Source organism: Bubalus kerabau, chromosome 9, assembly GCF_029407905.1.
Source record: "Bubalus kerabau isolate K-KA32 ecotype Philippines breed swamp buffalo chromosome 9, PCC_UOA_SB_1v2, whole genome shotgun sequence".
Lineage (NCBI taxonomy): Eukaryota > Metazoa > Chordata > Mammalia > Artiodactyla > Bovidae > Bubalus > Bubalus kerabau.
In genome coordinates this window covers 53,576,129-54,729,561 of record NC_073632.1, presented here as the reverse complement: position 1 = coordinate 54,729,561, position 1,153,433 = coordinate 53,576,129, and the positions used below count along the sequence as shown (strand labels likewise).

Here is a 1,153,433-nt window from a genome sequence, read left to right as displayed (position 1 = left end):
CTGCCTGCCATGCAGGAGACCTGGGTTCATTCTCTGGGTCAAGAAGATCCCCTAGAGTAGGGAATGGCAACCCACTCCTTTATTCTTGCCTGGAAAATCCCATGGACAGAAGAGTTATGGGGTTGTGAAGAGTTGGACACGACTGATCATCTAAGCACAGCACAGCACAATATCATGGGTATTTTAGGTAAGTCATATTATCATGCTTTTAAAGTGAATTTTAAAAAAAGGAAAGTGTTTCTGATTTCCTTAAGGAGATAATTTATGCCTATTATCAGGGTCCAAATGAGCCCCAATGGCTCAGCAGGTAGAGTTTGTCTGCAGTGCAGTAAACGCAGGAGATGTGAGTTCAGCTCCTGGGTCCAGAAGATCCCTTGGAGAAGGGAATGGCAACCCACTCCAGTATTCTTGCCTGGAAAACCCCATAGACAGAGGAGCCTGGTGGCCTACAGTCCAAAGGGTCTCAGAGTCAGACACAACTGAAGAACTAGCAAAGCACAAAAAGCACTACTATTGGGGTAATTAGCATTGAGTTAACTTAAATGTGTGAGAATAAATTTATTATGTAAGGGCATTATTAATTACTTAGAATAATAGATATTGGAATTAAAGGTGGGTCATTCCTTAACTTTCTAGGAAAACACAAATAGACAGTGGTAGGCACGCAGTTTTCCTTTCCTCTGTTACTACTATTACAATTTTGTAAAATAAAAGTTCACTATAAAACCTCCAGAATGCACTGAGATACGGTGCTATTTTGTGTACTCTAGCCTTTGAAACCTGATATTTATAGATGGGAAAGAAGCTACTTACAGGGCTAAAGTGGTATCCATAGTCACTATATTAGCAGACGTAGAAAACTATAGTTTATATATCAGTTATGTATTCAGGCAGGTATAATATCTACCCACTCCACAGTTGTATTTTGGAAGTGAGTATTCACACTGAGCATCATATATACTCTCTCCTTTACTCTATAGTCTGAAAAAAGATTCATCTTACTCCAGTCATATTCTACTGTGGAGGAGTTGATAAAAAATGAATATAGATACACAATGTTGTATTTCCTCCCAATGGTTTCCATCATCAAAAATGGAAAATTTTAGAAATGGGACTTGAGAAACAGAAAATGTAATATAATGGGAGTTGAAGACAGAGAGTTAGAAGTCAAACAGTGTCGGTGATTGGAGGTCATAATTGACTATCACCTTTAGCCAAAGCCAAAAAGTCAGCTTTCTATTTTATCATCTTGTTGTGAGGGGATAACATAATCAAATTTAGATAAGAAAAAGTTATGTGCATAGCAATGTAGAAAATAAATTGGAAGAATGCAAAACGGCATAGAAGGAGAGGAGATATGAGCAGTGTGAGAGTCCAGAAAAGAAATTATAATCACTTGGAATAGTATAGAGTGGTATAAATAAAAGGAAAAGATGTGAGTTTGAAAGATATATAGGATGCAAAGATCAAAGAATTTGGTGAATGATTGCATAATGCTGTGAAAAAAACAGATGGTATCACAGACACTTTTGATATTTGGGACTTGATAAATAATGATTGTATAATCAATCGGGAAAACTGGAAAAGTAAATTTAAAGGTGAGTGGAATATGGTAAAAAGGTTGCTTTGCTGCTGCTCCTGCTGCTGCTAAGTCGCTTCAGTCGTGTCCGACTCTGTGAGACCCCACAGACGGAAGCCCACCAGGCTACCCCATCCCTGGGATTCTCCAGGCAAGAACACTGAGAGGGATTCTTTTGTTTCAGTTTGAACTATCTTTATAGCTAAGTTAAATGACTTGACTGAGAGAAAGGGAAAGAATATTTCAGTAAGTTTCCAATAGAATAATGATGAACATACAATATAATATTTAGCACAGATTAAGAACAAATAAAGCAGTTTATAGCCTCTGTCCAAAATACAATTAGGAGAAGAATACAGTGAATTTCAAACTATATGTCCATATGTAAATGAATTGCCAGATCCATCCATAGGTCCAGAGCCTAGCATAGAAGTAGAAGTTGCACAAAAAGGAGAGGAAGTGATCGGTGGCTGAGGAGGTGAGAATACAGATGATACAATTCAGTCGCTCAGTTGTGTCCAACTCTTTGTGACCACCTGGACCACAGCATGCCAGGCTTCCCTGTTCATCATCAACTCCCTGAGCTTGCTCAAACTCATGTCCATCAAGTCGGTGATGCCATCCAACGATCTCATCCTCTGTCGTCCCCTTCTCCCCCTGCCCTCAATCTTTCCCAGCATCAGGGTCTTTTCTAAGGAGTCAGTGCTTTGCATAGGGTGGTCAAAGTATTAGAGCTTCAGATTCAGCATCAGTACTTCCAATGAATATTCAGGACTGATTTCCTTTAGGATTGACTGGTTTGATCTCCTTGCAGTCCAAGGGACTCTCAAGAGTCTTCTCCAACACTACAGTTCAGAAGCATCAATTCTTTAGTACTCAGCTTTTCTTATGGTCCAACTCTCACATCCATACATGACTACTGACAAAATCAAAGCTTTGACTAGACAGACCTTTGTTGGCAAAATAATGTCTCTGCTTTTTAATATACTGTCTAGATTTTAATGTGCTGAGGAGATTAGTGGCCCAGAAGGTGAGAACACAGATGATACAATTCTCAGTTAAGTAGAATGGAGAGAGTGAGGGGGAGAGGAAAAGGGCAAGAGACAGATAATGGGTTTCAGCAAAATGTTAACACTGAGTAAATAAAGCTAAAGCTTGGCCAAGTTGTGATCATTGTATTCCTCTTTAAACTTTGCTTTAGTTTGAAAATTTGCAAAATACAAGCTACAAAAAGTAAATCTGCAGCATTACTACATACTGTTTGCTTTAAATTGTATAATGATAATACAATGTTTTGCTATTAAATCAATGTTTACTTCTTTTCCTTTATAAGCATATAATGACCCAATTGACCTGTGAAGGATATAACAATTGCTCTATATTGTGAAATCTGTCAGTTTTATTACAAATAATAGTTTTATTAATGTGATTTAAATATTTCTATTCCTAAGGTCAACTTATGAATGACACTCATATTTCTCAGACAATGCCCCTTTAATCATTAAAGTAGAATTAATTTTGTTTTGGTATATTACTGTGTGAAATAATTATAATTTGTAAAATAAGCCAAGAATTAACAAAATCTGGTCTCTCCGACCTACATATCAGAGCCCTTTATATGATAGCTTGACCTGCTATTCCACTTAGGACACTGAACAAACCATTCTTCAATAATTTCTATTTTCATAGGCTCGTCTGTCATTATGTCTTAGGAAAAGTTGTTTATTTGTGAAACAGACCATGTTTATAAGTCCTGGGAATAAGTTCAAATAATCCTTTACATGTTTCCAGCTCACTGTGCACAACAGACTGAAATATTGAGAAACATCTAAGCTGAAGTTTGTTTCTTTAGTGTTCAATTACCTCAAGATATGGTGAGGTTTAAAATAAGTAAACAACCCTGATTCTTTAAGGAAAGTAATAAGATGAAACAAAATCATCCTCAAGGAAGCTTCTTACAGCCCACTGTGCTTATAAAACTGTTTTATCAAAAGCTTCAGTAAGGTTTTAACCATTAAAAATGTGTTTCTACTGAACAAAGCTATAGTGACATCAATTCATGAACAACTTAATGCTTCTAACCACTCCAGAAGAGGGTATCTGGAGTTTAGTTAGTCTTTTCCTCTGCTTTTCCTTCTTGGTTATATTTTTGAGTGATAGAACAATTTGAAGCTAGAAGAGATTATTTCATGGGATCTTGATCTCACCATAATAATCATAGTGAATGCAGTCCATAGTCTTAAATCCCAACTGAGTCAACTGCACCGTTCCAGCTTTAGTGTTAGAGGCATTTATACTGTGTGCATGGCTCTCTACGAGACTTTGAATATGTTTTTCAAGATGGCTATGTGAAAAATCATGGTACATTTTCAAGAAATAGCAGGACTACTATCCTTCCTGGAAATTGAATTACCAATTGAAATGTTGAAAAAATAAAGCTAATCAAATTCTGAATATTAAAGAGTTTAGAAGGATGAAAAATTAAATTATTTGCCAAAAACCAGTACAGAGTCATAAGTATATATTTATAATAGGAGACCTCCCTTGTGGCTCAGATGGTTAACAGTCCACCTGCAATGCAGGAGACCCAGGTTCAATCCCTGAGTCATGAAGATCCCCTGGAGGACGGCAAGGCAATCTACTCCAGTATTCTTGCCTGGAGAATCCCATGGACAGAGGAGCCTGGTGGGCTACAGTCCAGGGGATCACATAGAGTCGGACATGACTGAGCAACTAACACACACACATTCACAGAATACAAACATGTGAAGTTAAAGCAAAATGGAGTGATGAGCAATACAAATTAGTACCTTTTGAGTACAAAGTAACTAGCAAAAATGCTAAATTCTTAAAATGGCCTCATAAATATAATATAGAAGCTGTAAAAATTTTTATTTCAATTTTGCTCAACCTAAATTTACATAGCCTCCATTTCCTCGGGAATGATACTACTTGGTGGAAGATAAAGAAAAGATTTTTAAAAAGGAAAACAAAACAAAACAAAAAAAACAGGATGAACCAACATTACAAACTGTAACAATTAGCTAGGCATGTGAAGCGAAGGAGAGAGAAGCAGGTCTTTGTGAATATTAAATGAAACGTTATATGAACATTATGTAAAAATCTTGCAGTAAAAGAAGTGTGGGGTTGGCAGTTTGTTGAAGCAATTTAAACTAAATAACCTTGAATTTTTGATACCATAGGTTATTCTGGCATGTTTTTCTGCTCCCCACTCAAGACTCTCTCTTGCTCGCCAACTTCTCATTGGCAGCAATTCACTCACTCTCTCTTTTTAGACCCCTTTACACACGTAAACAGGGTTTCCCTGGTGGCTCAGAGGGTAAAGCATCTGCCTGTGATGCAGGAGACATGTTTGATCCCTGGGTCGGGAAGATCCCCTGGAGAAGGAAATGGCAATCCACTCCAGTATTCTTGCCTGGAGAATCCCATGGAGAGAGGAGCCTGGTGGGCTATAGTCCACAGGGTCTCAAAGAGTTGGACACGACTGAGTGACTACACTACACTACACACGTAAACAGTAGTGAAGAAGCACAGAGCTTTTGTTTATGTGTTATATCTGTTGATAATCAGTGGTTAAGAAATTAAAACAGAAAACTTTCAAACTATTATATTATTAATTTATTTTAAATAGCAATAATAAATCTAGTATTTTTTAACAAAAATAAAATTTTTTATGAAAAGTGGCAATATGTCCCAAAAAAATGTGAATAAAAACACATTTTTATGTTTTGCAGATTTCTTTAATGTCTTACTAAATAGAAGACATCAAGAATCTGTTTCTCCATCCCATGTATGTGAATTCATACCTCTCACAGTCTTGGGGAAAACTCAACTCCATACTCTTGAGAGAATGAAAGTGAAAAGGCACATCATATTTCAGGATTATTTTGGAAAGAATTTTGACCTTGCAAATTCTCTCCTAAATCTCAGAGAACCCCAGGGGTCTTGAAACCATATTTTAAGAACTGCCACCCCAGGAAACAAGTTTAATGAAATACCCAACATTTGCTGCATTTGTTTCTTCCTTTAGGCACACGTTCTCCTGGACCTGAGGGTTTTCTGCTTTCTGTCCAACTTAATCTAAGCTATAATTATCCAATCCTCGAGAGAAATGAAACTCAGCCTTGATCATCAAATGTAAGTAAATACCAAATAGTCCAACTTACTTGTTCACCTAGGCAGTAAATGTTACTGAAAAAAAAAATTCTCTCTCAGCTGCTGCTGCTGCTGCTAAGTCGCTTCAGTCGTGTCCGACTCTGTGCGACCCATAGACGGCAGCCCACTAGGCTCTGCCGTCCCTGGGATTCCCCAAGCAATAACACTGGAGTGAGTTGCCATTGCCTTCTCCATTGTGTGAAAGTGAAAAGTGAAAGTGAAGTCGCTCAGTCGCTTCGGATTAGTAGCGACCCCATGGACTGCAGCCTACTAGGCTCCTCCATCCATGGGATTTTCTAGGCAAGAGTACTGAAGTGGCTTGCCATTGCCTTCTCCGCTCTCTCAGCTAAAGACATTTAAGTCTATGGAAACAAGGATAGTTATTTTTTCAGCTATAAGCTAAGTGAAGAAACAATGACATACTTTGGCAAGTAGATGACTGTTGGTAGGAGAAGCCATGGTCCTTTGGATGAAGACAGAGTCATCATCATTACCCAGTCAGTCTTTCAACAGATAGCTACTGAGTGCCCACTCTGATTCAGATACTGTTCTGAGGGATAGTATGGAAACATCAAAGAGATTCTATTTCACCAAGTATTGACCCAGTTTAGTTCATAATTACTAATGGTAGGTTCTGAACTATTAATATAAAGTTAAAAATGGACACTCAGAAGTAATTACTAAATAAGTGAAGGACTTAAAAAATTTTATAATACTTACAGATGCTTCCTTATCAGCTTTGTTTCTTAGTGTCAAACAAAAATAATGAAATTTCCTATAATGACTGCAACTGTGATAGGTTAAAATTGTTAGATGAACAGGCAACTAATTAGCCTCTAAGAGTTAAAATAGGTTCTTATATTGATTTAGGACCTCTAATTTCAATTTCATCAAAAATATAAAGAGCCACCTCTCCCTGAAAGACAAAAATATCCAACAGCCTTGATTTAAAAAAAAAAGGAATAGAAAAAAAGGTCCTTTAAGAATAATTCACTTTTTACAACTAGTTCCTATAAAATATACTTCACTTTATTAAGAGTCAAACCAACAAAATGCATCAAGAAGAATAAAATAAACACATAAAGTTGAAAAAATGTATAAAAATCTTTCATAGTTTCACCAGATAAACATAAAACATGAAACATAGCATGTAATTATTCAACAAAAGTACTGAAAAGATAGAAATACACAGTCAAGAGTAAAGAATGTTTGCTTTTATAAAAAATAAGGAAAGAAAATTTGATTATAGTATCAATAATTTATGCTACCAATTAACCTACAACTTTTAAGTTGAACTTCCTCTACACAGTTGACACAACTGAGTCAAATTAAAGATTGCTTATCTCAAGGTTTGATAATTATATATATATATATATACACATGGATCTTAACAAGATATATAGGGTCTTTGATACATTATGCTGTCCAAGTTTTTTGTATAACTGAAGTTGGACTGCTTTTGAAAGAAAATCATAGTATTAACTTAGGGAAAGCTATTTAAATGTATATATGTATATATATATATATATAATTCATATTAATATTCATAACATTAAAGCTGCACCTAGGTGCCAAGGTTGTATTAATTTGTTCTGGTAAGCATATCTCATCTAGAACAGCAGCTTTAATTAACTTCATCATGCAGTTAGATTTATAATAATACTATGTCATTTCCAAAGATCCTTAAGTATTTTTTGTACATATCAGTTATGAACGTGATTTCAAACCTTCGACTGTGTCTCCGTTCTCTGCCATTTCCTCAGGGATTTAGTCTTGCTTTTGGTGCACTGTCTGGCAAAGAAGGAGGGGGACAAATGACTTTTAGTCAGGCGTTCCTACAATGGTAGTTTTTATTTTGTAGGTTAGAAAGACATTGGAGGAATCATACCAGTTGCTGAGGATAGTTAATCTTAGACTCAGGAACTAGGCAATGTTGAGTGCTAGGATCCAGTGGACCTACTGTAAAGTCAATTCAGATAAAAAGAACATTAATCATGTATGTTCCTAGTTCCCAAGCTGAATACTGGATGTTTCTGTATCCTTAGAGGTTACACTTCACATTAACAAGGATCTAGTCATCTCTGAAAAGTTGGAGATTTCCCTTGCCATAGTAAATGACCATGGATACCATTAAAGCAGACTTGAAAATATGTGCTATGAACTTCAGGGATTATATCAAGGAATCTGCCTTTCTTTCATTTAAGATGCTATCCTTCTATAAGCTAATTAGTTCTGGAAATTGAATGAGGCCAGGGCCACTGTATATGAAATTGTACATGTTAACACAGACATTGAGAAGAATAACAGATTGTGTTCCCTAAATGTTAGTTTTTAGTTTTTTAAGTTTTTATTATATAAATCAAGCAAAGCTTTGGTGTATTATCTTTCAGTTGCTCAGAAAATTATGACTCATTAACTTCATGGAGAGATCACTTTGGGCAAGACTCCTGATACTAAAACCTTTTTTTCCTATAGATAAGCAGATAGGCATCACCTGAGAGGTCTTAGAAATTCAGAACTCAGATCTCACCCCAACCTACTCAGTAGGAATCTGTGTTTTAACATTATTTATATGTAATACAGTTGCCTGTTAAGCAAATGAAAAACACTCAATTAGACCATTATATTAAATTTTGATTATGTCACCCAGATGTTTATTTTGATAAGCATTTTGATGATTCAGCTTTGTGATTTGAGCTTCTCTTATCCTTGCTGATATCAGGTACATCACTTCAGTTTTATATTTTCCAGTTCAGTTCAGTTCAGTTCAGTGGCTCAGTCGTGTCTGACTCTTTGCAACCCCATGAATCGCAGCATGCCAGGCCTCCCTGTCCATCACCAACTCCCAGAGTTCACTCAGACTCACGTCCATCGAGTCAGTGATGCCATCCAGCCATCTCATCCTCTGTCGTCCCCTTCTCCTCCTGCCCCCAATCCCTCCCAGCAGCAGACTCTTTTCCAATGAGTCAACTCTTCACATGAGGTGGCCAAAGTACTGGAGTTTCAGCTTTAGCATCATTCCTTCCAAAGAAATCCCAGGGCTGATCTCCTTCAGAATGGACTGGTTGGATCTCCTTGCAGTCCAAGGGACTCTCAAGAGTCTTCTCCAACACCACAGTTCAAAAACATCAATTCTTCAGCGCTCAGCTTTCTTCACAGTCGAACTCTCACATCCATACATGACCACAGGAAAAACCATAGCCTTGACTAGATGAACCTTTGTTGGCAAATTAATGTCTCTGCTTTTGAATATGCTGTCTAGGTTGATCATAACTTCCCTTCCAAGGAGTAAGCATCTTTTAATTTCATGGCTGCAGTCACATCTGCAGTGATTTTGGAGCCCAAAAAAATAAAGTCTGAAACTGTTTCTACTGTTTCCCTATCTATTTCCCATGAAGTGATGGGACCAGATGCCATGATCTTCGTTTTCTGAATGTTGAGCTTTAAGCCAACTTTTTCACTCTCCTCTTTCACTTTCACCAAGAGGATTTTGAATTCCTCTTCACTTTCTGCCTTAAGGGTGGTGTCATCTGCATATCTGAGGTTATTGATGTTTTTCCCGGCATTCTTGATTCCAGCTTGTGTTTCTTCCAGTCCAGTGTTTCTCATGATGTACTCTTCATATAAGTTAAATAAACAGGGTGACAATATACAGCCTTGACGTACTCTTTTTCCTATTTGGAACCAGTCTGTTGTTCCATGTCCAGTTCTAACTGTTGCTTCGTGACCTGCATACAGATTTCTCAAGAGACAGGTCAGGTGGTCTGGTATTCCCACCTCTTTCATAATTTTCCACAGTTTATTGTGATCCACACAGTCAAAGGCTTTGGCATAGTCAATAAGGCAGAAATAGATGTTTTTCTGGAACTCTCTTGCTTTTTCCATGATGTAGAGGATGTTGGCAATTTGATCTCTGGTTCCTCTGCCTTTTCTAAAACCAGCTTGAACATCAGGAAGTTCACGGTTCACATATTGCTGAAGCCTGGCTTGGAGAATTTTGAGCATTAGTTTACTAGCGTGTGAGATGAGTGCAATTGTGCGGTAGTTTGAGCATTCTTTGGCATTGCCTTTCTTTGGGATTGGAATGAAAACTGACCTTTCCAGTCCTGCGGCCACTGCTGAGTTTTCCAAATTTGATGGCATATTGAGTGCAGCACTTTCACAGCGTCATCTTTCAGGATTTGAAATAGCTCAACTGAAATTCCATCACCTCCACTAGCTTTGTTCGTAGTGATGCTTTCTAAGGCCCACTTGACTTCACATTCCAGGATGTGTGGCTCTAGGTCAGTGATCACACCATCGTGATTATCTGGGTCATGAAGCTCTTTTTTGTACAGTTCTTCTGTGTATTCTTGCTATCTTTTCTTAATATCTTCTGCTTCTGTTAAGTCCATACCATTTCTGTCCTTTTTTGACCCCATCTTTGCATTAAATGTTCCCTTGGTATCTCTGATTTTCTTGAAGAGATCTCTAGTCTTTCCCATTCTGTTGTTTTCCTCTATTTCTTTGCATTGATCACTGAAGAAGGCTTTCTTATCTCTTCTTGCTATTCTTTGGAACTCTGCATTCAGATGATTATATCTTTCCTTTTTCCTTTGCTTTTTGCTTCTCTTCTTTTCACAGCTATTTGTAAGGCCTCCCCAGACAGCCATTTTGCTTTTTTGCATTTCTTTTCCATGGGGATGGTCTTGATCCCTGTCTCCTGTACAATGTCATGAACCTCATTCCATAGTTCATCAGGCACTCTATCTATCAGATCTAGGCCCTTAAATCTATTTCTCACTTCCACTGTTTTCCAGTTACCAACTCTAAATGTACTGTGGGAAATTCTGAAAGAGATGGGAATACCAGACCACCTGACCTGCCTCTTGAGAAACTCTATATGCAGGTCAGGAAGCAACAGTTAGAACTGGACATGGAACAACAGACTGGTTCCAAATAGGAAAAGGAGTACGTCAAGGCTGTATATTGTCACCCTAATTATTTAACTTAGATGCAGAGGACATCATGAGAAACGCTGGGCTGGAAGAAGCACAAGCTGGAATCAAGATTGCTGGGAGAAATATCAATAACCTCAGATATGCAGATGACACCATCCTTATGGCAGAAAGTGAAGAAGAACTAAAAAGCCTCTTGATGAAAGAGGAGAGTGAAAAAGTTGGCTTAAAGCTCAACATTCAGAAAACGAAGATCATGGCATCTGGTCCCATCACTTCATAGCAAATAGATTGGGAAACAGTGGCTGACTTTATTTTTCTGGGCTCCAAAATCACTGCACATGGTGACTACAGCCATGAAATTAAAAGACGCTTACTCCTTGGAAGGAAAGTTATGACCCACCTAGATAGCATATTAAAAAGCAGATTCATTACTTTGCCAACAAAGGTCCATCTAGTTAAGGCTGTGGTTTTTCCAGTGGTCATGTATGGATGTGAGAGTTGGACTGTGAAGAAAGCTGAGTGCCGAAGAATTGATGCTTTTGAATTGTGGTGTTGGAGAAGACTCTTGAAAGTCCCTTGGCCTGCAAGAAGATCTAATCAGCCCATACTAAAGGACGCCAGTCCTGGGTGTTCATTGGAAGGCCTGATGCTGAAGCTGAAACTCCAGTACTTTGGCCACCTCATGCGAAGAGTTGACTCATTGGTAAAGACCCTGATGCTAGGAAGGATTGGGGGAGGGAGGAGAAGGGGACGACAGAGGATGAGATGCCTGAATGGCTTCATTGACTCAATGGACATGAGTTTGGGTAAACTCCAGGAGTTGGTGATGGACAGGGAGGCCTGGTATGCTGCAATTCATGGGGTCGCAAAGTGTCAGACAGGACTGAGTGACTGAACTGAACTGAACTCTAAATGTAGAGAAATCATATACAAGTATTTGTTGTAAGAGTGTAGCATTTCATGGCATGAACGAAGGTAATTCTCTAGAACTGTGGAAGCACATCGGACAGGAGTAAATGGAAGACATTATTGAAAGGCCATGTTTCTCCTCTCTATTATACCATGGACTTTCTGGCCTCATAATTTCCAGGGCTAAAGTTTGGTTCAGATTTATATATGTTTAATTTAAGCTAAATGTATGTTCTAGTCTCTTTGGTTAAGCACCTTAAAATATATTCCCATAATTATTCCCCAAATTTCCATTTATATAAATTAGTAAATACTTTATATTCTATTTGAGTATAATCCCTCCCTTCCTTAGAATATTGAGTATAATCCCTCCCTTTGCCTTTATACCAACTGACTAAAGTGAGTTTTCATTCTGACTAACAATGAAAAGAGTAATGCTATTACAAAGCAATGAAGATGAAGAATGTAGAATCTCATGAACATAACTGTGAGTGAAAGATTAAAACCACAGTATAACTTCACTGATGTAAATTTCAAAAAAAAAAAAAAAAAAGATGATTACTGTTTCAAAAATCAGTTGTGGTTACCACTGGAGAAAGAGAAAGTACTGTCATCACCCGAGCACATAGAGGACTGTCAAGAGTACTGATAATGCTGTTTCTTGACGTAAATGGTGGTTATATGTGTTTGTTGTTGTTGTTCGATTGCCCGATTGTGTCTGACTCTTTGCAGCCCCATGGACTGCCAGGCCTTCCTGCCCCTCACCATTTCCTGGAGTTTGCCTAGGTTCATGTTCGTTGCATTGGTGATGCCATCCAAACATCTCATCCTCTGAGCCCCTCTTCTCCTTCTGCCCTCGATCTTTCCCAGCATCAGAAAGTGAAAGTGAAGTTGCTCAGCTGTGTCTGACTCTTTGGGAGCCCATGGACTGTAGCCTGCCAGGCTCCTCCATCCATGGGCTTTTCCAGGTAAGGATACTGGAGTGGGTTGCCATTTCCTTCTCCAGGGGATCTTCCTGACCCATGGATCAAACCTGGGTCTCCCTCACTGAAGACAGACTCTACCATCTGAGCCACCAGAGAAGCCAGGGACTTTACCAATGGGTCATCTGTTCTCATCAGAATACCAAAATATTGGAGCTTCAGCGTCAGTCCTTCCAGGGAATATTCAGGGTTGATCTCCCTTAAAATTGACTGGTGTGATCTCTTTGCTTTCCAAGTGACTTTTGGGAGTCTTCTGCAGCACCAGAGGTTGAAGGCAGCCATCAATTCTTTGGCGTTCGGCCTTCTTTACAGTCCAGCTCTCACAACAATACATGACCAGCGGGAAGACTATAACCTTGGCTATACAGACCTTTGTCAGCAGAGTCTCTGCTTTTCTTTTCAACACACTGTCTAGATTTGTCATTGCTTTCCTGCCAAGAAACTATCGTCTTCTGATTTCATGGCTGCTGTCGCCATCTGCAGTAATTTTGGAGCCCAAGGAGAGGAAATCTGTCACCACTTCCACCTTTTCCCCTTCTATTTGTCATGCAGTAATGGGGCCAGATGCCCTGATTTTAGTTTTATTATTATTATTTTTAATATTTAATATTAAGCCAGCTCTTTCACTCTCCTCCTTAGCTCTCATCAAGAGACTCCTCTTTGCTTTCTGCCATTAGTGTGGTATCACCCGCATATCTGAAGTTGTTGGTGTTTCTCCCACCTATCTTGACTCCAGCTTGTAATTCATCCAGCCTGGCCATTCTCATGATGTGCTCAGTGTAGATTAAACAAAGAGGGTGACAGCCAACATCCCTGTAGTCTCCTTTCTCAATCTTGAAACAATCAGTTGTTCTTTACAGAGTTCTAACTGTTGCTTCTTGACCCACATAACAGATTTCTCAGGAGACAGGTAAGATGGCCTGATATTCGCATCTCTCTAAGAGCTTTCCATCTGATCATGACAGTTTGTCATGATTCACACAGTCAAAAGCTTAAGCATTGTTGATGAAACAGAGATGGATGTTTCTCTGAAATTCCCTTGCTTTCTCTATAATACAGCAAATGTTGGCAATTTGATCTCTAGTTCCTCTTCTTTTTCTAAACCCAGCTTGGACATCTGGAAGTTCTTGGTTGGCATAATGCTGAAGGCTAGCATGCAGTATTTAAGTATGACCTTACTAGCATGGGAGATGAGTGCAACTGTCCAATGGTTAGCACATTCTTTGGTACTAACCTTCTTGGTAATTGGGATGAAGATTGATCTTTTCCAGTCCTGTGGCCCGTGCTCGGTCTTCTGGATTTGCTGACATAATGAACACAAATCCTTGATGGCATCCTCCTTTAGGGATTTGAATAGTTCTGCTGGAATTTCATCACATCCACTAGCTTTATTAATAGCAGTTCTTCTTAAGGCCACTTGACTTTGCACTCCATAACATCTGGAGCTGGGTGACTAACCACACCATTATAGTAATCTGGTTCATTAAGATCTTTCTATGCAATTCTTCCATGTATTCTTTCCATCTCTTCTTGATCTCCTCAGCATCTACTAGGTCTCTACTATTTTTATCCTTTATTTTGCCCATCTTTGGGTGAATGCTCCTTTGATGTTTCCAGTTTTCCTGAAGAGATTTCTAGTCTTTCCCCTTTTGTTGTTTTCTTCTATTATTAAACACTGTTCATTGAAGGCATTCTTGTCCTTCCTAGATATTCTCTGAAATTCTGTATTTAACTGAATATACCTTTCCCTCTCTCCCTTGCTTTTTGCTTCTCTTCATTCTTCTACTATTTGTAAAACCTCCTAAGATAACCACTTTGCCTTCTTGCTTTTCTTTTTCTTTGGGATGGCTTTGTTCACTGCTTCCTGTATGGTATTACAGATCTCTGTCCATAGTTCTTCAGGCACACTGTTAACTAGATCTATATGTTAATAGTTAACTTATCTATAATAAATAAGTTTGATGATGCTCTATCTTGCCATATGTAGTATGATAATGTAAATGTTTGGATGAACTGCATTTATGTTTTATGTAAAAAAAAAAAAACAGTAATGAGTAGGCCATTAAAATAATTTTTAAACTTTTTCCTCTAAAGGAAAATCTTTCTTAGGAAACTGAGGCACCAGGGAAAATGCTTTATACATATGGAACATTTCAGTCAGATATTTTTCACTGTCTTCAATTTACCAGATGTGATTATTTTAGTTGTTGAATGCACATTTTTTTCAATCAGCATATTTGCTGACACCTAAAATACATGGCAAAGTCATGCATTCAACTATTATTATAATTCAGTACCACACAGATTAAATTTCTGAGATTAGTTTTTAGCACTCAGCTACAAAAAGCAAAGCTCTATCTTCTGAAGACTAAGAAAGCTCTTGCAAATCATTCTGTATTGTGATAACATTTATTAATATGATCATATAACTTTCTCTTTTAATTTATCAGCATGCTAGCTTACATTAGTATATTTTCTAATGTGAAACAAGCTTATCATTTCCTAATTAGAAATTTATTGACCATGATGTATGATGTATGTGTGTGTGTGAATTTAATATCAATTGAAAGAGTTTACTAATATTTGCAAGGTTTTAATTTTATATTAATTGAAATCATTTTAATAATGTGTTGTGCTTATTGAAGGACATTTATTATTTTCAGTTTTTAATTTTTTTTTATTTTTGAGATATGTGTAATGCTTCCTTGAAATTTTTTTGAAACATGGACATAAAAGAAACTGACTCTTTATTTGTGAATTTGTGTATATTTTAAGTTACTAATTCACTTTTCTTAATATTGTGCTTCTAATTGAGTTATATATATATTTTCTCTTGAGTTAGATTCTTTAGGTATGGTGCTTATGATGTTAGACTTGTGTTAACTCAAATGGTTGAATTACCAAAACAGACTCACAAGAAATCATATATTCTACTCAACATCAATCCTTATGAAAGATTCATAAAACAGTATTTTATGAATTAAAAAAAACATAATTTTTCTAAAGGATTAAGAAATAGCCAAGTGCATCTGTGTATTCCTGCCACCTCTTATTAATATCTTCTGCTTCTATTTTGTACATACCATTTCTGTCCTTTATTGTGCCCAACTTTGCATGAAATATTCCCTTGGTATCTCTAATTTTTTTGAAGAGATCTCTAGTCTTCCCCATTCTATTGTTTTCCTCGATTTCTTTGTATTGATCACTGAGGAAGGTTTTTTTTTAATCTCTCCTTGCTATTCTTTGGAACTCTGCATTCAGATGGGTATATCTTTCCTTTTCTCCTTTGCCTTTCATTTCTCTTCTTTTCATAGCTATTTGTAGGGTCTTCTCAAACAACCATTTTGCCTTTTTTCATTTCTTTTTCTTGGGGATGGTCTTGATCACTGCCTCCTGTACAATGTCATGAACCTCTGTCCATAGTTCTTCAGTCACTCTGTCTATCAGATATAATCCCTTCAAGCTATTTGTCACTTCCACTGTATAATTGTAAGGGATTTGATTTAGGTCATACCTGAATGGTCTAGTGGTTTTCCCTACTTTCTTCGATTTAAGTCTGAATTTGGTGATAAGGAGTTCATGATCTGAGTCACAGTCAGCTCTCAGTCTTGGTCTTGCTGACTGTATAGAGCTTCCATCCTAAAGGAAATCATCCATTGGGATGACTGATGCTGAAGCTGAAACTTCAATACTTTGGCCACCTGATGCAAAGAATTGACTCATTTAAAAAGATCCCAATGCTGGGAAAGATTGAAGGTGGGAGGAGAAGGGGATGACAGAGGATGAGATGGTTGGACGGCATCACTGATTCAATGAACATGAGTCTGAGTAAACTCCAGGAGTTGGCGATGGACAGGGAAGCCTGGAGTGCTGCAGTCCATGGGGTCACAAAGAGTCAGACATGACTGAGCGAGTGAACTGAACTGAAGCCACTGATGATGGCTTGGTCTTGAGCCATCCAATATAGAGTGGTAACTACCTCTACATAACATATTAATTGCAACAATATCCCTCTTTCACAGAACTTTTGATGTTATCTTAAACACCAAGTCCTTCTTTTATTCCAACATCAATAGCTATTTGAATTTTTATACATGTATTGATGAGGAGATGTAATTATATGTTTAGATTTTCTAAGACCTGTTTCATTTTTCCCCTACCCTATTTTTTTTTTAGCTATCAAATCAGTTGAGAGCTTCAAACTGGTCCCATAAAATCTTTTGTAATCCTGGGAATCACTAGCTACATACATTTTATCTTCACTTAATTCTATTAATAAATCCACAGTCCTTGTTGTACCATATAACTCCATCAAGTAAGGTAATTTTTAACATACCATATATTAGTTAACTTATAGTATCATTTTCATTACTTTCCAATGGAAATCTCTTTACCCTGCTTACCACCCATCTTCAGTATGAGGGGATGTAAGTAGAGGATATTATTCATTAAATTGCATACCCCATTTAGCTTATGGGCATAATTGTACCTCAGATATCATATACAAGATTTTAGTGACATCAGTTACAAAGTATTATTATATAATATCCCCTTTAGTATAGAGAGAAAATGTATTGATAATTTATTTGTTTTATCTCTACCACAAGACAGACATGTTACCTTTTTATCCATGGTATTCTTGTCATTAGAAAATATGAGTCCACACTATCCACTGGCATCCTTTTCATAAATGCATCTCAAAAAAATGAGCTTCTAGCTCTAACCTATAACAACATTTGTACTGTTTTCTAAGTATGGGTATTTGAAAACCATCACCTGACTCCACAGAGTGCAGTCTTATAAGGCTTCTTGTTCAAAGGGGAATTATACAGTGAAGTGAGAGAGAGAGACAAGCAATGATCAGAGGTTGAAGAGACATCAACAGCACAAGCTCCACATCAGTTGAAATGTTGTGTTGAGACCATGCTGAGTCTCTGACTTGACCTACTAAGATCTGTGGCAGGAATATTTATTTGAAGAAAACAGCCAGAAAAAGCTCTCAGTGGCCCTCTAAGGAAACAAGAAGGGTTTTCAAACCTACTAGCCCATATGTAAATCATTAGTATAAGAGTTAACCTTGGGGATCAACAGAGGCTTCAGACTCTAAACAGCATATCATAAATCTCCCTGCACTCATCCTGGCCAAGAATGAAAAATTGGATATCCAGGCATCCCCAGAGAAAGAGAGAATGTTCCCACTGCAGCTGTAAATCAACTCTGTAACCACATTACAATTTAGAATGCTCAAAATATTTAACAGTTCCTGCTGGGTGAGCTTGTAGCCCTCTTCAGGCAAGGTTGACAATTTTCGTAATCTATCAACTTGGCTGACACTTTCAGTCCTCTTGTAGTCTATGAATCTCCCAAGATGACTACCAACTGTGGCCATCTTAGAAACTATCAAATGATCTTGCTAGAGCTTGGTGGTCACCATGAGGACACAGGAGGAACATCAGAGCTTTTGCTGCAAGGACTTAATCATTCTAACTTCTAGTATAATGCCAGGCACATAGTAGGCACTGCATAAACATTTGTTTGCTTAATATAAAATTTACTTCCACACCATGGAGTGTTCCTAATAAATAGGCAAGTCTATTTAGTTTAATGATTTGTATCCAGATTGTAAGTTTTCTTTGACATAGTAATCTGAGACTAGATCTCAAATTTTGGCACAATGGGACCTGGGCTAATCACCTACATCTACTGTTGACATTGTATAACCCTGGCTTGAGTACAGTTTAAGTTTTCATGTGCACATAAATCTGTATTTTGAGTAGACCATGTGAAAAAAAAGCTACTGTGTTGGGACTTCCCTGGTAATCCAGTGAGTAAAACTTCATGCTCCCAGTGCATCCCTAGTTCAGTTCCTGGTCAAGGAACTAGATCCCACATATCACAACCAAGAGTTTGCATGCTGCGATTATATGAACCTGCACGGTGCAACTAAGTTCAAAGATTCCATGTGCTGCAATTAAGACTTGGTGCAGTCTTATGGACTCTGTGAGAGAGGGAGAGGGTGGGAAGATTTGGGAGAATGGCATTGAAACATGTAAAATATCATGTATGAAACGAGTTGCCAGTCCAGGTTCGATGCACGATACTGGATGCTTGGGGCTGGTGCACTGGGACGACCCAGAGGGATGGAATGGGGAGGGAGGAGGGAGGAGGGTTCAGGATGGGGAACACATGTATACCCGTGGCGGATTCATTTTGATATTTGGCAAAACTAATACAGTTATGTAAAGTTTAAAAATAAAATAAAATTCAAAAAAAAAAAATGAAAGGATGGAAAAAAAAAACTTAAAAAAAAAAAAGACTTGGTGCATCCAAATTAATTATTATTTTTTTAAAGCTACAGTGTACTCTATATAATAGTTACTTGGCAATACTCTAGCTTCAGGCACAACTTGGTCTGGCTGTGGCTCCTCAGAAGCAAGAAAGGAGAGACAATAGTGCTATATGGCTACCATACCACTCTTTGGCCACTCTGTTCAGGGCTGCAAAATAATACTTCCTCCATCCCTAAATAAGTAGCACACAGCTCCACTGATTGTGCAAATTTGACTTGCTTTCTTCTATCAGAGTTTGATGAACTGTAAGGATATATCAAAGCCAATTTCAAGAAAGCAAAGCAAACCTCCATCTGTTGGGAGTTCCCAACAGATAATCAGGCAGCTTGTTTTGTCGTGGCTGGGAGCTGATCACAGGATTCAGAAACAGAACAATGAGCAGGCAGACCTCAGAGGGCTCTGTCATGACCCTTCAGGCAATCTGATTATGTATGTTTCAGTTTCCCCCTGATCTCCTTAATGTTTTATGGTCTTGAATATGACATTTCCATTTTATCAATGAGCTCTGCTGATCAGTTCCTTTTGTACTTGAATGTTTCTCTTATATTACCCAAAACGCTCTAGGTATTACCTGTCTCAGGATTACTTTATGTACTTCTGTGGTGGGGACATTTTCTACAAATGTTCAATAAAAAGCTAGCAATTATCTTTCAAAGGGCTATAATGAATGGCTGCATCAGGCAGCTTTTGAATCTAAAATCCCTGTGGTCTTTGCTGAGTAACATTATTCAGTTTCTGCCAAAGGTTCATGCTATGCTTTCTAGTTGTAGGCACTTTTAAAATCACCTGAAAAGTCAGGTCATGAGATCCCAATGGGAATTAGGCCACAAACCTTTGTGAAGAGTTTAATGCCTGTTTCTGCTCAAAGCCCCTTTCAAATCCATATCTTTCTGGTGAGTTTGTGAATAGAGGCCAGCAGTAATCCTAACTGAGCAACATGATTTTGCCCAAGTCCAGTCTTGCCAGTTTCTGGGGTTCTTATTCAGTGGCACTGTCAGTAATAAATAATAATTTATGTCTCACACTACAAGGGATGTTCCTAGTTTCTCCTGCTCATGTAGTTGGCAAACATTTCACAGACTGGGTTGGGCCTTACATTTAGCTGTGTGTGAGCCACTCTCTAGTGGTGTTATAGGAGACTTAGTTCTTAAATCCTGTGATTCTTCCTCTAAGGAATTATTGTATCAGCATTGTAGTACATAAACTCACTTTTGAAGGTCATCAGGTGCAAATCTCATTGCAAGTTCATGAACAAGGTATAGGCAGATTTAGTGTCTGTTGAGAGACATTTTTCTAGTTAATAGGCAGCGACAATTTGCTGTGTCTTCACATGGTGGCAAGGGCAAGGGAGTATTCTAGGGCACCTTTTATAAGGGCACCAATCCCATTTGTGAGAGTGTCATCCTCATTGTCCAATAACCTCTTAAAGGCTCCACATCTAGCCTAGTTAATCAAGGAGAAATGAGAAAAGACACTGGCATCCAGGTTGGTGAACTCTACCAGTGTTTTCAGAAAAAAATATGTCAAACCCATTGGATGGGTTTCATTTAAGAAAAGATTAAATTGAAAACAGCATCAAGTTAGATGGATTTAAGTGAGATTTGTGGCATGGAATTACAGACAACACAATTCTGAGAATATTTATGGAAAATGTATAGTTTACCCCTAAAAGAGCTATATTTTAGGTCAAACACACCCAGTTGAGCTCTTGTCCTGTGTATGCTCAGTCATGTCAGACTCTTTGTGACCTCATGGGCTATAGCTCACCATGGTCCTCTGTACATGGAATTTTCCAGGCAAGAATAAGGAATGGCTTGCCATTTTCTACTCCAGGAGATCTTCCCAACCCAGGGATCAAACCAGGATCACTGGCATTTCCTACTTTGGCAGGTGGATTCTTTACTAACTGTGACACCTGGGAAGCAATATTTAAGCACTAGGGCACACATAATAGTAAAACACTTTCCCAAACAACGTGGGTGTTACCAGTGCTCAGTGGCAAATATGTGTTGGCTTGATCAGCAGTGTCCCTACTATGCCAAATTTCGTTGGCAATAGTAGAATCTGGATTTACAGTATTGAATCAGGTGGAAATAACATTTCTGCAGGCTCATCATCAGGACCCAAATAATAATCATTATTGCTAATCCAAATAGGGATATTTGATAAAGCTCAATTCCAGGTCAGTGGTGCAGCTGGAGATACAGCAGAGATCCAAATAAAGCGCCCATTGAATAATGGCTGTACTGTAATACCTTTCCCATCAATGCTGCTTTTAGAAGGTTTTTGTCCTTTCCAAGGAGACCACTGGACACCTAATCCCAATGGATTCAACATTGTTAAAAGCTGTGGCTCAGTACACTAGAGAATCAAGGAAAATAAATGAGTTATGCCAATTACCACTGTGTAGTGTGTAACTGAACAATAAGGTCTTTTTATTGTTCTCTAACTGTGACATCTAAAGTTCTCTGTAAAAATTGTACTGTGGTGTCTGGATATGATTACATCCACAAACAACATAAAATCTAGAATTTAGTAAATAGTAACCCTTATTAAACATGCAGGACACCAGGAATATATGATACAAGGAAAACACATTTTTTTGTCTAATAAGAAAGGAAATGATGCTATATGTTATTTACTTCCCCAATACCTCTGATACAGCATAATAAAGTATAACAAAACCTGTACAGGTTTATTGATAAAATTAAATAAAAACAAGTTTTATGTAAATGATGAGTTCCAAAGTTAGAAAGTATTATGCAAAACTAAGAAAAAAACTCTCATTGATATAAAAGCCATGAAAACCAATAAGTGGGCCTCATTCTTAAAAATAAATAAACTTGAATGTTGTCATTAACACATATTAAAACTTCTAAATAACACCATTTGATAGAGGAAAATCAATGATCAAACAAAGAAAAAGAATATCAAGGAATAATTAGGTGAAGAGATATATGCTTAAAGTAACATAATTTGTAGATACATGCTCAAAGTAACATAATTTGCACTTCACTTCAGAAAGTTCAAATCATTGTCATTGGGGGTGTTTAATGACTCCTTTATATGAGATATTATAATATGTGGTAAGGAAATTATAAAAAAACAATAATACCTGAGAAACATGTAGCAAGATGGTATTGACTGAAGTCCCAGAAAAGAGCAGGATAAATTCAAATAGGTGGCCTGTTACCAACTCTTCATACGTTTTCTAGAATTTCCTATAAATGGGGTGGAGGAGGAAGGCAGGAACTCAAAAATAGTCTCCTATAAATCTACTAATAACTACACAACTTGGTAAGTAGATTGATTATGTATTTTAGACAAATGATTCTTGTCTTTAGAACACCCTCATTAGAATACAATACAGAATGTCCCTCATTCAGGGTTGTTTATGGTAAAATACACACACACACACACACACACACACACACACATACACACTACTGCCCATAGAATACTTATATTATAAACAATAAGCCCCACATGTATGCATATATATATACATGTTCATGCATGCATGCTCAGTCACATCTGACTCTTTATGACCCCATGGGCTGTAATCTGCCTGTCTATGGAATTTTCCAGGCAAGAATACTGGACTGGGTTGACATTTCTTACTCCAGGGTATCTTCCCGACTGAGGGATTAAACTCACATTTATTGTGTTTCCTGAATTGGCAGGCAGGATTATTAGTAAAATAGAGATTCTATTAAATGAATATTTTTTCAAATGTATATTGAAGAATAAATTTGTATGCTTTTATCACCTTATAAGATTTAAGGCATGATACAAAGATAACTAAGGAAAAAATAAAAATGAGTTGTTAAGAACTCAACCAAATTCTATTCCTTTTTTTATAAGAACATAGGAATAGGTTTAAAAAATAAAGAAATTAAAGATTCCTTAAAAAACTGGAAATAGACATGCCTTATGATCCAGCAATCCCACTGCTGGGCATACACACTGAGAAAACCAGAAGGGAAAGAGACACATGTACCCCAATGTTCATCGCAGCACTGTTTATAATAGCCAGGACATGGAAGCAACCTAGATGCCTATCAGCAGATGAATGGATAAGAAAGCTGTGGTACATATACACAATGGAGTATTATTCAGCCATTAAAAAGAATACATTTGAATCAGTTCTAATGAGGTGGATGAAACTGGAGCCTATTATACAGAGTGAAGTAAGCCAGAAAGAAAAACACCAATACAGTATACTAATGCATATATATGGAATTTAGAAAGATGGTAACAATAACCCTGTGTACGAGACAGCAAAAGAGACACTGATGTATAGAACAGTCTTATGGACTCTGTGGGAGAGGGAGAGGGTGGGAAGATTTGGGAGAATGGCATTGAAACATGTAAAATATCATGTATGAAATGAGTTGCCAGTCCAGGTTCGATGCACGATACTGGATGCTTGGGGCTGGTGCACTGGGACGACCCAGAGGGATGGAATGGGGAGGGATGAGGGAAGAGGGTTCAGGATGGGGAACACATGTATACCCGTGGCGGATTCATTTTGATATTTGGCAAATCTAATACAGTTATGTAAAGTTTAAAAATAAAATAAAATTAAAAAAAAAAAGAAATTAAAGATAGTAGAGTTAATTCTATTGAAACATCTCATTTCACATGGGAAAAGGTATTGTATTCAGTAAGCAATCTGCAAATGTTTTGAAATTTTATAGACTTAACAGTAAAAGCTTATTTCTCACCCAAGATAACAAGATTCAAACTACAAGTCGTAAGACAGTTTTTTTTTTCCTCCCAATGTTAATTGAGAGACCCAGTCTTTGAATTTGGTTGGGGTTTTGTCATCCATTAGGGAATCATTGTTATTTCTGTCCAGCTGGTACAAGTTAGTGTTAAAGACATATTGAGTTTTTAAAGGTCTGACCAGGAAATAACAAAGATTATTTTCACTTTAAGTGAATTGCTCAGTTCAGTTCAGTTCAGTTGCTCAGTGGAGTCTGACTCTTTCCAACCCCATGAATTGCAGCACCCCAGGCTTCCCTGTCCATCACCAACTCCCGGAGTTTACCCAAACTCATGTCCATTGAGTCGGTGATGCCATCCAGCCATATCATCCCCTGTCCCTTTTTCCTCCTGTCCCCAATCCCTCCCAGCATCAGGGTCTTTTCTAATGAGTCAACTCTTCTCATGAGGTGGCCAAAGTATTGGAGTTTCAGCTTCAGCATCAGTCCTTCCAATGAACACCCAGGACTGATCTCCTTTAGGATAGACTGGTTGGATCTTCTTGCAGGCCAAGGGACTCTCAAGAGTCTTCTCCAACACCACAGTTCAAAAGCATCAATTCTTCGGCACGCTTTCTTCACAGTCCAACTCTCACATCCATACATAACCACTGGAAAAACCATAGTCTTGACTAGATGGACCTTTGTTGGCAAAGTAATGTCTCTGCTTTTGAATATGCTATCTAGGTTTGTCATAACTTTCCTTCCAAGGAGTAAGCGTCTTTTAATTTCATGGGTGTGATCACCATCTGCAGTGATTTTGGAGCCCCAAAACTGCTAGAAATAGTCAAATAACCACGGCTGGATTATTAAATTGGCTAGGTAATTGCTTACCTAGCATGTCTGTACTATGGAAGGGGAGCAGAAATTTTGGTGGACAGTTGGCTCTATCAATAGCAAGGCATGGTTTACTAGGTTGATAGAAGTTCAAAGTTGTAACTCCAGCCTTGTCACTAACTTGTCATATAACCATATGTACTTTTTTTTAAAGCATATTTTAGCTTTAGTTTCCTAATTAATGAATAAGAAAATATTGAACTAAATAATCTCTAAGTTTTCTAATTATACATTTAAATGTTAGTTAACTATCTACCTCTTCAGTCACAAATAAACTATGTGATACAGACGTTCTAAAGAAGTATGTGTATATTTTTAACCACCATATGATGCATTTATCACTCTTGTGCTATGCTTAGTCATTCAGTCATATCCAACTCTTTGCGACTCCATGAGCTCTAACCTGCCAGGCTCCTCTGTCCATGGGGATTCTCCAGGCAAGAATACTGGAGTGGGTTGCCATGCCTTCCTCTTAATGAAGAGTTAAAAATAGAATATATTGATGTTAGAAACTATTTCATGTTATCAGTTTGATGATATTCTAAAACATAAATCTTTCCACCCTCAGATAGAAGCCCAATGAAAAATATTTGTAGAATACATTATCTTCACAATTCAAGAATAGTATAATGTAAAGTATTTTAGCTAAGTTATACTTTCAAGCAAATATATTTTCCTTCCAGTGTTAAAGAAGTTAATGAGTTGCTCCTATTTGCAAAATTTGTTTTTTACAATTAGAGTTCTAAAGACTTATAAAATTGAGACCTTTTCAAGAAACCGCCAAAAACAATGGTCTTTCTTATTAGACAAAAGGGCAGTAAAAACAATCTTGTGTCATTACTGGTTTCAGGTTTGAAAGGCTTTTAAGGTATAATTGGATTTTAAAACCTTCATTTATGTAGTAGCTAGAGGGTTAAATGCTTCATTAGGTGAGAAGGGTGTACACTTTAATGTTCTAAAAGCATTACACTTTTACTGTTTTTATAACTCTATTGTGAAGGAATTTAAGAGTTTCAGTAATTAATTATCTGCTTCAGTTCAATCTAGTTTCTGAAAAAAAACATGTTTTTATTGTACTTAATAAAATCTAATCTTGTAGATACTATGATAGAATCTTAACATAATATATACAAACCCATCCCTCCCTCAGGCTTCAAAACCAATTTACATGTAGATGACACAATTTTACATCTCTTTTAGCATAATTTAGTTTGCATTTTCATAAAGGACAAAATGAGCAATTTTCCCTCATGGTAAACAACAAAATTGTGAGTAGGTACTTCTAGCATTGTACAAAACATCATTTGAAGAACAATAATTGTGATGTTCCTTGGGGATTATAATTGATCTAATGTATGAAGTCAAACATAATATAGCTAATATTTTCAAATAATAGTTTATTTTTTATTAAAGGTTTGTAATACACTGGTTTTCTTCTACACTGTATCGTATATGTGTGTATATATAGTCTTTATAGTTACAAATCTTGTAATTATAGAAAAGCATTATAATATTCTTGAACAACATATATGAGAAATTTTTCTGCTTCACGGTCTGATGTACAAATAATTATTATCCCTCCAATGCACTGGAATATAGCAGTTGAACTTCCCTACCCAGATTATCAGCATGCATTCTCACTCCTCATATGCTCAGAGTGCTTACTTCTAGACAGTTGCTAGTTCTGCTTTGACTTCACTGTTAGAAGCAGAACTCGTTTCTTCCCTTTTGACATGTGGCCACATGTGTTACTCCAAGAGTCTAAAGAAATACCTTGTTCTTCTATCTTCCACTACCTAAACACATCATCACCGTCTGGGGAGACATCTGAAGTGATGGTAGTAGAGGAGATAGGATCTTTCTTTGGTTACAGAACTCCTGTTGGAACTTAGGAGGAAAAATAACTGCCTTCTTTGCCTCTTCTTGGGCTACATTAGTCAAACCTCATGCTCACCAAAGGAATCCTGAGACCCACTTTTATTTTTTAATCCTAAAATACTCAAGAATGCAAACAACACTTCACTTATTGGCATATATTATTGCAAAGTAAATATAAGATTAAAGGTATTAGAAATAATCTGTGTAACAGCATGTAACATACAAGTAAATATATCCATTGAAAATTAAACTTGCACAAACACGTTAGCAAGACTGCTGATGTAAAACACTCTCCAATGTTAACACATACATTCTGTATTTTAAGTGAGAAACGATAAATATGACCAACAGAAACTATCTTTGACTTCTACTTTGAAGGCCTAACTCTAAACGCAAAAGCCCCATGTCCAAATAAAAGAGTCCTCATTTATTTGACTCAGCTAGTAAAAGCCAAGATGTTGCCCATGAGGCCCATAGTAGTGTCACGTGTGCAGACTTTGGGGGATCATTTCATGGGCCAATGCAAATTGTATTCAAGATCTTCTCTATAATTGTAAATTTGACACTCAACAGAAGCAGAAGATATTAAGAAGAGGTGGCAAGAATACACTGAAGAACTGTACAAAAAAAAAATCTTAATGACCCAGATAATCATGATGGTATGAAAACTCACCTAGAGCCAGACACTTGAAATGCAAAATCAAGTGGATATTAGGAAGCATCACTATGAACAAAGCTAATGGGTATGATGGAATTCCACTTGAGCTATTTCAAATCCTAAAAAATGATGCTGTGAAAGTTATGCAGTCAATATGGCAGCAAATTTGGAAAACTCAGCCGTGGCCATGGGACTGGGAAAGACCAGGTTCATTACAATTCCAAAGAAAAGCAATGCCAGAGAATGTTCAAACTAAAACACAATTGCACTCATCTCACAAGCTAGTAAAGTAATGCTCAAAATTCTCCAAGCCAGGCTTCAGCAGTATGTGAACTGTGAACTTCCAGATGTTCAAGCTGGATTTAGAAAAGGCAGAGGAACCAGACATCAAATTGCCAGCATCTGCTGGATCATCGAAAAAGCAAGAGAGTTCCAGGAAAACATCTACTTTTACTTTGACTATGCCAAAGCCTTTGACTGTGTGGATCACAGCAAACTGTAGAAAAATCTTCAAGAGATGGCAATACCAGGCCACCTGACCTGCCTCTTGGGAAATAAGTGTGCAGGTCAGGAAGCAACAGTTAGAACTGGACATGGAACAACAGACTGGTTCCAAATAGGGAAAGGAGTACGTCAAGAATGTATATTGTCACCAGGCTTATTTAACTTATATGCAGAGTACATCATGAGATACGGTGGATTGGATGAAGCACGAGCTGAAATCAAGATTGCTGGGATCAATAACCTCAGATATGCAGATGACACCACCCTTATGGCAGAGAGCAAAGAAGAACTAAAGAGCCTCTTGATAAAGGTGAAAGAGGTAAGAGAAAAAGTTGGCTTAAAGCTCAACAGTCAGAATACTAAGATCATGGCTTCTGGTGCCATCATTTCATGGCAAATAGATGGGTAAACAGTGGAAACATTAACAGACTTTATTTTTGGGGGCTCCAAAATCACTGCAGATGGTGACTGCAGCCATGAGATTAAAAGATGCTTACTCCTTCGGGAAAGTTATGACCAACCTAGACAGCATATTAAAAAGCAGAAATATTACTTTGCCAACAAAGGTCTGTCTAGTCAAGGCTATGGTTTTTCACATATGGATGTAAGAGTTGAACTATAAAGAAAGCTGAGTGCCGAAGAATTGATGCTTTTGAACTGTGGTGTTGGAGAAGCCTTATGATAATTTCTTAGACTGCAAGGAAATCCAACCAGCCCATTTTAAAAGAAAGCAGTCCTGAATCTTCACTTGAAGGACTGTTGCTGAAGCTGAAACTACAATACTTTGGCCACCTGATGAGAAAAACTGACTCATTGGAAAAGACCCTGATTCTGGGAAAGATTGAAGGTGGGAGGAGAAGGGGACAACAGAAGATGAGATGGTTGGATGGCATCACCAACTCAATGGACATGAGTTTGAGTAAACTCCTGGAGTTGGTGATGGACAGGGAAGCCTGGCTTGCTGCAGTCCATGGGGTTGCAAACAGTCGGACACGATTGAGTGACTGAAGTGAACTGAAACCTAGTGTGTCTCTGTCTCAGTCAGTTAATCTATTTCTAAATTTGTTCTTAGATGCATATCCTGGAACTGGAGAGGGAAGTAGTGAGTATTAAATTCAAAGATAGGTACAAATGAAAGCAGTAAGACAGAAGCATGCTTGGAAGTAGCTACTGTCAGTTCAGTTCAGTTCAGTTCAGTTGCTCAATTATGTCTGACTCTTTGCGACCCCATGGATCGCAGCACACCAGGCCTCCATGTCCATTACCAACTCCCAGAGTTCACTCAAATTCATGCCCATCAAGTCGGTGATGGCATCCAGCCATCTCATACTCTATCTTCCCCTTCTCTTCCTGCCCCCAATCCCTCCCAGCATCAGGGTCTTTTCCAATGAGTCAACTCTTTGCATGAGGTGGCCAAAGTATTGGAGTTTCAGCTTTAGCATCAGTCCTTCCAATGAACACCCAGGACTGATCTCCTTTAGGATAGACTGGTTGGATCTTCTTGCAGTCCAAGGGACTATCATGAGTCTTCTCCAACACCACAGTTCAAAAACATCAATTCTTCAGTACTCAGCTTTCTTCACAGTCCAAATCTCACATCCATACATGACCACTGGAAAAACCATAGCCTTGACTAGACAGAACTTTGTTGGCAAAGTAATGTCTCTGCTTTTTAATATGCTATCTAGGTTGGGCATAACTTTCCTTCCAAGGAGTAAGTGTCTTTTAAGTTCATGGCTGTAATCACCATCTGCAGTGATTTTGGGGCCCCCCAAAATAAAGTCAGCCATTGTTTCCCCATCTATTTGCCATGAAGTGATGGGACCAGATGCCATGATCTTCGTTTTCTGAATGTTGAGCTTTAAGCCAACCTTTTCACTCTCCTCTTTCACATTCATCAAGAGGATTTTTAGTTCTTCTTCACTTTCTGCCTTAAGGGTGGTGTCATCTGCATATCTGAGGTTATTGATGTTTCTCCCGACAATCTTGATTCCAGCTTGTGCTTCTTTGAGCCCAGAGTTTCTCATGATGTCGTCCGCATATAAGTTAAATAAGTAGGGTGACAATATACAGCCTTGATGTACTCTTTTTCTTATTTGGAACCAGTCTGTTGTTCCATGTCCAGTTCTAACTGTTGCTTCCTGACCTGCATATAGGTTTCTCAGGAGGCAGGTCAGGTGGTCTGGTATTCCCATTACTTTCACAATTATCCACAGTTTATTGTGATACACACAGTCAAAAGCTTTGGCATAGTCAATAAAGCAGAAATAGATGTTTTTCTGAAAACTCTCTTGCTTTTTTGATGATTCAGCAGATGTTGCCATTTGATCTCTGGTTCCTCTGCCTTTTCTAAACCAGGTAGAACATCTGGAAGTTCACCATTCAGGTATTGCTGAAGCCTGGCTTGGAGAATTTTGAGCATAACTTTACTAGCATGTGAGATGAGTGCAATTGTGAGGTAGATTGAGCATTCTTTGGCATTGCCTTTCTTTGGGATTGGAATGAAAACTGACCTTTCCAGTCCTGTGGCCACTGCTGAGTTTTCCAAATTTGCTGGCATATTGAGTGCAGTACTTTCACAGCATTGTCTTTTAGGATTGAAATAGCTCAACTGGAATTCCATCGCTTCCACTAGCTTTGTTCATAGTGATGCTTTCTAAGGCCCACTTGACTTCACATTCCAGGATGTCTGGCTCTAGGTGAGTGATCACACCATCCTGATTATCTGGGTTGTGAAGCTCTTTTTTGTACAGGTCTTCTGTGTATTATTGCCACCTCTTCTTAATATCTTTTGCTTCTTTTAGGTCCATACCATTTCTGTCCTTTATCGAGCCCATCGTTGTATTAAATGTTCCCTTGGTATCTCTAATTTTCTTGAAGAGATCTCTAGTCTTTCCCATTCTGTGGTTTTTCTCTATTTCTTTGCATGATTGCTGAAGAAGGCATTCTTATCTCTGCTTGATATTCTTTGGAACTCTGCTTTCAAATGGGAATATCTTTCCTTTTCTCCTTTGCTTTTCACTTCTCTTCTTTTCACAGCTATTTGTAAGGCCTCCTCAGACAGCCATTTTGCTGTTTTGCATTTCTTTTCCATGGGGATGGTCTTGATCCCTGTCTCCTTTACCATGTCACAAACCTCTGTCCATAGTTCATCAGGCATTCTGTCTATCACATCTAGTCCCTTAAGTCTATTTCTCACTTCCACTGTATAATCATAAGGGATTTGATTTAAGCCATACCTGAATAGTCTAGTGGTTTTCCCTACTTTCTTCAATTTAAGTCTGAATTTGGCAATAAGGAGTTCATGGTCTGAGCCACAGTCAGCTCCTGGTCTTGTTTTTGCTGACTGTATAGAGCTTCTCCATCTTTGGCTGCAAAGAATATAATCAGTCTGATTTATGTGTTGACAATCTGGTGATGTCCATGTGTAGAGTCTTCTCTTATGTTGTTTGAAGATGGTGTTTGCTATGACCAGTGCATTCTCTGGGAAGAAGTCTATTAGTATTTGCCCTGCTTCATTCTGTACTCCAAGGCCAAATTTGCCTGTTACTGTAGGTGTTTCTTGACTTCCTACTTTTGCATTCCATTCCCCTATAATGAAAAGGACATCTTTTTGGGGTGTTAGTTCTGAAAGGTCTTGTAGATCTTCATAGAACCATTCAAGTTCAGCTTCTTCAGCATTACTAATTGGGGCATAGGCTTAGATTACGATGATATTGAATGGTTTACCTTGGAAATGAACAGAGATCATTCTTTCATTTTAAAGATTGCATCCAAATACTGCATTTCAGACTCTTTTGTTGACCATGATGGCTACTCTATTTCTTCTAAGGAATTACTGCCCAGAGTAGTAGATATAATGGTCATCTGAGTTAAATTCACCCATTGCAGTCCATTTTAGTTCACTGATTCCTAAAATGTCAACGTTCACTGTTGCCATCTCTTGTTTGACCACTTCCAATTTGCCTTGAATCATGGATCTGATTTTCCAGCATTGGACCTTACTTCTATCAACGGTCACATCCACAACTGTGTATTATTTTTGCTTTTGCTCTGTACCTTCATTCTCTCTGGAGTTATTTCTCCACTGATCTACAGTAACATATTGGGCACTTACTGACATGGGGAGTTACTCTTTCAGTATCCTATCATTTTGCCCTTTCATACTGTTCATTGGGTTCTCAAGGCAAGAATACTGAAGTGGTTTGCCATTCCCTTCTCCAGTGGACCACATTCTGTCAGACCTCTCCACCATGACCCGTCCGTCTTGGGTGGCCCCACACGGCATGGCTTAGTTTCATTGAGTTAGACAAGGCTGTGGTCCGTGTGATCATATTGACTAGTTTTCTGTGAATATGGCATGCTGCGATTCATGGGGTTGCAAAGAGTCGGACCCGACTGAGCGACTGAACTGAACTGAAGTGCGGCCTCCCTGTCCATCACCAACTCCCAGAGTTCACCCAAACTCATGTCCATAGAGTCAGTGATACCATTCAGCCATCTCATCCCTTTTCCTCCTGCCCCCAATCCCTCCCAGCATCAGAGTCTTTTCCAATGAGTCAACTCTTCGCATGAGGTGGCCAAAGTATTGGAGTTTCAGCTTTAGCATCAGTCCTTTCAAAGAACATGTGTAAATGGTAGTAAATATTAATTTTAATAATAATTTTAATGGCTCCTTTGATTTTGTTTATGCAAAAGATGTGTCATTTTCATGAGTTAAAATTGCAATAACGTACTATACTAGTTCCTGTTAAAATATTGAAGAAGTCAGTATTTATTTGTAATAGATGATAATCTAAGGAAAAATATATAACCTATTCAGTTCCATTTACTAGAATCACTTGAAAATCATGTGTTCCTGGCTTTTTAATTTTGAGAAACACTTGTAAACCACTTTCAATTCAATTCACAAGCAAATACCAAATAAATACTATCTACTGAGCACTGTATTATATGCTAGGGAATTAAAGATGAACAAGGCATCATCTCTGCCCTTGAGGCAATAATAGTCTCATACATTGCAGACACATAAACAATTGGCCATATAAAGATGGTGTGTGCAAGAACAGAGATATGTATACATTTTAGTTAGATAAGGGAAAATTATTTCTATGAAAATATGATACACCATAAAATAGAGCAATATTTATTGTATGGGGAATAGTTCAGAGTTTTAAACACAAGGTATTTTTAGCATATGTTTCTATGTTGCAAAATGAGTACTTAATAAATTGTATATAGTACTATATGTATGTTACTATAAAATAATGATAGTTAAATTTGAATTTAGATAAAATGCAATAGTTAAGTATATTTTACACAAAAAGACTAACATGATAGTTAGTTAAACATACATAAAAAAATAGTTTAACTATTTTATGTATGTTAAACATACATAAAAAAACATAATTAAACTAACATAAAAAAATAAAAATACATGAAAGGTATGTAAAAGTGGTAAAATTTGTAATTTAAATTACTAAAGAATTTTAAAACAATCTTTGCTTATTTAACAAAACAAAAAAGGCAGTTAGATGACATTGAAATAATTTCAGTAAGAAATGTAGAAGCTCTGGTACTGTTTATGGAGATAAAGAGATGTATATAGAAACTTCCAAAAGTAAATTATGAGTTTTAGAGGAGATGTAGAAAGGTAACCAGAAGCAAAAATTACTAAAAATTTTATAGTCTAAAAGAATAGAAAAAATTGCTGAAACAATCTAGAGACTATCATAAATTAAGTTAGAGTGTGAATCTGGGAGTGAAATCAGTTGATTTGATGTTCAAACTTTGATAGCATATTGCTCAAAAGCATGTCTGTAGGTAACACAGAATGAGAGTGCATGTGAGAGCTCATTAAGTAGAAATATGTGAAAGTCATCATGCTTATATCACTTGATTGGATTTTAGGTGTGATAATTGGTACCATACTTGACGAACTGAGTATAAAGAGAAAGCTGTAGGGTGCCTTGATAGATGATTCATGCCTTACATATAACCTTTAATGAACATATTCTTGGATAAAGAACCATAAGCGGAAACAGAGATAGAACATGGATCATAGTGTTAAAAAGCAGATAAACACTGTATGAACACTTAGCTTTCCCGAATTCCACTATGGCCCATAGGCATGCAGCCAAAGAAAATAAAGCAAAATGAAAAATTTAAACCAAAAGACAAACAATTATTTCAATTCCACTAAATTAGCATAAGGCTAAGAAAGATCTTGTCATAGATAATTTCTGTAAACTCACTTGATGCATGGCTCCTTTCTATTTGTGCAAGAATCCAGGACATAAAAATAATTAAATTCCATCAAAGCTTCAAACTATTGTCTAACTTATTAGTCTGATGTCCTGGTAAACAATGATAATTCATTCTAACCCCAAGAGAAAAATTGCTATGCTGGCTTAATTGCAAAATGGTTAATTTTAGCTATAATTTATAGCCACCATAAATTATTCTTCAGGGGATATACATAACTATGTAAGATGAGTTTAGAAAGGAGTGCATGAAGTTTAACAGAGAAATGGCAGATATTCATAGAAAATTGATATGTGGTTTCAGAAATGAATATGTAGCATTAATTACTAAAATATGAATAAATCATATTGTCAAATAAAAGATGAAGATTATATAACAATAGAAGAAAAAAATACATAGCTACATTTTTAAAATATGAAGCCTGCTAAAGTACAAGGGGATGACTTCAAAGTGAATATGTGAAAAAAATATGTGCTAGGCAAAAAGTTGGACTGTGAAGAAAGCTGACCTCCGAAGAATTGATGCTTTTGAACTGTGGTGTTGGAGAAGACACTTGAGAGTTCCTTGGGCTGCAAGGAGATCCAACCAGTCCATTCTGAAGGAGATCAGCCCTGGGATTTCTTTGGAAGGAATGATGCTAAAGCTGAAACTCCAGTACTTTGGCCACCTCATGCAGAGTTGACTCATTGGAAAAGAGTCTGATGCTGGGAGGGATTGGGGGCAGGAAGAGGAGGGGATAAGAGAGGATGAGATGGCTGGATGGCATCACTGACTTGGTGGACCTGAATTTGGGTGAACTCCGGGAGTTGGTGATGGACAGGGAAACCTGGTGTGCTGCAGTTCATGGGGTCGCAAAGAGTCGGACACGACTGAGCGACTGGACTGAACTGAACTGAACTGAACTGAGGCAAATAGTAATCAAAAGATGATTATATAACTATTTATATGTAAGCAAATAAACTTTAGGCCAAAACTTTACTGTATAGCAGTTGTTGTTGTTGTTTATTTGCTAAGTCATGTCTGACTCTTTCGCGACCCTATGGCCTGTAGCCTACCAGGCTCCTCTGTCCATGGGATTTCCCAGGCAAGAACACTGGATTGGGTTGCCATTCCCTTCTCCAGGGGATCTTCCCAATCAAGGAATCAAAATAGCCTCCTGTATCGGGAGACAGATTCTTAACCACTGAACCGATATATAGCAGCCCAAATATTGCTGTAAGTACATGAGTGTATTTATGGTTTTTGTATATATGTGTTCATATTGCTAAGAGATTCAATTCAGTTGGAGACTATTAAAATATTTACCTTTTATGTACATGAAATATAACTTAATAGTTAATATAATTCAATAATAGAGAATGCTAAATAACTACTCAGTAGCAAAAATTCATCAAATAAATAGCAATGCTCAATAGCAAACCTAAAAATAGCAAATAGCAAAATCAATAGCAATATATTCATCAAACAATTCAGTTAAAAAATGGGCAGAATATCTGAACAGACATTTTTCCAAAGAACACATGCAAATGGGCAACAGGATGCATCATCATTAATATTCAAGGAAAAGCAAATGAAAACCACAGTGAGATCATCTCATACCAGTTAGAATGGCTACTATCAAAAAGATATAACAAGTGTTATTGAGGTTGTGGAGAAAAGGGAGCACTTGTGCTCTATTGGTGGAGAAAAAAGTATGAATGTTCTTCAAAAAATTAAAAATATAACCAATATATGATCCAGCAATTCCATTTCCATGTATTTATCTGAAGAAAATGAAAACACTAGCTCAAAATGGTATCTGCACTCCTTTGTTCATTGTAACATTATTTATGATAGTCAAGATCACAAATGGAAGCAACTTGTGTTGCTTGTGTTCACTGATAAATGAATGGATAAAAAATATTAACTTTCACACACATACACATAGACAATGACCCTGGCCATGACTTTTTAGATATGATATCAAAGGCAAAATCTATGAAAAACATCTTTGATAATCTGGACTTCATTAAAATTATTTTAAAAATCTGCTCTGTGAAAGATGGTATCAAGAAAATGAAAAGGTAAGCCACAGACTAGAAAAAAATATATATTTGCAAAAGACATTCATTGAGAAATGGAAACTAAAAAATGATATGATTTGGATAAAAAAGGAACATCAGGTGATTTCATGTGACTACATTGAATGCACCACTACTTCCTTGCACCCATCTCCTGGGAAGTGCTCAACAGGGTCTAGGTGAGTAACTTAGGAACATAGCCCATGGTGACTGAGAGGTTGCTCTTATTGACTCCAAGATCCTTTCTACCTTTAGGTGTCCATAATTCTATTATACAGACCTCGTCACTGTGTAAAAAATGAAATATACAAAAAGACTGAGAAAAGGAAAAAGGGGATGAAGAGTTACTATAAATTCTGCTTTCCTGATAGTTCAGTTGGTAAAGAATCCACCTGCAATGCAGGAGACCCCGATTTGATTCCTGAGTCAGGAAGATCTGTTGGAAAAGGGATAGGCCACCCACTCCCGTATTCTTGGGCTTCCTTTGTGGCTCAGCTGGTAAAGAATCCACCCACAATGTGGGAGACCTGGGTTTGATCCCTGGTTTGGGAAGATCTGCTGGAGAAGGGAAAGGCTACCCACTTCAGTAGTCTGGCCTGAAGAGTTCCATGGACTGTATAGTCCATGGGGTCACAAAGAGTTCAATACAACCAAGCAACTTTCACTCACTTACTCTAAAGTGAAGTTTGCTTCTCAGCTGAGACTTTTTGATCCTTTCTTTCCCAGATGCAAAAGTATGTTTTATTTTAAATCTAGAACACAGTTTCTCAGCCGCAGATGTAATTGTTTTATTCTGTGGTAGAGTCCACACTTGGGAGTTTTTTTTTTTTTTTTTTTCAAGCTCTTGAGGTAACCCTAATATGAAGCCAAAGGCAAAACCCATTGACTGGTAAAAAAAAAGAAAAGAAAAAGAAACAATTATCTTTTCTTCACCCAGAATTATAGCTTGTTATTTTTCAGTGTGCTTAATGACAAACAGTATTTATATAACAATGCCAATACTAAGCACAGCACAGTACAACAATGCTAGCCACTAGAAATATGTGTAAGCACACAATTTTAAATTTTCTAGTAGCCACATTAAAAACAACATATTGAATTAACAAGATATTTAATTTTACCTAATATATACAAAATACATTCATCTCAAATAAAACTAATATACAAATCTTTAGAAATATCTTACAATCATTCATAAAATTTAGGAATTAAAAATTAGATTCACATATCCAAACTGTTGCAAACATACTCAAAATTTTCCATTATTTTAACAATCATTTCATCAAAAACTTTATATTGATTATATTTTGAAATGACATGATCAGTTTTTAAATTAACTAATTAATTAATAATAGTCATATATAATAATTTACATTAATTTAAATATTTTAAAGTTTGTCAATTCATACTAATATTGGTCAATTTCTTAAATTAAATGAAAACTAATAACAATTTTCCAAGTCAGGCTTCAGCAATACATGAACCATGAACTTCCAGACGTTCAAGCTGGTTTTAGAAAAGGCAGAGGAACCAGAGATCTAATGGCCAACATCCTCTGGATCATCAAAAAAGCAAGAGAGGTCCAGAAAAACATCTATTTCTGCTTTATTGACTATGCCAATGCCTTTGTGTGGATCACAATAAACTGGAAAATTCTGAAAGAGATGGGACTATCAGACCACCCGACCTGCCTATTGAGAAACCTATATGCAGGTCAGGAAGCAACAGTTAGAACTGGACATGGAACAACAGACTGGTTCCAAATAGGAAAAGGAGTATGTCAAGGCTGTATATTGTCACCCTACTTATTTAACTTCTATGCAGAGTACATCATAAGAAACGCTGGGCTGGAAGAAGCCCAAGCTGGAATAAAGGTTGCTGGGAGAAATATCAATAACCTCAGATATGCAGATGACACCACCCTTATGGCAGAAAGTGAAGAGCAACTAAAAAGCCTCTTGATGAAAGTGAAAGAGGAGAGTGAAAAAGTTGGCTTAAAGCTCAACATTCAGAAAATAAAGATCATGGCAACTGGTCCCATCACTTCATGAGAAATAGTTGGGGAAACAGTGGAAACAGTGGCTGATTTTATTTTGGGGGGCTCCAAAATCACTGCAGATGGTGACTGCAGCCATGAAATTAAAAGATGCTTACTCCTTGGAAGGAAGTTATGACCGACCTAGATAGCATATTGAAAAGCAGAGACATTACTTTGCCAACAAAGGTCCATCTAGTCAAGGCTATGGTTTTTCCTGGGGTCATGTATGGATGTGAGAGTTGGACTGTTGAAGAAAGCTGAGCACTGAAGAATTGATGCTTTTGAACTGTTTTGTTGGAGAAGACTCTTGAGAGTCCCTTGGACTGCAAGGAGATCCAACCAGTCCATTCTAATGGAGATCAGCCTTGAGAGTTCTTTGGAAGGAATGATGCTGAAGCTGAAACGCCAGTACTTTGGCCACCTCATGCGAAGAATTGACTCATTGGAAAAGACCCTGATGCTGGGAGGGATTGTGGGCAGGAGGAGAAGGGGACGACAGAGGATGAGATGGCTGGATGGCATCACCAACTCGATGGATGTGAGTTTGAGTGAATTCCGGGAGTTGGTGATGGACAGGGAGGCCTAGCGTGCTGCGATTCATGGGGTCACAAAGAGTTGGACACGACTGAGTGACTGAACTGAACTGAACTGAATCAATTAATAAAATATAATTAGAAATGCATTATCTCAGTTTCAGTAAGTAGTCACATTTTATTTGTTTAATATCCACATTTGGCTAGTGTCTTCCATATTGGATAATGGAAGTTTTAGAATATTAACAACATCCTAATGCATTATAACGGAGCAGGCAATGGCACCCCACTCCAATACTCTTGCCTGGAAAATCCCATGGACGGAGGAGCCTGGTGGGCTGCCGTCTCTGGGGTCGCACAGAGTTGGACACGACTGAAGCGACTTAGCAGCAGCAGCAGCAATGCATTATAAACAGAATTTCAAAGCCTATAAACATTTTTCAATATAGGTACTATTAATCCTATTACTAAATAGATACAGGAGTTTGAGACTCAAGGTGGTTTAGAAATTCACCTACAGTCGCATACTAAGAAATATAGTTCCAATTCAAACTCAGTTCTATCTGAATGGATGTTTATTCTCTTTACATTAAAGTACTTTCTTTTCCTAATATTATGACAGTATCCATTATACTCTCTGTCTTCAGAAAATGTAGAGCATATTCAATATACTAAGTATAAATCAAACCAGGGAGATAGAAAAGGACTTGCTGACAGGGAGATAGTCAGCATATTTTTAAAACACTTAAGCCCTAAATTTGGGTTAAAAAATAGAAATAAGCAAGCCAGTTCTTTACAAAATTTATCTTACAAAGAGATAATGCTTGTTTAATTACTTGTATAATATGCATAATTTTAAAACATTACAAATTATGCCCATATAGCCCCTAAATTTCCTTTTTTTTAAAAATATAAAACTAGTTTAATTGGAATCTAAGAGCCATTGCTAGACTTGCTAGAGCCATTTCTAGTTTCTCAAAGTTTTCCTAACACTAATATATGTGTGTGTGTGTTTCTATATCTACATATGCATATATATACTTTCTTTAGAATTATGTTTTTGGTTTGAATGGAGCTTTAGTTTTTTTAAAAAATTGATAGCCAGATAAAATGTCATTATGAAAACTGATTTACAAAGTTGATTGCCATGTCCTTCACATTTTGTTAGAGGCTAGCTTTTCTTTTTTTTTTTTAAACTCAAAATTATTTATTTATTTATGGTTGCAATGGGTCTTCACTGCTGTGAATGGGCTTCCTCTAGTTGTGGGGAATGGGGGGTCACTCTCGTCGCTCTGCACTGGCTTCTCATTATGGCAGATTCCCATGTCGAGGAGCATAGGCTGTAGGCACACAGGCTCGGTAGTTGTGGTGCACAAGCTTAGTTGCTCCATGGCACGTGGAATCCTCCCCGATCAGGGATTGAAACTGTGTCCCCTGAATTGGCAGGCAGATTGTTATCCTTTGCACCAACGAAGTTCAAGAGACTAGCTCTATTTGAGCCTGGATATGATTGTATCTCATAGTTTTATTTAATGCACTGATTAATAAAATATAAGTATTTTATTCGATTTGAAGTGGCTTCTATTGCTTACATTCTCTTTACACTTTTGCCTTCTCTTATTTTACTTTCTAAAAATTACTGGGGGAGGAGGGTTGCTCTGAACCACAAAACCATCTGCAGCTGTGAATTTGAGTTATGTGCTGTGACTCACTCCTGTTTCTAGTGACTGTGCCAGTCATATCTGCAGGGAAAAGATAGTTATAAGATTCTGGGGAAAAAGGACTTCCCCATTTTCTCTAATTCTTTGGCCAAGTTAAAAGAAAAAAAAAAAGGGATTAGCCTCTTCATTCTGTTATTGTCATGGTTTAGTGGCTCTGGAATCAGTTTGCAAGATCAAATAATACTTGGAGAAAACTTTGCCTGTATACCAACATAATGACTGGGAGCAGGGTTAATACACTTGTGGGGGAAAGATGTCATCTTAAAACTGAGATCCTCCTGTTGAGTGAATGGAATTTTTATAGGAAATGCTATTTTCTGCAATTTAATACTTTATGTATATTTTTCTCAAATAGCTAGCTCTTTGTTGGTGTGAAAATGCAAATGAGGTTTATATTTGTATGGTGCATGATGTGTTTTGTTACATTTAAATGTCCTGACAGCCTCCCCCAAAATCTCAGTGTGCTGTCTTAAAACAATTATTTTCTTGGACCTTATCTTAAGGTGGAGCATATTGCTGTAGAAACTGTCTAATTTCATATTATCTTTTAACACTGTCCTGTCAGAATATACCCTCAAGGCAAACTTTTGTAGATTTCATGCTAAATGATAGCAAAACACACCATGGGGATTTAAATTGTAGTCACTATGTTGTCTAAAAGTTGATTATACCTATGATTTCAAATGAATTTCTTAAAATGCTAAATTATATATGGGAATCAAGATCATTGTCATGTTGAAAGAAGCAATATCGGTATTCTTATTTTCTCTTTTGAATATAGTTTTCTTTAATATGTGCATGCCCTTCTCAGAAAATGAGAAACTTCTGGAAAAGCAAGACCATACTTAGGAGAGTAACAGTCCTGGGTTTGAATTCCAGTTCAGACATTTAGAGGTTTATAGTCTTGGTCAAGTTAGCTAACTGCTGTCCTCATGACCTGTAATCAGAGATAACAGAGACCTTCTGCAAAGGGATATTTTAAAGATTAAATGTGAAGTTCTTTGAAAAGTTTCTGGAGTATAGTCAGCATGCAATATGTTTTTATTTTAATTAAAAAAAAATAATCAATAGTAGTATAGAGTGATTGGTGTAGACCAAATACTTGTGTTCCTCTCAAATTCATATATTGAAATTTAACCCCCAAAGTGATATAATTTGGAGGTGGAGCCTTTGAGAAATGATTAGGTCATGAGGGTGATTGTTGTTATTTAGTCCTTAAGTCATGTCCGACTCTTTGGAACCCCTTGGACTGCAGCAAGCCAGGCTCCTCTGTCTTGTACTATCTCCCAGAGTTTGCTCAGATTCATGCCCTTTGATATGATGATGCTATCTAACCATCTCATCCTCTGCCACCCACTTCTTTTACCTTCAATTTTTCCCAGCTTTGAAGTCTTTTCCACATCAGGTGGCCAGAGTATTGGAGCTTCTACTTCAGCATCAGTCCTTCCAATCAATATTCAGGGTTGATTTCTTTTAGGATTGACTGGGTTTGACCTTCTTGCTGTCCAAGGGACTGTCAAGAGTCTTCTCCAGCACCACAATTCAAAAACATCAATTCTTCAGTGCTCAGTCTTCTATATGATCCAGCTCTCACATCAATACATGACTACTGGAAATACCACATCTATGACTGTATGGACCTTTGTTGGCAAAGCGATGACTCTGCCTTTTAATATGATGTCTAGGTTTGTTATAACTTTCATTCCAAGGCGCAAACATCTTTTATTTGCATGGCTGCAGTCACCTTCTGTAGTGATTTTGGAGCCCAAGAAAATAAAGTCTTGCCACTGTTCCTACTTTTTTTCCCCATCTATTTGCTATGAAGTGATGAAACTGGAACCCATGATCTTAGTTTTTTGAATGTTGAATTTTAAGCCAATCTTCATTCTCTTTCACCCTCACCAAGAGGCTCTTCAGTCCCTCTTCACTTTCTGCCCTTTGGGTGGTGTCATTTGCATATTTGAGGTATTGATATTTCTCCTGGCAAACTTGATTTTAGCTTGTGATTCATCTAGCCCAGCATTCCACATTTTGTATTCTGCATATAAGGTAAATAAGCAGAGTGACAATATACCGGCCCAATGTTCTCCTTTCCTAATTTTGAATCAGTCCTTTGTTTCATGTCTGGTTCTAACTGTTGCTTCTTTACCTGCATACAAGTTTCTCAGGAGACAGGTATGCCAATCAAGGGGCCCTTAGGAAGCGTTACAAGGAACAAAGCTAGTGGAAGTGATGGACTTTCATATGAGCTATTTAAAATCCTAAAAGAGGATGCTGTTAAAGTGCTTGGATGGCTTGCGAGGTTGGAAGGAGGTTCCAGAGCGAGGGAACATATGTATACTTACAGCTGGTTCATGTTGATGTATGGCAGAATCTAACACAATATTGTAAAGCAATTTTCCGCCAATTACAAATAAATATTTTTTTTAAATGCTACACTCAGTGTGTCAGCAAATCTGAAAAACTCAGCAGTGGCCACAGGACTGGAAAATATCAGTTTTCATTCCAATTCCAAAGAAGGGCAATGCCAAAGAATGTTTACACTTACATTCAAGTGTACTCATTTCATATGCTAGCAAGGTAATGCTCTAAATCTTTCAAGCTAAGCTTCAGCAGCATTTAAACAGAGAACTTCCAGATGTATAAGCTGGGTTTAGAAAAGGCAGAGGAACCAGAGATCAAATTGCTAGCATTTGTTGGATCATAGAGAAAGCAAAGAGGATCCAGAAAAAAAAATCCACTTTTGCTTCATTGACTATGCTAAGCCTTAGACTGTGGATCACAATAAACTGTGAAAATTCTTGGAGAGATGGGGGTACAAGGTCTTGAGGATGCAGCCTTCATAAATGAGATCTGTACTCTTATAGAAGAGCCCCCGATCTCACTCTTCCTGTCTTTCAGTGTGAGGACATTTAGAAGAAGGCTGTCTATGAACAAGAAAGGGAAGTATTCACAGGAACCCAACCATACTGGCATCCCAATCTCAGGCTTTCAGCCTCCAAAACTGTGAGAAATGAATTTCTGTCATTTATAAGCTGCCCAGTCTTTGCAGCAGCAGCAGCAGTCTTTAGTAATTTGTCATAGTAGCCTGAAAACACTGACCGTGATTGTTTAGGAAAATTAAAATTAAATAGCCATTTGAACCTGCTTACATGTTACTTTAGGAGGACACTTGGTAACTTTAGAGAGCATTGAATAGACTTAGATCAGGGATGAACAAATCGGTGATAAATATCTAAACTGAAGGAAGGTCATCCACATCTATTGGGTATAAATCCTGTTACTGCTAAATTAGTTTATATGTGTGCCTCTGTGTGTGTACGTGTGCCACATTTTCAGTTGAAAGGCATAATGTAAACTAAATGCTGAAATTGTTGAGTGCGGGAAATGGAGAACATTCTCTAAATTCCTGTTGGATTTGCTAAATGAATAAAATATATAATGGAATCATTTAAATATATTCCAAAATGTAGAACATTATCAAATTTAATTGCTGTCTAATTTAACTTATAGGATCTGTGGTTTTTATTTTATTAATTATTAACTTATTTTAATTGGAGGATAATTCTTTAAAATATTGTGGTGGTTTTTGCCATACATCGACATGAATCGCCCACGGGTGCACGTGTTTCCCCATTTTGAGCCCCCCTCCTACCTCCCTACCCATCCCATCCCTCTGGGTTGTCCCAGAGCACCGACTTTGAGTGCCCTGCTTCGTGCATTGAACTTGCACTGGTCATCTATTTTACATATGATAATATACATGTGTCAATGCTATTCTCTCAAATAGAGCTGAAGGAAAATAATTATACCTCTGAAAAATAATGCTCCTGTTTAAAAAAGTGTTGCTTTTAGTTATCTTCAGGTTTATATTTGTCAAGAAACTGTTACAGATAGGTGAGATTTCTTCAACAACATCAATTAATTTTGATTAAACACAACATGCCATTTCATTTTGTAATTTAAGTGCCAGATGTTTAAATACCAGGATTTATTAACTTATCTAATATTTAATAGCCTTCACAGAATCTTGAAATAATAACTGGATAAATCTGAGTAGGATTAAATTAGAATTTTTCTGTATTAAGCCAAGTAGACTTAACTCATTCTTTTTTGTAAAACTAGTCAAAATAGTTTGTAAAGTATTTTATTTATCTTTCTCTTTGGCAATAAATGCATTTTCTTTTTCTTGTTTATATTCAAAATAATAACAGGTACATTTAAATTAATTACACTTAATTGAATTGCATTTTGCTTACTATTAATTGCTAGTAGTTAGAATAATAGTTTACAATATGCTTATATTAAAGTCCCAATTGATTATGTCATAAAAGTAAAATTAAAGCATGTCAGAAAAGTTAGATTTTAATGTGTAACTTTCCTTTTTTAAAAACAATCATACAAAAATTTTATTTTATAAAGAACCCTCTAAACTCAAATGTACCTCCAGTTAGTCCCTTAAAAGTAGGGGGATAAAAAGAAGCTGAATTTGTAAAAACAGAGAGTAAAATGGTAGTTGCCAGGGCCTCGGGGGTGGGTTCAAACTTGTAACTAGTAGATAAAATAAATCTAACGTGGTGATTATAGATGACAACGTTGTATTATAAATATCAAACCTACTAAAAGAGATTGAATCTTAATTATTCTCAACTGAAAAAAAGACATAATTTGTGACCTAATAAGGGTAGTAGCTAAGGTTAATAATGACAGTCACTGCAATGTATAAATGTATCAAATCAACATGGTGTATACTTTAAACTTACATAATGTTATATGTCAGATATATTTCAATGAAAAAAGTCCTCACTGAATCATATGAAATATATAATTCACAGGAAAACAGCATGTAGGCTTCCAGGTTAAACCTACACTTCTAGACAGGCGATTAAAAAATGTGGATTATCTAAAGAAAAAAAATTTCTGTTAATTATTCCATTTTTTGAACATCAATTGAACCACTTGGTTCATATCAAAACAGCCGACAGTGAAACCTACCAGTAGACAAGTTTCACTCGTGTGCATGAGAGTCTCCTGTCAGCTTTTCATGGATCTTTTAAATATGTGTGCTAGTCTATGATGGTTAATTTTATGTGTCAAGTTGACTGAGCTAAGGGATACCTAGAATGCTGGTAAAGAATTCCTTTATTTCTGGATTTGTCTGTAGTGGTATCTATAGCATAGATTAGCATTTGAATTGGTAGACTGAGTAAATATATACACTAATATGGTATGTGTGTGTATATATATATATATATATATACACACACACACACATATATGTATATAGTGTGTGTGTGTGTGTGTATATATATATATATACCTCTGTATGTTTATTTTTATATTTTGGTTTTTGGTTTTTCCCCTAGAATTAGTATAGATGGAAATAAATACTTTACTCAGATAAGTTCTAATGTCCTCTACTACAACCTTTGAATTCTGGAACTATATGAATAATTCAATGATAAACATTATAAAATATAGCTATTACAGATAAAAAGTTCATTTCATGTCAAAGCTACATTGCTTTAAATGTGTTTTCTTTTTTTTTTTTAATAAATGTGTTTTCACAATAATTCACAATTAAAGGAATATTTTCACAAACTTGAAATTCATTTTATGGGGAACAAAGGATTTAAATAATGTGCTAAAATGTTTATAGTAATAAATGTATGTATATTCATCCTATTCATGGAGAAAAATAAATGTGACTCTCATTTCTTTCCAATATTAGATGTGAACTTATTTTTTCTTACATCCTTTTATTGTTATTATATTTTTTTCTGTGATTATCATCACAGACTCACAAATATAGTATATTTAAAAATACACCACAACACTTTGATATGAAGATACATGAAAACTTACTTATTTTCAATGTTGACTTCTCTGAGACAAAATGCACAACCTTGTGTGATCATAGTGTCATGATATTCTTCAGTTCAAGATGAACATTATATAAATGCAATGTTTCTGTAATTTAACCATTTTTAAAATACTCTTCATTTCTAATGAGGTGGATGAAACTGGAGCCGATTATACAGAGTGAAGTAAGCCAGAAAGAAAAACACCAATACAGTATACTAACCATATATATGGAATTTAGAAAGATGGTAACGATAACCCTGTACACAAGACAGCAAAAGAGACACAGATGTATAGAACAGTCTTTTGGACTCTGTGGGAGAGGGAGGGAGGGGATGTTTTAGGAGAATGGCATAGAAACATGTATAATATCATATAAGAAATGAATCGCCAGTCCAGGTTCGATGTAGGATACAGGAGGCTCGGGGCTGGTGCACTGGGATAACCCAGAGGGATGGTATGGGGACGGAGGTAGGAGAGGGGTTCAGGATTGGGAACACGTGTACACCCGTGATGGATTCATGTTGATGTATGGCAAAACCAATACAATATTGTAAAGTAATTAGCCTCTAATTAAAATAAATAAATTTAAATTTTAAAATAATAATAAATAAAATACTACTCATTATGCAGAGGAAGACTCAAAACACCATATTACCCATGGACTAGATAACATAATGATGATAGTCAGTATCCTTAAATCCATTGTTGGAGAGATCATTTTATCAAAACTCAGTACTGATTTCAAAACATGGAGATGATACCTACCACAGTAGTTTTGTTTTTAATTTGTGTGAGGTAAAATTTAAGGCCAAGTATTATTTATAATGTTATCCAATTACCTGAATTAAAATACTGTTAACAAGTTCTTAGGAAATAGACTATTTTTTGAAGTTTATTACATTAGTTGATGAAAGATACTTTTTATTTAAGTAGGAACTGTTTTGCTTGTCCAAATATCTACATGACACCTTTCCTTCTTTTGTCTCCAAGCTAACTCAGAAAGAATGCATTAAGATCAGGAGAAGTAGATCCTTATGTTTTATTATGGTCCCTGCCAATGTCTGTAGATTAAGAATGATGAAGATTGCTTAGGATATTTGTTGCATGAGTTGGGGAGGCAAGGATTTAGGTCATAATAAAAGCATCTACCTACAATGCAGGAGACCCGGGTTCAATCCCTGGGTTGGGAAGATCTCCTGGAGAAGGAAATGGCAACCCACTCCAGTATTCTTGCCTGGAAAATCCCATGGGCAGAGAAGTCTGGAAGGCTACTCACACACACAGCACATGAATAAGATAATACGTAATTGCTCAGTTTTCTGCAGGTGAGCTGGACCTTTGGGGATGATCAGCTCCTTATTAAATAGATATGAGTGGCTAAAGTATTATGATAGGAAGGCAGTGGATTTGGTGGGAGGGAATTCGAGAACCATGGCATATGCTCTGTGAAAGTATCCCTGTCTGTATTAGGCAAAGTCTGATCCATTTTGTGGGCTTCCCTGGTGGCTCAGAAGTTAAAGCGTCTGCCTGCAATGCGGGAGACCTGGGTTCCATCCCTGGGTTGGGAAGATCAGGCTTACTGGAAATCACATAATATCATAAAATATCATTGCCAGATTCTGTTTACCAGGCATTCCTATTCCCACATGGACTTAGAATTCATAAAAACAGAGGTAGTCAATCTTTCCCAGGTGGTGCTAGTGGGAAAGAACCTGCCTGCTGATGCAGGAGACATAAGACATGTGGGTTGGATCCCTGTGTAGGGAAGATCCTCTGGAGAAGGAAATGCCAACCCACTTCAGTATTTTTGCCTGGAGAATTCCCTGGACAGAGGAGCCCAGTGGGCTATAGTCCATGGGTTAGCAAGGAATAGGACACAACTGAAGCGACTTTACACACACAGTTTCAATATTCATTAAAAATAAATTGAAGCCTTAAAGTAATGGGATTTGTGGCTCATAATTAAATAAAAATAATCCTATATCAATTTTTAGTTTAATATTTTACAGATGCAATCTAATACCAACTTCTTGTTAGGAAAATGCTCCACTTTTTTATTTAACAAGGAAAGACAAATGTCTGTAGTTAAAAAAAAAAAATGAAAGCATGCATTAACAATTTGTGTAAGTCCGTGAGGAGATGAAACAAAATAATATATATTTAATTTACTGATATTATTGACATACGAAGCATCAAATGAGGTAAATAATAAGAAACAGTACTATAGCTAATTTATGGAGAGCTTAGATTATCTTCTCCCAAATATTCATTAGTTGGACATACAGGGGTATTTGCATAATGGAAACCATGGACTATATTAGTATTTTTTGAAGAAAATAAAAGGTGGAACTATTGCCATTAGAGCTTTTCCTGCTCTTTTATACAATATATTTAATTAGATAACTTTACCTATAATGATATTCATAAAATGTGATCCAAATACAAGCCAAAGAGAAAGTATTACAGAATGACTGGAAGCTTACCTGTAGTATCCATTGAAATTCTCATATATTGCACTGTGAATAATCAGTGATATTGACTGAGGTAATGTGAAACTATTTAAGAAATAATTTGACCAAGAAGAAGAATAAAAGAGGTAGATACTTTGATAACTTGACACGGAAAATGCACTTCCTTAAACTACTGGGAACATACGTATGCAATATAAAGTTAAGGATTTAAAATATATTTATTAAAAGAAAAGTAATATTCAGTACAAATATCTGTATACGTAAACATTGACTGCTGAAAGATAGGATTTTTAAATTTTTAATAAAAATTGTTCACACAATACTAACCAAACATTATATAAAGCTGTACTCAGTAAGCAGGGCACGCTAGGAGGAGGGAGGCAGACATCAGGAGGGGCTGATGAAGTTTGTGTTCAAAAGCTGTATGTTATGTTGTAAGAAGAAAATCTCATCTAAAATTCATGGCCTACTAAAAGCTAGCAAGAGAAAGTGTAAGATTTACAATTCTAGACATTGCTCATCTCTTAAATGCTCACTGATATAGAAGAGCAGGGAAGTAAAAGCAATGGCCCGCCAACTAATAAGGGGGAAGTGAGAGGTCAGATCTGAAAGGAAAGAAAATAGAACTCTGAGGAGCTGAAGCAGCTGAAATGAAAGTGGTGGACCAGAGTAATTTATATGCATGTCAGCACTAAACAAATAAAAAATGTATAAATAGATAAATAAATAAAAAGGAAGGGAAAGATGGCACAAAGACAAACATATAGTGAAGAAGAGAAAAGTAAATTACATTAAAGTAAGATTATGAGTCCAAGTGAAAATAGTTTTAACTTTAGGAATTAGACTTGTGTGTGTATGTGTATATATACATATGCTTATACATATATATGTGTGTATGTGCATATACCTGAGAAGGCAATGGCACCCCACTCCAGTACTCTTGCCTGGAAAATCCCATGGACAGAGGAGCCTGGTGGGCTGCAGTCCATGGGGTCACTAAGAGTCAGACACGACTGAGCGACTTCACTTTCACTTTTCACTTGCATGCATTGGTGAAGGAAATGGCAACCCACTCCAATGTTCTTGCCTGGAGAATCCCGGGGACAGGGGAGCCTGGTGGGCTGCAGTCTGTGGGGTCACATAGAGTCGGACATGACTGAAGCAACTTAGCAGCAGCAGCAGTAGCAACAGCATGTGCATATACATATACATACATACAAAACGAAGTAGATACAAATTCAAAAAAAATTAGGAGATAGAGTTTTATATATATATTTATATATATAGAGAGAGAGTTTTATAGATATAGAGTTTATATATATATGTGTGTGTGTGCATATATATATATATATATAAATGTATGGATATATGCATATACATTAGCATATGCATACACATGTGGGTTGGGAAGATCCCCTGGAGAAAGAAATGGCAACCCACTCCAGTATTCTTGCCTGGAAAATCCCATGGGCAGAGGACCTGACAGACTATAGTCCATGGGGTTGCAAAGAGTCAGACATGACTGAGAGACTAACACTTTCACGTTCACTATACATACATGTAAGTATGGGTGTACTTATGTATGAGTGTGTGTATATACACACATGACCTTTCCATATATAATGGAACGTGCTTTCCCTCAGGCTGCTTCAACTCTCTCAAGCCCTCTTACCCAGGTCTATTTTTTCATAGCAACTACCACTTTTTAATTCAGTGTATAATTTACATATATATTTTGTTTTCTTTTTTATTGAAAACAAATAACAAATGTATCCCAAGGACCTTGATTGTTTTCTGGTCCTCAATAAGATTTACTTTTATGAATAAATAATTTAATAGTAACTGACTAGCTGCTGAGGCTTCCCGGGTGGCACAGCAGTAAAGCATACACCTGCCAATGAAGAAGACACAGGGGATGCTGGTTTGGTCCCTGAGTTGGCAAGATCCCCTGGAGCAGGAACTGGCAACCCACTCCAATATTCTTGCCACTCCAATATTCTTGCCTGAAAATTCCAAGAACAGAGGAGCCTGGTGGGTCCATGGGGTCACAAAGAATCAGATATGACTGAGCTACTGAGTACGCATGACAAGCAGTTGACAGAGGTATTTAGTAGAAATAAAATGTAAGTCTCCTTTGGGTAGTTACACTAGAATGTGGTTCACAATGTCTGGTCTGTGAACAATTGCTATGATAAAATATTTGCCAGTCTGAATGTAAATGCAAAAGACATCAGCAGTGTAGCTAGTTTTCCATAGTATTATGATTATACAGTTGAAGTTTCTATTTTATTATAACATTAATTTATTTTTGCCCTTCATAGTAATAAAATTACTCCTTATTGTAAAATTGTAAATTGAAGAAAGTAGGGAAAACCACTAGACCATTCAGATATGACCTGAATTAAATCCCTTACTATTCTACAGTGGAAGTGACAAATAGATTCAAGGAATTAAATCTGACAGAGTGCCTGAAGAACTATGGATGGAGATTCGTGACATTGTAAGGAGGCAGTGATTAAGATCATCATTAAGAAAAAGGAATGCAAAAAGGCAAAATGGATGTCTGAGAAGGTCGTTCAAAGAACTGAGTAAAGAAGAGAAGCTAAAGGCAAAGGAGAAAAGGAAAGACATGCCAATCTGAATTCAGAAGATATTAAGAAAAGGTGACAAGAATACACAGAAAAACTATACAAAAAAGGTCTTAATGACCCAGATAACCATGATGTGTGATCACTCACCTAGAGTCAGATATCCTGGAACGTGAAGTTAAGTGGGCCTTAGGAAGCATCATTACGAACAAAGCTAGTGGACTTGATGGAATTCCAGTTGAGCTATTTCAAAACCTAAAATATGATGCTGTGAAAGTGCTACACTCAATATGCCAGCAAATCTGGATAACTCAGCAGTGGCCACAGGACAGGAAAAGGTCAGTTTTCATTCCAATCCCAAAGAAAGGCAATGCCAAAGAATGTTCAAACTACCACACAATTGGTACACACACACATCTTGCACTCCAGCAAAGTAATACTCAAAATTCTCCAAGCCAGGTTTCAACAGTACATGAACTGTGAACTTCCAGATGTTCAAACTGCATTTAGAAAAGGCAGAGAACCAGAAATAAAATTGCCAACATCCACTGGGCCATTAAAAAAGCAAGAGAGTTACAGAAAAATATCTACTTCTGCTTTATTGACTACGCCAAACCCTGTAACTTTGTGGATCACAACGAACTGTGGAAAAGTCTTCAAGAGATGGGAATAACAGACCACCTTATCTGCCTTTTGAGAAATTTGTATGCAGGACAAGCAACAACAGTTAGAACCGAACAGGAAACAATCGACTGGTTCAAATTGGGAAAGGAGTATGTCAAGGCTATATACTGTAACTCTGCTTATTTAACTTATATGCAGAGTACATCATATGAAATGTTGGGCTGGATGAAGCCCAAGCTGGAATCAAGATTGCTGGGAGAAATATCAATACCCTCAGGAATGCATATTGCACCACCATTATGACAGAAACCAAAGAGGAACTGAACAGCCTCTTGATGAAGGTGAAAGAGGACAGTGAAAATCTGATTTAAAACTCAACATCCAATAAATGAAGATCATGGCATCAGGTCCCATCACTTCATGGCAAATAGATGGGGAAACAGTGGAAACAGTAACAGATTTTATTTTTGTGGGCTCCAAAATTACTGCAGATAGTGACTGCAGCCATGAAATTAAAAGACACTATCTCCTTGGAGGAAAAGTTATGACAAACCTATACAGCATATTGAATAGCAGAGACATTACTTTGCTGACAAAGGTCCATCTAGTCAAGCTATGGTTTTTCCAGTAGTCATGTATACATGTGAGAGTTGGACCATAAAAAAAAAAGCTGAATGCCAAAGAACTGATGCTTTTGAACTGTGGTGTTATAGAAGACTCTTGAGAGTCCCTTGGACTGCAAGGAGATCCAACCAGTCTATGCTAAAGGAAATCAGTCCTGAATATTCTTTGGAAGGACTGATGCTGAAGCTGAAACTCCAATACTTTGGCCACCTGATGGGAAGAACTGACTCATTGTAAAAGACCCTGATGCTGGGAAAGATTGAAGGCAGAAAGAGAAGCAGATGACAGAGGATGAGATGATTGGATGGCATTACCAACTTGTTGGACATGAATTTGAGCAAGCTCTGAGAGTTGGTGATGGACAGGGAAGCCTGCAGTTAATGGGGTCGCAAAGAGTCAGACATGACTGAGAGACTAAACTGACTAATAAAATGCTTGTTCTTTTTGAAAGTGTTAGCTATTGTGAGGACATGATGACATTTTATTGTAGGTATAGATTTATTACAACAGAAAAAATATTTGACAGTCATGTATCCATCAGCATTTTTAATTTACTGATTTGTGACAAAATTATATTTGGGACTTGTGTGGTCCAAGAGTAGTTTTCAGAGCTTTGACTGTTACTGCATAAGGAAAAGGTACAAAAGCCATTTAGCAATGAAATCTCTGAATTTTACTGGAAATTTCAAGGGAGGCCATTCTTAATTCTTCTCAATCTGCACTTAGACCAATCTAAGTAGGGCCAGAGCCTCATGGCACAAAAGACCTGGACATAACCATTGCCACACACTGAGGAAGAATAAGCTACTTTGACTTAGGGTTGACTTCAAGAAATCCAGGCTAAATATTATATTAGTTATCCCTGATAGTCTAGAAGATTGTGCATGCACAGGATTGCACCCACTAAGGAGTAATCTCAAAGCTGTGGGGCAAAAAAAGCATTTGGGAGCAAAAAAAGTAAGTCCTCTAAGTGTAACAGAAAACTCCAAGTGCCTAACACATCCAACTGTAAAGTCAAAAATCTTAACAGGCTAAATGAGCATAAGCACAATCTTTGACCAATAAGTAGATGATGATCGTTCAGAGATGACTACTAGGCAGTTAATCTGAGATTAAAAACAAAGGTGAGGAAAAATGGTGGAAGAACATCAGAAGCTGCACATTGAAGGGGAAATATGCTTCACCAAACTATTCATCTAAGTCAATAAATATGTAAATAATCAATGAAGAATACCACAATAGCAGCTACATGGAGGAAGGGATCAGCATCCACAGAAGCAAAGATACATTTTTTTAAATGTCCAGTTTTCAATTAAAAAAATTTTACAAGACAGGCAAACATAAAAGTATCATTAAACAGGAAAATAATAGATGATAGAAATTGCTTTTGAGGGAGCCAAGGGCACTGCAGCCAAGGGTCCCACATCCCAGGCGTGTCTCAAAAAAAGCAAATATCTAATCTGAGGCAGTGAATGTCCTCTCTCTCTTCCACCACATTGACAATCTGAAGTCACCTGGAAATCTGGAAGTCGTGGGAGAGACCACAGAGCCACAAGTAGAAAATGAGTGGCTTTCTTTCCCTGCTTAGAGAGAAGCTGCTCCAGCGAACTGCCAAATTAAGGAGCTAAGGTATAGGCCTTATGTGACAGAGAACTCAAAACAGCTATTATGAACATTTCAGAGAATGAGAGAACATCATTCTTTAGTAAGTAAAAAGAGTCTGATGACCACGTCTCATCAAATACAGAATATAAAGATACTAAAATTTTAAAAAATTAACAAAACTAAAATTCTGGAGTTGGAATTTGTAATTTATTTATTGAAAAATTTATTGAATTTGCAATTTATTTATTGAAAAATTCCTGGAGAGATTCTATAGTAGATTTCATTAGACAGAATCAGTGAGCTTGAAAAGATGAATAGAGACTATACAACCTGAAAATCAGAAAGAAAAAAAAAATAATAAAAGTCTAAGAGAAATATGGGACATCATTAAGCACACCACCTTATGCATAATAGGAATATCAAAAGGACAGGAAAGGAAGATACATCATTTTTCTAAACTTACAGATAAAGACTTACTAAACTTGATGAAAAATATTAATCTATATGTACATGAATCCCAACACTCTCCAAATAAGAGAATTCAAAAGAATAGCAAAATCTACCAACATAACATAATTAGCATTAGAAACTGCTTCAGGTAACAACAGCAGAATACACATTCTTCTCAAACTCATACAGAATATTCACCAAGAGACCACATCTTGGGCCATAAAGCACACCTTAACAAATCTAAAATAATAAAAATCATACAAAAATGTTCTCAGATAAAAATGGAATCCAAAAAGTTTCAAGAGAAATAAAAAAGTTTTAACAGATAAAAAAATAAAATACAGCTTCAAGATGTGCCAGATATAGCAAAAGCAGCACTTAGAGGAAATTCACTCTGAATCACTGAATTCACTATCAATCACTGAATTCATCTATTAGAAAAGAAGAAATATATAAAATAAAAAGCTTCTGTTTAAAATACTAGAAAAGGAAGTCAAATTAAGTCCAAAGTATAGAAAAGAAAATAAATAATAGTTGTGTCCGACTCTTTGCGACCCCGTGAACTGTGTCCCACCAGGCTCCTCCGTCCATGGGATTCTCCAGGCAAGAATACTGGAGTGGGTTGCCATTTCCTTCTCCTAATAAAAGTTAGAGCAGAACAAAGAAATTGAAAACAGAAAATCAGTAGAGAAATTCAATGAACACACAAGCTGGTTCTTTGAAAGGATCAGCAAAATCAATGAAACAGGCTAAGAGAGCAAGAGGAAAGACACAAATCACCGATATCAGAAAAAATGTGACCATTGCTATCAATTCTATTGATATTAAAAAGATATTACCAAATATTAAGAAATTTGTGCCCCAAAATTTGATCAGCTAGATGAAATAGACCAATCCCTTGAAATACACAGTCTACCAAAATTCACACAAGAAGAAATAAATTATTGAGTAGGTCTATATTTCTGCTTTATTGACTATGCCAAAGCCTTTGACTGTGTGGATCACAATAAACTGTGTCCATTCAGCCAGTCTTTGTCTTTTGGTTGGGGCAATAGATGCAGAGAAAGCCTTTGACAAAATTCAACATCCATTTATGATAAAAACTCTCCAGAAAGCAGGAATAGAAGGAACATACCTCGACATAATAAAAGCTATATATGACAAACCCAGAGCAAACATTATCCTCAATGGTGAAAAATTGAAAGCCTTTCCTCTAAAGTCAGGAACAAGACAATTGTGCCCACTTTCACCATTACTATTCAACATAGTTTTGGAAGTTTTGGCCACAGCAATCAGAGCAGAAAAAGAAATAAAAGGAATCCAAATTGGAAAAGAAGAAGTAAAACTCTCACTATTTGCAGATGACATTATCCTCTACATAGAAAACCCTAAAGACTCCACCAGAAAATTACTAGAACTAATCAATGATTATAGTAAAGTTGCAGGATATAAAATCAACACATAGAAATCCCTTGCATTCCTATACACTAATAATGAGAAAACAGAAAGAGAAATTAAGGAAACAATTCCATTCACCATTGCAACGGAAAGAATAAAATACTTAGGAATATATCTACCTAAAGAAACTAAAGACCTGTATATAGAAAACTATAAGACACTGGTGAAAGAAATCAAAGAGGACACTAATAGATGGAGAAATATACCATGTTCATGGATTGGAAGAATCAATATAGTGAATATGAGTATACTACCCAAAGCAATTTATAGATTCAATGCAATCCCTATCAAGCTACCAACAGTATTCTTCACAGAGCTAGAACAAATAATTTCACAATTTGTATGGAAATACAAAAAACCTCGAATAGCCAAAGCGATCTTGAGAAAGAAGAATGGAACTCGAGGAATCAACTTACCTGACTTCAGGCTCTATTACAAAGCCACAGTTATCAAGAGAGTATGGTACTGGCACAAAGGCAGAAATATTGATCAATGGAACAAAATAGAAAGCCCAGAGATAAATCCATGCACATATGGACACCTTATCTTCGACAAAGGAGGCAAGAATATACAATGGATTAAAGACAATCTCTTTAACAAGTGGTGCTGGGAAAACTGGTCAACCACTTTTAAAAGAATGAAACTAGAACACTTTCTAACACCGTACACAAAAATAAACTCAAAATGGATTAAAGATCTAAACGTAAGACCAGAAACTATAAAACTCCTAGAGGAGAACATAGGAAAAACACTCTCTGACATACATCACAGCAGGATCCTCTATGACCCACCTCCCAGAATATTGGAAATAAAAGCAAAAATAAACAAATGGGACCTAATTAACCTTAAAAGCTTCTGCACAACAAAGGAAACCATTAACAAGGTGAAAAGGCAGCCTTCAGAATGGGAGAAAATAATAGCAAATGAAGCAACTGACAAACAACTAATCTCAAAAATATACAAGCAAATCCTGCAGCTCAACTCCAGAAAAATAAATGACCCAATCAAAAAATAGGCCAAAGAACTAAATAGACATTTCTCCAAAGAAGACATACAGATGGCTAACAAACACATGAAAAGATGCTCAACATCACTCATTATCAGAGAAATGCAAATCAAAACCACTACGAGGTACCATTTCACACCAGTCAGAATGGCTGCGATCCAAAAGTCTACAAGCAATAAATGCTGGAGAGGGTGTGGAGAAAAGGGAACCCTTTTACACTGTTGGTGGGAATGCAAACTAGTACAGCCACTATGGAGAACAGTGTGGAGATTCCTTAAAAAACTGGAAATAGAACTGCCTTATGATCCAGCAATCCCACTGCTGGGCATACACACTGAGGAAACCAGAAGGGAAAGAGATACGTGTACACCAGTGTTCATCGCAGCACTGTTTATAATAGCCGGGACATGGAAGCAACCTAGATGCCTATCAGCAGATGAATGGATAAGAAAGGGGTGGTACATATACACAATGGAGTATTACTCAGCCATTAAAAAGAATACACTTGAATCAGTTCTAATGAGGTGGATGAAACTGGAACCTATTATACAGAGTGAAGTAAGCCAGAAAGAAAAACACCAATACAGTATACTAACGCATATATATGGAATTTAGAAAGATGGTAACAATAACCCTGTGTACGAGACAGCAAAAGAGACACTGATGTATAGATCAGTATTATGGACTCTGTGGGAGAGGGAGAGGGTGGGGAGATTTGGGAGAATGGCATTGAAACATGTATAATATCATGTATGAAATGAATCGCCAGTCCAGGTTCGATGCACAATACTGGATGCTTGGGGCTGGTGCACTGGGACGACCCAGAGGGACGACCCAGAGGGACGGTATGGGGAGGGAGGAGGGAGGAGGGTTCAGGATGGGGAGCACGGGTATACCAGTGGCGGATTCATTTCGATGTTTGGCAAAACTAATACAATATTGTAAAGTTTAAAAATAAAATAAAATTTAAAAAATAAATAAAAAATAAACCTTGGAAAATTCTGAAAGAGATGGGAATACCAGAACACCTGATCTGCCTCTTGAGAAATTTGTATGCAGGTCAGGAAGCAACAGTTAGAACTGCACATGGACAACAGACTGGTTCCAAATAGGAAAAGGAGTACGTCAAGGCTGTATATTGTCATCCTGTTTATTAAACTTATATGCAGATTACATCATGAGAAACGCTGGACTGGAAGAAACACAAGCTGGAATCAAGATTTCCGGGAGAAATATCAATAACCTCAGATATGCAGATGACACCACCCTTATGGCAGAAAGTGAAGAGGAACTAAAAAGCCTCTTGATGAAAGTGAAAGTGGAGAGTGAAAAAGTTGGCTTAAAGCTCAACACTCAGAAAACGAAGATCATGGCATTCAGTCCCACCACTTCATGGGAAATAGATGGGGAAACAGTGGAAACAGTGTCAGACTTTATTTTTCTGGGCTCCAAAATCACTACAGATGGTGACTGCAGCCATGAAATTAAAAAACGCTTACTCCTTGGAAGGAAAGCTATGACCAACCTAGATAGCATATTCAAAAGCAGAGACATTACTTTGCCAACAAAGGTTTATCTAGTCAAGGCTATGGTTTTTCCTGTGGTCATGTATGGATGTGAGAGTTGGGCTGTGAAGAAGGCTGAGCACCGAAGAATTGATGCTTTTGAACTATGGTGTTGGAGAAGACTCCTGAGAGTCCCTTGGACTGCAAGGAGATCCAACCAGTCCGTTCTGAAGGGGATCAGCCCTGGGATTTCTTTGGAAGGAATGATGCTAAAGCTGAAACTCCAGTACTTTGGCCACCTCATGAGAAGAGTTGACTCATTGGAAAAAGACTCTGATGCTGGGAGGGATTGGGGGCAGGAGGAGAAGGGGTCGACAGAGGATGAGATGGCTGTATGGCATCACTGACTCGATGGACATGAGTCTCAGTGAACTCCGGGAGTTGGTGATGGACAGGGAGGCCTGGTGTGCTGCGATTCATGGGGTTGCAAAGAGTCAGACACAACTGAGCGACTGATCTGATCTGATACCTATTAAGGAAATTGAATTAATTAGCTAATTACCTTATAAAATAAGATTAGTTTATTGATAATTTCTATCAAACAGTTGGATTTGAAATTATGTTGATTTTCCAACCTTTCTTCCATAAAATAGAAGCCAAGAGAAAACTTCCTAACTCTTTCATTGAGGCCAGCAATACCTTAATACTCCAACCAAAGAAGACATGATAAGAAAGGAAAATCAAAAACTAATATCTCTCGTGATAAATGCAAACATCCTCAGTAAATATTAGCAAAATTATTTCAAGAATGTATAAAAAGAATTATATGCCACAAGTAATAGAATAGATAGGAAAGGAGATTTCAATCTTGAAAATCAATTCACGTGCTCCATAAAATCAACAGACTAAAGGATAAAAATTATGACTATGTTAATAGATGAGCCTTGAAAACATTATTTAAATGAAGTAATCTAGCCACAAAAGACTAGATTTCATAGTGTACAATTACATTTATATTAAATATCTAGAATAGGCAAATCTATAGAGATAGAAAGCAGATTAGTGGTTTCTCAACCCTAGAGGGGTGGGCAGAATGAGAAGTGACTGTCATTATGTGTGGAGTTTCTTCCAGAGGAAAACAAATCTTCTAAATTCAAATTGTGGGGATAATTGCACAGACTACTGAATACATTAAAAGTCAATTTGGTACATTAAATAAAGGTTGTATGGTATATGAAATTGTATCTTAGGCTCTCAAAAAGAAAGCCTTACCAAAGGATTGTATGTCTTATTCATTTTTTGGAAAAACTTGCTCTTAATTTTATTTGATATTTGGTTTCCCTGCTTTTTTACTTAATTACTTCAAATTTGTTTTAATAAAACTCAATTTCCACATTCTGTTTATTTTGCTATTCTTTTTATACATTAATGCTTAAGACTAAACATTTTATTGAAGTATACTCATCTTTTGATTCTTTCACTTGTCCACAGGAAAAAAAAAAAGAAAACACTGTACATTTTTCTTTGAATGGAGTTTTTGTCTATATAACATAATGTGTAGTGTATGTTCAGTTGCTGTCATGTACAACTCTTTGCAACTCCATGGACTATAGCGCTCCAGGCTCCACTGTTCATGGGATTTCCCAGGCAAGAATACTGGAGTAGATTGCCATTTCCTCCTCCAAGAGATCTTCCTGTCAGGAATCAAACTTGTATCTCCTGCATTGTCATGTGGATTCTTTACCACTTGAGCCCCCTGGAAAGCCCATATACCATAATATTTCATCTAAATTTTTCATTGATTCAATAATTTTAATTTTTCTTGATTGTTTTGCCTTGATTTTGCCTTGATTCAATAGTTATTCCAAAAGCTGTATTTTTATTTAATTTTCAAGAGGATAATTTTTTTAAATTATTGTCACTATCAATTTTCAAATATCCACTGAAAATACCATGATCTGTGATGTACATTTTCCCATCTAACAAATTAGCATTTGTATTCAAGGATATGAGTAATTTTTAAATAAATATTCCATGTGAATCACATTATGTAATGAAATGACATCAGTCCAGGTTCGATGCATGATACAGGATGCTCGGGGCTGGTGCACTGGGATGACCCAGAGGGATGGTATGGGAAAGGAGGTGGGAGGGGGGTTCAGGATGGGGAACACGTGTACACCCATGGTGGATTCGTGTTTGATGTATGGCAAAACCAATACAATATTGTAAAGTAATTAGCCTCCAATTAAAATAAATAAATTTATATTAAAAAAACACATTTTTTAAAAAGCATTTTGGACCAAATTTCCCAAAAGTTTAAACTTATCAGAGATTAATCAAATCATGAAAGAACTACATATTAGTAAAAGTATAGAAATGAGGAAATAATCTGTTGATAATTTGCAAATAGAGTAATGTAGCCTGATGTGGAAGGATAGGAAAATCTCTCTCTTCTGTAAATGACACATCTGTACCTTGCTCCTAATATGTGGAAAATTTGGAGAGAAAGTGCCATCTATGCCCTGAGGTGTTCACCTCAGTGGCATAGCCTTCAACTGAGATCTAAGTGTGGTTCAGAAAAGAATGTCAGGTCCGTCAATCCTTAGACATTCGGATATGTAACAGTAATTCCTTTCCCTGAGTCCAGCTGAACACTACAACAGAGATTTAGGTTCATTATAAGTATAAAATTGAGCAAATTTTAATGCAAGTACATAGAAAATGCCAAGGACTGGCAGTGTTATTTTTATACCAATTTTAATTAGGAAATCAAAATAAGCAGATTTGACTGTTTTGTGTCACTCAAGACCTTCTTTGCCAGGTTTTAACAAGTATTACGTGACAAAGTTTTGTATTATAAGTCAACCAATGAAATTGAATTAATATTGTTTACATCTTTTTCTTTATATTTAGTATCAGTTATTTTCTATTGATAAAATTTATTGATATAAAGTTGTGGGGCAAATCCTTACTTTATTTTCAGTTAGCTTCTGGCTTGAAAGAAAAAGAAAGTTACTTGATCTGACTATTGCCTAAAATGATTTCTATTCTAAAATATTCATAAGTCTCTCATGGGTGATTGCAGTGAATGGCAATGTTGTCTTAACTAGATCTTTACCTACAGAAAGGAATGTATCCAAGCTTAACTAAGATAGGGGTAGCTATCTTTTGTTTGACAAAAATAGAATGATGAACAAATATTTAGTGTTTTCTTAATATTTCACTGACTCAGTAAAACATTCAGATGTCAAAATAGGGAACCGATAAAGCCCACGTTTATAGAATATTTTTGCAAAAGCTAAAAACTAAATATACAAATTAAAATTATACAAATATATGATTTCACCAATATAAGGGCTTTTACTCTACTTTTCCTTTTTCTGAGTTCTATAATATCTTAGCTAATGCCATTTTCTGTTCCATGTATATTTTATAATATTGCATAATAAGTTAAAGTCAAGGATGGTAACCATTTCTTAGTAAATTAAGCCAATTCTAAAACTCAAACTTAAAAGCAATTTTTTACAGATGTTGAAAATATTTGAGAGGAATGAAATAAAGGAACTGAATGGGCTAATTTTCTTAGAAAAAAAATATGGCATGGCTTAATATCATATGGCAGAAAATAAAGAGTGAAAGTAGTAAGAAATTAAAATCAATTTAAAAAGTTCAAAGAAACTTGTCAGTTAAATGTCAACATTTAAAATTTTTTTAATATAACTGAAATTGTTTAGAGTAAGAACACTACTGTAACTGCAACATTTTCAGTTCTCAGAACTCTGAAATTCAATTCTATTGAGTGCCTAAATAGCAACACGCAAATAGTAACAGTTAGTTTTAGAATTAAGGGACCAGTTTCCAAATATGATAACTCTCTACATCCACTCATTATCCTCTGCAATAAGAAAGTTTGTTATGAGTATAATTTCAAAGTATTTGTTAGTTGTGGGTGTATTCCTCATTTTCTTAATGTGGAAAGCTCTAAGGTAAGCTTAGTTATTTCCTAAAGTTAAAGGCAAAGGAGAAAAGGAAAGACATACCCATCTGAATGCAGAGTTCCAAAGAATAGAAAGGAGAGATAAGAAAGTCTTCCTAAGTGATCAGTGCAAAGAAATAGAGGAAAGCAAAAGAAGGGAAATACTAGAGATCTCTTCAAGAAAATTAGACATACCAATGAAACATTTCATGCAAAGATGGGCACAATAAAGGAGAGAAGCAGTATGGACCTAACAGAAGCAGAAGGTATTAAGAAGAAGTGGCAAAAATACACAGAAGAACTATACAAAAAAAGATCTTAATGACACAGATAACCACAATAGTGTGATCATTCACCTAGAGCCAGAAATCCTGGAGTCCAAAGTCAAATGGGCTTTAGGAAACATCACTATGAACCAAGCTAGTGGAGGTGTTGGAATTCCAGTTGAGCAATTTCAGATCCTAAAAGACAATGCTTTGAAAGTGCTGCACTCAATATGCCAACAAATTTGGAAAACTCAGCAGTGGCCACGACACTGGAAAAGGTCAGTTTTCATTCCAATCCCAAAGAAAGGCAATGCCAAAGAATGTTCAAACTACTGCACAATTGCACTCATTTCAAACAGTAGCAGAGCAATACTCAAACTTCTCCAAGCTAGGCTTCAACAGTATATGAACAAAGAAGTTTCAGATGTTCAAGCTGAATTTAGAAAAGGCAGAGGAAGCAGAGATCAAATTGCCAACATCTGTTGGATCATAGGAAAAGCAAGACAATTCCAGAAAAACATTTACTTCTGTTTCATAGACTATGCTAAAGCTTTTGACTGTGTGGGTCACAAAAAAATTGTGGAAAATTCTTAAAATGATGGGAATACCAGATCACCTTACCTGCCACCTGAGAAACCTGTTTTCCGGTCAAGAAGCAACAGTTAGAACCAGATGTGAAACAATGGACTGGTTCCAAATTGGGAAAGGAGTATGTCAAGCCTGTATATTTTCAAGTTATATTTTATTTAACTTATATGCAGTTAAGTTAAATAAAAATATTTAAATAAAAATATAAAATATTTAACCTATATAACTTTATATAAGTTATATTTTATTTAACTTATATGCAGAGTACATCATGGGAATGCTGGCTGGATGAAGCACAAGCTGGAATCAAGATTGCCAAGGGAAATATTAATAACCTCAGATATGCACATGACACCACCCTTATGGCAGAAAATGAAGAAGAACTAAAGAGCCTCTTGATGAAAGTGAAAGAGGAGGGGTGAAAAAAAACTGGCCTAAAACTCAGAATTCAAGAAACAAAGATCATGGCATCCTGTCCCATCACTTCATGGAATGTAAATGGGAAAACAATGGAAAAAGTGACAGACTTTATTTTCTTGGGTCCCCAGATCACTGCAGATGGTGACTATGGACATGAATTTAAAAGACACTTGCTCCTGTGAAGACAAAGATTTGTCTATAACAAACCTAGTCAGCATAGTAAAAAGCAGAGACATTATTTTGCCAACAAAATTCCATCTAGTCTAAGCTGTGGTTTTTCCAGCGGTCATGTATGGGTGTGAGAGTTGGACCATAAAGAAGGCTGAACACCAAAGAATTGATGCTTTTGAACTATGGTGTTGAAGAAGACTCCTGAGAGTCCCTTGGACTGCAAGGAGATCAAGCCAGTCAATCCTAAAGGAAATCAGTCCTGAATATTCACTGGAAGGACTGATGCTGAAGCTTCAATATTTTGGCCACCTGATGTGAAGAACTGACTCATTGTAAAAGATCCTGATGCTGGGAAAGATTGAAGGCAGGAGGAGAAGGGGATGACGGAGGACTAGACTGTTGGATTTCATTACCAACTCAATGGACAGAAGTTTGAGCAAGCTCCAGGAGATGGTGAAGGGCAGGGAAGCCTGGTGTGCTGCAGTCCATGGGGTCACAAAGAATTGGACATGACTGAGCAAATGAACTGAAGTGAATATTTCAATTAAAAAAAAAAGAATCTATGCAAATAAAAAGGGGTTAAGTCTCAGAAATACTATGTTTATGAGAGTTTCCTGAAACCAATACTATGTTATGTGCATCTAGTTTTTTGCTATAATAACATGCAATAGGAAATGAGTAAGCAAACCATTTCCATATTAAATATAAATGCATCTCAGAGTATATTTTGCATATTGAACTTCAAATACATATCAGTTGTTTTTTTTTTATCAGTTATTCTTTAGAAGAAAAAGTGAGACAACTCTCAGTCGACAAAAGACAAAATGAAAGAAAAATAACAGAAAGAGCAAGGAAATTGAAACTTTTAGTGATTCGTACAAGTTCAAGTAAAAGTGATACATGACCAAACACTTCATCACTATTTTAGGCAATTATAAAAAAAAAGATATAAGGCAAATTAAAAACCAGTAAGCAAAAAAATAAAAAGCTCTATATACAAGTACAAAAATTATACAATACTGCAGACTCCTATCTGCAAATCACAAACACCATGAGCCTAGCTGATAAAAGTTCAATTTTTTAATGCCTAGTTTTTTTATGTATAATACAAATAAGACTTTGATTAGCCATACAGACAATCAAAAGAGATATAGTATATGAGTTTAGAAAGCAAAACACTTACTTTCTCTTCTATAAAGAATTGTTTGAAAATTGTACGTTGATCATTGCTATGAAAACTGGACTTGGAAGAGCTAAATCAAAATCATTAACTCAAGAATAAGAAGTCAGGCATATGAGTACTAAAAATTCAGTGGAGAGTACTAAACTTTTTTATGGTAATAAATCTGAACAAAAAATGTAGTTTTCAGAAAATGTGATTTGCAATATAAGAATAATATCAATGTAGGAAGACACATTTAACTACCTATATTTTATAATTTATGATCATTACAGATAATATTCTTCAATTAAAATCAGGCTTTTTTTTTTTAAGAAAACAATATAATGTGAATGATTGAAATAGGAAAAGTGTGCCTTTATATGGTGATATATACCATTCATACAAAAAGTACTAGAAGTAAGTATGAATTATGATATGTCTTTATAGCAAAATTATATCAAAGTTATTTTCTTTTTTATGATTTTTATATCTTTGAATTTCTTGAACAAGTATTTTTCTTACTTGTTCAAGAAATTCAAAGATATAAAAATCATAAAAAAGAAAATAATTTTGATACAATAAAACATCCAGTAAATGTAATTTTTAAAAGTAGAAACAATGAATAATGGGCTGGAATTAGATTCTTGATCATCTTAAATGAAAAGTTGAAAACTGTGCATTTTACTTCACAGTATGTAGAGTAATTGTATATTCTTGAAAAAGAGGACTACTTAATCAGAAATGTAATTTAAGGAGAAAAATCTGTCTACAGCAAATGAAAGTAGAGTTTTGAATCATAAAACATATTTCAGACATTTTGTGTGTGTGTGTGTTTGTGTGTGAACAATCCAGGTAAAATATATAGAAGACTTGAAGTGTGGCAGTAATGATAAAAATAAGAAATTGAAACTGAAGAGAGTGAAGAAGTAGAAGTGTCAGAAGCTGGCACTCGATTATATAAAGGTTAGAGGGTGAATGAGAGGTCAAAACATGACTTTAAGATTTTTACTCCAGTGACAGAAAGAATTGCAATGCTATTAACAAAGACGAGGAATGGGAGAGAAGCAGACATGAGGATGAAAGAAGAGATAAAATACTTAAAATGTAACGATATAAGCTGTCACTAGATCTATCTTAGTATTGAATACAATTATATCTGAAGGCTGTTAGTATCGATTAAGTGAATTTTTAAAACAAATTGTTTTGACAGTTTTCGAGAAAAGTAGAATTGCTGAGGTCTTTGATGAGTTCGAGAAATCTGAAATTCCGAGTATGTTTTGTAACCGAGTGAACCATCTATCATGTTTCCTACCGTGTCATATTAAAAAAAAATGCAAAAGTTCACATTTTTTTCTCACTAGGAACAGAAGGTAGAACCAACAGTGTGTTGTTTTCTCACAGCAGTTTTGTTAGAAAAATGCTGCTTTCACTGGGGAGTAAATACTTTAGGAATTCAGTGTCAGCCATGTTATTATCAATACCTGCCTTAGTTATGAACTCACCGTCAAAACAAAAAAAGCCACTCATATAAAACATCTCATAAAATAAATTATAAAATAAGTACATTTTATTTGAATTTATGTGTGCAAAAGTCACCATTATCATCACCAAAAAGTTTTCATTAAGTACACACATACATTTCATTGCCCTACATGTTTTGCAAAAAAGTTGGCCCTGGTTCACTCTGATTTGGAGCTGCATGTCAGGCTCTGTCCTTCCAGGAAATAGTGAAGGACAGGACAAAGAATCAAATACAACTTAGTGACTGAACAACAAGCCTACACAAAATTGCAAGCCTTATTCTTTTCAAAAAAAGATAATATTTCAAATATCTGGGTTTTTGTTGAGAATTATGCATAAGATTGGAGTAAATCTTTAAAAAATAATCAGGAAAAAATGGACAAACTCAGTAGGGAGATATAAATCAGTTAGATTCTGTAATAGATCTTTGAATGAGTCCAGCAAAAGGAAGAATTGAAAAGTTGGTTACATAGATCTAATGCTTAGCAGCACTGCTCAGAAATGATCTCCAACTGTTAACAAGAGTTAATAGACAAGTTAATTTTTCTCATTAGCTTAAAAGCCCATTGGAAAATGAAAAGGATACTGTGATACCATATTTTATTATATACATGAATCTGAAAAGTCAGACAAAAATCTAACAAAAATTTACAAGTTTTATTTGTGGTTCATTGTGAAATTATAGTGAAACTTAATCAAGAACATATTAGTAAATAAGAAATGCTCAAGTTTCCTCATAGAGTTAGAACACAATTTTTACTATCTACTCTGTCACTCTATATATAACTAAAGCATTATACAAAAGCAACTGATGGTCATAAAAAACAGCCTGAGTGTCTAAATGAATAGAAGAGATGAGTGATTTATATTCTGTTTAATCTTGAATTTTAGTGCATATTATTTGTTCTAAGCCTTTGAAAAATGCCCATTTTCATGTTGCATATGTAAACAAAATACCTTTAATAATTGATTTCTTTCATCATTAGAGCTCCACTGTTGAATGGAAATTTTATTCTCATTAAAACTTTTAAGAAGACATTTAAAATATATAAAACCTGGGCAATATTAAGGTCTTGTGTTCAGCAGTAAGAAAAGTAAAGTTACATCTACACATCTAGAAAGTTTTAATTATTTCTTCACTGTTCAGCTATGAACAGTAAAAGTGATTCCTTAATGTTTTATTACTATAATTCCAGTAAAAATACAAAGTTCATCCTAGGTATCAATAAGGGTTTATACTGAATGAATATATTTGTATGCTATAAAATATATCATATATAACTCCATATATCATCCTGAGAGAATTTACTATACAGATGTCAACTTATTGGATTTCTTTCTCTAGTTTTATAATACAATTAAAAAATATAAGACATATAAATTTTAATTTATTCTTTCTTATAACAATTGATAGATGTCTACCAATAGCCCTCTTTGGGAGGAACACTATTCGTGTTCTTATAAACATAAGTTCTTATGTTTTTATAAACTAATTTATAAGAAATTAATGCATTATTAATCTCTTCAACCCTGCCAATCCCTATTCCCACATCTACTGATTAGAAGAAGAATGTCCCATCACCAAGTCCCATTTTAGTAGAAAAATCTTTGAAAATAATGGGAATGTAGGATCAACTATGAGCAATGTCTTTTAATATATTACCTTCTTCTGGTCCTGAGAAGACTCAGGTTATATGAGTTCATATGGGTAAAACAGTAATCCAACAGGCCTGGTGTCCTATTCAGAAGAGAAATTGAGCTCTTTCTAAGAAAACACAAAGGAAAAGCCACATGAGGACATAGGGAGAAGGTGAAGTGAAATGAAAATCACTCAGTCATGTCCAACCCTTTGCAATGCCACCCATGGGCCATACAGTCCATGGAATTCTCCAGGCCAGAATACTGGAATGGGTAGCCTTTCCCTTCTTCAGGGGATCTTCCCAACCCAGGGATAGAACCCAGGTCTCCCTCATTGTAGGTGGATTCTTTACCAGCTGAGACACAAGAGAAGCCCAAGAGTACTGAAATGGATAGCCTATCCCTTCTCCAGCAGAACTTCCCAACCCAGGAATTGAACTGGGATCTCCTGAATTGCAGGTGGATTCTTTACCAACTGAGCTATGAGGGAAAACTATAGCTCATAGCGAGAAGGTGACCATCTATAAACCAGGTAGAGATTTATCACCAGAAACCAAATCTGCCACCACCTTGATCTTGGACTTCCTGCCTCCAGAATAAATGTTGTGCAATTTCCCTGCTGCTCCCAACAACAACAAAATCAACCAATCAATTAATCCTGCCATTTTTATTTTAAAACCAATAAATTTAAGGCACATTTCTGCTCAGTCTCACACATATACATTTCACAAACTAACCAATCCTTCCAATATTTTGTATATATTGAAAATTATGTAATCATAGTTACTTTCCAAAATTTCTCTTAAACTTACATTTTTTCAGTGACATATTTGAAAAAATGAGAAAACAAAATGAAAACAATTTGATACCCAAAACCAAAATGAAGAAAAAATAAACAAGCCTCCCCCGACCAAAAAAAGAGCAAAGCCACAAAGCAAAATAAAATGCAAAGGAAAACTGTGGGAAAGCAAATATTGATGCTTTCCATGTGAAAAGCAAGGGTTGTACCAGCTCCACAGCAGGAACATCTACAGGATGTCTGCAATAGAATCAGCAAAAATCTGGCTAGTTTCTCATTTGAAGAGAGAAGCTCAAAATTCTGGCCTGTGGTACCTGAAAGTGAACAGGCACAGAAACTTCAAAACTACCTGAAATCAAGGTCCAGTCTTCTGACTACTTGTGATAACCCATGTAGATTTGAGACACCTTCCCTGATACTTTGCTGTACCCAGTACAGGGGTTTTGCTTGATCTAGAGATAGAAATAAAACCCAGTTGGTAACTGGGAAACAATTTTTTTACAGTATTTTAAATCAGATGTGATTTTATTTTTGGAAACACTTGGTAACATTTCTTGCATATACAAGAATGTGAAATTACAGTTACTCTTGTCATTTAAGGATTAGGATGGTACATAGGTCAAATTGCCTTCTGTGAACAATAAACTTTATGAATAAACTGAAATTTTTCATTGCAATGAATCCAACTCACTTTGGCCATTAATAATGAAATTGACTTTACTAGAATTAGTAGTGCATTTCTAAATAGCTGTATATCAGATTGTTTGATCAGTAAATAGTTGTTTTTGTTCCCTCAAGACTCAGTCCGAAAACACAGCACAGCTTGTTTCAAGAAGTAGAGATCCATGTGTGTAACCTGAAGGGGCTCTGCAACCACTGGGGGACCAATCGTGCCCTGCTCTGAGCCAAGACTCAGGACATTGCTCTGGTTTTCCTACTGAGATTTAGTTTACATTCCACCCACTCTTTGATAGAAAGGACATTTTTTCCTCAGGATATATTTACATATAAGTGCAGATATTTAATTTTGTTTTCGTTTTAAATTTGACCTTTAGATAATTAGTAGATTAACAATTATATTTCATCTTAAGAAAAACTTTTGGAATAATTTTGGAATATAGTCATCTCTTTTTTTTTTTTATGCAGTCATCTCTTAGCAAACATATATTGTGTACTATTCTATGTTTTACTTTTAGGGAGCAGACATAATTACAGTAATGGCCCTGCAAATCCATATAATCTAGTTGAAATAAAGAGAAGAAATTGAAAATAAACATTTTTTTAAAATTATGCAAACACTAATAAATGAATAGGGTTTGGGCTAAGTTTTAAACACTCTGAAATTTTTAGATTTTATATTCTATATGGGCTATAAATGTTTACAGATATTAATTTCTAATTTACAATTTATTATAAATTTATTGTATTATTTACAGCAATCATTGAAAAGACAATTAGAATAGATTAAAAGTAGAGATATAAGTAAGTTAACTGTCTTACACAGGCCATAAAAATAGCATGTGGCAGAAGTGGGATTCAAAATGTTGCGTGACTAGTATGAGCAGAATACTATGAAAGATGAGGAAGGGGAAGACAAGGAACACTTTGCTGCCCTGAGAGGTAACTGAAGTCTTTGATGTAGAAATATCTTTGGGTCTTGAAAAATATTTGACAGACAGGGCATATTGGAATCAGTCAAAGCTGGAAAATATAAACCCTCTCTAGGCCATTTGCATACCTGTATATTCCTGACCATTTATCCTACTCCTAAAGCTTTTGTTTACTTCAGCACTGGGGTGAAATCATTACCTGTTTCATAGGGTTTTTGTAAGGATCAAACACAGTGTTACTTATAAAATTCTTAGTATGATTCCAGGCCCAATAAATTTTAAAATAATGACTATAAATGATGAGAAAGAGCTGGCAAGAGAAAAAGGTGCAATGGAAAATATTTTAGGAAAAAGGCAGAGGAACCAGAGATGAAATTGCCAACATCTGCTGTATCATCAAAAAAATAAGAGGGTCCCAGAAAAACATTTGCTTCTGCTTTATTGACTACGCCAAAGCCTTTGACTATGTGGATAACAACAAACTGGAAAATTCTTTAAGAGATGGGAAGACCAGACCACCTTACCTGCCTTTTGAGAAATCTGTATGCAGATCAAGAAGCAACAGTTAGAACTGGACATGGAACAGCAGACTGGTTCCAAATTGGGGAAGGAGTATGTCAAGGCTGTATATTGTCCCCCTGCTTATTTAACTTATATGCAGAATGCATCATGCAAAATGCTGAGCTGGATGAAGCACAAGCTGAAATTAAGATTGCCAAAAGAAATATCAATAACCTCGAATATGCAGATGACACCACCTTTATGGCAGAAAGCAAAGAACTAAAGAGCCTCTTGATGAAATTGAAAGAGGAGAGTGATAAAGTTGACTTAAAACTCAACATCAAAAACTAATATCATGGCATCCAGTCCCTTCACTTCAGGGAAAATAGATGGGGAAACAATAGAACCAGTGAGAGACTTTATTTTTGGGGCTCCAAAACCAATGCAGCTGGTCACTGCAGCCATGAAATTAAAAGACACTTGCACCTTGAAAGAAAAGCTCTGACCAACTGAGACAGCATATTAAAAATCAGAGAAAGTACTTTGCCAACAAAGGTCCGTCTAGTCAAAGCTATGGTTTTTCCAGTAGTCATGTATGGATGTAAGAGTTGGACTATAAAGAAAGCTGAGTGCCGAAGAATTGATGCTTTTGAACTGTGATGTTGAAGAAGACTCTTGAGAGTCCCTTGGACAGCAAGGAGATCCAACCAGTCCATCCTAAAGGAAATCGGTCCTGAATATTCATTGGAAGGACTGATGCTGAAGCTGAAACTCCAATACTTTGGCCACTCGATGTGAGGAACTGACTCATTGTAAAAGACCCTGATTCTGGGAAAGATTGAAGGCAGGAGAAGGGTATGACAGAGGATGAGATGGTTGGATGATAATACTGACTCGATGGACATGAGTTTGAGCAAGTTCCGAGAGTTGGTGATGGCTATGGAAGGCTGGTGTGCTGCTGTCCACAGGGTCTCAAAGAGCTGGACACGACTGAGTGACTGAACTGAACTGATGCTGATTACCTGTAGAGAGTGGGAGAAAATGGTAAAAAGAGGAAAAGAATGGGAATGGGTAATGTATGTAAGGAGGCAGTGACATCTCATAGATATATCCTTTGTGTATCTCTGATTATTAAAACATGATTGAAGCCTACCATGACGTGAAGAGAAACAAATCAGAAAACAAGATTAAAAAAAAAAAAAACTAATTGTATTTCAAGTCAATAACGTCACCATACTGAAGGGCATGGGAAGACAATATATAAATACTCAAAGATAAAGACAAAAAAGTATACATGATAATTGTAACCATATAGTAGTGACAGTGTAGTAGTGTTAGTCACTCAGTCATGTCCAACTCTTTGCAACCCCATGGACTAGCCGACCGAGCTCCTCTGTCAAGGGATTCTTCAGTCAAGAATACTGGAGTGGGTTGCCAGTCCCTTCTCCAGGAGAACTTCCTGACCCTAAAATAGAACCCATCTCCTGCATTGCAGGCAGATTCTTTACCATTTGAGCTACAGGGAAGAACTGTATAGTAAATTTACTAAAATAGGTACTCAAGGAATGGATAAGCATTTCTGATATTACTTGCATACTAACAACATATACTAATATATTAGTAATATATACTAAGTATACATTAACATATAGATATATATAATGATAATAACTCCAGTACTTTGGCTACCTCATACGAAGAGTTGACTCACTGAAAAAGACTCTGATGCTGGGAGGGATTTAGGGCAGGAGGAAAAGGGGACGACAGAGGATGAGATGGCTGGGTGGCATCACTGACTCAATGGATATGAGTTTGAGGGAACTCTGGGAGATGGTGATGGATGGGGAGGCCTGGCGTGCTGCGATTGATGGGGTCGCAAAGAGTCGGACACGACTGAGCGACTGAACTGAACTGAATGATAATAAAAGCAGATTATTTAATCATATAAGAAAGATGTGAATAAGGAAAAGAGAAAGCTCAATGATAGAATTAAAAATGTCAGTATGAACTCATGGTGACAAATTAGATAGATGACAGATGGCTGATTGACAAATTAACTATATGTATGAATAGTTAGATATGTATGTATGCCTGCCTAGAGACAAAAGCCATGAGGGTTGTTAAAATAGTAAATAGAAGTTTGAAGAGAAATAGGTTATTTTTTTAGTCTCAGTGCATCTGCCACAAGACAGGTATTATTACAAAGAGAAAAATAACTGGAAAACCTGGCACATACGAACTTAGCATGTGATGAAAGTTAACATCACCAGTCTAAAGATATTTTGATGGCATGAAGTTTCTGATACAATACACTAAAAGAAAGCACAATATCATATTTTTAGTATTCTTTCTTCAAATGCACAACTTTATTTTAATAATGAGAAAATATAGATCAACTCCAAATTAGGAGAAATTTTGTAAATAACTGACCAGTTTACTTTTCAAAAGTGCCAACCTCATGATATAATAGTAAAGATTTGGCAACTGTCAAAAAAAGGATAAAAGTAAAGAAGAATAAGAGCTAGATGCAATGTAGGATCTTGTAACAGGAAAATGTTTACTGAAAAATCTGGCAAAACCTAAATAAAGCTTGGAGCTTAGTTAATAGCATTGTGCCAATGCTAATTTCCTGGTACTGATTATGTTCTATGGTTATGCAAGAGGTTAATGTTAGGGAAAGTTTGATAAAAGGAATATGGGACACCTCTCCATTTTCTGTAACTTTTCTGTAAGTACAAAAATATATGAAAATTTAAAAAAATTAAGTAAAAATCCATGCAGGAGATTTTATGAACAGAATTATACTTCTTTGCTCTGTGTCAGAGTATAACAGTATAGGATTAAAGGAGGAGGCAAGAATATAATCATGACTCCTATAAATTATGCCAAGCCATATAAGGTAGATTTCAAGTGGAGAAATGACAGCATCGTTTTATATTTTAGAAGGAGTGTTCTTATAAAATGCAAAGAGGAGCCTGGCAGATTCCAAGAGTTGAGATAGAGCTAAAAGTTCCAGGAGGACTAAAGAGCACAGATTCCTTCAGGGGAGAAAGCTGCACAAAGAGAAAACTTCAGAGAGCTTTAGAAGGCCGTCTCAAATAGCAGACTACCAATCACTGTGTACACATAAGAGAATTACCTGAGACTGAGTAAAGACCTGTCCAAGAGGATTAGGGAGAACAGTTCCTGATAGACACTCACAAATGGACAAAAATAGTGTGTTCTCATCAGTAAGACTGGAAAAATTCATAATTCATGAGTTAATAGATTGAAAATGTAAGAAAGCCATATTCCCGTAATGTAAAAAAAAATACTGCTGCTCTGCAGAGATCAAATTGCCAACATCCACTGGATCATCGAAAAAGCAAAAGAGTTCCAGAAAAACATCTATTTCTGCTTTATTAACTATGCCAAAGCCTTTGACTGTGTGGATCACAATAAACTGTGGAAAATTCTGAAAGAGATAGGAATAGCAGACCACCTGACCTGCCTCTTGAGAAACCTATATGCAGGTCAGGAAGCAACAGTTAGAACTGGACATGGAACAACAGACTGGTTCCAAATAGGAAGAGTATATCAAGGCTGTATATTGTCAACCTGCTTATTTAAATTATATGCAGAGTACATCATGAGAAACACTGGACTGGAGGAAGCACAAGCTGGAATCAAGATTGCCGGGAGAAATATCAATAACCTCAGATATGCAGATGACACCACCCTTATGGCAGAAAGTGAAGAGGAACTAAAGAGCCTCTTGATGAAAGTGAAAGAGGAGAGTAAAAAAGTTGGCTTAAAGCACAACATTCAGAAAATGAATATCATGGCATCTGGTTCCATCACTTCATGGGAAATAGATGGGGAAACAGTGGAAACCGTGTCAGACTTTATTGTTTGGGGCTCCAAAATCACTGCAGATGGTGACTGCAGCCATGAAATTAAAAGATGCTTACTCTTTGGAAGAAAAGTTATGACCAACCTAGATAACATATTGAAAAGCAGAGACATTACTTTGCCAACAAAGGTCTATCTAGTCAAGGCTATGGTTTTTCCAGTGGTCATGTATGGATGTGAGAGTTGGACTGTGAAGAAAGCTGAGCGCCGAAGAATTGATGCTTTTGAAGTGTTGTGTTGGAGAAGACTCTTGAGAGTCCCTTGGACTGCAAAGAAATCCAACCAGTCCATTCTGAAAGAGATCAGCCCTGGGATTTCTTTGGAAGGAATGAGGCTAAGGCTGAAACTCCAATACTTTGGCCACCTCATGTGAAGAGTTGACTCGCTGGAAAAGACTTGGATGCTGGGAGGGATTGGGGGCAGGAGGAGAAGGGGACGACAGAGGATGAGATGGCTGGATGGGATCACTGACTCAATGGACGTGAGTCTGAGTGCACTCCGGGAGTTGGTGATGGACAGGGAGGCCTGGCGTGCTGCGATTCATGGGGTCGCAGAGTCAGACACAACTGAGCAACTGAACTGAACTGAATAGAACCAAGCATAGAAGTCAAGACCTGAAAGGAGCAAGTTATGTCTAAGTAACTTGACTCAATCTTAGAACAAAATTCTGAAACATTTATAAGAATACAAAAACCTAAAATACAGTGAATTTGCAATGTCTGGCATAAAATCAAAGATTATCAGGCATGAAAGGAGGTAGGGAAATATGGTCCACAAGAAGGGGAAAATTCATTTGAGAGCAACTCAAAAATGACCCAGTGGTGAGAATTAGAGGGAAAGTTCCTTTAAAAAGTTATTATAGATTTACTTTTTATGTTCTAAAAGTAAAGCAGAGAATTTGAAAATACAGGAAAGTCCACAATATAAACTTTAATAATAAAATTTAAAATAATACCAACATAACAAATAAATGAAGAGACATATCAAGTTAATGTGTAGGATGACTCAATATTACTATAATGTTAATTCTTCTCACATTGATCTGTAGGTTCAATACAATCTCATTAAGAATCCTAGCAGAATTTTTTGTAGAAATTGACAAGCTGATTCTACATTTCATGTGAAAATACAGAAATCTGAGACTATATATTAACACCCTAAAAATAAGAATAAATTTTCAGGATTTATGTTTTTAAAACCTAAAGCTACAGTAAGAAACCATGTGATAATTTCATGAAGGTAGACAAACAGATCAAGGAAATAAACAATCAATTAAAAGACTGACACATATAAAGGCAACTATTATTTAATAAAGATTCAAAGGAATAACATTGGAGCTGGGATAGTCTTAAATAAATTATGTATGTGTATATGGGATTTCTTTGGAAGGAATGAGGCTAAAGCTGAAACTCCAGTACTTTGGCCACCTCATGCGAAGAGTTGACTCACTGGAAAAGACTCTGATGCTGGGAGGGATTGGGGGCAGGAGAAGAAGGGGATGAGACTAGTTATATGTATATGTATGCAAAAAAAAAATCAACTTTTTGTGCATAACTTGGACTATAAACAAAAATGAACTCAAAATAACTCTATGTAAAACACCTAGGAAAAAAGAGGATAAAATCTTTATTAATTTGGACCAAAGGAATATTTCATAGATACACCACAAAAAACATGATCCATAAAAGAAAAAAATTATAAATTTAGTATCTTCAAAAAATTTTTTTAATATCTCATTGTAGTTTGTTTGTTTGTTTTTTTTTTTGCACACGACTCTAATTTTATTTTATTTTTATTTTTTTATTTTATTTTATTTTTTTTATTTTATTTTATTTTTAAACTTTACATAACTGTATTAGTTTTGCCAAATATCAAAATGAATCCGCCACAGGTATACATGTGTCTTCAAAATTTTTTAAAGCTCCTTCTCTTAAAAATGCACAGTTATGAGAATGAAAAAGTTACAAACTAGAATATAATATTGGCAAATCTTGTATCAAATAAAGAAGTTGCACCCACAATACATAAGGGATTCTCAAATTTGATTGTAAGAAATCAAACAACCAATATAAAAAATAAAGAAAAAAATTGGACAGACACTTGACCAGAGGAGATATGTGGATGCACATGGACATTTGCTTAACATATCATTAGGAAAATGAAAATTGAAAACACTTAGAGTGATTGTTGGTGAAGATTTGGAAAAATTAAAACTCTCACACACTACTACTTTTGAGAAGGCAGCTTCCCTTGTAGCTCAGTCCGTAAAGAATCTGTCTGCAATGCAGGAGACCCGGGTTTGATTCCTGGGTTGGGAAGATCACGTGAAGAAGAAAATGGCAACCCACTCCAGTATTCTTGCCTGAAGAATCCCTTGGACAGAGGAACCTGGAGGGCTATAGTCCATGGGGTCCCAATAGTTGGACACAACTTAGTGACTAAACCACCAAATTGAAGAATAGATCAATACGCAAGACAAATGATAGCACGTGTCCATGCAAGGACTTGTACATAAATGTTCATTAAAAATTTATTTCTAATAGACAAAATTGGAAATGATCCAATGTCACCGTCAATCAACAAATGAATGGGCAAGCACAGTGGTATATCGATTCTCAGTTCAGTTCAGTAGCTCAGTCATGTCTGACTCTTTGTGACCCCATGGACTGTAGCACGCCAGGCTTCCCTGTCCATCTCTGAAAAAAATTAACCAACAATTTAACTCGCAGAATTCAAAAAATAGATGAATATCAAAATATGCAGAATAAGAGAAGCCAGACAAAAGAGTGTGTACCACATTAGTTCATTTATACTGATTTCTGTAAAATGCAAACTTATCTCTATTGACACAAAGTATGTTTAAAAAGCAGGAAAGGAAGTGTGGTGAATGGCATTCTAATCCTTAAAGATGTGATCCAGAAATGGCTCACAATTACTTTTGCTAACATTTTATCACTAAAATATAGCCGCATCTTGGAGAAGGAAATGGCAACCCACTCCAGGGTTCTTGCCTGGAGAATCCCAGGGACGGGGGAGCCTGGTGGGCTGCCGTCTATGGGGTCGCACAGAGTCAGACACAATTGAAGTGACTTAGCATAGCATAGCATAGCATAGCCGCATCTCATGTTAAGGGGCAAGAGAGTGTAACCATGTGCCCAGAAGTGAAGAGAAACAAAAACAGTTGTCAACTACATTATCAACTACCACCCTTAAGTAACTCAAAATAAAATATTATATTGACTATCAAAGAAAGTTGGACATTTAATTGAACTGAGGTATGTAAGACAAGATACCCTTAAGGTGAAGGGAAAAAGATGATATCCTACTGCATGCTATTCCTTTGGAAACTATCAACAAATTTAATTCTCTTTAACTGATTTTTTTTATCAACTTTGTGTCTAATTCCAATATGGAGTGCTTCGTTAAAATAAGAATGTATATGTGTTTTTGTTTTACTAGTAGGTGCATATGAACTTCCAATTAATTTTAAGCATGTTATGGTAGTTGCAAATTGAAGACAACAGGGAAGTTGAACAGGAAATTTCATGTTGGTAAACCTTGGTTTAAAAATCTGTTTAGAAGTTGCCTTGGGATAGTATTTAGATTGCCAAGTTGAGAGCTTTCTCATCAGTGTCTTGCAGTCAGAGATGACTAAATTTAGAGACATGCCACTGGCTGCCTTAGGACAAATTTAACCAACTTCTGTCATGTCATTGTCAGTATGCTGAAATCCACATGTGTATATTTTCTGATTTTAGGCAGAAGCGAATATTACATTCAGTAAGAAGACTTTTCTACTTCTTTATGGTTGCATAATGTCCTGGCTATATTTGATGCTTAAGCTCCCATACACCTGTCACTACACCTCACTGCTAACTCAGTGACAGCTCAGAAACCACATGTTACTAGCCAATATAACCCAATGTTGTCTTTTTCTAGTCACTCTAAGTTAGACTCAGCATTAAAAGCCAGACACAGACTTTTCTTACACTAGTTGTCTCCAAATATGTACATCACTAATAAGTTTGACTTTATGATGTTGAAATGAGTATCACATGGAAGTGCATCTTCTCATGGCATTTTCATTATTTGAAATTATTAATGTAAACTGTCTTGTTGGTCTTGAATACTTTACAGCCCCTAAACATAAGAGATTAAAGCTTCCAAGTTGGTTTGAATTGTTGATGACTAATTTCCTCATCCTTACATTGGTGGTGGTGCTGCTGCTGCTAAATCACTTCAGTCATGTCCGACTCTGTGTGACATAGAAGGCAGCCCACCAGGCTCCACCATCCCTGGGATTCTCCAGGCAAGAACACCGGAGTGGGTTGCCATTTCCTTCTCCAATGCGTGAAAGTAAAAGGTGAAAGTGAAGTCACTCAATCGTGTCTGACTCTTAGTGACCCCATGGACTGCAGCCTACCAGGCTCCTCCGTCCATGGGATTTTCCAAGCAAGAGTACTGGAGTGGGGTGCCATTGCCTTCTCCCATGAGAAAGCTAGGGCTGTAAAACTAAGTAATTTTATAAAGCTTAAATAGATAGCCTGGGTGGCTCAGTGGTAAAGAATCCACATGCTAATACAGGAGACACAGGAGACATGGGTTTGATCCTTGAGTTGGGTAGATCTCCTGGAGGAGGAAATGACAAGCAACTCCAGTATTCTTACCTGGGAAATTCTGTGGGCAGAGCGGCCTGGCTGGCAACAGTTCATGGGGTCACAAACAAGTTGGACATGACTTAGCAACTAAACCACAACCACAACAAAACAAATGAGTATCTTGCATTCCAGATAAATATGTCTTGGAAATAAATCAATATCCTGGCTAGTGTATTCTTCTCAGAGTCACACCTCTATTAATTTAATATTTGCCCATCACTTAACATTACCTGAGCATCTACCACCTGTGAGACTCTTGGCATTACATCCTGCAAAAAAAATTTCTACATTAAGCTTACAGTTTGAAGAGAAGACTTATTAAAAACAAATTAAATATCACTTGAGATGGCTGTAAGTGGTATGAAGAGAAACATAGAGGACGCTCCAAAGAGGTAATATTTGAGTAGAGAAGAGTAATAAAAACTGTCATACCATGAGGAAAGATGCAGGAAAGGAATTCTAAATACAGAAGAAAATTCATACCCCTAGCTTATATGTTTTATAAAAATCCATGTTTTTATATATTATAAAAAACTTATCCTCAAATGAATTCATCCCCCCTTATGTTTTACACATGCTCACACAGACACATATGCTGAGCAATGCAGTGTTTTTATTTGTGAGCTAGTTATATATGTTTGTGTATGTGTATTTTATTTAGCATACTATATGGGAGTATCTTCACTGGAATATTTAAATTATAACAAGTCAAATTTTATTTTTGTATTGACATTAATGTAGCATTTTTTTTCTGATCTAAAATTCAAAAGTATCAATGCTGAAATCAAACCTTCAACAATTCTAACATCTTAAAACTTGGAACCTGGGATATTTCTGGAAATTTTTCTATTTAACAGAATTCAAAGCCAGATAAATTTCCAATTAATTCATGGAGAGAAATTATAATATATTTGAGTTAAGATGAATTTGGAAAATAGGCAATTTTGTCTTATGAGTTATTGTTCATCCAGTTCCTGGCACATAGTATTAGACACGGTTGATGACTAAATTAGGAAATTATGATTAATCCAATTTGTGGCATGATTTGATGAAATTAGATGATTATATATGATATCTATATGATATATAGAATCTATACATAAATAGATAAAAAATATGTGCATAAAATTAAATAGATACAATATCACAACACTGACTTACTCTAGGAAAAGTGGCAAGTTGATATTTGAGACAACAGACTAAAAATATTGGGCTTTTCTGGTGGCTCAGTAGTAAAGAATCCACCTGCCAGTGCAGGTGGATTTGATCCCTGGGTCCACAAGATCCCCCAAAGGAGGAAATGGCAACCCATTCCAATAGTCTTGCCTGGAAAATCCCATGGACAGAGGAGCCTGGTGGGTTACAGTCCACGGGGTCACAAATAGTCAGACACAACTTAGTGACTAAACAACAACTCCTATTAATATATATCAGAAAGTTTGTCCTAAAGTGTCTGCCACATCCTAATGCTTAAAGTTCCATAGGGATGGTTTTTGAGAATATATAAAGGAAAGATAGCACAAGAAAAGGACAAAATACTGGGATAAATGATTGATACAGGTTTTGGAAATATTCAAGAACCAGGAAAAAAAAAAAAAAAGGCTTCTTACACATCCATCTGCCTTTAGGCAAAGGGTCTGAACAGATTTCTCAAAACCCATTTGAGCTATTTGATTCCTTTCATCAAGTAATGGCATGAGACATCATCATTTCCATTCACTTCTCTGATACAATTTACTGAATATAATGCTCAGTGACATTTTCAAACTGGGCATTCCGAACACTTTTCTCACTTTTTCTATCTTCTGTCTTTCTGGCTACCTTTACCATGTCTCCGAATGTACTGTTGTTTTTCTGAATTGGCTCTATTTTAGCCTATTATGTTCCCATTAGATTCCAGGTAAAATTATTTGCTAATGGGTACACCACTGAACTCAATTTTCTTAATTTTCAGTCTGTCCCCACAAAAGAGGAAAATACTATCTCTATTGTAGCCCAAGTCTTAGCTCTTGACAGTAAAGTAAATAACTTCATAATTGTTCTTTGCACAGACCTAAACAATCTGTCCTTTTCTAAAACATCTGACCTGAATATTAGATCACAAAAATGCTAATAATTGACATAGAATAGGTGGTAATGGATCTGTGTTGGTTTCAGTCAGCTTTGCCAACTTGACCACTTGTCACTGCTTCAGATTCTGCTTTATGCTTCATCCACCCTATATCCATGGTCATCTAAAATATACTTTTTGTTCCAGTTTTGTGAAAAATTCCATTAGTAATTTGATAGGGATTGCATTGAATCTGTAGATTGAATTTGGTAGGATAGTCATTTTCACAATATTGATCCTTCCAACCCAGGAACATGGAATATATCTCCATCTGTTTATGTGAGCTTTAATTTCTTTCATTAGTGTCTTATAATTTTCTGTATATAGTTCTTTTGTCTCCTTAAGTAGGTTAATTCCTGGATATTTTGTTGTTGTTATCATGGTGAATGGGATTGATTCCTTAATTTCTCTTTCTGATTTTTCATTGTTAGTATATAGAAATGAAAGTGATTTCTGTGTATTGATTTTGTATAATGTGATTTTGATAAATTCACTGATTAGTTCTAGTAATTTTCTGAAAGTATCTTTAGGGTTTTCTATGTATAGTAGGTATCATGTCATCTGGAAATAGTGAGAGCTTTACTTCTTTTCCAATCTGGATTCCTTTTATTTATTTTTCTTCTCTAATTGCCATAGATAGGACTTCCAAAACTATATAATAATATATAGTTTTGTATAATATATTGTTATATATATACATAGTTTTATAATATATAGTTATATATAATAATAATAATATATAGTTTTGAATTGAATAATAGTGGTGAGAGTAGACACCCTTGTCTTGTTCCTGATCTTAGGGTGAATGCTTTCATTTTTTCACCATTGAGAATAAAGTTTGCTGTTGGCTTATCATATATGAACTTTACTGTGTTGAAGTAGGTTCCTTCTGTGCCCACTTTTTGAAAAGTTTTAATCATAAAGGGGCGAATTTTGTCAAAGGCTTTTTCTGTATCTATTGAGATTATCATATGGTTTTCACCTTTCAATTTGTTAATATGGTGTATCACATTGATTGATTTTCATATATTGAAGAATCCTTCATCCCTGGAATAAACCCAATTTGATCATGGTGTATGAGCTTTTTAATGTGTTGTTGAATTCTCTTTGCTAGAATTTTGTTAAGGATTTTTGTATCTATGTTCATCAGTGACATTTGCTTGTAATTTTATTTTGTGTGTGTGTTGTCTTTGTCTGGTTTTGGTATCAGGGTGATGGTGACCTCATAGCATGAGACTGGAAGTGTTCCTTCCTCTGCAATTTTTTGAAAGAGGTTTAGAAAGATAGGCATTAGATCTTCTCTAAATGTTTGATAGAATCCACATGTGAAGCCATCTGACCCTGGGCTTATTTGTTTTGGGGGAGAATTTTGATCTACCCCAAAAATTTGATTTCAATTTCAGTGGTTCTAATTGGGTTGTTCATAATTTCTATTTGTTCCTGGTTCAGTCTTCAAAGATAGAGATTTTCTAAGACTGTCCATTTCTTCCAGGTTATCCACTTTATTGCTATATAGTTTCTCATAGTAGACTCTTATAATCCTTTGTATTTCTGCATTGTCTGTTGTAACCTCTCCTTTTTCAGTTCTAATGTTATTGATTTGATTCTCTCTTTTTTTCTTGATGAGTCTGGCTAAAGGTTTGTCAATTTTGTTTACCTTCTCAAAGAACCAGCTTTTCATTTTATTAATCTTTACTTTGTTTCTTTCATTTCTTTTTCATTTATTTCTTCTCTAATCTTTATGATTTCCTTCCTTCTGTTAACTTTGGGAGTTTTTTGTTCTTCTTTTTCCAGTTGTTTTAGGTGTTAAGTTAGGTTGTCTATTCAATGTTTTTCTTGTTTCCTGAGGTAGGATTGTATTGCTATAAACTTCCCTCTTAGAACTGTTTTTGCTGCAGCCCATAGGTTTTGAGTTATTTATGTCTTTGTATTGCACATGTTATCCTTAGTTTCTAAAAACTTTTACTATCCTTTTTTACGTGTTAAGTGTCTACTTTTTTTTCAACTCCTGGGGGTCAAGTGTTCCTTCCTATGTGTACCTCATTCATCCTGACAGGGTAACAGAGTCACTCATTACTCTGGTACTTTGTATACATCTCTGTCATACACCTTATCACAAGTTTGACTTTGTCCTATGTGAAACTACTATTCCCAAGTACACTGTGAACTTCATGAGAACAGTGAATGTAATTTAAACATAGTTATATCATTATCACTTGACTAGGCACCAGTTAGATTATAGTCTTTCCTCTGTCACCAATATCACTCAGTCCAGGTGAGCCAAGACTGCACCTTATAAGACCTCTGTAGCCCCAAGCCTCATTACCTGACACAAAAACCTCCAGCACAGATAAACGTAAAGTTTATCTGTAAAGATCAAGTGGCATCATTTAGGACTCCCATTCTCTGCTGTACTCAACGTTAATTTTAACTGGGAAGCTGAAAAATGTACTGAAGTTCAAACATTACCTATGTCAGTAAAATACTAAAATGCGAGGTCCGGCCCAGGGGAAAATTAGCATCTTGGGCAGGGCTCATTTACACCACATTTTGGTATCACATAAAACCATACATTTGCAGACATATTTGCCTTCTGAAGCCAATGTATACTGGTTTAGCTATCTGGAGACTGTCAGGAAGGAAAACTTGTCCTCTAACTTCTTAGGCTCAGTCTGTGGGAGCGTCTGAATTACAGCTAGAAAAGTTAAATGGAGTAAAAAGGCTTAATTGTATGATGTGAAAGCTAATGAAAAAAGTAGTAGTTCACTAAATAGTTAAGGTCTGAGGCTTATGCACTTAACTTGGAAAGAGATCAGGAGTGAAAAGAAAAGACTTCTGTGAGAATAAGCAAATATGTCTCTTTAGGAAAGACAAATAGATTTTAGATGAACAAATAGAGATGAGAAAGTTTGTGACAATGTTTGTTTATGTGAGAGTAGTCTTTCTTCATGGTCATGAAACTCACTACAGATAAGATTCATGGTAGGTTTAGTCTTCTTGCTTTCAAACTGTGGTACTAGAGAAGACTCTTAAAAGTCTCTTGGACAGCAAGGTGATCAAACCAGTCAATCCTAAAGGAAATAAAACCTGAATATTCACTGGAAGGACTGATACTGAAGCTCCAATACTTTGGCCACCTGATGCAAAGAACCGACTCATTGGAAAAGACCCTGATGCTGGAAAAGATTGAAGTCAGGAGGAGAAGAGGGTAACAGAGGATAAGATGGTTGGATGGTATCATTGACTCAGTGGGCATGAGTTTGAGCAAATTTGGGGAGATAGTGAAGGACAGGGAAACCTGGTGTGCTACAGTCCAGGGGGTTGCAAAGAGTCAGGCATGACTTAGTGACTGAAAAACAAAAACAAACTCTTCTTGATCTTCCCAGATAGAATGCTGGGAAGACCAAACTGAGGTCTGGCTACTCATAGCTCAAAAGCCATTAAACAGTCCAGGTTTGTGGAAAGGAACATTTGCTTTATTTTGGATACTAGGAAACTGGGAGGGAGTGGAGAGGGCGACATGTCTCCAAAGGCTGACTTCCCACCATTGACAATCAAGGGGCAGCAGCTTTTATAGGTCGAGGAAGGGGGCTACATAGAACACAGTCAGCTCTGACAGTCATCTTAAAATTGGTCAGCAGTTGTCTGATTAGCATCACCTTGGTTGTTTTAGGTACAGTTGATCTTTAGTTCCAGGATCAGTCTGTTACTATTTCCCGAGGTCAGTTCTTGGAATTGTGGCAGCTTATGCCATAGCTACAGTCTGGTCATCAGGTAGTTAACTTCTCCACCTGGTAGTGTTTTCAGTATCTATAAAATAGTTCACAGGATATGACTCAGAATATTATCCATAGCCCTTTAGAAGGAACTAAAGTCCTTGAATATACTTATTTTGGTCTCTTTTGACTTATTTATTTTATTTCTATATGTTCTCACTTCTCTGATTAAATTTATCCTTTGACTAAAATATTTCCACAGACAAAAGATAGGGTGATGACATGGCAGGGAGGTGGGGGGTGGGGGCAGAGCAAGGACCATAGATTTCTGCTCCATTTCAACAAGACTGCCCCAAAGAGGAAATTCATGGCAGCTTCATTTCTCAGAAATCAGGTGAGAGAAGATCTAAGAATGCTTCTTTCTGCCTCTGTTGAATATCAGATGTCTTGAACTTAAAGTAGTCTTTATATCAATGATGAGGTACTGAGCAGGTCCCCAAAGAATGAAATCTCCAGCTAAAGCCCATGAAGCACATGCTTAATGAAATGAGCCTGCACACTACTTCCAAACCAAATAAGAGGAAATGAAGCCAAATCATTTGCTGCAAGGCTAGTGTTCAAAGTCTACCAGTACATAACAATATCTCTACAAGACAAGGAAGTCAAGACATCTAAAACCATGTTTTAGAGATCATACCATCTAAAGTCAGTGTATCTCTCATTTATGTTTGCTTAATTGTTGTTCAAAAATGGCTATTTTTCCAGGCCATTTATCTTTAAGAAATTATTCTTGCTGAAATGCCCTGCATGTCCTGGGACCATGACACAATTTATTCTGATTTCCCAAATCCTCCTAGTTCATTGATTTCATGAAAGAGTTAATTTATGCCTGTGTCTGTAATTGAATTGGCTTTCTGAAATGTCTGCAAATGTAATAAGAGCAGAGAACTTGTTTGGCTTACCCACAGTTTTAATCAGATCCCTAAAAGGTATTTCTTATCTTAATGAGAAAGTCTTGAATTAATGAAGCCATGTTAAACAACAAAGCGGTTTTTTACATGTGTACATGTTTGCAAACTAGGATACTAATTGTGATCATTAAACAGGTAAATTTGGTCTTGGAATACAGAATGAAGCAGGGCAAAGGCTAAGAGAGTTTTGCCAAGAAAATGCACTGGTCATAGCAAATACCCTCTTCCAAAAACACAAGAGAAGACTCTACACATGGACATCACCTGATGGTCAACATTGAAATTAGATTGATTATATTCTTTGCAGCCAAAGATGGAGAACCTCTATACAGTCAACAAAAACAAGACCGGGAGCTGACTGTGGCTCAGATCATGAACTCGTTATTGCCAAATTCAGACTTAACTTGAAGAAAGCATGGAAAACCACTAGACCATTCAGCTATGACCTAAATCAAATCCTTTACAACTATACAGTGGAAGTGAGAAATAGATTCAAAGGATTAGATCTGATAGACAAAGGGCCTGATGAACTATGGACGGAGGTTGATGACATTGTACAGGAGACAGGAATCAAGACCATCTCCAAGAAAAAGAAATGCAAAAAAAGCAAAATGGTTGTCTGAGGAGGCCTTACAAATAGCTGTGAAAAGAAGAGAAGCGAAAAGCAAAGGAGAAAAGGAAAGATATACCCATTTGAATGCAGAGTTCCAAAGAACAGCAAGAAGAGATAAGAAAGCCTTTCTTGGTGATCAGTGCAAAGAAATAGAGGAAAACCATAGAATGGGAAAGACTAGAGATTTCTTCAAGAAAATTAGAGATACCAAAGGAATATTTCTTGAAAAGATGGGAACAATAAAGTACAGAAATTGTATGGACCTAACAGAAGCAGAAGATATTAAGAAGAGGTGGCAAGAGCACACAGAAGAACTATACAAAAAAGATCTTCATGACCCAGATAATCACAATGGAATGATCACACACCTAGAGTCAGACATCCTGTATGTGAAGTCAAGTGGGCCTTAGGAAGCATCACTACAAAGCTAGTGGAAGTGATGGAATTCCAGCTGACTATTTCAAATCCTAAAAGAAGATGCTGTGAAAGTGCTACACTAAATATGCCAGCAAATTTGGAAAACACAGCAGTGGCCACAGGACTGGAAAAGGTCAGTTTTCATTCCAATCCCATAGAAAGGCAATGCCAAAGAATGTTGAAACTACCGCACAATTGCACTCATCCCACACACTAGTAGGGTAATGCTCAAAATTCTCCAAGCTAGGCTTCAACAATACATGAATCATGAACTTCCAGATATTCAAGCTGGATTTAGAAAAGGAAGAGGAACCAGAGATCAAATTGCCAACATCCATTGGAAAATCAAAAAAGCAAGAGAGTTCCAGCAAAAAAAAAAAAAGAATCTATTTCAGCTCTTTTGACTATGCCAAGGGCTTTGGCTGTGTGGATCACACTAAACTGTGGAATATTCTGAAAGATACGGGATTACCAGACAACCTGTTCTACCTCTTGAGAAATCTGTATGCAGGTCAGGAAGCAACAGTTAGAACTGGACATGGTTCAACAGACTGGTTCCAAGTAGGAAAAGCAGTGGGTCAAGGCTGTATATTGTCACCCTGCTTATTTAACTTATATGCAGAATACAGCATGAAAAACTCCGGGCTGGATGAAGCACAAGCTGGAATCAAGATTGCCAGAAGAAATATCGATAACCACAGATATGCAGATGACACCACCCTTATGGCAGAACACGAAGAACTAAAGAGCCTCTTGATGAAAGTGAAAGTGGAGAGTGAAAAAGTTGGCTTAAAGCTCAACATTCAGAAAACGAAGATCATGGCATCTGGTCCCATCACTTCATGGCAAATAGATGGGGAAACAGTATAAACAGTGGCTGACTTTACTTTCCTGGGCTCCAAAATCACTGCAGATGGTGACTGAAGCCATGAAACTAAAAGATGCTTACTCCTTGGAAGGAAAGTTATGACCAACCTAGATATCCCATTGAAAATCAGAGACATTAATTTGCCAACAAAGGTCTGTCTAGTCAAGGCTATGGTTTTTCAGTAGTCATGTATGGATGTGAGAGTTGGACTATAAAGAAAGCTAAGCATGGAAGAATTGATACTTTTGAACTGTGGTGTTGGGGAAGATACCTGAGAGTCCCTTGGACAGCAAGGAGATCCAACCAGTCCATCCTAAAGGAAATCAGTCCTGAATATTCTTTGAAAGGACTGATGTTGAAGCTGAAACTCCAATACTTTGGCCAACTGATGCGAAGAGCTGATTCATTTGAGAAGATCCTGATGCTGGGAAAGATTGAAGGTGGGAGAAGGAGATGACATAGGATGAGATGGTTGAATGGCATCATTGACTCAGCGGACATGAGTTTGAGTAAACTCTGGGTGTTGGTGATGAACAGGGAGGCCTGGCACACTGCAGTCCATGGGGTCGCAAAAAGTCTGACACGACTAAGTGACAGAATTGAACTGAGAACAAGCATGTGTCCGTGCAAGCCTAGTTGCTTCCATTATGTCTGATTGTTTGTGATGCTATGGACTGTAGCCTGCCTGGATCCTCTGTGCATGGGATTCTCCAGGCAAGAATACTGGAGTGGATTGCTATGCCCTCCTCTAGGGGATCTTCTAAACCCAGGGATCAAACCCACATCTCTTATGTCTCCTTCATTGGCAGATGGGTTATTTACCACTAGCGCCACCTGGGAAGCCCTAGAACAAGCATACCAAAATATAAAAATCCAAAATAAACTTCATTCCCTTTCAGTAGAGTTTTAGTTTATTTGTGAGACTTTGAAAAATAATACAGTCTCTGGGTCATCATATTTACCTATAAAGCAAGGAATAAAATAGTACCTATAGTCATGGTTGTGAGGATTAAATATGTTAATAAATATAAACACGTTATAATGTCAGCACATAAAGTCAACAAATGTTTGTTCTTATTGTGTAGGATTTTTTTAAGGCATCTAGTTCAAAGTTTCATTAGCAATATTCTGCTTTTCATCACTGAATTCTAATCACTATTGAAACACTCTATTTAAGACACTTTTTAAGCTAATGTAGTAAAATAGCTTCATACTTTAAATTAAGCCACAGTATATAATTTTATTCAGAATAATATTATAATATATAAGTTAAAATATCAGGGCCAGAAAAAGTTCCCTTTATTTTATCCCAGGCCACAATTTTTGCTACGTTGTTATTTTATCCCAGCCACTGTTTTGGCTTCATTGTATCAATAAAATTAGTACTTCAAAGCTCAGAAATTCTATCTAATCCCTTATTTTTATTCCATTTCTCAAAAGGTGTACAACAGAAGGAAATGAAATTTAAAGTAAAATTTGGAAATAGTTTTACATAAATAGAAAAGTAAGGTTCTAGGCTACCTACAGTTTTCATAAGTGTCTGGGGTAAAAATATCTGTCATATTGTCAGAAAATATGTCAGGCTTTCTGGCTTAAGACCAATAAACACTACATAAATCATAGCTTCCTATTTTCTAGTATTCAATACACCATACTCTTGGAGAATGCTAAGGATAGTCTCTCGCTAGAAAGAACCATTGGTTTCCATGGCCTGAATCAAATTCTCATCCTATTTCTCCACCCACATTGTCATTTTAGTCTTTGAACCTTAATGATTATAGGTTAGTAGAGTACAGAAATAGTTTGCCTTTCTTCCAAAGGACGCTTTGGCTCTTATTGTGTGGATATACTGCAGGTGGTAATTTAATCTATTGTTAAGAATCATTAAGCAAAATAATAATTGTACATAGGATCTTCCAAATTGATACTGAAATAAGAAATCCTGGAACTTTTGCATTTCATTTACACAAGTCTTAAAGAGAAAGAGAACAAAAGAGACTGAATCCCTTTCTATAGTCAAACTGCTTTCTATGGATGATTACAGAGCTGAAACTATCACTGAATTATGCTTTTCTCAGCAATGCAAAATAAAGGTTCAAAAAGCACTGGGTACCTCTCAACCTATCATTTAGTATGAGATTTAAAGCTGTCACTGATGTCACATTATTAAGGTATAAGGTTTGATGTCATGTTGACACTAAACTCCATTTAAAAGCTTCCAAAAATATGCAGCGTGTCTGGTTCTGACTTTTACAACATTCAATACAATCGTCTTCAGAAGTCTTTTAAGAGAAAGAAATCAGTAAACTCCTTAATATAGAGAATCAGGACAGAGACATTTGCATTCTGATGCTTTGACCCTGAAAATGTGCAAGGCAAGAGTAATGAGTTGGGCATATGGCAATGCAAGTGAGAAATGATAAGAGCCTGGACTTCAGCTGGAAAAAGGTCATACATCAGTGAAATAAATAATTAAAAAGTGGATTGGATTAGGAGACCTATTTGTGGTTGGGAATGGAAAGGAGAAATGGAGGGCAGATAAAGGACCTCTTGTTTTTAGAGTGGGTAGATGGATGTGCTATTAATCTTCATATACTGGTAGGCTAGAATTTTCATAAGAAAAGCCTAGAATTACTGCATCAATTTAAGAAAGTCTGGGACAATTGCTCTGAGCCAACTCCACTCTATACATTATGAGCTAGTGTGGTTTCTCTCAACCTCAGTTTGCTCTGCCTTCTTTTTCTCTGGCCCTGGGGCATATAATTTGAACCAGACTTTTCTTTAATCAGAATGGTAAGACCAGAAATTTTATTTGCAAATGTGATTCAAGGCTTTCAAGTCCAGGAAAAAGTGCAGTGCAACCTAGATCGGTTATGTACTTCATTATAGTTTTAACATCAGGCCTCTGTTTTATTGTGAAGTAAGAACAAATCAGAACAAACAAAAATATCCAATGGTATTAGCTGAGAGTCATCAAGCTTGAGTCGGACACAAGCTCAGCCATGTCCTACTCTTTGTGACCCCTTGGAATGCAGCCCGTCGGCTCCACTGTCCATGGAATTCTCCAGGCAAGAATATTGGAGTGGGTTGCCATTCCCTTCTCCAGGGGATCTTACCAACCCAGGGATTGAACCCGAGTCTCCTGCACTACAGGCAGATTCTTTACCATCTGAGGAACCTAGGAAGCTAAAGCTAGAGATGAATTAAGATGAAGTTTTGAATTATCCATGGTAAAGTACTAGTTATTTATCTGGAGAAAATATAATCTGATACACATTAATATTTATACAAAATAAAAAAAAAAATCACTAAAAAATAGGTGAAAATGTAAACCAAAATTCTATATTATTATTGTTACATTTAATTTTGACATAAAATTACTCGCCAGTTTGCTGTAAAAGTTTCTAAATGCTTTATGTTATGCAGAGTGGCAAGAGCTCAAAGACTTCTGATTTGCCAAACAGTATAAAACACATTCAGAAAGTGAATCCAGCGACTTTGCTGGCAGTCCAGTGGTTAAGACTTCATCTTCAAATGCACAGAGTTTGATCCCTGGTCAGGGAGCTAAGATCTCACATGCCTCATGGCCAAAAAACCAAAACATAAAATAGAAATATTATTGTAACAAATTCAATAAAGTCTTTAAAAATGGTCCACATTTTTTTTTAAAGAAAGTGATTCCAAAAGGAAATATTCCAATAAGCACTACTGAAGAATGAAGAATGTGCAAAATCACAGCAAAGAAAACAAAACTGTAATATCATTATTAAAAAAAATTTTTTTTTTTTACTAGCCAGACCTAGTAGCCTAGTAGCAGAAAGGTGGTACATCCGGAGTTGAGAGTTTGTCTATTTTTGACTGGATGGAAAGAATGGGATGTTGGAGAATAGGAGTAGGAGAGTTGAAATGCAGGAGTGGGATTTCTGAATCTGAGATTAGATGTTTGTATTCCTTTTGTATATTTAGATCTCCATTACAGAAAAAATTTAGAATAATAATATTTGGAGTCTCCTAAAATTTATTACTTCATGCAAATAGATGGGGGAAAAGTGGAAACAGCAACAGATTTTATTTTCTTGTGCTCCAAAATAACTGCAGAAGGTAACTGCAGCTATGAAATTAAAAGATGCTTTCTCCTTGGAAGAAAAGCCATGACAAACCAAGGCAGTATGTTAAAAAGCAGAGACATCACTTTGACAACAAAGGTCCATATAGTCAAAGCTATAGTTTTTTCAGTAGGCATGTACGAATGCAAGAATTGGGTCATAAAGAAGATTGAATGCCAAAGAACTGATGCTTTTGAATTATGGAGCTGAAGACTCTTGATAATCCCTTGGACAGCAAGGAAATCAAACCAGCCAATCCTAAAAGAAATCAACTTTGAATATTCATTGGAAGGACTGATGCTGAAGGTGAAGTTCCAGTAATTTGACCACCTGATACGAAAAGCTGACTCCTTGGTAAAGACCGTGATGCTGGGAAAGATTGAAGGCAAGAGGAGAAGGGGGCAACAGATGATGAGATGACTGGATGGAGACATGAATTTGAGCAAATTCTGGGAGATAGTGAAGAACAGGGAAGTCTGTCATGCTGCAGTCTGTGGGTCACAGAGGGTAGGACACAACTTAGTGACTAAACAACAACAAAATACCAGATTGCATTCTTATATAAATGATCACGTTTCTCTTTTCAGCTTTTTTTTTTCTTTGTAGCTACAGAGTTGTCCAACAGGAACATGTTCTCTGTCTTCCACTCAAAGTGTAGACCCTTTTTCAAATGGACTATTTACATTTCCATCTGAATATCTTTATTTATAGATGACACTTTATGGAGGAAAGGTGACCTGATATAAATTTATTGACTGCTACTCAATCTACTATTCAAAATGTTACAGGTAAGAAGTTTTTGACATTTCCACCCCCATTTGTGGAAAATTGTCTTCAGTATTTTTTTAAATGACAAGTAAAATGTTATATTGGATTGCAAGGAATTTGAATTCTTGACAGATTTAATGATTTTGACAGCACCTAACTCAAATGGAGCTTCACAGATCTCTAGGGACCACAAAGTAAAGAAACTTAAATTATTCCAGCAATGGAAACGGATCTCAAAATAGAGTAAGAGGCATTTACCTGATGAACCAATTTTTGAAGCTTACCCATGATTACTAAAGAACTCTCATAGAAGTTTCTCTTCTCAAACCATTTCTACATATAGGGAACCCCTTGGAGAGAGTGTCATCTATCAAGTGTGGCAGGTCAAGGGGCATTCATATAATGGAGATATTTTAAAATAATTATTCCAAGAATTTCATGGGAAATTCACGAGAGAAACTGATGAATTTAGCTAAGTGTTAAAAAAAAATGATAGCAAATTTAATCCTAAAATTTTGATGTGGTCTTATTTTATGTAACCATATACACATAATCATATATAGTATTAGCACAAATAGGAAGAGCATGCACATATAGGAAAACTTGAATTTTCTAGATTTATAAATATATATAAGATGACACAGTGGTAAAGAATCCACCTGCCAATGCAGGGCACACAGAAGGTATGGGTTTGATCTCTGGGTCAGGAAGATCCCCTCGAGACGTAAATGGCAACCCACTCCATTATTCTTTCCTGGAAAATTCCAGAGATGGAGGAGTATGGTGGGCTGAAGTCCATGGGGTCACAAAGAGTCAGACATGACTGAGCCTTTGCACACACACACACACATTAACACACATAAATCTAGTACTAGTGTTGTTTTACTTGAAGAGGGTAATTACTCCAGTTCAATTCAGTTCACTTCAGTCACTCAGTCATTTCCAACTCTTCACGACCCTATGGACCACAGCACACCAGGCCTCCTTGTCGATCACCAGCTCCTGGAGTGTACCCAAAGAGTTGGTGATGCCATCCAAACATCTCATCCTCTGTTGTCCCCTTCTCCTCCTGCCTTCAATCTTTCACAGCATCAGGTCTTTTCAAACAAATCAGCTCTTCACATCAGGAGGCCAAAGTATTGGAGTTTCAGCTTCAGCATCAGTTCTTCCAATGAACATTCAGGACGGATCTCCTCTAGGATGGACTGGTTGGATCTCCTTGGACACCAAGGGACTATCATGAGTCTTCTCCAACACCACAGTTCAAAAGCTTCAATTGGTGTTCAGCTTTCTTTATACTCCAACTCTCGCATCCATACATGACTACTGGAAAAACCATAGCCTTGACTACACAGCCCTTTGTTGGCAAAGTAATGTCTCTGCTTTTAAGTATACTGTCTAGTTTGGTCATAACTTTCCTTCCAAGGAGCAAGCATCTTTTCATTTTGTGGCTGCAGTCACCATCTGCAGTGATTCTGGAGCCCCCAAAATAAAGTCAGCCACTGTTTCCACTGTTTTTCCATCTATTTGCCATGAAGTGATGAGACCAGATGCCGTGATCTTAGTTTTCTGAATGTTAAGCTCTAAGCCAACTTTTTCACTCTCCATTTTTGCCTTCATCAAGAGGCTCTTTAGTTCTGCTTCATTTTCTGCCATAAGGGTGGTGTCATCTGCATATCTGAAGTTATTGATATTTCTCCAGGCAATCTTGATTCCAGTTTGTGCTCCGTCCAGCCTGGCATTTCTCATGATGTAATCTGCATATAAGTTAAATAAGTAGGGTGACAATATACAGCCTTGACGTACTCCTTTTCCTATTTGGAACCAGTCTGTTGAACCATGTCCAGTTCTAACTGTTGCTTCCTGACCTGCATACAGATTTCTCAAGAGGCAGGACAGGTGGTCTGGTAATCCCATCTCTTTCAAAATTTCCACAGTTTATTGTGATCCATTCAGTCAGAGGCTTTGGCATAGTCAATAAAGCAGAAGTAGATGTTTTTCTGGAACTCTCTTGCTTTTTTAATGATCCAGCAGATGTTGGCAATTTGATCTCTGGTTCCTCTGCCTTTTCTAAAACCAGCTTGAACATCTGGAAGTTCACGGTTCACATATTGCTGAAGCCTGGCTTGGATAATTTTGGCATTATTTACTAGCTTAAGTATGTCAGTATTATAACTGAATAATAGATCCATTGTATGTCTCTCTGTGTGTATGTATTTTTGCATAACAATTTTTTAATCCACTCATTCACTAATGAACACTTATATTGCTTCCATCTTGGATATTGTGAATAATGCTGCAAATCAACATGGGAGTGCAGATCTATCTTCAATACCCTATTTTTTTTTTTTTTTTTGTAATAATCTCCTTTGGATATATTCCCAGAAGTGAGATGGATATATGCCCAGAAGTGAGATTTCTAGAACATATGGTGGTTCTACTTGATTGATTGATTGATTGATTGATTATCTTTCATAGTGCTTTCCACAGTAGCTGAACAGATTTTATTTTAAAAGGTAAGACAATAAGAATTAGAGAGATTAAGTGACCTCTAGCATGTCATACCTGAATGATCTACTGGTTTTCCCTACTTTCTTCAATTTATTTCTCAATTTGGCAATAAGGAGTTCATGATCTGAGCCAGACTCAGCTCCTGGTCTTGTTTTTGCTGACTGTATAGAGCTTCTCCATCTTTGGCTGCAAAGAATATAAACACTGATTTCAGTGTTGACCATCTGGTGATGTCCATGTGTAGAGTCTTCTCTTGTGTTGTTGGAAGAGGGTGTTTGCTGTGACCAGTGCATTCTCTTGGCAAAACTCTATTAGCCTTTGCCCTGCTTCATTCCATATTCCAAGGTCAAATTGGCCTGTTACTCCAGGTGTTTCTTGACTTCCTACTTTTGCACTCCAGACCCCTATAATGAAAAGGACATCTTTTTGGGGTGTTAGTTCTAGAAGATCTTGTAGGTCTTCATAGAACCATTCAACTTCAGCTTCTTCAGCATTACTGGTTGGGGCATAGACTTGGATTACCATGATATTGAATGGTTTGCCTTGGAAATGAACAGAGATAATTCTGTTGTTTTGAGACTGCATCCAAGTACTGCATTTCGGACTCTTTTGTTGACCATGATGGCTACTCCATTTCCTTTAAGGGATTTCTGCCCAGAGTAGTAGATATAAAGGTCATCTGAGTTAAATTCACCCATTCCAGTCCATTTTAGTTTGCTGATTCCTAGAATGTCGATGTTCACTCTTGCCATCTCCTGTTTGACTACTTCCAATTTGCCTTGATTCATGGACTTAACATTCCAGGTTCCTATGCAATATTGCTCTTTACAGTATCGGACCTTGCTTCTATCACCAGTCACACCCACTACTGGGTATTGTTTTTGCTTTGGCTCCATCCCTTCATTCTTTCTGGAGTTATTTCTCCACTGATCTCCAGTAGCATATTGGGCACCTACCGACCTGGGCAGTTCCTTTTTCAGTATCCTATCATTTTGCATTTTCACACTGTTCATGGGGTTCTCAAGGCAAGAATACTGAAGTAGTTTGCCATTCCCTTCTCCAGTGGGCCACATTGTGTCAGACCTTTGCACCATGACCCGCCCATCTTGGGTGGCCCCACAGGGCATGGCTTAGTTTCATTAAGTTAGACAAGGCTGTGGTCCGTGTGATTAGATTGACTAGTTTTCTGTGATTATGGTTTCAATGTGTCTGCCCTCTGATGCCCTCTCGCAACACCTACCATCTTACTTGGGTTTCTCTTACCTTGATGTGGGGAATCTCTTCACAGCTGCTCCAGCAAAGCGCAGCCTCTGCTCCTTTCCTTGTATGAGGGGTATCTCCTCACTGCCACCCTTCCTGACCTTGAACGTGGAGTAGCTCCTCTCAGCTGTACCACAGATCTGGCTGTGACAGACAGCGTGGCAGAAGCACGCCGGCTGTGACAGACCACGCAGAAGCATGGCCAAGAGATACCAAGGGAACATTTCAAGCAAAGACGGGCTCAATAAAGGATAGAAATGGTATGGACCTAACAGAAGCAGAAGATAGTAAGAAGAGGTGGCAAGAATACACAGAAGAACTGTACAAAAAAGATCTTCAAGACCCAGATAATCACGATGGTGTGTTCACTGACCTAGTGCCAGACATCCTGGAATGTGAAGTCAAGTGGGCCTTAGAAAGCATCACTACAACCAAAGCTAGTGGAGATGATGGAATTCCAGTTGAGCTATTTTGAATCCTGAAAGATGATGCTGTGAAAGTGCTGCGCTCAATGTGCCAGCAAATGTGGAAAACTCAGCAGTGGCCACAGGACTGGAAAAGGTCAGTTTTCATTCCAATCCCAAAGAAAGGCAATGCCAAAGAATGCTCAAACTACTGCACAATTGCAATCATCTCACATGCTAGTAAAATGATGCTCAAAATTCTCCAAGCCAGGCTTCAGCAATACGTGAACCATGAACTTCCAGATGTTCAAACGGGTTTTAGAAAAGGCAGAGGAACCAGAGATCAAATTACCAACATCCACTGGATCATTAAAAAAGCAAGAGAGTTCCAGAAAAACATCTATTTCTGCTTTATTGACTATGCCAAAGCCTTTGACTGTGTGGATCACAATAAACTGTGGAAAATTCTGAAAGAGATGAGTATACCAGACCACCTGACCTGGCTCATGAAAAACCTATATGCAGATCAGGAGGCAACAGTTAAAACTGGACATAGAAAAACAGACTGGTTCCAAATAGGAAAAGGAGTTTGTCAAGGCTGTATATTGTCACCCTGCTTATTTATCTTATCTGCAGAGTACATCATGAGAAACACTGGGCTGGATGAATCACAAGCTGGAATCAAGATTGCCGGGAGAAATATCAATAACCTCAGATATGCCAATGACACCACCCTTATGGCAGAAAGTGAAGAGGAACTAAAAAGCCTCTTGATGAAAGTGAAAGAGTAGAGTGAAAAAGGTGGCTTAAAGCTCAACATTCAGAAAACGAAGATCATGGCATCCGGTCCCATCACTTCATGGGAAATAGATGGGGAAACAGTGGAAACAGTGTCAGACTTTATTTTGGGGGGCTCCAAAATCACTGCAGATGGTGACTGCAGCCATGAAATTAGAAGACTCTTACTCCTTGGAAGGAAAGTTATGACCAACCTAGATAGCATATTCAAAAGCAGCGACATTACTTTGCCAACAAAGATCTGTCTAGTCAAGGCTATGGTTTTTCCAGTGGTCATGTATGGATGTGAGAGTTGGACTGTGAAGAAAGCTGAGCACTGAAGAATTGATGTTTTTGAACTGTGGTGTTGGAGAAGACTCTTGAGAGTCCCTTGGACTTCAGCGGGATCCAACCAGTCCATTCTAATGGAAATCAGTCCTGGGTGTTCTTTGGAAGGAATGATGCTAGAGCTGAAACTCCAGTACTTTGACCACCTCATGCGAAGAGTTACCTCATTGGAAAAGACTCTGGTGCTGGGAGGAATTGGGTGCAGGAGGAGAAGAGGACGCCAGAGAATGAGATGGCTGGATGGGATCACTGACTCCATGGACGTGAGTTTGAGTGAACTCTGGGAGTTGGTGATGGACAGGGAGGCCTGGCGTGCTGCAATTCATAGGGCTGCAAAGAGTTGGACATGACTGAGCAACTGAACTGAACTGAGCATGTCATATTGATGAGTGATAGATCAGAGTTTTGAATGCAGACCCTGGATAATACATTTTATTTAGCAGCCTCAAATACCTTAGTAGTGATCAGTTGTATGTATTATTCTAATCTTCCATTAGCAAAAATGCTGGACTGGGATAAAAGAGACTTAACATGTATTTCTGGTTCTTGAAACATATGGTTATGTCATTTGAGTAACCTCCTGTCTCTAAAAGTCTCTCACTATTCTTGTTAAAAATGTGGCTGAAATAAGTTTTAAAGTTCTATTCAATGTGAGCAATTTATACATAAAAGACTACTAAATAATTTGCTATGATTATTTGATCTAGGATGTCTTTTTCTTCAATCAGTCAATTCATGTTTATAAGTTATAGGTACGGGCTGAAATAAAAGATTGTAGACTATGTAATACAATCTAGCACATCATTAACAGCTACTAGAAATGACTGAGGATATATGCCCATCAAAATTGTGTTTTAGTAGCATTTTCATAAACACCTGGAAAATTGATAAATATATATTTTATATTATAAATAATGTATTCTTTCTGAATGTGTCTCAAAAATTATCTAAGCCTTTCCTTGAGATTGTTATGTGAGATATCAACAATTTATGTGTTTCTGAATAATTGGTTCTTAAGTACTTTATAGCAGAAATGACACCAGTCTAGAAGTCAGATGTGAGCCTTTATTTCATAAGTAAACATGAAAAAAAGTAGTATCCATTTTGCCATTCATAAATCATTCTAAAAACTCTGGAAAGACTGAGGGAGAAGGATTGATATTGTTTTAAAACTAATATTATTCTGGATTGAAAGAAGTAAATATCAGGGAAACTTTATGAAGATTTTGTTCTAAATTCCACTACTATGAGTTGCATACAATTTTAAGTCAAATGGAGACCACCTTAAACTTGTGAACCATGTGTCTTTCTTAGAAGAATTCTAAGAAGCAATCACAGAAATACACACACATTCACATATGAACATTTTTCCATGTCATTAACAAAAGCTTACTTTTAAGACCAAGAACGTATAGAAAGGATATAATTTCACATCAAAACATGTATTATTCAGTATACAAATCTGTCTGACTGCTAAGTTAAGACACCAAAGTCAGCTAGTCATGGAGTACTTCTGTAAGAGAATTCCATTACAACAATTTATCTGTATTTCCTCATTTCTGGAGATTGGATGGGGCGTAGGGAGTAAAGGACACCTGGCATTTGGCTTAATGAAAAAGTCCCTACAGTGACCTTATTTTTCTCATTTTGACAAGAGTTCAGAGAAGCATTGTTGCTATTAGCAAGCAGCTTCTGATTGCTGAAAGAGATTTCCAAGAAAATATGGTTTATAAATTGCTGGCTTAAATAAACCAATAGGCCTTAAAAAGCAAATCTGCAATAATATAAAATAAAACATATATTTAGAAATAAAAAACTGTAAACATGTCAAAGACAATTCATTTTTCATAATTTAACAGAACCATTTCTGGGTTCAGTCCTTGTTAAAATACATCAAGTGGTTTTATTCCTTTTAGGCTTATTATAATCACTCCTATACATTCAATTTGGGAAAATTCTATTTCTTTTAATAATAGGAAGATTTCCATACTTTAAAATATAATTTTTACAAAAGGGTTCACAATATTTTAGAAATAAAGGGCAACTTCCTGTGTGGTTGTTATAATTTGTTGTATCATATTAAGGAAAAGATATTACCAATATTAATAAATCATATTGAAATGTTGATGAACTAATAGAATGAGAATTAACACTGCATCTGAAAAATGTCTTAAATAGTAGGAGAATCAACATAAATTAATCCACTTTCTTAGCTTAAAAATAGTATCAATCTCTCAATTTTTCATTTTCTTATAATGTTAGAAAATAAGTATTTGATATTTAATCATACAGTGTACACTGGATAAAATTTCTCATACAATGTCCCAATAAAAAAGATTTTGAGTATGGAATAACAAATAGAAAGACAATGAACTAGCTTTAAAAATTTGAAAGAGACCCTGAAATATTGATATGATCTTTCAAATAGAGAAAAATGTATACAATTTAAAATTTTATCTAGTATTATTTGAGATATTTCCATTTTAATAAAATCTTATTTCACTTTCTTTTTAACATCATAAGGCCACATCTTCTTTTTTATTTGTTTGTTTGTTTGTTTTTTAACTTTACAATATTGTATTGGTTTTGCCATATATCAAAATGAATCTGCCACAGGTATACATGTGTTCCCCATCCTGAACCCTCCTCCCTCCCCGTACCATCACTCTGGGTCGTCCCAGTGCACCAGCCCCAAGCATCCAGTACCGTGCATCGAACCTGGACTGGTGACTCGTTTCATACATGATATTATAGATGTTTCAATGACATTCTCCCAAATCATCCCACCCTCTCCCTTTCCCACAGAGTCCAAAAACTGTTCTACATATCAGTGTCTCTTTTGCTGTCTCGTACACGGGGTTATTGTTACCATCTTTCTAAATTCCATATATATGCGTTAGTATACTGTATTGGTGTTTTTTCTTTCTGGTTTACTTCACTCTGTATAATAGGTTCCAGTTTCATCCACCTCATTAGAACTGATTCAAATGTATTCTTTTTCATGGCTGAGTAATACTCCATTGTGTATATGTACCACAGCTTTCTTATCCATTTGTCTGCTGATGGACATCTAGGTTGCTTCCATGTCCTGGCTATTATAAACAGTGCTGCGATAAACATTGGGGTACATGTGTCTCTTTCCCTTCTGGTTTCCTCAGTGTGTATGCCCAGCAGTGGGATTGCTGGATCATAAGGCAGTTCTATTTCCAGTTTTTTAAGGAATCTCCACACTGTTCTCCATAATGGCTGTATTAGTTTGCATTCCCACCAACAGTGCAAGAGGGTTCCCTTTTCTCCACACCCTCTCCAGCATTTATTGCTTGTAGACTTACATCTTCTATTGGTCACAAATTATTGTGCTTCTTTAACTTACATCCAGAAAAGCATCTATTTCTGCTTTATTGACTATGCCAAAGCCTTTGACTGTGTGGATCACAATAAACTGTGGAAAATTCTAAAAGAGATGGGAATACCAGATGACCTGATCTGCCTCTTGAGAAATTTGTATGCAGGTCAGGAAGTAACAGTTAGAACTGGACATGGAACAACAGACTGGTTCCAAATAGGAAAAGGAATTCATCAAGGCTGTATATTGTCACCCTGTTTATTTAACTTATATGCAGAGTACATCACGAGAAATGCTGGACTGGAAGAAACACAAACTGGAATCAAGATTGCCGGGAAAAATATCAATAACCTCAGATATGCAGATGACACCACCCTTATGGCAGAAAGTGAAAAGGAACTCAAAAGTCTCTTGATGAAAGTGAAAGTGGAGAGTGAAAAAGTTGACCTAACGCTCAACATTCAGAAAACGAAGATCATGGCATCCAGTCCCATCACTTCATGGGAAATAGATGGGGAAACAGTGGAAACAGTGTCAGACTTCATTTTTCTGGGCTCCAAAATCACTGCAGATGGTGACTGCAGCCATGAAATTAAAAGACGCTTACTCCTTGGAAGAAAAGTTATGACCAACCTAGATAGCATATTCAAAAGCAGAGACATTACTTTGCCAACAAAGGTTTGTCTAGTCAAAGCTATGGTTTTTCCTGTGGTCATGTATGGATGTGAGAGTTGGGCTGTGAAGAAGGCTGAGTGACGAAGAATTGATGCTTTTGAACTGTGGTGTTGGAGAAGACTCTTGAGAGTCCCTTGGACTGCAAGGAGATCCAACCAGTCCATTCTGAAGGAGATCAGCCCTGGGATTTCTTTGGAAGGAATGATGCTAGAGCTGAAACTCCAGTACTTTGGCCACCTCATGCGAAGAGTTGACTCATTGGAAAAGACTCTGATGCTGGGAGGGATTGGGGGCAAGAGGAGAACGGGACGACAGAGGATGAGATGGCTGGATGGCGTCACCGACTCGATGGACGTGAGTCTGAGTGAACTCCGGGAGTTGGTGATGGACAGGGAGGCCTGGCGTGCTGCGATTCTTGGGGTCGCAAAAAGTTGGACACAACTGAGTGACTGATCTGATCTGATCTGATCTGAACTTACATCTACATAGTTTTTTTATACTCAAGAAATATTGTGTTCAATGTGTAATTTAGCAAACACATTTTTTTGTTTGATTATATTTAGAACAAAATCAGTAGATTAAAAGTTAAGTAAAATAGCATGAGTTAAGGATACAATTCAAGAGTTTCTTACATAAGATTTTTATAGAATACTGAAATTTAATTCTGAAAGATAATAGATTCTGTAGTTTTTAAAAAATCACATTATATTATAGGTTGATATAGGTGTCTCATTAAATTAGAAATGTTGCTGTTTAGCACATTCCTCATACCTCTGATCAGATTAAATTTTCCACTTAGAATCATAATAAAAATAATGTATCTCTTTGCTTTCTTAATTTCTTCTTAACAAAACTTTTGTGAGGATGAGGAAAATAGATCACCTTTTGATGATATAATAAAATGAAAGCATTTTATGATGGATAGGAAATTTGAATTAGTTTACAGTATTGTTTAATTAAGTCTTCTGTTTTGTTCATCTGGCACAATCTAAAATTATTGATAGTAAATGGTAGAAACTGTTCTATTTTTGATCTGTTCTATTTTTATTTGGGGACATTGGAGAACTGTTTATAAATGTGTCACATATTCTACCTCATGTTACTTTGGCTAGTTTACACAAAAACTCAATGATTTTTTGACTCTTTCTTGTCTTCCATAAATATTTATGTATAATATCATTTTCTTGTAAACAGGATTTTTCCAGCCCAAAGGGAGAAAAAACAATTTGTGTGTTAATTTTATCTCACTGGTTTTGTTCAGCTTCAGTAGTTGTGTATATAAAAGAAGAGATTAGATAAAGGGGAATACAAGCAACCCCTGTTGCTAACATAAAGAATTTTAATTAGCATGATGATAATTTTGCAGGAATTCAGGTACATTCTACCCCCTTGCTTGTAGTTCAAACCAGCTGTTAAATGTTTGCTGTCAGTAATCCTTCAATATTTATTTTGCTTAGATTCTGCTGCCCCCTGCAGAATAACCAAAAGCATTAATGAGTTTGGAGTCTACCTGTAACTCAAGGAAGAAAGCACTTTCATCTTGAGATTCTGATATAAATCCATTTTATGTAGTAATTATTACTATCACTGCTTGATACATCTTGCATTACATGTGGCAGTCTGAATTTTCCTCTTGAAAATAAACTAAAGAAATAAAAAGTATTCCTTTCAATAATTACTCCTGTCTTTTCCATGTTAAAAGATAGTGAATAACATATAATATAAACTAAATTATATTAATAATATATGATATAAACTAAAATTAGAAAATATACCATGCTGAAATCAAAAGCACTGCTGTATAGCACAGGGACTCTATTCAGTATTTTGTAATAACCTAAATGGGAAAAGAATTTGAAAAAAGAATAGATTATATGTACATGTAAAACTAAGTCACTTTTCTGTACATCTGGAACTAACACATCATTATAAATCAACTATAGTCCAATGTAAAATGAAAACTAAAAAACTTAAAAGAAGAATCAAAAAACAAATTATCTTGGTGCAAAGCGATTACAAATTTTTATGTAGCTGTCATGATAGGGTAATATTGTGAATCAATATTGTGGAAGGACAATGAGTGAAATAGGTGAAGTAGATTAACAGGTATAAATTTCTAGCTATAAAATAAATAATTCATGGGTACATAATGTATAGCATAGGGAGCACAGTCAACAACATGGTAATAACTTTGTGTGGTGAAAGACACAAAGTTAGATAACTAGAATTATTGTGACTATGAAATCATAAAGTATTAAAATATTTAATCATATCCTGTATAATGACTGAAAATTATATAATGTTTAAGGCAATTATACGTCAATATAAAAAATAGAAAATATTGAGATTGCCTGCAATACAAAGGAAATGCAACATAAATTACATGACATCCCAGAAACACAGGCTATACCATTGCTAGGACACTTTGAGTTGAGAATCAACATCAGAAATTCAACCTGATCAGACTACAAAGCATGCATGTGAAGCAGGTTATGGAATTCACCTGCTAAATTACTACTTTTAAGATTCACATGGTCTGGGACTGTTCTGTTGGATCATGCCATGATGACTTTTTTCATTGTTATGAGATATTCTTGTTAAAAGATTTAGTGACATTTGTCATTTCAAGTTGTTGGGAAGACTGGGGGGTGGACAGACCAGCTGTGAGTTTTATCTGTGTCAGGAGTGCTGACTTTGAAGTCAGGAGTGAAACATGCTCACAGAGCAATAAACAGTCCTTCTTCAAGGGGCTTCTAAAATAATGAGGCAGATGAGAAATGATGAGAGATGGAACAAAAAGCTAATCAAAGTAGTCATACGGAAGAGAGACATGATATGAGAAATATTCCCAAGGCAGAAGTGACTGCACTTGGAACACATTTTTATCAGAGGGAGGAGAGATATATAAAAGGAACAGATTCATACTACAAACACAAATTTATACAATGACAATTACCAAAAGTATGTTTATAACATTTTACAACAGACCAGACAGATTAACCCCCACCTGATAAAAACCTCATAATAAATCTATGATGAAACAGAAAAAAAAAAAAAATCAAAGGGCACACCAAAATTACAACTATTTACAGAACAACTATGTATGACAACAACCTGAATATTGTCAGAAAAGATTTTCCACAACCAAAAATGTGGAGAAGAAACCACAAAGAAAAGGGTAAAAGGGGCAGAGATTCGGCATAGTCAAGTTTCACACACCCAGGTAGGCAACGTATATACAAGAGACTAATCACAATTGCAGAAGTTCTCTTTAAGGAGCAAGGAGCTCAAGTCCTATATAAAGCTCCTCAGTCCATGGACCCTGTCATGGAAAAATGAGACCCCGACATCTTGTTTTGAAAGTCAATGACACTTGCATATGGCAATGCTGAAGGGCTGTAGGAATAAGAGGTTTTTTTTTTTTTTTTTTAAACTTTATATAATTGTATTAGTTTTGCAAAACATCAAAATGAATCTGCCACAGGTATACATGTGTTTGTTTTTAGAGTGCTTTCAAAACTTCGGATGTTCTATGTCCTGGTACCGAGGCAGTAAATTGAAAGGAGAATGGGTCAGACCCACTTACTGATTTTGGAGAGTCTCATAAAGATCCTGGAGGCAACTGGAACTCCTCCTGGAGTTGTTGGCAGCAGTTTGTTTTAGGCACTCATTCTACCATGTTATCACTAGTACTGATAAGTGCCATTTTGAATTCTTCCTCTACCCTATTAGCTCTGGAGGCCTAGTTGCACACCACAGGCTGGCACTAATCCTGGGAACCCAGGGATGAGCAGCCAACCATACAGGGAACTGACCACACCTACCTGTGGGCTGGTAGTCACCATAAAAATCAAGACTCACAGCCAACCAGTTAAGGGGCCTGCCCCCTTACTATTAAGTGTAGTTGACCCCACCATAAAAAAAAGGACTCATGCAGTGCACATAGGAGACAGACCTACATCATACAGCTCTGGTAACCAGAGGACAGCGTGCTGCTGGATGTCCCCTACATAAGGCCACTTTTCCAAGAATGGGAAATGTAATGACCTAGGTAATACGTATAAATAAACACAGAGAATTGAGCAAAATGAGAAGACAGAGGAATATGTTCCAAAGGGAGGAACAAGACAAAGCCCCAGAGGAAGAAACAAATGGGTAGAGATAAGCAATGTAACTGATAAAGAGTTTAAGATAATGATCCTAAGATGTTCAAATGAACTTAGGACTGAAAGAACACAGTGAGAAGTTTAACAAAGAGTTAAAAAAGAACAGAAGACCCAATTTTGAAATTAAAAAAAAAAGAACCTAGAATAAATCAATAGTAGATTAGATGATGCAGAAGAATAGATCAGTGAACTGGAAGACAGAGGAGTAGAAATCAGAAAAGTTGAACAGAAAAATGAAAAACTAATTTTAAAAAATGAGGATAGTTTGAGAGACCACTGGAAAAATATCAAATGTACTAATGTTTGAATTATAGGGAGTCCAAAAGGAGAAAAGGAAGAAAGGGGCAGAGAATTTATCTGAAGAATTAATAGCTGAAAATCTCCTAACCTGGGAAAGGAAACATACACTCAGGTCCAAAATATAGAGGAATCTTAAAGAGATATGATCCCAAACAGATCCACACTGAGCACATTAAAGTGGCAGATATAAAATTAAAGAGAGAACCATAAAAGCTGCAAGACAAAAGCAACACATTACATACAAGGAGGAGAAGCAAAAGGCAAGTGAGAAAGGCAAAGATATACCCAACTGAATGCAGAGATCCAAAGAACAGTAAGGAGAAACAAGAAAGTCTTCTTAGGTGAATGATGCAAAGAAATAGAGGAAAATAATAGAATGGGAAAGATTAGAGACCTCGTCAAGAAAATTAGAGATACCAAAAGGAACATTTCATGCAAAGATAGACACATTAATGACAGATATGATAAGGATCTAACAAAAAGCAAATGATATTAAGAAGAGGTGGCAAGAATACACAGATGAACTGTACAAAACCGGTCTTAGTGACCACTATAACCATATGATGTGGTCATTCACTTGGAGCCAGACATCCTGGAGTGTGAAGTCAAGTGGGCCTTAAGAAGCATTATTATGAACAAAGCTAATGGAGGTGATGGAATTCCAGCTGAGCTATTTCAAATCCTAAAAGATGAAGCTGTGAAAGTGCTGCACTCAATATGTCAGCAAATTTGAAAAACTCAGCAGTGGCCACAGGACTGGAAAAGGTCAATTTTCATTTCAATTCCAAAAAAGCACAATGCCAAAGAATGTTCAAACTACCACACAGTTGCACTCATCTCACATGCTAGCAATGTAATGATCAAAATCCTTTAAGCCAGTCTTAAACTGTACATGAACTGAGAACTTTCAGATGTACAAGCTGGGTTTAGAAAAGGCAGAGGAACCAGAGATCAAATTTCCAACATCTGTTGAATCATCAAAAAAGCAATAGAATTCCAGAAAAACATCTTCTTCTGTTTTGTTGACTACATTAAAGCCTTTGAGTGTGTGGATCACAACAAACTGTGGAAATTCCTTAAAGTGATGGAAATACCAAACCACCCTACCTGCCTCCAAGAGATCTGTATGCATATCAAGAAGCAACAGTTAGAACCAAACATGGAACAACAGAATGGTTCAAAATTGGGAAAGGAGTACATCAATGGTATATATAGTCACCCTGCTTATTTAACTTAAAGGCAGAGTACATCAGGCAAAATGCTGGGTTGGATGAAGCAGAAGCTGGAATCAAGATTACCAGGAGAAATATCAATAACCTCAGATATGCAGATGACACCACCCTAATGGCAGATACCTAAGAGGAACTAACGAGTCTCTTGATGAAGATGAAAGAGGAGAGTGAAAAAGTTGGCTTAAAGTTCAACATTCAGAAAACTAAGATCATGGAATCTGGTCCCATCATTTCATGGCAAATAGATGGGGAAACAGTGAAAACAGTGACAATTTTCTTGAGCTCCAAAATCACTGTCCACAATGATTGCAGTCATGAAATTAAAAAACAATAAGTTATGACAAACCTAGGTAGCGTATTAAAAAGCAGAGATCATTTTGCTGACAAAGATCCTTGTAGTTGAAGGTTTGGTTTTTCCAGTAGTCATGTACAAATGTGAGAGCTGGGCCATACAGAAGACTGAGCTCTGAATAACTGATGCTTTTGAATTGTGTTCTGGAGAAGACTCTTGAGAATTCCTTGGACAGCAAGGAGATCAAACCAGTCAATAATAAAAGAAGTCAACTGTTAATATTTATTGGAAGAGCTGATGGTGAAGCTAAATCTCCAAGACTTTGGTCATCTGATGCAAAGAGCTAACTCATTGGAAAAGACCCTGACTCTGGGAAATATTGAGGGCAGGATAAGAAGGGGATAACAGAGGATGACATAGTTTGATAACATCACTGATTCAATGGAAGTGAGTTTGAGCAAACTCTGGGAAATAGTGAAGAACAGGGAAGCCTGGCGTGCTGCAGTCCATGAGGTCACAAAAAGTCAGACATGACTGAGCGACTGAACAACTACAACAACATAAAAGGAAACTCGGCTAAGATCACCAGCTAACCTTTCAGTAGAAATTATTCAGCCAAAGGGAATGGTATGATATATTCAAAGTGATGAAAGGATAAAGCCTACAACAAAGAATACACTGCCTGTCAGAGAATTTAGATTTGGAGGCAAGAGAGAGTTTTACACACAAGGGAAAGCTGAAAGTTCAGCACCAGTAACTGGCTTTACAAGATATATTAATGGTACCATTTCTAAGTGGAAAAGTAAACACTGTAAACAGAAATATAAAAATTATGAATGGAAAATCTTATTTGTAAATGCAAACATACAGTAAAGGGAGTAGATTAACCATTTACAAAGTTAGTAGTAAGATTACAATATAAAAGTAGTAAAATAATCTATATCCACAATAAATATTTGAAACACAAAAAAACAAAAAAATATAAAACTTGATATCAAAAACATTAAATGTGTGGAGTAGAAGTAAAAATGCATGGTTTTTAAAGCATTTTCAACCTCTGAACTTAAGATATCAACTTACAATAATTATTATATTTTATAATATATATGTATTTTACACATATACATATGGACTTCCCAGGTGGCACTAGTGATAAAGAACTTGTCTGCCAATGCAGGAGACATCAGAGACATGGGTTCTTTCCCCGGGTTTGGAAGATCCCCTGGAGGAAGGCATGGCAACCCATTCTTGTATTCTTGCCTATACGTATGGGCATATGTATGTGCATGTGTATGTGTGTATATATATATATATATATATATATATATATATATACAGTTACATATCTCAGTTCCTTCAGTTATGTCTGACTCTGTGCAACCCTTTGGACTGTAGTCCACCAGGCTCCTCTGTCCATGGGATTCTCCAGGCAAGAATAATGGAGTGTGCCACCATGGCCTCCTCAAAGGGATCTTCCCAACTCAGGGATTAAACCAGCATCTCCTGCACTGGAGGCAGATTCTTTACAGCTGAGCCACTGGGGAAGCCCATAATTATATATATATATATATGTATATATATATATATACACATACATATAGTCATATATGAGCATCATGATAATCACAAACCAAAAATCTATAGTAGATATACACATACATAAAAGAGAAAGAAATCCAAACATAGCATTAAAGATAGTCATCAAAATCACAAGACAAGAGAATAAAAGATTCCAGAGAAGGCACCTCTCTTCCTCCATGTGAGGTTATAGTAAGAAAATGACTGTTTATTAAACAGGAAGTGGGCCTCACTAAACTCCACATCTGCTAGAGCCTTGATATTAGACTGTCTGTCCTCCAGAACTTTGAGAAGTAAATTTCCTTTTCTTAAAATCTGCTCAGTCTATGGTATTCTTTATAGCAGTGTGAACAAACCAATAGGCAGACAATGCAAAAACTATTGAAATCTGAATAAAGTTTATCTAGTAGTTAATGTCAGCATACCAATGTTAATTTATTAGTTTTGAAATACATACTAGGGTTATGTAAGATGTTACCATTAGGAGAAACTGGGTTGAAAGGCATGCAGAAACTCTGTACCATTTTTACCACTTTTCTGTAAATCTAAAATTATCCCAAAATGAAAGTTGATTTTAAAAAAGGATTCAGTTCAGTTCAGTTCAGTCACTCAGTCGTGTTCCACTCTTTGCGACGCCATGAATCGCAGCAGGCCAGGCCTTCCTGTCCATCACCAACTCCTGGAGTTCACTCAGACTCAAGTCCATCGAGTTGGTGATGCCATCCAGCCATCTCATCCTCTGTTGTCCCCTTCTCCTCCTGCCCCCAATCCCTCTCAGCATCAGAGTCTTTTCCAATGAGTCAAATTTAAAGGAGTATGTCAAGGCTGTATATTGTCACCCTGCTTATTTAACTTCTATGCAGAGTACATCATGAGAAACCCTGGGCTGGAAGAAGCACAAGCTGGAATCAAGATTGCCGGGAGAAATATCAATAACCTCAGACATGCAGATGACACCACCCTGTGGCAGAAAGCAAAGAAGAACCAAAGAGCCTTTTGATGAAAGTGAAAGAGGAGAGAAAAAAAGTTGGCTTAAAGGTCAACATTCAGAAAATGAAGATCATGGCATTTGGTCTCATCACTTAATGGCAAATAGATGGGGAAACAGTGGAAACAGTGTCAGACTTTATTTTTCTGGGCTCCAAAATCACTGCAGATGGTGACTGCAGCCATGAAATTAAAAGACGCTTACTCCTTGGAAGGAAAGTTATGACCAACCTAGATAGCATATTAAAAAGCAGACACATTACTTTGCCAACAAAGGTCCATCTAGTCAAGGCTATGGTTTTTCCAGTGGTCATGTATGGATGTGAGAGTTGGACTGTGAAGAAGACTGAGCGCCGAAGAATTGATGCTTTTGAACTGTGGTGTTGGAGAAGACTCCTGAGAGTCCCTTGGGACTGCAAGGAGATCCAACCAGTCCATTCTAAAGGAGATCAGCCCTGGGTGTCTTTGAAAGGAATGATGCTAAAGCTGAAACTCCAGTACTTCGGCCACCTCATGTGAAGAGTTGGCTCATTGCAAAAAAAGGGTTAATAATACTCAACAATATCATACAGATACTACATTCCCCTAATCAACACACACATCATCCAGACAAAGTAATTTGCCAATGTGTTGTATCTTTTATCTTAGACAAACAATAATTACAAATATTTTTAATAGGTATAGAAATATAGTTGAAAATACTGGGCTTCCAATTGTAACTTAGCTTTCCATAAATTAATAACTAAAGCATCAGTAATAAAATTTCTTGCATATTAGATCTCAACCAGTGCTCATCCTCTGAAAATTTTCCAAAATAAGATCTTTGAAATTGGTATTTTTTGCATCAAATACCAAAGAGCAATAATTTTATTTAAAATAAATAATTTATTTTAAATAAAAATAAAATATTAAGTGGAAAACTAAAGGGTATTGGTGAAAGAATTATAATGAATATAAAATGCTAAGTTGAGTAAACTGCACAATAAATAAATAATGCTGCTGCTGCTGCTGCTAAGTCGCTTTAGTTGTGTCTGACTCTGTGCGATCCCATAGACGGCAGCCCACCAACTTCCCCCATCCCTGGGATTCTCCAGGCAAGAACACTGGAGTGGGTTGCCATTTCCTTCTCCAATGCATGAAAGTGAAAAGTGAAAGTGAAGTCGCTCAGTCGTGTCCGACTCTAGCGACCCCATGGACTGCAGCCCACCAGGCTCCTCCGTCCATGGGATTTTCCAGGCAAGAGTACTGGAGTGGGGTGCCTTTGCCTTCTCCAAAATAAATAATAAATGGCAATAAATACATAAATTGCTTAGTTACAAAAGATTGAGTAGGATGAGTGAGAATACTGAGTTAGTAGGTGAATATAATAGTAAATGAGAGACGAGAAGAGAATGACAAATGAGATCTATTTAACTAGAATGTTTAAAAATACTATTGAACATAAAAGTTTGATCTTAAAGTGATTTTGATCCTGAAAAATAAAAAAGTAAGTACTTGAGTAGTAGGTTTAGTTCTCTATATTGTAGCATTAATATTGCTTAAGTTCAACATTTCAAAAACATGTATACAAAAGAGTAAATGAGCTATTGTGTACAATAGACTTAATTTGTCCATTTGTTCTATAGCGCAATGATGCAATGAAAAAAAATTGCTATTCTGAAGCACTTTTAATTAAGAATATGACATGATTCATTAACATGCAGCTCTAAAAATAAGTGACCAATTACAGTATGTTGACAAAAGCAAGTTACTTTATGCATTGCCACCAAATTTTCATAAGAAGCAAAAACTGGACTCACAAAGGTATGTTTCAAAAAGTGGGGAGGTAAAGGTTTAAGATTTTTAAAAAGTGAACTCAAAAATATCCTGTCAGTGGCTTATACCTAAACCTAAGTATTGAACATATATATTGTTCCACAATCAAATGTTCATGTTGATTAATGATTTTCGCCTATGGAGCAGAAACTCTAGTTTTTATAGAGCCAATATTTATGGTGTTCAATCACCTTTATTTATTCATATAATAAATGGTGACTCAAGCTGTGTGCTAAGTCACTTCAGACATGTTCTACTCTTTGCGACCCCATGGACTGGAGCCTGGTGGACTGGAGCCCAGCCCAGGCTCTTCTGTCTATGGGGTTCTCCAGGCAAGATCACTGGAGTGGTGTGCCATTTCCTTCTCCAGGGGATCTTCCTGACCCAAGGATCAAACCCATGTCTCTTACATCTCTTGCATTGGCAGATGGGCTGTTTAGCCCTAGCACTACCTGGGAAGCCCTAATTTTACAACTGAAACAACTGATACAGAGGAGCTGACAGGCTGTCTCAGAATCACACAGGAATAAACCAACCCTAGAACTAAAGACTAACTCTATTTTAAACAATCGACATGAAGCTGATCAGACCACCACATGACCAGTTTCATGAGGACTGTCAGAGCTGACTATGCTGTTTCTGCTTGTAGCATGTAACCCCTTCCCTCCATCCATGAAAGTTCTATAAATGTTCTTGCCAACTGATTGTCAGTGAGAGGACTCAGCCTTCAGATAGATCATTCTACTATAGCCTCCAAAAATGAGGCAAGTTTTTCTTTCCACCAACTTTGCCTCTTTATTGGCTTCTAAGCAGCAAGCAGCCAGCCTTTTGGTAACAGCTTTTCTAGCGTCCAAAGAGATGCTGTGGTGCTCTCAGGACATCTGGTTCCTGGGAGGTTTTCCCAAGAACTGGCAACAGGCCATGGCGATTGTGCATCTGATGGTTGTGATGAGCCAGCTGCTGGTGGCTCACTGGCCTCAAGAGGGGGATTTGGGGGAACATCCTTAGCAGCTGCCAAAACCATTTGTTTTGGGGATCCTCTCTGTTTCTCTTCTGCTCAATACTAGCTGCCAACTTAAGCTTTTCCTTGGTGAAACTGAAACACGCCTCTGGATGAGCTGATGATCTCCAAGATTGTGTAAGTTCAGCTGTGTGCACCAGACAACCTTCTCTTTGGAGCACAAAGCGCTGTTTGGGCACTTTTGTCAGTTGGCTCTGACCTGTGTCTCACATGGAGGACCATTTGTGAACATGAAATGCTATTGGACAATTTTGGCAGTTGGTTCTGATGTGTATCTGACCCATGGACTGTTTGTACTGGGAAGTGTTTGTTAGGAACTGCATATCGGTTTCCTCTTGGCTAATTTGTGGCATTTCTGTCTTCTGGTATGTGAACGTGTATTCCATTTGTGTGATTGGTGTTTTCGTTGCCTTTTGTAAAATGAGAAACTCAGTTTTCAATTCATTAGAAAATTTTAGCCATGAAATTATGACCTAAGGAAAAAAAATCATTTTTAACAATGTATGATAATGGTATTCTTAAGATTCTAGAGAAAATTGTTTAAGATGAAACTCTTTTGAAACTTCAAGACTGGTTCTTTTATATATGCAGTTAAAAAGCTGGCTTGACAAAATAATGTTCTCAGAATTCTGACCCTAGGAGAACAAAAATATGCCTAAGAGAAAGCGTAAAGTTAACACTTCTCATGTCTGTGAACTGCAAACACAGTCCACTTTGCTTGAGGTTTCAGAACTTAAAAAAATGTTTAGTTTATTAGACACATATCTTATACCATGTTAAAGGGAAATTATGCTATAAAAAATTATGTTTTTAGAGGTTACAAAATATGTTTTTTTTAACCTTTCCAATCAGTAAATGCTAATATAATAGTTTAATAACTTGTTTCTTGGTTTTGTAAAGGAGATTAAGGGTTAAAAATTCAGGATGGGGAACACATGTATACCTGTGGCAGATTCATTTTGATATATGGCAAAACCAATACAATATTGTAAAGTTAAATAAAATTAAATTAAAAAAAAAAATAAAATAAAATAAAAAGTAAAAAAAAAATAAATAAATATTGCTAAGACTTATGTTAAAAAAAAAATTATAGTATATAGTTCAGTTCAGTTCAGTCACTCAGGCATGTCTGACTCTCTGTGACCCCATGGACTGCACTATGCCAGGCTTCCCTGTCCATCACCAACTCCCAGAATATGCCCAAACTCATTTCAATTGAGTTGGTGATGCCATCCAAACATCTCATCTGTCATCTCCTTCTCCTCCTGCCTTCAATCTTTTCCAGAATCAGGGTCTTTTCAAATGAGTCAGCTCTTCACAGCAGGTGGCCAAACTATTTCAATTTCAGCTTCAACATCAGTCCTTCCAATGAACACTCAGGACTGATCTCCTTGAGGATGGACTGTTTGGATATCCTTGCAGTCCAAGGGACTCTCAAGAGTCTTCTCCAAAACCACAGTTCAAAAGCATGAATTCTTTGGCGCTCAGCTTTCTTTATAGTCCAACATTCACATACATACATGCCTACTGGAAAAATCATAGCCTTGACTAGACGGACCTTTGTTGACAAAGTAATGTCTCTGCCTTTAAATATGATGTCTAGGTTGGCCATAAGTTTCCTTCTAAGGAGTAAGTGTCTTTTAATTCCATGGCTGAAGTCACCATCTGCAGTGATTTTGAGCACCATCACCCCCCAAAAAAAATGTCAGCCACTGCTTCCACATCTATTTGCCATGAAGTGATGGGACCAGATGCCATGATCTTAGTTTACTGAATGTTGAGCTTTAAGCCAATGTTTTCACTCTTCTCTTTCACTTTCATCAAGAGGCTCTTTAGTTCTTCTTCCCTTTCTTCCAGAAGGGTGGTGTCATCTGCATATCTGAGGTTATTGATATTTCTCCTGGCAATCTTGATTCAGCTTGTGCTTCATCCAGCCCAGTATTTCTCATGATGTACTCTGCATAAAAGTTAAATAGGCAGAGTGACAATACACAGCCTTGATGTACTCCTTTCCCTATTTGGAACCAGTCTGTTGTTCCATGTTTAGTTCTAACTGTTGCTTCCTGACCTGCATACAGATTTCTCAAGAGGCAAGTCAGGTGGTCTGTATTCCAGTCTCCTTAAGAATTTTCCACAGTTTGTGGTGATCTGTACAGTCAGAGGCTTTGGCAGTCAATAGAGCAGAAATAGATGTTTTTTATGGAACTCTCTTGCTTTTTCGATGATCCAGTGGATGTTGGCAATTTGATCTCTGGTTTCTCTGCCTTTGCTAAAACCAGGTTGAACATCTGCAAATTCATGTGTCACGAATTGCTGGAACCTGGCTTGGAGAATTTTTGAGCATTATGTTACTAGCGTGTGAATTGAATGCAATTGTGTGGTAGTATGAGCATTCTTTCGCTTTGACTTTCTTTGGGATTGGAATGAAAACTGACCTTTTCCAGTCCTGTGGCCACTGCTGAGTTTTCCACATTTGCTGGCATGTTGAGTGCAACACTTTCATAGCATCATCTTTTAGGATTTGAAATAGCTTAACTGGAATTCCATCACCTCCACTAGCTTTGTTCATAGTGATGCTTCCTAAGGCCCACTTGACTTCACATTCCAGGATGTCTGGCTCTAGGTGAGTGATCACACCATCATGATTATTTGGATCATGAAGATCTTTTTTGTACAGTTCTTCTGTGTATTCTTGCCACCTCTTCTTAATATCTTCTGTTTCTGTTAGGTCCATACCATTTTTGTCCTTTATTGAGCACTTCTTTGCAAGAAATTTCCCCTTGGTATCTCTAATTTTCTTGAAGTGATCTATAATCTTTCCCATTCAATTGTTTCCTCTATATCTTTGCACTGATCACTGAAAAAGGCTTTCTTATCTCTCCTTGCTATTCTTTGGAACTCTGCTTTCTAAAGGGTGTATCTTTCCTTTTCTCTTTCTCTTTTTGCTTCTCTTTTTTTCACAGCTATTTGTAAGGCCTCCTCAGACAGCCAGTTTGCTTTTTTTGCATTTCTTTTTCTTGGAGATGGTCTTGATCCCTGTCTCCTGTACAATGTCATGAACCTCCATCCATAGTTCATCAGGCATTCTGTCTGTCAGATCTAGTCCCTTCAATCTATTTCTCACTTCCACTGTTTAATCGTAAGGGATTTGATTTAGGTCATGCCTGAATGGCCTAGTGATTTTCCCTACTTTTTTCAATTTAAGTCTATATTTGGCTATAAGAAGTTCATGATCTTAGCCACAGTCAGCTCCCAGTCTTGTTTTTGTTGACTGTATAGAGCTTTTCCATCTTTGGCTGTAAAGAATATAATCAATCTGATTTCAGTGTTGGGCATCTGGTGATGTCCATATGTAGAGTCTTCTCTTGTGTTGTAGGAAGAGGGTGTTTGCTATGACCAGTGCATTCTCTTGGAAAAACTCTATTAGACTTTGCCCTGCTCCATTCTGTACTCCAAGGCCAAATTTGCCTGTTACCCTAGGTGTTTCTTGACTTCCTACTTTTGCATTCCAGTCCCCTATAATGAAAAGGACATCTTTTTTGGGTGTTCATTCTAGAAGATCTTGTAGGTCTTCATAGATCCATTCAACTTCTGCTTCTTTGGTTTTACTGATCAGGGCATAGATTTGGATTACTGTGATTAGATTGCTTGGATTGCTTTGGAAACGAACAGAGATCATTCTGTCATTTTTTCAGATTGCATCTAAGTACTGTGTTTAGGATTCTTGTTGACTATGATGGCTACTCGATTTCTTCTAATGAATTCCTGCCCACAGTAGTAGATATAATGGTCATCTGAGTTAAATTACCCATTCCAGTCCATTTTAGTTTGCTGACTTCTAAAATGTCAACATTCACTCTTATCATTTCCTGTTTGACCACTTTTGATTTGCCTTGATTTATGGACCTAACTTTCCAGGTTCCTATGCAATATTGCTCTTTATATTATTGGACCTTGCTTCTATCACCAGTAACATCCACATCTGGTTTTTGTTTTTGCTTTGGCTCTGTCTCTTTATTCTTCCTAGAGTTATTTCTCCACTGATCTCCAATAGCATGCTGGGCACCTACCAAGCTAGGGAGTTCATGTTTCAGTGTTCTATCTTTTTGCCTTTTCATACTGTTCATGGTATTCTCAAGGCAAGAATACTGAAGTGGTTTACCATTCCCTTCTCTAGTGGACCACATTTTTTCAGAACTCTTCACCATGACTCGTCAATCTTGAGTGGTCTTATATGGGGATGGCTTAGTTTCATTGAGTAAGACAAGGCTGTGGTCCATGTGATTAGATTAGTGAGTTTTCTGTGGTTGTGCTTTCAGTCTATCTGCCCTCTGATTCCCTCTCTCAGCACCTACCATCTTACTGGGATTTCTCTTACCTTGGACATGGGTTATCTCTTCATGGCTGCTCAAGCAAAGTACAGCCACTGCTCCTTACCTTGGATGTGGAATATCTCCTCATGGCCGCAGCAACTGACCTTGGACGTAGAGTATCTCCTCTAGGCCACTCGCTGCTCAGTGCTGCACCACCGCTGGTCACCACTCCAGCGCCACGCAGCCGCTGCTCGTTGCTACAACACCATATGTAAGTCTATTAAAAGTTATAAGAGAAGTATTTAGTTTCTAAAACAAGTAGGAAAAGTGTTTTCAGAGAGGAGAAGTATTAAAGAAGCAGATATTTTTGTTGGAAAAAAAAAATGATGACAACAGTTTTTTCCAAGAACTGTTATTTTTGGATGGGGGAAAACATGGGACAAATCATATGAATACAAAAAGTGATAAAAGGTTTGTGCAAAAAGGGAAATTTGAGCGAAAAAGAATGTAACATATACAGGAGTGATTAAGATTAGATTGGATTTATTTTGGTAAATGAACTTTATAATTAATAATAGTAAAAGTTGGTACAAAACTGGAATTTGTTTTCTTTTCCTCCCTGTTACGAGAACAAAATTTCCCTAGAATATTAAGCTTCTTTTTATAACAGATTTTCAGTTTCTTTCTCTAGCTAACTTTGAGGATTCCAAAGGAACCCTAAGCACATCAGAAGAAATATTGACATTAGAGTAACTAAAATTATTTGGTATGGTAAATTATATGGAAAACATTTTGATAAGGTTCAGGTCATATTTTCTGTGGGAAAACTTCAGCCAAACAATAAACTTAATCAGAGAAGTGAGAAAATGCTGAAACAAAGGATAATAGACAAAAGAGACCAAATAATAGTCTTTTAAACATAGTCAAGGACTTTTCATTCCTTCCCAAGAACTTCAAATAAGATTTTGAGCCTTATCCTGTGAGCTGTCTTTCCAGTATAAAATCCACTACCAGGTGGAAAAAGTTAACTGCATGATGACCAGACTGTAGCCATGACATAGTTGTTATGCTGCTGCTGCTGCTAAGTTGCTTCAGTCGTGTCCGACTGTGTGCGACCCCATAGATGGCAGCCCACTAGTCTCCTCTGTCCCTGGGATTCTCCAGGCAAGAATACTGGAGTGGGTTGCCATTTCCTTCTCCAATGCATGATAGTGAAAAATGAAAGTGAAGTTGCTCAGTCTTGCCAGACTCTTAGTGACCTCATGGACTGCAGCCTACCAGGCTCCTCCGTCCATGGGATTTTCCAGGCAAGAGTACTTGTTATAACTGACCTCCAAAAATGGGAACAAACCAACCCTGGAACTGAAGACTAGATGTTAAATTTAAACCAATCAAGATGAATCTGATCAGACCACTGCTTGACTAATTTCAAGAAGACTCAGAACTAAATATGTTGTTTCTACATGTAGCCCCTCCCTCCACCTATAAAAGGTCAATAAGATCTCTTGCCCACTCACTGTCAGTGGAAAGAGTTAGCCTTTGGACAGGAGACTGCCCTCTCTCCCCTCCCCAATCCCGCCAGGTTGTTAGCCTCTGAAATAAAGCAAACATTTCAAACATTTCTTTCCACCAACCTTTCCTCTTTATTGGTCTCTGAGAGGCAAGCAGGCTGGGCCTTCATTTTCAGTAACAGTATCAGTTGTTAAAGCAAGATCTTGGCTAAAAATACTTGGAGAATGAAACGTGCGTAAGGGATTCTTAAAATCTCCAAAGTATTCATGGGAATTTAGAAGGCTAAATATACATGTGGCAATTATGTACATGGTTAAGAGCCCTGAGAGGGTACCAGTCTCTCACTGCTAACTTGAGGTCCTGCACAGGAAGTGAATGGTTAAAGCAGAACTGTAAACTGCCTGAACACTGAAGGCATGCCCCAACACACACACACACATGGCACTTGACAACTTGGCAATGGGCAGAAAACTTGTTTAAAAAAAAAAAAAAATCTGACCAATCCTCAGACTCCAATAAGCTAACTGAATGCAAACTTCAGTGACTCACACATCAGGAAATTGAGAATCACTTCAGGAAAGTCAGTAAACAAAAAACAAGGTAACAACAACAATAAATTCTGAATAGGGGAAATCTGATTTCCAGAGCTGGCGCCTTTTATCTAAAATAAACAGTTTTGGCAAAAAAAATATGAGACATATGAAGAACAGGACACGTTTATTTACTTGTTATGGTATGTTGTTGTTTTAGTCTCTAAAGTTATGTCCGACTCTTTTGCAACTCCATGGATTGTAATCCACTGGTCTCCCGTGTCCATGGGATTTCCCAGAAAGAATACTGGAATACTGGTGTGAGTTGCTGTTTCCTTCACCAGGGGATCTTCCTTAACTAGGAATTGAACCTGAGTCCCCTGCTTGGCAGGCAGATTCTTTACTGCTGAGCCACCATGGGGAAAAAACCAAGTTAATGAAAACTATTCCAAAGGCACATCTGAACTTTGTAGCCCACAGAATTTTCCAGGCAGGAGTACTGGAGTGGGTTGTCATTTCCTGACTTCCCTGGTGGCTCAGAAGGTAAAGCATCTGCCTACAATGCGGGATACCTGGGTTCAATCCCTAGATCAGGAAGATCTTCTAGAGAAGAAAATGGCAACCCACTCCAGTATTCTTGCCTGGAGAATCCCATGGATGGAGGAGCCTGATAGGCTACAGTCCATGGGGTCGCAAAGAGTTGGACACGACTGAGCGACTTCACTCATTCACTCATTCCAAAGGCACATCTGAACTTTAGGGGCACAGATATTGAACTCAGTTCAGTTCAGTTGCTCAGTCATGTCCGACTCTTTGCGACCCCATGAACTGGAGCACACCAGGCCTCCCTGTCCATCACCAACTCCCGGAGTCCACCCAAACCCATGTCCATTGAATCGGTGATAAATAGTGATTTTAAGTATGCTCAGACAAATAAAGGTACTTGTGTCTAAAGAATTAATGTATACCAATGATGCTTCACCAGATGCAGAATCAAAAAAAAAAAAAAAAAAAAAAAGAAAGGGGGAAGGTAGGAAGGGAAGAAATTGTGGAGGCAAAACATAGGATAAAGCACTATTATTCTGAAATACTTTTCAAAAAATATTTATTACAACTTTGCTTATAAGAGAAAGATGATGGAAATACCATTAAAAACAAGCAGTTTAATTTCATTGTTTCGATGTGGAGGATTGAGTCAAATAATCTGAAAAAAGTTTATTCATTTAATAAATTTATGTTTTACATCTAGAACTAAGAATTGTGAGCATATATCTCTGTGCAGAATTAAACAATGTTAATATGAATTTTGAAAGCATTTAATTTGTTGGTCAAGAGGTTAAGGGTTATTCACACATATTATCTGGATTTAATTAGTACACCTCTGTATAGCTTCTCTAAAGTCAGAGGAAAAATAAAAGATGTCAAATTCTGGTTCAGAATGGAACGTGTATTTATGTAAGGTGAATTTGCTTGTTTGGCTTCTGTCTGTTTTGGTAGATAGATTATAGTTAGGTCTTGCTTTTTGTTTTTTCCTTAATTGACTCTGACAATCTCTGTCTATAATTGGTATATTTAGACCATTCCCATTTCAGTGAATACTGATATAAGCACATTAAAATGTACTATGTTTATAACTGATTCTATTCATTGTACTTAATTTTGCTTCTGTTTTTTTCTTCTTCCTTTCTTATTATGCCATCCCTAGTTTAAATTGAGTGCTTATAAGAGTTTGCTTTCTCTCCTGCCTTAGCATATCATTTATATTTCTTTGAAAATATGTGTAGTACTACTAGTTGTCTTAGTATCATTTTAATTGCCCTAGTATTATTAATATACATGTGCATCCAAGTCATGTCTATATTCAAGCCATACTAAATGTCCTACTTCAAGGGTAGTTCAGGTACCTTATAACAGAGTATTCCCAGTTTCTCCTTTCTGGCCTTTATAATATTCATGACATCCATTAAACTTATCCATCTCCCATAATCATGTGATACATTGCTTCTGTAATTATTGTGAACACATATATTTTATCAAATAAGAATAAGAAAGTTATTATCCCATCATTTTAGTGCCTATCTGGAGTGTTTCTTCCATCTTCTTCTTTATTTAAAATTTAAATTTCATTCTGACCTATGTTGTTTTCCTTCACACTGCAAAACTTCATTTAAAATGTCTTGAAGGGCAGGTAGTCTGTGACGAATTTTTTATGTTTTAGTTTTTTCACAGAAAGTCTTTATTTCCCCATTACTTCAGATGATAATCTTTTTGTATATATAATTCCAGATATACAGTTTTGTTTTTTGATTAAAAATATTTCACTTTGATTTTTTTTTGTATGGTTTTTGACACAAGTTGATTCTAATTCTTTTTTTTTTTTTTTTTGTCCTTCTGTAATTAAGGCGTATTCTCCTGTATTCTTTCAAGATTTTTTCTTCATATTTGGTTTTCAGCTGTTTGAATGTGATGTGCCAAGTTGTTTTTGAATCCAAAGGCTTTTTTTAATTTTGAAGTTAAAAACTGTACTCTAGTCCAGATGGCACAATCTCTTTAAAATATTGTGGAGTTCCTATGTATTGGATTACAACTGACTTGTAACTGATTATGAGAAGGCAGGGGGAGAAATATTTTAACAAATCTTTGTGAAAAGGTCCCTTTCAGCTTCAGTTTGTCAGTCAGGGTGCTATGGACCAGCACCAGTATAGTTCTTAAAAGTCCTGTTATAGTGTCCTGATAGGTTTTCTTGATGATTGGGTAAAGAATCCACTTGCAATGCAGGAGACACGGGTTTGATCACCTGGGTCACAAAGATCCCCTGAATAAGGAAATGCCAATCCACTCCAGCATTCTAGCCTGAAAATCCCATGGACAGGGGAGCTTGGTGGGCTACAGTCCTTGGGGTCACAAAAGAGTCAGACACGTCTTACTGAGCAACCAAACATGGTGTTCTGAGGAAGCACTACACAGGTTCCTCATATTCTCTGAAGATTCTCTGAAGCCATTTTATCAGCAATCCAAGTCTATGCCCCAACCAGTAACACTGAAGAAGCTGAACAGATCTATGAAGACCTACAAGACCTTTTAGAACTAACACCCAAAAAAGATGTCCTTTTTATTATAGGGGACTGGAATGCAAAAGTAGGAAGTCAAGAAACATCTGGAGTAACAGGCAAATTTGGCCTTGGAATACAGAATGAAGCAGGGCAAAGACTAATAGAGTTTTGCCAAGAAAATGCACTGGTCATAACAAACACCCTCTTCCAACAACACAAGAGAAGACTTTACATATGGACATCACCATATGGTCAACACCAAAATCAGATTGATTATATTCTTTGCAGACAAAGGAGGAGAAGCTCTATGCAGTCAACAAAAACAAGACCAGGAGCTGATGTGGCTCAGACCATGAACTCCTTATTGCCAAATTCAGACTTAAATTGAAGAAAGTGGGGAAAACCACTAGAACATTCAGGTATGACCTAAATCAAATCCCTTATGACTATACAGTGGAAGTGAGAAATAGATTTAAGGGACTAGATCTGATGGATAGAGTGCCTGATGAACTGTGGACTGAGGTTCGTGACATTGTACAGGAGACAGGAATCAAGACCATCCCTGTGGAAAAGAAATGCAAAAAAGCAAAAAGGCTGTCTGGGGAGGCCTTACAAATAGCTGTGAAAAAAGAGAAGCAAAAAGCCAAGGAGAAAAGGAAAGATATAAGCATCTGAATGCAGAGTTCCAAAGAATAGCAAGAAGAGATAAGAAAGCCTTCCTAAGCGATCAGTGCAAAGAAATGGAGGAAAACAAGAGAATGGGAAAGACTGGAGATCTCTTCAAGAAAATTAGCGATACCAAGGGAACATTTCATGCAAAGATGGGCTCAATAAAGGACAGAAATGGTATGGACCTAACAGAAGCAGAAGATATTAAGAAGAGGTGGCAAGAATACACAGAAGAACTATACAAAAAAGATCTTCATGACCCAGATAATCACGATGGTGTGATCACTCACCTAGAGCCTGACATCCTGGAATGTGAAGTCAAGTGGGCCTTAGAAAGCATCACTATGACAAAGCTAGTGGAGGTGATGGAATTCCAGTTGAGCTATTTCAAATCCTTAAAGATGATGCTGTGAAAGTGCTGCACTCATATGTTAGCAAATGTGGAAAACTCAGCAGTGGCCACAGGACTGGAAAGGTCAGTTTTCATTCCAATCCCAAAGAAAGGCAATGCTAAGGAATGCTCAACCTACTGCACAATTGCACTCATCTCACACGTTAGTAAAATAATGCTCAAAATTCTCCAAGCCAGGCTTCAGCAATACGTGAACCGTGAACTTCCAAATGTTCAACCTGTTTTTAGAAAAGGAAGAGAAACCAGAGATCAAATTGCCAACATCCGCTGGATCATTGAAAAAGGAAGAGAGTTCCAGAAAAACATCTACTTCTGCTTTACTGACTATGCCAAAGGCTTTGATTGTGTGGATCACAATAAACTGTAGAAAATTCTGAAAGAGATGGGAATACCAGACCACCTGACCTGCCTCTTGAGAAACCTATATGCAGGTCAGGAAGCAACAGTTAGAACTGGACATGGAACAACAGGCTGGTTCCAAATAGGAAAAAGAGTTCGTCAAGGCTGTATATTGTCACCCTGTTTATTGAACTTCTATGCAGAGTATGTCATGAGAAACGCTGGGCTGGAAGAAGCACAAGCTGGAATCAAGATTGCCAGGAGAAATTTCAATAACCTCAAATATGCAGATGACACCACCCTTATGGCAGAAAGTGAAGAGGAACTAAAAAGCCTCTTGATGAAAGTGAAAGTGAAGAGTGAAAAGGTTGGCTTAAAGCTCAACATTCAGAAAATGAAGATCATGGCATCTGGTCCCATCACTTCATGGGAAATAGATGGGGAAACAGTGGAAACCGTGTGTCAGACTTTATTTTTCTGGGCTCCAAAATCACTGCAGATGGTGACTGCAGCCATGAAATTAAAAGACGCTTACTCCTTAGAAGAAAAGTTATGACCCACTAGATAGCATATTCAAAAGCAGAGACATTACTTTGCCAACAAAGGTCCATCTAGTCAAAGCTATTGTTTTTCCAGTGGTCAAGTATCAATGTGAGAGTTGGACTGTGAAGAAAACTGAGCACCGAAGAATTCATGCTTTTGAACTGTGCTGTTGGAGAAGACTCTTGAGAGTCCCTTGGACTGCAATAGATCCAACCAGTGCATTTTGAAGGAGATCAGCCCTGGGATTTCTTTGGAAGGAATGATGCTAAAGCTGAAACTCCAGTACTTTGGCCACCTCATGCAAAGAGTTGACTCATTGGAAAAGACCCTGATGCTGGGAGAAATTGGGGGCAGGAGGAGAACGGGACCACAGAGGATGAGATGGCTGGATGGCATCACTGACTCGATGGACGTGAGTGTGAGTGATCTCCCGGAGTTGGTGATGGACAGGGAGGCCTGGCGTGCTGCAATTCATCGGTCGCAAAGAGTCGGACATGACTGAGCGACTGAACTGAACTGAGAAGAAGCTATTTGGCACTTTTACAGTCTGCCTGGAAATCAGCAATTTTGCCACTGCTATTCCAACCTTTCATGAACAGTCTTCTTTGGGTCTTTGTTAACTGTCTTATCCAAAGTTAAGGCATATATTTGTTCAAAAGCACTCTACTTTTTGCCTGCAATTTCTACAGCAGTTAATGTTTCCTCCATAATAATCCAGATCTCAATTATTGATTTGACAAAATAATAATCTAATCTTAAAACTCTTCAGTGTGTACTTGGCTTATCTGGTAGTTTGTTTGTTTTGCATGATTTGCTGGTGGTTATGCAAGCTGCTACATTTAGCTGCTTGCAATTATCTGCATTGTCTGCAATCTTGGTTCATCTGGGACAGTGAGATAGTTGGATTTCTCTCTCACTCCAAGTAGTTTTGAGGCATCTCTATCTAAATGTAATCTCTCCACCTGGTCTTTTCCTTGGGAAGCTCTAGTAGAATAGCTAACTTCTGAATATGAAAAATTAGAGAACCTGCTTGGTCTTCTTAAAGCTTAGGCCCAGTATTGTATATTTTACCACTGTCACTTTGGCTAAAGCAAGTCTCTGGCCCATTGCAGATTCTAGAAGAGGCTACACAAGAGCATGACTAGTGAATGTCTGTGGTTCATTGGGGGCTTCCCTGATAGCTCAGTTGGTAAAGAATCTGCCTACAATGCTGGAGACCCTGATTCCGATTCCTAGGTCGGGAAGATCCCCTGGAGAAGGGATAGGCTACCCACTCCAGTGTTCTTAAGCTTCCCTTGTGGCTCAGCTGGTAAAGAATCTGCCTGCAATGTGGGTGACCTGGGTTCAATCCCTGAGTTGGGAAGCTGCCCTGGTGAAGGGAAAGGCTAACCACTCCAGTATTCTGGCCTGGAGAATTCCATGGACAGTCCATGGGGTTGCAAAGAGTTGGACACGACTGAGTGACTCTTTGTGGTTCATTGGAGGTAACCAATGTAGTAGACTATCACAATTGCATAATCAATATGACCAATGGTATACAGTAAGTCTGGAACAAATGGCTGTAACTCATTTAAAAATATTAAAAAATGTTTTCTATAATTTTATTTTGGTTATGATTGGATTTGGGAGATAAGTAGGGATAAGCATGGGCTAAAAACATTATATGCTGTAATGTATTTACCCATTGAAATGTCATTGCTTTATAACAAAAACTTTGCTAACACTACAGTTTAAATAATAAAATTTATAAATTGATATCTATAAATCACATTTAGAGCTTGATGCTTTGGCACAGCACAACTACTTTTAGTTAATAATAATTTTAATGATCTTTTATGCTGTTTTACTGATCTGATTTGAGCTGATGTTAACAAAACAAAGAAAGTGAATTGTTATTTCTTAAGTAGAAGTGAGACATTTACTGTATTAAGTCAGTAATAAAATAATTAAGTCATGTAGTTGACCTCTAAAATGTCAGTTGAAACAAATGAAATCAAAGCAAACTGTGAATCCTATAAATAAATTCACTAATGACTTGCCTCTTAGTCAACAGGAACATTAAAGATGAATAGCAACACCTGATTATGCACTTCTAAAATAGAAAGATCCATCTCATGTCCTGTTGGGTAAAACAGTGCATTACTTCAATTTGCACAAATATTTTCTTTAGAGGAGTCACACTGTGTTTACAATGATTTCATAATTTTCTAGCTCAATTGCATGCTGTGACTTAAATAGAAGGTGGGCTAATGGCAAAAAGTATAGAGGAGAAAAATCACACATTATAACTAAAACTCTGAAATATACAAATATAAAATTCTACATTATATTCCCAATTATCCATTTTACTTTTATGTGTATATAAGAAAATGTTTATCTAGAGTATAAATGGATTGTCAGAGCTACAAACATTAAAGATACCTTACTTAATCCTGTTTCAGACAACAATAATTCTAGTATTTAGATAAATCAACTCCCAAGAATATGGCAATGTTTAAGGAAAACCATTTTACCACCTATCTAGGGAATATGCCTTATTATTATAGTAATCACATATGAAGCAATTAATTCATATTAATTTCAGCATAATAGGTAGGTTTATCTGAAAGCAAACTAAGATGTTTAACAGTAATTATAAATGCTTTGTGAGGGTGAAAAAATAATACATCTTATGTATTTATTTTTAGTAAAAAGATTTTGCGATACATGCAACTTTTTATAGAAATGCAGTTGACTTTTACAATATTGTGTTAGACTCAGCTGTACAGCAAAATAATTCAACTACATATGGATATGTGTATATCTATATTCTTTTTTCAATTATTTCCCACTATAGTTTATTAAATGCATGCCATTTTTAAGAGAATACAAAGATTACTAAGAAATAAAATATGTCTCTTTTTTTGGTGGGGGATCAGTATGTTATAATTGATAACTATTTAAGACTATTTCATAATCACTGCTTGTAGTGGTGAATGTTAATAACATCTATATATAGAAAAGATTAAAGAAAGATCAAGGCAATGATAGTATAAAGAGACCCCATATTGATGACTGCTTACCTGGGTGTTTTACATGTCTCCTGAGTAATGATAAATAAACTTTATTATATGAAATGCATTAGTTTTCTCACAAAGTAATCAATCTCAGGCTTAATAATATTTCGTATTTTCCTAATGGCAAATACCACATTCCTAGCATGCATTCTGTCTTTCTATCTTGATAATCATATCTAGTTATAGCTATCAGCCCACAACAATACCACAGTGCCAATCATTGAAAGTATCTAAGGCTTAAGATTCTTGGATAAAAATATATTTTAATACAGTTTATTATTCAGTTTTCCAGTTAGTGTTGAGAAGGAATGGTTTTAGGTCAAATGAATTCTTGCTCTGGATAAACCCTATTCATCATGAGGTTTCTGGGAAATAGATGTCCAGAATATAAAGCGATGTACATTAACACATTTTTAGGTTTAACTTGGGCCTCAAGGTTTTATATGTTTACCTGGAAGAAACTATGTGACTAAGTAATTAAGTTTCTTTATTTGTAACTCTTTGTGACTTAAAGAAGCATTGACTTGAACCCCCAGCCTCAGCCATTCTAGAGATTATCTTGGATGGGAAGAAGAAATTAGGAAGAAGAAAAGATATAAAAAGAATAATGGAGAATATCTGAGCAAGATTTGACTAGGAACCAGTCATAGCCCAGTCACAGTCAATGGCTCAACTTTTCAAAGTAATAAACCCAATGCAGAGAATTTGTGAGAAATTCACCCATTAGCACAGTGACCAATACAATATCACAAAGGAGCCACTGAAACTCAAATATGCCTAGGGGACTTGTCAGCCTACTTCCCACAAACATTTAACTAATTTAATGTCGTTAGATATATCTTTGGAGCATTCATATTGTTAATTAAGAAGATTCATCCATTGAAAAATTATTTATCTGTGATCTGAATTTCCAAATAATCTTGAATATTTTACTCTATGCAAAGTGTTAAGGATAGGTCCTGTGGTCTACAGGAATAAAGTCCCTATGTTTTCAAAGATTACATTCTAACAGGGATGATTCAAAAACAGACCACTTGTTGATTATATAACAGCAGTCACCAATTCTTCGACACCAGGGGCTGGTTTCCTAGAAGACAATTTTTCCACAGACCAGGAAGGGGGATGGGATAGTTTCAGGATGATTCAAGGACATTAGGCCTCCAGGTTCCTCTGTCCATGGGATTCTCCAAGTAAGAATACTGGAATGTGTTGCCATTTTCTGCACTATGGGATCTTCCCAACTCAGGGATGAAACCCACATCGCCTGCATTGGAGGTGGATTCTTTACCACTAAGCCATTGTGAACATTATTTCTAATCTAATGCTGTCCTGATATGACAGGATGTACTGGTCTGTGGCCTGGGGCTTGGGGACCCTTGATACTACATAATTTAAAATTGCATTAGTATTTTATATATGTCACTTAATTTAGTTCTCAAGAAAATGGGGAGAATTCAAACTCATGTTTTACTCTAAACTCATGTTCTTTCTTTTGTGCCATCATTTCTAATACCATGCTTAATATATAATGGTATTTCATAAGCATACATTTCAGTTTATGCTATATTTGTTTTTAAGAAATGGAACATGTATCCTCAAATGGCAGGAAGTCTCATTAGAGATCATATAATATACAGTGCATGATAAATCATTCCACATCCACACTTGTAAGTATTCAGCATACAGTGAAAACATCTGCATAAGGTCTGTTGATAAAGGCTTTTGTTATTTTTATTACAGTAATAATTTCTGCATATATTTTAGTACCTATCACATTTATTATTTATAACACAGTTACAATGTTAATGGTAAGACCAACATGTGTTGTATGGTTATTATGTCAGGTATTAAGCAACATGTTTTTATATACTTTATTTTATTTGATTCTCATAGCAATGATAAGATACTATTACTATTATTTCAAATTTTCAAGTAAGAAACATGGTTTATAGATTTTAAAATCTATCTAACTATCTATATATCCAAATCATGTAAATGATCAAAACACTGAAAAGATTTCAAGATCTTTTTATCACACAAGTTAATTCTCTATGCATAAGAAAAAAGATTGTTTTAAATGGAAATGCTCTTAATTACTTAACTCAGACAAACAAAAAATTTAAATCTTCAAAATGAAAATGAAAATCACAGCTTTCAGTTTCAACAATTTATGGATGAGGCATCTAAGATGGGATAAATAACTATATTGGAATAGTTTAATTCATAGACACATGAATAATAATGAAAAAACATTTAGCATTTCTTATGACTATATATATATACACATATATATATATATACATATATATATATACAAATTAAGTTTTCATATTATTCTCCAACAGAACTCAAAAGTAAGAATGGACCAAATGTCTCATTAAACCAATAGAAGTATAGTTGATTTACAATATTAGTTTTAGGTGTATAATATAATGACAATAGTTTTATAAACTGTATTCTAGGTAAGGGCAGTAAGACACAAAATGGCATTATTGATAGCTAATGAGAGAATATATAGAAAGTAGGTTAAAAAAACTCCCTTAAAGCTTAACTATTGTAATAAATTTTATCAAAATATTATTCTATATTTTATCAAAATATTGTTCTGTTTAGGTAAATAATTATATGGTTTTTCCCTTTTGTTTGCTTATATAAATGCCATTGATTTTTTAAATCATGAATATTTCCTATCATTATTATTTTGTTTTACATGTGAAATTTAATAATTTATTCAAATAACTATCAATAGCCTACTGTGGAAAAATTTAAATTAGCATTAGTGTGGTGTAGATAACATGTAACAAATACGAAAATTATGACAAGATTCTAAAATTGTTGCTAATTGGTACTATAATTTAATTGCTTTAATTTGATTTATAAATCTTCATGTCTGTGAAGTACACTGAGTATTAATTTTTCAGTTTAGAGATGTTATTGTTTAGCCGCTAAGTTGTGTCCAAATCTTTGCAGCCACATGGACTGTAACCCTCCAGACTCCTCTGTCCTCCACTATCTCCAGGAGTTTGCTCAAATTCATGTTCACTGATGCTATCTAATGATCTCATCCTCTGGTGCCATCTTCTGCTTTGCCTTCAATCTTTCCAACAAAATATCTCTGATTTTAATGTTTTAAAAATCTGATTTCTATTATATAGAAATTTTCATGAACTGCCCTTATCACAAACAAATATTTTCTGTATGTGTTCTCCCCAGGACAGCACAGGAGTTCTGGTGTGTTGCTGATATATTTTATTACTATTAAAAGAAGAAAACACAATTATACAAAATAGACTTCTTAAACTATCACAATTATTGGAAATTTTTTGGTTTTATACATTTCATAGTCAGAAGTAAAATAAGTTGAAATTTTGAACTAGAATAAAAAATAGAGTTAGGGCTCATAAAATTTTATTGAGTCTGATGATTCTATCAAATCTCTCAAGGAGAAAAATCAAGTCTGGTAAAAATCAGTATCCCGTAATTTAATATAGCACTCCAAGCACTTTATTGGGCCTAGATATTGTTAGTGTGCAAGCTGTTATGCTGACATTTGATTACATTTTTATATAGCTGTGAAACTAAACATGACAGGTTTTACTTTCAGTTTGTTTTTCTCATCCAAGGTCATTTAAGCCTTGTAGGATACCAGAAGAATGTTCTATCAGCAATAATTACAAAATAAAATCTTATGGCATAACTAATTTTTTAATCATGTATTTTCTTGTCACTAATTTTGATTTTGATACCATATTGTACCATAAAAATATAATCTGCCTGTTTGTACATTTTAAGTTAATAGATTAGATATTAAATCTTAGCTTGAGATAGAAAAATATTAAAATATGTATGCCTACATGTAGAAAGATATACAAGAATACAATTATTTTTCTATGCATACATAGGTAAATATTCATTTAAAATATTAACTACATCTCTTAATATTTTATTTATTTTTTAAATTTTATTTTATTTACCTTTACAATATTGTATTGGTTTTGCCATATATCAAAATGAATCCGCCACAGGTATACATGTGTTCCCCATCCTGAACCCTCCTCCCTCCTCCCTCCCCATACCATCCCTCTGGGTCATCCCAGTGTACCAGCCCCAAGCATCCAGTATCATGGATCGAACCTGGACTGGTGACTCGTTTCATATATGATATTATACATATTTCAATGCCATTCTCCCAAATCATCCCACCCTCTCCCTCTCCCACAGAGTCCATAAGACTGTTCTATACATCAGTGTCTCTTTTGCTATCTCATATACAAGGTTATTATTACCATCTTTCTACATTCCATATATATGCGTTAGCATACTGTATTGGTGTTTTTCTTTCTGGCTTACTTCACTCTGTAAAATAGGCTCCAGTTTCATCCACCTCATTAGAACTGAGTCAAATGTATTCTTTTTAATGGCTGAGTAATACTCCATTGTGTATATGTAACACAGCTTTCTTATCCATTCATCTGCTGATGGACATCTAGGTTGCTTCCATGTCCTGGCTATTATAAACAGTGCTGCGATGAACATTGGTGTACAGATGTCTCTTTCTATTCTGGTTTCCTCAGTGTGTATGCCCAGCAGTGGGATTGCTGGATCATAAGGCAGTTCTATTTCCAGTTTTTTAAGGAATCTCCACACTGTTCTCCATAGTGGCTGTACTAGTTTGCATTCCCACCAACAGTGCAAGAGGTTTCCCTTTTCTCCACACCCTCTCCAGCATTTATTGCTTGTAGACTTTTGGATCGCAGCCATTCTGACTGGTGTGAAATGGTACCTCATAGTGGTTTTGATTTGCATTTCTCTGATAATGAGTAAACTACAGGCCAATATCACTGATGAACATAGATGCAAAAATCCTTAACAAAATTCTAGCAATCAGAATCCAACAACACATTAAAAAGATCATACACCATGACCAAGTGGGCTTTATCCCAGGGATGCAAGGATTCTTCAATATCCACAAATCAATCAATGTAATACACCACATTAACAAATTGAAAAATAAAAACCATATGTTTATCTCAATAGATGCAGAGAAAGCCTTTGACAAAATTCAACCTCCATTTATGATAAAAACTCTCCAGAAAGCAGGAATAGAAGGAACGTACCTCAACATAATAAAAGCTATATATGACAAACCCACAGCAAACATTATCCTCAATGGTGAAAAATTGAAAGCATTTCCTCTAAAGTCAGGAACAAGACAAGGGTGCCCACTTTCACCATTACTATTCAACATAGTTTTGGAAGTTTTGGCCACAGCAATCAGAGCAGAAAAAGAAATAAAAGGAATCCAAATTGGAAAAGAAAAAGTAAAACTCTCACTATTTGCAGATGACATTATCCTCTACATAGAAAACCCTAAAGACTCCACCAGAAAATTATTAGAACTAATCAATGACTATAGTAAAGTTGCAGGATATAAAATCAACACACAGAAATCCTTTGCATTCCTATACACTAATAATGAGAAAATAGAAAAACAAATTAAGGAAACAATTCCATTCACCATTGCAATGAAAAGAATAAAATTCTTAGGAATACATTTACCTAAAGAAACTAAAGACCTATATATAGAAAACTATACAACACTGATGAGAGAAATCAAAGAGGACACTAATAGATGGAGAAATATACCATGTTCATGGATCGGAAGAATCAATATAGTGAAAATGAGTATACTACCCAAAGCAATTTATAGATTCAATGCAATCCCTATCAAGCTACCAATGGTATTCTTCACAGAGATAGAGCAAATAATTTCACAATTTGTATGGAAATACAAAAAAACCTCGAATAGCCAAAGCGATCTTGAGAAAGAAGAATGGAACTGGAGGAATCAACCTGCCTGACTTCAGGCTCTACTACAAAGCCACAGTCATCAAGACAGTATGGTACTGGCACAAAGACAGAAATATAGATCAATGGGACAAAATAGAAAGCCCAGAGATAAATCCACGCACATATGGACACCTTATCTTTGACAAAGGAGGCAAGACTATACAATGGATTAAAGACAATCTCTTTAACAAGTGATGCTGGTAAAACTGGTCAACCACTTGTAAAAGAATGAAACTAGAGCACTTTCTAACACCATACACAAAAATAAACTCAAAATGGATTAAAGATCTAAACATAAGACCAGAAACTATAAAACTCCTAGAGGAGAACATAGGCAAAACACTCTCTGACATACATCACAGCAGGATCCTCTATGACCCACCTCCCAGAATATTGGAAATAAAAGCAAAAATAGTTTGCTTTGATGTTCAGAAGCTTTTAAGGTTAATTAGGTCCCATTTGTTTATTTTTGCTTTTATTTCCAATATTCTGGGAGGTGGGTCATAGAGGATCCTGCTGTGAGTATTACTCAGCCATTAAAAAGAATACATTTGAATCAGTTCTAATGAGGTGGATGAAACTGGAGCCTATTAGACAGAGTGAAGTAAGCCAGAAAGAAAAACACCAATACAGTATACTAACGCATATATATGGAATTTAGAAAGATGGTAACAATAACCCTGTGTACGAGACAGCCAAAGAGACACTGATGTATAGAACAGTCTTATGGACTCTGTGGGAGAGGGAGAGGGTGGGAAGATTTGGGAGAATGGCATTGAAACATGTAAAATATCATGTATGAAACGAGTTGCCTGTCCAGGTTCTATGCACAATACTGGATGCTTGGGGCTGGTGCACTGGGACGACCGAGAGGGATGGTATGGGGAGGGAGGAGGGAGGAGGGTTCAGGATGGGGAACACATGTATACCTGTGGCGGATTCATTTTGATATTTGGCAAAACTAATACAATTATGTAAAGTTTAAAAATAAAATAAAATTTAAAAAAAAAAGCAAAAATAAACAAATGGGACCTAATTAACCTTAGAAGCTTCTGCACATCAAAGGAAACTATAAGCAAGGTGAAAAGACAGCCTTCAGAATGGGAGAAAATAATAGCAAATGAAGCAACAGACAAACAACTAATCTCAAAAATATACAAGCAACTCCTACAGCTCAATTCCAGAAAAAGAAATGACCCAATCAAAAAATGGGCCAAAAAACTAAATAGACATTTCTCCAAAGAAGACATACAGATGGCTAACAAACACATGAAAAGATGCTCAACATCACTCATTATCAGAGAAATGCAAATCAAAACCACTACGAGGTACCATTTCACGCCAGTCAGAATGGCTGCGATCCAAAAGTCTACAAGCAATAAATGCTGGAGAAGGTGTGGAGAAAAGGGAACCCTCTTACACTGTTGGTGGGAATGCAAATTAGTACAGCCACTATGGAGAACAGTGTGGAGATTCCTTAAAAAAATGGAAATAGAACTGCCTTATGATCCAGCAATCCCACTGCTGGGCATACACACTGAGGAAACCAGAAGGGAAAGAGACACATGTACCCCAATGTTCATCGCAGCACTGTTTATAATAGCCAGGACATGGAAGCAACCTAGATGTCCATCAGCAGATGAATGGATTAAGAAAGCTGTGTTACATATACACAATGGAGTATTACTCAGCCATTAAAAAGAATACATTTGACTCAGTTCTAATGAGGTGGATGAAACTGGAGCCTATTATACAGAGTGAACTAAGCCAGAAAGAAAAACACCAATACAGTATACTAATGCATATATATGGAATTTAGAAAGATGGTAACAATAACCTTGTATACGAGACAGCAAAAGAGACACTGATGTATAGAACAGTCTTTTGGACTCTGTGGGAGAGGGAGAGGGTGGGATGATTTGGGAGAATGGCATTGAAATATGTATATCATATATGAAATGAGTCGCCAGTCTAGGTTTGATGCACGATACTGGATGCTTGGGGCTGGTGCACTGGGACGACCGAGAGTGATGGTATGGGGAGGGAAGAGGGAGGAGGGAGGAGGGTTCAGGATGGGGAACACATGTATATCTGTGGCAGATTCATTTTGATATATGGCAAAACCAATACAATATTGTAAAGTTAAAATAAAATTTAAAAAAAAAATTCCAAATGAAATCTTTTGTTTAGATTGATTGTCTTTCCTATTTTAACAAAATCAGATATAAATGACTTCAGAAATTTGAAAAAAAATAACAAATAGTCCCTTTAACAGCCACAAATTTTCAGTTTAAGGCAGGCTATATTTGCCAACAAATAGAATTATATAATAGAAATGGTTCTGTTTCTGCGTTTATTGATTGTCAGAGGGAGCTGGTGCGTGCCACTGGCACTTACCATTTCCATATATATGTCCATACATTCATTTCCACATGTAAATGAACTGTATTTTTAGAAACTGATTGCTAACTAGGTTTCTTATGCAGTTTGTGAGGTTTATCTTAATGTACTGAGGCTAGTTCATTTAAGATAAAAATGGTGTTTAATTTTCCATAAACTATATTTTTAATTCTCTCATAGCACATTGAATAGAAGTTATATTCTACATATATTTAATAACTTATCTTAAATGTCTAGTAGATACTGGCACATAGTTGATGTTAAATAAATATGTTTTTCTAAATTCCACTCCTTATTTCTTTCTCAATATAGTGCAAAATGTTTAAAAATGTAGTAGATATTACAAGACTATAAAGAAAATTATCAACTTGGACAAAATTAAATGTATCAAAGAATATAACAAATACCTAAACATGAAAGAGTAGAAATATGAGTTTGTTTCTTTTTTTTATTGTTGAAAAAGTGAATCCAGTCTAAGATTTAACTGTTAGTTCAACTTGCTAAAATAAGTTGTATATATATTATGAAAATATAGGATCTCTCTTATTACAACCATAATTTTCCTTTTGGTAGAATTTCATCTCAGAAATAGTGGGGAAACACAAGATCATTCTACTGTTAAATATGTCCTATAGATTTTCAGCAATGATGAATACAAGCTGCCAGAGAGGTATTCTTTTCTATTATTAGTGATTAGATAGAGCAGATTATCTAAATAAAATTTATGAATAAACTTGAATCACATCTAAAAAAGAAAATTGAAAAAATATTAAAATCATTTTTCTATATTTTGGTGAATTTTACATTTTCTTACAAAACAAAGTTTCTAAAAGTAAGAGGACTTAAAGTCAAATTTTTTAGAGCTTGTGACTCTTTAATGATGACTAATTTAGGTAGTTATCTAAACTCACTTAAGACAACTCTGGTTTGTATAAAATAGGTCAACTTGAAATGGCAATTTTCTTTTTCATCTATCAATGCCATATGTTGTAAGCACTCCTAAATGACATTTAAACCTGGCTCAGCCATCTAAACAATAAGAGCTATGCATGCTCTGTTTGTTTAATAATGATTTCACTTACACAGAAAGAATATAAAAAGCCAGTTCCATCAGGGTTTTAAAACTAACCAGCATTTACTCTCTGTACTTATTTTCTTACTGTAATAATATCTAATTCATCATTATCAGCCCCAAATTCTCATATTTAAAGATATTTGTGAAGAATACAAAGAATATTCTATTTTATTTTTCTATTGGCACTAGGATCAGATTTTTTTTTTTATTCATATCATAGAAGATAAAATAATTTTACCTTCTCCCTTTGATGTATTTTCAAAGTAAAACAAAGCAGTAGCAAATTGGTTGATGCAAAATCATGTCTTTTTTAAAGCAGCCTAATTTTAAGTTTTATAAATGATTGATGAGCAATTTTTCATACAACTGGCAGCTGGAGTTCACCCATTAATAAGCTTTCTGGGATGATGTGAGAAGGCTGAATTCCATAGCACTTCTATGGATAGGTCTATCCTTTCTCCTGTGAGCTTCCCATGTTGTGCAGAGGTAAAAAAATCTGCCTGCCAATGCAAGAGATGCAGGTTCAATCCTTGGGTTGAGAAGATCCCATGGAGTAGGAAAACGTAACTCACTCCAGTATTCTTGCCTGTAAAGTTCATGGACAGAGGAGCCTGGCAGACAACAGTCCATGGGATCACAAAGAATGGACACAGCTTAGCAACTGAACAATATATTTCCCTTGCTGCTCTGAGTAGGCCATTATGTTAAACACACACAACAACATAAGAGTACTTCACTTACACAGTTTTTCATTAGATGAAAGATCACAGGGACAAGGATCCTTTACTGCATGGTTCTGAGTAATAGAGGGAAAGTATAGAAATTCCAGCTCTCAATTTAGACATTACAGCTTCTAAGATTTATTTTTTCAGTCTTTTCATACATCTATTTAAGAGATATAGTTTAACCTCCATCAGCTTTCAATTCTTATTTTTCTTGTTATGTGCATAACAATGTTTTGTAAACACAAAGAACTAAATTTCAATATTTACTTTATTATAGTAAATTATATAGTAATGATAATACACAAGATACAGGGGTGAATGGGCTTCCCTTGTGGCTCAGATGGTAAAGAATGTGCCTGAAATGCAGAAGACCTGGGTTTGATCTCTGGGTTGGGAAGATCTCCTGGAGAAGGGATAGGCTATCCACTCCAGTATTCTTGCCTGAAGAATCCCCATGGACAGAGGAGCCTGGTGGGCTACAGTCCATCTGGTTGCAGAGTCAGACACAACTGAGCAACCTAACACACACACATAGGGGTGAATATATCATTATGTATGCTCTTCTGTCTTAAAGTTAAATATAATTTTATATTTTATATTAAATAACCCCAGAGTGGTAGCTCAACAGATGTACAATACTAAGTTTCAGCTGGTTAATGAAGGTCTTAAAGGAAAAGGATGCATCTACTATTCTCCTGTTGCAGTATACACAATTTATTGTTGATTATTTGCTATAGATACTGAGACATTGAGTGGACACACCAGAGATGCTGAGGCCTTTAGAACTTTTAATCTTTAGGAAGGAAAATAGCAGAAATTGTAGGCGTGTTGTGATAGGTAAGGAAAAAAAACTATTATCCAGAACCCTTTGGTATATTAATATTGATTTTAGTAGTTAAATATAGGTAAACAAAGAAAAATCTGAAGTGTTTTCTTTGTCTCACATATGCCTAAGCATTACCAAATATGATGAACTTTATTATTATTAATTATAATGATAGCTTATAAATATAACTTAAAGATTCCACCAAAACAAATGCTATAAAACACAAAGTTATTTGTCCTAAGTAAATTGTCTTAGATCTATGTAAATTGTCTTAGATCTATGTAACTTTAAATGTTATGAGATAGATGGAACTCCATGACACCCAATTGCATAGAATTTGCATTCCTTCTGTTTCAGAGGAGAAGGGGACATACAATACCTGGTCTTTCAAATTTTGATGATTTCCCTATACCGTTATATCTTGATGTTTCATATCATCACACAGAGTTCTGCTTCATAATTTATAATGATTTTTGAGGTAATACAAAGAGTCAATTCTTTAAATCAGATTCACAAGAATCTTATACAATATAAATCTTATTAAGGATTTCAAGGATGAAATTTATCTCAAGATACAGGTGAAGCAAGGACTAATTCAGGACTGTCAACATCACTCCAGAGGCACGCACTTACCGCATTAGGATGCACTCCTGCCCAGGTTTAACTTATGATTTCATGAAGTAATACATGTAGTTTTATCATTTATGCAGATGTGAATTGTTTTAGAAGTGAACAACCTTTATTTCCTACTCCAGTACATATTTCAGGAAACTATCAGATAAGATCAGATCAGATCAGCCGCTCAGTCATGTCCGACTCTTTGCGACCCCATGAATCGCAGCACGCCAGGCCTCCCTGTCCATCACCAACTCCCGGAGTTCACTGAGACTTACGTCCATCGAATCAGTGATGCCATCCAGCCATCTCATCCTCTGTCGTCCCCTTCTCCTGCCCCCAATCCCTTCCACCATCAGAGTCTTTTCCAATGAGTCAACTCTTCGCATGAGGTGGCCAAAGTACTGGAGTTTCAGCTTCAGCATCATTCCTTCCAAAGAAATCCCAGGGCTGATCTCCTTCAGAATGGACTGGTTGGATCTCCTTGCAGTCCAAGGGACTCTCAAGAGTCTTCTCCAACACCACAGTTCAAAAGCATCAATTCTAACTATAACAACCCACAAATCCATAAATTCCAATTAGTTTTTATTATTAATTATTATTATTATTATATGCAACCTTAACCAGCCAAATATATCTGGCCAAAATTATTCCATGGTAAAGGATTCTTCTGCGGGTAAATTCCATCAGTGTGTTGGTCAGAAGGTCTGTCATTAGCATATATGGATTAGATGTTTGAACAAGTCATATCCCTTACTAATTTACTGTTGGTTTACAGGTTTTAAAAAATGTTTGAAAATATTCAGAGATAAGATGACTATCTAATGCCTGTGTGGTGCAGGATACAACTGTATAGAATTTTAGAGATTTCTGTAGACTATTAAAAACTTAATGCAACTGAAGCTGTTTTTCTCTATGTGATATTTTTACCAGAGCAAAGAAATAGAGTTCATGGCAATTTCTAGAAAGCTACTTATCTGGAAAATACTGTTGTTGGTGTTATTTCTATATAACAATTTTCAATAACCACCACAAATTAATTTTTTATCTAAAATAGTCAATAATATAATTTTAAATTTTGTCTCAGTTCCATGCCAACTTTTTTGCTCTCTGACATTCTAGTCTGAAAAGATCATTAGCATTACATAAAATATCACAATGATACCCTATATCAACAGCATATAGCTGAATATTCTAGATAAGCATTAATTATCAAACATCTTAGAATTACTTGAGAAACATTCCTTAAAAATACAGAATTGAATACAAAAAATTTCTTAAGCTGTCAAGGAAGAAATAAACAGTAAGAAAGAGTGAATAGGCAAATGCTGAAATAATACCTCCAGATGCCTCTGGGACTGTAGGACCAAGAAGGGGAGGAAGATTAGAGTTGTCAGAACATAGAATCTTAGGAGAAAGTTCCTGAGATCCAGGACTCCAGCCTCTGAGAATGATATTGTGGCAGTATCTCAACTTTTAGGATGTGTCAGTGCCAAATGCTGTTAGGATGCAGAAATCTGAGAAAGGGTTTCTAACCAGTTGGTGCAGGAATTTCTTAAGGTACATGATATCGGTTCTATGAGTGCCAAAGAAAAGCAGGTACTTAGGTGAATAGAATCAATCGTTATATACATTACTCAAACAATGATAACATGATTGTGCAATAATTTCACAAAAGAAGAATTGAGTCCCTTTGCTCCTATTCATCCCTCCAGCCTCCCTTTACTGAACTCAAAGGGAATCAACACACTACGAGAAATAAGATTTTCAGAGTCTCAGCCCCCCAGCATTTCTAAGCAGAATATAAAAAAGATGGATTTAAGAATGATAGACAAAAGCATAATGATTAATACTTCATTAAAAATTGGGTTACTGACCTTGTACTTCTGATAACAAGGGATTAAGATCCTACTGGGTGAATACCCTCATAAAACAATCATATAATCCAAGAACAAAGCAAAAGGCAAGTGTATGAAGTTTCAGGAGAAAGAACAAGAACTGACAGTCTCTAGTTAGGAGTACACACTCAAGGGATGTGAGTAGGAGAGCTATATGAAATAAGTTTCCATTTTGGCAGCTAGTCTTGCCTATATGTCATTAACAAGATACAGGTGATGAGATGTTGATGCCAATAATAATAATTTAAAAAAAACCAATATTTCTGGACAGAAAATCAAGAAACTAAAGTTGGAAAACTTTGTCCACTACAGAGAATAGGGAAAGCCCATAAGGGAAAGAACCAGAAATGAGATTCCCATATCCTGTCTGTTCTCATTTCTGACTTATAGTTGAATGTGTGAAATACACACTAACCATGATAAAGACAAAAAGTCTGAACTGAAGCTGCTGCCCAAGATAAAGAGTTTTCAGTGTTGAGAGTTTTAAAAGGCAGTTAGGATAACTGCCTGATAAAAGGCAACACTTAATCAGAAGAAAAAGAACAGAATCTAGAATCTCCACAGTTTTGTATCCATAATGTCCAGGAAACAATCCCAAGTAAACCAACCCATGAAGAACCAAGAAAATAAAACATAGTCTCAAAAAAAAAAAATTAAAAATTCAACCAAGAGTGATTCTGCTATGAACCCAGTGTTGAATTCAGCAAAGAAAAAGTATTTTTAAGAGACTCTTACCATTGCCTTCTGTTAAGATAAACAAAGTAAGAATGTAATAAAATCATATACATGTATTCATATATGTAATATTTTACGTCCATTTATTTGTGTATGTTGGAATTCTAAAGGTAGTATAAAAATTACAAGAAATAGAAATTCTAGAAGTGAAAATTAAAATGGTTGAAATAAGATAATCACAAAATAATCTTAATAGCTGAATAGAGATAACATAGGAATGAGTAAGTGCATTTGAAGACATCAATTAAAATAATTCAATCTGAAAAATAAAGAAAAGAAAAAAGCATGAAAAAGATAAGTTGACCCACAGGACCTATTAAAGAATGTTAAATCGCCCCAAATTTGAAGAGTGATATTACATGTATGAGATACATTATATCCAAGCTATTGATAAGAAAGCCAAAGATAAGAAATAAAATTGTTAAAGTCGTATTGGAGAAAAACAGCTCACTACAAACAAGTGTGTAGTGATGAAAAATAATTGAATCCTCATGAGTAACCATGAAAGCTGTAAGAAAGTAGAACATCTTTAAAAAGCTTAAAGGGAAAACAAAATAAACCAACACAAAGCCCCACAAAATGTCTGATCTCACTAACCAAAGAACAGGAAAGAGGTGGCTGGCAAGACAGAAAATTTTTCATATACAACCATTATACTTCAGCCAAACACGATGGAAAAAACTGTGGCCACATGCCCCTCACAGCAGAAAGATTATGTAGAGGTTATATATGCTTAGATTCCCAAAATAACAAGGCTGTGTTGAGATCTTTCAACACTCTTGCCAAGCTGGTAGCAGAAAAGGCCAAGCTGAGAATTGGAACTTTCATCCCAAAGACCGTTAATGAAACTAATTCCCCAAAATGGCTTCAGTAGAGACCATGATGTGATCCTGGAATTCCACCCAAACTCCCAAATAAAAGCCTACCCTCCTCATGCCTGCTGTGATAGTGTCAGAGGAGAAGATTCAGGAATTTTACCTTGGCCCATTAGTAAGGAGCTCAGTCCCTTCTTAGAATCAATAGAGAGACCATGTAGATAGCCAGAACTGTTACCTCCACCCAGACATCAAGAGGAGCTCCCCACTTTGGTGTCGGTGGAAGTCAGATGGGGACCCTGGACCTTTATCTTTGTCCGTCAATAATGAGATAGAGACTCTCTTTGCGATAGAGACTCTCTTTACTACTCCATGGATAGTAGCCTGCCCCAAGCTCCTCTGTCCATGGGATTTTCAAGCAAGAGTACTGGAATGGGTTGCCATTTTTTTTTTTTTTTTTCAAGGAATCTTCCCAACCCAGGTCTCTCACATTGTAGACAGACACTTTACCATCTGAGCCACCAGGGAAGTCCAATATGAAATTTTAATTAATATCTAATCTTACAACATGACACAAAAATATATGTTTCAGTTGGAAATCATCTGCCATTCTAAAACCAGAAATCTCTCAAACTGAATATGAGACAATTAATAGATATTAAACATAATAACTGCAATGAAATTGCATAAATGAGAAGAAACTTACTCAGGCATTTGGAAAATTAAGTCTTATATACTGACTAGAAATTTAAATGGCAGAAAAGAGGATTAGGAGAAGGACATTTCACTTAAAGAAAGTGCCATAAGCAAGAGTAAATTAATATGAATGAGAGAAAGAGAATGGAAAACTAATGGGTTTCATTTAGTTTATTTAAATTTTGTTTTTATCTGACTCAAGGGCAGTTTTGGAGACTAGGTGTAAGTAATTAAAATTAAACTGGGAAAATGGAATGGAATCAGTTATACATAGATTGAAGGCTGTACTTAGGAAAACCAAAGGGAAATAGTGAACCATCGGATTGTTTGAAGCAGGACAGGAGTTCATTATCCAAAATGAATGTCTTCGAAAGATTATTCTGGCAATAATACAGAAGATAGATTGAAGGGGGAATACATTGCAGTCCATAAGAACAATTATATTTAGCTAATGTAGTCATAGTTGACAAGAAGAGAAGCCTTGAGAATGGCATTGGGAATGGAAAAGAGGAAAATTGTTCACTTGTGTTTTAATTTTGTGCATAGTGCCTAAAATGTAAATCAACTAGAGATTATCATTTAGGGAGATATATGCTTTGACAAAGACATGATATGCTTCCAAGGAAACTGTGCTTTCTCCCTGAGCTCTTCAGCAGTTGTCAGGATATTGCCCCATCCATGGCCGTCTATGCAGATATGCACTACTTGACTTTGGGGTGTAGGCCCCCTGTGAAGAGATGATTCTTATATCTAGGGAATCTGTGGGCTTTCACCTGACACAAATGTTAAATAATGAGACAGCCACCTTATTTCAGGTAGCTTGAGCTGTTCTAAGTCTTCTTGACAACTTTTGCCTGTGATGAAATGCGTCTTTTACTGAAAATAGAGAGCACACTAGACCCTTGCCAATTCCACTTCTTGTATGTTCTCTAGAGATTGAAAAATGAATAGCAAAGTGTTCTGTCTGTAAGCCTTCACTTCTAGAACGCTTTGCGTAAGAAAGCAGCTGCAGCAGGTTTTAAGTTCATAGCTTAGGACTTACATAAAGTAGACTTGGCAGGATTTTGCTTTGAAGCTGAGGAACCAAACTTATTGGCCTGTGTGAAATTTGATTAACTGAAATCTCATCAGTCCTCATGCTGACCACATCCCCAGAAACATCCCCAGCTGGGCTCCTGGACAGCTATGTGACCAAGCAGAACTGAGCCAGCTGTCGGCTTGCTCACGGAAGGGAGCCTCCGGAGTAGAGCACAGCTCGCTCAGCAAAAGCAGCAGTGCCTTGGAGTGCACATCCAGCTTTAACCGCTCCGTGGGTCAGCATCTCGTTGATCTCCTATTCAGTGCTTAAACATCTGATAAAGGTATTTTGACTTTGAAAAGGAAATTGTCAGTATCGGCTTGATTTTCAGATATTTCGAATAGGCACACCTTCTTTCAGAGTCTGAAGATGTTACATGTGTAAATCACACCCAAAAAGATCTGATAAAAGTGTCTTATCCTAACTAGAATGCTCTCAGAGAGACTCCTCTGAACCTGTACATCCTTCTGACAGTCAAATTATGGGCACGGATATTTGAACTAGGGATATGGATTTATGACACTCAGCAATGTTTGTCAAAGGCCTTTAAAAGGATGACTGGTTTGAAATCAGAGCTCATTTGAATAGTTGGTCGACAATGAAAGTATCATTTTAAAGGTGGTTAAACTTAACCCCTAAAGTCACAAATTTCAATTATCATTGCTTATTTGGTGGAAAAGAAATTATTCAGTGTGAGTCATTATCTTTATTTCAGTAAGATTTTTTTTCCCCTCTGAATTTAATCACGTCTCAAAAATTACAGCATAAAACACATAAAATTAGTAGAGGATTAAACTTCATGGAATTTTCACTACTGGTTTTTATTATAAGTAGTTTCCATATTATATTTAAATTGGTTTGCATTTCTTTAAGGAATCAGTAACATGCTGAGAGCCAAATCATGTGGCTATAAACAGTCACTGTGACTTTCACTAGTTGCTAATGCTTCAACCATTATAAAATATTTCTAATCAACACTTGGAAGGAAAAGACATTATAATAAACTCAAAACCAGCTGATTTAATAACTATTTTAACAGGAAATTAAACAAAAATATAATTTCATAAGTTTTACGCAATGACATAGTAGGTTACCTCTTATTCTGAGATCACTGAAACAAAATTAATAATCAGACTTGATCTATTTACTTACGGTTTCACTATTATAACATTAAAAAAAAAAAGGAACAGGAAGCAAGCTAAGAAATAAGTCCCAAGTCCAATATTAAGAATTATTTCATTTTTTTACTAATTTAAAATGAATTTAGTATATGTTGTATCTGTTATAAATTTGCAAATGTAATATGTTAGGGAAAAATGTTCTGCCCGCTGTTTTACTTAGGTTAAATTTAAAGTGTTATTTCACATATTCAGAAGATTCCTATCTTAGGGTATCAATTGTATTAGTATATATTTATTACCACCAATTCAGCAGGTACTTGTATGCTGTCAAATTGCATGGGTCTCTAATTAGATTAATTGTAATCTTTTAACTAACAATATTCAAAGCTAACCCATGTTGATGACTTACCTCACACCAAGCAATATTCAAAATTTTGAGTGTGTATCTTTGTGTGTGTGTGTGTGTGTGTGTGTGTGTATGAAGCACAATTTAATCCTCACAGAAAAATCTTACAAGGTCTTGGCCTTGGTCTTGCTATTATTATAATTTTATAGAATTAAAAACCAAGATAAAGAAAGGTTATGTAACTTGTCAACCACTTCACAACTAGTCAATGGTGGAGCCAAACACCCAACTATGTAGGTTTGACTACAGCCAATGCACCTTCTCATGAAGCTCATGGAACACTGGAAATTTTCTTCTTTCTCCACAGCAATTTGGTGGTCAGTGAGAATATGTGTGAGAGTCAGATTTAGATTCCCACCAGAAATTCCCTCCTTTTGCTCTTACTGTCTTACAAGCAAACCTCTGAGCATGACTTTGCATTTTGGGGAATGGAAATTCTTCAGTTTTTTGAGGCAATATTATTGTTTTCAATACAATCCAGCCTCATTATTATTTGCAAAATGAATATATTAAAATACATTAAATAATAAATATCTGAGGAACTTCAGAAGAGGAAAATAAAGTCATATGAAATACCAACACACACAGAAGTCGCTCAGTCGTGTCCGACTCCTTGCGACCCCATGGATTGTAGCCCACCAGGCTCCTCGGTCCATGGGATTTTCCAGGCATGAATACTGGAGTGGGTTGCCATTTCCTTCTCGAATGAAATACCAAACTCATGTATAAAAGCTAGAAGTGGACCAGGGATCGAACCCCGGTCTCCCATATTGTAGACAGATGCTTTACCGTCTGAGCCACCAGGAAAGTCCTGCGATTTCCTAAAGACAGAGTCAAACATAGTCAAATATAAGATTCTCAGTTAATAGGATGAACAAAAACAATTGCTTAGAAGATAATTTTTTACTAGAACTGAACAGTACCTCATAAGTATGGTAAAGTATCATATTCATGTACTATAAAAATAGTATGCGTTATTCAACTCTGTCACAAAGTTAGCTACTGTATAATTTCCAAGTGTAATTCCATCAAATTCATCCCATAACTTTTTGTTTTCATTTCTGAAGTTATAAACATGTAATGTATGATTTAAACTCTTTCAAAAATATTCCAGTAATATGATTCTTAAACTTTTATATTAAGAATGGGTCATGGAGTGTCAGTGTCTAAAATTTCTGTGATGAACATGAGGAGATAGTTTTCATTATTAACTAGGAGAAGATAAAAATGTTTTGACAGTTAAGAGAAGAAGGACTGGTGTGTCATTTTATGAGAATAAATAGAATAGTTAAGGGTGTCTCTCTTAGTATATGGCTGCTGCTTCATCTCACATAAATTTGTGAGATATAATAATGTGCAAAGGGACAAAATATGCTTGGGAAATAGTTGTTCATCTAATTTGACACAGATAAAGATGGATACACTTTTGCACCAAAGCATCAATAGAATATTTTTTGCCTAGATATTTTTAAAAACAATGTGCTACAAATTACTATCCATCCCAGTACATTTTGTTTCTTTATTGTACAATATATAATTTAATAGGATGAATCTTTTAATACCATCTCAACTTTTTTCAGTTTGAAAAAAGTTTTGTTGAAAACTGATGTGTGTCTGAACAACTCAGAGTTTACTATCTGCATTTAGTTTCCTGAACTGCAAAGTTCAAATTCTTCTTCAAATGTGATTCTACAAAATAGTGAACTACTAATGAAACTGTGCTTTGGTCTTTAGCTGAATAAACTCCTGGCCTACTTCATGGAACTTTTATGTATTTGTCGTTTCTAACTATTTACTTGAAAGTTTGGAAAATATAGCTCTATATACAGCATGCTTGAATACTAGAAAAGTTATTAGCTTTCATTAGATATTAGTTGCATGTCTTAAGAAAAAAATGGAAGAAGTAAAAGAAAAAAAATCTTAAAGCTATTCAATTTTTGAAAGAGCTAAAAAGACATATAGTAGATGAAAGTATTTCTAAAATATATTAAATTATTATAAGAAGTAGACTTCAGAAAATGTGAATACAGTTGGTAAAATTTCAATTTAATTTTTAGTTTAACTTATTTTTAAATCTTTGAATTATATAAGTATTTCTTATATAAAAATATTCTTTTAGATTTTCATAAAACATAATCCCACTTTTCACAAGATTTTCACAAAACATAATCCCACTTTTCACATCACTACATCTTGTGATGGAGAATCTTTCTTTCTTGACACATAGAAGAAAGTGTCAAGTGAACAAATAATTTTGATATTACAGATTAAGTACTATTCAAGAAGTATTCACGGACTAGGATTACATACAAGAGATATACAGTCAACCAGGAGGAGATGGTATCTACATTTAGTATAGTAAATAGTATTCACATAAGGAGAATCCCAAACTAGCTCCTAAGAGTATTGAATACTCTCATTTTACAAATGAAGAAAATGAACAGAAATGTAATTCCCCCCTCCCCCACACCGATCATGTATTTAGTTAAGGACAAGCAAACACTAAAACTCAGATTATCTGCCATGTTCTTTCCCTGTCCTTCATTTAAAAGCTGGAAAATATTTTAATATAATCACATTGTTTTATGAGAATAATTTGTTTCAGAAATTTTGACTGAGCAGCATTATAAAACAGAAAAGCAGTCAAAGAATGCTATTTGATTCAACTGACCTTTACTTTGATTGATATAGTCAATTTAAGCATACATTCAAATAATTTTGCCTGCAGGCAAAATTTAAAAGAGCTATTTAAGGACTAAACAACTCCTTCATGCACTGTGTCCCAAAGTATCAATGTTTTTTTTTTTTTTTTCTGTATATTATGAACTAATTCTTTAAATACAATAAAAATAAATGTCTAGGATGCCTATCTCTGTGAGCTGGTGAGGAGCTTTATGGACCTACTCCCCAGGACAACTGTTGAAAATTACAAAGTAAAAACAGCCTCTAGAAATGGCCCTGAGGACATATAACAAATAAAGGAAAGTGTATTCAGGATTACCTACTAAAATTTGTTTAGAACTGAGTCCTGAAATTATTTTGCATTATAGGTTATTACAAGATACAGACTATAGTTCCCTGTGTTCCCTTGCTGTGCACCAGAAACACTGCAAGTCAACTACACTTCAATAAAATATATATATTTAAAGAAATGTACAATGGAAAAAAAATTAATAGATAAATCTTCATTGAGAAAAAAGAAAAAAAAAAAAAAACAGTTGTGATATTTGAACCAAGAATCATGCCTTCCCAACCCCTTCCAGGCTCAATGAGGTAAAAACACTCTGGACTAGTTCAGCAAAGAACATGGGGCTCCCTTTCTCAAATTCTCTGTCATAGGTATTATGCTTATGCTTGGTCCATAATTATCTGACATGCTAAAAATATTTAATGCAAAGTTGCTTCAACTGGAGAAAGGAAATGTAAAAAGAGTTTGGTTAAAATAATTTTAATAACTTGTTATAATATATTTTGATTTAAAAAGAAAGGAAATAAAAACCTTTGAGGTAAAATAAGGCTGTTAGGGGTATAAAATTTAGCTAATGTTATATGAAGATGTGGGAGAAGGCAATGGCAACCCACTCCAGTACTCTTGCCTGGAGAATCTCATGGATGGAGGGGCCTGGTAGGCTGTGGTCCATGGGGTCGCTAAGAGTCTGACACAACTGAGCGACTTCGCTTTCACTTTTCACTTTCACGCATTGGAGAAGGAAATGGCAACCCACTCCAGTGTTCCTGCCTGGAGAATCCCAGGGACTGGGGAGCCTGGTGGGCTGCCATCTATGGGGTCGCACAGAGTCGGACATGACTGAAGCGACTTAGCAGCAGCAGCAGCAGCATATGAAGATGTGACTGAACCACGAATCAAATTTTAGGTAACATAGTTCCTGTAAAGCATAGTCTGTAAAAGAAATAATATAGAATTACTCATATCATACATTGGAGTAATATAGTTTAAGCTGCCCAGGGTGACTTAATTGTTGAGAAATAGAAGTAATTCTAAAGAATATAGTGAGAAGCCATAATAGAGAAAGTCGGTTTAACAGTTAGTTAACTGGTTTCTAACTGGTTAACAGTGTTTAAATCTGGCAAGCAGTAGTGACAGGAATTAGGAATATTCAAAAGCTAGAAGCATTGTTAAAATCCAGGTAAGAAGTGGTTATCAAATGTAGGTGGTAATAGCAAATATGGAAAAAGAACACATCCACATGCAAGAGATATTTTGAAAAACAAAATAAAGCACAGTCAACATGGGCAAATATCTCAGAGTATTTAAAATATGGATTCACCCAGAACAGTTAAATGTATATACCAACAATAAAATTAGATCCATCTTTAAATATTGGTTTCTTTGCAGGTCTAGCTAAAGGATTTCTCAGGAATTCTATTTTCTGTCAATTAATATAATAATAGAAACATTAACTTTTGTAATTCAAATCCTAAAACACTTGATAATTTATAACTCTCAAAATTTTCAACTCTCAAAAAAAATTTTTTTAAAAATTAAAGGCCTTTGCAGACTTCTTTCTCAAAGAAATTATTAATGCTAACCTAAAATTTTAGGTTACTTTACCAAGAAAGAGATTAGTCCTGAGTGTTCATTGGAAGGACGGATGTTTAAGTTGAAACTCCAATATTTTGGCCAACTGATGCAAAGAGCTGACTCACTAGAAAAGACCCTGATCTGGGAAAGACTGAAGGCAGGAGGACAAGGGGACAACAGAGGATGAGATGATAGGATGGCATCATTGTCTCAATGGACATGAGTTTGAGCTAGCTCCAGGAGATGGTGAAGGACAGGGAAACCTGGCGTGCTGTAGTCCGTGAGGTCACAAAGACTTGGACACAACTGAGCAACTGAACAACAGCCTAAAATATCATGGGTTTACAGAGCTCCTATGGAATACAAATTTAAAATACACTTTAATCAAATTATGCTGATGTCATAAGTTTATTTTTAACAATGGTCTTTTAGTGACTGAATTATGATTTGTTCAGATTAACTTTTATATTAGTATTTGTATAGCTTATATGCAGTGTTTTCATGCTGCTTTATATTCTGAGAAGGAACTGTATTATGTAAATGTCTTTTAATCTAGATTAATAGAGTCATTCATGTGTGATTTGGAAAGTAATTATATGTTCCACTGAATTTAAATAAAATGTTATTTTTAGACTTCCCTATCATATAACCTAAATAAACATACCTTACTAACTTTTTGAGATAATGTTCAAATTTATTATAAAAGTGCACAGCTGCTCTAGATAATATTTCTGGAAAAGTGATATATAGATCTATATTACATTATATATTTTATATAGTTGATATAAATCATTGACATAAATCTTACCCACTTGATATAATAACTGATATATTCTAATATCAATTATTATTGATATCAATGATATCAAAATAATCTTATCAATGACTATTAGATCTATAAGCTATAGATATCTATGTAGAGCTATAGATATATCTAATATTCAGTATTAGTTAAAAGCCTTAATACAGCAGAAAATTAACCTTCTAATAATAATTCAAGCTGAAATAACAAGAGAAAGATTTAGAAAGCCATTGTCCTTATTTTTCAGTTTTCCTGATGTAGACGGTGAAGAATCCACCTACAATGATGAAGAATCCACCTACAATGCAAGATACCTGGGTTCGATCCTTGGCTTGGAAGATCCCTGGGAGAAGAGAATGGCAACCCACTCCAGTATTCTTGCCTGGAGAATTCCCTGGACAGAGGAGCTGGTGGGCCCACAGGGTCACACAAAGAGACAGACATGACTGGAGACTTTCACTTTCCTCTCTTTGCTTTTACAAGATGTATTGTCTTGTCGTGTTTATATTGAATTGACGTCAAAGGTGTCTCTGAATATTTCACTGTCTCCTTGTCCATGATGCCTGTTGTAATTCCTGGCTTTTGACCCTGTCTAATTACTTCTGAAGAGAACTGCTATAAGGTGGTAAGTGAAATATAAAAATAGCCAAATCCCTTGATAACTCCCTAAGGCAATCTAATTTGTAAATAGAGAATTGATTCAGCTCACTAATAGTTCCTGCAGGAGGATAAATGTTTTTGAGAAGGGTATTTCAGAGTTCATGGAAGCATGAGAATTAGGAAAGGAAAGAAAGAAGTGCTGTAGTAGAGGGGGCTATATGAATTGTATACATATATATGTGTTTTTAAATAGCTTGCTTGATTATATTTTGCTTAAATAATGTTTTTTTCTTCTCTATATGTCCAGTACATAGGTCTAATTTAGCACTTAACCATGAAGGCTCTGAGAGAACAAAAACCAAAATTATGCTACTACTTTTCTATGTGTTCTCGTGCAGAATATCTAATGCAACCAGGCTCTTTATAACTGCTTTATGATCATGATTACTCCTTAAAAGTTTCAGAAAAAGATTTTGGTGGTAAAATTCCAGTTTCTTTAAAACATATCAGCATGATTTTCTAGCAATTTAATTTCACTTAAGAAGCGCTGACATTTTGCATTTCTTGAAATTCAAATTATGTTTCATCTAGAAGAACAAGACTTTAAATCTGAGTCTCTTCAATTAGTACTAATGTGATATAGTGACAAAATTAGTCCAAAGAATGTTCAAAATTTGAGAAATAAATCATGCTAGGAGTTTTACACTTAAAAACACTAATTCCTCCCTTTTATCTACTCAAGTAAAAGCTAGCAAAATCACAGAGCAAAATCATGCTCTTAATAATTGATTACAAATTCAGGTCAACTGTATGTTTCACAATGTGAAAAATAATTAGTCATATGATCAGAGAGATTATTTGTCTTCATTTTTAACCAATTCCAAAATGCTAATAATCAAATGAAGTAAAATGTGAAAATACTTTGTTCTTGGTGATCTTGAACTGTTTGCAATCTAAATTTAGGGAAACAGAAAATAAAAGTTAGTTAAAACTTGATAATCAAAAATCACTAATTCAATTTAATGATATGCATTTTTGTATCATGGCAATCAACAGATATTTAATAAGTATTATGTGGTCTTTCATTTTCTTGCTCAGTAAGCACAGTATAATATAAAAACATATCAACTCTCTAGTCTTCAAATCACAGCAGTGTGTTCATATTTTTAATATCTATTCTGACCTAATTTTCTTCACTATTGAGCCATAAATACAAGAGCTATCACATTACTTACTCTCTCTTTACTTAGAATGGCTTTCTATATATTTTTTTTTTTAATTGCTACATGCTTGAGTGCATGGGTCCTAAGTCACTTCAGTCATGTCAGATTCTTTGCAACCCTATGGATTGTATGCCACTAGGCTCTTCTGTCCATGGAATTCTCCAGGCAAGAATACTGGAGTGGATTGCCTGTGCCCTCCTCCAGGGAATCTTCTCCACCCAGTGATACAATCATGTCTCCTGCATTGGCAGGCTGGTTCCTTACCACCAACACTACCTGGGAAGCCCTTTTGTTACATATGCTCTGCAAAATCACCATCACCACAAATAATCTAACCTGTATAGATTTCCAGCACTTTTCTCAAGCCACAGGAACACAAAACACAGAAATCTATGTACTAGGTTCACTACAGTTCAATTCCCTTCTCTACCCGCTAGCTTAGCCTTAAAAGTGGCCTGTAAAATTTTTCATACTTCCTTGCCAACTCTCTTTTCCTTAACTCTAAGTTCATCATTCTATTTGAACTGCCTATATCCTCTTCAATCCAAGAAGAGAAATTTACATTGTAAATCTTTGACACAAATCTTACCCACTTGATAAAAACTCTCTCAACTTCCTTCTGTACTACTTTTACATTTATTTATATTGTGGCTTTTATATTTTATAATTATAAATGTCCCATTGGGGGTATCTTTTAAAACTCAGGATAACACTTGATAGCTAGTCTTGGTGTTTGTTTTGTTTATCTGTTTGTTTTCAGCAGGGGGAGGGTAGACTTTTGGAGCTTTATTTTGAAATTAACTCAGGGAACATTTTGATGTACAGAAGTATTCAAATATGAAATTCAAATGTCTGCAAATCGAGAACCATTGAGCTTCTTTAAGCATTCCACAGAGAAAGTACACTTCTAAAAACACTATTGGAATCATTTGGATATAATTTTAGTTGGCTCCTCAGTTCCTATAAGAACAGATGATATAAATATGAAAATGGAAATGGGGTGGAGAGAAGTGAATAGCCTAGGTGTCAATTTGCAAGACACATTCATCTCTAACTCTCTAAATAATTTTTCAATTTTAATAACTGTAAAACACTTTTATATTTGTGGGTAGTTTTTGGAAATTAGGTTATTTGAACTGATCTATGCTGGGAGGGATTGGGGGCAGGGGGAGAAGGGGACGACAGAGGATGAGATGGCTGGATGGCATCACTGACTCGATGGACGTGAGTCTGAGTGAACTCTGGGAGTTGGTGATGGACAGGGAGGCCTGGCGTGCTGCAATTCATGGGGTTGCAAAGAGTCAGACATGACTGAGTGACTGAACTGAACTGAACTGATCCACAAAAAAGGAAGTAAAAATTCTGAAGAAAACATTAAAAAAAATTTTCAAATATATCAAATAACTGGAAAAATAAGAAGTCTTACCATATCAAACTAACAAAAATAGGAGCCCACAGTAACAAGACTAATAATTACCAAGGCCATTTTTATCCCAAAGGCCTTTGTTAATACAGATGAATTTAAGCTTGACTGTTGAGGACTACATGGAGAAAAGTCAATGGGTCCAGAATCCACAGTGCAGAGTAAAGTAGCAGGCTCCCTAGTAAATGGAACCAACAAAAAGTAATATCCTCAAGATAAAGGTAAACAGGAACTGCACTATCCTCATTCCAAGAACATCCCTCTGTACCTCCAGACAAATACAATACATATACTTCAACCTTGAACCAAAAAAGAGAACAAAATCATCCTGAGAAGTTGTAAACATGAGTCAGCTCATTTACCAATCTGTAAATCCTAAAAGATGATGTTGTTAAAGTGCTGCACTCAATATGCCAGCGAAATTGGAAAACTCAGCCTCATAGCTCCAGTCCTTCTAGGCCACAGGACTGGAAAGGATCAGTTTTCATTCCAATCCCAAAGAAAGGCAATGCCAAAGAATGTTCAAAGTACCACACAATTGCTCTTGTCTCACACGCCAGCAAAGTGATGCTGAACATTCTCCAAGCCAGGCTTCAACGGTATATAAACTGTGAAATTCCAGATGTTCGAGCTGGATTTAGAAAAGGCAAAGGAACCAGAGATCAAATTGCCAGCATCCATTGGATCATCAAGAAAGCAAGAAAGTTCCAGGAAAACATCTATTTTTGCTTTATTGACTACAGCAAAGCTTTTGACTGTGTGGATCACAAAAAACTGTGGAAAATACTTAGAGAGATGGGAACACCAGACCACCTTACCTGCCTCTGGAGAAATCTATATGTAGGTCAAGAAGCAACATTTAGAACCAGACATGGAACGACATACTGGTTCCAAATCAGGAAAGGAGTATGTCAAGGTTGTGTATTGTCACCCTGTTTATTTAACTTATATTCAGAGTACATCATGTGAAATGCCCGGTGGATGAAGCACAAGCTAGAATCAAGATTGCTGAAAAGAAATATCAATAACCTCAGATACACAGATGACAACACCCTTATGACAGAAAGCAAAGAAGAGCTAAAGAGCCTCTTAAAGAAAGTGAAAGAGGAGAGTGAAAAAGTTGGCTTAAACCTCAACTTTCAGAAAACTAAGATCATGGCATCTGGTCCTACCACTTCATGGCAAACAGATGGGAAAACAATGGAAACAGTGAGAGGCTTTATTTTGGGTGCTCCAAAATCACTGCAGATGGTGACTGCAGCCATGAAATTAAAAGATGCTTGCTCCCTATAAGAAAAGCTATGACCAATCGAGACAGCATATTGAAAAGCAGAGACATTACTTTGCCAACAAAGGTCCATCTAGTCAAAGCTATGGTTTTTCCAGTAGTCATATATGGATGTGGGAGTTGACTATAAAGAAAGCTGAGCGCTGAAGAACTGATGCTTTTGAACTGTGGTGTTAGAGAAGATATTTGAGAGATCCTTGGACTGCAAGAAGATCAAACCAGTCCGTCCTAAAGGAAATCAGTCCTGAATATTCATTGACTAGACTGATGCTGAAGTTGAAACTCCAATACTTTGGCCACCTGATGCAAAGAACTGACTTATTAGAAAAGTCCCTGATGCTGGGAAAGATTGAAGGCTAGAGGAGAAATGGACGGCAGAGGATGAGATGGTTAGATGGTATTACCAACTCAATAGACATGAGTTTGAACAAACTCCAGGAGTTGATGAAGGACAGGGAAGCCTGGCATGCTACAGTCCATGGGGTTGCAAAGAGTCAAACATGACTGAATTACTGAATTGAACTGAACTGAACTACTTGTGATAAATCAAATACTTTAAACTATAAATTTAGTGATTTTTATAGTTAACATTTTTCTCAGAGCTACATTTTATTGCTTATGTGAATACTATTACAATACTATTAATATGAATATGTACAAGTAATATTATTAATATTATGCATTGTATTAGTTGGGCTTCCCTGGTAGTTCAGCTTGTAAAGAATTGACATGCAATGTGGGAGACCTGGGTTTGATCCCTGGTTTTGGACGATCACCTGGAGAAAGGATCAGCTACCCACTCCAATATTCTTGACTGGAGAATTCTATGGACAGAGGAGCTGGCAGACAACAGTGAATGGGATTGAAAAGAGACAGACATGACTGAACCACTTTCACATTATATTAGTTATTCTAAAATCCATTTGATTATGCATTTCATTGTTTTTATTTTTCATCAGCATTTTGAAGGCATTACTGCATTGTCTCTAGCTTTTAATGTTGAGAATGCAAAGTCTGATGCCAATATGACTGGTACCTTTAAGGTAAATCATCTACTTTTTCCTAATTATGTCATTTTTTGTTGTTGGTTTTATCCATTGGTTTTCTTAAATTTCATTAAATTGTGTCTATTTTTAAGTCTTTTTTTTTTACTCTTATTTATGGACATTTGCAGACACTATTATATATGAAGACTTGGGATTTGCTTATGTTATTCTAATCTGTCATTTCCTTGTTGATATATTTTTCAATTTCCACCTTGCTTTTTGTTTCCTAAAATCATTATTAGTTATATGATATAATTTCCAGACTGTATTACTTTGAATATTATCTTTCCTTATTTTAAATTGAGTGATATTTGCCCTAACATAGGAGAGTCTTATCAATGCTTTCTTTTGATCATATCTATTTCAGGAACTGAACTTTTTCATAGTATTATTAAGCTAACTTCCATATTTTTAAAAATTTCCTTTTTTAAAAAAATTATTTATTTGTTTATTCCTAATGCCATAGTTTTTTACAGTGTCCCATCAAATATACCTTGAGAAATTTGTATGCAGGTCAGGAAGCAACAGTTAGAAAACTGGACATGGCACAACAGACTGGTTCCAAATAGGAAAAGGAGTACGTCAAGGCTGTATATTGTCACCCTGTTCATTTAACTTATATGCAGAGTACATCATGAGAAACGCTGGACTGGAAGAAGCACAGGCTGGAAACAAGATTGCCGGGAGAAATACCAATAACCTCAGATACGCAGATGACACCATCCTGATAGCAGAAAGTGAAGAGGAACTCAAAAGCCTCTTGATGAAAGTGAAAGTGGAGAGTGAAAAAGTTGGCTTAAAGCTCAACATTCAGAAAACGAAGATCATGGCATTCTGTCCCATCACTTCATGGCAAATAGATGGGGAAACAGTGGAAACCGTGTCAGACTTTATTTTTCTGGGCTCCAAAATCACTGCAGATGGTGACTGCAGCCATGAAATTAAAAGACGCTTACTCCTTGGAAGGAAAGTTATGACCAACCTAGATAGCATATTCAAAAGCAGAGACATTACTTTGCCAACAAAGGTCCGTCTAGTCAAGGCTATTGTTTTTCCTATGGTCATGTATGGATGCGAGAGTTGGACTGTGAAGAAGGCTGAGCACCGAAGAATTGATGCTTTTGAACTGTGGTGTTGGAGAAGACTCTTGAGAGTCCCTTGGACTGCAAGGAGATCCAACCAGTCCATTCTGAAGGAGATCAGCCCTGGGATTTCTTTGGAAGGAATGATGCTAAAGCTGAAACTCCAGTACTTTGGCCACCTCATGCGAAGAGTTGACTCATTGGAAAAGACTCTGATGCTGGGAGGGATTGGGGGTGGGAGGAGAAGGGGATGACAGAGGATGAGATGGCTGGATGTCATCACTGACTCGATGGACGTGAGTCTGAGTGAACTCCAGGAGTTAGTGATGGACATGGAGGCCTGGCATGCTGCAATTCATGGGGTTGCAAAGAGTCGGACACGACTGAGCGACTGATCTGATCGGATCAAATATACCACATTATTTTTAGTCATTATATCTCTTTAGTGTCTTCTTGGCTGTGGCAGTTTCTTAGACTTTTCTTGTTTTGATGACCTTGGTAACTTTGTGGAATACTGGTCAGGTATTTTGCAGAATGTCCCTCTATTGAGATTTATCTAATATTTGTTCTCATGATCAGACTTGAATTATGTCTTTACCACTGAGGTGAAGTGCCCTTCATCATATATAAAAAGTACAAACTATGAACATGACATCACTATTTATACTAACCTTGATCAATGGAATCAGTGTTTGTGAGGATTCTCCACTGTTAAATTCCTTTATTATCACCACTTCTATACCATATTCTTTGGAAGTCCTCTTTAGAAGGAAGACCCTTTGTGTGGCCCATTCTTAAGGGGTGAGGGTCTTCCTTCTACATCTTCCTCAAGATATAGTATCTACTAAATTATTTGGAATTCTCTCACATGGGAGTTTTGTCTCTCTCTCCCACTCAGGAGATTTCCAAATAATTTAGTAGGTATATATTTGGATATATGTACACACACACACACACACATGCACTCACATATACTCAGCTGTTCAGTCCTGTCCAACTCTATGACTCCATTGACTGTAGCCCACCAGGCTCCTCTGTCCATGGGATTTCCCAGGCAAAAATACTGGAGTGGGTTGCTATTTCCTCCTACAGAGGATCTTCCCAGCCCAGGGATCAAACCCATATCACCTGCACCTCCCACATTGGCAGGCAGATTCTTTACCACTGAGACACCAGGGAAGCCATATATGTATGCTGCTGCTGCTGCTGCTGCTGCTAAGTCGCTTCAGTCATGTCCAACTCTGCGCAACCCCATAGGCAGCAGCCCAAAATTATTCGTTTGTTTATACTAGCATTGCTTCCTTCTTTATTTATTTATCATTTATTTATTTATTTATCATGGTGTTGCTTCCATCTTTGGTTGATTAAGGAGAACGTTGTTTGCTATAAACATATATATGCAGGTTTTTTCATGGATACACATTTTCAAGTTAATTCAGTAAATACTTAGAAAATTGAGTTAATAATGAGATATTCAAGGAAAGATGCCACTCCATAAGCAGATATTTGCCTCAAGATTTCATCAGTTGAATCAGATCTAAAAATATGTATTTTCAGAGTCAATAGTTGAAAATCTTGATGTGAAAGACCTAACAAATCATAAAGCTAGTAGTTATCTTTAATAAATTCAAAATGGAAAACTGAATAAATGGTGATGAAATAAGGAGGAAGGTAGGAGTAATTGTGAATGAATTTGTATTCAGTCTATTTTTTCATTCTCTTAGTAAAAATTATCTACAGGTCATGTTGACTTCTGTTTCCTCTATAAGGCATAATGAAATAATTTTAAAGTTGTTAAGTAACTTACCTCTATTCATACAACAAATTAATACAATAAATAGATGTATCATGTCCAAAAACTTGTTTTTTCCACAAAAACTTACTACTGTTATGGTATATATATAGAGTTTCAAGATGGATATATCAGTGGTTGATTTAAACTTGTTTTTTTCTTCTAGTTTTCCTAATATTCCTAGTTATGAAATATATTAAAGACAACCAAGAGCAAATAGATATAGTGATTATTAGTAACATCAATTAATATACCTAATAATTCATAAGAATTCTAGATCATACTGCCACTTTTTATGTCACTTTTTATTTTTATTTATTAAAATGTAAGCTAGCAATTAAATTGAATATGTTGTTTTGTAAGTTTCAGTTTAAAGAGAAAGTGAAAATTGCTCAGTAGTGTTCAACTCTTTGTGATCCCATGGACTGACTGTAGCCTGCCAAGCTCCTCTGTCCATGGAATTCTCTAGGCAAGAATGCTGGAGTGGGTAGCTGTTGCCTTCTCCAGGGGATCTTCTGGATCCAGGAATTGAACCAGGATCTCTTACATTGCAGGGGGATTCGTTATCAGCTGAGTTCCCAGGGAAGATCAGGTTTAAATATTTCCTCAAAAACTATAAACGTAAATTTAAATAATAAGCAACATTTTCATGTGTTCCCTGTAATGTTAAAGCATATATCAGTCATCTAATATGGAAATGCTGTTATGGAAACATTTTGCTGATAAATATGCATATGATTGTCAGGAAAATCAGTGTGTAAAATTGTATACTCTTAGTAAAAGGTCTGTCTGCATTTTTTTATAATTGTCATTGTTTAATAATTTAATTTACAGTAGCCTGAAACTTGGTGTTCAAATGCTTCAAGCAAATATTTTCACACTTAATGACTTTAGTTCACCTGTACAATATTCTAGACAAAGAATAGAAGAAAGTAAAATAGCATACAATGTCTTATTCATATGAAGTAATTTAAATGTCTAGCTCACAACATCATTTACAATAACTCAAGCAATTTTTTAAGTCAGTAAGGAAAACAATCAGAATTATGTGGATGTTATGATAGATGAAAAGGAATAAGATAGAAAGTAAAAAGAAAAGAAATAGAGCTTTAAAAAGTGGGAAAAAGAAAGATCACTGCCTGTGTAACCTTTAATAACAGTATGGGGTAAAATTGAGAATGATGGCTTTCTTATTTCCCTCCAGTATAATCTCCCTATTTAAAGTTCACTCTGCTTCGTGTGAATAATGTATGTGGGCTGACATTCCAGAGAGGAAGAAATAACATGAGCCATAGTTTAATAAGCTTTAAGTGAACAATACTATCTCTTAATATACTAGAAAAGTGGAAGTAGAGTTCATCAAATCAGGCACAGTAATTATTCAGCTTTTTAAAATATCAGTACTTGGATGAAGTGGAGCCAACATTTTGCCATTGTATTTAAGTATGAGGAAAGATATAAAATATTATTCTTTAAATGGCCATTTTTGGTTTATCTGTTTTCAAAAAACTGTTTCGTTGAGCACGTGCAGCAAAACTGCATCATTTACAGAAGTCCTGTGCTCTAGGTAAAACTATTAACACCTAGAAAAAAAATCACAGGATTGTTTCAAATACAAAGACCTTTAGGAAGTCAGGGCTGTAACACCTCATGTATCAAGCATAATAAAGCAATAGGAATACTTAACACAGACAAATTTCCTAAATAACTGAGGCTTCTAACTTAAATTACACTTTCAATGCACATTCCTTTATATGTCTATGGAGTGTGCATGAAAGTGTAATTTAATTTAGAAGCCTCAGTTATTTAGAAAATTTGTGTTAAGTATTTCTATTGCTTTATAGTCCTTAATACTTGTGTTTTATATTAAGTTTTGCTATCTTACATTTCTGCATTTGCAACTCTTTTTCAAATTATTAGCTAGTCTTGACAATTGAATTTCCATATATATTTCAAAGTCAGCTTTCCTATTTCCACTAAAAACCTGCTGTCATTTTTATTATGATAGCATTTAGTCTAGGCATAAATTTGGAGGAAATTGACATTTTTATAGTATTAAGTCTTTCATTACATGAATGCATACAAACATATTAAACAATTCAAACAATTCATAATTTACACCTATAATATTTCACTTCTCTCTGTATACATGCCTTGTATATCTTTCACGTGATATAAAATTTTTTAAAAGTTTTCTTTATTACCTCCCTAGATTTATCAGTCTTTCCCAATCTGTTGTTTTCCTCTATTTCTTTGCATTGATCGCTGAGGAAGGCTTTCTTATCTCTGATGCTGAGAGGGATTGGAGGCAGGAGGAAAAGGGGACGACAGAGGATGAGATGGCTGGATGGCATCGCCAACTCAATGGACGTGAGTCAGTGAACTCCGGGAGTTGGTGATGGACAGGGAGGCCTGGCGTGCTGCTATTCATGGGGTCGCAAAGAGTCGGACACGACTGAGCCACTGCACTGAACTGAACTGAGAAGGTCTTATGATGAGATCCCATGAAGCCTTCCAGTGTAGGTATTTTCCTATCCCACAAAAGATGCAGATATGATGTTGAACATTGGAAAAGGAGAGCAGATCACTGTACAATCGCTCTTTTCTCATCCTACCAAAAAAGTATCTTCTAATAGTAATATGGACTAAAGTCACCTTGATAAAATCCAGATATTTGAAATAAAACAGAAACAAGAGTTCTTTAAAAGAACCTTCAACACTTGATTTAAACATAGATTTTTTTTTAATAATCCTTGCTCCTGTTATGTACAATATTGTATTAAAATTTCTTTTCTGCCATTTATGACATGCTATTATTGTTTTATGCTTCAAATTGATACTTTATTAATGTTAAAAAAACCTATCTTACACTTCTCTGCATTTTTTTTTTAATAAATAAAAATTTCTGGCCCTGTGTGATCACCAGGGAGTGTTACTTCTAATCCTTTCAGTGATTGCAGACATGCTCCTCACTACTTTCTTCACCTATATTTTCTGATCAGCATTAAACACAATACGTAAAGGAACCCTCTGCAGGCCTCCAGAGTTCTCTTGCTGTTCTGCTTTCTCCTTTATGGTATTCTCCCCTGTAAACTCTAACTACCTTGTTTTGTTGTTGTTCATTCACTATGTCATGTCTGACTCTTTGAAATCCCATGGATTGCAGCACACTAGGCTCCTCTGTCCTCCACTGTCTCCTGGGGTTTGCTCAAATTCATGTCCATTGAGTCTGTGATGCTATCTAACCATCCTCTGTTGCTTTCTCTCTTTACCTTTCCCAGCATCCAGGTCTTTTCCAGTGAGTCAGCTCTTTTGCATCAGGCTGCTAAAGATTTGGAGCTTCAGCTTCAGAAATGGTCCTTCCAATGAATATTCAGGGTTGATTTCCTTTAGGATGGATTGGCTTGATCTGCTTGCATTTGAAGAGATTCTTAAGAGTCTCCTCCAGCACCAAATTGGAAAGCATCAATTCTTTAGCACTCAGCCTTCTTTATGGAACAATTCTCACAACCATAGATGGCTACTGAAAAAACCATAGCTTTGACTATATGGACGTTTGTTGGCAAAATGATGTCTCTGCTTTTTAATATGCTGTCTGGGTTTATCATAGCTTTTCCCCCAAGATGCACCCGTCTTTAATTTCATGGCTACAGTCACCATCCACAGTGATTTTGGAGCCTACAAAAATAAAATCTGTCACTGTTTCCACTTTTTCCCCTTCTATTTGCCATGAAGTGATGGGACCAGATGTGATGATATTAATGTTTTGAATGTTGAGTTTTAAGCTAACTTTTTCACTGTCTTCTTTCAATCTCATCAAGATTCTCTTTAGTTCCTCTTTATTTTCTACCATCTTCATGTCTGAGGTTGTAGATATTTTTCCTGGCAATTGATTCCAGCTTGTGATTCATCCAGACTGGTATTTTGCATGATGTACTCTGCATATAATTTAACAAAGCTGGGTGACAGTATGCAACCTTGTTGTACTCCTTTCCCAATTTTGAATTATTTAGTTTTTCCATGTCTGGTTCTAACTTTTGCTTCTTGGCCCACATAGAGGTTTCTCAGGAGACAGGTAAGTTGGTCTGATAGTCTTATCTCTTTAAGAATTTTTCACAATTTGTTGTGATCTACGTAGAGTCAAAGGTTTTAGTGTAGTCAATGAAGCAGAAGTGGATGTTTTTCTGGAATCCCCTTGCTTTCTCCATGATCCCAGGAATATTGGTAATTTGAATTCTGGTTCCTCTGCCTCTTTGAAACCCATCTTGTACATCTGGAAGTTCACAATTCACATGCTGCTGAAGTCTAGCTTGAAGCATTTTGAGCATAACCTTTCTAGTATGTGAAATGATTGTAGCTGTACAATAGTTTGAACATTCTTTGGCATTGCCTTTATTTGGGATTGGAATGAAAACTGAACTTTTCCAGTCCAGTGGTCGCTGCTGAGTTATCCAAACTTGCTGGCATATTGAGTGCAGCACTTTGACAGCATCATCTTCTAGGATTTTACCTAATTCAGCTCCAATTCTGTTACCTTGTTTACTCAGAACCCGAGCTTTGCTTTCTAGCCTCAGGGTATCTACTGGATTCAGCCTGGTCTCCCATTCTCTACCACTTGTCTTGGAAATTCTGTCAGCGTAGTCATCAGTGAAGAAGCCTTGGTTTTAAGAGGGAAGCAGAGGTTGAGGTAGGAGCAGATACGTGAAGGGGATTAAGAGGTACAAACTACTAGGTACAAAATAATAATAAATAAGTTACAAGGATATAATATACAACAGAGGGACTATAGCCAATATTTTTAGTAACTTTAAATAGAGTATAATCTATAAACAATATCAAATCACTATGATATACACCTTAAACTAATATAATATTGTAACTCAACTATAGTTCAATCAAAAACTACCTTATAAATATTTTTAACATTTATAATTATCTTTCAAGAATGGTAAGATAAAAGCATATCTTAAGTTTCTTTAAATCCTAAAACAAGTTCCTAAAACACATGTTCATAACATGGAATAACATGAAATCCTAGGAAACAGGCTAACAATATTGTAAACATTATATGACATTATTCACAAAAATTTAGTGGTAAAATTACTAAAATATTTAAGGACAAAAATAGGGATAATTTGGAGATAGGATGGCCTTGATTGATAACTCTAATGTATAAACCAGCACTGTAATTATGTAAAAGTAGAGCTTTAATGTGGAGAAGGCAATGGCACCCCACTCCAGTACTCTGGCCTGGAAAATCCCATGGACAGAGGAGCCTGGTAGGCTACAGTCCACGGGGTCGCTGAGTCAGACATGACTGAGCGACTTCACTTTCACTTTTCACTTTCATGCATTGGAGAAGGAAATGGCAACCCAGTCCAGTGTTCTTGCCTGGAGAATCCCACGGACAGAGGAGCCTATTGGGCTGCCGTCTATGGGGTCACACAGAGTCAGACACGACTGAAGCGACTTTGCAGAAGCAGCAGCAGAGCTTTAATGAGCCTATGTTTTCACACAATAAATAAGGAAAAAAATGGTAATATTACCAAAGTGTGTAATGTTTACTACTTAGAGAAAGTGATTAAAGTACTTGTGATATATACTGTGATATCTGTGTTATGAATTAAATAAAGGCTTAATGATATCTTTTGAAATTCTTTAATAGTCTTTTAATTTAAAATTTTAAAGTTATTATTGAAATTAAAAATAAACCTATTTTCCAACAAGTTATTTAAATTCACTCATGTTTATTTAAATTAAGGATCAGAAATTTTTCTTCCTTATGACAGTCCCAAAACCATCATCACCCTGGGAATGTGGGAAGATTCATGGATTTGAGAATGTATTGGTATAATTTGATTATGGCTCAAGAAACAAAAACGATAGAGAAGAAGAGATGTGGAACACAGAACAGAGCATAACTGGAGGAGAAGCAGATAAAAATTGGGTAGATGTCATCTACACAAAAGGCAGAGTGTCAGAATGAGAAGTAGGTAGTGAGAAGGGAAAACACCAGATGGTGAGCAAGTAAGCAGGAGAAATGCAGAAACAACCAACAGATTGAATGAGGATGATACCAAGTACAGGGGGGAAATGTTGAGGTGTGAATGTACTCTAGCCAGTATTATGAAGTGGAAATGCAAAATATCTGATAAATAATTTAAACAATAAAATGTTACAGGAAAGTGTTACAGTGGAAAGAAACTATTTTAAAAGGCAAATAAGAATTAAACATTTTATGAAAATTGTTTCTCATCTAGTTGAGTCCAATGAGAATAAGATACCTGTTAAATAGAGATATTTATTTAAGCAAAAGTGAAACTGCATACCTTACAGAGTGGGTTAAGTCTAAAACATCTATGGTAACTAAAGTCAAATGTTAATAAAATTATTCAATACATACATTTTGACTTTTCATTTCCCTTTTGTTAACTCTAGATTAGCAAACATACATAACACCTCTTTTAGTTCAGCAAGCTATATATTGACTCATAAAACTTGAAGGGAATTTAAAGGTCAACATAAATGCTCACTTATTTAAATATGAATATATTAATTATAAAACACAGTATAAGCTCTCATGAAAATTAAGTGGTACTAAAAATCCCTACTGAGGCAAAGGGACTATTAATATTCCCACTCTTCGTTATTTATGCAGTCACCAATGAGGTGTTCTTACACTTTTTAATTGCTTTATCTTGTGAGCCCCACACTAATTACTTACATTTATAAAAGTATATTCATTTTATGCATAATTACATTTTATTGGCCATGTTTTTCACTTAAAATAAAATTAACTTATAAATAATTTGAAAAATTATCAAAATACAATCAACCTCACAATATGCTTGTTTTGGGCATGGGGGGAGCACTGTGGTACATGTGAAACTTCCCCGAACAGAAAGGTGTCAATCCCCCTCCCCCTGCAGTGGAAACACAAGATCTTAACCACTGAACCACCAGGAAGTCCACAATATTCTTTATATATATATATATATATATATATGTGCATATATATATATGTGTATATATATATATCATAAAGACAATGTTAAATGAGATATGCTAGTATATTATAATATTTTTTCTAAGTAATCTCTTTGAGTATCCTTATAATTGTGTACTTTGTGGGAAATAGTTCTTGCTTTTGAGTAACTGATAATTTAAATCAATTCATAGTGCCTTTATATTGAACTAAAAAAATCATGGGAACACCCTTTCCTATCTCTAGATCAGATTTACACACTGTCTGAATATAACCTCCACATTCAAGTAGAGCTGCAAATTCTAGCTAATTAAAGACTGCATATAAAATATCATTTCAAAAAATGTTTATTAATGATATGAACATTTGTAGTTCAAAAACTTATCATTTACACTTAATGTTGTATATTTTTTCAGTTACAGCAATTACAAAATTAAGACCAAGGTAGATTTGAGAGGTATTGATAGAACAGTTCATTTATAAACTCACACAAACCAGATCAACATAGTTGACTTCACTTATGTATCTCACTAAGCTTCTGGATATTCCAGCTTTTGTGTATCTCCAAGGATTCAAGGCACCATAAATTCCTTATTTTGTACTTGATTTATACTTTTCTGTTATTAATTTTATGAATCCTGCTATTTAACTTTTGATTGCTTAATTTTTGTTGAGTTTATTTCATATAATTTTGATTTTTCTTTATTACCTAATCTGATTATTTATGGGTAGATTAAAATCAACATTTACTGAAATAACAGGATAGTTTGGGTCTCAGTTCTGTTATTTTGTATTGTGATTTATATTTCATATATACCCAAAGTATTTTATTACCAGCTTTTTTGCTATTCACCTTTTAAGTTTTCTACTCTTAGCAAGAAAGGCCTTATGTGCCCAGCAGTTTCTTTGGCATCATATCATTATATAATATACTTGGGTCTCTCCTTCTTTAGGCACTATTTTTTAATTTTTCAGTAAATAGTAATAAGCTCGTATCCTATACTTTAACCATGATTTTCTCTTTTTCACAACTTGATTTTGTCTATAGCATTATTTTCATTGTATTCATTTGTATTCCTTAGATACACATATGTTGATTGATTTTTCCATTTAAGTGAGATCTCTGATATCCAGCTTTTACAGAACAATAATCAGCAAGTTTATTGTTCTTCCCAACTTTTCACCATCTTCTCTTGTTTTCATTTAGTTGGATTATTTCCAAAATTGTCAGACATTATATCAATTACATTCCCTTTTGTCATGCTTATCCTCACCAATATGTTTCCCTGACATCTAAAATTACCTATATTCAGTGTTAATGTCCAGTCTGTTGATAAAGACATCATCTTTTAGTGGAGGCAGCTTTTCTAAAAGATATCTGAACTGCTATGTTCACAGTAGCATTATTCACAACAGCCAATATACATATAAACATACTGTATGTTGATGGATGAATGGATAAAAACAATATGGTTGTCTCCATACATATACAATGGAACAATATTCAGCCATTAAAAAGGAGGAAAACCTACGATGTGTTACAGCATGGATAAACCTTCAGGGCATTAGCCTAAGTGAAATACGAAAAAACCAAATACTATATAACCTCATTAAATGAGGAAAAAAGTCAAAATCACAGAAACAGACAGTATATTGTTGGTTATCAGGGTATATGAGCTGATAGAAATGGGGAGACACTGGTCAAAGTATGCACACTTCCAGTTATAAGATGAGTACATTCTGGGGATCTGCTATACAGCATGGTGGTGAGAATGAACATTACTGTATTGTTTACTTGAAATTTCCTAACAGAGTAGGTCTTAAATATTTTCCTCCTGTTATTTTTGCCTGGAAGTTTTTCCTTACATTATACACAATAATCCAATAATCACAACTGGTGTGATCACTCACCTAGAGCCAGACATCCTGGAATGCAAAGTCAAGTGGGCTTTAGGAAGCATCACTATGAACAAACCTAGTGGAGGTGATGAATTTCAGTTAAGCTATTTCAAATCCTAAAAGATGATGCTGTGAAAGTGCTGGACTAATATGCCAGCAAATTGGGAAAACTCAACAGTGGCCACAGGACTGGAAAAGGTCAGTTTTCTTTCCAATCCCAAAGAAAGACAATGCCAAAGAATGCTCAGACTACCACACAATTTCACTCATCTCACATGCCAGCAAAGTAATGCTCAAAATTCTCCCAGCCAGGCTTCAACAGTACATGAAATGTGAACCTCCAGATGTGCAAGCTGGATTTAGAAAAAGCAGAGTAACCAAAGATGAAATTGCCAACATCCACTGGATCACCAAAAAAGCAAGAGAGTTCCAGAAAATCATCTATACTATGCTAAGTCACTTCAGTCGTGTCCGACTCTGTGCGACTCCATAGACGGCAGCCCACCAGGCTCCCCTGTCCCTGGGATTCTCCAGGCAAGAACACTGGAGTGGGCTGCCATTTCCTTCTCCAATGCATGAAAGTGAAAAGTGAAAGTGAAGTCGCTCAGTCGTGTCCGACTCCGCGACCCCATGGATTGCAGCCTAACAGACTCCTCCGTCTATGGGATTTTCCAAGCAAGAGTACTGCAGTGGGGTGCCATTGCCTTCTCCGAGAAAATATCTACTTCTGCTTTATTGACTATGCGAAAGCCTTTGTGTGGCTCACAACAAACTATGGAAAATTCGTAAAGAGATGGGACACTAGACCATCTGACCTGCCTTATATGAAATCTGTATGTAAGTCAAGAAGCAACAGTTAGAACTGGACATGGAAAAACAGACTGGTTCCAAATCGGGAAAGGAGGTTGTCAAGGCTGTATATTGTCACCCTGCTTATTTAACTTACACACAGAGTACATCATGAGTATGCTGGACTGGATGAAGCACAAGCTGGAATCAAGACTGCAGGGAGAAATATCAATAACCTCAGATATGCAGATGATACCACACTTATGGCAGAAAGCGAAAAAGAGCTAAAGAGCCTCTTGATGAAAGTGAAACATTCATTTAACATTCATAAAACTAAGGTCATGGCATCTGGTCCCATCACTTCATGGGAAATAGATGGGGAAACAATGGAACCAGTGAGAGACTTTTTGGGAGGGGGGAGGAGCTCCAAAATTACTGCAAATGGTGACTGTAGCCATGAAATTAAGACGCTTGCTCCATGAAAGAAAAGTTATGACCAACCTAGACAGTATGTTAAAAAGCACAGACATTACTTTGCCAATAAAGGTCCATCTAGTCAAAGCTATGGTTTTTCCAGTAGTCAAGTATGGATGTGAGAATTGAGCTATAATGAAAGCTGAACGCTGAAGCACCAATGCTTTTGAACTGTGGTGTTGGAGAAGACTCTTGAGAGTCCCTTGGACAGCAAGGAGATCCAACCAGTCTATCCTAAAAGAAATCAGTCATGAATATTGGTTGGATGGACTGATGCTGAGGCTGAAATTGCAATACTTTGGCCACCTGATGCTAAGAGCTGACTCATTTGAAAAGATCCTGATGCTGGGCAAAATTTAAGGAAGGTGGAGAAGGGGATGACAGAGGATGAGATGGTTGGATGGCATCACTGACTCAATGGACATGAGTTTGAGTAAACTCTGAGAGTTGGTGATGGACAGGGAAGCCTGGCATGCTCCAGTCCATGGGGTTGCAAAGAGTTAAACATGACTTAGTGACTGAACTGAACTGATACATGGTCTGCTCTTTGTCAGCCTTCAGGTCTTCAAAGGCATCTCCCCATAGAGCCATTTTCTGTGACCTTTCTTAAATATGTCTCCTGGTTCCTTGTTGATCTATTCAACATATATGCTTCATAGTCTAGCAGAATACTTCACATATATTAGCAATATAATCAGCAATAATTATCATTTGATACTTATATTGAAAGAATACCCATAAGTAACTAGAAATGAAGAGCAGGGCAATCAAATTATATGTTGTAAAGATTATAGTTAGCTTTGAGTGGCATATTTTAGATAGTAATATAGTGCCATATTGAAGTTGTTAATACAAATTTGAGGAATATTCCTGAATATTTTACTGTATCATTTTTACTTTTTTTTCTTTTGATATTTTTACTCTAGAAACTACTTTACAATATATCCTCTAAATTAATTTTAGCAAAGTATAAGTTATATGCTAGATTTATATAGTTCATAAATACAATCTTTTATGTATTTTATATGTGATTTACTAATGAAGTGTATGAGTAATGCTAGTAACATTATTAAATATGCAATTTTTAATCAATGGAGCACTTAAAAATAAAAGCTAAATACAAATCTGATGTTACTCTCCACAATTTATTCACTAATTTATTCAAACTATGTAGATTTTTATGGAAAATTACCCTCAGAAAATAAATTAAAAGAAGCTGATTCAATAAAAAGATACTTTCTTTATGCAATACTTTCCTAACTTTTCATTATGATTTAAAATGATTTTAATAAATCAATTTTAAGAAAAACTAACTTGGAAAATATACTAATAGTAATTAAAAGAATTATAATTGAATAATTGTTGGAACAATAATTTATGGTCTTAAACAGGTTAAATTCAATGTATTGTTATGACTTAAAAAAGAAATATAAGCAAGTAGTTTGTTACTAAAATACACACATCAAAATATTAAAGCATCTGAATGCATTTGTTATAACTATACTATTCAGGATAAATTTATTTTGCTTCCTATTGTTAATGTTATTATGGCTTCTTTTCTCATGGTAGTACACTACTGAGAATATGTGAATGATAAATAAATGAATCTAGAGATAAAAGTCCACACATATTAGTTCAAATGGAAAACAATTTCAATTTAAGTGTCTAGAGGACTCTAAATTTAATGATAAACTAAACAACATGATTCAGGAAAATAGAAAATATGAAAACCCTAACAGTGTAAGTATCCAGACATGTGGCCCTTTATTCACAGGCTTTACTTTTACTATTACCATTAATCAGTAATCCAAATGTGTGCTTCCAGTCCAGAGAATTTTAAACCTCCAAGAAGAACATCTTACTGGTACAAATAACCAAAATTTACAAGGAAGAGACTAGAAGCAAATTCTCCAAATAAAAGTTTTTCTTTTGACATATAGACAATTTCATTATTTCTTCCAAAATTTGGTTGCATACTGGTTTGGAATAATTCAGTTTTATGTTTTCCTTTATAAATGACCAGTTACAATACTTTTAATAGTTTACCTTTTACTCATCAGCTTACTCTGATAGCTCTATCATCTATCACATGTTCTGCTTCTGGTCTGTGTTCCATTGGGTTTATATATATATATTATATATGTACATATACATATATATATCCCAATGTCATATATTCCTTAGTGATGTAACTTTACAATAAACCTTGTTATCTGAAAGGATAGTTTTCCCTACAGAACATTTTACTGAAAATTTTCTTTGTTATTATTAGCTTTTGTTTTTCCAAATAATTTTAATAGACTTATTTCTTGAAAAATTAAGTCAAGATTTATTTGAAATTGAATACACTTGATAAAGCTGGAGAAACTTTATGAAATATCATTTTGTTAAATACTAACATATTAATTTCTATATATATTTATAATTTTCATCATGTTTTGAAATATTTTATGATATTCTTTATAAACTTCCTGCTCATCTTTCATTATATTCATCTTAGATTATAGTTTTATTTCTATAGGTTTAAATAATAATTTAAAAGCAATATTTTTCATATTATTTGTTGCTAGCATGTAAAGTTCAGTTGATTTTCTTTTTTTACTGGTATGTCTAGCAAATCAAATGAACTTTATAATTCTTTTTTTTAATTTAAATTTATTTATTTTAACTGGAGGCTAATTACTTTACAATATAGTATTGGTTTCGCCATACATCATATACACAATGGAGTGTTACTCAGCCATTAAAAAGAACTTTATAATTCTAATCCACTTTGTTTCCCTTCGTTTCTTTTAATATTTACATTAATGTTAGTTGTGAAGACTAATTTAATATTTTCCTTCACTATTTCTATTTTATTTTTTTACTTAATATGCTGGCTAGGAATTTAATGGTGGGGCTAACCCCCTGTGTTGCTGAATTAGAAGTCCAATAACTTATTTAAAGAGTGGTCCTACATACTAGTAAGTTTCCTAGGTATCTGTGACATAGCTTTGCTGCCCATACAATTGAACATGTTTTATACAGTAGTGAAACCCTGAAGCCGACTGATCTTCAAAAGAATGGAGAAAATCTTGCTTCTTGGTATATTTTTCCAAAAATAAACTGTATTGACAATTTCCCAGGATTGTTCTTAGGCCTTGTATCAGTTGATTCTGATATTGGACCACACATCTTAACTCTACAGAGACCCTTTTCTAATGTTTTAAGTGTGATTTTTTTTTCCCCTAGTCTACTTATTTAGAGATTACATCAGAGAATACAATAGAGATTGTATTCAATTCTGACTGTGCTTTTTATAATTCACTAAAATTTCTGCTCTATTAATGGTAATTTTCTTATTTATGGTACTGCTACTATTTACTTTACTTTCATCCTAGAGCATTTTATGTGGGAGAAGATGTAGAAATGGTTTTGTTCTTTCATAGTGAGCCAATTCTCACAATGAACTCTTAAAATTATTGAAGTACTGTAATCAATCTATGTATAGAATGAACTTTGCTAACAGAGGAAATAATTTGTCAGGGCATGCAATCTGAATCCCTCCAAGTTTGTGAGTAAAAGTTTTCATTTGAACCAAATTTAACAAATAAAGAATTTAAAACAAAAAGACATTTTAATTTTCTTTAGATATATTAATAAGTACCATAAAATTTGAATTATCAATGATAGTGCTTATAGTAAGAAAATCTTAGATGTTTAGAACTTTCCTAAAATAATACTATCTCATTTATTTGTCACAAAAACATGAAGAGGCAGACATTGTGATTATTCCCATTTTTCAGATGACAAAATGAAGCAAAATGTGTTATGTAATTTGCCCAGACCACATCATTTACTTCAGCCTTCTCACTTTCCTAAAAATGCAATGGCATACCAGAAAAGCTAGTATTGCATCCACAGTCACACTGCCAGGGAAGAGCTCCTGATCTTGCATTTAGTAAGCTGCATCACCCTAGAAACTTACAATATGGTCTGTGTCAGAATGTGTTCAGTAGCTAAGTCATGTCCGACTCTTTGTGACCCCATGGACTGCAGAACACCAGGCTTCCCTGTCCTTTGCTATCTCCTGGAGTTTGCTCAGATTCATGTCCATTGAGTCAGTGATGACATCTAACCATTTCATTTTCTGTCACTGCCTTCACCTTTAGCCTTCGATATTTTCCAGCATCAGAATCTTTTCCATTGAGTCGAAATAAGCCTCATTTTTCCCATCTTACTTCCTTTATTTTGTTGAATCTTATTCTTGATATCCTCCATTAAATAAAGAACACTGTATATAGGCAATGCTGACAAGTTCACCATTCTTTCACAAACAGGAATTCTATAGCAGTCAGTTCAGTCGCTCAGTTGTGTCCAACTCTTTGCAACCCCATGGACTGCAGCACGCCAGGCTTCCCTGTCCATCACCAACTCCCAGAGCCTACTCAAACTCATGTCCATCACGACAGTGATGCCATCCAACCATCTCATCCTCTGTTGTCCCTTCTCCCCCTGCCTTCAATTTTTTCCAGCATCAGGGTCTTTTCCAATGAGTTGGTTCTTTGCATCAGGTTGCCAAAGTATTGGAGTTTCAGCTTCAGCATCAGTCCTTCCAATGCACCAGTTCTAATTTAAAGCATGAAGAACATACAAAGTAGGTAATGTCAGTGCCTAGTGTTCTTTTCCTTCCATGAAATGAAGCAGATTAAGAGTTTCAAGCATCACTAAAAAAGAATGTTTTTGCTTTTTATTTCTTTGTAAAAAGTATGTGAGATCTACCTGAGATTTGACTTTCACCTCTTAAGGTAAGTCTTCCTGCTACTTCCATGCCAAGTTACATTGCATGTGTATGCTAAGTCGCTTCAGTCATGTCCAACTCTTTGCAGCCCTAGGGACCATAGCCTGTCAGACTCCTCTGTCCATGGGATTCTCCAGACAAGAATAGTGGGATCTGTTGCCATGCCCTCCTCCAGGGGCTCTTCCCCACCCAGGATCGAACTTGTGTCTCTTACATCTCCTTCATTGGCAGGCAGGTCCTTTTACCACTAGTGCCACCTGGGAAGCCCATTATATTGCACATGACCCTTCTAATATCCAGCAACATCCTCTCATTTATACTACAACCAAAACATTGGGTTATATGCATTTATTATTATGTATAATGGTCCCATTAAATTTGTATCATTTTTAACATAAATTGTATTTGTATTGAATCTCTGTTGCCTAGGACAGCACTTAATATTTGGCAAGTGTACAAAACATATTTGTTCATATTAATTTTGGGTAGTTTCTTTATTCACTTATGTAATATTTAGTAAGTAGCTATAACTTTAGAAAGCAAACTGGGTGTTACTGGAATGGGTTGCCATGCCTCCTCCAGGTGATTTTCTGGATCCAGGGATCAAACCCACATGTCTTATGTCTCCCTAACTAGCAGGCAGGATCTTTACCGCTAGCACCACCTGTAAGCCTGAAAATAGTAAACTAATCAAATCTGAGCACAATTACAAATGTACTCATTTAAACAGATTATTTATATAAAACCTTCAGTTTTTAAGGTGGCCTTACATTTGTTAGAAACTTTTAGGAAGTATATAAATATTTACTTTTTTTATTTTAACTTAAAAAAATATATTTTAACTTCTCTGTATTTTTAATCCTTTATGATAAATGAACTCAGTTTGTATCTACATGAACAAAGCATAAATAATTTGTGGAATTGATTTTATACTTAAATTGCACTAAAAATTGATTTACAAGGGTAAGTGGTCTTCAGTGGGCCATTAAGATTGATAACATTCATCAGTCTGTTGCTGGGATAAATAGAGATTTATATTTTTCTTAATAAGGAAAAATTACTTGCATTACACATAACAAAAGCTTATGGATTAGCACATGCACACATATAAAGACACATAATTTTTACAACCCTGCTGGTTTGTTTTTTTTTTAAACATCTCACTGTATAATGACTAATTTTGATCCTTCAATAAACAAAGGAGTCTGGGGGTATAAATTTAAGGAACCACCACATGTAAATCCCAATTATTTTATTAAATAGAATTAATAAACTCAGTATTATATTTTATAGTTACTTATCCTTTATTTATTAGTTCCTCCAATTTGTTTCACTTACAAACCTGAGAAATACATTTTTTTTGGTCTGTGTGAAATAATTTTTTCTAGTCTCTACTTCCCAAATAGTTGAATAGTTTGACAAATCACTAGACATCTTAACTTTAAGATCCCTAAAATAAACTGGTCTTGTGCTTTAATATCCTTAGTCTTTGGCACCATAAATACTCCTAAAAGCAAGAAAAGATATTCAGAAAACTTATGAAATTGTCCACTTGTTAAATTTTATGTAAATTTTACTCCTGCTGAAGATTATTATACAATTCTCAAAGTACATGTTTGCACATTGAAAAGAGGATTCCTAAGAGCTTTTAACTATTATCTAACACAGAGAATCATTGTATTCTCTTGTTATAAACTTTTCAGTATTTAAATCACTTATAATTTTATTTTCAAATGAAATATATAAATAAAATCCTTTGCTAAAGGAGGTTAACATAATGTCAGTACCTGTTACAGATTAGTCATTCTAGACCTTTGTAACAAGAGATAATGAATGGCATTAATATTTTGAATGTTATATATAAGAGCCAATAAAAATGGAGTTCCTCAACATTCTTAGAGCTATAGTAACCCTGTTATAAGAGTAAAAGAAAATTAACCAGACAATTGTTAAGCATAAATTTTTAATCTAGAAAATTCAATGTGAGACTAACTCAGAGCTGTTAAAGAAAAACCATAACTTAATAGTAATTGATGTGGTAAAAATAGATTTTATTTATGAACTATTGCAAATGTGGGAAAGAAACCTCAAAATAGAAGTGGCTTGATTCCAAATACAACCAAAACAAGTGAAGATTTATAGTGAATGAGCAGATTCAAGGAATGAGAGTCAGTGGATGGAAAAGTAGATTTTAAGAGGAGGAATATTTTTGCTAAATTGACTTAAAAGGATTTTTACTGAAGGTAGGCCAAGGTGATATGATATTAAGGATGATCAAATGTTCTTGCTAGGGAATTTTTTGTAAACTGATTTAGAAGGATTGTTGCTGAAACTGTGCAATGTAGACCCACTGATGAAGGTGAAAGAGGAGAATGAAAAAGCTGGCTTAAGATTTAACATTCAAAAAAACAAACAAAAAAAAAATGACATCCAGTCCCATCATTTCTTGGTAAGTAGATGGGGAAAAAATGGAAACAGTGTCAGACTTTATTTTCTTGGGCTCCAAAATCACTGCAGATGGTGACTGCAGCCATGAAATTAAGACAGTTGCTCCCTCGAAGAAAAGCTATGACAAACCTAGACAGTATATTACTTGGCAACCAAGGTCCATCTAGTCAAAGCTATGGTTTTTCCAGTAGTCATGTATGGATATGAGAGTTGGACCATAAAGAAAGCAGAGTGCCAAAGAATTGATACTTTTAAACTGTGTTGTTGAAGAAGACTCTTGAGAGTCCCTTGAATGGTAAGGAGATCAAACCAGTCAATCCTAAGGGAAATCCACCCTGAATATTCCCTGGAAGGACTGGTGCTGAAGCTCCAATACTTTGGCCACCTGATGCAAAGAGCAACTCATTGGAAAACACTCTGATGCTGGGAAAGATCGAAGGCAGGAGGAGAAGGGGATGACAGAGGATGAAGTGGTTGGATGGTATCACCAACTCAATGGACATGAGTTTGAGCAAGCTCTGGGGGATGATGAAAGACGGGGAAGCCTGGAGTGCTGCAGTCCATAGGGTGACAAGAGGTGGACATGAATGAGCGACTGAACAACAGATCCCACAAAGATATACAGCAAAGCCCAAGGATGAGAGCTAGTTGAAAAGAGGACTTAGAGAAGCCAACTAAAGTTTGATCAACAGAAGTAAGTCTCTTTGTTATGATGTTGTCCTTTGGGGAAGGAAAGACAAGTTTTTACAGAGATTTAGTGGCAATAGTGTCAGACTTTATTTTTTGCTCCAAAAATAATGGTCTGCTCCAAAATCACTGCAGACAGTGATTGCAGTCATGAAATTAAAAGACACTTAAGAGGTGGAAAGAATACATAGAAGAACTGTACAAAAAAGATCTTCACGACCCAGATAATCACGATGGTGTGATCACTGACCTAGAGCCAGACATCCTGGAATGTGAAGTCGAGTGGGCCTTAGAAAGCATCACTATGAACAAAGCTAGTGGAGGTGATGGAATTCCAGTTGAGCTATTTCAAATCCTGAAAGATGATGCTGTGAAAGTGCTGCACTCAATATGTCAGCAAATTTGGAGAACTCAGCAATGGCCACAGGACTGGAAAAGGTCAGTTTTCATTCCAATCGCAAAGAAAGGCAATGCCAAAGAATGTTCAAACTAGTGCACAATTGCACTCATCTCACATGCTAGTAAAGTAATGCTCAAAATTCTCCAGGCCAGGCTTCAGCAATATGTGAACCGTGAACTTCCTGATGTTCAAGCTGGTTTTACAAAAGGCAGAGGAACCAGAGATCAAATTGCCAACATCTTCTGGATCATGGAAAAAGCAAGAGAGTTCCACAAAAACATCTATTTCTGCTTTATTGACTATGCCAAAGACTTTGACTGTGTGGATCACAATCAACTGTGGGAAATTCTGAAAGAGATGGGAATACCAGCCCACCTGACTTGTCTCTTGTAAAGTCTGTATGCAGATCAGAAAGCAACAGTTAGAACTGGACATGGAACAACAGACTGGTTCCAAAGAGGAAAAGGAGTACATCAAGGCTGTATATTGTCACCCTGCTTATTTAACTTCTATGCAGAGTGCATCATGAGAAACGCTGGGCTGGAAGAAGCACAAGCTGGAATCAAGATTGCTGGGAGAAATATCAATAACCTCAGATATGCAGATGACACCACCCTTATGGCAGAAAGTGAAGAGGAACTAAAAAGCCTCTTGATGAAAGTGAAAGAGGAGAGTGAAAAAGTTGGCTTAAAGCTCAACATTCAGAAAACGAAGATCATGGCATATGGTCCCATCACTTCATGGGAAATAGATGGGGAAACAGTGGAAACAGTGTCAGACTTTATTTTTTTGGGCTCCAAAATCACTACAGATGGTGACTGCAGCCATGAAATTAAAAGACACTTACTCCTTGGAAGGAAAGTTATGTCCAACCTAGATAGCATATTCAAAAGCAGAGACATTACTTTGCCAACAAAGGTCCGTCTAGTCAAGGCTATGGTTTTTCCAGTGGTCATGTATGGATGTGAGAGTTGGACTGTGAAGAAGGCTGAGCACCGAAGAATTGATGCTTTTGAACTGTGATGTTGGAGAAGACTCTTAAGAGTCCCTTGGACCGCAAGGAGATCCAACCAGTCCATTCTAAAGGAGATCAGTCCTGGGTGTTCATTGGAAGGACCGATGCTGAACCTGAAACTCCAGTACTTTGGCCACCTTATTTGAAGATTTGACTCATTGGAAAAGACTCTGATGCTGGGAGGGATTGGGGGTAGGAGGAGAAGGGGACGACAGAAGATGAGATGGCTGGATGGCATCACCGACTTGATGGACATGAGTTTGAGTGAACTCTGGGAGTTGGTGATGGACAGGGAGGCCTGGCGTGCTATGATTCATGGGGTCGCAAAGAGTCGGACACCACTGAGCGACTGAACTGAACTAGTGGCAATAATTCAGCTGGTTTTTCTTGAATGGTTAATTGCTAAGTAGTGTCTGTTAGGTTGTTAGAATAGGAAAAAGGAGTCCAAAATGGCAATAGCCAAAAGATAAGGAAAGGAAAAGCCTGGCAAAATAGAACAAAGGAAGGTCTGAGGACTGAAGTGAGGACCTCAGGTAGAATAAACAGCACTCCTGGCTAGCCCACTTAACATAGGGCACACCCAGGGGGAGAAGAAGGAAACATATGAAAAGAGGAGCCAAAGGACTAGGGGTTTCTCTTCTCTCTCTCTCTTCCCTTTACGTCTTTTCAGTTGACATGCCCTCACGCCTCAAGGATGTATTTTCCTTTACTTTCTAAATAAAACTGAGCTGTAACATGGAGCTGTAACACTGGTCTGTCGCTTCAAATTATTGTTGTGATGAGACAGAAATGAGGAAATTACACATTCCCCCGACATCTATGGTGCCATTTCTCAGGTTTAACCTGGTAGAAACAACTTCAGTGTGGCCCTCACAAGGAGGAGGCCAAGCACAGCAGGAGCCCAACTCGGTGAAAGCTCCCACAGTGGAAGCTGAACGTGAAGCAAACCCAGCGCAGGGGAAGTGACAAGAGGCCCAGGGTGCTGGAAACTGGGACAGTGAGAAATGAACTCAGCAGAAAGCTCACATGGCTCAGTCTCAGATTCAAGAAGACCTCTGGTTGAGGTAGGAGGTCCTTATTCCTATGGCTGGAAGGGCATATGCCTAACAAAATCTTAATTCCTTTACAATCTTTTATTTCTTGTTTCCTTGAAAGCCCCAAGAACAGGTGAGTGGCAGTGGGTGAGATTGCGGGACTCTGGCAGGACCTACTCCTCAGTGTGTCCCAAAAGCTCCACTATCCGCTGGGCCCCAGTAGCTGATAACCAAGCTGGTGGGGGTTCTTCTGTCCTTAATCTTCTTTGTGCCAAGGATCAGGCCAATGAAAACTGTGAGCATAGGTCAGATATTTAGCAGAGTTTCTGGCAGGTTATGAAGGGGATTCCTTGGCACGTTTTTCCCACTGCTTTTTCCTCCTGTCCTTCAGCTCCTCTCTCCCAAGATTGAGCCCAGCCAAAACCCATGATGCCTGGCTTCAGGACCTAATGAGGCTCAGGCTCTGATGTCTCATTGCAAAAATTCAGTTAGAGACACAGCAATACGTAAGAAGTAGATTTGTTCAGATCCAGAGAGAAGCACACTCCACAGGGTGTGGGCCATTGCAGAGGGCAAGTGCTGTTGCCATGGAATGTGGTGTGGCTAGGTTTTGCAAGCTGGGTAAATTCATATGCTAATGAATGGGAGGATCATCCAAACCGTTGGGGAACCACCCAATCCTCCATTTTTTGACAGTGCCTTGAAACTGTCCTGACAACTGTGTGTGTCATTTAGCTTGCAGATTGGGAATCAAGGTTTAGTTGAATTTGACTTGTCATTTTGGACCCATTTGATTTTAATCAGTTTATGTTATGAGCTTGGGCTATGTCATTCAGTCAAATGTTGTCCCCTGCCCCCTTCACTCCTGTTTCATGCTCTTTTCCCAAGCCCTGTCCAGGCCCACAATGTTGCCTGTACAATCTTCTGGAGGGACAACCAGAAAATAGCTGGCCCCTTGGAGGGAAATACTGTATAAAATCCAATCCCTCTAGATATTCAGGCCTTCATCTTCCATGTTTCCTACAACATGTGCAACACAGTATCTCTCAGTGAACCCACTAGGGCAGGAGACAGGCACACAATGCCTGCTAGAAGTCCATCTGTTGGCATCACATCAAAGGCAATTGGACTTCCAGGGGTAATGTTTGCCACTTTGGGAGTTAGCCCTGCAGGCCATTTGGGCCCAAAGCCTTACCACCCTTCTCCTAAAGTTACAAACATACTCCTGGATCAAATCTCCACTCCACTTTTATGGAACATCTGGTCTTTTGCCTCCTATCAATTTGTTCTTAAGCCAATTACTAACTCATACAACCAGGACCCTGCCCCCTTGTAGGTAACATTGCTCCACCCTGCCTATTATTAAAATACTTTAATGCCCTTAACAGGACCAGACAACCCACTCCTTTGTCATTACTTCTGTTATTACCTAAAGTGGGTCTATGATAATGAAATGTTTACCATTGGAAACACCCTAAGCTGCTCTTATGGAGGACTAGGGGAGGAAATCAGTGATTTACATTCTCTCAGAGCAATAAGAGGATAAAGTCTATGGCTGTTTCACCAGATTCCAAGTTTCAGGGCACAGGCTTTGATTGGTTTACATCTTGATATCTATCCCATCTGCAGTGAACAAACTGGCAATGAGTTAAAATTACAACCCCTTAATCCTACCCAGCACTAGTCATGCTGGAGACCTTGGGGATGCCCAACTCCAGACCAGGAGTCCCAGGAGGTCCACCTGCCTTGACCTGCCTAGGGATTTGGTCCTTGAAAGGTTGTCATGTCCCAACCTGCTCAGAGAGCCACCAGTCCAGGGGTCCCAGGAGGTTGGAATACCTCGATCTTCCTGGGGATTCTATCTCCAGGAGGCTGTCATGCCTTAGTTTGCCTGGGGATCTGCACCCTGACCCAGGGATGCCTGGCTCTCAGGTTACAACAGTACTGGGTAGGATAAGCTTCAGAAAGACCCACCCCTAAGGAAGTCCACCCATGGAAATAGAAGGAAGCCTATTACTTATGGGACTGTGCCCAGTCTCAGGAATAACTCAGGAGCCCATTGAGAACCCAATAGCCTTTCTGGAAAGGCTAAAAGAGGCCCTCCAAAAGTTTACCAATCTGTACTTAGACTCTTATGAGGGACAGGTGATTTTAAAGGACAAATTCCTGTCCCAATGGGCATCAGACATCAGGATAAATTTACAACAGCTACAGCAGCAGGACCCTGCTGCCTCTTTAGATGAGATGGTCCAGACAGCCACCAACATCTTTCATAACAGAACAGGAGAGGGAGGCCAAGGTCCAGGAAAGGGAGAAAAGGAAAGAGACAAGGCATGCCCAGATGTTGGCCGCCTTCCAGGGAAGCTCTATGGCAAATCCTGAGTCCTTGAAGGACAAGGCACCAGACAAATGCCTAATCTGTAGACAGGCGAGGCATTGGGCCAGAGTGTCCAAACCATGATAAGTCTCCTAAAATGGCTTGCTACAAATGCCATCAATTGGGACATTGGGCAGCACTCTGCCCTCAGGAACCCAAATCCTCAAGGTCAAGTGCCAAGCCTTCCCTCAGGATGGTTCAAAAGGACTGAAGCAGCCCACTCCAGCCAGCCCACCTGTCTTGGATAACCATCATGGGGCTGGAGCCAGGGGTACAACTGGATGTGGCAGGTAGGTCTGAGAAATTCTTGGTTGACACAGAGTCTACCTACTCTGTCTGACCTCCTACTCTGGAGCCTTTTCCTCCCAAACCCATACCATTTTGGGTGCTACAGGAAAAACAATTACTAAAAGATTCACCTGAGAAGTTTGTTGCTGGGATGGACAGATATTTTCCCTCCAGTTTCTAGTGGTCCCTGACTGTCCTCCTCCTTTATTGGGAAGAAATCTCTCCCTTCTTTCAAAACCTTGCAGCTATTGCAGTCCTGATAGAAGATGCTTTAAAACTCTCTTTTGGGGACAAAATAACTATTTTTACCAGCTACCAAGTGAAATGACTCCTGAATGGGAGAGGCCACTTATGGATGTCTGATCAAAGAATCCTCAGATATCAAGTATTGCTGATGGAAAATCCAGACCTGACTATATCCCCTTGTGAGGTTCTTAACCCAGCCAGCCTCCTACCTACCCCCCAGGACTCTCTCCCCTTTCACTCTTGCCTAGAAACCTTGGACCACTGGACAAAACCCTGAGAGGGATTGTTGGAAGATCTTCTGACCAATCCTGAGGAAATCTGGTATGCTGATGGAATCAGCTTTGTCATGGATGGAAAAAGAAGAGCTGGATATGCAGTAGTCTCCAATTTTGAGACCATAGAGGCTAAACCTTTCCTACAAGGTATTTCAGTCCAATTAGCCCTGACTCGAGCTTCAGATCTGGGAAAAGGAAAAAAGAGTAGCCATTTACACTGACTCCAAGTATGCCTTTCTAGTGCTGCATGCATATGCTGCTATTTGGAAAGAAAGAGGCCACTTGACCACCCGAGGATCCCCAATCAAATATGGTGATCAAATCCTTAGACTCTTGGAGGCAGTCCATCCGCCCACTGAGGTTTCAGTTTCCCACTGTAAAGGACACCAAAAAGGGAGCACGGAAGTAGCATGAGGGAACCAAGCAGCCAATCAGGCAGCTAAGAGAGCAGCATTACAGAACAATGACCTAACAGGGATTTCCACCTTAGTTCCACAGGCTAATTTGCCAGAAATTCCTTCATATATTCCAGGTGAGACTCTTAAAGCTAAGAGTGAGGGCTTTCAAGAAGATCATATGATTCAAAAAGAAGGAACTCCTTTTTCTGCCTGGGAACCTCCAATGAAAGTTAGTTAACTACTTACATGCCACCACTCATTTAGGAGAAAAGGCCCTCCAAAGATTACTAGAAAGATCCTTCAGAGGAACAGGCCTCCAAATGACTGTAAGGCAAGTGGTCTCCTCTTGTCCCACTTGACAATTAAACAACCCCCTAGGAGCTCTAAGACCCCAACTGGCCCAGGGACCTACCCAGGAGAGGATTGGCAGATGCCGTCTTCACCCAGATGCCAGTTTCTCAAGGATATAAATACCTATTAGTCATGATAGATATATTCACAGGGTGGATTGAAGGCTTTCCCACCTGGACTGAGAAGGCTGAGGAGGTAGTTAAAAAAAAAAAAAAATTGCATGAAATTATTCTGAGATTTGGTCTGCCCAGGTCATTACAAAGTGAAAATAGGACATCATTTACTTCTAAGATCACCCAAGGGGTCTCTAAAGCATTGGGCATTACTTATATCTCCATTGTCCCTGGAGGCCTCAGTCTTCAGGAAAAGTAGAAAGAGCCAACCAATTCTTAAAATTAGTCATAAAAAAGACAACCCAGGAGACCTCCCTGGGATGGGAGGAGGCTTTACCAATAGCTCTCCTCCACACCTGTATTGCCCATAAGAAACAGGTTGGTCTTAGTCCTTATGAGATGCTATATGGGAAACCTTTTGTTTATGTCAATCACCTCTTCCTAGATTCAGAGGCTCAGACCCTCTGGTCTTATACCATGGCCATTGGGCAATTCCAACAGGATATACGCTTGTGGGGTATCAACCAGGACCCAAAAGATTCTAAAGATTCACCACTATACACTCCAGGCACTCAATTCCTAATTAAAGTCTGGAAAAATGAGTACCCAATGGCTTAACTCCAGCCCACATGGAAGAGCCCCTACTCTGTAATACTTTCTACTCCCACAGCAGTCAAAGTACCAGGACTTGACTCCTGGATTCACTACTCATGAGTCAAGCCATGGAATAAAACAGAAGAGGACACTCAATACATCTGTGATCCCTGGGAGATCTCAGGTACCTATTCAAAACTACAAATGAGTGCCATTCTAATGAACACCCCAAAAAATAAGTTTCTGGGGATAAGATTTCTCAGGGAAACTCTAAAGTGCCAACACAGCTTGGATGGGCTGTACTCCAAAACAGACAGGAGATAGATCTTCTGATCTCTGAACAAGGAGGAACTTTAGCCATCTTGAATGAGATGTGTTGTTTCTGGGTAAATAGTTCCAGCTAAGTTAAAGAAAGCCTCACAGTCCTCAAGAAAAACATTCAGACTCTACAGGATTTCAAAGAATGAGCTGGAGGGTTCTTAGGGTGGCTACAATCTCTCTTTGGGGGATCTTCCTGGCAATGGGAATTTGGAGTTGGCTCATGCACCTACTAGTCCTGTTATCACAATATTGATGCTGCTTATGATTGCTCCATGTATTATCAATTGTCTAACCCATTTTGTCTCTGCCCAGGACAACAAACTACAATATGCAGTGCCATTTCAACAAGGATATATAAAACTACAGCCGACCACAGAAAACTATTACTCACCCTTAGATGGACACCACTATAAGGACTCTGAGGTCTGAGACTAGAAAGAGTGGGAGGCCTAATGCCCCTCGCTGTCCCAGCTCAGCAACAAGTAGCCAGAAAGACCTCAACACACCTATTCCCAAAGAATTGGGCCTCCCATCTCTTGAGAGGGGAATGTTAGGTAGTTAGAATAGGAAAAAGGAATCCAGAATGGCAGTGGCTAAAAGACAAGGAAGGGAAAAGCCCACAAAAATAAGGAAGGTCCAAGGACCAGAGTGAAGACCTCAGGTAAAACAAACAGCACTCCTGGCTAGCCCAATTTACATAGGGCAAGTCCATGGGGAGGAGAAAAAAACATATAGAAAGAGGAGTCAAATGACCGGGGGTTTCTCTCTCTCCCCCTCTCTCTCTCAGTCCTCTTCGTGTCTTTTGGGTCAGCATGCCCTCATGTCTCAAGGATGTATTTTCCTTTACTTTCTTAATAAAACTGAACTGAAACACAGAGCTGTAACACTGGTCCGTTGCTTCAAATTTTTTGTTGTGATGAGACAGAACTGAGGAAATTACACACTCCCCTGACATGTCTGACTTTTGTGACCCCTTGAACTAGGGTAGCCCCCCATGTTACTCTGTCCATCGAATTTTCCAGGTAAGAGTACTAGAGTCGGTTCATGAATAGCTGGGCAAAAAGAGTTCTCAGAAGAGGAAATTTTTCTTGAGAGTTAGGAGCCACTTGCTATGCAGTTTTTGTTGAACAAGAGAACTGAAGAGAAAGTTGGAGATTAATTTCATGTAAGGGTTACAGTGGAAAATGCTTTTCAGGGCCTTTCTCATGAAACTGCTTTGGAAATAATGAAAGAAATAATGAGATATTTCTTTGTAAACTCTAAACTGTTCTTAAATTATAATTATTAAAAGATTAAGTGATGAATGCAGGGTTTGCAAAATAAAAGAAGTTGCATTTGAATATGAATAGAGGAATGAGCTTTACAGAGACAGTGTAATTCTGAAGAAACAGAATCATATAGGGCCAAGTTAAACAGACAATCACATAGACAAGGAAATTCACAATGAGCTCTTTATCTTTGTGGAAGGATTAGTGGGTTAGTTTGGCAAAGCTGGAAATATAAACAGAAAATTAAGAATTCTAGCATTCAATTTATACAAGTATTTGGTTTAAAGCACACAACTTTATGTATTATATTGTTTATGAAAGTTTTAAAATTTTGAATATGTGTGTGTGTGTGCTAGTCGTTCAGTTGTGTCCAATTCTTTGAGATCCCATGGACTGTAGCTCTCCAGGCTCCTCTGTCCATGGAATTCTCCAGGCAAGAATACTGGAGTGGGTTGCAATTCCCTTCTCCAGGGGATCTTCCCAAACCAGGGATCTAACCTGAGTCTCCCATGTTGCAGGTGGATTCTTTACCTTCTGATATTATTTCAAGTTGGGGGTCTATATATCTACAAGCAATATCTAAACTATTAAACTATGTGACACTGCAACTAAATACATATTTTAAACTAATCTGTCTTTATATATCATAAGGAATTTTATTTAGTCATAGAAATTATTTATGAATAGGAAAAAAAAAAACCATCAAGCTCTATTTTTCTACTTTTGTGAAAGTAAATAATTTAGGTATCTGCCATTTAAAATCAATGCTCTGTACTCTTTAAAAAGAACCAAAGGTTAAGCTATTTTGCATTTAAATGGCAAGATGTAACTATTTTACATGATTATGATGCAGCAGAAAAGGTCACTTTAAATAGACTTGATATAAAAAGTAAATATACTCAAATATAATACCTGATTAGAAAATAGATCTTTAAAGTTAAATGTATTGCAAAAATCCTGTCTGTATTATTCAAATTAGAGTTTGTGATGTGTCCAGATGTCACAATACCTAAATCTGAAGACTAGTAGTTAAATTTTGGTAGCTTTTAAATTCAAAATTATCAAATATTTGCAATCAGAAATAGCTCAGAGTGGTGAATCCCATAAATCACTTAAATATATTTTGAGGTTCAGATCCTTATTCACCGACCTCAGGGCAGCATGTTTGCACATGAAGTTTTCTATCCTCTGTAACAACTTACTGTGCTGTTTAATTTTGGTTTTCATTTTTTTGTTTTTAACAAATATTCAGGTAGCAGTCTCCTGTTGAACACTGAATAATCACAAGTTTTGAGTAGATTTGAGTCGACCATTATTTATCTTTTTGGCAGTCACTTTATTTAAATAATACTGAACAAAGAAAAACATATTTATATGGTAAACACAAACTCAATAGCTGCACAAGTGAATATAAAAAGCAGTATTTGTTTGTTTCTTATGCTTTAAAATTTTGAAATATGAAACAAAAAGCAAATGTGTTATGGAAAGTCACGTGAGAAGAGAAGATAGAAGCTGATTTCGCACCAGCGCTATTTTAAGTCATGTCACATGACTTAAATTGAGAATTGAGTTAATGACTTAAACTATTTATGGTCTATAATGCTATTTCCTCACATATTAGGTTTCCAGAAAATCTCCCTATAGATGCTTTTGCCCTTTGATGATATAAAATATAAAGTAGTAACACATGCTTAAATATATTAAATAACACCTGCAGTAAGTGGTGGCAAGTAAATGGACTTGAAAAAACTAGCTTAAATAATTTAGATTAAAATATATACCTTCTGTTTTCTAAGGTGCATTTTTCATACAGTCATTTTCGGTACTGCTGGCCAAAGTTTAGAAAATAGTTATAAGTACCAGTTTATTGATCTCTGATCAGCCTAAGGCTACTGTAAGGTAGGAGCTAGAAAAATTCTGATAAAAAGTCAGTAAGAAAGGAAATATGCATTTTTAGTGCTTGAAAATCAAAATTTATGAAATTCTAGTCTTGCATAAGTTTTAAATGATATCATGTATATGCTTGCTGAAATGTACTCCAACATATAAAATGTGTTCCAATATCATCTTCATTTGCAAAGTTATCTGCTAAATGAGCATTTTTATATCATTTGCTCAAGGAAATCCATTTAAATATAGAATTGTGTTGTGTCAAGTTCCATACTTAATACTTTGTTTCTTGATTAAATAGGATATATAATAATAATATTTATAATATATTAAATACTTATTGAATACATGCCAGCCACCACAATTGTTATTCATTCTTTTTTATATTAATTTCATGTATGCCATACCAATAACAAATACCATTATTAACATTTCACCAATGGGAAAATTATGTATAAGACCACATAGTATGAGGAACCAAAATAAAGATCTGAGCCCAGTACTAACTGAAATGATTACCTTACACTGTCTAATAATAATAATAAAGCCCAAATTCAAAGGGCTTCACTGGTAAATTATATCAAATATTTAAAGAATAATTAATACCAATCCTTCCAAATCTCTTCCTGAAAGGAAAGAAAAAATAATCTCTTATAAACAGATGTTTCCAGCAATATTATCCATGATAGTCAAAAGGTGGAAAAACCCAAATGTTCATAAACTAATGGGTAAACAATATGCAATTTATGAAAAAAATGAAATACTGTTTGGCAATAATAATGACTACCGATGAAAATTTGTAACCTTATGCTAAGTGGAAAAAATTCACCTACAAATGGCCATCTACCATATTAATACATTTGTATGAATTCTTCAAAATAGACAAATCTATTGAGATTGGGGTTAATTTACTTGTTGCCTAGCAGGAGGGAATGCAGACTATTTAATGGAAACAGAGCTTCCTTTTGGGGTGATAAAAATGTTCTAAAATTATATTGTGATGATGGCTAAACATTTGTGTGAATATACAAAGAAAAATAATGAAGTCTGCACTATTTAAATTGGGTGAATTTCTTTAAAGTGAATTAGATATCAATATAATTAAACCAAAACATAAAGCAACCTCTTTTCATAGACAATAAGATTTTGAAAACAGAAAATTTTAATGAATGTAAAGTGTATTAGAACTAATAATTAAATTTAGAGAAAGATAATCACCATCACTAATTATTAGGAAAATGCAGATTAAAATCACAATGAGATAATTCTGCACACTTATTATAATGGTTAAAATTACAGAGGTGAAACCTACTAAATATTAGAGAGGATGTGGAGTAAGTCAATCTTTAATATATTGCTAGTGGGAATGTTCAGTTCAGTTCAGTTCAGTCGCTCAGTCGTGTCCGACTCTTTGCAACCCCAGGAATTGCACTACGCCAGGCCTCCCTGTCCATCACCAACTCCTGGAGTCCACCCAAACCCATGTCCATTGAGTCGGTGATGCCATTTAATCATCTCATCCTCTGTCATCCCCTTCTCCTCCTGCCCTCAATCTTTCCCAGCATCAGGGTCTTTACCAATGAGTCAGCTCTTCGCATCAAGTATTGGAGTTTCAGCTTCAACATCAGTGCTTCCAATGAACACTCAGGACTGATCTCCTTTAGGTGGACTGGTTGGATCTCTTGCAGTCCAAGGGACTCTCAAGAGTCTTCTCCAACACCACAGTTGAAAAGCATCAATTCTTTGGCGCTCAGCTTTCTTTATAGTCCAACTCTTACATCCATACATGACCACTGGAAAAACCACAGCCTTGACTAGACGGACCTTTGTTGACAAAGTAATGTCTCTGCTTTTTAATATGCTATCTAGATTGGTCATCATTTGTTTATAATCATGATTGGTCATCATTTGTTTATGATTATGTTACATAAACATTTGTATATGTTTATGATTTGGACAGAGTTCACATATTTTGTCTTTGTTCAGACATAACTACAGACTGATCTTATTTATCCTTTATCCATTATGGTCATAGAGTGGCCTTCTCTGATGTTAATGTTTTCTGAAGTTGTTTATTTTCCATGGGAGAATCATCAAGTCCTAGCTGGGAGTTGGAGAAGGCAATGGCACCCCACTCCAGTACTCTTGCTGGGAAAATCCCATGGGCGGAGGAGCGTGGTAGGCTGCAGTCCATGGGGTCGCTAAGAGTCAGACGTGACTGAACGACTTCACTTTCCCTTTTCACTTTCATACATTGGAGAAGGAAATGGCAACCCACTCCAGTGTTCTTGCCTGGAGAACTGCAGCGACAGGGGAGCCTGGTGGGCTGCCGTCTATGGGATCACACAGAGTCGGACACGACTGAAGCGACTTAGCAGCAGTAGATTGGTCATAACTTTCCTTCCAAGGAGTAAGCGTCTTTTAAGTTCATGGCTGCAATCACAATCTGCAGTGATTTGGGAGCCCCCAAAAATAAAGTCTGACACTGTTTCCACTGTTTCCGCATCTATTTCCCATGAAGTGATGGGACCAGAGGCCATGATCTTCGTTTTCTGAAAATTGAGCTTTAAGCCAACTTTTTCACTCTCCTCTTTCACTTTCATCAAGAGGCTCTTTACAACTACTTTGGAATATATATTTTTTAATGTTAAATATGTATATACTATAAAATGCTGTCATAGTGTATACACTCAAGATAAAAGAAAGCTAATGTCCTTAAAATAATTTTCCACAAAGTTTATAGTACTTTTGCAAAAGTCAAAAATTGGGAAAAATTAAAATAGCCATAAACAAATGAATAAATTAAAAGTAATATCTATACAGTGAAATACTCTTGAACTATTAATATTCATAACAACACAGATGACTCAAAATATACAAAAGTAGTGGAAATAAGTCAAGCAGAAAGGATCATAAGCTATATGATTCATTTATATATAATGCTAGAAAATATAAACTTATCTGTAGTGCCATAAAACAGATATGTGATTGCTTTGAAATGGACAGGAAGGATGAGAGATGAACATGGAGCACAAGGAAATTTGAGGGGATGGTTTTGTTCATTCTCTTGATTCTAGTGATGGTTTTGCAACTTATGCACATATAAAAATGTATGAAAATTTATACTCTATGCTCAACATATTGTATTTTAAATCATGCTTCAATAAAGTATTTAAAAAGCATGGAAGTATGCCACAATAAACCTGTTTAAAAAAAAACTTACAGTGGGAAGATATAGGTGGAGAAGGTCTTAAAAAAAAAAATACAAAATGTCTTTGCAGACACAGTATTTAAAACATTCATACATTTATAATTCTAAATGGTACAATTAAAGATAACAATTTGACATTTCTTTCAAAACTAGTCATTTTCCTGGTTTATGATTCAACATTTAAATAAATGTTAGGTATTTATCCAAAAGCAGGAAAACATGTCTTTAAAAAAAAAAATGAGAAAGATTTACAGTAGTCTTAGTATTAGCAAAAGCATTAAAAATAATTCCAATAGTAATCAACAAAAAAATAATGAAACTGTGACATATTTATAGAATAGAATAGTACCCAACAATTTAAAAAAGGAACTGCAGATAAATACAATAGTATATCGAATCTCAAAAATGCTAAATGAAGCCAGAATATCATATGAAATACAATAAAAGCACAACAAATCTCAATAAAAGCGCAACAAATCTATGGTTTGTTTTGGAATGGAAGAGGGATTTGAATGGGAGGGTATAATAATGAGTTTTCTGGGATGATAGATGTGTTCTGTACCCTGTGTGGTGTGCAGGTTACAAGGATTTTTGCAATTTTCAAAATTCAATGAATTAACCACTTAAGGTTGATATATTTTATTTTATGCAAATTGTATCTCCATTTAAAATAATTATAACTGTATATACTATATAAAGTTAACTGTATATTCAAGTATATGGAGCTTCTCTGGTGGCTTAGTGGTAAAGACTCCACCTGCCAATGCAGGAGACATGAGTTCAGTCCCTAGATCAGGAAGATCCTCTGAAGAAGGAAATGGCATCCCACTCCTGTATTCTTACCCGGAGAATTCCATGGACAGAGGAGTCTGGCGGGCTATGGTCCATGGGGTTGCAAGAGTCAGACACAACTTAATGACTAAACAACAACAAAATGCAAACATATATTAATATTTCTTAATTTTTATTTTGAGCAGAAACTTTGCCATTGTAGAAGACATCAATCTATTTACTCGGCAGCCCTTCCTTTTCTCTTAGTTTCATCTGTATTTTGGACTTCAAATGTTTCACTGCACCAGTTTCAAAGACCCTTCCACTACTACTTTGTTTCTTTGTTACTGCAGAAGCACTACAATTATTCTTTTCCTGTGCCATCCTAGGTCTTGGAAATTTCTGTGAAGCTAAGACTCTTTTTCTAAATATGCCACACAGCTGTTTCTCTCCTCTGCGTCTGCTAGTTCTTTCAGATTTTGATCAGAAAATTGAGCATATATCTTTTCTGGATACAGATGAACAAACATATTTACCCGGCTACCTCCCTGAAACATAAATCATGAAGCTGGCTTCATGTTTCCTCACCTTGTAAGCCACCCTTCTTCCAAACATACACAGATACACACAAATAATGACTACCTTAAACCATTATGACTTCTGTAACAATATACAATGGACTGGGTGGCTTATAAACATGGGATTTTTTTCTCTCTCTCACAATTCTGGAGACTGGAAAGTCCAGGATACAAGAGGCCAGAAAATTTAATGTCTGATGAGAGCCCATTTCCTGGTTCATAGAGAGCAGTCTTTTTGTTGTGTCCTCATATGGCAGAAGGGAAAAGTGATCTCTCTGGGATCTGTTTGCTGTTTGCTCGCTAAGTCATGTCCTACTCTTAGTGACCCCATGGACTGTAGCCCACCAGGTTCCAGTCTATAACAATGGTTTTCCTTCATCCACAAAAAAATATAACAATTTTTTACTGCCATGCCAGTGAATTGGAGATTACCTCTTATTCATTATATTTTGCCTAAAACTTTTCTGTCTGCCATGAACCCTTTCCATTTTCTGACTGAGAATTAGATGGCATCTAAAAATGTTAATAAGTGACTCATCTTTATCTTTGATTGAACTGTCATACACCTCCATAAAACACTGAGCACTGGCTGCTCAAAAATAAGAAAAATGTTAAAAGCAGAATGTAAAATCATTCCTCTCCCACAGTCATATGTAATTGTTTTCCAAAATCTTTTCTGTGTTCCAGAATTCATTCCCAAGAGACTAATCACTGCTTACCAGACCTCTACATACATTTTTCTGTATATTATTGATCGGATGATTGTTTTTTATTTATTTCAAATTACTATGTGCAAAACTCCATTCAGTATTCTAGAAAATCGTTAATTGATTTTGCTTAACTTCATTTCTTCTTATTCTTATTTTCACTGTTTTGGTCAAGTAGTGATTCTCTCTGACTTAAATTGAATCCAGAGCTACTAGATTTCTCTCTTGTTATGACCATTAGAGTATCATTCTCACACCACCACAATTTGTAATCTGTCCTCTCCATATTTAAAACGTTATGGTTCTTTGAAAATGCCATACCCATCAACTCCTCTGGAACTTTACATATTAAATTCCTTCTACATAGAATGTTCTTTCCTTCTCTCATTGATTCTACTAATTTTTTAGTCTCATCTTAGAGATCACTTTCACTATAAAGTTTTCCTAGATTATATACCCTATCTATGGGTCGCTTCATCCTCTTGAAGTAAGGTTTGTAATAGTTCTTATGAGATTGCACTTTAATTACATACTTACTTATCTGTCTCTCTCATGAGAAACTTGAGGGCAACTCATTTTTTGTAGTATTCCTAATATTTTAAAATGACATCCATAATTAATGTATCATAATATTTGTTGAAGGAATAAATGAGTAAGAAAAATACTATTAATAAATGGGTATAGAAGTTAGAATTCAAGGTTACTTATTTCATATAGACTTCAATAAGTATAACATTGTATATTAAGGTAAAACATGACTATGCTTTTTTCTGAATATATTGCAAGACAAGTATTTGCTTTATATAAATACACTTTTAACCTTGTCTAATCACTTAGGTAGATGGTATAGATTTTTGACAATTTAACATTCAGAATTTCATGTTTCAATATATAGATTATTTTCTATCAAGGACTAAGGATATCAAGGTGTTCTGTTACAAGGAGACACCATGTGGACCATTTGTGGAGGACTGTTATAATTTACCATTATACATTCTGGTTCAGTGGTAAAGAATCTGCCTCCAACGCAGGAGACCACTTGTAATGCAGGAGACACAAGTTTAATCCCTGGGTTGGGAGGATCCCCTGGAGAAGGAAATGGTAACCCACTCCGGTATTCTCGCCTGGGAAATTTCATGGACAGAGGAGCCTGGCAAGCTACTCTCCATGGTGTCACAAGAGTCGGTCACAACTTAGTGACTAAACTACCACCATCATATCCAGAATACAGTGTGAAGCCCCTTTCCCACACCTAAAAATGTGTATAATTACAGAGTCCTTACAAGTTATCCATAAAAAAATGTAAATACTATTCTTACAAACATTTTACTATATAGATTCAACTAATCCCTTATGGCAGAAAGTGAAGAGGAACTAAAGAGCCTCTTGATGAAAGTGAAAGAGAAAAGTGAAAAAGTTGGCTTAAAGCTCAACATTCAGCAAACAAAGATCATGGCATCTGGTCCCATCACTTCATGGGAAATAGATGGGGAAACAGTGGAAACAGTGTCACACTTTATTTTTGGGGGCTCCAAAACCACTGCAGATGGTGACTGCAGCCATGAAATTAAAAGATGCTTACCCCTTGGAAGAAAAGTTATGACCAACCTAGATAGCATATTGAAAAGCAGAGACATGACTTTGCCAACAAATGTCCATCTAGTCAAGGCTATGGTTTTTCCAGTGGTCGTATATGGATGTGAGAGTTGGACTGTGAAGAAGGCTGCGTGCCAAAGAATGGATGCTTTTGAACTGTGGTGTTGGAGAAGACTCTTGAGAGTCCCTTGGACAGCAAGGTGATCCAACCAGTCCATTCTGAAGGAGATCAGCCCTGGGATTTCTTTGAAAGGACTGATGCTGAGGCTGAAACTCCAATACTTTGTCCACCTCATGCGAAGAGTTGACTCATTGGAAAAGACTCTGATGCTGGGAGGGATTGGGGGCAGGAGGAGAAGGGGATGACAGAGGATGAGATGGCTGGATGGCATCACTGACTCGATGGACGTGAGTTTGAGTGAACTCCGGGAGTTGGTGATGGACAGGGAGGCCTGGCGTGCTGCGATTCATGGGGTCTCAAAGAGTCGGACACGACTGAGTGACTGAACTGAACTGAACTGAATTGAGTTATTTTCTTGTCAGTTAAATTATTGTTAAATGTAAAATAGGATTTGACATAGTTGTTTGAGACCCATCATTCAGATTTTAGTTGGATAATTTTATATTGGCAACAAAATAACTTTGGTACAGATTTAGCCTAACAAAAAGTGTGTTGGCTTTTTCTTTTTCTTTTTTAAACTGCCGTGACTGAATTTTGCCTTTGTTCATGACCTAAGGCAGACCTCTCACTTTGCATATTTACCATAGGGTTGATGGATGAACAGATGGATCAAGTACACCATGGGGGGTCCTATCAGCTGTCTCCAATTCTCTGAATGGTGATGGGATGAGTGAACATGTTTCATGAAAATGGAAATGTTAGAGTTTTGTGCATCCAAGTTAAACAATGTCTTATTCTACCTCTTCAGAAGTTAACTTTAAGAACTCCTACTGCAAATTCTTATACTTCAGTGTATTTGTAAATACATCATTAGTCCTCCTTTGTATGTAATCATGCATACAGCAAAACATCTCAGAATAACTAAATGTCATATGGAGGTATTCCAGCTATTTATTTAAAAGTTTTAAATGTCTGAATAGACGGTTGACACTGAATGACTTAATTATCCTAATTATTGATTTGAACCTTTAAAATATCACCGCAATCAGCAATAAGAAACTGAGACTACTTATTGCTCTTAATGTATTCACCTGTTATCAAGCTTTGATTGGGCAAAACGAATCAACAGAACTAAGCTTTTATGACTTTTGTCATAACTGGAATTAACAGTCTCACAAACTCCTTCTGTCATTAATGCCAAGACCAGTCTTCACTTTTAGAACTAAAATTACAAACTTACAAAACCATTTCCAGGGACAATATTATCATAGTATAGGACACATAAAACTTAATTTTGTGTATTTTATAACTATGCCTTAATCCCTATATGAGATTATTCCCATTCTTTCTTCTAATTTATATACTTTTTTTTAAACATATTTCATGTTCATATGGAATGCATAATACTTACGATATGTACATTTGTAAGTATATATTTGGTAATTTTTAACATAGTCACATATAGATGGGATAAAACATATGAATAAGCAATAATCATAGTCTTTCAAAAAGGTTAGAAATTATGAACAGGGAGTACTGCTGCTGCTGCTGCTACGTCGCTTCAGTCGTGTCTGACTTTGTGCGACTCCATAGACGGCAGCCCATCAGGCTTCCCCGTCCCTGGGATTCTCCAGGCAAGAACACTGGAGTGGGTTGCCATTTCCTTCTCCAATGCATGAAAGTGAAGTGAAGTCTCCAATGCATGAAAGTGAAAGTGAAGTGAAGTCTCCAATGCATGAAAGTGAAGTCGCTAAGTCATGTCCAACTCTTAGCGACCCCATGGACTGCAGCCCACCAGGCTCCTCCGCCCATGGGATTCTCCAGGCAAGAGCACTGGAGTGGGGTGCCATTGCCTTCTCCCACAGGGAGTACTGGGTCCAACCAAACCTGAGTTCTATGTTGTTCTGCCACTTGTGCTGCAGTCCATGAAGTTGCAAAGAGTCGGACATGACTGAGCAACTGAACTGAAGTGATGCTGAAGCTGAAACTCCAATACCGTGGCCACCTGATATGAAGAACTGACTCATGGGGAAGAACCCTGATGCTGGGAAAGATTGAGAGCAGGAAGAGAAGGGGACGACACAGGATGAGATGGTTGGATGGTATCACTGACTCAATAGGCATGAGTTTGAGCAAGCCCCCAGGAGTTGGTGATGGACAGGGAAGCCTGGCATGCTGCAGTCCATGGAGTCGCCAAGAGTCGGACATGACTGAGCGACTGAACTGAACTGCCACTTAATACCTGTGACCATAAGCAAGTTACTTGACATGTACATATATAAACATATATGTGTACACAAATGTAGATGAAGATGTAGTTATAAATAGGGGTATCATATAGAATGGGCTTCCCAGGTGGCACAGTGGTAAAGAATCCACCTGCCAATGCAGGAGATGCAAGAGATATGAGTTCAATCCTGAGTTGGGAAGATCCCCTGGAGGAGGAAATGGCAACCCACTCCAGTATTTTTGCCTGGAAAATTCCATGGGCAGAGGAGCCTGGCAGGTTTTGTAGAGTTGAAAAGAGTTGGACATGACCGAGCAACTGAGCACACATACCACACTATATAAATAAATCTATATTTATTTATATCTATATTTATATAGATATAAATATAGATAGAATGGAGATATACCAATATAATCTCCTCTGTAAACTTATGTTCTACTCACTTATTTATAGTTGGTATTATAGTGTTTCTAGCTCTGCCCTTCCCAGATATATTGTATAAATTTGTCTGGAACTCATGGGAACCCTACTTCTCCCAACGATATGCCCCCATTCACATATTGGACCAGAAGATCTAAACATTCCTCATGATCAGATTGTTAAAGAAAATAAACTGATCATACAAGTAAATAAGTTTTGGCCTTTTCTATACATTTTCCATCACCAGGACCAGTTAAGTACACTTGCTTCTTGATTTTCCTAAGTGGTTAATTTTGCACTGGGTATACAGAAGTGTCTGTTGCACACCAAGAACTAGCCTTGCTGTGTTCTGCCTCAAATAGTCCTATCAGAAAAGATTCATCAACAGAGCCGATTCATCTAAAACGAGGAAGTGTGATCATTCACATGACTTGTGGAACAGTGTTGCATGCATTTAGTTTTCTGACCTTGTTATCTAGAAACAAATTTGTTGATGTGAAAAGAGGTTTGCTTCTAACATCATCATGGGAAGACTGTGTTATTGCTGTTTAAATTTTCTGATCATAAGGACTGATCAGTTTGTGGATAGGTTAGCTAGTACCAGAGATACATATGAGTATCCAGAGATCTCAGTTGTACGTGAGGGGTTTGTGGGAAGAGAGAGACAGGTTCAGTTCAGTTCAGCCGCTCAGTCCTGTCTGACTTTTCGCGACTGCATGGACTGCTGCCTCTGCCCAGCATCTTGAATATTGTAATGCATATTGAAAACCCAAGAAAAAATCAAAATTCACAATTCAAAGTATAGTTTCTACAGAATGTGTGTCATTTTTGCACCATCATAAATCTGGAAAACTCTTGAGTTGAACCAAATTAAGACAGAGATTGTCTGTACATTAAAAACATCTCCCTAACAACAGGAGCCCTTTTCTTTCTACCTTGACTCATATAATCATTTTTTGGTGATTAGCAAATCTGCACAAAATATCAATTCAACGATCTGTTCTCAGTTCTTTGACCAACCCAGCTGCAGATATCATGTTTCTCATCTGACTTCAAACAAGCATTCTCATTGGCATGCCATAGGCTTATGCTGTTACATTTTTCACATTACCTGTATAATAATTTCAAATACCCTAATTGAATAATTTACACTAGGAGACTAACTACACGTATAGCTGAATAATTATTCTAAGTTCCCTTGATATTTTCCACATCCTCTAAAACCTATCAACAAAATATCTTATAATTACTTGTTCTATCAGCCTTGTATCTATAGCAAATCATTTTAAAAAACTGGATCATCTGTTCATACTCTTGGTCCCTGAACCTGGGTCACTAGTCCGCTGAGTGTTAAATATTTTCAAAATCTGTCTCTTCTCTATGGAATGTAGCCTTTTCAATGCCTCTCCCATCCTACATAAAGAAACTTCTTGATTCCTAGGGAGCTGAAAGTCATACATTTTGCCACCTTCAGTCCTTTTACATCCACACCTTTGTTTTTGATTCCCATAGATCTGAAAGAAAGTCTTATGAAAATGCTGTCTTAATTGTGCTTACTCATCTCACTACCATTCTGAGTCTTTTTGTTTTGTTTTTATTTCTCAAAATTCTAATTGTCAGAATGGGCTACTTCCAGTCACCAACATACTTTATCTCTTGCATCTGTTTTTGCCCTTAATTTTCAGGGCTGTATTTGATCTAGATGAGTATCCTTGCATTCATATTTTCTTTGCTTGTTGTTCCCATTGATTTGGTGTATACCTGGCATCACTGTGCTTTTTTTTTTTTTTTGGTGCCCTTCAATGATAGGAAAATATCCTTCTCTGTATTCACCTTTGCTTTCTAACCATATCTTTATCTGTATCAATATCTATATATACCTATTATCTATGTTTTTACTCAAATAGAGTGAGTCTAAATTCTCTATTTCAATTTCTGACATCATCAACAGCAGGTTGATTTTTTTTTTCATCTCAGCATAATTTTAAGTTTCCTTATACACTGTTTCCTTTCAGATCTCAGTGGACCATTTTATCTTCTACTTCAGAGAGAAAAGAGAAGTTAGAAGTTAAGTGACAGCAAGTAACTGAATCTTTGCTTTACTCTATTTTAAAATTTTTCACTTCAATTTTATTTCTTACTCTTGTTCATTCCTTTCCCAGAATATGAGATGTTCCTTTTCATTTACCCTAGTGATTTATCATACATATTTTCTCTTATGTCAAAACATACTTATTAGAAACTTGTAAAAATAGCGACATATAAAAAATAAAATGAATAAGCATCTCTGCCAACCTAAAAATAACTGGTATTTACAATTTTATCAGTTTCTTTACAGGGCTCACTAAAATACCTGTTTCAATAGTAAATTTAGTTAAAAGTTTTATACATGCTTTTCTGTCCTGTTATTGCCGTTTAAGATAATTGTCTTATGCTCTAGAGGCCATTCGGTCTGGTCAGACTTGCTTCACTTATTCACTTCACTATTTAATCTTCACAAGAGCCCTGTGGGATAACTACCACACATGAGCATTTTGAGGTTCAGTGAGGGAAGTGTTTTAGAATTAGCGGAACTAGCATTCAGATTCTAGATCTCACAACTAGATCAGCACTCTTTCCACTATTCCATACAAAACAAAAGGCAAGATATGGGCAAGGGGTTCACGGGGAAAGAAACAAGAAAACTACAAACTAGGAAATCACTGGGAAGTGAATGGTCAGAGCTGAGCTCAAGAATCAATGTATGAGATAGTTGACACAGGGTATCATACTGGAAACAAAGGATGGAGCAAAAGAGTCTGAAATACAGTACTTGGATGCAATCTCAAAAATGACAGAAAGATCTCTGTTCGTTTCCAAGGCAAACCATTCACTATCACAGTAATCCAAGTCTATGCCCAACCAGTAAATGCTGAAGAAGCTGAAGTTGAACGGTTCTATGAAGACCTACAAGACCTTTTAGAACTAACACCCAAAAAAGATGTCCTTTTCATTATAGGGGACTGGAATGCAAAAGTAGGAAGTCAAGAAACACCTGGAGTAACAGGCAAATTTGGCCTGGGAATACGGAATGAAGCAGGGCAAAGACTAAGACAGATTTGCCAAGAAAATGCACTGGTCATAGCAAACACCCTCTTCCAACAACACAAGAGAAGACTCTACACATGGACATCACCAGATGGTCAACATGAAATCAGATTGATTATGTTCTTTGCAGCCAAAGATGGAGAAGCTCTATACAGTCAACAAAAACAAGACCAGGAGCTGACTGTGGCTCAGATCATGAATTCCTTATTACCAAATTCAGACTTAAATTGAAGAAAGTAGGGAAAACCACTAGACCATTCAGGTATGACCTAAATCAAATCCCTTATGATTATACAGTGGAAGTGAGAAATAGATTTAAGGGCCTAGATCTGATAGATAGAGTGCCTGATGAACTATGGAATGAGGTTCGTGACATTGTACAGGAGACAGGGATCAAGATCATCCCCATGGAAAAGAAATGCAAAAAAGCAAAATGGCTGTCTGGGGAGGCTTTACAAATAGCTGTGAAAAGAAGAGAAGCGAAAAGCAAAGGAGAAAAGGGAAAATATAAGCATCTGAATGCAGAGTTCCAAAGAATAGCAAGAGATAAGAAAGCCTTCTTCAGCGATCAATGCAAAGAAATAGAGGAAAACAACAGAATGGGAAAGACTAGAGATCTCTTCCAGAAAAGTAGAGATACCAAGGGGACATTTCATGCAAAGATGGGCTCGATAAAGGACAGAAATGGTAGGGACCTAACAGAAGCAGAAGATATTAAGAAGAAATGGCAAGAATACACAGAAGAACTATACAAACAAGATCTTCATGACCCAGATAATCATGATGATGTGATCACTGACCTAGAGCCAGACATCCTGGAATGTGAAGTCAAGTGGGCCTTAGAAAGCATCACTAAGAACAAAGCTAGTGGAGGTGATGGAATTCCAGTTGAGCTATTTCAAATCCTGAAAGAGGATGCTGTGAAAGTGCTGCACTCAATATGCCAGCAAATTTGGAAAACTCAGCAGTGGCCACAGGACAGGAAAAGGTCAGTCTTCATTCCAATCTCAAAGAAAGGCAATGCCAAAGAATGCTCAAACTACTGCACAATTGCACTCATCTCACATGCTAGTAAAGTAATGCTCAAAATTCTCCAGGTCAAGCTTCAGCAATATGTGAATCGTGAACTTCCTGATGTTAAAGCTGGTTTTAGAAAAAACAGAGGAACCAGAAATCAAATTGCCAACATCCACTGGATCATGGAAAAAGCAAGCGAGTTCCAGAAAAACATCTATTTCTGCTTTATTGACTATGCCAAAGCCTTTGACTGTGTGGATCACAATAAACTGCGGAAAATTCTGAAAGAGATGGGAATACCAGACCACCTGACCTGCCTCTTGAGAAACCTATATGAAGGTCAGGAAGGAACAGTTAGAACTGGCCATGGAAAAACAGACTGGTTCCAAATAGGAAAAGGAGTATGTAAGGCTGTATATTATCACCGTGCTTATTTAACTTCTATGCAGCGTACATCATGAGAAACACTGGACTGGAAGAAACACAAGCTGGAATCAAGATTGCCGGGAGAAATATCAATAACCTCAGATATGCAGATGACACCACCCTTATGGCAGAAAGTGAAGAGCAATTAAAAAGCCTCTTGATGAAAGTGAAAGAGGAGAGTGAAAAAGTTGGCTTAAAGGTCAAAATTCAGAAAACGAAGATCATGGCATCCGTTCCCATCACTTCATGGGAAATAGATGGGGAAACAGTGGAAACAGTGGCAGGCTTTATTTTTTGGGACTCCAAAATCACTGCAGATGGTGACTGCAGCCATGAAATTAAAAGATGTTTACTCTTGGAAGGAAAGTTATGACCAACCTAGATAGCATATCAAAAGCAGAGACATTACTTTGCCAACAAAGGTCCATCTAGTCAAGGCTATGGTTTTTCCTGTGGTCATGTATGGATGTGAGAGTTGGACTGTGAAGAAGGCTGAGCACCGAAGAATTGATGCTTTTGAACTGTGGTGTTGGAGAAGACTCTTGAGAGTCCCTTGGACTGCAAGGAGATCCAACCGGTCCATTCTGAAGGAGATCAGCCCTGGGATTTCTTTGGAGGGAATGATGCGGAAGCTGAAACTCCAGTACTTTGGCCACATCTTGGGAAGAGTTGACTTATTGGAAAAGACTCTGATGCTGGGAAGGATTGGAGGCAGGAGGAGAAGGGGACGACAGAGGATGAGATGGTGATAGCATCACTGACTCAATGGACGTGGGTCTGTGTGAACTCCTGGAGTTGGTGCTGGACAGGGAGGCTTGGTGTGCTGCGATTCATGGGGTCCTGAAGAGCCGGACACGACTGAGCGACTGAACTGAAGTGAACTGAATGAAATGAAATAAATTGTTTTTGTAGTACATTATAAAATGTGTGTGTGTGTGTATGCCATCATGTGGCAATTGTCAATTGCCAGTTTGAGTTAGTAAGCGGAAATACGTAGTAATAGGTCAAGTGACTGTATATAAGTAGTAAGAAAGTCCAACAGAAAAACAGCTTCCCTCATCAAACTCTATACAAATACTCCTGGAAATAGCGCTCTCATTATCACTCTCTCATCTTCTCTTCCTCTCTCCCTCCTATATCTTCTCCTGGAAAAGTACTCTTATTTGTGCTCTTTTTTGGAGGTGTGTTTGTATATATTGATACAAACTTTATAATATAAACTAAATCTCCAAGATTTCATAATTAATTCTCTCAAATATTTATATTGATAAATCCAAAGCACTGAGGTAGAAATTCAGCTTTTATTTTCTAAATCATGGGTCCAGGATTTCAGATACCATGGAGCCACAGAAATTGAGCAGATGGTACTCTGCAATTAATAGGAATGTAAATGTCAAATGCTGAGTGTTTAAGAGCATTTGCTTTGCTTATTATTAGGTATTGAATTTTATTCATGTACTACTTTAAAAAAAAATTACTCTACACTGTGCTACATTTGACCTTACAGGAGATTAGGAAATTGAGAAGTTATTGAGTGAAGAGATCCAACAAAATTACAATTACAGAAACCTCTGAATGCTGCATGTAATTGAATTTATCCACAAGCTGAAAATCAATGCAGTCATCCAGAAACACACCAAATGTGACATTTGGCTTTTTCTGCTTTATCAAGCCTAATTAATGTTAGAGGAAATAAATGAAAGAAATAGGTAATCTTATAGTAGGAGTCTCTGTTCAGTTCAGTTCAGTTGCTCAGTCATGTCCAACTCTTTGTGACCCCATGGACTGCAGCACGCCAGGCTTCCCTGTCCATCGCCACCTCCCAGAGCTTATTCAAACTCATGTCCATCGAGTCAGTGATGCTATCCAACCATCTCATCCTCTGTCATACCCTTCTCTTCCTGCCCTCAACCTTTCCCAGCTTCAAAGTCTTTTCAAATGAGTCAGGTCTTCGCAACAGGCAGCCAAGGCATTGGAGTTTCAGCTTCAGCATCAGTCCTTCCAATGAATATTCAGGACTGATTTCCTTTAGGATGGACTGGTTGGATCTCCTTGCAGTCCAAGGTACTCTAAAGTGTCTTCAAGGAGTCTCTGAGGATATAGCAGATAGTCATTCATAGGAGCTAGGGGCAGTTCATAATTCTGAGTGTACATTGATGTCGGCAAGTGAGAGTAATTCCAGCTCTCAAAATTTCTCCCTGGCTTCCTATGGGGAGTGATAAAAGGAAGACATCTATGTAGAGGCTGAACATTGATATAAGATTGTTTTTTTAAAAAATGAATTTATTTTTAATGGAGGATAATTGTTTTGTAGTATTTTGTTGGTTTCTTCCATACAACAACATGAACCCACCATATATATATATATATATATATATATATATATATATATATATATATATATATATATGACACATCTCTCTTTAACTTCCCCACCCATACACCCACCCCATTCCACTCCTCCAAGCTGCTTTGGGACTAAAATTTTTTAAAAAATATGTGATAGCTAAAGGATTACTATAAGAGGGTTTTTTAAAACATATTTTTTAAAGATTTAAGGATATGTTGACATCTCCATTACAACAAAATAACTATTTTTTAATAATCTAAAAATAATATCAAAAAGTCATTACATCTTATTTCTTTGCTTTGTTGATATAATACTTTTGCTCATTTCCTACCCAAATAGATCATTACTCTGTACACACATATCCACACATGTATAGTCATACATTTCTACATTGTACCAATGCTAAAAGGCTATTTTATCCAGTCCACCAAGCTGGCTGTTCCCTCAGAAACAACCTCCCTTGTTTAACAGCAATCTAATTTTTCTGATGAGGTGTTCTGGAGAGCATTTTCTCAGTCTTTCAGACATACATGCAAGGGATATAACGAAGTCTCCTTGCAAATGTTGCTTTTTAATATCAATTCTACTTTTTTCTCAACCCCCCCAAGAATTTTTAATAAAATATAAGATCAGCCTTTCCAAGAACATATATCTGTGTCAACAGAAGTAAATTATAAGACTTCTTGAGGCAAAAATCTGCCATATTATCACTGCTTATAAATTTCATAATGCAACTGAATGAAGTAATCTAGAAATTTACTAAAATCTTACTCATGTGGTTTATATCTATTGCTGTCAAAGCCTCCAAGATTCTTACTTGGAAGAAACAAGATGCTCACAAGTTCCTTCTTTAGGGATTCCATATATCATGCTCTAATGTAGAGAAGTGTGTTGTTAAGGAACCTGCAGCAGAAACTATACAGGAACATGATGAACAAACTCAAATGATAACTTTCTGGAACCTGTGGAATTTGAAATGTAATTCCTAATTCCTAATTGTAATTCACTTTTTTAGCTTTCTAATAGTAATCAGGTCTTAGGAGCATGAAAGGATTTAGACATATCTTCAAGGTGGATGTACAATTCAATTCACTACAATATGTAAATAGCACTCTAATTGCAAAGTAATAGATAACACTGAACATGCCATTTACATGTAACTATGCATTGCTTTATTTAAAAAGAAGGTATATATTGAACAAAAATTAAAGATTAATCCTCATCTCTTATATCTCCTGCATTGGTAGGTGGGTTCTTTACACTAGTGCCACTTGGGAAGTCCTATCTTTATAAATATAAACCCCAAATCTGTGTTTATTTTTGAGTAAATGATTTCATGACTAAGATATGTTAGTTAAAAAATTGGTACCCAGGAAATAATTCCATTTTTTTCTCAATAATGTGATAAATAGACTACTTTTAGAGCAATTTTAGGTTCATAATAAACTTGAGCAGAATATACAGGAATCCCCATACACCACTGGCTCCCTGGGTTCTGTATTCTGTTCAGTTGGTTAATTGATCTACTCTTTCATGAGCACTGCAATGTCTTGTCAATGCTTGTCAACATGTACACTTTGAAGTAAGTGTTGAAGTTAGGTATCATGAGTCCTCCAATTTTGTTCTCCTTTAGTATCAAGTTAATTAGTCTGAGTCTTTTGTCTCTACATACAACATTAATATCAGTTTCTCATATTCTACAAAATAAATTGCCAGGATTGTGAGTAGGATTACATTGACTTTATAGATCATGTTAGGAATAAAAAATATCTTGACAACATTGAGTCTTTTTATGTATGAATATGTAAATCAAATCCCTTATGTTTATACAGTGGAAGTGACAAATAGATTTAAGGGACTAGATCTGATAAACAGAGTGCCTGATGAACTATGGACAGAGGTTCATGACACTGTACAGGAGACAGGGATCAGGGATCAAGACCATCCCCAAGAAAAAGAAATCTAAAAAAAGCAAAATGGCTGTCTGAAGAGGGCTTACAAATATCTTTGAAAAGAAGAGAAGTGAAAAGCAAAGGAGAAAAGGAAAGATATACCCATTTGAATGCAGAGTTCCAAAGAATAGCAAGGAGAGATAAGAAATCCTTTCTCAGTGATCAATGCAAAAAAGTAGAGGAAAACAATAGAATGGGAAAGACTAGAGATCTCTTCAAGAAGATCAGAGATACCAAGGGAACATTTCATAAAGATGGGCTCGATAAAGGACAGAATTGGTATGGACCTAACAGAAGCAGAAGATATTAAGAAGAGGTGACAAGAATACATGGAAGAACTGCACAAAAAAGATCTTCATGACCCAGTTAATTACGATGGTGTGACCCCTCACCTAGAGCCAGACATCCTGGAATGTGAAGTCAAGTGGGCCTTAGAAAGCCCACTTTCTACAAGCAAAGCTAGTGGAGGTGATGGAATTCCAGCTGAGCTACTTTAAATCTTAAAAGATGATGCTGTGAAAGTGCTGCACTCAATATGGCAGCAAATTTGGAAAACTCAGCAGTGGCCACAGGACAGGAAAAGGTCAGTCTTCATTCCAATCCCAAAGAAAGGCAATGCCAAAGAATGCTCATACTACCACACAATTGCACTCATCTCAGATTCTAGTAACATAATGCTCAAAATTCTCCAAGCCAGGCTTCAGCAATATGTGAACCGTGAACTTCCTGATGTTCAAGCTGGTTTTAGAAAAGACAGAGGAACCAGAGATCAAATTGCCTACATCCGCTGGATCATGGAAAAAGCAAGAGAGTGCCAGAAAAACATCTATTTCTGCTTTATTGACTATGCCAAAGCCTTTGACTGTGTGGATCACAATAAACTGTGGAAAATTCTTAAAGAGATGGGAATACCAGATCACCTGACCTGCCTCTTGAGAAACCTGTATGCAGGTCAGGAAGCAACAGTTAGAACTGGACATGGAACAACAAACTGGTTCCAAATAGGAAAAGGGGTACGTCAAGGCTGTATATTGTCACCCTTCTTATTTAACTTATATGCAGAGTACATCATGAGAAATGCTGGGCTGAAGGAAGCACAAGGTGGAATCAAGATTGTTGGGAGAAATATCAGTAACCTCAGATATGCAGATGACACCACCTTTATGACAGAAAGTGAAGAGCAACTAAAAAGCCTCTTGATGAAAGTGAAAGAGGAGAGTGAAAAAGTTGGCTTAAAGCTCAACATTCAGAAAACTAAGATCATGGCATCTGGCCCCATCACTTCATGGGAAATATATGGGGAAACAGTGTCAGACTTTATTTTTCTGGGCTCCAAAATCACTGCAGATGGTGATTGCAGCCATGAAATTAAAAGACACTTACTCCTTGGAAGGAAAGTTATGACCAACCTAGACAGCATATTAAAAAGCAGAGACATTGCTTTGCCAACAAAGGTCCATCTAGTCAAGGCTATGGTTTTTCCATTGGTCCTGTATGGATGTGAGAATTGGACTATAAAAAAAGCTGAGCACTGAAGAATTGATGCTTTTGAACTGTGGTGTTGGAGAAGACTCTTGAGAGTCCCTTGGACTGCAAGGAGATCCAACCAGTCCATCCTAAAGGAGATTAGTCCTGGGTGTTCATCAGAAGGACTGATGCTGAAGCTGAAAATCCAATACTTTGGCCATCTGTTGTGAAGAGTTGACTCATTTGAAAAGACGCTGATGCTTGGAAAGATTGAGGGTAGGATAAGAAGGGGAGGACAATGGATGAGATGCTTGGATGGCATCACTGACTCAATGGACATGAGTTTGGGTAAACTCCAGTAGTTGGTGTTGGACAAGGAGGCATGGTGTGCTGTGGCTCTTGGGATAGCAGAGTCAGACACTACTGAACGACTGAACTGATCTGAATGGAATATCTATTTATTTAGTCATCAGTTTTGTAGCTTTCCACATACAGATCTTGAACATATACTTTGTTAGATTTGTATTGAAATGCTTCATTTATTTGGGAGCTAATGCAAATGGTATGATTTTTATTTCAAATTCCACTTATTCACTGATGGTATATAAGAAAGTAATTAGTTTTTGTATATTAACCTTATATCCTGAAAAACTTCTATATAACTAATTAGGAGCTTTATTGAGGATCTTTTCAGGTTCTACATAGATAATCACATTCTATCTGCAAACAAAGACAATTTTATTCCTACCTTCTCACATATCTCAATAATGAACACAAGTCTCCTGCATTGCAAGTGGATTCTTTACTGTCTGATCCACCAGGGAAGCCCCATATTTGGATTCATATCTAACATGTTTGTTACTGTTTCTGTTTATTACCCTTGTTCTTCTCATGTTTGTTATTCCATTCTTTTCTCTGCCCTTTTTGGTTTTAACTGACCATTTTATATGATTCTGTTTTATTTTTCTTTTTAGCATATCAGTTATTCTTCTCTTTTTTTAACCCTGGAGTCTGCCCTAGAATTTTCAATATAAACCTAATATAAGTTCACTTTTAAATATCACTGTACCAGTTAACAGAAAGCTCAAGGACTTAATAATAACAATATTCCAAATTCTTTCTTCTCACTCATTGTAAGATTTCTGTCATTCATTTCACTTACACATAACTATAATCATTAAATACATTTTTGCTATTTTTATTTTGAATAAACTTGTATCTGCTAGATAAAGTCAGAATAATAAAAATTAAAGTTTTGGTGTTTCCTTCACCTACTCCTCTAATTGTCTTTCTTTCTTGATGTAGAACTGAATTTTAGCCTTACTTCCCTTCTTTCTAAAGAATTTCTTTTAAATTTTTTTTTCAAGGTAAGTTTATTGACCACACATTCCCTCAATTTTTGTTTGTCTTAGAAAATTTTTATTTAACTTACATTTTTGAAGGATAAATTTATGATATAAAATTGAAGCTTGTTTTTTTTTCTTTTTCTCAACAATTTAAAATTTTCACCTCACTCTATTCTTGCTTGCATGATTTCTGAAGAAATGTCAAATATAATTCTTCTCTTTTTTCCTTCATAAATGAACTATTTTTCCTTGGTCTTCTCCAAGATTGTTTCTTCATCTTTGATTTCTGCAGTTTCAATATGGCATGCCTTAGTACAGATTTTCTTTTGGTATGGATCCTTTCTAGTATTATCTGAGACTCCTCTGTCTATAGTTTGGTGTCCAATATCAATTTGTAGAAACTCTCTATCATTATTGCTTCTAATTTTCCTTCTTTTCCTTTTTCCTTTCCTTCTCTTGGTTTTTCTCATTATGTGTATGTAATGCATTTGTATTTGTTCCACAGTTCTTGGATATTCTATTTCATTTATTGCAGTATATTTTTTTCCTCTTTGTGGTCCCTTTTGGAAGTTTCTATTAACAGATCCTCAAGCTCATAGGTGTTTTTCCTCATCCATGTTCAGTATACCAGTAAGCCCATCAAAAGCATTCTTCTGTTACAGCGATTTTGAATACCAACTTTTCTTTCTGATTCTCTCAGAACTTCTATCTCTCTACTTACTTTACCCATATGTTCTTGAATGCTGTCTACTTTTCCGACTAGAGCTGTTAGCATATTAATCATATAATATTTTTTTCAAATTCCTAGTTTGATAATTCCAACATCCTTTCTTTATCTGAGTATGCTTCTGATGCCTAGCTTGCTCTGTCTCTTCAGACTGTACTTTTCACCTTTTGTTGTATCTTGTAACTGTTTTTTCTTGATAACCACACAAAGTATACTGGATAAAAGGCATTGCTATAAATAGGCTTTTGGTAATGTGGTAAGGTGTGGAGTGAGGAGAAAAGTTATATAGACCAATTATTAGGTCTCAGTCTCTTAGTATGCCTATACCCATAGGCTGTGAACTTCACAATGTCACTCAGGATTTTTTTCCTGCTTTAAGTAGGACAGAAAGACTGGAGGTGTCTCTAGTCAGATATTTCCCTTTGCTGACATGGAAGGCTAGTGTGGGGTGAAATTGGGTATTGCTTTCCCTCTAGGTCAGTTAGGCTGTGTTAAAATTCCAACATGTTAGGCTTTGGTAAAGAGTTACTCTTGAGAGCAGGCCTTATTATGAACAGAATGGTCTTATGTATTTCAAGATGGCTACTTCCAAAAAAAAAAAAAAAAAAAAAGGCTACTTCAATCCTCTACAGGATTTTTATCTAATATTCCCTGAGAGACCCTGTGGAACTCCAGGAGATAAAACTCACAATAAGGAATCCCTATGATTTGTCTTCCTGAAGTGCTTTTTTTTTTTTTCCAGATTTTTATTGGAATGTAGTTGATTTACAATGTTGTGTTAGTTTTTGCTATATGCAAAAAGAATCAATTATACATATCTGTACACATATCTTTTTTAGATTCTATTCCCATATAGGCCATTATAGAATATTGAGTAGAGTCCCCTGTGCTATTCAGTAGGTCCTTATTAATTATTTATTTTAAATATAATAGTGTGTATATGTTAAGCCCAATACCGAATTTATCCTTCTCCCCTCTACTTTTCCCCATGGGTAACCATAAGTTTGTTGTCTACATCTGTGGCTCTATTTATGTTTTATAAATAAGCTCATTGGTACCACCTTTTTTAGATTTCATATATAGGTAATGTCATATATTTGTACTTTTCCCCTGGAGTTTTAAACTCACATATTTTTCCACACTGAGCCTGCAGCAATTCCTTAGTTACAATTCAGGTTTTTCTATACTGGCACTGGTTCGCAAGGAGATGTATGCTTGGGGATTTCTGCTATACTAAGTTGTGAATTTCTTCTGCATCTACCTGTCTGTCACTTTAATGTTGAGACCAGCAATTCGCTGTGACATCACTGCTCTAATGTATTTACAAAGAGTTGTTGAGTTTTCAGATGTTAAGCCTTATACTTGTTTGGAGAGAGTATCCACATCTAAGATCCTTATCTGTTGGACTTGGGAAGTAATAAGTTGTTTTGTTGCTTTGCCTTTTTCTCATTTATCTTTTTAATTCTTTGAAATGTATTTGTTTACATGCTTATATGTAACTAAAACTAGACTTTTATCTATTCTTAAATTTACTTGTTAGTTTATATGTATTTTTCCCTCAAGATCCTAAAACTTCAAATTATTTTTCTTATTATTTCATAGACTACATTTTAATTGATTCTTTGTGAAAAGTGGAGAAGGCAATGGCTCCCCACTCCAGTGCTCTTGCCTGGAAAATCCCATGGACGGAGGAGCCTGGTAGGCTGCAATCCACAGGGTCGCTAGGAGTCTGACATGACTAAGCGACTTCACTTTCACTTTTCAATTTCATGCATTGGAGAAGGAAATGGCAACCTACTCCAGTGTTTTTGCCTGGAGAATCCTAGGGACGGGGGAGCCTGGTGGGCTGCTGTCTATGGGGTCACACAGAGTCGGACACAATTGAAGTGACTTAGCAGTAGCAGCAGTTGTGAAAAATAAAGCAATAACAAGTTTTAATTAGAATTGAAACTTAAATACAAAATTAATGATTAATGCTATTTAAAGAACCTCACTACTTTCTAGTAAATGTTTTATAAGCAGCACGTGCACCATAAGATCTTATTATTCTCTTATTTTATCCATTTTAATTTATTTTAATGCTTATGTATTGTGTATATTATCTTTGTTATCATTTATATTTGCATTTGCTAAATTACTGTTTGAATCTAGGTGCTAGCAAGAAGAAATTTCATTCAAATTATTAAGTAAAGAAGTACTAGTAAGGAATCACATAAACATATGGCTATCTTAAAAGATCAAATAAAGGAAGGTAAAATATCCAAGAAATTTTTCTGGCAAAGTCCCAGAAAAATAGGGAAATAGCATTAGTGGGACAATGTGAGAGTAGAAAAAGTACATAAGTCTGAATCTGGGGTATGGAAGAATTCAGCTTCTTCAGGGAAAGCACTAAGGAAAACACCTTTCTCTAGTCCTACTCTTTAATCTTTTACAGTTTAATCTGCCTGCTTCCTTCTGCTGGCTATAGTCAACCAGCATCTTCCTCATAACAGGTTGGCTCAGATGATGCATTCCTTAGGACCAGAAAGGAGGACAAAGAGAGGCTGGTAATGGATTGGGGGTCAGGGGGTGGGCTGGGTAGGGAGCAGCAGACAATGACAGACACAATTATTCTGCTTTTGGAGAGATTTAATTCATAAATGTGGATGAATGTCTGAAAAATATTCCATGAACTGAAAAAGAACTTAGTCATTAAATAATAATACACATAATTTAGAAAGATGCCACATCATTTCAAAATGAAAAGATGGTGGTATTGACATATAGTAGCATGAAGCCATAAATGCTTTCATTTTATTTTCCAAAATAGTACCGATTTTTTTCTGGGAAACCAATAGAGTCTTCAACATAAAAACCTCAAGGTACTGTTTGAAAGTATGAAATAGAAAATTTTTGTAAGTAAATACTTAGAAAAGAATCAAAAAACAAATATTTCTTTCAACACTGATGAAGTCCTCACAATAAAAAATAGGAAGATGTCATAAAACTGACATAAACTTTTAAAATCAATATAAATTTAGTGGCAATCATTATACTCTAAGAAGAAATGTGTTTTAGCCACACTTCCATATGGAAAGATTATGCCACATTATACGTCATTGGTACTAAAAGTATTAGAGCAGTTATGTTCACCAGTATTGATATGCCTTGCTGTACATTTCAAGAAAGTATTTAATATGTTGAATTGAATTAATGCTCTTTGTATATACTATGCACACTTTATGAGACAATAGCAAGGCAACTTTTTATTTTGCCTTAATAATGTCTGCTTATTTAACTTATATGCAGAGTACATCATGAGAAATGTTGGGCTGGAAGAAGCACAAGCTGGAATCAATACTGCCAGGAGAAATATCAATAACCTCAGATATTCAGATGACACCACCCTTATGGCAGAAAGTGAAGAGAAACTAAAAAGCCTCTTGATGAAAGTAGAAGTGGAGAGTTAAAAAGTTGGTTTAAAGCTCAACATTCAGAAAACTAAGATCATGGCATCTGGTCCCATCACTTCATGGGAAATAGATGGGGAAACAGTGGAAACAGTGGCAGACTTTATTTTTTGGGCTCCAAAATCACTGCTGATGGTAATTGCAGCCATGAAATTAAAAGACATTTACTCCTTGGAAAGAAAGTTATGACCAACCTAGATAGCATATTGAAAAGCAGAGACATTGCTTTGCCAACAAAGGTCCATCTAGTCAAGGATATGGTTTTTCCAGTGGTCATGTATGGATGTGAGAGTTGGACTGTGAAGAAAGCTGAGTGCTGAACAATCGATGCTTTTGAACTGTGGTGTTGGAGAAGACTCTTGAGAGTCCTTGGACTGCAGGAGATTCAACCAGTCCATCTTAAAGGAGATCAGTCCTGGGTGTTCATTGGAAGCACTGATGCTGAAGCTGAAACTCCAATACTTTGGCCACCTCATGCGAAGAGCTGACTCATTGGAAAAGACCCTGATGCTGGGAGGGATTGAGGGCAGGAGGAGAAGGGGATGACAGAGGATGAGATGGCTGGATTGCATCATCGACTCGATGGACATGAATTTGAGTGAACTCTGGGAGTTGATGATGGATAGTGAGGCCTGGTGTGCTGCATTTCATGGGCTTGCAAAGAGTCAGACACAACTGAGTGACTGAACTGAACTGAACTGAATGCATGTACCAGAAAAGTACATGTTTTTGGTTTAGGTAATTATTATGCTGTAGGTTATAATATAAACTAGAAAACACATTGGTATCAGTTCTGATAATGTTTCAGCTCTCTGTGCACAACAGGGAAAGACGTTTGTATACAAGAAAAAGAAATCATATCTGAAATCCAATAATACCTAGTTTTATTTTTAGAGAGAAATAAACAACCATCACCAATGTGCTTCCTCTTTCTTCATTTGTGTTGAAAAAATAACAAATGTTTTAAATGAATTCAATTCATGGTTACTGAGGTCACACTTTCACCACTCTGGACATAAACTTGATTTATTTGTATACTTCTCTGCTACTAACTACTTCTTCCTGCTTAATATTCTTAGAAAATCAGTGGGAGATTTGAAATTGCAAAGTGAGATTAAAAGATCTTTTCCTGACATGAGTAATGCCACTAAAAATCAGTTTTATGATATCTGTGCTTCTCAAGTGGCAAATCTCAATAATGCTTTCATTATCCATATTTGCCTAAACCCTAAGGCCTGAAATATCATGATTTATTAATGTTGATAAGACATCAAGATAATATCTTCAAATGATTGAACTGAGGTCTAAACAGATTGATACCCAACAGTTTTATTCTTTCTCAACATGTCTTTTATTATTGGTCAAAGAAATGGATGAAGTATTAAGTATATTTTAAAATCACTCCAAAGGCTACCACAAATAGTGAAGAAATAAATATCAAAAGCCAGAGCAAGAGGAGTGAGTTGGAAACACTAATTCTGTCTGCCAAGTTAAAAGTTTTCAAGACCAGTTTTTGAATTAAATTTGTCCCTTTTTTTTTTTTTTTTTTTTTTTTTTTTTTAGGTCTTCTGCAGACAGGATATAGTCTTTAGAACCAAAAGTCAGTGAAAGTTGCTCAGTTGTGTCCGACTATGTGTGACCCCACAGACTGTAGCCCACCAGGCTCCTCTGTCTATGGAATTATCCAGGCAAGAATACTGGAGTGGGAAGAATGCTAAAGTGACTCTGGTTCTGTTAGTTGAATATATGTAAATATCTGACACGTTCATTCTAGTCTGGGATGCCATTTTCAATGACTTCTAATGACATTTAGTAAAGACACATTTAGGAGATGAAACTGACAGTGGAATTTGACCACATCATTGTCTTTATAAATCAACCTGAATAGATAACTTTATTGAAGCTTGTAAAATAATATTTTATTTATGTGATATAATTATTATAATAAAAATAATTAACTATTATTAGATAAGATCAGTGATAATGATTTAAAAAAAATGGTGATTGGTGGTAGTTAAAAGATGACATTCGAGAAATATTGTTGCAAAAAACATAACCTAGAATTTTTTAATGCCATTACAATGTATAAAGAAATTAACTAGGTGGAGATTTGAGGAAACTGGTTCTAAAAGTATCAGAGTATCTTTAGGTAGATATATTCCTAAGTATTTTATTCTTTCCGTTGCAATGGTGAATGGAATTGTTTCCTTAATTTCTCTTTCTGTTTTCTCATTATTAGTGTATAGGAATGCAAGGGATTTCTGGCTGTTGATTTTATATCCTGCAACTTTACTATAGTCATTGATTAGTTCTAGTAATTTTCTGGTGGAGTCTTTAGGGTTTTCTATGGTACTGGCACAAAGACAGAAATATAGATCAATGGAACAAAATAGAAAGCCCAGAGATAAATCCACGCACATATGGACACCTTATCTTTGACAAAGGAGGCAAGAATTTACAATGGATTAAAGACAATCTCTTTAACAAGTGGTGCTGGGAAATCTGGTCAACCACTTGTAAAAGAATGAAACTAGAACACTTTCTAACACCATACACAAAAATAAACTCAAAATGGATTAAAGATCTCAACGTAAGACCAGAAACTATAAAACTCCTAGAGGAGAACATAGGCAAAACACTCTCTGACATACATCACAGCAGGATCCTCTATGACCCACCTCCCAGAATATTGGAAATAAAAGCAAAAATAAACAAATGGGACCTAATTAGCCTTAAAAGCTTCTGCACATCAAAGGAAACTATTAGCAAGGTGAAAAGACAGCCTTCAGAATGGGAGAAGATAATAGCAAATGAAGCAACTGACAAACAACTAATCTCAAAAATATACAAGCAACTCCTACAGCTCAACTCCAGAAAAATAAATGACCCAATCAAAAAATGGGCCAAAGAACTAAATAGACATTTCTCCAAAGAAGACATCCAGATGGCTAACAATCACATGAAAAGATGCTCAACATCACTCATTATCAGAGAAATGCAAATCAAAACCACTATGAGGTACCATTTCACACCAGTCAGAATGGCTGTGATCCAAAAGTCTACGAGTAATAAATGCTGGAGAGGGTGTGGAGAAAAGGGAACCCTCTTGCACTGTTGGTGGGAATGCAAACTAGTACAGCCACTATGGAGAACGGTGTGGAGATTCCTTAAAAAACTGGAAATAGACCTGCCTTATGATCCAGCAATCCCACTGCTGGGCATACACACTGAGGAAACCAAAAGGGAAAGAGACACGTGTACCCCAATGTTCATCGCAGCACGGTTTATAATAGCCAGGACGTGGAAGCAACCTAGATGTCCATCAGCAGATGAATGGATGAGAAAGCTGTGGTACATATACACAATGGAGTATTATTCAGCCATTAAAAATAATACATTTGAATCAGTTCTAATGAGGTGGATGAAACTGGAGCCTATTATACAGAGTGAAGTAAGCCAGAAAGAAAAACACCAATACAGTATACTAACGCATATATATGGAATTTAGAAAGATGGTAACAATAACCCTGTGTACGAGACAGCAAAAGAGACACTGATGTATAGAACAGTTTTATGGACTCTGTGAGAGAGGGAGAGGGTGGGAAGATTTGGGAGAATGGCATTGAAACATGTAAAATATCATGTATGAAACGAGTTGCCAGTCCAGGTTCGATGCACGATACTGGATGCTTGGGGCTGGTGCACTGGGACGACCCAGAGGGATGGAATGGGGAGGGAGGAGGGAGGGGGGTTCAGGATGGGGAATACATGTATACCTGTGGCGGATTCATTTTGATATTTGGCAAAACTAATACAGTTATGTAAAGTTTAAAAATAAAATAAAATTCAAATAAAAGTATCAGAGTAGTGGAAACTACTATCATATGGATTAGTTTGCTTTTTTAATCAATAAAGCCTGAAAATGGATGAAATCTAGCTTAATATATCCCAAAATGTGTTCCAGGGGACTCTGGTTCTCTGATTTATTAAGTCTGGGAAATTCTACATCATGCTACCCTCAAATGAAGAGTTAAAGTACATATAAAAAGTTTATAGAATCAAATTAATAATCATCACCATTTCATTTAGCTAAGGATTTCCAAAATATAGCTGATGTTTTTTAACCACATGTAATAGCTTATTAGTAGAATTGGTGTTCAGTGGAAGATAGTTTAGGAAAAAATGGTCTAGATCATTGATTTCCTAATAATGGAATTTAAAAGTGTACAGTTTAAAACAAACAAACAGATTAGAAAAGCCATTCTTACAGACAATATGGCAATAATTATTAGGTCATTAAATACTAACATTTGCTTATTTGTCAGTCTATGCATCTTCTTAATTCAATCCACTGAATAAATGAGTTGGCATATAAAACTAAACTACTAATTATAGCATAAGTATTCAGCATATTTATTTATTTTATATAAAATTTGAAATACAGTCCTTTCCTTTTCATCGATTCTTAAAGTGCAATTACATTCCGTCCTCTAGATTTGGAAGCTTTCGTAAGGGCAGAAAACAACCTCATTAAAATATTAAAATGAAAAACTTATTTCACCTTTATTTTCCATCCCTATAATTAGCAGCTAATCTTATCCACACATAGCTGCAGGCTCAGAACCAGTAAATGCTTCTTGACTGTAGGATTGATTGGGGAACTTTACTTTCTGATAATTACAAGATATAATTACTTTGGAGCTTTCAAAGACCTTTCAGTGATTAGAGAAGCTTTTCTAATTCAGTCATAACATTTGTATTACTAATAAACTTATAAGTCCTACACTCTAATAGATGACAAATTTGAAAGAAGCACCAATTCTAAAAATTGTACCACATGCTAGAGGGAAATTATATGAATAGTTAAAATATTCCTTTTTAAGAATCTAACTTCATAACTTTTCTTTTATAAGTACTATTTAATCAAGATATATAAATTCAGTGTTATGTGCATCTTTGGGGAATATTGTATCCAAAAATATAGAATAATTAATATGAAAACAACCAAAAATTAAAACGCTTTCTTTCTTGGCAGCATTCAATATCCTGAAACAATCAGAAGAAAACCATTAGAAAACTGATTTCCAGGATAATTCACACAAGATTCTGTCACTAAAGATTTGAACACCTTAAGAAGGTAGGAGCAATTTTAATTTTCTATATGACAGTGAATATGACAGTGAAATTGTTGCTGACTTGTAATCTGAATACAAGAAAAACTAGAATTGGAAAACTCACACTTAAAACTTGTGGAAAAATAAGTAATTTGCTAAGATTTCAACTCAGATCTACTTTTCTTTATGCTGGAAGCAGGTTTTTTTTGGTTTGTTTTTTTAAAGTTTTCACTGTGACTGCAACTTAAATGTATATATAAATAACAGTGAGATGGGATACACTAGTGTAAAATAAGGCATGATGAAAAGCAATTCACTTTTAGAAGCTGGAATACATGTTAGTTTCCTATAGAAACATGAGATAAAAAATGTTATGCATATTTTATTACCACTTCATGACATATATAACTAGAATATGTTTGCATGTATAAGAACCTCAGCCAAATCATACAGAAGAATTCTTCCTGAGAGACAGTGAGATACTTTAGATTTTAAAAAATAGAATTTATACAAAGATGTTAAAGAATTCCTCGTTACCCTCAGAGAACAAGTTCTTTTACTATATTACTAGACATTGTGTGTTACATACTTCTTATGATTAGTCTTGTATTTTATTACTGAAATATACAAGTGTAAATCTATACCAAAGCTTCTATAGGACAGAAATTAGTTTGAGAATTAGGTATCTTCAACAATGCTTAGTAAAAAGACCTTTGGGCCTGAATTCCTAATCACTGAGATTTTGCTCTCCTTTTACTCACCTAGGAGTTATGTGACCTTATTATCAACACATACCAACTTCACAATTGATGTGAAGTATTATTAATATTTCAAGAAAGATATGTTACCTGTACTCTTCATAATTGTCAGTATTACAAATCATCCTCACTTTATATATAGTGAAATTGAAGTCCAAGTTTAAATACTTGTCCATATCACAAAACTAGTGTATGGCAGAAGCCAGGATTCAAATGTGGTAGCAGTGGTGGTTTAGTGGCTCAGCTGTGCCCAACTGTTTGGGACACCATGGACTATAGCCTGCCAGGCTCCTCTATCCATGGGCTTTCCCACCCAAGAATACTGGAGCGAGTTGCCATTTCCTCCTCCAGAGGATCTTCCTCACCTAGGGATCAAACCCTGGTCTCCTGTGTTGCAGGTGGACTTTTTACCAACTGAGCTACCAAGAAAATCCTGACTCAAATGTATGTTTAATGCAAAAGGCTGAAGAATCAATCCATCACCATCAGATTTATTCATTAACTTGTTTAAATTGACTAAATTTCTTATTCCCTCTGATTTATAAGATTAAATTTCTTAACTCTTTGAATTTGAATGTCTTTATGTACTAAAGGCTGTGGTCCATGTGACTAATAAATGAGAAATAGATTTAAGGGACTAGATCTGATGGACAGAGTGCCTGATGAACTATAGACGGAAGTTTGTGACATTCTACAGGAGACATGGATCAAGAAGATCCCCAAGAAAAAGAAACACAAAAAAGCAAAATGGATGTCTGAGGAGGCCTTACAAATATCTGTGAAAAGAAAAGAAGTGAAAAGCAAAGGAGAAAAGGAAACATATACCCATTTGAATGCAGTGTTCCAAAGAATAGCAAGGAGACATAAGAAAGCCTTCCTCAGGGATCAGTGCAAAGAAACAGAAGAAAACAATAGAATGGGAAAGACTAGAGATCTCTAGAAGAAAATTAGAGATACCAAGGGAACATTTCATGCAGTTCAGTTCAGTTCAGTCACACAGTCGTGTCCGACTCTTTGACACCCATGAATTGCAGCACGCCAGGCCTTCCTGTCCATCACCAACTCCCGCAGTTCACTCAAACTCATGTCCATTGAGTCGGTGATGCCATCCAGCTATCTCATCCTCTGTCGTTCCCCTTTTCCTCCTGCCCCCAATCCTCCAAGCCTCAGAGTCTTTTCCAATGAGCCAACTCTTCGCATGAGGTGGCCAAAGTATTGGAGTTTCAGCTTCAGCATCAGTCCTTCCATGAACACCCAGGACTGATCTCCTTTAGGATGGACTGGTTGGATCTCTTACACTCCAGGGGACTCTCAAGATCATCTCCAACACCACAGTTCAAAAGCATCAATTCTTCAGTGCTCAATTTCTTTACAGACCAACTCTCACATCCATACATGATCACAGGAAAAACCATAACCTTGACTAGACAGACCTTTGTTGGCAAGGTAATATCTCTGCTTTTCAATATGCTAAGTTGGTCATAACTTTCCTTCCAAGGAGTAAGCTTCTTTTAATTTCATGGCTGCAATCACCATCTACAGTGATTTTGGAGCCCCAAAAAATAAAGTCTGACACTGTTTCCACTGTTTCCCTATCTATTTCCCATGAAGTGATGGGAACGGATGCCATGATCTTCTTTTTCTAATGTTGAGCTTTAAGCCAACTTTTTCATTCACTTCTTTCACCTTCCTCAAGAGGCTTTTTAGTTTCTCTTCACTTTCTGTCATAAGGGTGGTGTCATCTGCATATCTGAGGTTATTGATATTTCTCCCAGCAATCTTGATTCCAGCTTGTGCTTCTTCCAGCCCAACATTTCTCATGATGTACTGTGCATATAAGTTAAATAAGCAGGGTGACAATATACAGCCTTGACGTATTACTTTTCCTATTTGGAACCAGTCTATTGTTCCATGTCCAAGTCTAACTGTTGCTTCTTGACCTGCATATAAGTTTCTCAAGATGCAAGTCAGGTGGTCTGGTATGCCCATCTCTTTCAGAATTTTCCACACTTTATTGTAATCAATACAGTCAAAGGCTTTGGCAAAGAGATGGGCTCAATAAAGGATGAATGGTATGGACCTAACAGAAGCAGAAGATATTAAGAAGATGTGGCAAGAACACACAGAAGAACTGTACAAAAAAGATCTTCATGACCCAGATAATCACACGATGGTGTGGTCACTCACCTAGAGCCAGACATCCTGGAATGTGAAGTCAAGTGAGCCTTAGAAAGCATCACTATGAACAAAGCTAGTGGAGGTGATGGAATTTCAGTTCAGCTATTTCAAATCCTAAAAGATGATGCTGTGAAAGTGCTGCACTCGATAATCCAGAAAATTTGGAAAACTCAGCAGTGCCCACTGGACTGGAAAAGGTCAGTTTTCATTCCAATCCCAAAGAAAAGGCAATGCCAAAGAATGCTCAAACTGCCCCACAATTGCACTCATCTCACACATTAGTAAATTAATGCTCAAAATTCTCCAAGCCAGGCTTCAACAATACATGAACCATGAAATTCCAGATGTTCAAGCTGGATTTAGAAAAAGCAAAGGAACCAGAGATCAAATCACCAACATCTGTTGGATCATCGAAAAAGCAGAAAGTTCCAGAGAAACATCTATTTCTGCTTTATTGACTATTCCAAAGCCTTTGACTGTGTGGATCACAATAAACTGTGGAAAATTCTGAAAGAGATGGGAATACCAGACCACCTGACCTGTCTCTTGAAAAGTCTGTATGCAGGTCAGGAAGCAGCAGTTAGAACTGGACGTGGAACAACAGCACTGGTTCCAAATTGGGAAAGGAGTATGTCAAGGCTGTATATTGTCACCCTGTTTATTTAACTTATATGCAGAGTACATCATGAGAAATGCTGGGCTGAATGAAGCAAAGCTGAAATCAAATTTGCAGGAGAAAGAACAATAACATCAGATATGAAGATGACACCATCCTTATGGCAGAAAGCGAAGAACTAAAGAGTCTCTTGATGAAAGTGAAAGAGGAGAGTGAAAAAGTTGGCTTAAAGCTCAACATTCAGAAAACTAAGATCATGGCATCCGGTCACATCACTTGTTGGCAAATAGATGGGCAAACAGTGGAAACAGTGGCAGACTTTATTTTTTGGGCTTCAAAATGACTGCAGATGGTGACTTCAGCCATGAAATTAAAAGACGCTTGCTCCTGGGAAGAAAAGTTATTACCAACCTAGATAGCATATTAAAAAGCAGAGACATTACTTTGGCAACAAAGATCCATCTAGTCAAAGCTATGTATGGATGTGAGAACTGGACTATAAGGAAAGCTGAGTGCCAAAGAATTGATGCTTTTGAGATGTGGTGTTGGAGAAGACTCTTGAGAGTCCCTTGGACTGCAAGGAGATGCAACCAGTCCATCGTGAAGGAAATCAGTCCTGAATATTCTGATGTTGAATACTGAAACTGATGTTGAAGCTGTACTTTGGCCACATGATGCAATGAACTCACTCATTTGAAAAGACCCTGATGCTGGGAAAGATTGAAGGTAGGAGTAGAAGGGGATGACAGAGGATGAGATGGCTGGGTGGCATCACCAAGTCAATGTACATGAGTTTGGGTAAACTCTGGGAGTCGGTGATGGACAGGGAGGCCTGGCATGCTGCAGTCCATCAGGTCACAAAGAGTCGGATATGACTAAGCGACTGAACTGAACTAAACTGATGTACTAAAGGAGATAAATATTTTTATTATGCCTTATCCAATTGTTGGATTAGTTTGAAAGAACACAAAAAAAATGAATATGTTTTATAAACCAAAGTGTTGAACAAATATCTCATTTTTTCCATCCTAATCCTAGGTCATTTTAAGTAGAAGTAGTACTTGGTTTTCATCAATTTCCTGAAAAAAAATAGTACTAGAAGTATGAAATACAAGGCTTATTGTGTAAAAATATCTTCATAAAATTACTATATCATAAATTTGAAATTAAACATGCACTTTTATGATCCTACTACAAAATAGAAGATAATGTTGTTCTTTAAAGTGACTAATTTGAATTTAGTTACATATAAAAATATTCCTAAAAATAATTTATTTTATTAAAATCAAGACTAGACTGAAAACTTTGAATTTTCTTAAAACTTTTTATTCTGTATCAGTGTCCATCTGATTAACAAACAATGTTTTGATAGTTTCAGGTGAATTGCAAAGGGACTCAGCAATTCATATACATGTATCCCTTCTTCCTCAAACTCCCCTCCCATCCACACTGCCCCATAACATTGAGCACAGTTCCATGTGTTATATAGTAGATCCTTGTTGGTTATCCATTTTAAATATAGCAGTGTTTACAAGACCGTCTCAAACTCCTTAACTATCCCATTCCTCCGTCCTTTCCCCCCATTCCCTTGCCTGGCAACCATAAGTTCATTCTCAAAGTCTGTGAGTCTCTGTTTTGTGAGTAAGTTCATTAGTATCATTTCTTTTTAGATTCCACATATAAGAGATGCCATATAATATTTTTCCTCTCTGTCTGACTTGTTTCACTTGGTATGACACTCTCTAAGTCCATCCATGTTGCCGCAAAAAAAAAAAAAAAAAAAAAAAGTGTTGACTTTTAATGAAACTCTTGACTATATTCATAGATAGTGAAAATTCTCACATCACCAAACATAGACAAGCCTATATCCTCAATAAGTAAGTAGTAAATAGCATCTAATTATTTCTTGCATTTCAATATTGTAAACTTGACCTTTATATTACTGTTTTAATAATTCCATAAACACATCTTCAAATTGTAAAAAAAAAAAATCTAAAATTTTATACTAATAGAATATAGAAGAAACAAAAAGGACTGCTATTTAAATTCCTGTGTTTAAAGCAAAAATTGGAGTAAGACTAGTGTTTAGCAGAAGTTCAATAAAATGAGCCACTCTTTGAATTTCTGAACTATGAGCTGTAATGTTCAATTACTTACATAAAGAATAAAGGCATAAGCTTGGCAGTCGCAGATACTATTTCAACCCTGTCTTTGTAACTTACTAGTTGGGAAATCTGAATTCTGAATAAATTTAGTTCTTACCTCCTAGGTTTGCTGTGAGGAAAATGAGTTTATGCATAAGGAGCATTTAGCAGTTTCAGAAAGATATTAAATACTAGTAATGTATAAAATTTCACATCACTTTGAAAATATTCCAAATAAGATTTATATTAAAGTGAATATTTATTTTTTCTAAACTGTAAATTGTGGCATGCTAGGTGACTGTGAACTTGTTTATGCTTTTGTAAGACACTAGAATATTAACAATATATCTTTTGATGTTTTAATAAGTATTGATAGAATATGTCTTCATTTTTATATAAAATGAACATCTATCATTAAATAGTTATAAACTTCTAGACATTATTTTAAAATCACTTTTAAAATATTGTTCCACAAGCCAACTCTAAAAAGAATTGGTGTCCATGGACTCACTTACTCAGGTGTATTTTTCTCATCAAACACAAATTGGCCGATTCACTTTTAGGACATTTCCTAAATCTTCTACTTTAAATGCACACATCCATTTTAGAAAATATGTAAATTAGCTCAAAAGCAGACTTGTGGGGTGATTACTTCATCAAATAAAGAGGTGGGATTTTGATTTTGGATTTAATTATAAGTAGATTGGAAAGTCATTGGAAGATTTCAAGCAAGAACACTGCATTGTGTCAGTCACAGCGAAATGGCTCTAAGATGGCTGCCATGTGAGGATGGAATTTTAGAGGGGCAAGAGGGATGGTTCAGGAGCAATTTTGGGAATAGAGGCAAGAAATAAACATGGTAGTATAGGCTTTATGTAGTAGTAAAGGTAGTTATAGTTAAGCAGGAGTATAGTGTGTGTATATCAGTTCAATTCAGTTCAGTCAGTCAGTCGTGTCCAACTCTTTGTGACTCCATGAATCGCAGCAGGCCAGGCCTCCCTGTCCATCACCAACTCCAGAGTTCAGCCAGACTTACATCCATCAAGTTGGAGATGCCATCCAGCCATCTCATCCTTCCAATAAGTCAACTCTTCCCATGAGGTGGCCAAAGTACTGGAGTTTCAGCTTTAGCATCAGTCCTTCCAGAGAACATCCAGGACTGATCTCTTTAGAATGGACTGGTTGGATCTCCGTGCAGTCCAAGGGACTCTCAAGATCTTCTCCAACACCACAGTTCAAAAGCATCAATTCTTCGGCGCTCAGCTTTCTTCCAGTCCAACACATGACCACTGGAAAAACCATAGCCTTGACTAGACGGACCTTTGCTGGCAAAGTAATGTCTCTGCTTATGCTATCTAGGTTGGTCATAACTTTCCTTCCAAGGAGTAAGCGTCTTTTAATTTCATGGCTGCAATCACCAATGGCAGTGATTTTGGAGCCCAAAAAATAAAGTCTGACACTGTTTCCACTGCTTCCCCATCTATTTCCCATGAAGTGATGGGACTAGATGCCATGATCTTTGTTTTCTGAATGTTGAGCTTTAAGCCAACTTTTTCACTCTCCTCTTTTACTTTCATCAAGAGGCTTTTGAGTTCCTCTTCACTTTCTGCCATAAGGGTGGTGTCATCTGTATATCTGAGGTTATTGATATTTCTCCCGGCAATCTTGATTCCAGCTTGTGCTTCTTCCAGCCCAGCGTTTCTCATGATGTACTCTGCAGAGAAGTTAAATAAACAGGGTTACAATATACAGCCTTGACATACTCCTTTTCCTATTTGGAACCAGTCTGTTGTTCCATGTCCAGTTCTAACTGTTGCTTCCTGACCTGCATATATGTTTCTCAAGAAGCAGGTCAGGTGGTCTGGTATTCCCATCTCTTTCAGAATTTTCCACAGTTTATTGTGATCTACACAGTCAAAGGCTTTTGCATAGTCAATAAAGCAGAAATAGATATTTTTCTGGAACTATTTTGCTTTTTCCATGATCCAGTAGATGTTGGCAATTTGGTCTCTGGTTCCTTTGCCTTTTCTAAAACCAGCTTGAACATCTTGAAGTTGATGATTCACATATTGCTTAAAGCCTGGCTTGCAGAATTTTGAGCATTACTTTACTAGCGTGTGAGATGAGTGCAATTGTGCGGTAGCTTGAGCATTTTTTGGCATTGCCTTTCTTTGCGATTGGAATGAAAACTGACCTTTTCCAGTCCAGTGGGCACTGCTGAGTTTTCCAAATTTGCTGGCATATTGAGTGCAGCACTTTCACAGCATCATCTTTCAGGATTTGGAATAGCTCAACTGGAATTCCATCACCTCCACTAGCTTTGTTCGTAGTGATGCTTCCTAAGGCCCACTGGACTTCACATTCCAGGATGCCTGGCTCTGGGTGAGTGGTCACATCATCATGACTATCTGGGTCATGAAGATCTTTTTTGTGCAGTTCTTCTGTGTATTCTTTCCAACGCTTCTTAATATCTCCTGCTTCTGTTAGGTCCATGCCATTTCTGTCATTTATCGAGCCCATCTTTGCATGAAATGTTCCCTTGCTATCTCTAATTTTCTTGAAGAGATCTCTAGTCTTTTCCATTTTGTTGTTTTCCTCTATTTCTTTGCATTGATTGCTGAGGAAGGCTTTCTTATCTCTTCTTGCTATTCTTTGGAACTCTGCATTCAGATGCTTATATCTTTCCTTTTCTCCTTTCCTTTCCTTTTCACTTCTCTTCTTTTCACAGCTATTTGTAAAGCCTCCCCAGACAGCCATTTTGCTTTTTTGCATTTCTTTTCCATGGGGATGGTCTTGATCCCTGTCTCCTGTACAATGTCATGAAACTCCATCCATAGTTCATCATGCATTCTATCTATCAGATATAGTCCCTTAAATATATTTCTCACCTCCACTGTATAAACATAAGGGATTTGATTTAGGTCATACCTAAATGGTCTAGTGGTTTTCCCTACTTTCTTCAATTTAAGTCTGAATTTGGTAATAAGGAGTTCATGATCTGAGCCGCAGTCATCTCCCGGTCCTGTTTTTGTTGACTGTATAGAGCTTCTCCATCTTTGGCTGCAAAGAATATAATAAATCTGATTTTTGTGTTGACCATCTGGTGATGTCCATGTGTAGAGTCTTATCTTGTGTTGTTGGAAGTGGGTGTTTGCTATGACCAGTTTGTTCTCTTGGCAAATCTCTATTAGCCTTTGCCCTGCTTCATTCCTTATTCTAAGGCCAAATTTGTCTGTTACTCCAGGTGTTTCTTGACTTCCTACTTTTGCATTCCAGTCCCCTATAATGAAAAATACACATGTGTGTATATATATACACACAGATATATATATATATATGATAATTTAGTAGTATAGATAATTATCCATAGGCAGATTTATAAATAGTGAAGGACAGATAACCATTAAGTGCAGTCTGAATGTTCCCTGCAGCAAGTGAACATTGCCCTACTCCATTCAATTAAGAATACAAGACAAGAGTGCAAAACACAAATATGATCACTGTAGCCATTAAAATTTCTCAGTAAGGATGGTAGTGACATTCTTATGATGATGGTAGTGACATTGAATTGCTCCACCTAGATCTCTTTTCGGGAATGAAGGATTTATTTTGCCAGTTGCTCAGAAATCTTCCATAATACAGCCCTGAGTTGTCAGCTTTCTGCTAAAGAAAATGAACAAGACCACAAGTCCTTCCAGGGTAGTCTGCATCCAGTGACTGATCCATAAGGTGGATATAAAGGTATCAATTCAGTTCAGTCACTCAGTCGTGTCCAACTCTTTGTGACCCCGTGAACTGCAGCACACCAGGCCTCCCTGTCTATCACCAACTCCCGGAGTTCACTCAAACTCACATCCATTGAGTGGGTGATGCCATCCAGCCATCTCATCCTCTGTTGTACCCTTCTCCTCCTGCCCCAGATCCCTCCCAGCATCAGAGTCTTTTCCAATGAGTCAACTCTTTGCATGATGTGGCTAAAGTACTGGAGTTTCAGCTTTAGCATCATTCCTTCTAAAGAACACACCACTTAACTTATGACAGTTATAAAGGGCTATTTTAAGTCCATGCTTCCAGTGAAGTTGGTGGAGGCCTTCACTGACACTGCAGTGCAGCTCCATTGCCAATACTTGCTACTTTCTCTCCCCTTCCACAGGTAGTAATCCCAAGAGCACTTTGTAATAAATTTTCTGACCATTATGTGGCTTCAGTTGAACTTCACACCCTCACCTTTCACTTGTTTCATGCAAATCCTGCCACATTTAACCTGCCCTTTCCAACACTTCTCATGCTTCCTGTCATTTGAGGAAATTTGAGTTCTCTGAAGAGGTAATAGAATTCTAGTAGAGCTATCCAAAATCCTAAAAGATGATGCTTTACTATCCTAAATGTGTTGCATTACTATGTCAGCAAATTTGGAAAACCCAGCAGTGGCCACAGGACTGGACAAGGTCAATCTTCATCCCAGTTGAATTGCCCATCCCAAGAAGGGCAGAACTAAAGAATGTTCAAACTACTGGACAATTGCACTCCTCTCCCATGCTAGTAAGGTTTTGCTCAAAAAGCTTTCAAGATAGGCTTCAGCATTACATGATCAGAGAATTTCCAGATGTTCAGGCAGGGTTCAGAAAGGCAGAGGGACTAGAGATCAAATTGCCAACATTTTCTGGATCATATAGAAAGCAAGGGAATTCCAGAAAAACATCTACTTTTGTTTCATTGACTGTGCTAAAGCCTTTGATTCTGTAGATCATAACAAACTGTGGAAAACTCTTAAAGAGATTGAATACCAGACCACCTTACTTGTCTCCTGAGAAACCTGTATATGGGTCAAGAAGCAATAGTTAGAACCTCATATGGAACATCAGACTTGTTCAAAATTGAGAAAGCAGTATGACAAGCTGTTTATTGTCGCCCTGTTTATTTAACTTATATGCAAGCACTTCATGAAAATTTCTGGGCTGGGTGAACTACAAGCTGGAATCAAGATTGCCAGGAGAAATATCAACAATCTCAGACATGATGATACTACTTTAATGGCAGAAAGTGAAGAGGATCTAAAGAGGTTCTTGATGAGAGGGAAAGAGGAAAGTGAAAAAGCCGGCTTAAAACTCAATATTAAAAACAAAAACAACACAACTAAGATCATGATAGCCAGCCCCATCACTTCATGACAAATAGAAGAGGAAAAGGTGGAAGCAGTGGCAGATTTCCTCTTATTGGGCTCTAAAATCACTGCAAATGGTGATCGCAGCTATGAAATTAGAATATTATTGCTTCTTGACAGGAAAGCTATGACAAACCTAGACAGCATGTTAAAAAGCAGAGACATCACTTTTCCAACGAATGTCTGTATAGTCAAAGCTATAGTTTTTCCAGTTGTCATATACAGATATGAGAGTTGTGCCATAAAGAAGGTTGAGAGCCAAAGAATTGATGCTTTTGAATTGTGGTGCTGGAGAAGTCTCTTGAGAATCCCTTGTACAGGAAGGAGGTCAAACCAGTAAATCCTAAAGGAAATCAACCCTGAATGCTCATGGGAAGGACTGATGCAGAAGCTGAAGCTCCAGTACTTCGGCCACCTGATGAGAGGAGCTGATTCGTTAGAAAAGACCTGATGCCAGGAAAGATTGAGGACAAGAGAAAAGGAGACAACAGAGGGTGAAATGGTTGGATGGCATCTCCGATTCAATGGACATGAACTTTGGCAAATTCCAGGAGATGGTGAGGGATAGGGAAGCCTGGCGTCCTGCAGTCCATGGGGTCACAAAGAGTAGGATACAACTTGGTAACTGAACACCACATTGTTGCCTTCAGTGCTTGCCTATTCAAATGTTATCCCAATTCCAAACTGGTCACTTCTGAGAGAATTTCCCCAAACTCTTCACCCTGAATTACAGGATTTGCTCTGAGCTCACCTGATAATATGTGAAGATTAATCTATTATTACATATGTCTCCATAAAAATATTATTTTTTCTTATTTATATTTGAAATAAAACCTTTGAGGGAAAAAAAATCTCAATTTTGTCTGCTTTTTGAATATGTGGCATTCTGCCTGACATAAAATTGGTGTCTAATAAATACTTGCCAATTGCATAAAGTGAGGAAGAAGTTTGTGAATGCATGAAATAATAAATGAAATTGAGAAAAAGTGATTCAAAGCCACTAGAGCTATATTCCAGAATTTTTTTCTATTATTTTCATGTAGTTTGTCAAACATGAATTCAAGTAATAATTATATAGTAATGAATTATATAGTCTAAGAGTGATAAAGCTCTAAGTGTCAGGAGATATGCTAAGTGATTTAAATGGAGTATGTATTTTGTCCTAGTAGCTTTGCTGTGTGGTTACTACAGTTGTACTTGGCCTTATTTACAGATAAGATACAGAAATAATTTGTCCTGGATATCAAAGGAAAAAGATGGAGAAGTTAAATGTATCCATCTAAAATGCATGTCAGCTTAAGGAAGTCATTTCAAATATACTATTCTTTGCTGCATTTTTTATTATATTTATAAAACTAAAGAAATAAATTGGAGGCAAAAGTCAGAGATTAAGAATCAAATTTTGGAATAACTAACCAAATGACTGGGCAAATAATAAAAACTCTCATTTTCTTATTTCTCATATTTTCAAAAATTAAAAATCAGCATCTGATTGAAATTGACACAATTAAATAAGACATTTCATGAATATGCAATAAATATTCATTTTCTCCCTCTTCCTCTCTTACACTCCATAATGATTTATCTTTTTCATAAATTATTAATTTGGAAATATATTTTGTTTTTGACACTAAAACAACGTAGATGTCAATTATATCCTTTGATAGAAATTATTATGCTCTGTCCTTATGAAATGTTAATTAAAATAAAATTAAAGATAACTTTAAGCTTCATCTAAATTTGTCTTTCATAGCATGATTTTGTATCTTTTTGTAAATGATTCTAAACCACACCATTGCAAAAAATCACACTTAAATAAAGGCTTTAAGTTTCTAGAGAGAGAGAGAGAAATTAGAGTGACATAGCACAGATTATTCTATATGAGCTTAGAAGATCAAAGCATCCTCTATTTTTCCCTTACAGCCAAACACAGAGAACATACACAGGAAAAGTTCAGCTAAAACTGTCCAGGTCAAAGGTTGCAATTAACTTGTGAGAAAAGTTTAATATTAACCTATGAGGAAAGTAACATTAAGGAGGCCATTAAAAAGCATTCTAAAAGTTTCTCTGGGCCATTATCTTCAAATGGTGTATTACCATGTTACCTAAAATGTCATCACTGATGAATAGCTTTTGTGATAGATAAACCTTCTTAGTTAATATGCTCATCTAACTGGTTCAGAATTCACTTATGTGGGCTGCTCTTGTGGTCCAGTTCAGACTCTGCTTCCAATGCAGGAGGTATGGGTATGATCCCTGGTTGGGGAACCAAGGTACTACATGCTGCAGAATGTGCCCAATTTGTTTTTTTAATTCTCTGAAGAATTTAGGGAGATGGCTACTCTCTTAGCCAGCAATGTTTTGTAAATACACTCTAGCATCTCCAGTTCAGTTCAATTCAGTCTCTCAGTTGTGTCTGACTTTTTGTGACCCCATGAACCGCAGCACGCCAGGCCTCCCCTGTCCATCACCAACTCATGGAGTTTACCCAAATTCATGTCCATTGACTTGGTGATGCCATCCAGCCATCTCATCCTCTGTCATCCCTTTCTGCTCCTACCTTCAATCTTTCCCAGCATCAGGGTTTTTTCGAATGAGTCAGTTCTTTGCATCAGGTAGCCAAAGTATTGGAGTTTCAGCTTCAACATCAGTCCTTAAAATGAATATTCAGGACTGATTTCCTTCAGGATGGACTTATTGTATCTCCATGCAGCCCAAGGGACTCTCGAGAGTCTTCTCCAACACCACAGTTCAAAAGCATCAATTCTTTGGTGCTCAGCTTTCTTTATAGTCCAACTCTCACATCCATACATGACCACTGGAAAAACCATAGCCTTCACTAGACGAACCTTTGTTGGCAAAGTAATGTCTCTGCTTTTTAATATGCTGGCTAGGTTGGTCATAACTTTCCTTCCAAGGAGTAAGCGCCTTGTCTAGCATCTTCACCCTTCTTTATATCACCGTTCTGATACTCAAACTGATTCTACAGGGAGTGAGCAAATAGTGACTCATTGCTAGTATATATTCCAACTTAAAATTCCATATTTTATCGCTATTAGGAAAATCACATAAGATTCAGTTCAGTTCAGTCACTCAGTCGTCTCCGACTCTTTGCGACCCCATGAATCGCAGCATGCCAGGCCTCCCTGTCCATCACCAACTCCCGGAGGTCACTCAAAGTCACCTCCATCGAGTCGGTGATGTCATCCAGCCATCACATCTTCTGTCGTCTCCTTCTCCTCCTGCCCCCAATCCCTCCCAGCATCAGAGTCTTTTCCAATGAGTCAACTCTTCTCATGAGGTGGCCAATGTACTGGAGTTTCAGCTTTAGCATTATTCCTTCCAAAGAACACCCAAGGCTGATCTCCTTTAGAATAAGATTAGTTCAGCAAAAAGAGGAACTTATAATACAGATCTAGAAAATGAAGAAAAATAACTCTGCAGCCACAGTCTTGGACTAAGTATAGCTGTGATTATTACAGCTAAAATTTATGAGAGATATTACTTCTGAAGATTGAGATGATAATGTGGTAAGCAGAACATTCAGTTAAGACTGACTCAGAACTGGTATCTATATTAGGAAATAAGAACATTTTGCAGAAGCTTTCATAATTTTGCTTTTCTATTTCATATAATATTGATTCTTTGTGCTTTTGTGTTTTAGAAAAAAAGATAATTTTAATACTTTAAAACTATTATTTCATCAAAGTACATAAACAACAAAAGTAGTACTTTTTTTTCCTACTCAACTTCAAATTTTTAAATAATCAGTATGCAACATTGACAGATATTATTTTAATTTACATATGTACATGCATATATGGCAAAACTAATACCAGTACTACAACATTTTCCAAAGTAAGTATTTCTTTTTAATTGTAGTAATAATATTCAACATGAGATACACACTCAGTAAATTTTTAAGTACAGATATATAGTATTGTTAACTATAGGCTAAGTGTGGTACAATGATCTCAGTTGTTAAGAGCATGCACAGTAGGGATTATGAAACCTTTTTTGGAAAAATGATCCCTTATTAAAGATGTCATGCCACCTCTATCCCTGATAATTTTCCTTGCTGCAAAATCTGCTGTATCTGAAATTACTACATTTTCTACAGCCCTTATGATTAGTGTCAGCCTGGCATATCTTTATCAATCCTTTCCTCTTAATCTATCTTTTTCTTATAGACAATATATAGTTAGATCATGTATTTTGACCCATCTTAACAATATCTTTTAATTAGTGTCTTCAGATCATGATGTTTAAATTGATTATTGATGTATTTGTGTTCATATCTACTATATTCATTACTGTTTCTGTTTGTTGCCCTTGTGCCTTGACTCTATTTTGCAATTGACTTTTTTTTGCCATTTGGGGTTTTATCATTTTATGTGATTCTATTTTTTCTCCTTTCTCAGAATATCAATTATACCTCTTTTCTTTAATGTTTTTTTTTTGTTTTTTTGTTTTTTTGTTTTTTTGTTTTTTTTGCTATTGAGTTATATAGGAGTTCCTTATATATTTTGGATGTTAGTCATACAATCGTTTTTGACTCTTTGTGACCCCATGGACCATAGCCTGCCAGGTTCCTCTTCCAAGGCATTCTTCAGGCAAGAATACTGGAGTGAGTTGCCATTCCCTTCTCCAGAGGATCTTGCTGACTCAAAGATCAAACCTGGGTCTCCTGTATTGAGGGAGATTCTTTATTGTCTGAAACACCAAGGACACTAACCCCTTATTGGACATATGATTGGCAAATATTTTCTTCTAGTTCATAGGTTGTCTTGTCACTCTATTGTTTCTTTTGCTGAACAGAATCATTTTAATTTGATGTAGTTCAACTGTCTTTTTTTGTTTCTTTTGCTTGTATTTGAGTGTCTTGTATCATTTCCAAAGACAATGTAATGAAGCTTTCCCTCTATGTTTTATTCTAAGAGTTTACACTTTCAGACCATTTCAAAATAAAAACTATGTATATAACAGTCTTATGGACTCTGTGAGAGAGGGAGAGGGTGGGGAGATTTGGGAGAATGGTATTGAAACATGTAAAATATCATGTATGAAACGACTTGCCAGTCCAGGTTCAATGCACGATGCTGGATGCTTGGGACTGGTGCACTGGGACGGCCCAGAGGGATGGAATGGGGAGGGAGGAGGGAGGAGGGTTCAGGATGGGGAACACATGTATACCTGTGGCGGATTCATTTTGATATTTGGCAAAACTAATACAATTATGTAAAGTTTAAAAAGATACTGGATGCTTGGGGCTGGTGCACTGGGACGACCCAGAGGGATGGAATGGGGAGGGAGGAGGGAGGAGGGTTCAGGATGGGGAACACATGTAAACCTGTGGCGGATTCATTTTGATATTTGGCAAATCTAATACAGTTATGTAAAGTTTAAAAATAAAATAAAATTTAAAAAAAAAAAAAAAAAATAAAATAAAATAAAATTAAAAAAAAAACTAGTTTACTTTAATATTAGGATTCAAATGTGCCAGTATAACTATATTCAACACCATAAAATTGTTTATGCTTCTTTTAAATCTTAAAACTTAAGTTACATTTTAAATTGAAAGTAAAAACTGTACAGAATTTAACACATGATAACTCACTATAAAGAACTTGAATTATAAACTATTTTAACTTTGCATGTAAACTAGAACTTAAATATCTGTTACATGCAATATTATATTAGATTATCATGAACTGGTAAAAGAATACTCTAGGACAGGAAAAGTTTTCCCTGTACTTTAACACTTTTACAAATGAAGAGATAATATACTGCAGATAAGAGAAATACTCTAAAGGTAGTACTTGGGAGCACAGGAAATAGAAATGTGGAAGACCTACAAAATTATAACCACTGTGTTGAAAACAATGATACTAACTGTTTATATTTGCATAAGGCATTTACTATAAAATCAATGTAGATAAATAAATTAAGGATTTATTATCTTGTACTTGAATATTTGTTTCATCTCAGCTCAGCAAGAAACAGATCAGTTATAATACCCTTTACTTATTTTTCCTCCCATTTCAAATCACTTTTCTTGGCAAACATTTCAGTAACTTTTATGCAAGCATATTTGAAATGGATACATGTTGTGAGGAGCTATATATTAACTGAATATAATTTCTGAAAATATATTTTAAGGCAGATCTTATCAACCAAATGTCAGAATCATTCCACTGATATTTATACTACTGAGACATGCTCACTAGAGAAATAAGCAAGCCATCCACCAGCAATTCAAACTTTAAGCAGAAGTAGAAATATTATTTGTTCTGTGCATTTCCTGATAAACAAAGCAACTTCCTTGGGTATTCTCTTTTTTAAACAGATATAGGTAGCACACATTTGATATCAGCACTGTTAGAATAAGAAAAGAAAATACCAATGATATAGTCATTTCTCAAAGAAGAAATTTTTTCCTAAAATTTTTCATAAATTTCTTCCTCTTTTTTATTGATGCCAACTTATATCTTCTGTGGTGAAGATTAGGTAATACAATATCCTGAAGACAGAATGCATGTATTTTAAAAAGTGGGAGGAATAAAATATTTAGGTATCTGAAGTCATTCAAAGACAAAATAATACTAATAGCACCATGAGGCAGATTTACTCAGAATATAACAAAATAACAGACTACTTTTATTTTTGACTTTCTAGTTTTAGATCCTAAAGTGTTTGTGTTCTACATCTACTCTCAGTTATTTTAATTTTTAAACCCAATTGTAACACATAAAGAACTTGTTTAAAATTAAATTTTAAGGTACTACAATATGTGTTGAAAAGTTTCTTTAGGTTTTATTAGTTGTAAACTAGGCCACTGACTTTAAAGAAATTGAACATGTCATGAGATTTTATTAGAGTCTATAATTAATAGTACGTAAATATTTTATCTAAATACATGGTTTCAAACACCTTTAATCAGGTCTAAGAAGAAATTGCATGAAGTGAATAGTATTTCTTTATTAATTTCCTCACATTTTGAACTCTGAAAGGCAGTTAAAATTGCTTTAAATTACTTGTTTGTTAGACAGGAAAAAATGTTTCCATTTCATTCTTTAACATTTACTCCACAGCAAATGACAAAATAATTTGATAGTTTCCTATGATCTTTCATAATATTAAAGAACATCTGCAGTTAAGCCAAATTTTTCATATTAGGTTTACCTTTTTATAAAAAATGAAATTATTGGCTTTCCCATAACTTCTTTTAAAATAGTATATATTACTAAGCTTGTCAGCTAAATTAAACATAAAATAACTGTAAATTGCATGAGTGCTACATTTCATGTATTAAATCCTGAATATAGAGTCTATTTTAAGAAGTCCCACTTCTAATAGAAGTGAGAAATCCTAAAATAATATGCTATTTCCCAACTTCATATTACAGGAAAAATTATGCTCATAAATATGACAAATGATTTATTTTTTCAATGTAATACTGTATATGTTATTTCATAAACAGTATTAATAAATTAGAATGAAATTCTAATAAATTAGAATAAAACAAATTTTAATAAATTAGAATAACAATAAATTAGATGGTGTCCATATTAAATTATCATTTTAGTATTTAATAATCAGTATCACCCCCAAATAGGGCTATCTTTTTAAAACAACTTTAGACAACTTTATTTGTAAACTTCTATCAATGTTTGTAAAATTATATTTTTAAGAGCCCTAAAAACATTCAGCTTTTTAAAATAAGAGTTTATACTTCAATCCTTACTTAAGCTATTTATATATTTCTCACTATGTTATATAGCCAGAACAGTTTGTAGATTTTTTTTGAAATTCTGAGTTGGAAAATAAACAAATAAACCTATATCTGAAGTTAATATTTAAGAAATATCTCAAAATAAGAAAAAAAGCTGAGAACCATAAAGCAATTTAGGAAAACAGTGCTGACTTGTATGTTAACTCACATTAAATTGTATCTTACAAGCTACTGTTTTAATTAACAATCAAGTGAGGATGAAAAAGAAAATGTGATGTCACTAATCTAAGAACAAAAAAACAAGTTTTGAAACATGATTATAAGGAATATATTCAGTAGCATCCAAGGTAAATAAATTCACTTTTATTTTAGAGATACCATGAAGACCAATGAATCCAGCACTCTAGTCTTGCTAATTGAGGTCCCAAAAGACTAAGTCATTTATTAAAATTCATAGCTGAATTTGAATCTTGGATATTCACTTAAATAATCTTTCAAATACTATGAACCAAATTCAATCATTTATTCACATTTTACTTCATCAATATCTATCTATCAGTCTCCTCTGTATATAAAACACTCTACAGGCACAAGTTATATAGAAGTAAGGAAACTGAAATGTTCCTGTAAATATGGAACTTGCTTTTTATAAAGTAATGAATACACTTTTAATGATGATTGTTTTCTTAATAGTAAATAGCTAAATGAACAATATTGATTTGAATATTTAAACTATCAATAATATCCCAATCACAAACCTAAGTCCTCGACAGCTGCCTCAAATTTTTATAGAATATTTTTTAAGTACTGAAGTTGGCAAAGTTTTAGACAGGTACAAATATCATAAAGATTAAACAAGAACGTTAATTCATTATCTAGTCTGATGAATGATACCTCACATTTATATTGTTTAAGTTCTAACTGTGATGACCCAACAGAAGAACCAGATGCACTTCATTGACCAAAATTCTGAATGTGTGAAAAATGATAAATGTCTATAATGATGCCCTATTTCTGCCCAAATGAATTTAGAAGCAATGAATTACACTTCTTTTCTGACAGTATATCGTGGCATTGGGCAAAATATTTCAAAGATTAATAGCTTGTCAAGGAAAGCTCAGACTGATAAGAATTATCTGTTAAATTAGATAGCCTTATGTATAAAATCATTTCATGCAAAATGTGAAGAAATGCAGAGGGTGCATATAATATTTTAAATGAATATAGAAAGTGTCAATATTTCACTTAAAGCTTTCATGAGGAATGACGGTGGAAAGTTAAAATAGAACTCTGCAAGCAAGTAATATTTTAAAGATTGTAAGCCAAATGTAGCAGTTTGGAATCACCAACTGACAAACTGGCAAGAAGAATCAAAGGAGATCTTAGAAAAAGTATGACAATCTTGTAGATTGGCTAAATTAAAATCTATCAACATGTCAAAATGAAGGGAAGAGGAAGATTTTTCTTGACTCTAATGGAGGAAGCCTACTGGTGAATTTAGAAAATTCAAAAAGCTGATATAAGCAGAAAAGTCTCAGAAACTGCTCTAGGACATTGACCCAGATTGCTTAGAATTTGAGAATGTACCTGGGCACTAGAATATTTCATAAGAATGTGAAAAACAATAATACTAACTTTATTCACTCCAACTTTACAGAAGCAGAACAGGGTTTCAGAACCTTGTTCTTAGCTCATCCCTGTAATCATTTTTTGGAAGTAAGAAACTGGCTGTATCTGCAGGCAATGGAAATACAAGCATAATAGGTGCTGGACTAACATATGAGTTCAGCATTCTCTGTGTTTATGCTTTGTAAAATAAGTATGTGAGATAACCCAAAGTCAAAGAAAAATCTTAATTATCCTCCAAAATACCTTCTAAATTTTTTTTTCTCTTCAATAACTTTTATTTATTTTTTTCATACATGATATTACACATGTTTCAATGCCATTCTCCCAAATCTTCCCACCCTCTCCCTCTCCAACAGAGTCCATAAGACTGTTCTATACATCAGTGTCTCTTTTGCTGTCTCGTACACAGGGTTATTGTTACCATCTTTCTAAATTCCATATATGTGTGTTAGTATACTGTATTGGTGTTTTTCTTTCTGGCTTACTTCACTCTGTCTAATAGGCTCCAGTTTCATCCACCTCATTAGAACTGATTCAAATGTGTTCTTTTTAATGGCTGAGTAGTACTCCATTGTGTATATGTACCACAGCTTTCTTATCCATTCATCTGTTGATGGACATCTAGGTTGCTTCCATGTCCTGGCTATTATAAACAGTGCTGCGATGAATATTGGGGTACATGTGTCTCTTTCCCTTCTGGTTTCCTCAGTGTGTATGCCCAGCAGTGGGATTGCTGGATCATAAGGCAGTTCTATTTTCAGTTTTTTAAGGAATCTCCACACTGTTCTCCATAGTGGCTGTACTAGTTTGCATTCCCACCAACAGTGTAAGAGGGTTCCTTTTTCTCCACACCCTTCTAAATTTTTGTTGTTGTTTTTCTCTTTACTTTTTCAACACCATGATTACTGCAAGGCCAAAGTTGATATAGAGCAAACTACAATTCAAAATATATCAATTATCTTAGTCTGGGCTGCTATAAGAAAAAGGATACAAATTGGGATGGTTTAAATAACAGAAATTTATTTCTCAAAGTTCTGGAGACTGGCTGGAAAGTCCAAAGTCAAGGTACCAGCAGATCTAGTGTCTGGTGAGGTCACTCTTCATAGTTTTTAGGGCCACTTCCCATTATGTTCTCTCTCATATGATATAAATGGGGGGGGCAGTCCTGGAGAGAGACAGAGATAGAGAGAGTGACAGAAACAGAGGAAACACACATGAAACAGCTGATAACTGCAAAATGTTCCATACCTTTTATGAAGAATCAAATAAGAAACCTGCAAACAAGATGAATGGGAAGAAATGTTTTTAAATTGATGAGAATGCCTGAAAAAGGAAGAAACAAATTAGAGTTCACATTAAAAGAGTCTATAGAAAATCAAATAAAAAAGTGAGGAGATATATATAATTTCCTCTTCATGCTATCAAAAAGTAACTAATAGAAATGTACTCACTAAAAATTCATCCTAACCACTAGGTAAAAATTTTAGAACCTTAACCTTGATTGGATTGTGTTTCTACATACCAGTTCAAAGAGCAAGAATGAGTGTCACAGTTTTACCACAATAACAAAGCACCAGACAAACTGCACATTCACAGCTTCTCTTGAACTTATCAACAAGCTGAGGTAACAGCACAACCAATCAGCCCATGATCTATGGATAGGTAAGCCCCTAATAAAATGCAGGATGTAAACATTTGCTTATTTGGAACAGACAGAGCCAGGCTCAGGAATGAATAATTCAGACAAGATAACCTGGTGAAGTCCTGGAATGGGTTTTCCTTTTGTGTTGCCCTTCTGTTGGAAATGTCCATGGAGACAACCAGGTACTCCCAGGGTACCTAATAGTGGGCATGAAGGGTGTCTGTGTTCTTAAACCTCAGTCCTATATAGGCACTACTTTTGTCCTATGTCTCAGAGGATTGAAAGTTTCTGGACAGAAGAAATATTATAGGGTAACTTCCCTCACCAAAAGTCCTCCCAATACTCAGGGCTGTGGGTTTTCTGTTTACTCAATCATCATAAATTAAAATATGCTTCTAATCTTCTCAAATTCCCAAATACTTATCACATGTCACAGTATTGTATAAACTGATTGTTCTTTCTCCCAAACTTTGACCATCTTAACAGAGTGAACACTACTGTTATATCTTTAAGATGATTACATTTCTACTATATTCTCTTGCTATTCCATAGGGGCAACTACTATTTATGGATCACAGTTTTTCTTCATACACATTTAATTTTATATTGGTGTGGCATATAAGAAATCTATAATTCCAATTTCAAAATTCTTGCAACCAAATAAATTTAAAAATTCAGCAATTTTCAGATTTTGGAAGCATAATACAATGTATATGCTTTTATTATATAATCACAAGACAAGCTGGAAACAGCATCACAGTGAAGTATATTAAAATCACTGTATCAAAATCTTACGCATATTTAGTGGTATAAAATATTATAAATAATTACATTGAGTTAGTATCTCATTTTTCAAAAACAAAACCAATATAACTGTTTTCAAAACTCTTTTGATTTCTGAATTGTGAATGAAACTCTTCATATTAAATAGCACTTTATATTTTACCAAGAATAATGCACAGTTTTATATTTGTTCAGTTTACTTCATTCGCTCAGTTGTGTCTGACCCTTTGTGACCCCATGAACTGCAGCACACAGGCCTCCCTGTCCATCACCAACTCCCAGAGTTTACCCAAACTCATGTCCATTGAGTCGGTGATGCCACCCAACCATCTCATCCTCTGTCATCCCCTTCTCCTCCCGCCTTCAATCTTTGCCAGCACCAAGGGTCTTTTCAAACGAGTCAGTTCTTCACATCAGGTGGCCAAAGTATTGGAGTTTCAGCTTCAACATCAGTCCTTCCAATGAACACCCAGGACTGATTTCCTTTAGGATGGAGTGGTTGGATCTCCTTGCAGTCCAAGGGACTCTCAAGAGTCTTCTCTAACACCACAGTTCAAAATCATCAATTCTTCAGCATTCAGGTTTCTTTGACTACTGGAAAAACCATAACATTGACTAGACAGACTTTGTTGGCAAAGTAATGTCTCTGCTTTTTAATATGCTATCTAGGTTGGCCATAACTTTCCTTCCAAGGTGTAAGCATCTTTTAATTTCATGGCTGCAGTCACCATCTGCAGTGATTTTGGAGCCCCCCAAAAATAAAGTCTGCCACTGTTTCCACTGTTTCCCCATCTATTTCCCATGAAGTGATGGGACCGGATGCCACAATCTTACTTTTCTGAATGTTGAGCTTTAAGCCAACTTTTTCACTCTTCTTTTTCACTTTCATTAAGAGGCTTTTTAGTTCCTCTTCACCTTCTGCCATAAGGATGGTGTCATCTGCATATCTGCGGTTACTGATATTTCTCCTGGCAATCTTGATTTCAGCTTGTTCTTCATCCAGCCCTACGTTTCTCATGATGTCCTCTGCATATAAGTTAAATATTTTGTATTTCTTTGCAAATATTCCCCCTATATCTAAAAGCCATATAACTATATCAAAACATAAAGAAAACACACATTTTCTTCAAAAATTCAGAATTCAGTTCCTTGTGGAATTATTTCCTAGTCTCTAGGAAAATCAACTAATAATCAGTGATGCTTACTTTATGTCCCCTACTTAGAAAGCATGCTATCTTCCCCTCAAGTTCTCACATTATAAAAGTGATCTATTTTTGCAAATCAATATTTAAATCAATCCATATTTAGCATAGTATATGGTGGCTGCTGAATATATAGGCAGAGAATGAGTACACATTTTATTAAATATTCTAAATAAATACTTTAGAAAGTTTCAAATGGTTTCAGGAAATGTAATTAATGAATTTGATATCACATTCATAGAGAGTAACAGATGGATATCAAACTATGGGTCTAGAACTATGATACAAATTTCCTTCCAATAAAACCTGAGAACTTTACAGTTCAATTAATAACATTTCTACACAATTGCACAGATATTTCTAGAGAAGAAAATGATACCTAACAAAATAGCATCAAAAGATATTTAACTAAAGTGCAAATATTTTGTTTTGAAATGGTTTATATATAAATAATGCCTTTGAAAAGCCAAAACAAAAACAATTAATGTCAATATTATTATTTTTTAAATTTCTTATAAACATCTGAATTTATTTTCTAATGCAATAAATATTGTGGGTAAAAGTCATACAATTTATCCAAAAGGAAGTCAGTATATATGTACATTTTTTTCCTTCAAAGTCTTAAATATAAATAACATTCCCAAGCTTTTAATCCTTTTAAATATGTAAAAGTGTAATAATGGATTGGAAATTATATGGTAACAAGGTAGAATGAAATATGAGAAATTATGTTAAATCTTATTTAAAATACTGTTTTCTTCTTTAATAATCTAAATTGCTTCAATAATATTATCTAACTATAAATCTCACTTTCTGAAGAAAAATTATATAGAAGTGTGAGTAGATAGCTGTCGCAAAACATGAATAATTCACCAAAGAGCACTAAGAAGAATTCCCTTTGCTATACAATAGGTTCTCATTAGTCATCTGTTTTATCCAAAGTAATGCATGTGTGCGAGTGTGCTCAATCGCATAAGTCCTGTCTGAGACCCCATGGGCTGTAGCCCGCCAGGCTCCTCTGTCCATGGGATTCTCCAGGCAAGAATACTGGAATAGGTTGCCATTCACTTCTCCAGGGCACTTTCCTGACCCAGGGATCGAATCCATGTCTCCTGCATTGGCAGGCAGATTCTTTACCAATGAGCCACCAGGGAAGCTATGTCACTGAAAAGGAGAGGATATATATATATGTATAACTGATTCACTTTGTTGTACAGTAGAAGCTAATACAACATCGTAAAGCAACCATCATGGTTAACAAAAGAGTCTGAAATGCAGTACTTGGATGCAATCTCAAAAAGGACAGAATGATCTCTGTTCGTTTCCAAGGCAAACCATTCAATATCACAGTAATCCAAGTCTATGCCCCAACCAGTAACGCTGAAGAAGCTGAAGTTGAACGGTTCTATGAAGACCTACAAGACCTTTTAGAACTAACACCCAAAAAAGGTGTCTTTTTCATTATAGGGGACTGGAATGCAAAAGTAGGAAGTCGAGAAACACCGGGAGTAACAGGCCAATTTGGACTTGGAATACAGAATGAAGCAGGGCAAAGGCTAATAGAGTTTTGCCAAGAAAATACACTGGTTATAACAAATGCCCTCTTCCAACAACACAAGAGAAGACTATACATGGACATTACCAGATGGTCAACACCGAAATCAGATTGATTATATTCTTTGCAGCCAAAGATGGAGAAGCTCTATACCGTCAGCAAAAATAAGACCAGGAGCTGACTGTGGCTCAGATCATGAACTCCTTATTGTCAAATTCAGACTTAAATTGAACAAAGTAAGGAAAACCACTAAACCATTCAGGTATGACCTAAATCAAATCCCTCATGGTTATACAGTGGAAGTGAGAAATAGATTTAAGGGCCTAGATCTGAGAGATAGAGTGCCTGATGAACTATGGAATGAGGTTCGTGACATTGTACAGGGGACAGGGATCAAGACCATCCCCATGGAAAAGAAATGCAAAAAAGCAAAGTGGCTGTCTGGGGAGGCCTTACAAATAGCTGTGAAAAGAAGAGAAGTGAAAAGCAAAGGAGAAAAGGAAAAATATAAGCATCTGAATGCAGAGTTCCAAAGAATAGCAAGAAGAGATAAGAAAGCCTTCTTCAGCGATCAATGCAAAGAAATAGAGGAAAACAACAGAATGGGAAAGACTAGAGATCTCTTCCAGAAAATTAGAGATGGAGAGGGTGGGATGATTTGGGAGAATGGCATTGAAACATGTATAATATCATATGTGAAATGAGTCGCCAGTCCAGGTTTGATGCATGATACTGGATGCTTGGGGCTGGTGCACTGGAACAACCCAGAGGGATGGTATGGGGAGGGAGGAGGGTTCAGGACAGGGAACACATGTATACCTGTGGCGGATTCATTTTGATATATGGCAAAACCAATACAATATTGTAAAGTTAAAAAATAAAAAAATTAAAAATAAATAAACTCTTAAATAAAAAGAAAGAAAGAAAGAAAGAAAGAAAATTAGAGATACCAAGGGAACATTTCATGCAAAGGTGGACTCGATAAAGGACAGAAATGGTATGGACCTAACAGAAGCAGAAGATATTAAGAAGAGATGGCAAGAATACACAGAAGAACTGTAGAAAAAAGATCTTCATGACCCAGATAATCACGATGGTGTGATCACTGACTTAGAGTCAGACATCCTGGAATGTGAAGTCCAGTGGGCCTTAGAAAGCATCACTACGATCAAAGCTAGTGGAGGTGATGGAATTTCAGTGGAGCTATTTCAAATCCTGAAAGATAATGCTCTGAAAGTGCTGCACTCAATATGCCAGCAAATTTGGAAAACTCAGCAGTGGCCACAGGACTGGAAAAGGTCCGTTTTCATTCCAATCCCAAAGAAAGGCAATGCCAAAGAATGGTGAAACTACCGCACAATTGCACTCGTCTCACACGCTAGTAAAGTAATGCTCAAAATTCTCCAAGCCAGGCTTCAGCAATATGTGAACCGTGAACTTCCTGATGTTCAAGCTGGTTTTAGAAAAGGCAGAGGAGCCAGAGACCAAATTTCCAACATCCGCTGGATCATGGAAAAAGCAAGAGAGTTCCAGAAAAACATCTATTTCTGCTTTATTGACTATGCCAAAGCCTTTGACTGTGTGGATCACAATAAACTGTGGAAAATTCTTCAAGAGATGGGAATACCAGACCACCTGACCTGCCTCCTGAGAAATTTGTATGCAGGTCAGGAAGTAACAGTTAGAAATGGACATGGAACAACAGACTGGTTCCAAATAGGAAAAGGAGTACGTCAAGGCTGTATCTTGTCACCCTGCTTATTTAACTTATATGCAGAGTACATCATGAGAAATGCTGGGCTGGAAGAAGCATAAGCTGGAATCAAGATTGCCGGGAGAAATATCAGTAACCTCAGATATGCAGACAATACCACCCTTATGGCCGAAAGTGAAGAGGAACTCAAAAGCCTCTTGATGAAAGTGAAAGTGGAGGGTGAAAAAGTTGGCTTAAAGCTCAACATTCAGAAAACGAAGATCATGGCATCCAGTCCCATCACTTCATGGCAAATAGATGGGGAAATAGTGGAAACAGTATCAGACTTTATTTTTCTGGGCTCCAAAATCACTGCAGATGGTGACTGCAGCCACGAACTTAAAAGACGCTTACTCCTTGGAAGGAAAGTTATTTCCAACCTAAATAGCATATTCAAAAGCAGAGACATTACTTTGCCAACAAAGGTTCGTCTAGTCAAGGCTATGGTTTTTCCTGTGGTCATGTATGGATGTGAGAGTTGGACTGTGAAGAAGGCTGAGCGCCGAATAATTGATGCTTTTGAACTGTGGTATTGGAGAAAACTCTTGAGAATCCCTTGGACTGCAAGGAGATCCAACCGGTCCATTCTGAAGGAGATCAGCCCTGGGATTTCTTTGAAAGGAATGATGTTAAAGCTGAAACTCCAGTCCTTTGGCCACCTCATGCGAAGAGTTGACTCACTGGAAAAGATTCTGATGCTGGGAGGGATTGGGGGCAGTAGGAGAATGGGACGACAGAGGATGAGATGGCTGGATGGCATCACTGACTTGTTGGACGTGAGTCTGGGTGCACTCCGGGAGTTGGTGATGGACAGGGAGGCCTGGCATGCTCTGATTCATGGGGTCGCAAAGAATCGTACACAACTGAGTGACTGAACTGAACTGAAAGCAACTATACTACAAAAAATTAATCTAAGAAAACAAAAAATTATAAATCGAATTAGAGGTCAACATATTTAAAAGGAAAAAAAATAATTTTGAATATCTTAGACCCATATTTTCAAATGCTACTCAGGAATTGAATTTTACATGTTTCAAGCAATACTTCTTACTTCACACAGTTCAGTTCCGTTCATTCCCTCAGACGTGTCTGACTCTTTTCAACCCCATGGACTGCAGCATGCCAGGCCTCCCTGTCAATCACCAACTCCTGGAGTTTACTCGGATTCATGTCCATTGAGTAGGTGATGCCATCCAACCATCTTATCCTCTGTAGTTCCCTTCTCCTACCACTTTCAATTTTTCCCAGCATCAGTTAGGTTCTATTAAGTCACTCAGTCGTGTCCGACCCTTTGTGACCCCATGAATCGCAGCATGCCAGGCCTCCCTGTCCATCACCAACTCCCACAGTTTACTTAAACTCAAATCCTTCGAGTTGGTGATGCCATCCAGCCATCTCATCTTCTGTCATCCCCTTCTCTTCCTGCCCCCAATCCCTCCCAGCATCACAGTCTTTTCCAATGAGTCAACTCTTCGCATGAGGTGGCCAAAGGACTGGAGTTTCAGCTTTAGCATCACTCCTTCCAAAGAATACCCAGGATTGATCTCCTTTAGAATGGACTGGTTGGATCCCCTTGCAGCCCAAGGGACTCTCAAGAGTCTTCTTCAACACCACAGTTCAAAAGCATCAATTTTCGGCGCTCCGCTTTCTTTACAGTCCAACTCTCACATCCATACTTGACTACTGGAAAAACCATAGCCTTGACTAGATGGACCTTTGTTGGCAAAGTAATGTCTCTGCTTTTTAATATGTTATCTAGGTTGGTCATAACTTTCCAAGGAGTAAGCGTCTTTTAATTTCATGGCTGCAATCACCAGTGATTTTGGAGCTCAAAACAATAAAGTCTGACACTGTTTCCACTGTTTCCCTGTCTATTTCCCATGAAGTGATGGGACCAGATGCCATGATCTTAGTTTTCTGAATGTTCAGCTTTAAGCCAACTTTTTCATTCTCCTCTTGCACTTTCACCAAGATGCTCTTTAGTTCTTCTTTACTTTCTGCCATAAGGGTGGTGTCATCTGCATATCTGAGGTTACTGATATTTCTCCCTCAAATCTTGATTTCAGCTTGTGTTTCATCCAGCCCAGCACTTCTCATGATGTACTCTGCATATGAATTAAATAAAGAGTGTGATAAAATACAGCCCTGATATACTCCTTTTCCTGTTTGGAACCAACCTGTTGTTCCACGTCCAGTTCTAGCTGTTGCTTCCTGACCCGCATACAGATTTCTCAAGAGGCAGGTCAGGTGGTCTGGCATTTTCATCTTTTTCAAAATTTTCCACAGTTTATTACGATCCACACAGTCAAAGGCTTTGGCATAATCAAAAAAGCAGAAATACATGTTTTTCTCAAACTCTTTTGCTTTTTCAGTGATCCAGCAGATGTTGCCAAGTTGATCTCTGGTTCCTCTGCCTTTTCTAAAACTAACTTGAACATCTGAAAGTTCACAGTTTACGTACTACTGAAGCCTGGTTTGGAGAATTTTGAGCATTACTTTATTAGTGTGTGAGATGATGCAATTGTGCAGCAGTTTGAGCATTCTTTGGCATTGCCTTTCTTTGGGATTGAAATGAAAACTGACCTTTTCCAGTCCTGTAGCCACTGCTGTGTTTTCCACATTTGCCTGCACATCATCTTTTAGGATTTGAAATAGCTCAACTGGAATTCAATCACCTCCACTAGCTTTGTTCGTAGTGACGCTTCCTAAGGCCCACTTAACTGCACATTCCAGGATGTCTGGCTTTAGGTGAGTGATCACACCATTGTGATTATCTGAGTCATGAAGATCTTTTCTGTATAGTTCTGTGTATTCTTGCCACCTCTTCTTAATACCTTCTGCTTCTATTAGGTCCATACCATTGCTGTCCCTTTATTTAGCCCATCTTTACATGAAATGTTCCCCTGGTATCTCTAATTTTCTTGAAGAGATCTCTAGTCTTTCCCATTGTGTAGTTTTCCTCTATTTCTTTACACTGATCACTGAGAGAGGCTTTCTTATCTCTCCTTACTATTCTTTGAAATTCTACATTCAAATGGCTATATCTTTCCTTTTCTCCTTTGCTTTTCACTTCTTTTCAGCACTATTTGTAAGGCCTCCTCAGACATCCATTTTGCTTTTTTGTGTTTCTTTTTTTGGGGGGTGGTCTTATTCCCTCTCTCCTATACAATGTCATGAACCTCCATCCATAGTTCATCAGGTTCTCTGTCAATTAGATCTAGTCCCTTAAACCTGTTTCTCATTTCCGCTGTAAAATTGTAAGGGATTTGATTTAGGTCATAACTGAATGGTCTAGTGGTTTTCCCTACTTTCTTCAATTTAAATCTGAATTTGGCAATAAGGAATTCATGATCTGAGCCATAGTCAGCTCCTGGTCTTGTTTTTGCTGAATGTATAGAACTTCTCCATTTTTTTTGCTGCAAAGAATATAATCAATCTGATTTCAGTGTTGGCCATCTGGTGATGTCCATGTGTTAGAGTCTTCTCTTATGTGTTAGAAGAGGGTGTTTGCAATGACCAGTGTGTTCTCTTGGCAAAACTCTATTAGCCTTTGCCCTGCTTCATTTTGTACTCCAAGGCCAAATTAACCTGTTATTCCAGGTGTTTCTTTACTTCCTACTTTTGCATTCCAGTCTCCTATCATGAAAAGGACATCTTTTTTGGGTGTTAGTTTTAGAAGGTCTTGTAGGTCTTCATAGAACTGTTCAACTTCAGCTTCTTCAGCATTACTGTTCAGGGCATAGACTTGGGTTACTATGATATTGAATGGTTTGCCTTGAAAACGAACAGAAATTCATTGTCATTTTGAGATTGCATCCAAGTATTGCCTTTCATACTCTTTTGTTTACTATGAAGGCTACTATTTCTTCTAAGGAATTCTTGCCCACAGTAGTGGATATAATGGGCATATGAGTTAAAGTCACCCATTGCAGTCCATTTTAGTTCGCTGATTCCTAAAATGTTGATGTTCACTCTTGCTATCGCCTGTTTGACCACTTCCAATTTGCCTTGATTCATGGACCTAACATTCCAAGTTCCTGTGCAATATTTCTCTTTAGTGCATCAGACCGTGCTTCTATCACCAGTCACATCCTCAAGTGGGTGTTGTTTTTGCTTTGGCTTTGTCTCTTCATTATTTCTGGAGTTATTTCTCCACTGATCTCCAGTAGCATATTGGGCACCTACCAACCTGGGGAGTTCATCTTTCAGTGTACTATTTTTTTGTCTTTTCATAGTTTTCACACAATGAAGACTATAATGCAAGTTTGGGAAAGTTTCAACTTCACACAATGAAGACTATAATTGTTTTCTGAAGCTAGTTCAGAAAAGTTGTTTTTATAACCTGATCCAAATAATATTTATATATCAATTCATATGCATGCAATTTCCATTTCAAAGTTACCTAAGGGTAAACACATATCACATGCACAGGCACAGGCACTTCAAAGGGTAAAAGCTACTAAATTCAGTTGAAATCAAGTTGATTCAATATCAAGTTATCTTTCCACTATAAATAAATATGTTTGAGTTAAACTACACAAAAACTTAATAAATGGAAATGTTTTGTCTTAGATAATTCCTGAATTAAATTTTATTCATCTTTCAGTGAAAATAGGCTAATGTTATGTGTGTCTTATGTGTGACTGTAATTGCATCTATATGAATCAATGTACATTTTTCAACAATTTTGTGAGCAGCATAATCAGACAAGGCAGATAGAGAAGCAGGAAGATAATACAGTCTTGATAACAGTGAATTTTAAATGACATTTGAATTAAAAGTACAAATTATATCTGATATTCATGTTCATGGACTAATAGTTGAAAAAACTATGTTAATAGAAGTTATCCCTGTAGGATAAACTGTATAATGATAAAATAAAGCTCTGACAAATAACTTATGGGTCATTTGTTTTGGTTGGTGAACTGATGGTAACTAGAGAAGAGTCTTTAGGATGATCCAAAATGAAGATGATATAAAATTAAGATAAAGATAGAGTATATTTAATGAGGAATTATATAAATTTTGTTATATTTTGCTATATGATGTTTTTGTGATAATCATATGTCTCTTCTAACAAAACAAAGGAACATAAACTACAGAATAAAACTCTCCATATACTGTTGTCTAAAGACTATAAAACTCCATATGTTAATAGGTGGTATTACTAAAGCTATATCATTGATTGAAAGCAGATGTAAGAAGACATTCTTTTAGCACCCTAATAGCTGAAGCTATATAGGGTTGATGATTCCAATATAGCATGCTGCTGAAAAAGAAATCTTGATTTGCTTAGGCAGTTAATCATAAGAACTCGTGTTAAAAATTAAGATACGTCAGTCCAGCAGTTCACAATAAATGGCTGCCTGCTAGGAACTACAAAATTTATTTCAATTTATTATATATATTCAAGTGTGAGTACAGCTGATCTCATACGACAACTCTTAATTTTGAACACAAGACCTCAAAAGATTATTTTTCACTGAGCTCACCAATTATGTAGCCAGGCTTCCATTGTGACTCAGCTGGTAAAGAATCTTCCTGCAATGCGGGAAACCTGGGTTTGATCCCTGGGTTGGGAGGATTCCCTTCGAGGAGGGAACAGCTAATCACTCCAGTATTCTGGCCTGGAGAACTCCAGGGACTACTCCATGGGGTCGCAAGGAGTAAGACATGACTGAGCGACTTTCACTTTCACTTTCCCAGTTTAATAAACAATACATCCTAACTCTACACATGGACATCACCAGATGGTCAACATGAAATCAGATTGATTATATTCTTTTCAGCCAAAAATGGAGAAGCTCTATATAGTAAACAAAAACAAGACCAGGAGCTGACTGTGGCTCAGATCATGAATACCTTATTACCAAATTCAGACTTAAATTGAAGAAAGTAGGGGAAACCACTAGACCATTTAGGTATGACCTAAATCAAATCCCTTATGATTATACAGTGGAAATGAGAAATAGATTTAAGGGACTAGATGTGGTAGACAGAGTGCCTGATGAACTATGGACGGACGTTCGTGACATTATACAGGAGACAGGGATCAAGACCATCCCCATGGAAAAGAAATGCAAAAAAGCAAAATGGCTGTCTGGGGAGGCCTTACAAATAGCTGTGAAAAGAAGAGAAGTGAAAAGCAAAGGAGAAAAGGAATGATATAAGCATCTGAATGCAGAGTTCCAAAGAATAGCAAGGAGAGATAAGAAAGCCTTCCTTAGCAATCAATGCAAAGAAATAGAGGAAAGCAACAGAATGGGAAAGACTAGAGATCTCTTCAAGAAAATTAGAGATACCAAGGGAACATTTCATGCAAAGATGGGCTCGATAAAGGACAGAAATTGTATGGATCTAACAGAAGCAGAAGATATTAAGAAGAGGTGGCAAGAATACACAGAAGAACTGTACAAAAAATATCTTCACAATCCAGATAATCACGATAGTCTGATCACTCATCTAGAGCCAGACATTCTGGAATGTGAAGTCAAATGGGCCTTAGAAAGCATCACTAAGAACAAAGCTAGTGGAGGTGATGGAATTCCAGTGGAGCTATTTCAAATCCTGAAAGATGATGCTCTGAAAGTGCTGCACTCAATATGCCAGCAAATTTGGAAAACTCAGCAGTGGCCACAGGACTGGAAAAGGTCCGTTTTCATTCCAATCCCAAAGAAAGGCAATGCCAAAGAATGGTCAAACTACCGCACAATTGCACTCATCTCACACACTAGCAAAGTAATGCTCAAAATTCTCCAAGCCAGGCTTCAGCAATACGTGAACCATGAACTTCCTAATGTTCAAGCTGGATTTAGAAAAGGCAAAGGAACCAGAGATCAAATTGCCAGCATCCACTGGATCATGGAAAAAACAAGAGAGGTCCAGAAAAACATCTATTTCTGCTTTATTGACTATGCCAAAGCCTTTGACTGTGTGGATCACAATAAACTATGGAAAATTCTTCAAGAGATGGGAATACCAGACCACCTGACCTGCTTCTTGAGAAATTTGTATGCAGGTGAGGAAGCAACAGTTAGAATTGGACATGGAACAACACACTGGTTCCAAATAGGAAAAGGAGTACGTCAAGGCTGTATATTGTCACCCTGCTTATTTAACTTATATGCAGAGTACATCATGAGAAACGCTGTACTGGAAGAAGCACAAGCTGGAATCAAGATTGCCAGGAGAAATATCAATAACCTCAGATATGCAGATGACACTACCCTTATGGCAGAAAGTGAAGAGGAACTCAAAAGCCTCTTGATGAAAGTGAAAATGGAGAGAGAAAAGGTTGGTTAGAGCTCAACATTCAGAAAACAAAGATCATGGCATCCAGTCCCATCACTTCATGGCAAATAGATGGGGAAACAGTGGAAACAGTGTCAGACTTTATTTTTTTGGGTCTCCAAAATGACTGCAAATGGTGACTGCAGCCATGAAATTAAAAGATGCTTACTCCTTGGAAGGAAAGTTATGACCAACCTAGATAGCATATTCAAAAGCAGAGATATTACTTTGCCAACAAAAGTCCATCTAGTCAAGGCTATGGTTTTTCCTGCGGTCATGTATGGATGTGAGAGTTGGACTGTGAAGAAGGCTGAGCACTGAAGAATTGATGCTTTTGAACTGTTGTGTTGAAGAAGGCTCTTGAGAGTCCCTTGGACTGCAAGGAGATCCAACCGGTCCATTCTGAAGGAGATCAGCTCTGGGATTTCTTTGGAAGGAATGATGCTAAAGCTGAAACTCCAGTCCATTGGCCACCTCATGCGAAGAGTTGACTCATTGGAAAAGACTTTGATGCTGGGAGGGATTGGGGCAGGAGGAGAAGGGGATGACAGAGGATGAGATGGCTGAATGGCATCACTGACTCGATGGACATGAGTCTGAGTGAACTCTGGGAGTTGGTGATGGACAGGGAGCCCTGGCGTGCTGCAATTCATGGGGTCACAAAGAGTTGGACACAACTGAGGAACTGAAATAAAACTGAACATCCTAACCCTATAGATTAAATTGATAAAAATAGAAAATGCCAACACAACAAAAGAAAGGTGATATTATTAGATATATGTGCCCACTTCTCTTTTTGAAACCTAAAATTCCCAAAAATAAATCAACATTTATGAAATCCAACTCAAGGGCAGAGAGGAAAAGATCAATTGAAATAGAATCATACAATACCTGAGGTTCTCTCTCACCCAGATATCATGAAAGGTCCTCATAAAATCTTTACAAAGCGTTCAAGAATTGGTCCTGAAATAAATGAAATCTTAGTTCTCTCTTCAGTTTTGGAAAATGGTCCCTACTCATAGGTAAATAATTTATTATAATAACAAAAATAAGAATAAGAAATAGCCCCATTTTCATATTGCCAACTTCTCATTGAAAAATATGGGAATAACTTAGAACAAAAGCAGAAAATATTTAGAAAAAAATAATGGTTACAGACAAAACAGTTGGATGTTCCTACACAACAGAGTCTCTTAAAATGACACTTGTAGATATAATGTGTTTTTTTAAAAAGATATTGGGGGGCAAAAAAGAGTTGTTCTGTGTTAACTGAGAAACTGATAGAGAGAGAAAAAAAAAAGCAGTGGATAGGCAATAAATGTCTTCCAGTAGAAAACAACTTCTCCTCCCTCGGAGGGTTCAGGATGGGGAACACATGTATACCTGTGGTGGATTCATTTTGATATTTGGCAAAACTAATACAGTTATGTAAAGTTTAAAAATAAAATAAAATTTAAAAAAAAAAGAAAGAAAGAAAACACTAATACACATACTTTGTAAACCCTATAATAATAAAATTTTAAGTAATCAATGAAAAAAAAAAGAGAAAAAAAAAAAAGAAAAAGAAAACAACTTCTCATCCTCTTAAACTCCTGAGAAATTTCCCTATATATTAGAAAAGGCTTGATGTTTTGATTGATAAAGTGCTATAATATCAACCTTAAATTCTACTATAGTTACAAAAACCCATCCTATTGTGTCAAAAGACTGCTCAGGTAGATTTAATAATCTGTCCTTCAGTTCGAGTTGAATAATAATGAAAGAATTGGAAATTGAGACCACATAAGTGATTTAAATGTTAAAATTGGGGCATAGGGATATTTGTGTCAACTGCTCGACAATTATTTGTTTCAGGAGTTTTTTCTTTGCGGGGTCAGGAAGAGAAGGCTGTGAAACAAAACAACAACCACAACAAAAACTTTGTTAAGAAACTTTTAAAAATGCAAACTGATTTTATATCAAAAATATAAGCCTTCTTGCTTAAGCAAAAGGTCATTTTCATATTAAAATTCATTTTCCAAACTCAGTTCAAATTTTTTGCCAAAGGGCTTCCAAGGTGGCACAGTGGTAAAGAATCTCCCTGCCAATGCAGGAGACTCAGGCTCCATCCCTCGGTTGGGGAGATCTCCTGGAGGAGGAAATGGCAACCCACTCCAGTACTCTTGCCTGGATAAATCCATGGACAAAGGAGGCTGGTGGGTGGACTACAAACCACGAGGTCAGAAAGAGTCAGACACAATTGAGCAACTGAGCACACACATATACAAAACCTAATTTACTATTTCACAAACTAGAGCTTTTTTCATGTGTTCATTTTTTCTTTTTGAATAATATATTTAGAGGTGCCTGGAGGACCTATCAGAGAAGGCAATGGCACCCCACTCCAGTACTCTTGCCTGGAAAATCCCATGGACAGAGGAGCCTGGTGGGCTGCAGTCCATGGGGTCGCTAAGAGTCAGACACAACTGAGTGACTTCACTTTCACTTTTCAGTTTCATGCATTGGAGAAGGAAATGGCAACCCACTCCAGTATTCTTGCCTGGAGAATCCCAGGAATGGGAGAGCCTGGTGGGCTTCCATCTATGGGGTCGCACAGAGTTGGACACAACTGAAGCGACTTAGCAGCAGCAGGAGGACCTATACTTTAGTATACTGGTAACTGATTGCAGATATCTTAAGGGGTTTTGTCTAACTCTCCTACCCAAGTTTTGTTGTTGAAAAATGCATATACAGAAGTAGCCAAGATGGCAGAGTAGGGAGACCCTAACCTCACCTCTTCCCATGAGTACACCAAAACTGTAACTATTTACATAGCAACTGTCAACTAGAATGGCCTACACACTAGTAGAAAAGATCTAAACTAAAGATACAAAGAAGGAATGTTCCCACATGAGACAGGTAAGAGGAAACATAGTATACTTAAGACTCATACCCTCAGGTTGGTGAACCAAGAAAGAGAGATAATTACACTCACAGAGATTCTCCCCAAGGGAGAAAGGGGACCAAGTCCCACATCAGGCTACCCCCACTCAGGGGTTCTGCACTGAGAACACAAGCCCTCAGATGTATAGCTTTGAAGACCAGTGGGGCCTTACTTTTGGGAGACCCAGAGAACTGAGAATAGAGATTCCACTCTTAATGGGCTCACACAAAATTTGACATGATCCAGGATGCCAGACAGAGGCAATAATTTGAAAGAACCCTGGGCAAATCCACCTTCTGATCTCTCTTCCCAGAGAGGCAGAAGGCAACTGGAGCTCACCTGGGGGACAAAGACACAGGAGGCATTTGGGGAAGCTTGCTCTGCCATGTGGACACTGGTGGTAGCAAGAACCATTTTGGAATCCTCTCTCTAGCTTATTAGCACTAGGAGCCAGCTGTGCAGAAGTAGTCATTTGTAAGGACCATGGGTCAGAGCAACTGGCTGATCGTGCAGAGCCTCCCAGAGACAGAGAAAAATACCATATTATACCATACAAACTTACAGTTATAAGATAAGTAATAATGTTCAACATGATTAATATAATTAATATTGCTGTATTATTTATGAAAGTTGTTAAATCTAAAAGTTCTCATAACAAGGAGAAACATTTTTGGTTTTTTTTTCTTTTGTATCTATATGAGATAATGCTCACAAAACTTACAATGGTGATTATTTCATGGTATACGTAAGTCAAATCATTATGCTTATGCACCTTAAGCTTACGCAATGCTGCATGTCAATTGTATTGCAGTAAAACAGGAAGAAAAAAGCAGTATTATGATTACAGATATGTAATGTAATAAAAAAGTTTCATTGCAATTCATTCTCATAAACCTATATATTCTACCAAGTGAAATTAGTACTTGAGATTCACAGCTTCCTCAGAAAGTTAGGAACTAGTGCATCAGATCATTTTAAGTATTGATAATATGTAGATAGAGTAAATAGCTTAATTACATAATGAAAGTAACAAAGAAAGCAATTAATCATTTAATCTAATGTCATACCTTTAAGCAACTAGCTATCCAAATACCCAAGACTTCATTTGGAATATAAATCACTCTGAAATGTATCCAGAAATAATGAAAAATAGTTGAGGTAGAGAAAAGATAGTGATGGCCAGAAAAATATTTTGATGATAAGAATTAAGTAATTTTACTGAAAATGATGACTGGATAACCAGTCTCTCAAGTCTAGCTGCATGGTAGGTCCATTTCATCACTGGCAGAGAACTAAGAATTTATGTTTCTTAAATTCAAGTTGTCAATATCTACCTTACCATATACTGCCATGGTTTAGTCTAACTATGAAAGTCAGAGCAGGGTGAAGAGTGAATTGTTGAACTTACCACACCAGGAACTTCAGCTAATGAGTTCCACATTTATGGCTAAAGTTTGAAAGGAATCATTGACCTCTTTAGAATTTATCTATGGGGATGTTTTTAAACATATAGTTTTATCTTAAAACTGTTACTCTTCATAGTATGTCTTTGATTTCATCTTAAAATTAACGACTGATCTGCTTTCTGTCACTATAATGTTTTCTATAGTTCCTACAATGGGATTCCTACAGCATGTAGCCTTTACTATCTGAATATTTGTCATTTCATAGACTGCCTTTGAGATTCATGTGTATTGTTGGATTTATCATTCCTTTGAGCTGTTTGATGTTACTCTATTTAATGTATATAGAAAGGTTTTGTTTATCTAATATTGTAAAATGTGCAGCTACTTGAATGAAGTCAAAATAGATATTCATGTGAGTAAGGTTTTTCAGTGCCATTTTTCCAACAACATCTATTCACTCTCTGCCTCTGTGTCACATTTTGGCAATTCTTGCCATATTTGAAACTTTTTCATCTTTATTATATGTATTATGGTGATCTGTGATCAGTGATTTTTAATGTTATTCTTGTAAATAACACAAAATTATCTCTTCAAAAACCATTTTCATTGTTTACTACTTTTCACTTTTTGTTTGCCTATTTTTGATTTTTTTTTAATTTAGGCTCTTCTGATATATATTTTTAATTATTTATATGAAAGAGTTCTAAAGTCCTTATTTTCTAATACAAATGCTTGACAATATGGATATCTCTACAAGTATAACTTTGTTGACACTTGATATTTTTTGTATCTGCTGTGCTTACTTTTATTGTCTACAAAATAATTGACTAAATTACTTATTGACCTGATATATGTTATTATCTTTCAGAAAATATTTGCTCATAAATTGTTTAATTTTATTATAATGAGAGAATATGCCTCATGTAATTATTGTTATTTGAAATGGTGGTTCATTTACTAGTTTAAATTTTTCTCAGAATTCTTTCGCTAATTGTAGAAAAACTTATTACTGACACACCACAGACAGTTTTGATAACTATATTGTCTTTTCCATCTTACTTTTAAAAATTCTGGTCATTATTATCTCTTATTACAATGTATCAATAAGCATATGTCCTTACCTCAGTCCTTAATACCTTTAAGTCATGTTCTACTCCTTAAATAAATAGACATTTTAATATCAGTAAGATGAAATATTTCAATGTACCTCATAAAGGCAGTAAAGTGATTTTTTATCAAGCAATATTCTTTTAAAATAAAACAATATACAAGGAATTTAATGTAACCCAGTAATATACTTCATATTAGCATTCATTCTCAATATTAAAACATGTGGCATTACTAATACAATCTTTGGATGTACATCATAGTCACTTAATTAATCTGTCATATCTTATTAGAATCTGCTTTCAAAAACTGAGTTGTTCCTAGTAGGAAATATGATATTGATTATACAGTGATAAAATAAACCAGTTGTAATGGGGTAAGTGATGACGGCACCCCGCCAAAGACATCGATCTCCTAATCCCTGGAAACAGTGAATGTTAACTTACTGGATAAAAGAATATTGACAGAGATGGAGAGATCATCCTGGATTATCCAGTGAGCCCTAGATTCAATGTCAAGTCAGATGTCTTGACATTCAATGTCAATGTCCTATCAGAGACACAAAGAAGATAGACGAACAGAGGAGGAGGAGACAGCGTGACTACAAAATCGGAGGCAGGAGTGATTTAGGTACATTCCCAGGAACTCTGACAGCCTACAGAAACCAGAAAGGCACGGAACAGGATTTCTCCTAGAATCTTTGAAGGGACTGAAACCCTGTCAACATTTTGATTTCAGATTCTTTGCCTTCAGAACTGTAAGAGAATAAACATCTGTTGTTTTAAGCCACTTCATTATAGCAGCCATAGGAAACTAATACAACAGCATTTAAAAGGTGATTTTTTTTTTCAACATTATTTTTAAACAATATGAATGATAAGACCTGCAAAGAGATCTCCTTTTAAACAAATAGGTTATAATTTGTATTTAATAAATTATAAATAGTTGCATGTCTTTTGTGCTACCACAAATTTGAAGTAAAGTGGTGGTCAAGTTATTATTATGTTATAATAACTAAACACTTGACAAGTTACTAAAAATAAAATAAATTACATGAGATGAAATAAAATAAGCTTCCTTTAATAAATAGGATTTTATTTTCCATACAAAATACTGTGTTTCTTTTTCAGAAATATTTAGGCAAGTAATAGTGAGGATTGAACTGGAATTTGCAGAATAAGACAAATTAATATAAAGTCATATAGTAGATATTCTAACTGATAGTTATATGTTTTCATACCCTCTTACATGTTGCAAGTGTTAATCCAGACATCCTCTTATACTTTCAATGCCAGTACTACAACTTGTCACCTAAATAACTGTAATTAAGCATTCTCTCTAGTTGCTGATTACAGTATGCTGATGAACATTCCCACTGGATTTAAGAGCCTCTCTCATAACATCTACAGTAATCATCACATATTATAATGTCTTTTTTGCTGAAGACTTCTTAAATAATCTAAAATTTAAATTGAACAAGTCTTTGATTATTGCAATCTAAAGTTCAACAGGTGCTTAATCAGAAAGGTGTAAGTATCATATCATTGACATCTATTCAGCAATAGGATAATATATATCCAGGGAAATAAATACTTAAACCCTTTGGTCATTGATTTGTGTCACTTTAAAAATTAACATCAACATATAAACCAGAAATTTTTTTCTTAAAAGGGAGCAGCCTAACAAGAGGTGGTATTTTTAAACAGCATTTACAACATTCAAATGATCCATTTCTGAGGACTTTAAGATGCACATACTTAATATGCAGACCACTAAAATTCAAATCAAGTAAAAGTTTAAAAAACACATATTAAAGTTATTATTTAATTAGGTACATATTATTCATAAATACAGAAGAAGAATGATATACTAATTCAAGTTCAGATTTTCTTTTTTTTTTCATACATGATATTACACATGTTTTAATGCCATTCTCCCAAATCTCCCCTCCCTCTCCCTCTCCCACAGAGTCCATAAGACTGATCTATACAACACTGTCTCTTTTGCTGTCTCGTACACAGGGTTATTGTTACCATCTTTCTAAATTCCATATAAATGCGTTAGTATACTGCATTGGTGTTTTTCTTTCTGGCTTACTTCACTCTGTATAATAGGTTCCAGTTTCATTCACCTCATTAGAACTGATTCAAATGTATTCTTTTTAATGGCTGAGTAATACTCCATTGTGTATATGTACCACAGCTTTCTTATCCATTCATCTGCTGATGGGCATCTAGGTTGCTTCCATGTCCTGGCTATTATAAACAGTGCTGCAATGAACATTGGGGTACACGTGTATCTTTTCCTTCTGATTTCCTCAGTGTGTATGCCCAGCAGTGGGATTGCTGGATCATAAGGCAGTTCTATTTCCAGTTTTTTAAGGAATCTCCACACTGTTCTCCATAGTGGCTGTACTAGTTTGCATTCCCTCCAACAGTGTAAGAGGGTTCCCTTTTCTCCACACCCTCTCCAGCATTTATTGCTTGTAGATGCTCAACATCACTCATTATCAGAGAAATGCAAATCATAACCACTATGAGGTACCATTACACGCCAGTCAGAATGGCTGTGATCCAAAAGTCTACAAGCAGATTTTCAAAATATGTATGTCCTCAAACCTGGGGAGAAGAAACTGGTCCATGAGCTCCATGATTTGTAACGTGGTTTAAGCACACACACACACACACACACACACACACACACACACACACAATCATCACTATAAAATGCATATGATCCTCTATCACTTGGGATCCGGAGTACAGGGAGTATATTCTGTACTATATGTGTGTGTGTGTGTGTGTGTGTGTGTGTATATATATATATATATATAGTGTATAGTAACTCTATACACTATACACTCTCTATAGAGAGAGTGTATATCCAGAGTACAGCGAGTACAGCATGATCCTAGCCCTAAACATCCATTCTTCTGACTCACACATCTCAGTCTTCAGAGAAATGCCTCTCCACATCCTTTGCTTTATGGACATGAAACAAAAGATGGCTGAGTTCTAATGCTAAAGTGATTTGTGGTTTTTCACTGCCAATAAGAGACATGAACATTTATTTGTAGGGTAAGAACAAGAAATTTAATTAAAATCCATTTAGATTTGAAATCCTTTTTATAAAGTATTCATGAAGCACCTCTCTTCTTTGCAGATTTTAAAATCTGGATAATTCCTTAATGTGTGCTATTCTGAAAGTTTCTATTGACCATTAATAGCCAGAGAGTACAGAGGTTTACCTTTTGTAGGTTTGCCCACATGACTGACTATGGGGTTGTGAGGGACTCAGTTCATTTCAGTCTGTTAATTTCCCATAATACAACAGAAAAGAGCGATGGCAGAAGAAATCAATCCCAACTTATCCCTTGTCGAATATCAGCAAACACAATGTCACAAAACCAATGTGAAGAAATGGAATATAGATTTTCTGCTGACATTTGTAAAGTGTTTGTGTCAAAGTATTTTTCTAATACAGAAAAGGTTAGAACTTAACAAATTATAGCACATGTTTCTTCTAAACTGCTATGTTGGCTGTTTGGACTAATTTTAATAGCTTTTTTCCTTATAAAATATTTAACCCAATGTGATCAGATGCATTCGTTTACTTATTCATCACTCACACACAAATTTGCATATCATAAGTATATAGAAAATTTGTAAAAACCTGTTTTTCAGATTATAGATTTATCTACTGGAATTAAAAATAGACCCACGTATCAAAAATTTAGTTTCTGCCAACTATGTTTAGCTTCCCATGCATATATCAAAAATGGTGTACCTTACTTTCATCTCACAGTGTTAAAGGTATTATAGGTAATTTATATTTTAATATACATTAAAATCAAATATGTAAATGATATTATTATTCAGTATGATGATCTCTAAGTCTGTCTATGTTACTACAAATGGAATTATTTTATTCTTTTTTATGGCTGAGCAACATTCTCATTTGCATAATAAGAGATTCAGCTCAGTTCAGTTCAGTCACTCAGTCGTGTCCGATTCTTTGCGACCCCATGAATCGCAACACGCCACGCCTCCCTGTCCATCACCAGCTCCCGGAGTTCATTCAGACTCATGTCCATCGAGTCAGCAATACCATCCAGCCATTTCATCCTCTGTCGTCCTCTTCTCCTCCTGCCCCCAATCCCTCCCAGCATCAGAATCTTTTCCAGTGAGTCAACTCTTCACATGAGGTGGCCAAAGGACTGGAGTTTCAGCTTTAGCATCATTCCTTCCAAAGAAATACCAGGGCTAATGTCCTTCAGAATGGACTGGTTGGATCTCCTTGCAGTCCAAGGGATTCTCAAGAGTCTTCTCCAACACAACAGTTCAAAAGCATCAATTATTCGGTGCTCAGCCTTCTTCACAGTCCAACTCTCACATCCATACATGACCACTGGAAAAACCATAGCCTTGACTAGATGGACCTTTGTTGGCAAAGTAACGTCTCTGCTTTTGAATATGCTATCTAGGTTGGTCATAACTTTCCTTCCAAGGAGTAAGCGTCTTTTAATTTCATGGCTGCAGTCACCATCTAGAGTGATTTTGGAGCCCAAAAAAATAAAGTCTGACACTGTTTCCATTGTTTCCCCATCTATTTCCCATGAAGTGATGGAACCAGATGCCATAATCTTTGTTTTCTGAATGTTGAGCTTTAAGCCAATTTTTTCACTCTCCTCTTTCACTTTCAGCAAGAGGCTTTTTAGTTCCTCTTCACTTTGCCATAAAGGTGGTGTCATCTGCATATCTGAGGTTACTGATATTTCTCCCGGCAATCTTGATTCCAGCTTGTGCTTCTTCCAGTCCAGCGTTTCTCATGATGTACTCTGCATAGAAGTTAAATAAGCAGGGTGACAATATACAGCCTTGATGTACTCCTTTTCCTATTTGGAACCAGTCTGTTGTTCCATGTCCAGTTCTAACTGTTGCTTCCTGACCTGCATACAGATTTCTCAAGAGGCAGGTCAGGTGGTCTGGTATTCCCATCTCTTTCAGAATTTTCCACAGTTTATTGTGATCCACACAGTCAAAGGCTTTGGCATAGTCAATAAAGCAGAAATAGATGTTTTTTCTGGAACTCTCTTGGTTTTTCCATGATCCAGCGGATGTTGGCAATTTGATCTCTGGTTCCTCTGTCATTTCTAAAACCAGCTTGAACATCTGGAAGTTCACGGTTCACGTATTGCTGAAGCCTGGCTTGGAGAATTTTGAGCATTACTTAAATAGCGTGTGAGATGAATGCAACTGTGTGGTAGTTTGAGCATTCTTTGGCATTGCCTTTCTTTGGGATTGGAATGAAAACTGACCTTTTCCAGTCCTGTGGCCACTGCTGAGTTTTCCAAATTTGCTGGCATATTGAGTGCAGCACTTTCAGAGCATCATCTTTCAGGATTTGAAATAGCTCCACTGGAATTCCATCACCTCCACTAGCTTTGTTCGTAGTGATGCTTTCTAAGGCCCACTTAACTGCACATTCCAGGATGTCTGGCTCTAGGTCAGTAATCACATCATCGTGATTATCTGGGTCATGAAGACCTTTTTTGTACATGTTGTTTTAAATATGCAAAACTTTAAAAAATATTTAATTTATATTCATCAATAATTATATCAAAATAATTTGCCACATGTTTAATTCCACCAATATTTATTAAGGAAATAATCAATGACACTTCAGTATCAAACTGTACTGCTGTTGCTGCTGCTAAGTTACTTCAGTCATGTCCGACCCTGTGCGACCCCATAGATGGCAGCCCACGAGGCTCCCCCTTCCTTGGGATTCTCCAGGCAAGAACAATGGAGTGGGTTGCCATTTCCTTCTCCAATGCATGAAAATGAAAAGTGAAAGTGAAGTCGCTCAGTCGTGTCCGACTCTAGCGACCCCATGGACTGCAGCTCACCAGGCTCCTTTGTCCATGGGATTTTCTAGGCAAAAGTACTGGAGTGGGGTGCCATTGCCTTCTCTGTCAAACAGTACATATAGTGCCTATTTACAGGGATTAGAAATTCTTTTTTTAATATATTTCTTAGATTTTTAGTTGATTTACAATGTTGTATTAGTTTCAGGTGTATAGCAAAGTGAATCAGTTATACATATACATATATCCACATCTTTTTCTTAGATTCTTTTCCCATATAGGCCATTATAGAATATCGAGTAGATTTCTCTGTTATTAGTTGTCTATAATGTATATATCAGAGAAGGCAATGGCACCCTACTCCAGTACTCTTGCCTGGAAAATCCCATGGACGGAGGAACCTGGTAGGCTGGAGTCCATGGGGTCGCTGAGAGTCGGATAGGACTGAGAGACTTCACTTTCACTTTTCACTTGCATGCATTGGAGAAGGAAATGGCAACCCACTCCAGTGTTCTTGCCTGGAGAATCCCAGGGACGGGGGAGCCTAGTGGGCTGCTGTCCATGGGGTCGCACAGAGTCAGACACAACTGAAGTGACTTAGCAATAGCAATGTATATATACATATGTCTGTGTATCAATCCCCATCTCTGAATTTATCCCTACCCCTTACCCTGAAGGACAGGGAAGACTAGGGTGTTGCAGTCCATGGGGTTGCAGAGTTGGACACAACTTAGCACTGAACAGCAACCCACCCCGTGATAACCATAAGTTTGTTTTCTGCATCCGTGACTACTTCTATTTTGAAAATAAGTTCATCTGTACCCTCTTTTTAGATTCCAAATATAAATGATATCATGATATTTGTCTTTCTACATTACTTTATTCAGTACGATGATCTCTAAGTCTGTCTATGTTACTACAAATGGCATTATTTTATTCTTTTTTATGGCTGAGCAACATTCTCTTTTAAAATGTATCACATTTTTTAATCCATTCTTCTGTTGATGGACATTTAGATTACTTATTTGTCCTGGCTATTGTAAATAGTGCTGCAATGAAATGGGGGTTCATGCATCTTTTTGAATTATGGTTTTCTCCAGGTATATGCCCAACAGTGGAACTACTGGATCATACGGTAGTTCTATCTTTAGTTTTATTGTTTTAAGGAGCATCCATATTATTCTATATAGTAGCAAAGTAATTGCCATTTTCAACAACAGCATAGGAGAGTTTCCTTTCTCCACACCCTCTCCAGGATTTAGTGTTTGTAGTTTTTTGTTTGTTTGGTTTTGGTTTTTTTTTTGATGATGGACATTCTGACCAGTCTGAGATGATACCTTCTTGTAGTTTTGATTAGCATTTCTCTAATAATTAATGGTGTTGAGCATCTTTTCATGTGCTATTTGGCCATCTGTATGTCTTCTTTGAGAAAAGGCTATTTACATCTTCCACCAATTTTTTTTTTTTCTTTAATATTGAGCTGCATGAGCTGTTTGTGTTTTGGAGATTATTCCTTTATGAGTTGGTTTATTTGCAACTATTCCCTCTCATTTTAAGGGCTGTCTTTTCATCTTGTTTATGGTTTATTTCACCATAGGAAATCTTTTAAGTTTCATAGGTACCATTTGTAACTTTTTATTTTCATTACTCTAGGAGTTGGCTCCAAAAAATAATGCTTTGATTTATGTCAAAGACGGTTCTGCCTATGTTTTCTTTTAAGAGTTTTACAGTGTCAATCACTGTATTGGAGAAGGCAATGGCACTCCACTCCAGTATTCTTGCCTGGAAAATCCTATGGACTGAGGAGCCTGGTAGGCTGCAGTCCATGGGGTTGCTACAAGTCGGACACGACTGAGCGACTTCACTTTCACTTTTCACTTTCATGTATTGGAGGAGGAAATGGCAACCAATTCCAGTGTTCTTGCCTGGAGAGTACCAGGGACAGGTGAGCCTGGTGGCTGCCATCTATGAGGTCGCACAGAGTCGGACATGACTGAAGCGACTTAGCAGCAACAATCACTGTAGATGGTGACTGCAGCCATGAAACTAAAAGACACTTACTCCTTGGAAGAAATGTTATGACCAACATAGATAGCATATTAAAAAGCAGAGACATTACTTTGTCAACAAAGGTCCATCTAGTCAAGGCTATGGTTTTTCCAGTAATCATGTATGGATGTGAGAGTTGGACTATAAAGAAAGCTGAGTGCAGAAGAATTGATGCATTTGAACTGTGGTGTTGGAGAAGACTCTTGAGAGTCACTTGTACAGCAAGGAGATCCAACCAGTCCATCCTAAAGGAGATCAGTCCTGGGTGTTCATTGGAAGGACTGATGTTGAAGCTGAAACTCCAATACTTTGGCCACCTGATGTGAAGAGCTGACTCATTTGAAAAGACCCTGATGCTGGGAAAGATTGAAGGCAGGAGGAGAAGGGTATGACAGAGGATGAGATGGTTGGATGGCATCACCGACCCAAAGGAGATGAGTTTGGGTAAACTCCAGGAGTTGGTGATGGACAGGAAGGCCTGGTGTGCTGCAGTCCATGGGGTTGAACAGAATCAGACCCGACTGAGTGACTGAACTGAACTGAAGCGTTACATTTAGGCCTTTAGTTCATTTTGAGTTTATTTTTGTGTGCAGTGTTAGGGAGTATTCTAATTTCATTATATTTCATGTAGTTCACCAGTTTTCTCAGCATCAATTATTCAAGACACTGCCTTTTCTCCATTATATATTATTGCTTCCTTGTCCTGAATTAGGTGATGATAGGAGGGTAGGTTTCTCTCGGGGCTTTATATCCTATGCCATTGATTTATATTTCTATTTTTGTGCCATACAGTTTTAGGAAGAGGAGTATGTCAAGGCTGAATACTGTCACCCTGCTTATTTAACTTATATGCAGGGTACATCATGAGAAACACTGGGCTGGAAGAAGCACAAGCTGGAATCAAGATTTCAGGGAGAAATATCAATAACCTCAGATATGCAGATGACACCACTCTTATGATAGAAAGTGAAGAAGAACTAAAAAGCCTCTTGATGAAAGTGAAAGTGGAGAGTGAAAAAGTTGGCTTAAAGCTCAACATTCAAAAAACAAAGATCATGGCATCTGGTCCCATCACTTCATGGGAAATAGATGGGGAAACAGTGTCAGACTTTATTTTTTTGGGCTCCAAAATCACTGCAGATGGTGATTGCAAACATGAAATTAAAAGACGCTTATTCCTTGGAAGGAAAGTTATGACCAGCCTAGATAGCATATTGAAAAGCAGAGGCATTACTTTGCCAACAAAGGTCCGTCTAGTCAAGGCTATGGTTTTTTCAAGTGGTCATGTATGGATGTGAGAGTTGGACTGTGACGAAAGCTGAGCGCCGAAGAATTATTGCTTTTGAACTGTTGTGTTGGAGGAGACTCTTGAGAGTCCCTTGGACTGCAAGGAGATCCAACCAGTCCATTCTAAAGGAGATCAGCCCTGGGTGTTCTTTGGAAGGAATGAAGCTAAAGCTTAAAATCCAGTACTTTGGCCACCTCATGCAAAGAGTTGACTCATTGGAAAAGACTCTAATGCTGGGAGGGATTGGGGGCAGGAGGAGAAAGGGACGACAGAGGATGAGATGGCTGGATGGCATCACTGACTCGATGGATGTGAGTGAGTGAACTCCGGGAGTTGGTGATGGACAGGGGTCATGCTGCAATTCATGGGGTTGCAAAGAGTTGGACACAACTGAGCAACTGAACTGAACTGTTTTGATTACTGTTGCTACTGTTGACTCACAAAGTTGTGTTCAACTCTTTGTGACCTCATGGACTACAGCATGCCAGACTCCTCTGTCCTCCACTATTGGCCCAGGGCTTGCTCAAATTCATATCCATTGAGACACTGACACTATCTAGCCATCTCATCCTCTGCCTACCCTTTCTGTTTTTGCCTCAATCTTTCCCAGCATCAAGATCTTTTGCAATGAGTCAGCTCTTCACATCAAGTTGTCAAAGCTTTGGAGCTTCAGCTTCAGCAACAGTACTTCCAATAAATCTTCAGGGTTGATTTCATTTAGGAGTGTTTTGATCTCCTTGCCATCCAATGTACCCTTAAGAGTATTTTCCAGCACCACAATTCAAAAGCTATGCGTCTTTGGCACTAAGCCTTCTTTGGAGCATCACTTGTGGCTCAGTCAGTAAAGAACCTGCCTGCAATGAAGATCACCTACAATGAAGGAGACCAGGGTTCAATCGCTGGGTCAGGAAGATACCTTGGAGAAGGAAATGGCAACCCACTCTAGTATTCCTGCACAAGAATTTCTATAGACAGAGGAGCCTGGTGGGCTACAATCCATGAGGTCGGAAGACCTAGACACAACTTATCAACTAAATCACCACCACCACCATGCCTTCTTACTGGTTCAACTCTCACATCTATACATGACTATTGTGAAAATCATAGCTTTGTCTATCTGGACCTTTGTCAGCAAAAGGATGCATATGTGTTAGTCGCTCTACTTTTTAATATGCTGTCTAGGCTTGGCATATTTTTCCTTCCAAGAAGCAAGCATCTTTTAATCTAATGGCTACAGTCACCATCTGCACTGATATTGGAGCCCAAGAAAATAACATTTGTCACTGCTTCTACTTTTCCCCCTTCTATTTGCCATGAAGTGATGGGACTGGATGCCATCGTATTAGATTTTTGAATGTTGAGTTTCAAGCCAGCCTTTTCATCCTCCTCTTTCACCTTCATCAGGAGACTCTTTAGTTCCTCTTAACTTTCTGCCATTAGAGTGGTATCATCTGCATATCTGAGGTTGTTGATATTTCTCCCAGCAATCTTGATTCCAGCTTGTGATTCATCCAGCCCAGCATTTTGCATGATGCACTCTGCATAGAAGTTAAATAAACAGAGTGATAATAAACAGTCTTCTTGTACTCCTTTCCCAATTTTGAGCTTTTCCATTATTTCAGTCCAGTTCTAACTGTTGCTTCTTGACCCACATACAGGATTTTCAGGAGACAGATAAGATGGTGTGGTACTCCCAGCTCTTTAAGAATTTTTTAGTTTGTTGTGATCTACACTGTCAAAGACTTTAGCATGGTCAATGGAGCAGAAATAGATGTTTCTTCTGGAACTCCATTGCTTTCTCCAAGATCCAACAGATGTTGGCAATTTGATCTCTGGTTCCTCTGCCTTTCTAAAATCCAGCTTGTACATCAGGAAGTTCTTGGTTCATGTACAGTTGAAGCCTACCTTGAAGGATTTTGACCATAACCTTGCTAGCATGTGAAATGAGCACAATTGTAAAGTAGTTTGAACATTCTTTGGCATTGCCCTTCTTTTGGATTGAAATAAATACTGACCTTTTCCAGTCCTATAACCACTGCTGTGTTTTCTAAATTTGCTGATGTATTGAATGCAGCATTTTAACAACATCATCTTTTAGGATTTTAAAAACTCAGCTGGAATTCCATCAGCTCCACTGCTTTGTTTATAGTAATGCTTCATAAGTCCCACTTGACAGCATAGGTGAAGATGCCTGGCTCTCGGTGAGTGACCACATCATCATTATCTGGTTCATTAAGAACTTTTTTATACAGTTCTGTGCATTCTTGTAAGCTGTTCTTAATCTTCTCCTCCTGTTAGGCCCTTACTGTTTCTGTCCTTTATTGTACCATCTTTGCATGTAATATTCCCTTGGTATCTCAATTTTCTTGAAGATAGCTCTAGTCTTCCTATTCTATGCTTTTCCTCTATTTATTTGCATTGTCCATTTCAGAAGGCCTTCTTATCTCTTCTTAGTATTCTCTGAACTCTGCATTGAGTCAGGTATTTCTTTCCCTGTCTCCCATGCCTTTCATTTCTTTTCTCCTCTCCTTAGCTATCTGAAAATCCTCCCCAGGCAACCACTTTGTCTTGTTGCATTTCTTTTTCTTGGGGCTGGTTTTGGTCACTGCTTCCTATATAATATTATGAACCTCCATCCATATTTCTTCAGGCATGCTGTCTACCAGATTTAATCCCCTAAATCTATTTGTCACCTTCACTGTGCATTCATAAGGTATCTGATTAAGTTCATAACTGAATGACCTCATGGTTTTCCCTTCTTTCTTCGATTAAGCATGAATTTTGCAATAAGGTTCTCATTATCACACTCCAGGTCTTGTTTTTACTGACTATATAGAGCTTCTCCATCTTTGGCTGGAAAGAACATAATCTGTCTGATTTTGGTATTGAACATCTGGTGATGTCCATGTGTAGAGTCATCTCTTGGGTTGTTGGAAAAGAGTGTATGCTATGACTAGCATGTTCTCTTGAGAAAACCCTGTTAGCCTTTGCCCTGCTTTATTTTGTACTCCAAGGTCAAACTTGCATGTTATTCCAGGAATCTCTTGATTTCTTACTTATGCATTCCTATCCCCTATGATGAAAAGCACATCTCTTTCAGATGTTAGTTCTAGAAGGTCTTATAGGTCTTCATTGAATAGGTCAACTTCAGCTTCTTCAGCATCAGTGATTGGGACATGGATTACTGTGATGTTGACTGTTTTGCCTTGGAAATGAACTGAGATTAATCTGTCATTTTTGAGGTTGCACCCAAGTACTGCATTTTGGACTCTTGTTGACTATGAGGGCTACTCCATTTCTTTTAAGGGATTCTTGCCCACAGTAACAGATATAAAGGTCATCTGAATTAAATTTGCCTATTCTGGTCCATGTTTTTAGTACCCTGGTTCATAAGATGTCTATGTTCAGTCTTGCCATCTCCTACTTCACCATGTCCAATTTACCTTGATTCATGGACCTAATATCCTAGGCTCCTCTGCAATATTATTCTTGGCAGCACTGGACTTTACTTTCACTACCAGACATATCCATAGCTGAGCACTGTGTAATGCTTTCTCCCAAATGCTTCATTCTTTCTGGGATTATTAGTAATTGCCCTCCACTCTTCCCTAGTAGCATACTGGACACATTTGGACCTGGGGAGCTCATCTTCTGGAGTCATATCTTTTTGCTTTTTCATACTGCCCATGGAGTTCTCCAGGCAAGAATACTTAGTGGGTTGCCATTTCCTTCTCCAGTGGACCACATTTTGTCAGATCTCTTCACTATGTATGAATCCATCTTTCTTGAGTGGCCCTTCGCAGCATGGCTCTTGGCTCATAGCTTCATTGAGTTATGCCAGCCCCTTTGCCACAACAAAGCTGTAATCCATGAAGGAGTTTGCTACTGTAGCATTGTAGTATAGCCTGAAGTCACGGACCCTGATTCCTCCAGTTCCATTTTTCTTTCTCAGGATTGCTTTGGCCATTTGAAGTCTTTTATGTTTCCATACAAATTATGTTTTGTTATAGTTCTGTGAAAAATGACTTTAGTAAATTGATAGGGATTGCATCAAATCTGCAGATTGCTTTGGGCAGTGTAGTCATTTTCACAATATGAATTGTTCCAGTCCAAGAACATGGTATATCTCTCCATCTGTTTGTATTATCTTTGATTTCTTTCAGTATCTTTTAGTTTTCTGAGTAAGGGTCTTTTGCCTCCTCAGGTAGGTTTATTCCTAGGTATTCCGTTCTTTTCCTTATGATAGTAAATGGAATTGTCTCATTAATGCCTCTTTCTTGTCTTTCACTATCAGTGTATAGAAAGGCAAGAGATTTCTGTGTATTAATTGTATAACCTGCAACTTTACTGAATTCATTGATAAGCTCTTGTAGTTTTCTGGTAGTCTCTTTAGGATTTTCTATGTATGATGTCATCTGCTAACATGACCATTTTACTTCTTTTCCAATTTGTATTTCTTTTTCTTCTCTGATTGCCATAGCTAGGACTTCAAAAACTATGTTGAATGGTAGTGGCAAGAGTAGACATCCTTGTCTCATTCTTGTTTTTCACCATTGAGAACAATGTTAGCTGTGGATTTGCGGTGTATGGTCTTTATTATATTAAGCTAGGTCTCCCTTATCGGGCTTCCACAGTGGCTCAGAAGTAAAAGAATCTGCCTGCAGTGCAGGAGATGCAGGAGACACAGATTCAGTCTCTAGGTGGAGAAAAACCCCTGGAGGAGGGTATGGAAACTCCTTCCAGTAATCTTGCCAGGAAATCCCATGGACAGAATGGACAGAGGAACCTGGCACACTAAGGTCTATTAGGTTTCAAAGACTCAGTCACAACTGAAGCAACGGGAGCACGATCATGAGATCCCTCTATGCCCACTTTCTGGAGAGTTTTTATCATAAATGTGTGTTGGATTTTGCCAAAATCTTTTTCTGTGTCTTTGGGGATGATCATACATATTTTTGTTCATCAATTTGAAAATATAGTATATCACATTGATTGATTTGTGTGTACTAAAGTATCCTTACATCCTTGGGATAAATCCCACTTGGTCTTTACTTATGATCCTTTTAATGTGTTAGATTCTGTTTACTAGTATTTTGTTGAGAATTTTTGCATTTGTGTTCATCAGTGACCTGTAATTTTTTTGTGTGATATCTTTGTCTGGTTTTCCTATCAGGGTGATGGTAGCCTTGTGGGGTGAGTTGGGGACTGTTTCTTTCTCTGCATTTTTTTTGGAAGAACTTAAGAAAGATTGGTGTTCAGTTCAGTTCAGTTCAGTTCAGTCGCTCAGTCGTGTCCAATTCTTTGTGACCCCATGAATCACAGCACGCCAGGCCTCCCTGTCCATCACCATCTCCCGGAGTTCACTCAAACTCATGTCCATCGAGTCAGTGATGCCATCCAGCCATCTCATCCTCTGTCATCCCCTTTTCCTCCTGCTCCCAATCCCTCCCAGGATCAGAGTCTTTTCCAATGAGTCAACTCTTTGCATGAGGTGGCCAAAGGACTGGAGTTTCAGCTTTAGCATCATTCCTTCCAACACCCAGGGCTGATCTCCTTTAGAATGGACTGGTTGGATCTCCTTGCAGTCCAAGGGACTCTCAAGAGTCTTCTCCAACACCAGAGTTCAAAAGCATCAATTTTTTGGTGCTCAGCTTTCTTCACAGTCCAACTCTCGCATCCGTAGGATTGGTGTTAGCACTTCTCTAAATATTTGACAGAATTCTCTTGTGAAGCCATCTGGTCCTGGACTTTTGTTTGTTGAAAGATTTTTAATCACACTATCAATTTTATTACTTGTGGTTGGTCTGTTCATGTTTATTCCTGATTCAGTCTTGGAAGTTTGTCTCTTTCTTCCAGGTTGTTAATTTTATTTGCACACAGTTGCTTGTAGTAGTCTCAGAAAAAAACACCACAAAAATGTTAGTGTTAGCTGTAACATCTCTTTTTTCATTTCTAATTTTATTTATTTGAGTCTTCTACCATTTTTTGCTTAATGAATCTGACTAAACGTTTATCAATTTTGTTTATTTTCTCAAAGAACCAGCTTTAATTTCATTGACCTTTGCTATTGCTTTCTTCATCTCTGTTTCCTTTGTTTCTTCTAATCTTTATGATTTTTTCCCTTCTACTGACTTTGGATTTTGTTTGTTCTCCTTTCTCTAATTGCTTTAAGTGTATGATTAGGCTGTTTATTAGAATTTTTTTTTTCTTGAGAAATTCTTGGAAATAAGAGGCTGATTGCAGAGCTGGGGCAGGAACAGAGTAGTGTAATCCTTAAATATCTTATATTCAGAAAGTAAGAAAATGCTCTAAGAATGATGGGACAGGTGAAAAGAGAATAGAACACTACTAAAATTGGGAAACTTTGATTATAAGTAATAATAAGAGTGACAGATGAAAAATAATTAAATAAAAAAAGATTTTAGTAGTCCTTATTAGCCAAAGGAAGAGGCAGAAACAAAGTAGAACATAAAGAATCAAAAAAAGAAAGATTCTACATTGTTAATAGAATGCCAACTAATAGAGAAATAATTGAATTAGAAAATCACCATCAAACATCATGAAAATAATTGATTCATACAAGAATCAAAATAAATTCTAAAACTACTTGGTGTGTATTGTGTGAGAAACAGGATATTTATAAAAACTCAAAGTATTACCCCACAAAAATATTTATAATTAACTTTAAATCATGGCTACCTTGTAGATGGACTTCCCTGGGGGTTGAGTGGTAAAGAATCTGCCTGCAGGAGACACAGAATTGAACCCTGGGTCAGGAAGAGTCCTTGGAGAAGAAACTGAAACCCACTCCAGTATTCTTGCTTGCAAATTCCCATGGACAGAGGAGCCTGGGGGACTACAGTCCACAGGATGGCAAAAGAGTTGGACATGAAATTAACAAAATGCAGCACATGGTCTATGAATGACTCCTGATACATTGCATGAACATGCCCCAAATGACTGCCCCAAATCAAAAAAAATCTAAGCTTAAATCATTGAACACAATGTCAGGTGAAAGTGAAAGTTGCTCAGTTGTGTCCAACTCTTTGCAACCCCATGTACTTTACAGTCCATGGAATTCTCCAGGCCAGAATACTGGATTGGGCAGCCTATCCCTTCACCAGTGGATCTTTCCAACCCAGAAATCAAACAGGGGTCACCTGTATTGCAGGTGGATTCTTTAACAACTGAGCTATGAGGGTCAGGAGTACATTACAAAATCAGTCAGTTCAGTCACTCAGTTATGTCCGACTCTTTGCGACCCCATGGACTGCAATGTGCCAGGCTTCCCTGTGCATCACCAACTCCTGGAGCCTACTCAAAGTCATGTCCATTGCATTAGTGATGTCATCCAACCACCTCATCCTCTGTCATCCCCTTCTCCTCCTGCTTTCAATCTTTCCCAGCATCAGGGTATTTTCCAATGAGTTGGTTGTTCAGGTTGTCAAAGAATTGGAGTTTCAGCTTCAGCATCAGTCCTTCCAATGAACATTCAGGACTGATTTCCTTTAGGATTGACTCATTGGATCTCCTTGCAGTCCAAAGGACTCTCAAGAGTCTTCTCCAACACCACAGTTCAAAAGCATCAATTCTTCAGCACTCAGCTTTCTTTATTGTCTAACTCTCACATCCATACATGACTACTGGAAAAACCATCGCTTTGACTAGATGGACCTTTGTTGGCAAAGTAATGTCTCTGCTTTTATAATATGCTGTCTAGGTTGGTCATAGCTTTTCTTCCAAAGACAAGAATCTTTTAATTTCATGGCTGCAATCACCATCTGCAGTGATTTTGCAGCCCCAAGAAATAAAGTCTCTCACTGTTTCCATTCTTTCCCCATCAGTTTGCCATGAAGTGATGAGACTGGATGCCATGATCTGAGATTTGTGAATGTTGAATTTTAAGCCAATTTTTTCACTCTCTTCTTTCACTTTCATCAAGAGGCTCTTTAATTCTTCTTCACATTCTGCCATAAGGGTGGTGTCATCTGCATATCTGAGGTTATCAATATTTCACACAGCAATCTTGATCCCAGCTTGTGCTTCTTCCAGCCTGGCATTTTGCATGATGTCCTCTGCATATAAGTTAAATAAGCAGGGAGACAATATACAGCCTTGACATACTTCTTTCCCAATTTGGAACCACCCTGTTGTTCCATGTCCAGTTCTGTTGCTTCTTGACCTGCAAAGTAACTAGCCTGTAATCCTTCAAAGTATTCAGTTCATATGAAAGAAAAATGAAAAAAGACTGAGGAACATTTCTAGATTGAAAGAGACTAAAGCATCCTGACACTTAAATGTAACATGTGCTTTTGAGTTTAATCTTGCACCAGAAGTGATTGAGTTCTCTGAAGATGGTAGTATTTTACCAACATCAATTTCCTGCCTGTGACAGGTTTACCTTGCTTATATAAGGACTTTCCTTGCTTTTATTAACTAAGGAGGAAATATTTTAAGGATTATTATGGACTGTGATTTCTTATATACTTCAGAAAACTATTAAGCTGCATGGGCAGAAAATTAGAGAGACAGAAATGGAGATTGGCAGAGGGAAAGTGAGAGAGACAGAAAATATAGAAAATATTGACAATTAGGAAGGCTGCATGAAGGCTGTAGAGGAATTTTGTGTACTTTCTTACAAATTTTCTGCAAATATGACACAATTCCCAAAAATCAAAGTGTGATAAGAATCAATGAAATTACATGGAGAAATTTTATAGCCCACTGTATAACTCCTGAATTAGCATGTGGACTTTTTAGTAAGCAATTTTTATACATGTGTATATTTGTGTTAGACTGTCTTAGACATGCCTTAGATGAGGAAACAATGCATACAATCAACCATGATTGTTAATTTTAGATATGATAATGGTATTATGGAAACATTCAAGAAAAGGCTTACCGTTAAGAGGCATTTATCCCATCACTTCATGGCAGATAGATGGGAAAACAGTGGAAACAGTGTCAGACTTTATTTTTTAGGGCTCCAGAATCACTGCAGATGGTGACTGCAGCCATGAAATAAAAGACGCTTATTCCTTGGAAGGAAAGTTATAACCAATCTAGCCAGCATATTAAAAAGCAGAGATTACTTTGCCAACAAAGGTCTGTCTAATCAAGGCTATGGTTTTTCCAGTGGTCATGTATGTATGTGAGAGTTGGACTATAAAGAAAGCTGAGCACTGAAAAATTGATGCTTTTGAACTGTGGTGTTGGAGAATACTCTTGAGAGTCCTTTGGCCTGCAAGGAGATCCAACCAGTCCAACCTAAAGACCAGTCCTGGGTGTTCATTGGAAAGACTGATATTGCAGCTGAAACTCCAATACTTTGGCCACCTGATGAGAAGAGCTGACTCATTGGAAAAGACCCTGATGCTGGGAAAGATTGAGGGCAGGAGGAGAAGGGGACAACAGAGGATGAGATGCTTGAATGGCATCATCAACTCGATGGACATGGGTTTGGGTGTACTCCATGAGCTGGTGATGGACAGGAAAGCCTGCCGTGCTGCGGTTCATGGGGTCACAAAGAGTCAGACATGACTGAGCGACTGAACTGAACTGAATGAAATATTTACCAACAAAATGCTATGGTATCTGACATTTTCTTTGAAATACTGTAAGGTGGGGATGAAGTTGATAAGAGTGTATATTTAACAGAATGTTGAGTACTTTGAGTTCAGTAGGCTACTTGTTCATTTCTCCTGTTTTTAGAAATGGCAGAAGTCTTCCACAACAAAAAGTACATATAAAAAAAAATATATATATATATATCTTGAAAATAAAGAACATTAAGAAAAGATGAAAGGAAATTATTAAGTTGTCCAGGAGGGGACTTAAAAACAATTTCTGGAGAAGAAAAATTCATTCCTATTTAATTTTGTTTCTATTATCACCTTCCCTATGTCTCATATGATCTCCTTTTTATAATTAAAGACATTACCATAATTATATAATTTAGTTTGCTCAATAAGAAAAACCAAATATTGTGTTAAGCAGACTAAGTCTGCTTAACACAATATTTTAATTATTTTCATTTAAAGTAATAACCTGTTATGTTCAATCTATGTTTCATCAGTAAAGCGATGACAACGTTAAGGTTTTCATCAAATGTACAGATTAGAAGGTAATTTCACCAGGGCTAGCAAAAGATACTAAGTGCTTGAAAGCTTATCATCTCCCCAAATTTTAACACTTCACTAAATTTTTCTTTCTTGCAATTAAATTTACAAGTCTTTGAATATGAAGGAGCTTGTAAGAGACCCCAGAAGACATCAATTAGCATTTAGCACAGAAAGAGAGGACCTAACTCTGAGTGCTAATAAATGAGTACGTTTGAGAAGGGAAAGGGTCAAAGTGCCATCAATTAGAGTATTGAAAAGAAAAGAGAGGAAGGTACACAGAGCCAGAGGTGGCAATCCTTAGAAGGGACCACCTCTGAGAGAGAGAAATTTAAAAAGACATGTCCCTTAGAACTAGCAAATAATGGTAAAAATAAAAATGTAACTAATGATAAGAGTATTACTGAAACATGAGGGAACCAAAAAATCAGAGGAAGCCAGACCAAAAAGAGTATCATTACACTGAGAAATAGAAAAGCCACCCAAACCCATAGTCCTCTCTATTGATAATGCACTCAATTATTTTAGGAAAAGTCAGCACACTTAAAACAGCAACAAAACAAAATCATTAAATCTACAAAAGATGTTCATAGAATAAAAATAACGTGAGAATCAAAAATTTTAGCAGACATAAGTAGGGAAGATCTATGTTAGAAACAGAAGAAAAAATTTAGACAACTTTGCAATTCAAACAAAATTTCTCAGCTTTAATTTCTGAATTGGTATATACTGATGGTGTCTCACTCAGTAAAGAGTCTTCCTGCAATGCGGGAGACTCAGGTTCAATCCCTGAGTCAGGAGATTCCCCTGGAGAAGGAAATGGCAACCCACTCTAGTATTCTTGCCTGGAGAATTCCATGGACAGAGGAGCCTGATGGGCTACAGTCCATAGGGTCACAAAGAGTCGGATAAGACTGAGTGACTAACACTTCACTTCTAAGTACACATAAACAAAAACTCTTTGTGTATCTCAATATATTTTGAGAGTGTAAAGGGATTCTGAGAATAATTTAATGTACATATAACTGGAGATATTGAAGAATGAAAACAAAGTGATAGAAGAGAACCTATATTTAAAACTCTAAGTCAAGGAACCTTTCCTGAGTAAAATAAAACTTGCATCTGCATACTGAAAGAGTATAGAAAAACCAAGGACAGTTGACTCCAAACTTCCAGCTCTAAGAAATATATATTAAGAATGTGAAAGTCGCTCAGCCGTGTCCAACTCTTTATGACCCCATGGACTATATAGTCCAGGAATTCAGCAGGCCAGAATACTGGAGTGGGTAGCCATTCCCTTCTCCAGTAGATCTTCCTGACCCAAGAATTGAACTGGGGTCTCCTGCATTCATGGGTGTATTCTCTACCACCTGAGCTATCAGGGAAGCCATAATAAGGGAAGCCATACTAGCACATACTAAGAATATGTGCTATCTTAATATCAGCTAAAGGAATGTGTTTTTTATTTTATTTTTAATCAGAGGATAATTACTTTACAATATTGTGATGGTTTCTGCCATACATCAACGTGAATCAGCCATAAGTATACATATGTGCCCTCCCTCTTAAACCTGCCTCCTACCCCCACCCCATCCCAGCCCTCTAGGTTGTCACAGAGCACCAGCTTTGGGTTCCCTTTGTTAAATGGCAAATCCAGTTATACAGTGAGACATGTGCCTGAGATTTTGATTCATTTTCCAAAAACAAGATCAACTGTAAGTAAGTGAATTGAGTTCTGGTATCTGTCTTGTAGAGGATGTGGGCAATTTTTTAGCTTCTTTGCATCTTAATTTCCTCATCTGTAAGACAAGATAATAATAGCTCCTATTATATACAGATTTTGTGAATTTTAAAATATTTATATATTTTAAAAATTTAGAAGCATTCAGACATAATCACTCAAATGTTCATTATTGTTATTATCAATATTTAAGCAAATATCCTTACAATATAGGTACACACAGACTTCCAGTCAAAATTTTCTAGTTCCTATAAAAATTTCCACTCATGAAAAATTTCATAGGTTATTCTGATATTCACAATTTTTTGAAATATCATTTCAGTTCCTGTATCTCAAATAATATTTAAGTGTTTTCTTCACTTTTAACCATTAGAATTGATGTTTTCTTTAGACTCTTCTCCATGTTAAGGAAGTTTCCTTTCATTCTACAATTAACATGAAATTTTACACTGAAGAAATAAAATTTTTTATCAAATAACATTTAAGATGTCAAAATTATTATGTGATTTTTCTCATTTGCATAAATGGACACACTAGTAATTATCTTAAGTTTTGATAGCCCTTGCTGACTTGATTCTGTGTTCAAATGTTAATACACAACTTTATATGACTTTTTATTACTTACTCTGTTATTTCTCTTGATTCCCTTGAATCTACAGTTGTTTTCAATACATTTTTGAGGACAATTATTGACATTTCCAGAATTAATTCATTAACCTGGGTTTAAAATATTCAATGGATAGTTATTTAGGAGAATGCTTCTAAAACTTATTTTATACAGGACAATGCAATACCTTCACTCTCTATAGAGTTCCTGTACTCTTTAAAAGTTTAATATTTCTTGGGTCATTTAATTCGGTTTTGACAAGGAAAACAGGCAAAAATTAGTGAAATCATCATCTTATAATTGCATCAGATTTTTGAAAATGAATCAAAACACTGGCAAATATATAGAAAGCAAACAGAATTTAAGACAGAATTTAAGAACTGTCACTTAACTGTAATTACCTCTCCTAATACCATTGACAGATTTTAGATTTAGTGGTATTCCTAAATTAAAACAATCTACAAAATATGGAAAGTGAAAAATATGATCTTTTAAAAGTATAATTAATGTAAACATTCCCAGTTACTAAAATTTCTAATTCCTATCAACTATTAAAAATTAACCTCTTTGTTGTTCAGGAATTTTTTATAAATACATGTAATAAAATTCCACATATATCATATATATATATATATATATATATATATATGTTTTGATCAATGAACTATGAGTAATTCCCAATTCCAAAAGTAAAAATTTACATTCCATTTCCCAGTAAGAGAAGAAAAAATGCATTTTCTTCTATAGCTTTCTATAAGGTTTGCCATATATGTTCTCATAAAATAACAAGGAACCTAAATATTTTAGAATTTTCCTGGTTAGTGCTAAAAAGTCAATACTGAACATACACATCAGCTTTTAGAAACTGTAATTAAAGGTAATGAAATAATCTAGATTTAATTTGCATTTAAGAATAAAAAGAATATTGGGTATCAGCAAGTATTCAGATTTATTAAGAGTCAAAAATGTCATTACAGCTCATGTGTACATGGAACATTAGTCATTCATTTTGTTAATCTAACCTAATATGGAGTATAATTTTTCAGAACATCAAAATAATAGCTTTTACTTCATTTCTTCACTTCTATAAGGACATGCACAATAGACTCTGCAGCTACATATGCACCCTATTAGGGCTAATTGAAAATAGATGGTACAATTAACCTGCTTCTTAGTAAAAAGCATTAACACTTAATGTGAAAGTCTAATCACAATAAAAAGAGGTTCACATTGGAAGAAAATGCGGTGAATAATTCAAAATCATCTGATTTTCTCATATAAAGTAAATTAAAGAAAGAAAAAGTTAATATAACAACACCAAAAGCAGCAATTATATCATTTGCATTTCTAATCTTTGCTTTCCTTCCCAGATGTATTCAATTTCAGAAGATTCTATAAATGAATTAACACAATGACTCATAGTATTTAGGTGCAACATAGCAAAACTGAGCAGGTGGTCATAGAACAAAAAGCAGTAAACCTAACCATTAAAATACAAAGTATGAAAATTATCAGGCAAACTCTTATGTAGGGAAAACCACCTGGATTATTTTAACAAATTTCATTAAACACAGATTTTTTTGATGACACTATAACTCAAAATTCAATAAGCTCTTTAAAGATGTCAAATATTCAGTTAATCATTTTTAATTTTGTGTTGAAGTATAGTTGATTTATAAGATTATACTAGTTTCAGAGGCGTACAGCATAGTGACTCAGCATGTTTATTGATTATACTACATTAACAGTTATTAGAAAACAATGATATAATTCACTGTGCTGTATGATATATCCTTATTATTTATCTATTTTATATATAGTAGCTTGGATTTCTTAATCCCCATCTTGCTTGTTTATACAGTCAAGCCACCTCAGGATGGCTGTTCTCTTGCTGTGTGTATGTCCCCTGCTGGACCCGTCCCTGCTTTACCTATATACTACTCACATGACCTGCTTGCCCTGATCCAGCTAGTGATCGTTCTCATCCTTAGGCCAGAAGAGCTCCACTTGCTAGTTTATTAAAGGGAAACCTCTGCCCTCTTGAAGCTCCATAAACTAAGGGACCTGCTGCTCCACCTTCTGGTTTCCCTGGTAACTAATAGGCCAACCAGACATCAATTCACTATATAAAAAGTAGACTCCTCCTCCACTGAGTAGCAAAGATGGCTGCTATAGCTTGTTGTGTGCTCGCCGGCCTGCCCGCCAGCTTACACACATTGTGGAGTGTCACTCTAGGAAATTTTGCTTCAGACATGTAAGATCCCCTATCGAATAAGCCACTGGTGTCTCGGTCACTGTCTCTGGGCTCTTCTTTCTCTAGGCTGGGCAGCTCGAGGCTTGCAGGCCTGTGGGGTGCAGCCCGATAATTGGTGACCTGGCTAGGAGGCTGAGGAAATTTCTCTGAGCCCTCAGTATGTCAGGAAATAAAGTTTAGGGGGTCACCCACTAGCATGGTGGTCCCTGTGACAGCTGACTACCATGAGATAGTCTGTCATACTGATGATATCTTCAGAGTCTCTTTCCAGTTTAAAGGTAGTAGCCCTATGCTCTTGGCTCATTTGACTGCAATGGGGGAATGGTTGCTGAATACAGACAAAATGCAAGGATCTCTATTATCTATCAAATACTTGGATGTTATCTGTTTGGGTAAAATAAGCATATCCCTGACACCGCCCCCCCCCCCCCTTAAGTAATTATAGAAACAGGCTTTATTAACTTAGAGACAGGCATGTGAATTGAGTTTGGCCAGTTACCCTGAGGGTTTGGTTTTGGACCTCTGGTGATGGCAAAATAATGAGTACCCTTGGGCTTCTGGTCCTAGCTATGGAAGGGGCAGGGCAGTGATATAGTGTGATGGAACAACACAGCTCTAACAGCACTGTAGAGTGCTGCTCTGTAATCTACAGCGTGTTACAACAGGTGGAAGACATTACAAAAGACCTACTCAAGTTACTACCAATGCAAAAACCCAATATTCATGGTCAGGAACAGATGTGAGGAACATACAGGACCCCCATGGACATCCATAGTGACCAAGGAATACACTTTACCAGCCATAAAGTTCAGGAGTGTCTGACAAAAGTGGCATATGCTGGCATTTCCACCTGCCCTATAACCAGTCTGCTGCAGGGATAATTGAAAGGATGACTGGGTTACTTAAACAACAACTGAGACAAGAAACTTGTTCTCTCCACAGGTATGAGCATCCCAGGAGCAATCACTGCAGTGCTTACACCACATTAATCCAAAAATAAGTCACCCCAACCTGAATTCAACTGTTTTAGCCCTTGCTGCAGGATCTATCCCCAGAAACACACATGAAAAAACCCTGGGGCTGACAGGTAAGTCCCTAGTGCTTTGGGTTTGTTGCTGCCACATGAGGAATAGGATTAGAAAAGAATAATTGGGATTGACATATATACACTATTGATATCGTGTATAAAATAGATAACTAATGAGAACCTGCTGTGTAGCACAGAGAACTCTACTCAGTGTTCTGTTGTGACCTAAATGGGAAGGAAATGCAAAAAAGAGGGGATATATGTATACTTACAGCTGATTCACTTTGCTGTACAGCAGAAACTAATACAACATTGTAAGGCAACTATTACTTACACTGCAATAAAAATTAAAAGAAAAATCTAGTAAGAAAAAAGTTGCTATATATATATAACAGAAATGGGTTACATATGTTCATTAAAATATGTGTATAACTTATTCATAATATCACAAATGGAATAACCTAAGTGTTCAGAGTAATAAAATGGGAAAATTATGGCATAATCACATAACACATACTACACAGCAATAAAAATTAATGAACTATAACTGCATTTAAAAACAGGTATGAATTGTCACAAAACTAATGCTGTAAAAGATACATTACTGTCTGTATCATATAATTCTATTTACGTAAAATTCAAAATAGGCAAAATTAATCTATAGTGTTAGAAGTCAGAAGTGCACTTATCCTTGGAGAGGGGTGATGACTGAAGGGAAGCTTATAAGGAACTTCTGGCACTCTAGTGATGTCTCGGTTCTTGAACCCAGTTTTGCTTCCATGTGTGTATTCAATTTGCAAAAACTGTTTTGATCTTTATACTCATGATTTGCCTGCTTTCTCCCTTGTATGTTATCAATTAAATAATTGCTTGCAAAATTTAAAATAAAGGACTTACAGATTTCACCTGTATTCTGCCCTGTCCCAGGTAAGACTACTAAAGTAATTAATCTGATTCCTTACTGAAGAAAGGTACCATTATATTAATGTTGTGGTCTCTTAAACTGAATCTCCAATATTTGGCACCAACTATGGGGATGGTGGGTAGATGGGTAGTTTTGGTACTGTAGGCCAGGACAAAACTGCAGTCAGATATGGTATTATCTCAGAATGCTATTAATGCTTGTATTTTGCTTGATGGTCTTGATTTTCCTTTATTTTGCCTGTTATACAGCTTACATTTGATCCCTAGTCTGAGCGACTGGGTGACAAAGGTGGTCTCCCTGCTGAGTTTGATTGTTTGGTCTATAGTGAGATATCTTTATATTCTCAACTTCCATGAAAAATTGACCCAATAAGCACCTGTATCTAAAGTTTGCCCACTTTGGGGGCTTGGTATTGCATTTTGCTTTTGTATTGTATTTGATTTACATATACCTCTATATACCTGACCCAGGGATATTACAGAAGAGGAGTAGACCAAGATTGGTAAAGGTCATGAAGGATAATTACAGATGTATAGTCAGGCCACTCAAGATGGCTACTCTCTTGCTCTGTGTATATCCCCTGCTAGACCAGGCTCTGCCTCACTTACATCATACTCACATGAACCGCTTGCCACCTGCTCCAGCTAGTGATTGTTCTAATCCTTAGGCCAGAACAGCTCCACCTACTATTTATTAAAGGGAAATCTCTGCCCTCATGAAACGCCATAACCTGAGAGTCTGAGAGGGACACACCCCACCTTCTGATTTCCCTGGTAACTGATGAGCCAACCTGATGTCAATTCCCAATATAAATGGTAGCTGCCGTCTCCTCCTCCCCTGAGTAGTGAAGATGGCTGCTATAGCAGGCCTGATTGCCAGCCAGCCAGCCAGCCACTGTGGGGTGTTACTCCAAGACATTTAGCTTCAAATTTGTAAGATCTCTTATCCAATAAGCTGTTGATATCTCTGTCACTGTCTGTGGGCTCTTTCTTTTGTTTCAAGGCTGGGCAACTCCAAGTCTTACACACCTGCATGGTGAAGCCCAACACCTTCCCTCCTTTCCTCTCCCCGCTGGTAAACACTAATTTGTTTTCTTTACCTGTGTAGAGTTTGTTTCTGTTTTGCTATATACATTAATTTATTTTTTTAGATTCCACATGTAAGTGATATATAGTATGTCTTTTTCTCTGACTTATTTCACTAAGTATAATGTCCTCTAGGTTTATCCATGTTTCTACAAATGGCTGAATTCCATTCTTTTTTTTTTTTTTACAACTGAGTAATAAAAAATTGTGGATATATACACTTATCTTAATCCATACATCTGATGAACACTTGGGTTGCTTCTACGTACTGGCTATTGTAAATAGTGCTGCTATGAATATGGGGTGCATGTATCATTTTGAATTAGTGATCTCATATTTTTTCAGATACGCATCCAGAAATCAGTTGATGTATTGTGTGATAGTTCTTTTAGTTTTGGGGAGCCTCCATACTGTTTCCCATAGTGGCTGAACCAGTTGACATACTCACCCGCACTGTACAGGGGTTCCCTCTTTTCTCCACATTCTTGCCAGCGTTTGTTGATTTTTTGATAGCCATTCTGACAGATGTAAGGTGATATCTCATTTGCATTTCCTTGATTAGTGATGTTGAGAATCTTTTTATGTGCCTGTTGGCAACCTGAAAATCATATTCAGAAAAGTCTATTTAGATTTGCTGCTCATTTTTTGATTGGGTGATCTGCTTTTTGATATTTGAGTTGTGTAAGCTGATATAGTTTGGATATTAACCACTTGTTGGTCATATCATTTGAAAATATTTTCTCCCATTCAGTAGGTTCTTTTTGATGGTTTCCTTTGCTGTGCAAAAGCTTAAGTTCAATTAGGTCCCATTTGTTTTGCTTTTCTTTTGCCTTAGGAGACAGCAATATTCTTCACCTACAGTTTGTCAGTGTTCTGCCTATTCTCCTTTAGGAGTTATGGTTTCAGTTCTTACACTTGCATCTCTAATCCGTTTTGGGTTTATTGTATGCAATGTGAGGGAATGTTCTAGTCTCTTTGTCATATTAAAACTGCCGTACAGTTTTCCCAGCACTACTTACTGAAGAGACTTATCCATTGCATATTCTTGCCTCCTTTGCAGTTTTTCCTCTTTAAAAAAATAAATTGTCTATAGTGATCATTTCAAAATCTACAACTTTTAGTTGTGCATGAGTTTTCAACTGTGTTTGGACTTTTAAAATGTCTTTTAATGTAAGGGGGGAAAAAAAAACCTTTAAAACTGATTTAAAGAACATTCTGAATACACTTGCTACCCCTCTTGTATACTTGGGGCAGACATCATTAATCAGTTTTCAGACTGTTTGTTGATAAGTCTACATTTAGTTGTAGAATGCTTCATAACAGTCTCAAGGCTGCAATTATCAATTCTTGGGATTTCTATAATAAAAGAACCACTTAACAAGCCCAGTTTAAAGCTCTATTTGTTTAGGACTGAGAAAAATTAATCAAAATAATTATACAAAACTCACTTCAAAAGAGGGGGCATGTAGATAACTGCAGGGGCATTACTTTATGACATGAGAAAAATATTATTTGGAGCTTTTAGGGATTGTTTTCTTAAGAGTTGAAATTCCAAATAGTAACAGAAATTGAGGTGAACATAAGTGTTATACTAGGATAATAAGGTTTCAACTAATGCTGAAGACAAACAATAGAGTTGGAAAGGGATGAGATAGAGCATTGCTGTTAATACTAACATCCTTTTAATATTTAGTTTTTCAGTTTTGTTCCTATTTTCTCTTTCTTCCTGGTTCAATCTGGGGAGATAATACCTTTCTAAGAATTTGTCCATTTCTTCTGCTGTTGCTGCTGCTGGTGCTGCTAAGTCGCTTCAGTCATGTCCGACTCTGTGCGACCCCATAGATGGCGGCCCACCAGCCTCCCCCATCCCTGGGATTCTCCAGGCAAGAACACTGGAGTGGGTTGCCATTTCCTTCTCCAGTACATGAAAGTGAAAAGTGAAAGTGAAGTCGCTCAGTCGTGTCAGACTCGTAGCGACCCCATGGACTGCAGCCCACCAGGCTCCTCCGTCCATGGGATTTTCCAGGCAAGAGTGCTGGAGTGGGGTGCCATTGCCTTCTCCACCATTTCTTCTAGATTGTCCATTTTATTGGCATACAGTTACTTATAGTAGTCTCTTAGAATTCTTTGTATTTTCAATGGTGTCTGCTCTAACTTCTTTTTTTATTTATGATTTTATTGAGTTCTCTTTTTTCTTGGTGAGTCTGGCTAAAGGTTTATCAGTGTTGTTTATCTTTTCAAAGAATCAGCTTTTACTTCCACTGATCTCTTCTATTTTCTTCATTTGTATTTCTGCTCTGAATTTAATGATTTATTTTCTTCTACTAACTTTGGGTTTGCTGTTCTTTCCCTAGTTGCTCTAGGTGTAAGCCTAAGTTGTTCGAGGTTTTTCTGGTTTCCTGAGGGTCCCTCTTAGAACTGCTTTGGCTATATCCCACAGGTTTTAGATTGCCATACTTTCATTGGTCTCTAAGTACTTTTTGATTTCCTCTGTGATTTCTTCAGTGTAGTTTTTTTTTTTTATCTTGATGGATAATATTTAATGAATGACAAAAATATATTTAATAAAATATGCTGTTGAGTCTATCCCTATTTTTTTTTATTTTTTAATTTTATTTTATTTTTAAACTTTACATAACTGTATTAGTTTTGCCAAATATCAAAATGAATCCGCCACAGGTATACATGTGTTCCCCATCCTGAACCCTCCTCCCTCCTCCCTCCCCATTCCATCCTTCTGGGTCGTCCCAGTGCACCAGCCCCAAGCATCCAGTATCGTGCATCGAACCTGGACTGGCAACTCATTTCATACATGATATTTTACATGTTTCAATGCCATTCTCCCGTTTTTTAAAGTATGTGCAAACATCACTTTTGTGAAAATTTAGATTTATAATGTCTAGTAGTATGAGTATGAGGGGCTTCCCTGATGGCTCAGATGGTAAAGAATCTGCCTGCAATGCAGGAGACCCAGGTTTGATCCCTGGGGCAGGAAGATTCCCTGGAGAAGGGAATGGCTACCCACTTCAGTATTCTTACATGAAGAATTACATGGACAAAGGAGTCTGGTGGGCTACAGTCCATGGAATCACAAAGAGTCAAACATGAAAGAGTGACTGAGCATTCACACACAGGATGAGTATGATCTCTTTACCTAAATTAAATGTTTTTCTCAATGTTAATACTCACTGCAGCATACTAAGTGGTCCCTAGAACCCTGAGAGAGTAATGTACATCTCTAAATACCTGAAGAGGAGGGAAGATTGAGTTACTGGGGGGCCTATGGTCTATTAAACAGAAGGAAACATTACCAAATAAACAGTCTAAAAACTAGAAAGAGTTTGTGTGCTCTCTATGAGACTATTAAAATTATATAGTGGCCTGAACAGATAACTGCACCTGTTACACATTCAAAATTTTGTTTGGAGAGAGAAATTTCTGCAGTAAAGACTCAGATGTGTTATGTCCAGTCACAAATAGCATTGGGAGTTTTTCTGAACCTTTTAATAAATGGACATTTACTGTCTGCTGAAACTTGTGAAAAGTTATAGGGTAAAGACAGTTGTAAATGGAACAAAATAAGAATGAAAAAAGATCCAAGAAATTCATGGACAAGAAAAGGTGTATTCAATTATTGTTTCATATGGTAATCAGCATTAAATGTTAAATTTAAAATTTATAGGCATTCATATAGAAATGCAAGAGATGTAGCAGAAGCCATGTGTTCGACCTTTGGGTCTGGGAGATCCCCTGGAGAAGGAAATAGCAACCCACCCCTGTATTCTTGCCTGGAAAAATCCTATTGTTAGAGGAACTTGGCAGGCTACAGTCCATAAGGTTGCAAAGAGTTGGACTTGACTTAGCAACTAAACAACAACAATTATTAATCTACTTAAGATACTGGAAACTATATTTAAAGTCAAAAGCATTTCACAAGAAAAAGGTACTTTTATTATTTGACAGTGACGTATTGAAAAGTCAAACAGAATTATGTGACAAAGCTAAACTTTTCCTTGAAATATCAGACTGACCAACAAATTTTTAATACTCTATTTTCTGAAAGTAAGAAATAATCCTACACAGATGAGAGTTTTAATTTGTTTAATTGTTAATTGTATTTAATTTGTTTAATCACTAGATAAAGCCACTTTGTCTTTGCTATGGAAAATATTCAATCATACATTGACATATACACTACCATATGTAAAACAGAGAGCCAGTAGGAACCTGCTGTATAGCACAGAGAGCTCAGCCCAGTGCTCTGTGATGTCCTAGAGAGATGTAGTGGGCTGGGGGAGAGACACTCAAGGAGAGGATATGTGTAAACATATAGCTATACAGTGCATTGTATAACAGAAACTAACACATTGTAAAACAATACTACTCCAATAAAAAAAGAAAATATTCAGTCATTAAGCAAATAGAAACACGAGCTGACTGATTTTGACAATAAGCTCTTAGAACTAAAAGCCTTCTTAATGGAATGAGCTAGAGCTGGGAAAGGTAATGGCACTATTCAAATTCGGTAGGTAGGCACCTCTCAACCCCGCTCTGCCTCTAAACCAGAGGTTATGACACAAAGTACATACTAGACAAGTCTAATAAATTATGTTTATCTATAACACATTTGATTTCTTGGAAAAATACTCAAGACAATCAAGTCCTGCCAAGGTCTGATTCTTCTTCTCTATAAAATTAAAGAACTTAGATAAGAGCTAAGAGTATATCCAATTTTATATTACTGTTTGCTTGTATAAAATAAGGAAGCAACTAACAAAAATATAATTAAATAAAAGTGTTAATATAGCATTAATCATTTAAGACTAACACAATAAGAAGAATGCTAGATCACAGAGGGAGATTACAGTAACTACTGTGGACTAAATATCTGTGTACCCTCAAACACACACACCCAAACCCAACTTTGTACACACAGAAACATGTCCATACCATCCCTCCCTCTACACCTCCACCTGAGTCTCTCCACACACACAAACACACCTGCATCTCTACACACACACCCCTATCTCTGCCAACACACACCCTATCTATCCCTCTACATCCAAATCCCAGCCTCTCTACACACCCCCACACAAAAATCCCAGTCTCTCCATAGACATACACACAGACACACGTAGACCTACACCACGTCTCTACCTACACACACACTTAACTCTCCCTCCTTACACACAGCCCCTTCTCTCCCTCCACGACCTCGTCTCACCCTCAGCACTCACACACACCCAACTCTCCACACATACCTCACCAATCCTGTTTCTCCCTCCACACTCAGACCATAGTCTCTCTACACACACACCCACACATACCCCAGTAGCTACACACACAAAGAAATATACAGATACACACACTCATTTTTCCACATACTCACATTCACATCTCTAACTCTACACTCACACCCCAGTCTCTCCATACACCCACATGCAAACACACACATACCCATCTCTCCCTGTATACACATACCCCAGTCTATCTACATATACATACCCCTGATTCTCCTTTCACACTTACACAGGTTCAGATACACTTCTTTTCCTCCATAGTCAACCCCATCCCTACAAACACACACACACACACACACACACACACACACACACACACCCCTACCTGTCTTCATCCATACACTCCCCAGTCTGTCTACACACACATACACACTCATTCACACAAACCCATCTGACCCTCCACATGCACATCTCTTTCCCTCCACAGCCGCCTCCTTTCCCTCAACACACATACACTTGCCTGTCTCCCTCCACACCCACCTCTAGTCTCTACAAACATAAACACATAAGTACACACCTCTCTCCCTCCACACTCATACCCTAGTCTCTCTCTACACACATGCACATCCCAGTCTCTCCAGACATACATACAAAAACACACCCCAGTCTCTCAAACACAAGTACCCACACTACATCTCTTATTCCAACACACAGCCCAAACGCTTCCCATTTCTCCCTTCAGTCTCACCCCACCTCTCCCTCAACACCCACATCCTGTTTCTCCATACCAGTCATCTCTCACTCTATAACACACCCCTACCTCTACACCTATATACCTATCTCTACCAACAAACACCCTCTTAACTCTCTCCACACTGCCTCATCTCTCCACATACACACAAAAACACACAGAAATCCATCTCTCCAGAGAAACCAATACTCATACCCATCTCAGATTCTACACCCACCCCTCAGTGTCTCCATACACACACAATCTACACACATATACCTGTCTCTACCTACACACAGCCTCTCTCCAAACACTATCTCTACATACATACCACAGTCTTTCTATACATACACCCTAGTATCTCCACACACACAGACATGCACACAACCATCTCTCTACACAAAACCCAATCTCTATACACACACACTACATCCATCTTTCCAAACATCCACACCCGTGTCTCTTAACTCCACACCCAACCTCAGTCTCTCCATACAGACACGTCAGTTCAGTTGCTAAGTCGTGTCTGACTCTTTGCGACCCTATGGACTGCAGCACGCCATGCCTCCCTGTCCATCACCAATCCCTGGAGTTTACGTAAACTCATGTCCATCCCACTTCTGACAGTGTTCTAGTTTTGGGCTTCCCTTGTGGCTCAGCTGGTAAACAACCTGCCTGCAATGTGCGAGACCTGGGTTTGATCTCTGGGTTGTAAAGACCCCCTGAAGAAGGGAAAGGCTACCCACTCCAGTATTCTGGCCTGGAGAATTCCATGAACTGTATAGTCACAGTTGCAAAGGGTCACAAAAGAGTCAGACACCACTGAGCGACTTTCACTTTCCAACTTCATGTACACACACATGCAAACATATAAACACAAGTCTCCCTCCACACTCACCCTAGTCTCTACAACCACACCCAGACCCCTGTTTCTCCTTCCACACTTACATCTCAGTCTCTTCACAGAAATACACTCACCCATCTTACCCTCACCTTCTTTTGTCTCCTTCCAAACCCACATCTCTCACTCCATACCCTAACCCAGTCTCGACACAACCATACATACACCCCTCTCCCCACAAACACCCATACCCCTCTCTGTCCTGCAACACCCCAATCTCTGAACACTCAAACACACGTGCACGTGTGCACACACGCACACACACACACACACACACACACACATATCTATCTACACATAGACATTCCCTACTCCACTAGTCTCCGTCAAACCCCCTTCTCTCCATCAACTCCCAAACACACCTATCTCTATTTACATAGAGTTGTCTCTCCCTTTACACCCCTCCATTTCTCCTTCCACACCCTTCCAGTTCCCCTTCACACCCCTCCAGTTCTCTCTCTGCTAAGTTGCTTCAGTCGCATCCAACTCTGTGTGACCCCATAGATGGGAGCCCACCAGGCTCCCCCATCCCTGGGATTCTCCAGGCAAGAATACTGGAGTGGGTTGCAATTTCCTTCTCCAATGTATGAAAGTGAAAAGTGAAAGTGAAGCTGCTCAGTCATGTCCAACTCCTAGTGACCCCATGGACTGCAGCCTACCAGGCTCCTCCATCCATGGGATTTTCCAGGCAAGAGTACTGGAGTGGGTTGCCATTGCCTTCTCCAAGTTCTCTCTCTACACCCCCATTAATTGAAATATATACCCCCATCTCTCTGATAAACTCAAAGCCCAGTTTCTTTTTTGTTTGTTTGTTTTAATATAAATTTATTTATTTTAATTGGAGGTTAATTACTTTACAATATTGTATTGGTTTCTAAACACATGAATACATACACATCAACTTCCCCACAGGCACACACCCCCGTCTATCCCTCCACACACCTCTGTTCTCCCACACACACCCCAGTATATCCATACACAGCCCCCCACATACCTTTATGTATGTGCCTACACACATTCCAGTCTACACACACACACCCCACATCTCTCCCTCCATACACACCACCCCACATTCTCCCATTTCTTCCTACACAAACAAAATTTTGTCTCCCCCCAGATGCCCCATCTTTCAACACACATATAAATACCTATCTCTCCCTATAAACACATACCTCACAACTTCTCCTCTACATTTAAACTCCAGTCTCTCCCCCCATAATCACGCCCCTGATAGTCTCCTCCACATAGACACACACCTGTTTTCCATCCAAACACACAGCCCAGTCTATCCACACACATATTCTGCTCACCCTCCACAATCCCCATCTCACCCTCCATGTCCACACACACCCAACTCGCTGCACACACACATACAAGCACACCCATCTCTCTCTTCACCACCACAAACCAGTCTCTAGAGATACGTATACGCACAAAAACAGCCATCTCTCCATAGTCACAAACACCCACTCAGTCTCTCTCTCCACACCCCCAGTCTCTCGTTAGACACACTCACAGACACTTCTGTTTCAGCTCCCACAGACATATAGAAGTCTCTCCCTGCACACATCTCCCATCTCTACACATACCCACCCACGTCTCTTCCTCAATATCCACACCACAATCTCACCACACGCAGCCCCAAACACCATCTCTCTACACAAAAACCACCTCTATTCCTCTCACCACACCACATTAGTCTCTGTACACACACACACCCACAGCAGCCTCACATATACCCATCTTGCTCTCCACATGCAACAGCCTCATCTCTATACACAGTCCCATCTTGCCCTCCACAATCCCATCTCCCTCCACACACAACCGTTTCTCCATACACACAAACATATGTGCATCTCTACCTCTACAGCCCCATCTCTCCCTCCATGCCCACAGGCCACTTTCTAAACACACACACTCACTTGTATCTCACTCCACACCCTCCCTGTTACCTCCCTTCACATGCCTTTCCTCTATCCTACACACACACACATATACATGCCTGTCTCCCTCCATTCCCATGCCCAGTCTTTCCTAATACATCAACAAACACAAACCCATCTCTCCCTTCACACACACACTCCAGTCTCTACATACACAGACCCATATTCTGTCTCACCCTCCTCACAACCATTTCTGTTTCCGCAGATACAAACACAACCCATCTCTCTGTGCATCCCTGTCCATACACCCATACACCTGTCTCTTCCTACACACCATCTCCTGAATCTCCCTCCACAACCCCTCATCTTCCCCTCCACAATGACACCCCAGTCAGTCTGCGCATACACACACATACATATACATCAGTCTCTACACACATGTACATACACACATACCCATCTCTCCCTCCATATTGGCCCCCAGTCTACACACACACAGACCAAAACCTCAGCTCTCCCTCCACACACATGACCCCACATTATCCTCATGTCTTGCTACACACACACCTGTGTCTCTGTTCAGACCACCCCATCTCTCAATATGTTCATACCCCTGTCTCTACACACACACACACACTTGTTTCTGCTTGAAATTACATTGTATTCCTTGCTAACACACCCCATCTCTACCCCTGTCTTTACAAACACACACCCTCTATCTCTCCCTCCACGCATCCCCAGTCTGTGCAAACACACACACGCAAACATGTACATACCCATTTCTCCCTCTACACACATACCCCAGTCTCTCTACATATACAGACCCATTTCTCCTTTCACACTTACAAAGACACAGATACACTTCTGCTCACAGATACACTGCTGTCCCTTCATAGTCAACCCCATCTCTACACACACACACCTGTCTCTGCATCCACACACTTCCCAGTCTCTCTCTCTTACACACAAACCCATCTAACCTTCCACGTATACATCCCCTTCTCTCCCTCCACAGCCTCCTCTCCTTCAACACACACACACACACCATTTTCCCTCTACATTTTCCCTGTTTTCTCATTCCAACTTACCACCCAACTTCTCCACATACATGCCATCTCAAATGCACACACATACACATGCCTGTCTCCCTCTACACACATCCCCAGTCTCTCCACACATAAAAACACACCCCTCTCTCCCTTCACACTTGTACACTCTACACACATACATCCCAGTCTCTCTTGATAAATAAACACACACACACCAGTCTCTCAAAAACACATCGCCACATTTCATCTCTCATTCCATATGCACCCCCAGACTCCTCCCTTTTCTCCCTCCGTATTCTCACCCCTTTCTCCCTCCACATTCTCACCCCATTTCTCCATCAACACCCACATCCTGTCTCTCCATACAAAATACCCATTTCTCCCTCCATAACACACTCCTGTATCTACAACATACACCTCTCTTTACCTACATACACCCTCATATCTGTCAACACATCTCCTAGTCTCTCCATACACACACACACACACACACAAATCCATTTCCAAGGAAAACTGTCAGTTCAGTTCAGTCATTCAGTCATGTCTGACTCTGTGCAACCCCACGAATCGCAGCACACCAGGCCTCCTTGTCCATCACCAACTCCCGGAGTTCACTCAAACTCATGTCCATTGAGTCAGTGATGCCATCCGGCCATCTCATCCTCTGTCATCCCCTTCTCCTCCTGCCCCCAATCCCTCCCAGCATCAGGGTCTTTTCCAGTGAGTCAGCTCTTTGCATGAGGTGGCCAAAGTACTGGAGTTTCAGCTTCAGTATCAGTCCTTCCAATGAACACCCAGGACTGATCTCCTTTAGGATGGACTGGTTGGATCTCCTTGCAGTCCAAGGGACTCTCAAGAGTCTTCTCCAACACCACAGTTCAAAAGCATCAATTCTTTGGCGCTCAGCTTTCTTCACAGTCCAACTCTCACATCCATATATGACCACTGGAAAAACCGTAGCCTTGACTAGACAGACCTTTGTTGGCAAAGTAATGTCTCTGCTTTTTTTTTTTTTTTTTCTATTTTATTTATTTTTTTAAATTTTATTTTATTTTTAAAACTTTACATAATTGTATTAGTTTTTCCAAATATCAAAATGAATCCGCCACAGGTATACATGGCTCTGCTTTTTAATATGCTGTCTAGGTTGGTCATAACTTTCCTTCCAAGGAGTAAGTGTCTTTTAATTTCATGGCTGCAGTCACCATCTGTAGTGATTTTGGGCCCCCACAAAAAATAAAGTCTGACACTGTTTCCCCATCTATTTCCCATGAAGTGATGGGACCAGATGCCATGATCTTAGTGTTCTGAATGTTGAGCTTTAAGCCAACTTTTTCACTCTCCTCTTTCACTTTCATCAAGAGGCTTTTTCATTTTCTTCACTTTCTGCCATAAGGGTGGTATCATCTACATATCTGAGGTTATTGATATTTCTCCCAGCAATCTTGATTCCAGCTTGTGCTTCTTCCAGCCCAGCATTTCTCAGGATGTACTCTGCATAGAAGTTAAATAAGCAGGATGACAATATACAGCCTTGACGTACTCCTTTTCCTCTTTGGAACCAGTCTGTTGTTCCATGTCCAGTTCTAACTGTTGCTTCCTGACCTACATACAGATTTTTCAAAAGGCAGGTCAGGTGGTCTGGTATTCCCATCTCTTTCAGAATTTTCCACAGTTTATTGTGATTCACACAGTCAATGGCTTTGGCATAGTCAATAAAGCAGAAATAGATGTTTTTCTGGAACTCTCTTGCTTTTTCCATGATCCAGCGGATGTTGGCAGTTTGATCTCTGGTTCCTCTGACTTTTCTAAAACCAGCTTGAACATCTGGAAGTTCACTGTTCACATATTGCTGAAGCCTGGCTTGGGGAATTTTGAGCATTACTTTACTAATGTGTGAGATGAGTGCAATATACCCATCTCTAATTCCATATCTATACCTCAGTCTCTCTGTAAACACACATGCAACACACACACAACCACATCTCTACACACACTTTCCCACACAACCCCATCTCCCTTCCCCCATCTATCTCTCTGCACACACACAAATATATACAAATGCCTCTCTCTCCCTTCACACTTCCCCCATCTCTCCCTTCACAACACAACCTCTTCTCTACCCACATACTTCTGTCTCTACACACACAGCCTGTCTCTCCACAACCCCCAGTATTTCCACTCACTCTCTAGTATCTCCACACTCACCCCACAATATCTGCACACATACAGACATGCACACAACCATATCTCCAAACACATACCCCACTCTCTCCACACACAGACATGCACATACATACACCCGTCTATTCACACAGACATGCACACCCACATTTCTAACTTCACACCCAACCTCAGACTCACCATACACACAAATGCAAACACATACTCACCCATCTCCCCCCACACACACCCCAGTCTCTACACACAAACACAGACACCCATGTTTCTCCTTCCACACTCACATCTCAGACTCTGGACACAAACACACACACACACATTCATCTCTCCCTCCACACCCCAACCCGGTCTCTACACACTTAAACACACACCCCCATCCTCCACAATCACGAATACCAATGCCCCATCTCTCCTTCTACACCCCCAATCTCTCCCTCTCCATACACACAAATGTCACTCCATCCACGTACCTCCTGTCTCTATACACACACACATCCATCTCTATTCCACACAGAGACATCCCCTACTCCCTCTCATAAAACCCTGCTCTCCCTTAACTCCCCTACACACTCATCTCTACAGAGACATGTCTCTACCTCCACACCACTCTAGCACTCCCTCCACATCCACAACCCCATTGCTCAAAACCTACAGACAGAAAACACACCTGTCTTTCATCCATACTCAGATCCCAGTCTCTCACATATGCATCAGTCTTCCACACATGCACACACACATCAATCTACCTGTGCACACACACTCACATCAGTGTCTGCACACACAACACGTATACAGATCTCGCCACATGCAACACACATACAAACCCCTGTCTGTCTACATACCTCTTGTCTCTCCACATACACATCCATCTCTCCCTCCGTATTGACACCAGTCTCTGCCTCCACATGCATGCACCCTCCCCACCTCCACACCCACACAGACACCCCAGTTTTCACAAATGCAACCTGTCTCCCTCAACACACATACCCTAGTCCCTCAGTCCACACCAATCTTCCAGTCTCCCCACCAACATACATACACACGTCATTCTCTCCCTCCTCATACATCACCATCTCTTCATCCACATATACACATACCCATCTCTACAGACATACACCTGTTTCTTTCTGTACCCACATGCCACTCTTTCCACACATATCCACATCTCCAGTCTATCCATTGTGCATGCCTACACACTAACATTCCATTCTCCACACACATAAATACACACACACACACCCATCCCTCCCTTCACACAAACATCCCCAGCTCTCCCTCCAGAAACACATCCCTGACAGTCCCTCTGCACACACCCCTCTCTACACATGCACACACACACAGAGACACATGCACACACACACAGAGACACATGCACACACACCAGTCTCCACACACAAACACACAGCACAGACTCTCCATACACACACAGACCCACACCCCACATTGCCCCTTCAACACACTCAAATTGCCTCTCCCTCCGAACATACCCCAATCTCTCCACACAGAGATGCCAGTCTCTCTGCAAGGGCAAACACACAAATCCCAGTCTCTACACACACAAACATACACCACGTCTTTCTTTTCACATGGTCCCCCATCTCTCCCTATATATACACACACACACATCTCCATGTACACCCCCTGTCGCTCAACACACCCCAAACCTAGTCTCTAAACACACAGAACCAAGTCTCTACATACACACATCCACACAGCAACACCTCCACACATACACACACAGTCATCTGTCCCTCTACACATCTCCCTTCTTACCACAAACACACTCCCATCTCTCCCTCCACATTTAAACCCTATTCCACACACACAACCCTGTTTCTCCCTTTATACTCATACCACAGTGTCTCCATACACACTAACACATACACAAATCCATTTCTCAGCACACACAAACATTCACACCCCTGTCTCTCCCTTCCTACTCCCTCCTGAATCTCATTCCACAACTTCAGCTCTCCTTTTATACCCCCTAATGGTTCAACACATACACACACCTCCATCACAATCTCTATACACACACACACACACACACACACACACACCCTTTTTTCCCTACACACACACCCCCCATCTCTCCAAAAACACACCCAAACCTTATCACTCCACACTAGCATGCCCACAACCCTGAACCTTCCTCCACATCCCCACCAAGTGTCACACACACAAAGACAAACATTCATCTCTCCCTCCACCCATTCACTGCCCCCACATAAAGCAACCTATTCTCTACACACACACTCCTACACATACCCATCTCTCCCTCTACACAAAAACACACACGCAGCACATCTATCCCTTTATACCCTCACTCTCCTTTCACACCCACAACCCAGTCTCTACATGCACACTCTAATATGTCTGTCCTTCAACACACACACACACACACACACACACACACACACACTCTCTCTTCCTTCAAATCCCTCAATTCATCCTAAACATCAACACATACAATTCTTCATACACACACACACATGCTGACAGAACCCATGGTCTCTCCAGACACACACACACATACACACACGTTTCTCCTTTCAAACATACCCCAGTCTCTACACACACACAAACACACAGAAACAAAAAACACCCATCTCTCCCTCCACTCATTATCCAGACACTCCCTCCATACACAATAACCCTTTCTCTACACAAACACATCCCCATACAACATTTTTTCTCCTACCACATCCCCTATCTCTCCCTCCACACACACATGCACAACTGTCTTCCAAAAACATTCCAGTCTCTCTATAAACATGCCAGTTTTTCCACATGCACACATAAATACTACACCCATTATTTACACACACACACACAAACAGAAGCCCACACCTTATCTTTTCTTCCACACATCCTCTTAGGTCTTCCTCCAGACAGTCCCCTTCACTTCCCACCCACACTTCCGAGCCCTTACTTTCCCCATGCACAGAAATGCAAACACAGACATACACCCATCTGTGCCTACATGTCCCCCATCACTTACCGCACCAACACCCATCTCTCCACACACATGTGTCTCCCTCCACAGTCCCTGTCTCACCCTCAGTACCCACACAAACCCAACTCTACACACATACACATGCACTAACACACAGTAACACCCTGTCTCTCCCCCCTTACCCCCATCTCTCCCCACACATACACACGTACTATTTTCTCCCTACATAGACATACATACATACCCATGTCTCCAAAAGCACCCCCAAACCCTATCACTCCTCACAAGCACGCCCACAACCTTGTTCCTCCCTCCACATGCCCTTCCACACACAGACACTCATCTCTCCCTCCACTCACTCACCCCCATCTTTCTCTCTCTGTACAACATCCTCTTCTCTACACACACACACACACAGACACACACACACACCCCCAAGCATGTCTCTCTATCCATACATACACACACACATCTCTCTCTCTGTGTCTTCCTCTCATTCTTCATACCACACCCCAGTCTCTCCATTCACACTCACACTCTAACATGTCTCTTCCTCCACATACACACACCCATTTCTCTTCCCAAAAGCCCCTATTATCGTACTGTGTGTGTGCTCAGTCATGTCCAGCTCTTTTGTGACCCCATGGACTGTAGCCCACCAGGCTCCTCTGTCCATGGGACTTCCCAGGCAAGAATGCTGGAGTGAGTTGCCATTTACTCCTCTAGGGCATCTTCCTAACCCAGAGATCAAACCCACATCTCCTACCTGTGTCTCTTGCATTGGCAGGTGGATTATTTAACATTTAAGCCACCTGGAAACCTCAACTCACCCTAAATACCCACATACCCAACTCTCCATACATACACAGAGCAGCACACACCAATACCCTCTCTCTCCCTCCACATCCCCATCTCTCACTCCACAAACTCATAGGCACATCTCTGTATTCAAACATGTCCAAGTCTCTCCACACACAAATCTGTCTCTGCATAGGTACATACATAATCACATTCTCTAGTCTCTCCACAAAAACACACAAAGACCTACGCTGTGTCTCTCTATCCACAAACACACCCACCACTCCCTTGTCTCTCCCTATACACACACACCCCTTTCAACCTCCACACACATACACAGACACAAACCAGTCTCCCCATATACACACACACCAGTCTTTCCACATTCATATGCATAGACCCACACCCAAAAAGAAATAAATAGCCTCTTTCCCTGTTCACACACACGTCCACAGCACCCATTTATCCCTATACCTACCTGATGACTCTCAATGCACAGACACCTCCATCTCTCCCTCCACATTTATACCCTAGCCTCTATACACACACACACCCTATCATAACAAACCCAGAAACACCCACAAATCTTTCTCTCCCTCCACATCCTACTCTCTCTCCTTCCATAAACTCCTGGCTCTCTTTCCACAACCCCAGTCTCTTCCTCCATACACACACCCTTATCTCTACACACAAACATACACACAAACCCAACACCCCATCTTACCCTCCTCACACTTGTCCCAGTCTTTCCCTTAACACAAAACAATCTCATATTTACATTCTCACCCCCACACACCTCACATCTCTCCCTCCACTCCCCACATCTCCCACTCCACACCCCACGTTTTCCCCTCCTCACATATACACACGTGGATTGCTATATTCTTTTAGTTTTTGCTTGCCTGAGAAATTCTCTCACCTTTCTACTCTAAATGATGTTCTTGCTAGGTAAAGCATCCTAATTTGCAGGGTTTTCCATTTCAGGACTTATGTATTTTGCCATTCCCTTCTGGTCTGCAAAATTTCTGTAGAAAAATCTGCTGATAGCCTTATGAGAATTTCCTTGTAACTTACCCTTTTTCTTTTCTCTTATTGCCTTTAGAACCCTCTTTATATCATTAAAAAAAAACTTTGCCATTTAATTTATGATATGTCTGTTTAGGTTCATCTTCTTTGGGACCCTCTGTGCTTCTTCTACCTGGATATCCATTTCCTTCTACAAATTTGGGGCATTTGCAATTTTAATTTCTTGAAATATACTTTCAATCCCCTTCTCTCTTTCCTCTACTTCTAGAACCCCTATTATGGATAGGTTGGCTTGCTTTCTGTGATAGATCTCATATATTGCTTTCATTTTTAAAAATTTGTATTAATATTTTTGTCAACTGTTTGGGTGGCATCTTATTCTCTAACTTTCCAATATCCAGAACTCTGAGAAACAAATTTATATTGTTAAGCCACAAAGAATCTAGAACTGACTAGGACAGTTTCTTACATTATTGCTTAAGTTCCAAATATGGCTTTGAACATCCTGACAAATAATGTAATGATTCAGTTATATGAATGATATTTTCTCTTACTGAAGAAAAGTTGCACCAGATGCCATTAAACAGGTAAAGAAGACTTTATTCAGAACTATTGCACTAGAGAGAGAGAGAGAGTGAGAGAGAGAGAGAGTGAGCTCAACTCAGTTGAAACAAAAAGCAAGATGACTTTTAAGTATCAGGCTGAAGTAGTGGAATGTCTGGTCAATGTGATTATACCATCCGCATTTGCTTAACTAGCACTGTATAAAGTTAGGTTCCTACCTTTACACAGAGACTTACAGATAGGGGAGCTATATTCTTCATGTCTTCAAAATTTGACATTTCAAGGGGATGGTTTCCAGGTTTTTGAGAAGGATTTGCTTGGGTTATAAAACTGGCAAGAGACCCCCTTACATATCAAAGGGCAGAGAAACAATATGTAATTACAAGTATTCTAAAGTAAGTGCTATAAGAAAATGGAGGTTAGGGCATAAACCCCTTAAGAAGAATCCTGTCTAAAGTTTAGTCAAGCTGAGGGGAACTTTAAGGCTATTTTGGTCAATGGAAACAGTAGTAACATAATTATTCTTCCTGATGAGAAAAGTTTACACCAATGTCCATTTTTATTTATTTATTTTTTGGTTGTTTTTTTTTAAAGAAACTTATGTGTATTTCAATCAAGAGTCAATGCCATTCAAGAAAAGGATATATTTATTTTTATGCCAAAATGTTATGTAAATAAGTCAAAAATTACCCTTTACCTTACATTAGTAAACTTGTACAGTCTTTAGTGGCAGAATTATGAACTTCCAAAAACAGAGTAAAAACTACTAAAATTAGTAAGAAACAAAGGGACTATCTTTTTGATTTAGTGAATCATTTATCCAAACAGAATAATACCACTGCATCTTTTTACTGTAGCTCAGTTTCTTATCTCTAACAAGGAAAGATATATCAAATTCCAAAGCCATTGCTTTCCTATCACTTCTTAAATGATTAGAGTCATATTACATTATAAATGAATTATATCTAGAAGTGTCTTAGGACTCTTGATAGGGCTTTCAAGCAATTTAAAGGTAAGTATTGTGGTCTATTACTCTAAATTAGTAGAGCACAGATAATTCATCAAGCAGTTTTGCATATTTAATTACTATGTGGTCTTCATGGTAGCATTTAAGGTGAACAGGGCATGTATAACTGTATCCATTTTATTATTACACAAGCAGGACTCAGAGAAATAAAGGATAAATGTGATTTGAGTAACTACCATATTTAAACAGGCAGGATATGAAACAACAGATTGCCTAAAACAAATACTGATGTAGGAAGAAAGGAGCTAGATAACAAAATCTCTTCTATATGGTCAATAGCACTCAACAACATACTTTTGTATCATTTTTTATGCTCACTTTTTAAAGAATATTTAAATCAAAAAAAGCTGAGGGCAGATTAGAGGTAATTGAATTTAGGCTGTATCTGTAAATCTCTTATATGTCTCAGAAATATTCTGAACTAAGTAAGTTGCCTTAGTCTACCATTGGCTATCTAAGGTAGGTGGAATATTTTATCAAATAATGTTAAAATGAAACAATGGATATAAAATAATCATGTAACATACTAAGACCAGTAGTTATATTACTGAACCAAACTTGCATCCTCTTGCCACAAACAGTTAAGACAATCTGTTGACACTGGATTGTAGTGAAGGAAAGCACAGCATTTCCTGCAGGGTACCATGTAAGAAGAATTGGCAGCTTGTGCTCAAAACACCCAAACTCCCCAATGGCTTTCAGGAATGGGGTTTTAAAGGCAGTATGAAGGAGGAGGCTTTAGGGCATGTGATCAGCTTGTGGACAATTCTCCTATTGGTTGGCATCAAGGTGAAGTTCCAAGCATCTCCAATCTTCTGGCTTCAGTCAGACTTGGGTCTATGTGCTTGCAGTTAGTAGTTTTCATCTGTTGGGTGTCTGCTTCCTTTTTAAAAACAATAACAAAACCCACCCCCCCCAAAACACACACACACACACACACACACAACTTAGGAATGTCTGTTAGACTTTTATATTTTCCAGGGAACTGGGGATTTGATGAGTCTGTGTGGCTGGTTTCTAGTCTAAATTGTTACCAGTTTCCTGGCCCAACGGGTATTGTTTCTACATCTTCACATTCTTTAATCATTGACTCTTGAGCCAACCTTTTGAGACTTGGGGGATACCTGGGAAACTAATCCAAAAGCCTTGCCCTTCAAAGGACAGCAATAAAGGTACTTGTATACAATTTTAATCCCCCCTTTTCTTTGATATTTCTCCATCTTGAGGGAAACAGGTTTGGGACAAGCAAGGGAGTAAAATTTTGGATAGAGAGGTTATAAGCTCAGCAGAGTCTCTATGTTTTAAAGTTATAAATAAAAACAGAATTTCTAATCAGAGGTGCTTAGGATGTTAATAACAAAGCTAGCAAAGAATTCAGGTCTTCTAGGATAAGTAAGAAGGCAGAGAAGGATCAGTGGCATTTCATGTGCTATAAATATAGATACAGACATAGGAAAAGTAAAAGTTTATTGGAGAAAATGAAAATAAGGGGTGGGCTGCATGTTTTCTTTACGTGGATAATTGTGTTAGAATCAAGGTAAGCTTAATGAAGTATGGAAGAAACAAACATATACCTATGTATAGACACATAATCTAGCAAAAGTGTCATAGTAATTAAACAACGAATTGGATTTACAGGTCAAGGAGGTAAAGAAAGTAAGGGCACTTGATAGAGAATAAGTATCTTAAGGAAGATACAGAAAATACAGTAAGAGAGACTTCAATTTGAAGCTAATGAACTCAAGATTAAGTAAAGATTTAACTTTGATCAGAAATAAATGCCTTTGTCCCAGAGCCCAGACAAGTACCCGACAGTATTTTTTTATTCCCACTTATTTTCATCAGTATGTTTTTTAAAACTTTGCCTTACAAATTTATCTTTGTTAAATGTTTAGTTCCATGTTGAAGCTATATATAATATTCAGAAAACAAAGAACCTCAACTATGACTTCTGAAATTCACCAAAGTAAAAATAACAATATCCTCTAAAACTTAAGGCATATAATAAAGAATTCCTTCAAATTTAACACAGAATTAAAATAGGCATTAAGTTAGAATTTGAAATAATGTTTCCTCTAAAACTGACCTTTGGGAGGTCTTTTGATTTTTGAATGACTCATTTACTTTTTGTTAACTTTTTATACAATTTTGAAATAGATGAATTGCAAACCTACCACAGAGAATTTGAGTTTATCTTTGCACATTAGCACGTTATAAAGGTTTCTCTCTCTTTTGGCTTGCATAGTTTACAACAAGAAATCTGCCATAATTCATATTTTTATTCCTCTGTGCAATGTCTTTAAGAGTTTCTCATTAAGAGTTTTTTTCCAGCAATTTCTTAGGTTTTTATTTCATTATTTATTTGTGCTCTGATAAATTTATTTTGTGGCTTAGGAGTTAACATATTTGGAAAATTCTTGGCCATGATTTCATCAGTCCTGTTTCTTTATGAATTATAATTAGGCATGTCAGCTATTGATAGTCTTGGATGCACTGTGTTTTTGTTTTTTGTTTTTTCTGTTCCTCTTTGAACTTTTGGATAATTTCTATTGACTTTGTTTCATTTGAGACATTTTCATTTCATTACCTGCAGGTTTCATCTCTGCTGAAATATGTGATCTTTTATATTTTTCATTAGAGTCTTTAGAATATTAAACATATTTAAGTTCCATGTCAGATTTAATAGGCCTAACAAATGTGTCATATCTGAGTCTTGTTCTGGTAACTGCTTTGTCTTTTGGGAGTGTGTCTCTTTCCTTTTGTGTGTCAGATTTTCTGCTGAAAGCCAAATATATTGAATACTATTTTGGTATCCAGTCTTTAAGCCTGGGAATAGTAACATGTCTCCTTCTGCCATAGTTTTAATATGAGGATTTGCATTATCTAGGGAGGAATTACGCTGGGTTTGAGGATGGTTAATATGGTCGTGCTCAGTGCACTAGTTTTGTAATTCTTCAAGCAATATGTTGTGTCTTGATAAGGGCTAGTGTTGCAAAGGGGTTTTGTCTGTTTTCTGGTCCCTTTGTTCCACCCTTGGTGTTAGGTATTTCCTCTGCACTACACCTCAGAGAGGATTTCTTCCCATTTCTTGTATCCCTCCTCTGTAGCTCTCTCAATAATATTTTGTTGCTATTATGCAAATTTGTTAGTCTGAGGAGGTAGAACATTAGGAAGACCTTTTCTGTTGTTACTTTTAAAGTTAATCTTTGGAAGGTGCCATATTCCTTGTCTCAAAAGTGTGGTTTCCTCAATGTTGCTGCCCCTCTCCCTGCCCTACTGCTAGGTGTAGCACATTGTCTGGCCTTTATCTTATGAAAAGTTATTGTCTGTTTCCTTCCACATGTGCTGATACATTTTTAACTAGGAAGAGTGACAGTGTTTTTTTTCATCCCCACTTTGGTGGCTCGGATGGTAAAGAATCCACCTGCAATGCAGGAGACCCAGGTTTGATCCCTGAGTTGGAAAGATCCCCTGGAGAAGGGAACGGCTACCCAATCCAGTATTCTTGCCCGGAGAATCCCACCAACTGAGGAGCCTGGTGGACTGTAGTCCATGGGGTTACAAAGACTTGAACATGACTGAATCACTAACACTATAGATAAAGACTTAGTTCACAAGTAAGAGAGGGAAGTATACCTGTGGAGTTTCAGGACACTCTCACTGTGGCTGCTTTCCCACTCCCATAAATCTATATAACACACTTAAACTTTCTCCAGTGTAATAGGAGCAACCCTCCAATCTCTGCAGCATCCTGGGTTTTATAAACTCTTGCAGGACACCATTGACCTCCACCAGTTCATCAACTGTGATTTCTGAATTCCTTTCACTGACATCTATTTGCATCTATCCCAGGGATCTCAGGTAAGGCTATGTTTGGTTCTCTCCTATTTGGACATACATTTCTCTTTAGGTTTTTCCCTAGTTGATTGCCCTCCTTTCTGCTTCTGATTCAAGAAACCTCTTGTATTGTTTGCCCAGTTCTTGTCATTCATAAAAGGTGGAAAAACACAATTCACTACATCAGAGGACTGGGATAAGTAAAAGCATAAATAATCAAGGCAGATCTCTAGGCCTAAAGTATTTTACCAACTATTGAGGAATTTTAGCATACTTATAAAATACATATAAAGTTGAATATTTTATTAAACAATATTTTAAATAAAATTTCTTCAAGAAATAGAATTCTAGAAATATTTTATAAATTAAAATTTGAACAAGACTCATGAAATATAAAGGAAATATTCCTGGTCCAACAGAGAGATGTGTCTGCTTTTTAATTGTACTTAAATTATTGATGAGTTATTATCAAAAAAGATACAAAATATTTGTTTTACCTTTAGACCCTACACATGGAAATCTATAATGGATTCGTGTTGCCTTGTTTTCTCTTCAAATTTTTCAAGGAAAACATAATGAAAATGAAATCTCAGGAATCTGACCCTACAATAGTTATATAGCTCTACATGATTATTATAAACGGTAGTTGTATATAAATGCAAATGTCATTGTTTGTATCAAAGTCTACAAGATTACACATCCTCTAAAGCACACTGGTTAATCTGAAATAGATTTTTTAAAAAATATAAATAGGGTTTTCATTTCTCATGATTATCCATAAAATGAAACTTTAATTGAATTGACTGACTATATGCCAAATGGTGTTTCATTAAAGGGAAAATTAAAAAAAAAGACAAAACTATAATTGGACACAACAGTTAGAATATGAAATACTGAAAGACAATATCACCTTCCTTAATTTTATAGTATTAAATAACTTGAGAACATATTTTTTATGGCCCCCATTTGAATTTTTATAATATTTTTGGATTTGGATTTACAAACTCAAAACCCCATTAGACCAATTATCTTGGACCCAAACCACAGAGACAGAGCATTTCTATTCCTAACTCGCCTACCATAGATTCTGTGAGAATAATGAATTAAGTTACTACGTAATTTACCATAAAAGTTAGTAAATTAAAATATAAGTGATAGGGAAAACAACTGCCTATAAGTGTGGCTGAGACGATTTAAAAAAAAAAGGAATAAGAAAGTGTTATTTTAAATAATTTAATTAGATGATGGAAGGAAATGAAGACGCTAGTGTCTAGTAGTTCTTATGTTTAGGGTGACAGTATGGAAAAGAAATCTGAACATTATCAATGACAAGTACTATAATACAGAAATTGAAATTTTACTTTTTACTGGCTGTTTCAAGATAGAAATATATAATACAAAAAGTGCCACATATATTCAGACATGTATAAGTCCTATAATAATAAAAACAGAAGTAAATGTGGTCTTCTTGTGTTTTGAAAAAAAAAGTGTTAGTCACTCAGACCTGTCTGACTCTGAGACCCCATGGACTGTAGCCCATCAGCCTCCTCTGTCCATGGGATTCTCCAGAATACTGGAGTGGGTAGCCATTCCCTTCTTCAGGGGATCTTTCTGACCCAGGAATCAAACCCTGCAGGCAGATTCTTCACCGTTTAGCCACCAAGGAAGCCTAATTTAACACAAACAGAAGTAAATGAGGGTTCCCTTTTCTCCACACCCTCTCCAGCATTTATTACTTGTAGACTTTTGGATCGCAGCCATTCTGACTGGTGTGAAATGGTACCTCATAGTGGTTTTGATTTGCATTTCTCTGATAATGAGTGATGTTGAGCATCTTTTCATGTGTTTGTTAGCCATCTGTATGTCTTCTTTGGAGAAATGTCTATTTAGTTCTTTGGCCCATTTTTTGATTGGGTCATTTATTTTTCTGGAGTTGAGCTGTAGGAGTTGCTTGTATATTCTCGAGATTAGTTGTTTGTCAGTTGCTTCATTTGCTATTATCTTCTCCCATTCTGAAGGCTGTCTTTTCACCTTGCTAATAGTTTCCTTTGATGTGCAGCTGTGGTACATATACACAATGGAGTATTATTCAGCCATTAAAAAGAATACATTTGAATCAGTTCTAATGAGGTGGATGAAACTGGAGCCTATTATACAGAGTGAAGTAAGCCAGAAAGAAAAACACCAATACAGTATACTAACGCATATATATGGAATTTAGAAAGATGGTAACAATAACCCTGTGTACGAGACAGCAAAAGAGACACTGATGTATAGAACAGTCTTATGGACTCTGTGGGAGAGGGAGAGGGTGGGAAGATTTGGGAGAATGGCATTGAAACATGTAAAATATCATGTATGAAATGAGTTGCCAGTCCAGGTTCGATGCACAATACTGGATGCTTGGGGCTGGTGCACTGGGACGACCCAGAGGGATGGAATGGGGAGGGAGGAGGGAGGAGGGTTCAGGATGGGGAACACATGTATACCTGTGGCGGATTCATTTTGATATTTGGCAAATCTAATACAGTTATGTTAAGTTTAAAAATAAAATAAAATTTTAAAAAAATTAAAAAAAATAAAAAAAAAAGAAGTAAATGAGGTCTTCATGTGTTTTATTGCAGTCAAAATCAGTAATATTTACATGCCAGTCACTTTGACAGGATCGTCATAATTCTGTATTACCAGTCCCTATCCTGCCACTGAGGAATGGAGATTCAATGAGAGAAAGATATATGAATAAGCAAATTGAATAAATTATATAGGTGAGAGAGTACTTCTATGTGAATCATATAATAGGATATTTCAGAAATGAATGAAACATGAATCTGTTAAAGGAATATTGTTGTTGTTGTTCAGTCGCTCAGTTGTATCTGACTCTTTGCAACCCCATGGATTGCAGCACACCAGGCCTCCCTGTCCCTCACCATCTCCCGAAATTTGCCCAAGAAATGAATGTTACTCCCAGGAAACTGTGCATTAGTTCAAAAATTCTCGCTTAACATTTAGGTTTGCAACAGCATGCAGTCACTCAAGAAGGCAGGCATTTAGCCAGAGTTTTCCCAACATTCCCAATGAATCAGAGTGGCCCCATCTTGACCCTACTCTAAGTGAGAAAGTTTCAACTTTGGGCCCTCTGTAAAGATTTGTAAATGTAGATGTTTGTGTCCTAATCGTATATACCACCATGCTTTCCATTCTGTGTGGGTTCCTGTGGGTAAATGAGTAAAAAGCATTAAAGAAAGTTTATGTTGTGCTCCCTTGCTATTGCATGTATCTGTTGTTTTTGTTTTGTTTTGTTTTTTGCATCAATCTCTCAGATTTAACTTCTTGAACAGCTTGCATGTAACAGGGAAGGAAGTTTGTATTAAATCAGAGGTCAAGTTTTATCCAAAAGCTGACTTGTCCTGAATCTGGAAGTGTGAAATAGCTATTTATCCTCTGAGTGGAGGAGTTAGTCAATTTTTCTGGTCACAGTGTGAAATTTGTTAAAAATCAGAGATATCTATAACTTGCTATTTACAATAACATGGAGGTTATTATGCTAAGTAAATTAAGTCAGATAAACACAAATGCTGTATATCATATGTGAAATCGAAAAAATACTACAAATTACTGAATATAACAAAAAGAAATAGACTCACAGATATAGAGACTATCTTATTTTTAAAAGGTGTCCCTCTTAGGTCACTTGAGTCTGAAATGCACAATCAAGTCATTTTATTATTCACCAAAGATATCTCTGATTCTCCCAGGTTGATGATATGTGATACTTTGTGCTTTATTATTCTGTATAAAAATTTTAAAATGGCAACCCACTCCAGTGTTCTTGCCTGGAGAATCCCAGGGACAGGGGAGCCTGGTGGGCTGCCATCTATGGGGTCGCACAGAGTCGGACACGACTGAAGCGACTTAGCAGCAGCAGCAGCAGCTTAAGTGTAGTGATTTGTTGATACAGAATAGATATGTAACACGTGTACACCCGTGGTGGATTCATGTTGATGTATGGCAAAACCAATACAATATTGTAAAGTAATTAGCCTCTAATTAAAATAAATAAATTTAAATTTAAAAAATAAAAAAGAGAAAAAAAAAGAATAGATATGTTGTGAACGGAAGGAAAAGTGTTTACTAATAAACAAAAATAAACAACTTAACTCATCATCTAATATTTCTCCCAACATAGAAATTTCTTCTGTATGTCAAGAAGACAGTTTCCTTTTCAGGCCCAATTTCTTCCCTCAATGGTAAACCCTCTAGTCTGTGCATCCTCTCATCCTTTTTTATACAGTACATACTTATCAGGACTTCATCCAAGTGACCCCATACCTGCTTACCTATAACTTCCAACTACTGATCCTGTTCTTTGGAGACACACAAAATAAGTGTAACCTCCTCTGTAAAGCATTAAGGCACAGGGGAAATATATTTTATTTTGATGAATATTTTTGACCAAGTTCCAAATTACTTTCCTATCCACAAGAATTGGTTGTGTGCATAGTTCTACAAGTTATCATCCAGTGATTCCCGATGTAGTTATCTCTTTCTTTGTCTAAGGAGTTTTGGCATCTTTACCATTTACTATCCGACTTGTGTTTGTAATCACTAGTCTAATTTAGTTAACGGTTTAATTTTTTGGTATGCCTGTGAAATAAAAACATTACACAGACATTCATGTACACACATAGACCTATAGGTACACACATAGATGTACATATGTCTGTCTACCTGTCTATCATACACACACACACACACAGATCAGAATATCTTTGCTAGAGTTTAACTTCTTGTAATGTCTCACTGTTTCAATCATCCTACGAGTGACACTTCTCAAACCACTCACAACTTTAGTCATCTTCTGGGAGAAAAGTTTTGAATGGAAGATCTATTGTAAGGATGGACAAAAGAGCTGATAGGGAAATTTACCATAAATAAGGAATTTGTCAGGCTTCATTAGCTCTGTGTAATGAATAGATTTGTTCGTATATCTGCCATGTCAAAATCCTTTTAGAATAAGGATAAAAATACTATTTTTTGATACTGCTGACTTTAATATAGATTTTCATCCTAATGAGCCAAAACCTGCTCACTATAATTTCTAACCACTGATTCTTTTCTTTAGAGATACACAACTTAGTAAATCTCTCTCTCCACCCCACCATTTGTCATAAAACTCTGTGATATAGTTAAACTCCATGATACAAAATATATATATATATATAGTTTATTTTGGAGAATACGTGGTTATATGAAGTGAGGACTCATAGATAATTCAATTCTTAAAATTCCTACTTGGGTAATACTTGATGAGTGAGACATGAAATATGAAACAGTTTGGTGAAAGAAATCATGATTTCTGTTGAATATACTTTGATACCTGAATTCTGACCTCTGGTAGACATCAGATTGGAGATAGCAAGTAATCATTTGGCTTTCATGTTTTGAGCTCAGAGAAAAGGTTTTGGCTGAGAATATGAATTTGGAAGTCATCTACATAAAGACTGTATTTAAATCTTTGTAAAAGGATGACATTCTTTAAAGAGTGGGCAAGAATAATTCCCAGGGCCAGTCCCTGAGAAACCCAAATTTCAGTCAGAACCAGTAAGGAAACTCAAAACATTTTAGTGAAACAAAAATCACTAGTAATGCCAAAAATATAAAATTCATCATTTCTGATCCAAACTCATCCAGCTAGTCTTCATTCACAGTCTACCTTAATATTAGCTCTTTGATCTAGACAAAGTATATATTAAGTAGAATCTAGTCAGTTCTCCTGGGCCAGGCTGACTGGCTTTTCAGTAAACATTTCTTTGAACTTAACTGGTAAAGAACATAAGGCTGTAACTGTGAGATAACCAGCCCAACAATCTCGGAACTAACTAGGAATCTTGAGAAGTAGGAAAGGGGTCTCAGTGGTATGTTACCTGCTCTGTTACTCCATGTGGCTTGTGAAAATCAGGTAACACATACTCCACTGAAATAAAATATGAAAATCAGCTCATCTTCTATTAGAATATTTCATAATTTTCTGGCTCTTTCACAGGTACTAATTTCATGCTTGAAACTCATAGGTGATAGTTTACCATGAAACTAATTTAAATCATTTAAATTAACCTGAAAGAGACTATGAACACTGGGTTGAAAAATTTGTCCTTGAGATATCAATATATGTTAGTGTTATCTGGAAACTTACATATTTATTATCCTCTGAAATTCTCCTTCTAATCTACTCCCCTTCTACAGCTATCCGATTTCTTGGATTTCCATAGTTTTTTTTGTACAAGATCAAATTGTTTGAATAAATGTAGGCATTGAATTAATCAAAAAACAATAAAATAGTAGCATAGAGCTAAAATCCAAGCAACATAATACAGCACTGTTAATAATGTATGATATAAGTAAAGTAGAAACTACAAACTCTACTTTGTTTAGAATACAACCTGGGATAGGCTTCAGTGCTATATAAATCAAGCTTGTTAAAAGTCAGAATATTGATTGTAAAATTGTTTTTCTAAACAAAACTTTGACATTGTAAAATCTGAACTATTCTATTTTAATAGCTGAAGTGGTTTATGATAAAATCTACCTTGTGAAAATGTGTTCTTCAACAAGCAGTAACCCATCAATATACCATTACAGACTACGAACAAAAGCTGAATGTCCTTATTTTGAGATAAAATGTACTCAAATGGTGCAGTGTTTTTGTTACATTTGAATGCTTTTAAAATTCCACTGCCACATTAGGAGTACATAGTTTTGGTTCTAGCCAAGAGACAATATCATAATTATTAGCAAGTGCAGATTGATTTACCTCTGATTTTAGCTATTTATGTGGGAGAATAAAATGTTCAAACTCAGACAACTTTATGTTCTCTTTACTAAGCAAGGGAAAGAGCAGGTAGAGGGAGAAAATGAATATGAAAACCTGCCATAAAGCAAGTTTAGGATGAGGAAAAAGATATGTTAATTATTATTGTAACTTGTGTATCCCAGCAACACCAACACTGGGTTTAAAATTAAGTAAAGCTATCATCTTATCCCATACTTTTGCTGGCTTATTTTTCTACTTTTAAATTTCAAGATCTCCAGCTTTCATTATCTCCTCCCCTGTTATTCCCTGGAGAAAATACTTTTCAAAATAAAGAACTAAATCTATTCAGAAAAGCAAAAAAACAGTGCTTTAAAAGTATTAAAGGAAATGTTTTTAGGCAAAATTAAGAAAATAATTCCAAATAGAAGTGCATTAAAATAAGAAAGAATAAAGAGCACCAGAGAAAGTAAATATCCAGGTAAACTGAAATTAATATTATTTAAAAGAATAACAAAATATGTTGTAATGTGTAAATATATGTGAAATTAGATGACAAGTGAGGAAAAAGGTGGGACAGTGGCAAAGATTAAAGTGCAGCACAATTCAAAATGTTAAGTTGTAACAGAGGTCATAATTTAACATCCATGTTATGGATGCATACTGTAATCTCTGATTTCAAACAGACTTAATAACAAGCTACTAATAGATAAATAGTGTAATAAAAATGCTTGATTAATCCCAAACTGGGAACAGAAGAAATTAATTACATATACATTTATTCATATAAAAATAATGCATACCTTAATAAGAATTCATCCAGCAATATAAGATGTAAAAATAAAGATCTAAACTCATCATGCTAAAACTGGATTCTTTGCTCATGATATATTTGGATAAAGAGGCTAGTGAATTCCAGTTCATTAAAAAATGCTTGTCCCTTGGAAGAAAATCTACGGCCAACCTAGACAACATGTTAAAAAGCAGAGACATTACTTTGCCAACAAAGGTCCATCTAGTAAAAGCTATGGTTTTTCCAGTAGTCATGTATGGATGTGAGAGTTGGACTATAAAGAAAGCTGAGCACTGAAGAATTGATGCTTTTGAACTGTGGTGTTGGAGAAGACTCTTGAGAGTCCCTTGGACTGCAAGGAGATCCAAACAGTCAATCCTAAAGGAGATGAGTCCTGAATATTCATTGGAAGGACTGATGCTGAAGCTGAAACTCCAATACTTTGGCCATCTGTTGTGAAGAGTTGACTCATTGGAAAAGACCCTGATGCTGAGAAAGATTGAAGGCAGGAGGAGAAGGGGACGACAGAGGATGAGATGGTTGGATGGCATCACCAACTCAATGGACATGGGTTTGAGTAAGCTCTGGAAGTTGGTGATGGACAGGGAAGCCTGGCGTGCTGCAGTCCATGGGGTCCCAAAGAGTCAGACACAACTGAGCAACTGAACTGAACTGAACTGTACCTGAGTAACTTGTAAAAACAGAAAAAGATGGTCTGTGTTTCCTTGTTTCTAAAGTTCCTTTACATGCTTCTAAAAATTGGTTAATGAAATTAAGCTGAGAGTCTTTTCAAATTAAATTCACTTTGCATTTTTACTATAATTTTATCAGTAATTTATTATATTTGATCTGAAGTGTATCATAACTAGCATATAAATATATAAAACCATACATCTCTAATGTACATAGTCATGCATCAGAGAGAGAGAAAAAAAGGAAATTTTAAGTAGAAATTAAATTCTTATGAAGATTTTATGAGCAGATAGAATGCCGCATTTTCAATACAATGGATTTTGTAAACAATAGATTTTCTGAACTACCAAAACATATGAAATGATTAATTAAAACCAATTTTAACATGTACAGTTGAGGGTATACCTCTGGATTTTTAAATTGTTTTTCAAATATTAAAAATAAACCAAAATAAAAATCAACTCAAGAACAGTAACTTGCTATCCTTTATTTTTTACAATGGAATAACTCATTTTCAAAATCCTCTTACTATCTCTGGAATGAAAGTGTAGTTTCAAGAAAAAAAAAAACACAGAGGAAAAAAATAACTTGGAGAGTATAGAGCTACTAAAGATGGCCAAGAGTGTATTTTAGAAAGTAGTTTTTTATATATATATATATATATATATATATATATATATATACATTTTTCTAGATACTCTTTTGTATACTTAGTGGGGCATGCCAGCTATCAACGCAGTTTTTGATTGTTTGTTTTCATGACATAAGTAAAAGAATCAGAGAAGAATTGCAATCATAAATCATTAATATAAAATGGGAATCATACATTTATAGAAATAACTGGCTGTTATTGACATTCACATTTCCTGATTTATAGAAATATCTATTGTTTAACCATGGATGTGCCACCCATAAATACCTCTTAGAGATCAATAACAATGAGTTAAAATACCTAGTTTAAATGGACAAAGAAAAAACTATGGAGACAATAAAAAGATCAGTGGTTGCCAGGAATAGGGAAGAGATGAACTGGCAGAGCACAGAGGACTTCTAGAGCAGTTAAAATATTCCATACAGTATTATTATAATGGATATGTGTAATCATACTTTTGTCCAAATCCATAGAATGTACAGCACTATGAGTGAACCGTATTTAAACTATGGACCCTGATTATGATGCATCAATTTAAGTTCATCAGTGGTTAAAAAAAAAAAAAGTGCCATTCTGGAGAGTGACATTAACTGAAGAGTTGAATGTGTAGCAGTGAGGGGTGCATGGGAAATCTATCTCCCTTTGAGCTTTGCTGTAAAACCTAAAGCTCCTCTAAAATAGAGCCATAAAAATGGATGAAGAGCATGAATGCTTCACAGAAGTGCAAATTTAAATTTGATCAAATTAATACATATGTGCATGCAAAACTGAAATAAGATATCCCTCCTAGCTTCTTAAACTGGAATATAATTTGTAAAAGCTGATAATATTCAACATTTGAAAATAAATGAGAAAATTTATACATTAATAATGGAGGTACAGTTTAACTTTGTTCTTCCTTTGACATATTTTCCGAATTCTGTTTCAGTATAAGATGTAGAGTTATGCTATAATTTCTAATGTGATTTTTTTTCTCTTTAAATGGGGATAAACTCTTTTTACATTTATTTTACATTTACTTTATGATATATGTTTATTCAAGTCCACCCCATATTATTCTATGATATATTTCTGTTCTCATAATGTTTTTTTATTTTCTTGTTTACATGTATATATTTTCTAATATTTAGCAAGGCTTTTGAGTCCTGTAGTTACCTTTACAATTGTTACTATATAAGCTTATTTTCTAGCTTTCTGTTTCTTTAAGGATCAAAACTATTAATTCTCTTTGAGGGAAAAAAAAGGGAAAAGGAAAAAAAAAGTGAGTTCCTCTTTCTCTCCTTTACATTCTATTTCTGTAAGATAAGTATATACAATTATATTTCCTGTGTTTACCTTTATGCTGTTTATTATCATGTGTTTTATACATAGTAATGCTAGCTTTATAGATAGGATAATCAGTCAATCTTCTCTGCCTCTCTTCTTGTGTACCATTTTCCCCTTCTATACAATCTTTCTACATTATAGAGTATGTAATTCTGATTTTTACACCTTTAAAAGATTACATATTAACATCCTATTTAATAGGGAGAGAACCGGAAGCATTTCCACTAAGATCAGGAACAAGGTAAGGAAGTTCCTCCCCATTACTCTTTTTCAGTATTATACTGGAAGCCCTAGTTAATGTAATAAGGATACACATTGGGAAGGAAAATATAAGGATATACATTGAGAAAGAAAATATAAAAGTGGCTTTGTTCACAGATGCCATAATTGTATACACAGAAAACATTTAAGTATTGAAACACACACCTGAAACTAATTAGCAATTATACTGAGGTTGCTGGATATAGTTTCTTATACAAATCAACTGCCCTCCCATATACTATCAATAAAAAAGTAAAATTAAAACACAAAACCATTTACATTTATACCTCCAAATTAAAATACTTAGGTATAAATGAGGAAACTTACAAAACCCCTATTAAACAAAGACAGACTAAATAAATGGATAGATATTCCATGCTTATGGATAGGAAGACTCGATATTGTCACAATGTGAGAATTTCCCATCTTTATAAATTCAATGCAATCGCAATCAAAATCTCAATATGTTCATTTGTGTAAATTATCAAACTGATTCAAAAGTTTAGAGAGAGGCAAAAAAGCCAGAACAGTCAACACAACATTGAAGGAGAACAGTTAGTAGACTGACAATGACTTGCACTATAAAAAATGATAAAATTTTTGTCATATGATGTGTAATTGAAACATGTATTTATTAAAAAGCAAAATATCTCTCAGCTTATAATATTACAGTGTTCTACTTCACATTGGAATATGAGTGCCCTCTCGAAGGACTTTTATATGAATAACATTATTATTATAGCATATGATCAATGAACATTTTATTTGAAAATTGAGCCCATATAGTTTTTTCTAAATGACATAAACAGTTATGTTCTCATGAATGCAAGTATGTGTGTGTTTCTTCTATTTGTTGTTTGCAGTAGTTAATATGCAATTTCAAGGATTATTTCTCTTAGCTATTGCATGGGGTTTAAAAGATCCAAGTTGAAGCATTTCTTTAGTTAGCACCACCTATTTTTCTATCAACTGGAAAATAATATACAGTTGAATGGGAAGGTTGACTAAGGGACTTGAGTATCCATGGATATTGATATTTGCAATGGGTTCTGGTACCAATCCTCCCCGGAATGCTAAGGAATGACTATTTTTAAATCAGATTTCCTTAGTAAATAAAGCACAACAACCACTTTTCAGCCGAATTATTTGAAGCTCCTAAAATGTCATCATTAAAAATAATATGATATAACTTTAATGTATGAAAGGGGATAAAGAATAAAATTTGCCTTGGGTTACCCAGGAATGTGAGAATTTTTTACATTATCAAATATGTTAACAGATTAAAAGATCATTTCAGTATACTCTGGATAATGTTTTATTAAAACCATTGATGATAAATACTCTTAACATACTAATAAGGAAAATGTCCTTGTCTCTATGAAGCATAATCTAAAATATATAATAGCAGTATCTCATTTTGTATAATTTTTTTACCAAGGCAGCTCAGGGCTCCAAGAGGAAGTATGCCTGCAAACAAGATGAAAACTACATCACCTTTTTACAACCTAGCCTCAAAAGACAGCATTTATTTCACATTCTCTTGGTTACAAATAAGTAACAAAGCTATTCCAGATACAGGAAAACATAATAAAGATCACCCTCTTGAGAGGAGAACAATGAAGGTCACATTGTAGAAAAGCATGTGGCATGGTAGGATTTTTCACCATCAAAAAAAAAAAAAAAATTCTGTCACACTATGCTATTTGGAGACAGATCACATCATTTTTGTTGTAAAATATCCTCATTCTTTCCCCTAAGATCACCAGTCTCAGTTTATTACAACAGTTCAAAAACTATGTGTCCAAACACATGCACCCCACTGTCCACTGCAGCACTATTTACAGTCCCCAAGATTTGGAAGCAACCTAAATGCCCATTGACAGAAGATGGATAAAAATGTGGTACATTTATACAGTGGAATTTTACTCAGCCATAAGAAGGAATGAAATTTGGTCATTTTTAGAGACGTGGATATCCTACCGAGTAAAGTAAATCAGAAAGAAAAAAACAAATTTTATTGTATATTAAAGCATATATGTAGAATCTACAAAAATTGTAGAGATGAATATGTTTACAAGGCAGAATAGAGACACAGACATAAGGTACAAACATATGGACTTTTCATTTTCTATGTGCAAAAAAAGGGGGTGGGATGAATTGGGATTGACATATGTACACTACCATGTATAAAATTGATAACTTTGAGAACCTACTGTATATCACAGGGAACTCTACTTAATGCTCTGTGGTGATCTAAATGGGAAAGAAATCTAAAAAACAGGGAGAAAATATATGTGTGTGTGTGTGTGTGTGTGTGTATGGCTTATTCACTTTGATATATATAGCAGAAACTAACACTTCACTGTAAAGCAACTATACTCCAATTAAAAACAAACCAAAAACTATGTCCCCAAAGTTCACATACTTGTGATCTGTCTTAGGTCTTCATATGGAAGAGACTCCTCAAGTATTGTTCCACTGGTAAACTAAAAAGGCAATGAATGTATCACCTTACAACCAACGTGAAATTGTGTGAAAGGCATAGAATAACAACCATAGACACTTATTATTCTGCTTGGGCTACCATCACAGCATACCACAGACTGGGGGTTTTAAACAAAAAAGAATTTTTACTTTCTCAGAGTTCTGTAAGCTGGAAGTCAAAGATTAAGGTACCAGTAAGATTGGTTCCTGGTGAGACCTCTTTTCCTGGTTCTTTTTTGTGTCCTCACATGGCCTTTTTCTCTGTGAGTACACATCTCTGGTCTCATCTTACAAGGGTCCCAACCTTGTGACTTCATTTAACCTTACCTCTTTAAAGCTGTATCTCCAAATACAGTCAGATTGGGGGTTGCAGCTTAAACATGAATTTTGAGGAGATGCTATTCATTTATAGCACATTTCTTTTAAATAATGTGGCCAACTAGAAGCAGATAGTATTCACTGGACAATAGCGATTCTAAAATCCAGCCAGGACCACATTCCCACTTCCTTGATTGGGGTTCAGCTATGTTTTTTGAATTCTCCATGATTCCTAATTCTGTCCTCTGGGCTCTTGCTTCTACTCTTTATAAGCCACTTTTCTATATAAAGTGGCATAGTCTACAAGTATCACTTGCTTCCTGTTTGTCAAAGACTTCTCTCATTGAATACTCATTAACCCTTTCACTTCAAACTGATATAATTTATTCACAATGTTATGAACTTGCTGTGAACCAATTTATAACCTACTCTGTTCAAAAAAAAAAAAAAAAGAAAGAAAAGAAAAAAAAAAAAAAACAAAAACAAAAACATACTGATGGCTTTAGCCATAATGTCCACCTAAAAAATAAAATATATTCCTCAAATCCAGGTTTACCTACAACTACATGACTTGGGCTGACCAGAAAACAGATGAATGGACAGGAGGTATTAGATCTATAAAATGACAGAATCTGACTAGATTATTTTGAACAAATGTGAATTATGAAAAAAAGACACAGAAGCTCCAGTTAATTAATTGTAGATGCTAAATCCCTAAGTAGAACACATTAAACCAAAGTCATGTGGATGAAAATTTAGTGGTGAGAAAACATCTCAAGCAATAAATTTAAAATTTTATAATCTTTTGCAGAAAGGAGAATGGATAAATAACAGAAGGCAAAGAAAAAAAGTGAATGAATCCAGCAGACACTTTAATTTTCTAACTCTATTAGTACAGGCTATATTACAGTATCTGGATTCAATGATAATTCCCATGTAGGCCAAATTACCCATCCCTTTGTTCTTCAATTTGAGTAAATTTTATCTCCTATCTAATCTCTGGATAATCTCTAATGAGAAAGAATCCCTAATAGGATGGTAGCTTCAGAGTATTATCCAAATTCTTTCAACATAGTTGGTTATAAATATTAAAGCTAGGTTAAGAACTATAAATTATATGAGTGGACTAGTAATAACTTGCTAAACCTTGTGAACTTAAAAGAGTCATACCCAAAAAAATTGTTCAGTTCAGTCTCTCTGTCATGTCCAACTTTTTGCTACCCCATGTACTGCAGCACGCCAGGCTTCTTGTCCATCACCAACTCTCGAAGCTTGTTCAAACTCATGTCCATCGACTTTGTGATGCCATCCAACCATCTCATCCTCTGTCATCCCCTTATCCTCCCACCTTCAATCTTTCCCAGCATCAGGGTCTTTTCCAATGAGTCGTGTCTTTGCATCAGGTGGCCAAAGTAGTGGAGTTTCAGCTTAAGCATCAGTCCTTCCAATGAATATTCAGGACTGATTTCCTTTAGGATGGACTGGTTGGATCTCCTTGTAGTCCAAGGGACTCTCAAGATTCTTCTCCAACAGCACAGTTCAAAAGCATCAATTTTTCGGTGCTCAATTTTCTTTATAGTCCAGCTCTCACATCCATATATGACTACTGGAAAAACAATAGCTTTGACTAGGTGGACCATTACTGGCAAAGCAATATCTCTGCTTCTTAATATGCTGTCTAGGTTGGTCATAGCTTTTCTTTCAAGGGCCAAGCATCTTTTAATTTCATGGCTGCAGTCACCATCTGCAGTGGAGCCCAAGAAACAGGACACTGTCTCTCACTGTTGGTATTGTTTCCCTGTCTATTTGCCATGAAGTTATGGGACCAAATGTCATGATCTTAGTTTTCTGAATGTTGCGTCTTAAGCCAGCGTTTTCACTCTCCTCTTTCACTTTCAACAAGAGGCTCTTTAGTTCTTCTTCACTTTCTGCCAAAAGGGTGGTGTCATCTGCATATCTGAGGTTATTGATATTTCTCCCAGCAATCTTGATTCCAGCTTGTGCTTCATCCAGCTGGGCATTTCACTTGATATACTCTGCATATAAGTTAAATAAGCAGGGTGACAAGATATAACCTTGACGTACACCTTTCCCTATTTGGAACCAGTTTGCTGTTCTATATCCAGTTCTAACTGTTGCTTCTTGACCTGCATACAGATTTCTCAGGAAGCAGGTAAGGTGGTATTCCCATCTTTTGAAAAATTTTCCACAGTTTGTTGTGATCCACACAGTCAAAGGCTTTGGCGTAGTCAATAAAGCAGTAGATATTTTTCTGGAACTCTCTTGATTTTTTAATGATCCAACGGATGTTGGCAATTTGATCTCTGCTTCCTCTGCCTTTTCTAAGTCCAGCTTGAACATCTGGAAGTTCATGGTTCACATACTGTTGAAGCCTGGCTTGGAGAATTTTGAGCATTACTTGCTAGCGTGTGAGATGAGTAAAATTTTGTGGTAGTTTGAACGTTCTTTGGTATTGCCTTTCTTTGGGATTGGAATGAAAACGGATCTTTTCCTGTCCTGTGGCCACTGCTGAGTTTTCCAAATTTGCTGGCATATTGAGTGTAGCACTTTCACAGCATCATCTTTTAGAATTTGAAATAGCTCAACTGGAATTCTACCACCTCCACTAGCTTTGTTCACAATGATGCTTAAGGCCCCCCTGAATTCACATTCCAAGATATCTGGCTGTAGGTAAGTGATCACACCATCGTGGTCATCTGGGTCATGAAGATCTTTTTTTGTATAGTTCTTCTATGTATTCTTGCCACCTCTTGCTAATGTCTTCTGCTTCTGTTAGGTCCATACCATTTCCGTCCTTTATTGTGCCCATCTTTGCACAGAAAATTATTAGTATTTCCCAAAATTCATTTCCTAAGTAAAACAGTACACAAAGCTGAAACAAAACATGCACATTAAAAAAGTGAAATTAAAAGTTGGGCATTCATGTTTTGTGACTATTTTTAAAGCTAACTCTTCTGGGGATTTCTGTGGTGGTCTAGTGGCTATGATGCGGTGCTCCCAATGCAGAAGGTCAAGTCTGATCCCTGGTCAGGGAACTAGATCTACCACATGCTACAGCTAAAAGATCCCACATGCCCCAACTAAGACCCAGAACAACCAAGTAATTAAATATTAAATAAAATAAAGCTAACTCTTCTGAAAAAATGCCAGGCTTGTAAACTCAGGGGAAAAACTAAAATATTCATAACTTTGTCATTCTTATTTGAGTAATCAGAATCATGCGTACAAAGATGTGTTTTTCTCACATAAGACTCAGCTAACCAATAGTGTTGGATAAGGATGTTAAAACTCATTTAATTGGAAAACCAAGAGATCATTTCTCCAGGGTACCTTAACCAACAGACCCTAAGAATCATTTAAACTACAACTAATTATCAAACTTAAAACTAGGTGACAATGTTTAAAAGAGTCCCTGTCCATATGACATCCATGAGGTCACATAGAGTCGGACAAAACTTATTGGGAGAACAAAGCTAAGAATGGGTAATATGAAATATCATGAATGCTATGAAAGTGAAATTAGCATGTAGATAAATAATTTATGGAAAATATCTCATATGCCTAGAATCTTGATTTTTCTTGCATGTTTATTAAATATTTACTTGAAATGTAGCTATATATTAATATCTGAAGTTTTACTTAAATATACATTTTTCATGTTGCACTTACATTTTAATGGAAATTGAGGAATTGTCCTGAGTATGGCTTAAGACAATTTTTATACAGCAGAAGTACACAGTCCGCCAAAAAGACAAAGGTACTATACCTTTAGATAAAATGGGTAAATTGATGCATTATAAAAATTCTGCACATCATTTATACATGTCCAAATGTAATAGCATAAAATGCATCCTCATAAATCATTTCCCTTTCATTATTTAAAGTATACTAAGGTTACCTCCAAAGTTAAGAAAATATTTGCCATTTTATTTATTATGAGATGGAAAACAAAGCCAGTAATCTGTTTTAGAACTGCAAGTGCATTTTCCCTTTGATTTTTGCTTCTTCTCCTTTGCTTTTATGATATTTTGATGCTGATTTTACCAGAGAAACAAAGCCCATGATAACGTGAAACATAAATTTCTTCAGCTAAATGGAGTCCATTAAGTGAAACACTGAGTGCAAAGCTGTTAGATAAGGAATGGCAGGTTACCATAAATTAAGCAATAGCCATTCAGGAAAGTATGACAGTAGAATTTTAAAAATCCCAGTAGCTCATTTATCACCAACTAAGAATATATTCTGTTTACAAATAGGATAGAATGTTAAAGAATGTGAAAAATAAACTTTATAAAATCCTCTTCTCCATCTTTGACAATATAGGAACATATTCTAATCAGATAGGTGTTAAATCCATTATGCCTGCTTACAGTTTGATTATACAATGGTCAGGAAATATGGAATCTTGTTTATTTTACACAAGCTTCATCTATTTATAAATAATTGTGAAGCACGGGATTTTGTGAGAAGTCAAGGAAGGGAAAATCATTGTGTGCTAATATAGAAAATAAGAGTCTAATTCTTATATGTTGAATGATAAAAAAAATATATAAACTGTCAGTAAGGTAGAGGTGCATAACCAGTTCACACTTTCTTTTAGATCAAATATTATGTTTTTACTATAAAAGTATTTGTGTTGAGAATATGAAGGGAGTGACAACATATATTTAAAGATCTCATATTTCTTAGTTAAAGTGAATAGAAAATCCCTCTACCCTGAATGTTGAGGTTGATGTTGATGATGAAATGTCACAAGAAATGCATTTGCTTCTCCAAACAATGATCCCCCCGAGAAGGGGAAAAAAATTAGAGGGTTGATAAATGGGCTTAATATCTTTTTGCCTATTCATACTATTCATGGGTCACAAGGCAAGAACACTGGAGTAGCTTGCCATTCTCTTCTCCAGATTGAAAAAGCTGGCTTAAAACTCAGCTTTCAAAAAACTAACATCATAGCATCTGATCCCATCACTTTTTGGCAAATAGAAGGGGAAAAAGTGGGAACAAGGACAGATTTTATTTTCTTGGGCTCCAAACAGCAATGATAATGGAGCCTAAGAAAAGTGTTTCCTTCCAAGACACTTGCTCCTTGGAAGGAAAGCTATGTGTAAAAGCTAGAAAACATATTAAAAAGCATAGACATCACTTTGGTGACAAAGGTCTGTATAGTCAAAGCTATGGTTTTTCCAGTAGTCATGTACAGATGTCAGAGTTAGACCATAAAGGAGGCTGAGCACTGAAGAACTAACTAATGTTTTCAAACTGTAGTGCTAGACAAAACTCTTGAGAGTCCCTTGGACAGCAACGAGATCAAACCAGTCAATCCTAAAGGAAATCAACCTGAATATTCATTGGAAGGACTGATGCTGAAACTGAAACTCCAGTACTTTGGCCACCTGATGTCAAGAGCTGACTCATGGAAAAGAGCCTGATCCTGAAAAAGATTGAGGGCAGACGGAGAAGGGGATGATGGAGGATGAGATGGTTGGATGAGTCATCACATCACTGACTCAATGGACATGAGTTTGAGCAAACTCTGGTAGATAGTGAAGGACAGGGAAGCCTGGCTTCCTGCAATCCATGGGGTCACAAAGAGTTGAACACAATTTAGTTACTGAACAAAGACAAATGGGCTTAATAAAGACACATGCAAATATTTTTCATAATCCCTATCATCATTCATTACCAGCACTCCTGCCTACTTGAAGGTTTATAAATCCCTAAACAGTCATAGCTGATTTTTTCATTATTTGACATGTATGGATGAAAATGTTGCACTGGTACCCTAACCCTATTTTTTTTTTCAATAGTTTTGGCACTTGACACGTGTTTAGTGAGCATAAGTTCACAGGTGGAAAATATTTTAACTAAATTTATAAAAACAAAGTTTCATCATGGTTTTTAAATCACAAAAATATAAACATCATATGATAAAAAAAAATGAGTAAAGTTATTCCATACCATCGGTAGTAGTTTAGTAGTGTTAGTCACTCAGTCGTGTCTGACTCTTTGTGACCTCATGGACTGTAGCCTGCCAGGCTTCTCTTGTCCATGGGATTCTCCAGGAAAGAATACTGGAATGGGTTGCCATTCCCTTCTCCAGGGGATATTCCCAATCCAAGGATCGATCCTGGGTTTCTTTCATCACAAATTGATTCTTTACCATCTAAGCCAGCAGGGATTGGGCACTATATTTATTGTAAACTCATCAATGGATGTCTGGTTAGGTGATAAATAGCTTGAACTGTATGTCAGTTTCTTATTCATCAGAATCCCTTCTGTTCATTTCTACTAAACCAGAAAATGTCAATAGCTGTAAGTCATTAGGATTCAATATTTTGTAATTTTATTTGAAATTTTTGCTATTTCAGATAACAATGACCTCAAGAGGATTCTCACTGAAATATCTATTGTTTGGTAAAGAGATATGCATAACACAAGGAAATCTAGAAAGTCAGCTGTTTTAACTTAGCAGAATATGCTATAGGTCTGCATCACAGATTTAAAATAATTATTATGGTATGTATTATCTTAATTAATCCCCTTCTCCTCACCCAAGAAACAGAACCTGAGAGAAGGATTAAGTACATCTTCAGTGTGGGAGGTGGAGAAAACACTGTAAGAAGACAGGGGAAGTGATTTAAAAACAATAAATTTGGGGCAGCTTGTAAGGGGAGAGTTATTGAGCCAACTATTACAATGAGTGACTGACGCTTAAACTTTTAGAAAAAAATCCTGGAAATAGTATAAAATACATGCTTCAAAATTATCCTGCAACAAAGGAGCTGCAATAATAACAGTTTTCTATTCATCAGTAATTCACTGGATAAGCGCTGCCTCCAAAGGGACATTAAATCTTAGCAGATTCTAAACAGGTAAGTTCATAGGCAAAGCATCTGCTAGCAACCCAAGGGTGACAGTGACCATACTGTACATGTTGATTACCAGAAATCAGGCTGAGGGACACTGAAATAGTAGGTGGATTTGACAGTACATTGACTGACCACTGAGAGTGTCTGCTACACTTTTCTTCACCAGCGGAATTCATATTCCATAATAAACCAACAGTACATTTATTATGAGAACTTACTACTTTCTTCTTACCCACAGATTTTTCTTTTTACTATTTTTTAATTAATTTTATATTTCAATTATTCAATTTGGAGGCAATGGTCAATCTCTATTTTAGAGATAAATTATGCAAAGCAATATTGACACACAAGAAAAGTCCATAGAAATTATATAAGAATACATTAAAAAAAATACACTGTGTTCTGTTAACCTTTCAGTCGGTTCACTCACTCAGTTGTGCCAACACTTTGTGACCCCATGGATTGCAGCATGCCAGGCTTCCGTGTTCATCAACAACTCCTAGAGCCTACTCAAATTCATGTCCATTGTGTCAGTGATGCCATCCATCATCTCATCCTGTGTCATTCTCTTCTCCTCCTGTCTTCAATCTTTCCAAGCATCAGGGCCTTTGCCAATGAGTCAGTTCTTTGCATCAGGTGGCCAAAGTATTGGAGTTTCAGCTTCAGCATCAGTCCTTCCAATGAATATTTAGGACTGATTTCCTTATGATGGACTGGTTGGATCTCCTTGCAGTCCAAGGGACTCTCAAGAGTCTTCTCCAACACCACAGTTCAAAAGCATCAATTTTTTGATGTTCAGTTCAATCGCTCAGTCGTGTCCGACTCTTTGTGACCCCATGAACTCTAGGACAACAGGCCTTCCCTGTCCATCACCAACTCCTGGAGTTCACCCAAACTCATGTCCATTGAGTTGGTGATGCCATCCAACCATCTCATCCTCCGTTGCCCCCTTCTCCTCCCGCCCCTAATCTTTCCCAGCATCAGGGTCTTTTTCAATGAGTCAACTCTTTGCATGAGGTGGCCAAAGTATTGGAGTTTCAGCTTCAACATCAGTCCTTCCAATGAACACCCAGGACTGATCTCTTTAGGATGGACTGGTTGGATCTCCTTGCAGTCCAAGGGACTCTCAAGAGTCTTCTCCAACACCACAGTTCAAAAGCATCAATTCTTCAGTGCTCAGCTCTCTATAGTTCAACTCTCAGATCCATACATGACTACTGGAAAAACCCTAGCCTTGACTAGGCGGACTTTTGTTGGCAAAGTAATGTCTCTACTTTTAAATTTGCTGTTTAGGTTGGTCGTAGCTTTTCTTCCAAGCACCAAGCGTCTTTTAATTTCATGGCTGCAGTCACCATCTGCAGTGATTTTGGAGCCCAGAAAAATAAAGTCTGCCACTGTTTCCACTGTTTCTCCATCTATTTGCCATGAAGTGATGGGACTGGATGCCAAGATCTTAGTTTTCTGAATGTTGAGCTTTAAGCCAACTTTTTCACTCTCTTTCACTTTCATCAAGAGGCTCTTTAGTTCTTTTTCACTTTCTGCCATATGGGTGGTGTCATCTGTGTATCTGAGGTTATTGATATTTCTCCCAGCAATCTTGATTCCAGTTTGTGCTTCATCCAGCCTGGCATTTCACATAATGTCCTCTGCATATAAGTTAAATAAACATAGTGACAATATACAGCCTTGACTTACTCCTTGTCTTATTTGGAACCAGTCTGTTTTTCCATGTCCATTTCTAACTGTTACTTCTTGACCTGCATACAGATTTCTCAAGAGGCAGGTCAGGTGGTCTGGTATTCCCATCTTTTGAAGAATTTTCCACAGTTTGTTGTGATCCACACTGTTAAAGGCTTTGGCATAGTCAATAAAGCAAAAGTAGATGTTTTTCTGGGACTCTCTATTAACCTTTACCTTAATCAGTTAATATAATGTCTGTGTATAATATATTTAATATATTTATAAAACATCTAAATTCTTAACACTACTAAGAAGAAGGCATATGAGAGTTCTATTTTTTTTTTTTTTTTACAACTTTTCTGGAAGTTTAAGATGATAAAATAGTTAAAACTTTTTCTGGAAATTTGCATTTAATTTTTTTTTTAATTTCAAGAAGAGCATATCTGTGACAAGTGGCATGATAAAAGCATGAAAAATGTAATGTGAATACTAAATATTTAATACTAATAATCACATATTTCACATCTGTCACATAAATGTGTCATTGCTTAACTCCCTTTTTACATTAAAACTGTTGGACACATGAGAAGCTTTCAGGATACACCAAGTTCTCATAGGCCTTATTGTGAAAAACACAACCCAGGAAGTATTATATGCAAGTCAGGCTACAATTCATCTTTAAGGTGATATGGTAGCACAGGAAATTTGATCCTCTGTATTTGCTACTTTTCCAGAACTTAAAACAAAATCTTATTGAACCAAAGATCAGATATAGACTGCTTACAGCAGCCGTTATTAATTACTTTCTTCCCTGATGACTAAAAAGCAGATGTGATAATTAAATGACAGAAGTGTCATATATCAGGCAGAAAGAATAATATCTTCATAGTACTGCTGTTCACAAGTAGAAATGAATCTACTGTTCAGAGGAAGTTATAGAATCTTATTTGTGCAGACACCATTAGGCTGGAAGAGCCTCCTTTGGTTGAAGTTGGTCTGCTGGTGTTACTAAGTCTGATTTTCTGTTGACTGGAGGATGCCAAGGCACAGCTTCGCTTTCACCATCTGGCTATCATGAAACATTTAAAGGAACAAACAGATACATTCTGAGGATTCCTACCAAATAGAAGACCTAGAAATGTCACAATTAAATATGTCCCATTGTACACCCCTATATATGTGAGAGTGGCTAAAACTTTTAATAATAAAATATTAAAAACTAAAATAACACCCTTAATCTTTCATACATATACTGTAACAAAGATATCTCATGACATTAAAATGATCTCTAAGTAGCTTCTCTTGGATATTTTCACTATAGGATAAAGTATAAAGACATGTCACATACATCAGTTCAGTTCAGTCGCTCAGTCGTGTCCAACTCTGCGACTCCATGAATCACGGCACGCCAGGCCTCCCTGTCCATCTCCTGGAGTTCACTCAAATTCATGTCCATCGAGTCAGTGATGCTATCCAGCCATCTCATCCTCTGTCGTCCCCTTCTCCTCCTGCCCCAATCCCTCCCAGCATCAGGGTCTTTTTCAATGAGTCAACTCTTCGCATGAGGTGGCCAAAGTATTGGAGTTTCAGCTTCAACATCAGTCCTTCCAATGAACACCCAGGACTGATCTCCTTTAGGATGGACTGGCCAGATCTCCTTGCAGTCCAAGGGACTCTCAAGAGTCTTCTCCAACATCACATTTCAAAAGCATCAATTCTTCGGCGCTCAGGTTTCTTCACAGTCCAACTCTCACATCCATATATGACCACTGGAAAAACCCTAGCCTTGACTAGACAGACCTTTGTTGGCAAAGTTAATATCTCTGCTTTTCAAATGCTATCTAGGTTGGTCATAACTTTCCTTCCAAGGAGTAAGTGTCTTTTAATTTCATGGCTGCAGTCACCATCTGCAGTGATTTTGGGCCCCCCACAAAAAATAAAGTCTGCCATTGTTTCCACTGTTTCCCCGTCTTTTTCCCAGGTAGTGATGGGACAAGATGCCATGATCTTTGTTTTCTGAATGTTCAGCTTTAAGCCGACTTTTTAACTCTCCACTTTCACTTTTATCAAGAGGCTTTTTAGTTCCTCTTCATTTTCTGCCATAAGGGTGGTGTCATCTGCATATCTGAGGTTATTGATATTTCTCCCAGCAATCTTGATTCCAGCTTGTGCTTCTTCCAGCCCAGCGTTTGTCATGATGTATTCTGCATAGAAGTTATATAAGCAAGGTGACAATATACAGCCTTGACTTACTCCTTTTCCGATTTGGAACCAGTCTGTTGTTCCATATCCAGTTCTAACTGTTGCTTCCTGACCTGCATACAGATTTCTCAAGAGGCAGGTCAGGTGGTCTGGTATTCCCATCTCTTTCAGAATTTTCCACAGTTTATTGTGATCCACACAGTCAAAGGCTTTGGCGTAGTCAATAAAGCAGAAATAGATGTTTTTCTGGAACTCTCTTGCTTTTTCCATGATACAGCAGATTTTGGCAATTTGATCTCTGGTTCGTCTGCCTTTTCTAAAAACAGCCTGAACATCTGGAAGTTCATGGTTCACATACTGCTGAAACCTGACTATAGAATTTTGAGTATTACTTTACTAGCATGTGAGATGAGTGCAATTGTGTGGTAGTTTGAGCATTCTTTGGCACTGCCTTTCTTTGGGATTGGAATGAAAACTGACCTTTTCCAGTCCTGTGGCCACTGCTGAGTTTGCCAAATTTGCTGGCATATTGAGTGCAGCACTTTCACAGCATCATATTTCAGGATTTGGAATAGCTCAACTGGAATTCTATCACCTCCACTAGCTTTGTTCATAGTGATGCTTCCTAAGGCCCACTTGACTTCACATTCCAGGATGTCTGGCTCAGGTGAGTGATCACACCATCGTGATTATCTGGTTCGTGAAGCTCTTTTTTGTACAGTTCTTGCCACCTCTTCTTAATATCTTCTGTTTCTGTTAGGTCCTTCCATTTCTGTCCTTTATCGAGACCATCTTTGCATGAAATGTTCCCTTGGTATCTCTAATTTTCTTGAAGAGATCTCTAGTCTTTCCCATTCTGTTGTTTTCTTCTATTTCTTTGCATTGATCACTGAGGAAGGCTTTCTTATCTCTCCTTGCTAATCTTTGGAACTCTGCATTCAGATGCTTATATATTTCCTTTTCTCCTTTGCTTTTTTTTTTTTTAATTTTATTTTATTTTTAAAACTTTACATAATTGTATTAGTTTTGCCAAATATCAAAATGAATCCGCCACAGGTATACATGTGTTTTGCTTCTCTTGTTTTCACAGCTATTTGTAAGGCCTCCCCAGACAGCCATTTTGCTTTTTTGCATTTCTTTTCCATGGGGATGGTCTTGCTCCCTGTTTCCTGTACAATGTCAGGAACCTCCATCCATAGTTCATCAGGCACTCTGTCTATCAGATCTAGGCCCTTAAATCTATTTCTCATTTCCACTGTATAATCATAAGGGATTTGATTTAGGTCATACCTGAATGGTCCTTTGGTTTTGTGTATGTGTGTGTGTGTGTATAAGATTAACATCTTATGGTAGGTGACATCATTTATATATTGCTTGAAAATAAGGACACATATGCCTAAATCTGTTTATATAATTTATAGCATAATAAATAAAAGCAATTCCCCAACATTTCCTTATGTAATACAGCTATGTCAATGTGTTTATACATTGAATTATACTATAGAGCTCTTGCAAGCAGTAAATCCCTTTTTGACTAGTGCTCTCTTATTTTTTTCCTGTCACAATACATTTTTTAAATAAGGCATTATGTTTATAGTAGTTGAATATATGAGTCAATAAATAGCTCTTGAAGGTGATGGAATGCCAGAACAAAGCAGAGATGTTTGCTAACCACCAAGCCATCTGTTTGTAGTACATATGGGTATAATATACATTATTCCCACTAGTCTAAATATTCACACAATAAAGGAATCAACAACTTACTGTCATTTATTCTGAAGTTATACTTCTTTGAATCAATAGGATAATGTGTCAGTGAAAAAATAAGTAAAACACATTACAGCACAATTCATTATAAAAATATTTTCTATTGCAAATCTATAGATTAGGGAATTCATCCTTTATATAATTTTAATATTAGACAATTTCCCTTAGTAAATTATCTGTTATACCATTTGCTATACGTGAGTATATAGCCTGTCCTTTGGATTTCTCTAGCTCCATTTCAGAACTTCACCTGTGAACATTATAGCAGCAATTCAGGCCTAAAGGACAGGCTAATGTCCCTATTTTCATGTCACCAAAAGCATAGAAACCTCTTAAAAGAAACCAAAATGAGTTGTTTCTTAACTACTCTGGGATCTAAATAGTAAGTATAAATTAATGTTTTAATTATATTAAGTCTCCATTATTTATTTTACACTTTAAATTTTGTGGAAAACTTACAAAAATATAATCCCAGTTATGTATTTTCCACTCAAATAATCATCTGTGAATAAAGAAATAAATGCAAAAAGCTTTATCAAAACCTAGTGTTCCAGGAACATTACAAATATTTTAGGAAATATGTAACCAATACTAAAACAGCCTTGAAAATAAGCTGGAAAGAAAGAATATAGGGATTTCTGTGGATAGTGAATTTCAGAGAAAGGAAGCCTAGAACATTGTAATGCAACATATCAAATGCAAATAAAAGTGAAAATATAAAGAACTATAATTTGTTTACTAAAAAGTCCATTTTTTCTTGCATCAGTATGTAGCATTACATATGAAGAGGTAAAATGCAAACAAACAGAAAAGTAATAGTAGCAGAACTCAACAACAAAATCAGAATATCTTACACAAATATTCTTAGTAAACAGTCCCATGATCTCCAAGAACTTGTCATTGATTAAGTTGTAAAACAACCATATTTGTACTTCCATATTACAGACAAGAGAACTAAGGCACAGAAACATTGAATTCCTTCCCCAGAGTAAGGAGATGTAAAAATCGAGGCTACGAAAACATTTCTTTCAAACTGGAACTACTATGCTATATTTTGGAGAAGGAAATGGCAACCCACTCCAGTATTCTTGCCTGGAGAATCCCAGGGACAGAGGAGCCTGGTGGGCTGCCGTCTTTGGGGTCGCACAGAGTTGGACACGACTGAAGCGACTTAGCAGCAGCAGCAGCATTCTATATTTACCCCAGGTGTGTTTGTGGTCAGGTTTAAATAAATTAATTTTTATAATTCCAGAATTAAAATGGAAACACCTGCAATTTAATGGCACTATCTTATCTAATTGATCATTCTTTCCACTGGCATAAGGAAATGGCAACCCACTCTGGTATTCTTGCCTGGAGAATTCCATGGACAGAGGAACCTGGTTGGCTATAGTCCATGGGTCACAAAGAGTCTAACACGACTGAGTGACTAACACTTTCACTTCACTTTCACTTTCCACTGGCATATCACCTTGTTTATAGGAGGAGGGAGATAGCTGTTAGTAATTGACTGATTATTCTTAATTCTCAAATTAAAATTTCTAACACTCTAAAGTCTCAACATAAACATAATACTTAGTGCTTCCTATCTTGGTGTAATACCTTATAACACTTTGATGCAGCATTTCAACTTAAAATTATAGCAATATATGAGAGAGTAAACAGATACTCACACAGGCCTATACGCCTAATTATATAGAATTTAAATAAAAATATTAATCTCGTAGGAAGATGCTAGTATAAGAAACCACAATGTACTGATCTGCAGTTAACAATCAAAGTAATTTTTGTAGTGTTATATTAATTATTGCTATTTGGGATTGTATATTCTCCATCTTTATCTCTGTAATACACTTTTCAAAAAGTACAGTATTAGCCAAAATAAATAGTTTGAAAACAAAGTGCAGTATTAGCAAAAAAGGTTTTCTCTATCTTCCTGCAATATTCAGTATTGTATGTACATGCTGAGTTTCCTCAGTTGTGTTCTACCGTTTGTAACCCTTTGAACTGCAGCCCACTAGGCTCCTCTGTCCATGGGATTCTCTAGGCAAGAATACTGGAGTGGGTTGCTAGGCTCTCCTCCAAGGGAATCTTGCCAACCCAGGGACCAAACCTCTCTGTCTTGTATCTCCTGCATTGGCAGGAAGGTTCTTTTCAACTAGTACCACCTGGGATGCCCTTCAATATTGTATATGGGCAATTAAATTTTTGTCTTCAAAACATAAGGCAAAGTGTTTTCTCTTTTTTTCCTATTATAGACACACCACTCTCACCCCAAGGATAACATTCACAGTAGAAGTCTGTAAGGATGCAATCAACTCTAGCTACTTGTGTTTTGACATTTGTCTACTAGTAGGTGGTCTGCTTCTCAGGACTTTTTTAAAACAAAACTTCTGGACTGTAACATTAGTTCACACTGGATTACAATATGGTAAGTCCTGTAAAAAACAAGTCAGCTGAAGCACATAGCTACAGACATTAAAGGGCAATTTCATCAATTAAATGCTCAGCTTCTTGTAGAAAATCAGTGTTATGTTTACTCTATTTTTTTCTTAAATTACTAGTTTTCTCATTCAGAGAACTATATTTTGTATTTGCTTCTTTTGTGGAACTGTAAAGTTTTGCTTAAAGCTAAAAGGAAATGAAGAGATGGAATAGAATTTTTTTAGGTTAATACTATTAAGTGATATGAAATAGGAATGCTTTGAATTATTGTATAATATTGCTCTTTTTCTGTTATGAGTAGAATATAAAATATTTTTCTCATATATCATTGGTGTTGTAGGGAAAATGCAAAAACTTGAATAACTTTGCCAGTTGTTAATCATGTTCAATAAGTCCTTTTAGTTATGTAAATTTCTTTATGCTTATCTGAAAAATAAGGATGTCAGTAACTATCCTGTCCCCATTAGAGTATTTTAAGCCTCAGATAAAAACATAAACATAGAAAAACACTGTAAAATTTAAACAACTTCATAAATGTAAAGACTATACTTACTATAATTAAGAATCTTTTGGGTAACATTTTATAAAACCCATTTATTATTTACTTTTGCCCAGTACTCACTACAGTAAGTCAAATACCAAGTACCACATCTAGATTCAGGGCATGGACTTTGGAATCAAATTGATCTTGGCTCAGTTCTATATGTGACCAGCTGAGTCATCCTCAGCATTGACATCATATTTTAAAGCCAGAATTTATTTATAAAAGGAAGATAATAATAGTAATTATAAGTTTGTAAATAAAAATGATCATTTATATTTTCAGGTGTCTTATAGCCTTGAAATTTGAAATCATAAACCCTTTCTTAGGGATGAGGAAATAGGTTCAGAAAATAATTTGTCTGAGGTTGCATAGCTACAAAGTGGAAGAGATAAAACTAAATTGCAGGTGTGCCAGACACCAAAGCTCCAGTGCAGTTCATTAAATTTGGCTGTGGAAATCCTTCTACAAACAAAAATTATGGAGGGGCTAAATATACTTGGAATATATTTTAAGATGGAACAGCTCCGGTTGAAGGTGGTGCTTCTAGAGTTTTTTGAAAAGATAATCACACAGAGCTACTCTCTATACCTCTGGTCCTTCTCTGCTGCAATAGCAATTTTCTGTACAACACCAAGACCCTGACAGCGCCTATAATACAAGGTTCTATAATGACATGCAATGGATAAGTCAAAGGGAACCACACTATAGAAAACTTACCTAATGTGTACAGTTTTGAAAAGTACTGCTATGACCTGGGGGAAAAAAAAAAAAAAACAGTTTGGTAAAGCAGCATCAGAAATCCCCATGAGTCACATTTGATTAAGATGAAAACATTACACCATTCCTGAGTATCCCTAAGAGTTTCTGCAGTGAAAGGAGATAAGCTAGAGAATATGGCACCCTATGTTTTTGCTCCAGACTGTTCCTTTCTCTCCCAAAATGATTTTGAATGACTTAAGTCCCAGGATAAATAGATATATATGATCATTATTATACAGATTTATAAATACTGTGATCATTATCACAGATATGTCACTGTTATAAATAATGCTAATTTACCATGTCACCATTATAAATTAATGCTTATTTACCAGTAAACTCATCTACCAAAGTAGATTCAGTGAATAGGAAGGTAGAAACCAGAATGGTAAGGACAGAATTGTAGACATATCCTGAGAGAATGAAGACAAAGAGCACAGATTTCACAGGGTGATAGTTTGGCTGTAGTAAGGACAGCTTGAAGGAGAAATAAATAAAGTTTGTTTTTTTTTTTTCCTCATTGTTGTCATAATGGAATACATTGGAATCTATTTATCTCAAGGCCAAAAAAAAATCAAACAAGGGTGATAAAGTAGCATCCCAGAAGGGACAGGAGAGGCCAGGATAAAATAAAATCAGGTGGATGACAAGATTTCAGTAGGTTGAGGGGCACATTTTCTTTAAGTTCAGGGAAAACAGGAAATATGAGACCCAAGCATAGATAAACTTGTTAAATAGAAGATGTTAAGAAATTTAGGAAATTGACATCTAACTTCTTTTATTTTATATTGTAAAGTAAGAAACAAGATTATCTCTGGATATTGGGAGAGAGAAAGGCAGTAAAGGAGACTTCAGGAACACAGTGAAGACTTTTAATAGCCACCAAAGAGTATAAAAATCAACATGCTAATTAGTGACCTGTGATAGAACTGCCAAAAAATGTCAAACTAGCAAGTAGTATTGGAAACCATGACTTTCTAATGAATCGAGCAGTTTTTGTTCATGATTTTTCTCTAGAAGCACTCAGATGTATGGGTATAGAAACAGAGAATATGATTAATTTATTATTGGAATTTTGCTGCAAGGGTCCAGGAAAAGGTAAAGCTACTCAAGGATCCAGAGACAGAGCAGTTGAATGTAGAGGAAAAAGTGCATACAAGCACTGAAAGGAAGAGAAATTAGGAAAAGACAGATTTGATGAACAGATAAAATAATAATAGAACAATAACGATGATATGAATAGTACAATTAATGTGAATAGCTAAGAATTATTTAATGATCACTGTGTGTCAGGAACTATTCTTACTGTTCTCATTGAATCCTTTTAACAAACATATAAAGCTGATGTCATATTAACTCATTTTACAAATGAAATAACTGAGCTTCATTTTACAAATGAAGCTCAAAGGATTAAGTAGCCCCACACCATTCATATAACAAGTGGTTAAAATAAGCTAAAGAGACAATGCCAAAATGTCTTTCAAAATATGATAAACAGGGAATCAATGAGTAAGAGCATGAAAATATATGATGCCAATTATCAAGTTTAATATTAGAGTTGAATATTTCAACAGTAGAGCTTTTAAACTAGCAATAAGATGCATATATAGCCAAGGGCTTGTGTTGGTAAAATGGGAAGTGTTAATATATTGGAGGCTTTATTACTATTTTGAGTCCTAAATTTACAAAGCAATTTACAGTAACTGCTAGGAAGATTGGTTTTTAAAATCTCTTTTTTCTCTATTTCTCAGCACAGACCAGAAATCTGAGGTTTTTTCCCTCCATGTGTTTCATTTTCCATTGTCTCTCTTTGTTAACAGATTTTATGAGAACATAATCTTCATTTGTACTCATTGTAGGGGATGTTTGTGGAACATTCTTAGGTATAATACAGATGATGAAGTTAACAGAGGGAATGTCAAGAAATTATAATAGGTGGTAGATAGCTCATTTATAGGAGCGTTAATTTCCTTGAAATGTATGTGTAGAATAAGATGAGTCATATATTAATGTCTTAAAGATGCAGGGCATGGTCAGGAGGTAGATAGCGATAACCAAATAACATAGAGATTAGTAAATAAGATAGCAAAGGGGTAGAAGCAGCAGTAAGATAGTCTGAAAACACCTTATTGACATGCAAACTTGTACTCCATGGTGCCAGCACACTGAACAGCCCTAAGAAACAACGCACACACAAAGCCAGACTTTAGTCAAAGCAGGGAAGTGGTGAAACTGTTCTTCCAAAAATGAAAATGCAAGATAATGTTTAGAGATTGGATATGGTATCTTCATAGTATCCAGTGAAAGTCAGGATGGCGTTTAAAACTGTAAAATAGAGCTCAGTAAAAATACACAATTGGAGAATCTCATCCATATATAGACATGATGATCTGTATATTTATATGATTTTTCTCCAAAAGAGTTTCTTGTTTATTAGAAATGAGGAAGAATTAGGGAAAAAAAAAAACAAAAAACAAAAAAAAAACTGTTTTGGAGATATCCAAGTAAGACAGGAATGAAATATAAATTTAACCAGTCCAATTTCATTTTAATTTTGGTAGTAGAATGTTCTTTTGTATTGGAGTCATTGAAGGCTCTGAGTATTGGGTCATATCTGATTATTCCAACCACCATCATCCCTATAGGAAGGCTGGAAATGAAGTCAAACCACTAGTTCCTGAGAGAAACTAACTGCCACCCTTGTGCAACAGATTTCAAAGATGCCAAACATTGCTATAACAGGTACTAACCTGTGCAATAAAACATTTTCCATGTACTCTTAAAAATACCATGTTGTCTGTTATGAATCATGACAATAATAACCAAATCCCTACTTTATAATTATGAGGATAAATTTAGTGATCTGTCCAAATTGTCAGTTTTTGATTTGTATAAATATGAAATAGATGCCATTTGTTAAACAAAAATCAACAATACTGTTCTTCCTCTTATTTGATTAACTCTTGACTTACCTAGACAGGTTGGCTTTCATTAAATGTACCATTAAACAAGATTTATTATCTCATTGTTATTTTCAAGGGTCACATTTGAAAATAAGATTGCTGGGTCATCGAGAAAGTAAGAGAGTTCCAGAAAAACATCTATTTCTGCTTTATTGACTATACCAAAGCCTTTAACTGTGTGGATCACAATAAACTGTGGAAAATTCTGAAGGAGATGGGAATACCAGACCACCTGACCTGCCTCTTGAGAAACCTATATGCAGTTCAGGAAGCAACTGTTAGAACTGGACATGGAACAACAGACTGGTTCCAAATAAGACAAGGAGTAAGTCAAGGCTGTATATTGTCACCCTGCTTATTTAACTTCTATTCAGAGTACATCATGAGAAACGCTGGGCTGGAGGAAGCACAAGCTGGAATCAAGATTGCCGGGAGAAATACGAATAACCTCAGATATGCAGATGACACCACCCTTATGGCAGAAAGTGAAGAAGAACTAAAGAGCTTTTTGATGAAAGTGAAAGAGGAGAATGAAAATGTTGGCTTAAAGCTGAACATTCAGAAAACAAAGATCATGGCATCTGGTCCCATCACATCATGGCAAATAAATGGGGAAATAGTGGAAATAGTGGCAGGTTTTATTTTGGGGGGCTCCAAAATCACTGCAGATGGTGACTGCAGCCATGATATTAAAAGACGTGTACTCCTTGGAAGAAAAGTTATGACCAACCTAGACAGCATATTAAAAAGCAGAGACATTACTTTGCCAACAAAGGTCCATCTGGTCAAGGCTGTGTTTTTTCCAGTAGTCATGTATGGATATGAGAGTTGGACTATAAACAAAGCTGAGTGCTGAAGAATTGATGCTTTTGAACTATGGTGTTGGAGATGACTCTTGAGAGTCTCTTGGACTGCGAGGAGATCCAACCAGTCCATCGTAAAGGAAATCAGTCCTGAATATTCATTGGAAGGACTGATGTTGAAATTGAAACTCCAATACTTTGGCCACCTGGTGCGAAGACCTGACTCATTTGCAAAGGCCCTATTGCTGGGAAAGATTAAAGATGGGAGGAGAAGGCGATGACAGAGGATGAGACGATTGGATGGCATCACTGCCTCAATGGGCATGAGTTTAAGTAAACTCCAGGAGTTGGTGATGGACAGGGAGGTCTGGCATGCTGCAGTCCATGGGGTCACAAAGAATTGGACATGACTGAGTGACTGAACTGAACTGAACTGAACTGAAAGGACTTCTTGATTATGTAGTCATTTGTTCCTGAACTTCATTCGTTAAGTGATACAGACAATACTAATACCTATTTCATAGTACTTATTATAACAAAATGATAAATATAAAATGATTTACAGCCTCTGGTACATAGTAGGCTTACAAAAACTCTTTGGTATTATTTTTAATACTATTATCCTCATTTACTCTGGGTGTGCTCACAGAACCACCAGAAGATTAATGGAACCCATGTGACAGGACTCCTTGTTAACTCAACTTGACTTTAGATTTTGTTTGATGGACAGAATCCTCCAGGAAGATATTCTATGGTTTAAGAATTTACCGAGGCTCAGAAAATCTAATAATGCCAGTTAATCATAATAGAGAAAGGAAATTCTGAGAACAGTTTGAATATGATATGATACAAAGCTGTCACAGCAGCTTTGTATCTCTGTTAAAAATGCTAAGACAGTTTGACAATCATATTTGAAAAAGTGGAAAGGCTTTATCCTTGTTGCTAAAAAAATAATGAAAATTGATCTGTTCATTTTCACAATATATTACAATATAATAATGAAGGGTTAAATTTCAATAAAGGCAAAATTAGGCCTAGAGAAAACATTTTCCGTGGTAGGTAATAGAATCATCATTATTGGAGGTTATAAAGTCAAATAATATGATATGGATTCAAAAGCACTGTTTAATTAAACAAACCATCTAATTGCAAACTAAGCCAATTTTTTACGGGGTGAAATTTTAAAAACTGAATATTAATTGCACTATACCAGTATATTAGAAATTCCAGATAAAACCATTTATGTTAAACAATGATGAGATAAATGGGAAAACATTCATGTAGACTATTATAATAAATTGAGTTCTCTTTACTTGATTCTTGAGGATGTTGGAAATGCTCCCTCTGGAGAAAGAGCTAGTCACAGTTTTTTTATTATTATTATTATTTTCCAGAGTTATGCCTTCATTAACATATTCAGCAGAATATAGGACAGAGTGACAGTTAAACTATTACCAAATACAAAGAGCAATAGGGATTTGGAGAAGACTTTTGCAGGCAAAGTAAAATGTTACTAGGTAAATTCAGGCTACATAGATCCAGAATATGTTTTAGGCAATCTGCCTTCACTGAGCCCATCAACAACATAAACGATAGATGATAGATGACTGATAGAAATAAATACAGAAATAAATAAATACACACACACACATGAGCTTCTGAGGTGGCACTAGAGGTCAAGAATATGTGCCAATGAAGGAGACATAAGAGATGTAGTTCAATTCCTGGGTCAGGAAGATCCCCTGGAGGTGGAAATGGCAACTCAGTCCAGTATTTGCCAGGAGAATCCCATGGACAGAAGAGAGTGATGCACTACAATCCGAAGGGTCACACAGAGTCAGACATACTGAAACGAATTAGCACGTATGCACACATATGTGTATATACACATATATTTTATGTTATTACTATGTATCTAATTATTGGCAATACAGTATGCCACATGTAAGACACTATTGTTACTCATGAAGCTTCCTTTTTAGTGTGAAAGACACAAAGTATATCAATATATGCGGCTGCTGCTACATCGCTTCAGTCGTGTCCGACTCTGTGCGACCCCATAGATGGCAGCCCGCCAGGCTACCCATCCCTGGGATTCTCCAGGCAAGAACACTGGAGTGGGTTGCCATTTCCTTCTCCAATGCATGAAAGTGAAAAGTGAAAGTGAAGTCGCTCAGTCGTGTCCGACCCTCAGCGACCCCGTGGCCTGCAGCCCACCAGGCTCCTTTGTCCATGGGATTTTCCAGGAAAAAGCACTGGAAAGGGGTGCCATTGCCTTCTCTGATATCAATGTATAACATAATATTAAAGGATGATTTTAGAATCTGATCATTCCCAGTCTTTCATAGAGAGATCAGATCACATCAGTCGCTCAGTCGTGTCTGACTCTTTGCGACCCCATGAATCGCAGCACGCCAGGCCTCCCTGTCCATCACCAACTCCCAGAGTTCACTCAGACTCACGTCCATTGAGTCAGTGATGCCATCCAGCCATCTCATCCTCTGTCGTCCCCTTCTCCTCCTGCCCCCAATCCCTCCCAGCAGCAGAGTCTTTTCCAATGAGTCAACTCTTCGCATGAGGTGGCCAAAGGACTGGAGTTTCAGCTTTAGCATCATTCCTTCCAAAGAAAGCCCAGGGCTGATCTCCTTCAGAATGGACTGGTTGGATCTCCTTGCAGTCCAAGGGACTCTCAAGAGTCTTCTCCAACACCACAGTTCAAAAGCATCAATTCTTCGGCACTCAGCCTTCTTCACAGTCCAACTCACATCCATACATGACCACAGGAAAAACCATAGCCTTGACTAGACAGACCTTTGTTGGCAAAGAAATGTCTGCTTTTGAATATGCTATCTAAGTTGGTCATAACTTTCCTTCCAAGGAGTATGTGTCTTTTAATTTCATGGTTGCAATCACCATTTGCAGCAATTTTGGAGTCCCCAAAAATAAAGTCAGCCACTGTTTCCACATCTATTTGCCATGAAGTGATGGGACCAGATGCCATGATCTTCATTTTCTGAATGTTGAGCTTTAAGCCAAATTTTTCACTATCCTCTTTCACTTTTATCAAGAGGCTCTTTAGTTCTTCTTCACTTTCTGCTTTAAGGGTGGTATCATCAGCATATCTGAGGTTATTGATATCTCTCCCAGCAATCTTGATTCTAGCTTGTCTTCCTCCAGCCCAGAGTTTCTCATGATGTACTCTGCATATAAGTTGAATAAGTAGGGTGACAATATACAGCCTTGACGTACTCCTTTTCCTATTTGGAACCAGTCTGTTCCATGTTCAGTTCTAACAGTTGCTTCCTAACCAGCATACAGATTTCTCAAGATGCAGGTCAGGTGGTCTGGTATTCCCATCTCCTTCAGAATTTTCCACAGTTTATTGTGGTCCACACAGTCAAAGGCTTTGGAATAGTCAGTAAAGCAGAAATAGATGTCTGGAACTCTCTTGCTTTTTGATGATCCAGCGGATGATGGCAATTTGATCTCTGGTTCCTCTGCCTTTTCCAAAACCCACTTGAACATCTGGAAGTTCACGGTTCATGTATTGCTGAAGCCTGGCTTGGAGAATTTTGAGCATTACTTTACTAGCATGTGAGATGAGTGCAATTATGTGGTAGTTTGAGCAGTCTTTGGCATTGCCTTTCTTAGGGATTGGAATGAAAACTGACCTTTTCCAGTCCTGTGGCCACTGCTGAGTTTTCCAAATTTGCTGGTATATTGAGTGCAGCACTTTCACAGCATCATATTTCAGAATTTGAAATAGCTCAACTGGAATCCCATCACCTCCACCAGCTTTGTTCTTAGTGATGCTTTCTAAGGCCCACTTGACTTCACATTCCAGGATGTCTGGCTCTAGGTGAGTGATCACACCATTGTGATTATCTGGGTTATGAAGCTCTTTTTTGTACAGTTCCTCTGTGTATTCTTGCCACCTCTTCTTAGTATCTTTTGCTTCTCTCAGGTCCATACCATTTCTATCCTTTATTGAGCCCATCTTTGCAGGAAATGTTCCCTTGTTATCTCTAATTTCTTGAAGAGATCTCTAGTCTTTCACACTCTATTGTTTTTCTCTATTTCTTTGCATTGATCGCTGATGAAGGCTTTCCTACCTCCTTGCTATTCTTTGGATCTCTGCATTCAAAAGGGTATGTCTTTCCTTTTCTCTTGCTTTTCACTATTCTTCTTTTCACATCTATTTGTAAGGCCTCTTCAGACAGCCATTTTGCTTTTTTTTTTTTTTTCATTTCTTTTTCTTGGGGAGTTTCTTGATCCCTGTCTCTTGTACAATGTCATGAACCTCTGTCCATAGTTCATCAGGCACTCTGTCTATCAGATCTAGTCCATTAAACCTATTTCTCACTTCCACTGTATAATCATAAGGGGTTTGATTTAGGTCATACCTGAATGGTCTAGTGGTTTTCCCTACTTTCTTCAAGTCTGAATTTGGCAATAATGAGTTCATGATCTGAGCTACAGTAAGCTCCCAGTCTTGTTTTTGCTGACTGTATAGAGCTTATTCATCTTTGGCTGCAAAGAATATAATCAGTCTGATTTCAGTGTTGACCACCTGGTGAAGTCCATGTGTGGAGTCATCTCTTGTGTTGTTGGAAGAGGGTGTTTGCTATGACCAGTGTGTTCTCTTGGCAAAACTCTATCAGCCTTTGCCCTGCTTCATTCTGTACTCCAAGTCTAAATTGGCCTGTTACTCCAGGTGTTTCTTGACTTCCTACTTTTGCATTTCAGTCCCCTATAATGAAAAGGACATCTTTTTTGGGTGTTAGTTCTAAAAGGTCTTGTAGGTCTTCATAGAACCGTTCAACTTCAGCTGGATTCAGAAAATTATAGAACACATATCATATGATAGGCACTTTAGATTTCATGGTCAGTTATTGTTTTACAGTTAGACATTTGATTTGCAAAGGAAACTTTAACAAACTAAGAGTTGTTTCTCAAAAGAAAAAAGTCATTTGCTGAAATAATAATTGAATTAATAATAAAACCCACATATTCCTCATGTATTTCCCCTATCAAAATGTGTCACTGGTTTCTTAGACCTTCCTGACCTGAAAATGAGATATACTTGGTTTAATGGGTCAAAAAAAAAAAAAAAAAAAGAGAGATTCTTGCAATGCAATCTTAATAGCTCATAAACCCTCTCCAAAAAGGACCCAACTGAAAGCAGGCTGACTTTGAAGTCAGTTAATGAAAATGTCCCATACGTGTTTGTAATCAAAATTCATAGAAAACCCACCAAAATCTGCCAAAATGTATACCTCTATCCGAGCAATAGTGGATATAAGAAATAACGACTTGTTCTCTACATGACTTTTTTTTTAAATCAAGGCATTTACAGAGCCTGAGATTTGCCCTTCAGTTATGCCTGTCAGCATGTCTCTAAAGTCCCTCAGATTTGTATCTGCCATCAAATATCAATAGTCTGGCGCACTTAACTTTTAGGAGGGCAAAATAATCAGCTTAACTCTAGACTAAACTGCAGCATTAAATTAGAGAAGTTAGTAAATGTCTTTAACAGGAGAAAGTATACTTCTAACCTGACCAGCACAGGCCAACATCCATTTTTGATATTGTGTGGGGTTTTGTTTTTTTTTTGGTAATATTTTCCAGATAAATATCTGTATATTGGGTGGCATGTGCTATCAATTAGTTATAATAAAGAGATGTCATGAAGAACAGCAGTGGAAACAAACTACATGAATCCCATGGGTCTAAGGCAAGCTTCCCTTAGAACCTCTTTCTCCAGTATCAAGTTTGAGCACAAGAATTAAGACAACACTTTGCCAGACACCTCTCCCTCTGTTACTTAGTGTCTAGGGAGAATGACAGAAATCTTCTCTTCTATGGACAGCCTTGCCATAACAATCGGCCTTGAATTTATCAAGATTAATTTAAATAGGACATTTCATCTTCTCTTAGTCATCATAGCAAGGCCCAGCATTCCAGGTCATCTCTCACCTTCTGCACACATATGTCCATATGGCCCTATATTGAGCCACTCATGCCCAATACCTAAGACCATTCAAACCTGCTTTAATTTCTAAAATATTTTAAATAGAACCCTATTAGGCCCCATTATTTCACCCTTTCAAAACTCCTAGACCACTAAATTTAATGATACATCATCACTAAACTTTTAAAAATATTTTCTATACCTTCTTGCCCTAGAGGAAACCTAATTCTTCCCAGAGGACTCTGATTTCTCTGCAGGCAAAACTATGTATTTCTCAAGCCTCCAAAGATCTGTAGTTTATTGCTTTTTTCATATAATTCTCCTTCCTTCATCCCCAAATCCTCTAGTTTTGAATCTCATGTGATCAAACTGGATCATCAAATACACTTGATTTTTGTTGCCATACAATATCTTTAAGATGGAAGTCCTGATTCCTCAATACTGTATACCCTTCCCTCCAACACCATATTCTACATGATTTCCACTGAAAATCTCTTATGTCAAAATACACCTACATGATCCTTCCAATGACTTTAGCTTTTTAGGCCCTTGAGATTGTTTTTCCCACTGATCTCGTCTCTTTGGTTTCCATAGAAATATTTAGCCCATGCCATTATCAACAACTGCAAATATTCCATAATCTCATCTCCAAGTATCTTAACTCTGAATACCAATCCTTTGACATTAAGATGAGCTCCCATCCATGGATTCTATTACTTTTTCACTTCTACTGACTAGCCTTCTTCCCTTCCTTCCAAGATTAAATTATATGGCATGATGTGCTGAATTATATGGCATTATGTGTCCCTCTGAAATCCATATACTGAAGGACTAATTTCCAGTACCCCAGAATGTGACTGTATTGGAAGATAAGGCCGTTTAAGAGATAAATAAGATTAAATGAGATCATTTGTGTGGGCCTTGGTCCAGTTTGACTGTTGTCCTTATGATAAAATTTGGATGTACATAGAAACCCCAGGGATATATGGGCACAGAAAAAGACTATGAGGACACAGCAAAAATGTGGCCATCTGCAAGACACGAATAAAGGCCTCAGAAGAAACCAAATTTACCATCACCTTGATATTGAATTTATACCTCCAGAACTGTGAGAAAATAAATGTTTATTGTTTAAACCAGTGGTCTGTGGTATTGTGTTATGGTTGTGCTGTGCTTAGTCGCTCAGTCATGTCTGACTCTTTGCGACCTCATGGACTTTAGCCCACTAGGCTCCTATGTCCGTGGAGATTCTCCAGGCAAGAATACTGGAGTGGGTCACCATGACCTCTTCCAGGGGATCTTCCCAACCCAGGGATCGAACCCAGGTCTTCCACACTGAAGGCAGATTCTTTACCATCTGAGCCACCAGGGTACTCCAAGAATACTGGAGTAGGTAGCCTATCCTTACTCCAGGGGAACTTCCCAACCCAGGAATTGAGCCAGGGTCTCCTACATTGCAGGCTGATTATTTAACAGCTGAAATACCAGGGAAGATGGCAGCCCCAACAAATAATAAAGAGGTTGGTACAGAGACATGGGGTGCTGTGGTAACAAATTCCCCAAACTATGGAGATTGCTTTGGAACTGGGAAAGAGGTAGAGACAGGCAGAGTTTTGAGCTGCATGTTAGAAAAAATCTTGAAACTTTGAAGAGACTGTTAGGAACATGGAAATTAGAGGTGATTCTAGTTAAGACTCAGATGGAAAAGGAGAACATGTTTTTTGAAACCAGAGGAAGGGCAGTCCTTTTCATAATGTGGTAAAGAACTTGACTGAACTATGAGAGAGGCCTCCAAAGAAACAAAAGTTGATTGTACCTTGTTCTTGGATTTCTGGCATCCAGACAGTGAAAAAATAAATTTCTGTTATTAAAGCCTCTCAGTCTGTGCTGAAGAGGAGAGTGAAAAAGTTGGCTTAAAGCTCAACATTCAGAAAACTAAGATCATGGCATCCGGTCCCATCACTTCATGGCAAATAGATGGGGAAACAATGGAAACAGTGGCTGACTTTATTTTTCTGGGCTCCAAAATCACTGCAGATGGTGATTGCAGCCATCAAATTAAAAGAAGCTTGTTCCTTGGAAGGAAAGTTATGACCAACATAGACAGCGTATTAAAAAGCAGAGACATTACTTTGCCAACAAAGGTCCGTCTACTCAAGGCTATGGTTTTTCCAGTGGTCATGTATGGATGTGAGAGTTGGACTATAAACAAATCTGAGCACAGAATAATTGATGCTTTTGAACTGGGATGTTGAAGAAGACTCTTGAGAGTCCCTTGGACTGCAAGGAGATCCAACCAGTCCATCCTAAAGGAGATCAGTCCTGGGTGTTCATTGGAAGGACTGATTTTGAAGCTGCAACTCCAATATTTTGGCCACCTGATGCGAAGAGCTGACTCATTTGAAACGACCTTGATGCTGGGAAAGATTGAGGCAGGAGGAGAAGGGGACGACAGAGGATAAGATGGTTGGATGACATCACCAACTCAATGGACATGGGATTGGGTGGGCTCTGGGAGTTGGTGATAGACAAGGAGGCCTGGCATACTGCGGTTCATGGGGTCACAAAGAGTTGGCTGGACTGAACTGATAGCAAACATGGTAGGTAATTAATTGGCCCATGGTAATTCATTAAAATTACTCCTTTTCATATACTTTCTTCCTTTCCGTCTCTGTTTATCATATTTGCTTCCAAAACCACAACTCTGGTTAAATCCAAATTCTTTCTATCCTACAGATGTAACATATATCTCAGTTAGTCTGGAGGAATAGAAAAACCTCATCCCAAACCACATCGCCTGGTCTTGCTTTAAACTTAAAACCACAGATGTCAACCAGGCCCTTAATTGCATTGCAATTATCCTATACTTGCCTTTTGCATTGATTTTTCTATTCTTAGGAGATTATTTCATATAGTCTATGCTTATCTCAAAGTTCTAACACTTAAATATTCTCACTCTGAGATTAAAACTTTTCCTCTGATTTTACTGAGAAATTTGAAACAATCAAAACATAATTTCCACCATCTCTCATCCTCTTATTTCCTCATTTACCAGCATCTACACCTGAATGTGCTGATTACCCAACTGTTACCAAAGATCTCTTTTATCAGAAGATAATTCCTCTATTTCCTTTTAATATTTTTATACTTGTTTATTTTTTCATGCTTGAATAGCAATTTTTAGAGCAGTTTTAACTTATAGAAAAAATACTCAGAAGTTAGAGTTTGTATATATAACTGATGAAACAACATCAATGTACTATTATTAACTAAAGGCCATGGTTTACATTAGAGTGTACTCTTTGTGTTGTACAGTTTTATGGGTTTTGACAAATGCACAGTGACCTATATGTAACATTACAGTATCTATACTAGCTTGTTTCCTTTCAGGTTTTGGCAGTTATGAATAAAGCTGCTTTAAACATTCATGTGCAGATTTTTGTGTATACAGAAGTTTTCACCTCATTTAGGTAAAAATCTAGATGTGAGAGTCCTGGATCTTACAGTAATCCTGTGTTTAGCTTTGATGAAACTCCCAAACTGTCTTTCAAAATGGCTATACCATTTGGCATTCCCACCAGCAAGGAATGAATTGCTCAATATTCTTACCAAAATTTGCTCTGTTAGTGTGTTGGATTTTAACCATTCTATTCGGAGAAGGCAATGGCACCCCACTCCAGTACTCTTGCCTGGAAAATCCCATGGATGGAGGAGCCTTGTAGGCTGCAGTCCATGGGGTCGCTGAGAGTCGGACACGACTGAACGACTTCACTTTCACTTCTCACTTTCATGCATTGGAGAAGGAAATGGCAACCCGCTCCAGTGTTCTTGCCTGGAGAATCCCAGGGACAGGGGAGCCTGGTGGGCTGCCGTCTATGGGGTCACACAGAGTCGGACACAACTAAAGTGACTTAGCATAGCATAGCATTAGGTATGCAGAAATATCTCACAGTGGTATCTTTTCATATGTTTTGTTTGTCATCCATTTATCTTTGCCGATATGTCTCTTCACATCTTAATAACTTCACTTTTGAATTACATCTGATTTGTTCTGCCAACTCAACAATGTATCAAAATATCTCCTACAATTGCTTTTTGTTCCTCCCTATATAATTACCTCCCTCACTGAAAATAATAGCAATAATATATTTTCCAGCTTAAAAAACATCTTGTTCTACAAATCCTGATAGTTATCCTCATTTTTAGTTCACTTTCACAGTTCCTTTTTAAATTTTTCTTGATTGAGGTACAATTGATTTATAATATTATGCTAGTTTCAGGTCTACAGCAAAATGATTCAGATATATTTACACTCTTTTTTCAGATTATTTCCCATTATACCTTATTACAAGATACTGAATATAGTTCCCTGTGCTATACAATAAGTGTGTACTTCTGTGCCCAGTCACTCGGTCATGTCTGACTTTTTGTGACTCCATGGGCAGTCACCTGCCAGGCTCCTCTGTCCATAGGATTTTTCAGTTAAGAATATCGGAGTGGGTTGCCATTTCCTCCTCCAGGGGATCTTACCCACCTTGGGAATTGAACCTATGACTCCTATAGCTCCTGCATTGGCAGGCAGATTCTTTACCACTGAGCCCAGTGGTAAGGTATCTGCCTGCCAAGCAGGAGACACGGGCTCAATTCTGAGTTGGGAAGATCCTCTGGAGAAGGAAATGGCAACCCACTCCAATATTCTTATCTGGGAAATCCCATGGACAGAGAAGCCTGGTGTGCTACAGTCCATGGGGTTGCAAATAGTTGGAAACAACTTAATGACTAAACAACAAAAACAAATTTTAACAAAAACAAATGGCCATACTACCTGAGGCAATCTACAGATTTAATGTGATCCCTATCAAAATACCCATGGCATTTTGTATATATGGAACCACAAAAGATCCAGGATTGCCACAGCAATCCTGAGGAAAAAGAACAAAGCTGGAGGTACAAACCCCCAGATTTCAGACAATACTACAAAACTACAATAATCAAAATAGCAAAGTACTGGCACCAAAAACAGGTATTTAGATCAATGGTACAGAATAGAGAGCCCAGAAAGAAACCCACATACCTATCGTCAATTAATTTATGACAAAGGATGTAAGAATATACAATGGAGAAAAGAGAGTCTCTTAAGCAAGTGATATTGGGAAAGCTGGACACAGCCTTGTGTAAATCAATGAAATCAGAATACTCTCTCACACTATATACAGAAAAAAAAGGAAAAACTCAAAATGTTTAAAGACTTTAAGGCACGTTAACATAAAACTCTTAGAAGAAGACATAGAGAAACCATTCTCTGACATAAACTGTAGCAATATTTTCTTAGATCAGTCTCTCAAGGCAAATGACATAAAACCAAAGATAAAGAAATGGGACCTAATCAAACTCAAAAAGCTTTTGCACAGCAAAGGAAAGCATCAGCAAAACCAAAAGAAAATATATGGAGTGGGAGAAAATATTTGCAAGCGATGCGGCTGACAAGGGATTAGCCTCCAAACTTTACGAACAGCTCATGCAGCTCAATATAAAAACAAACAACCCAGTCAGAAGAGCCTGGTGGAGGACAGTCCATGGGCTTGCAAAAGAGTTGGACACGATCTAGCATGTAAACAACAACGTGTGGAAGTGTTAGTTGCTCAGTTGTGTCTGACTCTTTGCAACCCCATGGACTGTAACCCACCAGACTGCACTGTTGCTGGAGCTCTACAGGCAATAAGTCCTGGTGTGAGTAACCACTCCCTTCTCCAGGGGCTTTTCCCAACTGAAGGAATAAACCAGGGTCTCCAGCATTGCATCTGAGCCACCAGGAAACAGTGAAGGGAACCAAATATACCCATTTAAACCATGTTTGTTTCTACCCATATTTCTCTCCCAGAAAGTGAAAGAAAATGAAAGTGAAGTCGCTCAGTTGTGTCCAACTCTTTGCGACCCCATGGACTGTAGCCTACACCAGGCTCCTCCGTCCATGGGATTTTCCAGGCAAGGATACAGAGTGGGCTGCCATTTCCTTCTCCAGGGGATCTTCCTGATCCAGGGATTGAACCTGGGTATCCCGCATTGTAGGCAGACGCTTTACCATCTGAGCCACCAAGGAAGTCACTTCTCTCCCAGGGACTTGAGAAATAACTGATACTGCCTTGTTTCTCTGTTTTGTTTTGTGTATAATTACTATTCATGTTCTACACTTTGCTTTGCCCTGAATTCCAGTTACTTCTTGGGGTCCTGAGACCATGATGGCTTTTCAAAGACACTTACCCCAGCAATCTGAGTCACATTATTCAATTTCTCTACAATTTGAATAAATCATTTTCCTAAAAGCAGCTTCACACAATGCCCTGCTTTGATTACCAAATAACTCATGAAATATTCAGGCCATACAAGACCACCTGTGCCTCCCCCATATCAGTGCCTGCAAAATATACCTTTAGGGGCTTTTCACAGGCTATTTCCTCCAGCACCATCAATATTGTCTAATCAGACTCCACTGCAAACTGACCTTCCCTTTCTCCCACCCCCAAAACAAAATCAATGGTTTGGAGCCGTGCTTCAGATTCAAACAAAACTATTTGACATTTAAGTCCATTCCAACCAACCACAATTTATGTTTGTTTACACCTGGAGATACCTTTTCATATGTTGTGGGTTGAAAGAGGAGGGCATTGTTTTTCAGGTGGATGTAACAGTCTTTTCCTGGACTGTAACTATATAGAATGATCTTTATACTCTTTCCAACTCTTGAATGAGGTATTTAGATGGTAAGAGATAAGCAAACATGACATATAGTTAATTTCTGGCATGACTATGTTACTTGGAGTTGCAGAATCTTCAATACCCAAGAAGTTATTGTTCTTTTTATAACCCACTCAAGTTGCAGAGTTCACAAAAAGCATGAAACATAAAGGGAATTATTGATGAAGTATTTTTTATGTTAATTTATTTATTTATTTATTTAAATTTTATTTTATTTTTAAACTTTACATAATTGTATTAGTTTTGCCAAATATCAAAATGAATCCGCCACAGGTATACATGTGTATGTATTTTGTACATGTTCCAAGAGAAGTTATTCTCTTTAGGGAAGAGTTTTCATATTTGAACTATAGCTTATCAATAGAAACTATTTGTATCATACACATAATAAACAGCATAAAAATACTGCTAGGTTGATTTTTGACTTGGCAATGGCACCCCACTCCAGTACTCTTGCCTGGAAAATCCCATGGATGGAGGAGCCTGGTAGGCTGCAGTCCATGGGGTTGCTAAGAGTCGGACACGACTGAGCGACTTCACTTTCACTTTTCACTTTCATGCATTGGAGAAGGAAATGGCAACCCACTCCAGTGTTCTTGCCTGGAGAATCCCAGGGACGGGGGAGCCTGGTGGGCTGCTGTCTCTGGGGTCGCACAGAATCGGACACGACTGAAGCGACTTAGCAGTAGCAGCAGTAGCATGTTACTTAAATTCCAGAAATACTAAATAAGCAGTTAGACATAAATATCTGAAGTTCCCCAGACAGAAATCAAACTAATGTTAACGCATTTAAAAATCCCAAAATATCAATTTAAAAACCACTAGGAACAATGAAAAGTTATAAAAACAACTGATATAAACACACGTGGTTTAACAGCAGGTCTAATATTTGGTATTACTAGTGATTGCATAGTCCAGATGTACACTTACAGTCATGTTTTTCTCAGAAAAGGAGGATTTGTCTTTTACTGAGATTTCCAGTTTTCTTCAGAATTGTATTCAGTCAGTACAGGATATATTCATTAGCAGTATTAATACTAGGGGAGAATACCACAGAGCATTTCTTCGATACCATGCTCTCCTTAATGGTCATAGATTTACTTACCACTCTTCAGATTTTCAGTTCAGTTCAGTTGCTCAGTCATGTCTGACTCTGTGCGACCCCATGGATTATAGCATGCCAGGCCTCCCTGTCCATCACCAACTCCCAGAGTTTACCCAAACTCATCTCCATTAAGTAAGTGATGCCATCCAACCATCTCATGCTCTGTCATCTACTTCTCCTCCTGCCTTCAGTCTTTCCCAGCATTAGGGTCTTTTCAAATGAGTCAGCTCTTCGCATCAGGTGGCCAAAGTATTATAGTTTCAGCTTCAACATCAGTCCTTCCAATGAACACCCAGGACTCATCTCCTTTAGGATGGACTGGCTGTATCTCCTGGTAGTCCGAGGGACATTCAAGAGTTTTTTCCAACACCACAGATCAAAAGCATCAAATCTTCAGAACTCAGCTTTCTTTATAGTCCAACTCTCACATCCATACATGACTACTGGAAAAACCATATCCTTGACTAGATGGACCTTTGTTGACAAAGTAATGTCTCTGCTTTTTAATACACTGTCTAGGTTGGTCATAACTTTCCTTCCAAGGAGCAAGCATCTTTTAATTTCATGGCTAAAATCACCATCCACAGTGATTTTGGAGCCCAGAAAAATAAAGTCAGCCACTGGTTCCACTGTTTTCCCATCTATTTGTCATGACGTGATGGAACCAGATGCCATGAACTTTGTTTTCTGAAATTTGAGCCTTAAGCCAATTTTTTCACTCTCCTCTTTCACTTTCATCAAGAGGCTCTTTAGTTCTTTGCTTTCTGCCATACGGGTGGTGTCATCTGCATATATGAGGTTATTGATATTTCTCCCAGCAGTCTTTTTTTAGCTTGTGCTTCATCCAGCCCAGTGTTTCTCATGATGTACACTGCATAGAAGTTAAGTAAGCAGGGTGACAATATACAGCCTTGACCTACTCCTTTTCCTATTTGGAACCAGTCTGTTGTTCCATGTCCAGTTCTAACTGTTGCTTCCTGACCTGCATACAGATTTCTCAAGAGGCAGGTCAGGTGGTCTGGTATCCCATCTCCTTCAGAATTTTCCACAGTTTATTGTGATCCACACAGTCAAAGGCTTTGGCATAGTCAATCAAGCAAAAATATATGTTTTTCTGGAACTCTTTTGCTTTTTTGATAATCCAGCAGATGATGGCAATTTGGTTTCTGGTTCTTCTGCCTTTTCTAATACCCGCCTGAACATCTGGAAGTTCATGGTTCACATATTGCTGAAGCCTGGCTTGGAGAATTTTGAGCATTACTTTACTAGTGTGTGAGATGAGTGCAATTGTGCAATAGTTTGAGCATTTTTTGGCATTGCCTTTCTTAGGGATTGGAATGAAAACTGACCTTTTCCAGTCCTGTGGCCACTGCTGAGTTTGTCAAATCTGCTGACATATTGATTGCAGCACTTTTACAGCATCATCTTTTAGGATTTGAAATAGCTCAACTGGAATTCCATCACCTCCACTAGCTTTGTTCATAGTGATGCATCCTAAGGCCCACTTGACTTCACATTCCAGGATGTCTGGCTCTAGGTGAGTGATCACACCATCATGACTATCTGGGTTGTGAAGATCTTTTTTGTATAGTTCTTCTGTGTATTCTTGCCACCACTTTTTAATATCTTCTGCTTCTTTTAGGTCAATACTATTTCTGTCCTTTATTGAGCCCATCTTTGCAAGAAATGTTACCTTGGTATCTCTAATTTCTTGAAGAGATCTCTAGTCTTTCCCATTCTGTTGTTTTCCTCTATTTCTTTGCATTGACCACTGAGGAAGGCTTTCTTATCTCTCCTTGCTATTCTTTGGAACTCTGCATTCAAATGGGTATATGTTTCATTTTCGCCTTTGCTTTTTGCTTCTCTTCATTCACAGCTTTTCTGAATGAAGCTGTTTTGCTTTTTCAGACAGCCATTTTGCTTTTTTGCAATTTTTTCTCTTGGGGATGGTCTTGATCCCTGTCTCCTGTACAATGTCACAAACCTCTGTCCATAGTTCATCAGGCACTATCAGATCTAGTCCCTTAAATCTATTTCTCACTTCCACTGTATAATTGTTAGGGGATTGATTTAGGTCATACCTGAATGGTATATTGATTTTCCCTACAGTTTTCAATTTAAGTCTGAATTTGGAAATATGGAGTTCTTATCTGAGCCACAGTGAGCTCCAGGTCTTGATTTTGCTGACTGTATAGTGCTTCTCCATCTTTGGCTGCAAAGAAAATAATAAATCTGATTACAGTGTGGACATCTGGTGATATCCTTGTGTAGATTTTACAATGTCCTTCAGATTTTATAATTTTCTAAAGGATGTAAATATGATTTTACCCACATAAATCAGTATCTAATGAGATAATTTAATAGGCAAATTTTAAAATGTAAATATAGAGTCAACATTATATATTGAAGGCTTCTGAGAATACTCTAAGGGTATAAAAGTAATATAGAGACTCTGTCTTCTATTATATACATCAGCTCGAAAGGCACAGTCAGTTCAGTTCAGTCACTCAGTCATGTCTGACTCTTTGCGACCCCATGAACCGCAGCACACCAGGCTTCCCTGTCCATCATCAACTTCCGGAGTCCAACCAAACCCATGTCCGTTGAGTCGGTGATGCCATCCAACCATCTCATCCTCTGCTGACGCCTTCTACTCCTGCCTCAATCTTTCCCAGCATCAGGGTCTTTTCAAATGAGTCAGCTCTTTGCATCAGGTGGCCAAAGTATTGGAGTTTCAACTTCAACATCAGTCCTTCCAAAGAACACCCAGGACTGATCTCCTTTAGGATGGACTGGCTGGATGTCCTTGCAGTCTAAGGGACTCTCAAGAGTCTTCTCCAACACCACAGTTCAAAAGCATCAATTATTTGCTGCTCAACTTTCTTTACAGTCCAACTCTCACATCCATACATGACCACTGAAAAACCATAGCCTTGACTAGACGGACATTTGTTGACAAAGTAATGTCTCTGCTTTTTAATATGCTATCTAGGTTGGTCATACTTTCCTTCCAAGGAGCAAGTGTCTTTTAATTTCATGGCTGCAATCACCATCCACAGTGATTTTGGAGTCCCCCAAAATAAAGCATGCCACTGTTTCCACTGTTTCCCCGTCTATTTGCCACGAAGTGATGGGACATGATGCCATGATCTTAGTTTTCTGAATGTTGAGCTTTAAGCCAACTTTTTCACTCTCCTCTTTCACTTTCATCAAGAGGCTCTTTAGTTCTTCTTCACTTTCTGCATAAGGGTGGTGTCATCTGCATATCCGAGGTTATTGATATTTCTCCCAGCAATCTTGATTCCAGCTTGTGCTTCCTCCAGCCCAGCATTTCTCATGATGTACTCTGCATAGAAGTTAAATAAGCAGGGTGACAATATACTGCCTCGACCTACTCCTTTTCCTATTTGGAACCAGTCTGTTGTTCCATGTCCAGTTCTAAGTTATGAATACAGAAATTCCATAGTTATGAATACAGAAATCTGCATACCGATTTCTCAAGAGGCAGGTCAGGTGGTCTGGTATTCCTTTCTCTTTCAGAATTTTCCACAGTTTATTGTGATCCACACAGTCAAAGGCTTTGGCATAGTCAATAAAGCAGAAATAGATGTTTTTCTGTAACACTCTTGCTTCTTTGATGATCCAGCAGATGATGGCAATTTGTTTTCTGGTTCTTCTGCCTTTTTTAAAACCTGCTTGAACATCTGGAAGTTCACAGTTCATGTATTGCTGAAGCCTGGCTTGGAGAATTTTGAGCATTACTTAACTAGCATGTGAGATGAGTGCAACTGTGTGGTAGTTTGAGCATTATTTGCCATTGCCTTTCTTTGGGATTGGAAAGGCACAATATACACATTTAAAAAACTGGAAAACTGCTACAGCAGCATAAAATATACAACTTCTTATATAAACTGATAGAACCATGGTCAGAGAAATTTAGAGCAAAGAACTTAAGTATTCTGTCCCATTAAGACAGGTTTTATTCTACATATGTATCTTGATCAGCAAAGGAAAACCTCTCTTCATGGTAGAACCACTGATACATAAATGATTGATACTTATGCTTATTGCTTCACAAACTGGCCCTCATATATGGTGGTCAAAGAGAGACCAAGGGAAGAAGCAGTCCACTCCTGAGTGATAAATGGCTTGTTTAATAATCAAAGGAACTTCCTCACCAGACTTGTCTTGGGAAATTGCAAGATGAGTAGATCTCCACACCCACAGGGGAGGGGTGATGAGCCCCTGATTGCCTAGGTCGATTTCACATATCAACCAGTGGTCGTGTCCTCTTAATGACCTCCTCCACCAATTCCCTATAGGTCCATTCAGATAGTATTTAAGATATTCACATGTCATAATTCCTAAGGAAATAAAAAGGATAAGCAGATTTTTGTAAAACCACAAATTAGTGGTTATCTTTCTGATGATTTAAGGGTATAAAAACAGATTTGAGATAGTTATGAATACACATATATAGAGTTTCAAATTTTAGCACATAATTGAGCAAAATGAAAGAAAAATTATATGTAATATGATCTGTGCTAAAATTAATCCCAAACTAGAAACAAATTCAAGAGGAAGAATCAAAAATTTAGAAACTAAAGAGTAGACTTGATCCAAATGCATCTTGTGCAAGAAACAGAGAATAACATAGATGAAGTATATGAGATAGGATTCATACCTAAAGTCATTCATTATTGTTCACATTTTTATCCTCTAGAATACAAATTCCAAATAAGCATTAAAAGAGAGCTCTGTATCCTAACTCTTAAGTGTATTCATTTAAACAAAACAGAATTAGTTTTTCAGTTTAGTAAAGCAACCTATCTAGCACCTATCTAGGATCTGTGTGTGTCCTTAGCACAACAGGAATGCTGCCATTTTAATTGGAGAGGAGACAAGTGGATTTATTCTCAATCCTTTAAGCTTCTACTTCGGGAGACTAAAATGTGCTAAAAAAAATTCTGATTCAATTTTAGGAAATATTTCAAATCCATTAAGATTCTCCATGCTCTCCATCTCTGGAAACATGATTATTTTGAGAACATCTGTACTTTTGCAAGACTGCCTGCTTTGTGTTGAGATATAAAAAGAGAAAAAAATTGAACAAGCAGATTCTTGTGGTTCATGTGTAGAGGCTAAACAAGGGAAAATTAATTTTAGAGTGCTAATTACTTAGTTGGAAGATAGAAATTGTCAAGAATTTAAAATTTTGTTGAGAACTTTATTTAGCAGTCTCAATGAGATTTCTCCTGGTTTTAAATAAATTCTAAAAGTTCTTAAACAACACATATTGTTGATTTTAGTTAAAAATATAAATATTATTGAAGTTTTTTTTTCTATAATAGAGGATTTAAGAAAGAAGAGGGAAGGGCTTCCCTGGTGGTTCAGTGTAATGGAACTTGAAAGTATCCAGCTTTCAATGCAAGGAACATCAGTTCAATCCCTGGTCCTAGAAGATCCCACATGCCGCAGAACAACTAATCCTGTGCCTCCCAACTACTGAGCCTGTGCTTTAGAGCCCAGGAGCCACAACTACTGAAGCCCTTGTGCCCTAGAGCCTATGCTCTGCAACAATAGAAGGCACTTCAGTGAGAAGCTAGTGTGTACTGCAGCTGGAGAGTAGGCCCTGCTTGCTGCAAGTAGAGAGTAGCCCCTTCTTGCTGAAACTAGAGAAAATCTGCATGTAGCCATGAAGACCCATCACTGCCAAATAAAGACTTTCAAAGTTGATAGGAAACAAAAGCTCAGTTAAAAAAAAAAAAGGAAAGAAAAAGAAATGAAATACCAAATCATCTCCTCAAATAATTATTCTGATGTACTAAGCAACAATTTATAGCCTGAAAACCTTTGTAAAGAACTATTATAAAATATCCACACAGTTTTCTGAGAACATTTAAGCTGAAATTTAAATTATAATTTCTTAACATTTGGAATAATATTCTCAGATTTTTCTGTTTTAGTGCTTTATATAAATTGACTTTGATTTTTAAAGGAGATATTTCACTTGTGGTACTTTTAGAAAACATATACTGATTTATGATTTTGTTGATTTGGTTTAAGTAGTACCCAGGGGTCAAACAACAAACTAAATCAATCAAGATCTGAAAACTTCTAGGCATGTAAGGAAACAGTTAAAATGCTTGACAAAAAGAAAAACGTTGCCACAATCTTTTGGCGCTTTGCTTAATATTGAGAAAGCCTAGGCTTCAACAGTATGTGAATCGAGAACTTTGAGATGCACAAGCTGGATTTAGAAAAGGCAGAGGAAACAGATCAAAATGCCAATATCCACTGGGTCACAGAAAAAGCAAGGTGTTTCCAGAGAAACACCTATGTCTGCTTCATTGACTACACTAAAGCCTTTGACTGTGTGGATCACAGCAAACTGTGGAAAATTCTTAAAGTGATGAGAATTCCAGACCATCTTACCTGCCTCCTGAGAAAGAGGTCAAGAAACAATAGTTAGAAAATGGATATGGAGTAATGGACTGATTCCAAATCGGGGAAGGAGTATGTCAAGACTCTATATTGTCACTCTGCTTATTTAACTTCTATGCAGAGTACGTCATGCAAAATTCAGGCTGGATGAAGCCCAAGCTAAAATCAAGATTGCCGGGAGAAATATCAATAAGCTCAGATATGCAGATGACACCACCCTTATGGGAGAAAGCCAAAGAAGAACTAAAGAGCCTCTTGATGAAAGTGAAAGAGGAGAGTGAAAAAGTTGGCTTAAAACTCAACATTCAGAAAACAAAGATCATGGCATCTAGTCCCATCACGTCATGGCAAATCGATGGTGAAACAGTGGAAACAATGGCTGACTTTATTTTCTTGGGCTCCAAAATCACTGCAAATGGTGACTGCAGCCATGAAATTAAAAGACACTTGCTCCTTGGAAGAAAAGCTATGACCACCCTAGACAGTATATTAAAAGACTCAGACATTACTTTGCTGACAAAGGTCCATCTAGTCAAAGCTATGGTTTTTCCAGTGGTTATGTATGGATGTGAGAGTTGGACTATAAAGAAAGCTGAGCACCAAAGAACTGATGCTTTTGAACTGTGGTGTTGGAGAAGACTGTTGAGAGTGCCCTGGACTGCAAGGAGATCAAACCTGTCCATCCTAAAGGAAATCAGTCCTAAATATTCACTGGAAGTACTGATGCTGAAGCTGAAACTCCAATACTTTGGCTACCTGATGCAAATAACCAACTCATTGGAAAATACCCTGATGATGGGGAAAAAGGTAGGAGGAGAAGGGGACAATAGAGGATAAGATGGTTGGATGGCGTCACTGACTCGATGGACATGAGTTTGAGCAAGCTTCTGGAGTTGGTGTTGGACAGGGAAGCCTGGTGTGCTACAGTCGATGAGGTCACAAAAAGTCAGAAATGACTGAGCGACTGAACTGATCTGATAACACTCCAAATTATTTTGATTTATAACCAGAGCCTTTCATTTTAACTGTAGTCATATACCTAGCTACTTCCTTAAAAAGTTATTTTACATTTAAATAGTGTCAAAATATTGCGTTACTAAGTAACTCAACATGTCTAAAAACAAAATATCAATGATTGTGCTAACACTGCTCGAAGTAATAGCAATTAACAGCAACTCTATTTGGTAGTTCAGATAAAAAATACACTTTCATCTTTGCCTCCTCCCTTTTTCTCACCTTCTACATAAAATCCATCTGAAAATCATTGATTATAACTTAAAAATGCATACAGAATCCAACTCTCGAACTCCATTGCTAACAACCTACTTCATTCTCCTATTACAGAAAAAATTTTTGAAGCACTTTTTGAAAAAAAAAAAAAATTTAACATTGTTTTATAAGTCAGTCAGTATACATTTTACTCTGCCACAGATGCATGTGTGAAATAAGAGCCCAATGTCATCAGACTGCTGAATGTCTGAACCATGTCTCACTTCTTATCCCAGCCAGAGCACACACCTTCTAGGTAATTCCTGTTCAAAGACTGTTTCCAAATGCAGATGACCGTATAGTTGTTCATCCCCAAAGTAGACCAGGCAAACCAGGAGAAGACCAAAGCCCCAGGGAATGGCAAACTGACCCCCAGGAAAAGCAGCTGCAGTCTCTGCTTGGCCCCATTTTGTTCAGCTTCACCATGGTGATGGCCCAGACAGCACAGAGGACCTGCCACAACAGTTACTATGACATGAATCTGAAAGGAAGAGGTGTACACAGATTGCATGAGGCCTTTGAGACAGGAGTTGTAAAGTGTCGTCCCAAAAGTTGTTGAGTTAATTTCCCTCCTTCCACTGTTGCACATGTGTGGCCAGAGTGAGGCAAACCAGGACCTGGGATCTGGGACTCTTGGCTGCAATGCTTGCACTTGGAGGAACACTTTCTTGAGCAATAGAATATAAAGAAACTACAAGGAAATAAAAACAGCTGTTCAGTTCAGTTCAGTCACTCAGTCGTGTCCGACTCTTTGCGACCCCATGAATTGCAGAATGCCCGGCCCCCCTGTCCATCACCAACTCCCAGAGTTCACCCAAACTCACATCCATTGAGATGGTGATGTCATCCAGCCATCTCATCCTCTGTCGTCCCCTTCTCCTCCTGCCCCCAATCCCTCCCAGCATCAGGGTCTTTTCCAATGAGTCAGCTCTTTGCATCAGGTGGCCAAAGTATTGAAGTTTCAGCTTCAACATCAGTCCTTTCAATGAACACCCAGGACTAATCTCCTTTAGGATAGACTGGTTGGAACTCCATGAAGTCCAAGAGACTCTCAAGAGTCTTCTTCAACACCACAATTCAAAAGCATCAATTCTTCTGTGCTCAGCTTTCTTTATAGTCCAACTCTCACATCCATACATGACCACTGGAAAAACCATAGCCTTGACTAGACAGACCTTTGTTGACAAAGTAATGTCTCTGCTTTTTAATATGCTGTCTAGGTTTGTCATAACGTTTCTTCTAAGGAGTAAGTGTCTTTTAACTTCATGGTTGCAGTCACTATCTGCAGTGATTTTGGAGCCCCAAAAAATAAAGTTTGACACTGTTTGCACTGTTTCCCCATCTATTTGCCATGAAGTGATGGGTCCAGATGCCATGATCTTAGTTTTCTGAATGTGGAGCTTTAAGCCAACTTTTTCACTCTCCTCTTTCACTTTCATCAAGAGGCTCTTTAGTTCTTCACTTTCTGCCATAAGGGTGGTGTCATCTGCATATCTGAGGTTACTGATATTTCTCCTGGCAATCTTGATTCCAGCTTGTGCTTCTTCCAGCCCAGCATTTCTCATGATGTACTCTGCATATAAGTTAAATAGCAGGGTGACAATATACAGCCTTGACGTACTCCTTTTCCTATTTGGAACCAGTCTGTTGTTCCATGTCCAGTTCAAACTGTTGCTTCCTGACCTGCATACAGATTTCTCAACAGGCAGGTCAGGTGGTCTAGTATTCCCATCTCTTTCAGAATTTTCCACAGTTTATTGTGATCCACACAGTCAAAGGCTTTGGCATAGTCAATAAAGCAGAAATAGATGTTTTTCTGGAACACTCTTGCTTTTTTGATGATCCAACGGATGTTGGCAATTTGGTCTCTGGTTCCTCTGCCTTTTCTAAAACCAGCTTGAACATCTGGAAGTTCACGGTTCACATATTGCTGAAGCCTGGGGCTTGGAGAATTTTGAGCATTACTTTACTAGTGTCTGAGATGAGTACAATTGTGTGGTAGTTTGAGCATTCTTTGTCATTTCCTTTCTTTGGGATTGGAATGAAAACTGACCTTTTCCAGTCCTGTGGCCACTGCTGAGTTTTCCAAATTTGCTGACATATTGAGTACAGCACTAACCACATATACAACTACATATTCTATGTTATATTAGTTGCTCAGTCATGTCTGACTCTTTGCAACTCCATGGATTTTAGCCTGCCAAGCTCCTCTATCCATAGGATTTTCTAGGCAAGAATACTGGAGTAGGTTGCCATTTCCTTCCCCAAGGGATCTTCTGTACCCAGGGACTGAACCTGAGTCTCCCACATTGCAGGCAGATTCCTTACCATCTGAGGTGCCAGGAAAGCCCTTTTCCACTGGGATTCTCCAGGCAAGAATAATGGAGTGGGTTGCCATGTCCTCCTCCGGAGGATCTTCCCAACCCAGGGATTGAACCCACATCTCTTATGTCTCTTACATTGGTAGGTGGGTTCTTTGCCATTAATATTATGTGGGAAGCCCCAACTACGTATACATTGAGTGATAAAAGAATTATGGAGGCAGAGAATCTAAACTACATTTAATATCAAGAACCACAAATGAATTAACGATTTATCCTTAAGATGGTATTTTAAGAAAGCATTTGATATATACTTTACATATATATTATAGTAGATACATAACTACATTTTTTTAAAAATATATACAGTAGCAGGCTCAAAGATGGATCAACATTAAGGAATTAGAAGTGTACATGTTTACAGAACACATATTTGTGCCAGAGTAAAGTAAACATATATATTATCAGGGTTTTTTTTTATCAAAAGTTTCATTTTGCAAGTAGATATAGCTTTCATGTTGGTAGTTCCAACTTTGAATGAGTAGTACTTTTGGCCCCAGCTACAGTGTTCATGTGAACATCGAAAAAGAGTAATCAGTTTTTCATTTATATTTTTAAGACATGATATTGATTTACCTAATAATATTAGTGTAATGTTTGATCTCTTGGATATACATTTTGAATTTGACTACTCAGCTTTGTGGTTTGACATTAAATTATTCAAGGTTATCAGAGATTTACCTGACAAATATTAGAGACTTGGGCTTGATATTTCAATAAGTAGATATTAACTATAGATGAATATTCTTTCCCTTTGAGGTTTAGTGAGTTGTTCAAAATTTCACAGAAAGTTAAAGGCAGAACCTGAAATTAAGGTTTCACATCTTGAGACACCAAGATAGAATGCAAATTCATTTCTTTTCACTTTAAACTTGCTGTGGATGTTTTTCCACATTTGGTTTCTGAATAATAAATATTAAGTGATTTCTTTGTACTTTAGCATTAGGTATTCTAATACTTCTACTTCCAAAACTGTTAAAGGTGGAATTTAAGAAGCATTCTAAATATTCAAATTATGAAATATATCATGTTTTGATATGTGAATTTTTCCCAGTAAATGTATTTATTTATCATTTAAGATGAGAAGGTTTAAGTTTATGCTGCACTTCTTAAAAAGCATTTGAAAAGAGATAAAAGTGTGAGTTTGTTTCAATAGAAAACATAATAGGTAATCATACTTTAAATTCACTATATGCACACACTGTATTAATACTTCATAGTATTTATACTGATAACATTTGGGCGATAGATTCTATATTGTACAAAAAATCACAGATTTAGGTTAAGAAATGCATGCTAGATAAATAAATAGTAATACCACAATTCAAAGCTCAGCTAATTTAAAAAATTGGTCTTAACCTGTAAATTATTATACTACATGTTCATGTTCACTTTAGTGATTTATCCCAATATTAAAATAGAAAAAATAGTGTATTTTCAAATCCTTTAAAGAGATCTAGAAAACATCCAGCCTCATTAACTTTATTCACTATAGAGTTACTCTTAAGAATGCCGAAAGAAATGCTGCTTTTACCTTTCTTTTCTTAGCTATTTTAATTTTGGCATTCAGGTCCGTGTTAGGGCTTTGGATATAAATTGTATGCCTGTAAAATTTTCCATTTTGTTAATGTCTTTTATGTGGCAAATTCCTCTTGTTCCTTATTATGGTGTATGAGTATAATGACTGGGTAATGATATCCAATATTCTGAATCATTTTATGTATATACACCATATGCATGCAAATTCGGTTTGCCTAATACTCTGCTCTTTAATTTGCATTTTCATAGAACTAGTTGAGATTATGTGGTAAAATTATATTGACTGGTTTCAATATCTGAGATAGTTAAATCATTATATGTGAAATGTTTGAAGGTATTAATTATAAATGAATCATGAAAAATATTCTCAAGGCACACATCTTGAGTCATAATGTGATAATAGCTACATGTCCTAAAGATTTATTTTAGAGTTATGATACATACCCAATGCTTTGATTAAAAAATTAAACTCAGTGATTTCAAGGGAAAAGTATTCATTTTTAACTTGAAATACTAATGTGAATATGTTTATATACTTCTAAGCCAGTACAAATTAGACACAAATGGCATAGGTATATAAAGGTTTAAAAATTCAGAGATACCAAATGCATACAAAGCAAATATATTAGAGTTTTTTTTTTTTGAATTTTATTTTATTTTTAAACTTTACATAACTGTATTAGTTTTGCCAAATATCAAAATGAATCCGCCACAGGTATACATGTGTTCCCCATCCTGAACCCTCCTCCCTCCTCCCTCCCCATTCCATCCCTCTGGGTCGTCCCAGTGCACCAGCCCCAAGCATCCAGTATCGTGCATCGAACCTGGACTGGCAACTCATTTCATACATGATATTTTACATGTTTCAATGCCATTCTCCCAAATCTTCCCACCCTCTCCCTCTCCCACAGAGTCCATAAGACTGTTCTATACATCAGTGTCTCTTTTGCTGTCTCGTACACAGGGTTATTGTTACCATCTTTCTAAATTCCATATATATGCGTTAGTATACTGTATTGGTGTTTTTCTTTCTGGCTTCTAATTCAATAAAATGTATTATATTTTTTTATAAAAATAATAAAGGCCCTAATCTGAATCATTAGAAACCATATATGCCCTGCTGCTGCTGCTGCTAAGTCGCTTCAGTCGTGTCCGACTCTGTGCGACCCCATAGACGGCAGCCCACCAGGCTCCCCCATCCCTGGGATTCTCCAGGCAAGAACACTGGAGTGGGTTGCCATTTCCTTCTCCAATGCATGAAAGTGAAAAGTGAAAGTGAAGTCGCTCAGTCATGTCCGACTCTAGCGACCCCATGGACTGCAGCCCACCAGGCTCCTCCGCCCATGGGATTTTCGAGGCAAAAGTACCTGAGTGGGGTGCCATTGTCTTCTCCGATATATGCCCTAGCATGAGATTTTAGTTATCTTCTGGCTTAAAAATAAGAAAATTTTCAAATCAAGAGGCTGGGACCAGGTGGTAAAGCTTGAGCTAGAATTATATTAGCACTCTGGTCCTAACTGAAGTCCAGTTAAACGTGTACAAGTGTTTGATTTGCCGAATTATGGTGAAAGAATCACAATGGATCGATATCCTGAGGCATAAAACAAGATGGAGAGGGTGGAAGTATATGTTCAGTTGGCTTTGTTTGATCAGTGTTTTTCAGTCCAACCTATGTATTAACATCAGTCTTGAGTCTTTTAAAATATACAGACAACTCAGTTGAACATCAGTATTATTAAATGAAAATCTCCAGAAATATCAAGGGATTTATATTTTTAAAAGGCTTTACATGTGATTTCTGGTTAACGCCCACTTCTGATTAAGCAGGAAGTGAATAAAGACAGAGCTAAAATATACTTAGCTATGAATGAGATACGTGTACCGAAGAAAACTTAGAAAGAGTATGCTTTCAAGAAGACTTTGTTTTGTGCATGGTTAGTATTTTATTCTTTGGAGGATGATTCTGAAACATCACACTAAATTAGGTTCATTTTTTTAATAGAAGGAAAGGCTAAGTAAGATGAGAACTGAATAATTTTATAATAATTTGGCAACTGGCAGATAACACTTGATTTCCAGTAGAGAAGTTACAGAAGAGTTTCATTGAATGATGCATAGAAGGATATAACTGGATTTTTGCAGGAGGAGAACCTAAAGTTAGCTGAGTAAACAACAGTAACAAGTCTGAATCTGCATTTGGGTAGTATTTGGATAAGCTGGGTGAAATACAATATCATACTGAAATATATTTTACCCAATTATTTTTACAGGTTTTCATGTGCCTCCTAGAAAATATCTATTATATATGTTCAGTTCAGTTCAGTCGCTCAGTCGTGTCTGACTCTTTGCGACCCCACAAATCGCAGCACGCCAGGCCTCCCTGTCCATCACCAACTCCCAGAGTTTACCCAGACTCAAGTCCATCAAGTCAGTGATGCCATCCAGCCATCTCATCCTCTGTCGTCCCCTTCTCCTCCTGCCCCCAATCCCTCCCAGCATCAGAGTCTTTTCCAATGAGTCAACTCTTTGGCATGAGGTGGCCAAAGTACTGGAGTTTCAGCTTCTGCATCATTCCTTCCAAAGAAATCCCAGGGCTGATCTTCAGAATGGACTGGTTGGATCTCCTGGCAGTCCAAGGGACTCTCAAGAGTCTTCTCTAACACCGCAGTTCAAAAGCATCAGTTCTTCGGCTCTCAGCCTTCTTCACAGTCCAACTCTCACATCCGTACATGACCACAGGAAAAACCATAGCCTTGACTAGACGGACCTTTGTTGGCAAAGTAATGTCTCTGCTTTTGAATATGCTATCTAGGTTGGTCATAATTTTCCTTCCAATGAGTAAGTGTCTTTTAATTTCTTTGCTGCAGTCACCATCTGCAGTGATTTTGGAGCCCCAAAAAATAAAGTCTGACACTGTTTCCACTGTTTCCCCATCTATTTTCCATATGTACTTGGCATTATACTTCTATTGAACACTGCTGACCTAGAATTCATTTATGGCCTGGCTAAATCTCTGATTTTCCTAAGCCACAAGCATTTGGATGGATCAAAAAGATCCAAAAGAGAGATGCTATCACTGTTCCCCTACTAAAGTGTGACTAGTATAAAGCAACTTACTTAAGTTGCCAGTAAACACTCAAAATCACATTAGGGGAAGGTCTCTCGCTCTCTCTCTCTCTGAAGTGGCTAAGTCGTGTCTGACTCTTGCTACCCCATGGACTGTAGCCTGTCAGGCTTCTCTGTCCATGGGATTCTCCAGGCAAGAATATTGGAATGGGTCGCCATTTCCTTCTCCAGGGGATCTTCATGACCCAGGAATTGAACCCACGTCTCCTGTATTGCAGGCAGATTCTTTACCAACTGAGTTATGAAGGAAGCCCTACCCCTCTTACCTTAGAGGAAGGTACTGTGTTAATATTGAAATTTTATTTACCAAAGCTTGTACTACATATCATGAGTGTGTATTTGAATCTCAGTATGAGAAGAAAAAATGTAGTCTAGTGGGCTACATAATTTCAGATTTCCCTTTGAATAATGTTGTCCAGTTAGATATAAAGATAACACATAGACTTAAAAAAAAATGGTAGAATGCCATTTTACTTACATTTAAATTCAAATATTGTAAAACCTAGGCTTGGTATCTTCTGAAGGATGCTTGTAAGTTGTTGGCCTCTCTTTGTCATCATAGTATCAAAATTGAATTGCAATGTACAAATTAAATTCACACTTTGTGAATCTATATTAGAATTGTATTTTCCCTTTCTACTAACAATGGATTAGTAGAAACCCATTATGAGTACATTCCATTTGTATTGCTGATGCAGTCAGTAATATTTTCTTTTTTTAGGGAAGCTATATTAATTCTCTTGCAATGGTGTCTATAGTACTAGTTAATATTGAAAAAAATCTCAGTAAGACATAGAGTTCCTGTGTATTTGCCACTTGAAATCAAGGAAGAACTATTTTAAAATTGGAATGCATTATTTAAGAATGGCATTCTCAAATGTAAGTCTGCACCTATGTATTTTTTACTAATATTTGACAAATTGTAACAGCTAAAAATATAATTTATCTCCTTTTAGAAGAACAAGAATTGGTCAAGACAAAAAAATTTTTAACTGCATTTTAAAAAGAGAATATAAAATAGCTTTGTTTGGAAGTAACTTAGGTACAATGATGTTCATATTTTCTCAACATGGAAATTAATTTTTCAACTTCTATAGGCACATTCTTTCTTGAGTCCTTAACATTAAACTTGACGATTGAGCTATTATAGTGTTATTATGTATTTCCTTTTGCTGGAACTAATATTTTATAAAATAATAATTAGCTCAGTTGGTAAAGAATCTGCCTGCAATGCAGGAGATTTGGGTTCGATTCCTGGGTTGGGAAGATGCCCTGGAGAAGGAAATGGCAACCCACTCCAGTATTCTTGCCTGGAGAATCCCATGGACAGAGGAGCCTGGCAGGCTAGTCTATGGGGTCACAAGAGTCGGACATAACTTAGCAACTAAACCAACACCACCAATACAATTAAAATTTTATAAACAAGTTGAAGTTCAGAATTTAACTTCTAGATTATTATGTCTCCAAAATCATAATCTTTAAATAGAACTATTTGCTTTCCTCTGCTTGTTCCAAAATATGTAAAATTAAGTAGAAAGGCCTTCCTTGGTGGCTTAGCTGTAAAGAATACACCAGCAATGCAGGAGACAGAAGAGATATGGCTTCAATTCCTGGGTTGGGAACATCCTCTGGAGGAGGAAATAGCAACCCACTCGAGTATTCTTGCCTGGGAAATTCCATGAATAAAGGGGCCTGCTGAGCTAGAGTTCATGGGGTTGCAAAGAGTCAGTCGACATGACTTACTGACTAAACAATACCAGATGAATATTTCAGGTTAGTTGTAACTAGTCAATATAATTAGAGATAAAGTAACCAATATAATAGCCCAGGAAATACACAGCTGAGGGTGGGGTGCTTGATCACTTGATTGATATCTATGGGCATTTTTTCTTTATATTATAAATCTCAGTGTTTCAAACAGCACAACAGGCTTTTAATCACTTTCTTTTGAATATTTTTCTTGAAATTATACAATATGTGCATCTGATTTAAAGAACTGATTCATTGTGTATATGTACCACAGCTTTCTTATCCATTCATCTGCTGATGGACATCTAGGTTGCTTCCATGTCCTGGCTATTATAAACAGTGCTGCGATGAACATTGGGGTACACGTGTCTCTTTCCCTTCTGGTTTCCTCAGTGTGTATGCCCAGCAGTGGGATTGCTGGATCATAAGGCAGGTCTATTTCCAGTTTTTTAAGGAATCTCCACACTGTTCTCCATAGTGGCTGTACTAGTTTGCATTCCCACCAACAGTGTAAGAGGGTTCCCTTTTCTCCACACCCTCTCCAGCATTTATTACTTGTAGACTTTTGGATCGCAGCCATTCTGACTGGTGTGAAATGGTACCTCATAGTGGTTTTGATTTGCATTTCTCTGATAATGAGTGATGTTGAGCATCTTTTCATGTGTTTGTTAGCCATCTGTATGTCTTCTTTGGAGAAATGTCTGTTTAGTTCTTTGGCCCATTTTTTGATTGGGTCATTTATTTTTCTGGAGTTGAGCTGTAGGAGTTGCTTGTATATTCTCGAGATTAGTTGTTTGTCAGTTGCTTCATTTGCTATTATCTTCTCCCATTCTGAAGGCTGTCTTTTCACCTTGCTAATAGTTTCCTTTGATGTGCAGAAGCTTTTAAGGTTAATTAGGTCCCATTTGTTTATTTTTGCTTTTATTTCCAATATTCTGGGAGGTGGGTCATAGAGGATCCTGCTGTGATGTATGTCTGAGCCTATTATACAGAGTGAAGTAAGCCAGAAAGAAAAACACCAATACAGTATACTAACGCATACATATGGAATTTAGAAAGATGGTAACAATAACCCTGTGTACGAGACAGCAAAAGAGACACTGATGTATAGAACAGTCTTATGGAATCTATGGGAGAGGGAGAGGGTGGGAAGATTTGGGAGAATGGCATTGAAACATGTAAAATATCATGTATGAAATGAGTTGCCAGTCCAGGTTCGATGCACGATACTGGATGCTAGGGGCTGGTGCACTGGGATGACCCAGAGGGATGGAATGGGGAGGGAGGAGGGACGAGGGTTCAGGATGGGGAACACATGTATACCTGTGGCGGATTCATTTTGATATTTGGCAAAACTAATACAGTTATGTAAAGTTTAAAAATAAAATAAAATTAAAAAAAAAAACTGATTCAAACATAAAAGAAGTATATAATTATATAATCAATCGATAGTTTTCTTTCACTCTCCCCACACTGAAAAACATTCGATTTAAGGTATTCTGTTTCAGACATTGTTACATGCATAATTTTATTCAAAAAGAACTAAATAGCTTATATATTTAACTGCTACTTTTTATAAAGGCTTTTTGAACACTTTATTGTAAAATAAAACAATATAATATAATACAAAAAAAGAATGTAGAAAATAGTGAATTTAGGTGGCTTGGAGGTTAGGAATCCACCTGCAATGCAAGGAGATGCGGGAGATGTGGGTTCAATCCCTAGGTCAGGAAGATCCCCTGGAGACGGAAGTGGCTACCCACTTGAGTACTCTAGCCTGGAGAATCCAATGGACAGAGGAGTCCTGCAGGCTACAAAGAGTCAGTCTGCAAAAAATCAGACGTGACTGAGCAGCACGCATGCAATATAGTAAATGATCTTTTAAATATCACCCAGGTCAAGAAATGGAATTGAATAATAATCCCACAAGTTCTTCCATTTTCCCATCTTAATCATGACTCTTCTCCCCTCAGAAGCACCTATAATATTCACTTCCTTGCTTTCACTCTAATTTTATGGCCCAAGAATATATGTCCACTTTTTAAAACTTTATATTACATTTAAATCTCTCTTTCACTCATATAATTCTTTCCTTTTACTAAATGCCAAAGCACAGCTAGAGAACTTATTTTGTTCATGTATTCCTTAGTTGTTTTTTTTTTTAATTCTTGTCTCTCTAATTGACATGTAGGAACACTAGTACAGTGTTAGTAGGAATGTCAACTGGTGCAGCCACTATGAAAAACCATACAATATTTCCTTGTGAAACTAGAACTGCCACATAATCCAGAAATTCAACTCCTGGGTACTAATTTGAAAAGATACATGCACCCCAATATTCATAGCAACATTATTTACAATAGCCAAGACATGAAGTTACCTAAGCATCCATCAGTTTTTAAGTCTCTCTTAATCTACAAGCCTGCTCTCTTTCCTTTCTTTCCAATAAATCTTTTGAAGAACCTGGAGGATTGAACCTATAGAATTTTTCCTCTACATTTTCTGCAAACTGACAACTGGATCCAGATGCTTGATCAGCCTCCGATTTGATTCCCTTGCCAAGGCCATAGGAGTGATGTGTTCTTTCATCAGGAGGTACATGATTAATATAATTAATATCTGTTTACACTGTTTTGAACATTAACATTCACTGATGCTTAATACCTACATTAAATTGTAAAGAGTTCTAAAATTTTAATATTCAAATTCTCTCATTTTGTTTTCATTCAACAGCTAGAATAAATTTATAAGAAGATGTCTTCTCTAGTCTACTATTTGGTTACTCAGTTAATAGGAAAGTAAAGACAAATGCTTCACTCTTTTATGTAACCAGTTTATACTGTATCATCCTGAGGTTGCCAATAACTAATTTTTCTGCAATTGTATGAATTCATGGATTTAAGCACATTGCAATTCTTACCCTTATTGAAGCCTTCTTTGACATGACCCAAATAAATCTCTGATGTTATGTTATTTTATGTTGTTAGTTGCTCAGTTGTGTCTGACTCTTTGCGACCCCGTGGATTGTAGCCTACCAGGCTCCTTTGTCCATGGAATTCTCCAGGCAAGAATACTGGTGTGGGCTGCCTTTTCCTTCTCCTGGCCATCTTCCCTTTGACCCAGGGGTCAAACTCGGGTCTCCAGCATTGCAGGCAGATTCTTTACTGTCTGAAGTTTCTGACAGCCCTTCCTATTTGGAATGCCAGATTATTTCTGACCCAATTTTGTGATTAGCCCATTTTTTAGGAAGCTTTGGCTTTTTCAATGGGAAATATTATTTTGTCTACAATATTGGCACTAGGGATGCTTACTGGGAATTGTTTCTAGAATTCCTAAGTGTACAAATCAAACACATTGAGAAATCATATTGGTAACTCCAATTTTAATTTTAAAACTGAAATATTTCAACAAAACCTCTTATATGTTATAGCTGAATATTGTTTCTGCTACATAGCAAATCCTGATTTTTAAGAAGAGGAATAATAATATTGAAATATTTAATAACTAGTTTATTTGTGATACAATAGCCCTAGACTCACAAAACTAATGCTATCCCAACCAAATATGATTACTAGAGACAGTTTGAAATTATTTTGCATGAATCATTCCCAATTTCTCCCCATTGTCAGACTGGATAATCATTATATGCCATATTCTTTTCCTTTAAATACTCATTCTTAGTTCTACAAATGGAATTATATATTATATTATATTATAATAATGTTATATTATTATAATTATTATATTATTATAATTATGTTGATGTCTGTAGGCATTTTTGTTACCCAACTCTTGTTTTCTAGTAAATTTTACAGGAAAGGCTCCTGAGAAAAATATTCTTTGAGATATTGTGTATCAAAAACAGATTGTACAGGTTTTGTATACTTGAATGCCAATCTTTTTCAGATGTAAGGGAAAAGGAGGCTTGCAAATATCTTCCTATTCAATACATAATTATGCCCAAAGATATAGGATTAGACTCTGTGCAACACACAGTACTATGTAAAAATTACCCTGGAAAATAAACCACTTTTCTTTGACCAAGCAAATTCTCTCTGGGATGGGAGTCCTCGCTCCTCACTACCCAGGGGATAATATACTAGTAATAGTTGTGCATTCCACATGTCTAAAGGTCCTGAAGTGCCAGGCATCAGGCTTTTCCAAAAATCTTTATGAAAATTCTCACATACCAATTCAGATGACCTGATACCAAGCCGATTATTTATTTTCCCACTGTTGCTAAGTGCTCAGTCATGCAACCACATGGACTGTAGCCCACCAGGCTCCTCTGTCCATGGGACTTTTCCAAGCAAGAATACTGGAGTAGTGGGTTGCCATGCCCTCCTCCAGGGGATCTTTCCAACCCAGGGATTGAACCCGGGTGTCTTGCGTCTGCTGCATCGGCAGGCAGGTTCTTTACCACTAGCGCCACCTGGGAAGCATTTTCCCACTAATAAGACTGCTTTTATGCTTGCCTTAGAAGAAAGAAACATGGTGACAGGGTCCTTCTCCTGAGATGTACAGGTAAGGCATTACCAGCAAAATAATCTGAACACAGCACCTGGTAAAAATGGGAGGATGAGGGTACTGTTTTATTCTCTACTGATCTTGACACATGTTTTCACACAAAACTTAGTGCTTTAATCATTCAATAATACACTTTGGGGAACACATGTATGCCTGTGGCGGATTCATTTTGATATTTGACAAAACTAATACAATTATGTAAAGTTTAAAAATAAAATTAAAATAATAATAATAATAATACACTTTGTAGATTTTACCTTCAGCTCCACTTAATAACAAGTCCCACCTTCAAATAAACCCATGCCTTTCATATCATAAACACTCAAAATATAATAAAACTGTCATTACTTAGTCAATTTCTTGGCATATCAAAAGAGTTTAATATATTTTCATTTTTATTTTATTCTTGTGCAAGGTATAAAATGATCATTTGAATATAAAAATGCAAAATGTAATTTTTATAGACTTTATTTTTTTTTTTGATCAGTTTTAAGTTCACAGAAAAACTGACTGAAAGTGCAGGGAGTATCCATAAACCTCCTGCCCTGATATATTCAGGTCAGTCACTTAGTTGTGTCCGACTCTTTGCGACCCCGTGAATCGCAGCACACCAGGCCTCCCTGTCCATCACCAACTCCCAGAGTTTACCCAAACTCATGTCCATCGAGTCGGTAATGCCATCCAGCCATCTCATCTTCTGTCATGTTCCCGTCTCCTCCTGCCCCCAATCCCTCCCAGCATCAGGGTCTTTTCCAATGAGTCAACTCTTCGCATGAGATGGCCAAAGTACTGGAGTTTCAGCCTCAGCATCAGTCCTTCCAATGAACACCAGGACTCATCTCCTTTAGGATGGACTGGTTGGATCTCCTTGTAGTCCAAGGGACTCTCAAAAGTCTTCTCCAACACCTCACCCACTATTAGTATTTAACATCAGAGTGGGACATTTGTTAAAACTGATGAATGTACACTGACATATCATTATCACCCAAAGCCCATAATTTACCTTAGGGTTCATGCTTGTTGTAAATTTTGTATATGGACAAATGTATAATGACATGTATCCACCATTAGTGCATCATACAGAATAGTTTCACTGACCTATGATTTCTCTCTGTTCTCCCTATTCATGTCTCCCTCCTCAACCTTTTTACCATGTCTTTAGTTTTATCTTTTTAAGAATGTCATAGTTGGAATTATATAATATGTAGCCTTTTCAGATTGTCTTTTTTTTGGGGGGGCGGGGGGGCACAGTAATATTCTTTTAAGGTACTTCTATGTTTTTTCAAGAGTAAAATTTTCTGTTGCTCCAGACCCTCAAATGCTTTCAGTGTTGTCAGTGTTTGAATTCTGGTCATTCTACCAGTTGTGTAGCAATATTTCATTTTTGTTTTAAATTTGCATTTCCATGATGGCTTATGATGTAGAGTAAGGATAGTAGTAAAGGATCTACTTAGATGTAGATTCTTTAACATGCTTATGAAATCTGCATCTGCCTTGACATTTGAATATCTTCTTCTATGAAATGTCTGTTAAGGTCTTTGGTTAATTTTCTTTTCTTTTTTTTTTTTTTTTACTAATGAGTTCTTCATATATTTTAAATGAGTTCTTTGTATATTTTAAATAAGATTATCAAAAAAGTGTTTTGCAAATATTTTCTCCTAGTTTGTGGCTGTCTCATTCTATGAAGCCTCCCCAATGGCTCAGTGGGTAAAGAATCTGCCTGCAATGCAGGAGACACAAGTTAGAATGGGAAGATCCTCTGGAAAAGGAAATGGCAACCCACCCCTGTATTCTTGCCTGGGAAATCCCATGGACAGAGGAGCCTTGTGGGTTACAGTCCATGGGGTCCCAAAGAGTTGGTTAAAGAGCAACAGCAGTTTATTCTATTCTGTTGTTCAGTCACTCAGTCATTCCGACTCTTTGAGACCCCATGGACTGCAGCATGCCAGGTTTCCCTGTCCTTCACCATCTCCCGGAGCTTGTTCAAACTCGTCCATTGAGTTGGTGATGCCACCCAACCGTCTCATCCTCTGTCATCCCCTTTCCTCCTATCTTCAATCTTTCCCATCATCTAATGAGTCAACTCTTCACATCAGGTGACCAAAGTTCATTCTATAATAACATTATCTTTTGCAGAGAAGAAAATTTAAATGTAATGAAACCCAGACTATCAGTTATTTCTTTCATGAGCTGTGCCTTTGGTATTGTATTTAAATTACACTTAGGTCTGCCATCCATCTTGAGTCAAGTATTGTGAGTAGTGTTAAGGTCTGTGTCTAGATGCAACATTTTTGTGTATGATCCTCAATTATACTAGTGCCATTTGTTGAAAAGATGAACTTCTCTCTAGGTATTACCTTTGCTCCTTTATCCAATATCAATTGACTATACATATATTTCTGAACTCTTTACTCTGTTCCATTGACTTGTGTTTTTGCTCAGTCATGTCTGACCCTTTGCGACCCCATGGACTGCCAGGCTCCTTTATCCATGGAATTTTCCAGGCAAGAACACTTGAGTGAGTTGCCATTTCCTTCTCCAAGGGATCTTCCCAACCCAGGGATCAAAACTGCATCTCTTGTGTCTCCTATATTGCCAGGCAGATTCTTTACCACTAGGGCCACCTGGCAAGTTTCACTGATATATTTGTCTATTCTTTCACAATACCACACACACACTGCCTTGATTACTCTTGCTTTTCAATAAGTCTTGAAGACAAGTAGTGCCAGTTCTCTGACTTCTGTTTTCTTTAAGATTGTATTGATGATTCTGGGTCTTCTGCCTTTCCATATAAACTTTATTTATATATATATATTTTTTAATTTTATTTTATTTTTAAACTTTACATAATTGTATTAGTTTTGCCAAATATCAAAATGAATCTGCCACAGGTATACATGTTGGGGCTAGTGCACTGGGACGACCCAGAGGGATGGTATGGGGAGGGAGGAGGGTTCAGGGTGGGGAACACATGTGTACCATATAAACTTTAGAAGCAACCTGTTGATACTCATAAAATACTTTGTTGGATTTTGACTGCAATTTTATTGAATCTATAGAAAAAGCTGGAAAGAACTGACATCTTGACAATGCTGAGGCTTTCTATTCATAAACATAGACTATCTTTGCATTTATTTAGTTATGCTTTGATTTCTTTCATCAGAGTAGTAATATCTTCTTCTAATAGATCTTGTACATATTTTATTTGATCTATGAATAAGTATTTCAGTTTGGGGAATGCTAATATAAAAAGCATTACTTTTTATTTAAATTTTTGTTAGTCTTTCTAAACCTTATTCTTATAGTTATCCAAGTTTTATATAATGTATATCTACTGTTAACACATTTATATACATCAATTTTAATGTTCAACCTGTTGCCCAGAAGCTGATAATTTCTTAAAGTATATTTTAAATACGTAACTCACATTAGTACCACCTTTTTGTAATCTCTGCCATTGTGATAACAGTTAATATAGGTATTTTTGTATAGTATATATATTAAAATAGTCTGTGTACATACATCTTGCTTTCTAGAGTGAAGACATTTTCGGTGACCAAACTGGATTATTATCTTCTTGGATATTCACAGGTTGGCCCTAGGGGTGGGTACATTTTACCAACAGCTATTGTCCTCAGGTCTCCTCTGCAACCCCACTCACATACAGTCTCTAACTAATCTCTACATAATTATTTTTAAATTAATTCATAGCAACTTAGAACTTCCTGGAACTCAGATACTTAAATATATATGTACATTCACTGAAGTGCATTAAGATACTTCTTCCTCTTTGTTAAGCAGAGTCATGTCCTCAAAGGCTAATGACAAAAATATTAATTACCTGCATTAAACTTCCATGCCTTCCCATTTAATTTAGAATAAAATCTAAGCCCCTAAAATTCTCTGGTGGCTAGGTCAAGCTAGAAAAAGGCAGAGACACAGATTTATACTTTTCCTAGGTCCCCAAGTGTTTCTAAACAGCCAGTATTGAGCATCTCTGAAAACCCTACAATGTAAAACCAAACAAAGACTGAGTTTGGAAATGTATGTCAAACTTTGTCTAGAATGCTTTGAAAATCCTGGTATAACAGAATGAACAGTAGGATGTGAGACAATACATTTCAATACTAGTCCCGAACCCAACACTATTTTCTGTATGACATTAAGCAAGTTTATTTTTCTAAGGCCAACTCTGTCATTTGTAAAATGAAAGTTAGTCTCTGGAATACTTTCTAGCATTGCAATAGCTAAAAATGTTATTATGGAAAATGATCTTTTAGAACTAAAGTATTCACAGTAGAAAGGCCTTAGGGTGTCTATAGGGTATGATGCTTTAGCAGCTGCAAAGAATTCACTAACAGCATTAAATGTAAGAACTATCTGTATACTGAAAAAGACATTAGAGAAAGAATAACACAATATGTAAAATTTTTCAACAATGCCTTATCTTTATGAGCAAGTGAAATGAGTTGCCTTACATGAAAAGATGCTCATTACTGTTAATTATTAGAGAAATGCATATCAAAACAAGGTACCACCTCACCCAGTTAGAATGGACATCATTAAAATGTCCACAAATAATAAATGCTAGAAAGGATGAGGAGGAAAGAGAACCTTCTTACACTGTTGGTGAGAATGGAAATTGGTGCAGCCACTATAGAAAAAAGTATGGGAGGAGGAGCCAAGATGGCAGAGGAGTAGGATGGGGAGAACACTTTCTCCCCCACAAATTCATCAAAAGAGCATTTAAACGTCGAGTAAATTCCGCAAAACAACTTCTGAATGCCGGCAGAGGACATCAGGCACCCAGAAAAAGCAACCCAACTCTTCGAAAGGAGGTAGGAAAAAATATAAAAGACAAAAAAAGAGACAAAAGAGGGAGGGACGGAGTTCCGTCCCGGGAAGGGAGTCTTAAAAAGAGAGAAGTTTCCAAACACCGGGAAACCTTCTCACTGCTGAATCTGTGCCGAGCTTTGGAAGCACAGAGGGCAACATAAAAGGGAGAAAAATAAATAAATAAATAAATAAACAATTAAAAATCACAGATTGTGAGCCCTACGGTAACTCCCCCAGTGGAGAAGCAGCGCAGATGCCTGCACACGGCATTAGCAAGCGGGGGCTGGGCAGGGAAGCGCTGCGCGGGCTGTGTCCCTTAGAGTAAGAATCGGCCCAAGTGTCCTGAGCGCTATCTGAGCGAAATAATTTGGGCTAGCAAACCAGACTATGGGATATCTACCACGCGAAAAGCCAGCCCTAACCTAAGACACCGCCAGGCCCGCGCACAGAACAAAGGACTGAACAGAGATAGCCGGTTGCAGACCTTCCCCCTCCGGTGACAGGCAGCCAGAGCTGTAAGGGGGCAATCGCAGCCCAAGAGAGACACTATCTATAAAACTGTAAGCAGGCTTCTTTGCCAACTAAAACTTCTTGGGGGTCTGGACGGTCAACATCTGCCTGAGAAGGTGCACCGGTTTTACACCCAGATAACCGAGTGGCGGAGAGGCGATAAATCGCAGCATTGGCGCCCGCCAAACACTTCACCTGAGCTGCTCGGATCTGAGAAGAGCACAAAACGCAGGCCCAACCGAGTCTGCTCCTCTGAGGACTACCCGAGTGCCTGAACCTGAGTGGCTTGGACCTGGGAGCTCAGCCCAGGGCTGGCCTCTGATTGTTCCCAGCGGAACACCCTAGAGCCCCGAGCAGTGTGGGCAGGGAGGCTACACGCTCCGCGAGTGGGGGCAGACCCAGTGTGGCTGAGGCACTGCGAGGGCATGCCAGTGTTATCTGTTTGCAGCATACATCCCTCCCTCCCACACAGCGCGGCTGAACAAGTGAGCCTAAATAAAATAAAAAAAAATAGTGTCCTCCACCGTCCCCTTTGTGTCAGGGCGGGAACCAGACACTGAAGAGACCAGCAAACAGAAGAAGCTGTAACAGAGGGAAACGCCTTGGAAGCTACAGGCCATAGATTAAAACCCTGTGGTTACTACGGACTGCATAGGAAGGGGCCTATAGATCTTGAGAAATATAAGTCAGACCAAGGAACTAGCCAAAAATGAACTGAACCCACAATACTCACAACAAAACCAGAGAAAGACCTAGATATATTTTTACTATTTTTACAATCTTTCTTTCTTTCTTTTTTTTTTTAATTTTTTTAAAAAAAAATTTAAGTCCTCTATTGTCCTTTAATTTTCACTTTTATAACTATTACTTTGCAAAAAAAAAAAAAAAAAAAAGACCCTATTTTTTTTTTTTTTTCTTCTTCAGCAAACTTCATATATATATTTTATAATTTTTTGACCGTGTTTTGTTTTGGTTTTTGTTTTTTTTTTTTCTTTTTCTTCTTTTCTTTAACATTGTATTTTTGAAATTCCAAACTCTACTCTAGATTTTTTAATTTTAGCCTTTTGGTATATGTTATCAATTTTGTACCTATAGTTTTTTTTTCATAATTTCTGTGACTTGTTTTTTCCTCTGTTTCTTTCTCTTCTTCTTTTGTATAACATCATATATCTGCAATTCCAAACTCTACTCAAGGTTTTTAATTTATGCTTTTTGGTATTTGATATCAATTTTGTACCTGTATCTTCTTTATAATTTTTGCTACATTGTTTTTGTTGGTTTGTTTGTTTTCTCTCTTTATTTTTCTTCTTCTTCTTTTTTATTTTAACATTGTATTTTGAAATTCCAAACTCACTCTAGATTTTTAACTTTTGCTTTTTGGTATTAGTTATCAATTTTGTACCTGTAGTTTCTTTATAATTTTCGCAACCTTGTTTGTTTTTCTTTGTTTTTTCTCTCTTTCTTTTCCTTCTTCTTTTCATTAACATCGCATTTTTGAAATTCCAAACTCTACTCTAGATTTTTAATTTTTGCTTTTATGTATTTGTTACCAATTTTGTACCTTTAAAAACCCAATCTTCAGGACCCATTATTCACTAGGGAACGAGATTACTGGCTTGACTGCTCTCTCTCCCTTTGGACTCTCCGTTTTCTCCACCAGGTCGCCTGTATCTCCTCCCTAACCCCTCTCTACTCTACCCAACTCTGTGAATTTCTGTGTGTTCCAGACGGTGGAGAACACTTAGGGAACTGATTACTGGCTGGATCTGTCTCCCTCCTTTTCATTTCCCCCTTTTATCCTTCTGGCCACCTCTGTCTCCTGCCTCCTCCTTCTCTTCTCTGTATAACTCTGTGAACATCTCTGAGCGGTCCAGTTGTGGAGTGCACATAAGGAAGTGACTACTGGCTAGCCCACTCCCTCCACTATTGATTCCACTTCATCTCATTTGGGTCACCTCTAACTCCCTCCTCCCAATTCTCTTCTCCATGTAACGCTGTGAACCTCTCTGAGTGACCCTCACAGTAAAGAAACTTTTCATCTTTAACGCAGATGTTTTATCAATGGTGCTGTATAGAAGGAGAAGTTTTGAAACTACTGTAAAAATAAGACCTATAACTGGAAGTAGGAGGCTTAAGTCCAAACCCTGACTCCAGGGAACTCCTGACTCCAGGGAACATTAATTGACAGGAGCTCATCAAACGCCTCCATACCAACACAGAAACCAAGCACCACACAAGGGCCAACAAGTTCCAGGGCAAGACATACCAAGCAAATTCTCCAGCAACAAAGGAACACAGCCCTGAGCTTCAAGATACAGGCTGCACAAAGTCACCCCAAAACCATAGACATCTCATAACTCATTACTGGACATTTCATTACACTCCAGAGAGAAGAAATACAGCTCCATCCACCAGAACATCGACACAAGCTTCCCTAACCAGGAAACCTTGACAAGCCACCTGTACAAACCCACACACAGTGAGGAAATGCCACAATAAAGAGAACTCCACAAACTGCCAGAATACAGAAAGGACACCCCAAACTCAGCAATTTAAACAAGATGAAGAGACAGAGGAATAGCCAGCAGATAAAGGAACAGGATAAATGCCCACCAAACCAAACAAAAGAGGAAGAGATAGGGAATCTACCTGATAAAGAATTCCGAATAATGATAGTGAAATTGATCCAAAATCTTGAAATTAAAATGGAATCACAGATAAATAGCCTGGAGGCAAGGATTGAGAAGATGCAAGAAAGGTTTAACAAGGACTTAGAAGAAATAAAAAAGAGTCAATATATAATGAATAATGCAATAAGTGAAATTAAAAACACTCTGGGGGCAACAAATAGTAGAATAACAGAGGCAGAAGATAGGATTAGTGAATTAGAAGATAGAATGGTAGAAATAAATGAATCAGAGAGGATAAAAGAAAAACGAATTAAAAGAAATGAGGACAATCTCAGAGACCTCCAGGACAATATTAAACGCTACAACATTCGAATCATAGGGGTCCCAGAAGAAGAAGACAAAAAGAAAGACCATGAGAAAATACTTGAGGAGATAATAGTTGAAAACTTCCCTAAAATGGGGAAGGAAATAATCACCCAAGTCCAAGAAACCCAGAGAGTCCCTAACAGGATAAACCCAAGGCGAAACACCCCAAGACACATACTAATCAAATTAACAAAGATCAAACACAAAGAACAAATATTAAAAGCAGCAAGGGAAAAACAACAAATAACACACAAGGGAATACCCATAAGGATAACAGCTGATCTTTCAATAGAAACTCTTCAAGCCAGGAGGGAATGGCAAGACATACTCAAAATGATGAAAGAAAACCTACAGCCCAGATTATTGTACCCAGCAAGGATCTCATTCAAGTATGAAGGAGAAATCAAAAGCTTTTCAGACAAGCAAAAGCTGAGAGAATTCTGCACCACCAAACCAGCTCTCCAACAAATACTAAAGGATATTCTCTAGACAGGAAACACAAAAACGGTGTATAAATTCGAACCCAAAACAATAAAGTAAATGGCAATGGGATCATATTATCAGTAATTACCTTAAACGTAAATGGGTTGAATGCCCCAACCAAAAGACAAAGACTGGCTGAATGGATACAAAAACAAGACCCCTACATATGTTGTCTACAAGAGACCCACCTCAAAACAGGGGACACATACAGACTGAAAGTGAAGGGCTGGAAAAAGATTTTCCATGCAAATAGGGACCAAAAGAAAGCAGGAGTAGCAATACTCATATCAGATAAAATAGACTTTAAAACAAAGACTGTGAAAAGAGACAAAGATGGTCACTACATAATGATCAAAGGATCAATCCAAGAAGAAGATATAACAATTATAAATATATATGCACCCAACACGGGAGCACCGCAGTATGTAAGACAAATGCTAACAAGTATAAAAGGAGAAATTAACAATAACACAATAATAGTGGGAGACTTTAATACCTCACTTACACCTATGGATAGATCAACTAAACAGAAAATTAACAAGGAAACACAAACTTTAAACGATACAATAGACCAGTTAGACCTAATTGATATCTATAGGACATTTCATCCCAAAACAATGAATTTCACCTTTTTCTCAAGCGCACATGGAACCTTCTCCAGGATAGATCACATCCTGGGCCATAAAGCTAGCCTTGGTAAATTCAAAAAAATAGAAATCATTCCAAGCATCCTTTCTGACCACAATGCAGTAAGATTAGATCTCAATTACAAGAGAAAAACTATTAAAAATTCCAATATATGGAGGCTGAACAACACGCTGCTGAATAACCAACAAATCACAGAAGAAATCAAAAAAGAAATCAAAATTTGCATAGAAACGAATGAAAATGAAAACACAACAACCCAAAACCTGTGGGACACGGTAAAAGCAGTCCTAAGGGGAAAGTTCATAGCAATACAGGCACACCTCAAGAAACAAGAAAAAAGCCAAATAAATAACCTAACTCTACACCTAAAGCAACTAGAAAAGGAAGAAATGAAGAACCCCAGGGTCAGTAGAAGGAAAGAAATCTTAAAACTTAGAGCAGAAATAAATGCAAAAGAAACAAAAGAGATCATAGCAAAAATCAACAAAACCAAAAGCTGGTTTTTTGAAAGGATAAATAAAATTGACAAACCATTAGCCAGACTTATCAAGAAACAAAGGGAGAAAAATCAAATCAATAAAATTAGAAATGAAAATGGAGAGATCACAACAGACAACACAGAAATACAAAGGATCATAAGAGATTACTATCAACAATTATATGCCAATAAAATGGACAACGTGGAAGAAATGGACAAATTCTTAGAAAAGTACAACTTTCCAAAACTGGACCAGGAAGAAATAGAAAATCTTAACAGACCCATCACAAGCACGGAAATTGAAACTGTAATCAAAAATCTTCCAGCAAACAAAAGCCCAGGTCCAGACGGCTGCACAGCTGAATTCTACCAAAAATTTAGAGAAGAGCTAACACCTATCCTGCTCAAGCTCTTCCAGAAAATTGCAGAGGATGGTAAACTTCCAAACTCATTCTATGAGGCCACCATCACCCTAATACCAAAACCTGACAAAGATCCCACAGAAAAAGAAAACTACAGGCCAATATCACTGATGAACATAGATGCAAAAATCCTTAACAAAATTCTAGCAATCAGAATCCAACAACACATTAAAAAGATCATACACCATGACCAAGTGGGCTTTATCCCAGGGATGCAAGGATTCTTCAATATCCGCAAATCAATCAATGTAATACACCACATTAACAAATTGAAAAATAAAAACCATATGATTATCTCAATAGATGCAGAGAAAGCCTTTGACAAAATTCAACATCCATTTATGATCAAAACTCTCCAGAAAGCAGGAATAGAAGGAACATACCTCAACATAATCAAAGCTATATACGACAAGCCCACAGCAAACATTATCCTCAATGGTGAAAAATTGAAAGCATTTCCTCTAAAGTCAGGAACAAGACAAGGGTGCCCACTTTCACCATTACTATTCAACATAGTTTTGGAAGTTTTGGCCACAGCAATCAGAGTAGAAAAAGAAATAAAAGGAATCCAAATTGGAAAAGAAGTAAAGCTCTCACTGTTTGCAGATGACATGATCCTCTACATAGAAAACCCTAAAGAGTCCGCCAGAAAATTACTAGAACTAATCAATGAATATAGTAAAGTTGCAGGATATAAAATCAACACCCAGAAATCCCTTGCATTCCTATACACTAATAATGAGAAAACAGAAAGAGAAATTAAGGAAACAATTCCATTCACCATTGCAACGGAAAGAATAAAATACTTAGGAATATATCTACCTAAAGAAACTAAGGACCTATATATAGAAAACTATAAAACACTGGTGAAAGAAATCAAAGAGGACACTAACAGATGGAGAAATATACCATGTTCATGGATTGGAAGAATCAATATAGTGAAAATGAGTATACTACCCAAAGCAATCTATAGATTCAATGCAATCCCCATCAAGCTACCAACAGCATTCTTCACAGAGCTAGAACAAATAATTTCACAATTTGTATGGAAATACAAAAAACCTCGAATAGCCAAAGCGATCTTGAGAAAGAAGAATGGAACTGGAGGAATCAACCACCTGACTTCAGGCTCTACTACAAAGCCACAGTTATCAAGACAGTATGGTACTGGCACAAAGACAGAAATATAGACCAATGGAACAAAATAGAAAGCCCAGAGATAAATCCACGCACATATGGACACCTTATCTTTGACAAAGGAGGCAAGAAGATACAATGGATTAAAGACAATCTCTTTAACAAGTGGTGCTGGGAAATCTGGTCAACCACTTGTAGAAGAATGAAACTAGAACACTTTCTAACACCATACACAAAAATAAACTCAAAATGGATTAAAGATCTAAATGTAAGACCAGAAACTATAAAACTCCTAGAGGAGAACATAGGTAAAACACTCTCTGACATACATCACAGCAGGATCCTCTATGACCCACCTCCCAGAATATTGGAAATAAAAGCAAAAATAAACAAATGGGACCTAATTAACCTTAAAAGCTTCTGCACATCAAAGGAAACTATTAGCAAGGTGAAAAGACAGCCTTCAGAATGGGAGAAGATAATAGCAAATGAAGCAACTGACAAACAACTAATCTCGAGAATATACAAGCAACTCCTACAGCTCAACTCCAGAAAAATAAATGACCCAATCAAAAAATGGGCCAAAGAACTAAATAGACATTTCTCCAAAGAAGACATCCAGATGGCTAACAATCACATGAAAAGATGCTCAACATCACTCATTATCAGAGAAATGCAAATCAAACCACTATGAGGTACCATTTCACACCAGTCAGAATGGCTGCGATCCAAAAGTCTACAAGTAATAAATGCTGGAGAGGGTGTGGAGAAAAGGGAATCCTCTTACACTGTTGGTGGGAATGCAAACTAGTACAGCCTCTATGGAGAACAGTGTGGAGATTCCTTAAAAAACTGGAAATAGAACTGCCTTATGATCCAGCAATCCCACTGTTGGGCATATACACTGAGGAAACCAGAAGGGAAAGAGACACGTGTACCCCAATGTTCATCGCAGCACTGTTTATAATAGCCAGGACATGGAAGCAACCTAGATGCCCATCAGCAGATGAATGGATAAGAAAGCTGTGGTACATATACACAATGGAGTATTACTCAGCCATTAAAAAGAATACATTTGAATCAGTTCTAATGAGGTGGATGATACTGGAGCCTATTATACAGAGTGAAGTAAGCCAGAAAGAAAAACACCAATACAGTACACTAACACATATATATGGAATTTAGAAGGATGGTAACAATAACCTTGTGTACGAGACAGCAAAAGAGACACTGATGTATAGAACAGTCTTATGGACTCTGTGGGAGAGGGAGAGGGTGGGAAGATTTGGGAGAATGGCATTGAAACATGTAAAATATCATGTATGAAACGAGTTGCCAGTCCAGGTTCGATGCACGATACTGGATGCTTGGGGCTGGTGCACTGGGACGACCCAGAGGGATGGAATGGGGAGGGAGGAGGGAGGAGGGTTCAGGATGGGGAACACATGTATACCTGTGGCGGATTCATTTTGATATTTGGCAAAACTAATACAATTATGTAAAGAAAAAAAATAAAAAAAGAAAAAAGTATGAAGCCTCTTCAAGAAACCTTAAAATAGAATTGTCATATGATCCAGCAACCCTATTCCTGGCATATACCCAGACAAAACTATAATTCTAAAAGATACATGCACCTCTCTGTTCACAGCTGCAATATTTACAATAGCCAAGACAAGAAAGCAACCTAAATGTCCTCGACAGATGAATGGATAAAGAGGATGTCATGTGTATATATATATATATATATATATATATATATATATATATATATGGGACTATTAGTTGGCCAGTAAGAAGAATGAAATAATGCCATTTGTAGCAATATGGATGGACCTAGAGATTATCATATTAAGCAAAGTAAGTCAGAAAGAGATAATACAAATACCATATGATATCACATATATGTGGGATCTACAATATGACACCAATGAATATATCTATGAAACAAAAACAAGCTCACAAATATAGAGAACAGACTTGTGGTTGCCATGGGGAAGGAGAGTTGCAGAAGGGAAGTTGGAATTAGCAGATGCAAACTATTATATAGAAATGGCAAACAGCAAGGCCCTACTGTATAGCACAGGGAACTAAATTTAATATCCTGTGATAAACCACAGTGGTAAAGAATATGAAAGAGAATACATACACACACACACACACACACATGTAAAACTTAGTCTCTCTGCTGTACAGCAATAATTAAACACAACATTGTAAATCAATTATACTTTAATTAAAATATAAAAAAAGAAATGAGTCACCTAAATAAAATTGAGTTTCTTTAATTTCCATGAAAATTTACATTACTTATATAGAAAAATAGAAATTTCTGATTTTTACACCTGTGGGATGAAATTTTCTCAAGTTTTGATAAACACTTAAGTGAGTTAGTATGCCAATGATCCTAAATCCATCATATACTTTGGTGAAATTCAAAGATGCAGGAAAACTGGAAATATTATAGGAAATAAGAAAACTATCCCATTACATTTATAATCTTGGATTGAAAAAAGGAAGTTATCTCTATGATAATGTAACCTGATCTTTTTTTGCTTTATTTGCATTTATTGTTTTCCATTTTTCATTTTCAGGCATACAGCAAAGTGGTTGAGTTTTACATATATGTATGTGTGTGTGTGTATGTGTGTGTATATATATATATATATATATATAAATAAAATATATATACATATATTCTTTTTCAGATTCCTTTCCTTTATAGTTTATTATTGTAACCTGATTCTTTAACAGTATTTCTTATACTCCTGTCCTAAAATTAAAGAGTTCTGGTTAATTAAGTGATGTGTTTGAGTGAAGGATATCATTTTCTCATGAGCCATCAATAATTACAGTATTAAAATGCCAATACTGAGGGAGATCATAATACCAGGAGTAGTAATGTCTTATATATTATTATTGTTATAGAAAAAAAATTCTACATATGAAATTCTAATTCCAAAACTAAAAAAGATTATTATTCTAAATAGGGAAAATTAAATTTTTCTACCTGATAAAATCCATTTTAAAAACTGTTTTTAAAAAACATTTAAAAGCAGATATTAAGAATGACATGTCTTATAAGAATATTTTTGAATAACGAAGGATAGGAATAGATGGTAAAAATAATAGGAGATAGTTCTTAATGGAATTGAGAAATATAATCATCCTTTCTATGTAAAAGCACTGATGAAAATATAAGAGAAAGAATCTGAAATTTGTATGCCACATGAAGCAGTACCCCAAGCATGAGTTCATACATTAAAAGCATGTTAATCATGCACTAGTCATATAAACCAAGTTATCTGCTCCCCCTTTGTATTACCCCCCTGAAAATTGCCTTGTTTGAAATATGGGTTTGAACACAAACAATTATTTGTAGTTGTTTGTTCACTATTTTTTTTTCAATATTGTTCACTAATTTTTTCAATATGTTGATATTTTCTAAGGTCAACATTACCTTACCTGCTTCTTCTCAAAGACCATGATTGTGAATCTATGCACATGGTGCCCAATAAGTAGCAGATGGTGATGATAGTTTTCACTTGTTCTCTTATAATCTAAACTTATTTTCTTTGTATTTCCATGGGAATGTAAAAATAACTTCAATATCTCAAGTTGCTTGGAGACCACATTAAATTTCAACTATCCTTCCTATATTCTAAATTTTATCACACAGCTTATTTGTAAAGTAAGTTTTTCTTTTACACCATTTTATTAACTTGATTCAATTTTCCTGTGTCCTTCATTGTCTGATTTAAACAAATAAATGATTCTTTCAAGCTCTTTTTATTTCATCAGTCATTAAATTTTAATTATTTATATATTAAGAATGTAATGATAGGATTAATACACCAAATACTTTGCTTGAAGGGGGGTTACTCTGTGTGTGTGTGTGTGTGTGTGTGTGTGTGTTTGGTATATTCTGAAGTAGATATATCTCTCTCATTTATATAATTTGACATAATTATTAGAAGAAAATAAAGTGCAAGGTCATTGCCTAATTGGTTCAGAAATCAAAGGAAAGAAAATTATTAGGATACTGTTACAGAGGTTGTTTATTGCTAGTAAATAACAATTCTGGTTTGCTCTTCTTTGCAACAGCAAAAAGGAAGAAAATGCAGGGTCTTAAATCAATTATTAGAGCAGGAACTTTCAGTTTAAGAACCACCTAGTACAAATAAGAATAATTTAACATGAAGCTTGCAGAGTGTGCAATTTTGCCTAAAGCAGTTATGAGAATTACATTATGCCAATTGTATAAAACTGTATTTTAGAGAAGTTCTATAGAGACAAACTTATACTTTCAGTCTTTCAATATCTTTACAGATTTCTGCCATGATTTAGTAGACTGTTACTCTTAAATTTTCACGTGTAAATTCTTTGCTGAATGCTTGCTAGCTCTATAAGTTTTATGCATTGATAAGAACATTAATACACTGGGGATGAACTGTGACCTTCCGGTAAGAAGACAGCATCACTTTATCCTATACTCTTCCTAGCTGACTTAAAACAATCATTATAAAAGGGATTTGACAGTTGTTAACATTTTGTTAACATATTCATAAAAATAATCAGTGAATTATTTTTTCCATTTACCCAAAAAATGATTATTCAAATTCCCTTAGGTACTGGGACATATCTTAACATTGTATAATTTGTATATTTGATAGATTTCAGAATATTAACTGTAGTATACTAGCCCTTTTTTGAACATTGCAAAATTGCTTTTATAAACACTAATCTTAATTTTTTTTCATAAATTAGTTTGAGAGTTTGGAATTTTAAGAATTAATTTAGTTATTCCATTTCATATATCATGTATTAATGGTTTAAATTCATTGCTGATTTGTGCATATGTGTGTGTGTTGGGTGGGTGTATGTTTGTGTATCTTTTTGTAACCTTGGTTTCTATTGTTGAGTTCTAAGGAGATTTACATTAGAATTAGCACAATCTTTTTTTCTTTTTCTATTTTACTATCACATCAACATAACCCTAGTCAATCAGGACAAAATACTCTCAGAAGAGAAAACTAGATATAATTGATAGAATAAATTCACTCAGTTAACACTAGTAAACAACTGAATATACTCTTGACTCTAAAGTTTGATAGGTTCCATATTTAAAATGACAGCTTAAATAGCACATTAAAACAAAAATTGTTCTTAGGGTATATATGCTAAAAGGATATTGTGTGTTTTGTATTTGAAAGAATATTTCAAGATAATTTTTTATTTTATTATAAAAGAAAAATGTGTTTCTTGCAGAGAAAGAGGAAAAAAGCAAAAATAAATAACAAACAAAAATGTATTTTACCCCCAATCATTGAATACCAAATGTGCATTCAAATTTTGTATTTATACCATAGCATTCTACCTTTTGTTTTTAAAACATACTTGAGAACCCATTTGTGACAAAAGATATGTTTTTATAACAGAATTAATAACATTCCATTGTCTAATAACTCACATTTTAGTTTGTTCCTATTTTGATATAATTTCTAACTTACAGGATATTTTGTTTTCTACTATGGAATGCCCAATACAATTACTCCAATACCATTGATGAAAAGGCTAGTTTTCCTCCACTGAGTGGCTTTTGCACCTTTATAAAAACATGGGTTGAGGATATTTGTGTGGTTCCATTTCTAGGCTCTTTATTTTGTTCCATTCATCTCTATGTCCATACCTTCACTAATACCACAGCATGATATCTAGTTTACTATAGCTATGGAATAATCTGAAATATTGGGTTGACTAATTCCCTCCATTTTATTGTTCTTGTTTAGCTCTTCTACATCATTTTACATAAACATAGACACACTTATTCTAAAATGTATAAAAAACTTGTTAAGATTTTGATAGATAATGTATTAAACCTGTAGATGAGTTTGGTGAGAATTTACAACTTTATGTTGATTATTGCAATCCATGAACACATCTCTCCATTTCTTTAGGCTTGTTGTTTTTTTTTGTAAATGCTTTCTAATTTTAAGCATACAGATTTGATATATGTTTTGATACATGAATAACCAAGAATTTAATTTCCTTGAAGAAATTGTAAATGGTATTATGTTCTTAATTTAATTTTTTTCATATTCGTTGTCAGTATATAGATTGTGAAAATTTTTAGTGATCTTTATTCTGAACTAATTTATTAGTTCTAGGAGTATTTTGCGGAGAAGGCAATGGCACCCCATTCCAGTACTCTTGCCTGGAAACTCCCATGGACAGAGGAGCCTGGTAGGCTGCAATCCATGGGGTCGCTGAGAGTCGGACACGACTGAGCGACTTCACTTTCACTTTTCACTTTCATGCATTGGAGAAGAAAATGGCAACCCACTCCAGTGTTCTTGCCTGGAGAATCCCAGGGACGGCGGAGCCTGGTGGGCTGCCGGCTATGGGGTCGCACAGAGTCGGACACGACTGAAGCGACTTAGCAGCAGCAACAGCAGGAGTATTTTGTAGATACCTTGGGATTTCTTACAGGTAATCATACCATCCACAATAGGGGCCATTTTATTTTTTCTTTGCAAACTACATGCCTTTTAACTTCTTGCTTCTTGCCGATTACAATGAGTAGAGCTTCCAGTATGATGATGTTTAAAATGGATATGAGTAGATATCCTGACCTTATTCCCTATCTTAGAGTCTGTTCAGCTTTCAGGGTTGAACATGGATCAACTAAAATGTTGTATCATATATTAAACTTGTGTTAAGGATTTTGATAGTTACTCAAAATTAAACTTCAAATTTTTACTAAATTGTATTATCACTGATAGGACATGAAAGTATCCATTTACATACAGCTTTCTAAATACCTATTATAGGTTTATAAATCTGTATTGAGTTGTACAAGTAAAAAAATAGTATTCAATCAGTTTAATTTGCATTAATAGGGTTGCAATTTTCAATAGGGTTGACTATTTTCCACATTATTAATGTTATATATGTATTCTTTTATAAATATATACTGATGTCCACTGGCATTTTTCTATGTAAGTGTTCATCTTTTTCTTATTGATTTATAAGAGCTCTCCATATATTTAAAAAAAGTATCACAAATTAGATTCTTGTCTGTTTTTCATTTTTTTCAGATTTTCTATTTTGTGTTATCACTCTGTTTGTCAATTTCTATGCCCATAAGTACCTTCTTTAATTCCTAAAACTGTATAATATATTTGAACATTTGCAGTCTTTAAGTTGAAATAGATAATAACCAAAGGGCATGAACAGAATTGTGCTGTACTCTTAAGTGCTTCTGAGACTCAAATATATGCAAATTTTAAAGTCTTTACCTTTTTTAATGCTTCACTTAAAGTTCAATCATTCCACTAAAACCATCAGTTATATTTTTGCATAATAATTCCAAAATTAATTCAACTGCTTACTGAATGCATTGTAGAGCTGTAACATCTAATATGGTAATATTAGAAATTTTAAAGATGGCATAATGCTATATAACGTTATCTTATCTCAGATCAGTGTTGGTCTTAGGATTTATCCAGGTTTGAGATTATACTCTGTTTGCAAGTAAAACTAGTTATGAGGAGAATATAGAACACAGAAGCTGAGAATTGTTTCTCATTTCATCTGAATCATCATAAACAACAGGCAAAATACATGCTGAATGATAAACTCTATTACTATTGTTTACTGTCATTTACCCTGAGGGTTTGTCTTTGGCAGGAATTATGTCAGTCAGCTATAAGCAAACTGTAGCCCAATACCTGGCCATAGTCCTATGTCAAATATTATCTAGATACAGATGGATGAAACTGAAGAAATCAACTGTGAAGGTGTTGCTATCAACAACAGCAGGGTGTTTATAAACTTCACAAAACATACGCTATTTTATTCCACAAATGCTCTTGAATTGCAAAATAAAGAAATCAGTAACTCTTCTCTGACCATTGTAACTGCTAAATTGGAATTATGTGACACATGCATACTCAGTCTTGGAAATAAATCCCCTAATTCTCCATAATTATCATAATGTTTGCTTGTTCTCCTTGTTCACAGATGTTAATTATGTTAGCAAAGGTTACTGTTTAATCTTAGTGTTTTTAACTTCTTTTTTCTTTTGACATTCTGTTTATGTAGAAAAACTGAGATGAGTTTAAATTTCACTTTTGGCACTTATTTTGGCAAGAGATTTATTTTTCTCTGAACTTCAAATATGTTATAAGAAAAATACAAATATATATAGTGGCTGTGAAGATGAAGTGAGGCAACACATGGCAAGTGCCTAGATAGTGGTTGGCATGTGCTGGGTGCACCAAAAACTTGGCATTTGGTGGAATTCTCCTTTTATAGACATTATTTTGTTTTGAGGTGAGACAAAACCAAAAAAAAAATCTTTTTTCAAAATAAAATCATTATTGATCAATTTCAAACCCATTTCCTGCTGCCAAACAGAGCTTTTGTAACTCAGAATTCCTAAACAAGTCTCCAGAGCTCTTCAGTGCATATAGTAGGTTGCCCCCAGTTTTTATTCTCTTGGCCTTCAAGGATTTAAAGAAAATCAAAGTGGTGGAAAATACTAGGTCAAACATTATTTATTTAAATCTATTGAGATTTTAAAATACTGACTAGCTGTTAATGATCACATTTCATTAAGAGGAACACATCTACCAGAATGGAGCAGAACAACAAACTGCTAGATACCATGATCTGGAAAAGAGGTAGAGTTCCCATTTCTACTCTAATCTGAATTTTCTTTAAAATACAATTTTGATCAAGAAACAAAGGATAGAATAAGGGGATTAAATAGAAATATTTGACCTGCCTTGCTGGCTACTGAAGACATGGTGTAAGGAGTAAAAATCATATGCTTTACAAATTCTTGACCTGCCACCAGAATGAACTCAGGGCCCTCAACATGCAAGGCAGTCCCACTTACTACTTCTAGCATCTTACTGTCAGCTATTATAGGAAGCACCCAGCTGTGGACAAGGATTACTGGACTGTTGGTACAGCTATACCATTTAATTACTGTTTGCCCTCCACTTGTCTTTGTGGGAGCTGATAGCTAAACCAAGCAGTTGTTATCCATGGTCCATTAGAGCTCAAAATGCTCTAATTGTTGACTTAGCTCAGTCACAGGTTGTTGAAGGAAATAGGTAGGCTTTGGCTGACAAAGTATCTATTGATTGCTTTTATGGGATTTAAAACTTTCACTTGTATTTAGACAATTAAATGAGATAAAGAGATCGAATTAATAATTTTGAGCAAGACCACATACTTGCATAGTGGATGAGGATGGAAAGAAAGTGCAAAAACAGATACCGTCCTGACTCTTAAGGAGCTTACAGTTTTGTCGAGGAGAAATATGACAATTAAAAAACTGAAAAACAATGGCTAAGTCCTTCAAAATAATGTGCATAATGTTATTAAACTTTAAAATGAAATACATCCCTCGTTATAAAGTACAGACAAGATTTCCTCCAGAGAAGAGATATTTGAGCTAGAATCTGAGGTATAAACAGGGGTTCACTGGGTAAGGAAGAAATATATGAGGAAAGTGTTACAAGACAGAAAAGCATGTGAAATAGGCCTTGATACAGAAGACAGTTAACACCTTAACATGCATTGACAGGAAGCTCAGTGGGGCTAGAGTGGGGATGGGTTAAAATGACAGGAGAGAGATGGCCATTCATCAGTCATTCAGTCATTTGCTGATTAGTTCAATGAATATATGTTGAGCAGTAACTAGGTTATTTTCATATGTTGGAACTAAGATCAGTGAACAGAGCTGAAAACTTCTCTGGGCATGACAATGTCAGGTAATATTAGCTATGTTTCAGAGAGTTAAAACAGGCTGAAATGATGGATATGGCAAGTTTTCTAGTGAAATTGAACATTCAAGGGGAAAAAAAAAAAACAAAACTTTCCTGGAGGAGTGATTAGTGGAGGAAAAAAAAAAATGTAAGAAAGAGTTATTCATGGTGAGAACAAGGGGAAGAGCATTTCATGCAGAGAAACAGCTTGTGGATGACCTTAGGAAAGTAACAAGCTTCAGTTACAAAGAACAGAGCAAAGATCAATGTGGCCGAAACATAATGAGCAGCAGAGAGGGGCAGGGACTGGATCACACAGGGACACATAGAGTGGGGTAAGGAACTCAGCTGTATTCTCAAAGTGATCTTAAGCCTTTGAAGAATGTGTGCTGTGGTGGGAGTAGTTGTGGGAACAGGGAATAGAGCAAAAAATCACTTATATTTTTTAAAACATCGGCCTGTCTCCTTGATAGGAAATGGATACTTCAGGGACAAGATAAGAAGATTAGCTATAAGGATGCTAAATCAGTCTGGGGGTGGGGTGGAAATAAAGACTGCTTAGATTACAGTTTAGATGAACACAAGGAGAATGATCCCAGGTTGCTGACACATCAGGATGAAATGAAGGAGGGAACAAGGATTATCCCAATTTTCTGTCTTGAAATGTGGCCTGGATGGTCCTCTTTAGGAGATGGTGGAAAGAGAAGAATTTGAAGAGAACATCTGAAACTCTGTTTTGGACAACTGAAGTTTGAAATACCTTAGACATTCAAGCAAAGATGCCCCGTGAATAGCTTGATAAACAGTCTAAAGTAGGTCAGGGTCGAGTATATAACCTTGAGAGTTATCAGCATAAATTGTACAAGGAAAGAGTCCCAAATGTGAAATGGAGATATTTAAGGTAAGAGGACAAAGAATCTGGCCATGGGCTAGTCTAGGTCATAATTAGGCTTCACATCCTAAAAATAATAGTTTTTCTCTTCAAACCTTTTATTAATACTTGTATCATTTGTGATCAAGCAAGATATCCACACACAGCTTTCCTTAGTGCAACTTGTTTCCATTAACAGGAATGAAGAAGGAGCCTAGACATCCACAATTCCTACCCCTCAACTGTCAGAATAACTTCCACTCTCAACACTGAATCTTCTCAGAAAAACATCTCATTACATCCTTCCCCCCCACCATTATACATTCACCTTTAGAAACCAGAAACACCCAGATAAATTAATCTACATAAAACTCTGAGCACTTCCTACTTTATATCCTTATCACACCTCTCCTCAATTCCAGAAATTCTTCATCTATGCCCTATGGAATTCAAAGACTGTCAGCAGCAAAATATTCTATTTTCTCAGCCTCCTCTTTGAAAGTTTCTATTATTTTCTTGTGTTAAAACAGCAACAAAAACAAACAAACAAACAAAAAAATCACCTGGCTTCTTCCTGAGAACAGTGTTTCCTTCACAGTCCTCCAGGGAGATAGAAGGCATTGTTGTGATCGCTGGGCTAGGAGGTGGGCTAGTGATCCTTTTGCCCTTCTTAGCTGTTTTTATAAAATTCTACACACTGTCTTTTAAAAACACCCAGATTTGAATCTCACAACCATTGAGTATGTCACCTACAACTCTTCATTTGTTACTTTCATTTTTACATCCCAATTTATTCAACCTGTGTGTTCCAGAGATGTCTGATCTTAGCTCACTATTGCTCTATCCACACTACTCCAATCGTAATTCTTGGTGACTTCAGTGCACATGTTCTTGATCCAGATAACTCCCAAGTTCCTCGTTTCCTTAATCTACCTTCCAATTATCTTGGTTTTAGTCACATACTCACATGATCTTATCCCTGAGCTTATTATTACCAAGTCAAGGCAACCCCCTGTAATAACAAAAATATGTTTTTCACTTGTTGATCATCACTCTTTTTCAAAATAAATTTTGGGTATACATAATTCTAGTTGAATAGTTGTATACACTCAAGAGTGATCACTACCACAAGTCATCTATAGTTAGCATCCATCACCATATAGTTGACTCCTTTTGCCTACTTTACCCACCTCCTAACCCTGGTCCCCTCTAGTAGCCACTCATCTGTTCCCTGTATCTATGAATATCTATGAGCTTGTTTTCACTGTATTTTAATTTTTTTTTTTTTTGGTCTCATCTACAACTGTTTTTTATTTTCAGATTTTTTATTTTCAGATTACATGTATGCATGAAATCATATTTGTCTTACTCCAGCTGACATCATACAATATCTCAAGGTCTACCCATGTTGCTACAAATGATAGGATTTCATTCTTTTTTATGGTTTAGTAGTACTTCACTGTGTATGTGTGTGTATATGTGTGTATACACTACATCTTCTTTATTCATTCATGCATGAGTGGACACAGGTTATTTCCATATCTTGGCTATTGTAAATAATGCTTCAATTAACATAGGGGTGCATCTATCTCTTTAAATTACTGTTTTTATGTTTGTAGGTTAAATAGCCAGAAGGAAATAGCTGGGTCATACTATTCTAAATTCTTAAGGAATCTTCATAATGTTTTCCACAGTGGACTTTGAATTATTTAGACAAAAACCTAATATATTTCTATGATTGCTATTTTTGCTGACATTCCACATCTAATTCATCAGTAAATGTTCTGGATCTATTTTTAAAATATGTCCAGAATCTGACCATTTCTCAATATACCCCAATGTTATATCTTTGGTCTCAGCTGCAGTTATTTTTTAACTAGATAAGAATAATAAGCACCTAACTCAGGAGTTTCCAACCTCCAGGACCTGTACATTGTGTCATATCAGTGGCAGCATTAGATTAGAAATGAAAAGTGAAAGAAAGTGAAAGTTGCTCAGTTGTGTCTGACTCTTTGCCACCCCATGGACTATAGTCCATGGAACTCTCCAGGCCAGAATACTGGAGTGGGTAGTCTTCTCCAGGAGATCTTCCCAACCCAGGGATCAAACACAGGTCTTCCTTACTGCAGGTAGATTCTTTACCAGCTAAGCCACAAGGGAAGACCAAGTATACTGGAGTGGGTAGCCTATCCCTTCTCCAGGGGATCTTACTGACCCAGGAATTGAATCAGGGTCTCCTGCATTGCTGGTGGATTCTTTACCAACTGAGTTATCAGGGAAGCCCAGATTAGAAATAAAGTGCAAAATAAATGTAATATGCTTGAATCACACTGAAACCATCCCCTGTCCACCGGTCTGTGGAAAACATTCTTCCAGGAAAGCAGTCCCTGGTGCCAAAAGGTTGGGGATTGCTAAACTAACTGGTTTCTATGTTCCCATCCTGTCCATAATACTTCCAGCAAGATACAGATTTGAGCAGAGGATGGTGTGAACTGATATAAAGTATTTCTCTGCATGCTTTTATAAAACTAGAACATATTTCTTTGTTCACAACATCCTCTGCTCAAATCTCTCTAATGATATCTAATTTCAATCCTTATAAAAAGCAATCTATTTACTATGGCCTGCAAGGCCCTGTCACCTGATGGGAAGAATGGACTCCTTGGAAAAGACCCTGATGCTGGGAAAGATTGAAGGCAGGAAGAGAAGGGGAAGACAGAGGATGAGATGGTTGGATGGCATCATTGACTCAATGGACAAGAGTTTGAGCAAGCTCCAGAAGTTGGTGATGGAAAGGGAAATTTGGTGTGCTGCAGTCCATGGGTCACAAAGAGTCGGACATGACTGAGCAACTGAATTGAATTGAATTAGGCCTTACATAATCTGTACCTTTGTATAGATCTGTATAACTTTGATAACTCTCCTGCTATATTCCCCTTACTAACTCTATACTAGCCATATGGGTTCTTCTAACCCATATGATGCTCAGCCTCAGTGCCTTTGCTTTTACAGATCCCTCTGGTTAGAACATTCTTTGTCCCAATTTCCACATGACTAACTCTCTTACCTCCTCCAAGTGATCAAATGTCATTACACTGATGAACATTATCATGACAATCCTGAGTTAAATCAGAACCTCCTTACATATCGCTTTATCCCTTGTTCTTCTCAGTTTTTTTTTCTTTTTTAATAAACTTTTATTTTAGTAGAATTACTGATTTTCAGAAAAATTGAGAAAATAGTATAAAGAATTCCTTAAAAATCCACACCAAATTTCACATATAATTAACATCTTATATTCTTATGGTAGGGAAAACCACTAGACTATTCAGGTATGACCTAAATCAAATCCCTTCTGATTATACAGTGGAAGTGAGAAATAGATTTAAGGGCCTAGATATGATAGATAGAGTGCCTGATGAACTATGGAATGAGGTTCGTGACATTGTACAGGAGACAGATCAAGACCATCCCCATGGAAAAGAAATGCAAAAAACAAAATGGCTGTCTGGGGAGGCCTTACAAATAACTGTGAAAAGAAGAGAAGCGAAAAGCAAAGGAGAAAAGGAAAGATATAAATTCTGAATGCAGAGTTCCAAAGAATAGCAAGAAGAGATAAGAAAGCCTTCTTCAGCGATCAATGCAAAGAAATAAAGGAAAACAACAGAATGGGAAAGACTAGGGATTTTTCAAGAAAATCAGAGATACCAAAGGAACATTTCATGCAAAGATGGGCTCAATAAAGGACAGAAATGGTATGGACCTAAGAGAAGCAGAAGATATTAAGAAGAGATGACAAGAATACACAGAAAAACTGTACAAAAAAGATCTTCACAACCCAGATAATCACGATGGTGTGATCACTGACCTAGAGCCAGACATCCTGGAATGTGAAGTCAAGTGGGCCTTAGAAAGCATCACTACGAACAAAGCTAGTGGAGGTGATGGAATTCCAGTTGAGCTATTCCAAATTCTGAAAGATGATGCTGTGAAAGTGCTGCACTCAATATGCCAGCAAATTTAGAAAACTCAGCAGTGGCCACAGGACTGGAAAAGGTCAGTTTTCATTCCAATCCCAAAGAAAGGCAATGCCAAAGAATGCTCAAACTACCACACAATTGCACTCATCTCACACGCTAGTAAAGTAATGCTCAAAATTCTCCAAGCCAGGCTTCAGCAATATGTGAACCGTGAACTTCCTGATGTTCAAGCTGGTTTTAGAAAAGGCAGAGGAACCAGAGATCAAATTGCCAACATCCGCTGGATCATGGAAAAACAAGAGAGTTCCAGAAAAACATCTATTTCTGCTTTATTGACTATGCCAAAGCCTTTGACTGTGTGGATCACAATACACTGTGGAAAATTCTGAAGGAGATGGGAATACCAGACCACCTGATCTGCCTCTTGAGAAATTTGTATGCAGGTCAGGAAGCAACAGTTAGAACTGGACATGGAACAACAGACTGGTTCCAAATAGGAAAAGGAATTCGTCAAGGCTGTATATTGTCACCCTGTTTATTTAACTTATATGCAGAGTACATCATGAGAAACGCTGGACTGGAAGAAACACAAGCTGGAATCAAGATTGCTGGGAGAAATATCAATAGCCTCAGATATGCAGATGAAACCACCCTTATGGCAGAAAGTGAAGAGGAACTAAAGAGCCTCTTGATGAAAGTGAAAGTGGAGAGTGAAAAAGTTGGCTCAAAGCTCAACATTCAGAAAACAAAGATCATGGCATCCAGTCCCATCACTTTATGGCAAATAGATGGGGAAACAGTGGAAACAGTGTCAAACTTTATTTTTTGGGACTCCAAAATCAGTGCAGATGGTGACTGCAGCCATGAAATGAAAAGATGCTTACTCCTTGGAAGAAAAGTTATGACCAACCTAGATAGCATATTGAAAAGCAGAGACATTACTTTGCCAACAAAGGTCTGTCTAGTCAAGACTATGGTTTTTCCTGTGGTCATGTATGGATGTGAGAGTTGGACTGTGAAGAAGGCTGAGAGCTGAAGAATTGATGCTTTAGAACTGTGGTGTTGGAGAAGACTCCTGAGAGTCCCTTGGATGGCAAGGAGATCCAACCAGTCCATTCTGAAGGAGATCAGCCCTGGGATTTCTTTGGAAGAAATGATGCTAAAGCTGAAACTCTAGCACTTTGGCCACCTCATGCGAAGAGTTGACTCATTGGAAAAGACTCTGATGCTGGGAGGGATTGGGGGCAAGAGGAGAAGGGGACGACAGAGGATGAGATGTCTGGATGGCATCACTGACTCGATGGACGTGAGTCTGAGTGAACTCCGGGAGTTGGTGATGGACAGGGAGGCCTGGCTGCTGCGATTCATGAGGTCGCAAAGAGTTGGACATGACTGAGCGACTGAATTGATCTGATCTGATTCTTATGGTATATTTGCTAAAATTAATGAACTGATATTGGTATTATTACTAAGAATTAAAGTCTATAATTTACTCATATTTTCTCAGTTTTTACCTAATGTCCTCTCTCTATTTAGGATCAATTCAACCATATTACATTTACTTGTCATATTTCCATAGGCTCCCCTTGACTGTGACAGACCCTCACATGTCCCTTGATTTTGTTGATGTTGACAGTCTTGTCGGTAACTAGTCACTTGTTTTGCAGAATGCCTCTCATTTGGAACTTGACTTTTTTTTTTTTTCCTATTAGATTGACCTTTTGTGTTTTTAAGGAAAGACTGTAGAGGTAAATGCTATTCCATCACATCATATCAAAGGCATATACTATAAACCACTTACCAATACTGATGTTACCTTGTTCACAGGGCTGAGGTTTCTCATTATGAAATTACTTTTTTCCCTTTTCCACTTTGCACTCCTTAGAAGGTAATCATTATGTGCGACCCACCTTTAAGGTGTGGGGAGTTACGCTTAACTTTATGTAAATATAAAGTTATGTCTAACTTTAGAGTGGAATATCTGCCTACTTCTACACAAGAGATTTGTCCTTTTCCTCTATTTATTTATTCCATCATTTATTTATATTGGGATGTAATATGGACATTTAATTTATACTTTGTGCTATATCCCAATATTAGTTTATTTTTTTTCTCTTCAAGTTCTTTCAGCTTTAGCCATTAGGAAATCTTGTTAGCTTCTTTTGTCCCTTCCTTTGACACACCACCATCATTATGCTTTTCTTTTTTTCTTTTTGGAGCACTTCCTTACTTTTTAGCACTCAAAGATCATAATGTATAGTAGAGCCTAGTCCGAGAATCATTCATCTCTGCAAAGAGAGATGTCAGTGCACAATGGTATTACTAACTAAAATATGTGTGCTAGATGCACTCTTGTTACTAGAAGCTTGTTGTTTCTAAGACCTCTTGGCTGACAGAGCAAGAAAATATGTGTATACACTAACCCTTGTGTATATATATATATATATATACACACACACACAACTATAAATATTTCTATAGCTGGCTAGTTGTATTTATATTAAGCTAATCCTAAGTCCATTTTGATGTTTCCAACTCTAATCCATTACCACATGGGTCAATCTAAGCTCTAGCCCTGCTTATTTGTAAACTCTCATTTCAGAAGAAACCTGCCTCCCAACATCTGCCACAGGAGTACTTAAGTTTTCAATTGCAGTACATATTTCAAGCAGTATTCATAATGCTAACTCATATTCCCATAGGAAACAACTTTATGAACTGGCATTCAAAATTTATGTACACTTTCTTTTGCCCTTATTCTTACAAACTCCTCTAAAATACAGTTACTTAGGTCAGAATCACTTTCTCCCACATTGTATAAATTTTTAGTATAGTTAGATCATTTTATCACATTCTGCATTCCATCCTAGGATAGCTTGATCTTCAATATTTTTTTAACTTGCAAACATTAAAGTTAAATCTCAGTTTTCACAAATCCATATTGTCATATCCACCATTATATCATTATACAAAATATTTTCACCACCCTACAAGATCCACTGTGCTTAATCATTTAATGCTCTTCTTCCCACAAATCCCTTATGACTACTGATCTTCTTTTGCTATTGCTATAATTTTGCCTTTCCTAGATTTCATATAAGTATACTATTTGTAGCCTTTTCAAATTGACATATTTTACTTAGCAATATGCATTTAAGTTTCATCCGTATCTTTGTCTGTCTTGATAGCCATTTATCTTTATCATTGAATAATATTCCAGTATATAGGTGTACCAAAATTTATATATTCATTCATCTATTAAAGGATTTGCTGAAAGCTTCCAGTTTTTGTTGATGATAAATAAATGTACTACAAACTTTCATGTACAAGTTTTGGTGAGGAAATGCTTTTCAAATCATTTGAATAAATACCTAGGAGCACAATCTCTCCATTGTGTGGTAGGAGGATGGTTTAGTTAGCTCTGTTAAAAGCCACCATGCTGTCTTTCAAGTTGATTTACCATTTTGCATCCCCAGCACAATGAAATGAAGTCCCTGTTGCTCCATGGCCTTACCAGGAATTGGTTCAGGTCAGTTCAGTCGCTCAGTCATGTCCGACTCTTTGTGACTCCATGAACAGCAGCATGCCAGGCCTCCCTGTTCATCACCAACTCCCGGAGTCCACCCAAAGCCATGTCCATTGAGTCATTGATGCCATCCAACCTTCTCATCCTCTGCAGTCCCCTTCTCCTGCCCTCAATCTTTCCCAGCATCAGGGTCTTTTCAAATGAGTCAGCTCTTCGCATCTGGTGGCCAAAGTATTGGGAGTTTGAGCTTCAATATCAGTTTTTCCAATGAACACCCAGGATCTCTTTAGGATGGACTGGTATTACTATATTTTTCCATTTTATTCACCATATGTGTGTAGTGGTGTCTTATTGTTTGAAGTTGAAATTTCTTAAAGACAAATGATGTGCAAATTTTTATACATTTATCCTCTAGTTTTATTTTATGTAATACTTTTAATACATTATGTTATTTGTAAACTTATTTATATTTTCTTGTGGAGTTTATGTACTATAAGCCCCAGATACTTTTTAATCTGTTTTGTTCACTGAAATATTTTAAGAACCACTTATATCACAAATTTCTCAATAAATGCTTATAGGATGAATGTCTTGAATCTGGAAATTCATTTAAGGGAAGGGAAGAAAATTAATGAATAATAGCCAATAAGGCAGAAGAAAAACAAGGAATCTCTATGCTGTTATGGAAACAAAAGAGAAAACAACAACTGATTAGGCTGCAGAAAAGTTCAGTGATCCCAAACCAAAGACTGACCTATTATATTTGAAAACAATGCCATCAGTAATTATAACAAAACGTTTCTCAGTGGGGATAGGGATGAAAACATTGTTGAAGAATTAAATAAGTAGGAAATGAGAAGTCTGCGACAACTAGAAGTTACTCATTCAAGAATTTTGCTTTTATGGGGAACAGAGAAACAGAATAGTAGTTGAGAACAATAATGGTTCAAGGGAGGATATTTATTACATACAGCAAACACTAAGCATACTTTTAAACTAATTGGAATATCTAATATAAAAATAAGTTGGTGATTAAGGAAAGAAAAAAATTATAGGAACAAGTATATAAGGTAAAACACAAAATGAAAATGAAGGAGGTTATTGAAAGATTAAAATTTCCAGTTATAAAATGAATAGTCATAGGCATGTAACATACAACATGTAATAATTCTGCCATGCATTTTAGTTTGGCCAAATTTTGTGACATTTGGGATCCTAGTATAGTTCCCCAACCAGGGCTCAAACCCATTCCCCCTGCAGTGAAAGCACAGTTTCTTAACCACTGGACAAGAACAGAAGTCCCAATTCTGCGCTGCATTTTTGAAACTAGCTAAGAGAATGAATCTTGAAAATTCTCATCAGAAAGAAAAGATTGTAACTATGCATGGTGACAGATGTTAACAGGATTTATTGTGACAATAATTTTAGATGTATACAATTATAAAAATATCGAACCATTAAATTGTACACCTGAAACAAATATAAAGTTTTGTCAATTGTACCTCCATAAAAAAAAAAGAGGGGAGGTTTTGCTTTCATAAGTGTAAGGATATTTTGTCCATTATAAGAGGAAAATAAGAAAAATAAAAGAATGGGTAGAGATAGCTACAGACAGAGTAGAAGATTTCCTGGTGGGGCATTGATGGACTTGCTGTCTAGATTTTTTATTTTACAGAAAGGACATTCATTTGTAGTGAGGAATGCATATTACAGTAGCACAGAGATATATGGAAGACTGAAGAGGTGGGAAACAATAATGATAATCATTTCAAGGATGAGAAATTGAACATATGGGACAATAGTAATATTATTGAATAATATTAAATTTCTATAACTTATGATTATGGATAAAGTATTAAAATCACCATGTCTAGTCTTCTCTACAATTACAAAGAAATAAAGTTATAGTTTGGGCACAAAATTGGATTTACCCATGTCAAGACATTATTAGTCTTTTAAAATTGAGTCAGAGATGAGTAAATAAGTCAAAGCTACATTTTAAAGAAAATAGTATAATAATGTAACAAGAAATCTAATGTGTATAAGAGATAATGAGAATAGAAAAGGAATGATGTCTAATTAATAATAGGACTCAGCAAAGTAAATGTCTTCATTTGGTTGTATACTTTCTGGACAGGAATTTACTATAGAAAATCAACCAACAGAATATAAATTAATGATCAGAGATTTTAGGAGGAGAGAAAGTATTAGTATTGCAATTATGGTCACGGATGGTTAAGGAGTAGTAGAATAAAAGATCATTGCAGTCAGGTAAAAGAACTAAAACTGTTGCTGTTGAAATTGTTAATAATGATGACAGGATATAGATGAAAAAATATAAATGAAAAGAGTAAGTGTGTGTGTGCTCAGTCATGTCCATCTCTTTGTCACTCCCATGGACTATAGCCCTCCAGGCTCCTCTATCCATTGGATTTTCTGGTCAAGAATACTAGAGCGGGTTGCCATTTCCTCCTCCAGGGGATCTTCCTTATCCAGGAATCGAACCTCTCATCTCCTGCATCTCCTGCATTAGCAGGCAGACTCTTTACTACTGAGCCACCTGTAATGCCCCAGAAAAGTGCTAAAATGATCAAATAATTAATGAAGGAGCATAACCAAAATTATGCAGTTAATAGCAACAGAGATGATAAAGTCAAATTATAGGTACTTGAAAGGAAACCAGTCATTTAAAGGAGGTGGGAAGGAAAAAGCTTGGAAATAATACTAGGAAACAAGGTGAATTTATACCCACAGAAGAAATAGCTTCGATTCTAGCTGGCTACACTTTCCAGGGTCTTGGTCTCTTATGTGTAGAGGAGAGCAAGAGTCTGACAGCTGTGCTTCCTTGAGACACATGATGTGATAATTTCTGGATGAGGTGCTGTGACCCATCTGATAGCTTGATGATCTCAGGAGTTGGATCAGGAGAAAGAAAAATGATCTACTATCTATTCTAGAAAAGTGAGTTTATTTTCATCAAAGAAGAGCAGGAAACAGTTGAATGATTTGAAAATGAGATGGGGGAATGAAAGATTTAATTTAAAGGAAAAGAAAAGAAAATCACCCTCATTGGTGTGTTGGTGATATATGGGAAGGAAATTTATTAGGAAACTACAGCTAGACTCAAAAGAAAGATGATGGCAAATTGGATCAGTGTGGTTCTTTTGGAGAAAAGAAGTGAACTTCTACCAATCATAGATTTGGAGCAATTGAACCAAATTTTCCTAAATGTTGAAAATTCACAAGCCCTCCTTGAGGAGAGAAGGAAAAATGGATAAGTTGATCCATTTTGTTTATACAGTAAACCTATCTATACAATCACAAATGTTCTATATATGTCTTTCAAGTTTAATTAAATGGTAATAGCCATAATAGGCACCATAATTTTTCTTCTATTCATACTCTTTTGGATTGCTGTATAGCATTGCCTTTCTTTCTTTTCATTTAATCATAAAATTTGGCATTAACTGAGATTTATAAATTTGTCTTAAATGTGATCATAATTTTATATCAATTATTTAATAATATTAGATACAAATAAGCCATGCAAACCACCCTGGTTAATCTGCTTTTGCTTCAGATTAATTTATGTTTTTGCTTCTTTTGAAACTAACTCTTATATATAAAGTCACTTAATTGAGATTTTCAAAAGTGTATTTATCATGGCTACTATTTAACTCTTTCACAATGCTTAATTAAATATAAATCCAGTACATTGTGCAAAAGAATTATAGATGTAATCTGATACCTTAAAGATACTTCTCACATGTTATTAATGTGTTTTTGGAAAGCAACAGACTCATTCAGTGCATTTATTTCCTTTTAAATGCATATATATTATACACTATTTTAAGATACACATACACACACAATATACACATACACAATCTTTTTCTATATACCCTGTAAGCAACAAGTCACAAAACAAAGACCTCAGTTGAAGTCTACTGGAAGGTGAATATGCCCTTGGAATAGTTACAGTTCAAGTTCTCAGCAATTCCCATCTAAATTAATGTGCATGATTCAGATCCTATTTTTATGGGAAGGTTATATAGTTAACTGCTGACCAAGGCAGGGGTGAGGGGCACCTCCCCTCATGTGGTCAAAACTCCATGTATCCATGGTTCCAAATCTGCAGATTCAATCAACCATGTATTACTCTGTGTGTGTGTGTGTGTGTGTGTGTGTATGTGTTCAGTGGCTCAGTCATGTCCAACCCTCTGTGGCCACATGGACTGCAGCTCACCAGGCTCCTCTGTCTGTGGAATTTTCCAGGCAAGAATACTGAAGTGCATTGCCGTTTCCTTCTCCAGGGGATCTTCCCGACCCAGGAATTGAACCTGTGTCTCTTGTGTCTCTTGCACTGACAGACAGGTTCTTTAACACTAGTGCCACCTGGAAAGCCCTTATAGGGGAGTAATATTTATGAAAAAAAAATCTATGTATAAGTAGACTTGCATAGTTCAAACTTGTGCTGTTCAAGGGTCAACTATAATTTTTGTCAGGTATGAAATGGAGGGCTGTAAAGATGTTTGTGACTTTGTGATCAAAACTATAAGAAAACATCCTTTATCAGCATTTATTTTCCTCAGAATTAAGAATTTTTAGTGAATGAGTTTCTTTCCCAGAAGTGCAAGGGCAAATATGAGGACACTTTTGATTAGCAATGGCAAAAAGCCCCTCAGACAAAAGGACCAATTGAAATTGCCAAAGCAACAAAGAAAAGGGAAAAGAGGCCAGTGTTTCTCCACCGAGATGACTTAAATGAATTACTAAGGCATGACCTGTCTATATTACAGACACAGCATGCACAAAATTTCCATAGGACATTCTTGTTACAAAATGCCATGTAGGTTCTGAAATTTTGTTGTAAAAGAAAGAAGATATTTTAATATAAATTGATGAGTGAGAAAAAACAAATTTTAAGAAAGAATATGTGGTAGAAAAAAAAATTTTAAAAGACAAGGTTATGTACTGTGTCAGTTATCATAATGTATTTTCTCTCAGCTCCGGAGCTCCTCATCACTGCCCTACTTGTCACAATGGAGCTGGTGTTATAAATATCTTTCCATTGTCAGTGGAGGTGCTAGAGGGACACTGAAAGATGAAAGGTGTTTCTCTTACTGATTCCAGTGTGTTTTTTTCTATTTTCTCCTATGAGACTCATTAGCCAGAAGGCCACGGGCCACTCACTAGTGCTCATCTTCCAGTAGTAACTTAGTCTTGGTCCATCATCTGGGGACCAGTTCCATTCCAGGGTAACCCAACAGACTTCTTCACTATCTAGAAGACTCTAGCACTGCCTTTTTCCAAGGAGTCTGAATCCCATCTCTTTGGAAAAGGAGGCCTACTTGTAAATTTACACCTTCCTTCTCTACTCTTTCTTAGCTCTAGGCTCCTTTTTAGAGTTCTCTTTTATTCCCTCTTAGTAGTAACTCTCCTATAAATAGTCTTTTTAGGAAGCCTGCCCTGTGTGGGGTCTCTGCTGACTGTACTGTTATTTACACACACACACGTATGCACATATACACACACTGGAAGATTGGAAAGTTATATTTGAAACAGCAGTGATTATTTCAGTATGCTTGGCTTTGAGGTATTCTATATTTTTTTATGTGTATTTTCTATATTGTCTAAATTTCCTACAACAAACATGCATTCCTTTCAAAGTCTGAAAACTTAAAAATTTTAGAAAGCATTAGTAAACTCTCCCAAGCTTAAAAATTAAAATATATCGAGTAGGTTTAAACTGTATTGAGAACCCAAAATCTAAAATCCTTAGGTTGAGAGTTTTTTTTTTGTTGTTTGTTTTGTTTTTTTATAATTCTAGTTTTATATTGTGCTTTCTAAAAGGCTTAAAATGATGTTAGGAGTAAACACAATGAAATGAACCAAAAAAAAAAAAAAAAAAGTCAGACACTTATGATATTGCAATTGTTATTAAAAACTAATTGCTGTTGCAGACAAGAAAACAAAAAGTGGAATTACTTTTACAAACTTGTCCTGGATAAAAATTGCTCTATTTAGTGCCCTTTAAATTGGAAGTGACAGAATATAAACCGACCAGACAGTACAGTGGCTGCATTATCAGCATGCTGACATGGCCTCCTTTGCCTGTTGTCCCTGATTTAATGTCATCAGACACAAGGTGATTTAGGACATTCGTGGTAATAATGGAGGGGCTGAAAGCAGATGTGTAGATATTTTTAATGCCTTTTTCCTTCCCTAAGGTTTGTTCTTCAGTTAAGGCTGTGCTATGGATACAATCAGTGTGTTACAGGATGTAATGAAAACGAGTATCGAGAATAGATTACATTGACAGGAGAAAAAATCCTTTTATTCTTCCAAAAATGGATTGCTGTCCTGTAAGAAAAAGGTAAAAGCAAGTATATGTGTCTGTGTGTATTACTAGCTTTTAATATACATATCAGCATTTCTCTATCCGAATTTTAAAACTTGGCAACTACTAATGTGTCACTGAAGTAAAAGAATAATGACTTAAGTTATCACAGGACTAAACAGCTCATATTTCAGTTTTTATTAAGATGTTTGAAACAAGGATGCTTCAGAAAATTATAGAAATTTATTAATTCATAGTTCTATTTTATGGCACTCCAAATCAAAAATGTTCTAAAAACTGGAGACTCTGATGAGATTCTTTTAAGCAGCCTTAAGTCACCTGTTTTCCTTAACTCAATGTTCTAGGGTCTTCACATATAAAAGGAGGATTATTGTTTTTTCTGCTGAAACGCAAGGTTTGACAGAAAACTAAATTCTGTAAAGTATTTATCCTTCAATTAAAAAATAAATAAATAAAAACTTTACCTAAAATTTCTTAAGGTGTATATGGGTGGCAATTCAACACATATAAATATTTATTCAAATATACTTTATAACAGCATATATTATCACACATCTTTATCAATCTTGGATGGCCTAACCCTTACTGAAACTCAGTATCACCAAACGCACTAAATCTCACTCACTCACCCATGGGTCTACAATGAGCTGGGACTGTGAAAACAAATAGGCTGGGTTGAGGGAAATGATAATGTATTACTCCTTCATCCATACTGTTTCCCAAGGAGTTTTCTCATTCAGGTTTGCATTTAGCAGCCCTTTCACATACGCTGTGCCGTGACCTGCCTGACAGCAAGCACACTAACTTTAAACACACACAAACTTCTATTTTTCTCAATTCATGAGCAGCCAGGTCAGACAGCTCCAGCAGGACCTGAACTAGACCTGAACAGTGCAGGAGGATATAAAAAGTCCTGATGCTTCTTTCTGGTGGGATCTCAAATTAGTCTTTCCTTGTAGCCTGATATACTAATGCCTGAAGCCAGAGCAAGCCTACTTCTTGATATCCTCATCTCTTGGGCAAATTTGCTTTTTAAATTCTTTATAGTGTTGCTTACCAGTGGCTGGGCCTGTCAGCTCATCAGAGACAGTAAGATCAGGATAGAATTGTTCCTTCAGCTACAATTATTTAAGCTCCATTTAACTCCCTCAAACACCCTAAACCACCCATCTTCGAAGAAGAGGAAGGTGCCTGCAGCTATATTAAATAGATTCTCTGTTTTACAATCTTCATTTTATTTTCATATTTTCATATAATCATTATCAAAGACCTCTTTCTGTACCCTGACACTTCCATCTTTTACCCTTCAACTTGCTATATTTCCCTTTTTCTTTCTCAGATGAGTCAAAATTGACAGAGTTTGAATTATCTTTTAACTCTATAGTTTAGTACCTGCTTACATATTCTAAAATCTGATTCAGTTTTAGTTTTTTTATTTGAAAAACTTGAATGTCTTCATTATTACACCTCTTCTATCAATTATCTCTAAATTATGACTTCTGCTTCAATTAGCTATCCTTTACAATTGACAATTTATGCCTCACTTATCCATGCTGATTGCCAGGAGAAATATCAATAACCTCAGATATGCAGATGATACCACTCTTATGGCAGAAAACAAAGAAGAACTAAAGAGAAGAACTTTTTCAAAGTTGGCTTAAAGCTCAACATTCAGAAAACTAAGGTCATGGCATCTAGTCCCATCACTTCATGGAAAATAGATGGGGAAATAGTGGAAACAGTGACAGACTTTATTTTGGGGGGCTCCAAAATCACTGCAGATGGTGACTTCAGCCATGAAGTTAAAAGACACTTGCTCCTTGGAAGAAAAGTCATGACCAACCTAGACAGCATATTAAAAAACAGAGACATTACTTTGCAAACAATGGTCCATCTAGTCAAAGCTATGGTTTTTCCAGTAGTCATGTATGGATATGAGAGTTGGACTATAAAGAAAGCTGAGTGCTAAAAGAATTGATGCTTTTGAACTGTGGTGTTGGAGAAGACTCTTGAGAGTCCATTGGATAGCAAGGATATCCAACCAGTCCATCCTAAAGGATATCAGTCCTGAGTATTCATTGGAAGGACTGATGTTGAAGCTGAAACTCCAATACTTTGGTCATCTGATGCAAAGAACTGACTGACTCATTGGAAAAGACGCTGATGATGGGAAAGATTGAAAGTGGGAGGAGAAAGGGATGATAGAGGATGAGATGGTTGGATGGCATCACTGGCTCAATGGACATGAGTTTGGGTAAACTTTGGGTGTTGGTGATGGACAGGGAGGCCAGGAGTACTGCAGTCCATGGGGTTGCAAAGAGTCGGACATGACTGAGTGACTGAACTGAACTGAACTATCCATGCTGAATTATGAAAAATTTTCCTTGGAGATTCCCTTGGAAAATTCCCTGGATGTTCTCTGATGTTCTTTAATGGATGCTTAATCACATGTGTACTAAACACTGCCAAATTCTCAATATAATGCTAGGGCAGGGATTCTCAAACTTGGCTACAGTGGAATCAGTTGGGAATGAAAAACAATTCCTATGCCTGATTTTAATTTAACTAATCTTGGGTGGAGTCCAAGTATAGGTGATTTTTAACCCTCCACTCACGAGCCCTCATCCTCCCCAAAAGATGATTCTAATGGGCAGTCAGATAGGAAAAGTACTGGGCTAGAGAAAGTCAAAGAAAGAAAAACAGTGAGAGGTATGGTCCCTTCTCAGTGACCATACAATATAGAGAGACCCAACTAACAAAGACAAAACAATTTTAAAGCACAATTAAATGTAAATTCCTTTGAAGTTCATATTAAAATCTACAGGGTGAAAAAAATTAAAATGGCAATTATGATCAGAAAGGAAAGGTCTACGTAAGTAAGAGTAACTAATGAAGGCTGCTGAATGCTGTGGATGAATTAGAATAAATTTAGAAAAGAATGAAAGAGATATTAAAAATTAGGGGAATTGTAGTGATAAGTGAAAAAAGCACTGAGTCATATTTACCATAACAGCAAAAAAGTAGACTCATTTGACTAGAGTATGTGGGTTGGAAAATTATGAGAAAAATATGTAAATAAGGTGGTAAAATCAGAGAAATCTATCTTCCCTTTTGCCCCATTTTGACCATTCTTACTAAAACTAGCATCAGATAGTCAATGGATTACAAAAGTGGTATGAAAATTGGTATCTACTACTATCATTGAAAGATATTCATGAAATGATTAACTATGCAAACAAATCGGACCACATTTTCATTAACGTAGAGAACTAGGAATATTCACATCTATATAACAGAAACATTAATTATTTGGTTGTTAGAATACACAGAAGACCAGATCAGAAGAGACATGATATAAAATTTCATTTTTCACTCCATTGAAAGAATGCTTGTGAAATAAGGCTAGAGCACCTTAATAAAATCACATTCCAAGTCCTCATTTGGAAGTGTGAATACAGTCTTGGGGTATATAGGGAAAGAAGCAGCAGCCAGCAAATGTTGCTGTGAAGACTTTTTCGTTAAAAGAGTGACTACAATAAGCAGAAAGCCTGCAGGGCCAGGTTTTGTGTCAGAGTAGCTAACAAACATCTAAGTCATAGAAATTCACCCCACCCACCCCGCCTTCCTGGCACATAGTGTAAGTGAAAGTGAAGTCGCTCAGTCGTGTCCGACTCTTTGCGACCCCATGGACTGTAGCCCGCCAGGCTCCTCTGTCCATGGGATTCTCCAGGCAAGAATACTGGAGTGGGTTGCCATTTCAGGCCTATAACCCTACAACCAAACTATGAGAACACCTATTACTTCAGGGCACTGTAATGAGGCAATCTGAGATGCAAGTGCAAGCTCTATTGTTTACAAAAACAGAGTGAATTTGGCAGTTTAGCTCTTTAAACTCAGCTTTCTTAGCTATAAATTAGAATCACTAGAAAAGTACCCACTTTATGGGCATGTTGGGTAGAACAAGTAAAATAATGCATGTAAAGCAATCAGCTTATATCATATCCTAGATGGTAGAGCCAGAGATATAAGAAACACAGATGCAGTAGAAGAACTTCCTTACTGAGTTAACCTCTACCAGATAGACGAAGTCAGTGAAGCATGGCTTCCTCAGAGTGACAGACCTCAAGACTGGAAAGACACTGTGACAAGGAACCTGGACCTCTGAGCATCATCTGACAAACAGAACCTGCAATAAGCAACTCTAGCTTGGGAAATATTCTCCCAGGATAGATGCCCAGGAAAAGGGCTAGCCTGTAGAATCTCAGTAACTGCCCCTCCAGAAAACATTTATTTACCATAAACCAGAGACATTGTAGAACATCATAATAAAGGTATTGATTTCTTTCAATACTTTATTCTACTTTTAAAACTTGAGAAATAGAAGAAAGTTCACTTTGAGCTCAAAAGACACATAAAAGCTTTTACATTCAGTTAGAGAATATAATAGGCATGAGTTTAGGTATTCAGGCTACACAATCTATTAAGAAAGATTTCCCTAAAAGAGATATGACATCACACATAATAATTGAATTAACAGAAATAATAATAAATGGAAGAATAATTAAAATAGAAATAAATATAAAATTAAAAATAATAGCAAATATATGCTTAGATAAACAAATACATAATTAAAAATTGGGAGATAAGTATCAAATTCAGTGACAAGTTTTTGCCTTTTTGGAGAGAACTGGGCACAGAAAGAGATATGCTAGTGAATTTTATTATGTTTAGCATTAGAAAATGAAATAGTATGGAACCTGTGTAAAATTCTTAAAAAATTAAAAGACAATAATGCAATATGGAAGACAGCAAAATATTTGTTTGGAAGATGTATTCAAGGGAGAGAAGGGTGGAAAAAATAAGGAATGATTCCTATCCTGTAAGTTCTAGAAAATTTAATATAGATGATATAAGACTTTTCAAGTACTGGGGGGTAGGGAAAAGTCATTCACTCATAGAAATGGAAAGATACCTGAAAAAATTGAAGAGAAAACTAAAACAACAATATTTAATTTATATCAGAAGCAGATATAGCATTGCAATAAATAGAAACACTGAGCTGCATAACAGTCATGGTAACGTTATACAAAATTCAAAAGAAAAAAAAATGGAAGAATGAAAAATGATATTATCTACTGGCAGGAATAAATTAAAGTTTCCAGTAACTTCCAAGTTACTACTTTTATAGGAATGATGCCCCCAAGAGGGGGAAGAGAAGCAGATAACTTAGTATATCTTTCTGTCAACTGAACCTCTGGGAAAATATACCAGTGCTATTTTTCTAGGTGGAAGAGACTTTATCTCTGAATTGCCCTTAACAAGATACAGCCCTAAGAATCCCCTGTAGTAAACGGTATTCAGGATCTATGAAGTACATGTTCCCTGGAGATCTGTACAATTCTGGGGTTAAAAATGGAGATGGTTCAAAATGGAAATACTTTCACAGTGAGAGATGATAGTATAAGACTTACCTATAGGTCACGTCTACCATTCTGGAATAGAAGTACATATCCACTGCAAAAAGACAGGCTCTGAGGAGCTACTTTTAATGTTCCAGAACTCTCTGCTTTGAGTCTTTTGATTTCTCTTATCCTTGACCATGGGTGTCCATGATGACTCAGAGAGTAAAAAAAATCTGCCTACAATGCAGGATACCTGGGTTCATTCAATTCTTGGGTTGGAAAGATTCCCTGTAGAAGGGCATAGCAACCCAATCCAGTATTCTTGGCTGGAGAGTCCCATGGAGAGAGGAGCCTGGACACACTGAGGAAACCAGAATTGAAAGAGACACATGTACCCCAATTTTCATTACAGCACTGTTTATAATAGCCAGGACATGGAAGCAATCTAGATGTCCATCAGCAGATGAGTGGATAAGAAAGCTGTGGTACATATACACAATGGAGTATTACTCAGCCATTAAAAAGAATACATTTGAATCAGTTCTAATGAGGTGATTAGAGCCTATTATACAGAGTGAAGTAAACCAGAAAGAAAAACACCAATACAGTATACTAATGCGTATATATGGAATTTAGAAAGATGGTAACAATAACCCTGTATACAAGACAGCAAAAGAGACACTGATGTATAGAACTGTCTTTTGGACTCTGTGGGAGAGGGGGAGGGTAGGATGATTTGGGAGAATGGCATTGAAACATGTGTAATACCATATATGAAACGAGTCGCCAGTCCAGGTTCAATGCACGATACTGGATGCTTGGGGCTGGTGCACTGGGACGACCCAGAGGGATGGTATGGGGAGGGAGGAGGGAGGAGGGTTCAGGATGGGGAACACATGCATACTTGTGGCAGATTCATTTTGATATATGGCAAAACCAATACAATATTGTAAAGTTAAAAAATAAAATTAAATTAAAAAAAAAAACACACAACTGAGCAACTAACACTTTCACTTTTCATCCTTGACAGTATTAAAACCTGAAATTGTGTGAAATCTCTGATCCACCTTAGTCTGACTTGGTAAAATTACCTGTGAAGTGAAGCCACTCAGTCCTGTCCGACTCTTTGCGACCCCATGGACTGTAGCCCACCAGGCTCCTCTGTCCATGGAATTCTCCAGGCAAGAATACTGGAGTGGGTTGCCATTTCCTTCTCCAGGGGATCTTCCCGACCCAGGGATTGAACCCAGGTCTCCTGCATTGCAGGCAGACGCTTTACCCTCTGAGCCACCAGGGAAGCCCAACATTACCTGTAGATTAGTTCAATTATGAATGATCTAAAATAGAGAAAGGTAGTAGAACTTAGGATGACAACAGAAAAAATGCCAGGAAAAAAAAATATACATATATATTTCAGGGTACTTTAAGTACAGAAAAGCTGAAAAAGACAAAGAGAAAATTTTCATTGTATTCCAGTATATGTGTTTATATCCGTTATTCCATTCAGGGTTTACACATATACACCCACAAGCAAACAACAACAACAACAAAAACAACCACAAATTCTAGTAGTATAGAGTTGATATATGGAGAAGGCAATGGCACCCCACTCCAGTACTCTTGCCTGGAAAATCCCACGGACGGAGGAGCCTGGTAGGCTGCAGTCCATGGGGTCGCTAAGAGTCAGACATAATTGAACAACTTCATTTTCACTCTTCACTTTCATGCATTGGAGAAGGAAATAGCAACCCAATCCAGTGTTCTTGCCTGGAGAATCCCAGGGACAGGGGAGCCTGGTGGGCTGCCGTTTATGGGGTCGCACAGAGTCCAACACGACTGAAGCGACTTAGCAGCAGCAGAAGCAGCAGCAGAGTTGATATAGATACAAATACAGAAATAGACATATATATATAGTTATTAATACATAGACATGTAGATGTAAACATGGTAAATCACATGTTGCAGAGGAGAAAACTGAGTTCAAATGCTCAAGTTACTTGTATTAGAATTGCTTTTTGAACTGAAAAAGTAATCTGCACTCCTAATTTAAATTCTTGGATTGAAAGTCACAGGTCTTAAGAATTTAAGCTATGGTTCTGCTCTATCCCATTCTACCATAAGTAACGCTATACTGCGTTTTGCATTTCTTTATGTATTGAGAAGAATTCAGTGATAACAACTACCGTTTTTCACTTGCCCTTGGTTCATCTACAGAATTTGGGTTCTTAGCTTAATCATTTATTAATCTGGACATGGGAAATAAAATAAATGAATATATGTAAACTATTCTTGATTCTTAACTTTTATAAGAGTTTTGTATGTTTTAAATGATAAATATAATAGATATCAAGGTTATTGTTGTTTTGTTTTTACTTTTACAGGGTATTGTATGAGAATACCTGCCAGGACAAAGGAAAAGGATACAGATAAACATATTGCCCATTTCAGCTTTCTCCTACCCAATCAGAGAATGAGTACTGATCATTATGGTTTTATGCCAGAGGTAGAAAAATTTAGGATAAGTATTGGAAAAATTTGCCTTATAATGCATTTGTGAATTTTTTTGTTGTACTTTTATTGGTACCGAACACATTATCAGACCATGAAGAATATAATTTTACAAATAAAATTCTGCCCTCACAATGTAGCTTTTATTACGTTAGGACCCCAGAAGCACTATGGTCACTGAGAGAATGGGTCCTAATTGTCACAACAACTAACTCGTCAAATCCATAACAGTATTCATTGAAAGAACCGTCAGAAATATTATTAGCTGCATTTTAAAGAAAAAAGAGATGAAATACACAGGAATTAAATAATTTTCCATAATACATAGAAATGAAGATGTGATTTCAACCACAAACGTCTGATTCAAAACTTCTTTCTTTACATATCCTCCCTGTATTCCTCCCCACAATAAGTTTTCTGTGCCTTAGTGCATTTCATTTTGAGATGTCTTGGTGTAGAAAAATAACCATAGGTCTATACCAATCAGGGAGGAATCTGCAACATCTCAATTGTTATCATTGCTTTCATGGGTATATGCAAGTTGTTGTGAGTACATCAATCTGAGAGATTCTTCCTAGTTCAAAACTTGTATGAGTTTATCTTTATTAATATAGATATATTAAGTGATTCACTAGATTTCAAATCAACATGAGCCAAATATTCTAGTCTGCTGACAAGTTCTTACTGGGAACTTTCTATCATCTGCTAGTTACTCAAATAAGTTTCTTAGATTCTCCAATCTGAACACTAGCAAACCATCTTGACATTGAAAAGAAATCCTAGGGACTTTATATACTGGGCTGATACTTATTTTGTATGTTTACCACTTTCCTAAATAGTAGAGAATAGATTCTATTATATACATTAAAATATAACAATAAAATAGAGAGAACCATACTTACTTCTGTAGCTATTCTATTTCATGTGACATTGCCAAAAGTTCATAAACATGCTAATTTTCCTGCTTGGAGTATATCAGCCACTACACGTGTGTTGTGTGTGCACACGTCCGTGTGTGTGAAGTCACTTCATTCATGTCTGACTCTCTGTGACCCCATGGACTGTAGCCCACCAGGTTCTGTCCATAGGATTCTCCAGGCAAGAGTACTACTGGATTGGGTTGCCATGCCCTCCAGGGGATCTACCCAACAGAGGGATCTTAATAATTTCCTGGTTATAGCCTAAACATCAATTCCCCATGACATTCATCACTGTAAATATCACTTCTCATTAGGTATCAAAGCCTCTTATTACAATCTTGTAACACTCTGTGTGTTCCTTAATAGCATTTATCACAATGTGTGTGTGTTAGTCACTCAATCGTGTCTGACTCTTTACAACCCCGTGGACTGTAACCAGCTAGGCTCTTCTTTCCATGGGATTTTCCAGGCAAGAATACTGGAGTGAGTTGTCATTCCCTTCTCCACAGGATCTTCCAGACCCAGAGATCAAACTCAGGTCTCCTGTATTGCGGGCAGATTCCTTACCATCTGAGCCACTGGGAATCCCTTTTCTGTGTTTGTGTGGTCAATTCCTATTCTCTTCAGTTGACGTATGCATTTATTGCACCAGGAACTTTATCTTTCCTGCTCAGAGTTATTTTCTCAGAGATGTCTCATAGCCTAAAGCAAAGTACCCATTCAATTATATTTGTAGAAAAATGGACTAATTTGGAGTATTTCTGAAGCACAATCTTGAATTATATATATGAGAAGCTAGTAGGTGGGAGGAAGAAACTAAGATAATAAACCTGATTGTCTATTCAGGCTCAAGATTTTAATTCAACTTTACCACTTATATTTCATGCATGCTTCAATTTAATGACTCAAACAAGGCTGTAAAGGAAACATCACCATGCTTTTAGAGTTGAGCATGCAGAACAAAATGTGTTCTATAGTTGTATACACGAAGCCTAGATCTCACCAGAATTATACCAGGACCCCCTTTGAATACAGAGGAAGCATCTATCTGTACCTCAAAAATACATTCTCTGTTGAGCATATGAATGATCATTCAGTAAACAGACTCATTTTTGAGGCCTTCCTATGTTTCTGATCAGGAAAGCTTGCATGCACATGCATGCATGCACACACACACAGATTTCTAACAGAGACTTTTCCTTAACTTTGAATACTTATTTATAGGAAATGAAATTCTACAGACCTCAGGCAAAAGGCCATTTATATTAGTTTATACCAGATTATTCAAGTAACAATTTTCAGCCAAAGAATGAAGCATCTCTAGTCCTTCTGAAGCCATAATTATCTATCTATTATCTATTTGTTATCTACCTGTTTCCTCCAAACTAAGGACTTCGCCTTAGGCAAATTGTGACAAATGTTCCAATATAGAAGCAAAAATTTATGTATCTTATATGACAATTTATGTTAATATACTAAAAATGTAGGAAAGAAGCAACAAATATACTGTTTCTTCTTATTTTGTTTTCTCAATTAAGAGGAGGTAGGTAATATAAAACTGGAATAATCTGTTATGGTGATATAATGAGAAGTCACAAATAGTAATGTGGAAAGTTTAAATATTATGGAAATGTAATGGATGATAGAAGGTAAAGAAACTTTACCAAGTAATTGATTGCTTGGTTTAAAGGATAATAAGCATTTACTAGCAGAATTAAGAGTAGAAAGATAATTCCTGATGTAATAGCATGATAACAGCATGAGACATGTTGGAGATTATCATTGTCTTGCCTAATAAGTACTATGGAAATAAAAGATTTTTGTTGTGGTTTTAAGTAATTTTTGGAATTGGGAAATGAAGCCCAGAGAAGATAGGTCACTTGCAAATATCACACAGCAGGTTATTGAAGAATGAGTAAATACAACTGTACAAAAAAGATCTTCACAACCCAGATATTCACGATGGGATGATCACTAGCCCAGAGCCAGACATCCTGGAATGTGAAATCAAGTGGGACTTAGAAAGCATCACTATGAACAAAGCTAGTGGAGGCGATGGAATTCCAGTTGAGCTATTTCAAATCCTGAAAGATGATGCTGTGAAAGTGCTGCACACAGTATGCCAGCAAATTTGGAAAACTCAGCAGTGGTCACAGGACTGGAAAAGGTCAGTTTTCATTCCAATCCCAAAGAAAGGCAATGCCAAAGAATGCTCAAACTACCACACAATTGCACTCATCTCACACACTAGTAAAGTAATGCTCAAAATTCTCCAAGCTAGGCTTCAGCAATACGTGAACCATGAAATTCCAGATGTTCAAGCCTGTTGTAAAAAAGGCAGAGGAACCAGAGATCAAATTGCCAACATTTGCTGGATCATCAAAAAAGCAAGAGAGTTCCAGAAAAACATCTATTTCTGCTTTATTGACTATGCCAAAGCCTTTGACTGTGTGGATCACAACAAACTGTGAAAAAATCTGAAAGAGATGGGAATACCAGACCACCTGACCTGCCGCTTGAGAAATCTGTATGCAGGTCAGGAAGCAACAGTTAGAACTGGACATGGAAAAACAGACTGGTTCCAAATAGGAAAAGGAGTACTTCAAGGCTGTATATTGTCACCCTGCTTATTTAACTTATATGCAGAGTACACCATGATAAACTCTGGGCTGCAAGAAGGGCAAGCTGGAACCAAGATTGCCGGGTGAAATATCAATAACCTCAGATATGCAGATGACACCACCCTTATGCAGAAAGTGAAGAACTACTAAAGAGCCTCTTGATGAAAGTGAAAGAGGAGAGTGCAAAAGTTGGCTTAAAGCTCAACATTCAGGAAACGAAGATCATGGCATCCGATCCCATCACTTCATGGCAAATAGATGGGGAAACAGTGGAAACAGTGTCAGACTTTAGTTTTTGGGGCTCCAAAATCACTGCAGATGATGATTGCAGCCATGAAGTTAAAAGTTGCTTACTCCTTGGAAGGAAATTATGACCAACCTAGATAGCATATTAAAAAGAAGAGATATTACTTTGACAACAAAGGTCCATCTAGTCAAGGCTGTAGTTTTTCCAGTGGTCATGTATGGATATGAAAGTTGGATTGTGAAGAAAACTGAGTGCCAAAGAATTGATGCTTTTGAACTGTGGTGTTCGAGAAGACTCTTGAGAGTCCCTTGGACTTCAAGGAGATCCAACCAGTCCATCCTAAAGGAGAACAGTCCTGGGTGTTCATTGGAAAGACTGATGCTAAAGCTGACACTCCTATACTTTGGCCGCCTCATGCGAAGAGTTGACTTATTGGAGAAGACCCTGATGCTGGGAGGGATTGGGGGCAGGAGGAAAAGGGGACGACAGAGGATGAGATGGCTGGATGGCATCACCAACTTGATGCACATGAGTTTGGGTGAACTCCGGGAGTTGGTGATGGACAGGAGAAGGCCTGGCGTTCTGCAATTCATGGGGTCGCAAAGAGTCGGACATGACTGAGCAATTAAACTGAACTGAACTGAAAATAACCTCATGAGTTATGGCCCCAGAGCTTGTTTTCTAATGAATATATGGATTCACTTCTTAGAAAAGCTAAGTTCTAGAAGTCAAGTAAGGAATTCTATTTGAAATATGTTGATTTTGAGGTACCCATACAGTACATCTGACTGGAGCTGTTAACTTATTTGGGTTCTGTACCTGAAATGAAAAATTTATTTAAGGCCTAATGATATAGATTTTGAAGTCAGTCAAATGAGAAAGGTAGCTGAGATGTTCTAAAGAATGCATACATTCTAAGATCAACTAACAATGCAAAACAATAAGAAATACCTTTTAAGGAGATACCAGTGAAGGAGAGATAATAAAAAAAAAAAAAAAAGGCCACAGAGCCAGAAAAACTGGAGAGTACATTGTTAGGAATGAGAGGAAAGTAAATGTATAAAAAGTAGAATTTGTCAAGGTTTAATTGAAACCTTCATAAGCTTTTTACATATAGAGATATATAGTAGTTGATTTACATTTTTAATAAAATTTTATCATGTTTTCTGATCATATATTAATAGACGCTGCAAGTGAAATGCTGACCTTCATCTTTATAAGTAATAATAAAGGGTAGGTTTGTAACAATATTTAATAGCTCCTACCTCAATGTTTCATTTGTCCTTTTATTTAATATTATTAAACTTTATGAACTCTTCAAAAAAATGAAGTAATTAATCTTTATAACATCCCCTGTAGGTAGTTAGATAGCTTCATTATGATAAAAGAAAGAGAACATATATTGGTTAAATGAATATTGCAGTATCAGCACGTTAGCATTTCTGATAATCTTTTCAACCCACAAGGATAATTACATTTTTCTTTTCATAGTCTTCTTTACATATTAGAATGACCCACATATTCTTACTTATATTTATTCTCTTTTAAGTATTCTGAATGTTTTAATAGAAATCTACAGGTATAAAGACTTTTATTATCTATTTTAAAATAATTTAAATTTTTGTTAATAACAGTTCTTCATTTAAAGTCTTTTGAGTTCCTTATTACTTATGTCTTATCCTAAAATAAAGTGCAAAACATTATAAAATATGTATACTCAAAAGATTTGTAAAAAGTATTTTTAAATGGACTCTAAAATAATCTATGCATATCTCTGACTTTCATTTTATCTATTGTAACATCTATTTTATCAATTTTGGAACTTTAGGTCAGTTAAGGGAAAATCACCTACAGGATTGAGATTACTCATCTGCATTTTGATTCTACTATTTTCTAATACAAGTGAAAGTTTCCCAGGTGTCTTAAGTCATGTTCAACTCTTTATGATCCCAGGTACTGTAGACAACCAGGCTCCTTTGTCCATGGGATTTCTCAGGCAAGAATACTGAAGTGAGTCATTATTTCCTTCTCCAGGGAATCTTCCTGATCCAGGTATTGAACTGGCATATCCTGCTTGGCAGACGGGTTCTTTAGACTATACACTTTTAAAAACACCTGCCCTTGGCTTCAATGGCATTTTAAACAAAATCTCACCTACAATTTGCAAGACAAAGTAATTCCAGTGTTACATGCTATAAATTGCAGTTTCTGCTTGCTACACATTTCAATTACTGGAATAGCTGTCTATCTTGACCAGTGCATTTTGGTGATTACCCCTTAAAATTTATTACCACTGACTCTAAGTATGTAGAAAAAGTCAAATAGTGAAAACAAATCTTTATTTTCAATTAAAGAACATGATCAGACCTACTGGTATCAAAAAATAGATACATGGCAATGGGATAGTTCTATCTACTTCATCCTTCCAGTAGTCATGTATGGATGTAAGAGTTGGACCATGAAGAAGGCTGAGTGTCAAAGGAGGGATGCATTTGAACTGTGGTGTTGGAGAAGACTCCTGAGAGTCCCTTGGACAGCAAGGAGATCAAACAAGTCAATCCTAAAGGAAATAAACTCAGAATATTCATTAGAATGATTGATGCTAAAGCTTAAGCTCCAATTCTTTGGCCATTTGATGTGACGAGCCAACTCATTGGAAAAGCCCCGATCTGGAAAAGTTTGAGGGCAGGAGGAGAAAGGGGCAACAGAGGATAAAATGGTTGGATGGCATGATTGACTCAATGGACATGAGTTTGAGCAAACTCCGAGAGATAGTAAAGGACAGGGAGGCCCTGTGTGCTGCAGTCCATGGGGTCATAAAGTCAGACATGCCTTAGCAATTGAACAGCAAAAATCCTTAAACATGGAGCTACATCATCACTTCTTATTTATCAATATAATTTCTCCTCCACTTCCCATTTATTGTGTTAAATTGCTGATCCAAATAAGCCTTGATATTTGTATTCAGACGACCAAAAATTAACTGCAGTGGAGATTCTGTTCAGTTCAGTTCATTTCAGTCACTTAGTCGTGTCCAACTCTTTGCACCCCCATGAATTGCAGTATGCCAGGCCTCCCTGTCCATCACCAACTCCCGGAGTTCACCCAAACTCATGTCCATTGAGTCGGTGATGCCATCCAGCTACCTCATCCTCTGTCGTCCACTTCTCCTCCCGCCCTCAATCTTTCCCAGCATCAGGGTCCTTTCAAATGAGTCAGCTCTTCGCATGAGGTGGCCAAAATATTGGAGTTTCAGCTCCAACATCAGTCCTCCCAATGAACACCCAGGGCTGATCTCCTTTAGAATGGACTGGTTGGATCTCCTTGCAGTCCAAGGGACTCTCAAGAGTCTTCTTCAACACCACAGTTCAAAAGCATCAATTCTCTGGCTTTCAGCTTTCCTTATAGTCCAACTCTCACATCCATACATGACCACTGGAAAAACCACAGCCTTGACTAGATGGACCTTTGTTGACAAAGTAATGTCTCTGTTTTTACTATGCTATCTAGGTTGGTCATAACTTTCCTTCCAAGGAGTAAGCGTCTTTTAATTTCATGGCTGTAGTCACCATCTGCAGTGATTTTGGAGCCCAGAGAAATAGTCAGCCACTATTTCCCTATCTATTTGCCATGAAGTGATGGGGTTTAACTAATTGATAACAGTTTGCCATAACCAACTGTACTTCTGCTTTTATGCTAAAGATTTTTTGTTGTTGTTGTCATTTTGGCTATCTTCCTATGATCTTTTTTCCTGTAGTTGCCTCTTTTTATCACATTATCTAAAATCTCATTTATTTCCTCCCACTGATCCTATTAAACCTCTTCTATTGTGTATAGTGATAATATATGACTGCTTGTTAAGAGACCTTTATCAGTTTCAGCTGATAGCTCAAATGTTGAGCAGAACATTTATGGCAACATAAATGCCATAACATAGATGCCAAGTTGACCTCCTTGTAAAAGGAGCTACCTAAAGTGAATTTAGTCCCTCTCAGCCCATGATATCAGAGAAGGCAATGGCACCCAACTCCAGTACTCTTGCCTAGAAAATCCCATGGACAGAAGAGCCTGCTAGACTGCGGTCCAAGGGGTCTCTAAGAGTCAGACACGACTGAGCGACTTCACTTTCACTTTCATGCATTGGAGAAGGAAATGGCAACCCACTCCAGTGTTCTTGCCTGGAGAATCCCAGGGACAGGGGAGCCTGGTGGGCTGCCATCTATGAGGTCGCACAGAGTTGGACACGACTGAAGTGACTTAGCAGTAGCAGCAGCCCATGATATACCTGAACAGCCTAAACATTTGTGGCTTAGGATTAAAGAATGTATTTCTTCTAAAATATGTAGACTTATTAACACTTCCCTATCAAATTAAAAATAATTGCTTTCTTCTTCAGGTCTAATTAAAGAGATGTCAAAAGTACCACTTACAGAGCTTATTATGTGTCCCTCATAATCTGAAGCTACAATTGATTAAAGTCTCACTGAAGCCCAGGAAACAGGGACCATTTGCTTGAGACAGCTGACCAAAGAGAAACAGATGCACGGAGAGCATACTGCTCTTCCCCTGATGACAAGGGCAAAAATCCACACTGCAAGCCATCTCACAAAAGATTTCACCTCAGAACCCTACCTGGGAAGGGTATGAGGACCCAACAGAGAGACTTCACATAGTGAAGTATACATAAGAATAACTATACTGTGTTCTATCTTGGAACCAAGCAAATGAAAGGTAAAAACCTAGCAAATGAAAAGGTAAAAATTTCTTGAGAAACATAAAATTCTGGACAATTGCTGATGCTGAGAAATGATTCCTAAGAGGTCTGATAAACTCTGAGCACAAGCAAAGCTGTCATGCATCCAGTCCAAAGAACTGCACAGGATAGAAGCAGTGGCAGCTCTCCTTCTGTATGGCCTCCAAAAAGCTGGAGCAAGAGTGCAAAAGTGTGCTGGCAGCCACGCACAGTCTGGTTGATAAACCTCAGAACCCCACGGATACTCTCAAAGTAACTGACACACACTTTGAGGGGAGCTATTTTCTCCTTGACAGAGGAGTTCACAATTTGGATACTGAATAAATAAGGAAAGAAAATAATATTATTTATTATTAATAAATAAATAATAAGAAAGTGAAACTCGGGGGGAAACTTTATATTTGGACTTTACTTAATATCTAATCTCTTTCACTTTTGCTTCTCCTGAAGACATGATACTCTTGCTTTCCAATAAATTCCCCTATTTGTTTATGTTAGCTCAAAATCACAGGATTTGTACCTCAGACAAGAACTCTTTTCTCCATGGTGTTAAGCAATATATGACAGACTGAATGGAAAAATTTTTACCATTAACTAATTGGTTCATAAAAATATTCTTTTTAAAGTCAATTTAATATTGCCTCTCATAAATTGTTTATCTGCTTCATTTATAAGGAAAATGTTTATACTGAACAGAAATATATTTTCAATAAACTCTAAGAAAAATATCAAGTACCCTAAAATTTTCAGATTATTGACAGTTTAATTAATGTGTAACAAAACTAATCCAGGTAAACTATCATAAATCAGCAAATTAAGCTAAGATTTTAATTCAGAAGTTCTAATGATGAGTGCTACAGTTCTTTCTCTACCAACATATTTCCCAATATTCCTCTTTTCTGTCTGTTCCTGAGAGACAAATACACTTATCTTCTCCCCTTCCTCTCTGGAGGTTTTCACAGTCAGTTTCCTCCCAGATAAAGCACATCAGCTCCCTTGGGAAAGTGATCCTTGATCCCTAAGTAAATCCTAGGCAGAATCTATGCCCTAAGCCACAGGCTGTGTCCTCTAACTTTCCTGCTTAGCCCAAGGGTCTGAAAAAGTTCTAGCCAAGTATGCAGGCTTAAAGAATACAGTTTCTCTTTTTAAATAATGCTTACAATGTATCTTTATCATTATTACACCAATCACCGTAAACTATACAATCATATTTTTAATCAAGGTACAGAACATACTCCAGTGCAATATGATCTGGTGCATGGGTCTCAAGAATGTTACCTTAAAGGGTATTTTCCAAAGATAACTATTTCAAGTTTCGTTTAAACTGACTGAACATTTGTCACTGAGAAACCAGTTGCTGAATCTTAACATGAGAAGTGAAGCGAAGTCAAAGTCGCTCAGTTGTGTCTGACTCTTTGCAACCCCATGGACTATATAGTTCATGGAATTCTCTAGGCCAGAATACTGGAGTGGGTAGCCTTTCCCTTACCCAGTGGATCTTCCCAACCCAGGAATTGAACCTAGCTCTCCAGCATTGCAGGTGGATTCTTCTCCAGCTGAGTCATAAGAAAAGCCCAAGAATACAGGAGTGGGTAGCCTTTCTCTTCTCCAGTGGATCTTCCCAACCCAGGAATTGAACCAGGGTCTCCTGCATTGCAGACAGATTCTTTACCAACCGAGCTATCAGGGAAACCTAACATGAGATATATGTGTTTTCTGGAACAGTTCTGTTGTATTTGTAAAGCTTTTATTCAGAGACCACAATTTGGTATTTGTCATTAATATCTCAAGACTGTTCTGATTTCTGTTTCCCCAGTTTAGACTTTCTCAAGGATTTTCCAATGATTTTCTGCTTCACTTCAAAGGTCACAGAAAAAGGAAACTTGTAGCACACCAGTTTTTGAGAGTAAGATTCTGGCATTCAAATTATTTTTGGCAAAAAATTGAAGGGTTCCTTTCTGAGTCTTATGAACACTCACAGGCAAACTGGTGCATAATTATAAATTCCCAATGGGAGAGGATTGGGTAATTCCATACTCAAACTATAGTCTAGAAGAAAATTGTAGTAATAGCTGGAAGGACTTGTGAAAGTACACAGAGTCATCTTTATACTTAGTGTACCTGGGAGGGATTGAGGATCTCCCCTAAGCCTTGCAAGCCCAGAACTCACCCAGAACTAACTAATTTTGTATCTTCTTGAGAATTATTATTCTCTATAAATATTTAGATTATATAAAATAAAATTAATACGTGATACTCAAATTTTACTTAAGTATCTTGTATTATATAGTGTCTTACTGCTTTCTATATGAAACTGAGTTTATAATTAACCTCTAATGTGGCATCTAGTGACCATCATTCTCCTAAGATTGCATTTTATGTTTTCAGCACCATCTTGAGCTCACCATTTCAGCCAAGAGTCAGATCAGTCTGTGAGCATAAATAAAAACTATAAAGATAACCAATTCCTCTACTGTACCAAGAAGACTTTCTAAAACAATTTATTAATGTAGTGCTTTTAAACTCTGAGTGAAGATACAAGGAGATTTGATGTTGTGTTTGGCCTTAATTTCTAATCTAGAGCAAACAATAAAAGTGAATTATTTTAAAATTAAAAGCACATGAAACATGATGTCAATTTTTTTACATAAAATTACTCCATTCAATTGTATATCATTTTTAACACACACACTTTCTATTTCTAGAAATATAAACTGCAGACTGACAGTTTTTAGATCAATACTGGTCCTGAGACCAACTATAAATAGTATTCTCACAAAGGAAGGTTAGAGGTAAATTCAGGGAGGTGAGAACAACTACTAAGCATAACATTTAAGAACTCTAAGGTCACCTATTCACAGTAATTTTAAAATGAAATGTTTTGTTTTGCTAGACAGTTTTATCTCATTTTCTTGGATCTAGGTATGGATGTGAGAGTTGGACTGTGAAGAAAGCTGAGCGCCGAAGAATTGATGCTTTTGAACTGTGGTGTTGGAGAAGACTCTTGAGAGTCCCTTGGACTGCAAGGAGATCCAACCAGTTCATCCTAAAGGAGATCAGTCCTGGGTATTCATTGGAAGGACTGATGCTAAAGCTGAAACTCCAATACTTTGGCCACCTCATGTGAAGAGTTGACTCACTGGAAAAGACTCTGATGCTGGGAGGGATTGGGGGCAGGAGGAGAAGGGGACAACAGAGGATGAGATGGTTGGATGGCATCACCGACTCAATGGACATGAGTTTGAGTAGGCTCCAGGGGTTGGTGATGGACAGGGAAGCCTGGAGTGCTGCATCCATGGGTTTGCAAAGAGTCAAACATGACTGAGCAACTGAACTGAACTGAACTGATTCATTGTAATATTTTTTTTCCTTACAACTTCCTATTCTTTTTATTCTCTATACTTATCATATGTACTAATTTAATGTTTGAATTTTTAATCTGTGTCCTGAAATAAACTGTAAAGTTTGTGACATCAAGTACCTTTTCTACCTTTTTAGCATTCTACTACAGGCAAATGTAATAATAATAATAATAAAGGCTATATGTTAGACATTATTCTAGACCATTTAGTCCACCAATACAATGACAAGTCTATAATTTTATCTTCATTTTCTCATGAGGAATTAAAATACCACTTTTATTAACTTACCCAACGTATGACAGTTACTTTACTAATTAAGATGCTGGTAGTCAGAGGTATGTTTTCAGAGAATGTAAAATTAAACCTGTATCTTATTCACCTCTAATGACACACATATAGTAGATGATTAATACATATTTATGAATAATGAATCATTTATAGAAAACTACTGATTATCCTCTAGTTAAGATAATCTGTATTTCCAAAGACACATTGTTTTTCAAATACAAATTACAAATTAAAATTACAAGTATGATTATTTGTAAAAATTTAACATATTTTCAGAAAAACACATCAATTATTACTAATATAGATTTAATATTTAGGAAGTAACATATTTTTGGTTCACAAAGGACTAAAAGGTAAAAGAAAAGCTGCTTATCAATTTGTAAAGTACTAAGGCAATGGCACCCCACTCCAGTACTCTTGCCTAGAAAATCCCATGGACGGAGGAGCCTGGTAGGCTGCAGTCCATGAGGTCGCTAAGAGGCGGACACGACTGAGTGACTTCACTTTCACTTTTCACTTTCATGCGTTGGAGAAGGAAATGGCAACCCACTCCAGTATTCTTGCCTGGAGAATCCCAGGGACAGGGGAGCCTGATGGGCTGCCGTCTATGGGGTCGCACAGAGTCAGACACAACTGAAGCGACTTAGCAGCAGCAGCAGTACCAATACAATAAGACTTTTAATATGGATTTCTATTGGCCATTTCATTGAATAAATCAGTTAATTTGTCGTTGTTATGTAAAGCTCAGCTAAGTAAAACTTGAAAAATAGTAACTGTAAGACAAAATTACAGTTTGAAAACCTTTGACATTTATAAAACTTAGTATAATAAAAAGACAGTTAATAAGTTGTTTATGAAAAGAATACCACTTACTGAAAGCTTTAATTTTTATAAAGACCCTAAATATGCTTTGATTCAGTACACCATTCAGTGTCTCTGAAATAGGAAATAGTTTTTTTAATCAATAAATGTGTGCCAACTGCTATCAATATGCTTAAGCAAAAAATAAGAAAACAGCATTGCTTTTTTTTTTCTAATAGCAACTTACCAGGAATAATAGGTGGAGAAGGCAATGGCACCCCACTCCAGTACTCTTGCCTGGAAAACCCCATGGATGGAGGAGCCTGGTGGGCTACAATCCATGGGGTCGCTAAGAGTCAGACACAACTGAGCGACTTCACTTTCACTTTTCCCTTTCGTGCATCAGAGAAGGAAATGGCAACCCACTCCAGTGTTCTTGCCTTGAGAATCCCAGAGACGGGGGAGCCTGGTGGGCTGCCGTCTATGGGGTTGCATAGAGTTTGACATGACTGAAGCGACTTAGCAGCAGCAGGAATAATAGCTCAAATATCATTCGAAAAGGGTGCAGATAGAGTTTCTAGAAAGAATAATGAACTTAAATTCCAGAAAGGCTCACTGTCAGTTCAGGTTCAGACTGAAGGTTTACATTCTGGGGTCATTTATATATTTCCAGAAAGAAACGCAGGAGAGTCATGAACAATTGAAAAGGATGTGATGTTATCAATATTATGAATTAATATGAGTGAGATTAATGCTGAAAAGATCATCAGTAGTTTCTGCCCCATTCAGAATGGTTAGGACTGGATTTTACTCAGTAAATCAAAAGGCAAACAGTACAAAAATAATGGCTATTTAGGAGAAAAAGGGAAGCAATATGTCAAATTATCCAATATAAGTGTAATCTTACATGAGACTAAACATGATTGGGGCAAATTTTGAGGAAAATATATGTAGAATCTTATAGCTGTTCTCCTAAGTTTATCAAAACAATACTCACTCACTGCCACTCACACACACACACACACACACACACACACACACACACACACGGCTAAATATTCTATTTTCTTTAGTTGTTCTTTAGAATATTTATTCAAAATTAGAAAACATAATAATTAGGAAAGCAAACAGTGGAACCTAATCTTGAAAATTAGGCAGTTATTATTTCATTCTGATTGACTTATAATGAGACATATTTTAATATACCTCTTAGAGATTTTATTTGCATGAAAGGACTGCACTGCACAATGAAATTTTTTGTCTCAACTTCATCTAACTTTTCTAGTCCTGGAAGAGTGCTGGGGTTTAGATGGCTTCTTCATGTGACTTCAATTTATCTTAAGAATTAATTTAATAAATTTAAGCACACTTAAATATCTGCACAGAAAACAGTTGCTAAAGGTATTTTACAAGGAAGTTTGACCAAAAATCATCAGTTCAATAACCTAGCAATTTACTTTCAAGATTTTATCTCAGTCCTCTGATTAAAACACACACACACACACACACACAGACTACAATGAAATTGATTGCTTTTATGATTGCAGGATCAGAGAAGGTGCTCTTTTTTCTTGCCTCTTGCCACTGCCGTCTCCTTGAACTATATAGAAATGCTTGTGGAATAGAATTATAGTCCTCTAACTTGGAGACAGCTAGTCATAAATTATTAGATCATTATTAAAAAGTCAGTCTGGATCAACCCATGTCAAAGAAGATGGAGTAGCTTTCAAGATGCTGCACTAAAAAGAGCTATCAGGGACAACAAAGAATTTGTGTACTGTTATATAGAAATCGGCATGTTTACCCTGATAATTACTTGTTAGAATTAATTATAGCAGACATATCAAATAAACAGGGAATGGGCTTTTCAAGTGCATTAAATATAGGTTAGCAATATTATAATTGTAATGAAATAAATTTGTTATTGGCCAATTAAAAGGTTTCCCAGTGATTATTCTAATAAGGTAGGCTGTAAAAATAGTCATAAGCTCATAAATGTAATTCAGTTGTTCAGTTGTAATAGAGTTGTTCAAAAATGTAAAGCTACATAAAAAGAATTCCAAGTGAAATAATTTAAAAATCTGAGAGAAAAACATGCATATGGTGATATTAAGCAATACTAAAGAAACTGATTCTTGAAAGGATGAATAGAATTTATAAATGATACTGTCACTTGACAAAGATAGAATTCAAATGACAGTAAGAATAGAATGAAAGCTAAAATGTCAATAAGACAAACAGTTTGTAATATATACTTCATTGCAAAAAATTTTGGTGATAGTTTTCCAAGTCAACATGGATCCCTTTAGTGCCAAAATTAAATATATGTATAAAAAGTAATAGCAAAAAACACTGAAAGATATCATAAAATAAAAAATAACATACTAAACGAATGCTTAAACAGAAAAATCTGCATAATTTTGATCAGGATCACTAAAACAATAAATTTGGGAAATAAGTGCCAACTTTTAAAGATGAAATACCATAGCTATTGTGTTTACTAGGTTTATTTTATGATTATTATTAAGATTATGATATTATTGCTCTTTTTAAATGTTCTTAGACTTTGATATTGATGCAAATTCTTTAACTTTAGCCTGGTCAATATGCCATCGGACATATTTTGCTTCCTGGATCAAAGTAATATGGTTTTAACTTTTTAGAACTCACAATTTATATTCCTCCAACAAAAATTTTTGAAAAATAGAAAATAAATGGCAAGCTCAGTTATATTAATAAAAGATAAATGTATGCAAAACTTCTATAATTTTATTAGTTGATTCATCAAAAAATTTTTTGAAAAGGATCTAAAAATCAGACAGTGGCTGTCTGGGGAGGCCTTACAAAAAAAAGAAGAGAAGTGAAAAGCAAAGGAGAAAAGGAAAGATATAAGCATCTGAATGCAGAGTTCCAAAGAATAGCAAGAAGAGATAAGAAAGCCTTCCTCAGTGATCAATGCAAAGAAATAGAGGAAAACAACAGAATGGGAAAGACTAGAGATCTCTTCAAGAAAATTAGAGATACCAAGGGAACATTTCATGCAAAGATGGTCTCGATAAAGGACAGAAATGGTATGGACCTAACAGAAGCAGAAGATATTAAGAAGAGGTGGCAAGAATACACAGAAGAACTGTACAAAAAAGAGCTTCACGACCCAGATAATCATGATGGTGTGATCACTCACCTAGAGCCAGACATTCTGGAATGTGAAGTCAAGTGGGCCTTAGAAAGCATCACTACGAACAAAGCTAGTGGAGGTGATGGAATTCCAGTGGAGTTATTTCAAATCCTGAAAGATGATGCTGTGAAAGTGCTGCACTTAATATGCCAGCAAATTTGGAAAACTCAGCAGTGGCCAAAGGACTGGAAAAGGTCAGTTTTCATTCCAATCCCAAAGAAAGGCAATGCCAAAGAATGCTCAAACTACTGCACAATTGCACTCATCTCACATGCTAGTAAAGTAATGCTCAAAATTCTCCAACCCAGGCTTCAGCAATACATGAACCATGAACTTCCTGATGTTCCAGCTGGTTTTAGAAAAGGCAAAGGAACCAGAGATCAAATTGCCAACATCCACTGGATCATGGAAAAAGCAAAAGAGTTCCAGAAAAAACATCTATTTCAGCTTTATTTTAAAGCAGATATTTGGCTTTATCAAAAGCCAAAGCCTTTGACTATGTGGATCACAATAAACTGTGGGAAATTCTTCAAGACATGGGAATACCAGAGCACCTGACCTGTCTCTTGAGAAATCTGTATGCAGGTCAGGAAGCAGCAGTTATAATTGGACATGGAACAACAGACTGGTTCCAAATAGGAAAAAGAGTATGTCAAGGCTGTATATTGTCACCCTGCTTATTTAACTTATATGCAGAGTACATCATGAGAAATGCTGGAATGGAAGAAGCACAAGCTGGAATCAAGATTGCTGGGAGAAATATCGATAACCTCAGATATGCAGATGATACCACCCTTATGGCAGAAAGGGAAGAGGAACTAAAAAGTCTCTTGATGAAAGTGAAAGTTGAGAGTGAAAAAGTTGGCTTAAAGCTCAACATTCAGAAAACGAAGATTATGGCATCCGGTCCCATCACTTCTTGGGAAATAGATGGGGAAACAGTGTCAGACTTTATTTTTTTGGGCTCCAAAATCACTGCAGATGGTGACTGCAGCCATGAAATTAAAAGACGCTTACTCTTGGAAAGAAAGTTATGACCAACCTAGATAGCATATTCAAAAGCAGAGACGTTTATTTGCCAACAAAGGTTCGTCTAGTCAAGGCTATGGTTTTTCCAGTGGTCATGTATGGATGTGAGAGTTGGACTGTGAAGAAGGCTGAGTGCCAAAGAATTGAAGCTTTTGAACTGTGGTGTTGGAGAGGACTCTTGAGAGTCCCTTGGACTGCAAGGAGATCCAATCAGTCCATTCTGAAGGAGATCAGCCCTGGGATTTCTTTGGAAGGAATGATGCTAAAGCTGAAACTCCAGTCCTTTGGCCACCTCATGCGTAGAGTTGACTCATTGGAAAAGACTCTGATGCTGGGAGGGATTGGGGGCAGGAAGAGAAGGGGATGACAGAGGATGAGATGGCTGGATGGCATCACTGACTTGATGGACATGAGTCTGAGTGAACTCCGGGAGTTGATGATGGACAGGGAGGCCTGGTGTGCTGCGATTCATGGGGTCGCAAAGAGTCGGACACGACTGAGCGACTGAACTGAACTGATAGTAATGAACAAAACTGACGGGTTCTTAGGGCACTTAACTGAATGTAGAACTAAAATGGCAATGAAGGTGGCCCAGATGATGAGATGTGTATGATCCAGGACAGAAAATTACAGTGGAAATATGATGAATAAATAAGATATTACTGCATAATGAAGTTGAGCCTGGTCATACAACCTTAAAGAAATGAAAATGTATTCCCAAGAAATTGTCATCATGTAGGTTAAAAAATCATGGTAGTATTTTGAAGAAAATCATACAATCTTCTTTTTTATCAATTTTTATAGCAACAAACTAAGTAATATAGATAAAGCATGAACGATGTTACCAATGGTTTGTATTATAGGCAAATTGCTGACAGCTAACCCTCTATGGTCTAGAAATTTATAAGCATTTCCAAATAATTCATTCCCACAATGATGGAGCTAATAATGAATAAATAAAAACAGAGAGTGGATTTTGGAGTAAAGTGTAAATAGTAAATGATACTGCTAATAAAAGTAAAAATATTAATATAAATAAAATAATAAAAGTAAATGTTACTAGCTGTATGCCATTAAGTACTATATTAAATCACTAAAACCTAGAGTGTTTCTTATCTAAATTAATGTTCTTTAAATAAGATATTTAGGAAGCTGGATTTACATCTGGATTTTCACAGGAGCAGTAGGTAAGGGAGGGAGTTTTAAAGAAATAACGTATTGATGTTCACCTTACAAATATATTCCATTTTTAAAACGGATATACTTTAGAATGTGCCAACATTTCATGTAGCTCTCAGCCTAGTTCTCTTTTTCATCTTACTTTTCACAAGCTGCCTACTCCCACTACTACAAAAGAACGTAGTTACTAGAACACTTCTGAATCTTAGATGAATACTTTGCCTCAAGGTGTGAAAACATCCAGGTACTTATCAGAGGAATATTCTGAAAATTTTAACTTTTTCATCCCTTTATTGTCAAAGAATGAGTGACATCGAAGAGCAAAGTCACTTGAAACAAAAACAAACAGATCATCCTAAGAAACAGTGCAGGTAGAGGAGCCTCAGCCACTCATCTTAGATTCAGAAGACAGAGGTGGGGTGTGAGTGGGATGCATATTAACATGCTAACTTGAACTGAAAACCAAAGTCAATCTTTCATTTCTAACCAGATGATTTGACTGACAGATTTGATAATAAAAACTGACCTTTTCTTGTCATTTCCCACAAACTGAATGAATTAAATTTACAGCTTCAAAGTTCTCACAAAAGTTTATTAAAACAGGTGGTTTATTGCCCAAAAATACTGCATTTTTATGCTGTATTGTAATTAACAGCATGTCAGTTTTCAACCTTTTCTGTTGACTTGGGCATAAAGTAAGGTCTTCTAAATAAAATACTTAGAAAATTAACATTCATTTTATTAGTTAGTACATAGATTGTGTGCATGTGTGTGTATATATACAGATATTATTCATTTCAGAAAAGCCTGAAAAGAAACATTAGATTTTTGTCCTATGAAGAAAGAAACATAGTTCACCTTTATTAAACATTTTCCTTAGAATAAGTAAACCTAAAAAAGCTTAGAAGATAAAGGGAATAAGGTCAGGAAGGTGGTGAATTATAAACTTTATAAATATATAGTAAAATAATATCCCTTATTTTGATTAAAATTATTCAGCATCTTTATCACATCATCTACAACAAAGGGTTGTATTATGCTTCAAAATATTCTTCTCACTCAAAGCCGGTGCACTGGGACAACCCCAAGGGATGGGATGCAGACGAAGGTGGGAGGGGGGTTCAGGATGGGGGACACATGTACACCCATGGCTGACTCATGTCAGTGTATGGCAAAAACCACAACAGTATTGTAAAGTAATTAGCCTCCAATTAAAATAAATAAATTAATTAAAAAATATTCTTCTCAGAGTCATTGGCTTATCTTTTGTTTTGAACTTCATATTATCTGGGTCCACATTACACATGCTTATACATTCCTTGGTTTGGCACAAAGGTTTTTATATCACAGTATTTTGAAACTCATTGACCTTTAAAGTTTTGAAAGATGTTTCGTATTTATGTAATAAACATATATCACTGTTTTAAAAAAGAAAAAAAACCTGCCACAAACAGCTGAAAACCACAGCCATTCTAATTTATCTTACAGATTTTGTAGGTCATAAGGGCAGAGCTGAGCTGTGAGATTATTCTGTTCCTCATGTCAGGGGCTAAAATCCCTCCAGGGTACCCAGCTGCTGGATGGACTGGTCTGAACAAACCGAGAGGTATCACATGCCTGGAGATGGATAGAAGGCTGTGCTTAGCTGGTCTGTGACTGGCATGCTGCCTTAAGATAAAGGGGCTTTGTACATGACAGCCAACTGTCCCCAGAGCGAGCGTTCCAAGTAATCAGGTGGAAGCTGTTTGGCCTTTTATGACCTAACCCCCGAAGTAGTACAGCATACACTACTGGTTGAAGTATTCATGAACTCTCCTAGCTTTGAGAAAAGATCTAGATGGGAAGAATGGTAGAATATCTTTTTAAAAACAGCCATTTTTGGTGAAAATTATATGAAGTTCAACAATCTTTTTAAATTCAGATTCTTTTTCCTGTTCAAACTGAATACAAATAAAACTAATACCATATATTATGTAAAAGCTGAATTACTATGCCTTGTTAAAATTCTATACAATTATTTCTTCCAAATATCAACCTGTACTTTTATTGACATACAAACACAGAGAGGTATCAAGAATTATATTTATACAAATCAGAAGATATACTTCTGTAGATAAGCTTAATCCATTGCAATAAAATAGTATATATCAATATCCTTTTCGTCCATTTGTATGTGTCTATTATGTGTCTATTATCTGTCCATTATGTCTCCTTATTGCCAAATTCAGACTTAAATTGAAGAAAGTGGGGAAAACCAATAGACCATTCAGGTATGACCTAAATCAAATCCCCTATGTTTATACAGTGGAAGTGAGAAATAGATTTAAGGGACTAGATCTGATAGACAGAGTGCCTGATGAACTATGGACAGAGGTTCATGACATTGTACAGGAGACAGGGATCAAGACCATTCCCAAGAAAAAGAAATGCAAAAAAGCAAAATGGCTGTTGGAGGAGGCCTTAAAAATAGCTGTGAAAAGAAGAGAAGCAAAAAGAGAAAGAGAAAAGGAAAGATACATCCGTTTGAAAGCAGAGTTCCAAAGAATAGCAAGAAGAGATAGGAAAGCCTTATTCAGCGATCAATGCAAAGAAATAGAGGAAAACAACAGAATGGGAAAGACTAGAGGTCTCTTCAAGAAAATTAGAGATACCAAGGGAACATTTCATGCAAAGATGGGGTCGATAAAGGACAGAAAAGATATGGACCTAACAGAAGCAGAAGATATTAAGAAGAGGTGGCAAGAATACACAGAAGAACTATACAAAAAAGATCTTCACGGCCCAGATAATCATGATGGTGTGGTCACTCACCTAGAGCCAGACATTCTGGAATGTGAAGTCAAGTGGGCCTTAGGAAGCGTCACTATGAACAAAGCTAGTGGAGGTTATGGAATTCCAGTTGAGCTATTTCAAATCCTAAAAGATGATGCTGTGAAAGTGTTGCACTCAATATGCCAGCAAATTTGGGAAACTCAGCAGAGGCCACAGGACTGGAAAAGGTCAGTTTTCATTCCAATCCCAAAAAAGGCAATGCCAAAGAATGCTCAAATTACCACACAATTGCACTCATCTCACTCGCTAGTAAAGTAATGCTCACAATTCTCCAAGCTAGGCTTCAGCAATATGTGAACCCTGAACTTCCAGATGTTCAAGCTGGTTTTAGAAAAGGCAGAGGAACCAGAGATCAAATTGCCAACATCCACTGGATCATCAAAAAAGCAAGAGAGTTCCAGAAAAATATCTATTTCTGCTTTATTGACTATGCCAAAGCCTTTGACTGTGTAAATCACAATAAACTGTGAAAAATTCTGAAAGAGATGGGAATACCAGACCACCTGACCTGCCTCTTGAGAAACCTATATGCAGATCATGAAGCAACAGTTAGAACTGGATATGGAACAAGAGACTGGTTCCAAATAGGAAAAGGAGTACTTTTCAAGGCTCTATATTGTCACCCTGCTTATTTAACTTATATGCAGAGTACATCATGAGAAACGCTGGACTGGAAGAAACACAAGCTGGAATCAAGATTGCCGGGAGAAATATCAGTAACCTTCGATATGCAGATGGCACCACCCTTATGGCAGAAAGTGAAAAGGAACTAAAAAGCCTCATGATGAAAGTGAAAGAGGAGAGTGGAAAAGTTGGCTTAAACTCAACATTCAGAAAATGAAGATCATGGCATCTAGTCCCATCACTTCATGGGAAATAGATGGGGAAACAGTGGAAATAGTGTCAGGCTTTATTTTGGGGGGCTCCAAAATCACTGCAGATGGTGATTGGAGCCATGAAATTAAAAGACTCTTACTCCTCGGAAAGAAAGTTATGACCAACCTAGACAGTATATTAAAAAGCAGAAACATTACTTTGCTAACAAAGGTCTATCTAGTCAAGGCTATGGTTTTTCCAATGGTCATATATGGATGTGAGAGTTTGACTGTGAAGAAAGCTGAGCGCCAAAGGATTGATGCTTTTGAAGTGTGGTGTTGGAGAAGACTCTTGAGAGTCCCTTGGACTGCAAGGACATCCAAACAGTCCATCCTAAAGAGGATCAGTCCTGGGTGTTCATTGGAAGGACTGATGCTAAAGCTGAAACTCCAATACTTTGGCCACCTCATGTGAAGAGTTGACTCATTGGAAAAGACCCTGATGGTGGGAGGGACTGGGGGCAGGAGGAGAAGGGGACAACAGAGGATGGTATGGCTGGATGGCATCCCCGACTCAATGAACTTAGATTGAGCGAACTCCACGTGTTGGTGATGGACAGGGAGGCCTGGCATGCTGTGATTCATGGAGTCGCAAACAGTTGGACACAACTGAGTGACTGAACTGAACTGATGTGTCTATTGGGATCATGATATATACCTACATTGTGTTAGGTGCTACAGGGCATACAAAGGCATAAAGATTTTTTTTCCCTTTATGAACTTATTTATAGATGACTTATGCAAGCTACATTTAAGCTCCTATCTAAAAAACACTGATCTGTAAATCTAGGTTTATGGAGAAGGAATAATATGTAAGCTCTATCTTATATTAGGATCACTGAATTCTTCCCACTTAAAAATGTGGGCTTTTGTTTGTTTGAGGCAATAGAACCTTTCACAAACAAATTAGAACAGAATGTAAAATAGTATATATTAAATTTAGAGAAGAGCTAACACCTATCCTGCTCAAACTCTTCCAGAAAATTGCAGAGGATGGTAAACTTCCAAACTCATTCTATGAGGCCACCATCACCCTAATACCAAAACCTGACAAAGATCCCACAAAAAAAGAAAACTACAGGCCAATATCACTAATGAACATAGATGCAAAAATCCTTAACAAAATTCTAGCAATCAGAATCCAACAACACATTAAAAAGATCATACACCATGACCAAGTGGGCTTTATCCCAGGGATGCAAGGATTCTTCAATATCCGCAAATCAATCAATGTAATACACCACATTAACAAATTGAAAAATAAAAACCATATGATTATCTCAATAGATGCAGAGAAAGCCTTTGACAAAATTCAACATCCATTTATGATAAAAACTCTCCAGAAAGCAGGAATAGAAGGAACATACCTCAACATAATCAAAGCTATATATGACAAACCCACAGCAAACATTATCCTCAATGGTGAAAAATTGAAAGCATTTCCTCTAAAGTCAGGAACAAGACAAGGGTGCCCACTTTCACCATTACTATTCAACATAGTTTTGGAAGTTTTGGCCACAGCAATCAGAACAGAAAAAGAAATAAAATGAATCCAAATTGGAAAAGAAGAAGTAAAGCTCTCACTGTTTGCAGATGACATGATCCTCTACATAGAAAACCCTAAAGACTCCACCAGAAAATTACTAGAACTAATCAATGATTATAGTAAAGTTGCAGGATATAAAATCAACACACAGAAATCCCTTGCATTCCTATACACTAATAATGAGAAAACAGAAAGAGAAATTAAGGAAACAATTCCATTCACCATTGCAACGGAAAGAATAAAATACTTAGGAATATATCTACCTAAAGAATCTAAAGACCTATATATAGAAAACTATAAAACACTGGTGAAAGAAATCAAAGAGGACACTAACAGATGGAGAAATATACCATGTTCATGGATTGGAAGAATCAATATAGTGAAAATGAGTATACTACCCAAAGCAATCTATAGATTCAATGCAATCCCTATCAAGCTACCAACAGCATTCTTCACAGAGCTAGAACAAATAATTTCACAATTTATATGGAAATACAAAAAACCTCGAATAGCCAAAGTGATCTTGAGAAAGAAGAATGGAACTGGAGGAATCAACCTACCTGACTTCAGGCTCTACTACAAAGCCACAGTTATCAAGACAGTATGGTACTGGCACAAAGACAGAAATATAGACCAATGGAACAAAATAGAAAGCCCAGAGATAAATCCACGCACATATGGACGCCTTATCTTTGACAAAGGAGGCAAGAATATACAATGGATTAAAGACAATCTCTTTAACAAGTGGTGCTGGGAACTCTGGTCAACCACTTGTAAAAGAATGAAACTAGAACACTTTCTAACACCATACACAAAAATAAACTCAAAATGGATTAAAGATCTCAACGTAAGACCAGAAACTATAAAACTCCTAGAGGAGAACATAGGCAAAACACTCTCTGACATACATCACAGCAGGATCCTCTATGACCCACCTCCCAGAATATTGGAAATAAAAGCAAAAATAAACAAATGGGACCTAATTAACCTTAAAAGCTTCTGCACATCAAAGGAAACTATTAGCAAGGTGAAAAGACAGCCTTCAGAATGGGAGAAGATAATAGCAAATGAAGCAACTGACAAACAACTAATCTCGAGAATATACAAGCAACTCCTACAGCTCAACTCCAGAAAAATAAATGACCCAATCAAAAAATGGGCCAAAGAACTAAATAGACATTTCTCCAAAGAAGACATCCAGATGGCTAACAATCACATGAAAAGATGCTCAACATCACTCATTATCAGAGAAATGCAAATCAAAACCACTATGAGGTACCATTTCACACCAGTCAGAATGGCTGCGATCCAAAAGTCTACAAGTAATAAATGCTGGAGAGGGTGTGGAGAAAAGGGAACCCTCTTACACTGTTGGTGGGAATGCAAACTAGTACAGCCACTATGGAGAACAGTGTGGAGATTCCTTAAAAAACTGGAAATAGACCTGCTTTATGATCCAGCAATCCCACTGCTGGGCATACACACTGAGGAAACCAGAAGGGAAAGAGACACGTGTACCCCAATGTTCATCACAGCACTGTTTATAATAGCCAGGATATGGAAGCAACCTAGATGTCCATCAGCAGATGAATGGATAAGAAAGCTATGGTACATATACACAATGGAGTATTATTCAGCCATTAAAAAGAATACATTTGAATCAGTTCTAATGAGGTGGATGAAACTGGAGCCTATTATACAGAGTGAAGTAAGCCAGAAAGAAAAACACCAATACAGTATACTAACGCATATATATGGAATTTAGAAAGATGGTAACAATAGCCCTGTGTACGAGACAGCAAAAGAGACACTGATGTATAGAACAGTCTTATGGACTCTGTGGGAGAGGGGGAGAGGGTGGGAAGATTTGGGAGAATGGCATTGAAACATGTAAAATATCATGTATGAAACGAGTTGCCAGTCCAGGTTCGATGCACAATACTGGATGCTTGGGGCTGGTGCACTGGGACAACCCAGAGGGATGGAATGGGAAGGGAGGAGGGAGGAGCATTCAGGATGGGGAACACATGTATACCTGTGGTGGATTCATTTTGATATTTGGCAAAACTAATACAGTTATGTAAAGTTTAAAAATAAAATAAAATTAAAAAAAAAATAAAATTACAAACAGAAAAAAAAATAGTATATATTAAAGGAGGAAAATAATTATAATAATTTACACTCATGCTAAATCATTTTTTGAAAAGATTTTCAGAGAATCTGAGGAAGAGATTTCTTACAAGGAGGAAATGTGTACAGAAATGAGAGGTGAGGAGGCTCTCAGACACCTCTTTGAGAACTAACAATTTTGCCCAGAGCCAGCACTGAACAAGAAAACAAGTAATGAGCTGCTAATTTGATGTTTCAGGCAAAAGTTACAAAAGGAGCTTTTGAAGGAGGAAATCAATGTGAAATCAAATCATCAGGGAAAATTAGCTCTATCACATAAACACCTTCCAGCATTGCCTCAAAAATTACAAGACAGGTCAAGATGAACAAAATTGTTTGATTTGTGTAAAAAGAAAGATGTCTAGAAAATGTACATCATCAAAAACTGTGAATTAGAACAACAAAATTTTTTTCATGTTTAGCCTATTGTAGGATACACATGATTTTTTTTTTCATCTTTATCCTTTAATAGTCTATGTCTTGCAATTAAAAATCTACATTTTCTAGATTGTCAGATCTCCCAGGAAGTATTTTAATATTTTGATTAATAAACTAAAGAAAAAGTTCATCATTCAATTCATCATTTGTCCCTAGACAAAATATAATCAATGCAATTTGTAGAGAGACATAGTAACTATACAATCATTTAATATTTTAAAAATTTACTAATACTGCTATTAACTTTAAACTCTGGGCAAATTTTTAGCTTACATATGTATGCTGCTGCTGCTACTGCTAAGTCGCTTCAGTCGTGTCCGACTCTGTGCGACCCTATAGATGGCAGCCCACCAGGTCCCCCCAGTCCCTGGGATTCTCCAGGCAAGAACACTGGAATGGATTGCCATTTCCTTCTCCAATGCATGAAAGTGAAAAGTGAAAGTGAAGTCGCTCAGTCTTGTCTGACTCTCAATGATCCCATGGACTGCAGCCTACCAGGCTCCTCCATCCTTGGGATTTTCCAGGCTAGAATACTGGAGTGGGTTGCCATTGCCTTCTCCATACATTCATATAAAACATTACTGAAATGCAGACTCTCAACTGTATCCCACCTCCTTATTTTATGGAACATTAAATTACATATAGATATAACTGCTACAACGTAGTGGAGATTTCAGAATTTAATCACAATTCTGCCCTATAATATACACAAGTTCAGGGAAAAATGTATGCCTACACTTTAATGTCAAATACGTGTATATATTACATCATAAATATATATACAGGATTGTACTGTTTTATCATTTTGTAGAGAAATTATAAAACAGGCACAGAGTCACTTGTCATTTGGTCACATATTTCCTATCTCACTTTTTACAAAGAGATTAGTATTGATCATTAATCATATGTGCATTTAGAAAAAAATGTGACTTTAAAATGTTAATATTCTCTGAACCATCACATTTCCTTATTGGATTTATTCTAAAACACAAACTCATTGAAAAGATTTTCATTTACACATTATATCTAATAGTATAAAGATTAACCCCAATAACCACTGAATGCTTAGTTTTGTGCCCATTAAAATACTGAAAGAATATTTTAAAGCAAAATTTCTAGAATATAATGTGTGTTTAGTCACTCAGTCATGTCTGACTCTTTGCAACTCCAGGGACTGTAGCCCTCCAGGTTCCTCTGTCCATGGGGATTTTCCATGCAAGAATACTAGAGCAGGTTGCCATGCCCTTCTCCAGGGTATCTTTCTAACCAAGGGCTCAAATCCAGGTATCCCGCATTGCAGGCAGATTCTTTACTGTCTGAGCTACCAGGGAAGCCCCTAGAATAGAATACTAAATAAAAAACAATACAAATATGTATAAAAATATAGATAATGGTACACTTTTATATAAGTTTTCATCACAAACATTTTATATTGTCCTGGCTGTATGAAATGCCTTCAAGAAACAAACAAAAATCTCTGCCCTGGTGGAAAACATAAATCATAAACAATACATAAATATTATTTCATAAACCATAAACAATATATAAATTTCATATTGTCTTAGACAGTCACAAATGCAGTGAGGGAAAAAGAAAAAAAAAATGGAGTAGAAAGGGACACTTAAAAGGGTGTAGTTTTAAGTAAAATTTATCACTGTTGTCCACAATGAGAAGGTGATATTAAAGCAAAAGCCTTTATCAGATGAGAGTGCTGAATGGCCTACTGGGAGAAGTGGGTGGAGGTATAGCTATAGTATAGGCTTGGTTGTCTGGCCTGTTTGAGGAGTAATCAATGAAGCCAACGAGAACAGTAAAGGGACAAGAATAATCAGTAGAAAAACATAAGTTAGCAGTATAGCAGGGGACCAGATCATATCGGTCTTCTATCCTATTCTGAGTAAGATGGAGAGCTTTGTCAAAAATTGAAACTGAAGAGTGATTTGATCTCATCCTTTGAACATGGCCAGACTAAACTAGGTGATTCTATTCATCGGTCTGCAGCTAAGATGATGGAGGTGGTGGCATTACTCAGCATAAGTGAATATCTGTATTCCTCATGGTATCTAATCCTCTAGGAGGCTCTCGTGTTTGTTCACATGTCATTCTATGGTCCCAAGAAACAAGAGGAAGTCCTAAGGGCTCTTCAGGCCAGGTTCAGAACTCACATAACTTCATTTCTACTACACTATGGGTCAAATCATATTTTTGATAGTACAAAGCCAACTCCAATCCAAGGGGTGACTCTATCTCTTGTAGAGGTGGGGTACAAAATGTTGTGACAACAGTTGTAACCTAGCCTTCTGTCCTCTGACCACAACTACTTAACCTGCCCCACAAGCAAAATATATTCACCTTTATTTCAAGACCCTAAAAATCTCATTTGATTATGGCAGAGAGTGAGAGAGTGAAGTCGCTCAGTTGTATCTGACTCTTTGCGACCCCATGGACTGTAGTGTACCATGCTCCTTGGTCCATGGGATTTTCCAGGCAAGAGTACTGGAGTGGATTGCCATTTCCTGTTCCAGAGGATCTTCCTGACCTAGGGATCGAATCCGGGTCTCCCACATTGTAGGCAGATGCTTTACCGTCTGAGGCAACTAGGCTTCAAATCTAGGATCTTGTGATCTAAAATGGATCCAGTTTCAGTTTTCACTCCTCTTTATCTAGAAACACATAAACTGAAAGAAATCTGGCTCCATCACAACTAAATATAATGTTACTACAAAGAACAATAACTGCTATAAGTATTACATTAATTTTTACTGAATTTAAACTGAGAGTTCACTTGTAAGTAATGTCTCAGTTGGATATACTGTGTGTGTGGATATTTATACATATGTGTGTGTGTATATGTGTGTATGTGCATGTGTGTGTTTATATATATATGAATAAGTTTGAATTTATATGAACTCATATGAACATATATACGAATAAGTGAATTTGTAGGATGGATGTGGAGTATGGAGCCTTGGGCATAAGGAGAAGCATTTGTAAGGTACTAGAGGTGAGAGTTTACTGTGCTAGAATCATGTAAGGGGAAAGTATCAAGAAATGAAAGGAAATACTAGATTACTAGATCAAAAGCCTTGGGAAGCAGTTGCATAGAGGGTAATTATAAGGTGTTGATCACAAAACTGACATGAGGAGAGTTGTGCCTAAGAAGATATTTATAGTAATTGCAAAAATACATGAAGATTTTCAAGTTAAGAGGCAAAAAAGTAGTAAGAAGACTTTTGTAATAAATAACCTAAACCAAGGTTTATATGATTAAGCTAAACTAAGAGGGTGGTAATAAGAATGAAGTATAAGTGGATATAATCAAAGACATGTTTGGTGGAAGACTGATACAAATTGATGGATAAGGATGTGGATGAAGTTGAATATGCAGATTTTTATTTTTCAAATTTTTAACTTGAATCAAATTAGAAGTATTGGTCTCTAAGGCAGTACATGAGAAACATTACTTTAGTATAAGAGTAACAAATTTAATAGAAAGCTCTTAAGAAAATTGGAAATATCAAAGGAACATTCTATCCAAAGATGGACACAATAAAGGACAGAAACAGTAAGATCTAATAGAAGCTGAAGAGATTAAAAAGCGATGGAAGGAACACCGAGAAGAACTGTACAAAAAAGATCTTAATGACCGAGATGACTATGAAGGTGTGGTCACTCACCCAGAACCAGACGTTCCGGAATGTGAAGTCAAGTGGGCCTTAGGAAACACTGCTGTCAGTAAAGCTAGTGGAGGCGATGGAATTCCAGGAGAGCTATTTAAAATCCTAAAAAAATGATGATATAAAAGTGCTGCATTCAATCTGTCAGCAAATTTGGAAAACCACAGGACTGGAAAAGGTAAATTCTCATTCCAATTCCCAAGAAGGGCAGTACTTAAGAATGTTCACACCACTGGACAATTGCACTCATCTCCCATGCTAGTAAGGTTATGCTCAATATTTTGCATGCTAGGCTTCAGCAATACATGAACTGAGATTTTCCAGATGTCCGAGTTAGATTTAGAAAAGACAGAGGAACCAGAGATCAAATTGCCAACATTCCTTGGATCATAGAGAAAGCAAAGGAATTCCAGAAAAATATCTACCTCTGTTTCATTGACTACACTAAAGCCTTTGACTGTGTGGATCATAACAAATGGTGGAAAACTCTTAAAGTGATAGGAATACCAGACCATCTTACCTGTCTCCTGAGAAAACTGTATGCCAGTCAAGAAGCAAGAGTCAGAACCTTGTATGGAACAACTGACTGGTTCAGGATTGAGGAAGGAGTATGATGAGGTTGTTTATTGTCATCCTTTTTATTTAACTTATATGCAAAGCACATCATGAGAAATGTCAGGCTAGATGAGTTACAAGCTGGAATCATGACCACTGGGAGATTTATCAACAAATATGCAGATGATACCACTCTAATGGCAGAAAGTAAAGAGGGACTAAAGAATCTCTTGAGGGTGAAGGAGAAGAGTGAAAAAGCCAGCTAAAACTCAATATTAAAAAAAGCTAAGATCATGGCATCCAGACCCATCACTTCATGGCAAATAGAAATGAAAAATGTGGAAGCAGTGACAGATTTTCTCTTCTTGGGCTCTAAAATCACTGAGGACGGTGACTGAAACCATGAAATTAGAAGACAATTGTTTCTTGGCAAGAAATCTATGACAAACCTAGACAGTGTGTTAAAAAGCAAAGGTGTTATTTTGCCAACAAAGATCCATATAGTTAAGGCTACAGTCTTTCCATTAGTCACATACAGTTGAGAGAGCTGGACTATAAAGAATGCAGAGCACCAAACAATTGATGCTTTCGAGCTGTGGTACTGGAGAAGACTCTTGAGAGTCCCTTGGACCACAAGGAGATCAAAGCAGTCGATCTTGAAGGAAATCAGCCCTGAAAACTCATTGGAAGGGCTGCTGCTGAAGCTCCAATACTTTGGCCACCTGATGTGAACAGCCAATTCATTGGAAAAGAACTTGATGCTGGAAAAGACTGAATGAAGAAGAGGGCAACAGAGGGATGAGATGGTTGAATGGAATCACCGATGAAATGGATATGAACTTGGGCAAACTCCAGGAGATGATGAGGAACAGGATGGCCTGGCTTGCAACATTCCATGGGGTTGTGAAGAATTGGACATGACCTGGCAAGTGAATAACATGTCAAGTTATCAATAACATGTCAAGTTAAAGTTGAGCTTTAAGATGCTTTAAGATGCATCTAGGATGTAATCAAATCTCTAACAAGAGTTCTAAGACTATATCTCCAGTTTAGGGATGTCTTCTGGAACCAGAAATCAGGTGAACATAATGAAAACTTATATATATCTCAAATATATATGTTCAGGTGAATATATAGATATATATATTCTCTCTAAAGAGAGAGGGAGGTTAACAAACTTTAAAGTCTGCTCATATTTAAAGGTATGGGAAAGGAGAAAGGAATAATGATGCTATAAAGAAGCAACTAGAATTGTTGAAGTTAAATTAAAACTTATGAATCTTGTCATAGATCACACAACTAGTAAATAGGGGTATGATTAAAACACAGACCCACTTGATTCCAAAGTTCATTCTCTTTACAAATCACAATGTGGGCTTTTATAAGTAATATCCTTTACAGAACAGGAAACTGGAAGATAATTTGACTACCAATTGAATACCCTGGTGAGCCTGTGCTTTTATCTTTATTATGACTATTTTAAATATTTGGGAAAATAGTGTAGGGCATCAGTCTTTGCCAAGACCCTATAAAATAATTCAACTGCTATGAATCACTCATATATAAAATACTTTTGTTACCAATTGTCTGAAAACCTAAACAATTCTAAAATTTTATACTTAGTATTAGATATTAATAAAATAGTTTCTTACTAGGCCATTCCCTACACATACATACACACATATATTCACACATAAACACACCCCACACAGAATTTCTACTTCAAAGAGCCTGAGTGTAAATCTCCAGTATCTGAAAAGAAATGTCATTGATAAAATGGCTGCAAATAATTAAAGCATGCATTGTGTAGTCTTTACTGAGCTTATTTTCAGGAGCCTGGTACATATGTTTAGCTTTTAAATTTAAGTAAGTCCCTTAATTTTTTAAATGTGATTTGGCTAAACTTTTCTTTGTTCTTTACCAAAACCACTGATTTTCTCACTTGGAAAAGTGATCAAGGTGGTAGAGTGGCCAATGATGTACATTTGGGAGCTGCATTTTAAAACCTTTGATGGGAGTTCTCTCATATAATTGGTGCTATATCTCACAGACTCTGTACTTCTCCCAATTCAGTCTACAAACTCAGGGTTTAGTATAGCCATCTGCGCCTGACTAGGGCAGTTAACTCTTACAAAGAGGTTTCCATACCTGACTGAACATTGAAACATTTGAGTAAATTAAAATACCCTTGTCAGGGTTTTATGCCTAGAAATATGGATTAATTCCTCTGTGGTTGTATATATGCATTAATACTTTTTTCCCCAAAAGTATCCAGGTGGTTTTAAGATGAAGTCATAATTGAGAACCAGCATCTTACCAGATCCATGGTAAATTTTACATAGCATTACTTTTATGTTTAAAAACAAATATTTGCCAGTATGTTATCTTTTAAAAACTTATGTTTTGCTGCTCCTGTACATTTAGTAACAAAATAATTTGGTTTCTCTAAACAAGGACTTAGAAAATATCTCTTTAGGAACTGTAAAATAGCAAAATTATTTCAATCAAGGGGCACTTCATAAAAATTATCCATTAAACTGTCTTAATGCCTTTAATTTCATTTTTAAAGCTAATCATGCACTCTCTGAAATAAAACTAAGGAATGTCACCCCAGGCTAAACATTGGCTGAGAGCAGTAAAGAGAAATGCCACCTTCCATAATTCATATTCACCAAATATCCTAGGCTTTGTTAACAGAAGGTTTGTTCCTGTGTTTACCATGATTTTTTTCTCTTTAAACTTCAAACTAAAAAGAACAAAAGTCTTTTAGTATTTAAATCTCAGAAATAAATTCCTCTGATTGGCCTATCTGAAAGTATTTTTAGGCAGAGTCTTCTGAAGTTAAAGCTGCCACAATTTGCTGAACATATATGTTCAGCATATATAAAGAAAGAGAGGTCATTTCCTTGCAAGTATCCATTTCCCTTGTGGAATTCTTAAAGATTCACGAGGGACAGATATCAGACCAAGGGCAGGAATATCTTCCAAACACAGTTACCTGTGTAAAGAACATCTGATATATTTTCACAATGTATATTCACAGCATAAGATCAAAAGGAAAAACCCGAATGAACTTTTCAGCCAACACACAACACAACAAAAAGAAAAGCAAGACGTATCGAGGAAACCCTTAGATTGATTGGCATTTAGGTAGTGTTCTGCAGATTCTTCATGACACTTTGGTTATGTGACACTATCAGTGCACTAGAATTTAAGAGACTTGAGGTCAGGGATGATATTTTACATTTTGTCTCATGGGGGTTTGGCCCATAACAATTTTTTTTTTTTCCTTTACAATATTGTATTGGTTTTGCCATACATTGATATGGATCTGCCATGAGTGTACATGTTTCCCATCCTGAACCCCCCTCCCTCCCCAACCCATCCTTCAGGGTCATCCTAGTACACCAGCCCCGAGTACCCTGTATCATGCATCAAACCTGGACTGGTGATTCGTTTCACATATGATAATTTACATATTTCAATGCCATTCTCCTACATCACCTGGCCCTCGGCCTCTCCCACAGAGTCCAAAAGACTGTTCTATACATCTGTGTCTCTTTTGCTGTCTCCTATGTAGGGTTATCATTACCACCTTTCTAAATTCCATATATATGCGTTAGTATAGTGTATTGGTGTTTTTCTTTCTGGCTTACTTCACTCTGTATAATGAAGGCTCCAGTTTCATCCACCTCATTAGAACTAATTCAAATTTATTCTTTTTAAAGGCTGAGTAATATTCTAATGTGTATATGTACCACTTTAGCTTCATTTGCTATTATTTTATCCGATTCTGAGGGCTGTCTTTTCACCTTGCTTATAGTTTCCTCTGCTGTGCAGAAGCTTTTAATTTTAATTGTCCCATTTGTTTATTTTTGCTTTTATTTCCAATATTCTGGGAGGTGGGTCATAGAGGATCCTGCTGTGGTTTATGTCAGAGAGTGTTTTGCTTATGTTTTCCTCTAGGAGTTTAATAGTTTCTGGTGTTATGTTTAGATCTTTAATCCATTTTGAGTTTATTTTTGTGTATGGTGTTAGAAAGTGTTACTAGTTTCATTCTTTTACAAGTGGTTGACCAGTTTTACCAGCACCACTTTTTAAAGAGATTGTCTTTTCTCCATTGTATATTCTTGCCTCCTTTGTCAAAGATAAGGTATCCATAGGTGTGTGGATTTATTGCTGGGCTTTCTATTTTGTTCCATTGGTCTATATTTCTGCCTTTGTGCCAGTACCATACTGTCTTGATGACTGGCTTTAGGTAGAGCCTGAAGTCAGGCAGGTTGATTCCTCCAGTTCCATTCTTCTTTCTCAAGATTGCTTTGGCTATTCGAGGTTTTTTGTATTTCCAAACAAATTGTGAAATTATTTGTTCTAGTTCTCTGAAAAATACCATTGGTAGCTTGATAGGGGTTGCATTTAATCTATAGATTGCTTTCGGTAGTATACTCATTTTCACTATATTGATTCTTTCAATCCATGAACATGGTATATTTCTCCATCTATTAGTGTCCTCTTTGATTTCTTTCACCAGTGTTTTATAGTTTTCTATATATAGGTCTTTTCTTTCTTTAGGTAGATATATTCCTGAGTATTTTATTCTTTTCGTTGCAATGGTAAATGGAATTGTTTCCTTAATTTCTCTTTCTATTTTCTCATTGTTAGTATATAGGAATGCAAGGGATTTCTTTGTGTTGATTTTATATCCTGCAACTTTACTATATTCATTGATTAGCTCTAGTAATTTTCTGGTGGAGTCTTTAGGGTTTTCTATGTAGAGGATCATGTCATCTGCAAACAGTGAGAGCTTTACTTCTTCTTTTCCAATTTGGATTCCTTTTATTTCTTTTTCTGCTCTGATTGCTGTGCCCAAAACTTTCAAAATTATGTTGAATAGTAGTGGTGAAAGTGGGCACCCTTGTCTTGTTCCTGACTTTAGGGGAAATGCTTTCAATTTTTCACTATTGAGGATAATGTTTGCTGTGGGTTTGTCATATATAGCCGTTATTATGTTGAGGTATGTTCCTTCTATTTCTGCTTCATGGAGGGTTTTTATCATAAATGGATGTTGAATTTTGTCAAAGGCTTTCTCTGCATCTATTGAGATAATCATATGGTTTTTATTTTTCAATTTGTTAATGTGGTGTATTACATTGATCGATTTGCAGATATTGAAGAATCCTTGCATCCCTGGGATAAAGCCCACTTGGTCATGATGTATGATCTTTTTAATGTGTTGTTGGAATCTCTTTGCTAGAATTTTGTTAAGGATATTTGCATCTATGTTCATCAGTGATATTGGCCTGTAGTTTTCTTTTTTGTAGCATTTTTGTCAGGTTTTGGTATTAGGGTGATGGTGGCCTCATAGAATGAGTTTGGAAGTTTAACTTCCTCTGCAATTTTCTGGAAGAGTTTGGGTAGGATAGGTGTTAGCTCTTCTCTAAATTTTTGGTAGGATTCAGCTGTGAAGCTGTCTGGTCCTGGGCTTTTGTTCGCTGGAAGATGACTGATTACAGTTTCAATTTCCATGCTTGTGATGGGTCTTTTAAGATTTTCTTTCTTCCTGGTTCAGTTTTGGAAAGTTGTACTTTTTAAAGAAATTGTCCATTTCTTCCAAGTTGTCCATTTTATTTGCTTATATTTGCTGATAATAGTCTCTTATGATCCTTTGTATTTCTGTGTTGTCTGTTGTGATCTCTCCATTTTAATTTCTAATTTGTTGATTTGATTTTTCTCCCTTTGTTTCTTGATGAGTCTGGCTAATGGTTTGTCAATTTATTTATCTTCCCAAAGAACCAGCTTTTAGCTTTGTTGATTTTTGCTATGGTCTCTTTTGTTTATTTTTTATTTATTTATTTTTGCATTTATTTCTGCCCTAATTTTAAAGGTTTCTTTCCTTCTACTAACCCTGGGGTTCTTCCTTTCTTCCTTTTCTACTTGCTTTAGGTGTAGAGTTAGGTTATTTATTTGACTTTTTTCTTGTTTCTTGAGGTAAGCCTGTATTGCCATGAACCTTCCCCTTAGCACTGCTTTTAGGTTTTGGGTTTTTGTGTTTTCATTTTCATTCGTTTCTGTGCATATTTTAATTTATTTTTTTTAATTTCTTCTGTGATTTGTTGGTTATTCAGCAGCGTGTTGTTCAGCTTCCATATGTTGGAATTTTTAATAGCTTTTCTCCTGTAATTGAGATCTAATCTTACTGCACTGTGGTCAGAAAAGATGGTTGGAATGATTTCAATTTTTTTGAATTCACCAAGGCTAGATTTATGGCCCAGGATGTGATCTGTCCTGGAGAAGGTTCCATGTGTGCTTGAGGAAAAAGGTGATTTCATTGTTTTGGGGTGAAATGTTCTATAAATATCAATTAGGTCTAACTGGTCTATTGTATCATTTAAAGTTTGTGTTTCCTTGTTAATTTCCTGTTTAGTTGATCTATCCATAGGTGTGGGTGGGTATTAAAGTCTCCCACTATGACCATGTTATTGTTAATTTCCCCAATTTATGTAACCAGGAAGTGACTAGAATAACAGCACTTCTTGACATTCAATATATTAATAACAGAAGGGATGAATTAATGCTTTAGAGTTGTGATATTTGTTGTTATTTTAAATGTAGGTGGATCAGAAATATTATAAATAGAATCAGTTGACTTACTTCAATAGAGCGTAATGACAAATGACAACAATCATGCTGCAATTCAACAGCAACAACAAATAATTACACATTGAATGAACCTGACAGAAGACCTTTAAAATGTTGCCAAACTCTATTTGGATAAACTGAATGTTTACAACAAGCCTAATGATTTCATCAGTCTTAATTATAATTGTGGTTTAGTATAAAGCTCACATTCACTAAAAGTAATGAAGAATGTGTCAAATGTTTGAAGAGAAACAATTAACCACTGCCCAAATGGTTATTGTTTTGCAAATAATCAGAAACTGGGGAAAATGATGGTAATTACAAGAGAAGGTCTATTGTCTATAAACCACCACAGTGTTTCCCTTACCCAGCAGCTTGGTGTGATGAATTCTTAAGACTTGTACCCTACTTCTCCCTCTTTCTATGAAATTTTATGCAAGATTTTTCTGAAAATACATTTTTTTAATTTCAAAATGACAAAAACAAAAAAGCAACTGTTGTTTAATTATCTATTTGTATCATGTTGCTTAAAATACATGTAAGATGATTTGAGCAAAATCTGTTTAAAAGGAAGTTCAAGTTTTCACATAAAATTTTCAACATTAAAATTAGTAAAAAAAAAAAAAAAAAAAGATTATTAAGCTTTAAGACTAAGAGATTATGTAAACTGATGGACCTTTTGAATGTCCATGGACCATTCAACTGTCTTCAAAATATGATGCAAGCATAACAATATTTACATAGATATATAAATGACTAAATATCATTGAGTCTATAATTCCTTGTATCTCAGAGTAATTGTCATTTCCTGTAAACCTTTCCACCTTTGGATGGGGTATTCATTAAACATTTTAAATATAGGCAGAATTCCATTATCTTAATCTTATATACTTTGTGTAGAAAAGATATTTTTCTTTGGACATTTAGTTTGCTTCCAACTTTTTAATAATGGCTCTGAGACCATAAACATTTTGTCTAATTTCTTACTTTAAAATTACTTCTTGAGAATTACTTTTCTGGGTGAATATTTCTAAAGGGAAATGCAGTTTTAAAGTATGTAGGTTTTTTGATTAGCTCTAGAAAGAAAAGCACAAATATTTCTAAGTATGTTCTGTGCTTAGTTGCTCAGTCGTGTCCAACTCTTTGTGACCCCATGGACAGAGGATCCTGGAGGGCTATAGTCCATGGGGATTCTCCAGGTAAGAATAGTGGAGTGGGTTGCTATACCCTCCTCCAGGGGATCTTCCCAATTCAGGGACTGAACCCAGGTCTCCCACATTTCAGACAGATGCTTTACCATCTGAGCCACCAGGGAAGTCCAATTTTAAGTATAAGAGGCATATAAATTGCATGAACCCCTAAAGCCACTATGTAGTGTTTACACTTTATTTTCCTTTGCTAGCTTAATAGGATTATAATTCCACCTTAAAATTGTTTTAATTTACATCTATTTAATTGCTACTGAGACTATACTTATTTCTGTAAAATACCATGCTGCCTGTTATTCTTGGTGTAGTAAATGTTATAAATTCTGAGGACTAATTACAGATATAGATTGTTACATGGATTTGCTACTATTTTTACACCTTGATGCTTATATTTTATGTATATTTACTGATTCTATCAGTTAATAAATTTGTAGAAGACATTTATTTCAAGGTAGACATATGAGCCTAAGCATCTAACTTATAATACCTCCCAAATCCTCATTGAAAGTGAGCTAAGAAATGAGCTTTTTCACATGTAACAGTGCTGGAAAACAGGGAAGGGTGCCATCAGTTAGCAAAAATCTATGAGCAGTTTTAATAACACATGGAGTATATAAGATTAAAAGGTTATGAACAGCTCTTTTCTCAATTCAAGCAAACAAGTAACCCCATGAAACTGAAAAAAAGCACAATAGCTTTCTGAATTTTGTGTTTATTCTGCTTTCAGTTCAGTTTAGTTCAGTCTCTCAGTCATGTCCAACTCTTTGCGACCCCATGAATTGCAGCACGCCAGGCCTCCCTGTCCATCAGCAACTCCCAGAGTTCACTCAAACACGTCCATCGAGTTGGTGATGCCAACCAGCCATCTCATCCTCTGTTGTCCCCTTCTCCTCCTTCCCCCAATCCCTCCCAGCATCAGAGTCTTTTCCAATGAGTCAACTATTTGCATGAAGTGGCCAAAGTACTGGAGTTTCAGCTTTAGCATCATTCCTTCCAAAGAAATCCCACGGCTGATCTCCTTCAGAATGGACTGGTTGGATCTCCTTGCAGTCCAAGGGACTCTCAAGAGTCTTCTCCAACACCACAGTTCAAAAGCATCAATTCTTCGGCGCTCAGCTTTCTTCACAGTCAAATTCTCACATCCATACGTGACTACTGGAAAAACCATAGCCTTGACTGGAAAAACCATAGCCTTGACTAGACAGAACTTTGTTGGCAAAGTAATGTCTCTGCTCTTTAATATGCTATCTAGGTTGGTCATAACTTTCCTTCCAAGGAGTAAGCATCCTTTAATTTCATGGCTGCAATCACCATCTGCAGTGATTTTGGAGCCAAGTTTGACACTGTTTCCACTGTTTCCTCATCTATTTCCCATGAAGTGATGGGACCAGATGCCATGATCTTCATTTTCTCAATGTTGAGCTTAAGCCAACTTTTTCACTCTCCTCTTTCACTTTCATCAAGAGGCTTTTTAGTTTCTCTTCACTTTCTGCCATAAGGGTGGTGTCACCTGCATATTAGAGGTTATTGATATTTCTCCCAGCAATCTTGATTCCAGCTTGTGCTTCTTCCAGCCCAGCGTTTCTCATGATGTACTCTGCATATAAGTTAGAAAAAGCAGGGTGACAATATACAGCTTTGACATACTCTTTTTCCTATTTGGAATCATTCTGTTGTTCCATGTCCAGTTCTAACTGTTGCTTCCTGACCTGCATATAGGTTTCTCAAGAGGCAGGTCAGGTGCTTAATACCCTGTAGCTGCCAATTTCTGTCTTTTACTAAATTGAGAGTTGGACCAGATAGAAGGCTGAGCACCAAAAAAATAACACTTTCAAAATTGTGGTGCTGGAGAAGACTCTTGAGAGTCCCTTGGCCTGCGAGAAGATCAAATCAGTCAATCCTAAAGGAAATCAACACTGAGTATTCATTGGAAGGACCAATACTGAAGCTCCAATACTTTGGCCACCTGATGTGAAGAGCAAGCTCATTGGAAAAGACCCTGATGCTGGGAAAGAGTAAGATCAAGAGGAGAAGGGGGTGACAGAGAATGAGATGGTTGGATAGCATCACTAAATCAATGGACATGAGTTGGAGCAAACTCCAAGACATAGTGAAAGACAGGGAAGCCTGCCGTGCTACAGTCTAAGGGATCACAAAGAGTCAAACACAACTTAGTGACTGAACAATGTGCCTGTTAGTCAGTCATGTCCAACTCTTTGTGACCACATGGACTGTATCCAGCCAGGCTCCTCTGTCCATGGGGATTCTCCAGGCTAGAATACTGGAGTGGGTTGCCATGCCCTTCTCCAGGGGATCTTCCCAACCCAGAAATCAAAGCCAGACCTCCCACATTGCTGGCAGATTCTTCACCATCTGAGCCACCAGAGAAACCCAATTGAATAATGAAAAACAACAAATTAAGGAACTTTTTGGACATTATATAACACTTCAAATATTTTTTCCTGCCTAATTCTCTCTCTTCTCTTTCTTCTAATTATATATATATATATATATATATATATATATATATATACACATTTTATATCAGCTAACACCTTTGTGTGTGACCGCTCACCTAGAGCCAGACATCCTGGAGCATGCAGTTAAGTGGGCCTTGGGAAGCATTACTATGAACAAAAGCTAGTGGAGGTGATGGAATTGCAGCTGAGCTACTTCACATCCTAAAAGATGATGCTGTGAAAATGCTGCACTCAATATCCCAGCAAATTTGGAAAACTCAGCAGTGGCCACAGAAATGGAAAGGTCAGTTTTTATTCCAGTCCCAAAGAAGGGCAATGCCAAAGAATGTTAAATCCACCACACAATTGTACTCATTTCACACAACAGCAAGAAAATACACAAAATCTTTCAAGCTAGGCTTCAACAATATGTGAACTAAGAATTTCCAGATGTTAAACCTGGATTTAGAAAAGGCAGAGGAAACAGATCAAACTGCCAACATCTGCTGGTACATAGAAAAAGCAAGAGAATTTCAGAAAAACATCTACTTCTGTTTAATTTACTAAGTTAAAGACTGACTGTGTGGATCACAACAAACTGTGGAAAATTCTTCAAGAGACAGGAATACCAGACTACCTTACCCGCCTCCTGCAAAACCTGTATGCAGGTCAAGAAGCAACAGTTAGAACCAGACAGAATAATGGACTGGCTCCAATTGGGAAAGGAGTACATACAGGCTGTATATTGTCACCCTGCTTATTTAACTTATATACAGAATGCATCATGCAAAAGCTGGACTGGATGAAGCACAAGCCGGAATCAAGATTGCCAGGAGAAATATCAACAAACTCAGATATGCAGATGACACCACCCTTATGGCAGAACCAGTCCATCCTAAAGCAGATCAGTCCTGGGTGTTCATTGGAAGGACTGATGTTGAAGCTGAAACTCCAATACTTCGGCCACCTGATGTGAAGAGCTGACTCATTTGAAAAGACCCTGAAGCTGGGAAAGACTGAAGGCAGGAGAAGGGGATGACAGAGCATGAGGTGGTTGGATGGCATCACCAACTCAATGGACATAGGTTTGGGTAGACTCCGGCAGTTGGTGATGCATAGGGAGGCCTGGCGTGCTGAGGTTCATGGGGTCACAAAGAGTCGGACAAGACTGAGTAACTGAACTGAATTGAACTGAATTTATGGCAGAAAGTGAAGAGGAATTAAGGAGCCTCTTGATGAAGTTGAAAGAGGATAGAGAAAAAGCTGGCTTAAAACTCAACATTCACAAAACTAAGATCATCTTATTTGGTCTTATCACTTCATAGCAAATAGATGAGCAAATAATGGAAACAGTGACAGACTTTATTTTCCTGGGTTCCAAAGTCATTTCAGGCAGTGACTGCAGTCATGAAATTAAAAGACTCTTGCTCCTTGGAAGAAAAGCTATGACGAACCTAGACAGTGTATTAAAAAGCAGAGATATCACTTTGCCAACAAAGGACCATATAGTCAAAGCTATGGTTTTTCCAGTAGTCATGTATGGATGTAAGAGTGGACCATAAAGAAGGCTGAGCACAGAAGAACTGATGGTTTCAAACTGTGGTGCTGGAAAAGACTCTTGAGAATCGCTTGGACTGCAAGGAGATCAAATCAGTCAATCCTAAAGGAAATCAGTCCTGAATATTCACTGGAAGGACTGCGAACTAAAGCACCAATATTTTGGCCAACTGATGAGAAGAGTTGACTCATTAGAAATGACCCTACTCATTTTAAAAGACCCTGATGCTGGGAAAGACTGAAGGCAGGAGGAGAAGAGGGGTGCAGAAGATGAGATGGCTGGATGTTAACACTGACTCAAAGAACATGAATTTAAGCAAGCTCTGGGAGATTGTGAAGGACGGGGAATCCTGGCATGCTGAAGTCCATGGGGTCACAAAGAGTCAGACATGACTGAGCAACTGAACACCTTTGTGAGTCTGAGTACTTTCTGTGTGGTTTTAGGAGTAGGACAAGACAAAGGAGGATAGTTGCTGATAATCTATTATTATATATCCCTTGATATCTGGGCTTTGTTTTCTTTCCTGAGATCTTTACTTAATAATGTACATCAGAATATACTCCACCCAGAAAGGTTATTCTCATACTAATGGGCTTTGTCTCTTTCTTCAAATTTAGGGCAGTTTCCCATAATGTGACAAACTTTATGGGTCTTTTCAAACTGTCTTCAGATTCTCTAAAGACAGTTTTTTTTGTTGTTGTTGTTGTTGTTTTTAGTTTTCAAATGTTTTCTTTGATTTCTACTTGCCTTCCTATCCATTCACATTAGAGAGAGTTCTCATTATTCTGCTGATATAATTTATTTTCCTACAGAATTTTATGAGGAATTGGAAAAGGTCAGGACTGGTCTTAGATAGGCTTTCTATTTTCAAAGTTATGAGATGAAATTAGAGTCATTTTTAAATTTAATATTTTTAATTGTTGTTATTAATATTTTCCAACCATTTTTCTATATATTTTACTAGGGGAAGTCCCTGAGATGCACGTTTGCTCTGCCAAATTTTCCATGACATCCAGACTATTGATAATATTATTTGATATTATTTTTTAACACTTTAGTATATGCTAATAGTTCTGCTGCTGCTGCTGCTGCTAAGTCGCTTCAGTCATGTCCGACTCTGTGTGACCCCATAGACGGCAGCCCACCAGGCTCCCCTGTCCCTGGGATTCTCCAGGCAAGAACACTGGAGTGGGTTGCCATTTCCTTCTCCAATGCATAAAAGTGAAAAGTGAAAGTGAAGTCGCTCAGTCGTGTCCGATTCTTCGTGACCCCATGGACTGTAGCCTACCAGGCTCCTCCGTCCATGGGACTTTCCAGGCAAGAGTACTGGAGTGGGGTGCCATCGCCTTCTCCGCTAATAGTTCTAATAAGCTTATATAACTTTTGTAATTCAAAAATTGAACTTAAATAGATAATTTACATTTGCAAGCTTTTTGAAACAAAGTGTTGATTGCTCAGTGGTGCCGACTCTCTCCAATCCAATAGACCATAGCCTTCCAAGCTCCTTTGCCCATGGGATTTCCCATTCAAGAATACTGGAGTGAGTAGCCATTTCCTTCTCCAGGGCATCATCCCAACAGGGATTCAACCTAGGTCTCCTGCATTCCAGGCAGATTCTTCACCATCTGAACCACCAGGGAAGAGAAACTGCCAGTTGAACAATGGATTAAAAAAAAAAAACTGTCAAAAATATGAATGGGCAATTATATATGGTAATAGGTTCATCAATCATTTACTATAAAAAATATTAAAATGAGAAAGTTTTACATCCTATATTTCTAAATATTAAAAAAAAAACAGTATTTAATGGTGAAAAGAAAACACACACAGAATTTATCACATACAAGTTGATACCTTTCTCTTATGGAAATTGGATGTATATATTAAATGTCTCAAAAATAGGTTTTAAAAATGTGTACCAATGTCAGTTAGAATCATTACTGATTGCCAGTTATTGCTGCCTATTATTTAAAGTATGTATGTATACAAATAGTACAGATTCATATATGAGCAAGGATATGTAAAAAAATTTTGTGTGGTTCAGTGTCATTTACAACAGTGTACAACCAGGAAACTACCTAAATGCACAAGTGTAAATTAATGAGTAATTATGAAAAATATATCAAAATGGAATAAAATAGACATGCAAAACCATACTTGAGAAATACATTATAAATATAAAAATTATTATTTTGATGTAGAAAAAGCAAGCTATATAGAGTATGAAGTTTTTTATTAAGGAGCTAACATATATTCAAATAAATGGTAGACTTGTCATTAACCTAAACTTAATCATTTACAGATATTAGTACAGGAAAAACATAGAAGTAATTTTAGTTTGTGTTTTGTGGGCATGCATGTTTGTATATTTCTCTAATTTTCAATAACTCTGCATTAAGTATGTTTACTTTTATTAGTATAAAAAAGTAATTATTTAAAATTTTGTTCGATATTAAGGGGGAAAAAAAATTAGAGTAACTACTGTGTTTGCAGTGTGAGAGGAGAAGCATAACCAAAAGAGAATATACAGCTAAAAGTGTTTAGAAATTATGTATACCTTGCAGAAACATTTTCTTGAAGAATTACAAAACAAGAGAAGACCAGAAAACAGAAAGTTTCAAATGGAAGCTAACAGTGAACAGTGGCAAAGTGTGCAGAACAGTTAAGAAAACGGAGCACTGAAACACCTCCAGTATTTTCTGCAATTGTCTTCTTTAAATGCCAAAATAAGTTTTAATAAACTGATGCATCATTAGAGGTTTTAGTTCTGTCAGAGAATATATTTCTTGTTTCCTTTAGGGGTTATTTATCTATAGCCATGGAGCTTAGAACACCTAAAATGGAAGACATATATTTTCCCATCCCACGAACACAAAGTTTGGCTCATACAATTTACTTCAGACACAGAAATGTGAATAGAAATGAAAGAAATGCTTTAAAATTCATTTCATGTTTCTATCAGCTCTCTTGCTCTTTCATTTTCCCAAGAAAACAGAATGTGCCAATGTGACAATGCTCCATCAGACTGAATACTTAAAATAGAAATAATAATAACAATCTTAAGCATGGAGCAGGAGTCAGTTGCTAACTGTTCCCTTCAGAAGCTGCTGCTGCTGCTAAGTCACTTCAGTAGTGTCCGACTCTGTGAGACCCCATGGACTGCAGCCTACCAGGATTCTCCATCCATGGGATTTTCCAGGCAATAGTACTGGAGTGGGATGCCATTGCCTTCTCTCCTTCAGTAGCTAGAAAGTTAAAACTGAAAGTCACTCAGGCGTGATGACTCTTTGTGAACCCATGGACTTCTCCATGGACTTTTCCAGGCCAGAATACAGAGCGGGTAGCCTTTCCCTTCTCCAGGGGTATCTTCCCAACCCAGGGATTGAACCCAGGTCTCCCACACTGCAGGCAGATTTTTTTTACCAGTTATCCATAAGGAAAGCCCAAGAATACTGGAGTGAGTAGCCTATCCCTTTTCCAGGGGATCTTCCCAACCCAGGAATCGAAGCAGTGTTGTCTGCATTGGAGGCGGATTCTTTACCAACTGAGTTATGAGGGAAGCCAGAAGAGAAGAACATATTAAATTTGAGGCAAATAAAGGCTGTATTAGTGATTAAAAAAAAAAAAAAAACAATGCTCTAAAGCATGGAAAAAAAAAAAAAACAAAGAAAATGAGTAGAATCAAAATCTCTTAGTGGATTAATACAAATTATACATTTCTAGCCAGTTAATCATGGGAAAAAAAAAAAAAAAAACAAGAAATTATTAATTAACAACGTAAGAAATGAAAAGGTCAGTTTTCATTCCAATCCCAAAGAAGGGCAATGCCAAAGGACACTCAAACTACTACAAAATTGCACTAATTCCATATGATAGCAAAGTAATGCTCAAAATTCCCCAAGCTAGGCTTCTACAGCATGTGAACGAAGAACTCACAGATGTTCAAGCTGGATTTAGAAAAGGCAGAGGAAACAGAGATCAAATGCCAACATCTGCTGGGTCATAGAAAAAGCAAGAGAATGTTAGAAAAATGTTTGCTTCCGCTTCTTGACTATGCTAAAATCTTTGGGTGGATCACAACAAACTGGAAAATTCCAAAAGAGATGGGAATACCAGACCACCTGACCTGCCTCCTGAAAAATCTGTATGCAGGTCAGGAAGCAAAAGTTAGAACCAGACATGAAACAATGGACTGGTTCCAACTGGGAAAGGAGTATTTCAAGGCTGTATATTGTCACTCTGCTTATTTAACTTCTATGCAGAATACACCATGTGAAATGCTGGGCTGGATGAAGCACAAGCTGGAATCAATATTGCTGGAAGAAATACCGACAACCTCACACATGCAGATGACACCACCCTTATGGTAGAAAGTGAAGAGGAATTAAAGAGCATCCTGTTGAAGGCGAAAGAGGATAGTGAAAATGCTGGCTTAAAAGTCAACATTCACCAAACTAAGATTGTGGCATTCAGTCCCATCACTTCATGGCAAATAAATGGGGGAACAATGGAAACAGTGGCAGACTTTATTTTCTTGAGTTCCAAGATCACTGCAGATGGTGACTGCAGGCCATACATGAAATTAAAAGACGCTTGCTCCTTGAAAGAAAAACTGTGACAAACCTAGACAGAATATTCAAAAACAGAGACATTACTTTGCTGACAAAGGTCCATATAGTCAAAGCTATAGTGTCTCCTGTAGTCATGTACAGATGTGAGAGTTGTACTATAAAGAAGGCTGAACACTGAAGAACTGATGCCTTTGAACTGTCGGAGAAGACTCTTGAGAGTCCCTTGGACTGCAAGGAGGTCAAATCAGTCAATCCTAAAGGAAATCAACCCAGAATATCCACTGGAAGGACTGATGCTGTAGTTGAAGCTCCAATACTTTGGCCACTTGATACGAAAAACTGACTCACTAGAAAAGACCCTGACACTGGGAAAGATTGAAGGTGGGAGAAGAAGGGGACAACAGAGGATGAGATGGTTGGGTGGCATCACTGACTCAATGGACATGACTTTGAGCAAGCTCCAGGATTTGGTGAACGACAGGGAAGCGTGGCATGCTGCAGTCCATGGGGTTGCAAAGAGTCGGACATGACTGAGCAACTGAAGGACAACAACAAAGGAATGAAAGAGGGGCCTCACTTCAGAGATTGCTATTGCTAAGTTGCTAAGTCACTTCAGTCGTGTCAACTCTGCGACCCCATAGATGGCAGCCCACCAGATTCCCTCGTCTCTGGGATTCTCCAGGCAAGAACACTGGAGTGGGTTGCCATTTCCTTCTCCAATGCATGAAAGTGAAAAGTGAAAGTGAAGTCGCTCAGTCGTGTCCGATTCTTTGCCACCCCATGGACTACAGCCTACAATAAAGTGGTCAATGTTGTAATTTTCCTCATTCAAGGACTGTATTACATCTATCTTATTATTTGTTTCAGTTCAGTTCAGTCGCTCAGGCATGTCCAACTCCTTGTGACCCCATGAATCACAGCACGCCAGGCCTCCCTGTCCATCACCAACTCCCAGAGTTCACTCAAACTCAGATCCATTGAGTTGGTGATGCCATCCAGCCATCTCATCCTCTGTCGTCCCCTTCTCCTCCTGCCCCCAATACCTCCCAGCATCAGAGTCTTTTCCAATGAGTCAACTCTTCGCATGAGGTGGCCTAAGTACTGGAGTTTCAGCTTTAGCATCATTCCCTCCAAAGAACACCCAGGGCTGATCTCCTTCAGAATGGACTGGTTGGATCTCCTTGCAGTCCAAGGGACTCTCAGGAGTCTTCTCCAATACCACAGTTCAAAAGCATCTGTAAGTCAAATTTGTAGGTAGGTTTCCACTTCTGTTCTCAATATCATGTATTCCTTTTGTTTTCTGTAGTTCTTTTTTTTAAATTCTTGGTAAATCCAATGTCTTCCTTGTTTGCTATAATGCTATTTTCCACATTCTTATCAGTGTCTACAATGAGTTTTTTATTGCAGATTTTGTATGGGTTTTTTTTGTCTTTTTTTTTTAACCTCTATATTCCCATTTAATTTATCTTATATTTTCCATTTCCTTTCTCACCATATTTTCATTATCCTTTAATCAATGAGCATATTTTTAATGTTTTAAAATTATTTTACACTATTTTCATTATCTCTGTCTTTTTCCCCCCTAGGATCTGATTTTTGTCTTGTCTGTGAGTCACATTTTCCAGCTCCTTTGTCTGCTTAGCACTTTTTATTTGATACTAAACATTGTGTATATTACATTATTGATTCTCTGGATTTTGTTGTCTTCATTTAAAGATCCTAGAGTATGTTTTGTCAAGCATTTAAGTGCCTTAAGATTAATTTGATCCAGTTGAGGCTTATTTTTTCACTTTGCTGGAGCATGTATAGACCTTAGTCTCTGGCTATGAATGTGCGAGAGTACTTTCAAGGTCTCTCCTGAATTAAGCATGTGGTTTGCAATATCCCTCCAGTCCGCCAGGTGAAACTCACAGATCTTTCAGCCCTGAGTGAGCCCTGGAAATTTTCAGCTGTTGTTTTACCATACTATATGTTTTTTGCCTGGCCTTATACAATTTTACCACATATATTTTCAGATTATTTTTCACCCAAACATTCAAGTTAACCCCTTTGTAGATTGTCAGAGCTCTTTATCCATGTACCTCCCACCTCTCTGATACTCTTTCCCACAAATTTCAGTAGCCTTTGCCACCTGCATCCCCAGTCTCAATCTCCTTTAATTAGTGATTCAGTGGTATTCTCCTCTCATGATACCCTCTCTGGCCCTCCAGGCTCAAAGTGTTGAGGAAACTATAGTATAATTCAAGGCATTCAATTCCTTTCTCTTTGGAAAGTCAGTCTTGTGCTGTTTAAAGTTTGATATCTGAAAATAATTTTGCCCAGTTTTCAAGTAATTAATTTTCATAAGGTATGTTTAGTACCAACTATCACAGGAAGTAGAAGTTTCTCCATTGACTTTGTAATTCCTATATTTCTTTTTATTGCCCAAAATTCAATTTTTTAAGTCAATTGGAGTTTTTGTTTCTTTTCCTCTGTAGATTTTCAAAGTTTACTTTATTTTTTTCTAAGTATAGTGATCCACATTAGTTTATAATTTGTGATAATATCAATATAAGACATTTTTGTGAATTGATAAACTATAAGAAAGCCTTCCTCAGCAATCAATGCAAAGAAATAGAGGAAAACAATAGAAAGGGAAAGACTAGAGATCTCTTCAAGAAAATTAGAGATACTAAGCGAACATTTCATGCAAAGATGGGCTCAATATAGGACAGAAATGGTAGGGACCTAACAGAAGCAAAAGATATTAAGAGGTGGCAAGAATATACAGAACTGTACAAAAAAGATGTTCATGACCCCGATAATCATGATGGTGTGATCACTCATCTAGAGCCAGACATCCTGGAATGTGATGTCAAGTGGGCCTTAAGAAGCATCACTATGAACAAAGCTAGTGGAGGTGATGGAATTCCAGTTGAGCTATTTGAAATCCTGAAAGATGATGCTGTGAAAATGCTGCAGTCAATATACCAGCAAATTTGGAAAACTCAGCAGCGGCCACAGGACTGGAAAAAGTCAGTTTTCATTCCAATCCCAAAGAGGGCAATGCCAAAGAATGCTCAAACTACCACACAATTGCACTCATCTCACATGTTAGTAAAGTGATTCTCAAAATTCTCCAAGCCAGTCTTCAGCAATATATGAACTGTGAACTTCCAGATGTTCAAGCTGGTTTTAGAAAAGGCAGAGGAACCAGAGATCAAATTGCCAACATCCTCTGGGTCATCGAAAAAGCAAGAGAGTTCCAGAAAAAACATCTATTTCTGCTTTATTGACTATGCCAAAGCCTTTGACTGTGTGGATCACAACAAACTGTGAAAAAATCTGAAAGAGATAGGAATACCAGACCACCTGACCTGCCTCTTCAGAAACCTGTATGCAGGTTAGGAAGCAACAGTTAGAACTGGACATGAAACAACAGACTGGTTCCAAATAGGAAAAGGAGTACGTCAAGGCTGTATATTGTCACCCTTTTTATTTAACTTATATGCAGAGTACATCATGAGAAATGCTGGGCTGGAGGAAGCACAAGCTGGAATCAAGATTGCTGGGAGAAATATCAATAACCTCAGATATGCAGATGACACCACCCTTATGGCAGAAAATGAAGAACTAGAGAGCCTCTTGATGAAAGTGAAAGAGGAGAGTGAAAAAGTTGGCTTAAAGCTCAACATTCAGAAAACTAAGATCATGGCATCCAGTCGCATCACTTCATGGCAAATAGATGGGGAAACAGTGGAAACAGTGGCTGACTTTATTTTTCTGGGCTCCAAAATCACTGCAAATGGTGACTGCAGCCATGAAATTAAAAGATGCTTTTCCTTAGAAGGAAAGTTATGGCCTACCTAGACAGCATATTAAAAAGCAGAGTTATTACTTTGCCAACAAAGGTCCATCTAGTAAAGGCTATGGCGTTTCCAGTGGTCACATATGGATGTGAGAGTTGGACTATAAAGAAATCTGAGTGCTGAAGAACTGATGTTTTTGAACTGTGGTGTTGGAGAAGACTCTTGAGAGTCCCTTGGACTGCAAGGAGATCAAACCAGTCCATCCAAAAGGAGATCAGTCCTGGGTTATTGGAAGGACCAACATTGAAGCTGAAGCTCCAGTACTTTGGCCACCTGATGCGAATAGCTGACTCATTTGAAAAGACCCTGCTGGGAAAGATTGAGGATATGAGGAGAAGGGGACGACAGAGGATAAGATGGTTGGATGGCATCACTGACTCAATGGACATGGGTTTGGGTGGACTCTGGGAGTTGGTGATGGACAGGGAGGTTGGCATGCTGCGGTTCATGGGGTCACCAAGAGTCAGACACAACTGAGCAACTGAACTGAACTGAATTGTTACTTGTTAATTGATAAAGCATGCGTTCTTCATATTTATGGTGCTCTATGTTCTTGCAGAATTAGTGATTTCCTACTCTTATTGGAGCATAATTTCTGGAAATTTCTGTGGCCTAGGATGTAGGTGCATTCCTCCAGATAGAATTTGTGTTTGTTGCTAATAGAGATACAAGGAAACTCTTGGCCTAGGACCACTCTAAATTAACTTCAAGACTTGCGGTTTTATTGAGCAACAACTGATGTGAATTACATGCACAGATCTGTGGGAGGACCGTCTCAGCACTGTAACTTCTCAAGGAATTTTTTAACTCCTATATAACTCAGCACCAAGGCTATTTTATTTGTATAATCTTGTATGTCGTAGGAAAAGTCAGATTTATTTCTGAATTACTTTTTAATCCCCAGTTGCATATGCTTCATGTTCTTCCTTCCGTGTCCCTTAAGACCCCTTAAAAGTATACTCAAGTTTCACAGATTTTGCAAGTATGTTCAGACTTAAAGCTATTTCAATCCTGATTTTCTCAGTAGTTCCTTACTTCAATTGATATGTTCATCAGGTAGTTTGCTTCCTCTGATACGCATATAAAGCAACATACAGATAAAATGTTAAAAACCATGAACCCGATTCCCAATAAATTTTAGCATCAGTTTAAAAAAAAAAAGTTATTTAAAATGTGGATGAACCACAAAAAGAGGAAAAATCCAACTTCCACATCTGAAGAACTAATGAAGACATTAAAGAGACAGTATTTGCAGGGACATGTTTCCAGATGAAACAATATCCATATGATATAAAAGGAAAAAGTAGTTTAAAAAGAGGAAATACTCAAATGATGAGCCTAGGAATAAAAAGATATTTCTAAAAGAGGGCATACAGATGGAGCTGAAGCAAATTATTTAAAGCATTTTTAATATTAATTTATTTTTAATTGATTGATGAGTGGTTTACAATATTGGTTTGATTTCTGTCATACACCAACATGAATCACCACTATGGAAGACAGAATGGAGATTCCTTAAAAAAACTAGAAGGTAAACCACCATATGACCCAGTAACACCACTTCTAGGGATTTATCCTAAAGAAAACAAAACTGGAAAAGATACATACATGTACCCCAATGTTCATTAAAGCAAATATTTTTTTTTAATTCTGATATATGGAAAATATTGACCCTGAAACAGAAAGTATGTATTATGCTTATAAAAAATAACTGAAAATCAGATCAACTGTGCAAAACTTGGAGAGATTTTCAAATATTAAAAAAAGTGCAATCATTGAACAAAAAATATGAATATCAACAATAAAGGCAAAATCCAATTCATCCTAGTCTTCTCTAATATATCAAATATATACAAGTATAGTAAAGAATTGTATAGGCTTTAGAAAAAATGTTAGAATTGGGAATTATATGCTATTTATAGAATTTGAATATATCTAAAGTATATACACACACATATTTTGAAGCTGTATACATGGTAATTAAATGCTGGAGTATGAAACCATAGAAAAGGAGCCATCCTATAATCAACACAGAGTAGAGGTATATTTTATTTTTTTAAATATCCCATTGCTCAAACATTTATGGGTTTCTATCAGTCACAGCTATTCATTAACCTCTCTCTCTCTCCACTGTAGACAGAATACTTAGGAAAAACAAATTAGTAAAAATAAAGATCTGAATAACTCAATAAGGAAACTATACCTAACTGATATAGAACACCCTCCAAAACAACATAATAACTTTTTTCCAAGTTTGCATGTAACATTTACCAATATAAATCCTATCCTGAATCATAAGAAGGCCTTAACCAATTTCAAAGAATTGAAATCAAGCAGATAACTAGGTAAATTGCAAATAAAATAATTTAGAAAGTGTCTTTATTGAAATAAGACTCATAATCAACAAAATATTACTTACAGGGTGTTTATAGAAGAAACTAAAATCCAGTAATTCATCAAATTGCATTTCCATAGGTGTTTTATACTATACATGAAAGATCACCCTCTACATATTGAATAATGGAGTTCAAATACCATAATGCAAAATGCTTGGTTTGTTTGTTTTTGTCCTCTGTACACATTCTTCACTCTGAACCTATGAATACTTTAACAGACCAAAAGAAGTAACCATATAGGTCCATACTATGAAAATAGTCAACCTTTTTTCTTATTTTGCAATCATGACTATCTCAATTCTTGGTTACTATCCCACACCAAAATACTGCTTTGTTAATGAAGTCATTTAAAAATATTATTTATGTTCAGTTGGGCACATTAATTCAAATATATTATTAAGTATGTCATTTCATCTTGCAAGAGAAAAAAAATATTCTAAATCAATCAAGAAGACAATTGATCTTACTCTGATGTGGAATTCCCTATTTTAAAGAAGGAAACATTATTAATGCCTGCCTTTTCCTAATTATAAGGTTAGGCAGGTGTGTAGATAATTTTTCCAAATCTATATAAAAGCCAATTATGAGTTTGCCATAGAGTTAGAATTTCTATGACATTGTGATTTCTTTAAATAGTCAGAATTCCCTGCTGAGTGTCAACAACAACAACAAAATCTCTACTTTATTTATGCTATGCTATGCTAAGTCACTTCAGTCATATCTGACTCTGTGCGACCCCATAGATGGCAGCCCACCAGGCTCCCCCGTCCCTGGGATTCTTCAGGCAAGAACACCGGAGTGGGTTGCCATTTCCTTCTCCAATGCATGAAAGTGAAAAGTGAAAGTGAAGTCGCTCAGTCGTGTCCGACTCTCAGCGACCCCGTGGATTGCAGCCTACCAGGCTCCTCTGTCCATGGGATTTTTCCAAGCAAGAGTACTGGAGTGGGGTGCCATTGTTTACATAAAGTAATCCAAAGATTTACTGATCATTATAATTGTATTTTCAAGATCATAATATTTGGCAAAGACTGCCTAATATAAACTTATAAATAAAAGTGTTTACTCATTTGAAAATGTAATATCTAAACTTAACTCCCTTTAACATTAGTTCTTTCTTATAAAATCAGAAATCAGAACCACCTATCAAAACTCTGTGTTATACATTTCAAATGCTTGTTTGATTGAACTGCCTGTCACAGCAGGATTTTTTTAATAGACACTTTAGAATAATTTTCTGTCTTCGGTGAAGAATATTTTAGCAGTAATATAACAGGAACAGCAGTGGTGGCTTTCTAATCAATATGCAAATAGATTTCCTTCCCCTAACCCTCATTCCCCCACATTTCATGCCAACATAAAATAGTAACGGAAGTGTGCCTTTCTGATTTTCAGAGGATTTATACAACTTATTGGCATCCATTTTGGAAAATATAACAATTATTTTAAAAAGTGTATTAGGCTATGAAATAGAATGGCAAGAACAACAAAAGCCAAAACATCCTTACACTTCCAAGCATCAGGTAATAAATAAAAGTCCATTTCCTCAACCTTATTTTCTTCTGGATTGTAAATCAGAATAGAAGGAATATTAGCATATTCTATATAGGGGGAAACCCAGCCTAATTTAGAATGTCTAACATTTATCCTGCCACTAAAAATCCATGTGTGTGTGAGTGTGTGTGTATATATATATATATATATATATATATATATATATTTGTTTTGAGTTCTTACTGTATGCCAAGTACTGTTCTAGGGTTTTGAGATACTGAACTATATATATATATATATATATATATTTTTTTTTTCCAAGTCAGTGCCTTCATAGAGCTTACCATCTAACGAGGGAGAGGAATAATCAACAACAGAAAGAATAAATAAGTTAACTGTATGGTATGATAGAACATCCCTTGGACTGCAGGAAACAGAAAAAAACAGGAAAAGAGAAGTAATTCAGAACAATAAGTAACATACTTGAAAGTGTGATTAGAGTCAACTCATTGCAAAAATGATGTTAGGGCTAGCATCTGAAGAAGGAGTTGACCATGTAGGTATTTGAGGGAAGAGCTTTCTAAGCAGAAGGACAAGATCGTGTAAAAGCTCTAAAGCAGAAGATAACTGGAATATTTAAGAAGCCAGTGTAGCTGAAACAGTGTAAGCAATATGAAACAAGGATGCAAAAGAGAAAGAAAAGTGGAATACCAGAATGCATAAGGTCTTTGTAGGCCATTGCAAGAAAGTTAATGCTTAGTGAAATGTAGAGCGAATGTAGGGTTCTGTACAGAGGAGTGTCATGATCTGGTCGCTAGACATTTTAAAAGAGCCACTTGAGCTGCTTTGGTCAAAATAGACAGTAAGAAGATAGGCATCAGGGAAGCAGTTTAAGAGGCTATTGCAATAATCCAGGTAATAGAAGATGGGGACTCAGAATAAGTTGTATCATGAATGTGGACAGAGTCCTGATGTCAAACCACATGGGAAATTTAACAAGTAAAGGAACCATAGGCCCTGCTTCCAGAAGGTTTGAATCAAGCTTCTTAATTTCATCACCAAAATATACTCATCTGAATGATGTACAGTTGTCAGTTTTGTAGGTAACCTGTCAAGTTTCTACAGTTTCATATTATTCAACCTCATGAATTTCATGAGTACAGGGCTTTTAGTCTGTTTTGTTCTTTGCTATGTCTCCCGGGCCTACAAACAAGGCCTGGCTTTTAGTAGAAGCTTAAGAAAGATCTGTTTAATAGATAAACAAGTTTAATTTTTAAAATGGGCTTAATGCAACATTGAATTTTGTTATGGTAATTATTCATTTATTTATTCTTTTTTTTATTTATTGAATATCTAGTACATGTCAGACTCCGAACTAGCTACTGGGAAGATGGAGAAATATAAAATAGTCCACACATTCAAGGAGCTTTCTGATGTGTGACAGACACAAATAAATAACAGGTATTGCTACAGGGTGTTTATTATACAAGTGTTTTGGAAATACAGAGGGAATTGGTTAACTCTGCCTAGGAAAGCTATATACATTTTGATAAATAGTGACATCTGAGTTGATCTTGACAGATAAAAATTATTTCAAGAGGCAAAGAATAAAAAAAAATCAGTATAATTTAAAGATAGTTACAGCAGGAATTGCCATGGTCAGACTGATTTATGGAAATATTTCATGCCATTCATTATTTAACAACAACAACACAGCAGGAAAGTTGCCGAGTAACCCATGTCACAATCTAGATCTTCTAAATAAACACAAAGCTTCACTGTCTTTATGCAAAGATGATGTCCAAAGCGGGTGGGGGGGCGGGGGCGGGGAGGGATAGGAAGAGAGCTTTCTTAATGATAACAGAATCCCTGAAATTTCTAGTTAGGTAAAATATTTGCAGTTTGAACATTTCAGTGCAATCCTTGCAAAGGAATATTCCAAGCTGACCTATTTAGGGAACAATATGAAATCAGAGATAAACTGGGTAAAATTTTTCTTTCAAGAAAGACTGGATAGGCTACCAAAATAGAACGGGGAGGAAAGAACAGGATAGGATATAAAAGAGAGTAGTGGAAAAAAAATTAAAATAGGCAGTGGTGGGGGTTGGGGCAGGGGAGCTACTTTGGACTTATCCTCATAAATCTAGAACACTTCAAGTTCAGTCTGATGTCATTTGTACTTTATCTCTTTGTGTTTTCACTCTTTGTTAACTGAGAACCCTTCTAGAAAATCATGTATTTGATTTTAAGTCTATTGACCTGACTGTCAAAGATTCCTGATAAAAAGCTTTGAGCTGTAAGACAAGCACACCTATACAAACCATGTGCTTGCTTTTCATTTCATGCCATTCATCCATAAAGTTGTTATTAAAATCAAACAAGTTCCATGTGTGGGTGGGAGACAGAAAATTCCTCGAGGCAAATAACATAGTCATTAATGATACTCAACTCAGTATACAACCGTTCTTTAGAAATAGGTTATATTCAGGTGTTTTGTATGTGCTGACTAAAGAGGACAAAACAAACACTGTAGAGACCTAGCAATAGCACTGTAATCATTCCTCTATCTAACTTATCTGGAAGGGCAGGAACAGGGCCAGGGCAAGTAGGTAGGTGGACAAGTAATCCATCAAACAAAATGAACATGGGAAGAAAATAATGTCAGATAGATGATTACAAAGTTAGATTACTTTTTCTGCTACTGTGATGTCTATTTCTGTCTTCAGAGGCACTGTAGTCAGAGGAACTAGTAGAGAAAAAGGTCAAGTGTCTAATGGACGCTGGCAAGGTACTTATGTATCTTTCCTAAGGCGATAAAAAGAAAGACAAGAGTAAACAGATTTAACTTTTTTCTTCCAATTTCAACCTTAGGCCTGAATCCTATAAAACTTCATCCTTTAGATGATTTCTTCAGCGACCAGCACAAAAAAGTTGACAAGGTTGCTAAATAATAAAACTTCCTTTTCTAGGGATAATACCAGATCAAGCTCTTTCACAAATTATAACCATTTTTAAATGTTGATAATGTTTGTAATCACTTAGGCACATTTCAGTCACATAGGAGGAATTTCACCCATAACTGTGATCCTTGGAGAGGTCAAGATTCTATACCTTTTCAGTGGTAAGAAATATCAAATATGTCCAAAGTTTAAAAGCCCAAACAGGAAATAATTCATTTATTCTTTCAATAAATGCTTACCTACTAAACACTTTTTTTGAACTGGGTATAAGCAATATTGTTTATGGATTAAGATTGATAGAAGATGGACATAATTAGCAGTGTTTATATCACAGCATAAGTATTGAGAGAGAGAGGTGCTAGAATACAGTGGAGCATGTAGAGTTCAAACAATAAGGAAGAAAGAAACCAGGAACAACCTGTATGAAGCTAATGCCTAAGCAAATGTTTTTAAAAATTTTTTTTAATTGGAGGATAATTGCTTTGCAATATTGGGTTGGTTTCTGCTATACATCAACATGAACCAGCCATATATATAAATATTCCCCCTCCCTCTTGAACCTCCCTCTTACCTCACAGAGAACTGGGTTGATCTCCCTTTGTCATACATCAAATTCCCACTGGCTCTCTATTTCACATAAGGAGATGTATATGCTTCCATGCTACTCTCTCAATTTGTCCCACCCTCTCCCTCCCTCTGTGTCCACAAGTCTGTTCTCTGTGTTCTGTGTCTCTGAACAAAACCTTTAAGAGTAACTATGATGCGGTAATGAGGAGGAATGGTAGGAAAGCACATTAGAGGCAAAGGAAATAGCACAAAGAGGGGATTCAAGGTAAGTCCCAAATTTACGTAAAATCATAAACATTTCAAAAAATAAGATAAACCTTAAGTGACACTAGTGAAGATCTCTAGTTAAGAAGCAGATTCTTTATTCTATTAGTTTTTGGAAAAGGTCATAAAAATTATATAAATAAACTGGCATTCTAAAAATTGTGTGTGTGTTGTGTGCTTTCAAGGAAAAGCTCTCATATAATATGAGCAATGAGGTGAGTCTAGAAGTAGAAAGGTCACTTTGGGATTTTAACTATTTAGAAAATAAGGCTTTTGAGAGAAAGCCCCCCCTGCTCAACCTATATTTCTTTCCATATCTATGTTTTCTGTCCCCTGTTAGGAAGATCTAAATCTAGTTTGGGAAATCATTTGGACTCAGATATTTAAAAGCTCCTAACTTCTACTTGAAAAAAATTTTTTCATGTTAAATTTAAACTTTTGACATCTTTGCTTTATAGTCTTTACAACTTCTCTTAGGAAAGTCATTGTCTAGCCTGGTGAGGAGGCAAGTATAATAAATTCAACACATCATGTCCATAGGAGTTGAGGAAGTACAATTGCTGATAGTTCACTATATACTCCTGATTACACCTCTTCCTATATTTACTGATGTACCATTTCATACTTTAAATTCCTCTAAGGCTGAAACTTTATCCTGTCACTTTCATCTTCTTGGGGTCTGGGTCATTTGTAACAGGTAATCAGTAAGGTGTATAAGAATATGTGAGAAAGGATAAGATATTCAATATAGGGTCCTGAAATAAACAATTCATAATTTGAAAGATAAATATAAGCATACATTATTTAAAAAGAAATATTTCTAGGTAAACATTTAAACTATAGATCAATAAGTAGGTCGGTAACTAGTAGGTGATAAATATATATATTAGATGATAGATAGAAAGGCTCTAAACACAATAAAACTTAAGATCTACCTAGAAATCTCAGAGAAACTCTAAGATATGTATATAATACTATGAGATAGAAAGTTCACATGGTATGAAAACAAAGAAGAATCCATTAAAAATAATAGATATGATTATATAAACTATATTTCTCCACTTCAAAGACTCTATAAATAAGATTTAAAACCAGTATAATAAAGGTCATGGATAAAGAAATAGCCTTAATAAATTTAAAAGGTTCTTACAAATCACAAGAAATGAATTTCCGCTTTAATCTTAAGTATTTAGCCTATAAATTCACTTATTCCCCTTCACAAAATTGAACTGCTTAGGAAGAAGACAAAATTTAAAACAAAATCATGATCAAAAGAGGATATGGTTCAATAAACTGAATGTAAACAGCTTGGAATATACAGAGCAAATACTTTTTTTAAAGTTTTTTTTTTTCCAAGATTTATGAAAATATAATTTACCAGTATGATAGTTCTATTTTTAATTTTTTTAGGAACCTCCATGCTGTTTTCAAAAATGGCTATACCAATTTTAATAGTTTCCAATTGAAGGAAAAATGAAGCAGAGCTCAGAAACCCATACAGCTGTAACAAGATAACTCGTTAGACAGGTGTTACTAACAGAATTTGTTTTGGAAGAAATGTCAAGCTTAGAGAAAGCATGTACCTAGTAACAAATAGGCCATTTGGTTTACTCAAAGTTTTCAGTTTTAGGTCAAAAGGGCCTACTAATTGTGAGACAAAACCACTGAAAGAAGAAACAGAATCAGATGCATTATTGGGAAAAACTTTTAACTGAACAATGAGGACTTCAGAAGTTTCCAGAGGGAAAAAATGGGAGTCTTATAAAGCAAAGAGTCAGACTATCAGCAGAACTTGCAGTGACACATACTAGAGGATCTTGGAAGAATTTCTAAAACATTCTGAAGGAAGATCATTTTAAATAAAGAAATTATGCTTAGTCTAATTATCATTTAAAATTGACTGCATGAATACATACAGGTATAGATTCAATTAAAACAATGTATCTTTGAGAATTATTACTTTGACTTTTTCAAAAGATTAATGAGATAAAGAAACTTCTAAAATCAAATGAAAGAACAATAAAGATGCCAAAAAATATGTGATGACTAAAGAGAATTTTTAATAAATTACATCAATAAACTTAAAATTTTGACAGAATGGATCATATCTATGAGCATGTGCTTAATTTCTCAGTCATGACCAACTCTGAAACTCTGTAGACTGTAGCCCACCAGGCCTCTCTGTCCATGGGGTTTTTCAGGCAAGAACACTGGAGTAGGTTGCCATTTTCCTCCTCCAGGGGATACTCCCAACCCAGGGATGGAATCCATCTCTCCCATATCTCCTGCATTGCAGGCAGATTCTTTACCTGCTGAGCTATCATGCAAGCCCGATCTAAGAACATTAAAAAACAAGCAAGTCTAACCCAAGCAGAGAGGAAAATTTTAATGGGCTAATATCTATAAGAGAAATTGAAAATGCAATTAAAGCTCAGTCCAGCAAAAATCCTAGATTTTCTTAATCTAGTTATTTTAATTGGGGGCTAATTACTTTACAATATTGTGGTGGTTTTTGCCGTACATTGACATGAATCAGCCATGGGTGTACATGTGTCTTTATAGGCATTTATACCAGAACTTCAAGAAGTGATACTGATTTTTTTAATTCTAAGAAGTGAAAAATTTTAGGAAGTAGCATTCCTTTCATTAAATTCTTTTGAAAGATAGAAAAAAATAAGGAAACATACATTAAATGAACACACATTATAAGAGGCATATAGTTTTAGGAAATATTAAAAAGTAGGAAAAAAATGACAATTTTTTTACACCTATCCAAAGCCTAAACACAAAAATCTTCCATTTTTTATATGAGCTCTCATAAACTGGATATCAAAGATAGACAAAAATAGCACATATATTACCAATTGTTTATGTATATATTTGCCAAAAACAATAAATAAGAAAAAGTGGAAATAAAATGTTTAAATTCCTTGCAAAAGTAATAACTTTTCACATTTATGTTTTATTTTATTAAGCATAACAATATATAAATATATATGGAAAGTGATATAAACATCTATATGTTTATATTTTCAGGTGATACATTGCTTTTTATTGAATAGTTATAGAGAGGGCTTAAGATAAAAGTTGTAAGATAAAAGTTTACCAAACATCCCAGAAGGAGAATGCCTTTGATTAATTCCTCATCTACTGAAAAATTACATCTCCAGTTTGCCCTGAAAACTGCAAAAATATATCATGTTGAAATTAAAATTAAAAGAAGATGAAGATAGGATATTCTGTGACCAAAAATGGATGGACACAGGGACCAAGAGAAGAAAAGCCAGGGATGGAACTGGAAGTGAGGAAGTGGAAGTGAGAAGAAGGTGAAACACAGATGTAAATATCCATGATAGTAGTTTATTTTGTTGCAGAAACCAAATCTTGCTGTGTCAATGAATGTCAACTCTGAATTATTACCAGTTATCTGAGGAGGCTAGACATAGTCCTTTGACAAAATTGCATATCTTGCTAGTGTCAACTACAAATTGGCACATACCAAGAGCATTGCCAAGAACCAAACAACAAAGGCATTTACCATATGCCTCTATGGAGACTGAGCCCCTGCTGCTATAGATTTTGGACTTCAACAAGCCCTGAGGGAGTTCAGGGTGAAGAGAGGCACTCTGTGTTCCAGGGAATCTGGTGGGACAGGTCTTTAAATAGTTGAATACTTTTAGGAATGGATTTTATGATCTCAATCCTTGCATCTCCTCATATCTAGAAAAGCACTAAATCCTTTCATGATGACATCAGATCTTTATGACTAATCAAAAACTACTTTTGTAAAATGAGTGCTTAATGGTATTGAACTCCCTATTCACCAAAACCTTATATATGGATCTTCCCCCACTGCCATTTTGGAGCAGTCTCTCAGAGCTATCTGAGATGCTGCCTCCTGGGCTGCAGTCCTCATCTTGCCCACATAACACTTAACTCACCACTCTCAAGTTGTACATCTTTTTAAGTTGACACTAGTGGTCTTGTGATTAGGAGTTTTCTATTTGCTACCAGATTCGGGGACATACTACCCATCTTACTTGACTTCTATTCAAGGAAACAAATAAAACTTGGCCTAGGTGCTTGTCTAACTCTATCCCAAGATCACGGGGGGCGGTGTTTATCCTTGTCCATGTCAGAAAAGGTGCTCCAATGGACTAGGGTCCAACTTTCCCCTAAATCAAATTTATATCACTCAGTGTTGAAGTGCAGTGTGTGTGTTTATATTTGTAGGTTCTAGAATATTGCACAATTATTATTCAGCACACTCTGCTCACTCAGAGAAGAGTTATAGGTATATTTTCCTTGTCTTTAATTTAGGGGCAATTTATATCCTATGGCTTGAGGTTTTGATATAAAATTATGCCATATAGATTTTTTAAAAGATAAGGTTTAAAAAGGTCCATTTTTTAAATTCATTTCCAAGTGTCTTTAAAGGTGATAATTATAAATTTGTTTTTAAAATATTCTGTTGAGAAGCACAAGTCATATATTTTAGTGTGAGTTTTTTTAATTTAAAATTTTTTTATAGAAGCTTAAACTGCACAGCAAAATCTAAAGGAAAGGTACAGAGATTTCCCATCCATCCTCTTCCCCTACACATACATCAGATCAGATCAGATCAGATCAGTCGCTCAGTTGTGTCCGACTCTGCGACCCCATGAATTGCAGCACACCAGGCCTCCCTGTCCATCACCAACTCACGGAGTTCACTGAGACTCACATCCATTGAGTCAGTGATGCCATCCAGCCATTTCATCCTCTGTCATCCCCTTCTCCTCCTGCCCCCAATCCCTCCCAGCATCAGAGTCTTTTCCAATGAGTCAACTCTTCGCATGAGGTGGCCAAAGGACTGGAGTTTCAGCTTTAGCATCATTCCTTCCAAAGAAATCCCAGGGCTGATCTCCTTCAGAATGGACTGGCTGGATCTCCTTGCAGTCCAAGGGACTCTCAAGAGCCTTCTCCAACACCACAGTTCAAAAGCATCAATTCTTCAGCGTTCGGCCTTCTTCACAGTCCAACTCTCACATCCATACATGACCACAGGAAAAACCATAGCCTTGACTAGACGAACCTTTGTTGGTAAAGTAATGTCTCTGGTTTTGAATATGCTATCTAGGTTGGTCATAACTTTCCTTCCAAGGAGTAAGCTTCTTTTAATTTCATGGCTGCAGTCACCATCTGTAGTGATTTGGAGCCCAGAAAAATAAAGTCAGCCACTGTTTCCACTGTTTCCCCATCTATTTCCCATGAAGTGGTGGGACCGGATGCCATGATCTTCGTTTTCTGAATGTTGAGCTTTAAGCCAACTTTTTCACTCTCCACTTTCACTTTCATCAAGAGGCTTTTTAATTCCTCTTCACTTTCTGCCATAAGAGTGGTTTCATCTGCATATCTGAGGTTATTGATATTTATTTCTCCTGGCAATCTTGACTCCAGCTTGTGTTTCTTCCAGTCCAGTGTTTCTCATGATGTACTCTGCATATAAGTTATATAAACAGGGTGACAATATACAGCCTTGACGAACTCCTTTTCCTATTTGTAACCAGTCTGTTGTTCCATGTCCAGTTCTAACTGTTGCTTCCTGACCTGCATACAGATTTCTCAAGAGGCAGGTCAGGTGGTCTGGTATACCCATCTCTTTCAGAATTTTCCACAGTTTATTGTGATCCACACAGTCAAAGGCTTTGGCATAGTCAATAAAGCAGAAATAGATGTTTTTCTGGAACTCTCTTGCTTTTTCTATGATCCAGCAGATGTTGGCAATTTGATATCTGGTTCCTCTGCCTTTTCTAAAACGAGCTTGAACATCAGACTTAGTCTCCCCCATTAACAGCATCACTCAGCAGAATGGTACACTTGTAACCAAAGATGAACCAACACTGATACATCATATTTACCCAAAGTCCATAGTTTCAGTTCAGTTCAGTCACTCAATCGCGTCTGACTTTTTGTGACCCTGTGGACTGCAGCACACCAGGCTTCCCTGTCCATCACCAACTCTCGAAGCTTGCTCAAACTCATGCCCTTCAATCAGTGATGCCATCCAACCATCTCATCCTCTGTTGTCCCCTTCTCCTCTGGCCTTCAATCTTTCCCAGCATCAGGGTCTTTTCAAATGAGTCAGCTCTTCGCATCAGGTGGACAAAGTTTTGGCGTTTCAGCATCAACATCAGTCCTCCCAATGAATATTAGGACTGATTTCCCTTAGGACGGACTGGTTGGATCTCCTTGCTGTCCAAGGGACTCTCAAGAGTCTTTTTCAATACCACAGTTCAAAAGCATCAATTCTTTGCCGCTCAGTTTTCTTTACAGTCCAACTCTCACATCCACACATGACTACTGGAAAAACCATAGCTTTGATTTGACAGATCTTTGTTGACAAAGTAACGTCTCTGCTTTTTAAATATGCTGTCTAGGTTGGTCAGGGCTTTTCTTCCAAGGAGCAAGCATCTTTTAATTTCCTGGTTGCAGTCACATTCTGCAGTGATTTTGGGGCCCCCCAAAATAAAATCTGCCACTGTTTCTAATGTTTTCCCATCTATCTGCCATGAAGTGATGGGACCAGATGCCATGATCTTAGTTTTCTGAATGTTGAGTTTTAAGCCAACTTTTTCACTCTCCTCTTTCACTTTCATGAAGAGGCTCTTTAGTTCTTTGCTTTTTGCCATAAGGGTGATGCCATCTGCATATCTGAGGTTATTTATATTTCTCCCGGCAATCTTGATTCCAGCTTGTGCTTCATCCAGCCCAGCATTTCACATGATGTACTCTGCATATAAGTTAAAAAAGCAGGGTGACAATATGCAGCCTTGACATACTCCTTTCCCAATTTGGAACCAGTCTGTTGTTCCATGTCCAGTTCTAACTGTTGCTTCTTGACCTGCATACAGATTTCTGAGGAGGCAGGTCAGGTGGTCTGGTATTCCCATCACTTTAAGAATTTTCCACAGTTTGTTGTGATCCACACAGTCAAAGGCTTGGCATACTCAGTAAAGCAGAAATAGATGTTTTTCTGGAACTCTCTTGCTTTTACAATGATCCACTTGATGTTGGCAGTTTGATCTCTGACTCCTCTGCCTTTTCTAAAGTTTACCTAAGACTTCACTCTTGGTGCATATTCTATGAGTTTGAACAAGTATATAATGACATATATCCATCATTTTATTATCATACAGAGGATTTTTTGCTGTGCTCTGTGCTCAGCCTATCCATCCATCTCCCAATCACCCCTGTCAACCTCTGATCTTTTCATCATCTCCAGAATTTTGCCTTTTTGTACCATACATCATAAAAACTAAAAGGAAATGATTTTTAAGTGCCAGTTATAGATTGTTATGTAATAACTAGCACAGAATAAAATGCTCTAAAAGTGACTGCAACTCTAAGAATAATCTACACATTTTGAGTCAACAAAAATTTGACCATGTTCTAGATCAGGTAAAAACCAATCTATGAATGAGCAAAATATTCACACCTAAATGATGTGGGCTAGTTATAAAGAATAATTAATTATAGTTAATATCATGCTTTTATACAAATTAGAAAATCCCAATGTTCTTCTAAGACTACAGAAGTTATAAGTGAAAAACTAAAACAGAAAAGCCAGACCTAAACTGGAAAAAATTACCCTGTGGAAGTTATATTTGAACTGTGTTTGAAAGAAGCCTAGGACATTTTTACCAATGGCACAGTGCCTACTACACTGTGGATGCTGGATATATATTGCTACTTAGACTAATGAATTGATCAAAGAAATATATCACACACCCCATCCTCACTTATGTTATGGCACAAAGAGGAAAGAGATAATATAAATATGGCCTATGGGTGGACAGACAAAGCTGGCTGCATTTGAAGCAACTATCCCATGTAGTGCGGAGCACACTTTTAGAAGCCATATGCATGGTGTAAGACACAAAAGATGATAGACAAAGATACAAAACATTGTTCTTACTTATTATCTAGCTATGCAATGGGCCATAAATATACATGGAACTCTTAAATGAAAATTTAATAATAATACTAGGTAAAATATATTCAAATTAACAATGTGTTAAATAAATGGCTTATAAATAATAAATCTGCTAAGAAGAGGACAGATCATGCTAAATCTAAAACGGATTGAGAAAAGTTACTGCTGTATGATGGAGGAAAGCATGGATCTCAGAAGAGTAAATGCAAATCGTCAGTGACAAGGAAGATGAGAAGGAAAAATTTTGATTTTCTGAAAGCTTAAATGTGTAATTCAAGAAATATTAATATCAGTACCATTCAAAACTCAAGGAAATCAGAAAAACAAACAAAACTAAATAGAGTAGGCTATTGGATATTCCATATACCCATACAAGAAATCCATTTCTATACTAGAACAAAGCATCTTCATTGAAAACAATGAATCATACAACAAATTCTAGAATTCAGGACTATTGGGACATCTTATAAAACCATATAAATAATAAGTTCCAGTGTTTGTATTTTTACTAATGTTCAAGCTATGTATTTTAATTATTATTTTTTTAAGATGGAAGACAAAGTGAGTTTTATCCTGCTTATCTCCTCCAGACAATCAATTTTGAATGTTGTACATTCATTTTTATCTTAAAGTCATATAAACCTTTTTTCCTACATCTAGTCTCTTCATGAATACACAGACACAGCAAAGAATCTCTTATGGAAATGTCTTTTTAAAGGATGATGATTCTAGTAAAAATCTTTGACATTCAACTTGCTACAAAATTGTACATGGAGCTAATTACATGACCAATATTTTCTTCAATGGTTTCTTTACAATCTCATCAATATTTAAAACCAAGTAAATTTTCTAAATATGAAATGAAAAATCTCCACACCACTGCAGTGGTCTTCAAGAGGAATGCACAAAAGTTTAATATATAGGCCTTTCCTGCTATCCTCAGTTTTTGCTAAATAAGAGTCAATACTGAATCCTCTAAATAAAATGTTAGTTCTATCATCACTGAACACACAGTGCACGTATAGAATGCTTTTTGTATTTGTTTGAATCAAACAAAAATATTTAAAGCACTAGAGCTCCTTTTCAGTGACATATACCTTTTCAAAGTAAAATTTAATTTATAGAAATTGAATCTATTAAAGTAATACTTGGCTCTATTTGTCATTTTGTTTCTTTCTGCCATCTCTTTTAGATAATTTTTCAAATGACTATTGCTAGAGCATGCGTTCTTGCTACAATGACATGCACTAACTCTCTGTTGACCTGAACAGAGTATAAGTATTTACAAGTTTTGAGGACTATGTAGATTTCAAGACCAAAGAGAATTTTTCACAGTATTAAAAAAGCAAAACAAACACTTTCCTCTAGTGCCTACTAAATACTTCAAAGGAGTCTGAAAATGTTCCAAAGGGGTCTTATCTTCTTAGTTTGAATTATTTTAGAAGTGGGACCTATGAATCTAGCTTTACATTATAGACAAATAAGGCACAATTTACACTGAATATGTCTCCCTTACCTTATCTATTATTTTGCCAGCTCAAAATCATCCAAGATGTGTCCAAAATACTGTATCAGCAAACACACTTTCCTAGAAAAATCAAGAACACAACAATGCAATGAAAACACATTGAACCAGGAATGGAAGACTTTGTTCTACTCTGCCCTAGGTTGGGGTCATGACCCTTGGCTTCTCCCTCATTTAATTACCTTGTATAGAAATCAAAAAGTAAATGCATGTGCCCTCATTTTTGTGGACTGTTACAACAGTCACCTAAGAGAATATTTGGGGGGAAATTTATAAAGTGCAAGATGCTAAAGAAATTAAAAATCTGAAAATCATTAATACTGAAAAAAAAAATAAGTGAATTTCTGCTTGCTGGTAATGTGATCGATACTAGCAAGTTTTATCCTGCAGGTAAATCCTCAATACTTCCTAACTGTTTTCTATCCCCTCTCTTTTTAACAAAATTCAGCAGCCTATGCTATATGCAAACTAAATTCATGCTAGTACAAAACTTTTTAGAAATTCCACACATAAAAATACACAGGCCTTTCAAATCTCACACACAAATTAGGTTTGGACAGCAACTCTGAGACCTATTACTCAATATTTATTGAGATAGACATGTGATTTAAAACTAAGATGAGAATAGAAAATACAATCATTATCCATCTATTTGGCATGTCTGTGAAAAGCTCTTATGACCTATTTCATCATACCTTTTCATTATGGTGTTTACTATGTTAATTGAAACTTTATCTTGGAGGTATATAAAAGATTCTTTAAGCACATAGCATAGAGCAGAATAAATCCTCTAAGACTGAGCATTTTAGAACCACTTTATGTTATAGGACAGAATTATCCAGGGGAACTCAGAGTAAATACAAATGGCGGCCACTGAAGGAGAACAGAAGTGATAATCACTCCTGCTTTTTTGATTTGACTATTTAGTTATTAATCAGGTCAATTAATTGATCAGGTCAAACAAATCAATTAATTTTTTTCTCTCCTGAGAAACAAAATATTCACTTTTAGAAAAGATAACTAGGTCCTGGAGGAGGGGAGACAAGTCAGGCACCCATTTCATCTGTAGGTACTGTCACATTGCTCTTGAAGTGAGAACAAAAATTTAAAAGATAAAGCCTTTTATTTCACAACTTAAGTCGTGGCTCAAATGCAAATATTTTTCTTTTCTAAAAAATAAATGGTAAATACATTTGGCTGAATTTATCACAATAAATTCAAAATTTTTAAAAGTAAAACAGGAATAATATTTCTAAATTATGGCATTGGGACAAGACTACAGTATTTTCAGGTGAATATTTAATGTGTACAAGTGATGCTGACAAATGTATTTCTTCCTTAAAAGTAAGATTTCAGGGTAATGGATTTTTAAATAGGTGACTAATGTTTTTGACAAGCCTGAAATTTCTGGAAATGTTCTTGCATTCATTGGAACAAAATGATTTAGCATGAATCTTTGGGTCGTGATATTTATAAGCCTTTAGGAAAAAATTATGGAGCAACTTCTCTGTTTTTTTCAATGAGGTAAGTATTCTGAGGATAAACTTAACTAGTTGTGTCCTGTGTTGTACAGAATGAGTAAAATATAATTTGTATATTTACTCTTACTTTCAATGATTTTAGTGGCTTACAAAAAGTCATATTTGTTTCAAAAATCTACTTCAAAATGCAGTAATGTATGTATCCTTTTAGAAGAGCTACATAATAACCAAATATTAGAGAGCACAGATAATTATTTTGCCAGTTTGAAAATTGGCTAATCATTTAAGTCACCTGAAAGTGACTTGCCAACAGAATTCAGTGAAGCTTTACAAATTAGTGTTTCATAACTCTGTAGTGAATAAATAGCAACTGTTAAATTTCTTTTAAAATAACAGGTTACAGATTTAAGATTTATATTATCTCAGAGGAAAATAATAAACATATAAGCTATTAATTTTTAAGACACATGGTTTGAGATCTTTATATCAGATCAAAAAAAGCAGCTTAGTCATAGCCTTTATATCATCAAATATAAAAACTGCACATACACACACATATAAACAAACACAATGTTTCTGTTTAACAGCTACTTATAAAGATAAAAAACAAAGTTCTGAACTTTGCTTCTAAGGAAATACAACAGCAATCCTATTTTTTCATATTTTTTCAAATAGGTAAAATTTAGCATTTTCTATCTATCTCTAGTAGACATTAAGACTGATTTTACAGCAAAACTAAAAGCTGGTTCTTTGAGAAGATAAATAAAATAGACAAACCATTAGCCAGACTCACCAAGAAAAAAAAAAAAAAGGAGAAGAATCAAATCAACAAAATTAGAAAGGAAAATGGGGATATCACAACAGACTACACAGAAATACAAAGGACTATAAGAGACTACTATCAGCAACTTATATGCCAACCAAATGGACAACGTGGAAGAAATGGACAAATTCTTAGAAAAGTAAAACCTTCCAAAACTGAACCAGGAAGAAACAGAAAATCTTAACAGAACCATCACAAGCATGAAAATAGAAACTGTAATCAGAAATCTTCCAATAAGCAAAAGCCCAGATGGCATCCCAGGTGAATTCTACCAAAAATTTACAGAGAGCTAACATCTATCCTAATCAAACTCCACCAGAATATTGCAGAGGAAGGTAAACTCCCAAGCTCATTCTATGAGGCCACCATCACTGTAATACCAAAACCAGACAAAGATGCCACAAAAAAATGAAAACTACTGGCCAATATCACTGATGAGCATAGATGCAAAAATCCTCAACAAAATTCTACCAAATAGAATCCAATGACATATTAAAAAGATCATACATGATGACCAAGTGGGCTTATCCCAGGGATAGAAGGATTCTTTGATATTAACAAACCAATCAATGTGATACACCATATTAACTGAAGGATAAAAACCATATGGTTATCTCAATAGATGCAGAGAAAGCCTTTGACAAAATTCAACATTCACTTATGATAAAAACTCTCCAGTAAACAGGCATAGAAGGAACATACCTCAACATAACAAAAGCCGTATATGATAAATTCACAGCAAACATTATACTCAGTGGTGAAAAATTGAAAGCATTTCCCCTAAAGTCAGGAAAAAGACAAGGGTGCCCACTCTCACCACTACTACTCAACATAGTTTTGGAAGTTTTAGCCACCGCAATCAGAAAAAAAAAGAAATAAAAGGAATCCAGATTGGAAAAGAAGAAGTAAAACTTTCACTGTTTGCAGAGGACATGACCCTCTACATAGAGAACCTTAAAGACACCACCAGAAAATCACTAGAGCTAATTAATGAATATAGTAAAGTTGCAGCATACAAAATTAACACATAGAAATTCCTTGAATTCCTGTACACTAACAATGAGAAAACAAAAAGAAAAATTAAAGAAACAATCCCATTCACCAGTCCAACAAAAAGAATAAAATACTTAGGAAAATATCTACCTAAAGAAAGAAAAGACCTATATATAGAAAACTATAAAACACTGGTGAAAGAAATCAGTTCAGTCGCTCAGTTGTGTCCAACTCTTTGCAACTCCATGAATCACAGTAAGCCAGGCCTCCCTGTTCATCACCAACTCCTGGAATTCACTCAGATTCACGTCGATCGAGTCAGTGATGCCATCCAGCCATCTCATCCTCTGTCGTCCCCTTCTCCTCCTGCCCCCAATCCCTCCCAGTATCAGAGTCTTTTTCAATGAATCAACTCTTCACATGAGGTGGCCAAAGTACTGGAGTTTCAGCTTTAGCATCATTCCTTCCAAAGAAATCCCAGGGCTGATCTCCTTCAGAATGGACTGGTTGGATCTCCTTGCAGTCCAAGGGACTCTCAAGAGTCTTCTCCAACACCACAGTTCAAAAGCATCAATTATTCAGCGCTCAGCCTTCTTCACAGTCCAACTCTCACATCCATACATGACCACAGGAAAAACCATAACCTTGACTAGACGGACCTTTGTTGGCAAAGTAATGTCTCTGCTTTTGAATATGCTGTCTAGGTTGGTCATAACTTTCCTTCCAAGGAGTAAGCATCTTTTAATTTCATGGCTGCAGTCACCATCTGCAGTGATTTTGGAGCCCCAAAAAATAAAATCTGACAATGTTTCCACTGTCTCCCCATCGATTTGCCATGAAGTGATGGGATCGGATGCCATGATCTTCGTTTTCTGAATGTTGAGCTTTAAGCCAACTTTTTACTCTCCTCTTTCACTTTCAGCAAGAGGCTTTTGAGTTCCTCTTCACTTTCTGCCATAAGGGTGGTGTCATCAGCATATCTGAGGTTATTGATATTTCTCCCAGCAGTCTTGATTCCAGCTGTGCTTCTTCCAGCCCAGCGTTTCTCACAATGTACTCTGCATATAAATTAAACAAGCAGGGTGACAATATACAGCCTTGACGTACTCCTTTTCCTATTTGGAACCAGTCTGTTGTTCCATGTCCAGTTCTAACTGTTGCTTCCTGACCTGCATACAGATATCTCAAGAGGCAGGTCAGGTGGTCTGGTATTCCCATCTCTTTCAGAATTTTCCACAGTTTATTGTGATCCACACAGTCAAAGGCTTTGGCATAGTCAATAAAGCAGAAATAGATGTTTTTCTGGAACTCTCTTGCTTTTTTCATGATCCAGCGGATGTTGGCAATTTGATCTCTGGTTCCTCTGCCTTTTCTAAAACCAGCTTGAACGTCTGGAAGTTCACGGTTCACATATTGCTGAAGCCTGGCTTGGAGAATTTTGAGCATTACTTTGCTAGCGTGTGAGATGAGTGCAATTGTGTGGTAGTTTGAGCATTCTTTGGCATTGCCTTTCTTTGGGATTGGAATGAAAACTGACGTTTTCCAGTCCTGTGGCCACTGCTGAGTTTTCCAAATTTGCTGACATACTGAGTGCGGCACTTTCACAGCATCATCTTTCAGGATTTGAAATAGCTCAACTGGAATTCCATCATCTCCACTAGCTTTGTTCGTAGTGATGCTTTCTAAGGCCCACTTGACTTCAGATTCCAGGATGTCTGGCTCTAGGTCATGATCACATTATCGTGTTTATCTGGGTCGTGAAGATCTTTTTTGTACAGTTCTTCTGTGTATTCTTGCCACCTGTTGTTAATATCTTCTACTTCTGTTAGGTCCGTACCATTTCTTTCCTTTATTGATCCCATCTTTGAAAGAGGACACAAAAAGATGGAGAAATATACCATGTTCAAGGATTGAAAGAATCAATATAGTGAAAATGAGTATTCTACCCAAAACAATCCATAGATTCAATGCAATCCCTATCAAGCTATCAATGGCATGTTTCACAGAACTAGAACAAATAATTTCACAAAATGTATAGGAAAAAAAAAAAAAAAAAAACCTTGAATAGCCAAAGCAATCTTGAGAAAGAAGAATGGAACTGGAGGAATCAACCTGCCTGACTTCAGTCTCTACTACAAAGCCACAGTCATCAAGATAGTATGGTACTGGCACAAAGACAGAAATATAGATCAATGGAACAAAATAGTAAGCCCAGAGATAAATCCACACACCTATGGACAGCTTATCTTTGATAAAGGAGGCAAGAACATACAATGGAAAAAAGACAATCTCTTTTACAAGTGGTGTTGGGGAAACTGGTCAAACAACTGTAAAAGAATGAAACTATAACACTTTCTAACATACACAAAAATAAACACAAAATGGAGTAAAGATCTAAATGTAAGATCAGAAACAATAAAAACTTCTAGAGGAAAACATAGGCAAAACACTCTCTGACATATCACAGGCAAGATCCTCTATGACCCACTTCCCAGAGTAATGGAAATAAAAGCAAAAATAAACAAATGGGACCTAATTAAATTAAAAGCTTCTACACAACAAAGGAAACTATAAGCAAGGTGAAAATACAGCCTTCAGAGTGGGAGAAAATAATAGCAAATGAAACGACTGACAAAGAATTAATCTCAAAAATATAGAGGCAGCTCATGCAGCTCAATATCAGAAAAATAAATGACCCAATCAAAAAAATGGGCCTAAGAATTAAACAGACAGTTCTCTAAGAAGACATACAGATGGCTAACAAACACATGAAAAAATTCTCAACATCACTCACTCATCATCAGAGAAATGCAAATCAAAACCACTATGAGGTACCATCTTACAGCAGTCAGAATGGTTGCTATCAAAAAGTTTACAAACAATAAATGCTGGAGAGGGTGCAGAGAAAAGGGAACCCTCTTACACTATTGGTGGGAATGCACACTAGTACAGCCACTATGGAGAACAGTGTGGAGATTCCTTAAAAAACTGGAAATAGAACTGCCATATGACCCAGCAATCCCACTGCTGGGCACACACACTGAAGAAACCAGAATTGAAAGAGACACGTGTACCTCAATGTTCATCACAGCACTGTTTACAACAGCTAGGACATGGAAGCAACATAGTTGCTCAACAGACAAATGGATAAGAAAGTTGTGGTACATATACACAATGGAATATTACTCCGCTATTAAAGAGAACACATTTGAATCAGTTCTAATGAGGTGGATGAAACTGGAGCCTATTATACAGAGTGAAGTAAGTCAGAAAGAAAAACAACATACAGTATATTAACACATATATATGGCATTTAGAAAGATGGTAATGATGACCCTATATTGCTGCTACCCTATATGCAAGACAGCAAAAGATACACAGATATAATGAAAAGACTTTTGAAGTCTGTGGGAGAAGGCTAGGGTGGGATGATTTGAGAGAATAGCATTGAAACATGTATATTACCGTATGTGAAACAGTTCACCAGTCCAAGTTTGACAAATGAAACAGGGCAGTCAAAGTCAGTGCACTGGGACAACCCAGAGGGATGGGACAGGGAGGGAGGTGGGAGTGGGGTTTGGGATGGGGGACACACATACACCCATGGCTGATTGATGTCAAAATATGGCAAAAACCACCACTACATTGTAAAGTAATTAGCCTCCAATTAAAATAAATAAATTAATTAGAAAGATTTGTCGATTTTAGTGTTTTATTTTAATCTGTTGATTAAAACACTACTTCAGTGTTTTCCATGGAAATCATACCATACAGCCAATATAAAATTAATATTTCTTATAAGGAATCATTTGAAAGAATCTCACTTCATGGGTTTTATTCTACACTGCTAAGTAAAATGAATGAATGGTGAGGTTCCTTTGATGTAAGGCAAATACTGAGGGAGAGCCTATGTCATCAGACAGGCCAATTTGGGGTATACAAAATGGTATTGCATTATTTCTAAAGAGATGAAACCCCATATTTTTTATTTGAGAACACATGCATTTAGCTTCTGTCTTTTCTGCTGACACAACCATATTATTAGAGGTGTCAATCCAAGTCTCTCATCCAATGCCATGCCCAATTTTTCTTTTTTTTATCACTAGATATTTAGTTTAAGATGGCCTAAATGAATGTTCCTTTCAATATTCATTTTCTTTTCCATAAGAATTATACTCTTTTTATATCAAATACCATGCATTACTCCACTTCTCTATTTTTTGTTGTAGAAACCATCAATGGTTTCCCTGTCTTAAAAATACATGCTCTTATGGACCACACAACAATAAACACAGTAACTTATTTTTCTTCCTCTTGTCCTTCCTCTGTACCATTTTGTTTCCCCCTTTACTAAAAGGCAACCACCCCTTCTCCAATTCCTCCTTACCTCTGTTACCATCACAGCACACTGGATACCTTCCAGCTGCTCAACACAGAGTTGTCTAAGCACTTTACAGATTTTCTTAGCTTTTGGTAAATATTCTTCTGTCATTTTAGAGGTCAAGCTACTAAGATCTGGATATTTAATTTGTCTTTCATTAATAAGCCCTTTGTTCTAAACATTGTTTTCTTCTATAATCCATACTCAGCAGCCCAAATAACAGTGGTTGATTTTCAGGACTCATCATCATTTTGTTACAAAAACATTATTAGGAAGCAAGAAATCTCTTGCTTATAAGATAAGTCTCTCTTGTCAGATTGCCATAAACAGAAACATAAAGAATTCCATTTTTCTTATACTATAGTATCATTTAAGTATCATGAATTACAGAAACTATCCCCCTAACCAACATAAATTTTTCTTTCTCTGTTTTTATTCCTGATTTCAAATTTTATGTCTTCTCAGTCTCCAATACAAGGCATCGAGCCATCAACTGTGTTAAACAATCCGTACATCCACAAACGCCATACAAAGCTGAAACATCAATGTAAATGTCCTTGATAGTATTTCTTATTTTGTTGCATATGAATGGGTAGGTTTATGGCCTAGTATTCTATCTGCTGCAATCTTTATTTTGAAAACCATAAACTTTTAGAGAATTTCTGCTTACTTGGTTAGAACACTGTCCACTAATGACTAGGAAATTAGGTATAGTTTTAGGTTAAGAGAGCGTATAAATGAAAGGCTTAGTAGGTCCTTGCCCTTCCATACTACAACTAACAGCTTATTCTCTTAATGGACTATCTTAAGCATTCAGTATGCCAGTAAATTTGGAAAACTCAGCAGTGGCCACAGGACTGGAAAGGGTCAGTTTTCATTTCAATCACAAGAAAGGGCAATGCCAAAGAATATTCAAACTACCGCATAATTGCAATCTTTTCATATGTTAGCAAAGTAATGCTCAAAATCCTTCAAGTTAGGCTTCAATAATACGTGAAGTCAGAACTTCCAGATATACAAGACAAATTTGGAAAAAAAACAGAGGAACCAGAGATCAAATTAACAACACCCATTGGATCATAGAAAAAGCAAGAGAATTCCAGAAAAACATCTACTTCAGTTTCATTGACTGAACAAACGCCTTTGTGTGGATCACAACAAACTGTGGAAAATTTTATGGGAATACCAGACCACCTTACCTGCCTCCTGAGAAACATGTATGCAGGGCAAGAAGCAACAGTTAGAACCAGAGAGAGAACAGACTGGTTCCAAATTGGGAAAGGAGTATGTCAACTTCTATGCAGGGTACATCATGCGAAATGCCAGGCTGAATGAAGCACAAGCTGGAACCAAGACTGCAGGGACAAATAGCAATAACCATAGATGTGCAGATGATACCACCCTTATGGCAGAAAGCAAAGAGGAACTAAACAGCCTCTTAATGAAGGTAAAAGAGGATAATGAAAAAGCTGGCTTAAAACTCAACATTCAAAAAACTGAGATCATGGCATCTAATCCATCACATCATAGTAATTAGAAATATAGAAACAGTGACAGACTTGATTTTGTTGGGCTCCAAAATCACTGTGAACTGTGACTACAGCCATGAAATTAAAAGATGTTTCCTCTTTGGAAGAAAAGATATGACAAATGTAGATAGTATATTAAAAAGTAGAGACACCATTTTGCTAACAAAGATCAGTATAGTCAAAGCTATGGTTTTTCCAGTAGTCATTTATGGATGTGAGAGTTGGACCATAAAGAAGGCTGGTTGCTTTGATGCTTTTGAACTGTGGTGCCAGAGAAGACTCTTGAGAGTCCCTTAGACAGCAAGGAGATCAAACCAGTCAATCCTAAGGGAAATCAGTCCTGAGTATTCATTGGAAGGACTGATGTTGAAGTTGAAACTCCAATACTTTGTCCACCTGATGCGAAGAACTGACTCATTGGAAAAGACCCTGATGCTGGGAAAAATTGAAGGTGGGAGGAGAAGGGGATGACAGAGGATGAGATAGTTTGATAGCATCACCGAACAAACTCCAGGAGATGGTGAAGGACAGGGAAGCCTGGCAAGCTGCAGTCCATGGGTCACAAAGAGTTGGACACAACTGAGTGACTGAACAAAAAAAAAAAAATTCTAATTTAAAATTTATGAAAGTCTTTAAGATTCACTCACAAAAATATTACGAATGTGACACCTGGCTGAAGTTAAAGAGAAATGTAAAAGTAGCAAAATTCTATAAAAACACAAATTTGAAGCCAATTTACATAATATTACATTTTCAAAAGATTTTCATTTGTTTGCATTTTCTAGAATATCAACAAATATTCTAAATATCAATACTCTTTAGCCATACTAGCATACTTTTCAACATACCAAGATATTTTATCAAATACCAAATATTTTACCAAATTATCTTCAAAGCCTATTCACATGCATCCTTATCATTTACCTTCATATGCTTCAGTACAAGTAGCATTAGTCACTCAGTTTTGTCCGACTCTGTGAGCCCATGGACTGTAGCCACCAGATTCCTCTGTCCATGGAATTCTCCAGGCAAGAATACTGGAGTGGGTTGCCATTTCTTTCTCCAGGGGATCTTCCTGACCCAGGAATTAAACCCAGGTCTCCCGCAATGCAGGCAGACTCTTTATTGACTGAACCACCCCAGATGTACCATCAAAGGTAATGTGAATTTAAAGAAATCATACAATTTTTCCAGTATCTCAAAAGGGTAGATCAAAGAGTAGAGACTGCATTCCTGACTTTATAAGAAATTATCCTAAACTGATAAATCAGTGATGGATAGTTTCACAAAATTATTAAAAATTTTTGAGCGTTTCACAATTTCCTTTGCCATGTTCAGTCATATCAGTATAGTCATATCAATTCCTCCTTTATTTGGATTGCAATTTTAATATGCAAATTTCCACAAGAAATCTTTCACAAATATAGTTCTGTAAGCACAACCAAAACTGAGATCAAATTTTTATTCTGTATATAAATCGCCATGACAGTCTTCTGGATGTTGACAAAAAAAAAAAATCAGCTTCATGTCTAAATAAAATCATCCTATGTAGTTCATAATTGTTCCTTCTCAGGTGTTTGATCAGTTATTTTGTCTCTAACATATTGTAACAGAGCAAACTGGGACAAATATGAAAAACAAATAAAGAAAGATCACTTATTTCTCAGGACTGTATGTAGTGTATTTGTAATTAACAAATTTCACAATATTATTAATTCAGAATTGTTTTATGATTTCATCAATAAAATTAACACCATTATGAAAATTAAATATCTATGATTGTTAGTCACTTTATTTTCACTGAATAAATACTTAGCGGTATAATCAATATAAAAAATGTTTGAGAATATTCCAAATGCTCCTTTTCCAAATTTATGATGAAGTGTTTCAAGATTAATTTTGTACATTTTTGACCAGGAAGCTCAAGTCACAAGATTATAGTGGCTCATTAGATTATGAAAATATGTAAAATGTGAGTATATAACAGCAATGGGGCAAAAATTATCAAGAGTGTATACAGTATGGAGACCAATAAAGGCATGCTTGTAGTTCCTGTAGGCCACCAGCTTATGGCTTCTACGGAGCACAATCTGAAATCAAACACGCATGTCTACACATTTAGCTGGTTTATATAGCTCTTTAGTGACATTGAAAGATGTCTTCCCTGGTGGGCTTCCCTGGTGGCAGTTGGTAAAAAGTATGCCAGCAATGCAGGAGATCTGGGTTCAGTCCCTGGGTCAGGAAGATCCCCTGTAGAAGGAAAAGGCAACCCACTCCAGTATTCTTGCCTGGGAAATCCCATGGGCAGAGGAGCCTGGCAGGCTACAGACCATGGGGTTGCAAACAGTCAGACACAACTGAGTGACTAACACACTTCCTTCATACACATATCATAGTTCAGAATCAGAATCATTGAAATTTATAAAAATAATATTCCTATTTAAGGTAAGTAGGAGCTAATTCATGGGGCTACGTGCCACTAAGAATAGCATTAACCATTGAGGGAAAACAGAAAAGAGGAAGAGCACCAATTCAGAGAAAGAAAGGTGATTCTAATGAAGAAGGAACCATTGGATAGGAAATAAGGAAATACAGTCACCTGTTTTATAAGAATATGCCCTTCAATGTAAAGAAAAATCTAGTACCAAATATCACTCTAAGAAATTTTCCAGGTGAGTTTAATGGATGATTCTTTTTTTTTTTTTTTTCATTAGAAAAACATTCCCATATATATGCGTTAGTATACTGTATTGGTGTTTTTCTTTCTGGCTTACTTCACTCTGTATAATAGGCTCCAGTTTCATCCACCTCATTAGAACGGATTCAAATGTATTCTTTTTAATGGCTGAATAATACTCCATTGTGTATATGTACCACAGCTTTCTTATCCATTCATCTGCTGATGGACATCTAGGTTGCTTCCATGTCCTGGCTATTATAAACAGTGCTGCGATGAACATTGGGGTACTCGTGTCTCTTTCCCTTCTATGGAATTTAGAAAGATGGTAACAATAACCCTGTGTACGAGACAGCAAAAGAGACACTGATGTATAGAACAGTCTTATGGACTCTGTGGGAGAGGGAGAGGGTGGGAAGATTTGGGAGAATGGCATTGAAACATGTAAAATATCATGTATGAAATGAGTTGCCAGTCCAGGTTCGATGCACGATACTGGATGCTTGGGGCTGGTGCACTGGGATGACCCAGAGGGATGGAATGGGGAGGGAGGAGGGAGGAGGGTTCAGGATGGGGAACACATGTATACCTGTGGCGGATTCATTTTGATATTTGGCAAAACTAATACAGTTATGTAAAGTTTAAAAATAAAATAAAATTAAAAAAAAAAAAGAAAAAGAAAAACACTCCCATTCTACAAAGTAATCTACAAGTAAAAGAGAATTCACACACACACACACACACAAAGAGAGAATTCAAATGAGAAAGTTTTGATTCGGGGATAATACCTTTAAGAAAAGGGTTTCCCTTGTAGCTTAGTCAGGTAAAGAATCTTCCTGCAGTGCAGGAGACCCGAGTTCAATCCCTGGGTTGGGAAGATCCCCTGGAGAAGGAAATACAGGATACTCCAGTATCCTGGCCTGGAAAATCTCATGGACAGAGGAGCCAGGTTGGCTGCAGTCCATGGGGTCACAAAAAGGTGGACATGACTGAGCGACTAACACTTACTTACTTATCTGTAAGAAAGTAACCATGCAATGTAGTTAATAAAAATAGAGATAGAGAATTTTTGAAAAATTGTGATTCTTCCTCCTTCAAAAAAACCTCTATCATTTGCTGGAATATTATGACATTTTTACATATGCCCAAATTGACACTGGTAGCCTAAGACATATATGTGTGCATGCCCTCTAAGTCACTTCAGTCATGTCCAACTCTTTGTGACCTCATGGGCTGCAGCCTGCCATGTTCCTCAGTCCATGGGATTCTCCAGGTAAGAATACTGGAGTGGGTTGCTATACCCGCCTCCAAGGGATCCTCCCAACCAAGGGAATATACCTGCTTCTTATGTCTCCAACATTTGCACGCAGGTTCTTTACCACTAGTGCCACATGGGAGGCCCCAAGATATATACATGGTCTACTGTAAAAACAGACTCCTGTATACAGAAATACAGCTGCTGACAGTAAATGTGTGGACAAATAGCAGGGAGGCTGTTCATAATGAAAACACAAAGGTTAATTTTTTTTTTAAGTATTTAGCACTACTTAGTGCCCCCATGGGCAATGGCACCCCACTCCAGTACTCTTGCCTGGAAAATCCCATGGATGGAGGAACCTGGAAGGCTGCAGTCCATGGGGTCGCTGAGGCTTGGACACAACTGAGTGACTTCACTTTCACTTTTAACTTTCATGCATTGGAGAACAAAATGGCAACCCACTCCAGTGTGATTGCCTTGAGAATCCCAGGGACGGGGGAGCCTGGTGGGCTGCCATCTATGGGGTCGCACAGAGTCGGACATGACTGAAGTGAATTAGCAGCAGTAGCAGCAGCAGACCTCAACAAAGATATACACACACAGAAAGTCAAACAATTACAGATAACATATAATGAAACACAGAATAAAAGGCTCAGTAATAATTTCCATAGGATAAGAATGATCCATAGAATACTAAGTCTGCATCACACTGAAAACAGTTTTTATATTGAACACAAATATGAAATTGATCATCTTATACTTCACTCTTAAAGCTCATAATTCACATTAACATACTATATTTCTCAGTGTCAAAACTCATATTAACCAAGCTTGTTTAAATGTAAGAGAATTTTCAAATTGATTTGGTAATGGAACACCTGACATCTGTAAACATTTTGTGTAAATATTTTTTATTCCCATCACATTTTAGGACATCTTATTTTATTTCCATCACATTTAGGACATCACATTTTAGGACATTTTATTTCCATCACATTTTAGGACATCTTCCTAAGAAGATGAGAAGAAAAACAGGGTTGTTTTAAATTAACTTTAGTCAGGCATCACTGTGGAGGTAAAACTTCAGGATCTTTTCATTTGGCAAAAGCAGAGGCAAATTTAGGAGAACATTACAGGCAGAAAAGAAACCTAACATTTAAATCCAGTTTCCAAGGAACTCCAGAGCTCATCTCAATAATAAAATCACTCCTTAGATTCCAGTGTTCTCCTTGGACACATCTAATAATTGCTTTGTTCTGAAAGGAACACTGAGCTCATTGTCATACATCAGCAATCAAGAACTACAAAGATCTAAGTCATTATTTTCCCCTTTGACAGAGTTTACCTTGTGCTCCTTGCCTACAATACTTTCACAAGTTTTTGGTTTTATAAACTAAACCTGCTCAGAATTTTTTAATAGTTTCCCGCATCACACATTTTCCCGCATGCTCATGTTTCTTCTTTGTTGTCCCTTGGCATTTGACCACCTGGTGAGTACAACAAGGTAAACTTCTCTAGAGAAATCCAAAATCTGATCTTCAGAAAAAAATATTACTCTACTGGGTAAGAAAAACCCATATCTTAATTCTTGCTGACTTTCATCCATTGATAGTAATGCATGAAATATTGGGCAATGCTTGTCAAGATGGAGAAAGTAACTGAAGATATCAGAATGGTCCCTAAAGTGCGGTGTGTGTGAGTCACCCAGTCATGTCCGACTCTTTGCAACCCCATGGACTATAGCCTTCCAGGCTCCTCTGTCCATGGAATTCTCCAGGCAAGAATACTGGAGTGAATTGCCATTCCCTTCTCCAGGGGATCTTCCAGACCTGGGGATCTAACGCAGGTCCTCCATATTGCAGGCAGATTCTTTACCATCTGAGCCACCAGGGAATCCCTAAATTGGGGTAGAAAGAAAGAAACAGGAACAAATATGATCCAGAATTACCACCCTTAAAAGAGAACCATGAAAGAGTTATCCAATATCACAGACTGTCAGCCAGACTGAATATAATTGATATAGAGACATATCTACTATTATTCTATTTCTTAATATAATTTAAAGACCATCTCATTAGGCAACCACCATACGCATAGCAATATGAGTTATGGATCTCAATAACCCTATGGCTATCATTATCATGACACATATTTTAATTTATTTTTGTCCAAGAATGAATATTCAATTATTTATGAGGTAAATCATATGCCAGAATCCTTGCCTCTCATGATTTTATGTAGTTATCAGTCAACAGATCAATTTAGAAATGATTAACTTGTCAACCTGAAGTGCATGAAAGAAATGTTTCTAAGTCATCATGTGAACTAAAGGTCTTGAGACAAAATGATCCAGTTAGTGTGACAAAAATATATCTACAACTATTTTGAGAGACTGTACCAAATAGGATTATCTTGTTAACCGACAAAGGGAGACTTCAATTTTCAGATTGACTACTTCTAGGATATTACTTTCCTGTTCAGATGCTGACATAAATGATGATGAAAGTCATGATTGCTGGTATATGGGTGACTGCTAAGATAGGAGATAACTTTATGAGGTCTAAATCAAGTTCTAATTCAGATATACTTCAAATTTCTTCTTCATATTATGTGTCTTTATTGTTTGGAAGTCAGTCAAAGGATCAAATCATAATGGGTTTTTTTTTAAACATACAGTCAAATTATCTACAGTACAGTATGTTGAAGATGAATCAGACAAACTGGGCATGGACACCATTAATCAAGACATAAGCACTAAATCTAAACTGAGAATAAAATTTAGCTAAGAATCAGGAGATCTGCTTTCTGATTTCTCATTTGGACTAGAGTTCCTAGATGCCAGGGGCTTCCCCCTGGGAAGTTTTATGTTTAATTTGGGGATATTAATAAATATCTTGACCCTTTAACTCAGCAGCCCTTATAGTCTACTAACGCCCAATTTGGGCATCTCTTTCTGCCCTGTAACATCAAATGACACCCCGATAGCAATGCAAGCATTGTGAGGAAGGCTTTGTGGGCTTAGTAGATGTTTTGTGTCCCTGCAGTCCTGATATTCTGTCAAAGGCTATGTCCATTCCCCCTGTTCTGCAGCCAAGATGGCGTCCTTCAACCAGTATTTTAACAGAATGCAAGCCTCCTCCTCAGGGATAGGAAAAATTTGGTTGAAGTTATAATATAACTTTTGCTTTTATAATCTTAGGATGAATTTATTTCTAAGGGGTCATGTTAACCCAATATCAGAAGCTGCTCCTATAGTTTCAAAGTACAGGTATCTAAATGTCTACAATGGAGGTCAAAAACTATAGTTGCTTTAACATTAAAGTTAAATTAGAGTAACAAAACAAAAGGATTTTTAAGATGTAACGTGGCCCTTCAAGATTCCCTTAGTCTGTTTTCGCTAAAATGCTTCAAGAAAAAATTGGTGGGTCAGAGTCATTATCAGAAGGGCTAGCTGACTTGTTATTACCTGCGTGATGAAAAACAGCTTTAGCAGCATCTTATACCTAATCTAGCCTAAAATTTCTGTTTACTCAATATTTTTCATATTTCAGCTTCAAGGAACAATTGGAACATTTGTATCTGAGTTTTCTCAAATGTGGAAATGTAGAAAAATTTTTTGCTTCTTCTGAAAATAATTTAATTTTTATTTTTATTATTTTTTTTAATTTTGTAAGGTTAAAATATATGCTTATCCTTATAAACCTGAGTTTTTTTTTTAAATAATCTGTCCTAAGAATACCTCAAGTCCTTTCACATTTTGCTTTCGTAATGGTGAGAGGAGTGTGAATCATCTTTTATTTATAGACTACATAACTTGATGAAAACCTCACGGAAAAGGTAAACTCAACCTGTTCACTGTTGCTCATAGAAACAGTTCTATGGTGTCTGTACTTCAACAATATTAAGGCAAACTATAGATATTTGTGACTACTTTTATAAGTTACCGTAAATAACCACTTCTTTGCTCTTCACACTTTCTGAAAGAGTTCCTTTGAAACTTACTGACATCTATGTGATGTACTGCTAACACTTGATATCTGGCATCTCCAGAAGTCGCAGTTTCTAATAACTTCAAAGTTTCATCTCATTCTCCTCCATCAAACATTGTAATGCATGCATAAACATAAATAAATTCTATTCTCATTTCCAGTGGAATATTCAAAAATGGTTCACTCCTCTTTTCTCCACTTCATTTACCTCACCTGCTCATAGGAGGCTTCTAAATTTTAATCACTTACAATTTATTTTCAGAACCCTGCAAATGATCCAGTATCTTCTGAGTCCTTTGGAGTAATTTTTGATAAGATTGGCCAGGAGACTGATAGAGTCCCCATGTAAGCGCTGCAATTCTTGAGAATACCACATACCATTAACCACACATTCATTGCACTCTCTGGCAAGCTAGAGTGTGAAGTTTCCTGGGTTCAAGACTACAGCAGCTTAGGTTTGTTTGAGATACCAGTTCTATCAATTTAGTATTGGGTTGGCTGTGTTTTAACTCACTGTGGCAATTCCAGTCTAACTCACAGACTAGGGGGTGACTCATGCTGACTTACTTCTTTTCTCCTGAATCTATTCTTTTCATCTTTTTTGATGATATATTTCCTTAACTTCTCATATTTGACTGTTTTTACTAACAAATTATCCTTGGGATGTAGTTCACTGAATAAATAGAGTTCTGCAGTGAGGCCTATATTTTATTATTAATAATAACACATATATAAATATTTGTTGATAGTGAACCTGAGGCTTCTATCTGGAAGGTTCTATGGAATACTTAGAGATGTACTGATGATGCACAGTCAGCAGAATATATCTCTTTTCCTTCAACATTATTAATCTTCCATATACATATACCTTTTTTAATGAAGTGTGTCTTTAGAAAATAAAAGACCAGCTGAAGTTTGGGGCCAAAGAAGCAAAGAAAAACTAGAAAAGATATTCTTACAGACTGCTATTTCAAATTAGAGAAAACTATGAGACAAACCCCTTTCTATATCCTTTATATACCCTAGAGGGCATTTGCGTGTGTATCCTTTAAGCCTCAGCAAAGTTTCACTTTGTTTGGTTTATGGATGACCTTCAGAGAAAAGAGACTAATAAAATGTTCTCTTCTATTTTTTATATTCATACCAGTAAATGTGTTATCAACAGAATTGCCTAACATCAATCATAAGTAAATTGTTTATATGCTTTTATTTTCTAAATAAATAAATTTGCATTTTGCATTTCATGTTTATTTCATCACATATAATTTATTATCTCCACCACAAAATATACTATGACACCAATTTCAGGAATAATCATACATAACATTAAACTCTTTATCCTAGCCAACTTTTCTTCATGTTTAATTATCTATTTACTTTGGAAAATTCTAACAGCTAAAGACTAGATATTACTTTGTAATAAATTCAAGCTATTTCCAAACAGTATGCACTATTCAGCTGCATTGTCCTCATGATGGACAAATAGATAATTAGAAAAAACTGAGGCGGCTGACACGAGTGTCACAGTGAATATGTCCAACATTGGCATCTTCAGATATAAATATTTGTCGTGACTTGCTTGTCAGATAGTAGCTGTGGGACTTGGGCAATTCATATTTTTAACCCTCCACTTCTTTATCTTTAGAGTTGATGTATTGCTCTTCACCTCTATTAACAATGGGTAAGCCTTAGGAATCTGTATTTTTAATGAGCTTTGAGTATTTCCTATGCAGTTATCCTGAATTTTGTCCATAAATAGGTGCGAAAATTACTGTCTCAAATTGTTTTATCAGATTTTTATATAAAGTTAATTACTGATTATAAAATTAAATATTAAATAATATGTCACTGACATTTGCATGGAGAAAACCTCTATAAAAAGCAAATGCCTAACAAGAGTAAATTATTTTAATCTCCTCTGAGGCATACCTTAATTACTTAAAATTACTCTCTTGGGATTTTCTATTGTTTGTCTTCACACTTGTATCTTCCTTTCTCTGTGATTTTCAATAATGCCTACTTTTTTTGGTTTGTGGATAAATATCTAGTGCACATAATATTTGTATAAAATTTTCTCTCATACATCCTCATATAAGGGAAATGAAGAATAAGATTAGAGGAATGCCTCCAATAGAGTTTTTAATCAAATGTATCAATATCATCAAACAGTATCTTCTATAGCATTGAAAAGCAGTATCTAATACTTCTCTTTTCTATGAGATGGCATTACAACAAACTCATCCTAAAATACCAACAAAATAAACATTTTAACCAAGCTGACAAGGTACATATTAAAATGAATTTGTTTGAAATTATTGATGAAAGGGTTACAGAATTTAGAGACATCCCTTAAAGGGAAGAGAGACAAAAAAAAAGACAAGAAGAAGGCGGAAAAGGAAGAGGAAGAGGAGGGGGAAAAAATGAAGTATTAAAACACAAAGGGGTAATTAACTTTGGAAGAAACTGACAATCCAGAAATGTGAGCGTTACAGACTTTCAGTAATTTGTGCGGTAGAGAATTGATTCAGAGACTAACACATAAAGCTGTGGTCTCTGAAGGATGACCCAGACTAAAAGAGAGAAAGACAGGAGTTATTTCCATTTCTATAATGAAGACAATAAGGTTGCTCATCTGTATCTTCTTTGGTGGGGTGAGGGTAAAAGTGGCATTCTGCTTCAAGAGTTTTAATACTTAACAAGACTGTATACTGTGACTCAAAAATACATATGCAATAAAAATAATAAATTACACACTTTTGCAAAGTATTTGGAAGAAGAAGCAATAGGGAAATATCAAAAGATGAATTATAAAATAGGAAAACTATTTTAAATTAATATTAAAGCTGGAAGGCAAGTTTCCATAGTAAATGATGAATTTTTTTTTTAAGGGATAAAAGACTAAAAATTGTGAAATAAAAATAGGCAAATATTAATATATAATTCTCAATATTATAGTATAAAGTGGTTCTTAAATGTATGAAAACATGTTTTGGCAAAACTAATACAATTATGTAAAGTTTAAAAATAAATTTTTTAAAAAAGTAAAAAAAAAAAAAAGAAAATTATACACATATTTAAATATTATATGTCACCTACAAACTTGGAAAAAATTTTAAAATTGTCAAAACACTCCTGTTGATCAACAATGTAAAAATAGAAACTCATATAATGAAGATAGAAATATACAATGCTGCCCATTTGTGGAGAAGAATCTGTTAATGTATTAGAAAACTGCATATTCATTTATACTTTGACATTGCAACCCCACTTTTCTGCAATTTACTCTTAAGGTACATCTCAAATGAATAACACTTCATATGTAAAAGTTTATTGTGACATTAGTTACAATAACAAAATATTAGAAATAATCTGAATACACATTCACAATAGACAGGTTGGTATCTATTTGTATTATTTAAAACAACAGAGTACTACAAAACTGTAAAAAAGGAATGAGAAGGATATTTGAAACAGATGGGAAGTGATTCCTGGATATATTGTTAGTCAAACATAGCACACCAAAAAAAAAAAAAAACATATTTAAGGAAAGACAGAGAAATTACATGTATATGTGGGTATAGTTCAGTTCAGTTCAGTTCAGTCACTCAGTCGTGTCCGACTCTTTGCGACCCCATGAATCACAGCATGCCAGGCCTCCATGTCTATTACTAACTCCTGGAGTTCACTCAGACTCATGTCCATCAAGTCAGTGATGCCATCCAGCCATCTCATCCTCTGTCATCCCCTTCTCCTCCTGCCCCCAACCCCTCCCAGCATGAGGGTCTTTTCCAATGAGTCAACTCTTCACATGAGGTGGCCAAAGTACTGGAGTTTCAACTTTAGCATCATTCCTTCCAAAGAAATCCCAGGGCTGATCTCCTTCAGAATGGACTGGTTGGATCTCCTTGCAGTCCAAGGGACTCTCAAGAGTACATCTATCTACATATGAATATGTTTATCATATAACGAATAGTAAATCAACAAAGATGGGAAAGACACTTAAATACAATACAAAGAAACACAAATAAACCTAACATTATTAAAAACCCACATAGAAAGTAAAAATATAATTTTCATTATGTTCTATGTCTTAATAGTTAAATATGCACTTCATTATTATGATTTCATATACCTATCATTGAAAATCTCTCTACTAATTTGGATATGCAAAATGTTTCATGATCCAAAAAAGAAATTGTTTGCCACAGAGAACCTAGTAAATATTCAGGGAATGTTTTAAGAACCTGGGCTCTGTAATCACACAGCATCCATTCAAATTCTTTTATGCAAATTCCTTAAACCCTTTGCCTCAATTTCACATCTTTGAAATGAGCTTAGAAAAGTATCTAGTAATGCCACAATGAGAATTAAATGGCTAGTAGACATAAACCACTCAGAATAGCAGTAAGTACATAATAAGAGATCAAGAGATATTAGACTGTAATAATAGCATAGAAACCATATCTCTAGCACTCAGAGTCCAGGGCCATCAATTTGTATCTAAACATTAGTGATAGAAGTGTTTGTATCACTAAAATTATAGTAACTATATTTTAGTAATCACATTCTACAATGGTAAATATTAGTGATTTTCAACTGGGGGTGCACAAAAGCATCACTGTTGATCTCTTCAAAATTATAAACAAAATACAGAGACTTCACATCATCAAAACCCAACTGAACAGAACATTTAGACATCAGGTCAAAGTCTATATAAGTTCAAAAGTGTCTTAGGTGATACAAATAAGATCTCCTTGCTAAGAAAGCTTGTGATAGGAATATTGAGAAAGTATTATAGCTGGAAGGAAATAATTCTATCATCTCAAATAGAGAATTGAGCCTCAATTCTTCTATAAAATTGTTCTTGAAATTAGAATAATAATTCATCACAATCAGGATTGATGTGACGATCAATAGGGATAATAGAGAATATCCAGTTCATTGTTAATACTCAATGAATGATGACTATTATCATTTTCTCTTCTTGTAGAAGTTGAACAAATACATAAAAAGAAAAATTGGTGTATTAGAAAAATTGGTGTATTTATAAGAGACCATTGTAATGTAATATAGTATCATATTTTAATAAGATCTGTAATTTTGGGAAATTTTTAACTCTACTTTTAAGATCACTAGACTTAATCCTATAAAATACAAAAATACCACCTATTTTCACAAAGGTAATTGAAGGTCTTAGTACAATTTCAAATAATGGATTTATGCTGCTGACTTGCACACATAAATGAGTGCCCTTGTGAGTTTAAAGATATTCAAGCATGTTTATCATAGTCAGAGTCTTCAACTGCATACTGATCAACACCCCTCACTCATTAACATACAGGACTCCTTGCTGGAGCTTTCATTTGCATGCTCTTCTAAGAGCGCCATTTTCCTCACTATTCAAACAGCCAATGACCTTTGTAATCAACAAGAAAATTAGAAGCAGGTGGGAGCTTATTTTTGATGATGTTGAGACCAAATTGTTTAACTTAAATCTGAACTTTTTCTCTTCCAGTCCTTTTTAATGCCTGACAAGTATTAATTACGTGAAGTTAGATGGAGACTCTGACTTTCTCATTGTCTCTGATCAAGCTCTGTAACTAACTCTTTGCTTTTATATTTAATTAATATGATGAAAACATCTCTCCCTATTAGTCTTTTACTTTTTCCTGGAGCCTCCAGTACAAACATGATAATGAAAGGATTTAGCTCATGTTCTGGTGATTTTTACAAAATTACCTAAGTTATCATAAATGAAACTGATTGAGTACATTTCCTAAAAAAATGTAATTATTTCTTTCAATGAGTGCATATCAGTAGATTGGAAATAATGTTTCAACATCATAAATGCCAAATACTGGCCCTGTTTTCTGTCTCCTTCACTTTAGAATATTCTTAATCACATTTACTTGAAATAATGTCATTTCCCTAAGGTTTCTCAGAAAGAGCATCAGCTTTTGTTTTAGCTTTATATTTCAAGTTTATAATGAACTGAAAATGAAGATCACCAATTGATTATCTATACTGAGTGACTGAACTGAAGTGAAATAAACTGTGTGCCTTGTGACTCTAGAGTAAATTTAATCACAGGTCACTTTCTCTACACTATTTATCACAGGTCTACTCTGTGATCTTCCACTACCCAAGAACGATATCCTCAAAGAAACCAAAATCATCTCAACTTGTACCATCCAAATCTTTTGAAATAAATAGAAACTGACTTTAAAGTAGTTGAATTTTGCATTTGCCACAACTCACTGTTACTTTTAAGCAATTTAATAACCATTATACTTCATATCTGTTTGTCTAGCTATCTCTCCATTAAGATCACCATTTGAATGAAACATATACAAATAATAATGATTTTTATTATCATTTGTTTTTACCCCATGGGCTTCCTGAGTGGCTCAGTGGTAAAGAATTTGCCTGCTACTACAGGAGATGCAGGAGACACAGATTCAATCCCTGGTCAGAAAATCACCTGGAGGAGGAAACGGCAACCCACTCCTGTAATCTTGCTCGGAAAATCCCATGGACAAGGGAGCCTGGTGGGCTCCAGTCCATGGGGTCACAAAGAGTCAGACATGACTTAGTGACTGAGCACGTTACCCCATAGCAAATGAAACATTTATTTAACCTAAACTAGCGACTGATCTGATCTGATCTGAAACTATACAACAGAATATACTTTTGAAAAAAACTTCCTATGAAGTAGTTCACCCTTCATTTTAAACAGTCTACAAAGACATTTATTTTCTATGACCATCTTAACTATTAATATTCTGTCAAAAGGATTAATTCATTTCAGCTATTCACATTATTCAGTATTATTTTGATTATTTATATCCAAATATATATGGCTTTTATTGAGGGCTGTCTTAAAAACTTCTTGTCAAGTAGAAGCATGTTTAATAATAATGTACTTTTAAAAACAAAAATCAAATCTCTGTCTTGTTTATTTTTATTTTTTTGTTAGATAATTACCAAATAATGTGAGGTAGCTTAAAATGAAAGATATTGAAAAACAGTTTTTAATTACAATAGGAAACCAAGATTATAAGAAAAAGTTAAGAAAATCTGGCTACCAAAAGGGCTAGCCTATGTTTTTCACAGAGTTCCAAAAAGTACTGTGAGCCTTATGAGATCCAGAGAAAGCATGAAAAGAGTAAAACAAATGGCATAAATGTCCTACTGAAAAAACTAAATGAATGAGAAAACATAAATTAAAATCTGTTTTAGGATAATCAATATCTATCCACCAAAACATTAAACTCATGATTCAGCTTAAGGTTTGAATTCATGTCCTAAGTTCAAGTTCTCTGTCAGTATAGCTCATATGAATGTCATACCCTGCTAATATCATATAATATCATATACTGCTACTTTGGAAATGTCAGGGGAAACCGAATATAAACCAAATGCAATAAACCTAAATAAAGTAGAAGGAAAAATTGAACAACAGTTTCTATCACCTTTCTATGTTTTTATGGTTTCAGGGATGCTTGAAGATTTGATATTTAATTTTCTTTGCAATATTAACTCAGATAATGCATTGTGTGCTGGATACAATATCAAATCCAAGGTAACTGAGAATTCAACCAAAGACTGTATATTAAAACAACCACTTGTGATTTATTGTTGAAAATGTCTTTTGAGAAATGTTGCTAGTACTATTGAGCTACTGCGTTAGTAGAGAAAGGGAACTAGCCATTTATTCCTGAGGGTGTATGCTGCTGCTGCTGCTGTCGTGTCAGTCGTGTCCGACTCTGTGCGACCCCATAGACGGCAGCCCACCAGGCTCCCCCATCCCTGGGATTCTCCAGGCAAGAACACTCGAGTGGGTTGTCATTTCCTTCTCCAAAGCATGAAAGTGGAAGGTGAAACTGAAGTCACTCAGTCGTGTCTGACTCCTAGCGACCCCATGGACTGCAGCCTAGCCAGATACAATAGGCTTCACAAGTGATGCCTTCCCTGACCCATTCCCCCTCAGCCCCTTTTCCTGTGACTATATGTGCTCTGAAAGTGGATATAGAGAGCTGCACCTGAGAATCATGAGAAATCTGCCAGACTGTTGTTATGCAAGCTACATTTTTCTCTGTCCTTGATCCTTTCTTAAATCTAGGTGCTGGAGAAGTCTATAGTGTTATGAGTTTGATTATCCATCCAAAGCCAAAGACCACTGACCCTAGTAGAACCTACTGAGCATAACAATAGCTAAACAGCAGTTTAGGTGGCACCTGTGATCCAGAGGAAACTAAAGCAAGAAAGAATTTTTGCTTTTAACTGGCAGAGTAGTGAGTGGGAATTGATTTAAGTATGGATGATCACAGCAGACCTCACCTAGGAGGTATTTCCACAAAGATCTGAAGCATGAGGTGTAGGAAGCCATTTAGATTTCTGGAGGAAGCATATTGCAGAATGAGGACGAGAAAGCGTAAATCCTTGAGGAAGGAATATGCTCGGTGTGCTTCATGTTTACACAGCAAAACAACTTCTAGTTCTGCCCATGAGGAGATGTAAAGTAGTCATTCCCTCCTAAAAACAAGTAGAAAGCTGAAAAATCAGTAATAACTTTTTGGGATCCAAAAAGAAAAGGGAGGACACAGAGCAAACCAATGCCCCCAAAATGGGGAAGAAAGACAGGCAGAATACAGGCAGTCTTGATTTACTGAAGCAGAGACTAATTGGAGAGCAGAAACCATCTCGGGGTCAGTGGCAGGGTAGGGAAGCCTAACATGAAATTGAGGAACTGCTGGAGGCTCAGTGTGGACGAGCCTGAGAGCTAAAAATCCCCAAGTGACCCAGTCATAGGGGGACCCCAAAAATATTGTGAGATTTACCTCTAGGAACAAGATCAAGTTCCCATAGTAAATACTGGAGAAAAATCTCCTTATGCTTCTGCAGGATGAAGAGAAAGGAAACCATTTTGTAATATATCAGGTCAATCTGTCCTTAAAAAAGGCTTCCAATCAGAGAAAAACAGTTAACCAGAGTCTAAAATGCGGTGAGGTATCAGAGTTTAACTGACCTGGGAGAAGGGGAATGTCCAACTCCAACCCATTTGAGTCATCCTCGCCCAAAGAAGAGAGGAAAAAAATAAACCTGAGAAGCACTTGTGAGGTTCACAGTCCAGAGACATATAGTCACATAAATTCTGAGACCCACTCATAGGACCATTTACCCTCTCACGACATCTTAACTTCACATTATTATAGGTCTGTTTACAGCAGTTACTTTTGCCCAGAACATCATATCCAGCTATGAAGAAAAATAATAAAGGTATATAAAAATGGAAAGGTAGTTAAAAACGTATGTCCACACAAAAGTTGCATGTGGATGTTTATAGCAGTTTTTTTAATAATTGACAAAGTTTGGAAACAACCAAGATATCCTTCAATAGGTGAGTAGAAATATAAAATGAGGGTATATCTAGACAGCTGGATATTTAGTACTCAGTGCTAAGAGTATATGAGCTACAAGCTATGAAAAGACATGGAGGAATGTTAAATGCTTATTAATAAGTGAAAGAAGTCAATCTGAAATGTTACCTACTATATGATTCAACTTATATTTTGGAAATATAAGTTTTGGAAAAGGCATCATATTTTGGAAAAGGCAAAACTATGGAGATTGTAGAAAATTCAGTGGTTGCAGGGGTTGTGTGTATGTGTGTGTGTGTGGTGGGGGGGCAGTGGTGCAGGGATGAAGAGTAAGATGAACAAGACAAAGCACAGAGGATTTTTAGGCAGACAATACTCTCATGATAGATACCTGTTATTATACTTTATCCAAACCCTTAATATGTTAAAATAAGACTGAACCCTAAGATAAACTGTGGACTTTGGGTAATAATACTGTGTCAGTGTAAGTTCATCAACTATAACAAAGATACCACTATGCTGGTAGATGCTGATAATGGCTATGCAAGTGTTTGGGCAGGGAGTATACTGAATTCTCTGTACCTCCCCCATAGTTTTGTCGTGAACCCAAAACTGGCCTAAGAAAAGATATGAAAGAAAAAGAAAGAAGGAAAAGAAGAAAGGAGGGAGGGGTAGAGGAAGGGACAAAGGGAAGAAAGAAAGCGGAAGAAAGAGAGAGGAAGGGAGGAATGCAGGCAGGCAGTTGGAGAGACAGAAAAAGGGAGGGAGGGAGTGATTGAGGGAGGAAGCAAAACAACCAAAGTGGTCAGTGTGGAATAAGTCAGGGAAACAAATGAGTGTGGAATGAATCAGGTAAGGAAATCAAGTCAGAGCAATCACTTTTACTGCACACTGGAGGGGGAGATCTTGTAGTGTCTTCTATTTCATTATAAGGACTGTGGATTTTACTTAGGAGATAGTTGTGGGTTTCAAGCCAAAAAGAGATGTGATGTGACATGACTCTGCTACTGCTTTGAGAGTTCACCGAAGAGGCAGTTGCGTAAGGAGACCCATTAAGAGGCTACTGCAGGGATCCAGGGAGTAGTCAGTGGTGACTTGGCTGGACATAGTGAAGGATAATCAAAAGCAATAAAGCTGACAGGATCAGTGTCTGGAGCAGGGAAGGTGGGAATGAAATTGCTTGCTCTGAGTTTGCAGTTTTTACAGGCCAAGGTGAAGGTCTAGCTGAGAGGGAACTTGCTAGAGAGAAGCAGCCTGACCAGATCTTGGTCAAGGAGAGAGTTTTTGTCACCATGTAAAAAGGTGAGAATGAATTCTCCATTTTGATAAACACTCTTGTTGTGGGAATTGTATTTATAACACATTGTTTATAGAATAGCTAGCTTCTACTTGGATAGAAAATTTTTTTTCCTGGTGTTCTGAAAGGTTATGATATTACTGTAGTTCACTTTAATATTATGCATATACTTTTCTAAATAGAAAGAAAAAATGTTAAAGGTAACATTATATCAGCCTAAGTTTATATTGGGCATCTTATTTAATACCAAACTATCTGTATCTGAGATTCAATGCTAAGGATAATTTTAATTAGGTTATGTTTAACACATTAAAGCTAATTTTAAAATAAATCATATTTGTAGTTTTATTTTTTATATTACCTTAACAAAAATAAAAATTAAAATGCATGCATATTGAACACTATAAAAATTCCTAGTGTACAAAAAGAAAAAAAAACTAATGCATTTTGTATAAGGAGGAAGATTACCATATTATAAGCATATAAACTTTTTGAAAAAAAAAAAAAAAAGGATATGCGTTTGCAGTCATAGTAAATGCTTAATGGAAGTTTGAACCATTTTCTAACTCCTCCATACTGCTTGTTTAGGGATACCCTTAAAAAGAGAACAATGAAGCTAACAGCTGGTGGAACATTAAACTATATTCCTGTTAAACAACATGAAGCCAGAAAGCAACTTTTCAAATTTTGTTTTCTAAGCCATAATTGCACACCTCATGCTGACAAACTAAGAAGCAAACAAGTCTATTCACATTCAAATAATAAGTGTCGAGGCTCTAAATGTCAAGCACTTCCTTATGAAATATTCCTTAGTCTGCAACTGCACATGTCAACTCACATATGTTTAGGTAAAATAAAATAGGTAAGCATGACAGGAGACCAATGCACAAATGTTTATATTTGCATTGTGAGATCTTCCACAGCTATGATAATTGGTCAAGATATATAGATAGAAGGTTTGTTTTCTTTTAAAATGGTCTTCAATTATACAATTTATACTATGGAAGGCCTCACAACTTACAAAGAAAGAAAATGAATAGGGGATGCAATATGATGCAAGGAGAAAATATCTGAAAAGCACATATCTTATAAAGGACATATCCAGACTTTACAAAGAACAGTTACAATTCAATAACATCAACAATAAAGTAGCCCAATAAAAATAGGCAACAAACATTTACAAAAGAAAATATATCAGTGGCTGAGAAGTACATGAAAAGATATTCAACATCATTAGTCATCAAGGAAATGCAAATTAAAACCAAAGTGGGTTAACATTTCATGCTTCCTAGAAGGGCCACAATAAATAAGACAGACTATTCCAAATGTTGGCTAGTATGTGGAGTAACAGAACTCTTCATAAGTTGTTGGGAGGAACATAAACTGGTGCAGTGGCACTGGAAAACAGTTTGGCAGCTCTCAAAAATTCAGCATAAAATAGCTAGACAATTTTAGAAATTTTACTAAGTGTCCAAGATAAATGAAAACATATGCTCACACACAGATATGCACATAAATTAGGTTATACTAGGTTCATAGCAATTAATTTTTCCGTAATAGCCCAAAACTGGAAACAACCTAAATGCCCATGCATTATCCATGAATTTATATGAAGTATAAATTGGCACAAGGCGTATTATTGGGATAGGTGTTAAAAAGTTCTAAAATCGATTGATGGTAATGGTTGTACTATTTGGTAAAGCTATTAAAAGTCACTGAATTGTACGCTTAAAATGGATTAATCTCATACATGTAAAACATACCTCAACAAAGTTATTAAAAATTTAAGCTTTTATCTTTTGATTCGTGTATCTAACTAAGCTTTTGAATTCAGATGTGAGATAAGTGTCCTGGGGAGACATTTAAAGATTTTTGAATAAAAATATATACAGAGATGTTTGTCCCAATAGTAAATAAGTCTCATTTGATGGACTGATTCAACAATAGAGACCAGCATTTCAAATTAGATTATGCAAAAGTTCTTTTTCACAAATTGGATAGGCAAATCTTCAGTTCTGATGAAATTGTGATGAAAACATACAATGTAAATGTAAGATACAAATGTTTTACAACCCTTTCTCTGTAACATAAAGTGCCTCTATATGAAAAAATAATTGGTAAAGTTAATAATATTTTGTTAAGCCTTGGTCAGAAGTTCTTGGATCTACTTTTTAGAAATGGAGAAAATACTCCAGTACTCTTGCCTGGAAAATCCCATGGATGGAGGAGCCTGGTAGGCTGCGGTCCATGGGGTCGCGAAGAGTCGGACACGACTGAGCAACTTGACTTTCATTTTTCACTTTCATTCATTGGAGAAGGAAATGGCAACCCACTCCGGTGTTCTTGCCTGGAGAATCCCAGGGACGGGGGAGCCTGGTGGGCTGTCATCTATGGGGTTGCACAGAGTCAGACACGACTGAAGTGACTTAGCAGCAGCAATGCGTTTTTAATAAAATTTTTTATTATTTGTTTCCAAATCTGTGTTTAGCAAAATGAATAGAAAACTGTTCAAATTACCAGATGTTAAAACATCAAAAGATTTCTATATGATTATGTCATTTGGGTGATGTAACTCAAAAGGAGTTCAAAGAATTTAGTGATATTATTATAACATTTATGTGAACAAAGTTATTGTATCCTTAAACTATTGATATATAGAATAGATATAAGAAAGATGCTAAAACCCATTGCCTGGATATATCAACCCATGGATACATAAACTGATTGGGGAAAAAAAAAAAAAAAACCTTATTCTTGATAGGAAGAGAGCCAAGATAGGCATTCTAGACAGAGGCTCATGGAAAGTCAAGGGAGGAGAGGGTGGTATAAACAGTAGGAACAAAGAGTTGAACAGAAAAGCTCCTTGGAGTGAATTATTATTTCAGAGGACATCAGATTAACTGTCAGACCCATGTGTCAACATAAGAAAGAGTCAAAAATGCTCCAAAATGAGATTAAAAGCAGGAACAGAAGTGGGAGTCTTCTGTGTGTAAGAGTTTAAAATACAGTCACAGATGAGTGTTCCAAGTCTGTGATCCTGAGAAAAACAGAAGACAATGATTGAATCCAGATGAATATACCCACAAAGGAGTGGTCATAAGAAGAGAAGTCAAAGAATAAAATAACAAATTGGTACTTGAACAATGAAAAACATAAACATGGATGTATGCACATGTGTGCTAAGTTGCTTTAGTTGTGGTCAACTCTTTGTGACCCTATGGACTGTAGCCTGCCAGGCTCCTCTGTCTGTGGGATTCTTCAGGCAAGAATACTAAATGAAACTGAATAATATCTATGTTCAGAGCACAGGGTACCTTAATTTATCATAGGGTTTCAGAATCTGTATTTTTGATTTATTGAAAACACCATAATTATTTTGGCATATATAATTTCAGTAGTGCTAAATAATCATGTAAGAAGTTAAGCACAAATAAAAATACTTCTCAGGTCTGAATTTATGCAAGTGTCTTAATTACTATAAATGAACTTCCATAGTGTCATTATGAGCATTAAGTGAAATAAAAATATGAAGCTTTTACCACTATATCTGGCATAATATACCCTCCATAAAACTTGGCTATTTGATGATAGTTTTGACATTATTCAATTATTTGGGGTCTAGAGGCAAATAACTCTGATTTGCATGCAACTGAAAATTGTATATAAGCATTTGCACCAATATTTTAAAACCAAAACCTGATTTTAAAAGGAGCCAAAATCACAGAGTGGGCAAGAGGCATTTTGAGGTTTGAATCAAGAATTTACACCCAGTCTCTAAAAGCCTCACAAAGCTTTTATGGATGCTTTATCATGGTGGACCTGATGTTCATTTTAATTAAATCAAACTTCACTTGCCTGGTTAGCCTATTGGAAGAAAAAAATAGGAAATAATATTTACTTATGAGATTCTTTTTGAGGATGAAATTTTAGAGATAATGCATAGAAAGTACCTAGAACAGTGGAAGCAGCCTAGAACAAAGCTGAAACAGTAGTTGCTCTCATTACAGTTCTGGAGGAAATGCTATCACTGGCAATGGCACCCCACTCCATACTCTTGCCTGGAGAGTCCCATGGATGGAGGAGCCTGGTGGGCTGCAGTCCATGGGGTCGCTAGGCGTCGGACACGACTGAGGGACTTCACTTTCACTTTTCACTTTCATGCATTGGAGAAGGAAATGGCAACCCACTCCAGTGTTCTTGCCTGGAGAATCCCAGGGATGGAGGAGCCTGGTGGCTGCCGTCTGTGGGGTCACACAGAGTCGGACACGACTGAAGTGACTTAGCATAGAGTAGCATAGCATAGATATATCCACTCGTTGACTTTCAAGTCTTCCTTCTTTCAAGTGCTGGCCATCTCCATATGTTTGTGCCCTTGAATACTCACTTCCTAACACACTAGTATTATATTTTTTTTAAAAGGAATCTTAATGTTTCCTGCTTATATTTCAAATGCTCTTTTAGAAGCTTGTGCCATTGTTGTTACCAAAGTGCTAAATTGGAGTACTTCTTTTAAAAAGACTGACCCATGGGTGACTATTTAAATGCTGCTAAAAGATAAGATACAAGCAAGTTTGTAACACAAAATATAGTATTATTCATGTAAAAATAAAAGATATTATGTGATACAGATACATGATAGGATTTTTACCTCTATATTTTATTCTGTGTTGAGATACTGAACAAGGAATAGTCCTTGATCCATTACTGTGCGCATACCCTGCATCTTTCCTACACTTCCTGATCCTTCCAGCACTGCTACAGGATGGTGAAATGCAAGAAAACAATATATCTTTCCTTAGGTGTCCAGATCAGTGAACAGAATCCTCAGCCAATTTTCATGAGTTGCATTATGTAAATTGATCATTCACTTCTGCATGTGTGTGTCTCTTTCAAACCCACACACATACACACACACACACACACACAAATCATCATGACTTAAATAGGAAATGTGACACACTTTTAAAGTAGCCTGGGTACAGTGTATATTTATACTTCATAACTCACCTTATAATTAACAATCTAGAAGGATATTAGCCATTCTACATCATTCTAAAGTAGGTGCCAACAAGGAAAGAACTATGACTGCAGGTCAATCTGTATTTTTTTTTAATCACAGGGAAGATGTCATAGCATCGTAAAATGCTATCAGCTTTAAAGAGAAACATATGTGCATCAAAATCCTGGATTTGCAACCTATTATTTTTTTGAATCCAATAAAAGCAAATTTATTTACTTCCTTAGTTTCTGTGACACTCATGGGCAATAGTATGAAAGGTTTTTCGGCTTGAATGGGTAGGGTTATAGATAAAGTTTTAATACTAATTTTTCTGTATCTAATATAGTTTTCATAATGCACATGTACTAAATTTTAGAGAGCTAACAAAGTATTTCAATATTAAGATGTACGTACAATTCACAATGACTATGAGAAAGTATCCACAAGGAAATTAATTAATCCCACCACACTGATAATTTTTCAAATAAATCCACACAATTTTTATCTATTGTCATAAACACTTATAGTGGTGTATACATGATCAAATGATCTAGCAAAAATGGTTTACCTAGAAAAAACATTTTATCTTAAAAAAAGACTAATCAAATATAATCAAAGACTAATCAAAACTGTACAGTTTTAGGGAAAACAATCTAACTTATATATAACTAAACAGAACAGATGTTTAGGAAGCATAATAACTAATACAAACAAATTTTTATTGAAAGTTTACTCTATGTGACACATGTCCTAAAAATTAATGCAATGAATGCTTAAGGCAAGCTTATCAGAAGATATAATCATCATTCTCATTGTGCAGATGGGAAAAAGACTAGTAAACCATCAAATTAACAAACAAACCTGAAAGCAAATCAAGTTTAAGTTGCTTAAGGAGACTAGGCTAACAGAGGGAGATGATCATATAGTCATACTAGAGCAGTGGGAGAGTCTGTACAAAGACCAGACAGAGATAGGGTCACTCTTAATCACTTCATGGCCAACCAGAGATAATCCCCAATTCTACAACCTCAGATACATAGTCTTGGATATATATATTTTAGGAGTTACTTCCTAGTAAATGTCATCATTATAAGGGTGTCTGAAATTACCAGTTATTAAACCTGAGTCAAACTTGCTATTTTATTTTATTTTTTTTATGGTGACTGGGCTTCCCTGGTGGCTCAAACAGTAAAAGATCTGCCTGCAATGCAGAAGACCTCAATTCGATCCCTGGGTCTAGAAGATCCTCTGGAGGAGGGAATGGCTACCCACTGCAGTATCCTTGCCTGGAGAATACCATGGACGGAGGAGTCTGGCGGGCTATAGTCTGTGGGGTCACAGAGTCAGACACAATTGAGTGACTAACACTTTCACTTTCAACATGAAACTACAGTGAAAGTTGTTTCAAACTATTTTCAGGTAAAGATGGTGATAGCTAACCTACCTGACTTGCCCCACATCACACACCTATTTTCTGATTGACAATATAATAGGAATATAGAAACAAATGAACGAGTTCAAAATGCCTTGAACTAGCAATGTTCATCTGCAGATACCTGTGTGTATGAGACAGAACCATGAATACAGACATGATGAAAACTCTCAGAGATTTATCCCCTTCCTGACTAGACACCTTCACTCAGGGTGATGTTAGACTGACTGACTGTATAGAGGAGCTCCTTTGTGGGGTGATCAGAGCTGTTTCAATATCCTCTAATTAATTATCTTTTCATCTATGACAACTCCAGGATTTTCTCTCAGGAGTGCTACAGATAAAGAAGCTGCAAAAGACAGAAAAAGGCACTCTGCACACCAAAAAGTGAGCTGAATAATTAGGAAAGGCTAGAGACTTCAAGGGCATAAGAGGCTGTGAACTTTCAGGGGTTTTACACACCTGTCCACAGAGCCAGCGCAGCCTGAATCGAATTTTCCAGAGATCCATTCACCTCAGAATAATCAGAGAACCAAACAGCAAGAACAAAAACACTGTCCTCAGCCTTGTGGATTCACTCTGTGCACATGGGTGGGCGTCAGCATATGATCTGAGGAAAGGACTCAAAAGGAAGCAGGAGAGAGGGGCAGGAGGAGGGCACAGCAGCGCTGCTACTGGGAACGCATCAGGCCTGGATTGACCTCCTCTCATTAAAAGATGAGTGAAGAGAGCAAAATAGCATGGGGCCAATGGAAAAATTCTCAAAAACAAAAGAGAGAAGCAATGTGCTCAAAACACAGAAGCCTGCATTTTGCTGAAAAATTTAGCAATGAAAACAAATACTTTAGAAAGCATATGATAGATTTTTTTCAATAAACATAAAAACAGGGCATAGAATTTCAACCATTTTTGTCTAACAGCCCATAATCTTCATTGAAAATTTTCAGTTAAATAATGAATAACAGTGTATAACATTAAAAACTATAACTGGTAAGAAGTGTGGCCAGGTGTCAGCACAGGAAGACCCTAAGCCCACCTCCTCTCATGGGCACACCAAAATTATAATAATTTACACATGAACTATCTGTGAGAATGACCTGAAGACTAGCAGCAAAAGTCTTCCACAACTAAAGATACAAAGAAGGAACCACAAGATATGTGGGGATACAATTGCAGATAAGACCCACACTTCTCGGTTGATGACCCACAAACAAGAGGAGTATAATTACAACTGCAGAGGTTCTCTCAAAGGAGTAAGAATTCTGAGCCCCACATCAGGCTCCCTGGATTTGGGAGGGGTTAGTTCTGTATCAAGAAGATGAACCCCTGAGAATCTCTGGCTTTGAACGCCAGCAGAGCTGGTTTCTGGGGGACCTGGAGGGCTGTAGAAAACTGATTCTACTCTTAAAGGGCTCATGTGAAATCTTACATGATCCAGTCCCAGCCCAGAAGCAGTAATTTGAAAGAAGCACAGGCCAGACCAGCTTGCTGATTCTGAAGTGCCTTCTGGAGGGAAAGGATGAAACTGGGAGACCCCCCTGAGGACATAGAACTGGTAGCAGCCACTTTGGGAAACTTGTTCCAGCCGGAGGACACTGGGCTGGCAAGCACAATTCTGGAAAACTCTAGCCTATCAGCTCCAGGGTTGCAGCCTATGGCACAGTCTCTGCCTACACCTACCCATCTATGGCTCACTTTCTCAGTTAACCTATGTAACTTGCTCAGGAACCACAGAGGATTTTGAACAGCCTCCCATTTCACTTAGTAGACATGGTGGCTGCACAGGCAGCCTCTGGCCTTCGCACATTTAAACAGTCTGGTCTGCCATTTGTGTTTCAGGGATCTTATCTCAGAGGTCCAGATTTTCCTCATGACAGAATGAGATCTGTCCTCCCCCAGACCTCAAATTGAGAGTGAGTTACCCACCCTGAGAACCCTGCTTATCTTTGGTCTGTGAGAAGTAGGGCTGCAAGGGCACCATATCTCACCAACTTTGTTTACTCTCCCAGTTCCCCAGTAACACAGCATCACACAGTTCTTAGGGGTGTGAAGGGGTGTGGAGGGGTTGAGAAATTTGATTGTCAAAAATAACTGGTTTTCTGGCTACCAGGAAATGGTTTGGGCCTTGTGCCTAAAGTCTAGGCTCTTCATTTAATACGTTAAAAAAAAAAAAAAAATTGTGCTGTTTTGTCCAACACTGACCTGTTAGGTTCTCCCTAAAATTAATGATGGTGCAAGAATGGGTGGCTGATAGGGGTGAGGGAAAGAGCAAACTACTTAGTGTCTTCAATTATGATTCTGTTCTATGTGCTCAATACACAATAACATTAAAAGCAAATTGAAAGAATGAAAATTCACCTGCAGCAATAGTAATGATTAATATCAGGTTTATTTAGAATATAGTGTTGAATAAGCATACTGACATGAGTTTGATTGAACTCCGGGAGTTGGTGATGGACAGGGAGGCCTGGCGTGCTGTGATTCATGGGGTCACATAGAGTTGGACACGACTGAGCAACTGAACTGAACTGAACTGAAAGCATACTAAACTGATCCTAAAGACCTGGCTATCAGATTATTTGGGACTTTGGTGTTAAAACACAACTAAGTAAGAAACTATAGCTCAGCTCACATCTCCAAAAGTTTCTTAAATAAAAAACCTACAAAGAGAAATAAGCCTCTGGTTTTGATTCATCAGCCTGGAGGAATTGGAACAATGGGAATCATTGATGGTGACAGGAACAGGGAGTGGGCAAGGATCACCAGGAGAGGGTGAATTGCCAGTGTAGGGGTTGGTTAAGTGCTCACTAGGTGAAATGCTACCTGGAGACCAGTCTGTGCAGAGCCCCCAAACCCACACTTAATCTCGGGGCCTGTAACTAGGTTAACTGGCCTTAAGCATGTCCAATTTGAAAGAAATATACACTCCAAAATAATCCTGTCTCAAGGCCAGGGATAAGACATAAGGAAATGGAGACAAAGAATTGTCACTTTAAAAGAAAACATATTTTTGTCTCCTTTCCCCATTAAAGACTACTCATTTCCTTCTTTAAGACCCTGATGTTAAATCTCCATCTCCATTTGCCCTGCCAATGAATGAGGGAGTGTGAGCACCTGCCCAGACACATATCTATCACCGCACAAAAGTGATCAGTGATCAAAGTGATCAGAAAAAAAGCATGCTAAAATAAAACGACCAATAATAGTGGTACTACCTCAAAGAGAAACCTACTACTAACATCATTTATGGAGTAGATCAGCATTTGAGAGGCTACGCACTTATTTTACCATATAAACAAATTAAAAAGAAATGAAAACAAAGGACAGGACAGAATAACACATACTAAATTTCTAATTGCTTCTTGACGCTCATTTGTTTATAATGTGCTGAGTACATTGACAGGATAATAACTGAAGAGCATGACAAATGTCTGAAATGTATACGACGACTGCCGATCCACTGTCAGAATAAAATAATCACTTCATGAGTCAGCCAGTGTTTTCAGCTCTAACTGACACAGTAGATTTGCAATTACAGACTCCTCTTCTGAGTTTGCCTTTTATTTTTATTAAAACAGAAATACCCTTTTTTTTTTTTTTTTTTTTTTGCATTAAGTAGGTATCATTTTCTAAATCAGTTGTTTAGTGTGAGTGTTCATTCTGGTAAACCCAAAGTTCTTGGACATATTTTCTGACTCAGAGGACATGTCTTTCCTGTAACACAAGGTAGATGCTGCCTGTCATGCATCCTGGAAATGTTCAGCCTGGAACAGCCGAAGAGAGATGGAGCTGGTTGTATGGTGCTCCACCTGACCTGCCCTCATACCACTAAATCTTGGGACTGATTTTTTTTTTTTTTTTTATGCTGTATCTTGGAGTCAGAAAATTCTTTTTCAACTGCCATTCAGACTGGAGAATGGCTGTGGCAGCATCTTTGTGATTCTCTAAGGATGTGTGCATGTTCAGAGAGAGTTGGAAGGGAGCTCTTCTTCCTTCCAAATCTCCACAGAGACTGCTGGCATCCAGTACCAAAAAGGCAGACTGTTTTGCCTTCTTAAGTTATAAGAGGATATTAAGGTCTGCTCTTTTCCTCTTATTATGTTAGAAAGGAAGAGCTATTATAGAAACATTAAAAATATACTAAACAAGCTTGGAAGCCAATAGAGCAGATGGAACACATATTTTTAACAAGTAACTCCAACGTACTTAAATGAAATCCAGAACTTTAATACATAATATAATTAAGTTGAATTGAAAATAAGCACAAAAAAGGGAAAAATGAAAGAAGAAAATAAAGTAAATGAATAATTTCAAGTAAAAATAAAGAAGAATACAAAAAAGTCATTATCCTTTTCTGAAACAAAATCTTATGTGGCATGAAACCTGCACATAGGGAAGCAGAAAATGATTAAAGACAGAATTTCTTAACTGTTAAGCTGAGAAAAATAATTTATAAGGTAACTCAAAGTCAAAAAGGAGTGAGACACTTTAAAAACTTAAAGCACAGTCTTACATACATAAAGGGAGCACTAATTTCATTATTGGTCCATATTCTCTTCTTCCTACAAAAGTACATATATTTATTTCTGATTCCTGATAGCAGGTGATCTAGTAAGCCATCTTAGAGAATATGGCAGTTTTTGAAGGAAATGGCAACCCAGTCCAGTATTCTTGCCTGGAAAATCCCATGGACAGAGGAGCCTGGTAGGCTACAGTCCATGGGGTCGCAAAGAGTCGGACACAACTGAGAGACTTCACTTCACTCCCTTCACTCACATCATACTTTATCACTGGAGAAGGAAATGGAAACCCACTCCTTTGTTCTTGCCCAGAGAATCCCATGGACAGAGGAGCCTGGCGGGCCACAGTCCATGGGGTCGCAGAGTCGGACACGACTGAAGTGACTAAGCACAACCTTTATTCATTCAAATGTAGCTTTTTTAAACTGTCTATATATGAAAATACATATAAGTATATATAAACACATATAAACATTTTTTCTTTTCTTTAATTTAGAAAGGAGTGGGCTTTTTAGCTAGAATGAGTATACTGAGCAAAGGCAATAGGGCAAGATGACATGGTAAATGAATGTAATTTCTTACTGAGCTTTCCAAGGAGGGGACAACAGAGAATGTTAAGAAATTAGGTAATGGTTAAATTAAGGATTTTATAAGCTGTGGTAAGGATTTTATATGGACTTCCCAGTTGGCGCAGGGGTAAAGAATCTGCCTGACACTGCATGTGGCACAAGAGATGTATGTTCTATCCCTGGGCTGGGAAGATCCCTGGAGCAGGAAATGGCAACTCACTCCAGTATGCTTGCCTGGAAAATACCAAGGAAAGAGGGGCCTGGCGGGCTACATTCCATGGGATCACAGAGCTGGACAGGACTGAGCATACAATGATTTTGCATCTTAGCTTATAGGAAAATAAATTTGTAAAGTCTTAAACAGTAAAATTCTAGCAGTCTCAGTCTTTTAAAACCATATTTTCTTATAAAAAATAAATATACCACAACTCCCTTATTATCACTATTTATTTTAATAAATTGAACATTGTGACTTAGAAAAGAAATCAATGCTAAATTAATTTCCAAAAAGAATACAGCTTTTCCCCCCACACAACACACACACATAAATATGATATACTTTCCAGGAGTCAAATATTTCCCCCAAGAAACTTATGATTGACTGGGGAATGGATAGTAAAGCCAAGGGTAATTCAGAGACAGATAAGGAGAAAACTGCATGAAGTTCTTTAGTTGAGAAAAGAAGAAACAAATTCTGACTAAAATTTGAACACATATTCCTAAGTGATATATTTCAAACAATGACAAAGTCAAACAGCATTCATGTCACCTATCATATCAACACAAAGACATCAAAAATTATTACTTAATTGCAATCAATATCTCAAATGAACTACAAAATATCTGCAATTTTAGTTCAAACTGATTACTTTCTACACTAAATATAACCATAGTTAACCATAGAACTATAGTTATAACCATATAACATTTATCAAGTGCTTATCACATGCCAGGCATTGTTTTCAGCACTTAACAGGTACTCACTTATTTAATACTTAGAATACTCATATGAGGTGACTATAATAATTTTTTCCATTTTATAAATAAAGACATGAAACCAGAAAGCAATTAAGAAATGGGTCCAAGGTAATACAGCTAATTAGTGGTAAAGCTAGAATTTCAATGGTCAGTTAGGTTCAATGACCATTTTTTTCAACCACTTTAATACTTCTATATTCATAACTTTACTAATATTTTACAAGTAATTATTGATTCTCAATTATTCCTTTTAGATTCATATCATCTTCCTCTCTAATGTGCATATCCTTTAAGAATTATTTCAGAGGTTCTACACATAATAATTGATCCCTAGGTTAGGAAGTTCCCCTGGAGGAGGAAATGGCAACCCATTCCAATCTTCTTACCTGGAGAATTCCATGGAAGAGGAGCCTTGTGGGCTAAAGTCCATGGGGTTGCAAAGAGTTGGACATGATTGAGCGACATCTACTTTTGCTTTATTGACTACTCCGAAGCCTTTGACTGTGTGGATCACAATAAACTGTGGAAAATTCTGAAAGAGATGGGAATACCAGACCACCTGACCTGCCTTCTGAGAAATCTGTATGCAGGTCAAGAAGCAAGAGTTGGAACTGGACAGGGAAAAACACACTGGTTCCAAAATGGGAAAGGAGTATGTCAAGGCTGTGTATTGTCACCCTACTTATTTAACTTATATGCAGAGTACATCATGCAAAATACCAGGTTGGTTGACACACAAGCTGGAATCAAGATTGCCAGGAGAAATATGAACAACCTCAGATATGCAGATGACACCACCCTTATGGCAGAAAGTGAAGAGGAATTAAATAGCCACTTAATGAAGGTGAAAGAGGAGAGTGAAAAAGTTGGCTTTAAAGCTCAACATTCAGAAAATTAAGATCATGGCATCCAGTCCCATCACTTCATGGCAAATAGATGGGGAAACAATGGAAACAGTGAGAGAGTTTATTTTGGGGGGCTCCAAAATCACTGCAGATGGTGACTGCAGCCATGAAATTAAAAGACGCTTGCTCCTTGGAAGAGAAGCTATGACCAACCTAGACAGCATATTAAAGAGAAAAGACATTACTTTACTGACAAAGGTCCATCTAGTCAAAGCTATGGTTTTTCCAGTAGTCATGTATGGATGTGAGAGTTGAATCATAAAGAGAGCTAAGCACTGAAGAATTGGCGCTTTTGAACATCAATTGTTGGAGAAGACTCTTGAGAGTCCCTTGGACTGCAAGGAGATCCATCCAGTCAATCCTAAAGGATATCAGTCCTGAATATTCATTGGAAGGACTGATGCTGACGCTGAAATGTCAATACTTTGGCCACTGGATGTGAAGAACTGACTCATTGGAAAAGATCCTGATGCTGGGAAAGATTGAAGGAGGGGGGAAAAGAGGATGACAGAGGATGAGGTGGTTGGATGGCATCACTGATGCGACGGACATGAGTTTGAATAGGCTTCGGGAGTTGGTGATGGACAGGGAGGCCTGATGTGCTACAGTCCATGGGGTCGCAAAGTGTTGGGCACGACTGAGCAACTGAACTGAACTGAGCAACTAACACTTTCACGCTTTTACCCTTAATAAAATTCCAGAGTCCATTATATATAAACTTTCTTATGTGAAAATACTTTTATTTTTCCTTCATAGTCAATGCAATTTGGTTAAATATAGAATCCTAGATTCCTAACAAGAAATTTTACATAATTTTCTATTACCTTTTTCAAGGTAGTATTGTCAAAAAAATATTTGAGGTTATAGTGATTCTTGTTCTTTCATGGAGGATCTGATATTTCTTTAAAGGGGTGTTTTGGGTTTTTTTCTTTATTTCCAGTGTGGTGAAATTTCATTATGTATGTACATACATGTATGTGTTATTCTCATGTTCTTTTTCTGTTTAATTAAACAGATCATACAAATCCTCTACCCATTTTCTAGGTCTCTTCCCTTTGTACTTTGAAACATACTTTCTGCATTCTGGAAATATTCTCATGTTCAGTTGTTCAGTCCCACAAATTCATTTCTTATTATTTCTGTTTTATTTTTAGTTCATATTTTAAGCTCCTGCATTTACTTGTTTGCTTACTCTTGTTGTCCAAGTATTTCATCTACCTTATCTGTGTTGCTTCATTTTTTGTGGGTACCATACAGTGTCATGTGGATTATAGTACATACAGATAATAGTTATTCTAAATCTTACTGTTTATTTTTACTCTGTTGACTATTAATGTAGTTGCCTCTGTTTTAAGTTTAGTGTTCAGTTTTCCATGATTCTTTAGTGCTTTTGTACTTCTGCACATATTTATAGATTCTGTGTTGTATGTTTACCTTTGTACTTATTATTACTGGTTGATGATTACTAGTCCTGTTATGTCTAAGGGTAGCATCGCTCCAGGATATTTCCAGTTATCAAGGGTTCTGCACTCTCTGTGCCCAAGTTTTCAAACTTACTACTCACTTCTGGAGAAAGAAAATACAGCTGCCTCTCCCTAGTCCAGGATGTGAGTACAGAGAGTGCACAACGTGGAGGTTTCCACCCCTCTGGCTGATCTGCTGAGGTCCATCCTTCCCACCACCCTCCTGGTGGTTCTGGGAGGAGGTGGGTGTTCCTTTGCTGAAGACTGTACAGTAAGAGTCAGCAACAGCATTCTTCCATGTTTTGGTCTATAGCTTTGTTCCTTTATCCAATTTCTACTGGCTTTCTACTTTTCAGGAATGTCTTAGATCTTAGATAGTATAAGATATCCTAATACTGAAACTAAATTATCCTATTTCTCTATTCTCTTAGAACTAATTAAGAAACATTAATATTAAGCTGTAAATTATTGTTATCTCCCAAATGTCTGTGTAACCGTTTGCTATTGGCATCATTTTGTGTAAAAGAAATGATGCAGAAAATATGTTTTGATAGTTTTCATGAATTCAACTCTGTACTTGGAGAATATAAACCTATAATTATACCTGTTCTTTTCCCTACTTCTTGTAATAAAGTGTAAGAAGCTCTGAGAAGGTGATAGGAGCTACTCTATCTTCAACATTGTCAATGTTACTCAAATATGAATAATGTCTTAAGATTGATAACTCTTCAAAAGCCATGTACCATTTCATTGTCTTCTTCCTTACCTCATCAATAAAACTATGAAAGCATAGTAGCATCAAAATTTCCTACATAAGATTAAAGGAAATTATTCATTAAAGGCTAGACTCATGTGGAAAGTCAACTGAAAAAGTTATTCAAACTCATTGGCAAATATGTTGCAAGAATTGTCCCAAGCATTTATCTTTGGACCCTTTGACTCTGGTCAAGAATAATCCTGACAGAGTAATTCATCATGAAAGAAAACCCACATAAGATGAATTATCAAAGTTTAAAAATGTAATTAATATTATGCAATTATTACAATAAATTATATACAAAAATATGCATTTTAAAGTTACAATGCAAAAGAAAAATGGGAAAACAAATGAATGAAAACATTTTAAATAAAAAGAAGAGTGACACTGCACTACTAAGCAAGGAGAACTTTCGAGAAAAATCAGATCAGAGCAGTCGTCAGTCGTGTCCGACTCTGCGACCCCGTGACCCGCAGCACGCCAGAACTCCCTGTCCATCACCAACTCCCGGAGTTCACTCAGACTCATGTCCATCGAGTCAGTGATGCCATCCAGAAGAAATGGAGTAGCCAGCATGGTCAACAAAAGAGTCCGAAATGCAGTACTTGGATGCGATCTCAAAAACAACAGAATGATCTCTGCTCGTTTCCAAGGCAAACCATTCAATATCACAGTAATCCAAGTCTATGCCCCAACCAGTAAAGCTGAAGAAGCTGAAGTTGAACAGTTCTATGAAGACCTACAAAACCTTTTAGAACTAACACCCAAAAAAGATGTCCTTTTCATTATAGGGGACTGGAATGCAAAAGTAGAAAGTCAAGAAACACCTGGAGTAACAGGCAAATTTGGCCTTGGAATACAGAATGAAGCAGGGCAAAGACTAATAGAGTTTTGCCAAGAAAATGCACTGGTCATAACAAACACCCTCTTCCAACAACACAAGAGAAGACTCTATACATGGACATCACCAGATGGTCAACACCGAAATCAGATTGATTATATTCTTTGCAGTCAAAGATGGAGAAGCTCTATACAGTCAGCAAAAACAAGACCAGGAGCTGACTGTGGCTCAGACCATGAACTCCTTATTGCCAAATTCAGACTGAAATTGAAGAAAGTAGGGAAAACCACTAGACCGTTCAGGTATGACCTAAATCAAATCCCTTATGATTATACAGTGGAAGTGAGAAATAGATTTAAGGGCCTAGATCTGATAGATAGAGTGCCTGATGAACTATGGAATGAGGTTCATGACATTATACAGGAGACAGGGATCAAGACTATCCCCATGGAAAAGAAATGCAAAAAAGCAAAATGGCTGTCTGGGGAGGCCTTACAAATAGCTGTGAAAAGAAGAGAAGTGAAAAGCAAAGGAGAAAAGGAAAGATATAAACATCTGAATGCAGAGTTCCAAAGAATAGCAAGAAGAGATAAGAAAACCTTCTTCAGCGATCAATGCAAAGAAATAGAGGAAAACAACAATGGGAAAGACTAGCGATCTCTTCAAGAAAATCAGAGATACCAAAGGAACATTTCATGCAAAGATGGTCTCAATAAAGGATAGAAATGGTATGGACCTAACAGAAGCAGAAGATATTAAGAAGAGATGGTAAGAATACACAGAAGAACTATACAAAAAAGATCTTCACAACCCAGATAATCACAATGGTGTGATCACTGACCTAGAGCCAGACATCCTGGAATGTGAAGTCAAGTGGGCCTTAGAAAGCATCACTACGAACAAACCTAGTGGAGGTGATAGAATTCCAGTTGAGCTATTTCAAATCCTGAAAGATGATGCTGTGAAAGTGCTGCACTCAATATGCCAGCAAATTTGGAAAACTCAGCAGTGGCCAAAGGACTGGAAAACGTCAGTTTTCATTCCGATCCCAAAGAAAGGCAATGCCAAAGAATGCTCAAACTACTGCACAATTGCACTCATCTCACATGCTAGTAAAGTAATGCTTAAAATTCTCCAAGCCAGGTTTCAGCAATATGTGAACCGTGAACTTCGAGAAAAATAACAGGCTTCAAATTTACAAACACAGAGCTGCTGGCTGAGTTCTCAAAGTCCAAAATGATCCTCATAAATGTGAAGAAATGCTCCAATTATCATAATTATCAAAGGAAGTATCTTGAGTCTATCTATGCTGGGGTAATTGATGTCTGGCAGACAGGCCTACTATATCATCTCTGTCAGTTATTCCTTTCTCTGTGTCTTGAATACTGCTCTGTGTATGTTGGTATGCCATCTTCAGCAAGAGTGACATGTCCTGCTATCTCCCTCCACTCTGTATATTTAATTATCATGTGGCACTAGAAACCAAACACACACACACATGAACGTGTCAGTCGCTCAGTCTTGTCGGACATTTTGTGACCCCATGGACTGTAGCCCACCAGGCTCCTCTGTTCATTGAATTCTCCAGGCAAGAATACTGGAGTGAGTAGCCATTTCCTTCTTTAGGGGAATCTTCCTGACCCAGGGATCGAACCTGTCTCCCACACTGCAGTCAGATTCTTTTCCACTGAGCCACATTACTTTATGTTCTGCATTTTCACCAAATTTTAAGCCCTTTTAGTCACTGCTTTTCTTCATACTCACCTACCAAAAGTAAATGAAATGCTTAAACTTTTTCTTATAGAAATTACTGAGGAAAGAATATCAATTAACCCCATTGTTCCCATAGACATTTAGAACATATTAGCTAACCAAGATCAGAATTTTCTCAGAAATATCACTCTGTATATTTCACATTGCATGAAGTCATTTGTATTGGTCAATAAATCAATTCTTGAGAATCAAAACTTATTACATAAAAAGCTATAAAGGTGGCATTTGGTATTTCTTACATAATATTGGAGAATAATGTTAAAAATTGTATGATTCTTAATTTGACTCAAATCTAATGACTAAAGGAAAAGACAGAAATTCTAACCTTACTTGATTTGGGCTTTTTATTCTTAATTCTGAAAAATTCTGTTACTAGCAGATTCTCATTTAACAACACTGTACATATTAGTGACATGAAGAGATATCAATTTTCCAACCTGGGAGTAAATGGTTGAATTAGCCTGGTATTCATGTTATTGCATTTATTATTTCAAGTGCAACATCAAAGCAGAAAATCAGATTATTTCCCACAACGTTTCAAATCACAAAAAATAATCATGCATATTTTTGAGTTTTATTATTCCATTTTACAATGAAACATGAAGAATATATAATTTCTGTTAGGTTTAAACTCTTTTCACTCATTTGATTAGCAAAATTGACTGGATATAGCCCATTCGATGCTCCATTTCCCTCTGTAAATATTCAGACACAAAATCACAAGGTAGGTCATTATAAAGACTGGAGCAGAATTAAATGTGACATACAAAACATTACATCATTTTCCTTTTGTCATTTTAAAGAGAACACACTGGTTTGAGCTAATTGTAGATTTCAGATGAACTGTAATCATATCATTTCACCCTCACCTGGGGAAGTAAAAAATTAAACTTTGTCCATTAGGCAGTAACCTTAAGATTACAGAATGATCTCTTTTCCTTAATTCACAGGCAATATAATAGTTACATCACTTCAGAAGAGATTAGAATTTCAAGACAAGATCCATAGAGAATTTTAATTTACCTATCTAGTTTTCTGATATTTTTACTATATGAGTATCAATTCCTTATACAATATAGGAGAGTTATATATTAATTAGACATATTTTGGCTTGAAAGCAAGGGAAAACTTGAATATATTTGCCTGATAAACTAACTGAGCTTTTTCTATGTAAGCTAAAAATTGATTTTTAAGCTATGAATTACTAAAGAAATACTTTTTGTGTATATTGAATTCACTTCAGGCACTATTTCAGACAAATGGTGAATACAGTAAAAGAAAAACACCAAATCTCCAATTTCAAAGATCTCTATTCTAGTAGGGTTACATGGAAGTGCTACTGCTGCTGCTGCTGCTAAGTCAAGGCAGTCGTGTCTGACTCTGTGCAACCCCATACACGGCAGCCCACCAGGCTCCTCTGTCCCTGGGAATCTCCAGGCAATAATATTGGAGTGGGTTGCCATTTCCTTCTCCAATGACTGCATGCAAGCATGCTAAGTCACTTCAATCATGTCCAACTCTGTGTGACCCCATGGACAGCAGCCCACCAGGTTCCCCTGTCCATGGGATTCTCCAGGAGAGAATACTGTAGTGGGTTGCCCTTTCCTTCTCCATGGAAGTGCTAGGCAATTATAATTAAAAATAGGAAATGTGACAATCAGAATATTTATTTGGATATAGAGACTCTCACAATGAAGGGATACAGTACCTAGTCCAGCAATGGAAACTAAAGAAAAGTCCCATAAAGAAAGTCATGTTGTTGTTCAGTCACTAAGTCAAGTCAGTAAGTTGACTCTTTGCTACCCCATGGACTGCAGCAGGCCGGGCTCCTCTCCCAGAGTTTGCTCAAATTCATGTCCATTGAGTCATCAATACTATCTAACTATCTCATGCTTGATCACTTTCTTCTCCTTTTGCCTTTACTCTTTCCCAGTCTCAGGGTCTTTTTCAGGAATCAGTTATTTGCATCAAGTGGTCAAGTATTGGAGCTTCAGCATCAGTCCTTCCAGTGAGTATTCAGGCTTGATTTCCTTTAGGATTGACTTGTTTAATCTCCTTGCAGCCCAAGGGAATCTCAAGAGTCTTCTCCAACACCACAGTTCAAAAGCATCAATTCTTCGGCTCTTAGCCTTTCTTACGAACCAAATTTCAAATCCATGCATTACTATCGGAAAAACCATAGCTTTGACTCTATGAATCTTTGTCAGCAAAGTGATTTATCTGCTTTTAAATACACTGTCTAGGTTTGTCATAGCTTTCCTTCCAAGGAGCAAGCATCTTTTAATTTCATGTTTGCAGCCACCATCCACAATGATTTTGGAGCCCAAGAAAATAAAATCTGTCACTGTTTCCACTTTTTCCCCTTCTATTTGCCATGAACTGATGGGGCTGGATGCCATGATCTTAGTTTTTTTAATGTTGAGTTTCAAGCTAGCTTTTTCACTTTCTTCTTTCACCCCCATCAAAAGAAAGTCATATCCAAGTGGAAATCAAAATGCTATAATTTCTGCTAATGCTCTTTACTTTATCTTGAGAACTAATGATATTTATTGACTATGTTTAAGCAAGTCAATTTTAAAAATAAGATTTGTATTTCCTAAAAATTTCTAAGCCAAAATATAGGCAACAGACCAGAGGCAGGGAAGTTATCAAGGTATCTGTATAATGATTGTAAAGCCACAACCCAGATAGACTCTCTCTCCTATAGCACTGATAGGGTTGACATATCAGAGTTGGAATTGAAATCCAGGGAATGGTCAGACTGCTTACCAGGCAGATTCATAATAGCTAAGAACCAACCTAGTCAGTAATAGAGTGGCATTCTGACTTACAGTTTGTCTTTATTCTTTGTGCTAGGATATCCACAGAAAGCACAGTAAGATGGCTAACAAACACATGAAAAGATGCTCAACATCACTCATTATCAGAGAAATGCAAATCAAAACCACTATGAGGTACCATTTCACACCAGTCAGAATGGCTGTGATCCAAAAGTCTACAAGTAATAAATGCTGGAGAGGGTGTGGAGAAAAGGGAACCCTCTTACGCTGTTGGTGGGAATGCAAACTAGTACAGCCACTATGGAGAACAGTGTGGAGATTCCTTAAAAAACTGGAAATAGAACTGCCTTATGATCCAGCAATCCCACTGCTGGGCATACACACTGAGGAAACCAGAGGGAAAGAGACACATGTACCCCAATGTTCATTGCAGCACTGTTTATAATAGCCAGGACATGGAAGCAACCTAGATGTCCATCAGCAGATGAATGGATAAGAAAGCGGTGGTACATATACACAATGGAGTATTACTCAGCCATTAAAAAGAATACATTTGAATCAGTTCTAATGAGGTGGATGAAACTGGAACCTATTATACAGAGTGAAGTAAGCCAGAAAGAGAAACACCAATACAGTATACTAACGCATATATATGGAATTTAGAAAGATGGTAACAATAACCCTGTGTACGAGACAGCAAAAGAGACACTGATGTATAGAACAGTCTTATGGACTCTGTGAGAGAGGGAGAGGGTGGGAAGATTTGGGAGAATGGCATTGAAACATGTAAAATATCATGTATGAAACGAGTTGCCAGTCCAGGTTCGATGCATGATACTGGATGCTTGGGGCTGGTGCACTGGGACGACTCAGAGGGATGGAATGGGGAGGGAGGAGGGTTCAGGATGGGGAACACATGTATACCTGTGGCGGATTCATTTTGATATTTGGCAAAACTAATACAATTATGTAAAGTTTAAAGATAAAATAAAATTTAAAAAAAAAAGAAATTCTGAGAAATGAAAGGAAAGTATGCTTAAGTCTTTTTGATTTACTACTATATTACTACTCTCATCATGATTTTGAAATTTTAACAAGATTCACTTGCTATGGTTCAGGCTTCAGGGTGTTCCTGTGATGGCACCACCTTTATATATCACTCTCTGGCTCAGTTTACAGACGATCATTTCTTTTTTGTCCTGTTTATTTTAATCAGCCTTAAAATGAAAGTATCAATAAAATTTCATAAGTATGAATTGTTTTTGTTTTTTTTTAAAAAAAAGCTTAAACAATCACATTTCTGCCAGTTTGTGGAAGAACTAAATCTCTGTGAGTGGCCCAGATATTTATTTTTAATCTTCTCTTATACGCTCATAATTTTCATGTTGTGAACTCTGCTTTGGGTTAAATAACTCCTTTAATTTTGACATCTATATTAACCAGATTTTTAAGCATAACAAAAATCCAATATGGATTACCTTAAGAAAAAGGAAAATGTATCAATTCAGAAAATCAAACCATAGCATGATACTACCATGACACAGGAACAGGGACCAAGAATTGAAATGCCAATAGAACCTAATTTCTACGTACATCCAGTCTCTGAATGCTTGAATTGTTCAGGTTAGTATCTTCTGTAGGACTGGAATCTTGGCTGCTATAATCCTATATTTCACATTCTCTAACCTTACTCTTCAAGCCTGGTCAATCTCTTAGAATTCAGACTCCTAAAGAAGGGCTGAGATTGGGTTACACCTGGAACAGATAGACTCAGTTTTGCTGAGCTGTTTGATGGGAAGTCACCATAAAATCACAGGGTTGGCTAGAAATAAGCCCGTGCATATGTGGGCAATTAACTTACAACAAGGGAGTCAAGAATATACAATGGAGAGCCAAGAGTTTTCAACAGTCTCTTCAATAAATAGTGTTGGGAAAACTGGGACAGAAATAGGCAAAAGAATAAAACTAGACGTCTATTTTATACCATGCTTTTGTTTAATCACTAAGTCATGTCCAACTCTTTTGTGACCCCATGGACCATAGCTCACAGGTCCCTCTATTCATGAGATGTCCCAGGCAAGAATATAGGAGTTGAATGCCATTTCCTTCTCCAGGACATCTTCTGACCCAGGGTTAGAATCCATTCTCCTTCACTGGCAGGCAGATTCTTTACCAGTGAGCCACCAGGGAAGCCCACCTTACACCATATACAAACACTAAGTCAAAAGTGTAATCTACTTTTGACTTAGTTTCAAGATTTGAATGTAAGACCTGAAACCATATATGGCAAAACCAATACAATATTGTAAAGTTAAATTAAAAAAAAATAAAATAAAATAAAAATTCTAGGGGGGATAAAAAACAAAACATGTGCAACAAACTCCTTGCTAGGTCTCAGCAATGATTTTTCTCATTTGACACTGAAAAGCAAAGGCAAGAAAAGAAAAAGTAAACAAATGGGACTATATCAAGCTCAAAAGCTCCACACACCAAAAGAAACCGTCAACAAAAGGAAATCTACTGGATGGGATAAAATATTTGTAATTTGTAAATCTGATAGGGGTTAGTATACAAAAGTTTATTTAATAAACTCACATAACTCAATAGCAAAAACTCAATCTGATTTAAAATAGGCAAAGAATCAGAATAGACATTTTTCCAGGGACATGCTTATGGCCAGTAGACACATGAAAAGGTATTCAACATTTCTAATCATTAGGGAAATGCAAACAAAACCACAATGAGATATACCTTTGCACCTGTTAGAAGAGCTATTTTGGAAATGACCAAAATAACAAGTGCTAGCAAGGATGTAGAGAAAAGGAAATCCTTGTGCATTGTCTGGAATGTAAATTGAGCAGTCACTATGGAAAAACCATGGATCCATCTCAAAAAAAATAATAACAGAACTACCATATGACCCAGCAATTCTACTTCTGCATGCTTATACAAAGAAAATAAAAACACCAACTTGAAAAGATACATATACCTTCATGTTCATGGTAGCATTATTTACAATAGGTAAGATTTGGAAACCTAAACATCTTTCAACAGAATAACAAAATGTGATACACACACACACACACACACACACACACACATTTATAATGGAACATTATTCAGGCACAAAAAGAAGGAAACCTTGCCATTTGAACAATGATGAACCTTGAGAACATTATGCTAAGTGAAATAAGCCCGATATAACCTACATATTACTCATTACCTGCATAAACTACTCCTCCCAAAAATTAAGCTCATAAATACAGAGATCAGATTGGTGGTTGCCAGAGGCTGGAAGTGCAGGGGTGGGGATGGTAAATAAGTCATGAGGATGTGATGTCCATGGCAACTATAATTAATAATAATGCATTCAAAAATGACTCAGAGTAGATCTTAAAAGTTTTCATCAAAATTAGAATAAAGAAAATATTTATAAGGCAGTTTGGGTATATGAATATGAAACTATGACTCTTGGTGGAGTGTTTTACTTTAAAATGGTGCACCTGAGTAAATAATACTCAATTTTAGTCATCAAATTTCAAACTAAACATTAGAAAAGTTAGCATTCACTTCCTATAATTACCCTTGTCTAGACAGATTACTCAGAATCTGAAATCTCTCTGTAGCTAGAGACTTTCGGTTACTCAACTGACAGCCAAAATTTACTTCACATTTTCTATTAATCCAAGATCATTATAACATACCATTAAGTTCTTTATTCCCAAGTTTAACTTTCAATATAAAACTAAAGGTCACAAGCAGCAATACCAAACCACAAATTTGAATGCTGTACACAAGAGTACCTGTCAGCCTTTCTCTTATACAGTCTGGGGATATTCAGTGTGGCAGGTGTCTGTTAATAAAATATAATATATTATAACTTTACATATACTATAATCTATTAATTTCCTGGAAACCTTTCTGCTTATTTAGATCCTACAGTAAACAGGTAGAAGTAATTATGGGTACAGATCATAGACAGTTGAATGGCAGGGTTAATTTATACACTTTTCCTACACCGTAGAAATTACCCAGGGGCAAGGCTGAAGAGGTCAATTCACCAGGTGAGTCAACAGTACTATATTTATTTTTGTTTTCAATGGAGAGATTCACCTATGTCACATCAAGTAGTGGAAGTCTTGTGTAAGGTTCAAACAAAGAACTCTGACAACTAGATTATTTTGCAATCCTCCAACAACCGCAATCTGATGAACTTTACTCTAGAACTCTGTCTTTATACATCTTAGCTATTTTGAAATGTGTGCTTTTCTCTTTTTCTGCTTTCTCGTTTGCAACACTACCACCTTGCTTATTCAGTTCAGCATTATGAGAGAGTAATTCTGGTAGTTCTGTGAATCCTCATCAATCTACTGTAGGTAGTGCCTTGAAAGTCCATCTTGTAAGGTCTGTCCAAGAGATAGGTTACCTGGGGGCATATGCCAACCCCTGAATCCTAAACTAGGAATCAGAAATGTGTGATTAGTTACACAGAAAATCCCTTAAAGAGGACTCTGAGTGGAAATTGTAAGAAAAAGAGCATGAGACTGTGGCAGGTATCCTGTCCAGGACACAATGGGGAGATATCCAATTATGAAAGATGTTAATTCGGTGAAAATAGAAAGAAGTTGACAGCCAGAACAGCCAATAAATAAGTATGTCATACTGAAGGAGCTGTAGTAGGGTAGAGTGGATAGGAATTTTACAAAATCAAAGGTCTATTGAAGGGAAGGAAAATAAAAATGAATCGAATACCACAGGCAGAAATGACTAATTTGTATGACTCTCCCAGCACTGGGTTCCATCTGCTTACTTTTTTAATCTATATATTATGGGCTTGTTAATGTATTCAGTACAGGAAGTTCCAAAACACCTGATTCTAAATTTGTTTAGCCACTCAACTATGGAATGTAAATGAGACTGTGATTCCAGCAACTACCACTTCCAAGGCTCTTGGACCTCAGTTATTATTTCCATGCACAGAAGGCAATTGGCTCCAACAAAAGTTTTAGTCTAGGATGTACTCCCAAACTTTAAATGTGTTTACTCTAGGAGTAAGGATAGGTGCCAGGAAAATTTTCTGGGTAGGGACTAAAATGACCTATTTTTACTATTTATATACTCATTCACTGGGCTTCCCAGATGGAGCTAGTGATAGAAGACCTGCCTGCCAACACAGGAGACATAAGAGATATGGGTTCAATCCCTGGCTTAGGAAGTTCCCCTAGAAAAGGTCATGGAAACCCACGCCAGTATTCTTTCCTGGAGAATTCCAAGGACAGAGGAGCCTAGAGAGCTACAGTTCATAGGGTCACAAAGAGTTGGACACGACTGAAGTGACTTAGCATGTATGCATGCACATTCATTCAAAGTGGGATTACTTACAATTTTTGAGTGTTTTGTCAAATAAAATTTGTTTAAAAAATAAGAATTTAAGTAGCAGCCATTCTGGATGTGGGTATAATTTCTAAGTGTGTATTTATATGAAAGGCATTTTACATGTAGGAATTATATCACTTTGATTATAAATATTATGGCTGAGTATGGAAGTCTCATCCTTTATCATGCTGCAATCCAAGCCTTGCTATGCATAAAAGCTTGGAGATAGTTAATATACTACTGCTGCTGCTGCCGCTAAGTCACTTCAGTCGTGTCCGACTCTGTGCCTCCCCTAGACGGCAGCCCACCAGGCTCCCCCGTCCCTGGGATTCTCCAGGCAAGAACACTGGAGTGGGTTGCCATTTTCTTCTCCAATGCATGAAAGTGAAAAGTGAAAGTAAAGTCACTCAGTCTCATCCAACCCTCAGTGACACCATGGACTGCAGCCCTCCAGGCTCCTTCATCCATGGGATTTTCCAGGCAAGAGTACTGCAGTGGGGTGCCATTGCCTTCTTCAAAGTAATATCAGATCAGATCAGTCGCTCAGTCATGTCCGACTCTTTGTGACCCCATGAATCGCAGCACGCCAAGCCTCCCTGTCCATCACCAACTCCCAGAGTTCACTCAGACTCACGTCCATCGAGTCAGTGATGCCATCCAGACATCTCATCTGTCGTCCCCTTCTCCTCCTGCCCCCAATCCCTCCCAGCATCAGAGTCTTTTCCAATGGGTCAACTCTTCCCATGAGGTGGCCAAAGTACTGGAGTTTCAGCTTTAATATCATTCCTTCCAAAGAAATCCCAGGGCTGATCTCCTTCAGAATGGACTGGTTGGATCTCCTTGCAGTCCAAGGGACTCTCAGGAGTCTTCTCCAACACCACAGTTCAAAAGTATCAATTCTTCGGTGCTCAGCCTTCTTCACAGTCCAACTCTCACATCCATACATGACCACAGGAAAAACCATAGCCTTGACTAGACGGACCTTTGTTGGCAAAGTAATGTCTCTGCTTTTGAATATGCTATCTAGGTTGGTCAGTATATTAATAATGAAAGGTGAAACAGGAGGGGAAAAAAAACAAGAAGTTCATTTGAAGACAAAAATGGTCTACAAAGACCTTTGTAATGAACTATTAGTAAATAGTTAATACTAGTAAAATGAGCTACTTATATTTCCACACTAAATCTTTAATCCTCTTATAATCAAGAAAAAATATGGCTTTAAATTATACTTCTTCTTAGAATTTGAGGAAATACCTATGTGGTTAATTTTATGTTATTTCAGTGATCCAATTATAAACCAGGCAAATATAGATATGCATATTGTAAACTGACTTTGAACTGAGGTTCTGTGGATGGTTACCTACAACCACAGTAAAATTATATATTGTTTTACTTGAATAATTGTTTTCGATCTGATCAGTCTTCTTCTCTATTGCCATTGAGTCAAAATGTGCTGTTTAATGTTGGATCACACCAAAACTTAACACTGAAGAGTCAATTTGATTCTATTAAGTCAAAAAACGTTATAACCAAAAGTATTTTTTCTTTACAGATGAAACAAAATTTTAAAAATTAGAAGATCACCTCTGTGTTCTTAAGAAAAATCCATTCATTGTTCTTTCCAAATAGCAAGTTATTTATGGAATAGATTGTTATAAACATTTATAGTAATTGATAAAAGATTCTTTAGTTAATAAATACTACACAAAGAATTTGGAAGAATTAACTGCTATATTTAAGTAAGTAAGTATTCATGAAGATCTCTTCTTACATATTATTTATTAGCTCTTATATATAAACTTATATACATGATATACATGATACTCGAAAACTGGATATTTACAAAACCATATAAAAGAGCATAGGAAATTTAAGAGACAAAAGGGTGAATCATCACTTCAGTCCAGTGGTTTAAAGACTTAAAATAATGATAATAAGCTTCCTCTCTTTGAATAGTAAAGAAGAGGTAATGGGGAGAGGAAATTTGACTCTACCTTCCTGCCACAAAAGACACACACACAAAAATAATCACAAATAAAAACCCAAAACAGTAGCCTCTGATTAGGATACACGTGAATTCTTGACCAAGAACAATCCAGACTGAAGAATAGTAAAACTTCTCAACTGCCTTGAGATCATTAGAAGATCAAAGAGGTGATCTTCTATTCTTAAAATTTTGTTTCATCTGTAAAGAAAAAATACTTTTGGTTATAACGTTTTTTGACTTAATAGAATCGAATTGACTCTTCAGTGTTAAGTTTTGGTGTGATCCAACATTAAACAGCACATTTTGACTCAATGGCAATAGAGAAGAAGACTGATCAGATCGAAAACAATTATTCAAGTAAAACAATATATAATTTTACTGTGGTTGTAGGTAACCATCCATAGAACCTCAGTTCAAAGTCAGTTTACAATATGCATATCTATTTTTGCCTTCTAAAACAATTAACTCAAACACAATTCAGATTACTTAGCAGGCATAATGCATTTCTAGGTAGTAGAAAATTGTGAAAAATAAGAGCAAACCTGTCAGAATTTCATCTTTAGAGACATATTGATGGAATCAAAATTCATTATTAATCAGATGTCAAATTCCAGACTGAGATTTTGTTGAGTAAAATACACTGAAAAGTATCAGAAGCAAGGCCTGAAAGAATGTATGTGCATGTATGTGCTCAGTTATGTCCAACTCTTTGGGGCCCCATGAACTGTAGCTTGCCAGGCTCCTCTGTCCATGGAATTTTCCAGGCCAGAATACTGGAGTGGGTAGTCATTTTCTACTTCAGGGTAAAATGTACAGACACCACAATAGATGAGTTAGTACCTTGAATAGGTACTACTTGGCTAAGCATTCATTTTCTAAAAGTAGTCTTGAGCTGTCACGGTGCCTTTGGCTATTGCATGGTGCAGAAAAAGCACTGAAATTCCAATGAGACTGGGAACACAGGAAGAGAAAACCCTAAACAGTATGCAGTGACCAGAGTGAAAGTTAACAAGACAGAGAGTTTTTGAAGGACCCCAAAAGAAATTTACGGATTACATTTCCTACAGCTCCTACTACTTACATATTCTAGTTTCCTTGCATGTCACTTAAATAGGCTTGCTTAGAATATTTATCATATGAATATTATTCTGTGACCCTAATACCTAAGCATCACAGGCAAATTTAATAATTGACTCAATCTTTATGGCTCAAATTCCTATGAAAGCTGGATAGAGGAAGTTATATGAATGTTGTGATAGGAAAATTTTATTTACCCAGGTTACAAATTTTATGGCCATGAGAAGAGTTATGGTTGAGGTCAGCAAAAAACAGTGAAGTAGCTCATGTCCTTGCTGCTACTGCTGCTAAGTCACTTCAGTCGTGTCCAACTCTGTGCAACCCCAGAGACGGCAGCCCACCAGGCTCCCCTGTCCCTGGGATTCTCCAGGCAAGAACACTGGAGTGGGTTGCCATTTCCTTCTCCAATGCATGAAAGTGAAAAGTGAAAGTGAAGTTGCTCAGTCGTATCTGACTCTTAGCGATCCCATGGACTGCAGCCTACCAGGCTCCTCCATCCATGGGATTTTCCAGGCAAGAGTACTGGGCTCATGTCCTTAGAGTTCACCAAAATCTTTCATCAGAAGACAACACCTGTGAGTACTCTTTATCTGTCCCAGGGTAGCATCCCACTGTCCCTCTCAGACATGGGTGTCTACAACCTGGGCTTTTTCTGCTGGGCTCAAGAACACACAAACCAGTCCTCTACACTCACTTGTAAGAAGGCATTCTAATCACATACAACTCTTTTCAGAAAGCTGCAGCTACCTCACCCACCTGAAGGAAGCAATGCTTCACCAGGCTGATCAACCAAAGCCATAGCAACTCCTGAGAAGACTGAAGGACCACTTACCCCCTGGCAACAGCAAAACTGCTTCCCTTGGCAACATTCTGACATCATGTTGTCCATCTATACTTTCATTATTGGTCAGCACCAAGACATAAATAATTCTGATGTTGTCTTTTCTTTGTTATACATGGCAATTCACTCCAGGACTATTGTCTGGAAAATCCCATGGACAGAGGAGCCTGGTAGGCTATAGTCCATGGGGCCTCAAAGAGTCGGACAAGACTGAGCGACTTCACTCACTCACTCACGTACATATGGGGCCTCCCAGGTGGTGCAGTGGTAAAGAACCTGCCTGGCAATACAGGAGACACAGGAGATATGGGTTTGATTCCTGGGTCTGGAAGATCTCCTTGAGTAGGAAATGGCAACCCACTCTGGTGTTCTTGCCTCAAAAATTGACAGAAGCAGCCTGGTGGGCTACAGTCCATAGGGTTGCAAAGAGTCAGACACAACTGAGCACATGTATGCACACATGTGCGCGTGCACACACACACACACACACACACACACACATATACCCCTTGTTTCTTACACTTCTCTGAACAATTTCTTTTATTATCCAAACATTCTCATAGGTCCACTTTAAGTTTTATGTCATGTTATAAAAACTCTCATGTTCCCACAATCTTCATCAAATATTTGTTTGACAACCATGCCCTAACTGATCACAGCACTTCCACAGTCTCAGAAGAGATAGTCCTGTAGCTCATTAATTTCAGAATTATGAGATGAGATAAGCATTGCTTATTTTTCCGTCCTATATCTAGCTATTACTCTTCTTATAAAAACAACAGATCCATAGAAACTCTTGCCTTTCAGCTGCACCATACTGCCTCTTCACCCTTAATGAAAATTTACAGACTAGATCAACAGTCTTTCTGTTTATGCTAGTACCTGCAATAATACTGGATGACTCTGATGCCCATGGGAATTGCCAATCTCATTGTGCTCTTCTTTTTAATATTTATTTGGCTGCACTGGGTCTTAGTTGTGGCAAGTGGGATCTAGTTCCCTGATCAGGGATTGAACGCGGGCCCCCTGCATTGGGAGAATGGTGTCTTAGCCACTGAACCACCAGGGAAGTCCTGCATTGTTTTCCTTCTTGCATCCTTGATTTCCTTACCTCTAATGAACGTAATCTACAATTCAACTCCCTCCTTTTTCTTGTCCTAAAAATGTGACTCTGACCATCTTCCTTCACAGTTTCAGCGTCTGGCCTTGCTTCCCACCCCACAGAGTAAACAGAAGTTCACACATGTGTCGCCTTTTCAATTTTTTTTTTTTCATTTTCCTTTTTTTTTTTTCTTTTTTTATTTTTTAACTTTACAATATTGTATTGGTTTTGCCATATATCAACATGAATCCACCACAGGTATACACGTGTTCCCCATCCTGAACCCTCCTCCCTCCTCCCTCCCTGTACCATCCCTCTGGGTCGTCCCAGTGCACCCCAGCCCCAAGCATCCAGTATCGTGCATCGAACCTGGACTGGCGACTCGTTTCAGATATGATATTATACATGTTTCAGTGCCATTCTCCCAAATCTTCCCACCCTCTCCCTCTCCCACCTGCAATCCAAAAGTCTACAAGCAATAAATGCTGGAGAGGGTGTGGAGAAAAGGGAACCCTCTTACACTGTTGGTGGGAATGCAAACTAATACAGTCACTATGGAGAACAGTGTGGAGATTCCTTAAAAAACTGGAAATAGAATCGCCTTTTCAACTTAAGAAATGTTTTATCCTGAATCATTCTACCTGTCTATCTACAGTTTCTCCAGCTCCACCATCCCATGCCCTTATTAAAATTTAATCAAGCCTGCTCCACAGAGGTGGGGTGGGATTCCTATACCTTAATATACCTCCTTCTATTCATTTTCATTTTTCAAAACTGAAGCAAAAAATTCAAAACATCTCAGAACAGAGATCTGTACTGCAGTCTTCACTTCCTCACTCCCCTTGTATCCCCTTGTATTCCTCATCTGACTTCCAACCATACCACCTGCTGAATGTGAAATGGTTTCCGAGAAGGCTGGAAATCCATTAGAAGCCTTCATTTCTTACTTGACCTCTTAGCAGCTGTTAGCAGTTTCAACCACCCACTGCTTCTTCAGTCTATTCTCTTTACTTCTAGAACAACACATTTCTCCATTTTAGTGTTTTATTTTTTCAGTTCCTGGGTATTTATTAGGCCTTTCTTTCTTTGTTCATTTTTTGTTCTCTCCACATCTTTGTTCTGCTTCTCACCTTTAAGGTTTTTTTTTTTTTTCTTTCCTGGAGTGATCTTATCCAAAACCATAGCTTCAATTACTTAAACAATGCTGACTGCCAAAATTAAATTCTGAGATCTGATCTCTTTACAAAGTTCATGATCTGTAAATCCAACTTTGCTCAATATAGCCCCACTGGACAATTCTCAATTACATCAAACAGAGTAAGTCCAAAACTGACCATCCTCTTTCCTATTTGCATTCCATTTTCTATAATTCTTTCCACTAAATTGCTCAATCTTGAAACTTAGTTATAAGCTTTGGGGTTTTGTTCTCATTCTGAGCCCACATCTAATCAACTACTATTAGTTCTATCCCCTAAATATCACTGTACTGATTTCTTTATGTTCTAAAAATCCTGTTTTAGGCCCACCACTACTTCTTCCCTAGAGTAAGGACAGACTACTGTGGCCTTATCTGATGCTCCCTCCAATCTATATCCTGAGCCACAACCCAAATACTATTTCAAACATGAAAATCTGATTCTTTCACTCCCTTTTCTTAAAATACTTAACTGTTTCCATTACCCTCTAGATCATGCCCAAACTCCATACAACTATTCATGGCACTTCTTTAAATTGCATTAAACTACTTATCATTTAAAAATTATTTCTTACTCCTCAGGAAAGACAAACTTTGGGCTTCCCTGGTGACTCAGCAGTAAAAAATCTGCCTGCAACGCAGGAGCCTCAGGAGATGAGTGTTCGATCCCTGGGTCAGGAAGATCCCCTGGAGAAGGGAATGGCAATCCACTCCAGTATTCTTGCCTGGAGAATCCCATGGACAGAAGAGCCTGGCGGGCTATAGTCCATAGGGTCACGAAGAATTGGATATGGCTGAAGCGATTTAGCATGCACGTATGCATGCACACTCAGTTCCCTCACATTATATAGCACAATTTCCCACTCCCATCCCAACCCACCCTCTCCTGCATCCATGAATAATTCCTAAAATAGAGTATCTGCTCTATAACTTGTTTCTTACCTTCTTACTAGCTTGGATTAGACACTATTTCCATTAGAATACATCCTTGAGCATTTTCAAAGACACCTAATCCAGGTAAGTGTATTAACACATTAGCTCTATGTATTCCAGGGATACAGGCTTCCCTAGTGGCTCAGTGGTAAAGAATCCACCTGCCAATGTGGGAATCGCAGGAGACACTGGCTGAATCCCTGAGTGGAAAAGATCCCCTGGAGAAGGAAATGGCGACCTACTTCAGTATTCTTGCCTGGGAAATCTCATGGACAGAGGAGCCTGGCAGGTTACAGTCCATGGGGTCACAAAAGAGTAGGACAATTCCAGAGATGCACTCTATAATTCATTCATTATAGTATATATTCCCCATGCTTGTTTTTCTGAGTCATCTGATAGGACTGCAAATACCTAAAAGGCAAAGATTATATTTGTCTGCCATCTTCATTTTATATGCCAGTAATTAGGATATTAAAAAGCAGAGATATTACTTTGCCAACAAATGTCCATCTAGTCAAGGCTATGGTTTTTCCAGTGGTCATGTATGGATGTGAAAGTTGGACTGTGAAGAAAGCTGAGCGCCGAAGAATTGATGCTTTTGAACTGTGGTGTTGGAGAAGACTCTTGAGAGTCCCTTGGACTGCAAGGAGATCCAACCAGTCCATCCTAAAGGAGATCAGTCCTGGGTGTTCGTTGGAAGGACTGATGCTAGAGCTGAAACTCCAATACTTTGGCCACCTCATGCAAAGAGTTGACTCATTGGAAAAGACCCTGCTGCTGGGAGGGATTGAGGGCAGGAGGAGACGGGATCATGACAGAAGATGAGATGGCTGGATGGCATCACCGACTCGATGGACATGAGTTTGGGTGAACTCCAGGAGTTGGTGGTAGACAGGGAGGCCTGGCGTGCTGCAATTCATGGGGTCGCAAAGAGTCGGACACGACTGAGTGACTGAACTGAACTGAACTGAATTAGCATATATTTGACATTATTATAAATAAATGAGTGATGAATTAAATATCTCCAGAGATAGATCTTAATTTTTTGGTAAGGCATAATCCAGCAGACTATCTCTTTGGACAAAGTGCTATGGTGAGGTCACTTGATGGCCTGCAGCCCTATTGATACATGGCTGATTTTGGTTCACCCATTTATTTCCCGTCTAACCATTTGTGTCCAAAGTAATTGGATCATGTGGCAGAAGCAGGCACATTATGCACAAAGAATCATTAGAAGGAAGAAATAAGCCTAGGTTTCACTCACATCCAAGCATCTTAAAAGACGGTGATGCAAATGACAGGTACCTTGGTCTGTCAAATGCATTATTATTCAAGCCTCCACTTAGAAGTCTATTCAATTAAGAAGCTCTCCTTGATTTCCACTCCCCCAAATGAAAGAAAATAATTCTCAAAGACCATTCCTGTATTTTTCCCAACTCTAGGTCATGAGCAGTTTAAGAGAACAGATTTTAACTTAGATGCTTAGTGCCTGGTATGGTTTCTGGATAACAGTAAATACTCAGTGAATCCATGCTGAATTCTGAATGAAGAACTCAGAATGAATGAAGAAACAAATTTCTAAATCAAATCACATGAACATTTTTAAAAGTTTCAAAAATTTCTGTTGTTTTTTTAAAAAAATACACAACCCCCTACAAGGTAGGTAGGTGACCATTTTATTGGCTCATTAACAAACTTAAGTTTCTATAAAGTTGAGTTTTCAATTTATTTATGTCTCTATAATCGATAAAATGCAATCAGCTATTTGATTTTAAGTACAGTGCTCTGCATAGAGTAAGTGTGTAACATGCTTATTGAGTTAATCAAATAGTTGAACTTCATTGAATTTGATTTAGACAGATTGTCTCCACATGAAATTACTGAATAAGATGACTAAATTACAAAATGCTGGTGTTCTCTTCTCTTATGAATAAAACTAGGCTATAAATAATTAACAAAAATTCATAACATCTCTTGTGCTGGAATCCAAACTATACGAGCTTTTTATTTTTAACATATCTATAAACTAAAGGAATTTCCCTTTCCTGCAAAAACTGTTCTTAATGAACTGGTTCAAAGTAGATCAAGCCTCTCATTTTTCAAAATTATAATCAAAATGAGAAACAATAATGGTCCTTCAAATCAACTTGAGATAATAATTGTCTTTGGAATATCTGATTATTCCGTAGCAAACTGATAGTGTTGTCATCTGTATCAGCACCAATAATACTAAAATAGTACTAAAAAAGAAAAGGACTCCTAAATTAAAATATGTCTGGTGACAGATGGTCAGATCTTTTTTATAAATGTAGGGGACCCATAATGAATAAAAACTGAACTCTATGGAAATTTTCTTTTTCACCCAGAAGCAGAGGGGTCCACGAGGAACAGATGTCAGTTTCTCCTGATTAAAGTGAAAGATATTTCTAAACATTTTTTGAAGTGCACTTTTATGCTAAAATGTTCTATGAGCATAATAATTGCTATGCTTAAGGTATTCTACAATATCAATACTTGCATAGAACTGGATCTGCCCTTTCAGTACTCTTAAATCTGATTCATTTTCTATAATACAAATACTAAGAAATAAAGATGACAAATGGTATGATGCTCATTTTCTTCTACATTCTCCTTATAGTTATTACCCAGTGTTCACAATCTGAAGAGTTCTTAAAAACGTAATAAAGATATTACTTAAAAGGCTAATTCCTCTATTTAAAACATTGCTGCTTCTTAATAAACAGCATATTAGTTTATCCCCATCTACATTTGGTCAAATGCCACCTCCGTTTATCAGAATTATTCATTTTTCTCTCCTATAATCCCAGTTTATCCCAGTTTCACTGAGAGATATTTTCAGGAAATCCATTTACCAAGAGAGATTTGAAATGGTCTTTACTGCTCTGAAACTAGGTCTGAAAGTGCCCAGCTCTCCTAAGATACTGCCCACAGACAAGTCCCCAAATACTCCTGTGAGGCAGGCCATCCGTTTATCTGGTCCATTTCCACTCTGACTTTCTGTGCTGTAGGCTTCTCCATGCTGCCCAGGGCACTGACACTCAGCATGTATCTCAGAGGAGGGCTGGACATTCCTTCCAGCTTTACTTCTTGGTAGCTAAATCCTGTCCATATTATCACATTTTTAGATAGAATTTTGAAAATAGCTGGCTGGCATCTGACACAGCCACCATTTTCATATTGTGTTCTCAAAACTGGACCTTGCCCTGTGCTGTGCTCTGCTTAGTAGCTCCGTTGTGTCTGACTCTCTGTGACCTCATGGATGGTAGCCCTCCAGACTCCTCTGTCCATGGGCATTCTCCAGGCAAGAATACTGGAGTGGGTTGTCATGGTGGACCTTGCCTTATTTTCTTTATATTGAACCCTTTCATCCTCAAAACCCACCCCAGAAATACACTGGTTTTCTAGACTTCTATTTGGATGTGATTTGTTTGTTAACCACCCCTCACCAGGATAGTCATTTTTGTCTTGGTTTCTCCTATGGTTCTGCTATGTCCTCCAATTCCTCCTCATCGTAGAAAAAGTCCCCCTTGCTCCCCTGCATGCTTCATGGTAGTAAATTTAATCTACATTAGGAGTTAACATTGACTGGAAAAGAGTACAAGTTTCATTTTATAATAGTTTAAGTATGTGATAATTTTAGAATTGTATTATTTTCTTGAGTATCTTGTGTGAACTTGATTTATTTTTAAGGCATTGATAAATCCACAAATTAGCTGGTTTTGAGGGAAAAAAATTTGCACCTGAATATTTGGGTGTATCTATTTTTCCCCCCTTTGGGCACAATTACACATTTCAATTTTCTCACATTCTGCCTTCTCACTCCATGTATAGACAGAGTCCATTTTCTCATCTGCCTTCTGACTCCATGTATAGGCAGAGTCCATGGAATGGTCATTCAGTTAATGCCTGACATTTAGAAATTCTTTTACAAATATTTTGTGTATTATGTAGCCTCTCTCTTTGAATCCAAGATCCCATTTAAGATACATATTTTTTAAATGGAGAAAATAATTAACTTAAAGGGCATAATTTACTCCTATAAGTGTATTTGTCCTTGTAAGGAAGTATCAGTATAATGATACTTACAAAAATAAGCCACTTCCAACTCACTCCTATTGATTTTCCTGTTTGGCAGTTACACATAGCAACAGAATGACATTGTTTTCATAATTCATGCTCTCAATCTGGACCTTCTTAGTGTTCTTCAAACAAACAGTATAATGTCAAGGTAAAACCAAAGCTTTGCCTTAATTCTCACAAGTGCAAGTAATAACAACTACATTAGAATTTATTCATCTATCTTGAGAATGTCAAGTTTCCTTTGACATCAACTTAACTACTATTCCAACTTCAAAAATGCAAAAACAGCAATAAGAAAACACTGTTTTATGAATGCTCTTGTGCCTAAGTCTTCTACTAATATCAATGAACTTAAACTACTTTTTTTCAGTAAACAAATTCCTTACACACTAAAGGAAAGCAACCCTGAAGATTCATTAGAAGGACTGCTGCTGAAGCTGAAACTTCAATACTTTGCCAACCTGATGCAGAGCCAACTCATTGGAGAAGACCCTGATGCTGAGAAAGATTGAAAGCAAAAGGAGAAGGGGTGGCAGAGGATGTGATGATTAGATAGCATCACTGATTCAATGAACAGTAATTTGAGCAAACTCTGGGAGACAGTGGAGGGCAGGGAAGCCTGGTGTGCTGCAGTCCATGGAGTTCCAAAGAAGGGGACATGACTTAGCAACTGAACCACGACAACAACAACACACTTCTCCTTGCAATGCATTCTTTACAGGAGCGTGACGGCAGTAAGAGAAAAGGCAAAGCCCATTCACTTGAAATACTAAAAGGATTTCAGCAGTTCATTTGTGGGTGTTTTATTATGTTTGACTTCTATGTAGTCATTGGCATCACTGTTAAAATTATATGGAGATTACCTCATTTCCTAATTGCATAAAAATATATGTGGGGAAAATGGTTCTCTCTATACATTCAGTAAAAAGTCAGAATTTGAAAAAAAAAATGTGTAATTATGCTCCAGAAAAAAAAAACACACAAATACAATGTAATATCAAGGTGAGTGAAATAAGGACTTTAAAAAAATGCACTTTGTATATTTATCAATGCCTTAAAAATAAGCCAAGATCACATAAAATATCTCATGATAAAACCCGGAACATATTTGGTAGAAAGGGAAAATTCCTCAACAAAATACAGGCCATATACAAAAACCAGAACATAATAAAAACTTGGGCTTCGCAGCAGCACTAGTGTTAAGGAACCACCTGCCAATGCAGGAGACAGAAGAGACAGGTTTGACACCTGGGTCGGAAAGATCCCCTGGAGGAGGGCACGGCAATCCACTCCAGTATTCTTGCCTGGAAAATCCCATGGACAGAGGAGCCTCTCAGGCTACAGTCCATAGCATCGCAGAGTTCACACTGAAGCGATTTCACACACACACTCACACCATACACACACACATGACAGACCCACAGCAATATCACACTCAGTGGTGTTGAAAGCTTTTCCTCTAGGATCAGAAACAAGACAAATATACCCATTCTCACCACTCCTACTCAACATAGTACTGAAAGTCCTAGTTAGAGTAATTAGGCAAGACAAAGAACCAAAAGTAATCCATATCAGAAAGGAAGAAGCAAAACTCTCATTATTTGTGGATGATATGATCTCACAGATAGAAAATCCTAGACTCCACCAAAAATGTTGGAATTAATCAACAAATTCATTTAAGCTACAGATAATAAAATCAACACACAGAAATCAATAGATATCTATTGGTTCTGCTTCTCTGGAGGGATGCTGAGATTGGTTACACATACATAAAGATATTTTTTGTATAAGGTATTGGCTCATGTGATTATAGAGGCAGAGAAGTCCCAGGAACTGTTGTTTGAAAGCTAGAGACCCAGAAACATTGGCAGTGTCATTGTAAAAGCTAAGAGCCCTTAGCGCCAATGATGTGGATTTTAGTCTGAGGCTGATGATCTGAGAACCAGGAGCACAAAGGGCAGAAGATCAATGATTCAGCTCAACAGGCAGGCAGAGAGAGAAGTCAACCTCCCTCCACCTTTATGTCCCTCAATGAATGAATTCAGGCCCTCAGTGAATTAGATAAAGCTGACTCACACTGGAGAGGGCAGAATGCTTAACTCAGCCCATCAATTCAAATGGTAATCTCTTCTGGAAATGACCTCCCAGACACACCAAAAATAATGTTTACCTAGATATCTGGGCCTCCTGCGACCCGGTCAAGTTGATTCATAGGTTCATTTCAGTATTCTTGCCTGGAAAATTCCATAGACAGAGGAGCCTGGCAGGTTGCAGTCTGTGAGGTCACAAAGAGTTGGACACAACTGAGTGACTAAGCATAGCATAACCATTCTTTGCATTGTTTTCTTATCAGGAAAGGGGGGCAGACAGATATTTCTTCTGTTTTCTTAGAATTTAGAAGCATTGACTATATACCACTTCTCAGTTTTTAATACTTCTGCTGCTATTCTGTGCCTATTTCAAAGACATCTATGTGATTTGTATGATTTTAAGTGCTGACATTAGAAAGATGGATGAGAGAATTAACAAAGTACAGCACTGGGAGGAGGAGCTAAGGAGAGCCCAGCAGACTCGCTGAGAGTCTGAGGAAATCAAGGTGATCAGAGTTCATAGAACAGAGTACAGAAATGTGAGACCTGCACAGGAAGATATCCCCAAAAGTCTACGGAGTATCCTCTGAAGTATTCATCAGAGTAGTGATCCTGAGGTATGTGAGAGGAATCAATCAGAGAGGACAGAAAGAACCATCATGAATGATGATAGAGAATGGTCCAACATGCACACTGAGGTGAGAAGAGTGTATGTCTCCACCAGCAAGACTCATGTCATGGGATATTGCATATCATACTCAGAAAAGTCTTGCCTCAATAGAGAGAAATAATTAGCACTAGACTGAGTATTGCTCCAGATCCTAAAAAATTATAAAAGCATAACCCAGAAGGATCAAACTGTTTCCTCGGACTTCTGAATCTTTCTCTAGCCTCACTATTGAGGTAGCTTGGATGACCTTATCTTGCTCAACCTTACTGTTCAGCGAGAGTCAGGATCTTGACATGAAATCTCCTGCTTTAGTCCACTACTTGTCAGATCAATTGCTCGTCCAACTTCTGATCTAAGGTTGAATCTGATATTGAGAACAGAAAACTGAATAAAACTCAATATGGTATCTGTATCTAGTAGGGGTGGTCAATAAAAATTAATGGCTTTAAATTTAATGTTAGCTAAACATTTCTAGTGGTTTCTGCATCATTGAGTAACTCACAAACATATCTATTTTTGTGGCTAGAAATATCTTGGTTTTATTTGTAAGAACACAGATCTCCACTAATGTACTGGAATGGCACTGTATTTCTTTTAGCCAGGCTACAGCTGACTGGATGAGATGTATACATGATCACAGGGATGGCAGTAGCTTTAAACAAACACAAGTGGAAATCCAAAATGAAATGGGAACCACAAACTAAGAGGTCTCTGCAGACAAACAATTCACTCCCAGCAGGATTCATATTGGTTATATGACATTGGTCTACATCAAGCAGAGTTCCTGAAAATATTGTACACTCCAGCTCTTCATCACACAGGCTAAAAGCCCAAGCAGAGGAAGGGATAGAATGGAAGCTGAAATTTGTGCCTAAAACATAATCTTATAAAGTCTCTGGTTCTTAAAGCAGGGGTTAAATTTCTGCAAAGTTAACAATTATTTGCTTCCCTGGTGGCTCGGATGGTAAAGAATCCGCCTGCAATGCAGGAGACCTGGGTTCAATCCCCGGGTTGGGAAGATCCCCTGGAGAAGGGCATGGCAGCCCATTTCAGTATTCTTGCCTGGAGAATTCCATGGACAGAGGAGCCTGGCAGGTTGCAGTCTGTGGGGTCACAAAGATTTGGACACAACTGAGCGACTAAGCATAGCATAACCATTCTGTGCATTGTTTTCTTGTCAGGAAAGGGGGACAGATAGATATCTCTTCTGTTTTCTGAAAATTCAGAAGCACTGACTATATACCACTTCTCAGTTTTTAATACTTCTGCTGTTATTCTGTGCCTATTTCAAAGACATCTATGTGATTTGTATGATTTTAAGAGCTGACATTAGAAAGACAGATGCCTTCAAGCAGTCTAAGCATATGGGAAAGTCTGACCCTGGAAGCTTATTTATTTTCAATTAAAAAAAGGCTAAGGGGTCAGTTTTTGATATTTTTGTTTGTATATCTTTAAAAGACTGGATGAAACTATATCTACAGTAGAAATTACCTCAGGCAATAGTCATCCCATGTGCATTTTTTTCTTTAAACTCAGCAGGACTCGCTTATACAATGCATAGCTTTTGAAAGGAATAAATTACAACGCAGGTCAAAACAAGTCTCTCAAAAGCAAGGATGACAGAATTTTTCATTGAGACATAAAAAATTAATCATGCAGCATGAATGCTAAATATGGAAAATGTCCTACATATTTGAAGTACCTCCTTCCTGCAGATGACAGTGATTTGGCTCTTGGAGTTATTACTTACACAAGACACATAATATCTACTCAGTCAATCCTCAATTGCTATCTAGAAAATTCTCCACTACCACCCCATGACAAATCTGTGGAATAGCTGGGATATATTTTACATACACTTGGGCAGAAAATATTTATTATAAATAGTTATCAAACTTGGCTATACTTTAAAGTCATCAACCTTCAACCAGACCCTGGCATTAGCACCAAGGAAGAACCATGGTGATTTCTATTTTCAGGCATTGGTTCAACCTTTAGTGTGTACCAGAATCACCATGATTATTAGAACACGGACTGTTGGGTCATACTCTGAGCCCAGTTTCAGGGTTTTGATTAAGTAGGTGTCATGGACTGAGTGTGTCCCCCTTCAAATTTATATCGAGGAGCTGAAGCCCCAGCCCACAATATGATGGTAGTTGGAGCTGGGGTCTTTGGGAAGTCATCAGGGTTCAATGAGGTGCTGAGGATGGGGCTTTGTCTGATGAGGAATTAGTTTCCTTATGAAAAGAAACATTAGACAACTGCACCATTCCCCCAGCATAAAGAGGTTATGTAAGCACACGAGATGACAGCCACTTACAAGCCAAGAGGAGAGACCCCAAATGATATCTGCCTTGCTGGCATATTGACCTTGAACTTTCCAGCCTTCAGGACTATAAGAAATACATTTGTTTCTTAAACCACCTAGTCTTGTTATGACAATCCAAGTAGACTAACACCATAGGCTTGAAAATCTGCCTTTCCTTAAAGTTCCCAAATGATGCTGCTGTCACTGATGGTGCTGGTCCAGCAAGCCTTGCAACCATTGTCTAGACAGCACTGCCTTGAAATTTAACATAAATAGGAGGCATCTGGGGATCTTGCTGAAAGTCTAAATTTTGATCCAATAGTTTGAGGGTGGGTCCCAAGATTTTACATTGTTAGCAAGCACTCAGGTAATGTTAGCAAACTCTAGTTTGAGTTATAACATTAAAGAGATTCTAAATGCTCAAATGTTACCTTTGAGTTTCTAGAACAGTGCCTGGAATAACTGCACCAAAACCACCTCCAATGTTTTCCAAAATTACCTATTTCAAGACCCAGTTGAAGTTTTACCTCTGACGTAAAGGCTTTCATGTGCAACAAAGTCAGAAACAAATCTATCTTTGAAGTTGGAAAAGCTACTCACTGGTTGTGCCTCTCATTAATTGCTGTTTTATTGTTCTTGCTACCTCTTCTTGAACATTTGCTAGATTCAGAAATCATAAAAAATACTTTGAAAGCATTGTTTAATCCTCAGGATGACACTGGGATAAAACATTGTTAGCCCCAATTTAAAGAGAGAAAAAGAGAGGCTCAGAGAGTCCTAGTCTTTAGGACAACATTATGTGGCCTAATGTCCATTAGGACAAATTTAGGACAACGTTATGTGTCCTAAAGACATAATTAGAATGCTATGGGCATAGGGACTGCTGATTAGGCCTTGAATCAGGCCTTGAATCATAATCCTTCATTTGAAATGAAATACAAACAATTTCATGTTTGCTGAATTGCTGATATGTGAATGCTGAGGTTATAATTGAGATATAGAAAGAGCTGCCAAAAAGTTTACAATTTAGTAGAGGACACAGATACTGATCATATAATTGTATTAATTAATTAAAAATTGCAAAATGAGACAAGTGCTCTGAAAGAAACAAAGATCATTTTTGGAGAGAGTTATAAGAATAAATTTGGAGTTGGGAGTAGGAAAGTAGGCTCTGGGTTAGAGAAAGTTTCCAGAAGTGTGAGATGCCTGAGCTAATCTTTAGGAATGACGAGTTTTGAAATGATGATGTAGTTCCTTCCAGGTTGATAAAATCACAAATATCCTATCATAAGAAAAAAATCTGTTATTTTTCAGAAACTGAAACAAAACAATTGTGGCTATACAGCAAAAAGGTGGATAAAGGGGAAAATTATGTTAAGTGTGGTGTTATTTTTATTATCATAATTATTATTTGATTACATGTAAATGACTTTATTCTTCAAAACCTTTACCTTTTTAACCTTATGCTGGGGTTGCCAAATGGAATAAAGAATACATAGTTAAATTTTACTTTCAGATAAATGAATAAGGTTTAGTTCTAATATGCATTCAGTTCAGGCACTCAGTTGTGTCTGACTCTTTGCGACCCCATGAACCACAGTACGTGAGGCCTCCCTGTCCATCACCAACCCCCGGAATGCACCCAAACCCATGTCCATTGAGTCTGGGATGCCATCCAACCATCTCATCCTCTGTCGCCCCCTTCTCCTCCTGCCCTCAATCTTTCCCAGCATCAGGAACTTTTCAAATGAGTTAGCTCTTTGCGTCAGGTAGCCAAAGTATTGGAGTTTCAGCTTCAACATCGGTCCTTCCAATGAACACCCAGGACTGATCTCCTTTAGGATGGACTGGTTGGATCTCCTTGCAGTCCAAGGGACTCTCAAGAGTCTTCTCCAACATCACAGTTCAAAAGCATCAATTTTTCAGTGCTCAGCTTTCTTTATAGTTGAACTCTCACATCCACACATGACCACTGGAAAAACTATAGCCTTGACTAGACGGACCTTTGTTGGCAAAGTAATGTCTCTGCTTTTTAATATGCTGTCTAAGTTGGTCATAACTTTTCTTCCAAGGAGTAAGCGTCTTTTAATTTCATGGCTGTAGTCACCATCTGCAGTGATTTTGGAGCCCAGAAAAATAAAGTCAGCCACTGTTTCCACTGTTTCCCCATCTATTTCCCATGAAGTGATGGGACCAGATGGGACCAGATGGGACCAGTTTTCTGAATGTTGAGCTTTAAGCCAACTTTTTCACTCTCCTCTTTCACTTTCATCAAGAAGCTCTTTAGTTCTTTACTTTCTGCCATAAGGGTGGTATCATCTGCATATCTGAGGTTATTGATATTTCTCCTGGCAATCTTGATTCCAGATTGTGCTTCTTCCAGCCCAGCATTTCTCATGATGTACTCTGCATATAAGTTAAATAAGCAGGGAGACGAAATACAGCCTTGATGTACTCCTTTTCCTATTTGGAACCAGTCTGTTGTTCCATGTCCAGTTCTAACTGTTGCTTCCTGACCTGCATATAGGTTTCTCAAGAGGCAGGTCAGGTGGTCTGGTATTCCCATCTCTTTCAGAATTTTCCACAGTTTATTGTGATCCACACAGTCAAAGACTTTGGCATAGTCAATAAAGCAGAAATAGATGTTTTTCTGGAACTCTCTTGCTTTTTTGATGATCCACATTACTGGGACGTGATTGCTGTTTAAAAAATTATTGTTTATCTGAATTTAAAATTTAACTGGGTATCTTGTATTTTTTTGCAGTTTTATTAAGATATAAGGGAAATACAACACTTTAAAAGTTTTAAGGTAGAGCATAATGATATTATTTTTATCTTAAAATGATTAGCATCATAGGTTGAGTGACACCCATCATTTCATATAGATACAAAATAAAGACAAAATCTTTCCTTGTGATGAATACTCAGAATTTACTTTCTTAACAACTTCTATTTATAGCATACAGCAGTGTTAATTATATTAATCATGTTGTGCATTACATCCCTAGTAAGTACCTGTAACTGGAAGTTTATACCTTTTGACCTTTATTAGTCCTACACTTTTATTTGTACTAGTTCTGGCAAGCCTACATGGGAATCTTTCCTGAATTTCCTCTCAGCTGGTGGTCAGCAATAGCTTGAGATACTCACTGCCTCAACACATCTTAGAAATGCCTCCAACACACACACCAAGGCACAAAACACACATATATGCACACTCACTCTAGAATTTTGGAGCATGAACTATACATCATGCATGTTATAAGTGAACAGGATATTACTTAAGTGAATAAGAGGCAAATCTCCTGCTCTGTGCATACATCATTGTGACACACACCAAACATACAAAACCTGCCATATATCTGCAGCTGAACATGCATTTCATTTAATGTCAATAGAATTATTATTACTATTTACATATACTAAAGAGCATTCTTATGATTTTTACTACTTACATATACTAAAGAGAATTCTTATGATTAATAAAAATTAGGTTTCATTAACTTCAAGATCTCTGCAGGTGGTGATTACAGCCATGAAATTAAAAGACGCTTGCTCCTTGGAAGGAAAGTTATGACCAACCTAGATAGCATATTCAAAAGCAGAGACATTACTTTGCCAACAAAGGTTAATCTAGTCAAGGCTATGGTTTTTCCAGTGGTCATGTATGGATGTGAGAGTTGGACTGTGAATAAAGCTGAGCACTGAAGAATTGATGCTTTTGAACTGTGGTGTTGGAGAAGACTCTTGAGAGTCCCTTGGACTGCAAGGAGATCCAGCCAGTCCATTCTGAAGGAGATCAGCCCTGGCATTTCTTTGGAAGGAATGATGCTAAAGCTGAAACTCCAGTACTTTGGCCACCTCATGCGAAGAGTTGACTCATTGGAAAAGACTCTGATGCTGGGAGGGATTGAGGGCAGGAGGAGAAGGGGACGACAGAGAATGAGATGGCTGGATGGCATTACTGACTCGATGGACATGAGTCTGAGTGAACTCCGGGAGTTGGTGATGGACAGGGAGGCCTGGCGTGCTGCGATTCATGGGATCATAAAGAGTCGGACATGACTGAGCAACTGAACTGAACTGAACTGATTGTTGTGCATGCGTGTGTGTACTAAGTCCCATCAGTCGTGTCCAACTCTTTGCAATCAGTCATGTCCAGCTATTTGCAACACTATGGACTGTATCTTCTGTCCATGAGATTCTTGAAGGCAAGAATACTGGAGTAGGTTGCCGTGCCCTCCTCCAGGGGATCTTCCCAACCCAAGGATTGAATTCACATCTCTCGAGTCTCCTGTATTGGCAGGCGGGTTCTTTACCTCTAGCACCACCTGGAAGGCCCTGTTTATTGTTGGTGACAGCCTATAACACAGCTAGATAAACTGTAGTTTTACCAGTACTTTGGATTTAAATGTAGCACTAGGGCTCCCTGACTCCAACATTTAATTTGATTTATGGTTTGTGATGTAAAAATACTAGGGCTCAGATGGCTTTAAGTGACTTTGAAAATTAAGTAAAGAAGAAAATGTAACAACTAATCTGAACTTGCTGTGAATTATTAATTATGCATTGCAAGTGAAGGAAGTAAGCAAGCAATAATTTAATCTGTGACATGAAATAAATCCCAAACTGCACTCTTTGCTACAGGCATTTTCTAAATAAACACTTGATTTTTAAGTCACAAAGGAACTGAATTTGAAACCATTACTTACTGTATTCTGAGCTGTTTATTAAAACATTTCCCCCCCAGATATCCATTTAAAAAGAAAATTCAGTTTTGAAAGGTGAGTTAGGGTAGAAAAATAGCTCTAACCTAAAGAGGAGGAGAGCATCTTTTAGAAGCATGCCAGGAGAAACTTCTTAATGATCCATGACAGTGTAAAATGATAACTGCAACTGCTGAGTCAGTGTAGAAGAAAATCTAAATGTAGGAGCAGTTGTAGCCTTTATTAATGACCCACTAGGAACATGGGCAACCCGCCAGGGCCAGGCATGCAGCAATGCTTCTCTGATAACTGAGCATTCCAAATCTCCTCGATATAAATTTCTCCCAACTCCCTAAACTAGAAATAATATCCTCAGCATTCTGAATTAGGCAAGACACACAGGCATGTTATCCATATTATATTAATCTTCAAAATGTATTGCCCAAGGAGGAGACATGAAAGAGAACAGATTATCTCTACGGGAGACTTAACACTTGAAAAGAAAAAAGGTTTTAAAAAATTGCATCAGAGGCAAACACAACATATCCTGAATTTGCAAGTTTGCAGGAATTTGTTTTTCCCAGCCAGGGGGTACACAAAAACACTGTGATAACATTTTGCCATACCAGTTACCAGCCCTTCTTTCTTCTTGGGATCTCAAAGCACCCCTCGGGATTTACATGGTAAGGAGATTTTTCTTTTTTTTCCAAAGGTGAAGAGAATTGAGTTACTCTAACTTGTCCACTGGACATAGGAGAAGGTTTTAGTTTACCAAGTTTTTCAGAAAAAGAATAGCAGCAACTTTCAACCTTTATTCAGAAGTTGAGTTCTCAGTCTAAGTCAACTTTGGTGAAGTTGAGTATTTTCAGGAAGTATTTGGAATAATTTGGAATATGGAAGTGTTTCTAATCAAAGATGGGTGTTTATGAAACTAGTAACAAATGTAAATTACCTGTATATAAAGGTATGTGACAGAAAAAAAGAAAAAAAAAAACGAAAAAAAAGACTGTTCCTAAAAGGATTCTAAAAGTGAGGTTCCTAACCTGCTGGCATCACCTGCTGCTGCTGCTAAGTTGCGTCAGTCGTGTCCGACTCTGTGCAACCCCATAGACGGCAGCCCAACAGGCTCCTGTGTCCCTGGGATTCTCCAGGCAAGAATACTGGAGTGGGTTGCCATTTCCTTCTCCAATGCATTAAAGTGAAAAGTGAAAGTGAATTCGCTTAGTCGTGTCCAACTCTTAGCAACCCCATGGACTGCAGCCAACCAGGCTCCTCTGTCCATGGGATTCTCCAGGCAAGAGTACTGGAGTGGGTTGCCATTGCCTTCTCTGGGCATCACCTGCTAACTTGCTATAAATGCTAACTTTCAGGCCCCACCCCCAGTCTCTTGAACCTAGTGAATCAGAAACACTGGATGGGGGCCATATATAGATAGCTTATTACCTCCTTACGTGATTCTAATGCTGTTAAGTTTAGGAACACTTTGTGACTAAATTTTGGTGTCAACTGAAGGGCAAAAGACCCTGATGCTGGGAAGGATTGGGGGCAGGAGAAGGGGACGACAGAGGATGAGATGGCTGGATGGCATCATTGACTCGATGGACATGAGTTTGGGTAGGGTCCGGGAGTTGGTGATGGACAGGGAGGCCTGGCATGCTGTGATTCATGGAGTCGCAAAGAATCGGACACGACTGAGTGACTGAACTGAACTGAGGGGGAAAATCCCGTTTTCATATACACCAACAGTCAGGCAAAGATTCTCCTGAAATAGTGTCTTTTTCCCCAGCTAAGGACAGGGTTTTTTAAAGGGCAGGCATGGTTCTAGACACATTTTGTTCACAGTGTTACCATCAAATAGTATAAACTGGGTCATCAGATTTCATCCTAGTGATCCTTATTCAGAGTCTAGAAAGATAAAATTATGATTCCACATTCTATTGATACTCCCAAATTTTTATGATCCTGCCCTCATTTGTAATAATCAGCTTAATCATTGACATTATCATTTGACATTAATCAAATCACTTGATAATAATCATCTGACATAATCTGGGCAGCATCACATTATCTGCTTATCAGAAAGAGTAAGATTGTTAGCACTATGGTAGGCATCAAGGTCAGGTGAGCTCTGACAGGATTCATTTCTCATGCCTAAACCTGGATTCACCATGTCTTGCTACACATATCAAAGTCCGCTTCATCGTGGCCAACTTGAACTCTGCATCAAATCATAACTGTGAAATATATTCTGCTTCTGCATACCTCAAAATTCTTGATTCTACTTAATAGTGCCTGGATGCTTTAGACCAGGACCAGAAGCATGAGGAGTTGGAAGGAATGGACTGTAAAGACTCATTCCTCAGCTACCTGACAAGGAAACTACCTCCCACATGGAGATTTCCAGTTATCCCAGAAGGTGCATTTTGTTTTAAATTTCTACACCACTGGTTACAGATTCATAGGATAAAACAAATAAGTAAAGTCTATAGTTATTAGATATATAATACATAGTCTTTGTTTTATATGATGTTTTTACACACATGACACAATTTACACTATTTGACCTATTTCACATACTAGAATAAAACTAAGTTTAAGACAAGACTGTACTTAAAAAAAAAAAAAAAAAACTTATGGTACTGATAATACTAAATGCCTAAAAAGAGACCCTGAGTCCAGTCAGTCACTTATTCATTTATTATTTTAACATTTCTTCTTTGATCTCTTCTGAGAGTTCAGCCTGACACTACAAGCAACAAAGCAGAAGATTAGTGAAGTAAGATTATTTGGATTTGCTTTTAGGTCCCAGTAAATAGAAACAGTTATAAGGCTAGAAACATAAATGTTTATGGAAAACTAATAGAAATTTTCCCAGCTTAAAAGAATCCACCTGACAACATAGAAACTATAGGAGACACAGGTTCAAACCCTGGGTCAGGAACATGCTCTGGAGGAGGAAAGGGCAACCCACTCCAGTATTCTTGTCAGGAAACTCCCATAGACAGAGAAGCCTGGCTGGCTACAGTCCATGGGCTCGCAAAGAGTCAGAGGCAACTGAGCACACACTGCACAATGGAGATTTCACCTGGAGTAGAAGAAATGACCAAAAGAAAGACAGACTCACAACCAATTGACAGATATTCACAACACTCATTTTTCTGTTAGAACAGCCAGGCATCCCCATTGTTATTTTTTGTTTTGTTTAAAACAAGTATTTTGTCTCTGCTTTGGAGCAAGTGAAACAGCAGCCAATAAAATGGAACTTTTCTTCAATACGGAGTGAAATAATTGTGAAGAAAAGTGTTGGTAAAAGTACTGTTAGATTGTAGAATAGAGAAACTCAACTTTAGTGGCAACACAATCACTCCCCTTCCTCCTTCACTAACGTAACAGTACAATTAAGAGTGTTCTTGGTTGAATAGCTCTTCTGCTGGCTCTTTTCAAAGAAGTAATTTAGAGGAGGGGTCCTTCCATTTTACGGCAACATGTGACCCTCACATTTAGCATGAAGAGCTCCCCATTCTAGTCAGCAGCAGCAGATCATAAAGGATCTTATGTGGAAGTTTTATATGAGTCATACTGTGGGCTAGAAGTCCATTTCATGACTAGGCTGCAAAGGAGATCAGGAAATTCAGTCTAAGTTTCCAGACAGAAAAAAAATGGAATTAATGATCAGGTAGCACTCTCTTTGTAGATATCCAGTCATCTGGGTTTGCTTAAAAAGACTGAGCAATGTTATCATAATGGAATACTCAGAACATGAATATTTAACATTAATGCAAACATTGATTTTTTAAGTAGTATTTTTGCTGCTTAATACAATATTGGGTAGAATACACAGTTTGACATCATTTAAAATATTATTAGGAATTTTAAAGGCTATTAAAGTTTATACGATGCTATTTTTTAATTATCAAACAATAACAAAATAAACTTCATACCACTAGGAAAAAACTCTCATAAAACCACTTCTCGTGGACAATATCAAAACATGATGAAGAATTATCAGAATGCATATTTTTCTTTGATTCTATAATTAAGTACTGTGCCGGGAGCCAGCATATTGCATATTGAGTGCATATTGCATATTGAGTGCAGCACTTTCCACAGCATCATCTTTCAGGATCTGGAATAGCTCAACTGGAATTCTATCACTGCCAGGAGCCTCCGCCCATGACAAAGGTCATGAGGAAGGAGGCTCGGCATACACAAAGGCGGGATCGAGCCTCAGGAGTCCTCCTGGAAATTCTCAAGCATCTACCCCCAAAACCAGAGTCTGCCTACTTTCTGCTTTGTGCTTTCACCTACACCTCTGACTTTACGGGGGGCTATCCCCCACTACCTCTCTCTGAAAAAAGAATTAGCTTACAGCTCCAGTTAATAATTCCTGGGTGTGACAGTGTTTCAACCTACAAACTCCTTTGGAAATCCTCTAGCCTGCCTGAATAGGTTTTTCTGGCCACATGTGATTGTTCAGAGCCTCCCAACTGTGAGAAGCAGGAGATGTTCTAAACTGCCTAAACACAGATTCCTTTGAGTAGTTAAAAGATTGATTAGAAATTGTATTGGTGAAGGGTTTTTCACTTATTGAGCCAATGTTTGCTGCTAAGTCTCCGTACTCCTTACCTACTGTGTCCTTGGCAGTGTATTGATTGATATAATGGGTGTATAGAAATGTAAAATGCAGCTTTGTCCAATGCTTTTTTGGAGGCTGGTGCCTGACTTTGGAATAATCACCTTTAGAGAAAAATAAGTTTCTTAAAATGTAAACAGGCCTCCTGGCCAGAAGATGATGTCAATCACCTGAACTTTTACATATGATAAGTTTGAAAGCCTGGCTTTGATTAGGACCAGGAACTGCTGTCCTTGCATGACTCCACCCTTTCCCCCATTATCCTCTATGCATAACTTAAGGTATAAAAACTACTTTGGAAAATAAAGTGCGGGCCTTGTTCACTGAAACTTGGTCTCCCCATGTTGCTCTCTCTCTCAAATTCTGGCTGAGTCTCCATCTGGAGTGCGGAACCTGCCATGCTTGCTAATTATGCCTGGGCTTCTAAGATCCGACCAGGGAGGCCTCAGTGTCTCCTCTCCTTCGGGAGAACGGAAGGACGTCTGCAGCCTACGTAAGGGGTGCAAACTTCTTGTCTTGAAGTTTTATTGGTCTCCCGCGTAAACCAAGCTACTCAGCCTCTTTTCTCCACTGAATTTTCCTACTGAGCTATCCTCATTCTATTACTCTTTATATCCTTAATTAACGTTTAATTAAGCAGTTGTTTCCTGACCCTCGCCTACGCCGTCTCTTCTTCGAATACCCTGGATCAGCTGGGGCTGGACCCCGGCAGTACTGGATTAATTTCTTAGCACAAAACACATTGGTCTTGTATGAGAGGTTAAATTATTGTCCTTTTTTAGTATTAGACTTTGATTTACAGTCTGATTATTTTATTTTAACAAGTATACAAAAATTGAACATATTTAATGCATATATTAATAATTTGATGAGTTTGGGTATATGCATATGACCATAAAGCCATCAACACAAAGCAATAAACATATCCTTCTTCTCTTTAAGCATTATTTTGAACACACTACTGATGAAAGGAATTATATTCAATAATGTGTATCCTAGGTGGAAAAAATGCTGCTAATCCAAGTTCGTAGATCCTCACTGATGGTTATGATTACTTAAAGCTCTGTCACACCCATATGTATACACACATATACATATAAATGCATACATATATTAGGTAAAACATTGATTATAGCCTCAAAAATCTGGGTTCAAAATGAAAAAATTTTGACCAAACAAGGAAAATCACACTTTTACTGGGATACGCTGACCTCATCATTCACTGTTTAAGCACCTGTTTCTAAGTCCCTGCTCAGTGATCTCAAAGAATACTTCAGTTTCAACCATAAGATGGTCAGTTACATAAAAAATGAGTCAAAATCAGATTACTTTCATTCTTTTATGCATATTTTAATCACAAAATCTGTGATTACAAAATCGCTTTATTGCACATTGCAGTGTGTTCATTGACAGAGAGAAATGTGTATCCACAGATTTATGAGCCTGAAAGATGCTGTTGCCCTATTTTTGGAACACCAAGGAAAAGACCAACTGTTTCAGACTTTTTAAAAGACAAATTTCAAGGGAGAACTGCATATTTGGCAGAAACAGTTAAAACTTTGAATACAATAAATACAGAACTTCAAGAAGCAAGAGCAACATCATCTATATTATATTGTACTCCAAGAACTTAGGGCTAAAATACAGTTAAGAGTAGAGTGAACTGGTACTAAAAATATCTCCTCAATTTTTGACATAGTGGTGCTCTCAAAGAAAAGATTCATGGAAATGATTTCAAAAAATATCTAAAATTACATCTAGTTTGTTCCACAGGATGAGTTCATGTGATAGATTCCTGATGTGATAACTAAGTCACATTTAGAGATCTAGAAAGAGAAAGTTTCTTCCTAGTATCCCATCTTCACGTCAAGGTTGCCAAACACATACACACACACAAACAGAACTCAAGGTTGATCTTGTTACCGAATAATCAAGGAAACATCTTTGGTAAAAACGAGTAGAGGGACAGAAAAAAATATTTATTTGTTTTCCCACATCAGTCACTATTCCTGTTTAATAGACTTGTGGAGTTTTGGGATTTTTTGTTTGTTTTTTCCTTCCTGACTCCCTCTATGAAAGCAAGAACACAAGTCTGGTATTCAAAGGGCTCTGTCTTTCCACCACACAGAAAAACTCTTCTACAAGTAGTCAATAATCACACTAATGTCAGAAAATCAACACATGGGGAGACTGTCTCAAATCCAAATGACTTACTTTCTAAAATTGCCAAGGCTTTGATTTACTTTTAGTTTAATTCATTTCAAAATCTCAAATAGTATTAAAGAAGGGCATGAGGTAATTATGTTTATTAAATAGGTCACCACTGTATTGATGATGTTAGCATTTTCAACAGGACTAACAATTTCCAACATTTAAGGCATGATTTCTGTGGTAGGAATGTTTGAATGTTTCATCAACCTTTATATTAGCTCTTTGATAGGATTCCACTGTTTTCCAGTGATCTATATTCAACAAGGAAATCCTAGTTATTAACCTTATGTTTGTTCTGGCAATTGGGAAGGGATATCCTGAATATAGATATAAAAATGTAATCAAAGTGAAGTCAGAAATAGAAACAAATATTGTATATAAAAACATATATGTGGAATCTAGAAAAATGATACAGATGAACATATTTGCAAAGCAGAAACAGAGACACAAATGTAGAGAAAAAATGTATGGACACCAAAGGGAAAAGGGGTGGATGGGATGAATTGGGAGACTGGGATTGGCATATACACACTACTATGTATAAAATAGATAACTAAAGAAAACCTTCTGCATAGTACAGGGAATGCTATGGGAATGCTCTGTGGTGACCTAAACTGGAAGGGAATCCAAAAAACAGGGGATGCAGATATATGTAAAGCTCATTCACTTTGCTGTACAGCAGCATCTAACACAACATTGTAAAGCAACTATATGTCAAATTAAAAATATATATATATATATAGTTAGGGTAAGGGGGGATCCAACATTGTAAATTAATATGTTGGCATTCTGCAGTGGAGAAAGCCTAGGCCTTGAAATCAGTCAGATTCACATTCTGTCTCTGCCAGGTTACTTAATAAGTTACCTTGGGGAGGTTGATAAACACTCATATTAATTTTCCACACTGAAGAACAACAAAAACTAATTTTAATTGTTGTGGTGAAAATTGCAAGAGATAGCATTAGTACTTGGTTTGGTGACTTTGACATATAGAAGATGCAAAATAAATGGTAGCTACCAAGTCACTCTAATAATACATGTTAGTTTGAGCAAGTACTTAACACAAGGAATACCTCTGGAATCATTGCCCATTGATTTTTCTGAATCCTCAAAACTAAGGACAAAACTGTTACACATTGCTGGGTTTAAAGAACAACACTCTGTTCATTAATTGACAGCAATCCCCTGGATGTTTCAGGACCTGGCTAGCCTACTCAACATTGAAAAGTAGCATTTGCTCTTAGTTTCTTTCAATATCAGCTATTTTCCTGCTGTGACAGAATAATGCTCACACTGCAAGATATTCATGTCCTACTCCCTGGAATCTGAGAATATGCTGCATGGGCACAGGAGGGCCAAAAGGAGATATTCCAGTTCAAGGCCAGGAAGGGCAGCGGTGAGGAGATACCCCTCGTCCAAGGTAAGGAGCAGCGGCTGCGCTTTGCTGGAGCAGCCGTGAAGAGATACCCCATGTCCAAGGTAAGAGAAGCCCAAGTAAGATGGTAGGTGTTGCAAGAGGGCATCAGAGGGCAGACACACTGAAACCATACTCACAGAAAACTAGTCAATCTAATCACACTAGGACCACAGCCTTGTCTAACTCAATGAAACTAAGCCATGCCTGTGGGGCAACCCAAGATGGGCAGGTCATGGTGGAGAGGTCTGACAGAATGTGGTCCACTGGAGAAGGGAATGGCAAACCACTTCAGTATTCTTGCCTTGAGAACCCCATGAACAGTATGAAAAGGCAAAATGATAGGATACTGAAAGAGAAACTCCCCAGGTCAGTAGGTGCCCAATATGCTACTGGAGACAGGGGAGAAATAACTCCAGAAAGGATGAAGGAATGGAGCCAAAGAAAAAATGTACCCAGCTGTGGATGTGACTGGTGATAGAAGAAAGGTCTGATGCTGTAAAGAGCAATATTGCATAGGAACCTGGAATGTTAGGTCCATGAATCAAGGCAAATTGGAAGTAGTCAAACAGGAGACGGCAAGAGTGAATGTCGGCATTCTATGAGTCAGTGAACTAAAATGGACTGGAATGGGTGAATTTAACTCAGATGACCATTATATCTACTACTGCGGGCGGGAATCCCTTAGAAGAAATGGAGTAGCCATCATGGTCAACAAGAGTCTGAAATGCAGTACTTGGACACAATCTCAAAAACAACAGAATGATCTCTGTTCGTTTCCAAGGCAAACCATACAATATCACAGTAATCCAAGTCGATGCCCCAATCAGTAACCCTGAAGAAGCTGAAGTTTAATGGTTCTATGAAGACCTACAAGACCTTTTAGAACTAACACCCAAAACAGATGTCCTTTTCATTATAGGGGACTGGAATGCAAAAGTAGGAAGTCAAGAAACACCTGGGGTAATGGGCAAATTTGGCCTTGGAGTACAGAATGAAGCAGGGAAAAGACTAATAGAGTTCTGCCAAGAGAACGCACTGGTCATAGCAAACATCCTCTTCCAACAACACAAGAGAAGACTCTATACATGGACATCACCAGATGGTCAACACTGAAATCAGATTGATTATATTCTTTGAAGCCAAAGATGAAAAGATCTATACAGGCAGCAAAAACAAGACCAGGAGATGACTGTGGCTCAGATCATGAACTCCTTATTGCCAAATTCAGACTGAAATTGAAGAAAGTAGGGAAAACCACTAGACCATTCAGGTATGACCTAAATAAAATTCCTTATGATTATACAGTGGAAGTGAGAAATAGATTTAAGGGACTAGTTCTGATAGATAGAGTGCCTGATGAACTATGGACGGAGGTGACATTGTACAGGAGACAGGGATCAAGACTATCCCCATGGAAAAGAAATGCAAAAACACAAAATGACTCTCTGGGGAGGCCTTACAAATAGCTGTGAAAGGAAGAGAAGTGAAAAACACAGGAAAAAGGAAAGATATGAGCATCTGAATGCAGAGTTTCAAAGAATAGCAAGGAGAGATAAGAAAACTTTCCTCAGCAATCAATGCAAAGAAATAGAGGAAAACAACAGAATGGGAAAGACTAGAGATCTCTTCAAGAAAATTAGAGGTACCAAGGGAATATTTCATTCAAAGATGGTCTCGATAAAGGTCAGAAATGGTATGGACCTAACAGAAGCAGAAGATATTAAGAAGAGGTGGCAAGAATACAAAAAAGAGCTTCACAACCCAGATAATCACGATAGTGTGATCACTGACCTAGAGCCAGACATCCTGGAATGTGAAGTCAAGTGGGCCTTAGAAAGCATCACTATGAACAAAGCTAGTGGAGTGATGGGATTCCAGTTGAGCTATTTCAAATCCTGAAAGATGATGCTGTGAAAGTGCTCCACTCAATATGTCAGGAAATTTGGAAACTCAGCAGCAGCCACAGGACTGGAAAAGGTCAGTTTTCATTGCAATTCCAAAGAAAGGCAATGCCAAAGAATGCTCAAACTATGGCACAATTGCACTCATCTCACATGCTAGTAAAGTAATACTCAAAATTCTCCAAGCCAGGCTTCAGCAATACGTGAACAGTGAACTTCCAGATGTTCAAGCTGGATTTAGAAAAGGCAGAGGAACCAGAGATCAAATTGCCAACATCCGCTGGATCATGGAAAAAGCAAGAGAGTTCCAGAAAAACATCTATTTCTGCTTTATTGACTATGCTGAAGCCTTTGACTGTGTGGATCACAATAAACTGTGGGAAATTCTGAAAGAGAAGGGAATACCAGACCACCTGACCTTCCTCTTGAGAAACCTATATGCAGGTCAGGAAGCAACAGTTAGAACTGGACATGGAACAACAGACTGGTTCCAAATAGGAAACGGAGTATGTCAAGGTTGTGTATTGTCACCCTGCTTATTCAACTTATATGCAGAGTACATTATGAGAAATGCTGGGCTGGAGAAAGCACAAGCTGGAATCAAGATTGCTGGGAGAAATATCAATAACCTCAGATATGCAGATGACACCACACTTATGGCAGAAAGTGAAGAGGAACTAAAAGCCTCTTGATGAAAGTGAAAGAGGAGAGTGAAAAAGTTGGCTTAAAGCCCAACATTCAGGAAACTAAGATCATGGCATCTGGTCCCATCACTTCATGGGAAATAGATGGGGAAACAGTGGAAACAGTGTCAGACTTTATTTTGGGGGGCTCCAAAATCACTGCAGGTGGTGACTGTAGCCATGAAATTAAAAGATGCTTACTCCTTGGAAAGAAAGTTATGACCAACCTAGATAGCATATTGAAAAGCAGAGACATTACTTTGCCAACAAAAGTCCATCTAGTCAAGGCTATGGTTTTCCCAGTGGTCACGTATGGATGTGAAAGTTGGACTGTGAGGAAAGCTGAGTGCCAAAGAATTGATGCTTTTGAACTGTGGTGTTGGAGAAGACCTTTGAGAGTCCCTTGGACTGCAAGGAGATCCAACCAGTCCGTTCTAAAGGAGATCAGTCCTGGGTGTTCATTGGAAGGACTGATGCTAAAGCTGAAACTCCAATACTTTGGCCACCTCATGTGAAGAGTTGACTCATTGGAAAAGATCCTGATGCTGGAAGGGATTGGGGTCAGGAGGAGAAGGGGACAACAGAGGATGAGATGGCTGGATGGCATCACCGACAAGATGCACATGAGTTTGGGTGAAGTCCGTGAGTTGGTGATGGACAGGGAGGCCTGGAGTGCTGCAATTCATGGGGCTGAAAAAAGTCGGACACGACTGAGCGACTGAACTGAACTTGGCAAAGGGACTTTCAGATGGAATTACGTTAAGTATCTTAAGATGAGGGAAATGGGTGGTGGGTTATTCCCGTGGTCCCAGTTGTAATTGCAGGGTTCTGAGCAGGACCCTGTGTCTCCTGGGCACAGGAAGTCTTTGAGTTCAGCCTCCATGACCTTCCCTGATCCAAAGGGCCCATTTGAACAATTGATAATCATGGAAGGGAAGGATTTGGAGTTTAGGGAGGAACAGTCCAGAAACAATAGCACAGCCTTGGGGGAAGATCCTGGTTCTCCCTCAAGGGATACATTTAGCAATACTTTAAGGCCTTTTATAGAATTAAAGAGATGGTAATACCAGACCACTTAACCTGCCTTGTGCTAAACTTGAATGCAAGTCAAGAAGCAATGGTTAGAAGTGGACATGGAATAACAGACTGGTTCAAAATTGGAAAATGAATATGTCAAAGCTGTATCTTGTCACCTGCTTATTTAATTTCTCTGCAAAGTCAAAAAGTCAAACTGAAAGTCATTCAGTCGTGTCCATCTCTGCAACCCTATGGACTATTCAGTCTATGGAATTCTCTAGGCCAGAATACTAGTGTGACTAGCCTTTCTTTTCTCCAGGGGATCTTTCCAACTCAGGGATCAAACCCAGGTCTCCCACATGGCAGGCAAATTCTTTACCAGCTGAGCACAAGGGAGGCCCAAGAATACTGGAATGGGTAGCCTATCCCTTCTCCAGAGGATCTTCCCAACCCAGGAATTGAACCAGAGTCTCCTGCTTTGCAGGCAGATTCTTTACCAACTGATCTATCAGTTGAATGACTGACAGTTGAATCAGCTGAATGACTCACAAGTTGGAATCAAGATTGCTGGGAGAAAAATCAACAACCTCAGATATACAGATGATATTACCCAAATGTCAAAAAGCAAAGAGAAACTAAAGAGCCTCTTGACGAGGGTGAAAGAGGAGAGTGAAAAAGCTGGCTTAATCTCAACATTCATGGCATCTGGTCCCATCACTTCATGGCAAATTGATGGGGAAACAATGGAAATAGTGACAGACTTTATTTTCTTGGGCTCCAAAATCACTGTGGATAGTGACTGCAGCCAAAGAAATTAAAAGACACTTGCTCCTGGAAGAAAAGCTATGATCAACATAGGGAGCATATTAAAAAACAGAGATATCACTTTGCTGAAAGATCTGAATTGTCAAAGCTATGGTTTTTCCAGTGGACGTGTATGGATGTGAAATTTGGAACATAAAGAAGGCTGAGCAACAAAGAACTGATGCTTTCAAACTATGGTACTGGAGAAGATGTTTGAGAGTCCCTTAGACTACAAGGAAATTAAACCAGTCAATCCTAAATGAAATCAACCCTGAATATTCATTGCAAGGACTGATGATAAAGTTGAAGTTCCAATACTTTAGCCACCTGATGTGACGAACTGACTCATTGGAAAAGTCCCTGATCCTGGGAAAGACTGAAGGCAGGAGGAGAAGGGGGTGACAGAAGATGAGATAGTGAGATGGCATACCTGACTTAATGGACCTGAGTTTGAGCAAACTCTGGGAGATAGTGAAGGACTGGAAGATTGATGTGTTGTAGTCCATGGGGCTGCAAAGAGTTGGACAAGACTTAGTAACTGAACAACAACAGGAACAGAATTAAAACCCAACAAATGGAAGATGTCAGCATTCTCCATACAGAGACCACTTGAGGCCAGGTTAAAGAAATTACAGAAGCTTTTCAAGAAGATTCCCTGACATAAAATTAAAGGAATACAGACTCTGCATATACCTTAATCTTATCAGCAACTGTACCCTTGAACCATTGCCATAAAACTCCTCACCAAATTCCCCTGGGTTTGGACACATAGTTTGCAAGGGCAGGAGCCTGCTGCATCCCCCTTTGCCTGATAAAGCAATACAGCTATTCTTTCCTCCTTCAACCCAAACTGTCTCTGAGATTCAATTCAGCACCAATACAGGGAAGCTGAACTTTCAGCATTAGTTCCAGCAAGAGAAAGAGGGAGGCATAAGAGTTGGAATCAGAAGATGTGATGGCAGAAGCAGAGGTTAGATTGATAAACTTTGAAGGCAGTGAAGAGGAAAAGTTAAAATTTTACATAACCTCCTGCTCCTTTTTCCTCTGTAACTCAGCTTGCTCCTTGCAAAGTCTGGATCACATAGGTCACATAATCTCAGAAAGTGGGGACTTATAATACTAGGAACTGGAGCTTATCTCACTTACCCTTGTCCTGCTGCTGCTGCTGCTGCTAAGTCGCTTCAATCGTGTCCGACTCTGTGCAACCCCTTAGAAGGCAACCCACCAGGCTCCCACATCCCTGGGATTCTCCAGGCAAGAACACTGGAGTGGGTCACCCTTGTCCTACTCTTTGCAATTGTCCGGCCCCTGCAAACCTGCTTAATCATGCCTGTCTGTGTAAAGGTCAGGCATCCCCCTCCCCATCTTAACTGTTGTTCCCATGTGTGCGAAACCCCTTAGTTTAAATCAGCCTATTAACAGCTAGTGTTGCCCACTATAGTCTGTCTATAAAAACTCTGTAATCCCTTTGTTCCGGGCTCAGAGCTTGGAGTGTTAACTCCTCTGGGCCTGCCAATGTAATAAACCTGAGTTCTCCAACTCTCAAGTGTGGTGCTTGGTTTCTTGAGTATTGGTTTCTGCAACAGTAGAAGAAAGAGTTATGAATGAAGTAATGTCTGTTACCTCTGTAAGCAGATAAAGGCAAGGAAAAAGACTTTTCCCTGGGGCCTCCAGAAGAAAGGTGTGTTGGCCTGCACCTTAATTTTAGCCTCCTAGGACTCAGTTTGAACTTCTAACCTCCAGAACTAAAAGAAATGTATGTTGTTTCAAGTCTCTATGTTTGTGATAATTTATTATAGCAGCTTTAGGAAATCAATAACCTCTTATTTTAATGATTCACCTGGCCTTAGCCTATCATGTCTAGCCTATTGTGCCTTATCTCCTGGGTGTGGCCAAGTCTTGTCAATTTCCAGCTCCATGCTCCAGATGGCTGCTGATCAGACTTTTCCTTGACCTTAGCTATGCTTACAAGTAAGAGACCAGTTTTTCTATTTAATTGTTGAGGTACAGTCATATGGTGTTCACCTCTAGGTGACCTCTGAACAGTGACTTGTACTGTAAGTCTTACCCCAATTCAAAATTTGTTTGCCTAGCTAAAATTTTCCAAGCAAGCTAAATTTTGACTTCAATTTTGCATCAGACCTTATTCTATTTATATGTGTCTCTTTGAAAGAAACTGACCACAATCTTTGATGTTAATTTTTAACTAACGAAATGTATGTCTTCAACATATAAAATATAAATAATGTACTATATTGACTTTATTCTGTAGGTGACAAAAATCAGGAAATCCCTATAGGCTTTAGGTTGTGCAGCAGAGGATTAGCTCAGCAGGTCTGGGCTGCTCAAAACCTGCACATGTTGAAAGTTTTCAGGGCTAGACCTTGAACTACTCCTGGGAGATAACCCCTAAGCCCTTTAAACATCTTGCCTGATAAGAATGACTTTACATACCTTGGGCCTTAGATCACACCAGATAGTTTATACTAACAATGTGATTTATGATAAATATCTCTTATTTTTAGGGAGGCCATCAGTTTGAGCTCTGGAGAGGGAGCACTGGGACTTAGTAGATAAGATCAGTCATGCAACTATTCCAGGTCTCTGTGCCTGACTACTGGTAAAAAAAAAAAAAAGGATATCAAGGCTTACGTGAGCTTTTCCACTTGACAGTACTTTGCCTGTGTTGTCTCATAATAATGCTGGTAGAGTTAAGCACTGTCTACGAGGGCTTCCCAGGTGGCGCTAGTGGTAAAGAACCAACCTGCCAAAGCAGGAGATGTTAAGAAACGCGGGTTCAATCCCTGGGTCAGAAAGATCCCCTGGAAAAGGGTACGGCAACCCACTCCAGTGTTCTTGCCTGGAGAATCCCATAGTCAGAGGAGACTGGCAGGCTACAGTTTTTAGGATTGCACAGAGTTGGACACGACTGAAGCGACTTAGCATGCACGTGTGTTTTCCAAGTGATGTTAGTGGTAAAGAACCCACCTGCCAATGCAGGAATCATAAGAGATGCAGGTTCGATCCCTGGGTCGAGATGATCCCCTGGAGAAGGAAATGGCAACCCACTCTAGTATTCTTGCCTGGAGAATCCCATGGACAGAGGAGCCTGGTGGGCTACAGTCTATGGGGTCACAAGAGTCAGACATGACTGAAGTGACTTAGTACATGAGTTTCCACTGGGAGAGGATAACCAGAAGCTTGCACCTGGTCTCTCTTGGACTCTGCCCTTTGCACCCTTTTCCGTGCTGTATTTAAACTATTACCTTTTGTTGCAAGAAACTATAACCATGAGTATAGAAGCTTATTTGAATTCTGTGAGTCCTTCTAGCAAACTTTCAAATCTGAGGGTGGTCTTGGGGCCATACAACATAAGATTACAGACTTTCCTAAAGATTACATGATCAGATAGATGAATAAAATCAGCTATTCATAAACTCACTAAATTAGTTTTAGAATTTCACAATCAAATAATTTTATCTCCAATCCTGACTTACCATTTCCTAATCCTGACTTACATTTTCACACACACAAATAAACATTTATGTACAACTGCATGTGTGAACATACACATACATACCACATTATAATACCTTAAAAAAGAAGACTATCAGCCTACATTTGCTATGTCTCTTCCCTGATGAACAATAAATGTGAGCCACACACAGCTTAGAACATTTCATAGACAAGCACCTTTATTTCTTCCTTTGGTGGATTGGTGAAATCCAACAGGACCCCATAGGGCTCCTGGCCGTGGAAGTCTTTCAAACAGTTGCTAATCAGGGAAGGGAAGGGATGTAGAGACAAGGGAAGAGCAGCCAAGAGATTACAATGCAGCCTTTGGGTCAGGTGTGGATTCTGCTTCCAGGGATACACAGTATCTTCAAGCTCTTTACAGAACTGAAGAAAGAAAGGTAGCACTAAGTCCTGTCTGACTCTTGCGATCCCAAGAACCATAGCCTGTCAGGCTCCTCTGTCCATGGGATTCTCCAGGCAAGAATGTTGGAGTGGGTTGCCATTTCCTTCTCCAGGGGATCTTCCCAACCCAGGAATTGAACCCAGGTCTCCCACATTGCAGGCAGATGCTTTATCAACTGAGCTAGTAGGAAGCCCAAAGGTGTGTTTCCTCCCCGTCAGGGAATCGAACCCCGGTCTCCCACATGGCAAGTAGGGATACTCACCACTATAGTAAGGAAGACAGCAGAACTAAAGCTCCCAATAAATGGAAGATGTTGTTCTTCAATAGAAGATTAGAGTTTGATAACCTTGAGAAGCTCATGAGGAGACCACCTGAGATCAGATTAAATGAACCAGAGAAACTCAATCAAGAGACAATGTGTGAAGTGTGAAGTCACTCAGTCGTGTCCGACTCTTTGCGACCCCGTGGAATATAGCCCACCAGGCTCCTCTGTCCATGGGATTCTCCAGGCAAGAATACTGTAGTGGGTTGCCATTTCCTTCTCCAGGAGATCTTCCCGACCCAGGGATCGAACCCAGGTCTCCCGCATTGCAGGCAGACGCTTTAACCTCTGAGCCACCAGGGAAGCCCAAAGGGTATTCTTAGTTCCCATACTGGGTGTCGAACCCGGGCTGCCTGGGTGAAAACCAGGAATCCTAACGGCTAGACCAGATGAGACCAAATTAAAGAGGTGCAGGCCCTGCACTCTCCCTGATCCTTATCAGCAACCTCGCCATTGAACTATTGCTATACAACTCACCAAATCCTCCTGGGTTGGGACACAGTGTTTGAGGCAGGAGTCTGCCGTGTCATCCTTGCCAGGCAAAGCAATAAAATTACTCTTTTCTACTTCACTCAAAACTCTGTCTCCAAGATTCAATTTGTCACTGGTGCACAAAGGCCAAGGTCTCAGCATCATTGGACCTCTCTGTGTTATTTCCTTTCGGGTACTGTACTTTGAATATAAAATGAGCTAACATGTAAAAGTGACTATCTGAGGGATACTGATTAAAGTTCCTCCCTCCCCACCTCTCTCACCCTTCCTTCTTTCTTCCCTTCTTTTCCTTCCTTCCACCAGTCAGGGGATGTATCTTCCTATACTGCACGTAGATCCAATATTAAGCTAAATCTGCTGTGGTTTCAAGTCCAAGGATCTTTCTGCTTCACAAACCTCTTGCTGTTACAATCCCAGAAAACCATATCTAATATTAAAAATCTTTCTGAATTTTGAATCTATCAGAATCATCATGTCATGGTGATAGGCTTTTGGAGAATTTAAGAGGTAATGCTAAATTCAACTTCTCTTTACTGAAACCAAGGAGGACATCCTGGGACCTTCCTGGGCACAAAAGCCTTTTCAGGTCCACCATTTATTTGCAGGATAAAGGCTTCAGTCTCCCAGATCTTCCCTGAGTTCCAAAAGGACATATTCAAACAGCTTCTAATCAGGAAAACAGGGAATGCCTAAACAAAGGAGGAACAATCAAGAAACCTTAGTGCAGCAATTAAAGCAGGATCCTGGTCTCTGCTCAAGGAATATACATAACAATATCTTTGAGCTCTTCTGCAGAAACAAGGCCCTCTTGGTGGGTGGAGATGGTAGCTTCTGGCTGAGCACAAGATTCTTAGAGCACTGCACTATAACTATGACACCAACCAACAGCCTCACCATCAATCAATACACATTTAACTTTGGCCTCACTGTACATCAGGCACAGGAACTTGTGTTAGGTAACATTACCCTTGTCACCAATCACATCAGCATGTTTGCATAGCATTACTTTATACAGTGGTTTTAGATCATCCTGTAATTTAAATGGATGATTCATATAATCTTCAAATTGGACAGATTATTTACATGGCAATAAAATAGAAGTCTTTGTTTTTCTCATAATTTAACACATATATGAAGTCTTTTTTTTTTTCAAGATCTTTCCTACAAAAATTTGTTTGAAAAAAATGCTTTCTAAAGAAATGAGCATAATAAACTGTATCCTTTGGAAATGTGTTTGTTTATACTTTTTTTTCTCAATTTCATAAAAATTTATTTATTTTTGGCTGTGCTTGGTCTTCACTGCTGCACATAAGTTTCTCACTGGGGTGGCTTCTCCTGCTACAGAGCATGGGCTCGAGGGTATGAGCTCAGTATCTGTGGTATACGAGCTTAGCTGCTATGCAGCATGTAGAATCTTCCAAGACTAGGGATGGAATCTGTGTCCCCTGCATTGGCGGGAGGATTCTATACCACTGGACCACCAGGCAAGTCCAGTTTATATTTTTTAAATGCCATAAATCCAGGGCTTTCCACTGGTTGGTTTAATACAGCCTTCCAAATGTGATTTCAACTCCAAAATGTATCCTTGCTTTGGTGATCCCTAAAAAAATCCTTATGTATAGTCACATGAATACAGCAACTATTTCTGTGGTATTTCTAAGTGAATTTACAATGTAATAGTGATAAAATTTTTCTTCAAATTACATTGAAAAAATTGGGACATAAAGTATGGTTGTAATACTGAAAACAAATGATCAAAATTATTTACATAAATGTATGTATTTAATATTAACTATGAGTCTTTTTCAAGACAATGGAACTGATCATAACAGTACACTCAAAAATGCTAAACAATTAGTTTGTGACCTTATAAAAAGCAGATTTGTGAAAGTCATGTTTGTCTAACTTTTAAGTGCAGTAGTTGTCCTTTGAGCTTCCCCAGTAAAGAATTGGTCTGCAAAGCAGGAGACTAGCCAGAGATGTGAGTTTAATCTCTGGGTTGGGAAAATCTCCTGAAGAAAGAAATGACAACCCCTTCCAGTATTCTTGCTAGAAATTCCCTTGGTCAGAGGAGCCTGGAGGGTTCATGGGTCACAAAAGAGTCAGAAACAACTGAAAGACTAAACAACAACAGCAAGTTGTCCTTCAATTGGACGTGCCATAAGTTTTAAAGCAAAGGATATGATCCCATGGAATCTTTTTAGATGAAATCCTTCCTACTAGGATAACAAAATATCTCAGGACATCAATACCTCTAGCAACCAAGAATGTTTTGTTTGTATTTACAAATAGTAACACTCAACTCTTTCTACTACATTGCTAATCTTCAAAAGCCATACCAGAAAAGGGGGGCAATATTCCCTTAGAATATGCATGTTTAAATAGATAGAAGTTGTCTTAGAAAATGTTAAAAGTGTCTTTACACATTTTTAATTGAAAGTAATATTTAGTGATCTTTCACAAAATAAAAATTGACTTCCTTTAATAATCTTAAATAGTCATTACAATAATTACTCAGAAATTACAGACAGGAAATTGTAATAAACATCTGGGTGGAGACTTTGACATCTGCATAACAAGAGGTTTGTGAAGCAGAAAGAGCCTTGGACTTGAAGTCACAACCCTTCTGGTTTTCAGTTTTGAACTGGCTCCTCCATTTGTTTGCCAGCATGACCTTGATCAAGTTAGTTACTCATTTGATCCCATCTGATCTAATATGTGAGGAGACTATGTTTTTAATGACTTTTTAACCTGATGGACATAAAGACAATAGAAAGTAAAATAACTACTGGGAGAGCAAAGGGTAAAAACAAAGCCATCTTGCTGAAATGAGTCCTACTTTTATGGGTTTGCTCCCTTTCCATCCTCAAACAGGAAAAATTCTTCCAATCAAAAATAATTTTTTTTATGGTGTCAACTCCTTATTTTATTTTATTTATTTTAATTGGAGACTAATTACTTTACAATATTGTATTGGTTTTCCCATACATTGACATGAATCAGCCATGGGTGTACATCTGTGCCCCACGCTGAACCCTCCTCTCACCTCCCTCCCCATCCACCCCTCTGGGTCATCCCAGTGCACCAGCCCTGAGCACCCCGTCTCATGCATCAAACCTGAATTGGCAATCTGTTTCACATATGATAATATACATGTTTCAGAGCTATTCTCTCAGATCATCCCACCCTCGCCTTCTCCCACAGAGTCCAAAAGACTGTTCTATGTATCTGTGTCTCTTTTGCTGTCTCAAACATAGGGTTATCATTACCATCTTTCTAAATTCCATATATATGTGTTAGTATATTGTATTGATGGTGATAGTAATAGTACTTGGCATGTAGAATTAGAGGTGAGGCGGAGCGTAAGATGATCAATTTACTATTTTACATTTCAGGGTGATGTAAGACTCAAGATGAATTTCTTCAGTCCTAGTTTAAGGTGGCCTTCACCTGTGTTATATTTTGAGAAAGAGGGCTTCCCAAGTGGCAGTAGTGGTAAAGAACCCACCTACCAATTCAGGAGACTAAAGAGACGTGAGTTCGATCCCTGGGTCAGGAAGATACCCTGGAGGAGGAAATGGCAGCCCACTCTAGTGTTCATGCCTGGAGAATCCCGTGGACAGAAGAACCTGGTGGACTACAGCCCATAAGGTCATAAAGAGTCAGACACGACTGAAGGGACTTAGCCTGCACGCAGCATATGCATATTAAAACAAAACACGCTACATGAGATATATACTGGAAGCCTTTGTATTTTTCTAGTTGAGAAATGAGACTGAGTCTTTGAGAGCAGAAATCCTAAGAAACATTTTACCATAAAATATTGGATCTCAAAGATTGGATTTGGACTACCATCAAGGTCTTAACTGTATCCCACTGAAAGAATATTACTATTTCTATTAACATTGCAATTACTGTCATTTTAAATTTCTTACATTCTTTATAGCATGTGTACTTGTGAAATAACTATTTCATCTTTTCACTTGTGACTTTAAAAAATATTTGAAAACAGAGGCAATTGAAAAAATAAAGGTACACTGGTAATACAACAAATTAAAGTGTTCCTACTATCACAGAACTTCAAAAAAAAAGTCTAAAATTTCATTAAAGATGCAACAGCAATATATTCTAAGGAAGTTATTAAATTTAGTTTGTTTATTAAATATAATGTACTTTCTTTTAAAGTACATTTTAGAGCTCACTGTATTGTTTGTGACTTTTAAAAGTTAATTGAAATGCCAAAGTTTTGAGCATGAAGAATAAATTTCATTTGACCTTTTAAGAAAAATTGTTCTTGTGTATTTTTGGGAAAATGAAATCTGTCTTCTGTACCAATCACATGAGAATGAGCCAGGTGGCAGATTACTTAAATATCTTGCCTTTCACCTCTGGAGACTGGGGTTTAAATGTGGCTTAAAAGAAATACCCAGGAGTTAATTGTGTATATTTTGAAGCCCATACAGTTGGACCTTAAGTAGCAATTACTTGAAGCTGTGGAGATTCTCTTATGAAACATCAGAAATGTCACAGGACAAGATAGCAGGGTTTCAGTAAAGGTATAAAGGCCACCCAGACAATCCATATGGGATAAAGCTTATAAAAATAATGAACTTTCCCAGTCAATGAAAACTATCAAATGAGCTTATTGGTCTTGAAAACAAAACAAACCGAAAAAAGCAACAAAGAAAGAAAAAAAGTCTCAAATAGATCAGATTAAGCAGTGGAAACATCCCTAAAGACATGCAAATTACCAGATAAATGAAAATAAATAAATAAACCGGAAAGATAGCTTACCAGCTCCCTCTAGTGTGCTGCCTCTCCTGGTTTTCATAAAGTATGATTTTTAAAAATTTTTTCTACACTATAATAAGTAGGGTTTTGAATATAATTTCTAGAACACCTGAAACTCAAAAGAAATGATTAAAAGGTATAAGTCCTTAAAAATAAAATATTAACATTATCAGGAAGAAAATGAAAAGCACAGTCAACCTAACAATACTATTACATGGTATTAATGTCAGTAAACTGACATCAGTGGAAGAGAAAGACTGATAGAAAACTGGTATCATTTTTCCTTCCCTGTGCTTGAGCACAGCAGCCTTCTCTGTGAAAAATGTTTGTTTCACAGTCGCTGTGTTTTGCATCCTAATTGTACCATGTGCCAACAAAACAGATTGTTTGCTAATTGATATCATAAAGCAAGACAGCCCAGTGAAGGATGATAATTCTGACTCTAGCAGGCAGCAGCTGATGTAGAGCTTGATAGAAACGCTGTCATTTTCAACACAAACTGCCTAGAATTGACTTTTCACTGTAAATAGAGAGAGACGTGACAGAAGCTTCATACACCCACCTTTATTTTTTTTTTTAATGAAATGACAATTCTGTTACAATATTTTCTGTAACCAGTTCTAGTTTAGCTGGTAGCACCTGAAATAAAATAGGTGTGGAGGTATCATTCAAACTCTATACATAGCATTTAGAGATGAGGTAAAAGGTTTTTTAGCTCATAGCCAAATGCAGGCTCAGGAATAATATTATGTTTGCTAATGGATTCTTAGAAGTGAATAAAATAGTGCAAGAACTATCTCTCAATTAAAATTAGCAAAATTTCAATAAATTAGGATAGTAAAAAGTATATGTTACTTTGAGTACAGTCATCTCTTGTTATCCAAAGACGTTTGGTTCCAGAACTCCTGTGGATAACAAAACCCACAGAAACTCAAGTCCCTAATATAAAGCAACACAATCCAGTTGGCCTTCCCCATCTGTGGGTTCCTCATCCACAAATACGGAGGGCTGACAATATTTATAAAGCTTATTTAAATATAAAAATGATTTTTACATTTCTTTGCATCCTTCACAGCAAAATGCTGTATTTCTAAATGGGACTTAGCCTGTCAGCATAGAAAAGCAGTACTTAAATGAAGCATTTGTGTTGGGTGTGTGTTGAGGGGGTTGTGTACTGATACTATAAGGCATAAATAGATGCCTAGGGTGAAATCAAATCAAACATGATTCCACACAACTGTGTTGAATCTAGTTTCCTAAAGAACAATGGCCATATGATGCAAATAATTCAAGAAAATTATAAAATAAAAGCATTCTGAGAAAGAAGGATTGCTGATGAAGGACTTTGGAGGTTTCCAGTTTTCTCTCTCAAGGAGGAAGATGGAGAAAGAGATAACATACCACATGTCACATAATACAGCAGCACACTTTGTGTATTCAAAATCAAAAAAGTGATTATTTGTGGTTTAAAAATATATTTACACTTTTTAGTTATTTGCACTTTGTTAAATAATTTCACCTCATCAAAGCCTTGGCTCTTTTCTGTTTTGCAGGGTAAAATCTGATGAATAAAAATAGATAGGCATATATATGGAATTTAGAAAGATGGCAACCATAACCCTGTATGCAAGATAGCAAAAGAGACACAGATGTATAGAACAGTCTTTTGGACTCTGTGGGAGAGGGAGAGGGTGGGATGATTTGAGAGAATGGCATTGAAACATGTATAATATCATATAAGAAACGAATCGCCAGTCCAGGTTCGATGCAGGATACAGGATGCTTGAGGCTGGTGCACTGGGATGACCCAGATGGATAGTACGGGGAGGGAGGTGAAAGGGGGCGTTCAGGATGGGGAACATGTGTATACCCGTGGTGGATTCATGTTGATGTATGGCAAAACAAATACAATATTGTAAAGTAATTAGCCTCCAGTTAAAATAAATAAATTTATATTAAAAAAAAGAAACCAGTCACACCAAAAAAAAAGAAAAACAAAAGAAAATAAAAATAGATGGGTTAGACTCAGTAAATTTTCAAGGTATAAGAGAACTTCAGAGATCATCTAGTTTACTCACCCTCAGTTAGCAAATGAGGAAACTGAGGCACAAAGAGGTAAAACTGCTGTGTTTAAAATCACACAGGCAGTGAGTAGCAGAGCCAGAAGTAAAGTCTCTAATATTCTAGCAGTAGTTTTTCAACTAACTATTTTTGATGCAATGCAAACCCACGGACTATAGCCTGCCAGGCTCCTCTGTCCATGGGATTCTCCAGGCAAGAATACTGGAGTGGGTGGCTGTTCCCTTCTCCAGGGTATCTTCCCAAACCAGGGATCAAACCTGGGTCTCCTGCATTACAGGTATATTCTATAATGTCTGATTCACCAGGGAAGCCCTTATAAGGACTTAAAAGAACTTAATTTTCTACTTTTTAGTTTAAGTTTTAACAACTTAATCCTTAAAACAGGCAAAAGAACAGAGCCAAGGGAACAAACTGCAAAAAGGATGGAAATCCCATCACAGTTGATGGCAAATTGTTTTGCAGTCTAGTTAATCCTGAGGTAGTACTTGATAGACTTTTAATTAAGCAACAAATATCTATACATATGTGTCTGCCAATTTACTCTGCACACTGGTTTGAAAAGATTAGTTGACATAATCTAGGAGTTTGGTTATTAATCTCACATTGCCATTTATTTTTCTTATTGCCAAAAATTCTCTTCTATCTACCTTACAATTGTAGAGGAAATTTTTAAAAATAGCTCTTTGTTTATGATCACTATCAAACACAGTTTAACATTATTCATTCAAATTATTTTTTCATGTTTTATTTTTATGCTTTATTCAAATATTTTTCCTAGTTTTCAGATGATCCCAGTTGAATCCTGGCTATATCCTGAGGCTCAGTTCTGGAACTTCTTTGGTTGGAAGCTGTCAAGTACATTGTGCATATGCGATTCCATCAAAACTGGATCCTTTGTGAGCACCAACAATGAACTCAGAAAGTAATAAGATTGAGACATAACAGGGAAAATGACTAACTGAAACTGCTGTTTGAATCTCCTACTCCTTCCTCCAGGCCTTTACTGGGTCTGCCCAACATAAGAAGAAAGTATGGGAAAAGTACACAGATTGAAAATAAAGAAGGGAGGGAAGGATTTGGACTCAAAGTGTTCAACATCCTATTTTAATTCATTTCAAAGCTATAATCCATGTGACTTGGTCCTCCCTCTCTGGTGAGCACTGGTGCCACTGAGCCATATGCCACTGTTTGGAGCCATGTCTCCCTTCATTATCCTTTAATTGACTTGACCTATGGGAAGAATGGCTTGCAACCAAGCTAATTACACAGATGCACTCCAGGCTCTATAAAACCCACTACAGACAGGTCTTCTGGTAGAATAAAAAGAAAGGAACGATTTATCCATAATTTCATACTTCTTCATACATTTCATATACCAAAGCAAGTATCTTCTGGCATGACAACAGGTGACCATATATTTGCTTATAACTTGAACTTCCTTCTTCCCATTATATTAATACATAATGAAGATCTGAAATCATATAAGTGTATGGAAAGCACAATTTAAAACAGATAAAGTCAAATCACAGTTAGAAAATTAATTTTTGGTTACCAAATTTAATTCAAGAAATTTTGACAGGAAAAAAAAAATTGGATGCTAGATTCTTTTAAAATATTAGCTAAGTAAAAATAGGGGAAAAGTCAAGTTACCAAAGAAAACTCACTTTATACCTCTATAAATATAGTCTATTAAAAGCAGTAACACAAAAATAGTTACACATCATAAAACAAAAAGAAAAACTTTTCAAATCAATAAAAATAAAACTATGAAAACTGTTCTTAAGGTCAATTATCTGGGTATATATGTTTTGGTTGATGATACATCTTTTTATTGATATCTCTTCACACACAATTTATGGAGTAATGGCTAAATTTTATATTATTCAGGGGACAAACTGAATGAATAGCTCTTAAATTTTTTGAACTGAGAAAATGCTTAAATAGACCCATCTAAGAACAGAATTTAAGCATGCATGGTACTCCAAATTTTAGCATAATAAAATAATTACTGAAATATCAAGAAGCATTCAATAAAAGAATATATTAATTACATTCCATGAACTCATCTATGTCTTCCAAGATTCTTGTTTAAGCATGTTAAGTGGTAGCAACAAAATGATAACTTTCAGCTAATCAGTTTGAGAGAGACAAAATTGATTTTGAGGGAGAGAGACAAAATTGATTTTGAGGGAGAAAGACAAAAACAACTCTAATAGTGCAGCATTTTACAAATAATTAACATTTCTTTTCAGTCTTATATATAGCTAATCTTTGATACTGTCTCAGGGTTTTGGCTAAATATGTGTTCAGTTCAGTCGCTCAGTCATGTCTGACTCTTTGCGACCCCAAGAATCGCAGCACGCCAGGCCTCCCTATCACCAACTCCCAGAGTGCACCCAAACTCATGTCCATCGAGTCAGTGATGCGATCCAGCCATCTCATCGTGTCATCCTCTTCTCCTCCTGCCCCCAATCCCTCCCAGCATCAGAGTCTTTTCCAATGAGTCAACTCTTTGTATGAGGTGGCCAAAGTACTGGAGTTTCATCTTTAGCACCAGTCCCTCCAATGAACACGCAGGAATGATCTCCTTTAGAAGGGACTGGTTGGATCTCTTTGCAGTTCAAGGGACTCTCAAGAGTCTTCTCCAACACCACAGTTCAAAAGCATCAATTCTTCGGTGCTCAACTTTCTTCACAGTCCAACTCTCACATCCATACATGACACTGGAAAAATCATAGCCTTGATTAGAAGGACTTTGTTGGCAAGATAATGTCTCTGCTTTTGAATATGCTATCTAGGTTGGTCATAACTTTCCTTCCAAGGAGCAAGCGTCTTTTAATTTCATGGCTGCAGTCACCATCTGTAGTGATTTTGGAGCCCCCCAAAATAAAGTCTGACACTGTTTCCACTGTTTCCCCATCTATTTCCCATGAAGTGATGGGACCGGATGCCATGATCTTAGTTTTCTGAATGTTGAGCTTTAAGCCAACTTTTTCATTTTCCTCTTTCACCTTCATCAGGAGGCTTTTTAGCTCCTCTTCACTTTCTACCATGAGGGTGGTGTCATCTGCATATCTGAGGTTATTGATATTTCTCTCGGCAATCTTGATTCCAGCTTGTGCTTCTTCCAGCTCAGCATTTCTCATGATGTACTCTGCATATAAGTTGAATAAGCAGGGTGACAATATACAGCCTTGACATACTCCGTTTCCTATTTGGAACCAGTCTGTTGTTCCATGTCCAGTTCTAACTGTTGCTTCCTGACCTGCATATAGGTTTCTCAAGAGGCAGGTCAGGTGGTCCGGTATTCCCATCTCTTTCAGAATTTTCCACAGTTTATTGTGATCCACACAGTCAAAGGCTTCAGCATAGTCAATAAAGCAGAAATAGATGTTTTTCTGGACCTCTCTCGCTTTTTCAATGATCCAGTGGATGTTGGCAATTTGATCTCTGGTTCCTCTGCCTTTTCTAAAACCAGCCTGAACATCTGGAAGTTCACGGTTCATGTATTGCTGAAGCCTGGCTTGGAGAATTTTGAGCATTACTTTACTAGCATGTGAGATGAGTGCAATTGTGTGGTAGTTTGAGAATTCTTTGGCATTGCCTTTCTTTGAGCTTGGAATGAAAACTGACTCCATATTTGCTGACATATTGAGTGCAGCACTTTCACAGCATCATCTTTCAGGATTTGAAATAGCTCAACTGGAATCCCATCACCTCCACTAGCTTTGTTTGTAGTGATGCTTTCTTTTTTTTTTTTTTTTTTTTGTAGTGATGCTTTCTAAGGTCCACTTGACTTCACATTCCAGGATGTCTGGCTCTAGGTTAGTGATCACACCATCATGATTATCTGGGTCGTGAAGATCTTTTTTGTACAGTTCTTCTGTGTATTCTTGCCATGTCTTCTTAATATCTTCTCCTTCTGTTAGGTCCATACCATTTCTGTCCTTTATTGAGACCATCTTTGCATGAAATGTTCCCTTGGTGTCTCTAATTTTCTTGAAGAGATCTCTAGTCTTTCCCATTCTGTTGTTTTCCTCTATTTCTTTGCATTGATCACTGAGGAAGGCTTTCCTATCTCTCCTTGCTATTCTTTTGAACTCTGCATTCAGATGCTTATATCTTTCCTTTTCTCCTTTGCTTTTCGCTTCTCTTCTTTTCATAGCTATTTGTAAGGCCTCCCCAGACAGCCATTTTGCTTTTTTGCATTTCTTTTCCAGGGGGATAGTCTTGATCCCTGTCTCCTGTACAATGTCATGAACCTCATTCCATAGTTCTTAGGCACTCTATCTATCAGATCTAGTCCCTTAAAATATTACCTCAAAATGTTTCTTTTCTTCATTCAATGGATCCATCTTTTGAAAGAAGGAGGGAATTTTGTTGTGATATAAGGTTGAAGAAACCAGCAACAGCAACAACAGGTAAAATACATGACATTTCAAATTGTTTTTTTTTTTTTTTTTTTTTGAGGAATCATCAACCTTGTGGCATTACATCCAAAGAGTACAAATATTTGGATATATTTTCCATGAGGTATATGAACAATATTAAATGAACAATTAAGCCCTTATGATAGCACTATCATACTAAAGCATTTGATGCTCGAAATAAAAATTTGCTTTGTAACTATAAGAAGGTAAATTTTTATGAAAATAAAATAGCCTTGCTCCAAATGAAAGACTAATAAATACTTAGTGAAAGATAATGAAGCTTTTTGCGTGACCCTAGTAATAATACTTTAAAAAGCATTGAATTTTCATTGCATATATTTCCATGCTTTGTACTTTATGGAAATATAGCCTCCCAGACAAAAAGGTCTCTGGATGCTTTCTAGATTAATAGAGATAGGACAACACACAGATGATCATATATCCTAGTGATAGAAGGAGAAATTCATTGGTTCACAAGGTAGATTATATATATATTTTGTTTGTTTGTTTGTTTGTTTGTTTCTGATTCTTTGAAATTTTAATTATTTGATCATTTCCCCTTTTTATACCATCTCTATATTACAGATGAGAAAACTAAATCTGAGCGAGCTATAGCAACTTATATAGCAACTTATAACATTATAGAGATAGTAACCAGCAAAGCTACAGTTTACATCAAATCTTACAATTTTAACTCTTAGATTATAAGATAACTCTAAGTTATATATTCCAGCAATATTCCTTCTGTTGTAGATGAGAGGGCTTCCAAATGACTGAGGGTCAAAGCTGAGTGGTTTATAGACACAGAAATTTCCAATACCTATTCAAAAGTAATACAAGTAAGTATGTTTCTAAAAATCCACTAACCTCAAACTTCACACATCCCCCAAACTTATATTACATCTCTGCTTAAAATGACTGGGAGAATCCTTTCCTTAGCAATAAATTAATTGAGTTAGTCACTTTTCCCCTACAGATTTGAGTAGTAGCCTCGTGTTTAATGGACTTCCCTGGTCGCTCAGGTGGTAAAGTGTCTGCCTGAAATGCTGGAGACCCAGGTTCGATCCCTGGGCTGGGAAGGTCCCCTGGAGAAGGAGATGGCAACCTACTCCAACATTCCTGTCTGGAAAATCCCATGGACATCCCACTGAGTCACAAAGAGTCTGACACAACTGAGTGACTAATACTTTCACTTTTCTCTTGTTTAAATACACAAGCTACCCCAGACAAAGTGAGGATTCTACTGATCCCTAAAGAATGGCTTTTTGCCATTCATAATGATTTTTAATACTCTCCTTTCTGAACACTCTTGAAACAAGAAAACATCCATCTGCCCAAGAAGTGAAGACAACTGGTAAAAATCCCCAAACTCCTCTTACTTCTTACAAAGTTCTTACTTAATTCTTACAAAGGAATAAAAAGTCAGCTTTCTCAAGCCATTTTCTCAGTCCTATCCTGTTAGAAATCTGGATCTAGAAGTAGTCAATAATTTGGCATAAATCACTATCTTTAAAAACTTTCTTTTAAACTCAAAAAGAAAAAGAGAAAAGAAACAAAAGAAAAAGGAAAAAAGAGAAACCATAGTATTATTAGAATAAAAATCAACTTGATATTTATAAAATTTTGAGTAAAGCAAGATATATGAATAAATAGGAAGATATCATTCAAAAATAGTCTAATTTAACCTCATAAATATACTTCTGTATTTAAAATATAAATACTATTAAAAGAAAATGACAGAAAAAGTACATGACAAAAGGTTAAAGTCATAATTACTTTAAAAATTACAAACCAGGAAAAATGGTTGACCTACTATAAACACAGTCAAAGAATGAAATTAGAATATGCAAAAATCATAAAAAGTAAAATCTGATAAATTAACTCAAGCTTGATTGTTCTCAAAGAAATAAAATCTAATCAATAAATGCATCTTATATACAAAGTATTACTGTGTATACACTTACTCCTTGAAATAAAAGTTATGACCAACCTAGACAGCATATTAAAAAGCAGAGACATTACTTTGCCAACAAAGGACCATCTAGTCAAGGCTATGGTTTTACCAGTAGTCATGTATGGATGTGAGAGTTGGACTATAAACAAAGCTGAGTGCCAAAGAATTGATGCTTTTGAACTGTGGTGTTGGAGAAGACTCTTGAGAGTCCCTTGGACTGCAAGGAGATCCAACCAGTCCATCCTAAAGGAAATCAGTCCTGAATGTTCATTGAAAGGACTGATGAAGCTAAAACTCCAATACTTTGGCCACCTGATGGGAAGAGCTGACTTACTGGAAAAGACCCTGATGCTGGGAAAAATTGAATGTGGGAGGAGAAGGGGATGACAGAGGATGAGATGGTTGGATGGCACCACTGACTCAATAGACATGAGTTTGAGTAAACTCCAGGAGTTGGTGATAGACAGGGAGGCCTGGCATGCTACAGTCCATGGGATCACAAAGAGTCAGACACGACTGAGAGACTGAACTGAATCAATATACCCAGTAACATAATATTTCTTTGGAGGATCAGGTTGTTTTCTGTGTTTCTAAAAATTATATAAAGCTAGTACGTGCAGAAGAAAATGGACACATACAGTTGAAATAATGTAAAAATTTATAAACTTTACTAAATATTATCTAAATGACAATAGATATTCTAGAATAGCAAAACACTCAAATTTAATTTTATAATGCTAGTGTGTTGTTGGTACAGAAGTAAAAATAATGTTGTAAATACAATGTATTAAAAATAATGATTATGAAAATCTATGCAATGGAATCCTGTTGAATTAGTAAATGCAATTACCTAAAAATAATTTAATTCCTTGTCAAGTGTGAATTTGGCTTGAAATAACAACTATAGATTTAAGTAATAAAATCCAAAATCAACTCATGCTTCTATGATTAATGGTAATAGTAGTCGAGTAACATATGAGTAGCAAAATAGTAGAGTAGCAAATGCTACTGAGGTTTTCAATGATAAAACACACATAAAAGATAAAATATCAAACAATAAAAACTGTTTCTAAAAATGTTTAAAGTACTAGCTGCATAAAACTGCTGAGAAAAACAACCTGAACTCTTCACAGGCTTCTTGATAATTAAGCAAGATAATTCAAGAAAATGATAAAGAGCTGCAGCAAGTTTGTAATATACCAAGGACTGGCTTGTGCTGTGTAAACTGTTGCCATTGTAGAGCTGTTTTACTTTAAAATAACTTTGTATATATTTACTTCATTATTTGATTTTCTCCTAATATCCTCTCTTCTATAAAAGTCTGATCTTGTCAACTTCTCTCAACTCTCCACTTTTATACTTTTAGTAAAGTAATGCTCAAAATTCTCCAAGCCAGGCTTCAGCAATATGTGAACCGTGAACTTCCTGATGTTCAAGCTGGTTTTAGAAAAGGCAGAGGAACCACAGATCAAATTGCCAACATCCGCTGGATCATAGAAAAAGCAAGAGAGTTCCAGAAAAACATCTATTTCTGCTTTATTGACTATGCTGAAGCCTTTGACTGTGTGGATCACAATAAACTATGGAAAATTCTGAAAGAGATAGGAATACCAGACCACCTGATCTGCCTCTTGAGAAATTTGTATGCAGGTCAGGAAGCAACAGTCAGAACTGGACATGGAACAACAGACTGGTTATAAATAGGAAAAGGAGTTCGTCAAGGCTGTGTATTGTCACCCTGTTTATATAACTTATATGCAGAGTACATCATGAGAAACGCTGGACTGGAAGAAACACAAGCTGGAATCAAGATTGCCGGGAGAAATATCAATAACCTCATATATGCGGATGACACCACCCTCATGGCAGAAAGTGCAGAGGAACTAAAAAGCCTCTTGATTAAAGTGAAAGTGGAGAGTGAAAAAGTTGGCTTAAAGCTCAACATTCAGAAAACTAAGATCATGGCATCCTGTCCCACCACTTCATGGGAAATAGATGGAGAAACAGTGGAAACAGTGTCAGACTTTATTTTGGGGGGCTCCAAAATCACTACAGATGGTGACTGCAGCCATGAAATTAAAAGACGCTTGCTCCTTGGAAGGAAAGTTATGACCAACCTAGATAGCATATTCAAAAGCAGAGACATTACTTTGTCAACAAAGGTTCGTCTAGTCAAGGCTATGGTTTTTCCCGTGGTCATGTATGGATGTGAGAGTTGGACTGTGAAGAAGGCTGAGCACTGAAGAATTGATGCTTTTGAACTGTGGTGTTGGAGAAGACTCTTGAGAGTCCCTTGGACTGCAAGGAGATCCAACCAGTCCATTCTGAAGGAGATCAGCCCTGGGATTTCTTTGGAAGGAATGATGCTAAAGCTGAAACTCCAGTACTTTGGCCACCACATGCGAAGAGTTGACTCATTGGAAAAGACTCTGATGCTGGGAGGGATTGGGGGCAGGAGGAGAAGGGGATGACAGAGGATGAGATGGCTGGATGGCATCACTGACTCGATGGACATGAGTCTCAGTGAACTCCGGGAGTTGTTGATGGACAGGGAGGCCTGGCATGCTGCGATTCATGGGGTCACAAAGAGTCGGACACGACTGAGCGACTGATCTGATCTGAACTTAAAAAATTAGAGAGGAATAACCAAAACCAAACAAGCAAAAAACAAGTGTTATGTAATACAATTCAAATGAATGAAATTCTGCCTGTGTTGCCTCCTACTAGAAAGGGCCCAGCTGGCATGTGGGGTTCAGTGCTTGTCTCCATTGGGTTTTTCACTCTCTGCCATCCTTTCAGTTCTCCAAGAACTCCATGTGTGATAGCTGATTCACCCATGAATATCTCTGCTGAGATGTTACGCCACTTGAGATTATTTTAATTTTAATTATAACATTAATTACATGCACTGAGGATTTGTCTGTTTCACTGTAAATATGTTATGGTTCGTATGTTAGAATTATTTTAATTGAAACATTTTTAGTACATTCTATTTCTATAGATCACAGTGATCTATCCAAGGTCTGTTCTGAGAGATAGCTTTGATTCTTATTTGATATTTATTTTAACTTTACTATATTTTTAGCTGAGTAAGCCCAGCTTCTAGCCTAGACATTTTACTATGGTCTACTCCTACATTCCTCGTCACTTTGAATAAAAAAATAAAAATAAGATATTAGATTAAAAATGTTTTTGATTTCATCAAAATATCTTTAAAAAAAAAACTATTTTTAGAGCAGTTTTTGGGTTCACAGTAAAATTGAATGGCAGTAAGAGACTTTGCACATACCACTTGCCCAGCACACACATTGCCTCTCCCATTGTCAACATCCCCCACCAAAGTGGCAGAGATTACAATTGATGAGTCTATATTGATGCACCATTATTATATTAAGTCCACAGTTTATAATAGGATTCACTCTTGGCATTTTATATTTTATGGGTCTTAACAAATATATAATGTTATATACCCACAGTTACAGTACCACACATATGTCTATGCAACAAATAAGACGTAGTACAGATAAACAGCATAGTATCACTCAGCCACAAAAATGAAATCTTGCCATTTTTGACAACATAGGTATATGTAGAGGGTATCATGCTATGTGAAACAAGTCAGTCAGAGAAAGACAAATACACATGATCTTGTATGTGTAAGCTAAGAAGCAAAACAAACAAGTCAAAATGAAAATAGACTCAATAGTTACAGAGAACAAATAGGTGATTACCATAAAGGAGGGTGGGGAATGAAATATGTGAAGGGAGGGGAATAAGAGGTAAAATCCTCTAGTTATATAATAAGTCATGGGGGATATACTATACACCATAAGGAATATGGCCAATAACATTATAATAATTTTTATGAGGACAGATGGTTACTAGAATTATTGTGGTGATCATTTTATAATGTATGCAAATATCCAATCATTATGGAATATACCTGAAACTAATATAATACTGTTCAAAAAATAAAAATAAAAAATATCTACACAGAAGTAGTAAAAGTCAGGTCTTAATTTATAACATTAAACCAGAGATCATATGTAGAATCTCAAATCCCATAAGTGTGATATTTACAAGGAATTTTTAGATAAAGTTTCAACCCATTAATCTGCCTCCTCTGTATTTTAATTTTGCTTTAAACAATGCCATAAGATAGGAGTAAATAAGATTTGCTGGTGAGAAATACTTTTCTGTAGAAACAAACTGTCCTCTTCAAATTTTTCCTTGACCTTATCTTCCTATTCTATTTGTATTTTCCCATCACCCTGATATATTTGTACATTCTTTTAATTTTATTTTATGTATAATGCTCAAGTACCTCAAATATTTGTAGAAAATAGGAAATGCGTATATTTAATTAAAAATAGTAATTTTTATTTGTATGCTTTCTAGCATCTTATACACTAATAAGTAATAACAATCTCTCTAGCAAACATGATTTCAGCACAGCTCTGACACCTGACCACTTAGTAACCTAACATCTGAGATTTAGTTTCAGCATTTATAAATTTGTTGATATTAATCTCATTGTGGAAATTTTGTACCATAACTAATATCAAGTGCTTGCTCACTTTATTTTACACACTAGGTATTAAACATAATTTTATCCCACAAATACCATCCTTAATCCCTTTAATCTTCTTTCTCTAAGAACAACTATATCCTGAGTGCAGGAACATCTCTAAAATCAAGTACTTGAAGTTTTGAGCCTCCCTCATCACTCATGTCATATTTCCTGGCTGTTTCTCTATACTCTGTAAACAATTTCTAACCATTTTCACAATTCCTTCTTCCATCTTGCTAGTTATACTACTAAATAAGTTAGAAATCAATTGGAAATAGCCAAAGTTTTAACATGTTTGGTTTTTTTTTAAAGAATTTCTGAAGCATAAAATTAGCTTGGTGCTAAAAACCATTAAAGCAGACTATGGTATTGCCTCTTGACATTTCATTACCCTACACACTTCACATATTTGACAATACTTTGAACTTTGCATATAGTTGGACAGAAAAAATGTTGAATTGATCTGGACACATCCCTATTTATTTACTCCATATGTTGAAGACTCAATCATGGTGGCATAAAGCTTAACAATCAATAATTTTTAAGGTGGCTATTGCAAATTGCTTCCTATTATTTGGATATAGTTTACAGTCTTACTACTAATAATATTTATTAAAAGCATACATGTATCTATAGTTCACCTTAGAAATTAAAACATAGCAACAACTTTGAGATTCCCTGTATGCCCCTCTCCAATCAGACTGACATGACTCTCTGAAGTGTTAACCATTCAATATGCTAAATTCTCTGGTATTTAATTTTTTAATAATTGTAGGCAATATGCATATTCCTTAAACAACACACCGTTTAGTTTTGTTTTACCATTATATAAATGGACTCATTTTGTCTATTCTTTGGTGATTTATTTTTTCACCCCTAAATATTATGTTTGAATTTGATTAATATTTTTATACTCATATTTCAGGATGTATATATCCCAATTTGTGAATGTGTATATATATATATATATACACACACACACACATATATATTCATACATGTATATTCATATATATGTTTTTTCCTGTTTGCTAGTTTTTCTTTTACTTATTGTTGTATAAATATAGTATGTATAGTGTGTGTGTATATATATACACACACACACAAATATATATATATTTCTATATATATAAATTTTTAGATAAAAATGTATCTTAATCAGTTTGAGCTGCTATAACAGAATACCAGAGAGTGTGTGGTTTAAAGCAACAAACATTTATTTCTCCTGGTTCTGGAGGCCAGAAATTCTACAATCGAAGTGTAGCAGATCTAGTGCCTGGGGAGGTCACTTTCCCTGGTTTGCAGACAATCTTTTCCTTAAATTACAAGGCTGAGAGAGAGAATCTATTTCCTCTTACAAAGAGACAAATACCATTGGCAAGGGCTCTTTTTTCATTACCTCCCAGTCTCCACCTCCTAATACTATCACATTAGGGGGCAGGACTTCAACTTGTAAGTTTTGAGAACACATTTAGTCCATTATAAAATCTACTGTCAGTGATAGACAGTAAATATCTCCTGTCAGTAATATATATAAGGCAAATATTTTCTCTCTGCTTGTGCTTTGATTTGGTTCTTATTTTATGCTATTCTTGTGTTGTGTGTTTAGTTGTTCAGTTGTGTCCAACTCTTTTGTGACCCCACAGACTGTATCCCTCCAGGCTCCTCTGTCCATGGGATTTTTCAGGCAAGAACACTGCAGTGGGTTGCCTTTTTCCACCCTAGAGGTTCTTCCCCATCTGAGGATTGAACCTGTGTCTCCCGTGTCACAGGTGGATTATTATCCTCTGAGCTATTAGGGAAGGAAATGGCAACTCACTCCAGTATTCTTGCCTGGAGAATTCCATGGATAGTGGAGTCTGGTGAGCTACAGGTCATGGGGTGGCAGAGTCAGACACAACTGAGCACACATGCACTCATGCTATTCTTAGAAGAAAAAAAAAACTTTTAATTTTAATGTAATAGATTTCAGCTTTTTCCTTTAGCTTATTATGTATGTTTGCATTTTGTTGACAAAATCCACACCTACTAGGATGTTAAAGATATTCTCAGATTTTCTTCAAAATCTTTAAAAGTATTGCCTTATATAATTCTGCCCTTTACTCATTTGAATTTGTGTACAGTATGCAGTAGGGATCAATTTTTTCCCCACAGAGGTAACTTATTTTCCTTGCATCCTTTCCCTCACTGTTTTAAATTCATATATCTTAAAATATTCTGTTATCTGATTAAGTCACTACTTAACTTAAAAAGCACCCCCCCTTTTTGTTTTTTGCTTTTCATTTCTTTAATTGCAAGTTTATTTGGCTTTCTTTGAACTTTTCTTCTCACATAAAATTTTTGAAGTTATTTTCAACATGTTGAAACAAACTATTTGAAATACTATTAGAATCAGAATAAATATCAATTTTCAGAAAGTAGAAATTTTAATGATAATGAGTTGAATAACATTTTGATGTCACTCTTATTCACCAAGATAATTTCACTGTTTATTTAATTCTGTGTAGTCTGGCATTCTCAGTACCCTGAAGGTACTGTTTAACGGTCTCTTTGTTTTATTATTGCCATTAAGAAGCCATTGTTAGTTTAGTTTCCTTCCCTATGTAGGTAAAGTGTCTCTTATCCCCAGCAGTTTTCACAAATTGCTCTTTGGTGTTTTGCAGTTTCTAGTAGTATTTAGATGTTGACATTTGTTTATCTACCCTGCTTTGGAATTTTTACAATTAATTTTTCCCTACTTTGGGGTTTTCATTCCTTTTAATTCTCAAAAATTCTAGATATTACCTCTATTGCTTATTCCTGTTCTAATTTTTGTTTTAGACTTCAATTAGATGGAAGCATAAATGTTATAGCCTATGACTGCACATGTCTCCTAAATTATCTTTCATAGTTTTATCTCATCTTTCTGTGCCAATTTCTGATACGTCTCTTTCATATTTTTTTAATTGCCTTAATTTCTTCATTGCATCTAGTTTTTGGTTTAATGTGATTGTGTATTTTACATATTTTCTAGAAATGCTATAATTTTTCAGTTCCATTTGATCATCTTGAAAGTCTTATCTCTTAGCCATAATTTGATACTTTTTTTTTCATTTAAACCTGTTTAGCATAGTTATTTCAGAGAAAGCAATGGCAAGTCACTACAGTATTCTTGCCTAGAAAATCCCATGGATGGAGGAGCCTGTTAGGCTGCAGTCCATGGGGTCGCTAAGAGTCGGACATGACTGAGTGACTTCACTTTCACTTTTCACTTTCATGCATTGGAGAAGGAAATGGCAACCCACTCCAGTGTTCTTGCCTGGAGAATCCCAGGGAAGGGGGAGCCTGGTGGGCTGCCGTCTATGGGGTCGCAGAGAGTCGGACACGACTGAAGCGACTTAGCAGCAGCAGCAGCAGCATAATTATTTAATATTCCGTGATGAGAATTTCAAAAGCAGCAGTCTACGAGTATCTCATTCTGTAGTTTGTGTTTCTGTTGACTATAAAAGCTGTCTCTCCTTGTGGGTCTTGTGGGTTTTGTTGTTGTTGTTGTTTAAGAATAACTTTTCCTGGAAGTTTATTGTGGGATTATCTTGAAGACAGTGTTGAATGTGTTTTTCTCTCCAGAGAAGACTTGCATATGCTTCTAACAGGCACCTGAGGATCAATTGAAAATAAAATTTCTGGTTGTGGGTTTCAGGACCAATTAGTGTTATTTCTAGTCCCTAAGCCAGGAAGGATGGTTATGAATTCTCAGGAGATGTTTGTTTTTTGTTTGTTTGTTTTCCTAAAGCTACTCAGAGGCAAAATTTTCTTGATGTTAATATTTCACATCAAACAAACAAAAAAAAAAGGTTTGTTTTATTTCATCCCCAAAGGGCATCATTGTTTGAGGGCTCTGAGTTAATTCTGAATCTCTCACTTACTTTACCACTATATATATCCTAATATGTGTCATTCACATATGGTCTTTAAAACTGAAGTTACAGGGCAGGAGTTACTTGGCAGAGATCCCAAGGTAACATCCATCTTCAGTATTTGCTGATTTTCCTATATTTAAGCTTTCTGTTGATAGCTTCTGAGGATTTCCTTACTATCTTGCTATTGAAAGATTAATTTTAAATATTTTTATTTTAGATGGCTTTGTACCAGGAGGGCTCAGGGAATATAAAATGTCTTTTCTGTTCTAAGTAATCATTTAACTGGCAAACTGAAAGTCCTTAGTACAAGACACGTAAAGTTGTATTAGAGTAATACATCTCTTAAGACTGCATTCATACCATAGGAGGTATACAGAGTATCTTTTCACATGCCACATTTCTAAGACACAGTCCCAACTTAGGCACCAAGGCTTATGCACACATATTGAATCTTATGTATCATTTGATCCCACTCTGTTTCCCCAAAACACATTACTGACTATTGTATCTGGTAGGAGGGAGGTAGGAAGGTCCAGTTGTCTCAGCAATGAGGTAGTTGGACTGTCTAACCTTGTTAATCCAAGCATTTGAGCAAATAAAATTAAATAGGCATGACAGACCCATGAGACAAAAACATATTTGTTTGAGTTGAATTGGTAAAGAAGGAAGCAGATCAAATAATTTGACTGTAAAGCTCACGTCCTTATCCCTGTACTATAATTCTCCAAAATTGCTGCTTTAGAAATGGAACTTGATTCCTAATTGGTGTATTCATAGGAATGTGAACACCTACTCACTAACAGCAGCTGCTCATATTTAACTGATAAAACCGTATTAGTTAGTAAAACTGATCTTAAAATAACTAGTACATAATAATTTTTGAGATTACCATCTGCTAATAAGCACAAGCTTTTCTCTAACATCTACTTTAAAATGTATATGATAATCCAAATGTATTTTGAATCTACACCTAAATATATTTCCTTGCTTTCCTCGTGAGAAAGGCAAATCGCATTTTTCAGAAATCCTTCATATGACAAAAAACACACTCAAGCCATCACCTAGAAGAAGGGCCTATGAGTTCTAGTGGGTTTGGACACTGATCCAGAACTACTTAAAATTTTTATTCATCCTTTACTTATACTGTCAATTATATATGTATTTTTCAGTTACACTTACTTTAAGAAACACTGCAAAACCCAGTGCATTCCAAGGACATGACAAGGAGAGTGACCGACTATACTGCAAATACAAAAATGAAAGAAATATGTTTTGTTTACGTCATCCTAACAGCAATCTTCAAAATGCTGACCTCGTGACAATAAAATTAAAGTTAGAAGAAGCTGGATTCTTAAATAACATAAATATCATTTTTCAAAAGCTTTCAATCCCAAAATGAAATGGAGTTTCTTATAAAATAAACTTCTCTTCCCTAGAAGTATCCACAAAGACACTGGATGTGTGTCCGAGATGCTGTACCACGTGACCCACAGACTAATCTGGTTGTCTTTCTCAGAATTCCACTGTCTGCTTCTCCCCTGGTCACAGCTCCTCTCACTGATGTTTACAGGTTTGGATGCATAGTTTTCATTTATAGAATTTCTGCCTTCAAAAATGTATTTGTTCAAACAAGCATTTGGGGCAAAAATTTAGCTTTTAACCATTCAGACATGGCCTGTGGGACTCAGTGGATCAAGCAGGAGATGACAGATGCAATTGGTTTGTAGAAATTTAAGTCTTAAGGGAAAGGTCTCCTAGGAAAAGTGCCACATCTACTGCTGCCTTTAAAGTGACAGAGCAATAGATCTTGGACTGCCTCGGGTGCCGCCTGAAGAATCAATAAACTCTCTTTAAAGACCCACTGATGTCTCATGAAAGGCATCCAAAAACATTCTATTTAGAATATCCATCTTTTTTCCTTCTGAACAATGTAACTCCCCTACGGCTGACAAATTGAGAAAAGCTTGATTTGTCTGTTTTAAAGGATATCTGTTTTAATAGAGGACATTGAGAGGTAATTTGGAAATTCTCTTTTTGGAAGTCAACTATGTTTAAATAGAAAGGATGTCCATTAGGGAAACATTTATTTAATAAAAACAATTCAATAATTCTCAGTAATACCTTCTGAAAAGTTGATAGATGAAAATCCTTAATCTTTATTTGTATTGTTGTTAATTCAAAAATTTTAAATTTATAACTATTGCTTCTTTATAATGAGACACTAGAGCTTATCACTGTTCTGTAACCGTATACTAGTTGATTGTCATTCGATCTTTGAATTTATAAACTGAAGTTTCCAATGTATTGTCTATTGCTAAGTCCTTCCCATTAGAAAATGGGAATACTAATACCTTCCTCACAAAGTTACTCTTAATATTAAATTATTATAATGCTATCACACAAAAATTCATGATACGTTGATATAAACATAATTTATTTACTTGCTGAAGGATATTATTTATAACTTTGAGTATTTATGAGTGTCTAGTACGTGTTCTTTAATATGACCCTAAAATATTAAGTCAAAATGGCTAAACATAATTTCCTATAAGCTATGTGACTCTAAAAATTTCATAATCTCTATTCTTGCCATCATTTTCAAATTTATTTATAAAACTTATTTGAACTGTTTCTAGAGAATTTGAAATTGCTTACTCATGATGAGGTTTTGATACTAGTGAAGAATCAGTAATTTTCTGTTTAAAACAGAAGTTTATGCATAATAAAAAGCTAAAGCAATACAGAGAAAATAGATAAGTAATTTAAAAAGAAGAGAGATAAAAACATGAACAATTCAGATACTGGAGAGGGAAACCAGGGTGTCAAGATCTAAAATTCACATATTGATGCTTAGAAAGCATTTACCACATAGAGGTTTTATTACATTTAGCATTACAGTGTAAAATGGAATTTTAAAAGAATATAGGACATGTAGGTGTGTGTAAATGTGATACTTTCTTTAAGTACCTCTAATAACAACAACAAAAAAGCAAGTTTTGTGAATATATCCATTTCATCTAAAGCACTGATTTTTTTTTTAATGTTATGGTTTCCTTCCCAGCAGGCATAGTATCAACAAAGTTTGCTGATATTTTGTTGTTGTTGTTGTTGAAATTGTGTTAATATGCTTTACTTGACTGATACCCTGTTTAGGGGAAATTGAATTAAAATGCTTTGAAGCAAATTATTCATCAGCTAGCACCCATAGTTCTCATCATTCAGAAGATGTGCAAACTTACATCCTTGGTTTCATAACTCATTTCACTTTGGACTCTTTAGTGCTTTAAGGAGAGGTACTATTCTACCAATAGAATATTGGTACTATTGTACTCTTCTTATATCCTTGAAAATAGTTCATACAGATAGAAAGTAACTAAGCTTACCACAATAACTTTCAATTTCTTGGGTCTCTGTGTTTTGGATGTGGTTTAGAAATCAGTTTTCATGTGGAATTTCATTGATATATACTCCTGAAACTTGCTTAATTTTCTGGGCTTAGTAACAGCAATATGAAAAATTATAATCAATCATTATACACCCTTTAAAATGGCTAAAATCCTGAACATCAGCAGCACCAAATGTTGACAAGAATATGGAGCAACACTCTTTTTCATTACCGGTAGGTACACAAGATGGTACAGCCACTTTGGAAGAGAGTCTGGTGGTTTCTCACAAAACTGAGCATACTTTTTCTCACAAAACTAAGCATACAGAAATCATCACACTTTGTAGTATTTACCCAAAGGAGCTGAAAACATATCCACAGGAAACCTGCACATGAATGTTTATAGTAGCTTTATTCATAACTGCCAAAATATGGAAGCAACAAAGATGTCCTTCACCAAAGGGATGGATAAACTTTGGTACATAAAGATAATGGAATATTATTCAGCACTGAAAATATTTGTGCTATCAAGTCATGAAGAGACCAGGAGGAAATGTAACTGCATATTATTGAGTGAAAGAAGTCAATCTGAAAGGCTATATACTAGGTAAGTTCAACTATGTGACAGTCGGGAAAAGGCAAAATTTTGGAGATAATTAAAAAGTCAGTGGTTTCCAGGGGTTAGGGAAGAGGGAAGAATAGAGCATAGAGGATTTTAAGAATGGAGCATAAAGGATTTTTAGGACAGTGAAACATACCATATACAGTATGGTACTCTAGTGGTGGTTATGTGTTATACATTTGTTAAAAGCCATAAAATATAAAACAACAAGAGAACACTAGTATAAGCTATGGAGTTTGGGTGATAACGATGCATCAATATAGAATCATCAATTAAAGCAAGTCTATCACTTTGGTGGGGGATATTGATAATGGAGGAGGCAGTGTGTGCATTGGTGTAGGAGGTATATGGGTGGTCTCCGTACTTTCCATGTAATTTTGCTATGAGCCACACTACTCTAAAACAAAAAGTCTATTTAAAAAAAAATAAGTAACAAATGGCATTAAATACATCTTGGTATGAAAATTTGTGATGTTGATGTTAGTAAAGCTAAAGCAGCAATTCTTAAATATATATGAAGCCTTGAGAAGTTATTAAATCCTTCTGGAAAACCATTGTATGTGAGATTAAGCACATCTCTTGCCTGATTCTTCTCTCTATAGTTAGAAAAGTTAAAAAATACCAGTCTCTGCAATTCCCAAGATTTTATCAACATTTTCCCCCTCTGTTATCTGCCCTTCTGTAGTCAAAATTGTCTTATTTGTTTTAAATAAGCTCTTATACTTCCGTAGAAAATGTGACATGGATCCACGATGAATATTTACGATTTCCTTTACAGACAAAGATGAGTGGAATGGTGTTCTATTAAACTTCTGTTTACATGCTGAGTTAAAGAAGGAGCTTCTGATTTAATATTCTGATTACTAAAGGCTACCCACCCACACATGCATAGATTGAATTGAAAAGCGAGAAGAGAGTAAGGAGAGAGACAGACAGACAGAAAGGAGGAGGAGGGTGACAGAGACAGGGAGAAGGAGGGGAAGGAAGAGAAGGAGGTGTGAAAAAAAACTAAAAAAAAAAAAAAAATCAAAGCAGTAAAGTACATTTTATTCTGCTGCTGCTGCTGCTGCAAAGTCGCTTCAGTCGTGTCTGACTCTGTGCAACCCCATAGACGGCAGCCCACCAGGCTCCGCCGTCCCTGGGATTCTCCAGGCAAGAACACTGGAGTGGGTTGCCATTTCCTTCTCCATCAGGATTTTATTCTACCTCAATAATAAATATGCTTTAATCATTGACAAATCACATTGCACTTTAGATTCCTGGAGTTTGTATCATAATTTCAAATGCAGTTAATGAACTATAGATATTCAGAAGTACTGGCTAATATAACAGACAAAATTGAAATCAGGCCAGATTTGGGTCTACTAAACTTGGTCTATTTTTCAATCACTGGCTAAAATTGAGAAACATTTCTTGTTGATAACAACACAAGGCTACCAGTGGGAATCCTTTAACATTTATCATGAAAAAGACATTAAGTACAAGTAGAGTTATTTCCCTGAATATAAAAACTAACTTAAAAAAAGAAACAAATTTATGAAAGATTATTTGAACAGTCAAAATTATAAATTCTCTACTCATAAATAATGCTGCAATAGAATGGAGGTACGTGTGTCTTTTTGAGTAACTGCTTTTGTTTCCTTTGGCATTATATTGACCCATTCTCTATCCAAAACACATAATCAGCTAAAACTACTTACTGGAGGACAACTAGAACTCTATGAGCTTAGCTGGTGTTATTAAGAGGGATTATTTCAAAGTATTGAAAGAATGACATATGACATCTTTTCTTCATAACGTTACTTGATTTGTCCCAACTTCAAGGATATTTCTAATATTTAGCAAAAATTTCCCTGCTGGAATATATAAAAATTTGGAATAAACTGAATGGGAAATCATTTCCTAACATTGATATAATGTGAATCCCATATGAAATTGTATGTCTATACTACAGATCTACAGGGGCTTTCCAGGTAGCACAATAGTAAAGAATTTGCCTCCCAATGCAGGAGACTCAAGAAACATGGGCTAGATCCCTGTGTAGGGAAGATCTCCTGCAGAGGAAATGGCAAACCACTCCTGTATTCTTGCCTGAGAAATCCCATGGACAGAGGAACCTGACAGGCTACAATCCATGGGGTCTCTAAGAGTCAGACACAACTGAGGAACTGAGCACACATGGATGCTACAAATTTAGCAATGCTTGTAGTAAAATAGAACCTTAGATCAAATAAACAGAATCGGCGATAGTTTTATAGGCTAGTACAGGATTATTATTTCATAGAAAAAATCCTTCATTAAATGATTTATACCACAAAAAAGGTAGAAAATAAAATATGATAAATTTTCCAAAGAAATTATGCTTAGTGTACATAACTTCTGAGGAATAATCACCATCCTGAAACTCTAATACAATTTATGCCCTAAAGTATAATTAGCAAACAAATAATTGGCCATTATAAATTTTTTAATCTGATTTGAGTTCTTTCAGTACCATGGAGGAATGAGAATTCCAAGTATTAATTACACCCTAAGCATAGAACAAGCTGCTCATATAAATGACATTTCTGAAAATATAAAAGAGCAACTAAAAATTGCACTTTAATAGCTGTATGTGCTTTTTTTTCCCATTTTGATTTGGCAGAAGTAGATGTTTTTCTGGAACTCTCTTGCTTTTTCAATAATCCAATAGATCTTGGAAATTTGATCTCTGGCTCCTATGCCTTTTCTAAAACCAGCTTGAATATCTGGAAGTTCACGGTTCATGTACTATGAAGCCCAGCATGGAGAATTTTGAGCATTACTTTACTAGCATGTGAGATGAATGCAATTGTGTGGTAGTCTGAGCATTCTTTGGCATTGCCTTTCTTTGGGATTGGTATGAAAACTGAACTTTTCCAGTCCTGTGGCCACTGCTGAGTTTTCCATATTTGCTGGCATATTGAGTACAACACTTTCACAGCATCATCTTTTAGGATTTGAAGTAGTTCAACTGGAATTCCATCACCTCCACTAGCTGTGTTTATAGCAATGCTTCCCAAGGCCCACTTGACTTTGCATTCCATGATGTCTGGCTCTAGGTGAGTGATCACACCATCATCATTATCTGGGTTGTGAAGATCGTTTTTGTGTAGTTCTCTGTGTATTCTTGCCACCTCTCCTTAATATCTTCTGTTTCTGTTTCATGCATACCATTTCTGTCCTTTATTGTGTCCATCTTTGCATGAAATGTTCCCTTGGTATCTTTAATTTTCATGAAGAGATCTCTAGTCTTTTCCATTCTATTGTTGTCCTCTATTTCTTTGCACTGATCACTGAGGAGCTTTCTTATCTCTCCTTGCTATTCTTTGCAACTCTGCGTTCAAATGGATGTATCTTTCCTTTTCTCCTTTGCCTTTCACTTCTCTTCTTTTCACAGCTATTTGTAAGGCCTCCTCAGACAACCTTTTTGCATTTCTTTTCCATGGGGATGGTCTTGATCCCTGCCTCCTGTACAATGTCACAAACCTCAGTCCATAGTTCTTCAGGCACTCTATCAGATCTAATCCCTTCAATCTATTTGTCACTTCCACTGTATAATCATAAGGGATTTGACTTAGGTCATACCTGAATGGCCTAGTGGCTTTCCCTACTTCCTTCAATTTAAGTCTGAATTTGGTAATAAGGAGGTCATGATCTGAGCCACAGTCAGCTCCCAGCCTTGTCTCCTGAGAAATCTGTATGCAGATCAGGAAGCAACAGTTAGAACTGGACATGGAAATACAGACTAATTCCAAATCAGGAAAGGAGTACATCAAGGCTGTATTTGTCACCCTGCTTATTTAGCTTATATGCAGAGTACATCATGAGAAAGGCTGGGTTGGATAAAGCACAAGCTGGGTTCAAGATTTCCGGGAGAAATACCAATAACCTCAGATATGCAGATCACACCACCCTTATGGCAGAAAGTGAAGAGGAACTAAAGGGCTCTTGATGAAAGTGAAAGAAGAGAGTGAAAAAGTTGGCTTGAAACTCAATATTCAGAAAACTAAGATCATGGCATCTGGCCCCATCACTTCACAGCATATAGATGGGGAAACAATGGAAACAATGAGAGACTTTATTTTCTTTGGCTCCAAAATCACCACAGATGGTGACTGCAGCCATGAAATTCAAAGACGCTTGCTCCTTGGAAGAAAAGTTATAACCAACCTAGACAGCATATTAAAAAGCAGAGACATTATTTTGCCACCAAAGTCCATCTAGTCAAAGCTATGGTTTTTCCATTGGTCATGTATGGATGTGAGAGTTGGACTATAAAGAAAGCTGAGCGCCGAAGAATTGATGCTTTTGAACTGTGGTGTTGGAGAAGACTCTTGAGAGACCCTGGGACTGCTAGGTGATCCAACTAGTCCATCCTAAAGAAATCAGTCCTATATAATCATTGGAAGGACTGATGCTGAAACTGAAACTCCAATACTTTGGCTACCTGATATGAAGTACTGACTCATTGGAAAAGACCTTGATGCTGGGGAAAATTGAAGGTGGGAAGAAAAGGGGATGACAGAGGATGAGATGGGGGGATGGCATCAGCGACTCAATGGACATGAGTCTGAGTAAACTCCAGGAGTTGGTGATGGACAGGGAGGCCTGGCATGCTGCGATTCATGGGGTCGCAAAAAGTCAGACACAACTTAGCGACTGAACTGAACTGAGGATGATAATATAAAAAATATCTCCCCTTTATCTGGAAACTGTTTCTTTCATTATTCTTCCTGTGAGTTTGCACAAGAGTACCATGATTTTTAGTTCTCATTCCCTCTACCACTATTGATCTATCAAGGGGAATGGCTAATCAGGAATTTCCCTGGTGGCTCAGTGGTAAAGAATCCTCCTGCCAGGAAGAAGATGTGGGTTCAATCCCTGGGTCGGGAAGATACCTTGGAGAAGAGAATGGAAATTCACTGCAGCATTCTTGCCTGGGAAATCCCATGAACAGAGGACCCTGGCAGGTCCTAAAGTCCAAAGGGTCACAAAAGACTTAAATAACTTAGCAACTAAACAACATCTAATGGCTATTAGAGAGCTTCTCTGAGTTCTTTTCTGTTCTTTTCTTTTTTCATTCTAGGATGTGAGATGAATGCAATTGTGCGGTAGTTTGAGCATTCTTTGGCATTGTCTTGCTTTGGGATTGGAATGAAAACTGAACTTTTCCAGTCCTGTGGCCACTGCTGAGTTTTCCAAATTGGCTGGCATATTGAGTGCAGAACTTTCACAGCATCATCTTTCAGGATTTGAATAGCTCAGATGGAATTCCATCACCTCCACTAGCTTTGCTCGTAGTGATGCTTTCTAAGGCTCACTTGATTTCACATTCCAGGAATACTGGCTCTAGGTGAGTGATCACACCATCATGATTATCTTGGTCATGAAGCTCTTTTTTGTCCAGTTCTTCTGTGTATTCTTGCCACCTCTTCTTAATATCTTCTGCTTCTGTTAGATCCATACCATTTCTGTCCTTTATCGAGCCCATCTTTGCATGAAATGTTCCCTTGGTATCTCTAATTTACTTAAAGAGATCTCTAGTCTTTCTCATTCTGTTGTTTTCCTCTATTTCTTTGCATTGATTGCTGAGGAAGGCTTTCTTATCTCTCCTTGCTATTCTTTGGAACTCTGCATTCAGATGCTTATATCTTTCCTTTTCTCCTTTGCTTTTCACTTCTCTTCTTTTCACAGCTATTTGTAAGGAGACATTGTACAGGAGACAGGGCTCAAGACCATCCATATGGAAAAGAAATGCAAAAAAACAAAATGGCTGTCTGAGGAGGCCTTATAAATAGCTGTGAAAAGAAGAGACAACAAGCCATATGGATCCTCAATTGTCAATATATATAGATCCTCAATTCTACAATATATTAAATGTAATTGCATATGACTTATGCTTTCTCCCACTTATTAACAGATGCCTTTCTGGTATCCTCAGTACTTCCATATATTTTGTCCAACTGGATAAAATCATCTTGTGAGGTATCCTGATCTTTTTGTTATTGCCATTTAGAAGAACAAGAACCTAGAAATTCAGAAGGTCTGAAGGATTAATCATGGTCCATGGCTGGAAAATGGAAAGCTAATAACAGAATTCCATTTTTCTCATTCTAAGTTCAAATGTTCTTTTGGTGTTCTCCAGTGTTCATATTTGGAGAAGACAATGGCACCCCATTCCAGTACTCTTGCCTGGAAAACCCCATGGACCGAGGACCCTGGTGGGTCGTAGTCCATGGGGTTGCTAAGAGTCAGACACGACTGAGCGACTTCACTTTCACTTTTCACTTTTATGCACTGGAGAAGGAAATGGCAACCCAATCCAGTGTTCTTGCCTGAAGAATCCCAGGGACGGGGGAGCCTGGTGGGCTGCCATTTATGGGCTCACACAGAGTCGGACACGACTGAAGTGACTTAGCAGCAGTAGTAGCATCAGTCTTCATATTATATTGACCTTATTCTAGTGTTTCCATCATTCTAGGGGCATCTATGCAAAAGTTAAGTTTTTCTCAGTGTTTATCCTTGTTTTATGGTGGAGAAAGTCTCTCTGTTGGACTCAGCTGGACTCACAGTTTAAGTCCAATGCCAATACTTTATGCCCAAGCTCTAATATGTCCTAAGAAATATTACTTATAGAAAAAGAAATCCCCATGGACAAAGGAGCCTGACTGGCTACAGTTCATCGGGTCACAAAGAGTCAGACATTACTGAGTGACTAACACTAACAAGAGGCAAATTATATATATGGAACCTCAATTATACATATGGAACCTGTTTTTAAAAAATATCCTAGCCTTTGAATATCTCATGATGAGTTATCCCCAGAATCAGTTTCAGTCCCTTTTCACTTGTGAATTCTCCATAGTCTGCTCCCTCACTCAGCTCTGCTGCTCTCTGCCAAAGTGACTTCTGCTGGAATTCATTGATTTTATTAAACAAATATAAGTGAATATCTATTTTTGGCCAAGCTTATAAATACAGAGAAGCTCTTAGGATTCCAACAAACTCACAAAAAATCATGAAAGCCATAAAGAAGGGTCTTAGCATATCACAGAAGACTGAGAATTGATGGATGAACCATAAGTGGCTGAAGACAGGAAAGATGTGGCTCTTCCTGGAAGAGAGAGCAACAGGTAAGCAGCCCCAAGATAAGGGAGCTGATGCATATTCATGGGACTAGAAGTGGGTGGAGAGTGACATAAGTGGGTGAGAGTATAAGGAATGAAATTTAAAAGTCAGGAGGGGAGAAATTAAGAAAGGTCTTTATGACATGCTAAGGAATTCAGATTGCATCTCAACTGTCAGTGGTAGTGGTGGTTTAGTTGCTAAGTCATGTCCAATTCTTATGACCCCATGGGCTATACCCCACCAGGCTTCTCTGTCCATGGGATTTCCAAGGCAAGAATACTGGAGTGGATTGTCATTTTCTTTTCCAGGGAACCTTCCTGACCCAGGGATCAAACCTAAGACTCTTGCATATCAGGCAGACCCTTTACTATCTGAGCCAAGAAAGAAAGAAAGACAAGAAAGAAAAAAAGTGAAGTCACGCAGTCATGTGTGACTCTTTGCGACCCCATAGACTACCTACCAGGCTCTTCCGTCCATGAGATTCTCCAGGCAAGAATACTGGAGTGAGTTGCCATTTCCTTCTCCAGGAAATCTTCCCAACCCAGGGATTAAACCCAGGTCTCCCACATTGGAGGCAGACGCTTTAACCTCTGAGACACCAGGGAAGCCACCAGAGAAGCAGGGTTTTAAAAGACAGATTGATAGGATCAAATATTGAATAGATTACTAAAATGGCAATATTAGGAATATTCTGAAAAGGGGAAAACTGTAAGATAAGAAACCATACAGGAAACTTTTAAATGCTTCAAGCAAAAGGTAATGTCAGGTTTGCGTGATGAAAAGGTGCAGGTACATTATGGAAGTGCTGGCTGAGAGGAAGTGGAGGTGAGGCCAAAGTGATTTTTTGAAGGCAAAGAAATGTGAGAGTAAGCCATGGTGTATCTTTAACATGGACATTATGATAACTTTGATGTAGGACCATAATACTGTGTGTCAAGTCCCCAAACCTTCAGTTAATGGAAAGGAGTGGCCTGCATAAAAGCAAATAATGGTTAAGAGTGCCATTTCTTGTGTCATCAAATTTTGATCAAGATATAAATTTTACTTCTGCTTCAACTAAGGACATATACTTCTACAAGGATTTTTAAAGATTAACTATTGAGATGGAGGTTGAAGTATAAAATACTATAAGTGGTAATAATTTATCATTAATTAAGCACCAAAGAGAAATTACTTACATCTGGAAGATAAGACAGTGAAGTTAGGGCACACCATGCTTACGCAGTAGAGTGACCTACCGCATAGAATATTGAAAGAAAACAGAATTTTTTTGTAGTTGTTCAATGTTCCGAATCTTAGTCACTCTTTTAAACTATTGTTAACCTATCCTTTCAAATATCACATTAATATATCCTTCCATGTGTAAACAAAGATATGACCTGAATAAAGTTTGAGAAACTGTAGTAGTTGAAAGTACAAATAAGAATTTAAAGGAGAGGCAGTCCTAAGATGGCAGAGGAATAGGATGGGGAGACCACTTTCTCACCAACAAATTCATTGAAAGAACATTTGAGCACCGAGCAAATTCCACAGAAAAACTTCTGAATGCTGGCAGAGGACATCAGGAACCCAGAAAAGCAGCCCATTGTCTTTGAAAGGAGGTAGGACAAAATATAAAAGATAAAAAGAGAGACAAAAGAGGTAGAGACAGAGACCATCCCAGGAAGGGAGTCTTAAAAAAGAGAGAAGTTTCCAAACATCAGGATACACTCTCTCCGGTGGGTCTGTGGCGAGCCTTGGAATCTCAGAGGGCAAAATAACTGGGAGGAAAAATAAATAAATAATTAAAACCCACAGATTACCATACCTAACAGTATCTCCCAGGGTGCAACAGCCCAGACGCTCGCATCCCCCACTAGCAAGCGGGGGAGGGACAGGGAGGAGCAGGCAGCATTGTTTAGGATAAGGACTGGGCCTGAATGCCCTGAGGGCAATCTGAGGGAACTAGCTTGAGATAGCAATGCAGACTGTGGGATAGCTATCCCAGGATCCCACAAAAAGCCCTAACCACCAGCAGACACGCTCACAGAACAAAGGACTGAGCAGAGCTAGCCGGCTGTGGACCGGCCCATCACCTGCAGACAGGCAGGTGAGGGCAGCCAGAGCTGGAAGGGGGCAATCACGGCCCCAGAGAGGCATCCTATACCAAACTGCAAGCAGACTGTTGCTAACCAAGATTTCTTGGGATTCTGGACTGTCGAAATCTGCCAGGAGGGTCGCAGCCAGAGATCAGCTTCCCAGAAGATACACACCTGAGAAGGTGTGCCCCTTGTACACCCAGAAAACAGAGTCGCTGGGACGGGGGAGGGGATAATTCTCAGCCTTCAACTGGGGGCGACTAGGCGAGCCAAGGACCTGGTCACCTGAGCTGTTCAGACCTGGGATGGGTGCAAAATGCAGGCCCAACCAAGTCTGTGCCTTTGTGGAGTACCCGAGAACCTGAACCTGAGCTGCTTAGACCTGGGAAGTGCACGCAAGCCAGGGCCCGCATCAGACAGTTCCCGGCAGAGCAACCTAGAGTCTGAGCAGTGTAGGCTGGGAAAGCACAAACGCCGTGAGCAGGGACAAATGCAGTGTGGCTGAATCACTGTGAACACATGCCAGTGATATTTGTTTGCAGTGTTCCTCCCTCCCCAAAGCACGACTGAACAAGCAAACCTAAAAAAAAAGTGACCAACACCACGCTCCTTGTGTCAGGGTGGAAATTAGACCCTGAAGAGACCAGCAAACAGAAGAAGCTAAAATAAACAGAGGGAACTGCTTTGGAAGTGACAGGTGCAATAGATTAAAATCCTGTAGTTAGAACTGACTACCTAGGAAGGGGCCTATAGACCGTGAGAAATACAACCCAGACCAAGGAACTATCTGAAAATGAACTGGCCCCACACTGTCCACAAAAGCTCCAGAGAAAGTCTTAGATATATTTTTACTATTATCATTTTTTAAATTAAAAAAATTATTTTATTTTATTTTTTAAATTATTTTTAAGCCCCCATTACTCCTTTAATTTTCATTTTTGTAACCTACTATTACCTTGCAAAAAAAGACCCTATTTTTAAAGCAAACTTCATATATATATATATATATATATATATAAAATTTCTGTGACTTTGTGTTTTTTGTTTGTTTGTTTTGGGTTTTGTTTTGTTTTAATATTGTATTCTTGACAATCTAACCTCTACTCAAAATTTTTAATCTTTGCTTTTTGGTATTTGTTATCAACTTTGTCCATCTAGTCAAGGCTATGGTTTTTCCAGTGGTCATGTATGGATGTGAGAGTTGGACTGTGAACAAAGCTGAGCGCCGAAGAATTGATGCTTTTGAACTGTGGTGTTGGAGAAGACTCCTGAGAGTCCCTTGGACTGCAAGGAGATCCAACCAGTCCATTCTGAAGGAGATCAGCCCTGGGATTTCTTTGGAAGGAATGATGCTAAAGCTGAAACTCCAGTACTTTGGCCACCTCATGCGAAGAGTTGACTCATTGGACCAAGACTCTGATGCTGGGAGGGATTGAGGGCAGGAGGAGAAGGGGACGACAGAGAATGAGATGGCTGGATGGCATCACTGACTCAATGGACATGAGTCTGAGTGAACTCTGGGAGTTGATCATGGCCTCTGGGAGGCCTGGTGTTCTGCGATTCGTGGGGTTGCAAAGAGTTGGACACGACTGAGTGACTGAACTGAACTGAACTTGTACCTTTAAGAACCCAATCTTCAGTACCCATTTTTACTTGGGAGTGAGATCACTGACCTGATTGCTCTCGCCCCCTTTTGACTCTCCTTTTTCTCCACCAAGTCACCTCTCCCCTCTCCCCCTTTTCCTCTCTACCCAACTCGGTGAATCTCTTTGTGTGTTCCAGGCAGTGGAGAACACTTAGGGAACTGATTACTGGCTGGATCTGTCTCTCTCCTTTTGATTCCCCTTTTACCCTCCTGGCCATTTCTGTCCCCTTCGTCCCTCTTATCTTCTCTGTGTAACTCCGTGAACATCTCTGAGGGATCCAGACTGTGGAGAGCACATAGGGAAGTGATTACTGGCTAGCTTGCTCTCTCCCCTTTTGATTCCCCCTCTTTTCCTCCTGGTCACCTCTATCTCCCTCCTCCCTCTTCTCTTCTCCATGTAACTCTGTGTACCTCTCCAGGTGTCCCTCACAGTGGAGAAACTTTTCATCATTAACCTAGATGTTTTATCATTGGTGTTGTATAGATGGAGAAGTCTTGAGGCTATTGTAAGAATAAGACTGAAAACCAGAGGCAGGAGGCTTAAGTCCAAATCCTGAGAAAACCAGAGAACTCCAGAATCCAGGGAACATTAATTTATAGGAGCTCATCAAATGCCTCCATACCTACACCCAAGGGCCAACAAGCTCCAGAGCAAGACATACCATTCAAATTCTCCAGCAACACAAAACATAACCCTGAGCCTCAACATACAGGCTGACCAAAGTCACACCAAACCCAATAACATTTCAAAACTTATTACTGGACACTTTATTGCACTCCGGAAAGAAGAAACCCAGGTCCACCCACCAGAACACTGACACAAGCTTCCCTAACCAGAAAACCTTGACAAGCACCCATCCAACCCCACACACAGCAAGGAACCTCCACAATAAAGAGGAACCACCAACTGCCAGAATACAGAAAGGCCACCCAAACACAGCAATATAATCAAGATGAAAAGGCAGAAAAATGCCCAGCAGGTAAAGGAACAGAATAAATGCCCACCAAACCAAACAAAAGAGAAAGAGATAGGGAATCTACCTGATAAAGAATTCTGAATAATGGTAGTGAAAATGATCCAAAACCTTGAAAAAAAATTGGAGTTACAGATAAATAGCCTGGAGACAAGGATCAAGAAGATGCAAGAAAGGTTTAACAAGGACCTAGAAGAAAAAAAAAAAAATTCAATATATAATGAATAATGCAATAAATGAGATCAAAAGCACTCTGGAGGGAACCAACAGTAGAAGAACAGAGGCAGAAGATAGGATAAGTGAGGTAGATGATAGAATGGTAGAAATAAATGAAACAGAGAGGAAAAAAGAAAAAAGAATTAAAAGAAATGAGGACAGCCTCAGAGACCTCCAGGACAGTGTTAAACGCCCCAATATTTGAATCATAGGAGTCCCACAAGAAGACAAAAAGAAAGACCATGAGAAAATACTTGAGGAGATAATAGTTGAAAACTTCCCTAAAATGGGGAAGGAAATAATCACCCAAGTCCAAGAAACCCAGAGAACCCAAACAGGATAAACCCAAGGTGAAACACCCCAAGACACATATTAATCAAATTAACAAAGATCAAACACAAAGAACAAATATTAAAAGCAGCAAGGGGAAAACAACAAATAACACACAAGGGGATTCTCATAAGGATAACAGCTGATCTTTCAATAGAAACTCTTCAGACCAGAAGGGAATGGCAGGACATACTTAGAGTGATGAAAGAAAATAAACTACAGCCCTGATTACTGTACCCAGCAAGGATCTCATTCAAATATGAAGAAGAAATCAAAAGCTTTACAGACAAGCAAAAGCTGAGAGAATTCAGCACCACCAAACAAGCTCTCCAACAAATGCTAAAGGATCTTCTCTAGACAGGAAACACAGAAAGGGTGTATAAACTCAAATCCAAAACAATAAAGTAAATGGCAAAGGGATCATACTTATCAATAATTACCTTAAATGTAAATTGGTTGAATGTCCCAACCAAAAGACAAAGACTGGCTGAATGGATACAAAAACAAGACCCCTATATATGATGTGTACAAGAGACCCACCTCGAAACAAGGGACACATACAGACTGAAAGTGAAGGGCTGGAAAAATATATTCCATGCAAATAGAGACCAAAAAAAGCAGGAGTAGCAATACTCATATCAGATAAAATAGATTTTAAAACATAGGCTGTGAAAAGAGACAAAGATGGACACTACATACTGATCAAAGGATCAATCCAAGAAGAAGATATAACAATCATAAATATATATGCACCCAACACAGGTGCACCACAATATGTAAGACAAATGCTAACAAGTATGAAAGGGGAAATTAACAATAACACAATAATAGTGGGAGACTTTAATACCCCACTCACACCTATGGCTAGATCAACTAAACAAAATTAACAGGAAACACAAACTTTAAATGATACAATAGACCAGTTAGACCTAACTGATATCTATAGGACATTTCACCCCAAAACAATGAATTTCACCTTTTTCTTAAGCGCACATGGAACCTTCTCCAGGATAGATCACATCCTGGGCCATAAATCTAGTCTTGGTAAATTCAAAAAAACTGAAATCATTCCAAGCATCTTTTCTGACCACAATGCAGTAAGATTAGATCTCAATTACAGGAGAAAAAAACTATTAAACATCCCAACATATGGAGGCTGAACAACACACTGCTGAATAACCAACAAATCACAGAATAAATCAAAATATGCATAGAAACGATGAAAGTGAAAACACAACAACCCAAAACCTATGGACACTCTAAAAGCAGTGCTAAGGGGAAGGTTCATAGCAATACAAGCTTACCTCAAGAAACAAGGAAAAAAGTCAAATAACTAACTAACTCTACACCTAAAGCAAATAGAAAAGGAAGAAATGAAGAACCCCAGGGTTAGTAGAAGGAAAGAAATCTTAAAAATTAGGGCAGAAGTAAATGCAAAAGAAACAAAAGAGACCATAGCAAAAATCAACAAAACCAAAAGCTAGTTCTTTGAGAAGATAAATAAAATGGACAAACCATTAGCTAGACTCATCAAGAAACAAACAGAGAAATTCAAATCAACAAAATTAGAAACAAAAATGGAGAGATCACAACAGACAACATAGAAATACAAAGGATCATAAGAGACTACTATGAACAATTATATGCAAATAAAATGGACAATGTGGAAGAAATGGACAAATTCTTAGAAAAGTACCACTTTCCAAAACTGAACCAGGAAGAAATAGAAAATCTTAACAGACCCATCACAAGCACGGAAATTGAAACTGTAATCAGAAATCTTCCAGCAAACAAAAGTCCAGGACCAGACGGCTTCACAGCTGAACTCTACCAAAAATTTAGAGAAGAACTAACACCTATCCTACTCAAACTCTTCCATAAAATTGCAGAGGAAGGTAAACTTCCAAACTCATTCTATGAGGCCACAATCACCCTAATACCAAAACCTGAAAAAGATGCCATAATAAAAGAAAACTACAGGCCAATATCACTGATGAACATAGATGCAAAAATCCTTAACAAAATTCTAGCAAACAGAATCCAACAACATATTAAAAAGATTATACATCATGACCAAGTGGGCTTTATCCCAGGGATGCAAGGATTCGTCAATATCCACAAATCAATCAATGTAATACACCACATTAACAAATTGAAAAATAAAAACCATATGATTATCTCAATAGATGCAGAGAAAGCCTTTGACATAATTCAACATCCATTTATAATAAAAACTCTCCTTAAAGCAGGAATAGAAGGAACATACCTCAACATAATAAAAGCTATATATGACAAACCCACAGCAAACATTATCTTCAATGGTGAAAAATTGAAACATTTCCCCTAAAGTCAGGAACAAGACAAGGGTGCCCACTTTTACCACTACTATTCAACATAGTTTTGGAAGTTTTGGCCACAGCAAACAGAGCATAAAAAGAAATAAAAGGAATCCAGATTGGAAAAGAAGAAGTAAAACTCTCACTGTTTGCAGATGATTGATCCTCTACAGAGAAAACCCTAAGGACTCCACCAGAAAATTACTAGAGCTAATCAATGAATATAGTAAAGTTGAAGGATATAAAATCAACACACAGAAATCCCTTGCATTCCTATACACTAACAATGAGAAAACAGAAAGAGAAATTAAGGAAACAACTCCATTCATCATTGCAATGAAAAGAATAAAATACTTAGGAATGTATCTACCTAAAGAAACAAAAGACCTATATATGCTGCTGCTGCTGCTAAGTCGCTTCAGTCATGTCCGACTCTGTGTGACCCCATAGACGGCAGCCCACCAGGCTTCCCAGTCTCTGGGATTCTCCAGGCAAGAACACTGGAGGGGGTTGCCATTTCCTTCTCCAATGCATGAAAGTGAAAAGTGAAAGTGAAGTCGTTCAGTCGTGTCCGACTCTTAGCGACCCCACGAACTACAGCCTACCAGGCTCCTCTGTCCATGGGATTTTCCAGGCAAGAGTACTGGAGTGGGGTGCCATTGCCTTCTATGAAAGACCTATATATAGAAAACTATAAAACATTGGTGAAAGAAATCAAAGAGGACACAAATAGATGGAGAAATATACCATGTTCATGGATTGGAAGAATCAATATAGTGAAAATGAATATACTACCCAAAGCAATCTATAGGTTCAGTGCAATCCCTATCAAGCTACCAACAGTATTTTTCAGAGAACTAGAGCAAATAATTTCACAATTTGTATGGAAATACAAAAAACCTCGAATAGCCAAAGCAGTCTTGAGAAAGAAGAATGGAACTGGAGGAATCAACCTGCCTGACTTCAGTCTCTACTACAAAGCTGCAGTCATCAAGACAGTATGGTACTAGCACAAAGACAGAAATATAGATCAATGGAACAAAATAGAAAGCCCAGAGATAAATCCACGCACATATGGACACCTTATCTTTGATAAAGGAGGCAAGAATATACAATGGAGCAAAGACAATCTGTTTAACAGTGGTGCTGGGAAAACTGGTCAACCACTTGTAAAAGAATGAAACTAGAACACTTCCTAACACCATACACAAAAAGAAACTCAAAATGGATTAAAGATTTAAACCTAAGACCAGAAACTATTAAACTCCTAGAGGAAAACATAGGTAAAACACTCTCCGACATAAACCACAGCAGGATCCTCTATGACCCACCTCCCAGAATATTGGAATTAAAAGCAAAAATAAACAAATGGGACCTAATTAAAATTAAAAGCTTCTGCATAACAAAAGAAACTATAAGCAAGGTGAAAAGACAGCCTTCAGAATAGGAGAAAATAATAGCAAACGAAGCAACAGACAGAGAATTAATCTCAAAAATATACAAGCAACTCCTGCAGCTCAATTCCAGAAAAATAAAAGATCCAATCAAAAAGTGAGCCAAAGACCTAAACAGACATTTCTCCAAAGAAGACATACAGATGGCTAACAAACACATGAAAAGATGCTCAACATCACTCATTATCAGAGAAATGCAAATCAAAAACACAATGAGGTACCATTTCATGCCAGTCAGAATGGCTGCCATCCAAAAGTCTACAAGCAATAAATGCTGTAGAGGGTGTGGAGAAAAGGGAACCCTCTTACACTGTTGGTGGGAATGCAAACTAGTACAGCCACTATGGAGAACAGTGTGGAGATTCCTTAGAATCCTGGAAATAGAACTGCCATATGACCCAGCAATCCCACTGTTGGGCATACAGACCGAGGAAACCAGAATTGAAAGAGATATATGTACCCCATGTTCATCGCAGCACTGTTTATAATAGACAGGACATGGAAGCAACCTAGATGTCCATCAGCAGATGAATGGATAATAAAACTGTGGTATGTATACACAATAGAATATTACTTAGCCATTAAAAAGAATACACTTGAATCAGTTCTATTGAGGTGGATGAAACTGGAGCCTATTATACAGAGTGAAGTAAGCCAGAAAGAAAAACACCAATACAGTATATTAACGCATATATATGGAATTTAGAAACAAGGTAATGATAACCATGTATGCGAAAGAGACAGCAAAAGAGACACAGATTTATAGAACAGTCTTTTGGACTCTGTGGGAGAGGGCAAGGGCAGGATGATATGGGAGAATGGCATTGAAACATGTAAAATATCATATGTGAAACCAATCACCAGTCCAGGTTTGATGCATGATACAGGGTGCTCAGGGCTGGTGCACTGGTATGACCCTGTGGGATGGTATGGGAAGGGAGGTGGGAGGGGGGTTCAGGATGGGGAACACATGTACACTCATGGCAGATTCAAGTCAATGTATGGCAAAACGAATACAATATTGTAAAGCAAAATACATAAATAAATTAAATACATAAATAAAAAATAAAGAAGATAAAAGAAAAAAAGGAATTTAAAGGAAACGGTACTGAGCAACAACAATTATAAAAAAGATGGTAAATGGTCATTAATTATATGACAGATTACTTGGAAAGTTGGTCTGATTGACAATCTAGAATGTCATGCTTAGTTATTATGTTGGTTATTTGCTATTATCGCCAGTTTTTTAACTTCTTGCACAAAGAACTATCATGCTTCCTGGTCCCCTTGAGACTGGATGAGATTATAGGAATAGTCATGATGTGATTATAGGAATAGTCACTTTAGGAAAAACACCTATATGTACTATTACAAGTGGACACTCTGAGTGTGAGCTTCCCTGGTAGCTCAGTTGGTAAAGAATCCACCTACAACATAGGAGACCAAGGTTCGATCCCTGGGTTGGGAAGATCCCCTGGAGCAGGAAATGGCAACCCACTCCAGTATTCTTGCTTTGGAAATCCCACGGACAGAGGAGCCTGCTGGGCTATGGTCCACTGGGTCCCAAACAGTTGGATATGACTGAACAACTAAACCACAGGGCCAATACAATTAAGGATGGTAGATGTTCTGAGGGTCTGTGATTACCTGCCCAGCTGACCAGAAACAGACATGTAATGTGAGCAAGAAAGAAATTTTGCTGAATGAAGCCACTGAGATTTAGAAGTTGTAACTATGACTAGTATCCACCTGAAATGCAGGAGATGCAGTTCAGTCCCTGGGTTGGGATGATCCCCTGGAGGAGGAAATGGCAACCCACTCCAATATTCTTACCTGGAAAACCCAATGGACAGAGGATCCTGGAGGGCTACAGTCCAAAGTGTCACAAACAGTCAGACATGACTAAGCACGTAGGCAAGCACTGTGACATAACTTAGCCTTTCCTGATACTCTAATTAATACATAGCTTTCTGATAAAATGTTGCTGCTGAAAGTGCTAAATCTCAATAAAAGACCTGAGGCTGGTGCAAAAAGTGTGATGACACTGAAACTTTTTAACTTCTTTTCACCAGTTCTAGGATCTCCAGGTTAAAAATGAAATGAGATGGTGGAGGCTTCCCTAGTGGCTCAATGGTAAAGAATCCGCCTGCCATTTTAGAAGATGCAGGTTCAATCCCTGATCCCAGAGGATGCCACATGCCACGGGGCAACTAAGTTCATGTACCACAACTATTGAGCCTTTGCTCTAAATCCCAGGACCCACAACTACTGAAGCCATGGGCCCTTAGAGCCCGTGCTGTGCAACAAGAGAAGTCACTGCAATGAGAAACCAGAGCACTGCATCTAGAGAGTAGCCCATGCAGCAGTGAAGACCCAGCATAGCCAAAAATAAATAAATAAAATTATTTTAAAAATGGCATCGTGGATGTGGAGGACAAAGTCTTCAGGTTCATATTAGAAAATCTTATACACTGTCTTTATGGATAAACTAAATAATGTAAACCTAGCTGAGATTTTAAAATGGAGAAGGCAATGGCACCCCACTCCAGTACTCTTGCCTGGAAAATCCCATGGATGGAGGAGCCTGGTGGGCTGAAGTCCATGGGGTCACTAAGAGTTGGACACAACTGAGCGATTTCACTTTCACTTTTCACTTTCATGCATTGGAGAAGGAAATGGCAACCCACTCCAGTGTTCTTGCCTGGAGAATCCCAGGGACGGGGGAGCCTGATGGGCTGCTGTCTATGGGGTCACACAGAGTCAGACACGACTGAAGCGACCTAGCAGCAGCAGCAGCAGCAGCTGAGATTTTAAAAACCTAAACAGTATAGTGTAAAACATATTTAAGGATTAATCACTTTTTAATAAGTAACCAATTACTTTAAAAACAAAAGGAAGTATCCTATCAATACTTTGAAAAAAATTTTAGGTGAAATTTTTTGTTAAAAAATTAACCATTATATGATATACCATTAAATGGCCATTAGTATATTCACAATTTTGTACCAGCTCACCTCTGTCAACTTTCATAAAATTTTAATGACCCTAAGAGAAAACTCCATACACATTAATCAGTCACCCTCCAATCCTTCCTTTCTCAACATCTGGCCACCATTAATCTGCTTTCAGTTTCTATGGATTTACCTATTCTGGATATTTCAAATAAACAGAATCATAGATAATTTACCTTTTGAATCTGACTGCTTTCACTGAGCATTATGTTTTCAAGGTTCATTTCCCTGTAGCATATTTCACTACTTTATTCCTTTTAATGGATGAATAATATTCCCCTTTTATGGATATACCACATTTGTTTATTCATGAATTGATGGACATTTGAGCTTTCACCTTTGGGATTCCTGTTAATCTTATCTTACCAATAATATCCATGACATATTTCCCCAGTGAGTATGTAGTTTATGTGCTGTGATTAGTTGCCCAGTCATGTCTGACCCTTTGCAACCTACCCCAGGAACTGCAGCCTGCCAGGCTCCTCTGTCCATGGGGATTCTCCAGGCAAGAATACTGGAGTGGGTTGCCATGCCCTCCTCCAGGGGATCTTCCCAACGCAAGGATTGAACCCAGATCTCCTGCATTGCAGGCAGATTCTTTACCAACTGAGCCACTAGGGAACCCAATATAATTTAGAGCATATACAATTTTGCAATATGGGAAATTGAGAGAGTCAGTAATATTAAGTCACATACTGAAACTAAAATCTGACTGAGTTATATAGTTAGATCATCAGACTTATTCTAGAAGGGAAAAAACAACAACAACAACAAAAAACAGACAAAAACTGTATTTATTGTACTACCACAGAAATGATTATGCTTATTTAAGCCACATAATTTACACACACACACAGCTTCTGAAGAGGAAGGCAACCATAGAAGATGCTATTAGGAATTGAGGAGGATGCTATGCTTGAGGAATGAGAGAATAATCTTCACTCACTTGAAAGGGCTACCAGGGCCACATGTCCATCAATAATGACCAGGTTTCACTTCAAACTGGAGGAAAGCTCTAAGCAGTGCTGACTCCTGAAGCTCTCTGCTGCCCTGTGTTGAGTACATCCATCATCTCTTGGTGACCCTCAATCTATAAGCTATTGATCCCCCTCTGTCTGGAAGTTATTACAGGGATTGTACCAGGCAGAATCATTACCATACGACTTTTTAAGTAATAACAGGCATTATTAATGATGGAACCCAAAGTGGAAGAGCAAGGAAGGACTGTGTGTGCCTGCAGGTGTGAAAATCATAGACATTGTCAGAAATACTTCCAGTAGAAATAAATTGATGAACTAAGAGAAGGCAATGAGATTCTGAAGAATGCAGCATACATTAAAGGGAATAAGTCAAAGTAGCATAACTTTGTACTGTTAATGCAAACTTATTTGTAACTAGAGACTCTGGCTTCTCTGGTGGCTCAGGTGGTAAAGAATCCATCTGCAATGCAGGGGACCTGGGTTTGATTCCTGGGTTGGCAAGATCCCCTGGAGGAGGGCATGGAAACCCACTCCAGTATTCCTGCCTGGAGAATTCCCCATGGACAGAGGAGTCTAGTGGGCTACAGTCCATGGGATCACAAAGAGTCAGACACGACTGAGCAACTAATCACAGAGACTCTGGAGACAGGGAGACTGAGAGTCTAAGATTATACTACAATTATGTGAATGTGTATAAATAATATTGTAATGAATAAAAACACATTTAAAATTGTCACTGAATTCACAGTAACATCTTTTGTATCTGCAGGCAGATACTAATGTAAGTCTATTGAGGATTATCAAATTTCTGTTATATTAACAAAGCATCCTTCACACTTTAAAAGGCTGAACACCAGCCACATGAGGTAAATTTCTCTGGATGTCCTTGGTATTTGCAGGTAAAGCTGAGTTTCTCTCTTGCTACAGCCAACAATTTAACTTTCCAATGAGATTCCAGAGCTTTGTTAGGTGTGTTACCAGATTTACCTAACTTTTAAAGATGTATGTTTCCCTCCATATAAATTCAACCCCTTCATTCTATATAAATTGCCCAAGACTGACTCTTTCTCCATGGAAAATAATTTCACATATACATTTTGAAAACAGGTATGTGTTAACTGAACAGTTGTGTCTGACTCTTTGCAACCCTATGGACTGTAGCCCACCAGCCTCCTCTGTCCATGGAATTCTTCAGGCAAGCGTACTAGAGTGGGTTGTTATTCCCTTCTCCAGGGGATCTTCCTGACCCAGGGATCAAACCCAAGTTTCCAGCATCGCAGGCAGATTCTTTACCATCTGAGCCACCAGGGAAGCACTGGTAGCACTAACTATTTTTCCCCAGAAGACAACCTGCAAAAATCCTCAGATATCCTTCCAATTTCCTCAAAAGTGGAGAATCCTCCTAAAAGATAACTCTGCTTTTCTAGAAGCTGGAAAGACAGTCAAATTTAAACCAAATTTATCTTTTAACACTAGAGAGGAATATTAAATTCCGATATAAATTTGATGAAAATTGTTGGTTGCAGGTTTATATTCAAGGTGCAGATAAGTCCCTGACTGATTCTAAAGGATGCATGCCCCGAAGAGCTACCTTTAGTTCTAAATTGACATTTGAAGGAGAAAGTGGACCGAGTTCTGAAACTTCCTGCCAGCGAAGGAGAAATACAGAATGCTATCTGCTAGGTTCAGTTATGGAAGAGAAAACTGCTGGGCATTTCTCAGTTCAAAAATACGCATTTCCACAAAACACATTTCCAACTAATACCTTCATCCATTATTGACTAATAAAAGATAGTCACTACTGAAATCTAAAGCTTAAATAGGTCTGAAGTAAGAATACCTACCACGCATTCAGAACATCATTTATACAAGAGAAATTCTTCAGGAGAAACCCATAAAACTCAAGGTGTTAAGTAGATTTATTGCCTCTGGCTTGAAATGAAAGAGAGACTATCAGCTCCACATTGTGCCCAGATGCTTTATAAAGAGCTCACTGAGAAAGAAAAGACAGCCATTGGTGTATAATACAGAGCAACTCTAGAAAGCTTCCCCCTGCACTTCCCTGACAGTTTCCTAAAGTCATACAAGGTTGGGAAGAATGACATGCCACAATTTTGTCATGAATTGCAGCTCTGCCAAAATAATGTAAAGTAATGGTGCTGGGGTGTTGGTGAACTTGAAAACTATGGGCTTTTTGAAAAACTTTCCTATTTTCTAACATTTTTCAGTTATCTGTTTATGCAGAAAATATATTTATCACCCCATATTTCCATAAATTTTTAAACAAGGGGGAGGGGAAAGTGCCAAGAGGACCTCCTGGTTTCATGAGACACTTCACATTATTTGAGGTGAGGCATATCTGTATTGTAGAGGCTTGTCATTCTCTACGCTCTCAATTTTATGTTTCAATGCGAGGAAATTAAAATTCCGCAAGGTAAACTCTGAAAGTTGAAAAAGGCAAAATTCCCTATTTGGGGAGTCCTTGCTCATTTTAATTCTAGATGTCAGCCAGAATTACACAGCATCTCAGGGATAAAGAACATGGGCTCCACACATGCCCTGTGGCCTGTGAAGAAACATGCCTGTACCTGCAAATTACAAGGAGGCTAATGGTTTTCTCGGTCACTTTCAGCTGCCAATTTGCATTCTAATGGATTGGTTTTTTCTACTTGAAATCTTTATAGCTGTTTCTCTTTGTCTCCACTTAAACACTAAAAGACAAGATGGAGTGCATTGTGAAGATATTTCACTGGCAAGTGAGGGGCCCTGTTGGAACAAGGTCAGGTAGACCCTAGGAGATGGGTTTCCAGGGAGGAGAAGTGCGGCAAACCTTTTAAAGACAAAGACTGCCAGCTACCTTTGTCCCTTATTAGGAAAGTCTCAGAATCTTCTGAAGACTGCTTATGGGCTTGTGAAAATCCAAATCGTAGTCACATAAAGTGAGAGCCCCCGAACTTTGGGATCTAATGCCTTATGATCTGAAAGGGAGCAGATGTAATAACAGAAATAAACTGCACAATAAATGCATGTGCTTGAATCATCTCCAAACCATCCCCACATCTCTGGTCTGTGGAAAAATCGTCTTCCATGAAACGGGTCCCTAGTGCTATAAATGTTTGGGACCAGTGAATAAAGCATGGGGCTGGCTGAAGGTCATTGCTTGTACAGGTCCAGAACAGAAGTATGGCTTCCAGGGGCCTCTGCATTGTATGTGATGAGCCTCTGTCAGGATTAAATCACCCAGTTATATCTGCACTGGGGACAGCAAGTTAGGAGCCAGGGGAGAGCAACCGGTATCCCCAGACAAACCAATCACACAGCAATAACAAAAAGAACACAATCTTACTTATAATTTGTTGAGAGATCTTACATAGAAAAAATTAAAATGTGAAACAGTTCTTAATTCTATCCTATTCACAAAAGGGTAAAGGGACCTTCTGAAGGGTTGAGTACCATCTACTTTTAAATAACTGAGTCATAATGCTCTTCTTAGATATCTTCGGAATTCTTATTTGACCCATCAGTGAACTTCTGAGAAGAGGTAAAACATAAGACATAATACTATTTTACCTGCAACCTCAGAGGAGGAAAACTGCCTAAAAAAGCTGAAAATATGATGCAGAAGTTAAATAAATCTCGAAATGCATGTTCATTCAATCAAGGGCTCTCTAATACTGCAAATATTTTAAAGTATGACTCTCATCAAATTTTAATAATTCAATCTCTAAAAGGTGTTTTATATTCTATTTGATCAAATAGGTGAAAATCTAAATGTATAGGTTTCTACACTGAGGTAAGTCACTCCTTTTTTATAAAATTATTTTACAAAGATTTAGCACAAACACACACACGCACATGCATACACATACTAATGGGTTTTGCTAGTGCATTTATTAATTTCCACTTCTTATACTCTCTACTATCATAGAACCTCAGAACTGCATGAACCTCAGAACTCTCTAGAGTCATGTCCTTTGAGTGATTATAAAGAAAGGCCTTCTTTGGTCGATGATATAATTATTATTTTGCACAAGCCATTAAAATATAAAAAGAATAGTTTTACACAATTAAGCTATAATTTAGCATGGTCACAGTGCACAAGTCTTTCTTTTGTACTGTCTTCTTAATTCACTTACAGGGTGACACAGCTATAGATGTTCATAATTGGGTGGAATGCTCTGAAAGCCTGTCTGTCTTTGAAAGTAAAGAATGTAACACAGTCGATTTCACTGAAATCCTTTGGCAACCATTCCTTTAACAAGGTGTGTTATAATACCAGTATGCTGCATCTTGACAATAATGACAATTATTTAAATCCTCTTCTTTTATTTTCTCAGCTATTTGTAAAGAAGATAAGTGAAAGGCAAAGGAGAAAAGTAAAGATATACCCAACTGAATGCAGAGTTCCAGAGAATAGCAAGGAAAAATAAGAAAGCCTTCTTATGTGAACAATGCACAGAAATAGAAGAAAACAACAGAATGGGAAAAACTAGAGATCTCTTCAAGAAAACTGGAGATACCAAGGGAATATTTCATGCAAAGATGGGCTCAAAAAAAGATAGAAACAGCAAGGACCTCACAGAAACAGAAGAAATTAAGAAGAAGTGGCAAGAATACACAAAAGAACTATACAGAAAACATCTTAATGACCCAAATAAACACAATGGTGTGGTCATTAACCTAGAGCCAGACATATTGGAGTGTGAAGTCAAGTGGGCTTTAGGAGGCATTACTATGAACAAAGGTAGTGGAGGTGATGGATTTCCAGCTGAGCTATTTCAGATCCTAAAAGATGATGCTATGAAAGTGCTGCAGCCAATATGGCAAAAATGAGGAAAACTCAGCAATGGCCACAGGACTAGAAAAGGTCGGTTTTTATTCCAACCCCAGAAAAAATGCAATGCCAAAGAATGTTCAAACTATGGTACTGCTGCTGCTGCTGCTAAGTCACTTCAGTCGTGTCCGACTCTGTGCAACCCCATAGACAGCAGCCCACCAGGCTCCCCCGTCCCTGGGATTCTCCAGGCAAGAACACTGGAGTGGGTTGCCATTTCCTTCTCCAATGCGTAAAAGTGAAAAGTGAAAGTGAAGTTGCTCAGTCCTGTCCGACCCTCAGCACCCCATGGACTGCAGCCTACCAGGCTCCTCCATCCATGGGATTTTCCAGGCAAGAGTACTGGAGTGGGGTGCCATTGCCTTTGTGCTCATTTCACATGCTAGTAAAGTAATGCTCAAAATCCTTTAATCTAGGCTTCATTAATATATGAATTGAGAATTTCCAGATGTACAACCTAGATTTAGAAAAGGCAGATGAACCAGAGGTCAACTTGCCAACATCTGTTAGATCAAAGAAAAAGCAAAGGAATTCCCAAAAAATTTACTTCTGCTTCACTGACCATGCTAAAGCCTTCAACTGTATGGATCACAACTGTGGAAAATTCTAGACCCTTTACCTGCCTCCTGAGAAACCAGTATGTAGGTCAAAAACTGACAGAACTGGATGCGGAACAATGGACTGGTTCAATATTGGGAAAGGAGTATGTCAAGGCTGTATACTGTCACCCTGCTTATTTAACTTATATGCGGAGTACATCATGTGAAATACCAGGCTGGCTGAAGCACAAGCTGGAATCAAGATTGCCAGGAGAAATATCAACAACGTCAGATATGCAGATGATACCACTCTAATGGCAGAAAGGGAAGAGGAACTAAAGATCTTCTTGATGAAAATGAAAGAACAGAGTGAAGAAGCTGGCTTAAAGCTCAACATTCAAAAAACAAAGATCACAGCATCCAGTCGCATCGTTTCTTGGCAAATAGAAGGGGGAAAAGTGGGAAAAGTGACAGATTTTATTTTCTTGGCCTCCAAAATCACTGCAGACAGTGACTGTAGCCATGAAATTAAGACTGCTTGTTTCTTAGAAGAAAAGCTATGACAAACCAAGACAGCGTATTAGGAAGCAGAAATATCACTTTGCCAACTATGGTTCGTATAGTCAAAGCTATGATTTTTCCAGTAGTTATGTACAGATATGAGAGTTGGACCATAAAGAAGTCTGAGTGCCAAAGAATTGATGCTTTTGAACTGTGGTATTGGAGCTGACTCTTGAGAGCCCCTTGGGCAACAAGGAGATCAAACCAGTCTATCCTAAAGGAAATTAGTCCTAAAAAATCATTGGAAGTACTGGTACTGAAGCTAAGCTCCAATACTTTGGCCACCTGATGTGAAGAGAAGACTCCTTGGAAAAGAACCTGATGCTGGAAAAGATTGAGGGCAGGAGGAGGAAGGGGTGACAGAGGATGAGATGGTTGGATGACATCACCGACTCAATGTACATGAGTTTGAGTAAACTCCAGGTGATTGTGAAGGACAGGGAAACCTGGTATGCTGCAGTCCATGGGGTCAAAAAAAGTTGGACACAACTTAGTGACTGAACAACTACAACTTTTACATCCTCACTGTATTATTTAAGCTTTCAAATTTACATAAAAGAATAATGTCCTAGAAAAGTAGATAAAAGTCTTGTATTGCCAAGATTTAAGCCAAAAATGTATTTTATGTCTATTATGAATCTCTATTTTTTGCTAAATTGCTTTCTATATTCTAATGTATCTGGTTTGTTTACTCTTGTGTGAATTTTTCGTTTGCACATTTCCTTCTTTTCTAAAACAATTCTATAAAAGTTTAGTAAGTTTTAATGGTATTTGATGACATTACCAAAACACTTTTCATTATAAATGTATTTTGAAACATTGGAAAATTTCATTCTCACTGCCCCCTGTGTGAAATCCATCATATAGTATGAGTTGCTAAAGTAAACAAGCATAGTTTGCTGACCAAATTCAGGATGGTACTGTGGAAGACAGAAAGTTTTGATTCAGCTACACTACTCTTTTACTCAACAATATTTTCATATTATTCACCACACTCCCTAGAGATAAAATGTACTTTCTCCTTGAGGAAAAAACACTGTCTAGCACGTGGGCATTTCCATGTGCTGTATTACATTCTGAGACTGAATAAAAAGAGTAATATCTACATGCATGTCAAAAAACTCTAAGACAACACTTTTGTAAGTAGACTGTCCTAGGAGTAATCTAGGGGATATATTTCATTGCATTTATAACAGGGTTATAGAAATTGAAGCTAAAAATGTTTTCTCTATTTGTATGAAAAATATTTTAAATAAATGTATTTCATATATACATATATATTTTCATAAGGTATTCAGTGAGCACCAAATATTTATTACATTAGTAGAAGAAATGATCAGAATGAGATGCTAGCTGTTCACTTATAATAACTTCATGGAGTTAATCTCAATGTAATATATTTCCATTGAAATGAGTGGGTCTATTAATTTCATTGAGCCTTTTATGAGGTTTGGGAAATAGTCTAAGCTACTTGGACTGCAAATGGATAGTAGGTAGTGACTTGAAGTTTATCAGTAAAGAAGGTTATTCAAAGTTTGATTTTTTTTTTCCTTTTAATCTCCCAATCTGCTTGTTGCAACAAAAATTTCATGTTTTGGTTTAACTTTACATAGTATTCATTGTCTCTCTTTATTAGCATTTTCTCCTAACTTTGCAATAGAGTTAATTTTATTAGGACAATCAGAAAGTTAGCATAAGTTCACAACATAATCTAATAACAAATATATAAAATGTACTTTCCTTTTGAAATAAATATTATTAGAAACATTATACCCCTTTATATCACTAAAACTGCGCTAAGTATAACAATCTTTCTTAAAATACTTGAAGATTTATACCTTGAGGTTATTATTATTTTATTATAGTTACAAGAAAATGTCAGTTACAACTTTATTAACTAGAATAATGGTAGGGAGAAGGCCATGGATAGGCTAAAATCTAAATTAAAATGAATTGATCACAATGTTGTCCAAAGTGATTTTAATATAAGTTTATTAAACTAGTACTCGGCTCTTAGGACAAAAAATAATGAGGATATGTATGAGTCAACAGATTTTTTCATGTAATAGTGGGTTTCTGATACTATTATTAAAATGATTGTCCACTATGGGGATATATAATGATTCTTGGGTGAAAGCACTCAAGGATAGTGAAATTCTGCCTTCACAAAGTCACCACATTCCCCACTGTGTGTGTTCTCAGTTGCTCAGTGGTGTCCAACTCTTTACAACTGCATGGGCTGTAGGCTGCTAGGTTCCTCTGTCCATGGGATTTTACAGGCAAGAATACTGGAGTGGGTTGCATTTCCTCCTCCAGGGGATCTTCCTGACCCAGGGATCAACACCTCTTGTGTTTCCTGCATTTGGAGGCAGATTTATTAACACTGTGCCACAAAGCCCCACCACATTCCCCATGAGATCTCTAAAAAAAGTGATGATAATCTTATTATTGGCTGAGTTAGAACCCTGTTCTGGAAAGCAATGTGAACACAAAGCTTGATGTGGAACTTCACAAAACATGTAGCCAGTTGATGCCCCGGCCCTATCTATAAATAGTTTCCTCAACCTTCCCAAATGAGAAAGCATGTGTAAGCAAGAAAATGGAGAATGCAAACATGAAGCCCAGCTTGAACAGATACAAGTAGGAAAGAAACTAGAGAGAGAGGAAGCAAGATGGTCACGGCCCTGCCCTAGTACCATTCTAGTCTCTTGAGCGGAGAAACTTGACCAAGAGAATGTACCATGTCCGGCTCTACCTCAGAGTCTATATAGATTAATTCATGTCACAGAATCAGGCTCAACCAGATGACTTTTCTCTCTCTTAGAAGAGATGCAAAGAGAAAAGAAGGAACTAAAAGGGGTAGAAAGTTTGTTGTTGTTGCTCACTTTGTTGTTTTTGTTTGGTGGCTAAGTCATGTCTGACTCTTTATGACCCCATGGACTGTAGCCTTCCAGGATCCTCTGTCCATGGGATTTCCCAAGCAAGAATCCTGGAGTGTGTTGCTATTTCCTTCTCCATGGGATCTTTCTGATCCAGAGATCGAAACCACATCTCTTGCTTTGCAGATGGATTTTTATTTTTTTTTTTAACCACAGAGCCACCTGGGCAGGTCTTCTTCTCATTTACTTGAATACAAAAATAAAAGCCATACATGGAATACAAATATAATTTTTTAAATTTCTTGCTCAATGATGACCAATATGTCTCAATCTGCAAATTCCTTCATGTTTTGTTGTTCTGCTATTCTACTTATCCACACTCAAATCAGACACAGCCCCCTGGTGTATAAGTTCCTGCAAGTCACCTATAAATACTTGTTTATCCCTGAAATTTAGTTCAACACACTTTCCTAAAGCATAGGACTTTGAGTCACAGAAAAGTATAATTTTTATTTCATCTACTTCCTTTTGTTATTGTTACCATAGAAACAAAAGTCTGCCACATTCTTTCTACATTTTAGCTTGAAGTAAAATTCTTCCCATTTCTCTTTGAAATCAGTAATACCAAAATAGGGGCAAAAGAGAACTTAGTGGCAAATATTAGGAAAGGATGAAATTGTAATCTACCAAACCTGAGAGTCCCTTCTAAGATATTAAATGAGTGATATGTCATTTTGATGTTTCAGATGTTTTTGTAGCTCTTCAACTATAAGAAATCATTTCCTTGAAAAATAAGCAGAATAAAATCCTGGCATATATACAAGATTTCTGTCATGTGAAGAATAAATGGCTGAAAATAAGACTGTAAAAGAATAGAGCTGAGAGGATATGGTAGAAACACATATAAATAAATTGTAACAATGCCTCCTTCCTAAGGCACCCTGAGTGACTGTCCATGGCAGCTCTTCCTGCTGGTAACAATACTTTGTAGAATGTCTAACAAGCCTCAGAAAAGTATGGACTACTAAAACAATTATGGAAAGTAAAATCTGACATGGATGCACAGTTTTCTTCTATTTGATTTTATCACAATATTGATTAACTAGTATAATATTAGGCCATACAAATGAAAAATGCCAGAATAAAGACCAAAAATAACCAGTCTGCATTAGTTTATATTCAAATGCATACAACAAAAAAGTTAAAACAAACAAGCAAACAACTCCCCCCAACAAATTGTGGCCTAAACCAGTTAAAAGTTGAATACAAGAACTTGTTTAATGGCTCTATAGTATCATGAAGGAACAGGCTTATATCTTTCTGCCCTATGGCCCCATTGAAAGACCTCATGATTCAAGAGGACTACTCTAGCTCCAGCCATCACATAGAATTGTACCCCAGAAGACAAAGGAAAGGTCCACGGGCACAAAAAAGGTGATGTCCCTTTCAAGTGAGCTCCTTTTAAGCAACGTTCTCTCTTGTACCTGCACTGGGAAGTATTCACTTACATAGTCATTCTCTAATGAAGAGCGAGAACTAGAAACATTTTTATTCTCTCAATACAAAAGAAATTAGAATAACTACTAAAATAGATTACTAACAATGTCTTTATCAGACTCCTCTCTTAAGAGCCCTGGGGAAAGATTGAACAGCAATAAATGAGAGTAAAATATACACATTATAAATATCTATGCACTTTGCCATACATAGCAGTGCAGAGAACATTAATCTACTTTGAACCACATGAATCATTCTTAGGCTAAAAGGCCTGTATCAGCCAGAATCCCTCCAGGAGGCAGAACACACACAGTGATTTCAAAGGAAAGTTTAACATAAAGAATCATTAACTATAATAGCAGATAGGACTAACAAAGTATTGGTTATTAAAAGTAAAGAGAACTATAAAGAATATAGAAGAAAGTAGAGGGAGCAGCCTGATATGGAGTGCCAGAAGGAGACATCAGTAGTGCTGAAATTCAGATCTTGTCACAGTATAAACAGCTGTAGCTTTCTGGGTGTGATATTTGGCCAGTAAAACTTGCTGGGAATTATCCTCTGAAATTTCAGGAAAATCCATATCCAGGGAGATGCCACAGCTCAGAATGCACTATAAAACTGCCCAAGGAGGGTCTCACTGCTGCATTAAACTTGGAAGCCACCAGAGGACATGACTGGAAGAGTTTCCTCCATTAGGTGCCAGGTGTTGCCAGCCACCAGCAGTTCAAGGCAGGAACCAGACCAGATCCTCACTGCAGGAACCAGAATCTGGAGAAGCAAGAGATTTAGGAACCTGTGAGAGGACAACTCTTAGCTGAGAAAGAAAGCATCTTTCTTCACTAGAGCATCCGCCAGTGACAAAAATGGAAGCTGTCATGGCTAACAAAGGAGAAATAGAGGGATGCACTGCCTTTCACAGAGGAGGAAATAAGATGAATTTGAAGCTGAAGGTAACAAACTGATACCTGATACAGTTCAGTTCAGTCATGCAGTCATGTCCAACTATTTGCAACCCCGTGAACCACAGCACACCAGGACTCCCTGTTAATCACCAACTCCCGGAGTCCACCAAAACCCATGTCCATTGATTCTGTGATGCCATCCAACCATCTCATCCTCTGTCGTCCCCTTCTCCTCTTTCCCCCAATCCCTCCCAGCATCAGAGTCTTTTCAAATGAGTCAGCTCTTCGCATTAGATGGCCAAAGTACTGGAGTTTCAGCTTCAACATCAGTCCTACCAATGAACACTCAAGACTGATCTTTAGGATGGACTGGTTGGATCTCCTTGCAGTCCAAGGGACTTTCAAGAGTCTTCTCCAACACCACAGTTCCAAAGCATCAATTCTTTGGCACTCAGCTTTCTTTAAAGTCCAACTCTAGGTTGGTAATAACTTCCCTTCCAAGGAGTAAGCATCTTTTAATTTCATGGCTGCAATCACCATCTGCAGTGATTTCGGGCCCCCAAAAATAAAGTCAGCCACTGTTTCCCTATCTATTTACCATGAAGTGATGTGACAAGATGCCATGATCTTAGTTTTCTAAATGGTGAGCTGTAAGCAAACTTTTTCACCCTCTTTCACTTTCATCTAGAGGCTCTTTAGTTCTTCTTCACTTTCTGCCATAATGGTGGTGTCATCTGCATGTCTGAGGTTTTTGATATTTCTCCCAAAATCTTGATTCCAGCTTGTGCTTCTTCCAGCCCAGCATTTCTCATGATGTACTCTGCATATAAGATAAATAAGCAAGGTGATAATATACAGCCTTGACATACTCCTTTTCTCATTTGGAACCAGTCTGTTGTTCCATGTCCAGTTCTAACTGTTGCTTCCTGACCTGCATACAGGTTTCTCAAGAAGCAGGTCAGGTGGTCTGGTATTCCCATCTCTTTCAGAATTTTCCACAGTTTATTGTGATCAACATAGTCAAAGGCTTTGGCATAGTCAATAAAGCAGAAATAGACGTTTTTCTGGAACTCTCTTGCTTTTTCCATGATCCAGCAGATGTTGGCAATTTGATCTCTGGTTCCTCTGCCTTTTCTAAAACTAGCTTGAACATCTGGAAGTTCATGTTTCACATATTCCTGAAGCCTGGATTGAACAATTTTAAGCATTACTTTACTAGCGTGTGAGATGAGTACAATTGTGCAGCAGTTTGAACATTCTTTGCCATTGCCTTTCTTTGGGATTGGAAAGAAAACTGACCTTTTCCAGTCCTGTGGCCACTGCTGAGTTTTCCAAATTTGCTGGCATATTGAGTGCAGCACTTTCACAGCATATTCTTTCAGGATTTGAAATAGCTCAATTGGAATTCCATCATCTCCACTAGCTTTGTTCATAGTGATGCTTCCTAAGGCCCACTTGACTTCACATTCCATGATGTCTGACTCTAGGTGAGTGATCACAAGATCATGATTATCTGGGTCATGAAGCTCTTTTTTGTACAGTTCTTCTCGGTATTCTTGCCACCTCTTCTTAATATCTTCTGCTTCTGTTAGGTCCCTACCATTTCTGTCCTTTATTGAGCCCATCTTTGCATGAAATGTTCCCTTGGTATCTCTCATTTTCTCGAACAGATCTCTAGTCTTTCCCATTCTATTGTTTTCCTCTGTTTCTTTGCATTGATCCCTGAGGAAGGCTTTCTTATCTCTTCTTGCTATTCTTTGGAATTCTGCATTCAGATGCTTATATCTTTCCTTTTCTCCTGTGCTTTTCGCTTCCCTTATTTTCACAGCTATTTGTAAGGCCTCATCAGACAGCCATTTTGCTTTTTTGCATTTCTTTTTCTTGGGGATGGTCTTGATTCCTGTCTCCTGTACAGTGCCACGAACCTCTATCTATAGTTCATCAGGCACTCTATCAGATCTAGTCCTTTAGATCTATTTCTCACTTTCACTGTATAGTCATAAGGGATTTTATTTAAGTCATACCTGAATGGTCTAATGGTTTTCTCCACTTTATTCAATTTCAGTCTGAATTTAGCAATAAGGGGTTCATAATCTGAGCCACAGTCAGCTCCCAGTCTTGTTTTTGCTGACTGTATAGAGCTTCTCCATATTTGGCTGCAAAGAATATAATCAATCTGATTTCAGTGTCAACCATCTGGTGCTGTCCATGTGTAGAGTCTTCTCTTGTGTTGTTGGAAGAGGGTGCTTGTTATGAGCAGTGCCTTCTCTTGGTAGAACTCTATTAGCCTTTGCCCTGCTTCATTCCTTATTCCAAGGCCAAATTTGCTTGTTACTCCAGGTGTTTCTTGACTTCGTATTTTTGCATTCCAGTCCCCTATAATGAAAAGGACATCTTTTTTGGGTGTTAGTTCTAGAAGGTCTTATAGGTCTTCATAGAACTGTTCAACTTCAGCTTCTTCAGCATTACTATTCAGAGCATAGATTTGGATTACTGTAAGGCCTAAGTAATTTCAGAGAAAGGAGCAGTGACCCCACAAGAGATTGAGCCAGACTTGCCTGTGAGTGTCCAGGAATCTCTGGGGGAGGTGTGGGTTGACAGTGGCCTCCCTGGGTTGACAGGGGTCAGGGGCAAGAAATGCAACAGTCCTAGGAGTCCCAGGGCTCACTGGCATAAGAGACTGAGCCAAAGTGAAAACAATGCTAGCCGTGGATGCGACTGGTGATGGAAGTAAAGTCCAATGCTGTAAAGAACAATATTGCATAGTAACCTGGAATGTTAAGTCCATGAATCAAGGTAAATTCGAAGTGGTCAAACAGGAGATGGCAAGACTAAATATCAAAATTTTAGGAATCAGTGAACTAAAATGGACTGAAATGGGCAAATTTAATTCAGAAGACCATTACATCTATTATGGTGGGCAAGAATCTCTTAGAAGAAATGGAGTAGCCCTCATAGTCAACAAAAAAGCCCAAAATGCAGTACTTGGGCGTATCTCAAAAACAACAGAATAATCTATTTCCAAGGCAAACCATTAGATATCATAGTAATCCAAGTCAATGCCTCAAACACTAATGCCAAAAAGGCAAAGAAGCTGAAGTTGAACGGTTCTATGAAGATCTACAAGAGCTTCTAGAATAAACCTAAAAAAAAAAGATGTCCTTTTCATCATATGGGACTGGAATGCAAAAGTAGGACGTCAAGAGATTCCTGAAGTAAAAGGCAAGTCTGGCCTTGGAGTACAAAATGAAGCAGGGCAAAGGCTAACAGAGTTTTGCCAAGGAGATGCACTGGTCATAACAAACACCCTCTTCCAACAACACAAGAGATGACTCTACACATGGTCATCACCAGATGGTTAAAACCAAAATCAGATTGATTACATTCTTTGTATCTGAAGATGGAGAAGCTCTATACAGTCAGCAAAAACAAGGCCAGGACCTGGCTGTGGTTCACATCATGAACTCCTGAATGCCAAATCAAACTTAAATTGAAGAAAGTAGGGAAAACCACCAGACCATTCAGGTATGATCAAAATCAAATCCCCTGTGATTATACAGTGACAGAAACAGATTCAAGGGATTAGATCTAATAGATACAGTGCCTGAAGAACAATGGGCAGAGGTTTGTAACATTTTACAGGGGGAGGTGGTCAAAAATATCCCCAAGAAGAAGAAATGCAACAAGGCAAACTGGTTGTCTGAAGAGGCAACCAGTTACAAATAGCTGAGAAAAGAAGAGAAGCAAAAGGAAAAGGACTAAAGAAAAGATATAAGCATCTGAATGCAGAGTTCCAAGAATAGCAAGGAGAGATAAGAAAGCCTTCCTCAGTGATCAATGCAAAGAAATAGAGCAAAACAATAGAATGGGAAAGACTAGAGATCTCTTCAAGAAAAGTAGAGATATCAAGGGAACATTTCATGAAAAGATGGGCACAATTAATGACAGTAATGGTATGGGCCTAACAGAAGCAGAAGAAGTGGCAAGAATACACAGAATAACTATACAGCAAAGGTCTTCATGACTACAATAACCACCATGGTGTGATCACTCACCTAGAGCCAGACATGCTGGAATGTAAAGTCAAGTGGGACCTAGGAAGCATCACTATGAACAAAGCTAGTGGAGATGATGGAATTCCAGTTGAGCTGTTTCAAATCCTAAAAGATAATGCAGTGAAAGTGCTGCACTCAATATGCTAGCAAATTTGGAAAACTCAGCAATGGCCACAGGACTGGAAAAGGTCAGTCTTCATTTGAATCCCAAAGAAAGGCAATTTCAAGGAATGTTCAAACTACACACAACTGCACTCATCTCACACGCTAGCAAGTAATGTTTAACATTCTCCAAGCCAGGCTTCAATGTTACCTGAAACAAGAACTTCCATATATACAAGCTGGATTTAGAAAAGGCAGAGGAACCAGAAATCAAATTGCCAACATCCATTGGATCATAGAAAAAGTAAGAGAATTCCAGAAAAACATCTACTTCTGCTTCATTGACTATGCCAAAGCCTTTGAATTTGTGGATCACAACAAACTGGAAATTTCTTCAAGGTATGGGAATACCAGACCACCTTACCTGTCTCCTGAGAAATGAGTATGCAGGTCAAGAAGCAACAGTTAGAACTAGACACAGAAAAATGGACTGGTTCCAAATTAGGAAAGGAGTACGTCAAGGCTGTATATTGCCACTCTGTTTATTTAACTTATATGCAGAATACATCATGTGAAATTCTGGGCTAGATGAAGCACAAGCTGGAATCAAGATTTCTGGGAGAAATATCAATAATGGCAGAGATACAGATGGTACCACCCTAATGGCAGAAAGCAAAGAGGAACTAAAGAGCCTCTTGATGAGTAAAAACAAGAAAGTGAAATAGCTGGCTTAAAATTCAACATTCAAAAAATGAAGATCGTTGCATCTGCTCCCATCACTTTGTGGCAAATAGAGGGGGAAACAATGGAAACAATGACACACTTTGTTTTCTTGGGCTACAAAATCACTGCAGATGGTGACTGCAGCTATGAAATTAAAAGATGCTTGCTCCTTGGAAGAAAAGTTATGACCAACCTAGACAGTGTATTAAAAAGCAGAGACATTACTTTGCCAACAAAGGTCTAGATAGTCAAAGCTATGGTTTTTCCAGTAGTCATGAATGGATGTGAGAGTTGGACCACAAAGAAAGCTACTGTGGTGCTGAAGAAGACTCTTGAGTCCCTTGGACTGCAAGAAGATCAAACCAGTAAATCCTAAAGGAAATCAGTCCTGAATTGAAAGGACTGATACTAACCTAAGTTCCAAGACTTTGGCCACCTGATGCCAAGAACTGTCTCATTGGAAAAGACCCTGATGCTGAGAAAGACTGAAGGCAGGAGGAGAAGGAGATGACAGAGGATGAGAAGATTGGATGGCATCACCAACTAGATGGACATGAGTTTGAGCAAGCTCCGGGAGTTGGTGATGGACAGGGAAGCCTGGTATGCTGCAGTCCGTGAGGTCACAAAGAGTCAGACACAACTGAGCAACTGAACTGAACTGACAAGGCCTAAGAAATTTCAGAGAAAGAAAGTGACTCAGACAGTGAGTCTTCTTTTTGACCCATACCTGAATTTTAGCCCACAGCAATATAAACTGAAAAGACTGATTCAACATAAACCTGATTTAGAAAAGAGCCAGAGAGACAGCCATACAAGAAAACATTTTCCTCTAATGTTTACTCATAAACTTACAAATAGTAGTTATTCCATGGAGAATACAAAAATAACAAAGCGACAACACACACACGCGCGCTGAACTTTTCACTTACAGACACACCTTCATCTACAAACTTAGTTCCGTTAACACTGTAGGATCTGACCAATAATGTTACCACACCTTATTTGAGATGGTATGACAAAATAGAAGAAATACTTCCCAATAAAACCGACTGCTTCCAAAAATACCTCACCTGCAATTCCCTTCTTCCTTTCCTAGTTTGGTTTATCAGTGAATTAAAAAATAAATAAGACTGATACTAAATTTTACATTTCTGTCTTATCAGAATTCAAAATATTTAGATAGGGTCCTAATCCATTTCTGCTCCCTAAAATGCAAAATTATAAACTTTCATCTGTAAGGAAAAATCAAATGAAATATTTTCTCAGGTACGAAAATATTTCTTTATTCAAAACTAAAAGGAAAAATCTTCAGAATCAGGTAAAATAACTTTCTATAATATAGACTCAGGGAAATTAAAAAAAAAAAACACATTAGAAGATAAAATTTACTTTTTCCTCATTAGGGAATATTAATTAATGGTGGAGAAAATTTAGTACTCAATATGAAAATATAATTTTATCTCTATTTCTTAATAACTATAGTTAACATTTTAGAGACTAGTAATATTTTTTATCTGTATGTTCATAAATATATAGATTTTCAAATAAATTTATACTGTGCGTCTAGTTTCATATCCTTTAAGTTACTAATCTATTACAGTCTCTAATATAATTATGGCTTAAGAGTATTTATAATGCATTTTCTTTACCACACAAATAGAACGTTGCACCAAGGTCAGCAATATTAATATCAATCTTGATATAATCTTGACCCTTTAGCTAAGAACAAACATAATGTCAGAGAAAATAAGAAAGCATTTATTTTTTAAAAAAGTATCACAAGGCCAAAGTATTTTCTGGATTGACTGATAAATATTTCAATTCATAATAAAAAATATTGATGTACTAAAATAACATCCACTTATATGAATGCTTTCCAAAGAGTGACAGCCAGCCCTAGGGCTCCTCTGAGACAAGCAGTCACAGGCATCTGGGCAGCCTACCATCCAGTCCAAGGAGCTGTTTTCCCAGAAGAAAGAGGCGTCTCTACAGTTCATGGTTCCACTCACACTGCCATTGAAGCAATGGAATGGAGGCGGACGTTTGCCAGCATGATCCAGACTATACAGGCCTAGGTTCTGGTCTACCTCCCATCCATTAGTGCCATGCAGTCGTCTCTCTCAATGTCTCTAAGACCATATTTTCTCCACTGTAAAAAGATGTGTAAAATCCCAATACCTACCAACCAGAAAAACAGAAAAATAATCAATACAAAGCTGTTAGTACAGAGTTGGAATATAATAAACTTTGAATGCATGATATAATCTGAGTGTGCGCCCAGGGCTCTAGGCAGTATTCTAGTGACCTCATTAACTTGTTTAAACACTAACAAATATTGAATTTCTTTATGTTCAAATAGTGACTATGTGTTGATCTGGAAGAAAACACTTTAAACTATTAATATCATAAAAAATAATTGACAGTCTTTCTAAAAGGTCTTTAACATGTTATTTCACAAAACAAATGCTGAAAATAATAGGGTAAAGCAACAGAAAGATAAACGTCTCTCTTACGGGTATTATCCAATATATTGCCAAATTCTGAACAACAGATTCTGGACATTTCTTTAGATACTTACATTTTATATGCTCCTTTTTTTCTTTCAGGTATGTATGAGTTTTATAACAAAAATCAACTTACATCCTTTGATGAAATTTTTAAATATATTTTATTCTTTTCAACTAAGACTTCTCAGTGATTCTTAACATAGTCACCAAGTTAAACTAGAATTGACAATGATGCTGAACCATGGCTTATTTTTCAACTATTCAACCCTGAATCCAATTTTTTTTAAATAAATAGTTCTATTCTTCTACCAAATAAAAATATTTTAGTATGTATTTTATGTAAAAGTGATTTATTGTTGATATTTTACTGTTATAAATTTGTAGCACTGTTTTGTTTCCATTGCATTTATTTTTACTGCTAATATTCTATGAGAGATGGTGATGCCAGGTAATTATTAGTTGTGATAATGTAACAAAATTCCCTTTTTAAAATATATATTTTTATTTGTACAGTGAGTTGTTTTAAAGAAAAACAGTCATCAGTTGTATAATAATATAATAACAATTGGCAATCCATTCCAATATTCATGCCTGGGAAATCCTATGGAGCCTGGCAGGCTATAGGCCGTGGGGTCATAAAGTCTCAGACATGACTTAGCAACTAAACAATAATAACAATCACAATAGTATAAAATTAAGCAATAGTATGAGTACTACCGTGATTCTATGATTAATATAGCAATATTAATGTAATAATAAATCAATATAATAAATATATTGATGGAGCAAACTACTAAATTTGGAAGAAATGAAAATATATGATGCAAAAAAAGAATAAACGTGTTTTTAAAATGTAAAAAACTTTGAATAACTGCCAGAATTTCTCATTCAATAGCTATACACTTTGAAAGTTTTCTAGAGATGTCAACTCGAGCAAAAAGATGTGTGTGTTAGTCACTCAGTCATGTCTGATTCTATGTGACGCCAGGGACTGTAGCCCACCAGGCTTCTCTGTCCATGGGATTTTCCAGGCAAGAATACTGGAGAGGGTTGCCATGCCCACCTCCAGGGGATCTTTCCAACTCAGGAATCGAACCCAGGTCTCCTGCATTGTATGCAGACTCTTCACCATTTGGGCCACAAGGGAAGAAGCCTCCTTTACTACATATTTTATTTCATAAATGAAAAGGTTTAATGTTAGAAAAACAGATTATGTTTATCTGCCTCAGCAATTGGTCAAAAAGCTAAAAATACAATTTAGCGATGCATAAAAGTGACTCAAAAATAAATTTTAACTGTCACATATTTAAAAGAAAACTTATTTTATTGAAAATAGCAAAGTATCTGTATTGTATAGTTAACATGTATCTTAATACTAAAAAACTATTGCATCTAAGTCAAACCCATGTCTGGAGCATGTCTATCACTAATATTAAGTGGGACATCCAACCATTAAAACAAATGACAAATATATAAGATGTCCAGGGTAATAATCAGTAAGACTGAGCACAAAGGGAAACCACTCTTTCTCAACACCCCAATTTTCTAGAGATGTCCGGAAAAAACTATTTAAATGCATGAATAAATAAGTCCATAATACTTCAGAAGAACAGGGGAGATGAATAGACAAGAAATACTGATCTATAAAAGTAGACAGAAAAATGTCAATAAACCAGATAAATATTTAATCTCATAAGTAATTAAAAACATCCAAAATGAAACATCAACAATGTGCCCTTTCATTAACTAAATTTCAGAGCTTATATCAAGAAGCTGTTCTGCGAGGTGAGTGCAACGATGCATACCCTCACACAGGACATGCTGCTGCTGCTAAGTCGCTTCAGTCGTGTCCGACTCTGTGCGACCCCATAGACGGCAGCCCACCAGGCTCCCCCATCCCTGGGATTCTCCAGGCAAGAACACTGGACTGGGCTGCATATTTGAGTACAAATTGTCACAAGTGAGATGGAAACTAAATTACCAATATGTGTTCAAAGTTTTCACATTTTTTAATGGGAATATAATAAGTTTTGGGTCATCAAGTTAGTGAAACCAATATTAAAAAACTTTCAAAGTGTATAACTATTGAATGAGAAATTCTGAATTCCCTATATGATTATATAAACTATGATTATAATAAGAATGCAATAAATTATGGGCAGAAGAGTTAGCTTCAAGGATTTCATCACAAAATTGCTTATTATAGTATAATATTCAGAAAGAAACTATATGTCCAGAACGAGGAGATTGCTGAATTAAATCATGCTTTATTACTTCTGTGATTGGTACTACCACTAACACCAACAATGATACATTGTATTGAAATGATACATATATTGTGTTATTGTAAATAATAGTATTTACTAAGCATTCATGTAAATCAGGCAATATTCTAAGTTCCTTTTATGCATTATATCATCTTATCCTTAAGAAACTCTATGAAGTTTTATTAGGATTGTTTTTATTCCTATATATAAAAAAATAGGAATAAAAACAATCTTAATAAAACAGAAAGAGGCTTCCCTTGTGGCATTTGTGGTAAGGAACCTGCCTGCCAATACAGGAGATGTAATAGACAAGGGTTTGATCTCTGGGTCGGGAAGATCCCCTGGAGGAGAGCATGGTAACACACTCCAGTATTCTTGCTGGAGAATCTCATGGACAGAGGGGCCTGATGGGCTATCGTCCATAGGGTTGCAAAGGGTTGGACATGACTGAAGTAACTTAGTACACACACAAACATACACGTAAAAGGAAACAACAGTTCTGAACTCATCAGTATTTTTAACCAGTACATGGAACACTCCCCTAGTACCTGCCATCTGCCTTACAGGGCTTCTTAAACATTAGGTCTCCTGAAGCCATGACTATTTTCTCTTCACAGATTCTTTTCAAATTTTTAATTTATATGGGAGTATAGTTGATTACAGAGAAGGCGATGGCACCCCACTCCAGTACTCTTGCCTGGAAAATCCCATGGACGGAGGAGCCTGGTGGGCTGCAGTCTGTGGGGTTGCTGGGAGTCGGACACGACTGAGCGACTTCACTTCGACTTTTCACTTTCATGCATTGGAGAAGGAAATGGCAACCCACTCCAGTGTTCTTGCCTGGAGAATCCCAGGGACGGGGGAGCCTGGTGGGCTGCCGTCTATGGGGTCGCACAGAGTCGGACACAACTGAAGCGACTTAGCAGCAGCAGCAGCATAGTTGATTAACAATCTTGTGATAGCTTCAGGTATACATCAAAGTGATTCACTTATATATCTCTTCACGTGTCTAAGTACATTACCTACTCAATGAATGTGTGAAGAAGAGAAGAATCAAGGACAAAAATAGAAAATGAGAGAGAGAGAGAGGGGAAGGACAGTGAGTACAAATGAAAGAGGGAGAGTGGAAGAAAAGAAAGGACAAGGAAAGAAAAAAAGAGTGGGGTAGGGAGAGCAGAAGTGAGAGAAAAAGAGTGAGATTAAAACACAGATCTGCAGATTATGGAAATTATGCTTTAATAATCACAAAAAGAAGCAAATAGTTTCTTGCCATTCTAATTATAAGCAGAGGCATAACAACTTTTAATCTACCAATAAATAGAATAATAATTTTTAGCAGCTCAACTGTAACTTTATAATACAACTTATACAAACTCAGTAAAGGAATAATTCAATATTAGAGGAATAGGTTAATTTGAGGAAACAAATTTATACAGGTGCTTCAGTTTATGGTGTAATCTTTTGAGAATCATGGAATTTTATATTTGTGTGTGTATGTAGTTACTATTTAATAGAGGTGTACTAAAATATAGAAATACAATATTGTAAAGTTTAAAAATAAAATAAAATTAAAAAAATATATAGAAATACATGCTTACACTTAAATAGGGAAAGTTTAATTATAATACTAAAAATTGTTAAGGTTAAAGAGACTATGGTATGGAGAAAAATCTTGAATATACCTTGACTTGGTCTCTAATTATGTAAAAATATTTTAGAGAATAATGATATTTTAAAGACATATAGGATGTTAGCAATTTATCTAGTCCAACTCTCTTTTTAATGCTTATATAAGTTATTAGTCCTTAGCCACATGGACGATGAATTAGGACATTAATCTATTCCAATCTACTATTATTTCCAACACATTCCTCTACCTCAACAATTATTCTGTAAGTTATAAGTTTTAATGACTCTTCAGAAATAGGCATCTCTCATAGATAATTATTGTTCACCATTTGCCTAAAGTCCAAAGGAATATCTTCCAACCCTTGAGTAATTAAAAATGACAATAAAAATTATTTATTTTATGACTCATTTAGAATATTCCAAACACATTCTTTGAATAGAAACAATGGTTGTTTACAAACATAACATTTGAAATAAAATAATCATTTTCAGCATGGTCTCTAGGAAAATACATTTCTATTTTACTAAAGTTTCCAAGGATATAAACTGCTACCCATCAGATTTTAGCAGATACATAATATTGTTCTCCATCACATGTGATTGGCACAGTTATGTACTATAATAAAATCTGTCACTGTGGCAATTTTTTTTTTATTTGACAGTTTTCTTAAAAAAAATTCTTTCTCTGGAAACCAATTAAAACTTGATTTCCCTCCCTCCATCACCACTACATTCCTCTATTTTATCTCTTTATAGCATTTTAGTTAACTGAGCATTCCCTTTTTTTTTTTTTTCCTAGCAGTAGTAATTTGACCACACAAAGCAATTAAAAACCTGGGAACAATTCTTCCTATAAACCACTCCCTGTCTTCTATTAGCCAATGCTTGTGCTAATGTGACAGGCATGTCACTGTGGGACTGACATGTCATGTCCACTGCATTAGTGTTTCACTTAGTTGTTGGATAAATTTTAAGGATTAAATATGAGGGGAAATTCTCTATTACTGGAAACGACATAAAGGAAAGTGTCACACTATTTGACAATAAACATGAAATTCTTATATTGTCAATAGGTCTATGTTTAGAAATTCAAAAACCTAAGTTAAAAATAAAAACAGAAAGAGATGGTTGGAAAAGAAAAGCAAAGAGACCGCTAATTATCTTGGCAAACTACATTTTAAGAGTGCTATCAAGAGTAGATATCAGTAGAATCAATGTGATTCAGATGGTTCTCTTTACAGTAATTAATTTTTGTTGCTTAAATGTATACCTTTTCAAAATATGTTGAAACATAAATTTAAGGTTTTTGGTGAGACACCTTGAATTATCTCAGTATTCAGATAACACTACTTTCTTGTGAAATATAAATTAATAATATCTGTTGATTAAGAAGGCTGTAAAATACTCTTGCCTGGAAAATCCCATGGATGGAGGAGCCTGGTAGGCTGCAGTCCATGGGGTCACTAAGAGTTGGACACGACTGAGTGACTTCACTTTCACTTTTCACTTTCATGCATTGGAGAAGGAAATGGCAACCCACTCCAGTGTTCTTGCCTGGAGAATCCCAGGGACGGGGGAACCTGGTGGCTGCCGTCTATGGGGTCACACAGAGTCGGACACGACTGAAGTGACTTAGCATAGCATAGCAAAATACCTAACAGTGCTTAAATGCAGTATTTTGGTTTTGTTTCTGTTGAACTATTTTCCCTCTAAATGTGGTTTCTCAGCTATAAAATAATAGGGTTCAGCTATTTGGTCTGCCCTCTTAGTGCAGTAGGCAGCTCCTCAGTCTCATAATCTGAAGGTGCTGAGTTCGAACCTCAGGGAGGGCAGATCATTCTTTTCGGGATTCCCTGGTGGCTTAAACAGTAAAGAGTCTGCCTGCAATGTGGGAGACTTGGGTTTGATCCCTGGGTCGGGAAGATCCCCCAGAGAAGGAAATGGCAACCCACTCCAGTATTCTTGCCTGGAAAATCCCATGGATGGAGGACTCTGGCAGGCTATAGTCCATTGGGTCACAAAGAGTCGGACACAACTGAGTGACTTCACTTTTTCATTTGGTCTTAGCCTATGACATAATGTCTCTTATACAGACTCAATTATCTGATTTTAAGATCACTAAAAAATTAACACTAGAAAGTAAACAATTTTTTCTAGAAATTTGTATTTTAAGACTTTGCTGCCTAACTAAACCTAAAATGATTTTATATAATGCACCATTTAGGAAACATGTTTTATTCATCAAATAAAAATTCACTGAGTAACAATTATGTGCAATGCAATGCACAGGCCTCAAAACAATACCAACAAAGACCAGAGTTCAGACTCCACATGAAACTTCCCCGGTCTTTTTCTTTCAGTTTCTATTAAATATTTCTTATTGCTTCCATTTGCATGACTATGCTGAAGTAAACCCACATTATGAAAAACATTAATTGCTCAGGTAGCTTTCTGATCAAACTATATTGCTTACATAATATTCCTGGTAAAATGAAAATTCTTTTAGAATAATTACTTAAGGAAAATCTGAAATTTAAAGAAATGAGATTATTCAGCTCTCTAGAAAAATTGTATTTAAATTTTTTCTAATAATTAGTTTTATAATACAGTAAAAGCTCTTTTGTAAAAGACACATAAGATTCTCAAACTGATTGAATTCTGTGTAAAACTGCATAGTGAAAGAAAACCAGTATTTTTTTTTAATCTGTCTTAAAAGTAGACTGTTTAAATGAGGTTACTTGTGTGTGATGTTTAAAAGGTTAAAAAAGAAGCCAAACTGAAATGATTAGAAACAGTATTTATAGTTTAAGTTACAGCCAAAAAGCCACCCAATCTTCTTTTATAGTAAAGATCATTGTATGCCAGAAAGAATAAAATAAACTCCTTCTCATTTCAGGTAACTGTTTGATATGAATTCCTTTTAAACAGAATTAGTTTGAAATTTCATTTATATACATCATGATTTACCACACTGTTAAATATCTACTGAAAGTTTACCATATTCTTATCACTATTACAGAGACAGGGGTACGGCCGTGATTGAAAAAAATTCACCATTATCATGAAGCATTCTGCATGGTAAAGGACACAATAAGAAAAAAAACACAGGTAGTAGATCAGTTAGTAATAAGCACACACAAAAAAAGTAAAATGGGTAAAGAGAGACAGTATGGAGATACTCTATTAGAAAGGGTGACAGTCATTCCCTCAGAGGGAATTTCAACGAAAACTTCACTGAAATGAGAGACTAGTCTATTAAAATATTTAGAGAGAAACTATAGACAAAAGCAAAAAGCCAAGGCAAAGGCTCATAATGTGAAGCCTCTTTATGCTGAAAGTTCCCACTCTAGGAATTTAATTGGTAAAATGGTTTAGTTTGGTGGAAAATTGTTTAATTAAATATCTGTAGAAGTAGATATAAAGCAAACCCTGACTTTGTTTACCTGCTAAAATATTTCATCTGAAAAGGTAATTGACAATAGTAAGTAAAGTGACTCAGTCATGTCCAACTCTTCGCAACCCCATGGACTGTAGCCCACCAGGATGCTCCATCCATGGGATTTTCCAGGCAAGAGTACTGGAGTGGGTTGCCATTTCCTTCTCCAGGGGATCTTCCTGACCCAGGGATGGAACTCAGGTCTCCTGCATTATAGGCAGACGCTTTACCATCTGGGCCACCAGGGAAGTCAATCGACAATAGTCCTTCATAAATAATTTTAATGTTAAGTGATAACCTACATTTCTAACACAATTATGTTTGCACTGGAATGTAAGGTCTGTGAGCACAAAGATTTTGTTATCTGTGTTGTTGACAAAACTTGTAGTGTTTTAAATGCTATTACATTGGAAATGATCAAGAAATACATAATGTAAATTAAGAAATCATTGTGCATTATTTTTCACAAAATATTTATCTTCATATAAATACTGTGTCAATATAGTTTTTCCTAACTTCTTTTGATAGCATTCATTACCATAATAGACTATTCAATTGCCCAGTCAATTTATTGGTAAGTATAGATGTATTCTCTGTATCAAAAGATGCATTCCACTAAATCAACTGATATAATGTTAATATCTGAGATTTTTCATCCTAATGAAAGTCTGAGGAAAAAAAATTCAATAATTACTGATTAAATGTGACTCTTTTTGCATTTCCAATAAACTGCCAAATTGAAAAAAAATTGTCCTAATGTTCTCATTCTACATGTCACAAGTACACCCAAACTGCCATACAGTTTTAAGGAAAAGATCTGGTATAAAAAGCCAAAGAAGCTGAGATATTGAAGTCATGTCATCAGTAAGATTTGTTTGCATTGAGGCATTTATAAGTTGTGTTTAATTGTGACTTACATGTTCTTCCACATTTTGTAGATGAGCCATATTACCTCTCTTCATCTCAACTTTAACTACCTAACTGTAAATGCATATTTCTCAGCAGAATCAGAACTGTTTATTTCCTCAGGAGGATTTATAATGGTAACAGTAATTTAACATACAGCTTTTGGTTCCTAGATCACAGACATGCCCATAGCACAGGTGTTGACCACCAAGCAATAGTATTAGTAATGATAATTTAATGATTCCTGATTTATTTTCCCTCTTAAAATGGAGCTCTTATTAAATACAATTAGTTGTAAACTGTCATTCCCCATTGCTTCTGGAAGAATCAGAGTCAATATTGTTTCTGGAGAATGTCCCTAATCATTGGCAGTAAGGCTTTAAACAACCCATGACTGTTGTAGGCAGACTGAAAAATTCATTGCACCTGAGAAGCCATCACTTAGAGGAATTGCACATAAAGATAGGCTGGTTTTCCCAAGAGGTAGTGCAAAGTCTTTTTTCCACTTATGCACTGTACCAGGTCAAAAATGAGTAAAAGTAGTAGAAACAGCTGGAAGCAGCAATTATAGGGATAGTAACCATTTTAAGGACATATATTTTATATATTGTTTTAAATACTTTACATATATAACTTTGTTTAATCTTCAAAACAACTCTATATGTAGATGTTATTATTATCCCTGTTTTACAGATGCCAAAAGTAAAGCACAGGGAGATGAGGTAGCTTACTCAGGCTGTCCAGAAAGAGAGATAGGAAATTAAAAAAAAAAAAGAAAAAGTAAAGATAAGGCACCTAACTCATACACCCATTGTAACAGAAAGGACACTGAGATAAAGATTCTCAGAGGACTATAGAGTATAATGTAACAGGTCCCAAGGACTTGAAAATTTTTAAAAATTAAGAATACACAACTTTACTGGGACTTCCTTGTTGAGAAAATGCTAAAAGAGTTTAGTTTTATTGAAAGTAAGTTAAATAAATAAAAATCACTGACCATTTACTGAGCAGTAGGTTGCAAGCAATGTCTAAAATAATGACTTTATAAATATTATAAAGACTTTATAAAGATTATGACATTTACATCATGAACATTCACATTGTTGAAGAGTTTAAAATCCTGTGGTCAAGAAGCATATAAGGAAACAATTATAACTCAACATGACAATTGCTCTGATGAATGAATACAAAAAGCATGAGAGGAGCAGAAAGAAGAATAATCCAATATACCTTTCCTATGAAGGAAAAACATTTAGAGCTATTGGCTTCAGCATAAACTTTGCATGTGAGCAATGGTGGAAGGTACTGCAGGCCAAAAGGACATTGTGGGGATGGGCAACAGGGAATGAAAAAGGCATATTCAAAGAGTTTTAGATACATTCTAGTATCATTCAGGACTTACCCTAAACTTGGGAAGTTATGGAAGATTTTGCTGGATAGATAACATGCAAAACAATTTAAGTTACAGAGAGGCATTAATAAATTCTGTACCTGACAGTCTGGAGTCACAAAATAATGAGCCCATATTATTTAATATAAAAAAACTGCAACGTCTATCCACTTTTATTCAATCTGGCTGATTCAATGATGGGGAAAAAAAAAAACAGAAAGTGCAAAATTTAATTAAAATCTGTTAATGAACAAACTTCAAGAAGAAAAAAAATAATGATGCAGGTGTGGTGTGGAGAAAGCCTCTGAAATATATAAGCATTTACATCCTGAATTCCTACAACATTATTTTTCTATTTTTGGCACAAAAGATCAAATTGTACATACACTGAATCCCACTTGACTGTCTTCTATATCTACTTTTTGTCTCAACTTCTTTAAATAACACCTTTATTAATTTCTTTCAATTCTATCATTTATTTTTGTTACTGATTTTATGGAATCTATTCTCCTTTGTGCCCCTTGGAATTTAGTCTTCATTCCTCAAATGATTTTGTCTTTTTCTTCTATTTATCTCCTGAGCTCTGCATGTTTCTGTTTACCATCTTAAAATTTGGCCACACTATTTAAGAATTTTTGTATATGTGTTTTCTGGTCTTACTTCATAGAAATAATTGCACCTTTCAATATTTTACATTCATTTTATTATGTCTCTAGTTTGTGGCAATATCTTTTTAATGAATTTTGCTAGTTTCCAAACCCTCTTCTAAATTCTCATAACAATTTTGGTGGGTTTTTGTTTTTTTTTTTTAGCTCTTTCTGGATGGTTTCTTCTAATTTCTGCTTTGTTTTTGTGTAAATGTATATGTATGGTTATGCTGTATGTTTCTGTCTTCTTATTGAATATATGTTCTTTGAGAATATGTATTAATTTATTTCTCTAATATTTATGTCACATGTAGGCTATTCAATATATACTTCTAAATTGTTTAAAAAAAAGTCAATGTGTTTTTGACTACTACATATTCAGCTGCACACAAGTCATTGAGGATACAAACACATAAAAATTACAAGGTAAGTTTTGAGTAACAGTATATTTGAAGAAATTAGAATAAACACACAAAATTGTTATGACTATTAGTAAAGTTAGAATAATAAGGATAGACAATGCATGGGATTTATGGAGCCATATTTGTAAATAATTCTATTTTTTAAAACACAGTACTAAACATTATAATATACATCCTAGAAAAATATTTCACATGGTGAAAGCTGAAAAATCTACTTGCTTCTGTAGCTTCTAACTGCCCTTATATATTTTTTTTCTCTAATATGGCATAAAGTGAACACTTTACAAAAAGACATCACATATAAATGTCACTACTATATAAGAGGTTAAGACAGTATACCACACTGAATAATCACATTTATATATTATGACAATGAATTCAGGTCATTTTGTAACATTTGCTGTACATTTCTGAAGCACTGCTTTGAGAGACTGGCAGAGAAATTAATGTCCTTAAGCAATTTACCTGAATGTTTGATAGTGAAATGTCATGAGAGTCAAGCTTCAGTGTATCTCAAAGATAAGATATCATTCTGCAGAGGAAGCTATGGTGTCAGGTGAGTCGTTAATTGAATGTCTACTTTCTTCAACAGATCCTTTATGATGGAAAGGAAAGAATACCACTCAGTGAAATTTGGACAGCTTCAAAAGTACAATAAAGAAAAATGAACAATTTTAAAGTTTCAAACTTCTATGGAATTAAAGCTAAAATAAAAGATGAGGTCTTATCATGGAATAATGTATGATTATTCAGTTAGAGATGCAAGAGAGCTATGATTATAGGATTCATCTCTGAAATGCATACTCTCCTTCAGATGAAAGTGAAATAAACTACAGGTAGGCATCATGGTCTCAAAACTCGTTTCACATCAGTCTGGTACCACCTTGTACCATGATGAAATGTTAAGTTCAGTTCAGTTGCTCAGTCGTGTCCGACTCTTTGCAACCCCATGAATTGCAGCACGCCAGGCCTCCCTGTCCATCACCAACTCCCAGAGTTCACTCAAACTCACGTCCATCAAGTTGGTGATGCCATCCAGCCATCTCATCCTCTGCCATCCCCTTCTCCTCCTGCCCTCAATCCCTCCCAGCATCAGAGTCTTTTCCAATGAGTTGTTCAAGAGGATGCTATTAAATGAGTTCATGGCATTAATACTATATACGCTTACATTTTTTTTTCGGTATATACTGAAATACACAAATTTCATTCTCAAGTAGAAGTATTACCAGCTGGCTTAGAAACTTTGATTGACAAAACTTTATGAAATGTGTTGAATCTCATTTGATGGATCTGCTGATGACAGTTAACAGCATCACTTGTTCTCAAAATAATCTAGATATAACAACCACTTATGTTTTGAACAAAAAAATCATGGTTTAAAGGTATCTATTTTCTGTTTATCTCTCCCTTCTCTCTATTCCTTCCTCCCTCAGAAAGTGATCGTCTATTTTAATTATGTGTGTGTGTGTGTGTGTGTGTGTGTGTGAGTGTGAGTGCATGTATTCAGTTGCTCAGTCATGTCTGACTTTTGCTTCTCCATGGATGTAGCCTAACAGGCTCCTCTGTCCATGGAATTTTCCAGGTAAGAATGTTGGAGCAGGTTTCCATTTCCTACTCCAGGGATCTTCCCTACCCAGGGATCAAACCTGCATCACTTGTGTCTCCTACTAGCCTATGATTATTCAAGTAACATATCTATAGAAAAATGGAAAGGACATAGATGCTCTGGTTTCAGTTTCCTTGTTTACTGCCCAGATAACCCTCTACTTTGTAAGGAATACTAGAATGCTACCTGTGCAATGCAGGGAAAAGGTTGTCTTTCTTAACCAGATACTATAAAACCTTGCTGTTATTAGAACAAACAAAACAAACAAAAATGCTATTTTCAATCAAATAATTAAAACTTAAAAATTAACTAAAAATTAGATATAAGACAAAACCAATAAAGAAATATTAGAAGACAAACATTAGAAATATTTACAACACAAGTTACACACAGAATTATTAAAAGACAGAATGTGCGTTTTACAAATTGATAAGAAAATGGCCACCCCCACAAGAGCAAAACAATGAGCAAAATACACAACTCAGCAATTCACAGCAGAGAAGATTCCAATGACCAACAAGCATTTAAAATCATGCTTAAATTCAATAACAGGAAATACAAATTATTAAAAATGATCGATAACTTTGTAACCAGATTGGAAACATTTAAAAAGAGCTGACTTTTGAGTTTATATAGGGAAAGGTACTTTTATATAGTGTTGGCAGAACTATAATTTGTTACATTTTAAAACAAAATCTGCCAGTATCTACGGAAAAAAGAAAATTACACATTTCTGTAGACCAGTAAAACCAATGTGAGAACTTATCACATAAATAAAACTATATATACTGACCTCTGCTCTGACATGATAGAGAAACAGAGACTGGATTTAATTTCTTTTTTTTCTTTTTTACCACTGCACAAATATATACACACACACATACACACAAATCTATCAAAAAATAAAATAATCCACATTAAACAACCTTATTCAAAGCACCAGATATGACACAACAAAGGACAATGATCCCTGAGAAAAAAGAAAACAAGATAAACCCAATTATTAATTATTTTCACAGCTTATTGCCTTGAGAAAATGCCCAAGACAGTGCAAGGAGCTGGAATCCAGTCACACTCCCTGATGAAAAAGATAGAGCTGAGTATCCATGGAGATGAAGGAAGGGCAAAGCACAGAAGGAAGCTACACAGAAAACTCCAGATATCTGCAGATATCTTAACTAAATAGCATATTTTTGATCACACAAGTATTAAGGAAACTATGCAAAACCAGGGAAAGCACAGAAGGAAGCTACACAGAGAACTCCAGATATCTGCAAATATTTTAACTAAATCAATAGATGTTTGATCAGCAGAAGTATTAAGGAAACTACTCAAGACCAGGAAAAGAATCATCCAAAAGGATTGCAGGGAACAGTACTTGAAATTCACATAGGAAATGCAATAGTACCTGTTTGATTCAGTAAGATTGGACAATTTCATAATTCATGGAGCATGGGGTACAGTACTCAGAAAAGTTTTGCTTAGAAAATTTTAAAAAGCAAAATGGAGGGACTTACTTGGCAGTCCACTGGTTAAGACTCCATGCTTCCAATGCAGGGAGTGTGGGTTCCATCCCAGAGGACTAAGATCCCACCTGCTGCACAACACAGTCAAAAAGTTCTTTTTTCTAAAAGAAAAAGCAAAATGGAAAAAATAAAAACTATGTTTAAGCTACACAACTGTGTCCCAAAACAAAGTTACACAGCAAGGTGACATCATGTCATTTGGCATTCAATAAAAATTATTAGACATGTAAAGAAGCATGAAAATATGACCCATAATAAGAAAAATACACCAATCAAAATTGACCAAGAACTGATACAGATGTTAGAATTAGCAGAAAAGGACACTAAAGCAGTCACAGCTGTAGTCCATATATTGTAAATGTTAAGAGACATTGAAAATACAGAAAAGACTAAATGAAACTTTTAAAGATAAAAATTACATTGTTTGAGAAGAAAATATACTTAGAGGGATTAATGGTGCATTAGACACTAAAAAGAAAAGTGGATAGCAACAGCAATAGAAACTATGTGAAATAAAACGTATGGGCTGGTGGCTCAAGTGGTATAGAATCTGCCTGCAATGTAGGAGACCTGGGTTCAATGCCTGGGTTGGGAATATCTCCTGCAGGAGGGAATGGCTGCCCACTCCAGTATTCTTGCCTGGGAAACCCTATGGACAGAGGAGTCTGGCAGGCTATAGTTCATGAGGCTACAAAGAGTCAGACACTACTAAGCAACTAATGTATCACTTTCAGACATTAAAAAGAAAAGTGGATAGCAATAGCAATAGAAACTAAAACAGGGAAAAAAGAATTTAGTATAAGTGGGAGACCTAATGTGTTAGGACCCATGTAAAGAGTTTGTAATATATATCAATTTAGGATATGGAAAATATATCAATTTACAGAAATAGCTTAAATGAGGCATTCTCTATTATCACGTAACAAAACTACCTATGACCTACTTCCCATCATCTTCCTTATGACCCACAGGAGGCAGCTTTTACTCTGTGTTTGAAATTATGCTATCCTTTTATACCACAGGTCAGAATGAGAAACTACCTATAGCCTATCACAAGAATTAATTATGAGAATGTTGTTTGGGTCTTTAATTAAACTTTTTAGAGCAGATTTTGGTTCACAGCAAAACTTAATAAAAGGTATTGAGTTTCCATATCCTCCCTGTCTCTCCAACCACACATACAACCCCACTATCAACCTACCATCAGAGTGGTCATTTGTTACAATGGCTGAACTCACTTTGACACATCTGGGATCTTTATTAAGGAATGTTTTCTCTAAAAGCATGCACAGGATACATTAGTTTCAGAACAAACAGTAAATTTGCTTCTCTGAAGCAGTGGATTAGTTTGACATTTTTATATCATTAACCATTGGTTTTTGTGTTTCTGTTTTAACTAATAAATTGGCTGGTCAATTTGTCCAATTTCAAAAGTCTCTCAACATGTGTTTTATAAATTAATCTTAATTCTCCTACATTTTATTACTCGCCACCTTTAATTTTTCTTACCTATGAGATATTCATTTAGATATCCTTTAAAACCTTTGCAATTCTGGCATTTTTGTCATATTAATCTCTTGGAACAGGAGATAAAAAATTAATATTTAAATTTAGTTTCTTTTCAATTATTTTCATTTGAGGGACAGAAAAAAGTATCAAATGATACAATTTATTTGGTATTAAATTTCAGAACAATCTACCAGCAGGAGATACAAAATTTGAAATGCTTATTACAAAAGACATTTCATTCACATGGATGAAAATAATTAGGAAGAAACAGTGACACATGTGGGGGATGATACATAAACATATTACCTAAATTATACCCAGTATGTTTACTTAGTGGAGCTTTATATAACAAGCACATGTGGGCACAATGATTATATGTTAACCTGTATAATTAAGAAAGTGATTTGCTTAACAAGTAATTTGTAATAAAATGCCTAGCCAGTAATCATAAGCACAAGCCATATGTTTTTAAATATGACCCAAACATTTGCATAGTGTTTATGTACAATAAATTAAAGCAAAATGAAAAATCTGCTGACAAGAAATAAGTAGCAATAAGGGTAGAGCAATGTATTAAATCCTTCATTCTGGATCATTTAGGTAATGTTCCATTCATTTTAGATTCATGAGTAGAAGCCTTTACAGATTGGGCATGCATACCATAAATCTGGAGTTATCCATTATTAGGTGGCGTTTTGCTGTTTGCAGTTGTACATGTTTACTTTGTGCATAATTAACTGCATAATAGCTGTCTGTGTTTTGCACTGAATTTACACTCAGGCTCTCATCAGAACAAATGACTCCAGAAAGTAGGATGCTTCCATTAAGTTCCCTGCAATCTGCATTTCCTAATACAGGTTTACAGAAATGGTTTTGGTTGTGACTCTCGGTATCTTAACGCTTTTGGCAGCTCATGTGTATGTTGGAGTTTAACTTATTAAACTCCTAGATAAGGCAATGGCACCCCACTCCAGTACTCTTGCCTGGAAAATCCCATGGATGGAGGAGCCTGGTAGGCTGCAGTCCATGGGGTGGCTAAGAGTCGGACACGACTGAGCGACTTCACTTTCACTTTTCTCTTTCATGCATTGGAGAAGAAAATGGCAACCCACTCCAGTATTCTTGCCTGGAGAATCCCAGGGACCACGGAGCCTGGTGGGCTGCCGTCTATGGGGTCGCACAGAGTCGGACACGACTGAGGCGACTTAGCATAGCATAGCACAGCATACACAAAGAGTATGGATGGGTGGAGACAGGAGGAAGCACAGCACACCTAAGAAGAGCCAAGAAAGAAATTTCCATGAAAATAACAAGCATAGTGTCTAGTCGGACAGGCAACTGATCACTGAGCAGCATAAAACAATGGATCAACATACATCCCAGGAGTTCTTTTGCATATACGTTTGCGACGGCCAAATCAACCACCTGAGAGAGGGCTGCTGCTGCTGCTAAGGCGCTTCAGTCGTGTCCGACTCTGTGCGACCCCATAGATGGCAGCCCACCAGGCTCCGCGGTCCCTGGGATTCTGCAGGCAAGAACACTGGAGTGGGTTGCCATTTCCTTCTCCAATGCATGAAAGTGAAAAGAGAAAGTGAAATCGCTCAGTCATATCCGACCCTCAGCGACCCCATGGACTGCAGCCTACCAGGCTCCTCTGTCCATGGGATTTTCCAGGTATGAGTACTGGAGTGGGATGCCATTGCCTTCTCCGCGAGAGAGGGCAGTCTGAAAATGGGCTGTCAGAAGAACCAACAAGATAAATTCCAATCACCCATTTTGTTTACAGCCAGATAAATTCAGAAGGATAAATTACCAAATTAAATTAGTCAACAAGAAACTGGTGTAATTAAATACCAAAGAATAAGAGAAGCAAAAGGGATAAAATAAAAGATAATAGAGACTGAATTTTATTGATTATGACTACTTGTTGACACAGAAGTTGATAAGCTTTTTAAAATCATGATATATGAGGCTGTATATATTCTATTGAAAGCAGTCTCACTGTGTTCTTAATCAAAAGTTAAATGAAACATTTACAGAAACAAAAATTTTCTTTATCTCTAGAAATGGTCATTTCCGGGGAAAGAAAAGAGGGAGATTTAAAATGGCTTAACCAGTTCTCCAAGTTGTATTCGTAAGGTTATTGTTATTATTTTGATGACAAAGGGTGAATTGTTTGAATTGGAACTTGAAACAAAGATGTGTTAAGTAGTAATTTTCCTTGTTTCAGAATCCAAAACATCATTTAATGATGTAAGCATAAATGTCATATGTATAATACATGACTCTCAGAAATATTCATAATCAAAATTATAATTCCACATTATCTGCTTCTACTTTAAATATTTACTTATCTTTATAAAAAAGCATTTTATGCATTTAACAATATTTTCTTATTTTATTAGCCAAAATCTCTAAACATGCTATTCTCTGCATGTTATTTCTTAAAATTATTAAGCTTCACATAATGCATCCAAGTAATTACTTTTCAAAACACTCTGAAGCAATAGTTTGGTTGCAAAATTAAGTATTTCAAAGAATCAGCTCAGAAAATAAAAATTAAGAATGACTTCACTGCTATTCTGGCAAGAAGATGGCGTAATTCAAATAGAATTTCTAGGACCACACCCTACGACTGCTACACTTGGAATACAGTGATTTTATATAAATAAATACATGCATGATGATATTATAAATATATAATGCATACAATGTATAAATAAATAAATGTGTAATATATATCAAGTGCCTTGATAGAATTCTGTGGGCCAGAACCAGATCAGAAATACACATGCATATCAATACACAGAGACATAAACTATGCTCACAGACAAGACGCTTTGGTATCACAAAGACACCAAAACTATCCGTATTTTCAATGTCACTCTGATAAGAGAAAATTCTCAACACGGCTTTACATGGAAACTGGCAAGTGGTACTCAGTTAACATAGAAGACATAAACAAAAGTACATAAGACCATTTTTAAAAAGTGAAAGATATTATAAAGGTCATAGTAATTATTCATGTGGTGTCCACCACAACACACTACCTTTTTTCGTGCTGGGCTCTGCTAGCCCTGCTGGCCTTTGCAACCAAACTGGTGTGACTTGTACCGGGTCCAACCTGGTGAGCAGTCAGTGGTTCTCCCCAGCTGAGGCAGCCCCATTCACAAGTCTGTGCCTCACTCCGAGGGAGTTTTCACCAAAGCCTCTGCGGTGGCTTACTTGGCCGACGTGGAAAGCCCACTCGCTCAGCATTCAATTATCTCAGTCTTCTCTACAGGGAATGAAAGAACTTCTAAGTCTCTCAATGTGAAATGAGGTCCTAGCAGCTTCAGAAAAACTAAAACAACCAACACCTGAGCAAACTGGTGTCCGGTTGGAATGAAAGAACTTCTAAGGTTCTCAACGCCAAAGGACATTCTAGAAGCTTCAGGAAAACTAAACAGCCAACACCTGAGCTATTGGTCTTTGGTTGGAAGGGTTAGGGGAAGTGTTGGCTGAAGGAGGAGGGGCTCAGCTGAAGAGTGTTAAGAACAGTTTTAACTACTAATGCAGTGCATATTCAGAGAAGGCAATGACACCCCACTCCAGTACTCTTGCCTGGAAAATCCCATGGATGGAAAAGCCTGGTAGGCTGTAGTCAATGGGGTAGCTGAGTCGGACACAACTGAGCAACTTCACTTTTACTTTTCACTTTGATGCATTGGAAAAGGAAATAGCACCCCACTCCAGTATTCTTGCCTGGAGAATCCCAGGGACAGAGGAGCCTAGTGGGCTGCCGTCTATGGGGTCACACAGAGTTGGACAGGACTGAAGCGACTTAGCAGCAGCAGCAGTGCATATTTGCGGCAAACCTGCAAGTTTGCTTCAAGAGGGCATATCCCAGATGAGAGCAGGGAATGAAACCAGCCTGAGATGTGTTTCACTCTAGGCCTGTTTAGTCCTATCTTACCTACCCCACTTCTCACCAAAAATTCCCTGGGAAGAAATCAAGTTTAATTTCTCATCTCTGTTCAAGTTAGTCTTTAAGAATAAGAGTAAGCTCGGTGGCAAAGATGTGATGGAACATGGGATGCAGAAGAGCAGAAGATCAGAAAACTGGAAGCTCAATTAGGAAGTATATAAAACGTACTGCACTTATTTACATTAATTTCCAAATGCCCTCCTCCAGTGAACATAAACACTCTAAAAACATTGCATTTTTACAATACTTTAGATACAGTTATTCATATAAGGGACTAATATGTCTAGTTCAGCTTGCAATTACTGAACTGTTGATGTGAATTAAATACATTTAAAAAGGCAGACAAAACTGAGAAAACATTTAATATGTATGATGGGGAAAACTGAAACCTTAACTATGTAAAATGCTAAATCAGTGTTTAGTCTAAATCTCTGCAAAACAAGTTTCCAAGGACTGAAATTTGTATCTTAAAAAGTTTGTTTTTAATGTGGACACTGATTTCTCAAAAGCAGAAATGGACAACACTGATGACATTCAAGAGGATAGTACTGTTGATAAAAGGAAAATACTGTTACTACTGAACCAGTCATGCTGGTACTAGAGGGGAGCTTAAGTTCTTGATTCTCTTCATATAGGAAGAGGGTGATGTAGCAAAGTTTCTTGCTTGCCTCAAGTATGAATTTAAAATCAGCAATGCTCAGTTTTTGCAGTTAGTTTTTTGGCATAGTAAGGGCAACTTAATATGTTAAAATGTAGAAAAGGAACTGACAAGTTGAAAAGTAACAGACCTAAAAAGTACCGAAACATAAAATTAAAAGATCAAATAAAAAATGATGATGCTTTGAAGAAGGCATGCCATGACAGAAATGCAATGCATCCAATTTCCCAGAAATTTTAGCTGATGTTTATATAAACAGACCATAATAATCAACAGTTACTACATTCTTACCATGGGATAAACAATTTCCTAAATAGTTTATATTCATTTTTCCATTTAACTTTTATGGCATCTCTATAACCAAGATACTATTTACCCAATTTGCAGATGAGAAAACTGATTATTTAATAGGTATTTGCCCAAAGGCATAACAACATTAATTAGTGGATCTTAGATTTAAACTCAGCTTTGAATGACAGATCAAGCTACAGATCAAGCCTTTAGTCATAATCTTGTACATTCAAATATTTTTATCATCTCAAAAGCAACATAATTAGTCTTTTTCATCTTGGAAACACATTTTTGGAGATCACTAGTTATTTAGACACTGTGATGTTCACTGCAGCACTGTTTACAAGAGCCAGGACACAATGCAACCTAAATGTTTATCCACAGAAGGATGGATAAAGATGATGTGGTACATATATACAATGGAATGTTACTCAGCCATAAAAAGGAATATTTCAGGTATTTCATGTGCCATTTGCGGACACATGAATGAACCTACAGATTGTCATAGAGAGTGAAGTTAAGTCAGAAAAACATAAGCAAATATCATCTAATATCACTTATATGTGGAATCTAGAAAAATGGTACAGATGAACTTAGTAGCAATGCAGAAATACAGTCACAGATGTAAAGAATAAACATGGTTTCCAACGTGGGAAAGAGGAAGGTATAACAAATTGGGAGATTGGGATTGACATATATACAATCAGTTCAGTTCAGTTCAGTTGCTCAGTCGTGTCCGACTCTTTGCGACCCCATGAATTGCAGCACGCTAGGCCTCCCTGTCCATCACCAACTCCCTGAGTTCACTCAAACTCACATCCATCGAGTCAGTGATGCCATCCAGCCATCTCATCCTCTGTTGTCCCCTTTTCCATCTGCTCCCAATCCCACCCAGCATCAGAGTCTTTTCCAATGAGTCAACTCTTCACATGAGGTGGCCAAAGTATTGGAGTGTCAGCTTTAGCATCAGTCTTTCCAATGAACACCCAGGACTGTTCTCCTTTAGGATGGACTGGTTGGACCTCCTTGCAGTCCAAGGGACTCTCAAGAGTCTTCTCTAACACCATAGTTCGAAACCATCAATTCTTCAGCCCTCAGCTTTCTTCACAGTCCAACTCTCGCATCCCATACATGACCACTGGAAAAACCATAGCCTTGACTAGACGGACCTTTGTTGGCAAACTAATGTCTCTGCTTTTGAATATGCTATCTAGGTTGGTCATAACTTTTCTTCCAAGGAGTAAGCGTCTTTTAATTTCATGGCTGCAGTCACCATCTGCAGTGATTTTGGAGCCCCCCCCCAAAAAAAGTTTGACACTGTTTCCACTGTTTCCCCATATATTTGCCATGAAGTGATGGGGCCAGATGCCATGATCTTTGTTTTCTGAACGTTGAGCTTTAAGCCAACTTTTCACTCTCCTCTTTCACTTTCATCAAGAGGCTTTTTAGTTCCTCTTCACTTTCTGCCATAAGGGTGGTGTCATCTGCATATCTGAGGTTATTGTTATTTCTCCCGGCAGTCTTGATTCCAGCTTGTGTTTCTTCCAGCCCAGCGTTTCTCATGATGTACTCTGTATATAAGTTAAATAAGCAGGGTGACAATATACAGGCTTGACGTACTCCTTTTCCTATTTGGAACCAGTCTGTTGTTCCATGTCCAGTTCTAACTGTTGCTTCCTGACCTGCATATAGGTTTCTGAATAGGCAGGTCAGGTGGTCTGGTATTCCCATCTCTTTCAGAATTTTCCACAGTTTATTGTGATCCACACAGTCAAAGGCTTTGGCATAGTCAATAAAGAAGAAATAGATGTTTTTCTGGAACTCTCTTGCTTTTTCTATCGTCCAGTGGATGTTGGGAATTTGATCTCTGGTTCCTCTGCCTTTTCTAAAACCAGCTTGAACATCTGGAAATTCACGGTTCACGTATTGCTAAAGCCTGGCTTGGAGAATTTTGAGCATTACTTTATCTCATTAGATAACTAATGAGAACCTACATGGATAGCACAGACTTCCCTGGTGGCTCAGTGGTAAATACCCCAACCCAGGAAATATGGGTTCAGTCCCTAGGTTGGGAAGATCCTCTCTTCTCCTTTTCCTCCATGGAGAATAAATGGCAACCCAGGTTTTTTTTTTAATTTATTTTTACTTGGAGGATAATTGCCTTACAGTATTGTATTGGTTTCTGCCATATATCAACATGAATCAGCCATAGGTATATGCATGTCCCCTCTCTTTTAAACCTCCCTCCCATCTCCCACCGCTTCCCACCCATCTAGGTTAACACAGAGCACTGGATTTGAGTTCCCTGAATCATAAAGCAAATTTCCACTGGCTATCCAATTTTAGGCATATGTTTCAATCCACTCTAGTACTCTTGCCTGGGAAATCCCATGGACAGAGGAGCCTGGTGGACTATAGTCCATGGGGTCACTAAAGAATCAGACACAACTTAGTGACTAAGCACCAACAGCTGTATAGCACAGGGAACTCAATAATATGTAGTTAATCTAAATGGGAAGGAAATCTAAAAAAGAGGGGATATATGCATAACTGACTCACTTTGTTGTAGAGCAGAAACTAACACACCATTGTAAATCAACTACATTCCAATAACAATTTTTTTTTAAAAGCTACCTATCAAAACACGTGTGTGTGTTTGTATCAAGTTCTCCATTGTATAAGGAATGATACTACAATCAGCATGGAAACAAAAAATTATATTTTATTGCTTCAAATCAATGAGTTAAGACAAGTAACATATAGAGAATTTAAAAAAAAAGATGAGAATTAAGAATAAATTTCTTGAAAAATATAATATGCTATTTTATAAACTTTCACTAAACTCCCAAAATTATTGTATAAAATTAGAGGACTCTGTGTCCTAATTCTACAAGTTACCTCAACCACCTCCAGTAAATGTTATAATCTTAGAGCATACAGAGGTTTCAATCACCTCTGTCCTCAGAGCAGTTAATAAATAATTATTGATATAAATTTCAAATAAATGCTTCTCTTTTATGAGATTCAAAGAAACAACAATAGTATATTTTTCTCAACCAAAATGACTATTACTGCTTAGCCAATTATTATACCTACCAAGATAATTTTCCCTTTGCTTAATTTCTAGCTATGGAACCTATTTCACCAATTTTTATATCAGCTTCAAATACCTAATGACAGATAATTAAATTTCACATATTCTATTTAAACAGATATAGTGGCCAAATATTATATTTGTAGTCTATCCATTAATTCCAAAGCTTCACCCCTTTTGCCTTTATTTTAATATTAAGATGGCTTTATTCCATTTTACTGTTCTTAAAACGGCTCCTTGATTTATTTTTTGATTTGTGTTTCTAAAAGTTGCTCAGTAGCCTAATTATATATTCATTTTGACATTCTGGTCCCAGAAGAAACAACATTAACTTCATACTTATCCATCTGGTTATCAGTTACAGCTTGTGAATTGCTGCTTATAATTTTCCAGGGACATGTGGGCGCCCTTCCAGTTAGGCTATTAAAATCCCTTACACTCTAACAACATGCTAATTAATATCCTATCACGTTTGTGGATGCACAGCAAAAACACTGCCATGTAGAGGAAATTTCCTGCTGAAATTTCAATTTTGAAATGTACATATTTTAGTTTAAAAGTTAAGCCAGCAACTCTTTACACACCTAAATCTTTCTAAAGAAGCAAAACCTTTTATCTCCAATTTTTTAAAAAATGTTTAATTCATGGATCATCTTAAAATTTAATATCCATCATTCTAAAAAATCTGCACAGTGAAGAAGTATCTTTTCACCCACATTCAGAGAAGGGTGTTTCCTAGCAACCACATACAATCTGAATCAATCCTTAGCTGAATTATGACTCAAAGTGCTGTTAGAAATAATCATTTGCATGAGAAAGAGACTAATGTCTGTTCTGATTAGGAACAACAGTTCTTTCCTAAATTGGTCAGTCACAGCCCAAAATCAGGCAGCTGTTTAGAGATGTCTTTGTTTTCATCAAATTTTGCCTGAGGAAGGCAAACATCACATCCCCATAGACACAGCACAAAGGTACTCTTACTCAGTCACTCAGTCATGTCTGACTCTGCAACCTCATGGACTGTAGCTGACAGGTTCCTCTGTCCATGGAATTCTCCAGGCAAGAATACTGGGGTGAGTTGTTATTTCCTTCTCCAGGGGATCTTCCTGAGCCAGGAATCCAACCTGTGTCTCCCATGTCTCTTGTACTGGCAGGTGGATTCTTTATCATTGAGCACTGCTGCTGCTGCTGCTGCTAAGTCACTTCAGTCGTGTCCAACTCTGTGCAACCCCATAGACAGCAGCCCACCAGCTCCCCCGTCTCTGGGATTCTCCAGGCAAGAACACTGGAGTGGGTTGCCATTTCCTTCTCCAATGCATGAAAGTGAAAAGATCATTGAGCACACAAGCCACTAAAACTTCAGAATTTAATTCAAATGAATATAACCAAGGATCTCACCTCTCTATTGTATTAAAACCTGTTACTTTGCTTCACCTTCTTAACTTTTATTTTCTTTCAACTTGTATTTACTATTATTTATTATAAGGGTTAAATATTAGGTAATAATATTAGAACAATTATCACTTTGCTTAATTTGGATCCTTTTATAAATTATTGTACATCATTTTTTATTAAGTGGCTATTGTTATCCTTACACATAGATTTCACAATTTTTTTTTTCAAATTAATTTAACGTTAGTTGACATTTTCAGCTTCCCCAGTGGCTCAGAAGTAAAGAATCTGCCTTCAATGCAGGAGACATGAGTTTGACTTCTGGGTCAGGAAGATCCCTGAGAGGAAGGAATGGCACCCCATTCCAGTGTTCTTGACTGGAGAACCCCATGGACAGAGGAGCCCGGCAGGCTACAGTCCATGGTATCACAAAGAGTTGGACACAACTGAAGCAATGGATCGTGAAATCAGAACACTTTCACATAGTAATGTTTATCTCAAAGTGCTTTGACTATTCATTTATCTTTTAGAAAATAACATTGTGTCTTTTCAGAATAACAGTAAATACAAAACTTCAATAAAATAACTTCCTGTGTATTTAATTTTTCTTCCGACTGTGGAAATTAGCTACTTTTTTTTTCTTTTCATTGTCCTTACAGATCCATATCACTAAAGAGAAAATAGACCAGCTGTCAAATGGGTCATATAATGTACATTTGGAACTGTCTAAAAACCCAGAGCACAACATTCAGAAAACTAAGATCAGGGCATCTGGTCCCATCACTTCATGGCATTTAGATGGGGAAACAGTGGCTGACTTTGTTTTTCTGGGCTCCAAAATCACTGCAGATGGTGATTGCAGCCATGAAATTAAAAGATGCTTACTCCTTGGAAGGAAAGTTTTGACCAACCTAGACAGCATATTAAAAAGCAGAGACATTAATTTGCCAACAAAGGTCCATCTAGTCTAGGCTACGGTTTTTCCGTGGCCATGTATGGATGTGAGAGTTGGGCTATAAAAAAAGCTGAGCACCGAAGAACTGATGCTTTTGAACTGTGGTGTTGGAGAAGACTCTTGAGAGTCCTTTGGACTGCAAGGAGATCCAACCAGTCCATCCTAAAGGAGATCAGTCCTGGGTGTTCATTGGAAGGACTGATGTTGAAGCTGAAACTCCAATACTTTGGCCACCTGATGCGAAGAGCTAACTCATTGGAAAAGACCCTGATGCTGGGAAAGATTGAGGGCAGGAGAAGGGGATGACAGCGGATGAGATGATTGGATGGCATCACTAACTCAATGGACATGGGTTAGGGAGGACTCCAGGAGTTGGTGATGGACAGTGAGGCCTGGCATGCTGTGGTTCATGGGGTCGTAAAGAGTCGGACACAACTGAGTGACTTAACTGAACTGAACTGAAAAACCCAAAAACTATCAGAAGTAAACTATCATGATGGCTATTACTGAAACTTCAAAGACCATAGGCTAAAGCAGACAGCCTATTGACCTCTGCATTCCATATTTAGAAACTATATCTGTTCCTGGAGCTAAGTGACAGCCTTTATTGCAAAGACTTTCTCTATAATAAATTTATCCCAGAAGGATACAAACAAGATAAGTAAGCAGACATTAAATACCAAAATAATTAGATTGTTCTGAAAGTATTTTTTGGAATTTATGAGATAATAAGTTACCTAATACACAAGTGTAGGATTGATGGTACCAAAAAGGAATGAACAAACTTGTCGGTACTAGGCTATTTATTATAGTAAAGACACAGATCCTCTTCTCTGAGAATAAACAAATAATAGGACACACCAAAAAATGTGTACATTAAATGTATTTAATTTTAAGAGGATTTATTTAAAAGATTATTTTTAATCAAAATTATTTTAGGGAACTGACAAAAATTTGTTTATCTTGAAATATTTCACATGTGTGTCTTTTTTCTTTTCTCAATATGTCATCGGAGAAGGCAATGGCAAGCCACTCCAGTACTCTTGCCTAGAAAATCCCATGGATGGAGGAGCCTGGTGGGCTATAGTCCATGGGGTCACTACGAGTTGGTTGCGACTGAGCGACTTCACTTTCACTTTCATGCAATGGAGAAGGAAATGGCAACCCACTCCAGTGTTCTTGTCTGGAGAATCCCAGGAATGGCAGAGCCTAGTGGGCTGCTGTCTATGGGGTCGCACAGAGTCGGACACAACTGAAGCGACTTAGCAGCAGCAGCAATATGTCATATAATTAATCTTTAAAAAATTCTGAGACTCTAGAAATGTGATTATCTATTTCACATAGTTTTAGGGAAAGATAGCTAAAAACAAAACCTCCTCCCAACCTAAAAATCCTCTCCACAAAAGTAGAAGAGAAAGGAAACAATTTCATTCTTCCATAAGGGTTAAACCAGAATGTGATATGGACATTCACAATCAATCTGCTAGGAAATTTGCAAAGACAGAAAAAGAAAAAAAACTTACACTTTTATATAGCCAAGCAAATACTCCCTATTACATCAATTTTTTCAAGATAAACAACTAGTTCTCGAGAAAGAGAACATGAAGCACCATGTGTCACACACAGGTCACTGTAAATTCACTTGGTATTTGGGGTGACCATCTGTTTTAGCGAACTGCTTTTCTTTAGAGAAAAAATCTTTGTGATTACTCAAATCTTTGTGATAGGAGGTAGTCTTGTAAGGTGAGCAAGGCACCCACTAAAGTTGACTCCTGACCACCCAAAGAAACTGGGAAACGGGCTCTATCCTTTGTGGTGGTAACATTTCAGAGAGATGGCTCATAGGTCCTTGAGAAAGACATTCCTGTATTGTAAAGCTTTCCAGAGTTTTACTGAGCTTTTAAAAAGATTTACACACATTTCAAAGCGACACAGAAAGAATTATAATTACAAATATTCTAAAGTAAATATCAGAAGACAGGGCAAGTCAGAAATTTTCACTTGTTTTTTTTACAGAGAAAATTAAGCCTCTTATTTTTAATTTGTATTTGCCCTTACAGTGCATGTTTCGATACTAAATGTAGCAAATCATTAACAACTTAGCAAATCTCAATTTACTTTTACATCTCTGCTGCTGCTGCTAAATCGCTTCAGTCATGTCCGACTCTGTGCAACTCCAAGGACTGCAGCCCACCAGACTCCTCTGTCCATGGAATTTTCCAGGCAAGAGTACTGGAGTGGGTTGCCATTGCCTTCTCCTTGACTGAGCATACACACAGATTTTCAGGAAGAGCACAGTAAACAAGGATATGATTGTTATGCAGGTTTGAGTCCAGGCCTTCTCCATCCAAAAGAGTGTCGACAGATTTTGTCCATCTCTTTCTGGTACACAGAGGGAGACACCCTTAAAATGAGATTTCTCTTATAAATGCAAATTTCTCTTACAGAAGAGTAATTTCTACTTGATTCTCAGAGCTTCTCTCCTGTACTTTTTTTTTTTTTTAAATAATCAGCACCTGCATACATGCTAAGTTGCTTCAGTCCTGGGTAACTGACTCTTTGCGACCCTATAGACTGTAGCCTACCAGGCTCCTCTGTCTAGTGGTATAAACCCAATAATCAACATAAATAACCCTTTTGCCAAAGAAGCATGTTTTGGGGTGACAAAGTTTGTGCCCCTCCAAAGGCTAATTTATGAAAAAGGGAATTAACTAGAAGAACAGTTAGGGCATAAGGGTGACAGCTAGAAAAGTTATGACCAACCTAGACAGATTATTAATAAGCAGAGACATTATTTTGCCAACAAAGGTCTGTCTAGTCAAAGCTATGGTTTTTCCAGTAGTCATATGCGGATGTGAGAGTTGGACTATAAAGAAATCTGAGTACCGAAGAACTGATGCTTCTGAACAGTGGTGTTGGAGAAGACTCTTGAGAGTCCCTTGGACAGCAAGCAGATCCAGCCAGTCCATCCTAAAGGAAATCAGTCCTGAATATTCATTGGAAGGACTGATGCTGAAGATGAAACTTCAATACTTTGGCCACCTGATGTGAAGAGCCGACTCATTGGAAAAGACCCTGATGATGGGAAAGATCAAAGGCAGGAGGAGAAGGAGATGACAGAGGATGAGATGGTTGGATGGCATCACCAACTCAATGAACATGAGTTTGAGTAAACTCAGGGCATTGGTGATGGACAGGGAAGCCTGGCGTGCTAAAGTCTATGTGGTCGCAAAGAGCTGGACATGATTGAGCAACTGAACTGAACTGAAGGGTGACAGGGTAGAGATGCTAAATTGACAGAAAACTGAAAGGATCAGGTTTGGGATGAAGTAGAAACAATGGAGGCTTTATGGACTCTGTGGGAGAGGGAGAGGGTGGAAGATTTGGGAGAATGGCATTGAAACATGTAAAATATCATGTATGAAACGAGTTGCCAGTCCAGGTTCGATGCACGATACTGGATGCTTGGGGCTAGTGCACTGGGACAACCCTGAGGGATGGTATGGGGAGGGAGAAGGGAGGAGGGTTCAGGATGGGGAACACATGTATACCTGTGGCGGATTCATTTTTATATTTGGCAAAACTAATACAATTATGTAAAGTTTAAAAATAAAATAAAATTTAAAAAAAAAGAAAATAAACAATGGAGGCTCTAGAAAGCAGAAAAAAAAAAAAAAAGGAGGAGGTAAGACTCACAGAAAAATATCACTGCCTAAAAGTCTTATCAAGGGGCAGTAGGGAGGGATTAATTTCCAAACATTCATGCTCAGACTTGCATCAATTGCTAGAGATTCAAATTCCTGAGAGAGCACTTCTGATTAATCTTGCATGATAGAAGACTGTGGAATTGCCAACCTAGAGAGTCTACATATAGTCAAGAAGAATTATTTTCCCAGTAGGAAATGAGATATAGTCAGGAAGGGATAATGGATTCTGTGCAACTAAAAAATGTCAAATTACCTTCACAGTGCTTAATAAATATCTGTTCCCTGTATCTCTTTTTGTAAACTCTTAAGAAATCATTTATTTAATAATTTTAATAACATTGAATTTTAACATAAATGACATTCAAGAAAATTAAAAAAAGTAAATAACCCCTAGGTACTGCTGACCTGAAACTAATAGACTACCAGATATTTCTTTAGCAAAAACAGGCTTACTCAGGATCATCAGAGAACTGCAATTTGGGGTCTGCCACCACGGTGAGTTACCTGCAAGTCCTGGCACAGCGACAGGTTAGCACTTGCATTGGAAGGCACGGGAAGGTGGGAGGGCTACAGGCAACAAGGAGTCTGGCTTCTCATGGGCTGAGTCCTTGCTAGAGAAGAGTCTTTGTCCTCCCTAACTCTGCAATTATCCCAGAATGTAGGAGTACCCCCTTCTGGTCTCCCACCCTATTTGACGTTTTTGTTTATTTCTTAAGGTACAACATATACCTGCAATTTCATGAAACTCAAAGTCTAAAGATGTAAAGACTGATTTTATCTCATATAAGGAACTAGCTCAAAAAGTTTCTCCATTCTCGGCTACCCTATTTCTACTTTCTTGGTTAGTTATCCTCTACGTGATTCTGTTACCAGCTGCTTACTATTCATTAACCCTCTTATCAGTTTTGAGCCTTTCCTTTCTATATTTCATTTGGAGTTGTTTGTTCCCTCCCTCCCCCCACCCCCACCAGTAACAGCCATGTATCACTGGTTGTTTTTGAGCTTTCAGTCTGTGTCTCCTAATATTCAAGACAAAAAAAAAAAAAAACCTGAATAAAAATAGTAATAACAACAAAAACTGGCTTGAAAAATAACTGAAGAATATCTTTGACAAGTTTCCAAAACAAACAAGAATCCTACTTTTAAAAAAAAAAGTTCTATTGTACAATTCTAAAAAAGTTCTATTGTATAATTTCAATACCTCTGGGTTATGACTCATTTTCTCTCTAAAGCCTTTACTCTCATTGCTTTTTTGAAAGATGGAACCTGCCATAGAAAAGTCCCCTGCCCATCAAAATGTTTATTCCAAATAAGTTCCTCTCTCCAAAAAAAAAAAAAAAGAGAGAGAGAGAGAAATGTACTTTCCCTTTGTTTCACAAAATGCCTATATTTTTTCCAAAGCATTTGTTTCCTTGAGCTTTCAGGCACATATTATACCAGTGCTCAGCAAATACTTCTATACAAAAATCTTATCACTGTTCTTTGGATTTTCATCTACTTTAGATTCTCCAAAATTGTGCCATCAGCACAGCCTGGGGATTCACAACTTAGTGACTTCACATGCTTCCTCTTGCAAATTCTTTCAGAATTTCTCTTTGGAATCTTTCACACCATAAAGGAATTGCAAAATGTTGTCAAATGTTTATTTCTCCATTCTGATTCAGGCAGAGGCAGATATTGACCACATTACAGCTGGCCTCATAAGCAGCTAGCAAAAATCTTGGCTCATGTGGCAGTACCTTTATAGGAAAAGTAAACAATTTATTGGGAAGAGATGATATGGTAGATGTTAGATGTTAGTGCTACTATCAGTAGAGAATAGGGATTTGGAAATGAGTCCCAGACAGTATTATTACATCTGTTAAACCTCCTAAGGTTTAAACCAACACAGATACAGAAACACACACACACATTGTCAACTCTATTAGGAACAGACCGAGGAGTCAAACATATGGAGATCCAAATAACACTTGTATTATTTATAAATTTGAGTTGGAGAACAGTGTTTTAAACCAGCCCCCAAATAGACTTAACATGCTCTCTATAATGGAGAAGGCAATGGCAACCCACTGCGTACTCCTGCCTGGAAAATCCCATGGACGGAGGAGCCTGGTAGGCTGCAGTCCATGGGGTCACGAAGAGTCAGACACGACTGAGCGACTTCACTTTCACTTTTCACTTTCATGCTTTGGAGAAGGAAATGGCAGCCCACTCCAGTGTTCTTGCCTGGAGAATCTCAGGGACCGGAGAACCTGATGGGCTGCCGTCTATGGGGTCACACAGAGTCCGACACGACTGAAGTGACTTAGCAGCAGCAGCAGCTCTCTATAAAGCTAGACCTTAGGACATCATATCCAAGAGTGTTCAAATGACAGATGAGACACATTTTCAAAGCTACTCACTGCTTCATACACATGAGCCCTGATGTTCTGACCTTCTTACTGAGCACTGCCTGTGGTTCAGCAGCCTGAGATTGCTGGAGAACTGAGGCCCTAACCGAAACCTACTAAAGCTGAGCCTGCAAGTTAGCAAGATTTCTGGGGAATATGAATACACATTAAAGCTTGAGATCTGCTGCTCTAGACTGTGAGCAAAGGGCTTCTAGTGTTTCTCATATTTTTCTAGTGTTCTCCTTTCAAGATTCTGAATCCATAGGATGGATCATGGGAATCTACCTTTTTAAAACTCACCCCATATAATTTTATTATCCTGGAAATTTGGGAAAATATAAATCAGTGCTTCTGAAATGGTAATGGAATATTTACCACCTCAAGGTTTGGTTAAAAAATAGGTTCTGATTCTGTGGGTTTAGGGTGAGGCTCAAGATTCTGGTTTTAGAGACGATCCCAGGTGATGCTGCTGCTCCTGGTGGTCCACAAACCACAAGTTATGTGGGAAGGCTCTAGAATTTCCTCCCTAATTGCAGGAGCCCAGCAAACCTTTTTTGCCCACAAAAATTGCCTGTGGGAAGGCAGAGCTCAAGTGCGCTGGGAGGAGGTGGAGCCACACAAACTGAGCAAAATGCTGCTGCTGCTAAGTCGCTTCAGTCGTGTCTGACTCTGTGCGACCCCATAGATGGCAGCCCACCAGGCTCCCCCGCCCCTGGGATTCTCCAGGCAAGAACACTAGAGTGGGTTGCCATTTCCTTCTCCAATGCATGAAAGTGAAAAGTGAAAGTGAAGTCGCTCAGTCGTGTCTGACTCTTAGCAACCCCATGGACTACAGCCCACTAGGCCCTCCGTCCATGGGATTTTCCAGGCAAGAGTACTGGAGTGGGGTGCCATAATTCATGCTACATTCCTCAATTTACTACTTATCTTCCTAAATCCTGTTTGCCCCTAACATCCTGAGCTCACTATCTCTTAAAAAGGCTTCTAGCATAGTGTCTCTAAAAATTCCTAACTTCTATAAGCTATAGTAAAATATGCTAACTTTACAACATTCCTTAAATCTTTAACTTCTAACTGTTTATTTATTTCTAAGCCCTAAATTCAGTAAACTCCTTTGTCATAAACATTCTCCTCACAAATAGGCTTCAAATAGCAATACCTCCCATGGCCTCAAGATATGGCCTATGTGCTCATCCTGGAACACTCTTTCCTAAAAGTCCTTGAAAAAATGTCAACGATTAACTTTATGAATTATTCTCTGAGCACAGCTGCAGAAGGCTTTGTGCCTTCTCATGCTCCTCTCAAGAACAATAAGCATCTTAATACTCCTTTTACAGTCAACTCAGCCGAGGAGAGGAAAAGACAAGTCAGAATTACAAGGCCTAATTCCTTAATCCCAGGTCCGTGCCTGCGGAATGAGGAGCGGGGGCTGGGGGCCATGCCTCCATTTTGTCAGTAATGCCTAACGCGGCTCCCGACAGTGAGCTTTAACTATAAGACTCACCAATCAGAAAGAGATTGGTCTTTAGAAGTGAGGACTCAAAAATACACTGTGGTAGAATCAGAAAAAGCAAGAACATATTCCTCCCCATGAAGGCAACACACTACTAAGTCTCCTATTCTTAGCAAAAAAACAAAGTTGGTGGTCAGACATAGATGTAGACAGAGATAAATAGACAGAGAACGATATACCTACAAATGTGGATATAAGTATCAGTTCAGTTCAGTTCAGTCTCTCAGTCATGTCTGACTCTTTGCGACCCCATGAATGGGAGCACCTCAGGCCTCCCTTTCCATCACCATCTCCCAGAGTTCACTCAGACTCACCTCCATCGAGTCGGTGATGCCATCCAGCCATCTCATCCTTTGTTGTCCCCTTCTCCTCCTGCCCCCAAGCATCAGAGTCTTTTCCAATGAGTCAACTCTTCGCATGAGGTGGCCAAAGTACTGGAGTTTCAGCTTTAGCATCATTCCTTCCAAAGAAATCCCAGGGCTGATCTCCTTAGAATGGACTGGTTGGATCTCTTTGCAGTCCAAGGGACTCTCAAGAGTCTTCTCCAACACCACAGTTCAAAACCATCAATTCTTCGGTGCTCAGCCTTCTTCACAGCCCAACTCTCACATCCATACATGACCACAGGAAAAACCATAGCCTTGACTAGACAGACGTTTGTTGACAAAGTAATGTCTCTGCTTTTGAATATGCTATCTAGGTTGGTCATAACTTTTCTTCCAAGGAGTAAGCGTCTTTTAATTTCATGGCTGCAGTCACCATCTGCAGTGATTTTGGAGCCCAGAAAAATAAAGTCTGACACTGTTTCCACTGTTTCCCCATCTATTTGCCATGAAGTGATGGGACCAGATGCCATGATCTTCATTTTCTGAATGTTGAACTTTAAGCCAACTTTTTCAATCTCTTCTTTCACTTTCATCAAGAGGCTTTTTAGTTCCTCTTCACTTTCTGCCATAAGAGTGATGTCATCTGCATATCTGAGGTCATTGATATTTCTCCCAGCAATCTTGATTCCAGCTTGTGCTTCTTCCAGCCCAGTGTTTCTCATGATATATAGACATAGAGAAAGATAAGATATGCCTGATACTGCACAACTGTTCTTACAAAGCACCAAATATTTCTGAAAATGGCTTATGAACCAACATTTTTCACCAGCTACAGAAACTTCTATCTAAACCTTAGCAATTCATTCTCACAACCAGAATTATATGTACCTGCTTGGAAACTTAGCTATAAAATAAGGCGGTAAGTCAAGTATGAAAAAATATATTCATATGTATATGACAAATATCTTGTCAGCAATCTAACGGAAGTACAAGCTTGAATGCTTGGCTGTCAAGAAATAACCCTACCTAAATAAAAAGAAGGAAGCTTTGACATCTCTTGTGAGCAGTTTAATAGGCATACATTGGTTCTAGTCATCTGTGATCACCAAAATGCTATTTCTGAAATTTCCATGAAAATAAGTTTTATCTTTGCTCAATACAAAGTGAAAAATATAGACAAATACATGGAAAATATGTTGTAAAACAAATACAATGTTCATCAGAGCAAATTTACAGACCGCTGTTAATCTGTGGAATTTATGCTGATTTCCCTTTCATTAAAATTAATGGAGCAAACTCTTCTGCATGAGAAACAAATACAAAACAAGTCTTGTTTTCTGACCTTGAATGTGCCAGACAAGTTTGGTAAGTCTCTTAGGAGTATAAGAACAGACCACATATTTTTCTGCTGCTCAGGATTAATTGTGTCAGGTGATCACCTCAAAGTAACATTATAAAAAGGGAAAATTGCATTTTCACCTTTCCATCTCATACAGAGATGCTGCTGTTTCTGTTTAGTACTCAGTCATATCCGACTCTTTGCAACCTCATGAACTGTAGCCTGCCAGGCTCCTCTGTCCATGGCAAGAGTACTGGAGTGGGTTGCCTTTTCCTTCTCCAGGGGATCTTTCTGACCCAGGGATTGAATCTGGGTCTCCTGCTTGGCAGGCAGATTCTTTACTGCTGAGCCATCAGCAAAGCCCTATACAGAGACAGAAAGGCAAAAAACTCTTATATATCCAATACTAAATAACATATTTCTTCTTGAGGGTATTTCTAAAAGATATAAAACTAATTTGTAACTAGTAAGGGTATAATATATATGTATTATGAAAGGTTACATTGTATTTTGTTATTCAAAAGAACTTAAGATAGAATACTGTACGTTAGTTGTTAAAAATGTCTATTGGCATCAGCTATAATTCAGGAATAATGATCCTTTCTAAGGGTTGCTATGAATATTAGCATGCAAAAGTCCTACTGAAACCATAAAACACTTTGTAGTGTAATTCAGAGACTAACTGTCTCATAGAAAAGTAAATGCATGATGCATAGACCACCCAGGACTGTTAGGCCCAGTGATAATTGCATATTCAAACTTCGAGTTTGCAAAATACTTGATGTGAAGTATGAGAATATAGAAAAATATTTTCTCATGTGTATAATACTAAAGAACATTTAGGCATTATGAAGAGAGGAATACATAAAGGACAAAGATAATCATGATTCTGGTTTCATGTATAATTTTTTAAAATAATGAATGTAGGAAAGTTAGAGTTTTATAAATGGAAATGTTCACCTAATACTGAACTAACACCAAAACCAAGCAATAATGAGACACTATAGTTTGCCAATTAAGTGCAAAGTCACTGAAGCTGGTCAATCTCAGTCCAGATTTTCAATCCCATAGCTTCATGAAGATCATGATGTTGGACCAATAACATAATCTTGTTGATATATTTAACCCTATTTATTGAATGCCAGTTGTGTGCTAGCCATTGTGCTGGGCTAGAAGACACAGTGAGATATCACAGAGCTTCCTGCTGCTGAGGTAGAGTCAATTGAATAATCAGTTTCACTAAAGCTCAATAAGTAACAGTATAAAATAAATAGTGGGTGCTATACAAGGACACCTAACCATTGCTGACAGACTGAAAGTCAGGAAATGTTTCATAGAGCTGAACACATGTGGTGTAGAAGTTTGTTTATTGGAGAAGAGACAGAAAGAACTGATACTAGCAGATGGAACAGCTTTTACAAAAGCCAGGAGGTAAGAGAGGGAAGACATGACAGAGGACGGCAGCGGGGGGAAGCATCATTATGAGAGTGACATCATTATCATTGTCGCATAAATGCTCCCTTTGTCGCTCCCTTCAATCTACAACTAGTAAAACAAAGCTTCCTCTGTCTAAAACAGGAGGTTGCCAGAGAGCTCCACATAGCACTCCATCTGAAGGTAGGTGGATTGCATCACACAGAGAAGCAAGAACCTGGTGGACAGCAGAGGTGGTGCCCACAATTCCCGACCCACTGCCTACAGCCCCAGAGAAGCCATGAGCAGCAGTAGAGACAGCATCCATGACTGACACACCTCCCGTGACAGCAGCACTCACAAACCCGACAACCATAGGTCTGACAGAGGTACCCGTTTTCCTGGCGTACTTACAGGCAATGCCGGAGACAGCATGACACCAGCTGCAGCAAGGCACCAGCAACACCAGAGGCATAAGCGTCAGCGATGAGGACACCAGCAACACCTCTGGCAGAGACGGTGGAAGGCAGAAAGTGTCAATTCTCAAATATACTCAGTGGCAGCACAGATTAAAAAAACAAACACATAATGTGTATAGTGTCCCCTACTGAAAAAAAACAAGTCCTCTAAATACCAACCTGTTGAATTGTTAGCATGAAAGTAAATGAGTTTTATCAAAATAAGAACAAGGCCCGACTGTTAAAAACAGAAAAGAAAGAAAGAATTAAAAGTAAAAAAAAAAAAAAAGTGTTCACTACTTCAAATGTGCTAGCAGAGGAATAGCTCACTCATTAACAATCATGAGAAATCATGGTAGTATGGTATCACATGACACAAAAATACCAATTGTCCAGAAACCAAACTTAAAGTCATGGGAGGCTGTGCTCTAACAGAGAATTTGAAATAGCTGTTCTGAAGAAACTCAACAAACTATGAGAAAACTTAGAAAGACAGTTAAATAAGCTCAGGAATAAAATTAGTGAACAGAAAGAATACATTACCAAAGAGATCGAAACTGTAAAAAAGAATCAAATAGAAATTCTGAAGCTAAAGAGTTTAATAAATGAAATGAGGAAATGAATTAGAAAGCCTTGGATATGAGCAAACCATATGGAAGACAGAATTAGCCATCTCAAGTATAGAAATCTAGAAAGGACTCAGGTAGAAGAAGAGAGAGAAATAAATTTATTTTTAAGTTAAGATACTCTGCAAGAACTGTCTGACTCCATTAGAAAAAGCAGTATAAGGATAACGAAGAAGGAGAAGAAAGGAAGAAGGGAGCAGAGAGATGACTTAAAGAAATAATCGCTGAGAAATTTCTGGGATGTAAAGCCAGAAGCTGTATAGGCAAACGAATATAATATGCTTTCAGCAGGAACAAAACACTATTTTATCTATGAGACATTTATATATACATCATGGGTTTCCCGGTAGCTCAGCTGGTCAAGAATCCGCCTGCAATGCAGGAGACCCTGGTTCGATCCTGGGTCAGGAAGATTCCCTGGAGAAGGGAAAGGCTGCCCACTTCAGTATTCATGGGCTTCCCTGGTGACTCAGATGGTAAAGAATCCACCTGCAATGTGGGAGACTTGGGTTCGATTCCTGGGTTGGGAACATGTTCCCTGTAGGATGGCATGACAACCCACTCCAGTATTCTTGCCTAGAGAATCCCCATGGTTAGAGGAGCCTGGCAGGCTACATCCATGGAATTGCAAAGAGTCAGACACAACTGAGTGACTAAGCACGGCATGGCATGGTAACCAGAAAATAAAAATCTAAAGTAGAGACACAAAACATAAAAAAGAGAAAACTGACAAAAATATCACAGAAACTCAACAAACTAAAATGGCAGACAGAAACACAAAGAAAAGAAATAATGAAGCTATAGGCCAACCAGGAAAGAGAAAATAGGTTAAATGGCAGTAGTAAGTTCTCGCCTATAGATGACCACCCTAAATGTAAATGGATTGAATTCACCAGTCAAAAAACACAAGTGGATTAAAAAGCAAAACTCATCTACATGCTACCCACAGGAGACTCAAACAGCTCTAAACACAAAGACTCAGAATGAATGGATAGAAAAAAGTATTAATACCAATTTCCAGTTATAAGATAAATAAGCCATAGGGATGTAAAATGTACATGATAAATATAATTAATACTACTGTATGTTATAGGGCTTCCCTGGTGGCTCAGAGGTAAAGCCTCTGCCTGCAATGTGGGAGACCTAGGTTTGATCCCTCAGTCAGGAAGATCCCCTGGAGAAGGAAATGGCAACCCACTCCAGTACTCTTGCCTGAAAAATTCCATGGGCTACTATCCATGGGGTCGCAAAGAGTCAGACACAACTGAGTGACTTCACTTTCACTTTTCCCTGTATATGTGAAAATTATTAATAGTAATCATAAGAATTCTGATTACCAGGAAAAAAATTCTATTTCTTTAAATTTGTATCTACAGGAGATGATGGATGTTCACTAAACTTATTATGGTAATCATTTCATGATGTATGTGTCAGTGGAAATAATCAATAAACAATTTGTAATATAAATAGAAAACAATATAAATTGAAGACAAACTTGAGTACTACAGCCCTGGAGAAACAGATTGAATAAGCACTTGAATTTTGTTCTGCTGGATTACAAAATGAGTGGGGATTTATAAAGGTAAAAACTGAAAAATTATGTAATTTGTCAAGAATTATAACTGGACCTGGCAAGAAGTAAGGGTGCTTATTAAGCAAAGATTGGTTAGGGTCAAAATGATTGCATAGTCACAAGAGGAGACTATAAAGTTGCAGCTAGCAGCTCCTAGCAGACATTGTTTTGAGAATAGCTAGTGGTGTCCTTAAGTCTGATACAGTTCAGAAAATTCAAGTTCTCAGAAGTACAGGATGTTTCTGAAACCACATTCACAGTGGTTACCCAGCTCCATTTTGGATGCCTGAACCACAGTTACTCCATTTTGATTTTTTAATGTATTTTTTTTTCTTTAACAGGTAAAGCAGATGTAAAAATACATGTTTAATAAGCCACAAGCAGACTATTCTGGTTAGCATCAAATTCAAGTTAAATCATGTATAAGTCAGAGTGACTTTCCTATAACTCAATATGTGAAAACTGCTTCCATTATACATGTCAAATTATGTTGTACATGTTTAACTTATACAGTGTTGTTTCATATTTTAATATATATATATATAATATGATTATATCTTAATAAAACTAGAAAAAAAAGAGATTATTTGATCTTCCCACAGAAATCTTTTCTCCCCCCTTCCATCTCCTCTGTTAGGTATATAACCCCTATCTCTTTTTACTAAACTGTCTTCAACTGTGGACTGCCATACGCATATGAATAAATTGTTTCTTCTCCAGTTTAAAAGTGAAGGAATGAGGATAATACTCCAAGCAAATAGCAGTCAGGAAAAAAAGTAAGTAGCCACACTCATATCAGACAAAATATACTTCAAGCTAAAAAAAGGTGACAAGAGTTAAAGACAGACATTATATAATGACAAAGTAGATAATCCATCAAAAGGCATAACATTTATTAAAATGCTAGCGCATAACAAAGGAACACCAAAATATATAAAGCAATTATTAATGAGCCAACAAAATGGAGAAATTTATAGCAATACATTAATAGTTGGGGACTTTACCAACTCACTATATCAGTGAATATATCAAGCAGATAGAAAGTCAACAAGGAAACATCAGCTGTAAATAAAACATTAGACTAGATAGATTTAATAGGTATGCACTGAACATTCCACCTCAAAGCAGTGGAATACAGAGTTTTCTCATGTGTTCATGGAACATTCTCGACCATATATTGGGACTGAAAACAAGACTTGATACATTTCAAAAGACTGAAATCATAACAAGCACCTTTTCTGACCACAGTAGTATGAAACTAGAAATCAATTAAAAGAAAAAGCTGTAAAAAGCACAAATATATGGAGACTGACCATGCTACTAAACAATTCTTGAGTCAATAAAAAAAATAAAAGGAGTAATAAACAAATATCTGAAGACAAGTGAAAAATAAAATATGACAAAAATCTATGAGATACAAAAAAAACAATATTAAGAAAGAAGTTCATAGCAATATAGACCCAGCTCAAGAAACAAGAAAAGTCTCAAACACACAATCTAATCTTACACATAAGGAAATGAGAAAAAGAGCAAACAAGGCCAAAATCAGTAAAAGAAAGGAAATAACAATGATGAGAATGGACATTAGTAAAGTGGGACTTTGAAATGGTAAATATTCATGATGTGTGAAACAGCATGATACATAACTGTAGGTGTTCATTACATAAAAATGGTTGCTTAGTTGTGAAGATACACAAACGAGACCTAGAAGGACATGTCATGGTAAACTGCTTGTGATTCTGAATGACTTCGTTTTTTGCTTCTTGTGCTTTTTGGTTTCCTATTATGCACATGTTAACTTTTAAGAAATAAATGTTATTTTAAAAAACCTTAAAAAAAAAAAAAGAAACTAAAAGGACAATAGAAAAGAGTGATGAAACTAAGATCAAAAGAAAAAAAAATAGATAAACAAAATTGACAGATTCAGCTAGACTCAGAAAAAAATAGTGCAGGCTCAAATAAATAAAAAGAGAAAGAAAGAAAGAAAACAAGTTACCATGGACATCACAGAAATATAAAGGATTATGAGAGACTGTTATGATCAGTTAAACACCAACAAATTGGACAAACCAACAAATTGAAAGAAATGGATACATTCTTAGAATACAATCTTTCAAAACCGAATCATGGAGAAATAGAAAATCCAAATAGATCAATCACTAGTAAAAGATTGAAACAGTAAACAAAAAATTCTCAGAAAAAAAACCTATGACCAGACACTACATTGCTACAAAGGTGAATTCCACCAAAATTTCAAAGAAGATTTAATGTCTATCCTTCTCAAACTCCTTCAAAATTTTAAAAGGAGGAAATGCTTCATTTCATGAGGCCAACATTTCCCTGATAACAGGCTTGTTGAAATGATAGGCTATACTGGATCTGAATGAAACATTGAAGACAGAAGACAAACACTGGGATAAAAAGAAACATTTTAGGATGGATGATTTGATGGGGTAAAAGACTGATCCAGACTTGCCCGTGAGTGTCCAAGAGAGTCTGGCGGAGGTGTGGGTTGCCGATGGCCTGCTGCTGGGTTGGGGGCACTGATAGTGTGTGCATGGGACATTTTGAAGGAGGTTGCAATGGCACCCCACTCCAGTACTCTTGCCTGGAAAATCCCATGGACAGAGGAGCCTGGTAGACTGCAGTTCATGGGGTCCCTAAGGGTCAGACATAACTTTCACTTTTCACTTTCATGCATTGGAGAAGGAAATGGCAACCCACTCCCAGTGTTCTTGCCTGGAGAATCCCAGGGACGGGGGAACCTGGTGGGCTGCAGTCTATGGGGTCGCACAGAGTCGGACACGACTGAGGCGACTTAGCAGCAGTAGCAGCAGCAGCCATTTATCTTCATTACCTCTACCATAGGCTCAGATGGTAAAGCATCTGCCTACAATGTGGGAGACCCGGGTTCAATCCCTGGGTCGGGAAGATCTCCTGGAGAAGGAAATGGCAACCCACTACAGTATTCTTGCCTGGAAAATCCCATGGATGGAAGAACCTGGTAGGCTATAGTCCATGGGGTCACAAAGAATTGGACAGGACACTTCACTCACTCAAGTAATAGGGAAGGAACACAGCCCTGCCCTTCAACAGAAAATTGGATTAAAGATTTACTGAGCATGGCCTCTTACATCAGAACAAGAACCAGTTTCCCCCTCAGTCAGTCTGACACATCGGGAAGCTTCCATAAGCCTCTTATCCTTCTCCATCAGAGGGCAGACAGACTGAAAACCATAATCACAGAAAACTAACCAGTCTAATCACATGGACCAGAGCCTTGTCTAACTCAATGAAACTATAAGCCATGCCATGTAGGGCCATCCAAGATGGACTGGTCATGGTGGAGAGTTCTGACAAAATGTGGTCCACTGGAGAAGGGAATGGCAAACCACTTCAGTATTCTTGCCTTGAGAGCCGCATGAATAGTATGAAAAGGCAAAAAGATAGGAAACTGAAAGATGAACTCCCCACATCGGTAGGTGCCCAATATGCTACTGGAGATCAGTGGAGAAATAACTCCAGAAAGATTGAAGAGACAGAGCCAAAGCAAAAACAACTCCCAGTTGTGGATGAGACTGGTGATGGAAGAAAGGTCTGATGCTATAAAGAGCAATATTGTATAGGAACCTGGAATGTTAGGTCCATGAATCAAGGCAAATTGAAAGTGGTCAAACAGGAGATGGCAAGAGTAAATGTTGACAATATAGGAATCAGTGAAATAAAATGGACTGGAATGGGTGAATTTAATGCAGGTGAACATTATATCTACTACTGTGGGCAAGAATCCCTTAGAATAAATGGAATACCTGTCATAGTCAACAAAAAAGTCTGAAATGCGGTACTTGGATGCAATCTTAAAAGTGACAGAATGATCTCTCTTCATTTCCAAGGCAAACCATTCAATATCACAGTAATCCAAGTCTATGCCCTGATCAGGAATGCTAAAGAAGCTGAAGTGGAATGGCTTTTTGAAGACCTACAAGACCTTCTAGAAAAAACACCCCATAAGATATGTCCTTTTCATTATTGGGGACTGGAATGCAAAGTAGGAAGTCAAGAAATACCTGGAATAACAGGCAAATTTGGCCTTGGAGTGCAGAATGAAACAGGGCAAAGGCTAATAGAGTTTTGCCAAGAGAACACACTGGTCATTGCAAACACCTTATTCCAACAACTCAAGAGAAGACTCTACACGTGGACATCATCAGATGGTCAATACTGAAATCACACTGATTATATTCTTTGCAGCCCAAAATGGAGAAGCTCTATATAGTCAGCAAAAACAAGACCAGGAGCTGACCGGGAGTGGCTCAGATCATGACCTTCTTATTACCAAATTCAGACTTAAATTGAAAACAGTAGGGAAAACCACTAGACCATTCAGCTATGACCTAAATCAAATCTCTTAGGACTATACAGTGGAAGTGAGAAATAGATTCAAGGGATTAGATCTGATAGACAGATTGCCTGAAGAACTATGGACGGAGGTTTCTGACATTGAACAGGAGGCAGGGATCAAGACTATCCCCAGGAAAAATGGTTGTTTGAGGAGGCATTACAAACAGCTATGAAAGAAAGAGAAGTGAAAGGCAAAAGAGAAAAGGAAAGATATAAGCATCTGAATGCAGAGTTCCAAAGAATAGCAAGAAGAGATAAGAAAGCCTTCCTCAGTGATTAGTGCAAAGAAATAGAGGAAAACAATAGAATGGGAAATTCTAGAGATCTCTGCAAGAAGATTAGAGATATCAAGGGAAACTTTTATGCCAAGATGGGCACAATAAAAGACAGAAATTGTATGGACCTAACAGAAGCAGAAGATATTAAGAAGAGGTGGCAGGAATACACAGAAGAACTGTACAAAAAAGATCTTCACGACCAAGATAATCACGATGGTGTGATCACTCAAATAGAGCCAGACATCCTGGAATGTGAAGTCAAGTGGGCCTTAGAAAGCATCACTATGAACAAAGCTAGTGGAGGTGATGGAATTCCAGTTGAGCTATTTCAAATCCTAAAAGATGATGCTGTGAAAGTGTTGCACTCAATATGCCAGCAAATTTGGCAAACTCAGCAATGGCCACAGGACTGAAAAAGTCAGTTTTCATTCCAATCCCAAAGAAAGGCAATGCCAAAGAAAGTTCAAACTAACACACAATTGCACTCATTTCACACGCTAGCAAAGTAATGCTCAAAATTCTCCATGCCAGGCTTCAACAGTACATGAACTGTGAACTTCCAGATGTTCAAGCTGGTTTTAGAAAAGGCAAAGGAACCAGAGATCAAATTGCCAACATCTGTTGGATCATTGAAAAAGCAAGAGAGTTCCAGAAAAAACATCTACTTCTGCTTTATCAAATATGCCAAAGCCTTTGACTGTGTGGATCACAAAAAACTGTGGAAGATTCTTCTAGATTTGGGAATACCAGACCACCTGACCTGCCTCCTGAGAAATCTGAATACAGGTCTGTAAGCAATATTTAGAACTGGACATGGACTGGTTGCAAATAGGAAAAGGAGTACGTCAAGGCTGTATATTGTCACTCTGCTTATTTAACTTATATGCAGTAGTGTACATCATGAGAAATACTGGACTGGCTGAAGCACAAGCTGGAATCAAGATTTCTGGGAGATATATCAATAACCTCAGACATGCGGATGACACCACTCTTATGGCAGAAAGTGAAGAACTAAAGAGCCTCTTAATGAATGTGAAAGAGAGGCATGAAAAAGTTGGCTTAAAACTCAACATTCAGAAAACTAAGATCATGGCATCTAGTCCCGTCACTTCAAGGCAAATAAATGAGGAAACAGTGGAAATAGTGACAGACTTTTCTTTGAGGGGGGCTCCAAAATCACTGCAGATGGTGACTGCAGCCGTGAAATTAAAAGATGCTTGCTCCTTGGAAGAAAAGTTACGACCATCCTAGATAACACATTAAAAAGCAGAGACATTAATTTGCAACAATAGTCCAAATAGTCATATGGTTTTTCCAGTAGTCATGTATAGACCTGAGAGTTGGACCACAAAGAAAGCCGAGCACCAAAGAATTGATGCTTTTGAACTGTGGTGTTGGAGAAGATTCTTGAGTCCCTTGGACTGAAAAATCAAACCAGTCAATCCTAAAGGAAATCAGTCCTGAATATTCATTGAAAGGACTGATGCTGACCTAAATTCCAATTCTTTGTCCACCTAATGTGAAGAACTGACTCATTTGAAAAGACCCTGATGCTGGGAAAGGTTGAAGGCAGTAGAAGAAGGGGACGACAGGGGATGAGATGGTTGGATGGCATCACCGACTCAATGGACAGGAGTTTTAGTAAATGCCGGGAGTTGGTGATGGACAGGGAGGCCTGGCATGCTGCAGTCCATGGGTTTCAAAGAGTTGGACACGACTAAGTGGCTGAACTGAATTCCTGCATTTAGGCAGATTCTTTACCACTGTCTGAGCTACCAGGGAAGCACATGCATGTATACGTTTGGCCGATCGATTCCGCTGCATAGTAGAAACTTGATTAGTAAATCAAGTATACTCCAATAAAAATTAATTTTTCAAGAAAGGTGAGTGTACAGAGTAAAACTGAGAGAAACAATGGATGTAGCAGAAGCTGTCTTCATAGATTAGTTCCATGAAAACTACATTTTGGTGAAGTTATTTCCAGTAGTTAGAGGCTCTGGGTTATAGCCCATGAGAGCAAATAGTTGAAGAAGAACTGATGTAATCATAACAAAATTACTTGTAGTTATTGAAGCATCTTCATATCATTTCTCATGGGGACTATTTTCCCCATGCAGGTGTTCTGGTTTTGTTTTTGTTTGTTTGGTTAGTTTTTAGTTCTTTATCATGGTAAGCTCTCAAATTCAGATCTGTAAATAAAAGGAAGAAAGTGCTTAGCCACTTACCCTAACCAAAATAAGCTTTTCATGTGGTCTATCTGACTTACAGGAGTTATATGCAATAATTTGAGGTCAGAACCCTAATTAAGAAAAAAGTATTATCGTTCTTGTATTATGTCTTTTCCTTGAGAATTTTGGGAGGAGGAGACATATTCCTGCAGAAAGCAGAATCAGGATATGCCTTGGATTCCCTTCCTCATTTCATCATTTTATTTTAAAAGCTTCCCATTTCTAGAATACTAAACAGAGGACTAAAACCAAATATTTGCCAATTAAGGGTTTTTCAGACAATGAAACCAGTTAGTGGACCCATAGAGTGAAGACATTAGGAATAAGGAAAGTTTCTCTTGAATTAGAATTTGAGATCATGCTAACATCTTAGTGGTTCTATATTTTATGCATGTAATATAATATAGCTAGTGGGTTGATTTCTCATTGACTCAATCCAAATATACCTTATATTGCTATTTAGAAGAGGCTTATTTAAAATCCAAAACAAAAATCTAGTGTAATATTTTTTTCCTTTTCAAGAGAAAAATAAATTATAAATACAAATGACTTGATAAATTAGGAAGTTGGGATTAATATATACACAATACTGTATATAAAATAGATAATCAACAAAGACCTCCTATAGAGTACAGGGAACTCTACTCAGTACTTTGTAATAACCTACATGGGAAAAAGTATCTGAAAAAGTATAAAAAAACTATTATAACTCAGATATCTATATATATATGACCCTGGTGTTATATATGTGTATGTATATCTATATCTATATATATATATAGATATAAAACTGCACTTTGCAATGCAGCTGAAACTACCACATTATAAATCAACTAAACTTCAATATAAAATAAGATTTTAAATATATATATATAATAAAATAGTATAAAGATCATAAAAATCAATATTATCCAATTTACAAAGACTAAATATAATAATTAGAGAAAGTCCTGAGTTAATTAGGGAAAGTTATAAATTAAAGAAAATCTGGAACTTCTGCTAGAAAAGAGCAAAGAGCAAAAGTTGACCATAATATATAAATTCTAGCTACAATGACTACCCTCTAGCTTTGCTCCTTGATGTGTAGCTACATTTTGATGTGAAATAGCTCAAAGAGTATACAGGTCAGGAAGTTATCTTATTTCTTTAGTGGAACAAAAGAAGAAATACAGGAGAACACAATTATGTGTTGGACTTAAAAGGTCATATTTTTGTTACATATATTTCTCTTTTACAAATAAATCTTCATCTAATCAGTAAATATTTTAGATGATATGCACTGTGATAGGTTCTGTTCCAGAAACTGGCCATGGCATTGGAAAACTTAGTATTGGCAAAACTCTAAATGCAATTCCAGATGAAATAACCAGTGTATTTGATTATTTGTTTCAGAGAAAAAACAATACTAGTCCTGGTACCTAAATTGATCTTAGCCAAGTAAGGAGGCTAGGGCTTCCCAGGTGACTCAGTGATAAAAAAAATCCAAGCAGAGGATGCGGGTTTGATTCCTGGGTTGGGAAGATCCCCTGGAGAAAGAAATGGAAACCTACTCCAGTATTCTTGCCTGGAAAATCCCATGGACAGAGGAGCCTGGTGGGCTACAGTCCATGGGGTCGCAAAGAGTCTGACATGACTTAGCAATTAAACAACAACAAATAAGGAGGCTAAGCAAAGCAGACCCACAAAATTTAAAACAAGGCAAAATCCCAAGAGCTGCACCCAGCAGGAATCTGGCCATACAGCAGTGGTTACTGGCATTTAACTAAAAACTGTGCCAATTATGATGAATCAAAGTCAGTGGAAAATTGCCAACTTAACCCTCTCCTAAATTTAAAAGGTAATGGCTGTTTATTCTAGACTTAGAGAGGTATCATTAATCATAACATCTTCCATTGCCTTTCTCCCTGAGGATCTTGACACCGAGAAGTCTGGTCACACAAGGGAAACCAGCGCAGGACCTTTGTGTTCTCAGCCCCCCTGGCAGGGAATTGGAAAAATACTTTACTTAAACAAACTGCTCACGCAAGGCAGCATCCAGGCCATGAAGATTAGATTATTGTTATTTCCCTGTTGCCTGACTAGTTCCATAAGGCCTTACATAAACTCCAGCTGGTGAAGGACAAAGCTGCCAGATTCCTTCTGAAAAGGGCAAAATTAATCAAAATATATCTTTCCCTATCTGAAATCCCTATGTTAACTGTTGGTTAGAAAACAATGTCCTGATTTTTAAATTACTCTTTTAATTCAGGGGGTAATATCTGGCTCAACTCCAACATGCTTTTATACTTTCTTAGCAATTTATGTTTCCTGGCCAGCTTCTGAAACAAATCCGCTTTATGTTCCAAGACCATTTCAGGATTGCATGAAACAAAGGCATTTCTATAATCTTTACCATGTAGAATTCTTCTTTGGTTACAATGCATTAGCTTTGGAATATATTAACTTGGATAAAACTTTGTAGAAAATATTCTTTAAAATAATATAAAGTAAAATAACTTTATATCTTGTTACCCAAAGATAATTAGACAGTTCCTTTAAAGTTTGGAACTCAAGAGTTTAAACTGAGGACTCAGGATGTATAGGAAATATTCTTTTAAAAAGGTATTAGCTAGCATGCATGCATATAGACACAAGCACATGTACACCCACTAATCATTCATATTGCTAAGCTTTAAATGGAACATAGATTATATATAGGGACTTTTACAATAGAATATGAGCCTTTGTTAAGTGGCCAATTAAATCTTACTTTATTGAATAAAAGCAAAAAAAAAAAAAAAGCATAAATCTTTTGGGTACACAAAAAATACCTCCAAGTATGTGATGTTTATTAATCAAATCTGGAGATTCAAGTTTAACACTCAGAAATATGAAAGATCAATGAAAACCTTCCTTTATCTGCTCTGAGAGGTCTAGTAAAGTTCAAAGTATATGCTAGAACTAGAGACCTGCTGAGACTCTTACGCAGCATGATTTCAGTTCAATATTCCCTCCAGGAGGCCATCACTCCAGAAGAAATTTAAACAGACTTTCCCTAATAGTCAGTCATTCCTTTATAGTCCAATGTTAATAGATCCAACTATATTTTTTGCCTTGGATTTATGAAACAAGATGAATAGTAGTGACTTTCTTGGCATTAACTTATGGCCAAAGGTAAGGATCTACCACCTGCTGAACACCTATTTTGTGTCTGAGATTCTGCTAAGTATTCCATATACATTATCTTATTAATGTTTTATAGAAATCTTACAAGGTACATATTATTATTCTGCTACTCTATTTTCCTGCTTTACTAACTCAAATATAATACAACATATGTGGAAAAATCTGCTTAATTATTTTTGTAATATACAAAAATCAATCTTGTATTTTTAATATAATTAGCTAAGATACCAATTCTGAATACAGCAGGCAGATTTTGAAACAAGTCAAAACTTGGAGGAATAAATCAGCAAAATGTTTTATGTTTTTGCTTTTCTCTGAGGAGACCAACAGTTGCAAGGTTGGGCAGGGTGGCTAAAAGCTCATTAGAAAAATCAGCCATCTCTCTGGGTAAACAAACCTAGGGAAGAAGACTGAAGTACTTAGGGCTGCTAGAGAATGGAGTAGGAGTTGGGGGAATCTCAGAAAGGAACAAGCCAATGAAAGGAAAACATTATATTCTGGGTATAAAACTCGATTCATGTCTTTCACTGACCCTTCAGCTATACATTCAAAGGTCAGAGTGCACAGTCTGAAGTGAAAATTTAATTACCACTCATTCTAGGCTGAGGGAAAATTTACAATTTGTGTCTAACCAAGTTGATTGAACGCTAAGCCAAAAATATCAGTACTCCTCAATAATGTAACAGAATCCAAGGTTTCTACAGCAAAATATTCACAATATACAAGATATAGTCCAAAATTACTCAACCCATGAAGAACTACAAAAATTGACCCATTATCAGGAGAAAACAAATTAAGAGGAGCTAATCCCAAAATGATAATAGATATTGACGTTTTCAGAGAAAAACTTTAGGTTGGCTATTACAATCAGGCTAATTAGGCAAAGGAAACTATGCTAATAATGAATGATGAAAGAGAAATACTAAAAAGAACCAAGTGTAAATTTAGAACTGAAAAATACATTCCTCCTCATGAATAAACAGACAAAACCCAAAACGCTGAATGGGTGTAAGAGCAGAATAATGGAATGACAATAACAGAAAAAATACAAATGAATTTGATAATAGATTAGTGGAATTCACCCACCTGAACGAGACAGGAAATAATTGTAAAGAAAATGGACAGAGGCTTAGAAAACTGTGGAATAAAATCAAAAGACCTAACATCTGTATAATTGGAACTCTCATAAAAAGAGAAAGAGAAAAAGAAAAAGAAAAATATTTGAAGATCTACAAAAGGATTATTATGCACAATACACAATTCTTATTAATAAAAAAATAATAAAAACCAATTAAACAATGGGCCAAACACCTGAACAGATATCTCATCAAAGATGATATAGAGATGGCAAATAAGCAATAAACATATGAAAAGATACCCCACTTAATGTCATCAGGGAAATGTAAATTCAATGAGATACCACTACACACTTATCAGAATGGCCAACATCTATAACAATGGTAATACCAAATGCTGACAAGCATGTGGAACAATATATTTTCTGGTAGAAATGCAAAATAGTGCAGATACTTTGGAAGACAGTTTGCAATTTCTTACAGATCTAAACACACTCTTTTATATGAACCAGAATCATGCTCCTTGGTACTTATCCAAAAAAGCTGAAATGTCCATACAAAAATCTGAACACAATGTTCATAGCAGCTTTCCTAATTGTCAAAACTTGGAAACAACTCACATGTCCTTCTGTAGGTGAGTGGATAAACTGGTATATCAAGACAATGGAATATTATTATTTAGTGCCTAAAAGAAATGAGCTGTAAAGTCATGGAGGAATCTTAAATGCATATTAAAAAGTGAAAGAAGCCAATTGGAAAAGGCTACATATGATTCCAATTATATGACTGGAAAAGACAGATTATGGGGAGAACTTTAAATATCAATGGTGGTTAGTGGTTATGATGGTGGAGAGGAGCAATGATGACAGGCAGAGCACAGAGAATTTTTATGATGGTGAAAATACATTGCATGGTACTATAATGGATCACTTCCCTGGTGGTTCAGATGGTAAAGCATCTGCCTGCAATTTGGGAGACCTGGGTTTGACCCCTGGATTTCAAAGATCCCCTGGAGAAGGAAATGGCAACCCACTCCAGTACTCTTCCGTGGAAAATCCCATGGACAGAGGAGCCTGGAAGGCTACAGCCAATGGGGTCACAAAAACTTCAAAGAGTCAGACACGACTGAGCAACTTCACAGAATGGATCATGGTGGATACACGCCATTATACATTTGTTCACATCCGTAGCTACAAAACCAAGACAGAGCTTTGTCACCACTGCAATATGCTGCAGTAAATGCTAAAGAAAGGAAAAAAAAAGTGTTCAGTCTGAAAATGATAAAGTCAGAACTAATGAAGGGCATTAGAAACTTTTACATCTGAGTAAGCGATGCAGAGTACATCATGAGAAATGCTGGGCTGGAGGAAGCACAAGCTGGAATCAAGATTGCCGGGAGAAATATCAATAACCTCAGATATGCAGATGACTCCACCCTTATGGCAGAAAGTGAAGAGGAACTAAAAGCCTCTTGATGAAAGTGAAAGAGGAGAGTGAAAAAGTTGGCTTAAAGCTGAACATTCAGAAAAGATTATGGCATCCAGTCCCATCACTCATGGCAAATAAATGGGGAAACAGTGGCTGACTTTATTTTTCTGGGCTCCAAAATCACTGCAGATGGTGACTGTAGCCATGAAATTAAAAGACACTTACTCCTTGGAAGGAAAGTTATAACCAACCTAGACAGCATATTAAAAAGCAGAGACATTACTTTTTCAACAAAGGTCCATTTAGTCAAGGCTATGGTTTTTCCAGTGGTCATGTATGGATGTGAGAGTTGGACTATAAAGAAAGCTGAGCAGAGAAGAATTGATGCTTTTGAACTGTGGTGTTGGAGAAGACTATTGAGAGTCCCTTGGACTGCAAGGTGATCCAACCAGTCCATCCTAAAGGAGATCAGTCCTGGGTGTTCATTGTAAGGCCTGATGTTGAAGCTGAAATTCCAATACTTTGGCCACCTGATGCAAAAAGTTGACTCATTTGAAAAGACCCTGATGCTGGGAAAGATTGAGGTTAGGAGGAGAAGGGGATGACAGAAGATGAGATCGTTGGATGGCAACACCAACTCAATAGACATGGGTTTGGGGGAACTCCGGGAGTTGATGATGGACAGGGAGGCCTGGGGTACTGTGGTTCATGGGGTCTCAAAGAGTCGGACATGACTGAGCGACTAAACTGAACTGAAGCAAATTGATCATTTTCTTTTTAATTTACTTAAAGGAAAAGTGTTCAAGTTAAAAAATACTGAGCTATCCGATGGGATTTATGATATATAATGATGTAGTACATACGCTTTTTACAGCATCAGCAATTATGAAGGCAAGTGCTAAATGAATCTTAACAGAACAAGATTTCTTCATTTTTTGTGAAGCAAATATTAATATAAGAGGTAAATTATTAATCATAGAGGTAAGGCAATTACTTTGAAATTAAAATATCAACTGATATAGTATTAAAATAAAGTAAAGTTGAATTTTAAAAATTACTCAATAGTCTAGAAGAAGGAAAATGGAAAAGCAAAAAACAGAAAGGAGATATTAAATACCCATCTTGCCAGTTGATAATGAATAACAACAACACAGTAAATATTAGCAAGGATATAACAATCTAAACAACATGAACAAACATTTTGACTTAGCTTATATCCATGGAAGACTATACCAGATAAGTGAAGACTACAAAAAGAATTTTTTCATAAACATAAGGTATAGTTACCAAAGCAGACAATATGTTGACTATAAAACAAGTCTTAATTTTAATTGATTAAAATATTTTAATCAAGGTAATTAAATGAAAAATTTATAATGATGACATAACTAAGCAGATCAGTATGCAAATGTTTAAAAGTCTCAATTATCATTATGTCAACAAAAATATGATTTCTAGTGAAATTATAAAATATTTAGAACTAAAAATGAAAGCGTTAGTTGCTCAGTCATGTCTGACTCTTTGTGATTCCATGGACTGTAGTCTGCCAGGCTCCTCTATCCATGGGATTTTCCAGGAAAGAATACTGGGGTGAGTTGCCATTCCCTTCTCTGGGGATCATCCAGACCCAGGGATTGAACCCAGGTCTTTTATGTCTCCTGCATTGGCAGGCAGGTTCTTTACCATCTGAGCCATAAAATACAATACAAATACAACAGTCTAAACATTTTGAGGTAAAACAGTACTTGAAGATAAAATTATTCATTTTGATATTTGGCAAAACTAATACAATTATGTAAAGTTTAAAAATAAAATAAAATTAAATTAAAAAAAAACTGTAAAATAAAAAAAAATATATCTATAGGCATTAAACTTAATGACCTAATGTTTCATCTCAACAATAAAATAGAAAGGGAATAAAAAAATAATGATAATAATAGAAAGAAGTTGAAGATATGGAGGAAAGGAAATAAGAAATAAAAGTGCTGAAATCAATGAAATACAAAACAAAGAGTACAGAGAGATGGTGCCTTGAGATTATTTACAAATCAATTAACCCCTAGACTGATCAAGATAAAAATTGAAAGTATAAGAACCATATTGAATTAGAGACAATAAAATAATAATGAGAATATTATGAACAATTTTCTGCTGGGAAATTTTGCAACCTAAATGAAGAGGAAAAAGTATTGAAAGATATAATTTGCTAAGATTAACCTAAGATGAGACAAAAATATAGATAACATTATCTCTACTAAAACACTAAATCCTTCATACACACATGTCAACCAGAAAAATCCAGATCCACATGGGCTCACTAGGGAATAGTACTAAAGTTTAAAGAAACATCATGAAGTCTATAAACTTTCCTCAGAAAATAGAGAAGGTGGAGATACCAATGCATTTATGAAGCCAGTATTACGTTTAGTTCAAACACAAGCATCACAAGAAAAAACAACTTTAAATATAGCCATAAGAATTTTACTCTATATACCAATATTACCCACAAAAATCTTAACAAATCTAGCAAATCAAATCCAACAACATATAAAAATGGTAATAAATCATGATGAGTAAGATTTTTCTAGGATGAAAGATTGTTTCAGTGTCAGACAACCACTCAGTATAATTGACCTTATGTATTAATTTTCTATTGATCCATAAGCAATTACAACATATTCAGCACCTTTAAACAACATCCATTATTAGTTCACAGTTCTGTATGTCAGCAGTCTAGGAATGGCCTAGCTGGGTTTTCTTTCTTTTTTCTCTTATTTTTCAACTTGGAGGTTTCTAATTTGGACAACCAAGTGGACAGCACAGCACAATTCCTAGCATGTGGTGACTCAGACAGTAAAACATCTGCCTGTAACACAGGAGACCAGGGTTCGATTCCTGGATCAAGTAGACCCCCTGGAGAAGGAAATGGCAACCCACTCCAGTACTCTTGTCTGGAAAAATCCCATGGATGGAGGAGCCTGGTAGGCTACAGACCATGGGTTGCAAAGAGTCAAACACAACTGAGTGACTTCACTTTCTTTCTATTTAGTCTTCAGTCAATATTCATTGGATAAATGCATAAACAGTGGAACCATAACTAAATTAAAGACTGTAAAATTTATTAGTATATTAGATGTAAAATGACTTCAAGGAAATTTTAACAAATACTGGTAGGGTTGAAAGTGTTTTCAGTCCCCTTTCCCCTAACCTTTTTGGATTATTTCATCTAGAAAAAAATTTAAACACACATTAAAAATAGAGACACTGGTATAATGAACACCCCACTCCAGTACTCTTGCCTGGAAAATCCCATGGATGGAGGAGCCTGGTAGGCTGCAGTCCATAGGCTAGCTAAGAGTCAGACATGACTGAACAACTTCACTTTGACTTTTCACTTTAATGCATTGGAGAAGGAAATGGCAACCCACTCCAGTATTCTTGCCTAGAGAATCCCAGGGATGGGGGAGCCTGGTGGGCTGCTGTCTATGGGGTCACACAGAGTCGGACATGACTGAAGCGACATAGCAGCAGCAGCATGTACTTATTAACTGGGTAACTGAATTTAGCAAATGTTAGCAGTGTTGCCACATTAACCTCATCATTGTGTATATGTATTATTATTACATTTATTTCAGAAATATTCTAAATATCTAAATATTTTAAACATCATGAGAGAATTCACCTATAAATACTTCAAAGTGCACCTCTAGAAGATAAGGGCATTTCTTGTCTTAAGTTACAATCCTAAAAAACATTATCAAATTTAACATATCAAAAACACTTATTTATGAATAATTTCTTCAATATTACCTAATATATTTTTATGTATGGCTTGTTCAAATGAAGAGCTATCTTATTATGGTTTTGAGTTACATTTTCCTTATGATACTGAGCATCTTTTCTTGTATTTGTTGGCCACTTGATTATCTTCACTGGATAAAAATCTATTCAAATAATTTACCCACTTTTAAATTGGATTGTATTTTTACTATTGAGTTGTAAAAATTTGGTATATATTCTAGGTACAAATCCTTTATCAGAGATATGATTTGCAAATCTTTCCCCATCATCCTATGGATTGCCTTTTCACAATACATATTTGGCAATCTTCATTTTATATGGCCTTAAGATACAAAAAATATGTTTCAGCTAGTGCACTGTAAAGATGCTGACTGGTACTATTTTTTGCAATCCCAACTTAACCAGGCATCTCCTGCTAGGGAATGCTATGCTATGCTATGCTAAGTCACTTCAATCGTGTCTGACTCTGTGCGACCCCATAGACGGCAGCCCACCAGGCTCCCCCGTCCCTGGGATTCTCCAGGCAAGAACACTGGAGTGGGCTGCCATTTCCTTCTCCAATGCATGAAAGTGAAAAGTGAAAGTGAAGTTGCTCAGTCATGTCCGACTTTTAGCGACCCCATGGATTGCAGCCTACCAGGCTCCTCCGTCCATGGGATTTTCCAAGCAAGAGTGCTGGAGTGGAGTAATTTTCTTCAAATATACTCTCAAGTTTTCACATTTATTTCATTAAAGGAAAACATGAATAACAGTTTAGTTTTCTTTAATTTATGAAGGTAGAAAGTTCTGACATCTCACCGGAAAACATTCTATCTTTAGTAATTGACCAAACAGAGCTGTAGTCATCTCTTCCTTAAAAATTAGATAAAACTGCTGTGAACTCATGAATGATTTATCTCTAATTTCCTGTTACTCTCTTATTTGGAAATTCTTCTGTTCAAATATTCTTTCTTTTTATTTAGCTAAGGAATTTTCTATTTCCAATATAATTGACACATAACATTATGGTTGACCCTTGAACAACACAGGTTTGGACTGTGCAGACCCACTACAATGCAATTTTTTTCTTACAATGAACATAGAATTGGCCCTTGGTATCCACAAAAGCAGAAAACACAGATACTTAAGGCTAACTGTGGGATTTGGGCATCCATGGATTTTTGGTATCTGCCGCAGTTTCTGTAAATAATCCCTGACAGATACCAGAGGACAAACATAGTTTCAGATGTACAACATTTAGCAATTCAATATGTATATACTTCAAAATGATCACCACGGTATTCCAGTTATCTAATACTGTGTGCATGTGTTATTCGCTCAGTTGCGTCTGACTCTTTGCTACACCATGGGCTATAGCCCGCCAGGCTCCTCTGTCTATTGGATTCTCCAGGCAAGAATACTGGAGTGGGGTGCCATCCCCTTCTCCAAGGGAACTTCGCAACCCAGGGATCAAACCCACATCTCCTGCACTGGCAAACAGATTCTTTACCATCTGAGCCACCGGGAAAGCTTTTATCTAATACTGATCACCATATATAATTACATTTTTTTTCCTTGTGATGAGAACTTTTAAGATCTAGCTACTCTCCTAACAATGTTCAAAAATACAATGCTGAACAGAGGATCTGAACAACATTTTTCCAAGGAAAACATACAGAGGGCAAACAGGTAGATGAAAAGCTGCTCAACATCACTAATCAAACAAAATGAAAATCAAAACCGCAAAGAGATATCACCTCATTCCAGTTAAAATGGCTGTTATCAACAAGAAAAGAGATAACAAGTGCTGACCAGACTGTGGGAAAAACGGGAACCCTGGTACACTGTAGCTGGGGATATAAACTGGTGCAGCCACTATGGAAATTAGTAGGGAGCCTGGCAAGAAATTACAAGCATAACTACCTACCATAAGATGCAGCAATTCCATTTCTGGGTATTTATCCAAAGGAAATAAAATCAGCACCCCCAAAGAGATACCAGCATCCCCATGGTCACTGCAGCATTATTTTACAGTAACCAAGACATGGAATTAATATGTGCCTATCAACGGATGAGCAGTGTCCACAACGGAGGAACAGTGTCCACGTTACTGGATGGAGGGGTTTGACCAAAGGAGCCAGTTCCCCCACTGCAGGTTTGGCACCTGGTTTGGCTCAGAAACAGAGAAATGCCCTGAGGCTGTTCCTCAGGCCAAAAGGCTAGAGAACAGGCTGCAGTGGTCTCCTGGACGAATTCTAAGACACCTCACAACTGCCCCTAGGATAAACCGGCATGTTCTGGACCTTGGCAGAGGTAGGACTAGAGACGCAGGATTCGAAATCAGAAGCCCAACTTGCTGCTCTGGCACCTCCCTTTCTGGAAAGGCTGTATCTAATTGTGGCAATTTGCCGCTGTGCACAAGCAGTTTACTTCCCAGGGCTGGTCTCCCAGGGTTCCAGCTCTACATCTTTGGGCAGGAGCTTAATACAATCTCCCCCCGACCCCTTACTGTGACTGAGTCTGGAATGAGGTACTGCTGACACCCATGGGACTCGGGTGTTCCTCATCCCAGGATTCCCCTGCTGGCTCCAATAAAATTTTTTTAAATCCCCCAGTTTGAACTTCCTGCTGGGTGCAGTAGTGCCACTTCTGCTATGATCAGAACCACTTGATTCACCGTATCCCAGCTCATTGCCTTCCTGGCCCTCCATTGCGACCAGCACTCACTCCCCTGACACACCCAATGACTGGGAGCAATAAATAAATAAATAAATGAATAAGTAAATATTTAAATTCAAAAGGATATTAATTGAGACCTTTTATAGATTGAAACCTAGAAGTCAATTGATCACACATATGCACAGCTGGAGGCTTGTGTAAACAGGTCCAACTGAAAGATATCTTGGGTCCCCAGTTAGATCCAGTTATTCTGCATCTGTGGATTTAAAATGATCATCATCCAGAGGATGAGGTGGCTGGATGGCATCACCAATGCAATGGACATGGCCTTGGACAGTGGACATGACCTTGGGCAAACTTCGGGAAATGCTGAGAGACTGGGAGGCCTAGCATGCTGCAGTCCATGGGATCATAGAGTGTCAGACACAACTGGATGACTGTACAACAACAACATTCACAGTGGAGTATATGTATTGATCCGTGCTAAGAATATCCACAGCTGGCTTGCCTGATGCTTCCAGTCATGCATTCAACTCTGGGTCTTGAGATCCTGAAAGATCAATCCTTCAAGTCTTGGGCAAGTCTTAACCAAATACAGTGCCTGGTTTGGGGCCACAGCGAGGCCATTTGCTGGCATGAAGCTATTGCTGACTAAAGTTCCCTGCTTCACCCACCTCTGGATTGCTGATGGGTTGATGGAGTTCTACTCAGAGCCTCAAAATCTGAAATCAGGCTGTTGGCTGGACCGAGTTCTCATTTGGAGTTTCTGGGGAAGGGTCTGCTTCCAAGCTCATTAAAGTGGTCCACAGCATTCAGTTCCTTTTAGTTAAGAGGGCTGAGGTCCTCTTTCCTTGCTGGCTGGCAGCCATAAGCTGCTTTCAGTTCCCATGTTCCTTACTGCATGCCACCCACCTTCCCTTATACCAGCAACTCAGAATTTCTCTCTTGTCAAATCTCATTCATACTTAGATTTGCTCTGACTTTCTCTGTCTCTGACTTTGAAATCCAGATTTAAGGGGCTCATTTGATCAGGTCTGGCCCACCCAAATAATCTCCCTCTTTTAGTATCAGTTGATTAGGAGCCTCAGTTACATCTGCAGAAGCCCTTCATGACAGCACCTACAGTACTGTTTAATTGAGTGTTTGGTGGAAGGAGTGTACACACTAAGGGCCAGGAATTGTGGGGGCCATTTTAGAATTCTAGCTAACAAATTTTAATAATAGAATAAAGTGGGCTATTTCAGTAGTTGCAGAAAAGCATTTCAGCACCAATTCACAATTAAGATATGTTAAAATAAGAATTTGATTTCAATTTAAAATCTACTGACTATTAAAACATCTCAGAACATGACAGAATAAGAGGAAACTTCCCATATGTGATAAAGTGAATCTATAAAAAAATCAATAGCTAATGTTCTAATTAATGATGAAAAACCAACCATATTCCTTTCTTTGTCTTTGATTTTTGAAAGGAATATGTTATGTGATCATTTCTATTAATGTTACACTAGAGATTCTAATGATTACATGAAAGGAGAAAAGAAGAAAAAAAGAAGTAAAACTATCGCCATTTTTAGGTGACTTAATTATGATTATGTATTAAAAAAAAGAAAAAGGAATTTACCAATTTTTAAAAGTATAACTTAGCAAGGTCACAAATGACAAATGTAATACATATAAAATTTATTCTTATAAATAGAAAATAATTGGGAAATGTAGTTTTAAGAGAACCAATTTATAACAGCATGAAAGAAACATAAAATATCAATTCAGTTCAGTTCAGTCACTCAGCCATGTCTGACTCTTTGTGACCCCATGGACCGCAGCACACCAGGCCTCCCTGTCCATCACCAACTCCCAGAGTTTACACAAACTCATGTCCATTGAGTTGGTGATGCCATTTAACTCTATCGTCCCCTTCTCCTTCCAATTGCACATATTAGATCTCTAGAAAATCAGGAAAAACAATATTCTTATTCTCAGGATCTCAGGAGTATAAGAGTATTACATCTCTGAAAATGTGTTTTGTTTCTTCTGGAACAGCATTTATTAGTTCATTTTTCCAGATGCTAATCAATGCTGATATCTTGCTGGAGACTATTTTCCTAGTGTCTTAGAGGAAGCCATGCACCTGTCATAGTTTCTTTACATCTTGGTCTTCATTTACTCTCTTTAAGCATTTTCAGCATAATACAACCATGAAAAAATGTGTAAATCAGTAAGAATGAGTAAACTAATAATACAAAAGTTCAGAGGGACAGGGGACAAATTTAGATCTAGACAGACTATAACTCATTCCCAACTTTTCTATACACAAATTGAACTCTGCTGACTCTAGTCTCTGGGCACCAGGAGAGGGCTCTAGGCCATGACAAAACTTAACTTCATGAAACTTTATAGACCAGAATTATGCAGCCTGAATTACTATGCTTAAGCAGACAAAAGATAATGCTTGAGTCCACTGATAGCAGACATTTACCCTTCAAGGTGGCCATCCATGAATTCTACGAGGTAAGAATGGTAATAGGCTGATAGAACTTAACCCTGACTTCTGAACATCTTATACAGTGGTGTGTCGTCATGAACTATCAGCAGCTGATCCTTGTAGAAATAATTGTTTTCTCTGATATTGCCTTAAGTATTATTCATGACATGACAAGGAGAGCCATGGGAGAAAATTAGTCTAAAGCTACAAAAAATTAATATCTTTCTTGATGATGTCAGTCCTGCCAAGGCGTGTGTGTGTGTGTGTGTGTGTGTATGTGTGTGTGTTCATTCAATATCCTGACAACTGGGAATCTATTTCCTCCCTAGCATGTATATTAAAGTTGACATGACCTTCAAGGTAGGAATTTTTCTAATATACTTGTGGCCTTTGAATTGCTCCCAAGATTAAAAAAAAATAGAGAAAGGCCTGACCCTAAACTTGCACTTCAAGTTGCTTTTGGTATTTTTTGTTATTGTTTGCTTTTCACTTACAGAATCGATGTTCTTTATGATTAAACAAATAGTTTGTATTTTGGAAATAATTAAAATCATGGGAAAAGTCACCATTCATTACACAGAAAAAATTCCAGGGATGCCACATTTTGAATATTGAAACATAACAGAATATCTTTAAAGATTGAGAGACACTGATGTATAGAACAGTCTTATGGACTCTGTGGGAGAGGGAGAGGGTGGGAAGATTTGGGAGAATGGCATTGAAACATGTAAAATATCATGTATGAAACGAGTTGCCAGTCCAGGTTCGATGCACGATACTGGATGCTTGGGGCTGGTGCACTGGGACGACCCAGAGGGATGGAATGGGGAGGGAGGAGGGAGGGGGGTTCGGGATGGGGAACACATGTATACCTGTGGCGGATTCATTTTGATATTTGGCAAAACTAATACAGTTATGTAAAGTTTAAAAATAAAATTAAAAAAAAAAAAAGATTGAGCTAACGTGCATAAAGATACAAATTAATACTGTACATGGCAAGTTTATCCTAAATTGAGGATAGGAAGAATAAGTTAATTAAACTTTATTAAGCCTCTACTGAGTTCCAGGAATTGTGATAAAATTTCCCATAATATTTTAATAAGGTAAAACTGCAATTGCAACACATTGAGAAATGTGGTTAATGTTGGTTATTAACAAATCTAAATGTTTTGTTCAATGTAATGGATTTCTTGTACATCCAGTTGTGCCCCAACATCTTTAGGGAAAGACTCTGATATGTATTGTGAAAAGTAAGTAATTATCAAAGGAAAAGATACAGGACAACCTGCTGGGTAGACGGGGCTTTTGAGACTTTGGGAGAAGGAGAAAAGACTTAAATCTCTTTTTTTAATTTGGTAAAGAATGCATTTTTTTAATATTTACTGACCAGTTACTCTGAACTCAACTCCATTTTAGGGCTGCAGGTATAGCAGTGAATAAGACAATGTATAGGATTTCAGTTGGTCCTAATCTCTGAAGAAGAACATAGAAGGATCTGGAGTAGAAAACCTAATTGAAGCTAAAAAACAAGTGCTCATTTAGCAAAAATACAACCTGTCACATATATCAGGAACCTGCCATTAATACTGCAGTAATTTCATTGACTAACGTGAATGAGAGAAGAGATGGGATTAACTCGTGCAGAAAGAAAAAATCCTAGACACAAATTCTCATATGGACTGAGTTCTATGCCTTTGTATAAGTCACTTCATTTTGCTTAACTTCTTCTTCATGTGTAATGTGGGAAAAATAATATTAACTCATTTACCTCCCTAATAAGAGCACCTTGAGACTTAGTATACAGTTCTGGATTCAGTGGAATAAAATAAAAATGATGATCAGAAAGGTTATGAGACCCAGAAGTCAGAGTTACTCACAAAACAGCTGTATTTAGCCAAGTTTTATAATTGCATATTCCCCAAACATAAACATATAAGATCCTATGCCTTTCAGTTCAGTGCAGTTCAGTTGCTCAGTCATGTTCGACTCTGCGACCCCATGAATCGCAGCACACCAGGCCTCCCTGTCCATCACCAACTCCTGGAGTTCACTCAGACTCATGTCCATCGAGTCAGTGATGCCATCCAGCCATCTCATCCTCGGTCGTCCCCTTCTCCTCCTGCCCCCAATCCTTTCCAGCATCAGAGTCTTTTCCGATGTATCAACTCTTTGCATGAGGTGGCCAAAGTACTGGAGTTTCAGCTTTAGCATCATTCCTTCCAAATAAATCCCAGGGCTGATCTCCTTCAGAATGGACTGGTTGGATCTCCCTGCAGTCCAAGGGACTCTCAAGAGTCTTCTCCAACACCACACTTCAAAAGCATCAATTCTTCGGCACTCAGCTTTCTTCACAGTCCAACTGTTACATCCATACATGACCACAGGAAAAACCATAGCCTTGACTAGACGGACTTTTGTTGGCAAAGTAATGTCTCTGCTTTTGAATATGCTATCTAGGTTGGTCATAACTTTCCTTCCAAGGAGTAAGCGTCTTTTAATTTCATGGCTGCAGTCACCATCTGCAGTGATTTTGGAGCCCCCCACAAAAATAAAGTCTGACACTGTTTCCACTGTTTCCCCATCTATTTCCGATGATGGGACCAGATGCCATGATCTTCGTTTTCTGAATGTTGAGTTTTAAGCCAACATTTTCACTCTCCTCTTTCACCTTCATCAGGAGGCTTTTTAGTTCCTCTTCACTTTCTTCCATAAGGGTGGTGTCATCTGCATATCTGAGGTTATTGATATTTCTCCCGGCATCTTGATTCCAGCTTGTGCTTCTTCCAGCCCAGCATTTCTCATGATGTACTCTGCATATAAGTTAAATAAGCAGGGTGACAATATACAGTCTTGATGTGCTCCTTTTCCTATTTGGAACCAGTCTGTTGTTCCATGTCCAGTTCTAACTGTTGCTTCCTGACCTGCATACAAATTTCTCAAGAGGCAGGTCAGGTGGTCTGGTATTCCCATCTCTTTCAGAATTTTCCGCAGTTTATAGTGATCCACACAGTCAAAGGCTTTGGCATAGTCAATAAAGCAGAAAGAGATGTTTTTCTGGAATCTCTTGCTTTTTTGATGATGCAGTGGATGTTGGCAATTTGGTCTCTGGTTCCTCTGCCTTTTCTAAAACCAGCTTGAACAACTGGAAGTTCACGGTTCACATATTGCTGAAGCCTGGCTTGGAGAATTTTGAGCATTACTTTACTAGTGTGTGAGATGAGTGCAATTGTGCGGTAGTTTGAGCATTCTTTGGCATTGCCTTTCTTTAGGATTGGAATGAAAACTGACCTTTTCCAGTCCTGTGGCCACTGCTGAGTTTTCCAAATTTGCTGGCATATTAAGTGCAGCACTTTCACAGCATCATCTTTCAGGATTTGAAATAGCTCAACTGGAATTCCATCACCTCCACTAGCTTTGTTCATAGTGACGCTTTCTAAGGCCCACTTGACTTCACATTCCAGGATGTCTGACTCTAGGTCAGTGATCACACCATCGTGATTATCTGGGTCGTGAAGATCTTTTTTGTATATTTCTTCTGTGTATTCTTGCCACCTCTTCTTAATATCAAGCCCATCTTTGCATGAAATGTTCCCTTGGTATCTCTAATTTTCTTGAAGAGATCTCTAGTCTTTCCCGTTCTGTTGTTTTCCTATATTCCTATGCCTTTATATAACAGTAAATGGAAACCTGTGATATAAAAGATTGCTTCAAGAAGAACTGCTATTATTTTTGTAAAAATTATTTTAAATATATTTCAAAGAAAATGTGTGGTTTTAAAATCTATTTCATTTCCATGTAAGCAAGGAAATTATAATTGTGAATAATTATACAGTGAATTAAATCATTAGGCTTTTTTAAAAATATGACTGCTCAAGAGGACTGTGGAATTATTGAGAGACTTAAATAAGGATATATTATGCTATTCAACCTGCTTAATATCATTCCATAGAGACCTTCTTTTTGCTTTGTGATAAGCAAAGAGCCCTTCTCTTTGTCTTTAAACACAAGCATCAAAATATTAGCTATATTATATTGCCTTGAAACTCTTCTCTAGAATTACTTCATTTAACAAATGTCTTAAATTGAGGGCCACAGCTTCTTGCTGAATGTTGGCTAGAGACTTGTCCACAGCTTCTTGCCACATGAGTCTGCTAACATATCAGTTTACTTGTTCAAAACCAGCAAAGGAGAAAGCATTTAGGAGTAGTTAATTTTACTGGCAATTCAGAGTCCTCCATAACATTACATAATGTACAAAGGAAAACATTAGTTTTGCTTTATCTCTGATGGAATGACAGGCGGGTAGAAAAATGCAGTTCCATTTTGAACATAATAAACAATTCTTTGCCTGGAAAATCCCATGGACAGAGGAGCCTGGTGGGCTGCAGTCCATGGGGTCACTAAGAGTCAGACATGACTGAGTGACTTCACTTTCACTTTTCACTTTCATGCATTGGAGAAGGAAATGGCAACCCACTCCAGTGTTCTTGCCTGGAGAATCCCAGGGACGGGGGAGCCTGGTGGGCTGCCATCTGTGGGGTTACACAGAGTCGGACATGACTGAAGTGAATTAGCAGCAGCAGCAGCATGCACATATATATATGGTAATGAAATTAGATGTTGCTAATACATAATTATTAGACTTAAGCTAAAATCTTAGTTTATCCCATGCATGAAGCTAAACCACTATGTGTAAATTATTTATTATGTAATTAAAAGAAGTTTCCATGCAAAATTCATGTTAATTTTTACAAATCTTATTTTAATAGCTAAGTATAAAGTGCTTATATGTAATGTTCAGTAATATTAGTACAAGTTATACAAATTGGAATATAAATAAAAATGTGCATATGTACAACTTATTATTTGATAAAGAACATGTGACTGACAGTCCCAATGTCAAATGTTTGAATACCTTGACCTCCTTACATTTTTACTTAAAAAAGAAATATGGAGGCTTTTGTTTGAAATAAAAAAACAACTTAGTTATGTGTCTGTGTTTGTTGTATGTGACAGAATATGTATTCACAGCATAAATCAAATTTCTCCCTTATCTACTAATGTAGATATATTGTTTATACTCATACATTTTTCTAGTTATAAATTGGAGAAACACATTAACCATAATTATTATGTTCTTATAACTAGTAATCCTTCCCCCTCTCTTATCTCCTACCAGTAAATTTCTTACCTGTCAAGAGGAGAAAATTTTGAAATTTTTTAGTCTCCCAAATTGTTTAAATATGACTATAGATCTTTTTTGATTTATGATAGAGTTATATCCTGATATCCTGGAGAAGGAAATGGCAACCCACTCCAGTACTCTGGCCTGGAAAATCCCATGGACAGAGGAGCCTGGTAGGCTACAGTCCATGGGATTGCAAAGAGTCAGACACGACTGAGTAACTTCACTTTCACTTACACTATATCCTGATAAACTCATTGCAAGTTGAAAATATCAGAAGCCAAAAATGTATCTAATATGACTAACCCACCAAACACCATAGCTTGGCCTAGCCCATCTTAAATGTACATTTACATTAGCTGACAAGTCAGGCAAAATCATCTAACACAAAGTCTGTTTTATGATAAAGTATCAAATATCTGGCTACTGCACTAAAAGTGAAAAACAGAATGGTGGTAAGGGGACAGAAGTGTTGCAAATGTACCTGTTGCTCACCCCTTGTGTCACATAGCTGACTGGGAGCTGTGGCTCACTGCCACTGCCCAGCATGGGGAGAAAGTGTCCTACCTCACGTCGTTAGCCCAGGACAAGATCAAAACTCAAAACTCAAAGTACAGTTTCTACCTACAGCATACAGCTTTTGAAACATCATACAGTCAAAAAAATCTTCAGTCGAACCATCCTACATTGGGGACCATCTGTAGTAGGATGAACTACTATTACTTTTAATGGTAGAGTTCACAGTATGCATTTACTATGATAATTTGCAAGTACACTAGACAGCCCATTCAAGTAATTATTAGGAAAAAAGTAACAGTGCCCCTTGGGATATATTGCAAGACAAAATAAAAAAGTTTGTTCTGAATTGAAGAAGGTACAACTCTTACCTCCTTCTTCCTATCTGACTGTAACTTTTGTTAGAAAATAGAACAAAGGGAAGTTAAAACTTGATGAATGGAAAACAAAATATAGAGGTCATTATATATTTTATAAAAATAAGTGTAAGTTTCAAACAATGAATAATCATGCATTATGACAACTGATTCAAAACAAGGGAGACAAATGATAACTGAAAATGGCATATACACTTATCAAGTACTAACTATACTTTAAAGAGCATGTTTCCATGGATTGCGATGTTAACATGAGTCACAAGACTAACTTTTTCTTAAGACTCACTTATTTTTAAACACATTTTTTTTTTACTATTTTTCCTTCTAAATAAGAAACCTTACCCTAGATTTCATTAAAATGTTATGCTTTAGGTGATAAATCTTACATTCTGTTTACTCCTGAAATATATATAGAGTTCAGAGGCAGTTTCTCCAGCTAAAGAAAAAAAGAGTAAAATCTTACAAAATTGTCAAGGTCTAAAATTTATGAAGAAGGGTAATAAAACCATATGCAAGCTTATAGAGAATAATATTTTATAAAAATTAGAAATTAAATATATTCAAGCATTATAGTTTGAAAACCACTTTAATTTCTATTATACTTAGAATGGATAAATTAAAGTCCATGGGTTAAAAAAAAATGGCCCACTGTATGTTCTTGGAAATGCAGTATTTTTGTAACATAGTTATGCTCTTCATTTCTGTATTATCTGTGATTGCTCTTATCCTGTAACTGCAGAGTTTAGTAGTTGTGACAGAGACCATTTGACCTGCAAAGCCTAACATTATTGGATAGGCTACAACAAAACAATGTGCTGATTCCTGTTTTAGACACTTATCACTTGACTTTTATGTTGCTGAATTCAAATGGATTGTAAACAAAATACAACAAATTCTGGTATAACATCCAAAGAACTTTGGATTTATATTTTGCTGATGTTCTGCAATTTTCTTTAGTTTTTCTAGTATTTTCAAAGAAATTCAAAATATTGATTCTACTAATCTCAAAATCACTCAAGTCCTGTGCGTGTGTTTGTGTATATGGTGGTGGTGCTGTTTTCACTAAGTTGTGTCCGACTCTTGTGACCCCCTGGACTGTAATCCACCAGGCTCCTCTGTCCAGGGGATTTCCCAGGCAAGCATATTGGGATGGGTTGCCATTTCCTTCTCCAAGGGATTGTCCCAACCTAGGGATTGAACCCAAATTAAATTTTTTTTGAATATATTTAATTTCTAATTGAATCTGCATTGCAGGCAGATTCTTTACTGACTGAGCCACCAGGCAATCCTATTTCATATATGTATATATTATGCATAAATGTGTATATACATGTCTGAATAGTTCACCTCCATCTCTGTGAAGTATGCTTTTAATATTAAGCGAAAAGGCAGTTAATTTCTTTAACATTTAATCAGGCAGATACCTAAGTTAGCTCCTTCCAATGGCAGGTATTGTTTTGAAAAACTCCCTCTTCTTCTGTAATACAGTTATTCTTTATTTATATTCAAATCATAATCTAAAGCTCATCATTTTAGTTTGGCATTCCCCTAAAGACATGTCTCTTCAATGTGTCTTTATAGGGATTTTGCTTCCAGGATTAAATTTGAGTCCCAAACAGAGCATGTGTGATGTAAAACAATGTTATGTTTAAACATATTGCAATTTTAAATATAAAATAATCAGCTATTAATATATATTTAATGAATGTATTTATAAATAATATTAATGTATAAATTTAAAAGTAATGCAAGTTATAAATTAGAAGGGTTATTTTGTTGTTTCTAAAGTCTACTTTTTGGGCTGCCTAAGTTTCTTAGGCCACCAGTAAACTTTGAAAATTTTCTTTCAAATCTGTGGAAAGCAAAGAGATGAAAAGGAAACTCCATACCAGCTTATGAAAATGTACTTCTCTGATGATATAATCAGAGCAAATCTATAGACTCTTTCCCTTAATAATTTAAGAGCATTTTAAAATAGGTGTGAAAATATACCTGGAAGAACACAGCCTAAATAGACAAGGATTTAGTACTCAAAACAACATAAAAGTACTACCTGAGAATATTGTTGCAAGTGTTCATCTAACTTTAAGGATGTCCATAAATAAATCTAGAATGGTAACACATCAGAATCATTTTCATGACTTTCAGAGCTGGCAGTCATATACTCATGTCATTCAGTCATCAATTCTCATGTTTCTACCATCAGTGCTGCAGTCTCTGAGGAAGAAGTAATAAGTAGCAATCCTTCTGTTCAAGGGCTTTGCTTCCTAATTAAGAGATAAATCTAAATGAGCGTTTGCATAAAACCCCAAAGCATTAGCAAGCAAATTTTAAAATAGCCTTTTAGAGAAATATGCCATGCAATGGTTTTAAAATATTTTCCTGCTATAACCTAAATATGTTTTATTTAATACCCAGGCATACATACACAGACACACAATCACTCAAATGTCAAGAAACAACATCTACTTTTAGATCTAGTAATGCCAAAGCCTTTGACTCAGTGGATCACAATAAACTGTGGAAAATTCTGAAAGAGATGGGAATACCAGACCACCTGATCTGCCTCTTGAGAAATTTGTATGCAGGTCAGGAAGCAACAGTTAGAACTGGACATGGAACAACAGACTGGTTCCAAATAGGAAAAGGAGTTCGTCAAGGCTGTATATTGTCACCCTGCTTATTTAACTTATATGCAGAGTACATCATGAGAAACACTGGACTGGAAGAAGCACAAGCTGGAATCAAGATTGCCGGGAGAAATATCAGTAACCTCAGATATGAAGACAACACCACCCTTATGGCAGAAAGTGAAGAGGAACTTAAAAGCCTCTTGATGAAAGTGAAAGTGGAGAGTGAAAAAGTTGGCTTAAAGCTCAACATTCAGAAAACAAAGATCATGGCATCCGGTCCCGCCACTTCATGGGAAATAGATGGGGAAACAGTGGAAACAGTGTCAGACTTTATTTTTCTGGGCTCCAAAATCACTACAGATGGTGACTGCAGCCATGAAATTAAAAGACACTTACTCCTTGGAAGGAAAGTTATGACCAACCTAGAGAGCATATTGAAAAGCAGAGACATTACTTTGACAACAAAGGTTCGTCTAGTCAAGGCTATGGTTTTTCCTGTGGTCATGTATGGATGTGAGAGTTGGACTGTGAAGAAGGCTGAGCATCGAAGAATTGATGCTTTTGAAGTGTGGTGTTGGAGAAGACTCTTGAGAGTCCCTTGGACTGCAAGGAGATCCAACCAGTCCATTCTGAAGGAGATCAGCCCTGGGATTTCTTTGGAAGGAATGATGCTAAAGCCGAAACTCCAATACTTTGGCCACCTCATGTAAAGAGTTGATTCATCGGAAAAGACCCTGATGCTGGGAGGGATTGGGGGCAGGAGGAGAAGGGGACGACAGAGGATGAGATGGCTGGATGGCATCACTGATGGACGTAAGTCTGAGTGAACTCCAGGAGTTGGTGATGGACAGGGAGGCCTAGCGTGCTGCAATTCATGGGGTCGCAAAGAGTCGGACACGACTGAGCGACTGATCTGATCTAATCTGAATACACTCTATTCTGTTCAAGTTGATGTCATTTTTGGTACAATTGTCAAAAACCTTAAGCTGATAACATGAGTTGTCAATGGGTCATAACCTGCTGTTTGAAGAACAGTGCCCTGAGATTTTTATTAAGGACCTAAATATTTTCAGATAAAGAATTGGCCAATAGCGTATACAAGAAACATAACTGAGTTCAAAGCTGCAAGATCTTGATGAGCCTTGCAGCTCTGCAATGTAATGATTTTATGAGCTATTCTAAGTCAATCTACTTTGGAACCTTAGTTTGTCATCTATAAAAACAAAATAAAATTTTGTCTATCCCACTGAATATAGAATTTTGGAAATAAACAATGATAACAGATATGGAAGCATTTTGTCAACCATAATGTAACAAAATTTACAATTTATTTTGAATGTTTAAATAACTAGAAATAAACCAGATCACAATATTCAGTTTTTAGAGACTTGAAAGTAGTCTTACAAGAATTTTAACTTCTCAATTTTTATCATTAAAGAAGATATTGTGAAGCAACTAGAGGAAAACAGTGGTTTCTTCAGTGAATACATGTGAGAGTGTAGAAGTGCAGAACAGAAGCAGGGGCCATGTTGTCATCAGAGGGGCAGTACAATTTCCCATCTCTAGTAGTGTTAGGGCTGCCATAACAAAGTTCTACAGACTGAGAAGCCTGAACGGCAGATTTTTTTTTTTTTTTTTTTTACAGCTCTGGAGCCTAGAAGTCTGAGATCAAGGTGATAGGCATGGCTGGTTTCTTCCATGCTCTTTCTCGCTGACTTGTAAATGGCTGTCTTCACCCTGTGTCTTCACATGGTTTTTTCCTGTGTGTGTGTGTTTCCTAAACTCCCATCTTACAAGGACATGAGTAATACTGGATTAGGACCCATCTTAATGATCTTATTTTAACTTTATTACCTCTAAAGGCCATAATTCCAAATATAGTAAAATTCTGAGTTACTGGTGGTTAAGACTTCAACATATGAACTTAGGAGAATACAACTTAGCCTGTTACACCATTTACTTTCTCCTTTGTTATTATTACTTATACTTTGTCATTTAATACCAAGGAAAACATGCTATTTATTTATGCATAATGCTTTGTGTACAACTGAATATCTCATTTGTTTTTTTCAAGGGTTCAAAATATAATTATTTCTGTATTAGAAAAATGGTCATATCTCATTTATAATTTATTAAATTATACTATTTAATAAAATCAATTATTTAACAAAAATCATTCTTTAATGCTTCCTCTTAACAAAAGAAAACATATTTTTAAAAAGGCACAGCAACTTGATTAGTTCCCAATCTTAAAATGGAGGCAGTAGTTGTTTATTTGGAGATAGAGATTTTTTTAAGGGAATTAACATATTCAAAAAGTCAAATGAGGATCAGAGATAAAATATTAATATATTTATATATTGAGAAGTAAATGAAAGATTTTGAATGCTACTAAATTTTGTTTCAAGTTACTTAGTTCCCCAGCTAAGTAAAAACATTTGTTTTCTTTTTTGAAGCATCCTAAGACTAATAAAAATTCATTTTAATTAGCAAGAATACATTGCATTTTCAGCTACAGAAACAAATGCATTCCCACAGTTTGAGACCGTATAAAATTGTTATATTCTTATTTATAATTTGCATATTTATAGTAATACAAAACTGCTTTCCTGAGTGCTGCCGGCTTCTCTGCCGCCTCACGGCGGCCACTGGGATTCACCTGAGCTGCACATCAGCTTGTGTGGCCATCCATAACAATCGTGGGCTGGCGTGGTTGCAAATGATGCAGGCGACAGAGTTACTCCAGCTGTTGTTGCTTACTCAAAAAATGAAGATGTTGTTGGATTGGCAGCAAAACAAAGTAGAATAAGAAATATTTCAAACTCAGTAATGAAAATCAAGCAGATCCTTGGCAGAAAACACACAGTGGTTCCAGATCTCAGCCTTGAAAGAATCTTACTTTTTGTGAAGAAGCCAGTCCCCTTGTTACCAAGCCAGTAAGGCCCTTTGTAGCCCTTGGTCCAGTCCCCATCCTAAGTGACCTCCCAAAGTTGGGCTTCTCTCAGCCCTGGCATCCTGCCTCTTTGCAGCTACTTACAGGTAGCTCCTCCTAACTTACTGCCACAATTATCCTTACACTGCTCCTGTAACTTACATTCCTCTGTGGCCTTCCAGCCAGAAATGCAGTCCTCGGACCTGGCTTCTCAGCAATTAGCACTAGAGAGGGAAGAAGCGGCTGCCTCTTGGAGATACACTGGAGCACCCAGAAATTCCTCACACCTTCAGGTCAGTACTCTCCTGCCCGGGAGCCTCCTCCAGCTAGCCTTTCTTCCCAGTCTGCCATGGCGACTTCCAATAGATGTGCAGGCTTCCAGTGCTACAGACAGGAGATACGGAGGCTTCTCTCCCCACTAGGCAAGGCGGAGTACATTCAGTGCCTGCAGACCATGAATCACAACGCAGATGTCTATCAAGCCGTGTCCAAGCGGATGTAGCAGGAACACTTCTGCCGCACCATGCTTCACTGTTAATGGAGGACGCTTTAACTGTTAAAGTTAATGGAGGACGCTTCTTGGGCCAAGAACAGTGATGAATTTAGCATCCCCTGACACCACAGGGGAGGAGGGGACTAGCATTCTGGGAGCAAAAGGACTCAGGGAGCAGAGCATCAGCCTATTTTGAAAACAGTGAAGCAATCAGATGAGGATTGTCAGCTGAGGGTCAGTGACCAGATGCCAGAAACCAGTGACCTAAAGGTCTCCTGGGATAACTCTTTAGGGTGCAGGGTGCTCTCAAGGGACCCCCAGCTACAGCAGCTCCCACCACCTTTACAATGGTGCAGCTGCTCCCTGTCAGAGCAGCCCCGTGACCAGACTGGCTCTGTCTGGTGAGCCCAGCTCCTGCTCCAGCTCTGGCCGAAACACTCATGAGGTGGCCTCAGCACAGCAGCCTCCAGCCTCCTCCTCCAGGGCTCCTTTTGTTTCTGGTGGGGATAGGCCTTTGACCAGTGAGCCCCCTCCCAAGTGGCCCCAGTGAAGAAGGTGGTCAGTGGCCAGGACTATTGCAGCTGAGCTGGCAGAAAACAGGAGGTTGACACGAGAATTTTCAAAGCAGGAGCAAGAAAAATTGGACCAGCTGATTGCCAATGGCGAGGAGGCCAGCAGTCAGCAGGACATTGCCAGTGAGCTCCGCAGGGGTGCAGTGGTCATGGTCAGACACTTGGCCACAGCAGTGGAAGAGGCAACTGGGGCTTTCCAGCTGGGACTTGAAAAGTTGCTTCAGAGGTTAATTTCAAACACCAAAAGTTAGGAGCTGATCACGCAAGGGTGTATTTCCTACACTGGCAGAGCCCGGGTCCAACCAACGCCTCCGGATACCCTGGTTCCTTTTCTGTGTCCTCAGACAAAACAGAGTGGATGGACAGTTAATGTGTGGAGTGGTAGGAACATGTGTGCTGGTGGCTGCTCCCAGGCATCTCTACTATTTGAAAGACCTTTTAGAAATACAAGGGGTGGCCCAGGAGAAGAAGGATGCAGCCAAGTGCACAGAGCTAGCTAGCCCTGGCTTTGTCACTGATAGGAGACACTTTAGTTTACTCTCTACATCAGCTTTCTCAGCTGCTAAACCTACTTACCTCACAGGTTGTTGCGAGGATCAGATGGCTGAAATAGATATGAAAGGGTTTAAAAGCACTATATGCATGTAAGTTATTAAAGCATATGACCTTGGCCGAGAGAAGGCTGGTGTGAGGCACAGTAGTTGACAAGATACAGAATTAGGGTTTTACACCGTGCCTCATTGCTTAAATCTCTACTAGTTTAACTGGACTGCTTCCTGGAATTTACAATCTTCATTTCTTAAAATCTCTCTGTAGTTTATTAGGCTATTGTAGACACAACATGTATTGGTCCCTTTTTATGTTTGCTGTATCTGTGACATACCTACTAGCAACCACTTAATAGTCAAACCATCTTTCCCTCCATTTTACTTGTCCTTAGTCACTTATCTCTATGGATATAATTCAGAACTGATAGGAAGCCACAATCGTGTGTTTTGGTTCATGTTGATAATCTTTGATATCATGAGAAATTGGCTGTCTAATAAAACACTACCTATAAGTAAATTCTTTGTATTCCATGTTTAGGTTTTTTTTTTTTATGTTCATAATTATATAACTTTAGGTTTGGTTTGTCATTTGGACATCATGGAAACAATTTGGATTATAACAGCTTCCCAAATACTTTTAGCTAAACAAACAAACAAAATCCTTTCCTCCTAGTGAATATCACCACATCCATGTAACAAGATTGATTAGATGGGATTTCAACCAACCATCCTGGAAATAGTGAAAAATCCTATTCCTTTACATTAAAAAGCAGTAAGTGCTAGGGAAAAGGTGTCACAGATATTGGGGATTTTTAAAAGATTCTCAACCCAATGATAGGTTCGATTTTCTTGGAGAAAGGGAAGACCACTGAGATTAAATTAGAATCATTTAAAAAACACTGCCATCTTCTGACCATCCAGGTAGGTCTTTGTATAGAGATGTACAGAACACTTTTGCCCAGAAATCCATGGAAGGAGGTGGAGGAGGATCCATCATACAAAAATCTGGATCCTACTCCTGTCAGGCCAATTAGTTTGGAAGCCTATCTCCAACTCTCTATTATGGATGAAAAAAAATCTCTAATATTAAGCTATATATTTTAGAAAAAAATTGTCGTTGTGGATAATGTATAATAATGAGAAAGAATTTCACTATGCCCAGATTGAAATCATTTAACAAATATTTATATATTTGCCCAATTATATATTGGGTACACTATATCTTTTTTTAATTTATTTATTTTAATTAGAGGCTAATCACTTTACAATAATGTATTCGTTTTGCCATACATCAACATGAATCCACCATGGGTGTACACATGTTCCCAATCCTGAACCCCCCTCCCACCTCCCTCCCCATACCATCCCTCTGGGTCATCCCAGTGCACCAGCCCCAAGCATCCTTTATCCTGCATTGAACCTGGACTGGTGATTCATTTCTTATATGATATTATACATGTTTCAATGCCATTCTCCCAAATCATCCCACCCTCCCTCTCCCACAGAGTCCAAAAGACTATTCTATACATCTGTGTCTCTTTTGCTGTCTCGCATACAGGGTTATCGTTACCATCTTTCTAAATTCCATATATATGAGTTAGTATACTGTATTGGTGTTTTTCTTTCTGGCTTACTTCACTCTGTATAATAGGCTCCAGTTTCATCCACCTCATTAGAACTGATTCAAATGTATTCTTTTTAATGGCTGAGTAAGACTCCATTGTGTATATGTACCACAATTTATCCATTTATCTGCTGATGGACATCTAGGTTGCTTCCATGTTCTGGCTATTATAAACAGTGCTGCGATGAACATTGGGGTACACATGTCTCTTTCAATTCTGGTTTTCTCAGTGTGTATGCCCAGCAGTGGGATTGCTGGGTCATATGGCAGTTCTATTTCCAGGATTTTAAGGAATCTCCACTGTTCTCCATAGTGGCTGTACTAGTTTGCATTCCCACCAACAGGGTAAGAGGGTTCCCTTTTCTCCACACCCTCTCCAGCATTTATTGCTTGTAGACTTTTGGATAGCAGCCATTCTGACTGGCATGAAATGGTACCTCATTGTGGTTTTGATTTGCATTTCTCTGATAATGAGTGATGTTAAGCATCTTTTCATGTGTTTGTTAGCCATCTGTATGTCTTCTTTGGAGAAATGTCTGTTTAGTTTTTTGGCCCATTTTTTGATCGGGTTGTTTATTTTTCTGGAATTGAGCTGTAGGAGTTGCTTGTATATTTTTGAGATTAGTTGTTTGTCAGTTGCTTCATTTGCTATTATCTTCTCCCATTCTGAAAGCTGTCTTTTCACCTTGCTTATAGTTTCCTTTGTTGTGCAGAAGCTTTTAATTTTAATTAGATCCCATTTGTTTATTTTTGCTTTTATTTCCAATATTCTGGGAGGTAGGTCATAGAGAATCCTGCTGTGATTTATGTCGGAGAGTGTTTTGCCTATGTTCTCCTCTAAGAGTTTTATAGTTTCTGGTCTTATGTTTAGATCTTTAATCCATTTTGAGTTTATGTTTGTGTATGGGTGCACTATATCTTGCATGTAGTATATTTGGAGTGGAAATGCAACATGAATGGAGCAGAAGACTCAGTTCTTATACAGACTTTTATTTCACTAGGGAGAGGCACACAGTAAATGATAAAAAGAAAGCACCAAAAATGCAAATTCTAGTGTTTCTCATATAAATAGTGGAAAGGAAGTGGAAGTGAAAGTGAAGTCGTGTCCAACTCTTTGCCACCCCATAGACTGTAGCCTACCAGGCTCGTCCATCCATGGGATTTTCCAGGCAAGAGTACTGGAGTGGGTTGCCGTTTCCTTCTCCAGAGGATCTTCCCTAACCAGGGCTCGAATCCAGGTCTCCTGCATTGTAGGCAGATGCTTTACCGTCTGAGCCACCAGGGATGATCGGCTAATTTCCTAGTTTACATAGACTCTTCAGAGAATTATTTTATGAATAGGGTGACTCATAATTTTGACCAGTAATTTATCATCCCAATCACATCACATTTCAAAGTGACAGGTTTCACATCAGTAATTACACAAGGACTACAGATATAAATCAGGTTTTTTTGTAGGTAGATCAGAATGTCTCCCTGTCTTTGAGCCTCATTTCATTTAAGTGTAGATCAGAAGGAAGAAAATAAGTGAAGACTGTGGAAAAGCAGGGACAAGAATATCCAAAGTGGTGGAGCAGCACAAGAAGTAGGGAGGCCATTTTTCCTGTGTTGTGTTAGCTGTTCAGTCATGTCCACCTCTTTGCAGCCCCAAGGACTATAGTTTGCCAGGCTCCACTGGCAATGGAATTCCCCAGTCAAGAATACTGGAGTGGGTTGCTATTTCCTTCTCCAGGGGATCTTCCTGACCCAAGGATTGAACCCAGGTCTCTTGCATTGGCAGGCAGATTCTTTACTGTCTGAGCCACCAGGGAAGCCTGGAACTGTTCAGTGCATAATGACTTAAAGCAAAGTTGGCAAATGATGACCCTCAGGCTAACTCTCATTTATGCTTTTAAGATGGTTTTATTAGAACGCAGCCACACATGTTTGTTTACTACTTTCTATGGTTCTTTGACATTGTGAAGCAGAGAAATGCTGGTAGAAAAGACTAGCAGACCTGAATCTGTCTGCAGATGTTGGATGTTGTTGCCATCATCCTCTACTACATCCCACAAAAAAACCACAACGATCTGAGCTTAGTGACCTGAGCTTAGTGACCTGAGCTCACTTAGGAGGTACCTAGCAGGCCATAGTCCCTGAACAGTGATTCAGACAGCTCAGAATCATTGCCAAGGGGACAGCCTTTCACCTTCTCTGAAGCCCATTCCCCTTCCCACCCTCAGGGACATTTTCTACTCCTCTAGATGACTGCCAGGTCCCAGGGGTGCCTTGCAGCCAAATCATCTCACCATCATTTTTTCCAGATGCTAGATCTCTTCAGAATTTGGAGTATTTTCTCAGTCCTGCATCTGTTGGTCAACAGAAGAACTCCTGTACTCTACCCAACTCCTCAACACTACCTGGACAAATTTTACTTCTTATTTTCAATAAATGTCAGATACCACTAAAAAACACTACTTGACTAGTTGCAACAGATACGGTATGACTTGCAAAACTTAAAATCATTAGCTATTTAGCCATTTACAGAAAAGTTTGCTAATTACTGATCTAGGGAAAGATTAGCATGAAATGCAGTTAGAGAGGTAGGTGCCCTTGTCTTAAGATACAAATATCTTAGCGTGCTCAAAGCAATCATTATTGCACTGTTCCTATTTGAATATCCATAATTATAGAACAATAGAAGCAGAGGGTACCACCAGAGATAAATCTGCTATCATTATATAAATGGATTATGCAGGTTGATAGGACATTTTCCACATCATCCACCATTTGTTTTTTCCATCAGTAATTTCCTTGGATGAAATAGAAGCTTTTTCAAATAGACCCATACTTATTTCAGCTAAACAATAAGGTACATCTTGATAGCTTACAAAGTCCTCAGCTATAGAATATATAAAAGAAAAACAATACATGAATAATTTCTACCCATTTATAATCTGTTGGCAGGATAGAAAAAATAAAGAATGATACATGAAAAGAAAAAGAAGAGGAATATAAAGACCCCATATAATTATGCACTAATATAAACCACATCTTATGAAGAATGAAGCTTAATTTATAAATCATGACTCTGAGCTACTAAAGTCATGGGACTTTGATAATGTACACAGGAAATTAATGCAATACAATCAAATGCTCTTACATTTAAGAGTTTTTTTTTTTCTTTATTTTTTCTTCCTTGACTCAAAAAAAGGGGAGGAAGGGGTAATGTAACACAAAAGAAGAAAATACAGTAAACATTAGAAACAGATGATTTTACCTAAAGGTTATTTCTTTTGAAAAGCTAAGTGGGGAAAAGGTCAGATACTCAATTCTGGATTTAAACTTTGAAAAGTTTTAGCTACAAACATTAAACAGATTCTGCAATTACTATCTAGAGAACTTATCACTGAAGGAGACCACAGTTGTGATAGATCAGTATGAAGTAATGATCACATAGAGCCCACAATTGAGAATGAATAGAGCAGACCAGGGGTGAGTATTTTTGAGCCCTACTAAGGAAAAGTCCAGATAATCACAATGGTGTGACCTAGAGCCAGCCATGCTGGAATGTAAAGTCAAGTGGGCCTTAGGAAGCATCACTATGAACAAAGCTAGTGGAGGTGATGGAATTCCCATTGAGCTATTTCAAATCCAAAAGATGATGCTGTGAAAGTGCTGCGCTCAATATGCCAGCAAATGTGGAAAACTCAGCAGTGGCCACAGGATTGGAAAAGGTCAGTTTTCATTCCAATCCCAAAGAAAGGCAATGCCAAAGAATGCTCAAACTACCGCACAATTGCACTTGTCTCACACGCTAGTAAAGTAACGCTAAAAATTCTCTAAGCCAGGCTTCAATGGTACCTGAACCGTGAACTTCCAGATGTTCAAGGTAGATTTAGAAAAGGCAGAGGAGTCAGAGATCAAATTGCCAACATCCACTGGATCATCAAAACAGCAAGAGAGTTCCAGAAAAATATCTACTTCTGCTTTATTGACTATGCCCAAGTCTTGGACTGTGTGGATCATCACAAACTCTGGAAAATTCTTCAAGAGATTGGAATACCAGATGCCTGACCTGCCTCCTGAGAAATCTGTATGCAGGTCAGGAAGCAACAGTTAGAACTGGACATGGAACAGACTGGTTCCAAATAGGAAAAGGAGTACATCAAGGCTGTGTATTGTCACCCTGCTTATTTAACTTATATGCAGAGTACATCATGAGAAATGCTGGACTGGATGAAGCACAAGCTGAAATAAAGATTGCCAGAAGAAATATCAATAATGGCAGAGACACAGATGACACCATCCTTATGGCAGAAAGTGAAGAGGAACTAATAAGCCTCTTGATGAAAGTGAAAGAGGAGAGTGAAAATGTTGGCTTAAAGCTCAACATTCAGAAAATGAAGATCATGGCATCTGGTCCCATCACTTGATGGCAAATAGATGGGGAAAGAGTGACAGACTTTATTTTTGGGGGCTCCAAAACCACTTCAGATGGTGACTGCAGCCATGAAATTAAAAGACACTTGCTCCTGGGAAGAAAAGTTATGACCAACCTAGACAGCCTATTAAAAAGCAGAGACATTGCCAACAAAGGTCTGTCTAGTCAAAGCTATGGTTTTTCCAGTAGTCATGTATCGATGTGAGACTTGGAGTATAAAGAAAGCTGAGCGCCAAAGAATTGATGCTTTTGAACTGTGGTGTTGGAGAAGACTCTTGGGTGTCCCTTGGACTGCAAGGAGATCCAACCAGTCCATTGTAAAGGAAATCAGTCCTGAATATACATTGGTAGGACTGATGCCAAAGTTGAAACTCCAATACTTTGGCCACCTGGAAAAGACTCTGATGCTGAAAAGATTGAAGGCAGGAGGAGAAGGGGATAACAGAGGATGAGATGGTTGGATGGCATCACCGACTCAATGGACATGAGTTTGAGTAAACTCCAGGAATCGACAATGGACAGGGATGCCTGGCCTGCTGCAGTCCATGGGGTCGCAAAGAGTCAGATACAACTGAGCAACTGAACTGAAAGCAGAAACTCTGATGAAGTGAGCTTTAACCCTACCACAAGCGTTAGATATACAGATGATACACAGCGTTAGATACACAGTCTTTTCTTGGTTTTTTTTTTTTTGAACAGGAAGAATCACCCTGAAACTTCCTAATGATTGCATATTCTTCTGCTATTGTTTTGCTTAACAATTTTCTCAGCCTCCTATATTGCATAGGATTTGAGATGAATCTATAGGAATAGGGCAATTTTGGATATTCCTGGAAAGATTTAGACTGTGAAATAGGGTCCATACATGCTGAACTGGTAAAATAAATTCATCAGTGTTCTTAAATATAATTCAGTCTCATTAAACTTAAGCTGCAAAGAGAGAAAATGTACCCTCCATCACAAGGAGTCCTCAAGAAAAACTATCAGATTATTTAGCTGTAGTTTTGCTGGAGTCATTACAATGTTCTAGAATCCATGGCATCTTTTCTACACATCTCACAATGCTGACCTTTACTTCAGAAACAACAAGCTTTTTTTCAAGGTATACAATTTGGCTAAATTTTATACCTGAATTTGATATATTTACATGTTATATTAATTTTACTAAGAAAAATGTTGTGTAACAATGTAAATGCATAGTATATTTTATTGGAAGATTTCACACTCACAGACTATAAAAAATATAAAAATAAGTGAAATTTTCACTTGTAGTAGGGTTAAAGCTCACTTCATCAGAGCTTCTGCTTTCAGTTCAGTTCAGTTCACTTCAGTCGCTCAGTTGTATCAGACTCTTTGCGACCCCATGGACTGCAGTAGACCAGGCCTCCCTGTCCATTGCCGATTCCTGGAGTTTACTCCTGTTAAAAGGAGAAATAAGGACTTGATTTTAAATGTTAAGTTGTGCAATTTTAGCTCAATTTTTTTTCTTATATTGGTATATTTGAATATTCAACCAATTATTATATATGAAGAGTTAACTAAGTATTAAGACTTATGGGGGAAATGGGGCTTTATTCTGCTCTTAAAAAGCTTATAATATTTGGGGAGGAATAAACAATTAAGAATAGACAACTAACAGAAGCGATAAAAATAAGTTTCAAGTGAGTTGGAATTACATCTGTGAACATTTTGCAAACAAACTGTAGGTATTACCTTAAGGTATAGTATCATTTAAATAGTTATTATAAAACCCACTGAGACTTTAGTTTTGGATGATTACACTGGCTAGACTGTTTATATGTAAAAATAGAAAATTTTTATAGAACTTTCAAGAAAGCCTGCCAATTCTACTCTGTTGGGAGTTGAGTACAGGAGACCCTATGTGAGCAAAGCCCATTTAGGAAACTGTTTCTTTACCAGGTCTGACTTTAATTCCCAGGAAGCTGTGAGGTAGTTTGTTAAGGCATACATTTTGTAAATAGAATTTTCAGAGAATGTTCATGATTGGGCCTCCTGATGTTTTTTATTGGTTCAAAGGGGGCATTCACAGCTGCAGAAAGCAGCTTGTAATTATCAAATTGGCTTTTTTCTACAAGGTAAGATAATACACATGCAGTTTCTGGTATTTTTCACAAGAACAGCAAGCCAATCATTTGCATTTTCATATTAGGTGTGGAAATTCTTCTCTGGATCTAATTGACCTTATCCAAGTTAAAGAGAAGGAAAGCTGAAGAATTAAGAGAAAAATCCATACTCAAAATGTAACCCCTGAACTGGAATCAGATCAAGGGCATCAAAATTAAACTGCCAGTGGGTAGATTTGCTCTTCTCTGCACGGTTGGTTTCACTTTGCAAATATTGCTTCCTCAAAAATATCAAAGGAACTGGAATGCTGTCAAATCCTTGCCATTCTTTCTCTAGGGGATCTTCCCAACCCAGGGATGGAACCCAGGTCTCCTGCATTGCAGACAGATTCTTTATCATGTGCCACCAGGGAAGCTCACTAAGGAAGATACACTTGACTAAATCCAAACAAGAAATAGAAGATCCTATAGGATCTTACAATAAAATTATATTTAAATAACACAAAAACATCAAAATTAACATTATGATAATGAATATGAAATGACTAGAGTAAATGAGAACTGATTTTCAAATGCATCTCAGTATTTGAATGCCGTTATATTGACAGATTTTTTAAAAATTAGCATAAGGAAAAACAATACAAATGATCTCACACTTGGTGTTGTCACAAGGTAATGACACAGAGTATTGGGGCTCAAATTGAATCTTAATCATAATACACAAACTACCACTCTGGAAATAAATATGAAAGCTGATCATAATTTATTAAATGAAAGCATGGCCAAGTAGATGTTTATGTTTTAATTACAAGTAATAGAATGTGTCAAATGGGTGGTTCTCACAGCTTGTGAAGATTGGTTCCTTATAGAGAAGAGATGGCCCCAACAGCTTGATAAGAAGACTATTTCTGCTGGACACACATCATTAATTTGATTTTATCTCTTCTGTAAGATATTTATTAAGTACAACTAAATATATTTATTAAACTTCAAGTAAACTTCATTTTAGTAGTTTGGAAAGTGGAAAAAGAAGAGTTTACATTTATCTTGTAAGATGTTAATATCTTAAACTAGGGTCCATATTTAAACATCACTTCTAGCCTAAACCCCAATAATGATTAGGCTTTGCCATCACTTATGGTATAGTATGTCTTTGTTCTTTACAAATTCAATGTTTACTATTTCAAGGATATTCTACTGGTGGTGATTATTTATTACACAGATTAATCTAGTATTATTTCAAATGTAAATCTGAATCCTGTGTGTTAGAAAACTGACTGTTTAAGGAAGTCACTTAAATAGGGCATGCACTCATTCCCCATACATTTGTATCTAGCACTGTACACCACAATAATTCTATTGTAGTGATAAAAAGAACTTTCTTAGTTTAAATTGGCATGGGGTTAACTTTTGTTTGACATATGAAATATGTGACTCTCATCCCATATATGATTAAAAGGAAACCATTTGCCTATATTTAATATCTTTCATGAATTTAGGAATCAGATAGAATATCTGAAAGCTATCCAGACATAACTCATGAGTCTACTGTATATTCTAAATAAAACAGAATAGATATTTGACATTTGTTAATACTCATGAGCTTTGCAAATAGTTAAATTTATGCATATCACTGGAGCATATAATTTGCAGCCTTACAAAAAAACTCCACCCCAACCTTGTAAGTGAAGTAAATTACATATGCGACAAACAGTGGAGGACTGGTTGAGATGCATATATTGAGAGATTCAGCTAGGTTCACACACTAAAAGTGGGCTAGGTTTACTACACAAGTAAGACAATTTTAACACTAAAGTTCCAATTGAAAATTACTGAATGTGTGTTGCAATGAACTGCATACAGTTGGTACTGTAAACCCTAAGGCTATGAATGTCAAGAAACCATTTTAGCAAAAGATAATACTGAACATATGCTATTTAAACCCAAGGACAGGTTCTTATTCAACTTAGGATGTATAAATCCACAAGAGACCATCACTTCTACCCTAACAACAAAAGTGAAAAAAAAAAACTAAAACTACAAAATCATAACATTTTAAGCCCATCTGAGAACTGAGGTGAAGGGTGAAGAAAATTCTAAAGGATAAAAAAGCCTTTTAAGGACAGAAGGGACACATGAACTTTTTTAACTTTACAGAGCACAAGAGTAAGAAGTGACCAGTGTAAGAATAAAGTAGGAGAAAGTAAAAGAAAACAACTGAGACAATAAAGTGTTCTTAAAGATCAAGAGATGATCAGGGTGAAAGTTTAGAATACCTGGGACAAGATGACTCTGTAATCACCCTCTTCTTCACAATGAGCCTCCATCTTGTGTTCATGAGAGTTTGGGGGCAGAACAGGAGACCTAAAAGAATTTCCCCTTCATGGTGCACAGGCATGAATACATACTCACTTCTTTAACTTTTTCTTATGTGAATCAAAAGCTGTAAGTCAATGGATAAAGGACAGGAAACCTGGCTTCTTCCAACAAAGGCAAATGGTAGAAGCAAAAACTTTCTGACCCTAGGAAAAGATTAGGAAACCTTCCCTTGTATCTTAAGCCTTACCTCAAAGAACAAGCTCCAAGAATCTATTGGAACAAAGCAAGAAAATCCTCTGCCACTAGTCCCAGGTCAAGGCACACTTCTTCTCATGGAGATAAAGAAGCACATTTGTTTGCCCAGTTTAAAAGGTCTGCTTCTGTTGCTGGAAAGGTAGGAGAATCTTTCCAAATTGAGAATCTCGCACATAGAAGACAGAATGTGACTCTCATGGAAGAGAACAGGAACTTTTGAGAAAGACTAATTATTATAACTCAGGTTGAAAAGACTCATCTAAGACTACAGCTGAATCATAAAAATCTTAGAGATAACCCTTGTTTGTACAACATGCCTCATGCCTAGTAACAAGCAATACTATTGCAGAAGAGGAATAGCATGGAAAAACTTCCTTCCATAATGCAGTTGTGCAGTCTGTTGAAAGCTTAGCATGGAATCAGAATGTATAAAAGTCTTCCCAACACCCTAGGCTCCACACTCAACAACATATAGCAGCATCCCACTACTGCGGAATTTGAAGCCTGTGAAGCACTATTAAAGGCATAGTAGTCAAACTCAGATCAATTACTCTCTAGTTTGACTCAACTCTCCATGATAGTAACCCAACAAAAGAGAGGCATACACTTTTCTAGCCATAGATATTATTTGCCTCAGTCTTTTGTTCTTTTACTGTTCTTTTACACATAATTCCAGAATTCAGTAAAAAAAAAAAAATCACACACACATATACAAAATAGAGTAGAGGAATAAAATGAATACTTGTCAAGTGATAAAGCAGACAACAGAACCAGACACTGAGATGACTTAGATACTGGAACTATCAAAGATTTAATTGCCATTAACATATTAAAGGACGTAGTGCAAAGGACAACAAGCAACTATAGTCACCACAGAATTTCAGCAGCAAGATTGAAACTACAGAAGGTGGCAAAATCGAGATGAATGGTTCTTTATCAGTACATAGGACACACAAGACAAAATTGATGAATTTAAAAACAGGTCCATAATTGTATTAGTTTTGCCAAACATCAAAATGAATCCGCCCCAGGTATACATGTGTTCCCCATCCTGTAAAGTTTAAAAATAAAATAAAATTAAACTTAAAAAAAAATAAAAAATAAAGAGAACACACAGCCAAAAGAAGTATTTACCTTGTATTTCAGTTACAGATGGAGATCGGCTATTCCTCAAATCAAGTTCCACTAAAAAGACTAAGGCATTTCTCAGTTAGACCATGTCTATCACAACAAAGTATGTCCTGCAAAGCCTGCAAAGGTTACTCACATCACTGCCTGCCTCTTGTATTTAAGAGTAAGACGAGAACCACATATTTTAATTGGTAATGACTTATGGTTTAGTGATGGTAATAATATATATAGCAGAGTTTCCCTCATCCTCCAAGCTCCCAGGCCTCCTTGACTGATGTGAAGAAGGTTAAGTTTCAGGCATAGTTTGTCATATTTGTATGTTTCTACCCTGGCTTGCTGTGACTGAAATGCAATAAAGATATTTATCCCCAACTTTAAAAAAATAAATAAATAAAAACAGGTCCACAGAAAATTTCCAAAGTGAAATAAATAGAGGAAATAATGAGTGGAAACAAAAACAAAATAGAAGTGTGTACCCAGGGGTTGTAGGGTAATATCAAAGGCTCTAAACCCCAGGAAGATACTGCTAGTTTCCTTTCTCTTCTGAAATGATCATGGAAATTATAATGAGACTGTGGATGCTTGGTAGAGACTGAATTATCAGCTTATGCTAAGTCTAACAGTATCATGCAGCCAAAGAGAGTCAGTGGGATTTGAGAAAATGCACCTGTGATTTTCAGGTCATGCTTTTAAGAGGGAGAGTTCTCTTTTCTTTACCCACCCTATTTACTGGCTGAATGGAGGCATTACACTAAGGATCATAAAGCAAAACAATTTATAAAAACCTGGGTCCTTGGACTAATTATATTCAGTCTATCACCTAACAGATAAAAAAAAAAAAAAGACATATTTTTTCAAGACACTGCTATTTGTAGTGTTATTATAGTAATGAAGCATATGTATTTTTATAACATAAGCACCCAGCTAGTAAAAGTTTAGAATGAAATTTAAATTAGTTTATGGTTTCTGAATATAAAGCTAACAAGATTACTTTTACCTCTTGCTTATCAGAAAATACCAAAAGAAAGGCAGGTATTGTTAGTTGTGAGAAAATCTTTTCAAATTTAGATAAATACAGACTGCTGCTGCTGCTGCTGCTGCTAAGTTGCTTCAGTCGTGTCTGACTCTATGCGACCCCATAGACGGCAGCCCACTAGACTCCCCCGTCCCTGGGTTTCTCCAGGCAAGAACCCTGGAGTGGGTTGCCATTTCCTTCTCCAATGCGTGAAAGTGAAGTCGCTCAGTCATGTTCGACTCTTAGCGACCCCATGGACTGCAGCCTACCAGGCTCCTTCATCCATGGGATTTTCCAGGCAAGAGTACTGGAGTGGGTTGCCATTGCCTTCTCTGAAATACAGACTAATTAATAGCAAAAGTTTGATTTCTAAATACCAGAGAAAGATCAGAAACTAATTACATAGCAGAAATAAATATTGGTTCATCAGAATGCATAATTAAGTTAGGGGAAATGTCACTTTTCAGAACTTTATGTCTGAAACCAAAATTTGAATACTATAAAAAAAATGTCATGATTAGATACAGGAAAATGGTGCATCTATAAAGCACAAGACACAAACAGCTGGAGAAAAGACTAACATATCCAAATATGCTGTTTGGCAGCAAACAAATTTCATTAAAAAGGTGGTCCTCTGAAGTAATGAATAATTCTGAAATAATTTCAGTCTGTGCAAGTAAATACTGTCTAAAATATATAAAACCACTGTGAAACACAAAAGCTACTAACTGTTCCAAATATCACCCCTTGTAATATTCTTAAGTTTACTGTCAAGATAAACTATTATAACAAACTGCCAATAAAACTAGTAATCTAATTTATAAGTTAATCCTATTTTCTTCATTCAGCTGTCCACTCACTCAAAAACATCATTATTACTTTATGATATGCAAAGCTCTATATTGTTCAAGTCATATTGCTTTTAAAAATGTTCTCACAGAGCTGAATTGGGATGATTTAAATATGAATTAGGAATATATTAGAGTAACTATACAACAGAAATTTAAAAATAAAACCTTTTTCTCTTCTTAAGAAATAAGTAGCATTTCTTCTCTAAATAGATTCCATGAGCAAAGGTATTATCACTAGGTGAAACTGCATTTTCAAAGATTCCTAAGAATCAAAAAGAATGTTGGAATGGACAGATCAAACCATGAAAACCTGGAAAGTGGTAATAATTTTGTAAGCGAAACAACTATGTTGTAAACATAAAAAAGCACTTATTTGGGTATTGGGAACTTGAGTTCTATTCCTTAGTTTTCCACCAATTCTTTATGAACTTAGTAAAAATTCCTGTGCCTTGGATTTCTCATTCATGAGAGAAAGATAAATTCTAGTGATTTCTAAATTTTCTTCCACTTCTTTAATAACATAAAGATAAGCTATCTGTACACATGCATCACACACATGGTTACATTCCTGCTCTAAACCATCTATTTTGAGGATCCTCTCCACCCTATGTTTTCACCAATAAATTTGGACTATCAGTCGACTGCTCTTGGAGTTTATAAGCCACTGGAGGTATTGAAAATGGGCTCCTCTGGAACACAAATAAGGATCCAACAGGCAGCTGGCCAAGGTCAAGAGCAACATAAAAACACTTTGCAGAGTAAACCTAGTGGGGCTGCAGTCTGCACAATTGCCATGCTCTAATAGACTGGTCTAACCAAACTCAGGTCCCACAAGTTGTTCCTCACACAGATGCTCTCGTAACTTTAAAGGGCTATGGTTATAGACAGTCACAATCACAACATGTCCATTGATTGAATTATGAACATCTTAACTTTTTCTTGGTGCATTCTCAGAATGCCACCCCAGGGACACTCAAGTTAGTAAGCAGGAGGCAAACAATATGAAGTGGGATTAATGGCCCATGTTGTTCTTTTAGAAAAAAGAATTTTGTTTCAATATTCTTAAATCTTTTATATATAAAGTCACCCTCCTTAAGAGGAAGGTAGTTAGCATATTTTATTACTCTATTTTCAGACACAGAGCAACACAGGTACAAAGGGATTTGGCAACCTGTCAAAAGCAGACCAGCATCAGATTTAGGAATAAAAACAATCCAAATTCTATTATAGAGATGTTTTATGATTCCAAAATAAAGTTGCACAAAGAAATGTCAATCTGACTGTAACATCCTAGTATAAAGATATTTACTTCTGAGAAACTTAAAACCTGGGAAAGGCTGAAAAATTCCCTTATGACACTCACATTCCTTGGAAATTACATAAACAACATTGATGACTTGAATATTTCAAAAAAGGTATGTATCTCTTTATTTTACATGTGAATTTACACCACATTTCATTCCACAAAGGATTTGAGGTATCATATATAACTAGAATCATATAATAAAAAGGGATGGGAGGAGAGGAAAGTAATAAGAATTACTTCTCCCACAATGTCCCTGTCCACAGATACAGGCCCATTTAGAGAAGGAGATTTAACAGGAAGATAATCAATTGTCCCACCTCTTCATAATTTACCACTACACCAACAGGGCTCCAAAAGAGTAATAGTGGATCACTGTCAAAACATGTACAAACTACAACTCTCTCTGAGGAAGAAGACTTACAAAGCCCTGGTGAGGATGGGAAAGAAAAACAAGAACATCAGAGGCACAGGAAGCCTGTGGTACCTAGAACTATAGAAAACATTAGATTAATATACATTCTCAAAGAAATACAAATATGATATCACTCATATATGGACTTTAATTTTTTTTAATGACACAAATTTATTTAAAAAATAGACTTACAGATATCAAAAACAAATGTACAGTTACCAAAAGGGAAATGTGGGGGAGAGGAATAAACCAGGAATTTGGGATTAACAAGCACACACTAAGATATGAGTCAGAAAAAACAAGAACTCACTGTAGAGCACAGGGAACCCTTCACAGTATTCTGTGATAACCTATATGGGGAAACAATTTGAAAAACAATACATTACGTATATGTATAACTGAATCACTTTACTGTACACTGAAACTAACAACATTGAAAATCAACTACATTCCAATAAAATTTTTAGAAACTCTTGATCCTGATGACATAAAAAAAAAAAAATTCTCACAGAAGAGTCCCATTTATCTCTAGTGTATCCTATCTTGTTCACATTTCAACAAAAAATGTATAGGACACGTTAAAGGCAAGAAATATTATCTGGGGAGACAAAGTAATCATCAGAACCTGATTTATATAGATAGAATTAACAAATGGAATTTAAAATCACTAACATATTAAGGAATCTAATGAAAAACTTGGACAGTCTGCAAAGACAAGTGGCTACATAAGCAGAGAGATAAGAAAGAATTGAAATGCTACAAATAAAAACACTGTAACAGAAAGAATGTCTCTGATTGTCTCATTAGTAAACACAATATGAGAAAAGATCAATGAACTTGAAGATGAGTTAATAGAAACATGCCAAACTGAAAGCCAAAGAAAAACAATGGAAAAAAGACCCAGTACCTATTAGAAATGTCAAAGGTGTAACATATGGTTAAGTGGACTATCAGTAGAAGAAAAAGACAGCAGAGAAGAGGAAATTTTAAGAAAAAAACTAAAACAATTATTTAAACAAATATAATTAACATACTAAGGGAGGGGATAAGATGAAATTTCATAAAATACTCAACTAAAAATAAAGGAAACAGTAAAATAAGTCCTGTTAACAAACAAAAAGAAGTTACAAACATGGTAGATGTTAATCCAAGTATATAAAAAATCCCTTTAAATGTGAATGGTCTAAATATAAAATTAAAAGACAGAGACTGTCAGAGTGAATAAAACAAGAAAAAAGTTCACTATATGTTAGCTAAAGGGAACTCACTTTAAACATAAAGGCTTATGTTTAAAATAAAGGATATGTTAAAAATAAAGGAGTCAAGAAAGGTATACCGTATAACACAAATCAAAATAAATATGGAGTTCCATATTAATTTGAGACAAAAAGACTTCAAAACAAAGAAAACTATCAGAAATAAATTCAGGTACTACATAATGGTGATTGGGTCGATTCTCTAAGAAGCCATAACAATCCTAAACATGTATGAACTTAAAACCAGAGTGTCAAAATATGTGAGGCAAATACTGAAACAACAGAGAGGAGAAATAGACATATATATACTATTATAATTGAAGGATTGAAAACATCTCTATCAGTACAGTGTATAGTTCATCAAAAGAGTACCAATCAATTTTATTTAACTGATATTTATAGACTAGTCCATCCAAAAGCAGCAGAGTACACGTTCCTCTCAAACTTTATTGAACTTTCACCATGATACTTCACATCCTGATCCACAAATAATACTTCAACAAATTTAAAATACTATAAATCAAACAAAGTATGTTCTGAGACTATATGGAATTAAACTAGAAACCAACTGAACTAGAGGAGGAACTAATGGAACAATAGTTTCAAAAATTAGAAACAAAACATTACACTTCAAAATAACATACTGGCCAAAAGAAAAACTCAAGAAATTAAAATATATTTTGAAATAAAGAGAAATGAAAATATAATGTTTCTCTTTTAAGCAGTGCTTTAAGATAAATTTATTTCATTAGATGCATATATTAGAAAAGAAGAAAGATCTAAAAGAACAGTAATTTAGGCCTCAAGGAAACAGAATAACAGCTGTAGTAAAAATCAAGGCAGCAATCAAAGAAATTATAAACAAGACACTATAAAAATATCAACAAAACCAAAAACTTAAAAAATCAATAAAATTGACAAAGCTTTAGTTAGGCTAACAAAGAAAAAAAAGAGAAAATACACATTTCATGTGTCAGAAATGAGAGACAGATCCATGGAATTAGATGGACAAGAATAAACTACTATAAACAACTCTTTTCCTACAAATTTAATCATTTCATAAAATGGACCGATTTCTTGAAAGACAGAAAGTACTGAAATCCAATTAAGGAGAAATAGGTAACCTGAATAGTCCAAAATATTAAAGAATTTGAATCCACAATTAATAACCATTCAAAAAAGAAACCCTTAGGCCTAAATGGTTTAAGCAGTGAATTTTACACATTTTGATGAAAGTAATTTAAAAGACAAAAATAAGTGAACTATCAAGTTGCAAAAATACATGGGTGAATCCTAATTGCATATCATTAAGTGAAAGAAGCTGATCTGAAAAGGATATATATTGTATCATTCCAATTACATGACATTATAGAAAAGGCAAAAGTATAGGAATAGTAAAAAAAGATCAGTGGTTGCTAGGAGAAAGAAGTGGAGGAAGTTTATAATATGTAAATCACAGATGACTTTTTTAGAGTGGTGAAATATTTGATATAATGCTATAATTAAGGACACATGACACTAAAAATTTCAAAAGCCTCTGGACTTTATAGCACAGAGTAAATCTTAATGTACATTACAAACAAAGAAAGAAAGAAAATCAACAGGTTAGATGGGATGTAGAATATGACCAATCTTAATGTATTACATACATATGACAGAACTTCACTGAACCTCTTCAAAGAATTTGGGTGGTGGAGGGAAGCTACTGATTTACATAAATGGAAGTGAGAGGAGTCTGTAAAACTAATGACAAAAAAAAGCATACATAAAACTGTACTCTAGTTGATGAAGGTTCTTCTCACTAGGGAAAATTATGATAACATTATACGCATATATTGGATTTTAAGATTTAGGTAAATGTTGGATGGTGGAAGTTAGGTTTCTCTAGAATGGGAGTTTACAGATCAGCAAGGAGAGGAGGCTGGAATGTTCAATTGATATTGCAATAGAGATGAACACATCAATATGAACTCATGTTTAGTTTATAGGAATGGTTACACATATAAATATTTATAGATATATGTACAAATATGGGTTAGTATTTACACATACAATTTTTCCTGTCAGTTGAGAGGGCCTGGAATCAATAAAACTCAGTAACAATGAGCATACCTAGCATCCAGATCTTGATTTCTAATGTTTCTTCAATATAAGGAAACAGGGCTCCTTGAAAAGTAGATGATGCTAGGAGTAAGTGTATCATATTTGCCCTAGCAAGAAATATACAAAATGACCCCAGAGAATCATATAGTACAAGGAGATGAGGAAATGTTCAAAACACACACACACATACACACTAATAATGGCGGAAGGGTAGACAATTAAGAGACATAGAAGGAGTTACGAACCTAGACAGCATATTAAAAAGCAGATAATTACTTTGTCAACAAAGGTCCATCTAGTCAAAGCTATAGTTTTTACCTTAGTCATGTATGGATGTGAGAGTTGGACTATAAAGAAAGCTGAGCACCAAAGAATTGATGCTTTTGTAGTGTGGTGTTTGAGAAGACTCTTTTGAGAGCCCCTTGAACTGCATGGAGATCCAACCAGTCCATTCTAAACGAGATCGGTCCTGGGTGTTCATTGGAAGGACTGATGCTAAAGCTGAAACTCCAATACTTTGGCCACCTCATGCAAAGAGTTGACTCATTTGAAAAGAATCTGATGTTGGGAAAGATTGAAGGCAGGAGGAGAAGAGGATGACAGGGCACGAGATGGTTGGATGGCATCACCAACTTGATGGACATGGGTTTGGGTAGATTCCTGGAGTTGGTGATGGACAGCGAGGTTCATGGGGTCGCAAAGAGTCGGACATGACTGAGTGACTGAACTGAACTGAACACAAAAGAGTCCAAGGACAGATGTAAAAAGACCATTTACAAAAATAAAGAAATGTAATAACTTGACCACTAAAAGTGGATAAAGTTATTTAGATTCGTGCTATATTTTCAAGATAGAGCCAATAGGATTAGTAACCAGAAAGACTGAGTTGTCATTAGCTAACTTGAAGCAGAGTACAAGGTCATACAATGGAATACAATACAGCCATAAAAAGAATAAAGAACTGATGCAACATGGATGAACCTTGAAAACTTTCTACTAAGTCAAAGAAGTCAGAAATAGAAGGCCACACACTATGTAATCACATTTCTGTGAAATGTGAAGAACAGATGAATCCATGGAGACAAGTAGATCAGTGGCTGCCAGGAGCAAGTGAGAAATGATTGCTAAAGAGTATATAGTTTATTTTGGAGGTGATAAAAACATTAAAGTAGATAGTAATGATACAGTGGATGATGTCAAGGGTTTAGCTTTGGATATAAGCTTGATATGTAGATTATAAATAAGGGAGTTGAGAATATAAATTGAGATGCCACGAAGGTAATCAAATATATGATTCTTAACTTTGTGTTTGGCTTGAACTGGAGATATAAATTTAGCAGTGATCCATGTATACATGATACTTAAAATATTGACCCTAGTTGAAATAATCAATGGAGTAAATGAAAATAGAAAAGAGAAGTGATCCAATGACTGAGCCCTTGAGCATATTAAAAGGTCAGGAAGAGGAAGTAGAACTACCCAAAGAGAATGTGAAAAAGCACATAGTGAACTGTCCTAGAACCCAAGGTGGAATGGAATGATCACCCATATCAAATAGTGCAGAGGTTTCACATAAGATGAGATCTAAGAATTCATAAGTAGATATCAGGATTTTGGTGAACTTGATTAGAACAGTTTCAGCAAGTTCAGTTTAGTTCAGTCGCTCAGTCGTGTCCAACTCTTTGCGACCCCATGAATTGCAGCACGCTAGGCCTCCTTGTCCAACACCAACTCCCGGAGTTCACTCAAACTCACATCCATCAAGTTGGTAATGCCATCCAGCCATCTCATCTTCTGTTGTCCCCTTCTGCTCCTGCCCCCAATCTCTCCCAGCATCAGAGTCTCTTCGAATGAGTAAGCTCTTTGCATGAAGTGGCCAAAGTACTGGAGTTCAGCTTTAGCATCAATCCTTCCAAAGAACACCCAGGACTGATCTTGTTTAGAATGGACTTGTTGGATCTCCTTGCAGTCCAAGGGACTCTCAAGAGTCTTCTCCAACACCACAGTTCAAAACCATCAATTCTCTGGTGCTCAGCTTTCTTCACAATCCAACTTTCACATCCATACATGACCACTGGAAAAACCATAGCCTTGACGAGACAGACCTTTGTTGGCAAAGTAATGTCTCTGCTTTTGAATATGCTATCTAGGTTGGTCATAATTTTCCTTTAAAGGAGTAAGCATCTTTTAATTTCATGGCTGCAATCACCATCTGCAGTGATTTTGGGGCCCAAAAAAATAAAGTCTGACACAGTTTCCACTGTTTCCCCATCTATTCCCCACGAAGTGATGGGACCAGATGCCATGATCTTCATTTTCTGAATGTTGAGCTTTAAGCCAACTTTTTCACTCTTCTCTTTCACTTTCAGCAAGAGATTTTTTAGTTTCTCTTCCCTTTCTGCCATAAGGGTGGTGTCATCTGCATATCTGAGGTTATTGATATTTCTCCCGGAAATCTTGATTCCAGCTTGTGCTTCTTCCAGCCCAGCATTTCGCATGATGTACTCTGCATAGAAGTTAAATAAGCAGGGTGACAATATACAGCCTTGACGTACTTCTTTTCCTATTTGGAACCAGTCTGTTGTTCCACGTCCAGTTCTAACCCTTGCTTCCTGACCTGCATATAAGTTTCTCAAGAGGCAGGTCAGGTGGTCTGGTGTTTCCATCTCTTTCAGAATTTTCCACAGTTTATTGGAATCCACACAGTCAAAGGCTTTGGCATAGTCAATAAAGCAGAAATAGATGATTTTCTGGAACTCTCTTGCTTTTTTGATGATTGAGCTGATGTTGGCAGTTTGATCTCTGGTTCCTCTGCCTTTTCTAAAACCAGCTTGAATGTCTGGAAGTTCATGGTTCACATATTGCTGAAGCCTGGCTTGGAGAATTTTGAGCATTACTTTACTAGTGTGTGAGATGAGTGCAATTGTGCAGTAGTTTGAGTGTTCTTTGGCATTGCCTTTCTTTGGGATTGGAATGAAAACTGACCTTTTCCAGTCCTGTGGCCACTGCTGAGTTTTCCAAATTTGCTGGCAAATTGAATGCAGCACTTTCACAGCATCATCTTTCAGGATTTGAAATAGCTCAATTGGAACTCCATCTCCTCCACTATCTTTGTTTGTAGTGATGCTTTCTAAGGCCCACTTGACTTCACATTTCAGGATGTCTGGCTCTTGGTGAGTGATCACACCATCGTGAATATCTTGGTCTTGAAGATCTTTTTTGTACAGTTCTTCTGTGTATTCTTGCCACTTCTTCTTAATATCTTCTGCTTCTGTTAGGTCCATACCATTTCTGTCATTTATTGAGCCCATCTTTGCATGAAGTATTCCCTTGGTATCTCTAATTTTCTTGAAGAGATCTCTGGTCTTTCCCATTCTGTTGTTTTCCTCTATTCCCCACGTCTGAGGTCAGGGGCGGTGGCCGAGACTGCCAGGCTGTGAGGGCGCAGGAGTAGCCGAGAGGAGCTACCCCACACCCGAGGCCAGGGGCAGTGGCCAAGAAGAGTTTCAGCAAAGATGTACAAAATTATTTGAGTTACAGGGGTTCAAAGAACAATGACAGATGAGGAATAAGAGAAGAATTCTGGGTGACTCCTTAAAGGAACTGGTATCTTAAAGGAAAAAGAAAAATGGGGGGAAAGAACATTCAACAACATGCCAGCCCCTAAGTGGCACACTTGACAAGGAGATTTCAGAGAGGTTTTAGTTACTGTTAATGGAATCATCTAGAATATGGCATGAAAGTGAGTTGCTGAGCACAGGGGATAGCAGCATCACAGAAGCAGAAAAGATCAAGAAACAAGTGGATAGGGCATTAGAAGAACCAATACAAGAGCATTGTATTTTATTTTGCTGATGTTGTTGCTGTATACTGCAGAACTTAATAGCACTTGCAGAGTGATGGGAGACATTCAATATAAGGAGGGGGAAAGTTGCAGAATAAAAAAAAAATGCTTGATCAATATCCTAGAGTACACTGGAGAGGCTGGAGCATTGTTATGCACAAAAGAGAAGCTGACTTTAGAGAGGACCACAAAGAGTTCACACAGTGATGAGAGGAAGGACAGTCAGTGAGAAACAGTGGATAAATGTGGCTAGAGTAGATGAAAGTTATCTTCTGTCTAATTTTTCCATAACATAGACATTAAATTCATCAGCTGAAAGTGAGGATGATGGAATGGTTTAAGAGGTCTGTGCAAGAGAAGGGAGTTAGAAATCACCATATTTAAGAGTGGGACAGGGGCTTCCCTGGTGGCTCAGTGGTAAAGAATCCACCTGCCAATGTAGGAGACTTGGGTTCAATCTCTGATCCAGGAAGATTGCCCATGCCGTGAAGCAACTAAGCCCATGCACCACATCTACTGAACCTGTGCTCTAGAGCCTTGGAACTACAACTACTGAAGCCTATGTGTGCTAGAGCCTGTGCTCAGCAACAAAAGAAGCCACTGCAATGAGAAGCCCATGCACCACAACTAGAGAATAGCCCCTGCTTGCTGCAACTAGAGAAAAGCCCAAACAGCAACAAAGACCCAGCACAGACAATAAATAAATGAAATTACAAAAAAAGAAGGAAGGTTAATTGTACTAGGTAAATATAGCATAACTGTGAAGCTAAAATTAAACCAATCAGTTTGTATCTGTGTATAAGCCTTTGTTTTTTGTTTTGTGTTTTTTTTTGTTTGTTTGTTTTTTTTGCAGCCATCTTCAGTTGCAGGGGTGCATGCACAGGGTATGAGACGATTTTATATCGATTAAAGCTGGTGGTTTAGTGAAAAGAAGAACATGAAGTAAGGTTGTTGAGGCTGTTGGCAAGAATGAAATTATAATCATTGTAAGTCATGACTTTTACGCTGACTAAATGAGAAAAAGAGGAGGACCTACTTTGGGGTTATTAGAGGCAATGAACTGGAAAGACAGAACATGCTGGCCCCTGAGTGGCACACTTGGCAATGAGATTTCAGAGTGGTTTTAGTTACTGTTAATGGAAACATCTAGAATGTGGCATGAAAGGGAGTTGCTGAGCACGGGGGATAGCAGCATCACAAAAGCAGAAAAGATCAAGAAACAAGTGGATAGGGCATTAGAAGAACCCTCTATACTGATTTTGATATTTTCCAGACTGATGACTTAGATAATGTTAGCAAGAATCCCACTCAGTCGTGAACTGACATCTTTAAGAAATGAAAAAAGTAACTAAAAATATGGATCGAGACACTAAAGGTAAGGGTAAAAAGACGATGTGTAACATGGCAAAACAGTAGAAAATTTTGGTAACAAGAGCTTCATGCAAATGACTTTTAGAGAGCAATGAGGGAGAATCCTTGGATGTTATGGAGGAACAGTGGAAGCAATCCTTCCCACTACTAAGCCCAGAGGTACAAGAGAGGCATAGTAAAACACCCACCAGAGTGATACAGGAAAGCAATGTCTTCAGAAAAGAGCCAAGTTTGAAGAGAGAAGAGCAAAAAAGTGAAGGGAATTTCACAGAAGAGAGAGAGATAGAGAGTAACTTGCTAGAGTGTTTCAAAGCAAAGTGAGTGTTTCAAAAAATTACAGAGAGCTCTGTAGGGATTAGAGTCTGTTGAACAAGAGATAATATGGTGGCCTATATAAAAGGGCTTCCCTGGTGGCTCAGTGGTAAAGAATCTGTCTATCATCGCAGGAGACACAGGTTAGATTCCATATGTGGGTTGGGAATATGCCCTGGAGAAGGAAATGGCACCCACACCATTATTCTTGTCTGGAAAATCCCATGGACAGAGGAGCCTGTCCATGGAGACAGAGGGCTACAGTCCATGGGGTTGCTAAAGAGTAGGACACAATTTAGTGACTAAAGAACAACCCAGGTAAGAATAATAGGCACGGTAAGAATTCTGGAAATTCTAAGACAGAGAGTGAAATGGAGCATGACTCAGAGAGTGGGGCTCCTGGGCACACATGCTTTTCTATGTCCCTCATCTCTTGATTACAGGAAATAGGCCTCATTCAGCCTCCCTGAATTCTAACAGGCAGGTTCAAACTGTTGATAATTATGGAAGAGGGTATTGGAGACAAGGGAAGAACAGCCAAGAAACAATAGTGCAGCCTTGGGGTAGGGTCCTGGTTCCCCTTCAAGGGACTTTCATAACAATATCTTTGAGCTGTTTCATGAATATTGAAACCCATGCCAGGTGGGAGAAGGTAACTGTATTCTGCCCACAAGCACTTAGATGTCAGATTGGTTGGAATGGATGATGCTGACTCCCAATTACCTCACCGCCAACCAATCAGGAGAATGTCCATGAGTTGATCATGCCCTCTTTGAACCACTGCTATAAAACTTCTCGCAGCACCCTCCAGGGCAAGACACACAGTATTGAGGGTGTTAGCCCACCGCATCCCCCTTTGCCTGGCAAAGCATCACAGCTGTTTTTGTTTTTGTTTTTGTTTTTCTACTTCACTCAAAACTCTTGTCTCTGAGATTTAATTTGGTGTTGGGGTACAGAGGCAGGATTTGGCTTCAAGAATAGGCCTGAGTTACAAGGATACATGCATTGGAAGTCAGTGTCTCACCTGTGTTTTGGAAATCCTGTTTTGTTGTTTTATTTTCAAATTGATTTTCTAATCATCCATACTCTATAAAGAATATCACTGGGGGATGCACTATACAGAATTTAGCTGAAATTGTTTCAGGATTAAAAATCTGGAAAATTAAACCTTTTGTGAGGATCCAGGCTTCTGTGATTTCATTCAGCAAAGTCCTATCACAGCCCATAACATTCTAGAAACTGCATGAAAAAATAAATTGCTTTTTTAATACTATCATCTCTCTGTTAAAAAGGTTGAGATCAAAAAGAGGAAAAATATTTATTTTCAGATCAGGTACCTGCTGCTTCCAATTTAGATTTTGGGTAAACTATCAGTAACAAAAACAGTGGAGTGAAATGCTCAGTGTCCCAACCTTCCTAATTAATAGCAGTCAGTTCAGAGCAACCCTATTCAGGGTCTTCTTTTCCTCATTGAGCTGACCAGGGGAGACCTTAAAGGCAAAATGTGTGAGCCCTGTTAAAGCAAACCTCAAACAACAGATAAGTACTAAAGTCTTTGAAGAAACTGTGAACACCCTCTGGGGAGAAAATTAGACTTGTGAACTTAAAAAATGGCACACAAACATTTTAACACAGAACCGAAGACAGAGGTCAACAGGGATATTTCCAGCTGAAGATTGCCTGTTGAGGAAGAAATTAGTTTTGAACATCAAAAATAAATGAACAAAGGGAGCAGAAAAAAACATTAGATGAGAATTTTTTCCCCAAGAAAAAATCCTCTCAACATTCCCCACACAAAAACACACTAATCAAGCTTTATTACTGAAAGGAAAAATCTTTTCCAAATAGGAAAATCTAACTCTAGGAAACCAGTTGCAAAAAAATTATCTTTATAAGCACCTCTTATTCTTGCTAATTCAGTAAAATAACTGATTTTGACTGACCTCTGTCTCAACATGACTAGCTTTGTTTATAAATTTATTTGCAATTTATCTAACACTATTACTTTATCATTCTTTCATTCTGTTTTCAGCTTTAAATGTAAATGTGAAAGTCTTCAGACTAAGCACAATTTGCCCCTGCCACCTTTATTTCCTGGGATGGGCTTCTTACCCTTGTCCCCTTCCCCTGGGAGGATGAGGGACAGAACAAGTGACAGAAACATGAAGTTGTCTTAAAGTCTGGAATCTGCCATCAGCAAAATTGCATACTGCTGGACCAAAGTGGGTTGTATTGCAACCAGCAACAAGCTCTGTCGGCTAGATCAGCAGCCAACAGCCTTTTTTCCACCAGAGACAGTTTCTGTGAAGACAATTTTCTCATGGACCAGGGTTGACGGGGATGGTTTGGGGAGGATACAAGCACATTACACTTATTGTGCACTTTATTTCTGCTATTGTTATATCAGCTCCACCTAAGATCATTAGGCATTTGGCATCTGGTCCTATCACTTCATGGGAAATAGATGGGTAAACAGGGGTAAACAGTGGAAACAGTGTCAGACTTTACTTTTTGGGCTCCAAAACCACTGCAGATGGTGACTGCAGCCATGAAATTAAAAGATGCTTACTCCTTGGAAGGAAAGTTATGACCAACCTAGATAGCATATTCAAAAGCAGAGACATTACTTTGCCAACAAAGGTCCATCTAGTCAAGGCTATGGTTTTTCCTGTGGTCATGTATGGATGTGAGAGTTGGACTGTGAAGAAAGCTGAGTGCCAAAGAATTGATGCTTTTGAACTGTGGTGTTGAAGAAGACTCTTGAGAGTCCCTTGGACTGTAAGGAGATCCAACCAGTCCATTCTAAACGAGATCAGCCCTGGGTGTTCATTGGAAGGACTGATGCTAAAGCTGAAACTCCAATACTTTGGCCACCTCATGTGAAGAGTTGACTCATTGGTAAAGACTCTGATGCTGGGAGGGATTGGGGGCAGGAGGAGAAGGGGACAACAGAGGATGAGATGGCTGGATGGCATCACCAACTTGATGGACGTGAGTTTGAGTGAACTCCTGGAGTTGGTGATAGACAGGGAAGCCTGGCGTGCTGCAATTCATGGGGTCGCAAAGAGTCAGACACAACTGAGCGACTGAACTGAACTGAACTGGAGGTTGGGGACTGCTGATCTAAATGAAGTTTTTGATCTTCTCCATCAGAATAATATACATAACAATAGTACTTATCTCAGTATTTCTTTGTGGTTGTTGTTTAGTCATTAAGTTCTGTCTGACTCTTAGAGACTCCATGGACTGTAGCCTGCCAGGCTCCTCTGTCCATATGATTTTCCAGGCAAGAATGCTGGCGTGGGTTGCCATTTCCTTCTCCAGGGGATATTCCTGACCCAGCAATTGAACCCATGTATCATACATTGGCAAGCAGATTCTTCACTGCTGAGCCACCAGAAACCCAGTATTTCTTGGTGAGGCTTAAATAGTTAGAATTCACACCTGCTCTTCACAATGCCTGGCACACTCCAGTTGCTCAGTCAAATCCAGCAATAGTTACAGTACTCACCGTGACCTACTGAAATCCAACCCATGAGTCAAGTCCCATCAAAGGACAGCTTTTCTTTTGGACTGCTCTCATCCTCACCGTTTCCCTCCAGGTCTGAGCTAATCAGTTCAATATAGATCAGTAAGGAGCACTTTGTTTATAGCTTTGTCATAGCAGTAATTCCCAAACACTGTTTATCCTTATAATGGTCAGGGAATTTTGTTTTAAAATACAAAATTTAACTCTTATGAAAGTATATTTCTATCCAGTAGATCCAAACTAGGTTTGGAGAATAAATAATTTTAAAATTTGACAACAGTTTCTGATAATTGGCCAAATCTGTAAGACCCTAAAAAGATAATCTTCAATAACCTATTCATTCCTAAATGTATAAAATTAACTTTCTGGTACATTAAATCTCTCTTTATGTGTAGTTCACTATGGCATATAGGAGGGGGCACTTAAATTTTATCTTTTTTTTTTTTTTTTTTTTTTGCCTTTTTATTTTTTTTTTTTAATTTTATTTTATTTTTAAACTTTACATAACTGTATTAGATTTGCCAAATATCAAAATGAATCCGCCACAGGTTTACATGTGTTCCCCATCCTGAACCCTCTAAAATCATCTAAATCAGTTGGTTTATCAACTGAAAGTTACAGACATATTGCAGCTAATCTTTGGGGAAAAAAGGCCATAATTTTCATTGTTTGGGGTATAACCAATCCTTAATTAATGTAAAAAGATATAACTCTACTAAGAGAGATTTATGTGGGGGATGCCCTGAACCAAAAATTTCAACAAAATTAGTTTTGAAAACACACATTTATTCATGTCCCTTATACAGTGAATAAAGGCAGGAAGAGGAAGAAAATTGATGTGAAAAAGAGCAGAAGGAAATACCTATTTTTCAGAATGCTTTACAACAGAATTTGTCAAATTTGCCTTTTTAGATGAATTTTTCAATTTGGTAAATATTTTCAAACTCATTACACCTTGCTATCTCTGAAGTTATTTACAGCATGAGATTCTTCAATGACTACTGATATTTTGATAGCAAGACTACTTGCAAATTTGAAATAAGTATCATATATAAACAATTCAGAGAGTATCATTTCACAAGAGTATCACTTCTTAAATTTAATAAAACAAGGCAAAAAAAGAGCAGAATTTGGGTTGCAAAGAGTTGGACACGACTAAGCAGGTGCATGCATGCCACATGCACGCGCGCGCAAACACACACACACACACACACCATGTGGCTTATATTAGTTATTTTTCCAGATACTCTTTTTGACTCATTGAGATATCCTGAGTAAGTGAAGTTATATGCAATTGCAGGAAACAAAACAGAAATATTAAAGTAAAATGTAAAGCCAAACATTTTTTTCCATGCTTTTATTTAATCTCTCTTGCTATTATCTAGTTTAGCCCTTAGGGTAAATTTAAAATGATGTGAATTTTGGGAAATGTATAAATTTCACTTAAAAGCATTTTACATGGACATAAGAGATACATGATATATGATGATATTTATATCTATTAAAAAAAACAACTCTACCTGGCTTTGTTTTTGCCCCATATATGCTTGTGTGCATGCTCAGTTGCACAACTGTGTCCAGCCCTCTGTGACCGTATGGACTATAGCCCATCAGACTTCTGTGTCCATGGGATTTCCCAGGCAAGAATACTGGAGTGGGTTGCCATTTCCTTCTCTTAGTGATCTTCCCGACCCAAGAATGGAACACAGTTCTCCTGAGTCTCCTCTTCTGGCGCACAAATTCTTTACCACTATGCCACGTGGGAAACCCCCAACAAAAATCTTCTTAAAAAGATCAAGCAGACAAAAATAAGCTAAAGTTATTTAATGATAATTTTTACCTGGAGCATTTACTAGAAATTAAAATGCTAGAACTCTTTGCTCTCCCTGGAAAATCATCTTAAAATTAAATATGGATTTAAAACATAAATATAATATACTTCTGTGCCACCTGGGAAAACCTGAATTTCCTCCTAGAGAAGGCCAAAAGATAATTTTAAATTTTGATCCTCTTCCTTGCTCATTTTATTTCGATGACCGATGCTCTAAGCTTATTTTTGATTTTGTTTGTTGCCTTCTATATCGTATTTCAAAAGTTTCCTTTTATGACCGCCTGAAATACTGCAGGGCAGATTCAAACATGTCCCAAGCAGGCACTAAAATTTTAATGCATTTTTATGGAACCGGTCTCAGCCCCTTCAACACAACATTTATTTGTCCAGAAGGATGTTAGCAGAACATCCTCCTATTTATAACTCGGTAAGCAAATTGTTCCCATACTCCAAGTATGTAGAATTTTTTATCAATGTCATATAAATTCTGTGAAATTCATGTTATGCATCTGCGTAAGTTCATCATATTAGCTAACCAAACAACACAATCATGTCCAAGTGGACCCTTTTAATTAATGTGAGTCTTTTCTGAAGTTCAAAACAGTGTTGTTATTGTCAATTACATTAATATCTGTCTTGACACAGTTCAAATAAAAATTTATGCCATCAGTGTTATTTACCATTCTAGTCCCACTATTTAAAACAGTACACAGCACAAAACAAACAATGCATTTTGAATCAATATTTTGTAACTTTTTTCCCTCTTTTTTAAAGGCTAATCGCTCTGACATTACTTTATTTTTCAGATATAGAGGCAAATGCAACAATTAATTTTCAATATGTACAAAGGAAATGGGTGAGTAATGGTTAAGAACTACACAGCCCAAATTTTCCAGATCAAACTCATGAGGCAAGATTTACATGAGTAAACCAAATAATTAACTTGTTTAACCACTTTATATAGGTAGACAATTTTAGGTTTAGGGACACATGTATTGATTCCCGGGTTGCTTGAGAGAGAAAATAATTGTTCTTGTCATTTCTTAATTACAAAAATAATCACTCATACAATTGGGTGTTTCATCGTAGTTTGCTTTTTTCAATGCAATTTCCATTTGTTTCAGATACCTGATGTTTAAAATTCTAAATTTAAATACTTGAAATTGTTCCCTAGACTTAACAGAACTGAAACTGCTGCAAATGTGCTAATTTGGGGAATTCAATTCTATTTCATCAAACTCTCATTTGATTTCATTGTGTGGAATAGGTCAGCAACTACTGCCCATGGCCAAATCTGGCTTCAGCTGTTGTTGTTTTTTTTCTTTCTTTCTTTTTTGTATGCCCCACAAACTAAGAAAACTGTTTTTTAAATTTTAAAAGGATTGAGAAAAGTTAAAGGAAGTGACAAGTGAAAATCATGGGAAATTCAGATCTGTGTATCTGTAAAGAAAGCTTGACGGAAACACAGATTGACTCATCAGTTCATGTGTTGTCTGGAGATATCTTTACACTAAAATTATAAGAGGAGAGTAGCTGCTACAGAGACCACATGGCCTATAAAGCCCAAACTGTTTACTATTTAGCCCTTTACAGAAAAGATTTATCCACTCCTGGTGCAGAGCATTTGTCTCTACTTTCTCTCTGGCGCATTATATATTACTGACACACCTTTTTAGTACTTGTTTTTTTCCAAACTGATGTATTTTGGGGTGTGTTCAGTAAGATGAGAAGATTATTTGTACTGCTGTAATTACGGTGACTCTCCTATGTCTGCACTGCAGCCTTTAAAATAGAAAACTGAACACTTTTCTTGATAAACACTACTTTTTTGTATGTGGCCAATTTCTATACCACCAAATATGGAGCCTGTTCCTAGCTTAATGATCTTCCCAATAGTAGTCTGTCAAGTGCTTAAAGACGTTAAGTCATAATTGATTTAAATACTTTTGAGAAGTTGAATGATATGTAATTTAGAGCCCGTCATTGAAATATCATCAACAAAGACAGTTACTGTTCTCATAAACCATATATATAACTAAAGAATTTTCAGTGGATTGGCTAGGTGAACTGCATTGTTTCAAATTGTAAAAAAAAAAGCATACATCCAATTCAGCAAACATCATGGTTGAAAAGATGAAAATTCTGGATCAATATTTATTTGCCTGACTGAATATCATGTGATGCTTTTTACTTTCTCCCTCAAATGTCAGTAAAATATAAAACTCATGGCATAGTTGAGCCAGTCTTATACAACCTCATTCTACCTCTAAAGTTTTCATAAACTATTTTTTTTAATATTTTAACTTTTTCCAAAAATACTTCTGTCAGTTTTCTACTTCAATAAGAAACTAAGGCAGTTTAATCTTTGTGTTAGAAGACAGAATATATGAAAAGAAAGTAAATCAGAAAGAGATTGAGAAACACTAAGACTTAGAAGCAGAAAGAAAAAGTTTCCAGTTGTCTTTTTCTACTGCTAGTGGTATTATTTTGGCTTTTCCTTCTTTTTCTGATTCCTTAGGGGCAGGAAGGGTACTTCCTGGGTAGAAATTAATCAACTCAGAGAGAGAATTAACTAGCCTATGTGTCTTCTTTCACCTATAGGGCCTCTTACTTTCAGCAAAAACTTGAAGCTGAGAGACCTTACACTTCTCCCAGATTCTTTAAAGCTCTGTATTTGGTAGAGACCTCCAATATAGTTAATGGTTTTATTTAAAGTAAAGATGGAATTCAGTAGATTTTTTAAGGGTCAAATGTATTTCTATTAAGAGTTTCATATGGTTGATTCTAATACAATCGTATGGGAGGCTGGTCAAAATTTCTCTAAGGGTGTATAAAAATAAGAGCTTCAGACATAATGATCACTTCATCTCATTTACTATATGTTTTATATATTTTAAAGAAAATTAAGTAAAACCTTAATATTTATCAATAGTGACTCTATCCACATCACATTTAAAAATAAGATAAGCCCAGCAATAATATAATGTCTAGATAAATGATGGAATAGCTTTATAGTAGAAGTCTATGTACCCCATAAAATCACTGAAAGAAAATTTGATGACCACAAAGAAGTGCTGGGAGGGCATTAGGAGATGTTTATTTTTTTTTTTTCCTCAATAACCTGAACTCCACATTCTCTCCTCTAATTATCCTTGCCCTAACTCCATCTTGCTCTGCCTTATGGGATGCTATTTCATGTTGCTTGTATTTGCCCAGAGGGGAGAAAAGAATGGAAGCCAGTAATAGCAAGGTCATCAACTCCATAAAGCATTAGATTGGGTGACTGAACAACAACAACAACTCCATCTGGTTCACACAGACCATGCAGTGGGGCAACTTCATCATTGAAGAGCTGAAGAGGGAAGGAGAGACTATGGTGGGGACAGTGTCTGATGATGGCTGACTGATAATCCTGGATGGGGGATAAGTATATCTGAGAAAGGAAAAAGGCCTCCATAGCCAAAGGATAGGCTTCAGATGTAATAAATAATGAAAATAAATCCTTAGAACTTGGTACCAGAGCAGAAATCACTTGTATGATTGTATGAGCAGAACTGGAATGTTCCTTGACCATGTGAATGTAGCTTGCTATATTGTGTTATCTTACTTTAGAATATTATCTAGAAATATTTCACATTATTCAATATTTTTTTTTCTGTGCCTTATACGCTAGGTCATAGAAAGGTGTTGGTAACTTTATAGATGTTATTTGCCCTTCAAGTTGAAGGATTTTTAAATATTTGCATCTTTCTATTTCTAAAAAATAGGAAACATTGATCAGTAGTAAAGGATAATAATAGTAATAGTGGTAGTAATAAAAAATAGTGATAAAACAAAATTTATAATCAGTTAAGGAGAGAAGGTTATTTGGCATAGTGATAGTCTTGGCAATTAATTATTATGGTTTTCCATTTAGGGTAGAAAATTTTTGAAACTTGAAAAAAATCCTAATATTGTTCCTTGCCTGAATGATAATAAAAGATATGATAAAATTTCACTCATATAAAACCATAATTTTAGTCTTTCTGATAATATCATGGAATAGCCTTGAAATCAAATACATGCCACAGAATAGTATGGGTACAATATAATGTTAGAAGGGGGAAAAACTAGAGTTGGGGGGGAAAAATATATATATATATATATATATATATATATATATATATATATATAAAACTGTTTAAGACACAAATGTGAAAAAATTCTCAAAATTCTTATAAAGTGTTTTTAAAGTCCAACTTCATTTATAACATTTTTGATGGAAACAAAGGCCAGTTTTCTCCAAGTCTTGGATTTTTCTGAAGTACTGGTTGAAACATTCAGTGGTGGCCCAGTCCCCATCGTATGGATTTAGTTAGTCCTTTCTATTTCTGAGCTACAGCTCCTCTGAGTCTTTTCTCCTGGAAGACAGAAGAAGGGGCCTCAACAATTTCAAAAGAAATTGAGCTGTGTCAACAGATAATTACTGATGGAATTAACAGGCAAGAAAGAGTTTATTCAAGACAATTGCTGTAATGAAGAAAGATTGAACTCAATTCCCTGAAACAACAAGCAAAACAGTTTTTAAGCACTGGGTGAGCTAATGGAAAAGTGCTGAAGGACATTAGAGGCAAGGCTGGCCAATACATTGGGCTACCTATGTTTATTAGTTGATGTAGTTGGAGTTTGACCCCTCAGTTCAGTTCAATTCAGTCACTCAGTTGTGTCTGACTCTTTGAAACCCCATGAATCGAAGCACGTCAGGCCTCCCTGTCCATCACCAACTCCAGGAGTTCACTTAAACTCACGTCCATTGAGTCAGTGACACCTTCCAGCCATCTCATCTTCTGTTGTCCAGATTTCCTCCTGCCACCAACCCCGCCTAGCATCAGAGTCTTTTCCAGTGAGTTAACTATTCACATGAGGTGGCCAAAGTACTGGAGTTTCAGCTTCAGCATCATTCCTTCCAAAGAACACCCAGGGCTGATTTCCTTTAGAATGGACTGGTTGGATCTCCTTGCAGTCCAAGGGACTCTCAAGTGTCTTCTCCTCCACCACAGTTCAAAAGCATCAATTCTTCGGCGCTCAGCTTTCTTCACAGTCCAACTCTCACATCCATACATGACCACTGGAAAAACCACAGCCTTGACTAGACAGACCTTTGTTAGCAAAGTAATGTCTCTGCTTTTCAATATGCTATCTAGGTTGGTCATAACTTTCCTTCCAAGGAGTAAGCGTCTTCTAATTTCATGGCTGCAGTCACCATCTGCAGTGATTTTGAAGCCCAGAAAAATAGTCTGACACTGTTTCCACTGTTTACCCATCTATTTCCCATGAATTGATGGGACCAGATGCCATGATCTTTGTTTTCTGAATGTTGAGCTTTAAACCAACATTTTCACTCTCCACTTTCACTTTTATCAAGAGGCTTTTTAGTTCCTCTTTACTTTCTGCCATAAGGGTGGTGTCATCTGCATATGTGAGGTTATTGATATTTCTCCCAGCAATCTGGAATCCAGTTTGTGCTTCCTCCAGCCCAGTGTTTCTCATAATGTACTCAGTTCAGTTCAGTTCAGTTCAGTCGCTCAGTCGTGTCCGAGTCTTTGCGACCCCATGAATCGCAGCACGCTAGGCCTCCCTGTCCATCACCAACTCCCGGAGTTCACTCAAACTCACGTCCATTGAGTAAGTGATGACATCCAGCCATCTCATCCTCTGTTGTCTCCTTCTCCTTCTGCCCCCAATCCATCCCAGCATCAGAGTTTTTTCCAATGAGTCAACTCTTTGCATGAGGTGGCCAAAGTACTGGAGTTTCAGCTTCAGCATCATTCCTTCCAAAGAACACCCAGGGCTGATCTCCTTTAGAATGGACTGGTCAGATCTCCTTGCAGCCCAAGGGACTCTCAAGAGTCTTCTCCAACACCACAGTTCAAAAGCATCAATTCTTCGGCACTCAGCCTTCTTCACAGTCCAACTCTCACATCCATACATGACCACAGGAAAAACCATAGCCATGACTAGAAAGACCTTTGTTGGCAAAGTAATGTCTCTGCTTTTGAATATGCTATCTAGGTTGGTCATAACTTTCCTTCCAAGGAGTAAGTGTCTTTTAATTTCATGGCTGCAGTCACCATCTGCAGTGATATTGGAGCCGCCCCCCCCCCCACAAAAAAAAAGTCTGACACTGTTTCCACTGTTTCTCTATCTATTTCCCATGAAGTGATGGGACCGCATGCCATGATCTTTGTTTTCTGAATGTTGAGTTTTAAGCGAACTTTTTCACTCTACTCTTTCACTTTCAGCAAGAGGCTTTTCAGTTCCTCTTCACTTTCTGCCATAAGGGTGGTGTCATCTGCATATCTGAGGTTATTGATATTTCTCCCAGAAATCTTGATTCCAGCTTGTGTTTCTTCCAGTCCAGCATTTCTCATGATGTACTCCACATATAAGTTAAATAAGCAGGGTGACAATATACAGCCTTGATGTACTCCTTTTCCTATTTGGAACCAGTCTGTTGTTCCATGTCCAGTTCTAACTGTTGCTTCCTGACCAGCATATAGGTTTCTGAAGAGGCAGGTCAGGTGGTCCGGTATTCCATCTCTTTCAGAATTTTCCACAGTTTATTGTGATCCACGCAGTCAAAGGCTTGGCATAGTCAATAAAGCAGAAATAGATGTTTTTCTGGAACTCTCTTGCTTTTTTCCATGATCCAGCAGATGTTGGCAATTTGATCTCTGGTTTCTCTGCCTTTTCTTAAACCAGCTTGAACTTCTGGAAGTTCACTGTTCACGTATTGCTGAAGCCTGACTTGGAGAATTTTGAGCATTACTCTAGTAGCGTGTGAGATGAGTGAAATTGTGCGGTAGTTTGAGCATTCTTTGGCATTGCCTTTCTTTGGGATTGGAATGAAAACTGACCTTTTCCAGTCCTGTGGTCACTACTGAGTTTTCCAAATTTGCTGGCAAATTGAATGCAGCACTTTCACAGCATCATCTTTAGGATTTGAAATAGCTCAACTGGAATTCCATCACTTCCACTAGCTTTGTTTGTAGTGATGCTTTCTAAGGCCCACTTGACTTCACATTCCAGGATGTCTGGCTCTCGGTGAGTGATCACACCATCGTGATTATCTTGGTCATGAAGATTTTTGTACAGTTCTTCTGTACATTCTTGCCACCTCTTCTTAATATCTTCTGCTTTCTGTCCTTTATTGAGCCCATCTTTGCATGAAATGTTCCCTTGGTATCTCTAATTTTCTTGAAGAGATCTCTAGTGTTTCCCATTCTGTTGTTTTCCTCTATTTCTTTGCATTGATCACTGAGGAAGTCTTTCTTATCTCTTCTTGCTATTTTTTGGAACTCTGCATCAGATGCTTATATCTTTCCTTTTCTCCTTTGCTTTTCACTTTCACAAAGAGTGGGAGACAGCCACACTATGTTTATTGATGATTAAAGTTCAGAGAGATAGCTTCCAGGCCCTTGGGAAAACATTCCTTGGTTTAGAAGATAGACATCTCAAAGGAGCAGAGAAAAGATTTATAAATTGCGATAAATTTTCTAAATCAAGTCTCCCCACCCAGGAATTGAACCTGGGTCTCCTGCATTAAGGCAGGTTCTTTACTACCATCTGAGTCACTAGGGAAGTCCTTCAAGTGTCTGTCATAAGGAAGAAATCTGTCTAAAATCAGTCACGCTGGGGAGAATGTTCAGGTGTTCTTGGTTAGCCACTTTATGTGAACTACCATCAATCTGGCTTAAATTCAACATTCAGAAAACTAAGATCATGGATTCCAGTCTCACATGGCAAACAGATGGGGAAATAGTTGAAACAATGAAAGACTTTATTTTCTTGGGCTCCAAAATCACTGCAGACAGTGACTGTAGCCATGAAATCAAAAGACACTTGCTCCTTGGAAGAAAATCTATGACAAACCTAGACAGCATATTAAAAAGTATAGAGACATTACTTTGCCAACAAAGGTCCATATAGTCAAAGCTATGGTTTTTCCAATAGTTCTATATGGATGTGAGAGTTGGGACAATAAAAAAGGCTGAGCACCAAAGAATTGATGCTTTTGAACTATGGGGCTGGAGAAGACCCTTTAGAGTCCCTTGGACTGCAAGGAGATCCAACCAGTGTATCCTAAAGGAAATCAACCCTAATCATTCATTGGAAGGACTGATGCTAAAGCTGACACTCCATACTTTGGTGACCTGATGCAAAGAGATGACTCATTGGAAAAATCTGATGCTGGGAAAGATAGAAGGCAGAAGGACAAGGGGACGACAGAATATGAGATGGCTGGATGGCATAACCGATTCAATGGACGTAAGTTTGAGCAAGCTCTGGGAGATGGTGAAGGAGAGGGAAACCTGGCATGCTGCAATCCATGGGGGTCACAGAGTCAGTCATGACTGAGTGACTGAACAGCAACAACAATTAATCAATCAATTAATCAGTCAATGCTTAGTATGTCAATTCATCAAGGTGGAGAAATTATCCGGTGGAAGACAGGCACCGTAGCTTAGAGGTGACATATGCTGGCATAGTACACTGAAGCTTAATGCATTCTAAAGGATTCTCTACACTTGCCAAGAAAAAAATCAGGGGTCAAACTGAACCTCAGTCTATATACAATGCCAATAATGGATGCTCACACTGTTTAGTGTTCAGAGGCAGCTAATCAAAACTGTATGACGGCTCTAGTCACACCCACCATCAATACACATTTGTTTTTCTAACTCGCTGGATCAAAGCAGGGGCACTAGAAGCCAAGTTATTATTTTATTTTTAATTATTATTTAATTATTTTATTATTATTTATTTATCAAGTTATTATTTTATTATGATGATTAAACCTAAAGAATCTTTAAAACAATTTACTTATTTGAATTTTGACTTTCAATGCTTTTAATGACTTTGAAAAACAGAAAGAGGGAGGGTATGGGGAGGGAGGAGGGAAGAGGGTTCAGGATGGGGAACACAGGTATACCTGTGGCGGATTCATTTCGATATTTGGCAAAACTAATACAATATTGTAAAGTTTAAAAATAAAATAAAATTTAAAAAAAAGAAAGAAAATATTCTTTCTGCATGCAATATAAACTATTATTGAGAACTCTGTCCATATGTTCAAAGGTCCCACTTAAGGAATGTATGACTCTGTTGACCCAGGAAAATTGTCCTCTGAGGAATTAGTTGGCTTTCTACCTTTTGATAATGAGAGTTTTTCATACAGAGACAACTTTTTGAAATAAATAGTCAATCCTGTAGTTTTGGGAGCCAGTTTCATGAGTCAGAATCCCAGTGTCAACACTTACAGCTTTGTATCCTATAGCAAGTTATTTCACGATTCTGTTTCCTATTTAAAATAAGGTTATTAATAGAGCTCACCCAGCAGGGTTATTTTGACAATACATTATTACATATGAATCTTGGTATATGGTACACTCGTGGCTGTGAGAAATGATAGCCTCGTTTTGTTTCTCTCTCTCTTCCTTCTTTCACCCCTCCCTTTCCTTCTTTCCTTTTTTTTCTTTCATTTGTCCTTTTCCCTTTTTAATTTGGCTATATAAAAATCCTGTGTAAATTCTAATTAACACAGCAACTATGCAGTCTCTTATGTAAACAACTTAGAACAGAAAACGCTGACTGTTGCCGTCAACATTCTTTCTTTCTTTCCTAGAATTCATGTTTCCTTTTTGGACTTGAGTTTTATTGCTCCTATTTGATGTGTCCTTTATGGTGGGTTCTTCAAGCATTTTATGAGTTCCAAGTAAAATAAATATAAAATAAACTATAAAGTAGGAAATAATGTTCCATGGGTTAGAAGTCACAAATATCAATACAAGGTACTATAAGAGGACATAAAAAATCAGAGTTCTTCCTTTTGTGAAGTTCACACATTAAGAAAATACCATGACAAAAATTAACTTAGCACCATGCCCCATACACATGCTGAGTTCTAGTATATTTTAAGGAAATAAATTTCAGTAATAAAATGATTTGCAAAAAAGTTCACTGTGAATCTTTGATGATGGAATATGTGTCCACATGCTTAATTTTCTACAAATTATTTTGAATAAAATAAATGGTTGAGAGTAATAAAGGATGAAAAATTATGAAAGAATAATGTTAACTATTCTGGAAAAAAAAGATGTAGATTCTAAATATAGTCTTCCCAATAAATAATTTCTTATGAATTTTCAGGCAAGACAATTTTCCTCTTGATACCTTACTTTTGTGATAACACCTGTTCTGCTTACCCAGAGGGATCTTGTGAAGATGAAGTGAGGCAATGAATTTGAAAACTTTGCTAAAACACCGTACAAACATATGCAGTATACTAATATAACTAGTAGTATAATTAAAAGATTGCATTTTCAAAATGTTAAAATTAGTTGCAGTTTCTTAAAAGTCTACAACTTTAAAGCAAACAGATGGATAAGAATAGCTCTTGAATGCCAAATTTAGTGTGGTATGTTTTCTTGCTGGTATGCCTGAAAGTTGTATCTAAAAAGCAACTGCAGAAATAAAATATCCTTAATTTCTCTTTCTGTTTTCTTATTATTAGTGTATAGGAATGCAAGGGATTTCTGTGTGTTGATTTTATATCCTGCAACTTTACTATAGTCATTGATTAGTTCTAGTAATTTTCTGGTGGAGTCTTTAGGGTTTTCTATGTAGAGGATCATGTCATCTGCAAATAGTGAGAGCTTTACTTCTTCTTTTCCAATTTGGATTCCTTTTATTTCTTTTTCTGCTCTGATTGCTGTGGCCAAAACTTCCAAAACTATGTTGAATAGTAATGGTGAAAGTGGGCACCCTTGTCTTGTTCCTGACTTTAGGGGAAATGCTTTCAATTTTTCACCATTGAGGATAATGTTTGCTGTGGGTTTGTCATATATAGCTTTTATTATGTTGAGGTATGTTCCTTCAATTCCTGCTTTCTGGAGAGTTTTTATCATTTTGTCAAAGGCTGAATTTTGTCAAAGGCTTTCTCTGCATCTATTGAGATAATCATATGGTTTTTATTTTTCAATTTGTTAATGTGGTGTATTACATTGATTGATTTGCGGATATTGAAGAATCCTTGCATCCCTGGGATAAAGCCCACTTGGTCATGGTGTATGATCTTTTTAGTGTGTTGTTGGATTCTGATTGCTAGAATTTTGTTAAGGATTTTTGCATCTATGTTCATCAGTGATATTGGCCTGTAGTTTTCTTTTTTTGTGGGATCTTTGTCAGGTTTTGGTATTAGGGTGATGGTGGCCTCATAGAATGAGTTTGGAAGTTTACCATCCTCTACAATTTTCTGGAAGAGTTTGAGCAGGATAGGTGTTAGCTCTTCTCTAAATTTTTGGTAGAATTCAGCTGTGAAGCCGTCTGGACCTGGGCTTTTGTTTGCTGGAAGATTTTTGATTACAGTTTCAATTTCTGTGCTTGTGATGGGTCTGTTAAGATTTTCTATTTCTTCCTGGTCCAATTTTGGAAAGTTGTACTTTTCTAAGAATTTGTCCATTTCTTCCACGTTGTCCGTTTTATTGGCATATAATTGTTGATAGTACTCTCTTATGATCCTTTGTATTTCTGTGTTGTCCATTGTGATCTCTCCATTTTCATTTCTAATTTTATTGATTTGATTTTTCTCCCTTTGTTTCTTGATGAGTCTGGCTAATGGTTTGTCAATTTTATATATCCTTTCAAAAAACCAGCTTTTGGTTTTGTTGATTTTTGCTATGATCTCTTTTGTTTCTTTTGCATTTATTTCTGCTCTAAGTTTTAAGATTTCTTTCCTTCTACTGACCCTGGGGTTCTTCATTTCTTCCTTTTCTAGTTGCTTTAGGTGTAGAGTTAGGTTATTTATTTGACTTTTTCTTGCTTCTTGAGGTGTGCCTGTATTGCTATGAACTTTCCCCTTAGGACTGCTTTTACCGTGTCCCACAGGTTTTGGGTGGTTGTGTTTTCATTTTCATTCGTTTCTATGCAAATTTTGATTTCTTTTTTGATTTCTTCTGTGATTTGCTGGTTATTCAGCAGCATGTTGTTCAGCCTCCATATGTTGGAATTTTTAATAGTTTTTCTCCTGTAATTGAGATCTAATCTTACTGCATTGTGGTCAGAAAAGATGCTTGGAATGATTTCTATTTTTTTGAATTTACCAAGGCTAGCTTTATGGCCCAGGATGTGATCTATCCTGGAGAAGTTCCATGTGCGCTTGAGAAAAAGGTGAAATTCATTGTTTTGGGATGAAATGTCCTATAGATATCAATTAGGTCTAACTGGTCTATTGTATCGTTTAAAGTTTGTGTTTCCTTGTTAATTTTCTGTTTAGTTGATCTATCCATAGGTGTGAGTCGGGTATTAAAGTCTCCCACTATTATTGTGTTATTGTTAATTTCTCCTTTCATACTTGTTAGCATTTGTCTTACATACTGTGGTGCTCCCGTGTTGGGTGCATATATATTTATAATTGTTATATCTTCTTCTTGGATTGATCCTTTGATCATTATGTAGTGACCATCTTTGTCTCTTTTCACAGTCTTTGTTTTAAAGTCTATTTTATCTGATACGAGTATTGCTACTCCTGCTTCCTTTTGGTCCCTATTTGCATGGAAAATCTTTTTCCAGCCCTTCACTTTCAGTCTGTATGTGTCCCCTGTTTTGAGGTGAGTCTCTTGTAGACAACATATGTAGGGGTCTTGTTTTTGTATCCATTCAGCCAGTCTTTGTCTTTTGGTTGGGGCATTCAACCCATTTACGTTTAAGGTAATTACTGATAAGTATGATCCCGTTGCCATTTACTTTATTGTTTTGGGTTTGAATTTATATACCGTTTTTGTGTTTCCTGTCTAGAGAATATCCTTTAGTATTTGTTGGAGAGCTGGTTTGGTGGTGCAGAATTCTCTCAGCTTTTGCTTGTCTGAAAAGCTTTTGATTTCTCCTTCATACTTGAATGAGATCCTTGCTGGGTACAATAATCTGGGCTGTAGGTTATTTTCTTTCATCATTTTAAGTATGTCTTGCCATTCCCTCCTGGCTTGAAGAGTTTCTATTGAAAGATCAGCTGTTATCCTTATGGGAATTCCCTTGTGTGTTATTTGTTGTTTTTCCCTTGCTGCTTTTAGTATTTGTTCTTTGCGTTTGATCTTTGTTAATTTGATTAATATGTGTCTTGGGGTGTTTCGCCTTGGGTTTATCCTGTTTGGGACTCTCTCAGTTTCTTGGACTTGGGTGATTATTTCCTTCCCCATTTTAGGGAAGTTTTCAATTCCATTCACCATTGCAATGGAAAGAATAAAATACTTAGGAATATATCTACCTAAAGAAACTAAAGACATATATATATATTGAAAACTATAAAACACTGGTGAAAGAAATCAAAGAGGACACTAACAGATGGAGAAATATACCATGTTCATGGATTGGAAGAATCAATACAGTGAAAATGAGTATACTACCCAAAGCAATTTATAGATTCAATGCAATCCCTATCAAGCTACCAACAGTATTCTTCACAGAGCTAGAATAAATAATTTCACAATTTGTATGGAAATACAAAAAACCTCAAATAGCGATATTGAAAAAGAAGAATGGAACTGGAGGAATCAAGCTGCCTGACTTCAGGCTCTACTACAAAGCCACGGTTATCAAGACAGTATGGTACTGGCACAAAGACAGAAATATAGATCAATGGAACAAAATAGAAAGCCCAGAGATAAATCCACGCACATATGGACACCTTATCTTTGACAAAGGAGGCAAGAATATACAATGGATTAAAGACAATCTCTTTAACAAGTGGTGCTGGGAAATCTGGTCAACCACTTGTAGAAGAATGAAACTAGAACACTTTCTAACACCATACACAAAAATAAACTCAAAATGGATTAAAGATCTAAATGTAAGACCAGAAACTATAAAACTCCTAGAGGAGAACATAGGCAAAACACTCTCTGACATACATCACAGCAGGATCCTCTAGGACCCACCTCCCAGAATATTGGAAATAAAAGCAAAAATAAACAAATGGGACCTAATTAACCTTAAAAGCTTCTGCACATCAAAGGAAACTATTAGCAAGGTGAAAAGACAGCCTTCAGAATGGGAGAAGATAATAGCAAATGAAGCAACTGACAAACAACTAATCTCGAGAATATACAAGCAACTCCTACAGCTCAACTCCAGAAAAATAAATGACCCAGTCAAAAAATGGGCCAAAGAACTAAATAGACATTTCTCCAAAGAAGACATACAGATGGCTAACAAACACATGAAAAGATGCTCAACATCACTCATTATCAGAGAAATGTAAATCAAAACCACTATGAGGTACCATTTCACACCAGTCAGAATGGCTGCGATCCAAAAGTCTACAAGTAATAAATGCTGGAGAGGGTGTGGAGAAAAGGGAACCCTCTTACACTGTTGGTGGGAATGCAAACTAGTACAGCCACTATGGAGAACAGTGTGGAGATTCCTTAAAAAACTGGAAATAGAACTGCCTTATGATCCAGCAATCCCACTGCTGGGCATACACACTGAGGAAACCAGAAGGGAAAGAGACACGTGTACCCCAATGTTCATCGCAGCACAGTTTATAATAGCCAGGACATGGAAGCAACCTAGATGTCCATCAGCAGATGAATGGATAAGAAAGCTATGGTACATATACACAATGGAGTCTTACTCAGACATTAAAAAGAATACATTTGAATCAGTTCTAATGAGGTGGATGAAACTGGAGCCTATTATACAGAGTGAAGTAAGCCAGAAAGAAAAACACAAATACAGTATACTAATGCATATATATGGAATTTAGAAAGATGGTAACAATAACCCTGTGTACGAGACAGCAAAAGAGACACTGATGTATAGAAGTCTTATGGACTCTGTGGGAGAGGGAGAGGGTGGGAAGATTTGGGAGAATGGCATTGAAACATGTAAAATATCATGTATGAAACGAGTTGCCAGTCCAGGTTCAATGCACGATACTGGATGCTTGGGGCTGGTGCATTGGGACGACCCAGAGGGATGGTGTGGGGAGGGAGGAGGGAGGAGGGTTCAGGATGGGGAACACATGTATACCTGTGGCAGATTCATTTTGATATTTGGCAAAACTAATACAATTATGTAAAGTTTAAAAATAAAATAAAATTTAAAAAAAAGAAAGAAAATATCAAGTGCTCAAATAGCAAATAGATATCATAGGGTTGTTATATTGTCAAACTGAAAAGGAAAGGAAGGAAGGAAGGAAGGAAGGAAAAGAAAGAGAAATAATGAAAGAAAAAAAAGAAAGAAAATAAAATTAATTTATGGGTTATTCCAACTACAAGCAGTTCAAAGACAGAATTTACTACAGGGTTACAAAATCTTTGGGTCTACTGCTTGAGATTATCAGTGCAATTAACCTTAACCATTTATGCTACATATTGATCCTCAAGCACTTCCATAAATGTGTTTCTTCCTTATTGCTGTAATGGCCTTTCCATTTTTAGTTGATGGGAAAGTTTATAAATGCTTTGGCTTCTATTCTCAGATGGGAAGCTGTCTTACTAATTGGTTGTTTTTAAGTAGCTCTTAATTAGAACTGTTTTTGGCATGCACTTTCCATTCCATCAGTTTCCCTTTACTCAATTGCTCCCTATTTATGTTGTATAGACTTTATTAATTTATAATCACTTTTATGAGACTGAGTGGTGATGATGTTTTCAGGATAATTTTAGAACTGGCAGCATTGGATCTTCTGGGTGATAAACTGTTAGTATGATGAACATCACTGAAATTTTGAATAATATTAAATTATAAAAATTACTACCGGAACAAAAAAAATACAGGTAAATTGTAAAGTATATGTGGTATAATTCTAAAGTCAAGAGGAACATGGAAAGGCTTTCTGCTCACCATATTTATTTATGCATCAGAAAGAAATCTGGCCATAAAAAAGAGCAGTCTGTCATTTTACAAAAATTATAAAATCAGAGTTTTTACAGATATTATAACTATTGGGAAAATTATGTTGGAAGATGAAGCCAAAACAATAGTGAACATTTCTGAAACATAAAGGGGGCTAGAACCGTGTTAGAGAAAACTGCTAGAGCTTTATATGTTGTAACACAGGATTAGTAAATGTTCTAAGCCATGCACTGAACAAGAAGTCCCTGAAAAGCCTGATGGCAGAGGTGGAACTTGTCATTCTATGGATAAATAGATGTTAATAAAGGTTATGAAGTTTTTCATCAGCCACAGCCATGTTGCTTCCTGTCTCTGTGCCAGGAGTTCATTATGAGATAGAAGTTAACACATATAAGTTACACAAGCAATGTACTACAAATCTGGTCAAGAGGTTTCTGTTTTATTACAAGAAATAAGCCAAAATTAAAATTTCTTTCTGACAAATCAGGTTCACGATGCATGCAAGGTGGGCAATGAGGATGCAAACATTGTGGGCAGTAAGACTTAAAAGATAACTGGTTGTTACACTTTCCTTCACAGTAACCCTGCCCTGAGACTCCTTCCTTATGCAGAAAATATAAAGGAAGGAGACAACTTTTTCATAAAAGTGAAGCAAGATTTTGCTCACATATATCCTCAATTGGAAAAACTTCAAAAAAAGATTAGGAAAGGGGGGCAATGAGTGGTTAGTTTAAAAAAAATAAAGAATTTAGGTTGACTTTGCAAACTGTAAATAATTGGGAAGTGAAAATGGAGAAAGTTATGAAATAGCTGTCACTTATTGAGTAGAAGGGAAGATCCCCTGGAGGAGGAAAATGCAGCCCACTCATGGGCTTGCTGGAAAATCCCGTGGACAGAAGAGTCTGGAGGGCTACAGTAGATGGGGTTGCAAAGAGTTGAACAAGACTGAGCATGCACACACACACACCGAGTAGAAACTGGGCGCTTACTACATGCTGGGCCCTTCAAAAGATGTGCTATTCTACCATCTTTATGCAAGCATTGAGTACACCATGCAGCACATATTTAAAATTAGGCTACTCTCACAGTAACCTCAGAATTTGGTGAAAATCCATCTGAATGTATTTGTTTGATTCAATGACAGAAAAATGGACAGAAATATCATTTGATTCATGTTCATAATTTTAAAAAACAGCTAAAGTTAAGTTCAAAAAAAAGCTAATAAATAAGTACTTATTGCTTATTTATCATTTTAACTTTCAGTAAGTCAGAAACTTAATTGTGACTTCACAAGTGAGGTGTATTATCTCTCTTAGGTCACATGGGGCCATTTTTTTTGCATTCCAATCTAATGGACTTTTAGTAGCCTCCCTAAGCATCTAACTAAAGACAAAGTGAATTAGGCAATAGGGAAAACCTGGCTCATTAGGATCCAATGTGCTGTATTCAGAATTAAATTAAAGAGTCTCACCTCATCAAACTCACAAATCCGCCACAACACAGACGCTGATGAACAAAGGCCACTGTTTCACAACAGAGGATGGCTCCATCCTTCGAATTCTGAATGTACACAACAGAACCTCTTATTACTATGTTTGTGGTCAATTCAAAATGTCATCAGGGTTATCCAAAGGTTACATTCCAGCATTTCATATGGTTTCCTGGGATTGGGCTGGTCAATACCATGGCAACTTATTTCTTACCATGTTTCATCCAAATGCTTCTCTAAGTGTATCTCTATGCTCAGACTATAAAACAACACAAGCAAATCAGGGGTTAAGGAAACAGTAGAAGTGAATTAGGGCATAGATAGAGGTGTTAAATTAGAGTTTGCCTGGTGCTCCAGTTATTTATGAAATAAATTGATATCATTAAAGTTTTAGAAAATTATTTTTTTACTTTTATTTTGTAGCCATTTGCACAAAAGTGATAATTAAGGCCACTGTATATAATCAACATACTTAAGAGGAAAAATGACTAGCTTAAGTTTTCCGATGGTTCATTAAAACAGAAAGCTCTAAAACCACAGAAGAGAACTCAAAGTTAAACAGTTTTTATAAGAAATAAAATGACACAGAGGAAACCAAAGACTCTCTTCATGGAGGACTTTTTGAATGAGGGATTAAGTTTAGGTTTTTCGATTCCACAAGCAAAACTAGAAAGATTTGCAAACGATTTCAACATCATTTCCCAAATATTTAGCCATTAGATTTTTTAGCAGACCATCTATTCTAATGGGCTAATGTTCTATAGAAAATACTTTTAGAAACATTGAAAGATACTGTGGCTTGTTCATGTAAGCACCAAAATAGTCATTTGTTTTATCCTCTGTTTATGAACATTACAATACTTCCTGTTTTTAAATTACTATTTTCACTTTTTGCTGCACTACACTGAACCTTTGTTGGCGTCTCAGGTTTAATGAGAGGCACATGAATAAAAACCCCATGTTGTATGGATGAACCTAGAGACTGTCGTACTAAGTGAACCAAGTCAAACAGAGAAAGACACAAGCCATATTATATCATTGGCATCTGGTCCCATCACTTCATGGCAAGTAGATGGGTAAACAATGGAAACAGTGAGAGACTTTTATTTTGGGGGTGAGGGGCTCCAAAATAACTGAAGATGGTGACTGCAGCCATGAAATTAAAAGATGCTTGCTCTTTGGAAGAAAAGCTATGACCAACCTAGACAGCATATTAAAAAGCAGAGACATTACTTTGCCAACAAAAGTTCATCTAGTCAAAGCAATGGTTTTTCCAGTAGTCATGTATGGATGTGAGAGTTGAACTATAAAGAAGCTGAGAACTGAACAATGGATGCTTTTGAACTGTGGTATTGGAGAAGACTCTTGAGAGTCATTCGGACTTCAAGGAGATCCAATGAGTCAATCAAAAAGGAATCAGTCCTGAATATTCTTTGGAAGGACTGATGCTGAAGCTGAAACTCCAATACTTTGGCCACTTGATGTGAAGAACTGACTCACTGGAAAAGACCCTGATGCTGGGAAAGATTGAAGGCAGTAGAAGGGGATGACAGAGGATGAGAGGGTTAAATGGCATTATCGACTCAGTGGACATGAGTTTGAGCAAGCTCTGGGAGCTGTTGATGGACAGGGAAGCCTGGCATGCTGCAGTCCATGGGGTTGCAAAGAGTTGAACATGACTGAGTGACTGAACTGATTGATATGATATCACTTCTACGTGGAATATAAAATATGATACAAATGAACTTATTTACAAAACAGGCTCATAGACAGAACAGACTCGTGGTTGCCAAAGTGGAGGGAAGGTAGGAGAAGGATGGATTGAGAGTTTGTAATTAGCAGATGCAAACCAATATATATAGGATGGATAAACAACAAAGTCCGACTGTATAGCATGGGAACAATGTTCAGTATTTTGTACTATACCATAATGGGAAAAAGTATGTACATATAAGTATAACTGAATTACTTTGCTGTACAGAAGAAATTAACATGACATTTTAAATCAACTGTACTTCAATTAAAAACACTTAAAAAGTCCATGTTGTTTGCAGTGGTGCCTTCAGAACACATCCAGGTATGTCAACATATTTGCCTCTATATACAAAGTCTATAAACTGCATTTTTTATTTATTTATTGTTGGTTTTTTAATTAATTTCAGGGTCTGCTTTTTTTCTGCATTTCACTTTAGGACTTGTTCTATACCATCTATAATAAGCATGTAAACCAAGTACAAAACTGGTTAGAACACAATGACTTCAGGAACTCTTCTATCAGTAAAATAAATGCATAAGCTGTGAAGTCTATGTAGGGTAATTATGATAGAAATTTCCAATTCACAATTGAAAATTGGTGAAAGCCCTGAGTCAAATATATTGTCTGTGACCCTCATCTATTCTTTTTATTTTGCCCTGATTAGCATTTCCTATGTGTTTCATGATATATTTTCCTTTGCTAGAAAAATGATTATTTACCTCTGGGTCCTTATTACTATTTGAAAAAATACCAAATCTTGGCTCATGAGTTTGAAGCGTATTTTAAATACATTTGGTTAATCAATTGTATGTAAGAGAAGAAACTTTATAATCCTCTATATGCTAGAAGCCACTGGTTATCTAGTATCAGGAAATTGATTCTCTGTATTTTGTTGGCCTATGGCTTTCTTTTTCCTTTCTAATCTGTATCCTATATTTTCTCTGGTCAGTAGCCTCAGTGTTTTGATCACACTGTGCCAGTGGAAGTATGTTTTACATTTTTAGAGAGCATAAAATATACTTTGAAATTTCATTAATGCTATAAATACTAGGTAGAGAAATGGATACTATTAATATATTACACAGTGCTCACAATAGCACAGATATTTTACTCCTTAACTATTTCACAACCAGTCTTTAATAGGATTGCAAATGGACTTTGGGTGGCATTTGTAGTCAATGATGGTCTTTTAAAAGTATCTCCTGTTGTTCAGGTTTATTTCAGTAGGGCATCTTTTAAAATATCTGAATTTATACTAGGGAGACACTGCTTTGCAACTAATGTAATTTTACAACTTAGGAGAAAAGGAAAGAAAATGATGGAGCATTAGAAAGATTGTAAATAGAAATAGCTCCAGAAAGAATGAAGAGACTGAGCCAAAGTGAAAACAACGCCTAGTTGTGGATGTGACTGGTGATGGAAGTAAAGTTTGATGCTGTAAAGAGCAATATTGTGTATAAACCTGGAATGTTAGGTCCATGAATCAAGGTAAATTGGAAGTGGTCAAATAGGAGATGGCCAGAATGAACTTCAACATTTTAGGAATCAGTGAACTAAAAGGAACTGGAATGGGAAATTTTAATTCAGATGGCCATGATATTTACCACTGTGGGCAAGAATCCCTTAGAAGAAATACAGTAGCCATCATAGTCAACAAAAGAGTCTGAAAGGCAGTTCTTCAGTGCAATCTCAAAAATGACAGAATGATCTCTGTTCATTTCCAAGGCAAACCATTCAATATTAGAGTAATCCAAGTCTATGCCCCAACCACTAAAGCCAAAGAAGCTGAAATTGAACATTCTATGAAGACCTAAAAGTCCTTCTAGAACTAATACCCAAAAAAGATGTCCTTTTCATTATAGGGGACTGGAATGCAAAAGTAGGAAGTCAAGAAATACCTGGAGTAACAGGCAAATTTGGCCTTGGAGTACAAAATGAAGCAGGGCAAAGGCCAACAGAGTTTTGCCAAGAGAACACACTGGTCATAGCAAACACCCTCTTCCAACAACACAGGAGAAGACTCTACACATGGACATCACCAGATGGTCAATACCAAAATCAGATTGATTATATTCTTTGCAGCCAGTGATGGAGAAGATCTATATAGTCAGCAAAAACAAGACTGGGAGTTGACTGTGGCTCAGAACATGAACTCTTTATTGCAAAATTCAGACTTAAAGAAAGTAGGGAAAACCACTCGACCATTCAAGTATGACCTAAATTAAATCCCTGATGTTGGGAAAGATTGAAGACAGGAGGAGAAGGGGACAACAGAGGATGAGATGGTTGGACACTGACTCGATGGACATGACCAATAGCTGGATGGCATCAGCGATTCAATGGTGATAGACAGGGAGGCCTGGTGTGCTGCCATCCATTGAGTCACAAAGAGTCAGACATGACTGAGCAACTGAACTGAACTGAAATGAAGAAATCAGTTCTTCATTTCAGACAGAGAAGAGACAGAGTGGCATTGAGGATGTCATAAGATCTGTGTATTCAAGTATAAATAGGAGTTTCCTGAAAATATAAAGGTAAAGACACAATCCAGGGAGAGAGATCAGCATGTATAATGGAACAGAAGTGTCAGAAAGTAGGGTCTGCTCTGGCAATTCCTAGCAGGTTGCCATGGCTTGACTTTATCACCTATGATTGGAGGTGAGGGTTAAAAAGAGAGAGAAACCAAATGATAAAAGACCATGAGACACAAGGGCCATAGCATGGAAAGAACAGTCATTTGACTTTTACCTTATGGGGTTTCCCTGGTGACTCAATGTTAAGGAATCTGCCTGCATTGCAGAAGACCCAGGTTCGATCCCTGGGTTGCAAAGATCCACTGGAGAAGGGAATGACAAGCCACTCCAGTATACTTGCCTGGAGAATCCCATGGACAGAAGAGCCTGGTGGGCTACAGTCCATGAGGTCGCAAAGAGTCAGGCATGACTGAGCAACTGACACTTTCACTTCACTTTCACTTCTTTCTTATGAGAGATGGAAGTACACTGATGGCTTTACACAGTGTCAGTTTGGGAAAGAAAAAAGTAAGGAGAGAAAGTAGATTGAAAGATGGAAAAAACATAACAAATGGGATAGTGAAACACACTTACAGTGAGAAAGTATTCTCACTTTGCCACTGAAAGTTTGAGTTGTCTATCAAAATTCCATAAAAAAAATCAGCTAAACTTTGATTAGTCAATATCCAATATCTCCTCTTTTTGTGTTACGATGATTGTCAGATCATCCTGATATTCTGCACTGACTGTTGTTTTCCATAACTGGAAAGTTTATATAAGGTTCAGAGACTCCAAGTGTAAATCCTGGTGCATACCTACTACACTATGATTTTGTTAAAATCTGTCATCAGAAAGTAGAATATTTTGACAAAAGAGAATCTCTGAAGTTTTAATAAAGGACAAACAGGCTTACAAATTACTGGTGTCCAGACACCAGTATTCTGTTAGTCTAGAATTCTTTAGGTCATCCATCTTTCTATGACCAGACCAAGCATCACATTCCAACCAAAGACTGTTCCCATCAAACATGCTTTGTATTGGCCATGGCAATGAAAGCTTAGATAGAACTCCAAGAAGAGGATAATTTTATTTCTTCATTTCTAATCTACTGAACCAGACAAAGATATGGTAAGTAGTCCCTAAGATTTATGCTGTTACAGGACCTCTACCACAAAATCAAAGTAGTTTTCAATACTGTCCTCTTCAGAGTAAATAGGCAAGACACTTTATTTTGTTTGCTGAGGTTTTACCAATACTTTGTCTCTTTTCTATTGAAAGAAAAACATACCTTTAATTGACTTCATTAATTTCATACTATTCCATGAAGTGAATCTTTATGTTCAAAAAGAGAGATTTAAAATTTAACTGCATTTTCACTTCATTTTTGCCTGCAACTAAAATTTGCCATTTACTCAGATTTTGCTATTACATAAACGAAACCTTATTGTATGATTTTGGAGCTATATTTAAAAAGTATTCATTTCAACTGGGATATATTGCTGAACACAAAAGAAAAATTCATAGGGCATTGTGTGCAACACAATAGGAAACCATTTGATTTACTGCATCTCTCTTTAGATTATTTTACACAATTAAAAACATAGTATAGTATTTGTTTATCTCTCTTGATTATATCATACAATAATAGGTGGGAAATTCTTAAAGAAATGGGAATGCCAGACCACATTACCTGCCTCCTGAGAAACCTGTATGCAGGTCAAGAAGCAACAGAACTGGGCATGGAACAACTGACTGGTTCAAAATTGGAAAAGGAATATGACAAGGGTATCTATTGTCAACCTGCTTATTTAACTTATATGCAGAGTATATCATATGAAATGCCAGGCAGGATGAATCACAAGCTGGAATCAAGATTGTCAGGAGAAATATCAACAGCCTCAAATATGCAGATCATACCCCTCTAATGGCAGAAAGTGAAGAGGAACTAAAGAGTTTCTTGATAAGGGTGAAAGAGGGGAGTGAAAAAGATGGCTGGGCACTCGACATTAAAAACAACTAAGATCATGGCATCTGGTCCCATCACTTCATGGCAGATAAAAGGGGAAAAAGTGGAGGCAGTGACAGATTTTATTTTCTTAGGCTCCAAAATCACTGCAGATGGTGACTGCAGTCTAGAAATTAAAAGACTCTTACTCCTTGAAAGGAAAGCTATAACAAACCTAGATAGCATATTAAAAACCAGAGACATCATTTTGCCAACAAATGTCCATATAGTCAAAGCTATGGTTTTTCCATAGCTTTGGTATAGGTATAGGTATAGGTATGGATGGTATATTCAAAGCTATGGTTTTTCCATAGCTTTGGTATAGGTATAAGTATAGGTATGGATGGTATAGGTATAGGTATGGATGGCATAGGTATGGATGTGAGAGTTGGACCATAAAGAAGACTGAGTGCTGAAGAAGTGATGCTTTTGAACTGTGGTGTTGGAGAAGACTCTTGAGAGTCCCTTGGACTCTAAGGAGATCAAACCAGTCAATCCTAAAGGAAATCAACTCTGAATATTCATTGGAAGGACTGACAGAGAAGCTCCAGTACTTTGGCCACCTGATGCATAGAGCCGACTCATTGGAAAAAACCCAGATGCTGGGAAAGATGGAAGGCAAAGATTGAAGGCAGTAGAAGAAGGGGGCAGCAGAGGATAAGATGGTTATATAACATCCCCAACTCAATGGACATGAATTTGAGCAAGCTACCGGAGTTAGTGAACAACAGGGGAGCCTGGCATACTACAGTCCATGGGGTTGCAAAGAGTCAGACATGACTTATTGACTCAACAACATCAAGTCTGTATGTAATTAATACTTTTACCAGGTTGGCCAACACCTCTGTCTCAAACTTTCTGTAAAATTTATTTGTGCTGACATGTACCCTCTTACTAATCCCTGCCTGATCCAGTCATCTCAATGAGACTGTGCAGGCCATATAAACTCTGCCCCCATTCCAAGTGGTATACTGTTAGTTATGATGATATAATAATTTCTAGACTTCATGAATTAAAATTTTCAAGCACATTATTTTATCCAAATAAAATGTGCTGTGTATATAAATGTTATACATGCCACATCTGAGAAACTGGTCAACATAATTACTTTCTGCTACAAAACATGCCTTAGACCCAGAATGGAATTGAAATTCCTTAACCACAACATCCATTTACGTAGAAAAATATAATTAATTGGGAGATAGAACAGCTGCTTACTCTAGTAGTAAGTTGTTGCTTACTCTTTACTTGTAGAGACATTAATAGTAAAGAATCCACCTGCCAAGGCAGAAGGTACAAGAGATGTGGGTTCATTCCCTGGGTTAGAAAGATCCCTTGGAATAGGAAATGGCAACCCACTTCTTTATTCTTGCCTGGAAAATCCCATGAACAGAGGAACTTGGTGGTCTACAGTCCATGGGGTCTTAAAGAGCTGGACATGACTTAGTGACTAGACAACATTTTGAAACTAGTCCCTGAATCCCCAGGAGTCTGTGCAGAGGAGAATAAAGGGCTTAACATGGTGAAGTAGAAGAAGAAGACATATCAAGTGGTTTTGAAGTCCACTAACCGTACTTCAAGCAAAGCAGCATTCACCGGTGTCTTTTTATATATGGGACTTTATTCACTAGAGTGTCTCTCTGCTAGAGTTTAATGTTTGGAAACAGATTTCCTGGTGTTACATTATTGCATATTAGACAGTTTTTTTTTTAAGCCTTCCTTTCTTTCATTAAATTTTCTCCACAGTGCCTAACAATGAGGTTTAGCTTTGGTAAAAGCATAGATTAACCTGAACTGTTACCTATAAAAGAATACCTCCTCCACAGCATAATTGTGAGAACTTAAATAGGATGATATATGCTGTATCCAGCACAAGGGGACTTAAAGAAGGCAATCAATAAATGTAATTATTTCCTTCTTTTTTCTAGCTCACCAATCAGCATCTGATTAGTTCTTAATAAGTATTTGTTAAAAAGAACTACATCTCAGCATTTTACCGTTTAATACTAACCTGTCTTGATTTTAGATAGCTTTTGTTGAAGGTTTGCAACCAATTCATTTTGACCAATATTTCTAAACAAGATAGTTGGTTTTCAATGTGCTTCTCGGAGGTGTTCCTTGCAGTAGTAGGAGTAGGGCAGGAGGGAAAGTTATCCAGAAAATTTGAAGTTAAGTTTATCCATTGAAAATTTGATTAAGTTAACGCAAGTGAACATGTAACAGATGAGATGCATCATCTATTAAAAAAATTCACCTTAAATGGTATTAGTAGCTAGGATATATTGAACACTTTTTCTGGGCCAGGTATTTTGCTAAGTTTTTATAAGCAATCCTGTGAAGTAGATATAAGTATTAGTCTTATTTTATATTAATAGATGAGAAAAGTGAGGCTTAGGGAAGTGAAGTAATTTGCCCAAAGTGGAACAACAACTGGATTCAAATCCCAGTAATCTGATTTTAATCTGCACAGTTAACTAATTAATCAAAAATACCAAAATCTGTGAATGGAAATTTGCTTTTTTAAAAAATATAATACTTTAAAGATTAATAAGTATTAAGTTAATATAGTAGTAGATTATATGTTTCCTCTTCTCTAGTAGGATGACACTGGACACATATATACAAATGATAAAATCCCTATGACGGACATGAGTATATTGACATTTTTAATTGGCACTCACCCTGGTGGCTTAGATGGTAAAGTGTCTGCCTACAATGCAGGAGAACCAGGTTCAATCCCTGGGTTGGGAAGGTCTCCTGGAGAAGGAAATGGCAACCCATTCTAGTATTCTTGCCTGGAAAATCCCATGGATGGAGGAGCCTGGTAGGCTACACTCCATGGGGTCGCAAAGAGTTGGACATGACTGAGTGACTTCACTTTCACCAGGTGCATTATATTACATATTGCATTAATTGGCAGACTCATCAGTTACAATATATTGCATTACACTATAAGATCTTCTTAAGAAAAGCAGATGATATATAAGAAAACTAGAAAAGGAGATGCCTAAGAGTCAAACTTTCAGATGGTCATAATCCCTTTTTTAGGGGAGGGGATGACATAAACAATCAGGGGTCCCAGGGTAGGCATCTCTGAATTGGAGATAGATGGCATAGGCTATCCGAGCTCAATGATACTATCTATCAAGACTACACAGAATAGCCTTGCTGTGATTTCATGCTGTTTCTCTTAAGTTACATTTTCTAGCTGTAAATGATTAGATCAGCACAGTAATTCATATATTATGTAGACTATTAAGAGTTTGCAGCTTGGTTGAACAAATTCAACATAACTTAATCAATTGCCAGTGAATTAAACAGCAAATAAACAAGCTTTTTATTTTGTAAAGACAGGAAACAGACTCTGAAATATGGTAAACCCACAGAGTGTCCACCATGCTGAAGCCCCTTCTGGGTAACTAGTAGCTTTTGGAGATGCTTATTTTATCCTAGAATGGTGTTTCTCTTCTTTATCACCTTCTCTTCTGTAAATTGTTATGGTCATTTTCCTCTTGGGTAGCAGTGATAGAAGAAGTAATTCCAGCTGTTCTTACTAATTCCTATCAATTATAACTTTTCATCAGCACTTTCATTAAGTGCCTTACAAACACAGGTTTTGTACATTCATGCACACACACACACCCCTGATTGACTCTCACTTTCCTAATAACAATGCACACATTATAGACAACCTTGGATTATAGTCCAGACTCCTAACCAAATTCACTTTTATGATAAATTAGTTAGGAAATTTATATTAGAGCAAGTATCCTTGCTTTTATAAAGGATGAAAACCCAACTTCACAAAATCCACACTGTAACCTTAGCTCTTTGGCTAATATCCTCAAGGCATTCATCAAGGTCAGCCCTAATCACTCAGAACTATTCCTGCCTTGCTACTGGGCTATTTTTTTTTTTAAACCTTGGCAAGAACTGACTAATAGCATTAGACAGACTCCCTGACTTGCCATCAGATAATATAATCCAGTATAATGTCAGCAAAATAAATGCCATTGTTGCAACACTGTTTGAACTTAACATTTACTCTGAGTGTATAATTCAGCATTCTCTCTTATATGGTTGCTCTATAAAAATTTTTGAAATGTTAAGTTTTGGCTCAAATCAATTTATACTAATCTCCACATTGTTGTATATTTATCCTCTTTAGAACACTGTATTCAACTTTGTAGAGAATTCTCTTCAAGCTTGTCCAATTTCCCTTAATGGCTTATTCGGGTAATAAAACTTCTCAGGAAACACAGGGATGGTTTTTGCCTTGCCCCTTGGGAAGCAACTTGATAACAAAGAAAACAGAGAGGAAGAAAGTTGAGTAATCTCCTCCAGATAATTTGCTTATTATTGACATTTTCTCAGAAATAATATATTAAAAAAAACTTTCTGCATTTGCTTCATAGACTACATATGTATAATTCTCCTTCAAAAAAGTGTGTGGGGTGATGTGATTGCGCAAATGAATTAATGTTCTTATTAACACACAGTTTCTTAAGGAGAAAATATTATTTTCAATCAGATTAAAATTTGTTCTTTAAGTATTAATAAATATTCATCAAAGTGTATAAAGTATAATTAACCCATCTCACTCTAGTATTAGCATTCATATCCACTTAGATGAGAATTGGTGTTACTCTACACACAAAAACATCCTCAAAAATGGATTAATGATCCAAATTTAAGTCCAGATACTATAAAACTCTTAGAGGAAATCATAGGCAGAACACTCTCTGACATAAATTACAGCAAGATCTTTTTTGATTCATTTCCTACAGTAATAAAAATAAAAACAAAAACATACAAATGAGACCTAATTAAACTTGAAAGCTTTTGCACAGCAAAGGCAAACATAAACAAAATGAAAAGACAACCCACAGAACGGGGAGAAAATATTTGCAAACGAAGCAAATGACAAGAGATTAATCTCTAAACTATACAAATAGCTCTTGAAGCACAATATCAAAAAATAAAAATAAAAAATAAAAACAATCCCCTCAGAAAATGGGCAGAAGTTCAAAATAGACATTTCTCCAAAGAATACATACAGATGGCCAAGAGGCACGTGAAAAGATGCTCGTCACTAATTATTTGTTGTTGTTGTTCAGTTGCCCAGTCATGTCTGACTTTTTGCAACCCCATGGACTGCGGCACACCAGGCCTCCCTGTTCCTCACCACCTCCCAAAGTTTGCCCAAGTTCATGTCCTTGTTCCCCTTGCCATGGCAAAGGGGCTTGCATAACCCAGTGAGTCTATGAGCCATGCATGTAGGGCCACCCAATACAGACAGATCATAGCAGAGAGTTCTGACAAAATGTGATCCGCTGGAGGAGGGAATGGCACACCACCCCAGTATATGTCCCCTGAGAACCTTGTGAACTGTATAAAAGCACTAATTATTAGAGAAATGCAAATCAAAACTACAGTGAAGTATCACCTCATACCACATGGGTCAGAATTACTGTCATCAAAAAATCTACAAACAATAAATGCTGGAGAGGGTGTGGAAAAAAGGGAGCCCTCCTACACTTAGTGGGAACATAAATTGGTACAGCCACTATGGAGAACAGCATGGAGGTTCCTTAGAACTCTAAAAACAGAGTTATCATATGATCCAACAATCATACTCCAGGACATATATCTAAAGAAAACCATAATTTTAAAAGACACATGTATCCCACTATTCATTGTAGCACTATTTACAATCATCAGAACCTGGAAGCAACCTAAATGTCTACTGATGGACGAATGGATAAAGATGTGGAGTTTATACACACACACACACACACACACACACACACACACACATATTATAATGGCGTATTACTCAGCCATAAAAAGAGCAAAATGATGCCGTTTGCCATGACTTGGATAGACCTGGAGATTGTCATATTGAGTGGACATAAGTCAGACAAAGGTGAATATAGGATATTGCTTACACGTGAAATCCAAAAATGGTACAAATGAGCTATTTACAAAACAGAAATAGAGTCACAGATGCAGACAAGAAGCTTATGGTTACCAAGGGGGGAAGAGGGGAGGGATAAATTAGGAGATTGGGATTGACATATATACACTACTATATATGAAACAGATAACTAATAAGGACTTACTGCATAGCCAAGGGAACTCTACTCAATAGAATCAAAAAAATGGTTTTTTATATATATATATGGCATAATTTATATCACTGTGCTATACAGCATAAATTTGCACAACATTGCAAATCAACTATACTCTAATAAAAACTAATTTTAAAAAATTGCTGTTATTTCTTTCACTCAGAAATAATAGTGATTCCCCCGAAGTTAAAGAGCAATTTAATTCAGTCATGGACAGAACTGTGTATTATATGACACCTGGCTTCTGGTATCAAAATTTGAAATATGAAAAGAAACCTGGCATGAGAAACAAATCTTCCAAAAAAAATAAAACCACTATAACTACAAGGATGCTGTTATACTTATTTTTTTAGATGAAAAAAAAAATTGCCTTAAGGAAAAACTTCTCATTTTAACACTTCTGAAAATAGAACTGTTGTTCTTGATTCAAAGCTAATTTTGAACTGCAACAGAGTAATCATTAAAGTGAATTAAAAAATAATATGGATAACATAGTCTCTGTGGTTATAACCAATTTTGTTGTTTGATAGAGGTTCCCAAATGTAAGTTTGGTAACCAGTGCACTTGAAGAACCTGATGCATTTGTTAAAAACACAAATTCCTGAGTTCCATCTATTAAAACAGACCCACAGTACTTTCTTAAAAACTCCACAAGTAACTATAGCCCTCACATAATTTTGAGCACCACTGAGTAAATTTCAACATTTCTTCCCTCCATTTGCTCATGTGCACTTGAGAAGAATCACTAATAATTTTTTCACAGGCAAGAGAAATAAATCAAGAGAGATTAAAATTAGTGTTAATGATCATAATTGCAATGCTGAACAAAAACCCAGCTCCTTATGTCTGTGTTGGCATGGTCATTGCAGGTGGGCAGGATGTGAAAGGCTTCGTAATCATGGAATTAGCTTTACTATGGGGCTGGGAAGATTTCACTTAAAAAGCATATATGTCTCCTGGCTACTACTAGTGAAAATGAGAGCTGAAAAAAAGGAGACAGCAGGAAACATGTGGAAGATTTTGAGAGGAAAGAGACAAGGAGGAAAAAACCTTGTTCGTTCCAATAGGGAAATGCTAATATAGTAGTATTCTTTTTCTCTGAAAGAAGATATTTAAACATGGAATCACAAGTATTAGGGAGCAAGAGTATATGAATTTACATAATAAATCCAAAATGCAGTTGTGAACTTAAGATTGTAAGAGAAATGATGACAAAAAAATATTCTTACCAGAGGTAGTATGGGAGTTCAAAGCATTTAACTGAAACAGTTAAAAACAAGGAAAGGAAGGAAGGAAAGTCGCTCAGTCGTGTCTGACTCTTTGCGACCCCATGGACTGTAGCCTACCAGGCTCTTCCCTCCATGGGATTCTCCAAGCACGAGTACTGGAGTGGGCTGCCATTTCCTTCTCCAGGGGATCTTCCCGACCCAGAGATCGAACCTGGGTCTCCTCATTTCAGGCAGACGCTTTAACCTCTGAGCCACCAGGGAAGCCCAATTTAATAATCTGAGCTGGAGAGTGGAAGACAACTAACCCCAAGCTATTTAAACACTATACACTGTGTCTAAGAAGTTCTAATCCTTGTCTTGGATTAGGTTGATAGTTTGTTATCACACTCTGAGCCCTCCTGCAGATGAGGTTTCCTCTGATGTCAGCAATAAATAGAGTCATCTAATTAATATGATCCAATATTAAGAGAATCAGAAAAACTCTACAGGAAGGGACACAAAAACATAATTGCCCACTTAAAAATGTCCTTAAGGCTACATGCCAAAAGAAATAATGTCCTTTTCCTACATCACTCCAAAAAGTACAGAGTGTAGTTTTAGGGAGAGTCATGGGTAAGGATGGGGGGAAAAAAGAATGTCTTCTCTCTGCTCTAAATAATTTCTAGCACAGAGAAGGAAAATCCTAGCCCATCAATTTGTAGCTTGTGAAAGCTTCCATTAAGTGATGAATTCTTTGAAAAGCACCAGATTTTGCTTGCTTTATAAATCAGCAGTAGTGTCCTTGTGTCTGTACTTTTTCTTCCATTGCTATCTAATATGCTGCCATTTGATACTCACACTGGAGATGCATTCCTGGTAACCATCCACTTTTTCATGAGAAATCATTAGAGCTGCGATGTAAAAACCTACCTTGATTACAAACAGGCACATTTTTCCCTGCTGCTAATATAAAATAAATGTCATACATTCTACTAGTTTTTCTTGCCCAAAGAGTTGATATTAAGGAGCCATTAGGAAAACTCAAATCATGGATCATTATTCATTCTACAGTCAAAAAAAAAAAAAAATCTATGTGTTAGATGCTATTATCACATGCTGAATGCTAGTTATAATGATCCCATTAAATCAGATATGATGAATAGTTTGTGAAGTCTGAATTTATGTTATTTCTGAAACTTCTGTTTATATATATATTTTTTTCTGGAAATAATGGTCCAAGGCCTGAGGTGCCTGGGGGATTTGCTGCTTTTTTTCCCACAAGGTTTCTTTGATTCTAGCTCCAGGGAGTTATAGTTTTCTATTCAGACACAGAAGACAGAAAAGGTCACCTCACAAACACTGTTAAGAGGCCATTGTTTCTTTGCCTCCTTAAAGCAGAGGTTGATAATGGACAAGAAATCTTTTTAAGAGAAAAAAGAGCTGACCTAAAAGCCTTTCAGGGTCCCTCCCATACCTCATTCATTAGGTTCATATTGCTTGTTCCATTCTTATTGTAATCACCGTATCTCCAGTACTTTGTGTGGAGGATGTAACCACTGTGTAATATCAAAAGGAGTCAATTAGGATGATTTTATTTTAAAGCTACTTCATGAAGCAGGAGCTTTTTGTTTAGTACTGTCAGCCCAAGAACAAATGAAGATTCAATGATGGTTCATCTGGGTAGGATGCTAGTGAAATCTGGAAATCTTTAGTTAAGGCACAGGCTTTCCAAAGTGCCAGCTTATCAAATATTGCTGCAAAGGATGACACACCCAGGAAGCCCTAATAAACAGAAACTATGCTTCTGGACAAAAAGATAAGAAATGTATTTGCCATAATTTTAGCATGCATACTGTGGGACTCCTAAAAAATGTGAATGAAGCCAGAGGTTATAGTGGTTAGAAAGAAACTGAAACCCTAATCAAGAGCAAATGAAGACACCAGTGTGAATTTCCAAAGAATTGTGCATATAAGAAATATATAAACAATCTTCTGGCAGGTAACAAATTAGCAGAGGATGGAAAGACTCCAGGAGAAAAGAAGGAAAACAGGAAATACTGTAAGAAAAGATAAAACAGTTCTAAAACAAAGAATGTTGCTCACCCACCAGTTCTGCAAGAATTAAGTCATTAGCCCCTGTAGTCACTGACATACTGACTGAGGATGAAAAACACAATGAGGCACTCTGTGCTTTGGAAAAACAGGCCCCTTAGTTAGTCAGATGTATATGTCAGGAAGGGTTTTATGAACCCAGATTCCTGCATCTTCCCATACATGGAAAAGCACTAAAATCATTAACATGAGATATCTGTTCTTTGTGACTAGCACTGATCGTTTACCAAGATGTATACTTGGTTGAACATACTTTCTTGCCAAAAATTATGTATATACTGGCTTCTCCCCTACCCCTTTAGAACAGTTCTCTCAGAGGTTCTAAGAGGTGGTCTCTTGGACTATAGTCCTCAGTAAGGCCCCTGACTAAAATTTAAGCTCTCAACTTTTGTGTTGTGTGTTTTCCTTTAAATCAGCATAAGCAATGATGAATATTTGAGAGAGGGTTTAATCGTAACCGAATTTCAAATTTCAAAACTGTCCCTTCTATATTTGATGTCTGGCGCACACACAGTGAAACATCACCTGTATAATCCTGGATATAAATTAGGGACTAAAATTGTTACTATATGAAGGTAGTATGTGTTGACACAAAAGTGATAAATGAATCACTACCATAAAATGTATTCATGAATAAAATGAGAGAAGTTAATTGAGTCAAGCTGTCCTACTCCATGAAGAAAATCAGGATGAGAAAATCATAGACTCTGAGCTAAAGAGGAAGTTCTGAGTTGCCTTGTTCAGCTCTCTAGGCTTAAACTGCAGGCGTCGCAATCAACTGCTGACGTTTATGAGTGGCAGACTTCCTGTAATAGTTTTGCCCCAAATTGTAATTAGAAAGTTGACTTTTGTTAAACTCTCTCAGATATGCCATCCCTACCCAACCCTTGAAGGGGAAATATAATTAAAAATAAAATCTAACCCTAGCTCAGAAATCATCTCCACAAAGGTAGTTGAGAGAGAAAACACTTTTATTATTGAAAAAGCATTAAACCGTAATATGATGCACATCACAGGCGATTTGCTAAGAGATTGCAAAAACGGAAAGAAATCTCTACCTTCAAAGTAGCCATGTAGACATAGCTTGAAGGGGAGCAGAATATGCCCCCAAAATATATCTCTTTGGCAGAAAGAGTTTAGGCTAATTATTTTTAAGAAACAGCAAAGAAAGAGCTCTGAAAACCAAGTTTATAATAGACATTTACATTTATAAGGGAGATCTTCATTTGTAAGGGTGCCTCCCTCTGTACCAGGAAGAAAAGGATGTATAAACCTCTAGAAAGTCTTATCAATAGAGACGGCATGGACTTAAACCTGCATTAAAACCATACACTTGTCAACCACAAATTGGCACTTGTCATGGGTGCTTGCCATCTACCTCTGCGTCTGCTGCTGCTGCTGCTAAGTCACTTCAGTCGTGTCCGACTCTGTGCAACCCCATAGATGTCAGCCCACGAGGCTCCCCCATGCCTGGGATTCTCCAGGCAAGAACACTGGAGTGGGTTGCCATTTCCTTCTCCAATGCATGAAAGTGAAAAGTGAAGTAAAGTCACTCAGTCATGTCTGACTCTTAGCGACCCCATGGACTGCAGCCTACCAGGCTCCTCCATCCATTGGATTTTCCAGGCAAGAGTACTGGAGTGGGATGCCACTGCCTTCTCCACCATCTACCTCTACAAGGGTTAAATCCTTTGTTGCTGCAGTTGCTGACCTCCAACACCCTCTCCGTGAGCTCAGGGTGGAGAGTAGAAATGAGGCATGCTGTGCTCTGGGACAGAGCATGTCTTCAGACAGGTAGATATTCTCAGGATCTGATTTTATGAGCCCAATTCTTGTGTCTGTTCATATCTAGAAGAGCACTAAGATCCTTCATGGTCACAACTGTTTCTCATGACTAACAGAAGCTTCACAAGACCAGCAGAAACTTTCTAAAAACATAAATGTGCTTAACTGCATGTATTCCTTGTTTACCAAAATCAAATATATACGGTCCTTCCCTCCTACCTCTTTGGAATAGTTTCTCAGAGCTATCTGAGGTGATTTCTCCTGGGCTGCAGTCTTCATATTGACCTGAATAAAACTTAACTGACACCTCTCATGTAGTACATTTTTTCAGTCAGCACCCTTAATCAACTACACTTCAATAAAATTAAAAAAAAAGCATACCCTTGATTATTGTATTCTCCCTAGTAACATTTCAGAAGTAGCTTCTCCTTTCCCCCAACATCATTTTTTTCTCTTTAGCTAGAGATGGTATTTAAGGTGGTGGCTTGGGCCATTTTGAGAAGTGTCTCAATCTTTCTGGGTATCTCCCATATATACTGGAGCTAGACATGTTAATAAACTGTTTTTTTCCCCCTGTTAATCTGTCTTTGATTAGAGGAGGGGTGTCAGGCAATAATCTAGAAGAGTAGGGGGAGATTTATTTTCCCTCCGCCATAAACTCTTGACACACAAGTTTTCAAGAGAGACAACAACTAACCTCAAGTAAGAGGACTTCACAATACCATTTGTCATGCACAGTTTTTTCTAACTTTGCCTGGCAGTTGGAGTGACCATCTGTGTTAGTTGACTAGCATTCTCCAGAGGGAAAACTAACTTCTTACATCCTTATAACAAGAGATAATTTTGCAAGGTAAGCAAAGTGCCACTCTTCTACAGAAAGTGGGAGATGTGGGGGCTATCTCCAATGTTAAAATTTTGAGAACGTGGTTCCTACCTCCCAGAGAGACATTCCCAATGAAAAGACATTCCAAACTTTCCGACAAAAGGCCTAGCAATTTTTCAAAAAGATTTATATACATTTCGAAGACAGGAGAAAGTTCAAACTTTCTAAAGGAAATAATTTCAGAAAAAAGAGGGGAGAGAAATCTTTCCTTATTTTCAACATGGAGAATTAAGGCTCTTCTTTTGAATTTGTATTTGTCCTCACATCCTCTAGACACCTTACTCTTCCTGTACTACTATTCTGAATTAGCTCAGCCCTTCACCTGCTGAGCTTCCTTCTAAAGTCCATGGATGGTGTTCAGAGGATCCACGAACATTCTGAAATTGTTTTTGAATGTGTTTTTTAATGGGTAAAGGATTCATAACACTTAGTATTTTCATATTTTGTGTTGTCAAGAAATTTCTCTACATGTTTAGTCATCTGCTAGAATTCTTTGTCCACTTCCTAGCATATTTCTGATATCACTTTCCTAAGCCTTTTACAAGAGAAGATCCTCCTTTTCCTACCCTCTATGTATACAATCCAACATTCTCCTGGATCCCTGTTGCCAACTGCAGCCCATTCGTTTGCAAATTTCCTTTAATCATTTATCTTTTGGTCTGTGAAATCCAGTTGTCTATGCTACACTTTTCAACCATTCTGTTCACAATCTGCAGAGATACATTCATCCATGTTATAATAGCAGGTAACAAAAAATAAATACAATGTTGAGCTGGATTTAATAATTTCTTAACCTATTCTTAACAAGGGTTTCCCTTGTGGCTCAGCTGGTAAAGAATCCGCCTGAAATGTAGGAGACCTGGGTTTGATTCCTGGGTTGGGAAGATCCTCCAGAGAAGGAAAAGGCCTACCCGCTCCAGTATTCTGGCCTAGAGAATTCCATGGACTGTATAGTCCACAGAGTCTCAAAGAGTCAGACATGACTGAGCAACTTTAACTTTCACTGAACTTATTCTGCACCCAAGGGTTTCAATTCTATATATTTGTATACTGGTTCAGATGGACATAATCTGGATCTTGCTTCTGCCTGTACATAATTTAACATATATATTTAACTCTCTAATCACATTCTTTTATATGACAACCTTGTCATCCCTCTATTCTCTTGAGTTCACCATTCAGAATGCTCTCCCAACTACTGATCGAGCTTTGTACTTTTAGTTTTCTGCTCTACTGCTGCTGCTTCTTCACCCAAACAAGTGCAAGTTTCTCAGTTGTGTCTGACTCTTTGCCACCCCATGGACTATATACACTCCATGGAATTTTCCAGGCCAGAATACTGGAGTGGGTAGCCATTCCCTTCTCCAGGGGACCTTCCCAACCCAGGGACTGAACCCAGATCTCCTGAATTGCAAGTGGATTCTTTACCAGGTGAGCCACCAGGGAAGCCCAAATAAGCTCAAATTTGACCTATCGCCCCCTTACAACAAGCAACCAAACTTTGCTTTATTCTTGTGTCTATTCTTTTGTTCAAAATAACTTTTCTGAGTCCCCATTTTATGCAAGATAAATGTCAAGTTGTTTAAAAAAAATGATCTTTTGCATCTTAGCTCTGATTACCTTTTCCAATTTCATTTCAACTCATTTCTCTTACACTTTATTTATATCATAATCCTTGTCTGAATATACCAATCACTGTAATTCTCCCATACCATGCTGTATTATATCTTTTTATGAACAGAACATCTCTTTCTCTTTTAAATCTCTTTCACATGATATTTTTTGCTGTTGTTTAAAAATTCCTCTAAAATGGGCCTGGCCAGGTCAATGAACTTCATGTATAGGTAGATCATCACATTTTCCATCTATTTTCATTTCCTCTGTTTTCTTCCCATTCCAAACTAATCTTCCAACTCCCTCCCTGTAATACCTTAAACATTGCTTAAAATTTATTTTCTTCATTTCATAAATAATGTAACCCTCTACCGTCTAATGCCAATCTATTTTTCCAGCAATATCCATTTAACTCATATAAAATTGTCAAATTATTTTATTCTTTGTTCCAGAAACATAACTCTCCATTCCTACTTTGTTTATAATTCCTTATTCTATGTGCTTAATATTTCTAAATTCAAAGATAATTCAAAGGTCAATTTCATCTCACATCCTCCTTGACTTCCAAGTCATCAAGATGTCTCCAAGTCATCTTCCCTGACTACCATAGCTTAATGTGACTTATCCTTTCTGTGATTTACAATTCAGTAAGCCTTACCTCTCAGACTTTGTTCTTGTGCTCTTCTGTATATTTAATCACCATTTAGTGATGAAGAAAGCTCACATTTTATGAAAAGCATAATTCAACATGGGCTTCTCTTGTGGCTCATTGGTAAAAGAAACTGCTTGCCAATGAAAGAGACGTGGATTTGATCCTTGGGTCCAGAAGATTCCTTGGAGAAGGAAATGGCAACCCACTCCAGTATCCATTATAAGTGTGTAAGTTGGTCATTTGTCTATTTATTGTATTGTTATATAGTTAATGAAGAGAAGTAAAGATGTGTGTGGCTCATTTAGAGAGATCACTTTGGAAAACATCGCCATCTGGCAAGCTTCAGAGCTGGCAGTCTGTAAGCAATGAGAATCTGGAAGAAGCTGAGAGAAATGACAGTTTTAACTAGCTCTCTGGAAACAATGTGTTACTCTGCAAAATAAAATCAAGTTTGACCTGAGTATATTGATTTTAATTTATAGGTAACATAACACAACTTTACTTAAGAGAGATTCATTGTGTCAACAGGGCCTCCTGGTCCTTATTCATGGTTTTAGAAAGTCATGGAAACTGATGGTTGATATCACTATATAATCATTTTATATTTCTCATCTGTTTTTTTCTCATAAAGTCATCTATTTCATCTTATTATTCCATAAACATTTCATATTCATCTCCAAAGCACCCCAGTTTCTTGATTCACACCTCCATGATTCCATTTCTCTCTTCTTCACTCCTGTCTTAAAGGAAAAATAATCCCTCTCCTTCCCTAAGTTAGCTTGTACTGTGGTTCCATTTCTCATTAGTCTCTTTCCAAACCTGGAGTCATCAGCAGATGAAACTATTTTCATTTAACACTGTGTTTTCCTACTTCTACATTAGGACAAACATACAAACCAAGATCTTTAAAGTACTGTTCTTTCAATTTCTCTCTTTCTCACCAAAACTCTCAGAAAAAAGTTGAAACAGAGTATGTATCTCAGCACAATTGTTGAATGATTATGACTCTTTTTGGCCATGCTTCAGCTTGTGGGATCTTAGTTCCCTGACCAGGGATCAAACCAGGGCCCTTGGCAGTGAAAGTGGAATCCTAACCACTGGACCCCTGGGGAATTCCCAGTGTGTGACTTTGAACAGGCCCTGTAACCTACCTGAGTTTCAGTTTCCTCATTTAAAAATGGAATTATTTTTATCTCACATAATATTGCAAGCTAAAAAGAAGGAACACCTAATTCAATATTTCTTTTGCAAATGAATCTAAAATATTTCTAGGCAAAATCTCTTAATTTAGACTTGCAAGTGCAACAGTCTGCTTGTCAAACTGCAGAATTTCCTGTCTCCCCTATTTCATTCAAAGGCCCACTCTTCTTAAGACCATTTCAAAATCATGTTTTCTTTTCCCTACCCTCAGTTATGCAATTAGTCACTAGGTCTAAGTGATTCTCCGTTTCTCTTTTCAGACATGATTTGAATAATTTATTCAATGATAACAATAGTTTCTAAAAGTCTTTTTTCACTTCTAATCAGCTCTTTTTCCAGTTCATCTCTAACTCATATTTTAACTGCATAAATACTTAAAATCTTTCAATTGCATCCCAGTGACAACCAAAATAAACTAAAATTGATCATTCCTTCAGTATGATCTGACATTCAGGCTCATATTCTGCCCTTAATTTTTTACTCCAGTCAAATTGAGCTCTTTACCCTCTTTTGGATATGCATGTGCTCAGTTGCTCAGTTGTGTCCGACTCTTTGCAACCCCATGGACTATAGTCTGCCAGGCTCCTCTGCCCACAGGATTTTTTTCAGACATGAATACTGGAGTGGGTTGCCATTTCCTCCTTCAGGGGACACTCCCTCCCTAGGGACTGAACCTGTGTCTCCTATGTCTCCTGCATTGGCATGAGGATTCTTTACCACTGAGCCCCTTTGAATATACCCCTTGCTGTTAGCCACTGGGTCTTTGCTCCAATCCTTATCTCCCTCTGGACTTTTTCATTATTCATCCAACTGCAGAAATACAACTATATGCTGATTTTAACATCCTCTTCTTTGTAGCCAGAAAACAAACAAAAAATACTTTTCTTTTCTGAATACACTGATATTGCATTTTATCCCATTGGTGGCCTACCTTCTCAGACAATACTAATGGGTTAAATATGAAATTTCCACCCCTTCACCCACAGCACACATACCCATAAAGAGATCAGACAGGGGGCTTCCGTGGTGGCCCAGATAGTCAAGAATCTGCCTACAATGCAGGAGACCCAGGTTTGATCCCTGGGTCAGGAAGATCCCCTAGAGAAAGGAATGGCTAACAACTCCAATAATCTAGGAGAATTCCATAGACAGAAAAGCTGAGGTCACAAAGACTTGGATACAGCTAAGGACTAACACTTCCACTAATTCCATTTATTTAGTATCTTTTGAAGTAGACAGTAAATATTTTCCCATGGATAAATGTTGAGAATAAACACAAAATCAGATCAGTGGTAGTGTGGTGTGTGTATACATACAGACACTGTAAAACAAAGAATGCTTGCACACCAACCAGTTCTATAAGGATCAAGTCCTTAGCCACTGCAGTGACTGACATAGAGCATACCCTAAAAGGAATTCAGGGTGAAGAATAGGTTATGACACTCTAAGCTTTGAGAAAACAGACTCTTAGTTATATTTCAAGAAAAAAAATTATAAACCCAGATGTCTGCATCTTCCCATACATAGAAAAGCACTAAAGTCATTAACTGAGATATCTGTTTCTCATGACTAGCAATAACCTTCTATCTAGATGTATGCTTGACCATGTGTATTTTTTTGGTCAAAATTCTCTCTCTCTACACACACACACACACACACACACACACACACACATAGGACAGTTTGGAACAGATCCTGAAAGCTACTGATAGGTTGCCTTCTGGGCTGTAGTCCTCAGTATAGTCCCCAAATAAAACTGAAACTCACAGCTCTCATATTGAGTGTTTTTCTTTCTGTTGACAATATAGACATAGATACAAAGATAAACAACAATTTTCCAGTTAATGAATATTAATCCACATAAACACATTCTCTTAAATATGTCTTTACAATGATCCTCCTGAGAGCCCAGTTGTCAGAGATTTCACTGGTCAGAGTGTAGATTATAAATCATTTAAGTAGAAAGATATTTTAGAAATGACATTATCCAATCCATTAATTTTTTAGATGGTGAAACAGATGCTAAGAAGTATTAAAGGACTTCTGAGTCTGCTTCTATATATTCTGTTCAGTTAAGCATTTCTATTTATTCTGTGCCTAAACCTTTTTAGAGTAGGATCTGTTAATTAGATAATAAGGGCTTATTCCCCAAATTAGAATGATTTTATCTAGTCTGGCAAATAAATAGAAAATTGTTTCCTCTTTGATTTTTAGCTATTAGTAAGCAAACACTTTCCCCACTGATTTTCTTCCTGCTTTTCTCATAGCCAATCAGGAAACTTCAGGGTTAATTGAGTAAATAGAACAAATCACAAAGTCCTTCAGTCAACAGTCAGTGAGTTCAAAAGTATTATAGCTTTTTTTTTTTTTTTCTTGAAATGATTCCTGATCTACACATTCACTTTTTAACTGACAATAAACATGTGATTCCCTAGAAATGTCCATAACTGGCTTGGTCTTATATAAGGGAAAAGAAGGATATGAAACTGGGCTGGGCATTTGTGATACAGAGAGGCAAAACTTGGCATCCCCAAATTTCTATGCCGTGCATATTATTCCAAACTGAAAGCAATTAAGGCCCAAAAGATTCAGGGACACGCTTAGACCTCCTCATTTATAGCCCTAAAAAAATTGTACAGAAAGCCTGTTCCCAGAATAGAGATATCACCAGAGATATCTGTAAAGAATAAGGGCCAGTGTGGTGGGGAAGTTCTATACAGGTCCTAAAGATCAGCATCCACTCTGTGCCCCATTGTCTCTGCAGGGCCAGCAAACACATGTTCATCAAACATGTGCTTTTCCATCTGCATGTCAATTGCCTTCATCCCCACTGAAGTTCCAAAGCCACCATCTCCAACATCCTCTTCTGTTCTCAGATGAAAATGGTAAAAGTGAGGGCTTCAGCCATTTTGGTCAAACAGGTAGTGGTCAAACAGGAGATGGCAAGAGTGAGCGTCAAGATTTTAGGAATCAGTGAACTAAAGTGACTGGAATGGGTGAATTTAACTTAGAGAATCACTATATCTACTACTGTGGGCAAGAATGCCTTAGAAGAAATGGAGTAGCCATCACGGTCCACAAAAGAGTCTGAAATGCAGTACTTGGATGCAATCTCAAAAACGACAGAATGACCTCTGTTCATTTCCAAGATAAACCATTCAACATCACAGTAATCCAAGTCTAGGCCCCAACCAGTAATGCTGAAGAAGCTGAAGTTAAATGGTTCAATGAAGACCTACAAGACCTTTTAGACCTAATACCCAAAAAAGATGTCCTTTTCATTATACAGACTGGAATGTAAAAGTAGGAAGTCAAGAAATACCTGGAGTAACAGGCAAATTTGGCCTTGGAGTACACAATGAAACAGGGCAAAGGCTAAGAGTATTGATAACAGAACACACTGGTCATAGTAAACACCCTCTTATAACAACACAAGAGAAGACTTTACACATGGGCATCAAAAGAGGGTCAATACCAAAATCAGACTGATTATATTCTTTGCAGCCAAAGATGTAGAAGATCTATACAGTCAGCAAAAACAAGACTGAGAGCTGACTGTGGCTCAGATCGTGAACACCTTATTGCCAAATTCAGACTTAAATTGAAGAAAGTAGGGAAAACGACTAGACCATTCAGTTCAGTTCAGTTCAGTTCAGTCACTCAGTCGTGTGTGACTCTTTGTGACCCCATGAATTGCAGCACACCAGGTCTCCCTGTCCATCACCAACTCCCGGAGTTCACCCAGACTCACGTCCATCGAATTGGTGATGCCATCCAGCCATCTCATCCTCTGTCGTCCCCTTTCCCTCCTGCCCCCAATCCCTCCGAGCATCAGAGTCTTTTCCAATGAGTCAACTCTTCATTTGAGGTGGCCAAAGTACTGGAGCTTCAGCTTTAGCATCATTCCCTCCAAAGAACACCCAGGACTGATCTCCTTCAGAATGGACTGGATGGAAGTCCTTGCAATCCACAAGGGGCTCTCAGGAGTCTTCTCCAACACCACAGTTTAAAAGATTCAATTCTTCAGCACTCAGCTTTCTTCACAGTCCAACTCTCACATCCATACATGACCACTGGAAAAACCATAGCCGAAAATTCTGAAAGAGATGGGAATACCAAACCACCTGACCTGCCTCTTGAGAAACCTATATGCAAGTCAGGAAGCAACAGTTAGAACTGGACATGGAACAACAGACTGGTTCCAAATAGGAAAAGGAGTATGTCAAGGCTGTATATTGTCACTCTGCTTATTTAACTTATATGCAGAGTACATCATGAGACATGCTGGGCTGGAAGAAGCACAAGTTGGAAACAAGATTGCTGGGAGAAATATCAATAACCTCACATATGCAGATGACACCACCCTTATGGCAGAAAGTGAAGAGGAACTCAAAAGCCTCTTGATGAAAGTGAAAGTGGAGAGTGAAAAAGTTGGCTTAAAGCTCAACATTCAGAAAACGAATTTCACGGCATCTGGTCCCATGACTTTATGGGAAATAGATGGGGAAACAGTGGAAACAGTGTCAGACTTTATTTTTGGGGGCTCCAAAATCACTGCAGATGGTGACTGCAGCCATGAAATTAAAAGACTCTTACTCCTTGGAAGAAAAGTTATGACCAACCTAGACCATTCAAGTATGACCTAAATCAAATCCTTTATACAGTAAAAGTGACAAACAGATTCAAGGGATTGGATCTGAAACACAGAGTGCTTAAAGAACTATGGACAGAGGTTCATGACACAGGAAGCAGGAATCAAGACCATCCCCAAAAAAAATTAATGCAAAAAGGCAAAATGGTTGTATGAGGAGGCCTTACGAATAGCTGTGAAAAGAAGAAAAAAGAAAGGCAAAGGAGAAAAGGAAAGATATACATTTGAATGCAGAGTTCCAAAGAATAGCAAGGAGAGATAAGAAAGCCTTCCTCGGTGAAAATGCAAAGAAATAGAGAAAAATAATAGAATGTAAAGACTAGAGATCTCTTCAAGAAAATTAGAGATACCAAGGGAACACGTCATGCAAAGATGGGCACAATAAAGGACAGAAATATTATGGACCTAACAGAAGCAGAATATGTTAAGAAGAGGTGGCAAGAAAATAGAAGAATTGTTCAAAAAAGATCTTTATGACCCAGATAATCACGATGGTGTGATCACTCACCTAGTCAGACATCCTGGAAAGTGAAGTCAAGTGGACCTTAGGAAGCCCCACTACAAACAAAGCTAGAGGAGGTGATGGAATTCCAGTTGAGCTATTTCAAATCCTAAAAGATGATGCTGTGAAAGTGTTGCACTCAATATGCCAGCAAATTTGGAAAACTCAGCAGTGGCCACAGGATTGGAACAGATTCGTTTTCATTCTAATCCCAAAGAAAGGCAATGCCAAAGAATGCTCAAACTACCACACGATTGCACTCATCCCACATGCTAGTAAAGTAATGCTCAAAATTCTCCAAGACAGGCTGCAATAGTATGTGCACTATGAACTTCCAGACGTTCAAAGTGGATTTAGAAAAGGCAGAGGAACCAGACATCAAAATGTCAACATCCACTGGATCATCAAAGAAGAAAGAGAGTTCCAGAAAAACATCTACTTCTGTTTAATGACTATGCCAAAGCTTTTGATTGTGTAGATCACAACAAATTGTGGAAAATTCTTCAAGAGATGGGAATATCAGACCACCTGACCTTCCTCTTGGTAAATCTGTATGCAGGTCAAGAAGCAACATTTATAACTGGACATGGAACAACAGGCTGGTTCCAAATAGGGAAAGCAGTATATCAAGGCTGTATATCGTCACCCTGCTTATTTAACTTATATGCAGAGTGTATCATGAGAAGCGCTGGGCTAGATGAAGGACAAGCGGGTATCAAGATTGCTTGGAGAAATATCATTAACGTCAGATATGCAGATGACACCAGCCTTATGGCAGAAAGTGAAGAAGAACTAAAGAGCCTCTTGATGAAAGTGGAAGAGGAGAGTGAAAAATTTGGCTTAAACTCAATATTCAGAAAACTAAGATCATGGCATCTGGTTCCATCACTTCATGGCAAATAGATGGGGAAACCGTGGAAACAGTGGCCGACTTTATTTTCTTGGGCTCCAAAATCACTGCAGATGGTAACAGCAGCCATGAAATTAAAAGATGCTTGCTCCTTGGAAGAAACGTTATGACCAACCTATCATATTAAAAAACAGAGACATTACTTGGCCAGGAAAGATCTGTCTAGTCAAAGCTATGGTTTTTCCAGTAGTCATGTGTGGATGTGAGAGTTGTATATAAAGAAAGCTGAGCACCAAAGAATTGATGCTTTTAAACTATGATATTGGAGAAGACTCTTGACAGCCCCTTGGACTGCAAGGAGATCCAACCAGTCCATCCTACTGGTTATATACAGTGAATAATCAGTCCTGAATATTCGCTTGATGGAATGATGCTAAATCTGAAACTGCAATACTCTGGCCACCTGATGGGAAGAACTGACTTGTTGGAAAAGTCTTTCCAACAAGAATCTTTCCAAAGAATCTTTCCCAAAAATCTTTCCCTGATGCTGGGAAAGATTGAAGGCAGTAGGAGAAGGGGATGACAGAGGATGAGATTGTTGGATGGCATCACAGACTCAGTGGACATGAGTTTGAGTAAGGTCCAGGAGTTGGTGATGATCAGGGAGGCCTGGCATGCTGCAGTCCATGGGGTTGCAGAGAGTCAGACACAACTGAGCAAATGAACTGAACTGAACTGAACTCAGCCATTTTGGTGAGTTACTCAATTTTCCTGGGTGTCCCCCATGTATTGTTGCTTTTTAGTCACCGATTTGACTGTTTGCAGCCCTATGGACTGTAGTCCTCCAGGCTTCTCTGTCCATTGGATTTCCCAGGCAAGAATACTTGAGTGTGTTTCCATTTTCTTCTCCAGGTTCCCCATGTATACCTGTTATTAAACTTTTCTGTAATGCTTTAACTGTCTCTTGTCAATTTAATTCTTCAACCAGCCAGAAGAACCGATAGGGGGAGAGGAAACTTTCCTCCTCCTAACAGTGGGGAATTACAAGTCAAACCCAGGGTTGGTCCATGACACTGTCTTCTAGCCAGCAGCCGTCCTCAGTATACAGGTTTCTCAGACATTTAGGAAGAGAAGAGTCTTTCAAGATGAGGTACATGATTTGAGAAGCTCCTTAACTGAATAGAACAGATAAGGATAAAAAGAGAGAGAGGGTTAGAACTGAAGTGGACCAAAACTTGCAAGAGGAGGTGGGGTGCTCTATGACCCACAGAAACCTGGCTTCATATACTCAAGAATATAAGACATATACATGTTATGAGAACCTGGTGGGAAGGTAGGGTTTAGTAAAGTCATTGACCAGAAATTGTGCAATAGATGACAATATTAAATATTGTTGTTGTTGTTTACTTGATAAGTTTGGTTCTTTTATGACTCCCTGGACTGTAGCCCACCAGGCTCCTCTGTCCACGGGATTTCCCAGGCTAGAATACTGGAGTGGATTGTCATTTCCTTCGCCAGGGTATCTTCCTGACCCAGGGATTGAACCTGTGCCTCCTGCATTGCAGGTAGATTCTTTACCACTGAGCCATCAGGTCACTCAATAAATATGTGTGATTAACTGAGTTCTAAATTGTCTTATTTTATTAGAATATTTGACTTATTTGAGGTTTGGGTATCAAAAAGACATGACTGATTCCCAGAGGCATCATTCACCATCTATTTGGCATTGGGGATATTAGCTAATTTTTCTAGCACTCCTTTCTCCTCTGCAGATGACATTTACTAAGACCTACTTCATTTGATTGTTTTGAGGATTTAATAATATAAAATATGTCATTGTTAACTTACTCTCTGACATGGAATTTCTGAACACTGCTCTGAGGTTAAGAGGTTAAATGAAGAAAAGAGAGAGGTATATTTTATCATAACAAATAACAGCCTCTGAAAACCTTTACTAAACTTATATTAGATTGTGATCCTGTATAGTGCATAGTACTGAGAAAACCTTGGTTACGTTTTACTATTTGGGTGGTAATTTTCTTTAAAACCTTTTCTGAGTTCAAAAACAAAAGGGCTTTTCTGACCAGACACTCTCATCAAGGGAAAAGATTGAATGTCTCATCAGGCAGTACACCCCTGACTGTTTTAAGTACAAATCCTCCTGGAGAAATCTTAGTTTTGCTCACTGAACCACAAAATTAAAGTACCATGGAAGAAATCCAGAATAGCTACTATGCCAAAATATGTATCACACAATATTGGAAGGCTTCAAAATTACTGTATTTACAAAAGGGTTTAACAGATGAAATAAACGAAAGTTTTATGGTCTAAGAAAGGAAACACAATTTTAGTTAACACTTTTTTTTTTTTTTTTTTTTTTACTGTTCTAAACCTTTTAATAGGTGCAGAGGGAATGTGCACTTACTGAAGCAGATCAGTCAAATGATAATTTGTCTTTGAATAGACTCCTTTTATTCCATTAATTTCTACCATTATGGTGGGAGATAAGATGTATGCCAATGACTAACTGAAAATTAAAGCCCCAAAAGGAGGAAAAGAAACAAAAGAATAGCTTATGTCACATTATACAAAATGTATGGCAAAATGGATTTTATACAGCCATTTATTGCAATCATTCAATGTCAATTATATGCGCTTACTTGTGCTTTATGTGTCTTACAGTTGCTAAGAAGCATTCCCTTTAAAAAGGCTACATTTTAAAAAATAAAGAACAGAAGAAGTGATCTAGAGCAAATACAACATAAAAAAACAAGTAGATTAAAAGAATAAGAAGGGTTACTTTAAGACCTTGAACTGGATATTTATTTCCTAAAATTATAACATTTCCTCATATATTTTCTAGATTTGGTACTAAAGAACAAAGTTGATATCCTTTGAAAGTCAATGATAATAATAAGAAAATACTCAGAATACTAATTTGGGTAAACAACATTTTAAAATTTAAAAAAAATTTTTTTGAAATTAAATTCGTAATGAGTGAGTCAGGGAGAATATTAGCCAAGTTTTTAAAATGTTGTTATGAGACATTTCAGATATATAAAAAGCATAGACAAATACAAGCGTACACATATGCACATCCCATTAAAAAAATATATCCAGTACAGGTGAAACTGTATATATCAATACCTTGCCAAAACATGTTTCATTTCTCTGTGAGCACAAGTAATCACAACCATTAATTTGGTACATATCATTCTCATGAATTTCTTTATAATTTATACACATATATGCACACACATGGAGAAGGAAATGGCAACCCACTCCAGTGTTCTTGCCTGGACGGGGGAGCCTGGTGGGCTGTCGTCTCTGGGGTTGCACAGAGTCAGACATGACTGAAGTGACTTAGCAGCATGCACACACAAATAGTCCTCATTGTATTTTGCCTCATTCTGTCTTCTTTTCTAACTTCAAAATGTAGATGCTTGGCTCATTAATTTTAAGTCTTTATTCTTCCCTTGTAAATATTTTTAATGCAATAAATTCTTCTCTAGTTACTAATTAAGTACCTGTAAAGTTTCATTATCTAATTCTTCATTGGTCACTCAGTCCCAAATATGTTCCCTTTCCCATTCTGATTTATTTGATCATTAGGCTATTTAGAGGACATTTGTTTTAAGTTATCTTTTAAAATTGATCTTTAATTTTATTAACGCTAACACTATGCCTATATTAAGGGCTTCCCTGATGACTCAAGCAATAAAGAATCCTCCTACAATGCAGGAGACACGGGAAACGTGGTTTCAATCCCTGGGTTGGGAAGATCCCCTAAAGGAGGAAATAGCAACCTACTCCAGAATTCTTGCCTAGAAAATCCTGTGGACAGAGGACCCTGGCAGGCTACAATGCATAGTTTAGCAACGAGTTGGCATGACTGAGCACACACGGAGATGTCAGGCTCATTTGTCCATGGAGTTTTCGAGGCAAGAATACTGGAGTGGGCTGCCATTTCCTTCTCCAGGGTATCTTCCTGACCCAGAGATTAAACCCACATCTCCTGTGTCTCCTGCATAACAGGTGAATTCTTTACCCATTGAGCTATCAGGGAAGCCTATGTTAAGCCAAGTCTTTGATAGTTTGTTAAGAATTTATTTATGGCCTATTACTTGGTCAATTTTTGTAAATGTCCCATGAACAGATGTAAAGGATGTGACCACTGAAATCATAAAATTATAATAGGTGTGTAGGGTATTTCATTGTGGATTTAATTCACATTTCCTCAATAACTAATGATGTTGAGTAGTTTTATTATGTATTTGGTGGTGGTTTAGACACTAAGTCATGTCCGACTCTTGTGACCCCATGGACTAGCCTTCCAGGCTCCTCTGTCCATGGGGCTCTCCAGATAATACTGGAGTGGGTTGCCATTTCCTTCTCCAGAGGATCTTCCCAACACAGGGACTGAACCCAGGTCTCCTGCATTGCAGGCAGATTCTTTACCAGCTGAGCTATGAGGGAAGCCCATTATTTATTTATTTGCCATCTATATATCTTCTTTTGGAATATCTATTATCTTACCTACCTTAATTGGGCTTTTTTGTTCTTTATATATCCTATAAGATTTTTATCGAATATGTGATTTATAAATGTGGCCTGCTTTTCTCTCTTTAACAATGTTCTCAAGACATCAGAACCCCCCCACCGTTCTAACTGCAGAGGTTCTAAATTGTGATGAAAACTAATTTAGAAATTTTCATTTATATATCATGTGTTTTCACTTGTGTATCATGTTTCTAAGAAACAGGCCTTGCCTAATTCAAGGACATAAACATTTTCTCCTGTGTTTTCTTTAGAAATTTTATACTTTTAGGTGATTCATTTTGGTCTATGATCTGTTTTGAGAAGTCTGTCATCTAAGGTACAAGGTATTGATTGAAATTCATTGTTTTGCATGGGCATTTCTTATTGTCCCAGCATTTATACTGAAAATACTACACTTTCTCCACTGAATTGTATTTTGAGGTCTTTTATTCTAAATGGGTGACTATGCATGATAATTTACAAGGTACTACATAGTACAAAACGTGCAGAGTAGTTAGTAAAAATGACTTATGAGATCATGAATTGCTTTAAAATGAGGAAAACAAAAAAAAGATTAGAAGTTCTCCAAAGAATTAATATTGTTATAGTTCAGAATCTCCTACCTGTTAATCCTTACAAGACAAATACTCTTTGTCTGAAATGTAGTAAATGAACTTTCTGGAGTCAGGGATCTCATTAGACAATCCTATCCCAATCCCACAGGCTCTGTGATTCTTGGAAAACCAGGAGATGAACCCCGCCCCCCTTTCCAAGTGCAGTCAGCATCTGTCAGTAGAATATTAGGACACTGCATTTAGTTACGCCCAACTTGCAAAAACCATTATATCTTCAAGATTAAATTTATTAATATTTGAGAAAAATCTGATTGTTTATTTGCATTTTGGCATTTATAGATCGCAAATCAAATGTGATGGGTTGGTAAGAAATAGAGATCAAATACCAAGAGAGATAAAGATTGTTTTGATACTAATTAGTGTTGCCAGATTGAAAGCTTACCCACATGTGATTCCTGTTAGGCTCGAGGCTCATTAATCACCTACATGTAGTGAGATTCTCCTGAGAGATGCTGCCATGTGTTAAACAAATATTATGTAAAATTTTAAAGTATTAATTTTTCTCTAAAACTGAGCTCAATTCAGCCTTCAGAGACAGGTGTGATCAGAACTCCCAGGTTTAAGTAGAAGCAGCTCTACTATATTCTGGGCAAGCTATGAAATCCCTCCATGTTTCTCTGGGATTTGTTGCTATGTTTATTGTCTGGAAGGAGAATAAGATATAGTCTGAAATCTGTAGCCTTTTCATGAGGCAGTCATTTATAGTAATTATGGTCTAGCTATACATTTCTAAAATACAGATGAACTTGAGAAATAGATAAAATTAAGCTCGTCCATATTCTTAAACTGGAATTTATAACTTCTGGCCCCCCGGAGACTCCTCCCCAACCAAAAGCCATCAGATCCCTAAAAAATGCCAAATACTGTGTTTAGGAGAGTGTTTATATCGTCAGCAAGTTCCTAAGTGTGGAAAAGTTAAGCACCACCAACTTGGGAGGGCTGGTTCTATTAATGGCTCTCTGTGTGAGAGTCTTAGTTATCTAGTGCCATCTCAGGCATATTTCATGTTTTTTTTAATTTTTTATTGTGCTTATAATCAAATGTAAATGGCATAGTTTTGCCATCTCTTAATTTACCTAACACTTTCATTACCATTTACCGTTTTTGTTCAGTTGCTCAGTCATGTCTGACTCTTTGCAACTGCATGGACTGCAGCACGTCAGGTCCCTGTCCTTCACCATCTCCTGGAGCTCGCTCAAACTCATGTCCATTGAGTCGGTGATGCCATCCAACCATCTCGTCTTTTGTCATCCCCTTCTCCTCCCACCTTCAATCTTTCCCAGCATCAGGATCTTTTCTAATGAGTCAGCTCTTTGCATCAGGTGGCCAAAGTATTAGAGCTTCAGCTTCAGCATCAGCAGGCTTTCCTGGTGGCTCAACTGGTAAAGAATCTTCCTGCAATGCAGGAGATCTGGGTTTGATCCCTGAGTTGGGAAGATCTCTTGGAGAAGGAAATGCCTACCTACTCCAGTATTCTGGCCTGGCCTGGAGAATTCCATGAACTGTATAGTCCATGGGGTCACAAAGAGTTGGACACGACTTAACAACTTTCACTTCCACTAGTCCTTCCAGTGAATATTCAGTGATTTCCTTAGGATTGATTAGTTGGATCACCTTGCAGGCCAAGGGACCCTCAAGAGTCTTCTCCAACACAACAGTTCAAAAGCATCAACTCTTTGACACTCAGCCTTCTTTATGGTCCAATTCTCATAATCATACATGACTACTGGAAAAACCATAACTTTGACTATGTGGACCTTTTTTGGGAAAATAATGTCTCTCTTTTTAATATGCTATCTAGGTTTGTCATAGCTTTTCTTCCAAAGAGCAAGCATCTTTTAATTTCATGGCTGCACTCACCATTGGCGGTGATTTTGGATCCCAAGAAAATACCATTCAGTATCTTTTGTTATTTCTCTATTGCAAAAAATTTTTATCATATATAGTCCATGTATTGTATTTTAGTACAATTCCCCAAAGTTGATTAACTATAATTGAACATATTCTGCAGCTCAATGATAATTGAATTGCTTTTAAACAAAATCTTTATTGTGATAAGAGGAGAAATGTCTTACACAGTGTACACATCTGACCCTCCTTCCAGAACCCATTTTAATCACACAGCTTTGCTTATGACCTATGTAGACATCATTCAGGCTGTTCCCCGGGCTTGAGGCACTGCCAAGTGAGGAACTTACTTGCCAGGATCAAATTCTGAGTTGTGTACCTGAAGCAAGGCTTCCAACAACCCTACAGATATAAAGTCATACGAGGTGTGGGTCAAGATAATGCGACCAATCAGAATCCAACAGAGAAACAGTAACGCAGAGCAAGTGTTAAGAGCTCTGCAATTCTGCATGCTAGAGGTATATCATTTAGTGGAAAAGAAGAGATGAAAGAAAAAAATAGGCAAAAAAAAAGAAGAAAAAACATAGGAGGACTGCTATGACCTGAAGTGCTCTAGATGAAGTTAACATAAATTTACAAAAAGTCCAAATGTTGATAAATTTTAAATGGTATAAAGTTGTTCAATATCATTACAATAGAGTTTTAATTTATTGGTTGCTGGGTAGCAGAAAATTTCTGACTTTCTCCCTAATAGGGATCTTGGTTAACTGCACCACTAAAAATTGCTTCAGGACATGGATTTGAAAACAAAAAAAACACTTTGTAGCCATACAAACACATAGTGTATCAATCATGTATGCTGACTTCTCTCTTTCTTTTCCTTTCTTTTAGTGGTACCCATTTCAAATCCTGAAAGATGATGCTATGAAAGTGCTGCACTCAATATGTCAGCAAATTTGGAAAACTCAGCAGTGGCCACAGGACTGGAAAAGGTCAGTGTTCATTCCAATCCCAAAGAAAGGCAATGCCAAAGAATGCTCAAACTACTGCACAATTGCACTCATCTCACACGCTAGTAAAGTAATGCTCAAAATTCTCCAAGTCAGGCTTCAGCAATACATGAACTATGAACTTCCAGATGTTTAAGCTGATTTTAGAAAAGGCAGAGGAACCAGAGATCAAATTGCCAACATCTGCTGGATCATCGAAAAAGCAAGAGAGTTGCAGAAAAACATCTATTTCTGCTTTATTGACTCTGCCAAAGCCTTTGACTGTGTGGATCACAATAAACTGTGGAAAATTCTGAAAGAGATGGGAATACCAGACCACCTGACCTGCCTCTTGATAAACCTATATGCAGGTCAGGAAGCAACAGTTAGAACTGGACATGGAACAACAGACTGGTTCCAAATAGGAAAAGGAGTATGTCAAGGCTGTATATTGTCACCCTGCTTGTTTAACTTATATGCAGAGTACATCATGAGAAACGCTGGGCTGAAAGAAGCAGAAGCTGCAATCAAGATTTTGGGAGAAATATCAATCACCTCAGATATGCAGAGGACACCACCCTTATGGCAGAAAGTGAAGAGGAACTAAAAAGCCTCTTGATGAAAGTGAAAGAGGAGACTGAAAAAGTGGGCTTAAACTCAACATTCAGAAAACTAAGATCTTGGCATTTGGTCCTATCACTTCATGGGAAATACATGGGGAAACAGTGGAAACAGTGTCAGACTTTATTTTTGGGGGCTTCAAAATCACTGCAGATGGTGATTCCAGCCATCAAATTAAAAATTAAAAGACACTTACTCCTTGGAAGGAAAGTTATGACCAACCCAGATAGCATATTGAAGAGCAGAGACATTACTTTGCCAACGAAGGTCTGTCTAGTTAAGGCTATGGTTTTTCCAGTGGTCACGCATGGGTGTGAGAGTTGGATTGTGAAGAAAGCTGAGCGCCGAAGAATTGATGCTTTTGAATTGTGGTGTTGGAGAAGACTCTTGAGAGTCCCTTGGACTGCAAGGAGATCCAACCAGTCCATTCTAAAGGAGATCAGTCCTGGATGTTCTTTGGAAGGAATGATTTAAAGCTGAAACTCCAGAACTTTGGCCACTCCATGCAAAGAGTTGACTCACTGGAAAAGACTCTGATGCTGGTAGGGATTGGGGGCAGGAGGAGAAGGGGACGACAGAGGATGAGATGCCTGGATGGCATCACTGACTCGATGGATGTGAGTTTGAGTGAACTCCGGGAGTTGGTGATGGACAGGGAGGCCTGGCGTGCTGCGATTCATGGGGTTGCAAAGAGTCGGACATGACTGAGCAACTGAACTGAACTGAACTGAACTGAGGAAAAGAAATGGAGACGGCAATGGCACCTCACTCCAGTACTCTTGCCTGGAAAATCCCATGGACCGAGGAGCCTGGTGGGCTGCCGTCTATGGGGACACACAGAGTCAGACACAACTGAAGTGACTTCACTTTCACTTTTCACTTTCATGCATTGGAGAAGGAAATGGCAACCCACTCCAGTGTTCTTGCCTGGAGAATCCCACGGACGGCAGAGCCTGGTGGGCTGCTGTCTATGGGGTCGCACAGAGTTGGACATGACTGAAGTGACTCAGCAGCAGCAGGAAAAGAAAGCAGATCCTTCTTGGGAGAAATCTTGGGATCCCTATTAGACTAAACATGCTAAGATGTCTCTTCTTACTAGATACCATACTTCATTAAAGCAGAATCATTGTATAATATCTCACCTACTATAATAACTAATTACTGTCCAGTAAATAGTTTATGAATAATGAATGCAGACATACCTTGATTTCTTCTCCATAATAATAGTGTTGCAGAGAACTACCAAATGTTTAATTGAATTGGGTAAAAGGCTGTTTTCCATATGTGTACCTGCATGTGTATACAGCATGAGTATAGTTTATTGTGTTGACAGAACTTAGGCCTAAACTATTCATGAGAATTGTATTCACCTAAAACATTCAGGCAATATTTCACAAGCATGAGCCATCATAAGTTCTCCTGCTCTATTAAAATCCCCATATAAATAAAATGATATTTCTTTCAATGGTAATTATTTCTGCTTACTTGGAATTTAAACGATGGGGTTTTTCTTAAGGACTTAAATCATATCATAAATACAATGGCAAATACAGGAAAATAAATGAACCTGAATGTTACTTTTTAGTATAAAAATGTTCCAGTCTTAGACTAAAAGAGCTGCATAGAGATTTGAGCAGCTTCCTGGCACTTATTGGACATGAACTTGGGCAGACAAGGGTAAAGAGTGAGGGACAGGCAGGCCTGGCATGCTGCAGTCCGTGGGGTCCCAAAGAATCAGACACAACTTAGCAACTGAACAACAACTAGTACTTATTACTATACCACAATTTGCTATGCTCAAGATTCAAACTACAAAATATCCTTGGGTATTAATTGAAGTAAGTTATTCTGTTACTGTAGTTAATTCTCTCCTTTGGATAAGGTCATGTTTTGTTTATCAATGTACCAAACTTAATTTTCACAAAAAGAAGCAAGTATTTGGAAATTACATTTTATCAGTGTTTAAATATATTGTTAAGCAAAATGTGTTTAAATTTATGTATCACTGTTATTAAATTAAAAAGTACTCTTAAATTTCTTGTTAACTATTAGCCTAGAAAAAAATGTATTTTAATGGAAATTATGACAGATACTTAACCAAAGAAGTGATATTATACCTCTAACTTAATGCTTAGCAAAAGAACGTATAAATTATAGTGAACTTTCTAAAATAATGTGGAGGTGAAATCATTCTTAGAGAGTTGACTATCAGCTTCTCTTCCCAATGTTTTAATATTCAAGTACCTATTTGCCCTAGGAAATATGAGGTTTAGACCTCTGGTGCATTTAAAATAATTCTGAGATGTGCCAGATTTCAGGATCAATTTCTTTAGTAATTTGATTTTCAAAAAAGTGGAAAGGAAGTAGACTGCTCCCTATTTGTATGGTTGAGTTTGTGTTTTAACAAACTTCTTCACTGCATTACACTCCATGAATATGGAGTACAAAGATATGATGCTGTTGTAAACAATTCAGAGATTCATTACTTCTTTAATAAAAAGGGTCATTTGCTTTCTGAAATTAGCCGTTGCCTGATTCCCTCTTACAGTGACTTTTCTGGCACATCTCTCTCTCTGTCTCCACCTCACCTGCTTACCACCCGCAATGGCCAGTGAGTGGCCTACATTTCCTATTCCTAATTTGGGAGAAAGATTGGGAGATTTCGTGCTGTGTTATCCTCAGAATCTCTGAATGGTGGCCTGCCTGTAAGTACTGGGACTCTAATCCCTTTCTCTGTAGAACTGGTCAATTCCTATAGATGAGTATTTGTGAAACTCCTTGCTTCATTTTCCACATTTCCCTCCTATTTTTCTGACATCTGGTGTTCCTGCACTGAAAAAAAAAAAAATTCTAACATGTGAAATGCAACTGTTAAAACACAAAAGTTTTTTCTTTCTTTTTTCCTCCCAAATGCAATGTAGAGTTCTAGGAGACCAAATAGTATTTCAGTAAATGCTTGACTGTAGTGTATATTAACAGTTGGATATCACATCCACATTCTACCAACTTTTAGATGCTGAGGGAGGACAAGGAAGGAGGTGCTCAGAGTTTAGGAGAGCGCTCATCAGTGGGCTCAGTGCTCCTGCTGAGCTGGCCACTGGGTCTTATGCTACTGGGGACAGCTGGTGGCAAGTCCCTGCAATCAGAAGCCATCACTAACAGGCAGACTCTACAGTCATTTTAATCAGTCTTTGGCAAAGCTCAAAGTAAATGTTCTAACTGGATATTTTTCCTGGGAATTGCCACTGTGTGGCAATTTAGTTATCCTGCTTGAATTGAGGCAGTATGATATAATGCAGAATCATTGATGATAGAATCAAATATTCCACTGATCCTGAGGTTTATTCTATAAAGTTACTTCAAGTCTTGATCTAGAGAACAGCATTATTAACAGTTTACAATAGGCAGAAGGTGTATACAGTATGTCTGATATTATTTAAGTGGATTCAAGAAGGCAATGGCAGCCCACTCCAGTACTTTTGCCTGGAAAATCCCATGGACGGAGGAGCCTGGTGGGCTGCAGTCCGTGGGGTCACTATGAGTCGCACACGACTGAGAAAATTCACTTTCACTTTTCACTTTCATGCACTGGAGAAGGAAATGGCAACCCACTCCAGTGTTCTTGCCTGGAGAATCCCAGGGACAGGGGAGCCTGGTGGGCTGCCATCTATGGGGTCGCACAGAGTTGGACACGACTGAAGCGACTTAGCAGCAGCACGCTATTTCTACAATGGTTAAGAGCTGAAAAATATATGTTCAAGCAAAATGTGCAAGATTCAATCTGTTGAATGTTTTAAAGTTTGTTTGGTTTTTTAGTTAGTGTGTACATAATTTAAAATGTCAGATAAGCCTATAAGATTTGGTTAAAAACCAGAAGTCCTGTGCTTTTATTCTCCCCACCCTACATCATGCAGTAAACATTTTCTACTCTTAGCTATTTAGACAGAGATTTTCCCCATAATTCTTAAGTAATGTGCTTTTATTATTACACTATAATTTCCATTTTCTATATTTCCTATTGATCTTCTATTATAGAAGATGAGAATATAGTTCTTCCAACCTTTGCTCTCATTCGTCTCTCCTCCCTCCATCTTTAAATGAGATTATGTTGTTATTCTAGTTAAAGCAGTGTTCAGTATTTACATTATGATTACTATTTAAACATTACTCACAGATGAGGCATGAAGTTTTCTAGAAGTATATTTCCTGTCCTGTATGTTGTTTTGTTCCCCTGGAGTTCAAAATGCTTCCCTTTCTCAATTTTCTGATTTTTTTCACCTAACTATCACTAATTTCCTTCCATAAATGCAAATTTTCTCTCAATTCATTTTTTTTAATTTTATTTTATTTTTAAACTTTACATAATTGTATTAGTTTTGCCAAATATCATTGATTTATTTTTTTTATTGAAGGATAATTGCTTTATAAAATTTTGCTGTTTTCTGTCAAACCTCAACATGAATCAGCCATAGGTATACATATATCCCCTCCCTTTTGAACCCTGCTCACATCTCCCTCCCCATCCCACCCCTCTAGGTTGATCCAGAGCCCCTGATTGAGTTCCCTGAGCCATACAGCAAATTCTTGTTGGCCGTCTCTTTTACATATGGTAGTATAAATTTCCATGTTACTCTTTCCATACATCTCACCCTCTCCTCCCCTCTCCCCATGTCTATAAGTATATTCTCTATGTCTGTTTCTCCATTGTTACCCTGTAAATAAATTCTTCAGTACCATTTTTCTAAATTCCATATGTATGCCTTAGAATATGATATTTATCTTTCTCTTTCTGACTTACTTCACTCTGTATAATCGGTTTTAGGTTCATCCACCTCATTAGAACTGATTCAAATGCATTCCTTTTTATGGCTGAATAATATCCCTTTGTGTATATTTACGACAACTTCTTTATCCATTCATCTGTTGATGGACATCTAGGTTGCTTCCATGTTCTAGCTATTGTAAATAGTGCTGCAATGAACAATGGGGTACATGTGTCTCTTTCAAGTTTGGTTTCCTCGGGTTATATGCCCAGGAGTGGGATTACTGGGTCATGACTGTGTGGATCACAATAAACTGTGGAAAATTCTAAAAGAAATGGAATACCAGACCACCTGACCTGCCTCTTGAGAAACCTATAAGCAGGTCAGGAAGCAACAGTTAGAACTGGACTTGGAACAACAGACTGGTTCCAAAGAGGAAAAGGAGTACATCAAGGCTGTATATTGTCACCCTGCTTATTTAACTTCTATGCAGAGTACATCATGAGAAACACTGGGCTGGAAGAAGCACAAGCCACAATCAAGATTGCTGGGAGAAATATCAGTAACCTCAGATATGCAGATGACACCACCCTTATGGCAGAAAGTGAAGAGGAACTAAAAAGCCTCTTGATGAAAGTGAAAGTGGAGAGTGAAAAAGTTGGCTTAAAGCTCAACATTCGAAAACAAAGATCATGGCATCCGGTCTCATCACTTCATGGGAAATAGATGGGGAAACAGTGGAAACAGTGTCAGACTTTATTTTGGGGGGCTCCAAAATCACTGCAGATGGTGACTGCAGCCATGAAATTTAAAGACACTTACTCCTTGGAAGGAAAGTTATGACCAACCTAGGTAGCATATTCAAAAGCAGAGACATTACTTTGCCAACAAAGGTCCATCCAGTCAAGGCTATGGTTTTTCCAGCAGTCGTGTATGGATGTGAGAGTTGGACTGTGAAGAAAGCTGAGTGCCGAAGACTTGATGCTTTTGAACTGTGGTGTTGGAGAAGACTCTTGAGAGTCCCTTGGACTGCAAGGAGATCCAACCAGTCCATTCTGAAGGAGATCAGCCCTGGGATTTCTTTGGAAGGAATGATGCTGAAGCTGAAACTCCAGTACTTTGGCCACCTCATGCGAAGAGTTAACTCATTGGAAAAGACTCTGATGCTGGGAGGGATTGGGGGCAGGAGGAGAAGGGGATGACAGAGGATGAGATGGCTGGATGGCATCACTGACTCAATGGACATGAGTCTGAGTGAACTCCGGGAGTTGGTGATGGACAGGGAGGCCTGGTGTGCTGCGATTCATGGGGTCACAAAGAGTTGGACACGACTGAGAGAATGAACTGAACTGAACTGAACTGAGAAGGGTATGGCAACAATTATTGGCCAATATGCCCCAGTATTCTTGCCTGGAGAACCCCCCTCCCTGGCAGAGAAGCCTGGGAGGCCACAGTCTACAAGGTCACAGAGAGTTGGACATGACTGAAGCAACCCTAAGTGCACAGACATAAGATTTCTTTTGCCTGGTGAAGCTCTGCCCCACTGAGAGTTAAGCATGAAGGTGGAGCAGCTGCTGGGCTTGTGGGGACCCTGGTGGCACCAAGTGTACAGGCACACAGACTGCCTCTGCTGCAGGAGTTGTTATGGCCCTATCAGAGTCTTTTTTCAAGCCTCCAGTAGCTGGCACTCAGAAGGCCTCTTTGGCCAGTCTTTCTCTGTAGCTTTGCCTATTCAGACACTTAGAGGGCTTCCTTGCCTGGGGTCCTTCTCTATTGTTCAGCATGTCAGGTACATAGAGGGGCCCCCCTAGCTGGGGTCCTATTCTGTAGTTCAGTGCCTCAGGCACTTGATTTGCCAGCTTCTCCATTGCTCAGCTGCCAATGCTGGCATGTAGGGACGGAGAGGCTATGGTGATGGTTCCACCCACTACACGCAACTCAGCAGTATTGCCTTGCTTCCATGGCCTGGCTTTCCTCCACAGGCATTTCCCACCACGATCTCCTCCCTCACATCCCCTCAACCTGTCTCTCTGCAGTCAGCAGCAGCCCTTGCCCTGGGACTGTTCCACAATCCCCAAACTCTAGCTCCCAGCTCCTGTGGACCAGTGTTCCTGCCCCCGGTATGTATGGTTGCAGCAAGGACTGTCTGATTCTCATTCCATTTAGACTGCTTCAGATCAGCTCTTTCACTCTCAACCTTAAATGTTTCTGCTCTGACTCAGACAATTGCCCTGATGTGGGGATTGGACCCCTGCTTCAGTTCCCCCACCTGCCGAGGGACAGGTCCACTCCTAATAACACTCCTGTTTTGCCCTCTAGTTCCTTCATCCTACGGAGTTTTGCATGGTTCTATATTCTTTCCACTGGTCAGGTACTCCTGTCCACTCTCAGCTGGTGTTCTGCATGCACTTCTGTGTCTGAAGGTGTATCCCTGATGTATCCATGGAGAGAGATATACTACGTCCACCTACTCCTCTGACATCTTGTTCTCCTTCAATTCATTTTTAAAAGACGTAATCTCTCAATTCTTTCAAGCCGGAAATTTATTTCCTGCTCTTGTAGAAGATTTATGAAACAAAAAATAAATAAACAAAAAGAATAATTCTATGAGTACTCAAGTACTCACTGCTCAGTTTAAGAGAAGTTTATGTAAAATATAAAAGTCCTCGTGTACTTTCCCCTGATAACTCCCTAGTGACTCATGTAATCTGTGTTCCAAATTTGATGATCATGACTCTTATTCATAGTTCTATACTTTTTCCATGTATATATAGATATCAAAGCAAATGTATTATAGTTCTTGATACTATAAAATATTTTTTAAAATCTATCATACTTTTGTTAAAATAAAATACAAAATAGAGACAAAACTTGAAAATTCCATGAGCAGAAAAAATTATTTAAGCAGAACCAAGTCTAGTTTATCTCATGAAGAAAACAAAAAGGTTAATTTTTGCAAATGCCTCTGATAATTATAAAATAAATTTAAGACATCTTCTGAAGATAGTATAAGATAATCACTTTTAACTAACCCCCTGTTATCCAGAAACTCCACTGAATTAACCAATCATTGTAAAGCTGAAACAACTTCCTCATTTTCACTTTAGAAGCCATTCTATAATGTCATACCTCTGAGCTTCACATCAGTTTTGGGTTTGAAAACTCCCAGTTTGTTAACTGTTCTTCCACATACAATATATTCCAACTAAATACTGTTTTCCTGATCTAGGTTTAATTGTATCTATTTCTGGAATTCTAGAATTGTACCTATTTTTCATTCTTCCTCTTTTTTTTTCACTTGACATTATCATGTTCACGAGTTCATTTATGTTGACACATGTGATTTTGGTTCACTGATTTGCACTACTCTGTGGTGTAATCATTATGTTGAACATGCATGAGCAGTAGAAGTAAACACAGCCACCTCATTTCTGTCTTTCCATGTCACTTTAAATCTTCTGTGTGGTTTTACTACTTCCCAAGAGAGAATATGGGGCTTCCCTGGTGGCTCAGAGGTTAAAGCATCTGCCTGCAATGTGGGAGACCTGGGTTTGATCCCTGGGTTGGAAAGATCCCCTGGAGAAAGAAATGGAAATGGCAACCCATTCCAGTATTCTTGTCTGGAGAATCCCATGGATGGAGGAGCCTGGTGGGCTACAGTCCATGGGGTCACAAAGAGTCGGATACGACTGAGTGACTTCACTTTCTAAGAGAGAATATGACAAATTCTGATAGATGCTGTGACTTAATGGAAACTCAGAAGGCTGTAAGTCACAGTTTCAATTCTCTGTGCAAAATGTCTAGTCAAGTGTTATTATCAAAGTCAAAATTTAATTAAAAGTTTTGGCTTCCCCTCCCTCTCAGCTTGTCTCTGTGTAAGAAAGAAGCTTGCAGTTAGCCAAAAAGGAAGATCTGGCATCTTTTTAACCTTTAACTCCTCCTCTCTCAACTCTCTTGAGTTGTAGACACTGCCTTTCACACATAAGGGAAAGTCTAGGAGACTTGCAAAGATACCTATCTCACAGTTTTGGACAACTGAGCCAAAGCCAACAACTGTAACTTCTAGAGTTTTTAATATGATTACAGTAACCCTGGTTTGTTTCTGCCACAATTATGTCCTTTAGTGTTACAAGTTTATTAAAACAATATACTGTCATTGTTATTAGAGTGAATACTTGGTGTCTTCTGTGATAATCACGTGTTTTTTTCTCTTCTCTTTTCTATTTTAGTCTATTGCTATAGTGAAGAACAATGGTTTTCTAATAATAAAATGCTTTTTTCAGATTTGTGATAAATCCAATTTGTATGTCGATAGATATAGATACTACAGGTAGACATTCTGTATTTTTACATGATATTCCTCCTTCCAAAACTCTAAATAGTTGTATACTAAATAATCTCTTTCCATCTCATTGTCTTTCATAATTTCCACCTCTCATTTACTCTGTGATTTAAATTCTATGTTTATGTCTACCAGTTTACTAATTCTCTTTCTTCCAGTGTTTAATTACTGTTTATCTGTCATAAACTACAGCCATCTAGCATGACTGCAGCCATGAAATTAGAAGACACTTGCTTCTTGGAAGGAAAGCTATGACAAACCTAGACAGTGTATTAAAAAACAAAGACATCACTTTATCTACAAAGGTCCATATAGTCAAACTATCTATGGTTTTTCAAGTAGTCATGTATGGATGTGAGAGTTGGACCATGAAAAAGACTGAGTGCTGAAGGATTGATGCTTTTGTTTTGTTTTGTTTTGTTTTTTACAATTCTATTTTTATTTATTTATTTTTAAATGGTTCAAAGATGAATATTTTTAATGATAAAAGGTACAATTCACAAAGGAGATAGGCATCATAAACCATTAGACATGTAACAACAAGGAAACAAAGATACATAAAGCAAAAATCAGAAGAAATAGAGGGGAAAAGAAAAAAATGTATAATCATAGTGAGACATGTTAGGATTGATGCTTTTGAACTGTGGTGGTGGAGAAGACTTTTGAGAGTCTCTTGGACAGCAAGGAGACAAAGCCAGTCAGTCCTAATGAAAAGCAATCCTGATTACTCATGGGAAGGACTGATGCTGAAGCTGAAGCTCCAATTCTTCGACCACCTGATGCAAAGAGCTGACTCACTGGAAAAGACCCTGATACTGGGAAAGACTGAAGGCAAAAGGAGAAAAAGACAGCAGAAGAGGAGGATGAGATGGTTGGATAGCATCACTAATTCAATGGACATGAACTTGGGCAAACTCCAGGGGATAGTGATGGACAGGGAGCCCTGCAGTCCATGGGGTTGCAAAGAGTCGGACATGACTTAGCGACTGAACAACATCTAGCATATTGCATCTCTGGTAAATTCTCAAAATTCTCTTGGTTCATCTAAAAATATACCCTTTCAATTTTTACAGCATCTTGGTTTTTAGCTATTAATATATTCCTTCATTTCTTTAAATATACTAAACATGATTCTATATTCTACATTCTCTGACTAAAATTTCCGGATCTGAAGATATTGCTGAGGTATTATTTAAATGACTCTTACTCTTGTCATCTTTTTCTTTATATAACAAGTGATCTTTGATAATGAATTTATATTCTTTAGAACTTTACTGTAATGAATTATTTAGGCCTGGATTTAAAGTTTACTTTTCCAGAGATGTGATCCCTGAACCTTGAACCAATCCCAGTTTTTCATTGTTAACAACAAATTGAGATTTGAGTAGTAGATCTTATTTTTTCAAATTTATTATTTCAAGGATAAAATTTCTCATTTTCAAGTTATGTTTCTAGATTGAAGTTTATATCATTATCACTATTACTTTTTTTGTATCTTCAGTTCTCATCTGGTTGTCATTCCTGAAAAATCAAAGTTTCACAACCTCAAAATAGTAAGAAATGACTTTGCTATGAAAGAAAGATATTCAATCATCTGATCCCACATTTCAAGCTGTGTAAAGAAGATAACTTACACTTGGTATACTTTCTAATAGCTTTCATGTATTGATATTGAAAGTAGTTTTACTTAACAGCTCTATAATTTTGAAAGTCACCTGTTTCTTTGGCATCTTACAGAATTTTTTTTCTAAATTTCCTGCACCTATCGGTTTTGTGAAAGCTTCAACTCAATTGTTGGGAGAACTAAGCTGTATTTTTGAGTGTCAAAGAAGGAACTGAATAATCAATATATTATGTCATATTAAAATCCTAATTAAAAATCAAATTCTAAAAGTGATGACAGTAATGGGTAATATTGTTGAAAAATAGAGCTTGGACAGAGATTAAAACCATTTGAAAAACAGTATCTATTATTTTTTTCTATTTCCATATGGCTACATCGCAGTTTTGTGCTGCTTCATGAATCAAGTATAAAACTTGTTTTTTTTTCTTTTAAAACCTCTAATGATGCTTATAAAAATAGTAACAATAATAATGATGGTGACTACTTACTCTGTGGATTTTAATTTGAAACTCATTGAGTATAAGATTCAGAGGAATAACTTACAAAATCTAAAGAAAGAACAAGTCCTGGAGTTTAAATGTCACATATGGTAATGTATGAGATAACTATTTTGTGGTTTGGTTGGCACTTGTTCCCCTAATACATCTTAAGGGCACAAGTCACCAGTAGAGATATTCCATGACTAAGCATGTCCAGCTATGAAGTCAGACTACGTGAGCTCTATGCCTACCAGCTGAGTGACCCTCAGCAAGACCCTAAATCCCACCAAGCTTCATTACCCACAATAGGTAAATGAGGATAATAGTACCTATGTCAGAGAAGCACTGTAAAGATATTAGGAAGTAATATTTTGAAATCTTCAGCATAGAGCCTAACACAGAGTCATGTTCATATGGACCTTCATCTCCTCAGACTCTAATACAGTCAGGTATTTTAGGGCTTAGTCTGGGAAAATAAGCCCAAACACTGAAATGGAAGCTAATGCTTTAGTCAACATCACATCTATTTAGCCAACAGTCTTCAGCTAACTGCTCTTCCTGGTTTATCATTGAAACAGCTTCACAGAGAACAAGCAAAGAAAACTGGCTGCAGGCCAACGGGGTGGGGAGAGCTCACCATATGCCAGACCACTTGCTCTGCCACATTCTTCCTTGCACAATATTAATGGAACTCATTGGTTTTGTGTCACATAGACCTGGTTTGTCAAAGATCAGATTTGATCATTTAGTATTTAGTGATCAAGAACAAGCATATATTGGTAAGCACATGGCCTGGAACAAAGTAAAAACTCAGTAAACACTAGATGCAGTTTCTTACTTTGAACTTTTTAAGAATTGATGCATTTTTCTCTAAATGCACACAAGAAATTTACAACTCAACCCAGTTGTGAATTTTGTTCGGTCATCTAGTATAACCCACCAGCGTTACGTCTTCCTCATGTTAGACGTACTAGAACTGTCAGCACATTGCATTTGTTACAAAGGATGTAACCTTTTTATTAAAGGGTGTTCCCATGTGATACATTTTATTCTTATAATTTCCCTACTTGGTAGGACAAAATGCATTGCCATTGTACCACAAATGAGAACACTAATATACCAACTGGTTGAGAGATTCAACTAAAATCACAAAACCCAAAAAAGAACCAGAAGACCTGGTGTCTGGCCCTGACTCTGCTTCTAATGAGCTTGTCTTTGTACATACAAAACCCCCTGCTCTACCTAAAAGCCTCACAGTATCATTAATAGAAACAAGGGCAATATTATGTGAAATGTCAAAGTACGTTCAAACCCACAGTGATAGACAAGTATAAGATGATATTGTGTGATATGAAAATCATGGCCAAATCTAGCTCAAGCTTCTGTGTAAATGAAGAAAGATGGTTTTTCTATACAACTCAGAAAGAAAAGTGCCAGAAAATTTTTTTATTACAGAATATTTTTTAAATTTCCTAAGGAAAGGAAAGTTTTATTTCCTACTGAGAGAGAAAAGAATTCTTAGAGGAGAATGTGGCAGGAGTCACAAACTTTAAATCAGGATATTTGGGTTTAAATTCTCCATTTAGTACCAAGGAACTGAAAATTTTCTTAATGTTTTGCAGCTGCAGACCTCAATATATTCTTTGTAAAGTTATACCAGAAAGACTGAAGGTCTTTTTCAGCTCTGCCAGTCTCTGTTGCTATAGTTCTTCTACATGGAGGGCCTCTGTGAAATTGTTAAATACAAGTAACACCTCAGCTGAATTGTGGCTCCTACAAATGCATTCCTCTTAATAATGGAATTCTTCAGTTAATTGGGTGTTTGCACAATTTATCTTTTCCTATCCCTTCTTTCATTGCTTTTGTTTTGCTAACTCTCTCTCACAGATTCTTCTTGCTCAGTTGTCTCTGATCTCCCCTTTTCCTAGTCCTCTCTCATGTTTTTAAGTTCCATACTATTCTCTTGCATTTCTAGCTATAAAGTATATGTATTATCCTTGTTTTGCAATCTAAACAATCACAACAACTTCAGCACTCCACATTTTTAGAGCAAAGAGATAGCCAGTATCACAGTTTTATTGGAGAGTCTGAATAATGGGTCCAAAGACATTCATATCCTAGCGTGGACAAATTATGTTACCCTACATGACAAGAGGGATTTTCCCATTGTGATTAAATTAATGATCTTGAGATTGGGAGATTATCCTGATTATGCAGGTGGACTCACATAATCATAAGAGTCCTTCTGAGGAATATAAGGGATCAAGAGAGTCAGAGTCAGAAAGAGAGATGTGACTATAGAAGCAGAAATTAGAAAAGTTTGAAGACACTACACAGCTGGTTCTGAAACTGGTGCAAGGAGTCACAAGCTAAAAACTGTGGGCAGCTTTTCAGTTCAGTTCAGTTCAGTCACTCAGTCATGTCCGACTCTGCGACCCCATGAATCGCAGCACGCCAGGCCTCCCTGTCCATCACCAACTCCCGGAGTTCACCCAGACTTACGTCCATCGAGTCAGTGATGCCATCCAGCCATCTCATCCTCTGTCGTCCCCTTCTCCTCCTGCCCCCAATCCCTCCCAGCATCAGTCTTTTCCAATGAGTCAACTCTTCGCATGAGGTGGCCAAAGTACTGGAGTTTCAGCTTTAGCATCATTCCTTCCAAAGAAATCCCAGGGCTGATCTCCTTCAGAATGGACTGGTTGGATCTCCTTGCAGTCCAAGGGACTCTCAAGAGTCTTCTCCAACACCACAGTTCAAAAGCATCAATTCTTCAGCACTCAGCTTTCTTCACAGTCCAACTCTCACATCCATACATGACCACTGGAAAAACCATATCCTTGACTAGACAGACCTTTGTTGGCAAAGCAATGTCTCTGCTTTTGAATATGCTACCTAGGTTGGTCATAACTTTCCTTCCAAGGAGTAAGCGTCTTTTAATTTCATGGCTGCAATCACCATCTGCAGTGATGTTGGAGCACAAAAAAATAAAGTCTGACACTGTTTCCACTGTTTACCCATCTATTTCCCATGAAGTGATGGGACCGGATGCCATGATCTTCATTTTCTGATTATTGAGCTTTAAGCCAACTTTTTCACTCTACTCTTTCACTTTCATCAAGAGGCTTTTTAGTTCCTCTTCCCTTTCTGCCATAAGGGTGGTGTCATCTGCATATCTGAGGTTATTGATATTTCTCCCGGCAATCTTGATTCCAGCTTGTGCTTCCTCCAGTCCAGCGTTTCTCATGATGTAATCTGCATAGAAGTTAAATAAGCAGGGTGACAATATACAGCCTTGATGTACTCCTTTTCCTCTTTGGAACCAGTCTGTTGTTCCATGTCCAGTTCTAACTGTTGCTTCCTGACCTGCATGCAGATTTCTCAGGAGGCAGGTCAGGTGGTCTGGTATTCCCATCTCTTTCAGAATTTTCCACAGTTTATTGTGATCTACACAGTCAAAGCTGGAAAAAACAAAGACGTGGATTCATGCTAGGGCCTCCAGGAAGAATTCATACCTGCTGAGCTCAGTTATACCCATTTAAAACTTCTGACAGCAAATTCCTGGGTTTTAAAAGTTGCCACATGTGGGCTAATTTGTTACAGTGACAGCAGGAAATGAGTAGAGAGCTGTCTGCTCTTCTCAACAGTGTGACTCTTCTGTAAGTTGGACTCTAGCATAACTGCTGGTTCCTGAAAGATCTTACTTAAGAAGCTGTGTGTATTTTGAAACTGTCCAGAAATGCTGCAATTCCTAAGTTAATCAGGTAAAGAAAAAATTGAAAATACCTTACATTGTAATGCAATTTGCATTCCATTTATATTCTCCTTTACCTACTGCTGTCATAATTGATGTTCTCAGGTAATCACAATGAGCTAGTTTACATGAGATTTCTAGATAGTGCTTAAAGCTGTTTGCAACCTTGAGTTTATGTGATTATATTGTAAAAACAAATTAGAAAGCACTCAATCCTATCAGTTCATATCTACTTTCCTGAAATGTACTCTGTGTGACTCTGATTACAGTATACATCATCTTAAATTTCATTATCTAATATACATTTAAGTTTCTCTGAATTACTGATTACTGATATCAGGGTATTTCTATGGGTGAAGTATATGCTTTTAAAATCCTTTATGCCTTATCTATTCATGCAGAAATAGGGGAGCAGCCCCTTAACCATCTAGACATACTCTACAGAACAATATTCGTATTCAACTGTGGAGATCCCCTGTTTCTGAATTTCTTAATAATGACAATAAGGATGGGAAAGTTATACTTATTTATTGATGATCATGGAGGCATATATAGAGCGAAATTTATTTCAGTAGATTTCCTCGAAGAGGGAATAAGTTGTAGAAGAAAAGAGTTAGAATCCTACTCAAACTCTTCCAGAAAATTGCAGAGGAAGGTAACCTTCCAAACTCATTGTATGAGGCCCCCATCACCCTAATACCAAAACCTGACAAAGATCCCACAAAAAAAGAAAACTACAGGCCAATATCACTAATGAACATAGATGCAAAAATCCTTAACAAAATTCTAGCAATCAGAATCCAACAACACATTAAAAAGATCATACACCATGACCAAGTGGGCTTTATCCCAGGGATGCAAGGATTCTTCAATATCTGCAAAGCAATCAATGTAATACACCACATTAACAAATTGAAAAATAAAAACCATATCATTATCTCAATAGATGCAGAGAAAGCCTTTGACAAAATTCAACATCCATTTGTGATCAGAACTCTACAGAAAGCAGGAATAGAAGGAACATACCTCAACATAATCAAAGCTATATATGACAAACCCACAGCAAACATTATCCTCAATGGTGAAAAATTGAAAGCATTTCCTCTAAAGTCAGGAACAAGACAAGGGTGCCCATTTTCACAATTACTATTCAACATAGTTTTGGACGTTTTGGCCACAGCAATCAGAGCAGAAGAAGAAATAAAAGGAATCCAAATTGGAAAAGAAGAAATGAAACTCTCACTGTTTGCAGATGACTTGATCCTCTACATAGAAAACTCTGAAGACTCTACCAGAAAATTACTAGAACTAATCAATGAATATAGTAAAGTTGCAGGATATAAAATCGACACACAGAAATCCCTTGCATTCCTATACACTAATAATGAGAAAATAGAAAGAGAAATTAAGGAAACAATTCCATTCACCATTGCAATGAAAAGAATAAATACTTAGGAATATATCTACCTAAAGAAACTAAAGACCTATATATCAGATCAGATCAGATCAGTCACTCAGTCGTGCCCGGCTCTTTGCGACCCCATGAATCGCAGCACACCAGGCCTCCCTGTCTATCACCAACTCCCAGAGTCCACTTAGACTCACGTCCATCGAGTCAGTGATGCCATCAAGCCATCTCATCCTCTGTCATCCCCTTCTCCTCTTGCCCTTAATCCCTCCCAGCATCAGAGTCTTTACCAATGAGTCAACACTTTGCATGAGGTGGCCAAAGTACTAGAGTTTCAGCTTTAGCATCATTCCTTCCAAAGAAATCCCAGGGCTGATTTCCTTCAGAATGGACTGGTTGGATCTCCTTGCAGTCCAAGGGACTCTCAAGAGTCTTCTCCAACACCGCAGTTCAAAAGCATCAATTCTTCGGCACTTCAGCCTTTTTCACAGTCCAACTCTCACATCCATACATGACCACTGGAAAAACCATAGCCTTGACTAGATGAACCTTTGTTGGCAAAGTAATGTCTCTGCTTTTGAATATGCTATCTAGGTTGGTCATAACTTTCCTTCCAAGGAGTAAGTGTCTTTAAATTTCATGGCTGCAGTCACCATCTGCAGTGATTTTGGAGCCCAGAAAAATAAAGTCTGACACTGTTTCCACTGTTTCCCCATCTATTTCCCATGAAGTGATGGGACCAGATGCCATGATCTTCGTTTTCTGAATGTTGAGCTTTAAGCCAACCTTTTCAATCTCCACCTTCACTTTCATCAAGAGGCTTTTTAGTTCCTCTTCCCTTTCTGCCATAAGGGTGGTGTCCTCTGCATATCTGAGGTGACTGATATTTCTCTCAGCAATCTTGATTCCAGCTTGTGTTTCTTCCAGTCCAGCGTTTCTCATGATGTACTCTGCATAGAAGTTAAATAAACAGGGTGACGATACACAGCCTTGACGCACTCCTTTTCCTATTTGGAACCAGTCTGTTGTTCCATGTCCAGTTCTAATTGTTGCTTCCTGACCTGCATACAAATTTCTCAAGAGGCAGATCAGGTGGTCTGGTATTCCCATCTCTTTCAGAATTTTCCACAGTTTATTATGATCCACACAGTCAAAGGCTTTGGCATAGTCAATAAAGCAGAAATAGATGTTTTTCTGGACCTCTCTTGCTTTTTCCATGATCCAGTGGATGTTGGCAATTGATCTCTGGTTCCTCTGCCTTTTCTAAAACCAGCTTGAACATCAGGAGGTTCACAGTTCACATATTGCTGAAGCCTGGCTTGGAGAATTTTGAGCATTACTTTACTAGTGTGTGAGATGAGTGCAATTGTGCGGTAGTTTGAGCATTCTTTGGCAATTGCCTTTCTTTGGGATCAGAATGAAAACTGACCTTTCCCAGTCCTGTGGCCACTGCTGAGTTTTCCAAATTTGCTGACATATTGAGTGCAGCACTTTCACAGCATCATCTTTCAGGATTTGGAATAGCTCAACTGGAATTCCATCACCTCCACTAGCTTTGTTTGTAGTGATGCTTTCCAAGGCCCACTTGACTTCACATTCCAGGATGTCTGGCTCTAGGTCAGTGATCACACCATCATGATTATCTGGGTCGTGAAGATCTTTTTTGTACAGTTCTTCTGTGTATTCTTGCCATCTCTTCTTAATACTTCTGCTTCTGTTAGGTCCATACCATTTCTGTCCTTTATCGAGCCCATCTTTGCATGAAGTATTCCTTTGGTATCTCTGATTTTCTTGAAGAGATCTCTAGTCTTTTCCATTCTGTTTTTTTCCTCTATTTCTTCACATTGATCACTGAAGAAGGCTTTCTTATCTCTTCTAAATAACTGTGAAAAGAAGAGAAGCAAAAAGCAAAGACCTATATATAGAAAACTATAAAACACTGGTGAAAGAAATCAAAGAGGACACTAATAGATGGAAAAATATACCATGTTCATGGATTGGAAGAATCAATATAGTGAAAATGAGTATACTACCCAAAGCAATTTATAGATTCAATGCAATCCCTATCAAGCTACCAACAGCATTCTTCACAGAGCTAGAACAAATAATTTCACAATTTGTATGGAAATACAAAAAACCTCGAATAGCCAAAGCGATCTTGAGAAAGAAGAATGGAACTGAAGGAATCAAGCTGCCTGACTTCAGGCTCTACTACAAAGCCACAGTCATCAAAACAGTATGGTACTGGCACAAAGACAGAAATATTGATCAATGGAACAAAATAGAAAGCCCAGAGATAAATCCACACATATGGGCACCTTATCTTTGACAAAGGAGGCAAGAATATACAATGGAGAAAAGACAATCTGTTTAACAAGTGGTGCTGGGAAAACTGGTCAACCACTTGTAAAAGAATGAAACTAGAACACTTTCTAACACCATACACAAAAATAAACTCAAAATGGATTAAAGATCTAAACGTAAGACCAGAAACTATGAAACTCCTAGAGGAGAACATAGGCAAAACACTCTCTGACATACATCACAGCAGGATCATCTATGACCCACCTCCCAGAATTTTGGAATTAAAAGCATAAATAAACAAATGGGACCTAATTAAACTTAAAAGCTTCTGCACAACAAAGGAAATTACAAGCAAGGTGAAAAGACAGCCTTCAGATTGGGATAAAATAATAGCAAAGAAGCAACTGACAAACAACTAATCTCAAAAATATACAAGCAAATCCTGCAGCTCAATTCCAGAAAAATAAATGGCCCAATCAACAAATGGGCCAAAGAACTAAATAGACATTTCTCCAAAGAAGACATACAGATGGCTCACAAACACATGAAAAGATGCTCAACATCACTCATTATCAGAGAAATGCAAATCAAAACCACTATGAGGTACCATTTCACACCAGTCAGAATGGCTGCAATCCAAAAGTCTACAAGCAATAAATGCTGGAGAGGGTGTGGAGAAAAGGGAACCTTCTTACACTGTTGGTAACAGCCACTATGGAGAACAGTGTGGAGATTCCTTAAAAAACTGGAAATAGAACTGCCTTATGACCCAGCAATCCCACTGCTGGGCATACACACTGAGGAAACCAGAATTGAAAGAGACATGTGTACCCCAATATTCATCGCAGCACTGTTTATAATAGCCAGGACATGGAAGCAACCTAGATGTCCATCAGCAGATGAATGGATAAGAAAGCTGTGGTACAGATACACAATAGAGTATTACTCAGCCATTAAAAAGAATACATTTGAATCAGTTCTAATGAGGTGGATGAAACTGGAGCCTATTATACAGAGTGAAGTAAGCCAGAAAGAAAAACACCAATACAGTATACTAACACATATATATAGAATTTAGAAAGATGGTAACAATAACCCTGTGTACGAGACAGCAAAAGAGACACTGATGTATAGAACAGTCTTTTGGACTCTGTGGGAGAGGGAGAGGGTGGGAAGATTTGGGAGAATGGCATTGAAACATGTATAATATCATATATGAAATTAGTCGCTAGTCCAGGTTCGATGCACGATACTGGATGTTTGAGGCTGGTGTACTGGGACGACCCAGAGGGACGGTATGGGGAGGGAGGAGGGAGGAGGGTTCAGAATGGGGAACACATGTATACCTGTGGCGGATTCATTTTGATATATGGCAAAACCAATACAATATTGTAAAGTTAAAAAATAAAATAAAATTTAAAAAAAAAGAAAAGAGTTAGAGACTCTGGGAAATAGGAGGGGGAGGGGAAGGACTAATTTTAAAAACAGGAAGCATATATTAAAAAAAATCTCAAGGTGTCTTTATAGTGTCATGGTATATTGAAGGTATTATACACAGCTATCAACAACCTAAGATATTCAGATGTTGTTGTTCAGTTGTTCAGTCATGCTCGATTCTTTGTGACCCCATGGACTGAAGCATACCAGGCTTCTCTGTCCTTCACCATCTCCTAGAACTTGTTCAAACGCATGCCCATTGAGTCAGTGATACCATCCAACCATCTCTTCCTCTGTCATCCCTTTCTCCTACTGCCTTCAATCTTTCCCAACATCAGGGTCTTTTCCAATGAGTCAGCTCTTTGAATCAGGTGGCCAAAGTATTGGAGCTTCAGCTTCAGCATCAGCCTTTCTAATGAATATTCAGGATTGATTTCCTTTAGGACTGACTGGTTTTACCTCCTTGCAGTCATAGGAATGAGGGTTCCTATGCAAATGATACCGTCCTAATGGCAGAAAGTGAAGACAACTAAATAACCTATTACGAGAGTGAAAGAGGAGAGTGAAAAAGCTGGCTTAAAACAACATTAAAAAAACTAAGATCATGACATTTGGTCCCATCACTTCATGGCAAATAGACTGTGGGAAAAAGTGGAAACAGCGACAGATTTTATTTTCTTGGGCTCCAAAATTACCAAGACACCTGCTCCTTGGAAGAAAAACTATGACAAACCTAGACAGCATATTAAAAAGCAGAGACATTACTTTGACAACAAAGGTCCATCTAGTCAAAGCTATGGTTTTTCCAGTAGTCATGTATGTATGTGAGAGTTGGACCATAAAGAAGGCCGAGCACTGAAGAATTGATGTTTTTGAATTGTGCTGGAGAAGAATTTTGAGAGTCTCTTGGACAGCAAGGAGGTCAAACCAGTCAATCTAAAGGAAATAAACACGGACTATTCATTGAAAGGATTGGTGCTGAAGCTCCAATACTTTGGCCACCTGATGCGAAGAACTGACTCATTCCAAAAGACCCTGATGCTGGGAAAGATTGAAGGTGGGATGAGAAGGGGATGACAGAGGATGAGATGGTTTGATAGCATCACCAACTCTAGGGACATGAGTTTGAGTAATCTCCAGGAATTGGTGATATACAGGGAAGCCTGACATGCTACTGTCCATGGGGCCACAAAGAGTTGGACATGACTGAGTAACTGAAGTGAACTGAATTGAGGGCTTCCTTGGTAGCTCAGATGGTAAAGAACCTGCCTGCAATGGGGGAGACCTGAGTTTGATCCCTGGTCGGGAAGGTCCCCTGGAGAAGGAAATGGCAACCAACTCCAGTATTCTGGCCTGGAGATTTCCATGGACAGAGGAGCCTGGCAGGCTATAGTCCATTGGGTGGCAAAGAGTCAGACATGACAAAGCAAAGGCAAAAATAAGAATGAGTATATCTCCATTGGATTTGACGATCGGAAGCTGCAACCTGATTATAGTTCATCATAAATAGTGTGAGCAGTAAAGTAGTAGAGATAGTGAGTTTGGGATTTTCTTTGGGGGAAAAAAACGTATGAGAAGATTAAAAAAAAAATTAGGTGGTGCTGTCAGATACAGAATGAGTATCTTCACTTCATTTGTACTGTTTGGGTATTTCTTTCTTAGATGTGAGACACATAAGCATGTTTATAGTTGAAGAGAAGCCAACAGAGGAGATTATTTTAGGATATGGGAGAGACAGGGATGATAAAGGGGAAAAGACAGGAAAAAGGCAAATGATAAAAGTAATGAAATATCTATTTTGATGGAGTTAATACTGGACAGGCAAAAACACCATAACTCAGAGACTGGATATATTTGAAACATTATAAGTAAGGAAGCTAAGAAAAAGCATCTGTTGGCCTCAGTTTTCATCTTAAAATAGGCACCAAGATCATAGACTAAGAATGAACATGTATGGAAAAAAGGTAGTTTCAAACTGTTGTAGAGAAATTTTGTAATTATTTTTAAGGAAAATAAGAGATAAATAAGAAAAAGGACAAATAAAATAATTGACAGAATGGTCTGAAACTGACAGTAAAATTGTGACCACAAATATAGGTAATTTTTCAGCTTCCCAGATATCTGATCTAAAAGTTGGGATTTATGACTAGATTGTTGTGGTCAAATGAAGGTACAAAAAAGGAATCTATGAATAGAGGCTGGTGCAGCTTCATGATCAAAGAAAAGAAGGAAAAGGAGGTTAACAGGGAAGAATTGGGGAGGGTGGCTGCTGCTAGTTGTCTGTGAGACATTAAGGGAGAGCAACATTAATTAACATAAAGTTAGTTTTGATGTTGAATAGCATGTAGAGTGGAATGCTGCTGCTGCTGCTGCTAAGTCGCTTCAGTCGTATCCAACTCTGTGCGACCCCATAGACAGCAGCCCACCAGGCTCCCCCATCCCTGGGATTCTCCAGGCAAGAACACTGGAGTGGGTTGCCATTTCCTTCTCCAATGCATGAAAGTGAGAAGTGAAAATGAAGTCACTCAGTCGTGTCCGACTCTTAGCGACCCCATGGACTGCAGCCCGCCAGGCAAGAGTACTGGAGTGGGGGTGCCATTGCCTTCTCTGGTAGAGTGGAATGAGAAACTGAGAAATTTGTAAGCAAAGGTGGCTACAGAAGAGGGAACTCTGACTGGGAGTTAACATTGGAGAGGTTCCTGATGAGGACTAAGAATCTCCCTGAGACACTGAAAATAGCAGAGACAGACAACATTGAATTTATGAAAGAGCCGAGAATATGAAGACTAAATTGTTGATGGATTGCAATCTCTTAAGATTATAGGAGGAGGCTGACACAATGGGAAGGGACAACAAATTCTATCAATGATAGAGTGTGAATAAATAATTGAGAGGTTGGTCAACAGAAGGGGCAAACAATAATTCAGGGCAACTAATGATGAGGGCAATCAGAGGAGAAAATATATTTTGCATAAGAATGGATTAATAAAGGGGTAGAAAATGGTAAAGAGAGTTAAGAAGCTATAGACTCACCCTCTCTGAACCTACTGAGAATAAGGAGATAAAATCAAAGGTATAAAGAAACAAAGACATTTCTATATTTGATTAGATGAAAATTAGATGCAAATTAAATAGGTTACATCATGACAGAACCCAATATAGCTGTTAGTCATCTGTGATATTTTGGCTTTGTGTTTTTTTTTTTTTTTTTTTTTGGTGTGTGTGATTATTTAAGATATAAAAATGATCAGTCTTAGCAAAGTTCCTCATTCTTCACATGATTTCTCTCAAAGGCAAGAGTCTAGCAGGAATCTTATCACAATATTGATGTCTCTTGCTTGTCTTAATAGCAATGATCTGAGGGTCTTGGCCCTTAGCATTCCTTTCTGGTAACTACATTTTTGTTGATGAATAATAGCTGGTTTTAAGATTTGTTTATGCCTAAATCTTTTACTGTCAAAATACAACCACTATACAAAATAAACCCAAAAGTACATGATATTTGGAGCTACAGTTTAAGACAAATAAATAATTGCTTAATGACTATGACTCATGTGTGATGATTAAAACATATAATCTAATGAAAATAACAGTAGAAACTTTGAGTTCTTTTTGATGTGGTAAACAATTTTGGTAAAAATATAAGGTATTACTTTCAAAAATTGTTTTGAATTCTTATATACAGTATTGGTTCAAAATTGGGAATTAATTACAATTGCAATTTTATACAATAAACCCACCCAATTGTTCCAAGAATATACGTACTTATTTTAAAAAAATAGAAAAAGAAACTCTAACTCTGTTATTTGAAATTCAAGAATATTATACATATTACCAAAATAAATGTATAGCTTCCCCAAAGTACCAATATAAAACAGTCCATATTACAATGTTGTTTTAAAATAATGTTATTCTTAATAAACAACTATTTCAAAAAAAGTATTACAAAGCACATTCTAATCTGAGCAGCATTTACTGCATAGTAAATTCAACCAGACCCCAAAGGATTCAGTTTATTCAGTGAAGTGCACCATTTTCTCTAAAATTCCCTTTTGGCAAAATTTCAGAAGTATTACTGCTCAGGAAGTAAAATATCACTTTACATGAAACAAAATGGAGCAAAGCAAACTGCTTCTTACAGACATCGTCAAAACATCTGGACTCTCTTCTTTGAGTCATATTTTCATGGCTCTGTTTACATGTAGCCCTACTGTTTAGTCACACCAATGTTTTCGTCATACCAACTTTATAATGTTCTCTTTAACTAGTCTCTCAGCATCATTTCTGGTCCCCTTCTGGCCCCCTTGCTAACCTACAAGATAGCAAGAGTGATCTTTCCAAAATGCAACTCTAATCATGTTATTCTCAAGCTTAAATCCTTTCTATGGCCATAACCAAAGCTCTGAGGCTCTGAGGAATAACCTGCCTTTTTATCTGATTTTACCTCCAGTCATCTGCCTATCTCTTCATTATGATATTTCCTCCATCACAGGGACTTTACATAAGATATCCCTTCTTCATGAACTACCCTCACCCCTCTCCCTCAATTACTACCTGCTTTACATATTCAACAGTTTCTGGTCATCTTTTAGGACTCAGATCTCCGTTGATACAGAGAGAAGTTTGTATCAAACTTACAGAAATTTGCTCTGACATCCCATGCTCTATCAAACTTACTTTACTAATGCTGTGCTTTGTTTGTGCTTAGAACAACTTCATTAAAGACTGTCTCCCCATAAGACTGAGAGTTTCCTGAGACCAGGGACCATCTTAATACTGCCCATCAGTGAACTGTCTATATCTATCTCAGCACTTGGCATAAAATGGTCCTTCAATATAATTGGATGAACAAATGAAGAAAACAATGAAATGAAATGAAAGTATATAAAGCTTTCATGTATCAGTCCCTACTCTAAATTAATATAATTTTAATATGAGAACTTAGGATATTTCTACATTTTAAGCAATTTGAAGTTAACAGAAAATAAAGATGTTATGTTAGGAAAAATTTTAGAAGAAATTGTAATGGGCAGAAGATTACTGAGATTACTCCTTTCAATGGAGTGTTTTTTTTCCCTAGTAAACCCCTCAGAGTTATCTGATTATAAAGAGGTCTGTGCTTCTGATTGCTTTGATTAGGCTGTATAACAGCCATGTAGATTGTAGAAAAGGATTAATAATATATTAATAAGTGTCTGTTGTCCAGAAAAGTGAAAATAAATTCTGTACCACTAGAGACAAAATAGTTTCTTCCCTGTAAAAAAGAAGATTCTACATATTATGTGTAATGCCCTGTATTAACCTATTTTTCAAATTACTTCCAGAGACTCCCCATATATATTTTACCCCTCAGCTTCTCCTTCAAACCAGATGTGAAATCTTATTGTTTCTATAATTAATTAGTGAGTAAATATCTTTGAAAGTGAAAGTGAAGTTGCTCAGTTGTGTCCGACTCTTTGCGACCCCCAGGCTCCTCCGTCCATGGGATTTTCCAGGCAAGAGTGCTGGAGTGGATTACCATTTCCTTCTCCAGGGGATCTTCCCGACCCAGGAATCGAACCCAGGTCTCCTGCTTTGCAGGCAGACGATTTACCATCTGAGCAAATATCTTTGATATGTGTATATATTTGTATGCTAGCCATTACTTTATCATTTTGAAAATTATCTTTTAATAGCTGTCTTATTATATTTAAAATGCAAATACAATTACAAAATTATACTGGTAAAATACAAGTACAGAAAATACAATTTTTGCTTCCTTTAAATATTAAAAATAGAACTACCATTAGTGCTCAAACTACCACACAATTGCACTCATCTCACACGCTAGTAAAGTAATGCTCAAAATTCTCCAAGTCTGGCTTCAGCAATATGTGAACCGTGAACTTCCAGGTTTTCAAGCATGTTTTAGAAAAGGCAGAGGAACCAGAGACCAAATTGCCAACATCCGCTGGATCATCGAAAAAGCAAGAGAGTTCCAGAAAAACATCTATTTCTGCTTTATTGATTATGCCAAAGCCTTTGACTGTGTGGATCCCAATAAACTGTGGAAAATTCTTCAAGAGATGGGAATACCAGACCACCTGACCTGCCTCTTGAGAAACCTATTTGCAGGTCAGGAAGCAGCAGTTGGAGAAGGCAATGGCACCCCACTCCAGTACTCTTGCCTGGAAAATCCCATGGACAGAGGAGCCTGGTAGGCTGCAGTCCATGGGGTCACTAAGAGTCAGACATCACTGAGCGACTTCACTTTCACTTTTCACTTTCATGCATTGAAGAAGTAAATGGCAACCCACTCCAGTGTTCTTGCCTGGAGAATCCCAGAGACGGGGGAGCCTGGTGGGCTGTCATCTCTGGGGTCGCACAGAGTCGGACACGACTGAAGTGACTTAGCAGCAGCAGCAAGCAGCAGTTAGAACTGGACATGGAACAACAGACTGGTTCCAAATAGGAAAAGGAATATGTCAAGGCTGTATACTGTCACCCTGCTTATTTAACTTATATGCAGAGTACATCATGAGAAATGCTGGACTGGAAGAAACACAAGCTGGAATCAAGATTTCTGGGAGAAATATCAATAAGCTCAGAAATGCAGATGACACCACCCTTATGGCAGAAAGTGAAGAGGAACTAAAAGGCCTCCTGATGAAAGTGAAAGTGGAGAGTGAAAAAGTTGGTTTAAAGTTCAACATTCAGAAAACGAAGATCATGGCATCCGGTCCCATCACTTCATGGGAAATAGATGGGGAAACAGTGTCAGACTTTATTTTTTTGAGCTTCAAAATCACTGCAGATGGTGACTGCAGCCATGAAATTAGAAGACACTTACTCCTTGGAAGGAAAGTTATGACCAACCTAGGTAGCATATTCAAAAGCAGAAACATTACTTTGCCAACAAAGGTCCATCTAGTCAAGGCTATGGTTTTTCCAGTGGTCATGTATGGATGTGAGAGTTGGACTGTGAAGAAAGCTGAGTGCCAAAGACTTGATGCTTTTGAACTGTGGTGTTGGAGAAGATTCTTGAGAGTCCCTTGGACTGCAAGGAGATCCAACCAGTCCATTCTAAAGGAGATCAGCCCTGGGATTTCTTTGGAAGGAATGATGCTAAAGCTGAAATTCCAATACTTTGGCCACCTCATGTGAAGAGTTGGCTCACTGGAAAAGACTCTGATGCTGGGAGGGATTGGGGGCAGAGGAAAAGGGGATGACAGAGGATGAGATGGCTGGATGGCATCACCAACTCGATGCACATGAGTTTGAGTGAACTCGGGGAGTTGGTAATGGACAGGGAGGCCTGCTGCTGCTGCTAAGTAACTTCAGTCGTATCCGACTCTGTGCGACCCCATAGACAGCAGCCCACCAGCCTCCCCCATCCCTGGGATTCTCCAGGCAAGAACACTGGAGTGGGTTGCCATTTCCTTCTCCAATGCATGAAAGTGAAAAGTGAAAGTGAAGTCGCTCAGTCGTGTCCAACTCTTCGTGACCTGGCGTGCTGCAACTCATGGGGTCGCAAAGAGTTGGACACGACTGGGAGACTGAACTGACTGACTGACCATTAGTTTAGCAAACTCACTTCTGAGTATTTTTCCAAAGAAAACAAAAACACTAACTAGGAAAGATGTATGTAAACTTATATTAATTGCAGCATTATTCACAATAGCCAAGATAGGGAAGCGACCTATGTGCCCATTGATAGATGAATGGATAAAGATAAAGAGGTACATACACACACACACACACACATACACAAGAATATTATTCAGTCATAAATAATAATGAGATCTTGCCTGTGGGGGATTCATGTTGATATATGGCAAAACCAATACAATATTGTAAAGTTAAAAAATAAAATAAAATTAATTAATTTTTAAAAAGGCAAAAAAAAAAAAAAGAAATCTTGCAATTTGCGATAACATGGATGAACCTGGAGAGTATTATGCTAGGTGAAATAAGTCAAACAGAGAAAGACAAATATCATCTAATTTCACTCATATGTGGAATCTAAAAAAAAAAAAAAATGAGCAAACATAATAAAAGAGAAACAGATTCATAGATAAAGAGAACAAACAGATGGCTGCCTGGAAATGGGAGATGAATAAAATAGAGACTAAAAAGTACAAACTTCCAGTCACAAAGTAAATGAGTCTCAGGAATGAAATGTACAGTATGGAGAATACAGTCAATAATAATGTAATATCTTTGTATGGTGACAGACAGTAACTAGATTTAACATGGTGATCATTTTGTAATGTATAGAAATATCTAATCATTATGTTCTGCACCAGGAGCTGGTAGTGGTATGTCAATTATACTTCAAAAAATAAACAAACTCATAAAAAGAAATCAGACTTGTCACCAGAAGTGGAGATGAAGACTGTTGAATGGTGTAAACTTCCAGTTAAGAGATAAATAAGTACTGGAGGTATCGTGTCTATATGATCAATATAATTAATGCTGCTGTGTATTATGTATCAAAATTGTTGAGAGTACATTCTAAGACTTCTTATCACAAGGTAAGTATTTTTTCTTTTACTTTAAATCTATACGAGATGATAATAGTTCACTAAACTTACTATGGTAATCATTTCATGATGTGGGTAAGTCAGATCAGGCTGTACACCCTAAACTTAAACAATGCTACATATCAATTATATAGCACTAAACCGGAATGAAAAATATAAATACATAAATAAAATATATCTTTGTAGCTAATAACAAAACTTACCCTGATTATATATTGGTCAGTGTGTTTTATAATATACATATTAATAGAACAACAGAAATACATGTACCAAAACCAATCATCTCATTCATATACATTCACTGAAATATGCTAGCAACTGCATATTGATTAATTCCTTTATTGGAAATAAATTTAACATACCAACGAGAAGACTGCTTCAATATATCTAACATACATGTAAACACCCTATACATAGTATATGTGTGTATACACACCACTATACATACATGTATATACATAATACTATAAATGTACACCCACACATATGTGTAGACATACACACATGTGTACATGTTATCATGTATTCGTGTATATACAAAAAGGAGTATATGCATGCCACTGTAAATACATGTAAATACATACTACATATACACATACTATATTGTCTTTTACTATATATACTTATATATAATATTATTTATATGATATCATATATGTACTAAATAGAATATACATACATGGAGAGAAAGAAAGAATTGCTTTTATTCTAACAAAAATTGAAAAACAGAAGGTATTTCTTGGGCTTTATTTTCTTGGGCTCCAAAATCACTGCAGATGGTGACTGCAGCCACAAAATGAAAAGAGGCTTGCTCCTTGGAAGAAAAGTTATGACCAACCTAGACAGCATATTAAAAAGCAGAGACATTACTTTGCCAACAAAGGTTCATCTAGTCAAAGCAATGGTTTTTCCAGTAGTCATGTTTGGATGTGACAGTTGGACTATAAAGGAAACTGAGCTCCAAAGAACTGATGCTTTTGAACTGTGATGTTGGAGAAGACTCTTGGACTGCAAGATCCAACCAGTCCAACCTAAAGGAAATCAGTCCTGAATATTCATTGGAAGGACTGATGCTGAAGCTCCAATACTTTGACAACCTGATGCGAAGAGCTGACTCATTTGAAAAGACCCTCATGCTGGGAAAGATTGAGGGCAGGAGGAGAAGGAAATGACAGAGGATGAGATGGTTGGATGGCATCAGCAACTCGATAGACATGACTTTGAGCAAACTCCAGGAGCTGGTGATGGAAAGGGAAACCCAGTGTGCTGCAGTCCATGGGGTCACAAAGAGTCAGACCTGACTGAGCAACTGAACTGACTGAGGTATTTCTCTGTTCTTTTTTTTTCACAAGAGCACGTATTGATTAACTTGCTGGTACTTTATGTGATGTACATATATTGAGGACTGAAGCAGCAGGAAAATCATAAATGTTATCAGGCTGTTTTCTAGTTGTTAGTGAAATTGACTGCAAAATGTTTTAACCAAAGTACTTCCTCTTATAGACAATAAGAGACAAAAATTATTTAAACAATCATTGCTCAATACTTAATTTCTTTAATATATAGTTTTCTAAGAAAACTAAATTCTGGTGTATATATTCTTTTTAAAAAAATAATAATACAAATTCTAATACAAAAGAGGTTTTGATAACTAATTTCCTTTTTTTAACTGTGAAAATAATTCTTTAATAAATATATTATAAAAGTAATTATAGGAGATAAAATAATTAAGTGGCTTTTGAAGGACATTATAATAAACTAAGGTCCCATTTTACCTGTATATTAAATTACACTGAATTACTGCAAATGACCAATATGAAGGTATGGTTGTATTTGCATGTTTTACTTGTCCAATAGCTTTCACATTCATGGTGGCTTTTAACTTTCATTATTTTATTTGATGTATAGTCACAGGCAAGTTTCTTTTTAAAAAGCAGTCATAAACAGTCAGTGAGATGTGCTTTTTATCAAAAATTATATTGAAAATCAAAATTTCCAGAGACATGACAAATGTGCTTTGTTTGTATATGCTGACATGGAAACACCCTCAGGACATATTTTCAAGTGAAAAACATAAATTACAAATAAATACATATATGAGCTGCAGTTCTTCGCTTGTACAAAGAAAACAAAACACATTAAAATAAAATTGGTGTATATGTATAGGAAATTTCACTATAATCAACCAATATGTTTAACTCAGAAGTGTGAAGTGAGGTATGTCATTATAATGCCTTTAGTTTTGTCCCACTAGAATTTTTTTACTCCTTTTATGTTATTTTTAACAAAGAAAAACTTTTTTCATCTTGAGAGTATATAGTTCAGTATTGCTTTATATATATCCAGAGGTTGCTCCTATGATCAGTAGGATAAGAGAAGATAATAAAAAAGATATGATATGAACTGGACCACAATGTTGTTCATTGTGAAACAACATAATGTTGTTCATCATGAGAAACGCTGGACTGGAAGAAGCACAAGCTGGAATCAAGATTGCCGGGAGAAATATCAATAACCTCAGAAATGCAGATGACACCACCCTTATGGCAGAAAGTGAAGAGGAACTCAAAAGCCTCTTGCTGAAAGTGAAAGTGGAGAGTGAAAAAGTTGGCTTAAAGCTCAACATTCAGAAAACGAAGATCATGGCATCCGGTCCCATCACTTCATGGGAAATAGATGGGGAAACAGTGGAAACAGTGTCAGACTTTATTTTTCTGGGCTCCAAAATCACTGCAGATGGTGACTGCAGCCATAAAATTAAAAGACACTTACTCCTTGGAAGGAAAGTTATGACCAACCTAGGTAGCATATTCAAAAGCAGAGACATTACTTTGCCAACAAAGGTTCGTCTAGTCAAGGCCATGGTTTTTCCAGTGGTCATGTATGGATGTGAGAGTTGGACTGTGAAGAAGGCTGAGCGCCAAAGAATTGATGCTTTTGAACTGCGGTGTTGGAGAAGACTCTTGAGAGTCCCTTGGAGAGCAAGGAGATCCAACCAGTCCATTCTGAAGGAGATCAGCCCTGGGATTTCTTTGGAAGGAATGATGCTAAAGCTGAAACTCCAGTACTTTGGCCACCTCATGTGAAGAGTCGACTCATTGGAAAGACTCTGATGCTGGGAGGGATTGGGGGCAGAGGAGAAGGGGACGACAGAGGATGAGATGGTTGGATGGCATCACTGACTCGATGAACGTGAGTCTGGGTGAACTCCGGGAGTTGGTGATGGACAGGGAGGCCTGGCGTGCTGCAATTCATGGGGTCGCAAAGAGTCGGACACGACTGAGCGACTGATCTGATCTGATCTGATTTATATAAATATAGAACAAAGGCAATAGAGAATGAAACAAATCCCATGGAACTATGCATATTAGAACAATGTAATAAAATTTTTCATCCATGAGATAGGTAAATATTGTTGGAATTTAAAAAGCACATACTCTATTCACTGCTGAGAGAAGTTGGAAATGAATTCAACCTTTTAAAGTGCAATATGGCAGTGTATCTTAATTTCATACATCGCACTTTGGGAAATTCCACCCTAGAAATATAGAAAAGATGTTAATTTCCTTAATGATTATAACAGATTAATATTGAAACTCATATGTTGATCTTACAAAGAAATGAATATATGAATAATAATATATCTAAATGAAGAAATTCTATGCATCAATAAAAATAATACATCAAATCATTATATAAGGACATTGAAACATCTCCCAGATATTTAAGTGCAAAATAGTTTGGGAATGACATAGATGGTATATGATTTCACTAATTTAAAAAGCCCAGAAAAAAGAAGCATACATTTGTACATGTCCATGTTTACATGTGTATGCATGTATACAAAGAAATACAAATAAATAATCTGGATGGTATTCAGCAACCAATGATCATTGTGTTTGAGAAAGAACTCAAACACAGCAGGCACATGGCACTCAAGGATAATTAAATATTTGGTGTTGTCTGAGTTTAAAAAAAATGACACTGAATTTGTATACAACTTACAGATTTAAAAGTTTTTAAAATAGAAATAAAAAGGAAACTAAGAAAAATTATACTGAAGGGTAACCTAGTCTTATAGTGATTGGTTCCAGCACCAGTGAATGAGGGCAGCTCTGAGAAGAAAGAAGATCACTTTTATATCTGGCACTGGAAACAAAGGAGGGATTCTTGTGCCAGATGAGAAAGTGTTCTTCATTTAAGGGGCTGTTTTACACAAGCACTCCCCTGCCCCCTCTTTCCAAATGTGAGTAAGGATGCCGTCAGATAGAATGAAAATATAAGTGCTTCTCTCCTAAATCTCTCTTGAGCAAGAATCTAAGCTTTAAGAGGTACTTCTAGAAGCACCTCTAAGAAGTACCATTTCAATACCAACCTAACACCTAAGAGAGAAACTGAGAAATGAACAAAGCAGCCACTCTAAAGGGAGCCACATTCGCCAAGATACTGAGTTGGTAAGAGTAGCTTCCTAAAAGGAAGGCAAGGAAGGCACTGGGCTTCCCTGGCGCACATGGTGAAAGAATAGTGACCTCCCAAAGATGCCACCTTCTACTCCCCAGGCCATGCATTACCTCATATGGCAGATGTGTGATTAAATATCTTAAAATTAAAAAAAATTATCCTGCTGGGTCCACTAAAATCACAACAGTCTTCATAAGAGTGAGGCAGGTATGTCAGTGAGATTTGGTTTTAGAAGATAGAGGATGGTGACAGGAGCTGGAGCATCAATGTCCCCACTGACACCAAGATTTTTAGCCCTGTGAGACCCATTTTGGACCTTTGACATTCAGAACTGTAAGATTAGCTTTTGCTATTTTAAGCTACAAAATTTTTTGGTTGTTATAATATCAATAGAAAACTGATAAAACTGGGAAGTGACTTTGAATACTGAAGCAGTGAAAAAAAAATGTCCTACTCAAATATATATGTGAAAGATGTATATTGTTATTCCCAACAAAGAAGAGTTAGAAAACACCTTCGAAATGCTTTGGATAAAACTCCCTGACTTTATATCTATTCATTTCTCCTAAGGCTCTATAGGTACTAAGGGACTTTAGAAAAAATTCTTGCCAAACACCTTCATATCACAGATAAGAAAAGGGAGACTTAAAGAGGTAAAGGGATGTGACTCATCTATTAGTGCAAGAGTTACAACTAAGATGTCCTAATACCTCCAAATAGTATAAAATATGGAGAAAAAAATAACATGACCCTTTCCCTTTTTCTGCAACTCCATAAAGCTGAAAAATTTTTAAATAAAATAATATTTGGTACATGCTAAGATTAGCCTACCCTCTATATATGACAAAATAAATATATGAAAAAAGATGGAGACCATTCAATAGAGTCAAATTGTCCAAAAAGGTACATGTAGAGCCTGATTTGATTTTAAAATTAAAAAAAAAATAAGAGAGAGACATTTATTTCCTAGTTTCCTCTAAATTTCTCTGGAGTAATTTTAAAAAGGTACATTAATGAAAGATAAGAGTATAAGACATTTTTTTTTCTGCATGCTAATGGATAACTTCAGTAAAGTTCAGTTCAGTCACTCAGTCGTGTCCAACTCTTTGCAACCCCAAGACTGCATCACACCAGGCATCCCTGTGCATCACCAACTCTTAGAGTTTATTCAAACTCATGTCCATTGAGTGGTGATGCCATCCAACCATCTCATCCTCTGTCATCCCCTTCTCCTTTCACCTTCAATCTTTCCCAGCATCACTGTCTTTTCAAATGAGTCAGTTATTTGCCTCAGGGGGCCAAAGTATTGAAGTTTCAGCTTCAGCATCAATCCTTCCAATGAACATTCAGGATTGATTTCCTTTAGGATGGACTGGTTGGAACTCCTTGAAGTCCAAGGGACTCTAAAGAGTCCTCCAACACCACAGTTCAGAAGCATCAATTCTTCGGTGCTCAGCTTTTTTATCAGTCCAACTCTCATATCCACACATGATGAAAAACCATAGCCTTGACTAGACAAACCTTTGTTGTCAAAGTAATGTCTCTGCTTTTTAATATGCTGTCTAGGTTGGTCATAACTTTTCTTCCAATGAGTAAACATCTTTTAATTTCATGGCTGCATTCACCATCTGCAGTGATTTTGCAGCCCCCCCCCCCCCCAAAATAAAGTCTGTTACTGTTTCTACTGTTTCTCCATCTATTTGCCATGAAGTGATGGGACCAGATACCATGATATTAATTTTCTGAATGTTTAGCTTTAAGCCAACATATTCACTCTCCTCTTTCACTTTCATCAAGAGGCTTTTTAGCACTTCTTCACTTTCTGCCATGAGGGTGGTGTCATCTGCATATCTGAGGTTACTGATATTTCTCCCGGCAATCTTGATTCCAGCTTGTGTTTCTTCCAGTCCAGCGTTTCTCATGATGTACTCTGCATAGAAGTTAAATAAGCAGGGTGACAATATACAGCCTTGATGTATTCCTTTTCCTATTTGGAACCAGTCTGTTGTTCCATGTCCAGTTCCAACAGTTGCTTCTTGACCTGCATACAGATTTCTCAAGAGGCAGGTCAGGTGGTATGGTATTCCCATCTCTTGAAGAATTTTCCAGCTTGTTGTATCCACACAGTCTTTGCCATAGTCAATAGATATTTTTCTGGAACTCTCTTGCTTTTTCAATGATCCAGCGGATGTTGGCAATTTGATCTCTGGTTCTTCTGCCTTTTCCAAAATCAGCTTAAATATCTGGAACTTCACTGTTCACATATTGTTGAAGCCTGACTTGGAGAATTTTGAGCATTACTTTGCTAGCCTGTGAAATGACTGCAATTGTGCGGTAGTTTGAGCATTCTTTGGCATTGCCTTTCTTTGGGGTTGGAATAAAAGCTGACCTTTTCTAGTCCTGTGGCCACTGCTGAGTTTTGCAAATTTGCTGGCATATTGAGTGCAGCACTTTCACAGCATCATCTTTTAGGATTTGAAATAGCTCAACTGGAATTCCATCACCTCCACTAGCTTTGTTCATGGTGATGCTTCCTAACTCCCACTGGATTTTGCATTCCAGGATGTCTGGCTCTAGGTGAGTGATCACACCATCATGATTATCTGGGTCATGAAGATCTTTTTTGTACAGTTCTTCTGTGTATTCTTGCCACCTCTTCTTAATATCTTCTGCTTATGTTTGGTCCATACCATTTCTGTCCTTTATTGAGCCCATCTTTGCATGAAATGTTCCCTTGGTATCTCTAATTTTCTTGAAGAGATCTCAAGTCTTTCCCATTCTATTGTTTTCCTGTATTTCCTTGCATTGATCACTGAGGAAGGCTTTCTTATCTCTCCTTGCTATTCTTTGGAACCCGGCATTCAAATGGGTATATCTTTCCTTTTGGCTTGTCTTCTTTTCACAGCTCTTTGTAAAGCCTCCTCAGGAAACATTTTGCTTTTTTGCATTTTTTTTCTTGGGAATGTTCTTGCTCCCTGTCTCCTGTACAATGTCACAAATCTCCATCCATAGTTCTTCAGGCACTCTGTCTGTCAGATCTCATCCCTTAAATCTATTTTTCACTTCTACTGTATAATTCATAGGGATTTTATTTAGGTCATACCTGAATGGTCTAGTGGTTTTCCCTACTTTCTTCAATTTAAGTCTGAATTTGGCAATAAGGAGTTCATGATCTGAGCCACAGTCAGCTCCTGGCCTTGTTAGTGCTGACTGTATAGAGCTTCTCCATCTTTGGCTGCAAAGAATATAATCAATCTGATTCAGTGTTGACCATCTGGTGATGTCCATGTGTAGAGTCTTCTCTTGTGTTGTTGGAAGAGGGTGTTTGCTATGACTAGTGTGTTCTCTTGACATAACTCTATTAGCCTTTGCCCTGCTTCATTCTGTTCTCCAAGGCCAAATTTTCCTGTTACTCCAGGTGTTTCTTGACTTCCTACTTTTGCATTCCAGTCCCCTATAATGAAAAGGACATCTTTTTTTGGTGTTAATTCTAGAAGGTCTTATAGGTCTTCATAGAACTATTCAACTTCAGCTTCTTCAGCATTACTGGTTGGGGCATAGTCTTGGATTACCATGATATTAATGGTTTGCCTTGGAAACGAACAGAGATCATTCTGTCGTTTTTTAGATTTCATCCAAGTACTGCATTGGACTCTCTTGTTGACTCTGATGGCTACTCCATTTCTCCTAAGGTATTCTTACCCACAGTAGTAGATATAATGGTCATCTGAGTTAAGTTCACCCATTCCAGTCCATTTTAGTTTGCTGATTCCCAAAATGTCGACATTCCCTCTTGCCATCTCCTGTTTGATCACTTCCAATTTGCTTTGATTCATGGACCTAACATTCCAGGTTCCTATGCAATATTGCTCTTTACAGCATCAGACCTTGCATCCATCACCAGTTACATCTACAACTGGGTGTTGTTTTTGCTTTGTGTCCATATCTTCATTCTCTCTGGAGTTATTTCTCCACTGATCTCCAGTAGCATATTGGGCAGCTATACTTGGGGAGTTCATGTTCAGTGTACTATTTTTTTGCCTTTTAATACTGTTCATGGGGTTCTTAAGGCAGAAATACTGAAGTGGTTTGCCATTCCATAATGGATAAATAAACACAGACTAACAAAGATTCAGTGGTCATGAAGTTATATTATTCTAGATTGCTTTTTACTCTGTAGGCATTGCCCATACCCAGCTTCTGTCACAAGTTATGCAATTAAATGTAGTTTTGGAAATTGTATTTGTGTCTAACACAGAATATCTATTTTTTGTAATGGTGCAGAAGAATAATGACTTGGAAGTTCTAAGAATCATGATAATCACCTAAGATCTTTTATATTAGCCTTTTTTTGTATTGATAACACATGAAGGATAAGAGAACAAAAATCTTTATATGAATTAATTTAGTAAAATTCAAGATATTCTCAATTACAAAGCTTTTGAAATGACTAACACTTAATGTCAACTTTCTTGGAAACACTCCAAGCCAATACAATATGATACTTTTATTTTCATGGTTAAATCCTGACAATTGGACAACATGGAAAAAATATGTATTGTGCCAAATAGGGCTATAAAATAAAAATATTGAAAGTCTGTGATGATTTGGATCCTATTTAAGTACCCTGGAATATCTTCAAATTAATGTTTCTTAATCTATAAATAGATAGTTCACAGCTGGTGTGTTTTCCATCTAATTGAAACACATAAGAATGAATCAACACAACAACCTTATTTGTAATTAAATTTTAGACTTAGGTTAAATCCACTTGAATCATAAAAGCTCTTCTCAGCAATAATGCAAATATTCACATATTATGAAATGCTAATTTTTTAGAAACTAGCAAAAAATAATGCACACAGAAAAATACTTAGACTGTTATGATAAAAAAACATTCATTCAAAGTGACATTTACTTTGAGATGAATTAGGTCTGCAATTTCTCATCTTAAAACATCATTTGTATAATCTAATATAATTCAAAATCCTTCTCCAGCCTCTAAGAGTTGGAATAAATTCACCTCCTCATTACTGCTTAGACATTTTTTAAAATTATTTATATCTTTTCTAATGTAGCTTTACAGACTAACTTAAACATAATGTGGATATTTGCAATGAGTAGAAAATAAAAAAGAAAGAATATATCATTTAGTTAGAACCAATACTTTGGGATCTTCCTAAATAGCTGAAATTAAAGTATAAAGGTTTTTGTAGTTGTACATGGGCCTTGATTCCCCTGCCAGGCACTGGGAGGGGTCATTGTGAAGGTTTAGCCTCTGGGTTTAATATCAATTGTAAAGGGATCATCAGGGAATACAAACTATCCTGAGAAGATTTTCAATAAGATTGTTCAGCCATGACATTTTTTAAGGGCTTCCAGCATTTTTCAGGCAAAATCTCTGAGGGTAAAGAAAAAAAACAAAAAAAAAATGCTGATCACACATGTTTAAGTAGGAAAAGTCTGAAATGCACAATTTTGTGTTCACTTTTTTAACTCTAAATAAGCAGCTGTAAATCAGTTCAATTTACTTGCCCTTCCTTTATTTTTAAATAATGTTCTTTTTTAAACTGGTAAATTATACTCAACTATACAGCATTTGTACACTTAGCTGAAGCAGCTTTGTTTTTCCTGACCAGGTACATATTGAGTCCAAGTACTGCTATCTAGGCTTGGTTTGGTGGCTTCACAGTGGCAGTCACCCAGGTTCCTCCTAGTTTATGACTCTTTTCCAGACTGCTGCCTATCACACTGACCCCCAACCAGGCTCCAAATTACTCCACCATATCCTCACTCCCAGGCTTTCCTGGTGGCTTAGATGGTAAAAAAAAGAATCCTCCTGCACTGTGGGAAACCTGGGTTCGATCCCTGGGTTGGGAAGATTCCATGGAGGAGGGCATGGCAACACACTCCAGTATTCTTGCCTGGAGAATTCTTATGGACAGAGGAGCCTGGCAGGTTACAGTTTATGGGGTTGCAAAGAGTCAAACACAACTGAGTGACTATGCACAGCACATCCTCATTCCTAAACATCAAGGAAGAAACCCAGGAGTCATCAGCATCAACTCTCTTTATACCCCAGTAGGCACAGTTCAGTTAGATCGTTGCACATCCATACGCTGTCAACTGGGAATTAGAATCTTTATTCCAGTTGTCTTCTACCCAGCAAGTATTAAGCGTAAGGTGGGAAAAATATCAAGTCTTGGTCATATCATCCTAGTCAAGTTTTTAATAAATCAAAATATCTCAAAATTATCTTCATGACCTTTTTTTCAAATAACACTTCAGCTTTGGTTCTGCTTCTAAAAGATTGTTTTTCCAGGTGATGATTCAGGCTCTCATTCTTTTTTTTAATTAATTAATTAATTTTAATTGAAGGCTAATTACTTCACAATATTGTGGTGGTTTTTGAGTCTGTTCTCTGCTCTACTGTCTGCTAGTCTATCAGTGGTTTCTGCTCATGAATCAAGATAGACTTATTTTAGAGTTAAGAACCCAGAGTGTAATATAAATATATAGGATTTCATAATTATATAAAAATGATTGAATAAATAAATCAGATAGACAAATCTTCCATGCAGAAGGATTCCAAATAATTTACATACATCCTTTGCCCTCAATGAGGAGCAGCATAACTCCACACTCTTTTTGAATATGGGCTGTGCATTGTGATATCCTTTCAAAAAGTAGAGTATAAAAATGAGAGAAAAATGAATAACTTTACAGTGGAGAAACTTAGCACATGCTATTTCAGTCAGGTGACTAACAGTTATAAGTCATATTAATAGCATGTATCCTTGAGATGATGTGGTGAGAAATGGCACTTTATCACTATTGCCTTTCTCCCAAATACCCCTAATGCCAGACTAATCATGAGAAAAACATCAAACAAATCCCAGTTGAGGGACATTCTATAAAATAACTCACCAGTACTCTTTTTTTTTTTTTAATTTTATTTTATTTTTAGACTTTACATAACTGTATTAGTTTTGCCAAATATCAAAATGAATCCGCCACAGGTATACATAATAACTTTCAATATCATCAAAAATAAGGAAAGTCTGCAAAACTTACATCTAAGAAAAACCTGAGGAGACATTACAACCAACTTGGTCTGTTCAGGCATCTATAACAAAATACCACAGATTGGGTAGCTTATGAGCAATAGAAATGTATTTCTTATAATTCTGGAAGCTAGCAGCCTGAGATCAGTGGGCCAGTGTGGCTGGGTGAGGGCTCTCTTCTAGGTCTCAGATTTCTTGTATTCTCACAGGTGGAAGTAGAGGTCTCTCTGGGATCTCTTTTATGAGGTCTCAGCTCTCAGGAACTAAGTGAACAAAGGCTATATGTCCTTCATGCTAGGTATTAGGATTTCAACAGATCAATCTTCTGGGGGGCCACATAAACATTCAGACCACAGCAATACCAAAATGTAATATGGTGTTCTAGATGGGATCCTGAGACAGAAACAGGAACTCAGCTTTTCTAGTCATATTTACAGAAATTTTTAAATGTAATCACTTATGTGGTGATAATTTCTGGAAGGTTAAACAAGGAATTCTTAAAAGACATTTGCCTCTGGAAAACAGTTTAGAGTTTTATGATAGAAAACTAGCATCGTTGTCCCAATTTACTCCATTGTTTTAAGTTCTTACATGTACACGTTTTTCTTTTAAATTTAAAATGCTTGTTTTAAGACTAAAAGCTCACCTAAGTATAGTTTCTTTACTCTCTGTCTTTAAAGCAGCTTCTGTGCTGCAGCTTTTGTGCTACTGCATGCTTAGTTGCTCAGACGAATCTGATACTTTGTAACCCCACAGACTGTAGCCCACCAGGGTCCTCTGTCTATGGAATTCTACAGGCAAGAATATTGGAGTGGGTCGCCGTTGCCTTCTCCAGGGGATCTTTCCGACCCAGGGATTGAACCCTCATCTCCTGTGGTACAGCAATGGCAGGCAGATTCTTTACCCGCAGCCACCTGGGAAGTCCCAGGCATTTTGATGGGAAAGTCACTTTGTGGTGACTATCTCTAATAGTGGCTACTGAGGTTTGGTTTCCATGTAGGCCTTTTAAAATTTAAGCTTAAATTTTTCTTCAAGTCTTATTCTCATCCATTTCCTCCAAATCGAAATACAGATTTTCATAAAGATCCAAAGCTGAGATTTTAAAGACTATTTAGATGTAATTTTTACTCTTATGTAAGCAGTTTTTCTTCCCAAATACCTTAAATAATTCCTTTTAGCTTTTAAAAAAGAAAAGGATTCTCTGATTTCAGAAAAGCAAAGTATATTCATACAAGGACCAATTATCTTAGGATGTTTTAAGTGTGTGAAAGTGAGGGTATATTCTCAAAGTACTTAATCATCTATAAAAAGGATTATTATCACTCCCTACAATGCCTTAATATTACTAGCTTTAAAAACAAGTTTGCCATTAGTATAACTGCTGTGAAGTAGTCTTTGGTGAAATAATTTAAGTAGGTAGTAAGGTGTGATTTCAAATGCTATTACACACCACACAGTATAGGGAGAGTTTTTTAACAGGGATTCTTCAGTGTCCACAATTTATTTTCTTCCCTAAATTTCCATTACCTAATCAAATACTATAAACTGTCCAACACACAGTAAAAGCTTCAAACAGGGAATCTTTTGAAAGATGAAAGAATGAGGCACAGTCAGAATATTTCCCAAAATAGTAATAATCTTGATTTTGTGACATAGCAAGAATACTATTATAGTAACTAATTTAATTCTAGAATAAAAAGTATGTAGCTGGGACATCTCCTGGACAGGAGTAGAACTTTTATGGAACCTCTGATTTATTGTATGATTCAGAGAAGAAAAGCCTTACTCTCCTCACTTGCAAGGTAAAAGTTCTAAGCAGTAAGTCAATGGGGAGCACTCTGAATTTGAATCAGAGAACATGATAGTGAGCCTTTGTACAGCCGTTTCTCAGTTTTGTGTAGTATTATATTTACCACCAATCCACAGTGCAGTGGGACAGTAACAGCTTCCCTTAACCCTGCCTATATCCCACACTATACTGACTCCTTCAGGAAGACTTAGATTTTGTGAGTCATCATTCCCTGAAATCTCACATGTGCAGGCCTATGCAGGGATCCCTTGTCTTTACGTTCCCTCTGTCCTTTGAAACTGGAGCTTTGCCATCTTTCCTATGTATTTAGGTCTTTCTGAGATACAGACATATGATGTCCTTAAACATGTTATAATAGTAATAGTGATCCTCAAATTTCTCTGCCCTATTCAGTTGCTGAAACAGATATTCAAGGTTTGAGCCATGCTAAGCCAGTCTATCACATGTGAAGCTCAAAATTAGCAGGAGCCAGAATCTAGAATTCCTTATCTGCCCCCAGCCTTGAGTGGATCTAATAAGGACTTGGACACACCTGTCCAGTGAATGGTATCTCTTATCTACTCCCCTTATTCTATTTGTATTTATTTAGTGTAATTGCACTCTTCCCCATTTCCCTTACCACAGCCTAATAAGGTTGGGACCATGAAAATCGTCTCAAACATTTTTAACCTCACCTCCAAAGGAGTTAAATATTATAAATATATTTCTAAACACAGCTTAGGGTTTCACTTCAACCCAGATGTCTATGTCATTCTTAAATAAACCAAACTCTGTATAAGAATAAAACAATACCTCAGAGTAATCTTCTGACAAAACACTATTGTTCTTTACCAATGTCCTAAATAAGCCTAGGCACACTGGGCCTCCATGGAACTGTGATTTGGTTCTCTGGCCACCATCCTTGGGGACCACAACTAAACTTAACAAGTCCAAATTAAGCTACCCAGTACTACCATTATCCATTAGTGAAGATCCAGGATGCTTTACACTTATACCTATGTAAATTATGATACTTATATCTAACATTGATGCTCTCTATTATGTTTAAGTGAATTCCTGCTGGCTTCTAGAACTATTTAGATATTGGCCTTATACATTGAAAAGTCTGTTTTTCCATGTACAAATCTTAGCCTTTATGACATGGATAGATAAAATAGTAGGGGAAAAAAATCTATTTCAAATACATTCAGTGTTCTAAATAAGTTTCTTCACTTTAGGTATTCCTCCTTTTAGCTAAAATTCCTACAATTTAAATTTGACTGTTACGCATATGGTCCAGAAAATGCAGCTTGTGTGTGCTTATAGAGAATATATATTTAGGAAAAAGCAAACAAAACTATTTCTGAACTTTCACATTTTCTAGGTAATTCAATACCTCTAAAGAAAAATGAAAAGTGAATTTCAGCAATTATTAATAAATATTTCATTAAAGTGATACAATACCTATTTCATAGTATTTCATGATCTGTGCATTAACTGTTACTTTTTTAAACCAAATTTTCCATGTTACAGCAATTCATTTATTTTTAACAATGGATGTATTATATAGTTTTCACTATTAATTTTATTCACCTTATATTTTCTTTTATTTTACTTACTAATAGTTTATCATGTTAGAATCATTGGAAGTATAGTATATTTAATGACCAAAATCTTTGTCTCACTAATTCTGTTATTTTCAAAATTAATCTCCTCAGTTTTATTCCAGCTATCTTCTCTACATGTAATGTAGATAATTCTTAATCAAAATAAAGAATATCTTCATAAGCTAATATCTCCATAATGTTAAAATATATTTAAATATGTATAAAAATATAAATCTAGGGAGTGATATCAGCATTGTGGCAGCATAATTCATTCCCTTTTTCTCTCCATTCATTTACAACTAATCAGACATCCATAAACAACAAAAAGTGCCTCTGCACAGCATATATCAATACGCCTGGGAGATCCACTGATTGTGCACCCAGAAGTGTATGGATTGGACCACAAATGAGGTGATAGAGCAAGGGAAATGACAGCAGTATAGATGGTAATGGCAGAAAGGGCAGTGGCTAGTCCAACAGTAACCCAGCATGATCTTTCTGGCAGAGGAGGTGGAACATAAAGTTGGGGAGTCGGGGGGTCCTGGTTACTCACACAGCAGCCAGAGAGACCAGTTGTCCTCTCTGAATAGAGATCATGGTGACTGCGGGGATAGAAGGGGAGATGAAGAAAGCAGACAAAGAGGAAATAAGGAAAACATTTCTTGCTTTCTCCCTCAGGTTGCAAGAGGCCCATGGGCCTCCAGGAACTTGAAGAACACTGAACATTTAGAGAACAGTTAACACCTACCACTCTCATATTCCAAAAAGTTGAAGAGGAAAGAATACTTTTGAATTCATTCTATGAGGCCAGGGTCATATTGTTATGGTCCCTGAGTATTATGAGCCCCCATAAGTATTATGGTCCCTGATAACAAAACCAGACAAATATATCACAAGAAAAGAAAATTACAGGCCAACATCACTGATGAACATAGATCAAAAATCTTCAATAAAATAGTACCGACCCAAATCCAACAATTCATTGAAAGGATCATACACCATAATTAAGTAGGATTTGTCCCAGGGAAGCAAGAATTTTTCAATATGCGCAAATCAATCAATGTAATATACCATGTTAACAAACTGAAGAATAAAAACCACATGATAATTACATTAGATACAGGAAAAGATTTTGACAAAATTCAACATCCATATTTGATGAAACCTTTCAGTAAACTCAGCAAAGAGGGAACTTAACTCAACAAAATAAAGGCCATATGAGACAAACCCACAGCCAACATATACACAAAGGAGAGAAATTGAAAGTCTTTCTCTTAAGGTCAGGAATAAGGCAAGGATGCTCAAATTCACCACTTCCATTCAGTATAGTACTTGAGGTCTTAGCTAATACAGTTAGGCAAGACCAAAAAAAAAAAAAAAAAAAAGGTGTACAAATCAAAAAGGAAGAAATAAAATTACTGTTATTTGCTGATGATATGATCCTATATACAGAAAATCCCAAAGAATCCATCAAAAAATTGTTGGAGTAAATCAACAATTTCAGTAATGTGGCAAGGTACAAAATCAATATTAAAAAAAAAATCACTTATATTCCTTTACACTAAAGATGAAGCATCTGAAAAAGAAATAAGGAAAGCCATCCCAATTCTGTTTTATTGTAGCATCAAAAACAACAAAATACTTAAGAATAAGGAAGTGGAAATTCCATACAATGAAAACAACAAAATTTTGCTAAAAAAAAAATCAAAGAAGACACAGACAAATGGAAAGACATCCATGTTTGTGGATTTAGTCAGTCAGTTCAGTCACTCAGTCATGTCCAACTCTCTGCGAACCCATAAACTGCATCACACCAGGCCTCCCTGTCTATCGCCAACTCCTGGAGCTTACTCAAACTCATGTCCATTGAATCAGTGATGCCATCCAACCATCTCATCTTCTGTCATCCCCTTTTCCTCCTGCCCTCAATCTTTCCCAACATCAAGGTCTTTTCAAATGAGTCAGTTCTTCGCATCAGGTGGCCAAAGTAGTGGAGTTTCAGCTTCAGCATCAGTCCTTCCAATGAATATTCAGGACTGATTTCATTTAGGATTGACTGGTTTGATCTCCTTGCTGCCCAAGGGACTCTCAAGAGTTTTCTCCAACACTACAGTTCAAAAGCATCAATTCTTTGGGGCTTAGCTCTCTTTATAGTCCAACTCTCACATCCATACATGACTACTGGAAAAACCATAGCTTTGACTAGACAGACCTTTGTTGGCAAAGTAATGTCTCTGCTTTTTAATATGATGTCTCGGTCATAGCTTTTTTTCCCAAGGAGCAAGCATCTTTTAATTTCACGGCTGAGTCACCATCTGCAGTGATTTTGGAGCCCCTCCCCAAATAAAGTCTGTCACTGTTTCCATTGTTTCCCCATATTTGCCATGAAGTGATGGAACTGGATGCCATGATCTTCTTTTTTTCAATTGAGTTTTAAGCCAACGCTTTCATTCTCTTCTTTCACTTTCATCAAGAGGTTCCAAATTTGTGGATTAGAAAATTTAATATTGTTGAAATGGCCATGCTACCCAAAACCATCTACAGGTTCAATACTATCCCGATAAAAATAGCAAGTGAGCCCAGAATTAAACCACAGCACATATGGTTAATTAGTATTCAGCAAGGGAGCCAAGAATATCCAATGGCAAAAGGATAGACATTTTAACAAATTGTGCTGGGAGGACAAGATAGATACAGGCAGAGTAAAAAATAACTGGGCCCCTTTTTCACACCATTCACAAAAATTAACTTGAACTGGATCAAAGAGTTAAACATAAGACCTGATTCCATAAAACTCATAAAAAAACACAGGAAAGAAGCTCAACAATATTAGTCTTGGCAATAATTTGGAGGCATCATTCCAAAAGCGCGAGTAATAAAAAAAAGTCAACAAATCCAACTCCATCAAACTCAAAAGCTTCTGCACTGCAAAAAAAAAAAAATAATAATAATAATAACAACAACAATATGAAAAGACCATCTACAGAATGAAAGAATGGGGACTTTCCTGGTGGTCCAATGGTTAAGACTCTGTGCTTGCAAGGCTGGGGATGTGGGTTCGATATCTGGTCATGGACTAAGATCCTACACGCCACACTGCACAACCAAAAGTGAAGTGGGGGGGATTTTTGCAAACCATATATTGAATAAGGGGCTAATATCCAAAATATACAAAGGACTCAGTCAACTCAACAACAACAACAAAAAGAAACAAACAATTATATTTTAAATGGCAGATGAACTGAACAGACATTCCTCCAAAGATGACTCACAATGGCCAACAGACACATGAAAAGATGCTCAACATCACTAATCAGCAGGGGAAAGCAAGGGGAAAGCATGATGAGATATCAGCTCAAATCTGTCAGAATAGCCAGCACAAGGAAGACAAGAGACAACAGGGCTGCTGAGGCTGTGGTAAAGGAGAACCCTGACATGTTCTTGATAGGAATGTAAATTGGTACTACCACCTTGAAAGAAATGTTGAAGTTTCTCAAAATTTAAAAAATAGATCTATTTTATGATCTAGCATTTCCACTTCCAGGTATATACCACTCAAAAATGAAAGAAAAAGATTTTGATGATATATTTGCACTCCTTTGTTCATTGGAACATAATTCACACTAACCGAGCTATGAGAAAAAAAAGACAAATGCCCATCAATGGGTGAATGGATAAAAAAGATGTGGTATATATACACAATGGAATATTGTTCAACTATGAGAAAAGAGGATATCCTCCCATTTTTAACAGCAATGATTAACCTTGAGTGCATTATGCTAAGCAATATAAACCAGAAAGAAAAAGACAAGTACTGTATAATATGACTAACATGCAGAATTTTTAGGAGTTAAACATGAAAAACCCAGAAGTAAAATGGTCATCTCCAGGGTACAGGGCAGGGAAATTAAGAGTGATGGTGTTTAACAGTACACATCTGTAAGAGCAGTAAATAAGCCATGGAGACCTAATGCACAGTAAAATGAATATAGACAATATTGTGCTATAATTTGTAATTTATAAATGTTGCTATATCAGCCATTGTATTACAATATATAAATGTATATAAGCAACATTCTGTATACATTAAATTTATACAGTATTACACTTCAAATTTATTCAATGAAAAATAAATAATAAAACTAAAATCTATACTGCTCCATGAAACAAATCTACATGACTCCATGAAAAAAATATCATTAGATATTCAATGTCTGTTTTAATACAAATTAGGAATAAAACTTCCTATAAGAAGAGTAAAATCCAAGCTTCCAAAGTTAGAATGATGGAACATTACTCTGAACCAAGAAAATTATAACTGGGCAGACCTACATCTTACTTAGGTCTAGCTTATTGGTTTATATTTTTAAATTCCTTCATAACAACTTTTTTCTGTGATCTATCACAATCTTAGAACCTTTGAGCCTGATGTCTTAGCAAAGGTTTAAACCCTGTCAATCATTCAACAGTCAGATTGGCCCTGCTTGAAAAAGATTTAATAGAAAAGAAGTTATAAATCAAGAGAAACACTGAAGGAAGATGCCCTTTAGGAATTACCTTATAGAAAGATCAATTATCCTGGCCAAGAAAGGGGAATTCGGGCTTTATTTTTTGTTAGTATGTGTGTATTTTTAAATAACTGAAACCTTATTTATCTTGTTTTTCTTTTTCCAGCATTACTGAAATATACCAATATCCTACCAGACTATTCAAAATGGAGTAATATTTCTACAAATAGATCTCAGTGACAAGAATTTCAAAACTTTTGAAATAATATTTCTAGAGCATATCTAAATACTGCCTTGTACTTGCAGCCTTCTGAAATTAGATAACATATAGGTCACTCCTCACCACTCATCCCACTGATTGGAAAACTGAGCAGTTTGTACTTTATGCCTCTATTCCACGCCCCGCCCCCACTTCTCTTTTTTTAAATGTGTATTGGCAAATAGTTTTCTCACACTCAGAGCAAAGGGACTAGTCACAATCTAATAAAAATGCAGTAGTTAATTATACTGACTGGATTATTTTGGACTGATATTCATGCTGCAATAAAATTCCCCAAATCCACATACTTTGTCACAGTAGTTTGAGATATAGTGCTGTATAGATATCTACATGAATTTGCTTATTTTTCAGCAGGGCAAGTAGCATAAAAATTCCTACAGTAATAAACCATGGTTCATCATATTCGCTCATGGAGTATATGACTGGATGTTACAACATTTAAGCAAAAAAAATTATTGAGTGCCAGGTTCTGTGCTGGGTCCTGGGTGTGAAATGAATGTAACACAGTCTGTTTTACATATTATTCCACCTCCAGCCACATTTGGCACAGTTGATCATTTCTCATAACCTTATTGCCTTGTGTTTTTGACACTATGCACTCTGGTTTCCTCCTACCACATTGGCCTACTTTTGATCAGTCATTGTTGCTAGTCCCTCTTCCTGAATGGGATTCCTAAATGATGGAATTTGCTAGGGCTAAACTTAGGGCATCTTTTCTCTCTCTCCTGGATAATCCCATTTATTTCTTTGGCCTTAAATAATATCAATGTACTGATAATCCATTTATATCCCTTTAAGTTTCAGGTTTTGTTTTCTGAAAGAGAATCAGAATCAAAGCATTGCTAGTCAAAATTACTCTCGAGAATTCTTTGGGAAGTCACCTCCTTAGAGAACAACATATCACCTTTTATTCTCCCAAAACTGACAGAGATTGCTGTTCTTTGATAGCCAAATAAAATATTTGGATAGTACTTAGGATCTGTTATTACAAAGACAACATGAATCTTTACACAAGTAAGATCTCAAAGTCTGGCAAGATGCCTGCACTGAGAGAAGTACATAGGGACTGAGACTGTTCTCAAATCAGCAGAATCCCATCTACAAGCCCACGCTCATCCTGGAGTATATTCCCAGTGAGATGAAGGAGGGACATTCTTCAAACAATTTAAACTGTGGTTTTGTGTGTGTGTGTTAATCGCCAACCTAAACCTTCCTTGTAATTCCCAGAGCCTTCTATAGCTCTGCCTGAACGTTTCACAGCCATTTGAATTATAACACATCCAAATCAGAACTCTGATTTTTCCACTAGAACCCAACTTCTCCTGCAGCCTTCTCCATCTCAGTAAGTGCAACCTACTTTTATCTAGTGGCTTAGAGCCAGGAACTTAATCACAATGCTTTACTCTTCTCTTTGTTGCATTTCTCACTTTTTAAAACCATTTACAAGTGCCTTGATTTCTATTTTTAAAATATACCTGGAATGGATTCACAGTTCCCCCTCCACACTATTACCCCAACCCAGGCACGCAGTTTCTCATTTCACTGGGACACCTGTTCTTTGTGCTTCTATCAATACTTTAATTGCTACCACCATTCTCACCCTTATGACAGAAAGCAAAGAAGAACTAAAGAGCCTCTTGATGAAAGTGAAAGAGGAGAGTGAAAAAGTTGGCTTAAAGCTCAATATTCAGAAAACTAAGATCATGGCATCTGGTCCCATCATTTCATGGAAAATAGTTGGGGAAGAAATGGAAACAGTGACAGACTCTATTTTGGGGGGCTCCAAAATCACTGCAGATGGTGACTGCAGCCATGAAATTAAAAGACACTTGCTCCTTAGAAAAAAAGCTATAATCAACCTAGACAGCATATTAAAAAGCAGAGACATTATTTTGCCAACAAAGATCTGTCTAGTCAAAGCTATGATTTTTCCAGTAGTCATGTATGGATGTGAGAGTTGGTCTATAAAGAGAGCTGAGCCCCAAAGAATTAATGGTTTTGAACTATAGTGTTGGAGAAAACTTTTGAGAGTCCCTTGGACTGCAAGGATATCCAACCAGTCAATCCTAAAGAAAATACAGTCCTGAATATTCATTGGAAGGACTGATGCTGAAGCTGAAACTCCACTACTTTGGCCACCTGATGCAAAGAACTGACTCATTTGAAAAGACCCTGACGCTGGGAAAGATTGAAGGTGGGAGAAGAAGGGGACGACAGAGGATAAGATGGTTGGATGGCATCACTGACTCGATGGACATGAGTTTGAGTAAGCTCCAGGAGTTGGTGATGGACAGGGAGGCCTGGAGTGCTGCAGTCCATGGGGTTACAGAGAGTCGGACATGACTGAGCCACCAAAATGAACTAAACTGACCATTCTTAATCCCGTATCCCCACTTGACACAGAGATACATGCATTTATTGTCCACATATCTCAGAGAAAGACATCTTTCTAATACATAAATTGGATTATGTCTCACAACCTCTTGCTTAAAATCCTTTAGTAATTCCCCTTTTATTTCAAATAAAATCCAAACTCTTCCTGGAGGAACTCTTACCATCCCAACCACATTTCTTGTCACCCTCTCATTCCTGATTTTCCCTGTTTCATTTATTTTCATTAATACTCCAAGTTCTTTACAATTTTGCAACTGTTTCTTCTATCTGGGTAAATCTTTTCTCCGGAATTTCATGAATTCAGTTGTTTCTCATCCATCAGAATTAGACTTCATAGCTATCCCCAAAAGAGCCTTCACTTATTATCCTAAAGATCTCTCACAGAGCATGCTTTTCTTTGTGGCACAAATATCAGTTTGATAAAAGTTTTATTAAAGTAAAATTGGCAATAAATGATAGATATTTAAATGATAAATTCTGATAGATATATATATATTATATATACACCCATAAAATATCAGCAAAGCTAAGATAGTGAATATATCTGTTGTCTCTAAAATCTTCATGTCCCTTTGTAACCCTTTCTGCTACACCCCCTCTACCCAGTCTCTGCTGAGTTCCTCAAACCTCTATCCCCAGATAGCTATTTTCTGTCACTATGTTTTGCATTTTCTAGAATTTTACGTAAATGGATTTACTTCAAGCACTTTAATCTGGAATTCCAAATATTGTGTAAAATGTGCCGCCGTGTCCAGGTAGAAAAGTTTAGAAAATATTTTTCTATAACCGTAAGCAATTAAAAAGGGACAAATGCAAAAGTCACAATGTAATTATAATTATAGTGAAAAAATAGTTTGTAGTACAGATATTAATACTTGTGTTTAGCTTTAGGAGAGGTAAAGACCTCATCTTACTGGTGATACTAAGAAAGGTTTTATGAAAGAGATAACATTCTGAACTTTGCCTTGAACAGATTGAATTTTTGATAGGTGGAATTGGGAAGACCTAGATAAGGAGCTATTCCAAGCTGGTTAGGAACTTCATCAGCCAAAAGAACTTTAAGACCTGTGGGATGAACAAGGGAAGATGTGACATTTGTGTGGAGAGCACTGGATGATCTATTTTGAATAGACGTTTCTGAGAAAGTCAGAAAGATTATGGAGACATGTTAAGACTGGTGCTTGGAGGGCTTGTTAGGTGAAGGAAAGGAAATGGCTCTATTGCAGTGGCACAAACTGATTGGGAACCAGTGACTAAGACTTGCTCTCGATTTTCCTAGGAAGTCAACATGTTCCTAAATATATTCTCTTCAACTCTTGTTCTGGAATCTCAGAGAACATGTTGACTGAAACTTTGGGATGATCAATGACAAAGCTCATTACTTAGATCTGTTTATTTGCTCTTTCCAGGGAAATGCAGCCCAGGGGGCTATTATTATTCCCCTAATCCTCATATTGACATTGTGCTTCTTGGTGATACTAGCTCACTTTAAAAAACTAACAAATGAGGGAACAATCTTTAGAAATAAAAGAATTCTAGGTTGGTATACTTAAATACTTAAAACTCATATGTGTGTGTGTATACATATATATATTTAAAGTTTAAAACATAGACATACGTAATTTAAAACATATGTATACATTAAACTTGTATATGTTTTAAATATTTAAATATATATATATATAACTTTTGAGGAAAACTTTCCTTTGAGGAAAAAAAGATCAGTGATTTAACAATAGAGTAAGTTAAAATATCTGTACTTTAAAAACAAAACTAAAGGGAAACAACTAGGGAAGATATTTACAAAACACAAATGAATGAAATACATTTTCCCTTTTTCAGGATAAACCATAAGTTCTCGCCAAAAAATTTTAAATGAAAAATAACAATTTAAATTACTGGGTGAGACTCCACTTGTTATCTCCTTCAGTGAGCAAAGTGCTTATTCCTTTGAGCCCTGGAAAACATCTGTTCGGACATTTGAAGGAAAGATGGGGTGACTTTTACTAATTTTGCTATCTTAAACTAAAATATGAAAGACACACTAGTTTCCTGAAATCCACAAAATAAGTGCCTCTTCCTAGACTATCATTTTGATAAAAATTGGGAAGATATATTTTAACACTAAAAAAATTATTCTGGCATATGACACAAACTTCTTATAAATTGGAAAATATAAAAGCTATGACCTTAAAGTTGCTTGGCTGATTCTTAATTGACCCTGGGGATTTGTATTATCCTTTGCTTTGGGGATATTTAGTTGTAAAATTTTAAGAACCACTACACCAAAGTATTTTTCTTTACTGACACACTCAGAGACTGTTCCCTTTCAAAAAGGTCCATCTTCTCCCTTGAGTAAGTGTGATGGCTTGATATAGCATATTGCTAAAAATATAAAAGTGAAATATTGCATACTTCTTAAGTACAATGTTTGCAAAAGGATCATAAGACAGTCCTAACGTCCTGGAAACTAAATGGGATGACAAATTTATTTCCACTTCTCTCCCTTTGCAATCTGAATGACGGGAGAAAATCCCATCTTTAAAAACTAAATCTGCAACCTCAAATATTTTTTATAAAATGTAGAGCTCCAGAAATATTTCCCCCTGTTATTATGCGGCACATCACTTTGTACTTTACTAACTGATAAACGGATAGGTTACTGTTGCCCCAAAAGAGTCAATGAATTTCTTGGCAAACTAGCTTAATTCTCCTTTCCTGGTCAAATTAATCTTTGGGTAATTATATTTTGACCATCCTAAATCTGAGCCACTATGCTTCCAGTCAGATTTGATGTTCCTCCTGGGTGATGGAATCTTTCTGGGGCCATGCTGTTCACTGTAGAGCAGATGCTACATTTCACCCTAGAGTATAATATAGTGGAAGGTGCAGTGATTTCTACATATCTACTTAACAACCTTTGTTCCATCATTTGAAATAAAAGATACCACTCAAACAAAGGATGTTTATGGCAATAAAATAAATGGTACATCAAAAAGAAAAAAGAGTCAATGATAGCAATGTGAAGTTTCATTAGTTCTTTTTTGAAACCATCACCTTTAGTCATTTATTCAATTATTGAAGAGATAATTACTGAACACTCACTATGTGCAACACATTGGCATTAAATTAAAAATAAAATTGTGCATAGCTTCCAAAATTTCTTGACTAATAAGGAAAAGCAATATATTCAACTTAACTATAAAGTAAAATAAGATATTAAGTAAGTAACCTCCTATTCTATAAGGGAAGGTAAACTTTTAAGTGAAGAGAAAAAAGGACAATTCACTGTCACACAGAGCAGCATTTCCTAACATCATTTGACAGATGTGTGAATTTCCTGATATTTTCCCATGTTAGGGCTTCTCAGGTGGTGCTAGTGGTAAAGAATCCGCCTGCCAGTGCAGGGGAGGTAAGAGATGCAAGTTTTATCTCTGGGTCAGGAAGATCCCCTGGAGAAGGGCATGGCAACTCACTCGAGAATTCTTGCCTGGAGAATCCCATGGACAGAGAAGGCTGGTGGGCTACAGTTCATGGGGTCACAAAGAGTCAGACATGACTGAAGTGACTTAGCACACACTCATGCAGGATAGAGAGTGAGTGAAGTCATTCAGTCGTGTCCGACTCTTTGAGACCCCATGGACCGTAGCCTACCAGGCTCCTCTGTCCATGGGATTTTCCAGGCAAGAATACTGGAGTGGGTTGCTGTTCCCTTCTCCAGGAGATCTTCCCAATCCAGGGATTGAACCTGGATCTTCCACATTGTAGGCAGACGCTTTACCATCTGGGCCACCAGGGAAGTCCATGCAGGATAAAGAAGGGGTTTTAAATAAATATTTAAAATTGCATGCCAAAAATGTTTACAATACAGAACAAATTATTTTTAGGGGTTGAATGGCATGCCTCTCAAATTTATATTCTAAAATCCTAACCTCTGGTACCTCAGAAATAGGGTCTTTGAGTTAAGATGAGGCCACAATGGGATAGAGTGGGGCCCCAAAATATTTACTGTTTTTTTGTTTTGTTTTTTATAAAAATTGGAAATTTGGACATGCACAAGCATACAAGAAACATGACTTGTAAATATGAAGGCAGAGGTTAGGGTGATGCACCTACAAAATAAGGAATAACAAAACTGGCAGCACACCATAGGAGGCTGGGACAGAGGCACAGAACAGATTCTCATTTACAGGCCTCAGAAGAAAGCAGCTCTGAGCAAACCTTGATCTCAGACTTCTAGCCTCCAGAACTGTGAGAACATACGTTTCTGTGATGCTGCCCAACTTGTGTTACTTTGTTAAGGCAGCCCTAGGAAATTTGTACAGTTCCTAAAACATTTATAAGAATACAAAGTTTGATGCATTGTATTTCATCAGTGATGTAATGGAACATTATTTTAATTATACAACAAAAAATTACTCACTGATACATGTGAACATAGGATATTTTATATATTTTACCATGCTTGGTATTAGATATTAAAATATATATGAAATATATATTAAAATTTAGGTTGCAAAAGACTACATTTTTGATGATGCTCAAAATCCTTCAGTTTTACACTCAAGGAAGAAATGGATCATGAATGCCCTTATCTTATCATCACTAACTTCCATTATACTCTCTGTCTGTAATAAACTCAGTCTCTCAATCTGTTGCATTTTAAAGAGAAAAGTACTTAAAATATATTTTATATATTTATTTTTAAAGTATAGACATTAAATATCATTCTCTGAAAACTACAAAACATCATTGAGAGAAATTAGAATGATATATCATATTCATGGTTTGGAAGGCTCAATATTATATTATAAATATATCCATCCTCACGAAGTTGATGAATAGATTCAATGAGACCCAATAAGACTCCAATAAGTTTTACTGTGAAAACTGAAAGGCCAATTCAAAAATTTATATGGAAATGCCAAGGGCATAAAATAGCAAAAGCAATGAAGCACCACACAATGTAGTCGTATTATCAGACATTAATACTTATTATAAAAATATAGTAGTTACGGTTTTGTGTTATTGACACAAGAATCGATACATTGATGGAACAAAGTTAAAATTATCTCAGATCAATATAGGATTTTTCTGATATGTTGATATAGGTCTTCTATTTTTTTTTGGAAACTTTTTTTTTTGATTATAGTATTAGATATTAATTGGATTCTATTATTCTATCTTTTTCAGAGACTCAGGTTATTATATAGTTTTGGCTTGTCTTCCATTTCAATTTTTTCCCTCTTATTTTCTTTAAATCATTCCCATTTCCTCAGTTATTTTTGTAGTTCACCTCAAGGCTCCTTACTAAATTGTTATTTTAATCCATATCCCCTTTGAACATTATGTAATTGAGTCTTTATTTCTGAAAAGGGTTTTATCTTTTTATTTCTGAATTTAATCAACTTATTTTTTTCTTCCGTTCACTTGTTTTAATGTTTATTTCTGATGAAATATTTTTCCATGCATTTGTTTGTTTTACTTATTCTCAATTGTTGGTTTGAAGATATATGAATCAGTTTGGAATGGTTGGTAGAGGTTTCTTTTTTTCATATTTAATTTTATAGGAGATGAAATTTTTTATTTTCTGTTTTTTGCTTGATAGAAGCTTAGTATAAATAAATGTTGCTTGTGCCTATGCATTTCATAAATAGGATTAAAATTTGGACCTGAAAGAAAGAATCCTAATTTGGGACCCCTTCTTTGAATGCAATTAGATGCAGTTTCTTTATAGACAGCTTTTGGGGAGTTACTAGGAAATAGCTTGGTTTCTTTTCTTTTTCAAGATCTTAAATTTTTTCTCTTATGTCCTTTTCCCATTATCATTCAGTCTCCAAATGCTACTTGTCTTCCTTTTTACCATTTTCTCTCCACAAAATGTTGCTTTACTTACACTGCTCCTCCAAGTCCTCTATTTTATGTCCTTTCTAATAGTCAGTACTTTGATCTACAAATTCTTTATTACCACCTTCATACTCGTGGTGGATTTCTCCTTGAAGGAGGTAATTTTAACTTAATCCTCTCTTGTGTTACCTATTCTAAGGTTTCACCATGAATTCAAGATAGGTTTGGCTAGAAATTATTTATTTTCATAATTAGGGACATTATTCTTTGTCTTCTACTCACAATGGAGGTATGGGAATGTAAGAATTTATTTTTTCTTATTGACTTCTAGGATTTAGAGGAAGATTAGTGAAAGATTCAGATTTAGGTAGCCACTATTCACTTTTGACTTGACTATCCATGTTGATTTTTTTACAACTGAGCAATATTCTTAATTGGCAAATGCATCACTTATGAGTTATGTTTGGTTGTAGAAACTAAAAATAATAGTAGTTTTAAGAAGACTGTGTTTTTTACCCTTAGAGAAATCTAAAGACAATGTCAGTTCCCGCACTCCTCAGCATCCTTCACTTTTTCTGTGTATCTATCATTAGCATATGGCTTCTTTACTCAGTGAAAGTGTGAAAGTGTTAGCCATTCAGTCATGTCCAACTCTCTGTGACACCAGGGACTGCAGCCCACCGAGCTCCTCTGTCAAGGAATTCTCCGGGCAAGAATACTGGAATGGGTTGTCATTCCCTTCTCCAGGGGATCTTCCTGACCCAGGGATAGAACCCAGGTCTTCTGCATTGCAGGCAGATTCCTTACCATCTAAGCCAAAAGGCTACCCCAATGTTGCAAGATGCTGAAGGCTCATCTCTCATTTTTGTGTTCCAAAGAAGGAGGAGAAAGAAAGGGAAAATGAGGGCATCCTCCTAGATGACTCAGCTTCCTTCAAATGAGTGCTCTCACAAGTCTTCCCAGTTACTCCTGTTTATGTCTCATTATTCACCCCTACCCGTAGGCGAGATGAGAAAATGTAATGTTTAGCTAGCCACCCTTCTAACCCCAATAAAGCCACTGTTCCCTTAATAAGAAAAAGGGAAATGGGTACCTGATAGGTGCTTAAAGTTGCTGCTACAGGAAATAAAACTCTTTATTTGGATAATATGAGTGGCTGGGTTTTTCTCCATGCCTAATATATTTCTATTTCTAGGCATCCATTACCTTAAATAATTATGTATTTGAAATGAATAATAGGATATATTTAGTTCCATTAACTCATTTTAAATCCATATATGTATTAACTATATTTTATAATAATATGTATTAGCTCAACTTTAAAATCTAAAGGTATTAATTCAGCCAAAGAGGGAAAGTTAAAAAAAACTTAGAGATTTGAACAACTGATTTAGCCAGAGAAATCAAATCATTGTAAATTTTTCTGTTATGCATGCCTTTGAATACTCTTTGATATTAAATAACTATATTTTAAATCTAATTGCTCCAATAGTAGTTTTGATATATATCTTTCTACTTGAATCATTCAATATTTTACCACTGACTAAAAATTTCTGGTTAACAGTATAACTGTCATTCAGCTGCTGGTTTCAGAGTTAGAAATTTATTTACTTGATTAAAACTGAACTTTTACTACTCTGAAGAGCTTAAGGCAGTGAATGGCTAATTTATACCTTAAAATATTTAGCATTATAAAGGCAAAAAGAAGTGAGGCAATAAATAGAATGTATAAATGGGACTTGAGGGCAGATAGTGACAACCTCAAGTCCTGGTTACACTCGAGGCAGTGTTCTTTCTCTGAGTAATGCGTTAGGGGAAGACAGAGCTTTCCTCATTTTTCTCCTTAATGGCTGCATTAGTAATTTACCAGGGGTAAAATTACCTCTTCCTAGAGTTTATTTTTCAGACTCCCAAATTATTTCATATATCTTTCAAGATTTCTCTCATTCTAACTCACAAAAATACTTATCTGTGCATTTATACAAAAGGAGCATATAATTTTAAATGGCACTCACATTTCCTGAAGCTTATTCCAAAGTCCCAAAGTTGAGAACCAGTGACTTAAAGCTGAGTTTGTCAACCAGATAGAAGCGGGCGGGAGAATATTATTCAGGCAGATAAGTAGTAGTTTCAAGTTGCCATAGCTTCAAGTTGCAGTATTTGGACACTGCTGATAACTCTATATTTATTTCAAAATAACAGGCCTTGTAGGAAAGTTGTGAGGATAAAGGAATGGATAAAAGACTGCTGACAGATGATGAAACCATGCTGGATTTTGAACTTTATATACTTATTTTAGCAATGACTAGAACTATTGATGAATATCCAAGGTGCTCTACTAAAATACACTTTTTATTGTCCTACCATCAGTTATTTTACCTGTGATTGGAAGTTCTTCTTTCTGGGATCTTTTTTGAACTACTGATTTTCCAAGAGTTAACCCTTTCAGCACACTTCCTGGACATTCACTCAATCTGTGTTTCTTACTGCATATCCATGACACAGACAGACACTAGAGGCAAGTGCTAAACAACACAAGTCCAATCCTAAACCTCCTGTAGGCCACTGTTCCTTAAGGAGAGGAAGTCATAAAGGGACTAATTTAATAATTTATAATTTAGAGTCATAATGAATGCTACAAAGAGAAAGGACAAGTTTGCATTAGTGCACTCAAGTAGTCATAACAAAACACCATAGACTAGCTGCCTTAAACAACAGAGAAATTTTTTTCTTACATTTCTGGAAGCTAGAAGTCCCAGATAAAGGTTCAACAGGGTGGTTTCTGGTAAGAGCTCTCGTTCTGGCTTTCAGATGGCTGTCATCTCACCATGGCCTCAGCTGGTCTTTTCCCAGTAAATTCTCAAAGAAAGAGACAGGGGTAGTCAAGGAGGGAGAGAAAGAGGACAGGAGAGCTCTCTCTTTGGTGTCTCTTCTTATAGGGACTAATCCCTTGGGATCAGGGTCCTACTTTCATGACCTCGGTAAATCTAAAATTATGGTCCCATTTCCAAGTATAGCCATACTGTGGTATAGGGCTTCAGCATAGGAATTTGGGGGAGATGTAAACATTCAATCCACAACAAGATCTAATCAGAGCATTTAACAAGACACTTGATTTAATCTGGATGATTAAGGGTTGTGACAAGAATGTAACAAGCTCTGAAAATTAATGTATTAAAAAATAGGAGGGGAGAGATCATATAGCCAAAGATATTAGTATGTAAGAAAGGCCCTGGAGTGGGAAGCAGCACGTCACGTGGGGGAAACTGAAACAAAGACAGTGTTGTACGGATGAGTGTGATGAGGCATGGTAGGAGAAAAAGCTGGAAAAGAGGCATGGGCCAGAACTCATATGGCCTGTAGGTCAAGTTTGGCTTCCCTGCTGGTTCAGATGGTCAAGGAATCACCTGCAATATGGGAGACCTGGGTCTGATCCCTGGGTTGGGAAGATCCCCTGGAGGAGGGCATGGCAACCCACTTCAGTATTCTTTCCTGGAAAATCCTCATGGACAGAGAAGCCTGGCGGACTACAGTCCATGGGGTCACAAAGAGTTGGATATAACTTAGTGATTAAACACAGCATAGGTCAAGTTTGTAAGTGGTTAGACATTAAACAAATTTTTAAGCATAGGGATGACATGATGAGATAAGCTTTTTACAAGTCAAATTGTACTGACTGCAGTACAAAGAACCGGTTAAAGAGGATCAGGAATGTTAGTTATAAGGGTCTGGCATTATTCCAGGTGAGACACTATGGTGGCTCAGGATAAAGAAGTGACTGTGGAAATGGAGAGAGGTGGATTGGATTGGGTATATTTTAGATACAGAATTGAAATAACCTGGTGATGATTAGTTAAGGAAGGAGATGGAGAGGAAGGAGCCAAAGATGATTCAGGTTTCTGGTGGAATTTGGACCCACTCATGACTATGGAGAAAAATCTTCTTGGAGAGAGATGGAGAGAGAATCTGTATTCTATTTAAGACCCGTGAAACCTTAGGTAGCTATGATACATCCAGTTGGATAAATGTACAACAGATCATTTTAAAAAGCTCTGGGATAGAGATTTTAAATTTGAGAATTATTAGCCATAAATGATAAACGAAGCCATTAGTTCTAGCTGAGATCTCTAAGGGAAAGAGTATAGAAAGGAAGAACAAAAGCTTAAGATAGAACCTTGAAAAAGCCAAGATTTAAAGTTCAGTGAAAGCTGCCAAGGACACTTAGAAGTTGTCAGAGAGAGAGAGAGATGAGAAGAGCCAAGGGACATGTGTTTCAAAAAAGTAGTAAGTGTTGGGGACAACTGCTAAGAATCAAATAAGATTAGATCCAAAATTTGATAAATGTATTTAGCTGAACAGAGTGAACATGAACCATTTCAGTGAAAGACAAGTGGTCAGAGCCAAATTAGAGTGAGATTCATGATTCTAGGTGGGACACAGCAGATCCTAGACAGAACAGCAATACCAAGGACCTCCTGCCACTTAATTGGACACCTACCTGGAAACTTATGGCTGTAAGATAAATAAATAAATAAGAAGAAAGCATGAATTTGAAGCTTAGAACACCAAATTTAATTAGAAATAAAAAACACTCATTTCCAGTTTTTCCTGGTGTTATTCAGATTTATGGGCTTCCCTGATAGCTCAATTGGTAAAGAATCTGCCTGCAATGCAGGAGATCCCAGTTCAATTCCTGGGTTGGGAAGACCCCCTGGAGAAGGGATAGGCTACCCACTCCAGTATTCTTGGGCTTCCCTTGTGGCTCAGCTGGTAAAGAATCTGCCTGCAATGCGGAGACCTGGGTTCAACCCCTGGGTTGGGAAGGTCCCCTGGAGAAGGGAAAGGCTACCCAATCCAGTATTCTCGCCTGCAGAATTCCATGGACTGTATAGTCCATGGAGTTGCAAAGAGTCAGACTTGACTGGGTGACTTGAAAAAAAAAAAAATACAGATTTATGGGAAATTTCAAGGTTTATTCATTGTTTGTTTGCCTATGTAAAAAAAAAAAGTTATCTGAAATTAAAATGCTGTGTATTCTTCAAGGCACAAGAGCACAACTCCAAATGACTTTTATTCTTCCAGGAATTAAACTCAATTTGGACAGAGAAAAAGAAAAGTGATATTGATAATAAATAGGTAAAACACTTAACTAAAAGGAGCAACAAGAAATAAATATAAATTGGTTTATAATAAATATATATTATTTTAAGGATTCTCACAAAATATTTTTAGAATAAGATTTTGGTGGTAATAGAAAATGTAATTATCTGAGTCTTCTTAGTGCATATGTGCTGAGACCTATAATAGACAGATGAGAGAGATTTCCTGGGAAATAACTTGTATGAGAGATTTTTATGAAAGCATCCAGGAAATTATATGTCCACCACTAGGAGAGGAGGTAATATAGAGCAAATTCATCGCAAAGGATTTTAGTAAGGTGGCATGTTCTAATAGAATCCTGGAAGACTAGTTTAAGAACAGTCCACCATGATGTATGAGAGCAGTTTTGAACACCAAGGGTGATCCATAACACTTCATTATTCAATGTTCTCCAAACTGATATTAGCCTGTGAAACAATATTTTGGGGTTGGACACAAGCAATTGTTCAATTTTCACAAAGAGTAAGACAAAAGGAAATAAATAGGCACACGCACAAAAAATCATATGGTCAGAATTCTCTGTTAAATGAATCATTGTACACATCCCAGTGTACAATGTCTGTGGGTAACTCAAGTCCTAGTTATAAGAAAGAGACATTAATAATAAGAATCATGGCGGGATCCATTTCTTTTAAGAATTTAAGGAAAAAGGAAAACATAGTCTATAAGAAGAGTGAAATACAGTCTTACGAATAGACAAGAAGTTATTGAATACTTGTGTGATTTTGACTCACGCTGAGTTTCACTATATTGAGGCATGAGAGAAAATGGGATGAAGAAAAATTGTTTTGTAGAAGCAGACAGAGAAATAGTTATGCTCGTGGAAAATTTTCTGAATAATGTCTCATGTACCCAAACTCTGCACAATACCAAATGTTTACATGTTTGGTGCCAATGGACAACTTTCACAATGTCTATTAACAACTCTTATTCCAGATCCAAACATCTCCCTGCTGTGGGATAACTAGGAAGCAAATACAAGCTGTCATATAGCACCTTTAAGCCAGATTCCACTCACGGAGCAGCATGTGTCTATGTGCAGATGGATCCATGTGCACAGCACCCCGTTTTCCAATAGTCTGACCTCAATTTAAAAGGAGGATTTGGAAAATAACATCTGGTATAAATAAAATACAACTTTTCTCAAGCTACTTTGTCTTTCTTCTCTCTCTTAAATGTCATGAAGTAAACTCAAGTACCAATTAGCCATTGATGGAAAAGGAAACCTGAAGTATGTATGCTAATTATATGTGTCCCTTGGGTAGCCAGAGGACAGGGAAGCGCACAGGTTCAGTAGGGAAGACAATGACAAATATTGGCTGTGAAATTCATTCCATGGACATTTAAATACACAACTTTTAGAAAATTATGCATGAAACACAAAACAGAGATGTAAACAAAATACAGAATAGTATCATACACAATGAGGACATAGAATGGCAGCAGGGAGAAAAAAAATTAAATACTTTCTTCAAAGATATTTTGAATTTAGTCATTATATATCATTTGACTATATTACATTTTTGAAAGAAAAAACAAATAAAAAGCTTTGGCATATTTCAGTTGTGGGACCTGGTGTGACTCTTAACACTGTATGTAGTTAAGAGTACATACAGCGTAGTTAATTCTACATTAGCTGTTAATAGGAAACATGCCTTACCAGATCTTAAAAATACCTTAGAAATTTATCCACAAATGATATAAGTTCATCATCATGTTGACTATCACTAAAGCAGTATCTGCCAAACCTGAGGATGCCTTTGGTCATAACTGTTCTTGGATTATTACTTTTTTTTAATTGAAGGGGGACTATCAAGATAACACTCCCAGTGAATAGGTGTCCCTGCCACTGTGCGCTGCCCAGTAGTATCCAGCCTGTTCAGTCCCGCCCTTTCAAGCGGAGAATGGCCCTTAGCAAGAAGCATCTTGAGCCTCAGAATTGGCCTTGCTTACATATATGCTGGGTAAATAACATAGAAATCACCCACAACTCCCCAACAGGGTATTTGTGAGCTAGACCAGAAAACACCAATGAAAGGAGGACTGGGAGATTTTTTAATTCCTCATGCTAGTCAGAAATGATACAGTTGGTGAAGTAGAACAAAACCCTCTCTACCTTTATTTACGATAAAAAAGACCAATCTCTCACTAATCTATTTATATTTATCTATATATCTAAATATATAGAAAGCAAGGAAACTGAATTATTTTAATCACAGATTACAGGGCATATCTCATTTCCCCTCAGAGAGGCCATGCAACCTATATTTAAGTAAAAAAGCCAGGGGGCCTGTGGATGGCAGAGAAACTGGTTGGTGCTGCATTTTCATGATTTGTTAATATTCTCTTTTTCTATAAGAAAGAAAAGAAATAAAATATTTTGTCCTAGCACTTATTTGTCCTTTGTCCAGCACTTATTTGGGGGATAATCCTGAACAACATCCATGGCCTCAGAGGTGCTCTAAACTGTGATTGGCAACTTTCAAGGTACTTAGGAGCAATAATAGACAAAACTAACACAAGAAATAAACTAATAAAAAAGAACACCTCAGAAAATTGTACTTTAGATATGCCAAGGGGGAAGGGATTTAAATAAGGAAATAGTCACTAGCATCTGCTCGCATTCTTTCCTATCTTCCTCCTGCTGAGATGAAAGCCATCTTTTCTCCTTACTACAGAGAGGATAATTCTATTTTCCTATTGATATTAAAAATGACTCAAGTCTTTCCCATTTAAAAATACCTCTTCAATTTGAACACTCGACTTGGGTTTGATCCCTGTATTGAGAAGATCCCCTGGAGAAGTGAACAGCTACCCACTCCAGTTTTCTGACCTGGAGAATTCCATGGACTGTATAGTCCATGGGGTTGCAAAGAGGCAGACAAAACTAAGTGACTTTCACTCAATCCCTCTTTATTAAATTCCTTTTTTAAGAAGTTCAACTCTGAGTTTCCACTTTCTTATGAATTGTTCACTTCTCAAGCCACAGATATGAAACTATTGGCTGAGAATTGAATTTTATGTGACTAGTTACAGCATAAAGTATAGGCATCTCATCTTTCTGATGCTTGAACAGCCTACCCTTAAGGTCTGCTCTATTGCTGTCCTCCCTGGGTAGGCTACTCAATGGCTGTTGTGACCACTGTTTGATGACTTCAAGATTTGGACCATCAGTAAGTTTTTCTCCTGACCTTTATATACACATTTGAAGAGCACATTGTTCTCTATTTATCTATCTATCTATATCTATATATATCTATATATATTCAATTTCCCATTTCATTGAGTCTCCTGCATTGGCAGACACCGCCTGGGAAGTCCTACATAAAACTTAATATATTAAAACCTAAAAATCATCTTGTCATTCTCCCTTACTATCCTATAGTCTATCAATCGACAAACCAGATTCACTCCCTTTCTATTTCTCTCTAACTTGTAGATATTATTCTGCTGCTTCTGCTAAGTCACTTCAGTCATGTCCGACTCTGTGCGACCCCATAGACGGCAGCCCACCAGGCTCCCCTGTCCCTGGGATTCTCCAGGCAAGAACACTGGAGTGGGTTGCCATTTCCTTCTCCAATGCATGCAAGTGAAAAGTGAAAGTGAAGTCGCTCAGTCGTATCCGACTCTTAGTGACCCACTGGACTGCAACCCACCAGGCTCCTCCATCCATGGGATTTTCCAGGCAAGAGTATTGGAGTGGGGTGCCATTGCCTTCTCTGAGATATTATTCTAGGTTATTATTTAAATATACCAAAGCTGCCTAGAACATTACAGCAGTCTCCTTTAACAGTCTTTTTAGATCCATTTTTATTGCCTCCAATTTTCCACTATTAGATATAGTAATATTTTCAAAAAATTTAAAAAATAAATAAATCTCCTTATGTGTTTACCCTTTCTAAATATTTCAAGGATGCCTCATTACTCACAGTGTGAAGTGTGAGTTTAACAGGATCCAACATGGTCCTTTGTGCAATAACCCCTGATTAATTCTCAAACTTCATTTATTTACACTTTCCTCTCCCATGCAACAAACTGCTCAGATTCATCTTCCTTCAATCCTCTAAAGGCACTGGACTTTAACACAGACCATTTAATCCCTCCTGATTAGTAGACTCTTTCCCACCCTCACCTGTCAATCATAAAGCATACTGTTTCTCTGCAGATACTCTCTCATTTTAGAAATCTTCTGTGGCTTCTACCACTGAGAACTTCTCCCACAAGATCCCCTTTCATGCTCTATTAGACCCCTGATCACCTTTATCTTAACTCCCATTAGCTGTATCTCCCATTAAGCTTAATGGGATCAGAGATGATATCTACCTTAAAACCTTTAGTGCCCACATGATCAAGCACCATGTCTAACATACAGCAGGTACTTAATAAATGTGATCAGAGAAAGTCTAAACAAAAAGCTTTTGACTATAATTTCAGTGCAATTGGGAATTTCAGGAAATAATGTGTATAAACATGTTGTCTTTTAGGACCTTTAAAAGACTGGTCAAATTTAGCAATCAACTATGTTTATTGTATGACAACATAAAAATAGGATGAAAACTTACCAACTCAGGCCACATGGGAAAAGATGTGGCAAGATGTTAAATGAATGTAGTTGTATTAGTTTTAAGTAAAATATTCAAACTAGGCTAACAAAATCCTATGGAGGTGCTAAGGAACTCAATCTAAAGAAATAGAAATGCTTTCCATCTAGCATGTAAATTGTAAGCATGTGGGTGTTTCTGAAAGTGTTTCAAAATCATACACTCACTTAAGTATTTTAAGCACTCCTCCTGCAATTTAGCTCAAGCTGCAATTTAGAACAATTTAAGGGAAAGATTTGCTAAGTAAAAATAATTTTCAATCAGCCCCTTTTTCCAAATTATTATAAACCTTAAATTTAAAACGTTAGCTGTCTTAACCAATGAGATTTCAATGCCTTTGATACTGGAAAATAAAGTCCTCAGTCTTGGGTCATGTGTATGACGCTGAAAATTAAACACACTATTTAAAAAGTATTGTTTAAAAAGTATTATCCCACAGCTACAGAGAAAAAGAAAATGCCCTTAACACAGTTCAACAATAGCTTTTTAAAAGCTGCCTGAGACACATAACTTGTGAATCATCCCCTGAATCCAGCGGCCTGAATCAAGATAGAGCTCTAATCATGATCCACAGCTGGACCAGTTCAGAGAACATCCATGAGCCTTTGGTTGAGGATGTCACTGAATGCTGATTCCCAAGGCAGAGCATGTGTGCAGAGAAAAGGGAGGGAGTAGGCAGGCTGGCCCCCTGAAGGGAACATTTTTGAGCTGCATAAATCAAATTTTAGTCATTTTATTTTGACAATGAAGTGCCTTCATTATATTTGGGGGTATTTCTTAGGTTTTCAAGGTCAAGTTATATCACATAATGCATCATGAGGTTTCCCTTGAGCAGTTTAATACAATTTCATCATTTTAATTTTCACATGTGCATTTCTAAGACAAATTTCTGTGGATATAGATGCATGCAAATATTCTTCATCAAAAGATGAAGCATTAGAATATGATATATTTGGTTATATTTATTCTTTTATTTACCACAACCATTTCACAAGAGAAAAATGATCCTGACTCCAATTTTAGGTTTAAGGATTCAGGAAATTGTATTATTTTCATCCCTACATATTTTATAGAATTATGTCTAAAAAACACCAAACTGATTAAGAAACATTTTGTGTTTAAAGATCTTCAGAAAAGAGAGATCCACAAACCTCTTTCAATCAGGCAGTCCTGAAAAAAATACCTAAAAACTTTTGCCTGAGGAAACTATTTTCTATAATAACATGAATTCCTCAGATAGCAGCAAAAACCCATTTCCTGCTGTTAGCTCTCAATAGGAAGGAGATGAATAATTTTTCTTCATATCTTTGAACAATGTTTAAATTATTTCCCAATCTTCTCTGTTTCACACTAAATAATTCCTCACTCCCTGAGCACTTCTTCATGGGTGTTACTTGAAATTATCATTGTTGATCTCTATTGCACTCACTTCAGAGTCTCTTTATGAGTTATAGAAATCTAGACTCCAAAGTTTAATAAGAGTAAAACTCGGGTTTCACATTTCTCATAGTCTTATTTGTAGATTTCAATCTTTTAGTTTAAAAAAAGGAAAGAAAGAAGGTGAGAAAATTTCAAAATGACATCCTGGAGCTTGTTTTCTAAGGCTGCCCGTGTTTGTTGTCTTAATCTGCACCTGTCAACCTCCCCCACCCCACGCCCTTCATTTCCTCCATTTCTGAAAAGTGTAATGTTTAGACGCTGGAATCTCTAAGTTCTATTAATACCACTATGGAATAAGGGCCCAGGAAACAATTTAAATAAAATGAGAGCACCAAAACTCTTTGTTAAGTTAGAACAGGATTCAGTCATAAAGAACAATGCTGATTTCTCCAGTGGACAGAGGGGAACAGTTTTAATTGGATTAGTAGTGTGACCCTTGGGTCTCACAGAGATTTATAATTCTTAGTTAGATAAAAGTTTACCTAACTCAAAGGATTTGCTAAAGAGATGTGATTTTTTTTTTTTTTTTTTTTACATTCCCTGGAATAAAATAGGTAGGTAGAGCAGTATGTCTTAGTCACATTGTAGGCTATGGGACTTGTATTCTACTGTTTGATGAGGAGCCCCTTTACACCTGCAGAGGATGAGCTATGTATTCTCAATATGAACTTATTAATAGTTACGCTCAAATACTCACCCAAGAGCCTTGTTCCTTGATGGATGTAATAACAGTGTTATGTCAGTTAGCACAGTGCATTTCTTCTAACACTGAAAACACTTTATCCTTCTTAGAGGCAGACACTGTAGTGTGTGAATAAGTATATCTCATGGAGACCTCTGGAGAGAGATGCACTAGATTAGAATCTTGTGTCCTCCACATGCTCTCTCTCTTGATCTTTGGACAAGTTAAGCTTATATGCCTCACTTTCTCATATGCAAAATTGAGATATATTACTTTTTCAAATGGCTGCTGTCAAAGATTAGATGAGTTAATAATCATTTGGCTAGCCCCTAGGACATAGTAAGTACTCACTACATTATAAATATTATTAACATTGTTTAAATTGGTGACTTTTTTCCTTTATGCCAAACTTGACCTTACTTTTACTTTACCCTCGCAGTGATAATCACTCTATGTATTCTTAAAAGCTGAGTTACACGTAAAAAAGTACTGGAGGCACTTAAAACCAGGTAGTTAGAGAGAGTATGACTATCAAATCCAAAAGCATTTGAAAACACAATTTCCTCTAAAAATGTTAAACAGATAAAAATCTTCATTTAAAAAGTAACTCCGTGCAATGAGGGAGGCCTGGGTTCAGTCCCTGGGTTGGGAAGATCCCCTGGAGGAGGGCATGGTAACCCACTCCAGTATTCTTGCCTGGAGAATGCCCATGGACAGAGGAGCCTGACGGGCTGCAGTCCATGAGGTTGCAAAGAGTTGGACATGACTGAGCGACTAAGCAGAGCCCAGCACAGGAATGAAAAAGAACAAAAACAAATGTGTGTCTGTTACCTGTGTTTCCTTCTCAATTCCTAGAGAAAATACCAAGTCGACCCCCCCTTTTTTTTTAACATAAATTTGAAATCTAGAGAGAGGAGCTCACACAGTTGCATGTACACAGAAATGAACATAGGAAATGAACACAGGAAACACAGAAGTAACACAGATCCAGTTTACTCTATTATTCATCACCTAGACAGACTTGAAGTTAATGCAACAGTCTTTCACAAGCAAATACTCTTGAGGGTAAAGCTTATTATTTTTTCCCATGTTATTTTGACTGACTTTATTCACATAGATTCTTCACCTGGCATTTAGCTGAATGTGTATGAAAGGTAATTTTAATGAGGGAGGAAAGGAGTTAATATGATTTTACTGAGCTTATCCTGTGAAGGATGCATTAACTAGACAATGCAAAGGGTAATAGAATGAGTACATCTCTGCCATCAAGGAATATGTACTTTTAATAAAGAAGACAGAAAAATTGAGTATGTATAAAAACATACAGTGATGACACACAGTGTAAGATCAATAAAAGCTTTACTGCCTGGATGGCGGTGAGACACAAAGAGAAAAGATTTACGGTCCATGCTGGCTTCCCATCAAAAATTGTTAACTGGTCACTCACCGACACACTTATTTGGTTAGCACGACACTTTAAATTCTTAAAATATGTTGCAGTATTTTTTTTTTTAATTGTGAATTCTCACATAAAATTCCTATGTCTAGATTCTCTTTAAAATTTGGAGGATTAGGAGAGACTGGCCTTTGAAATCTAAAGCAGCTGCTGCTGGGAGCTCAGAGCCAGGGCATGTGCTCTGCACAGCATGCAAGCCCAGGTCCTGCCACTCATCACATACATTGAGGATATTTGTCTAAATCCTATTAGTCCTTAAAGTGAAGAAGTTTTTGTTGCACATGGTATTACTTCAGAACATTTAGTATCCCTCATTGCCCTATACCTAATTTTTAAACTGGGGACAACCTGTGTTAAATATGTTTAAAGGGAAAGCAAGAATACTGCATATGAAACTATTATAGAATAAATAAATACACAGGAGAAAACTAAAAGCAAACTTGGAACACTTCAAGGAGAAATATTATTTAAGGTGAACTTATAAGAAATAGGTACATTTACTGACTGGGAAAGTGATGAGAGTGAAGCATTCCACATGTAAGTAAAGGAATAAAGCAAGAATACTTGGGTCAATTCTAAGGAACACAGGTGTTCATCAAGTATACGTGGAATCTATCTGAAGGTACAGCAGCAATCTTGGATTCCATGAAGCTCTCTTCTCTCAGCTCCAGTGCAATGTGATTATTAACCATTGCTCTTTGTCAGAGGAGTTGCTGGGGCAAGAAAATAGGACTCCCTATGATGAAACAAAGACACAGAGTCTATTCGAACCTGGGTGAAGAGTAAAATCAAGCTCAAGATTTTCATTTTCTGGTCTTAGGAGAACCTGGAAAACAGTACCCAAGAGTCCATGGGTAAAAATTTTAAAGATGACGATATAGCAGAAAAGCATTCCTTAGAGATGCTCAAGAGGAAGAACCAAACATGCTTTTCATATCTAACAGAGAACACTTAGACATCTCTGGAGACCCACAGAGAGCCATGTGGCATGTGGTGGCTGGCCCTGTGACTGTGGGTTAAGCATTCTCTACACTTAAAGCTGGAGCCTGCTTATCATTGCAGCTAAGCCCAGGATGAAGAGTAACTTATTTGACGCTTCTACATAGTCAGCCCTCAGAATGGGAGCCTGCTCACCCTCTGCACTCTCAAGATTATCATTACTTAAGAGAACCAGACTGATTTTAAGCCACAAAGGAAGTCATGAGTGGGCAGAAAAAAAATAACATGTTGGTAAACCCATCAAGCCAGAGATGAAAAAGGACACCAGATCCAGCTGCAACTAGTGAAAAAAAATTACTGAAAGGTGATTTAGATAAAATACTAATTTATGAAAATTTCATTATAGCACATACAAACAATAGTCAAAAGAAAAAAGACTGGGGAAAGTAAAAATGATTATCAAATATTGAACTCTTATCAACTAATAAAAGGAGATGACAATTACCCTTAACTCTTTGTTACTTAGCATAATGTCCTCTAGGTCCATCTGCTTGTAGCAAACAGAAACATTTAATTCCTTTTAATGATTGAGTAATATTCCATTGTGTGTGAGGGGGTTGTAGGTGTGAGTGTATTTGTATAGATATGTGTGTACCTCATATCTTCTTTACCTATTCATCTACTGATGGACACTAAGGTTGCTTCCACATCTTAGCTTTTGTAAATACTGCTGTAATAGGGGGTGCAAATATCTTTTCCAATTAGTGTTACTGTTTTCTTTGTAAAAATACCCAAAGGTGAATTGCTGGATCATATGGTAGTTCTATTTTTAATTTTTGAGGAAATTCCATAATGTTTTCCATAGTGACTGCCTCAGTTTATGTTTCTACCAGAAGTGCCCAAGGGTTCCCTTTTCTCCACATCCTTGCCAACAGTTGTTATTTATGTCTTTTTTATAATAACCATCTGACAGGTGTGAAGTGATATCTCACTGTGGTTCTGATTTGCATTTCCAAGATGACTAGTGATGTCGAGTATCTTTTCATGTGCCTGTTGCCCATGTGTTTGTCCTCTTTGGCAAAGGGTCTATTCAAGTCCCCTGTCCACTTTTTTAAAAAATTATTTAAATTGGAGGCTAATTACTTTACAATATTGTGGTGGTTTTTGCCATACATTCACTCGAATCAGCCATGGGTGTACATGTGTTCCCCATCCTGACCCTCCCTCCCATCTCTCTCCCCATCCCATCCCTCAGGGTCATCCCAGTGCAACAGCCCTGAGCACCTTGTCTCATGAATCCAACCTGGGCTGGCAATGTGTTTCACATATGATAATATACATGTTTCTGTGCTATTCTCTCAAATCATCCCACCCTCTTCTTCTCCCACAGAGTCCAAAACTCTGTTCTTTACATCTGTGTTTCTTTTGCTATCTTGCATATAGGGTCATCATTACCATCTTTCTTAATTCCATATATATGCGTTAATATACCAGAGAAGGCAATGGCAACCCACTCCAGTGTTCTTGCCTGGAGAATCCCAGGGGCGGGGGAGCCTGGTGGGCTACCATCTAGGGGATCACAAAGAGTCGGACATGACTGAAGTGACTTAGCAGCAGCAGCAGCAGCAGCGTTAATATACTGTATTGGTGTTTTTCTTTCTGACTGACTTCGCTCTGTATAATAGGCTCGTTTCATCCCCCTCATTAGAACTGATTCAAATGCACTCCTTTTAATAGCTGAGCAATATTCCATTGTGTATATGTACCACAGATTTCTCATCCATTCATCTGCCGATGGATATACAGGTTGCTTCCATGTCCTGGCTATTGTAAACAGTGCTGCGATGAACATTGGGGTACACGTGTCTCTTTCAATTCTGGTTTCCTTGGTGTGTATGCCCAGCAGTGGGATTGCTGGGTCGTATGGCAGTTCTATTTCCAGTGTTTTAAGGAATCTTCACACTGTTCTCCATAGTGGCTGTACTAGTTTGCATTCCCAACAACAGTGTAAGAGGGTTCCTTTTTCTCTGCACCCTCTCCAGCATTTATTGTTTGTAGACTTTTTGATAGCATCCATTCTGCCCTGTCCACTTTTTAACTGGATTTTTTTTCCATTGAGTTGTATGTATATTAAGTCACTTCAGTCTGTCCAATTCTTTGTGATGCTATGGAGTGTAGCCCACCAGGCTCCTCTATCCATGGGATTCTCCAGGGAAGAATACTGGAAGGGATTGCTATGCCTTTCTCCAGGGAATCTTCCTGACCCAGGAGTTGAGCCTGCATCTCTTATGCCTCCTGCATTGATAGTTGGGTTCTTTATCACTAGAGCCATCTGGGAAGCTGGCTGAGTTGTGTGAGTTCTTTACATAATTCAGATATTAACCCTATATTGTATATGTGGTTTATAAATATTTTTTCCCATTCAACATGAGACCTTTTTCTTTTGTTAATGTTTTTTATTGTGTAGAAGCTTTTTGGTTTGATGTAATTTCATTTGTTTATTTTTTATTTTCTCTTGCACAAGAAGATAGATTCAAAAAGTTATTGCTAAGACCAAAATCAAAGAATATACTTTAAATGAATAGGAAAAAGGAGTCTAGAATGGCGGTGGCTAAAAGACAAGGAAGGGAAAAGCCCGCAAAAATAGAACAAAGGAAGGTCCAGGGACCAGAGTGAGGACCTCAGGTAGAACAAACAGCACTCCTGGCTAGCCCAGTTTACATAGGGCAGGCCCAGGGGGAGGAAAAAACATATTGAAAGAGAAACAAAAGGGCCGGGACTCTCTCCTTTCTCTCCGCGTCTTTTGAGTCAGCATGCTCTCACGCCTCGGGGATGTATTTCCCTTTTATTTTCTAAATAAAACTGAGCTGTAACACTGATCTGAGAGCTATAACACAGTCTGTCCATCTGTCCAAGAGCTGGAACATGTTCTGTCCGAGGGCTTTAACATCTGTCGCTTCAAATTTTTGTGGTGATGAGACAGAACAAAGAAAATTACACACTTCCCTAACAAGACCACATCATGATCTGTACTGTATTGACCAGTTCCTACGTGCCAAGCATTTTGCTGTGCAGAGAAATACAGAAGCTAGTGGACAGAATGTAGTCTACCCTATTAAAGAGTTTATGTCCTATCGATGCTTTCGGTAGATAGATAGATAAAGGCAATTTCAAAAAATGATAAATTCAATTTAAAAAGTATAAGAAAATAGAGAAACACTGAGGTGGCTCCTTCAAAGTGTGTGGCCCATGGATATTGCAACAAGCAATGCCATGGGGAAGCTGGACTGTGATGGAGCCAAGAACTTGATACAAACCAGACTTTCTCCCCCTCGGGATAGTTGGCTAACAATGTTGGTCTGAAATGAGCCAAACAATTTTGTCAGAATTCAGCTGCAGATTCTATGGTCTGTGAGTTCAAGCCCCAGATGTGACCATGTGATGATACTAAGGGTATCAATGTCAGAAATTAGAGGGTGGGACATTGGTTTGATACCTTTATGGATCCTTATGGATCTTGATCTCTTGGGCAGTCTTATCCAATCCTCCAGCAGTCTTATCCAATCCTCCAGCTTTAAATGCAATGTATATGGTGAAAATTACATATTTTATCTCCAACTTGACTGTTGGGGGCCAGAGTGAGGCACTCGGCCCGTGGCAAAGGTCATGAGGAAGGAGGCTCGACATACGCAAAGGCGGGATCGAACCTCAGGAGTCCCCCTGGAAATCCTCGAGCATCTACCCCCATAACCAGAGCCTGCCTACTTTACTACTTTGTGCTCTCACCTACACCTCTGACTTTATGGGGGGCTGTCCCCCACCACCTCTTTCAGAGAAGGAGTTAACTTAGAGCTCCAGTTAATAAAAACTCCTGGGCGTGACAAGAGTGTTTTAACCTACAAACTCCTCTGAAGGTTCTCTAGCCTGCCTGACAGGCTTGTCCGGCCACATGTGATTGCTCACAGCCTCCCAACCGTGAGAGGCACAGGATGCTTTAAACCTTCTAAAAACAGGTTCCTTAGAAAAGTTAGAAAACCATTAGTGTAAGTATAATGGGCTGATTAGAAATTGTATTGGTGTACCCCAATGTTCATCGCAGCACTGTTTATAATAGCCAGGACATGGAAGCAACCTAGATGCCCATCAGCAGATGAATGGATAAGAAAGCTGTGGTACATATACACAATGGAGTATTACTCAGCTATTAAAAAGAATACATTTGAATCAGTTCTAATGAAGTGGATGAAACTGGAACCTATTATACAGAGTGAAGTAAGCCAGAAAGAAAAACACCAATACAGTATACTAATGCATATATATGGAATTTAGAAAGATGGTAACAATAACCCTGTGTATGAGACAGCAAAAGAGACACTGATGTATAGATCAGTCTTATGGACTCTGTGGGAGAGGGAGAGGGTGGGGAGATTTGGGAGAATGGCATTGAAACATGTATAATATCATGTATGAAACGAGTCACCAGTCCAGGTTCAATGCACGATACTGGATGCTTGGGGCTGGTGCACTGGGACGACCCAGAGGGAGGGTATGGGGAGGGAGGAGGGAGGAGGGTTCAGGATGGGGAGCACGGGTATACCTGTGGTGGATTCATTTCGATGTTGGGCAAAACTAATACAATATTGTAAAGTTTAAAAATAAAATAAAATAAAAAAAAAAAAAGAAATTGTATTGGTGAAGGGTTTTTCATTTGTTGAGCCAATGTTTGTTGCTAAGTCTCCACATCCCCTGCCCTTACACACATTAATGAATATATAGAAGAAATAAGTATTAACCTTTGATATTAATCACGTTAGACCTTAGGCTGAGTAAATTCTTTCCTTAATTAAAACCCACTACATCCTCACCCTATAGGAATGTAATAACTTTATTTGGGTGGCATCTGTTTTAAGAATAATCACCCCTGGAGAAATAAGTGTCCTGGTTGACTGACCGCTATCACAAGGAGAGGGTCATAAATTGTCAGCAGGCCCCCTGGCCAGATGATGTAACACCCCCTAAGACTTCTGTATACATTTGTATGAAGCACCTGACTTTGATAAAAGTCAGGACTGCTGACCCTGCGTGACTTTTGCATAACATCTCAGTGTATAAAAGTAGACCATGGAAAATAAAGAATTGGGATCAGTTTCTCAAAATACTGGTCTCCCCATGTCACTCTCTCTCTCACTCTTGCTGAGTCTCCATCTGGAGCACGGAACCCGCCATGCTTATTAATTATGCCTGGGCTTCCAAGATCCGACCGGGGAGGCCTCAGTGTCTCCTCTCCTTCGGGAGAACGGAAGGACGCCTGCGGCCTACGTAAGTGGTGCAAACTTCTTGTCTTGAAGTTTTATTGGTCTCCCGCGTAAACCAAGCTACTCAGCCTCTTTTCTCCACTGAATTTTCCTACTGAGCTATCCTCATTCTATTACTCTTTACATCTTTAATTAATATCTAATTGAAGCTATTGTATCCTGATCCTTGCCAGCACTGTCCCCGCTTCGAACTCCCTGGATCAGCCAGGGCTGGACCTCGGCACTTGACCTTTCAAATCATATTACTAGTTGTCTATCATGCCTGCTACTTCTAAAATCGAAATGCTGATATTCCACTGTCCCCCCCTAAACCACTTATTTCTTGGCTCTAAGTAAATGGAAACTCCATTATTTTTGTTCCTCAAGCAATGAACAAGCAGCATCAGCAGCAACAATGCAACAGCAAAACCCAGGCCTCATCTTGACCTCTTTCTCTCTCTTACAACTCATATCCAATCATTCAATCAACATTTTTCACTTAACTATCAAAATATAGACCCAGATCTGATAGCTGCACCTTCTCACTCACTCCACTGCAATCATCTTGGCTGTATCTTGCAGAGATCATTCCCTTAAAGCTGTCTGGTCTTCAAGCATCAGTTCCTGCCCCAACTACTGACTTTTCCTAACACAGCCGCTAGAAAGTCTCCACTGGCATAGGGATTTCCTGGGCTGTCCTTCCCTAGATATGTACATGTCTATTCCCTCATTTCCTTTGGTTCTCTACTCAGTAATCAGCTCCTCAATAAGGCCCTCCTTGGCCACTTATTTAAAATCTCAGTCTCCCCAAATACTTTACAGCATGCTATTTATAATGATTTAGTATGGTTTATGTTTTACTTTTAACCAGTCTATTCCAACAAAATGAAAGCTCCGTGAGAACAAAAGTGTTTCTGTCTTTGGCTCACTGCTGTTCAAAAAGTTCTTAAAATGGCAACAAGTACAGAATTCAGTTCAGTTCAGTCACTCAGTCGTGTCTGACTCTTTGTGACCCCATGAATCACAGCATGCCAGGCCTCCCTGTCCATCACCAACTCCCGGAGTTCACTCAAACTCACATCCATCGAGTCAGTGATGCCATCCAGCCATTTCATCCTCTGTCATCCCCTTCTCCTCCTTCCCTCAATCCCTCCCAGCACCAGAGTCTTTTCCAATGAGTCAACTCTTCACATGAGGTGGCCAAAGTACTGGAGTTTCAGCTTTAGCATCATTCCTTCCAAAGGACACCCAGGGCTGATCTCCTTTAGAATGGACTGGTTGGATCTCCTTACAGTCCAAGGGACTCTCAAGAGTCTTCTCCAACACCACAGTTCAAAAGCATCAATTCTACAATAGTAGCTTAATAAATATTTGCTAAATGAATAAAAATTGAGTGAAAATGTGGTTATAACTAAGAATAATATAATAGAAAACATAGTCCAGTGAGTATGATTATTCAGTTTCTATTTGATACCTATTATTCCCTGGAGACACAATCTTTAATTAAAAAAATATAACTGCTTCATCCTGTATTACTAGCATTCTGTCTAGTTGGACTCAGGTGCTGGTCTCTACACAGGTCTCATATCCACCAAGCATCTTATGTGGTTCCATTAATGGAAAGAATATAGCTAGGATTTTATTTTACACAAAGGTGAGAAAATTCGAAGTGATAGTTGCCATACCAACCACAACTTGCCCCTGAGCTCATATGAATTTTTGCTATTACTTATATCTGCTCTTAACTTTTATGCCTTAAAACACATAAAGGCAATTTGTCTGCCTTACTACTGCTGTGGGATTTGTCTACAATTTATGCTTCAGGGCTCACCACAGGACTGTGACATAACAGAACACTCAAAACTCCTCTTTTCTTTGGCATTGAGCAATAGGATGCATTTGCTTTACTACTGAAGTCAACCCATAAAGGAGACCATGCACTTTTAAAACTTTCTATTCCACATTGGGGGAGGGATAAAAACTAGAATACGTGTACACTCTGCATCAGCCTCAGTTCTCTCTAAACCCTAGGCATCAATAAAGTGCCTTCTTCTGACATATGCAATGCCCAATTTTATCAGTCTCACAGACTCCAGGCACAAAGCCTCCTCCTTAATCTTTCAATTCATATGAAAATTAGAGCCATACAAATTTGTCTGTCTCAGTGAGATTACTTCTTGTCTAGAGCTGTCTCTGAGAAGAAATAAGGGAATTAAAGTAGCTGGGATGTCACTTTTGAGGACCTTCACAGAATGAATATTTAATGGCAACAATATTTCTTAACTTTAATTTGTTCTGCCACCACTATAGAAACTAATAAGTTCCTAAATGCAGCGTCTGAGACTTTTTGTGCTGCTATTATATCAAATGTGTGTATCTTTTATCTGTAAGATCATATCCTAATTAGATCGAAGTAAAAGATAAGCTAGGTCAACTTCGCCGAGGTCTGTGGCAGCCAGACAAGTAAATGGATGCCAAGAAAGAAACTGGCATTGGCAAACTACAAACACTGGGCTCAGCACACTGTGTCAGCAGATCCACCTGGATGAGTAATAACATATAAAGGGTTGTTTTCTTGATTTTATACTAATATCAAATTTAATTGTTTGAAAAAATATGTTTTTGTGCATGCATGCACACATGCACGCTAAGTCGCTTAAGTCGTGTCTGACTCTTTACAACCCTCTGGACGCATGATTCCAAAACAAGAGAATATGAAAAGGTATACATGACAAGCTTCCTTCCCATTCTAGTTAAGTTTCTGCCCAGTTCTGCCTCCAGCCTCCAGCCAAAGGCCTGGAATAGGGAATCACTCTTATTCTGTCATACACATTTTCAGAGTGATATTACACCTGTATAGGTAAATAAAGACAGCGCATCTTGCTTCTTTTTTGAAATCAGAAGAAAACAAGGTAAAAACTGCTAATAGATTTGTGTGTGTGTGTGTTCAGTTGTGTTCGACTCTCTGTGACCCCATGGACTGTAGCCTATAAGGCTCCTCTGTCTATGGAATTTTCCAGCCAAGAATGCTGGATTCGGGGGTAGGGAAGTATTTCCTACTCCAGGGCATCTTTCTCACCCAGGGATCAAATCTGCATCTCTTCTGTCTCCTGCATTGGCAGACAGGTTCTTTACCACTCGTGCCACCTAGGAAGACCTGCAAATAGATTTGAAGCACAGCTAACATTTGCTTACAATTTCTTTAGTATAATGGATTACATCTCACAAACCTCCTTCCTATTCTCCTTCTGAATGGATTATGATATATCACCTTTTACTTAAAGTGTGCCAATTAAAGATTGTCAACCACATTTTTAGTCTGAAGTGTAAAAACTATTTAACATTATATTAAATTAATAGAAAATACATTTACTGATATCTCCTTTTCCTAAGCACAGAAAAATTAAGAATTGTGAAAATTCCATTAAATGTTGTAGTGTAGATTAGCTTAAATATATAAATAGCTTTCCCATATTCAATGGTTTTTATACTGTGGTTTAGCTGGTTAGTAAGAAATAGAGCTATCTTTAATTTATAAATTAAAATGAGCATATCACTATATAATAATGTAAAATGAAGTTAATTTTATAGGAATTATGTTCACCTATTGGAGAAGACTCTTGAGAGTCCCTTGGGCTGCAAGGAGATCCAACCAGTCATTCTAAACAAGATCAGCCCTGGGTGTTCTTTGGAAGGAAAGATGCTAAAGCTGAAGCTCCAGTACTTTGGGCACCTCATGCGAAGAGTTGACTCATTGGAAAGGACTCTGATGCTGGGAGGGATTGGGGGCAGGAGGAAAAGGGGACGACAGAGGATGAGATGGCTGGATGGCATCACCAACTTGATGGACGTGAGTTTGAGTGAACTCCGGGAGATGATGGACAGGGAGGCCTGGAGTGTTGCAATTCATGGGGTTGCAAAGAGTTGGACACGACTGAGCGACTGAACTGAACTGAACTGACCTACATATATAATGATATACATAGCACCTCATAGTTAATTCTAAGTTATAATGTCTTACATATTTTATTTTTAATACAGAATTCAAATTCCAGGACAATAATAATAATATGCTTTCTTTAGTGTGTCTATTTTAAGGGGCATGTGCACTTTGAGATAGTCCTCTCTCAGTGATAATTTTTAAATAAATATCAACTCTGTAAAGCAGACTGTTTCAGTGGTAGAATGATTAAATTTGAAGGGAGGAAAAATTATTTCATATATAGTTCTGCCACTTTCTAACAGAGTGTGACTTTTCAGCAAGTTAGTTGATCTTCTGTTATTCTGAAAGGGTTTTGCCTGCTCTAAAACTTTAATTTCTGTATGGGAATTAGATATGAAAGAAAAATGATAGAGGGAAAAAGGAAATTATAGGAAAGTGACTAAAATTAAAGAGAAAAATAATGAAATGAGACAGGTCAGAAAAAGTACAGAAAATGTAATTTATGAGGATAAATATTTATACTGAATCTTTCAGACTTAATGTTTATCTGTTTCTTCTGTCCCTCCTATAAAAATAAGCCACAGAGAATTCTCTGAGTTTCCTTTGCACAAGATTGAGGAAGTGGTTGATTGTGCTAGAGGGACAAGATCAGAGGAAGAAATTTATATGGAAAAACCCTACCCTCAGTGTGATGGTATTTGAAGGTGGGAGCTTGGGAGGTAGATTTAAATAAAATCATCAGGTAGGACCCTCATGCAGAGATTATGCTCTTCTACAAAGAGACACCAGAGACCTTGCTCACACACTGCTTTCTCGCTCTCTTTCTTCATGCTTGCACAAAGGAAAGATCACATGAGCACACAGTGAGAAGGTGGCCTTTTGCAACCCAAGGGGAGAGCTTTCACCAGAAACTGACCACGGTGATATCTTGATCTCCAATTTCCCATTTCCAGAACTGTGAGAAAATAAACTTACATTGTTCAACCTACCTTGCCCATGATATTTTGTTATGGTAGCCTAAGATGACAAATACACTTGAACTTCTCTAGTACTCTGTATTTTTAAATATATTCAATATCACATTAAAATCTCATAAAAATCCTGTGAGAAAAGGTATTTTACCCCTCTCTAGGTGTAAAGAAAATAAAATGTACCATATCTGGCCACGTACAAACTGACTTAATATTAACGGAATTTAATACCATATAGGGCTTCCCTCGGAGAAGGCAATGGCACCCCACTCCAGTACTCTTGCCTGGAAAATCCCATGGGCAGAGGAGCCTGGTAGGCTGCAGTCCATGGGGTCACTAAGAGTCGGACATGACTGAGCAACTTCACTTTGACTTTTCACTTTCATGCATTGGAGAAGGAAATGACAACCCACTCCAGTGTTCTTGCCTGGAGAATCCCAGGGATGGGGGAGCCTGATGGGCAGCCGTCTATGGGGTTGCACAGAGTCGGACACGACTGAAGTGACTTAGCAGTTAGCAGGGCTTCCCTCATTAGCTCAGTTAGTAACGAACCCGCCTGCAATGCAGGAGACCCCAGTTCAATTCCTGGGTCGGGAAGATCCACTAGAGAAGGATCTTATAAATGTTTAATGTATAAATATGCATAATATGTATAAATGTATTGTATATTTGTATAAATGTATATGTACATTTGTAAATGTATATGTACATATGTATAAATAATATATATAAATACCATATAAATGTTTAAAATGGAGTTCATGTAAACACTATTTTGAAGAAATTACCTTAGTATTCTGGGTTACACTTTGCTTCTATCCACATAATCTTAGTGTCAATCAAAATAAGCCAAAATTGCATTTATCTTTAACAGAAGCATAATCTCCCTCACCTTCCTGACTGTGGACATCTGCTGTCATTAGTGATAAGAAATACTCCTACATTCTCTTATCTATTATGTTAACAGTTTGACAGGTCAAGTTCTACTCCTTGTAAAACATCTGAGATGCTGATCACATAATGAATTCTCAGGTTTATTATATACAGGACCAACTTACAAAGTATAGGAAAAGGGAGCAAAGTCCAGAAGTTTCTCCAAGTTTCTAGTAAAAGCAAAAGAATGACAGTGAAATATATAATCCATTCAAACGCTGAGCTATTGCTAACAAAGGGATAAATATGAGTTTGCACCCTCAAAGACATCACTTTCCAACCCTGTAAATTATTTTATTTTTCAGTTTCATAGCCTACAGAACTATAATGTATAGTGTTATGGCTTTTAATGAATAGAACAAATTTGTATATTAAATTGACTTTTAAATAAGGCTTTTAAAAAGAATTATTCTAATTTTCTCTAAAGAAAAAACAAAGTTCAACATAAAAATTGGCAAAGATCATAAAAGGACAGGACGATAATTAGCATCTACCAAAATTTCAACCTGGAGATAAATAATATTAACATTTTAGGAGTAATATTCCTATTTTCTATATAATACATTACTTATAAATTTATATACATATATACTTATACAAGCAAGTTTTATATATATCATCATCCCAGCTACCTCCATCCTTCCTGCAGCTTGTATAAGAAGACAGAAAGAGAAAGGGAAAGAGAGGGAAACTGAGAGTCATCAAGAATGTGACATTCTAATGGAAGCTGTCTGGAATGAAGACAAGAGGAGACATTACAATTTAGCTAGCCAGTTAGACTTCTGTTCAGTTTGAGCATTTGTCCTTCTGCCATAGGCATTTTTTTAGAGATAAAAAAAGAAATTGCTGAGAGGCCTATGAAGTAGCTTGCATGCCCACCATTTGGTCTAACAAGAATATATAAACTTCTCCCAAGCAAGCTGTGGAAGATTACTGTGGAAGATTACTGGGTTGAGCAATCTTGCTAGAATGCCATCTGAGGCAACTGCCCCTTGGCTAAGGGAAAACCAGTAACAAGGAGCTATGTAGATATAACTGGGAGCAGGTTGTAGAACAGGAGGCCAAGCCAGATGTCCTGAAAAAGAGGAAGTGAAGAGAGAGTTGGGAAAGATTGAAGGCAGGAGGTGAAGGGGACAACAGAGGATGAGATGGTTGGATGGCATCACTGACTTGATGGACATGAGGATGAGCAAGCTCCAGGAGTTGGTGATGGACAGGGAAGCCTGGAGTGCTGAAGTCCATGGGATTGCAAAGAGTCAGACACGAACGAGCAACTGAACTGAACTGAAGAGAGAGTGGTTGACTCAGGATGTCTCCCAAAACCCACAGGTGTGTCCTTCAAGAAAGCCAGCAGGTGATCACAAGTGTTACTGGTCATCCCAAGCCACTGTTAACTAGTAAAGCAACAATAACTGATTAGGAGGAATTCAGATCATAACCAGCTAATGGACATGTTTCTTGTTCCTCTATCCAGCTTACATGTCTCCAACCCTAGAACCAGAAATGATCAAGAAGGGGATGTCCCAAGGCTAACACAAAATATTTCTTCCTCTCCAGGGATGCAATAGGAACAAAAATGATAAGGGAGACACATGTTTTTCCCCTTTCTGCTCTAAGGACAGGCTCTGCAAAATTTGATTATTGAGATTTATTTTATGGTCTAGTATAAAATCTAACTTGGTAACCTCTCATGTGGTCTTCAAAGTATGAGTGAAAGTTGCTAAGCCATGTCCAATCTTTGAGACCCCATGGACTAGGCAGTCCATGGAATTCTCCAAGCCAGAATAGTGGAGCAGGTAGCCTTTCCCTTCTTTGGGGGATCTTCCCAACCCAGGGAACAAACCCAGGTATCCCACCTTGCAGCCAGATTCTTTACCAGCTGAGCCACAAGGGAAGCCCCACTGCAAGTAGAAAGGATCTACTAACAGGGGCTCTCAACCTTCAGTTCAGTTCAATTCACTCCCTCAGTCGTGTCTGACTCTTTGCAACCCCATGGACTGGAGCACGTCAGACCTCCCTGTTCATCACCAACTCCCAGGGTATACCCAAAATCATGCCAATTGAGTCAGTGATGCCATCCAACTATCTCATCCCCTCTAGTTCCCTTCTCCATCTGCCTTCAAATTTTCCCAGCATCGGGGTCTTTTCAAATGAATCACCTCTTCACATCAGGTGGCCAAAGTATTGGAGTTTCAGCTTCAACATCAGTCCTTCCAATGAACACTCAGGACTGATCTCCTTTAGGATGGACTGGTTGGATCTCCTTGCAGTCCAAGGGAACTCAAGAGTATTCTCCAATACCACAGTTCAAAAGCATCAATTCTTAAATGCTCAGCTTTTTTAATGGCCCAACTCTGACATCTATACATGACTACTGGAAAAACTATAGCTTTAACTAGATGCTCATTTATTAGCAAACTAATGCCTCTGCTTTTTAAAATGATATCTAGGTTGGTCATAACTTTTCTTCCAAGGAGTAAGTGACTTTAATTTCATGGCTGCAGTCACCATCTGCAGTGATTTTGGAGCCCCCCCCAAAAAACTCTGCCACTGTTTCCTCTGTTTTTCCATCTATTTGCCGTGAAGTGATGGGACCAGATGCCATGATCTTGGTTTTCTGAATTTTGAGTTTTAAGCCAACTTTTTCACTCTCATCTTTCACTTTCATCAAGAGACTCTTTAGTTCTTCTTCACTTTCTGCCATAAGGGTAGTGTCCTGCATATCTGAGGTTATTGATATTTCTCCCAGCAATCTTGATTCCAGCTTGTGCTTCATCCAGCCCAGCGTTTCTCATGATGTAATCTGCATATAAGCTAAATAAGCAGGGTGACAACATACAGCCTTTACGTACTCCTTTACCTATTTGGAACCAGTCTGTTGTTCCATGTCTAGTTCTAACTGTTGCTTCCTGGTCTTCATACAGATTTATCAAGAGGCAGGTCAGGTGGTCTGGTATTCCCATCTCTTGAAGAATTTTCCACAGTTTGTTGTGATCCACAGAGTCAAAGGCTCTGGAATAGTTAATAAAGCAGAAATATATGTTTTTCTGGAACTCTCTTGTTTTTTTGATGATCCAGCAGATGTTGGCAATTTGATCTCTGGTTCCTATGCCTTTTCTAAAACCAGCTTGAACATCTGGAAGCTCACAGTTCACATATTGTTGAAGCCTGGCTTGGAGAATTTTTAGCATTATTTTACTAGCCTATGAAATGAGTGCAATTGTGTGGTAGTTTGAGCATTTTTTGGCTTTGCCTTTCTTTGGGATTGGAATGAAATTTCATTTCATGGAAACTTCAATTCACTGGAATTCAGTTCCAATTTCCAAATTGAATTCCAAAATTCAATTCACTGGAAATGAAATTTCCAGTTCTGTGGCCACTGCTGAGTTTTCCCAATTTTGTGGCATAGTGAGTGCAGCACTGTCAAAGCATCATCTTTTAGGATTTGAAATAGCTCAACTGGAATCCATCACCACTAGCTTTGTTCATAGTGACACTTCCTAAGGCCCACTTGACTTCACATTCCATGGTATCTGGCTCTAGGTGAGTGTGATCACACCATCGTGATTATCTGAGTCATGAAGATCTTTTTTGTATAGTTCTGTGTATTCTTGCCACCTCTTCTTTAATATCTTCTGATTCTGTTAGGTCCATACCATTTCTGTCCTTTTTTGAGCCCATCTTTGCATGAAATGCTCCCTTGGTATCTCTAATTTTCTTGAAGAGATCCTAGTCTTCCCCATTCTATTATGTTCCTCTGTTTATTTGCACTGATCACTGAGGAAAGCTTTCTTGTCTCTCCTTGCTATTCTTTGGAACTCTGCATTCAAATGGGTATATCTTTCCTTTTCTCCTTTGCTTTTCATTTCTCTTCCTTTCACAGCTATTTGTAAGGCCTCCTCAGAAAGCCATTTTGCTGTTTTGCATTTTTTTTTTCCTCGGGAATGGTCTTGATCCCTTTCTCCTGTACAATGTCATGAACCTCTGTCTGTAGTTCTTCAGGCACTCTATCAGATCTAGTCCCTTAAATCTATTTCTCATCTTCTCTGTATAATCATAAGGGATTTAATTGGGTCATACCTGAATGCTCCCTACTTTCTTCAATTTAAGTCTTAATCTGGCAATAAAGAGTTCATGATCTGAGCCACAGTCAGCTCCCGGTCTTGTTTTTGCAGACTATATAGAGCTTCTCCATCTTTGACTGCAAAAAATATAATCAATTTGATAGCGGTGTTAACCATCTGGTGATGTTCATGTGTAGAGTCTTCTCTTGTGTTGTTGGAGGAAGGTGTTTGCTCTGACCAGTGCGTTCTCTTGCAGAACTCTATTAGCTTTTGCCCTGCTTCATTCTGTACTCCAAGACCAAATTTGCCTGTTACTCCAGGTGTTTCTAGACCTCCTACTTTTGCATTCCCATCCCCATAATGAAAAGGACATCTTTTTTTGGTGTTAATTTTAGAAGGTCTTGTAGGTCTTCACAGAACCATTCAACTTCAGCTTCTTCAGCATTACTGATCAGGGCATAGACCTGGATTACTGTGATATTGAATGGTTTGCCTTGGAATTGAACAGAGGTCATTCTGTCGTTTTTGATTTTGCATACATGTACTGCAATTCGGACTCTTGTTGACTATGATGGCTACTGCATTTCTTCTAATGAATTCTTACCCACAGCAGCAGTTATAGTGGTCATCTGAGTTAAATTCACCCATTCCAGTCTATTTTAGTTCGCTGACTCCTAAAATATCGATGTTCACTCTTGCCATCTCCTGTTCGATCACTTCCAATTTGCCTTGATTCATGGACCCAACATTCCAGGTTCCTAAGCAATATTGCTCTTTACAGCATTGGACCTTTCTTCCATCACCAGTCACAGCCACAGCTGGGTGTTGTTTTTGCTTTGTGTCCATCTCTTCTTTCTTTCTGGAGTTATTTCTCCACTTATCTCCAGTAGCATATTAGGCACCTACCGACCTAGGCAGTTCATCTTTCAGTGTCCTATCTTTTGCCTTTTCATACTGTTTGGGTTTTCAAACAAGAATACTGAAGTGGTTTGTCATTCCCTTCTCCAGTGGACCACATTTTGTCAGAACTCTCCACCATAACCTGTCTGTCTTGGGTGGCCCTACACGGCATGGCTCATAGTTTCATTGAGTTAGACAAGGCCGTGTTCCATGTGATTAAATTGGTTAGTTTTCTGTTTCTGTGGTTTTCAGTCTGTCTGCCCTCTGATGGAGAAGGATAAGAGGCTTATGGATGCTTCCTGATGGAAGAGACTATCTGAGGGGAAACTGGTCTCTCAACCTTGGCTGCACAGAATTCCTGAGGACCTTTGAAATTTCCCCACGTCCAAGCTGCACTCACGCTAGTCAAATCACCTCTGAGAGTGGGACCAAGCATCAGGGTTTTTAAAGCTCCTGGGCAATTCCAGTGAAAACCAGTGACCTAGGAGTCATCACCAGGAGGGGCTGAAGGGACATAAAGGGATGTGTGTCAGAAAAGTATAAACTCTGTTATTTAATTTTATATCTGGTAAGTGAAATGCATATGCTTCTGCTAAGTCACTTCAGTCATGTCCGACTCTGTGCGACCCCATAGACGGAAGCCCACCAGGCTCCCCCGTCCCTGGGATTCTCCAGGCAAGAACACTGGAGCGGGTTGCCATTTCCTTCTCCAATGCATGAAAGTGAAAAGCGAAAGGGAAGTCGCTCAGTCGTGTCTGACTCTTAGCGACCCCATGGACTACAGCCTACCAGGCTCCTCCATCCATGGAATTTTCCAGGCAAGAGTACTGGAGTGGGGTGCCATTGCCTTCTCCTGAAATACATATAAATGTATATATTATTACACATACATATGTGCTGTGCTAAGCCGCTTCAGTTGTGTCTGACTCACTGTGACCCTATGGACTGTAGCCCACCAGGCTCCTCTGTCCGTGGCATTCTCTAGGCAAGAATACCAGAGTGGGTTGCCATGCCCTCCTCCAGGGGATCTTCCAGACTCAGGGATTGAACTCACGTCTCTTACACCTCCTCCATGGCAGGTGGGTTCTCTACCACTAGTACCATCTGGGAAGCTCTCACATACATAATGTTTTTATAAACAGATGTGGAAAGTAAGTACTGATGAAAATCTTCCTGACCCACAAGTACTAGCATGAGTTCCTTCTACAAAACTCCAGTCTGATAGGGACAGAACACTCATCACATAACCTACTCCCTCTTAGGCACCCCAGTGGTTTGAAATTTCTTCCCATATTGAGATGAAATCTAACTTCATGCAACTTCCATCTATGGGTCCTTTGGAGCTACAGAGAATAAATTTAGTCTCTTTTCAACATTATTTTTCTTCAGTTAATGGAAGACAGCTATCAGTTGGGTAAGAGGTTTAAAAATATCCTATTAGTAAATGAGTTAGCTAAGGTTCTTTTCTGCAGTTATTGTGTATAATATCCTAAAAATGTCAATTAAGTCATCTAATGATGACTTCTTTTTTTCTATATCTTTATATTTGCTAATCACAATGTGATTTGATGATTTTTCTCTTTAATGATTTCAGATTTTGCATCATGCATTTTGAATCTTTACTAATAAGAGCATACATGTTTGAGATTGATATATCTTGCTGATGGATATATTTATTATTATAAAATCCCTCTTGATCATTGATAATATTCTTTGCTTTAAACTTTGTTTGACATATCTTTTCCTCATTTTATTCTCTACCTACTTGTATCTTTATATTTAAAGTACACCATCTGTATATAGTTGGGTCTTGATTTGTTCCTTATTTATTAACTGTTTGATTTTAAATTAATTTGATTATTCATGTGGCTAGATTTAATTGTACAATTCTTAAGTTTATTTTCTATTTGTCCAGTCATTATTTTACCCACATTTTAAAGGATACTTTATAGGTATATAATTCTGCATTTTAACCCACTTACTACCTCAGCAATTTAAAGATATTTTTCAGTGTCTTCTGAATTCAGTTGTTTCTTATAATGGATTCAGTGTTCTTTTTGTGGTATTTGCCTTGTGTGTAATATGCTTTTTATTCTATGTGCTCATAGCATTTTTCCCTTTTCTTGTTTTTTTACCTTTCACTATAGTGTGCTTAGGTATGATTTTCTTTGTAGTTATCCTACTTGAGATACCTGAACTTAAAGAAAATGTACGTTGAATTTTTACTTCAAATTTGAAAATGTTTTAGCAATTATGTCTTCAAATTTTTTGTACCCACTCAGTTCAGTTCAGTTCAGTCGCTCAGTCGTGTCCAACTCTTTGCGACCTCATGAATCGCAGCACGCCAGGCCTCCCTGTCCATCACCAACTCCCCGAGTTCACCCAGACTCACATCCATCTAGTCAGTGATGCCATCCAGCCATCTCATCCTCTGTCATCCCCTTTTCCTCCTGCCCCCAATCCCTCCCAGCATCAGAGTCTTTTCCAATGAGTCAACTCTTCGCATGAGGTGGCCAAAGTACTGGAGTTTCAGCTTCAGCATCATTCCTTCCAAAGAACACCCAGGGCCGATCTCCTTTAGAATGGACTGATTGGATCTCCTTGCAGTTCAAGGGACTCTCAGGAGTCTTCTCCAACACCACAGTTCAAAAGCATCAATTCTTTGGCGCTCAGCCTTCTTCACAGTCCAACTCTCACATCCATATATGACCACAGGAAAAACCATAGCCTTGACTAGACGGACCTTTGTTAGCAAAGTAATGTCTCTGCTTTTCAGTATGCTATCTAGGTTGGTCATAACTTTCCTTCGTCATCCTCCTATTCTTCTGAAACTCCTCTAATTCTGAGAGTCCAGCTGCAAATAGTTAGGTGGTTGATATTGTTCCACAAGTTACTGATCCTATGTGCATTTATTTTCAGGTTTTTTTTTTTTTTTCCTCTGATTCTCAGACTGGATAATTTCTATTGACTTGCTTTCCAGCTTACTATTTCTTATGCAGTCTCCAGTCTGCAAAAACCCACTGAAAGAATTTACTATCTCAGATATTGTACTTTTCTATTATAGAATTTTCATCTGATTCCTTTTTATAGTTTGCATTTCTCTACTGATATTGCCCATCATCTGATTCCTAATGTTTCTATTCTTCCTTAAGTCATTGAACACATTTTTAATAGTCATTTTTAAAGTGCTTGTATTATTAATTCCAATAATTACCTGGCACGCTATAGTCCACAGTGTCTCAGAGTCGGACATGACTGAAGCGACTTAGCATGCAATTATGTCCTCCTGGAATCTGTTAATGTTAACTTATTTCATTTTTACCATTAATCCTACTTTTTCTCCTTTTGTGTATATCTAATTATTATTGACTATATGTTAAACATTATGATTGATATGCAGTTCATTGTCAGGATTGTGTTTTGTTTTGTCAGGTAATTATATTGCTGTTAGATCTTGTAGGCTTCCTTTCTTTTTAGCTATATGTGCTAATTTATGTTTGCTTTTCCCTTATACCAAGGGTGCAGCCTTACTTTATAGCATTACTCTGCAAAGTATCTCCTTCCTGACTGGCTAGACCTACAGCATATCCCAGTTTTGAATGACTTTGTGTTATCTGTATTCAGCTCTCAATTTAACAGCAGATACTCTCTTTTAGGCCTAATGAATCTTACTCTAAATCCAGACTTTACCCAGGGACTTATAGAAATTCCTCACATATTTCTTGGACTTTCTATCTGCATTCTCCTTTTCTGCAGAGTCTTGTTCCAAATATACCAACTGGTTCAGAAACCCTGAAATCTCATCTCTGTTTTCTCAGTCTATGAAGAGCATTGACTTCTGCTAAGCCCCTACCTCCATGTGTGATGATCAGTAACTTCCTTCAGGTGGAAAATGATTGTTTCTTCTTATGTGCTTCTGTTCTTTATCAAGAACCACAGTCCTACATTGCCTGTCATCCAATACCTAAAAAACTTTCATCCATTTTTACCTGCCTTCTGGCCGGCAACAAGTTTGATACTAGGCCCTCCATCATGGCCCTCCATCATGGTCAGAACCCAGGCCCAGTCACTGAAATTTAAAATTTAATGCGTGGGCTTAAATATCAGATGAATATAACTGGAGAGCACTAGTTAACTGTCAGATATATGTAAAAAGTAAATCTAAAATTTTTAAATTCTAAGCATAAAACACAAGGAGATTAAAAAAATGAAAAAAACTTTGACAAACATGGGACATAGAATTAGAATATCTGAGCTATTTAAATAGATTTACCATGAAATTAAAAGATGCTTACTCCTTGGAAGAAAAGTTATGACCAACCTAGATAGCATATTCAAAAGCAGAGACATTACTTTGCCAACAAAGGTCCGTCTAGTCAAGGCTATGGTTTTTCCAGTGGTCATGTATGGATGTGAGAGTTGGACTGTGAAGAAGGCTGAGTGCCGAAGAATTGATGCTTTTGAACTGTGGTGTTGGAGAAAACTCTTGAGAGTCCCTTGGACTGCAAGGAGATCCAATCAGTCCATTCTAAAGGAGATCAGCCCTGGGTGTTCTTTGGAAGGAATGATGCTGAAGCTGAAACTCCAGTACTTTGGCCACCTCATGTGAAGAGTTGACTCATTGGAAAAGACTCTGATGCTGGGAGGGATTGGGGGCAGGAGGAAAAGGGGATGACAGGGGATGAGATGGCTGGATAGCATCACTGACTAGATGGATGTGAGTCTGGGTGAACTCGGGGAGTTGGTGATGGACAGGGAGGCCTGGAGTGCTGTGATTCATGGGGTCGCAAAGAGTCAGACACAACTCAGCAAATGAACTGAACTGAACCAAGGAAGTGAATACATGGATAATTCTGAGATTTTTTTTTTTTTTTTTTAGAATTCATTAAAGACATCATCAAATTTAGCAGTCTCCCAGAACCCTCACTGGAGACTAGGGCGAAAGATTCACACATATATTCAAGGCAATGAGACTTTAAAATGACATATATGAGGAAATTTTTAAGATATATTTCTAATAACCTAAGTTAAAACTAATAGCAGTCCTTAGAAGACAGTTAAATTAAATGATAATGAAAACATGACCTGTACAACCATATGCAACTTTGTGTGAGTGCTAAGTCTTTTTAGTCATGTCTGACTCTTTGTCACCCTATGGACTGTAGCCCACCAGACTCCTCTGTCCACGGGATTCCCCAGGCAAGAATACTGGAGTGGGTTGCCATGCCCTTCTCCAAGGGATCTTCCCAACCCAGGAATCAAACCCACCTCTCTTATATGTCCTGCATTGGAGGCAGATTCTTTACCACTTGTTGCACCTGGGAAGACATATGCAAATTTCATTATATGCAACTTTAATGAAGTAGTAAATAGAATGATTTAGACCACAAATTAGTTTTAAAAGGAAGAAGACAATAATTAATATTCTAGGCACCCATGTCAGATTCAATCAGTGCCCTATATATATATATATATGTTTACTTAGTATTCATCATCCCCATGTATACTGAGTTTCTTACTATATGTAATTATCACTCTCTTTACTCCTGAAGACTTTTATGGGCTGCTTGGCGCATGTATGGAATAGGCTGGATATACTGGAGAGTTGATATTCTCAGGAGTAGCCTTCAGTCAGTGATTTTACCTACATATATTCCTTTGTATCTATAATCTCCCAGCTATTTGGGAGGCACAGTCCTGGGGTATGTTTAAAAATAAATTTGAAATGTTAGACAAATGGAAAGAATTCAAGAACACTTCAAAACACCAAAACTCAATAAATTGATACAGCCAGGGTGGAAAACAATGACTGTAGCCCACCAGGCTCCTCTGTCCATGGTATTTTCCAGGCAGTAATACTGGAGTGGATAGCCATTCCTTCTCCAGGGGATCTTCCCAACCTGTGGTTTGAATCTGGGTCTCCTTCATTGCATGTGAATTCTTTACAATCTGAGCCAATAGGGGAGCCCAAAACAGTATGCAGATTCCTTGAAAACCTAAAATCAGAACTACCATATCACCCAGCAATCCCACTACTGGGCACATGCCCTGAGAAAACCATAATTCAAAAAGATACTTGCACCTCAATATTCCTTACAGAACTATTTACAATAGCTAGGACATGGATTGATGCTTTTGAACTGTGGTGTTGGCGAAGATGCTTGAGAGTCCATTGTACTGCAAGGAGACCAAACCAGTCAATCCTAAATGAAATAAGTCCTGAATATTCATTGGAAGGATGGATGCTGAAGTTGAAACTCCAATACTTTGGACACCTGATGCAAAGAACTGACTCATTTTAAAAGACCCTGATTCTGGGACAGATTGAAGGCAGAAGGAGAAGGGGACAACAGAGGATGAGATGGTTGGATGGCATTACCAACTCCATGGACATGAGCTTCAACAAGCTCCAGGAGTTGGTGATGTACAGGGAGTCCTGATGTGGTGCAGTCCATGGGGCTGCAAACAGTCAGACATGATTGAGCAACTGAACTGAACTGACAGCATGGAAACAAACTCAATTAACATCAACAGATGAATGGATAAAGATGTGGTACATATATACAATGGAATGTTACTCAGCCATAAAAACAAACAAAATTGGATTGTTTGCAGAGATGTGGATAAACCTAAAGTCTGTCATACAGAGTGAAGTAGGTCAGAAAGAGAAATACAAACACCATATATTAACAGATATATGTGGAATCTATAAAAATGATACAGATAAACCAATTTGCAGTGTAGGAATAGAGATGCAGACATAGAGAACAGACATGTGGACAAGGGGGAGAGTATATGGGATGAAGTGGGCCATTGAGATATATAGACTACCATGGATAAAATAGATAGCTTGTAGAAATCTGCTAATAGCACAAGAAACTCCATTCAGTGCTCTTTGATGACCTACATACATGGGATGAGGGTGGGTGGGACTGAGATCCAAGAGGGAAGGGATATATGTGTACATGCAACTAATTTACTTTGTTGTATACAGAAACTGGGCTTCCAAAGTGGCATGAGTGGTAAAGAACCTGCCTGCCAATGCAGGAGATGTAAGAGATGTGGGTTTGACCCCTGAGTTGGGAAGATCCCCTGGAGGAGGGCATGGCCACCCACTCTAGTATCCTTACCTGGAAAATCCCATGGACAGAGGAGTCTGGCAGGCTACAGTCCATAGGGTCGCACAGAGTTGGACACAACAAGCATTTTAGCATGCACGCACATAGCAGAAACTAACACAACACTGTAAGGCAACTATACTCAATGAAACTTTAATAAGAAATGAATTCACCTGTGGCGGATTCATTTCAATATTTGGCAAAACTAATACAATATTGTAAAGTTTAAAAATAAAATAAAATTTTTAAAAAAAAAGAAATGAAATATATGACTAGATATAGGCTCATAAACTTAAAAAAAATAGTTAAAATTTAATTCCCTCTTCCATCCATACATAAAAATCTAGATATTCTTATAGGTTTTATATTTAAGAACTAGTAATTCCATTCTTATATAAACTCTTTAAAGTTGTTGTGCTCCTGCTTCATCTTGTTTGATTCTTTGGGACCCTTTGGACTATAGCCCACCAGGCTCTTCTGTCCATGAGATTTTTCAGGCAAGAACATTGGCGTGAGTTGCCATTTCCTCCTCCAGGGAATATTCCCAACCCAGGAATCAAGACCCAGTCTCCTATGTCTTCTGCATTGCAAGAGGATTCTTTACCCTCTGAGCTATCAGGCAAGCTCCATATATACTGTTTAAAAAGATGCAATGAAGAGAATAAGATTCTGAATCATTCCATAAGCCTAATATAACCAATAAAGAATACTAGGAGTAAAAAGAATTTCAAATTATAGAATCTTAGTTTTTAAAATTCTAAACAAAATGTTCATAAGCAAGCTAGGCTTTCCTTAAAAATGCAAGTTTAGTTTAATTTTAGAAAATGTAAGCCTATGCACTGCAAACATTAGCCCTCAATCACTGCTATTAGAAAAAGCCTGTGCACAGCAACAAAGACACTTCACAGACAAAAAATAAAATAAAATAAATCTTGAAAAAACAAAATGTATTCAATACATAACATTCATGAATAAGAAAGACTAATATTAATGGATACAGAAAAGATATTTTAAAATTCAGCATCTATTTGAACTAATTAAGAGAAATGTTAGTATAAGAGAACTTCTATAACATGATAAACATAATGCTGGGCAAGTAAAGCAACTTGCTGAATGAAATATTTAGTGTCAAGTTTAAATATATGGAAGATAATACTTTACATTTAGTATTTAGCAAAAAATAGCTAATCATTTGAAAAATAAACCCCTAGTTCATCATGTTCATTTTTTATTGTGAAAATGGATGTTATTGGAAACCGAATTTTTTTTTAAAGCACTTGTGATTGCAAGGTGCTAGATACATTGATGCTTATTATATTATTTTTAAAATTTATAACCATTAATATGACTGAAACATTGCATAGTAAAAGATCAATTTTATTTTGGTTTCTTTGACTTTGCGAGTGATTATGTTTTTAGACTGATTTTATTCCTTTAGTAATAAGAGCCTATTAAATATAACACCATCAATTTTTGTTTCAATTTTTTCCAATTTTTTTCACAGTTGATTCCTTGCCTATTAATTTTGTATACAGTTTTTGATGTTGTAATTTTGGCATGGAGAAGTTTATTTTTTAAACTTTAGCAAATATGTCTTATCTCCCTTAAGAATTTCTTTTATTTTTTATTATAATAGGTAAATGTTATCTGCCTAGATGGCAAGACCCTATTTATCTATCTGCTGCCTCCATCCTCCAGCTACTGTAAGCTTTAATGGTTCATGGCTCACAACTGCCCTTCTTCCCAAGAGAATTGCTCTCAACTGATTGGGAGCTGTTTCACCTGGGAGGTCACAACTCTCTGGGGTAGGGGTGGTAGGACAGTCAATGACTGACCCAGAGAGGAATATAAAAGCTGGTCCCTTGGCTTCAAGATGAAAGTTAAGTTCCCCATTGTATTCAGCTGGAGTTGGATGGACTCCAGCTGAAAATACATTTCTTATTTCTTATTATCTCGCATCCTCTGTCTTCCCTCATTCATTCATTCATTCATGGTAGCACCATGAATGTAACAAATTACATGCAAATAGCAGTCTAAAGCTCTACCTCTAGGGAATCTAAATAAAATAACCATTATGTCTTCTGCATTTCATATTATGAATTTATCCACATTCACTTTTAGGTTTTTTTTTTTTTTACTTTGTATTGTACAATACATTATTGTGCATGTTACTGATAGTCTCTTGTGTTCTTTCTTCCAAAATATCTTGGTTATTGATCAAATTATTAATATAACTACAAATTAATTTCACCTGAAACATACTTAAAAAACAGAAGGGCAAAATAATAAGACTGTTCTAACACCTAAAGCACAAACAAAAAAATAAAAAATAAACAAGTGGGACAACATCAAACTAAAAATTTATGCACAAGTAAATAAATGGTCAACAAAATAAAAAGGCAATTTATGGAAGAGAGAATATTTGCAAACCACACATATATGATAAGGGATTAATTTCCAAAATATATAAGGAATTTATACAACTCAGTGGCCAAAAATACCCAAGCAATCCAATTACAAAATAGGCAAAGTGAATAGACATTTTCCCAAAGATACTCAGATGACCAACAGATACACAGAAAGGTGCTTGCATCAGTAATTATCAGGGAAAGGCAAATGGGAAGCACAATGAGATATCACCTTAGACCTTTTAGAAAGGCTGTCATCAAAAAGACAAGAAAAAACAAGTGCTGGTGAGCATGTTGAGGAAAGGGAACCCTTGTACACTGTTGGTGGGACTATAACGTGGCTCAGCCACTACTGGTTCAAAACTACAAAAAACTTCTTCAAAAAATTAAAAATAGAACTACCACATTATCTAGCAATTCTGCATATATATCCAAAGGAAATGAAATCTGTATTCTAAAGAGATACCTGCACCTCTTCTATTCATTGCAGTATTATTCACAATAGCCAAAAACAGAAGTAAAAAACAGCAGATGAATGAAGAAGATTTAATATATATCTATATCAGTGTTGATATAGATATATCATTTAGCTTAAAAAAAGAAGGAAATCTTGCTATTTGCAACAACAAGAATGGAACTTGAAGGCATTAAGTGAAATTTGTCAGAGAAAGACAAATACTGTATGATGTTACACATAGAACTAAAAAAACTCATAGAAACAGGAAACATATTTGTTGCTGCCAGAGGCAGAGGTTAAGTGATAGGGGAATTGGTGAAGGAGTCAAAAAAGCACAAACATTCATTTATAAGTTCTGAGGATTTATTATACAGCATGTGAAAGTGAAGTCGCTCAGTCGTGTCCGATTCTTTGCAACCCCATGGACTGTAGTCTATCAGGCTCCTCCATCCGTGAGATTTTCCAGGCAAGAGTACTGGAGTGGGTTGCCATTTCCTTCTCCAGGGGATCTTCCCAACCCAGGGATCGAACCCTGGTCTCCCGCATTGCAGGCAGATGCTTTAACCTCTGAGCTACCAGGGAAGGGAAATAATATACAGCATAGTATCTATAATTAACAATACTGCGCTAATATTTGAAAGTTGCTAAGAGAGTAAATCTCAAAAATTCTCATCACAAGAAAAAAATGCAATTATATGGGCTGATGGATGTTAACTAAAAATATTGTGGTGATCATTTCTCAATATATAAATATATCAAATTATTTTTGTTGTACAACTCAAATTTATACAGCATTATATGTCAGTAATATGCCAGTAAGGTAAAAAAAAAAAAAAAAAGGAAAGCACAAAATAGGTATTGAGATTAAGATTTTTATCAAGTCTTTAAAATGTAAATGACCCCAAAAAACAACTAAGCTAGCTTACAGGAAACAGAAATTTATTGGCCCATAAAATCCAAGAAAGAACTAAACATCCAAATGCAAAAAAAGGAAATATGCAGATAGGTCTTACGTGACACTTAAACTAAATGTACATTAAAGATGGTAAGGCAGAGTTTATTTAGGACCATCACAATAGCTATGGGGACCATTGCAACAGTATTTATCAGTGGAGGAGATACACTGAGTTCATGTCTGAATATAGCACAGGCAGGTGGGAATGTCTTCAAGACCTTATAGGTCCTCAAGACCTATGAGAATTCTGACAGGCAAACTCGGGTTATCAGACATCACCTGGGGAACTGTGCAGGATGAGGACCCATGCGGGATGAGGAACCTGATCAGACTCTGAGGGTGATTTGATATCAAAGATGTGGACTGGGGGCGGGGTGAAAGTGACACTGCTCAGTAGTGTCTGACTCTTTGCAACCCCATGGACTGTACAGTCCACAGAATTCTCTAGGCCAGAATACTGGAGCGGGTAACTGCTCCTTCTCCAGTGTATCTTCCCAACACAGGGATCGAACACAGGTCTCCCGCATTGCAGGTGGATTCTTTACCAGCTGAGCCACCAGGGAAACCCAGGTTTGGGGTAAGATTACACTGACTTTTCAGGGTTCTTGCTAAAACTAGATTTATAAGGAAGTGTTCAAATGAGCCTAGGAGGTGTTTTGGGAGCCTGATGAAAGTTTGGTTAAGCAAGGAATCTCTTTCACACTAATTAATATTCACCAAAGGGCTCACCTCTCCATCTCTTCCATATCCATCTCTTTATTGTCTGTTTTGTTTCTCTGCAGCCTGGTTTTCTCACATGATATGAAAATCCAACATCCTGGTTTCCAGCCACCAGGGAAACATTGATACTCTTCATCAGATTCTGTATATGTATGTGTGTGTGTGTGTGTGTGTGTGTGTGTGTGTGTATAATCTTATAAATACATTTGTTCGGCTTAAGATGGATCAGGTTTCTGCCTCTGAACCAATCAAATATGTCCTGAAATGCCCATTCCTATGGTTTTACAGGTGCAAGAACAGTTGAGGAGGTGAAGGGGTAGGATGTGTCTATTGACTAGAGGTGACATAGGTATTCAATGTTCTCTGTTATAAGTTCTTCCTCATATGAGTAATTTCCCTACAGCCTTCATCTTTATCTTGTGTGCAACTGACCAGAGTATCTTCTGAAATCCCTAATTAATTTACTTGTGGTTTGAACCAGATATTTTTCTGTAGGAGCTATCCGGAAGCAATAACATGGCACAAGAAACCAAAACTGATGACCCAGTACTTAACAGAAGGAAGAATGAACCAATTCTAAATACTGATCAGTGCTTACATCTTTATCTTTTATAATAGTCTCACTAAAATATGATTTTAAAAAACACATATCTTTGACTTTTTGAAGTTTAGTCAATTGTCTGATGTTAAAAAAAAAGCACACTCAGAGTGTAATTATTTTGACACATTCTTCATTTATATTTGAGTCCCAGGCAAAAGTACTACATATCTAGACTTCCAGAAAGTTCTTTAATTCCTGAAATCCTGAGATTGAAAAGTTACAGGATACAAAATAAAAATTTGTTGAAAGGTCTTCATTATGTTTAAATTAAACAGAAGAAAGAGTTGATTAGATGTAAAGAAGACCTAAATGAGCTGAGTCTATGACTGTGAAATAGACTCCCTAAGGGCAGCCTCTCAAAGGAGTCTTCCAAAACTACCTACGCGAAAATCCTTTTAGGCAAAGACTGCACATTTTTTTCATTACCTAACAATGTTGGAAAAGCAGAGCATATGAATCAGAAATGAATCTTTCAAAACTATACGGCATTATGATCCTGAGTTTCTATTCTCATCTAAGTAAATTTTCTAGTCCTTGACATAGAAATGTTTTTGCAAACTTGGCTGAGAATCCAAAATGCAGTACTTGGATGCAATCTAAAAAATGACAGAATGATCCCTGTTCGTTTCCAAGGCAAACCATTCAATATAACAGTAATCCAACTCTATGCCCTGACCAATAATGGTGAGAAAGCTGAAGTTGAACACTTCTATGAAGACCTACAAGATCTTCTAGAACTCACACGAAAAAAAAAAGATGTCCTTTTTATCATAGGGGACTGGAACGCAAAAGTAGGAAGTCAAGAAACACCTGGAGTAGCAGGCAGTTTTGGCCTTGGAGTACAGAATGAAGCAGGGCAAAAACTAATAGAGTTTTGCCAAGACAATGCACTGCTCATAGCAAACACTCTCTTCCAAAAACACGAGAAGACTCTACACATGGACATTACCAGATGGTCAACACTGAAATCAGATTGATTATATTCTTTGCAGTCAAAGATGGAGAAGCTCTATACAGTCAGCAAAAACAAGACTGGGAGCTGACTGTGGCTCAGATCACGAGCTCCTTATTGTCAAATTCAGACTTAAGTTGAAGAAAGTAGGGAAAACCACAGAGCATTCAGGTATGGCCTAAATCAATTCCCTTACAATTATACAGTGAAAGTGAGAAATAAATTCAAGGGATTAGATCTGATAGACAGAGTGCTTGAAGAACTATGGACGGAGGTTCATGACTGTACAGGAGACAGGGATCAAGACCATCCCCAAGAAAAACAAATGTAAAAAAGTAAAATGGCTGTCTGAGGAGGGCTTGCAAAGAGCTATGGAAAGAATAGAAGCCAAAAGCAAAGGAGAAAAGGAAAGATATATCCATTTGAATGCAGAGTTCCAATGAATAGCAAGGAGAGATAAGAAAGCCTTCCTCAGTGATCAGTGCAAAGAATTAGAGAAAAACAATAGAATGAGAAAGACTAGAGACCTTTTCGAGAAAATTAGATATACCAAGGGAACATGTCATGCAAAGATGTTCTCAATAAAGGACAGAAATGGTATGCACCTAACAGAAGCAGAAGACATTAAGAAGAGGTGGCAAGAATACACAGAAGAACTATACAAAAAAGATTTTCATGACCCAGATAATTACTATGGTGTGATCACTCACCTAGAGCAGACATCCTTGAATGTGAAGTCAAGTGGACTTTAGGAAGCATCACTACGAAAAAGCTAGTGGAGGTGATGGAATTCCAGTTGAGCTCTTTCAGATCCTAGAAGATGATGCTGTGAAAGTGCTGCACTCAATATGCCAGCAAAATTGGAAAACTCAGCAGTGGCCACAAGACTGGAAAAGGTCCGTTTTCATTCCAATCCCAAAGAAAAGCAATCCCAAAGAATGCTCAAGCTACCACACAATTGTACTCATCTCACATGCTAGCGAAGTGATGTTCAAAGTTCTCCAAACCAGGCTTCAACAGTATATGAACGATGAACTTCCAGGTGTCCAAGGTAGGTTTAGAAAAGGCAGAGGAACCAGAGATCAAATTGCCAAAACATCTGTTGGATCTTTGTAAAAGCAAGACAGTTCTAGAAAAATATCTACTTCTGCTTTATTGACTATGCCAAAGTCTTTGACTGTGTGGATCACAACGAACTGTGGCAAATTCTTAAAGAGATGGGAATACCAGACCACCTGACCTGCCTCTTGAGAAGTCTGTATGCAGGTCAGGAAGCAACAGTTAGAACTGGACATGGAATAACAGACTGATTCCAAATCGGGAAAGGAGTATGTCAAGACTGTAATTGTCACCCTGTTTTATTTAACTTATAAGCAGAGTACATCATGAGAAATGCTGGGCTGGATGAAGCACAAGCTGGAGTCAAGATTGTCGAGAGATTTATCAATAACCTCAGATATGCAGGTGACACCACCCTTATGGCAGAAAGTGAAGAAGAACTAAAGAGCTTCTTGATGAAAGTGAAAGAGGAGAGTGAAAAAGTTGGCTTAAAGCTCAACATTCAGAAAACTAAGATCATGGCATCCATTCCCATCACTTCATGGCAAATAGATGGGGAAACAATGTAAATGGTGACAGACTTTATTTTGAGGGGCTCCAAAATCACTCAAATGGTGATTACAGCCATGAAATTAAAAGACACTTACTCCTTGGAAGAAAAGTTATGACCAACCTAGACAGCATTTTAAAAAGCAGAGACATTACTTTGCCAACAAAGGTCCAACTAGTCAAAACTATGATTTTTCCAGTAGTCATGTATGGATGTGAGAGTTGGACTATAAAGAAGGCTGAGTGCTGAAGAATTGATGCATTTGAACTGTGGTGTTGGAGAAGACTCTTGAGCGTCCCTTGGACCGCAAGGACCAGTCCATCCTAAATGAAATCAGTCCTGAATATTCATTGGAAGGACTGATGTTGAAGCTGAAACTCCAATACTTTGGCTGCCTGATGCAACGAACTGATTCATTTGAAAAGACCCTGATACCGAGATAGATTGAAGGCAGGAGGAGAAGGGGACGACAGAGGATGAGATTGTCCAATGGCATTACTGACTCAACGGACCTGAGTTTGAGTAAACTCTGGGAGTTGGTGATAGACAGGAAGGCCTGGCGTGATGCAGTCCATGGGGTCTCAAATAGTCCGACATGACTGAACGACTGAACTGAACTGAACTGAAACTTGGTCAGGCTGCCACTTCTCTACTAGCTCTTGCCAGGCTTAGCAAGCACGTGAAGAATGAAGACTTGGCTGGAAAATGCTCCCTAAGCAAATGTCCAGTGGCTTAAAATTAGGCCACATTCAATATTCTAGACAAATTGCATTATCTCTCAACAACTGTTTAAAAAGTATAGCTATTCCCTGCCTTTCTCTAACAATAAAGACCTATGGACTGTCTGCTCTTTTAGCCGCAGTTTGTAGAATTTTTATCCTTAGATTTTCCTATGCTTATGGTATCTCACAATTTTCTGAACACCCAAAATAGTTTATAGACTCTGGTCATAGATGTCTACTTATTTGTTTTCTGGATTAATCTATTTAGACTTAAGGCTCCTATGTTTCTCTGAAGTGAAGTGAAAGTCGCTCAGTTGTATCCGACTCTTTGCGACTCCAGGGACTGTAGCCTCCCAGTCTCCTCTCCAGGTAAGAATATGGGAGTGGGTAGCCATCTATGGGGTCACACAGAGTCGGACACGACTGAAGTGACTTAGCAGCAGCAGCAGCAGCCTTTCTCTTCTCTAGGGGATCTTCCCAGCTCAGGGATCGAACCCTGGTCTCCTGCATTTCAGGCATATTCTTTACCATCTGAGCCACTAGGGCAGTGCCCTATGTTTTTCTCCCATTGGGTAACTGAATACACTTTATTCACTATCTCTCCTGGATCACAAAACTTTTGACTCTTGTTAATTTCTTGACTCATTTACTAGATTTACTTAACATCCCACTTACCTTGATTTCTGGGTTCACATACATGTTGGTGGGTTCCCCCTGTCCACCCCATGACCTCTGTCTTGTTCTCACTCTTTGTTTCAGAGTTATTTTAATCACATCTTCATGTAGATTATATAATGGGCCAACTGGAAAAAATGTATAAAGTGGTAAATGGAAGAATTAACAACTATTTACTGATAACTTACGTATCTCTGCATTTCACCACATAACAGGTACAATTTCAGATCACACAACATGAAGAAACTGTTAAAGGCCCTTGGGCTAAGAATGCTGCAATGATAGAGCTATTTTGTTGGTGTGAAGGAAATAAGTTGTTAACAGGAAGCTAGTGACCACAGAAAATAAGCAACAATTTCCCTTGGTAGTTTCTGATAAATTTTCTTTAAAAAAAGTACTAATAGAGAGCCAAATTACATCATCTGTAAATATTTTAGGCTGTGGCCACAGGAAGTTTGTTTTAACAGACAATATATTTAAACTGGGCTAAAGGGGAGAGTCTTTTTTTTTTTTTTTTTTTTTTTTTTTTTTTTTTTTTTTTTTACAGTTCTTCTCTGTATTCTTGCCACCTCTTCTTAATATCTTCTGCTTCTGTTAGGTCCCTATGATTTCTGTCCTTTATCGAGCCCACCTTTGTATGAAATGTTCCCTTGGTATCTCTAATTTTCTTGAAGAGATCTCTAGTCTTTCCCATTCTGTTGTTTTCCTCTATTTCTTTGCATTGATCACTGAGGAAGGCTTTCTTATCTCTCCTTGCTATTCTTTGGAACTCTGCATTCATATGCTTTTATCTTTCCTTTTCTCCTTTGCTTTTCACTTCTCTTCTTTTCATGGCTATTTGTAAGGCCTCCCCAGACAGCCATTTTGCTTTTTTGCACTTCTTTTCCATGGGGATGGTCTTGATCCCTGTCTCCTGTACAATGGCACAAACCTCCGTCCATAGTTCATCAGGCGCTCTATCTATCAGATCTAGTCCCTTAAATCTATTTCTCACTTCCACTGTATAATCATAAGGGATTTGATTTAGGTCATACCTGAATGGTCTAGTGGTTTTCCCTACTTTCTTCAATTTCAGTCTGAATTTGGCAATAAGGAGTTGATGATCTGAGCCACAGTCAGTTCCCGGTCTTGTTTTTGCTGACTGTATAGAGCTTCTCCATCTTTGGCTGCAAAGAATATAATCAATCTGATTTCAGTGTTGACCATCTGGTGATGTCCATGTGTAGAGTCTTCTCTTGTGTTGTTGGAAGAGGGTGTTTGCTATGACCAGTGCATTCTCTTGGCAAAACTCTATTAGTCTTTGCCCTGCTTCATTCTGTACTCCAAGGCCAAAATTGCCTGTTACTCCAGGTGTTTCTTGACTTCCTACTTTTGCATTCCAGTCCCCTATGATGAAAAGGACATCTTTTTTGGGTGTTAGTTCTAAAGGTCTTGTAGGTCTTCATAGAACCATTCAACTTCAGCTTCTTCAGCATTACTGGTTGGGGCATAGGGTTGGATTACCATGATATTGAATGGTTTGCCTTGGAAATAAACCGAGATCATTCTGTCATTTTTGAGATTGCATCCAAGTACTGCATTCAGATTCTTTTGTTGACCATGGTGGCTACTCCATTTCTTCTAAGGGATTCCTGCCCAAAGTAGTAGATATAATGATCATCTGAGTTAAATTCACCCATTCCAGTCCATTTTAGTTAGCTGATTCTTTTAGAATGTCAACATTGTTCATTGGAAGGACTGATGCTGAAGCTGAAACTCCAATACTTTGGCCACCTCATACGAAGAGTTGACTCATTGGAAAAGACCTTGATGCTGGGAGGGATTGGGGGCAGGAGGAGAAGGTGACAACAGAGGATGAGATGGCTGGATGGCATCACCGGCTCGATGGACATGAGTTTGAGTGAACTCCAGGAGTTGGTGATGGACAGGGAGGCCTGGCATGCTGTGATTCATGGGGTCGCAAAGAGTCAGACACAACTGAGTGACTGAACTGAACTGAACTGAAAGGGGAGATCGTAGTAGGGAGTAGAAAATGAGACTGTTTCCAAATTTATGTTTGGGAGTATAATTTTGCCCTCCTAGACATAAAAAGAAACCTAGAAAGACTCTTCGGGAGAAACTATTTACATAATGTTTAATTCTAGGAAGCACACTCTTACACCATATTACAGCTAACCTCTGGAACATAAGAAACAACTAAAACAAACTGGGACTATAGTTCCAGTTATAGCCAACAACATAACTACCTTTGTCTCTGGTATAAAATAATGCCAAAACTCAGATCCTAAATATGATGAACTATTTCTCCTGTCCAGTAAACTTCTATATCACTATATAAATGGTTTTTAAACATTAACCATAAAGGTAATATTTTCATTAAATACACAAAGTAATTGAATTTTATAGATTTCAAGTAATTCTACTTTTAAAATTTTAAAAAGGTCTTTCATATTGTAAAAGCTATATATATTCACTGTAGAAAATTTTGAAAAACATAACTAAAAATATTAATTTTATTTCTTAAATGTAACTATCACTGTATCATCAAATCAATTTGATGATATAAAAGTACTATTATATCACCCAATTAACTTATATATAAATGTTTATCCTTCTGGTTATTTAATACAAATACAAATTAATTTGGTGATGTAGTCATCTAAATTTCCTGTTTACATTATATATGAAATAATATTTTCCAATATAATTAATGTTCTCTAAAATACAAGTATGATGATTATAAAATATCTATTCTATAGATACATAATAATTTATTTTACCTTTCCCCAAATATTGGGCACTTAGGATATTTCCAGTTTTGTAGCATAAATACTATGATGACTACCATTTGGAAAATAAATATTCATATACATTTGATTTTTTCCTCAGGATAATTTTAGAAGTTTAGTTTAATCAAAAGATACAAATATTTCAGCAATTTTGTTTAATTGTCAAGCTCCTTCCAGAAGAAACTGTACTGATAAAGTCTCCCAGCAGCTGTGGTTAAGATTGCCTTTTTCCCATTTCTGCACACATTTAATGACAAGTTATCATTTTAAATGCCTTATTTTGTAAAAAGAATATTGTATTGTTTAAATCTGTATTGTTTTGATTATTAGAGTTCTCTGGAATTTGGCCAGCAAAATTAAAAAGCATAATAAACAATGCTACTGATTTCAACCTGTTACTTAATGCTGTGTCTCATAATATTATATCATACCATTTTCACCTGCCATTGTATACCTATTAAAACCACATCATAGTTATAATGCATCTATGGTCATACTCTGGATATGTAACTATAATAATGAAATAATATTTTCAAAAGCATCTTAATTTAAGATGTTTAAATTTAACTGAAATTACGTATTTATGGTACATAGAAATACAAAAAAGTTTATATTTCTGGAAATATAATTTTCCTAAGCATGGAAGATTTATTTTGAAAGGACATACTGTACCTAAAACTATAAATGTATATACTAGAAATAGTAAAATGTACATTAAAACATATTAATACCATATATATATAACTATAGAATAGGTCCTGATATAACATAGTTCATAAAACACCTTATGTCTGCCTGCTTACATTAATCATTACAAAAGAAAAGTGTGAAAGTGTTAGTCACTCAGTTGTGTCCGACTCTTTGTGACCCCATGGATTGTAGCCCACCAGGCTCCTCTGTCCATGGAATTCTCCAGGTAAGAATACTGGGGTGGTTTGCCTTTTCCTTCTCCAGGGGATCTTACCACCCCAGGACTGAACCTGAGAGTTCAGTCTCCCATTCATGCAGACACTTAACCAACTGAACCACCAGGAGAGCCCAATTACAAAATAATTTCACTGCTTTTGTCACTGACTTGATATATTACTAATAATACACTCTGATACAACCCAAACCATAGATATTAGACATAGTTTCATAGAAAGCATCTAAATAGACTGTACAATGACACTGGAAAGAAAAACAAAAGCATGATTCTGCCCAACCACTGTACTGCACTGCACAGAGCAGTTTCTGTCTGGATTGCACACCTGCTTTCTGGCCCATTAAGTCCTGCTGTCCTTACAAGGAACTGAGGTTGAAAGGTCTTTGTCAAATGCATATTTTTATGAGACCATGCATAACAATTACACATGAATCTACATGTTGCCAACCTCGTTTTTATAGTGTTTAGTCTGACTAGAACAGGAAATAGGGATCTTAGAAGATAAATCTCTTAATTGCTTAAAGCTCCAAAGTAGTCATTTCCTAATAAGTGTTGCAAGAATTCCCTGTAGCTGTGAATTACTATTCTGTTCACTTACAGATTCCTAGAAATAGGATCTGATATCATTTTTCATAAAGAAGTGGTATTTGGGAACAATAATGTGCATGTCAGATTTGATTTTATTTTTATGCATGTCAAAATTTCACTGCTTCAAACCCCTGTAGTCACCTATCATTACAGTAATTCCAGTTGGCTATTTCTCCCCTTTCACTGATGTGTACAGACCACTTCTCTATGATACTTTCATGGTTTGCAGAACATATCAAGAGTTAGCTAAGAAATCATTTCAACAGTAAATTTCCACTGGGAATGTCAATGAGTTGATGGCATCTTGGACATGCTATCTGCATTTCTGAGCTTTAGTTTATTTGCAAGATGAAAAATGTTTGAAATGAAAGAAGCATGTGATCTACCTGATGGAACAATAGTTTTGTCTTTTTTTTTTTTTTTTTTTTTTGGAACAATAGACTTTCATCAGGATGTATATGTGTTAAAAGACAAAGCAGCTGCTATGAGGAGATTATAAAATGGGGTTCTAGGGCTCTTTGACATATAATTTGAAACCCAAATTTGCACATTTCTTTTACCTTAAAATATTCAATGTAAAGTTTTAGAAAAAGTATCACTATCATAATTCCTTTACTATGAATATATATGTAATTTTCTTTCCACTATCTTGATTTATTGTCAGCTAAAATTAAAGGTTTAAGTTGTCTTGGTGGCTTAATAAAGGTCAGAATGGTCAATTAATTTTCCCCATGAAAATATGATAATCATTTAAATTTGCAATTATTAAATGACAATATTTCTTAAAATAGCATACACAAAGCTATTTTCTCTCAATGTTGAGAAAATATTGAACAGGGATAAAATATACACTATAAGTATATTCTTCAAATTCCTAGGAAAGAATAGTATTAAAAGAAATTGAATAAATGATGATTCTAACTTCTGATTTAACTTGAAAGAAGAGGACTTTTTAAATATTAGTATTTCAAGTTTTTGTTTAATGATACTCATTTTAAAGAAATAACCAGAGATATCTCAGGAAATATAGATGCCACAATGACCAGATACTAATCTAAACATCATTTGTTTTAGTTTTGCTATACATTTTATTCTTTATTCCTTTCTTGTGTTTCCTAACATTATGTTCCTTCCATATTTTATGAACTTAAGATTGTTATTTCTAACAGGCAAGGAGAAAAGAAAGCAAGCTCTTCCTAAGGACACAGTCAAGGTACCAAAGGGAAAAATCAAAGAGAGAAAGCAGCACAATCTGTTCTGTTTCCTACAAAAATGTAAAAACATGTTCTCTCTCTGTAAAGGAGATGCTAAAAAATAGTCCTTAGAAAATCTAAATAGCAAATCCAGCTTCAATATTTAGTTACATTACTTTGTTTATTCTTTCTGAGTTCAGTCTCAGTTCAGTTCAGTTCAGTTCAGTCGCTCAGTTGTGTCTCTGTGCCACCCCATAAATCACAGCACGCCAGGCCTCTCTGTCCATCACCAACTCCCGAAGTTCACCCAGACTCATGTCCATCGAGTCAGTGATGCCATCCAGCCATCTCATCCTCTGTCGTCCCCTTCTTCTCCTGCCCCCAGTCCCTCCCAGCAGCAGAGTCTTTTCCAATGAGTCAACTCTTTGCATGAGGTGGCCAAAGTACTGGAGTTTCAGCTTCAGCATCATTCCCTCCAAAGAAATCCCAGGGCTGACCTCAGTCTAGTATTGAATTAATTAAATCTACCAAGTCCTTCACATCTCTGTTACAACCAACACATGTAAAATATAATTGGTGAGAAGTTTCCAGTGAAGAAAAGGAATTACCTGCACTGCTTAACAAAAGTGAAATGAGTAACAAGGATGACTGATGTTTAAAGCCTGTATCACAGTGAGATTTTAAATTACATAATTACTTGGTTAGCACACTGACTCACAGTATTTCCAAACTGTATCAAAATGCTTTATGATTTAACTTTGGGGAAATATCTCAGGTATATATCAGGGTATGCTCCTATGTACAGAATCAGGTTTTCTGAAAATTGTTCAATGATACATTTCTGTAAGTGTACTAAGTCACTTCAGATGTGTCTGACTCTTTGCAACGCTATGGACTCGCACCAGGCTTCTCTGTCCATCAGATTCTCCAGGCAAGAATACTGGAGTGGGTAGTGCCTTCCTCCAGGGGATCATCCTGGCCTAGGACCGAACCTGTGTCTCTTATGTCTCCTGCACTGACAAGTGGGTTCTTTACCACTAGAACCACCTAAGAAGTCCAATACATTTGTAAATGACATCAAACTACTTGAAAATTGAAGACTCTTAACCATGTAATTTATTGATCCAGTTGACATTAAATACTAATTTCTTTCTTTAACTGAATCTATCAAATATACTGTTTTTTCAAACCAATCTTTTCCAACCATTATTTTGTAATGGTCATAAAGTGAAAGTGTCAGTCACTCAGTTGTGCCCGACTCTTTGCGACCCCCAGGGACTGCAGCCACTAGGCTCCTCTGTCCCTGGGCTTCTCCAGGCAAGGATACTGGAGTGGGTGTCCATTTGCTTCTCCAGGGGATCTTCCCAACCCAGAAACCAAACCCAGGTCTTCTGCACTGCAGGCAGATTCTTTTCTGACTGACCTACCAATGGTCATAAATACCCATCTAAAATGATCAGAGAATTGTTCCACTGTATAGTATTTAAAATATAACATATGCTACTTTTGCAGGGAATAGCAGGCTAAAATGATCCAAACATTTGCTGGGAGGTAGAAGAGAAGTTGCTAATAGACATAAATGACTACAAATAAAAAAGACTGCATATTTATCTTATTTAATCTTCTTGACAATCCTTTGAAATACTACTGTTAAACTGTGCATTTTCTTAGATGCAGTGCTTAAGATTCAGAGAAGTTAAATAATTTAGACACTATTCCACACCTCTGATTTGGAGTCAGATAATTTTGACTTGCATATCTGGCACCCCTGGGGAGCATATGGGCAACATCATGTGGTGAAGAAATGAAAATGGATCTTAGTCTGAGTTACAAAGAAAGCTTTGATAACTGCAGTAACAATTCCGATACGCATGTAGTTCCCACTGTATGCAGTTGTGATAGCAGTGGTAGAGGCTCAGTGGTGTCTGAGTCTGCAAGCCCATGGTCTGTAGCTCACCAGGCTTCTCTGTCCGTAGAATTCTCTAGACAAGAATACTGGAGTGGGGGGCCACTCCCTTCTCCAGGGGATTTTTCTGACCCAGGGATCAAGCCTGGGTCTCCTGCATTGCAAGCAGAATTTTTTACCATCTGAACCACCAGGGAAGCCCTATGTCAACCACATTAACTGAAAAAACTAAGCAAGTATCTGCTCATCACTTAACCAATAGGCATTCACATTCTCCTTTCCTTCAGAGGAAGACTCAAGTTCTCTGGTCCAAGAAGCAGTGTAAGGATGAAGGAAATGAGTCAGCAGGCCTGGATACCAGTCCTGGTCTCAAGCGTACTAGTTGTTTTAAGCTGGCTTGCTTTTAAAATCTCTTAGTGACAATTCCCTCATTTAAAAGTAAGAGTAATAATCAGAGAGAATGCATGTGGGAATTAGAAGAAATGGATCATGTTTCTGGTTAATAATAAATTCAGTTTTGCATCTCTAAACAAAGCTGCAAAAATTTAAACTCACTGGGAAGACATACCTATATAGTTTCATCTAGTTTTACATATTAATTTCTAATATGATTATAAATGAACAAAACAGCAGTGAGTAAAATAATGAAAGTATCTTCCAGTGTGATATCCATGGTTTATGGTTGTACAGTTTATTAAAAAAAAAAAGGATCACTATTAATTTGGGAGATATTATTAAAAACACAATAGAAACCTCCAGGAAATGTCCGATTTTTGTTTTAATTCACAGGGTAGCCCAGATTCCTTACTCATTCACAATATGGGCAACCTGTTTAGAGTTAAAATTGTCTTATGGTGAATGTGGTTAGTATGATTTGCCAAGATAATTCTACATGAATCTGCAATAGTAGGACTATGGGAAAACTAGGTTCTGATCATCAGGAGGCCATGATGTACATGGTCAACTACAATGTTAACCAGTTTTGCTTTAAGTACCGTAATAACAATGTATTTTTTATTGTTACATTAATTATATGGATTTAATAGTTAAAATTCCCCAGAAGTGAGTGCTTCATTTCCACCTTATATAATTAAAATTTCAAATAATTGTAATATTAAACTAATCAAAGATTTTAATCTGGAAAAGGCAAAACTATGGACACAGTAAAAAGATCATTGGTTGTCAGGGCCTGAAAGGAGGATGAACAGGTAAAGCAGAGAAGGCTTTTTAAGGCAGTAAAACTATTCTGTATGATACTGTGATAGTACAACAACAAGAATGAACCCTAATGTACACTATAGACTTCAGGTGATAATGATATGTCTGTGTAGGTTTGCTGATTATCATAAATGCTACCACCCTGGTGTATGATGTTGATGGCAGGGGAAGCTGTACATGTATGGGGCAGTGGGTTTATAGGAATACTATGTTCTGCTCAATTTAGCATTGAACCTAAAACTGCTCTTCTAAAAAAAATTTCTTTAAAAGAAAAAAATTAAGATAATCAGAGAAATGTTATAATCTAACTTAGTGTAGGAATCCCAGTTCTGTGTATTAGATGTATTTGCATTAAATAATTTGCATTTATATTTCATGTGTATAAAATTTAAAAATATAAATAGTCAATGAAAATCCAAACATACTCATTCATTAGTCATCTTGGAAATAAAAGTTAATTTACAATGAAATGTATCTAGAGATTAAAATAAAAGATAAATAGGTAATAAACTTGGGATGGATGTGAATAAACATTATCATACTGTTTATGAGAGCATTAACTACTCTGGAAAATCATTTTGCAGAAGCTACTAATGTTATAAATATAGATTTCCCTTGGCCCCCCAAAAACATGACTGGATTGTGGCCACTGCAGCATTATTATAGTAGTAAAAATACTGAAACAACCCAAATGTTCACCAACAGTGTGTGTGTGTGTGTGTGTGTGTGTGTGTATTCACACAGTAGAAACTATACAGCAATACAGTAAACAAATTTCAATGACATATAAGAGTATAAATGAATACCACCTATATAACTTTAAGAAAAAGAGTCCAGACTTTATTACCCCATATCTATTATGCACAGAGACTATATATATATATATATTGTTTAAAGTTTGGCTAGTTGTTTCTCTTGGTAGGGGCAGTGAGTACAAAGAGACTGAGGGGAGCCTTGGGAGTTAGGCAATGTTCTGTTTCTTGATCTACATGCTGCTTAATGAAGTGTACAATATGTGAAAATTTCTCAAGTTGAGTATTAATGACACACTTTTCCCCCACATTAGTTGAACAAGATATAGGAGCAGGAGCACAGAAGTTGAGGTGAAGCCCATTTCAAACTAGAAATTATGACATGTCTGCAATAATTCTTGTGTTCCCACAGCTTAGAGTATGAAGTATTGTGAAATAATGGTTGTTATGTAACACATTACCTTTGAATGAATTCCAAAGCTGTCCATTTCTCTAAAAATTATAAGAAGCTAATGATGGTCATAATGGAGAGTTTCTTTTGCAGAGATACCAAAACATGTTAGCACAAGATCTTTCTCTGAATATTGTTCTCCACCAAATATTTTCACACATATAAAAATACACTTAAAGTGTTTCAAGAATTGTTAAGAGGAGTTAAAGGGGGGAAAGATAGCTCTTGAGAAAATTTGACTTCTCAACAAAAGGACTATACATCAATAAAAATGAGTGTTGTATGCTTAAGTGGTGTCCCTGGCTAAGATTAACAGTTTTAACTAGTCTTTTTGGAGCTATGTCAATTTTCCATGATCATTGGTTAATGAGTAAATGTTATTAATTTTATACTTAATATAAATACTTCTAAAACTATTGGTAGATATCTTTGGTTGTCCAGAAAGGAGATGAAGATTTATGAAAACATAGTATATTAGGAAAAATCAGTCAGAGAATGGGTAAGTGGAATCAGGAAGAAATGGAGCCAGATAAGTCTAAGATCCCACAGGCAAAATCCCATGGTGCTTAGCTCTGGGTATACTGTAGGGAACCCCTCAGAGTAGCCTAGATCAAAGCCAGAGACTTGGGAGTATTTAAGTTCCCAGGTCTAAAATCTTTGGCTAAAGGCTAGCTTCAAAGGAATATAACATTTTAAGCATTTTGTGCTCCCTGTGTGCATACACAAAGTCATGGCAGCCTGAAGCGGATTGCTGACAAAGATTCACAGGTTCTGGCTCAGGGGTGCTTAGTAAAGTGATCTGGAGGATTCAGGCAGAGCTCCAATGGCATCTTTTACAGTAGGTTCACTTTCATTTAACATAAAAGAGAAAATAGAATGTTCTCTTATTAAAATGTTCCTTTGCAAAACTTTTTTTCCATGAGGAATGTTTTTAAATAATGAGGATGAATTTATACATCCATTTGATGAGTATTTTAGGGATGTATTCATCCCTGAACTTCATTGTAAAAAAAACTTTAAAAGGGATAAAAAGAGTTAATAGAGCACTGCCCCTTATTGGGTAAAAATATACACCAAGTGAGGGAAGAATAAATAAGCTGCAGAAATATAAAAGTACATTACACAGTGCCATAGAAGAAGCAAGGAGCACCTGTCTATCTATGTGATCAGGCTTCACAGTGGAACCAACTTCTGTTGTACTGATCTAATGATGAGGATTTTCATTCAAGAATACAGAAAAAAGATACTTTAATGACTACCCTGGCAAGAGAGTAGAGGATGTGATTATTTGAATGCATACTTTAATTGGTAGAAGATAACTGATAGACTGAAATATGAGACAAGTTTAACATATTAGAAATTTCTATGAGAAATTTTAAAGGATCACCATAAGAACAAAGGCATGAGAGAGTAGTAAGACTATCAAAGCATTGAAACTAGAAATGCAATAATGAAGTGAGTAGTCTTAGTCTGTTTATATTGCTGAATAGAATACCATAGACTGGGTAATTTATAAACAACAGAAATATGCTTCTCATAGTTCTGAAGACTCAGAAGTCTAAGATCAAGGCATCACCAGATTGGATTTGGTGTCTGATGAGAGCCTGTTTCTGGTTCTTAGCCACTTGTTTTCTTGCTGTGTCCTCTAAGGACAAAAGGGGCAAAAGAACTCTCTGGGGTTACTTTTGTAAGGGAACTAACCTCATTTATGATGGACCCACTGTCATGAACTAATCAACTTCCAAAGTCCCCATCCTCAAATATTATATCATTGTGGATTAGGACTCAACATATAAATTTTTCAGGGACACAAATATTCAATAGCAGAGGTCGAAAAGATATTTCAAAAAAAAAAAGATTATTCAAAACAATAATGGAAATATATGATTACAGATTGTAAATTGAGCTTGAATTTAGAAAAATCAAAATAAAATCAAGAAACTAAAGGTTTAAAATTTTTGAAAGATTTGAGTCAGAAGTAAAGATTAGAATAAGTTCTTATAGTCTTAAAAGAAGTAAAAAAAAAAATTACCTATAGGTTAGAAAAGAAGGAAAAAAAGCTAAAGAGTGGTACAGCTAATCAAAAGAGAAAGTAAAAATACACTGAGAAAAATGAAAATAGAAGTACAATACATCAAAACTTATGGGATGCAGTGAAATCACTTCATAGTGATAAATACCTACATGAGGAAACAAGACAAATCTCGAATAATCTAACATTATAACTCATGGAGCTAGAAAAAGTAGAACAAATGAAGCCCAAAGTTAGCAGAAGGAAGGAAATAAAGATCAGAGTGGAAATAAATGACATAGAAATGAAAAATACAATAAAAAGATCAATGAAGTTAAGGCAAGTTTTCTGAAAGAATAAGCAAAACTGACAAACCTTTAGACTCATAAAGTAAAAAAGAGAGAGGACTCAAATAAAATCAGAAATGAAAGAGGAGACATTACAACAGAAACACAAAGGATAATAAGAGACTGTTACAAACAATTATACACCAATAAATTGGACAATCTATAAGACATGGACAAATTCCTAGAAACATAAAATTTCCCAAGACTAAATCAGAAAGAAAAACCTGAACTGATTGATTACCAGTAACAAAATTAAATCAGTAATCAAACAAAAGTTGGTCCCCAAGCAAAGTTGAGGACCAGTTGGCTTCCCCAATGAATTCTACCAAATATTCAAAGAATAATACCAATTCCTCTCAAGTTCTTTTGGAAACAGAAAAAGAGGGAACATTTCCATATTCATTTTATGAGACCAGTGCCAGGTAAGTAAGAACATCACAAGAAAATAAAACTACAAACCAATATCCTTCATGAATGTAGATGCAAAAATCCTCAGCAAAATATTAACAAACCAAATTAAACAATACCTTAAAAGGATCATACAATATAATCAAGTAGGATTTATCCCACAGATGAAAGGATATTTCAACATCTGTAAATCAATACTATATATCACCTTAAAAATGAATGAAAACTATATAATCAACTCAGTAGATGCAGAGAAAGCATTTAACAAAAATTTGTCTTCCATTCATGATAAAAGACTCATCAAAAAAGGTGTATAGAGGGAACATACTTCAACATAATAAATACTGTATATGACAAACCTGCAGCTAATATCATTCTCAATGATGAAAAGCTGAAAGAATTTCCTCTAAGACCAGAAAACAGGAATGTCTACTCTTAACCACCTTCATTCAACATAGTATTGGAAGTCCTAGCCAGAGCAATTAGGCAACAAAAAGAAATAAAAAAGCATCCAAAACAAAAAGGAAGAAGTGAAACTGTCACTATTTGTGGATGTGTGTGTGTGTGTGTGTGTGTGTGTATGCTCAGTCATGTCTGAATCTTGGTGACCCCATGGACTGTAGCCCGCCAGGCTCCTCCTCCCAAGGATCAAATGCGAGTCTCCTATGCTTCTTGCATCTTGGGTCTCCTGCATTTGCAAGGGGATTCTTTACCACAGCACCACCTGGAAAGCCCTATTTACAGATGACAGGATATTATAGATAGAAAACCCTAAAGATTCCACCAAAAGAACTATTATCTTCCTAGGTTGCACAGTGATAATGAATCCACCTGCCAAGGTAGGGGGCACAAGAAATACAGGTTCAAACCCTGGGTCAGGAAGATCCCCTGGAGTAGGAAATGGCAACCTGCTTCAGTATTCTTGCTGGGAAAATCACCTAGTCAGAGGAGCCTGACGGGCTACAGTCCATGGGGTCTCAAAGAGTAGGACATGACTAAGCGACTGAGCACGCAGATAGGCATTTACAGGAATTGGCTCATTCAGTCCAGTCCGGTCCACTAATACATGAATTGCAGGATACCAAATCAATGTACAAAACTCAGTTTCATCTATGTACACTAACAGCAAACTATTTGTAAGAAAAATTAAAGAAACAGTCCCATTTTCAAATACATAAAAAAGAATAAATTTAACCAAGGAAATGAAAGTCCTACAATGAAAACCACAAGACACTGATGAAAGAAATTAAATATGACAAAAATAAATAGAAATATATTCTATACCTATGGATTGTAAGAATTAATGTTGTTAAAATGTTCATACTACCCAAAGCAATCTACAGATTCAATGCAACCCCTGTCAAAATATCAATTGTGTTTTTAATAGAAATAGAACAAATAATCCTAAAATTTGTATGGAACCACATACAAGACTGATTAACCACTGGGATGACCCAGAGGGATGGTATGGGGAGGGAGGAGGGAGGAGGGTTCAGGATGGGGAACACATGTATACCTGTGGCGGATTCATTTTGATATTTGGCAAAACTAATACAATTATGTAAAATTTTAAAATAAAATAAAATTTAAAAAAAAAGAAAAAACAAAACAAAAAAAGACTGATTAACCAAAGCAATTTTGAGAAAGAAGAAAGCCAGAGACCTCATGCTCCTTGATTTTAAACTATATTATAGAGCCAGAGTAATCAAAGGAGTGTGTTGGCATAAAAAGACACATTGATCAATAAAACAGAAAAGGCCCAGAAATAAACCCACATGGTGCAAAAACTGGACAGATATATACATAAGAATGAAACTAGACCACTATTTTGTAATATACACAAAAATAAATGCAAAATAGATTGAACACTTGAAGACCTGAAACCATAAAATGCCTAGCAGAAAATAAAAGCAGTAAACATTTTTACACTGGTCTTAGGGATGGTTTTTTGGCTCTAACTCCAAAAGCAAAGGCAACAAAAGCAAAAATAAACAAGTGGGACTACATGAACAAAGGACACTATCAACAAAATGAAAAGACCAATCCACAAAATTAGAGAAAATATTTGCTAGTAATAGGCCTCATAAGAGGTTAATATCCAAAATATATTTAAAAGTTCATACAACACCAAAAAACAAACAATTAAAAATAGATTTGAATAGATGTTTTCCAAAGAAAAGATACAGATGGCTAGCAGATGCATGAAAAGGCGCTCAACATCATTAATCAGGGAAATGCAAACCACAACCACAAGGAGATATCAATTCACATCTGTCAGAATGGCTATTATCAAAAAAAGATCAAACAACAAGTGTTGGAGAGGCTGTGGGAAAAGGGAACCCTTGCACACTATTGGTAGTAATAAATTAGTGCAGTCACTATGGAAAATAGTATGGAGGTTTCACAAAAAAACTAAAAATAGAACAACTATATACTCCAGAAATTCCAATTCTGGGTATTCATCTGAAGAAAATGAAAACACAAATTTGCAAAGATATAGCCATTCCCACGTTCACTGCAGCATTTCACTGCAATACCCAAGACATGCAAACAACTTAAGCATTCCTTAGAGATGAATGGATAAATAATATGTGGTTTATATATACAATGAGGTATTATTTGGCCATAAAAAGAAGGGAATCCTGCCATTTGCAACAACACAGATAGACACGAAAGGCATATGGTAAGTGAAAAAAAAACAAACAAAGATGAAAACCATATGATCTCACTTTTCTGAGGAATTTTAAAAACAAAACCCTTAAGCTTATTATAAATAGAACAAATTGGTAGTTGCCTAAGGTAGAGGTTAGAGTGTGAGCTGAATGGGTGAAAGGGGTCAAAAATAATAAACTTCTAGCTATAGTAAATGCCTCATGAGGATATATGCACAACATGGTAACTACAGTTAATACTGCTCTATGTCTTATTAGAAAACTGCTAAGAAAGTGAATCTTAAAACTTCTAATTACAAGGAAAATGTAAGTATGTATGGTGATGAATGTTAACTGAACAAAATGTAATCATTTTGGAACACATACAAATATCAAATCATGTGGTCATATGAAAATAAAATGTCAATTATACCACAACAGAATTTTTTTTTTGAAGAGTGATACAATCACTTAGCTTGAACTTCTAAGAAAAAAGGGACTTTGCACAAGGGAATAAAAGCAGTAACTTTAAAGTAGCTGTGAAGATCCAGGAGAACACCAATGTCATCGTCCAGACCTTTAATCTGCCTCTACTTGTGTGATCTACAGGGTAAGGAGAACATCTGAGAAGTATAATCCTTCAGTGAAGGTGTGTGTGTGTGTATCTTCAATAAGGGCACGTGTGTGTGTGTGTGTGTGTGTGTATAATGCTTCACTTCCCTTCAGAGAGTATGCAAAGAGAATACCTGAGGCACCATGAAAATGTTACTGAGGGAGTAAGGCTAGATAAAAATGAGCCTTGGGGAGAGGACAGAATCAATGAACAGGAATCTGAGAGAGGTTGGGTGACAAAAGGCTTACATTTGGGATGAAGGGCATGATGGGAATTAATTGTCCCTGGGGTTTTAACTAAAATCTTTATGTAGCAGAATCATTTGTATGTGAGAGTAGTGGTAACCAGGCCATAAGAGGTAGGTCGGGGTTGAGGAGTAAAGAGGAGGCATGGAAAAAAGGAATCATATCATAATATCACTCTCATGTTCAGATCATAGCACAGAAATCAAGGTTGACAGGGCACTTGATTACTATAATAGTTTCCATAAATTCAAATAGTTTTAACACGTTTTTGAGTTTACAAAACTAATCTCACTTACAATGATATGTTTTGTCAAATGTGGAGAGGTTATAGTTTTTTTGTACAGCCTGAGAATAGGGGAATTGCAGGGCTCTGAATTCTGAAACTGAGAAGGACCTAAGAGCAGCAGGGTAAGAGGTCACACATGGCCATACATTATGGCTTGGATAAAAAGTTGCTGTGATGGTGACTGCAGCCATGAAATTAAAAGACACTTGCTCTTTGGAAGAAAAGCTGTGACAAACCTAGACAGTGTGTTAAAAAGCAGAGACATCACTTTGCTGACAAAGGTCCATATAGTCAAAGCTATGATTTTTCCAGTATGGTTTTTCCATGTATGGATGTGAGAGTTGGACCATAAAGAAGGCTGAGCACCGAAGAACTGATGCTTTCGACCTGTGGTGTTGGAGAAGACTCTTGAGAGTCCCTTGCTGCAAGGAGATCAAACCAGACAATCCTAAAGGAAATTAACTCTGACTATTCATTGGAAGGACTGATGCTGAAGCTTCAATACTTTGACCACCTGATGCAAAAAGCCAACTCTATATAAAAGACCCTGATGCTGGGAAAGACTGAAGGCAGGAGAGAAGGGACTACAGAGGATGAGACGGTTGGATGGCATCACAGACTCAATGGACATCAGTTCAAGCAAGCTCTGGGAGTTGGTGATGGACAGGGAAGCCTGGCATGCTGCAGTCCATGGGTCACAAAGAGTTGGACATAACTGAGCAACTGAACAGGAACAAATGACACGAAATAGAATTTTGGTGAAAGCTGGTTAATGTTAATGGTGAAGGCTGGAATTTGAAAATTGTTTGGAAAAGGCATCCCTTTCTTTTTGATGGGTCTGAAGTGCTCTTAACAGTAAGGCAGAATATTTAAGGTATGTTTTAAGAGTTTAAAAATAAATGAATAAAATTAAACTAAAAACAATAATAACAGCACAAAATTGGGCAGTGAAATCAGTGAAAATGCCAAAAAGATCTTAGAATGTATAGCCTGAAGTTTACCCTAGTTTATCTACTAAGTAGCAATTGCAAATGGCATGTTCAGCTTCTTTATAACAATTGATTTTTTAAGCATTTTTTTCTCAAATTTGAGTGGTTTTTCTCATTCAATAATACAAAAAAAAAAAAAAGTTTACTAAGTCTTACCATGTGCCAGGACCAAATTTGGTAATAGATCCGCAAAGATAAAGTCTTTACAGTCCCTTCATTCCCATCCCATACAGTGCAACCAGACTACCACCAGTGACATATGGAAAAATCACTTAATTGGATAAGTGGGTGAAAAAGGATCCAAGGGTTATTAAAGTATTAAAAAAGCCAAAATGTTTAATTTTGAAAGTATTTTCAAATAGATGTATATATTATATATAGACTTTAAAGTTCATAATACATATTTAAAAGCTAAAGAGTTGTCATATTCCATCCCAGTCAAATGGCTAATAATTTTATACTAAATTCACATCAAAGATATTTTCTGTTCATGTCAATGCTAACATAAATTTTCTCTTTATCTCTAGATGGTGCTCACACTTTACTGGGTAACCATGTTTTATTCCCTTATTTTTTATTTCTATGGCTTCCTCACAGTCATGAATCAATAAAAATCACTGCATAAAAAGTCCTGGTTTCCTGACAGATGTGATTTTTATACTGGATAGAAAAGAGATAAACAGTATATTCCAGGGGAATAATTGCCAAAGTCAATTTAAAGGGGATGGGAGCACTGGTCTCCACTCTGTCTGTTATTATCACATTCACAATATGGTAGCTAACAAAACGCACACGGATGTCAAACAAGCAAATCACTCCCAGGGCTCCATTCTTTTTTATCTGCAACTGCTATCATTGCATCCTATATGAAATTGGCCCCACTTAAAAGAGAATTACAGTAATTTCTAAAGACAAATTCTGGCTTTGTGAAAATCGCCATGCAATGCCTAATGTAAAACATACTAAAGATTAGTTTAGGAGTGACGGGACATGTGCAAGTGTGTGTGCACACTTACCCCAGTCATGTCTGACTGCGACTCTATGGACTGTAGCCCATAGGCTTCTCTGTCCTTGGATTCTCCAGGCAAGAGTACTGGAGTGGGATGCTGTGCCGTCCTCCAGGGGATCTTCCCAACCTAGGGATGGAATCTCTGTCTCATGTCTCCTGCATTGCCAGGTGGTTTCTTTACCACTAGCGCCACCTGGGAAGCCCTATAGGATGCGTATCTTACTCTATATTTGCAGATTTTTTAAACCAAGTTTGAAAAACCCAAAGTATATACTAATAACAATGTCAAATTTTAGAGAGAAGAACTCAAAGAACAAAAAATCCTTGCTTGAACCCACAAGACTTTGTTTAGTAAATGTGCTTTGTAGCTACTGTTACTATACCTCATTTTGCATTTTTAGCTCTTTAAAAGACAGTTGATGATTAAAGTAATTAATGAATTTATGTATAATAAATGAGCATTTCAGTATTCAATTTGAAAATGTCACACTTCTACATTTTGAGATTATTTCCCAAAGGTTAGACTGGGAAAAAATGATAATATTTTCCCTTCATAGTACCACTAGTACATGTGCTGCTGCTGCTGCTGCTGCTGCTAAGTCGCTTCAGTCGTGTCCGACTCTGTGTGACCCCATAGACGGCAGCCCACCAGGCCCCGCCGTCCCTGGGATTCTCCAGGCAAGAACACTGGAGGGGTTGCCATTTCCCCCTCCAATGCATGAAAGTGAAAAGTGAAAGTGAAGTTGCTCAGTGGTGTCTGACTCTTAGCAACCCCATGGACTGCAGCCTACCAGGCTCCTCCGTCCATGGGATTTTCCAGGCCAGAGTACTGGAGTGGGGTGCCATTGCCTTCTCCCCCAGTACTTGTGAGATGAATTTATTTACCAGAAGACTGATTTTTCTGATTGAGAAATTTGTATTGATAAGTAACTGTTAGGAACATTCATTTTTCTTAAATCTGTTGTCAGCTATAATCTGAAAAAGCAAATTACACTTAAATTATGATGTTCAACAAAGTGAATTAAACAAATAAAAGGCAGCTCCAAAGGAATAAAGCACAATTTTCTATTTTATTGAATATCTGTTCAAAATCTATTAACTGATTTATGACTAGAGCTGTCTCTGACTGATATCAAAAGTAACTGTCAATCTAGTCATTTTTAAAAAGTCAAACCAGTATAACTACTGGAAAAAAATAGGCTCCCTTTTATTAAAAATTGCCTTTTTTGCGGCAGATAGGACTCAGAGTGTGATCTTTCCAGTTTCATGATGGCAAGGAAACTTTAATTCAATTTTTCATTTTTGAGCTGTTTCTACTGGTAATCCATGCATTATAGAGATTTATACCACATGGTTATTTGATATGCATATTCACACATTTGTGAAATTATTATTACATAGACTGAATGGATTCAGAGTTCTTATTTCAAACTCAACATGCTGCAGGACCTCTCAGAGCATGCATACATTTTAATCTCCAAACTGGATTTCTACATAGAGAAACTGAAGTATGATTAAAAAATAGACTTTATCACTATATAACATAGCCATTATGAGCTCAAATATAATTAAATCATAAGAATGGAATTTTTTTCAAAATTCTCATGTTTTCACATTGGCTTTGAACAACAGTATATTCAAAACTGAATTGATTGCTTCATATATACTTTTATATAAATATTTCTAAATGTTTTAACTGGATCCCTTCTAAAGAATTAATAGAATTGGAAATAGATTGATGTAGAAACAGCATTTTGTTAAGATCACTCTTCCTTTTATAACAGAACTCTGTCAAGACATGCTGCTCTTGTGTGTACAAATACTTCACATTCTATAAAGACTACAAAGCAACTGCTAGGTCAGAATTGTGAGTATATTCAGCCACAGCTGTCAAGGTTTTCTGCAAAGTACGACTGGCAGCCACCTATACAACTTGCTCTATGAATGTGGGTATAGTTACTGTTTCAAAAACAAGCCTGTGATGTGAGTGAATGCAGTACACATAGCAGTTTCCATTATTGGTGAAGTGGCACTTGATCCTCTAAATGACATCAAAATATAATTCACAAATATACAAAAAAAAAGCATTCACTTATGTATAATAAAGAAAAGTACACACATACATTGGGATGAGAACATGGCAATTATTCTGTATCTTATTTTATTTTCAGAACACTCCTATGAGATATCCTGTATTATTACAATAATAATTATTTATTGATGTAGCTACTTTATGGTAGCTAACTTTCCAAGAGTTAAAATAATTTTGAGATATATTTCACATTGAAATATAGAATCCTTTCTATAAAACTGATTTTCCAATTAAAGAGATCTTCCTGAATTTTACAAATTTGTTGTGACATCATTAAGCAGAAACTAACTATTTTATGGTTTCAAACGGTTCTTTTGGTAGATTTAGATACTGGGTGATGAGGAAGAGACAAGGAAAGGTGAGTTAGGCCAAGAGAGATACCTTCCTGATTATTCAACTTGACCAAAACATACACAGTCATCTAAGATACTTGGAGTATCTAGCACATGATTTGCATGCCCTGAATGGGGACAGAAAAATAAACAATACAGTTGGGTTAATCAGCATCATTTCAAGTGTTTTTTAGGTTCTAATGAGGCTGCATCAAATTGTCCTTATGAGATGTTTGTCATCTGACCACATATCCATCAACATGGTAACAGTTTGAGAGGAATGCAGTATTAGCACTTGGATATAAACTTCAGTTGGTCACTAGTAAAATGAAAAACTGAGGCTTTTAGGAGGCACAGATACAAAGCTAGAAGAATATCTATAGGATATAATTACCAAGCCTAGAGGCAGCAAAGGAATAAAGAATCTGGCAGAAAGCTGACCCTAAGGATCACAGAGATCGCATTCTTTAAGTAACTAGGATCAAATAGATTTTAAGAGTTGAATACATAAGGTTACAGAAAATGATATTGATCCCAGGGATATTTGGTACTGAGAAAATCCTTGATTTCAACAAGGGAATTTCAATACACTTCCTATTTAGGGCAAGATAAAATATTCCAAGTACGATAAGGTTCACCAGACGAGACAAAGTATATATAACAAGAGGATCAACAGAAAATGACTGAACTCTCAGTGTAGAGAACATGTTCTTTTTTTTAAATACAACTAATCTATGTATACTTACATAAATCAAGAAATAATATTTGGCACATTTATATATGTTCTCATGTCTTCCTTATAAAGAAATAACTCAATAATTCAGATAAAACTTCTTATATTTGGTCTAGATAAAACTGTTTTGCTTTCTGTTCTGGGCTTTGATCTTCTTAATAAATATGCTCTTTTCCTTACACAGTATTAAAGAAATAACTGTTTCTTTCTTGGTACTCTCTGTTTCTGAACTTAGCCAATACATATAGTCATTGTCACCCTTCTTATTTAACTTCTATGCAGAGTACATCATGAGAAACGCTGGACTGGAAGAAACACAAGCTGGAATCAAGATTTCCAGGAGAAATATCAATAACCTCAGATATGCAGATGACACCACCCTTATGGCAGAAAGTGAAGAGGAACTAAAAAGCCTCTTGATGAAAGTGAAACAGGGGAGTGAAAACATTGGCTTAAAGCTCAACATTCAGAAAACTAAGATCATGGCATCTCGTCCCATGACTTCATGGGAAATAGATGGGGAAACAGTGGCAGACTTTATTTTTGGGGGCTCCAAAATCACTGCAGATGGTGATTGCAGCCATGAAATTAAAAGATGCTTACTCCTTGGAAGGAAAGTTATGACCAACCTAGATAGCATCTTAAAAAGCAGAGACATTACTTTGCCAACAAAGGTCCGTCTAGTCAAGGATATGGTTTTTCCAGCGGTCATGTATGGATGGGAGAGTTGGGCTGTGAGAAAGCTGAGCGTCGAAGAATTGATGCTTTTGAACTGTGGTGTTGGAGAAGACTCTTGAGAGTCCCTTGGACTGCAAAGAGATCCAGCCAGTCCATCCTAAAGGAGATCAGACCCAGGTGTTCTTTGGAAGAAATGATGCTAAAGCTGAAACTCCAGTACTTTGGCTACCTCACGCGAAGAGTTGACTCATTGGAAAAGACTCTGATGCTGGGAAGGATTGGGGGCAGGAGGAGAAGGGGTCGACAGAGGACGAGATGGCTGGATGGCATCACCGACTCCATGGAGGTGAGTTTGAGTGAACTCCTGGAGTTGGTGATGGACAGGGAGGCCTGGCATGCTGCGATTCATGGGGTCGCAAAGAGTCGGACACGACTGAGCAACTGAACTGACTGATAACTGAAGGAGGATAGTTTTCCCTATATACTTACAGAATGCTGCATGTCTATTTAGCTCTACATTTAGTCCACTCTTCTTGCTTCTTAACTAGAAAAAGTAAGATATTTTCAGTTTCTTTTTGTAGGATAATTTTTGATGGTTCTGAACTGAAATTGATGTTCTATTTGGAAGAAGAGCACAACTTAATAATGCGTCTCATTCCCTATTGCAACAACTGTTTGTAATCATCACAAGCCTGACATCTTATAAGTAACACAAGCCTGAGTAAATTAGTTGTTATTTGACAATGTTACTTAAAATCTGGACCACAAACTACCTGCACTGACATCACCAGGAGGTCTTATTAAAGTTTTTGGAGACCCACCCAGGTATTTTGAATCTGAATATCTTGGGGCTTTCCAGAGATTCTGCTGTTTAGTATAATTCCAGAGTGACTTGATACAAAATAGCCTTGATAACAATTGTGAGGTGATGTTCTTTACAAATTCCAGGTAAACAAGATCCTCTTTTCAAGAGAGATACTTTCCTCTATTCTTGTGATAGTGTAAAGTATTTGACTGGCAGAAGTTACAATGCCTAGAATACTGGCTTAAGCCAAGTACCAATTTGATGTTGAAAGAGGAAAAGTATTTCAACTTTTCTAGGCTTTTATGGTTAATGTGAACTGAACCCATCATGAGAGTAAAATTATGTATATTTAAAACAGAAGCTTAGCACATATATAAAAACTATGATCAGAACCCAGGTAGCACTAATGGTAAAAAACCTGCCTGCCAATGCAGGAGACATAAGAGCCAAGGGTTCAATCCCTAGGTCAGTAGGATCCCCTGGAGGAGGGAATGACAACCCACTCTAGTATTCTTGCCTGGAGAATCCCATGGACCAGGGAGCCTAGAGGGCTACAGTCTATGTGGTCACAGAGTCGGACATGACCGAAGCAAATTAGCACAGGTGCTCGCACCCTAATATCAGGCTCCCTGGTGGCTCAGATGGTAAAGAATTCACCTGCAATGCCGGAGACCCAGGTTTGATCCCTGGTTTGGGAAGATCCCCTGGAGAAGGAAATGACAACCTACTTCAGTATTCTTGCCTGGGAAATCTGTGGACAGCAGAGACTTATAGGCTTCAGTCCATGGGGTCACACAGAGTTGGACACAACTGAACCACATGGTCAGATTAACAAAATGTGCTTACTGAGAAATCGGTATATGCACTTAGTAGGAATACAATATACTGCTGATATTGGTGATTATCTGCAAAATGTAATAAACCTATGATCCTAAAAATTGCTATTAACAATTATTTAAATTTTAAAAAATCATTGTATGATTATAATTTTCCTTCAAAGTAAATCAGTTGCAAATTTGCAGATGAATAAACTAAGTATTACTTTTTAAAAAATTTTCTACACTGTGGAAATAAAATGCCAGTATTCATATACTTTAAAATAATATTTTCATCATAAATTATTTCAAATATATGATGATTTATAAAATTCTATGTCACTTTATTATATGAGTATGCAGGAGACATAAGAGACACAGGTTTGTTCCCAAGTCACAAAGATTGCCTGGAGGAGGGCATGGCGATCCACTCCAGTATTATTGCCTAGAGAACCCCAAGGACAGAAGAGCTTGCCAGGCTACAGTCCATAGGATAGCAAAGAGTCAGACATGACTGAAGCAACCGAGCACACACGCATCATGTATATAGCATACATGATTATGTTAAAAATATAAAATATCCTCACCCCAAATCATACCTTATATTTAAGTTGTGGAAAAAAAGAGTAAAATATATGAAATAAGTGGACAGACCATCAACACTTGAACTGTAAGAAAATAATAGGTCATTCTGAGGAGGAAATTTCTAACTTCTGCAATAGGTCATGAAGAGTATCAAGGCTAGTGAGACTTACCTGGCTATTAAGAGAAGGGAAATTGTAAAGAGCAGAAAGCAAGGGAGAGAGATTCCAGAAGATGAAGAAAGCATGAGCAGAGACAGAAAGGCAGAAATGAGTGGGCACAATGCCAGGATAGAAATGAGTTTGACCTAAGTTAAATTTTAATGTAAGAGAAGGGTAGCCAGAAATTCTCAATCATTTCACACTAGGGAAAGCAAGACAGAGATGAACTTCATACGGTAGGAAACTCAGTCACTGTCAGATTTGAAACATAAATGTGAAAAGGTCAAGTCATCTTAATAATTTTAAAATATCAATCAGTTCAGTTCAGTTCAGCACTCAGTTGTGTCTGACTCTTTGCGATGGACTGCAGCAGGCCAGGCCTCCCTGTCCATCACGAACTCCTGGAGCTTACTCAAACTGATGTTTGAGTAACCCATCCAAACATCTTATCCTCTGTTGTCCCCTTCTCCTCCCACCTTCAATCTTTCCCAGCATCAGTGTCTTTTCAAATGAGTCAGTTCTTCACATCAGGTGGACAAATTATTGGAGTTTCAGCTTCAGCATCAGTTCTTCCAATGAATATTCAGGACTGATTTCCTTTGGGATAGACAGGTTAGAACTCCTTGCAGTCCAAGGGATGCTCAAGAGTCTTCTCCAACACCACACTTCAAAAGCATCAATTCTTCACCACTCAGCTTTCTTTATAGTCCAACTCTCACTTGCATACATGAACACTGGAAAAACCATAGCTTTGACTGGATGGATCTTTATTGGCAATAATGTCTCTGCTTTTTAATATGCTCCCTAGTTTGGTCATACTTTTCTTCCAAGAAAAAAGTGTCCTTTAATTTCATGGCTGCAGTCACCATCTGCAGTGATTTTGGAGCCCCAAAAAATAAAGTCTGACACTGTTTCCATTGTTTCTCCATCTATTTGCCATGAAGTGATAGGACCAGATGCCATGATCTTAGTTTTGTGACTGTTGAATTTTAAGCCAACTTTTTCACTCTCCTCTTTCACTTTCATCAAGAGGCTCTTTAGTTCCTCACTTTCTGCCATAAGGGTGATGTCATCTGCATATCTGAGGTTATTGATATTTCTCCCAGCAATCTTGATTCAAGCTTGTTCTTCATCCAGCCCAGCATTTCTCATGATGTACTCTACATATAAGTTAAATAAACAGGGTGACAATATACAGCCTTGAAGTACTCCTTTTCCTATTTGGAACCAGTCTGTTGTTCCATGTCCAGTTCTAAGTGTTGCTTCTTGACCTGCATACAGATTTCTCAGGAGGCAGGTCAGGTGGTCTGTTATTCCCATCACTTTAAAAATTTCCTGTTGTTGTGATCTGGAACTCCCTTGCTTTTTCGATGATCCAGTGGATGTTGTTGGCAATTTGATCTCTGGTTCCTCTGCCTTTTCTAAATCCACCTTTAACATCTGAAAGTTCACAGTTCACATACTGTTTAAGCCTGGCTTGGAGAATTTTGAGCATTACATTGCTAGCATGTGAGATGAGTGTAATTGTGTGGTAGTTTGAGCATTCTTTGCCATTGCCTTTCTTTGGGATTGGAAATGAAAACAGTCCTTTTCCAGTCTGTGGCCGCTGCTGAGTTTTCCAAATTTGCTGGCATGTTGAGTGCAGCACTTTAACAGCATCAATAGTGTACAGAATTGGTCAACCATCAGATGACTGAGAAATAGGGACAACAGATATGCCATCTTTGAAATACTCAGAAACATGAAGCTTTGAAGGAGAACAAATAAATCAGATTGAAGAAATAATAAATATTTTTACACATTTAACCTAGTACATAAGGGAGAATGAAGAAGTTAACATAGAAAGCTGCAGTCAACTTAAATAATGGCATTACCAAGTGTATTAGTTCCTTACCACTGCTGTAATAATTATCACAGACTTTATGCTTTAAAACACAAATTTATTTTTCCCTTTGTAAGCATTCTTATGATTATATTAGGCCCATTCAAATAATCTAGGATAATGTTTCTATAGTAAGGGCTTTAACTTAATCACTATTTAAAAATCGCTTTTGCCATTTAAGGTAACATAATAACAGTTACCAAAAATTAGGATATAGGCATCTTTGGATGGCCATTATTCTGGTTACTACACCAAGAAATGAATGAGAATACATTTAATATGATTGAGGTCTTACTATGTGCCAGATATATAGTTTTACATACCCAATCTCCTTTCTCTCCAAAACATATAAAAATGGAAAACAGAAATAGTCCCTATATATAATCCTATAGCTCATAAGATGCAGAACAGTTTGAACTCAGCTCTGTTTGACTTCAGATACCATTTTGTTAATGAAAAAGTTGGGGATTATGTCTTTGGGTTATTTTATAACAGTGGACTTTGAATTGTTTTAAACACACCCCTTTTGAACTAAGACAGCTGGAAATAAAAGACAAACAGAAGTGAAATATTAGGAATGCAAATTAAAAATAAGAAGTAATCAACTGAGAAATATCAATTGAAATTATTAGAATAGATAATTATATATTAGTTTTTAAAAATCAATGATCTTGAGTTAGAGGGAGGAGAAGGATGATCAAAGAGGTAGAAAGAAAACCTGGAGAGTAAAGTATTGTGGAAGGCATAAAGGAGAGCATGTTAATGAGACAAAGATCAGGAATATGAATGCTACCAAGAGGGTGAGGGGAAGTGAAGGAAGGCCTTAGCTCTTAGGTAACAATAATCTTTTGGATCATTAGAGTCTTTTGATTCAAATTATTGAAATAATAAGTTACTTGAAGAAAAGAGTTGCCAATATTTTAAGTTTATGTTACTACCCTATGATTATTTTATTATTAAAGTATTATAGAAAAACATGTTTTGGCATTGCTTTCATCTTGAAAAACTAGAACATAATGTTTTGTTTATACAATGGAAAAAGCGAACAATTCAAAACAATCTTAAAAAATAGGTACCAACTTGTGCTCTACATTCTCTGAGAGCCTTCAGATGTGTAACTGGACTCTCCTCTCCTTCCTGTTCTCTGTACACTTGCTGGGCTACCATACCCTTTTCATTTCTAAGCTGCACAAACTCTCTCACACGTAGTTCAGCTCTCCAAGGCAACATTATCTTCATATTTCTTTCTTCTGAAAGAATTTTATCTTCTACAACACTGTTCTTCAGCTATCAACACAATGTATTTGAATTTTTTTCTAGCAAGAGAGATACTCATAGATCAAACTGATTCCTTTCTCTTTGTGATGGAATTGTTAATATTTAGGCCCTAAATTTCATCAATGAAATGCTAAGAATCCTTCCAAGGTTTAGAGTCACAAATAACTTTATCCTGTGATGAAATCTGAAATGTTGTTCTCAAATTAAAATTTTTTAACCATTTAAATTTTAAATGCAAAATTAGTGTATGTAAGCAAAAATGTACAGTGTTTTTGAGCATGAGCATAAAGAACATACTATTTTATTTTTAAGTTTTGCATGTTTCCATACATATATCCGGAGAAGGCAATGGCACCCCACTCCAGCCTTGCCTGGAAAATCCCATGGAAGGAGGAGCCTGGAAGGCTGCAGTCCATGGGGTCTCTGAGGGTCGGACCCGACTGAGCGACTTCACTTTCACTTTTCACTTTCATGCATTGGAGAAGGAAATGGCAACCCGCTCCAGTGTTCTTGCCTGGAGAATCCCAGGGACGGGGGAGCCTGGTGGGCTGCCATCTCTGGGGTCGCACAGAGTCGGACACGACTGAAGTGACTTAGCAGCAGCATACATATATCCACATATAACTTTTAACTATAAATTTTATATACATATATATATGTATATATATATACACACACACACATCTTACATGCGACAGACCACGCAGAAGCATGGCCAAGAGGAGCTACGCCTCGCCCAAGGTCTGGGGCGGCGGCCCAGAGGAGCAACCCCAGGTCCAAGGAGCGGCAGCTGCGTGGGCGCAGGAGGGCCGAAATAAGGTATTCCACGTTTAAGGTCAGGAGGGGCGGCAGTGAGGAGATACCCCTCATCCAAGGTAAGGAACAGAGGCTGTGCTTTGCTAGAGCAGCCGTGAAGAGATACCCCATGACCAAGGTAAGAGAAACCCAAGTAAGACGGTAGGTGTTGTGAAGGGCATCAGAGGGCAGACACACTGAAACCATAATCACAGAAAACTATTCAATATGATCACATGGGCCACAGCTTTGTCTAACTCAATGAAACTAAGCCATGCCCTGTGGGGCCACCCAAGACAGATGGGTCCTGGTGGGGAGGTCTGACAGAATGTGGTCCACTGGAGAAGGGAATGGCAAACCACTTCAGTATTCTTGCCTTGAGAATCCCATGAACAGTATGAAAGGAAAAATGATAGGATACTGAAACAGGAACTCCCCAGGTCAGTAGGTGCCCAATATGCTACTGGAGATCAGTGGAGAAATAACTCCAGAAAGAATGAAGTGATGGAGCCAAAGCAAACACAATATCCAGTTGTGGATATGACTGGTGATAGAAGCAAGGTCCGAGGCTGTAAAGAGCAATATTGCATAGGAACCTGGAATGTCAGGTCCATGAATCAAGGCAAAGTGGAAGTGGTCAAACAGGAGATGGCAAGAGTGAACGTTGACATTGTAGGAATCAGCGAACTAAAATGGACTGGAATGGGTGAATTTAACTCAGATGACAATTATATCTACTACTGTGGGCAGGAATCCCTTAGATGAAATGGAGTAGCCATCATGGTCAATAAGAGTCCGAAACGCAGTACTTGGATGCAATTTCAAAAACGGCAGAATGATCTCTGTTTGTTTCCAAGGCAAACCATTCAATACCATGGTAATCCAAGTCTATGCCCCAACCAGTACCACAGAAGAAGATGAAGTTGAACGGTTCTTTGAAGACCTACAAGACCTTTTAGAACTAACACCCAAAAAATATGTCCTTTTCATTATAGGGGACTGGAATGCAAAAGTAGGAAGTCAAGAAACACCTGGAGTAACAGGCAAATTTGGCCTTGGGGTACAGAATGAAGCAGGGCAAAGGCTAATAGAGTTTTGCCAAGAGAACACACTGGTCGTAGCAAACACCCTCTTCCAACAACACAAGAGAAGACTCTATACATGGACATCACCAGACGGTCAACACGGAAATAAGACTGATTATATTCTTTGCAGCCAAAGAGGGAGAAGCTCTATACAGTCAACAAAAACAAGACCAGGAGCTGACTGTGACTCAGATCAGGAACTCCTTATTGCCAAATTCAGACTTAAATTGAAGAAAGTAGGGAAAACCACTAGACCATTCAGGTATGACCTAAATCAAATCCCTTATGATTATACAGTGGAAGTGAGAAATAGATTTAAGGGACTAGATCTGATAGATAGAGCGCCTGATGAACTATGGACGGAGGTTTGTGCCATTGTACAGGAGACAGGGATCAAGACCATCCCCATGGAAAAGAAGTGCAAAAAAGCAAAATGGCTGTCTGAGGAGGCCTTACAAATAGCTGTGAAAAAAGAGAAGTGAAAAGCAAAGGAGAAAAGGAAAGACATAAGCATCTAAATGCAGAGTTTCAAAGAATAGCAAGAAGAGAAAAGAAAGCCTTCCTCAGTGACCAATTCAAAGAAATAGAGGAAAACAACAGAATGGGAAAGACTAGACATCTCTTCAAGAAAATTAAAGATACCAAGGGAACATTTCATGCAAAGATGGACTCGATAAAGGACAGAAATGGTATGGACCTAACAGAAGCAGAAGATATTAAGAAGAGGTGGCAAGAATACACAGAAGAACTGTACAAAAAAAGAGCTTAATGACCCAGATAATCCTGATGGTGTGATCACTTACTTAGAGCCAGACATCCTGGAATTTGAAGTCAAGTGGGCCTTAGAAATCATCACTATGAACAAAGCTAGTGGAGGTGATGGAATTCCAGTTGAGCTATTTCAAATCCTTGGAGATGATGCTGTGTAAGTGCTACACTCAATATGCCAGCAAATTTGGAAAACTTAGCAGTGGCCACAGGACTGGAAAGGGTCAGTTTTCATTCCAATCCCAAAGAAAGGCAATGCCAAAGAATGCTCAAACTACTGCACAATTGCACTCATCTCACATGCTAGTAAAGTAATGCTCAAAATTCTCCAAGGCAGGCTTCAGCAATATGTGAACCGTGAACTTCCAGATGTTCAAGCAGGTTTTAGAAAAGGCAAAGGAACCAGAGATCAAATTGTCAACATCTGCTGGATCATCAAAAAAGCAAGAGAGTTCTAGAAAAACATCTATTGACTATGTTCAAAGCCTTTGACTGTGTGGAGCATAACAAACTGGAAGATTCTGAAAGAGATGGGAATACCAGACCACCTGACCTGCCTCTTGAGAAACCTACACGCAGGTCAGGAAGGAACAGTTAGAATTGGACATGGATACCTGTGGCGGATTCATTTTGATATTTGGCAAATCTAATACAGTTATGTAAAGTTTAAAAATAAAATAAAATTAAAAAAAAAAAAAAAAAAAAAAGAAAGTAATAAAATGGGTTTTTAGAAAAAAAAAAAAAAAAAAAAAAAAAAAAAAAGAATTGGACATGGAACAACAGACTGGTTCCAAATAGGAAAAAGAGTATGTCAAGGCTGTATATTGTCACCCTGCTTATTTAACTTATAGGCAGAGTACATCATGAGAAACGCTGGACTGGAAGAAACACAAGCTGGAATCAAGATTTCCAGGAGAAATATCAATAACCTCAGATATGCAGATGACACCACCCTTATGGCAGAAAGTGAAGAGGAACTAAAAAGCCTCTTGATGAAAGTGAAAGAGGAGAGTGAAAAAGTTGGCTTAAAGCTCAACATTGAGAAAATGAAGATCATTGCATCTGGTCCCATTGCTTCTTGGGAAATAGATGGGGAAACATTGGAAACAGTGGCAGACTTTATTTTTTTGTGCTCCAACATCACTGCAGATGGTGACTGCAGCCATGAAATTAAAGACGCTTACTCCTTGGAAGGAAAGTTATGACCAACCTAGATAGTATATTAAAAAGCAAAGACTTTGCTAACAAAGGTCGGTCTAGTCAAGGCTATGGTTTTTCCAGTGGTCATGTATGGATGTGAGAATTGGGCTGTGAAGAAAGCTGAGCACAGAAGTATTGATGCTTTTGAACTATGGTGTTGGAGAAGACTCTTGAGAGTCTCTTGGACTGCAGGGAGGTCCAACCAGTCCATCCTAAAGGAGATCAGTCCTGGGTGTTCTTTGGAAGGAATGATACTAAAGCTGAAACTCCAATACTTTGGCCACCTCATGCGAAGAGTTGACTTATTGGAAAAGACTCAGGTGCTAGGAGGGATTGGGGGCAGGAGGAGAAGGGGACGACAGAGGATGAGATTGCTGGATGGCATCACCGACTCGATGCACATGAGTTTGAGTGAAGTCTGGGAGTTGGTGTTGGACAGGGAGACCTGGCATGCTGCGATTCATGGGGTCACAAAGAGTCGGACATGACTGAGCGATTGAACTGAACTGATACATCTTATGACTATATATCAATATATAAAATATAATTATATGTAACATACATAATGGAGAAGGCAATGGCACCCCACTCCAGTACTCTTTCCTGGAAAATTCCATGGAGCTGCAGTCCATGGGGTCGCTAAGAGTTAGACACAACTGAGCAACTTTGCTTTCACTTTTTACTTTCATGCATTGGAGAAGGAAATGGCAACCCACTCCAGTGTTCTTGACTTGAGAATTCCAGGGATGGGGGAGCCTGGTGGGCTGCCATCTATGGGGTTGCACAGAGCCAGACATGACTGAAGTGACTTAGCAGCAGCAACATACATAATACCATATATACACTCATGCATTAATATATATATATATTTATTTATTTCTCAGGGCAAGATATATTTATATTAGTGCAAGACTTGGAAGACAGCTCTCAAAACATATCAATTAAATATTCAATGATTTAAGTAAATTTTAATACAGCTAATTTTATGTTGATACATTCTTCTATCATAGGGAAAACACACACACACACACAGAAAGTTTACAAGTATTTGCCACAACAGAAAATGAGATTTTACTTACTTATAGAAAAACAAAACAGAAACTACCTAAGAATTGAAATATACAGAGCTGAATTTTTTAAATACATTAAAGTATAAAAATGGAAAACAACAGAAATTGTATATAATCCATGATTAGTAATTTCATTGAGAAATCCCTAACAATTCCAAACTCTTCATTTATCCATCGCTACCCACCTTTCCTCTCTGGTAACCATAAATTCATTTTCTATGTCTGTGAGTATGATTATATTTTGTAAATAAGTTCATTTATATCATATTTTTAGATTCTGCATATAAGTGATATCATATGATATTTGTCTTTCTCTTTCTGACACATTTCACTTTGATAATTTCTAGGTTCATTCATGTTGCTGCAAATGGCATTATTGAACATATGCACAATACTATTTATAAAATAAATAAGCAACAAAGACCTACTGTATGTGACAGGGAACTCTAGTCATTATTCTGTAGTAACCTATATAGGAAAAACATCTGAAAAAGAATGGATAAATATATGTGTGTAATTGAATCACTTTGCTGTACACTTGAAATTAACACAATGTTTCAAATCAACTGTATCCAAACATAAAATAAAAATTGAATTAAAAAAAAGACTTATAAAACATACTATGTATAGAAGATATATGTGTTCAGGTGTATGCACAGTGAACATAGTCATACAAAACACTAGTCTTTATACTTTGTCTCCCCTCCTCCCACTCCATTAAGAGATCTCTCTATATCATCCCATATACGGTTGTTTTCTGAGCTGCTCTTTGTAGTATCAAATGACTGATATCTGCATAGGTGCCAGTCAATTAGCATGGATGCAGATGTAGGGCAAAGTGTGGTCTAGCTATGCCAGCCCCTAATTCTCTAGCTGATAGATCTTGGGGCCACTCCAGGGTCTCACAAGAAGCAACTCTGGGGACCAGAGTGGAGGACTAAGATTATAGGAGCTTGAGTTGTTAGATGTTTTACTAATCATTGCATAAGTATTTTAACGTTTCAATAATCAGTATAGCAGGCAAGGTTAGAGAGGCTGAATTTCAATTCCATGTTTGACTAGATGTTTGTACACTGGTTGAGTAAATTATTAGTATTAAGTCCTGAAATTTTTTTAAATTTAATTTTATTTTTAAACCTCAAACACTGTATTAGTTTTGCCAAAAAAAGGACCAAAGTAGGGCTTAAAGTTACAGAGAAGGCAGAGAAGAAGAAAAACAAAAAAAAAAGGCCAGGAGACTGTAGTGATTCCCTTGGCAGAAGACCTGACTTTCTTTTTTCAACAAAAAAGCACTAGAACAATGAAGACAAGAGCAAAACACCTGAGTAGTTGATTGTATCAACAAATATCACTCATCATAATCACAACCAGATGGTGGAAAAGAGGTAAAAATGTAAAGCATGCTAATTTGTGCACATTATTTACACAGAGAAGTGACCACATGCCCTGCTTTGCTTAGTATGGACCCAATTTACACACGCCACAAATCACAGGGTGTGTGTGGGGGGGGAGGTGAAAAAGAGAGTGAGAGTGCTCAAGAGACAGAAGAGGCAGACACAGAGAGATATGTGGATATCATGAGGCTTTACCCCTAAAAATATTTCAGTTGGTTCTCTTAAAAACAAAAAGGTTAACCAATATAATCATAACACAATTACTGCATCAGGAAATTTTACATGGATACAAGCTTTCTAACATACAGTCTACATTCAGATATCCACAGTATCTTTATGGAATTTTATTTTCTTTAGAGATCTTCTGTTTTTTTTTTTTTTTATCCAGGACACAATGAAGGATCTTGAGTAACATTTTTTCAGCACTGTCTTCTTTCCCAGCAAGTCTGGCATTAGAGTACAAAATGAAGCAGTTCAGCGGCTAACAGAGTTTTGCCAAGAGAATGCACTGGTCATAGCAAATGGTCTCTTCCAACAACACAAGAAATAACTCTACATATGAGCTGTGCCAAATGGTCAATACCAACTTCAGATTGATTATATTCTTTGCAGCCAAAGATGGAGGAAGCTCTGTACAGTCAGCGAAAACAAGACCGGGAGCAGACTGTGTTTCAGATCATGAACTCCTTATTGCCAAATTCAGACTTAAATTGAAAAGTAGGGAAAACCACTAGACCATTCAGGTATGATCTAAAATAAATCTCTTATGATTATACAGTGGAAGTGACAAATAGATTCAAGGGATTAGATCTTATAGAGTACCCGAAGAAATATGGACAGAGATTTGCAACATTGTACAGGAGGTGGTGACCAAAACCATCCACAAGAAGAAGAAATGCAAAAAGGCAAAATGGTTGTCTGAGGAGGCCTCACAAATAGCTGAGAAATGAAGAGAAACAAAAGGCAAAGGAGAAAAGGAAAGATATAGCCATCTGAATTCAGAGTTCCAAAGAATAGCAAGGAGAGATAAGAAAGCCTTTCTCAGTGATCAATGCAAAGAAATACAGGAAAATAACAGAATGGGAAAGACTAGAGATCTCTTCAAGAAAATTAGAGATACCAAGAGAACACTTTCATGCAAAGATAGGCATAATAAAGGACAGAAATGGTATGGACCTAACAGAGGCAGAAGATAGTAACAAGAGGTGACAAGAATACACAAAAGTTAAAAGAAAGTGAAAGTTAAGTCGCTCAGTTGTGTCCAACTCTTTGCGACTCCATGGACTATATTATATAGCCCACCAGGCTTCTCCATCCATGGGATTCTCCAGGCAAGAATACTGGAGTGGGTTGCCATTTCCTTCTCCAGGGGATCTTCCTAACCCAGGGATCGAACCCAGGTCTCCCACATTGCAGGCAGACGCTTTAACCTCTGAGCCACCAGGGAAACAGAGGCAGAAGATAGTAACAAGAGGTGGCAAGAATACACAAAAGAACTTTCCAAAAAAAGATCTTCATGACCCCGGATAATTACAATGGTGTGATCACTAACCTAGAGCCACATTCTGGAATGCAAAGTCAAGTGGATGTTAGGAAGCATCACTATGAACAAAGCTAGTGGAGGTGATGGAATTCCAGCTAAGCTATTTCAAATCCTAAACAATGATGCTGTGAAAGTGCTGCACTCAATATGTCAGCAAATTTGGAAAACTCAGCAGTGGCCACGGGACTGGAAAATGTCAGTTTTCATTCCAATCCCAAAGAAAGGCAATGCCAAAGAATGCTTGAAATACCGCACAACTGTACTCACCTCCACACTAACCAAGTGATGTTCAAAATTCTCCAAGCTAGGCTTCAACAGTACATGAACTGAATTTCCAGATTTTCAAACTGGATTTAGAAAAGGCAGAGAAACCAGAGATCAAATTGCCAATATCTGTTGGATCATAGGAAATGCAAGAGAATTCCAGAAAAACATCTGCTTCATTGACTATGCTACAGCCTTTGACTGTGGGGATCATGAAAAACTGTGGAAAATTCTTAGAGAGATGGGAATACTAGACCACCTGACCTGCCTCCTGAGAAACCTGTATGCAGGTCAGGAAGCAACAGTTACAACTGGACATGGAACAACACACTGGTTCCAAATAGGAAAAGGAATACGTGAAGACTGGCTATTACTATCCTGCTTATTTAACTTATATGCAGGGTACATCATGAGAAATGCTGGACTGGATGAAGCTCAAGTTGGAATAAAGCTTGCAGGGAGAAATATCAATAACCTCATATATGCAGTTGACACCACCCGTATGGCAGAAAGTGAAGAGGAACTGAAGAGCCTCTTTTTTGTTTTTTCCTTTTACTTTTTTGTGTGGTCTCACTATGGTTATGTCAACTTTTTTTTTTTTTCATATTTTTCCCCATTCTTTCACTATTTAAATTTCTGTAAACTCATATTTCAAATGTTTCTTTGTGGAAGAAACTGAAAGTTGTTTCTAATTACTTTTTTTTCCCTTCCTTAAAACTAAAACCCTTGACTTTTAATTCAACATATGGTTGCCAAGTATAGAAAAGTAAATATTCCTGTCCCTTACAGTTAAATGTGACTAAATTGTGGCCAATGGGTCAAGTGAAAATGGTATGTAAGCAGAAATGGCAGATGAAGTTTCCAGGAGGAATTCTTAATGAGAAAATTTATTACTTTCTTCAAATCTTCCTCTTTGCTGACTGGAATGTAGAGGTAATAGCTGGAGCTTGAGTAACCCTCTTTGACCATGCTGTGGAAAAATAAGATGAACAAGATGGAAGAACCTAGTTCCATGATCATGGTGGAGTCAATATCCCTTCCTGACTGACTGGATTTATTATATTTAAAGTTTTTATAAAGAAAAAATAACCCTCTATTTTATTTAATTTGCTTTTATTTTGTTGTTGCTAGTACTCTTGCCTGGAGGATCCCATGGATGGAAGAGCCTGGTAGGCTGCAGTCCATGGGGTCACTAAGAGTCGGGCATGACTGAGTGACTTCACTTTCACTTTTCACTTTCATGCATTGGAGAAGGAAATGGCAACCCACTCCAGTGTTCTTGCCTGGAGAATCTCAGGGACGGGGGAGCCTAGTGGGCTGCCGTCTAGGGGGTTGCACAGAGTCGGACATGACTGAAGCGACTTAGCAGCAGCAGCAGCAGCAGTACTCATAACTAAACCACGAGGAATACCATATTATAAACAATCTAGCACTAGGTATTTTCCATCCAACAATATTTATAGTTACTAAGCAGTTTGGTTACTTTTTTAAAATAAATTTTTACATTTATATAAAAAAAATGTTTCTGAGTAGTAATCCCTTGTACGACTATATACAGTTTTAATCTAGTTTTTTGATGGATACTTAGGCTGTATCTAGGTTTTGGCTAATGTATAAACAGTTTTATCATTCTCTTTGGGTCACATGTTTTCATTTCTTTTGGGTAAAAACACAGGAGTAGAATTTTTACTATATGTTTTTATAAAAAACTCATAAACACTCTTCAAAAAGCCTTTAATATTTTATATCCCTATCAATAATATATGGTTGACTCAGTTGCTATAACCTTCTCCATCAACTGATGTCAGTTTGTTTAATTTTAATCAAATTATTGAAAGTAAAGTCACATTTCTTTGAGGTTTATTTTCATTTTCTTTATGACTAATTATTAGCACATTATCTTGTGCTAACTGGTGATAAAGAGAGAGGGAGAGAGATTTGTGAAGGGTCTTGTAAAATATTTTGCCTATTAAGCAATTTATTTATTTATTTTTTTATTTGTAAGTACTCTTTGTACATTCTGGATGCAACTTCTTCATCTGATATGTGCATTACAAATATTTTTCTCCTGGTCTGTGTATTTGAGATGCCTTAAAGATGATTTTGAATAAACAAAAATTCTTATTTTTTTTATAAAATCCAAGTCATCAGTTTCTTTTATAACAGTTGGCGATTTTTTTAACGTTATGTATAAGGAATTTTTCTCTAAAATTAAGACTGAAGAAATAGTCACCATTTTTTCCCTAGAAATTGTATTATTAGTATTTACATTTAGGTCTATAAATCTTCTTCAATTATGGCTGTCTCTAGTGGAGTTATTATCATCATGCATTCATTTCACATGCTAGCAATGTAATGCTCAAAATTCTCCAAGCTAGGCTTCAACAGTATGTGAACCAAGAACTTCCAAATGTTCAAGGCATATTTAGAAAAGGCAGAGGAAACAGGGATCAAATTGCCAACCTCCACTGCTGGATCATAGAAAAAGCAAGAGAATAACAGAAAAACATTTACTTATCCTTCATTGACTAATGCCTTTGACTCTGTGGATCACATCAAACTGGAAAATTCTAAAAGATGGGAATATCAGACCACCTTACCTGCCTCCTGAAAAATCTGTATGCAGGTCAAGAAGCAACAATTAGAACTGGACATGGACCAACAAACTGGTTCCAAATTGGAGAAGGAGTATGTCAAGACTGTCTATTGTTATCCTGCTTATTTAACTTATATGCAGAGTACATCATGAGAAATTCCAGGCTGGATGAAGCACAAGCCAGAATTAAGATGGCCAGGAGGAATATCAATAACCTCAGATATTCAGATGACACCACGCTTATGGCAGAAAGTGAAGAAAGAGAGGAAGAAATGGAAGGAAGGTACTTATTTTAAAATAACACAGAAAACTTATTCTAGCCTAAGGAGATATTTGACTCCGTATATTGAATGGCTTAATGTGGACTTGTATAAATTAATTTTATAAGCTTGCAAGGCAGAATATTCTTTCATTCTATGAAACAGGAAAATCTAAGGGTCCATTCAGAATGACCAGAGTCCCTGTCGTGGCTTTCCCTACCCTCAAAGGAAATCCAATTAGCATCAAATTCACCAGCAGTGCTTCAAGCTATAAGCTAGAGTTAGGTGAGAAAGTCTGCCATTCCTAGGTGTCCACTTTATTCTTCCTCTCACATTAATTTATATCCCAGGATATAGCCAGTAGCAGAAATTAAAACAATAACTTCACTTGTCATACCATTGTTTTATATCTTTTTAAAACACTGGTAGCAAATTATTTAATAGGAACCCTTGAAAACCAAATAAATTTTAAATATGATTTTATACTTTAATAAATCTCTTAGAATTGTTTTACAGAAAAGTTAGATAGTACAGAGAGTTCTGTTTTAACCTTACACCTATTTTGTTCTGTTATTTTTTTTCTTTTATTTTCCCCAGATTTATTGAGTTAAAATTGACATATAACATGGTGTAACTTTAAGGTACACAATCCTTCAGAGGATTTCATATATATATATATATATATATATATATATATTGCAAATGGTTATCACATTAAGGTAAGTTAGCATATATTCATAACCTCACATAATTACATCTTTCTGTGGTGAGACGTTTCATGATTTACTCTCTTAGCAAATTTCAAGTAACGAAAACATTGTTGACTATAGTCAACATGCTATACATTATGCTCCCAGAACTTCATCTTATAATTCGAATTTTACACTCGTTAACTACCTTTGCCCATTTACCCCATCCCACTCTACCCCACACCACAGCAACCACCAGTTTGCTCTGTTTCTATGAATTTGTGCTTTTTAGACACTACATAGAAATAAAATTATTATTTGTCTGTTTCTGACTTAATTTACTGAGCACAATGCCCTCAAGATCCACCCAGGTTGTCTCATACATAATCCTGAAATATACACTTACCTATACATGTTCCTGGGCTTCCCTGGTGGCTCATATGGTAAAGAATCTGCCTGCATTGTGGGAGACCTGGGTTCGATCCCTGATTATGGAAGATCCCCTGGAGAAGGCAGTGGATATCCACTCCAGTATTTTTATCTGGATAATCCCATGAAGAGAGGAATCTGGTGGGTTACAGTCCATGGGGTCACAAAGAGTCATACATCACTGAATGGTTTTCACTTTTACTTTCATACCTGTTTCTATAATGTATTGATCTGGATCTAGAAAAGATGAACATTATGCCATACTGAAGTCTCCAACTCTAATTCATAACCATATGGATCATTCTGGCCGCCTGCCTGCTCATCTGCATTCTACCACTCTAACAGTGAGAAAAACCGCTGTCTACCCCTCCATGGCTAAATTCTAGAAAATCTGTCTAGTAGTTTCATAATTGTTCATCAGTTCAGTTCAGTTCAGTCGCTCAGTCGTGTCCGACTCTTTGCGACCCCATGAATCGCAGCACGCCAGGCCTCCCTGTCCATCACCAACTCCAGGAGTTCACTCAGACTCACGTCCATCGAGTCAGTGATGCCATCCAGCCATCTCATCCTCTGTCGCCCCCTTCTCCTCCTGCCCCCAATCCCTCCCAGCATCAGAGTATTTTCCAATGAGTCAACTCTTCGCGTGAGGTGGCCAAAGTACTGGAGTTTCAGCTTTAGCGTCATTCCTTCCAAAGAAATCCCAGGGCTGATCTCCTTCAGAATGGACTGGTTGGATCTCCTTGCAGTCCAAGGGACTCTCAAGAGTCTTCTCCAACACCGCAGTTCAAAAGCATCAATTCTTTGGCGCTCAGCTTTCTTCACAGTCCAACTCTCACATCCATACATGACCACTGGACCCTCAATTTTATCCACTGGGTTTTGTGCTTGTTGATAAAACACAGACTGTACTCATTTCTTACTTTTCTTACATCCTCTTCAGTGAAGCCAAATGATGGTTTGACTTAAATTTTTCAACTTTACCATGGTGGGAAAGTGATATGCACTCATTAAAAACTGTACTTCAGATTTTGAATATTGATTTTTTTTTCAGGACTAGCCATATTTGGTAGAAGACTTTCCCATGAGGCTGGGCAGCAATAGCAGCCACAGCTCCTGGGCAGTCACATGATCATGAGGGCACACAACTAATACACTTACAACCATGCTGTACACAAACAACCATCCTGGTTTCACTTTCAGTACAATATTCAATAAATTACATGATATTCAACTTATTATAAAATAGGCTTTGTGTTTGAAGATTTTTCCCAAGAATAGGCTAATATAAGTGTTCTGAGCTCATTTTAGGTAGATTAGTCTAAGCTAGGACAAGGCAATGGCAACCCACTCCCGTACTCTTGCCTGGAAAATCCCATGGATGGAGGAGCCTGGTGGGCTGCAGTCCATGGGGTCGCGAAGAGTCGGACACAACTGAGCTACTTCACTTTCACTTTTCACTTTCATGCATTGCAGAAGGAAATGGCAACCGACTCCAGTGTTCTTGCCTGGAGAATCCCAGGGACAGAGGAGCCTGGTGGGCTGCCATCTATGGGGTCACACAGAGTTGGACAGGACTGAAGCTACTTAACAGCAGCAGCAGTCTAAACTATGATGTTCTGTAGGTTAGGTCTGCTAAATGAGTGTTAGACATAAAACTTTGGATGGGTTTATTGGGATGTAACCCATCATAAATCAAGGAAGATGTGTAAATTACTCTGTCACAAATGAATGCAAATTCTTCTGCATTCCCCAATTCAGGGTGCCACAATATCCAAGGTGGCTTCTTTCCCACACCCATTAAGCTTCGTTGTTTTATAAAATTCTGGAGTTTAGACAATTGTAGAGGGCCACATATCCACCATTACAGTAACATAAAGAATAATTTCACTCTTCTAAAGTATTATTTTCCCATCACTGAATCCCTAGCAATCAATGATCTATTATCCCCTTTATCATTTTGTCTTTCTAAAAAGGATGAAATATTCTATAAATGTCAATTAGATCAAGTTGAGTGATACTGCTGTTCAGGTCTAAAATCAGGACTGATTTCCTGTCTGCTTGATTTATCAATTCCTGACAGAGGAGTGTTGAAATCTTGAACTTTAACTGTGGATTTATCTATTTCTCTTTTTAGTTAACAGGTTTTGCTTCAAGTATCATTGCTCTGGTGTTAAGTTCATACACATTTAGGATGGTTATGGGTTCTTAGGGAATCGACCTGTTATGCCCCCTTTACCTCTAATAATATTTCTAAGATGTAAGACATAAATTTAAGACCCAAACTTACATGTACTATTGACTTCTAATATAATTGGGAGGGCCTCAAATGGCCTATACACAAGTTTCCCTCCCCATTCTGCTCCCTCAGATGAGACTCTCCTGACCAAACAACCATGATCTTGGGGACCAGGCACAGTTTACCCTGAATATTAGGTTTCAGTTCTCTACTAGTAGACGGAATTATACAAAGAAGCTAAACTAAACACACCCTCCCACAGGAACCAGGAAACACCCTTTTCTCTTAATGTCACAAAGCCTGCCTCCCACAGGCCCTGTTCCTTCATTCTGTTCTCAAATGCAGTTTCCATGTGGTCCTGCCTGGTGTGCATGTCCTCCTCCCCTGGGGTGTGGGTATATGTGACTAATAAACCACTGTGACCATAAATTTGTTTTCAAAGTTTGTGAGTATTTGGTATAAACTAGGAGTTTGGGATTAACATATACACACTACTGTATATAAAGTAGATAATCAACAAGGACCCACTGTAAGCACAGGGAACTTGACTCAATACTCTGTAATTATCTAAATGGGAGAGAATCTGAAAAAGAATGGATATATGTACATATATAACTGAATCAATTTGCTGTATATCAAAAACTCAATATTATAAATCAACTATATTCCAAGATAAAATAAAAAATTAATTTAAGAAAAATATAATAATAAACCACTGTGACTTCATCTGTTCAGTGCGGGGTGCTATGTGTTCACCCATCTCTATAATTTCAGAGTAAGAATGCCTTCCTCATCAATGGGGTGAATAAAAGGTGACTAAAACACTGCCTTGTTCTGGAGCTTGCTTTATCTAAAATTAATAGAGCTACTCTATCATGGCATCTGGTCCCATCACTTCATGGGAAATAGATGGGGAAACAGTGGAAACAGTGTCAGACTTTATTTTTTGGGCTCCAAAATCACTGCAGATGGTAATTGCAGCCGTGAAATTAAAAGACGCTTACTCCTTGGAAGAAAAGTTATGACCAACCTAGATAGCATATTCAAAAGCAGAGAATTTACTTTTCCACAAAGATCCTTCTAGTCAAGGCTATGGTTTTTCCAGTAGTCATGTATGGATGTGAGAGTTGGACTGTGAAAAAAGCTGAGCGCCGAAGAATTGGTGCTTTTGAACTGTGGTGTTGGAGAAGGCTCTTGAGAGCCCCTTAGACTGCAAGGAGATCCAACCAGTCCATTATGAAGGAGATCAGTCCTGGGATTTCTTTGGAAGGAATGATGCTAAAGCTGAAACTCCAGTACTTTGGCCACCTGATGCAAAGAGTTGACTCATTGGAAAAGACTCTGATGCTGGGAGGGATTGGGGGCAGGAGGAGAAGGAGACGACAAAGGATGAGATGGCTGGATGGCATCATCAACTCGATGGACGTGAGTCTGAGTGAACTCCGGGAGTTGGTGATGGACAGGGAGGCCTGGCATGCTATGATTCATGGAGTCCCAAAGAGTCGGACATGACTGAGTGACTGAACCAAACTGAACTTTCTCTGGATTAGTGTTAGCATGATATACCCTTTGCCATCTCTTTTAATCTATCTGGTCTTTAAAGTAAATCCCTTTTAAATAATATATAGTTTGATCTGAAACACTTTATCTATTCTGACAATTTCCATCTTTTAATTGGCATATTTAGAGCATTTATATTTTATATGATTGTAGATACAGTTTAATTAAATATCTACTGTATTTACTGTTGCTTCCTATTCACTGCATTTCTTCTTTTTCTTTTTTTTCTGCCTTTTGATTTTCATTGAGGATTACATACCATTTTTATCCCAACTTAGTGTATATTATGCTTTTTAAAAAGTTATTTTAGTGGGTTCCCTAGCATTTATATGTTTTTAGCTAACATAATCACTTTCAAATAATACTATACCACTGTAATTTCCAATTCTTCCTTCCCATTCCTTATGACACTGCTGCCATTCAATTCCCTTGTCCATATTCTATAGTCACCAAATTCTACTGTATTACTACTATTGCTTTAAAAATACTTTAAATAAGTATGGATGACAGTGCTAACTTCAGACAATATGAATGCAAGACTCAAAGCAATGAATGCAAGTAAGGGTCATTTTATTCCCATAAGAAGTGTATTGTAAACTAAAATTTAACACAAAATTTTATGTGCAACATAGTGTAAAATATGAATATGTTATATAATAAGCATGTCAGGAAGGAATTAAAGTTGTTGTAGTTGACATTAACATATTTTTCAGTCATTAAATGATGAAGGAAAAAAAATTAAGCCACAGAATTCCTATTATTATGACAGAATCATTAAATGACCTACAAAGAGAGTATAGATTTAAGTACTTATAAAATTAATCATATATTATGCCGGGAGCCACCACGGGAGATCCCACCCATGACAAGGTCATGTGGAAGAGCCATGACGAGCAAGGTGGATCATGGCTCGAGAGACCCCCTGGATCTGCTCGAGCATCTATCCCAAAACCAGAATCTGTCTGTCTTACTATATTATGCCTTTCACCAACTCTTCTGACATTAACAGGGGGCTATCCCTGACCACCTTTCTCTGGAAAAAGTCAACTTAGGGCTTTAGTTAATAAGTCTCCTGGGCATGATAGGAGTGTTTCAATTCAAACCCCTCTGATGGCTTTCTAGCTTGCCTGACAGGTTTCTCAAGACTCTTGCAGCTAGCTACACATGTGATTGTTCACAGCCTCCCCACCGTGAGAGACATGGGAAGCCTAAAACATTCTAAAAATATAGAGCCTTTTGAAGAGTTAAAAACTGTTAGAGTAGTGCTGGGGTAGGATTTCATTGTTGAGCCAATGCTTACTGCCAAGTTCCCATATCTCTTATCCATTGTGCACCTGGGAGTGCATTAGTTAACATAGTTGGAATGTAAGAAAAACAAGTAGCAGCCTTGGAATTAACCACATCAGACCTTTGAGCTAATTGGTTCTTTGTCGTAACTCACTGCACCTTTGCTCCATGAGAATGTAACTCTGTTTAGCACTTTCTGAGGCTGACATAGATTAGAAATATAAAGAAAAAACACTTCAAGGGAAAATAAGTTTTCTGGTTGAGCAGCCTTTATCAAAAAAGGGTCATAAAATGTCCACAGGCCTCCAAGGCCAGAAGATAATGTACACAATATTGTTTATGGGAAAGGTATGCAGAAAAAAATCCTGGTTTCGATAAAGACAAAACAGACATAATGTTTGGGCTGACTCTGTATGACTTTGCATCTTTCATTTCCCTCTATGTACAAGTCAAGGTATAAAAGTTCCTTTTGAAAATCAAGTTATGGGCCTCGCTCGCCGAAGCTTGGTCTCCCTGTGTCATTCTTTTTTTTTCCTTTTTTCTCTTTTTCTCTCTCTGTTCTTCTTTCAGGATGACTCCTTGGAACACAGGAGCTTTATTGGCTTTCTGTGTAAACCAAGGAAGATCAAGCCTCTTTCTCTCCCCTTTTACTTTCCTTATCGCCTATGCCATCATCCTGAGGGTACCCCTGGATCCTGCTGGGGCTGGACCCCTGCAATATTAGGCTACAAATATTTGTGGTATTTAGTGCCTTACTTAAATGTTCTCTAATTTGAAATTACTAATAAAGTTTAAACAAAATGCCTGAAGACTGAGGTGTTTTAATTTACCTAACTACTGGGTGAAAGGTATAATCGAAGCGTAACATATTTAGAATATGATGAAAACTGCCACATAACTGAATAGCCAAAGCAGTGTTGAGATCCAAAATCATTTTAATCACCTTATATGATTTCACTATTTAATAGAATATTTTACTCAGAAGTATTTTTTAAAAATCTAAGAAGTACAAGTGTTAATTCATTTAGCTAACAATATACATTGCCATATAGTAGGTGCCAGGTATATTGTAGACACTGGGGATTCAGTGTTGCTCAATGAACATTCTCCCTAGTCTCATGAAGCTCATATATACTAAAATTAAAAGTAGAAATTATTCAATAGTAAATAAGAAATAGAATTGATAAATAAATGTAAAAGATAACTGTAAAATACTAAACTGTTACATTATGGCAAGATATAATAGTTTTAAAGCAAATATGCTTTAAAATTATTTTTTAAAATAAATTTAATTGTAACAATGTAGCTGCTACTGCTAAGTCACTTCAGTCATGTGCGACCCCATAGACGGCAGCCCACCAGGCTCCCCCGTCCCTGGGATTCTCCAGGCAAGAACACTGGAGCTGGTTGCCATTTCCTTCTCCAATGCATGAAAGTGAAAAGTGAAAGTGAAGTCGTTCAGTCGTGTCTGACTCTCAGCGACCCCATGGACTGCAGCCTTCCAGGCTACTCCACCCATAGGATTTTCCAGGCAAGAGTACTGGAGTGGGTTGCCATTGCCTTCTCCAAACAATGTAGCATAGATTAAATTAAAAAATAAAATACTATACAAACATATTTGGAAAATTCTGTGAAATTTTTGGTTTTCCCAGAAAATATAAATAGTCAAACTTGGGTCATGAAGTCCGTAAGTTTTTCTTTTTCATTATATGTTACATGAAAAAAGAGAAAAGAGAAGATGCTATTAGAATAAATCTGATATCCCAACTCATAGTACCTGATCACACTGCATAGGACTTAAGGAAGCTCTAACATCATATTATAAACTGTCTACTTTTAAACAGTATGTTCAGCAGTAAAACAATATTCACATTAAAGTCGGGAACAGGAACAGAAACCCTGCCTAGAGGCCACCTTCAGTCCTGAGCAAATGGCACCGTCCATCATCAAAGCTAGCAAGAGAGCACAGAATTTTGTTTGTGCTTTCCGCCTCTTTGATTTCCTGCTCTGCCAAATAAAACTCTGTTCTTAAAGGGGGGCATGTAATTAGAATAGGATTGTCTTCCCACCTGAAGGTCAACTGCCCTATATAAAACAACTGCCCTATATAAAACAAAGTCCTGGGGATGACACCTCCTGTCTTCACAGATTCCAAAAATTGAGGCAGGGAGGCTTGGAGGGCCACTTTTAGCATTCTGCTTGCTACAGTCACATTATTTTTTTATAGCAAATAATTAGAAATGAGTTGGTTAGTAACAGCATAATGCTTAAATAAATTATAATCTATCTCTATTTTAGAATATGAGGCAGCCAACAAAACTGATGCCTTCAAATAATAATTATTACCTGGAGAAAATACTTAAAGTATAATGTTAAATTGAAAGGAAGAAAAAACAGTTCCAAAAACATATGAAGCTAATATGCCATAACCAGAGATACACCAGTGCCTTGTTTTGACTTCTTCTTGTTTTTAGAATCTAATAAGAAATATAAGTTTTTCCCAAACAGAAAATATATGCATACATGAAATGTTGATTATAATGTAGATTGTCCATAGAGCCCCTGAGATCTCAGATTAAGAACTCCTAAAAACACTAAACCCCTTTAGTATTTCTAAAGATAATACCAAATGCAATCTGTTCTCCTCCTATCTTCTATTCAATAATCAACTATTATTATTGTATATATTGTATTTATTGTAAATTGTATTGTATATATTGTATATATATATTATTGTATATACATATATATATATAGTATATATTATTGTATCTATTCAATGCACAGCACCTGTTCTGTTCTGCAGGCAGTCTTTCATTGTATTCTTATGACTCAGAATTTCTGAGAATCTCTAGGAAAGGCTTACGTATTCCACAAATCTAGACTCATTATCCCATTCCAGCTTTTGTTCTAGAACACTGCTCCTGGGTTCTTGGTGCCTGGTAACCAATTCTTTGTACTGTTGAAGCCAACTTAAAATCTAATGAGCCAAAAATGTGAACACAGTTTCCTCGAGTTCCCAAAAAGTTCAGTTAACATAGGCCAGAAAGTTTAAGCAAATTTTGTGAAAGGCTAGATGCAGTCACTCAGTTGTGTCTGACTCTTTGCGACCCAATGGACTGCAGCACACCAGGCTTCCCTGTCCTTCACCATTTCCTGGAGCTTGCCCAAACTCCTGTCCATTGTCGGTGATGCCATACAACCGTCTTGTCCTCTGTTGTCCTCTTCTCCTCCTGACTTCAGTCTTTTCTAGCATCAGGGCCTTTTCTAATGAGTTGGCTCTTTGCATCAATCAGGTGGCCAAAATATTGGAACTTCAGCTTCAGGATCAGTCCTTCCAAAGAACATTCATCATTGATTTCCTTTAAGACTGACTGGTTTGATCTCCTTACAGTCCAAGGGACTCTCAAGAGTCTTATCCAACACTACAGTTCAAAGGCATCAATTCTTTGGCTCTCAGGCTTCCCCAATGGCTTAGCAGGCAAAGAATCTGCATGCAATGCAGGAGACACAGAATACACTGGTTTGATCCCTGGGCTGGGAAGATCCCCTGGAGGAGGAAATGGCAACCCACTCCAGTATTCTTGCCTGGAAAATCCCATGGACAGAGGAGTCTAGCAGGCTACAGTCCATGGGGTTACAAAGAGTCAGACATGCCTGAGTGACTAACACACAAAACAGCCTTCTTTAATGGTCCAACTCTCACATCCACACATGACTAATGGAAATCCCATAGCTCTGACTATACAGACTTTTGTTAGCAAATAATGTCTTTTCTTTTTAATATGATGTCTAAATTTGTCATAGCTTTCTTTCCAAGGAGCAAACGTCTTTTAATTTCATGGTGGCAATCACCCATCTACAGTGATTTTGGAGCCCCCAAAAATGAACAGAAAACAAAAGCCCAAGACTAGATGTCAGATACCTTCTCCACAAGTCACTGGCCATGGCATCTGTTCAGGACATCCCCAATATGGCATCTAATGGGTCGTCTTGCTATTGAGACTCACCTGCAAATATATCCAAAGAACCCTCTCATTTCTCTGAAAAAAGTCTAGTCATGCCCGCCTTCTTCTAGGATTTGGTATGCTACTTGGCCTTCCTGAAGGGAGCTCCCTTCTCTTTCAATTCAAGACTCATTTCCTTCTATTCTGTTTCAAGTCAATACTTAAAAAAAAATAATAATAATAATAACTAGGATGAAAGAAAATGCAATAAGCAGTAAATCCTCCACATTCTTGGTTATCTACTAGGTTATATGTCCCATTCAGGGGACACTGCTCATCTAGTTGGTGTCACTCTATATACAACCTGGTTGAGTCCTTCCGGGTAGTCTCTAATCCTGACAAGGTAAGAGAAAGATCAAGTTGCTCTGCCTTCCTAGACAGATCAGGTTTATAATACTTTATGGGCACATCCCTCATAAAAACAGTATTTCTCAGAGACAGTCCAATATTAACCACTTTTTTAAAAACATTTATAGGCAAAGTCTCCTAAAAATATTCATTAAAAAAAAAATAGGATGAAGCAATGTAATTTATGGCACAGTCTCAAATCTCCCATTTGGATTTTGTAACTTAAGACATCCTCTGGGGATATGGAGGCCCATCCAAGGAAAATCTGCCTACAGTGATACTAAGAGGCTCCCCATGAAAGTTTCCTTTCAGAGCAAAGGCAGCAAAACCAACATGAGCTTCCACTCATAGATAATGCAACAGTTTTAGAAAATTGCAGGCTGCTAATAACAATATTCAAGAAATTAAACTTCCATCTCCAGGAACAGGAAAGGCATTCTGACAATGTCTAGCAGCAGCTTATCTTTGATCGACACACACCTTCACCCATTGTTTTTTAAATATACTAAAAGACAAGACACAAGAAATAGATATGATATTTTATAACTTTTAGTTTCTGTGTGTTTCTCTTATTTTATACCCTTTTTATAATATGTATTCACTTAATATACTGTTAAAAATAAAAACAGACACAGTGGATCTAGCTTAATCCTCTGTAGATACTTGTAAGAGGCTCAGTAGCAATTATTCTTTCTACATTAAATTATATTCTCACTATAAAGTGAAAAATACTGATTTTTTAACATGAAAAAGAGCAAAAAAAATGAGCAGCTTGAGACCTGAGATTATTTATTTTTAAATGAAAATATCCAATAATTAGTCAACTACCTATCAGTTTATCTCAGTCAGTCAGTCGTGTCCAACTCTGCGACCCCAGGAACTCCAGCACAAAAAGCCTCCCTGTCCATCACCAACTTCCAGAGTCTACTCAAACCCAAATAGAATGGGGAAGACTAGAGATCTCTTCAAGAAAATTAGAGATACCAAGGGAACATGTCATGCAAAGATGGGTTCAATAAAGGACAGAAATGTTATGGACCTAATAGAAGCAGAAGATATTAAGAGGTGGCAACAATACATAGAAGAACTATACAAAAAAGATTTTCACAACCCAGATAACCACAACGATGTAATCACTCACCTAGAACCAGACATCCTAGAATGTGAAGTCAAGTGGGCCTTAGGAAGCATCACTATGAATAAAGCTAGTAGGGGTGATGGAATTCCAGTTGAGCTATTTCAAATCCTCAAAGATGATGCTGTGAAAGTGCTGCACTCAATATGCCAGCAAATTTGGAAGACTCAGCAGTGCCACAGGACTGGAAAAGGTCAGTTTTCATTCCAATCCCAAACAAAGGCAATGCCAAAGAATGTTCAAACTACCACACAAATGCACTCATCTCACATGCTAGTAAAGTAATGCTCAAAATTTTCTAAGCCAGGCTTCAACAACACATGAACCATGAACTTCCAGATGTTCAAGATGGATTAGAAAATGCAGAGGAACCAGATATTAAATTTCCAACATCCACTGGATCATCAAAAAAGCAAGAGAGTTCCAGAAAAAACATCTACTTCTGCTTTATTGACTATGCCTAAGCCTTTGACTATGTCAATCATAACAAACTGTGGAAAATTCTTAAAGAGATGGGAATAGTAGGCCACTTGACCTGTCTCCTGAGAAATCTGTATACAGGTCAGGAAGAAACAGTTAGAACTGGACATGGAACAACAGACTGGTTCCAAATTAGGAAAGGAGTACATCAAGGCTGTATATTGTCATCCTGCTTATTTAACTTCTATGCAGAGTACATCATGAGAAACGCTGGGCTGGATGAAGCACAACTACCTATAATAAGAAATAAAAGTGCCCCAACAGTTTACACAACCCTAGTTATCATTTATTAACTATATTTTGACATGCTGAATATATCTGCTCTGTGCTTTAACTAATGTGACATCAGGAAGATGCAAATTTTTATCCACTTCAGAAACTTGTTTTGAAGAAGGAATTATTTAAAAATAGGCTGTAAATAAACTGTTAAAATAACAAGAATATGAATAGGTTCAGCCAGCTGAGCAACAGAAAATGCAATCAGGAATGAGTGACTTACTGTTTACATGCTTACTCTTGATGATGGGCATTCAACAGAGTTAAATTTAACATGTCATGCAGTTTCTTATCATGCTAGAGATGAGGCACTTTATTTTAAATGAGCTAACTACCTCACAGGGGAAACCACTGTAGAATCCATCTAAAACAGTGTCGTTGTTTAAAATTGTGATGTCATTTTGACACAGGAGACAAGAAAGAATATTCAATGTGGTTCAGGAAAGTTTATATTTTAGGGAAAATGTAAGGATCCATTTGTAGTTTCTTTGGTAGCTTATCACCTTTTTTTAAGATTTATATTCCCAAGGGACCAACTATTAAAGTTGTTCAAGTGTTCACCTTGGGTAAAGAACAAAGCAGGTAGAATGTTATCATAGCAAGCTCCATCTTAAGCATGCAAATTATAGCAAGTAAACTGAGGATGAACTGGCTGAATGGAGTGTGGCAGGGGAATAATTGACTGAAGGAACATTTAACACCAACTTTTTAGAATAAAGAGTGTTGAAAAAAATAAGGCCTTGAGTTTAAGTGATCTGTTTAGCTCCAATGAACCTATTTATTTCCGTAACTTTATCATATCATGGTAACATTTTACTGTAACAGAACTGTTCATACAAAAATAATATGGCCTGATTAATCATGGCCATATTACACACAGGGAACCATTCTGGTTTGGGCTCAGTCCCTGACTTAAATGGAAGTCTAGTAATGGATCATTTCAACAACTTCTTGTGAGGTCACATCCCCAAACAGAGCTGTAAATTATCAGGTGGTCTCAGAACTGAGCATCCTAATATATTATTTCATCTTAATATGGCAGAAAGTGAAGAGGAACTAAAGAGCCTCTTGATGAAAGTGAAAGAAGAGAGTAAAAAAGTTAGCTTAAAGCTCAACATTCAGAAAACTAAGATCAGGGCATCTGGTTCCATCACTTCATGGGAAATAGATGGGGAAACGAAACAGTGTCAGACTTTATTCTTTTGGGCTCCAAAATCACTGCAGATGGTGACTGCAGCCATGAAATTAAAAGACACTTACTCCTTGGAAGGAAAGTTATGACCAACCTAGATAGCATATTCAAAAGCAGAGACATTACTTTGTCAACAAACATCTGTCCAGTCAAGGCTATGGTTTTTCCAGTGGCCATGTATGGATGTGAGAGTTGGGCTGTGAAGAAAGCTGAGCACTGAAGAATTGATGCTTTTGAACTGTGGTGTTGGAGAAGACTCTTGAGAGTCCCTTGGACTGCAAGGAGATCCAACCAATCCATCCTAAAGGAGATCAGTCCTGGGTGTTCATTGGAAGGACTGATGTTGAGGCTGAAACTCCAGTACTTTGGCCACCTCATGCGAAGAGTTGACTCATTGGAAAAGACCCTGATGCTGAAGGGATTGGGGGCAGGAGGAGAAGGGGGTGACAGAGGATGAAATGGCTGGATGGCATCACAGACTCGATGCACAGGAGTTTGGGTGCACTCTGAGAGTTGGTGATAGACAGGGAGTCCTGGTGTGCTGCGATTCATGGGGTTGCAAAGAGTCGGACACGACTGAGCGACTGAACTGAACTGAACTGAATATATATATTTTTAGGGCTTCTCTGGTGGCTTAGAGGCTAAAGTGTCTGCCTGCAAAGCGGGAGACCCGGTTCGATCCCTGGGTCAGCAAGATCCCCTGGAGAAGGAAATAGCAACCCACTCCAGTAATCTTGACTGGAAAATCCCATGGACAGAGGAGCTTGGTAGGCTACAGTCCATGGGGTTGCAAAGAGTCAGACACAACTGAGCGACTTCTCTATCACTTTCACTTTCTTTCATATATATTTTATATGTGTTTATATATGTATATATGTGTGTGTGTTTAGTACATATGTGTGTGTATTTGGCTGTGTCATGTAGCTTATGGGATCTTAGTTCCCCAAACAGGGATTGAACCTGGGCCTTCTGCAGTGGAAGCCTGGAGTCCTAACCACTGGACTGTCAGGGATTCCCCATCCTAATATATTTAGACCCTAAATATATATATCAGGCCAAGGACTGTATTTGAGGACTCTATATATAAAATTAATAGTTTCTAAACACACAGCCTGTCAACTTTACAACAATAAAGAGCCCCTAGACAAGTTTGAGTTTGGGGCACTCTTCCTGGGTCAGGAAGATCCCCTGGAGAAGGATAGGCTACCCACTCCAGTATTCATGGGCTTCCTTGGTGGCCTCAGATGGCACAGAATCCACCTGCAATGCAGGAGACTTGGGTTCAATCCCTGGGTTGGGACGATCCCCTGGAGGAGGGCATGGCAACCCTCTCCAGTATTCTTGCCTGGAGAATCCCCATGGACAGAGGAACCTGGCGGACTACAGTCCATGGGATCACAAAGAGTCAGACAAGGCTGAGCAACTAAGCATAATACAGTACAATACAATACAGTACAATCAGATGTAGTGCTCATCATCAAGGGCAGAACTGAACTGTGGCATCATTATAATATCAGAATCAAAATCATGAAACTGTTTCTAAAATACAGTAATTAGAAATTAGGCATATTCTAACTGGGTCACATTGTTGGGCCCTGGGAGAAAAAGCTATTGAATATGAACTGAACTGAATTGAACTTTCCATTCTAACATTTAGGACAAGTTTAAGTGTTAATGTAAATCTTAGTTCACTGTATAGCTTTCATGACAGAAGTCAATTCCTCCATAATCCTCTTATAAATCCAATGGCTGGCATGTTGTAGGTGAATTATTAAATAATTGCTGAATGAATGTTATGAGTGCACATATGAAAGAATCTCATGTTCATCTGCTGATTTAGATTAAACTTTGTTGTAGCTAAGTATCTCTAGTTTACTCAGCTTCCTTCCCTGTGCCTGTCTCAATCCACATAAATTATCTTATTCCTTTTTCAAAATTCTAGTGTTCTGACTCTTTCCAGAAAGGAAGTGGTATCAAATATTTACATTTTAATATGGAAGTAAGAAAATCCCCATGGTTTTCAGTAATAATACTAAACTGTGAAAGTGAAGGAGTTTTCCCAGCTGAAAGGATTTTTCAGCATAAACAGTCAGTGAAGGATGAAGGAACAATAGCAACTGAGGAGAATTCCAGGTGAGAATCAACAGGATGTTTCTCCCTCCTACTTACTTGCTTCCACAAAAGGACATCATTTTTTAAACAACCAATACTACTTGTATGCTAAAATTTAGATTACCATCGATATATAGACCCTTACTATTTGATTCCCTTTAGATAATATCCAGTCTCAAAGCAGTAAATTGTCAGGGTCTCCCTTCCTCTCTGTTCATATTGATCTCTGAGAGAACTCTTTAATTCTAGATGCTGGCCAGCAAAATCAATAACCCCACCAAAGGGTCAGTGCTCTAACCAAAACACACTTCCAGTTTCTACTCTCAGAGGTAGAATGCCACCTTTGAAATGCATCACAGTTCAAATTGAATCCTTCAGTCCAACTTTGTCTCAATTTCCCCCAACCAAATCCTTGTCATCTCTCTCTGTCTCTGCATAATGTTACCACTATGCCTGAGAATGAAAGCTTCTCTATCCACCACCTTTAATGTTTATTTAGAGGTGTAGCCTCAAGCAGATACATCTCCCTCTAGCCTCTAATATCAGGTTTTCCATAATGCAGGTAACTGTCACTGGACGGTGTCACATTGGTGAGCTAACACAGCAAGAGCAAGTAAAACTTTTCCCACTTAGTATCATTTAAAATGGAATAATACTCTGAAGAAATGAACTAAAAGAAAGTTTTGTGGACTAGTGGAAAAGGCGTCAAAGGAGGGCACTAGGAATCTTCAGTGAGAAGATTCAGAAATATCCTAACATCATGTTTCAAATATTTTTTAAATATAATTTTATTTATTTGTATTTTTTAATTTATTTTTTAATTTAATTTTTTATATTTTACTTGGAGGCTAATTACTTTACAATATTGTATTTTAAATAGTATCATCTGAGTAAGATATATAATACAGATATATTTATTAAATATATTATATATAAATAAATAATAGAGTAGATTTTCACATAGATTTATAAATATAAATGGTAAAAATCCAAAGATTGCTTTAATGAGGGGGTTTCAGTCTGAGTACAAATGTTATTTAACAGTGCATTTGGAGGGCAGTAAACTTGGATCTGAAATTTCAGAAAATTTGCTAAAGGGAAATAAGTCATATTTTTCACTGTGTTCACATTTTTGTAACCGAAAGTTTATAAAAGACCTTAAATATTGCCATTCAATTTAATTTAAACTCTATTCATTTTCACACAGTTCTATTTTTTATGGTCTCATTGCCAGTCAACTTGTGTACTTGGAAGGTATCAGAAGATCAGGAAATAATTTAAGGTTACTGATGCCACAAACAGTCAGCCAGTAAATTGCATCAGCAAAACACATCTGATGACAGCTTGCCTGTTCTTTTTTAAGATGGAAGATACTTAATGCTCTTTAAATGTTTAGGGTTGAAATTCCTTTGAGAGAAAAGTTAAATAAGGAAAAGGCTATAATTAATAGGTCCTAAGTCCTTAGAACAGGTAGAAGGACCAGCCTTAGATAAAGAGGTGGCAGAGTCAGGCAAGATGTAGAAATATACAGGGGAAGGTGTTCATATCTGGCTGTGTTCTGTGTACAGGATATGAGGTCCCTGAATAGTCTGTATGATTTCTCAGATCTGACCACAGGAAATTACAAAGATTTTATTTACTTGGCATTCCTTGTAGAGGAAGGCTGTTGTACCCACACCAAGTTTGGTGCATAGCAAATGCACTGTGGTCTCTGAAGGGAGCTGCTGCCATGGACTCAAGCACCCCTGGCCAGTCAAGAGTTCATCTCTTTATTTCCTAGCTAGTCCATGTGCCTTCATTCCTAGGTCTATTTTATTTGAGACCTTGGGCAGAGGTCTTGAAGATACTTTGTCCTACTCTGAATACCCAGTACTTTTCTCCTCCAAGCTCTCCTGCCTCAAGCTCCCCTAGATGAAAAATTTCCAGAGCCTTTTGTTCTGTGCTCTGTCAACAACGAGATGCCCCTCACACTGTGCTGATCCAACTGACCCTGAATGGGTCCATGGATGCTGTGTGCTGTTCCCTGTGGGGAAATGGAACAGAGGCAATTGGCATTTTCTCCAGTTTCAGACTCCTACTTAGACTACAGCAGTAAGTGATAAAGCACTCAACTCCTTAAGCTTTTTGTTTGTTGCTTTAATGGCTCTTCTTAGCCTCAAAACTCAGCTATGGTCACAGGACTGGAAAAGGTCAGTTTTCATTCCAACCTCAAAGAGAGGCAATGCCAAAGAATGTTCAAACTACTGTATAATTTCACTCAGTTCACATGCTAGCAAGGTAATGCTCAAAATACTTCAAGCTAGGTTTCACCAGTATGTGAACTGAGAACTTCCAAATGTACAAGCATAAATTAGAAAAGGCAGAGAAACCAGAAGGCAAATTACCAACATCTGTGGGATCATAGAAAAAGCAAGGGAATTCCAAAAGAAAAATAATAATAATAATAATCTCCTTCTGCTTCATTGACTACACTAAAGCCTCTGACTCTGTGGATCACAACAAACTGTGGGAAATTCTTAAAGAGATGGGAATTCCAGACCACCTTACCTGTCCTGAGAAATCTGCATGCAGGTCAAGAAGCAATAGTTAGAACCAGAGAAGAAACAATGAATTGGTTCATTAATGGGAAAGGAGTACATCAAGGCTATGTAGTGTCACTCTATTTATTTAACTTGTGAAAATCCAGACTGGATAAATCACAAACTAGAATTAAGATTTCCAGGAGAAATATCAACAACCACAGATAAGCAGATAATACCACTCTAATGGCAGAAAGCAAAGAGGAACTAAAGAGTCTCTTGATGAGGGTGAAAGAGGAGAGTGAAAAATCTGGCTTAAAATTCAACATTCAAAAAACTAAATCATGGTGTCTGCTCCCATCACTTCATGGCAACTAGACTTGGAAAAACTGGAAAGAGATTTTATTTTCTTGGGCTCCAAAATCACTGCAATGACTGTAGCCACAAAATTAAAAGACATTTGCTCCTTAGAAGAAAAGCCATGACAAACCTAGACAGAATACTCAAAAGGAGAAACATCACTTTGCCAACAAAGCTCTATATAGTCAAATCTATGGTTTTCCCAGTAATCATGTACAGATGTGAGAGATGGACCATAAAAAAGGCTGAGCACCAAAGAGTTGATGCTTTTGAATTGTGGTGGTGGAGAAGACTCTTGAGAGTCCTTTGGACACAAGGAGATCAAATCAGGCAATCCTGAATGAAATCAACACTGAATATTCATTGGAAGGGCTGATGCTGAAGCAGAAGCTCTAATACTTTGGCCACCTAATGTAAACAGCTGACTCATTGGAAAAGACCCTGATGCTGGGAAAGACTGAGGGCAAGAGAAGAGGGCAGCAGAGGATATGGTTGGATGGCATCATTTATGGTCTCAGTTTGAGCAAATTTGGGGAAATAGTGAAGGGCAAGGAAGCCTGGCATGCTGCAATGTATGGGGTCACAAAAAGTTAAACACAACTTTGCAACTGAACAACAACACAGCCTCAATAGTTCAGCTCTCTCCTCCAACTGGCTGAGCTCCTGACAGTCCCTTCTGAGAGCGACATAAAGACTCCTGAATTCAGAGTCTGGGTTTCTTCTTCCTAGCTGTGTGCTCTTAAGCAATTTGCTCAATCTATATAAACCTCAGTCTTCTCTCCTATAAAAAAAAATAATAAATAGGAATAACAACGTATTTTTAAAGAGATACTGTGAGGATGACCAAAAATAAGGCATATAGAATACTCAGCACTGGAGAACTTTTAAACACCCAGATAGCTGATTTGTACACTGCTAAGCAAATGCAGCTCATTTTACGTTGAATTTGAACAGGTAATATATGAACATGGTAAAACAAATTTTACAGAGGAAAAATATGTATATAACCTAAGGTAATCCTTGTCTCCTCATTCTACTCCCTACTAATAATACATACATGATATAATCTTGTAAACTTCAGTGTTATTAATAGGTAGATAGAACTTTTAATTTCCCTAAAATGTAGATTTAGAAGTTTTTATCTAAGCATGTGTTCTTTTTTAGTTCCTGATTTTTTCTTCACCAATTTTGTAATTAAATGTAAATTCTGGAGTCTAAATATACTTTTCTATGTATTATACCTTGTTATAATATAAGTTATATTAAGCTTCTTGTGAAACAAATACCAGCCTTTCCTTTGATATATGTTAATCTCTTTTATTTAACTAAAGCAATCTTTTATGTCCTTAGATAAGAAAGGCTTTTCTATTTAAACAGAAAGAATAATAAAGTTAATCAATTAATATGTTGTAAGAAAACAACAGTACTTTGGCCACCTCATGCGAAGGTGGAAAAGACTCTGATGCTGGGAGGGACTGGGGGCAGGAGGAGAAACGGACAACAGAGGATGAGACGGCTGGATGGCATCACTGACTCGATGGACGTGAGTTTGAGTCAACTCCGGGAGTTGGTGATGGATAGGGAGGCCTGACGTGCTGCGATTCATGGGATCGCAAAGAGTCGGACACGACTGAGCGACTGAACTGAACTGAACTGAAGAAAAGGCTTTAATTTCAATTCATAAGGTCACAGGGATTCTTCATTAGTTGTTATTATTGTTGCTACTGCTAAGTCACTTCAGTTGTGTCCGACTCTGTGCGACCTATAGATGGAAGCCCACCAGGCTCCAGCATCCCTGGGATTCTCCAGGCAAGAACACTGGAGTGGGTTTCCATTTCCTTCTCCAATGCATGAAAGTGAAACGTGAAAGTGAAGTCGCTCGGTTGTGTCCGACTCTTCACGACCCCATGGACTGCAGCGCACCAGGCTCCTCAGTCCATGGGATTTTCTAGGCAAGAGTACTGGAGTGGGGTGCCATTGCCTCCTCTGAGTCATTATTATTAGGAATTATCTATTTGGTGTCTTAAGTACTTCTTTCTTTTGAGCATCCGGCAATATTCTTTGTAATCAAAAGAGAAAGCAGTCATAATAAAAATTAAAGAAGTACATTATTTTTAAGTTAGTCCATCCTCCATTCCTAAGCAGAATTGCTAGAAGAAACAGTAAATACATTTAACATTCCTGCCTCTGTCTTGAGAAATCATGAAGGAGCTCATAAGCATGAAGTCAGTCTGTCCCAAGTCCAGCCTCCCCTGCTGGAACCACATGGAAGTTCTAGAGTCTGCGTGCTCCTGGCAAGACACCAAGTTGCTCTCTTCATTTTACTTATCTCATTATACCCCTTCCCCCTGTCTGTGTCACTCTTCACAAGAAACTCTAGTTGCCCTCTTCACATCTTATCTCATATTGTTCTGCGTATCTCCTCCTCCACCTGCCATCACTTCCCAACTCCCCAAATTCTTCCACTGGTCTTCTGAAATTCAGAGCTAATTGTTAGCAAATCCCTTAAATCCTCCTGTCACAGCACCTCTAATATTTCTTTTGTCTCCTTCAGTTCAGTCGCTCAGGCGTGTCCGACTCTTTGTGACCTCATGGACTGCAGCACGCCAGGCCTCCCTGTCCTTAGTCTAACTGAAATTTCACTGTCCCCTGAGAACACTGCTTCTCCTGAGCACTGACACTGGAATATCAGTATCTCTTCCATAGCCCTCCTAACAGCAACAATAACAATAGATAAAAGGAGATGGAAATTAAATGCAACACAAGATTCCAGATTTTATTTTGGGCCATCAAAAACACATGCATCAGATAAAAGTACTCTATCAATATTAATTTTGTTTCACTTTGACAATTATATTATCAAATAATTATATCACACTCATATTATACCTAATTGTGATATACAATATCATCCTTGTTGTTAGACAGTACATTGGAAGTGTTTTGGAGCAAAGGGACATAGCTTAGTTTAAAATGTTTCAAGTTAGGTGTATTATCAAGAGAAAAAGAAAAAGAGAGAGAATAATAAAAATAATGAGGCAAAATTTGAAAAACCCCTGAATCTGGACAACTGGCAAAAAGGTGGTACTCTTTGAAGATGTTTTAAGAATTTGAAACTTTATCCAAAGAAGAAGTTACAATCAGTCAATCAATCAACTCTGTCTGACTCCAAAGTTTTAAGCCTCAGTTCCTGAAAGATGCTGTATGCCACCAAGAATGCCAGGGGAAAATAATAAAGAGTGAAAGGGGAGGATAGGATTGAATTGTGAACGAGTGATTTTGAGGTATGACGCTTTCTGAATATAATTCCAAGGTAGCAGCCTAAACTTTATATCTGGAAAAAGGACAGTACCAGAAAGCCAGATGCATTATCATTATTAAGAAAGAGCTAACAAATATATCCCTGTGCTCCATAAAAAGTGTTAGGAGTTGTTACATGCAATTTGTTTTAAAAGGCCAGCAAATTAATCAGAATTCCCACTGAATAAGAGAATTCAATGAAATGATATATATTCACAGTTCAAAAAACTACGGAAATGGATTTTAAACTAAAAACTTTGATTTAATTTAGGCTGATCACTGTCCTTTGCTTCTCTGTCTTATGATGACTCACAAATCTGGAAGACTGAACTGAGGGTAGTTGTTACACTAATGATGTACACGTAATAAAAGGGACATTTCAAACATTAGCATTATTTTTGTTATTCCTAAAACCTCCAGAGAATATGTGGTCTTTAAATTATAGTTTAGAAGTAGCTCAAGACTGCAGACAGTGATGCATTTTAATAGACAAGCTTAATTGACTCCTGTTCTTGAATGACTGATGTGTGGTCTCTCTGGTAATGCTGAATGCCACCTGTTCTGTAATCATTTTAATCACTGAACTGCCACATGGCACCAGTTACGGATGCTAGCAGTCTGCAACATGACAGATATTTTAAGGGCCATTTGTTTTTCTATTTATATTATACTAATGAATTAAATTTAAGGAGATATTGATGGACCAGTGGGGGCTCATTTAGGGTAAGGATGCATCCTCCTGTCTCTAAAACAGTGTTTCCTTAATACCCAAGAACCACTGAGTCCCTTCATCCAATCAAGGAAAATGCATTTGTTTCTAGAATTGCACAGATAAACGTCAAATTGGTCTGAAATATTTTTTTCTTTTTTTCCTCCTGAAAAATATGTCTTATTATAAAACTGAAATGTTACTCACACAAACAACAATTTTAAGAAGTGGTTGCCATAAAGAATGCTGCATACTGGAGGGGATCTTTTCAGAAACTTCAGTCTCCAATGCAAATGCATTTCTTAGATCACACCACACAGCCGTGTGGTAAGTGTATGTGCTCTTGGCTATAGTTATGATACATTCTTTGAAGAAAATGGCCTCATAAGAACATCATTCAAGAGGTACAGAAAACAGACCATGAATTCTGCTCCATTAGTTTTGTGCTTCCTGCTTTCACACGCTGTGGTTTCATGCTTGTCTGAGAACTTTCAAAATCACATTTATTTCCAAAGAATTCACTTTATTCTATATCTAAAATAATACCAGAGCACATAAAACAAGTACCTGTGGGAAAAGGAAATTCTACTCTTATCATTTAAGCACAATGATGAAATGCACTCCCATTTTAAAACAAAAATATTTATGGAAAACTACCTTGCTATTATCCTCCTTTGAAGTGATTGTTTTAGCACTAGTTTTGACCCTAAAGTACAATTCAGTTTATCTACTTTTCTAACAATTTGCTGCTAACTGTAGAGGTTTTAGGAGAAAGCAATGGCACCCCACTCCAGTACTCTTGCCTGGAAAATCCCATGGGCGGAGGAGCCTGGTAGGCTGCAGTCCATGGGGTCCTGAAGAGTTGGACACACCTGAGCGACTTCACTTTCAGTTTTCACTTTCATGCATTGCAGAAGGAAATGGCAACCCACTCCAGTGTTCTTGCCTGGAGAATCCCAGGGACGGGGGAGCCTGGTGGGCTGCTGTCTATGGGGTCGCACAGAGTAGGACACAACTGAAGTGACTTAGCAGATAGAGGTTTTAAGTAACAAGAGAAAAACTTAATCAAGATCATGTTCCCATTGCTTCAGAATATATTTTACAATGGTGTTTTTAGTTTTATGGATCTACCCAGGCTGCAAGTAAATTAATTCTTTTAATCATCTTGTACAATATTTACTAAAGCAAAACTGTTATATACAGCATATTTCCTGCTTTGTGAATATAAAACTATAGTAATTATATGGTGCACTTACTACACAAAAAGTGTGTTTGGTTAATTTAAAAGAACCTATTTATTATTTGTTTCAATGGCACTCTACATCTTTAATGGCCCTGGTTGTAAAATTTTATTTCCAGCTTATTATACTAGAGTCTATATGGTATTTTAGAATGGGAAATGACTGACAACCATTCAGACTATGGTGACAACATTACAGGAAGTTAAACTCTGTTTAAATAAGCAAACTGAAGTGTAGATGAAGAGAAAATGTAAGAAAAGAGTAGGAAACCTGCTCATGATGACAACAGTTGGATGAATTAAATTTAAAAGCTAACGAGATCAGTATATGTCAGAGGTCATCTAAGAACAGCAGGGCCACTCCATAGGGAGCCTCACAGCAGGGACACAGGTGGAAGGAGAGGAGAGACCTTGTCATGGGGGTGGGAGGTGAAGGGGAACTCAGAACTCCAGCTTCCTGTCTAAGTGCTCTAGGTAGAAGTTCACTGGCATTTTGGTTTTTTTACAAGTTTACTCACATGATTCTTTAGTTAAATTCACAAGGTAAATTAGTATCTCTTAGATTTTAAAACAGAAGGTTTCAATTTCTCAGGATGTCTCAGAAGAGGAGGGAGAGGAAGGGAAGGCAGAGAGGGCAAAGGCGGGAAGCTGAGAGAGGGGAAAGGGGAAGAAGAAGGATGGAGAAGGGGAGAGGGGAAGAAGAGAAAAGCTGTGCCTCTGTTAGAAAATTAGTGAATAATCAACTGTTGGGGGGGGGGGTGTTTTATTTTTACAAATATAAGATATAAAAAATAAAAAGAGCAGATACTTTACCACCAAGAATAATTGAAATTGAATTTATACTTATTTTAATAAACTGTCAACCAGTTGTTTAGATATTGTATAAAAAGAAACATCTTTTAAGAGTAAGGATTATTTCTTATTCCTAATTGAAAATAATTTATTTATTATGAGGCAATTAAATCATAGTAAACAGTCAGTTTTCTATAACTAAGTTACATGAAAAGCAGTTTTACTATAGAACAACCCTCATTTATCTTTAGTAAGACTTATTGAAGTTATATTAAGTACAAAACATTGGCATAGAAAGAGATTTATGTAAAATATAGTACTTGCCTGAAGGGGGCTTAAAAGCAGGTTAAAATCAGCCACTAGAGTATTTATAAAGGTACACATGGTATCTATGATGCACCCTTGCACACTATAAGGTGTTAGAGGCAGGAACAGAGTCAGATAATATTGTAAAGAAACAGAAGAGATGTATTTGGTGACTATGAGGGAAAAGACAAAGAGCCATGGAAGCAAAATGTAATAACTATGGCTGTAAAAAATAGCTACAATTCATGTATTATAAACAAAAACATTAACTCAAGTGGGTGGGGATTTTTGTGTATACTTTCAACTGCTCTACCTTCAGTTCCTAAAACTGTGCCTGACACATAGTAGGTGCTCAATAAATGTCTGTTGACTCATTGAATAATATGCCATATGGCTTATGTACAGTATATTTAATCCTCAAGTATTCCTGCAAAGTTATTATATTTATTCCCATGTTCGAATTAAAAACTAAGGCTCAGAAGGGCTGAGGACCAAGATATATTCATATCGACAAGCTATCATTAACACACAGGTGTTTCTAATTCTAAACTTGGTCTTTGTTCTGCAGTATAAGACAATAGAATGGGAAAGACTAGAGATCTCTTCAAGAAAATTAGAGATACCAAGGGAACATTTTGTGCAAAGATGGGCTCGATAAAGGACAGAAATGGTAGGGACCTAACAGAAGCAGAAGATATTAAGAAGAGGTGGCATTAATATACAGAAGAACTGTACAAAAAAGAGCTTCATGACCCAGGTAATCACGATGGGGTGATCACTCACCTAGAGCCAGACATCCTGGAATGTGAAGTCAAGTGGGCCTTAGAAAGCATCACTATGAACAAAGTTAGTGGAAGTGATGGAATTCCAGTTGAGCTATTTCAAATCCTAAAAGATTATACTGTGAAAGTGCTGCACTCAATATGCCAGCAAATTTGGAAAACTCAGCAGTGGCCACAGGACTGGAAAAGGTCAGTTTTCATTCCAATCCCAAAGAAAGGCAGTTCCAAAGAATGCTCAAACTACCACACAATCGCACTCATCTCACACGCTAGTGAAGTAATGCTCAAAATTCTCCAAGCCAGGCTTCAGCAATACGTGAACCATGAACTTCCAGATGCTCAAGCTGGTTTTGTAAAAGGCAGAGGAACCAGAGATCAAATTGCTAACATCCACTGGATCATCAAAAAAGCAAGAGAGTTCCAGAAAAACATCTATTTCTGCTTTATTGAGACTCTGCCAAAGCCTTTGACTGTGTAGATCACAATAAACTGTGGAAAATTCTGAAAGAGATGGGAATACCAGACCACCTGACCTGCCTCTTGAGAAATCTGTATGCAGGTCAGGAAGCAACAGTTAGAACTGGACATGGAACAACAGACTGGTTCCAAATAGGAAAAGCAGTATGTCAAGGCTGTATATTGTCACCCTGCATATTTAATTTTTATGCAGAGTACATCATTAGAAACGCTAGGCTGGAAGAAGCACAAGCTGGAAACAAGATTGCCAGGAGAAATATCAATAACCTCAGAGATGAAGATTACACCACCCTTATGGCAGCAAGTACAGAGGAACTAAAGAGCCTCTTGATGAAAGTGAAAGAGGAGAGTAAAAAAGTTGGCTTAAAGCTCAACATTCAAAAAACTAAGATCATGGCATCCAGCCCCATCACTTCATGGCAAATAGATGGGGAAACAGTGGCCGACTTAATTTTTCTGGGCTCCAAAATCACTGCAGATGATGATTGCAGCCATGCAATTAAAAGATACTTACTCTTTGGAAAGAAAGTTATGACCAACCTAGACAGCAGAGACATAACTTTGCCAACAAAGGTCCGTCTAGTTAAGGCTATGGTTTTTCTGGTTGTCATGTATGGAAATGAGATCTGGACTATAAAGAAATCTGCATGCTGAAAAACTGATGCTTTGAACTGTCGTGTTGGAGAAGCCTCTTGCGAGTCCCTTGGACTACAATGATCAAACCAGTCAATCCTAAAGGAAATCAGTCCTGAATATTCATTGGAAGGACTGATGCTGAAACTCCAATACTTTGGCCCCCTAATGCAAAGAACTGACTCATTGGAAAAGACTCTGATGCTGGGAAAGATTGAAGACGGGAGGAGAAGGGGACGACAGAGGATGAGATGGTTGGCTGACATCACTGACTCAATGGACATGAGTTTGAGCAAGCTCTGGGAGTTTGGTAATGGACAAGGAAACCAGGCATGCTGCAGTCCATGCAGTCACGAAGAATCGGACATTACTGAGCAACTGAACTGAACAGAAGTTGAAGTCATCTACAGAGTGGTAGTAATTAAATTCATAAGAAGAATCAGGGTTTTAAAAGAAAATACAGGGGCTTCCCTGGTGGCTCAGTGGTAAAGAATCTGCCTGTCAATGCAGAAGACAGAGTTTTAATCCCTGGCCTGGGAAGATCCCACATGTTTTGGGGCAACCAAGGCTGGGTGCCACAACAATTGAGCCTGTGCACTAGAGCTCAGGAGCCACAACTGGTGAGCCCCTATCCTGCAACTACTGAAGCCCATGCACTCTAGAGCCTGTTTTCTGCAACAAGAGAAGCTACCGCAATGAGAAGCCTGCATACCACAACTAGAGAGCAGCCCCTACTCACTGCCACTAAAGAAAGCCTGCACAGCAACAAGGACCCAGAACAACCAAAAATAAATTTAAAAATTATCTTAAAAAAGAAAGAAAAAGTGAAAGGGCTTGAGAATGTATATGATAAGTAAAGAAAGGACTAGGAAGAGAAATATAGGCTTGGGAAGAGGAGCAGGGCTATGCAAGTTCACAAAGGTCAAAAAGGCAGGACTCGTACTATGGGGTGTGCTGTCTGGGAGTGTCTAATGTATAGGGGAAACATGACGCAAAGCTATTGCATTTGGCACATAATTTTATAGTTTTAGTATCTGAACAGGTGCCAGTTAAAAAAAAAAGAATAAGATATGTTTAATATTGGGAAAAATCAAGTATGTTTTAAAACAAAAACAAAGTTTTAATGTAGAAGAGATGGAAAAATGTAAAAAATCAGTGAGGCTGCAAAGCCAGGATTGACATGCAGGAGGAATAGCTCTAGAATCCTCTGTCAAAGTGAAAAGAAAATAAGTATAGTTGACTCTTGAACAATACAGGAGTTAGGGGTGCCGGTGCCACACACAGTTGAAAATCCCTGTATTGCTATCTCTGCCTCAGAAACAAAGAAATTGATAAATTTCTCACCCAAGGGAAGGAAGCTGAAATAGTTTAGACAGAATCAAGACTCAAGCTCTAATCCTTCTGATTCTACATATTGTGATCTCTAATCAAACACAAATTTTCCCCACATTTAGTCAATTTAGAAACATAGAAAACAAACTTATGGCTACCAAAAAGTAAAGAGAGGGGTGGGAAAGATAAATTAGAAGTTTGATATTAACATACACACTGCTGTATATAAAATAGATAACCAACAAGGACTACTGTATAGCACAGGGAACTATTCTCAGTATTTTGTAATAACCGATAATGGAAAAGAATCTGGAAAAAAAAATATGTAATGAATCACTGTGCTGTACACATGAAACTAACACAACATTGTAAATCACCTATGTGTGTGTATGTGTGCTCAGTCACGTCTGACTCTTTGTGACCCCATGGACTATAGCCCGCCAGGCTCCTCTGCCCATGGAATTTTCCAAGAAAGAGTATTGGAACCGGTTACCATTTCCTATTTCAGGGAATTTGCTTGACCCTGAGATCAAACTCAAGTCTCTTGCATCTCCTGCACTGGCAGGTGGATTCTTTATTACTGTGCCACCTAGGAAGCCCAAAATCAACTATACTTCAATTTAAAAAAAGAACAAAAATCTGTAAAATCAAAATACAAATACTATGCTGTTTAGTTGCTAAAGTCATGCCCGATTCTTTTGTGACCCTATGGACTGTAGCCCAGGCTCCTGCCTCTGTCCTTGGAATTTCCCAGGCAAGGATACTGGAGTGGGTTGCCATTTCCTTCTCCAGGGGGTCTTCGTGACCCAGGGATCAGACCCGCATCTCCTGCATTGCAGGTGGATTCTTTATCATTGAGTCACCAGGAAAGCCCACAAGTACTATATTTATTGGAAAAAGAAAAAAACCTTTATGTAAATGGACTCATGCAGTTCAAAATCATGTTTTATAAGGGTCACTTGCAATTTATAAAGAAAGAAAGATACAGAAATATTTTGCTGTGAAGAGGAGGGTGTTCACTGGCTCTAGCTTCTGTGTTAATGCTTAGAGATACAGCAACAAAGGGAGCCAGCACAACCCCTACCCTTCCCAAACCTGTCCACCATGGTTGACTGCAGCACTGAATAGGAGGAGGATTGATGCAAGTTGTTTGAATAGTAGGATAGATATCTGAACTCACGCAAGCAACATGATGACTAGTTAACAGGGAATAAAGAATAGCCAAATGATAGTCCCTGAACAAATGACGAAGCTCAGAATATAATTGTATTAGACAAAATCTGTGGGGTTACATATTTTCTCCAGTTAATTTTTGATACCCTAGACACACGAAAAGTCAAAAATAGCAAAAGCTGCTGCTGCTGCTGCTAAGTCACTTCAGTCATGTCTGACTCTGTGCGACCCCATAGATGGCAGCCCACCAGGCTCCCCCGTCCCTGGGATTCTCCAGGCAAGAACACTGGAGTGGGTTGCCATTTCCTTTTCCAATGCATGAAAAGTGAAAACTGAAAGTGAAGTCACTCAGTCATGTCCGACTCTAATGAGCAGCATTTCTATGTGTTGATTTTTTTTTTCTTTTACAGTGCATGTATTTTTCAATGATAAGTAGAACAAGATTTTTTTTTCAAGTCTTTTACAAAAGACAACTACTGAAACTTCTGCTTCCTATGAAATAAATAACTAGCTTAAAAAGTTAATCAATGAGCCAAAACATTTGTACTAGTTATAGGCTTCAAAGTCAAGGAATTATGGTCTTAGAAGAGTTTGAAAAAGATGAAACTAACATCTGAGGAATGGGGAAGAAATATTAAAGGTCAAATCTTGCATTGTCTAAGCTGGCAAAGAAAGTCAAATTCTACCATTTAAGGTAGATAATACTTTAAGGTAGATAATATAGAAAATAGCATCAATACTGAGAAATCTCAAAGCATGAAGGTAAGCTATCAGAAAATTTAAATATCATATCTAGCTTTATTGTTAGGAAAGGGCTGGGTTAAATACAGATTTCACTGATCAGTTGATTCTTTTCAAGTAAATAAGCATGAAGCAAAATACCTAGAATCCTAGTGGATCATAGGTTAGAATAAAATTGAGCTTTTAATAACAAAACATGAAGTCCAAGAGAAGCATGCAGCTAAATGAGAATTAAATTTAAGAGTTATGATCACTTGATAACCTGAACAGTGATTAGCAAGAGCTAAAACTTCATAAGGCCAGATTGATAAATGCATAGATTCTATGTTGATATTTTTTAATGGGCAAAGGTTAACTTGTTAGGATTTTCAGCCAGCCAGTGAATAACACTTCTGCTTTTTCCACCCAAGACATGAATCAACTGAGACAAAGGAGTCAGGCAAAGATGCTCATCAAAAATGTCAGCCATGTCACTTGTAGAACAAGGCTTAGCTTAGCTTAGCTTAGCTTAGCTTAGGGAAAATATAGTCTTCCTAATAAGGAAGACTCCTGAAATTAGGTTTATTTACAAATCCATTCACAGCAAACTTGGAAATAGCAGGAATCTCTTGAAAGGTCAGGAATGTGGACATCATATATGCCACATGGCCAAGAGAAGTCAGAGCTATGTTCCCTGCAAGCAGCCAGATACCAAAGGATAGGAGAAATAAGGTGAGCCATGTATGCACATCCATCTCCCTCTCCCCACACAGCAAGGGAACCAGGGCAAGCAGAGGTCAAGAGTGATCAATAATGGAGACCCCTTGAGGGGTAAATGGGTAAAGAGGTTCTCCTGTAAAAATACAGAGCTCTATTTTAGAGGGAAAAAAATACTTTACTTTATAAGCTGAGTATTGTCTTTGGAAAGCTGCATATTCAGCCTCAGAAAGACTGACCTCAGAAAGCGAGATATAAAAGTGACAGAAAAGTCCCAGGTGTAAATGGTCTGGGTAATTGCCACTTCTCACTGCCTTGTTTTGACACCGGGAGGCAATGAAATGGGTCATACCTGGTTAGACTCTCTCACATTATGGGGGAAAAAAAAAACCACTCATGGCTGGGTTCTGCAAAGATGATTTTATCACATTCATAACATGAAGATGAACTCTGGAAAAATGTATTTTATAATCCAATGTTTAATTCTTTATGTAATATCATCCTCTTTCTGTAAACACAGCCAAGCCTAATCCCTAGAAATGCAGTTTTTAAAAAAGATAACCAAGAATGTCATATCAAATGAATGCCAGTATTCACAGCATGTGAATCCAAGTTCAAAATTCTTATCTTTCAACAAGTCTGGGAAAATTCTGATGGGTTGCTAGACTATTTTTTAATCTCCTTCAGAATCTTTTCAAACTTGAGTTCCAAGTATTAAAAAGACACCCAATTAAGTTCCAAAAAAGTCTAAGACTTTGAAAAACCATCATTGTAATGGACATATTTTCATTCCTGTCAGTGATGAACAGTTTGATTATGGCAGGTTTTTGATCTTTGTTATGGTGTTTCCAGGGCCTGACAGGAGATCTCATTAAATCTTCCCTCATTTCCTCCTGTTTTCCTCTTTTCCTCTCTTTGTTTTCTCAAAATAATACCATGTCACTGGCATTTTCTTTGAGAATAAGGCGCTGCTTCATTCTGTTTTTATTAAGAACATTAGTGTTGTAAATGTCCCTACACTGTACAAAGAACTGTGAACTGTGTATGAAGAAAAAAAATCCCACAATCTGACAACTTCCCTCAGGGTGTTTATGCCGTAAGTGGTATAAAAACAACAGTAAGCGTGTAAAATGTGAGGTCTTAATTCATGATGTTAAAATTCATTCACATACATGTGGAACAAGACTCTAACACTACACTTGTACTTCAAAATATTTGACACTTCTGATAGTCAACTATTTTAACTAGTCTCAACTTGACATTTCTCAGAGCTTCAGACTTTGCTAAGTGACTTGAAATCTTGTGAGGTAACAAACTAAAATTAAAAACTTATTTTTAATTATCATTCCCTTAAGACATGCATAACTAAATCATTAAGTAAGCTTCCTTAAATACACTTTAGCAATACTGCTTTTCTATTAGAATCTTCCTCTTGATGACTTAAATTATAAATTGAAGATGAACTCATTTTAAAAGTTAAAGGCTTTCCAGTGTTTCCATTATGAATGTATTTCTTCTTTGATTTCACAATATGAAACTGACTATTTGAAAATAAGCACTTTTCAACATACACTGAATAGATAATTTCTGATAATGGTAATAGGTATAGAATACAAGAGTAACATTCAGAACTAACACTAGATACTTTTCACAAAATAATTAAGTAGGACAATCCATGATGTTCTCTTCTTATAAAGAAATTACTTTCTTGTCTAAGAATTGAGATGGCTAATATGAGGAGCATTATTATTCAAACAATAAGTTTAATAGACTAGCAAAGAAAGGTTGACAATTTTTTGGAGTGCAATATGCATGATAAAATCAAAGAAATTACAAAACTATATTATATATATATAATTAAACTGAATATAGTCATTTAGTGTCACAGAATGAGAGGAGAGAAAACAGGAAAGCAAAAAGAGTCACATATTAATCTTGACACATATTTTTCACTATAAACTTGTTGAGGAAATAAAGAATTCCATTAAACTAGAAATGTCTTTAAATAATCATATCACTTGTGGGGAAAGACAAAACACTATGTTCCAGTTGTCAGGCTCAAAGAGGTAGAAAACATCCATGCCTTTGATCACTCAACTAGGGTGAGGGCAGTGATGATGGAAATTTGAAAACATAGGAACCCAAAGAGACAGAGGAGAATGAATTATCAAATTTCAGCTTTTTGAAGCCAGTTAGCTGAAATTTTCTAAGAGCTTCAATAAACTTTTTTACCTACAATCTGATCTCATTCTATAAAAATGAGAAAAAAACTCATGTTACCAAAAAATGTATTCTATATACATAATTCATGTAGAAGAGCATATATTAGAGGATTAAATGTATAAATATTAAGGTTGATGCAGTTAATGTTTTAGTAACTTGAACTGCTTTCTAAAGTAGTCTTCTTGGAAGGTTGCATAGTAACATAGATCTTTTATTAGATCTTTAAAAAGTGAAAGATTGCAATTTAAATGGTATTTTTTGTTTCTAATGGAAGTTTCCACCTACTTTTACAGTAATATAATTAGAAGCTCTGGAGAGAGATTAATGATATAAATAGCAAGCTTCTACAAAGAGTTCTACTAAAGCTCAGTCAGTTTTTTGGGACTTCCCTGATATCTCAGTTGATAAAGTATCTGCCTGCAATGCAGGAGACTCCGGTTCAATTCCTGGGTTGGGAACATCCACTGGAGAAGGGATAGGCTACTGACTCCAATATTCTTGGGCTTCCCTGGTATCTCAGCTGGTAAAGAATCTGCCTGTAATGCAGGAGACCTGTGTTCCATCCCTGGGTTGGCAAGATCCCCCCTCAAGAAGGGAAAGGCTATCCACTCCAGTATTCTGGCCTGGAGAATTCAATGGACTGTATAGTTCCTGGGGTAAAGAGTCAGACATGATTGAGTGAATTTCAGTCAGTTTTTTTAAATTTTTGATTAGCCAATTACAGAGAAAGACATACCAAAAGAAATATTGAAAATTAAATTGATCAGATTATCAACACAAATTGCTGATGATTATGAAAATTTAATGCAAGTAAAGCAAAAAGTTTCAAATATCTTAAGGCATATTTTTTGGAGAAGAATTCACATTATCATTCTAAGCCAAATTTTGCTTTTATATTTTAGTGGACAAAAGTCTACAGCGCCCTCAAGGAAGTATACTAACTTACCAGTAAATTACTTCTGCAAAAGTAAGTAACTGTAACTTCTGTAAGTTACATCTGCAAAAGGTATTAAATAGTATTTCTTAGCCAATTACTGCTTCTATATTTCATGATTTTTAAGAAAACTAAGTAAATATTTTGGTGCTATTGTTTATAGCCTATCTTGAAATAGAGACAGCCATAATTTCTTATTGGTTTGACCTGGCAATTTAATCTATATTATTATTTGAACATTTCCTCTGAAGTTGGTTCTTTAGAGACACAATTATTTCTGTTATCTCCTTCCAGTTGATCAAAACATTCCCCTCAGATGACCCAAACTTTCTCAGTCAGGGTGACCTACCTTCAGGCCCACCCCCCGCAGTCATATTGAGAATGACATATCTGTAACTTTATCACATTCAGTCTGTGGATAAGCATCCCAAAGGATGTCACTTACTACTATCCAAGATTGAAAGCTTATTTTTAATTTGTTATCCAGCACCAACCATTATTCATCTAGAAGGCTCTAATCATTACTGCTTTCTAAAATTTTTCCTCTCATTGAATTACTAGGATTTTCATCATAGTTTCCAGACGGATTCATTTGCATTTTCAAGAAATAAATCTCACTCTATAATTTATTGCCTATGTTTGTAATATCAAGGTATTTGTATGGCATCAACTCATATTTGCATTTGTAGATTTTTTAATTTGTTTAAAATATAACTGACAACAAATTTTTATTATCAGTTGAGTCTCTTTTATAAATGTTCAAACTGTATACCTTAAAAGTTTAGAAGAATTTGCATTCTTGATGCTTTGCAATCTCACCTTAAGTTTGATAGACCTTGGAGGTTTCAAAATGCCATGTCAAATTTTTAATTATAAACAGTAGTATTTTCTCAGATATTGGGGGAGGAACAAAGAAAGGTCTAATTGTATAGACTGGCACCAAGTATTTCAAAATAATACATAATATCAGCTTTGTCCCCAGGAAAAGATCAGGAAATTCCCTTATATTACTTTATTCCTCTACTTCTTTTTCCTCTTTTCAGGGTTCTATAGTTTGTGGACCAAAAGATCAGGCTAGTACTATGCTATTTACATCACTATCATAGACTGTTATGCTGCTAAGTCACTTCAGTTGTGTCCGACTGTGTGACCCCATAGACGGCAGCCTACAATGCATGAAAGTGAAAAGTGAAAGTGAAGTCGCTCAGTCGTGTCTGACTCTTAGCGGCCCCATAGACTGCAGTCTACAAGGCCCCTCCGTCCATGGGATATTCCAGGCAAGGCTACCGGAGTAGGGTGCCATTGCCTTCTCCAAGACTGTTATGGTCTACCTACAAACATAACTTTAGTTGATTTATTCATCAGTTATTAAACACCAACTGAATGCTATGTTATTGTTGTTGTTGTTTAGTCTCTAAGTTGCATCCTACTCTTTGCAACACCATAGACTGTAGCCCATCAGGCTCTTCTGTCCCTGGGATTTCCAAGGCAAGAATACTGGAATAAGTTGCCATTGCCTTCTCCATGGGATCTTCCCAACCCAGGGATCAAAACCATGGTCTCCTGCTTGGCAGGCAGATTCTGTACCACTGAGTCACCTGCGAAGCAAATGCTGTGTACAGCGTCCTTAATGAATGAATAAGAATATTTTTGCTAAGAAGATGTCAGATTCCCTCTGGTTGTCTCCTACCACCCTAGACACACTAACAGAGTTAGCAATACCCTATCCCTCCCTATATTAAAAAAATGTGCTCACCAAGAAAAAAATGACATGATTATTGGCCTTCACTGACTCATTTTCCAAGGAAAGTCTGATATTTAAACCAGTGAATTCTAATATAAAAGAGATATCTGCAAAATACATAAAGGAACTTAGTTCTACCTGATATCAGATCTGAACTTCAAATAGCGATTTTCAGTGAATTTGGAAACACAGTAACTCATGAGATAGGTACTTTGCCTATAAATATCTCAAAATATCATATATGAACATTATTTTTGCAACCTAACTTGAAGGCTATCAGTTCAGTTCAGTTCAGTCGCTCAGTCATGTCCGACTCTTTGTGACCCCAGAATCGCAGCACGCCAGGCCTCCCTGTCCAGCACCAGCTCCCAGAGTTCACCCAGACTCACATCCATCGAGTCAGTGATGCCATCCAGCCATCTCATCCTCTGTCGTCCCCTTCTCCTCTTGCCCCCACTCCCTCCCAGCATCAGAGTCTTTTCCAATGAGTCAACTCTTCGCATGAGGTGGCCAAAGTACTGGAGTTTCAGGTTTAGCATCATTTCTTCCAAAGAAATCCCAGGGCTGATCTCCTTCAGAATGGACTGGTTGGATCTCCTTGCAGTCCAAGGGACTCTCAAGAGTCTTCTCCAACACCACAGTACAAAAGCATCAATTCTTCAGCGCTCAGCCTTTTTCACAGTCCAACTCTCACATCCATACATGACCACAGGAAAAACCATAGCCTTGACTAGACGAATCTTTGTTGGCAAAGTAATGTCTCTGCTTTTGAATATGCTATCTAGGTTGGTCATAACTTTCCTTCCAAGGAGTAAACGTCTTTTAATTTCATGGCTGCACTCACCATCTGAAGGGATTTTGGAGCCCAAAACAATAAAGTCTGACACTGTTTCCACTGTTTCCCCATCTATTTCCCATAAAGTGGTGGGACCGGATGCCATGATCTTCGTTTTCTGAATGTTGAGCTTTAAGCCAACTTTTTCACTCTCCACTTTCACTTTCATCAAGAGGCTTTTTAGTTCCCCTTCACTTTCTGCCATAAGGATGGTGTCATCTACATATCTGAGGTTATTGATATTTCTCCCAGCCCAAATCATTAAGTGAAGATTAACAAAAATGTCATTAAGTCTGTTTATGATCCTTCTTGGAGAACTGCTGGATAAATATGAAATGCAATACTTTAATTGTTCACCTTTTTGTTTACAAAATATTAAAATAGTACATTGGGAGAAATGGTTTTCTCCAGAAGGTAAAGAGTTAAAAAATCAGTATGTTATTGCTGAGGTCGACTAGTTTTTACTCCTCTGGTTCTCAGTCATCCATTCCGCACAATTCTTAAGGTTGTTTCTTATCTGATATGCATTCCCAGCCCTGACTAAGGATGTGAACTGTCATTATTTTTAAGCACTTTAGTGCAGTCAAAGATTTTTAGTTTCCCTGAGGCATCATGCTGTATCAACAGTTCAATAAACCTGCCAAATGTTTTACTTATTCTGAAGGAAAAACAAGTTTAGAAAATATTAAGCCCTTAATGTTTTGTGGACTTATATGAAGTGACTCTCCAGTAGGAATAAATGTCAAAAATAGAATCTTTCCTCACAATGTCAAGCTCAGTCAAATACAGTATTCTGGGCTACTTGAATGCAGGGATGTTTGTTATTATTAGTTAGATTATATTTTAGCATGAATGACCTTATTCTAATTTGTTGGTAAAACACAACAGGACTGAAATTAGTCTCAAACATGAATATCAAACAAGAGAAGTAATACATGGCAGATATATCTCTGTACCCCAACTGAGGCACAATCACTATAAAGTCTTCTACTGATTTATTTAGAACTACTACTTTATTCATTTTGCTACAAAAAAAGTTATGTAAACCAAGATTACTCAAGGCCACTGAATGTAAACTATGTGTGAAGAGCAGGCCTCCGAAGATACACCAAAATATAAATTTAGCAAAAGATGCTTTCTCAAGAATTCTCTCCATTACTTACTTCAGCATGCTAAGGTGACTTAAATTAAGATCTGAGTTAAATTCCAAAGTTAGAGTGGGTGTCATTTCTCTAACCTACTTAGGGAAAACATTAACTTATACTGAAAGATTGTCCCTAATACCCACTAAAAACTCTATAATACATTTAAGGTTACTTAGAAACAATGCACAAACAAAATCAAAAAAAGAAAATTATTAGTGTTCAAGGATAATCTTTCTCATTCGTAGTCTATTTACACATTTAAAGCTACAGTTTGAAACATAGAATTTATGTTTTATATATTCATGCATTTATGAAAATTGTAAAGCAAAATAAATAGCTTATTATTTATATGCTCCCCTCTCTAGAAGAGCAAATAAAATTCACTTCAAATTACCATAGTGCATTTTAATAAACTATATTGATTATACTTCTTATTCCTTTCAGAGAGATAACAAGGCAGTGAAGAACTACAGGGAGAAATATAGAAGAAAAAGGCAGATCAGTGAAGGAAAGGTGGGCACTGCTTCTGTCCTAGAGGGGCCTGACCAGAACACCTGAGCAGGTATCCAGAAGAGGCAGGTGAGAGGCTCAGAAGCTCAGTGGAACTTGTGACTGACTCTGAGCAAAATTCCACAGACTCAGAGGGCTAGATAAACAAAATGTCGAAATTCAAGCTGCAGATTTCAAAATGTGCCATGAACACCAAGAAACAAAAATAAAATGACTCATTCCTAGGTACACCATGGCAAAATAACCGAAAAGCAAAAACCAAAAGATATCTTTAAAGCCAGAGAAGAAAGACTCATTAACTCCAAAGGAGAGTCAGTCAATCAGACTTATAGCTGACTTCCAAGCAGATAAAGTAGATGCTAGAGCATGATGAATATGAAAAAATGGTAACTTCAAAGCACTCAGTTCAGTTCAATTCAGTCACTCAGTTGTGTCTGACTCTTTAAGACCCCATGAATTGCAGCACGCCAGGCCTCCCTGTCCATTACCAATTCCCGAGGAAGTAAATACAACTTTCATTTTATACCAAAATAAGGCTTTCAAAAATGAAAAGGAAAAAAAAAAAAGATATTTCAAGCAAAGAAATTCCTATAATTTTTTTTAATCAGTAGTCTACCCCAAAGATAATACTTCAGAAAAAAGAGACATAGTATTGATTGAAACTGTTTTTAGTTGCTAAGTTGTATCTAACTCTGATAGCTCTGGACTGTAGCCCTTCAGGCTTCTCTGTTCAGGAGATTCCCCAGGCAAAATACTGGAGTACATTGCCATTTCCTTCTCTGAAGGATTTTCCCAACCCAGCAAATACAGCTATGCAAATGGAATGAAGAAGGAAGGAAAAGGCAAAAGGAATGTGTGGTTAAATCTCAATGTTATTTATGAAATGAAACAATAATGATCATGTGTTGTGGTATTTTACCAGGTATAGATAATTACAACACTTGACGCAACACATGAGTTGAACAGGCAGTAAATGATGTTAAAGAATTTTAGAACTTTTGCACTTTCAAGGTAAAAGCACTCTTTATATTAGACTTTGACTAGTCAAGAGGTATTTTATCGTAGGGCAACGACAACAAGAGTCAAAATGCAGCATAAAAATACCAAGCTACTCAGGAAAGGAGAGGGAAATAAAATAACAAAAGACTGTTTACAAGACGCATACCTAAAAATAGAATCTTTTCTTTTCAATTTTTAAAAAGTTTGGACAAATGATAGAGAAAAATTTGTTAAATGGCTTATAATGGACACTAGCAATAATGGAAAGAATTGCTAAAATGCAGTACATTAAAATTAAGAACTTCTATTCATTAAAAGACACCATTAAGGGAGAAAAGGCAAACTACAGAATAGGAAAAGCTATTTGTAAAACCTATCATTCATGAAAGGTTTGTATCTGGAATATCGAAACATTTTATCTACAAGTGAAAAAGATTAGCAAACAAATAATTGCAAGATAATTCAACAAACACAACACAAAATACAATATCCATATGACCACTAGAAATGAAAATATGCTCATACTGTATTGTCTGTTATCAATTAAGCATCATCCCTACCCACATTTAATTTCTCTGCATCACAAATGAGAGACCAACAACTACATTTTCTAGAATCTCCTTTTCCCATGCATCTAGTTTAGCATTTGAGAATAAAAGGCACTTGAATTAGAGTTGAAATGTGGATGAGAAAGCAAAGCCAGAGGACCAGAAGAGTGAGATGAGATGGTATGTACAAGACCTGCCTGGGTAGTTCTTACAAACATTTCTAGGCATATACCCAACCAGATTCCATTCATATGTGCACCAAAAACATGAATGTTTATAGCAGCACTGTACCTAATATCAGAATAAAGATGACCCATATGTCCATATATAAATGGAAATGTATATGTGTATCTGGTGCACAGGCATGTCCAACTCTTTGCTACTGCATGAACTGTAGCCCTGCAGGCTCCCCTGTCCATGGGGTTTTTCAGGAAAGAAAACAAGTGGGTTGCCAATTCTTCTCCAGGGGATCTTCCTGACCCAGGGATCAAACCTGAGTCTCCTGTGTCTACCACATTGCAGGCCAATTCTTTACCTGCTGAGCCACTGAGGAAGTACCCAAATGCCCATCCACTCTACATACTGATTTATCCATAAAATGGAATTGCAACAGTAAAAATGAATGAACTATAGACGCAGGCACCAACAAGTGGTGAATCCCAAGATAAATGCATTGAAAACCAAGACCACTTCTTTTAACTTATTTTTTTCTTTTGTCTGATTTAAGTATTTTTTCTGGTATAAAGATGTAATGAAACAGCAACCAAGAGGATCAAATAAGAAACTCAAGGCTCTTTTTTATTCCTTTGTATTTTTATACTCCACATCCAGTCTCCAAATACTACCCAGTCTAATAAAAATAGGTAAAATATATTAAATATGCTTACGTGTCCATCTCTATATTAAAAACTGTGTGATAAAATCTCACTTATCCTGACAATGTTTCTATAAGGTTAAGAGCTATTATTTCCTTTTTCTGATGTGGAAACTGAGGTACAGCAAATTTAAGTAACTTGTCAAATGCAATGGCTACGAACTCCTGAAGCCAGAATTTAAGCCGAATTGGCTGATCTGAGAGACTATGCTGTTAAATACCCCCGCTAGGTCTGGAATACTCCTCAAAATGTACATTCCCACTCATCGCCCAATGCAATCTGCCTCCAAAAGCCTTTTACCCCTCTCCCTCCCATTGTCTTCCTGTGCTTCCTGAGACTTTTCTGAATATTTTTCACTAATTGTTATCTGTCCTATGGAGAAGGCAATGGCACCTCACTCCAGTACTCTTGCCTGGAAAATCCCATGGATGGAGGAGCCTGGTAGTCAGTCCATGGGGTTGCTAAGAGTTGGATACAACTGAGCAACTTCACTTTCACTTTTCACTTTCATGCATTAGAGAAGCAAATGGCAACCCACTCCAGTGTTCTTGCCTGGAGAATCCCATGGATGGGGAAGCCTGATGGGCTGCCATCTATGGGGTCACCCAGAGTCAGACACAACTGAAGCGACTTAGCAGCAGCAGCAGCAGCAGCATCTGTCCTGTTCTCTTCTAAACCTTTAATGGGGGGCAGTATTATTAGGAATTAATAAAAAGTGTGGTACTTTGTTCAAAAATTATTTTGATTTGAACTATATCATTTCATCCATTCAGGTTAATTGTATTAGATGGAATAGGTGCTTGGGAAAAAAATCAGCTTTAGTAAATATATTTACCAGCATATTTGGCTTTTTAAAAATTACTTTATTCAATCTTGAGAAAGAAGAATGAAACTGGAGGAATCAACCTGCCTGACTTCAGGCTCTACTACAAAGCCACAGTCATCAAGACAGTATGGTACTGGCACAAAGACAGAAATATAGATCAATGGAACAAAATAGAAAGCCCAGAGATAAACCCACGCACCTATGGATACCTTATCTTTGACAAAGGAGGCAAGAATATACAATGGAGAAACGACAATCTCTTTACCAAGTGGTGCTGGGAAAACTGGTCAACCACTTGTAAAAGAATGAAACTAGAACACTTTATAACACCATACACAAAAATAAACTCAAAATGGATTAAAGATCTAAACGTAAGACCAGAAACTATAAAACTCTTAGAGGAGAACATAGGCAAAACACTCTCCGACATAAATCACAGCAGCATCCTCTATGACCCACCTCCCAGAATATCGGAAATAAAAGCAAAAATAAACAAATGGGATCTAATTAAAATTAAAAGCTTCTGCACAACAAAAGAAACTCTAAGCAAGGTGAAAAGACAGCTTTCAGAATGGGAGAAAATAATAGCAAATGAAGCAATGGACAAAGAATTCATCTCAAAAATATACAAGCAACTCCTGCAGCTCAACTCCAGAACAATAAATGACCCAATCAAAAAATGGGCCAAAGAACTAAATAGACATTTCTCCAAAGAAGACATACAGATGGCTAACAAACACATGAAAAGATGCTCAACATCACTCATTATCAGAGAAATGCAAATCAAAACCACAATGAGGTACCATTTCACGCCAGTCAGAATGGCTGCAATCCAGAAGTCTACAAGCAATAAATGCTGGAGAAGATGTGGAGAAAAAAGGAACCCTCTTACACTGTTGGTGGGAATGCAAACTAGTACAGCCACTGTGGAGAACAGTGTGGAGATTCCTTAAAAAACTGGAAATAGAACTGCCATACGACCCAGCAATCCCGCTGCTGGGCATACACACCAAGGAAACCAGAATTGAAAGAGACACGTGTACCCCAATGTTCATCGCAGCACTGTTTATAATAGCCAGGACATGGAAGCAACCTAGATGTCCATCAGCAGATGAATAGATAAGAAAGCTGTGGTACATATACACAATGGAGTATTACTCAGCCATTAAAAAGAATACATTTGAATCAGTTCTAATGAGGTGGATGAAACTGGAGCCTATTATACAGAGTGAAGTAAGTCCAAAAGAAAAACACCAATACAGTATACTAATGCATATATATGGAATTTAGAAAGATGGTAATGATAACCCTGTATGAGAGACAGCGAAAGAGACACAGGTGTATAGAACAGTCTTTTGGACTCTGTGGGGGGGGGGGGGGGGGATGATTTGGGAGAATGGCATTGAAACATGTATAATATCATATAAGAAATGAATCATCAGTCCAGGTTTGATGCAGGATACAGGAAGCTTAGGGCTGGTGCACTGGGATGACCCAGAGGGATGGTATGGGGAGGGAGGTGGAAGGGGGGTTCAGGATTGGGAACATGTGTACACCCGTGGTGGATTCATGTTGATGTATGGCAAAACCAATACAATATTGTAAAGTAATTAACCTCCAATTAAAATAAATAAATTAAAATTAAAAATAAAATAAAATAAAAATTGCTTTCTTATTTCTTCCTTGAAGTCTAAAGCACATCAACTGTGTGTCCTACTAGATCAAAAAAATTGACCATTATAATTATACTTTCTTCTTTATGTTTTTAATTCATTTACTTCTGAAAAGACTGGAGAGGGTTCTCACATTAAAACCAGTTATGCAGTGGAACAGAGACCAGGAGAAAAGACTTTACTCTGCTTCTGCTGCAGCTGGTGCTGAGCATACTCTCAGCAGTGTAGCAGTCTAGACAAATAAAGTGTTGCATCAGTATTCTTTTGGTCCAGGAAGCATGAATCCACCAGAACTTAATGTCACAGATTCCATATTCCAAGGTGGGATTCCTCAGCTTACAGGTATGAATGTGCAGTGAAAACACTGCAGTAAAAAGCCAGTAATGGCCTAACTCTGTTCTCTAGGGCCAGTTGACTGCATGCCTGCAGAAGTAGACCAGAGAATAAACCCTATTTGGCAGTACTGCTGAAAAGGCTCTTTACCTTCTGGCCCCTAACCTGCCTCTGGGCACTTTCTCTACCCGACTTGCTGCACTGCCACCTCCTCTTCAGCCTGGAAAACAACAATAACATCCTAATTGGTCTCCTTATTACCCATCTACAGTCAGTTCTCCTTGAGATAGGCAGGTTTATCCTTCAAAAGCATAAACATCATGCAAAAACAGTTTTTGCATCAGATATTCTTATGATTTTCTCTCTTACTTCTCTCCAGAGAGACTTCCCTTAGTTTGCACAGCTAATAAAACATCCCTCATTATTCCCCATGCCCTTGCCCCACACTATTTTACCATCTAGCACTTATCTCATCCAACATTATATTATCTAACTGGTGATGTTTTTACAGCCTTCCTTCCTATTTAGAACCTTAGAAGGAACTCTGTTTCTATTCAGTATTTCTATTTAGTAATTTCAAGCCTCTAGGATGGTGCATGCCACAGAGAAGGTACACAATAACGTGAATGAATGAACAATAAATATATGATGACAAAAATGACCCACTTAAAAATGATGCTATTGTTCTTTAGACAAAGAAATCCTAGGTATTCATGAAGAAGCTTCACCTACTGTGTAAAGTCTGTACACAGCCTTCTTTCTTACAAGAAAGAAGTGGATTGTACTTGTAGATCTTACTTATAGATCCACAAGTACAGACAGAAATATCGCTTAATAATAATACATTTTATTATTATTATCATACAATTCTACTACAGAGCTACACTAGATCACTTACTACTACCTAAGATACTTCAAGATGTTCTGTTCTTACACCTTTCTTTAGAATAAATTCTCTTCCTAGAAACTTCTATACTCTTCTCCATGTCATGAAATTCTACTCATTCATTAAGATTCACCTCAAGTATTATCTCCTTTGTGAAGGCCCCACCAGAAAAAGTTTATCTTCAGTTAGTGATAAATATGATTTTAATAACTAGATCCAAAAAAAAAAACTGTTACTTTATTTTTGAGTGATATTTAATTTGCTCCAAGTTCACCCTTGGCCAGGCTAGTATCACATTCATTCTTGACCATTAGCACAGTCTTCTCAGGATTGCAAACAAAAGACTTGGAATCTTATAAATAAAGAGAACTTGTGGAAATGTCCTGTAGTCTTCAGACCATGCTTATCTCTGCCAACATGCCCACTGTCGAAGCTGGACTTTTTCTGGAAGAGGGGCAGCCCTGGGGCTTCCGAGTCAAGTGCAGGCCCAGAACTGCAATTCTGGTACACTTAGTGTTTGATGTCCCCCACTTGCATGGAAATCACTGCTCTAAGATCTGGCATGTAAGTAGCCCTAGATATCTACTCTGGATAGATCTCCAACCCCAGGAACCCATCACTTCTGCCATTCCCATCCCTTCTCTTAGTCTCAAAGTTTCTTCAGATATTCTACTTTCACTCAAGTCTGATCCTAAAATCTAACACTTTCCTCTCTCCTTTCTTCTCTCTAGGACATTCTAATATATTCTCATTAATTAGGTAAATCAAAGCCAATAGAAAGAGAAAAAACACAAAAGGTCCAGGATACCATCTTGAGATTTGAGAGAAACAATAAAAAGCAGTATGAACAAAGTAAAAATTAACATATCAAGAAATTATCCTTCCTACCCAGCACTAAATAAAAGTGAATTGAAAAATAAATTCAGCTACTTGTAGATCCACGAGCACAGACAAAAATATTGCTTAATAATAATAAATTTTATTATTATCATACCATTTTACCTCAGTGCAAATATAAGGCAATTGGGAAGTGCTCATTCCATGAGTAAAGAGTATAATATAGTTATTAAAAGCTGTATTTCCCTATGACTTTGGTATATATCCACAATCATCATCCTTGATGAAGGAATTAGTAAGAAAATCTACAGAAGAAACAAAGAAACCTATTGGGAGGGGAGTGCCCGAGAACTCACTTACTTAGGAGAATCACAGTTCAGAAAATGCAGTTGCACAATGTGGTCCTGACTTATTTCTACTGCCAGGAAAATCTCCAGGGAAATAACCATGAGGGAAGAAGGAGTCTGGGCTAATGACCAAGGCTCAATACAACAGACAAGCAATTCAGGGCAAAAAGCCAAAGTCAAGAACACAGAGAGATGACCCAGTCAGCTGAGAAACAGAAGCTGAACTTGAGAATAAGAGTGCTGTCATCTTGAGTCCCCAGGATGTTCACATCACTGAAGCCTGGGTCAAGGACTCTCTCAATGAGACATCACCGGTACATGAACAACTATTCATCAAACTCTGAAGGAATAATGATTAGCAATGAGACCATGCTTTAGCAACCAAAGAAAGGTAATGACATTTCAGAGTTCAGATATATCCCCTTAGCCAACATGAACTTCAGGATACTTGAAAATCAGAAAGAATAAAGGCATGTAGAGAACTGCATAATCAGTTGGAAAAAAAAATTATTTGGTGTGTGATCATATTTCTTTCCCCAAATGGTGAAGCAGATGATACTACTTAGACATGTTCAAATATCTCCAAGTAGACTGAATTCCTTATAGCTCTGGATTGCGTTTTTTGTTTGTATTTCCAGTATGAAAAAAAAGTTCAGTAAGTATTTAGAGAAGGAATACTTACATCACCTTATTTTATTTGGTCATGCTACTATTCGATGTTGAAAGTGTGTCAGTTGCTCAGTTGTGTCCGACTCTACAACCCCATGGAATGTAGCTGGCTGGGTTCTTCTGTCCATGGAATTCTCCAGGCAGGAACACTGTGGTGGGTTGCCATTCCCTTCTCCAGGGGATCTACCTGACCCGAGGATCAAACCCAGGTCTCTTGCCTTGCAGGCAGATTCTTTACTGTCGGAGCCACCAGGGAAGCCAATGTTGAGACTTTTTTAAACCTATTAATTCTAGTAAACAGACCCTAGATTCACTATGAATTTCTCTTTCTCCCACCTTTTTAAATTTGACCTTTTTATTTCTAAAATCCTGGTTTGACTGAGCAAAAATATAGTAGTATATCCATTTTAGCTTATTCCCCTCATCTATCAGTATATCATCTTTAAAACTTAGATCATTAGGGTTTTATTAAGGTATTAATATGTACAACTAATGGGGTTTTCTGCTGACTCTTTAGAAAAAGGTAGAATCTGTGCTTTGCCCAAATTGTGTTGGTAACTAAAGAAAAAAAATGTTGTTTTATCACAGCAAAGAGTTTTCTGTGTTATTCCCCAGTTCAGCTTTCCTCTGTCATGACTTAGGGTAGATTCTGAGGATCTGTGTCCCCACAGACATTGCTCATCCACACACTCCTGGATGCATTCATTTGTGTTCTGCTCTGACTGAGGTATCATTCATGAGCAGCCTTCTCAGAGTAAAGTTTCAGTTTTCTCATTGCCTATGACCCACTGATCTTTGCAGAGAGTGACACAATAGTCAACACCAGTAAGCAGGCTCTTAAGGGGAAATACATCACCCCTGTGAAACACACAGAAATACACAGGCACCATGTGGGATCTCTACAAATCAAAAAGGAAATTCTTTACAAGTTCTTCTTACCTGTCAATATCTATCATCCAAAGAACCAGAAAAGCCTTAGGCGAGCAACAATTATTCAACACTTTAGACTCAGCAGGCTGGCAGATTCACTGACACCCACCATTGGAAGTGATTCCACCCAAATATTGTGAATGTCTTCTTTCCAAGCTATCTGACATAAGTGTTTGTCTCACACCATCTCTCTGCTCAGATAGACACAGAGAGAAAAATGGTCAAAATGTGTACACTACTCTTTGGTAAAATTAAATCTGTTTAAGCACATTTCAAAGGAAGGACTGCCAAAGGCCCAGTGGTTTAGCCTGAGTTAGTTTCAGGAAAATCAAAAAAGTGACCCTGGGTTCACCAAATGAGGAAAAGTGTTAGTTGCTCAGTAGTGTCTGACTCTTTGTGACCCCTGGACTGTAGCCGGCCAGGCTCCTCTGCCCATAGAATTCTCTAGACAGGAATACTGGAGTGGTTTGTCATTCCCTTCTCCATGGGACCTTCCCAACCTAGGGATCGATCCTGGGTTGCCCACACTGCAGGCAGCTTCTTTACGATCTGAGCCACCAGGGAAGCCCTGATCCACTTGCTAAATCCTGAAGTAAAATTTACCAGCATTTTTCCTTCAAGACTTGCAGTTTCTCAATTCCAGTGAATCTGTTGGCCATCCTCAAACCCGTGTCCACCCAATAATTCAGAAGATATCTGAGCTTACTACATCATCCATAATGTTATGTCTTTCAAGAGAATAGATTATAATTTGATTAATGTCACCTAATTTATAAATGAATGCACTTGCTTCATCATCTTTTTTACAGGTATAGCTCACATTTTCTTACCTTGACTTTATGTGACTTTCCCCTATGTGCAATGCCATTTCACTTAAAGATGACTTCAGAACAAGACAGCCAATTTTGCTACAACACCAATTCCACATTCAGGCTTTGAGGAGAAGGAATAATTATCTGTTTCTCATGTATACCACTTTCATACCAAGGCTTTTTCACTTCCATTAAAAACCATTATTGATGTTTTCACCTACAAATACCACTTTTTCCTCTTCATCACCATTGTTTACTTACTGATTATTATCCTGCTTTCACCAAGGACTTGAAGACTGAATCATAGTCATCTTCCCCATACCATAATTTTAGTAATAACATATATGCATAATTTTTTCAGTGCTTTAACAGTTCCTTGATCCCCTGAATTCTGATGAGGTTTTATACTTCATTTAAATCATCTTGCCAGAGCCTGCAAACCAAGGGCATTTTTCCTTATCCAAACCATTCTTCTGTTAAATCTTAAACTGAAATACTTCCTCTCCAACCATAAATGGGCAAAGGTTAAGACAAAAAGGGACAAGATATCTAAAATTAGCTTTAAAGAAAAAGTAGGTAAAGTCTGCTCTGGCAGATGTTGAAGGAGATCAAATGAGATGAGAGATGATAGTAAGGGAGGAAGAAGGAATTTTATTCAATGTAGATTCATGAATAAATGGGAGGAAATGAGAAAGAAATTGGTCATGGATTAAATATATGATGATTTCTGGGAATGATAAGAAGCGAAGGTCAAAGGAGACAGAGTAGGGATCTAATCATATGTCATGCTAAGGATTAACCTTATTTATGAGCAATGCAGAACTGAATAGCATTAAGCAGAAAACTGAAATGATCAGATATTGTGGGTATTATATAGATTGAATCATGATATTCATGTCTTTCTGCAGTTCGGGAAAATAATGAGTCTTGATAACTTTGATTATTTTATTTTCCTTGGTCTACCTATTCTCTATTTCCTGGATTCCTACCAGACACATTTTAGAAATTGTTTTAGTTTGTGTCTCTTAATTTTTATTTTATATTTTTCACCTCCACATTCCCAAAGAAAGGCAATGCCAAAGAATGCTCAAATTACCACACAACTGCACTCATCTCACATGCTAGTGAAGTAATGCTCAAAGTTCTCCAGGCCAGGCTTCAGCAATATGTGAACCGTGAACTTCCAGATGTTTAAGCTGGATTTAGAAAAGTCAGAGGAACAAGAGATCAAACTGCCAATATCCTCTGGATCATTGAAAAAGCAAGAGAGTTCCAGAAAAACATCTATTTCTGCTTTATTGACTATGCCAAAGCCTTTGACTGTGTGGATCACAATAAACTGTGGAACATTCTGAAAGAGATGGGAATACCAAACCACCTGATCTGCCTCTTGAGAAACCTGTATGCAGGTCAGAAAGCAACAGTTAGAACTGGACATGGAAAAACAGACTGGTTCCAAATAGGAAAAGCAGTACATCAAGTCTGTATATTGTCACCCTGCTTATTTAATTTCTATGCAGAGTACATCATGAGAAACGCTGGGCTGGAAGAAGCACAAGCTGGAAACAAGATTGCTAGGAGAAATATCAATAACCTCAGATATGCAGATGACACCACCCTGATGGCAGAAAGTGAAGAGCTAAAGAGCCTCTTGATGGAAGTGAAAGAGGAGAGTGGAAAAGTTGGCTTAAAGCTCAACATTCAGAAATCTAAGATCATGGCATCCAGTCCCATTACTGCATGGCAAATAGATGGGGAAACAGTGTCAGACTTTATTTTTCTGGGCTCCAAAATCACAGTAGATGGTGACTTCAGTCATGAAATTAAAAGATGCTTGTTCCTTGGAAGGAAAGTTAAGACCAACCTAGATAGCATATTAAAAAGCAAAGACATTACTTTGCCAGCAAAGGTCTGTCTAGTCAAGGTTATGGTTTTTCCAGTAGTCATGTATGGATGTGAGAGTTGGATTATAAAGAAAGCTGAGCGCTGAAGAATTGATGCTTTGAACTATGGTGTTGGAGAAGACTCTTGAGAGTCCCTTGGACTGCAAGGAGATCCAACCAGTCCATCCTAAAGGAGATCAGTCCTGGGTGTTCATTGGAAGGACTGATGTTGAAGCTGAAACTCCAATACATTGGCCACCTGATTCGAAGAGCTGACTCATTGGAAAAGACCCTGATGCTGGGAAAATTGAAGCCAGGAGGGGAAGGGGATGACAGAGGATGAGATGGTTGGATGGCATCACCAACTCAATAGACGTGAGTTTGGGTAAACTTCGGGAGTTGGTGATGAACACGGAGGCCTGGCATGCTGCAGTTCATGGGGTCACAAAGAGTCAGACAGGACTGAGTGACTGAACTGAGTCCTAACTGAGTCCTAACTTCTACATTTCTCTGGGCTGAGTGATTTCCTCAAATATACCTTCAAATTCCTTATTTTTCTCTTTGTATTTAAACTGTTGTGTGATTATTTTTCACTATTATTGTTATGTGTATTCTACTACTTCTTTTACTTCCTTAACAATGTAAACAGACTCATTTTGATTTTTCTGCTTTCTTCAGTTTCTAGGGTATACAATCAGTTCAGTTCAGTTCATTTCAGTCGCTTAGTAGTGCCCTACTCTTTGTGACCCCATGGACTGCAGCATGCCAGGCTTCCCTGTCCTTCACCAACTCCTGGAACCTGCTCAAAGTCATATCCATCAAGTCAGTAATGCCATCTAACCATCTTATCCTCTGTCATCCCCTTCTCCTCCTGCCCTCAATCTTTCCCATCATCAGGGTCTTTTCCAATGAGTCAGTTCTTTGCATCAGATGGCCAAAGTACTGGTGCTTCAGCCTCAGCACCAGTCCTTCCAATGAATATTCAGGACCGATTTCCTTTAGGATTGACTGGTTTGATCTCCACAGTTCAAAAACATCAGCTTTCTTTATAGTCCAACTCTCACATCCATACATGACTATAGGAAAAACCATAGCTTTGACTAGATGGACTTAGTTGGCAGAGTAATGTCTCTGCTTTTTAATATGCTATTTAGGTTGGTCATAGCTTTTCTTCCAAGGAGTGCCTTTTAATTTCACAGCTGCAGTCACCATGTGCAGTGATTTTGGAGCCCAAAAAAATAAAGTCTCTCACTGTTTCCATTGTTTCCCCATCTACTTGCTATGAAGTGATGGGACCAGATGTCATGATCTTAGTTTTAGTACAATCAGTAAACCCTCCATATGGGGAGATGTGGAACACACAGATACAGAGGGCCAACTCTTATACACCATTTTATATAAAGTACATTGAGCACACATTGATTTGGATGTGCATGAGGGTCCCAAGACCAATCCCTTGAGGATATAATTTTCTTGTCTTTTTTGTTTGTTTTGCTAATTCTTTCTCATGACATTAAACTTCTTTTATGATCTTTGTAATTTTTTGTCTTTGATCTCATTTTCAAAATAATCTTTTGTGTGCTAAGCATGTGCATAGTCCTTCATGATATAAGTAGTTTAGACTTCACTGAGGGGTGATTTGCCTTGTAACTCTGACTAGAGTCTTTTGGAATTGCATTTTTACTCTATTTTTCTGTCTTTGAGTATCTTCATCCTAAGAGTTATAGAAGAACTTAAGGCTCATACCCACAAATGATGCTGATTAGAGAAATATAGTTGAATCTCTTACAACCCGAATTAAGGATAGACAACCTTCACTGATGCATTGACCTTTAGAAAACCATACTTTTTTGGCTCTTAGAGATCAGTCTTAACTCTATCTCCTGTGTAACTTCTTTTTTCTTTATCTTCTAGTTTTCTATCATAAGTTGCATCAGATAATTACCCAATTTTAAACCTACTTGGAATTGCAGTTTAAAAAGTTTAGGATCAATGTACACACATAATGCTTGTTTTATGTATTAAATTAAAGGTTAGAGATGCATTTCTAACTGTAATTCTCCTTAAAATATCATCATTGTTGTTTTAAAAAATTCATCTTCAGATTTGACTTTGAAAAATCACCAGATAGTCTTAATCCTTTCTACATGATTCACGACAATTATTTATTCTTGAATATTCTATAATGAGGCATAAAAATAACTCAGTTATATATATTTTTATATATATTTCATAAAGTAACTTTTACTAGGATATCTTTCAAAGCAGTGACTCAAGGATTAAAAAGAAACTCATTAACTTGTATAGGATTCCATCATATTAACATTTCAAAAGACATTCTCAGTTGTGCCATATTGCCCAATGTCTTCCCCAAATGATACAGCTTAGACTTGTACTGGTTTCCATCTGATAGATAGATCTGATAGACTTAATGACAGTCACGTTGATATATTTCTTTTGATATATTTCACTAGAATTCAACAAACCCTCAATATAAATATTCTACAACTATTCTGCATATGTTAAGTTCTATCCATCTCTAAGAACATCTTTAGATATCCAGGTATCAATCAAGAAAGAATACAATATCCCTATAGTATGTCTCTCTAGGGCTGTTATGATGGATAGATTTTAAAATATTCAAAGAAAACCATAGCTCAGACTCTCACTGGAATTTTATTCAATAATATTTTAGCATTCAAAACTGTCCAATAAATCTTTCTCTAAAGCTTAGTCTTCATGTGAATACTCATCTACCTCAGCATCACTTTGGAAATGTATTTTTGCTCCCCTCATAAACCTCACAACTAGTCTATGTAATACTGTACATGAGAGGTAAGCAGATTAAAGACACAACTGAACAATTGATCACTGTTCCTTGCTGTTATGCAAATTTCTAACATTAACAAAAAAAATTTTTATAGTGATCATAAATCTCTCAAAAAGGGAACTTTATTTAAAAAGCAGAATACAAACTAATAAATATTGAAGAAAGGATACAATTAGAAAATCACTATTTGTGACACCCAGTGAAATAATCTAACTAAGCAAGAGTCATCAATGGATGCTAAAAGCATTAGATAAAAGCTGTACAGGATATTCACAGGGTGCAAAAGTATCATGTTACCAGTAACTTGCTAATTATGAAGAGAAGAACCTACCTAGAGAGGGAAGTGACCTGGTGGTCACTATCTTCCAGTGGTTAAATGTAGCATCACTAACAGTTAGGGAGCAGATGACATCAGGTCTCTTCTGATATGATACAGAAGAAAAACATGCTCTGCCTTGGAAGCATTTCTACATTAAACATTTAAACTGAATTAAATTAAGCCATAGACTTGATTTTCAATATATAATAAATACAGTGAATAGAAGAACCCCATGGGGAAAATAGGCAAATTCAGGAGGCAAAATGCAGCCGAACTTATTTCTTTAAAAAGCCAGTATCTTTGGAGAAGGAAAAATTTAGAGGACTGTTCTAGAGTAAAAGAGACTAAGGAGGCATAAGCAAACACCTATGTGATCCTTGATTAGAAATTTGGTTTCTTAGGGGAAAGAGGTCTGTGCATGTGCAGAAGCTAAGGGAGTCTCTCTGTGCACCCTGACTCAGCATCTATTGCTGAGCCTGAAGTCACTACATGGCAGACAGTTTGGAAGGCAAGCTGGGTGTGGACAAGAACATGGAGAATGTGTAAACTACAAGAATAAACTAGAATCATATCTTCCTTGAAGTATCTCCCGCCTCATGGGAAGCACAAACTTGCAGTATTTAACCACAGAGCTGCACATGAATTTGCCCAGAGATGGGTAAGCTGAAGGAGGAGCTCCAGTAGGAGCTGGGAAAGGGGCTGGTCTAGATGCTGCCCCACTCTCACAGTGCAAGCCCCATCAGCAGCAGCATGCCTGCCTCCCTGAATAAGGTTCAGAACATAAAAATTAAAGCTGGTGCTTCATACCTGCTTTCCAAAAATCACCCACAAAATGTTTGTTTTTTTTTTTTCCTGGAAAAGGAAATGGCAACCCAGTCCAGTATTCTTGCCTGGAGAATCCAAAGGACAAAAGAGCCTGGTGGGCTAGAGTCCATGGGGTCACACAGAGTCAGACATGACTTAGTGACTAAACAACTATCAGAAACCATAGAGATGAGAATTCTGGGAAATTAAGATAATACAATACAAAGACATCACACTTCATTTATGTTTTGTACTTACAGAAATTTTCATATCATGCCCCCCCAAAAAAAATTTAATATCAAATTTTAAATAAATATCTTATTATCCTTTTATCATGCAGAAGAAATCCTTAAACACTAATGTTTACAATCTAAATACAACAATTAGGTTTTTAAAATTTGCATCGGCATGCTGTCAGTTCATGGGGTCGCAAAGATTAGGACACGACTGAGCGACCACACTGAACTGAACTCAATCTGGATAAAAGGATAAAAACAGTCCTCTGACAAATGAAATTCCAACTTCATTACTGTAAGCTACAATTGTGTCTTTCCTATCATAAATAAAAGCTTTGATATAAATATACTGACACAAAAATTACTTGGAAAAGATTTATACCTACCTGTCAAAGCTAATATTAATAAATAATAACTTTCCTTCTCCCTGATGATATAAACTAGAAACTGCTAATAATGAATATGGATCTGTCATTTTAGAAAGACAGACTTAACGCCACTTACCCAAAACAGTGAATTTGACCAATCTTCCCTACATGGTCAGTTGCAAATCATCTCCTACAAACAAATTAAAATACTCAAATAAATGGCTAAAATAACACAGGCAGTGGCTTGAAAATCAGAGGCTCTACCAGGATGCTCAATCTTACATGCAGGTTCAAATTACCTGGGCCCTACCTCACATGACCACCTGAACCAAAATATCGGGAGGCTGAGCCCTGGCATCTCGCACCAGGTTTGGAGAAGCACACTGGCTTCTGTAATGCCCAGGAAGGGTTAAGAATCACTGAAAGCTTGGGGGGGAGGTGACTAGATAAGACTCAAAAAGGTAAGTACTATAATTAAAGGTAGAAACAAATGGAGTTAGAGATGGAAGAAATTAATTGTAAATAGGTGACTCAGAGAAGAATTTTTAGAGAAGAGATAATTCAGCTTAGACCTTGAAAAACAGATATACATTCATCAGAGGACTTTGATAGGGAAGGATATTTCTGGAAATAATAGGAGCCTAAGCAAAATATTGTGGGTAGGAAAGTGGAGGCAAGGTTGGAGAAAAGGCAAGGGAATCCTGTCTCTAAGAGAATGGGGAGTGAGATGACAACACAAGAAATCTAGGAGTTGCAAACTTGAGTGGGTACTGTGTTTACTTCTGAAAAAATAAAGTGAAAGTGTTAAGCCACTCAGTCATGTCCAACTCTTTGCAACCCCATGGACTGTAGCCTGCCAGGCTCCTCTGTCCATGGAATTCTCCAGACAAGAATACTGGAGTGGATAGCCATTCCCTTCTCCAGGAGAGATCTTCCTGAACTAAGGCTCAACCCCAGGTCTCCTTCATTGCAGACGGATTCTTTCCCATCTGAGTCACCAGGGAAGCCTCTACCAGAAAGCAGTCTTTAAAGTGAGAAAAATATTTAAGATAAAAGCAGAGGGCTTCCCTCGTTCTTAGTGGTAAAGACTCCACCTGACAATGCAGGGGACACAGGTTCAATCCCTGGCCTAGGAAGATCCCACTTGCTGTGGGACAGCTAAGCTCACATGTCACTACTATTAAGCCAGTGCTCTAGAGCCCATGAGCCGTAACTACTGAGCCCATGCACTTCAGGTACTGAAACCCACACACCTAGAGCCCATGCTCCCAACAAGAGAAACTATTGCAATGAGAAGCCTGCACATCACAGAGTAGTCTCCACTCACCACAACTAGGGAAAGCCCACGTGCAACAGCAAAGACCCAGCACAGCCGTAAATAAATAAATAAATAAATGTCTTTAACAAAAATAAAAGCAGATATTATTTAATGTGTGAGGATAAGCAGAGCCTCTTTATTCTAAAGAATACAGCCTGTTGAATTCAAAGCTAGGGGGATATGGCTAGGCCCACAGGCTGGTTGCTTTATATGTGTATATCCCAGTATTCATAGAGATAGTGTCGCTCTGTAAGTGTGCCAGGACATGAGAAAGTTTTAGAAACACTGATCTACCCTACAACCATTTTGATTGATGTACAGACTGCCTGCCCTTGGATTTCTCATTCTACTAAACCTAAAAATTATATTTGCTGTTGTTTAGTCACCCAGTCGTATCTGACTCTTTGTGACCCCATGGACAGGGGAGAAAAAAAAAATATATATATATATATATGAGAGAGAGAGAAAGAAGTAAACATTAAAATGTTAGTGAAAAAACAAATATATTAAGAGAAAATAAAGAAAAAAAAAGTCATTCTAACAAAATATACCTCAAACTCAGTGAGTTTTTTAACCTTCCCTTTTTTTTTCAAGTATGTAACACATTCCCTGGTGATAAAAGTAAAAAGAATAGAAAAGGGTAAATGTTGAAGGGAGCAAATTTAATCAAATATCCTCTTGTCCTTTAGCCAGTCAATTATTCTTCCTGAAGAAGCCAAAGTCACTGACTAAGTTTTATTATTTCAGAGAGAGTCTGCATAGAAGCTGTGCAGAAAATCGTTAACATAGCAGGCCTGTGACTGCTCTCCTAAGAGACACTCCTTAGAAGGCTGGCCATTGGCTGGTGCTTGGGAATGACCAGCTCCCAATAAAAACCCTGGGCACTGAATCTCTATTGAGCTTCCCTGGGAGATTACACTCCACACTTGTTACCACAATTTGGAGCTGGAGAAAGTAATGTCTCCTCCATGACTTCCTGGTGACAGGACCCTTGAAAGTTTGTACAAACTTTCCTCAAGACTTGACATCATATGCCTTTTTCCCTTTGCTGAATTTGCTTTATATCTTTTGCTGTAATAAATCATGTCCATGAATATGACTATACCCTGAGCCCTATGAGGTTTCCTCATGAGTCACTGAACCTGGCAAGGCCTTGCATACCCCCGCACCTGATACACAAGCAAATATGACAATTTTACACAGTATATATATATTTTGCTAAACCTTATCTTTTGAATATACTGTATGTCAACATTTTTCTGTTCAGGGTATTTAAACCCTAAATCTCTAAAGGAGATCAGCCCTGGGTGTTCTTTGGAAGGAATGATGCTAAAGCTGAAACTCCAGTACTTTGGCCACCTGATGCAAAGAGTTGACTCATTGGAAAAGACTCTGATGCCGGGAGGGATTGGGGGCAGGAGGAGAAGGGGATGACAGAAGATGAGATGGCTGGATGGCATCACTGACTCGATGGACGTGAGTCTCAGTGAACTCCAGGAGTTGGTGATGGACAGGGAGGCCTTGTGTGCTGCGATTCATGGGGTCGCAAAGAGTTGGACACAACTGAGCGACTGAACTGAACTGAACTGAACTGATACTCCTTAATGGCTAATAGTATTAACATACATGAATGTACCATAATTTAGTTCAGCTGTCCTTTATTAGCGACATTTGGGTTATGTCCAGTTCAGTTCAATCACTCAGTCATGTCCAACTCTTTGCTACCCCATGGAATGCAGCATACCAGGCTTCCCTGTCCATCACCAACTCCCAGGGTTTACTCAAACTCATGTCCATTGAGTCGATGATGCCATCCAACCATCTCATCCTCCATTGTCCCCTTCTCCTTCCACCTTCAATCTTTCTGAGTATCAGGGTCTTTTCAAATGAGTCAGTCCTTCATCAGATGACCAAAGTACTGGAGTTTCAGCTTCAATAACAGTCCTTCCAATGAACACTCAGGACTGATCTCATTTAGGATGGACTAGTTGGATCTCCTTGCAGTCCAAGGGATTCTCAAGAGTCTTCTCCAACACAATAGTTCAAAAGTATCAATTCTTTGGCACTCAGCTTTCTTTATAGCCCAACTCTCACATCCATACATGACTACTGGAAAAATCATGGCCTTGACTAGATGGACCTTTGTTGGCTAAGTAATGCCTCTGCTTTTTAATATGCTGTCTAGGTTGGTCATAACTTTTCTTCCAAGGAGTAAGCGTCTTTTAATTTCATGACTGCAGTCACCATCTGCAGTGATTTTGGAGCCCAAGAAAATAAAGTCTGCCACTGTTTCCACTATTTTCCCATCTATTTGCCATGAAGTGATGGGACCAGATGCCATGATCTTTGTTTTCTGAATGTTGAGTTTTAAGCCAACTTTTTCACTCTCCTCTTTCACTTTCATCGAGAGATGCTTTAGTTCTTATTCACTTTCTACCATAAAGGTGGTGTCATCTGCATATCTGAGATTATTGATATTTCTCCCAGCAATCTTGATTCCAGCTTGTGCTTCTTCCAGCCCAGCGTTTCTAATGATGTACTCTGCATAGAAATTAAATAAGCAGGGTGACAATATACAGTGTTGACGTACTCCTTTTCCTATTTGGAACCAGTCTGCTGTTCCATGTCCAGTTCTAACTGTTGCTTCCTGAACTGCATACAGATTTCTCAAGAGGCAGGTCAGTGGCCTGGTAGTCCCATCTTTTGGAGAATTTTCCACAGTTTATTATGATCCACACAGTTAAAGGCTTTGGCAGAGTCAATAAAGCAGAAATAGATGTTTTTCTGGAACTCTCTTGCTTTTTTGATGATCCAGTGGATGTTAGCAATTAGATGTCTGGTTCCTCTGCCTTTTCTAAAACCAGCTGGAATATCTGGAAGTTCTTGGTTCATGTACTGCTGAAGCCTGGCTTGGAGAATTTTGAGCATTACTTTACTAAAGTGTGAGATGAGTGTGATTGTGCAGTAGTTTGAGCATTTTTTGGCATTGCCTTTCTTTGGGATTGGAATGAAAACTGACCTTTTCCAGTCCTGTGGCCACTGCTGAGTTTTCCAAATTTGCTGGCATATTGAGTGCAGCACTTTCACAGTGTCTACTATTAGGATTTGAAATAGTGCATCTGGAATTTCATCACTTCCACTAGCTTTGTTCATAGTGATGCTTCCTAAGGCCCACTTGACTTCACATTCCAGGGTGTCTGGCTCTAGGTGAGTGATCACACCATCATGATTATCTGGGTAGTGAAGATCTTTTTCATATAGTTCTGTGTATTCTTGCCACCTCTTCTTAATGTCTTATGCTTCTGTTAGGTCCATACTATTTCTGCCCTTTATTGAGCCCATCTTTGCATGAAATGTTTTCTTGGTATCTCTGATTTTCTTGAAGAGATCTATAGTCTTTTCCATTCTATTGTTTTCCTCTATTTCTTTGCACCAATCACTGAAGAAGGCTTTCTTATTATCTCTCCTTGCTATTCTTTGGAACTCTGCATTCAAATAGGTGTATCTTTCCTTTTCTCCTTTGCTTTTGGCTTGTCTTCTTTTCACAGCTATTTGTAAGGCCTCCTCAGACAGCCATTTTGCCTTTTTGCATTTCTTTTTCTTGGGTATGGTTTTGATCCCTGTCTCCTGTACAATGTCACAAACCTCCATCAATAGTTCATCAGTCATTCTGCCTATCAGATCTAGTCCCTTAAATCTATTTCTCACTTTCACTGTATAATCATAAGGGATTTTATTTAGGTCATACCTGAATACTCTTGTGGTTTTTCCCTACTTTCTTCAATTTAAGTCTGAATTTGGCAATAAGGAATTCATGATCTGAGCCACAGTCGGCTACAAGTCTTGTTTTTGCTGAATGTATAGAACTTCTCCATCTTTGGCTGCAAAGAATATAATCTGTCTGATTTCAGTGTTGACCACCTGGTGATGTCCATGTATAGAGTCTTCTCTTATGTTGTTAGAAGAGGGTGTTTGCTATGACTAGTGCATTCTCTTGGCAAAACTCTATTAGCCTTTGTCCTGCTTCATTCTGTACTCCAAGGCCAAATTTACCTGCTACTCCAGGTGTTTCTTGACTTCCTATTTTCGCATTCTAGTCCCCTATAATGAAAAGGACATCTTTTTTAGGTGTTAGTTCTAAAAGGTCTTGCAGTTCTTCAACTTCAGCTTCTTCAGCATTACTGGTCGTGTCATAGACTTGGATTTCCATGATATTGAATGTCCAGTCCTTTTCTATTACCAAAACTCTGCAGTGAGAATTGTTGTAAATGGATCACTTGCTCTTTATGTCAGTAGATGTATTTCTTTGGGGGGAAAGAGAAAAAACTAAGAGAAGCATTGCCAGGTCAAAGGTAATATATATGATTTTATTCTAAATGCTATTGACAGTTGTATTTCTCATAAACCAGCTCAATTGTGCTTGCATTATACATTGTATGACAATATATGGGTTCCTTAGAATTTCCCAATACTGTAGTTTATTATAAAGATTAATCCTTTGCTAATCTGAAAAGTAGGAAATGATATTGCAGCTTCAGCTGATATTACTCACATAAATGAGGCTACACATTTTATAAATAAAAACCATTTATATATTTTTTGCTTACTAGCTTATGCTTGGTTCCTTTTATCTATTATATTCCAAGAATTTTTCTGATTTGCAGTCCTTTAAACATTGAGAAAATTAATATCCTTTTGTGATGTGAGCTGCAAATATTTCATCTCAAGTTGCTGTTTACTTATTGCTTTGTTTTTGGTAAACTTCAGTGGAGAAATATTTTGTGGTTATATAAATTTTTTGACTTGGATTTGTGTCAAATGGGTTTTCCTAAAACCCATAGTCCTTAAACAATGTATATAAAACAATTCTAGACTTTCTGAATGAAATATAAAATATAAAAGCAAAAATGAAATATACAAAAGCATACTTAAAAAGGAAAACTATAATTTTTATAATTCTATTTCAAATAAAATGAATTGGCAAGTTCACATTACATCTGCTTCACCCATTTCCGATCTAGCATTAATAACATTAACATCCCAAATGACACTTTCTAAGGACATTGTATTTCAACAGGTTTGACACTAGTGCATAAATAAATCTTCATTTCAGTTTCTAGCTGACATTTCAACTGGCTAATATAAATTACTTGAATTCTTTTACAAGTGAATTTAATTTAAAAGCCTCTAAAAGAAGCTGATGGACAGGATACAACAGTGGCCAACCTCTATATTCACTAAATTTTAGACATGCATATCTGAAATCTCTCAATATTTATTTGACTATTGCCTTGCAAGTATTATATTTTAGAAAAAGAATACTCAGTTCATATACCATCTACTTGCTCAATGTATAACTTATCTCCAGAATATCAAAATTAGAAGACAAACAAAAATATAATAATTTTGCTCTAATAAATTATTTCCTCTCCTTCCCTAATTTATTTCCTTTCTTCCTTCCATATTTTCCTCCCCTTATCTCCCCCTCCTTTCCTTCTTCTATCACCCATATATCCACCCATTTATCTATCTATCCATCTTATACCCTTTCTTTCCTTTCTTATATTTAATCAGTTATAATTAATGATGATCAGAGCCAATCTACATGCTGAGTTTATATTGAGACCTGTGCCAAGTGGCTACACACATTCCAAGTGAAGTGTGTTATTGATGAGGAAATTGAAGCTTGAAACTGTGAAATAATTTGACCAATAACACAAAAGTAAAAGGTTAGGGGCTGAAATTCAGCTGTTTCTAACTTCAGCCCAGCCTCAACCTATGCTTCCTGGCATATATAAGTATAAATATTTAGACTGTATTTCACCTTTCTATTTGTTTTGGTCACATGCTTATATAATGCCCCTTTCATTACTATATACAAGCAGAAACAAAATAACCTATAAAGTCATAAAAGGGAACATTATCACCATCACCCCAGAATACAATTCCTCATGGGAAATGAGCCCTTAACTTCTACTACATTCCTCACACAACAGTCATAAGTTAGTGAAATAATTTGGTCACAGGCAAATAATTTGCTGTCTCCCATACCATTATAATATAATGTCCTGGCTGCCTTAGGATTAGATCCTCATTAGAGGTTTTTAAAGTTGGGATCGCTGGCAACAATTTCCAGGCATGACCACTTGAGCTTATAAAACCAACTCCATTATGTTTAAAATTTTTCTTGAGGACTTAGCACAGAGAACTATGCTAAATATTTCATAATAACTGATAAGGGAAAAGAATCTGAAATTATATATATGCAAAGAATCAGACACAACTGAATGACTAACATGTAGAATTATGTGTGTGTGTGTGTGTATATATATATATATATATAAATCATTTTGCTATACACCTAAAATTAACACAACACTGTAAATCAACTCTACTTCAATTGACTACACTAAAGCCTTTGATTTATGTATCACAGCAAAATAAGGAAAAGTCTTACAGAGATGGGAATACCAGACCACCTTACCTGCCTCCTGCGAAACCCATAGGCAGGGCAAGAAGCAACAGTTAGAACCAGACATGAAACAACAGACTGGTTCAAAATTGGGAAAGGAGTATGTCAATATTGTCACCTTGCTTATTTCACTTTTTTTTTTAATTTTATTTTATTTTTAAACTTTACATAATTGTATTAGTTTTGCCAAATATCAAAATGAATCCACCACAGGTATACATGTGTTCCCCATCCTGAACCCTCCTCCCTCCTCCCTCCCCATTCCATCCCTCTGGGTCGTCCCAGTGCACCAGCCCCAAGCATCCAGTATCATGCATCGAACCTGGACTGGCAACTCATTTCATACATGATATTTTACATGTTTCAATGCCATTCTCCCAAATCTTCCCACCCTCTCCCTCTCCCACAGAGTCCATAAGACTGTTCTATACATCAGTGTCTCTTTTGCTGTCTCGTACACAGGGTTATTGTTATCATCTTTCTAAATTCCATATATATGCGTTAGTATACTGTATTGGTGTTTTTCTTTTGGACTTACTTCACTCTGTATAATAGGCTCCAGTTTCATCCACCTCATTAGAACTGATTCAAATGTATTCTTTTTAATGGCTGAGTAATACTCCATTGTGTATATGTACCACCACTTTCTTATCCATTCATCTGCTGATGGACATCTAGGTTGCTTCCATGTCCTGGCTATTATAAACAGTGCTGCGATGAACATTGGGGTACACGTGTCTCTTTCCCTTCTGGTTTCCTCAGTGTGTATGCCCAGCAGTGGGATTGCTGGATCATAAGGCAGTTCTATTTCCAGTTTTTAAAGGAAATTATTCCTATTCAAAAATTTGAATATAAATAATCATTGAAATTCTAGTGATCATATTTATTGTGATACTGTTAATTTGAAAAACAAATATACATTCATTTTAAAATGTTATGATTCTTTTAAAATTGATCATAAGATTAGAATCTTGCTGTTCATAAAATTAAAAATCCTTAATATACAGGTAGACAGACTCATTATCCATATCTTCAAATTTCTTTAAGGTCATCATGTAGATCCTGGTTAATACAATTCAGATGTTTAATGCTAATAACCATAGCATAGACCGCAACTTAAGTTGTTAGAAATCAGTATGACTAGTGACTTAACCTGAATGGAAATCTTTTTGTTTGTTTGTTTGTTTGAGAAGTTGTTCCAACCTCCTCCATAATACTTGGCATGTGTCTGTGCCATTACAATAAACTCGACCATGGATAACATGATTTTTCTTTAAATGACTGCAGCCTTCATTATATTTTTCCCTTTTAATCCAAAGCACTATCACTGTATGAGTATTTTCTTCTCAGCTTGGTCTTATCCTCTAATAGCTGCAGTAATGTGAAACAGCAAATTGAATCTTCTAACAAGCACCCTTGATTCATCTTTACATTTTTCATAAGTTTTATTTTGACTCCCTCATCTATAAAATGAATCTTAGACCAAATGATTTCCAAAATCCTTCCAGCTTGAACATTCTATGTGCCTCAAATTGATGGAAAAGCAGTGTACTGCCCAAGCATAGAAAACAATTTTCAGGCTCAGATACATATTTCAAAAATTGCAAGTCCAACAGTTACTGCCATAGAATTTTGTCCTGGTTTTTTGTTTTTGTTTTTGTTTTTTTTACATTTTACTACCTGAGTAAAGGCACTTCCATATCAAAATGCTACAAATTATAATGCAAATGCCCATTTTACATGTATACAAGTAGATACAGAGAAGTAAGCTATCAATGTTTTGTGCTATGCTATAGTACAGTCAAGAGTTAAAGTTAAGAAAGTGTAAAAAGAGTTGAAGTTTGCCTCGTATTCATCACACATCTGCCTTTCAATCTTCCTTGACAGCTTCCTTTCCTTCCCCTTACCTCAAATCTTCCGCTGAAGTAATGTGTCATTTATCACAAGGGAAAATTCCTATGGATGTTTCACAGAATCTCAGGGTTTACAGCTCACTCTTTTGTTTACTATATTCTTTAATGTATTCTTTGGCAGATGGTAAAAGCAAAGTAATTAAGGAATATAGCTTTATTACTGGTTAAGGATTTGATATTTATCACCAGAAGGTAATTTATAATCTTTGATTCTAAATACCACTATCTAAAGCAAATCTTTTATTTGCACATTCACAAGATTTTAAGGTGTAATGAATGAAAACAAAAACACAGACTTGTAAAATTTCAACATTTGTTCTTAAAACTCCTATTTCTAAGCTTAAATTAAAAAATTCAACATGAGACTTCTTTGTTTCAAGGCACTTTCAAGACAATTTTAAAAGGAAAGCTGATGAATAATGGAGCTTCTACAAGACAAGGCAGCATGAGGGAAAGATCTAGGAAAGAAGTAAAAGAGTGAGATACAAATTTAGCTAGGAAAGCTCTCATGAGAATGACAAAGAGTCATGGTATTTTAAGACCAATGATTCAGATGGGAAAAAAAGAGAGGCAGGAAAATATAATTCATAGAAATATCAACTAGTATGTGAATTTTTCAAGAAGGAACCAGGCAAACTCAAGGTAATGAGGACTTGACTTTCTTTATAGGAAGGCTCTTAATGGGCTATTATAAGGTAAAGGCAAGATATTAGTATGGTTAATGGGAATAACCCAGAAAATGTCCATATTACTACAGTGATAGCAAAACTGTAGGGAACATTTAATGGAATCTTACACTATGTGGGTGCAAGTCTTTTGTCTGCAATGTGTCATGTTATTTTTTAAAATGAACTTTTTATAGTAGTTTTAGATTCATAGAAAAATTGAGAGGAAGGTACAAAGATTTTCCATATATACCCTGCTCACATGTACATATGCATAACTTCCTTCATTATTAACATCCCTCACTAGAGTACAATTGTGTTGACTGAAAGAAAAGTGAGTTTAGCTTTATTCAGGAAATCTACTGAAGACTATAGCCTGGGAAATAGTTTCTCACAAGCTCTGTGGGGACTGCTCTGAATAGGTATGGGAAGAGCCAGTAGGTCTATAAATTTTGATGCTAGGAAATACATGAAGTCTAGCATACACCTTGGTAGAACATTCTTGCTAATCACAAAAACAGATATCTCAAGTTAATGATTTTATTGCTTTTCTAAGCATGAGAAGATGCAAGAATCTGGTGTCATTGAAATTCTTTCTTAGATATGCATCTTAACTATCTAGGGGCTGTATATCCAAAAAACACAGAATGCTTCATCCTATTTTTTACCATCCTGAATTCCCCCCAGGTCACATTGCTGGTAGGCAACTGCAATGGGTTGTTACTTTATCCTTTGTATAACTGGATGATGCACAAGACTCTGTCCTTTTTGTTTACAGCTTCAATTGATGGACCAACATTAACACATCATTATTACCCAGAAGTCATAGTTTATATTAAGTTTACTCTTGTTTTTGTGCCCTCTGTAGGTGTGGACAAATGTATAATGACATGTATCCACCATTATAATACCATACAGAGTAGTTTTACTGCCCTGTAAATCTGTGCTCCACTTTCCTCCCTCCCTACCCCATGAACAACTGATCATTATACTGTCTCTATAGTTCTGCCTTTTTCAGAATGCCATATATTTGGAATTGTCCATGCAGACTTTTCAGCTTGACTTTTTTCACTTGATATTATGGTGTTTAAGCTTCTTCCATGAATTTTCATGAAGGATCAAAAACACCAGGATACCACTCAGAGGATCACAATAAGAACACAATGAGAAACATTAGGAAACCGAAGCTGCCTGAAGGAATAGTGGATTTATCTCTCCCTTCAGGGTGAATACTACTGAGTAGAATGGCAGGTAGAGTGATTCACATCCGTATTTTCCCTGAAAAGATTAACTATGCTTATCTTTAAATATCTTGTTTTATTTTTGCTAAAACCCTTAGTTTAAATTTTTTGTCAGTTTCATGCAACATAATATGAGTGCACTCTATGATTATGGATGGTTATTGTCTGAATAGAACTGTATGAAATGGCATCATGAACAAAAAAATAGGAGGGATTTGTGCAGGAAGATTCTTCCTTTTGCATACTCTGCAGAAAAGAACATGCTGAGGTGAAGTCACCTTGAAAGATACCACCATTTTCTCCCTCCACTGGACAAGGCAGGCATGTCCAGTACCACATGGTAAAAGTTACAGTGGGTGTAGGAGATGGGTTTCCATGGGTGCTCATGCATACTTATAATCTACAGCACCAGGAATTTTCATTTACCATGGTACAAGAGATAATTTCTTTTTCCTTCAACCTTGATGATAAATCACAGGTGGTAAAGGGCCTCAGGATCACAAAGACACTGGGGAATGACTGGGTGTGTGACAGCTGGAGCGGGCAGTTGCACTGGTAGATTTTGTTATGAGGACGATATGGTTGGCGTTGTTAGATATGCAAAAGAAGCTGGGAAGTCATACTTTTAAAATTTCTCTAAATTTCAACAATCAATTTTTGCTGAAAAACTAGGCTGAACAACATTACTCCAACCAAACAGAGCACATTTTTAGGCCAGAGACTGCCTAACTCAACAGGGGATGGTGTAAGATTGTGAGGCTAATCTAAGTGAAATAATTGAAGAGGAAACCCCAACTCTGAAGACACATCTGATCAAAGGTAGGTTTTCCTGAAGAAACACTACCATGGACAGGATCCCTCTGGAAAAACCCATGCCCATAATCCCCTGGGGCTTCCTTGGTAGCTCAGTTGCTAAAAAATCTGTCTGCAATGCAGGAGACCCCAGCTCAATTCCTGGGTCAGGAAAATCCTCTGAAGAAGGGCTAGGTTACCCACTCCAGTATTCTTGGGCTTCCCTGATGGCTTAGATGGTAAAGAATCTACCTGCAAAGTGGGATACCTGGGTTCGATCCCCGGGTTGGGAAGATCTGCTGCAGGACGGAATGGCAACCCACTCCAGTACTCTTGCCTGGATAATCCCGTGGACAGAGGAGCCTGGCGAGCTATGGTCCATGGGGTTGCAAAGAATCGGACACAACCGAGCACATAAGCACAACAAATAATCCCCTGCACACTGAGCTGTACACATGCAAATTGATAGCCTTCCTTTCCCTATCCAAGCCAAATATACAGAGTGACTCCCACATGCTGAACAACGGCATCTTCTGTTCCCCTGTCACTCTGTCCTACTAATATGCATGTCAGTCCAGACAGCAAGCGAATGAGGGAAAAGTAGCTTAGGAGGTAATGATATATACAGAGAATAAGTCTAATAATTGCCTGGAAGGCTGAAATCTTCTGACATGGTGAAATTAAGCACAAAGCAAGTTGAGGAAACTCAGTACTTTTAAAAACAAGATGTGAATATTTATTTTAAAAATTAGAAAAAACCACTTAAAATTTATTTTTGGTCATGGTTAATTTAGTTTTGAGTAAATTGTAAATTCTATTTTTTTCTACTTGCTCCAGGAGATACTGAAGGACAGAGGAGACTGGCATGTTGTGGTCCACGGGGTCACAAAGAGTCAGACATGAACGAGTGACTGAACAACCACTTGCTCTATAGTGCTTCATGTTTTTAACTAATACCTCGCACAATACATTGCACATGGCAGATGTGCCGAGTTGCTGAATTGATTTGTCACTGCAAATACAGAAGAAATATGTACTAAAAAGCCTTTTATCTATCTCAGTGCAAATTTTCCTATATGAAGACTTACAATTCCCACAGAGATCTTGAAACATAATCAAAAATCTAAAGGGAAAAATATATGAATGGAAAATAGCAGTAAAAAAAAAAAAGATTTAGTCTAGATTTTTTTTTTTAAGTTTTGAGTTCAAAAGTAGTTTAAAATTACAGGAGAATCAGTCCTACTTTGCCTCAAGACAGTGGGGGAGAGCAGTGGGAAAGAGACAAGGATAAGCAAGGTCTAATCTTTAAATGCGTACATGTTTTCTCATGTATATAGAAGAGTTCCCAAAACATTACAGAGATTTATCTATATCCTTCATCTAGCATCCCCTAATGTTAGCAGTTTGCATAAACATTGTACAATTATGGAAACCAAGAAATTATTAGAGCCACAATTCTGTTAACTATAGAATATATTTGAATTTTGTCTTTTTTTTTTTTGTAATGTTCTTTTCCTGTTCCAGAAACAGGCCAGTGTCTCACACCTCATTTATCTGTCATACAACCTCATATCTGCAATCTTTAACACTTCCTCTATCTTCCCTTGTCACTGACTGAGTTGTACTGCAAAGGTATTTTGTACAATCTCCTTTGAATTATAATTATCTTATTTTTATGGTTAAATTGACTTTATGCATCATGCCAGGGGGTGGCTCATCTTTTTTAATAACTGCCATTATTATATTATTTGCAAGTCTATAGATAGGTACCTTCAATTGCCTATTCTTTTTATAAATACTAAGAATATTGGGTTCAGGTGGGGGGGTCACGTGTATACCGATGGCCAATTCATGCTGATATATAGCAAAAAACCATCACAATATTTAAAGTAATTATCTTCCAATGAAAATAAATGAATTAATTTAAAATAAAGAATACCACTACATATATTTATTGGGAAAATATATCTGCAAGACAAATTCCTAAAAGTTGGATTTCTGAATCAAGAAGAATTCCTGGATATTTTGACAGACATTGCTAAATTGCTCCCAAGTTGGTACTAATTTACATTGTCATCAGCAATGCTCTCCCTACCAATTTTTTAGTAATCTATTTTTCCCCTATAATTTGAAATGATGGCTGTTTTTATTTTACTTTTTATTATAGTAATTTGTGTACAGTTTTTGTCTTCCCTAATATATAGTCAACCTATTGGGGACAGAATTTGTGCCTTTCAGTGTTTCTGAAATAATGTATTACACATCAGAAGAATTCAGCAAATATTTATTAAATGATTGAATAAATAATGTCAGCATTTGTCAGGGGATGTTCAACTTTAAGGGATCCAATATGTTGTTTTCTTCCTTTGTGTGCCATTTCTCAAGGACTTTCTGTTCCTTATCAGTTCCTAGAAAACAGGAATGAGCAGAGCTGCACCAGTTCTCAGGACTGAGATCATGGGAAAGAGCACCTGCTTGGATTCCCTTCAGTGACTCCCTTCAATGACTCCCTTCAGTGACCTTTTAGGACTATCCATTTTGTTGCAACTGGTGGAATTTCATTCTTTTTAATGGCTGAATAATCATTTTATTGAAGATATATAATGCATTTCTGCAAATAAAGTACCCTTGTTTCACTCAAGACTTGGGTCCCCTGCATCCTTCTTCTCGTCAACTCCAGTCCCCAGGTCTCTGTCTCCAAAGACCGTGAAAAGCATTAGACTTTAATTCCAGGTTACTTGCCTCTAGGCTGCTGCTGCTAAGTTGCTTCAGTTGTGTCCGACTCTGTGCAACCCCATAGATGGCAGCCCACCAGGCTCCGCCATCCCTGGGATTCTCCAGGCAAGAACACTGGAGTGGGTTGCCATTTCCTTCTCCAATGCATGAAAGTGAAAAGTGAAAGTGAAGTCGCTCAGTCCTGTCCAACTCTTAGTAACTTCATGGACTGCAGCCTACCAGGCTCCTCCGTCCATGGGATTTTCCAGGCAAGAGTACTGGAGTGGGTTGCCATTGCCTCTAGGCACCAGGTCACAACTGGTGAACTACTGTTTCTAAACAACAGTCCAAATATGCAATAAGGAGATATGTACCAGGTAGTCACTAAGCAATCATCATCATCAAGTAATTTTGGCATCAGGGTCTCTGGACTGTAGAAATTAAACATAGCTTGTCTCACAGAATTGCTATATTCCAATAGCTAAGAGGCTCAAAATGGAGTCACTTTGCTAAAGCCACATCATGAAACCAAGACTTGATTACAGTTGCAGCTTCTCCTAGGAGTGAAGATTTAGTCTGGTCAATCTGGAATTACCTGGTCAACCTTAGTGGGGAAATCTTCCCAGTAAACGCCTGACATCCCCTAAAGGAAGGTGACTTTACCACAGTTCACTTTTTCCTCATCACTTCCTCATCCTACCCTCTCCTGCCTAGAAAAGTCTTTCATTTTGTACAGATCCTAGAGCTCCCTTCTACCTGCTAGATGTGATGCTGCCCGATTCATGAGTCATTGAATAAAGCCAATGAGATCTTTAAAATTTACTTAGCTGAATTTTAGTTTTTAACATTATATAGTCAAGACTTTTATTTGGAGGAGGGAGTGGTTAGTTCCAGCATCAAGAAATGCATTCTATGTATTTAGCTTCTCAATGTAGTGTTATACAGAAAGAAGATCTAATAAACTTTAGTAAAATTACACATTAATAGAAAAGAAAAATGTGTAACTGATGACACTTCTAAATGATTTCGCTCTTATCAATAGTTAAGTGGATTATTCAAGCAGGTGAGTTACTGTCTCTTAGAATTCTATCTTGAGTGACCTACTCTTAGCAAAGAACTGTTTAAGTAAGATTTAATGTTCAGAACCACCTGCTATAGCAGAATTCTTTTTCAGCACAGTCTGTTCACTGCAAAGCTACCACACTGTAAAGGTTGTTTGAAAGGGCAGCAGTTTTCTCTTGGGTGTGTTCTTGGCCCCTTACATCAACTCAATAGTCCCTGAGGGGTGTTGAGCCAAACTTTTTCCTTTGGGCATGGATCAGAACTGTTATGGATGCCTAAGATCTTAAAAATCTCAGAGAAAAGGACTGGAAGAAACTTAATCAAAGGTTACGTATTAATTACAGAACTACACATCAGAATTTTAATTTTCCCAGAAAGATTAAGTTTCAGTCCATGACCACAATATGAGAGTATCTATAAAAGGGTTATGACCAGAACTGTCAGCTCAAAAAAGAAAGGTATAGATTATTAATAATTTTTCCATGTATTCTGGAAGCTTGTCTTAGAATCTTCAAAGTTGTAACTTTAAATGTTTTCAAATGAGTGTCTACTTTGCAATTGTTATGTTTTGTTATAGGAAAAAAAAAGAAAACTTTCTCTAATTATTCTTTCTCCTAATTATCTTAAAAAAAAAAAAAACTGGGAATGACTCTTAGCAGTAGTTTTGACTTGATAAGGAACTTTTATAATATTTTGGTTTAGCTCCCAAAGGCTTTAATTTAGTTCAATTAAAACAATTTTTGCAAGTCTATCACATCTATATTATTTTATCCCCTTTTAACAAAGGTTATCTGAGAAAATATTAATAGAGCAATTAAGCTGTTGTGATTAATACATATTTCCCCTTGAATACAGATACCCGAAAAGGAAAGAAGCCTCAGGTATTTAATTTTGATAATTCCAGGTTTCTGGCACTACATAGTCACAGCCACAGAGATGTCCCTTCATGGTAAAATGCAAAGTCTCACATTATTTCCCTCAAAAGTTATTTTAGCCTGAATAGTTCAGATTGAGGCTTTCACATTTTAACTCCACATTGCCTCTCTAGCCACTGGCACTCTAATTTAGGCAATGTCTCCTCTACTCCATGCCTGAAATTCATTCAATGATGGAAACTTGCATATGAAAAGTATTTTCTTCCTGTCTAAACAAAATCATGAACCTGGAATAAATGAACAGTTTAGTTATTTAGGTTTTAAATATTTGAAAGCTTATAACCACCTATCAAAGCAGTAAAGCTATTTAAACTTCTAAATATAGTAATGAGCAATAAACACACACAGTTTGATACTTAATAACCCATATATACTCGCAATTAAAGTGATTGCATCATAATGAGTTTTGCCTCATAGTGGGGGAAACTTGTCTAAATACATGTCACTGGTATTTCAGGTTAAAGTCAATTTTGCATGAGATTGGAAACTCTATGGGTACACTTTGCTGTGGAAAATATTGTCATTATTAAATAATCTTCACTCAATTTGAGTTGTAGAGAGTAGGTCAAGAGGCTCCATTGCTTTTGTCCATTTTTTTGCCTGTTTGAAGGCTGCCCAGTCAATGTGCCTGGAGCTCAGAAGCTGGAGAGTTCAAGCAAATTTTGAAACATCTAACAAAGGCTGAAGACTCTCAATCTACAAAAGTATAGAATACAGATTTCAGCAGACAATTCTCTACCTTGGTTTTATACAATTTTACACTCACAGAAATAAGCTCTTTCTCAAGCTAAGTTCCTGTAGAGGGGCAAGTATTCATTCTGTCTGAAGCATACATGATAAACAGCTTCATGGAGAAAGAGGTCACCCCTTGACTAAATATAGACAGCATATTAAAAAGCAGAGACGTTACTTTGCCGACAAAGGTCTGTATAGTCAAAGGTATGGCTTTTCAGTAGTCATGTATGGATGTGAGAAGTGGACAATAAAAACATCTGTGCATCGAAGAATTGATGACTTTGAACTGTGGTGCTGGAGAAGACTCTCGAGAGTCCCTTCAACTGCACGGAGACCCAACCAGTCGATCCTAAAGGAAATCAACCCTGAATACTCATTGGAAGAGCTGAAGATGAATCTCCAATACTTTGGCCACCTGATGTGAAGAGCCGACTCATTGGAAAAGACCCTGATGCTGGGAAAGATTGAAGGTGGGAGGAGAAGGGAACGGCAGAGGGTGAGATGGTTGGATGGTATCACCAACTCAACGGACATGAGTTTGAGCAAACTCTGGGCGATGGTGAGGGACAGGGAAGCCTGATTCCTGCAGTCCATGGTGCAGTAAAGAATCAGACACAACTGAGCAACTGAACAACAATCCCTTAACCACCAGTTAACATATGAACTCTCAGGGTGACGAACAGCAAACCTACACACTGTAAAGGAAGCTCCTCTAAGGATAGATACTTTCTGCTGAAAGTAGACCAATTCCATGTGCTCCCGCTTGCTGCCTGACCTAGAGCCTGATACAGAAACACACTATCATATCCCTGGTCATATGATACAGAGACACATTATCATGTCCCTCATCCTGTGTGCTGCCAATGGGCTTCCCCACTCAACTCCCAGCAGAACAACACAAGAGGCCCTAGTGCTGCCATGTAACACGGGGCTTGAGCCGATTGAATGGGAAAACCCTGAGATATTTCAGGGATGGAAGATACTTGATGATTTTACAAAAGAAGGATCAAAACATTTATGTTCCTCCCCACAGAGAAACTATTGTCAACTCCAGACCTTCTAGAAAATTCTTGAGAAAGAAACACAGGAATTCTTACAGAGCATCCTTTTTTTGTAATAGACATTCTACAAACACCTCTAAAAGACACAAAGAGAAATAACACATGGTTTTGCTTTCAAGATCGTAACCTAAAACACAATTTCACAAATACCCATAGAGAAATGGACAGAGGAGAATATTAAGCCAGTTTTTCACTAAAGTCAATAGACTATTTGAACTTCGCCCAAAAAAGACTTCTCATCTTCTGATCATGAAACTTCCCAGCAGGAATATTAAAATATGATTTCAAATTAAAATTTAACAATATTATAAATAAGTTACCCTATACTTGTTTTATATACATGTTCAGTTCAGTTCAGTTCAGTTGCTCAGTCATGTCTGACTCTTTGGGACCCCATGAACTGCAGCACTCCAGGCCTCCCTATCAATCACCAACTCCCAGAGTTCACTCAAACTCATGTCCATCGAGTGGGTGATGCCATCCAGCCATCTCATCCGCTGTCGTCCCTTTCTCCTCCTGCCCCCAATCCCTCCCAGCATCAGAGTCTTTTCCAATGAGTCAACTCTTCACATGAGGTGGCCAAAGTACTGGAGTTTCAGCTTAAGCATCATTCCTTCCAAAGAACACCCAGGGCTGATCTCCTTTAGAATGGACTGGTTGGATCTCCTTGCAGTCCAAGGGACTCTCACGAGTCTTCTCCAACATCACAGTTCAACAGCATCAATTCTACAGTGCTCAGCTTTCTTCACAGTCCAACTCTCACATCCATACATGACTACTGGAAAAACCATAGCCTTGACTAGACAGACCTTTGTTGACAAAGTAATGTCTCTGCTTTTGAATATGCTATCTAGGTTGGACATAACTTTCCTTCCAAGGAGTAAGCGTCTTTTAATTTCATGGCTGCAATCACCATCTGCAGTGACTTCGGAGCCCCAAAAAATAAAGTCTGACACTGTTTCCACTGTTTACCCATCTATTTGCCATGAAGTAATGGGACCAGATGCCATGATCTTCATTTTCTGAATGTTGAGCTTTAAGCCAGCTTTTCACTCTCCTCTTTCACTTTCAGCAAGAGGCTTTTTAGTTCCTCTTCACTTTCTGCCATCAGGGTGGTGTCATCTGCATATCTGAGGTTACTGATATTTCTCCTGGCAATCTTGATTCCAGCTTGTGCTTCATCCAGCCCAGCATTTCACATGATGTACTCTGCATATAAGTTAAATAAGCAGGGTGACAATATATAGCCTTGACATATTCCTTGTCCTATTTGGAACCAGTCTGTTGTTCCATGTCCAATTCTAACTGTTGCTTCCTGACCAAACAAGTTTGACGCTGTATGCTTCTCAAGTATATGTCCTGATTAGAGAACTCAGTCTTCATAAAAGCTGCCAGTGTTCTCCCCTACTTCACTGACTCTTCAAGCTCACTTCTGGGCACTGATTCACTGACACTGAACAGCTGCTCTCCAGGCACTTGTCATGGAGGATAACCCTGGCCCACTGCAGCAAAAGTAAGCCAAACTTGTTCAAGACAAATAAAAATAAATTTCTGGGAGAATTTGCAATAGTTTCAACTCATTTAAGTTACAGAACCCTCCTTTTCATTCCTTAAAAGAAACAGAGATATCTCACAGAAGCCAACATCAGGGATGAAATCAAGCCTCAGAGATGGATTCATATCTGTATCTTACATGTGTTTTCCTCTGAATACCTGATCTATGGCTCCCTCTATCTACTGGCCAACTTTTACTACTTGAGTTCATAAGTCTGGCTGAAGATGTCTGCATGCTAAGTCGCTTCAGTTCAGTTCAGTTCAGTCATTCAGTTGTGTCCAACTCTTTGCGACCCCATGAATTACAGCACTCCAGGCCTCCCTGTCCATCACCAACTCCCAGAGTTCACTCAGACTCACGTCCATTGAGTCAGTGATGCCATCCAGCCATTTCATCCTCTGTCGTCCCCTTCTCCTCCTGCCCCCAAACCCTCCCAGCATCAGAGTCTTTTCCAATGAGTCAACTCTTCGCATGAGGTGGCCAAAGTACTGGAGTTTCAGCTTTAGCATCATTCCTTCCAAAGAAATCCCAGGGCTGATCTCCTTTAGAATGGACTGGGGTGGATCTCCTTGCAGTCCAAGGCACTCTCAAGAGTCTTCTCCAACACTACAGTTCAAAAGCATCAATTCTTCGGCACTCAGCTTTCTTCACAGTCCAAATTTCACATCCATATATGACCACTGGAAAAACCATAGCCTTGACTAGATGGACCTTTGTTGGCAAAGCAATGTCTCTGCCCTTCAATATGCTATCTAGGATGGTCATAACCTTTCTTCTAAGGAGTAAGCGTCTTTTAATTTCATGGCTGCAGTCACCATCTGCAGTGATTTTGGAGCCCCCAAAAATAAAGTCTGACACTGTTTCCACTGTTTCCCCATCTATTTGCCATGAAGTGATGGGACCAGATGCCATGATCTTGGTTTTCTGAATGTTGAGTTTTAAGCCAACTTTTTCACTCTCCTCTTTCACCTTCATCAAGAGGCTTTTTAGTTCCTCTTCACTTTCTGCCATATTGGTGGTGTCATCTGCCTGTCTGAGGTTATTGATATTTCTCCCAGCAATCTTGATTCCAGCTTGTGTTTCGTCCAGCCCGGTGTTTCTCATGATGTACTCTGCATATAAGTTGAATAAGCAGGGTGACAATATACAGCCTTGACGTACCCCTTTTCTTATTTTGGAACCAGTCTGTTTTTCCATGTCCAGTTCTAACTATTGCTTCCTGACCTGCATACAAATTTCTCAAGAGGCAGGTGAGGTGGTCTGGTATTCCCATCTCTTTCAGAATTTTCCACAGTTTATTGTGATCCACACAGTCAAAGGCTTTGGCATAGTCAAAGTCGCTTCAGTCATGTCCAACTCTTTGTGAACCCAGGCTTCTTTGTCCTTGGGATTTCCTATGCAAGAGTACTAGAGTGGGTTGTCATGCCCTCCTCCAGGGGATCTTCCTGACAATCTTGACTATACATGAGTTTTGTTTATAGTTTCAGCCTCAAGAAAAGAAACTATCACTATCACCTCCCTCTCCCTCCACTGTGCTCCCTCTCCCTATCCCAATTACCGTTAACAAGGGAAAGAACTAGCATTACTCAAGTGGTAGAGTGACTTATGCTGAACTAATAAATCATGGGCAGAGAATAGGGTCTAGAGTAAATACCAGCTTGGTCCATTTTGGAGCAGATTCCTATGCTTGATTCAGCTGAAAGGTTAGAACTATGTTTTATCAAATTGCTGCTCAGTTCAGTTCAGTAGCTCAGTCATGTCCGATTCTTTCTGACCCCATGGACCGAAGCACACCAGGCTTCCCTCTCCATCAACAATCCCCAGAGCTTACTCAAACTAATGACCATGGAGTCGGTGATACCATCCAACCATCTCATCCTCTGTCGTCCCCTTCTCCTCCCGCTTTCAATCTGTCCCAGCATCAGGGTTTTTTCAAATGAGTCAGTTCTTCGCATCAGGTGGCCAATTCAGATAATGTAATTTCAACTTCAGCATCAGTCCTTCCAATGAATATTCAGGGTTGATTTCCTTTAGGATTGACTGGTTGGATCTCCTTGCAGTCCAAGGGATTCTCAAGAATCTTCTCCAACACCACAGTTCAAAAGCATCAATTCTTCAGTGCTCAGCTTTCTTTATAGTCCAGCTCTCACATCCATACATGACTACTGGAAAAACCACAACTTTGACTATACAGACCTTTGTTGGGAAAGCAATGTCTCTGCTTTTTAACATGCTATCTAGGTTGGTGATAGCTTTTCTTCCAAAGAGCAAGCATCTTTTAATTTCATGGCTGCAGTCACCATCTGCAGTGATTTTGGAGCCCAAAATAATAAAGTCTTTCACTGTTTCCATTGTTTCCCCATCTATTTGCCATGAAGTGATGGGACTGGATGCCATCATCTTAGTTTTTTGAATGTTGAGCTTTAAGTCAACTTTTTCACTCTCCTCTTTCAATTTTACCAAGAGACTCTTTAGTTCTTCTTCACTTTCTGCCATAAAGGTGGTGTCATCTGCTTATTAGAGGTTAATGATATTTCTGCCAGCAGTCTTAATTCCAACTTGTGCTTCATCCAGCCCAGCATTTCGTATGATGTACTCTGCATATAATTTAAATATGCAGGGTGACAATATACAGCCTTGACGTACTCCTTTCCCGATTTGGAACCAGTCTGTTTTTCCATGTCCAGTTCTAACTGTTTTTCCTGACCTGCATTTCTCAGGAGGCAGGTCAGGTTGTCTGGTATCCCCGTCTCTTTAAGAATTTATAGCACACATATTGCTGCTATAAGCACAATCTCTTTAAAGAACACATTATTGCTGCTATCAACTTACTATTATGTAAATTACAGGGAAAAGAAAGGGTGTGGGTGGGTGGGAACTGCGAAGGCAACACATTGGGGCCCACAGTAGACATTCAGGGATTCCATTTCTATAGAAACTCTAAAATGTAATGTTTAATACTTGATAACATGAGCAGTAACTGCCCTGAGAGGTGGCTTGGTTGAGGCCTTTAGCGGATCAGAAGAGTCTATACAAAGACACCCTCAAGGCATTCACTTTGAGGATGTTGTTTAGGATCTTATTTATTATTTCATGGAGATATACAAGAAACTCATTCCAGACCTCCATATTGAGATAAATATATTTTTGTTTTATGGATCCCAGGGTATGTGTAACAAAACATATTCTCTTCACATTTGCTTCTGGATATTCAGAAGTACTAAGTATATTTTTAGATGTCTTTTATATTTTATCCCCCTATCTTGATTCATCTTTTTTTTAAAAAAGAAACATTATTTTTGCCTGTTATCCCTCACTTATTTTAAATAGTTTTCCTTGTGATTTTATGTACCCCTTCTGTCTTAATGAATTGATTCTGGAATTTAAAAAATCTCAAGTTTAGAAAAAATTATTTTCATATTCAGGTCTGTATCTCAGAAAAAATAATTTTTAATGGAAAAAAAAATTTTTTAAGATTTTTAAATGACAAAACTGAATGATTTTTGATACTATAAAATGCAGAAAATTTCCCAGGGCTTGCTCAGCAAGTTTCAAGTTATTTTTCTGTTTTGGCAGTCCTAGTTAGAAATCTTTCTCTTCCTTCTATTTACTCATGCTCTGTTGTAATTACTGCTTCTTGGTCCCATAAGTCTTCAAGTTTCCTTCCAAAAGTAAAGATAATATTTTTAAAAATTCTCACATGGTTAGAAATTTCAAAACATACACCCAAAAGGTACAAAATGAAGAGTAATGCTGTGTTTCAAGCAGCTTTTCATGTGTCAAGAAAAGAATATCTGCCTGTGTTTCACTCCACAGGGAGACAGGCATATACGTGACCCTCCTCTGAAGTACTAACTCTATACAAACTCAGAATCTCTTTTACTCCACCACTGTATCAACTTGCTATTGAAACAAAAGTCATTCAGGTAAGTTTTCAGCATAGCCTGGATAGCCAGATTAGAAAGTCATCTATCTAGAAGTGCTGCCTTTATCAGAAGCACTGCAGTTAACTTGTGCATCTCCGCTCTTAAAAGAGCTCTTTCTGTCTTTAACCCAGGCAAGGTGCTGGAGGCCCAGCCCTTCGGCATCTCTAATTCAGTCATGGCCTCACATCTACTCATTCTTGCATGTCATGATCAAGTACCTCATAACTAGAAAACATCCTATCACAACTGGATAAAGCATTTGCTTTCTAGCCAATATCCACATATGTTTGACCTGTTAGAACCCATCAAAAATGCTAAAATAGTGATGTATTCACAATTAAACTAATAAATAAGCATGTTCTTTTGAACACTCTTTCAACTATACCTGTGTCTCTTGACTTCTTCCCCCTTAACCTTTATTTCCCAGATACATACTAATTCCTGCAACTCTACTCTGTGGACAGTGATGTCATCTGTAGGTGGGATGACTCCAAGGAAGGAGGCTGGAGTTGGGATGCCAACCACCAGGAGTCTTGTAGCTCAGGGGACTTTTCAAAGCTCTTCCATCCCAGATATTCTAACATCCTTTGGGTTCAGTAGGCTTGGCTTGGCTGCAGGAGGACCTCCCCACACCCCCAGAGCTGGAGATTCTCCTGGTCCTTCAGTAGACGGCTCATTGCCAGGCATATCTTCCTAGCACCCTCAGATCCAAGACACTCCAGCCCTGGGATCCAAGTCTGCTCAGGTTCCAGGGATGTGACATAAGCCTAGGTCACCATGTCTGAGTGGACTTGAGTCAGCATTCCTTTTCATTTTTTTCTATTGTATCATTTGAATTGGGGCATATAAGTGATTTACAATGTTGTGGATCTTTTTTCCCAATAGACAGCAGTTTTATTCACTTATTGGAGAAGGAAATGGCAACCCACTCCAGTATTCTTGCCTGGAAAATTCCCTGGACAGAGGAGCCTGGCAGGCTGCAGCCCATGGGGTCGCAAAGAGTCGAACACAACTGAGCGACTTTCCCTTCAACTACACTTAAATCCTCTCTTTTCAGAAATCTTCAGTGATGATACTTCAGATTGCTAGCAGGGGGGTACCAAGAGTTATCATTTACTGAAGTAATGACTGACCTTTGACAGCAACTCACTGCTGGCCTTTAAAATACCAATCACCTATTTTTACTCCATTCTCTCTCTAAACATGTTAAGCACCAAGCATTGGATTTGTAAAGGTTAACAAGACACATTTTCCTGATCCCTGAGCAGCCTGGAGCCCAGTACAGGAGACAGAAATGTAAGAATTGAGTTATAACTTAATGTGTATGAGGGAAAAAGCTGAAGCAATGACGAAATGCTCTTAGACAATACTAATAGGACAAAGGAACCAACTTGGGATAACATTTTAAAGATATACTGTCCTTTGAGCTGAATTTTAAGATGGGTGATTAGAGGTTTGGTAAAGAAAGGATGTCACAGCAGGTGCCTAAGACACAATCTGGGTAAAGAGCCACAGCAGGGCTTCTCAACTTCAGCAATCCTGGCACTTAGGGCTGGATAATTCTTTGTTGTGGAAGGTTTCCCTGTGCATTTTGGCATGTACCTGGCCTCTACTCACTACACAGCAGTAGCAACTCCCACAAACCGAGTTATGACAAATAAAAATGCCTCCAATCAGTAAATATTCCCTGAGATTAAAAGCAAAACTGACCCTCGTTGAGAATAACTGATGTTCAGGAATTAAAGCATCAAATATGGGCAGGGGCTGGTTAATGGTGACTGAGAGGGAGATTGGTGCCAGACTGAAGTGTCTTATGTTGTTGCTGTTTAGTCGCTAAGCCATGTCTGACTCTTTCGCAGCCCCATGGACTGTAGCCTGCCAGGTTCCTCTGTCCATGGGATTTCTCCAGCAAGAATACTAGAGTGGGTTGCCATTTCCTTTTCTAGGGGATCTTCCCAATCTAGGGATCAATCTCACATCTTCTGCATTGGCAGGCAGATTCTTTACCACTGAGACACAGGGGAAGCCCAAAAGGTCTTAGACACCATGCTAAAATTATGTTGAATGATTTGGGACATTTAAACAGAGTCCTACATTTCATTCATATTAATTTGTACTGCCTCTCCAAATAAACCCTGAATACTTAGACTTTATAAGCAGTTTAATGCTGCATATATCAGAGATATTAATCAGTTCCTAAGTATATCCTGAGAAAGGCTACTTCTTGTTTCCAGTACATATTTGACTGTTCAATTTCTCCTCCAAATGCTGCTTAATCCTATTTTTAGGAATTTCTTAGGTATCACCATTGACATCACTCCATTCTGCTGCCTCGAGCAAGAATGGCACTCAATAGCATTTTTAAAATAAATCACTGAATGGGTACATGCATAGGTGTATTATATACTTAAGTGAAGGAAGGGGAGAAATTAAGGAAAAGAGGGAAAAGAAAGATGCTAATGGCAGAAGGAGGAAATCTTTCAACACAGTATTAAACGAAGAGCTCTTGTGTAGTGAGAAAATTGGCTCTAAACAAAGCTATGCAATGACATCCCTTTTGGAAAAGAAATAAAAGATCTTTTCCAAAGGAGACTATTAAAGTTATTAATACTTGCTAGGCCATAAAAGGGCTGATATACTGCTTAAAAGTCAGTTGTATAGTTAAATATTGTATTCAATCCTCAAAAATGACTAGCAACAAAAAAGCCATGCTAAATTGAGAACTGCTAACTATGATTTTAAGGCAAAGGGCAACTTGTGGATAAGTTTGAAAGACCTAAAATTATGCATTTGGGATTGGATCACACTAAATATTGTGTGCTTTTGAGGCCATCGTTCAAGCCAGAGCTTTGAGAGTCTGACACCATGAAGTAGCTGCCTGATAAGGATCAAGGTATAGAAAGTACAGTGCAAACTAGTTCCCTGAATTTTAAAGGCAGGTTCGCCATGCACATCAGGGTGTAAAGGGAAGACACTGGTGTCACAGAGACACAGCTCAAGCGAGACTTTCTTTTTGTAAGTAGGGTTTGCAACAATTTGATGCTGAATGCTTCTGCTCACCTCAGGAGATTTTGCAAGAGAAAAGAGAGAAATAAGAAGAGACATCTCTGGAGATAATTTTTCAAAAAGTTATCTGGTGGCCTTCAGTAACCCAGCATGTTGTCCTGAAAAAAGACTTTTTGAATCCTTTGACTCTAGTGAAAGGATGCTCTCACTTCCTATTTTCTCAGAGAGGTAGATAAGGAAACTATCAAGTTGAGAACTGTATATAGTACAATGTGTTTTATATATATGTATATATACATACATAGTTATATATAGTTTCACAAATAACTGTATGTTATATATAGTTTCACAGAGGTTTTGTGCACTTGCTGTGCTTCTTGATTAATCTCTTTCCCCAATTTTTTTATTTTGGTAAAATATATTTACCATCTTAACCATTGGTTCAATGATATTAATTAAATAATGATATTAAATGATAACCAGTGGTTCAGTGATATTAAATACAGCCACAGTGATGTGAAACTATCAGCATATCCATCTCTAGAACTCTTTGTCTTGCAAAACTGAAACTCTATACCCATTAAACAATAACTCTCTATACCCTTCTCTCCCCAAATCCTAAGAACCACAATTCTAATTTCAGTTTCTATGTATTTGACTAATTGAAGCATCTCTTACAATTGAAATTATACACTTTTTGTCTTTTTGTGACTAGATTTTTTTTCATTTAACATCATGTCTCCAAAGTTGATCCATATGGTAGTATATCTCAGAATTCCCTTCCTTTTAAAGGCTGAGTAATATTCCATTGTACTAATATACCACACTTTCCCCAGCATCATTTGTTGAAAATACTGCCCTCTCCCCCTTGGATGGCCTGTATATCTCTGTCACAAATCATTTGACCATATATGTAAGGATTTATTTCTGGCAGTGCTATGCTATTCAATTTTCTATTTCTGTCTTTATGCCAGTACATACTGTTTCAGTTACTGCAGTTTTGTAGTAAGTTTTGAAAAATTAGAAAGTATGAGTCCTCTGGCTTTGTTCATTTTCAAGATTATTTTGGCTATTTGAGGTCTCTTGAGATTCTATATGAATTTTATGATGGGTTTTTCTATTTCTGTACAAAAAAAAATGTCATTAGGATTTTGATAGCAATTGCCCTAAAACTGTAGACCTGCTTGTATAGCTGCCTTCGGTCACTACTACTGAAGGCCGTGCTGACAGCTTAAAAACATTCTTTCATTTCATCAACATGAGATGTGCTCCCATTTATTTACATCTTTAATTTCTTTCAGCAATGCTTGGTAGTTTTCACTTCAGTTCATTGGTAATCCTAATGCGAAAGTATTTTACCCTGTTTTAATGCTGCTGCTACTGCTAAGTCGCTTCAGTCATGTCCAACTCTTCACGACCCCATGGACCACAGCCTACCAGGCTCCTCCATCCATGGATTCTCCAGGCAAGAGTACTGGAGCGGGTTGCCATTTCCTGCTCCAAATTTAATGCTAGTATATATAAATAGAAATTTTTAAATTTCCGTTTTCATATAGTTCTGTTGATCTATATAAGGGCAACTGATTTGCACGTTGACTTTATATACTATATCTTCTGTGAGTCTAATGGAGAAGGAAATGGCAACCCACTCCAGTATTCTTGCCTAGAGAATCCTTCTCTGATGAGAAATTTGCTCATACTTTTACTGAGGATCCCTTGTATGTGACAAGCCACTTCTCTCCTGCTACTTTCAAGATCCTCTCATTATTTTGTCTTTCGAAAGTCTGATTATAATGTGTCTTGTATGAGTCTCTGGGTTCATCTTACTTGGAGTTCACTAACCTTCTTGGATGCTTACATTCATATCTTTCAACAAATTTGGGAAGTCCTCAGTTATTGTTCCAATATTTCCTCTGTCCCTCCCCCTGTCTCTTCTTCTTCTAGGACTCCCACAATGTGTATTATTGTTCCATTTGATGGTGTTCCAATGGTCCCTTGCTCAGTTGCTAAATCGTTTTTGACTCTTTGCGACCCCATGGACTGTAGCACACCAGACTCCTCTGTCCTCCGCTACCTCCAGGAGTTTTCTCAACTTCATGTTCCACTGAGTCAGTGAAACTAACCATCTCATCTTCTGTCACCCTCTTCTCCTCCTGCCTTCAATCTTTCCCAGCATCAGGGTATTTTCCAGTGAGTCAGCTCTTGCCATCAGGTAGCCAAAGTATTGGAGCTTCAGCTTCAGCATCAGTTCTTCCAGTGAATATTCAGGGTAGATTTTCTTTAGGATTGACTGGTTGGATCTCCTTGCTGTCCAAGGGACTCTCAAGAGTCTTCTCAAGCACCACAATTTGAAAGCATGAATTCTTCAACACTCAGCCTTCTTTATGGTCCAGCTTTCACATCTGTACATGACTACTGGAAAAACCAAAACTTTGACTACATGGACCTTTGTCAGCAAAGTAAGATATATATGCTTTTTAATATGCTGTCTGTGTTTCTCATAACTTTCCTTCCAAGGAGCAAAAATCTTTTTTAATTTCATGGCTGAAGTTACCATCCACAGTGATTTTGGAGTCCAATAAAACAAAGTCTGTCACTACTTCAACTTTTCCCTCATCTGTTTGCCATGAAGTGATGGGACCAGATGCCATGATCTTAGCTTTTTGAATTTTGAGTTTCAAGCCAGCCTTTTCACTCTTCTCTTTCACCATCATCAAGGGGTTCTTTAGTTCTTCTACACTTTTTACCATTAGAGTGGTATCATCTGCATATGAGGTTGTTGATATTTCTCCTGGCAATCTTGATTCCAGCTTATATACATTAGGCTTTCTTTAATGCTATTTTTTCTGCTCCTCAGACTCAATCATTTTTATTTTCCTATTTTCAAGTTTGCAGATTTTTTTCCTTCTGTCTTCTCGAATCTGACTTTGAATTTCTCTAGTCATCTTTTTACTTCATCTCAGTTATTGTAATTTCAGCTCCAGAATTTTATTCTTTTTTTTTCTTTAGCTTTTCTATCTCTCTACTGATATTTCCATTTTATTCACATATAGTTCTCTTCACTTTTTTCATATCTTCCTTTAGTTATTTGAGTATCTTTAAAACAATTGTTTTTAAAACTTCATAGATCTGCCATTAGGTCTTTTCAGCAATAGTTTTTTGATTTTGTTTCCTTTGAATAGATTTGACTTTCTTGTTTCTGTGAATGCCTTTTGATATATATTTTTGCTGAAAACTAGACATTTGAACCTAACAATATGGTGAAGACCAGATTCACCCTATTCCCCAGGATTTGCTGTTTTTGTCATAGTTTCTTTGTTTGGGGTTTTTTGATTGTTATAGAAGATTGTCTCTGTGTCAAAGATAAGGCTAAAGTATAAATTTAAGGTTTTCTTAGGTCTTTTTTTGAGCTGGTGACTTTCCCTTGGTATGTCCTGTCACTTAATTTTACTCATAGTTGCTTTGGTATGGTTGCCTTTGAATGTCTGATTTTTTAATGTTTGCCTCCCCAGTGGGGAAGAGGGGGAAAATAAGTGGAGAAAAGAAATCCCCCTGGAAGTCCCTTCAGCCAGATAGGGAGGGGCTTGCAACATTGTGAGGAGCTACAAAAACAATGGCTGCTTGCCTCTTTGTCTGCATGTCTGTGGTCTAAGCACCAACTGGTGACACAAACAGATTGCTGATATTTGAAGGACAACATCTATTTTTTCCCCAATTGACTCCCTCAAACTCCTGGGACACACATGCACAGCTGCCTACCATGGGGCTAGGGTGGGAAAATGGGCTGCAGAAGAGCTGATTGATCAAAATTAACAGCAATTTACTGTCCAACACTATACCTGAAAGTTGTAAACCTTAAGTAGACCCTAGTGTCCCACAAGTTACATAAGACAGATTCTGGCAGTGCCACTGTCATCTAGCAGAGGACAGATTCCTGATACCTCATTCTCTACCAACATAGAACCACCCTGGATTTTATACACATTAAATATTTCATACATATTAAAATATTTTATTATTATTTCATGTAAGTGTGAATCATATTACACTTGATTAAATATAGTGTCCGTGAACTTGCAACAAACTTTGTCAGTTCACTTCTTTCCTGGAAGAATGACTCCAGAGGGCTTTCTTTCTTTTTCTTTTCTTTTTTTTTTTTTAAGTATTATTTGTTGTTCAGTCACTCAGTTGTGTCTGACTCTTTGTGACCCCATGGACTGCACCACACCAGGCTTTCCTGTCCTTCACTATCTCCCAGAGTTTGCTCAAACTCAAGACCATTGACTCAATGATGCCATCTAACAATCTTATTCTCTGTTACTCCCTTCTCCTCCTTTTCAGTCTTTCCAAACATCAGGGTCTTTTCCAAAGAGTCAGTTCTTTGCATTAGGTAGTCGAAGAATTGGAGCTTCAGTTTCATCATCAATCCTTCCAATGAATATTCAGGGTTGATTAGCTTTAGGATTGACTGGTTGGATCTCCCTGCTGTTCAAGGGGCATACAAGAGTCTTCTCCAGCACAACAGTTTTAAGACATCAATTCTTCAGTGCTCAATATTTTATATGGTTCAACTCTCACATGCATACATGACTACTGGAAAAACCATAGCTTTGACTATATAGACTTTTGTTGACAAAGTGATGTCTCTGTTTTTTAATATGATGTCTAGGTTTGTCTTAGCTTTTCTCCAAGGAGCTAGTGTCTTTTAATTTCATGGCTGCAGTCACCATCCACAGTGATTTTGGAGCCCAAGAAAATAAAAATCTGTCACTGTACCCATTGTTTCACCATCTATTGGCCATAAAGTGATGGGACTGGATGTTGTGATCTTAGTATTTTGAATTGCATCAAGAGGCTCTTTAGTTCCTCTTCCCATTTTTGCCATTAGGGTGGTGTCATCTGCATATCTGAGGTTATTATATTTCTCACAGCAATCTTGATTCCAGCTTGTGCTTCATCCAGCCCATCATTTCACATGATGTACTCTGCATATAAGTTAAATAAGCAGGGTGACAATTTTCAGCCTTGATGTACTCCTTTCCCAATTTTAAATCATTCCATTTTTCCATGTCCAGTTCTAACTCTTGCTTCTTGACCTGCATACAGGTTTCTCAGGAGACAGGTAAGGTGTTCTGATATTCCCATCTCATTAAGAATTTCCCTCTGTTGTGATCCACATATTCAAAGGCTTTAGTTTAGCCAATGAAGCAGGAATAGATGCTTTTTTCTGGAATTCCCTTGCTTTTTCTATGATCCAGCAGATGTTGGCAATTTGATCTCTGGTTCCTTTGCCTTTTCTAAATCCAGATTGTACATCTGGAAGTTCTTGATTCACATACAAGTGATGCCCAGCTTGAAGGATTTTGAGCATTCCTTGCTAGCATATGAAATGAGCACAATTGTGTGGTATTTCAAACTTTCTTTAACATTGCCCTTCTTTGGGATTGGAATGAAAACTGATCTTTTCAAGTCCTGTGGCCACTGTTGAGTTTTCCAAATTTAGCACTTTAACAGCATCATCTTTCAGGATTTGAAATAGTTCAGCTGAAATTCCATCACCTCCACTAGCTTTGTTAGTAGTAATGGTTCCTAAGTCCCACTTGACTTCACACTCCAGGATGTCTGGCTCTAAGTTACATCATTGTGGCTATCTGGGTTATTAAGACCCTTTTTGTACAGTTCTTCTGTGTATTCTTGCCACCTCTTTTTAATATCTTCTGCTTCTGTTAGGTCCATATGTTTTCTGTCCTTTATTGTGCCCATCTTTGCTTGAAATGTTCCCTTGGTATCTCTCATTATCTTGAAGACATCTCTAGTCTTTCCAATTCTATTGCTTTCCTCTATTTTATTTTTGCATTGTTCACTTAAGAAGTCTTTTTAAATATTATATCAACAGGAAAATCATTCATGTGAACATGAAATAACTTAGTCAGAAAAATACCTATGATAATAACAAGATACTCCACCAGCTGTTACTACATTTTACCAGTTTTAAAATGATAAACTTTATATTTTTTAGAACCTAAAAGAAGCAATGCTTGATCTATGAATACTTTAGAATGATGCAGATAAGAATTTATATGTATATATTTATTGTATACTTGCACATCAAATTGATGCACATAGTATAATATGTGGTCCTTTTGTGAAGCCTAGAACTCAGAGGATTATTTTTTTTTTTTCCTTTTGGCCTATTCTGAGTAATTGCAAGTGCTTTAGTATGGAAATAAGAGGGCAAAGCTATTTTTCTGTTGGCTTTTGGCTGTATTTGTGCACTAAATCTTTATTCTAAAAAAAAATGAAAACTTTAATTTTTAAAGTGAGAATTTTCATTTATACTACATTAAAACCTTAATGAGAAAATGTTTTTAAAAAAAGCAATGGATCCATTAGTCCAGATTTGACTTCCTGCTTTTTATCAAAGATCTTTGCCCCTTAGAAATTAAAGTCTGAAAGAGTTTAAAATCAAATGTGTATAACAGGTTGAATGTAAGTTGTTATCAAATAAATTATTTATTTTACCTTATGTTTCTGGATTTTCAAAGAAAAACCTGATCATCACAAAAAATTTGATAACGAAAAACTATAAAAGTTACAGAAAATTCTCTTCAATTCCACCACTCTTAACATTTTGACACAGAAAATAGTCACCTTTGGTCATAGTACTAACATTTAAATATAGTTTCTTTACCCTTATTCTATTGCATTTTTTCTTTTTGCATTGTGGAGATGTTGCTTTATTTTACTCTGCTTTAAGGTTTGTTTCATACTGTATCATTATAATTTCAAGATCTTTTAAACTCCTCTGGAAGTTCCTCATTAATGGCTAAGTAGCACTCCTTACATGAGTACACAAGTTTAAAATAAATAAAAAAGAATCTAACTTTTTAAAATTTTAATAGTAATAAAATAGCGAGCATCTGTTAAAATTATTAACTTGTATCTAAACATACTAATAATGAAAAAATTCTGTAAGATTCTCAAATGAATAATATGTAAGATGATCCATTTGTGATTAAAGAATACATATATGTACATATTTAACGTGCATGTTAATATAAAGGCAAAGGAAAGGAAGGATCCACTGCAAATGCTAAGAGGATTTACCTCAGGAATAGAAGGGAAAATTTGCTAGGAAAATGTATTATTATACTCAATTGAAAAAAAATTTTAAGTATTTTAAAACAAAAGTACATGCTCATGGTAAAAACTTAGGAAATATAAAAGGTTATGAAAATAACTCATTCCCAGCACTTAAAGAATTACTGCTATTTTACAATTTATTTTTTAATTGAAGGATAATTGCTTTATAGAATTATGTTGGTCTCTGTCCAACATCAACATGAATCAGCCATAGGTATCCATATGCCCCCTCCCTCTTGAACCTTCCTCCCACTTCCCTCCCCATCCTACCCTTCTAGGTTATTACAGAGCCCAGGTTTGAGTCTCCTGAGTCATACAGCAAATTCCCATTGGCAATCTATTTTACATATAGTAAAGTAAGTTTTCATGCTACTCTCTCCATACATCCCACCTCTTTCTTTATCCTCCCACCCCACTGTCCACCATGTTAGACTCTGCAACCCCATAGACTGTAGCCCACCAGGCTCCTCTGTCCATAGGATTTTCCAGGCAAGAATACTGAGTGGGAGCTATTTCCTCCTGCAGGGGATCTTTCCAACTCAGAGGCTGAACCTGCATCTCCTGCATTGCCTGCATTGGTAGGTGGATTCTCTACCACTGAGCCACCTGGGAAACCCAGTTCTTATATGTAAACTTCTAAATAGAAGGTTTTATAAACATATTGCATGCCATTTCTTATAAAAATTATATCACAAATCCTACATTTATCACTTCCATGCTATCTATGTATATTTCTATATTAATCAATTTTATAGCTGAATGAAATCTACTTAAATTTTTCCTCTTTATGGTTACTTTATTTTTTTGCCTTCTAAACAATGATATAACACCATATACTTATAACAACAACTTTGCATTTGTATACAATCATTACCTTTTATGAAAGTAATCTGTCTACCAGAATTTCTCTTAAAATGGTTTACATTACTTAGCTCCCATAAGGATAACTTCCTTTTACCTGCTGTTTTTCTCTGGGGATCCAGCTTAATTTGATTTCAGTCAGTAAAGTATATTTAGTTTTTTTGTCTTCTGACATATGTATTCCAAATAAAAATTCTTATTCAAAGTGGCTGGAATAGAGCTAATTTCCAAGGACTTCATTTTAAAGGCATCATGTTTCATACTTTGCATAGGCTATTTGAGTTTCCCTTTCTAATTATCATAAAATAATCTTAATTATAGGAAAATATTTATTTCAGAATTCAAATTCATATAATATTAGCTAACTGAAGGCCTGAAAATATTTTAGCATGATAAACACATAGATTAAAAGATAGCTCTTCTAAATAAGGAATGAGAAATATAGGTGGAGATTTAAAGTATAAAAATATGTCCTTTATCATATATTGTGAGCTTTGCCCTTTTGAGCAGATATAAGAAGGATTAGAAAAACTTTAAAGTTCTTTCTAACATTCTATCATTTTATGATCAATATGCTTGTCTTTCAGTGTTTTTAAAACACACACCCTGGGATATGCTTATCTATTTATGTTAGAGATGGTATGATCTTGATATATTTATCTGCGTGCAGGCATAATGTTTCATTTATCAGGAATGACAGGAAATAAAGTTTGTGAACTAAATCATTAAAGCAACATTTTCAGGTCAGTACTTTTAATCCCTTTATGCACAAATATGTTTTTTCAGTTTTGTTACAAATTTTCTGAAATTTTTCCATGTATATTGCCATGCATTGATGAAAGAACTTAATCGCATTAGGAACAATTATTGCACTGTGGTAAAGTAAAGTAACGAAGATCATGGCATCTGGTCCCATCACTTCATGGGAAATAGATGGGGAAACAGTGGAAACAGTGTCAGACTTTATTTTTTGGGGCTCCAAAATCACTGCAGATGGTGACTGCAGCCATGAAATTAAAAGAAGCTTACTCCTTGGAAGGAAAGTTATGACCAACCTAGACAGCATATTCAAAAGCAGAGACATTACTTTGCCAACAAAGGTTCGTCTAGTCAAGGCTATGGTTTTTCCTGTGGTCATGTATGGATGTGAGAGTTGGACTGTGAAGAAGGCTGAGAGCTGAAGAATTGATGCTTTTGAACTGTGGTGTTGGAGAAGACTCTTGAGAGTCCCTTGGACTGCAAGGAGATCCAACCAGTCCATTCTGAAGGAGATCAGCCCTGGGATTTGTTTGGAAGGAATGATGCTAAAGCTGAAACTCCAGTACTTTGGCCACCTCATGCGAAGAGTTGACTCATTGGAAAAGACTCTGATGCTGGGAAGGATTGGGGGCAGGAGGAGAAGGGGATGACAGAGGATGAGATGGCTGGATGGCATCACTGACTCGATGGATGTGAGTCATCACCAACTCCTGGATGTGGGTGAACTCCGGGAGTTGGTGATGGACAGGGAGGCCTGGCATGCTGCGATTCATGGGGTCGCAAAGAGTCGGACATGACTGAGCGACTGAACTGAACTGAACTGAACTGAAAGTATGGAAGCTTAGTTTGGGGGGTTTCAGAGCTATTTACCTCTTTAATACCTGACCCCACATTAATATAATAAAATACATTAATTAAATCATATGTAAGCTACATTTTTTTATAAGAACTCGTCTGATTTTCCAACAGTTGTTTTGTCTAGTTCCTCTGTTGATTTCTGCCACTTTTCCCTGGTGATTTATTGCTGGTAAATCTGCTTCTCAAGTTTATGTAAAATAATCTGGGTTATTGCACTAAGGTCCTCTGCTATTTGTTTGCTGCTCAGGTGTTATTTTCATTTATCTTTTGCTTTATTCTCTATTTTAAAGTTTGATGTTACTGGGCAAAAGGAGATTTTAAAGTGTTCTTGAAGTTCCTCTGAAAAAAATGTCTCCCCAGCATTTTCAATTATGAATGTTTTTATGATGGTATTCTAAAAGCAAAGCTGTATTATCAACACAATTATAAGGAATTCCACCATATACTATGAAGGATGTACAAGAGAAAGGAGACAATTACAAGATCCCTTGTCATCTTGCAGCTTCCCTGGTAGCTCAGCTGGTAAAGAATCTGCCTGCAAAGCAGGAGGCCCAAGTTTGATTCCTGAGTCAGGAAGATCCACTGGAGAAGGAAATGGCAACCCATTCCAGTATTCTTTCCTAGACAATTCCATGGACAGAGGAGCCTAGTGGGCTACAGTCCATGGGGTCACAAAGAGTCAGACCCGACTGAGTGGCTAACACACTGGTGACTCAGCTGGTAAAGAATCCACCTGCAATGTGGGAGACCTGGGTTCAATCCCTGGGTGAAAAGATCCCCTGGAGAAGGGAAAGGCTACCCACTCCAGTATTCAGGCCTGAAGAATTCCATGGACTGTATAGTCCATGGGGTCACAAAGGATCAGACACAACTGAGGCTTTCACTTCACTTAACTTTGTCATCTTATCAATTCAAGAACATACTCCAGCAAATTCCAACACCCCATCTCCCATTACAATGATCATTTTCTTTCTACTTAATCATTCCCTTGCACATATAAGCATTCTGCCACTCTACCATCTAAAAAAATTTTAATCCAGCTTTCCCCATCACCACTTTCCCATTTCTTAGTCTCTCTTCAAGCAAAATGAATCAAAATTTCCTGTACTCAATGTTTCCCATTTTTTGTCTTATTCTTCCCTCATTTGGTCTGGCTTTTGGCTTCTACCTCTCCACTAAAACTATAACTTGTAAAGTTGTCCAGTGATTTCCACATTGCAAATTCCTATGGTCAATCTCAATCTTCATTCTACTCTGCATAACATCAGCATTTGCCACATTTAACCTCTCCTTCCCTCCATATACACTTTCTGAACTTGGATTCAAAAACATTTCCCTCATTGTTCCTTGCCAGTCTCTTTACTTGTACTTTTACCACAAATCTCTTAGTTTTGGAATGCTGCAGGACTGATTATCATCCACACTTATACCACTATAAGTGGAACAGTATGCTATTTGTTAGCTATGCCATTTATTCTCCTGGCCTTAGATACTATTTCTATGAGAATGACTCAATACACATATATAGTCCAGATATGTCTCCTAATTCTAGAATTGCATATTCAACTCTCTACTCTACGAATCTTTTTAAAAGTCTAATTAACATGTCAAACCTCATCTATTCAAAACTAAACTTTTGCTTGTCCTTAAAACCTGCCTCCTCCAGCCCTCCCTACCTGAGTTGACTGCAATGCCAACCATCAAATTCCAGAGGCCAGAAACTTTAGAGTCATCATTGGCTCCTACACGCCACAGCCAATCTGTCATGGAACTATCTTTGTTTTTGTTGTTATTCTTCTTTCAAAAGACACAGAAAGAAAGTATGTAATAGGAAGAAAAATTAAAGATTAAAACTGATTTTTTAAAAATGGTAAAGGTGTAAAGTCTTAGACTGGTTAAAAAAAGAAAGAGAAAGAAAGTGAGAGAAAACCCAAATTACCAACATCAGAAATGGATTGATATATATTCTATAGATGTTTAAATAAGAAAGACATTAGGCATGATTCTATACCAAAATATTAGAAAATTTTAAAAAGGACAGATTATTTAGAAAAACACATCTTACTAAAACTTACAAGAAAAAACTAAAAAAAAAAAAAAAGCAAACAACCTATCAAGAACCTTTCCACAAAGAAATCTTCAAGCACAGTTGGCTTTGCCAGTAAATGCTTCTGAACAGTTGTTAGAAAATCTATTTTACACATATTCTTACAATAAAAAGGAAAGAAATAATTTCTACCAACTCTTTGTTTTCTTTCTGAGGCTAGCATTTTGAAGCCCAAATCTTTACAGATATCACAAGAAAAGGAAGTAAGCTAATCTCTCTCATAATCTTTTCAAAAAAATTTTATAAACTAAATCTAGTGATATCACTGCTTTATTTGGATTTTGTATTGATGTTCTAGCTACTGCTATTAGTCAAGAAAAACACCTAGCTATAAGGATTGGAAAGGACAATCATGTCTATGAACAAACTAGTAGAAATAATTTTACAAAGACACTTGATTAAAATGTCAATATAAAAAGTGTTTCTACATACCAATAAAAATAGCACATTTTATAAGGATTCTGTGTACAAAGGCCTAAAAAAAATCAGATATCTAGGGAAAATTTTAATGAAAAGGTGCAAGATCTGAAATTAAAAATTACAAAATTGAGAGAAATTAAAGAGGACCTAAATAGATAGGCACAAATCATAATAACTCAATACTCTAAAGATACCCCTCAAATTAGTTTTTAGGTTCAATGCAATTTACCAAAAATGCAAGCAATTTTCCTATGGAAACTTAGAGGCTAATTATAAAACATAGAGAAATGCAAAGGGCAAAGTTCAGGAGATCTTCAAGAAGAGAAAAGGAGAAAAAAAAAGCTGAATGGCAAAATACCAGAAAAACATCAAGTATAATTATAAGTTAAAACTCAAGCTGCTGGTGCTAAGTCTCTTCAGTCATGTCCAACTCTGTGCAACCCCATAGACGGCAGCCCACCAGGCTCCCCTGTCCCTGGGATTCTCCAGGCAAGAACACTGGAGTGGGTTGCCATTTCCTTCTCCAATGCATAAAAGTTTTGAAAAGTGAAAAAGAAGTCGCTCTGTGGTGTCCGACTCTTAGTAACCCCCTGGACTGCAGCCTATCAGGCTCCTCTGTCCATGGGATTTTCCAGGTAAGAGTACTGGAGTGGGTTGCCATTGCCTTCTCCTAAAACTTAAGACAGTGAGGTATTTGTGTTCATATAAACAAATGGACCAATGAACCAGAACAGAGAACCAAGAAATAGACTCACATATAGTATCTGATTCATGACAAAGATGTCAAAGAATAATATTCTCAAACAAATGGTATTGTATCAGTTAGATCAGTTTGAAAAAATAACCTTGATCTTTACTTCAGTCCAGAAGCAGAAATAAATTCCAAGTAGAGCATTAAGCAAATGTGGCTGTTAAAATAACACACATGTTAGAAGACAACATAGTATAATATTTTTGTGATCTTGAAGTAGGCAAAGATGTCTTAAGTAGAGTATAAGAAGGCACTAACTATAATCAAACATCTTAAAAACTAAGAACTTCTCCATTACAGCATTATTTACAATGTCCAAAACATGGAAACAATTTAAGTATCTGTCAACAGATGAATGGATAAAGAAAATGTAGTATATACACACAATGGAATACTATTCAGGCATAAAAAGAAGGAAATTCTGCCATCTGTGATAACGTGATAAGCCTGGAGTGATAGTAAGTCAGACAAACACAAATACCATATGATTTCACTTATATATGGAATCCAAGAGATAAACCTCATTGAAACAGAATGGATTAGTGGTTGCCAGAGGCAGAGACTAGGGCCAGGAGGGAGGGGAATGGATGTAGATTACAAGGCGAATACATTTTACTTATAAGATGAATAACTTCTAGAGATCTAATTACAGCATGGTGACTATAGTTAACAATACTGCATTATATACTTGAAAGTTGCTAAGAAAGTAGATCTTTAAAGTTCTCACCATACACACACACAAATATGGTTACTGAAGTGATGGACATGTCAATTAAACTTATTGTGGTAATCATTTTATAATATATATGGATACCCAACTTGTTAAATACCTCCAACTTACACATGTTATACATCAATTTTATGTCAATTAAGGTGGTGGGGAGAAAAGAAACTAGCACAGACTCTAACACTCAGGAAGTACATAATAAAACATATAAAGAACTTCCCTTAAAATTATAGCATTTAAACAGTGTAGAGGCAAGCCACAGAATAGGAGATGTTTGCAATAAATGTACACAGGGGGCTCTGCATTAGTTTTCTGTGGTTACCATAGTACTTTACCAAAAGCTAACAGTTTAACACCACCACTACTATCTTACAGTTCTGCAAATCAGGATTAGGACATGGCTTTCACTGGGCTAAAATCAAGGTATTAGTGATTTGATACCTTGGCTGTTTTTCTTTCTGGACAGTCCAAGGGAGGATCTATTTTCTTGCTCATTGGAGTGGTGGTTATAGGATTAAGGTCCCTGTTTCCTTGCCTGGCTGTCAGATATAGAGCCGGGCCCAGTTTCGTAAAGTTGACACATTCCTTGACTCAAGGCCCCCTTCTTCCAACTTCAATGCCAGCATTGGTGGGTCAGGTCCTTCTATCTTCTCAGAGGGATCAGGTCCCTCTGATCCTCTCTTCTGCTTTCCTCTTGTACTTTGAACAACCCATGATTAGACTGGCCTAACCCAGATCATCCAGGTTCAGTTCAGTTCAGTCACTCAGACATGTCCGACTTTTTGTGCCCCCATGGACTGCAGCATGCCAGGCTTCCCTGTCCATCACCAACTCCTGGAGCTTGCTCAAACTCATGTCATTTGAGTCGGTGATGCCATCCCACCATCTCAATCTCTGTTGTCCACTTCTCCTGTCTTCAATCTTTCCCAAATTCAGTGTATTTTCCAAGGAGTCAGTTCTTGGTATCAGGTGGCCAAATAATGGAGTTTCAGCTTCAGCATTAGTCCTTCCAGTGAATACTCAGGCCTGATTTCCTTTAGGATTGACTGGTTGTATCTCCTTGCAGTCCAAGGGACTCTCAACAGTCTTCTCCAACAACACAGTTCAAAAGCATCAATTCTTCAGCACTCAGCTTTCTTTATAGTCCAACTCTCACTTCCATACACGACTACTGGAAAATCCATAGCTCTGACTAGATAGACTTTTGTCAGCAAAGTAATGTCTCAGCTTTTTAGTATGCTGTCTAGGTTGGTCATAGCTTTTCTTCCAAGGAGCAAGTGTCTTTTAATTTCATGGCTGCAATCACCATCTGCAGTGATTTTGGAGCCCAAAATAATAAAGTCTGTCACTGTTTCCACTATTTCCCCATCTATTTGCTGTGAAGTGATGGGACTAGATGCCATGATCTTAGTTTTCTGAATGTTGAGTTTTAAGCCAGCTTTTTCACTCTCCTCTTTCCTTTCATAAAGAGGCTCTTCAGCTCTTCTTCACTTTATGCCATAAGGGCAGTGTAATCTGCATATCTGAGGTTATTAATATTTCTCCCAGCAATCTTGATTCCAGCTTGTGCTTCATCCAGCCTGGCATTTTTCATGATGTACTCTGCATATAAGTTAAATAAGCAGGGTGACAATACACAGCCTTGACATACTACTTTCCCTATTTGGAACCAGTCTGTTGTTCCATGTCCAGTTCTAACTGTTACTTCTTGACCTGCATACAGATTTCTCAGGAAGCAGGTCAGGTGGTCTGGTATTCCCATCTTTTTGAAGAATTTTCCACAGTGTGTTGTGATCCACACAGTCAAAGGCTTTGGCATAGTCAATAAAGCAGAAGTAGATGTTTTTTTTTCTGGAACTCTCTTGCTTTTTTGATGATCCAACAGATGTTGGCAATTTGATCTCTGGTTTCTCTGCATTTTCTAAATCCAGCTTGAATATCTGGAAGTTCACAGTTCACGTACTGTTGAAGCCTCGCTTGGAGAACTTTGAGCATTACGTTGCTAGCATGTGAGTTGAGTATAATTGTGCATAGTTTGAACATTCTTTCACATTGCCTTTCTTTGGCATTGGAATGAAAACTGACCTTTTCCAGTTCTCTGGCCAATGGTGAGTTTTCCAAATTTGCTCTTATACTGAGTGCGGCACTTTCACAGCATCATCTTTTAGGATTTGAAATAGCTCAACTAGAATTCCATCACCTCCACTAGCTTTGTTCATAGTGATGCTTCCAAAGGCCCATTTGACTTCACATTCCAGAATGTCTGGCTCTAGGTGAGTGACCATACCATTGTGGTTATCTGGGTCGTGAAGATCTTTTTTTGTATAGTTCTTTTGTGAATTCTTGCTACCTCTTTTAATATCTTCTGCTTCAGTTAGGTCCATACCATTTCTTTCCTTTCTTGCACCCACCTTTGCATGAAATGTTCCCCTGATATCTCTAATTTTCTTGAAGAGATCTCTAGTCTTCCCCATTCTATTGTTCAGAACAGAATCTAGTATTCAGAATTTTCCAGGTCAGAGTACTGGTGTGAGTAGCCTTTCCCCTCTCCTGGGGAATTTCCCAACCCAGGGATTGAACCCAGGTCTCCCGCATTGCAGGAGGATTCTTTACCACCTGAGCCACAAGGGAAGTCCCGTCATCCAGGCTCCACTATTTCAAACTAATTAACCAAATCTGAAGGTCCCTTTTGCCAAGAGAGGTAACATATTCATAGGCACCATGGATCTGAATGTGGACACTCCTGAAGACTATTAATCTTCCTACCACATATATAAATACAATATAAAATAACTTTCATAAATCAATATGGGGAAAGATAAGCCAGTAGGAAAAAATGGACAAAAAGATCTGAATGGTACTTTACAAAAGAAGATATCTAAGTGACTATTAAGCTTATGAAACATCTTCAAATTTCTAGCCAACAAGGAAATGATAATCACAATGGAATTCTTCTCCCCATGCTCCAGAATGCTCTATAATGTGAAGTAAATACAGTTCTAGTATTGTTGAGGATATGGAACAATTAGAATTCAATTCTTACTAATAGACATGGAAATTGGTATAATCACTTTGGCAAACTCCTTGGCAGTATCCACTAAATTTGAACAAAAGCACATTCTGTGACCCAGAAATTTCAGTACTAAGTGTGTGTGAAATTTAAAAATGCCTGTATGCACTTATCAGAAGAAGTAGAAAAATGTTCATAAGAAGCATTATTCATAATAGTCAGAAGTGGGAACAAATTGAATGTTAATCAAGTGGAGAATGGATAATAAACTATAGCATCATAGAATAGTAATCAGTAATGAGAATGTAGGAACTTGCAAATACAATTCATAAATGTAATATTAAACAAAGTATTCCAGGTAGAGAGTACAAAACTTATGATTTTTTTTTTTTTTTTTAACCACAAAGTTAATCTGGTTTTAGAAGTCAAGGCAGAGATTTCCTTGGTAGGAAGCAGTGACTGGGAGATGGCAGATGGGAAGGGTTATGGGTATTAATAATATGTTTCCTGATCTGAATGTTGATTAAATTGGTGAACCTATTTTGTGAAAATTCAGGAATTTGTGCTCTTACAATTTGTGCATTTTCTGTACTCATTATACATCAAAAACCTTACCACTTCTTTGCTTAAAATTCTTCAATAGCTCCACATATTTTAATAGTAAAATCCTAAAGCCCTATAATGGATTAGTGCTCTATATACCCTGGCCCTCTATTACCTTTTTTTTTTTAATTAATTGAGGTATAACTGATTCACAATATTATATTAGTTTCAAGTATAGAGTATAGTGATACAATATTTTTATAGATTACCCTGCATTTAAAATTATTATAAATATTGGCAATCCTATGTTATACAATATATCTTTGCAATTTATTTTATACATAGTAGTTTGTACCTCTTAATCCTCTTCCCCATTTTGCTCCTACTCTCCCCACTGGTAACCACTAGTTTGGTCTCTATATTTTTGAGTCTGTTTCCATTTTGCAATATTCATTCATTTTATTTTTTAGGTTCCACATACATGATAACATATGGTATTTGTCTTTCTGAGTTATTTCACTAAGCATAGTACCACATTTTTATAAATGACAGAATTTCCTTTTTTATGGTTGACTAATATTTTACTGTATAAATATACCTAATCCTCTTTATCCATTCATCTGTTAATGGACACTTAGAAGCATTATTTATCATATTTAAAATATGGAGGCAGCCTATGAACATTTGGTCTTTTCAAATTCGTGTTTTAATTTTCTTCAGCTGTATACCCAGGAGTGGAATTGTTGGATCATATGGTAGCTCTATTTTTAGTTTTTTGAGAAGCCTCCATATTGCTTTCCACTTTCCTCCATATTGTGGCTGTACTAATTCATATTCCAACCCTACAATGTACAAGGGTTCCCTTTCCTCAACATACTCTCCAACATCTGTTTTTGTGGTCTTTTTGATGATAGCCATTCTGACAGGTGTGAAGTGATATCTTATTATGGTTTTTGATTTGCATTTCTTTGATGATTATCATGTTGAGCATCTCTTCTTTGCCTATTTGCCTATATGTCTTCTTAGGAAAAACGTCTATTCAAATATTCTGTCCATTATTTTCATAGAGGTGAATTTTTTTTTTTGATGTTGAGTTATATGAGCTGTTTATATATTTTGGACATTAATTTCTTAGTTATATCATTTGAAAATATTTTCTCTGGGTCTAGTGCCAGCTCATTGGTTATGTGAGGTCAGGTCCTGAGCCCTCAAGTTGGCAAGGCTGTGTCCAGGGGCAGTTGTGGGCCCAAGGCCTCTTTAGGTGGCCTGCCTGCTGGTAGGCGAAACTGTGTCTCCCCACTCTACCCCAACTATTTGTTTTGCCTGAGGAGGTCCAGTACTGGTACCAACAGGCTGGTGGGTGGGGCTGGTCCCAAGGCTAACAGCCTAGAGAGAGGATTCTAAAATAGTGCTTGAAAGCACCAGTGCTCATCAGAAAGAATGAGTTCCCAAAAGTTGCTTATGCTGGTGTCCACATCCTCTACGGTGAGTTCCAGCTTCCTTCTTGCCTCTCCAGGAGACTCTCTGAGATCAGCAAATTACTGCTCTCCTTTCAAATAACTTGTAGCTCAGTCAGTAAAGAATCTGCCTGCAACGAAGGAGACCTGGGTTCAAGTCCTGGGTTGGGAAGATCCCCTGGAGAAGGGAATGGCAATCTACTCCAGTATTCTTGCCTGGAGAATCCCATGGACAGAAGAGCCTGGCAGGCTACAGTCCATGGGGTCACAAAGAGTAGGACACAACTGAGTGATTAACACTTTCAAATTACTGCTTCTGCCCTGAATCCCAGAGCACATGAAATTCTGTGTGCACTCTGTAAGAGTGGAGTCTCTACTTTTCTAGAGCCATCTAGGCCTCCTCAAAGAAAGCCCTGTTGGTCTTCATAGCCAAATACTGTGGGGATTCATCTTCCTGGTGCAAGATCCCTGGGCTAAGAAGCTTGATGTGGGGCTTAGAGCCCTTATTCCTTGGTAAGAACATTTACATTTGTAATTATTCTATTTGTGGGTCACTCACCACTTTACAAATGCAAATGTTCTTACACTCACCACTACAGCAGAGAAGGCAATGGCACCCCACTCCAGTACTCTTGCCTGGAAAATCCCATGGACAGAGGAACCTGGTAGGCTGCAGTCCATGGGGTCACGAAGAGTCGGACATGACTGAGTGACTTCACTTCCACTTTTCACTTTCATGTATTGGAGAAGGAAATGGCAACCCACTCCAGTGTCACTGCCTGGAGAATCCCAGGGACTGTGGTCTGTCGTCTGGGGTCGCACAGAGTCGGACACAACTGAAGCGGCGCAGCAGCAGCACCACTACAGTATGGGTCTTTACTATACCTTGACTCCACCCCTCCCACCTGTCACTCTTGTAAAAGGTCATTTCTGATATCTGCCAGTCTTTCTAATGAGGGCTCTGTAAACAGTTGTAATTTGGTGTGGCCGGTGAGAGCAGGTGAGCTCAGGGTCTTCCTAATCCACCATCTTGCAGTCTGGCTTCCTTCTAATTACCTTTCTGGTCTCATTTCTTACTATTTCCCTAGCTCACTCTGTTTCAGCTGTGCTGGCCTTCTTGCTGCTTTCATGTCATTTCCTCTCCCACCTGAGAGCTTCATTTATATCTTTTCAGTCTTCATGGAATTCTCTGCTTATGTATCTATCTCCCTATCTTGCTGAAGTCCTTCAAATCTTTGCTCAAATCTCATTCTCTACAGAAGGCCTACCCTTACCACTTCCACCCTCAACACAAGCATAAAAACTGACTGTCCTGATGTTTTTAACACTGTCCTATTTCTATGGCCTTATCTTCTAATATATATATATATATATAACTTATTAAGTCTTTTGTTTAATTTCTCTCTACTCACTTTAGAGTTTAAGTACCATTTCCACAAAAACAGAGATCTTATATCCCAAGGACATTGTGCCTAATATAAGTTGGATGAATGAAGTGAATGCATTAATCAAATAGCTCAGTCTGAGATGTATTCCTCTGTTTAGTGCTTGGTAGATCTCTCAGAGACAAACAATAGAGTTTACCTCTAAATATTGTCCACAGCTAACTGTCTACTAAAGGAAACATACTGGAATTCCTAACTGGATCATTTCTACCATTTAATAAGGAACAATTTGCCCAACAGTTTGGTATATGCTTGTAAGCAAAGAATAATCTAGTGTCTAATTGCACAAAAGGATTGACATAGAAGTCTTGTTGGCTATCTTTAGAAGGGCCTGCCTTCAAGGTTGTTCCTTGACTGACATCTGGGAACTTGAATTTCAGGAGTATTCCCACGATTCTCTAGCTGATTGGTTTATGTTTCTAGATTCTGCAAACAATGTAGATCTTGTTAAATGCTTGCTTTCCTCCGAGGAGTCCTTAATGTGGGTACATGCTAAGCAGAGGACACTACAATCTCCCAAAATCCTGGGTGCCAAGTCTCTAATGAGCTTTCCTATACTCAACATTCTATACGTGCTGTCACAGTCCAGTGCTGGAGGAATTAAGCAGGTCTGGTGTGATACAACAGAGAGTGGAGTCTTCAAGACTTGTGCCTAGTTTCCTCCGGTTTGTCCTATTTCATTTTCCCTTTGTTAATTTTTCCCTTATCCTTTTTTGTAATAAATCTAAGCCATGTACATGACTATATGCTGAGTCCTCTGCGTCTTTCCAGTATATCACCAAACCTGAGGAGGTTCTTGGAGACCCTTAACACACTCATCATACACAAATAAGATAGTAGAAAATGTATCACACAATCTTCTCACTTTACACAGTAGCTCAGAAAACAAATGGAAAGGAATGCAGATACTGTGACTTATTCATTGAGAAGATGGTACAGTAACTAGGGCAGAACCTGTCTATTGTGGATATAAAAAATGTATACACGGTGTGAAAGTCCCAGTCCCAATACCTTTTAAAATAAAAAATAAGGAATGATTTTTATGAAGCCAAACAGATAATATCTGAGCTGCTTCTGATCATCTGTAGCAAGTGCCCTCAGAGACCAGGAATATGCCATGCATAGTGAAGTGGGTCTGTAAGGATCTGAGGCAATGTGGAGGTACCACTGTCCAGACCACAGAAGACAGCAGCTGTCCAGGGATGGCTGATTATAACCATGCAGAATTTGAAGGCTGATACTGCTATGATTTTGAATTCAAGTCAGAAAATCATATTTTAAGTAAAGGCTTCCAAAATTTAGTATGGCAACAAACTAAATATTTTTAAAAGGCCAAAGTGTACCCTATATAGTCTACCAGTTCAGAATCCTGTCTGGCATATATGAATTTATAAATCTATGTTGGTTTCTACCAAACATCAACATGAATCAGCCATAGGTCTACCCATGTCCAACCCACTTGAAGAAATCAGCAAAATACTATAAAGCAATTATCCTTCAATTAAAAATAAATAAAAGAATTATAAATACACATATTTAATTTATAGCTTAAGCTTCAAACAAAAATAGAAATATAAATCAAATTGCAATAGTACTACAAAGATCTGGAATCATTAGACAAAATAATCTTAGCTCTTGCTTGGTGGTAATTTGCTTTCAGGGAACAGAATTAGAGAAGTTCATGAACAACAGCAAATGACAGCAAAGATGGATATCATTAGAGTCATTTGAATAAATTAACAGAGCCAAAGTGTTTATTATTTCATCCTCTAGAATGGAAACCTTTATTTTTCACAGATAAAAAAAAAAAAGACATTATCATTTTGATAAGTCCAAAACACAAACATAAAAGTGACCACACCCTCCACAGAAGAGCTGATCTGTTATTAAGCCAACTCACCTCATCCCCAGGATGAACAGTTCCAAAATTACCACTTGGCTCAAAATCTGGTCTCACCAGGACTGAAAATGAACACAACCAGTTTGAAGTCCTCAGGCATTTACACAATAGATTTAAGACAATCACTTCAACCTCTTGTCTTACTATTTGCCTTTGCTCTGAGTTATTGATTTGCTCTCCAGATCAATCCAAGAGAAATATGCCTTTGTAGAAATGTTTATTATCTTTTCAGTGGGTTCCTAGTGGAAGTTTGAATTCTCTAAACTGGACTGCTGGTCCAAGCATGATTCAATCTTATCCATATTGAATGTGATGTGACTTTAAATGGACCATTTATCTGCTTGCCCAGAAATATCTGAGTAGGAGGTAGAAAAGTAACATATTCAGAAGTAAAAATGTTCATGTTATTATCCCAAATACAAATGTTGATGATAACTATTCTGGGCAGCTTATTTTGCTCTCCCTATTTTCAAGGTTGTAGCTCAATGACAGATCTCTCCTTACTAAAAATAAACCATTTGTCTTTCATAAAATTAACTAAATATGTCCCAGATATGTGTGAGACTGTATTGCTCAAGGAATAAAATCTCTGAGAGTTGATTTATTCAGTTCTAGAGAAAACTAAAAATGCTCAAATGATTTATCTTATGTGTATGTCTGTGTGTGTGTGTGTGTATTCAATATATTCTTCTTAATATATATTCTAATTTAAGAATAGGATACATTTGTTTCATTACAAATAGCAGTGTAAAATATAATTTTAAAACTCTCTTCTTTCATTGAATTAAGTGTCTTTAAAAATATACACCTTGCATAATCTTGATAGGGCTAAGGACAAAGTTTTAGAAAATAAAAAAATCACAGATGCATCATAATTATTCTTTGAGAAAAAATAATTCAGCATCTTTTTTCAATAGGAAATGAGTAATTTGCTGCTAAGAATGAAGCATTTGGGTTAGGTCAAGTTGACTGGGGCTTAGGAGGACACAGTTTTCATTCAGGATATTCAAGGCACTATCATTCATCTCAGAAATAATTGGAATAGATAAAAACTAGCTACAGGCACCAGGAAAAATTCTGTTCAGGGATACATATTCTATCACTTACTGCCCCCACTGTTTCTGCCAGAAATTCTACAAGTTGGTAAATCATAGCTTTACTGTGCATTTCCCTCATTCTGTGTCCCTATTTTAAAACACAAATATCTCAGAAAGGTAACAAATTAAGTGCCTCACACCATTTTATGAGGCTTCCCATGTGGTTCAGCAGTAAAGAATCTGTCTGCAGTGCAGAAGACCTGAGTTCAATCCCTGGGTCAGAAAGATCCCCTGGAGAAGGGCATGGCAACCCACTCCAGTATTCTTGCCTGGAGAATCCCACGGACAGAGAAGCCTAGCAGGCTACAGTCCATGGGGTCACAAAGAGTTGGACACGACTGAAGTGACTTTGCACACATGCACACCTTTATATAAATAGTGTGATCAGATTGCTTTTCTCTTCAAAAGAGGCCCTAAAGGCATTCTCTGATCTTTAGCCACTCCTAGGAAGGTGATGTGGAGAAGGCAATGGCAACCCACTCCAGTACTCTTGCCTGGCAAATACCATGGACAGAGGATCCTGGTGGGCCGCAGTCCATGGGGTTGCTAGGAGTCGGACACAACTGAGTGCCTTCACTTTCACTTTTCACTTTCATGCATTGAAGAAGGAAATGGCAACCCACTCCAGTATTCTTGCCTGGAGGATCCCAGGGACGGGGGAGCCTGGTGGGCTGCCATCTATGGGGTCGCACAGAGTCGGTCACGACTGAAGCAACTTAGCATAGGAAGGTGATGGGGACACAGGGAGGAGTTTGAAAAACAACTGAAAACAAACTTTACCTATTTCTTATATTCACCATCCTCACAACAGTGAAAACTCTGCCCTAAATTTAAATTAGTATTTATCAAATTTTCATTTGGATTATCTTAATGATAATGAAATTTTACTAATATTGTATTTTTACTAACATAAATATAGCACCATTAAATTTTAAATATGGTATTCGTTTTGTGCTATAAGACTTCTATTTTTTTACTAAAGTAGTGGTGAAGGATTTTGTATAGGTCTCAGACAGAATAAGAATTGTGATGCTGCTGATCTCAACACTTACCTGGACTTAAACAGCACTGGCGAATCAAAGATGAAACTCAAGCTGTCCACTGCTTAGTGACTTGTGATCATATGGTACTGGATCTTCTCATTATCTACTTTAATTCCCTTTTATAGCTTAATATTAGAACCTAAGTAGGGTTATAGAAGGAGACCAACAGAGTTCATTCTAAAAATTCCAACACCTGACACTAACATGACATTGTAAATCAACTATGCTTCACTTTTATTTTTTTAAGGGTTTTTTTTTTTTTTTTAATTTTTAAACCTCAAACACTGTATTAGTTTTGCGGTGTATAAATTCGAACCCAAAGCAATAAAGTAAATGGCAACGGGATCATACTTATCAGTAATTACCTTAAATGTAAATATCGAAATGAATCCACCACAGGTATACATATGTTCCCCATCCTGAACCCTCCTCCCTCCTCCCTCCCCACACCAACCCCTCATATAGTCTTTCAATCCAAGCCACACCCATCCAAGTTACTCACCTGGAACACTAGTCATGTACATGCTCTTCAGCCTACCCTGGAACTAATGGGGAGTACCATATTGGGCTATGTCTCAGAAAGATGCTTGGCAGGTCCAGACACTAAACATGCATTGCCAAGTGCTTCAGAGACACAAAGAAATAGTGGAGCCCCTCATCACCCACATGAAAAGATCAGACTATATGGCTCGCCTATCAGTCTTTTAGCACAAAGAGAGTATTCAAGCTACTGACGACTTGCTCTGTATTCTAGTCTACTGATTAGGGCCTATTTCCCTCTTCATTCCCACTACCCTGCTACACAGAGGCTAGACTTTTTTTTTTTTTTTTTTTCATTTTCTGCCTCATTTTCCCCAGGATGCCTCAATGGGCTTGATGCTTCCATTATTACTTTATGTACCCCTTACTTTACCCAACACCCCTCCTCCCAGATATAACAGACATCTTTGGATGTCTATTTCAGTCTAATTTGAGTTTGCCATGCTCCCATCCAAACCTGATATATAATTTTTACTTCATTAATTCCATTTCCCATCACTGACCTCTTTCCTGTGCAAATCTGCTTACCCCTCAACTCAGCACTTTTTCTCCCAGCATGTTACCCAGCTGCACATGTTTCAAACCCTTCTGTAAGTTTATGTCACACATCCCACTCAATCCCCCTTCTACTTAAAAATTCCCAACTTCCACTGCTAATTCCCTGCCTGCTCCTGCTTCTGCTACACCATAAGCAGCAGTTATTTCAAAGGACTTTTCATAGCAGCCTTTATGGTCTATCTTTTTAGAAAAAAAAAAAAAAAAACACTGCACTGCCCTTCCTTTTACCTTTCATTGAACTCTACCAGGCCCAGTGAAAAGTTTAGTAAAGTTTGTGCTTGGAAGGTATTATATTCTGCCAGAACTAGCCATCATTTTTCTGACAAACTGGTTTTTAGGGCTCATCAAGGCAACTAAATTGGTCTGTGCATTTCAGATTCATGCCTCCCCACCCCCTCACCATATTTCATGATCAATGTGGTTCTGTTTGATTGTTCTTCACCTATCTATGGCCCTCCTTCACTTTGGTCATCTCCATTTACACCTGTACTGGTAACTTACCCAATTTGATATTTCACCTTCTGCAAATATTTCCATGTCTGTGAGAAGTTTGGAGCAAGCAGCACAGGAGAAACGGGTGGGAAATGTGTCAGTTGCCAATGAAACAGACCATGTAGAAAGGCAGATAAAAAGAGAGAAGCTAATGGCAAATCACCAACTTGTTATTCATGAGTATATCTGAGCATATCACTTACATCATGTAAATAGTGTCCTATTGCATAAATGAGAGTTCTCATGCAAATTATCTATAGACCTATAACCTCAAACTTCTGAGCAAAACACTTCAGGGTCACTTAGACATACTGCTAATGCTTAAAAATAAAAAGAACCATCAAACAAAATAACTCCAAAAAAAAAAATACTGTATGCACATATGTGAGCTTCCTTGGTGGCTCAACAGTAAAGAATCCACCTGCTAATATAGGAGTTATGGGTTTGATCCCTAGGTTGGGAAGATCCCCTGGAGAAGGAAATGGCAACCCACTCCAGTATTCTTGCCTGGGGAATCCCATGGACAGAGGAACCTGGTGGGCAACAGTACATGGGCTTACAAAAGACTCAGACGAGACTTAGTGACTAAGCAACAGCAACGCAACAAGCACATAGGAAAAGGACGTTTAGATCAATAATATCACCACAAACAAAGAGCAATACCTCTTAGGTCAAGGGAAGTAAGGTTTACTGCTTAACTAGAATGTTCTTTCCAATGTGCATGACAAAACAAAATATTTTTCACTAACAAATCATCAGGAAAAGTGTTGACTAGCTTATTATTCCTTTTTATTTCAAAATTTCCATTCCATCGTGTAAAAGTCACTAACAAATCTGGGGTAGCAGAGTAGTCTAACTGCATTAATCATTCCCAAGAATAGGGTAAAAAGCCTCAATAACTACTTCAAAGACAGAGTTTGATCCACAGGTGAAGTTCAATTTAGAGATGTGACTTCAGTTTGAAGATTGTATAAGGAAAATAAAAAGCTTATTCTTGCAGTTTACCACTTTACCAAGAATGAAATGATGTTCACAGAGCCACACAAAGAATCAAGTTTCTTTTTTTTTTATTTTACTTTATTTTTTAAACTTTACATAATTGTATTAGTTTTGCCAAATATCAAAATGAATCCACCACAGGTATACATGTGTTCCCCATCCTGAACCCTCCTCCCTCCTCCCTCCCCATACCATCCCTCTGGGTCGTCCCAGTGCACCAGCCCCAAGCATCCAGGATCGTGCATCAAACCTGGACTGGCAACTCGTTTCATACATGATATTTTACATGTTTCAATGCCATTCTCCCAAAGAATCAAGTTTCAATCACTTCAGTTCTTAACAGAAATTTTTGCAGAAATAAGCTTTTTCTATACTCTTCTAAACAGATACTTACAGGGATCAGTTCAATTCAGTCACTCAGTTGTGTCCAATTCTTTGCAACCCCATGAATTGCAGCACACCAGGCCTCCCTGTCCGTCACCAACTCCCGGAGTTCACTCAAACTCACGTCCTTCAAGTCGGTGATGCCATCCAGCCATCTCATCCTCTGTCATCCCCTTCTCCTCCTGCCCCCAATCCCTCCCAGCATCAGAGTCTTTTCCAATGAGTCAACTCTTCACATGAGGTGGTCAAAGAGAAACCCAAGTAAGATGGTAGGTGTTGCGAGAGGGCATCAGAGAGCAGACACACTGAAACCATAATCACAGAAAACTAGGCAATCTAATCACACGGACCACAGCCTTGTCTAACTCAATGAAACTAAGCCATGCCCTGTGGGGCCACCCAAGACGGGCGGGTCATGGTAGAAAGGTCTGACAGAATGAGGTCCACTGGAGAAGGGAATGGCAAACCACTTCAGTATTCTTGCCTTGAGAACCCCATGAACTTGCAGGTATAATGCAAAGTTATTTTCCTGATCTAGTTGGACAACTGTGAAAAACTATTCACTGTAATGAAATCATTTCTCTTTACAAAATGTGCTTTCAGTGCCTCCTTCCCTGTTACTTAATGAAGTAGTTTGGTTAATAATAGGCAAAACACTTGGCTTACAGTCTTAAAATCATTCTTCTGACAAGAATTTATTCATCTGGAACTGTGTTTATTTTTATGCATGCATATATTATCCCAAAACGGATATGTAAAATGTAGTAATTACTGTTCTTGATAAACATGAATTAGAGAGCATTCATCCACTTGTCTTTTTGATTCATGAATACTTATCAGGTAGTATCTTCCAGAAAGATGCTCCAGAAAAGACTTTACTATTGTCATTACTACTGAGGTACTTGAGTCTTCCTGACCAGAAGAAATAACAGAACTCAAGGCCAAATGCAAAATGCATAAAATGTCTTGAACTTATAATTATGACCACATCTCTTATTCTCTGCCAGTGTATATCAGAAATGAGTTGTATCTGATAAAAGATAAGTATTCACAAGGCTGGTACATTTGCCTCCTGGGGCATAAATGTAGCTCTGATAATATAAGCTCTCATGGGAAGGAGAATACTTTTCTCAGTCTTTATTAACCTTTTCACAAAACGTGTGACCATTTCATTCTGCACAACTAATACCCTCTACACCATCATGTGAAACATTGTTTCCACAAATCACATCTCTTTATAGTAAGCAAAATAACTCTAACCCTGAATTAACTCAGAGAGAAGGTACCATCTGAAAGCAAAGGAGAAAATAACATTTAGGTCTATTGAGTTAAAAGGGTCTTATACCAAGGCGGTCCTAAGATGGCGGAGGAATAGGATGGGGAGACCACTTTTCCCCCACAAATTCATCAAAAGAACATTTAAACACTGAGTAAATTCCAAAAAACAACTTCTGAATGTCGGCAGAGGACATCAGGCACCCAGAAAAGCAGCCCATTGTCTTTGAAAGGAGGTAGGAAAAAATATAAAAGACAAAAAAAGAGACAAAAGAGGTAGGGATGGAGCTCCATCCTGGGAAGGGAGTCTTAAAAAGAGAGAAGTTTCCAAACACCAGGAAACATTTTCACTGCCGAGTCTGTGGCAAGCCTTGGAACCACAGAGGGCAACATAACAGGGAGGAAAAATAAATAAATAATTAAAACCCACAGATTATGTGCCCAACGGTAACTCCCCCAGCAGAGAAGCAGCACAGACTCCTGCACCCGCCACTAGCAAAGGGTTGGGGGGGGCGGGGGCGGTGCTGGGCAGGGAGGCCCGGGCTGCACTGCTTAGAGTAAGGACCGGGCCTGAATGTCCCAAAGGCAATCTGAGTTAAATAACTTGGGCTAGCAAAGCAGACTGCAGGATAGCTACCAAACACAAAGCCCTAACCTAAGACACCTCCAGGCTCACTCACAGAACAAAGGACTGAACAGAACTAGCCTGCAGACTATCCCCCTCAGGTGACAGGCAGCCAGAGCCAGAAGGGGGCAACTGCAGCCCCAGAGAGACATTATCTACAAAACTGCAAGCAGGCTTCTTTGCTAACTAAGACTTCTTGGGGTTCTGGACATCCGCCTGCAAAGGTGCGCTGGTTGTACACCCAGAAAACCAAGCGGCAGGAACAGGGAAGGCGATAAGTTGCAGCGACAGCGCTCGCCAAACACCTCATCACCTGAGCTGCTCGGACCTGGGAAGGGCACAAAACGCAGGCCCAACCAAGCCTGCACCTCTGAGGACTACCCAAGTGCCTGAACCTGAGCAGCTTAGACCTGGGAGGTGCATGCAGCCCAGGGCCGGCCTCGGACGGTTCCCGGGGGAGCAACCTAGAGCCTGAGCAGTGTGGGCAAGGAGGGCACATGCACCGTGAGCGGGGGCAGGCCCAGTGTGGCTGAGACACTGCGAGCACATGCCAGTGTTATTTGTTTGCAGCGTCCCTCCCTCCCCACAGTACGACTGAACAAGTGAGCGTAAAAAAGTGTCCACCACCGCCCCCTTGTGTCAGGGCGGAAATCAGACACTGAAGAGACCAGCAAACAGAAGCTAAAACAGAGGGAACCGCCTTGGAAGTGACAGATGCAATAGACTAAAACCCTGTAGTTAGTACCAACTACATAGGAAGGGGCCTATAGATCTTGAGAAATATAAGCTGGACCAAGGAACTAGCTGAAAATGAACTGACCCCACAATACCCACAACAAAACCAGAGAAAGTCCTAGATATATTTTTACTATTTTTATGATCATTCTCTGTTTTTATTTTTCAGTCCTCTATTGCTCCTTTAATTTTCATTTTTATAACCTATAATTACTTTGCAAAAAAAAACTATTTTTAAAGCAAACTTCATATATATATATGTATATTCATATATATATATTATAATTTTTGTGACTTCGTTTTTTTCTTTTCTTTCATATTGTATTTTTGAAAATCCAACCTCTACTCTAGATTTTTAATCTTTGCTTTTTGGTATTTGTTATCAATTTTGTACCTTTAAGAACCCAATCTTCAGTACCCATTTTTACTTGGGAGCGAGATAACTGGCTTGACTGCTCTCTCCCCCTTTGGACTCTCCTTTTTCTCCACCAGCTCGCCTCTGTCTCCTCCCTCCCCCTTCTCTTCTCTACCCAACTCTTTGAATCTCTGTGTGTTCCAGACGGTTGAGAACACTTAGGGAACTGATTACTGGCTGGATCTGTCTCTCTCCTTTTGATTCCCCCCCTTTTATCCTCCTGGCCACCTCTGTCTCCTTCCTCCCTCTTCTCTTCTCTGAATAACTCCATGAACATCTCTGAGCGGTCCAGACTGTGGAGCACACATAAGGAACTGGCTAGCTTTCTCTCTCCTCTTTTGATTCCACTTCATCTCATTCGGGTCACCTCTAACTCCCTCCTTCCTCTTCTAGTCGCCATGTAACTCTGTGAACCTCTCTGGGTATCCCTCACTGTGGAGAAACTTTTCATCTTTAACCTAGATGTTTTATCAACAGTACCGTATAGAAGGAGAAGTCTTGAGACCACTGTAAAAATAAGACTGAAAGCCAGAAGCAGGAGGCTTAAGTCCAAATCCTGAGAACACCAGAGAACTCCTGACTCCAGGGAACATTAATCGACAGGAGCTCATCAAATGTCTCCATACCTACACTGAAACCAAGCACCACCCAAGGGCCAACAAGTTCCAGAGCAAGACATACCATGAAAATTCTCCAGCAACAAAGGAACACAGCCCTGAGCTTCAATATACAGGCTGTCCAAAGTTATTCCAAACCCATTGACATCTCATAATTCATTACTGGACACTTCATTGACTCCAGAGAGAAGAAATCCAGCTCCACCCACCAGAACACCGACACAAGCTTCCCTAACCAAGAAACCTTGACAAACCACCTGTCCAACCCCACCCACAGTGAGGAAACTCCACAATAAAGAGAACTTCACAAACTGCCAGAAAACAGAAAGGCCACCCCAAACTCAGCAATATAAACAAGATGAAGAGACAGAGGAATACCCAGCAGGTAAAGGAACAGGATAAATGCCCACCAAACCAAACAAAAGAGGAAGAGATAGGGAATCTACCTGATAAAGAATTCCGAATAATGATAGTGAAATTGATCCAAAACCTTGAAATTAAAATGGAATCACAAATAAATAGCCTGGAGGCAAGGATTGAGAAGATGCAAGAAAGGTTTAACAAGGACTTAGAAGAAATAAAAAAGAGTCAATATATAATGAATAATGCAATAAGTGAAATTAAAAACACTCTGGAGGCAACAAGTAGTAGAATAACGGAGGCAGAAGATAAGATTCGTGAAGTAGAAGATAGAATGGTAGAAATAAATGAATCAGAGAGGAAAAAAGAAAAACGAATTAAAAGAAATGAGAACAATCTCAGAGACCTCCAGGACAATATTAAACGCTACAACATTCGAATCATAAGAGTCCCAGAAGAAGAAGACAAAAAGAAAGACCATGAGAAAATACTTGAGGAGATAATAGTTGAAAACGTCCCTAAAATGGGGAAGGAAATAATCACCCAAGTCCAAGAAACCCAGAGAGTCCCAAACAGGATAAACCCAAGGCGAAACACCCCAAGACACCTATTAATCAAATTAACAAAGATCAAACACAAAGAACAAATATTAAAAGCAGCAAGGGAAAAACAACAAATAACACACAAGGGGATTCCCATAAGGATAACAGCTGATCTTTCCATAGAAACTCTTCAGGCCAGGAGGGAATGGCAACACATACTTAAAGTGATGAAAGTAAATAACCTACAGCCCAGATTACTGCACCCAGCAAGGATCTCATTCAAATATGAAGGAGAAATCAAAAGCTTTACAGACAAGCAAAAGCTGAGAGAATTCAGCACCATCAAACCAGCTCTCCAACAAATACTAAAGTATATTCTCTAGACAGGAAACACAAAAAGGGTGTATAAACTCGAACCCAAAACAATAAAGTAAATGGCAAAGGGATCGTACTTATCAATAATTACCTTAAAAGTAAATGGGTTGAATGCCCCAACCAAAAGACAAAGACTGGCTGAATGGATACAAAAACAAGACCCCTATATATGTTGCCTACAAGAGACCCACCTCAAAACAGGGGACACATACAGACTGAAAGTGAAGGGCTGGAAAAAGATATTCCATGCAAATAGAGACCAAAAGAAAGCAGGAGTAGTAATACTCATATCAGATAAAATAGCCTTTAAAACAAAGGCTGTGAAAAGAGACAAAGAAGGACACTACATAATGATCAAAGGATCAATCCAAGAAGAAGATATAACAATTATAAATATATATGCACCCAACACAGGAGCACCGCAGTATGTAAGACAAATGCTAACAAGTATGAAAGGAGAAATTAACAATAACACAATAATAGTGGGAGACTTTAATACCCCACTCACACCTATGGATAGATCAACTAAACAGAAAATTAGCAAGGAAGCACAAACTTTAAATGATACAATAGACCAGTTAGACCTAATTGATATCTATAGGACATTTCACCCCAAAACAATGAATTTCACCTTTTTCTCAAGTGCACACAGAAACTTCTCCAGGATAGATCACATCCTGGACCATAAATATAGCCTTAGTAATCTTCAAAAAAAATTGAAATCATTCCAAGCATCTTTTCTGACCACAATGCAGTAAGATTAGATCCCAATTACAAGAGAAAAACTATTAAAAATTCCAACATATGGAGGCTGAACAACACGCTGCTGAATAATCAACAAATCACAGAAGAAATCAAAAAAGAAATCAAAATATGCATAGAAATGAATGAAAATGAAAACACAATAACCCAAACCTATGGAACACTGTAAAAGCAATGCTAAGGGGAAAGTTCATAGCAATACAGGCATACCTCAAGAAACAAGAAAAAAGTCAAATAAATAAACTAACTCTACACCTAAAGCAACTAGAAAAGGAAGAACTGAAGAACCCCAAGGTTAGTAGAAGGAAAGAAATATTTAAAATAAGGGCAGAAATAAATGCAAAAGAAACAAAAGAGACCATAGCAAAAATCAACAAAGCCAAAAGCTGGTTCTTTGAAAGGATAAATAAAATTGACAAACCATTAGCCAGACTCATCAAGAAACAAAGGGAGAAAAATCAAATCAATAAAATTAGAAATGAAAATGGAGAGATCACAAGAGACAACACAGAAATACAAAGGATCATAAGAGACTACTATCAGCAATTATATGGCAATAAAATGGACAACGTGGAAGAAATGGACAAATTCTTAGAAAAGTACAACTTTCCAAAACTGGACCAGGAAGAAACAGAAAATCTTAACAGACCCATCACAAGCATGGAAATTGAAACTGTAATCAGAAATCTTCCAGCAAACAAAAGCCCAGGCCCAGACAGCTTCACAGCTGAATTCTACCACAAATTTAGAGAAGAGCTAACACCTATCCTACTCAAACTCTTCCAGAAAATTGCAGAGGATGGTAAACTTCCAAACTCATTCTATGAGGCCACCATCACCCTAATACCAAAACCTGACAAAGATGCCACAAGAAAACTACAGGCCAATATCACTGATGAACATAGATGCAAAAATCCTTAACAAAATTCTAGCAATCAGAGTCCAACAACACATTAAAAAGATCATATACCATGACCAAGTGGGCTTTATCCCAGGGATGCAAGGATTCTTCAATATCCACAAATCAATCAATTTAATTCACCACATTAACAAATTGAAAAATAAAAGCCATATGATTATCTCAATAGATTCAGAGACAGCTTTTGACAAAATTCAACATCCATTTATGATAAAAAAAAAAAAAACTCTCCAGAAAGCAGGAATAGAAGGAACATACCTCAACATAATCAAAGCTATATATGACAAACCCACAGCAAACATTATCCTCAATGGTGAAAAATTGAAAGCATTTCCCCTAAAGTCAGAAACAAGACAAGTTGCCCACTTTCACCACTACTATTCAACACAGTTTTTGAAGTTTTGGCCACAGCAATCAGAGCAGAAAAAGAAATAAAAGGAATCCAAATTGGAAAAGAAGAAGTAAAGCTCTCGCTGTTTGCAGATGACATGATCCTCTACATAGAAAACCCTAAAGACTCCACCAGAAAATTACTAGAGCTAATCAATGAATATAGTAAAGTTGCAGGATATAAAATCAACACACAGAAATCCCTTGCATTCCTGTACACTAATAATGAGAAAATAGAAAGAGAAATTAGGGAAACAATTCCATTCACCATTGCAACAAAAAGAATAAAATACTTAGGAGTATATCTACCTAAAGAAACTAAAGACCTATATATAGAAAACTATAAAACACTGGTGAAAGAAATCAAAGAGGACATTAATAGATGGAGAAATATCCCATGTTCATGGATCAGAAGAATCAATATAGTGAAAATGATTATACTACCCAAAGCAATCTATAGATTCAATGCAATCCCTAACAAGCTACCAATGGTATTTTTCACAGAGCTAGAACAAATAATTTCACAATTTGTATGGAAATACAAAAAAACCTCGAATAGCCAAAGCAATCTTGAGAAAGAAGAATGGAACTGGAGGAATCAATCTGCCTGACTTCAGGCTCTACTACAAAGCCACAGTCATCATGACAGTATGGTACTGGCACAAAGACAGAAATATAGATCAATGGAACAAAATAGAAAGCCCAGAGATAAATCCACACACCTATGGACACCTTATCTTTGACAAAGGAGGCAAGAATATACAATGGAGAAAAGACAATCTCTTTACCAAGTGGTGCTGGGAAAACTGGTCAACAACTCGTAAAAGAATGAAACTAGAACACTTTCTAACACCATACATAAAAATAAACTCAAAGTGGATTAAAGATCTAAACATAAGACCAGAAACTATAAAACTCCTAGAGGAGAACATAGGCAAAACACTCTCTGACATACATCACAGCAGCATCCTCTATGACCCACCTTCCAGAATATTGGAGATAAAAGCAAAAATAAACAAATGGGATCTAATTAAAATTAAAAGCTTCTGCACAACAAAGGAAACTATAAGCAAGGTGAAAAGACAGCCTTCAGAATGGGAGAAATTAATAGCAAATGAAGCAACTGACAAAAAACTAACCTCAAAAATATACAAGCAACTCCTGCAGCTCAATTCCAGAAAAATAAACGACCCAATCAAAAAATGGGCCAAAGAACTAAATAGACATTTCTCCAAAGAAGACATATAGATGGCTAACAAACACATGAAAAGATGCTCAACATCATTCATTATCAGAGAAATGCAAATCAAAGCCACAATGAGGTACCATTTCACGCCAGTCTGAATGGCTGCGATCCAAAAGTCTACAAGCAATAAATGCCGGAGAGGGTGTGGAGAAAAGGGAACCCTCTTACAGTGTTGGTGGGAATGCAAACTAGTACAACCACTATGGAGAACAGTGTGGAGATTCCTTAAAAAACTGGAAATAGAACTGCCTTATGATCCAGCAATCCCACTGCTGGGCATACACATCGAGGAAACTAGAATTGAAAGAGACACGTGTACCCCAATGTTCATCGCAGCACTGTTTATAATAGCCAGGACATGGAAGCAACCTAGATGTCCATCAGCAGATGAATGGATAAGAAAGCTGGGGTACATATACACAATGGAGTATTACTCAGCCATTAAAAAGAATTCATTTGAATCAGTTCTAATGAGGTGGATGAAACTGGAGCCTATTATGCAGAGTGAAGTAAGCCAGAAAGAAAAACACCAATACAGTATACTAATGCATATATATGGAATTTAGAAAGATGGTAACGATAACCCTGTATGCAAGATAGTGAAAGAGACACAGATGTATAGAACAGTCTTTTGGACCCTGTGGGAGAGGGAGAGGGTGGGATGATTTGGGATAATGGCATTGAAACATGTATAATAGCAATATAAGAAATGAATCGCCAGTCCAGGTTCGATGCAGGATACAGGATGCTTGGGGCTGGTGTACTGGGATGACCCAGAGGGATGGTATGGGGAGGGAGGTGGGAGAGAGGTTCAGGATGGGGAACAGGTGTACACCTGTGGCAGATTCATGTTGATGTATGGCAAAACCAATATTGTAAAGTAATTAGCCTCCAATTAAAATAAATAAAATTAAATTAAAAAAAATAAAGGGTCTTATACCACTCTCTGTGACACCTTTAAAATTTTGGCCCAAAGAACATTTTTGTATTATTGTTATTGGAGCTGAATTCTAAAATGAAAACTTGTTTTCAATGAGAGAACACTTCCAGCCCTACAAGACTTTGATCATAATTCAGAGAAAATCCCTATAATAACATTTAAGGTTAGCCACTAAAAGGTGTACTTTCAAAACAGGAAAGGAAATAGGCAGCTCAGCCCATATTTACAAAAAAAAAAAAAGAATTTCAACAATTTCCCGTGGCTGTTAGCTTGAATACACAAGTAAACCATTCCCATGTCAAAAATAAAAACATATACTTTAAAATTTAAAAAAAACTTATTTGTAGTTATTTATAATAGATATAAATTGGCTGTTAGATTTTAAATATTCCAGAGGTCTTAAGTTCTAACCTGACATCATGAAGGTTATTGGCTCTCTATAATCAATAGAGCAGATTGAATTAAAGTGTATGACCTCTACTATGAAAAATGATTCCATAAGCAAATGGAAATGAAGAGACAATAGAAAGACATCAGAACCAAAACAACAAATCATCTTGTCAGGGAATTATCTTGCAATCTCAGCAACCAGATGCATTAGCATCAATCTGTACATGTCTGCTACTCCACAAATATCTTGGGTAGCTTTAGCAACCACTCAAAATGTGGTCACCTGGGAGCTTGTTAGAAACACAACCTCAGACACATTCCGGCCCTACTGAATCAGAATCTGCATTTTAACAAGAGCTGTAGGTGATTTGGATGCATGATAAAACTTGAGAACCACTATTTCAGAAATTTTGAAACCCCATTTTTTTCTTAATTCAGGGCAATGATGCATCACAGTGATTAACTCACACAAGCTATCTTTTCAAGGAAGACAAGGAATAGAGAAACCCTAGGGAGGTACAAAGAATTTTCATCAAGGTATGGGGTAAAGAATCATGTCTGTATAGAAGGAGGGATTAAAGAGTTCCTCTACAAGCATATATTTTCCATAAGGTTGAGAAAACATCCAATATCCATACAAAGAATGAGGAAGTAGACAGACGGGGACACTGGAATATTCTTCTGCCCCAAAATACCAGCAACTTTTTTCACCACTGGGGCTTCCCAGGTGGCTCAGTAGTTTAAGAAAAAAAAAAAAAATCTGGCTGCCTGGCAGGAGATGAGGGTTCAATCTATGGGACAGGGAAATCCCCTCAAGAAGGAAATGGTAACCCAGTGTAGTATTCTTGCCTGGGAAATCCCATGACAAAGGATCTTAGTGGGCTACAGTCCATGGGTTTGCAAAGAGTCAGACACAGCTGAGTGACTAAACAACAAGAATCTTGTCACTTCTAGAAATTTTATTTTTATCGCTGAATTGTATCCTCAAGTATCCTCAAGAAAGGGAAACCAGTATCAGTAATTTTAGTCAGACATTATATTGAAGAAAAATTCTATCTGCAAATCTGAATAGCAGTTGAGGAGAGCCCTAACTGCTCTTGATCTATTCCAGGTATTTTCAATTGTTGTTCTGAATTTGCATTTTTCTAATTGTGGCAAAGGGTATAGTTAAGTAAAAGGACTTGAAATGCATGTCAGCTATTCATTCATTCATTTATTCAAACACTTCTGGGACCATCTAGGACAGTCCCCAGATTGTGTATAGGTGCTAAGTGCTAGAAATACAATGAAAAAGACATAGCTTCTGGTCCCTCAAAACACAGCCAGCTGAGACAGCATACAAAACAGTAATTACACTGAGATGTTTTTAGTGCACAGAAGAAAACAGAAGTTGCTCAAATATAATAATAGAACCTTCTTGAAAGCATTCAGAGAAAGAAACACATGGTCTGTGACTTTGACTTCACCACTGTATGTATGTCATTAAATTCCATTAGCCTCTGTATGTCATAATTATTTAAATGTGGCTTACAACTGCCTCAAGGCATGTTTTTAAAAGCATCCCATTATTGAGGGTGCTAAAAAGCAGCCACACATATTACTATCAATTACTACTGGGGACACCTAGAGCAGAACGTTTTGTAAACAGACCGAAACATACAACTCCAAATAAATGCCATCATTGCAAAATATGTCACCTTCAGTGGCTTACAGTTATTTGATTTGTGAGTTCTGAAGTGCTGACTGATTTTTAATTTTATAACAATGAATTTAACAGCGATTGGCTGTTATTTACAAATAAAATATCATAAATGTAACTATTTTTATGGCAAAGCCAACATTTGATAATGACAACTCTATAACAAAAGGTAATTAATTTGTAATGACTCAGGGGGAAAAAAACTGAAAGAAATTATGTATAACCTTTTAAAAGCTGGTTTTATTAGGTTGGTGCAAAAGTAATTGCAATTTTACAATGCTGAATTTTGCTGTTTGATATTTGGATCAGTTCAGTTCAGTCATTCAGTCGTGTCTGACTCTTTGTGACCCCATGGACCACAGCAGACCAGGCTTCCCTGTCCATCACCAGCTTCTGGAGCTTGCTCAAACTCATATCCATTGAGTCAGTGATACCATCCAACCATCTCATCCTCTGTCATCCGCTTCTCCTCCTACCTTCAACCTAATACATTCTTAAATAAATGTGGTTATGTTGTACAGCATTCTAATGTGCATTTCTCACTTTATTATTTTTTGCTAATGACTTACTACTTGCTGTTTATATTTATTTTACACTAACGAAATGATGTTAGACAAAAAGCAAATTCGAGCAATTTTCTTATTCGAATTCAAATTGGGTTATAAATCAGTGGAGACAATTTGCAACATCAACGAAACATTTGGCCAGGAACTGCAAATGAACGTACAGTGCAGCAGTGGTTCAAGAAGTTATGCAAAGGCAGCAAGAGCCTTGAAGATGAGGAGCACAGTGGCCAGCTATCAGAAGTTGACAACGACCAATTGAGAGCAATCATCGAAGCTGATCCTCTTACTACATGAGAAGCTGGTGATGAACTCAACATCAAGCATTCTACGGTCATCTGGCATTTGCAGCAGATAGCAAAGGTGAAAAAGCTCGATAAATGGGTGCCTCATGAGCTGACCACAAATCAAAAAAAATAATAATAATAATCGCTTTGAAGTGTTGTCTTCTCTTATTTTACACAACGATGAATCATTTCTCAATCAGACTGTGGGACGTGTGACACAGAGGACTGTATACCACAACCATTGACGAACAACTCAGTTGGACTGAAAAGAAGCGCCAAAGCACTTCCCAAAGCCAAGTGAAAGTGAAAGTCGCTCAGTCGTGTCCGACTCTTTGCGACGCCATGGACTATGTGGTCCATGGAATTCTCAAGGCCAGAATATTGGAGTGGGTAGCCTTTCCCTTCTCCAGGGGATCTTCCCAAGCTAGGGATCAAACCCAGGTCTCCTGCGTCCCAGGCAGATTCTTTACCCACTGAGCCACAAGGGAAGACAAATTTGCACCTAAAAATGTCATGGTCATTGTTTGGTGGTCCACTGCCTTCTGATCCACTATAGCTTTCTGAATCTGGCAAAACCATTACATCTGTGAAGTAGGCTTAGCAAATCAATGAGATGCACCAAAAACTGCAATGCCTGCAGCTGGCACTGGTCAGCAGAAAGGACCCAATTCTTCTCCATGACAGTGGCTAACTGCATGCTGCACAATCAATGCTTTCAAAGTTGAATGAATCGGGCTATGAAGTTTTGCCTCATCCTCTATATTCACCTGACCTCTCACCAATTGACTACCACTTCTTCAAGCATCTCAACAATTTTTTACAGGGAAAATGCTTCCACAACCAGCAGGAGGCAGAAAATGCTTTCCAAGAGTTCGTCGACTCCCAAAGCACGGATTTTTACTCTACAGGAATAAACAAACTTATTTCTCATTGGCAAAAATATGTTGATTGTAATGGTTCCTATTTTGATTAATAAAGATGTGTTTGAGCCTACTTATAATGATTTAAAATTCATGGTCCAAACCACAATTACATTTGCACCAACCTTATACATTAAATGCAGAATGAATGAACCTTATGATCACTAGGCTAAGAAAGTTCTCAGCTCCTAATCTCTTATGAGGTCAAAAATAATTTTATATCAGTTAACAAAATGTATCAAAATCCTCCCAAGTTAAAACATACTCCAGAAGAGTCACATGTGGGCTTTATATAACAGATTATATTTAGGTAGACAAATAAGTAGAGACCAGAGTATGCTCCTTGGTCTTTCTAAAATAATTGTGAAACTGAAACTTCCTTTGTAATGATTAGGTAGACAAATAAGTAGAGACTAGAGTATGCTCCTTGGTCTTTATAAAATAATTTGAAACTGAAATTTCCTTTGCAATGATATTCCTTTTAAAGTACCCTTGAAGGTACCTCTAGCTTTAGGATGTTCAGATTTGGCCATTCTGTTGGGTTTCAAATGATGGTAGACTATTTCAGAAAATGTATGCATGTGTGCATATAGGTAATGGAGACTTTTCTCTTAGATTGCATTTTTAGAAACAGTATTGAGGTATGTCACATTGCCTAAAATATTTTGGAAGATTCTTTTCTAAGTTACCTCTTAATCACTTTAAATGAAGCAAATCATTTCTCCCTCTCTCGGTAAATCTGATTTTTAAAATAGCCAAGAGTCATTCATATACAAATCTGATGAATTACATAATAATTATGAGACCGTTTTTCTAAACATCAGGCTATGGGGGGAAAAAGCATGATTACAAAGATACTGATTTTCTTACAATGCTTATGAACCAATTACAAAAACTACTCTTAATTTCAAAAAATATAGTAACATTGGCATAAACATAGGATACAAAGTTCACTAATAATTTTGTTCTAAAAAAATGGATGAGTTATTTATGCATAACTAGACACAATTTATCTGGGCTTCCCTGGTGGCTCAGACGGTGAAGAATTCACCGGCAATGCAGAAGACCTGGGTTGAATCCCTAGGTAGGGCAGATCCCCTGGAGAAGGGAATGGCTACCCACACCAGATTTCTTGCCTTTAGAATCCCATGAATAAAGGAGCCTGGAGGGCTACAGTTCATGTGGTCGCAAAGAGTCAGACATGCCTGAGCGACTAAGCCCACAAACAAACATGGTTTATCTCTACCTTATTTTATGTAAATATGGTGGTAGCAATGTAGGAAATGACTTATATGATGATACATTTCTCTAGATCAAGTTTTTTAATTGTGGGCATTATGACTTCAATTTTTATTTCCAGTTCCTAGGAAAGTTCCTTACACAGAACTGGCACTCAGTATGGAATAAATAAGTAAATGAGAGTAATTGAGTACTTTGGCAGAATTCATATAATACTGTGAGCTATATCATGCATGAATATAACCATACTTCTATACTAGTCTAACTTAAAGAAATTCTAGATCAGCCCTAAAACACCTGAGGAGGCAATGAATAATAAGAACTTCTTATCTAGAAATCATCCAAGCAAAATATTTTTAAAGAGATGAAAATTTTAGAACAACACATTCAAATATTTATCAGCTTCCTCATACAGATAAACTATGACATCAAACTAAGAATTCATATTCTGGCTAGAGTCCTCAATTTTTATACAATTATGAGAACAAATACACTTCACTCTCACCATTCACTCCCACCAAACACCCACAAGCCCATTCTGGGTTCTTGACAATGTTGTTTTTCACAGAGTATACTTGAATCTTCAAGGATTACAGCTAATGAATTTTCAAAAATTAACTATTAATTTAAATTTGTCTATAACTTTGTAGGTTTATAGTGGAAATGTCATTCATATACAGAAATATGTTTTGAATAATATGTATATAATTCATATGCTTAGAGCAGATGTGTGTGTATGGTATAAATGAGGCTTTCCTTGTGGCTCAGATGAATCTACCTGCAATACAGGAGACACAGTTTCAATCCCTGGGTCAAGAAGAGCCCCTGGAGGAGGTCATGGCAATCTACTCCAATATTCTTGCCTGGAGAATCCCATGGGCAGAGAAGCCTGGTGCCTACAGTACATATGGTCATGCAGAGTTGGATAAAACTGAGTGACTAACACATACACAATATAACCAAGCACATTATGTGAAGACAGTTAAGAAAATATAGATAAGTGGAAAGAAAATGTCCCCAAAACAAATTGAAATTTAAATTCCTAAGAATGAATTACCCAGAAAACTCAGTAGATTTTGCTCCTACTACATTGAGAAAAAAATGCATCATAGATCTTATAAAAAATTTTAAGTATGCAAAAACTTAGGGCCCAAAAATCTCTAGTCAAAGTTCCATGTCTCATCCTAAGCTTTATTTCCACATGTCAGAAAATGCTGTCATACATGAGTAGTTTAAAAATATATATATATATATATATATATATATATATATATAACCAATGTCAGTAAAAGTCTCATCCAAAAGGAAAAAAAATTAAATTTGATTCATTTCACCCTGACTACTTCTAGCAAACAAAAGCATAAAATCAATGTATTTTATATGTAGTGTAATAGACTTTACAAGAAATAATGATTCAAGAAATATGAATACCATTTGATCATTTATTTTTTAAATGCTCTAAGAGCAGCAATAAAAGAAAATCTGCTCCAAGAGTTTGTGTTCACCCAAAGCAAAAGGCCTGGCAGAAATAATAAATATAAATATTAAAGGAAATTAAGCAATGGTAATAATTCATGATTCCAAACTCCAAAGACTTCTTTTAAAATAGTACAAGACTCTTCAATCCTGAAGCAAGAGAATAGACACGTGGACACATTGAAACTTGATGCTCCTTCAAAGAAAGTGGAAAAGGTAAGGGCATTCCTCATAAGGGCAGTGGAAAAGCTCTAAGAAATCAGTTACACCAAGATAAGTAAGACTTTCACCTTCTAGAGATATCTTTCTTCCAAGACTGCAAATTCCACAAGGAGGTATAAGATCAACAGAAATCAGGAGAAAGGAATTGCTCTTTTCTTTCCTCAGAGGCTTCCATGAGAAATAGCTCAGACTTAAAAGCGCTCATCCTGAAAAAATTGGTTGAAGACCTGACTTCAAATCATTTAAACAGCCGTCTATCTGTAGTAAGCCAAAAAGTGAAAAGCACAGAGAACTATCTTGTGTGTATGTCATCTCCAGTTTATTGTGGTAGGGTTTGAGTGTTTAAAATATATACACCACACAGGCTCATCACCAAATTATAATCTAGAAACAATTCCAATTACAATGGAGACAATTCTAAAGATATTAGGAAAATGCTCACAATTGTTGATTGAAGTCCAGACAAATCATTGCAGACACTTGCTATCTTGCCTCCAACATAATCAGATGTTCAGCGGCATTAAAAATTAATAATCTGGGGAGGTCTACTGAGGGTAAAAGCACAGCATGAGATTCTATCATTTTTAAGTAATCTTCATAATATACTGTGGGCTGCTAGCATGATATGTTCCTAATGAGAACCCAAGGAATCCCTTCACTAGCAATACTTTCAAGGTTAAAGAAAAAACATTTTTTATCTTTTTCTCTTAAAAAATTTGAGACCCAAAGAAGGACTATGGGATTAACAGATAAAAACCGCTGTACATAAAAAGAGATAAGCAACAAGGATGTAATATATAGCACAGAAAACCATATTCAATATCCTGTAATAACTTATAGTGGAAAATAATCTGAAATATATATTTTATGTATATATATATATATATAATGTCTACAACTAAATCAATTTGCTGTACACCTGAAACAAAATACTATAATTATACTTCAATAAAAATATTTTATACAAACATAGAATTCAGACTTAAGTTGAAGAAAGTAGGGAAAACCAAGAGGCCATTAGAGTATGACCTAAATCAAATTCCTTACGATTATACAGTGGAAGTGGCATATAGAGTCAAGGGATTAGATCTGATAGACAGAATGCCTGAAGAACTATGGATGAAGATTGGTGACACTGTATAGGAGACAGTGATCAAGACCATCCCAAAGAAAAAGAAATGCAAAATGGTTGTCTGAGGAGGCCTTACAAATAGCTGTGAAAAGAAGAGAAGAGAAAGGCAAAAGAGAAAAGGAAAGATATACCCATTTAAATGCAGAGTTCCAAAGAATAGCAAGGAGAGATAAGAAAGCCTTCCTCAGGGATCAATGCAAAGAAATAGAGAAAAACAACAGAATGGGAAAGACTAGAGATCTCTTCAAGAAAATTAGAGATACCAAGGGAACATTTCGTGCAAAGATGGACACAATAAAGGATAGAAATGGTATGGACCTAACAGAAACAGAAGATATTAAAAAGAGGAGGCAACAATACACAGAAGAACTATACAAAAAAGGTCTGTTTGACCCAGATAATCATGATGGTATGATAACTCACCTAGAACCAGACATCCTGGAATGTGAAGTCAGGGGGGCCTTAGAAAGCAGCACTATGAACAAAGCTAGTGGAAGTGATGGAATTCTAGTTGAGCTATTTCAAATCCTAAAAGATGATACTGTGAAAGTGCTGCACTCAGTATAAGAATGAATTTGGAAAACTCAGCAGTGGCCACAGGACTGGAAAAGGTCAGTTTTCATTCCAATCCCTAAAAAATGCAACGCGAAAGAATGCTCAAACTACCACACAATTGCACTGATCTCACGCGCTAGTAAAGTAATGCTCAGAACTCTCCAAGCCAGGCTTCAACAGTATGTGAACCGTGAACTTCCAGATATTCAAGCTGGATTTATAAAACACAGAGAAACCAGAGATCAAATTGCCAACATCTGTTGGATCATCAAAAAAGCAAGAGAGTTTCAGAAAAACATCTACTTCTGCTTTATTGACTATGCCAAAGCCTTTGACTGTATGGATCACAACAAACTGGAAAATTCTTCAAGAGATGAGAATACCATCTTATCTGCCTCCTAAGAAATATGATGCAGGGCAAGAAGCAACAGTTAGAACTGGACATGGAACAACAGACTGGTTCCAAATCAGGAAAGGAGTATGTCAAGTCTGTATATTGTCACCCTGCTTATTTAACTTATATGAAGAATATATCATGAGGAACGCTGGACTAGATGAAGCACAAGCTGGAATCAAGATTGCCGGGGAAAATATCAATAACCTCAGATATGCAGATGATACCACCTTTATGGCAGAAAGCAAAGAAGAAAACTAAAGAGCCTCTTGATGAAAGTGAAAGAGAAGAATGAAAAAGTTGGCTTAAAACTCAACATTCACAAAACTAAGATCATGGCATCTGGTCCCATCACTTCATGGCAAATAGATGGGAAACAGTGGAAACAATGCCAGACTTTATTTTGGGAGGCGGGGGTGCTTCAAAATCATGCAGATGGTGACTGCAGCCATGAAATTAAAAGATCCTTGCTGCTTGGAAGGAAACCTATGACCAACCTAGACACCATATTAAAAAGCAGAGACATTACTTTGCCAGTAAAGGTCCATCTAGTCAAAGCTATAGTCTTTCCAGTAGTCATGTATGGATGTGAGAGTTGGACCTTAAAAAAAGCTGAGTGCCGAAGAATTGGTCCTTTTGAACTGTGTTGTTGGAGAAGACTCTTTAGAGTCCCTTGGACAGTAAGGAGTTCAAACCAGTCAATCCTAAAGGAAATTGGTCCTGAATATTCATTGGAAGGACTGATGCTAAAGTTGAAACTCCAATCATTTGCCACCTGATGCGAAGATTAACTCATTTGAAAAGACCCTGATGCTGGGAAAGATTGGAGGCAGGAGGAGAAGGGGACGACAGAGGATGAGATGGTTGGTTGGCATCACCAACTCAATGGACATGAGTTTGAATAAACCCCAGGTGTTGGTGATGGACAGGAGGCCTCGCATGCTACAATCCACAGGGTTTCAAAGAGTCCAACATGACTCAGCAACTGAACTGAACTGAGAATTCTACTGTGTTGTAAAATCTGGCTCAAGTTACCTTCATCTCTTAGCAGTATTATTGAAATAGCCTAGTGGTCTTCAAAAGAAGAAGTGGACAACAGAGGATGACATGGTTGGATGGCATCACTGACTCAATGGACATGAACTTGAGTAAATTCCCAGTGATATTGGAGGACAGAGAAGCCTGGGGTGCTGCAGTCTTTGAGGTTGCAAATAGCTGGACACAACTTGGGCATTGAACAAAAACAATAAAATAGTCTTCAAACACATTTGCTTACATACTCCTCTAAACATTTCTAAGTCAACAACTGAAAATTTCATTATGCATTTAAATTGCTGTAAAGGATGAACTTTTTTATTTTACATATACCTCATGGAGATCCAACCAGTCCATTCTAAAGGAGATCAGCCCTGGGTGTTCTTTGGAAGGAATGATGCTAAAGCTGAAACTCCAGTACTTTGGCCACCTCATGCAAAGAGTTGACTCATTGGAAAAGACTCTGATGCTGGGAGAGATTGGGGGCAGGAGGAGAAGGGGATGACAGAGGATGAGATGGCTGGATGGCATCACTGACTCAATGGACGTGAGTTTGAGTGAACTCTGGGAGTTGGTGATGGACAGGGAGGCCTGGAGTGCTGCAATTCATGGGGTCGCAAAGAGTCGGACACAACTGAGCAACTGAACTGAACTGAACTGAACATGGAATCATAAAGTCATATCAATTTAACCCCATCTGCCAATTAAAAATATGAATAAGCACTTTTTTAAACAGGTAGAAATAGTAAACTCTTTTCTTTACTAATTAAACTTGTGTTTCCATTCTGTAACCACCCAGAAGTTTATATTACATATAATACTATATTACATATATTATATAAATATATTTTATATGGGTTTATATTGTTGTTTTGGAGAAGGCAATGGTACCCCACTCCAGTACTCTTGCCTGGAAAATCCCATGGACGGAGGAGCCTGGTAGGCTGCAGTCCAAGGGGTCGCTAAGAGTCGGACACGACTGAGCGACTTCACTTTCAACTTTCACTTTCATGCATTGGAGAAGGAAATGGCAACCCACCCCAGTGTTCTTGCCTGGAGAATCCCAGGGACGGGGGAGCCTGGTGGGCTGCCATCTATGGGGTCACACAGAGTCAGACACGACTGAAATGACTTATCTTATCTTACCTTATATTGTTGTTTAGTCACTAAGTTGTATCCAACTCTTTTGTGACCCCATGGACTTGGACCTGCCAAGCTCTTCTATCTGTGGGATTTCACAGGCAAGATTACTAGATTGGGTTGTCATTTCCTATTCTAGGGGATCTTCCTAACCCTGGGATCAAACCCATGTCTCCTGCATTGTAGGCAATTTTCTTCGACTGCAAAATTTTTTGGCTGCTGAGCTTCAAAGAAATTTAAAACTTAGAGGTGTGCTGTACAGCATGTTGTGATCACAAAAGAGTCAGACATGACTGAGCAGCTAAACAACAACATAACAACATGTTACCCAATAATCATTAGCCACTAGCAATATATGGCTACTGAGCACTTGAGATATCTAGTCTAGAGTGAGAAGTGCTGTAAGGTAAAATGCACACCACTGATTTTCAAAAAAATCAATATGAAAACTGAGTATAAATTCAATAATTTTTCTATTGATTACATAATGTTAAAATAATGTTTTTATATATTGGACTAAAAAAAAGAAATTTAAATTAACACACCTATTTTAAAATTTTAAGTTACATTTAAAAATACATGGTTCACATTTGTAATTCTGTTAGAATTACATTTTTGCTTGTAGTGCTGGTTTAGAATGTTCTATTGATCACCTAACAATTTTCTGAAATAAAAATATAACTTGAATTTCTTTTCATTTCTTGGGCCTTAAACATCCTCAATTCCTTTAAAAGAGATTTTTAATTATGTTATCTTTCCAATTATCAGTGGAATACCGTTTATGGAGGCAATAAACTTTAAAATAGCTCATAATTAAGTAAATGTAAAATTTTACTGGAATTGTACATCTTAAAGAGATAGATGGGGCTTTTTTCCCCAAATTAGTTGGTATAGCCATAGATGAAAATTTATTGTATAATAATGTTTAACAGCAATTCACTTGATATTTTTTTATTTTCATACTGAGACACTCTAATCATACAAATGGGTAGGGATAGAAATTTAGGGGTTTTTTTAATGTTACTAAACTATCTGAATTTTATCCAAGTTTCATTATAAAAATCCATCTAGCAATAAAGTTTTAATAATCAACTAATAATTTAAATATTTAATTTTGATGAACACAAGAAACTCAAAATCCAACCTGTTTTTTGTTTGTTTGTTTGTTTTGTCTAATCATTGGAGTCATTTTGTTTCTAATTTATGGTGAGTATACTGCAAAAAAAAAGAATTATCATTTTACAGTATACTGCAAAAAAAAAAAAAGAATTACCAAAAAACTACTCTGTGCATCTATTACTCTTTCAGTTAAAGGCTCTTTATTCTACCAGATACAATTAAAAAGGGTAAAGACAAAATCAAAATTGTATTCCTAATGATTTTGGAGAATTAATTTTTAGATAAAATATTTCGTATCACAGGCTTTAAATATATTTTTGTCAAAGCCATAGAGTTACAGCCTTTGTTAATTCAGGGAAAATATGGAGTTAGAAAATCAATTCTCATTATCAAACCAGTTTGCCCACAATTAATTTTTTTTCTATCAGAAAAGTCTGATTTGATTTTTCAATTTAAATAATTGTTTTAATAAAGATCCATGTGGAAACAATCTTCTGAATCTAAATTCAGATAATTTGGGCTTCTATGATAATCTAAATTTCTATGATATAGAGATAAATAGACAAATGGATAAAGCAGAAGACAGAAATCTGTGACAAGCTAAAATCAGGTATTTTTCTCAATCTCATTTTGTTTTTGCTCTCAAAGTGATCTCCCACAGGAGTTGTGGTTTTTCTGGCAATAGAAGGGGCGTGGAAGAGGTGAAGATGTCAAGTCCAAGTATTTGAGACTGTCCCTTCATTTTTCACTCTAGAAATTTTTACACCCTGGGGAAATGCACCATGGTACAATCTGGAATGAATGAGAAAAAAAGCCTTTATTTTGAAAGCAAAAGGAGATGTCAGATGGGAGATGGGAAGGATGAGCAAGCACAATGCCTTGACCTCAGATTCATTACCAGGGAGCTAAGTTTCAGGCAGTGAGCTGATTTGGAAATTCACTCCTTTAAAGACTATGTCCCTATAAAATTTTCAGGCAGCCTTGGAGGTTGTATATCCAGTTTGAACACTACTCCATTATCCAATTCACTATAGCCCTGCTTCCATCTCTGGCTCCTACAGCCTGAGGAGCACAGTGCCCAGAATGATTCTTTCAGTTCCAAAATAGAAAATCACTCCTCTGCTCAAAACCTTCCAGCAGTTTCCCAATCTCACACTCAGCAAAATCCAACTATCTTGACAGCAGCCCACAGTGCTCTTAACAATTTCCCTTAAACCCCACCACTTCTCTGGCACAATGTCCTACTAAATTCCCTTGGCTCAGTTTGCCATTCCACACTGGGGCCTTTGATGGCCCTCAAATTCTCAAAAGGCTATCATTTCCTCCTCTAAAATGCTCTCTCCTTGACCCCCATGACGTACAACCTCATTTTCACTAGATTGTTATTCAGATACCTTCCCAGTGAGGTTTTTCCTGGCCACCCTACTACTTATTGCTCCTATTCCCCTTTTCCTGCTTTATTTTCTCCCCCAAAGTACCTGTTACCATTTGACTCTATATTTTCCTATTTACGATTTGCTTTTTAATCCTCTATAGAATGTAAGCTCATAAAAATAGGATTGTTTTAGTTCTATATTCCACTAAAATAGGGGAATTTCTAGGTGGTTCAGTGGTAAAGAATCTGCCTGCAATGCAAGAGACCAAGATTCAATTCCTGGGTCAGGAAGATTCCTTGGAGAAGGAAATGGAAACCACTCCAGTATTCTTGCCTGGAAAATCCCACGGACAGAGGAGCCTGGCAGGCTACAGTCGAGGAGTTTACAAAGAATCAGACAACTTAGCGATGAAACAGCAGCTGCTGCTAAGTTGCTTCAGTCGTGTCCAACTCTGTGCGACCCCAGAGACAGCAGCCCACCAGGCTCCCCCGTCCCTGGGATTCTCCAGGATAGAACACTGGAGCGGGTTGCCATTTCCTTCTCCAATGCATGAAAGTGAAAAGTGAAAGTGAAGTCGCTCAGTCGTGTCCGACTCCTAGCAACCCCATGGTCTGCAGCCTACCAGGCTCTCCATCCATGGGATTTTCCAGGCAAGAGTACTGGAGTGGGTTGCCATTGCCTTCTCCATAAACAGCAGCAGCAGCATCCAACAAATATTTCTCAAGTGAAAAAACATGTGACCCCTTTAATAAATGAGGCAAATTTCTATGTACACAAATAAGAACAGTCTTATTTGTTTAAGCTTGGTTTTTTTTGTATATTGTGAAATTTGAGGCGTCATTAAGGCTTGAAAGAAAGTTCTAATATATAGCATCAGGTGGATCTCTGGAATGGACATCAACATTTATGCTGAATTCACCTGATTCTGTACATGTGATCCACATGTATGCATATTCCTTGGAAAGCAACATACTATTTGTATATATTCATCCACTATTTAGCCCAATAACATACACATTATTTTCAAATGGTTTCCTCCTTTTTTAATAAAATTGGTATATTCTTTGACTCCAAAGCAGTTTCCTTAGATTTATAAGCTTTGATTAATGAAAATATTAACTTTACAAATGGCAACATATTAATTGATTCTGTTTTCATATATTTTATTTGTGTGTGTGTGTGTGTGTGTAATAAAGTTTTATTAAAGTATAAAGGAGATAGAGAAAGCTTCTGACATAGGCATCAGAAGGGGGAAGAAAGAGTACCCGCTTGCTAGTGTTAACAATGAGGTTATATAATCCAAAGAATGTCTGGAGGTTGCAAAGACCTCATCAGACCCACTCCCATAATTTACATCTTAAGGTAACACTGTCCTCAGGCAAGATACATCCTTGTAAAGACCAGGTCTACTCCCATAATTAACATTTTAAGATAACAAAAGGTTGAATCCAAAGACTGTCCTTAGGCAGGATACATTATTGTTTTCATATATTTTAATCTCATGTCTGGAAAAAAGCTATATGGGTGCTGCCCCTAAAATTAAATAACTTCTCTACATCAAAATGTCCAAAAAGAATGTAGCTAGAGTGTTAATCAATAGTAAATATATACGGTTGACAGCACACTGGAATTGGGTACCCTGAACTGTAGCCAGTTGTGGATGTTATCAATTTTGTCCCTAAAAGCATTTAAGGCAAGCTTGCCAGCTGTCACTATCAGACTATAACTTTCCTTCTTGTCTTTTCAGTCATTTAAGAATCCCATTGGATTTCATTTTATTAACAGGTTAATAGATCTATTTCATTTCACTGGAGTACTATTGACTATGCTTGAAGAATTATCCACTTTGCCTTATGTCACTTGTATAGTATTTCTTTTCCAGATATCAAAGTATCAGAACCAGAAATGCTATCAATCTTGAAGATTGTTTAATATAATTTGATGGACATTGAACATACTTCACAAAAACCATGAGCTATATACATATATATATATATATATAGAGAGAGAGAGAGAGAGAATAATAAATATACATTCATTGAACCATATTTATAAAGAACTTAGTATATGCTAGTTGCTGTGAAGAGATACATACACAACACACACTTTATGATCAAAGATCTAAGCTAAGAGAACACTAATACCACAGAAAATGTATGAATTATGTAAGGTGACCCAAATGGAACTCGCAGAGGAAATTTAAAGAAGTCAAACCAAAAACAAAAGAATATTAATGATCTCAAAGATATTTATCCTATAAGCAAATAGTGATATAATCTTAGTTTAAAAATCATTCCAATCAACACCTTTAGGAAAAAATCATAAAATACTTAAATTATTCCTGTGTTCATGCTCTAGAGATGGTATCCAGAGGTCCGCAGGGAACAACCTCAACAAAGTTAAGGCCAATAATGGCCCTTAACATTCCTTTTTCCACAGAGAATGTTCCACCTAACAGAAGATTTATAGGTTTCAAAGAAATGTTAAGTCCTGATGCGGGGAAAGATTGAGGGCAGAAGGAGAACAGGCCATCAGAAGATGAGATGGCTGGATGGCATCACCGACACAAAGGACATGAACTTGGGCAAACTCCAGGAGATGGTGAGGGACAGGGAGGCCTGGCATGCTGCAGTCCATGGGGTCCCAAACAGTCAGACATGACTGAATGATTGAATAACAACAAGCCTGATAAGGGATTTATTAAAATAAGTATTATTTAAGTATATTTTAAAAGTACCAAAAATGACCAGTATTCTCTTTCAAGAAAAATAGTGATAGTAACCTCCTTTATCTTAGAAATTAAAAAAGTCTTTTCACAAATATTCCCATAAAGGGACGATTCGCTCTTAATAAAGAATTTTCAGTGGATATACAAATGAACTATGATTTAGAATTAAAGTTCTAATTAGGTCCTTATGAAATAGTAGAGTAATAATATGATTTATTTTCTGGCCAACACCTGGACTTAAACTATGAAAGACATTCAATAAAAATTGCAGAGTTTTTTATTCCTTACAAAAGGTACCATAAAGAATAAATATACTTTCTAAATACTGCCAGCTTTTAAAACTCAGATTTCAAAAATATAGTTAATGCCCCCAAACAGTATCCTTTGTAGTCTGAAAATTCTGAGCATTTTTTCAAATAAAGATTTTATGATTTTTATTTTGAAAAAGCCTCTGAAGTTTTAGCTTTCTTTGAAGCAATGTTTCATAGCATGCCATGTTACATATCAGTTTGTACTTAGATATTTCAGAGCATTAGCTCTCCACAGTACAATTTAGTAGTGTTTCACAGCAGAAATGAAATATAGTATGTGCATATTTTATATAAATATTCTCTGAAATAATTTGAGATATTTATCAACTGTTTTTCATAGCAAAAGTATGCATTTTGGAAGATATATTATCACAAGTATTTTCCTCTGATTATAATATTTGAAGAAGAATAATCAATTTACACTTAATATAGATATAATACATAGATAAGTCATATAAAATAGTAAGAAAAATTATATTTTAAATGTGGTTGAATTAACCTGAGTTTTGTAAGGTTTGAAACTAAATATTAAATCATGTACAATTACACTAATTTTGCAGGATGAATGCTATTACTTTAATTTTTAGATAATAGATCTTTAATTATAACTTTGAGTGAAATATATAATAAAATTCATACTATGTAAGCATCAGTTTGAAGAATGTATATTCAGCAAAAGTAGGGAAAACTGAAGATAATATAAAACACCATAGCTTTATTCACAAAGTGAGTAATTTTTAGGCAAGTAATAAATGTTGGCTTTAAAAATGCCCCATTTTTGCCATTGCAAAGATAGCTGGCCCTGGATTATGATTATGTGTTCATAATGTCAAGTATGTTGATGGGACTAAGCATGTTAATTACCATTTTACCTGCAGGATAGCAAACATTCAATTATTCACAAACTTCTCAATGATTAGTTGAATTGTATACAGCTTATCTGCAGTGTTCAGTGGCTCTAGAATAGAGAGATAGCTGTAATTAAAAACAGCCAACTTTTCTTGGCAGTCACCTCAATGAGATAAACAGGAAAGTCTCTTAATCAGTGCTTTCTTCTCATCTATCTCTCCCAGTAACTTCAACAATCAACTATAATCAGTGTTAGTCAATTCCCCAAATATGACTGATCTACAAGGCATGACAACAAACAGTAGACTGCACTTTGAACAATTCTACTTGCCACTCTACCCTCTTTGTGCCATCTGGGAAGTAGATACACAAAAGCAAACTTGTTTGGTGGCTGTCCCAAGTCAAACATATTTACTTAGGGCTGAAAGGAAACTTGGAAAGCTTACCGCAGTACAGCCACCTTTTGAAGATGACTGAATAAATGTATTTTCTGAAGCTAAAAATATACCCAGAATGTCAAAGGTTATCAAACAATCTAAGTATCAGATAAAATAATCTATTAAAAACAAAATTCAGAGAACGAGAAAAGGAAAGCAGACTAAAGGCTCTGTTTTCCTTCTCGAGAAGACTGCTTTACATGAACCTCTCACCTACTGCGGAGAACAAACAGCAACACAGTGGGGAACAGAATCAGCCACCAAGGACAGCTGCTTCCTTAGCCAAGTATATTCTCTCACCTTGATGACTAGAGGAATAAATGGTTATGACTTTCCTGGAACATTTTAGGAAGGAAGTATATTCTACAACATAAAAAGTTATTTTGTTAAAGCTCTTCAAATGCTCAGTAGAAAAAAAAAAAAAAAAATGCTCCATAGAATTTCTGTTTATTCCCTGTGGTCATTCTTTGCTTTACAGAGCTCGTTCTCCTATGGGAAAACTCTTTTCATGGATAATATCCTAACACATAGTCCTTTTAAAGCTACAACATCAAAACACTTTTCTTCAACATTAAATAATACCTTACTGCTGAATTCTCGGAGAAGGCAATGGCACCCCACTCCAGTACTCTTGCCTGGAAAATCCCATAGACAGAGGAGCCTGGTAGGCTGCGGTCCATGGGGTCGCTAAGAGTCAGACACGACTGAGTGACTTCACTTTCACTTTTCACTTTTCACTTTCCTACATTGGAGAAGGAAATGGCAACCCACTCCAGTGTTCTTGCCTGGAGAATCCCAGGGACGGAGGAGCCTGGTGGGCTGCCGTCTATGGAGTCGCCCAGAGTTGGACACGACTGAAGCGACTTAGCAGCAGCAGCAGCAGCTGAATTCTAGCATCGCAAAGGCACAAATGCGGCATAACTGAGCAGAGGTATTGTTGGTCACAGCATGCAAAACAACCTTAAATCCGAGCTCCTTTAACAGAGTTTGATGGCCAGACACCTTACATGTATTTATAAACTGAATTCAAATTAAGTTGATTGATTCCAAGGTAGCTTTATTTTTTTTACTCTAAGAGTCAAAAAAGCACTTTCATAACCTGTAGTAGTACTGCTGCTAAAGGGAAGTTCCCCATTTTCTGTTTTCAATGGTAATTCTGTCAGTGTACTTTATTTTGCAGACATGGGTTTATCCAGATAATGGGTTTATCCTCTATTGGAAAGAAAGTGTATTTATTTCATTCTTTCACTAGATATGCTCATACATAGAATATTTGAGATTTTCACACACATAACTTTACTGAAAGAGAAATACAGATTGCAATGTCTTTACTCTGAATTCTCAACTGGTGACCCTGGTTAGTTTCACTTCACCTAAACACCCACAACTTCCACTTCACCTCAGTTTCTCTGTATCTTCAATGCAGAGTACAAGTCTGATGAAACATCCTTTTATCAATGAAGCCTTCCCTGCCACACCCTGTATAACAAAACTCATAGCCTTCCCCAGACACCTCTTCTGCTCTCCATTCTTACATGTACTTTTGCTGTCTTCAAAGCATTTAGATCTGCCTGACCTACTATATTGGAGAAGGCAATGGCACCGCACTCCAGTACTCTTGCCTGGAAAACCCCATGGACGGAGGAGCCTGGTAGGCTGCAGTCCATGGGGTCGCTAAGAGTCGGACACAACTGAGCGACTTCACTTTCACTTTTCTCTTTCATGCATTGGAAAAGGAAATGGCAACCCACTCCAGTGTTTTTGCCTGGAGAATCCCAGGGACAAGGGAGCCTGGTGGGCTGCCGTCTATGGGGTCACACAGAGTTGGACACGACTGAAGTGACTTAGCAGTAGCAGACCTACTATATATTCATCAATATATTAGTGTCTTATTCTAAAAAATGGTTTGCTGTTCCCTTCCGTATATCCAAATCTTAAAGAGATTACTTGATTCATAGTACATATTCATTAAATAATTTGCTGAGAGGATGAATCAACAGTTTAAATTCCATTTTGAAAATGAGTTCTATTCATTAGTTTATTTAAATGTGTCCTTAAATATTTAAACATCATTTGTTAATATGCATTTTCACTTTTTATGGTAAATATTTAAACACAAAAGATATTTTGTACATAACACACAAAGAGTTGAGTTCTTTTAAATGTCTTAAAACTTCCAAATCAGTGTCAGTTGTTTAAAAGCAATTGAAAATCTCAAATTGAAAAATTAAGGTTTTACCCCCTCAATTGTTCCAATGAGAGTGAAATTTACTCCCAAATTCAGTGTAAAAGTAGGAATAGAAGAGACTTGATTTACTTTTTAAAATTTTATCTAAAAACTCTGGGTTTGAAAGACCCTTACTAAGGAAAGACACTTATTCCAGGTGAAACAAGGTTAAAGTCATTCAAGGATACTGAATGAGAAATTTGTCCACAATACCCAGTGTTACAGGTCAGAGATTCATAACCATGAAGGTACTTTGAAGCTCTGTGTGCAGTGCAAATCTTCTTCAGTGTCACATGAGCATATGAGTCCTTCAGAGTCTCTGAGAATAAGAATCTGCCTGCCAATGCAGGGGTTCAATCCTGGTCCAGGAAGATTCCACATGCCATGGAGCAACTAGGCCTGTGAGCCCTAACTGCTGAGCCCACATTCTAGAAACTGCCAGCTCCAACTACTGAGCCTGCACGCCTCGAGTCCATGCTCGGGGAGAAGCCACAACACTGAGAAGCCCGCACACCACAAGGAAGAGTAGCCCTACTCTCAGCAACTAGAGAAAGCCAGTGCACTACAACAGAGACTCAGCGCAGCCAAAAAATTTAAAAAAAAAAAGAAAATCACAGATTATACCTTAAACTGCTTTCACCAAGTCAGTTTGTGGTTTTAATTAAGTGATTAAAGATGAGAAATATGTGCTTTGTGCATGTATGCCAAGTTGCTTCAACAGCAACTCAAAGACAAAGCCATTCAGATGGGGATGATAGTGCCATTTAAAACCTCTAATTCCATTTAAACTCTAAGGAATAGCAGCTTTTTCTGGCTCCTTACCTAATTTTGATAGTTGTATTTTTGTGACCTACTCCCCTTGGTTTCTTCACAACCTGAGTGTGTTCAACCCATCTGTTAACCAACTGAATTTGATCATTAGCCAGAGCTTTAAGGTCATTATAACGGCAGAATTCATTTTCCTTGTAGATATCTCCAGATATCACTCCTTTCATTTTTAATCTTATTTTAAATAACTGAGGCATTCTTATGTAAGAGGTTCATAGATAAATTCAAGTACTTAAAACTTGAGCTGAATCAGCAGCCCCTAATTCCCTTCTTTCTACCCTCACCATTCATCCCAAATTTCCCAGCTCTTCTCAGGGCTATGGCGTAAATTTCTCACTACTTCAACTATACAAAGCCAGTAAGGGAAGATTGCTTGCTTTATTAATCTAAAAGAAAGTGAAGTTGCTCAGTCATGTCTGATTCTTTGCAATCCCATTGACTGTAGCCTGCCAGACTCCTCCATCCATGGGATTTTCCAGGCAAGAATACTGGACTGGGTTGCCATTTCCTTCTCCAGGGGATCTTCCTGACCCAGGAATCAAACCCATGTCTCCCGCATTGCAGGCAGACTCTTTACCATCTGAGCCACCAGGGAAGCTTATTGGTCTAAGGAGGAGAAATATCCTTTTTTCTCTTGGTTCCATGAAGGAAATTATAGTTTTACTAGGAAGAATTAACATTTATTTAGTGCCTATTATGTGTTACTCATTTTATATGTGATATTCCACTAATATTCACAGTGAAGTGAGTTATACTTTAAGGATATGAAACTGAATTAGAGAAGGAAATTTCTCAAACACACAATGGCAGAGCCCCAACACAAACTTGAGTATGTGTAACTCTTCCTTCAAATATAGGGTGAGGTTACACATGTAAAATCCTAGAAATGTCCCAAAAGTTAGGTTTACAGAGCACAGAGGGGCTTCCCAGGTGGCACTAGTGGTAAAGAACCCACCTGCCAATGCAGGAGACGTAAGAGGCATGGGTTCAGTCCCTGGGTTGAAAAGATGACCTGAAGGAGGAAATGGCAGCCCACTCTAGTAATTGTTCCTGGAGAATCTCAGGGACAAAGGAGCCTGGGCAGTCTACAGTCCATAGGGTCACACAGAGTTGGACATGACTGAAGCAACTTAGCATGCACACACAAAGACATATTTCTTATCTTTAATTACTAAATTAAAACCACAAACTGGCTTGGTGAAAGAAGTTTAAAGTATAATCTGTGATTTTCTTTTGTTAAATTTTTTTTGGCTGCACTGAGTCTCTGTTGTAGTGCACTGGCTTTCTCTAGTTGCTGAGAGTAGGGGCTACTCTTCCTTGTGGTGTGTGGGCTTCTCGGTGTTGTGGCTTCTCCAAGAGCATGGACTCTGGGCATGCAGGCTCATTGTTGGAGCTGGAAGTTTCTAGTGTGTGGACTCAGCAGTTATGGCTCACAGGCCTAGTTACTCCATGGCATATGGAATGTTCCCAGACCAGGATCGAACCCCTGCATTGGCAGGCAGATTCTTATCCTCAGATTCTTATTCACTGTGTCCCCAGGGAAGTCCCTGTGCTGGTTTCTTTTTGATGGGTAATTCTTACTCCATCAGTTCAGTTCAGTCAGTTCAGTTGCTCAGTTGTGTCCGACTCTTTGCAACCCCATGAATCGCAGCACGCCAGGCCTCCCTGTCCATCACCAACTCCTGGACTTCACTCAAACTCACATCCATCAAGTCAGCGATGCCATCCAGCCATCTCATCCTGTGTCGTCCCCTTTTCCTCCTGCCCCCAATCCCTCCCAGCATCAGAGTCTTTTCCAATGAGTCAACTCTTCGTATGAGGTGGCCAACGTACTGGAGTTTCAGCTTTAGCATCATTCCTTCCAAAGAACACCCAGGACTGATTTCCTTTAGAATGGACTGGTTGGATCTCCATGCAGTCCAAGAGACTCTCAAGAGTCTTCTCCAACACCACAGTTCAAAAGCATCAATTCTTCGGCACTCAGCCTTCTTCACAGTCCGACTCTCACATCCATACATGACCGTTGGAAAAACCATAGCCTTGACTAGACAGACCTTTGTTGGCAAAGTAATGTCGCTGCTTTTGAATATACTATCTAGGTTGGTCATAACTTTCCTTCCAAGGAGTAAGCGTCTTTTAATTTCATGGCTGCAGTCACCATCTGCAGTGATTTTGGAGCCCAAAAAAATAAAGTCTGACACTGTTTCCCCATCTATTTCCCATGAAGTGATGGGACCAGATGCCATGATTTTTGTTTTCTGAATGTTGAGCTTTAAGCCAACTTTTTCACTCTCCTCTTTCACTTTCACCAAGAGGCTTTTTAGTTCCTCTTCACTTTCTGCCATAAAGGTAGTGTCATCTGCATATCTGAGGTTATTGATATTTCTCCCGGCAATCTTGATTCCAGCTTGTGCTTCTTCCAGCCCAGCGTTTCTCATGATGTACCCTGCATATAAGTTAAATAAGCAGGGTGACAATATACAGCCTTGACATACTCCTTTTCCTATTTGGAACCACTCTGTTGTTCCATGTCCAGTTCTAATTGTTGCTTCCTGACCTGCATATAGGTTTCTTAAGAGGCAAGTCAGGTGGTATGGTATTCCCATCTCTTCCAGAATTTTCCACAGTTTATTGTGATCCACACAGTCAAAGGCTTTGGCGTAGTCAATAAAGCAAAAATAGATGTTTTTTCTGGAACTCTCTTGCTTTTTCCATGATCCAGCAGATGTTGGGAATTTGATCTCTGGTTCCTCTGCCTTTTCTAAAACCAGCTTGAATGGATCCTGTCAAATGGGAGACTGGTCGAAACCACTCTAGCTTCTCATCCAAGAAAAATTTTGGCCCACAGCCAAGTCTGGAAAGGTCTCAATATTTCAGTGCTTTCACTGAACACAGACTTCAAGTCTTCCCCTCTGCATCTGCTGCCCTAAGGACTGGCCGAGGGAGTCAGACTCACTCACAACTCACATAGCCTTGACAATAAGGTCAATAAGGGCCATCTTTCCCAAAAGACTCACAGCAATTTATCAGCTTTAATAGACAAAAATCATCATCAACAAGGCTTGGATATTTATGCTAAAGAACTATAGTCACAGAACTAGGCACTGTCATCTGAGAAAGTCCCTCTACTGGGGATAGAAGAAAGTCAGGAAGTTAATGACTAAGAAAACTGACCTCAGGCCAATCAGCTAAAACCCAAGGCAGGCAGGCTGATTTAGGGCAGTCTGACAGCGGGTGACATGGAGCAATCACCAGAAAGAATAGAGGGGATATATTAAGGTTTTAAGAAAGATTAATATGAGCAAGGAAAAAACAGCAGGGTCAGGCGTGGGGACAGGTAGAGGGATGACAGCAGGTCCCCTGATAAGGTCTCCAGTCCACTGTAGTAAAACCAGAATCTCAGGTACACAAACTGCAGTCAAAAGATAGACACTTGGTCACAAAAACCAAGGCAGGGTGGAGCCCTTCTACCACAGTCATGGTAGAAGATTTGTAACATCAACAGCAAGGTTAATTTCTTGCTGAGTTATAGCTCTTTAAATTCTTCCTGACAAAGACAAGAACCATCTCCAGCACCTGGGGAATTCTAAATAGGCAGATTAAAGCAAAGAAGAGCCCTAACCTCCTAGACTACTTCAAAGACTGTGTATTCCTTTAACTAGGCATCAACAAACTTTGTCCATGAAGTATCAAATAGTAAACATTTTAGAGTTTGAGGGCCATACAATTCATTTCTTTTGGCGCAACTACTCATCTCTGCCACTGTACTACAAATCAGCCACAGATAAAGTATAAAGAAATGACTGTCACTGTGGTTCAGTAAAAATTTATTTTGGATGTTGAAATTTGAATTTCATATAATTTTCATGGGTCATGGAATATTATTCTTTTATGAGTTTATTTTTTTCCCTTGAATCACTTAAAAAGATAAAATCCATCCTAGTTTACAGACCATGTCAAAATAGCTTACAGTTCAGATTTGGCCTGCAGCCCATAGGTCACCAACCTCTGCCTCAGATGACAGAACGTCTGATAGCTTCCTATGCAAAGGGACTCTCTAGCTCTCCCATCATTTGTAAAATAGGGAACTGTGACAATTCCTCAGCTAAATGAATCACCACACCCTTGACACCTAAAGTGCTCCCAAATGTGCATATTTATCTCTCATTATTAATGGGAGGTGCAGTATGAGTAATGTCCACACCACTTTTGCATGGTTCTTTAACGTTCATTCAAAATGCTGTACAATGATATGCAGTATCAAGAATGGCAGTATCAACATTTGGCAAACACATAGGTACACAGTCAATTCCAGGTTACCAGTACTTTCAAAACTCTCAAGTTTTTTATGATTTATTAAGTTATCCCTTCTTCTTCTTCTCCCTTAGAATGATCTTTGATAGCACAATATAAATCTACACTATCTCAACCACAGTCATATTTTCCAGGAAATAAAGAATACTTTTCCCTTTACACATGCTCATTTGTTGGTCCTTTCATAAAACAAGTCCAGTGTTTGAAGAAAACCACCTTAGTCTGAAATCAGATGATGAGTTGGTCAAAGCCAGTGGTCAAGCCATTGGGGTGGGGTGGGAGGACAAAGTTTAGCAACTGAAACTTTAAAATTGTCCCTGTGTTTTTCTATAAATGAAAAATTGTAAGTTTTCTTTTCATGGTGTGTTTTTTTCCTTTTTTCACTTTAAAACTTTGCTTCCTGAGTATCAAAGTAACACTTGCTTATTTGTGTGTATAGTAATTTCAAGCCTCTCCCCTCCATCCTCATATCCTTTTGGATTCTTCCAAAATAATACCTTTAAAAAGATTTGGGATTCTGCTTCATGTAGTTATTCTTTGCTACCTCACACCTCTCACTGCAATAAAGTATGAAAAGGTTAGAGCACTCATTTCATCAACCCTACCTAGAAATATACTTTTTCCAACCCAAGAGAATTAAAATCTAAATTTGGAAAGTGAGGGGTAGGAGAAAAAATAAAAGTCTGCAAAAGATATGTAATATAAAAGGAAGTAGGTTTGAAATAAGAAGTGCCCCAAGATAAAAGAATTTTCTTGTTTGAAAATTCTGTATGGTTCATGCTTAATTTTTTATACTAATGAAGGACAAGAGATATACAAAAGTGAATAAACCAAAACCATTTATTATTCTACTGAAGGTCCAATAGGAGTTTTTTTCAAGGTCTGAGGTTTTGATCTTCTTTAAAATAATTTAACCATCTTATAACAACAAAACGCATGCCTATACATTCAATCTATTTGTAAAGTGTTGGCAAAAAAAAAATCTTCCCTAAAACACTGTAAAGATACCACTTGATTGCATTCCAAGCACAACAGTAGCTAAAACAAAACTAGAAATTAAATGAACATTATGCACAGATTATACACAATGAATAACAATAGCTACCATTTGTTGGTACTAAACATATGTCATGCACTACACTATGTGATTTAAAGATAATCTTCATTTAGTCCACTCAAAACCCTATCAAGGAAGTAATATTTTGGTTTCTATTTTACAGATGGTAACATGCTTAAATTGCAATGGCCCTTAAGCATGCTGAAGTCCTACTCTATACTTCTATACAAAGGGAGAAATTGGATTTCAGAAGGCTGTCATGCACCATGGGTCATCATCAACAAAGCTGTGGTTAGCAGAGCCTAGGTCTTCAGAGTCCACTTTCTTCCCGGCACAATTCTGTCTCCCAAAGATTTGCAAAATAGACTTTGTGCAGATCCACAGTTGAGATCTGCATTGTGGTCATTTGTTTTAGACATCAGAGCCAAGTAAACTAAATATTCTTGCTTCATTCGTTAAATATTTATTGTGCATATAACTGTGCATGGCTCTAAGAACCATGGAGTGAGCAATGAACAAAATCTCGGCCTCCTTCTCATATGTTTCCTTGGTTTGTATTTTCCAGGTAGAACTTTTTACATACAAACTTCATGGAAGATATCTTGTAATAAAATATGTAGGAAAATTTTTTTCTAAAACTCAAATATAAGTTTTTCACAAAATGTGCATGAGGACTTTCATATCGTATCTACAAAAGCAACTGTAAAACATCCAAGTCACATGTTGACATTTTGACAATCAATGTCAACCCAGGGGATGTGTGTCCAAAAAAGTGAGGTGTTCCCACATATAAAGCAACTGATTGTTAAAAATTAGATTATCTGATTGGAGCACAGAAAATGATTTTTTTTCATGTGTTTTACATTCTTATAAGTTTTTGTTTTTTACTTTTATATAAATATTCTGGTTACACATCGGGAAATTGGTTATGGGTCTTGTGTTGACATATAGTGATCACTTGAAGTAATGGGAAATAGGTAAATAGGCTTCCAGTTAACATTTTCACATGTTTTTCTGGATGGATTATGAATATTAAGAGAGAGATGCCTAGCAGACAGAAATCTCTATTGTGGTGGAGTTTACATTCTAAAGGGAAGAAAAAGACAGTTAACACAATAAATGAGTATACTACATGGTATGTTAGATTGTGATAAGTATTACAAAAGAATAATTAAACCAGGAGTGGGATGAGGGTATGCGTATGTGTGGCAAGGATGAATGTGATTTTGGTTAGGGGTTTTTAAGAAAGACCTCACTCAGAAAGTGACAACTGAATGAAAAACCTGGGTGGGGTGAAAAAGCCCACTACAGATGTTAGTGAAGAACATTCCAGACAGAAACAAGCATAAAAAAATATTCCTGGTGAATTTCAAGAATATCAAATTGGAACCTGGCTAGAAGAAATAACAAGGGACACAGTGAAAGATAATGACTTCAGAGAAGCATGGGTGTGGGGTGAGGGGAGAGAGAAAGATATACAGAAATAATGATGGTGATAACAATGGAAAGCGACAGTTCTTTTTCTGGTATTGAACCACTGTCAGTCCACCAAGGTATTTTCATTTTCTTTTTATTTTACCTAAGATAACAGCCTTGCACACAAATCTTCACCCATTTGCTTTCTTTGGAACTGTGTGATAATAAGAAAGTTAATTATGGGAAAGGTCTGTTTCATGGTCACAGTTACTACAGAAACAAAACAAATTCCATGGTACACAGTCCCACTCGTGTGCCTTTTTATTCCTCATTTCCTAAACTTAGATCTAGTACACAATGGCACATGGAACATGCCCTCCTTTGCTGAAGACCAACTTAACACAACACACTGAAGCATGTTGACAAGAAGCATTCTGGAAACGTCCTCCCCTAGAATTGTTTCAAAATGGACACTCTCTCCAAGGACAGGAGTCCCATCAAAAGACAGAAGGCAGGTGAACCTTTGATGAGCCCTCTTAACACAGTGATTCCATTATCCATCTCTGAGGGTCATTTGTAGGGGTAAATTATTTAATGATTATAAAGAGATTTTATTTTCATCACAGGGAAATATGTGCTACATAAATCATATATGGATTTCTGTCAAGTTGAAATGTTGCTCAAAACTACATACCTCCTAACCAGGTACTTTTTTCTTTAAATACCAGAGGGCTGCTGTCATGAAATTTAATTTGATCGTGAAATGCTTTAACAAAGACCAAGACATGAGGGAAGCAGAGGTCAGACCCAGACACATGGACTGGGAAAAAGAATGATGATACAGATTCTGGGGACAGCTCTGTGCTGACACAGAAGCAGATGAGGAAAAAGACACAAACTTTGAAGGTGAAAAGGAGGCTAAATCAAAGAGGGTAGGCTGAAAAAATGAAAAGCTTTTAAAAATAGCATTTCCCAGGCAAGTGGTAGGTTGAATCATCTTTTGTGATGATATCAGGATGTTTCTTTCTACATAAGAGCACCTTGGGGTTAAAGAAAGATCACCATTCAAAGAGTTTAAACAAGGAGGGGCAAGAAAAGCAGAAAGCCAATTGAAAACACAACTCGGAACAGAATTAAACACCACAGACTGTCTGATGACTTAGTAAAACAATAAAACAGCAGTGATAATAGTGCCATTGGGAAAATAAATTTCATTGTACCTTATCATTATACATATTTTATTCTTAACTTGGAGAGTCAAGATTCTTTAAACACTATAAGTTAAATATAGCAAGTTATATAACCTCCTCCATTTTTTCAAGAGGAAAAATGGAAAACTTCAATATATGAAAAGGATGTAGTTCTAATGTATAAAGAAAAAATTTTAAACAGAAACATGTTTTCCAAGTGTGAATGGTGCAAGATGGGAAACACAATTTTGGGGTGGGGAAGGGAGGAGAGTCAGTTCCAATTTGAAATTATGCCAAATTACTAATCACCACTCATTGCTTGGCTGATTCTAGAGTCTGAGCAGTTTTCAATGGGTTCTGATGCTAAGGAAGTCGTGGCTGAGTCTGGAATGCATTTTGTAGTTACAGTCACTTTTTCTCTGGTGACTGGGAGTAAGAAGAAAAAAATTTCATTTATCAGGTTGCTCTCTATCAGGAGCTTTCCTTAAAAATAACTCAAGAATATTATTCATGTGTTTCAGAACTTTGTAGAACTAGCAACTGTTTAAGTTAGAACATCCAGAGAGTTCTTAATCATGAGGTCACATAATGCATAAAGAGATGAAAAATTATACTTTCCATAGGGGAAGTTATTTTCTTATTGACAAAAAGATTTGAATAAGAAACTGTACTTTGTAACAATAAATAAATGCCTATGAGTGGAACAGAAAAGCCAAAGGGCATCACTTCACTGATCTGGTGAAGGGGTCTAAGAAATGGAGAAGGAATGAAAGACAGAAATTGAGATCTAGAAGATGCTTACTCAGGCCAGATGGCACTTGTGCCTTTTACTCAAGCAAATAATACCATAATATTTGCTGCATAAAATGGACAATTTTGTTACAATGGAAAATACAGTTTTCACAGTAATTCTGACTACATCCAGTCCAGTGTCCCCTTTCCTGAGCTGTAATGGCTTTAGCCACTGAGCCCTAAGGCTGCCCAATTATGTCTTAGCACTGGGACTAGCCTTCAGCTCAAGAGAATGGCATAGCAGGCAATTCTTTGGGCCCAGTCTTATAAAAGAGGTGACATTCTATTAAAATATATGAAGACAAGAAGAAAACATATTAATATATGCCAAAGTATGAAGCAGATGTTCATAGAATCAAGAACTCTTACTTCGGAAAACTACTTCAGAGGTGGTGGTAGTGGTTTACTTGCTAAATCATGTCCAACTCTTGCAACCCCATGGACTGTAGCCTACCAGGCTCCTCTGTCCATGAGATTTCCCAGGCAAGGATACTAGAGTGGGTTGCCATTTCCTTTTCCAGGGGATCTTCCTGACCCAGGGATCAAACCTGGGTATCCTGCATTGAAGGTGGATTATTTATTGACCGAGCCACCAGGGAAGAGGTAATGATTTCAGAAGTAATAACTTCAGAGATAATGAAGTTTAATCCTTTTATTTTCCTCTACATTCATAAAAAGAAAAACTGAAGCACTGAAAAATTCAAGCACATTGCAAAATAAATAAAGATTTGCCTATATTTTGGTTAGTTCATGTTATGGTTAGAATATACAACCAACATCTCTTCCTTTGAATATGTTTTCTATCACATACCACACCTATGCCCTTTCCCCCAAATCCAAAGTGTCATGAATATGATTCCATCCTAAGGTATACCATTAATTGAAACTATAATTTAGGCAAGGATAATGTTCCCCCTATTTCAGGAGTATGTGTTAAACACCTCTTAAAATTAAGACGTGTATCCCCAAGTTTAAAGCACCATCTTTCTGTTACTACAGCTAACTGGCAGGCAATACTAAACCATGAGTAATGAGTGCATGTTAGTGTTGCTTAAAAATAGTTAATTAGCAACAGATTATTTTCTCTTATAAATCCAAAAATTGCCAGATGATAGATAAGAATCCATTCTTTGAAGCTTCTGAGAAAAAGTAAGTTACTGTCTTTACCGTTTTCTGCAATAGATGCAGAAAATTGGGCCTATGTGATGTGTACTTAGTCCACCAGCAGGCAATTGCAGTCACTCCTTACATACCCCAGCAGAGGAGCAGCATCTGGGTAACTGATGGGGCAGGCCCACGACTGGTTTCACAACTAAAACTCTTCTATGCCAATTAGTATAGAAAATTTACCTCTGGGTATACCTCTGGGGTTTCCCTCTCATCGCAAAAGAAAGTAGGCTAAGAAACAAGGGAATTTTTTATCAATGACTTATTGATATTATCATCACAATCTTAGCAATTAATAAGCCATTAAAATTAAATTGTTGGAAACTACACACAGGTACGGAGAAGGCAATGGTACCCCACTCCAGTACTCTTGCCTGGAAAATCCCATGGATGGAGGAGCCTGGAAAGCTGAAGTCCATGGGGTCACTGAGGGTCAGACACGACTGAGCGACTTCACTTTCACTTTTCACTTTCCTGCATTGGAGAAGGAAATGGCAACCCACTCCAGGGTTCTTGGCTGGAGAATCCCAGGGACAGGGAAGCCTGGTGGGCTGCCGTCTATGGGGTCACACAGAGTCGGACACGACTGAAGTGACTTAGCAGCACACACAGGTATGCGCCCCTTGGGGGTTTCCCAGGTAGCTCAGTGGGTAAAGGATCCACCTGCAATGCAGGAGAGCAGGAACACAGGTTTGATCCCTGGGATGGAAATATCTCCTGGAGGAGGGCATGGCAACCCACTCTAGTATTCTTGCCTAGAGAATCCCACAGAAAGAGGAGCCTGGCGGGCTCACAGTCCATAGGGTCGCAAAGAGTGGGACATGACTGAAGAAACTGACCATGTACACATGCTTGTGCTTCACCACACTGAACTTTAAGGTAAACAACAGAGAGTCTAATATTTGTATTATGCTTTGATTAACTCTGAAGCCACATATAATTTTTAAATTAAGGACTACTTATTTTAAATAAATAACATCCTTTACTTTTCCCCTTGATAAAAACACGATTTTCTCCCTTTCCATTGCATGTTTTAGTCTCTATTATCCTTAAGTTTGATGGCTTTTCCCTCTAGCTTAAAGCATTAATTTTGTGTGTGTGTTATATTTTCATTAAGTATTATAGAAAATCAGTTTTTCCAATGTTTAATCTAAATTAACCATGACATTCATATCGATTTTTCTCTTTAAATTCATAAGACAGCAGACAAAACCATTGCTATATATAACTACATATATATTATTAAAACTTGAAGTAAACTATGTCACTTTAAAGAAACTTTTTGCAGTCATATTTCAGGGTATCTAATGTGCTGGCTCGTTTTCCTCTAATTAGAAACACTGGGAAAATCCTTAGGGGGGAATTACTATGGACTACAAGAAGTGATTTTGCTTTCGTTATCCAGGCCTTGTCCTCTCAATTAATTATAACCATGCTGGGGAAAGAATGACTCCTGAAGCGATTAACATACTCTTTGGACAAGAAGAGTCAAGAAATTCTGCAAAATTATGAGGACTGGGTGACCTAACACAGAGAGGAACTACTTATTAGTCATTGTTCTGAAAACAAAATGTAATAAGTTGAGAGGAAATAACTCTGATTTATAGACAGTTACAGAATAAATCACTATACCAATGTAAAAGGTTTTATACATTTTATCAGAAAAATAATTTTTAATAAGAGAAGAATGTTGAGGAAGGGACAATAAGGGTTTACAGATTGTGTCTATACCCAAAGGAAGACATAATTCCTGCCTCTTAGATCACTTGCAATGCAAGTAAGGTCAAAAGATCGAGTGTTCTAGGTCCCGATCCTGACTCCATCACTCACTAGCTATGTATCTTTGAGAAAATCATTTAACCATCGTTCCTCAGTTTCCTCATCTGTAAGATGAGAATAATATTAATTCTTGCCTTTAAGGGTTGTTGTGAGAATTAAATGAAATAACCTGCATAAAGCATTTGTAACAATGTCTGGCCTACAGTCACTGCTATACAAAAGTATTCACTACATTGACTGATTATAATTTCTGCAAAGTTTTTCCAAAATTCAATTCATGTCTTGCTCCTTCCTCCCCCTCACCTACTCTGTTTCATTCACCTAGGTCTCCTCTCTGCCCCTAGATGTACTTTACTCTTCTGTCTTTAAGTGTACTCGTTTCCTAGGCCTACCATGATGCTGCTGCTGCTAAGTTGCTTCAGTCGTGTCTGACTCTGTGCGACCCCATAGACGGCATCCCATCAGGCTCCACTGTCCCTGGGATTCTCCAGGCAAGAACACTGGAGTGGGTTGCCATTTCCTTCTCCAATGCATGAAAGTGAAAAGTGAAAGTGAAGTTGCTCAGTCGTGTCCGACTCTTCACGACCCCATGGACTGCAGCCCACCAGGCTCCTCCGTCCATGGGATTTTCCAGGCAAGAGTACTGGAGTGGGGTGCCATTGCGTTCTCCGAGGCCTACCATGATAAAGGGCCACAAATTGGGTAGCTTAACAGAACAGAAGTTTATTGGCTCAGAGTTCTAGAGACCAGAAGCCTGAAGTGAAGGGATAAGCAGGGTTAGTCCCTTTTGAGGACGTGAGGGAGAATCTGCTCCATGCCTCTCTCCCAGCTTCTGACAGTTCTTATATTCCTTGGCTTGTTGGTACAGCACTGCAATATCAAGTCATCACAGGGTATTCTGTGTCTAAATTTCCTTCTTCTTACAGGGACACTAGTCATTGGATTAGGACCTACCCTAATCCAGTATTAACTTTATTTTAGCTTGATTATATTTGCAAAGATGCTTTTTCCAAATAAGTTCACATTCACAGATATCAGTGGTTAGGACTCAAACATATCAAGATACGAAGACACAATTCAACACTCAACACTAGGTGTTTTCTCAGATTCCCATTCTTGAAATTCTCTCCTTCTCATCTGCACCTTGTATTTCTCTTCTTCCCACCCATTCTTCATAGCTAACTTAGTTTTAAAAGCATCCCCAACTACTATTAAGATCTCTTCATGTGGCCATGCAGTTGAGAAGTTAATGTTTCTTATCTCCAAGTTTTCCCTGCCCAGCTGGACTCTGAGATATTTAACAGTAAGTGAATCTTAGGACATTCCCCATTCCCCATGGTACCAGCACTCCTCTGGGCGGAGAGAGGACCTTATATAAATATTATTGATGGATTTATTACTTCGTTAGCTTAATAAGTGTACTGACTTGTGGTGTGTTCCTCTATTTATGAAATAATTTGGGAGATGAAGCAACAACATATTCAAGCTGTATCTTACATATGTTTATTAGACCAAAGAAAATGCTTTTCTAAGCCATGTTAAAAGAAAGCATATTGTCTTTGGTCCTTGTTCAAAAGCAGTTTAAAATCGAGTGGGGTAGACTAGAAAGAACAATTGGAAAGTTTTATATGTGTTGCAATTATGTAACAATAGACTAAATTTATGCATTCTGACACTGAAATGACTAGAAAATAAGGCAACATATGATAAGGAGATAATGATGTTGGACAAACTACAAGGGCGAAATGTTAATAGAAAAGAAGTTAACATTTTTAACATAAAACTGCTTTTAGATATCTTGTGCATTTGAGTGGAGGTTAATTTCCTTTTCTCTCAGTTAACTCACAAAACAATGTCTGATATCATTTGATTACTTGACAATTAGAATAATGCTTTACCATATAAGGTGTTTGAAGTCTGGGTCTAATCCATTCACAGAACAAGCAACAGAAAGCTGTTTACCAACCTAAATATATTATAATATCATATATCTTGTTAAGTCCTTGTGGGAAAGTAGTTCCTCTTCTCTCTGGCTATAGAACTTAAAATCTCAGGACCAAAAGAAATCTCCCAACTATTACCTCGCTAACTGAAGAATTTCAGCTCATATATTATAGCTGAAAGCTGTCTGTTCTCTGTTTACACTCATTGGTCCTCGTTCTGTTGGATCACACAAGACCAAATTTAATCCCTCTCCCACATGACAGCCCTTCAAAGAGCTGAAAGCAGTGATGAGCCTCACTGCATTTTTCCTCTTTCTCTATCTTAAGCTGTATGGTTTGTTATCAAGACTCTTTCCCCTCTGATCATGCTCGCCTGTGTGTGCCCCTCTTTGCCTATCACCCTGTTAAAGTCTGATGCCCAGAACTGAATAAACTGCAGGTGTCCACTGGCAGCCACAGCATATTTATAGCAATGAAGCCCCACAAATATCTTTGTCTCTTATCTATCCCCCTCCAGTGTGAACCAAGTTCTTTACTGAAATTATTTTAACAGCCTCCTTACTGAAACACCTACCACTATAATCCTCATGCTTTTCAATGTCCTTCATAATAAAATTGTGATATAGGATAGCAGCACCTCCAGTAAAGATTTCTGGAGGACCTCTATCTTATGTGTAAGCATTAATAAAATTCAATTCCTTAGGAAGACATGCAAGTCAAAATAAGAATCAATATGGCATCATTTTTGGCTCATCTTCATCCCCACTTGTTATGGAGTGAACTTTGCCTCCCCAACTCATATGCTGAAGTCCTAACCTGAGAATGTGACCTTATTTGGAAGTAAGGTTGTTGCATCTGTAACTAGTTAAGATGAGGTCACTAGAGTGGGCTCAAATCCAATGTGCTTGGTGTTCTTACAAAGAAGGGAAATATAGACATAAAGATGCATACAGGGAGAATGCCATGTGAAGAGGGTAATTATCTAAAAGCCAAAGGAGACACCTTTAACAGATCCCTTCCTCACAGTTCTCAGAAGGAACCAACCCTGATGACACCTTGATTTTGGACATGTAGCCTCAAGATTTGTGAAACAATAAATTTCTTTGGTTTAAGCCATCTAGTTTATGTTACTTCATTATGGCAGCCTTGGTAAACTAATGTACGGCTTCTTATCCACTCCACAAAAAAGTCTCAAGCTCCAATGAATGGAAGACATGAAGATACATTCACTTATTAGCTTTGGATATTTAAGATGCAATCATCCAGGTTAGTCTAAAATAGCACACATTCCTTTCACTCATGATTCTGTAGATTGGCAAATTGAGCTGGATCCATTTATGCATCAAAGGTCAGTTGGTGGTCATCTGGGGCTGGCTGGTCTCTAATGATTTTAGTTGGGACATTTGAAAATGATGGGATGTCTCTCCATATGGTCTCCCATCCTCCAGCAGGCTGGCCTCAAGAGTTCCAAGAAACAAAAGAGTAGGTCCCAGTGTGAGGGAACATCTCGGACTCGTTCTGCATCCCATTTGCTACCATCCTATTGGTCAAAACAAATCATGAGACCAAGCCAAATTCACAGGGTGGGGAAATAGACCACCTCCTTATGGGAGGAATGCTGGGTCTCACTGTAAGGCTGTGGATACAGGGAAGGAAAGAACATGCAACTACTTTTGCAATTACCTCATTCATTCACTCATTACCAGTTCTTATTGTGACCCCCATAGCAGATATGAGGCACCGTGAGGACAGTAGTTAAAGCCGCATACATTTTTAAAAAAAGAAAAAAGAAAGCAGACACACTTTTTGCCTTGATAACCCATATTATCTCAGATGATATTTAACATGAGAAATTTGTTAAATATTTAAGGTGAAGGTGTAAACTGAGTGTTTCCTATAGCAAGTAAACAGAATCAATATGCAGAAAGTAAAAGGCAGAGCCTAGAGAGGAGTTACATCTTCTAGTTGAGTGGTTCTCAAACAGGAGTAATTTTGTCCCTCAAAAGACATTTGGCAACATCTGGAGATATTCTTTATCACAACCCACTGTTGGCAACTAGTAGGTAGAAGTCATGGATACTGCTAAACATCCTATAATGCATAGGACAGCCCCACAGCAAAGAAATTCTCAAGTGCCAAATATCAACATTTCTCTGGTTTAAAAATCCTGTTTCAGTCTGAAGATTCTAACCAATGCCAGCAAACCTGGGAATGGCAGCTTCTCCTCTCATTATCGCCACCCCCTTTATTTTAAAGTATTAGAAGAAATAAAATAATTTCTTCAGCCCCTCTGGGCAGGCAGCCCCTCTCTGTCCTGATGTCCCTCTAAGGCACTAGGGACACAAACATAAAAATGACTCTGTGCTGCCTTCCAGGAGCCCAGAATCAGGAGGAACAGGTGCTCATCTGAACCTCTGGTTTATACCATGGCTGCTCAGTGATGTGTGTGCCTCTCACTAGAGTACATGCTTCTGCAAGAGAGACCTCTTCTTATTCATCTCTGGATCCTCCAGGTCTATAAATATTGTTAAAACATGTGAGGGGCAAATCATGATAAGGGCCGCACTGGAGTCACCAGGCTGTTAAATCAGTAAGGTATGTTTATGTTTGAACCCTCAGGGAAGCATAGAGGAACACAGAGATGGGTTGCCAGCACCTACACTCATGCATCTCTGATCTGGAACCACCATATATTCCTAATAAAAAGGAAAAATTGACATTTTTTCACATAGAATTAAAACTCAAGGGGATATCTGTGTGAATTACCAAATCTGTTTCTCCAGAAAAGCCTGGTCTTTGATGTGACTGCCCAGTGCCATTAAAGGAAATCATAATTTTTAGGTCACTAAATATGTATATCAAATACTAGATTTATGACTTTTATTGTTTGAAGTCATTCTCTATTTTTCAATGGTTAATGTGCTTAAATATTTTTTAACTACTTGTTCGAATAAACAATCTTCTAACATTTTACTTCTACACAGTTTAATAGTCATCAAAAAGCTGTCATTTAAAAATACTTCCTATCATGTACAAACATCTGGCCTACCCACTAAGCATCTGAAATAAGTAGTAATTATCTAGGCTATTTTGGTATAATATTGGGTGACAACTTAAAACCTCAGACTCTATTCCCAAACCTGGTTACTGAGCAGAATTTACTCTCTGGAAACAAGAGTTTAATTTAGTCCTGGAACCTCTCACCTCCCAAAATTCATAATTAAGTGCTTGGCACTACTTAGCCACATATTAAGTCAAATTAGAAAAACCAAAAATGGTTCGGGGTATTGGATACGGGAAAGGCAAGAAAGTGTTGTGATTTAGATTCTGAGACTGTGACATCCTAAAATTAAAAACTGTTTTAAAATGTGTCCATGAGGTGAGGAGAAGAACACTAAAGCTTTGCTGAAGACACTTTCATGAAGAATTTGTGCAAGTTCCCCAATGAGGGCATGTTTGGCATCACTTCCATTATCTCTTTGGGTTGGCATCGCATTGAAATAACACTTAGACAACACAGGCAAGCATTAATCTATTAAGTTCCATAAATGAGATGTGCCCATTTATGACAGAGACTGGCTGTTTACCAAACCTTTTTCCTCTTCCTCTGGGACCCACAGAATGTCTGTATTTCTCAGCTTCCCTGTTGGGGAAAGATAAACCAGGTCCAGCCAAAAACATATTGCCTATGATGAAACAGCCCATGTGCCATGATTCATGGTCTTTCCCCTCTGCTGCCTTGATGCAGGTATGCAGGCAACTCAGAAGCCCATGGTAAAGAGTGAAAGTGAAAATCACTTAGTTCTGTCAGACTCTTTGTGATCCCATGGACTACAGCCCATCAGGCTCCTCTGTCCATGGAATTCTCCAGGCAAGAATACTGGAGTGGGTTGCCATTTCCTTCTCCAGGGGATCTTCTCAACCCAGGGATCAAACCCAGGTCTTCCTCACTGCAGGCAGACTCTTTATTGACTGAGCCACCAGGGAAACCATTGGTCAGGAGGGCAGAACCAAATGACACAGACACAGCGTAAATTTCCAAATTACTGCTTGGAGCAGAGCTTCCAGATGACATGAACCCTCATTTTAGATGTCTTATGGAAGTTTTATAGAAATAAATTACTGTCCCAAGTTACTGAGATTAAGAGGTTTACCTGATATAGCAGCTACCACTATCTTAATACATCATCTCTCTCATAATCTCTTACTAAAGAACCTAAGAGAAAAGGGCAATTTACAAAGGGGAACAAAACACAGCAGGGAATTTATGTATTCATTTTTTTCAAAAAAAAAACACAAAGTTTCCTTATGTATTGTTATTTTAGAAACTAGAGATGAAGTAATGACATATCCATCTAAACAGAGCTTCCCTTCTAATGGAGGAAGACAATGAGATACAGAAGTAAAATATTTATTATCTCAGAGTATGTGTGTGCAATGAAAAATATCAGAAAAGAACCAGAACAAGCCTGATGGGATAGAGCAGTGGATAGGAATGTGACTAACTGATGAAGCCACACCAACTCTAGAGTCCACGGGACATGCAGGGCACTGCCTTACACACAGGAAAAAGCAGGGTGAAGATGACCTTCGTGGTGGAGGGCAGGCAGGGGTGGTTGTGAGATCAGGCATGCCATGGGTGGACTGCAAGCTTAGCGGTGTGGCCAGACCAACCAGAGCTCCCAGGACCTATCTTTCCATTGGCCTCCCCTGAGAATACAGTACTCTACAAGGATGTTTATATCTTTAATAACAAGGGAGGGGGGCAGAATACATCCTTATATGGAGCACATATTTGCAAGCAGGAAAAGTGAAAAGAAGCCGAGAGAATTAAGTCTCTCTGAAATGTTTACCCACTACTTTTTGCCCATCCACATGAAAGAGAGCTAAAAACTATATAGAACTGGAGGGTAAAATTTTTCAAAGGAAAACATAATTAGAATTCAGAGCTACATTGAAAATAATAATACGGTTACAGTGACACATTTGTCATAGTTTCTACTGATTATAAGAAGCATTAAAGTCAGAAGCAAAAGAAGGAAATGATATTTAATATTCATGTACACCTTGCTTTAGGAAAACCAGATACATAAAAACCCAATCCAACAGATAACTTAGGGATTGATTTTAATGTCAAAAATAAAAGGACTTATTGCTCTAGAAGAGTTACTTTATGATTGCTTTAAATACAGAATTAATTTTCAGTGGGTATCTATCCCAAATATATCAAAACTTGCCAAGCCAAGAACCTTTCTTAAAAAAATGGAATCCTTCTTAGTAAGAGACATTTAACATAAGCATTTGAACAGAAACATGCTTCAGAACCATCCACACACATTTGTCTCACATAAGGACATTATACATAGAAATATATTTTCTCAATTTTGCAGGTTGTGGATATTGTAAATATTCACAGACTATGGAGAGGGCTTTCCAGGTGGCACAGTGGTAAAGAATCCACCTGTCAATTCAGAAGACACAGGAGAAGTAGGTCAACCCCTGAGTTGGGAAGATTCCCTGGAGGAAGAAATGGCAACCCACTCCAGTATTCTTGGAGAGTCCCACGGACAGAGGAGCCTGGCCAGCTAGGGTCTCAAAGAGTCAGACACAGCTGAGCAGCAGAGCATGCATGCACACAAGCACATGGTGAAGTGAGTGTACTCAGAAGATTTTAATAAATATGTACCACTTAAAATATGCACAACATTTCTCAACCATAAGAACAGTTACTGGAAACTACACTCTTGGGAATAGCCATTATCATCCAATATTCCAACTAATAGGAACAGAGTCAAGTTAACTAAAGAATTGAGTGATGCCATGATTATAAATCAACTTGACATATTACAGAATAGAAATTTGTACCAGCTGTGAAGCCTACAGCTATGAATTGTAGTCAAAGATGAGGTAGGAATAGAAATAAACTAAAAATTAAATTGTCTATAGTTAATTATTAAAAATTAAAAAAACTAAAGCAATATCTATTGAAAACGTACACAAAGAGAAACATACAACTTCTGGAGTTTTGCTTGGGGCCTGCCATAATGCTAAAAGGAAGGAGGGGAGGGAAGAGACCAGGCAGACCCTGGCCCATGGCTGAACTCTTTCAACTAGAGAATCTATATTAAGCCTATCATTAAAATTAGAATTCTGAACAAGTTTTAAAAATGGGGTTTTTGCTAAATTTGTTTTATGAATGCTTTTTTAAATTGTATAAAATAGTTATAATTTTATAATGAGTATGATTTGACTTTATTCATGTTACAGGAGAATAAAATAATCCCAGAAAAATAAAGTGATTGTCCCAGGATTTCCCAGCTAATTAATGCTAACCCAACTCTCCAGATTGCTAAATCTGCTACACTTCCAATTGATAGTGGTTCTCTCAGTAATAAATATTTTAAAATCCATAGCATATATTAGGAAAATATTACAAATAATTACTATCATAGGAAAAAAATGAATAATCATAGGATGCTTCTTGGCATTTACCCAAAGAGATGAAAACTTATGTCCACATAAAAATTTGTACACAGAGGTTTATGGCAACTTTATTCACAGCTTTCAAAATGTGGAAGCAACTCAAAATATCCTTCAGTAGGTGAATGAAGAAATAAACTATGGTACATCTAGACAATGAAATATTATTTAGCATTAAAAAATGAGCTATTGAGCTGTGAAAAATACGAAGGAAACTTAAATGCATATTACTCAGTGAAATAAACCAATCTGATAAAGCCAGATACTATATGATTCTAACTATGTTACCTAAAAAAGGCAAAACTATGGAAACAGTAAAAAAAAAAATTCAGTGGTTGCCAGAGTTGTTGGAGTGCATGAGGGAGAAATGGACAGGCAGAGCAAAGAGGACTTACAGGACAGTGAAACTTCTCTGTGTGATTCTTTAATGATGGGTATATGACATTATACATTTGTCCAAATCCACAGGATGTGCAAAACCAAGAGTGAATCATAAGATAAACTAAGGATTTTAGTGATTATGATGTGTCAATACAGATTCATCAGTTGTAACAGATGTTTCACTCTGGTGGAAGATATTGATAGTGGAGAAGGCTATAAATTTGTGGAGTCAGGGAATATGTGGAAATCTCTATATCTTTCCCCTTGATTTTTCTATGAATTTAAAACTGCTCTAAAAAATAAAATCTTGGTTTAAAATTGTCTCTCTCTAGGTAACTGCATATATATATATATATGGGTGTATATATAAACACATACACATATCTATAGAGAGAGCTACATGTATAACTGTATTGTCTTTTTACTACATTCCAGACACAATTCCAAACATTGTACAATTTAACATTGGAAATGGGCACTATTAGTAGCCTGTTCTATATATTGGAAAAATAAAACTCAGAAATTTAACTTGTTTTCCCAAGGTCACACAGAGGAGCTGATGTATCTTAAATACAATGATTAACACCCCAGGCTCATAACCATCCCAAAATGATGCATCATGTAAAGATAATAACAGGGGTCAAACAAAATTGAAGTTTAGAAAGGACACCAATACAACTGTAATAAGACTGAAGTAAAAGTTCAGAAAGATCAAATACTGAAAATATCAAGGTTTTCAAGGACAGGCTTGTGTTTGATATCTGTTCATTTATTCCACAAATATTTATTCAATATTTACCATATGTCAGCACCATTCCAGTCAATGAGGAGTCAGAGGTAAGGATCATATCTCTGCTTTCCATAGAGCTTATGTTTTAATGGGATGTGCAATAAACCAAAAATGTATACATGCAAAAGTAAAACATCTGAGTTAGTAATTTAGATAATTCAACTCTGGTGATATGACAGTGAGTGACTAAGTAGCCAACTTAAACAGGAGATACAGATTAATGAGAACCTGGAGGGAGCTCTCTAAACTGATGACATTTGAACTGGTATCTGAAGGACAAGTATTAGCTACAAGAAGGTCAGTGGGAAATGTATCCCAGTCAGTCCAGAGCCAGGAGGAGACTGCAGCTGCACTCATCATAATCGACTCCACAGAGAATGGCTTCAGATGACGCTAAACAGAAGAGAGCAAAGTTCTGAGCTGGAAATTCCAAAGTGCAATGAGAAGAAATTGGAGGATTTTACACCTAGCCTAAACGTGAAAAGCATCACAGAGCAGGGTGCTTATGTGGAGAAGTGTTTGTAGGTAGCAGGATGGAAGCAGGAAGAACAAAAAGAAAGTGATTACAAGCATGAAGGCCAGTAAAAAGAAGACATTGGTTTCCACAAAAGTGTTGGAGATGGAGGCAGAGAAGAGCAAATCTGGGAGAGATGTTTAAGAGGTAGACACAGCAGAGTTTGCTGACATGAGGAGTGATAAAGAATTTGAGGTAAGCCCTTGACATTGCACAGAGTTCAGATAGAATGAGAGATGAGAAAACATTCTTAGGGGGAGAAACTCATATCTGAGGCATTCCCAAATTATACAGAAAAAGAAATAATCATGGGAAAGACATATGTGGCTGTATTTCAAAGACAACATAATAACAGTCTTCAAAAAGCCATTATATGACTGCCACATTTGTTGTTCAAATGACGTTTGGAGCCTGATCAGGGAATTCAGATGAAAACGTTACAGGCAACACGAGAGATCCTTGATAAAAGTTAGAGATGCAGAAGTTAGATAAAGGTATATTCACCTCACTCAAACCATATTTAAGCCTGGTATACTCTTTTTTATGAGGATCTTTGAGTAAGACCTGAGGGTTTTCTTTCAGGAAATCCATCAGACACTATCCCCTTAAATGTGTATTGACCCTTTCAAAATAACCTCTCTGGAAGAACATGAACTTATTCTGCTGCTGCTGCTAAGTCGCTTCAGTCATGTCCGACTCTGTGCGACCCTATAGACGGCAGCCCACCAGGCTCCCCCATCCCTGGGATTCTCCAGGCAAGAACAGTGGAGTGGGTTGCCATTTCCTTCTCCAATGCAGGAAAGTGAAAAGTGAAAGTGAAGTCACTCAGTCATGTCCAACTCTTAGCGACCCCATGGACTGCAGCCTACCAGGCTCCTCCATCCATAGGAGTTTCCAAGCAAGAGTACTGGAGTGGTGTGCCATTGCCTTCTCCGAACTTATTCTAATAATACCTAAATTACTCAATAAATTTTTCAAACCTCATGATGAGGTTTACTTTCAGAGCCAGCCATTCATTCTCAGCTACAAGTCTATGCCCTTTGAGGGTGGGCTTATTCAGACAGCAGAGCAGCTGATGCAGTTGAGCTCTGTCATTGTTCTATGGTGTCTTCAGAAAAGACACAGCAGTGAGCCTAAGCTCCATGTATGTAAGGCCGTCACATGCACAGAAGAACTTAGAACAGAATTCCTGTGTGATGTCTGAAGGACAGTTTAACCTTGTAAATTGAATTTTTCACAAGCAAAGCCATGGATTGTCAAAGAAACAAACCCACTTTGTATCCAGAGGCAATATTTTGGTGTAGTCTTTTTTTTTACAGGTTGGGGCTGGTGGTGTGTTCTGCACCAATTTTGAGCTTCTCTTACATATAACTAGATATGACACATTTCAGCACTGATTTCTAGGTTTTAATACATTATGTTCCCACCTCTTGGCTGAGGGCAGGGAAATACAGGAGGGTCAAGCCTACTGCTTAATGTTTGGGCTACCTTGTGCCTACTGTTCAGTGCAAGTACATGAACTTTTCTGAAAGTGCCTCATTTCCGAGTTTTTTTTTTTTAGAATACTTACATATCTTTTTCTAAAATATGTTCTTTAGCTACCCTTCTAACAGTAAGTTTTTATTTGAATGCACCAAACATCTGACCTTCTCAGAGTCTCTGGATTGCAATGTAAATGGATGAGTGATCCCAATATTTTCATGCACCTTTTTTCCCCTCTCAGAATGGAAAAACCGATTGACATTGTTGTTGTTTATAAACTCCTTTTGACATGTCTAATATCTCATTTGCATATTTGCTGCACCACACATGGAAAAAAAGATCTGAATCATTTGCTCTCAAAAATTGCCACTAGTTTATATGTTGTCAAAAAGCAACATGTAATTTTGTGCACTGCCTTTGCTGACACAAGAATGACTGGTCAGATGTGAAAGTATTGCTACTGTAGGTGGGATAGGAATTTTTATTCCTGTTCCAACAGGACAGTCCCTGTATGGGTCTATTACCACAGTGACTCCAATTCTAGGGATAAGTAGACTTTGAGATACAAACAATGCACACTTGCTATAGATGCATGCAGGTTTTCACTACTGTGAAGAAAAATTTCCAAAAAAATAAAATGGCTTGATAATTCAGATTCCGTCATAGCAAAACAGTTATCCATGTGGATGAGACAAATAAAAATAGTGATCTCAACTCAGATCTATATCCTTCTAGGTTGGAAGTCAACCAATACAGCTTTAGCAAATCACATAAAGACTAAATTTGCAGGGTTGTAAGTCCATTCCTGGAGAAGAATAATCACTTACTCACATCCATGCCCCTCCTCCTGAATCACTAATTCCCTACCCTACAGAACAGAACTTTTTAGGAGAAGTGACATTTGCAGATTTTTTCTTTGTGGTGTGTTTTGTTCTACTGTTCCTTTTCATTACATCCCTATTGCTTAACATCTTTCTAACTCTCTCATTCTAGTTCACAATCATTTTATCATTTCTTTGTGTTGTTTCTTGATTGCTATCTTTCATCTATTCCTAACTTTCTTTTTCTATTGACTACCAGAAGATGCTGAGTGAAATGATTTAGTCCAGTTTACCTAGTTTTTTAAATGAGATTTTGTTCTTTCTCAATTGTCTCTCGTTTCTTACACTCCTATTTCCTGGAGATACTCCTCTCAAAGTAGCTACCTGTGCACAAGACCTTATTTCAGCCTCTACTTTCAAAAGAACTCAAATTAAGGCAGTTGGTCCTTGGAATGTCCTGGGAGAACAGGCCCTCAGGATGGAATTCTAGATCTAAACTATTTCCCAGACAACATGTTGATGTATGACAAAACCAATACAATATTGTAAAGTAGTTAGCCTCTAATTAAAATAAATAAATTTAAAAAAAGAAAGAAAATCTACTAACTGCTAATGGTAATAACCAGGTGTAGGCTGTAGCATCTCAGTAATTAAGACTGTGATCACAGTGGAGGAAGAAGCATGTGGTAGGAGAGTAGTGCTATAACTGAATGGTATGGGGCAACAGTATACTCTTAAGGATTGGAGAGTAGACTGGCTTTTGTTTCCTTGGAAGTCTTAAAGAAAGAGACCTATAGGAATGCAAAGACTTAAAATACCCATTCTCTCTTTCTTCTATTCACATGAATGACACAGAAAACTCAAAACAGATTAGAGTGTAAAAACTAGGAGCTGATTTCAGACTTTTTGGCACTTACAATATGGCCATTTATCTAATTGCATGGGCTTCCTTGTGACTCATTGTGAGGCTGGAGAGGATGCACCAACCAAAGTAATGGACAGAAAACCAACCATTCCAAAGTGATCAAGGAGAGTCTGGAAATTCAAGGAAGACTGTGTTGGGAGTGAGAGTATCTCAACTAATTGTATGGCAGTGGCAGGGAAATTCCCAGACTCCCATTTTTTTCACACAAACACCTTTTGAAAGTGTTCACTGCTTCACCAAGGTTCTGGTGAAATAAAAGTCTACCTTGCCTAAAACAGAGATATCCAGTTCCAGTTCAGTCGCTCAGTCATGTCCAACTCTTTGCAACCCCATGGACTGCAGCACATCAGGCTTCCCTGTCTATCAACAATTCCCAGAGCTTGCTCATATCCATCGGGTTAGTGATGCCATCCAACTATTTCATTCTCTGTTGTCCCCTTCTCCTTCTGTCTTCAATCTTTCGATGCACCAATTTTTCTTGTCATGCTCTACCCACTCTCTCCTTGCTACTTGTTGTCATCTCCCCAAAAAAGTCTATGTAACCAAGTCCTGGTTTCAGGCTTTGATTTCAAAGACAACAAAACCAAGGTAGAGTGGACCAGTGCCAGGTTCTGGTATCGTGAAAGCCTAATTGATCAGACAACCCTGGGGATACCCAAGCCTAAGAAACTGTGCCCAGGGAACATCAGACAAGCCCCGAGTTCTCTGTCAATACCTGCATTACTACTTACGATGCTGACAGATAATGCCCCGCATGGAAAATTCTTTTGGATTTGCATTGTATGTCTGCCATCCTTCCTCAGCTCTAATGCTTTCACATGATTCTAGGTTTCTGAATCTCAAATTTAGCTGCATAACCTAGTTAGTGGCTGATAAACTACTGTGAAAGCAAAATAAAAACAGTGCTCAATTGCTGGATAAAAAAAAAAAAAGATAGGGCTGATTGACTTAGAGATCTAAGCAAAGGGAACCAAGTGTTAGAACAGATACTAGATAGACGTGGACAAGGGGGCAGTCTGGAAACTTTATTAGAATTAGACCTCAACTTAAGAACCATGTTTACAGTACTGTCACTTTGAGGCCTCATCCATGACAGTATCCATTCCAAATCCTGAAATGTGATTGAACCCAGCCACAAAATCACTGGGAAGGGGGCACAGAATTGATGTGGTCCAGTCAGCACCTGAGCTGACTTCACAACTTCAAAACTGTTGTGACATTCCTTAGAAGATTCTGCCCTCGAAGTGAAAATGAACCAGAGTATAACAACCCTGCACTATTTCTAGAGAGGTTAAACATTTTCTATGAATTGTTTCAGAAATGTCTCCTTCTCTTCTCTCATTCATAGGTTAGTGAATCACTCATTATCTAGAACTGATTTATCTTTATATGTTATCAAAAGATTTTTAAGAATAGGATATCTATTTTATAGATATTTATGACAATATTTATACCCATTGTTTTAGCAATGTACTCTCCCATGTCTTGATCAAAGTCAGTATTAGCCTAATTTTTTTAATGAGAAAAACTGTCTACTAAATCAAAAAATCTACAAGCAATAAATGCTGGAGAGGGTGTGGAGGAAAGAGAACCCTCCTACACTCTTGTTGGGAATGTAACTTAGTACAACAACTATGGAGAATATTATGGAGATTAAAAATTTTTGAATTTAAAAAATTCAAAAACAATCTACCATATGATGTTGGAATCCCACTCCTGAGCATATATCCTGAGAAAACCAAAATTTGAAAAGGAAAGTCATCACTTCTGACGTTCTACTTTCTCTTTAGCATATCCAAAGTTTCTTTCATAACTTCATATGAATATCAGTTGCTAAATATTATTTCTGCTTTATAATTTTAATTATACCATGATGAAACCTGGTTTTAAACACCTTTTCATATACATTGATTTTTCATTTATATTCTTAAAAAAAAACTTAATAGTACTGCTTCATCCACATCTGGTTTCGTTGCTCAGATTATAGCCCTACTACCCTTGTTCATTTAGTCACAACTTAATATCCTATGTCATACTCTCAGTCACATTCTAATCATATGTCAAAACAATGGCATCAATGCTATGACCCCTTTCCTGGCAGATAAATTTGTGGGTTCAATCACCTTTGAAATGTGCCCATAAAAATAACTTCAAATATTAAAAAATGTATATTCACAAATGCACATAAATTATCTTTTGGTGATCCTGACACCTGTATGCAATGATTTAATGTTACATCTATGGGAAACTGTCTCAGTTATTCAGACACTGACCTGACTATAATAATGCTAATGTTAAAGCTGTCCTTGTAAACAATTCCAATATAGACAAGTCTCTTACAGAGATGGAGATAGAGCTACATAGTAGTCATGATCATCTTCATTCAAACACATTTATAATGTTACTCTCTGATACTGTGTTGGAAACCAGATGAAGCAAATTTTAGACTTGCTAATACACCTGGAACAGGCTATATTAGGAAATAATCATCTTTTGGAGCCAGGGAATAATAGGTGAAGTTGAGAAAAAGACAGAAGTAAGGCCAAAGGAGGCTTATTCTAGAAAATGACAGATAAAGTCTAAAGTTAGGTATTAAAGCCAAATGTGAGTTAATAAGAGTCAAGAGTCATGGAAACAATCATTATTGTAGAGCCCTACAGAGGAGCCCATGTCATTAATAAAATGTAAGATGCACAAACTCAGAAAGCTGGCAAATTGGTTTTTTAAGAGGACAGAAAACATATTTGAAAATAAAACAATTCAGGGACTGGAAGTAGAGTTAAGAGAGGAACTAGCAGAATAGGCATATAAGAGAAAAAGATAGATCCCCAGCCACTGAGGGTGACTGAAGCAGCTGAAAGAAAACACATTCATATGCACTTAACTAGATTTTAAAACTAGGAGTAATATTCTCCAACTTTTTTATATTTTAAAATCTTGCTGATTACACTTTAATTATCATTTGGCTTGTTAAAATTCCTGGGTCACACATTCCCTCTCCCCCAACATTCTGCAGACAATTTATCTTCAATGTTCAATTTTTCAACAGGAAGTCTGAGGCCAGACTGATTTATTTCTCTTATTAGGCAACTTGCTCTTGTGGCCACATATGACTATGGCTACTGTATTGGTCAGTACAGGTCTACATAATCATCAGCTACCATTCTTCATTATCACTTTCAGTTGATTTTTATTGCTATGCTATATTAATAGTTTTGGAGAAGGAAATGGCAACCCACTCCAGTGTTCTTGCCTGGAGAATTCCAGGGACGGGGGAGCCTGGTGGGCTGCCGTCTATGGGGTCACACAGAGTCAGACACGACTGAAGTGGCTTAGCATATTAATAGTTTAGCTCATATGCATCTTTCCCTTATTTAACTAGTATCACTTTTTAAAAACAAATTTCTCATTTATATTTGTAACTTTAGAATAACTGTCCAGTTCTGCATGTTTAATTTTAATCTCCTAAAGATGTTCTACAATTATGTTTGAAGAGGAGTTTGTTCCATTATCTTAGTTCTCTTGTTAGAGTCATCATTGTGGGTTATATTCACTCCTTTGGCCTATAATCCACATCCAAAATTCTCTCTAGCACTTGCTCTTCATAATAGTATCCTCCACGAAAACCAATATGTTTTTAGCTGTGACTTTTCTTCATTGTTATAATTTTAATTTCTGTAATTTATTTTTCTTTCATTTGTTTCCTAAAAGCTCCATATTCCATCTTCCATTGTTCACCATGTCTTCCCTGAGCTCTTATTTCTTCTTCATATTTTACATTGAAAACTGTTTCAAAATTATTCCTTAAAATTCATCACAATATGTTTGTTCAGAATTATCAACAATCATTATTTATAAATAGATAAGTCACTCAGTCATGTCCAACTGTTTGTGACCATGGACTGCAGCCCTCCAGGCTCCTCTGTCCATAGAATTCTCCAGGCAAGAATACTGGAGTGGCTAGCCATTCCCTTCTCTAGGGGATCTTCTCAACCCAGGAATCAAACCAGGGTGTCCTGCATTGCAGGCAGATTCTTTACCATCTGAGCCACCAGGGATGCTTGTCATCATTTAGTTTATGGCAACAATATTATTACGATGCTTTGCTATTTGTGTTTTCCCATTACTTTGCTCCTTTGCTTTATGGCATCATTATTTAAACATAGTATCAATGTTCCTTGCTCTTTGGGTATTATTCATATTTTAAAGCAATTTTTTTCTGGACTACATTGTTTCAGGAAGTTTATTTACTTAAGAAGGAGCTTCTGGTCTCTCTAGAATTTTGCTGTAAAGAGATGATGGTTTTGTACTTGAGGCAGACCCCTTAGGGCTCTGAGCTCTGCAGTGCAGGCCTCCTCTCTCTGGATCTTCCCTCCACCTCATTTATACCCCAACTTTAAGCCACTCTTCTTCCAAGTTTAGAGTCTAAGTCCCATCTATTTCTTGTTCTCAGGAGAAAGAGATTACATGATCATTTCTGGTTTTCCTATATACCTTTGGGTGATTCCAAAATGAAAAGAAACACTGTCCTCACATTCCCAATTTCAAATCAGAAATGTCCTTTTTGCCTACTTTTGTTGGGAAGATTGAAGGGCCTTTCTCTACCAGTATCACAATTGGCTCTCGGTTTAGTCTTGCTCCATTAACTCTTCACAGCCTCTTGTGTTCTATTTTGTACCATCTTCATCCTCAAGAAACTTGAGATGTTAACTTTGCTTTGAATCAAAGCAAAATCTAAGTGTTACTGTGACTTCTGGAAAGAATTTTTCATCAAACAGGGTTTTCCTACACCTGAGTTGAAAGACACTCTCATTTCTCTGAAATGTCAACTTTAGCCGATTCTCTAAGAGGTTGGGAACAGCCTTCAGCTCCTTCTAAGGAGGAATTCATTTGCTGTTGCTCGGATACCCAAATGCTTGTTCCCTTTTCCCTATATTCTCTTAAAGTGCACTTTGAGAAAACTTTTTTCCTATGTCCCATTTAATTTATATAAAGTGATATTCCAGCAGAAAGTGACAAGAATATCCTTCCAAGAAGAAATAAGCTATTTGAAGTTTCCTGGCAATAACATCTTACAGGGACCCTGCCATCTGCTGTCAACGGTTACTGTTGATCAATATGTGTTGTGTTTGTCGAGTACAGCTGACATTTATTGTCTTCTATCCTTGTTTACTATATTAGCAGACAGCTGGGCTACAAAAAAAGTCCAACAAGAGGATATTCTCTCTGACATACCTGCAACTCCTCCCTCCAGGAGATGTTATCTTTTCACCATTTTCAGGTCAAAATAAAGGCAAGCAGACACAAATAAAAGTTCTTGTATTTGGATTTCAAAACCTGCTATTCAAGGTTTCAAACAAGTTAATTAACAAACTTTGTGCTAATATCTTTTCCCAATATGTTCTTACATGTCCAATGATCTAGTCAATCTGTATCATTTACTGAATTTCCATATTCAGCAGCTTTTCTTTTCCACGTACTTTTTCATGTAGTTTCTTCTATCTAGAATGTTTACTATCTTTCATTTCTTGCTTTTATTTTTTGTTAATTTTCATCTAAACCTTCTTTCATGGTTCCGTTCAAATGACACAACATCCATGAAGCCTTCTGATTGATATAAAATAGGTATGACTCTTTTTCCTCTACTAAACTACAGTAACATATTTTTCCCTATAGCTTTGGCCATTGCATCTATGATCTGCCTCTTGAGAAATCTGTATGCAGGTCAGGAAGCAACAGTTAGAACTGGACATGGAACAACAGACTGGTTCCAAATAGGAAAAGGAGTACGTCAAGGCTGTATATTGTCACCCTTCTTATTTAACTTATATGCAGAGTACATCATGAGAAACGCTGGGCTGGAAGAAGCACAAGCTGGAATCAAGATTGCTGGGAGAAATATCAATAACCTCAGATATGCAGATGACACCACCCTTATGGCAGAAAGTGAAGAGGAACTAAAAAGCCTCTTGATGAAAGTGAAAGTGGAGAGTGAAAAAGTTGGCTTAAAGCTCAACATTCAGAAAACGAAGATCATGGCATCTGGTCCCATCACTTCATGGGAAATAGATGGGGAAACAGTGGAAACAGTGTCAGACTTTACTTTTTGGGGCTCCAAAATCACTGCAGATGGTGACTGCAGCCATGAAATTAAAAGACGCTTACTCCTTGGAAGGAAAGTTATGACCAACCTAGATAGCATATTCAAAAGCAGAGACATTACTTTGCCAACAAAGGTTTGTCTAGTCAAGGCTATGGTTTTTCCTGTGCTCATGTATGGATGTGAGAGTTGGACTGTGAAGAAGGCTGAGTGCCGAAGAATTGATACTCCAATTGTGGTGTTGCAGAAGACTCTTGAGAGTCCCTTGGACTGCAAGGAGATCCAACCAGTCCATTCTAAAGGAGATCAGCCCTGGGATTTCTTTGGAAGGAATGATGCTAAGCTGAAACTCCAGTACTTTGGCCACCTCATGCGAAGAGTTGACTCATTGGAAAAGACTCTGATGCTGGGAGGGATTGGGGGCAGGAGGAGAAGGGGAAGACAGAGGATGAGATGGCTGGATGGCATCACTGACTCAATGGACGTGAGTCTGGGTGAACTCCGGGAGTTGGTAATGGACAGGGAGGCCTGGCATGCTGCTATTCATGGGGTCACAAAGAGTCGGACACGCTGAGCAACTGAACTGAACTGAACTGAAGCTTGTTTCAAACCAGTCCTTGAAGGAAACATTCACAGCTTCCTATCTTAAGTGTACTACGTGCTTAATAGGTTAAATTAAAAGCTACAGGAAGAATGTTATAATGACTCTTAGTTTCATTCTTGTCTCTTAAGTAACATGCATTTCCAAGATAAAGGAAATTATTGGAAGGAAAAGGCTTATTGTTTCTATGTGCTAGTCACTATCCTAAGTGTAGAATTAGGGAAGAAATATCTCCAGGCATATAGTCACATCAAATCACAGAGGGTCAGTGACATTTTTTTTTTTAATTTTACTTTAACCTGTATCTTAGCCATAGCTGACTGGCCAGAGGTAACACAGAGCTAAGCTGGACTAATTGTATCGTGTCATGGGAACAACAGCTGGGACACAGATGTTTCCCCATTCTGAACAAAAAGAGTAGAAAAGACCTGTCTGTGGTGAAGAAACATATACTTAAACTTCACTAGGCATCCCACCATCCACCTGTCCCTGCTCATTTATGGTTCTGCCATTCTTTCAGTGCTCCCTGCCCCTACCTTCTTCCCTTTAATTCTTCTTGCCAGCAACTAGAGGATTATTGACTTATTATGCTCAACAGTTTATCATCTCTTATTTCCCTGACTCCTTCCAAATTTGCCCTTGATTTTCCCTGTTAGGCAGAAATATTAGTATATAATATACCTTCTTTGGTTTGTCTGAACAACCAGAAAGTTATTTTAAATAGATTTTTCTCACCTCTAAATAAAGTCCAGCCAGTAAAACGATACAGACTCATGACATTCAGCTACAAGATTCATAGAACCACAGCTTCTCTGGTCTTATCTGTGTACTTATTAGCTGGAGAGGGATGGCAGCGGATATTAAAGACATTTCCAAAACCTTGAGAGTCAAAGTAAAGTGCTTCCTTTGAGCAAAGCTACCAGGGTCTTCTAGGAATGAAGGTGCACAAAGGCCCTGGGTCTTAAAACACTAAAGTAAACGTAGTTTTATGACAGCAGGTGAATTGATCTGAACTAATTTTGGAGGGAATGATGCTAAAGCTGAAACTCCAGTACTTTGGCCACCTCATGCGAAGAGTTGACTCATTGGAAAAGACTATGATGCTGGGAGGGATTGGGGACAAGAGGAGAAGGGGACGACAGAGGATGAGATGGCTGGATGGCATCACTGACTCGATGGACATGAGTCTGAGTGAACTCCAGGAGTTGATGATGGACAGGGAGGCCTGGGGTGCTGCGATTCATGGGGTCGCAAAGAGTCGGACATGACCGAGCGACTGAACTGAACTGAATGTAGAAATAGAAGAACTGTTTTCTTGTTTTATTATAGCAACTCTGCGTGTGTGTGTGTGTGCTAAGTCTGTGTCTTAGCACACACGCAGGAGGGTTTTCTACCACTAGCACAACCTGGGAAGCCCATGTCTACTGTATGCTGTGGAAATATTTCTAGGTATATTATCTTAAGTATATCCTGCTGCTGCTGCTAAGTCTCTTCAGTCGTGTCCGACTCTATGTGACCCCATAGACGGCAGCCCATCAGGCTCCGCCATCCCTGGGATTCTCCAGGCAAGAACGCTGGAGTGGGTTGCCATTCCCTTCTCCAATGCATGAAAGTGAAAAGTGAAAGTGAAGTCTCTCAGTCGTATCCGACTCTTCGCGACCCCATGGATGGCAGCCTACCAGGTTCCTCCGCCCATGGGATTTTCCAGGCAAGAGTACTGGAGTGGATTGCCATTGCCTTCTCTGAATATACCCTAGATGGTATTTATATATTATTCTAAGCCCTGTACATAAATTCTCACTCACTTAAAATGACTGTTAATTAGATATTATTCGTCCCAGAAACATCTATAACATGGGTATTGCTTTCTACTAGCTGTGCTGTGGACTATGTGTTTCAGGGCAGAGAAATGTCCCATAAAGAAACATTTCTAGCATAAGGATTTCAGTAGCAACTCTAGTGAGTGATACATGGATTGAAAACAAAATTAAAGTTAGGTTAGCCAAGTAAGAGGGGATGTGTTATAAAGGGCATTCCAATTCAATGCTAACATTTTGCTATTTGGAATTACTTTGTATGTTTAAGCAGTTTAGGGTGGGGAAAGAAAATAGGTTTCATCATTAACCCACATTTATTTTGCAAAAAATGTGTTATTTGGTTGCAGGCCTCTGTGTTCCTAGCTTTTTGTGTTACTGATCTTCAATATAGCTAAATCTACATGCTATTATTGTTACTATTATTTAAACTGCAAACAGCAGTAATATAAAATCATTCCAGTCTGAACAACTTAAGCAACTTAATAGTCCTCACAAGGGGGTGTTTTCACGCTGGGAAAGTGTTAACAGATAAAAACTGTGCAATTTGCAGAAATTGGTATGATATCTTTATTATACCTTCTGAGCTCATTGGGCCAAATTTGACACTCTAAATTGCTATAATTTGGAGCACTCTGGTTTTATTATTAAACAGAAGCCTAAATTTTTATATATTTGCAAAGATAAGTTTCCTAGTATTTTTAGTAATTAGCCATACTTATGTATGGCACTGTAGTATCATTACATTCTTTGGAGACTAAGATACAGGTCAAATTTTCAGAAGTAGACAAAGCAGAAGGCACAGACAGATAAGGTGATAATAGCTGAGAAATGGAGAGGTCAGATTGTGCTCAGAGGAGTGGCAAAAATCACTTTACAGCAGGAACTTAAGACATGGGAGAAGCCAGACATAAAACTGGAAAGACACGTTGGGTTCAAGTTGTGGACTTGGATGACAGGCTAAAGAAATATTTTATCCTGTAATTGATGAAGAGATATTAAAAAGATTAAACCAGATAGTTCTCAAACTCTGGAGAAAATTTGAGAAATCAGGAAGACGGAAAAAAGTTTGTAGAAATCATTTAGGAAGTATTTACATATCAATAAATGTTATATAAATAGGATGCTCTAGAAATAAATACCTACAACCTTCATAGCATTCTGAGGACCCTGGTCACCCATGATTTAGGATATGGCACATTGCTGCTAAAGCTCCACTAAGACACCCATGGAAACTAAAATATGTTTATGAGGCACCACTCTCTCCACTCCCATCTCCTTACAGATGGAGTCTAAGTTTATGGAATTATTTAACAAAAACCTAAACTTGAAGTCAGCTAATTGACAAAGATAGGCTCATTTTATTTATGATTGTCTACAATTGTCCTCACACACACACACACACACAAATGATAAAGCAGAATAGTTACAACAGAGCTATAAGGCCAAAAAGCCTAAAATTTTTACTATCTGGCCCTTTACAGAAATAGTCTGCTAACCCCTGTGCTAGATTACTATCTGCTCCTGGTCAATGCCTTCTTTGTTAACCTCTGAACAATCAGTCCAGAAATGCCTCAGTTTCTTCTGCTTCTGTCCTGCCCCTTTATGTTGCTGCTGCCTTTTTTTCATTTCTCTATTTTCAGGGCAGTAGCTGAAAATAGACTGTTCGACAGAAGACCTGCCATCGTGTCAGCCAGAATTGGCCAATGGATACTACGTCTTCCATGATTACTTTGGTTACCTGGGAACATAAATCAAAATGTACAGATATGTCTGTCTAAGTGGAACAATGGCACATGCAGGACCATGTGAAGGAATTAGAAAGTAGATTGTCTCTGCCCTATTTCCACACAGCTCTCTTCCACTTCCCACTTCACACTGCTCCAGAAGAACCTTACTGCATAAAAACATACAGTGGTATAAAGTCTCTGATGAAATTCCTAGAGGTGAATAGCACTGGAAAATCATAATAATTAATCTTTCCAAATTTCTCATCTAATTGTGAAAAGAAAGCAGAAATGTGGTCAAATGACTTGCAGTATTATTATTGGTAGTTAATAAATATCTTGATGAAATCAACATTTTATTATGGAGCCCTAGAAGCTACAGCTGCTCTTCTTCCCAGCAGAATGAAGAAACAAGCAGAGTGTGCTTATCAAGGCTAAGCTGACAGGCAGGCTGTTCTTTATTGCTATAAAATAGGCAGGTTTTTTTGGCAGCACACATTGATGAACTCTTCATCTATTTCATAATTTTGTGCTAAAAAGGTCACCTTTATTCATTTCTCTGCACAATCAAAAAAGAAAGATATATGCAATGAAAATTCAACAATGTCAGACAGCTAGAGGGGAAAATATTTCTTTTAATGTCTACACACCATCAGTGTGGCACACTTCAGTTTGAAACTATAAACTGAATGAACAGCAATATACATAACATGGAGCAAACAGAATGACAGCTAAAATGTGGCAAAAATGTGGCACAACATTTTCAGAATGCTCAGAATGCAGTGAAAATATGGAAAAGATTTGAATGACTATTTTAGTATGTCTTTGAAAGTTCTTAGTGTCTTTTTTTGTGATACAACAAAAGCAAAAGTTAAGCCAATGCATTTCACTGAACTCTTAAAGCAAACAGTCGACAGCTAGATTACCTTGATTTGCAGACAATTGTCACCTCTCACTTTTTATTGCATACTTCACTCTTTGTTCACAGTGCTATGGATCTGTGTGCAGGCTCAAGAGCAAATAGACTCCTGCTCCCACCATAGTCTATAGCTAAAGATCCAAAAGAAAGGCTGCATAGGCAATGACAATGATATGAACATAGATTATTAAAAAATAAAATGCTTTCACTCAGAGGAAACAGCTCAGAAGGTTGTTGATTATGTCAGCTGTTTAGAGAGAATAATTAAGCTGTTGGTTTTCTCTGGCATGTGACAGCCTTAATTCAGAGGAGGAGGATAACAACTTCTACTCTGCTCTAGAATTTGTACAGCACATAACACTGTTTTTTCCCCCAAACACACATTGATGAATCATCTTTTCACATCCAAAGGCATCCAAGTAGAAGGACGGAGCATGAGCATTGAAGGCAAGCCAGCAGGTTGGAAGTCTAGATGTTCCATACCCACTATTATTCCACATATGACCTTGGGGAAGTCAAGTGGCCTTTCTCAGCCTGAGTTCTCTCATCTGAAATTACCACTAACTTACAGAATCAATTTCAAAATTTTAATAACATATTTAAATCAAGCAGGTGACTAACATTAAACTATTCAACTATTGTCTGACCTTCTCAACAACTCAGTGAGGTGGGAGGGCAGGTATTCTCATTGTTTTCTTTCTTTCCTTCTGGGTATGTCATGTATCAGTTCAGCCAGCCGTATATCAGAGCCAGAAAACCAACACAAGTCTTCCCCTGGCTTGCTCTAGATGCTCCCTGTTCTGACGTTATGACAGCCATTAGAATGACTGCCAAATGGATTGTATGTTAAGGATTCCCAATAGGTAAGTTTTCCCTGAGTTACTCACAGGGTCACAAACTGGTACTTTGGTGGTACAAAACTTATGATCCATAGATAAGCTGGAAAGCTTTCAGCCAAATATGAACACCATCACTGAGAATATTAAAGGTGAAAGAAGACTACAGTTAGAGACCAGAAAGAAAGGCCAGAGTCAGATCACCAAGGTCCCAGGTGGCTAGAATAAATATAGGGGCAGTGGCAGTGGAACACACAATTAGGAAGTAGTATTTCATAAAAGGTAAGTAAAAGTAACATAGTCCAAGTGCCTTTCGAGGAGAGGGCAGCAAGTGTTGATAAAGATTCAATAAAAAGATAAGGAAGATTATTTTAAAAGTATGAAAATAAAATTTCTCAAAACGCTCTGGCAAATGTAACACCTCCTCAGAAAGTTCATTCTTTCAGACCTAGAATATTGTCCATACTCATCAGAAAGGCAAAGTGCTTTTACCTGTGGCGGATTCATATTGATATTTGGCAAAACTAATACAGTTATGTAAAGTTTAAAAATAAAATAAAATTAAAAAAAAAAAAAAGAAAGCATTTGATACTACTAGTCACTACTCTAGGCATTTCAACAGAGGACATTTACCGAGTAATGAGTTAAGAAGTCAAACAGGGGATGGAGAGGCAACCCAAAGAAGAGCAATAGCAAAAAGACTATCATCCCCTCCAGCTGGAGACACAACAGGGGAGGTGGCATCACCAGAATGCCCAGAGAAAACCACCCGGCAAGGACTGGAGCCATACTGCATTTCACATGGAAGCTAAGACCACAGAAGGGGCTGACATGTAGCAGCTGGAGCCACAGAAGAGATCTAGCTGCTGCTAGAGACACCATCTAAGGTACAGTGTGGGGAAACAAATAACCCCAGAATTCTCCTGCACCCCTTCTCCTGCCATTTCTGCCTGGTATCTCTCATTGCCCAAAGTCAACCAGAAACCCGAAGACCCAGGAGACCAGGAAACACAGCCTGCCCGAGTCCTCCTACTGAATCAATATCTGTTAAGTAGTTAAGTATTCCCTATTCTATGCCTCTAAAATAACATTCTGTTGAAGTCCATTTTCCCATTACACGAATTATTTGACTTGCTTTCCTTGGTAATGTGTGTATATGCTCAGTCATTGGGTTGCATCCAGTTCTTTGTGGCCCCATGGACTGCACCCTGCCAGTCTCCTGTGTCCATGGAATTTTCCAGGCAAGAATACTGGAGTGTGTCACCATTTACTATGCTAGGGGATCTTCCCCAACCTAGGGATCAAACCCACACCTCTTGTGTCTCCTTCATTGGTAGGCAGATTCTTTACCTCTAGTACCACCTGGGAAGCCCTTTCTTGGTGAACTCAAAAGAACTGGAGAAACTCATCTTTGTCTAACTTACCTTTGAACACAGTATCTAGCACAGTGCCTGGGATTCAGCGTGTTTGATGAGTGAACTTAAAGAGGTAAACTACTGCATGTATGTGTATGTGGACTTAGTCATGTCTGCCTCTTTGCAACACTTCAGACTATAGCCTGCCAGGCTCCTCTGTCCATGGAATTTTTCAGGCAAGAATACTGGAGTGGATTGCCATTTTCCTCCTCCAGGGGATCTTCCCAATCCACGGATTGAACACATGCCTCATGTGTCTCCGGCAATGCAGATGGATTCTTTATCCACTGGGCCATCGGGGAAGCCCTACATTACTGTACCTTTTGTTAAAGTTCCTGTGAGTAAATCCAACAAGTTTGCTCATAGTAAGTCTAAGGATATTTAAAGTAGAAATTATGAACAAGGTGATATCATTCAAAAATTATAGATTCAGAAAAAAATCTCAACATCCAAATTAAAATTCAAAGTATATTTTATAATAGAGACAAAAGGTGATAAGAAAAAAACAAATTCATCTCTGGTCACACCAGACTTCTTATAGTTCCCCAAAAGTACCAAGCCATCTGAAACTTTGCTTCCACTCTGTCGTTTTTTGTTGTTTTTTTAAGCTATCTTTTCCTCTCATTTCTGCTTCTCCTAATATTTCAGCATTGAGGTAGGAGTGGGGGTGCGGAGTGAGAAGGAAAAATGATTAGTTCTGTTGGAAGGATTATGAATAGCCTTCTAGCACACAGGTCAGTCCCGAAAAGAACCATTTTCTACTAGTTCCTATTCTCCTCTGGGCAGTGCGATCACCAGCCATCCTTTAAAAAGCCAAAAAGGAGAAGACTAGAGAGCGCATGACAAACATTCCAGATCACACAATCTTCTCCAAGACGTGCCTCCTACAACTTTCTTGAGGTGTGTGTGGAAAGGAGTAGGAGGGTGTATAAAAAGTTTTTACAACACTGGAAAATTAGTTCAGTGGGGTAATAGAGGCTTTTTCTTCTCTCTTCCAGATTCCTGTGTGCCCAAGTATAGTCTCTAGTCCATATCCATTCTATACATACTAGCTAGCTTTCTTTCTCAAAATTCTTATCACATGTGATATATTTGATATTTGTCTTCTCCTACAAGAATGTCAACTTCCTAAGAACAAGGGCATGATCTGTTTTGTTGACCTTGCAAAGATGTGCTCAATAACTATTGTTAAATAAATACATTACAGAATACTGTAGTATGGCTTCTAGGATAAACTTTCTTTTTTGGAAATTGCAAAATTACCTGTTCATTCTGATCTGTCAACTGCCTGCTTATCTAGTCTCAATTTCTTACCTAAGATTCAACATCCTACATATTCTTACCCACTGCTCTTTTCTACAATATTGCTTTGTCCATTCAGGACCCTTATTGCTTTTTGCACAAAGTCATTAATTTTTGTATGTGTAGATTATAGAGACAGAAATAAGTTGAGTTCTATGAACACATCAATATGCTTTGAAATATTCTGGCTGCCTGCTTTCCTGGCTGACCATGAGCAGCTAATATCCCTGGCTAAATCCTACTGCACTCTCATTGTTCAGAGTTCTCATTGTGCAAGTTTGTGCTTTCTGCTAAAGACACCATTTGCTGCCTGGTACTTTCTCTCTGAGCTTCTTGGTAAAAGAGGATTATGTAGAATTTCTCTATTAACCTCTTCTGCCCACCCCCAGACATGGCAAAACTTGGAGCTATGACGTTTCCTTATAACAGAACATCCCTCCAAGTACTCTAACAAAGATAGGAGTCTAGCTTGAATATTTCACACAATTTCACCAAATCTTTTATAGATTATGAAAGCATGCCATATAAAATTAGTTTTAATATTTTGATATAAACAAACCTGCATAGAACTTACACTTATTTAATAGCAAAATTTGTGACTCTATAAAACAGGTCTTCATTGTGTTCAAAATTGTCTACAAACATTTACAAAACGGGGCATTTTTAAGCCATAAGTTTAATTTAACTCACTTTTATAATACAAAAAATGACTTTCAAAAAATAATGTATATATAAATGAAATTGAATCCTTATATTATGTGAGGGACTGTCTCACAGTACTGAATACTAAAAAAGGTTATCAGAGTCAAACACTAAAAACAGAAAAGAAAAAATTAAATGTATTGAAAGAGTTAAATAGTTCAAGCAATGTTAAATGAACATTCCATTAAGAACATCTACCTCTAAAAGTGAATTCATTTTTGGCCCTTTAATTGCACCTCATTCACTCTATGCATGAACAACCTTTGTTGTTCAGTCGCTAAGTCATGTCTGACTCTGCAACCCCATGGACAGCAGCATGCCAAGCTCCACTAATCTCCTGTAGTTGGCTCAAATTCACATCCATTGAGTTGCTAATGCTATCTAACCATCACATCTTAGGCTACCCTCTTCTCCTTTTGCCTTCAATCTAAACAACTAAGCAGTTTTCCCCTGTGACCTGTCTTTGTGGAAAAAAAAAAAAAAATCCTCCCCAAAAGTCTTCTTCACACAGTCTAGAAAACACATGTCATCCAGCTAAAGCACTGGCTGCTGAAACGTACAAGTGACTTTTGCTATGAGTCCTGTCTTCTCTCAAAACACTAATCTTGAGGAAGAAATGGCTGTTCCTCTGGCAAAGGCCTGTGTATGGATCATGCTGCCAACATGACTGGGAGAGACTGTGCAGTTGTGACTAGAGCAGAGGAGGCGCTCACATGTGGTGTCACCCCCGGGCTTCTGTTAGGCATGGTCTTTGTCACCTCCAAGTTAACCAGTTTTATTTCAATTTGGGAGATGACAGACAGGAAGCAGGACCCCTAAATGTTTCATTTTTGTTGAGGTTGATGGCAGAAGCATCTGGCTGTCAGAGTCATCAGAGAAAGTTGTTCAGTTGCCCAGTCATGTCCTACTGTTTGCGACACCATGGACTGCAGCATGCCAGGCTTCCCTGTCCATCACTAACTCCTGGAGCTTGCTTAAACTCATGTCTATGGAATTGGTGATGCCATCCAACCATCTCATCCTCTGTTGTCCCCTTCTCTGCCTGCCTTCAATCTTTCCCAGCATCAGGGTCTTAACTAAGGAGTCAGTTCTTCACATCAGGTGGCCAAAGTATTGGAGCTTCAGCTTCAGCATCAGTCCTTCTAATGAATATTCAGGACTGATTTCCTTTCTAATCAAAACCCCATACCCACCAGAGATGCTCAGATGGCTCAAACAAAACCTTGTGCACACTAGGACCCAGAGACCCCACAGAGACTGAGCCAGACCTGACTTTGAGCATTTGAGTGTCTCCTGTGGAGGCACGGGTCAGCAGTGGCCTGCCACAGAGACAGGGGCTCTGGCTGCAGCAGACCTGGGAGGCTTGCCTTGTGACATACATCCTCCTAGAGGAGATCACCATTAGCCCTACAATAGAGCCAGCAAGCAGATGACTCACAGACTGGAAAACATTTATACCAAAGAATTTCTCGCATTGTTATGAAAGTTGTAGGGCCCACAGCAGATTTCCCAACCTGGGGATCCCGCAAAGGGACTGAGGACCCCCAGGGAATTTGACTTTGGATGCCAGTGGGATTTGATTAAAAACCTTCCACAGGACTGGGGAAACAGACTCTTGGAGAGCACACCAAGACCTTGTGCACACCAGGATCCAGGAGAAAAGAGCAGTGACCCCACAACAGACTGAACCAGACTTGCCTGTGAGTGTCCAGGAGTCTCTGGTGGAGGCGTGAGTTGAGAGTGGACTGCCGCGGGGTCAGGGGCACCGAGCACAACAGTGATAGTATGAGTCCTTCTGAAGGAGGTCACCATTACAGCTATTACCCCTACCGTAGTTTAGCCTCAGGCCAAACAACAGGAAGGGAACATAGCCCCAACCATCAGCAGAAAATTGGATTAAAGATTTACTGAGCATGGTCCCATCCATCATAATGAGACCCAGGTTTCCCCCCAGCCAGTCCCTCCCATTAAGGATCTTCCACAAGCCTCTTGTCCTTATCCATCAGAGGGCAGACAGAATGAAAACCACAGGCACAGAAAACTAACCAAACTGGTCACATGGATCACAGCCTTGTCTAACTCAAGGAAACTATGAGCCATGCAATGTAGGGCCATCCAAGACAGACGGGTCATGTTGGAGAGTTCTGACAAAACGTGGCCCACTGAAGAAGGGAATGGCAAACCACTTCAGTATTCTTGCCTTGAAAACGCCATGAACAGTATGAAAAGACAAAAAGATATCAGAAAAAGTTAACTCAGTCCTTTCACACCTAGCTTGAGTGTGTGTGCCCAGGCCCTAAGACAGGAAGCATGGGACTTCATTACTGAACTCCTCAGTGTGCCTGGAATATCTTTCCTTAGAGAGACAGTCTCCAAATCTGACTATCTCTCCTGGGGATTCTGGGAGGTACTTAGTGCCCAGTAAGAAATTTCATCTCTGCCTGATCCAACCGGAACGGGCTCTATTGAAACAGAGGTTCCCTCATGGTATACTCAGCTTCTCAACTTTCTTTTTCTTAGTATCCCCCTCTTTCCCACTTCATAAGCTACTACCTTCCCATTCAATTAGGTTCAAAAGCATACAAATTTGCTATAACACTCTCTGTTCTACAAAAACAATAAAGGAAAAGAAATCTTTCTCTTGATCTCAAGCCTATCCCAGCTAACATGCCTTCTGTTCCCTCCTCTGAGTATAATTTTTGAAAGAACCACCTTCACTTCTGAATGTATTTTCAGCCCACTCTCACCTGGCTGCCAGCTCTGCGCATCACTGGCACTGCTCTGTGCAAGGCTGCTTATGGTTTGGTGTTGAACTCAGTGAAAGGCCCTGACATTCAGTTTCTCAAAACTGCATCCACTTAGATCTTTTTTTTTTCCTTGAAATTCTCTGCTCTCTGGGCTTCTGTGACCACATTCTCCTGATTTCATGCATCTTGTCTTCTTGTCCCCTCATCCTAAATGGCCTCCATCCATTCACATAGCATTAAATCCCACTTTTACATTGACAATGCCCAGATTCCCATATTCAGATCTCAAATACAATAGCCTAGGCAAGGCAAAACTTGTATCTAAAATAGATACTTGACTTTTCTCAGGTTATGAGTTAGCTATCAAAACATGCTTAGACCAAGTCATTCCTCTGCTTAAAATCACCTATTTAATACAGGGTAAAGTTCAAACTGGAGAAGGCAATGGCACCCCACTCCAGTACTCTTGCCTGGAAAATCCCATGGGCGTTGGAGCCTGGTGGGTTGCAGTCCAACCCAGCACCTGCCTCTCTTTTGGGTTCACCTGTGCTCCATATCAGCATTCCCCAACCACAGCAAGTTCCTTTCAGCTTTCTGGGCATATCAGGACTTTTCATATTAAGGGTCGGTGAAAAAGTTCATTCAGGTTTTTCCATAACATCCTATGAAAAATCCAAACCAACTTTCTGGCCAGCCCAATACTTGCAACCTTTACACAGGCTGTGGGTGTGCCAAGATATACCTTCCCTCCTGCTCTTTGAAGGACTTCTTCCTTCTTGGCCAAATGGAAACATCAATTCTTCAAAGAGGTCATCCCTGATCGCATAAGATATTGTTTCATTGGAAGCACACCAAACAACTCACTTCCACTGCTTTGGTGAAAATGAAAAGTGAAAGTTACTCAGTTGTATCCAACTCTTTGCAACCCCATGGACTATACAGTCCATGGAATTTTCCAGTCCAGAATACTAGAGTGGGTAGCCTTTCCCTTCTCCATGGGATCTTCCTGACCTAGGGATCAAACCCAGGTCTCCCACATTGCAGGAGGGTTCTTTACCAGCTGAGCTACCAGGTAAGCCCTACTGTTTTGGTACACAGCTGGTTTGGGAATTGAAGACTATTCCTTACTAAATATAGCCCCAAAGTTAATAAATATCTTTTTTTGTACCTGGCCATTTCTTTCTCTCTCTTTCCTGGTCTTTCTCTCCCCTCTCTACCTAGACTGTCCTGCTTATCAAAATCTGTTCTCAGAGCAAACACATATACTCAGTGTTATGGTTTATTTCTTTCCTTTAAAAAAATGTTTAGAGCTTTTTCTCCAATTGTGTTATCAAACATGCCCTCCCATATAAGAGGAGCAGTAGGGAGGAGTACTGTTTAACCCCCAGGCCCTTCCTACCACAAAGGAAAGCACCCTATTAGGATTTCTCTTACTTCCCTTCCCATTGTGCTACATTGTGACATAAAATGTCACATAAATGTCTAGACATAAAATGTCTAGATTTCTGTAAAGTAAGTTATATCATTTTCACCACGTTACCACAGTTTTCCGGAGCATTCAATGGAAATTATTCTCGAGCATACTTTCTAAATCCAGCCATGAGGCAAGAAGTTAGTGAATGTGCAAAAACATTATCTGCTCACAAATATGAGAACCAACCCTGCCCACACTCACCTCCAGAGTACAGTGTAACATGTGAGGGGCATCTCACATTAGAAGCAGAAAAGCAGTTTGTACAAACCAAGCTAGGCACTAAGGCAAGAACAATGTATCACTAGTGACCCAGAGAGTTTTCATTGATCTGACATTATGAATTTTTTCCTTTTTGTCAGACAAGGAACCATCAAATAGTAGTAGGCAACAATGAAGGTAAAGTTTGATTATAATTTCATTAAATTCTAAAACCAATAATATTACTTTAAGTCTGAGTATCCAAGCAATAACCCAAGATCATAAATCAATATGGAAAGGATTTAATTTATATAAACTGAAGCAACAGCAACTTTTTAAACACATGAATACCAGCTGCCTGTTCTTAGTAAAGCAATACCTGAACGATTCCCATTGTCCTTAAAATGTGAATTTCATACATTGCCAACAAAACAGCAAATGATATTTATTCAAATCTATAAAACGTCACCGTGAATGAATTCTTTCATATTACACCTTATTCCTGCCCCTGACAAGTGAGTTGCACTACCAGGTAGCACAAGCAACAATTCTCCCGAGACAGCAGTGCGCTGGAATTGCATCCCGCAATAGCTTTAATTAAGCCATCAGAATCTACTTCAGGGCTACTCGTATGCTATTTCTTGAGACCAGCTTTGCAGAGAAAAATCCCATTTACTAGTAAAATGATTCTTTTGCTTAAAGAGTGAGAAATTTTCTTTCAAAAGAGACACACTGGACAATCAGAGTCCAGTAATGGGCTTAGCCACTTGCCTACCCAGTTGTTGTGAAGAAATTTCTTCCCTGCTTGCTCTCTGCTGCTCCCCAACTCCTCCCACCCCACCTACCTCCTGAAGGAGCCCACGTGAGGCCAGCTTCCTACACCGTGCAGCCACACAGCTCTGATGGCAGCAGCCTGCCACAGGGGACTGCACACAGTAGGCACCAAGTCTTATGGCTTCTGCTACCAAATTATAGTAAACACTAGAGTCACACAGTGAGCAGCAGAGAGACAGTTTTAGAGATGTCATTCCAACAAGAGCCATGTCAAAGCTGTTGGATTCCAGGACGCTTGCAGTGAAATTGGTTGTCCTCTAAGTGGTTCCTTCTAAAAACGTAATTGGTTTGTTCTGGGTTCAGAAAGGCACGGGAAGGAGAACACGATTTCCATCCCCTACTGCTGCCACAGACTCCAGTACAAGGCCAGTAAAACAATAGAGTCGTCGTCTTTTATCGCAGCGCCAGATACATTTTCTCTCCTTGGCTTCCAGACAGAATTCATTTATTATAATTATCTTCTGAGCTGGCAGTGGCCACTATCTAAAACTTTACACGAGCTCCAGTGAAAACCTATGGAGTTGCCGCCCACGTTAGGCTAGAGGGGGGCTGGCCCTCCCCTCCATGCTGCCAAGCCATTTCACTCACACAGAGGCAAGTACATACGCGACGCATAAGCACAGTGGGAAAGGAATCGCGTTGGAAACCAGTATACTGCAAAGCACATGTGAAATTTCCCTTTGGCATGAAACCTAAGTTGACACATTAAACCTGAAGAAAGAATTGTATAGTAAGTCAATACTGTGCCACGAACCTGGGTCGTTACCCACAAGTGTTATTGGCAACATACGATTTAATTATTGTAAATTATTAACTATATGAAATTCATGGAAACTTAAATATTTATATTGAGAACCCTCTCATCATCTATAGTACCATCTGTAACAATTTGTTGCTTCCAGTAACATTTTCCCTCCTTCTGCCTAAATAGATTCACATTTCCTTCTTCCTTACTCTTTGATTTAAATCTTGAAGTAGTATTTAATTGTATGCTCAGATGTATTGAAAACAATATTGTTTTAAACATAATTTTTATAACAATAATTTTATAAGAAAAATAATATGGGAGAGCCTTGAATTCACTTATATACACAATTTTTGTGTTCAGGACATTAAAATTGAGCAAGTTTCACATATTTCTTTCAAAATGTGGAGTCTCTCTGTGTATAAAGTGCCTTCATGAACTATGGAAACCCAGACTTTAAATGGTTTTGTCTTCATTTAACTTTTACCCACACACATTGTTTTAAATTAAACAGGAAAATGTCTGTAAGGTCATGCATACTCCTCACAAAGTGATAATTTTATTAAACTACATCTTTTAATTGTCAAAGGTCATGCGACTAGTAACTGGAGGATCCTGAGCCCGAAGTATCTCTTAGCTATAATCAATAATGTTTTCTTTCCCCAAAGTGTCCTGAATTAGCAGTGGTTCATCATTTTTCACATACATTAAGAAAGGCAAACCTTAATTTAAATCTCTCCCCTGACACACTGTCTTCTGGATTTTCTAACTGATGAGACAGTAGCTGAAATGGATGTCAAGATGTCTATGCTACGCAACAAAAGATAAGGAAATGGAGGCAACAGAGAAATCATCACAGCGGCGTGTGGAGGGAAGAACACTCCAGTCTTGAGATGGTTATATACCTGTCACCTGCAACACACTGCAACCCACCTGTGCCGGCCAGGAGGTAGCAGAAGAGCCACTTAAGGGAGTTGTGGTCAAACAGGGCAGCCAGTGCCCCACAGGAGTTACCCAAGGAGCCTAGAAGAGAATCTGGCTTTCCTCTGCCAGTGAAAGATTGCAGAAGTTAGCTGAGAGAAAGAGGCTTACTAATAAGCTGGAAAACCCGATGGATCTTGTGGTTGCCACAAAGGGATGCCAAGGAAGAGGCAGCTAGTAGTCCCTGTGAATAGGGAATGGGAGGGAACCCTGACTTCCCTGTGGATGCCAGCTATGGAGGACTGGCTATACTCCAGGCCCAAATATATCAATGTCCACATTAGAGATACAACATGCACAAAATCCAGGGACCAGATAGTTTTGTAATATAAAGGTGGCATCAGGGAGGCTAATTTCAGGAAGGAGGACAGAGAAAATTCCGAACTGATAGAATATACCAGTAACATACTTTTTAATTTTTGTGGCCATCAGGCAAAATAGAGAATAAAGTTGTGATAGATGAATAAATTTGCAAGAAGTACCCCTCAGTACATGAAATTTTGTAACAGCTACACAAGGGGGAAAGCAGTTAATTTCCTTTAAAAAAAAAATGAAAGAACATTTTTCTCCTTTGAATTTTAAGTTGGAAGCATTTCATCTTGAATGTGAAGGATGACAATGCTTATTCTTAAAGGAACCATAACTCAGAATTTTGTAAAACATACTATTTCCACATGCCTTCACTTAAATCATAATTTTTCACTCTGAGGAAATGGCCAGGTTTCTAACTTTCTCCTATAGACCAATTTTTAAGCAGTGCCTCATTTCAGTGGTTAGACCTCTAAGTCACATGAAAACTTTCTTGTTCGTCAAGTTTCCCATGAAGATCAACGTTCTCCTGTCGGCATGTGAAAGCAGGAAGGAATATGCCACCCAATACTGCAACATGCCTCCCTCAGCCTTCAGTTCAGTTCAGTCACTCAGTCGTGTCCACCTCTTTGCGACCCTGTGGACTGTAGCACACCAGGCTTCCCTGTCCATCGCTAACTCCCAGCTTACTCAAACTCTTTTCCATCAAGTCAGTGATGCCATCCAACCATCTCATCCTCTATCATCCCCTTCTCCTCCTGCCTTCAATCTTTCCAAGCATTAGGGTCTTTTCCAATGAGTCGGTTGTTTGCATCAGGTAGCCAAAGTATCAGCCTTACAAACTAATATTTTAAAATAAATAAATATATATTTTTTAAGTGAAAATGGAAGTTTGGGGAAATGGAACTCATCCATAGATAATAAAGTACAAAATATGACAGTGACACATAAGTCATGATTCTTTATTTTTTCCTGCCAAAGTGTAAACCCTATAGATATTTTCAAGAGAAAACAAAAATTGGCATCAACCCATGATTGCCATCTTGTGGAGAGTTCCAGCACTACTAACGTGTTAGGATTTCTGTCCCTCAGGTATTTTAATAAAAATGGCTCCAGAGATTCCTCAGGCACTCCTTCCATTATTTAATAATCTTTGCTGCAAATAAGCTCTGCCTCCTAGCTGACCTAAATCCCCAGGGTTATCTCCTGTAGATGCACTGGAGAGCTGCCGCCGTTGATTGAGCTGTAATGTTTTACATACTCAGCCAAGTTATTAAATCATGCCTGTGACTTGACTTTTCCAGGTTAAAAAGTTCCACGTTAGTTGACATTTCCACCAAATTCCTATGTTCCGTCTCTTATTAGGTTTTCAAACTTCTGAAAACTTGGTCTATGTGTTGTGGGTTTGGGTCACTTCTGTATTTCCTCACTCACTCTATATGCAGGTTTTAAAGCAGTTTAAAGTGGGGGAAGGACTGGGGCTCAGAGTTTACAGGTATAATCACTTCTGAAGGAACACTCAGAATCCCAGGAGAGCCATTAAACTCCAGCACCTCAGATCGTCTACCAGGAACCACATCACTATGCTAATGCTTCAGAAGTGTGTGCATATACACAGCACACAAAATTGACCAAATCACTCCACTCTACATGCATCACAAAAATTGATAATTTCCCCTTTCACTTGAACTGATCGCTTCAGTTCAGTCGTGTCTGACTCTTTGCAACCCCATGGGCTGCAGCATGCCAGGCTTCCCTGTCCATCACCAGCTCCTGGAGCTTACTCAAACTCATGTCCATTGAGTCAGTGATGCCATCCAACCATCTCATCCTCTGTTGTCCACTTCTCCTGCTGCCTTCAATCTTTCCCAGCATCAGGGTCTATTCCAATGAGTCGGTTCTTTGCATCAGGCAGCCAAAGTATTGGAGTTTCAGCTTCATCATCAGTCCTTCCAATGAATATTCAGGACTGATCTCCTTTAGGATGGACTGGTTGGATCTCCTTGCAGTCCAAGGAACTCCCAAGAGTTTACTCCAACACCACAGTTCAAAAGCATCAATTCTTCAGCGCTCAGCTTTCTTTATAGTCCAACTCTCACATTCATACATGACTACTGGAAAAACCATAGCGTTGACTAGACAGACCTTTTCCAACACATTTTATAATCTTGAGTTTGTCTTACGACCAGAGTTGTTAAAGAGTTTATTACATTAAAGAATTTATTACATCAGCAGTCCCCAACCTCCAGGCCTCAGACCTGGAGCTCCTGTCAGATCTGCAGTGACATTATATTCAAGTGCACAATAAATGAAATGAGCTTGAATCATCCCAAAACCACCCCCACCTCAGTCCATGGAAAAATTGTCTTCCACAAAACTGGTCCCTGCTGCCAAAAAGGTTGGAGATCATGGTATTATTAATACATTCTCCACAGTCAGCCAGAGAAACCTATCAGCTGCACTTTAAAATTAAATATGACTATTTTTCACCAGTCCAAACCAAAACTAAGTCCAAACCAACATCATCTCTTGCTCAGACAGTTACAGTAGCCTTCTAGCTGATACCCCTGATACTACCCCTACCTTCCTGCAGTGTGCTCTCAACACAGAAGCCAGAGTGATTCTGCTAACACACAGGGCAAATCACAGCACCCTGTCCCTTCCTCACAATGCTCTCATGACTCCTGCCACTTAGAATAAATGCCGGAGTCTTTGCTATGACCAGCATGGCACTCAGAAAGCAGCTGCCACACTGTCTACCTCATCCCCTCCACTCTTTCCTGAATTCACTCTGGCCAAACTATACCAGCCTCCCTGCTACTCCTCACACTCTCAAACCTACTGCCAGCTCAGGGCTTTTCCTCTTACTGTTCCCGCTCCAGGAAATACTCTTTGCCCCCAGTAGTAGCCACATGGCTCACTCCCTCAAGACCTTCAAGTCTTTTCTCAAAAAATTACCTTCTCAGGAAAGCCTTCCCTTCCATTCAATATCTTCCTTTCTTGTTTTGTTTTACTCCTTAGTATTTCATAATTTACTAGCAAATATTTTGCTTGTTTTTCTTGTTTATTGTCTGTGCTAGTTTTGAATTGTTAGCATAACAAATTACCACAAACTTAATAACTTAAAAACAACAGAAATTTATCTTACAGTTCTGTAGTCCAATGGGCCTCTTTGCTCCAGGTCTTGTGAGGCTGAAATCAAAGCGTTAGCTGACTGGGCTCTTAGCAAGAGACTCTAGAATTTGCTTCCAAATTCATTAAAGTTACTTGCAGAATTCAGTTCAATGTGGTTGTGAGACTGAGGCCCCCATTTCTTTTTTTGACTGTCAGCCTCAGCTTCCAAAAGCTGTCTGCATTCTTAGTCCTCTTCCTCACACTGAAAGGCTCAGGCAGAAGATCTAGTCCTTATCCTGCTTTGAATCTCTTTACCCTTTGGCCTCATCCCTCCTTAGGTCTTCTTCTTCCAAGTCTCTTTTCACCCCAGCTGAAGGAAATTCTCTGATTCTCAAGGCTCAAGTGATTAGATAGGGCCCAACTGGGTTATCTAGGAAAATAATCGGGAAACTCTCCCTATTTTAAGGCCTTTACCCTTAATTAAGGGGCTTCCCTTAATTAGTGAACTGAACTGAACTGAATGCAGGAGAAGTGGGTTCAATCCTTGGGTTGGAAAGATCCCCTGGAGAAGGAAATGGCAACCCACTCCAGTATTCTTACCTGGGAAATTCCATGGACAGAGGAGCCTGGTGGGCTACAGTCCATTGGGTCGTGAAAAGGTCAGACACAACTGAGCAATTAAAACAACAACAACAACCCTTAATTACAATGGCAGAGTCCCTCCACAGCAGTATCTAAATTAGAGTTTGATTGCGTTAGGTGATGGGAATCTTGGGGAACCACCTTTAAAATTCTTCCTACCACATAGTCAGACTACCCCCGTGTAATATAAATCATATGAGAGCAGGAATGTTTGAGTTTTGTGTAGTGCTGTATCTCCAGAATTTAAAAACAGTGCCTGGGACAAAGGAGACGGACGATAAAAATAATAAATGTTGGACAAATGTATCTGGTCCCAGGGATCTTAAAATGAAGTTGTGAATTCTACATAGTGATCCATGCAAAACATGCAATGTTCATGCATGAGCACTTTTTTTTTTTTCTGACAATTGGGCCCATACTTTTTATAAAATTCTTAAAATGGCTATACCTCCCAATGTGGCTGGGATAATTCTCATTTATGCTGCCTCTTTGCTCAGAATAATTATTCATTATTCTCTCAAAGTGTTCAAGTTTATATGATAAATTATATGATTATCCTAGATTCTAAAAAGTGTTCATGGCCCAACCAAAGTTCAAACTCCACATCTCTTCAAGCTTTTATGCAGTGTACTGTAACTTACAAACAGAAATCTTTTATTTTTTCTCACAAAATACACATTTTCTCCTTTGAAAACACATGTGAACAAGGACTTTTACAATTAAGACTATCTCACCAAAAGACCATGCTGCCTCAGATTATAGATATGAGAAAAGGCAGTGGGTATGAAAACAAGTAAATGACACTGAGATTTTGGCTGTACCGCCTTAGATGGGATCCTGTGTTCCATCCATTCAGTGACATAACATTCAGTAAGATATCAGAGCACTCTTTGCACCTAATGTTACTGAGAAATACTACACCAGAGAATTATTGGTTTAAGAGAGATTTATACTATTAAGACTTCAATCATTTTAACTGTGTTTATGCCTTGGATATAATAATCCTGATAAAAGTGCAGAATATTTAGTAACTATAATTGAAAGCTGAATACCTGGAAAATATTTCAGTTGTCTCAAAGCCTTTCCTATATTTCTAATACAGTTGTGTATCGGGAAATATTAACTTCATTAGAAAATCTGGTGGGTATTCCTTTTTTACTCATTTTTCTTCATTTTCTACTTTTATGAAAAATTGGGGGTTTTAATTACTTACTCTTGGAGAAATTTGATCATGGCCTTACTGCCTGATCAACAACAACATCTGTAAATTTAAGGGCAAAAGATGGCTTCTGTTGAGAAAATTGGTGATCTGACTAAATGATTAAGGAGTTAAGGGACTTTGAATGATTTTATAAATTTGCCTTCCCTCCACCACCACCACCACCATCCATCTCCCTCACACCCACCCCTGCCCGGGCATCCCAGGTGGCTCATCCACCTGTAACGCAGGAGACCCACATTTGATCCATGGGTCAGGTAAAAGCCCTGGAGAAGGCAATGGCTACCAGCCCCAGTGTTCTTGCCTGGAGAATTCCATGGACAGAGGAGGCTGGCAGGCTATAGTCCATGCAGTCACAAAAATCAGACACGACTGAGCGATTAACACTTCCACTTCATCTCACTTTCAAGCTCATTACCTGAACCTGGCCTAACCCAATCTTCTCTCCTTCTCCCTCACCTACACCTACCTGTTTTTTAAAATTGTGGTAAAATACACATAACACAGAAATCTATCATCATAAACATCATTAAATGTACAGTTGTGTGGCATTATGTACATATGTACATTATGTTGAGCTACCATCACCAACACTCAGCCACAGAATTATTTTCATCTTGTAGAACTAAAGTTCTGTGCCCATTTAACAATTGTTCCCCATTCCACCCCACCCACCCACACCTATCTTCTTAAATTTAGTTATTAAAAACCTCTGTTTCTAAAACTCGGAGAAGATTGGTGGATACTTCCAGGATGTAGATCTTTTCCTTCTGAAATGGTCTTTTAAAATAAGCTTAATCTACCACAATCTATTACCATTTCAATCAGAACTATTTTTGTTTCCCAATGTTATATGCTCAACTCAAATTTTTAGGAAGAATAAAAAAAAAAAAAAAACAGAAGAAAACCTATGCCAACTGTTTAATGTAATAATGAAATACAGGAGGGCAGGAATACACGTGAGGCTTAAAGATAAGAAAAATAATTCAAAGTTCTCCAGACAATGTCTGTAAGAAACTCTCTGCCACTCCCAGTTTCTGTTTCTCTCCATGTGTTGCCTTTGTTTTCCTCTACTCTAATGATTGTCCTTGGAGGCATAGGGTCATGTTGTTCCCTTTGGGACATCAGGCATGTCTGGAGACATTTTTGGTTGTTAAAACTGTGGAATGCTACAGGAATCTAATGGGTAGATGTCAAGGAAGCTGTTAAATGTCCTACAATGCCCAGGATAGTCCCCACAAAAAATAATTTTCTGGCTCCAAGTATCAACAGCTCCCACAGTTGAGAAACCCTCAGCTACTCCATCCTACTCCTTCCCTATATTCGGTAACGGAAAATCTTTCAAGTCTTTTGTCTAGTGGTCTCACCATCAAAGAAAAAAATTTCTTCCTAGTTTCAATTTTTATAGCTCTCAAGGATGGATTCTAAATAGATTTATTTGAGTCAGCTGCCAATCAACTGTAGCCAGGAAGGGAGAGGTTTCAGGGAGGGAGGGGCCTGGATGGCCTCTGGAGGCCCCCTTCTTTGTATGGATGCCATTCTTGGAGTGGGAAAATGGCAATGAGCTGGGTAGACATTCCAAATAGTGTGCACCACAAAATCGAACTTTCTTAGAATAACTATACATTAAAAAAAGTCTTAGTGTTTGTTCTTTCTTTAGCACATAATCTAAGGTGGAAAAAAATCTATGACTCGAGTAGTTACCATACTTAGGTGCTTTTCTGTAACCAGCTAAAGTATGTAATCATCTAGTTTTAAGTAGAAATCATTTGCCTAAAACATAAATTAATTCAAGTCATGAGATATGCAAAACAGAGGGGAGAAGCATAGATATTTATAAGGTTCACTTTTGAAATTGGCAAAAATAATGAATCTTTATGTCTGCAGTGATAAAGTTGGACTGCTCTCCTCTTAGTACCTCCATCTTCTGTTAGATTGCTTGCAGATCCACTGAAATTAGATGTCAGTGTAAATTATGGTGCAGGCTGACTTACTAGCCAAGGCTATGAAGGGTAGACACATAAAAACAAGGTGCTATTGAATGTAATTGCTTCTGATCTTAAAATTCTTAAGTGACAAAATTGATGCTGATGTGGTATTTGCATCAAGGAGTCCCTTTAATTGACACTGACTCACTTGGGGACTTTTTTTTTTTCTGAGTGCTTTTATTTTCTTCTTTCTAATTCTTAAATTCTAGAACAGAGAAGTCAGCAACTTATAACTTGGATAGACTAGAGAGGTGAACAATAGTATTCCATTGTAAGTAGAGGAAGTGGAGGGTTTCAAACTTCTTCCATGGCCTGCAGCCTTGTAAAGTCTGAACAGAGAAAATGAATCTGTTCAAAGAGCATTTGGAGATAATACTTGGAAAGAAGTTAGCACTTTCTTGAACCTGGCTAAATTAGGAAGAAAGCCCCATTTGCAAACATTTCCTTCCTTGTCTATTTCAATAAGGAGAAAGATGAAAAAGCATGACCCACGGGGCTCTTGAAGGAAGGAGATGCATGGTTCTGTCTGCTCGTTTAAATACTTAACAAGCCACAGGGAAAAAAGAAGACATCCCATTCCACTGCCCATAACATATGTCAGTAAGTCATAAAAATAAATCATACTGTGGAATGCTTGTGAACACTGCTCAGCCTCCTGTGAGATATCATCGCTTGTTCTTGAGCCAAAAAAGCAAACAGTCCAACTGCCTGTCTAATATTTGTTCTTCCCCTGCCATGAGAAACTGTTTCCAGAAAACACAGAGGATAATTGCTAATTCTTACACTGCCTTTATGGCAAAGTTATAATTGCCTCTCGAAGTAACAATTTTGTTATCTTATAGAACTTCTTTAAATGAAAGGGGAATATTTCAATATTATGTTTAGGTTTAGCAAAACTATAACTTCTGAAGGACAGGATAAGAAGCTACCTTTTTGCTTTATATGAATCAAATTAACAAGTTTTTCCTGGAGATGAAGGTCTGTAAGGAGTTTAATATTGAGTATTAGGACATTAACTGGATGAAAAAATAGTGAATGAGATTTTCTTCCGTTCTATTATGCTTACATTTGATTAGAACAGCAGAGCAATGTGTTTTCAAATATTTCAAAAAGTATATCTAACTGGTTATTTGGGGAAATAGTTATTTAGTCTGGAGTGTAGTTATCAGAGGCAGAAAATGAATTTTATGTAAGAAATTTGAAATTTCAAAGCAGTTGTTTTACTTCTGGGTCTTTCGAATTCTGTAGCTAGGGATTTTGTACATGTTCCCACTCAAAATATAAGTAGTTCCAGGTGATAAATGTTTACATGATATGTTTCACTGGGTCTCTCCAGTCTGATGAAGGGTAGAGGTGAGAAGAGCAACAAAGAGGCAGGCAGGATAAAGTCAAGTTACACTACAAAAAATACAATATGGTTTGGCTCTAGGACTTATCCATTATTGTCTGACGCGTATCACCCTAACTGCTGCCCCACTTCACTCCTACTTCCAATTATCCCAGCAAACCCAAGGAAAGATCCCATATGCTTAGAAACAAGCCCTCCAGACTATCAAGGGGCATCTGGTTTTTCCTCCTCCCCTGCTCTCACTCTCTTAAGAATATGTGTAAGTTCTATGTTAGCCCAGTCCAGTGCCTGACGTTTCTGACACAGAAGGCACTCCACAGCATCCTAGCTCCACAAGGTACTAAGCCAACAGTTAGATGGACTCTCCAGGGTGTTTCTTGGCCCAAGTCTTGTCTCAACTGCTGCTGCATCATAAACCTCTAATGACGATGAGAGCCCTGACTTCTGTGCAAAGGTTATGCTTTCTGCAGCTTCAAAAGGTACCAGCGATATTCCTCACAGATGGTGGCAACTCCAGTGCTTGCTTGTTCTACTGGACCCAGGTACTTGTCTTGTCAATCTGGGGACTGAATCAATTCTGGAAGTCTGGACCATCAATGTGCCATAGCTGTGCTATGTTCTCCAGAACACCTGAACACACAGAACCACGCTGGGTTCTGCCCACAGATGGAGTGATGTCCCCATGACTCCTGGGTGGTGCTATGTTATGTCTACACCAAACAGAGATGTTTTGTGTTCCCAATATTCTACTTGCCAAGAAGTGGTAAGGAAAGGAATGTAGCAGACTGACATCTCTTTACCCCTCACCACGGAGCCCTGAGCATTAACATTAGAACAAATTTTGAAGCACTGACTCTCCACTGAGAAGTGGGTTTTTCCCATGAAGATCCTTTGTCCCCAGTGCAAGTTGACTTCTAGTGGTTTCTGTGCCAGAACATCATGTTGAAACTCCATGTAGAATGTAACTTATGTTTCATCCATAAGACCTGAAGCAAATGCTCTCTGGTCCACCTTAAATTCCACATTTAAATTTTTAAAAATTATCCTCATTATTATAAGGGTGCAGAAAAACACTAACAGTGAAGGGCTCATAAGAAATGAACTGAAAAGAAAAAAAAAAAAAAAACTAAACAGAAAGGAAGTCTGAAGAATTACATCTTAATACAGGATGAATGGAATTCTGCAATTCTTGAAACCAATTGTGTTTAAACCAATCTCATAATCTCTATCTCTCTCTCTTTTACACACATGCACACACATACAAGCAAACATGTACACACACATACATTTGACTACACTTTTTCTAAGCATGCGTGGTATTTACTTCCTTATTTTTCTTTTTCATTCAAACCATGCTTTTTGTACCTCCAATGATAGAAAAAAAAAAAGAGAAAACCAGCTATGGCTTTTTCCTATTTCTACCTTCCCCTTTTCCCATTCAAATTACACATTTCATTAGTCTCTTTGTAAGGTACAGATACCCTATTAATCTATTAGGGAATAAGATATAAAATTCAAGGTAACCTTCCAAGCCATAGAATAATCACAACAAAAAATTAAAATGTTAAGCATCAAAAATTCCACATACTGAATCACTAAAATTAAGGGAAAGGGGCTGACATCTATTCTGGGAGGGAGGGACCAAACAATGTGAAAATTCACCTGCTTCAAGAATAACTGAAGATAAGTAATTATGTTTTAAAGAGCACGATGTAAATAGAATGGTGTTTGTTTTTCTGGGAAGCTATTTTTTCCCATGATATAGATGCAGGATTAAAGCCTGAAGAGCTTGTGCACAACTCCACATTCTTTCTCTAAAAACACCTGCCTCTGTTTGAGATGCTTAAATCAGGCATGCATTTTGCTACAGAGGATAGTTCAAGCAGGACTGGAAGACTGAGCATTCAGTGACCTCAGATGGGTGCCCTCTTTCTGCAAGGTATAATACAGGTTCTTCAAACTGATAATTGTCACCAGAAGGAATTCATATTAAAACCTTAATCTTGCCCCAAAATCCTCTCCGTAAAAGCCTATAATTTGTGCAACCTGATGTATCTGACAGTCAGGAACAGATGTATTAGACTTGCCTGCTCCTGACACAGAGGACACTCGCCTATTCCACAGTTTTTGTCTCTTACTCTAATGATTAGGGCTATTTCCATCGTCTCCTTCCACTCTTGCCTCTGACATCCTACTGCTGTCGTTTATCTAAAAGCTGAATACTAACAAGGAAACGTGGTTCACGCTGAATTTGAGTTTCTTTGGGGATTTTCACCAACCACAAATGAATCTTTCTCCTTTCTCTCCTTCTCTTCTCCCATTTTTTTAATCTCACCACCTGAGTTACACTCAATTTTCTAACACAGCTTAGTGATTCAGTTATAAAAATGATACAGAAATATAAATAGACAAAGCAATCCCAGGAAGTCCCAATGGCAGCAGACAACCAAGCTCAATGCCAACTGAATTCCAATTGGAACAGTGGCCCCACTATAGAAATTTGAAACAAATCTATAGATTAAAATCCACTCCCAATTACCAATCAGTCACAAAACTATCTTTTTTTTTTTTTCCATAGAGCAACTTGCTGTCTGTCATGGACCTTTGCCAAAGGCCAGACTAAACAAGACTAAACACAAAACTGAAAACATCCCCAATGGGCTTTATATTCAGGTTAGCCATAAGTAAAAGAGGGTTACTCTGTGTTGTTACAGAGGAACCAAGGAATAAGGCTTCAAGACAGGGAGGAGGAAAGAAAGGAGAATGGCAGATAAAGAAAGAAAAATTGCACATTTAACAAACACATGAGCACTGCCTGAAGAAAGTCAGACAGCTCTTTATTAAAAAGAAAGAAAAATTAAAGAAAAAACAGAAAAGATCCCCTGAGACAAGATTGAAAATAAAATTAAACCATAAAAATTAAATCAATATTTAAAAAGAATCAACCTGAGATACTTAATTCTTCTAAAAACACTTCATTCGCTATAAAAACTACAATTCCATTTCCATGAACATGTTCTAATATATATACATATTTTTTTGTTTGTTTACAGCTGTAAAAATTTTAAATCACTTTCTCACTATCACATTCAATCATTTCATAATCCTAGGAAGCAAGTAAGATTAATTTCTAATATAAGTAACAATCAAAACATAGAAAAATATATTTGTTAATTATCAGTCACAAAGCAGGAACAAAGGTAGCTCAAAAAATACATTATTATATTGAAGCTTTCTGAAAATTTTTCTATATTTAAGATTTAAAACAGTACTGAAGACTGTGCTCTTTCAGGCAGCAAGTATAACTGGAGATATTTGGACAGAACCAGAAGTGGAGAGGGCTGACTCCTCTCCTTGAAGAGATTAATTCTCTTCACATGGAAATAACCATAGTTCCTAAATGTCACTCAACGGTATATAAGCTTCACTGGCCCATAAAAATATCACTTTCCTGTGAATGAAAAACAAGATTAAGATCAAAGAATAAAGGCTTTATATATAGAAGTTAGAGATAAATTATTTAAAAATATGTGAGTCGAATAAGCTGAATGCAAAAGAATTCATCTATTATTTGCTTAGAATATGCATGTTTTATTATGTACTCTATTTTTGCCGTTACATTTAAAAATATTCATTTCTTTACTTTTAGCTATTTTGAATTTACTGAGGATTGGATACTTTTGATGTAATCTAATTTTTTGCTGATTCTCTGGGCTAGTAACCATATTTCTAGTAAATAAGAGTAGGACTTTAATAAATAGTCAAGGGGCTTCTGGTAAATGAATGAAATAAGAAGATTCAATTATAAAACATTCATTGATAATGTTATCATAAATCATGAAGAAGAGTAGCAACAGCTGATGAAGGCAAAGCTTTTGAAGTCAGCCCTGCTTTGAGTTCTCTGTACACCTCATTCACTAGCTACATGGTATGACCAAGTCAGGTCTCCTTCCTGAGACCAGTTTTCCTCATCTGTAAAACTGAAATAATAACTCCTACCTTGCAGGATGTTTTAAGGATCAGGGACAATGTGTTAAGCGAACAGTACCGGCACTGAGGTAGATTCTTTTGTGTGTGTGTGTGTGTGTGTGTGTGTGTGTGTGTGTTATTCACTCAGTCATGCCCAACTGTTTGCAACCCCATGGACTGTAGCTCTCCAGGCTCTTCTGTCCATGGAATTCTCCAGGGAAAAATACTGTACTGGGTTGCCATTCCCTTCTCCAGGGTATCTTCCCAATCCAGGGATTGAATCCAGGTCTCCCGCATTGCAGGCAAAGATTTGGACATGACTGAGTGACTCAACTAAACTGATATATATTTTGATTTTTTTTTAGTTTTTATTTATTTATTTATCTCATATATGTATGAACTTGTGGCTCAGTGGCTCAGTTGCTAAAGTATCTGCCTGCAATGCAGGAGACCTGGGTTTGATTCCTGGTTCAGGAAGATCACCTGGAGAGGAAGTGACAACCCACTCAAGTATTCTTGCCTGAAGAATCCCATGGACAGAGAAGCCTAAGAGGTTACAGTCCATGGGGTCACAAGAGTCGGACATGACTTAGCAAGTAAACCACCACCACATATATATATAATGGAACACATAAAAAAACCTAAAAACACACCTAAAAATCTTTAACATCTGACTCTACTACCCAGAAATCCGCACAAAAAAACAAACTTTTGTCAAAGTATTTTTCACTTCATTTTATTTTTTCTTCAAGCTGTGGGCTACTCATAAAAGAGCCTTTCAAATTAATGAAAAAGTAGTTGCTGCCATCAAAGACCCTCCAACAGTAGTCAAACATCCTGTAAATTGGCAGCATTCTGCTCAAGCTGTTTAGTTCCCAAAGAAGCAAGTCTTTGAAGTTGACAATGTGTTCATAGACAAATCAGTAGTTTGCTAAAAATCCATTACTTTTGTTTTACTCGAGACCTATTTAAGCCTGATTTGGAAAGAACAAAGCCTGAGTTTCCTAAACCACTGCTGGGCCACTGCAAAACAGACTCCTTCCTACTGAGTGAGGGCCAAAGGCTCCCTGTGCAGCTGCTGAAGTCTGTCAATGCACGTTGTACATCTCTGCCTCTCATTGTCCTGCGTTTTGTGATTGAGTATAAGACAAAGCTACTCTATTGAATGATCACCAGCTAATCACAATGAAAACACACTCCCCTCCCATGAGGAAGCCTTGGAAAGCAATACAGGATTAAGTGTGTGAGCTCAGGAGGCAGGGAAACCTGACTCCAAGACTGAATATCAGCTTCTATATTGATAATATTAATAGCCACCTTTTATTGTGTGCTTCCAAGTACCAGATACTGTACTAAGTGCTTTGTATTAATTATCTTACTGACATACTAGAAAGGATGCTGGTTTATCCCAATGGGTAGAAGATCTGCTTCATCACATAGCAGTTGGAGAAGACATTAGCTCTGCATTATTGTTCTTTCCTTCCACTTGGAGGCATCTTTGTCCTCTGGATCTCATTACTGCCTTAGTTAACCCTGGGAAGGGATGGCTACCTGTTTGGAAAAGTGAGTTGGTAGAAGTGAGACTTCAAGGCTAAATACCTGCATTTTTTTTTCTCTTTCCAGAATGGACCCACCAATGGAGAGCACAGCTTCTCTGCTCCATAATGCCCCACATCTTACAGACCACCACCCCATTTTTGAGAGGCCTGCCTAGGTTAGCAGGGCTTTGCCTCAGCTTTGCTCTTAGCAAGTCAGTTGCCCACAGAAATAAGCCACATTCTAATATCAGTCATAAATGTGGTATTTTGATTTTCCACTATCTGACATTTTGGATTCCTTTTCAACAGGTTCAGAATTTGGGGGAAGTGCTGATACTTTAAAAGACAAAGTTTTATAATTTTCCAGAGTGTTAATTTTATTTTCTGTAAAATGAGAACAATAGCACCTATCTCATAGACTAATTGTGACCATAAATAGGATAATACCTGTACAGTAAGTGAAAGGCATATAGTAAGCACATAACAAACATTAGCAATTACAGTGACTGATCTTGTTGTCATTATTATTTTTATCATTTGACTAAATGGTCTTCCAGATATAGTCCTCTCCTAATATTCTACAGACATCTGTATTATTAAAGTTACTTTATCTTTGAGCAAGTCACTTTTTGAGATTCAAAGGATATGATAATAATAATAGTATCTGGATGACAGGGTTTACCTGAGAATTATATTTGGAAAAAATACATGTTTAGTGTTTAGCACAGTATCTGACATATTAGTGCTCAATAAATGATCATTATTATTTTATTTTTATTATGAATTCTTCTCACTCTAATCTCAGCAATGTCTACTGTGTACCAGTATTTAATTTAATCTGGTTCCAAGTGACACATGCGTTTTTTTATTATACTCCTGGAATTTTATCTTTATCTATTTCCCCTAAAGCTACTCTCCATTTGTCTAATTTTAATAAAGTATGCTGCTGCTGCTAAGTCACTTCAGTCATGTCCAACTCTGTGCAACCCCATGGACAGCACCCCACCAGGCTCCTCTGTCCACAGGATACTCCAGGCAGGAATACTGGAGTGGGTTGCCATTTCCTTATCCAATAGTCCAGCATTGCCCTTTTTTCCAATAAAGAAATGTAGAAAGTTTGCTTCAAAAACGTAAAGGTAATAATTATATACACATTAGTTTTAGAAACTTTAGCAGTGCAGGTCACATACCAACCAGACCCATTTTACTAGATTATGGTCACCAACGCCAAAAAATAATGAAGAAAGAAAGAAAAATACATGTAAACCTCAGGTAGGAAAAAAGCAGTGTAACCAGAAAGCTGTTTTCTCTCATTTCAGCAGAATAACTTCTCTGAGGTAATGACATTTTAAGCATTTCCTAAAATGAATTTTAACCCAGTGCTAAAGGCAGCCCAGCGTTGTATTTCCTAGTGATAAGTAAAAAGGATGATGAAGTTTCATTACGGTCATTATGAGTTATGGAACATACACAAACACATAGAGAAGGAAGCATGTTCTCCCTGAATTGAATTGAACTAAAAGATGTGTATTTTTAGCAGTTCTGTAGAAAGACTCTAAATCTTCAAAACACAGATAGGGAAATAAATATCCTATTAAATCTGACTTTGAAAAAGTTTTGAATTTAACCTGAAGGTTTTATGAAGATTTCAACACTGTAGAATCTCATGCTGGTATTCAATAATACATGTTCAAATAGAGATGACAATCATCCAAGTTGACTTCTTCATTTAAAAGTACAAAAATTTTAAGTAAATTGGAAAAGCTTGATCACCATGTAAACACATTCCCATGGCAACAATCACATTTTTTATCATTATGAATATTTTATGAGGATTTGCTTCAAAGACTTGCTTTAAATATATACCTATTAACATATTTGATAAACTAAAACTCTGTGACAATATATATTTCAGGAATTCTCTCACCAGTGCCTGGTAAATCGTGCCAGACTCTAATCACATGGGTTCATTCTAATGATAAAGTCTTTCGCTATAAAGTGAAAAAGAACATGATACACAACTTAATACAACCATGGGCAGATATTTTGAAATAGACTGCTAAATCACCTTCATTTATTTACTCTTTCCCAGTCCTTGCTGTACTATCAAAGAAAAGAGTAAACATATCTCTAACAGTCTATATAGAAATAACTTTGTGAAAGAGACCCTCTCTAAACCAGAGGAAGTAAGACCCTAGTTTAGTTACCCTCTCTAAACTCTAGAAGTAAGACAGGAATATTTTCTTTTTCCTCAAATTAATTCTGTCCATGAAAAGATATAACAAGAACAGTTTCCTCATGTTATTTTAAGCATGAAACAATATTATCTAAATGTCTGGGTTGAATTCTTTAATGTTATAAAATAATTCTAAATCAAGAGAATGGCAGAAAGTAAAGAGAAACTAAAGAGCCTCTTGACAAGGGTGAAAGAGAAAAGTGAAAAAACTGGCTCAAAACTCAACATTAAACATTCAAAAAACCAAGTTCATGGCATCCAATACCATCATTTCATGGCAAGAAGGGGAAAAAGCAGAAGCAGTGCTAGATTTTATTTTCTTGGGCTCCAAAATCACTGTGTGTGGTAACTGCAGTCATAAAATTAAAAGACGCTTGCTCCTTGGAAGGAAAGCTATGACAAATCTAGACGGCATATTAAAAAGCAGACATCATTTTGCCAACAAGGTCCATATAGTCAATACTACGGTTTTTGCAGTAGTCATGTACAGATGTGAGACTTGGACCATAAAGAAGGCTGAGCACCTAAAAAAGTTGATGCTTTTTAATTATGGTGCATGAGAAGATGCAAGAAGACTGTCTTGGCAGGCAAGGAGATTAAATCAGTCAATCCTAAAGGAAATCAATGCTGAATATTTATTGGAAGGACTGATGCTTAAGCTGATGCTCCAATACTTTGGCCATCTGACATAAATAGCCAAACATTGGGAAAGACCCTAATGCTGGGAAAAATGGAAGGCAAAAGGAGAAGGAGGTGGCAGATGATGAGATCGTTAGATAGCATCAATGACTCAATGGACATGAATTTGAGCAAACCCTGGGAGATAGTGGAGGACAGAGGAGCCTGGTATGCTGCAGTCCATTGTGTCCCAAAAAGTCAGACATGATTAGTGACTGAACAACAACAAAATATTACTGAGATTTTACATGTTGAGTAATAGTAGATTAACAGACATTAAATCTCTTATAAAGCAACAATAAATAAAACCATTAGATATCAGAGTAAAAGGAACCAAGATAATATGGCATATTATATATCTTCAGAACATAATATATAAAAAGTTAAATATACCACAAGTTAAACAATAAAAGTCAGTAAGTATATTGACAGATTTTGTTCCATAAATTAAGGAAGAAATGTTTAGATTTTTACCTCACAACAGTGACCAAAAAAAATTGCACTTGACTTAAAATTTTAAACATATAAAATAGGGCCAGAAGAAAATTAATGTAATATTTTCTAACCAAACTTCCTCCTGGCTATGCTGGAATTATCAGTCTCAGACACACTTTCCTCCCATAAATAGCTTATAACTTGGCAAAGTATATGAGGTAACTGTTTTTAGGAGTTGGACATAATAAATACAAACCTATGATTCTGGAATGAAGGTAACATATGGTCTGAGCCTCAGATTGGCCTCAGCTTTCTGCCTGGGGGCAAATGATGGAGGTGGGGCCAAGGCAGACAATTTGAGATAAAGAAGCAGAGATGAGAGTGTGGATTCTGAAGAAGCTATAATTTGCAGGCACATTGCCAAAAATATAGGAGCTAAGATAAGCTAGAATTTCTCCAGAATTCTGTGTAGGTTCTTTAGAGATCCTTAACTAAAGCTGGATCATGGCCCAGAGAGGGATTCTGAAAAGTCTAGAGATTGTGTGGGGCTGAGAGCTTAGTGGATATACCAGGATTATACAATTCTGGTAGTTATGGGAGGTCTAACCCAGCCAGATTAGAGGGATCTTACTAAGACATCACTAATTCCTTGAATCCCCAGAAAGATGATTGCTTAGTAATAAGAATCAATTTTAGAGAAAAGAAAATGCCAAAGGATTGAGGACAAAACCAAATAGCCAACTCTAACAAAAACTAAACCCTCACAGTATAGAAGGTATTCAACAATGATTTCACTCCAAGCCAGGAAAAAAAAAAGGGGGGGTACTCTTTAAGGGAAGGTGACATAATGCCACTTGTCTACATTTCGGTTCAGTTGCTCAATTGTGTCTGAATCTTTGTGACCCTATGGACTGCAGCTTGCCAGGCTTCCCTGTCTATCACCAACTCCCAGAGTTTACTCAAACTCATGTCCATCGAGTCGGTGATGCCATCCAAGCATATCATCCTCTGTCGTCCCCTTCTCCTCCTGCCCCCAATCCCTCCCAGAATCAAGATTTTTTTCTAATGAGTCAGTTATTCACATCAGGTGGCCATAGTATTGGAGTTTCAGCTTCAGCATCCGTCCTTCCAATGAATATTCAGGACTGATTTGTATCCTAATTTATATACCCAATTCTGAAAGGTATATGGTGATATTCATGGTTTTCATTTGCAATTTTCTAATGGCTAATGTTGAAATCTTTTCATGTGCTTATTTGTCATCTATATTCATCTTTCATCAAATGTCTCATCATGTCTTTCACATATTTTCTAATTAGACAGTTTGGTGTTTTATGTTGACTATTGAGAGTTCTTGATATATTCTTGATACTTTGTCAGATATGTGATTTGCAAACACTTTCTCCTTGTATGCAGTTTGTCTTTTATACTCTTACTAGAATACTTTGCAGAACAAAATATTTTTCATTGTGATAAAGTCCAGTTTATCATGTATTTCCTTTTATAAACCATACTTACAGTGTCAAGTCTAAGAAAACTTTGCTTCTGCCTAAATTCTGAAGATTTTCTACTCTATAAAGTTTCACATCTTGAGATTTTACATTTAAGTCCACACCCATTGAAGTTAGTATTTGTACAGACATACATCATTTTATTGTGATACATTGCAGTGTGCTTTACAGATCCTACATTTTACAAACAGAAGGTTTGTGGCAACTCTGCCATTTTTTCAAGAGAATCTGCTGCCAAGTCATGAATCATGTGTGAGGGTAGGAAAAAAGAATATTTTCAATCATGTAGATCTCTGGGTTGGGAAGATCCCCTGGAGAAGGAAATGGCAACCCACTCTAGTATTCTTGCCTGGAGAATCCCACAGACAGAGGAGCCTGGTGGGCTACAGTCCATGAGGTCACAAAGAGTTGGACATGACTGAGTGACTAAACAAAAACAATAACAACAACAACAAAAAAAAAAAAACACCGTATTCAAAAACTTTACCTCCAATGGATTCTTTTTTGGGGAAAAATTACTTCTAGAAAATATGTTCCACCAAAAAGATGAACAAGGAATAAGAAGATAGTGGATCCAGAAAATGGAAATCCAAAGGAGGAGGGGTGTGAAAAGAATCCTCAGGATCACAGTAAAGATGATACTAACATAATAGCTGAGACAATTTTATGTGTGGTACAGTTGGGGATGAATTAAGGACATATATTGAGAAAGCAAATACAGAAGCCAACTGAATATGAAAAACAAAAAGGTGTATAAGAATAACAATGTAATCAGAGAATGAATAATAAATGATAACCATAATAATGCAAATACCAAACATTAATCTAAAAATCAATAAGTAGCATTATAATCATATTATTTAGAGTCTGAGAAGTAAAAACTGAAAGGAATAACTATAATAATTGAAATTTGTTCTCTCTATGAAAAATGAAGGGACTGCTGCTGCTGCTGCTGCTAAGTCGCTTCAGTTGTGTCTGACTCTGTGTGACCCCATAGATGGCAGCCCACTAGGCTCCCCCGTCCCTGGGATTGATTCTCCAGGCAAGAACAATGAAGGGACAGGGAGGCACAAATGATTGTGATTAACCCTATAATCTGAAGAAAATATAAACTTTTATTTTCAAAGACTAAAAAATAAATTTTAAATTATATTAAAAACACGTAAATAAAAAAATAAAGCCAACAAATGAACAAAATGAAACAAAAACAAACTCATACACACAGGGAACCAATCAGTAGTTACTAGAGGGGAAAAGGGTTGGGGATTAGGTGAAACGGATCAGTCAGATTAACTGTATGGTGAGGGATGCTGGTGGTGATAAATTTGTAGTGTATACAGGTGTTAAACTACAATGCTGCACACCTGAAAATTATATAATAAAAGTTTTTAATAAAGAATGATGGGGATATTAACAACCACAACTGAACGTAAAAATGTTACTTCTATTCCTTGAGTTCCTATTAGAGAAGCAAGTATGAGGCCTGAGGACTGACTCTTCCCCGTCTCATTCTCAGATTAGATATCACTGACCAATCACCAATCCCTTTCCAGAAGAGCTTGGACATTTCATCAGAAACCTTCCTAACAGTGCATGCCAATAATCACCATTAATCAGAGTCAACATGCCTTAGTCCATTAAATTTCCAATACTCAAATGAAACTTTTGCATACTTAACCTTTACAAAATCTTGCAATATAAATGGTGTTCATTTGCAAATGATGAAACTGATGTTTAGTGTAGCAAGTATAGAAGCAAGACATAATCTCAGTTCTCAGACTGAATAGTTTACAGATACATACTCCTCTCCTCAAAATCCACTTTGCACAGTCTCATACCTGTTCTTGAAATAAAGCAGATAGCAGACTACACAACAAAGCCTTCTAAATACCTAGGAAGCTCCGAGACACTTCATAAAGATTTCTAGCAGGCAATTTGACATAGGTCTGTAGTTCAGGAACACTACAGGAGCTCCAAAAATGGACTTGGGAGTCATGAGCATGCTGGTGGGGGCTGAAGTTAGGCATAGATGAGATCACCAGGGATAGCTATAGAGTGAGAAGAGAGGGCAGGAGAGCAGAAGAGCGCAGAGTGAGAAGTAGGATGCGCACATGACATTTAAGCAGAGGGAACTCAAAATCTTATCTGCGAGCTGCTGGGAAAAGATGTTCTCTTTCATTGAGCTGTTACCAGATGGAGTCTGGCAAGAGCCCAATCCCCTGTAAAGCACACCCAAAATGTGAAGAGATCAGTGCTGCAGTCAGGCCTACCCCTGGATTTTGCAAGTATGTGAGATAACTTGTTTTGTTTGTTTTAATCTAAGTCAAAGAATATTGGGGTTTCAGGTTTCTAATACTTACAACCCAAAGATACTGACCTTTTCTTACCAAGATGTTGAAAGTATCAGAAGACAAAACTTATGAAATAGAAGCTATACAAATATCTGTCCTATAGATTTTCCATCATCATTAAATAACTCTTCTTCACTGACCATTCAGTTGTGATTTCCAGACTTTCCACCTACTGGAACACTATCTTAAACCATCTATGCAAGTGCTGCTTGGGGATGATTTGCCTTCCTTGTACGGATCATGTCCCATCTAGTTGGAAGATGCTTAAGATTACCCTGTTATCGGCCCTTGAACAGTCTGAAGAAAGAGCCCACCGTTTAAGCATTTTATTCACATTATTACTGAGTCTGTTACTACAGTATCCAGCACATCATTGAAGCACCATATATGTTTGTAGAGTGAATATAACATTAGAAGTTGTTCCTTATGTGCTTCACACATTATCCGTTTAAGATGAGATTTCTAGGCTGCAAAGAAAAGTCCTCTGCTTTTGCAGACAGACTTCCTATGCTTCACATGGATGTGACTGATGCCATTTCATACATTATACTTAGGTTGTTTGACATAACTGCATAAATAAGTCAT

The 1,153,433-nt window shown here is 37.2% G+C and overlaps 1 protein-coding gene, 1 long non-coding RNA gene and 1 pseudogene across 51 annotated transcripts; 1 reads left to right on the top strand and 2 right to left on the bottom strand.

Annotated features, from left to right (window-relative positions):
* Positions 1–280,301: 280,301 nt before the first annotated feature.
* Positions 280,302–283,111, bottom strand: LOC129619893 (uncharacterized). The gene is made up of 3 exons (XR_008698268.1): positions 283,041–283,111; positions 281,114–281,205; positions 280,302–280,546 (listed from the first exon to the last, which is right to left on the bottom strand). It is a non-coding gene; the product is annotated as an uncharacterized LOC129619893 (long non-coding RNA).
* Positions 283,112–450,820: 167,709 nt separating this feature from the next.
* On the bottom strand, positions 450,821–1,135,385 carry LOC129619891 (uncharacterized). 50 transcript variants are annotated; one of them, XR_008698241.1, is made up of 14 exons: positions 1,134,968–1,135,372; positions 1,052,563–1,052,600; positions 1,050,973–1,051,102; positions 1,048,824–1,048,885; positions 999,583–999,636; positions 955,196–955,280; positions 906,356–906,483; positions 871,654–871,793; positions 766,664–766,752; positions 726,968–727,097; positions 682,614–682,706; positions 659,637–659,746; positions 656,979–657,108; positions 645,047–645,487 (listed from the first exon to the last, which is right to left on the bottom strand). XR_008698241.1 is itself a non-coding variant. In XM_055535360.1 (11 exons), the coding sequence occupies exons 5-10, from the start codon at positions 955,248–955,250 to the stop codon at positions 640,618–640,620; spliced, it is 663 nt and encodes a 220-aa protein (XP_055391335.1). In that variant the 5' UTR covers positions 955,251–955,280; positions 999,583–999,636; positions 1,048,824–1,048,885; positions 1,050,973–1,051,102; positions 1,134,968–1,135,384; the 3' UTR covers positions 636,206–638,295; positions 640,454–640,617. The 50 variants fall into 50 exon arrangements, 16 of the variants coding, with proteins under 16 accessions (XP_055391332.1, XP_055391335.1, XP_055391339.1 ...); XM_055535360.1 differs by lacking the exons at positions 645,047–645,487; positions 656,979–657,108; positions 726,968–727,097; positions 871,654–871,793; positions 1,052,563–1,052,600 and adding exons at positions 636,206–638,295; positions 640,454–640,805 and having other exon boundaries at positions 1,134,968–1,135,384; XM_055535364.1 differs by lacking the exons at positions 645,047–645,487; positions 656,979–657,108; positions 726,968–727,097; ... (1 more) ...; positions 955,196–955,280; positions 1,052,563–1,052,600 and adding exons at positions 636,206–638,295; positions 640,454–640,805; positions 895,407–895,456 and having other exon boundaries at positions 1,134,968–1,135,384.
* On the top strand, positions 718,369–719,335 carry LOC129619890 (myb/SANT-like DNA-binding domain-containing protein 7; annotated as a pseudogene).
* Positions 1,135,386–1,153,433: the final 18,048 nt, after the last annotated feature.

Bases quoted from the DNA above. Each gene is read 5' to 3' on its own strand.
- LOC129619891 (XM_055535362.1), bottom strand. From the start codon at position 955,250: ATGCCATATTGGGGATGTCCTGAACAGATGCCATGGCCAGTGACTTGT. The intron at 906,484-955,195 runs GTATCTGACATC...CATTTTTTCCAG, and splicing joins GCCAGTGACTTGTGGAGAAG to TTGGCCCATTATATAATCTA. The intron at 766,753-906,355 runs GTAAGTGGGATG...GTGTACATTCAG, and splicing joins ATGTGAACCCAGAAATCAAG to AATTCGAAGGATGGAGCCAT.